Raw genomic sequence first — 1153433 nt, 5'->3', positions numbered from 1 at the left:
ATATTAGGATCAGAACCCACTTACGTCTGGAAGTCTCAAAGGTATCACTATGAGTATTTCAAGTTTTATGGCAGAGCCATGCATCTGGAAAGGTGAGCAGATTTGTTTAAGCAAGTCCCCCAGCATCTGAAGAGTTAGGATTGGCTTGGCTCTGCATTGACCCTGTAAGTCTCTTGATGCAACTGAGGTCTGATGTTTTACTCTGAAAATTCAAATGCTAGCCTGGAGAAGTTTACAGCTGCTTGACAGCTGGAGTCCGAAAATCCTAATGCCCCCCTCTGGAGATAATTAGACCCACTGTCTGCTGTCACGGCTGCACTTTGATTCTCCTTTTTATATTAGTCAAGAGCCCAGATTCATCTCTCTCCAGTATGTATCATTTTTGGCTCAGCTCACCACTCTTAAAGAATTTGTTTTATTTTCCCTTCCTCTTTTTATGGATGATGGGATTTTTTTCCCCACACAGAACAAAGCATATGTTGTAGATTTTGAGTGGTCTTATGATTCAATCACATCAGTCTTTAAACAATCTTGTCAAAAATTTAGAGGTGGTTGAATACTTAAAGCTCAAAACCAGGCATGACTCTGGCTTCATAGATCAGTCAATCATGGAGCATCAGGCCCTTGAGAGAACTGTACGTAACAGAAAAATAAAATATAATTGCATGAACAATTCACTTTATTAGTTTCCTTGGGATTAAGCTTTTACCATCTATTGTAGCTCTGATAGCAAAAGAAGAAAATAAGGCAAAACTCTGAAATTTTTATAACTTATTCTGTTATTCTGTAGAATGGACTTTGAATTGAATTGTATGATAAACTTAAAAAAAGAAACAAGGAAATACTTAAAGTGAATGTTCAAGTTTATTTATTTTTAATTAATTTCAGTGATTGTAAAACAAGTCAGATTTCTAGCTTGGGAGTTACAATACCAAGAACAAGAGAAAAAAAAACTGAAAAAAAAAAAAAAAGAGTTGTGTATATTCCCTGTGAAATGTCACTATCACCTCTGCCATGAGAAGAATTACTTTCAGTCAACGGTTTAGAGGCCATGAGCAGAGGAGCCAGGCAGGCTTCAGTCCACGGGGTCACAAAGAGTCAGACATGACTTAGCAACTAAACAACAAGATTTGGGAGAATGGCATTCAAACATGTAAAATAGCATGTACGAAACGAGATGCCAGTCCAGGTTCGATGCACGATACTGGATGCTTGGGGCTAGTGCACTGGGATGACCCAGAGGGATGGTATGGGGAGGGAGAGGGGAGGAGGGTTTAGGATGGGGAACATATGTATACCTGTGGTGGATTCATTTTTATATTTGGCAAAACTAATACAATTATGTAAAGTTTAAAAATAAAATAAAATTAAAAAAAAAAAACTAAACAACAACAAAAATTGGAGTCCTTAAAGACAGTCCTTTGGAACAGCTTCACTGAATACAAGATGCCTCTGCATCAGTACTGACTTAAATCCATTTGTAAAAAATAAGACAAGTATTTTGAAGCAGCTGAGTATTTTGTCTTACTAAGTGTCTAATGTCCACAAAAATCACTATCAGTAAATAATAATAATAGCAAATATTTACATAGTGTCTGTTCAGAGCTAGCTTCATGAGTATGTGATCAGCTTAGTCTCACAGGCTGTCACACTCAAGACAGGAAACTCCAAATGGGGTTTATTATTTCCCAGTTGCCATCTTAAATTCTTCCTAATCTTATCTTTGAATCTCTTTTTTGTAAGGTCCAGTGTACAGTGGAGAATGTGCTGGAGGCTTGAAGTCCCAGCCCATGTGTAATGTCTCCTCCACTGCCCCGCCTGGGTCTCCAGGATATGGACTCAGACACCCCAGCCACCCACTCTCCCACTTCAGGCTGTCGGTCACCCTGGTAGCCTCCCTCTCCTGTTCATGCCCAGTGACCACTGCCACCCTCTGTCCCCAGGAGGGTCCTAGGTTGTAGATGCGGGGAAGGTTGAGCTCTAATCTCTACAACTATAAACATGTGACATATGGTACCTAGGATTATGTTATGCTACATGACAAGAGGGATTCTGAGAGACAATCAAGGTTACTAAGCAAAGTAGAGATCTCTTCAAGAAAATTAAAGATACCAAGGGAACATTTCATGCAAAGATGGCTCAATAAAGGACAGAAATGGTACGGACCTAACAGAAGCAGAAGATATTAAGAAGAGGTGGCAAGAATACACAGAAGAACTGTACAAAAAAGATCTTCACAACCCAGATAATCACGATGGTGTGATCACTCACCTAGAGTCAGACGTCTTGGAATGTGAAGTCAAGTAGGCCTTAGAAAGCATCACTATGAACAAAGCTAGTGGAGGTGATGGAATTCCAGTTGAGCTATTTCAAATCCTGAAAGATGATACTGTGAAAGTGCTGCACTCAATATGCCAGCAAATTTGGAAAACTCAGCAGTGGCCACAGGACTGGAAAAGGTCAGTTTTCATTCCAATCCCAAAGAAAGGCAATGCCAAAGAATGCTCAAACTATCACACAATTGCACTCATTTCACAACGAGTAAAGTAATGCTCAAAATTCTCCAAACCAGGCTTCAGCAACACGTGAACCATGAACTTTCAATAGTTCAAGCTGGTTTTAGAAAAGGTAGAGGAACCGGAGATCAAATTGCCAACATCCGCTGGATCATGGAAAAAGGAAGAGAGTTCCAGAAAAACATCTATTTCTGCTTTATTGACTATGCCAAAGCCTTTGACTGTGTGGATCACAATAAACTGTGGAAAATTCTGAAAGAGATGGGAATACCAGACCACCTGACCTGCCTCTTGAGAAACCTATATGCAGGTCAGGAAGCAACAGTTAGAATTGGACATGGAACAACAGACTAGTTCCAAATAGGAAAAGGAGTACGTCAAGGCTGTATATTGTCACCCTGCTTATTTAACTTATATGCAGAGTACATTATGAGAAACACTGGGCTGGAAGAAACACAAGCTGGAATCAAGATTGCTGGGAGAAATATCAACAACCTCAGATATGCAGATGATACCACCCTTATGGCAGAAAGTGAAGAGGAACTCAAAAGCCTCTTGATGAAAGTGAAAGTGGAGAGTGAAACAGTTGGCTTAAAGCTCAACATTCAGAAAACGAAGATCATGGCATCTGGTCCCATCACTTCATGGCAAATAGATGGGGAAACAGTGGAAACAGTGTCAGATTTTATTTTTCTGGGCTCCAAAATCACTGCAGATGTTGATTGCAGCCATGAAATTAAAAGACGCTTACTCCTTGGAAGGAAAGTTATGACCAACCTAGATAGCATATTCAAAAGCAGAGACATTACTTTGCCAACAAAGGTTCGTCTAGTCAAGGCTATGGTTTTTCCTGTGGTCATGTATGGATGTGAGAGTTGGACTGTGAAGAAAGCTGAGCACCGAAGAATTGATGCTTTTGAACTGTGGTGTTGGAGAAGACTCTTGAGAGTCCCTTGGACTGCAAGGAGATCCAACCAGTCCATCCTAAAGGAGATCAATCCCGGGTGTTCTTTGGAAGGAATGATGCTAAAGCTGAAACTCCAGTACTTTGGCCACCTCGTGTGAAGAGTTGACTCATTGGAAAAGAGTCTGATGCTGGGAGGAATTAGGGGCAGGAGGAGAAGGGGATGACAGAGGATGAGATGGCTGGATGGCATCACTGACTCGATGGACGTGAGTCTAGTGAACTCCAGGAGATGGTGATGGACAGGGAGGCCTGGTGTGCTGCAATTCATGGGGTTGCAAAGAGTCGAACATGACTGAGAGACTGAACTGACTGCCTGAAGTGAAGCAAAGTTACTCTAAAGAGGTGTTATTTGAGTGTGTCCGACACTAATCACACAGGACTTGCAAAAGCAATGAGTTTTCTTCAGTTGGGAGCAGAAGAAGAATTCAGATATTCAAAGTGTGAGAAGGACTGCGTGTATCATTGCTGTATGGAAGATAAAGCAGGACTTGTAGGAATGAATGTAGGGGCTGTGGGGTGGGCATTCTGGGAACAGAGAGAAGCCTTCACCTAACAACCAGGAAAGGAATTAGGATCCCAGACCTACAACCACAAGCAACTGGATTATGAAAACAACCTGGACGGTCTCAGAAAAGGATTCCTTCCCATAGTCTCCAGACCACAGCTCAGACTGATCTTGATTTTGACCTTCTGAGAGTCAAGTCCTCCTCTGACTTTTACTACTATGAGCCAATAGATGGATATTGCTTTAAGATGCTAACTTTGTGCTAGCTTGTTACACAGCAATAGAAAAACAAATATCCCTCTATTCTGCCTAAGTGGTCCTTTGGCATTGCTTTTTAAGAGGAAGTCAGTTATTACATGATTGGTTGATTGGTTAAAGTAGCCTCTTAAAAGACAGCTTTGCTGTATTTACATCCACCTACAAACAGTACTGGTCTATCAAATAATATATGACCAAGCTTAAAGAGTTTTATGAGTGATAACATTTATACTTAAGTTAAATACAGATTTAACTAGCAAAGTAATGCTCAAAATTATCCAGGCAAGGCTTCAACAGTACACGAGCCATGAACTTCCAGATGTTCAAGCTGGATTTAGAAAAGGCAGAGGAACCAGAGATCAATGACTGACCAAATTGCCTACATTCACTGGATCACAGAAAAAGCAAGAGAATTCTAGAAAAACATCTACTTCTGTTTTATTGATTACGCCAAAGCCTTTGATGGTGTAGAAAATTCTTAAAGAGATGGGAATACCAGACTACCTGACCTGCCTCCTGAGAAATGCAGGTCAAGAAGCAACAGTTAGAACTGGATATGGAAAAACAGACTGGTTCCAAATTGGGAAAGGAGTACGTCAAGGCTGTATATTGTCACCACGCTTATTTAACTTATATGCAGAGTACATCATGAGAAATGCTGGGCTGGAGGAAGCACCAGCTGGAATCAAGATTGCCGGGAGAAATATCAATAACCTCAGATATGCAGATGACATCACCCTTATGGCAGAAAGCAAAGAAGAACTAAAGAGCCTCTTGTTGAAAGTGAAGGAGGAGAGTGAAAAAGTTGGCTTAAAACTCAACATTCAGAAAACTAAGATCATGGCATCTGGTCCCATCACTTCATGGCAAAGAGAAGGTGAAACAATGGAAAGAGTGAAAGACTTTATTTTCTTGGGCTCCAAACTCACTGCAAATGGTGACTGCAGCCACGAAATTAGAAAATGCTTGCTTCTTGGAAGAAAAGCTATGACCAAACCAGAAAGCATATTAAAAAGCAGAGACATTACTTTGCTAACAAAGGTCCATCTAGTCAAAGCTATGGTCTTTTCTAGTAGTCATGCATGGATGGAGTTGGACCATAAAGAAAGCTGAACACCAAAGAATTGATGCTTTTGAACTGTGGTGTTAGAGAAGACTCTTTAGAGTCCCTTGGACTGCAGGGAGATCCAACCAGTCCATCCTAAAGGAAATCAGTCCTGAATATTCATTGGAAGGACTGATGCTGAACTGAAACCCCAATACTTTGGCCACCTGATGTGAAGAACTGACTCATTGGAAAAGACCCTGATGCTGGGAAAGATTGAAGGCAGGAGGGGAAGGAGATGACAGAGGATGAGATGGTTGGATGGCATCACCGGCTTAAGGACATGAGTTTGAGCAAGCTCCGGGAGCTGGTGAGGGATAGGGAAGCCTGGCATGCTGCAGTCCATGGTGTTGCAAAGAGTCAGACACAACTGAGCAACTGAACTGAACAGACCTAAATACAGATAATCAAATATGCAATAAAACATAAGACAACTGAGTGTTCTAAAACTAACTCCTGACTCCATTCATGCCAAGCCCATATTTTGTGCAGGGTGCTATTAAACTTAAGAGAAATGCTAAAATTTTCTACCTCTCTGAGGGTCATACTTAATCCATAAAAGTGTCAGAGAAAGAAAGAGCAAGGGAGAGCAAAACTGGTATAGAAGTTGTATCATATTCCCTTGTCTCTGCTTCTTATCTTAATGTGGACAGTGTGTCTTTTTGATGAAAATTATTTTACTCTGAAGTCAAACAGAGGTCCTTAACTTCCAGCTCCTGTGAGCTACATATTGGTAAATAGATGGCACAGGAAAAGAGAAGAGGCTTTGTTCTGGACCCATTTAATGTACAGCTCGAACACAGGCTTGGACCAATCAGAGCTGGCCCCAGTCTCCAGCTCATCTTTATGCCCCTTATAACTCAGCCCTCTCTGCACATCAACCATTCCTCGCTGGATCTCCTTAATGTAAGACCCTCCAAAGACTGACTTCTGAAATGCTCAAAGAAAACCTTTCATCTATTCCTCTGAATCCTATTAGTCACTCACCGTCTCAAAAGCAGATGTTCATCTCTGTGTGGTAGAAAATAACCATCACACCATTAGAATTCAACTTTCAAACTCCTCTCCTGAAGCATCTGAGTGGTCCAGAAAAAAATCACTACATCAACAATCTACTCTGAATAAATGAAATTTAAGTCAAGACCCATATTATCATTTTACAATTAATTCTCAATGGAGGAACATGCTTTTACATTTTTTTTTTCTTTTTGGTGCCACTCAGCCAGGAGACTCTTAAACACAGCTTGCTACCAACCATTATTTATGCTCCTCTTCTGAGCGGCACCTAATAACTGCTAATTAAGTCTTTTGTAGCCTGACTCTGAACTAATTAGGGTTAATTGAGCCTGCTTGTACGTTTGCTATTCTAGCTCTTTTCCTGATAATCAGGATTTGGGAGCACATTGAATATTTAGTTAGTGAGCTGAGATTTCCTCCACTGGGCATTCTGCTGCAGGCCTCCGTCATCTGTTAATGGGTAACAATGAACCACTCTCTGCTTTATCTGTACCTTGCTTTATGTTGTGTGTGTGTATAAACAGTCAAGGAAAGTGAGAGAAGAAGGACAAACAACGAGGTTGGTGTCATGCTATTTCAATTTTGATTTTTAATCATTTAAGAGACTCACTCAGGGATATATCTTCTCAGAGAGAGACAATGGAGTTTCTGAGGTTCTGTGCTTGTGGTCCACAAATAAGATGGTTTTTCTTCCTAGTCCTATTCATTTTTAGATGGTTATATCTTTGATTTAGGATTGTGGTATGCCTGTCACTGAGGAGCCTGGTTCTGTATTATCACTTATTATCATGTTAGCATGATTATTTGATTTGTATTAATAGCCTCTATGAGAATCATTTCACAACCTTTCAGACCACTGAAAACCCAATCTGCTTTTAAAACTTCAATAAATGTTTTGATCATTTAGCTTGGAATTCCATTCAGTTTTTCAGTCATATCTATCATAAAAAACAATTCTACACAAAAACAAATTTTAAAATTTGTTTTCATGGCCATTCTTCCAAGGAAATTAAGTTGAACAACAAAAACTGAAAGATAATACTAACATGAATTAACAACTTTTCTAATATCACCAAGATGACTGGCTACTCAATAGTTTCTTTTTGTATGTTGGCTGCTGAGCCAGAATTTAAAGCAAATAGTTTGGCCACAACAAAGACTAAACTAGAATTTCTTTCATGACCCTCAGATGGGGAGGTGGATAGAGGTCATCCTTGAAGCAAAGAGCCCATCTTATGTTTCTTTCAGATCTCATATATACTAAAAAATTCATTTATTAGTAAAATATTAGTGAATGAATGTGTCTTAATAAGGTAGTAAATGATAGTTACCTTCTCTATCTTTCTATATATGTACAGTCTAGATGTTTATGTTATACAGTCCCTTAATTCCTTATGTTTCTTAGGTCAGCAGGTGAAAAGACTTTGGTGATCATTCATTTTAATCTCTCTTTACAGATGATAAAGCTAAGGATAACAAAGGTCAAGTAATGGGCCCAAGTTTGCTCACAACTGTTGATGTTGTTGTTTAGTCCCTCAGTCATGTCTGACTCTTTGTGACCTCCTGGACTATAGCCCACCAGGCTTCTATGTCCATGGGATTTCCCAGGCAAGAATATTGGTGGGGGGGGGTTGCCATTTCCTTCTCCAGGGGATCTTCTCGACCCAGGGATAGAACCCACGTCTCCTGCACTGCAGGCAGATTTTTACTGCTGAGCCACCTGGGAAGCCCTTGCTCACAATAATGCTAAAGCTGAAATCCAAACTCAGGAGCAAAGTTAACCTCCTGGAAGTGGGTTTCATTGTGAATGGAAATTCTGAGAACTGATACTGTGTCTGGTCATCTGTTGGAAGCTCCTTTACCTTCAGAAATATGACCAAGCCAGTTACAGAGCCTCAATTCCAAACCTCCATTTCTGCACTGAAGTACCTAAAGCATCCTGCAGCAGCGGCCCATTTAGCATCAGGGCTATTTTAATTTATGTAAATTTGCATTAAAATATAAATTTACATAAATTAAAAGTATCATTTACATAAAGTCCAAAGAAAAGTCTTATTACACAGCTTTCAATTCAGAATTGAAAGCTCCCTTTGAAAAATATCCAAATAAAATAACTAATATCTATATATAGATGTGCCAATATGTGTAAAGGTTCAAAGAAAGTTATATATAAAAGGGAATATATATAAACTCTATAAGCAAAGACTGTGGATAATTTGTTTCCATTTTAATTTAATCCAAAATTAATCGATAAAAGTATTATTTAATATATATTTCCATTGAGCTCTCAAAAACCTTGTTTCAGTGGCTTTAAACCAATGATTATTTTACATGCATTAAAATATACTGCCAACAATTGGCTGTTCATTGAAATAATATCTAATTACTGCAGTAGGTAGGGGAAATAATAGAATCCATAATTGTGGCCTAAAAAACTGCAGTTTAAAGCATGCATGCTGCTGTTAAGATTTATGATCACACTAATCAAGTTGATGTCAGGGTTTATTTCATAACGGGAATTTTATGATTCAGGAAAACAACTCTGCTGGCTGAGAACAAGTGAAATGGATTGTTCGATGTGCTGTTCCAGAGAACGGTTGTGAGCATGTATTTCCCAAGGAATTCTTCCATTTCTTTTTCTCACAGCTCCTTGCATTCTAGTGTGATTAATACTGTGGGCAATTCTTGATTTTTCTGGTAAGATTACTGTAACAGGCAATTCTTAGAGGAAGGCGAATGCAGAGTACTGATAATTAGAATTAATCAAACTATAAAAGGATTCATTACTAGCTCTTGTTTCATCTACATTGCACCACTGTGTTCACTGTGTCCTAAATTACTTTACAGAGACTCTCTAGAGGTGATGACATGGAGAGGTCAATGCCATTGAAAGAACCTTCAGTACTCACAATTCCCAAGGGAAGGAGACATGTCATATTATGCAGGTCTACATGGGGAAGGCCCCTGGTTGGTTAGGAGGCAGAAGGAACGACAAAGTGTGGCCAGAGCCTTACTTCCTGGAAAGGAATGGACAGGATAGGCAAGTTTGAGCATGTTCAGGACTGGACAGTTCAAATTATTTCAGCAGGCTCTGGGCTACAGGGGTGGTGTCCAGGTACCTGGCACCAAGTCCTGGGGTGGTTTACGGCAGGGAAGTGTTGACTAGGTACATGAGAGTTAAATGAAGGAGGTGGTAGGGCTGTGTGGTGGGCTGCGTGGGCTTTCAATTGGTTGGTTTGCATTTGAATGCTGTGCTGACCTAAGAATCATCTTCTTTCCTAGAATTAGGTACCTCTGAGAGGGAAAATCTCTCCCCAGCCAGCAAGGTACCAAGATGTCAAAGCATTATAAAATACACAAAACAGAAATACATGATTAATATAACCATCCCTAAAGCCTTATCTCTACTCTTCTTGGTCTGTTTAATTTCAAGAGGAAAAGACTGGTCAAGGGAGGAACTTGTTAAACTGAAATGAGGAAAAATCAAGGTTTTATTGGGTGTCCTATATAAAAAGATTGTCTTTGCATTGGACTATGTTGTGAAAGTGTTGCCCACATTTACAAAAACATTAGAGAACTGGTTACGTGTATACTGAACATCACTCAGATGAGTGATACTATTTGCTAGGGGCTTCCCAGGTGCTCTGCGGTAAAGAATCAACCTGCCAATGCAGAAGATGCAGCTTGATCCCTCAGTCAGGAAGATCCACTGGAGGTGGGAATGACAACCCACTCTGGTATCCTTGCCTGGAAAATCCCGTGTACAGAGGAGACGGGCAGGCGACAGTCTATGGGATCACTAGGAGTCGGACATGACTAAGCGCACATGCATAGGTGTTGTGGGTTTACACGCAAAATACTACTTGATAAATCTTCTGTACAATCTTCTTTCCCTTCAGAAACTCAGCCACAAACATACACACACACACACAAATATATACTAGAAGTAAGAAGAATTCAGAAATCCTAAATGTAAATAAGGCCTAGATTTAATAACTGAAAATAGGATGAATTAACTCTAGATTATTTTCCTAAGACTCTGGACTCTGCATTTGAGGGACTGAATTCACATCTTCACATTTCATGATTTAAATATCTATTTTGTTTTCCTTTCTTCTTCTCTTCCTACTTACCTCTTTTGTTTTCTATCTCCTTTTAACAAACTCAGTTGAGTTCAAATTGTACAGTAAACTGGCTAAGTGTTGGTGATACAAAGATGAAAAGACACGTCAGTATCCTAAAAGAGCTAAGGTACTAGTAGAAAAACACTGCTGAAGTATGAATGTTTACTGGACACTCTAGGAGCTATTTTAAGAAGAGTATTTGAAAGAGAAAACTGGAGCAGGGAGACCTAAGTGTGTTGAGGAGTCAGCGCGACAATCAGAGGAAGAAACTCAAGCTGAGAAGGGACTGTCAACGGGAAAAAATTGCACAACCTAAAAGTTGAGGATTGTGTTTTATTTGGCAGACTTTCCTGAGCTTCAAGCCCAGGAAACAGCCTCTCAGAGAGTTCTGAGGGACTGCTCCAAAGAGGTAAGGGAGGAGGCAGGATAAAACAAAGGATATTTTGCAACAAAGAACAGGTATTCAGAACACCAGAAGTTACTGTTAATTAATGAAAATCAGACACATCCGGTTAAGGAATTTAGTGCTTTTCTAAGTATGGGAAGATGCAAGAGTCTGGGCTCACTGAAACCATCCCTTTGATATGCACCTCAGCTATTCAGGGCAAGTGTTTGGTGCTTTCTCATCCCCAGTCTCTTCAGGGTGCACAGTTGGGGTGGCTGTGATGTGATGGTCTGATGGCTGCAACAGCCTTTGTTTATTGATATGGTAGGCAACGTTTTTCATTCACAGGACCAACAGTTGAAAGGTAAGCGAAGGAAGCAGACATTCTAAGAACACTGAGACTATATGCTCAGTGGTGAAAGGAAATCTGGTTGCTTTAGGGAACTGGTCATAGATGAAACTGACTGAAGGCTAGAGAGTGAAGGCAAGTGGAAAATATAAGCAAAAAATAAAGCAAAGGCCAGATCATGAAAGATCATGTTTTATGTGAGGCTATAAAGTTTAGATTTCATCCCCTCCATTCACAAATATCAGCTGAGACCTAGTCTCAGACAACACTTCAAATATTGAAAATGTGGCAATAAACAGGACATCCGGTCTTCACATAATAGTGCAAACACATATAAAAATGTATAAAATTGTGTCAGATGGTGACACCTGTAAGGGAAAGCATGGAGATGTGAGTTTTAAACAGGGTGATCAAGGGGACTCTCCAAAGCACAAATCTTTAAGCAAGGGTTTAACGAGGAAGTCTTTGGAGAGAAAACCATCGGAATGCTCTGGGTAGAGGCAGGGGTGAGGCTGGGATATTTGGGGCAACAAGGAAAGACCATAAGGCGTGAGGTGTGAGGGGAGGACTGCGTGGTGGGAGGGAGGCTGGAGAAGCGGGCGGGTCCCTCCTATGTAATGATCTAGGCGAGGCGTGAAACTGAAGTCCATTCTGTGCTGGGAAGGCTTTGAGAGCTACGACAAGTAACATACTACGATTTACGTTTGAAAAAGAGAGGTTTGGTGTTTTATATCTTACTTGGATGGTAGTTTCACAAATACATATATTTATCTAAACTCACCAAAAGAGATACAGTAGCTATGTGTTTTATCATATGTGAATTATGCCTCAAAATATGTTTAAAAGATCATCTGTGGAGATTCATGTAGAGCTAGGTAGTGGAGGCAGAAGCTGGGTGGGCAGACCTTTCTCATGGCGTCAGTTGAGAGTCATTGAAAGCTGGCAAGAAGCAGAAGCAGACGTGTGCTTTTGAAATATAACTTGATACTCATCTGTGGAATGGACTGGAGAACCTGAGAACAGGAAACCTGGTTAGAAGCACACTGTTGCTGTAGCCCAGGCAGGACATGATGAGGGCCAGGGTGCAGACGACAACAAGGGGATCATTAATGTAGTCAGGAGGTAGAATTGCCATAATTTGACCAGTTGCATGAAGGGACTAAGAGGGAGAAGACTCTAACATGAATGATTCTCATGTTTCTGACTTTGGAGCTCAAGGAGAATATGATACATTCATTGAGACAGAAGTTGTGAAAGAAGGAAATTATTTTGGCTGCAGGGTGGGTGTGGTGCCATTCCACTGGTACGTGTTTAATTTGGGGATGTTTGTGTAACATACAAGTTGAAATAACCAGCATGCAGTTATAAATAGAGGTCTAAGAACAGCCAGTGGCCTGGCTTATAAATTAAAATATGTGAGTTGTTAATGAATGAATATTGGTTAACACTCTGAGGATGGATATGAATGCCCTGAGAGAATCCTGAATCACAGACTACAGACTTCAAAATGTGAAAGTGATTTTTTAGTGTGAAAGGATCATTTACTTCTCCATAGCCCATATCATTTAAGCAAGTCTTTACCAAGTACATATGTGCTTGGTGTTAAGTTAGGCATTGTGGTTGATAAAAGAACTGAAATTTACATAGGATTTTTCTTTTAATGGAGAAAAATGCATACAAGTTACTAGAATCATCAAATCCTTTCAAATATCAAATCTTCAACTCATTTTATAGAGGAATCACCATTTACTGAATGCAAGCATTTGCCTGGAGTAAGGTGAATTTCAGTTATCCAGGTGGGCGTGACCTAAACGCAAGGACCAAGTTAAGAGCAGAGACTTTTCTCTGGCTAGTAGCAGAAGAGGAAATCAAAGAGATGTGATCCATCTGGCCTGGAAAACTGCAAACACCCTTCTCGTGAATTGCCCTTGGGGACCACATGGCAAGGAACTTAAGGCAGCTTCCTTTTGCTGAGAACAGTTCCTGCCCAAAAGCTAGCAGGAAAAGGAGGATCTCAGTGCTACCTCTGTAAGGAAATGAATTCTGTCCATAGGCTGTGAGCTTTGAAGAAGATCTTGAGTGCCAGATGAAAACTGTAGTCCTTGGCCAACACAGTCCTGTGAAACCCTTAGCAGAGAGGCCAACCCCTCAGTGCCTGGATTTCTGATCTACAGAAACTGGAGAGTAACAAATGGGTGTTAAATTGGTGGCAATGTGTTATACAGCAGAACATTAATACATGCATATACCTAATAATTCTCCATGCTGAGGCTCCAAGGGTTGAAGCAACACACCCTGGCTCCCAACGCTGGCCAGCGGAGCAGCAAAGACTGCAACCCAGGGGGTGTGCCTGACTCTCCCCAACCCTTCCCACAGTCCTTGCAGAGAAACACTGCGGTAAGGTAAGCTGGTACCCGGAGCAGAACTGACGCTCAGCATCCTCATCGTAAAGCTTTGTTTTCACCTCTGAGCTCTGCGACCTCTTCTCCGAGCTACAATATGGAGCCAGCCTCCTCTTCATCACCCATCTGACTTGAGGGAAAGGAATAAACACTCTTCTCTTGTACCAATTAATCTTTGACCACTGAGACTGCCTAACAGAGGTAGGAAGGGTGAAATTGACTCTTGTTTTGTAGGACTGAGCTGGGACCCTGATTTATTTCACCTTGTTTGTGAAACAGCAGCTAATGACTCTGGTTCACTACCCACCTGGACTAAATTCAGGAGACTCACAGGAGAGGACAGCTGGGGCCGGAGCCAGCACACTTCAGTCTTGGCTATAATTCATCTTCCCTCAGGTTCAAAAGGCTTGGGGAGCCAGAGAAACATTTACTGTGCTCTTATTAAAAGGTGTTAATATCTTAATGACTGTGTATGAACAGGTTTATATTTCAGTGCTTCCTATACCCCAGATAAACCCAATAAGTACTTTCATCATGCCAATAACAATACAATACTAAGAATTTCTGGTCCCCAAACTTCTGACCCATAAGGAATGAATACAGCAACACCTTATGGAAATATTGTAAATATCACACATGATAATGGGCATGAAAGTGCACTAAAAACTAGAGTGAGAGTAGGCTCAAAGCAGTTGTCTATAAAAAGCAAAAAAAAAAAAAAATCTAAGTATTTGAAACTACAAGGATGTAGAAACTGTGGAAGATGAATGGTCAGAAGTTTATTCTACTTTCTATGCATTAAATCTCTCTCTCTCTCTTTTTCCACTGAAATGAGATGTTCCATTTTAACCTCTTTAATCCATCCTAACATCATCTTGAGGAACTCTCAGTTTACATGTTCTAGTACTTTTGGCCACCTGACACAAAGAGCCAAGTTATTGGAAAAGACCCTGATGCTGGGAAAGATTGAAGCAAAAGGAGAAGAGGGTAACAGAGGATGAGATGGTTAGATAGCATCACTGTCTCAATGGACTTGAATTTGAGCAAACTCCGGAAGATACTAGAGGACAGGGAAGCCTGGACTGCTGCAGTCCATGGGGTCTCAAAGAGTCAGACAGAACTTGGCCACTGAACAACAAATTCTCAATTACATCCAGTCCCATGCTCCTAATCTCTTACAGAAAAAGGTCGTGTCAATTACAGCTGCTGAGCCTGCACCTTTCTTACAGCTGAATTGTCCTGCCTGGTATAAATGGAGTTATATTACTACCAGCTCTATCAGAGCCATACACTGGGCTACAGAAAACTGCCAAATGAGATGCTGAAATTGGTAGGGAAAAGAAATGGAATTTTTCAGCTCCTTAAAAGGGAATTATCCTCAATAGAGAGTGAGAAAGAAAGAAGAAAAATTACAGAGGGAGTGTTACAGAGTTACTTACAACACATTTTTATGCAATGGACAACAGCAAGAAATTTGTCAGCATTGAGCAGCATTATGGTTTGCCAGAGCTATAAAAAGGTTATGCAAACAGTAACCCAAAAGGAATAGAAATACATTAGAATTTATAGGCCTAAATTGCTCACTATGTAAATGAAGCCTTCAAATATATATGGTTTATGGAAATTAATGTCTTATATTTATTACCCAGCTCCAAGATTAAAATTGGAACCACACTGATTAGGTAACATTACAAATCAATTCCCATAGAGAGAAATAATAATAATACATCAAAGTACAAATGCGCTGATTAAACAAGTTGATATATAAGAAGGAAGAAATATGTGTGCTTTTTTTGACTGCCGTTTCTGAATGCTAGTCAGTTTTCTCCCCATTCTTCCCAAAACAATGGGCTGAAAGCAAGCAGACAAGTTGGTTACGACACTTGCTATTTCAGTTAACACACAGAAGGAAAGGAGAGAGAGAAAGAGCTGGGCTCTTTTCCTGCAAGTTAAATATCAAATCATGTGAAGCCTGTATTGCTAAATGTGGCAACACTTCAAGTGCTACAATCAATGTAGCATGTAGACAAAGAGAAGACTGGAAAGCAACAGTGTATTACTGGACCATTCTTTACTTCAAGTCTCTCCAATTCCTTTGGCTCTTCCAGACAGGGCAGGAGAGTTATAAAGTATTGACAGAAGGGACAGTATAAAAGGACTGACACATTCAATATTTAATTCAGTCAGATACACTAATGACCTGTGAAAACTATTAGAATCCAGGTTGTCCAAAAGCATTCGAACAGTTTATTCTATCGTAAGGGAAAAAAAAGATTTTATTTTAAAAATGACAGAATGAAAGAAAATTTAAATCTCAGTGCACTTCACGGTGCCATGGGAGAAAGGAGAAATTTCTAAAAATGTGTTTTCAAGGCTTTGCATGGGAGGCTGTGCTGTGCTGTGCTTAGCCACTCAGTCTTGTCCAACTCTTTGCAACCACAGAAGGACCACCAGAAGCTCCTCTGTCCACAGGGATTCTCCAGACAAGAACGCTGGAGTTGGTTGCCATGCCTCCTGCAAGGGATCTTCCCCATCCAGGGATCGAACCTTGTCTTCCGCATTGCAGGCAGATTCTTTACCATCTGAGCTACCAGGGAAGTCCATGAAAACTGGAGTGGGTAGCTTATCCCTTGTCCAGAGGAACTTCCTGACCCAGGAATCGAACCAGGGTCTCCAGCATTGCAGGCGGATTTTTTACCAGCTGAGCTACCCAGGAAGCCCCATGAGAGGCTACGTGAGCATAATGCTTGCAGAAGTACTATTTATCTAAATGATTTGGGACTTGGTTTCCTTTTATGAATAGGTAAACTGTCCCTGTTAGAGAAAGGACCAATAGACAAAACACATGTTAAAACAGACACATATTTTAATTGACAATAGTGATTTTCTTTATCATTTTGCTTCTGCTCAGATCTACCCCAAATATCTCATTTATAAAACAAATCATAGTTGCTCACAAGCTAGTGGTTGGAGAAGCTTTTCCACTTCATTAAAGAAGGATGTGGGCTTCCCTGTGGCTCAGACAGTAAAGAATCTGCCTTCAATGCAGGAGACCCAGATTCAATCCCTGGGTTGAGAAGATCCCCTGGAGAAAGGAATGGCCTGGAGAATTCTATGGACAAAGGAGCTTGGTGGGCTACAGTTCATGCCGTGACAAAGAGTTGGACATGACTGAGCGATTCATATATATATATATATATATATATATAGAGAGAGAGAGAGAGAGAGAGAGGGCGCGATTCATATATATATATATGAATCACTTTTCTGTACACCTGAAACTAACACAATATTATAAATCAACTATAGTTCAGTTTTTAAAATTAATTTAAAAAAGGAAAGCAGCATGAAAGGAAAAGGGCCTTTCTTGCAAAAGGAACACTGAAGACCAAGACAGAAAAGGGGAAGGCATATATGTTAAGTTGCTTTCCAGTTGGCTAGAGCATAAGGGACATAAAGGAAACATGTGGGAAGGAACATTTTAATTTTAACATCCATGTAAGGGTTACATGGGAGATTTCAAATATTTGAGGTGTAAGGACTTAATTTTATTATTAATTGGGAAATAGGAAAGATTTTGGAACCAGAGATCACAAAGTCGAAGATAATCTTTGGGAAGAGTAATTTTGCAGCTATGGATGAGATGGTTAGACTTAGAGGACAAAGAGAGAGAGAATGAAATGGGACCAGAGAGAAAGTAAATACAACAGTTCCTAAAATACTGTGCTGATCTCAACTAGGTCCACAGGTAGATAAAGAAGGAATCCTTATCATTGCCTCGAGGGAGGTGTGGCTGGGCCAAAAACAGAGGCACCCTACGTCTTCACTTTTTCTTTCAATAGCCTAACCCTAGAGAATACCTTATAGTTTGCAGCAAGGAAATGGGACGGGCTTCACTTTTCACTTTCATTCATTGGAGAAGGAAATGGCAACCCACTCCAGTGTTCTTGCCTGGAGAATCCCAGGGATGGGTAGGCTGCTGTCTGCAGGGTCACACAGAGTTGGACACGACTGAAGCGACTTAGCAGCAGCAGCAGCAGGGTATGTAAGAAGAAGCAAGAGGCAGAGAGATACTTCTCCAGACTAAGGTGTTCCCCTGGACTATACGGAAGAGGGACAGAAGTCTGTGGCTTACCGAGCTGTGGGACCAGTGTCCCCAGAGAGGGCTGGCAGCAAAGTCCAAGACAATCACTTAGGCACCAGTGTCTCCAGCCTCATAAGAGTCTTGCCTCCCACGCATGGGGGGAAGAACTTAACATCACCATGCAAACAGGGAAGACATATATCTCACCACACAGATACCTAATAATTGGAGGCTCCCTCCAGCATCCCTTCATTACAGATGTTTTGGAATTGCATATGGCGTGACCCATGGGAGCAGGATGAGGGAAATCCCAGGAATACTAACCTTGAATTTCTTATCAATACATCAGGAACAGGACTCGAGCCAGATATTAAATTGATCCAAAGAAAATTAGAAGTGTTGAATTTCTTATCCACCTGGATTTGTAAACTGAAATTCATATACTCTAAACGTTTACATATTTTTGTATTCTGGGCATATGCATAGCACATGCTAAGCAGGCTATACTCAAAAAACAGGTGTGCATAAATGTAAGTGGATGAAATTCAAGATAAATCAAATTGGGAGATATATTTACCCTACAGTATATAATAATAGAAATGTTTATATGTATTTTTACTACTGATAATTGCCTACTTTTTTCTCCAAATATCTGGCTTCTTTGTCTTGAAAATCAAATTACCAGACTGCATACAAATAAAATCCTGTTGGCTCATCTAAAAGTTCCTGAATTTGTTTGTTTTCTTTTTTTAACTCAAAGTAAGCCTAATACTTTAGTTCATAGATTTTAAATCCAAAGAGATAATAATTGGTTGTATTTACTTATTAACTGTGGTAAAAATAGAACAATCCTGCAAAAACTAAATTAATCATGGCCTTAATAGCAACAAATATCTAGTTTAAGATTACACCATCAGGACTGAGCACATTTGCTGGCAGAACCTGCCCCCAAATTTGTGTTTATTTATTTTACCTATCAGAGTCAAAGTCAACCCACATATTCATTCCTATGTCCTAGAAAGATATAGAAACAACTCAAGTGTCTGTTGGGGCAAGAATGCATAAAGAAGAATACACATGCAATGTTATTCAGTCGTGAAAAAGAAGGAGCTCTTGCCATTTGTGACAACATAGATCAATTAGAAGACATTGTTCTATTACATCATGGAAGCACCCTAGCTGTCCACCGGCAGACAAATGGATAAGGAAGCTGTGTACACATACACAGAGGAGTATTGCTCAGCTATAAAAGAGAACATGTTTGAGTCAGCTCTAATGAGGTGGATGAAACTGAAGCCTATTACACAGAGTGAGAAACACCAATACAGTATATTAACTCATACGTATGGAATTTAGAAAGACGGTAACAATGATCTTATTTGCAAGACACCAAAAGACACAGAGATGTAAAGAACAGACTTTTGGACTCTGTGGGAGAAGGTGAGGGTGGGATGATTTGAGAAAATAGCATTGAAGCATGTATATTACCATATGTGAAATAGATGGCCAGAGCAAGTTCGATGCATGGAGCAGAGCTCTCAAAGCGGGTGCTCTGAGACAACCCAGAGGGATGGGGTGGGGAGGATGGTGGGAGGGGGGTTCAGGACTGGGGACATTTGTGCACCCATGGCTGATTCATGATCATGTATGGCAAAAACCACCACAATGCTGTAAAGTAATTAACCTCCACTTAAATAAATAAATTAAAAAAAAAAGATACCGTGCTAAGTGAAATGAGCCAGAGAGGGAAAGACAAATACTGTATTAAGAGAGCAGATTTCAGGTACACTAATCACCAAAATGTGGTAATTATGTGAGGCGATGATACATTGATAAACTTTATAATAACCATGTATATATACATATATATATATGCCAAATTATCATGTGGTACACTTGAAATATATATATTTATATATCTATTTAATAAATAGAATTATTCAAAAGTTTCTTTCCCTATACAACAAGGATAACAATGGGAAGAAGGGAGGGATAGAGGGAGAGAGAAGAAAAAGGAAGTTAAAAATAATAATAATATCAACAAACAGCACATACAAAAAACAGCCAGTTCACAAAAAAGGGATTTATAAATGGTTCATAAAGACATGAAATGAGCTTCAACATTATCAGTAAGCAGGAGAATTAAAAATAAAACAATGAGATACCACGTTTCTTCAAGCAAACAGGCAGGACAGTATAATGCTACATGCAGAGACACCAGAGTGGTTCTGCCTGAGACTGAATTCCAGCTTCATAGTTGATTAGCCTCCAAATCCTGCACAAATTACTTCGCCTCTCCCGGTCTATTTTCTCATTTGTATAATGGAGATCATAACTACTTCACAAGGTTGTCATGGCCATTAAATTAGTTAGTATGTGTAATGTGCGTGAAACAGTACCTAGTCAATAGTAAATGCTCTTAACATGTTTGGAAAGAAATAAAACTCATGTCAGGAAGGGCATGGAGAAATGAGTCATTCTTCAGTTATTTCCTGAGCACCTATGTGCCGGCCACTATCGAGGTGCTGAGGATACAGGGCAGAATTCTTCTCTTAAGGAAGTATGCTTTATAATGGATAGAAAGAGAGGAAACCATGCACATAAAAATAAGTAACCTAGTTAGACCATTTCAAGTCCAGTGTATTAATATTCCTGTGGGGAAAGTAAGGCATGTTGACATGAAAGAGAGTGATGGAGGAGAGGCGGGGATCAGGAAACGTGCCTTAGGGAGGTCACACTTCAGTTAAGATCCGCAGGATACAAAGGAAGCAGCTTAACCTCACATAGAGGGAAAGCGCTGCAAGTGATGAAACAGCAAGTGTCTTTCAGATTCTTCTGATAGTTTCTTTGGCATCTTTACTGATTGTAGCCTGTTAAGAAGGCCATGTGGCAGTTATCTGGCACACTATTCATACCCTATGACTCCAGGTGTGTATTCCACTGAAACAGTGCACAAAAATACACGTATGCAGAGGTTCTTAATAGAACAAAATCAGAAACAACACACCAATGGAAAGGCAAGTTGTGATATGTCTATAATATGCAATACTCTTCAGCAGTAGAAAAAGTACAAGAACACTAAATTAAATCAGAAACCGCTCAAGCTTCGGAAAGAAAAAGGATTAGAAGAATCTATTCCTGTAGGAAGCAGGCTGACAAAAGTCCAGAACTCTAGGTGCCTGCAGCTTGGGGAACTGAAATGCTAGCCATTGCATGATCTCAATAATCATGGCAGAAAGTAAGAGAAAAATGTACTGAATGAGCACTTAAGTGCCCAGAATCTATCAGAACCCCAGGAACCCCAAATCTCACCTGTCCACAAAAGTTCCTTTTAACAGGGAATTGCCCAGATGGCCCACTGGGAGGTTAGTTCAGGATTGGAGGTGCGTTCGGGATTCCATGAGCAAAAGTGAGCACAAAATACTCATAAGAGATACCCAGAGGCACTAAGGCTAGTGCGTTCAGTTGCTCAGTCATGTCCGAGTCTTTGTGGCCCCACAGACTTTAGCCCACCAGGCTCCTCTGTCCATGGGATTCTCCAGGCAAGAATACTGGAAGGGGATGCCATTACATACTCCAACTGAGGGTAGAGGAATAACCAAATCCCTTTCAGTGGGAAAAGCCAAGATTCAAATACTAAAAATCCCAGCTGAAATTCCACAATGAGAGTAAGGCCAGAATTGTAGTAAAAGTGACAAAGCTGACTGATTACAGTTGCAATGACCAACAAGTTCATGAAGGCGGTCCAGGCCAGTTTAAAATGCCGTAAACTGAGCTAATCCCACCATACAGGAAATTGAAGCCTAATGAGATCGCCTCAAAAACAACAAATGGGGTGGTTGAGTCTGCAGCTGAAGTTTCCCTTCATTAGGAGATAAACCAAGGAAGAAGGGGAGGTCGCCCAAGAATGATAGAATTCACTTCCCTTATTCTGCCTTCAGTCCAGTGGGTGACTGTATTACTACAGCCCCCCTCAGGGGAACTCAAGGTCATGAAACACTCGTAAATCTTCCTCTTCCCTGCTAGAGCCCCTACTCCATCCTCCCCTGAAAACACAAAGTTCACGCTGTGATCACATAAGGAGTCTTACAGGAAGCAGGCTGTGTGCTCTGTATGCCAAGTCGCTTCAGCCGTGTCTGACTCTTTGCGACTGTATGAACGTAGCCCACCAGGCTCCTCTGTCCATGGGATTCTCCAGGCAAGAATACTGGAGCGGGCTGCCATGTCCTTCTCCAGGGAATCCTCCCAATCCAGGGATCAAACATGATTCTTAGGTCTCCTGCATTGGCAGGCAGGTTCTTACCACTTAGCGCCACCTGCCGAGCCCCTTGCAAAAACTCCAAGCACAGCTTTCTACTATAACCCAATCAAGAAGTCATCATCAGGGCCTGGCTTGCCAGAAAGGAATTTTTCAGTGAGTATGGAAATGTGTCCAGGTCTCCCATGGGTGAAGGTTAGGAGACAGTGCTTCAACAACTTCATTAAGCAGACACATGCCCGTGAAAGAACTCTGGGAAGCGAAAGAGGAGAAAGTGCATCCATCAAATCCTTGACAGGGTGATGGAAAGAAGTCAAGGTCTTGTCAGCTGAATTCCATACTGACTTTCTTAGCAGAAGATCAACACGCTCCTGGAGGCATCAGCTAAGAATCTCGCTCCCGAGCCTGTTATGAGGGGGGATACATGTGCTTCGTACTGTGTGAAAAACCACGGGGAGGAAATTGTCTGCCCGCTGCCAAAACTCGGCCAAAGCTTCCTGCTGCCTTTTGTCACAAAGCGAGGTTGTGCAGTCTTGGTTCCCTTTGACTTATCTTGTGTACAGTCTTAGAAGCCCATACCCTCGTCCCCCAATGTGGTGGATTTATAAGTCGTAGACCAGCTCTTGGAAGCATCTCCCACCCGATCAATATGCTTAGAGGCTCTGCAAAACAGGCAATAGCCATCACAGCATGTCCAATTTCTCTGTTTTCCCTTTTACATCTGTTAAAGGTCAGAGACTATATTTATCACAACCAAATAGACCTGGATATTGAAAAAATATCTTTGCTGGCATATTGTTTTCAAATGGGGTGGGGTGTGGGAAGGCTTCCTTCTGGTTTCTGAAAAGTTCACATTAAATGAAAGCACACTGCACTTTCATATGCTTCTTTCTATCAAAAGATTCCAAAGTACTTAAACAACTTTAATTAAGTTCTCCAGCATCTCTCAGGAACAAATCAATATTTTTCATACTCCTTGTTACAGGCTAGGGAAATAAAACCCAGCACTACCAACACCCTCCCTGAGCTCATATTTAACATTCTTTCCTTGAAATATGGAAAATTCCTCTTGAATATATTTAATTACAATGAAGTAAAATTTTCTTCCTAATGTGCCCATGTCTCCTCTGTTGGGGATGAGGAAAAAATAAAAGGGAGCCCCAAATAAGAATCTGAGAATATTTTTTGGAGGCCTGGATATTAAAAGTGGCTTTCCTGGTGGCTCAGTCGGTAAAGAGTCAGCCTACAATGCAGGAGCCTTGGCTTTGATCCCTGGGTCGGGAAGATCCCTTGGAGAAGGAAATGGCAACCCACTCCAGTATTCTTGCCTGGAGAATTCCATGGACAGAGGAGCCTGGTTCACTGTGGATATTAAAAGCAAAAAGAAAATATATTTTCCATCTCTCAGGCAATATAGGAGAATATCTGATTTTTTTCAGCCTGTAAACAAAAGAAATACAGACATTTTCAGAGCCCTAAAAAATGAAAATATTCTAGATTTGCAAAAGCATCTGAACCAACTCTTCACCTCAGAAGTGTCACCAGCATGATGCAGTTCTGTAAATAGACTTGTGGTTGACAAGGGGGAGAGGGAGTTGGGGGAGGGGTGGGTGGGGACTTTTGAGTTAGCAGATAGTTTGTATCTGCCATTATATATAAAGTGGATGAACAATAAGGTCCTACAGTATAACACAGGGAACTATATTCATATCCTGTGATAAACCATAATTGAACAGAATATGAAATATACAAATGCATAACTGGATCACTTTGCTGTACAGCAGAAATTAGCTGCTGTAAATCACAATGTAAAACATTGTAAATCAACTATACTTGAATACAATTTTTTTTAAGAGAAATTGTTCTCTATCAACCTGTGGAAGAGTGTGGTGGGTGCTGACTTTTTCTTACATTCTCTTTGTAGGATAATTAGGTTTCTCTTTAATTTCTTTCGATTAAAGGCTGACATTCTCTGCGCTCAAATCGTCTAACTGTCCACTGGGGAGAGACTGGGCTCCTGCAGCAACCAGTGGGTGTTGGGCTGTTTGCAGGATGACAGGAGGACAGGAAAAGGCTGCTCTGCCCTCCTGGAGGTGACACCACGGGAAGTTCAGGGAAAAAAATAATCTAGGAGAAAAAAGGCAAGTTAACTACTCACGTTTGTGCACCTGGGGGCTGCTGTTTTTAGGGAACAAATTGCTATAAAATAGCTACACTTCTAACACCTTCCTGGGTTCACCCTGGAGATGGTTTAAGCTCCTGAGATGGGAGGCTTTTTCTGTTAAAGTGAAAGCTTTGAGTGCCTGCAACTCTCCCTTAATGGCTTTTGGAAAGCCATTCTGCATTTCCTGCCCTGGGAAGCTCCGAGTCCAGGGGCATCTCAGCTGAGCTGCATCTAGACTCGTATTCACGCAGCAGCTTCACTGCGCAGTGCAGGGGCCACTAACTCTACGCATAGCACGAAGCGAAGGGCAATGACGGCCTCTAGGCAGGGTAAATCGGCCTTTCAGGCCTCCTGCCATTTTGCTCCTTAGTAATCTCTTCTCAGACCCTTTATACCAACATCCTTGAAAGTAGTTTTGGTGCATCTTGCTGATCTGGAGTGTTGCCATTTCCCCTCTCTGTTCACATGCATTTCCAGGGAGAATAACGTTTCCAGAAAGAGGACTGGTTTTTTGATCCAGGGCACACATATGTATTTGGATGAGTTGATGGAAAGATCCAACCAATGGCAACATCTTCTTTCCCTATCGTCACCTCCAAGATAAAGAAATCAACATTATGTTTCTAAATATTCATTTAGGAAGACCTCACATAGGATAATCATACACTCTGGTTTATGCCTCTTTTCCTGGTGTGGTTTTTATTCACGCTCCCTTTCACCTTTGGAAGTGTCCTGGTTTAGAGAAGGATGAAATATGTAAAGTCTAGGAAGGAAACAGTTGTTGTGCGTGCATGCTCAGTTGTGCCTGACTCTTTTAGACCCATGGACTGTAGCCTGCTAGGTTCCTCTGTCCATGGGACTTCTCAGACAAGAATACTGGAGTGAGTTGCCATTTCCTTCTCTAGCGGATCTTCCAGACCCAGGGATCGAACCCACGTCTCTTGTGTCTTCTGAACTGGCAGACAGATTATTCACCACTGCACAACCTGAGAAGTGGAAGGAAACAAGAGTTTTGGCCAATTCCCTCACCGCACCCTGGACCTGTCTGGTATGTCTTCTGAGGTTGGATTCCAGATGCTAAAGACCTGAACTACATCAAGATCCCTGCACCCAAGCTGGCAGCATAACATATCTGCATTTGGTGCATCGATCATGTGGCCTCAAGATGTGTGCATATCAGAGCCAACCACAAGAAAGGCTAGAGAGCATTTCTTCAGTTGACAGACACTCACCTAAGCTACCTGTCACCAAAATTATTACTGAGTTTGATTTTTTCCCCAAGCATGACCAGCATGGGCATAAACTCAGAACTAATTTGATTTAGAAAAACAATGCAGCATTTCTTATAGCCAGGTGCAGAGAGAGAAATTCAGGCCTACCATGCAAGCACCTAACTTCTGTTTGCATCACTAAAGTAATTGGTACACAGGTGGGAGCCGAGTCTAGGACCGTCTGGTTGAATCAGGAGGTTTTATCCCCTTCAGTGAGCTCATGAGGTCAGAGTTCTCAGTGGTCTGGATTCCCTCAGGGCTGAGTGTGCCAAATGGGAAGAAGTGGAGGGAATTGCTCACAGAGGTGCTGCTAGAGCATTCATTTATTCAGTGGATTCCATGTATATTTATAAAGTAAGCACCATCAAATCTTCCATGGCTGTGTTACTATAAATTCCTCTCTTGCCTATCGACTCCATAGGCTATGCCCAGCTCTGTGGTACAAGTACATATTATTTTACCTGTGGGATAAATACTTAAGCAGGAGAGGTTTTTAGTTCAGGTAAAACAGGACATCATTACAGACATGGAGCCAGGGATTCATATCTGAGACAACATGACTGAAACACAGGAACAACTGAAGTCATAATAATTAAAAGAAAACATGTATTCAAGATTAAAAGATTAAAGAGAGCCATGATGGGGAAGTGTTCAGGAGATTTGTTGTTGCTGAGTTGCTAAGTTGTGTCTCACTCTTCACGACCCCATGGACTGCAGCACACCAGGCTTCCCTGTCCTTCACTATCTCCAGGAGTTTGCTCAAATTCACATCCACTGAATCAGTGATGCTATCTAACCGTCACATCCTCTGCTGCCTCCTTCCCCTTTTGCTTCAATCTTTCCCAGCATTGGGGTTTTTCCTAATGAGTCAGCTCTTCGCATCAGGTGGTCAAAATACTAGAGCTTCAGCTTCATCATCAGTCCTTCCAATGAATACTCAGGATTGATTTCCTTAGGATTGACTTATTTGATCTCCTTGCAGTCCAAGAACTCTCAAAAGTCTTCTCTAGCACCACAATTGGACAGTATCAATTTTTTGGTGCTCAGCCTTCTTTATAGTCCAACTCTCAGATCCGTACATGACTACTGGAAAAACCATAACTTTCGCTATATGACCTTTCAGGAGATTTAGGAGATTACAGATTTAAATATTAAGCTGTTTAGTTAATTAATCGTTGTTCCACCTAATTCTCAAAGGAATATAAGAATTTTAAGGTGTAAGCAGAGTAGGATAATTAAGGAGGCAGACTGAGAGAATGCATACCCACCTTGTATATGATGTTTCACATATGCTAGGAGTAAGGATGCAGGTGGGGTGTGGCTGCTGTATGTGACTTCAGGACTTGATACATTAAAAAAAGGTCTCAAGGAAGGATTCCTTGGAGGAACATAGTTCTGCAAATTAGGATATTGGAAGGCTTAAGTTAAGCCAAGGTTTATGAGTAAATGAACCTATGAAAGATTTTAATGTCCTAACTGCTATTTCCCACTGGAGCATCCAAAATGAGAGTGCATAATAATTTGAAGTCATGAATGATAATGAGCCATAGATATCCACAGACAGCGGAGACAACTGGAATACCCGGGGCATCATGGGCTGCTGGTCCTAAACAGCTTTGAGATGGGATGGGACCTGGGATGGACTTTGAAGTGTGGTAGGAGATGGGTGGAGGAGCAATGAACCTCAAGCTCATTCCCATGCTCACCTCTAGCCATCATAACCAACAGCAACTAATGTTAATGTGCTTTTTATCCAAACGGGTATTCCTCTGGGCGCCTCTGAGTGACTATATAAAAATAATAACAATACTAATCACCATCAGAATTAGCCACAGTCTAGACCTTGAAAGGACACAATGATAAGTGTCTCCACCCGGATAGGTCCTCCCATTTGTGATGAGAGCCTTCAGAATTAGTCCTGGGTGATTGCCCAGGAGGAAATTGCATAAAGTCCACTATCTCATTTATGGAGGCCACCAAAGAGCTATCAAGTGAAGGTGACCTTCTGCCACGATCAACTTTGACTAGACTCAAACCAATGACCCTGCAGCAGGAGGCGTATCTACAGACTAGCTTCCCTCTGACAGGTACAGGGTTGATTTAAGCCTTGCAGCTGTTGCATTAAAGAATTATTTGTGCTGCTACTGAAATCCCCCCAGCTGACCCCTTCCCAAAATAATTATCAGTTACAGCACAGATATTAAAATGGCACCTTAAAAATTAAAATATAATTCTTTTAAAAAAAGACCATATAAATGTAGAATTACTTGCTATAGATGCTTCAAATTACCAAGAGACCTTATTTTATTTCTGTCACAGCAGAAAGTGCTTCATCAGGAGGAATTCATGTGGAGAGCCAACCATGTCCTAGTTATTTTGTATTTAATATGCTTGAGATGTTTAATTATTTTTGATTAATTCATTTACCATTAAACTGCCCAAAGACGTGGATATGTTTTGCACTGAGAGACTTGTCAGCGTGTGAGCTACACAGACACAGCCTTAACAGAATCGACAGAAAAGCCCAGCAGTGAGGGTCAAAACAGATGCAGATTCAAACCCTGGCTCTATGCCAGTTACGTGAATGTTGACAGTAAACATCCCTGAACTGTAGTTTCACCATTTATAAAATGAATCTGACTTCACAGGGTATCATGAGAACTAAATAAGAAAAATGAAGGTAAAGCATTTTGGATTTATGACTAATTTGGTATAAAAAAAATTAATGTAGTAAGTCCCTTACATACAAATGAGTTTCATTCCAAGAGCACATTCATAAGTTCAATTTGTCTGTAAGTCTAACGAAGTTTGTCTAAGTACCCAAATAACAGCTATAGAGTATCATACTGTAATAGGTTTATAATGTGTTCACATCTTTGAAAGTTCACAACTTACAGGGTCATCTGTAGGAGACTTACTGTTAACAGAAACCTCAGTTAAACAGAGCTGGGGGACCAGAAGGGAGAGCTCACAGACCCTGCAAAGAGAGCTGAGCTAGACAGGAAAAGGAAAGACACCTCTTTCCAGGCAAGGACTCAGCCACTGACAACCACAGACTCTGTATTTACTGTAGCCATCCCCTCCAACTTCCTTTCCCCCTCTATTAAAACGTTCTCCTTCCCTTGCTGTGCAGGGATTTCCATGTGGCTCCCCAAGGTTGCAGACATCAATCTCTAATTCTCTACTGCTCCCAAGTAAACCCAATTTTACAGGCAGTCCATTTATTTTATGTCAACACTAGGTAAGCACTCAGTAAATGGTAATTATTACTATTCTGTAGGAATGTTAACCATCTACTATGCACAAAAGTAAAACACATCATCATTGCTTGCTTTGCCTGACAGTAGGCAGATTTCTCGGAGAAGGCAATGGCACCCCACTCCAGTACTCTTGCCTGGAAAATCCCATGGATGGAGGAGCCTGGTAGGCTGTAGTCCATGGGGTTGCTAAGAGTCGGACACGACTGAGCAACTTCCCTTTCACTTTTCACTTTCATGCATTGGAGAAGGAAATGGCAACCCACTCCAGTGTTCTTGCCTGGAGAATCCCAGGGACGAGGGAGCCTGGTGGGTTTCCGTCTATGGGGTCGCACAGAGTCAGACACAACTGAAGCGACTTAGAAGCAGAAGCAGCAGCAGGCAGATTTCTAAGGATGAGCCCCAGTCCCAACTCAGATAAATCTGAAAGAAATGAAGCTGGGGAGAGATTTCACCATTGCATCTTAGCCCACATTTTGTCTTGTCTCTTCCTAGTACCCTCAAAGAACACTGAATTTCAAACAGGTGGCCTTAGTACCCACTGAGAACTCTGGCATCCCATCTATTTTCCATATAATCTAAGTAGCCTAATGGGACGGCTACAACCTTCATGGTAGCTTCTTCTGACACTTATTGAGGGACCCCTGACCCTCAATCGGAGAATTTAAAAGGTGGAGCAACTCCCAGAAAGTCAGAGGGAGAAAGGAGTTTGCAGGTCATGTAGCACCCTCTTTTATAAACAGGAAAATCGAGCCCTGAAAGATTAAATAACTTCAGTTCAGTTTAGTCGCTCAGTCGTGTCCAACTCTTTGCGAACCCATGAATCACAGCACGCCAGGCCTCCCTGTCCATCACCAACTCCTGGAGTTCACTCAGACTCAGGTCCATCGAGTCAGTGATGCCATCCAGCCATCTCATCCTCTGTCGTCCCCTTCTCCTCCTGCCCCAATCCCTCCCAGCATCAGAGTCTTTTCCAATGAGTCAGCTCTTCACATGAGGTGGTCAAAGTACTGGAGTTTCAGCTTTAGCATCATTCCTTCCAAAGAAATCCCAGGGCTGATCTCCTTCAGAATGGACTGGTTGGATCCCCTTGCAGTCCGTGGGACTCGCAAGAGTCTTCTCCAACACCACAGTTCAAAAGCATCAATTCTTCGGCACTCAGCCTTCTTCACAATCCAACTCTCACATCCATACATGACCACAGAAAAACCATAGCCTTGACTAGACGAACCTTTGTTGGCAAAGTAATGCCTCTGCTTTTGAATATGCTATCTAGGTTGGTCATAACTTTCCTTCCAAGGAGTAAGCGTCTGTTAATTTCATGGCTGCAGTCACCATCTTCAGTGATTTTGGAGCCCAGAAAAATAAAGTCTGACACTGTTTCCACTGTTTCCCCATCTATTTCCCATGAAGTGATGGGACCAGATGCCATGATCTTCATTTTCTGAATGTTGAGCTTTAAGCCAACTTTTTCACTGTCCACTTTCACTTTCATCAAGAGGCTTTTGAGTTCCTCTTCACTTTCTGCCATAAGGGTGGTGTCATCTGCATATCTGAGGTTATTGATATTTCTCCTGACAATCTTGATTCCAGCTGGTGCTTCCTCCAGCCCAGCGTTTCTCATGATGTACTCTACATAGCAGTTAAATAAGCAGGGTGACAATATACAGCCTTGACGAACTCCTTTTCCTATTTGGAACCAGTCTGTTGTTCCATGTCCAGTTCTAACTGTTGCTTCCTGACCTGCATATAGGTTTCTCAAGAGGCAGGTCAGGTGGTCTGGTATTCCCATCTCTTTCAGAATTTTCCACAGTTTATTGTGATCCACACAGTCAAAGGCTTTGGCATAGTCAATAAAGCAGAAATAGATGTTTTTCTGGAACTCTCTTGCTTTTTCCATGATCCAGCAGATGTTGGCAATTTGATCTCTGGTTCCTCTGCCTTTTTAAATAACTTGCTCAAGGCCATATAGTTAGGTAGAGACAGAAGCAGAAAAAGAAACTCAAAAGACTCCCAACTCCACTTTACTGTCCTCACCAGACTTCCTCAGCTGCTGTGGCTCACTAATGTGTTTCAATCTGGCAACTTCTTAAATGAGAGCAACTACTTAAAATTTCTTGAGGGGACATCTTGGTGGGGGATGCTGGGTATTTGAAGCAGTAGAAGAGGAATTAGAGCAAAGAAATCTTTGTCTTTGCTGCCAGTGTATAAGTGTCTCCAGGAAGAAAAGAAAAGACATTACAATTATTGAGTCCTCACATTCTTCAGGCTTCACCAATCTAGGTCTAAAACCTGGGGAAAGTAAGTGCCCTTTCCCTCCATAATGGTAAACCCAGGTGCCCTCAAAAATCCCACACCCTACAGCAATTCTGGACATCCTTAGGAATATCTCACTCTACTATATGAACATCTTCGCAGTTGTGATGGCCATCATTTCCCTCTTCTCTTTAGTTCCCCCCACCCCGCCGGCTGCACCGTGTGGCATACAGGGTCTTAGTTTCCCTGACCAGGGATCAAACCTGTGCTCCCTGCAGTGGAAATGCAGAGTCTTAACCACTGACCTGCCAGGGAATTCCCTTTTCCTTAGGTACAGAAAACATTCTTTTATGACCACTAGCTTAGCTAATATGATGCAGACTGTGAAGCCAGCACAGCGTGACATTTTTCTGGTGTCTCTACATAAGGATTGGTGTGCCTTATGAATCAAGCTGCTATTTTTTTTTTTTTTTAATCACATCACGCTCCAGTAGAAATCTAGAAGGAGAAAATACTGTTCATTGGCACAAGGACAACACTTAGTCACAACAAAGCAGGTCTTCTCCTCTCAGAATTTATCTAGTGAAACTAGGCTTTCTTTTGTTCATTGCAGTCCATCTACTAAGGCTCAGAAACAGGTCCTGAAGGCTCCTAAGGCTCAGAAACAGATAGACAATGAATGGTCCTGAAATCATACCTGTCTTCCAATACTCCCATAGTGTCCTTAAACAAAAATAGTCATCTAAGCATTTCCCTTGCCTTGGAATGTGTTGTCATTGCCCTGCCCCAATCCCGTTGCCAAGGATCTGAAAGAAACTGAAAGTGAAAGTCACTCAGTCATGTCCAACTCTCTGTGACCCCATGGACTGTAGTCCATGGAATTCTCCAGGCCAGAATACTGGAGTGGGTAGCCTTTCCTTTCTCCAGGGGATCTTCCCAACCCAGGTATCAAACCCAGGTCTCCCATATTGCAGGCAGATTCTTTACCAGCTGAGCTACAAGGGAAGCCCAGTGAAAGTGAAAGTCGCTCAGTTGTGTCCAACTCTTTGTGTCTACCTTCAGTCAGAAAGGTCTGGGACCTCCCTGGTGGTCCAATGACTGAGAGTCCACACTCCCAAGGCACGGGGCCCAGGTTTGATTCCTGGTCAGGAAACTAACTCCCATATGCCATGTTGCAACTAAGACCTGGCGTGCACGTGCACAGGCTCATGTTTACACAAACTTTAGCTCAAGCAATTAAAAAAAAAAAAAAAAACCTGGGTTTCTATTATTTTAAAATTGAAGTTAGTTGATTTTCAATGTTTTGTTAGTTTCATGCGTATGGCAATGTAATTCAATTATTCATTCACATATATCTATTTTTTAATAATGTTTTCCCTTATAGGTTATTATAAAATATTGAGTATGGTTCTCTAACTCTCATGATTTTTACAAAACTGTTACAAGTAGGAAGTATTGCTTCTCTGTGCCAGATGCCAGCCCAAGGTCCCAGAACCAGTAACTTGGGAATTAGAGCTAGGAATTGACCCTCTGTCTGAGGTCACAGGGGCTTCCCAGGTGGGGCAGAGGTAAAGAATCCACCTGACAATGCAGGAGATGTAAGAGATGCAGGTTCGATCGTTGGGTGGGAAGATCCCCAGGAGTAGGGTATGGCAATCCATTCCAGTATTCTTGCCTGGAGAACCCCATGGACAGAGGAGCCTGGCGGGCTACAGTCCATAGGGTTGCAAAGACCCAGACACAACTGAAGTGACTGAGCATTCAAGTTGAGCTCATGCTCTTGGCACTGGGCTTCCCACAAAACTTGGGAAAGATACCATCTTCCACCTCCAAGCACAGTCCTCTACTCTGTACCAGTCAGTTCTGCCCAGTCTACTTTCCCAGCTTTCTTGTTTAAGATGTTTTGTGTATGATTTTTTTTTTCATATTCTTTTTGTGGATGAACTCACTGTGGTATTTTATCCTACCTGTGGTACCTCTGTGACCTACCTGAGTCACTTTAGAATCTCTAATGTGCTCTTACAATCCAGTAACTGATGTCTACAGGCTGGCTTATTATGTGTTAAAGATAAGCCCTTTTCAAAGAAAACCACAAGCACACCATATTTCTGATTAAAACTAATGGTGGACTAGGTACAAGCAAGGAAAGCTCTTAGATAGCCTGACAGTGACTAATAGAAGTTTGTGTGTTTATGTATCTTCCAGTGAATTATATATGCTGCACTGTAGACACAGATGGAAAACAATGCAATTTATCTCTTATTTTCTTTAATGGTTTGGCCCATAAAAACAGGTCAATCATGAAGAGGCCTTCTTGAAATGATAACCTTGAAATCAAACTTCCATACAGACACTCAAATGTAATTCAGCATCCAAAGGGAAAAACAGACCCCTCGACTCTGATTTAGCCTGAAGTCACTACAGGCACTCGAATATTCTTGTCCAGAAAATCCCCTGGACAGAGGAGCCTGCCACAGTCCATGGGGTCGCCAAGAGACAGACGTGACTGAGTACTCATGCGTGCACTACAGACATGCCCACCACACTGGGAGGACCCTCGTATATTTTCCACATGCACAGGCTATGAATTATTATGAAAATTGCATGCAAGACAGTTCCTGACAAGCCGGTCTCTCAATATTTGAACTTCAGGAATAGAAAATCCAAAAACTGATGCCATTATGAATGATCACTCTGGACAACAGATACCTGTGAAAGACAAAGGCAGCTACCCCTTGTCTTCTATGCTCCCCACTGGAAAAATACCAGGTTTCTCAACATCCTGGAAAAGGTGATAGCCTTGATTAATTTAGCTACTACCTCCTTATGTATCTTGGGGCACAGTACAGACATCATAAACTGTCCTCACAGGGGTCAGAAATCCCTAGAGTGCCAAGTGGCAGGGAAAGCTTGAACTAAGACACATGCCCCTACTCATTTGCCATACCTGTTACACAACTGCTCACCTTGACCTTCGATCACTAGGTAAATAATATATTTTTTTAGGGTTCTGATATTTTATTTAAAAATTTGCTTTCTAAGCTTCCTAATCTCTCACCAGAATTGTAACTGCTTCCTCAGAGTCACAACTTTTTACTACCTGGTAGAGTTATTTATTTATAAGGCCTTATTTATAAAAATTACTGTGGTTTTATTATGATGAAGTGGAAAGCAATCATGGAAAGCATTTGAAAAACACTGAAAGGATAAAGTAGAAATGTGTAATCATCCATAATTTAACCATACCTCATTATATTTCTGAGTTCTAAAGTGGTTTCTTTTCTTTCTTACTTTCTTTCTTTCTTTCTTTTTTGGCCATGCTACATGGCTTGTGGGATCCTAGTTTCCAGAACAGGGATTGAACCTAGGCCCTTGGCAATGAAAGCACAGAGTCCAAGTACTGGACCACCAGGGAATTTCAGATCACGAGGGAAATAATATTAGCAGTAATGACAGGTACATCCATCCAAAGTGCTTTTTGAAGCATTAATTAATTTAACCCTTTTATATTATTTCATTGTGTCTTCTCTGATTTTCCTATCATCTTCTGCAGCACAAGCCTTAAGCACACATCACTCAACTCTGTTTTACCTAAAAAGATAAATATCTACCTCCTGACTCAATAAAGCTTTGTTCTCCTTTGCTGACATTCTTCCTGTTCCAGTTTTGTTAACATTTTTCTAAAGGTTCTAGATATGAATTGTCCAACAGAAAGGCCATTAAGTTTTTACTACGTAATTTTATTATACACTTTAAGTACTTGCACATTTCTTACACATTTCAAGTACTCGCATTTCTTACACATTCTTACACATTTCAAGTACTCCATCTTGAAATAGCCACATGTTTGCTGATGGCTACTGTAGAGAATAATGCAGATCAAGAATGAGAGGATCCCCTGGAGAAGGGAATGGCAACCCACTCCAGTATTCTTGCCTGGATAACTCCATGGACAGAGGAGTCTGGTGGGCTACAGTCCATGGGGTCTCACATGACTGAGTAAGTCACACACACACACATACAGAACATTTTCATCAACTCAGAAAGTTTTACTGAACAATGTTCCTCTACAGGGAAGGGCCAGTTTTTGTTGAAGGGGTGCTTATTTCATTTTCCCAATCTATAACAGTTTCTTTTTGATGTATACTCTATTCAGAAATTTCTCTTTAGGCTACAGTGGGGTGACAGGAATGATATTTATTCTTTGGTCTTCAACAACTGGAAAGTTGAAAAAACACACGAAATATATTTTGAGATTTTAGGCACTGGAGAAGAGGCAGGACAGAAGCTGACCTCTGAAAAAAGTAAAATGAAGAGAAGTGATTTCTATGATTGACCCAGCTTATACCCAGTGACAGTTTCTAAGCCTACACTGAAAGAAATGATACAAAAATTTCTTCAGATGAAAGGAAAATGATATTAGATATAAATTTGTATCTACTCAAAGAAACAGAGTTCCAGAAGTATAGGCTAATATAAAAATAAAATTCTCAAAACTTTAAATCTCTTTGAAAGGTAACTGACCACTTACATGAAAGCAACAATAGATCATGGGATTTATACATGTGTATATTAAAATATAGAGCACATATAAGTTCATAATTGTAAGGTTTTTGTCACCCTGTTTATTTAACTTATATGCAAAGTACATCATGAGAAACGCTGGACTGGAAGAAACACAAGCTGGAATCAAGATTGCTGGGAGAAATATCAGTAACCTCAGATATGCAGATGACACCACCCTTATGGCAGAAAGTGAAGAGGAACTCAAAAGCCTCTTGATGAAAGTGAAAGTGGACAGTGAAAAAGTTGGCTTAAAGCTCAACATTCAGAAAATGAAGATCATGGCATCCGGTCCCACCACTTCATGGGAAATAGATGGGGAAACAGTGGAAACAGTGTCAGACTTTATTTTTCTGGGCTCCAAAACACTACAGATGGTGACTGCAGCCATGAAATTAAAAGATGCTTACTCCTTGGAAGGAAAGTTATGACCAACCTAGATAGCATATTCAAAAGCAGAGACATTACTTTGCCAACAAAGGTTCGTCTAGTCAAGGCTATGGTTTTTCTGTGGTCATGTATGGATGTGAGAGTTGGACTGCGAAGAAGGCTGAGCGCCAAAGAATTGATGCTTTTGAACTGTGGTGTTGGAGAAGACTCTTGAGAGTCCCTTGGACTGCAATGAGATCCAACCAGTGCATTCTGAAGGAGATCAGCCCTGGGATTTCTTTGGAAGGAATGATGCTAAAGCTGAAACTCCAGTACTTTGGCTACCTCATGCGAAGAGTTGACCCATTGGAAAAGACTCTGATGCTGGGAGGGATTGGGGGCAGGAGGAGAAGGGGACGACAGAGGATGAGATGGCTGGATGGCATCACTGACTCGATGGACATGAGTTTGAGTGAACTCTGGGAGTTGGTGATGGACAGGGAGGCCTGGCGTGCTGCAATTCATAGGGTCGCAAAGAGTCAGACACGACTGAGCGACTGATCTGATCTGATCTGATCTGAAGTGACATAATTTTACTTGAAAATAGACTGTGATAAGTTCAAGATATACATTGCAAACACTAGAGCAACCACTAAAAATAAATAGAGGTACAGCAAATAAGACAGCAGAAAAAGGAAATAAGAAAGATAATACTAGAAATCAGTGAAATAGGAAACACAGTGACAATAATGATATCAATTAAACCATAGGTTGTTTTTTAAGAAACTGAAAACAAGGGTCAGACAAACCAAGAAAAAAGGGATAAGGTGAATAATCAAAATTAAGTATGCAAGAGAGACCATCAATAAGATCCTCAAAATATTCAAAATATATTTTATAAAATATAGTAAGTGAAAGTGAAGTTGCTTAGTTGTGTCCGATAATAACTTTATGAAAAAACAGACACAATCGATGATGAGTGTTGGAGGAGAAAGGGACAAGAGAATGAGATGGTTGGATGACATCACCGACTCGATGGGCATGAGTCTGAGCAAGCTCTGTCAGATGTTGATGGATAGGGAGGCCTGGCATGCTGCAGTCCATGGGGTCACAAAGAATCAGACATGCCTGAGCGACTGAACTGAACTGAACTAAAAATCCTGAAAAATCAGTTCAGTTCAGCACAGTTCAATCGTTCAGTCGTGTCTGACTCTTTGCAACCCCATGGACTGCAGCATGCCACGCCTCCCTGTCTATCACCAACTCCCGGAGTTTACTCAAACTCATGTCCATTGAGTCACTAATGCCATTGAACCACCTCATCCTCTGTTGTCCTCTTCTCCTCTCACCTTCAGTCTTTCCCAGCATCAGGGTCTTTCCCAATGAGTCAGTTCTTCACATCAGGTGGCCAAAGTATTGGAGCCTCAGCTTCAGCATCTGTCCTTTCAATGAATATTCAGGACTGATTTCCTTTAGGATGGACTGGTTGGATCTCCTCGCAGTCCAATGGACTCTCAAGAGTCTTCTCCAACACCATAGTTCAAAAGCATCAATTCTTTGGTGATCAGCTTTCTTTATAGTCCTACTCTCATATCCATATATGACTACTAGAAAAACCATAGCTTTGACTAAGACAGACCTTTGTTGGCAAAGTAATGTCTCTGCTTTTTAATATGCTGTCTAGGTTGGTCATAACTTTTTTTCCAAGGAGCAAGCATCTTTTAAAAATCACAAATTGCCAAAGCTCATGAAATAAGAAATATGAATAGTCTTATTCTTAGTATTAAAAGCTAAAATCCTAAGCTGAAAAATTTCACAAAGAAAACTCCAGACTCTAAATTTTATTTAACATTCAAGGAAAAAAAATAATACAAATTACACAAAAACTCTTCCAGAACACAGAAGAAAATAAACACTCCCCAACTGATTTTATGAGGCACAAAGTACCCCAATTTCAAAAAAAGGCAAAGCTATACAATAAGAGAAACTACAAACCAATATCCCGCACGAACATAGATGCAAAAATTCATGACATATTTTGGCAAATCAAATCCAGAAATATCTGCATCATAGCCACCCAGGGCTGAGCCCAGGAAGGCAAAGTTGTTTTCTGATATTTGAAAACCAGTCAAGCAACTCACTATGTTGACAATCAAAAAAGAACAACCACATGATGATTTCAAGGAAAAGCACTGGACAAAATTCAATATCCATTCACAATAATATTTCTCAGTAAACCTGGAATAGGAGGAAACGTCCTCAATCCGATTATGGACATCTATGGTAAAAGCCATAGCTAACATAATTACTGGTGAAAGGTTGAATGCTTTCTTTCTAGATGGAGACTGAGGCAAGAATATTCCATCTTATCATTGGTTCTATTCAACATTATCCTTGAGGTCTTAGTGAAAAGAGAAAGAAACACAAAAGACACACAGATTGAAAAGGAAGAAATAAAACTTTCTTTATTTGCCAATGACATGACTGAGTACAAAGAATTCCAATGAATCTACCAAAAAGAAACTAGAGAAGATAAGTGATTTTATCAACTTTGTAGGACAAAAGGTCAATATACAAAATACATCATGTGCTCTATTCAGTGAAATAAGTGTATTGATCACATATTTTGCTGGTGCAGCAATGTCAAATTATTATAAATGTTTCTATCATTTATTCTCAAATTTTATACTTCTCTCATTATGGATTGGCAACAAAAAGTTCATGGACTGGGACCAGTCTACAGACCACTACCCACATGACACTCAGATATTTATTAATTAAGTGAAACTTCCATACATGTAGTACATATATGTTAGACACCATGCTGAACAGTCTCCCATATGAACAAGGCTCAATTCCTAGGACTGGATCTCCAGTACAATAAGCAACATAAGACCACTACACACATAATCAATATTTTTAAGAATATGTTTACAGCCATAAGTGATGGGAAGTGGTTTGCATTTGAAGAATGGGAGAAAGGAAATGAAAGACTTGTTCTGATCACAAAAATCTTAATGGTTGAAGATGTATTTGAATTTGCCATAGAGAAGTGACAACAGAGCAACCCAAACCCACCCACACAACAGTGAGCTTACGGTGAGGCCCTGATGCCTGCTGTTTGTTTCTAGGAAATGGATTTCAACAAAAGCTTCTGGGATTTGGAGGGGTAAAGAACAGACATTAAATCTCCCACATTAACATCCTCCCTATACTCCAAACCCACTGATACTTCTGATTCTCCAATAAGCATGATATTCATGGCTAAAAGCCCAAGTAAAGTTTTTATACAGATTGTGACCTGTGTACCTAGAATCATAGGGTGTTAGAAGGGGAAGATCCTTAGAGATAAGATGACAAAATTTTGCAAATATGGCAACGGGAGATGGACATTTTTTCCTAGGCCACATGGCTTTGCAGGAATCAGGACATGTCAGATGCAGCTCTGACACTAGGTCCAGGACTCTTTGCCGTATGCCATGCTGCCTGCCCAGACACCAAAGGAAGGAACACCGTCACCTATAGTTGCTGTCACTGCACACAATTGGACCCAACAGAGTGATGTCTGAAACAGAGTGACCGCTGTAACCTAGACACAGAGGCATAATGGGACATGAATGGAGGACTGAGGACAAGTTCCCAGGTATCTGTGGACATGAGCTTAGAAGAAGCCTTCTTGGCGGGGCAGGCGGGGGGCGGAAATGACCCAAGGAAGAGAACAGTGGAGGTATATTCAATATTCATCCATGTCAGCCATCACTGAAAGGAGCAAAATCCTAGGATCACTAAGACAACCCAGTTATTATTAACTGACACTCACAACCCCAGAAAAGTAAAAGCTACAAGATGTTAGTAGAATATCTGAGTGACACTGAGAGCAGTATTGTCCATGAGCATGACATCGGTAAGACGGACAGTGATGGGACAACCTTCACAGCTGATCCCTTGGCTCCATCATCAGGGGTAGCTATAGTTTTACATAAATACCATAAAATAAGGATCCGATTACCATATCCAACCAGCAAATGGGTGCCGAAGCACAATAAAATGAACTGAAAAATAATCCCAGAAACCTTCAACAGACACATTGTAGCATATCCCTATTTAAATAGAAAAATCAAGTCTGAATATAGGATAGATTTTTTTTAATGGACTTTTGAAATTCCCATTGTCTCGGAGCTCGCTTTCACCATCTCCTCTCCCCTTTTTGTGGACCCAGAATATTACACAGCTTTACTTCCTGGCTCACATATCGAAACTGACCTTTTTAAAATTAAAGCTGTTTTTCTTTTTTTTAGAATAGTGGTTCTTACCTGTTATTATGCACTGAAATCACATGAAGCTCACAGGAAGTTGAGCCAAGGTGCTGTGTTCAGCCACACAGTCTCACATGCAGTGTCTCTGGGGTGGGCCCTGAGTACTGGCAGTTCCAACCAACCTCCAGATGCTGGAAGCTGTGGCTGATGCTTCCTGGTTGGGATACCGGACTTGGCGGAGAACCACTGCTTCACAGCTCTCCTCACCCTCCAACCTCTTGACACAGCTTTTCACATTATGAAACATGATAACAAGCACACAGCTCTGATGCTGGCCTCCCTCCATATAATTCAGGCAAGGCACTGAATGAGGGTTCAGTAAGTATTTGTTGTATAAGTAAATCAACAGATGAATGAATCACCGAGTTGGGAATGAACGAATAAATAAATAAAAGCATTTGCTTTTTTGTTTGCTTCAAAAGCACTTAGAGTAACCCTAAACACAACAAAATGAAACACAGTATGAATAAGAAATACAACCAAGATGATTCTATCCCAGAACAAAGAGACTGTTCTAAAGATAAATTTCAATTATGGCTTCCAAACCATAGAGAGCACATTCCCAGCACATCTCAGACGTTCACATTTTCTTCACCTCCAGATTTTAAAAGTTTAAATACAGTGTACCAGTCTCAGACTATCTTTACTCATAATCAACAAATTATTTTGTGATTTTAAACCCAAACATCTATAAATCTTTAACAATCACACCCTTCTACTTTAAAAAGGTATATTGAACAAACGCACATATGTCTTCTCCCTCCTGGAATCCACTAAGTCATAAACCTGCAAAGACAAAGAGCTGGAGGTCACAGATTATTCAGAAGATGGAAAATAGTGACTGAGAGGTGATTGTCTTCACACAGCAGCGAAAGGTGGATCCTGGGTGGTTAGAAAAATAAAGCAGCAAGCAGCAAGCAGACACATGTGGGGAACAAAGGCACAGCTCAGGAGCTGGAGAACACCTTGAACAGCCATGGCAGGAAGTAAGGTTAAAATGGCCAGATTAATTGAAAGTTGAAAAACATAAACTTTTACATCCTGACATCCTTGCCAACACCATGCTAACAATCCGTACCTAAGATCTCACCATTATTACAAAAAATAGAGACCAAGTCAAATAGGAAAAGGGACCAAATGGAAAGCAGAATCGTTTTTTAAGGTATATAACATTCCTTAGAGAGATAGAGACAACTTTGCATGAAATAAATCAAATTAACTGTAATAATGATAGTTAAAAAGTTCTTTTAGAACTAACTTACTTTTGGAGTAAATTACAAGGAAAACTGTTCCACTGCAGAGGTGGTGGTTTTGAAGAATGAAGTCAGGAGCAGCTGAGTCCATCCATGTCTTCCCCAGACAGTGATGCCCTGTGGAAACATACACACATCATCAAGGGATGTATGCTTGGACCATCCATACTGATCTCCAGCCTGCAAGACCAAATCATGTGATAGATTTTGAATTTAGGAAACACTGTATCTATACTCAGTGCTGGGCAGGAGTTGTCAAAAAGACATGCTCACTGTAACATATAAAAGCATCAATGACTCTACAGGCAAATATGGAACATCTCTATATGATAATCATGAGAAAGGGATCATATTCCCTATTTCCAAAAATAAAAGAAAGAACCTAAAGATAGACGGCCATGTGACTATAAACAATCTAAAGAAGGTAATATACTAGGGTTGATGCCAGCCACTCTCTTAGTTGCCATAACCCTAAACCCCTTCTGGAATCATCAGTTAAAACAACAGTCTCCTAAGTTTGCTCGGAAGCACCTGGCAGCTGAATGAGTCCTCTAAGTGTTAAGTTCACTTCTGCCCCTGAGGTCTGTATTTCTGCTTCTCCCCTCCCTGTGTCCCAAGTCTTTGTTTCCATCAGTTTTGAATCCTACCCATCAATCAGTGTTTAGTTCAAGCACCTTTTCCTTCGAGAAATGCTCCTCTAATTACTATCCAATGATTTCTCATTGTCTTCAATATACGAATTCATTCCTCTTACTAAGACATTCTAGGCCCTCATGGTCAGATCTTGGCTTTCCTGTTCAACCTAATTCTTCACCACTACATCCCCCACCCTTGGCACTCTATCCTCTAGGCCTAGGGCAACATGCTGCTTCCTCAGACCTCTGTGCTTTTGCATAACTGCTCCTCCTCCCCCTAACTCCTACTTTTTTTTTTTTTTTTGGTTGTGCTAATGGTGTGAGGGAAATGGGATCTTAGTTTCCTGACCAGGCATTGAACCTGTAGACCCTGTAGTGGATGCACAGAGTCTTAACCACTGGACCACCCGGGGAGTCCCTAATTCTACTCATCCTTCACGTGCAGTTCAGGTCATCTGTACCCTCATCTGGCTTGGCTGCCCCACCTACATACTACCGTCACTTGCCTTTAAAAGAAACCCATTTATATCCACAAATAACCACTATTACTTGAACATCTGTGATACTGAAGACACTGAAATTAAGTGTGGTACTTGTTTTCCTTATTTTAATCACTACAAAATGTATGTGGTATGTACTGTCACTCCTATTTTCCAGAAGAAGAAAGCAAGGCATAGAGGGGTTTAGAAATGTGTCTAGGGGACTTCCCTGGTGGTCCAGTGGTTAAGACTTTGCCTTCCAATGAAGGGGTTATAGATTCAACCCCTGGTCGGGGAGTTAAGAGCCCACATGCCTCAAGGCCAAAAAACCAGGGCATAAAACAGAAGCAATACTGATGCAAATTCAATACAGACTTCAAAAATGGTCCACATTAAAAATGTTAAAGAGAAAAAAAATACCTAGATTTATTGGTAGTTCATTGAAAAACTAAGATTTGAACATAGTTGATTTTATATTTTACCTGTGTACTTAACCCAATTGTTCTTATAAATGAGTGCATGACTGCAAACTCCATAAAAGGCAAGATCCATAATAAGTGTCATAGTCTTCCATCTCTATCACACAGCATAGGGCCTGGCTGATAATAATTACTCAATAAATATTTGCTAAAAATGATCTGTGTGTTTAATGTTTTCTGCATTGTCTGTGTGCTCCATGAGCATAAAGACAGTATATTAATCACCTTTCTTGTTGTTTTAGTCACTAAGTCATGTCTGACTCTTTTGTGACTCCATGGACTATAGTCTGCCAGGCTCCTCTATCCATGGGATTTCCCAGGTAAGAATACTGGAGTGGGTTGCCATTTCTTTCTCCAGGGGATTCTTCCCAATCCAGAATTGAGCCTGTGTCTCCTGAGTCTCCTGTCTGCGTCTCCTGAGTCTCCTGCATTAGCAGGCTATTCTTTACCACTGAGCCACCTGGAAAGCCCCTTATTTTATATATGGTATTTTACAGATTTTATAGATTTTTAAAATTTTATATAGTAGTGTGTTAATCCCAAACTCCTAATTTATCCCTCCTCCCCTTTTCCCTTTGATAGCAGCACAGTGTATGTTGGAAGAATGAATGCACTATAATTCTGAGAGAATTATATATATATGTGTGTGTGTATTTACACACACAATTTTGACAGCTCTGGTAGAGCCTTGGGATCACACCCTGCTGGTTTTGAACATGTATTATTATCCAAAGGAATCTCACACCTTTAAAAGTCAAAAGCTGTGTCTTCCAGTTCAGGATCTCTCTGCATTGGTTAGCATAACACTTGGCACATATCAGATAATTAAATACACTGTTTTTGTTGCTCCTCAAGAAAAAAAAGGTGATGAATTTTTTCCATGAATTGTACAAAAAGCTTAGATATCATTTGCTTGAATAACTCTGTTTTATCCCTTCAAGTGAAACACGAGTTTGGCTGTGGAGATTTGAAAGCCGTCCGACATGGACTGGCCTAAATGATATACTGGCACCCAGGGAAATCCTGCCAGGTTGAAGGCTCTGTGGTTTCCCGTGATAAGAGCGATCCAGAAAAAAGCCATACCTGTTCCACAAAGCCAGTGGGCACCAGGATATGGGTGAGCAAAGACCATTAACATTTTAAGTATGGAAATTAGAGGTTTTGGCATCCCTGGGAAAAAAACGATGTGGCCTTTTAGAGACTGCGGGATCTGCTGCCAAATGTCTTTCCCCTTGAAACAAAAACTATGTTCAAGTCTCAATAATTACCACTGAGCTGTGCCAACCCCAGAAATCCTTCCCAACCAAGTAGCTCCACCGGGAGCTGAAATTTACATTTATAATCATTTACCTTCCCCCAAAATGTTAGTTTTCAGGACTAAACTTCACACACGTAATAACCTTGGGATTAGATCCGCTTTATACCTGAATCTGGACCTACCCGTGTCAAGCAAGAAAACATATAAGAGAAAGACAGCTCCCCTCCCCTTTTTAAGAGGATATTTGGAGGGGAATATGAAAAGAATTAAACAGCTGAAATATCAGAAGTATGATTGCCTTTGTAGTACCATGTGAGCTGTTTTTCTGGAACTTTGCAATTGCACAAATGAGCAGGCTGTTTTTCATCTGATCTCCAGAGGACTCTCCAGACTCAAGAGAGAAACGGTTCTCAAATCCATCTGGTCCCCTTTGCTTATCTGAGCAGAATCAAACACACAGAGGCCCAAATATTTGGCCAAACAACAGAAGTAGCCAGGCAACAGATACTTTAAAAAAAAAAAAAAAAACTGAAAAAGATTAAATCACATGCATTTTTTTCTGATAAAGATACAGCCCTTAGTCACTGAAAATATTCATCAATAGTATTCATATGTGATTAATTCACAGTAAGTCCCAGTTTTCTGTTTTCTATCCTATCGGTTTATGAATTCAGAATCATTAGCAAACTGTGCATCAGGGCCTTATGTTTTTATTTCTTTTTCTCTCTGGAAAAATTAATGTAAGTTCCCAGTTGATTTTTCCATCTTTCTCCCAGAAAAGATACCAAAAAGGCAAGATTGACAGTGGAGATATCTGACGGTAGTATGAATGGTGGGGTGGGCATTGGTAGGTAGATGGTGGGGGCAGGTGGGGTGGGGTGGTCAGCACTCATCTCTGTCTTCCTGTTGGGATACACGACAGTGAGGAAAAAATTTAACCGCCCCTTGCTCCTCTTCAAGAGTGACAAGGGTAATATATTACTGCCAAATCTTGTGAAAACGTTAGGAAACACCATTCCAGCTGTTCGAGTCAATGAGAAAAGCCATGAGTCTTGTCAAGTCCTTTTGCTACTTCACAGCATAAGGCTGTCACTTCATTAATTAGACGAGCGTGTTGCCACGCGACTCCAGTGAGCACACTCTCCATCACCAATCTTTGTCAATTTGGGTAATAAAACAGCAATTGAATCATCCCCCCTCCCACTCCTGCACATTAGTAACTGTTTTATGATGGAATTTCAGTTTCCTGGTGCACTTGATTAGTCAGTCTGGGGAGGACTTTCATAGATACAGTAGGAGTCTAATTAAAAGGCAGACTGCAAAGAAACCAACGGTTCAGACACAGTTCAAAGAAAACAAGTTCCAGGGACTACATGATAAGATTAAACATTCTAGGTAACCGTTTCTTAGATGAATCTTAGGCTAAAGGGGAAGGAATAGGCTCGTCGTGGGGTCATGGGGAGCCCGGGCACTAGAGGTGGGGAGGGTGCTTGGAGGAGGGAGCATGCTGATAACAGTTGTGGATTTTGGGGAGAGTGCTTCCTGACGGTGACCAGGAACCCACAGTGAGATGTGACCAGGAACCCAGAGTGGTGTGCGTGGGCAGCCTGGGAAAAGAAAGTGCCACCACCATCAACTCCTGGTGAAAGGGGTCTCTTATATCCACAGCCCCTTCCTGATCTGATCTGGTGGCTGTCAGCAGACATTGTTTTCTGCTCAGACTTTGGGCTTTTTCAGTCAAAGTTCTGAAAACAATTGCATTTTTCTTCTAAATACATTACATCTGATAAACTTTATATTTCAGAAAACTCTACTGGTGGTAGGAGTTCTGGATCTCACCGTTTTCTCCTGGGATCTGTCCTAGGAGATGATTTTGTCACAAAAGCAGGGCACTGGGGTTTTTCTCGGGGCTTCCCTGGTGGCTCAGATGGTGAAGAAGCCACCTGCAATGCAGGAGACTGGGGTTCGATCTCTGGGTTGGGAAGATCCCCGGGAGAAGAGAATGGCAACCCACTCCAGTATTCTCGCCTGGAAAATTCCAAGGACAGAGGATTTTCTCTAGACAAAACTGCTTTTGGGGAAAAAACAAAAAGACTTGGTGGGGAGATTTAAAAAAAAAAAAAAAAAAAAAAAAAAATATATATATATATATATATATATATATATATATATATATTCTGTCTCCACAATTTCACAACAGTTCTGTTTTCTGTCTACCACCTCTCCCCCATATTTCACCTGCCACAGGCCCCTCCTTTCAACACTGGCAGTGATGCTGGTGGCTCTGAGAGCTCCGTGAGCACCCCGAGTATAGCACCCAGTGATAATCCTTCTGGTGTCCATTGGCAACAAGAAGCCAGCTAGCACTTCCTTTCTTGCTGTGAAGAGACTGGCCTAGGGGCGGGGCTGGCACAGGAACCGTTAAGGTGCAGCCATTAAGGCGGGGCCACTAGGGTGGCCGTTAGGGCGGGGCCACTAGCAGGCTCAGCCAATGGTTGGTCAGCATCACAGTGGTTGCCCGCCCCTTCCTCATCCTCTGTGTAAAAGGAACCGGAATTCTGACCGGGAAAAGCTGGATCTTTGGGGCATTAGTGCCGTGACCTCTCAGGCTGATGGCTTTCTGATTAAAGTCGTTATTCCTGCCCCAGGAACTTGCCTCCCGATGTACTGGTCTTTCGTGTGGTGAGCAGAAGTCCTTATCAACTCTGTCAGAAGTGACCGGACATCTCTCCTGTGGAGTGGAATCTCAGGTATAAAGAGGGGAGGCATTAGAAACTTTTAACTTCTAGCTATAAATAAAACAGGAAAAAAAGAAGAAGAAGAAAAAAAAAGCTGACTCCCTCTTTGGGCACAAGTACCTGGTAAAGAGCAGTAGGATGAAATAGGAAGTGCATTTTGCCCAAATCCCGGAGAAATGGGCTCTGGCTAGCCCATTTCTAGTCACCACAGTATTCCTTTGAATTAATCGATGAATCAAATGAGTGATTTAAGGCAACCGTTTTCTGTTTCAATTTTTTCATTCATAACTTTCCACTTCAACACCCCTTACTCTCTCCCTTATGCCTTGTCCCCTCCCCTAACCCTCCCCTTCCCCTACCCACCAATGTGATTTTGACAAGTGCTTTAGGGCAACCATCCCCAACCTTTTTGGCACCAGGGAACAGTTTCATGGAAGGAAAATTTTCCACAGACCAGGGTGGAGGGGATGGTTTTGGGATGAGTCAAGTGCATTACATTTACTGTGTACTTTATTTCTATTATTACTTCAGCTCCACCTCAGATTATCATGTGTTTGGTCCCTGAGGTTGGGAACCCCTGTCCTAGAGCCCTGACAGATGCTTCAGAAAAAAAGGGGTTGAGGCTTATACTTTAACCAGGAAAATATACACACTAGAAGGCAATGCCACCCCACTCCAGTACTCTTGCCTGGAAAATCCCAGGGACAGAGGAGCCTGGTGGGCTGCCGTCCATGGGGTCGCTAAGAGTCGGACACGACTGAAGTGACTTAGCAGCAGCAGCAGCAGAGCCTTACTAATGAAAGTAATCAGGGAAGCCATAAGGTAGTATCATCACATTCTTAGGTGGAAATGTAAATTATATATTGCCATAAGACTAAAACTCTGAAAAAACAGAGAAGATGAGTCTAAGAAAAGAACATTATAATAGGTAGGTTAAAAGAAAAGGTCACATAATTCAAGCAGCTATTTAAAAAAAATCAGAATCTTTTTAATCATCAGAGTTGGATGAAGTCTACGGTCCATATTAATATCAAATTCTGTGATCCCCTGAATAGGAAGTAGATAATTTTGGCTAATCTCTACATAACAATGATGAAGAAAAACACAATCTACAGTTTTCTTGGGAAAGAGTGTATTTATCTGGGCAACAGTGCATTTTCACTGAAGTGCTTCCCTTCTTATCCTTACACTCTTCTCCCTGAGAGGTTGTGCACAGTAATTAAGTGCAGCTCATAAGTGTACCTGTTGTATATGATTTAAAAGAACCTCATGTGTGCAGAATTAGATTAATTATAATCCTCAGGTCATGATAATCTTCAGTGATCCACACTTGACATTAATTTATTTATTTCATTTATGAATTTTAGTAATAAAAAAACATTCAAGAGTGTCCCGTGCAACCCAATATAGTAAAACTCTGACAGTAGCTTTTATCTATATGCTCCCCCCAATCCTGTTCTCCTGTCTCTCCTTCTACCTCAAATATAATCCCAACTTTTGTACTAATTATTCCCTTTAATATTTAATAGTTTTAGAAATACATATGTATGCTTAAATAATACATTACTTACTTTCACTTGTTTTTGAATTTTGTAGAATATTAGCCTGAGTACAATATTTTGGGATTTGGTAGTTTTCATCTCCATTAAATTAGTAAGATTCATTCATATCTCAGTTAATACATGGGGTTGATTCAGTACATGTGTGTGTGCTAAGTCATTTCAGTCACGTCCAACTCTTTGCATCCCTATGGACTATGGCCTGCCAGGCTCCTCTGTCCATGTGATTCTCCAGGCAAGAATACTGGAGTGGATTGCCATGCCCTTCCCCAGGGGATCTTCCCAACGCAGAGATTGAACCCGCATCTCTTATGTCTCCTGCATTGACAGGCAGGTTCTTTACCACTAGCACCACCTGGGAAGCCCCTGATTCAGTTCACTACTCTGTAATTCACTGCTTGAGTATGCTATGATTTAATTACTATAGCTCTTAAGGCTGCTCTCAGATTTTTACTATTATGAACAATGATGATGTGAAAGTTTTTATTTACATCTTATATTGATCTTGTGCAACTATTTCTCTTGGGTATACACCAGAAAATTGAATTGCTCATTTATTAAGATGTGTAAGTGTTTGGGTTTCCAAGACAATACCTTATTTTCCCAATGTTATACCAATTTACACTCCTATCAGCAATTTACAGGCAATCTTATTGATCTGCATACTCAATACTTGGTATCTTTAGACATGTAAAATTTTAATCAATGAAATCAGCAAAATGTGTTTTGTCATTATGGTCTTATTTTGCATTTCCCTCATCACTGATGAAGCTGATTATCACTGAATATGGTTACTGGTCATGAATATCTTTTCTTCTGTGAAATGATTGTTTTCCCATTTTAATATTGTATTGTAGAAACTCTTTATCCACTAAGGGCTTCCCTGGTGGCTCAGACGGTAAAGAGTCTGCCTGCAGTGCAGGGGACCAGGGTTTGATCCCTGGGTTGGGAAGAAGAAGGAAATGGCAACCCACTGCAGTACTCTTGCCTGGAAAATCCCATGGTTGGAGGAGCCTAGCAGGCTACAGTCCATGGGGTCGCAAAGACAGGACTGAGCAACTTCACTTTCACTTTCACTTTATCCACTAAGGAGGTAGTGACTTTCTGTTGTCAATTGTGTGTATGACAATATACTTTTTTCCTATTTATAGCTTTTTTTTTTTACACTTTCATCAAGCTATCTTTTGATTACCAGAAGTTCTCATTTTAAAATTGATCTGTCTTTTCCTTTATGGTTAGTAGTTTTGATATCCTGTGGAATAAAATGTTTCCTACTCCTGTATCACCTCTATTATCTAAGAAAATGTTACCACTTAATATCTGAGTCTTCAATGCATCTGAGGTTGTTTGTTTTGTATGGTGAGAAACAGATATTCAATTTCCTAGCCAGTGGAATAATATCAGAAAAAGAAGTAAAGTATAAGACTAGGTTGGAAAGGAAGAAAAAAACTGTTCTTATTTGCAGACAACATGATTGTTCACATGGAAAATCCTAAAGAATCAAGAGAATTATTATAAAAATATAAAATATATAAAAATATAATTATTATAATAAGAGAATTGAACAGTTTTAAAAGTGCAAAATAAAAAATTCTATTGTATTTCTATGTCCTGCATGGTAAATCGTTTCAGTCGTGTCCAGCTCTCTGGGAGCCTATGGACTGTAACCTGCCAGGTTCCTCTGTCCACGGGATTCTCCAGGCAAGAATACTGGAATGGGTTGCCGTGCCCTTCTGCAAGGGATCTTCCTGACCCAGGGATCAAACCTGGGTCTCTTACGTCTCCTGCATTGGCAGGCAGGTTCTTTTCCACTAGCGCCACCTGGAAAGCCCCTGTATTTCTATATAGTAGCAAATAATAAGAAAATGTAATTTTTTAAATAAAGATATTAACATAGCAAGTAACTGTAAAATATTTAGGAATAAATCTAACCAAAGATGTATAAGGTCCAAGAGCAAAAAATAATCACAAAATTCCACTGAGGTGGTCCAGAGGCTAGACTCTGCGCTCCTAATGCAGAGGGCTCAAGTTCCATCCTTGGTTAGGGAACTAGATCCCGCATGCTGCAGCTAAGACCTGGTGCAGCCAAATAATTAAAAGAAAAAAGAACTATTAACAAATAAATTAAAATTCCACTGAGAAACATTCAAGAAAGACTTGTAGACATCATGTTTGTGATAGAAACATACATAGAAGTCAGTTCATCCCAAATTGCTTATAGACTCAATGTAACTCCAATCAAAGATAACCAGACTTGGATGAGGCTGAGTTTTAAACTTCTATGGGAGTATAAAAAGTCAACAATAATCAAGACATGTCTAAAGACAGACAAGAGAGAGTATATCTCAGCATATATCAGGATTTATGATGAAACTTCAATAGTTAAGACAAGAGTATATTAAAGCAAAAGTAAACAAACTCACAAATGTTAAGATTAGAAAACCCATAAGAAGACCAACACACATGTAATTTTGAAAGATCATACAAGTAGCATAGCAGATCAATGTGAAAAGGGAGATTATTATTAAAATGGAACTAGAAAAATTGTTACAATGTCTGTAAGTAGAAAGTGGTTTAATTTGTATAATCAATGGTTTTTATTAAAGTAGTATTTCAAAGCTCTCAGACTTATCTTCATCAATAAAAGGCACCTGGAAGTTTTCTTTTTTAAATGTCTCTGAGTGTATAAGGGGTCTATATTAAGATCTCTGAGGGACACACCTGGATAACAACAGGTAGTCCTTAATTCCCTTTCAAGAAGGATGGGGCTGATTAACTGGAAGCTTTTGGATGTTTGAGAGGGAGATGCAATATGAGACCAAAGGTGAACTTCATTATACACAAAGGAAAAGCTAAGTCTAAATCTACCCATCCTCTTTTTAGGCCACTCCCCCTCACAATACTCACCTTTTCTTCTCAAAAAAAAAAAAAAAATGTCAACTAAGTTTTAAAGGATTCAAAAGTATTAGCTTACCCAACGTATTCATGCTTTTGCTTCACAATGGTTAACAAAGTCAGAACTCATTTGCTTAGGTCCACATTTCAATGCATTTTCAAAAAAAAAAAAAAAGACACATTTATCACTCACATATGTGTTTTCCTCTTCACCCTTGAAACTTAACCCTCTGTAGTCTCAACATCTGGGAGCCTGAGCACGTTAATTCATTTCAGCCCATAAATGCTGCTGTGTAGAAATTTACATGTTGTCTATGGAAGCATCCACTTAACCATTCCTTTACCTACTTTTCTGATATTTATTTAAGGGTCTTTGAGGCCTCTTGGACAGTACTCAGTAGTAATAAGTATTCAAAAAGTGTTTCTTTTCTCACAACATATTACCTGAATTCTTTTCATTCATGCTACCCTGTACTCTACTTCCCAATATATTACCAATCTTCTCTGCCATTGGCTAAACACAATCTTTCTTATCGGATGACTAAAATTCTCCTCTCAAATATAAGGCTGATATCACTCCTCAACTACCTGACTCTTTGTGTCAGCTGTAATTGTAATTTCTCTTTGTTCCCATCCAACCTCTCAGGAAAATTTTGATCTCTTTCCCTAGAATCAGAGCCAAAGCATCTTACCCTAGCACTAATTTAAGTGGCTGGTTTTCCTAATAATTTTATTCATTATATGATGGAAGGAATGAGTCGCACAGTGCTATTGTAAGTCTTTTCAGAAAATGTATAGGTGTAGAGAAACAAAGCATATATATTAAATAATTAAAGAACAATCCAGTTTAGCATGTGAATTCATGCTACACCTCTGCCTTTCCAAATACACCCTATGTTTCAATTGCCTCGCTAAAGTCTACAATATTATGGAAAATTTCTTAGTTCACAATTTGGATTAGAGCTTTGCTTGCTTAGGAAAAATAAAAGCATTCCAGACTCAGACAGGAACTTAGAATGGGCTTGTTATTTGAAATTCTTTTTCCCATGTTGGAATGCCTGTAGCCAGTAATATTTCTCACTCATTTGATACATATCCATTAAAGACAATTCACAACAGGCTGTAGAATATATGGCCTGTTTCCCCTAGTAGCTTCTTGAGAACATCTCTTCTACCTTCTCTGTAACAGTCCAGGTCTTGGAGAAAGCAAATGGTACATTCAAACTGTGGTAATTTGAGGAAGTTTAGTAAAGGGGATATTTACAACCCCTAAGGGATATAGTATTCAGAGATTACTAATTGTAGTGTTTATTCCTTGACTAGTCCTAAAAGGCAAGTGTGCAGAGCAATCATCATAAGTCAGAAGAAGAGGAAGCTTTTTGGTGCATCTTGGCTGATCTTTCTTCAAGGGGAGCATCTAGGATTAAGGCCCCTGTAAGGAGAGGAGGGCACAGCAACCCACTCCAGAATTCTTGCCTGGAGAATCCCATGGACAGAGGAGCCTGGCAGACTAGAGTCCATGCGGTTTCCCAGGCAAGAAGACTTTAGTGGGTTGCCATTTCCTTCTCCAGGAGATCTTCTGAACCCAGGGGTCAAACCTGGGTCTCCTGCACTGCAGGGAGATTCTTTACCAACTGAGCCACCCAATCCACCTGCCAATGCAGGAGACGCAGGAGACTCAGGATTGAACCCTGGATCAAGAATATCCCCTGCAGTAGTAGATGGCAGCCCACTCCAGTATGCTTGCCAGGTAAATCTCAAATACAGAGGAGCCTGGGGGGCTACAGTCCATGGGGGTCGCAAAGAGCCAGACACAACTGAGTGACTGAGCATACATGCATGCAAAGAGAGTAGTAGAGGAGTCAGCACCCTGCCTACATATGCCTCACCTCCTTCCCTCAGGTTCCTAATAGCAAAGACAAATGCAAAAGAGAGCCCATAGTTGCAACCCTACAGAAAGCCTCCTAAGGAAGAAATCAAAGTGGAGAGCGGAGAACAGATCTGCAGGGACAAAAGAAAGACACGGAGCACATCCTGGGGTAACTTCCTTATAAAATGGAGCAAACCAAAACGGAATTAGAAATAAATAAATAACAGAAAGTCACCTGAAAAATTCACAAATATTTGGACAACGGGTTGTCTGTTAATCAAACAAGGAATTAGTAGAGGAATTAGAAAGTATCTGTCCCTGAGTCAAAATGATAGCACGATATATCATAACTCTGCATTCAGACGCTTATATCTTTCCTTTTCTCCTTTGTACTTAGAGGAAAATTGATAGCTTTACAGCTGTTTCCAATGACAAAGGAGAAGCCCCAGCAAGACAGTAGGAGGAGCGAATTTGTGTTTTGAATCAAACCCCTTACCCACCAGAGAGGCTCAGAGGGCTCAAACAACCCTTGTGAGCACCAGAACCCAGAGACCCCACAGAGACAGCCAGAGCTGTGTTTGAGTGTGTCCTGCGAAGGTGCAATTCAGCAGTGGCCTGCCACAAGGGCAGGGCCTCTGGGTATGGCAGATCTGGGTATGGCATAAGCCCTCTTAGAGGAGGTCACCATTAACCCCATCGCAGAACCGCCAAAACTTACACAGGACCATGTTAAAGGTTAGGAGGGGCAGCCGTGAGGGGATATCCCTTGTCCAAGGTAAGGAGCAGCGGCTGCGCTGTGCTGGAGCAGCCGTGAAGAGATACCCCACGTCCAAGGTAAGAGAAAACCCAAGTAAGATGGTAGGTGTTGCGAGAGGGCATCAGAGGGCAGATACACTGAAACCATAATCACAGAAAACTAGCCGATCTGATCACACGGACCACAGCTTATCTAACTCAATGAAACTAAGCCATGCCGTGTGGGGCCACCCAAGATAGGAGGGTCATGGTGGAGAGATCTGACAGAATGTGGTCCACTGGAGAAGGGAATTGCAAACCACTTCAGTATTCTTGCCTTGAGAACCCCATGAACAGTATGAAAAGGCAAAATGATAGGATACTGAAAGAGGAACTCCCCAGGTCGGTAGGTGCCCAATATGCTACTGGAGATCAGTGGAGAATTAACTCCAGAAGAATGAAGGGATGGAGCCAAAGCAAAAACAATACCCAGTTGTGGATGTGACTGGTGATAGAAGCAAGGTCTGATCCTATAAATAGCAATATTGCATAGGAACCTGAAATGTTAGATCTATGAATCAAAGCAAATTGGAAGTGGTCAAACATGAGATGGCAAGAGTGAATATCGACATTCTAGGAATCAGCGAAATAAAATGGACTGAAATGGGTGAATTTAACTCAGATGACCATTATATCTACTACTATGGGCAGGAATCCCTCAGAAGAAATGGAGTAGCCATCATGGTTGACAAAAGAGTCTGAAATGCAGTACTTGAATGCAGTCTCAAAAACCACAGAATGATCTCTGTTCATTTCCAAGGCAAACCATTCAATATCACAGTAATCCAAGTCTATGCCCCAACCAGTAATGCTGAAGAAGCTGAAGTTAAACGGTTCTATGAAGACCTACAAGACCTTTTAGAACTAACACCCAAAAAAGATGTCCTTCTCATTATAGGGGACTGGAATGCAAAAGTAGGAAATCAAGAAACACCTGGAGTAACAAGCAAATTTTGCCTTGGGGTACGGAATGAAGCAGGGCAAAAGCTAATAGAGTTTTGCCAAGAGAACGCTCTGGTCATAGCAAACATCCTCTTCCAACAACACAAGAGAAGACTGTATACATGGACATCACCAGATGGTCAATACTGAAATCAGATTGATTATATTCTTTACAGCAGAAGATGGAGAAGCTCTATACAATCAGCAAAAACAAGACTGGGAGCTGACTGCAGCTCTGATCATGAACTCCTTATTGCCAAATTGAGACTTAAATTGAAGAGAGTAGGGAAAACCTCTACAGCATTCAGGTATGACCTAAATCAAATCCCTTACGATTGTACAGAGGATGTGACAAATAGATTCAAAGGATAAGATCTCACAGAGTGTCTGAAGAACTATGGACAGAGGGTTGTGACATTGAACAGGAGGCAGTGATCAAAACTATCCCCAACAAAAGAAATGCAAAAAGGCAAAATGGTTGTCTGAGGAGGCCTTACAAATAGCTGTGAAAAGAAACTAAAGTCTAAGGAGAAAAGGAAAGATATACCCATTTGAATGCAGAGTACCAAATAGCAAGCAGAGATAAGAAAGCCTCCTTCAGTGATCAATGCAAAAAAAAAATAATAATAATAATAAAGGAAAATAATAGAATGGGAAAGACTAGAGATCATTTCAAGAAAATTAGAGATCCAAGGCAACATTTCATGCAAAGATGGGCACAATAAAGGACAAAAATGGTATGGACCTAACAGAAGCAGAAGATATAAAGAAGAGGTGCCAAGAATATATAGAATTATACAAAAAAGATCTTCATGACCCAGATAACCATGATGATGTGATCACTCACCTAGAGCCAGACATCCTGGAATGTGAAGTCAAGTGGACCTTAGGAAGCATCACTCGAACAAAGCTAGTGGATGTGATGGAATTCCATTTGAGCTATTTCAAGTCCTAAAAGATGATACTGTGAAGGTGCTTCACTCAATATGCCAGCAAATTTGGAAAACTCAGAAGTGGCCACAGGACTGGAAAAGGTCAGTTTTCATTCCAATCCCAAAGAAAGGCAATGCCAAGGAATGTTCAGATTACCACACAATTGCAGTCATCTCACATGCTAGCAAAATAATGCTCAAAATCGTCCAAGCCAGGCTTCAACAGTACATGAACCTAGAACTTCAAGCTGGATTTAGAAAAGCCAGAGGAACCAGAGATCAAATTGCCTACATCCATTGGATCACAGAAAAAGCCAGAAAGTTCCAGAAAAACATCTGCTTTATTGACTATGCCAAAGCCTTTGACTGTGTGGATCATAACAAACTGGAAATTTCTGAAAGAGATGGGAATACCAGACCATCTGACCTGCCTCCTGAGAAGTCTGTATGCAGGTCAAGAAGTAGCAGCTAGAACTGCATATGGAACAATAGAGTGGTTCCAATTCTGGAAAGGAGTACGTCAAGGCTGTATATTGTCACCCTGCTTATTTTACTTACATGTAGAGTACATCATGCAAAATGCCAGGCTGGATGAAACAAAAGCTGGAATCAAGATTGGCGGGAGAAATATCAATAACCTCAGATATGCAGATGACAACACCCTTATGCCAGAAAGTGAAGAGGAACTAAAGAGCCACTTGATAAAAGTGAAAGAGGAGAGTGAAAAAGTTGGCTTAAGACTCAATATTCAACAGCAAAAGAGACACTGATGTATAGAACAGTCTTATGGACTCTGTGGGAGAGGGAGAGGGTGGGAAGATTTGGGAGAATGGCATTGAAACATGTAAAATATCATGTATGAAACGAGATGCCAGTCCAGGTTCGATGCATGATACTGGATGCTTGGGGCTGGTGCACTGGGCTGACCCAGAGGGATGGTATGGGGAGGGAGGAGGGTTCAGGATGGGGAACACATGTATACCTGTGGTGGATTCATTTTGATATTTGGCAAAACTAATACAATTATGTAAAGTTTAAAAATAAAATAAAATTAAAAAAACTCAACATTCAGAAAACTAAGATCATGGCATCTGGCCCCATCGATTCATGGCAAACAGATGGGGAAACAATAGAAACAGTGAGAGACTTTATTTTCTTGAGCTCCAAAATCACTGCAGATGGTGACTGCAGCCATGAAATTAAAAGATGCTTGCTCCTTGGGAGAAAAGTTATGACCAATATAGATAGCATATTAAAAAGCAGAGATATCACTTTGCCAACAAAGGTCTGTCTAGTCAAAGGTATGGTTTTTTCAGTAGTCATGTATGCATGTGAGAGTTGGACTATGAAGAAAGCTAGGCGCTGAAGAATTGATGCTTTTAAACTGCGGCGCTTGAAAAGATTCTTGAGAGTCCCTTGGACTGCAAGGAGATCCAACCAGTCCATGCTAAAGGAAATCAGTCCTGAATATTCATTGGAAGGTCTGATGATGAAGCCAAAACTCCAATACTTTGGCCACCTGATATGAAGAGCTGACTTCTTAGAAAAGATCCTGATACTGGGAAAGATTGAAGGTGGGAGGAGAAGGGGATGACAGACGATGAGATGGTTGGATGGCATCACCGACTCAATGGACATGAGTTTGAGTAAGCTACAGGAGTTGGTGATGGACAGGGAGGCCTGGCATGCTGCAGTCTATAAGGTTGCAAAGAGTTGGACACGACTGAGAGACTGAACTGAACTGAACAGCTGTTTTCAGAAAGAAGAAATGCTTCAACCTAAGGTCCCAGCTTCCACAATTATAAAAATACTGAAAAGAGCAAATTAAACCTAAAGAAAGCAGAAGAAAGGAAATAATAAAGGTCTGAACAAAAACCAATTAAACAATACAGCAGAATATTAGAGAAAAAGTATGAAACTAAAAGCTGGTTATGTAAGAAATTCAATAAAAATGATAAACTTTGAGCCAAATTGATCAGAAAAAAGAGAAAAGATACAGTTGTCATTATCTGTAATGAGAGAGCTGACATTACTATAGATTCTTCAGATATTTAGAGGATACTAAGAGAATGGGAAATAGTTGGGAAAACAGTGGAAACAGTGTCAGACTTTATTTTTTGGGGCTCCAAAATCACTGCAGATGGTGAATGCAGCCATGAAAGTAAAAGAAGCTTACTCCTTGGAAGGAAAGTTATGACCAACCTTAGTTCAGTTCAGTTCAATCACTCAGTCATGTCCGACTCTTTGTGACCCCATGAATCACAGCACACCAGGCCTCCCTGTCCATCACCAACTCCCGGAGTTCACTCAGACTCACGTCCATCGAGTCAGTGATGCCATCCAGCCATCTCATCCTCTGTCGTCCCCTTCTCCTCCTGCCCCCAATCCCTCCCAGCATCAGAGTCTTTTCCAATGAGTCAACTCTTCGCATGAGGTGGCCAAAGTACTGGAGTTTCAGCTTCAGCATCATTCCCTCCAAAGAAATCCCAGGGCTGATCTCCTTCAGAATGGACTGGTTGGATCTCCTTGCAGTCCAAGGGACTCTCAAGAGTCTTCTCCAACACCACAGTTCAAAAGCATCAATTCTTTGGTGCTCAGCCTTCTTCACAGTCCAACTCTCACATCCATACATGACCACAGGAAAAACCATAGCATTTACTAGACGGACCTTTGTTGGCAAAGTAATGTCTCTGCTTTTGAATATGCTATCTAGGTTGGTCATAACTTTTCTTCCAAGGAGTAAGCGTTTTTTAATTTCATGGCTGCAGTCACCATCTGCAGTGATTTTGGAGCCCAAAAAAATAAAGTCTGAAACTGTTTCCACTGTTTCTCCATCTATTTCCCATGAAGCAATGGGACCGGATGCCATTATCTTCATTTTCTGAATGTTGAGCTTTAAGCCAACTTTTTCACTCTCCACTTTCACTTCCATCAAGAGGCTTTTTAGTTCCTCTTCACTTTCTGGCATAAGGGTGGTGTCATCTGCATATCTGAGGTTATTGATATTTCTCCCGGCAATCTTGATTCCAGCTTGTGCTTCTTCCAGCCCAGCATTTCTCATGATGTACTCTATGTATAAATTAAATAAGCAGGGTGACAATATACAGCCTTGACGTACTCCTTTTCCTATTTGGAACCAGTCTGTTGTTCCATGTCCAGTTCTAACTGTTGCTTCCTGACCTGCATACAGATTTCTCAAGAGGCAGGTCAGGTGGTCTGGTATTCCCATCTCTTTCAGAATTTTCCACAGTTTATTGTGATCCACACAGTCAAAGGCTTTGGCATAATCAATAAAGCAGAAATAGATGTTTTTCTGGAACTCTCTTGCTTTTTCTATGATCCAGCGGTGTTGGCAATTTGATCTCTGGTTCCTCTGCCTTTTCTAAAAGCAGCTTGAACATCTGGAAGTTCATGGTTCACGTATTGCTGAAGCCTGGCTTGGAGAATTTTGAGCATTACTTTACTAGCATGTGAGATGAGTGCAATTGTGCAGTAGTCTGAGCATTCTTTGGCATTGCCTTTCTTTGGGATTGGAATGAAAACTGACCTTTTCCAGTCCTGTGGCCACTGCTGAGTTTTCCAAATTTGCTGGCATATTGAGTGCAGCTTTTCACAGCATCATCTTTCAGGATTTGAAATAGCTCAACTGGAATTCCATCACTTCCACTAGCTTTGTTCATAGGCATATTAAAAAGCAGAGACATTCCTTTGCCAACAAAGGTCATCTAGCCAAGGCTATGGTTTTTCCAGTGGTCATGTATGGATGTGAGAGTTGGACTGTGAAGAAAGCTGAGTGCCAAAGAATTGATGCTTTTGAACTATTGTGTTGGAGAAGACTCTTGAGAGTCCCTTAGACTGCAAGGAGATCCAACCAGTCCATTCTAAAGGAGACCAGTCCTCAGTGTTCATTGGAAGGACTGATGCTGAGGCTGAAACTCTAATACTTTGGCCACCTCATGCGAAGAGTTGACTCATTGGAAAAGACCCTGATGCTGGGAGGGATTGGGGGCAGGAGGAGAAGGGGACAACAGAGGATGAGATGGCTGGATGGCATCACCGACCCGATGCACATGAGTTTGGGTGAACTCTGGGAGTTGGTGATGGACAGGGGGGCCTGACGTGCTGCGATTCATGGGGTTGCAAAGAGTCAGACACAACTGAGCGACTGAACTGAACTGAACTGAAGACAATATGATAAAAAATAATATGCCAATTATCTGACAATTTAGGTGAAATAGCAAATGCCTGGAAAGCTATAAACTAGAAAAGCTGACTGAAGAAGAAATGAATAATTTCAGTAACTCTATAGCTATCAAACAAATTGCTTAAAAATTTTCTCATATACTAAACTCCAGACCCAAATAACTTCACTTAGGAATTCTCTCAAATGTTTTAAGAAATAGGTAATACTAGTTCTTATAAAAGTTTTGAGAAAAAATTTAAAGGAAAAATAGTTTCTAATTATAAGAAAAAAACAAAACTGCCTACCAATAGCTTTCATAAGCACAAAGTAAAAAATGCTTCAGAGAAGGCAATGGCACCCCACTCTAGTACTCTTGCCTGGAAAATCCCATAGACGGAGGAGCCTGGTGGGCTGCAGTCCATGGGGTCGCTAAGAGTCGGAGATGACTGAGCGACTTCACTTTCACTTTTCACTTTCATGCATTGGAGAAGGAAATGGCAACCGACTCTAGTGTTCTTGCCTGGAGAATCCCAGGGACGGGGGAGCCTGGTGGGCTGCCATCTATAGGGTCACACAGAGTCGGACATGACTGAAGCGACTTAGCAGCAGCAGCAGCAAAAAATGCTTAACAAAATTTAAGCAAATCAAATTCAAGACATTAAAAAGATAACACATTTATGTCTAAATGGGGTTTATTTCAGGAATACAAGAGTGCTTTAACATTTGAAAAATCAATCGACATATTCACCATATTAAAATTTAAAGAGTAGAATTAAGCAGCATACAATTATCACAATAGGTGAATGAAAAGCATTTAACAAAAGCCAACACCTCCTCAAGATGAAAATCTATGAGGAAGCTAGTATAGAACCTGAAAAAGGCCATCTACAAAAAACTACAGGTAACATCATGCTTAGTGGTGAAGGACCGAATTCTTTTCCTCTAAATTCAGAAACAAGGAAGGACTTAAAGAAACCTCAGATAACTGATCCTCATGCATACGCCTGATCGTGAAGGAAGCACTCAAACATTCCATTTAGGTGTTTTTCAGGATAGATCACCTTGCTTATACACACAGTCAGATTCGAAACACCTTTGAAACCTGTGAAACTGTGGCTCATGTGTTCTAAAATTTGTCATAATTCTTGCTCCCTGATTTCATCATATCCTTGACTTAGTTTCCTGTCCTGGCTACTTTATTCCCTCTCTATATTATAGAAACTAACCATGGACCCCACTTAACCTCCTGAGTACTGCCTATTTCTGTGCTTGTATTTACAGCGGGGAAAAAAAAGCTGGCAACGAGTGGTGTAGAGTCACGGTCACCATCTTTCTCCCCACAGGACTTTGCCCAGCACTTAGTGAAAACCCCTCTTTGAAGGGCTCTCAACACCTCCACTCTGCCCAAGTAGTGTTAATTCTCCGGCTCTATCTTACTTCACCCGGGAGAGGCAGCAGACACATTTGATTGCTCCTTACTTATCTTTTGGCTTCCCTGGTGGCTCAGACGGCAAAGCGTCTGCCTGCAATGCAGGAGACCCAGGTTCCTTTCCTGGCTCAGGAAGATCCCCTGGAGAAGGAAATGGCAATCCACTCCAGCACTCCTGCCTGGAAAATCCCATGGACGGAGGAGCCTGATAGACTACAGTCCATGGGGTCTCAAAGAGTCGGATACAACTGAGTGACTTCACTTTCACTTACTTATCTTTTTGCTTCTACGACAGCTGACCTTTTCATTTGTTTTTCTACCACACAGCTGCTCCTCTCCTGTCTCCTTTGCTCGGTCTTTGTCGTCTTCCTGACTGCCTCGTGATGCCATGCCCTTTGTCTCTTTGTTGTCCTCTGAGAAATCTCCCTATATAATACCTTCCAGTCCTGTCGCTCTAAATGTCATCTACATCACCAGCCCGCACTTGACCCCTCAGCCCCTGATGCAAACATCAGCTTTCTACTTGATACCTCCCCACCTGGTTGCTTCCTAGGAATCTCACATTTAACATACCACATCTGAAACAGACATTTCTATTTTCACCCCTCATCTCCATCCTACCTGCTTTTCCTCTAGTCACTGCCATCTCATTATTAAACAGCAACAATGAGTAAGTCAGGCCCACACCCAGGACTCACCCGGGACACTTCTCCTTTCCTTAAAATCACACAGAACCCACCAGCGAGGGCTCTTGGTTCCCACTTCACTACATACTCTGAATCTTACCGCTTTACTCTGCGCCCCCTGCTACAACTCCAGGTATAGCCAGCATCCCTTCTCTCCTAGACCGCATTCCCCCTTCCACTCCTGTCTGCTTAAAATCAATTCTCCTTCACTTTAGCAACAAAAGGTGATCTCACTTCAGTTCAAACTTAATACCATTCAGAACAAAATCCACAGACCCTATTGTTATCCATCCTGGGATCCACAGGATTCTGCATGATCCACCCTTCCCAGCTCATGCTTGAACTCCTTCCTCCTGCTCTTCCCTCACTTTGTTCTGTTAACACTGGTGTCTCTTCTTCTGCTCACTGAATACACCAAGCTTATTTCTGCCTTCGATGATCTGAATCTGTCACTTTCTCTGCCAGGAATACTTTTTCCCCAGACACTCGCATGGCTCCTCCTGCAATTCAGTGACATCTCTGCTCAACTGTCTCTTGCTCTGAGATGCTTTCCTGACCATGAAATTTAAAAGAGCTCCTCTTTCTCCTGTTGTCACTTTCTATTTCCATATCCTGCTTTATTTTAGCCTAGATCACTTAAACCACATCCAACTGTGTTTTTATTTGCTTAAGTCTTCATGCTAGTCTCCCTAACTAGAAATTGAAGTTCCATAAGGGCAGGCCCCTTCCTGTTCGTTCATCCCTGTATACCCAGTGCCCAGAACAAGGTCTGGCCTGCAGTAGGCACTCAGTAAATATCTGTTCTAAGGATGAAATGTTGAGGACAATATTATATCAGATCAATATATTCCATTAATTTCTAACCCTGCTTTGAAATTAGTTATTCCCTTTTTTTTATAAACCTTTTGTTAATACCATTCTATAAGAAAAAGAAAAAGAAACAATTTCAATAAAACAAAAGAAATCCAAGGCAAGTTCATATTTAAATATTAAAAGCATCGATCATAATAAGGCCCCATGTTTCAATAAACTTAATGGTGTTCTTGGTACTTCTTTATAGACTATGCCGTTCAATCCTTATAACACTCCTTTATTAGTATCTCCACTTTGCACATGAGAAAACGAAACTGCAGCAGAGCTGCAGGACTTGAATAAGTGCACTGCTAAGAAACGACAGAGACAGAATTAAGAGCTCCGTTTGTCAGACGCTTACTCACGATTTGCTCACTAAATCATGAAACTCCCAAAACCAACCTGAATCCTTCCCACTCTGATGGTGCCAGGTCCGACGAAAAAGAAGCAAGTCTGAAAGTGACTTCCCATGGCTCACATTATGAAATTGTATATTCTCAACTTCCCTCTGAGAGTACAATTCCAGGAACGAGGCAGGGGCTACAACACGGGTGTCAAGCGGAGGAGACCCGCAGGAGGCGGCATGCAGAGACCCCATCTGTTATGAAGAAGAGTGGGTGGGTCAATAGCAAATGATTTAACACAGAAGCACAGCTGTAAGGGTGTAGCTTAGGGGCCGTATCCAGTCTGAGTATTTGGTTTTAGTTTGGTTTTGTGTTGTACTAGTGTGGTCTACATTGTTCTTTATTTGACATTAGTTGTTGTTGTTGTTTTATTTTCAATATCAACTTGTTTTCCCCCATTGGGGTATAGTTGCTTTACAATGTTGTGTTAGTTCCTGCTGCACAGCAAAGTGAGTCAGCTATATGTGTACAAAAATACCTCACATTCAAAGGACTTTGCAGAGAAGTCTGAGTTTCTCAGCTGCCTTTTAAAAATTGCAAGACAGAAAGGCGGCTAGTTTACCATATAAAATCATGACAAACTTTTAATGTGGAAGAGCAGTTGTGTGTTTAAATTGGGGCTTGTACTTTCTATTTGCCACACTACCCACTATTTTCTCACAAACTGCACCTTTCTACTTTGCTCATTTACACCGTTTACCTGGCCTCTAAGGTATTTGAGTGTATAACCTCAGATTTAGGGATTTCGAGCTACATGAAGCAAGTATGATGAACCTGGTGATCACTGATGAGATGAGGTTGTATGAATGGGCTGTAAGAACCCAAATTCCCAAACAGAATATCTCTTGTTTGTGGTGAAAAAAAAAGTGTCTTTGAAAAAAATGTATGTTCATAATAATGTATCACAGCTAAGCTAGGTCAGTGGCTGAAAGACCTGGTGGGGTTGACTCTGCAATACACTCTCTGTCTTGATGTGCGAGCTGAGGGCACTTATTATAAATCGCTTCCTCCTGTGTCTCACCTAACAGTCTTTCGTAAGACTTCAGAGTCTTACAAATCTTTTGGAAGATCTTCAGAAGTACAATTCAACACCTTATTTAGGAAGAATGAAACACAGTACCCAAAATACAGATCAACTATTTCTGTTGGCACATAGAGCAGAGCCATACGAAATGGGGAACAAGAGAGGGAAAAGGGAAACCATCAGAAATTTTTAGCAAAGAGGGTGATCTTGTGAACATCCCTGTGTTACTTAGGATCATATTGGACATTAGGTGTTGTGTGAAGAGAGAATGGTACTTGCAGATGAAAGAGATTTCTACTCTACTCTCCACCAGAGAAAATATGACAAGAGCTTTTTATCACCGTCTTCCTCAAAGAAGAGGACTCACTTATGTAATGGGTGTATTTAGAAGACCGAGGGCATACTAACTTCACCCTTCCTGCAGAGACAATGTATTTTGGTGTGTTTGCCACCATGGGATGAATTTATAACTTTAGATTCTGCCTTCAACAGGCAAAGCCTTTTCTTCTAGGGGGGATGCAGTTCAATTAGGGGTGAATAATAGGATGTCCTCCAGTCCTTGTTGATGTTGTTGTTTAGTTGCTAAGCCATGTCCAACTCTGTGTTACCCCATGGATTGCAGCACGCCAGGCTTCTCTGTCCTCTATTATCTCCTACAGTTTGCTCCAATTCATGTCCACTGAGTCAGTGGTGCTATCTAACCATCTCCTACAGTCCATGGGGTTGCAAAAGAACTGGACACGACTTACCAACGAAACAACAACAACAGGATGTCCACTATGGCCACGCATCTAAAACTACTCTCTCCAATAAGCAATATTACCATTTTTATCTCTGTTGTGTACTGCTTTATGTTTCAAGACTTCCCTGGTGGCTCAGACAGTAAAGTGTCTGCCTACAATGCGGGGGACCTGGGTTCAATCCCTGGGTTGGGAAGATCTCCTGGAGAAGAAAATGGCAACCCACTCCAGTATTCTTGCCTGGAAAATCCCATGGACAGAGCAACCTGGTAGGCTACAGTCCATGGGGTCACAAAGGGCCGACACAACTAAGTGACTTCACTTTATGTTTCAATGCCTTACAAACACAGGAATGGATAAAAGAGTCATTTGTAAGGAAGATAGATAATGAGGGAGCTGAAAGGTAGTTTTCTTTCTCTGTCTTGTGTCTAAATTCTCTCTTGGGTAACCAGAAGGTTTTCCAACAGATGGGCTCTTGGATGAGTTGATATTTAATTTCTCTTTGAACCCTGAGGTTCTGTAATTGTGTTATAAGATGTACTACTGGTAATTGGTAAGTTTTCCAGCTCTATAATATACAATGAAAAGAGATAGGATCCATGACCATGTTAATACATGAAGAGAAATAAACAACTAATTGTTAAGATTCATAGAATCTATAAGCTTGAAAGGAACATATAGAACCATTTAATACTCCACGTGTTGTCAGTGTGCCCTTTCGATCCCCAAGTAGTGAGCACTCTATTCACACTTTAAAAAAATCCCATGACTGGAAATCTAAGAACACTCATTTTGAATGGCTGACTCTCATACTACCAGCTATAAGTATATAGATTTTTAGCATCATGTCAGGAAAAAAAAAAAAATAGGCTTCCTAGCAGTAAGGGTAATGGGTCAGTGGGAAAGTATCTGCCTGCCAATACAGAAGACGTGGGTTCAATCCCTGGGTTGGGAAGACCCCCTGGAGAAGGAAATGGCAACCCACTCTAGTATTTTTTGCCTGGACAATCCCATGGACATAGGAGCTTGGTGGGTGACAGTCCATGGGGCACAAAAGAGTCAGACATGACTCAGCGACTAAACAACAACAGGAGAAAAACAGTCATATAAAAGAACACACGGAATTCCCATAATGTGCCAAACACCGTGCAGTACAAAAACAAAGTCTATGAAGTCAAGAATCTCACAATTTAAGAGGTAAATAAATTTCATTTATAGTACATACAAAATTGCAGTTGCTAGGAGATTTCAGAAGTAAAATTAAAAATTAGGCTGATCAAGGGTATAAATGAAATTTCTGAAGTGGAATTTTCACATCTTCTTTGTTATGCATCTTGTATTTCCTCTTAGAAACACTTTCTCAGCTTTATTTTTTAAAGACTTTTCATAATTGCAGGTTCTCTTTCCATTTAAATCAATAATTTAATTTGAAGAAACTAAATCAATTTAAATTTAATTTTTTTTTTTTATAATTACAACTTAAAGAATTGGTAAGCCTTATTGAAACATTATGACTAACTACTGAGTTAATGAACTTCACAGATCTCCACGGACCTGAACACAGCACTCCACTGCAGTAGCCCGGTCCAAAGTCATAACTGCAAAGTGTAATCACTTGTATTACCTTTAAGACCTTAAATCCGAATACGTACCCTCTTATCAAGGACTTCCCAGGTGGCTCAGTGGTGAAGAATCTGCCTGATGATGCAGGAGACACAGGTTCGATCCCTGGGTCAAGAAGATCCCCTGGAGGAGGAAATGGCAACCCACTCTAGTATTCTTGCCTGGAAAAATCTCATGGACAGAGGAGCCTGGCAAGCTGTAGTCTGTGGGATCGCAGAAGAGTCAGACACAACTGAGTGACTAAGCATGCATGCACCCTCTTATCATGTCAATCCTTTCAGCTCTTACTTTCTTCACCCACATTAAACCTGATCTTGGCCTCCTTGGAGGGGCTGGAGTCCCCAGGAAGTAATCAGTCTACCTGCTTCCCTGCCCTCATTTGCTGGTCAAATACCAAAGGTCCATCCTCTCAGTCACAACTTCCTCATCCCTTTCCTCTTCTACTCTCTTCCCCAAAACCTTGGGTCTTGGCATTCCAGCCTCCTAATTTCTCTGTTCCTACATGAGGGCTACAGAATGATACTGGAGACAATGCTACTATATGTAGGTCAGTGGCACTAAACATTCATGCCTTGATTGTCAGCTAGTCTTTTTCTTTCTTAGAAATTTTTATTATCTCTTTATTGGAGAACCTTTATTCTGTGTCTTTTTTAGTGTTCTCTCTCCCAATGCCTTCAACAGCTATTCCATTTTAAATAAAAACAATTTTATCAAATAAAGTCTGGCATAAAGTACTATGAAGAAAAGAAACACTACAACTAGTCCCTTTCTTCACAAACCATTTTTAATGGGCTGATGTATTCTTCTAGGTCTTCCCCAGCACCACTGAATAGGGTAATTTCATGTTACTGTATTCATGTAGTATATGCAATTTTGCCTCCTGCTTTTCTAAAAATGCTTAATCATAAGCAATTTGCCTTGTTATTGTACTACTGAGGCATCATTTGAAATGACTTCACAGTTTAAAGAAGCTGTACCATGGTCTTACCATTGAGTTTCTTGAAAGGGTAGACATCACCTACTACATTACATTACTTAATCATATACCACTTACTGCATGATGTAGAACGATGGAGTTAAGTCTTGTTGTTTCATGAAATGTACATGAACAAAGTTCACCAGTGAGTTCACATCATTGGTAAGGCTTAGTTTCAATAAGTAGCACCATATCATAGCATTAAAAGGCATAAATCATACAGAAATGTATTTCTTACTCAAGATACAGTTTTAACACGGACAGTTCAGGGACAGTATGGAAGAGTTGCCTCATGAAGTCTTTGGGGACACAGACTTCCTGGATCTAGGCTCTGCCAGCAGGACCCCATTCACAGGACCGTCCTGTAGTCCAAGATGGCTGCTCCATCTCCAGGAATCAGGTCTCCATTTCAAACAACTCAAAACATCTCAAGTTTATATCTAAGTTTATTTTTTTCCTGCAAATATGTTTTTCCTCATGTAGTTTCCATCTTGGTTATTTCTACTGTAATGCTAATGAAATCTGAACAAAGGGCCATTCTCAAATGTTCACTTTTATAAATTGTTTTCACTATGTTTCTACAAATCTGTGTCTTCCTCTACTTACTCAGAATTGTGGTCTTGTAAAATAATTGTGATTTTTATTCTGATTTTAGGATCTCCCTTTCCTAAACCATATTGCACATTGCCCAAATGATCTGTTGTTCATGCTACTTTTTTTGTTTAAAATCTTTCAATGACTATAATTCACCTTCAGAATAAAGTCCAAACTTACTAGCCTTGTTTAAATGCCACTTGAGGAACTTCCCTGAAGGTCCATTGCTTAAAACTGTGCTTCCACTGCAGAGGGTGAAGGTTCAATCCTTGGTCAGGGAACTAAGATCCCACATGCTGTGTGGCATGGCCGAATAAAGACATCTTAAATAAATAAAGTAAAAGCTAGCAATTTAAAAAATTCTTTAAAATAATAAAACGTCACTTGAAGTCAAGTATCTCTTGAACTATCCAACCCCATTCCCCATCTGTACTTTAATACCCAATATGTCTGTCCCAGTGGCTACCAAGCTTCTTCGGAAAACACCTCATTATTATATGGAGACATGTTCTACTCAGTTATATTGTTTCCCATGCCCAAAGTCCTTTATGCACATTTACCCACCGATGTTACTCATGCTTAACCTTTAAAATGCATTAAAAATTATGTTGCTGGAGCTTCCTTGGCTCAACTCCCTTCAACCAAAAAAATGGGGCACTTACTTTTATGTACTGAGTGTCTTGGTATAAATTCAAAGTCATACTTGTTACGTCATATCAGTCATATCCCTAAACTCTCTGAATGAGGGACTGCAGATCTGGAGTGTGACCTAAAGTGTGACACACATAGACTGGCTTCATTTAAAGAACCCTTATCTCCTTTCCATTTCTCAGTGCCAAATTCCTGATCTCAATAGGTAGGGTGCATCACCAAGTAGGTGTACTATTTATAATACTTTAAAAAGATCTGTAACTATTAAAAGACAACACAATGATCTGTGTTGAAAATAACCTACTGTATAAAATAACCTATTGTTTATTCTGAAATGAGATCTCATATAAACAGATTTCTACTTTATAATTACTTACAAGAAACAATTAAGGTTTTAACATCAAATTCTCGTTCCTTTTCCCTAAAAAGGGCTACAAAAGCAGTTTTGGTCCGGGGTGGGCACTTCTGTGTGACATGCATTGTTCTTGTCTCACATAACCTGCTCTGCTTGGAAGTTTTTGCATCTTATTTAAGGGTCCTTATTAACTAATCACCCAGAGTTTTTGGTTGTTCCTAAATAATCCTAGAAATAGCTTTCAGCCTCCAGGACAACTTACTACAGTCTCAGGTGAAAGACACTGCTCTACCTGCAGAATCAGAATTTTTAGTTTGGACCTTTGCAATTTTTCATCAACTGTTACTTTCTTTTATGTACTGTGATGTTGGGAAGAGGTTTTGAGCTTCTTTTAGAGATCTACATTTCCATACCTACTAGGAGTGGGAACTGAAAATTGATCTCCCCCCTATTCACAGTCCATGAAATTTCCTGCATTCCATCATAAAAATAGTGACTCAGAACATTACTTTTTAATCACTTCTTTCCCAGTTCAGTGGTTTCCAAATGCCTTTGTGTGGATGGACTAAATCAGAATTACCTGGAAAGTATATTAAAATTACAGATTCCTAGGCTCTGACCTAATCATTGAGAGAATTTCCAGAACTGAGGCCCTTTAATATGTGTTTTAAACAGGAACAAAGGCAATTCTTATTCCAACCCAGTTTGGGAATTTGTAAGACCACAGTGACTATCTCATAGCTAAAGTCAGCCTGTACTATTTTGTGAATAAAAACAATGAGTGAGTGACATTCATTAAATGACAACATTAAAAAGCTCTTTTGAGCTTTCCAAAATCTTTCCTCCAGACAAGTGAAAAACTATCATCTGTCTGAAAAAGTAAGGCGGCCTATACTTACATATAGGCAGAATCCAGTACATATTGACAGGCTAGCACTTATACAGTGATAACCAGAAAAAGTCATAGACATTACCAGACCCCACATTTTAGGGGATCAGAGAGCTGTGAAAGTGATGAGGATCTAAAACTCTGAGGGATGGACTATTTCCAAGGTGACCTGTTCATATTTCTTCCTGGCGATAGCACTTGCTAAGACATTCTTTAGGAGGAATGAAAAATCAGTACAATTTTGGAGAGACTGTGTTGTGGTCTAAATTGGGGAACTAGAAGGAACAAAAATGCCTGATCAGTTTTCCCTCTGAAACACTTGCTGAATTCTGGTGTTGTGAGGATGGCTTCCCTGGTGAATTCTTCCAAACATTTAAGGAATAAATTTTACCAAATTGTACAAACTCTTCCAGAAAAAGTAAAAAAGAGTGAATACTCTGCCTCTATTAATAAGGCTAACATAATGTTGATTCTAAAAATTTTTAAAGAATATTATACAAAATAAAAATTACAAATCAGTATCTCACATAATTATGGATACAAAAATCATTAACAAATATACTAGAAATTTAAATTAAAACCACTGATGTATAAATATATCTTTAAAAGATAATACACCATGGCCAACTTGTGTATTCTAGTTCAAGTTTGCTTTAAAGTTCAAAAAGTAATCTATTTAATTTATTGCATTAACAGAAAAAATGAGATAATCATAGGATTATCCAGATAAATGAAGGAAGAAAAATTCACAAAATTCAAAATCTACCATAATTTAAAAAAAAAAAAAACTGAATACACATAATATGAACTCTTCCTTGCATATATATTTAAATTAAAAGTTAAATAAAACAATCTATGCACACTAAGTGACTCAAGAACTTTAAGCTAAAAGTCATTCCAAAACTCTATGTATACAGTACTTAATGTTGTGAGCATGTATAAATGTTTGAATACCTATGAAATGAATGAATATCTTTGTAGTCAATTAGACAATCAAAAATTTATGGAAAACATACTGTACAAATGCTATGGTGGATATAAAAATGAAGTGATTAAAATCTCTGTGGCTTACAATATACAAAATTATGAACCCATAATAATAGAATTATTAATAATTCTGGTCTGATATAATAAATGTTATGTGATATACACAAATAAATTACTAAAGAATAATCACCAACTCAATGGACATGGTTTGGGTGGACTCCGGAAGCTGGTGATGGACAGGGAGGCCTGGCGTGCTGCAGTTCATGGGATCGCAGAGAGTCGGACATGACTGAGCGATTGAACTGAACTGAATATCCAACTGAAAGTTGGAACAAAGAAATCCCATAGGAGGATAGTATTGAAACAGACCCTGAAAGTTAAGTAAAATTTCGTCTGCTGAAGACAAAGCCAAGGTAAGGTAGTATTCCAAGGGTGTTTGTTTCAATTCTCATTTTCACTTTATATTCAAAGAGATGATAGTTCACAAAATGACACATTGTTTTTGCTTCAATTTCCTTCTAGATCAGGTGATTTCAACTCCCCTCCCCCATCAGAATATCATTTTGTTGTTAGAATGCCTCTCATTCTAGCCTCATTGTGCTTATCTCAGAATTGTATTTTTTTGTCATTAAACTCCATCTTAGTATTTTCAAGGTTATTTTGACTTTTTCTCTTATCATTCAGATTCTTAGCACTAGTTGCAATTTATACCCAGGCTATATGATGGTATAAACCAACTATAGCATGATCAATTTCATATTTTTAACATTCTCAGTGATTGGCCATGTAGCAATTGACTGAGTTGAAAGTGTAAAGGTTCAGTAATGTTGATCACAGTTAAGACTCAAAATGGATCATATATAAAGGTTTATCTATTTTGATTGTTAGCTTTGGTGTTAAGTGTAATCACAGTTGGAGAAGGCAATGGCACCCCACTCCAGTACTCTTGCCTGGAAAATCCCATGGACGGAGGAGCCTGGTAGGCTGCAGTCCATGGGGTCACGAAGAGTCGGACATGATTGAGCGACTTGACTTTCACTTTTCACTTGCATGCATTGGAGAAGGAAATGGCAACCCACTCCAGTGTTCTTGCCTGGAGAATCCCAGGGACGGGGGAGCCTGGTAGGCTGCTGTCTATGGGGTCGCACAGAGTCGGACAGGACTGAAGCAACTTAGCAGCAGCAGCAGCAGCAGTAATCACAATTAAATGATAAAATTGGAGAAACATACTTTGTAGTATTTGAGACAAAGTTCATTCTTTATGAATTTCCTACATGCTGTGATGTTTCTTTATCAATAATGATGAGAGATATTTATGGTTATCCCAGAGCTATTTACCCTCAAATCCATTTTATGTGCCTCCTCTGCTTTACCCTGTATTGCAGAAAAATGCAGAAAGCCTGTTTCCAGCTGTTTTTTGTCAGCAGGAGGTCCTGGTAAAAGATTGAAACATGGTAAGAAGAGAATACCAGGTCCCCTCGACCTCTTTCTCCTTCAAGCAGCATCTTTAGGTGCAGCTTCAAGTGACATCAGCAAGGTGACTGAATAAGACATCCTTCACGGTGGTCCCCTCTCAACAACTGAACTCCATCCATGGACAAAAGTGCCTTTGTGGGGGCTTGTGTGACCCAGCATGTTATGTCTATGGATCCAGGAAGAGTCTCACCCACTCATATGTCAGGTAAAAGGCACAGAGACCTCAGTTCCAGCTGAGGACCCTGAACTGGCCCATGACCTGGCTCTAGGCCCTCACAGCCGCAGCTGGGAGCCCTCCAAGAACACTAATTTAAATAGTCACCCATGGATTAAAAAAAAAAAACAAAAAAAACACCTTTATGGGAGTCCTGGAGTCCAGGAGAAATATTCCAGCATGCCACTGAAGCAAAAATAAAATCCAAACTTGGATTCAAGGAAGAAGGTAAAAGGAACAGCTGGACTTCAACTGCATAACCTCTGCCTCAAGGCAGCAGAGTTCAGGACCAAGACAGTTCTTCTAGTGATACCTTCTGTGGAGGAAAGTCAGAGAACATCTAGTCAGTGTCTAGCTTCCCCAGCTGTGTGGATAAAAATCAATATATAAAACTCAGCTGCATTTCTATACACTAGTAATAAACTATCAGAAAGATAAATTAATACAATAGTATAAAAAGAATACATTTAACCAAGAATAAATGTAACCAAGCAGGTGAAGGTGGATTTGCACACTGCAAGACTTTGATAAAAGAAACTGAAGAAAACACAAATATATGGAAATATATTCTGTGATCATGGACTGGAAGAATTAAGCTGTTAAAATGCCCACACTAAAAAATCCATATATGGATTCAATGCAATCCTTATCAAAATTCAAGTGTCATTTTTTACAGAAATAGAAAAAAAAGTCCTAAAATATGTTTGAAAACCCCCCTGAATAGCCAAAACAACCCTGAAACAGAAAAAGCTAAGGTATCACACTTCCTGATTTCAAGGTATATTGCAAAGCTGCAGTACTTAAAGCAGTATGGTACTGGCATAAAGACAGACACATAGTCCAATGGAACAAAAGCCACAGCCCAGAGACAAGCCCTCATGTATGCTCCTATAATACATGACACGGGAGCCAAGAATGCCAAATGTGGAAAAGACAGACTTTTTAATAAATGGTATTGCAAAAACTGGGTAATCATATGCAGAACAATCAAACTGGACTCTTCTCTTATGCCATTCACAAAAACTAACTGTGAATGGATTGAAAACTTAAACATAAGACCTGAAATGATAAAACTCCTAGAAGAAAACACGGAGAAAATTCCTTTTTTCACCAAAAAATAAAGGAGGCATAACAAGTGTTGGTGAGGATATGGAGAAATGACAACCTTCTGCACGGTGGGTGGGAATGTAAACTGGTGCAGCTACTATGGAAAACAGTATGGAGGGTCCTCAGAAAAAAAATATTTTAAATAGAACTACCACAGAATGGGTATTTATCCAAAGCTAATGAAATCAGAATTTCAAAAAGATAGCTACATTCCCAGGTTTACTGCAGCATTATTCACAATAGCCAGCATATGGAAATAATCTAGGTAAGTGGAAAAAGAAGAATGGATAAAGATGTGATATATACCTATATCTTTATATCTATATAGATATAGAGAGATACCATATAAAAATGTAATATTAATCAGCCAAAGAAACAAGGAAATTTTGCCATTTGTGAAAATATTAATGAAATTTGAGGGCATTACACTAACTGAAGGAAGTTAAACACTGAAAAACAAATACTGTATGACCTCACTTATATGTGGAAACTATAAAAGGTGAATTCATAGAAACCTATAGTAGAATGGTGATTTCCAAGGGCTAGAGATTGGAAGAAAGGAGAAGATATTTGCCAAAGGGTACAAACTTCTAGTTAAAAGATGAAAAAGTTCTAGGAATCTAATATACAGCCTGGTGCCTATACTTAATAATACTGTATTAACAATTTGAAACTTTCTAAGACAGCAAATCTTAAATGTTCTCACCATTTAAAAAATGGCAATTATATGATGTGATGGAAATGTTAACTAAACCTACTGTGGTTATGTAAGGGTATCAGATCATCACATTACACCTATCCTTACACAATGTTATATGTAAATTATATCTCAATAGAACTAGGAAAATAAAAGGAGCTTCATTTCTTTCATTGTTCTAACTTCTGCTTAACTTACTCCTCATGGTTGTGCCTACTGCTGGAACCTCCCGCTTCCTGGCTTCAATAATGACGCCTTCTACTTCTGCCCCACCTTGTGTCCTTCTGAACGGCCTTCCTGCCAGTTTTTGTCTTTTCAGTTCTTCTATGATTTTTGCTGTTGTTCAGTTGCTAGGTTGTGTCTGACTCTTTTCGACCCCATGGACTGCAGCATGCCAGGTTCCTCTGTTCTCCGCTATCTCTCAAAGTTTGCTCCAATTCATGTTCATTGAGTCAGTGATGCTATCTAACCTTCTCATCCTCTGCTGCCCCCTTTAGAGACATGCAAGCAGAGGCCTTAGTCAGTTAAGCAAGTCACTCCAGGTCATTCCCACATTAGCACTAAGTTTGGAGTTTTGAACCTGTGGTTAAGTTCAGTTCAGCTCAGTCTCTCGGTTGTGTCTGACTCTTTGTGACCCCACGAACTGCATGGGGAACAAAGAGAACATGCCAGCCCTCCCTGTCCATCACCAACTTCCGGAGCTTGCTCAAACTCATGTCCATCTAGTCAGTGATGACATCCAACAATGTCACCCTCTGTCATCCCCTTCTCCTTCTGTCTTCAATCTTTCCCAGAATCAGGGTCTTTTCCAAGGAGTCAGTTCTTCACATCAGGTGGCCAAAGTATTGGAGCTTCAGCTTCAGCATCAGTCCTTCCAATGAACACTCAGGACTGATCTCCTTTAGGATGGACTGGTTGGATCTCCTTGAAGTCCAAGGGACTCTCAAGAGTCTTCTCCAATACCACAGTTCAAAAACATCAATTCTTTGGCGCTCAGCTTTCTTTATGGTCCAACTCTCACATCCATACATGACCACAGGAAAAACCATAGCTTTGACTAGATGGACCTTTGTCAGAAAAGTAATGCCTCTGCTTTTTAATATGCTGTCTCGGTTTGTCACAGTGCTCCTTCTTCATGGCTGCAGTCACCATCTGCAGTGATTTTGGAGCCCAAGAAAATAGTCTGTCATTGTTTCCATTATTTCCCCATCTATTTGCCATGAAGTGATGGAACCAGATGCCATGATCTTAGTTTTTTTAATGTTGAGTTTTAAGCCAGCCTTTTCACTCTCCTCTTTCACTTTCATCAAGAGACTCTTTATTTCCTCTTCTCTTTCTGCAATTAGAATGGTATCATCTGCATATCTAAGGTTGTTGATATTTCTCCTGCATTCTTGATTCCAGCTTGTGCTTAAACCAGCCCAGCATTTCACATGATGTACTCTGCATAGAAGTTTAATAAGCATGGTGACAATATACAGCCTTGATGTACTCCTTTCCCAATTTGGAAATAGTCTGTTGTTCCACATTTGGTTCTAACTATTGCCTCTTGATGCGCATACAGGATTCTCCAAAGACAGGTAAGGTAGTCTGGTATTCTCATCTCTTTAAGAATTTTCCACAGTTTGATGTGGAAAGTCAAAGGCTTTAGCATAGTCAATGAAGCAGAAGTAGATTTTTTTTTAAGAATTTCTTCACTTTCTCTTTGAGCCAACAAATGTTGGCAATTTTATCTTTAGGTCCTCTGCCTCTTTGAAACCCAGCTTGTACATTTGAATTTCTCATTTCACATACTGCTGACACCTGGTTTGAAGGATTTTGAGCATAACCTTACTAGCATACAAAATGAGTGCCACTATGGTAGTTTGAACATTCTTTGGCATTGCCCTTCTTTGGGATTGGAATGAAAACTGATCTTTTCCAGACCTGTGACCACTGCTGAGTTCTCCAAATTTTCTGACATATTGAGTGCAGCACTTTAACAGCATCATCTTTTAAGCTTGTAAAAACTCAGCTAGAATTCCCATCACCTCCACTAGCTTTGTTCATAATAATGTTTCCTAAGGCCGTCTTGACCTCACACTCCAGGATATCCAGCTCTAGGTGAGTGGCCACACCGTTATGGTTATCCGGGTCATCAAGATCTGTTTTTTTAAAATAGTTCTGTGTATCTTGCCACCTGTTAATCACTTTTGCTTCTATTAGGTCCTTACCACTTCTCTCCTTTATAGTACCCATCCTTGCATGAAATGTTCCTTTGATATTTTCAATTTTCTTGAATAGATCTCTAGTCTTTCCCTTTCTATTGTTTTCCTCTATTTCTTTGTATTGTTCACTTAAGAAAGCTTTCTTATCTCTCCCTGCTATTTTTTGGAACTCTGCATTTAGATGGGTATATCTTTACCTTTCTCCCTTGCTTTTCACTTCTCTTCTTTTCTCAGCTACTTGTAAAGTCTCCTCAGACAACCACTTTGCCTTCTTGCATTTCTTTTTCTTTGGGATGATTTTTGCCACAATCTCCTGTACAATGTTACGAACTTCCATCCATAGTTTTTCAGGCACTCTGTCTATCAGATCTAACCCCTTGAATCTATTTGTCACCTCTACTGTATAATCATAAGGGATTTGATTTAGGTCATACCTGAATGGCCCAGTGGTTTTCCCCTACTTTCTTCAATTTAAGTCTGAGTTTTGCAATAAGGAGTTCATGATCTGAGCCACAGTCAGCTCCAAGTCTTGTGTTTGCTCACTGTACAGAGCTTCTTCATCTTTGGCTGCAAATATAATAAATCTGACTTTGGTATTGACCACCTGGTGATGTCCATGTATACATGATGTCCATGTATACATGATGTCCTGTGCTGTTGGAAGAGAGTGTTTGCTATGACCAATGTGTTCTCTTAACAAAACTCTGTTAGCCTTTGCCCTGCTTCATTTTGTACTCCAAAGCCAAACCTGCCTGTTATTCTCTGTATCTCTTGACCTCCTACTTTTGCATTCTAGTCCCCCATGATGAAAACGACATCTCTTTTTGGTGGCATCATATACATAACCAATTAACTGCATTACAGAGAAGGCAATGGCTCTCCACTCCAGTACTCTTGCCTGGTGGGCTGCAGTCCATGGGGTCGCTAAAAGTCAGACACGACTGAGCTACTTCACTTTCACTTTTCACTTTCATGCATTGGAGAAGGAAATGGCAACCCACTCCAGTGTTCCTGCCTGGAGAATCCCAGGGACAGGGGAGCGTGGTGGGCTGCCGTCTATGGGGTTACACAGTCAGACATGACTAAAGCAACTTAGCAGCAGCAGCAGCAGTGTAACTATACATGTTTCAAATTACGAATTTACAAGCTTATTTTACTTGCACAAGTATAGGTTGATTATTTCATTAATGTCACAAGGAGTAGGAGGGCAACACTCTTATTTGACATAGTCAACAGATCGTGACTCTGGAAATTACTCTGTTAGTTAAATTAGCTAGAAAAGCTCAAGACTGCTTAGCATGCACTAGCATGTCATCACGTTTATCTACCAAACTCATAATAAGATAGAGAAAAACATGCCATATCACTTCCCTTTAAAGGATACAAAAAAAGCAAATACAAAAACTGAGTCACAACAAGGTATCATATTCATAGACTCTTATGGTCTAAGGAAGCTTACAGTAATCACCTTGAACAGGATTTTCAACTCAGGGTAACATGCGGATGCTGTTTTGGCATTTAATCTAAAACATGCTGAGAATTCTAATACTAGTATTTTATAAAAGCATAAACTGAGACCCAAAAAGGTGAGAAGGCCTGTCTGTGGCCAAACCATTGGCTCAAAACCCTTGTAACTCTTGTTTTCATAACCCCATCAAAGCAAGACTTCAAAACTACTCTTTTATTTACCTCCAATATCCTTTTTGTTATCCTAAAACCAAAGAGAATTAAGTTACTGTTGTGATCATTCACATTAGATTTTAATTTTATGATGGCAAAATCCTTGTTTTATGTGATTTATAATCCTTGCAAATCCTAGAACAAGGCTTTCAATTTCAGTCAATGCACAGATATTAATTTTCTACTATATTCAAGACAACATGTTTTGTACTTCTATAGCTAACCAAAATTTAAATCAGATTTCATGCTATATGGCTTCCCAGGTGGCGCAATGATAAAAAATCTGCCTGCCAAAGCAGGAGACAGGAGTTCAGTCCCTGAGTTGGGAAGATTCCCTGGAGAAGTAAATAACAACACACTCCAGTGTTCTTCCCAGGGAAATCCCATGGAGAGAGGAGACTGGTGGGCTACAATCCATGGGGTCACAAAGAGTCAGACATAACTGGGTGTGTGCACACACAAAGACACACACACACACACACACATCATACTATATGCTGCACTAAGCCATATGAATAGATAAATTGGACTAATAGATTAAATAGATATAAGCATTCATCTAATCATGTTCACTTAACATATTTTGAGCACAAACAAAATAGGCACTATTTTGTGTACTATGATAGAGCAGTGAATAAGATAGACAAGGTCCATGCCTTCCTGGAGCTTTTAAATTAGTGGAGAAATAAGACATAAATAAACTGCAAATAATTTCAGGCTGTAACACATACTGTGAATTACAGAAATGTAATTGATGTTGGTATAAAGGATAAAGGGTTGTAGGAATATTGTGTATGGTTTTACACAACACAAACTCAGGAGGAACCATGGGTGTCAGGCCAGAGCAAATTTGTATATTTGTTGCAAAAATTTCCCGGCAGATGGCAGTAAAATGTCTTTTTCAAGTAAACTGGGGTATTAAGATCATTTTCTCACAATGTAAGTAAACAGTCTTAAGGAAGGACTGCTTTTTGCCAATTTGGCCGAAGACACCATGTGGGTGAGCCGAGGCCCTCAAAAGGGGAAATGACTTTGAAAAGAAAGTCAGATAAGACCACTTTGATGAAGTGACATTTAAGTTGAGGATAAAGAAGAGCCAGGCATTTGGAGAATAAGAACACTCCAGGAAGGAGGAAAAGCATGTGCTTGACATTTTTCATTCTTATTTTGGGCTTGTTTGTTTTGATATTTCATGCTTACAATTAAAAATCATGAAGCTCTTTGTAGGCGAGCATCGTTTTCATTAGCAGAGTCTGTGTCTTGCATGGTTTGTTTCTCCAGTGGTGATGACCTTGCCTCCTTGCTCTCTCCTGCAAGCCCACGTTTCTAGAGCTTTCGACTGAGGTTGGGATTGTAATCTTTGGTCACATAACCTGGCTGACTGACCTCTTATGAACCTTGGGCAGAGAAAAATAGCAGTTGCAAAAAATTAAGTCCTTTTCTTGACAATTACTACCATTTGTTGAGCATTTAACTAAAAACAAGGCAGTATATTAAATTGACACTGTCAAGGAAAACTACCACAGCTATAAATTCATTTCTTCCATTTCCCTTCCTTCTCTATACCAGCTACTGTGCGTTTTAACTGTAAAACAGTTAAAATAAGTATAACTTAATATTATTATGATAATAATAACTACTAATATGTGTAGTGTTAATTAAATGCCAAGTACTATGCCAAGAGCTTTACTAACTTTAGCTCATTTAATACTCAGGTGACGCCAGTGGTAAAGAACCCACCTGCCAACACAAGAGACATAAGAGATGCAGGTTTGATCCCTGGGTGGGGAAGATCCCCTGGGGGAGGGCATAGCAATCCACTCCAGTATTCCTGCCTGGAGAATCCCATGCAAAGGAGCTTGGCAGGCTATAGTCCATAGGATCACAGAGTTGGACATGACTGAACCAACTTACACACACATGCTAAGGGCTCTACTAACTTAAGCTCATTTAAATCTTGAAACATAGACTAGATAATATTTTACCTAATTTACAGAAGAATTTGAGGCTTAGCCTATCTCAGATTTGTTGAGTTGGAACTTTCCCCAAGTATCCTGACTCTAGAACTCATGCTGTTAATTCTTAACATGGCACGTGGTCTGTAGAAAGACTGTAGTAAGGTTTGCTATTACCAAAGGTTTGGTATTCTCTGGTAGCTCAGACAGTAACGAATCTGCCTGCAATGCAGGAGACCTGGGTTCAATCTCTAGGTCAGAAAGATCCCCTGGAGAAGGGAACAGCTACCCACTGCAGTATTCTGGCTGGAGAATTCCATGGACAGAGGAGCCTGTAGCCATGGCTACAGTCCAGAGGGTTGCAAAGAGTCAGACACTACTGAGTGACTTTCATTTTCATTACTGGAGGTGGAATAGCATAGTGTAAAGAGTACACATTCAATAAGTGGACATTCCTACCTCCCTTGCAGCTCTAATAAATAAGAGAGAAGATATTCCAACTCACCAAGGTCTCCACATCAAACAGGCCAACCTAACTCAGCCATCATGGGACTTCCATTTTGCTGGATACATCACAGGTTTTTCTGACCTCCCCTATTTCAGAAAGAAGTCACCACCTTACCCAGTGTACTTCTTAGGCACCCTTCATTCTCCCAAAAATATGTGATTTCAAGGAGAAGGAGATACAAAGAATGCTGAAAATTGTCTTCATTCATCCAGATCCTCCCTCCCAAGAGGCTCCTACTGGTGTCCCCTAGCTGACAGAAGCAAATGGCTAACAATACCAACTATCAAGAAAATACTTGTTATAAGAGAGGTGTTCCTTATCAAGAAAATACTTGTTATAAGAGAGGTGTTCCTCTCATATATTGCAGGAATCTTTTAAAATATTTAAAGTGTTGTGTGGCAGACTTTTGCATAAACTGGCAATTCTGAAGTACAAAGAAAACCCACGTCATGATACTAATTTGCTAAAAAGACAATCCAAAGCCAAGAGACTATTTAGATTTGTCATTTTATTAAACATCATAAACTGCTGTGTTATAGGCACAGTGGAACCAATAAACCATTAATACAGCAACATGCAATAGCCAAGAGCAGAATAGGAACCAGCTTTGATCAAGAGCAGGTGTGAGCACAAAGCAGAAAGCAAATTGTTCAATCAATTAATGGGAACAGAGTTAAACACTTTTGTCTATCCGTAGGTTATAAATCACTGCATCCCAGTAGGAAAGGCTATAATAATTCCATAACAAAGCTCAGTGATTCTAAACACTCTGCAGTAAATCTTTTATCAGACTCAGCCTGGCATCTCTGATCCAAGAGTCAGTTTTCACTTTCAGCCCAAATCAGTGCCCAGAAAAGAAGATTTCAGTGAAAGGGACTTGTGAGCAAACTGCCAAATACCAGATCTGGATAAATAACCGTAAGTTCAGTGGCTTATGTGAACTGTTGAAACACGTAGAGCCAAGCTGGAATATGTGAGACGAGGCATTTGGGGTAGAACCAAGTACTTCAGAGAAGCCAGGGAAAACTAAGAGTCACTCAAGGAAGCAGGCATCCAGATATTTTCAGTTTTAAAAATTAATACCAACAGATGTTTATCCTTTTTTTTGCCCTAGACAAATGTGTCCTCCAGTCTTTGAAGATGGCTCCCGAAAGCTGAAAACTCCCTCCCCTATAGCAGCTAAAATCCAAAACAAGCACTCTGAAAAGACCCAAATTCACACTTGGAAGTTTGGAAATTAAAAAATCACAAACCAAGCCACAACCTACTTAGATCACCTGAGAATGGGCTCCTCTTCTTCCCTGGACCTTGTGATTTCCACTCAGCCCTCCACTTCTACCATAACCTCAGTGGGCTTCCTGGAGTCCTGCCAAGAGAGCCAGCTGCCACTTGAATCCTGGGACTAATCTTCACCCCCGATGAGGGACATACAAGATCGCTCAAGTGTGGCAATAATTCACTAGTTCAACCTCCAGGTCAGTCTCACTATCAAGTCTTTTTGTTCTGGATAATAAGGTTCCCCAAAACCAAATTCTTGCCATGTTCCTCACAGTGATAAAATTGGTGCCTTGGACTCTTGAATGCCAGTGACTGATTTTGTCCCTGAACCTTAATTCCCCAGTATGTGTTCTAAATCTCTACATATGCCACAGCTTATTTGCTTGTATCTATTTATTGCTCTGCATTATCTTGACCTGTCTAGATTTTCCCTTCTCACACCAACAAATCTCTCAGCTTTAGAGTTAAACCTCTGTTCTTTCTTTCTTTCCAAATAGTATTGTCTATTTAGGTAAGAAAGAGAAAATAACCAAGTCTCTGACCTTAAGAGTAACTGTAGGATCCACATCAAAATTCTGAATTTGAATAAAATCAAGATTCAGTCCTTGGATCGTCCCGACGTCTGGGTCCTATTCTACCCCATAGAACCTAAGGAACCTAAGGCTAAGACCCTAAAAGAACACTAAATATAAAGGTGATTTATTACTTAAAGGTGATAAGCCCATAGTCTTCATTGATAGCCACTCCCTATGATTCCATATTGCTAACTGATTTGTCTTGATCTGATTTCCTTTTTTGTCTATTTTGCATAATCAGATTGGACAATATCAGAATTCGTTTATATACAAGTTAATGTCTGCATTAAAGAAAAGTGCTTGGTAATTTTGTGAATAGATGTACAATCTCAATCCCTAACAAGAATAGTTCTTTATTTCAACAAGAATACTTTGCCTTAGATTGTGTTCTGCTGTGTCCTTTGTTAAATGAGGTTTTCCACACAGGTATCTGAAAGGTAAAGATTCACCCAGTCATCCAGCCTATACCATCTAGCTCATTTTTTATTAATGACACGTTAATTTACAATTAAAATCAGAATTCTCTTCCTTCAATATTGAAATATTAACATAAGCCTTTTTTTAAAATTTATTTTTCTTGCTGAGAACTTGCTTGTCAGTGTTTCTCAAACTTTGTTGTGTTTTAGTCGCTGGGTTGTGTCCAAGTCTTTGAGACTCCATGGACTCCAGTTCTGCCAGGCTCCTCTGTCCACAGGATTTCCCATACAAGAAAACTGGAGTGGGTTGCTATTCCCTTCTCCAGTGGATCTTCCCGACCCAGGGACTGAACCCACATCTGCATTGGCAGATGGATTCTTTATCGCTGAGCCACCAGTAAAAAGCTTATGCTTTCATAAGGTAACTCTCAAACCAAAACTGACCCAATTACTCACACTTCCTCGTTTTTTTCTTTCTTTCTTTCTCTCTCCACACCTACTCACCCATACCCACACACACACATACATACAAACATATTTATTTATTAAATCCCACCCACTGTTTTAAACAGGAAATAAAGTTGAAAAGCAGGAACAATGACAACAACAACAACAAAACCACCAGGAAATTCCTTTAAGTTTCTGTACTTTTGGCAGCGATGGATGGGACATCCAGAACTGCAGACCTCAACCCTGAGAACAAACACTGTGAAGATCAAACCACAAAAATAACAACACAGTTTAATGAGAATCAAATATTATGCATCAGATCACTAATAGTTACCTTTGAGAATTACAGATTTTACCAATTAACAACTTCTGGACAAACACATTATTTATTCATAGAAATGGATTTGATTTTCTTCACCAAACCAACAGCTGCCTTATTCAGTGACCTTAGAAATGATACGCCTGGGACTAGCCTGGGCCCTGGAGTGGGTTTGTAAAATGGTCTGTTTATTTCTAGAAAAGAAAGTAGATTTTTGATCATAAAACCTTTCATGGGGTTGAATCTGAGTTCCTAGATTCACTAATTGTATAATACTGTACAAGTTAAATAACTTCTCTGTGTCTTGGCATTTCCATATATTTAGATGCTATTAACAATACTAACTGCTCTATAAATTTGACCAGACTTTTGTGATTTTTTAAAGTATATTTTATTGTGGTAGAAAAACAACAAAATTGACCATGTTAACTTTTTTTTAATTGTACAGATAATGTGGCAATAAGCATGTTCACACTGTTGTGCAACCATCAGCACCATCCATCTCCAGAAACTTTTCATCTTCCCAAACTGAAACTCTGTCCTCAAAAACAGTAACTCCCCATTGTCCCCCAGCCCAGCCCCTAGAAACCACCATTCTACTCTATTTGAACAAATTAGACTACTCTAGGAACCTCATATAAGAGGCATCATATAATATTTCTCCTTTTGTGACTGGATTTGTTTCACTTAGCTAGTGTTGTCAAGGCTCGGCCATGCTGTAGCATGTGTCAAAATTTCCTTCCTTTTAAAGTTTGAATAATAGTACATTGTATATTATATACTCTATTTTATTCATCCATTCATCTGTTCACAAACACTTAGCTGGATTACACCTTTTGGCTATCGTGAATTAGGTTGCTGAGAGCATGAGTGTACAAATATCTATTCAAGTTCCTGTTTTCACCTTTTTTGATATATCCAAAATGGGATTGCTGAATTTTATAACAATTCTATATTTAATTTATTTGAGACATTACCATACTGTTTTCTTTTGTGTGTGAATTTTAAGTTGGATAATACTTGGAAAAGAGCTCTGAAGTTTCTATTCCTTATTGCCAACATCCACTGGATCATCGAAAAAGCAAGAGAGTTCCAGAAAAACATCTATTTCTGCTTTATTGACTATGCCAAAGCCTTTGACTGTGTGGATCACAACAAACTGTGGAAAATTCTGAAAGAGATGGGAATACCAGACCACCTCACCTGCCTCTTGAGAAACTTGTATGCAGGTCAGGAAGCAACAGTTAGAACTGGACATGGAACAACAGACTAGTTCCAAATAGGAAAAGGAGTACATCAAGGCTGTATATTATCACCCTGCTTATTTAACTTATATGCAGAGTATATCATGAGAAATGCTGGACTGGAAGAAACACAAGCTGGAATCAAGATTGCCGGGAGAAATATCAATAACCTCAGATATGCAGATGACACCACCCTTATGGAAGAAAGTGAAGAGGAACTCAAAAGCCTCTTGATGAAAGTGAAAGAGAAGAGTGAAAAAGTTGGCTTAAGGCTCAACATTTAGAAAACGAAGATCATGGCATCTGGTCCCATCACTTCATGGGAAATAGATGGGGAAACAGTGGAAACAGTGTCAGACTTTATTTTTCTGGGCTCCAAAATCACTGCAGATGGTGACTGCAGCCATGAAATTAAAAGACGCTTACTCCTTGGAAGGAAAGTTATGACCAACCTAGATAGCATATTCAAAAGCAGAGACATTACTTTGCCAATAAAGGTCCATCTAGTCAAGGCTATGGTTTTTCCTGTGGTCATGTATGGATGTGAGAGTTGGACTGTGAAGAAGGCTGAGCACCAAAGAATTGATGCTTTTGAACTGTGGTATTGGAGAAGACTCTTGAGAGTCCCTTGGACTGCAAGGAGATCCAACCAGTCCATTCTGAAGGAGATCAGCCCTGGGATTTCTTTGGAGGGAATGATGCTGAAGCTGAAACTCCAGTACTTTGGCCACCTCATGCGAAGAGTTGACTCATTGGAAAAGACTCTGATGCTGGGAGGGATTGGGGGCAGGAGGAGAAGGGGACGACAGAGGATGAGATGGCTGGATGGCATCACTGACTTGATGGACATGAGTCTGAGTGAACTCCGGGAGTCGGTGATGGACAGGGAGGCCTGGCGTGCTGCGATTCATGGGGTCGCGAAGAGTCAGACATGACTGAGCGACTGAACTGAACTGATAAACAAAATAAATAAGTTCAGTGACAGCATAGATGTCACCTAACAATTTCGATATTGAAACATTTTCAATAATGTTTGAGAATTTCTTCTTTGGAATTTTCCTCTTATTTCAAACTCAACATCTCTGAGCCTCAGTTTTGTCCCTAGACAGTGAGGCTCACAATACAGATTTTGCAAGTGTGTTGTGAAGTTTAAAGTATTAACGTGAAAGTCACTCAGTCGTGTCTGACTCTTTGCAACCCCATAGACTATACAGTCCATGGAATTCTTCAGGTCAGAATACTGGAGTGGGTAGCTGTTCCCTTCTCTAGGGGATCTTCCCAACCCAGGGATTGAACCCAGGTCTCCCACACTGCAGGCAGACTCTTTACCGCTGAGCCACCAGGGAAGCCCAAATGGTATTAACAGTAGACTCATCTATATAAACTGCTGTTACACGTTCCACACTGTCCGACAGTGGCAGTTTCTATACTTCAGCCTAGTATATTTGTCAATATTCATTTGCCCTTCCAGACCCACTCTACAAATTTTGACAGACTCTATTCTGTGTCCTAAAAGACAGAGCTATGCAAACAGCTGTCTTGCTATCTGGCCTTCAATTAATTCAAATGGGACAAGCAATAGATCACAGGGCAGGAGAAGGGTGTGGTTGGGAAATTCATTCCCCAGCATCCTCGCTGCCAGATTACAGTTTGACCAGCAATTACATTCCTCCAAGGAATTCCATTGCTCTTCTCAGGTAGCCTTCTCCTACAGGACCAGCTATAGCTTCAGCTCCACTGACACTTCAAGCCCCTTCAAGTCTAGGTATGCTAATAGCTCTCCAAGACTGGCAGTTCCAGGGTACCCTACCATTTTTCATTAGTTTCTCTTAAACACATCCTCACCTAAATCATTCCTTTATTAAACTCTCCTGAGTTACCCTATGTGAGCGTCCCCTCTCTTTCCTATAGGGAATCACACTGATATCATACACAGCATCGTTAAATATATTGCCCTGCTTTTAATAAATGCTCAAAAAAATGATAGTAATTGTCATGAAAACTAGTTCATTTTTTTATATTATGAATTCTGTCTTTGGTTAATCATACTTCTTATCTCAGGTCAAAATTGCTCATATGCTAGTGGGATGATCAATGAATCATCTTTGTGAAGATCATATATAAGGTAAGCTCTTCCTTCAAGGAGACCTATTGGGTTCTCCAAGAAGCTACATGCTAGAAAACAAAAGAAAGTTATCTTAATCCAGTTCCTTACATCTTAAATCCTATCTTTGTTCCATGTTGAGTATGTTGAAATAGCTTGAAAATAATTGACTTGAGAAGCTAAGCAACCCAAAAGTTACTTTGGGTTTCTATTCAAGAAAAGCATTTTACCTCTTGCTGAAGATGAACTGTCCCTTACCCAGCAGGTGTCAAGATGTAGGGGACCCTAATCACAGTGCTAATTCAGACAGAAGAGAGATAGCAAAGATGGATTCACTATGAACTCATGAATCTCATACTGCAGGGAACCTCGCTTGTATGAGCTCCTTTCAAGACCCTGGCAGGAGCCCAAGAAATCTATGCACAAGGTCACTTGTGTTTCTAAATTTGCAAAAGTAAGAAAAATGTCTCTTTCCACTGCAACTTCCCGTCTATCATATTTTCTCTTAGAATGGAGCAGAAATGGAGTGACTGGGCATTCATTAGGTTTAGTGGGATTTATTTAAGCTGTTTATAAGTGTTTCAGTAAAGTTAATTTACTGTTATTTATTCCATAAAAAATGGCTTTGGGGATTCTATTTCTGGCCAGTGTGCTGACTCAGCCATCACTGTGGCATTAAGATGCAAAAATAGAGGCTGTATCACAATATGAAAGTGTCTTACAACACCTGGCACAGAAATCTGTGAGTAGTGAAGGAAAAACACGATTTGCAAATATGTAGCTAGAAGCTCATCTATATAAAAATTCTTTCAATCATCTGACATGCAAAATTACAAGCAGGGAATTTAGCTCCCATCATTTCTAGTCAAATAGGAATACAATCAATAATGCAACAAATAAAAAATATAAAAGCTCCATACATTTTAATTTTTGCATGGTAATCATGCAGCATAAAATTTACCTGAATTCTTTTTATTGTAGAACACAAAACTATAGGAATACCAAATATCCATTTATTTCTAATAGCTCATAAAGAAAATTTAATAGAAGTTTTTAAATTTTACATTTATTGCTGGATCATATGGTAAGAGTAGGTTGCGTTTTGTAAGAAACTGTCAAACTGTCTTCCAAATTGGCTGTGCTATTCTGCATTCCCAGAAACACTGAATGAGAGTTTCTATTGCTCCACAGCCTCGTGAGCAATATTGTGTTGCCAGTGTTTTGGATTTTGATGATTCTAATAGGTGTGTACATAATCTCATTGCTGTTAAAATGGCAGTTTACTAATGATACGTAGTGTATATCTTCTTTGGTGAGGTACCTGCTAAGGTCATTGGTCCATTTGAGTTTTAAGAGGTTTTTGTATATTATAGATAACAATCCTTTATGTCTTTAGCAAATACTTTCTCCCAATGTATGACTTGTTTTCTGATTCTCTTGATTGAGCATATTTTTAATCTCATATATAATCACTGTTCTCTCCAAAAGTTTGATTTGATTTGTGTAATTTTTAAACATACTTAAAGCAGAAACTTGAATGTAGAGCTTCTTAGAAATACAGAAGACAATTACAATAATTGGTCTGATGTCCCCTTGTATTAATTCTACCATCAATATGATTTCTAGATCTATTTTGATGGGAAGAATTTTTACTTTAATTATGTGTCATATTTTTCTGTTTGTTTTCATGCCTGTTAATTTATTATCCAGTATCAGACTTTGTAAGTCTTGCCTTACTGAGTACTAGACATATTTATTTTACTATAAATAATTTAAGCTTTATTCAGAGATGTATTTAAAACAGTTTGATTTGGGCGAGTTCTAGAACTAAATTTTGCACTACTGCTTAGGAAAGACCCTTCTGAGTACTTTATTTATGACCCATGAATCATGAAGTTTTCCTCCAAGGGAAGACACCCTCCCTGGAAGAGGGCATGGCAACCCACTCCAGCATTCTTGCCTGGAGAATTCCCATGGACAAAGGCACCGTGGATATCTACAGTTCTCAGGGTCGCACAGAGTTGGACACAACTGAAGCAATTTAGCACACACACTGTGCAGCTTTCCACTTTGGTGCAAATGAAACTATTCCTGACCCTGACTGAGTTATGGGGACTACTTCCTCTAAACTTGGGGGCATTTGTTTCACTGATCTTAAATACCTTCTGACATGCATGAAATGATCAAATCTCAACTGAAGACCAGGTAGATCTCCAAACTTGTTCTCTCTGATTTTTTTCTGCTCTCTGCTCCTCTGCCCTGTAAACTCTGCCTCCTCATCCTCTGTGGGCTCCTATTTCTCTCATTTAGCCAGAGAAATGGAGAGCCACCTCCTGGGCCTCCCCCATCTGCACATAGCCTATCTCCAGGAAGTCAGTAGGGACCATTATAAGGCTCATTTCATTTGTTTCCTCAATTCTCAGGGACCATAGTCCTTTATTATGTGATATTTTGTGCTTCAAAAAGTATGTATTTTGCCTGTTCTTTGTTGTTTCAGGAAAGAAGGCAAATTGAGGCACTGTTACTTCCTTTTGGCCAGGAACTACTTGGGACCAGCAGCGAGTTCCTTAGACCTTCACTAAACTATGCCAAGGTACCAGAAAGGAGAAAATACTGCATTCCAGGGTAGAGTACAGATTCTTTCAATGGTCTCCCAACTAGCCCACAGACACTATACTTCCTTGCCCATACTGTCAGGAAAAGTTCAGCTTACTTTCCTTGTAGCCTCTGTCTTCTCACCATGCAGTAAGTTTATACCATCTAGTTGCTAATTTTTAAATCTTTTATAGGTGTGAGCCACTATTCTCTGAATCCCTCAGATTTCAGGGGATGGATGTGATTTCTCTGAGAGCTTTTCGTGAGCTCCCCTTCCATGACCTTAAGAGCTCTGACAACTCTCTAAGGATATGCTCTTTGCCTATCTCCAATCTTCCAATGAATTAATAGCCTTATTTTATAAAAGCTGGAGATAATTAATAAGCTAGTAGTCATGAAACAGTCTTCCAAACTTTTAGTATATCTTGCATAGGTTATCTGACAGCTATTGTTCTCAGCTTTTTGAGGCCAAACAACTATAAAGTAGGAAAAGTCTCTTTGGCTAACCTGTTTCATATACAATATCTTACGCATAAGACACTTGTTAGCATGTAGTCAAAGTGCTATGACAAACCTAGACACTATATTAAAAAGCAAAGACAACACTTTGCCAACAAAGGTCTGTATCGTCAAAGCTATGGTTTTTCCGATAGTCATGTACAGATGTGAGTTCAACCATAAAGAAGGCTGAGTGATGAAGATTGATGCTTCTGAATTGTGGTGCTGGAAGAGACTCTTGACAGTCCCTTGGACTGCAAGGAGATCAAACTAGTCAACCCCAAGCAAAAATCAATCCTGAATATTCATTGGAAAGACTGATGCTAAAGCTGAAATTCCAATACTTTGGCCACCTGATGTGAGGAACTGACTCATTGGAAAAGACCCTGATTCAGGGAAAGATGATAGGAAAAAGGAGCGGGGGGCAGCAGAGGATGAGATGGTTAGATAGCATCACCGACTCAATACATGAATCTGAGCAAACTCCAGGAGATAGTGGACAGGGGAGCCTGGCATGCTATAGTTCAAGAGTCAGACTGAACAACAACAACAACCAAAGCACATAGAAATACTGCCTGCCAAATAATGTGCTTTCAGTAAATATTTGGCGAACAAGTACATGAGCAATCAAGGGGGATGTCAGCAGGTTTGCTAGCATATTATAAAACCTGCAGGGTTTACAGATGTTAAAACACTCATAGAAAGGAATAAGAAATTATCAATGATTTCAAAAAATTCACAAATGCAACCAAATGATGTGACTTTTTCCACACAGCAGACTTCACATCAGCACCAGTAGACTCTCAAAGCCAATAGAACACTATCTCCAAGAAATATTTTGCCAAGAAAACAAAGTTGCTTCCAATCTGAAATTTTGTACAAGAGTGAGGAACAAAGTAAAAATATTTTCTGACACACACAAAAAACTGAGATAATCTATAAATTACAAACAACAGTAAAAGAACTTTGAAAATCTATTCCATTTAATAGGAAAGAAAATGGAATCAGGAAAAAAGCAGGGGAATATTAAAAGTAAATGTGAAAAAGAAATTTTTAATATGTTTTTGGTTTGGTTTGGTTTGTATGCTGCTGCTGTTGCTTAGTTGCTTCAGTCATGTCTGACTCTGTGCAACCCTGTGGACTGCCGCCTGCCAGGATCCTCTGTCCATGGGATCCTCTGTCCATGGGATTCTCTAGGCAAGCATACTGGAGTGGGTTGCCATGCCCTCCTACAGGGGATCTTCCCGACACAGGGATTGAACCCGGGTCTCCTTCATTGCAGGCAGATTCTCTACCACCAAGCCACCATGCTAGTAGAATTTAAATATGGACTGCCTACTCACAATACTACTAATGATGTAATTTGTTGTTTAAAAATGAGATGAAACTGAAATAGAAGCAATAGCATAGGAATGGAAGTATGTCAGAGTTAAAAAATTCCAAAGCTAATGCGCCATTCTACAAAAGGATAGAGACATTGGCTAACTAGAATTTAGGGGAAATTTTAAAATTAGTTTAAAAATGTTTAAGAGTAACCACTAGGAATAGAAACAAGTTACATAGCTTCAAGTAGAAGTCAGGAGGAAAAAAGAAAAACAAGAACATCTTTAAAAATAGTTTTCAAATAGGAAAAACAGGATGTTTCTATTAAGCCCAAATAAAATAATGAGATGGGTTTCCCAAGTGGTGCTAGTGGAAAAGAAACTGTCTGCAAATGCACGATACAAAGAGATGCAGGTCTGATCCCTGAGTTGGGAAGATCCCCTGAGGAGGGCATGGCAACCCACTCCAATATTCTTGCCTGGAGAATCCTGTGGACAGAGGAGCCTGGTGGGCTACAGTCTATAGGGTTACAAAGAGTCAGACACGACTGAAGTGACTTAGCACGCATGCACACAAGACAGTGAGAAAAAGCAGCCTCTGAGATCCAGAAACTGACCTGACAATTACAAGGACACCTGAGAGTTTTTACAAGTAAACCTGTCACTCAAAGCTGGGCTATGCCATTCTCCTGCTGGACATAAATAATCTTACAGAACAGCAACTTCAGATCAAGTTGCTGTGAGACAATGATAAAAAAGAGTTGAAACGGGAACACTATTATATGGTCTAAACGGACTCACTGTCAACGAAACATCCACGAAATACTGAGCGTCCCCCTCTCCTGGCTAATATGAGTGAATGCTGCTTGTTTTTCTTTTTACAGTCACAGCTTTTCTCTGTCTCTCACCTGCCCTCCTTCTAGCTAAGATTTGTAAGATACTCAGTTATAGAACTGTCCCCATTTTCTGATAGCATTCAATTCACAACAAACCTCCTTTTTCTCAGACCTTCCCACAAACCACCTCATCAAAGCCGCAATCTAATAACAGGTCCTTTACAAAACCCTCTTTCTGACGCCCCTCTTCCACGTCCCCCATGGTATGCAATCTCCCATGATTCAGTGGCTTATAAGCCCAGTGTGGACTGACGTGGGCATTGCTGGGTCTTTGGCTGGAGGACACTGACACCTACAAACAGAATAAAATTTAAATGATATCATAGTGCACTCTTCTCATCAGTTTGTTCCTAGATCTAAGAACAAAAGCACCATTTTTTTATTATGGTTGTAGGTATCAGTGTTCTCCTGCCAAAGACCCCAGCAATGCACACATCAGTCAATACTGGGTTTATAATTGCCTCACATGGTCAGAAAGGCCATCATAAAAAATCCACAAATAATAAATGCTGGAGAGGATGTAAAGAAGTGGGAACCCTTTTGCACTGTTGGTGGTACTGTAAATTGAAACAGCCAATATGCAGAACAGTATGGAGGTTTCTTAAAAAAAGTAAAATTAGAGCTACCATATGACCAGCCATCCCACTACTGGGCCTATACCCTGAGAAAACCGAATTCAGACAGACACATGCACCCCAGTGTTCACTGCAGCACTATTTACAACAGCCAGGACATGGAAGCAACCTAGATGGCCCCCGACAGATGAATGGATAAAGACGATGTGGTACGTACATACAACCAATAGTACTCAGCCATGAGAAGGAACAAACTGGGACCATTTGTAGATGCCTGCATGAACCTAGAGTCTGTCATACAGACTGAAGTTAGTCAGCAAGAGAAAAACAAAAATTATATATGAACACATATATGTGGAATCTAGAAAAGTGGGACAGAGGAACCTATTTGCAAAGCAGAAATAGAGACACAAACATAGAGAACAAGTATATGGACATCAAGCGGGGAAAGGAGGGTGGTATGAATTGGGAAACTGGGACTGACATGTATACACTACGGTGTGTAACAGATAGCTGCTGCCAAGACACTTCAGTCGTGTCCGACTCTGCAACCCGAGATGGCAGCCCACCAAGCTCCCTGATCCCTGGGATTCTCCAGGCAAGAACACTGGAGTGGGTTGCCATGTCCTTCTCCAATGCGTGAAAGTGAAAAGTGAAAGTGAAGTCGCCCAGTCGTGTCCGACTCCTAGCGACCCCATGGACTGCAGCCTACCAGGCTCTTCCGTCCATGGGATTTGCCAGGCAAGAGTACCGGAGTGGGAAGCAGATAAAGAGCACAGGGAGCTCAACTCAGAGTTCTGTGGTGACCTAGATGTGTGGGAGGAGATCCAAGAGGGAGGGGATATGCATGTAAATATAGCTGATTCACTTGCGCAGCAGAAACACACTGCAAAGCACCTATACCCCAATAAAAAAAATCATAACTCCAATAGTTCCTGAACACCCCCAACCCTGGCCAAGAAAAAAAGAAAAACCTGTTGGAATGTTTCATTTTTTTTAAAGTACAGAATAATATGGTAAGAGTGGTATTTTGCCAGTATCAATTTTCCCTTTCAGAAACATATCTCTTCATTTATATATATCACAGTTTATGGTTTCTTTGTAGTTTTATTCATACAGATATTGTATATGACTTGTCAAATGTTATTTCTAAGTGATACATAAAAAGTTATTCCTTGATATTTGTGTAACAATATTTTACACAGATATTTATCTATATTTCCTTATATAGTTTTAGAATATGCCTTAAATATATTCCTGGAGCGTCTCAGGTGGTACAGTGGTAAAGAATCTTCCTGCCAATGCAGAACTCATAGGAGACTCATGTTCAACCCCAGGTCGAGAAGATCCTCTGGAGTAGGAAATGACTACCCACTCCAGTATCCTTGCCTGGAAACTTCCATGGACAGAGGATCATGACGGGCTATAGTCCATGCGGTTAAGAGTCGTGTCTGATTGAGCAACTGAGCACATATTTATTCCTATATGTTTTTATTATTTGTTATTATATATCATTATTATACTTAGTTTTTTAATTCACTAATACATTTGCTTTTTTGACTACACCAAAGCCTTTGTCTGTGTGGATCACAACAAACTGTGGAAAATTCTTAAAAAGATGGGAATACCAGACTATCTTACATGCCTCCTGAGAAATCTATATGCAGGTCAGGAAGCAACAGTTAGAACTGGACATGGAACAACAGACTGTTTCCAAATTGGGAAAGGAGTACATCAAAACTGTATATTGTCACCCTGCTTATTTAACTTATATGCAGAGGACATCAAGTGAAATGCCAGGCTGGATGAAGCACAAGCTAGAATCAAGATTGCAGGAGAAATATCAATAACCTCAGACATGCAGATGATACCACCCTTACAGCAAAAGCAAAGAGGAAATAAAGAGCCTCTTGATGAAATGAAGATCATGGCATCTGGTCCCATCACTTCATGGGAAATAGATGGAGAAACAGTGGAAACAGTGTCAGACTTTATTTTTTGGGGCTCCAAAATCACTGCAGATGGTGACTGCAGCCATGAAATTAAGACGCTTACTCCTTGGAAGGAAGGTTATGACCAACCTAGATAGCATACTGAAAAGCAGAGACATTACTTTGCCAACAAAGGTCCATCTAGTCAAGGCTATGGTTTTTCCTGTGGTCATGTATAGATGTGAGAGTTGGACTGTGAAGAAGGCTGAGGGCCAAAGAATGAATGCTTTTGAACTGTGGTGTTGGAGAAGACTCTTGAGAGTCTCTTGGACTGCAAGGAGATCCAACCAGTCCATTCTGAAGGAGATCAGCCCTGGGATTTCTTTGGAAGGAATGATGCTAAAGCTGAAACTCCAGTACTTTGGCCACCTCACGCGAAGAGTTGACTCATTGGAAAAGACTCTGATGCTGGGAGGGATTGGGGGCAGGAGGAGAAGGGGACAACAGAGGATGAGATGGCTGGATGGCATCACTGACTCAATGGACGTGAGTCTGAGTGAACTCCGGGAGTTGGTGATGGACAGGGAGGCCTGGCGTGCTGCGATTCATGGGGTCGCAAAGAGTCGGACACGACTGAGTGACTGAACTGACTGACTGACTGATGAAAGTGAAAAAGGAGAGTGAAAAGGCTGGCTTAAAACACAACATTCAAAAAACTAAGATCATGGCATCTGGTCCCATCACTTCATGGCAAATATATGGTGAAACAATGGCAACAGTGTCAGACTTTATTTTTGGGGGCTCCAAAATCACTGCAGATGGTGACTGCATCCATGAAATTAAAAGACGCTTGCTCGTTGGAAGAAAGGCTATGACAAACCTAGACAGCATATTAAAAAGCAGAGATATTACTTTGTTGACAAAGGTCCATCTAATCAAAGCTATGGTTTTTTGTTTTTTTTTTTCCAGTAGTCATGTATGGATGTGAGAGTTGGACCACAAAGAAAGCTGAGTGCTTTTGAAGTGTGGTGTTGGAGAAGGCTCTTGAGAGTCCCTTGGACTTCAAGGAGATCCAACCAGTCAATCCTAAAGGAAATCAGTCCTGAATATTCATTGGAAGGACTGATGCTGAAGCTGAAGCTACAATACTTTGGCCACCTGATGTGAAGAACTGACTCATTGGGAAAGACCCTGATGCTAGAAAAGATTGAAGGCAGGAGGAGAAGGGGGTGACAGAGGATGAGATGGTTGGATGTCATCATTGACTCGGTGGATGTGAGTTTGAGCAAGCTCCGGGAGTTGGTGATGGACAGGGAAGCTTGGCGTGCTACAGTCCATGGGGTCACAAAGAGTCAGACACGACTCAGAGACTAAACTGAATATCTTTTGGGGGATTAGGGGCAGAGAGAGCCTTTACTGAATTTTTTTAAATTTTATTGTAGTATAGTTGACTTACAATGTTGTGTTAGTTTCAGGTGTATAGCAAAGTGAATCAATTATATATTTACATAAGTATTTATGTGTGTTTGTGTGTGTGTGTGTGTACATCTATATCTATATATATATACTTATATATATATCCATTCTTTTTCAGATTCTTTTCCCATATGGGTCATTACAGAATATTGGGTAAATTTCCCTGTGCTAAACAGTAGGTCTTTATTAGTTATCTGTTTATCACCAATAATTCATCACTTCCCCCCACGTTTCCCCCTTTGGTAACCATAAATTTGATTTTGAGATGTATGAGTTGGTTTCTGTTTTGTAAATAAAGTTTTATCAGATTCCACACGTAAATGATATCATATGGTATTTGTCTTTCTCTGACATAATTCACTTAGTATGATACTCTCTAGGGCCATCCATATTGCTGCAAAAGGCATTATTTTGTTCTATTTATGGCTGAGTCATATTCCATTATATATATGTACCACATCTTCTCCCTAACATCATACACAAAATAAAACTGAAAATTGATTAAGACCTAAATGTAAGAATGGATAGTGTAAAACTTTTTAGAGGAAAACCTATACAGAATTTTTTTATATAAATCACAACAATATCTATTTTGATTCACTCCCTGGAGTAATGAAAGTAAAAGCAAAATAAACAAATGGGACTAAATTGAAGCTACAAACTTTTTCAGAAAAAAGGAAACCATAAACAAAACTAAAAGATAACCCACAGCACGAGAAAAAAAATTTGCAGACAATGCAACCAAGAAGGGATTAATCTCCAAAATATGTAAATAGCTCATGCAGCTCAATATCAAAATAAAACACACAACCCAATTTGAAAATGGATGGAAGGTCTAAATAGACATTTCTGCAAAGACACACAGATGGCTAACAGGCACATGAGAACATGTTCAACACCACTAATTACCAGAGAAATGCAAATCAAAGCCTTAATGAGGTATCACCTCACAAGGTCAGGAGGGCCATCAAAAAAATCTGCAAACAATAAATGCTGGAAAGGATGTGGAGAAAAGGGAAACTTACACTGTTGGTAGGAATGTAAATCGGTGTAACCATTACGGAGAACAAAGAGGGCTTTTTTGCGGAGTTGGAAGGGAGGAGTATAGTTGCTTTACAATGTTGCCTCACATTGTAAACATAGTGAATCAGTTATAAGTATACATACAATCCCCTCCATCTTAGACCTCTGCTTCCATTTCTCCCATCCCACCCACCTAGGTTACCATGGAGCACCAAGCTGAAGTCCCTGCACTATGCAGCAGGATCCCACTCGCTATCTGTTTAGGCATGAAGTGCACATACATTAACCCCAGGCTTTCAGTTCATCCCACCACCCCCCATATCCACAGGCCCATTCTCTACGTCTGCGTCTCTATTCCTGCCCTGCAAATGGCTTTCTTAAAAAACTAAATAGGGGACTACCATGTAACTCAGCAATCCCCCTCCTGGGCATATAACCAGAGAAAACCATAATTCAAAAAGATACATGCACCCCAGTGTTCACTGCAGCACTATTTACAACAGCCAAGACACGGAAGCAACCTAAATGCCCACTGACAGATGAATGGAAAAAGAAGATGTGGCATGCTAGTATCTATTTTTAACTTTAAATTCTCTGGTATATTTTCTTCATATCTAGTATTAAGAATAAAATGATTGACTAATTCATTTTTTAAATGTTGTTTACTTATTTTTTGGCTGCACTGGGTCTTCGCTGCTGCAGTAGACTTTATCCAGTTGGAGAAAGGCTGCTCTCTAGTTGGGGTGCACAGGCGTCTCATTGCGGTGGCTTCTCTCGTGCAGCATGGGCTCTAGGGTGGGTGGGCTTCAGCAGTTGGGGTGTGTGGGCTTCCGGAGTTATGTCTTGCAGGCTCTAGGACGCGAGTTTTAATAGCTGTGGCATACGGGCTTAGTTGCCCTGAGGCATGTGGAATCTTCCGGGAACAGGAATTGAACTCACGTCCCCTGCACTGGCAAGTGAATTCTTAACCAATGAACACCAAGGAAGTCCTGACAAATCATTTTTGATAGACGTTTCAGAATATGTATATATCCCTGAGTACAGATTTGACCATATACTATTCATGATCATACAAATATAAAGCTCTTCTTGTCCTTAATTCCTAAATAATCTGAGGTTGTAATGATCATACTTTAGCTATTTAGGAAATTTGACTTTTTTCCAGTCAGTAGAGCTTTGTCTCTTTAATTTTTTGTACTCAATTTCTATTTTTTAGAATATGATAGTGATAGAATCTTACCTATGTATTAACTGAAAAGTTCTTATTTTTCTCATGTATATTCATTTAAAATAATTTTCCATGAATAATTTATAAGGTAATATATTCTCCAGAAGATAGAAGTATATACATGTATACTTAATACACGTTCTCAATATATATTTCTCAATATACATGCATCTTTATGAATAAGATTTTTTGTATACACTAAGCCCCAAAGTGCAAGGACTCTATTTCTTTTTCATGATTGCATCATTAAAACCTGGCACAATGCCAAACATATTAAGAAATAGGAAATAATTATTCCCATTTATTCTTTTTCTCTAAATGATCTCTCAAAAACTAAAAGATGTGTTAAAAATCCCTCACTACTATACTTATATTGACTGTTCCTTGCATATTTAAAGGCATTTGTTAGATATATTTACATTCTACCTTATTTGGCATATCAAGATTTAGAACTGTTATATCTTCATTATGGAATTTTCCATCAAAATAAAATCAGCTTCTTTGTTCACACTACTTTTGGAATTGATTCTATTTTTATTATATCCAGCAGTTCTGGAGTTATTTTCCTTGGTATTTCCTGATATATCTTTGTCCCAATTTTTAACTAATTGAAATTCTCTTATAGTTGTACTTCTTATAAAAACTATATAAATGCTGTGTTTCAGTTGTTTTAACTAATATGAGCCTTTGGCCTCAAAAAGGCAAAATATCCTAAATATTTCTTATGCTTTTAGTTTTTATGCTCCCATTTGTTTATTATATGGTGTTTAATAAATATCTTTTATTTGCTTCTACTATTTTCCTAATAAGTTAGGAGATATATGTCATATTTTAAGAGTATGTACTCTCAGATATCAAGAATCATATACTTTCTCAACCCACTGGTGTAACAAAGAACATAATTTATTGCTTCCTGTCTATAAATATTAGAAAAGCAGCATTTTCTTACTCTTCCTGCACCCTCTCTACCAATTCCCTGCCTCTCAATCAACATGTGTTAAATTCCACTGTTCTGTTATTATTTTCTGTCAACTCTCATCTCTTATTTTGGAGTCTCTTTTTATGAATATTCTTGAGCATATAAACCACCTCCTTAATGAAATTTACTTTTATATCCAATGATGAATAATTTTTGGAAGTATGTTTTCATCTGCAGCTTAAATTCTCATTTGTGTTGCAAATGATTTTTATGGACTTCATCTTGTTTTTTTTTCCTTCTTCTGTTTCTTCTTTGCTTCCACCCTTCTTGAGGAAAGACAAATCCACTCACCTAAGCCAGAGAGTACATTGTGGTTGGTTCTCATTATTCATGGCTTTCTGACTCCTCCTCTCAAACCACAAGCAGGAAAGCTAAATAAGACCCACTTGCCAATGTGTTATTCAGCCTTTCATTTAGAGTGGCTGGCCTGAACAGTCTTTTCTATTTGGCTTGATTACCTTTCTACTAGGAACAGAGTTTAATCTGTACAATCTGAAGCAGTCTGTGGTTCTTCACCTATCAAAAATGATAAGTGAAAAAATTCAACTCTCTGAATATCATTCTGCAACTTGCAGCCTTAAAAACTTGAAACATAACTTGTAACACATCATGCCCTTCCCATCACAGACATAAATTATGTCTCATATAGAAAAGTGTTTGGCAGAATAATTGCAAAAGATGAGGAGCATCCCTGCTCAACAGAAGTTGGTTTTCTTCCTTTTGAAAATGGAAGACCACTCCTCCCTGAGGTGCGAGTACACAAGGATGTGGTGGATTAAACACTTGAACAACTTTTTCTCCATGTGATTCATCATCCTGCCTTAGGACTTCATCTGACCTGTGATGCATGGAAACTCCCCATTAAATATGGCATGTCTTAGGGTCTAGGACCAGGCCATTACTGTACTGTTGAAAACAGGCACTTTTTTCCTCAATGATAACAGAAGGACTGCTGCTGAAGCTGAAGCTCCAATACTCTGGCCTCCTGATGTGAAGAGCCGACTCATCACATGTGAAGAGCTGGGAAAGATTGAGGGCAAGATGATGCTGATGCTGGGGAAGATTGAGGGCAAAAGGAAAAGGGGATGACAGAAGATGAGATGTTTGGATGGCATCACTGACTCAATGGACATGAGTCTGAGCAAACTCCGGGAGGCACTGAAGGACAAGGAAGCCTGGAGTGCTGCAGGTCATGAGGTTGCAAAGAGTCGGGCATGACGTAGCAACTTAACAACAGCAATGTAGTGTAGCGTTAGTCGCTCAGTTGTGTCCAACTCTTTGCGACACCCCTGCCAGGCTCCTCCATCCACGGAATTTCCCAGGCAAGAATATTGGAGTGGGTGGCCATTTCTTTCTCCAGAGGATCTTCCCGACCCAGGGATTGAACCTGGGTCTCCCGCATTGCAGGCAGACTATGCACCATCTGAGCCACCAGGGAAGTTATTTGAGACAAATTCTTAACTTTGCCACACTTAGTGGTGTAAGAGGCCAAGTCAAGTAAATGCATCTATTTGTACGATTCTATTTGCACTAATAATGTTGTCTTCTTCCTAGAGAAATGGGCCTGTATCCACAATCATAAGTGATCAAGTGTTGCCTCAGCAGAAGATATAAAAGAGAGGCTCACTGTTCAACTAAAACTCTTGTTGCAAGCTGATTCCTGTCACTTCACGTCCCTTTCACCTCCCCAGTGTTTTTCCATGTCTATCCATAACAACATTCATTCATTTACTTGTTCCACAAATGTTATTTCCCTTGCTCTGAGGTAGGCACTGGAGATATACTGGTGGATAATACAAGCATAGTCCTTGCTCTCATAGAACATATAGTCTAATAAGAAGAAAGCCAGTACACAGGAAATTAACAGATAATGAAATACTTATTAAAAAGTTATGTTACGATGAACACTGAGCCAAGGCAATGAATGCAAAAGGGAGTACTTTAAACAAGGCAGCAGCAGACTCCTTTTCCTTTAAGTTGAGAACAATGAGAAGCGGCCAGTTTTGTAAAGTTGTGTAAGGATGACAATCTGTGTTCTGGGCAGAATTGTAAGTGGGAAGCACCAGGAGCAGAAATAAGGAGAGTGATTAAAGGATACTGTGGATGGATTCATCACATGAGATTTGGAGAGGTTCTGGCATAAACTAGAACATATAGATTTTGAAGGTAAAGAATATGGGATAAAAAAAAAAAAAAAAGAAGAATATGGGATAAATTCTAAAGCCATTGAAGGATTTTTGAGAGTTACCTGATATTTTAAGTGGGGAATAATGTGATACATTTTAAAAACCTGATTCTGTAATAGGAAGTGGAGAAGATGTAGAAAAAGACTAGAAGCAATAAGACTGTTTTCACGATTACAATCTCCACCCAAAAGGCGACACATTTTAGTCCAATGGTTAAGACTCTGCACTTCCAAGGTGAGGGGTACAAGTTCCATCCCTGGTCAGGGAACTAAGATCCCACATGCCTGATAGCATAGCCAAAAAACAAACAAACAAAAGGAAGGGAACACATTTGAAATACATTTCAGATGTAGAATCACTATGGCTTATCATTCGTTTGGAGATAGGATACTGAGTATAGAGACAATAAGGGATGCCTCTAAGGATCTTGCTTGAGCAACTATAGCAGGAAGACTGAAGAAGAAGAATGGGCATGGGAGTTTCTAGTTGATAAAACAATTCCAGCCTTTACCAGATTATCCTTGATCAGAAGGGCAACTAAGTCCCAATTCTCCTCTGAAAAAAAAAAAAAGTATAAAGCATCAAAGACTAAACCAATCAGATTTTCTTCTAACTACCTGATTGGCAGAGTCTGAGATTCCGACTTTTCTAGCCACTCTCTGCAGGTCAGATGCCCATTTGGGTAACAACCCAGCAGTGCTCATAAAAGGTCAGTTTTGTTCAGCATCTGGAATAGCTTCACCTGCATATACTCACTTATTGTACACCTGCTGCTATGAATCCTCTCACGGATTTTATGAAGACTCGCTGTGTTTTAGTGATAAGGATCTTAAGTTGTCACTTTTGCTTCAAAACTCTAAAAATTGGGTGGTACACAGACTTAGAAAGGCATTATATCTTGAGGATAGCAACAAAATGCTGCAACAAAATGCTGAGGAAGAGGACGAGAGCCTGGCTTGGAAACCATTTTTGGTATGATTGTTTAAAAAACGTTTTTTACACTGAACTACATTACATCGTCATTAATGCAATGCCTGGGATTTTGAACCACCACTGGTCTAGCTAGCTGACACTGACATGTCTTCTTATAACTATGTCTGACAACCCACAGCCCACTAGTCCGTCAGCTTACAGTAATATTTATGGACACCTTTGAACTCAATCACATAGCAAGTAAGACACACAGAAGAAAGAAAAGCAATGGCAACTCTTAAATAACACTTGTCTTATTTTTCCATTTTGCTTAGGAATGAAGTTAAGGGTTAAATGCACATTAAAGGAGAAAAAACAATGCCTGCTATTCGGGAAGCATGAACTGGGTGGTACAGCTGAAGAACAAAATTCAAGAAACATCACACAGTAGATTTTCTCTCCCCAAAATGAAGCGTCATTTCAGGTTGCCACCTACATATGTCAATTTAATTATAAAACAGATTTTTATAAATCACAAGCAATAATGGGGTGCTGGGAGAGTGGGTGTGTGTGTGTGTGCATGCATGTGTAATTTTTAAATATTCACTGTGCAGATTTTACACTCCAGAGAATTAATCAAACTGTCAGGCCCAAAACCAAAAACTGAAAAGCACACACAGTGGTATGCCATGGTAACTTAGCAACCAGAGCTGAAGAGGTTAAGACAGAAATTGCTGTCATTTTCTTATATTTAAGAATTTCTACCTGACTGTCTCCCCACTCTCGCCCACCTCCCAATCCCAAACACAGATTCGGAGTCCTGCAGGTGGTTGTTCACTGAATCAAATCTTTTATATATTTTAATGATCTTGTGTTTGACAAATTCTATTTGTAGAGGACATGAGGAATCACCTACTGAGTACAGAATTTCAGAGCATCTGTGGATACTTCATTGATCAAAAGTGTAAGTCTTTTGTGCACAACACAGGTGTTACCAACTGGACTGATCATTTCCCATGTGGCTGAGATACACAGACACACACACACACACACACACACACACTATGGGCAATTCCTATACATAAGTAAGGTGCTCGAGGGACATAACCAGTTCCATGACAGGTCTGTTCTGGTTCTAAATAGTAATTCCACTGCCACGATGACAGTTTTGCAGCAGCCCCTGAATGTGCACCACTGTAGGGCCTTCAGATAGTAGGACCTCTATTGGCAAGGAAATTCTTAAAATACATAAAGGAGTTCTTGATTGTAAGATCTGAGCAAAGAGCAGAAATTCTTTCAAACAAAGGAGGGGGGAAAAAGCATTACTCTGGTACTTCAAATGCAGATCTATTTAACAGTTTACCTAATGCCCCAATGGCCTTGAATGAGTGAGGGAAGAGGGGATGGCTTATCTGATCCCTCCAACCTCACCAGCACTGGCCTGTCTACTGAGTACTCTCTACACCAGGTTCTCACATCAAGGAAAAGGACCTTATTGAGGACAGCATTGGCAAAGGTGAAGAACCACCAACTACATCATTCTCCTCCATTTCTACCCTAGGGCAAGTTGCTGATGAAACCGTATGTTTTCTCTAAGACAGATATGATTAGTGATAGAGTGAAGACTTTCGAATCCATCTTGACAGTTGCACGCTTGTGCTGCATTTTTGGAGAGCCTTCCTAAAAAAAAGTCAGAATCTAAGGTACTGTGTGAATAAGAAGAATGTGATGATTATGCGTAAGAGATACAGGTTTGATCCTTGGGTTGGGAAGATGCCCTGGAGGAGAGCATGGCAACCCACTCCAGTATTCTTGCCTGGAGAATCCCATGGACAGAAGAGCCTTGTGGGCTATGGTCCCTAGAGTTGCAAACAGTCGGACACGACTGAAGTATCTTAGCACGCACTCAGTTCTCAGTTTTTCTGGCCCTGAACCTGTCCACCCAAAGCAAGTGTGCCAGGCCCCTGGCCCATCCTTCCCAACAGTGTTAAACTCAGAAGTGAGGCTTGAATATTGATTGGTTTATGTACCCTTAAGAAGAGCAAGAACTTAGTTATTGGTTTGCTGTTATATCTTAAGTAAGAAGACACAGTTAAATAATTCTAAAAATAAAAATATTGTGGGGCCAGAATTTAATCGAAATAACAAGGTTATTTAACGTATAATTTGTTGCTTGCTGTTATTCTGCTATATCATAGTTCTCTCGGTTCATAAAGGCATTAATAATGCTTTTTCAATTTTTTTCTTCATTTCCTGTGTGAGTGGGTTTATTAGATTTATGGAAGCCATATATATTTGAGCAGAGATGGGTAGGTATAAATATATCAAAGCAGAAGAATAGCTGTGGGGCTTCTTTGTTTCTTCCTATATGATCTGTACTTTTCTTTTGAGGGAATGTGTATTACTTCCTAAGCCTCAAAAGTCACTGGCCACAGATCCCAGTGCTTGTATTTGACACCCAATTATCATCATACTAGGTTTTACTACCCACAAGTGAGATAGTTTTGTTTCTTTTCCTCCATTGGTGAGACTATTTCACAACACATTTTTCTCTCTGTGTGGTCATTTATGTATTCATTCCTATAAGGAGTATTGTTTGAGCTCCTTTGGGGCCAGTTTGCAGTCTCAGAAAGAAACAGATCAGTTTCCTTTCCCAGAACTGAAAGAAGACAGGGTAAGGCATTCCACACAAACCCAGGACCATGCCTTCTCGGGTCTGCTTGCTCCACTCTTGGTCAAAGGACACAGCAGTCGTATTTCTTGTCCTCTAAGTCAATGAGGTCCAAAGAAAGCGTGCACAGCTCCACGGTGGAAAATGGTCACCTGGAGTATGGGAAGAAAATATGAGAACTTCCCTTAACATTTTTTTTATCTGGGAAAAGGAAAGGAATTATGTAGAGAATCACATTAGCTCGTTCTCACTTTTTTTTCATGCTTTCAAAGGGATCAGATGGTATACGAAGCACCCAGAAGAAAGAGGAGCCTGTCATGCAGATGGTTCGACAATGGCATTGCCTTTGCTTTTAATGCCACAATATCATGCACTTTATAATACTGTGCAGTTTACATTTGTCTACTTAATTTACTACATATGGATTTAAGCATGATATTGTGTAGTTTTAACTAAACTATCCCTTAAAAGGGCTTCCCTGGTAGCTCAGCTGGTAAAGAATCTGCCTGCAATGCAGGAGACCCTGGTTCGATGCCTGGCTCGGGAAGATCCACCGGAGAAGGGATAGGCTACCCACTTCAGTATTCTTAGGTTTCCCTGATGGCTCAGCTGGTAAAGAATCTGCCTGCAATGCAAGAGCCTTGGGTCAATCCCTGGGTTGGGAAGATCCCCTAGAGAAAGGAATGGCAACCCACTCCAGTATTCTGGCCTGGAGAATTCCATGGACTCTATAGTCCATGGGGTCGCAAAGATTTGGACACGACTGAACAACTTTCACTTTCATCCCTTAAAAATATACAACTGGAGGGACTTCCCTCATGGTCCAGTGGTTAAGAAGCTGTGTTCCAATACAGGGACATGGGTCACAAAACTTAAGATCCCACATGCCACAGGGCCACTAAGTCCACGCCCCACAATGAATAGCCTGCATGCTGCAACTAAGATCCCAGTGCAGCCAAATAAAAATAAAACATTTTTAAAATTCCCTATTCTTAAAAAAGTATATACAACTTGCTTAACATATTCCTGAATGAAAACACTGATGACCAAAAACGATACTGCAAGTATAAGGAACAACAAAAATTGATGGAGTTGACAATCTATCTTTTCTGCATATCCTCTTTGTAAGTTTTACAAGGGGAAAACAATCAAATGTAATGAGGGCTCCAAAAAGTTCCCAAAATTGTTTAGAAATTATTAAGAAAAGCCTTTAAAATATGGATTTATATCCACTACCAATGGATGTCATTAGCTGTGCTTTCAAATGAATTCTTTTTTTTTTTTAGCATCAAACAACAGTTTTTTGTTTTTGTTTTTTATTTTATTTTATTTTTAAACTTTACATAATTGTATTAGTTTTGCCAAATATCAAAATGAATCCACCACAGGTATACATGTGTTCCCTATCCTGAACCCTCCTTCCTCCTCCCTCCCCATACCATCCCTCTGGGCCGTCTCAGTGCACCAGCCCCAAGCATCCAGTATCGTGCATCGAACTTGGACTGGCAATTCATTTCATACATGACATTATACATGTTTCAATGCCATTCTCCCAAATCTTCCCACCCTCTCCCTCTCCCACAGAGTCCATAAGACTGTTCTATACATCAGTGTCTCTTTTGCTGTCTCATATACAGGGTTATTGTTAACATCTTTCTAAATTCCATATATATGCGTTAGTATACTGTATTGGTGTTTTTCTTTCTGGCTTACTTCACTCTGTATAATAGGTTCCAGTTTCATCCACCTCATTAGAACTGATTCAAATGTATTCTTTTTAATGGCTGAGTAATACTCCATTGTGTATATGTACCACGGCTTTCTTATCCATTCATCTGCTGATGGGCATCTAGGTTGCTTCCATGTCCTGGCTATTATAAACAGTGCTGCGATGAACATTGGGGTACACGTGTCTCTTTCCCTTCTGGTTTCCTCAGTGTGTATGCCCAGCAGTGGGATTGCTGGATCATAAGGCAGTTCTATTTCCAGTTTTTTAAGGAATCTCCACACTGTTCTCCATAGTGGCTGTACTAGTTTGCATTCCCACCAACAGTGTAAGAGGGTTCCCTTTTCTCCACACCCTATCCAGCATTTATTGCTTGTAGACTTGTGGATCATAGCCATTTTGACTGGCTTGAAATGGTACCTCATAGTGGTTTTGATTTGCATTTCTCTGATAATGAGTGATGTTGAGCATCTTTTCATGTGTTTGTTAGCCATCTGTATGTCTTCTTTGGAGAAATGTCTATTTAGTTCTTTGGTCCATTTTTTGATTGGGTCATTTATTTTTCTGGAGTTGAGGTGCAGGAGTTGCTTGTATATTTTTGAGATTAGTTGTTTGTCATTTGCTTCATTTGCTATTATTTTCTCCCATTCTGAAGGCTGTCTTTGCACCTTGCTAATAGTTTCCTTTGATGTGCAGAAGCTTTTAAGGTTAATTAGGTCCCATTTGTTTATTTTTGCTTTTATTTCCAATATTCTGGGAGGTGGGTCATAGAGGATCCTGCTGTGATGTATGTCAGAGAGTGTTTTGCCTATGTTCTCCTCTAGGAGTTTTATAGTTTCTGGTCTTACGTTTAGATCTTTAATCCGTTTTGAGTTTATTTTTGTGTATGCTGTTAGAAAGTGTTCTAGTTTCATTCTTTTACAAGTGGTTGACCAGATTTCCCAGCACCACTTGTTAAAGAGATTGTCTTTAATCTATTGTATATTCTTGCCTCCTTTGTCAAAGATAAGGTGTCCATATGTGCGTGGATTTATCTCTGGGCTTTCTATTTTGTTCCATTGATCTATATTTCTGTATTTGTGCCAGTACCATACTGTCTTAATAACTGTGGCTTTGTAGTAGAGCCTGAAGTCAGGTAGGTTGATTCCTCCAGTTCCATTCTTCTTTCTCAAGATCGCTTTGGCTATTCGAGGTTTTTTGTATTTCCATACAAATTGTGAAATTATTTGTTCTAGCTCTGTGAAGAATACCGTTGGTAGCTTGATAGGGATTGCATTGAATCTATAAATTGCTTTGGGTAGTATACTCATTTTCACTATATTGATTCTTCCAATCCATGAACATGGTATATTTCTCCATCTATTAGTGTTCTCTTTGATTTCTTTCACCAGTGTTTTATAGTTTTCTATATATAGGTCTTTAGTTTCTTTATGAATTCTAACTTGAGTGAATCTAGGTTCCTTAATAATACATACATTAATGCCTGTACTATATGCACATGCATATAATTTATGAATAAATATGTATACATATATATATACACATATACATATGTATACATATATATACACACACATATACATATGTATACATATATATATATATATATATATATCATGGTGCATATTCAAAAAACTGTATCCACAGGGGTCCATGATCAAAAAGTTTGGATGCTACAATTGCAAGCAATCATGCTGTAGTTCCTTTTCTGTGTTTACTGAGCACTCCAGGTACACTGGTGGCTCAACAGTAAAAAATCTGTGGGTTGAGAAGATCCCGTGGAGAAGGAAATGGCAACCTACTCCAGTCCATGGGGTCACAAGAGCTGGACATGACTTCGCAACTACACCACCACCCGGTACACTGGAGCTGGGCACTGAACCACCTTGGCTAATCTGTCTCTTGAATTAGTACTGATCTGCTTAACACATTATTCACAGGTCTTCTCCTGACCCAGACAGATCATATATCAAACCATGAGGAAACCTCTTGATTTTAATAAGAACTTTTTCACTGATGCCATACAAAACCGCATCCTGCTAAATTTACAATATATCTTTTCTCTATAGTCTTTCCCTAGTTTTTCCTGAAAAAGCTGTCAGCCATTGTCCTTAAACATGACTGGGTCATACTTTCCTGCAACAAATACTTATTAACGACCTGCCGCGGTCTCCTCTGTGTTACAGTGTACAAGGGCCATCCCTCAAATAAGCACATTCAAGCAGCCTGCATCCTCAGGGTGTCCCCCAAATCACCTGTTGAACCACAGACATCTCACAAAGGGTCACCCCTGTCCGCAAAGGGCATGGTCAACCAGGGATTTCCCTCCATGAATGCCTCTTTCCCAAAGCCCATTTCTTCAGTCTGCTCCTGGTCCCCAACCTCCTAGGAACCTTCCCAGTGAAATCTGAATTCGGTCCCCAGAACAGAAGAGCAGGGAGAGACCGAAGAAAGAAGCAGCTGCTCGGACAGGTGGGCGGCAGGTTTACTCAGCAAGGGAACTTACATACACGGCTTGTTTGAGTACCGCCAGATTTCCGAACCCTTTGGCCAGAGTCTTTTAAGTATCTTTAGAGGCTTTAGCGGGGTTCAGTCATGTCCACCATGTGGACGGACCCACAACGCGTTGGTCTTTGATGAATGCCTCCTAAAAAATGGCTCCCACTGTGGGAAGCGAGGGCAGATGGTAAATTTCAAGGATGGGGAGGAGCCAAGGGACCTCTGATTGCCCGGATCCAGCTCGCAGGTCAACCTGCAGTCACCTCCTGTCAGTTACCTGCTCTGCCGCCAGGGTTTCTCATTATTGACACTGCTATCGGTATTGATGGCTTTGTTGTGGAGCTGTTCTGTGCATGGCGAAATGTTTAGCAGCATCCCTGGCCTCCAGCCACTAGATGCCAGTAGGAAGCCCTCCCCTCCCAACCAAAACTGTCGCCAGACATCGCCAAGTATGTTCTGGAGGGCAAGATCACTCCCACTTGAGAACCGGCTGTGTCAGGGCTCCATGGTAAAATAACAGTTTGTTAATGGTAGAAAATATTAGGCAGGGAAAATTTAAAGTGAGAGTCTGTGAGAGTCACTCTGAGGAGGAGATTTACAAGCTGACGCGTGAAGAATGAGAAGCCAGTCCCCTGATGCAGGTGGGGAAGAGCATTCTAGGTAGCAGAAATGGCAAGTGCAAAGGCCCTGAGTCTTAAGCTTTCTGGATCCAGAAAAGGAAACAAGACTAGGAGATGTTCCTGTTAGTGGTGAGGAGGAAGGTTGGAGACATTGGCCAAGGCTAGATTACACAGGACCTCACAGACTCCTGGGAAGATCAGTTCTGGGAAAGATCCTAGTTATCAGCCATTCCATGGGCTTAGAAGGAAGCTGCCATGCCTAGCTTTGTGTAGCACTGAAGGAACTGATGGTATTGAAAGTCTTAGATGAATTAATCTCTCTAATAAGAATATTGATTTTGGAGCCTGAGGGCAGTGACTAGTGAGACACAAGTACAAACACACAGGTAGAATTTAGTTTATGGAGTGGAGGGTTGGTTTCTGCAATAAATAGACTATTAGTTAACTTAGTGAATATTCAGAATATTCAGGTACTGTTGCTAGAAATGAAAAGTTGGTGAGGGCAGAAAACTGAGACGTAATTTCTACAACTCAGAAATTGTATTTGCTCATTTCTCTAAGAAAATACTTGAGAAATTAATCTGCTGGGTTCTAATTTGCACAAGTAATTTTGTGCATCCCCAGATCTCTAAATTGAACTGCTCTTTGGGGGGAAAGTACTTGCTTGGCAGCTTCAAATATATGAATTTCAGTTTCTTAATCTGTAAAATGCTGGGCTCTTTAAGGCATGTTGAACATCTAAAATGCTCCAATTCTCTGATCTTTTGCCCCTTCATAGTAAATATAATTTAATTTTTGTGAAATCTTCATAACTATGTAGATTAGTTAAAATTTTTCTCTTTGTTCTCGCTATATGGATTACTTGGATTTGAGTTTGAGATAATCTACAATCCCAGGCCGCATTCATAACTCAATTTCTTTGTCAAAACCTAAGGTGAAACTGGCAGGTGTTTTTGGTCCATCGTTCAGCCAAAGATGTATCCAAGAACAATTTGCTGAAAAGAAATAAGAAACTTTCTCGTCTGCCAAACTTCCTCTTGCCTGCTGCTCTTGACAGATATTTCTACAGGAAAAAAAAAATCTATAAACACAGATTTTAAAAAGCAACAGTTGCTTCTGTTCAAGTTCCCATCACATGTGACCTGAATTTTCCATCTTCTGTGAAGTCTGGACCCTGGTTTCCCAGTGAGAGCCAAAGCACACTGCTTTCAGGAGTCTCCATATCTGTCTGTTTGCAAACCCTGCCCTGTTTGCCCATTAGGCAGACATCTGGCTTGGGGACCCAGCACAGCTTCCTCCCGGAGCCTCAGTCTGAGATAGGGGCCAAGCTGTACCCTGTCAGAATGCATCTGAAGATGCAGAGGTCACTCTCGGGTGGGATACATGGGCTTGTTTCTGGCACCAGAAATAAACAGAAAACAGGTGGGGACAATGGGTGGCCTGAGGCTAATACTGTTTTCTGAAAAGGAGGGTAAAGGGTTCTGTGATCTACCAACTGCCCTTGGAAAAGCTGTTACAAGGGGAGTGATTCTGTGGTGTGTGTGTGTGTGTGTGTGTGTGTGTGTGTGTGTGTGTGTGTGGAGTGTGGGGGGAGTGGTTAGAGAGTATATGAGTAAGTAATTAATGTCTGCTAACTGTAGGCTATCATCAAATCATTCTCCAATAATTCCTCTGCTCTTTCAAGTCCTTCCTTCCTTAACTTTCTTTTTAAAGAGCAAGAAACGACCATGTGTTACCAGTCTATATTCCTATCATTAATATCTGCTCTTTGCTATAGTTATTTATTGATGCTACCACCTGGCATCTTGGACAAAAATAATTCTTTCAGATGGACAAGGAAATGGCACCCCATTCCAGTATTCTTGCCTGGGAAATCCCATGGACAGAGAAGCCTGGCTATAGTCCATGGGGTCACAAAAAAAGTTCAACACAACTTAGCAACTAAAGAACAACAATACTTTCAGAGACGAATTAAAAATTTTTGTAAGGTGATTCTATACTCTGAAAAAGAAAATTCTGAAGATCTCCTTATGCTATCTGGAGCTGATAATGTCCTTGATCATTTCAACACTCTAAGAAAAGTACTACTTTTTATTAGTTCATTATTGCTGTCTGATAGATCATCCCAAAACACAGTAGTTTAAAACACACTCCTTTATTAGTTCACAGTCCCATGGCTTGAAAAAGTAAACCCTTTCATTCCTGGTCTTCTGGTTGGCCTCCCTGTGCAGTCAAATGCTTGTCAGCTAGGCAGTGCTGCTACTGGGGTTGTCTGGCTGTTGGGTGGAGTGAGGCTGGTGACTGAATTGTGTGTCTGTTGTCTTCCAGAGGGCTAGCCCAGGCATGTTTACATGTGGTTGCAAGAGTCCAAGAAAGCAAACAGGGACCTTGATTCAGAACTGCTGTGATAACTGTCTACCTAAAGCAAATCAGAGACAGAGGCTCAATTCACCATGTAGAGAATTAAACTCATGGTTTGATGGGACCACGGCAAAGTGAAAAGTGAAAGTGTAACTCAGTCAGTCGTGTCCAACTCTTTGTGACCCCGTGGTCCGTAGCCCACCAGGCTCCTCTGTCCATGGAGTTCTCCAGGCAAGAATATTGGAGTGGGTTGCCATGCCCTTCTCCAAGGGATCTTCTCCACCCAGAGATCAAACCTGAGTCTCCTGCACTGCATGTAGATTCTTTACCAACTGAGCCACCAGAGAAGCCCTGGAAGACCACAGCAAATTTACCTCCCAAATGCTGTTGGTATAGAGGGGCATTTTTGTCAAGCTACCTCACTGCTCAGTACTACATACCACACACAGGGTACCTTGCACACATCGTTGCCAATTTTCACAAGGACCCAGTAAATTAAATATCATTTTAGAGTTGGAAAATAAAAACAAAGTTTAAAGAGACTAAGTAGCTTGCCCAAGATCATACATAATAAACAAACCTACTCTGAGTTGGTCCAATATTTGTAGAACCTCAAATCTTTACTTTTTGTATTCCTATTTGATATATGTTTTTTTCAGTTTTCACAGTTAACAAATTCTGTTAAATTCTGTTCTCAAATTCTAGTATCTTTCTTCCCTCATCTCTTTTCAAAATCTCATTTAACTGTATTACTGCAACCATACAATTTATTCCAGTGTTCTCTTATTTAAAAGAAAATTTGAGAGTTGCTAGAGTTGGTAAAAACTGAAACTAAACACTTTAGTCTTAAGTAAAACCTAAATAGTCTTTTATACTATGAATTTATTTCATACTGAAAATATTTCTTGGCTATTATCTAAGCTTCATGAATATAGCAGAGTCCAGAGGTGGTGGCAGTGAAGGGTCCAAAAGACAAGTCGATATAATTAGGAGGATGAGAACAAAGAGATAGTGAATATTCTAGAATAGATGCACAATTTTAGTGCTTCTTCATATCTTGACTCTGCCTTGGGTGAGTGCCTTGCACATGGCAGAGTATCCTAGAAATCAGAACACTTGAATCCTGAGGCTCCTGGCACAACTATCTGAAGTTGGTGCATCACTGTATTGTCTAGACCTCAGTTTCTCCACCAATGACCTAAGAGTGTAAAGAGTTATAAGCAACTTTGGATATGAACTATTCTTACATTCTGACCCGTGGCCTTTGGACACACGGAGGAGGGGACTTCTAGGGCTGCAATTCAACCAGCCTGCCTTGCTGGGCTCTGCTTGCCAGAATCAAATGCAATCTTTTTGAAACTTTTCAGAGTCAGGCTTTCATGAAAATGGAGCATTCCATGTATCTTCCAAAAGGCATGCCTTTTTCTAATTCTCATAAATTTCTGTTTGGTTAACCTCTGTACCATCCTTAATGATCTCTGCTCACTGTCTCTAGTATCTCACTCCCGGTACATGGTTTATGTTCTCCTCTTGAACTGTGGATTCTATAATTACCACTTCCTTCTAATTGAGTACAAGCACATGTGACAGCAGCCATGCTTCATCCCCATAAAAACATCACCTAATGTTCACTAATTGTTAGTGGCATCCTCCCCTCTTCTCCCTGATGTCTGAGATCAACTCCCCTTTAGAAGGAACAAGTAGAGAAGGCCTGATGGGGATGTTTAGGGAAACATTGGTTGGGCAACATCTGCCCCAGGCTTGGGGAGAAACACTCTTACCTTGGCGCCTTTTTTGGCTTCTATCATCAGAGCAGTAAGACCTTAACATTCCAAATGAAGGTGTTAGCTGAGGGACAAGATCATGAACAGCATGAAGAGCAAGACAGAAAGAATCCTCATGCCCAGCAGATGCCCAGGTTTGGCTCCAGATTGGGGTCCCATATAGCACTTGGGACCAGAAAATCAGCTTTTCATTAGAAGACTCACTTGCTGTCTCTGCAACCTGTACAGATCTCACTCAGGGATCCATGACAACTGCAGATACCTACAAGGTTCATGGCATCAGATCCTGGTCAGTTTGGGCTAATAGAAATAAGTCCTCAAAGAGCATTATGAACTCTGCTTAAGTCAAGTCTTACTTCTGTGGCAGTGGTTTAATCACTCAGTCATGTCCAACTCTTTGTGACCCCAATGACTGTACCCTCCAGGCTCCTCTGTCCATGGGATTTCCCAGGCAAGAATACTGGAGTGGGTTGTTATTTCCTTCTCCAGGATATCTTCCTGACTCAGGGATGGAACCTGGGTCTCCTGCATTGCAGGCAGTCTCCTACATTGCAGGCAGATTCTTCACCTCCTGAGTCATCTGGGATGATTCCTGCTAGTAGTACACTTCGTCATATCCATGAGCTGAGCATTTCCGTTTCTAAATTTTCTTTAACCACCTCTAGTGACCGTTTTTCTAAAAGGGCTACACGCTATTAAAATAACAATATGGAGTTGGTATTCAAGTCCTGAGTTTTGTGGTAAATTCTTTTTTCCAAATCAAATATTTACTTTTTAATAATAAGGATAACAATAGCTGTTAGTGTATTATTCGGCCAGGACTCCATAACAAAATATCACAGAACATGTGGATAAACCACAGAAATCTATTTTCTTTCAGTTCTGGAGGCTAGAAGCCCAAGATCAGGGTGTCAGCAGGTTTGGTCTCTTCTGAGGCCCCTCTCCACAGACTGCAGACAGTTACCGTCTCACTGTGTCCTCACGTGATCTTTGTGAGCAGGTGCTCCTACTCCCTCTCTGTGCCCTAATCATGTCATGTTGGATTAAGGCTCAATTTAAAGACCTTATTTTAACTTAATCACCATTTAAAACACCTTCTCTTCCCTGGTGGCTCAGACGGTAAAGCGTCTGTCTACAGTGCGGGAGACCAGGGTTCGATCCCTGGGTTGGGAAGATCACCTGGAGAAGGAAATGGCAATCCACTCCAGTACTATTGCCTGGAAAATCCCATGGACAGAGGAGCCTGGTAGGTTACAGTCCATGGGGTCACAAAGAGTCAGACACAACTGAGAGATTTCACTTTCTCTCCAAATACAGTAAGTCCCCTACATACAAAATTTCAAGTTGCAAGCTTTCAAATATGGGTCCATGCATTTGCACGTCCAATCACGTGAGTTAGTTCACATGTGGCGTGTGTGCATGCTCCACCAGAGGCTGTGCTTTTTGTGCACTTTCCTGTACAGTACTGTGTAGAGTCCTGTAGTGCAGTATCTTTGTTTCAAGCTGAGGATGTCCAGAAGCAAACATAGAAACAGCGGTGTATAGCCAATTGTGTTAGCCAGCTGGGTACCTTGGCTAACTTTGTTGGACTTATGAACAAATTGGACTTACATTCTCAGAACAGAACTCATTCGGATATAGGGGAGTTACTGTACAAGTGTATCTGAGTACAGGGGGCTAGGGCTCCAATATGTAAATCTTGGGGGACACAATTCAGGCTATTTACAGTTCCCAGCCTTTATTTCTGCCAGATAGGACTCTACTTGCTTTACAAAAATTAAGTCCACGGTTTCTCCACCTCAGCAATAGTGACTTTTTGGTCCTGATAATTCTTTGTGGGGGTTGGGTGGGAGGCTTCCCTGAGCACTGTAAGATGTTTAGAATCATCCCCTGCTGATGCCAGTATCAACCATTAGATGCCAGTAGCATCTGCCTACCTTGTCCTTTGTAGTGATCACCAAAAACATATCCAAACATTGTCAAATCCTCCCTGGGGGAGAAAATGGTCACAACTGAAGACCGTGTGTTAAATCTAACCTATATATAACAATCCAATTAATGTTTAATACCCCCACTTCAAACGGAGAAGGCGATGGCACCCCACTCCAGTACTCTTGCCTGGAAAATCCCATGGACGGAGAAGCCTGGTGGGCTGCAGTCCATGGGGTCGCTAAGAGTTGAACATGACTGAGCGACTTCACTTTCACTTTTCACTTTCATGCATTGGAGAAGGAAATGGCAACCCATTCCAGTGTTCTTGCATGGAGAATCCCAGGGACAGGGGAGCCTGGTGGGCTGCCATCTATGGGGTCACACAGAGTTGGACACGACTGAGCGACTGAACTGACTGACTGACCCCCACTTCATAAAGAAAGATGCTAAGATCAAAGTAAGAATCACTGGTCGAGTTCACACGGAGACTAAGTGACCAAAGCCTGGGTTTGAACCCTGGTTATTTTTTCCATAACATGAATCTACTCATTAGTGTCTACCCTCCTCCTCTCTAGCCTTCAACTTTCAACCATTTCTAATCCAGTTCATACCTTGAGGTATGAAACACAGGGCCCAAAATTACCAGCAATTAACCATGTGAGGAGACCTTTTTATGTCTTTATGAAAATCCAAACCATACATTCTTGTGCCTTTCCCAAATACTGGGCTATCAGTGTTTCAGATTGTCAGCTTGACAGAATACCAACACTGTCATCCAAAATGGTCACGGGGACTTCCCTGGTCTTCCAGTGGTTAAGACTTCAGGCTTCCAATGTAGGGGGCAAGGGTCAAACCCTGGTCAGGGAACTAAGATCCCACATACCAGGTGGACCTTCCAAAAACACTTTTTTTAAATTAAAGTATCACTTGATCAAAGCTATTTTTAAAAAATAAAAAGATAAAATGGTCATGGATCACTGAGAACTGGATTAGAGGATATATCTCAAGAATAATAGATGACAAGCATTAGTCTAATCCAACCATCCATCTACCTCTGAAATGTAGGACAGCCTAATTTTAAAGAATTTTAAAGGAGCCAGAGAATTTAGGATATTGGCCATTGACTATGCAAAGATAGAGGTATAGAATTAAGGTTTAAGTTCTGCCTGTGAGAAATTAAGGATGAAAAATGCTTGGGCAGTGCACCCCAGAGAATGTGACAGCTTCAGAGTAATGCTTGGCTTTTCTTTAAAGCCCATAGGTTCATCAAATATTTCTGAACTTCGAATAGCTTCCAGCAAGGAGAGAAAGCTAAATGATTGTGCGAGTGTGTATGCTGAAGGGTTCTGGGAGAGCTTCATTCCAAACTCTCAAGAGGTAATCTTTACTTCTCCACCTTGAAGCACAAGACTTGATTAACTTTATCTTAGCATACCAATAAATGTTGTATTGGCCATAAAAACAGTCAGCTATAGTATAAATCCAACTCCAGTATTTAATTCCTTGACCTTCCATGTCAGCGATTCTTACAAGCAAGCTACGACGTGCCCTCTGAAGTGTCTCCTTTTTATTGGCTCTAAATTTACTATCTGATCACTTTGTAGCACCTACACTCAGCACACCATGAGACAACATAAAATGGCCTGTTCCAGAGACCTTCATATTTTGGAACATCTTTATCTATCCAACTCTGACTACTCCCTCTGCTCCAACTCTTCCATATGGTAATGAATCTCCTGGGGAAGGCGTCATTTTTTAAAATACAGATTTGAAGCAAATAAGAGAAAAACCTTCATGCCAATTGAGACTGATACCAAGCCGAATCCTCTGGTATAAACGTTCTGCTTTATCTGTTAGTTTATTAGGAAATAATGTTTACCTTAAAATATTTCTAATCCCCAACTGTTTATACTATAGTTTCTTAAGGGTGTTTTCCAAAACTGAATTTTGGAGACAGATCTCTAAATAAATAAATCTTTATAGGGATTGCCAAAAGAGGCATTGTTTATTTATAAGGGTACATTTTATTTTATTGAATCATAGTTGATTTACAATGTTGTGTTAGTTTTGGGTATACAGCAAAGTGATTCTTGTTAGAAAACAAGTGTTTTCAATTTTTTCCCTGAGTTATATCTGAATTATATGTATATACCTGATATACATATATGTATATATACCACCCTTATGGCAGAAACTGAAGAGGATCTAAAAAGCCTCTTGATGAAAGTGAAAGAGGAGAGTGAAAAGGTTGGCTTAAAGCTCAACATTCAGAAAACTAAGATCATGGCATCTGGTCCCATCACTATTTCCCACATCATGGGAAATAGATCAGCAAACAGTGGAAACAGTGTCAGACTTTATTTTTTTGGGCTCCAAAATCACTGCAGATGGTGACTGCAGCCATGAAATTAAAAGACGCTTACTCCTTGGAAGGAAAGTTATGACCAACCTAGATAGCATATTCAAAAGCAGAGATATTACTTTGCCAACAAAGGTCTGTCTAGTCAAAGCTATAGTTTTTCCAGTGGTCATGTATGGATGTGAGAGTTGGACTGTGAAGAAGGCTGAGCGCTGAAGAATTGATGCTTTTGAACTGTGGTGTTGGAGAAGACTCTTCAGAGTCCCTTGGACTGCAAGGAGATCCAACCAGTCCATTCTGAAGGAGATCAGCCCTGGGATTTCTTTGGAGGGAATGATGCTGAAGCTGAAACTCCAGTACTTTGGCCACCTCATGCGAAGAGTTGACTCATTGGAAAAGACTCTGATGCTGGGAGGGATTGGGGGCAGGAGGAGAAGGGGATGACAGAGGATGAGATGGCTGGATGGCATCACTGACTCGATGGACGTGAGTCTGAGTGAACTCCGGGAATTGGTGATGGACAGGGAGGCCTGGCATGCTGCGATTCATGGGGTCACAAAGAGTCGGACACGACTGAGTGACTGATCTGATCTGATCTGATATATATCTGATATATCAGATATGTATATGTATATATCTGAGTTATATGTACATATATACTCCAAAATCACTGCAGATGGTGACTGCAGCCATGAAATTAAAAGACGCTTACTCCTTGGAAGGAGAGTTATGACCAACCTAGATAGCATATTAAAAAGCAGAGACATTACTTTGCCAACAAAGTTCCGTCTAGTCAAGGCTATGGTTTTTCCTGTGGTCATGTATGGATGACAGGGAGGCCTGGCGTGCTGCCATTCATGGGATCGCAGAGTCAGACACGACTGAGCGACTGAACTGAACTGAAGTCTTTTTCAGATTCTTTTCCTTTATAGGTTATTGCACAATACGAAGTATAGTTCCCTGTGCTATATCATAAGCCTATATGAGTGTATTTTACTGATTTGTTTATTCAGTTTTGGCTGCACTCGGTCTTTGTTGCTGCACAGGGGGCTATGCTCTAGTTGGGGTGGACAGGTTTCTCATTGTGACAGCTTATCTTGCTGCAGAGTATAGGCTCTGGGGAGCACAGGCCTCAGTAGCTGCAGTTCAGGTGCTCCAGAGCACAGGCTCAATAACCGGCCACCAGCTTAGTTGCCCTGAGGCATGTGGGATCTTCCCGGACCAGGGATCGAACCCACGTCCCCTCCATTGGCAGGCAGATTCTTAACCACTGGACCCCCAGAGAAAGCCCTATAAGGGTGTGTTTTAAATACTCCATGAAAACTACCTAGCCCAATTCCTTTACCTCTTGAAAATATTTCTCCTTTTTTATTGTTTTGACACTTTAATTTCTATTTTATTACAGTTTTTTTTTTTAAATTATCAGTTTACTAAGGAAAGATGATAGACTGTTCTCCCTGGCCTGGGAGCATCTGTGCCCATGAGTCTTAACCAGAGTCTCTCAAAATCACTGTTGAAAAATTTTCTAAACCTTAGCCCTTGATTTGTCTCCCTGCAGAGAGGCAGGTCCTCTGATACGCTGAGTCTCAGAGTTACTTTTACCAATGACAGCCGTCATATCTCTCAGGTAGGTCAGGGCTATGAAGTAATATTAAAAACCACCAATCTAGTGAAGAACATGTACTCCGGGTTGAGTAGGGGTTGTTAGAAAACAGAGTCTTAGACTTTTCCCCTGAGTATCTCATTTTCTTTGTGTACACACGCTACTCCCTCATCCAGGAAGTCCTTTCTACTTTTCTAATTCACCTTTAAGTGCCTGGCTCAGTCATCTTCACTCTGGGATGCCAGCTCCAGGCTACCAAGCATTTGTACCAGCTTCTGTGTTCTCCTCAAATCTTGAAGTTAATTTTTGATGCCTTGCACAAAATCCTTGCAAAGTTTTCCCTTCCTTTTCCTAGACTTCCAAGTCTTGAAAGTTAGGGGTGATAGAGATCATATCTTTATATCTCGAGTACAAAAAAGCCACCTGGCTTACAGTGAGGGATTGATATAGGCCACTGAATGGATGAAAACTGATGCTTCAGGGAGAGGACAGGCTGAGTTTGAAGGAATTGAGAAATGGATTGTAGGGAGAAGTGTGAACAACACAAAGACCACCCAGGGGCCCCTTAACACGCTGAGGATGAAGACTGAAAAACCAAAGATGAATCTTCTCTACTTCACAAATCTGTCCCTAGCCAGTTAGAAATGAACAGCAAGCAGAAAAAGCATCACTTTAAGTGTGAAGGTGTCAAGGTTGCTTCTTTAGCTCCCAGTGTCCAGCAGTCCATTCTTCCTAATTTGGGGTGAGAGGGCAGATGCTAAGATTGCACCCCACCTGTAAGTACTGATAATTTTCTTGCTCCAGCCTCAACACGGCAAGCCAGAGGAGATGGCGCTGGTGATGGGTTAAAAATGCTCTGAAAGTATGATGAAAGCTTCAGGGTAAATGTTATTTTAACATCAGAGGCTGCGGCAATAAGACTAAATCCTAGACCTTATGAAAAAATAATGAGAAAGATTTGAGCGTGTTGTTGTTTCTAATAATAATAAAAAAGGAAGAATGTTATTATTTAAGTCCATCAAAATGAAGCAGCCTGACAGACCCCATAAAAAGCAGAGTTTCAGGAGCAGATGGAGACTTTCTTTGCTTTGCACATGGTGATTGGGGGAAATGTCTCTCCTCCTTTACCTTTATATCAGAAATTTAGCGTGAGAACAGGGCCTGTGGCTCTGCAGCAAAAAGAGAGAGAGAGAAAAGGCCGGATTCTTTAAATCTTACCTGACTTTGCAGATAATCACTTGCCCAGATGCCCAAGGTGAATGGAAGTTGAAATGGTCCTCACCAATGGTAAAAGCAAGATGGTTCCTTCTGAAAAATGCCTAAAATATTCATGTGAACTCTCTCCGGTGGCTCGCTACCCTGTTCCTCATCTGAATATCCTACTTTCATTCTTTGAGTCCCAGCATTCTTCAAAGGCAGTGAAAAGGAAACACAAAGTTGGCCAAGTCACAAATTAGGAGCAGATTCTGTTTGGAGAAAACCTTGGGTAAAATTACACACACCTGCTTAAGACCTGAAATTGGAAAGCAGGTGAGCGACCATAAGGAGAAAACACTCCAGTTTGGGGGAAAAGCAGGGAACACAGAAACCCAGGGAAAGTGAGAATCACAGTGACTCAGATGCTCCAGGGCTCCCTCTGTGGGTTCTCTGAACTTTCCTGGCAGCAAGTTAGTATTGGGATCAAAACAGCAAAAGGTGGGGGGTGGAAGGGCTTTTTCCCCTTCACCTGCTACAGCTCCTATCTATAAAAATCACAGAACTGGGCACAACACCTTACTAGAGTTTGTGTTAAATTATTATCACAAAACCTAATAGAGGAATGACAAGCTATGGCATCGAGGTGTCTCCATCAGAACTCAAATTCCCAGATATGGTCAAAGCTCATTTTTTGCTTCTCTGTTATCTGGCTGTTTCTGAACTCCCCTAGAGAGAAGCTGTGACTTTTTGAGTGACTTGGTGGATGGGTGAAATAAATGGAATTTATGAACATGCCCTCTCTTCGTGGGATGTTCCCTATGCTGAGGAATTGAACAAACTAAATCTAAAACTGGGGTAAGGAGTGATTACTGTCAACAGTGAATAGTCCAATGTAAAGAGCACCTGAACGGTGGCATGCCCCATGATTCGTTCCTGAACGGTGGCATGCCCCATGATTCATTACTGGTTGTGGCAGAAACTGCCATGTGCTTGCTGAAACTGGCCTCATTTTCCTCTTGGGCACAAAATAGACTACATTTACCATATTCCTTTGCTGTTTAAAGTGGCCATATTACTAAGCACTGGCCCACAGAATCATGGAATGTGAGTCGAAGTGATATTTGTCATTTCCATGCCTGGCCCATAAAAATGAACTTTCTGTTTCCCTATCTACTGGCTGAATGAAGGAGACACAGTGCAGATAGCCTGGAGAAGGGTGCAACCACATGACAGATGGAAGGATGCTGGGTCCCTGCAGGGCCACATGGAATACCTCTCCCTGATGGCAGACATGTCCAGTGAACTCTGTGTGAGTGTGAACGTTTTATTTGTTAAGCTACTTGGATGTAGGCAGTCTATTAGCACAGATTGCTTCATTTACCCTAATCAGAGTAAGTGCTTATAGGATGAACTTCTTGGCTTCAGTTTCTTCATCGTTAAAAAATGGCTATTATCCTTCCCTTTGGGCTTCCCAGGTGGCTCACTAGGAAAGAGTCTTCCTGCCAATGCAGGAGACACAAGAGACCCTGGTTTGATCCGTGGTTGAGGAAGATCACATGCAGGACGGCATGGCAACTCCCTCCAGTATTCTTGTCTGGAGAATTCCATGCAAGGAGCCTGGTGGGCTACAGCCCATGGGGTCAAAAAGAGTCAGAGGTAACTTATCAACTAAACAACAAAAAATTTGTTACATTTGACATTCGTTTCTGTCACTTAGTTACATCCTAAGGCTTCATCTCAAGCCCAGGAGAAATCTATACATACACTCCTGTGAAGAGCTCCATACACTGTTACTGATAAGCACTGTCAGGACCAAGAAGATTAAAAACAAGTACAACTGTATTTCTTCTCAAGCATTTTGTTTCTGTGTAGATCTAAACAGTGAGAGTAAACACAATAACAAAGCTAGTGAGAAAGCAACTTTTTCCAAGTCACTATTTATGTGTGTGCATTTGTGTATTTATTCAGAGATACAAGTTAATAGATTTTTGGGGGTATGCTGCTGCTGCTGCTAAGTCACTTCAGTCGTGTCCGACTCTGTGCGACCCCATAGACGGCAGCCCACCAGGCTTCCCTGTCCTTGGGATTCTCCAGGCAAGAACACTGGAGTGGGTTGCCATTTCCTTCTCCAATGCATGAAAGTGAAAAGTGAAAGTGAAGTCGCTCAGTCATGTCCGACTCTAGCGACCCCATGGACTGCAGCCTACCAGGCCCCTCCGTCCATGGGATTTTCTAGGCAAAAGTACTGGAGTGGGGTGCCATCGCCTTCTCCGTTTTGGGTATAATCAGATGCAAAATGTTAGGCACCTTGTTTGGGAAAAGAAAAGAATGTGTGGACTCTACCTTACCTCGGCTTGTTCATGCAAATGGTCACATTTGGACACATAAGCAGCCAGAGGGTTTCGTATACATAGAACATGTACTTAACTAAATACTATCTGGATTGGTCAGTTGGTCAATTCTGGGTGAATAAAAGCAATAGAAAGCAAAATAGACTTAGAAAAAGGCAATCAATCACCCTTTAATTTTCCCCTTAAGAGCACTGAAAAAATGATATAACTTGGATTTACTTCTTGTTTACCTAAAGAAACATTTGCATCATCATCCGGAGGCATTCCTATGAAATATACAGGAGCCATGTATTTTAAAACACCTGTAAAATGACCCAATGCAGCTCCATCAGGCCCATGGTACATGAAATGCAAAATAAAAATAAAAACAATTTCCAGCTTCTTCTTTTCCCTAACAAGCAGGAAAACCTATTTTAATACCTGAATATTCGGCTGTAATGTGTGTAATTTTGTAGTCCCACCATAAAGAATATTTTTCCTCCTTGTACAAAGACATAACAGATGCAATTAGAGGATATTATATTGTCATATGCATCAGAGGAATAGAGTTGGTATTAAACCTTCCACATGGCACTCAGGCACAAAGGTATCAGGAAAGGAAATGGCATCACTCAGAACCCCTTTCACCTTTCAACCCCGGGGGGCTTCATTATATCTGGGGGAAGGTATTTGTAAAAGTCAAATGCAGAATGGGCTGTAGATTGGTGGGGAAAGGAAGAAGGCTCACGTGTCAGAAGCAGCACCCTCTCAAGGACTGATGAAGTGCTGATTTTACATGCTTTGTTGATCTCAGATACTGCGGGGACAGGATGGGGAGAGGTTTGATAGATGAGACAGCCCATTTAAGATCTCAGACAAGGGTAGGTGATGGTGTTGAATAACAATGACCAGAGAACAGTTCATGCACCATCACTCGCAAATCCTGATTACAGACAAGACACCTACAAATGACTCTGAGATTTGAAGGTACCACTGTCCATGTTTGATCAGCAACTTGGAGCAGCCTCTGCAGGGTCATCAACTGCCAATCTTCATTGTATTAATATTTTAGGTTTTATATTCATTCAGATGAAAAAGTAATGAAACTTCAAAACAATGTAATCATATTATGGTATGTCTAAACCTACCTTCTGAGACACCCCCTGTGCTTTGGCTAATGCTTTGTGTCATTCAGCAAGATATTTTTTCTTGCTGCATTAGATTTTGTAAAAAGCCAGAGAAATAGCAATATCTATGCAACTTTTCTGAAGGATGCTTCTCAACTCCTGAAATATATTTTTCTTGCATAGAACGTTCTTCTCTATACATGGGAAGAGAAGCTGATTTGAAGGGCAATTGAATTTCTTTCATTTCGAACTAGCCCATATCCAAACAATGTATTTTTAAATTCTTGAGCACCTACTAAATGCCAGATATTTTTACACATGCTATTTATTCATTTAATAAATATCTGGGGACTTCAGCCATGGTCCAGGGGTTAAGACGTCACCTTCCAATGCAGCGGGTAGAGGTTCAGTCCCCTGTCAGGGAGTTAAAATCCTACTTGCCTTGAAGCCAAAAAACCAAAACATAAACCAGAAGCAATATTGTAACAATTTCAATAAAGACTTTAAAAATGATCCACATCAAAAAATCTTTTAAAAAAAATGATATAGTTATAAACAAGTCAGGTAAGCTTGCTATCTTCATGGACCTTTCCTTCTATTTGTGGGAGGCAAAAAGTGAACAAGAAGCAGATAAAGACAAACAGAGACTGTAAGATATACTACACTAGAAATAAACCGAGTATGCCAAAGATTTATTGAATATCTATCATGTGCAAAGCAATGAACGATGAACAGCACTGTGTGCGTTCAGAACACAGTAATGAATAACAAAATCATCATCCTCTCCCCAAGAGGCATACAAAAGTGTAGGGAAATGCAAATCACCGATCACTTTGTTGTGTCAAAGTGTTTTACATATTGTCATTTATGTGGTTTGTGAGAACTGGACCTTAAAGAAGGCTGAGTACCAAAGAATTGATGCTTTTGAATTGTGGTACTTGAAGAAAACTCTTGAGAGTCCCTTGGACTGCAAGAAGATCAAATCAGTCAACCCTAAAGGAAATCAACACTAAATACTCATTGGAAAGACTGTTGCTAAAGGTGAAGCTCCAGTACTTTGGTGTGAAGAGCTGACTGATCAGAAAAGACCCTGATGCTGGGAAAGATTGAAGGCAAAAGCAGAAGGGCGCGGCAGAGGATGAGATGGTTAAATAGTATCACCAACTCAATGGACATGACTCTGAGCAAACTCCAGGAGATAGTGAAGGACAGAGGAGCCTGGTGTGCTGTAGTCCATGGGGTCATAAACAGCTGGACATGACTTAGTGACTGAACAATAACAACAAACTCCAAGTTCAGTTCCTTGTATTCTCCTCCACAAAAAGTTCATATATGAGAATGTGGTAATAAACAATAGCTAAATTTTAAAAGAGGTGCATGCAAATCTGAATTTAAATCCAAGAGAGGAATTAATGGAATTTAAATCTAAGAATCCAGTCAATGACCTGAATTTAAATCCAGGAGAGGTGCTTCCAAGAAAGTTTCATAAAAAATAATTTTGTAATGTCATTGTGTATTGGGGGACAGCAACATAAATTTCTCATGTGTTCCAAAATTTAATATGTTGCCCATCTAACAATCAAAAGTGGTGACTTGCTTGATTTTGTAAGAAAGGACAGAAGTTAAGCAGGTTATGGAGACACACACACACACATACAGACATTGTCACACACACACCTGGCCCGGAGTCTAAGCAGCTGTAGGAGGGTCCAGGGGAAGATAGACCAATCACAGGCCCAGCCACTGCTTCCTGCCAAGAAGGCAGGCCAGTGGATCAGCAATGTGTGTAAGCTACGAAGTGGGTGCTGCTCCTCTTCTGCCTTCCAAACCTCCCAAGAATCTCCCTCCCTTGTGGCGCATCCTAACAAGAAATACCCAAGAAAGCAAATTCTGGAGAAGATGGTTCAGTCTAGCCAAGTTGACACAGCCCAAAACCATCACAGGCATTGTGCTATTTGTGGGCATACTGTGAAGATTCAGACCATCCTTCCTATCTTGACATCCCTGACAATTTTCATATCACATGGTAAGTTTTACAGTCAAGGCATACACTTGGGCTTCAAGGCTTTTCTTCCAGGGTGGGAGGCCATCAAAAACTTTCTAAACTAAATCTTAAATAATATGTATGAAATAAGGACACAAAGAATGATAAGAGCAAAGTCTCAGAAAAAGAAAGCATCACAGTTAAGACACACAGGGAGTATGTAAGTCAGGTTTCCTTAGAGGATGCTATGACGAACAAACAGCAAAATCTCAACACAGGTTTTGTTTTACTCACATGAATGTTCAGTGCACTTGGCTACATCTTTCCTAGTTTTCTTCATTCCAAGCCCCAGGCTGGAAAAGCAACCGTCACATAAGACATACCTGTCGTAAGGGAGAAGTAAAGGAACAACTAGGCACATGACATAATGGCTCTTAAAGCTACTTGTGAAAATTACAGAATTCGTGTTCTCTCGTATTTCCTTGGCCATATTTCAAATAAGTAAAACATCGGTGTCTTGGTCACAAATATTTACTTTTTTCCCTTTGTATGCTAATTTCACTCACTCTCCCTCTTTTCCAGGGAGACAACCCTTCGCTTGAGTGTTGGAACCTAAAATTTCTTCTAACCAAAAACAGTAAACACACACAAAGGTGCTGCGATATCACTCTGCTGATTCCGTTAAGTCATATGGCACTGATGAGGGATTTTACAGATGTAACTAACACCCCTAATTAGTTGACTTCAAGTTAATTAAGAAGAAGATTATTCTGGGCGAGCCTGACTTTTCGAGTGAGCCATTAAACAAGGCTCTAAAGATCAGGTGAGGGAGAAGCCAGGGGAATGGTCTCTTGCTGGCCATTGAGAAGCCAGAAGCCTCGTGATGACTTTCCGATCAGCCAATGAGTGAGGCAGGAGGTGTGGCCATAGCCTAATTTAGCAGGTAAGGATCACCTTCATACAAAAAGGAGGACATGAATTCTACGAATCACCATAGTGCTAAGAAGAGGCCTCAAGCCGCCTGTAGGACGCGGGCCTTGACTGAGCCCTTGATTGTAGCCCTGTGGCATCCTGAGCAGAGGATGGGAGACCCAGACTCCATACCTGTGGAAACAGAGAAACATACGTTGTTTCACAGCAATAGAAAATATTGGTAATGTACCACATTTAGTATATTATGTTAAGAGGCTAAAGTGGTTTTCTAAACCTAATTTAAGATTCTATTTTTATTTGTTTTGAAAAATATTTATGTGGCATGCAGGATCTTTAGTTGTGGCACGATAACTCTTGTTTGCAGCATGCAAAATCTGTTAGTAGTTCTGGAGCCTGAGATCTAACTTGGCCCCCTGCATTGGGAGTGTGGAGTCTTAGTCACCGGACCACCAGGAAAGTCCTCTAAGGTTCTTTTTTTTTTTAAGTTTTCAAATATTTCTTTTGCCTTAAGCTTGTATTCACAAACACTAAATGCTTTCTAAGTTAAGACTCTAGGGTGCCAGAAGCAAGCTGTTTTGTAGATGGCTATAGAGCAATGGAACTCATCTCGGTCATAATTCTCATCATTTCTCCTCTTGAGCCAGCGTGTCTGCTGTGGAGAAACAAAGGGAGCAGGTGTGTCCAGTCAGAGGGACTGGATTTGCTGACAACCAGCCCTTCAGGACCCACTCCAGTACTCTTGCCTGGAAAATCCCATGGATGGAGGAGCCTGGTAGGCTGCAGTCCATGGGGTCGCTAAGAGTCGGACAGGACTGAGCGACTTCACTTTCACTTTTCACTTTCATGCATTGGAGAAGGAAATGGCAACCCACTCCAGTGTTCTTTGCCTGGAGAATCCCACGGACGGAGGAGCCTGATGGGCTGCCATCTATGGGGTCACACAGAGTCGGACACGACTGAAGTGACTTAGCAGCAGCAGCAGCAGCAGCCCTTCAGGAAAGGAAGCTGGGCAAGGAGGGGGTGGGGTAAAAGACTAAGTGAAGTTTGTTGAGGATGCTGAAAATGAGAAGAAAGGGAAACAAAGGAAGGAGAGGAGAGAGTAAGCTTCATGGTTGCTTGATGGCTTCATGATGGGTTCATGATGGCTTCTGCCATTTACCCTCTTCGAACCAGCATGGGAGAGCCTGCCTAGGAGCAGGCTGTGACCCTGCAATGTCCTTCATAGTGAGTCTTGCCCCAGAAAAATGATTCACAGTAACATTCAGCCATTTTGGGACATCCAATAGGCCTGTCTAAAACCTTCTATTTTCTGTCGTGTCTATGGGCTCCATTGCAAGTGAGCAGGAAAAGGCTTAAAATCTGTTGGCTACAACAAAAATTAATGGCCATGCAGGAGGAAAGCATTAATGGTGAAATGGAAAGAAGTGTAAAAACGTTTAGTAATGTATGAATTCCCATCACTTCTACTTACATAAAACACATTTAACATTTCAGTTCTGTTCTAAAGGCTCACATTAGAGCCAGAATACAAAACTTTATGAAATTGCTAAGTGTTTCAGACTAAATGATGAGTAATACTTTGGGACATGGTGAAAGATTTGTTAAACACACCACGGAGCAGTTTAAAGTGTGCGATGATTCAATAAGGTACAGGAGATACGGTGGGAGCCTTAGATTTATTATTTATGGAATCACTCGAGCTGTGGCTATGCAGTGATTTTTCGATGGTAGGTATATATTCTTGACTGCTATGGCTCATGGTTATGGATAGAGGGAAGGTGGAGCTGATTATCAATTTAAGATGGAGAAAAATATCTGTACTGAACTCAAAATGATCTACCTGAAAAAAGACAGATATCAGGACAATGGCCAGTATGAACTTTTCACCAGTATATAATTTGAGAGTAATTTGTATATTTAAGATACTACCTTTAAAACACAATCCATTCATTAATTCAAAAAAAGTTTTATAAGTACATATACATCCTTTATTCACAGTAATCTAGACACATCTTTCATTCAGCCAAAGAGATACATTAATCTCTTTCTTTCTCCATGTATAAAGCTATTTGACTAATTACAGTATATAATGGTTTTGTCAAAAGACCTTTACCTATGTGAGAATTCAATTAGGTAGGATACGCAGAATTAATCACTAATACTTTTACAGTCTGCAGCCATCTCCTTAGCAAGAATAGTCAGAAAGGGAATGTAGTTGGCCAGTAAGTTAAAGATACTTCTGTTATTTGTCTGCAGTATATAAAATGAGGGAGCTCGTTGTGTATAAATATATGTTTTGGACTGAACAAAAATAGATTTCAGACTCCATACTTTATAAAGCTCCATCAAATATTTTAAACCTAACTAGATAAGTAGTTGAAAAATTAGTAAAATTGATATTCCCTTATGCCAGAATAGAGAAAAATTATAATCAGTAACAGTCTGATGTTAGTCACTCAGTAATGTCCAGGGCTTTGTGATCCCATGGACAGTAGCCCATCAGCCTCCTCTGTCCATGGGATTTCCCAGGCAAGAATACTGGAGTGAGTTGCCATTTCCTTCTTCAGGGAATCTTCCCAACCAAGGGATCGAACCAGGGTCTCCTGCAATGCAAGCAGATTCTTTCCCATCTGAGCCACCAGGGAGGCCCTAAGAGTCTGGTAAGAACCATGAACAAATATCTGAGGAAATTATACCAAGACTGAAAGAGGCCATAAGTTAATTGTGGAGGTGACCCAGGGAGTGCCGGTCCTGCCTCTGAGACCACCGATTCTCAAACACGCAGAGGGGAAAGGGCATCTTTATCACCCTCAGCAATAAGGCATTTGAAAACTTTCAAGCCAGAGAATACATTTTCCTTACACTCTATCTAAATTCATATATATTGTGTACTATCTCATGTACAACTTCTCAATCTACCTTTACAATATTTTGTCATAAAAAATAAGATGATTTTTAAAAAACTTTTCAGCTCCCAACTCCCTCAGAATAAAAAAAAAAAGAAGAAAAAAAAATCCCAATCTTTTTAGACTTCAGGCTTTTCTAGGAACTATTATTTTCCCTACCATCTAATCAGCGCTCTTGTTTTCGCCTCTGGACTCCATCCAATTTCCAGACATTAAATTGGTGCAATGTTCTGCTAAGGTCTTGGCCAACTTTGAATAGGATCTCAGTTTCCGTGTCTTATTAAAACTTCAGAGTCATTGACAATGAGTCCTTCTCATGCTCAAGGTCAGTATAGCCTGGCTTAGCCCTCTTCAAACCTGAATACTGCAAGTGAGAACTTTGTCTATGATCACTGACTAAGGAAGTTGCTATGTATTCTTAGAGAAACTCAAGCTCTCTAGGTATCACTGACATTGTTAGCTCATCGGCAAAGGACTTTAAGTAGTGTTTATTTATAGACTCTTCTTCAATGAAGTGACATGAGGCTCCCAAATGCTGTTCAAATCACTGCATGATGAACTGCAGGTTAGATGATCTTTTGGCACTTATGATATTAACTCCCAAGAATCACTTTAGACATGTGTATCTTCTTTCTCAAAACTGTGGATAAATCAAATAATGGTTGTTTGACTTCACAGGATTTAGAGCTGATCCACAATAGGATTCTGTGCCTTGTCGATATAGTCATCAGCTGAAATTTTCTCTGGTAAAATAGTTAAACTGCCCCAAAATAACCTTCACGGGAATATACATTCACAGCCACAGGGGGAAAAGAGATCTCAATTGTAGGACCTTCTACATTTGTTTTTACTTTTCCCTAATGGTCATCTGCATGCATTGCATATTGCTGGAATTTTTTTTTTTTTAATCACAAGATGTTTACATTTCTTTTAAGATGTTCTGACAATAGATCTGGAAAGAATCCTTGATTCAAATGTTGTACAAGTATTAAATGTTTTAAAGGGGTGTTTACAGATGGGATTTGCATCTGAGCTGTTATCCCCAAACAAGTTCTCAGCTGCAAGAGGCCACTTAAGTGCAGCTAATTCATTAGAACAAGAGCTTGAGTTAAATACATTAGCGATGAACTGTTCATCTGTAATAAGGCTGACTCATGCTGGTAATTTCTTGCATGGTGATTATTCAACATGTGCTCTAGAATCCTGGCTGAAGGAGAGGGAAACAGTGAGAAATACAGCTTGTCTTTTAGTATCTGGGTTTGAGAATGTTCCCTCCATGGCGCTAACCTACTTTGAGCATGGCTGTGCTACACATTATAGGCAGGCCATGGTTAGAACAGGCTAAGCTCACTTCCCATAACATCAGGCCACTCAGGGAAGGCCGGAGATGCAGAAGTTTAAAGAACAATATGAAAGGATGGGTGAAGTCATTTTTAAAGCCTCAGGCCATCAATGCTGGGCTTTAGAATTATCTCTTGACCACAAAGGGAGCCCTTCTTAGGGCTGGTGACTCACCAGCAGCCCCTTGTTCCTTGAGCAAATGAATTAATTTGGCAGTTGCTCTTCCTGTCCCCAGACCAGACATTGCTCTAATTGCCTATTTCCTCCTTCCCAGCTTGGAATGAAATACCTCCCCATCACTTCCCGTATGAAATCAAAGCATGTGTCAGCATCTTGAGGCCTGGAACAAATGTTCCCACTTGTCCTGCCTGCCCGCCTCCCACAAGCCTTCCACCCTGGTCGAAGGATTCAGGCCTTTATCCCCCTATCTCATGTCTTCTCTAGAGACAGAATTTCCAGGGTCAGGCCTCCAAGTTTCATTGTTTTTTGTTTAGGTACTGCATCTGTAAGAGGCAAACTTCTTGGGTAGAGTGTGAAAAATTGAGATTGGGATTGACACATATATACTATGGATACTATGCATAAAACAGACAGTTATGGGAACACACTGCAAGCACAGGCAGCTCTACATAATGCATGGTGGTGTCCTCAATGGAAGGGAAATCCAAAAGGCAGGAGATCTGTGTATATGTATGACTGATTCATTTGGCTACACAGTAAAAGCCAACACAACGCTTTAAAGCAACTGTACTGTAAATACATTAATAAAAATAAAGTCGGAAAAAACCCTCAAGCTTCTAAAGTAATCATCTATAACCTCAACATTTTGTTTTAAAAATAATTTTTTAAAAAGCCCTGTGATTATACCTGTAAAATCAGTGCTTTCTTTGCTAGTGGATTCATACTGCTCTCTAAATCTCTCTCCAGTCCTAATCAGACTTTTAGAAATATATGTATTATAGGATCCCTATAATCAGTTGGCAAATATTGCACTACCCAAAGTTAATCTCTAGTTTAAAGAAAATCCTATCAGTTCTCCTAAAGTTTGCCTTTAAGAAAACACTATGTAAGATATATTCAAGAATACTTCTTAATATTCTTGAATATTAAGGACTTGAACAGAATAACCAAAATAAATTAAAACATGGTTAGAAGGAATCAGTGTTCTCTTGTGGAATGTAGTCAAGACTAAGTATCGAAATGTGATCTGGGACCCATGTTAAAAATATATACACTGAAGCTCTACTTCCTAACCTACAAAAGCGTGATTTTGGGGGGCTAACACCTGGGAATCTTTGTTTTTTTAAGCCCTTCAGTTAAGGAGGAAAAGGAAATGGCAACCCACTTCAGTACTCTTGCCTGGAAAATCCCATGAATGGAGGAGCCTGGTAGGCTATAGTTCATGGGGTCGCAAAGGGTCAGACACATCTGAGCGACTTCACTTTCACTTTCAGTTAACCATTTTATTTGTTCCCTTCTCTTAGGATATAGATTGTTTTTGTCTCTTTTGTTCACTGCTAAATCTGAAGTGTCCTGACCCACAGTAACTGACATACATTGGTTGTTCAGTATTTATTAGCCAGGTTTGGAAACTACTGGATTGGTGGATGAAACTCTGAAGCCAGAGAGTGCTTGATTTGAATCCCAGTTCTGACAACGATTACCTGTGTGATCGTGGGCTAGTCTTCAACATTTTGAGGTTCAAGGTCCTCATTTTAAAATGGGAATCATAAATCCTAAGATAAATATTTGTTGACTCAGGGAGTGAAACTCCCAGGTCAGTATAAAGACTGGGAACAGTATGTATTACAGACAATGCCAGTCTCCTCTCTCCATGGGATTTCCCAGGCAAGGATACTGGAGTGGGCTGTCATTTCTTCTCTAGGGGAACGTTCCAACCCAGGGACTGGCTTCGCATCTCTTGCTTGGTGAGTGGATTCTTTACCACTGAGCCACCTGGGAAGCTTGAAGAGGTTAACAGCTGGCCCTAAAAACTCAGACTGCTGTGTCTGGTAATGGTCCTCTAAAGCAGCAATCCCCATCTCTTTTGGCACTTGGGATCAGTTTCATGGGAGACATTTTTTTTTTCCTGAACCAAGGGTTGAGGGGATGATTTCAGGGTGATTAAAGTGCATTACACTTATTGGGCAATTTATTTCAATTATTGTCCCATCAGCTCTACCTCAGATCATCAGGCATTCGATCCCAGAGGCTGGGAGACCCCTAATGTAAAGAATCAAATAATCAGGCTCTCTCTAGTGGAAGGAATGTAGTGTAAAGTCAAACCAGAAGTAAAAAAAAGGAGGGTAACCAGTCTCACTGGTGGTGCAATAGGGTCTCATAGAGACTCAGAATTTTCAGACATCCCTGGCGCCCCAGGATCCCCACAGAGTCTAACAATCCATTTTTGCCCAATTCCATGCTCTGCTCTGCTTTCACTCTGGGGTGTCCAAGTGCTTGTCTAAAGAATCCAGCATTCCTCTTTCCACTCTTTCCGAATCTGTGCCTTTCTTTTAGCATATTACCATCTTCCCACATGTCTCGGATGCAACTGATAAAATTTGATCTTCTCTTAGAAAATACTATCATTGTCTAGATAGACCAGCCCTACTGAGTAGACCGTTCAGATGATCTCTTGTGGCAGAATTTCAACCCAGCACATAACCCTTGGTGGTCAGCGTGGCAGAGTCAAGTGGCTCAAAGTTAAACAACATCTGTGGGAGCAGTTCCCTTCGGTCATTTTGCCAAGGAGATCTGAGGTGGTCGTTTTGCTCTCACGGCTCAGAGATTGTATTAAACAGCTGTCTATGCAACTCCGAGTGCCTGTCAGCCTACTGGTCCCTTTAGGACAGTTTCTAGTGAGGAAATACATTTTATATCCTTATAAATAACCATTTATGGCAATCCTAAACTTTATGAACCTTACAAAGTAGTCATCTGGTAAGATATTTTAGATCATATCACACTATCCATTTATTAAGTTCTTAAACATAAAAAAAACCTCTTTCCCATCATAGTCATATTGTTGTACATGTATTAAGCTTGTGGATAACACACACTTAACTGGAATATTCAGAGGGAGATGATATACAGCCACCTGACTTGGTCAGTGCTCTGTAAGCAGAGGGTACAGAGGATATGAATTCTTTAGGGTATGTTGTCTCTCAGACTGTTCCAGCCTCACCCTTCAGGAACAAACTTTTAGCAGCTTCCTAGGAAAGAAGGTACTTTGGCCACTTCATGCGAAGAGTTGACTCATTGGAAAAGACTATGATGCTGGGAGGGATTGGGGGCAGGAGGAGAAGGGGACAACAGAGGATGAGATGGCTGGATGGCATCACTGACTCGATGGACGTGAGTCTGGGTGAACTCCGGGAGTTGGTGATGGACAGGGAGGCCTGGCGTGCTGCGATTCATGGGGTCGCAAAGAGTCAGCACCACTGAGCGACTGAACTGAACTGAACTGAGGAAAGAAGGGGCTGAAACCAAAAGCAGGGCAAGTAAAAGTAACATCCTTAGAGCCCAGGCTAGAAATTAAGTACACTAAAAAATTCTCTTTCATGGCTTTAGTGACAGACTATAACACAAGTGGGAAGGGAGAAACTTTCTCCTTCTCAGTGTGATGAGTACTGGAGCAAAATAGAATAATGACTATGACAGCAGCATATGGGGAATGGGAGAGAATGAGGCCTCCTGCAACCATGAGAGGAAAGCCAGATGAAAAAATAAGAAATGGTTTCATTCATGAGCCGTGTAATCCTGCCCTGTCCCCTCCCACACACTCACATCCCCCTAAAGCAGAATTCAGAGGTCAGGTTTCCAGGGATCCTTCTAGAGCATAATGAGTCTCATCTTGGTTATCTGTTGCTGTGTATTTGCCCTAAAACTTTGTGACATAAAACAGCAAACATTTATTATTCCACAGTTTCTGCGGATCGTGAATTTGAGTGGTTCTGGCTCAAGGTCTCTCATGAGGTGGAAATGGAAATGTCCCTTGGGGCTCCAGCCATCTGAAATCTTGACTAGAGCTGGGTGACCTGCTTCCAAGCTCACTCACTGATATTTGCCCGGAGGCCTCAGTTCTCACTTCATAAAGCTGCTTGAGCGTCCTTATGTATGGCAATTGCCTTTCCCCAGGCAAGCAATCCAAGAGAGAGAAAAAGGAGAAAGCCACAATGCCTTTTATATCCTCATCATCGAAGTCATGCTCTGTCACTCACACCTAACTCAATTCATTAGAAATGAGTCACTAGGTCCAGCCACACTCAAGGGGGAAGAGTATTGAGCTCTACATCTTAAAGAGAGGCATATTAAGAATCTATAGATGTGTTTTAAAACCACCACTCTTTGTACTGTGGCCATGACTTGTATATTATTTGTCCTACATGCAGAATACATTTACCAATCCCCTCCCAAGAACCCCAATGGAGTGTTATCTTAAAATCCAAGATGATGTCATAGAAATGAGATTGAGGCACAAAGGCAGGTTCACAGATGCCATGCTGTAAGTACAGATCTTTGCGTACAGTTCCTTTTGACTAGAGACCTGCAAACTAAACAAACAAGTTGTTACTCTCTCCCCTTGGGCTCAGCCATTCAGCTGTGTCTGATGCTCTGTGATCCCCATGAACTGTAGGTTCCTCTGTTCATGGGATTTTCCAGGCAAGAATACTGGAGCGGGTTGCCGTTTCCTACTCCAGGGGATCTTCCCAACCCAGGGATCAAACCCACATCTCTTGTCATTTCCTGAATGGGCAGGTGGACTCTTTACGACTGCACCACCCTTTGCCCTATACTCAATTGTGGGATAGACACAGGATAACCCCTAGAGATATGGAAGATACCCAGGAGTCACTGGTCCATACCATTCTGAAATCCAGTCTAACAGAGGTTAGCAATTTCTTGATTTGGACTCAAAGCCTGGGAATAATTCTCCATGGTTCTTGGCCCCAGGAGTCATAGGGAAGTATTGTTTTTGCCGTCTAAGTCGTCTTTCCTTTTTAATAAAAGACAACATGTGTTTGTAGCTGAGTAGCTTTCTAAGTCTGATTCCTGTCAGTTGAATTAGGAGGTGGGGAGGTGTTCCAAGATCTCTCTTCATTTAGCACTATCTCTGTCACAGTCTAAGCTGACAGTGTTTCTGCTGATGTAATTCTTTAAAATTTGTGGGTCTCCTGTGAATGTTTAGGGCTCCAATTCGTTAGATAAATCTACACCTACAAATTGATATAAACTCTTCTCTATCTAGGGCTTCTGCTGAGGGACAAAGCCCTTAAGGTTCTTAGAAGTCATATTATTTGATTGAGGGGAGTTATGAGATATACGGGTCTGCAGGGGCCCCTTTTTTTCTGACTAAACGGTATTCTGAGGCAGCACCACTGATCCTCCTGAAATCTTAATAAGAGATTTTATAGCCACATCCTCAGCTTCAACATCAGACCTGGCAGAGTTCTTGGTTTCATATTCGTGCAGAAGCTATTTCTTCATTTTAGAATCTTTCACCATCTGGAGAGGCTAGGAAGTTTTTAAGCCAAAACCCTAGCTTCTTTGGTTTGGCAGACCCTGCATAAAATTTATGTCTCTCCTCTCACGTTTTACTCTAAGTAGAAAGAAAGCAAATAACACCTTCAATATTCCCTCTAGAAATTACTTTTGCTTGTTCACTCAATTCATTAAGTCATTTTCTACTTTCCGTGTTATTGTTGGTAACAGTGTCGCTAACCTCTCTGACACTACTTAACAAGGATCCCTTCCTTTCTGTTTCCAAAAAGATAGTTCTTGCTTTCCTTTGAGCCTCTTTGACAGTCTCAACTTCTACAACTGTCTGTTTAAGGTACATAAGCTTTCATGAACATTCTCTTCAAAGTTTTTTCTAGCTTCTGGACTTAGTTGCAAAGTGACTTCACATTTTGGGGCATTTATGATTGCAGCTCACTTCCAGGTACTAAAATCTGTGTTTGTTATCTATTTCAACATAACATGTTATCCCAAATCTTAATAAACACTCATTATTTCACAGTTTCTGTGAATGGTAAATTCAAGAATGGAATTAGCTACATGATTCTCACTCACGGTATCTCACGAGATTGCAGTCAAGTCCAGGAGGAAGCCACAATATTTAACATCCTAACTGATATCACAGGCTTTCACTTCTGTCACATAGCCAAGAAACAAGTCATTAAGTGCAGCCCCCCACTCAAGAGGAAGGGTATTAAGCCACATATTTTGAAGGAGAATATATCAAAGAATTGCTCATCATATCTTTAAACCACCAGAAGCTGGAAACTGTTTTATAATTGATATTGAAACTATATTGTACCCCTAGGGAGACATGGCATAGGAAAATGATGACTATATTAACATAATCAGAATTTGCCAAGGCTTTCAGCTACCAGGAAGCTCTACATAACTGAATCTAATGAACAAATCTCAGTCTTTATCTTACTTAACCTTTCAGTGACCTTGGGCAGAGTGGATTGCTCTCCTTACTCCTTCAGTTTCTTCTTTGGGCTTGCAGGACGTAATACCCTCCTGCTTTTCTTCCTTCCTATATCTAGCTCCTTGCTTTCAACCTCATGTACCCCTTCCTCTTCATCTGTCCAACCTCATAACATTGGAGCCCTAGAGTTCTTGCTTTGTAGCTCTTTTTTTTTTTTTCTATTTTTCAATCCACTCCGCGCTTTGGAAACATGCAACTCCAAGTCTTGAAATACAACATGCAAACCCCTCAAGCAATTCCTCCTCAACTCTAGACTCATACACAACCCATCTGCATTCAATATCTGACAAGAATCATCTACTCAACTTGCGCTAAACGGAACATTGAATCTTCTACCTCAAATGTACTCTTTTCCCAATCTTCCCCATTTCATGGCAACTCTATCCTTCTGGTCGCTCAGAACTCGTTCTCATTCATATTCTCTCTCCCTCTCCTTCCCTCATTTCCTTCCTCCTTCTTCCTACATTCTTAATCTGTTGGCAAAATGTGGGTGTGCTGCAAGCCTGGCATGCTACAGTTCTTGGGGTCGCAAAGAGTCAGACACGACTTCGTGACTGAACAACAATAACAGCCTACAAACTATATTCAGAATTTGACCACTTTTTACAAACTTCATAGCTACTGCCGTGGTCCCAGCCACCCCTTGCTGTCTCCTAGGTCCTCGAAGCAGCTAACCACACAGCTGTGCTTTCCCTCCACTCCTGCCCTCTGAAGTCTGTTCTCAGCACATCATCCAGAGAAATATTGTCAAACAGAAACAAGTTCATGCCATTCTTGTATTTTAACCCTCCAATAACTCCTTATCTCATCTCACACAGAGTAAAAGCCAAACGCCTTAAAATGACCCCGGGAGCCTGCACCAGTCTGTCTCATCTGTTAGAGTTCTCCCTTTTGTCATTTTGCTTTGGCCACATCCCCTGCCAAATCTTGCTTCCACATGCCAGGCAGAGTTTTACACCAGAGCCTGACTCCCCTGCCTCAAAACTCTATGCTTAGATTTGCCATAGGATTTGCTCTCTCGCCGCCTTCAGATCTGATATCAATCTAAGTGAGACCTACCCTAACTGTGACTTCACAGTAGTCCCAAGTCATCTCTTCTGCTTCATTTTCTCCATAGCACTTATCTAACAAACCATTCATTTTACTTATTTTTGTGGAGTGTGAACTACAAGGGAAGTGATTTTTTTTATTGCTTTTTTCACTGTATTATTAGCTTTTGCCACATAGGCATCATTCCGTGTTTGTTTTTGTTTTTGTTTTACAAATAAATGAACTGTGCATTATTTTCTTCATCCTCATCTTCATGGAATTCTCCTATCTTATTGTCTCAGAGCATCTAAATCCTGAGTTAACTGCACTTCCCTGATCAAGACTCATCTCCTCCGGGAGCCTCCTCACTGATTGAAACTTCCATTGACCTTGCTCACTTTTACTTTCCTTGGCGCTCCTGGTCATAGCCCACATTACATCACTGTGTAGTTGTTTGTGAGTTCTATTTTTCTCCATCTTGCTCATATATTTGTGTCATTTCTGTGTAAATAGATCCTTGAGAACCCATATTCTTTACTCTTTTTGAATCATTCTTTTGCCCCTTTGTAATTATGCAACATGTACTTTATAAATCTCTGCTTCAGAAACAACTCTGAACCCAGATGACCTCCCTAACCCCGCACAGCTGATGGAAGATGCTACATCAGGACAACACAATGTTTTTGTAAAATGCACACAATCATTTTCAATTTATTCAGTAATAACTTCCAGGTAAAACCAGCTGAGCTTACACAAGCAACTCTGTTCTGATGCTCACATACTTATTACATTCTCTTTAGGAAATAGAATCCACTTTTCTACATGGACTGAAAATCCTTAGATGTTAAAAAAAATTTTTTTTAAAGCTCCACTGAGATTTAGCTTCTTGCCATGATGCTCTAAATTATTTCAGTGTTGTGTAAGGTGTTATAAAACACTGTGATTTATATGCTCCTGAGCAAGTGCCTCTTAAAATGTTCGCCAATTAGTTCATTTCAGAACCTGCTTCTGATATCCCTGAAGGTAACTGAGAAAAAATCCTTTCCTATGTACCCTGAGTATAAAACAATATCAAAATTAGTTGTGTCAGCTGAATATTGTCTTCAGAGCAGCTCTGAATGTTCTGGTATTTTGGAATGTTAGGTTCATCAAATGATTCTATGAAGAACTATGCACATAGATTTTCCTTCTGTGAATTTTACATAATCCTCTTTTTTAAAATGAATCTGCTTCTAATAGCATGACTCAGATTCTGCTTAGGATTGGAATAGATTGAAACGATCTTAATCAGCTCATCTTCATCTCTCTCACCTTACCTCTGATGCCATTATGGCTGCTCTAGTTGCAATCAATCTTCTTAGATTAATATACTCCTGCACACAAAACGTCTAAATACTGAGTTGTGAATGTTAGAGCTTGTGACTAACTCTTCTTGGAGTAAAAAAGTTAGTATATAAAACGAGAGCAAAAGATTTCTTGACTGCAATCATATGTTGAATTAGGACTGTCATTTAATCATCTGATTCTAATTCAGAGTTCATTAAACACTTTTATTGAGTTTATTCATAAATAAACTCAACTAGATATTTCTTTTTCCCGTAAAGAAATTAAAGAAACACATTAATATGTTACTTTATGTTGAAACATTTATTAATTTAGTGTTTTAAATAATTTGGGTTAATATATGAAGCAATATGAAAAATACTGAACCTATATATCACCTTAATTTTACTGAAAGTTCCTGGGGTTGACCATACATAGAGTTGGAATCTGTTACTACTATTTTTATCAAAGTCATTACTAAAGCACCATCTTAAAAGCTTACTGTTTTTTGGACGGGGGTTGTTTGTTTTGGGGGTGTTTTTTAATTGAAGTATAGTTGATTTACAATGTTGTGTTAATGCCTGCTATACAGCAAAATGATTCAGTTATACATATATATATATATATATCAGATCAGATCAGTCGCTCAGTCGTGTCCAACTCTTTGCAAGCCCATGAATCACAGTACACCAGGCCTCCCTGTCCATCACCAACCCCCGGAGTTCACTCAGACTCATGTCCATCAAGTCAGTGATGCCATCCAGCCATCTCATCCTCTGTCATCCCCTTCTCCTCCTGCCCCAAATTCCTCCCAGCATCAGAGTCTTTTCCAATGAGTCAACTCTTCGCATCAGGTGGCCAAAGTACTGGAGTTTCAGCTTCAGCATCATTCCTTCCAAAGAAATCCCAGGGCTGATCTCCTTCAGAATGGACTGGTTGGATCTCCTTGCAGTCCAAGGGACTCTCAAAAGTCTTCTCCAACACCACAGTTCAAAAGCATCAGTTCTTTGGCACTCAGCCTTCTTCACAGTCCAACTCTCCCATCCATACATGACCACAGGAAAAACCATAGCCTTGACTAGACGAACCTTTGTTGGCAAAATAATGTCTCTGCTTTTCAATATGCTATCTAGGTTGGTCATAACTTTCCTTCCAAGGAGTAAGCGTCTTTTAATTTCATGGCTGCAGTCACCATCTGTAGTGATTTTGGAGCCCAGAAAAATAAAGTCTGACACTGTTTCCACTGTTTCCCCATCTATTTCCCATGAAGTGGTGGGACCGGATGCCATGATCTTCGTTTTCTGAATGTTGAGCTTTAAGCCAATTTTTTCACTCTCCACTTTCACTTTCATCAAGAAGCTTTTTAGTTCCTCTTCACTTTCTGCCATAAGGGTGGTGTCATCTGCATGTCTGAGGTTATTGGTATTTCTCCCGGCAATCTTGATTCCAGCTTGTGTATCTTCCAGTCCTGCGTTTCTCATGATGTACTCTGCATATAAGTTAAATAAACAGGTGACAATATACAGCCTTGACGAACTCCTTTTCCTATTTGGAACCAGTCTGTTGTTCCATGTCCAGTTCTAACTGTTGCTTCCTGACCTGCATACAGATTTCTCAAGAGGCAGGTCAGGTGTTCTGGTATTCCCATGTCTTTCAGAATTTTCCACAGTTTATTGTGATCCACACAGTCAAAGGCTTTGGCATAATCAATAAAGCAGAAATAGATGTTTTTCTGGAACTCTCTTGCTTTTTCCATGATCCAGCGGATGTTGGCAATTTGATCTCTGGTTCCTGTGCCTTTTCTAAAACCAGCTTGAACATCTGGAAGTTCACGGTTCACATATTGCTGAAGTCTGGCTTGGAGAATTTTGAGCATTACTTTACTAGCGTGTGAGATGAGTGCAATTGTGTGGTAGTTCGAGCATTCTTTGGCATTGCCTTTCTTTAGGATTGGAATGAAAACTGACCTTTTCCAGTCCTGTGGCCACTGCTGAGTTTTCCAAATTTGCTGGCATATTGACTGCAGCACTTTCATAGCATCATCTTTCAGGATTTGAAAGAGCTCAACTGGAATTCCATCACCTCCACTAGCTTTGTTCATAGTGATGCTTTTTAAGGCACGCTTGACTTCGCATTCCAGGATGTCTGGCTCTAGGTCAGTGATCATACCATCGTGATTATCTGGGTCATGAAGATCTTTTTTGTACACTTCTTCTGGGTATTCTTGCCATCTCTTCTTAATATCTTCTGCTTCTGTTAGGTCCATACCATTTCTGTCCTTATATATATTCATTTAAAAATATTCTTTTCCATTAGAGTTTATCTCAGGACATTGAATATAGTTCCCTGTGCAGTACAGGAGCCCTTGTCTCCTGTGTCTCCTGCATTGCAGGTGGATTCTTTACCTGCCTGGCCATCAGGGAAGCCACTGTACATGACAGCTTACATCTACTAACCCCAAGCCCCACCCATCCCTCCCCCAACCTTCTTCCCCGTGGCAGCCACAAATCTGTGTCTGTGTGTCCATGAGTCTGTTTCTGTTTCTAGATAGGGTTATTTGTATCATATTTTAGATTCCACATGTAAGTAGTATTGGGGCTTCCCTGATGACTCAGATGGTGAAGAATCTGCCTGCAACTCGGGAGGCCCGGGTTCAGTTCCAGGCTCGGGAAGATCCCCTGGAGAATGGAATGGCTACCAACTCCAATATTCTTGCCTGGAGAAATCCTTGGATGGAGGAGCCTGGCAGGCTGCAGTCCATGGGGTCACCAAGAGTTGGACATGACTGAGTGATACACGCACTCATAAGTGGCATCATATAGTATGTGTCTTCCTCTTTCTGACCTACTTCACTTAGTGTGATACTTTCTAGTAGCATCCATGTTGTTGCAGAGGACACTATTTCATGCTTTTTGTGGCTGAGCAGTATTCCGTTGTTTGTATATACCACGTCTCCTTTATCCACCCATCTGTTGGTGGACATTTAGGTTCTTTCCATATCTTGGCTATTGGGAATAATGCTGTTATGAACATAGGGGTATATGTATCTTTCTGAAATATATTTTTGTCTGGGTATATGCTCAGGAGTGGGATTGCTGGATAGTATGGTAACTTTATTTTTAGTCTTCTGAGTAACCCCCATACTGTTTTATATAGTGAGTGCACCAGTTTACATTCCCACAAACAGTGCAGGAGGGCTCCCTTTTCTCCACACCCTCTCCAGCATCTGTTTTTTGTAGACTTTTTAATGATGGGCGTTCTGACTGGTGTAAAGTGGTACTTCATTGTAATTTGGATTGGCATTTCTCTAATAGTGAGCAATGTTGAGTATCTTTTCATGTGCCGATTGGTCATCTGTATTTCTTCTTTGGAGCAATGTTTGCTAGGTCTTCTGCCCATTTTTAATTTGGGTTGTTTGGTTTTTTTTCTTGTTGAGTTGTATAAGCTACTTGAATATTTTGGAAATTTAGCCCTTGTCAGTCACATCATTTGCAAATATTTTCTCCTATTCTGTAGGCTTTTCATTTTGTTTATGATTTCCTTTGTTGTGCAAAAGCCTCTAAGTTTTATTAGGTCCTATTTGTTTTTATTTTTATTTCTATAGCCTTGAAAGACTCACCTAACAAAACATTGGTACAAGTTATGTCAGAGAATGTTTTGCCTATGATTTCTTCTAGTTTTATGGTCTCATGTCTTATGTTTAAATCTTTAAGCCATGTTGAGTTTATTTTTGTGTATGATGTGAAAGTGTTAGTGGCTCTTATGTACAAATTTTTGCGACCCCTTGGACTGTAGCCTGCAAAGCTTCTCTGTCCCTGGAATTCTTCAGGCAAGATTACTGGAGAGGGTTGCCATTTCCTTCTCCAGCGGAGCTTCCTGACCCAGGGATCGAACCTGGGTCTCCTGTATTGCCAGCGGATTCTTTACCAGAGTGTGTTCTAACTTCATTGATTTACGTTGACTGTCCAACTTTCCCAACACCACTTGGTGAAGAGACTGTCCTTTTCCCATTGTATATTCTTTAAAGTCTAACTGTTAAGACAGGGATTTACCACATGTAGCTACACATGTCTCATACACATGTATACAATCTTAGAACTAAACAGACCTTAGAGATTGTCTAGTCCATGGGTTTATGGTGTTTATGCCACTCACCATACCTGAGAAGCACACTGACCATCAACAGAAACTCACCATGGTAGTGTATTAGTTGCCTATTGCCACTATGACAAATTACCACAAGTTCAGTGTCTTAAAATAGCACACACCTATTATATTACAGTTCATACATCAGAGCCTGAAATGAGTCTCTCAGAACTAAAAATCAAGATGTTGACAGTACTGCATTCCTCCTGGAGACTCCAGGGGGAGAATGTGTTCCTTCTTCCAGCTTCTAGAGGCTACCCAGCCTGCATTCCTGGGCTTCTAGTAACGACATCCATTGGGCCTCCCCTTTTTCTGCTCTGACACCCTTGCTTCCCTCTTGTAAAGACCCTAAGTTAAAAAAAAAAAAGACCCTAAGTTTACATCGGCTCACCTAGATAACCCAGGATAATCTGCCCATTTAAAAGTCCTAACCTTAATCGTATCTGTGAAGTCCCTTTTTCAACATTAGCTAACATTTCCAATCGTTTCAGGAATTAGGAATTAGATACTTTTTTAGGAAGGAAGAGATTATTCTGCCCGCTAACGATAATGTTCTCAAGTAAGAGAGGGGAGAGCCTGGTAGCACATGCTATTTGAAAAACGAGCAGTATTGCACTGTGGTTATGAACTCTGGTGCCAGATGACCTGACTTCAGGTCTCTGTCTTGCCACTCAGTAGATATCATATCTTAAGCAAATGAATGAAACTCTCTATTTTTTACTCTATAAAACCAAGTTGATAATAGTAAACATTTTATATTGTTTTTTTTTCAAACTAGATGAATTTACATATGTAAATGAACTTAGAAAAATTCCTGACACACAGTTAATATCCAATAAACATTTACTTTTATCATGTGCTCTCATGCTCTGAAAGGATTCATCCAATCCAAGCTTCTTTTACAAATAAAGAAATTAAGTCCCAAAGAACTTAACTGGTTTATGCAATGTAGCGGCATTAGATTTTAAAACTTGTCACATTAAGATCATTTTGTATTGTTGAAGCAGCATCTGATACATCTGTTTTCAGTGGTATCAGAATGTTAAAAATACCTACTTTCTTATTACTAATAATTCTTAATTAACCTGATGATAATATCAGTAACACACTTCACTTTGCTTTAGTAATGGAGTCCTATGAACATACCTCTCTCAATTTTTTGTAGCTTGCTACCGCTACTGCTGCTAAGTCACTTCAGTCATGTCCAACTCTGTGCGACCCCAGAGACAGCAGCCCACCAGGCTCCCCCATCCCTGGGATTCTCCAGGCAAGAATGCTGGAGTGGGTTGCCATTTCCTTCTCCAGTGCATGAAAACGAAAAGTGAAAGTCAAGTCGCTCAGTCGTGTCAGACTCTTCATGACCCCATGGACTGCAGCCTACCAGGCTCCTCTGTCCATGGGATTTTCCAGGCAAGTGTACTGGAGTGGGGTGCTATTGCCTTCTCCGTTTTGTAGCTTAATAGGGTTATATTACCTTCTGTAAAGGATAAGATATTTTGACAAACTCAAGAATTGAGAGACCCCAAGGCCTCGCATTTCACACGATGAGCTTGTCTTTGACTTTTCATATCTAGATACTAGTACGTGTGTGTGTGTGTGTGTGTGTGTGCTTAGTCGTTCAGTCATGTCCGACTCTTTGTGACCCCATAGACTATAGCTCACCAGGCTTCTCTGTCCATGGGGAGTTTCCAGGCAAGAATACTGGAGTGGGTTGCCATGCCCTCCTCCAGGGGATCTTCCCAAGTGAAGTGAAAGTCACTCAGTCGTGTCCGACTCTGTGACCCCATGGACTATACAGTCCATGGAATTCTTCAGGCCAGAATACTGGAGTGGGTAGCCTTTCTCTTCTCCAGGGAATCTTCCCAACCCAGGGATTGAACCCAGGTCTCCTGCATTTCTAGCAGACTCCTTACCATCTGAGCCACCAGAGAAGCCCCTAGATACTAGTACATATTGTTATTACATTTTGAGTAGAGGTTTAAAATCATGTAAATATTATTGTTATTAAAATATTTACATGATTTTAAACCTCTACTCAAAATGTCTCTGAAATGTACTTATAGTTTTGACATTATCAGTCTCTTAATTCTGCAACACAATTAGCCATTCACACATTAAACTTACTACTAGAATATCCAAATTAAATAATCATTCAAGATGATGAATTTTGATTATTTTCATTATGTAGAAATTTTCATTGGTTCTTAATTTTAAAATATGTTTGAGAATCCTTGCAATCTGGGATTAGAATTCTGAGAGTAAATGTGTTATCTTTCTTAGTTATGATCCTTCCACCTCTATCGGGCTTGAAATGAATTTTTTTTTAAATCTCTTGTACTGATATGTTAAGGATAAAGCACAATGAGGAAGCTATTTTATGTGAAGAATTACTAAGTCAAGGGCATGTTATTTTATCTTTTGGATGAAATAGAATTTTTCTACTAAATTTACAGTCTATCTTTTCCCCCCTTACCTAACAAATTGAATAGAGTCATGAAATTTAAGAGCTGGAAAGAAACAGAGATTATTTGGTCAAAAGCTTTCATTTTGTAGATGACGAAGAGTACAGGGGGTGGAAAGAAAATTGAGCAAGTTAATTTTAGGCATCTGAAAAAATTCAACACAATATTTTTTTTTTTTTTTGGGCTTTAAGCCCAAGACATTTCATTTGCTTGTGAATAAAACATTTTCATTCACTCTAAGCTCTCTCACTGCTCTATTCTCCTGAAGGAGTCAAATAAGTGTTAAATATCAGAAAGGCCTTGATGGTACCGTACCCTTTTCTAAGTGACTTGCACCGTTGCTTTGCTGCCAGCCGAAGCTGGCCTTGCACTGGCAACATATTTTCAGTGACTGTTCTACAAGAAATGTTTATATATTCCTAAATTACTGTGCTTATTCAGTTGTCAAGCATCAAGTTTGCAGTTTCATCCTTTTAATATTATTCTTTTTAGAAGAAAATCTGCTCTGAAAGAAAAAGTGTAAGCCTTTCCTAGAGTCTATAACCAACTCTGTTGTTTTTTTCTCCCCCTTGAGTGAACTTGATCAGTTACTAAAATGTTATGTTTGACTTTCCTTCTCCTTAAAATGAGGTCAGTAACACAAACAAAATGGGGTAATTGTAGATCGAAGGTAGGCTGCATATGTAACTGTTAGTTGCCATCTCTAGCAGTTCTAATGGCCAATTGGAAAGGACCCTGTTGCTGGGAAAGATTGAGGGCAGGAGGAGAAGGGGGCAACAGAGGATGAGATGGTTGGATGCTATCATCTACTCAATGGACATTAATGTGAGCAAACTCCAGGAGATAGTGAAGCACAAGGAAGCCTGACATGCTGCAGTCCATGGGGTCTCAAAGAGTCAGATATAACTGAGCGACTGAACAACAACAAGATATATTTACTGTGGAATGAACCTTCTCCATAAACCCGCTGCCCAACCTAGACAGCATATTAAAAATCAGAGACATTACTTTGCCAACAAAGGTCCGTCTAGTCAAAGCTATGGTTTTTCCAGTAGTCATGTATGGATGTGAGAGTTGGACTATAAAGAAAGCTGAGCACCAAAGAATTGATGCTTTTGAACTGTGGTGTTGGAGAAGACTCTTGAGAGTCCCTTGGACTGCAAGGAGAGCCAACCAGTCCATCCTAAAGGAAATCAGTCCTGAAAATTCATTGGAAGGACAGATGCTGAAGCTGAAACTCCAGTACTTTGGCCACCTGATGCAAAGAGCTGACTCATTTGAAAAGACCCTGATGCTGAGAAAGATTGAAGGGGGGAGGAGAAGGGGACGACAGAGGATGAGATGGTTGGATGGCATCACCAATGCAATGGACATGAGTTTGAGTAAACTCCAGGAGTTGGTGATGGACAGGGAAGCCTGACATGCTGCAGTCCATGGCGTCACAAAGAGTTGGATACGATTGAGCCACTCAACTGAACTGAACAGTCCCCCATCCAGTGTTCCTGCCTTACTGAGTACCTGTGCTCTCCTGACACTCCAGGAAGTGACTGGCTGTGAAATCACAGAATTTAATAGTCCTTTCACTCTTTTTGTCCCTTTCTAATTTTATTGTAACTTTTATTGAAGTATAGTTGGTTATTTCTGTCCTTCTTTGTCAGGTCTTCGCACACTTGTCAGTTTCAGTGAGGCTTTACTTGACATCTGTTATAACTGTTGTATTAATTCCCACCCCCTGAACATGCGTCCACCTGAGTCCTTTCTTTTGCTCCACAGTGTCTCACTATCTAGCGCACTACGTGTGCGGACTCGTTTTGCTCCTTGTTTCCTCCCGTGAGAACACACAAGCACCAATGGGGATGTTTGTTGTCGGTTTGTTCACTCTCGTATTCCAGAAATTAACATAGTGCTTGGTATATAACTGCTATTCCATTATACTGTGATTATGGGCACATTTTTAAAAAAACTGTGACCCACCAGAGACTATAAAGTTTACATATGCTGTCTTGCTTCTTCCTGAACCATGATTTTCCTCATTCAGCATTCCTTCAATATATGCTTCTGAGTGCCTTCTATGTTCTATGCATGCTCTTTGACAGATAACCCCACACCGATTGCAGAATAATTATAAACTGAGCCAAGTGTTTTGTAGGAAAGAAGTTAGAGAACACTTAACAAAGAAACCAGACATAACTTGAGGTAGAGAAAACTTAATTAAAGAAATGTCATTTGAACTGAGATCAGGATGAGTATGGAGAAGGATTTTCAGATGCAGGAAACAGTACATGCAAAGGTCCCGAAATGGGAAGAACACAGAATTAAAAGGAGCCCTTGGTAGTTCAACTGTAACACAGATAGTGAAATGAAGAATGTGTAAGAAGAGCCCAGAGAGGTTTGCAGGGGCCATTCAGACCGTTTGAAGGGTTTGGCTATTTTTTAGCTTAAGAGCAATGGAGAAGCCACTAAAGACATTTCAGCATGAGAATGCCCTCACCAGGTTTGTGTTTTTAGAAAATCTGAATATGATAAAGGATGAAAGGTGAGCTAGAAAGGATACAGAGAGACTATTGTAAGAGTTAGGGTCTCCATATGGGAATTTCTCTGGACATGTGTTTTTTTCTGAATCCCAAGAATAATCAGTCAAGAGTTCAGAAAAACAGGAAAAAGTAACATAATCCTACTGATAGAATTAAAGCTCCATGATCCACCTATGGACTGCTCAGTTGAAGAAATGCACTGACATCAAGTGATAAAGCCAGCGCAGGAAATGTTGACACGGACAGGCAAGAGTAGGAGCTGAGACAGGAAGACAGGAGAGAAGTGGTCAAGACCTAATCCACCGTTCTTGGCTTGTAGCTCTTGTCACATTGCAAACATGTATCTGTGGCCCTGTATGCTGAGAAGAGGGAGTTGTTCTGACAAATAAGAACAGTTAATACATTTATTCATATAGTATACTTCATGCAAATCCTATGTTTGATGTTCTGAAAAAATAACACGTTTTTGATGCAAAATCCTTAACTTGGCAATTTTGACACATGATTCCAAGCAGTAGTATTAAGCTTACTAGGAGGTCTAAAGTCATGTTATTTTAACACTTTGCAATAAATTATTCACTAGTGTTTTCTAGTGTTTGAAGTTTACTGTGGGTTACAGTTCAATGTAAGCACTTTAACAGAGCCTATGTAAAGAGAAAAGGATATTGTTGTAGGTACTTCAGGACAAAATTAGAAACTAATCTAAAATCTGAACTAGCAAAAACAATATGGATTTCATGACAAAACCAAAACTGGAGCAAGCAACAGAATGTTGATTAAAGAGAATTAGGTCATATAACGGAGAAGGCAATGGCACCCCACTCTAGTCCTCTTGCCTGGAAAATCCCATGGAGGGAGGAGCCTGGTAGGCTGCAGCCCATGGGATCGCTAAGAGCCAGACACGACTTCACTTTCACTTTCACTTTTCGCTTTTCACTTTCATGCACTGGAGAAGGAAATGGCAACCCACTCCAGTGTTCTTGCCTGGAGAATCCCAGGGACGGGGGAACCTGGTGGGCTGCCGTCTATGGGGTAGCACAGAGTCAGACAAGACTGAAGCAACTTAGCAGCAGCAGCAGCAGTACCTCAATACCCACCTTAAAATTCTTCTGAGCAAACTCTTAAAAGTTTGACTACCAGTGAACAATGTAAGAAAATTGTCTACATCTGCAGTATTTGTCACGAGGCAAATATCTAGGCTAGTAGGGCAGTTAATGCTTTTGTTACTTTTAAATTTCACTTTAAGAATAACTTAATTATTTCATATTTCAACTTCTAACTGATTTTTATTTGGCATTTAATTTGTAACAATAGTCCCTTTATTTAATGTTTTCTGTTACTAAATGTCTTTTATCAAACAGAGATCAATTTTATATATTATTGAAATATAGGATCTTGTCACAATATATTGTGACATTTATAAAAATGATAAAGCCGGCATTTATTATTACTTTTTGTAGGAAATCTCTGAAACTTTTAAAACAATCTGATCAAAGAACAATGATGCATGCTTTATTATAACCATTCATTACTTTTAAGTAGATGCAAATGTTATTAAAATATATCATTACAACCTCCTTACCAAAAAAACACATAAATTGGTATGAAAAATAAAGAATAATTTTTGACTTCAAGATTTCCAAAGAATTCCCAAGAATTCTGATTTCTCATTCCAAATCCTGAAGTTTAATATCAGTCACAAATTTTAAAACACTAGCAAAAGTACAAGAAAGTGAAGGCAGTATCTTGAACTGTAGTCATAGCAATGGAGAGGGAGAAGAAATAGACAAATTCAAGAAATATCCAGAAAATAAAGTTCATAGGAGCTATACTTTAGCTGGACTGGGGAATGAGGTTAAGTAGTATCATGAGTAACTTCTCTGTTTCTGATTTCTGTGGCGATGGGTGCCATTTATAAAGATAACACTAGAAGAAGACCGATGAATCTATCAGCTGAGTTATGCTTCAAAAACAAGCATTTTCCATTTATTAATGATGTAGATGACAGAGGTTCTCAGATAGAAAATAGGTTATTGGTCACCTGGAGTTGGAAGTAGGGATTCAGGTAAGTGGAAACAGGAAATAACTGCTAATGTATATGGAGTTTGTTTGGCAGGTATTGAAAATGTTCTGACAGTGAATTGTGGTGATAGTTGCTCAATCCTGAATCTACTAAAAACCACTGAATTAATTTTATGGTATGTGAAGTGCATCTCAAAAAAAATTAAAAGACTGATTCTGTTCTCATTTACACCACATGTCCATTCTCGGTGAGATAGCAGCTCTGTTCCATGGCATATTCATATAGGAAACTAAGTTGATGACTCCTCCACCATCTGAAACAGGGATTTCTTTGGTAAGATGGAAAGGAATGCAATAAATTTTACAATAGCTCTTAAAGCTTTTACAGTTGGAAGTGGCACATGTCATTTCTTCTCATACCCCATTGACCAAAGCAATGTCATGTGACCACACCAAACTTCAAGGGTACAAAAAGGTATAATCTTCCTGGACCATAGATCAGAGAACTCCAGCCCATGGGCTAAACCTGGCCCACCTCCTATTTTTGTAAATGTAGTTTCATTGAACACAGATACAGTCATTTGTTTACATACTGTCTTTGGCTGCTACAAGAGCAGAATTATTTAGTTGTGACAGAAACCATATAGCTTAACAAAGCCAAAATTCTTTTCTATTTGGCCCTTTGAAGAAAAAGTTTGCCAAAAACCAGTATAGGCCACTGCAGTAGCCCCTGCAAAAAATGAGCAGAACTAAAGTGATGACCAACCTAGATAGCATATTGAAAAGCAGAGACATTACTTTGCCAACAAAGGTTCGTCTAGTCAAGGCTATGGTTTTTCCTGTGGTTGTGTATGGATGTGAGAGTTGGACTGTAAAGAACACTGAGCACCAAAGAATTGATGCTTTTGAACTGTGGTGTTGGAGAAGACTCTTGAGAGTCCCTTGGACTGCAAGGAGATCCAACCAGTCCATTCTGAAGGAGATCAGCCCTGGGATTTCTTTGGAAGGAATGATGCTAAGGCTGAAACTCCAGTACTTTGGCCACCTGATGCGAAGAGTTGACTCATTGGAAAAGACTCTGATGCTGGGAGGGATTGGGGGCAGGAGGAGAAGGGGATGACAGAGGATGAGGTGGCTGGATGGCATCACTGACTCGATGGACGTGAGTCTGAGTGAACTCCGGGAGTTGGTGAGGGACAGGGAGGCCTGGCATGCTGCAATTCATGGGGTCGCAAAGAGTTGGACACGACTGAGCGACTGATCTGATCTGATCTGATCAGATTTGACCTTAATAGTTCATTCTAGGTTGCCTGGAGGGCTTCTCTGGTGGCTCAGACAGTAAGGTATTTGCCTACAATGCAGGAAACTCAGGTTCGATCCCTGGGTTGGGAAGATCTCCTGGAGAAGGGAATGACAACCCCCTCCAGTATTCTTGCCTGGAAAATTCCATGGACAAAGGAGCCTGGCAGCTGTAGTCCATGGGGTCACAAAAGAGTTGGACATGTCTGAGGGTTGCATGGGGAATGAGCTAGCTGGGGCTGAGGACTCCCCCTTCTCTTAGAAGGTAGGGGGCTGCACCCAAACAAGGTTCTCATGAGACTGGTGTCTCTGTAACATTCCTTGGGCAGCTGGCCATCCTAGACAACTCCTGTGAACCAATGCACCCCAAATCCAAATGGCCTATTGCTCCACAGCTTGTGTAGCCCCCCACTGACAAGACAGTTCCTTCATGACTACCCTATAAAGAGAGGAATTGTCAGGGGTATGTTCTCTTTACTGAGACCCACTACACTCTAGCATTTAGCTCACCTCTTCATGACATGGTGAGAGAGTGGAGGCTCTGTGCCTTTTTTCAGACTATCTTGGCCCTGTGAATTTTAATTTTCTTCAGCACAGCCCATTCCTTAACTACCATCCTCCCCAGGCAAAAAAAAATTGCAATATACCGGAAAGAAGATACTCAGCAAAAAGGCAACCCAGTCCAGTATTCTTGCCTGGAAAATCCCATGGACAAAGGAGCCTGGCGGGCTATAGTCCACGGGGTCGCAAAGAATCAACATGACTTAACTACCACCACTGCCAGAACTAAAGGGAAGATCAAGAGTATAATTGTAGACATGTTGAGTTTGTGTGTGTTTTTGTGTGTGCATGCTCAGTCATGTTCAACTCTTTGCTACCCCATGGACTGTATGTAGCCCTTCAGGCTCCTCTGTCCATGGAATTTTCTAGTCAAGAATACTGGAGTGGGTATTAAAATATCTAATTGTTAAATTGGCATTTGGTTTGTGAGACTAAAAACTCGGAGGAAAGTTCTGGCCTAAAGATAGGTCAGGTAGTCAATGATAAATATGTGCTTATTTAAATTAATGGACATGGAAGAGATTGAAAAAGTAGACATCATCTATCAATATCCTATAATGTCACATTTCTCCATGTCACACACACAGACACACATATCACAGTGTGTCATGACTTCTCACCTGGGCTATCTGGAATTCTAATTATTAAGAGAAATTGATAGACTGTCAAACTCTCCTGGGTGTCTTACAAATACTGAATGTAACTGGAAAGCTGTTGCTATTTCATGTCTGTCAAACTTTATTTGAAAGGCCACCTGGTCAATGAAGCCACTGATATTACCCATGTTCACTTTTCAGATTCCATAGCACTTTATTTAGATCTTTTTAATAATAAATTTCACACTCCATCACTAAACGTGTTTATATGCTTGCTTTATCTTTCCTACTATACCATAAGTCTCTTGAGTTAAGGTTTGTGTTTTAATCTTAATTATAGCCATCAACACATTCTACATGGTAGTGTAAAACAGAACAAAAAGTACATACTTGAACTTCTTTTCCCAAAATTAACTATTAGCTCTGTAAGGACGGGCAATATGCCATTTATTTTTGTGTTTTCCTTTCTGCCTACCATAATGAATTCTATTGAATACATAGTTGGCATTGGTAAATGTATTGATGGATGAATTAATTTGGAGACAAATTAAGACTTTCCTTTTTCAGAGATTATTTGTGTTGCTTCCAGGTGAAAATACGTGTATAGAAACACCTGATACATTCTTTTCACTTTTCAACAATTCAATCATACATTCCTTTCACTTTTCAACAATTCAAACCTAGAGTCAAAGCTATTAACTACTATCAGCACAGATTCAAAAATGAACTAGCCTTCTCTATCTCTGAAGTATCAGGCAAATGTTATAGTTTTGCCATATACTTTACTTTTTGTTAAGTATTCTTTGTCAATGAAATCCCATGTTCAAAGTTTTATAACAATGCTCATTCATTAGTTCTCACAGATTAAATAGTTAAAGTCGAATATACTTATGTATTACATACACTTGTGCACATATATCACATATGATATCATTATTTAAGGTATCACAAGTGACTTAATTTGTTAATACTTTAAATTATGACAAAATGCTAGAGTCACATAGATTCAACATAATTATAATGCAATGTATTTATATAACATATAGAATAGTTATAATCAGTTCAAGAATATAAAACTATGAGAAGATAATGCTCAAGTAACATAACTCACCTTGTAAGAATTGTTAAAGTATCAATTTAACTATGATACCAAAATGTTATAAAAAATGGCATAAAATATAAGAATAAAAAATCTGTAGAAAACTAATAGATATGTACAAAATCTAAGCCAAATCGTTACGGCTAGGACACTTTATTTTATTTGTATATTTTACAGAATTTTGAAATAAAGCCAAAGTCTAGAGACCCATCTTTATGGTCTTAAAGATTTAAAACAAATTCAGGCCTTCCCTCGTGACTCGGTGGATAAGAATCCACCTGCCAATGCGTGAGATATGGATTCCATCCCTGATCTGAGAAGATCCCACATGCCGCAGACAAAACCCATGCACCACAGCTATTGAGCCTGTGCTCTAGAGCCTGAGAGCCACAACTACGAAGCCCGTGTGCTACAAACACTGAAGGCTGTGCACGCTCGAGCCTGTGCTCTGCAGCAAGAGTGCAAGGGAAAGGGGCTCGGTCGTGCCCTGCTCTTTGTGACCCCATGTACTATACAGTCTCCAGGCCAGAATACTGGAGTGGGTTGCCATTCCCTTCTCCAGGGGATCTTCCCAACCTCGGGATCGAACCCAGGTCTCCCGCATTGCAGGAGGATGCTTTACCAACTGAGCCACCACAATTAGAAGCCTGTGCACTGCAACCAGAGAGTAGCCCCTGCTTCCTACAACCAGAGAAAAGCCTATGCAGCAAGGAAAACCCAGTACAGCCAAAACTAAATCAATAAAATTAAAACTAATTCAGCTAACATGTAATTGTTGCATAGTCTGCCAGGCTTCTTGAGAAACTAGAAATTATTTCCACCATAATATCCTCCTAAGACAGACTTCCTTTTTGATTGGCACTGCTTCACTCATGCTTTATATTAATAATGAAATATTTATGAATTAATATATAAATTTACATTTATATAAATAAAATGCTTAAAATATACAAATAAAATATATTACAAATAAATGTGTATAAGTAGACAGAGCCACCCAGAACAAGCTTTCCATTGTAAATCAACACTGTGGGTAATGAATCACAGGGAGGTGGGATTGAATCGGAAAATATTGAAACAAATCAATGGAACAAAATTCTTACAACTCTAAATTGTGATTTGGCTTTCTTTTAGAAATCATGATTCAGTGAAATACTGTAAATATTTTTTGAGTACTTACTATATGCCAGTTACTCTTCTGTGGCACAAAACTAAAAAAAAAGAATGCAATTCTTGCCCTCAAGGAATTTGGACCCTAATTCCATAGTAAAAGCCAAATTTTTTATTACTGCTGCTGCTGCTAAGTCACTTCAGTCGTGTCCGACTCTGTGCGACCCCATAGATGGCAGCCCATCAGGCTCCCCAGTCCCTGGGATTCTCCAGGCAAGAAAACTGGAGTGGGTTGCCATTTCCTTCTCCAATGCATGAAAGTGAAAAGTGAAAGTGAAGTCGCTCAGTCGTGTCTGACTCCTAGCGACCCCATGGACTGCAGCCTACCAGGCTCCTCTGTCCATGGAATTTGCCAGGCAAGAGTACAGGAGTGGGTTGCCATTGCCTTCTCCTTTTACTGTTACTAGATTTTTAAAATGTTTTGTAGTTGTTCTCATTCGTTGTCTGTTTTATACATAGCAGTGTGTGTGTGTCGGTCCCACTCTGCCAGTCCATCTCACCTCCCCGTGGCCCCCTTGGCATCCATATGTTTGCTCTCTGTGTCTGTGTCTCTATTTCTGTGTTGCAAATAAATTCATCTGTACCATTTTACACCAATTATTTTGAGAGTTGATTTCTTTTCACTGAAGGCCTTAACATTCTAGTTCTCATTCCTTACTAAATACCAGCCCCTTCACCTCCCCCTTGGACGGCGGGTCGATGGTAGATCTGTGCACTGCATTTTACTAAGCAAGACAGGTAAATGCTGACGCTTCCATTTGGGAAGTAGACAGTCTGAGGTGAGGCTGTCATCCTTAAATATGCAGAAATAACCAACTGTCATACTGATCCCAACAACAGATTAGCTCCGTCAACTTTAATCACCTCAACTTTCGCCCAGTGGGGAAAAAAAAATTGCCTCACTCCTCTCTTTTTACATATAAGCCACTCAGGCTGATATATCCTGAATGCGTTAGCAGGGCCCTCTGGGTCCCCTGAGACATCCGGTCACATATAATGAACTGTAATGGAGCTCGCTGCTAAACTAAGGCTGATAATCCCAGCCCTTGAGGTTTATCCTGCGGTGAAGCATGGACTCATTCCCAATCAGATCCCAGCTCAGCATCTGATGCTGAAGCAGAATCATTTTCAATTACCAACCATGTCTAAAGAGAACCACGAACACTCACCTAGTCATGCCTATTTGCATTCATGAAACAGATGGAGCACACACATGCACACACATTATTCCTGAGTCAAAGCAGAGACTCACAGAGTTTGAACAAGTCAATAAATGCTATGAACTTGATCTTGGCAATGGATGCTCTTGCTATCAGAAAGGCAGGGTTTAGGCTGGCAGTGTAAGACATTAGTGCCTTTATGTGTTTTGTAGATACCTTTTAAGAAATGGTTCCTCTCTGTTCCACCTCCATCACCTGATCATCAGCTCCCCCACCCCAGGCCTTCTACCAGCACCAACAGGTATCACAAAGTTAAATCTCTTAACAGTAACCAAATTTTATTAGCAGGAAGCAACAAGAGGAGTTTGCAGTCAAGGCCAGAAGTCCTGAGTAGGATCCTAAGCTGCTTCCTTTACTCCCGGGTGAACTTGAAGAAGAGAAATAACATTGCTGAGCTTCAGTTTTTTCATCCATGAAATGGCTAATAACAATACCTAATTGGAGAAGTCCAAAAATGGGAATATAGTCAAAGTTTTCATAGAAAATAGGCAGCTGCAGCCAGGTCCCCATGAACTTGCATTGTCACGATGAGTGTTACAAAGCCTTGTTCTCCATCTCCATCTTGCAGGCTCAGTGACAAAGAGAAGGATAGAAGGACAGCCTTCCCAGTGAAGCTGCATATTAGCCATGCACACAGAGATGAGGGCGTAACTTCTGAAGGCCTGTGTTTCATTGTAGTTGAATCTCTAACTACCACGGGGCACTGGGATTCTCTGATCTGTCCACTATCTCCTTAAAGTCAGAGTCTTTCAGAAGCTGGATTATTATTCAAAGGATGCTTTCTGAAGATACAAAATATTTAATTATCTAAAGTCTAGGTATTTAAGCGCATACACTTAGATCCATGAACCTATCCCAAGGATACAGTTGCCCCCAAAATTGGATTGGTCAAGTTCTTGGGCTGGATACTGTTTAGTGGTCGTGGACAAAGGAGGCCTGAAAACTGCTCCTTTACCTAGGTTTCTATTGTTGGTGGCAAATCCCTTCACAATTGGTATATTCTTTCCTTAGGAAATTCATTCAGGTTGACATTTCATGTGCAACCAGATGTTTCTACCTAGAAACATTCTTGACCCTAAGTGGAGATTTTGTAGACCTTTGCTTTGATTGTATGCTGATTTTAAAGATACACCTTAGAGGAATATCTTATTTCCAAGTTTTGTATACATTTGTGGGATTTAGGATAGGGGAAGGAGTTGGAAACTAGATGTACAGAATCTCATTGATCTATTTTGAAGATTTTACGAAACATATGAAACAGTTGTGAGCTTCTATGTGCTTTCTCTAATGATAGCTATAGAAATATAACTGTAGAAATAAAGCTTGATAATGCTGATGTAGTGCGTAGGCATTTGTTCTTTGGTTAAAGGAGCATATGTAGTGTAGTGGGTTGTTTCTAATTTTGTTTTGTTTGTTTGTTTAATTGGAGATGAACTGCAAATATTTAAAGTATACAATTTGGTCAATTTTGACCTTTGTATAAATCCCTGAAATAATTATCACATCAAGACAATGAACATAAACCCACCACCACACAGAGTTTCCTTTCCCTTTACCGCTTCCTGTCTTGCTTTCCCCCAAGCAAACACGGGAGGATGGCAATCACTATAGATTAGTTTGAACTTTCTAGAATTTTATATAAATAGAATAATACTGTATGTACCCTTTGGCTTCTTTCAGCATAATTACTTTTGAGACTCATCCATGTTTTGTGGTTATCAGTAGGTCTTTTTTATCATTTACCATTTCATTATATGTAGATATCAAGTTACATGTTGATGAACATCAGAATTATGTCCAGGTTTTTTGTCTATTACAAATAAAGTTGCTATGAACATATACTTTCATTTGTCTTAGGGAAATAATTAGGAGTGGAATGGCTGAATTAATGATAAGTATATGTCTACCTTTCTGAAGAAAATACCTAACTTTTCCAAAGTGGCTATCCTGTTTCACATTACCATAGTGAATGTGAAACAGGAATAGTGAATGCATAGTAAGTCTAACCCTTCCACATTATTGCCAGCATTTTCTATAGCCAGTCTATGCTTTTAGCCATTCTAGGAGTGAAATATCATTGTGGTTCTAATTTGCATTTCCCCAAACACTAAAGTTTTCATAAGATTACTTGCCAGCTCTATGTGGTTTTTGAAACATTTGTTCATATCTTTCCCCTATTCTATAATCAGGTTTATGTTATTAAGATTTAAGAGTTCTTTATGCATTATATTTTGATTACAGGTCCTTCATCAAATGTGGTTTGCAAATATTTCTCCCAGTTTGTGGCTTGTCTTTGCATTCTCTAAACAATGACTTTCACAGTGCAGAAGCTTTAAATTTTGATGTACTTCAGCATAAAAAGTATAGTATAGAGTGTTAGTCACTTGGTTGTGGCTGACTCTTTGCAACCCATGGACTATAGCCCACCAGGCTCCTCTGTCCATGGAATTCTCCAGGCAAGAATACTGGAGTGGGTAGCCATTTCCATTTCCAGGGGATCTTCCCGACCCAGGGATTGAACCAGGTCTCCTGCATTGAAGGCAGATACTTTACTGCCACCAGGGAAGCCCTGGATATAAACAGTCAAGTTTATAAATTGTATATAAGCAATCCATTATATAAACTTATTATTTTATGAATCAGGCTTTGGTATCATATCTGAAAAATATTTGCCTAGCCCTAGGTCATAAAATTTTCCCTCTGTTTTCTTCTAAAAATTCTGTCATTTAGGTATTATATCTAGATTTATGATTCATTTTTAGTTACTTTTTTGTACACAGTGTGAAGTATGATTCAGTGTTCTCCATTATCTTTCTTTCTTCCTTTTCTCCTTTCTTTCATATAGATATCAGTAGTGTCACCATTATGTGTTGAAAATGGTTTCTCTACTGGATTATTTGTGTGCCTTCTCTGGTGGTTCAGATGGTAAAGAATCTGCCTGGAATGCAGGAGACACAGGTTCGAGTCCAGAGTTGGGAAGATTCTGTGGACACGGAAATGGCAACCCATTCCAATATTTTGTCTGGAGAATCCCATGGACAGAGGAGTCTGGTGGGCTACAGTCCATGGGGTCACAAGAAGTTGGACATGTCTGAGTGACTAATGTAGGGTAAGGGAGTTAGAAAAGGCTAGGTTCAGAAAAAGAAGGAGGCCAGCACTTTACAGGAAGAGATCACCTTTAATGAGGCGAGAAGGGGCAGCAGTCAGATTAGTGAGCTGCTGCACTAACCCAAGAAAAGAGTAAGTATATATATAGGCTTGTTTGTAGAAAGCTATTGTCTTAAGGGGACCTGTTCTTCTCCAAGGTTGTTCGGAGTAGTTTTCTCTTAAAAGGCTGGGGCAGGGAATTTTGGAAATTGGCCAGAGGCTGGACCAGCTGGGAGCTGGGGGAAATCAACTTTAATGTCCATTTTTTCCTTCTGGTGAGAGAGTTCTTTGTTTTGCATAGAATGGTGGGGAGGACCTGGAGGGGAATTTTAACTCCAGGCTATTTTGAGCCATGTAACTTTCCTTCAACTAACACTTAAACTTGTTGAAAATTAGTTATGCATATATGTATGGGTCTATTTTTCAAATGTCTGTTCTGTTCTATTGTTATGTGTCTATCTTTATACCAATATCACTTTTTTATGATTACCATAGGTTTATAATAAGTCTTAAAATCATGCAGTATTAGTTTTCTACCTTTATTTTCTCTCAAAGTTATTCTGGCAACTCTAAATCTTTTGCAATTCCATATGAATTTTAGAATCCAGAAATTTTCTACTGTGATTTGTGATTTAACACTGTTTTGATAAAAGTGCGTAATTTGTTTGACTTGAATTATTTTAAATTTGTTTAGATTTGTTTTATTGACCAGCTTATGGTTTACTTTGATAAATGTTTTCTGGACACTGGAAAAATATATGCTGATGTGATAAAGTTGTGGATGGAGTTGTTCAAATCTACATCTCTATGGATTTTTTTTTTTTTTTTGGTCTACTTGGTTGATAATTTATCAGAAGAGGTATTAAAATCTCCTGCTGTAATTGTGAATTTTTCTTTCTCCTTAAGGTTGTGTCAGGTTTTGCTTTACATATTTTGGAGCTAAGTTATTCAATGAATAAACATTTAACACTATACCTTCTTGAGAATTGACATCTTTATTATTATGAAATAAACTTTGTCCTTGGAAGTATTATATGCTCTGAAATCTTCTTGCTTTGTATAAGTGTGGCCACTCCAGTTTTTTTTTTATTACTATTTAAATGGTAAATATTTTTTCTATCCTTTATTGTTATTTGTGTCTTTATATTTGAAGTTCATTTCTTCTAGACAGTATGGAGTTGGATCTTGCATTTTTAAATTCTATGTGATAATCTCTGCCCTTTAATTTGACCACTTATATTTAAAGTGATTTTATGCATGAGTTTAAAACTAGTAGCTTGCTATTTGTTTTCTGCTTATCCCCTCTGTTTTTTGTTTCCCTTTTTCCTTTTGTTCCTGTCTCCTTTTAGATTTTTTTTTTCATTTTATCTCCATTGTTGGCTTATTATAAATCATTTTTATTGATTTTATAGGGTTTATAGTATATGTTATTCATTTCAGCTTTATTGAGGTTTAACTGACATAAAATTATAAGATATTTAAAGTGTACATCATGGTGACTTGACATACATATATACTGGGAAAGGGTTCCTTCCATCTGATTAATTAGCACATCGAGCACCTCACATTTTTTTGTTTGTTTTTTGGTGAGAACATTTAAGTTCTACTCTCTTAGCAAGTTTCATTTATTCAATACAATATTATCATTTCTAGTCACCATTCTTTGCAGTAGATCTTCAGACCTTGTTTATATCGTAGCCGAACTTTTGTATCCTGTTACCAACCTCTCCTAACCCCTCCCACCCCAACCGCCTGCAATTACTCTTTGACTCTGCTTCTATGAGTTTGACTTTTTAAACATATATAAGTGATACCATGTGGTATTTGTCATCCTCTATCTGGATCATTTGACTTAGCATAATGCCCTCAAGATCATCCACATGGCTGCAAATGGTAGGATGTCCTTATTTCTCGTGGCTGAATAGTATTTCACTGTGTATATATACCACATCTCCTTTATCCCTTCATCCATTGACAGGTGCTTTCATATCTTGGCTATTGTGAATAATGCTTCAATGAACATGGGAGTGCAGATACCTCTTCAATATACTGATTTCATTTCATTTTGATATATACCCAAGAGTGAGACTCCTAGATCATGTGGTAATTATATTTTTAATCTTTTGAGGAACTTCCATACTGTTTTTCATTATTGCTGCACCAATTTACATTCTCATCACCGGTGTATAACAGTTCACTTTTTTACACATCCTCACCAATACTTTTTAGTTCCTGACTTTTTGAAAGTAGCCACTCTAATAGGTGTGAGGTAATATCTCATTGTAGTTTCATTTGCATTGCAACCCACTCCAGTGTTCTTGCCTGGAGAATCCCAGGGACTGCAGAGCCTGGTGGGCTGCTGTCTATGGGGTCGCACAGTCGGGCACAACTGAAGTGACTTAGCAGCAGCAGCCCAGCATAATTAGATGTTGAGCACCTTCTCATGCCTGTTGACCATTGTTATATCTTCTTTGGGAAAATGGTTATTCAGGTACTTGCCCATTTTTTAAAAATCAGTTTGGGGATTTTTGTTATTGAGTTGTATGAATTCTTTATATATTGTGGATTTTAATCCCTTACCATATATATGATTTATCGATTCACTGTTGTCTCACACTGTTTGCAAGTGAATATCTTTATTACTTTATATGTAACATCTGATTTGTTTTGTAGTTTTATCTTTCTCACTGGTTTTTGCTATTAATAGCCTGGGTATAGTTTTTTCTTGTTTCTTATCTAGGCATTAGTTAAGCTTCTTGGATGTGTAAGTCTATAGCTTTTATAAAATTTTGAAAATTTTATTCATTATTCAATGATTTCTTCTTTGCTTATCCACCAACCCACCTGTCTGTCTTTAGGGAACTTTCATTACCTGCCTATTAGGCTACTTGAAGTTGTCTCACAGCTAACTGTTGCTCTATTTATTTTTTATTTTATTATTCTCTTTTCCGTGTTTCAATGTTAATATATTCTATCACTGTGTATTTACTAATATTTCCTTCTGTAATATCTAATTGGCCATTAATCCTATCTTACATATTTTTTATCTTATGCATTAAAGTTTTCAGTCTTTAGAAATCCATTATGGGACTTAAATGTATTTTCCATGACTCTACTGAACTGTTTGAACATATGGAATAAAATTATAATGACTCTTTTAATGTTCTGTTTTGTTAATTCTAACATTTGTGTTTGCATGGGGTTGATTTTGATTTTTATCTCTTTATGTTTTCCTGCTTCTTTGCATGCCTTGAATTTTTATCAGAAGCCAAACATCATATATTTTATATGCTGAATGTCTTTGTATTTCTACAAATATTTTAAAGCTGTGTTCTAAAATGCATTTAATATCCTTGGAATTAGTGTGATACTTTCAGTCTTGATTTTAAGATTTATAAGGCTAAGAGCAGTGCTTAGTATAGGGCAATTTATGCTCCATGACTGAGGCTAGACTCTTGTGTATTTTCCTCACTGCCTCGGGGATTATGAAGATGTTTTCCAAACTGGCATCTAAAAGTAAGCATTATTTCTGGTTCTGTTTGAGATTCTATTATTTCTAACCATTTCAGGTGGGTCTTTCCCCAAACTTAAGTAGTTTTGTCAAACAAAATTTTATTAGTATTCCACTGAATACTTGAGATGAACCCTTTGCAGCTCTTTGAAATTATTTCCTGTGCAGTTTTTACCTCTCTGGAACTCTGTCCTGTGGACCCCAGTTGCTTTGGTCTTTTCAGACTAGCAGGTCTCTTTCCTCAACTCAGGGATTTCCCCAGGCTCCATCTGGATTCTTCCTACAGCACCTTGGCCTGGAAACATTTTCCAAGCAATGATCTCAGGCAATTGTAATGTTCATATCATCATAGATTTTTGTTCATTTCCTGACTGATTCAGGCAGAAGGGTAAACCTGGTTCCTGTGGCTCCATCTTGGCAGAAGCAGAAATCTTTGACATGTGGACTTTTCAGTAATATATATTTATTTTATTTTTCATAGTAAAAAAAAAAATAGTTCAGAAAAGGAAGATGAGGTTTTCTTCTACTGCATATGCAACTTTAAGTTTTGTCCATGGCTTGAACTTTCCTAGAGTCCTGTTTCTCTTCACCAGCATAGATGGCTCTAGGGTCACTGTCTGTGTGGCTCAGATGGTAAAGAATCTGCTTGCCGATGCAGGAGACACTGTTTCGATTCTTGGATCAGGAAGATCCTCTGGAGAAGGAAATGGCAACCCACTCCAGTGTTCTTGCCTGGAAATTCATGGACAGAGGAGCCTGGCGGGTTGCAGTTCACAGGATCACAAAGAGTTGGACACGACTGAACAATTAACACTTCACTTTCTCATATTCCAAGGCAACAATTAGGAAATTCAGATATTCTCTCTTGGTGCATTTTCAGATTACTTAAGTAATTCCATCATAAGTAGTGGTGGGATATATTAGTGAATATATTGTTTGAGTTAGGTGTCACTGTGGAAATGTCAGTAATTCTTAAGGTGTTTTCTTCTCTACTTTCTTAAAAATAAAATGCATTTTCAGTCAACATAGTTTCATGGAAAGAGGACTAAACTTCAGAAAGCATTAGCCAATGCTTTCCCTGCCTTCTCTCAGTCACAGAAGTTTGTTATGGCAGCAAGCCTTAGTATGAAATAAGATGAGCATCGGCAAAAGATAAGTAAGGTTGCAATTAGACAGCTCATTCTTTCAACTTTTGAGTGGACAAGAAGAAACCACTGTTTTGCTCAGCAAATTAATTCTTGGGCCTGCTGAATGTAAGACATTCATGGAAACTGCACAGATCTTATCAGAGCCTGATGTTAGCTGTTTTCCTGCAAGTTGTTTATAATCAATATGAATCTCTCAACTCTCTTTGGGGAAACATGTGACTTCTACATGCACATTCTTTTTACATATATTCTTTTAATTTTAAATATAACCCTGACAGCATTATTCTCATCTAGAAGATGAGGTAAGTGATCTTGGAAAAGTTAGGGAATTATTCCAAAGTCACACAGCTGGAAAGTGACAGTATTCAGATTGGATTCCTGAAGCCCAGTTTGGCTTCAAATTTCTTAGTCTTTCTAATGAATCATGCTGCCTCCAAGATAAACATAACTTGGGTTCAAATCAGATTTTCACTGTTTCATTTCTATTATATAATTTGGAAGAGGCATGAAACTTTCAGCCAACATATGTGCTTTGTACTAAATAATTACAACTTTTCTTATTATGATTGATTAAAGTTCAAATATCGTCTGATAGTGATTTTTAAAAATGTGTTTCTCTGTTTATTCTGTCTGTGAACCTTATGAAAAACAAAAGTTGTCATGACTTAATGACCCCAAGGCATGCCATTCAAAAAACCACTGCCATTTAATTTTGATAGAATCCCTAGCAATCAAAGAAACAGAGTCTTGTCCATGTGAGTGATTGTATGATATAATTTTTCATGCTGGGGATAAGGATATTTTCAATAATTTCAAAAGTTAATCAAATGTCAAATCTGGGAAAGTAGGAAAAGATAGATATTCAATACAGCATTGTAAGAGGATTCCATAAACTAACAGAGCATTATATATGTCCTTTTAATGTCTGTTCTCTTTTCTAAAGCCACCAAATCATGTGGATGGAAAGAAAGTATAAAAACCCAGATTCAACTCTAACAGTGCTTTTAAGGAGGTATATGACCTTGGAAAGTCACTCACCTAGTTGAATTCCTTCATTTTAATCAGGAAAATTAGGATAAGAGAGATTTCAACATTATTATTCTGGTCTTTTAAGGTAAAATAAAAAATCTCTCAGTGCATGAATCCAGGAAATCAAGCTTGATAACATCACTTTCTTCAATAGATGCAAAGCAAGCCCTTTATATATAAAACTTATTTGGTTCCTACATGAGGGTAATTTTCAACTGATTGTCAGAAATACTAATATGTAGAGTTTTCTTACTCCCTATTTCGTGGTCAGTTTATCCAAGAGCATCTAAGCATAATAATCAGATGCTTGAGTCAGTAAAAACAAAATAGAGAAAGCAATGAGGGTATCAAGTATGTATGACTCAATTACTAAAAAAATTTCACTCTGGATTTGCCCAATTCTAAGTCACTGTAGCATTCTGATACATTCCTGTAGCATTTCTTACTTTCCTGTATGCCTTCAAATACCCTGATATTCACAATTTCCATGGCCAAGAAGGTTTCACAACAAGTACATAATTTTGGTCCTTATATCAAAAATCCACTACATAAACACCAAACATGCATATGACAAATGCATGGTGAAATTTTCTATCTTCAAAATACCTCTGCCAAATACTCGCTAGTTTCTGCTCTCTCCCCATTATTTTAGCAAGAGCCTGGGGACACAAGCTAACAAACATGCCAAAAACAAAACAAAAACCTCTAATAGAAGGCCATCTAAAAAACCAGCAAGGAAATACATTCCAAAAGGAGCGTATTGTCACTGAAAACAAAATAAAACCAGTACAGCATTCAGCGACCTCTTCCAAGAACCGGCAAATCACTTCCAATATTTGTTCGTAAACATCTATTTAAGCCTCTATTGAATAGCTACTATGTGAAAGATACTGTACTCTTTGTAACAGAAAGCAAACTAGGGTCTGAGATCCTAAGTAATTTACCATCTAAGAAGACAGGCAGATAGTTACATGCATTATAAATCAAAACAAAATGTGATGGAGAAAAAAAAATTACAAAAAGTATACTTAGCATATGATAAATTTACAGACATAATAAAAGAATTTGAGTCTGAGTCACAGAATAATGATTCAATATGTCAATGGTTTGGAACAATAAGAATACATTGTAATTACCTGAGGAGCTTTTTGAAATTATCAGTACCTAGGCCTAACACTTAAACTATCTGATTCTGTTGGAGTAAGGTGAGGCACTGGTATATTATAAAGTCTTCACAGGCTCTGCTAATAGGCAGGCAAGAGCGGAGGACCAGTTCATTAAACATCCTGTGGATTCCTACTGAGAACCAGATGCTCTGTGTCCCCAATACCTGGAAAAGATGAATAAGTCCTTGTCCCTGTTTTAAAGGGAATCACAGTCTAAAAGGGATTCTTGAGCAGCTATGGACATTTGTAAACAATCAGATGGCTGAGCCTTTATGGACTTCAGGGAAATTCACATGGAATCGCACAACCCTCTGTCTTCTACAATGAGTTGATTAAACAACAACAACAACATTCAACACATCTGTGGATCATCTGAGACTGGCTAGGAGTTCGTAAATTTGGAATAATTTAAATAAAAATTCAAGAATACTATAACCCAATAGAAAATAAGAAATCTCCAAAAGACCCAAAAGGCCTAAAATCAATAGGACTAAGATCACCTACTTGGGTCCCTAAAGTAAACTGCATAATTAATCACAGATGAGACACAGATTAGCAAATGCTAGAGAATCACTGGTGAACTCATTTGGAGTCAACAAAAGGCCGAGGTTTCTGAAGAACTTGTGAAATCATACTCTAATAGAACTATGTGAGCATGCTCAGTCACTCAGTCTTGACCGACTCTCTGCGGTCCCAGAGACTGCTGCCCACTGGGTTCCTCTGTCCATGGAATTCTCCAGGCAAGAATACTGGAGTGGGTTGCCATTTCCTCCTCCAGGGGGTCTTCCCAACGCAGGGATCAAACCTGAGACTCCTATGTCTCCTGCATTGGCAGGTGGATTCTTTACCACCAGTGCCACTGGAAAGCCGTAATAAAACCATAAAATCTAAAATTACTGATAACATAATCTCACTTTCTGTCTTGTCAGCTAAACCTGGACCAAGGCCTCTGCCCATTCCCTCACTCGTGAAAAGAGATATAGATACATGCAAGAGAAACAGTGTACACTAACCAAGGCTATGGAAATTTTGCACCCAATTCAAATAGAGAGTATTGAAGGAATTGGAGTAGAAATGTCAGAGTTAGGGTTCTTCTGCCTGAAAGTAAAAGAATAAGAACTGTCACAGACTGAATATTTGTATCCCCCAAATTCATATGTTGGAGTCCTAACCACCCCCACCCCCCACCTTTCCTGAGTGTGATGGTCCTTGGGGTTGGGCCTTTGGGAAGTAATCAGGTTTGGATGAGGTCATAAAGATGGCGGCTTCATGATGGAATTGGTGTCCTTGTAAGAAAAGAAAGAGACCAGAGCTCACTTGCTCTCTCTTCACCACGTTACAGACACAGTGAGAGGTGTCATCTGCAAACTAGGAAGAGGAACCTCACCGGAGCCAAACCTTGCTGGGCCCCCAGTTTCATACCTCCAGCCTCCAGAACTATGTGACGATGAGTTTTTACAGTTGAGCCACCCTGTCTGTGGTACTTTTATTTACAGCAGACCAGGCTGACTAAAACAATGATGTTTTATTATCTCCTAAACCAAGAAGTCCAGAAGTTGGTGCTTCAAGTATCAGTTCAGTTCTTAAATGATCAAAAGCCTAAATTCATTCTATCATTCTGCTCCATTATCCTCAACTTTCTCCCTTTTATTCTGTGGTTTGGCCCCTCAAGGTTGCAAGATGGCTGCTATCTCTTTCCAACCTGATGTCCAAATCAAAAAGGTGACTTTCTCTTCTTTTGCTTTTATTTTTTTTTAACTGAGAAAAATAACAGAATACCCTGTATTGTGCCATTGTTAGAACAGGCCTAGATAACTACCTACGAATAATCTGTGGTACAAGGGAGTAAAGCAACCCAAGACAAGCTTGGAACAATCATGATTTGTTTCCAGAAACTGAGAAATTCTTGAATATGATGAAATCCAATATCTAAATAACACTGGGGGAAATGATTCTTGACCAGTAAATCGAAGTATTTTTGTGACGTTACAGAGAAGAAGGGCCCAATAGTTATCTTCCAACATTTTAGTGAAATACACTGGAAGAGAGGTATTGGCCTTATTTAGTGTAGACTCAAAAGGTAAAAGTAAGATCAATGGGAGAAACCCATAGAGAGAAAAGTATTTTTCATACATCTGAACAAACTCACCCAAATATTTGGATTTGCTATCCTGAGCTGTATATAAGGATGAAGAAATTCAATTCAAGCACTGAAAAAAAAAAAAAAAAGCACTCAGTTGTGTCCAACTCTTTGGAACCCCATGCCTGCCACTTCCTCTGTCCATGGATTTTTTCCAGGCAAGAATATTGGAGTGGGTTGCTACAAGCACTGAAAGTTTTGTTAATTCAAAAGGCCTTTGTGATAACTTTAAACCTAAACTTCCAGAAATGAATTTAACAGAAATACTTTTAATATGTGCATATGCCACTGAGTGCATGAGAACTAAAAAGGTAAACTTCCTAACTGTATGTAAGTTTATCTTTCTTCCTTTTTAAAAATAATCTTATTTGTTTCTGGCATGTTGGGTCTTCACTGCTACATGGGCTTTTCTGTAGTTGGGGGATCACTCTCTGGCTGTGGCGCATGGGCTTCTCCCTGCGGTGGCTTCTCTTGTTGCGAGGCACAGGCTCTAGGGCTCGCAGTCTTCAGCCGTTGTGGTTCCCCGACTCTAGAGCACAGGCTCGGCAGTGGTGGTGCATCGGCTTAACTGCTGCACAGCATGTGCATCCTCTTGGACCAGGGACCAAACCTGTGGCATTGGCAGGCAGATTCTTTACCACTGAGCCACCAGGGAAACCCAGAAATCCTTCCTTTTAAAAAATGCTTTGCATTAATTCTCTCTTGCCACTATAACACGTTGTCACAAGTCTAGTGGTTTAAAACAATACAGACTTATTTTCTTACAGTTTTGGAGGCCAGAAACCTAAAATGGGCCAGCAGGAATGTGTTCTTTCTGGCGATTCTAGAGGAGAATCTATATCCTTGCCGTTTCCAGATCCTAGAATCTCATGGGTCCACATCACTCTGACCACTGTTTTCATCACCACATCTCCTTTTCTCTCTCTGCTTCCATCCAAAAGGTGTCTCTGATTCTGACCCTCCTGCCTCCCTCTTATTAAGACCCTTGTGATTACCTTGGACTCATCCAGATCATCCAGCTAATTGCCTCATCTCAAGATACTTAGTCACATCTGCACAATTTCTCTTGCTATGTAAGGTGGCATAGTCACAGGTTCAGAAAATTAGGACATTTAGAAACCCAGTATTCAATGTCTCATACGCTTCAAATAATTTTCATTTGCTCTGTTTAGAATAGCCTAAAAATTCCTAATTTCACCCAAGAAAGCAATCATATTAAAGCCACCCTTCTTGTTTTACACTGATATTTTACATTGATGTTCAGGAATAGAATTAACATTTTATGAGATTTTCTGTAATATGGATGCACTAGTAACATCACTGGTTACAAAATAAACATTGACTCTAGAGAAACTCTATATCTGAAATAATTATCTATTACTGTACCTTGTGTGGATCACAATTAACTGTGGAAAATTCTGAAAGAGATGGGAATACCAGACCACCCGACCTGCCTCTTGAGAAACCTATATGCAGGTCAGGAAGCAACAGTTAGAACTGGACATGGAACAACAGGCTGGTTCCAAATAGGAAAAGGAGTACGTCAAGGCTGTATATTGTCACCCTGCTTATTTAACTTATATGCAGTGTACATCATGAGAAATGCTGGGCTGGAAGAAGCATAAGCTGGAATCAAGATTGCTCAGAGAAATATCAATAACCTCAGGTATGCAGATGACACCACCCTTATGGCAGAAAGTGAAGAGGAACTAAAAAGCTCTTGAGGAAAGTGAAAGAGGAGAGTGAAAAAGTTGGCTTAAAGCTCAACATTCAGAAAACTAAGATCATGGCATCTGGTCCCATCATTTCATGGGAAATAGACGGGGAAACAGTGGAAACAGTAGCTGACTTTACTTTTTTCGGCTCCAAAATCACTACAGATGGTGATTGCACCAATGAAATTAAAAGACGGTTACTCCTTGGAAGGAAAGTTATGACCAACCTAGATAGCATATTGAAAAGCAGAGACATTACTTTGCCAACAAAGGTCCATCTAGTCAAGGCTATGGTTTTTCCAGTGGTTATGTATGGATGTGAGAATTGGACTGTGAAGAAAGCTGAGCGCCGAAGAATTGATGCTTTTCAACTGTTGTGTTGGAGAAGACTCTGGAGAGTCCCTTAGACTGCAAGGAGATCCAACCAGTCCATCCTAAAGGAGATCAGTCCTGGGTGTTCATTGGAAGGACTGATGCTGAAGCTGAAATTCCAATACTTTGGCCACCTCATGTGAATATTTGACTCATTGGAAAAGACTCTGATGCTGGGAGGGATTGGGGGCAGGAGGAGAAGGGGACTACAAAGGACGAGATGGCTGGATGGCATCACCGACTCGGTGGACATGAGTTTGGGTAAACTCCCGGCATTGGTGATGGACAGGGGGGCCTGGTGTGCTGCGATTCATGGGGTCGCAAAGAGTTGGACATGACTGAGCGACTGAACTGAACTAAACTATTCCTTGTAAGCATGTTTTCCTTCTTTGGGCCACACTAACTAAAATACTAAATTTCAAAAAAAATGTATTCCATGAGTGGTTTTAGGAAGAAGCTATTTCAAGTGTCTATGCTATTATCTTGAACCATAGGAAATTGCTATTTTCCTGGGGCAAACACAATTGAAGACAACAAATTCCATACAGTTCAACTTTAATATTATAATTTCCTCCTAAGTTTCTTCTACAGTATTTTACTATGAAGTACTTCAAACATATAGAAAGGAAGATTATAATATACATGAAATAATATACATGTATTCCAAGATATACACGGAAATCCATGTACCCACCACTAATATTATCAAGTATTGTATCAATAATGTGATGTATTTCCTTTGAAGTTTTTCAATAACTAGAATGATGCAGTTTCACCCTTTTCCCAATTCTGGCCTCTCTGGAGGAGCTACAGGAAATATTCATTAGGATTTTATAGCTTCCTAACTGTATGTAAGTTTATCTTTCTTCCATGAGGGCAAGATCGGTCTATAGTTTCTTTTTGTCCATTGTACATCAGTTTTTTTCATGAAAAATATCTTTCGTATGCTGGTTTAGCCAGATTCCATTCAAATTACTGAATAGCCTTAGAACATTCTATCATCTGTGATGGAGGGAAAGAGCAAAGATAATCCTGAAGGCTGCCCAAAAGTGATCTGATTGAATATTCATACTGATCCAAACCACTCAACCATCTTTTGTCAAGTAGTCTCAAAAACTCTGAAAGAAAGATTAAGATTAAAATGAAAAAACAAAAAAACAGGCATGAGAACAGTGTTTTCAGAAAAGTAGGTGCTAAAATAGATGTCAAATCATTAATTTGTTCTAGTTTCTCACTCTTGACTTTGTGTTTATATAATTTCTTTCTCTTTTTATCCCTCTTGTCTACTCAGTGTTCTACACACGTTTGTGAGATTATTTGCCCTTCCTGTTCATGCCATTTGGGGCCTTGGCTTTAGGATACACAATAATTTCTCAACACGAATGGAAAAATCAATCACGAATATTAAGGGAAAGCATTCATGGTGCTCTGAAAAAAGTCAAGCAGTGGGAGTGTACCTCAGGGGTCCCCCTTGACCTCTGGGATCTAATGCCTAATGATCTGAGGTGGTGCTGATATAATAATAGCAATAAAGTATCCAATAAATGTAATGCTCTTGAATCATCCCCCCATCCATGGAAAACCTGTCTTCCACAAAAATGGTCCCTGGTGCCAAAACGGTTGGGGACCACTGGTTACCCGATTTTATCCAGAATAGAGTTGTTCATATACAAATATATGCCTGCATGTATAAGTACAGCTATAGAATCAGAGGTAGAATTTTTTAAATAAAAGTTTATTGGGCTGTAGGAAATATCTACCCCTCAGGAAGGAATAGTTCAAATACCCTTTTCAATCTCTAATTTTGATTAAGTTCACATCATTGCCTCATGTCTGTACGCAGGTAGCCATTTCATCCTGAATTTTTCTGGCAGCCTTCAAAATTTAGTGGAGGATGGTGAGTTTCTTCTGGAAATGGATGAAAAATTGAAGTTCCCAATGAAGCATATTCTAATTGGAGTTTAAAAGTCTGCAGACTTTTCTTTGGCATGTGAAGTCTACAAACTTCCATTTCTTGTGCAAAGCTTTCCTTGCCGTGAATCTAGAGATTATCATACTAAGTAAAGTAAGCTAGACAGAGAAAGACAAAATACATGATACTGTTTACATGTAGAATCTAAAAATTAAAAAAATATTACAAATGAGCTTAATATTAAAAAAAAGAAAGAAACAGACCCACAGACATAGAAATCAAACTTATGGTTACCAAAGGAGAAAGGGAGAGGATAAATTAGGAATTTGGGATTAACTATACACACTACTATATATAAAAAATATAACCAACAAGGACCTACTATATAGCACAAGGAACTATATTCAATGTTTTGTGATAACCTATAAAAGAATCTCAAGAAGTATGTGTGTGTGTATGTATACATACTATACACATATATATTTCTGAAAAAATCTGAAAAAGTATACATTTATATGTGTGCATCTGAATCACTTTGCTGTATACCTGAAATTAATACAACATTGCAAATCAGCTAAACTTCAATTAAAAAAAAAAACAAAAACCTTTCCTTGGTTTCCAAGGAACCTCTACATTTCAATTGTGATAAAGAGTTTCAGAGACCAGGAAGTAAGAGAATTGGCTTTTGTAGTACAGACAAATAAGAATATTTGGTTATTTGTGTTTTAATATCCACTTTTGAACTAGATTTGGGGAAAAACCGTGATAGTTGCTTCTGATACAAAAACACCATTTATTTCCACTGAGATAATTTGAAAACTGCCAAACTAGTTACCACCAAACTTTTCAACGTAATTTGCCACCAGCACTGGAGCAAAGATGATTATAGCCTTCCACACTCTTAAGATTGTATATGTGGGCATGTTTAAATGCATACAATTCTAATAGAACTGTATGCCAGTATATATAGGTAAGCTTTCATTTGGCAAGTAGTTTGATATATGACCAGACTTTCTGATTGAGTGATTCAATCTTTAGAATAAATGGTCATGTAAGGTTCTGAGCATGAAGCTTTTCAAAACCTCAATTACAATCATCCCACACTCCAATGCCATCTCTTGTTATTGTAGTGTGTTACCTCTGGATTGCTGACTCCAACAATCCACAGACATCATTGGGATCGATGATCCTCTGATATACCTCATCACCTGTCTGAATTCCATGGTCTCTCTGAGCTACCTCACTCTCTCCAGCATCACCTTTTTCCGCTCTAGTGCCGTGTCCAGATCTCTGCTTCAGAGCATAAGCATCTAGTCACCTCACTGCTAACGTGGCTGGCTGTTCTTGGCTCACAGTTGAGTTGCTCCTCACAGGAATTACCCTCCACCAGAGAGAGCTGACTTGACCAAGATTACACCTTTTCCCCAGGGTTTTACATCCAATGACTGATTGGTGTAGGGGTACAAAGATCCAGGAATTTTTTTTTTTTTTTGCCTCAGTCAGCGACATCTCTGAATGGCCATCCCAACTCTGTTGCCCCAGTGAGATCAGCTAAGGACTCTGCTCTGTTATAAACGCTTGGCATTTCAACTTCTCCCTTTGCCCTACTCCCCTTACTCCATTGCTATCACAGAAAACACCTGCACACATCTTTATCTCAGAGTCTGCTTAGCAGAGAAGGAAATGTAACAGATAGTATGATAAGTGACGCTAGAGGGCAGATTCTACAGTCAGCTTTTGGAACTGCAGCATCAGTCTCCAAGTTGGCATGAAGGACAGCACCACAGGTGGGAAATGGAGTTATGACGGGTCCTGAGCATGTTGGCATGCTGCGATTGTTATACTCCCTTTGACGGGGTATACCCATGGAAAAGAATACCCGGAAAGACAGAGTTTCTCAAGCATTCAGAGCTATAGGAAATACTAATTATAAGAATATAGAATTGAAGAGCTGTTACTGGAGGTTGTTAAGTATGGTAGAAAGATAATGAAAGGCCAAAGATAATAAATCATCAATTTAAGGCAAACAGTGAAAGCTTCATTGGCAGCATGCAAAGCTCATCTGCTGCAGCAAGAGAAAAAAAGAAAGCTAAAGATCAGGTCCAGGACTTAATTGGTAGTGGAGTATCATATAAGATTTAATTCTGAAACCTGGCAAGTCTATTATGCCAAGGTTAAGGCCTTGATTGGTAAGTAATGTGACTCTGAGATGAAATCGGAACATATGGGCATTTTAAAACTTTGAATGTCCAGATTTCTCTGAACATTCTGGGACTGCAGACATGACCCATGCCTTCCTGTTAAAGGTTGGCTTCACCCCTGGCTTGACTAGAGAAGAATCAGAAGAATTCCAGGCTACAGTGAGGTTGTTGGCAGGATTTAGCTCCTTAAAACTATAGAAGTGAGAGCTTCAGCTTTGTTGTTATCAGCCAGAGTTCGCCCTCAACTACTAGAGATCAGGTATAGTTCCCTCCCACAGGTGGTTCACAGTATAGTCTTTTAGATTGTCAGGACTAGCAGAAGAGCAAGAATCTCTATTGGCAATAGTCTCACAGATTGTAGTCTGGAGCTCATTTCAACAACTCCCATGTTACTAAACCCAATAGACAATTCTCATTGTTTGTCTTGTAATATAAGAAACAATTGACACAGTTAAGCACTCTCTTTCTTGAAACACTGTATTCTCTTGGTTTCTAAGAGGTCATACTATCCAGTTTTCCTTTTCCTTCACTGAACTCTTTTTCTCAGTCTCTACTACCAATTCCTCCCCATCTTCATAATATCTTATTGTTGGAGTACCCCAAAATTCCTTGTCTAGACTTTTCTATTGAGAATTCCTCTGATAAATTCACTTGTATGGTCCCCAAAACAATATAAAAGTGAATGACAGCCATATCTATACTTTCTACCTGGAAATTTCCTCTGGATTCCAGACATATATCCAATTACCTTTGCAAACTTTGCACATGAATGTCTAATAGACATCTCAAGCTTACTTGGCCCAAACTTGAAATCCAGTTCTTCATTCCCAAATCTTCCCCTTCTACAGTCTCTTCTGTCTCCATTAACCACTACTCTCTCTTCCTGTTTTCTTAGTCTAAAACCCCTGGGGTTATTATGGAATGCACTCATTTATACACTTAGTTCAGTCTGGCTTCTGTAAGAAACAACCATAGATTGAATGGCTTATAAACAACAGAAATTTATTTCTCACAGTTCTGATCGCTAAGAATTTTGAGATCGTGGTAGATTTGGTGTCTGGTGAGAGCATGCTTCCTGATTCACAGACGTCCATCTTCTGCCTGTGTCCTCATATGGTAGAAGAGGTCAGGGAGCTCTCAGGGGTATCTTCTATAAGGGCACTAATCCCCATCATGAAGCCTCCACCGTCCATACTTAATCACCTACCAACACAATTACTTTGGGGTTAGGATTTCAAAATATGAGTTTCAGGGAGACACAATTGATCAGCCTGGACAACACACAGTATCCAATCTATCAGTAAATCTCAGTTGTTTTTTCAGGGTGTATTCAGAAGCTGACCTCTTCTCTTCTCTGCTACCTCCCTGCTCCAAGCTACCAAAACCTCTCCATTTAATTATTGCAACAGTATCCTAATTGGTTTCCCTGATTGCACACTCACTCCTTTAGCACCTGTTCTCAGTACAAGTTCCAGAATAATCTTAAAACAAGCTTCATATATCATTCTTCTGCTCAGTAATTTCCAAAGGCTCCCTGACTTACTCCAATGGAGGCCAGTTGCTCTACTGCTTTATCTGCCCTGTGCATTCTGACATGGCCTCCTCTCCCTGAACTCATCTCCCAGGATGCTCCTGCTCTCTCATTTTATTCCAGCCACACTGTCCTCAAACATCCATGAATTCCCTGCTTTCAGGCCTTTGCAACTGCAATTTCCTCAGCCTAGACTGCTTCCCTCAAATGTCTACTTTGTTTTTTTTCTTTTTCTTCTTCTAAATCTTTAACCAAATACCACCTTCTCAGTGAAACCTTCCCTAACCACATTATCTAAAATCACACCCTGTCTCTTCCCACACACACGCTTCCTACTCTTTTCCCTCCATAAATCTTCATAACACTTTCCACTTTCTAACATGTTCTAATTCAGTTGCTTCTTTTAGATGGTGTCTGTCTCCCCTGAATAGACCTAAGCTCCGTAAGGGTGGAGATTACCTGCTGGGTTTTTTTTTTTGCACAGTGTTTATTTCCCTAAGGCACAGAATAGCATAATGCACAGAGCCCAGAGTAGATACTCCATATGTGGTGGATAAATAAATCAATAAAGGATTAGATGAATGAGTAAATGAATGAATGAATTAATATAACTAAGGTCCACTTTGTTAGTATCAGTCAGGAAGCATGTGGAGAATTCAAATGGGGAAATTTAGCGAAGTTTGAAGAAGGAGGTATTTACAAAATGGAAGGGAACAATAAGGATGGTGAAATACCCAAGAGCCAAAGACAGTGGGGTGTTGTTGTGGGTTGGTGGTGTTATCTCTACACCTCACAGAGCAAGGGCAGGAATCAGGTGCAGGAATAAGAAGAGGGAACTTGTAAGACGAATTTGGGGGTGGGGAGGGGCTTCCCTGGTGGTCTGGTAGTTAAGAATCTACCTGCTAACGCAGAGGACATGGGTTCTTTCAATCCTTGGCCTAGGAAGATCCTGCATGCTGTGGGGCACCTAAGCCCATGCGCCACGACCACTGAGCCCATGCAGCACAGCTACTGAAGTCTGGGTGGCCTCGAGCCTGTGTTCCACAATAAGAGAAGCCACCGCAATAAGAAGCCCACACACCAAAACTAGAGAGGAGCCCCCACTCTCCGCAACTAGAGAAAGCCCTTGTGCTAGCAACGAAGACCTAGCACAGTCAATAAATATATAAACAAACATTTTTTGAAAAGACAAATCTGCCCAGCAGTCGTGGACTTCATTTGGGATGCAGCCAATCAGAGGAGACCCAGTAGGAAAGGAGCCTGGAAGATAAATACCCAGAACTCTGCCTCCTATAGCCTCATGTACCCTGCTGATGCCTTTCATTGGCCAAACCCAACTGCAGGTCATGGACCAGGAAGGCTCTTCATACAGCCCCGAACAGCCAGAGCTCGAGCACAGAGCAGGTGGGAAATGTTGGAAAGTGAATCTGGAAAGGAAAATGGAAAATGTCCCGCATGCCCGCTGTCACCCTCTGTCACAATATTTTATGGGATGGGATACAACAAAACTATTCTTTGGAGTTAGCACACCTTTGCTATGGAAGGTAAATTTCATCTCCCTCAGAAACTGTATTTCAGACTTTTGCCGGTAGATCACTTGTTTGTTCCCTTTTAAAATAAAAATATTCAATCCTTGGATGATTTGGATTATTTTACTTTAATTCACTACAGTTGAGATTGTTTTCAGCAAATCAAGTACTAACCTTTAAGAGGATGTCTGAAGGCTACATTCTTTGGCCTGCTCTATTTAGGTGACTAGGAAGAAAAAGCATTGAAATTTGCTGAAAGCTTCTTTAGAAATTTTTTTGAAATGAGCCTTTAAAAAAAACAATATGGAAGCAAAGTAAAATAAAAGGAGCTGAAGCAACAGTCCTACTTGGAAAGATAAAACTCACAGCCTTGGCTAAAAATAGCATTCATAACTGCTGATGAGAAGAGAAACATCTGGTGGAGAGAATGCGTTTATCAGGTGACACTTTTGAGAAAGTGCTCAATTCATTTAGGACATCATAACCATACCAATATACAATACCCCTAAGAAGATGGACAGGAAACAGACAAAGTTTGGCATCACTCCTGATGTTGAGGGTGTATTGTAAATGGTCTTAACCTTTTGTCCTATTGTATTGGGGCTTTCAACCTATGAAATGCTTCTCCTTTCTTCACTGTCCATTTACTTTGTTGTTTAGTCATAAAGTCATGTCCGATTCTTTGCAACCCCATGCCAGGCTCCTCTGTCCATGAAAATTTCCAGGCGAGAATACCAGAGTGGCTTGTCATTTCCTTCTCCAGGGGATCTTCCTGACCCAGGGATCAAACATGCGTCTCCTGCTTGGCAGGCAGATTCTTTACCACTGAGCTGCCTGGGAAGCCACGTTTACTTTAGGGAACTTAAAGAGACATACAGACACATACTCACACAGAAAGGGGAACACAGAAAGGGGAACCGGTGACTCCACCTGGAGGTTGGGTAATAGTATAGTCACTGGAAGGACACGGGCTCACTTCTGGAGGGCGGCTGAAATAGGAGTTCTTTAGACATAGAGGATGCTGGCACAACACAGAATTGAGTAGTAAGACTAGAGATCTCTAGGGATTTTGTTTGGGGCTGTTGAACGTGGTGGTACTCTCTGGTAATCCGGAGACGCCTAGTTTGCCATGGAAATACTTAGAAGGCTGTTTTGTTTTGCTCCTGAATTCCATTACTCTGCAGGGTAGCTCGCTCTTCTTTCTGTCCTGAGCTCTCGGATTGTGTGACCTGTTTCTGTTTTTTCTCATGACTGGAGCATGCCACTTTTGCCCCTTCTTCATGGATGTATGATTTTTTTTCTCTATGCTGTTTTTTTTTATCAGCAAAGAAATTATGTTCAGTGTCATGACTGCCACACGTTAATAAATGTTTACTGATTTTCAGTAAACTCACTGCCAATCTACTCAGTCTCTTTTTACCCTTTTAATGAATCCCTGGCCTCTCTGAATCCGTGACCCTACCATATCGTCCTTCCCCATCCCAGTAAATCTTCAACTATAAATGATTAAGAAATTGTTCTTTCTCACTTCTCTTTATCATGTCTCACTTCTTTTGAGCCTCCAAACTGCTTTTCTCCCTGCAGCCCTGACCCCTACTTCAAACCATCTAGGCCTTTCATAAGTTTGTATCTAACTGACTTCAAAAACCTGTTCTATCTGTTTGCTCTCTTTGGATCTTACCTAGATTATTTTCTCCATTGTTATCTACAAAACTGAGTAACAATAGAACACCATTGGGAGGTATCGAATTGGATGCCCCTGCTGTGTGTGTTCCTGTGGAAACAACAGGTACCCTGTGTCTAGGCTCTGCTCCATTAATGATCTCATCTGACCCTTCTACTAGAAGCAAAGTGTTCTCCCCACATCAGAGATTTAAAAACCCCAAGATTCAAATTGAGACCATCGTGGTGCTAAGTGGAAGAAACACGTAATGAAACTACTTTTTAGTACTTCTCAACCCTTGTTGTTCATGGGAGTCATCCGTATCAGTCTCTTTCAACATTTACTGCACACGCAGATCACCTGGATCTTAGTGAAACGCAGATTATGATTCAGTAGATCTAGAGACGGAGAAGGCAATGGCATCCGACTCCAGTACTCTTGCCTGGAAAATGGACGGAGGAAATGAAAATGCTCCTCCTGCCATAGACGGAGGAGCCTGGTAGGCTGCAGTCCATGGGGTCGCTAAGAGTCGGACATGACTGAGCGACTTCACTCTCGCTTTTCACTTTCATGCATTGGAGGAGGAAATGGCAACCCACTCCAATGTTCTTGCCTGGAGAATTCCAGGGACGGGGAGAGCCTGGTGGGCTGCCGTCTATGGGGTCGCACAGAGTCGGACACAATTGAAGCGACTTAGCAGCACCAGCAGCAGATCTAGAGAAGGTCCTAAGAGTCTGCATTTCTAACAAGGTCTCAGGTGGTGCCAGTGCTACTAGTGGCCATGGGACATACTTTGAGTAGCAAGGACTTAGAGTGCTTTTAAGAATATTTTTGCCAGACTCCAACAAACTGATGAAGTCTTTGAAGATAGGGTGCCAAGCGATTCAATTGGAAGTGCATCAAAAATAAGATAGCTTGATGGATGGCTGCATAAATATGTGAATATGTGATAAGGCAAGAATATAGCAAAATACAACTTTTCATTTTTTATTTTATATTGGAGTAACTGATTAAGAACATTGTGGTAGTTTCAGGTGGACAGCACAGGGACTCAGCCATACATATACATGTATCTATTCTTCCCGAAACTCCCCTCCCATCCAGGCTGCCACATAACATTGAGCAGAGTTCCTTGTGCTATACAGTAGATTCTTGTTGGTTACCCATTTTAAATATAGCGGTGTGTACATGTTGATTTCAGTTTTAAGAGCTAGGTGGATATGTGGCTATTTACTCCAAGTTCTGCATATTTAAACTTTTTACAATGAAATATTGGGAAAATAGGTTGGGAATAAAACATTTTGGGGACTGTGAAACATTTTCTCCCCCATGGTGTATACCAATTATTCATTCTTCCCTTCAAAAGTAACCCCATTTGTTATACTTTAAATTTTTATTTCATTTTTGCAATAAAGTTATTCATTCTTGTTTCACTGATGCAGACAGTTCCAATCTTTGAGGTGATTTACTATATTGCAAAGCATGAAATGTGGGGTCAGCTAAACATAGCAAAATTTAAAATTTAAATCTACTCTGCCCTTTACTTATTAGTGTACAATTTTAGCCAAATTACCTACCTGATCTTAGTTTTATAATCTGAAATGTTATAATACTAATAATAAAAATAATACTATTTTCCTCAGAAAAACGACATGGCAAATTGACATATTTTAAGATATCTCTTCTTCCTATATACTTTTTAAGACACAGAACCCAATCACAGTCTTTGCTGTCCCAAATAGCTATGTTCTGTAGCACATGGCTTCTTACTGAACTACAACCACCCTCCCCAGCACACTCACACAGACACACAACTGATGGACAAACTTTAGACTGGTGAGCAATAATACTGACCAGCCAGCAACTTCTGACTTTTAACCTGGTTCAAAAAGATTCACTAAAATCATAAATCTCTCTCAATAACATAGATCAAGAGACTCAGAGAGAGGTGGCAGTTGGTAGTGGGTCCCAAGCTGGAAGATCATATAGAAACAAAGGCCTGGGATCATCTTCATTTGGGTCAAATTTATAACTGCTACATATATAAAATTTATGGAGGGAGGAAGAAAAAATAGTAGGTAAGCTTTGGGAAGTAGAAATATGAGGCTGCTTCTAAGATATGAACCAATTAGCTCCAGTTTCTGGCATTTTAGTGTCTTGTTCCAATGAAACCTAAGTGTTCTTGGTTCTAATCTACGATGTGCCTGAAATTCCCTGTTGACTCTTTTCACTAAACCCCCCTTCATTGGAAGTCAGCTGAATGGATCTCCAGCAGTCAGGGTAGACTACAGTACGCTATTTAGTGTGTTATTGTCAGTGGTTTAAAATAACAAACATTTATATTTCTCACCCTGTTCAAGTTAGCTGGGGTTTGTTCCACAGTATCTGAGGTTTCAGTTAAAAGAAACTTCTTTTTGAAACGTATCAGTGATGAATGACATGGCAAGCCACCGTGCATTGCTTTGAAGCTACTGCACCAAGGTCATACTGGCCATTTCTGTTCCCATGTTGCGTGACCCTGAGTGAGTTCACTAGGGCAATATTCTCAAAAGGGACCACGGAAATCTTGGCCAAGAAAACAATCTATCACAAGATATTAGCTGTTTTCTTACTTTTTCTCCATAAAAAGAGATTAACTGAGAGATTATGTACAGAAAATGGTGGTATGTATTAGACACTAAATCAGAGTGATATTTGTCCTTATGAAGGTCTTCGCCCATTGAAGGCCTTTCTCAGAGAGTCAGAATGATTTTTTATTCATTCATTCTTCAGATATGTGGAGTGTCTGCTATATGCCAGGCAGGGTGCTAAATGCCTGAAATAAAACGAGGAGCAAGACAGACACAGATCCTACACACAGCATACATAGAGAATAGCGGGTAAAAAAGACCCACAAATAGTCAATTCCAATGCCCATCATGATGCCTTTGATAAAGTAAATGTTGAGTGCTTGAAAACCTAGGAGGTGAATCTCACTGATATCTGGGACATAGAAAATGTTTCTTAGAGGAAGTGGCAACCACAACAAGCCAGAAGAATGAAAGGGATTAGGCAGGCAAAGGTCAGAAGAGGAGGAGAGTTCTCAAGATTTAGGGCCAGATGTGAAGAGGGCATGAAGAATCTAGGAACTGCAAGAAGGGAGAAGATGGGCTCAGGCAGATGTAGACCATGCTGTGGAAGTTAGACTCTATTCGAGGCACAGAGGATCCATTCAAGGGCTTTAATGGCTAAAAGGCATTTAAGGAATGGAACTTCAAATGTGTGTTTTTGAATACTGTGAATATAGTACATTTCTAGGGCCTAAGGCCCACTGTGAAAGCTATACATTCTTAGCCAGTTCTTACCTCCTGTACACACACCTGTGCTTATTAAAGGAAAAAAAAATGGACTCATGCATGGTTACAATCTGGCCATCATATAGTTAACTTCTTCCACCTGGTGAGGGGTTTCAGTATCTACAAGACAGCTCACAGGACATGGCTCAGAATATGTTCTATAGCCCTTGAGAAAGGGCTCAAGGCCCTTGACTTTGCTCACTGACTAAACTGGTACTGTTTTGTCCTGTTTGACAGTTTTCCTTTGCTTTTGTATTTGTTTCACTTCTCTGATGAAATGTATTCTTTGGCTAAAGCTTTTCCACAGACAAAAGGAGGGTGGAGGACACAGCAGGGAAGGACTAAGGGTCCTGATGTGTTTCATTAGGACACCTATTTTTTCCAGGGCACACATGGGTAGCTATGTTCTTGACTACAGCAGTATAAACTGTTTTTGATTATATATCCCTTAATTTTATACATATTAGTTGATTCAAATTTGGTACAAAAAAAAGATCATTGATGGACTTGTATTAACTAGATTTTTAAAATATTTAGAAAAAAAGAATAGGTTCCTATTTCAACAGAACTATATGTTTTCTCTGTTTCTCATCATAACTATTTTGTCAGTGGCACACAATGTGTGGAAGTGGGAGCAAAATCAGTGAAACGAAAATCAGACAGGTTCCAGCCCCAATTACTTCCTCAAAATTTGCTTTGGGGCAAGCCAGTTAACTACTTTGGAAAATGGTGAAGAAAGGCTAACTTAAGAGCTTTGGAAAATATAAATCTATTCAATATGGGTACCATTATTGGGAGGTTTTGAATACCATTAAGTTTTTTTAAAAATCTGTGTAATAATCTAGTTGTGAAACAAACTGCATTACTGTGGCATAATATTGACTTGTATCACCTGGATACATGTTATTACTAATCTCCATGAAATAAGATACTCAGGTAGTACTCTTCGGGTATTATTCAAACGTATTATTTGAAATTTTTCTTTGATTACACCAGCAATAGAGTTAAACAGGAGCCTTTGGGAAACTTGATTCACCTACCCCAGGAGCTATTTCAGAATCCTGAACTTAGTCCATTTACTCGCATTGTCCTTTCTTAGTTTAGGTTGGATTTTCCAATTTGCATGTGAAATTCAAAATGTCAGGCCTAATATCCCTGCTTCATCTCTGAGGGCATGACATGGCCTTTATAACTAAATGTTAAAACGTAGCTCGATGCCTGATAGTCGCAGTTCCATTTTCCAGTCCTTGGTGCCATCGGTGGCACTGTGTGATATGCTGACAAGCCAGCCTGTTCAAATGGCACAGAACAGCCTCCTCTCTGGACACTGCTCCTGAAATAAGGAGCATCTCGTAGGGACTCCACTGTCTCCCAGCATACCAGCAGTGTCTAGGATTCATTTTTATCTCTCTTCCTTTAAAATAATTCACCAGAGAAACTCTTCTGGAAGATCCAGAGAGTCAAGCTCTGCAGAAGTAAAACTAAACTAAAACTCATTTTTAAAAAATTTTCCCTAGTGAGCAAATAATTTATTTTTCAGGTGAAGCAGCTGTACCATAGAAAACTGTCCTGCAAATAGGTAGATTCAAGTGTTTGTCAAGAAGTAAGTCTTCAATGATTTACTTATATGAGAGCAGAAATATAATTGACATGCTCCAGCACAAAGGTAGCTTAAACCGTCAAGAGAAAAATAATCATTAAATCACTTGAGATGTTCATGTAAAAGCTAGAACCAAAACTATTTTTCAGTTCAGGGACCTAGCTCACAATGGAGATGATCAAAATGTTACCTTTGTAGATGCTGAATAAAGACAAAAATGTTTTTGCCAATAGATTAATGAATAATGAATCTTGATGAAACCAAAAAACATACTAGGCTGTGGCTTCTCTTGAAAGTGAAAACATTAGGAAAAAAAAAAGATGCATATGATCCTGACCTGTCAGTGAAGCTTAAATAAATGTGGCAAGTTAGGAAAATAATATGATAAAACATTCTCCCTTCTGGTGGTGGAGGCATTTGTTGCAAACCAACTACATGTCTAATAAAAACTAGAAAAGCTAGGAAAAAATTTTAAAGTTGTGTTTGAAGGTATTATGGCATTACCATGGCAGCCAGGACCTGAAGGCATGGGTTTCCAAGGAAAAGTATTTTTCCTTCAGGCATTTATTAAGGATCTGGGACAAAAAGACAAAGAAGCTAAGGAAATACCAACAAATAGCAACAGTTATGATGTTAGGAAACTTAAAAGAACTTTTGGCAATCTCATGGAAATAGAATAACAAAAACATACTTCAGAGCCCACCAAGTTGTATGAGCACATGTGTGCTCAGTCATATCTGACTCTTTGTGACCCCACGGGCTTGTAGCCTGCCAGGTCCCTCCATCCAGGGAATTTTCCAGGCAAGAATACAGGAGTGGGTTGCCATTTCCTACTCCAGAGGATCTTCTTGACCCAGGGATTGAACCCAGGTCTCTTGCAGCTCCTGCACTGGCAGGCGGATTCTTTATCACTGAGCCACCTGGGAAGCCCAAGTTGTATGAGTCTTGGTAAACATCACAGGTTGTATACCAAGTTGTATGTTGTCCAGTTGCATTCAACTCTTTGCAACCCCATGAACTGCAGCACGCCAGATTTCCCTGTCCTTCACCATCTCCCAGAGCTTGCTCAAACTCATGTCCATTGAGTCGGTGATGCCATCCAACCGTTTCACCCTCTGTCATCCCCTTCTCCTCCAGCCTTCAATCTTTCCCAGCATCAGGGATCTTTTCCAATGACTCAGCTCTTCACGTCAGTTGTATGAGTCCTGGTAAACCTCACAGACTGCTAGTTAAGACCCAGAAAGTCTACATCCTAGGAGCAAGAGCAACCAAACAGACCCAATGTCACGGATTCTAAAACCTTAACTCAAAAAAAGCACAGTCCCAAATTCAAACTACCTGTCCCAAAACAAAAGTAACTCTTCTCAGGAGAAGGACGGCCAAAGCCAGAGTCTCAAGACATCTACACAGTTTTTCATAATGATGTCTGGCATTCAGTCAAAAATTATTAGATATGCCCAAAGTAAATGCCAAATGACTGAAAACAAGGTCGAAAAATATTCAATACAAGCAGATTCCTAAGTGATCCAGGAATTATAGTTATCACATATGCGATAGAAAGTAGTTGTTATTAATAGTTTCAGGATAATAGAAGAATTTCACCAGAAAACTGGAATCTATAAAAGGAGTCATAGAAATTCTAGATCTGAAAAAAATTAAAATGTAGAACTTATGTGTTTAAAATAGATTAAACACAGCAGAAGAGTGAACTTGAGAGAAGAGAACACATCGCCTAGGAAAAAGAAGAAAAGAAAGTAAGACACTTTGGACAAAATGAAAAATTATGATATATGTGTAGTCATGGAGGAAAGCAGGGAGAAAGCAATTTATCAACCAAAAGTTTTTCAAAACTGATTTTAAAAAATCAGACCACTGAAGCAAAAAGTGCTTTATTCTCCCCAAGTGTGTTAGTTTTAAAAAGCCATACCCAACCACAGTATAATTAAACTCCTCCTGAGGACAAAAGAAAACAAGGGAAATTTTTCTAAGCAGCGAAGTAAAAAAGATATAGCCTTTAAAGAAGTAAGGCAATGGAAAGGAGTATTTTTAAAACGATGGAGGAAATTACAACTATCAATATAGAAGCCTATATCCAGGAAAAGTATACTTCAAGAATGAATACCAAAAAAAAAAAAAATGTTTTTGAAAAACGAGAACCAACTGTTTTTTACTGGTAACTATTAAATTGAATACTTCAGGTCAGAGGAAAACAGTCCTAGATGAAAACAGAAAAATTGCTGGAAACATGAAGAGCGACTGGAAGACTGTTAATAGATATGTGAATAAATATGCATAAATACTAATTATCTGAAGTGAGTCTTCTGGGGTGGAATGTAAGTGAAATATAAATATGACGTAATGGCACAAAAGGCAAGAAGAGCAAAGAGAAGTAAGGATTCTTAGGTCCCTGCTTCATCCAAGAATTGCTAAATATTCCAGTTTATACCAGATTTAATAAACCATGAATTTGTTTTGTCATCTCTAAAACAACAGAAGACGAAAAATTTTAAAATATATAACTTGTAAACTAATAAAGTAGAAAAATTAAACAATAACTATCCCCCAATAAAAAAATTAAATAATAATAAGAATAATAATTGATCCAAGAAAGATGGGAGAGAGAGAAGAAAGGAATGGGTGAGATAAAAGAAAACATAAAATAGTAGGTTTAAAGCCAAATACATGAGTAATTACAATAAATTTAAATAGAACAAACTTTCCAATTTAAAGCCTACTATTAGCAGGCTAGATTTTTAAAATACATTTAATCACATGCTACTGATCAGGGATATACCTTAAATTTAATATATATATACACACAGAGAGAGATAACAGTAACTAAAAAATAACTAGAGCAGATCAATAGTATAAGAAAGTGGACTTTAAAGCAAAGGCTGTTACTATAGATCATGAAACTAATGATAAAAGTGGAAATTTACCCAAAGGCTGGATTTTTTTAAGAAGATAGAAAATAGATTGAACTTGGAGCTCCTGGCAAGCCTTTTAAAGAGTTCACAAAGTTGTAATTTATTAAACATTTGATTCTATCATTATCAGCTCATGATTTGTCTTACTAAGGGTAGAAATTCTATTCATTATTATATACTGATAGATCTGAGCACAGAGTAGGAACTCAATAAGTAATTTTTAACTGATAAGTGTATAGATGGGATGGATGGGTGGACGGTCAGGCTGGGTATCAGGAAAGCATTACCTATTGTCTACATGGTAAATAAGATTATACTGTTTTTGGACAATAATTACATAATTGTAGACTTTTAAACTCTATAGATTCAATAATGCAGCACTTCAGTGAAAAAATACAAGAGGCATCTGAGTTATAAAAATAAAACAATAGGTTTAAGTAATTGTAGAAACTTGACTTAATGAGTACAGCATGTTAGAGACTTCCTCAAACCTGGTTAAACTTGCCTCCTCACCTTCTATTTATTTCATTTGCCTTTAACTCTTTGTATATACATCTTTTTGGTATCTTCGTAGGAAAACAGGTTGTTAATAGGAAAAATGTGGGCAATCCTTTGTCCTCTAGCCAAATGCCATCAATTTCCCACAATTTCCTCTAACAGTCACTTAGCTAAATTTATTGATTTTATGGGATTTTTAAAATTATGTTCTCACTGCCAGCTGCTTCCCTCTCAGTTCTCATAACAAGGTAGCCAAACACAAACCATATATAGAATTAAGACTCTCTTTCAGTGGGAACCACAGCCTCCTAACTCAATCATTTGTTTTTTTTAGTCACTAAGTCATGGCTGACTCTTTTGCAATCCCACAGACATGGAGTCCGCCAGCCTCCTCTGTTCATGGGATTTTTCAAAGGACCGTGTTCCTAAATACTGCTTCTTAATCTATCACACTTATAGTTAGTCCATGTATCAAACCAAGTTGTTATAAAGAAAGGAAATCAAGATGTTGTTTAAGGAAATCCATCCAGATAACACTGTGTTCTCTAGAACATTTAAAATCCTTAAGCATCTGCTCAGTTTTAGCAGAGGAAGTACCTGCCTCATAGTCACAAATGCACAGCACCTTCCTGCAAACCTATCATTGAGTTAGTTTGGTTTCCCTGGCAACTACCACGATTAATTAGAATCCTTGAGCATGGTAACTTTATAGATGCAGAAAATATTTCATGTATAAATAGTGCAATCTGTTTATGCTCAAAGGAATTTTCCCCTTCAGTTGAGAAATGGGGTTATTTTTTTTTTCTTTTTTGTGTGGTTAATCACATTTTCTTCCTCATAAACTCTGTAAGTAATATTCAAAGATTAATGTTGACGGAACCCCTTCAGCCAGCCCTGGCACTTGCTGGGTGTTTTGGGGCCTGACTCTGGGCCCCTGCAGAGTGAGACAGACGGTGTCCCTGGTACTTTCAGTGACAAAGCTGATGAAAATGTCCTCTAGGTCCCGTTGACATCCCTGTTCTTTTCATAAATTAGTTTGTGGTACAAACAGTTGTATGTAAGAAACTATGTGTTAAAATTGGTTTCTCCTTATGATAAACCTCACACAAGACCAAAAGCAACTCATCAATCTGTTAAAAAAAATCCTCCAGGCAATTAATATTTTTCACGTTAGAAAATAAGATATGGAAGATTTCATTTATTAAATATTTCCTCAGTTGAGTCAGTCATTTATCCCAGGGTGCCACATTTGTTCAGTTGCTAAATTGTATTCGACTCTTTGAGACCCCATGGACTGCAGCACGCCTGTCCTTCAGAGCTTCCCTGTCCTTCACTATCTCCCAGAGTTTGTTCAAACTCATGCCCATTGAGTTGGTGATGCTATTAAACCATCTCATCCTCTGCCTCCCCCTTTTCCTCCTGCCTTCCGTCTTTCCCAGCATCAAGGTCTTTTCCAATGAGTTGGTTCTTTGCATCAGATGGTCAAAATATTGGAGCTTCAGCTTCAGCTCACTAGTCCTTTCAATGAATATTCAGGACTGATTTCATTTAGGATTGACTGGTTGGATCTCTTTGAAGTCCAAGGGACTCTCAAGAGTCTTCTCCAACACCACAGTTCAAAAGCATCAATTCTTCAGTGCTCAGCCTTCTTTATGGTCCAACTCTCATCCATACATGACTACTGGAAAAATCACAGCTTTGACTGTATGGACCTTAGTTGACAAAGTAGTGTCTCTGCATTTTAATGCACTAAGTAGGTTTGTCATTAGCTTTCCTTCACATACACTATTTCATTTCATCTTTGCAATATTCCTAAGAGACTGAGACTATGAACTTCATTCAGAGACATGCAAGCAGAGACCCTAGTAAGTTAAGCAAATCACTCCAGGTCATTCCCGCATTAGCACTTAGTTTGGAGTTGTGAACCTGTGGCTGCTGCTGCTGCTGCTAAGTTGCTTCAGTCGTGTCCGACTCTGTGCGACCCCATAGATGGCAGCCCACCAGGCTCCCCCATCCCTGGGATTCTCCAGGCAAGAACACTGGAGTGGGTTGCCATTTCCTTCTCCAATGCATCAAAGTGAAAAATGAAAGTTAAGTCGCTCAGTCGTGAACCTGTGGAGGTCCCTCTAAATCAAAAGCCTAGGCGTCCATATCCCAGTGCTGGCTGTCAGCACTTTACTTCTGGTGTGGCCAGGAGGGGTGGAAGGAATAAGAGAGAGTCTGACTTTACATCAAAATAGGACCCCACCCCCTGCCCCGATTCTCAGGTTGTGTAGAATTCATCTCCACCCTTCTTCTGAAACAAAATAGAGTACATGTAAAATAGGTCAACATTTCCTCCTCCTGAGACATACCTGACCACAAACTGACTTGTCCAAACCAGCTATACCCGAACTTTAAACTGGTTCTCAAGAAATAATTTTCAGCATCTGTGAGTAAATCTTGCATGTCCACATGGCAGCAGGTGGAATGCAAAAGGCACCTGACTGGCAGTAAGTAGTTCTTTCCCCAACCAGCTATTTATTTTAGGAAAGTGCACTTCCTCAGTGTTAAAAAAAAAAAAAAAAAAATAACATCAGCTATTTCCACTCAGAATTTTAGAGCAGGTAGTGGTTCTAGGAATTACTCTTAGAGGTAACAGTATGAACGCCCTTTCATTCAGTCTATCTAGAAAATAGACTCTGCTGCTGCTGCTAAGTCGCTTCAGTTGTGTCTGACTCTGTGCGACCCCATAGACAGCAGCCCACCAGGCTCCCTGTCCCTGGGGTTCTCCAGGCAAGAACACTGGAGTGGGTTGCCATTTCCTTCTCCAATGAATGAAAGTGAAAAGTGAAGTCGCTCAGTCGTGTCCAACTCTTAGCGACCCCGTGGACTGGAGCCTTCCAGGCTCCTCTGTCCATGGGATTTTCCAGGCAAGAGTACTGTAGTGGGGTGCCATAGCCTTCTCTGAGAAAATAGACTCTAGGTCTCTCCAATCTCCTTCCAAGCTATAGGTAGAGTGCTACCTGCCGAAATTCTCCTTTTTCCTCTCCTGTCTAAGTTTAGTACAGCCCTAGGAAACAAAGCGAATTCTGAGCTATTGTTTCAATAATTTATGTACCGGAACTAGCACAGAGATCCTCGGAATGGTTAATCAACAGTCCTATCTCTGATCATTTCCCCATTCACCATTTTCTCTTGTGTTAATGATAATTTTACTATTTATCAGATCATACCTAATTTTAAAGGTCTAGTTCATTTTACTAAATTCCAACATATATTATTCTGAGACCACCTGAATCTTAGATGAAATTCAGGATAGCTAGTTTTTACCAAATACTTCGCAGAACTCCCTTTTATGCAAGTTAGTCTCAATTGTAAATATACATTTCCTGCTCCCATATTTTAAACCAGGAAATGCATTCATAACTTTTTATTTTATTGTATCAACACTAGTCATTTCTTTTTTCTTTTTTTTTCTAATTTTATTTTATTTTTAAACTTTACATAATTGTATTAGTTTTGCCAAATATCAAAATGAATCTGCCACAGGTATACATGTGTTCCCCATCCCAAACCCTCCTCCCTCCTCCCTCCCCATACCATCCCTCTGGGCCGTCCCAGTGCACCAGCCCCAAGCATCCAGCATCGTGCATCGAACCTGGACTTCAATGAAAGCATAATTGAATTACATTGGTTTCAGGTGTCCAACATAATAATCTGATATTTGCGTGCCTTGTGACATGATCACCACAGTAAGTCTAGTTAACGGTTGTCACCAAACATAGTTACAAAATATTTTTTTTCTTATGATGAGATATTAAAATCTACTCTCAATAACTTTTAAATATTCAATAATGCAGCCACCATGCTGCCATGTTGCAGTTAATGGGGCCTCAAAGAGCTGGATACAACTTAGTGACCGAACAGCAACTGTGCTGTACTTACATTGTCCCCTTATTAATTTTATAACTGGAAATTTGTGCCTCTTCTCCCCCTTCACCCATTTGCCCGCCTGAAGCCCCCTGCCCCTGGCGATCACCAATCTGTTGTCTCTATCTATGAGCTTGGTTTGGGATTTTTCGTTTTCAAAGATTCCATATGTTACTAAGACCTTACACTGTTTGTCACAACATTTTAGATGCTAATTTAACTGTTCCAATATTTTTAGTATATCTTGTTCTTGACGTTAGATTACTTTTCTAATTTAGACAGATATTCAATTTTACGATTATCTACAGTGACTTTTGCCAAAAAGTTCTGAAGGTTGTTCTCATTAAACATTGCCAGCACCCAAACTCTGTGCAGTGTACAAAATATCTAGCTTATCTGCCTCCTCCTTGCTCCCTCCCTTCCTGCCTTCCTTCCTTCCTTCCCTTGCAGAGAACTGTTCTTATCCTGTCCGCTTCCTGAATCCTAAACCCTCCTACCCACCTAACTCCAGACAAGAATGCAGTTCAACCAACATGCTTTTATGAGCAGCTATGGCAACTCAGGTCTTTTGACTGGGAAGAATTCCTAAGGTGGTGGTACATGCATTTCATGAAGTGAAGACTAGGAGCTAGAGATGAGGAATTTAATAAAATTGACTCAAGAACCTGTGGCATCGACTCTGTACTTCCAGATCTCTTTAGAGAAAATCAGAAAGCTCATTAAGTGGCAGCATAAGAAAAACCAGTTCTGAGCATTTTCTCTAGATTTAAGATTCCACATGTCTAAAGGAGTCCTGACTTATTTAGCTCTAAGTCTCTAGCATCTTTGTAGATGTATCAGATGTGTCAGATGTGACTGAGCGACTAAGCAGAACACACAGCACATGTTTATTTCTAGGAAATTTAGAAGCGTATTTGAGGAACTAACCAGATGAATTAATGTAACCAATGTGGGTTTGCTCAACAAGATGGGGCTTTAGTATATTTTGACAGTTCAGTTCAGTCGCTCAGTCGTGTTCCACTCTTTGCGACCCCATAAACCGCAGCACGCCAAGCCTCCCTGTCCATCACCAACTCCTGGAGTCCACCCAAACCCCTTCTCCTCCTGCTCTCAATATTTCCCAGCATCAGAGTCTTTTCCAATGAGTCAACTCTTCGCATGAGGTGGCCAAAGTATTGGAGTTTCAGCTTCAGCATCAGTCCTTCCAATGAACACCCAGGACTGATCTCCTTAGGATGGACTGGTTGGATCTCTTGCAGTCCAAGGGACTCTCAAGAGTCTTCTCCAACACCACAGTTCAAAAGCATCAATTCTTCAGCGCTCAGCTTTCTTCACAGTCCAACTCTCACATCCATATGTGACCACTAGAAAAACCATAGCCTTGACTAGATGGACCTTTGTTGGCAAAGTAATGTCTCTGCTTTTCAATATGCTATTAGCCATACTCTATATGTTTGGTAGAATTCATCTGTGAAGTTGTATCAGCCTGGACTTTCATTTGCTGGGAGTTAGTTTTTCTTATACATTTATTTTCTGTACTACTGATCAGTTTATTCAGACTGTCTATTTCTTTATGATTCCATCTTGGAAAATTTTCTGTTCCTAGAAATGTGTACATTTCTCCCAGGTTGTCCAATTTTTTGACGTATATCTTACGCATAGTATTTTCATCTGCCCTTTTAAGTTGTTGTAATGGAATGTGAGGGGTGCTTCTGACCATCTCAACACTAACAGATGATTCCTTTGCTTTCCTTTTTAAAATCACATATTTGACAATAGAAAATAAACTCTTTGGTGGCAGCCTTTTGTGTTTCAGGCTTTGTGCTTTTGATCCTCTATCCTGGGTAGGACAAGAAGTAGGCACGCTACTGAGCATTTGCTCAGTACCTGCTTGTCCAGCTGCAGAGCTGCAGAAAGTTTGTGCAGTAGATCACATTTAACAGACGTATGTGTGGGGGAGCTGTCTGCTTCCTGTTTGTTAACTTTCCGAGTTCATCTGTTTACATTATTTACATTAGCCAAGTACCCCTGCATCAGGTCCCATTTCCAGCTACTGTTGCTCTGTGTTTTGTGCCATAGTTGTTATCAAAGTATAGAGCATAAACAAATCGTTTAGTAAATGCTTTCTGGAACTAACACACACACACACACACACACACACACATGTTCATCTGTGTGGAATCAGATGCTCATTTACCCTCTGAGAGTTTCTGAGCACAGGTTCAGTGCCCCACGATAGAGCGATGAGGAGAGAAGTAGCTATTTGGCAGAGGGCTGGGAAGGGGAGTTACAAGCCTCCTTGTCCCAAGTATCCACCGACAGGGAATCAGGTCATTCCCACCACCGGGCCACAGGGCGGGTGATGGCTGAGTTCATCTTCTCCCTGCAGATGCTGGAATGATGAGGGAATGACTGAGTGCCCGCACCCATGACACAGCCAGAAGTGATTCAGCAGCGCAGCAGAGCAAGAAAGCAGCTTGAGGGTCCCCAGGACCCTGGTTGACACGCGTTTCCTCCAGGTGTCTCTGGTCACCTGCACAGGGACAGACACAGCCCCAGTGCCAAGTGTCCATGTGCATGATCACACACCCAAATATCCGCTTGACAGAGACGAGGCAACTTGTGACTAAGGCAGCCCTCAAACAACAGATTCAGGAGATGGATTTTGTGCCTGAAATGGGACCAATCCTCCTCCAGCTTACACCTTAATAAAGATGCCTTTTAAAGACTTTACAGACCATGCAGTGATCGCTGCTGCAGAGCGGGTGGCAGAGACACATTGTGTCCAATGTCCCCTGTCACCAGCAACACTGGACAGGCATTAGGCCTCCGAGCATCTGTCAGGAGGGAAAAAACGGAAACAGCAACCATCAAGACTCTCTCTCTAGCCCAAACCAGTAAAAAAAAAAAAAAAAAAATCCTCTTACTGTAGCCACTTACTAAGGGAAAATCTTACATTACCATTCCTTCATAATGCTTAATGCTATTGCATGTGAGTTTTCTACACTTTGCTTTCACTATTTAACACCGCCTCAGTATAAAATTGAGCCAAATTCTTGACATTCGTTAGCGCACAGAAATCCATTTATCTCTGTCCCCTTTTTGCTTCAGGAACCAACCTTGCATTGCAAAAAAATGTACACAGAGCCCATAAAGACCCACTGATAGAGTGATAGATCTTTTTTAAACACTGGGGCATTACAGGATTTTATGAAGCAGTAAAACTTTCTCCAGGCAGGAGAAGTACAGGCTGACAGAGACCATTTTATCTATTAGGCATTAAAGTATAAGTGCCACATCGGACAAGCATAATAGAAGAGAAAAAAATAATAATTTCAGGAAAGGCGGCCAAGTCCTCGAGCAAAAGGGATCAGGCCAGGAGGTACCTAATGATCTTCAAGAAACCCAGGAAAGGGCTAAGGCTGCACAGAGCCTGAGTTTTCAATCAGAGGAGCCTTTGCTGCCACTCTGCCCTCCAACTCATTACAAAAAGCAGAAAATTGAAGCAATACCAGAAAGGCTTTTCTGAAGTAAATAGTTCAGGTGCTAAGAGACAGAGGATCCTATTTTCTTATCTCACCCTGCCTCATTCACCCCATCACTTTAGCAACTATATACGTGACTCGATTTTCCACAAATATTTATCAAGCACCTACTATATATAAAACAAGGCATTGTGTGCTGGGGGGTAATAGCCAGGTCTCTGCCCTCATGGATGATACATTCTTGTTTTAAAACTTCATTTTGTTTTGAAGTATAGCCAATTAACAATGCTGTGATAGTTTCAGGTGGACAGCAAAGGGACTTAGCCATATGTATACATGTATCCTTCCCCAAATTTCCCTCCCATCCAGGCTGCCACATAACATTGAGCCGAGTTTCCTGTGCTGTAACAAAGAGTAGGTCCTTGTTGGTTATCCATTTTAAATACAGCAGTGTGTACATGGCTATCCCAAGCTACCTAACTCTCCCTTACCCCCTTCCTTACCCCTAGCAACCATATGTTTGATCTCTAATACATTCTTATGGGGGAAGAAGTTCTCTACTAACTAAACCAAATAAACCAGATGATTTCAGATTAGCATTTAAGAACTATGAAAGGAACAAAGGCGATTTTATAGAATATTGAGGAATGGTGGGAGAGAAAAGTTTAGACTGTGTGATCAGAGAAGAAATGTAAGAAGTAACTATATTATGGATTTTTCTGGAGCCCTTGGTTCCTTTGTGTCATAAGAGTCTCATTTCTGGAAGGAATCTCCAGACATCTTTAATTCATTCTAATCAATTTTAAAATACTATATTTATTTTTATTTTTGTGTATTTTTATTTTTATTTATTTGACTGTGCTGGGTCTAAGTTGCAGCATGTGGTATCTAGTTCCCTGACCAGGGATCAAACCCCTGTATTGAGAGGGCAGAGTTTTAGCCCCTGGACTACCAGGGAAGTCCCCTTCAATTCATTCTAATTCTCTTTCTTTAAATAGTTTGGCTCATAAATCTTTCTTGTGGAAGGATGTCTGTTCTATTTTAAAGGAAGCAGATTCCAAATATCATTTTATACTATTCTAGGGCTCTAAGTGTCTTTAGTCGTGACGTTTTTACTTTGATCCAATTTCCTCATTGCTTAATTTAAACATCTATCTGGGTTTACCAGTTTTAGTAGGGGACCTAAAACCCGCTATTATCTCAGTAACAAGACTTCTTCAAATATTTATTTAAACTTTAGATATTGTTACTATTTTCCAAGCTTTGGTTTTGCTCAAGTGACCTCTTTTGAGACATCTCAAGTACCCCATTTTACGTGTGAGTGCTCCATTTGGGGAACGTAGTAGAATTCTTGATCCAAACTCAAAGCTCAGCAACTTGGAGATGAACTCAAATCACTGCCTAATCCAAGGATGCAGATTATATTCAGGGCCACCTGTAACAGAACTATTCTCTAGGCTTAATTTAATCTGTGTGCCTCCCTCGATACAACACTAAGAATTTTTTTCATTACTTTTTATTGGAGTATAGTTGCTTTTCCATGTTATGTTAGTTTCTGCTCTACAGCAAAGTGAGTCAGCTATACACAGAGACATACCCCCTCTTTTAGAGCACAGGGAACTCTATTCAATGCTCTGTGATGACCTAAATGGAAAGGGAATCCAAAAGAGGGGGATATATGATACTAACAGGCTTCCCTGGTGGCTCAGTGGTAAAGAATCCTCCTGCCAGTGCGGGAAATGTGATTTCAATCCCTGGTAGGGAAGAGCCCCTGGAGAAGGAAATGGCAACCCACTCCAGTATTCTTGCCTGGGAAATCCCATGGACAGAGGAGACTGGTGGGCTACAGTCCATGGGATTGCAAAAGAGTCAGACATGACTTAGTGACTAAACAACAATGATACTAACAGATTGAAGTTTGAGATGGGGAAGTGATTCCTTAAGACCTGCTTCATCATTTCATGTTACTGTTCAAAAGCCCAGTGGCCTCTTCTTGGTTATGATACTATCTTCCCCTGACCTCCAAATGGCCATGAGGCTAGTCTTAATCATAGAGCTTGCTTCACATACAAAGCTGTGTCTCCACTTAGACCAAAGCTCATTTCTCAGAGCCTTTTTAATCCTGTATCTCTCCATCTATACTCTACCATGAAGTCACTGCTGTTTGTTTCAGACTATATTTTCCTCCGTCTTTCTGAGATCCTATTGGATTATTATCCAAATCCACTTTCAGAACATTTCATGTATAACAATGTAAATTCTTTTACACAACAGAATTTATGAAGATCCAGATGATATACAAACACCATACATATAACTATATATGAAATACACCAAAATCCAAGTTTAGATAATAATACATGGAATTTTCCTGATAGTCCAGTGGTTAAGAATCTTCCTTCCAATGCAGGAGATGCAGGTTAAACCCCTGGTCAGGGAACTAAGATCCCACATGCTGCAGGGTGACTAAGCCCACCTCACCACGCACACACCAGGAAGTTGAAGCTAAGACCCAACACATCCAAAAATAAAAATAAATAATAATAATAATAATACTTTGCTGCTGCTGCTAAGTCTCTTCAGTCGTGTCTGACTCTGTGCGACCCCATGGACGGCAGCCCATCAGGCTCCCCCATCCCTGGGATTCTCCAGGCAAGATCACTGGAGTGGGTTGCCATTTCCTTCTCCAATGCATGAAAGTGAAAAGTAAAAGTATAGTCGCTCAGTCGTGTCTGACTCCCAGTGACCCCATGGACTGCAGCCCACCAGGCTCCTCCACCCGTGGGATTTTCCAGGCAAGAGTACTGGAGTGGGGTGCCATTGCCTTCTCCGAATACTTAACTATATTACTATATATTATATTGTGCATTATGTATGAGATGTTGCACATTATGTATAACTAATATTCTCCTTGGTACATTTTGTGGCCTATGATATGTAGTCACCGAATACTTATTGAATAATACAGCTTTTCAATTTATAAAACAAAAATGACTTATAGAGAACAAACAGGTGGTTGCCAGAGGGGAGGAAGTAGGGGAGGGGGCGATAACAGGTGAAGGGGATTGAAGTGCAGAGTTCCAATTGCAAAACAAATCAGCCATGAGGATATAATGCAGCATTAATCAGGTATTTCCCTGGCGGTCCAGTGGCTGAGACTCTGACTCCCAGTGCAGGGATCCCAGGTTCAATCCCTGGTCAGGGAACTAGATCCCACGTGCTGCAACTAAGAGTTTGCATGCCACAACTAAGACCCAGTGCAACCAAATAAATAATTATTTTTTAATGTATGATTACTAGTATTGTAAGAACTTAATACAGGGACAGCTGGTTACTAGAAATGGTGATCATTTCATAAAGCATGCCAATGTCAAATCATTATGTCGTACACCTGAAACTCAATAATAATGTTCATGCATGCTTAGCCTCTCAGTCATGTTTGACTCTTTGTGACTCCATGGACTGTAACCCACCTGGCTCCTCTGTCCATGAGATTCTCTATGCAAGAATACTGGAGTAGGTTGCCATTTCCTCCTGCAGGGGATCTTTCCAACCCAGGGATCAAACCTGCATCTCCTGCAATGCAGGCAGATTCTTTACCACTGAGCCACTGGGGAATAATATTGTAGTCAATTATATTTCAGAAAAAAATATTTACACTGTTATACCTTATTCTGATACCCTCAGTTCAGTTCGGTTCGGTTGCTTGGTCGTGTCTGACTCTTTGTGACCCTGTGGACTGCAGTACACCAGGCCTCCCTGTCCATACCCAGAGCCTAATCAAACTTATGTCCATCGCATCGGTGATGTCACCCAACCATCTCATCCTCTGTCATCCCCTTCTCCTCCAACCTTCAATCTTTCCCACCATCAGGATCTTTTCCAATGAGTCAGTTCTTTGTATCAGGTAGCCAAAGTATTGGAGTTTCAGCTTCAGCATCAGTCCTTCCAATGAATATTCAGGACTGATTTCCTTTAGGATGGACTGGTTGGCTCTCCTTGCAGTCCAAGGGACTCTCAAGAGTCTTCTCCAACACCACAGTTCAAAAGCATCAATTCTTTGGTGCTCAGCTTTCTTTATAGTCCAACTCTCACATGATACCCTAGTTTGGGTTTAAATAAATGGGTACAAATTTCACAGAAGATGTTTTTCTGCTTGGAAGTTGTTTTCACATAAATTCATTTGTAAAGATTATATAAGAAAAATATGTTTTAATTCATGTTTATTGGAAAAAAGATATTACTTAGTATTTGTATCTTATATCTTCTGAAAAAGAATACAGGTAGTACCAGAACTATAGTCTAGTCTTACGATAAAAAAGTGTTTGATAAATGTCAATGGTATGAAACCAGAGGTCACCAAATTATATACATAACTATATGACTCTCACCTGTCCCGGACTCTGGCTGGACATATAAAAGCACAGAGACCAGGGTGTTAGTCACAATGTTGGAGGCAGTGTGAGTGGGCCATCTGCCCCCAAGTGAAACCATCTCCCTCCCAGAAGGATGCTTTGGTTACATCAGGGCCAGTTGGTGGGCAACAACGTAACCATCCTCTAGCATAAACTTTTGTTTTCCTAACACTCTTGCTGATCCTCATCTCATTTAGCTGCTGTATTCATCATCGTGTAGTCAAACACACCAGGGAATTCTAAATGGTGTGTAAAGAGAGCATCTGTCCACTGCCGGATGGGCACATCTGCACCCATTAATTTTTCATCATTTCCTCAAATCAGAGGTCAGATGTTCACAATGTGCTAATGTCCTGGCATCTCTTCATGCCTCTAAGGCACATCTTGCAATTATAAGAAAATGACGTAGCTCCGGCAGAGAACGTGGAGAGCTGCAGAGAGCCTACTTCCCACTTTCAATGGGAAAAAAACCTCTAATTTAAAAAACTGTATTTTCAAAGAGGATGGAGACAAGGAGTCAGTTTGCTGCTTATTAAACATAGGGTAATCATCTTTGTTATTTCCTGTATGCTTGTTTAGAACAAAAAGAAAGAAAGTGAAGTCACTCAGTCATATCCAACTCTTTGCGACCCCATGGACAGTAGCAAGAGTACTGGGATGGGTTGCCATTTCCTTCTCCAGGGAATCTTCCTGACCCAGGGATTGAACCCTGGTCTCCCGCACTGTAGACAGACACTTTACCGTCTCAGCCACCAGGCAAGTCCTTAAGTACAATTTTCTTGATTGAGTGTTCCTTCTTTTGTATTGTTCAGAAACACAATGGCCCATAACATTCTGACTTTTCTTTTACCTGCTAATAGAAATGCCTTGGAAGTGCAGTGGCTCAGTCTTGTCTGACTCTTTGCGACCCTATGGACTGTAGCCTACCAGGCTTCTCCGTCCATGGGATTTTCCAGGCAAGAGTACCAGAGTGGGTTGCCTTTTCCTTCTCCAGGGGATCTTCCTGGCCCAGGGATTGAACCCAGGTCTCCTACATTGCGGGCAGACGCTTTACCCTCTGAGCCACCAGGGAAGCCCAGAAATGCCTTACCAACTATTATCTTTTTCCCTCTTTGTATTTCTTATTTTTTATGTTTACATCATTTTTCTTTTTATTCTGAAAGAAGAAGACGATGATCTGGTACTTTCAGACACCTTCTCTTAGTCACTCTATTTGCTGAAGATTTCTGATCCCTTCCCTTTCATTCTGCCTTTTGGGGTTGGGTAAAAGGAAGAAAAACAATTTGCAGCAAGACAGATAATCATGACCTTTGTACGTGGGTGGCAGGAATTAAAGTCTTCAATGAGCTAACAAACATTTGCTGTAGGGGAGAAAAACCCTTATGCAAATATTACCTTCATATATAGAAGCAAACTGTTCTCAGGAACATCGCCTTGGTTAATTACCAATCTCATGGTGTGTTAAATATCTAAAAATAACTATTGATTGTCCTTCTCTGCAAAGAGTTGAAATCACAGCAGGAGGACCACAGAGAGAAAAGATGTTTTTAAAACTTGGATGACTTCCCAGGATTTTTTTTTTTTTTTTTTTTGGCTTCTCACTTTCCAAAAATACAAGGTAACTTCAGAGATTTCCCAAGCTGTCAGAAGGTTTGGAGAGTGCGTGTCGGCATGCTCATCGCCCTCTTAGGAAACAGGCTCTCTGGTTTTCTTCCCAGCCTTGCAATCCATGTAAGCATTTTGCTAACAGCAGGTCAGCTGTTCCAACTTCACAGTGGCTATCAACATAGACCTTGTTATCAAGGGTAAGAAAATGCTTTTATTCAAGCCTGGTTTTCTTGAAGTCTCCCTTTTGTTAGCAACCATAGCCGTCACTGCTTTTGTGAATATATTGTATCCAACAACCTTCCTTCCTTATATAAAATTGCCTGGCTCCATTCCAGAATGTTCTCAATGACTAAACCACTGCCAACAGCCAGCACTGGCACCCTCAAGGTAATTATCTGGTGGACATAGTCAGCACAGCACTTTGCTTTGTTATTAAAAACAAAAAAAGAGTAGTTTGGCATCCTGGCATCCATGGAAGTATTTTGAGTACTTGCCCTCTTAACTCTTTATTGATCAACTACTACGGACTTTCTTGTTATTTTCCAGGGAGTTAACCTTGACCCAGGTATTATAGGATGCCAAAGGAACCCTAAGGATGGCATTTTAGATAGGCACAGCACTCTAAAGTTTATAAGACATTTGTATAGATGTTGTGTTTTCCTTCCAGCCACAGATTAGAGAGTATTAGGACAGCAACAATCTATTTTGGGTAATGGGACATATACCCGTTCACTTTGTTTTAAACAGGGAAGGAAGCTAATATTTAACATTGCACTTGCACTAAGCATTGTGGTAAATTTATATACATAATATATATAAATATATACATATATGCTTATTATATCTGTACAATATGAATATGTTTATTATATACACGCAATATATATTATATGTATATATGCACATATATTTGGGCTTTCCAGGTGGCGCTAGTGGTAAAGAACCCTCCTGCCAATGCAGGAGATGTAAGAGACACGGGTTTGATCCCTAGGTTGGGAAGATTCCCGTGGAGGAGGGCATGGTAATCCACTCCAGTATTCTTGCCTGGAGAATCTCATGGACAGAGGTGCCTGGTGGGCTACAGTCCATAGGGTTGCAAAGAGTCAGACATGACTGAAGCAACTTAGCATGCATGCATGCACATATATTTATTATATGTATGAATTTATACATAAACTTATTTACTGTAAGTTTATATATATATTTTTTTTAATTTCTACTCCCAACAACCTTTCAAGACAAATTTTACTTAAAATCAAATCAAATGACGTAACTTATCCCATATCCAAGCCAGCTCAAACACCTGTGCTCCCTCCACTAAATCATGCAGACTAATATTTGTAACAAATATTTTCTGCAGGAACAAAAAAAAATGGTTGCCGCTACAGGATACTGGTATTTCAGTGTTCCTCCCATGTAGCAAGGACTTCCCTGGTGACTCAAATAGTAATGCGTTTACCTACAATGAGGGAGACCCAGGTTTGTTCTATCCCTGGGTCTGGAAGATCCCCTGGAGAAGGAAATGGCAACGCACTCCAGTATTCTTGCCTGGAGAATCCCATGGACAGAGGAGCCTGGTGGGCTACAGTCCATGGAGTTGCCAAGAGTCAGACATGACTTAGCGACTTCACTTTCCCTTTTCCCATGTATCAATGTTTCTGAGATCAGCAGTAGGGAGTCAGGTGGGGACTGACTTCTGGGTCCTTAGCCCAGACTCTGATTCTCTGTTTCATTATATGATGGAGTGTAAATGAGATTCCTGTCCTGATCTCTGTAAGGCAAGTACAAAGAAAAAGAGCGAGCCAGGCAGTCAGACAAAAAAAAAAAAAAAGGAAATGTATTAGAGGGAAAAGAGAGGGTGACTGGCCCTTAAGGAGCACCAGGGTCCTCCCTTTCTGACAGGGTCTTTCTTATACCCCACCAAAGGAAATTCTCTGATGGGAGAGTTAATTTTTAGCCTGTAGTTGAGTCCTGCGGTCACGTAGCCGGAGATCTGGAATCTGGTGGTCTCGTAGCTTTGAGAAGGTAGGCATCAGTGAGAAAGCAGAATGTTGTTTGGGAAGTTTGGTCAGTCTCAAGGATCACTGTGATTTTATTCTTTGTTTGTGAGATCAACATAATGAGCCATCTTAACAATGAGACCCCACGTGGGCCCTCTCAATCTCCGTGGCCAACTTCCTGTGCTCTGTGGATTAGTTCAAATTCCTGACCTCCACATGAGACCAGGCAGCTTGTGTCAGATAATGGTTTAGAGAACTCGTAGAAGATTCTATTGGATAGGATCTGACCAATGATGAATAATGGGTAGTTCTGCATATGAATCCTTTCTCTTCTCTTCAGTCCCATAAGCTCTAATTTCTAGAAGCAGACACTTGTCTAATTTGGGAATGAATTAGTTGTGCTCTATCTACTAATTTACACAGAAAAGAATTGTATAGGCTACTAAGGATGTTTATACTGGTATAGATCAGATCAGATCAGATCAGTCGCTCGGTCGTGTCCGACTCTTTGTGACCCCATGGACGGTAGCCTACCAGGCTCCTCTATCCATGGGATTTTCCAGGCAAGAATACTGGAGTGGGCTGCCATCTCCTTCTCCAGGGGATCTTCCCAACCCAGGGATCAAACCCGGGTCTCTGTGTTGCAGACAGATGCTTTACCATCTGAGCCACTAGGGAAGCCCTTATATTGGTATAAAGGATGCACAAATGAAAAGTAGCTTCCCAGTTGTCAGAAAACAAGCACACATTTAGACCCTAGTGGGACTGTAGATAGTAAGATCATTGGAAGGGCGTCTAAGCAGTGTGTGCCCAACTCCCTAAAAAAGTTCTTATCATTTTCCCCAGGAAAATAGCCTCTAAGAACATGTTAAAGGAAGTAGGTTTGTAAAAGTCAATTTATGAATTCTGTTGGTCATCGCATGTCAACATTCTGTGTTCATACCAAATTGTGGAAGTTTTTTTTTTTTTTTTGGAAGTATAATTGCTTTACAATGTGTCAGTTTCTGCTGTACAACAACCTGAATCAGCTATATATATACACATACACCCCACCTTCTTGAACCTCCCTCCCAGCACCCCCAACCCACCCCCTAGGTCATAACAGAGCACTGAACTGAGCTCCCTGTGCTATGCAGCAGGTTCCTACTAGCTAGCTATTTCATACATGGTAGTGAATATATGCCAGTCCTAATCTCTCAACTCATCCCATCCTCCACTCTCTGCCCTGTGTCCACATGTCCCAAACTGTTTGCTATGTCCCAAACTGTAGAGTTTTTAAATTACTTTATTGTAGTATCACATTAATGTACACTGAACAGACATATTTAAAGTGTGCAGCTAAATGAATTTTAATGTTTTCATGTGTGAATCAATCAGGACACTGAATATTTCCATCACCTCCAAAAGTTCTCTCATGCCCCTTGGAAATCCAGCCCTCCCTTTGTTCTTGTCCTTAAGCAACTGCCGTCACTCTAGGATATTTTATAGAATTTTATGTAAAAGGACTCACATGGCATATATTATTTTGTGTGTGGATTCTTTCAGTCCACACAATGATTTTGAGATTCATTCATGTTCTTGTATGTTCCAGTAGTGCCGGGGACCAGCCCCGGCTGATCCAGGGAATTCGAAGCGGGGATGGCGTTGGCGAGGATCAGGAAACAACTGCTTAATTAAACGTTTATTAAGGATATAAAGAGTGGTGAAATAAGGATAGCTCAGCGAAGAAATTCAGTGAAGAAAAGAGGCTGAATAAAATTCCAAAGCAGGGAATTTACGTCACCTACGAAGGCCGCAGGCGTCCTCCCGTTCTCCCGAAGGAGAGGAGACACTAAGGCCTCCCCGGTCAGATCTTAGAAGCCCAGGCAAAATTAGTAGGCTTGACGAGCTTCCCTGCCTCAGAGGAAAAGTTCAGCTAGGAAGGTGAAAGAAAGAACGACACGGGGAGACCAAATTCCAGTGAACAAAAGGACATACTTTATTTTCCAAAGCAGTTTTATACCTTAAGTTGTGCATAGAGGATAATGGGGGAAGGGGTAGAGGCATGCAAAGACAGCAGTTCCTGATCCTTATCGAAGTCAGGCTTTCAAACTTATCATATGCAAAAGTTTAGGTGATTTACATCATCTTCTGGCCAGGAAGCCTGTTAACATTTTAAGAAACTTATTTTTCTCTAAAGGTGATTATTCTAAAGTCAGGCGCCAGCCTCCAAAAAGCATTGGAGAAAGTTGCATTCCTATAGGGCAAAGGTGAGGTGGGCTCAATCAAGAAAAGAATTAACTCAAGGGTCCAAGATTACAAACATTGAGGCAACTGCTTACATTTCTATACACCCATTATATCAATCAATACACCGCCAAGGACACAGTAGGTAAGGGATATGGAGACTTAGCAGCAAACACTGGCCCAACAAGTGAAAAACCCTTCACCAATACAATTTCTAATCAATCTTTTAACTACTCAAAGGAATCTGCGTTTAGACAATTTAGAACATCTCCTGCCTCTCACAGTTGGGAGGCTCTGAACAATCACATGTTGCTGGAAAAAACCTATTCAGGCAGGCTAGAGGACTTCCAAAGGAGTTTGTAGGTTGAAACACTGTCACACCCAAGAATTATTAACTGGAGCTGTAAGCTAACTCTTTTTTCAGAGAGAGGTAGTGGGGGACAGCCCCCCGTAAAGTCAGAGGTGTAGGTGACAGCACAAAGCAGAAAGTAGGCAGACTCTGGTTTTGGGGGTAGATTGCTCGAGAATTTCCAGGGAGACTCCTGAGGCTTGATCCCGCCTTTGTGTATGTCAAGCCTCCTTCCTCATGACCTTTGCCACGGGCGGAGCTCGCTCCCCACACAGTAGTTCTTTCCTTTTTATTGCTAAGCAGTATCTCAGTGTATATATATACCGCGGTTTGTGTATTCATTCACCTGTTGATGGACATTTGGGTTATTTTCAGTTTGGAGTATTACTAAAGCTGCTATGAATATTTGATACACATAAGTCTTTGTACAGAGAGATGTTTCATTTATCTTGGGTAAATATCTAAGGAGTAGGATGGCTGTATCACGTGGTGTGTGTGTGTGCATGCTAAATCGCTTCAGTCGTGTCCAACTCTTTGTGACCCCATGGACTGTAACCCACCAGGCTCCTCTGTCCATGGGTTCTCCAGGCAAGAACAATGGAGGGGGTAGCCCTTCCTTTCTCCAGGGGATCTTCCAGACCCAAGGATCAAGCCTGCATCTCTTACATCTCCTGCATTGGCAGGTGGGTACTTTACCACGAGCACTACCTGGGAAATCCATGGTGTATGTTTAACTCATTAAGAGGAAATTCTCACCCTATCTAAGCAAGAAACAATAGGTAAGCAGATTAATGATGCTGTCTCCAAATGGACCACTGTGTGAAATTTATAATTAAAAATGCTGATTCTGAGGAATATTATGAACATGAGAAAATATCACAATATATTGTTAACTGAAAAAAAAAAAACTTTTAGACTCTCAAATAGGAAGTATGATCTTTAGAAAAATGATTTGTAATATGTATAATAATGTCAACAATGATCATCTACAAGGTAATTTTCATATTTTCCAGCTTTCTTTTCTAAATATTCTAAAACAGAAGTGTCTTATCAGAGGGAAAGTGAATATATATACATACATATATATATTTACATATATATTTTTTTTTTCAGTCTTCCCAGAGGCACATCTGTCCTCTGAAGGAAGGAGTTTTCCAGCAAGGAACTCTGGAGAAATATAATAGAGCAGAATAAATGTTTTAAAAATAGTATCTCAGTTAATTTGCTCCTATCCAAAAGGCAGATGACCCAGTATGAATAGAAACATAAATAATAGGTCTTATCTTCTTTCTGGACCAAGACTTCGAATGAATAAATAAATATATTCATAAATGTGTCTACCATTTTACTGTTTACCAAGTGTTTTTCACATATATTAACTCTGGTTAATCCTTACAACCACCCTTAAGTGGCCCCAGAGGAGTTTATTGCTGGAGTAAAACTATACATTGTGTGTTTAAATTTTTCCAGCAGAGAAAGCTCCCTCTTCAAGTGCTTTATTCAAAAGTATAAACCTTTTAAAGAATCACTGTATCCCAGGCTGACTTTGCACAATCCATGTGCACAGATGCTTGAGAGGAAGCATCACGGTGCGCTAGTGACAGGATTGTTCTGAGATACCTTTGTGTTGCTATGCGTAATGGCAGAGGCGGAAGCAGGGCTGCAGGCTTTGGTCTCTCCACGTCTATGAATAAGAACATAAGGAGATCCCTACATAGAAGAGGAAGGCTGCTTTTCTTTGTATGCCTTCTTTTCCCCTTCAGTCCACCATCTCCTGCTTTCCATCTCCTGAAGTGTTTAGCTCAATGAATGATGAGTGGTCCCAACTAAATTAGGTAAATCCAGGCCAGTGCCATGAAGGTTTGGTGGTATGTAGATCCCATAATGAATGCTCTCTCAAGGTCCCCCCTGACCTTCCTTCAGATAGAGGCTTCTCCAGGAACTTTTCACTGGACATGAAACATGCAGACTAACCATCGATGTAGAACTCAACACAGATGGAGCCTTGGAAAAACCATGCACACACACAACTTCCCTCCTCCAAAATTTCTAATCCCTTATTACATGCACCTCTTTATTTTTGTAGCATTTATACAATTTATTTAACTTACTTTATCTGCACTCACAATATGATCTGATACAAAACATTCCCCACCCAAATTATAAGCCGCCTCGTATGCCTCCTCTCAGTCATCTCTGCATTGTTTGTAGAGCTCAGTGTAGTGGTTTTGTACCTGGTAAGTGTTTAATACATTCAATATATTGAATTGAGTTTGTTTCATTGATTCACAGTCCATTTTACAAAATGCTAACAGATGAATGCCCCTTAACAAACTGCTTTCTTCAAACCTTTTCTGGCCTCATGATCTTCATAAAGCTTCCCCAAATGTCACCTAATGCCAGTCTCTTTGGTGCCAGCCCAACGTGCACAGTGGACTTCCTGTTTGCTCTATCGGTTTGCTCTACATTGCCCCCTCCAAATTCTTGTTCCTCCCACCCCAGCAAGAGAAATACCTGCTGAGATCTCAGCACCTTTAACTTCATCAGTCTTAGGTGTGCTATTTCTAGTTCTGGCATGTAGCTCCTCCAAACAGTATCAAGAACTATGAAACATTACTTGCAAGCTAACAAGCTGGCCTGCCATGTTTTCATGGATTTGCTGATAGAAAACCTAAGACTCTTGTGTCAAAGACAAAGGACATTTACTCCTCACAACAACAGCAAGTGTCAGAATATTAGCATTTTAGCATCGATGCTGGTTCGCTCACACAGGGACAAGTAGAGTGCCAAATGAACAGTTCACATTCAGTAGGTCCCATTCCAAAAGAGGAACTTTGAGCTTAGGGCACTGGAGTCTTTGATAATGATCAGGAAGCAGGCATACACACCCTTTGCTCCAGAGAGAGACACTACCACTGTCTTCTAAGACAGTAAGTCAGTCTGTCCTTTGCTGGAGAGGGAAATACAACCTCTTTGCCTTCCAAGAATGTTTGCTGTGCAAGTCTAGATTTAAGGGCTTGCTTCCGAAATTATGCAGAAATGTAAGTGACCCAGGGAGAATTGTTTCCCAACAATGTCCATCCTCATTTCCATGCCATCCCTGCTCTGGTGGAATTGGCCATGAGTATCCCCTGCCAGTGCTACTCTGATAATCTGACCAACAGAGGCTGGAACAAAGTCCATTCAGTTTGTAACATATAGCATTTAATAAAATCTGCCATGAAGAGATCTCCAAGCAGGATAATGTCAACCTGTGGTAGTGATCTCAACTATTCCTCCCAGGATCCCAGATCCAGGCAGCTAAACCCACCACATAAGCCATCAGGGTCTACTTTAGGTCACTTGAGACATCCAGTCACAGCAGGAGGTATTAGCATTTGCCCAGGCTCTGTGCCTTGGCCCATAAGAAGGAAGCCTAGTGGCCAGTGAACTGGAGCTAACTGATTGCTTTCTAGAGTAAAGTTTGCATCATTGATGATATCAGCCTATGTGAGAGACAAATTTCTTACCAATTTTTCTAACTGCATGGCACCTGTCGTATGGATGACTCTATGTTATATGGATAAATGTCTACAGAGTGAGCATAAATAATGACTGTTATGCATTCAAGATGTCTCCCCCACCAATATCTAAGAGTAGCTTTATTTCAGAGACATACTGTAATCGTGTGAGGGCTATGTGATTTATTGTTGGTATTTCCTTAAATACTTGAGGATCTCTTATGAACATCTATAAAGTACAAGTCACCATATTTTTAGAGAGAGACAAGTTAATGAATGTCAGGCTTTCTCACAATACAGCCACAAAGGCACACATGGTACCACTTGAAAGAATTTATAATTGTTAGGGCCAGCCGAGTAGAACCCACATCAGTCTCATGGCAGAGGTTGGCAGAGCCTTTAGTATGGCCTCCTAGTCAAACAGAAGATCTCAGGTTTCCCAGCTCAGTTTGAATAATTGTCTTGGGCTTCCAAAGCACGGTTCATCCGATCGGTCATGTTTATCACACCATACACCGGGTTGTATTTGCCTGCCTCACAGAATGACCAAGAATGGGGTAGGGAAGAGATCAGAAGGTGACGACAGGTAGACACTGGGACCATCCCCTGTTATTTGTCAGCAGGTTAACAGGAAAGAAAAAGAGAGTGTCAGTTGCTCAGTCGTGTGTGACTCTTTGTGACCCCATGGACTGTAGCCCACCAGGCTCCTCAGTCCATGGGATTTCCTAGGCAATAATAGTGGAGTGGGCTGCCATTTCCTCCTCTGGGTCAAGAGGGGACATGATCAAATCATGGTTAGGACTGGTCAGGAACGGTAGACCCAACACTGGGTTAAATTTGAGGTACATGCAATCGCTTGGGAGAGATGCAACAGGGCATTTTTTGGAGAAAATCTCCAAAGGTAACTCTGGAAGACAGATCATTAATATCTGAGAGCTACCATATCTCCCAGGATCTAATGTGTTCCCTCCCCCTGCGATTGTTGTTCTCATTCCACGTCCCCATTTGCACTCAGAACTTATGTCTGGGAGAGTCGAGGGCAAGAGGGAAGAGTGAATTTCTATAAATCTCATAGAGACTCGTTATGCCGCAAATCTTGGCCCAAATGGGCCTCCATCAGGGATTCTGTGAGCAGTACAGCCAATCAGGAGATAATTCATTATCTGTAAAGATCTTAAACCCTGTCAGTCAAACAAGAGACTCCAAAAGCTGAGCCAGAATTAAGTTTCAGCCCCCTTGGGCCCCTTTAGGCTGGCCTGTCATTCAGCCTATGTGCCAACAGGGCTGATCTGGGGCTCTCATTAGTAAAAAGGGAAAATGTCATGCCCAAGAATAATCACAGAGGGGACTTCCCTGGCAGCTCAGTGGTTAAGAATCTGCCTGCTGATGCCGGGGACATGAGTCCGATCCTTGGTCCAGGGAGATTCCACAAGCCCCAGAGCAGCTAAGCCCGTTCGCCACAACTACTGAGCCCACGTGCCCTAGAGCCCAGGCTCCACAACAAGAGAAACCGCCACAGTGAAAAGCCCGCACACTGCAACGAAGAGTAACCCCCACTCACGGCAGCTAGAGAAAACCTGTGCAAAGCAACAAAGACCCGGCACGGACAAAAATTAAAAAGAACAGGGAGGAATTCCAGATTTACAGAGCAGGTCTGCATTGTTTTCTACTCCTTTCATCTTAAGGATAGGAAGCAGTTAAGAGAAGATGATCTCCGAGGAGACCTCATTCAAGGACCAAACTGCCTCACTAAAGTGTAGAGTAGATTAAGGAGACAGAGTCAGAACTCTTTTTCAGGCAAGTTTTGAGGAGCCATACCACGCTGGATCATAGCAGGTCGTGTGTATAACAAGGAATATGGGAAGCCCACCGAATATCCTTTCTGTACCACTGTTGAGTGGCTGCTGCAGTTCAGTGTGGAACACTGCACCACATTTTCAGTCTGAGAATGATCTGGAAAGCTGAAAACATGGCACAGTTGGTTGATGCAAAAGTAATAGTGGTTTCAGACCCTGAAATTTAAATCTTTATTACTAGGCTCAAAAACATCTTTATTAATCAAAATAGGAATCGTTACAATCAACATATTTTTGCCAATGAGAAATAAGTTGGTTTATTCCTGTAGCAAAAAAAAAAAAAAAATCCATGCTTTGGGATTCAATGAACTCTTGGAAAGCATTTTTTGCTTCCTGCTGGTTGAAAGTGTTTTCCCTGCAAAAAGCTGTCAAGACGCTTGAAGAGGCGGTAGTTGGTGGTCAGGTGAATGTGGCAGATGAGGCAAAGCTTCGTAGCCTAATTCATTCAACTTTTGAAGTGTTGATTGTGCAACACACAGTCGTGTGTAGTCGTGTCGCAGAGAAGAACTGGGCCCTTTCTGACCAGTGCCAGCTGCAGCTGCTGTGGTTTTTGGAGCATCTCATCGATTTGCTGAGCATACTTCTCAGATGGAATGTTTTCACTGGGATTCAGAAAGCTGTAGTGGATCAGACCAGCAGCAGACTATCAAACAATGACCATGACAGTTATTTTTCTGGTGCAAGTTGGGCTTTGGGAAGTGCTATGGAGCTTCTTCTCAGTCCAGTCACTAAGTTTGGTTGTCACTGGTTGTCATTTAAAATCCACTTTTTGTCTCATGTCACAATCCAATTGAGAAATGGTTCCTTGTTGCATAGAATAAGGGAAGACGACACTTCAGAAAATTTTTTTCATTTGTGGTCAACTTATGAGTCACTCACTTATTGAGCTTTCTCATGTTTCCAATTTGTTTCAAGTGCCAAACAACCATATACTGATCGATACTGAGTTCTTGGGAAACTTCTTGTATAGTTTTAAGAGGATCAGTTTCAGTGATGTTCTCAGTGGGTCATTGTCAACTTCCAGTGGCTGGCTGATACACTTCTCATCTGCAAGGTTTTCGTCTCCTTTGCATAACTTTTTGAACCACCACTGCACTGTACACTCACTAGCAGTTCCTAGACCAAATGTGTTGTTGATGTTTCACATTGTCTCTGCTGCTTTGTGATCCATTTTGAACTTGAATAAAAAAAAATCACTCGGATTTACTTTTTGTCTAACATCATAGCCATAGTCTAAAATGCATATAAAATAAACAACAAGTAATAATTCATTAGTAGAAAGCACAAACCAAGAAATTGCACATTATAAAGATGTATAACATAACCACATTTATTTATGTATTCCAATACTAAATGGCAAATTTCAACAATGCAAAAAAGCAATTACTTTTGCACCAGTCTAATAGTTTTTAAAGTCCACCTAGTATGGCCACAGTTGGCTTATTGGACTGACATACAACATGGCCACCAGCATCAGAGCATAAAGTCCTTGGTGCCCAGTCTCTGGAGGCTGGTGTGTGACTGCCTATGGTACGATGATGGACCCAGGCAGATGTGTGGATCTGTGGAGTTCAGGCTCCATGAGTAGCTAGATTACTGTTGGTCTTATCAGAAAACAGACCTTACTGTGGACATCTTTGTGAGTGACACAGATGGTTCAATCAGCAACTCCCAAAGTGCCTTTAATCTGCTTCAAAATGTACCTTTAATTTGCCCCAAACTGTGTCTTTAATCTGCCTGCCTTTGGTTTTCTGACAGATCAAACAGCCAGACTATTGGCAGCAGCTCAAGAATCAGTAAAAACTAAAACGAAGTTTAGGAAGGCTGGTTTTGGCTAGAGCTATGAGAACAATCCGTCTGCTGATTGGCACAGCCACGTCCATTTTCACAGCTACGTAGCTGACTCAGCAGCATAGTGCATGTCATCAAACAGCGGTCTGGCCAAACCGTCTGATAACCAGGTCCCAGCATCCAGGAGAACCTCCGGAAATCAAGAGTTCCATTGAGCAGTGACTCTGCCACAGGCTGGAGTTTAGGATGAAGTTCCCTCCAGGTGGACTCAGTTCAGTCGCTCAGTTATGTCGGACTCTTTGCGACCCCATGGACTGCAGCATGCCAGGCCTCCCTGTCCATCACTAACTCCTGGAGTTTACCCAAACTCATGTCCATTGAGTTAGTGATGGCACCCAACCGTCTCATCCTCTGTCATCCCCTTCTCCTCCTGCCTTCAATCTTTCCCAGCATCAGGGTCTTTTCAGATGAGTCAGCTCTTCGCATCAGGTGGCCAAAATTCTGGAGTTGCAGCTTCAATATCAGTCCTTCCAATGGACACTCAGGACTGATTTCCTTTTGGATGGACTGGTTGGATCTCCTTGCAGTCCAAGGGACTCTCAAGAGTTTTCTCCTACACCACAGTTCAAAAGCATCAAATTTTCAGTGCTCAGCTTTCTTTATAGTCCAACTCTCACATCTATACATGACTACTGGAAAAACAGCCTTGACTAGATGGACCTTTGTTGGCAAAGTTATGTCTCTGCTTTTTAATATGCTATCTAGGTTGGTCATAACTTTGCTTCCAAGGAGTAAGCATCTTTTAATTTCATGGTTGCAGTCACCATCTGCAGTGATCCCTTTGTCAGAAAACTGAGATACTGCTGGAGCCAGGCCCTCTTCATTGTTGAATATGCCATTTCCAATTGCAAAGCATCTTATTGGGTCCCTCCCATCTTGTCAGTCAAAAAGTAGAAATTAATCCACTGCAAAATAGAAATACCAGGCAATAGCCTCTATCAAACCCCCCATGAGTTCAGGGCTCAGTGTTGAGAAAAGCCCAAGAGCAAGCTAATAGCTGCTTTTCAAATGGAAGATAGGAAATCTAAAATCCCAATGAACACTTCCAGGTGGAGGCTAACTCCCTTTGTCAGAGGTTCTAATTGGTAAAATCCTAAATCATAGGGAATTGTAGTTGAAAGTGGTGTTTAGAATTAAGGACCCCAAAGGCATGGTTACTTCTTGACATGCAACAATTTCTGATCAGAATAATCATGTATTGTATTTTCAGGCCAGAGAATTGAAAGCATAAATGCATTGACTCTTCCTTTACATCAGGTGTAGAAACAACCTCAGTGCATGGGATCTGCCCAAGGCCCTATCCACAAGGTCATGTTGCCTTTCCTTTCCCACTAAGACCCACGGGTGGAATTCAGGTGCCCCTCCCCTCACAAGATTGTGTAGGATGGAGACTTGGATGCCTGTATCCAACAGAACCATAAATGTTTAAGTCCCTTTCCTCCCGGAAGTTTCCCAGCATGTTTATTCTGGTATATATGACCTTTGGTAATCTTTGGGGACAGGGAGACATCTGTCCTATCTTTGGCCATCTTCTTAAAGCAATGGAAGTTGGAGTAGCAGAGGAGAGAGGAATCAGGTGGCACCAATCACAAGATACGTTTACTTTCAGTTTTGAGCAATATGGTGCCTTCTGTGTCTCAACCAAATTAAATTCCAATGTATTTGCATCTATCCGAAGGCTGTCTATTTCAGTTTTGGGAATTCTCTGACTCAGCAAACATAGGCACATTATTGTTTGCCTGGGGCCACAGGGTTTACAGTTGTTTGTGGACTTGCCCTTGACTCGCACAATATTATAGCACCTTTTTAAAAAATATAGGCTATAAAGATTTATTAAATTGTTTCATTATTTATGGGTACTGCATAACTTTCTGCTTCTTAAGTAGGTAAAATTGTTGTCCTTTTTATAGCACTTTTATTGAGATATAATTCACATGCCATAAAATTTATCTTTTTAAAGTATACAATTCAGTGGTTTTTCTTATTGTCATAGAGTTATGAAGCCGTCAACACAATCAATTTTAAAACTTTTTTTCACCCCTAAAAGCACCGTCATACTCATTAGCAGTCACTACTCATTTACCACCATCCACACCAGCACTGCCAACCACCCTCCTACTTTTTGTTTTTATGGATTTGACAGTTTTGGACATTTCATATAAACAGAATTGTACAATATGTGGCCTTTTGTGTCTGGCATCTTTCACTTAGCATAATGATTTCAAGGTTCAGCCATGTATTTTTTTGCACACAATTTTTTTTTATTATCAAGATATAATTCACACATCATAAAATTCACCATTTTAAACTGTATGATTCAGTGGTTTTTAGTGTAATTGCAGTGTTGTGCATCCATCACTACTATCTAACTCCAGAACATTTCCATCACCCCAAAGGGAAACTGTGCACTTGTTAGCAAGACTCCCAATTCCTTATTCCATTCCTTCCTTGACAAAGTTCTTCATCTATGTTATACCTTGTCTTGTCCCTGCACCCCATTCCTCTTTATCACTGAATGTTCCATTCTGTTAATGCCATAGTTTGTTTATCCTTTCATTAGCTAATGGACATTTCAGGTCTTTCTACTGTTTAGTATAAATAAGGCTACTATTAACATCTGTGTAATAGTTTTTGTGCAGACATATGTTTTCAATTTTCTTGGGTTAAATATTGGGTAACTAGGTGTGGAATTGTTGGCTCCTATGGTAACTTAATGTTTAACTCTTGAAGGAGCAACCAATCCATTTTCCGAGCAAGGTAGAAACACAACCCCATCAACAATCCGAAAGTGAAAAAAGTGCAAGTGTTGGTCACTCAGTCCTGTCTGATTCTTTGTGATCCCATGCACCAGAGCCTGCCAGGCTCCTTTGTCCATGGGCTTCTCCAGGCAAGAATGCTGGAGTGGGTAGCCATTCTGTTCTCTAGGGGATCTTCCCAACCCAAGTATCAAACCTGGGTCTTTTGCATTGAAGGCAGATTCTTACCATCTGAGCCACCAGGGAAGCTCATGAGGGCCCTAATTTCTCTATTTTTACCAAATTCTTGTTGTTATCTGACTTTTTGGTTATAACTGTCCTAGTGAGCGTGAAATCATCTCTCATTGTGGTTCTAATTTGCATTTTCCAAATGACTGATGATATTGATCATTATTTCGTGGGCTTATTTATGTGATTCTAAATCTTCTTTGGAGAAATGTCCATTTATATCCTTTGTAACTGAAGTGTTTATCCTGTTATTATTGAGGTTCAGACATCACTTGTATATTCTAGATGCAAATCCCTTGTCAAGCATTTGATTTACAAATATTTTACTTCATCCTATGAGATGTTCTTTCATTTTCTTGATGTCCTTTGATATTCAAAAGATTTTAATTTCGATGGAATCCAATTTATCTTCTTTTCTTGTTCTCACATTAAAGAAGTCTTTGCGACTTCCCTGGTAGTCCAGGGGCTAAGACCCTTAGCTCCCAATGCAGGGGGCCCAGGTTCGATTTCTGATCAAGGAACTAGATCCCACGTGCTGCAACTAAAGATTCTGAGTGCTTCAGCTAAGACCCAGTGCAACCAAATAAATATAGGATTTTTTTTTAAAGAAGTCTTTGCCTACTGTGATTCCTTCTAAAAGTTTCAAAATTCTAAATAGTGACCTACTTTGAGTTAAGTTTTGTTTGTGTATAAGGGAAGGATCTGATTCCATTCTCTTACACATGGATATCAGTTCCGGCACTTTGTAAAAAGCCTATGCTTTCTTTCTTTGAACTGTCTCAGTATTCCTCTTGAAAAGCAATTGACCATAAATGGAAAGGTTTATGTCTGGCTTTTTGATTCTTTTCTATTGATCTGCTCAACACCCCAGTAGCACATTTTGTTAAGGAGTCCACCTTAATCCAGAGCATTTGCTGCCCCATTGACATAATGACACCTTGTAAATTCTTGTCTTATTCCAGCACAAGGATTAAAGGCACTTTCTAGGGCAATGGGGATAATTACAATAATGTGTCTGAACTTTGTGGGCGGTGGGGCAGTTTCTCATTCTCTTTTGGGAGAATGCTCACTTTCTTCTGCATTAAAATTCATTCTGGGGCAGCAAGACCCCAAGTATCCTTCACTGCCTTATCCATGGTGTTCCATAGGGTTTTGTCTCACCGTGTTGCTCAGGAGAATCTCCCTGAGGAGGCTGAATGCCCTTAAACCTGCTAAGTCCTCCTGTTAAAAAAAATAAGACCTTTAACATCATCTTGAAGCAGATCTAAGGTCTGTGCAATAGGCTGCAAGAAGGGCTGAGCCAGAAGATGGTCCTGCTGTTGCCTTTCATCCATCTCAAGTATTACATGCCCACCCCTCCTTCTCCCAAGTGAATCAGCTCATATGCTAGCAAAATGCTTGGGTTCTGACTGTAGTGGCTCTAAATGTCACAATTTTATACATGCACCTCTCTATAAGTATGAACGGTCTGAAATTTTACTTTACTTGCAAGTTTAAAAACAAGCTAGATTGCTGCCTTCATGGTTGTTAGCAGAAGACAAGAAATCACTGATCAGAGACAAAGGATGGTTTGTTATTCAAAGTAATAGCACTAGTCAGAGTAATAGCATGTGTTCTAGTTCAGTTCAGTTCAGTACAGTTGCTCAGTCGTGTCTGACTCTTTGCGACCCAATGAATCGCAGCACGCCAGGCCTCCCTGTCTATCACCAACTCCCAGAGTTCACCAGAACATATGTGCATCAAGTCGGTGATGCCATCCAGCCATCTCATCCTCTGTTGTCCCCTTCTCCTCCTGCCCCCAATCCCTCCCAGCATCAGGGTCTTTTCCAATGAGTCAACTCTTCACAGGAGGTGGCCAAAGTATTGGAGTTTCAGCTTCAGCATCAGTCCTTCCAATGAACACCCATGACTGATCTCCTTTAGGATGGACTGGTTGGATCTCCTTGCAGTCCAAGGGACTCTCAAGAGTCTTCTCCAACACCACAGTTCAACAGCATCAATTCTTCAGCGCTCAGCTTTCTTCACAGTCCAACTCTCACATCCATAAGTGACCACTGGGAAAACCATAGCCTTGACTAGATGAACCTTTGTTGGCAAAGTAATGTCTCTGCTTTTTAATATGCTATCTAGTTTGGTCATAACTTTCCTTCTAAGGAGGAAGCATCTTTTAATTTCATGGCTGCAGTCACCATCTTCAGTGATTTTGGAGCCCAGAAAAGTAAAGTCAGCCACTGTTTCCACCGTTTCCCCGTCTATTTCCCATGAAGTGATGGGACCAGATGCCATGATCTTAGTTTTCTGAATGTTGAGCTTTAAGCCAACTTTTTCACTCTTCTCTTTCACTTTCCTGAAGAGGCTTTTTAGTTCCTCTTCACTTTCTGCCATAAGGGTGGTGTCATCTGCATATCTGAGGTTATTGATATTTCTCCTGGCAATCTTGATTCCAGCTTGTGCTTCCTGCAGCCCAGTGTTTCTCATGATGTACACTGCTTATAAGCTAAATAAGCAGGGTGACAATATACAGCCTTGACGTACTCGTTTTCCTATTTGGAACCAGCCTGTTGTTCCATGTCCAATTCTAACTGTTGCTTCCTGACCTGCATATAGGTTTCTCAAGAGGCAGGTCAGTTGGTCTGGTATTCCCATCTCTTTCAGAATTTTCTACAGTTTATTGTGATCCACACAGTCAAAGGCTTTGGCATAGTCAATAAAGCAGAAATAGATATTTTTCTGGAACTCTCTTGTTTTTTTGATGATCCAGCGGATGTTGGCAATTTGATCTCTGGTCCCCAGTATTCTTGCCTGGAAAATCCCATGGAGGGAGGAGCCTGGTCCATGGGGTTGCAAAGAGTTGGACACAACTGAGCAACTTCACTTTCACTTTCACTTTCTAAGGATGACTAGGTGGAGACTATATGGAAACTGTTTTTGCTACTTTTCTTTGTCTAAAATTATTTCAAAATGAAAATAATAAATGACTATAGCAATCCTCCCAGTGGATTCTAAAGCAGGCTAAAATTTGAAAAAACAGTGCACTAGAGTTACAGTCCTGGTTTCTTGGCTCTGGCTATATTTCCCTATGGAGGTGATGGTCACTTGTTCCTATTTCTCAGGTGGGATGGTAAGAACCAGGTGACTCTCCCCTTTGTTTTTCTTTCCACTCTGGATCTGTGAAACATCTTGCTTTATTGAACCAATATTTCATGCAGGTTGGCTTCCCCAAGATCTAGATTTTGGACAAAGATGAGAGAATGTTACAAAACTATTTGACCAACGTTCTCAAGTCATGTTTTCCAATCTCCTTATCAATACTAAAGCTAGCATCTGCCTTTTCCTGATTCCATCTTTCCAAGGATTCTGAACTTGTGGAGTGGATACCTCCCTGTAACCCCAACACCTCAGTGAATTATATATGATCAAGAGATATGAAGTCACATGGTCAGTACAGGACATCTGGTTCAGGCAAGGCAGTTTCCTAAGTTAATTCCTGTGTGCAGGTAGGAAGATACATTTACCAAAGGATAATGACTTGTCATTTAAAATAGATTGGGGAATATACCTAAAGCAATAGAGAAATGTCCTGGAAAATTCCATGTATCTAAATGTATGATAGAAGAATTATACACAAGTAAGGGAGGAAAGGAATAGTTTTTTTAATGTGTGCTGGGTCAACTGGATATTCATATACGAAAGAATGAAGAATGAAGTTGGGCCCTTTTCTTACATCATAAGCAAATGCTAACTCAAAATGGATCATAGACCAAAATGTGAGAGCTAAAACTTTTAAACTTTAAAGAGGAAATATAGGAGTCAGTTTTCATGATCTTAGATTAGGCAAAACCTTCTTAGATGTGACTCTAAAAGCTCAAGTGAAAAAAGAAGAAAATTATCTGAACTTCATCAAAAGAAAAAAATCATTTGTGCTTCAAAGGAAGTGGAGACAACTTTCAAGATAGTAAAAAGCCCATGCAATGGGAATGAATACTTGCAAAACATTTATCTGATAAAGGAATTATATCCAGAATATATAAAGAACTTCTACAATTTATTCACAAAATGATGCAGAAACAAATTTTAAAAGAGGCAAGGGATCTGGATGGACATTTCTGCAAGAAGCTACACAAATCATCAACTAGCATATGAACTGATACTTAACATCTTTAGTTATTAAGGAAATAGAAAGCAAAACCACCATATGATACCACTTCACAGCCACTAGGATGTGCCCAGTTAAAAAGACTGATTACAAGTGTTGGCAAGGACGGGGAGAAATTAAAACCCTCATACATTGCTCGTAATGATGTAAAATGGTGCAGCTTTGAAAATTGTTTGACAGCTTCTGAGAAAGTTAAAAAACAGAGTAACTGTGTACTACAGGAATTTCACTCCTCGCTTGCTCTGTCTCTTACACACACACACACACACACACACACCCCCCAAGAGAATAGAAAACACATCCACACAGAAACTTGTACACAAATGTCAAAAGCATTATTCACGGTATTCAAGAAGTGAAAACAACCCAAATAGTCCACTGATGGATAGATAAACACAGTATATCCATACAATGTAATATTATTCATCAGTAACTAGTATTGAAGTACCGATATGTGCTACAACATACATGAACCTTGAAAAAACATAGGTTAAGTGAAAGAAGCCAGTCACAAGAACATGTATCATATCCAGTTAACCAGAATAGGCAAGTCCATGGAGACAGAAAGTACATTAGTAGTTTCCATGGCTGGAGGATTGGGTGGAGGGGAGAGGGGGCGGGAGTGACTGCTTCCTTTAGGGTGATGAAAATGTTCCCAAATTAATTGTGGTGATACTTCCCCAGCTTTGTGACTACATGAAAAGCCATTGAATTGTACATTTTACATGGGTGAATTATATGGTATGTGAATTTTATATTCATCTGAATATATGAATCAATATATCTGCTTTAAAAAAAAAAGACTCGAGTAAAGAAAAAATCTTATGCAACTCTGTTAAAAACTTAACCTCAAAATCTTTAAAACATTGGCCATGATTACTTCCATGAGAGAAAACTAAAAGTTGTTATTTTCTTCATTACACAATTACTATATTTTCTACATGCATAAATGATATTTTTAAAATAAGAAAATGCTGATATTTTAAATTATTAAAATGTGAGAAAAACTGGCACTGTAACAAGCTTCTCAGCATGCTCAAGAGAGCTATGCATAGTGAAAAACATCAATATGAAAGATCTGTCCATCACATCCTGGGATGATGGTGTCCCTGGACTGAAATACATTTGACCCAAGTTCTGGTTAGCTGTAAATGATTGACATGCCAACGAGGGCCAATCTCAAGAAAGATCTGCTTTCTAAACACCACTTTGGTTTGTACTGTGTAGCCTGGAATTGAAGTCACAATGCCTGGATCTGGTTGTTGCATGGAGGCTGCTGTTTCCTCATCTATAAACTGTGAGAGAAAATAAACACATACCGTAGAATGCTGCTGCACTGGGGTTAGATCAGCGTGCAGTCAGTGTTCCCTGTGAACTGGATAGAGATGTAAACTCCTGGCTTCACCGCAGGCCGCCTGAGTCAGAAGCTCTGGGAACAGAAGGAGGTCAGCAATCTGTGTTTAAGCAAACCCTCCACTTGATTCTAACGCCTGCTGGGATTGAGAACTGCAGATCACACAGATCTTCCTCAGTTTACGATGAAGTATGATGCCTCCCTGGTGGCTCAGATGGCAAAGAATTCACCTGCAATGAGAGAGACCTGGGTTCGATCCCTGGGTTGGGAAGATTTCCTGGAGAAAGCAATGGCAACCCACTCCAGTGTTCTTGCCTGGAGAATTCCATGGACAGAGTGGGCTACAGTCCATGGGGTCACAAAGTGTCAGACATGACTGAGTGACTGTCACTTTACAACCCAATAAACCCATTGCAAGCTGAAAATACCATTAAGTCAAAAATACATTTGATATGACTAAGTTATTGAACATCATAGCTTGACCTAGCCTACCTTAAATGTGCACAGAACACTTCCGCTAGCCCAGAGTTGGGCAAAAGCATTGAACACAAACCTTGTTTTATAGTGAGGTCTTGGGCATTTCATTTAGTGGATTGAATACTGTACTGAAAGTGAAAAAACAGAGGGGCTCTGTGGGTGCGGAATGGTTGTGAGTGTGTCAGCTGCTCACCCTCGTGATCAACTCCCAGTGGCCTGCCTGGGAGCTGAGGCTGCCCATCCCAGAAACACCAGAGAGGATTGTACTGTGTAAGGCTCACCCAAAAAAGGATCAAAATTCCAAGTATAGTTTCTACTGAATGCCTATCGCTTTCAGGTCATCATAATGGTGAAAATTTTAAGTCAAAAATTCAAGGACCATCTGCATTGCTAAAGGGTTGAGAAGGAAAATCATCCGTTGGTACCCAGGCAATATTTTCACATCATGCATCTCCAGACCACAGGCATCCTGCAATGTCCATTTTCGACCTTCTATTCTCTCACCCTCTCTTTGTCTCTTTTTAGATTGTTCTCTCTCTCTTTCTCTCTCTATCTTTCTAACCTTCGCTCACGTACATAAACATGCAAACACACACACACTTGAATTGCTGTCATGACAACTCACCATTACTTACGAGCTTGTCCCTGCCTCAGATGTCCATGCATAGAGTCAAAACAGTTCAGAGCTTTCACACAGATTTCCTCCAATTTCTTTCTGGCAAAGGCCAGTAGGCAGCTTTTCAGTTGGGAAGGCACTGGTGTTCAGTCAGCCAGTTGTGTCTGACTCTTGGCGACCTCATGGCTGCAGCATACCAGGTTTCTCTGTCCCTCACCATCTCCCTGAGTTTGCCCAAGTTCATGTCCATTGCCTCGGTGATGCCATCCAGCCATCTCATCCTTTGTCATTCCCTTCTCCTTCTGCCCTCACTCTTCTCTAGCATCAGGGACTTTCCCAATGAGTTGACTGTTTCCATCAAAATACATTCCCACCCCCTTCTTCTTGGATATGTCCCTGTTGGAAATACCTACTCCTACCTTTTATTGTGGCTGTTTCTTTTCCCACAAGATTTTTCATTTCTTACTCTAGAATTTTTTTTCAAAAACTTCCTGCTGATAGATTAAAATGTTCCTACCTCCTGCCTTCTTTCTAACCCAGCTCTCCTTCCCTTCATATCTATCTTCAAATTTGGGAGCCAGAAGCTAGCTGTGATTTTGAGGGAAGCAGTATGATATTTAAAATTGACTGGAGGTCTTAGCAGCGGGTCAGGGAGGAGTTAATTTTTTAATGCTAACATTTCACGCACACACAGCCTGTCTCTCTCTCTCACTCACACACACACACACACCCCATTTGTGCACACATACACACTGAAAGCAAAGGGTGATATAAAGAAGGAAACTCCAAAACAAATTGCTTTGCCCATTTAAAGGAATCTCTGTATATTGTATGCTAGTGTGTTTGTTTTTCTCCAGTGCTCTCTTCCAAGACAACTGATTTCTTTGCCCAGCACGTTTTGTGATGCTCGAGACCTTCTATGAGTACCCTGATCTAAGAACTACAGAAAGGGCTGGCAGGAGGAGCAAAATCCTGAGGATGGATCTCGAGTTAAATCTCTTCTCCCACCTCTAGAAAACAGCAAAAATAAGCAGATGCAATTTGTCACACTCACCATGTTGACAAGATTACTGTGAGTGCTACAGGCAAAGACAGCAGCAAAGAGCCTCCTTCATCTGCCAACTGTTCTGTGTCTTAAGGGAATGTGTTGACTCTGAATGACTGAACTAAGCCATTTTGCAGAGTATATGAATCTTGCCTCTGACCCCAACGCTTAATGGCTGTGTTGCGGGACCGCACTCTCCATGTCAGACACGATCTGTACACGATAGCAGCACATCTCCTTCCCTCTCCTTACTTTTCTAAGGCAACAGAGGGAGACGGCCACGTACCACAGATATTTAGATCTTTCACCGAGTTTCTCAAGTCAGCCTAGAAAAGGTTGATAGACCTCACTGTTTTGTAGGTTCCGGTAATTATTTCTCATACTCAGAGAATTTTTATCATGGTAATAAGATGGTGTGTGTTCATTTGTTCACTCCCTTCAGACCAGAGATCTGAAAAGACATTTCCATGACACATAGCAAATCAACTGGGAAAGTTAAAATGTTCAAACACATTTATTTTGTTCTCTACACAATTGAACAAGGAGCACAATATGAAGTTGGTTTGTATCTGAAATCCCTTTGCTTCCACTTCGTTAGATCGTTCTGGTCTGTCTACTGCCCCCCATGGAAATGCTCAGAGGCCTCGGCTGTATGTGAGTTCCTTGCATTCTTCTGAGCACATTTAACATACACCAGGGATGTATTTTTACGTTTCTTTCTGGCTCCTAGCCTTCCAGAGCTAAAGGACTAAAACAGCCATGTGGGGGGAGTGGAACCATATTGGGAGGGTTTGATGTCCCACCTGGTACCTACAATTCAGCCCAGCTGTGATCTGCTATCCCAGAAGATTGGCCTAACCAACCACCTGGTTATTTAAGCATCTCTTTGCCTTAGAGAGTCCTGGACAGAAGTCTTGAATCTTTAGTAGTTTCATAGGTTGCCAAGGAATATCTGTCCTCTGGATATGTTTGTCTTCCCCGTATTGGCTGTGGAGCACACCCTCATTTTTTCACTCTCAACACAATCATTAGAGCAATGAAGCTACAGAGATGGTTCTCCCCTCAGTGTCTTGGACGGTCAGCTAGCTCTCTCCCTGCAGTGGAATGGAATGATATCAGGGCTTCACCTGTTAGCTCTGCCACATGGAAGCTTTCTAAGCCTTGGTTTCTCCTCATCTGTAAGAGCCTGGGGGTGATGCCAATGTGAAGGTACTGCTATCAGAATTCATTTGTTATTTTTAAAGTTCCAGGCAGCATATTTAATAAATACTATCTCCCCTTTCCCCCCTAAAAAAATATAATTAATAAATATATTTAAGACTTAGGGTCTTAAACATTGTGACAGAATTCCTGAGCTCAAGGAAACTAACAATGACATAACATGAAATTTCTTCTAGGGGTAGAAAAGTTTTTAACAATATATTAATAGCTCTTAGGAAGATAACTCATTTCTCCTTTTTTGCCTCTCTAAGCTTCCTAGAATTAAACAACTAGCTGCTGGAGACACGATCTGTATTCACAACAAATCCTTGTTACTTGGTTCAAGCTTTTCAATATTGCTAAACTTGAAGTTCCTTCTCTCTAAGAAATTACTGACTCCTAGATATCTTTATAAACCTTATTTTGCATTTTTCACCATTGGTATCGAAATTAAATACTTGTGCTATCAGTTCAATTGAGTCGCTCAGTCGTGTCCAACTCTTTGCGACCCCATGAATCGCAGCACGCCAGGCCTCCCTGTCCATTACCAACTCCCAGAGTTCACCCAGACTCACGTCCATCGAGTCAGTGATGCCATCTAGCCATCTCATCTTCTGTCGTGCCCTTCTCCTCCTGCCCCCAATCCCTCCCAGCATCAGAGTCTTTTCCAATGAGTCAACTCTTCGCATGAGGTGGCCAAAGTACTGGAGTTTCAGCTTTAGCATCATTCCTTTCAAAGACATCCCAGGGCTGATCTCCTTCAGAATGGACTGGCTGGATCTCCTTGCAGTCCAAGGGACTCTCAAGAGTCTTCTCTAACACCACAGTTCAAAAGCATTCATTCTTCGGCCCTCAGCCTTCTTCACAGTCCAACTCTCACATGACCACTAGAAAAACCATAGCCTTGACTAGACGAACCTTTGTTGGCAAAGTAATGTCTCTGCTTTTGAATATGCTATCTAGATTGGTCATAACTTTCCTTCCAATGAGTAAGCGTCTTTTAATTTCATGGCTGCAGTCACCATCTTCAGTGATTTTGGAGCCCAGAAAAATAAAGTCTGACACTGTTTCCACTGTTTCCCCATCTATTTCCCATGAAGTGATGGGACCAGATACCATGATCTTCATTTTCTGAATGTTGAGCTTTAAGCCAACTTTTTCACTCTCCACTTTCACTTTCATCAAGAGGCTTTTTAGTTCCTCTTCACTTTCTGCCATAAGAGTGGTGTCATCTGCATATTTGAGGTTATTGATATTTCTCCCGGCATTCTTGATTCCAGCTTGTGCTTCTTCCAGCCCAGCATTTCTCATGATGTACTCTGCATATAAGTTAAATAAGCAGGGTAACAATATACAGCCTTGACGTAATCCTTTTCCTATTTGGAACCAGTCTGTTGTTCCATGTCCAGTTCTAACTGTTGCTTCCTGACCTGCATACAGATTTCTCAAGAGGCAGGTCAGGTGGTCTGGTATTCCCATCTCTTTCAGAATTTTCCACAGTTTATTGTGATCCACACAGTCAAAGGCTTTGGCATAGTCAATAAAGCAGAAATACATGTTTTGCTGGAACTCTCTTGCTTTTTCCATGATCCAGTGGATGTTGGCAATTTGATCTCTGGTTCCTCTGCCTTTTCTAAAACCAGCTTGAACATTAGGAAGTTCACGGGTCACGTATTGCTGAAGCCTGGCTTGGAGAATTCTGAGCATTACATTACTAGCGTGTGACATGAGCGCAATTGTGCGGTAGTTTGAGCATTCTTTGGCATTGTGTTTCTTTGGGATTGGAATGAAAACTGACCTTTTCCAGTCCTGTGGCCACTGCTGAGTGTTCCAGATTTGCTGGCATATTGAGTGTAGCACTTTCACAGCATCATCTTTCAGGATTTGAAATAGCTCAACTGGAATTCCATCACCTCCACTAGCTTTGTTCATAGTGATGCTTTCTAAGGCCCACTTGACTTCACATTCCAGGATGTCTGGCTCTAGGTCAGTGATCACACCATCATGATTATCTTGGTCGTGAAGATCTTTTTTGTACAGTTCTTCTGTGTATTCTTGCCACCTCTTCTTAATATCTTCTGCTTCTGTCAGGTCCATACAATTTCTGTCCTTTATCAAGCCCATCTTTGCATGAAAACTTCCCTTGGTATCTTTAATTTTCTTGAAGAGATCTCTAGTCTTTCCCATTCTGTTGTTTTCCTCTATTTCTTTGCATTTATCGCTGAAGAAGGGTTTCTTATCTCTTCTTGCTATTCTTTGGAACTCTGCATTCAGATGCTTATATCTTTCCTTTTCTCCTTTGCTTTTCACTTCTCTTCTTTTCACAGCTATTTGCAAGGCCTCCCCAGACAGCCATTTTGCTTTTTTGCACTTGTTTTCCATGGGGATGGTCTTGATCCCTGTCTCCTGTACAATGTCATGAACCTTATTCCATAGTTCATCAGGTACTCTATCTATCAGATCTAGGCCCTTAAATCTATTTCTCACTTCCACTGTCTAATCATTTGATTTAGGTCATACCTGAATGGTCTAGTGGTTTTCCCTACTTTCTTCAGGGGTGGCAATGAGAGGAGTTACCCCGCGTCCGAGGTCAGGGGCGGCGGCCGGGAGGACCAAGCCCACGTCCAAGGAGCCCTGGCTGCGTGGGCGCAGGAGGGCCTAGAGGAGCTATCCCACACTGAAGGTCAGGAAGGGCGGCGGTGAGGAGATACCCCTCCTCCAAGGTAAGGAGCAGTGGCTGAGCTTTGCTGGAGCAGCCCTGAAGAGATACCCCACGCCCAAGGTAAGAGAAACCCAAGTAAGACAGTAGGTGTTGCAAGAGGGCATCAGAGGGCAGATACACTGAAACCATAATCACAGAAAACTAGTCATCTAATCACACTAGGACCACAGCCTTGTCTAACTCAATGAAACCAAGTCATGCCCGTGGGGCAACCCAAGATGGGCGGGTCATGGTGGAGAGATCTGACAGAATGTGGTCCACTGGAGAAGGGAATGGCAAACCACTTCAGTATTCTTGCCTTGAGAACCCCATGAACAGTATGAAAAAGCAAAATGATAGGATACTGAAAGAGGAACTCCCCAGGTCAGTAGGTGCCCAATATGCTACTGGAGATCAGTGGAGAAATAACTCCAGAAAGAATGAAGGGATGGAGCCAAAGCAAAAAGAATACCCAGCTGTGGATGTGACTGGTAATAGAAGCAAGGTCCGATGCTGTAAAGAGCAATATTGCATAGGAACCTGGACTGTCAGGTCCATGAATCAAGGCAAATTGGAAGTGGTCAAACAAGAGATGGCAAGAGTGAATGTCAACATTCTAGGAATCAGCGAACTGAAATGGACTGGAATGGGTGAATTTAACTCAGATGACCATTATATCTACTACTGCAGGCAGGAATCCCTCAGAAGAAATGGAGTAGCCATCATGGTCAACAAAAGAGTCAGAAATGCAGTACTTGGATGCAATCTCAAAAATGACAGAATGATCTCTGTTCGTTTCCAAGGCAAACCATTCAATATCACAGTAATCCAAGTCTATGCCCCAACCAGTAATGCTGAAGAAGTGGAAGTTGAACGGTTCTATGAAGACCTACAAGACCTTTTAGAACTAACACCCAAAAACGATGTACTTTCCATTATAGGGGACTGGAATGCAAAAGTAGGAAGTCAAGAAACACCTGGAGTAACAGGCAAATTTGGCCTTGGAATACGGAATGAAGCAGGGCAAAGACTGATAGAGTTTTGCCAAGAAAATGCACTGGTCATAACAAACACCCTCTTCTATCAACACAAGAGAAGACTGTATACATGGACATCACCAGATGGTCAACACCGAAATCAGATTGATTATATTCTTTGCAGCCAAAGATGGAGAAGCTCTATACAGTCAGCAAAAACAAGACCAGGAGCTGACTGTGGCTCAGACCATGAACTCCTTATTGCCAAATTCAGACTTGTGCTACAGACGAGTGCTATTAAAACTACAGGTAATTTTTTAAACCTCATAATGCGAAGATTGAACTCTCCATCAGCATATTTATCCTCTGATTTTTGACCAATTTAAGGGCTGAAATGTGCTTCATTCTTGAATCTCAAGGCCAGAACTTTTCTCCGAGCTCATCAGGGTAAATGCAATCATCAGGACATGGTTTGTGGTTGCCTGAGCTAAGGTTCCTCAACATTACAACTAACACACCTTTGACAATTATATAGTTGAGGTAAGTATAACACTGAAGAGCAAGAATCTACTTCTCCAAGTTCAAGAACAGCAACCATGTACTAAAATTTGTTAAAAAGAAAAAGAAACAGAAGCTCTCAGAGGCTATAAAATCTACTGACTTAGTTTTATATAAATTAGTCTCATATTCTACTGTTTTGCCCTATACTTAAATTAGACCATTCATATGAAACTTAAAACTGTGGCACATTTTGTGGAAGCACCTGATTGGAGAAACTTCCACTTCTGAATTACAAGTCTCTGTAAAATTGCAGAGAATAGTGTGGAAAGGAGCCTGGGGTTATCCTGTATAGCTTGTACTAATTGGACTTCTCTGCAACCAAAGCCGCAACAGACAGAACTTGCTGATTTTCAGGGATCCTGAAATGCAATAAAAACCACAAAGCAATAAACACTGTTTATCCAGTTCAACTCTCATTAGTCAAACTTGGAGAATAGCACCTTCCTTCCTAAGCGTCAAGGTTTATTTTTGTTTTCCAGTCAAATCTTTGGACCCAACAGATTGATTTTTCTCAGTGGATTTTTATTTTTTTTTGGAATGAAGTTTTTTCTTAAAGATAACACTGAAACAATACCAAGTTAGGTACAATACTTACATATATGACTGAACTCAGAAGAAAAGAGTAGTCAGTTTTTCTAAGTAGTCATTTCTGATTATCACACAAATCCTCTGTCTGCCATCTTCCTTCAGAAAGAAGTTGTATGTATGAGGAAGCAGGAAAAATCATTCAACTGAAAGGAACGCTTGTGTGTCATGAAAAGGTGCAACTTGTCATCAGAAGGAAGGAAGGAAAAGAAAGGAGGAACCCATGGTTCTTGCCCTCCATGTCCTCTGCTTACCTTTTGTCAGTGGAAAACTTTAACCAATGAGTAAGTTCAATCAGAGAATTGGGAACACGCGGAAACAAAGGAAAACAGTCAAAGGAGACCAAATAATAATAATGCAGTCGTTAAGCAAAGTCAAGGACCTTTAGTTCTTTCTCGGGGACTATAGGGAATATTCTGAGCATATCCTGTGAGCTGTCTTGTAGATTCTGAAATCCCCCACCAGGTGGAGAATTTAACTACGGTGGTGATCAGACTATAGCCATGATATAAGCAGTCACAATTCTGAAAACTGACCTCAAGGAAATGGGAACAAACTGACTCTGAAGATTAACTGTACTTAAAACAATCACGATGATGCTGGTCAGATCACCGGTGACCAATTTCAATCAGGATGACTGTCAGAGCTGTCTGCTGTTTCTGCATGTAACCCCCTTCTTCCACCTGTAAAAGCTCTTGCCCCCCGATTGTCAGTGGGGGGAGCTGGCCTTTGGACAGGCATCCGTGCTCCTCTCCCCTCTTCCCTCCCTGATGCCAGCCTCCAAAATAAAGCAAGCTTTCCTTTCCACCAACCTGGCCTCAGAAGGAAGGGAGGGAGGGAGCAAAGATGAGAGAAGGAAGGAGGGGGAAGGGGAGTAAGGGAAGGGAAAAAAGGCAAGAGAGAGACAGAAAAGAAAGGGAGAACCATTCCTTCTGTTTGTATTTCATTAGATTGTCAAGTGTCAGAACTGACAAGCCCCGTGCAATGTTTAATCCAACCCTCTTTTTAAACCGTTGGGCTTATATTGATGAAATTAATGCTCTGCCATCAATCCTTTGAATATAGATGGATAGATTTCCAGTGCTGAGTTCAGCAGAACTATTATGAAGACTGTTAGGATGTTATAAGGTACACCTATCACCTTTGCCTTACTGGGTGACTGAAAGATGACAAATTTTCTTCTCTTCCCGGAACTGTACAGGTTTATTCAAATTCTACAGGCAGAAATATAACTTTAACTTGAACTAAATGCTAATGTTTTGTCTACGAGGTAATTCCAAAGTGGTAATGTTAATGGGCATTGTATTTCCTAATCTGATCAAGAAATGGCTCTTTGAATTTCTCCAGAGACCCTGTAACATTTTATACCTGCTTCATCATTCTTCATCAATATTCATAGACACATCTGTAATTTTCAAGACACTGAAAAGTGCCCTGTTGGTGATGCACGAAGAATCGTCCCTGTAAAGGCAGTATTATGCAGGAAGTAAAGCGTGCCCTTGGGGGCCCCCTCCCCTTGCCCCACCCTGTTAGTGCCTCCCCCTCCCAGGTGTAGGGCAACACCCCCCACCCACCCACCCACTACTCCTCGGAGTTCGCTGTGAGCTTGCCAAATGCCTCTGCTTCTCTTCCTGTCCCCCAAGTAGCTTGCTGCAGTGCTCATGTGATTGTAATAATCTCATTTCTCACACGTGTTAACGGTTTACAAGAGTTTCCTATGTTCCCCTCCCAGGCAACAGGCTTCCATACTTAGATGTTTTCTTGAGCTTTGGGGGCTTTAATGTCAAGGAGAAACCTAACATCCTCAAGATGGTGTTTGCCGATTTTAGTAGAGTTCAGGGCTAACTCACAGACCATTTCATATCCAGCCACTTGCAGGAAGAGCAACTTCATTCCACCTCCTTTTTTTCCTGAAATAAAAAAAAAATCAATACCCAGCTCTTCAAAATTGCTCTGCAGTGGCGAGTCCACCTGGGGCAGTGGAAGCACAGCGTGCAGGTGGCAGCCTCTGGGCCAACACAGCATCCCTGGGCAGCACAACTGGCCAGGTCTGGATGGGTCTGTCACTCTGACAGCCCTGCCGAGAGAGTGCCTCTCAGCCACTCCATCTGATGAAGGGCGGAGATGCCCCAACCTCAGTGAGGAAAAGCACCTTCAGGAGTTATTAATTCCAGGGGGAGCGGATTCAGAAGAGCAAGCATTCTCTGAGTGTCCTAAAACAAAAATTTCAAAATTTCCAGGGCTAAGAACATAGATCTTAAGGGTTCATTTGCCATTTTCTGACCCTTCCTCACGTTGCAAACTTCCTTGCACCATCCCTTTACCCCTCATCCTTCATCTTAATAGCAGCATGAGAATAGGACCCGTTTTAAAGATATCCAAGAGATCTATCCTTTGTTATGCAGAGCTTTGGGGTCAAAGAATAAGACATTCACAAGGCTGATTATTTTTCAAAGACAGGAAGAATCTGCAGCTACTTGGAAAGCTTGTCTTTTTTCCAAGTCCCCCAGCTACAGATGTCCATCATATAAAACTATTTGGGGGCATCAGTTTGTACCAAAGACTCTGTTTTGTCGATATCCGTCCATCCCCAAGTAACTGTGGGACCATCTGGCACACAATAAACAAGCTTATGCATTAACTGACTGTGCTCAGGAAACCTAGCAGTTAGCAATTAATTTTATCCCTGAATAATGCGTGAAAACAATAATCAATGGGACAAAAAATGGACAGCATTGGAAAAGAGCTTGGAAAACACTGTTTGTCTCCAGATGTAGGGGTTCCTATGCATTCATTCAGATCAGAAATCAAGTCCTTGTCAGATTGTCTTGTAGTTTATGGATCCTCGTTGGTTGCATAGATGACATCCCACTGATCATAAATTCCACACCATCTTCCCTTAATGACCTTAATGGGTTGCCATTCGTTTACTGTGCTATCATTCAAAAAGAGCCCATCTGGTATTCATAAATACAAACAGAGGAGGGTGGACGCTGACATTTATAAATGCAATTGAAAACATCTCCAGTTCAGGTGGAATCAGGAGATTCTCTGAAAAAATAATTCTTTTTCCTCAAAGAGTTTCCATGATTCCTTCAATAGATGCTTGAACTCAAATGACCAACATTATGGACTAGTTAAGTAAGTTGTGATTCTTTTATGTCATGGACTATTATTTTAATATATATATGCATGCTTAAATTCAAGTGTTACATAAATAGGAAAGCATGAGAGAAACTGGATTTGTACCATAATCGTTTGATCCCTAGGTTGGGAAGATCCCCTGCAGAAGGGAAAGGCTACCCACTCCAGTATTCTGGCCTAGAGAATTCCGTGAACTATACAGTCCATGGAGTCACAAAGGGTCGGACATGACTGAGTGACTTTCACTTTCACTTCCAAACAAACTTCATAGACCTGTGTGCAAGTGACTTTTAGTTTCTTGGTCTCAGTTTCCTTTTTTAAGTTTTAATATTTTTTATTGAAGTACAGTTGATTTGCAATGTGTTATTTTCTGCTGTACTGCAAAGGAATTCAGTTATACCTACATACATACATTTTTAATATTCTTTTGCATATGGTTTATCATAGGATGTTAAATACAGGTCTCTGTGCTCTATGGTTAGACCTTGTTGTTTATCCATTCTATGTGTAACAGTTTGCATCTGCTAATTCCAACCTCCTGCTCCATCCTTTTCCCAAACCCCTCCTCCTTAGCAATGACCAGTCTGTTCCCTCTGTCCGTGATTGCGTTTGTTTCATAGATAAGTTCATTGTGTCATGTTTAGATTCCACATATAGGTGGTCCCATGGACATTTGGTGTTTGTCCTTCTCTTTTTGACTTTGGTTAGTATGATCATCTTGGGTCCATCCATATTGCTGTAGATGGCATTCATTCATTCCTTTTTATGGATGAGTAGTATTCCATTGTTTATATGGACCACGTCGTCTTCATCCATTCACATGTCAATGGACATGTAGGTTTCTTCCATGTCTTGGCTACTGTAAATAGTGCTGCCGTGAAAACAGGAGTGCAGGTATCTTTTGCAATTAGTGTTTTTTTTTTTCCAGACATGTGCCCAGGCGTGGGATTGCTGGGTCCTGTGGCAATTCTTGTTTTAGATTTTTGATGAACCTCCATACTGTTTTCCATAGTGTCTGCTCCAACTTACATTTCCACCAACAGTCTGAGAGGGTTCCCTTTTCTCCACACCCTCTCCAGAATTTGCTATTTGTAGACTTTTCAATGATGGCCATTCTGACCTGTCTGACCACAAAGACACCTGTCTGAGGTGTTACCTCATTGTAGCTGTGATTTGCATTTCTCTAATAATTAGCAATGTTGACCATCTTTTCATGTGCTTATTGTCCATTTGTATTTCTTCTTTGGAGAAATGTCTATTAAAGTCTTCAGTCCATTTTTTGTTTGAGTTGTTTTTGTTGTTGTTGTTATTTAGTTGTATGACCAGTTTCCTATTTTCTATAGTAATAGGTGTCCAGGTTTGAGTTCCTCCAGAGCACACCCTGATCAAGGGTTTGAATACAAGTAGTTTATTAGTGCTATGGCTCCAAGAACCAGTGAACAGTGAAAAAGTGAGGCTCAGTAAATAAAAAGCATGCTAACCAATAAGTTGCGAGTTAACTCTGTAGAAAACTAGCAATAAAATCTGCTGGAGAAGGACTTCCCTGGTGGTCCAGTGGTTAAGACTCCTTGTTTCCACTGCAAAGGGCAGGTTGGTTGGGAAACTAAGATCGCACATGCTGCATGGTGTGGTCATAAAATAGGAGGGGAAAGAATAAAAAATGGCATTAAAAAAGAATTTAAAAGGTCTGTGTCCTGCTAGAGGCCTTCTGAGATGGTCACTTTTCAGAATTTTTCACCAAGGTGTTTATTCATCAACACTCATCCCTTGTTGCTTGCCACTTGCTCCTGGGACATTTAGTTTTGCCCCACATGGACCAATCATGCTTCCATCAGAGAGCAGCAGGAAATCATCTGAGCATAAGAAAACTGCCTCAAGAGTGGGCCAAGGAGATGCAGGCAGGGTACCAACAGCATCTGCTCAAAGGAAATGGAATTAGATGACCCCTATCTGGCCTTCAATCCTGACAGCTTACTTAGAAGACAAGAATATTACTGAATGATCTTGTACTGCATCTTTAGAATTTTCTACAGTAAGTTTTAGAAGCCTGGTAGCTCAGCTGGTAAAGAATCCACCTGCAATGCAGGAGACCCTGGTTCAATTCCTGGGTCAGGAATATCCCCTGGAAAAGGGATAGGCTACCCATTCCAGTATTCATGGGCTTCCCTGGTCACTCAGATGGTAAAGAGTCTGCCTGCAATGCAGGGGACCTGGGTTCTATCTCTGGGTTAGGAAAAATCCCCTGGAGGAAGGCATGGCAACCCACTCCAGTATTCTTGCCTGGAGGATCCCCATGGACAGAGGAACCTGGCAGGCTATAGTTCATGGGGTCACAAAGAGTTGGACACAACTGAGTGACTAAGCACAGCACAGGAAGTTGGTAAAATTGTTGTCTTTGTTTGGGTTCCCCAGAGCTAAGCTGTAGTGAGAGATTCAAGTAGAAGTTGTTTAAGCTGGGAGGTTATACCAGGGAAAATCATAAAGTTACAAGGAGGAGAGAGGAGAAGGACAAATTCTATTAGGAGGGTGCTATTAATTAGTAATTAGTTACCACCGTTATAAACTAACCCTCGGAAGTCAGCCAGGCTGCATGGAAATGGTGAGAACAGGGGATGTGTGGGGATATAGAGAGCATTTGCTGTAGAGGAAGTCATTTCTCTTATGGTAGTATTCCAGGGCCCTGTCATGTGTTAGGTACCCAACTTGCAGTTCGTTGTATTAATCTAGGAGACGCCGGTTGGGGGGCACCTATTGTTTCCATCAGGGTCTCCTAACTACCACAGCCAAGCATCTTTATCTTCTTCAAACTCTCCAATGACAGTGTTGTCTCTACTTTCCGTTCAGAATTTATGGCACCCTTTTTGCTTCTGTAAGGCAATGAATGACTGGTCTTCCTAGTTATACTCTAAGTTTCTGCAAAACACGGCTTTTGTTTCACTAGACTACTTTATTCTCAAGGCATAGCACATAGAAATAATGTCCCTCAAATACTTGTTGCCTTGAATATATTATAAAAAACTTAAGTATTAAAAAAAACTGAAAAGGAAATAGGCTCTTTAAAATGGAACCTATGGCTGGTGGAATTGTTTTCCGTTTTTGCTTTTGCTTTCTTGTATTTTTAACTTTTGTTTTCATAAAAGCAGTATGTGCTTTTTTAGAGAATTTGGAAAGTCTGAAAAAAGTCATTTTTAAAATCTACTTTTCTTATGATGATGAAAGCAAGAAAACCGTCTTCTTTTTTGAAAAATTTTTATTGGCGTATAGTTGATTTACAATATTGTGTTAGATTCTGCTATACAGGAAAGTGAGTCAGTCTATATATATATATAATATATATCCACTCTTTTTAAAATTCTTTTCTCTTATAGGTCATCACAGAGTATTGAGTAGAGTTCCCTGTCAGTTCAGTTCAGTTCAGTCGCTCAGTCGTGTCCCACTCTTTGCGACCCCATGAATCACAGCATGCCAGGGCTCCCTGTCCATCACCAACTCCTGAAGTTCACCCAGACTCACATCCATCGAGTCAGTGATGCCATCCAGCCATCTCATCCTCTGTTGTCCCCGTCTCCTCCTGCTCCCAATCCCTCCTAGCATCAGAGTTTTTCCCTGTAGGTCCTTATTATCTATTTTAATACTCCTTAAAATCTAATTTAGTCCTATATCCATGACCCAATATGTCTAATACCAGAATGTTTCAATTCTCAGGCCATGTAGTCTTCGGTTAAGTAATAATTATTTTTATATGTCTACCTAAAATAATAATGCCATATTTCAACAAAGAAATGGTTAGATTGAACATATAAATAACCCATCCATGTTCATTTTCAGCCTCTAAAGTATTCTTTATCTTGTTGCTTCTGGATCCCTCTAGATAATATAGAAGACTTCCAATTGCAAAGCTTGCCTGATTTAATTAGAAATCAGGATACACTTTACTATATTGCTAAATTTGAGACCGAGCTTTGAACAATAATGATTCTCCTTAATTTCAATACATCATTATAACTACCTATTTAATTTCTCATGTTTTAAAGAAACCTAGGTTTTAGTCAGCCCATTATTAACAATTAATGGTCAAATTTAGAATGGGTTATTCTAATTATAATAAAAGGCTTCACAGGAAAGGTCAGTGAACTCTACAAAATCAATCATTTATGAGCCATCTTTGGTTTTCACTGAAATATTTATGAATGATAAAATTATTTTGACAAGGCAAAGTTCAATGGGGAGGCCACTGCTGACAACATGACTTGGTTTCATAGAAATTCCCGGGTACAATTAAGGCAAAAGCTAAGCCAAAGAAATGGATAATTCCATTTTTAACTCTCCAAGAAACAACAGGCATCAAATGTGAACATTCACATGCTCATATGTGTAATAGGTTGTCAGGATCAGACCAAAAAACAAAGCCTAAAATAAATATATGAGTAAATAAAGCCATTCTCCAAAGTCTTAGAAAGCAGATGTTGGATATTTCTACTGTATAAGAATGACATTTCATCAAAAAGCTAGTTATGCATATGAAGAATCAAGTGAATTGATTATTTTAATATAGAATGGCCCACTCCTCCTGCAACCAAATTGTTATAATAGAAGCCAGTTGCATCAAGTATTCAATACAACTAGCAGAGATCAGAGACAGTTCAATTAAGAGTGTGTATATATTGGGCAAAGTGATTTAGGGCCACAACCTTGGGAATCACTGGAAGAAAGAGTGGCTTTCAAGCTCCTTTCTTTAACGTATGTATAGAATTAGCCCCTGAACCCTGCCAGCATCACCAAACAAAAAGGTGGTTGATGTTCCTTTAAACTTAATTTCACATGCATACAAACAGAAATTCAGGAGGAAGTCATTTATAAATGAGTGAAGTCGTGGTGATTGGCTGCTGAGCCACTCTGGTCTATGATTATGACCCCGTCTCATCACAAGGCCTTAGAATTGAACAGGAATGCCCTTTTATTTGGGGAGCAGAATTAGCTATGCTTAAATTAATTCAACAACCTTGAAAATCAACAGCTTGCTTTATTTTCTTTCCATATCATCCCATAATATAAAACATATCTAAACAAATTAGAGTTAGTGTAAACTTTTTGGAACTAGTCTAAACTTGTTTAAACTTGCCTAACTTTGTATAAACATAGGACTCCTTGAGTATGGAATGCTAGGAAAAATAAAAATATTTTATGGATTTAATCTATAGATTTTCAATGTCAGTCAGTTCAGTCACTCAGTCGTGTCCGACTCTTTGTGACCCCATGAACCGCAGCATGCCAGGCCTCCCTGTCCATCACCAACTCCTGGAGTCTACCCAAACCCATGTCCATTGAGTCAGTGATGCCATCCAACTATCTCATCCTCTGTAGTCCCCTTCTCCTCCTGCCCTCAATCTTTCCCAGCATCAGGGTGTTTTCAAATGAGTCAGTTCTTCGCATCAGGTGGCCAAAGTATTGGAGTTTCAGCTTCAACATCAGTCCTTCCAATGAACACCCAGGACTGATCTCCTTTAGGATGGACTGGTTGGATCTTCTTGCAGTCCAGGGGACTCTCAAGAATCTTCTCCAACACCACAGTTCAAAAGCATCAATTCTTCGGTGCTCAGCTTTCTTCACAGTCCAACTCTCACATCCATACATGACCACAGGAAAAACCATAGCCTTGATTAGACGGACCTTTGTTGGCAAAGTAATGTCTCTGCTTTTCAATATGCTGTCTAGGTTGGTCATAACTTTCCTTCCAAGGAGTAAGCATCTTTTAATTTCATGGCTGCAGTCACCATCTGCAGTGATTTTTGAGCCCAGAAAAATAAAGTCTGACACTGTTTCCAACGTTTCCGCATCTATTTGCCATGAAGTGATGGGACCAGATGCCATGATCTTAGTTTTCTGAATGTTGAGCTTTAAGCCAACTTTTTCACTCTCCTCTTTCACTTTCATCAAGAGGCTCTTGAGTTCTTCTTCACTTTCTGCCATAAGGTGTCATCTACATATCTGAGGTTATTGATATTTCTCCTGGCAATCTTGATTCCAGCTTGTGCTTGCTCCAGCCCAATGTTTCTCATGATGTACTCTGCATATAAGTTAAATAAGCAGGGTGAATATATACAGCCTTGACATCAGTAAACTCTAAACATTCTTAACATTAATTTAGAATAATTAGGCAGAAGTGAAATATCCAGAATACAGAAATGTTCACATTTTTCAAGCACATATACATAATGTGTTATATAATTAACACATTATTTTCTGGATCATAAAGAAGGCTGAATGCCAAGGAATTGATGCTTTCCAGTTATGGTGCTGGAGAAGACTCTTGAGAATCCCTTGGACTGCAAGATCAAACCAGTCCTAAAGGAAATCAACCCTGAGTATTCATTGAAAGGACTGTTGCTGAAGCTGACACTCAAGTACTTTGCCCACCTGATGCGAAGAGCTGATTCATTGAAAAAGACCCTGATGCTGGAAAAGATTGAAGGCAAAAGGAGAAGGGGTGGCAGATGGTGAGATGATTAGATGGCATCACCAACTCAGTGGACATGAATCTGAGCCAACTCCAGACGATAGTGAAGGACAGGGGAGCCTGGCAGGCTGCAATCCATGGGGTCACAGAGTCGTATACGACTCAGTAACTGAAGAGCAACAATAACATATAATTAAACTATTTCCAATGGGAAGCTGTGAAACACTGTAGTTGTAATATTAATGAAGCTTCTGAATTTTTTAAATTAATAATATGCTAGTGACTGGTGTTCTAGTGGCTTCAGAATTTGTGAAAACAATTAATTTCTTTGAGATATTTTTGTAGACAATGCTGGCCTGTCTTTATTAGTAATTTGCCTAAGGGGTAATTATCTTCTACAGATGGTACAGAAATTTCTAACTAGCAGACCCTCTTCAAGTGATCACAGACTTCAAATTAGTAAAAAATAGACTTTAGTAAAGTAGTTATTCCATCGCCAGGATGATTTGTTTCTGGAGGAAAAGAGTTCAGATTCCATCATGGCAATTACTCGTGTAATTACTCTCCAAACTTATGAAAAATGAGTTTGAGAAATGAAGATGCCTATAAAACCAACCAACTTCTTTCTGCCACTGTTGAGGGAGTTCACCTTACAGTTCCCAGGGCCAAGCCCTTCCATGTCTCAAGCAGGTTCTTCTCCAGCACTTTTGAGATTTCTCATTTACCGTCAAAACCATTCTTTTCTCTTCATCCAATATCCCACTAATTCAATCCCCCGTCCTTCCTGGGGACCACCCCACCTCCTCTGTTATATACCCACTGTGGATATTTCCCTAAATACAATTCTGATCTTATTTCTCTACTCTGAAATCAACAGTGGTTACCATTGCCTAGGCATAAACTTCAAATTTATGAGCAGTAAATGAATGTAGGTTGAGTAAGATAGTTACCCAGTTGTGTTAGTGAAATGGATGAAAATTGCCCTTGTTTAAATGATTTTGCTAGATGTTAGTATTCCCATCTCTTAAAATGGGATACCAGCATCGCCTGCATTTCAAAATAATTGGGGACATTAATTAAAAATATGGAGGTGAAAGTACTCTGAAAAGTGTAAACTCTAAGCACATTGGGGTAGTCATTGTATGTATTTCCATAAGCCTGTTGGCTTCTTTCCTCACTGACAGTAACAGGTATCTTGGGTCCTCAAATACAATATCAGGAGACAGGCTTCCTTCCTGGTCCTTAATTTCTGTTCTGCTACAGAGGTAAATAAGCTAAAGTCAGACACACTTAGCCCCTTGCTGTGAAAACCATTACTACTCTTTTGCATAATTATTGCGCTTACAGATTTTGTAATTCTTCCTTTGCATTTGACATTTTACTTGGTACTCTGTATCCAATTGTTGTGTAAATCAATTCAATTTAATCTCTCCATCAGCCTCTTAAAACAATGGTTTCCAAACACCTGGCTTTAAGGTCTCTCTCACTTCCTCCTCTCTCTGACTCTTCACTTGGTATTTCCAACATTCATATGGTCTCTTTGGAGATCACCATGTAAAAGGAAGGATGCAAAAAGGCCATCAGAAACATTCCAAGATGCTTATAAACCTAATTTTCTGGGTCCTTACTAAGAGTCACATTTATAAAATGTGCACTAACAAAATTTCAGTTACCTATTATAGTGCATTAAACTTAATCCTCTGCAGACTTTTCTATTAGACCAAACTCCAATTTGATTAGGCAAAAGAGATCCTGAGACATTAAAGCTGTTTAAAATGGATGGACACTCACATATACACACACAAAACTGAGCTGTTTGAAAGCCTTGCAAAGCATTGTCAAGGTCTGAACTTGGTAGTTTTGACCTTCTGCATTTATGTGGTTCTCATCTGGCAGAAAATTTGGCTGTATTTTATTTTTCCTCACCCAAGAAGAAAAGATGGGAGGGAGAGAGGAAGGAAGACAAAGTGAGAGAAGAAATAAGGAAGGAATGAAAATGACCAATGAGTAAATAACAGAATTTTTTAAAAATTCAAGAGTGAAAGGACTTCCCTGGTCTTCCAATGGTTAAGGCTCCACACTTCTGATGCAGGGGACACAGGTTTGATCCCTAATTGGTGAACTAAGATCACACATGCCTACTGAGCTATGTGGAAAAAAAAAATTTAGAGTGAGATGAGAGCAAAGGAAATATCTCTTTCAAGGGTTAAATTTCATGCATCACCTTAGAAAGGAAAAGATAAGCTGTCTTTCATTTCCTGAGTTCACTCCAATTCCAATTTTCAGTGCTATTAATGAGAAAGAGCTTCCCTCTCTCTGCAGCCGAGAAATATAATAAAATAATACTGCTAACATACATATTTGTGAATTAGCATGAGCCAACTCTCCTTTTGCATTAAAGCTTGGAGTAGTTCACTAAGTTTAAAATTTATTGAAAGGCAAACACTTAACCTATGCTCCCTTCCGTTCCCCATGTAGAGTTATTTAGTAATTAGGCTAGAAGCATCAACATAATATATGTCTCTGTTTCCTAATGTTCACTTTCTCTGGTTGCTGCCGGCAGTTTCCATTGCATTACAAAGTAAGGACAAAATACGAGTTGTGTTCAAAGTCTTGACAGAGGACACGAAGTTTAAAAGGAAGGAAAGCCTTAGGACCATCTTTACTACTTCAAAAGGACCTACGAAGGTGCATTTAAAAATACCTATTAATTTGTTTGGTCTTTGCATTTGAATGATACATTAAAAGAAAGATGCAGTGGTAAACAATTATCATTAAGATAAATTATACTCCTTCCCTAAAAAAAGAGTATTGAAAGTTTTTCTAGATTATTACTCACCTGAATGATACCATGAACTGAAATCAACAAACAAACGGAGAAAAGTGAAAACCTAATGAATTGCATTATAAAATAGAATCTACATCGCAACAGGAATGCATTCATTTAGGAGAAAATTAGCAAGGTTCTGTTAACACAATAATGAAGAGTTTCAAAGGTTTGCCCTATCAAAAGAGAGCCCTAATTGTGTTCATTAATTCCCAGCCCAACATTACTATGGGAAAACTAAATGTGAACAAAGCAATAAGAAGCCTCATATTCTCAGAAACCTGCACAAATGCTTGCCATCCATTAAATTTACTTCAGAATATCCCATCTTAATTACTGTGGCAGTATAACAAAGGCAACAATCTCTAAAGATGAGGATAGACATTGATTTGAAATATGATTTTCCAGAGTTGTATGGGGAAAGGTGTGGGGAATATATGGGATCTTAAATGTTAAGGTAGAATCACTGAAGGAAGACAAAAACAAGTAGTGTAAATGAGGAAGTATACCAAATAATATGTATAGATTTTAATACTCAATTGAAATACCTAAGAATACTATTGTATTTTTGCTCCCTAAATAGGAGCTAGACTCTAGGCTCTCAGAGAATAGCTGAGTTTATACAATTCAGTAGGAAAATAATATCAGTCAAATTGGTCAAGACGTGTGGATGAAATGTCCAGATGAGTGGAGTTTTCCCTTCTCAAACTGGTTGTCTGGGTAATAGTAGACGCAATATTGATGTCTGTGTTCTGGGGGAAATCTGTTTCTCTGTTGCAATTTTTCATTTTTAATAATATTAGTCTGAGTTTTTTCAGTGCCTTTTATTCCATTAGCTCAAAGCACTTTTCAAACCACTAATGAATTACACTTCCTGACATTCCAGCAAGGCAGAAAGCATCCCATCCATTTTCAAAGCAAAATGCTTCACTTCTAGCAGCATCAGCCATTAGAGAGTAGACACAATTTTTTAAAAAAAAATATTTTTTTTATCATTTTCTCACTTCCCATTTTCTCTTCTGATTCATCTGAGGCATTAAGAAATATGAGATCACCCAAAAAGGGCGAGGTCAGGCCCTTGATTCTCACGAAATGTTGTCTGTCCCTAAAAAGAGTATTGAAAGTTTACAGTATCTTAGAGTATTCACAGAAAATGGACCCACTCACATTTCCAGAACCCTCCACAGGAGGACAAAGAACAGAAGAGGAAGCCCTCCAACCTAGTGCCTTCTAATTAGGCATCTCCAAGATCCTTTCACTATTCATCATCGAGAACCACAAAGCACTGCAAAGAATAGTTTAGGTGACAAAAGTTATTTCCCAAAACCGAAGGACTCATTGACAACATCATCCATTATACCACACAAGAGAAGGAAATAGACAAAGGGAACAACGTTAATTTCAGGTCCATTTAAATTGAGTTACTTCTGTATGGAAATCTATCTAGAGTGAGTCCTTTTGGGTTTCTAAGCAAACAATTGAGACGGTGAGAGCAACCGAATGAGTCCATTCGCCCCCGCTTTAAACAACAGAATATGGTAAGTTCTACCATTACCATTTCTGAAATGTTTATTTTTAAAACTTTTCACCAAGGTTGAAGGGTGACTTTCTTTTCTCTGTTGTATGTCTACCATATTGACCATATTAAAATATGAAAAATAACTATGATATTGGCGCCTGCGACTTATCTCCCACAAGTTTGTTTCATCACTGGAAAAAGCAGACACTTTGTTCCTTTTAAATCACCAAGGCCTTACTTTTTTGCAAAAGGAGTTGGAAGAGGTCAAGACATTTCTGAGTTCCACAAGGTGGGACAGAAGGGAAGAACACAAGGGCGTGGGGAGGGGAGAAAGGGAACAACTTACTAGAGTCTTCTGAGTCAGAACTTCTAATAAAATCTCTGATCATCAGATATATCCATAGTGAAACGGTCGTTCAAGCATTCTGAATGCAATTTAAATCCTATAAAAATGTTACCATAATATAATGGGGAAAAAAACACCAAAAGGGTACTATCGCTGCCTCCAGTTCACAGAGATAAGCAAAGACAGGCTGAACAGAGTTGTCTGGATATGTAGAGCCTTTTGCAAAACACACACCAAGAAGTTCAATGAGGCGGGAAGCACATTTCCTGAACTTCCACAGAAGCCCGTAGTTACTCTCCATTGACACCAGGTGGCCTTCCACAGCCAAGCGTTCACTTAGTTTATCCCCCATGTTAAAAAAAAAAAAAAAGGACAGGATGCTGCAATAAATACTAAATATAAGTGTGTTGTAAGCATTTCTAGATAAGCATATCATCCACATTTAAATCTATAGAAAAGCAAAGATTGCATGTAAAGTATTGTTTTTTTCATAAAGAATTCAGTGTATTAGTTTATTGATATAATTCTATTACATCATTGATAGTTATAACAATTTCCTTTGGAAATAAAAAAAACTGGATATTACTCTTTCTATCTGGCTAACGTAGACCAATGAGACATGTAGAGATCAAGTTCAGGGCTAGAAGTAGTGAGGAAAAGAGAAAAAAAAGAATTTGAGGGTATAAAAATCACTTGAACCTTGGAAATCTTAACTTTAAATATGGGTTAAAATAAAATAATAAAGTCACCAGTATTTTCCATCTTCTTTTTGAAATCACCATTCAAAGAAAGTTCAGTGTCAGGCCTCAAGCCTGAAGATCCTGGAACAAAACAGACTCTATACTTTTCATTTTTATACGCCTATGCTCTCCTCTGCCTTTTGCTCTGTATGTTATAAACTCCGGGTTACACGCGCTTGTGACACTTTGCTTAAGATGGGTGAGTGCAAGGAACTGAGATATTTCTCCTGCTGAGTAGGAGAAAAATTGGAGCTTATTAAGACAGGGGGGCTAGATGGATTATCCCAAAAAGTTTCCATTCATGCTACTGAGGGAGTAAAACAGGTCTTCAGATAACCCACGTGGTACACACTTCTTGATAAAGGGCATGCACTAGATTTCACTGGTATGTACATTTTCCTTGGTTGTATCAAGTACTTAAAATTATGTTGCAAGAAAACAAAACAAAAATACAAATAAATGGGAACTTTCTGGCCATCCAGTGTTCTTGCCTGGAGAACCCCAGGGACGGGGGAGCCTGGTGGGCTGCCGTCTATGGGATCGCACAGAGTTGGACACGACTGAAGTGACTTAGCAGTAGCAGTAGTGGTTAAGACTCTGTGCTTCCAATGCAGGGGACACGTGTTTTATTCCCTGCTCAGGAAATTAAGATCCTGCATGCTGTGCAGTGGGCTTCCCTGGTGACTCAGACGGTAAAGAATCTGCCTGAAATGCAGGAGACCCAGGTTCAATCCCAGGGTCAGGAAGATCTCCTGGAGAAAGAAGTGGCAACCCTCTCCAGTATTCTTGCCTGGAGAAACTCATGGACCGAGGAGCTGGGTGGGCTACAGTCCATGGGGTCACAAAGAGTCAGACAGGACTGAGTGACTAACACTTTGACTTTCACTTCACGCTGTGCATTAATGGCGGCCAAAAAAAAAAGATATTGCTACCAACTTTCTGTCATTGAGGACCATTACTGCTTTTAGTTTGAGTGACATGTGTTACTTTAAAGATAGATGAATTGACAGAAGGAAAAGAAAAAAACTTGGAGGCGATTAAAGTGGTGATCAGCGCGTAAATTTTTCATCTTTCCCAAAGTTGACCTTTGGTGTGCAAAGGTCTTCCTTCCTGTGTTCATCTGCTTAACCTAGTGTCAAAAATGCCTTAGTCACCTCCCCTTCTGAGTGCTTAAAAAAGGGCAAAAAACGTTGCCTTTCCTGTATCTCTACCTTGCTAAGACCTAGCGCAGGGTTTTTATGAGTTCGGGATGAGAGAATATGGGTAAAAGAGCAAATTTGGTGCATCCAATGAACTTGTTGATATGTTTACATTAAAGCAAGAAAAAAATTTTTTTTTTCTTCTGGATGTTTGACACAGGTGAGGATAGGATTTCATCAACTGACAGAGACAGAAGTCATCCCCCACCAGGGGCTATGGGTTCCAGCCTGGCATCAGAGAACTGTGGCCAAATATAGGGTTTGTTGTGGTTATATGGTGTGTAAAGTACATGTTGCCAACATCCGCTGGATCATAGAAAAAGCAAGAGAGTTCCACAAAAACATCTATTTCTGCTTTATTGACTATGCCAAAGCCTTTGACTATGTGGATCACAATAAACTGTGGACAATTCTGAAAGAGATGGGAATACCAGGCCACCTGACCTGCCTCTTGAGAAATTTGTATGCAGGTCAGGAAGCAACAGTTAGAACTGGACTTGGAATAACAGGCTGGTTCCAAATAGGAAAAGGAGTACGTCAAGGCTGTATATTGTCACCCTGTTTATTTAACTTATATGCAGAGTGCATCATGAGAAACGCTGGACTGGAAGAAACACAAGCTGGAATCAAGATTGCTGGGAGAAATCTCAATAACCTCAAATATGCAGATGACACCACCCTTATGGCAGAAAGTGAAGAGGAACTCAAAAGCCTCTTGATGAAAGTGAAAGTGGAGAGTGAAAAAGTTGGCTTAAAGCTCAACATTCAGAAAATGAAGATCATGGCATCCGGTCCCACCACTTCATGGGGAAATAGATGGGAAACAGTCAAAACAGTGTCAGACTTTATTTTTCTGGGCTCCAAAATCACTACAGGTGGTGACTGCAGCCATGAAATTAAAAGACAGTTACTCCTTGGAAGGAAAGTTATGGCCAAGCTAGATAGCATATTCAAAAGCAGAGACATTACTTTGCCAACAAAGGTTCGTCTAGTCAAGGCTATGGTTTTGCCTGTAGTCATGTATGGATGTGAGAGTTGACTGTGAAGAAAGCTGAGGGCCGAAGAATTGATGCTTTTGAACTGTGGTGTTGGAGAAGACTCTTGAGAGTCCCTTGGACTGCAAGGAGATCAGCCCTGGGATTTCTTTGGAAGGAATGATGCTAAAGCTGAAACTCCAGTACTTTGGCCACCTCATGCGAAGAGTTGACTCGTTGGAAAAGACTCTGATGCTAGGAGGGATTGGGGGCAGGAGGCGAAGGGGACGACAGAGGATGAGATGACTGGATGCCATCACTGACTCGATGGACGTGAGTCTGAGTGAACTCCGGGAGTTGGTGATGGACAGGGAGGCCTGGCGTGCTGTGATTCATGGGGTTGCAAGGAGTCGGACATGACTGAGTGACTGATCTGATCTGAAAGTACATGTAGGACCAAGAAGAAACTAATAAAATTGGAAAAGCCAACCCAGAAGTCACGGGTATAAGTGAAGAAGATTCTGGGGCTCTCTCTAACAGATACATAGATATAGATACATATATACAAACATATTTATGATAAGGGTATATCTATCTAGGATGTATGTCTTTATATACATTCAGGAGATATATGTTTATACATATTTTGGAGGTATAGATATACACGCATGTGTGCTCATGTAGTGTCCAACTCCTTGTGACCTCACGGACTGTAGCCCACCAGGCTCCTCTGTCCATGGAATTCTCTAGGCAAGAATACTGGAGTGGGTTGCCATGCCCTCCTCCTAGGGATCTTCCTGATCCTAGGGTTGAGCCAGCGTGTTTCACATCTTGTGCATTGGCAGGTGGGTTCTTTACCACTAGCGCCACCTGGGAAGCCTTTACCTTTGAGTAAGTAACCTCAGTGCCTGAAGGTAAGGATCTCACCTTGATAATGATGCATTCCTCCTGTGTTTCTGCCCCACCTGGAGAACCACCCGAGAAGGTAGTAGAATGAAAGGAAAACCCATAGAAAAGGGAGACAGGGCAAAACAAGGTGCTCCTTCATTTTCCTTATTCTCCATGGCAGAAGAGTGCATTTCCCCCAAAATCACTAAACAGAAGAAAGGGCAGGGGTGGTAGAGCCTAAGAGATATTACTTTAGTGAGAAACAAACAAGAAAAGACATTTTTCTGATTTTTTGGGGGTGGGGGGCGGGAGGCCACAGTGCTGGATTTTAAAGGGTTTCAGCTCAGTTTCTCTTTAACATATGGCCTTGGCCTCTAGCTCAAAGGCGGAAAGTCTGTGTACACACTTGTATGTTTTATTTAGGAACCATGAATCTGAATTTGAATTCCAGCTCTACCTCCTACAAATTTTATAATCTGGACAACTTGCCTTTCATAACTGTATGTTTTTGTAAAATAAGGATAACAGTTTACAGAGTTTAGGTTTAGAGTTAAATTTGGAGTTGTGTTGAGAATTTATATAATATAATACGGTGATTAAATCAGATTTTTACATGTAGAGGGTTTTGTACCATGCAGAGACCCTAGGTGTTAAATAAACAATGGCGTTTCTTTTCCTATAATCCAAGATGGATGAGGGTTCCATCTATTCTTTCCCAGATTTGGGGCAACATTAGCTTATAAGGTCACAGCATCTGTGGAATCTAAACAATGATGTGTGAGTGTGTGTGTGTGTGTGCTCAGCGTCACAGTCGAGTCTCATTCTTTTGTGACCCCGTGGACTGTAGCCCGCTGGCTCCTCTGTGCATGGAATTTCCCAGGCAAGAATACTGGAGTGGGTTGTCATTTCCAACTCCAGGGGATCTTCCTGACCCTGGGATTGAACCCATGTCTCTTTCATTTCCTACACTGGCAAGTGGATTCTTTACCACTGTGCCATTTAGGAAGCCCCCTGAAAAATGATCTTATTCACAAAACAGACTCACAGACATTAAAAAACAAAAACCCTTATGGTTACCAAAGGGGAAGGGGTGGCGGAGAGATAAACTGGGAATTTGGGATTAAGAGATACACATTAGTATATATAAAATAGATACACAACAAGGACCTACAGCATAGCACAGGGAACTATATTCAGTATCTTATAATAACCTATAATGGAAAAGAATCTGAAAAAATATACATATATGAATCATTTTTTCTGAACACCTGAAACACTGTAAATCAACTATGGTTCAATTAAAAAAAAAAAAAAAAAAGACCACAGCATCTAATTTAAGAAATGGTTTCTTTAGTCCAGGTAGTAGCTCATAAAAATGAAAGAAAATCATCTGGTTTGCAGATCATCAAAATCAAAACAATTTTCCATTTCTTCAAGGAGAGTTCATTTTGCAAAGAGCCTCACAGACAAGGTCCCTTCCTACACATCCCCTCCTGCCCTCTTCTGTCCATCCTTCCTTCCTTTCTTCTCTCTGTCTTTCCTGTCGTCTTTCCTCCACTCTCTCCTTCCTTTCTATCTCTTTGTGCACAAGTCCCTTTATTCCCTCCCTAATTCTGTACCTTACATTTGCTCCAGACTCTCTCACATCCAAATGAAACAAAACACAGCTCTCTTCCAGATTTTGTAACTGAAGCAACATATGAGCATATCTATGTGCATGACTTTTTCACTTTGGGGTGGAAATCCTGAGTCACAGGCTACACGTATCTTCAGCTTTCCTAGGTGATGCCAAGTTGTTTTTCAATGTTGTTCTAACAGTTGTACTCCTACCAGCAGCACAAGTTCCTGTTTCTCTTGGTTTGGGCCAAACAAGATGATATTGTTCAATTTGTTAGTTTGTGCCAATCTGGTGGGCACATAATGACATCTAATAGTTTAATTTGCAATGCCTTGATGGCTTGGGGATATGAACTCCTTCTCAAATATTACTGACCACTGGATTTTTCTTTTTCCCAAAATGCTTACTCAAACTTTTTGGCCATTTTTCTACAATATGGCAGAATTTCTGTTTTTATTCTTGATACAAGCCCTTTGGTAGTTATGGGTGTAGCCAAAATTCTTTTTTTTTTTTTTTTTTAGTTTAAGTATAATTGCTTTACAGAATTTTGTTGTTTTCTGTCAAACCTCAACAGGAAGCAGCCATAGGTATACATATATCCCCTTCCTTTTGAACTTCCCTCCCATCTCCCTCTCCATCCCAACCCTCTAGGTTGATACAGAGCCCCCGTTTGAGTTTCCTGAGCCATACAGCAGATTCCCGTTGGCTATCTATTTTACATAAAGCAATGTAAGTTTCCCTGTTACTCTCTCCATACATCTCACCCTCTCCTCCCCTCTCGCCATGTCCATAAGTCTATTCTCTATGTCTGTTTCTCCATTGCTGCCCTGTAAGTAATTCTCCAGTAACATTTTTCTAGATTCTGAATGTATGTGTTAGAATATGATGTTTATCTTTCTGAATTACTTAACTCTGTGTAATAGGTTCTGGGTTCATCCACCTCATGATAGAACTGACTCAAAACTGTCCCTTTTTATGGCTGAAGAATATTCCATTGTGTATATGGACCAAAACTGTTCCTTTTTATGGCTGAAGAATATTCCATTGTGTATATGGACCACAACTTCTTCTTCCATTCATCTGTTGATGGACATCTAGGTTGCTTCCATGATCCAGCTATTGTAAATAGTGCTGCAATGAACAATGGGATGCATGTGTCTTTTTAAATTTTGGTTTCCTCAAGGTGTATGCCTACAAGTGAGATTGCTATGTCATATGGTGATTTTATTCCTACTTTTTTTTTTTTTTTTTTTAAATTTTATTTTATTTTTAAACTTTACATAATTGTATTAGTTTTGCCAAATATCAAAATGAATCCACCACAGGCATACATGTGTTCCCCATCCTGAACCCTCCTCCCTCCTCCCTCCCCACACCATCCCTCTGGGTTGTCCCAGTGCACCAGCCCCAAGCATCCAGTATCGCGCATCGAACCTGGACTGGGAACTCGTTTCTTACATGATATTCTACATGTTTCAATGTCACTCTCCCAAATCTTCCCACCCTCTCCCTCTCCCACAGAGTCCGTAAGACTGTTCTATACATCAGTGTCTCTTTTGCTGTCTCGTACACCAGGTTATTGTTACCATCTTTCTAAATTCCATATATATGCGTTAGTATACTGTATTTCTGTTTTTCCTTCTGGCTTACTTCACTCTGTACAATAGGCTCCAGTTTCATCCACCTCATTAGAACTGATTCAAATGTATTCTTTTTAATGGCTGAGTAATACTCCATTGTGTATATGTACCACAGCTTTCTTATCCATTCATCTGCTGATGGACATCTAGGTTGCTTCCATGTCCTGGCTATTATAAACAGTGCTGCGATGAACATTGGGGTACACGTGTCTCTTTCCCTTCTGGTTTCCTTTTTTAAGGACTCTTCATACTGTCTTCTATAGTGGCTGTATCAATTTACATTCCCACCAACAGTGCAAGAGCATTCCCTTTTCTCCACACCCTCTCCAGCATTTATTGTTTGTAGACTTTTTGATGATGGTCGTTCTGACTGGTGTGAGGTGATATCTTATTGTAGTCTTGATCTGCATTTCTCTAATAATGAGTGACGTTGAGCATCTTTTCATGTGTTTGTTAGCCATCTGTCTGTCTTCTTTGGAGAAATGTCTGTTTAGATCTTTTTCCCACTTTTTGATTGGGTTGTTTTTCTGGTATTGGGTTGTATGAGCTGCTTGTATAGTTTGGAAATTAATCCTTGGTCAGTTGTTTCATTTGCTATTATTTTCTCCCATTCTGAGGGCTGTCTTTTCACCTTGCTTATAGTTTCCTTTGCTATGCAAAAGGTTTTAGGTTTAATCACATCCCACTTGTTTACTTTTGTTTTTATTTCCATTACTTAAGGAGGTGGGTCATAGAGGATCTTACTTTATGTCATCGAGTGTTCTGCCTATGTTTTCCTCTAAGAGTTTTACAGTTTCTGGTCTTACATTTAGGTCTTTAATCCATTTTGAATTTATCTTTGTGTATGGTGTTAGGCAGTGTTCTAATTTCATTCTTTTACATGTAGCTGTCCAGTTTTCCCAGCACCATTTACTGAAGAGGCTCTCTTTGCTCCATTGTATATTCTTGCCTCCTTTGTCAAAAATGAGTTACCCATAGGTGCATGGGTTTATTTCTGGACTTTCTATCTTGTTCTGTTGATCTATATTGCTGTTTTAGGGCAAGTACCATACTGTCTTGATGACTGTAGCTTTGTAGTATAATCTGAAGTCAGGAAGATTGATTCCTCCAGCTTTCTTCTCAAGACTTCTTTCACAAGACTGCTTTGACTATCCGGGGTCTTTTTGTGTTTCCATATGAATTGTGAAATTTTTTGTTCTAGTTCTGTGAAAAATGTCATTGGTAATTTGATAAGGATTGCATTGAATCTGTAGATTGCATTTGGTAGTATAGTCATTTTCACAATATTGATTCTTCCTAACCAGGAACATGGAGTATCTCTCCATCTCTTTATATTGTCTTTGATTTCTTTCATTAGTGTCTTATAATTTTCTGTGTACAGTTCTTTTGTCTCCTGAGGTAAGTTTATTCCTAGATATTTAATTCTTTTGTTGCAGTGGTGAATGGGATTGATTCCTTAATTTCTCTTTCTGATTTTTCATTGTTAGTATATAGAAATGCAAGTGATTTCTGTGTTTTGATTTTGTATCCTGTAACTTTGCTAAATTCACTTATTAGCTCTAGTAATTTTCTGATACTATCTTTAGGGTTTCCTATGTACAGTGTCATGTCATTTGCAAACAATGAGAGCTTTACTTCTTCATTTCTGATCTGGATTCCTTTTCTTTCTTTTTCTTTTCTATTTGCTGTAGCTAGTACTTTGAGAACTATGTTGAATAATAGTGGTGAAAGTGGACATCCTTGTATTGTTCCTGATCTTAGGGGGAGTGCTTTCATTTTTTTCACCATTGAGAATAATGTTTGCCATCAGTTCAGTTCAGTTCAGTTCACTCGCTCAGTCGTGTCCGACTCTTTGCGACCCCATGAATTGCAGCATGCCAGGCCTCCCTGTCCATCACCAACTCCTGAAGTTTACTCAAACTCATGTCCATCGAGTCGGTGATACCATCCAGCCATCTCATCCTCTATCATCCCCTTCTCTGCCTGCCCCCAATACCTCCCAGCATCAGGGTCTTTTCCAATGAGTCAACTCTTCTCATGAGGTGGCCAAAGTACTGGAGTTTCAGCTTTAGCATCATTCCTTCCAAAGAACACTCAGGACTGATCTCCTTCAGAATGGACTGGTTGGATCTCCTTGCAGTCCGAGGGACTCTCAAGAGTCTTCTGCAACACCACAGTTCAAAAGCAACAATTCTAAAAAAAAAAAAAAAGCAACAATTCTTCGGCGCTCAGCTTTCTTCACAGTCCACTCTCACATCCATACATGACCACTGGAAAAACCATAGCCTTGACTAGACAGACCTTTGTTGGCAAAGTAATGTCTCTGCTTTTGAATATGCTATCTAGGTTGGTCATAACTTTCCTTCTAAGGAGTAAGCATCTTTTAATTTCATGGCTGCAATCACCATCTGCAGTGATTTTGGAGCCCAAAAAAAGGCATTAAGTGAGATTAAAACAAATACTTGAAAACAAGAAACCAAAGTTGAACCCCAGACAAATGGCAGTTACAAAATCAGGCAAAATATAATTTGAAAAATGGAATATACACATATACATATATGTATATATTATATACATTAAAGATTAACTGCAAGGGGAAAAGAACAGTAGGAAAGCAAACAAAGGAATAAATATAGAAAAAATAATAATAGATTTAAAAAATTAAAAATTAAAAAAAGAGAAAAGAAAGGTAAATTCCATAGAACTGCAAAGCCCAACATAGAGGCAGATATTTATAACAACAATAAAAAGTATTATTGAATATACACATATACATATATACCCATAAGCAAAAGCAAAACAGTCCAACAAAAATAAAGTACAATAGATTGACCTGCCAAACAAAGGAAACCAAAAATTATATCTACTAGTTAAGAACAAAACTAACTAAAGCACAAACTGGAAAACAGAACTAAAGCAAGGTGCCAGTTGGGGATAAAGCAATGAAAACAAAACTAACAAATATATTGAGAGGAAAGGAAAGAAGGAAAGAATAGATATGCAAAGTTAAATAGAGATATATAAAGCTTTATATACATTAAAGATTAACTACAAGGGGAAAAGAATAGAAGGAAAAGCAAACAAAGGAATAAACATAGAAAACATAATAATAGGTTTTAAAAAAATCGAAAAAGAGAGAGAGAAAAAAAAAAAGGAAAATTCTGCAGAACTGCAAAAGCCCAATGTAGAGGCAGAGGTTTATAACAACAATAAAAAGTGTGACCGAGGTGGGGTGGAAAAAAAGCTTCAAAAGCTTAATTAGATTTCATAGTGCCAATAAAATTGACAACTACAACAAAGGGGATAAAGAAAAAGAAAAAAGAAATCCAAAAGAATCTATAGAACAAGTGAAAACGTAAGAAGAATAAATGTTTTTCTTGAGTCACTGCTGTCAGCGTCCTTTCCCTCGCTGGGAGTCAATCCACCTCATCTCCCTAGGATGCCCTCCAACACTGTGCTGGTCTCAGGACCTGCTGTGGGGGCAGCTCAGATTCTAATCTGCTCCTACTCCTGTGTGTTCTTGCCCCCAATGTCCGCAGCTATCAAAACTAGTGTGTTTTCTTTTGTGGGAGCTCTCAATGTCCTTTTATATATTTCATAGATACAGAGTCTGCCTAGTTGATCGTGTGGATTTAATCTACAGCTTGTACAGCCGGTGGGAAGGTTTTGGGTCTTCCTTGGCCACACTGCTCCTGGGTTTCAACTGCGGTTTTATTTCCACCTCTCTATGTGGGTCGTCCACTGGGATTTGCTCCTGAGGCTGCCCTGGAGGACTTGGGTCTACCCCAGTGAGGGCCAGGTGTGGATGTGGTGCAGCTGCTTGGGTCACAGGGATTCTGGCAGCACCAGGTACTCAGGGGAGTTGGCAGCCAGGGCAGCATGAAATATAGTGCTCTAGAAAGGTATGGCAACCAGTATTGGCCTGTACACTCCAGTATTCTTGCCTGGAGAAACCCCCTGGCAGAGAAGCCTGGCAGGCCATAGTCTACAATGTTGGAAAGAGTTGGACACAATCGAAGCAACCTTGCATGCATAGATGCAAGATATTTTTTTGCCTGTGGCAGCTCTGCCCCAGTGACAGTTGAGCATGAGTGTGGTGCAGCTGCTTGGCTTGTGGCGGCGCAAAGTGTGCAGGAACATGGACTGCCTCTGCCCCGGGAGTTATGGTCCTATCTGAGTCTTTTTTCAAGCCTCTTGTAGCTGGGGATCAGAAGACTTCTTTGGCTTTCTCTGTAGCTCTGCCTTTCAGGCACTTAGATGGCTCCCTTGCCTGGGGTCTACTCTGTAGATCAGTGAGTCAGGCACTTAAAGAGGCACCCTGAGTGGGGTACTCTGCAGTTCAGTGAGTCAGGCCTTTGATGCATCAGCCTCTCTATTGTTCAGCTGCAGATGCTGGCGTGTGGGGAGAGAGAGGCTATGGTGATGGCTCCACCCCCTACGCGTAACTCAGCAGTATTGCCTTGCTTCCATGGCTGCCTGGCTTTCCTCCACAGGCATTTCTCACCACGGTCTCCTTCCTCACATCCCCTTGATCCATCTCTCCACAGTCAACAGCAGCCCTCGCCCTGGGATTACTCCACAATCCCTAATTTCCAGCTCCCAGCTGCTGCGCCTTTCAAGGGACCTGCATCCCTGTCCAGCATATGCATGGCTGTGGCAAGGACTGTCTGATGCTCATTCTTTCAGGCTGACACAGATCAGCTGTTTTACTCCCAGCCTTAAATGTTTCTCCTCTGACTCAGACAATTGCCCTCATGTGGGGACTGCACCCCTGGTTCAGTTCCCCTGCCCGCTGAGGGCAGGTCCAGTCCTACTAAGACTCCTGTTTTTCCCTCTAGTTCCTTGTCCTATCGAGTTTTGCGCGGGTCACAACAGACTGGTTCCAAATAGGAAAAGGAGGACGTCAAGGCTGTACATTGTCACCCTGCTTATTTAACTTATATGCAGAGTACATCATGAGAAATGCTGGGCTGGAAGAAACACAAGCTGGAATCAAGACTGCCGGGAGAAATATCAATAACCTCAGATATGCAGATGCCTCCACCCTTATGGCAGAAAGTGAAGAGGAACTAAAAAGCCTCTTGATGAAAGTGAAAGTGGAGAGTGAAAGAGTTGGCTTAAAGCTCAACATTCAGAAAACAAAGATCATGGCATCTGGTCCCATCACTTTATGGGAAATAGATGGGGAAACAGTGGAAACAGTGTCAGACTTTATTTTTTTTTTGGCTCCAAAATCACTGCAGATGGTGACTGCAGCCATGAAATTAAAAGACGCTTACTCCTTGGAAGGAAAGTTATGACCAACGTAGATAGCATATTCAAAAGCAGAGACATTAATTTGCCAACAAAGGTCCATCTAGTCAAGGCTATGGTTTTTCCTGTAGTCATGTATGGATGTGAGAGTTGGAGTGTGAAGAAGGCTGAGCACCGAAGAATTGATGGTTTTGACCTGTGGTGTTGGAAAAGACTCTTGAGAGTCCCTTGGACTGCAAGGAGATCCAACCAGTCCATTCTGAAGGAGATCAGCCCTGGGATTTCTTTGGAAGGAATGATACTAAAGCTGAAACTCCAGTACTTTGGCCACCTCATGCGAAGAGTTGACTCATTGGAAAAGACTCTGATGCTGGGAGGGATTGGGGGCAGGAGGAGAAGGGGACGACAGAGGATGAGATGGCTGGATGGCATCACTGACTTGATGGACATGAGTCTGGATGAACTCTGGGAGTTGGTGATGGACAGGGAGGCCTGGCGTGCTGCGATTCATGGGGTCGCAAAGAGTCGGACACGACTGAACGACTGAACTGAACTGATACATTCTTTTCCACTGGTCAAATACTCCTGTCTGCTCTCCTGCCCTGGTGTTCTGCATGCACTTCTGTGTCTGAAGGTGTATTACTTATGTATCCATGGAGAGAGATGTACTCCATGTCCACTTACTCCTCCACCATCTTGTTCCCCTCACCAGTATTCTTTTTTGCCGAGTCTTGTCTTTTGCTCTATTGATGGTATCCTTTTATGAATAGGAGTTCATAATGTTAATGTAGTCATTTTATTAACTCTTTTCGTTATGGCTAGTGCTTTTTACCTCTTTTCAAAGAAATTCTACCTCATCCTGATTTTTTTCAGTTCAATTCTGCTTTCCCTCGCAAGAGACTGAGTCTACCAGGGGCTTGAAAGCTGCTGATTCAGCCTGAATTCGACAGCGCTAAACCACACTTATAACAATACTTCCCATTAAATGGGAACTGCTTCAGTGGCAGAAATAATATTTCCTCCTTTTATTGGTATGATGGTATTGTCAAATGTTCTCATTGCTTATAGATCTGCAGATTTGCTGGCTTAAGGCAAAGCCCTTCATACAAAACTCATCAGTAAAAGATACATTCCTACAGATAGCTTAATCTCAGAGAAAATTCTACAGAATCATTGGCTCTTTGCTAGACAAAGTGGTAAAAGACAGAAGAAATGACAGGATCCTTAAAGTATCAATCAGTGTGCATGAGTCTTATTCAGGAAGTGAGATTTTCATTTATGCTAATGAATTAAAAAAGAAATTGGTACCATCCCAGCTCTAAAGAGGTTAAAAAAATTTTTTTAAGATAAGGTAGCAAAATCTCTAGGATATGTTTAAAATCTCATACTCTGATTCAGCATTTGTCTACCTGTTCATTATCACCAAAGAAGTACAGTGGATTCAACCAAACCTGGGATCAAAAATACTTGGTGGGGGGAGGGGGAGGCAGAGGAGGATGAATCCAGAAAGTTCCAAAAAGCAAAACTTCAATTTGCCACATGCTGATAACTACTTACATAGCATTTACATTGTATGAGGCATTATAAGTGATCTACAGATGATTTAAAATATGAGAGGATGTGCATAGGCTATGTGCAAATACTATGCCATTTTGTATAAGAGACTTGAGCATCCCATGGATTTTGGTATCCACAGGGGCCCTGGAACCAATCCCCTGAGGATATCCAGAGACAGTTACATAGTATTCTTTATTCTATTAAAGCTTTCTATTTTAATAAAAGCAGTCAAGACCTTCCTTTTAAAATACAAGCCTCCACTCACTAAAGTGAATGTTCCACGCTCCACTTGAAAATATACCATCCTTGTACCATGATTAATGTTTACCCCTGGGCTCAAAATGCTCATTCAGACTGCCAAGGCTTATAGGCACAAATCAGGAAAATACAGCCACAAATCATTCTCCCTAAATAAAAAGGTCAACTGGTATTAAATTAGTTCATTTACAGAACTCATTGAAATTAGCAGCATGTTCTTAAATTGCTTCTTGATTGAGGACATTTGCCTCATTAATTCTAAACAACCTGAGAAGACTATTAAAGTCTCATAGAAAAAAATTGACCAAAGGACAAGATTCTCAATACACTTTACCTTGGGGGCAAATGGTAAGTCTCAGGAAATATATACACAGAGGGAGAAACGCAAGGTGAGGGAGTGTAACTTTCACATTCTACCTGGAAGTCCTCTTTTATTTTCATTTATTTGTGCTTTCATTTTTCTAGCCAGAGGGAACTTCCTTTTTTTAAAAAATGGTCTAATTGACTTTTTTTATTTTTACATGTATCTATGCTTTTCAAATTCTTTTCCCATTTAGATTGTTCCAGAATATTGAGCAGTGTACCCTGTGCTATACAGTAGGCCCTTCTTTGTTATATATTTTAAATACATTAGTGTGTATACGTCAGTCCCAAACATCCAATGTACCCCTGCCCCCACCTTTCCGCTTTGGTAACTGTAAGTTTGTTTTTTATGTGTGGGAGTCTATTTCTATTTGGGGCAACATGCATGGACCTCGAGATTATCGTACTAAGTGAAATAAGTCAGACACAGACAAGTATTACATGATATTGCTGATATGAGCAACCTAAAAAATATGGTACAATTGAACTTATCTACAAAACAGAACTTTCTAAAATACAAATCCAGTCGTGCAATTCTCCAATTCAGTGGTTTCCCTCCGCCTTTATTTGTTTTTTTAATATTTACTTATTTATGTGGCTGTGCCAGGCTTTAGTTGCGACACACAGGATCTTTAGTTGCGGGATGTGGGATCTAGTTCTCTGACCAGGATTCGAGCCTGGGCCCCTGGAGTGTTACACACTGGACTACCGGGGGAAGTTCCCCACTTTGCCTTTAATCTAGCTCTGGTCTCCCCTCCACCTGCCAGTTACTCTCCACCACACGAGTCTGCTATTCTCTGGATCACCTTTGAGCATTTTTACAAGCTTTTCCTCTGCTTTCTTGAGTGAGTGAGTGAGTGAAGTCGCTCAGTCGTGTCCGACTCTTTGCGACCCCATGCATGTAACCTACCAGGCTCCTCCGTCCATGGGATCCTCCAGGCAAGAATACTGGAGTAGGTTGCCATTCCCTTCTCCAGGGGATCTTCCCGACCCAGGGATTGAACCCAGGTCTCCCATCTTGCAGGCAGACGCTTTAACCTCTGAGCCACCATCTGCTTTCTGAGCCTAGGTTAATTCCTACTCATCTTTGTTGTTATTCAGTTGCCTGGTCATGTCCTACTCATCACAACCCCATGGACTGCAGGACGCCAGGTTTCCCTGCCCCTCACCACCTCCCAGAGTTTGCCCAAGTTCATGTTCACTGCATTGGTGATGCCATCCAACCATCTCATCCTCTGTTGCCCTCATCTTCTGTCTTCAGTCTTTCCCAGCATCAGGGTCTTTTCCAGTGAGTCAGCTGTTCACATCAGGTAGCCAAAGTATTGGAGCTTCAGCTTCTCTTCTTTCTTCAGCTATTTGTAAAGCCTCAGACAACCCCTTTGCCTTGTTGCTATGGGATGGTTTTGTTTGCTACCTCCTGTTCAGTGCCACAGACCTCTGTCCATAGTTCTTCAGGCACTCTGTTTTCTAGATCTAATGCCTTGAATCTATTTGTCACCTCCACTGTATAGTCTTAGGAGATTTGATTTAAATTGTACCTGGCTAGCCTAGTGGTTTCCCCAACTTTCTCTAGTTTAAGCCTGAATTTTGCTATGAGACGCTGATGATCTGAGCCACAGTCATCTTTAGGATTCTGCTTAAGTACCCACTTTGTCTAAGAAGCCCTTCCTGAATTCAGTGAGCCTGCTATAGGTGCCCCTTTGCTGCACGTTACCAGAATACCTACCACCCCAACATGATTGCTGGTTAATTCTTCTGTGTCATTTACTGTAGGTTTTGTAAAGACAGAGACTGTGTCTTGTACACCATTTTATTCCTACAAGAGCTGCCTGGGCCTTAGTGGAGATTCAATAAATAGTTAAGTGAATGAACAAATGGGTGATTGGATTAGCTTGGCACTTCTTGAGCCCTTTCCCTGTAGAAAGCTGTGTTGTTGTGGAGGACTACTGTAGTATTCTCCCTGAACAATCCTCAATAAACACTCAGCATTTTCCTGGAGAAGAGACATGCACTCGAGTTACTAGAGTGTAAGACACCAAAAGTTTCTAACGATGAGAGCTCTGAGGAGGGAGCAATTATTTTCACTTGGAGACACTGAGGAGTCTTCTGGTGTGGGAGAAGGTGGGTGATATGATACAGTTCATTTGAATATCAGCTGATGTTATTATCCAACTGATTCGGATAAGAAAAGGAGGAGGCTGGAAAGGGCTTTCTGATTATAGAGAAGGAATGATAGAGACAAAGAGCCAAAGGAAGAATATTATTCAAACATTCATTCATTCACTCATTCATAATATGCAAATATTATCCTTAATAATCAGTCATCAAAAAATTATTGAAGGTTCTTGTTTTCTTTTTTTTAAATCCCATCTGCCACTCTTGAGTCTTTTGATTGGAGCATTTAGTCCATTAACATTTAAGGTAATTATTGATAGCTATGTGGGGTTTTTTTGTTGCCACTTAATTTTTTTTAATTGAAAGATATTTGCTTTACAGAATTCTGTGGTTTTCTGTCATACATCGACAAGAATCAGCCATAGATACACCCATGTCCCCTCCCTCCCAAAACTCCCCTCCATCTCCCTCCACACCCCAACCTTCTAGATTGTTACAGAGGCCCTGTTTAAGTTCCCTGCATCACACAGCAAATTCCCATTGCCTATTTATTTTACGTATGGTATTCTAAATTTCCATGTTACTCTCGCCATACATCTGACCTCTCCATCCTCCCCTCCCCCCATGTCCTTAGGTCTGGTTTCTGCATCTGTTTCTCCACTGCTGCCCTGAAAATACATTCTTCAGTGCCATCTTTCAAACACGCAGGGTTGATGTCCCTTAGAATGGACTAGTTGGATCTCCTTGCAGTCCAAGGGACTCTCAAGAGTCTTCTCCAACACCACAGTTCAAAACCATCAATTCTTTGGCACTTGGCCTTCTTCACAGTCCAAATCTCACATCCATACATGACTACAGGAAACACCATAGCCTTGACTAGACGAACCTTTGTGGGCAAAGTAATGTCTCTTCTTTTTGATATGCTGTCTAGGTTGGTCATAACTTTCCTTCCAAGGAGTAAGCGTCTTTTAATTTCATGGCTGCAGTCACCATCTGTAGTGATTTTGGAGCCCATAAAAATAAATTCTACACTGTTTCCACTGTTTCCCCATATATTTCCCATGAAGTGATGGGACCAGATGCCATGATCTTAGTTTTCTGAATGTTGAGCTTTAAGCCAACTTTTTCACTCTCCTCTTTCACTTTCCTCAAGAGGCTTTTTAGTTCCTCTTCACTTTCTGCCATAAGGGTGGTGTCATCTGCATATCTAAGGTTATTGATATTTCTCCCAACAATACTGATTCCAGCTTGTGCTTCTTCCAGCCAAGTGTTTTTCATGATGTACTCTGCATATAAGTTAAATAAGCAGGGTGACAATATACAACCTTGATGTACTCCTTTTCCTATTTGGAACCAGTCTGTTGTTCCATGTCCAGTTCTAACTCTTGCTTCCTGACATGCATGTAGGGTTCTCAAGAGGCAGGTCAGGTATTTGCGTCTCTTTCAGAATTTTCCAGAGTTTATTGTGATCCACACAGTCAAAGTCTTTGGCATAGTCAGTAAAGCAGAAATAGATGTTTTTCTGGAACTCTCTTGCTTTTTTGATGATCCAGCGGGTGTTGGCAATTTGATCTCTGGTTCCTCTGCCTTTTTTTTTTTTTTTTTAATTTTTAATATAAAAGTAATTAATGTCCTCTGCCTTTTCTAAAACCAGCTTGAACATCTGGAAGTTCACGGTTCATGTATTGCTGAAGCCTGGCTTGGAGAATTTTGAGCATTACTTTACTAGCATGTGAGATGAGTACAATTGTGCGGTAGTTTGAGCATTCTTTGGCATTGCCTTTCTTTGGGATTGAAATGATAAGTGACCTTTTCCAGTCCTGTGGCCACTGCTGAGTTTTCCAAATTTTCTGGCATATTGAGTGCAGCATTTTCACAGCATCATCTTTCAGGATTTGAAAGAGCTCAACTGGAATTCCATCACTTCCACTAGCTTTGTTCATAGTGATGCTTTCTAAGGCCCACTTGACTTCACATTCCAGGATGTCTGGCTCTAGGTGAGTGATCATACCATTGTGATTATCTTGGTCATGAAGCTCTTTTTTGTACAGTTCTTCTGTGTATTCTTGCCACCTCTTCTTAATATCTTCTGCTTCTGTTAGGTCCATACCATTTCTGTCCTTTATCAAGCCCATCTTTGCATGAAATGTTCCCTTGGTATCTCTAATTTTCATGAAGAGATCTTGAGGGTTTCCCATTCTGTTGTTTTCCTCTATTTTTTTTTTTTTTTGCATTGATAACTGAGGAAGGCTTTCTTATCTCTTCTTGCTATTCTTTGGAACTCTGCATTCAGATGCTTATATCTTTCCTTTTCTCCTTTGCTTTTCACTTCTCTTCTTTTCATAGCTATTTGTAAGGCCTCTCCAGACAGCCATTTTGCTTTTTTGCATTTCTTTTCCATGGGGGTGGTCTTGATCCTTGTCTCCTGTACAATGTCACGAACTTCCATCCATAGTTCATCAGGCACTCTATCTATCAGATCTAGTCCCTTAAATCTATTTCTCACTTCCACTGTATAAGCATAAGGGATTTGATTTAGGTCATACCTGAATGGTCTAGTGGTTTTCCCTACTTTTTTCAATTTAAGTCTGAATTTGGCAATAAGAAGTTCATGATCTGAGCCACAGTCAGCTCCCGGTCTTGTTTTTGCTGACTGTATAGAGCTTGTCCATCTTTGGCTGCAAAGAATATAATCAATCTGATTTCGGTGTTGAGCATCTGGGGATGTCCATGTGTAGAGTCTTCTCTTGTGTTGTTGGAAGAGGGTGTTTGCTATGACCAGTGCGTTCTCTTGGCAAAATTCTATTAGCCTTTTCCCTGCCTCATTCCATATTCACCTCATTAGAACTGACTCAAATGTGTTTCTTTTTATGTCTGAGTAGTATTCTGTTGTATATATGTACCACAGAGGCTTTATCCCTTCATCTGTTGATGGACATCTAGGTTGCTTCCATGTTATATCTATTGTAAATAGTGCTGCAATGAACACTGGGGTACATGTGTCTTATTCAGTTTTGATTTCCTCAGGGTATATGCCTAGGAGTGGGATTGCTGGGTCATATGGTGGTTATATTCTTAGTTTTTTAAGGAATCTACATACCATCTTCCATAGTGGCTGTATCAATTTACATTTCCACCAGCAATGCAAGAGGGTTTCCTTTTCTCTACATCCTATCCAGGATTCATTGTTTGTAGATTTTTTGATGACAGTCATTCTGACTAGCGTGAGGTGGTATCTCATCATACTTTTGATTTGCATTTCTCTAGTATGAGTCATAGAAGCAAGGTCCAATGCTGTAAAAGCAATATTGCATAGGAAACTGGAATCTCAGGTCCATGAATCAAGGCAAATTGGAAGTGGTCAAACAGGAGATGGCAAGAGTGAACATCGACATTCTAGGAATCAGTGGACTAAAATGGACTGGAATGGGTGAATTTAACTCAGATGACCATTATATCTAATACTGAGGTCAGGAATCCCTTAGAAGAAATGGAGTAGCCATCATGGTCAACAAAAGAGTCCAAAATGCAGTACTTGCATGCCATCTCAAAAGCGACAGAACGATCTCTGTTCATTTCCAAGGCAAACCATTCTATATCATGGTAATCCAAGCCTATGCCCCAACCAGTAACGCTAAAGAACCTGAAGTTGAACAGTTCTATGAAGACCTACAAGATCTTTTAGAACTAACACCCAAAAAAGATGTCCTTTTCATTATAGGAGACTGCAACGCAAAGTAGGAAGTCAAGAAACACCTGGAGCAACAGGCAAATTTTGCCTTGGGGTATGGAATGAAGCAGGGCAAAGGCTAGTAGAATTTTGCCAAGAGAACACACTGGTCATAGCAAATGCTCTATTCCAACAACACAATAGAAGACTCTACACATGGACATGCCCAGATGGTCAACACCGAAATCAGATTGATTATATTCTTTGCAGCCAAAGATGGAGAAGCTCTATACAGTCAGCAAAAACAAGACCAGGAGCTGACTATGGCTCAGATCATGAGCTCCTTATTGCCAAATTCAGACTTAAATTGAAGAAAGTAGGGAAAACCACTAGACCATTCAGATATGACCTAAATCAAATCCCTTATGATTATACAGTAGAAGTGAGAAATAGATTTAAGGGACTAAATCTGATATACAGAGTGCCTGATGAACTATGGACGGATGTTCATGACATTGTACAGGAGACAAGGATCAAGACCATCCCCATGGAAAAGAAATGCAAAAAAGCAAAATGGCTGTCTGGAGAGGCCTTACAAATAGTTGTGAAAAGAAGAGAAGTGAAAAGCAAAGGATAAAAGGAAAGATATAAGCATCTGAATGCAGAGTTCAAAGAATAGCAAGAAGAGATAAGAAAGCCTTCCTCAGTGATCAATGCAAAGAAATAGAGGAAAACAACAGAATAGGAAAGACTAGAGATCTCTTCAAGAAAATTAGAGATACCAAGGGAACATTTCATGCAAAGATGGGCAAAGGACAGAAATGGTATGGACCTAACAGAAGTGGAAGATATTAAGAGAGGTGGCAAGAATACAACTTTTTTTGTACAACTGTACAAAAAAGATCTTCACGACCAAGATAATCACGATGGTATGATCACTCACCTAGAGCCAGACATCCTGGAATGTGAAGTCAAGTGGGCCTTAGAAAGCATCACTATGAACAAAGCTAGTGGAAGTGATGGAATTCCAGTTGAGCTCTTTCAAATCCTGATAGATGATGCTGTGAAAGTGCTACACTCAATATGCCAGCAAATTTGGGAAACTCAGCAGTGGCCACAGGACTGGAAAAGATCAGTTTTCATTCCAATCCCAAAGAAAGGCAATGCCAAAGAATGCTCAAACTACCACACAATTGCACTCATCTCACACGCTAGTAGAGTAATGCTCAAAATTCTCCAAGCCAGGCTTCAGCAGTACGTGAACTGTGAACTTCCAGATGTTCAAGCTGGTTTTAGAAAAGGCAGAGGAACCAGAGACCAAATTGCCAACATCCTCTGGATCATGGAAAAAGGAAGAGAGTTTCAGAAAAACATCTATTTCTGCTTTATTGACTATGCCAAAGTCTTTGACTGTGTGGATAACAATAAACTGTGGAAAATTCTGAAAGAGATGGGAACACCAGACCACCTGACCTGCCTCTTGAGAAACCTACATGCAGATCAGGAAGCGACTGTTAGAACTGGACATGGAACAACAGGCTGGTTCTAAATAGGAAAAGGAGTACGTCAAGGCTGTATATTGTCACCCTGTTTATTTAACTTATATGCAGAGTACATCATGGATACGCTGTGCTGGAAGAAGCAAAAGTTGGAATCAGGATTGCCAGAAGAAATATCAATAACCTTAGATATGCAGATGACACCACCCTTATGGCAGAAAGTGAAGAGGAACTAAAAAGCCTCTGGATTTAAGTGAAAGAGGAGAGTGAAAAAGTTGGCTTAAAGCTTAACAGTCAGAAAACTAAGATCATGGCATCCGGTCCCATCACTTCATGGGAAATAGATGGGGAAACAGTGGAAATAGTGTCAGACTTTATTTTTGGGTGCTCCAAAACCACTGCAGATGGTGACTGCAGCCATGAAGTTAAAAGACACTCCTTGGAAGGAAAGTTATGATCAACCTAGATAGCATATTGAAAAACCGAGATTTTACTTTGCCCACAAAGGTCTGTCTAATCATGGCTATGGTTTTTCCAGTAGTCATGTATGGATGTGAGAGTTGGACTGTGAAGAAAGCTGAGTGCCGAAGAATTGATGCTTTTGAACTGTGGTGTTGGAGAAGACTCTTGAGAGTCCCTTGGACTGCAAGGAGATCCAACCAGTCCATGCTAAAGGAGATCAGTCGTGGGTGTTCATTGGAAGGACTGATGCTGAAGCTGAAACTCCAATACTTTGGCCACCTCATGCGAAGAGTTGACTCATTGGAAAAGACCCTGATGCTGGGAGGGATTGGGGGCAGGAGGAGAAGGGGACGACAGAGGATTAGATGGCTGGATGGCGTCACCGACTCAATGCACATGAGTTTGGGTGAACTCTGGGAGTTGGTGATGGACAGGGAGGCCTGGCGTGCTGTGATTCATGCAGTTGCAAAGAGTCTGACACAATTGAGTGACTGAACTGAACTGAATATGAGTGATGCTGTTCCTCTTTTCATGTGTTTGCTGTATAGCTATGTATTTATTTCCATTTTTAAACCTTTCCATTTTTTTAAGTTTTCTGGTTGATATATACGATAGAATACTACTCAGTCCTAAAAAGGAATGAAATAGTGCTATTTACAGCAACAGGGGTGGACCTAGAAATTATGCTAAGTGAACTAAGTGAGAAAGACAAATACCAGATGATATCACTTATATGTGGAATCTAACATATGATGCAAATGCACTTATCAGAAAAATAGTCTCACAGACACAGAGAATAAATTTGTAGTTGCCAAGAAGGAAGTGGGTACAGGGAGGCAAGAACTGGGATTTGAGGGTTAGCACATGCAAACTATTATATATAAGATGGATACACAAGGTCCTACTGTGTAGCATAGGGAACTTTATTCAATATCCTGTGATGAACATTAATGGAAAAGAAAGTGAAAAATAATATATATATATATATATATATATATGTATAAATGATCTACTTTGCTCTACAGCAGAAATTAATACATTATAAGTGAACTTCAATAAAAAAATATTGAATACCTCTCTACATGAGTGCTCCCTACAACCTAGTGCTAGGCACTAGATATTCAGCAATGAGTTAAATAAACTCAGTTCTTGCTCTGTAAGACTTTTACTAAAAGAAAAGAAAAACATTGTATAATGAATTTTATAATTATTGCATACTAACTTGCTTCAGTCGTGTCTGATTCTTTGCGACCCTAAGGACTATAGCCCTCCAGGCTCCTCCATTCATGGGATTCTCCAAGCAAGAATGCTTACTGGAGTGGGTTGCCAGTTTCTTCTCCAGGGGATCCTCCCAGGTATCAAATCCCCATCTCCTGTGTCTCTGATATTGGCTGGTGGTTTCTTTACCACTAGCGCCACCTGGGAAGCCTATTACCTACCTATAATTGTGAAGGTACTCAATATTGTACATAAGAGAAATGTTCTGCTTACCAGGACAGTGAGATAGAGAGAGGAAATATTTTATAATGGATGAAATGTAAGTGGTTCTAATCCTGATAGCAAGAATCTAGAGGATCAAGTTAAGATACAAACAAAAGAGCAAGCAATTACAGGATAATGTCCCATAAAACAGAAGGGTTTGCTGTCTGAGGAATGTGAATGACCTTAGATTAAAAAACCAAAAAACAAACAAACAGAAACAGAAAAGCTAAAGAAGGTGAGCCTGGGCATAGGGTTTTGAGGTTTCACCAGCAGTAAGTTGAGATATGGCACCTGTGGTTTTTCTCCCTGGGAACTTGGAGACCAGATCATTTCCTGATGGTAAAACTGAACATTAGAGAAAGAGAAAGCTGTCAGGGGATTGGAGAGCACAACAGTGGGCATTTGTGGAAAGAAAAATGCAGTTCAGTTTGGCTCAGGGTTTGAGTTGTGGAAAGTCAAATTGGAGGAGAAATCAGGGCCAAACTTGTAAGGGCAGTGGTTGCAAGTCTCAGCAAGCCTGCCCTGCAGCTTCTGATTACCTTATTGGAGAAGAAGCAGGAAAGGAGCCTCTCACAAAAAGCTACATTTAAAAAAAAATTTAAATAAAGGAGATTCTTTTTTTCCCCCTTAACTCCGTTATTCATCTTGGTTGTGCTAAGGGAGAGCAAAAGTTCTTATCTTTCACTCTATGCTACTTCCAGACTAGAGAGAAGTTCTTGGAAGGAAGGAAATCACAAGTACTTCTGTTGAAAGAGTACACCTCACAATCTCTACATTGTCAGCAGGCCATTATCCATGGTCCATCATCACAGATGATCAGATGGTACCATCAACAACAGCTGGGACAGAACTCAGAGACCGTTTTATTCATTGACTTCATATCCCAACTCACAAGGCTCTGCTGGGAAGTGAAAATGCACTGCAACCTGTATCACTGAACCAGGGTTTTGAAGTACCTTCTGTAGGGCGTGAAAAAAGATCGCTTAAATCCTGTCTTCATTTCTACAAACGAATCCTTTGATTTGTCCAATTTTGAGTACTTTAAATTGCAAATGTTGCTAAATCACCACTTTTATCCCCAGTGCCACCTCCAGTCAGTCATGTTTTAGCCATGACTTTCTAAAATACACAGTTTAAAGAATATTCGCTGGCTATGATAGAGCAAATTTTAATTCTTCTAATCAATTCAGAGTCCTTCTCTGTGTCATCCTATTAAGAGGTTATATCTAGTTTGAGACATAATCAAGCACATCATCCAATCCCGGAAAGGCAAGCATCAGTCAGTCAGTTCAGCCACTCAGTCCCATCCTACTCTTTGCGATTCATGGACTGCAGCACGCCAGGCTTTCCTGTCCATCAAAGCAAGCATGGCGTGGGAGAAATGGAGGATTCTGTTTTCTCTCTTCAGGCTAACCTATCTCCTCGTCTTTTGGTCTACACAACAGTTACACACTAGTGTTTACAAGGGGAAAATCTGTTATGTCTCCCAGGTATCATTTTCACTGTTGTTCTTTGACATTTTTCCCCCTGGGAGCATTCCTTTAACACACTTCCACTGAAAAATACAGATAAAGAGTCATCCATATCTCTAACTTGACTTTGGGAGGTTATCTCAATGTTCCTGGTCCCAAAATGCAGAGAAATACAGTAAAAGGAAAACACAGTCACAAATCCAATTAGCATCTTGCTCTGCTCCTGAGCTTTCTTAGACCCCAGCTGACACTGACTTTCCAGGGAGATATGAGGACATAACTATGGAACAAATACCTGTTTGCATGTGCAAATATGTGTAAGATCAATTATTAATCTTTAAGACAACACACAGGCACACACATTCTATGGACTGAAATATGCAAATACATTCTAGGACAAGTTTGAATAGTGGGCGTCTCACCAACCCCTTACTTTTTGCCCCCTACCAAGAGGTGCTACTTGCAGTGGAATAGTCTCAAACATTTTTTGGTGTTATGTCTGGAGATCCTTTAATGCCAAACTACATAGTTTCGACCCTAGAGGAGACAGACTTACTATAAAATGGCATGGGCTCAGCTTGAGTTATTAATTTAACCCCAGATTTCAATTTCAGATGGCCTGAGGCTAGCCTCCCTAGTTTCCAATACTCTCATCATCCCAAAGCCCTTTGCACCCCCTATAACCTTTGGCTACCTCATTACCCTCTTTTGCATAAATATGAGCATCAAGGAAATGAGTTTGAGAGAAAACGCAGCAAAGCAATGTATGAGACAGCCTGGAAGGGGATCTCTACTCTGCCACCCCCAACTTGGTGACAAACTGGTCAGCATAACGTGAGTGCCAAGATAATTAGTGGGAATGCTCTTTATGGCTGCATAATTTCCAGCACATCTTAAAAAAAAAAAATCTCCACCTGACACTGTGTTCCAAGGTTACTTTTTAATGAGCTGGTATGTGAGAAATATTAATCTTGACACATAAAAATGGAAGCACCGCTGACAGGGAAGCCCAGTGTGGTTTTTCAAATCATATTTTTATTATTTTTAACTCTTAGTTTTTATAAGCATATCAAGTGATCTGGAGACGTAAAGGATGCCAGAATCCAAAAATACAAATTAGAAATGTTCAGACCAATAGAGTGAGTTACATTTCATGGCTTAATCACAGCAGGATTTTATGCATGCACTGATTGAGAGTCTAAAAATCCCTTCCTTTTAGAGAACAACATACTTTTGCTGCCCCATAATTTTCACATTTATTCTTGCAAATAAGAAAGAAATAGAAATACACAAAGATATGAGACCCATCTACAGCTATTTTTTCTTCTTTGTATGACCCAAGCATGATATTTAGTCAAACTATTAATCACAAAAGACATTGAAAGAAAACACTGAAAAAAAGAAAGTCTAAAATAGTCTTTGAGCTTTCCAAGTGGTTCAGCGGTAAAAAAAAAAAAAAAAATCTGCCTGTAATGCAGGAGACATGTTTGATACCTGGGTCGGGAAGATCCCCTGGAGAGGACATGGCAACCCACTTGAGTATTCTTGGCTGGGAAATCCCATGGACGGAGGAGCCTGGCAGGCTACAGTCAATGGGTTGCAAATGAGTCAGACATGACTTAGCAACAACAACAGCAAGAAAAATCGTCTTTGGATTCATTGATCTCATTCCAACTTATGGAGATATGTCACTTGGGAATGCTTCTGTCCATAGATCTAAGAGTGGAATAAGCAATTTATATACTATACGATCTCCTTTAAGTTGATGAGTGGTAGACACTCCTAGGTTGATCAGTAGTTCTCTAGGGACAATGGAATTGTCTTTGCCATTCTGGATACTCAGACTCTTGTATGTCATCTCTTGACTGCATGACAGCTACCAAACACTTTCCACAGTGAAGTCAAGGCAGGACATAGGAACTAGGAAAGGCATACTCCTGGGAAGGGTCTGTTTTTTATCCTGGAAGTTGAGTTCCCCTCCCCCATCCATTCTTCCACACCACACTCTAAGTCTCCTTGACCAGAATTGGACTTTGAGCCCATACCTCGGATGATCACTGACACCAGGGAATGGGATTGCCATGCTTGACTTAGACCGAGCATGGTTCATTCCCAGGACTAGGGAAGAGGGCTGCTTCCACTGGGTTAGGGGGCTTCTTCTACCTTAAAATAAGGAGTCTGTTAGGAGAAAATAAGAGAAGGGGGCTCTTGGATAAATCATTGTGTCAGCCACATAGGGTCAACATTTCATCTTCAACCACTTGGATTGTTCGGAAGGTCTTTCCTCCATGGACAACTGGTTTACCTGTGTATGCCTTCACCCATTAACTTGAGCTCACAGTTTGCTCCTGTCAGACACTGGAGCTTCAGAAAACAGGACCCTCATCCTCCATTCTATCTAGCACACTTCCGTTCCTTAAACTATATCATCATACACCTTCTCAGAACATGTAGGAATCCTCTCCCAAACAGGACTGATAGAGAGAGCCTCCAGAGAATGAATGATGGCGGTCCCTATCAACTTCTTGTCTATAAAGTTTTTCATAAGCATCATTTCATTTTACAGTTAGAAGCAAGAAATTGCAATTTAGGTAAGACCTAAACTCAGGGGAGGAAATTGGCTTGCTGGTCCAAGGTTACAGAGCTGTTTTGTTACAGAGGAATAGCTGAACACAAATCCAGGGCTGTTTTCTCCACTACCCTGACACTACTCCACCTGTAACTAGTACAACTGCAGCTGACCTACTGCGGTAGCTCTGCAGCCTCCAGATGCCACTCCCACTCACCGTGCTAGCATCCACTCAAAGTTTATGTAATCCTTTCAATCATCTTTTAAGAGAGTTCTAATTAGCTTCTTTGTTTTAGAAGACAGTGAGGAACAGGAAGAGTTAAATTAACTGGACCAAGGTTAGAGTAAGAGTCAGCAAGGGAATTAAAACCCAAACCTGTATCATTCCAAATCATATACTCTTTTAAACACACAAACTTCTCCATCACTTTTTGCTCCAAATGTGGGGAAAAAGTAACAGAAAGAATAGGGCACTTGAAATGCCTATTGTTTTGAGGTTGAGGGATTGAACATATAGTCATTGGAGAGTTCACATCAAATAGGATGACCTTATAATTCATTGTCCTGATTAGAATATATTAAAATGAATTTTATTCAACTATAGTTGACTTGCAATGCTGTGTTAATTTTAGCTGGATTTTTTATTTTATTGAAGTATAGTTGATTTTTGATGTGTGAGTTTCTGATGTACAGCAAAGTGATTCATTATATACACACACACACACCTATATACATATATATATGTATGTATATATATGTATATATATATGTATGTATATATATATACATACATCAGAGATGGCAATGGCACCCCACTCCAGTACTCTTGCCTGGAAAATCCCAAGGACAGAGGAGCCTGGTAGGCTGTAGCCCATGGGGTCGCTAAGAGTCGGACACGACTGAAGCGACTTAGCAGCAGCAGCAGCATATACATACATTCTTTTCTGTGTTCTTTTTTGTTTTTATTTTTAATGGAAATAATAACCTATTTTTAATTTCTCTTATCTTTTTTTCTGAAGTAGAAATAAAAGAAAATTCAGTAAATCTTAAAATTCTGCAAGTCAGTAACATATCATTTGTCAGCAAGGCAGTAGCTTATATATAATCTAATTATTATATATATATATATCTCTCAGCAAAAATCACTCATCATTATAAACAGAGTCTTCATTTCATCTTGATTCTTTTTTTATCTTTTTATTTCATTTTGGAATATAGTCAATTAACAATGTGATAGTCTCAGGTGAAGAGCAAAGGCACTTAGCCAAAGCCATATATATACATGTATCCATTCTCCCCCAAGCTCCTCTCCCAACCAGGCTGCCACATAACATTGAACAGAGTTCCCTGTGTACAGCAGGTCCTTGCTTCCTGTGCTGTACAATAGGACCTTGGTGTCTATCCACTCTATAGATAACAGTTTGCATCTGCTAACTGCAAACTCCCTATCCATCCCTCCCCCATTTCCCCTCCCCCTTGGCAATTACAAGTCTGTTCTCTATGTTGTGAGTCTTTTTCTGTTTCATAGATAAGTTCATTTGTGTCGTATTTTAGATTCTACCTATAAGTGGTATCATATGGTATTTGTCTTTCTCACTTACTTCGCTTAGTATGATTTGATTAGAATAGATTTGAAAGTAGAAGAAAGCATTTTGCTAAATTATATCAGGATAACAGGTGTGAACAAGCATTGTCCTAGGAAAATAAGGACATATGGCTGCCAGAACTACAAACTATAAAAACAAAAGCTTACAGAAGACAAAACCTATGGGGGACAAAATCAACAAATATCCTATTGAAGGTTCACATTCTCCAACTCTATCTCTAAGAAACTATTTCCACTATCGCTCCAAGTACAAAGTGCGCTTGAATTGCTTTTACAAAGTGTAACTCCCCTTATAAGATTTAAGCCATTTTTTGTTTCTGCAAATCCTGTTTAGCTGCCTCTCTTGTCTCCTCAGCCTGATTCTCTAGGCTTTTAGGGAGGGGAGATTCCAGGAGAACCACAGGATAAAAAGAACTTTATCCACGGAAGCTGCAGGAAGCAGGCACCACGGATCTGAAAGAGATTTTCTAAGAGTTGTGTTTGTGCTGGTTTTCCTTCAGTGCCCTCTGGGGAAAACTCTCTGAAGAAAATTAGTACTTGAGCCTGACAGGACAGTGGGAAGATCTTTGTTCAACTTTATAGATTGTGTTGAACTATTTGGGGGCTTTAAGGAAATCTAGCTGGAAGGGAGCCCCTATCAGGTGTGATTCAAGAAAAGATGATAAAGGACTTCCCTGGTGGCCCAGTGATTAGAACTCTGTGCTTCCAGTGTGGGGACATGGGTTCAATCCCTGGTCGGAGAACCAAGATCACATTATGCCATGTGGTTCAGCCAAAAAAAAACAAAGATAATAAAACATGGGGATAGGGGGATTATTTTTATTTCTTTTTTATTTCTCACTGATTGCATAAGTGAAGTGACAGTTTTTGGTCTTCTGGTTGATGGCAAAATGAGGAGGGGTTGAAAGTGATGCTATCTCAGTCTGATTTCCCAGAAATGCTGGAGAAAATCAAAGGCAGTGGTACCCAAAGACAGCTCTCCACCAGACTGTCCAGGGTGGAAACTGCTAGTGGAGAAGAGGCAGGTGGTCCAAAGACGGAGGGTGACTGAGCTCTCCGATCACGTTCACTCCGCTCATGACTGTGGTGGCATCTTGCATTCACACCAGCCCTGATTGCTGTGTTGGTCAGAACGGTCCAAGCCCTCCATGGTCCTTGCAGGGCTGGACAAACACACTCAGGGCTCTGACCGAGCCTGCCGGCTGCTTCACGTGCTGCTTGCCTGCTCCTCAGGTCCTGATTGATGAGAGGAGGTGGTTGGAGGCGGGGGACAGGGAAGTGGCGAGCAGGGCATCAGGTGCTCCAAATTGGGCATAATTCAGCATATTAGCCTAATGAAGTCAAAAAGTTAATTTGTAGCTGCCAGCTGTTGAAAAGAAGGTTTATAAATCTCCACAGCCCCGCACAGCCCAGTGGGGGGAACGCTGAGGGAGAGCGAGACACGCAGAGGACTTTGAATAAACACAATCATCGACATTCAGCCGAGAAGAGCTTGGCAGTGGCCAGGTGGCGCCATGGAAGAAGAGATAATGGAAATGAGGACTGTAGGTGGCCAGAGCTCCAGTGGGGAGAAAAAGGAATACTTCTTTGCCCTGGCACTGGATCTAATCCCTGGCTTACAGCAGGCTGCTGGCAGTTGGTGCCAAGCTTACAAGGCCCTGTTACTACATGGATAACATAGTCAGTGTCAGTTCTTGGTCTCCAGCTTCCTTTGGCAATTTATATTCAGCTCTCTCACCCTCCTTCTATTTTTTTTTTCTTTAATCCACCAACTCAGTGCTTTTTTAAAGCTGGCTCATTCCCTGCACTGACTCAGGAAATATATGTTCTAAGACAGAAGTGAACTTGCAGGTGACTTGTAGGAAAGAGAGCGGGTGCTCTCCGAGCTCCTTGTTACATCCTGGCCGCTATTGCTCTTTGACTTACCATCCCCTGGCCCCCATGGAAATGTTACTGGACGTCTAGAAGGACTTGAACATAAAGCAATTATCCACCTTATTTGTGACCCTAGAAAAAACACAAGTGCTCCAGGAAGGCAGTAAATGCAGTATATTTCCCAAAGTATACAGGGGAAAAAATTAAAATGAAAGAAAGCTTGCATCATCTATCAAGATGCATTTTAAGCTACTTCCCTGGTGGCCCCATGGTTAAGAATCCACCTGCCAGTGAAGGGGACACAGGTTGATCCCTGCTCCTGAAGATTCGACATGCCACAGAGCGACTAAGCCCATGTACCACAAGTACTGAAGCTCACACGGCCTAGAGCCTGTGCTCTGAAACAAGAAAAGCCACTGCAATGAAAAGTTGGGGCTCCGCCACTGGAGAGGGGCCCCCCCACTCACCGCAACGAGAGAAAGCCCTCGTGCATTAATGAAGACCCAGTGCTGCCAAAAATAAATAAATAAAAAAATTTAAATGTATTTTAAGTCTCAATCCCTCTACAGCATTTAGTAAATATCCATGAACTAGTACATCTCGTATTGTATTGCACTGATGTATCTATGCATGTTTCTTCCTCCCAAGTTACCATATCCTCCAGGGAGTTCCAGCCGCTTGGGATTTTTTAAAAATATGGGTCTGAATAAATATTTACTGAATGCTTTAAAAGAATCTTTTTATGACAATGTCTAGGTCCATCTACATTCCTGTAAATGGCACAATTTCATTCTTTTTTATGTCTGATACTCCATTGTGTATATTGATATGTATCATGTAGAATGAAGTAAGTCAGAAAGAGAAAAATAAGTATCATATATTCATGCATATATGTGGAATCTAGAAAAATGGTACAGATGAACCTATTTGCAAAGCGAAATAGAGACACAGATGTAGAGAACAAACGAACGGACACCAAGGAGGGGTAGTGGGGGTGGGATGAATTGAGAGGTTGGGGATGGCATATGTATGAAACATATAACTGACAACAGCCTGTTGTAGAGCACAGAGAGTTCTACTCAGTGCTCTGCTGCTGCTGCTAAGTCGCTTCAGTCGTGTCTGACTCTTGACCCCATGGACGGCAGTCCACCAGGCTCCCCCGTCCCTGGGGTTCTCCAGGCAAGAACACTGGAGTGGGTTGCCATTTCCTTCTCCAATGCATGAAAGTGAAAAGTGAAAGTGAAGTCGCTCAGTCATGTCCAACTCTTAGCGACCACATGGACTGCAGCCTACCAGGCTCCTCCGTCCATGGGATTTTCCAGGCAAGAGTACTGAAGTGGGTTGCCATTGCCTTCTCCAACTCAATGTTCTATGGTGACCTAAATGGGAAGGAAATCCAGAAAAGAGGGGATACATATATACACATAACTGATTCACTTTGCTGTACAGCAGAAACTAACACAACACTGTAAAGCAACTATACTCCAATAAATTTTTTTTAATTGAAAAATCTCTTTAGATGTCTGCATGTGTGTGTATATATAAGCCATCCCAATCAATCCTAGTCCTTATTTTTACTACCTTTGGATATGGAAAGCTGCTCACAGCATGTGTGTGAACACTTAATCATCCATAAAAGTTTTTTAATTGCCTTGCATCCCCCTTTGCCCTGAATACTGCTCCTTAAGAGAGTTGAAGCTCATTTGAATGCGTATTTAACTGGCCTGCTGTCTCTGGACTGAGTGTGGCTCTTAACCTTAGAGAAGAGAAATGCTTTTATTAGATCAGGGACTGGTCCTATGCAAAAAGATTATCCCCTTGCTTGTTGGAAAGTTATATAATGTTGTGGTTGTAAAATTGGGTCTTAATATCTGGCTGGTGCTTAAGTCTATAATTGCCCACTCAGTGCAGTGATTTAGGAACCTGGTAAACCCAACTGTTGAGGCTTTGTCCCTGGGGCGAGAGGCTGCACCATGCACTGCTTGTAAAAGCAACTGAGAGTTTCATAGCACTCAGATCTGGCCAGGGACTTGGTCTGTTTCAATTCATTAAGTTCTCACCACAAACTCCACAGTGCACATTTTCTCCTGTGAACAATGAGAATGATCATCATTTTACAAATAAGAAAAAAAAAAGAGGTTCAGAAAGATTGAGTAAATTACCCATGTTTGCAGAGCCTGTGAAACTATTGTTTGAGCCAGAATTATGTAAGCTCTAAAAAGTGTTAATCACTTAGTCGTGTCCGACTCTTTGCAACCCCATGAACTGTAGCCCACAAGTCTTCTCTGTCCATGGAATTCTCCATGCAAGAATACTGGAGTGGGTAGCCATTCCCTTCTTCAGGGGATCTTCCTGTCCCAGGGATCAAACCTGTGTCTCCTGTATTGCAGGCAGATTCTTTACTGTCTGAGCCACCAGGGAAATCCATGAAGACTCTAAAACCTCCTTATATATGTGTTTTCTAATCTAAGATGCAGAACCTTATTCCCTCAGGTCAGTGAGATCTTTAATAAAATTCATTAAGTTGGGGTTTAGTTAGCAGATACTTTACCACTGAGCCACCAGGGAAGACCCTAGTTATAGTGATCATCTGTGTGATGAAACATACCACTTTCTATCATCGTGTTGACCATCTTCTAACCAAACGTTGCCATGTAACTTCAAAGCTGAGTTTGTGAGCCTATTCCTGCCGAGTGATAACAAATAGTGTCAGGGAACACCTTACAGATCAGTATTTTACTTTGATTCAAATAGGAAAATGAGTAACAAATGCAGCCATTTCAAGCCTTACAAAATCACACACCCAAAGCTGTACCAAAGCTGTCCAGACCACAGGCAAATGGTCAGCAAACATCGTGCAAACATGCCCGTCTGTGTATACCAGTACAGTAACAGTAAGGTAGTAGTAAAAATGAAATGGTGATCATTTCTGTGTCTAATCCTTGCAAAAATTGATTCTTTGAAAGTAGATTTCAATAATGCAGCAATGCTAAGATTACCAGGATCTGTAATTGAATAAGACAACTTTACAGAATGAAATTCCATTAAAATTTGCAATCATGAATTGATTGGTGGCAGTTTTGATTAAGTATGTGGTCTGATTAACTTGAGCTAGCCAACAATGCCTTAAAGGTATTAATACTCATTTGTAAAACACAATTACAATGAACATTTTTGTATTATTGAAGTAAAAACACTGAGAGAAATTAAATTTAGGCTCCAACTCGAGGCTATATCATTCAATCATTAAACCAAATGTTAGCAATTTAGTTTCATCAAAACAGCACCATGAATCATATTAAATTAATGTTATTAATTTGAATATTATTGATTTTACAGTGTTGTTTCTATATTTAATTTATCAACTTTCTTTGGTTTTACATGAAAATCATAAACATAAGAAACCTATTAAGTTATACATTAGTATATATTAAGTCACATTTCAACAAAATCACTAAAGTCAGTACTCAGGATTTACAATAATTTTATTTTTACTTTAAAATAGGTTGATAATACTCAAGTTTGAGAGAGATTGTAATTCTTTGTTTTGGAAAAAAAAGCACTGGAATCTCAACTTGAAAATGAAGCAAACTGAAGAATGTTATGTGTAAACTCTTATATTATACACCAGCATACATATATAATATGGGGCTTTCAGATGGCACTATTGGTAAAGAACCTGCCTGCCAATGCAGAATACATAAGAGACATGGGTTTGGGCCCTGGGTTGGGCAGATCCCCTGGAGGAGGGCATGGCAACCCACTCCAGTATTCTTGCCTGGAGAATCCCTGGACAGAAGAGACTGGCAGGCTACAGTCCATAAGGTCACAAACAGTCGGACATGACTGAAGCGACTTAGCATGCACATGTTTAATATGTATATTAATACCCTGGTATTATATGTGTTATATATATAATATATATTAATACCCTGATATTACATATTATATATATATGATTATAATATATATATTAATCCCCTGCTTAGAGAAGTCACACTTTTATATATATTTTTAAAATAGATTCAGTAATAATGATAACATTTATCATGCCATCCTCTTTCTGTAAAAAATGATATAATATGTGTTATACACACACACACGGGCTTCCCTGATGGCTTAATCGATAAAGAATCTGCCTGCAATGTGGGCGACCCACTCCAGTGGGCTTCCTGGGTAGCTCAGCTGGTAAGGAATTCGCCTGCAATGCAGGAAATCCCAGTTCAATCCTTGGGTCAGGAAGTTTCCCCTGGAGAAGGGATAGGCTACCCGCTCCAGTATGCTTGGGCTTCCCTGGTGGCTCAGATGGTAAAGAATTTGCCCACAATGCGGGAGACCTGGGTTTGATCCCTGGGTCAGGAAGATCCGCTGGAGGAGGGCATGGCAACCCACTCTAGTATTCTTTCTTGGAGAATCCCAAGGACAGAGGACTAGAGGGCTCCAGTCCATAGGATTGCAAAGAGTGAGACACGACTGAGCCACATTAGCACAGACACATACACACACATACATACATATACAAATGTATAATGATATTCACAGAAGAGTGACCATCAAAATGCTAATGGTGGTACCTCAGCTGGTGAGGTTTTAATATCTCTTATTTTTTTTCACATTATATGTGCTGTTCATTTATTTTTCAAGAAGCATCGTAGTTACGGGAGAGAGGGGAGCCAGTTTCATTTTGGAAAAATTAAGCCAAACGGTGAAACAAAAAAATAATACCTGTGTTATGTTCATGATTTTAAGGTTGTATTTGCATATCAGTAACAGTTGGAAAGGAACCTTGGATATTGAGATCAATATGGCAAGTTTGAGGAAGTGAGAATTGTATTTGATTTTGTTACATGCAGATTTCTCTTAATTTTTCTGTGCAATTATAAAAACAGACACTTTTTTCAAGGGCTATGAGAGAAAGAATGGAAGAAGTAAGAGGGAGTAGGGGGGTGGTGAGGAGAGGGAGAAAGGAAAGATGGAAAAATGAAGCAAAAATTGGATTCCAGACCAGGTTTGCCAACTGTTAAGTCCAAAATGCTTTTCACAAATAACCAGTATTCATTCAATAAGCATGCGCTGAACGTCTATGTTGTTGTAGGTATCCAGAGACCAAAACCCCTGCCCTCCTGGGGCTTAAGTATAATGGGGAGAGAGATAACAAGTGATAGTAAGTTATATAGTTAAGTCAGAACCTGGTGTTCTGTAAGATAAAATAGCTGGGAAAGCAGGCTTGGGAGTAAAGGAAGAAGGGAGATATAAAGTCTTAAGTGGGAGTCTCACTTGTTTTTGAGCAAAGGTGAAGGAGTAAGCCAAGGGGTGAGGGAGGGAACCCTCTGGATATTTGGGAGAATATCTGACAGGAGGCACAGCCAGTGCAAGGGGCCTGTGGCAGGAGTAAGCCTGAGGGGTTGCAGTGTCCATGAAGAAGTCAGGAGCCTGGGACAGAGTGAGGGGAGGATGGAAGGAAGTGAGGGGAGAGAGAACGGGTAGCAGAGGGCAGGTCTCACAGAACCCGCAGACCACTGCAGGGCCGCTGGTGTTGACTCTGAGGCTGTGGGAGCCCCTGGAGGTTGAATGACAGGGGCAGATGCCACCTGACTTAGCGTGATCACTGTAGCTGCTCTGCTAAAAGCGGACTGAGAGAGGGAGGCAGGGGGCACACAGGGCTACTGCTCTAATGTACGTGTAGAGCCAGGGTCCCAGAGGACACCATGGCACACTGAAGTGGGTTATTTGAACAGTTTAGTAAAGGGACTATTATAGAACAATGGGCTGGATGTGGGGAGACCACAAGGGACAGAGCATTTTTTGTTGCCACCCTCGGCTTGAAGGGATGAGGGAGAAAGTTGTCAGAAGGATCCAGAGACAGAGAGTGGTGTCTGGAGAGAGATGCTTGATGTCAGCTGAGCCTTAGATGGAGGGATGTAGCCAGGATAATATGACCCTGCAGGTGTCTGCAGATGCTAACCTTCTCTTCATTCCCTCTCATTTCTTGCCAATGTTTCCCCACTGACCAAACCCAGTGGAATCCATTGTTGTAGTCCAAGGGGAATCCCTGTTATGTCCAAGCATTGTCCCAATCTGGCCTAGCACTGGTTTTCATAAAGGAAGTTTTATTGAAACACAGCCATGCACATTCTTCTTATTAACATCTACAATTGCTTTCACAGCATGACTGCAGCCTGCAAAGCCTTAAACATCTACCACCCAGCCCTTTATAGACAAGGTTTGTTGACCACTGATCACCCCCACCAATTTGCCTTCAGGGTAATACTATGGAAGGTGTGGTAGATAGTGGGTCAGAATGGGTGAAGGGAAGCTGGCTAGTGCCTTAGGCATGAGTTATTGATGGTTGAGATGTGCTTTATGTCCCAATATATGGTCTACTTTGGTAAATGCTTCAGGAGCAATGGAAAAGCATCTTCTATTGTTTGGGGAAGTATTCTATAAATGTCAACCATAACAAGTTGATTGTTAGCAGAGGAGATACTAAGAAGTAATGGGGTTCTGGAATTATTTTGAAGTTAGACTCCACATGATTATAGATGAGTGGGATCTGTTTGAAGGAAAGTGAGGAGTCCAAGATGCCTCCAAGGATGTTGGCCTGAGGAATGGGATGGCAGACTTGTCCCAAGTGAGGTTGACCACAAGAGAAAAGAGGTTGATGAAGGATAAAGATAAAAAACTCAACTTGCGATACATTAAATTGTACATGCTTATTGAACATCCAAGAAATGTCTAGTAGTTCAGTATACAGATCTGAAGTTCAGGGTGAGTCCTGTATTAGAGAGATAAACTGGGAGTCATTGGCATATGGATGATATTTGAAGTCTTGAGCCTATCCAAGACCACGAAGGGACTTACGGTAGATAGAGGAGAGAACAGATCTAAACACTGCATCCTGGCCACTTTTATATTTTATTTTTATTGGAGGATAATTGGTTTACAATGTTTTATTGATTTCTGCCATACATTAACATGAAGCAGCCACAGGTATACATATGTCCCCTCCCTCTTGAACCTCTCTCCCATTCCCCACTCCATCCCACCCCTTAGTTAGCTAGTTAGTTAGTTCAGTTGCTCAGTCATGTCCGACTCTTTGCGACCCCATGGACTGCAGCACGCCAGGCCTCCCTGTCCATCACCAACTCCCAGAGTTCACTCAAACCCATGTGCATCGAGTCGGTGATGCCATCTAGCCATCTCATCCTCTGTCGTCCCCTTCTCCTCTTGCCCCCAATCCGTCCCAGCATCAGGGTCTTTTCCAATGAGTCAACTCTTCACATGAGGTGGCCAAAGTATTGGAGTTTCAGCTTCAGCATCAGTCCTTCCAATGAACACCCAGGACTGATCTCCTTTAGGATGAACTGGTTGGACCTCCTTGCAGTCCAAGGGACTCTCAAGAGTCTTCTCCAAGCCGAAGAATTGATCCCACCCCTTAGATTGTCACAAAGTACTGGGTCTAGCCACTTTCAGAGCTTCACCCACAATTCATCTTCATAATAATCCCCTAATATCACTAAATTTTTAACCTTACTTTATAGATAAGTCAACTATTGTTCAGAGGTCAAGCTAGCAAGAATCAAACTATTATGAGTATTCCAATTAGAATCTGAACTTGAACTTGATTCTGAATTTCAGAGCCCATCAGTTGCCCTGTCAGTTTCTTCATTTCACAACCCCAGGACCCTCAGGGTCTGCCACTCCCCAGCCCTCATTTCTTAGGTTCTTCTTGAGTCTCTTTTGGTATTCTTTCTACTCCAATACATACATTCTGTGGGTTCTTGAGGCCGTTGACTGAAGAACTGAGAGTGAAAGGAAGCAGAATTAAAGAAAAGAAATGAGAGGAGGAGAAAAATAGAAAACAAATATTTGTTTGCAATAGAATACTCTCCAACTTACAGTAATAATGCTCATTTTAATAGTATGACTATTAAGACATTCATAAAGAGTAGTTCCAAAATGTGTTGACATGGTCATTGGATGAGTGGGTAGTTTCTCAATTAAGCTACATGAAAGGTGAAATCAATTTGTGTGTAAATGCATATATATGTACGTTTATGTATTTATGGGCTTCTCTGATAGTTCATTTGGTAAAGAATCCACCTGCAGTGCAGGAGACCCGGTTCAATTCCTGGGTCGGCAAGATCCACTGGAGCAAGGATAGGTGTGTATATATATACACACACACATACACCCCTATATACAAATATATATTCATGCCTTAATAATCCCCCAGTATACATCAATACATAAAATCTCTATGGTTGAATTGATAAGTTTTTAAAGTTATGATATCTGAATCAATTTCAGCAGTGAATATTTGTTTTTTTTTTAACTATTTAAGCTGAAAATATGAGCTCCCTCAGGCTTCCCAGGTGGCTCAGTGGTAAAGAATCCACTTGCCGAAGCAGGACACGCAGGAGATGTGGGTTTGATTCCTGGGTCGGGAAGATCCCCTGGAGGAAGAAATGGCAACCCATTCCAGTCTTCTTGCCTGGAGAATCTCATGGACAGAGGAGCCTGGCAGGTTGCAGTCCATGGTGTCAGAGTTGGACACGACTGAGCACGCAAGCATGTGCACACACACATGAGAACATGACTGAGCACACAAGCATGTGCGCACACATGAAGTGTGTACACATGAAGTGTGTAGTGGTTCAGGACTTCCCTGCTGGTCCAGGAGTTAACAATCTACCTTCCAATGCAGGGATGGGGGTTTGATCCCTGGTCAGCGAACTAAAATCCCACATGCTGTGGGGCAAATATGTCTGAGTGTTTCAACAAGAGATGTCTGCATGCTACGACTGGAGAAAGCAAGGAAGACCCAGGGCATTCAAAATGCAAAACAAAACAGCGCTAAAATCAAACAAAAAAGCAAAGACAAAAAAATTGTATACTAGTTCAAATGACTCGGTGTCTTATTAAATATAAAGTTCCATGATTGCTAATGATGGTGTCCTGTCTCATCAATTTATACACAAGGTTTGAATTCATACAATATAAATTGTATATATTATGTTTTTATATTATTAAAATAATGTTTGGTTTGATGACAGTTCTGGAAAAGTTGTTCCTCGGCACCTTAATCAGAATAACTTCATTAAAGGCTAGTCTCACAGTGGATTGGAGTTTCTACAGGGAAACCACATGCATGGAGAGAGTACTGTGTGTTGGGGGGTCCTCTCATTGCACCAGGGCTCGTTCAATCACCATTGGCCCTTTGCCATAAAAGAAAGTCAGCCAGCCAAAGGCCGCTACCTCCACTGCAAAGATATATGAAGACTTCCTCCTCCTGATCATCAATTTACACTCACCAAGCCTGTAAGTCGCCATCAGCGCTCTCATGCCCGGAGTGTGGGTGGGAAGAAATGATGGCTATGCGTTCACCTGTGCATCACCAGTGGGCTCGCCTGCGGAGAAGTCAGCGGAACCTCTCCAGGTCCAGCTGCTTGGACTGGTGTTGAAAAATGTTGAATGATCAAATTGCCCATTTCTGCTCAATTGCTCTAGTTTATTATCCCAGGCATTCTGAATGCTAATGAAATCTACCTATCCTGCCTGTCCCTGTCACTCTGCTTTATGATCTTATTAAAACCTCAACATTCCTCAGCCCAGTGACATTGGAGAGAGAGGGGACAGCTGTCCTCCTGCCTCTGGTGTGGCTCAGACACTCGCCCTGTCACTGCTAAGGGCTGAGTGATTTAGCCCCAATGAGCAGCCTCCGAGTGATATTTTTATACCCGTGACAGGATTATATAACTTAGAGAAAGGCCATTAGTGAATACAAAGGCATAAGCAGGAGGGGGAACTCAGGTGAAAAATGGGCGAGTAAATCTTTGGATGTGACTCTTCAGAATAAAATGCCTTTCACATTTAGATTTAATGAGCTGGTTATCTCACCAAAAGGGAAGGGGATAGCTGTCACCGGGGTTTCCAGCTTTCCTCAAGATGCACCCAATTATTAACACAAAGAGGAGATGCAGAAGACAAGGATGCCTGGCTCTTCTGGTTCTGGGTGGCGTTGTCGCCTGAACACAGCCCTGGGGGAACAATTAGCAGGCCTCAGATCTCAAGACTGCGACTGGGAGGGGACCCCAGAGTTCAAGCATGTGACCCAAATGTGATGGGAAGCTAATGAACTGGAGACTTTCACACTGTTTGCCTGCTCTTTGTATTCACTTCATTGAAATGGAAATAATACCATTTCCCTAGCAGCATATGGCAGGAACTCTTTGTCAAAGAGGCCTAAAGCCATTCTGGCCTCAGGGGAGTCGCAAGGAGTGGGGGCCTTGGCAAGATTCTCCATTTCAGTATTAACTCTGAAAATCGTGATATGGGACTTCCCTGGCAGTCCAGTGGCTAAGACTCTGCGCTTCCAATGCAGAGGGCCTTGGGTACTATCCCTGGTCAGGGAACTAGATCCTGCATGCCACAGCTAAGACGCAGTGCAGTCAAAATAAATAAATACAAATAAATAAATCATTTAAAAAAATCATACGATATGAAAGCTATCAGAGAACAAGTATCATTGCCATTTTCTATTGTACATGCATTTGGTTTCCTCTTGAACATAATTCATTTGTCTAAGAAAAGTAATATATTTGACATTTGTGTGCGCATATTAAGTACCATTTCTCAAATTTCTATGGTTTTTCTTTTAGTTGTGGAGCAAACCTTCACCTTTGTTTTAGATGAGGCTCATATATAAAGTTGTGTAGCTTTTATTGTAAATGATATTTATGTAATGAATTTGTGTGTAGGTATAAGTAATAAATAAAACTTTTTAATGCCCCCTAAGCTCACCAGCTTATTAGTCCTAAATCAGATTCCCGTAGTCATCAGACCCTATATTCATAATATTGATAATCTCCTTCTGCTGAGTAGCTGTTTGTTGTATTCCTGCGGGTGTTCAAAGACAAAGTTGTAAATAGGATATGGAATTTGTTTCACAGTTATTTGGGCCCTAGACTATACCTTGGCTCTTCTCATCAGTCGACTATGCTTTAGCTCTCGGCCCAGTTGACACCACCTTCTTGTTGAGTCAGTAAGTCGTGTCCCACTCTTGGCAATGCCATGGACTGTAGCCCGCCAGGCTCCTCTGTCCATTGGATTTCCCAGGCAAGAATATGGAAGTGGGTTGTCATTTCCTTCTCCAGAGGATCTTCCTGAGCCAGGGATCGAACCTGCGTCTCCTGGATTGGCAGGTCAATTCTTTGTCATTGAGCCACGGGGAAGCCTGATACCACCTACACCAGCTCAAAATGGGTGATGCCAACCTTCTGGCTTTCCACCCTCCCATTCCTCTTTACACATCCTTTTCACAGACCTCTGGCTTTCTATGGTGATCTGTTCACTGGTTGGAATTTTTACCTCTTTTTGCTATACATCTGATGTTCACCCCCTTCTGGCTTATACAAGCAACTTCCTTCTTTTCTAGCATCATCATTTTTTACTCAAGATGTAGGGAGATGGTTATGGCAGTAGGGGATCTTCCAGCACAGGCGCTTGCCAGCATCCACAAAGGATGCAATCAGAAGTTCAACACACAGACCTCTCCTTCCAAGGGCGCTGGGTCACCCTCAAGGGCCTGAGTTGAGATGCTTTCTAATGTAGCGTACTCAGAAATACTCTTCGCTCCGAGTTGTGTTCCCTGTTACTGGGCCAGGCTCATTCCTTCTTTATGTTGATGTCTTTTCCTCCGAGCCCTGTAGTTCCTCCCTGCAATCTGATTTCTATCAGGTTCGATTGAATTTCTCATAACTGTCTATACTATACTGAATCTCAGTTGTAGGGTTTATATTCTTTTTTTTTTTTTTTTTCAATTTACTTTGATGTGCTGGGTCTTAACTGTGGCATGTGGAATCTAGTTCCCTGACCAGGGATCAAACCTAGGCCCTCGGTATCAGGAGCACGGAATCTTAGCCACTGGACTGCCAAGGAAGTCCCAGGGTTTACATTCTTACCCATTTGTTCTTTGATTCCAGCAAATCATGTATTGGGTTATTCTTAGGGGTGTGTGTGTATGTTAGTTGCTCAGTCGTGTCCAACTCTTTGCAACCCCATAGACTGTAGCCAGCCAGGCCCCAGGCTCCTCTGTCCATGGAATTCTCCAGGCAAGAATACTGGAGTGGGTTGCCATTTCCTTCTCCAGGGGGATCTTCCAGACCCAGGGATCAAACACAAGTCTCCCGTATTGCAGGACACCAGGGAGCCCATTCTCGGGTAGGGGTTAATGTTTTCTTAAGTCCACATTCTTGCATATCTTAGATTGAGTTGTGTCCAGCTGGTACCATTACTAGATGAGGAGAATGCCTAGAGGCAAAGCAAACAGAGCGAGTGTGGCTAGAAGTAGCTATCCCTGAAATTAAATGTTTTATCTGGACAGTCACTAAATGATATATTAAGATCCAAGCTGAATAAGGGAAAATGTGGTCAAGTCAGCTATGCAATATTAAACCTAAACCTAATGATCATGTCAATACCAACCATGAAATGTTGTAGTCTCAAATGTGTCAAATTTAACAACAACAACAAAATGTGACCAAAGAAAATACAAGTCGTTTCTTTTCACCTGCAGTTCCAACTCTGTTTTATGTGTCTACAGGTACCAACCTATGTGGATGCCAGGAAAGCAAAACCATTTTCATGTTAGACTTTCAGATTTTTCATTCTATTCCGCCACTACTGGAAAGAACACTGCCATAGGAGGAGAAAGACAGGATACAGAATGAGTTCTTACTTGACAACCGAAATCAAGAGCCTTTGCTTATTTAAACTCTCTTCTGTGTGCCTCTCTGCGTGTGGAGGCATGTTTGTGTGTGCGTGTATGACTGTATTTGCTGTGTGTTTGTGTATCTGTGTGCATGAGTCATCAACATTCAACCATGAAGATAAATCTTCAGAGAGATGAGACTAATAACTGTGGCCTGTAAAGTCAAAATCCATTTTATTGTGCCTTTCAGGGAATGAGGTGCCATGAATGTTACTGTCTCAAACCTGACTAATGCTCTCTCCTTTGGTTGGTGCTTCAAAAAGCAAAGAATTCTATGGCAGGGGATTTCCCCGCTGGTCCAGTGGTTAAGAATTCACTGCAGGCTCAATCCCTGGTCAGGCAACTAACATCTCACATGCTGTGGAGCAACTGCTGTGTGGTCCTTGTGAAAGCCACTTTTCAGAGACTCAGTGTAACCAGTGGGTGCTAACTTGAAGATATGCTTGATGGTTCAGTTCAGTTCAGTCGCTCAGCCGTGTCCGACTCTTTGCGACCCCATGAACTGCAGCACGCCAGGCCTCCCTGTCCATCACCAACTCCCGGAGTCCACCCAAACCCATGTCCGTTGAGTCGGTGATGCCATCCAACCATCTCATCCTCTGCTGTCCCCTTCTTCTTCTGCCCTCAATCTTTCCCAGCATCAGGGTCTTTTCCAATGAGTCAGCTCTTCGCATTAGGCGGCCAAAGTACTGGAGTTTCAGCTTCAACATCAGTTCTTCCAATGAACACCCAGGGTTGATCTCCTTCAGAATGGACTGGTTGGATCTCCTTGCTGTCCAAGGGACTCTCAAGAGTCTTCTCCAACACCACAGTTCAAAAGCATCAATTCTTTGGCACTCAGCTTTCTTCACAGTCCAACTCTCACATCCATATATGACCACTGGAAAAACCATAGCCTTGACTAGATGGACCTTTGTTGGCAAAGTAATGTCTCTGCTTTTTAATATGCTACCTAGGTGGGCCATAACTTTCCTTCCAAGGAGTAAGCGTCTTTTAATTTCATGGCTGCAATCACCGATCTGCAGTGATTTTGGAGCCCAGAAAAATAAAGTCTGACACTGTTTCCACTGTTTGCCCATCTATTTCCCTTGAAGTGATGGGACCGGATGCTATGATCTTAGTTTTCTGAAAGTTGAGCTTTAAGCCAATTTTTTAATTCTCCTCTTTCACTTTCATCAAGAGGTTCTTTAGTTTCTCTTCACTTTCTGCCAAAAGGGTGGTGTCTTCTGCATATCTGAGGTTATTGAGATTTCTCCCGGCAATCTTGATTCCAGCTTTTGCTTCCTCCAGCCCAGCATTTCTCATGATGTACTCTGCACATAAGTTAAATAAGCAGGGTGACAATATATAGCTTTGACGTACTCCTTGTCTTATTTGGAACCAGTCTGTTGTTCCATGTCCAGTTCTAACTGTTGCTTCCTGACCTGCATACAAATTTCTCAAGAGGCAGGTCGGGTGCTCTGGTATTCCCATCTCTTTCAGAATTTTCCACAGTTTATTGTGATCCACACAGTCAAAGGCTTTGGCATAATCAATAAAGCAGAAATAGATGTTTTTCTGGAACTCTCTTACTTTTTTGATGATCCAGCGGATGTTGGCAATTTGATCTCTGGTTCCTCTGCCTTTTCTCAAACCAGCTTGAACATCTGGAAGTTCACAGTTCACATATTGCTGAAGCCTGGCTTCAAGAATTTTAAGTATTACTTTACTTGTGTGTGAGATGAGTGCAATTGTGCAATAGTTTGAGCACCAGATGCAAAACAGAATTTTGATAACAGGCTCAAGAGTGAGTAATAATGCATATTTATTGTAAACATTTTGGAAAATATTGGAGAGTATCAGGGAGTGTATACAGATCACTAGGATCCCAGCACCCAGAGAAGACATTATTAATGGAATCAGCATGTTGAGGAATTTCCTTCCTGTTCTTTTAATTGTGTGTGCACTGCAGCCCTGGAATGGGGATTTGTAACCTGCTTCTGTTTTTTCCAGAACTACTTGGATAGTTTTCAAGTTGTTAAAATCTCTGACAACACAGGTTGAAATAAAATAGGCAGATGGAGACAGACAGCCTGATAGACTGAAACTGTCGAAATATAAAATAAAACTTAACATTGAAGATACCCAAGAAATTCACCTCGTTATAATTCAACTCATTAAGTATCAGTATTAATCATAAAAACAATGGTGTAATGCCTCTCTTATCAGAACATCAGATTTCAGGCATCATCAACCATCTGGAACAGAAGAATGACATTTTCCTGAAGACAGAGAAATCCAAACACAATATACCGTGTAAATGATTGTTTTATGCGCTCTGTAGAGTTTCTTTTTAAATTTATCATGTGTTATATATATATTACATTTCTTCTAGTAAACAGAAATTAACTTCTGTGTGTATTTCCCCCCTAAAATGGGGAAGGAAATAATCACCCAAGTCCAAGAAACCCAGAGAGTCCCAAACAGGATAAACCCAAGGAGAAACACCCCAAGACACATATTAATCAAATTAACAAAGATCAAACACAAAGAACAAATATTAAAAGTAGCAAGGGAAAAACAACAAATAACACACAAAGGAATTCCCATAAGGATAACAGCTGATCTTTCAATAGAAACTCTTCAAGCCAGGAGGGAATGGCAAGACATACTTAAAATGATGAAAGAAAATAACCTACAGCCCAGATTATTGTACCCAGCAAGGATCTCATTCAAGTATGAAGGAGAAATCAAAAGCTTTTCAGACAAGCAAAAGCTGAGAGAATTCTGCACCACCAAACCAGCTCTCCAACAAATACTAAAGGATATTCTCTAGACAGGAAACACAAAAATGGTGTATAAACTCAAACCCAAAACAATAAAGTAAATGGCAACGGGATCATACTTATTAGTAATTACCTTAAACGTAAATGGGTTGAATGCCCCAACCATAAGACAAAGACTGGCTGAATGGATACAAAAACAAGACCCCTACATATGTTGTCTACAAGAGACCCACCTCAAAACAGGGGACACATACAGACTGAAAGTGAAGGGCTGGAAAAAGATTTTCCATGCAAATTGGGACCAAAAGAAAGCAGGAGTCACAATACTCGTATCAGATAAATTAGACTTTAAAACAAAGGCTGTGAAAAGAGACAAAGAAGGTCACTACATAATGATCAAAGGATCAATCCAAGAAGAAGATATAACAATTATAAATATATATCCACCCAACATGGGAGCACCGCAGTATGTAAGACAAATTCTAACAAGTATGAAAGGAGAAATTAACAATAACACAATAATAGTGGGAGACTTTAATACCCCACTCACACTTCTGGATAGATCAACTAAACAGAAAATTAAAAAATAAATAAAATAAAATAAAATAAAATTATCATGTGTTATATATATATTACATTTCTTCTAGTAAACAGAAATTAACTTCTGTGTGTATTATACGGTTGTCCCAGATCCTCTAATGATGTCCCTAAATGTTTTTCAAAGTATCTGATATACAGCAGACTTTCCATAAAGTGTATTATTTTTGTCTATATTATCCTAGTATCAATGCTTGCAGCTGCGCTCAGTAGCCCAGGTGTTTTCAGATCTTTTCAAAAATATATTATTAATACTCAGTCCTTGTTGTCATTGCTCAGTTGCCCAGTCGTGTCTGAGTCTTTGCAACCCTATGGACTGTAGCACACCAGGCCTCCCTGTCCCTCACCATCGCCTGAAGTTTGCCCAAGTTCATGTCCATTTCATCGGTGATGCCAGCCAGCCATTTCATCCTCTGATGCCCTGTTCTCCTTCGGCCCTCAGTCTTTCCTAGCATCAGGGACTTTTCCAATGAGTTGGCTCTTCACATCAGGTGACCTAAATATTGGAGCTTCAGCTTCAGCATCATTCCTTCCAGCTGGGAACACAGCCTGCCCATCAACAGAAAATTGGAGTTAAATCACTGTTGGCCAATGACATCATCAATCATGACCATGTAATAAAGCATCCATTAAAAACTCCAAAACAGGAGCCTCTATCTTGAGGCCAACTTGGAGACTGGGGGAGAAGGGTCAACTCGGAGAGTACGGGAGTCCTTCACACTTACCCCACACCTTGCTGTGCGTATCGCTTCCATTCAACCGTTCCTCTTTATAACAAAGATAAGGTAAGCAGAATATTTCTCTAAGTTCTGTGAGTGGTTCTAGCAACTTAATAAAACTCAAGGAGGGGGTCCTGGGAACCACTCATCTACAGCCAGTTGGTCAGAACCCCAGGAGACAGTTGGGGTTTATGGTTGGCATCTGAAGTATCTGTGGGGTTGCAGGGAGTGGGAGTTGGGGTGGGGGTCTTGTAGGACTGAGCCCTTAAGCTGTGGGTTCAGACTTGAGGTAAATAGTTGGACTCTCAGCTGGTTATCAGAGAATTGCTTGGTGGAGTGGGGAAACACCCACACACTGGACTTGCTGTCACAGTTGAATATTCCTCCTTATTGGGTGTTGCAGCACTTTGTGTATTTTGTGCAGTATTTTGTGAATTATCTTCGTTCACTTAATATTGGCTTTCTTCTGTGTCGGTCACTCTTGCTTAGATTGCTCGTGCTGCTGGATTTTTGCCTACCGTGCGGCAGTCAGTTTTAAATTCTTTGGAAAACCACTGTGTTCCCCCACTACCCCGGGTTTCTTTTAGCACTACTGAATTTAGTCATTAAAACGGCCATCTTCATCATAAGAATTTCCAGATTCACATTAAAAGGAACTCCATGTACACAACTTCCCCTTGTAGGTATGAGTTTTTGCCTGAAACGTTAGGAAAGGATTTGCTGAAGTACAGTCGATTTACAATGTTGTGGAGGTTTCTCTGTACAGAAAATTGACTGTTATATATATTGTCTCTCCTATTTTGTTTCTGTATGGTTTATCTTAGAATATTGAATATAGTTCCCTGCGCTGTACAATAGGACCTTGTTGTTTGTCCATTCTATATCTAATAGTTTGCACCTGCTAATCCTAGGGCTTCCCTGATGGCTCAGCTGCTAAAGAATCTGCCCACAATGCAGGAGACCTGGGTTCTATCCCTGGGTTGGGAAGATCCCCCGGAGAAGGGAAAAGCTGCCCACTCCAGTATTCTGGCCTGGAGGATTCCATGGACTGTATAAAAATCTGTGGGGTCGCAAATAGTCAGATACAACTGAGCAACTTTCACTTTCACTCCCAACCTCCGTTCCTTTTCTCCCCTCCCCCTCTCCTCCTCCTTGCCTGAAACTTATTAACACTTAGTGCCTCTACCTTAAGCAGAACTGAAAATCTAAATAGGTGCCTAAGGCTCATACCTAAATTAGATCATCAACCTTACCTGAGCAAAGACAGGAACGAAGCCACCTGAGATACCCTGAGAGGCATTTTGAGAAACTGGGTAGTTGAGAGAAATCTAAACAAATGTTACAACCACGAACTCCAGGCAAAAGTTCCATAGGGTCACGGTCCTCTCAACCAGTTAATAAAGAAGGGACAGGGTGGGGTGCCTCTGTAGAGCCCCTTCTTTCCAGCCATCAGGAGAGTTCCACGAAGCCATTTTACCTCTTGAGTAATGTTTGCAAGTATCTTGTAAAAGCTTTCTTTCCAAATATCCTAAAATTGGATGTGACAGAGGGCAAAACTCTGAATCTATATTATTTATAGACTAGGGCTTCCCTGGTGGCTCAGCTGGTAAAGAATCCACCTGCAATGCGGGAGACCTGGGTTCAATCCCTGGGTCAGGAAGATCCCCTGGTTAAGGGAAAGGCTACCCACTCCAGTATTCTGGCCTGGAGAATTCCATGGACTGTATGGTCCACGGGGTCACGAAGAGTCAGATACTACTGAGCAATTCTCACTTTCACAAGCAGATTAGTATAAATGTATGTTTATTTTCCCCCTATTTCCACCCACTTTTAACTAAGTGTATAGATGTTTTAAGCAACAGCACAGGACTTCACTGGTGGTCCAGTGGTTAGGACTCTGAGCTCCCAATGCAGGGGGCCCAGGTTCGATCCCTGGTCAGAGAACTAGATCCCATGTGCTGCAGTGAAGATCTTGGGCTGCAACTAAGACACTGCTCAGCCAAAGAAATAAATATTAAAGGAAAAACGCACACAGAATCAAAGAATAAGTGGATTGAAATGGTTCAGAGAAAGATCCATTTTTCTTTACTCAGCTTTTCAGATTAATCCGAGATTAGCACTGTCCATGATTTACTTCTATCAGGAGCGAGATTTCTTCCAGTTTTCTGCAAAGGTGAGCAGCGATTGGAATCTAGGAGATGTCATGATGGCTCACTGATGCCTGGAAAGGTCTCAAAGATCTAGCTTCTATAGAATAATCCTCCAAGATCCCCAGAGGAAATAGTGCACATGTTGCTAATGGAAATCGCTTGATTTTTGGAGAATTGACATTCCCAAACTGTCGTTAGTTTTCATCTTAATGCATGCTATCACTTCAGTCATGTCTGAATCTTTGCGATCCTATGGATTATAGCCCACCAGGCTCCTCTGTCCATGGGATTCTCCAGGCAAGAATACTGGAGTGAGTTACCATTTCCCCCTCCAGGGAATCTTCCTGACCCAGGGATTGAACCTGTCTCTCTTATGTTTGCTTCATTGGCAGGCAGTTTCTTTATCACTAGCGCCACTTGGGAAGCCCAGTTTCCATCTATTTTGTTTAAAATTAATGGCTGATCACTTTCTGACCCACAGCTTCTCCTAGATGAACCATTCAATGATGCACTCAAGCCTATACAGTTTTGTTCCTTGAACAACACAGATTTGAACTGTGTGAGTCCACTCATACTTGGATTCTTTTTTTCAGTAAATATGTAATTGGTCCTCCATATTTGTGGGCTTTGAATCCATGAATCCCACCAACCATGAATGGAAAATTTCACCCATGGTTGGTTGAATTCACAGGTGAGGAATCCAACTATGAAACTTGAATGTTTGTGGATTTTCATATACTGAGGAGGTCCTGGATCCAACTCTGTGTGGATACAGAGAAATGACAGTATCTGCAATGAGAACTGATTTTACTAGGGAGATGACTTTAAAATAAAAACATCACTGTTGTACTAAAGAAAAGTTACAACTAAAACATTGACAGATGCTTTCACCTGCAGCAGCTGGTGGGTATTAGACCATTAACGTGATCATCATCTCCCAAACTAAAAGTTAAAGAAAAGGAAGGGAAATACACTCCAAATCCAGAGTAAATTGGCAAAAAGGAAACCATGATACACTCAGCTCTGATCTTGTTCCTGTTTTCCCCAAGCTCTCCCTTTCCCACTCCTGTCCCAACCCAAAGTGTTGCTTCAATTTCTAAACTACAAATTCCAGTTTCTAAACTACAAAGGATTCAAACCCCTTCCAGTCATTGGCCCCAATTCCTACCCCTCCTCAAAGCCTCAAACAAAGCCACTTTTTCTATGAATCCTTTCTCCTTATTCCCTTTCTCTGAGCCCTGTGTCACATTTGTCCTCTGTCTTTGAGTTCAGTCACATATTATTCATTTGTAAGAATTTCCAGGTCCTTTCTTTGCATTTCACATGTGCTACTTGTGTCTCTCCAGCTGGACTGCATTCTACCTGAGGGCAAGAACCATATCTTAATCTCTTCTCTGTATTTCAGAGGACCTAGCACAAGTGGGAAGAATATAGGTGTTTTTTGTTGTATGATCTTAATTTCTTGCATAGTTCATTTTCTCTTGATTTGACTACCTGAGCATTCACCTTTTGGGTCTTGAAATACATTTTTAAAATAATTAGGAACACAGGGATGTTTGTGTGATGGGATACTTGATTGTTTCTGGTTTATAGCTCCATGTGAGTTTAGGCAATGTATTTTTCTACTGCTTCAACCCTGACCTATCTCAGTTCCCACAGCTGGAAGTAATATTGTATTTTTGATTTGGATAGAATCTTCTGTGTGTCCAAAAAAGGTACAAATGAGCATATTTGCCATGAGAAATGATTTTTCTAGGCAGATGACTTTAAAATAAAAATATCACTCTTGCACTAGAGGAAAGTTAAAACTAAAACAATATTGACAGATCCTTTGACCTTGAGGCAAACGGTGGGTATTAGGTCATTAATATGAGCATTGCCTCCCAAATTAAAAGGTAAAGAAAAGGAAAATACACTCTAAATCTAGAGTACATTGATGAAAGGTAAAACATGATAGAATGTTTTTGAATGCATGTAACAAATCCTAAGAACATCATGTAGGTTGGGGATAATCCTCATTTTAATTGCATCTCTAAAAGTGTGCCTGGCATAGTGTGGTGGGAGAAACTTATAAAACTTCAGAGCAAAGATGATCACACAGTTACTCTGGTTGCATGCTGGTTTCTGCTCTGCTCAATCAAGATACAATTATGTAAAGTTTAAAAATAAAATAAAATTAATTAAAAAAAATAAACTCATGCTAAAAAAAAAAAAAAGATTGTTAAGTGTATTGACATGATTGGAAAGCTCTCCCCTCTGCCCCTTTCTTTGGTTTAAAGAGAACAAATACACATTGCAGGCATTCTACTTCAATTAGGCACTCATTCTTTCCTGCTACCAAGAATGGTCTTTGCCATGTAAATCTTTTGTCTTTTGATGAAAATGTCTTATTGTCTAGTTGAGTATTAGTTCTTCATTTTTCTCCTCTTTATTTACACAATAAAATATAAATATACATTTTAAAATGTTAAATGGTACTTCTAAACATTTACTGAAAAATAAGTTTTCTTTTCCATCCTTATTCACGCCTAATTCTTGCTCCCCTGAGGAAACCTCTTTCAATTTTTTAAGCTGTTCTTTTATATTTTGCTTCTGTATTTGCAAATACTATTTTTATACTATTCTTTCTTGAATTTTTTTAAAGTTTTATGTTTTCCATTGGATACCTAGTGGGAAGGATGAGAAACCAGTTCTCTTAACTACTTAACACACCCACTCACACACATACAATGATATGCACATAGCATGCAATCACACTCACTCATAAACACTTCTGTCTATAATTACTCTCTTCTTAGAGTTATTTACATCACATTTTTTGTTAGATCTGTATTATATGTTTATATTATTAAGACTATGAAACATTCGTAACAGAGCAGTGTAGTACCTCAGTCACATTGACTTTCTTGTAGAGTAAGTCTTTCTTGAGATCCCCTCAAGGATTATCACAATTTAATTTTCCTTAGTTATCTCTGTATCAGTCACCAGTTTATCCCTCAGTCTCTAACAGATTTGATGATATCCCCTAAATACACATATATATTTGGTGTTTTCATCTGTTTTGTCTTCTGACTGCAGTTATTGCTTCTGGAACACATAGATCTCCTGATCCATTAAAAAAATTTTTTTTTTAATTGAGATATAGTTGACTCACAATGTGATATTAGTTTCAAGTGTACAACATACTGATTCAAAATGTTTATACATGGTACTCCATTTAAAGTTATGTATAAAATACTATCCTCCCTGCCTTGTACAGTTTATCCTTGTAACCTATTTTATACATAGTGGTTTATCTCTCTTTATCTCCTACCCCTATCGTGCCCCTTCCCCCTTCCCTTTCCCACTGCTAACCACTAGTTTGTTTGTTCTCTGTATCCGTTTTTGTTTTGCTATAATCATTCATTTATTTATTAGATTCCACATATAAGTAATAACATACAGCATTTAGCTTTCTGACTTACTTTGCTTAACATAATATTCTACAGGTCCATTCATGTTGTTGCAAATGGCAAAATTGCATTAATTTTTATGGCTGAGTAACATTCCATTGCGTATGAATGCATGTGTGTATAAATATATACATGATGTCTTTATCCATTCATCTGTAGATGGGCACTTAGGTTGCTTCCACAATTAGCTATTAAAATGTTGTGAATATTACATGCATGTATCTGTTTTAATTAGTGCTTTTGTTTTATTTGGATATATATCCAGTGGTGGAATTGCTCAATGATATAATGGTTTTGTTAGTTTTTTTGGGAATTTCTATACTGTTTTCCATAGTGGTCTGATCAATGTACATTCTCACCACAGCGTACAAGAGTTCCTTTTTTCTCCACATTCTTACCAACCTTAGTTATTTGTTCTTTTTTTTTTTTAATTTTATTTTATTTTTAAACTTTACATAATTGTATTAGTTTTGCCAATTATCAAAATTGTTCTTTTTGATGATAACCATTCTGACAGGTATGAGGTGATGTTGTGGTTTTGATTTGCATTTCTCAGACTAGCAGTGTTGAGCATCTTTTCATGTGTCTTCTATGAAAAAAAAGTCCATTCAGCTCTCCTGCCCATGTTTTAATCGGGTTGTTTTGAGATATTGAATTGTAGGAGTTGTTTATATATTTTGATATTAACCCCTTATCAGTCATATCACTTAAATATTTTCTCATTCAGTGGATTATCTTTTTGTCTTGTTGATTTCTTTGCTGTGCAAAAGCTTTTAAGTAAATTAGATCCCATGTGTTTGTTTTTGCTTTTGTTTCCTTGGTGTTAAAGACAGACCCTAAAAAATATCGCTATAGTTTATGTCAGAGAGTGTTCTGTCTATTTTTTCTTCTAGGAATCTTATGGATTCCTTGTCTTACTTTAAGGTCTTTAATCTATTTTGATTTTTGTATGTTGTATTAGAGAAAGTTATTCTTTTCCATGTAGCCGTCCAGTTTTCCCAGTACCACTTGAAGAAACTCTTCTTCATTGTATATTCTTGCCTTTGTTGTTGTAGATTCAGTTCAGTCGCCCAGTTGTGTCTGATCCTTTACAACCCCAAGGACTGCAGTATGCCAGGCTTCCCTGTCCATCACGAACTCTCGGAGCTTGCTCAAACTCATGTCCGTTGAGTCGGTGATGCCATCCAACCATCTCATCCTCTGTCATCCTCTTCTCCCACCTTCAATCTTTCGCAGCATCAGGATCTTTTCGAATGAGTCAGTTCTTCACATCAGGTGGCCCAAGTATTGGACTTTCAGCTTCAACATCAGTCCTTCCAAAGAATATTTGGGGTTGATTTCCTTTTGATCTCCTTTGACTGGTTTGATCTCCTTGTAGTCCAAGGGACTCTCAAGAATCTTCTCCAACACCACAGTTCAAAAGCATCAGTTCTTCGGCGCTCAGCTTTCTTTACTACTGGAAAAACCATAGCTTTGACTAGATATTTGTTCGCAAAATAATGTCTCTGCTTTTTAATATGCTATCTAGGTTGGTCATAGCTTTTCTTCCAAGAAGCAAGTGTCTTTTAATTTCATGGTTGCAGTCATCATCTGCAGTGATTTTGGAGCCCAAGAAAATAAAGTCTGTCACTGTTTTCCACTGTTTCCCCATCTACTTGCAATGAGGTGATGGGACCAGATGCCATGATCTTAGTTTTCTGAATGTTGAGTTTTAAGCCAACTTTTTCATTCTCCTCTTTCATTTTCATCAAGAGGCTCTTTAGTTCCTCTTCATTTTCTGCCATAAGGGTGGTATCATCTGCATATCTGAAGTTATTGATATTTCTCCCTGCAATCTTGATTCTTTCATCAAGTCCAGCATTTCACATGACACATTCTGCATAGAAGTTAAATAAGCAGGGTGACAATATACAGCCTTGAACTATTCCTTTTCCTATTTGGAACCAGTCCATTGTTCCATGTCCAGTTCTAACTGTTGCTTCCTGACCTGCACACAGATGTCTCAGGAGGCAGGTCAGGTGGTCTGGTATTTCCATCTCTCTCAGAATTTTCCAGTTTGTTGTGATCCACACGTCAAAGATTTTAGCATAGTCCATGAAGCAGAAGTAGATGTTTTTCTGGAATTCTCTAGCTTTTTCAGTGATCCAATGGATGTTGGCAATTTGTTCTCTGCTTCCTCTGCCTTTTATAATTCCAGCATGAACATCTGGAAGTTTATGGTTCATGTACTGTTGAAATCTAGCTTGGAAAATTTTGAGTATTATTTTGCTAGATGTGAAATGAGTTTAATTGTATGGTAGTTTGAACATTCTTTGGCATTGCCCTTCTCTGGATTTGGAATGAAAACTGACCTTTTCCAGCCCTGTGGCCACTGCTGAATTTTGCAAATTTGCTGGCATATTGAGTGCAGCACTTTCACAGCATCATCTTTTAGGATTTGGAATAGCTCAACTGGAATTCCATCACCTCCACTAGCTTTGTTCGTAGTGGTGCTTTCTAAGGCCCACTTGACTTCACATTCCAGGATGTCTGGCTCTAGGTCAGTGATCACACAATTATGATTATCTGGGTCATGAAGATCTTTTTTGTACAGTTCTGTGTATTCTTGCCACCTCTTCTTAATATCTTCTGCTTCTGTTAAGTCCATACAGTTTCTGTCGTTAATTGTGCCCATCTTTTCATGATATATTTGTTCCCTTGGTATCTCTAATTCTCTTGAAGAGATCCCTAGTCTTTCCCATTCTATTGTGTTTTTTTTTTTTCTATTTCTTTGCACTGATCACTGAGGAAGGCTTTCTTATCTCTCCTTGCTATTCTTTCGAACTCCGCATTCAGATGGGTTTATCTTTTCTTTTCGCCCTTGCCTTTTGCTTCTCTCCTTTTCTCAGCTATTTGTAAGGCCTCCTCAGACAGCCATTTTGCCTTTCTGAATTTCTTTTTCTTAGGGATGATTTTGATCAGTGCCTCCTGTACAATGTCATGAACCCCTGTCCATAGTTCTGTAGGCACTCTGTCTGTCACATCTAATCCCTTGAATCTATTTGTCACATTCACTGTAGGATCATAAGGGATTTGATTTAGGTCACATCTGAATTGTATAGTGGTTTTCCCTACTTTCTTCAGTGTCAGTCTGAATTTGGCAATAAGGAGTTAATGATCTGAGCCACAGTCAGCTCCCAGCCTAGTTTTTGCTGACTTCAGCAAAAACTGAAAAAAATTCTCTGTCTTCAGCAGCAAAGACTATAATCAACCTGATTTTGGTATTGACCATCTGGTGATGTCCATGAATGAGTCATCTCTTGTGTTGTTGGAAAAGGGTGTTTCCTATGACCAGTGCATTCTCTTGGCAAATCTGTTAGCCTTTGCCCTGCTTAATTTTGTACTCCAAGGTCAAGCTTGCCTGTTACTCCAGGTGTCTCCTGACTTCCTACTTTTGCATACCATTCCCTTTTAATGAAAAGGATATCTTTTTTTTTTTTTTTTTGCATTAGTTCTAAAAGGTCTTGTAGGTCCTCATGAAACTATTCAGCTTCTTTGGCATTTGTGGTTGGGGCATAGACTTGGAGTACTGTAATATTGAATGGTTTGTCTTGGAAATGAACAGAGATCATTCTGTCATTTCTGAGATTGCACACAAGTACTGCATTTCAGACTCTCTTGTTGACTATGAAGGCTACTCCATTTCTTCTAAGGGTTTCTTGCCTACAGTAGTAATAGTAGATTAATTGATCATAAGTACATGGGTTTATTTCTAGGCTCTCATCTGTTCCATTGATGTGTGTCTTTTTTTATGCCACTACCATATTGTTTTGATTGAAAGTGAAAGTGTTAGTCACTCAGTTGTGTCCGACTCTTTGCGACCCCAGGGACTGTAGCCTGCCAGGCTCCTCTGTCCATGGGATTCTCCAGGCAAGAATACTGGAATGGGTTGCCATTCCCTTCTCCAGGGGATCTTCCCAACCCAGGGATCGAATCTGGGTCTCTTGCATTGCAGGCAGATCTTTACTGTCTGAGCCACCAGGCACTTTTTTGATTACTGTAGCTTTTTAGTGGTGGCTCTAGTGGTAAAGAACCCACCTGCCAGTGCTGGAGATGCCAGAGACGTGGGTTCAATCCCTGAGTCGGGAAGATCCCCTAGAGGAGGGCATGGCAACCCAGTTCCCTATTCTTGCCTGGAGAATGCCATGGACAGAGTAGCCCTATGGGCTACAGTCTATTGTGGTCTCAAGAGAGTCACATGTTACTGAAGCAACTTAAAATGCACTCACACAAAGTCAGGGAGCATGATGCCTTCAGCTTTGTTATTCTTTATCAAGATTGCTTTGGCAATTCAGGGTCTTTTGTGTTTCCATTTCCAATTTTAGAATTATTTGATCTAGTTCTGTGAAAGATGCCATTAGTATTTTCATAGGGATTGCAATCAATATGTAGTTTAACTTGAGTACGGTCACTGTAACGATATAGGTTTTTCCAGTCCAAGAACATAGTGTGTCTTTCTATCTGTTCGTGTCATCTTCAGTTTCTTTCATCGGTGTTTTACAGTTTTCAGAATTCAGGTCTTTGCCTCATTAGGTAGGTTTATTCCTAGGTATTTTATTCTTTTTGATGTGACTGAAGCACAGCAGTCATCCTGTAACTTTCATCAACCCGGGGCTTTCGCCTCTCTTTAGATCTTTGTTTCTAGATTTTAGACTTCACTTTTTCTAGTTTTCTTATTTTTAATGTGCATATTTCCCTGGATTTCCCTAAGAATGGAAAGTTTTGAGACCTTTTCTGTCTGAAATGTCTGTCTTCTAATTTATTTACTTTTTAAAAAATTGAGTATCCTCTAATTTGATAGCTTGTCTAAGTATGAAATTCCAGGTTGTAAGGTTAAATCATTTCCTCCACAGTGGACCTGTCCAGTGAATTCCTTTCCGATGTTCTTTCTTTTTTACTTTGGGGAAAATCTAAGAACTTCTATGAGGTGTTGTCAAATTTCAGAGTGATTCATAGGTCTTCTCAATTTATTTCCTGGTCTGCCATTTGAGTTGTTTTTTTTTCCTTCATACCTTTATGGTTCTTTTTTAGTGTTTGATCTGCTTTCTCTGGCATTGCTTTTCTTTGGATACTAATCTCCAATTTTAATTCCTTATGTATCTGTATTTTCTCATCTTATTTATTTTATTTGAGATTTGATAGTTTCTCAACCATTAGGTTGAAACTACAAATATTTCTAGAGTTCAGTTTCTCAGACTATAATTACCAGACTACCTCTCTACCTAAACTTTTTCTGCTCTTTGATCTTTTGTTCTTCCTGTCTTTGTGGGTTGACGGCCTATAAATTCCTTTGCTATCATTTTTTTAGGCATTGAGGATAGGAGAGATGCAGAGTAATAGGTATCTAACCTGCCACGTAGATACATAGATTTTTTGCTTCAATTTTTTCATAATTATATATATACATATTTAAATAAAAATTTTCAAGCATTGATAAAGTATAGAAAATAACACATGTCCACACTTTTGAAAAGCCTTATCATAATCATCTTTCCTTTGGATTTCTCTTTCTCTCCCTATCTTAATTATGAAGAACCAAAATATCACAGAGAGATATAAAGTCTCTCAACATTCTTCAATTTCAGTCTCTTTCCTCACTCTTCAGAGGTAGTTCACTTGGTATAACTTATTCTCATCCATGTTTATATCTTAATGTCCATGTGTATCTCCCTAAGTAATTTGCAGTTTTGTTTTGCTAGTTTGAAAAGTGTGTGTTACCAGTGTCATATACTGTATGTGCTGTTCCATACAATTTTTTTTCACTCAACATATTTTTGTGATGTATATATTTTGATGTACTCATTCCAACAGCTGTAAGGCAGCTATGCATATATTCTGTATCCTTTACTTTTGTCAGTCTTAAATTAAAAGCTATCTTGTAGTACATATCAAGTCCTTAAAGCTCACTGCATTCCTCCACTGCAGTGAAGCAGCATAGTTTTAAGAGCCTGGGTCTTGGTGTCAAGTAAACCTGGGTTCAAATCTGCAGTTTATTTACTAGCTGTGTAATTTAGGGCAAGCTACTTAGCCTCTTAGATTTTGGTATCATCATTTGTAAAGTTTAAATACTAAATAGTATAGAAATTATCATTGTGAGTATTAAAGTATGTATATTTAGTACAGTAGTTTACAATATGGAGAAGGCAATGGCACCCCACTCCAGTATTCTTGCCTGGAGAATCCCAGGGACAGGGGAGCCTGGTGGGCTGCCGTCTCTGGGGTCACACAGAGTCGGACATGACTGAAGCGACGCAGCAGCAGCAGCAATTTACAATATTAAGTAGTCAAATAATGCAGCTGCTATTATATGAAGGCCAATTCACTGCCTAAATCTTGGACCCAGTAGTTCAGACTGAGTTCTTTTTACAAAACCCATTCCAAGTAGTAGTCTAGCTTCTATATGAACACCTTCAGTGACTTGAGATTCTGAATTCATCATAGATTTAAGCATCTCTGTAAAATTATGCTTCCTGTAAGGAATAAAAACATAAACTCTCCCTGAAGTTTCTGCAGAATTGGTCCTATTTCTACCACTTGGGACCAAGCAGAACAAATCTAATCCCTCTTCCATTTGACAGACTTTCACATATTTGAAGACAAATATCAAGTCCCCTTGAGCCTAATTATATTGAATGTGAAAAAAAGAATAGAAAGAAAAAGAAGGAAATTGGTATGTGTCAGTGATAGATAAGGCCTCACACACTGAAATCGGTAAATGTGGAGATAACTACCTTAGAATTCTCTACAGTTGCTCCAAAATGAAAAGCTGTCACCTGAACCTCCCTTTGAGGAAATCTTGTAAGCATTATTGAAATTCTTTGTTCCTCCCTTTTGGAGACTTTGATGGTATTAAGTGTTACCAAATGGGCTGGGAAATAATCTTTAAACATATAAAGAGTCTTTATTGTCATCTATTATACTTTAAGCCTGAAATGGGTAATAACAGGAGATGCTCTGGTTTTACAAGCCAATAATGTCGTGTCTGAGCAGTCAAAGTTTATTATGAGCGAGGCTACAGTGCAGTTTAGCCCAAAAGCTCGCTCTCTGACAAATGTAGACCTGTTACCCCTGTAGGGGTGTGATCAATCTCAAAAGTTTTGTTAACAGATTTAGTTCTGCTTCTTAGTTCTCTACTAGAGTTTCTGACTTTTATTCTAGGTTTTGTGTTCAAAGCATGCACATCTATCATGTCTTCAGATGAAACCTCTTTAAAACTACCCACTTAGATAGAAACATGGACATATAAAGACTTCTGATTTAGCACAAGGACCACTCCTATCCCCCAGCTCTTGGCAGATTCTTAACATGTAGGTTCTCCTTTCAGATCTTAATGCATCCAATTGTGTCCTTTGGACATGTTGTCCCTCCTAAGGGTCTATAATGAGAAGCTAAGGCAGCAGGTGTAAACTGTAGCCCTTGGGTCAAATCCAGCTTGCTACCTGTTTATGTCTAATTTGTGAACTAAGAATAGTTTTTATTTTCATTTTCTAAGATTTAAACATTTATTTTATTGAAGTACAATAAACATTTTTTATTGAAGTACTATCTGTATAACTAAATAATTACAATTTCTGCTGTACAGTAATGTGATTCAGTTATATATATGTACACACACACATATATATACACACATATTTTTCCATGTTATTTTCCATTATGGTTTATCACAGGTGCTGAATATAGTTCCCAGTATAGTAGGACCTTATTCATCCATTCTATATATAACAGTTTGTATCTGCTAACTCCAAATCCATCCCTCCCCTGCCCCCTTGCTCCTTGTCAACCAGAAGTCTGTTCCCATGTCTGTCTCTATTTTGCAGATAACTTCATTTGTGTCATATTTTAGATCCCACATATAAGTGATACCCTTATAAGTGGTATTTGTCTTTCTCCGTCTGACTTAGGATGATAATCTAGGTCCATCCATGTGTGGCAAATGGCTTTATTACATTTGCTATGACTGAGTAGTAGTCCACTGTGTATATGCGCCACGTGTTCTTCATCCATTCATCTCTCGACGAACATTAAGTTTCCTTCCATGTCTTGGCTGTTGTGAACAGTGCTGCTATGAATGTGTATGAATGCTATAAAATTAGTGTTTTTTTCCCTCATATGTCCAGATGTGGGATTGCTGGGTCATGTGGTGGCTCTACTTTTAGATTTTTGAGGACTCTCCATCCTGATTTCCATAGTGGCTGCGCCAGTTTACATTCCCACCAACAGCACAGGTTCCCTTTTCTCCATACCCCTATCGGCATTTGTTGTTTGTAGACTTTTTAATTATGGACGTTTTGACCCATGTGAGGCGGTACCTCGTTGTAGTTTTGATTTGCATTTCTCTAATAATTAGTGCTATTGAGCACAAGAATAGTAAGAATAGTTTTTAAATATTTAAATGGTTGTGACACATAAAAATTATATGAAAATCAAGTTTCAGTGTCCATAAATAAAGTTTTATTGCAACACCACCACACTCACTTGTTTAAACATGGTCTTTGTCTGCTTTCTTGCTACGGTGGCAGAGTTGGTTACTTTCAGCAAAGACCTTGTGGCTGATGAAACCTAGTGTTTACACTCAGATTTACCAGGATGGTTTGCTCATCCTTAAATTAGGGAAAGAAGACCTGATTAATGGGAGGAGTCAAAAATCTGATTTAAAGAAAAACAGGAAAAAAATCTGAGTGGTGTCATGGGAGGTAAGGACTTACCCAAAGCAAAAAAAAAAAAAAAAACTGTCAACAAAGAGAGCATGACACTATTTGAATGTTTCAATGAAAGATGAAGATGCTTTAAAATCTCATCCCAAGGGACTTCCCTGGTGGTCTGATGCAGGGGGTACCAGTTTGATCCCTGATCAGGGAGATGGGATTCCATATGCCTCGTGGTCAAGAAGCCAAGGCCTAGAGCAGAAGCAGTATTGCAACAAATTCAATAAAGACTTTAAAAATAAAAAAAAATCTTAAAGTCATCCCAAATTTAAACAGCTCTGTGAAAATCATGCTCACTATAAGGAATACCTCTTCCCCCCAAAAGAAAGTGACCCTGTATTTTCTGCAGAAATTGTCCTGTTTCTACCATTTGGGACCAGATAGAACAAGTCTAATCCCTCTTCCATATGACAGACTTTCAAATATTTGAAGACAAATCTCAAGTCCTCCTGAGTCTAATTATATTGAAAATGGAAGGAAAAATGGGAGAGAAAGAAAAGAAATGGAATTGTGCATGTCAGTGATGAACGAAGCCTCACACATTGAAACAGACTTTTTTTTTTACCCCCTCCCCACCACAGGCTTACCACTTTATAATAATGAAAATCAATCCTCAAACAAATTCAGGATTGGCAACTGCTTAGATTTAGACAAGGATGGAGATAGGAGAAGCCACACAACTTCTATTTTTCCCTAGTGGCTTCATATCTTGAGTTACTGATGCCGGTGACAAAGGAGGGATACAGGCCTGTCAATCATTTTCTGTCCTTCAGTGCAAAAATAACTGGTCCTTTCTTTGTAGTGGAATGTAGAGTAAGTCTTTCTAGGAGCCCACGGACTATTTGTTTTAATGTAGTGAATTTTAGATTTTATTGCTCCTAAAGATCTCAGGATAAGGTTATAGAAATGCAAGATTAGTATGATTGTTAATCTCCAGTACTCATTCTAGTCTGATTATGAAAATCTGAGGTGTAAGGCTCAGAAAAGTATGTTTTTAATAAGCACTCTATTTCTACTTCAGAGGCCTCATGCTTTAAAAAATACTGCTAAATTGCCTAGATCAAGAAAACAAATTTAAGTTGCACCCTGGTTTCAAACTCACTGCCTATAAACTTTTATATTAAAATGTCCCTATGCACATTTTAGGGCTTCCCTAGTGGCTCAGTGGTAAAGAATCTACCTCCAATGCAGGAGATACAGTTTCAGTCCCTGGGATGGGAAGATCCCTTGGAGATGGAAATGGCAACCCACTTGTAATCTTGCCTGGGAAGTCTCATGGAAAGAGGAGCCTGGTGGGGTCACAAAGAGTTGGACACAACTTAGTGACTAAGCAACAACAAAAATGTACGTTTTAACATGGTTGCTCAGAACAAAACCTTGGGGTCATCATTTCTTTCTTCCTTTTCCAACAACCATCCACTATATAAGCAAATCTGCCGGCTGTACCTTCAGAATCTATCTATAATCCAAACACTTATCAGCCATACTGCAACCACTTTGAACCAACCCACAGTCATCTCCACCCACCACTGCTAAGTGCTTATTGCCTAGCAGCTATTCTCAGTATGGCTTGCATATTTTTAAGCCACCAATGTGATCCATGCCAATACTTCTTGAATCCCTCAAGTATCTTCTCAAGTCACATGACTACAAGTCCGGACCTTCTTAGATAATATGTGATCCATCCTCGCCGCGCTTTCTTCTCTGAGCTCATCTCCTCCTCTCTCTGTGCTCCGGTCCCAGGGACCTCCTTGCTGTCCCCTGAATAGACCAGTGTACTTCCACCTCAAGACTTTGGAATGGAGGTGCCCTTGTGTTTAGTCCTCTTCTTTCAGGGATGATCTCGAATCACTTGTCCTCTCCTTCAGCTCTTCAGTCAAAAGTCACCTTCTCAGTGAGACCTTGCCTGACAACCTTATTTAAAGTACGACTCAATCACACCACTAGAAATCCCATGCCTGTCTCCTGTGTGTAACTTATTCTATGCTTAATTTTTATTCTTTGCCTCCATATCCCCTGCCAGAAGAATGAAATCTCTGGAAGAGTGGGGTACTTCTGCTTGAAATTGTTGTTGTATTCCACTGCCTAATATAGTGTGCTGACTTAACTCTCAAGTTGTGCTTTTTTGTGTGTGTGTGTGTGAGTTAAGATTTATTTGGGGCAAAATGGGAACTCTAGTCCAGGAGACAGCTTTTCAGGTAGCGCTGATGGTGTGGTGGTGGTGTAGGGTGTGATGTAGGGGTGGTGATGCTGTAGTTGCCAAGTCATGTCCAACTCTTCTGACACCATCCTGCCAGGCTCCTCTTGGGATTCTCCAGGCAAGAATACTGGGGTGGGTTGCCATTTCCTTCTCCCAGGGATCTTCCCAACCCAGGAATCAAACCTGGGTCTCCTCCACTGCAGGTAGATTCTTTACTGACTGAGTTAAGAGGGAAGCCCCAGGCTCCTCTGTGCATGGAATTCTCCAGGCCAGAATACTGGTGTGGGTAGCCATCCCCTTCTGCAGGAGATCTTCCCAACCTAGGGATCAAACCCAAGTCTCCCGCATTGAAGGCAGATTCTTTACAGTCTGAGCCACCTGGGAAGCCCAAGAGGTAGGAGATGCTTGGTATATGAGTGATTTTGGTGAAGAGGGAACACGATCAAGCACTTTTTTTTTTTTTTTTTTTGCAGAAGGTTCCTGATAGTCATGAGGTGCAGATGTCAAAATGAAGGATTTTGGTGCTTTTCAAGATATAAGGAGAAACAAGAATTGGCTCATAAAATCAGCTCCAAAAATGTCTAACTATCTGAAGACCTGTTCTGTCAATTTTTCCCAGAGCACTGAAAGCCTCCTTTCTGCTCTCCACCCTGAACTCCTTTCAGGGGATGTTGAAAATCAGCAGCAGCACATGATTTAATCCTTGTAGAGGTAGAAGGCAAATGCCAATTTGTAGTTGACAAGTGTTTCCCTGATAGTAGGCAATAAATATTTAAAATACTTTTAAATAAACCCAACATTTGGGTATAGCTGTAAGCCAGTAGAACACACAATTAAATGGTAAGTGGTATTCCTTTTTTTGCCAAGATTGTAAAGGATGATAAAAAGAAACTATAGTATGGGCCCATAAAAGAAGATAAAGTGTTAACCTCTTTCAGTGATAATAAATGTATAGTTGATATTAGTATTTTATATGATTTTTCATTTATGATGTACTCAAAAACATACTCATTGATAATCTCTCCCAAAGTATTTGGGTTTTGAGCTACCATGCTAGAAGAAGAGATCATCTTCTCTTCTTCTAATTATTTAACCCTAGGTCTCAGAAGATGAAGGAAGAAGTATGTGTCATTTATACTTTTTTTTACCCAAAGTCTAACAATAAGTTCTAAGTTCAGTCGCTCAGTCGTGTCTGACTCTTGGCAACCCCATGAATCACAGCACGCCAGGCCTCCCTGTCCACCAGCTCCTGGAGTCTACCCAAACCCATGTCCATCAAGTCGGTGATACCATCCAGCCATCTCATCCTCTGGCATCCCCTTCTCCTCCTGCCCCCAATCCTTCCCAGCATTAGGGTCTTTTCCAATGAGTCAACTCTTCGCATGAGGTGGCCAAAGAATTGGAGTTTCAGCTTTAGCATCAGTCCTTCCAATGAACACCCAGGACTGATCTCCTTTAGGATGGACTGGTTGGATCTCCTTGCAGTCCAGGGGACTCTCAAGAGTCTTCTCCAACACCACAGTTCAAAAGCATCAATTCTTCGGTGCTCAGCTTTCTTCACAGTCCAACTCTCACAACCATACATGACTACTGGAAAAACTATAGCCTTGACTAGGCAGACAATTGTGGGCAAAGTAATGTCTCTGCTTTTGAATATGCTATCTAGGTTAGTCATAACTTTTCTTCCAAGGAGTAAGCGTTTTTTAATTTCATGGCTGCAATCACCATCTGCAGTGATTTTGGAGCCCTGAAAAATAAAGTCTGACACTTTTTCCACTGTTTCCCCATCTATTTCCCATGAAGTGATGGGACCAGATGCCATGATCTTCATTTTCTGAATGTTGAGCTTTAAGCCAACTTTTTCACTCTCCTCCTTCACTTTCATCAAGAGGCTTTTTAGTTCTTCACTTTCTTCCATAAGGGTGGTGTCATCTGCATATCTGAGGTTATTGATATTTCTCCCAGCAATCTTGATTCCAGCTTGTGCTTGTTCCAGCCCAGTGTTTCTCACGATGTACTCTGCATATAAGTTAAACAAGTAGGGTGACAATATATAGCTTTGACGTACTCCTTTTCCTATTTGGAACCAGTCTGTTGTTCCATGTCCAGTTCTAACTCTTGCTTCCTGATCTGCATACAGGTTTCTCAAGATACAGGTCAGATGGTCTGATATTCCCATCTCTTGAAGAATTTTCCACAGTTTATTGTGATCCACACAGTCAAAGGCTTTGGCATAGTCAATAAAGCAGAAATAGATGTTTTTCTGGAACTCTCTTGCTTTTCCCATGATCCAGCAGATGTTGGCAATTTGATCTCTGGTTCCTCTGCCTTTTCTAAAACCAGCTTGAACATCTGGAAGTTCATGGTTCACATATTGCTGAAGCCTGGCTTGGGGAATTTTGAGCATTACTTTACTAGCATGTAAGATGAGTGCAATTGTGTGGTAGTTCGAGCATTCTTTGGCATTGCCTTTCTTTGGGATTGGAATGAAAACTGACCTTTTCCAGTCCTGTGGCCACTGCTGAGTTTTCCAAATTTGCTGGCATATTGAGTGCAGCACTTTGACAGCATCATCTTTCAGGATTTGAAAGAGCTCAACTGGAATTCCATCACCTCCACTAGCTTTGTTCGTAGTGATGCTTTCTAAGGCCCACTTGACTTCACATCCCAAGATATCTGGCTCTAGGTGAATGATCATACCATCGTGATTATCTGGGTCATGAAGATCTTTTTTGTACAGTTCTTCTGTGTATTCTTGCCACCTCTTTTTAATATCTTCTGTTTCTGTTAGGTCCATACAATTTCTGTCCTTTATCAAGCCCATCTTTGCATGAAATGTTCCCTTGGTATCTCTAATTTTTTGAAGAGATCTCTAGGCTTTCCCATTCTGTTGTTTTCCTCTATTTCTTTGCATTGATTGCTGAGGAAGGCTTTATTATCTTTCCTTGCTATTCTTTGGAACTCTGCATTCAGATGGGAATATCTTTCCTTTTCTCCTTTGCTTTTTTGCTTCTCTTTTCTCAGGTATTTGTAAGGCCTCCCCAGACAGCCATTTTGCTTTTTTGCATTTCTTTTCCATGGGGATGGTCTTAACCCCTGTCTCCTGTACAGTGTCACGAACCTCAGTCCATAGTTCATCAGGCACTCTATCAGATCTAGTCCCTTAAATCTGTCTAACAATAATTTGGTCTAAAAAATTAATTTCAGATTCTTTATCATTGACAGTGTACAGTTCTCATTTGGTTAAAATACTTACAGAGGATTTAGTAGAATATAACGTTATTTTTTACGTGTAATGTTCTTTGGATCCCTACTGTAGACAAATAGAGTGGGACAGGATATTCATGATACTGACTTTACAGAGATGAAAATTGAGACCCAAAAAGTAAAATGAATTGTCTGATACCCTACTGATAGGCCTGAGAGCTATCATTAGAACTTTCCTTGGAGTTTTTTTTTTTTTTTAATTGAAATGTAGTTGATTCAGGCTTCCTGGGTGGCTCAGTGGTAAAGAATCCACCTGTGTTGCAGGAGATGTTGTGGGTTCGATCCCTGGTTTGGCAAGATCCCCTGGAGGAGGACATTCTTGCCTTGCAGAATCCCAGGAACAGAGGAGCCCTACGGGGTACAGTCCATAGGGTCACACAGAGTCGGACACGACTGAAGTGACTGAGCACAGGTAGTTGATTCACAATGTTGTGTACTTTCTTCTTCATCTACTCTGGGTTCTTTTCATCTAACCTCACAGCATCTCATCTACAGCTGAATACCCAACACTTATCTTTTCAAAATTATTATTATTATTTTTTTGGCTAAGTTGGGTCTGTGCTGAGTGGGCTTTCCCTAGTTGCAGTGAGTGGTGGCCACTCTCTACTGTGGTGTGAGGGTTTCTCTCTGTGGTGGCTTCTCTCGTTGCACAGTATGGGGCTCTAAGGCAAGTGGGCTCAGCACAGGGTCAGTTGCCCTGTGGCATGTGGGACCTTCCTGGGTCCCCTGCATTGGCAGGCTGATGCTTAACCACTGTACCACCAGGAAAGTCCCAACACTTACCTTTTTGAAAGGAAGGATAGACTGAATTTTTCTCTGAGCTTAAAGACAGCAAGGTTATTTGATACTGATCACTTAATTATAAGGTGCCTCCAGCTTTTAAAAGTGGTCTTTGTAAGATTGAACAAATAACTCATCCCCATCAGTTTTAAGAGTGTATTTTTAGTTAGTTATAGTGGAATGTGATTAAATTCACAGGCAAGAATGAAAATATTAAAAAGTTGTCATGGGTTTGGAGAGAAGAGATTTTGCAAAGTGCTAAGAAATGGGTTGGTAGATGAGAAAGAAATAAGATTTTTAATCTGGACTAAATTAAGATGAGGACCCAGTTTATTTCTTAAATTTCTTTAGAAAAGTGAATCCCAAAATGTGAACTGCAAGATGTTACTACATGCTCATTAGATGGGAATTAGTAGTAATAGATATTTAGAAAATGGTGCAGACAATAACTTTGGTTGAGTGATTAAAAATGCATATTAGCATACCTTCATTCTTTTTTTAATATATTTATTTTAATTGGAGTCTAATTACTTTACAATATTGTATTGGTTTTGCCATACATCAACATGAATCTGCCATGGGTGTACACGTGTTCCCCATCCTGAACTCCCCTCCCATACCCGTACCATCTCTCTGGGTCATCCCAGTGCACCAGCCCCGAGCATCCTGTATCATGCATCGAACCTGGACTGGTGATTCGTTTCACATATGATATATGTTTCAGTGCCATTCTCCCAAATCATCTGACCCTCGCCCTCTCCTACAGAGTCCAAAAGACTGTTCTAGATGTCTGTGTCTCTTGTGCTGTCTCGCATATTTGTGTTACCATCTTTCTAAATTTCATATGTATGCGTTAGTATACTGTATCGGTGTTTTTCTTTCTGGCCTACTTCACTCTGTATAATAGGCTCCAGTTTCATCCACCTCATTAGAACTGACTCAAATGTATTCTTTTTAATGGCTGAGTAATACTCCATTGTGTATATGTACCACAGCTTTCTTATCCATTTGTCTGCTGATGGACATCTAGGTTGCTTCCATGTCCTGGCTATTATAAACAGTGCTGCAGTGAACATTGGGGTACACGTGTCTCTTTCAATTCTGGTTTCCTCAGTGTGTATGCCCAGCAGTGGGATTGCTGGGTTGTCTATTTCCAGTTTTTTAAGGAATCTCCACACTGAATGTCCCTGCTTACAAAAAATGTGAATAAAACTTCATTGGTTGCTAGGAGAGTAAATGTTTGATTCCATGTAAAGTGCCTAGTACATTAAACTATTTAGAAAGTGTTTATTACTATTATTATGCAAAAACTTTTGAGCGGACTCATGGTAAGGAACCTTCTAAATGTGATTAACTCAGTTTTTCCCAAACATGGCTAACGATAGGGTCAGTACCTAAAAACATCATAGAAGTTTGGAAAATCCTATTGTAGAAAATCCAGTGGGTCACAGAGGCATGAAAAACAGTATGGTCACCTCTCCTGAACAACATACATATTAATATATTTATCAGTGCTAACCTTCCTCTTTGAATGTTCTCCTTCCTTTATTTTTTAAATTTTTTTATTGAAGTATAGTCAATTTAAAATATTGTGTTAGTTTCAGGTGTATAGCACAATGATTCAGATATATATATATATTTCAGATTACTTTTCCTTATAGGTTATTAGAAAATATTGAGTATAGTTCCCTGTGCTATACAGTAGGTCCTTATTGATTATCTATTTTATATATAGCAGTGTGTGTATATTAATTCCCACCATCTGATTTAACCCCCCCCCTCCCACACCTTTCCCATTTGGTAACCATTAGTTTGTTTTCTATGTGGGTCTCTTTACGTTTGTTTTATAAATAAGTTCATTTGGATTTTTTTATTCCACTTATCCCAGTGATATCATGTGTGTCTGGCCTACTTAGTATGAGAATCTCTAGGTCTCTCCATGTTGCTGCTGCTAAGTCACTTCAGTCGTGTCCGACTCTGTGCGACCCCATAGACAGCAGCCCACCAGGCTCCCCCATCCCTGGGATTCTCCAGGCAAGAACACTGGAGTGGGTTGCCATTTCCTTCTCCAATGCATGAAAGTGAAAAGTGAAAGTGAAGTCGCTCAGTCGTGTCTGACCCTCATCGACCCCATGGACTGCAGCCTTCCAGGCTCCTCCATCCATGGGATTTTCCAGGCAAGAGTACTGGAGTGGGGTGCCATTGCCTTCTCCATCCATGTTGCTACAAATGCTTTATTTCATTCTTTTTTTAATGGCTGAGTAATAATCCATTGTGTGTGTACCACATCTTTATCTATTCCGCTATTGATGCACTAGTTTGCTTCCATGTCTTGGGTATTGTATTCCTCCTTTATTTTTTGCCTGATAAATTCTTACCTCTGATGGACAGACTGAAACTTCCACTGAAGTTCTCTATCCCTTTCTGTATCCACATTCTTTGCATTGTGATTTTGCAGTGATTCTCCTCAAGAGGTGGATTCTATTTCCTTATCTCTGGAATGGGCTGGTCTTGTGAGTTACGTTGGCCATTAGAATATTAAAAAAATGGGGGTGTTGCAAGACTGGGTCTCAAAAGACTTGACATGCTTTTTCTTCTGCCTTTATCGTAACATAACTAGCCTAACCTACTAGATCATGAAGCACGTGGAGCAGAGTTTGTGAAGAGCCTTGTCTGTAAGAACTGGCCCAGCTAACCTCCCCAGTACCTGCACATACATGGATGAGTCTAGCTAAGATCAGCCAATCCAGAATCAGATCAGTGGAACCCCCCAGCTGACCCATAAATTTCTAAGAATAAGAAGTGGTTACTTTACGCCACAGATTATAGGGTTTTTACAAAAGGTTAATAATAAACTATCTTTAAATCTTAGCCCAGTGGCAACTTGGCTGTGTAATGTTCCCTCCCACAACACACCCTGGTCTACTCCCCCATCTCCCCTTAGCAGTCTGCCTTCGTAGCTCTTGTTTGATGGTATGAAACTCTTCTGGTTTATCAGCTTTGTTTGGTTTGTTTATTTGCTCAGTCAGTCTTGTCTGTTTGTGACCCTTTGGACCCACCAGCCGCCTCTGTCTGTGGGAGTTTTCAGTCAAGAATATTGAGTGAGTTGCCATTTCCTTCTCCAGGGGATCTTCCTGACCCAGGGATAGAACCCATGTCTCCTGTGACTCGTTGGATTCTGGATTATCAGAGTGTGAGCTTCCTGAAGGATGAGTCAGTCTTATTAATTAATGCCTGACTTGTAGCAGAGAGGGTCTGGCACAGACAGGTGATGGTGCCCAGGCGGCTCTGTGATGTTTAAATTGTGAACATTGTCATGTTTTAAAGCCATTGTCTGAAAATCAGAAAATGAGTCACCTCACTGGAGCACCTGTTCTATGCCAGATCATTGTCATTTTAAACAAAGTATTCTTTGTCTTCCTGATAGTTACCTTTTTAATAAGAACTTGCTTCATCATTTGCCTCATTCACTCCTCAAACCATTCTATGTGGGTAGAAAATGGGAACTTAGTATTTTTAAAGCCTGTATTAAGCATTAACCATTTATATTTGAAAGCAAATTTCTTTTTCCTTATTTCGTGGATAGTAAGACATGTTGTTGTTGTTGTTTTAATAGTTTTCAGGTATCAGGAAGACACTGAGGTTGAGTACATCTTTGGCCCTGGAACTTTACTGTTCCTGCAGTTGGTCCTCCGTACTGTGGGTTCCCTATCTGTGAATTCAGTCTGTCAAAGATTGAAAATATTGTAAAATTCCATGAAGTTCCAAAAAACAATTTGAATTTGCTGCACACCAGCAACTATTTACATAACACATTTATTCTGTGCAGCTGACCCTTGCATAATGAAGGGCTTAGGGACTCAGGTTAAAAATCCACGTATAACTTACAGCCAGTCTTCTGCATACATGGTACCTCTGCATTTGAGGATTCAATCATGGATCTTCTAGCACTGTAGTATTTACTACTGAAAAAAAAATCCATGTATAAGGGGGGCCTGCAGAGTACAAACCCATATTGTTCAAGGATCAACTCTATTAGCTATAAGTAAGCTAAAGATGACTTCGAGTATACAGGAGAAGGGACTTCCCCTGTGGTCCAGTGGTTAAGACTTCGCCTTTCTGCGCATGGGGTGCAGGTTTCATCCCTGGTCGGGGAGCTGAGATCCCACATGCTCTGAGGCCAAAAAACCAAATCATAAAACAGAAGCAATATTGTCACAAATTCAATAAAGACTTTACACTGTTTAAAAAAGTAAAGTATCCAGCAGAGTGGGCATAGGTTACATGCACGTATTGTGCCGTCTTCTATATGCCTCTTGAGCATCTGTAGGGTTTGACTGATATCTCTAGGGGTTCTGGAATCCCTCCCATAGTGAGGGACAACTGTAAAATGAGGGACCACTCTAAAACAGTGGTCCCCAACCTTTTTGGCACCAGGGACCAGTTCCGTGGAAGACAGTTTTTCCACAGATGGAGAGTGGAGGGGGAGAGATGGTTCAGGTTGCAACGCCAGAGATGGGGAGCGGCAGAGGGAGCTTTGGTCGCTTGCCTGCTGCTCACCTTATGCTGTACGGCCTGTTTCCTAACAGTCCATGGCCCAGGGGTTGGGGACCACTGTTCTAGAACATCTCTGTTCAGAACCAGACCCAGCCAGAGACAGCTGGAGTTGTGTTCAGGCATTACACTATTTCTAGAACATTTACTTTGTGTCCAGAGAGTTTGATATGATTATCTCCTTTTAAAGATAGTTTCTTGGCCAAGGTCATATATCCAGAGAATGGTAGATTCCAATTACTCCCCAGCCTTTGCTGATTTGATACACATTTTGTTGGCTGCTCTGCATATGGCCTCTCTAAAGTAAGACAAAAGCTAACACTCATTGTTGCTTACTAAGTAGTATGTATTGTGCTAAGGGCTTTACATGTATTTTTTTTTTTCCGTTTAATCTTCAGACACTGGAAAGACTCTAAATTTCTATGATCACCCCTGTATTAGAAATAAAGTAGAAATATGAAGTGTCCTGTGTGCATGTGTGCTAACTCGCTTCAGTTGTGTTTCTTTGCCACCCTATGGACTATAGGCCACCAAGCTCCCCTCTCCATGGGATTCTTCAGGCAAGAAGACTGGGGTGAATTGCTGTGCCCTCCTCCAAGGGATCTTTCTGAGCCAGGGATCGAAACTGTGGCTCCTGCATTGCAGGCAGATTCCTTAACTTTAAGCCACTAGGGAAGCCCATTAAGTGTCTTGCATGAGTGAGTGAGTGAGTGATAGTCGCTTAGTCCTGTCTGACTCTTTGCATTCCCATAGACTGTGGCCTGCCAGGCTTCTCTGTCCATTAAATTCTCCAGGCTAAATCAATGCTAAATTGTCAGTGCTAAATGGCAAAGGGAAAATTTGAACCCAGACTCTGTTATTATTGAGCAAATGCTAAATAAGTCTTAAATGAATGAGCAATCCCTATCAGAATAAGTTTGAAATTCTAACAAATGTTGGCTACACAGAACATACCTAGATTAGCCCAAGGTAGCTTAATCCACTCAGAATTGTTTTTTTTTTATTTTATTTTTAAACTTTACAATATTGTATTAGTTTTGCAAATAGCGAAATGAATCCGCCACAGGTATACCTGTGTTCCCCATCCTGAACCCTCCTCCCTCCTCCCTCCCCATACCCTCCCTCTGGGTCATCCCAGTGCACCAGCCCCAAGCATCCAGAATTGGTTCTTAACTAGATAATACATTAAAAAAATTATTTTGAAGAGTTTAAAATTTTATAAAACTATTCAAAATAATTTTTTTAACAATTCTTTATAACAGTTCAAATTGATCTATTAAGTTCCCAACAGAACGAGCTAGTTATATATGGTATGGACCTTTGTGTCAGTCCACACAGCCTTTATCTAGTTAAAATTTGTTCTGACAAAGTCAAGCTGGATTTATTTGCTGTAATTATTTCAAATAATTCTGAAATTGTTGGTGGTTCTACCTAATCATGGGCTTCCCTGGTGGCCCAGCAGTAAACAAATTCTGCCTGCAATGCAGGAGATGAAGGAGGTATGGGTTTGATCCCTGGGTCAGGGATCCTGTGGAGGAGGGCATAGCAACACACTCCAGTATTCCTGCTGGGAAAATCCATGGACAGAGGAGCCTGGTGGTCTATCATTCTTGGGGTCACAAAGAGTCGGACACAACCGCAACAACTGAGCAATTAGGAACAGCTGAAACAATTAGTACCTAATCATACTAATTTACCTAGATTAAGTTAATTAGAATCAACTATTATTCCACCAGTAACTTAAAAACATTTTAATTAGCCTTAAAGTGCTGTCTACCTTAAAGTGGTCAAAAAGGATAGCTGAAACAACTCACAGCCACTTGGTGAGTATTCACACCCATTCCTATTAGACCCATAAGAACCCCAAAAGTTGAGGAAATGTTACCTATACTCCTCTCAGAGCTCCGTCATAGACACTAGATCCATTGTACACATAAAGATTTTCAGAAATCTAGAGAACATTTTATTCTATAAATTTCCAACTTAATTTTGGGACAAAACCTGTTATCTGTGAAATGGTTTAAAAAACCAAGTTTTAGAAAGCACTGGTTTAAGCCAATTTTTGGCCTTTTCATTGACAACCAACTCATTGAAGTAGATTGGAAACCATCTTCTAGTAAATCATACTGTTGAAAATGGCTCCAACGAGTTGTTAAGTAGTTATTAAATTCTTGGGCACTTTCAGCATTTTAACAGCTCATTGACCAGAGGCACAATCATACATCTTTTGTTACCTGAACGTTATTGACTGGAGATATTTCAATATTCACATACATAACAAATCGCCAGCACAGGCCTTAGTTTCTGCAAAAATCCCCTGGTCAATAATGTGTTAAAAGCCATTCAAAACAGATTCAGTCAGTCAAGATGTATTTGAAGTGTACAACATTACTTATGTTCTTAACGTTTTCCCATGGAGCAGCAGAACATTTTCTAGAGTGTCTGTAAAAATAATGCAAGCATTTTGAGGAATAATGGAAATGGTATCCCAGTTAGGATGTGGCAGGTATCTTAAGACTGTATAAAACTATAATCCCAAGGGTGGTGATGTGTATGTGTGTTGAAGTGCTCTAGAAATATTTAGGAGATCATCTCAAAAAAAAAATGATCATCTCATCTTTGCTTCCATGTGCCTCATTTTATCTTCTTCTTGAGGACAGGAGACATTAGGTTCAACATATTAATTAGGTTCAATATACTGGAAATTGTCCTTGATATGGAAGGCATTCCAGCCCCAGCATGGATGTATCAGGAAGTGTGTAGAAGGGATTCTCATTGAGAGTTCAAAGTTCCACTCGTGGAGTATCCTAAAATGTCAATAAAAGACTCTTTATTCATAAATAACTGATATGCAGGAATTTATGTCTGTACATTTATCTTGAAAAGTCTGTAACCATCCAATTTTTTTTTTTTGCAAACTCTACATAAAACATCCAAACCATCCATTTTTGTTCAATACAATATAACACAGCTGTTTGGCATTACCAAATATATATGTATATATATTTATAGATATGTACATGTGCTGAAAAAGAAGCCAGTGCAGCCTTTTCTAAGAAGTCCATCCAAGGATTTACTGTACAACATTCAGAATTTACACTGATAATACAAGGCACAAGAAGGGCGGTATGAAGCCAAGGCCATGCTTTATTCAAACTCTCTCCTCTGGCTTGTTCACTCCTTCAGCTTCATGTCAGATTGAGTATTCAGTTCTGCTGTTTTTTTTTTTCCGGCTTTGAACACATCAAATGAATGTTGAGAGTGGAATGGGTTTGAGATATGAGTCATTTCAAAGAACCACCCTCCCCACCCCGACACACACACATATGCGCACACACACTTTCCCAGAATAAACAGAACAAAAGGAAATCTCTTTTAAAAATTCTTCCATAAAGAAGTGGAGGTAAATCATTACTTATATATATCTTTTTTTCTTTTTGTTTTTTTTTTTAGTTTGAGTCAGGAAGAATTATCCAGTTTCCTCTTAACTGCTTATGTTTGCAATATTTCTAGGTTGAGACTTACCGGATTGCATGCACCAATCAGATACAGTTCTGAAGAATGGGAAATGTTAAGTTGGCCTTTATTCCAGTTTAGAAAAGGAGGAAACTGTTTTCCTGACTGGAAAATTTCCACAGATGGAGTGTGTCCCACCTTCTTACAGAGAAGTTTTGAATGAGAGCGGTCAACATAATTTAGGACAGGCCTCGGAAGGTGTTTCCGATTGAGATATTTTAGTCACCCTCTGATGAGGCTTAAATGGAAGTCTCCTGGTAAGAGGTGACTTCCCCTTAAGTATCATCAGAGCTGCTAATGGAGAAATACTAGAATTATTAGATCTATTTCTGGTTATAATATCTGTTTCAGTAATGGGGTCAGAAGGCATGATATTCTGTCCACAAATTCTCAAATATCACCTTTCCTTTTCATGACTCAATAGAACCGCAGTCATGTTTCTACCTACTCTCTATATCCGATTTTAATGGGATTATATAATTTGTCCAATTTAGGAATTTGGATGTAAATAATGCTTCAGATAGGGAAATACTTTTGGCAGCTAAGCACAATTTGAAGCCAAAGGACATTTTCATTATTATCATGCCTTTTGTAAAATGATTTAACACACATTTCCATTCATGCAAAGAACTACATTACCAAATTTAGTGATATAGTTTCTCATTTAACTTTTTGGAAAAAAAAAATACCCCTTGCCAAACTCAGTATTAGGGATTGAGGGGGAGGAACTTTTGCATCTCTGGCCTAAACATGAAGCTTACTGCCTTTTTAATCTTTGGGTTCAGAGGGAGGGTGGGTTCCAAGACATGGAGTTTGGTGTCACTGTCTTAGGCCCACCTCATGAGGACATTCCAAATCCATGATCTTCACAGCAAAAGGAAAAATCAAAGTAGCTGCTTCAAAAACCACAATTATTCTATGTGAGTTAAATTTCCTACTTCAGATCACAGTACTACACACTAGTGACTAACAGCCAGGTCTGATTTCCATCCCCTTTTCTTTCTTGAAAAAAATTACAGCACGCGAATTGCCATCTCGGTTTTGTCGACAGGCCTGGAGTTGGGGATGTGATGAGTCCATGGTAGACACTGGCTCTCCTAGAACTGCTTTTGCAAAAACACCACATGCTGTCAACACAGCCAAACAGCTTGATAACTGCAGCTTTTGAAAGAAGTTAGGAAAGTAAAAACACAAAATATGCAACACACCTAAGATTCGTAACATTTTCACTTTGTGACATTTGACAAAATACATTTTTGCTTGTAGTTCAGGAAAGTTCTATGCAGACAAAACAGTGGAAACGGCGGAAACAGTGGCCATTCAGCGTTTGGCTAAAGCATCAATTTTTGTAATTACAGCACTATGGCAACTAACACCAAAGGGATCATAGAATGCGTCACTCTCTGTAGGACAATATGGTGTTCTCCCATTTGCTGTGGATGTCATCTCTGGTCCAGTCAATGGGAGTTACCAAGGATTCAGAACTCTGCAATGTTTCATGAGGAAAATTAATGGAAATGGGCCACACTGAGGGCCAGAAAAGCCGTTTCTCAGCTCCTCCACAGTTCCTGTGACCTTCACGGATCTGGAACAAAGACCCTCTGAGAGAACTTCACCTTTAACACATCTGACTCAACACCTTTACAGGGGGATTAAGAAATCGAAGGGAAGATGGCAAAAAGAGAAAACCCAAAGCATATCAAAGGCATAACAGTTTGGAATTCACAGGTAGATTGGTCAGATGTTTGCAAAGTGGACAATACCATCTTCAACCAGTTCTATTCTTTTTAACATTCTCTTATCAATCCCGATGTTGAGAATTTCTATCAAGGGAGACTGTTACAATACATCCAGAACTTTTAATCCAAAGAGAACCCTGTTTAGTGATTTGACTTCATAACTTCTCTCAAAGTCAACTGAAAATAAACAGGGACTGTGGCAAAGGAGAACACCTGCAGTTGGAAATAAAAATAACAGAAAAGAGAAGTTCCCGCTCTTTAAAGAGAACTGTCAATTCCTATTCATCTCTTACAAAAAGGCCAATAAAATTTTTGTGGGAGTACATCTGAGTTTTATGAGACTTCCTGCACCGGTAAATGAAGTTTGCATTTAAATCCATAGAGTGAGCTTCCTTTTGGCTTAAAGGATTTTTAATGTAAGCCTGGAAAGCTGCACAAGCAATGCTCTAAAAACTGTAAATTACCTTTATGGGGCTGCAGTCTGGTGAAGCTGGGAAATGCAGCGTTTTGGTGGCTCCTTTTAAGTCATGTTTGAGGCTGGACTATTAGACTTAGATGCATTTGAGCACTGAAAGATTTGGCATTAAGTGGGCTATCCTGTAAAAATTTTAAGTTGCCTACCAAGTATGAAGGATCATCTTTAATTTATTGTTTCATTTTGCTCTAGGACAATAAGACTTTGAGTGTAAGTGCTTAGACTGAGTGAATCCCTTTCAAGAAAGGCAAGATGATAGGAAAGTATTAAAATCAAACCAGGGTTTAGGTTGCAGTGAATAACCACAAGTTCAAGTACCAGCTAAGTCTATCTGATGTGCAGTTTCATACTTTTCTGCCACACACAAACACATCTTGGTCTGGAAATCTCAACAACATGGGTTCTCTTTGGAATTCTGTTATAAAATACTGTACAATCCTGACCTGACACATAATCTCCTACTGTAGAAAACCTGTAGAAATCCTACATGGGATCCTGCAAGAAATGAGAAATGTAAAGAGGAAACAAAATGGATTGAAAGGTGGATTTGAACTTTGGGCTGAAATTTGAGGTGAATTATGTTTTTTTGCTTCCTTTATCACATTTATTTATAAAATTCAGGCCAAAAAAAAAAAGAAAAGGGAGGAAATTCTAGACAGTCAGGGATTGATAATAAATTCTTAAAACAATCTAGATAGATTCTAGGGAAAACATTGACATTTTCCATCTGTTTTAAAATATAAAAAATGTATCAAAAATCTAAAAAAGATCTGTGTGGATTCACAGACTAGATGAAACAATTAAAAGGCCAATTAGAAGAGAAGAGGAAAAATGGGTAGGATATTTAAAACAAAAATCACCCAAGACGGATAATAATATAAGCTCTACACTGTGTTTCTTTAAGTTCGTATTCAGCGGTTCAGTGCAGATTCTTTGCATATACCACCCATGCCAATCAATTGTGGGAGACTGACCATCAATTTCCACTTCTATCTCAAATCATATCGGGGTAGCGAATGATTTACACTTTTGCACTTTCTCTGTTTTGCTCCCTAGAAGGAATAAACAACTGGAGTACACTAGCAAAAAGGTGTTTTCCTGATGGAGGTGGTATTTTGAAAATATGCTCAAAAGCTCTAAGAGGACTTGTTCTATATAATATACCTTTGGTTCCTGAGAAAAGCAAGATGCTTTTGAATTTCATGTAGCAAAGCCTTCTATCAAATACAGGGGACCTTTGTACCACACATTCATTAGAGAAAATGGCCAACACATTAAAGAGTTCTTCAAAGCCTTACCCAGGATATTGTAAATTCAACTTACTTTTTTTTAAGGTCGTTTGTCACTTAGGTGGAGATTCATTTTTTTAAACATGGGATCTATGTTGTTTAAAAAATTGACTGTATCTCTACTGCCAAATATTTCCCATCTCCCCCATTCCCTGACTATTTTTATTCTAATTGAGTCAACCTCTAAGTAGCTGTTCAACCTGGGGTTAATCTAGGTCCTTGACTTTGGTTGTCCTGATTCTGGACAGCTAATTAAAACATCAACCAAAAGATGAGCAGGAGCAAATCTATTCATCTTTAGTCTACCAGGACATTTTGTCAAAAATAAACAAGATAAAAGATGGAGTGAAGTGTTAAGATGGGGGTCATGTGTTATCTGTAGATTTCAATTCTCCACAATATTGTTGCCTTTCATTTAAAACATAGTGTACTATGTTAATGGTCCTTAAAGAAAACATACTGAAGGAGGTTGAATTATTGGAGCGTGAAGGCTCTCTGAACAACGTGTGTAGTTTCTGAGACATTGTGGTAGAAGTATTCCTCGTGTCTATGTAGTCAGATAACATTTAGAGCAAAGATCTTTTGCTGATTTCTTAACAGGCAAGACGAGGATGACCTATAGCCTCTATGGAGAGATTTTGTTGGAACACAATATCAAAAGGCTAGAAAATTCAAGAACTGGATTGTAAAGGACCATGAAACCCCTCATCCCTTCATAACCACCATGCTGGGGAACTGAATCAGCACCTGCACCCTGGAATGCCAGCTTGAGGCCTGTGGCATCTGCAATTCATGTTTCCTTGGATCTGATTTGACCCCTCTTGTCTCTAAATCTGTGTGTAAGCTGTGTTCTAATAGCTTTTGCAACTTGAGTGGCTTAGCTGAGAATTAGAGATGGTTCTGTTAAGCTAGAAAAAATAAATTCCCATACTGAAAAGTCTATGTTCCTTGAAACTTCTCCCCTAGTGTAAGGGGAAGAAAGAATGTGGATAGATTTGTCCTTGGAGAAAATGAAGGTGGGGTAGGTAATGCTACAAGACGAGCGTGTGGTCTCTCTTACCTCTCGACCTATTAAGTGGCTGGGATAGATAGGGAACTGGTGCTGGTGTGGTGTACTCAGATTTGAAATTCTAAATGCCCTTCTCGACACCGTTGAAGTCTACAAATGAGTTGGCAACCCTGTCTCACTTCTAAAACCAGTTTACACTGATTGCCAACATCTCCCATGCCAGTTGGTTAGAAAACTCTTGACAGTCTGGTACCAGCATCAGCTGGTCCTTTGGGGCACATCATTAAAAATCTCTTTCAAAACGCACTGATTTAATCTCTGTCTTCCCAGCTTTGCTACAGCTCATCTTTCCCCACAGTTACTTCTACTAGATAAGCCCTCACTTTATCCTTATCACTCCAAATCTGAGCAGTCCCTCAAGTGTGAACCCACGTATGGATTCAGAGGAGACTGTAGAACCGTCTTATGTTTAAGAGAGCTAGTACTTTCCCTACCAATATATTTTACCTATATCAAATTCAGTGTCTTCAATCAGGGATGTTGACTGATTATAAATGAAGGCTGAACTCCCCAATGCCACTGGGCAGAAAGCTGCCTCTTTCTTTCCCATTGAAAGCAAATGTCCCAAAGCTGGCCGTCACTCTCTCAGGAGAGGGAGCGGACTAGAGTCCGTTTTGCCTGCTGTAGGTGAAGTCGGCTTCATCGAGCTGGGAATCCGTAATGTTCGAGAGTTTCGTGTGTGTCCTCCCAATCTCTTCAAGGGCACAGGCCAGGGAGTCAAGGTCACCATCGTGCTGATGACGAGCTTCCCACAGGTTCAAAATGACAGCAGATGGGCTACTTTGTGTAGCAAAATAAGATAAATTCCTAGACAGAGTTGAAGAAACAAAATGACAAGACAAACAGAAATAAAGGAACACATACGATAGTTATAAGGGAATTAGAAATGAACTGTAATAGCTATTATTTTGATAGGACTACAGAGCTCCATTAAAGTAGACCTGGGGATGGTCTAGTTTGTATCAGATCATTCAACTGAAACTGTGCTTTTGGAGGGTTTCCAATGAACTTCTTATCCTGTAAGTGTCTTCTTAGTCCTCACCTTCCTTGAGTTGTGTGTGTGTGTTTCTCTTTTGAACACCCTCTTAAAAAGCTCTATTCCACTAGCTTATGTGATGATATAACTCCTTTTTTTTTTTTTTCAAAATATCTGACACTTCTTTATGCCTCCCACAGTGAACATAAGGGCTGTCAAGATTTTATCTGTGATTCCTTGGGCTCATATACCAAATGGACTAGTTATCAACTCCAAGTGGACAGTGTCTAAATCGGCAGGCACCTCCTGTCTTCTAAGTTAATGTGAACCAGTGACAGACTTTTTAAATGACCGAGGGACTGCTCCAATTAGATATCCATCTTCCTCCTCAGACTCAGTGAGTCAGGAATCAGTATAATCTCCACGCCTCCCACTGGCCCCCATTCTAATAACAAATATTTTACCAATTAAAAAAGGAATCAAAAAAGCAAAAAAAATCCCAGTAACTACTGCTATTCTTCTAATCTCTCACACTAGGACATTTATTTTTGAGTCTTCTCTTTCCTTCTGACAAACTCAGCAGCTTCATTATTTATGCTCTATTGTTTTTACAGTTGAATCAAGCAAGTGCCTTCCAGTTCGTTAGAGCCCCAAACTCTCTAATATCTCCTGTATTTTGTTTCTTCAGTCATCAGGTATCTACCTGCTTTCACTGCCTGCCTTGGTCTGGCCTCATCCTAGCTATGGCTATGTGTATTTTCCCTCCATATTCTCTTTTCCTTTGAGCCATTAATGCCGACAGAGGTAATGCTTTTCTCCTTGCCTTCATCCAGTAAATTCTGTTGTTAGGAAATGCCCACTTTCCCTCTTTCCCCTCTGTTTTGAAGATCCTACACTCTTACAAGGCCCGGATTGTGCTGGGTTGGCCAGAAGGTTCATTCAGGTTTTTCAGTAACATCTTATAGACAATTCTCATCTCCTTGCTCAAAGTGATTTATTATTTTTTCTCTTTATGCTTCTGCTTACATTTTCATGTGAGTAAAATTCATATATATATGTATATATATACATATGTATGGAGAATCCCCTGGTGGCTCAGAGGTTAAAGCGTCTGCCCCCAATGCCGGGGGCCTGGGTTCGATCCCTGGGTCGGGAAGATCCCCTGGAGAAGGAAATGGTAACCCACTCCAGTATTCTTGCCTGGAGAATCCCGTGGACAGAGAAGCCTGGTAGGCTACAGTCCATAGGGTCTCAAAGAGTCGGACACGACTGAGCGACTTCATTTTCACTTTCTATGCATATGTATGTATTCCGTGCTTGTGAGCTCTGCCTTCTCAGTGTGATTGCAGACACTTGGAAGGGCCATAGCTAATCGTTTTCTGATTCTGCAACAACACTTACTGTAATACTGTGACAGGTATTTATTCAGTATCTATCGACTGAGTAATTGATTGCTTGGAGCTTGTTTCAGATGATATGAGATTTTCAGTGAAAACAAATGATAACCTTTTGGACAATAACTTTGCTCTGATGAAGACTGAGACCACACAGAGCATTGAAGGTCACAGGTTTTCAGAGGTACTTTTACAGCAGGGATAGAAATGTCACGGTAAAATTCTGATGAATTGAAAAGATTTCCCAAAGTCAACCAAGATTTGCCTGTCTTGAAGATGGTATGACTTTCCATCATTAGACTCAGTGTGTAATCACAAAGTAGACTCCTATAGCCTAGAGCAGTTGGAAGAGAAGACAAGTTTTTAAGGGCACATTATCATTTATAAGCAATGCATGCACAGTAATTCTGAGTGAATAAAGTTCTATTTTGTGCAAAAGTCTTAAGAGACTACTTAAAGCTAGTTGATGGCCAAATAGCACAAATATCAGGGTATAACAGATATTTTCCAGTACATCTTAATCTTAGTTTGAGAGAGGGAGAAGCCCAGATTAAAAAATAATTCTACTTTCTTTTCCTTTTATCTTTTCTTTCCTTCCTTCCTTCCTACCACTGCCACCCCCCCATAGTTGGCCCTGGAATCCAGTATAGTTATTTCTACACTAATAGAAATAGCAAAGCAAATATTGTTTCTGTAGTTGAAGTGATCCTGGTTCCTTTTACTCAAAATGTTGCTTTGAATTCTGCCACTTCCTCCTACCTGGAGGGAGCTGTTTGTGGGGAAAGGTGCTATATCTCCAGGTCTATACATAAATGGGCACATCCCACCCAGTGTTCAAGCAGAATACAATCTGGAGAAATAGCTGAAAAAGAGGCAAAAACGGAGAGACTAGGTGTGACTGGATTCTAGGTGGGCTGTGTAATAATTTTTATTTATGTAATTTATGAGAATGACCATCGACACACATTTTGACATGGGGGAAATAATTCTGTATGCTCTCCAATGTCATTTCAAAGGAAAACAAATGCTGGCAAGCACCACAAAAAGAAGTACACATTTCTCATATTATTGAGGGTTTATAGTTTGTATTTGCTACTGATGAATAATGGACTCAGGTCTGGGGGAGTCACTGGAATCCTCGTGATCCTATTAACCCCACAGCTACCGGTATATTCTATACCAGTTATTCTAGACAAACTATTTCTTTAAAGGCCCAGAGAGGAAACATTTTTAACTGTAGGGACCACATCTGGTCTCTACAACAGCTACTCAACTTTGCCATGGCAGTGGGAAAGTAGCTATTGACAATGTGTAAGTGTAAGTGAAGGGCGTGACTGTGTTCCAATTAAAACTTTACTTATAGAGACACTGAAATTTGAATGTCATAGTTTTCACATGTCACACCGTATCACTTGCATATTCTCCTGAAACCATTCTAGCTCTGGGGCTAGAAAAGCAGGTGTTGGGCCAGGTTTGGCCTGCAGGTCATGGTGCCGATCACGTCCCATGTTGTCTTTTAACCCAAACTAGACTTGCAGATATAGCAGCCATTTGAGAGAAGATGAAACTGAATATTCATCTGGTGCTGAAAATAAGCCCTAGAGGGTTGAAGTTGCTGGGGTCCCCGAGCTACATGTCCTGTTCCAACCACTCTGAGATCTTTATCCTTGGTAACTGCTGGGGAAGCTTTGACGTTTGACATGAGAAGATGATCTGGGCATGAAATGTAAAAACAAAACTTTAGGAGAGACATAAAAAATATGTTTTGGAGGTTGGGATTAATCCTTGTCCCCAAAAAACGTTCAGAATATTCCTAGATGCTGCTGCGGTGCGAAGGTGTTATAAGCACACCTGCCTGGAGGAAGAGCAGCAAAGCTGTAGGATGAGTCTTGTCAGGCACTGGGTTCTCAGAAGTCCTGCACATGCCCCGATGTGCAGACTAGGCACCCAGGGCTACAGGAAGCTAAATGATCAAAGAGGCAGAAATAGAACTCTCCCTTGGCACGGATCTCTGAGCATATTGTAGCAAGTAAAATGTGCTCCCCAAAGCATGTTTCAGATTGACGCTCTCAATTTATACAAGTACACTCGGCAATACACACAAATCTCAAATTCCACTTAATTTTAGTAGATACATGTAGCAGCATATCAGCCTTATTAAAAATGATTCAGTCAGCTTTGGGATAAACAGACATCCTATTAAACTCTACTTACCTGTCTACCTCAGGATAATTAATAGACAAAAGACCCTAGAGTGCTACTGCTATAGGCCAGGAGGCCCTAACCTCTGAGATTTGCTGCCCAATGATCTGAGATGGAACTGATGCAATAATAGAAATAAAGTGCACAATAAATGTAATGCCCTTGAATCTCCCTGAAACCATCCCCTGCCCCCTGTCCCCAATCCGCGGAAAAATGGTCTTCCATGAAACTGGTCTCTGGGGACATACAGACTATTTCTCAAAGATAGCTGGATTATTTCACTGCTTAAGTGTTTGTTGCTCAGTTGTGTCCAACTCTTCGTGACCCCATGGACCATAGTCCACCAGGCTCCTCTGTCCATGGGATTTCCCAGGCAAGAATACTGGAGTGGGTTGCCATTTCCTTCTCCAGGGGATACTCCCGACCCAGGGATGGAACTCAGTTCTCCTGCATTGCAGGCAAATTCTTTACCATCTGAGCCACTAGGGAAACCCCATTTTACCACTTACATGTGTATAAATGTATTACGATTTTTTTTTTTGAAAATGGGTATACCATATATCCATTTGGTTATCTTCCTACTTCCCTTTTGAAATTATTTTGATTCCAATCTGTGTGACCCATTTCTCTTCATAATAATGCTGGTACATTTGAACACCAGCAGATAAATGCACACACGATTCAGGAAATGCTGCTAATACTAGAAAATAGAATTCATGGCAATAGTTGATTTCCTGAGTGTCTTTGTTTTCCTTTTTTTGGAAATGAAAACGGAACATTTGGAAAAAACAGACATCTTGAAATTCAGGTGGATGACTCCAAACAAAACAATTTTTTCCTTTCTCTTTGAAAAATGTTTAAAGAAGTCAATGTTTATTATGCTGGTCTTAGGTGCTTCAAATTGTTACTTTTTTATGCACTGAACCTCTTGTCATAGGCTTTTCAAATTCTGATTGACTAAGGTAATTCTGAAAAATAATATTTATTTTTTTGTGGTGTCATAAAGATGCTGCATATTGTGTGAAAGTGAAAGTCGTTCAGTCGTGTCTGACTCTTTGCGACCCCATGGACTTATATAGTCCATGGAATTCTCCAGACCACAATACTGGAGTGGGCAGCCTTTCCCTTCTCCTGGGGATCTTTCCAACCCAGGGATCGAACCCAGGTCCCCTGCATTGCAGGCAGATTCTTTACCAGCTGAGCCACAAGGGAAGCCCAAGAATACTGGATTGGGTTGTCATTTCCTTCTCCAGTGCATGAAAGTGAAAAGTGAAAGTGAAGTCGCTCAGTCGTGTCTGACTCTTAGTGACCCCATGGACTGCAGCCTACCAGGCTCCTCCATCCATGGGATTTTCTAGGCAAGAATACTGGAGTGGGGTGCCATTGCCTTCTCCAACTAGATTGGGTAGCCTATCCCTTCTGAGTGGATCTTCCTGATCCAGGAATCCAGGGTCTCCTGCATTGCAAGGGGATTCTTTACCAAGTGAGCTATCAGGAAAGCCCTGCATACTGTATAGATAAGATTATCTACTCTAAATCTTAGGAATTTACTTTAGAATTACCCTGTGTCTTCAATTAATTTGTCCTAAATCCTGTAGACTCAATGGCCTCATCTTTTCCTTTGGAACTCTCACTGAAAGAAGCCAGATAAACTGTAAAAAGTACATGCTAAGACACCTAGATAGATTTATCCATGTACATTCATTAAACAGTAATAGTTTATTTAATTTTGTTTTGTTGCCCCTGCTGCTAAGTCGCTTCAGTCGTGTCCGACCCTATGCGACCCCATAGACCGCAGCCCACCAGGCTCCCCCGTCCCTGGGATTCTCCAGGCAAGAATGCTGGAGTGGGCTGCCATTTCCTTCTCCAATGCATGAAAGTGAAAAGTGAAAGTGAAGTCGCTGAGTCGTGTCCGACTCTTAGCGACCCCATGGACTGCAGCCCCCCAGGCTCCTCCATCCATGGGATTTTCCAGGTAAAAGTACTGGAGTGGGTGCCATTTGTTGCCCCTACAAGCTTTCTATTCGCCTGAGCTCCTGAGGAGATGTTTTATTACTATGATTAATTTCATCTTCCTGAGTCTTCCTTACCCTGTTGTCCCTCATCCCCAATTAAAATTCCATTCTTTATGTGGAAGCCAGAGCAGAATTGAGAACATAAATCTTTAGCAATTTCACCACTTAGACACAGGCCAACTTATAATGGTGTATATGGGTCAACCACCAAATTTTAATATACAATCTCAGTTTTCAAAATACAGCCTCAAACTAATGACCATATTAGTTGGAAATTAGGTTAGATTTGAGAATTTTTGGAAATAGTTACTGTGCCTTCTCTTCCCATTTTTGGGTACAGAGAGGAGGAGAGAATTGAGGACTTAATGATAAAATTCTGCCATTTACTGTTGCAACCCAGCGCTCATTTTATGAAAAGGAAAAGTGTCTAGGTGTCTGGTGTGAATCGAAAGATACCACCCTTTCTTTAGTACTTGAAAGAAGTATTCAAATACAAACATCTTAGGGAATAGGAACATCTAAATCCTCAGTTAGCAGAAAGATCAGATAACAGTAATGGAGGAGGCGCAGGTCTGAGGCTGTGTGTGAGCCCTGGGGACATACAGGCAGAAAGAGCTACCCAGGGCACGTGTGCTTAAAGCTGGAGTCCGCCTGTCTTAGCATCTTAGTTCTATCTGACTATGTGTGACCTATAAGGGACTGCCTTTCATTCTGAATTTCAGATAACAAAGTCTCTATTTTAGCGACTCAGAGCCTTGCTACCAGGGGGCTGATATGCCTATTTGAAAGCTGTAAGCTCTTCTTTGTAACTAATTGTGAGAATGAATGAATCTAGCAGGGGACCACATGTGAGCTGCAGCTTCACATCTTTTCGCACAGAAGATGCCTCATCGCAGGCACATGTAATACTTTGATGCAGAATTTAGGGTGTCATTCAACACTTCCAAGTAGCAGGGAACCACTTGCACCTGTAACACTGAGGCAACAAATTTGTTTATATTCTATAAACCATTGCCATTTATACCTTTGTCAACGTTTTCTAAAAAATATCATCTGAGCAGTTTGGCAACATACAAAGTGAAAACTAAGTTAAGCTGCCTATAATAAATTGGGAGACATCATTACAAGAATGGTGCATAATCCTACGGTATAGTACCAAACAGGGAATTGAAACATAGTCATAATGAAAAAAAATATTAATATCCCTGCTATCATCCTAATTGTCTCATTTAATGAAAACCTCTTATGTGACCAAAACCAGCCCTCCATATGGTTCTTTAAATGCAAATAGAAGAGAAAAACCATTTATACTGAATAACAGTAATTGGACACAGCATAAGCATTTGGTCAGTTCATCAAGCTTTCATCCCCAAACTTCATCCTCACTGGCCACTCAAACAGCAGAGCTGCTTTTAGGATAAAATCAAGTCTGATTCACTTCCTAAAGAATAAGCAAAAGATGCTCATCATTATGTCACCTCTGCCTCTCCCTGCTTCCCACTGTCCCCCTCCACCCTGTGCTTTCACATGAAAGGAAGCTGGTATGGGGAACCCAAGAGGAAAACATAAAGGCAACTGAAAACATGCTGAGTTCCACTCTGTTGTGCCCTAAGGGTGGTGCATTAATTATTTTGGGCCAATTAATTTGGCAATAACATTAATATTAATAGTTCTTCCTTTTGCTTATTCCATTATCTGGCTCCTGAAAGGGACTAGCAAGGATTCTTCCTTCTTTAGAAAATGGATTTAAGCCTTGGAGCCTTCAGGACCCCCAGTGAGCTGCCAAAAGGAATAAAGCCAGTTGTAGACTCTGTTTTCAGCTCTCCAGTTTCATTCATTATAAGCCTCTGACAATTTCTCATATTTGGCAATGAATGGCAGTGAAAACTGCAAAAGCAAATCTCAAATTTCTTTGGATGGGGATATAGCGTGGAAAAATATGTCTCATTTAAAGTTTCTCTTCCATAACATTGAGATATTTTCAAGAATCCTGAGGGTAGAGGAGAAAGACCACTATTTGTTCCAAGATAAAAGACCACGGTACTAATCCTGAAGGGGGAAAGGGAGAAATATTGATACTTTTCCGTTTGAAAAATACTCAATGTGTTTAAATCTTCACACATACTGAAAAGAAATAGTTACGTACTTTATTAAAGGATTCTTTAATGAATTAGGAAAATCCTCCCCATAATTTCATTTTCTCCAATTATGAAGACAGTCAAATCCAGGGATTCTGACTTTGTCAGCATTTGTACTACTGCTTGAGATGAACCCACAAAGAGATTTATTTCCACTATAAAGGGGCTTGGGCATGTCCATCTTTTTTGAAAATTACATTAACTTAAGGGAAGGGTTTCCCTGGTGGCTCAGTGGTACAGAACCCACCTGCCAATGCAGGAGACGTGGGTTCAATCCCTGGGTCGGGAAGATCCACTGGAGAAGGGAATGGGAAACCACTCCAGTATTATTGCCTGGAAGGTCCCATGAACAGGCGAGTCTGGTGGGCCATAGTCCCTGGGGTTACAAGAGAGTCAGACATGACTTAGCGACTAAAGAAAGAAGGGAAACTTAGTCCTTCAAAGACCAGTGCAAACTCACGCCTTGCATGAAAGGAATACAATGCCCCTGTCACCACTCCTGCAGCTTAGAGTGGGAGCACAACTTTGGTTCTCTGCTGCTGCTGCTAAATCGCTTCAGTCGTGTCCGACTCTGTGCGACCCCATAGAAGGCAGCCCACCAGGCTCCCCCGTCCCTGGGATCCTCCAGGCAAGAACACTGGAGTGGGTTGCCATTTCCTTCTCCAATGAATGAAAGTGAAAAGTGAAAGCCACTCAGTCGCGTCCGACTCTTAGCGACCCCATGGACTGCAGCCTATCAGGCTCCTCCGTCCATGGGATTTTCCACGCTGAAAAATCTGGAGTGGGTGCCATTGCCTTCTCTGTTGGTTCTCTGGGAGGGGCAGAAACAGCTTCTCTTGCATATTGCCTTTAGCAGAAAAACCTGCCGCTTACAAACTGTATGGGCTTCCCTAGTGGCTCAGACGCTAAAGCGTCTGCCTGCATTGCGGGAGACCGGGGTTCGATTCCTGGGTCGGGAAGATCCCCTGGAGAAGGAAATGGGAATCCACTCCAGCGCTCTTGCCTGGAAAATCCCATGGACCGAGGAGCCTGACAGGCTACAGTCCATGGGGTCCCAAAGAGTCAGACACGACTGAGCAACTTCACTTTCTTTCTTTCTACAAACGGTATGTATGGTTTGTTCATGGCTAAACTGGCCCCAGGCTGTTTTCAGATTCCTATTAGTAGGGAGTTTCATGAATCATTGCCTTAACTGGAACGAAGCCTGAACACCCACCACTTGGCTGTGTTGGGTCTCTCTGGCTTCGCACTGAAGGCTCTTCAAAGTCAGACTCGGCAAAAGTCTATTGGGCCAGAACCAGAAAATGTGATTTGAGGTTTATCATATTTTGCCTCCGAGGACCTGTGTCATGAATGCTATCTCCCCATGTATTAATTCTCCTTAGAGTTATGAGGATTGCTTTTTTTTTTTGAAATGGCAGCCTCGCACTGTCTTGATCATTTAAGGGTTAAGGACGTGTTTTCTAACCGCTAGCCTGCAAAACCCAGACAGTTCCATTTGGCGGAATCCTAGCAAATCCCCCAACACAAGAGTGAAAATAAAGTCTCACGGGTCCTTGAGTGACCATACTTGGTAGTCTGCTGTGAAGCAGGCATTCTGTATATATTTTGTAATCACTTTTTCTTTTCTCCTCCTCCTTCCTTTACTAACCCCAAAGAAAGCTGGCACTGGGCCTGTTCCACTTTTAGTGAATTCTCAAGTTATTCAGAGATAGATTAATAAGCTGTCTTGTGATATTCCTCTGTCCTTCCCGACTGCCCTCTGGCCATTTCATTGCTCCTGTGCATCCAATTAACAGGGTGGGCAGAGGGAATAGAAGGATGTGACCTCAACGTGAGAAGATTCTGCTTCTCATTAGAGGTCCTGTTAAAAGATCTTGTGGAAAAACAAGTTATCATAGCACTTCTGATCAGCCACGAGGCTTGAGAAATGTCATTTGCTTGCGGTTTCTACACCATCATCTAAAAACATTAACATCCAAAGTACAATTGAACACACAGCTGACCGATGAGCAATACGTTTCTCCAGCAGTACTTCAAAGAAGGATACTATTATGAGAAAGTATTAATAAAGTAATTTATCTACTCCATTTCATCTTGGAATCCTTTCTTCCATTCTGGCCACTTCCCTTCTCCTCACCCTTTTGTATCTCACGCACTTTATCCAGCATCTGTTCCCATAGCAACTTGGTCAAGCTGCTGTGTTTTCACAAGGATTTCTGGAATATGATCATCATGAAGTCTTAAAGAAGAATGACCTAATAGTAGAATTTCAGGTACTGAGGGGAAAGACAGGAATCTTCCATAAAAATAGCCAAATTCTCTTTTGAGACCAACTTTCAAAATCCTTTGATGCTTATTCATATCAATTCTATTAGGCAAGATTTTACGGTCAAGTATACTATCCTAAGGTTTCCCTGGTAGCTCAGCTGGTAAAGAACCTGCCTGCAACGCAGGAGACCCTGGTTCAATCCCTGGGTTGGGAAAATCCCCTGGAGAAAGGCATGGCAACCCACTCCAGTGTTCTTGCCTGGAAAATTCTCACGGACAGAGGAGCCTGGTGGGTTACAGTCCATGGGGTTGCAAAGAATCGGACATGACTAAACGACTAAGCACAGCACAGCATACTATCCAAAGAAAAAGTTCGTGTCATTCATTCAGGGCAAATTTCTTGATTTTCCCAGAAGTAGATAGTACTATCTAGGTATATCTAACTGTAATTTTAAAAAGTATCATAAAAATACAAAATGCTATGGAAATTTAAATGCGGGTGAGTCCTTCTAGCTGAAGCAGTTTCTGATATTACTTAGTTTAGTTCTCAGCAAAGGTCCCTCCCCTCTACTCCTATGTGATCAATTCTTTATTAGTCCCACCCACCTACCAATCAGCTGTGGCCAAGAGCATTTAAGTGAAGAATTCTTGCAGCTGGATTTGTAGAATAAAAGTGCAATCTCAGCTCTGAAAATGCAATAAGTATGGACTCTGAGTAATAGTTTGCTCACAGAATCTGTAATTGCAGCTGTTAACTATGACATTCTTTGCTGGGCTGTGTGGCTTATTTATCGTGATCCATATGCCAGGCAAGTTGCAAGGCCACCTGTGTTGCTGTCTTACAGCACGCCCCCCGCAACCCCCCAACATGTTTCACAGTCTAAGCCTTTAACTTACTAGTTCATGTATCTTCTTTCCTATTCAGATCTAAGTAGACACTTGTTTGACAAAAAGGCAAATTATCATCAGTGACATTTGCATTTACCAAAAGGAGGAGAACGTTTTCACTGGCAACATGATAACAGCCACTGTTTCTCTCCACTCCGTTTGAAATGTTTCCTTTACGGTTTGAGGGCTGTTCCTGTACTAGCTTTTCACTTTTGGAAATTGAAAGGAAGGGGAGAGTCAGGTAAAGATGCTGTCACAAGGCAGAGGTAGGTGAATTCCCTAATCGAAGAGTGACTCTGTGATGACCTTTCGTGACACCAGGGTTGATGAAATCTCAAGCTACAGAACAGCTTTCTTACCCAATGATATTGGCCTGTTGACAATGTCAGATTTCTGTGTTTTAACACACATTAATGATCACACTAGCAACTGATGATTATGTAATGTAATAAGGACTCTATTATTTGTAACCCTAAGAGAGTGTAGGTCAGGAAGCAACAGTTAGAACTGGACATGGAACAACAGACTGGTTCCAAATAGGAAAAGGAGTACGTCAAGGTTGTATATTATCACCCTGCTTATTTAACTTATATGCAGAGTACATCATGAGAAACGCTGGACTGGAAGAAACACAAGCTGGAATCAAGATTGCCGGGAGAAATCTCAATAACCTCAGATATGCAGATGACACCACCCTTATGGCAGAAAGTGAAGAGGAACTAAAAAGCCTCTTGATGAAAGTGAAAGTGGAGAGTGAAAAAGTTGGCTTAAAGCTCAACATTCAGAAAACGAAGATCATGGCATCTGGTCCCATCACTTCATGGGAAATAGATGGGGAAACAGTGTCAGAGTTTATTTTTTGGGGTCCCAAAATCACTGCAGATGGTGACTGCAGCCATGAAATTAAAAGACGCTTACTCCTTGGAAGGAAGGTTATGACCAACCTAGATAGCATATTCAAAAGCAGAGACATTACTTTGCCAACAAAGGTCTGTCTAGTCAAGGCTATGGTTTTTCCTGTGGTCATGTATGGATGTGAGAGTTGGACTGTGAATAAGGCTGAGCGCCGAAGAATTGATGCTTTTGAACTGTGGTGTTGGAGAAGACTCTTGAGAGTCCCTTGGACTGCAAGGAGATCCAACCAGTCCATTCTGAAGGAGATCAGCCCTGGGATTTCTTTGGAGAGAATGAGCTGAAGCTGAAACTCCAGTACTTTGGCCACCTCATGCGAAGAGTTGACTCATTGGAAAAGACTCTGATGCTGGGAGGGATTGGGGGCAAGAGGAGAAGGGGACGACAGAGGATGAGATGGCTGGATGGCATCACTGACTCGATGGACATGAGTCTGGGTGAACTCCGGGAGTTGGTGATGGACAGGGAAGCCTGGCGTGCTGCGATTCATGGGGTCGCAAAGAGTCAGACACGACTTAGTGACTGAACTGAACTGAACTGAAGACAGTGAGATCAGTGATTTCAGATTATGCAACAAGAAGTTTTAACCAATGACACCTGAAAATATCCTTCACCTCTGTCACGTTACTTCCCATGTTGGAGAAGATATATATGTGTGTTTGTGTGTGTATACATGCGTATATACATGTGTGCATATATGTGTGTATAAATACACACATACACATATATACATACACACACACACACATATATAGATAAATAGATATACACACACACACACTTACATATATATATATTCAGACTTCCCTGGAGGCTCAGGTAAAGAATCCACCCGCAATACAGGAGACCTGATTTTGATCCCTGGGTAGGGAAGATCCCCTGGAGAAGGAAATGGCAACCCACTTCAGTATTCCTGCCTAGAGAATTCCATTGAGACAGGAGCCTGGTGTGTTATATGGTCTGTGGGGTTGCAAAGAGTTGGACATGACTGAGTGACTAACACTTACTAAAACTGACTGAAAATGGAGATTTTCTTGAAACTCTGTTAGAAACTTTCCAGAGTAGGTTGTTTGAATTTTGGATGTTAAGGACATTTAGGCTTTCCTAGAGAAAGGGTTTTCAAGGAGAGACAGAAGCAAACAAAAACAAACAGGCACATCAACTGTTCTTGTGTTTTGACCCTGACATTGGAGGGGACAGCATGCCCCTGTGTAGCTGTTACTGCTCATTATAGCCCAGACACAAAAGGATGTCCACGTTAGTCTCCCAGTTTGAGATGCATTTTCGCTGCTGTACAAGGTCTGAAATTGATGACTTTGGAGGCAGTCCTTGTAGTTCTCATGTGTTTACTCTTAAGTGGAGAAAAAAATGAACAAGGCAGGGACATGCACATGCTCATTTAGCAAATTAATGACAGCATCCATGGGCATGTAGATATTTTGTGGCAATTATTTTCTTGTAAATGGTAAATTAAAAATCATAAACTCTTACTGCCAGAATGGATTAGAGAGTTAATGTAGTTTGAATTCTATGAATTGCATCTGTAGAGAAAGTATTATAGGGGTGGTCAGTGATGTGTGGGGGGCAGACATATTAGCTGTAGAACCAGGACTGCTGTACAGAGCTTTTGAGTCCCTGCCCAAAGTTCATTTCTTTTTTTTTTAGACCACGTTCTATTCTCTGGGTAAGTTTTTCATTCTTGTCTCCGCGTTGATCAGAAAGTGAAACTGTCATAGTCATGGTGTTCATGACACATCTCATCCTTTATCAAAGTTGCTGGGAAAAATTCAACCTAATTTTTTTTTCTCCTGCACATGCATACATTTTTGTATTCTCTCATTTTCAATATCTGCCTTTTCAAGAATGTGTTCTTTTCGGGCCTGTCTCTGTCAGTTCTGTTTTCTCTTGATTTTCCTCTCTGACTGCTCTCTAGTTGGCCCCTTCATTCTTGGATTCTGGATCCCTTTGAAACAGGGAATGGCCCTCTATCCTTTCTTGGCAGACATCTACCTGCCTTTCAGAGAAGAGAGAGGGAGGTAAGATGTCTGTAAAAACAAAGAACAAAAAATGGAAATGACAGAGTAAGCCAAACAGTAAGAAAAACAAGGCTTTGTCTCCAAAGTGGAGTGGGGGAGGGACACAAAGGGAAGAGAAAGCAAATGGCGCTGAAAAAACTTGTTCTCTTTTCATTCCAGGGCGTGCGACGTGGCTAAGGCGACAGGATATGCAATTCGTCCATGCCTTTTCCCTACCATTCCTCACGCTGAGCCCAAAGCTGCCTCCTCATCAGAGTTGCTCTAATAGACTCACCGCTGCTTTTTCTCCTCAAAGTAAGACAGTCCATTAATGAATCTCTCTAGTCTACTTTCAACTCAAGCACAACATTAGCACAGTAACGAATAATGGCTGGTTTAAGCAGCAGACTCACAGGTGGGGCCTACGTAATCTTTTGCTTATTTTAAAACCCTCTGCCTTCAGACCTGGGAAGTATCATCTCAAACTTCCTTTTTTATATTCAGGCACCCAGTTCTTCAGGCTGAGCATATCCTTTGTTATTGCTTAGTTGCTAAGTCATGCCTGACTCTCTTGCAACCCATGGACGCAGCCTGCTAGGCTCCTCTGTCCATGGGATTTCCCAGACAAGAATACTGGAGTGGATTGCTATTTCCTTCTCCAGGGGATCTTCCTGACCCCAGGGATTGAACTCAGGTCTCCTGCATTGGCAGGCAGATTCTTTACCAGTGAGCCTCCAGTGAAGCCTGAGCATATTCTTATTAGGGATTAAATAATGCTTAAGGTTACCCTAGCAGGGAGAGGTGTGAGAAACTTGCTTCTCGGTTTCTTTTCAAGACTCTGAGATCCCTCACCAGTACCAAGATGACACAGTCTAAACCCCCATTATGGCGGCCCAGTTAGCAAACTTGTAGTTGGGATCAGGACCAAAGCAGGACTTTCTCATGACATCCCCAAAGGTGCAGTGTGGTGGCGGGAAGGATCACACACACTCATCATATTTTTGCTCTTCTCCCACTACCTTGGCCAGACATCACATGAAATATGGCCAGAGGAATCCATACAGATATCAGGGCCTGGAAACTACGTGGATAGACCCAACCCATTCTATTTTTCAAGTTCATTTAGTAAAATCCTCTTTCAGCAGTTGCCCCCAGTTACCTGTTGATGCTGTTTTTCTGTGCTAACATCTGCCAGTCCTTGCCTTTGGCATTGGGGGTGTCAAACGTAGCACAAATCCGCTGTCTGATGGAGTAGGGGATTTTGAAGGCTTTGGGGCCAGTCTGTGCAGGAAAAGTGCTATCCTCTTGTGCAAAGAAAGTGATGGTCTCTCTTTCACTCTATAAACAAAACAAAGAAAACGATCAGAGCTAAGTAGCAGCATTACTGATCAACACTCTTTTTTTGAGAAAAGTTGTATTAACACACATGCAAAAAATGCTTGCTCATTGTGATGGAGTCTATAAAATACATGGACAAGCTCTCTCTCTCCTAACATAGTAAATAACGTCTCTAGTAGCTTAATAAATCGTAGACTGGAGATTTACAGCAGCCTCTTCCACTCAGGGGAGTCACAACCTTCAGCTTCCTATATCCAAGGAGGTCTCAGCTGAGAGCAGAATTAGATTTTTAAAAATATTCTCAATGTAAAAAAAAAAAATCTAGAATCAGTTGGAAGAAGGTACCCAGTGACAGATTTCAGTTCATTGTAAGCAGACCTTCTGAGAGTCAGAACTGATCAGAGGGTGGGCTGATCAAAGGAGTTGGCTGGGAAGCCACATGTCAGGAAAGCTACAAAGGGGAACTGATTGTATGTTGATCATTTTCAAGTTTGTGTTTCTCCCAATCCTAACATGTGATTCTATAGTAAATATTTTGGTCTTGTTTCAGAATGAAATTGCTTTGGTAAAATAGGAGGCAGCCATGAGTCAGTGATGAGATGTGCATTAGCTCGTGGAGTGGTCCAGGCTGGAGAGCTCCCGGCTTGCTGGAATGCCCACTCTTCTGACTTAGAGCTGTCCAGTGAGGATTGGTTATTTCAGTGCATCATGGCAGTTAGTTCATCATATCCAGTGTGAAATTACACATCTATCCATTGCGTTGGAACGGTTGCTGAAAGTTCTATATGGACTACAGAATTTTAAGGCCTGAAGAGTATTTTGAATCACTCCCATGATTATGATGGATTACAAGGCAACAGGAATTCTTCAGATATGACTAATGTCCCTAATCAGTTGATTATGAATTGACTAAGAGATTTTGCTGAGTGGACCTGACCTAATCAAGTAGCCCTTAAGAGAGAAAAGATACAGCTCTTATCTGCAAGTATCTCTCCTGGTGGCTTGGAAGAAAGCAAACAGCCATGCTGTGAACTGCCTATGGTTGGGAGCTGGGCCTGGGGATATGTGGCTAGGACCTAAGAGTGTTCCCTAGGAGCTGTGAGTGAACCCTGTCTAGCAGCCAGCAAGAAAAGGGGGACTTCAGTCCTATAGCCCAAAGGACTGAATTTGTCAACAACCCTAATAAACTTAGAAAAAACCCTCTGAGTTCTAGATGAGAATATGCTCCCACCACCACCTTGACCTCAGCCTTGTGAGATCCTGATCAGAGAAACCAGTTAGGCCACGTCTAGACTTCTGCCTTACAAAAAATGTTGGGCAATAAATGGGTGTTGTTTTTTTCTGATAAATGTGTGGTAATTTGTTATGCAACAGAAGAAAACTAATACAAAGGGAAATTAAAACACAAATCTGAGGTTGGGTAAAGGGACTAGTTAGCACTGTTTAAACCCCAAGAAACTCTCCTTTGCATTAGGAACTTGTCAACTTGTGCTGACCTTTCATGCCCTTCCTGAACTGCCCTGTGACCTTCCCCTGCTGCTTTTTCTGACCCTTACACACCTTCCTACTGTGGACACCACGGCCACAGTAGCACTTCTCTGCTAGTGTCCAGGCTCACACAGCTATATGACTTCAGACTTGGTGAGTTTTATATCTTCAAAAATCTGTTAACTGAGGAAACTTGTTCATGCAAAGGTCTTTTTAAAGAGTGACATATATATATATATCTTTTGTTTTTTCTGTAACCATTTAGGACAGTGACCTTTGGGGGTCTATGTTTTGGAATCCAGTGCCTTAACCCAGCATTCCCACAGGGCATCTCAGAAGATATTCTGAGAAAGAGCAGTCCCATGGTCAAATACATCTGAGAAATGCAACATACTATATCTTGTTCTTGGAAATTAAAAATACATGTTACCAGATTCAACAAATTCTACTTACTGGTTTTAGTTTTAATCCCTGGAGCATTATAGAACAATGCTCATCCAAATTCTTCTAGTTTTTGAGTTAGCATAAACAGAAAAAGTGTGGTTTTCAGAGTCAAAAAGGTCTTGCTTTGGAGTACAAGTTTCCATTTTCTAGCTCAGTGACCTTGGGTGCTACAGGACTTCCCTCAGGCTCAATTTCCTAATCAGTCTTCTGGCATTTTTAAAATAGACTCCACAGAGGTTATAAACTTTGGTAGAAGTCACCCAGATAGATGTTACCAGAGCTGAAACTAGAATTCTGATACCCTAACACCTTTACCAGGACTTACTTCACTACACCACCCTGCATCAAAACAGCTAACAAGAACCCACAGGGCAGAGTGGTTCGGAAAAATGCTGAGTGATATTAGCATTATACTTCACGAATTAAAAGTAGGACTTCAGGAACTTATTTACAGAACAGAAAAGAGACTCAGAGAACGAATTTATGGTAGCTAGGGGGAAGAATCAGAGAAGGCAATGGCGACCCACTCCAGTACTCTTGCCTGGAAAATCCCATGGACAGAGGAGCCTGGTAGGCTGCAGTCCATGGGGTTGCTAAGAGTCAGACACGACTGAGTGACTTCACTTTCACTTTTCAGTTTCATGCATTGGAGAAGGAAATGGCAACCCACTCCAGTGTTCTTGCCTGGAGAATCCCAGGGACTGGGGAGCCTGGTGGGCTGCCGTCTATTAGGTTGCACAGAGTCAGACACAACTGAAGCGACTTAACAGCAGCAGCAGGGGGAAGAATAGGGGGAAGAGATAGTTAGGGAGTTTGGGATGGACATGTACACACTGCTGTATTTAAAATGGATAACCAACAAGGATCTACTGTATAGCACAGGGAACTCTGCTCAATGTGATGTGGCAGCCTGGATGGGAGGGGAGTTTGGGGGAGAATGGATACATGGCTGTGTATGGCTGAGACACTTTGCTGTTCACCTGAAATTATCACAACATTGTTAATTGGCTATACTCCAATATAAAATAGGATGTTTAAGTTAAAAAAAAAAAGGACTTAAAAAATAAAGATTAAAAAAAAAAAGAGTAAGAGGGCTTCATGGAGGAGGCATTTGAGTTGATCTTGAAGGATGGGTAGCTGTTGAATGAACAGAAATTGACTGGATAAGTGCTTATTTCTGGCAGAGTAGCCAGTTCCTTTCCAATATATATGATGTTTATAAAATAAACTACCTCAGACTTCTTACTGCATAAAATAGGTTGTAAGATATATCATTTTTTATCATAGTATGTAAAATTTCTTTTAGCTTTTAATAATGCAAATCAAGTGGGAATAGTTTTTTAAAATATTTCCTGACTTAAGGCAGGAAAATGTCCTTAAAATGAATAGTAAAAACCAGAGGGAGAATAAAAGGAATTCTATATGAGATAATATGGTAGTTGTTACTGTAAAAATGGCACTAAAGAGTGATAACATGTGAAAAGGTGGCTTGCCAATGGAACGGGTTATCCACGCCAAAAAATGACAAGAGACAGATGCTCTCATGGCATCTTTGATTGGACCAACTCAACTAAGCTCTGTCTTTCCTGCTGGCAGAAGAAAGACCACCTCAATACATAAAGTCTTCAGAAAAAAAATGGACAGAGTGGTATGATTTGAGGGTGAATAAAATATTACATGAGACTTCTAAAAATAAGTATTTTTTTTCCTGCTTAGTACACTTTAATAAATGGGCCCCCATGTCCTTCAAAGTTTCGAAATGTAAATATTTCCCAATTGTAAGGATGACACTTTACATAACATTTATGATGCATTCTAAAAGACATGTGGGCCAACTAAGAAGAATCCAGTGGCTGCATCTTCTGATGGTTTAAATTAAATATGCAGAGGAACAGTAGATTTTCATGCTCTGCACACAAGAGATAAGCTGCTGCTACCTGGTTAATGCAGGAGCTGTAAATCAGGGAGGAATTCCAAATATTCTGTCGACTTTGTAACAGACAAATCATCCCCCACCACTTTTGCGAGAAAGATAAGAGCATTGCTTGAAGGGAAAATTTTAACATGCAAGATTCCCATTTTAAGTTGTTTCTACCAAAAGATAGATTCTTTAATATTGTTACATTAATAAGGAATGAGGAAATAAATGACTTGGGGATTCTTCCCTTCTGTTCAATATTAGCAAAATTATTTCGCTTCAGTCCACGGGGCTTCCCTGGTGGCTCAGATGGTAAAGAATCCACCCGCAATGTGGGAAACCTGGGTTCGATCCCTGGGTCAGGAAGATCCCCTGGAGGAGGGCATGGCAACCCACTCCAGTGTTCTTGCCTGGAGAATCCTCATGGACAGAGGAGCCTGGTGGGCTACAGTCCATGGGGTGGCAAAGAGTCAGAAACGACTGAGTGACTAAACACACACAACACACACCAGTTTTAAGATTGGCAATACTGTTGCTTTGTAGGGTATCAATTAGTGATCATCATTAGGTAATTTAGTTGGGTTAATTTAAGGAGAACCAACCTGCTTCTAAAGACTGAATAATAATGGCCACTCTGAAGAACAGAAAAGATATATTACCTTAATCACTGAAATACTTTTAAAATTTGAGTGATATGAATGATTATGTTTGGAAAGCCATTTAGATAAGAGGCATGAAGGGACATGATGGATGTGGGGCTGAGCAGAAAGAACCAAATACCTTCAAATGAAGATGCTCACTGCATTAATTAATTTAAAATCAATGTTTATATATACATACACACACACACACACACACACATGTATCTTTTATCTCTCATGGTTCTATTGTAAATTAGGGTAGGAAGGAGGAGCTCTGAGCCTAGATATGTGAGAATTTTTTTGGGGGGGATGGATATTTAAGTACATATTTCAAAGACATCTGTTGGAAGCTTCAAAGTTTTAGTTCTATTATTATTAATCAATGAAGGCCTATTACTAACTTATTGAAGCCACCTAACACAGAATCTTTGTGCATTAGTGTAGTGACCATGAAATATGATGCATTTTAACAATTTATCTATTATTGTTGACTCATGGGGAAACAGTGGAAACAATGTCAGACTTTATTTTTCTGGGCTCCAAAATCACTACAGATGGTGGCTGCAGCCATGAAATTAAAAGACGCTTACTCCATTGTATATTCTTGCCTCCTTATGTGCGTGGGTTTATCTCTGGGCTTTCTATTTTGTTTCATTGACCTATATTTCTGTCTTTGTGCCAGTACCATACTGTCTTGATGACTGTGGCTTTGTAGTAGAGCCTGAAGTCAGGTAGGTTGATTCCTCCAGTTCCATTCTTCTTTCTCAAGATCGCTTTGGCTATTCAAGGTTTTTGTTTTTCCATAGTGGTGCTGGGAAAACTGGTCAACCACTTGTAAAAGAATGAAACTAGACCACTTTCTAACACCATACACAAAAATAAACTCAAAATGGATTAAAGATCTCAACGTAAGACCAGAAACTATAAAACGCCTAGAGGAGAACATAGGCAAAACACTCTCTGACATATATCACAGCAGGATCCTCTATGACCCACCTCCCAGAATATTGGAAATAAAAGCAAAAATAAACAAATGGGACCTAATTAACCTTAAAAGCTTCTGCACATCAAAGGAAACTATTAGCAAGGTGAAAAGGCAGCCTTCAGAATGGGAGAAAATAATAGCAAATGAAGCAACTGACAAACAACTAATCGCAAAAATATACAAGCAACTCCTGCACCTCAACTCCAGAAAAATAAATGACCCAATCAAAAAATGGGCCAAAGAACTAAATAGACATTTCTCCAAAGAAGACATACAGATGGCTAACAAACACATGAAAAGATGCTCAACATCACTCATTATCAGAGAAATGCAAATCAAAACCACTGTGAGGTACCATTTCACACCAGTCAGAATGGCTGCGATCCAAAAGTCTACAAGCAATAAATGCTGGAGAGGATGTGAAGAAAAGGGAACCCTCTTACACTGTTGGTGGGAATGCAAACTAGTACAGCCACACTATGGAGAACAGTGTGGTGATTCCTCAAAAAACTGGAAATAGAACTGCCTTATGACCCAGCAATCCCACTGCTGGGCATACACACTGAGGAAACCAGAAGGGAAAGAGACACGTGTACCCCAATGTTCATCGCAGCACTGTTTATAATAGCCAGGACATGGAAGCAACCTAGATGTCCATCAGCAGATGAATGGATAAGAAAGCTGTGGTACATATACACAATGGAGTATTACTCAGCCATTAAAAATACATTTGAATCAGTTCTAATGAGATGGATGAAACTGGAGCCTATTATACAGAATGAAGTAAGCCAGAAAGAAAAACACCAATACAGTATACTAACACATATATATGGAATTTAGAAAGATGGTAACAATAACCCTGTATATGAGACAGCAAAAAAGACACTGATGTATAGAACAGTCTTATGGACTCTGTGGGAGAGGGAGAGGGTGGGAAGATTTGGGAGAATGGCATTGAAACATGTATACTATCATGTATGAAATGAGTCGCCAGTCCAGGTTCGATGTAGGATACTGGATGCTTGGGGCTGGTGCACTGGGACGACCCAGAGGGATGGTATGGGGAGGGAGGAGGGAGGAGGGTTCAGGATGGGGAGCACATGTATACCTGTGGTGGATTCATTTCGATATTTGGCAAAACCAATACAATATTGTAAAGTTTAAAAATAAAATAAAATAAAAGACGCTTACTCCTTGGAAGGACAGTTATGACCAACCTAGAGAGCATATTCAAAAGCAGAGACATTACTTTGCCAACAAAGGTTCGTCTAGTCAAGGCTATGGTTTTTCCTGTGGTCATGTATGGATGTGAGAGTTGGACTGTGAAGAAGGCTGAGCACCGAAGAATTGATGCTTTTGAACTGTGGTGTTGGAGAAGACTCTTGAGAGTCCCTTAGACTGCAAGGAGATCCAACCAGTCCATTCTGAAGGAGGTCAGTCCTGGGATTTCTTTGGAGGGAATGATGCTGAAGCTGAAACTCCAGTACTTAGGCCACCTCATGCAAAGAGTTGACTCATTGGAAAAGACTCTGATGCTGGGGGGGATTGGGGGCTGGAGGAGAAGGGGATGACAGAGGATGAGATGGCTGGATGGCATCACTGACTCGATGGACGTGAGTCTGAGTGAACTCCGGGAGTTGGTGACGGACAGGGAGGCCTGGCGTGCTGCGATTCATGGGGTCGCAAAGAGTCGGACATAACTGAGCAACTGATCTGATCTGATCTTAAAAATATCCTGCCTTTCTCCAAGTATTCCCAACTTTCTCAGAACTTTATCTTCAGTTTCTTTGAACCATCTACCATAAAAACCAAGTCCTTTTTAGGGAGGAGATGTTTTTGAATCCCAGATATACCACCAGATATGTGTTTTCCCAGCAATGAGACAGTCCCAGGGTTGGAAGGACCTTGAGTGATCGTTCAGTCAAGACATCCTTTTGCAAACAGACCTCTATGAAGGGAATCAATTCTGTTCCTAAAGATCAGCAGAATGAATACTTAATTCCAGCCCAACAAACAAACAGGTGCATCTCATTCTTCTTCAGTCTTGAGGGAAGAATTTTCTAACTTTCATCTACTTCGACTTAGGGAAAAGAGCTGATGTTGCGATGTTTGTTGCTACTGCAGCAGCCCTTAAAGAGGGGCTTGTATTATGGACAAGGCCCATGGTTAGGACTAGGAAATTAAACCCCCTTGATTGGGATCCGGATATAGCACTGAATAGAAAGCCAGACTTTGATCTTAAAGTCAAGTTTCTCAGTGGCTACTCATCTGGTTCGCTCTATGATCTTGGATAAGAAGGCTGACTTCCTTGAGATTGTTTAAAATTGTGATGGTGTAATACTAACCTACAGAATTCTGACCATGATACATGAAAGCATATGAAATAGGACCTGAAATACAGTGGCTTTTAAAAATTAATTTTCTTCTGACATTGAAAATGATGGTTAGTGAGATCTGCCTAAGAAATAGTTTGGTAGAAAGACATGTGGATGAACTGGGCCAAAATTCAGCAGGGACACTTAAAGTTATTAATGAAATGATTCTTATAGGATCAAACAAGTTAATAAAGCTTCTCAAGTGCAGCAGCCTACAAATCAGATAGCTGTAGTCCAACACTGAATATCTAAATATTATTCTTATACTTTTGCCTCCTTTTATTAAGAAATATGGTGATGTCATGTTCTTTAAGGCTTTCCAAAGTGACTGTAAACTTTGCGAAGCATCAGAATGGGAGAGTCAAGAAGATTAAGTTTATTAGCTCATTTTCTCTCCATGAACTTTTACAGTTTATTTAAGCAAGATGCAAAGGTACCAGGATGTAGTATCAACCTTATTACATTCCTTTTACACAAACATCTTGTAATAGCTGAAACTGATTTTCAGAATCTGGATGCCTTAGAAAGTAAAAAACCTTTTAAACCTGGAATTCTTTTGTTGACCTGTTAATAGATATTTACGGAAATTTTCATCAGTGGCACCTTTATGTCCTGCCTTTCACTCTTCATTCTGAAATGCAGCTATTCTAAGAGTTGCCTTTTATTTTAGAACTAACTCCCATACGATTTGTATTTTAGTTTGAAATGTATTGTGTTAAAAATGCCATGACTGTTCAAAAAAGAGACTCTAAATGTATCTTGCCTGAGGTTTCTGCATCTACCTTCCCCATCAGGACTACCTTAGCGCATAATGCTAATTGGCAATAACGAATGCAAATATGGTAGAAACATGTCAGTTAAGACAGCTATCAGTTTTGAGGCACACTCCTTTGGAAAGCCATCGCACTTCAGAGGAAACTATTTGGGGGAATCAGCAATGTTCATTTTGCATAAATAATGAAATGCGGTGAGAATGGAGGAAAGTGGTGATGCAGACTACATGTTTTGAGAAAAATCATAACCTGAAATTGAATAGTACGGATACAAAAGATGTTAAACCTTCTGCTAAGTGTGAACAAATGAATATGTCTTATTTATATACGCAAACACAAAAGTGTATGTGTATGTATGTGTATATGTTGTTGTTTAGTCACTAAGGCCTGTCTGACTCTGCAATCCCCTGGCCTGTAGCCCGCCAGGCTCCTCTGTCCATGGGGTTTCTCAGGCAAGAATCCTGGAGCGGGTTGCCATTTCCTTTCTCCAGGGGATCCTTCTGACCCAGAGATCAAGCCTGCATCTCGTGCATTGGCAGGTGGACTCTTTAACACAGCCACCAGGGAAGCCCATATGTATATACACATGTACATGTTCTAAGATGGACATAACAGTGTGTGTGTTTTTCTGAACTAGCCAGGGATTACTTTGAAATTGCTAAATAAGGTGTCATCAGCTCCCCTGATTCCTCCCCTCAGCTACTCTCCCCTGCTGAAATAACCATTCAGGAGGAAAGGCCATAGTCTACTTGATAAGCTGAAGCTCAGAGCCATGGAGTCATTCAGTGGCTTAGGGCCAATCAAAGCCATGGCAGCACACAAGTTCCCAAGTGACTTCTCCTCTGACTCCCATTCTAACTCTGCCCTTGAGTAGTCATGTGACCTTGGACAAGGTCTTATCCCTTTTTGCACTATGCCCTTTCTTTGGAGAGTGAGATTATTATCCATCCTGTCTCTTATTGTACTGATGAATTCTAGGCTTCATAGAAATGGGGATGTGTAGAACCCTGATCCTGGAGGGTATCAAAAAATTATAAGACAGTAAGGAAACAAAGCCTTGAAAATGTCATAACAGATGGGGAAACTGACTTCTAGAAACTCATCAGAACTGGCAGAAAAGCAGCCCAATGGTGACCTTGTGTTTTCTTATGGTATGTGTCTCAATTCAATAATGAATCTCAGCTGATTCCAGGTCTACCATGAACTGTTCGATTGGTTGTGGTTTTGTGTATAAAAAGCCCTGGACCAGTTCCTTCCCCAAAGGCCCCTCCGCAGAGCCTATGCTCTAATGGGTTACGTTTCCAGGCCCAGTTCAAATCTTCAGCCTGTGAAAAAGTTGATTTTCCCTTATCAGTAATGAGGATTAAAAGAGTGAGTGCATTTTGAATCTCTTTCATGCTATACATATAGCACAACTAAGTATATAATGGGCTTTAGAAACAGGTCAAGTGACCTGGAGACCAAGGACTCACCTCGAGGATTGACGTCTGCACTTGAAGGATCTGTTCATGGCCTTTGAGCTGCCGGATGCAGATTTTGCAGGACAGCTGGGTGGTGGTGGGCGTGTAGCGCTCCAGGGAGAAGGCACAGTGCAGGGGCTGCCGGTTACTGCACCACACGCGGGAGAACGGGACTTCCTGCGGGGGACAGAGGGGAGAGGAGAGGGCTGGGGCGTGCAGAGCCCGGCTGAGAGGAGCAGAGCGCAGGACAGACCTAATCACAATAATTAGGATGATCATGATGACGGTGATGGCAGCAGAGATAATTGCCTGAGCGACTCTGGTGGAATTGTTGTAGAAATAATGTCCTAGCATATGCCAGGCAGCACAAAAGTAATTAATGTCAATTCCAATTGATAACATTCGAATTCCAAAACCACGCTGCAAGAGCTCAGATTTCACTTGGTGACACACACAATGAGAAAGAAGACCATCAAAAGTTAATCACCATGTTTTTCCACGACAAAAAGATTCTTTAGACGACTCCTAAGGGAGGATTCCTAGTAGACGCCTACTCTTTGCTACCTAAGCCCAGGGTAGGATGTTATCATCTCATGTACATGAAAATTATGAAGTGACTAGCCAGAACTTATGCCCATACCACAGCCTCATGCTGAACTGTATAAGCATAATGTTGCTATATATCCAGCATAGAAATTACACCCACTGCAGGATCACTCACACACACACACCCCCCCAGAGAGAGACACCTACTGCAGGATCACACACACACACACACACACACGCCCACACCCCCCCAGAGAGAGACACCTACTGCAGGATCACTCACACACACACACCCCCCAGAGAGAGACACCTACTGCAGGATCACACACACACACACACACGCCCACACCCCCCCAGAGAGAGACACCTACTGCAGGATCACTCACACACACACACCCCCCAGAGAGAGACACCTACTGCAGGATCACACACACACACACACCCAGAGAGAGACACCTACTGCAGGATCACACACACACACACATACACACACACACACCCAGAGAGAGACACCTACTGCAGGATCACTCACACACACCCCCCCCCCCAGAGAGAGACACCTACTGCAGGATCACTCACACACACACCCCCCCCCAGAGAGAGACACCTACTGCAGGATCACACACACACACACACACACACCAGAGAGAGACACCTACTGCAGGATCACACACACACACCCCCCCAGAGAGAGACACCTACTGCAGGATCACACACACACACACACACCCCCCAGAGAGAGACACCTACTGCAGGATCACACACACACACACCCCCCCCCCCCCAGAGAGAGACACCTACTGCAGGATCACACACACACACCCCCCCCCCCCAGAGAGAGACACCTACTGCAGGATCACACACACACACACCCCCCCCCCCAGAGAGAGACACCTACTGCAGGATCACACACACACACACACACACCCCCCAGAGAGAGACACCTACTGCAGGATCACACACACACACACACCCCCCCCCAGAGAGAGACACCTACTGCAGGATCACACACACACACACACACACACACACCCCAGAGAGAGACACCTACTGCAGGATCACACACACACACACCCCCCCCCCAGAGAGAGACACCTACTGCAGGATCACACACACACACACACACACACCCCCCAGAGAGAGACACCTGCTGCAGGATCACACACACACACACACACACACCCCAGAGAGAGACACCTACTGCAGGATCACACACACCCCCCCCCCCCAGAGAGAGACACCTACTGCAGGATCACTCACACACACACACGCACACCAGAGAGAGACACAAACACAACAGGTTAGCCCAGAACAATCTATTTTGTCAATTCCTCATTCATTCAATTCATCCACTCTACAGTTATATGTACAATGCCTTCTAATAACCAGACACTGTATTAAATAAACAATAAAGGAATAGTAAGAATTTAGGTCTGGTCTCCACTTCATAGGGACTTACAATCGAGTGGCAAAAGCCATTTCACTAAATGAGGGTTGGGGGGAAGTTATAAAATCTGTATTCCTCCTTTCCCCATGACCAGCCAGTGCTGGCCACCAATTGTCTCGGGCATGTGGGTTTATATTAATGTGAAGTGGAGGTCAGTGAGTCACTGATATTCTTCCATCTACCAGAAAGTCTTTCCCTCCTACTGGAATCAGGCCATGGTCCTTGGCAATGACCTCATATTCCCAGCCTATAGTAAACTGCATCTCACTTCTTTCTCTTTCCCTTGACTCATTAATCTGCTCTTTTACCTGTTACTACAAACACAATTTTCTCCAATATTGATGCTGAAAGGTGGCAAAAGATGGATCAAGTCTGGAACTTTGATTCTCTGAAATGTGACTGGTGATGGTGTCAGCAGGTGTTACAAGACCATGAGCCATGTTTAGAATTCAATGTACCCACTTTAAGGAACCAAGAGTTCCCTGGTTATCCCTGAGCTTCAAGCTATACACTTGCAGGTTTCCTCATTTTTCTCTGCAGGAAGTCTCAAAGATCCTGATTTCTTGGTACTTGCTAGGGGGGATCAGCAGGGAGAGATGGAGTTTAGATTGTTGAAGACTTGAGTACAGGAGAGCCAGTTTTGGGAAATATGAGAAAAAGAAATCAGGCATTAACCCCTACCACACATCCCACCAAGGGATGTAGGGGTGTTGTTTCATTTGTTTGCTCTTAAACTTGAACCAAGGGGAAGGCAATGGACTAAGGGCTCAGAGGAGGTCTATATGTTGACCCTGCAGCTGCCTTTATCCCTGTGCAGAATGTGGGCTATTAGGAAGAAGGCAACTCTCTCCCATCCTCAGTTCTCCCCTTCACAGAAAGAACTAGAAGTCTGAAAACTACATTTCACAGCCCTTGCCAGCAGGGAGTTCAGATTTCCGTTCTGCCAATGAGAGGTACTTGTTTTAAATTTGGAAGGAAGGGAAGAAATGGTTTCTGTTCCTCTGGTACCAGCAAGCAAACCTCAAGGGTTCAGCTGACAGCATATGTGAGGTTTGCAGGGGCTTCTGAGAACCGTCTGCTTCAGGGTTGCGGTGGTTTCCTGAAATCGTGGAACTTGCTGATTTCCTCATATCTCTGGGGGCTTTCTCTGACCTTGGCTCTCCCAGGTTTTCCAGAGGTTTTATAAGCACATTAATCCCTTGATTAAAATATTTTTTTCTCGACCCAAACCATTCTCTAATGAAACGCCAGTAGGTTGGAAGTAGTCTTTTGAGAAACTAAGATGAGCTGGGTGTGCTGGAAGGTTCCCTAGTGTTTTCCCACAGAGAGGCTGTTGTCCAGGGCAAAAGCTGGGAGAAGCATGAAGCTAATGGTCACCAAGGAAACCCATGGCTGGGGCACAGCTGGCTCATATACCAGCAAGACCGCAGCACAGAACCAGTGAATGGCACCTCTTTCCCACTTTCTCCCTAAACAGAGACTAACTTATGAGCTCTTCTCTTTCCCTCCTAGCAACAGAGGGCACTGCTGAATGGTGGTGAAAGTGAAGTCGCTCAGTCGTGTCTGACTCTGCGACCCCATGGACTGGAGCCTGCCAGGTTTCTCTGTCTATGGGATTTTCCAGGCAAGAGTACTGGAGTGGGTTGCCATTTGCTTCTCCAGGGGATATTCCTGACCCAGGGATTGAACCCAGGTCTCCTGCATTGCAGGCAGACCCTTTACCCTCTGAGCCACCAGGGAAGCCTGATTGGTGGGCCTCCCAGCAAACTTGAGAGGAAGTCATTCCCTAAAACACTCAAAAGTGACTGTCCACTTGCACCAAATTCTATACCAGATGCTTCTATACTATACACGGTCTGCCATTTCTCCTTGCTGTCTAATCTTATTCCTGCTGCGTCCTGGTTCAGTAAACCAGGGTAACTTTTACTTCCTATCTCAGCCTTCAGCTCTTCTCTCTCCATCGACTGAGCTCTTCAAATCCTCATCTGCTCACAAACGCCCAGTTGCTATTTCTCTGGAGGACTCTAGCAGCTACATCTCTGGTTTTTATTTCATTAACAGCCATCACTGACATTATACCCCAATCAGCACAAATAATTTCAGTTGGCCTTTCCTTTCTTAAACATTCTACCATTTTTTTTTGGGGGGGGGGGCGGACACCATGCAGCATGTTGAATATTCCCTGACCAGGAATCGAACCCATGCCACCTGCCTTGGGAGTGTGGAGTCTTGGCCACTGGACCACCAGGGCAGGCCCAAGTCTACCTTTTATGAACGGATTATCACCATCTCTCTCACTGTCATCCTACAGTCTTTCTGTTTCCATGTGTGAGCCTCTTCTCTGGTCTCATCATAGCTAACTGGAGTAGCCCGCTCACCAAGCCTCCCGTCTCCATCTCTACTACACAGAATTAATGAGAGGACTGGGGAGGAAGCAGAAAGCAGTTAACGGGTATTTTTCAGGGAAGAGCCTGTAATCATGAGTGGAATCACTGATGTCACCACATCACCTGGAAATTCTGCTTTCATTACATGATCCCTTTGCCTGGGGGACAAGAATGGCCCCAGGATGCCTGCCGTCGTCAACACAGCCCCCTGCCAGGCCTTCAAGGGCTTCTGTCCTCTCACCCCGTCCTCTCTCTGTCCAGCCTCAATCTCCTAGCCCTGAAATGCACTCTTCTCCAGACCAGCGCATTTTTAAAATTCACTGGAGTACAGTCGCAGCTTCCCACTGGCTATCTATTTAATGCACGGTGGTGAATAGATGTTACATTTTTATACTCACTCAGTATCATCCCCTTCAGTGAAAATAAGCATAACAGAGGGCCCCATGGTTCATTGATGCTTTCGCCTAAATAAGGTGTTTTTGCCTAACTACGCTAACCAAAGAGGTCTCTGTTTTCTAAAACTGAAATTTTGAGTCATTACCGTGTAATATAAATGTTTGGACTTCAGAACGAGATAGAGCTGAATTCAAGGTCCAGCTCTTCAACAAACCTACATTTCCTGCAGTGGCTTTGAGTCTTTGGTGATACTATCTTCGTTAAAAAAGAAAAAATGGACGGCACTGATGATGTGTTGAAAAGTATCTTCTGTCGTGTCGCTTACTAAATTTTGTGTATTTTCTCCTGAGAACACTGGGAGAACCCAGTGCAGGCATAATCTTTTCTTGTAGCAAGACATGAGAATTGGCAAACAAACAAACAAAAATGCCTCTTGCTTTTCTTTCCATTCTACTGCACACCATCAAAACATTAAAAAAAATCTGATTTTAAGACTGTGTCAAAAGAATATTTTTGTTGTTGTTGACTTGAGTAGCAGCTGCCAATGGTGCTCAACAAAACATTTAAAAATAATAAAAGCACTGTGGTTAGTGTGTTTCCCGGGCAATCATCTTTGCTTTCATTTATTCTTCTCTGCCCCGCCGCCCCCCCAAAAATACAAAACAAAACACCAAGATGTTCACTGAGCTGAGAGGAATTCTGGGGAAAGTAATACTAGAGGACAAAGTGTAGCAAAGTTATGTGTGTTTAAAGAATTCCGGAAATGTTTTCTTTTTGAGTCCCATTATAATTAGTTTCCTAGCAGATGGAGAGAATGTAAATTGTATCCTAGCAGGAGACAGACACTGGGTTCTCCAAGATACACAGCATGCTGCAAGACAGCTGCTTTCGTCCTACGGAGGTGACAGCCTGGCTTGGTGTTCTGTAGGACTTAAAAAATAAATTAATATTTTATTAGATTCAGCTTTATAATATTTTACAGATTCTCTACCCCCCACTGTGAGCAAGGAAGAGGGGATACGATTCAGTAGCTCTCAGGTCCCAGGAACCTACTGGGAGCAGAGTTATTTCCATGCAGAGAAGGGTTGTTGAGTCTTCTAAGGGGACAACAGCATATCCCTTGTTGTGGTAGAGTCTTATGAATAATTGTTTATTTTGGAAGGACTAGCATTGTGGGTCTCTTTCTTTCTTTGAATCAAGGTTAGTGGATGCTATGGTAACCAGGTCTCCTAAGAACTCCTGTAACCTCACATGCCCCTCCCTTTCATCCATCCTACCTTGTTTCATAAGCAATAAGGTTTGTACCCTAGCATTTCATAAACTGTCATCCTCTAGAATTGAAACCAGCAAGATTTAAAATCTAGTTGGTCCTCCTATACATAGGCTCTCATCACATAGTTCTAAACCCAATCTGGACCTCACATCATTCTAAGAATTTTTCTTGGTTGGTGTCTCATAGGGCAGCTATTAATATTTTATGCACTGGATACCACCATGCCTGGGAAATTCCACCTTGCCCAGATGAAAGAAAAAAAAAAAAGGTTTCTTAGAGAGTCAGCTTTGGGTACCAATTGGAAAATGTCGATTCCTAGATTGCTGTTTTGAAGTTAAAGAAAGGGAGAGAGGAATAAGATGATGGGAATACCAGGAATACCAATAACTCTAACTTGTCTATCCACTGACTTGGAAGATGATGGGGACATTTACCAGGTGAAAGAGAGACCTATAAGTGATGTCAGCAATAGTGGGGTTTTCTGTCTCTGCAGTAGAGCTCTGTGAGTTCCCATCCACTAAGCCAAATCAAAAGCCATTCTCTATTATCCACGCCCGGTATGTCAGCACACATGATGCTCTCCATGAGGTTCAATCAGGCTGAATGCAAAGCTTCCCCAAAGTGTATGCATCTGATGCCTGGAGCAGACACAGCGTGGCCATTATGCCAAGCACAATATGTAGTCACATATACTGGGGGAGTTCAGTGATCACAGGAGTAAATAAATTGGTGGTAGGGTGGTGAAAAGAAAGGAAGAATAGAGCAGAAAGCCATTTGTGGGAAAGAAAAATGAAGTGGAAATGAAACCTCAGTGGCAAGCTGCCTGATGCAGAGAAAATTAAATTGTTGTTCAGCTTTCCACGACTCTTTCAAATTATGCTCAATTACAGAAGTCAAATATTTATACATGTTCACAACCTCTATGCAATCCAACCCATCCTGACAGTAAAGCTGGTTGGGCTTCTTTGCCAGCCAGCGCCCTTTGACTTTGGCTGGCCCTGTTGCATCCTCCGGGGTGAGCAGGCATTACCCTCCTCCAAGTCTTTTCTACCTGAGGCTCTCACTGAATCCCTGGTGTTGGAAGTGTTGTTTAAGTGCTCCTGAGAGGTTATAATTCTTTATCTGCTTTCTTTTTTTATCTGCAAACATTAAACTTCATATTTACTTTGGAGTCACTTGCATTAGATCCAGGGAAGCAATGCCCTTAAATAAAGATTAAAACAGAGGAATTTGCACGACTATCAGGAGTTCTTTTAACAATACCCTGAAGTTCAATTTGGCCTGCAAACTTTGAATACTGTTTTCTGGGAAACAGAGACGTCTAGGTCTAGAACATCATAAATAATACATTTATTCATAGAAAACCTCTCTCCATAAGAAAATATGTTAAATATCCAAAAAAATTGTTCAGGGCCCTGAGAGAGATACTTGTTGTTTTGAATGCTCTAAAACTATACATAGAGGGGGCAGCTCCTGAGGTAATGAAAAGTAAACAGAAAAATATGACCTTATTTGATTAGAAAATTCTGAATGTTAGAAAGCAGTGATGGTGCAAATTTCTTCTAACTCTCATGGAATGGTCAAGGTTTTTCTCTTTGAGATTTGACTGATTTCCATCCTACAAGCTGGTATATCTTGTGCATGTTTATGAATGCTGTAAAGATAGGTGAAAAAACCCACAGGGCTCTGCAGGTTATGCTGATGGGCAGAACAGAGAAGCGTGAAAGCCTCCTGTGAGTCCAGATCAGTATCAGTCTCCCAGAAGCTCCAGAGTTAAGGAAATGTCCTGTCTCTTGAAGCCCAGATGACTCTGGCTTAAGAAACAATGGTAGAGCAGTTGGCTGCTTCTGATAACAATGCTTATCACTGAACATTTTCATAGAATTCAGTGACAAGGTCACAAGTTGATATCTTTTCACGCTAAGCAACTATTCAAAAATTCCTTAACATGATCCAAAGAGACTCTTAAGTCATCCTGAAATTTTTTTAAGTCTCTAATAATGAGGTATATGAATGATGACACAAATATTTTTACATAAAAATATTCTAAGAGGCATTAATATTTCTTTGTTTTTCAATTTGTGATTTCTTCTTCCCATCTTGCTCAATTCATTCGGCAGCAAGCATTTCATCTATTTAGGACAAAATCTCTTGATCCCACCTGGCTGGCCAGAGCTCTCTACAACTCAAAATGATCACCCTTAAAAGGTTTCTCCCTAATATCCAGTTCATTCTATAGGTGAATAGGACTTAAAACACTGTCTCATAATGAACTGATATGAATTAAAACAAATCCACAAAGAAATCTTGCTCTAAGTTCTTAGATGGCCTTCTTCAACCTTTCCTGAGTGGTGATATAAACAGGAGAGAGGATACATGTTATATTACCTGACACGCAAGCACCTTTTCCCCCACCTGTTAGGAACCCATGGGTTTATGACAATAGGTTTCCCTGGGTGTAGTCCAAACAGTTACACATCTGTGACAGTTTTGAAATGAAATCCATAGTTTTAAAGGAGGAGGAAAGTCAGGAGTACCCTTACTAGGGTTTGTGATATGCCTGCTGGTTAAAGCAAAGCTATTTCTATTGGAAACCCATTTGGCCAGTACCTGGCATGCAGTGAATGGTTTAATTCTCCAGAGGAATGGGGGGATATCAAGGACAGAGATCTGAAGACTGAAAGTATTCCCTTTGAAATGCAGCAACTTTGGTTCTTCCAGGAGTTGTCCACCTTGATGCCTTTCATCCGAAACCACTTCCTATAGGACAAGAAAAAGAAAAGAGGCGCAACAATAAAGCACACCATTCCCTCCACATTTTCCTTCCATAGATAGGTATGTTCCCTCCCAGGTGTCTCCCAGAAATAGGCAAGAGCGTGACGGACACACTACTTTTATACCCTTCTATCCTTGCAAGGTCAGGGCTAAGGGCTACAGGCTGCTGAGAAATAAGGATCTGGTCACAAAGAAACAATTGCTCTTCATTATTGTATTGTTGAGGCTTTTATATATACTGTCCTTAAAACTGGAAGACCTCCTTTGCCCCATGCAATCTGTAATACTGTTGAGTTTCCACCATTGTGTGAATTTCATGCTGCTATCACCATGATCAAGGGATGTATTTGTACTTAACCTGACCCAGAATGCTATTTCACGAGAAAGGGAGACACAGCTCCTCTCCACTATGGTTCCCTTGTTTGTATCCAACACAGGCATCAACCAGTATGTATCCTTTAGCTCAAAATAAATGCAGAGTGCATGTATTATGTTTATTTGTAGTAACATTCATGGAAGTTATGCCAAAAGGCTGAGAAGAAATAAGTAGTCAAGTCAGCTTCATCTCAGAAAAAAAAAAAAATCAAATTCCTGAGACAAATATTCCTTTATCTTTTACTGAGAAATCTTTATAATTATATCTCATATAAACACAATTCACATACATTCTAAGGAAGCCATTTAATTGGTTCCAAATTTGTGGTGTTTAGAATCCTATCGATAAGACAAGTGAAATAACAGAACAGATAAGAACTGTACAAAATGTTAAACTACTGTGGGGCGGGGGAGGTGAGGTTCTCAGCATTCCTGGAGATAAGAGATTTTCCTAAATCCTCATTTTAAAAATCACCATTAATTGACTTAAAATTTCCTTACAATGCTAGGCTAAATAGGAAAACTGAAATCCTTTAATTATGGCCTATAATCTTCCCAGAGTCTAAAAAAGATTGTTAGAAGCAAGGCAGCTAGGCTTATAAATACAATAAAACTTAAATTTCAATTATCAGCGAGTGAAAACATCTTCAGAAGTTATCTTTCCCATCTCTTGTCTCTGTATAGATTTAACATTAATAAAAATGTTTCTAAGAAGCAGCTTTCCAGCTTTTATCCTTCATGTACACATAAGTTAGATTAATAGGTTGCCAGTGTCTTTTCTCAGGACTAAATCGGTCCATTCAAGTGTTGTCATCTCCAGCTCTTCTAGGGTGGGAAGGGTGTGTCTTGGGGCCTTAAGTCAGCACTGAACTTTCTGCAGTGATGGAAAAGGTTCACATCTTTGTGTTTTAATATGGTATCCACTAGCCAGAGTGGTTAGAGTGACGAAGGAACTAAATGTTTGATTTTAATTTAAATGTAGATATGCACATGTGGTTGACAATTACTAGCCTGGACCGGGCAGTACTAGGTAATTCATTATGTTGTGCGTCTAAGCATTGGACATAGTAACAGGGTCGCCAGTGTCTAATGAGGGCTACAAACAGTGGAAGGAAAGAGGCAGGGTGGGAGGAAACAGAATTAATGCCAGATGCTGACTTTAGGTCTTTACAGATGCTGGTCTCTGTCCCCTCTTTGGAGATTTAATGAATGTCCAGCAGAGTGATGCCTGAGCTGGGCACTGGGTGGACAGAAATGAAACACCAAGGAGCTCATAGTCTAGAGAGAGGGTTAGAACAGTGAGCATATGAGTATAATATTGTATCTGAGTATTACAAATATGTATATTCCCAAAGGTTAAGGCTACTGGCAAAAGCCATGGGTCAGATGGTAAATCGTCTGTCTACAATGCGGGAGATCCGGGTTCAATCCCTGGGTTGGGAAGATCCCCTGGAGAAGGAAATGGCAATCCACTCCAGTACTATTGCCTGGAAAATCCTGTGGACAGAGGAGCCTGGTAGGCTACAGTCCGTGGGGTCGGAAAGAGTTGGACACGACTGAGCCACTTCACTAAAGGTTAAGGCAAGAGAGAAGGTGCCTAACTCAGATGGGCAGATAGGCCAGGGAATGAATCGGGAAATTAAGAGAGGAAGTGACATTTGAACTGAACCTAGAAGTAAATATAGGGGCTCCTCATGGGAAAGGGAGGGAGAGTGTATTCCAGACACTGAATGGACTCTCCACAAAGGTACGCTGGGATAGGAGGCTAGGGTGGAAAGTGTATGGCTGGAGATGATGGAAAATATAAGGTAGGAGCCAAGTCATGAGTTCTCCCTTACCATGCTAAGGACTTGTATTTTTGTTTAATGTCATTGGGTTTAGGGGAGCATGGGAATCTTCTGGGGGGTACATAGACTCAAGAGAGCATTCATCTTGCAAACCAAAAACGGAAGGCACAGGTGTCTAACCACATTTCTGTGTAGTCTTCGGCAAGTCACTTAATCCTTTAGCTTCAGTTTTTTCCCTGGGCTTATTTACAGCCAAACAAAATCATGAGCATGGTAACAGACTAACTTCTTTTTTGCCATTCTGGTGCAAGATTAGAATCAGGGGCAAATATGAAGTTTGCTTATTCAAATCACTATTAAAGTCGTGAAGTAACAACAGTGTTGACTTGTCAAAGTACTGATATATTTGACTAGGTGCTCTGAGGTGCACCCTGTTCTTTAATGCCTGAAAAGTACAGAGAAATAAACCAAGGTCAGGAGATGAAGTGGCTTGTTTAAGGTCATGCATTACTTGGTGTAGAGCTAGGTTATTTTAATATTTACAAACCACATAGCATTATCCCACTTGAAGGGAATTTAAGGTGCTTAGTGATTTAAAACTTGATTATTTACAGAGGAAAACATGGAGATGCACCCTCAAGAAAATGATCTGCCAACAGTCACATGGGTTAGTGACAGAACCACTGTATACAATACTTGTTCATGGTCGAGTATTTAAAATTTTTATTTTATTTTTGAATATAGCCAATTAACAATGTTGTGATAGTAGATAGCAAAGGGACTCAGCCATACGCATACACATATCCACTCTCCCCCAAACTCCTCTCCCATCCAGGCTACCACTCGACATTGAGCAGAGTTCTCTGTTATATAGTAGGTCCTTGTTGGTTATATGGTCTAGTATTTTTTCTGTGAGATTTCCCTGCATTTTCCTATACTATACTTGATTTTTTAAGAGTCATGTGAAGGTCAGACAGCCATTAACACTGTCCCATAAGTAATTTTTCATTGGTGTGAGACACATGTAAAGATGACTTAAGTCAATCTGTTTTTGCCCTAGGGTTATTTATACTATCTAAGCCATTCCTGAGATGCAGAATGGAGGATATTAAGCACTTTTAAAATGGATGGGCTTAGTTGCTCAGTCATGCCTGACTATTTCTGGCCCCATGGACTGTAGCCCACCTGGCTTCTCTGTGCATGGAATTCTCTAGGCAAGAATACTTGAGTGGGTTGCCATTTCCTTCTCCAGGGGATCTTCCCAACCCCCAGGGATCAAACTCTCATCTCTTGCATCTCCTTCATTGGCAGGTGGATTCTCTATGCCTAGAGCCACCTAGGAACCCATTTAAAATGGATATCCATTTGTAATTATCACTGAGGAAAATGATACCCCTTAAAGATTTCTGCTTTGCTGCTACTCCTAAGTCGCTTCAGTCATATCCGACTCTGTGCGACCTCATAGATGGCAGCCCACCAGGCTCCACCGTCCCTGGGATTCTCCAGGCAAGAACATTAGAGTAGGTTGCCATTTCCTTCTCCAATGCATGAAAGTGAAAAGTGAAAGTGAAGTCGCTCAGTCATGTCTGACTCTTAGCGACCCCATGGACTGCAGCCTAGCAGGCTCCTCTGTCCATGAGATTTTCCAGGCAAGAGTATTGGAGTGGGGTGCCATTGCCTTCTCCATTCTGCTTTAGGGCCCCTATTTAAATACAACCATGATTTATGTTTGCTTTTGTTTTTTAGCTTGCTTACTTTAATCTCCACATATTGAACCCCCAATATGAACCAACTACATACAATTAAACATCTTGTAATCTTATGTAAAATATTAAGCAATTATAAACTATTGTGTAACAAAACAATTATAAAACAAAGAAACCCAATAATGACTTAATCACCGTGTTGACGTATCTGTAGAGGCACAACTGGCTTCAGAATAGAAGCTCTGAAACTCTTTCCAAATAGGAGAGATTGTATTTAACCCATAACTCCCCGTTGTATCCCTTTAACCTATTATGTTTTGCTTGGGGGCTGGGCCTAGAGATCTGTATTTTTAAATACTTCTCAGATGACGCTCATATCCAGCCAGGTTTGAGACGAATCAGTGGTACTAACAGCTGTACTGAGCTACTTCTGAGTCATTCACACGGAAGAATCACCCCAAGAGTGGAGTCTGATATCCATCCGATTCTTTCCTTTCTGCCTCCTATATGACAAGGATTTTTTGTTAAATCTCTGGGGATCTACTGTTGAATTGACACCTGTGTTAATTAAATTAGAAAGAAGCGTCTGGCTGGTTGCTTGTATATAAAATGTACCTGAAGCCTGTGGCCGGCGGTTTTTCTACCTCCTCTATTCCATCATTTCACATTGGGGGTTGCTAGTCATCCAGGGCTGGGAGCTGTGGCCAGGAGAAACTTGTGCTGTGTGTCTCACTGAGTCGTTTATGTTGATTTAATGAGACAGGCAGCAATATTCAGGTGTGCTTCAGGGATACGAAAACAGGCAGGCTGAATTTACATATTTATGAGACAAAACTGTTTGAACTTAAGCACACGCATACACATACGGAAATTATGTCGTCGTGTGTTTTCCTTTAAACGCTGTACGTGAGCAATATTTCCCAAGGTTGCATTATTGATAAACACAAGAACTATATCTGGAGGAAATCCTTTGAAATTAGATTCTAAATCCACATTAATGCCAAGTAAGTAATGAGGACCAAGGGGCTACTGCAGAGGAGTGCTGGAAGCAACGGAGAAAAACGTTAGTTGCTTTTTCTTTTCATTTTTTTTCCCCCTAAGATATGGCAAGTGCTTAATTCCTTGCTTTCCCCGTGTCAAGGTTTGTTTGAACTTGTGTGTATGGGGAGAGAGAGAGAGCGTAATACAAACACCATGACAGAAACTTAGGTCTTAGCATATTACAGTTTTGAAAATAAATCACCATTCTGCAACCTTTGGTTTGAATTCATCAAAAGCAGCAATGTCAAACACACAAACATAAAATCGCAGCTCTAATTGTTACAGAAATACAGGAGCAGGAAGTCACTGGTCCCTTTCTCACCTTCGGGCAGATGGCATTTATTATTATATTTTTTTTAATAAAGCCTATCTGACCTGATTTAATTTTCTATAGAGATGGTTTTAGATTTATTTAACATATCTTCAAATATCTGAAACTAAATTAATTATGTCTTATCTAGGTACATGAGGTATTTTGTTTTTGTCTTTCAAAGAAATTGCTACAAGGATTCAGATGAAATATCCTCAGAGCGAATGGGAAGCAAGCATAGCAGCCTTGCAGGGGGCAGAGGAGAAGGTGGTTGTTGTTGCTTGGTTGCTAAGTCATGTCTGACTCCTTGTGACCCCATGGATTGTCGCTAGGCTCCTTGGTCCATGGCATTTCCCAGGCAGGAATACTGGAGTGGTTGCCATTTCCTTCTCCAGGGGATCTTCCCAACCCAGATTGAACCCCTGTCTCCTGCACTGGCAGGCAGATTCTTTTCCATGTGAGCTACTGGGGAAGCCCCAAAGAGAAGGAGGGCCCGGCTGAAAATGAAGAGTGTGTGTTTGATTAAAATCCTCTAAAGGAATATATATATATATATATATTTTGGTGGGGCCACTATCTGGCCAAGTACTCACCTAGTTCTACAAAGACAGGAGAGTTGGGTCTAGAAGCTGCCCTTCTTCCAAGGATTTCCAGTAAGAGGGTGAGCGTTTACATAATTGGGGGACATAATTGATGGCATCACTGACTCAATGGACATGAGTCTGAGCAAACTCCAGGAGATAGTGAAGGACAGGGAAGCCTGGCGTGCTGCAGTCCATGAGGCTGCAGAGTTGGACAAGACTTAGTAACTGAACAACAAGAATTTCCCAGGGAGATGGAAGGGATGTGAAAATGCAACCATGCCCTTTAACTAGGTTTCCTTCTTGGTTACAAGCCCAGTTCTGGCTGGGCTCCGATTTTTTTCACTTCTTTGAGTTATCAAAGATGCACTACAATAAAGACAGCAAGTGTCACAGCCATGCTGGCCTCTTTCCAAATCATGACAGACATGTTCATTACAGTGGTAACTGAGGCAAAATTCCAGGGTAGGCAATTTCTGCAGAAATGCTTTATGAAAAAACTACCTGTGAATTTTCACTAAGAAGTTAGGGTTCTATTAGAGTTATAGCAGGTGACTCATCATTGCATAGAAGATGCTCAGCTCACACCACTAAAGTTGGGGGGAGCTAATAATAATGTGTGAAGTCTTTTAGACTGTTGCTATGGCTTTCTTCAAGTGGAATTATTTTAATGGCTTTGTAATTATATATTTCCCTCTAACTCAATACCACACATGAAGCCATGAAAAATAGGACATAGATGATTTGGGATATGAAGGTAGTTTAAATGAACTCAAGGAGAAGGTTGTGAACATGTTCACTGAGCAAGATAAACACCCAGAAAGCAAGATTCCTTTCCTGCACAAAACTCAGAGACTAAGACCAGGCAGTGAATGGTTGTGTTCAGAAAAGCTACGAGTTATGTTTTACTCTTTCCAGATTCAGGCCAGAAAAGTTATTCAGCCAAGCCTGGTGATCTCTCAGAACCCCAGGGGAGAAGCATGGCCTTTGCTGCTCATGACAGCTGTCACATACATCCTGTCAATAACAAGTACAACCCAACTCAACTCTAAAATCAGGTTTCTTTGACATAATAGGAGAGAGAAGGAATCACTGGAGGTAAATAGATTCCGACAAACAGGCCAGAGGTATCTCCACTGGAAAACATTTCTCTACAGCAAAATTAAAGAATTTTGGGAAGTCTCTCTCGATGAAATAAAGACATTTATATTCAATTAGCAGGAGCATGCCAGTTTTTCAAGCACTGATTAAAAAGGATCTGCTACCCACAGGAATGGATAGTGGTTTGAAAAGCTGTGGTTTGAGCTTCATTTTCATGATTCCCACGGCAATTCATCTGTGAACAGCTGAGCTATTCTAGAATCTGGTAGCAATCAGTAGGAATGAAAATACATTATCTGCAAGTCACTTAGAAATTCCTTGGGCAAATGTCTAACTTGCTGGTATATACATTAGCAGTGCTGGTATGTACATTATTCAAAGCAAAATTCAAACCCATTATGAGGTCTTAATTCCAAGGTGGTTGTGATGAACAGATCCTCAGGGTAATCCTAGTTAGCAGGGGGTAACCCATATGACACAGGAGATCGGAAATCCACCCCAGCCCTCCACGTTTACTGAGATTTCAAAATCTGCCTGAGTTACTGAACAACCAACTAGTGTACGGCACATTTTACAACTATTCAGTGGTTGCAGTAACCTCAGTTAATTTTCTGTTTGAAGTGTAGTTGATTTACAACGTTGGGTTCATTTCTGCTTACTGCATAGTTCTTCAGATACATGCATAGATACATTCTTTTTTATAGTCTTCCCTATTGTGGTTTTAGGCTACCTACTCCAGTATTCTTGGGCTTTCCTGGTGGCTCAGTTGATAAAGAATCTGCCTGCAATGGGTTCGATCCCAGAGTTGGGATGATCCCCTGGAGAAGGGAAAGGCTACCCACTCCAGTATTCTGGCTTGGAGAATTCCATGGACTATACAGTCCATGGGGTCACAAAGAGTCAGACACGACTGACTGACATTCACTTTCTACTGTGGTTTATCACAGGATATGGAATACAGTTGCCTGTGCCATCCAGGCAGACCTTGTTGTTTATCCATCCTATATACAATAGTGTGCGTCTGCTAAGCCCAAACTCCCGATCTCTCCCCTGCCGCCCCCCTGGCAGCTTCAAGTCTGTTCCCTTGTCTGTTTCTGTTTCGTTGATGAGGTCATTTGTGTCATGTTTTTAGATTACACATAGAAGTGATATCACATGTCAGTCGATTTTTGATTATTCAATGTCCGTTAGGTATTTTTATCCTGGAGAAATCCTCTTACTACAGGGTCTCAAAAGGAGAGGAAGAGTTTAAGATGTCATTCATAGGTTGAGGTTTAACTGCTTACACTGATGTTCTTGACTAAATGGCACCCCTCATGATAAAGCTCTGTTGTGAACAGTCAGATACCGAAGCGTGCCCTTTATAATGGCCTGTGCTACTTAAGAGATGGGGAAAATGTGGGCACATAAGCTGGCACTGTCACCTCTACTGGCTTATGTTCAGGATTCAAGTCATCTTATCTCTTCCACTGGTAAACGTGAGATTTCCAGCTCAGTGTCTTAAAAGCTAGTTACTGAGGGAAAGCATGATGGGCTTAATGATTCAGAACTGGAATAGCTGGGACTCGGGATGAGGTGCATCAGGAGAGCTATGCTATTTATATATGGGCAGAGCTTACACAGGCACTTCTGCATTATTTTTGCTGCTATTAATAAACCTGTACTCTTTGAGAGGTGCTAATTCAAAAAGGATCATATGTGATTAAAAGGAGCAAAAATGCAAAGGAACCATCTCTGCCCTAATAAACCTAAAAATGAACAGACTGTGTGTTCAGGATGTCATGGGACTACCTACTGAGAGGAATGATTTATAATTGTTGTCCCCGAACTACGACCTTCAGGTGATCCAACCACTTGTCTCATTGCTCAGCTGCACATCAAATAACTCTGGTTCCTGTGGTTCACGCCAGTCTCCTCTCTGGACATGGCATCCCTTCCTCTTTAGGTCTCAGATCTCATTTCTCCAAGAAGGTTCCCCAAGGATCCTCAAAGACGTCTCTCTCGTGACTGGGCCTCTGCTTCCTGAATTATGACTATCCTTCGAGTCAGTTTTCTCATTTAGCACACAGTGTGGTGTATTGGTTTATCCCTCCTCTCTTCTTGAGTGCCAAGTACCCCATCGTACCTTCAGCACATCAATGGGCACACGGTAACACAGCTCTTGTTTCGAGATGGGTATCCCCACTGAGCCAGTGATGTGGGCTCATCGTCCAGACCCGCCCTCCACCATCAGATTTGCTATTGACACCAATCTTTAGGAAACCCCATGTTCCCATGATACCACAAGAGGAACTAGAGAAAAGGCTGACCTGAAATGCCCAAGGGGTGTTGTCCACACAGTAGACCCTCAAGTTGTAGTCCAGAGAGTTACAGGACATGCAGCCAAAAACTGCCACCTTGAGCTGCTTCACGGCACAGTCTGTGATGGGTTCCCCGGTGAGGGCATAAGTCCCAAAGCTGTCTAGGAGCACGTGACATGCAAAAGGGTCCAACAGGCAGTAGCAGGATGTGGATTCATCCTCCACCGACATCACTTCCTGTTGGGAAAAGGCGTCTTGAATTCTCTCAGCTTGGGAAACACAATGTGATTTAACAGTCACTTTGCAAGGACATAACATCTTTTTTTCAGAATATTTTTATTGAACTCATTTTCTTGGTGTTAAATGTTTTTCTTTTATCAAAATAACTGCTGACATCAGGAGCTGAAGGAACAGCTATATTCAGTGTAGAGTAGGAATTCGATTTAGTAGGTTATAACAAACATCACTTTCAAAGCTCTACAATTGTTGGTTAATTTGTCCAAGGCCAAATTAAAAAACAAAACAAAAACGGCCTTGAACCTTAACATCAATGAGCAAACTTTTATGTTTTTTTTATAAAGGTCTATTTCTGAAAACCTCTTCCAATATCCTTAAGGTAATGTTTATTTTCTTTCAAATATTTTATCTTCTTTTCACTGCATCAAAACCACGCATGAGGGACCATCCAATAAATGGTTTGAATAAGATGTATCAGAGTATCTCACCCTCCCTGCTAAGGTATGTGTGACCGATTTGATAGTGGGTAAATCTAACACCGTCTGGATGTAAATGACTGTGAGGAAGTGCTGGGAAGAAAAACTAATGTGGTAAAAATCAAGACAAAGCAAGATGTAATGAAAAAGAGCCCCAAATCCGGCCCCTTTATAAAACCTATGGAACCTCACACCCCTGGAAATTCCCCTATGGTTGTATCACAACTGAATAAATAGCAGAATGCATTTTCAACAAAGAAGAGTTTCAAGACAGAGCTGGGCAGGGTAACTAATCCACTGAAGCAGCTGGGAATTTTCTTCTCCTCAAGAAACATGATTTTCCCTTTACTTCCTTCTCCTGAAGCATCTCCTGGGAGGTAAGATCCCAGGGCTAGCTGGAACAGGTCACTGTGTTCCAACAAGATAATTCATCTGCCTTCAGGCAAACTGACCCCAGACAGACATCAAAGGAATCCCCATCAGGCAGATAAACCAGGTTTCACTTAAAATAGCCAGCCCCCTGCAATCTTTCTTCGCTGTGACCGGCTCTCTTGTCCTGACTTTTCTCTTGTGGATTCTCAGTTTGTCTCTTTTCTTCTCTCCTTGTGCTGTTTCTTACATGCTTTCACATACACAGGGAAAGACAGAATGATTTTCAATGCGTTCATTCATTCAGCCACATCTACCTAGCAGCTACTCTGTTCCTGAATACTTCCATATAAATTTGTTACAACCCCTATTTTGGCAAAAACAGATGGTGACTCCTTTTATGAATACAGCTGGCTTACCCTGGGCCTCTTCCCTAATTCCCACAGAGGCCACAAGGAGAGTCAGCTGGGACAGAGAAATGGCCTGGGAACCAAGGCAGGAACCACAGTCTCACTTACGAAAGGCAGGTGCACAGAGTACATGCCTGTAGGGGTGATTACAACTGTATTCCAAAATCAAAGGAAAAAGCTTCATATCCTCTCTGGCTTCTTTTCCCCATTATCACACACATGACACACACACGACTAGCCAACACCTTGAGGATGTCGTAATACTGGCCGCCAACCCCCTGGAAAACAAGCAAACGCTCACCAATTTCACAGCTGACTTGTGTGAACAGAAGGTAAAGTTAATTCCATTCCACAGGTGGAACCTAAACCCTGTGTTTTTTTTTTTGAAGCTTTTTATTTTATAGTGGAGTACAGCCGATTAACAGTATTGTGATAGTTTTAGGTGGACAGTGAAGGGAGTCAGCCATACATATCCATGTATCCGTGCTCCCCCAGACTCCCCTCCCATCCAGGCTGACATATAACACTGAGCAGAGTTCCCTGTGCTATACAGTAGGTCCTTGTTGGGTATCCATTTTAAATATAGCAGTGTGTACATGTCCATTCCAAACTCCCTACAGCCGTTTTTGTTTGTTTGTTTTTAAGGAAGGCTCTTGGGTCTCACCTCCCACTTGCCCTGCTGGGTCCTCTTCTTTAAATGGATGTTCCAGTGCTCAGAGCTGACGTCCGCACAGTGTGGGATGGTCAGGGCAAAGGGAGTGGTGACAATCATGTCAGGGGGACCGCAGGTGACTTCCGGACTCAGGAGCACCTCGGATCCATCTGACTGGAGGCTGTACGGTTGGGAAAGAATAAAAGAGAGAAACATGTAAAGGAGTGGGGGGCATACCTGGATGAGAATTCAGTTACAGGGCTTAGTAGCAAAACCCTTTCTGGGACACCCTCCTGGGGAACACCACCTTCTGGAGGGTACTTGGTCAGGACTACAGACATCTATCTTGAACCACTCAAGCATACAGACTAAGGGTAAGCCTAGATTTCATATCTAGGTTTTGAAAAACAAAATGACAAATGCTTCTTCAGAAAGACAGGGCAGAACAGTAGAAAGAAAAGACCTGGCTGGCATGTCACACACCAGCTGTTGAATCCTCATTCTCGTTGGTGATATTATCAATGACCAAAGCCAAAGCTGTCATAGAAATGACCAATCTGGTAATCCCAACAACTCCTCCTACAAATACGTTTAATGCTAGTCAGCAGCAAAACAAATTACTTTTGTAAACAAAGCAACACTTCAAATGAATACAGATTGAATGTCTCTTCTGGTTTCAAAAACATTTATTTTCTGCCAATGTGCAAATACACAAGTTTTATAGTGATGGCACAGTAGACAGTTATAAACTGCATAATCAAATACATAAATATATATCTTTCATATTTTCCTATTTTAGCTATAAATTTAAAATCATTCTGCCTAAACCTGGTGTTCAGATTTTCCTGCATTGTGAATAATTTACAACAAAAAGGCAGAGCCATGAAACAGATCAAAGAAATTTGACTAAAAGGGAATAATACCACCTGACTGAATGCCTCCCTGTTCTGTTTTTGTGGCTTTTGTTTTTAATCTCTGTCCCTAAACAGTAAGATGGGGTGGGTTATAGCACAGCAATCAATGAGAACCCAGAAGTCTACCCATTTTCCCTAACTGCTATGTGTTTTAGAAAAAGGTAGTTGATTTTTTTTTTTTTTTGGTATTTTCACTTGTAAGAAATATACTGATTCAGAATATAGTCTGTAAAGCAATTCAGGATTCTCAGATGAATAGTGTGACATGAGAGCTAGGATTGGTATTATTGCCTAAGCTTTCTCTCATCTCACCGAGGAAGGGCATTGAAGAATGTCATCTCTGATCAAAAGAGCAGGATGAAGTTAGTACTAAAAGATACTACCTTTTCTGTGGTCTTGTATTAACAAGCAGGTTTTCCACGAGCACATCTAACATGTTAATTTCTGAATTGCTTGTGTTGACACTGCTTGTTTCCCTCTCTGGTCAGTCACGGTCACCCTTTAGCTCATATCTATAATTTGCTGCTGCAACAAAAGTCAAGGCAGATAAGCAAGGAGGAGCATCTCATATCTCCTGTACCTAAAGCAGACTTGAGTATGATCACAGGGTCTTCCTCCCTCTCCAAGAAGCTGCATTTCCCAAAGTCAGCCTTCCTCGTAAGCAACCAAATTTATCAGCTCTTCCTTTCCAGACAAAGCATAGGCAAAACGGAAAATATGCCTTTTATGCATTTACATCTCTAAGTAGGGCAGGCCAAGTTGGGGTCGGGGGGAGGTGGTGGGTGGGTCTGGAAACTCAGGTATTAGTAATCAGTAATGTTCTGTGAACAACCTAGAATGCTCTACTCGAGGTTTGACTCAAATGTGAATTTCCAGTGAGGGCTCTAGCCAGCACGAGGCGGCAGTCTGCGCATGGATGCCTGCCAGCAGCCATTAGAACGTTTTCCGGGTAATTGCTGCCTGCATCCTACAGACAGGGATAGCTGGCGTGCATATGAGTGACCGAGGACAAGCTCCTAAAAGAACTTTAATAGCTTTCAGACAAGCATTCCCCCTTGTTGAACATATTGTTCAAACATATGGGAATTGGGGGAATTATTTAATGCCAAATGAACTGAAAGCAGCTCATTAGATGAACTCTCACACTCGTGAATAGAAGGCGCCTTTCGGTAATAACTTAAAACAGCATTAGGAGTCGGAGAGGGTGCACGTAGAAACCTAGGTGGGACCTGGAATGGGACTTCGCATTAAGCAGACATTGGACATTTCCAGAAGCGCAAAGAAAATAAGACTTCTGTCTAATCCTCCTACTGTGAAAACAGTGTCCGTGTGTGTAGGTCTGTCTCTGGTGAAGGAACAAAACTTAATCTCTCCATTTTTTTCTCCCCCTGTGATTAATAATGATTTGCCCTTTTCTGCCACCTTCTATCTGGGGCAATCAGGGAGATTTACAAATATTAATTAAAGCACTCCACACACCTGTGTGCACAGGTATTAACAACATAAGGTCACAGAGCAGTCAGCCAAAGAGATGGAGGCAAAGTCAGCCCAGATTTCTGATTTCTGGAGCTCCTGAGCCCTGTGGCCAGATGCACTGTGTTTCTCTGTTGGTGCTAGGAGATGGCTGGTCCTCTGTCCCAAAGAAGATGCAGGAAAAAATGTCATCCAAGTAGAGTCATGGATGTAGACCTAGGACATCTTGGGGCAACAGGACTGAGGGAAGAAACTCATAACTGGGCAAAACCAAAGATTTGTAAGGCATGTGTAGATGGCATTTAAGTTTGCCTACATCATATTGAGTTCAGCAAAGTCCGTTTGGGTATGTTATGGGAACCCCCATGAACTTTTCAGCCAATCCAGTATTACATACACCAGGGAAGTATTCATGCTCTTGCTAGGGGTTAAAAAAAGGGCAACACATTCTTCTAAAATTGCTGTGAGCTACCAGTAACTGGGAACTAATAACAGCAGTGATTTTCTGGACCATAATATGAACAGCTTCTCTGTGCATCACTCATGTATGAAAAGTCTGGTTGTATGAGATGTTTGCTATTAATTTTTTCATTTTGTTACCAGCCCCTGCCTTTTCTCCATATATATGCTGTACATGTTTATGAATGCTGATATAAAAAGATCCATAATTTAAGAGCCAGGTCTGTGTAAGCAGGTGGCTTTATTGATCAACTGTATAGAAACATGGTTGTGAATTCAAATTTCTGCTCTGGCAGTGCAGCTGAGAGTTCTGGGGAAAATTTTGCCATCTGTTTAGCTTTGATGTCCCCACCCCCCAAATAAATATACATGGCAGGAGAGGGTGCTAGTAAAGGGTACGGGGCCTCTTGTCTGGGAGTCTGGCAAGACAGAAAGCCCCACATGGCTAACCTGGGTGAGTTAACAGCGAGAGAACCAAGAATAGCAGAGGAGCCATAGAGAACACAGAAGTAGGGGAAAGGAACTTTATCGTGTCCTTTCTGTGTGCTTCATGGCACTGTCTCTGACACCATGTCCCTCCACCGACCTTTTCTGTGTCAAGAAAACCAGACAGAGTTTTGGTAGAAGGGAAAGCCCTGTGGAGCCTCACTTGCCTCCCATAACATGTAACATCTACTCGAGGACTTCCCTGGGAGTTCAGTGGTTAAGACTGCGCTTCCAATGCAAAGGTTGTGGGTTTGATCCCTGGTCAGAGAACTTAAGATCCTGCATGATGTGCAGTGTGGTCAAATAAAAAGGGAATATACTCTAAGATTGTTCTGGAGTGAAAAGAAGTAAAACCTAAAAAGCACCTAGTATGTGCTCCATGCGTGAGGGTTCTGCTTCTCAATCCTCAACTCCCATCTCTCCTGCCTTTTTATGAGTCTTATTTCTATAGCAACTGTGCTTTTGGGTGGCTACTTTATTCAATGTGTGCACGCTCAGTTGTGTCCGACTCTTTGCAACCCCATGGACTGTAGACCACCAGGCTCCTATGTCCATTGGACTTTCCTGGCAAGAATACTGATGTGGGTTGCTGTTTCCTACTCCAAAATTTATTCAATAGATTGCCCTTATCACAACACACATGCTTTAAGGGGATTTCCACTGCCTTAGGATGAGTACTATGGGAATTGAAGGCACCTTGGCAGTGCTTTCGTGTTTCCATCACGGTCACTTCTCAACTCAGCAGTCAGAGGAATCCCACTGAAAATGCCAACATCTCGCCCTCTTCCCCCAACTTATGGAAGTGTTGCTATTTCTCCTGCTCTGGAATCTTCCTTCAGATGTCCCCACAACTAGCTCTCTCATGCCCCACAGACCTTTGCTCCCTTTCCTTCAATAACAAGGCATTTCCCCAGTCATGCCTGAACAATGTCACTGCAACATTCTTACCCTGAATGCTAGCTGATCTTTGTTTTTCTTTTATTTTACACTCATTGCCTTCCAATGCACTGCACTATTAATTTATTTTTACTTTATGGTGGTACCCCTGCCCAGTTCCCAATATAGGCCACAAGCGCTCAAAATACTTATGAAGAAAGCATAGGAACCAGTGGTTTCCAGTGACCAAGCATGGGACATTTTGAGCATCACAGTGAATAATGGTAGTAAAGGATGATAACCCATTGAATAAAATAAGGAATCAGGAAAGATACAGATATAAATGAATGAATGAATGGGAAGGGAAAAACTCTTCCATACAGAAGCAAACAACCACATTGTGTTACTCGCTCAGTCATAGCCCGCCAGGCTCCTCTGTCTGTGGAATTCTCCAGGCAAGAATACCGGAGTGGAAAGCCATTCCCTTCTCCAGGGGATACTTCCCAACACAGGGATTGAACCCAGACCTGCACTGCAGGCAGATTCTTTACCACCTGAGCCACCAGGGAAGTCCATACAATAAGAAGCCAACTAATAAGTGGAGAAAGTCATCATTTGACAACTAACCATATTAATAACTGACTCAGTTAAGGATTATGAATAGGATGCTCTACACTCTGGTGAAAGTTTGAAGAATAATAGACGATTTGCATGGCTTCAAAGTATCTTTCCACATGGTGCTTATTAATTACAAAGGATCGACATGACTTTATACTTGAGAACCTTGGTAGACACCATCTAGCCCAAGTTCTCAGTTAATCTTGCCAGTAAAGGATTAATTTTCAGAACATACTTCTTGATATGAAAAAGCAAAAGGAACTCAAGCATCACTTCTGTAACATTCCTGCCAATAATACTTATACTGACACTAAGCATAAGAATTTATTAAACAAATATCAGCCCAACTTGAGGGATATTCACAAACTAGCTGATCTGCACTCTTGAAAATGGTCAACATAATGAACTAGCAACAGACTTAGAAACTGCACTAGATTAAAAGAGACCAAAAAAGTGCATGATAACAGAATGTAGTGAATGGACCTGAATTTTCATTGCCATAAAGGACATTATTTGGATAACAGGTGATATATGAATAAAGTCTGTGGGGTAAATAATAGTATTGTATCTATGTTAATTTCCTGATTTTGATAATTTGCTTTGGTCATGTAACAATTTGTGTTTAGGATACACACAATGAAGTATCTGGAGGCAAAGGAATATCTTATTCACAATGGTTAAAAACTGTGTGTGTGTACGTGTATTTTATTGGGTTGGCCAAAAGTTTGCCTCTAACATGGAAAAATTGGAACAAACTTTTTGGCTAACCCAGTATTTACACACATGGAGAGAGAAACAGCAGAACACAGAACACATACTAAAATGTTAACATTTGTGAATCCGGGCGTGGGAAGGTTGGGAACTCTATACAGAGGACCCTTGACCACACGGGAGTGTATGGGCACCAACACGCTCTGCTAAGTCAAAAGCCCATGCATAACTTATGGCTGTCCTTCAACTTCCGCGATTCTCCGTAGCTGTGGCTCCACACCTGTGGATCCAACCACACACAGCTTGTAATTACTGACTACTGAAAAGTGAACCCATCGAGTTCAAAGCCATGTTGTTCAGGAGTCACCTGTACTATCCTTGCAGCTTTTCCTTAAATGTGAAATTCTGACAAAACAAAAAGATACTAATGAAGAGGGGCTCAGGTTCAGAATTCCTACAATGAAATCACTAGGGTCGCTGACAACTGCACAGAATGTGATGGTTCTGAACTTGGTGGTGGCAAGGTTGTGGTCCAGACCTTGCCACGTGGGGACTCACATTCTGCAGTATCATCTGCTCACCAAGGTCAACAGAAGGTCACGGTGAAGGTCAGTTGCAAGGCGGCATGCCCATGGCAGGTCTGGAGCTGCATCCGGGCACATTTGGCTTTTGCTTTCAACATCTCTTGACCCGATTCTAGGCTTGCAGCGTGTCACTCTTTTCAAACAAAACACTCAGCTCCATTTTTAAAGACATGGTTTTGACTGTTGTTGTCATCTGCCATGCTGTGCTTGGTAATCATCACTCTCTCCTTTCCTCCTTATGGTCTACATTACAGATGAATGTAGGTTTTTGATCACCTTCACCCGAGCATCACTCAGGAATGCAGGTAGGAAGGTAATGATAGTTTTACTATGCCAGACCCTGGGTCGATCCATAATTAAATCATATTTTAATGGAACAGACATAAAAAGCTGATAGATGAAAGCTATACTTAGCTGGCTCCAGCCTCCCACACTTTTCTACCTGAGATGATACAGAGTTTTAACTGTTATTATTCTTTTTCTCTTTTCCCTGAAATCCTCACACTGATCAACAGTGCTAACATCGCCATGGATAAAAATCACGGTTTGAGGTTTATGATTTCTCTTGTCTTACTCGAGTCTGATGCGTGCATCACTACATAGCTCTGACCAAATCTTTGAGATCAGTAGGAAACACCATCTCAGGATCTCCCAGAGATACAGGCCCTTTAGAAAGCCAGCGTGGCACATCAGTCAACCCCAATAGTGTGACTAGGTCTCCTGGGGGACTCAACTCCAGTGGGCTTCCCTGATGGCTCAGACGGGAAGAATCTGCCTGCGATGCGGCAGACCGAGGTTCAATTCCAGGGTGGGGAAGATCCCCTGGAGAAGGGCATGGCAACCCACTCCAGTATTCTTGCCTGGAGAATTCCATGGACAGAGGAGCCTGGTGGGCTACAGTCCATAGGGTCGCTGAGTCAAACATGACTGAGCAACTAACCAACAACTGCTCTGTAAATAGGATTTATTTTTTAAAGATTTATTTATTTATGGCTGTTCTGGGTCTTGGGGCTTCTGCCTGCAATGCAGAAGACTTGGGTTCGAGCCTGGTTTGGGAACATCCTCCGGAGAAGGAAATGGCAACCCACTCCAGTACTCTTGCCTGGAGAATTCCATGGACAGAGGAGCCTGGCAGGCCACAGTCCATAGGGTCACTGAGTCGAACATGACTGAGCAGCTAACCAATAACTGCTCTGTAAATAGGATTTATTTTTTAAAGATTTATTTATTTATGGCTGTGCTGGGTCTTGGGGCTTCCCTGGTGGCTCAGTGGTAAAGAATCTGCCTGCAAAGCAGGAGACTTGGGTTCAAGCCCTGGTTCGGGAACATCCTCCGGAGGAGGAAATGGCAACTCACTCCAGTACTCTTGCCTGGAGAATTCCATGGACAGAGGAGCCTGGCGGGCTAAAGTCCATGGGGTCGCAGAGAGTGGAACACGACTGAAGTGACTGAGCACGTACGTGCTGGGTCTTCAGTATTGCACGTGGCTTTCTCTGTTTGGAGCGAGTGGGAGCTACTCTCTGTTGTGGCGCACAGGCTTTTCATTGCGGTGGCTTCTCTTGTTGCAGAGCACGGGGTCTAGTCTGGAGCCTCAGTAGTTGAGGCTCTCGGGCTCTAGAGAGTGAATTCAGGAGTTGTAGTGCGTGGGCTTAGCTGCTTCATGGCTCGTGGAATCTTCCCAGACCAGGGATCAAACCCATGTCCCCTGCATTGGCAGCTGGATTCTTAACCACTGCACCACCAGGGAAGTCCTGTAAATATGATTTAACAAAACAGACTTCTAGAAAGGGAGGATAGGTGATTAAGGGCAGAATAGAGGAAAATATAAGTTGAACAAAATCTCTCTATCACAGTAGACTCCGTTTTCAGTCTTTAAGTAGCTGTAAAACTGTAATGTGGTTCAAATTCCTTGGCTAGCTTGTTTAAAATTATATTCCTGGACACCACCCATGATTCTGATTCAGTATTTCTGAGATAGGGACCAGGAACTTGTATTTTTCATTTGGACTGTCTGCATGCACATTAGCTAGGTATTACTGTTTGAGAAAAGTGTGGTTCTTGAAAACTTGAGTGATTCCTGAGAAAGCATCTGAAGCCATGCCTTACACAGTGGGGGCGGAGTGGTCTGTTAGATACAGATCAAGTAGGCTTCTGAAATGGAACTTAGATGCTGGTCAAGTTGAAATGCTCACTATGAAGGCTTTGGAGAAGGAAATGGCAACCCACTCCTGTATTCTTGCCTGGAGAATCCCATGGACAGAGGAGCCTGGCAGGCTACAGTCCATGGGGTCACAAGAGTCGGACACGACTTAGTGACTAAACCACCACCAACCACCACTACGGTTGAAAAATGCAAATGCACAGGGTCAGTTCCTACATCGCCTTTCTCTAAATAGTACATGTGTTAGTACAGAAGGCTGCCCGGTTGGGGTGTTGATGAGCAGTCACTGGAACTAATGTTACAGCTCTTCACACCATTCTACGCCATTAGGTGGGGCAGGAGAGGAGCCGTTGGAACAGTGGATTACAACAAGCAACGGGCATCGTTTACAGACGATGGAAGCATATGGCTTTACTATTAAAAGGCTTAAAGATCGGTGTCACCCACTTGATATTATCTGAAATAGCATCATGGGTGGGGAGTTGGCCCATGGGATTTGGGGTTGGGGGAGCAGTTATACACAGGCTGGAATGAGGATTTGACTTTGCTGAAATGTGAGCAACACCCCACTGAGAGATTCAACTGTCTGCATATGTTCAGCGGCTTTAGTTTATGTACACATTCATTGGGTGTTTACCAATTAATATACTAAAGGAATCACAAATCATGTGTAAACCACCAGTTCCTAGACACAATTTAAACCTCATCTTTCATGCAGTGTCGGCGTCTAGCTTTGTTTACTAGGAGAAGCAGAATAATGATGGCTTAGGGAGAGTGCTTTAAAGTGAACCAGAGAGGGGAGAAGAGTGGATCTAGGTGGTATGCTGCTATGACAGGTTTTATTATCTGCTAAGTTGTTTACTCATTGCTGTTCTGGATGGGGAAAACAGCCTTCTCTGGAGGAACCTGAATCCGGTGTCAGAGAAGCACTTCATTTGGGTGGGGGCAGGGACAGGACACAGGAGTAATCAGGTCAACACCATCAAGGAGACAGGAGGGTGTGGCACGGGGTGGAGGGACAGGGCCGAAGTCACACCCCCTTGTGACAGAGCTGGGATCAGAATCTCCTGTTAGTGGTGGGGGTACCAGCAGTAGAAGAGACAGATGTTCTCTGGGATGTGGTCTCCAAAACCTGAACCTCGAAGGTGTAATGTTGGCATGTGAATTGCCAAGATGGTATTCACAGACACTGGAGAAAGGAAAACAGAACTTTGGAGAGTGTAGTGTGGCCACAACAGATGCTTGTGTTGGTTTCCTATTATTGCTGTTCCATAGGCTTTCTGGATCTTACCTTCCCTGGTGGCTCAGATGGTAAAGAATTTGCTTGCAATGCGGGAGACCGGGGTTCTATCCCTGGGTCAGAAAGATTCCCTGGAGAAGAGAATAGGTACCTACTCCAGCATCCTCGCCTGGAGAATTCCATGGATAGAGGAGCCTGGCGGGCTGCTACAGTCCCTGAGGTCACAGAGCAGGACATGACTGAGCCACTAAACTTTCATAGACTTACTGGATCAAAACAACACAAATTTATGTTACAGTTATGTAGACAAAAGTCCTAGGGAGCTAAAATGAAGGTGTCAGCAGGGCAGTATTCCTGCTCGGGTTCTGGAGAAGAATCTGTTTCCTGGCCTCTCCCAGCTTCTAAAGGTCACCGGCATTCTTTGGGTGGAAACCCCTTCTTCCATCGGTGAGACCTGTGACATCCTCACATCTCATTATCTGATAGGCACTCCTGTCTCCTCTTAGAAGGATCCTTCTGTGGGCTGACTGCATAATCCAGATGATCTCTCTTTCTCGATGTCCTTAACCTTTCATCCCATCTGCCAGGTCCCTTTTGCCATGTAAGGTGCCAGGGATGAGGGTGTGGATGTCTTTGGGGTGCCATTCTTCTGTCTACCACTGGCTTTTCATGGCTTGTCCACTTCAAATTTAGGACCTCAAGACCCCTCTGCTGCCGCCTCCTGTCCACTGCCGTCTCCCAGACACCACACAATCTTTGAGGGGGTCGGCTGACCTTTGGTTATCTTCATGCTTCAGCTGCAGAAGTTCACGCGCAGAGTGAAGCTCCCTATCTGCCTCTAACTTTATGGGGTCCTGGGAAGTTATTATGGTTTGCCTTAAAGACTGTAACCAAGGGAGGGAGGCGGTTGATCCTGCCGGTTTTCAAAGGACTTGCTTTACTAAGCACGAGGGCAGCCCCAGTGTGGGTTGGCATCTTCTCCTGGCATATTTATTAAGCTATAACCAAGTGAAATGGAAAGGATGATATATATTAAATATCTTAATAGGATAGGTTATTTCTACTTCCAGCATGAGCAATAAAAGAGACGGCACATACAAATAAAAATAATTACAGTATGTGCTGTTCCTTTACAATGCACAATCAAACTCACAAACCAGTGACTTTCCTCTTACTGAATTAAGGTGCCCCTTCCATTCAGACCTATTAACCACATTCACAGACCATTGTTATCTTGTCAATGGCATCTTTAATTAAAAGACTCCTCTGGACCATTCTAATCACTTCACATTGTGAGCTCCTGTGGGCTTCGACTGCACTTTGATTAAAATGATGGCAATTTTCATGCATGCAGTTTGTGTGTGGACCAAGGGGGTGTGAGGTGGAGGGGATGGATAAGGAGCACGGTACGGGGAAGTTCTCTTTTCCAAAAAGAGCAATCATAAGATGACAACGTGAGAACCCCCCTTTTCTTTCCCACTTTCTTTCACTATTTTTCTCTTCTCCACCTCATTTTGGGGGTTAATGGCATTATATTCTAACCTAAATGACTCTGTGAAGAAACCATTGTGATTTCACTGCAGAAAAGACTTCAGCTCAAGGTGCATTAACCCTTCTAAGCCATTAAGGTACCATTTGATAAATTGCCCCTTTTATGACACCACATGGCCCTGGTAGCCTGGAGGAATTGATGTGCTTCCCAAGCGGTAGCAATTTACTCCCCTCTCTGGAGCACAGGAGGCAATTCTGTTTGCTGTTTCGGAGCACCTCCCCTCCTCAATGGGTCCCTATGGCTGTTACAGAGTTCAATAACACCACATCTTCTCAAAGGGATAGCTAGATGCCATCAGTGTGATTATTCCAATAGAAATGTTGAAAACTCAAAGCAGCAAACCAAATTCAAATCCGTGACTGACCAGTAAACAGTGTCGTTCATTTATATCCATCACTCTCCAGCAAGGAAAGGCTGGCAGAGTGGACAGGGACAAAGCCTACTCAAGTTGGCATAAGCACCTGCCCCAGCGTGACTGGACACTGATCTCATCTAAACGCCAGCCCACCCAGAACCCCTTGTTTGGACCCACAGAGTATACCTCTAAAGTATCAAGCAAGAGGCCAGAGTGTTATCAGAAACAGAAGCAGATGAAAGAATTGATGCAGGGTGTCTTTTATCACAAGGCTCTTTATTTCAATTTTTATTTAAACACTTTTTATGTTTTGAGATTCTCCTCCATTAGCTTATACCAGAAGATTGAATATAGCTCCCTGTGCTATACAGTAAGCCCTTGTTGTTTATCCATCCTCTGCATCATAGTTTGCATCTACCATTCCCAAACTCCCAGTCCTTCCCCTCTCTACACCCCTCTGCCTTGGCAACCACAGGTCTGTCTTCTACGAGTCTGTTTGTTTTGCAGATAGGTGCATATGTGTCATATTTTTGATGCTACATGTAAGTGATACCATATGGTATTTGTCTTTCTGTCTGACTTCCCTTAGTAATAATTGCTAGTTGCATCCATGTTGCTGCCAACGGCATTATTTTGTTGCCTTTTATGACTGACTAACATTCCTCACGTGTCCGTGTGGACCACGTTTTGTTTATCCATGCCTCTGTTGTTGGACATTTAGGATGCTGCCACGTCTTGGCCATTGAATGTAGTGCTGCCATGAACACAGGGGTGAATGTATCATTTTGAATTACAGTTTCATCTGGGTATATGCCTAGGAGTGTGACTGTGGATCATATGGCAACTCTAGTCTTAAGACAAGGCTCTTGATTTTAGAGTGAACACTTCCTATGTTTGATGTCACTTGAACTGAACTTTCCTCTGAGTCTCGGAATGCACTAGCAGTTAAAAGGGAAGGACTCAATATCACTGAGACAGAGCTCAAGCAAATTCCATGTGCCTTTCCATCTTTTTAATTAAAAAAAAAAATGGATAGACAAAATGTAGCATGTAATTTGCACAGGACTTGTCATATTTAAAGCCACTCTACTGTCCTCATCCAAATCCTGGAATTCAGTTAATAATACACAAAATTTACAGATTGAGGTTTGGAGAAAGAAAATGACTCGCTCAAAGCTGCCCACGCTGGATGTGGCAAAGGGGCCTGGAACTCGGCTTCTGGGTCCTTTGTGGTTCTCACGCAGCTATGTCATCTCATTTTTAATAATTCTTCAATTTTCATGTAATGTTAATGCCCACGTCTGTACTACTTCCCTGACATGTTATGTATGGCATTCGTTTACTTCAGGGTTGGAAGATTCTTACCTAGCTAGGAAGGAAAGAGAATGAAAGCAGAAGATTCCGCTGTGCGTGAGGCACGCAGACCCAGTCTGCATCCAGTATCATAATACTTTGCTGGGAGTAGCATTGTTGTCCCATGCTCCAACCAAATGAGTGACATGCAGGCATGCACGCTAAGTCGCTTCAGTCATGTTCGACTCTGCGACCCCGTAGACTGCAGCCTGTCAGACTCCTCTGACCATGGCATTCTCCCGGCAAGAATACTGGAGTGGGTTGCCATTCCCTTCTCCACAGGATCTTCCCGAGCCGGGGATCGAACCCACCTCTCCTGTGTTTTCTGCATTGAAAGCAGATTCTTTACTGCTGAGCCACCAGGGAAGCCCAAACAAGTGACATGGGATTTCAATTCAGCAGTTATCTTTTTTTGTGTGAGTATACATATAATTTTTATTTATTTATTCTGTAATCAATTATCTTCCTACCTCTTTTCTTATAAGGGAAAGAGCTGTATTTGTTCCAGAAAAAAATCCAGAGTCTCTCCCAAAGCAACTGTTATCACAAACTCTCAGGTGACTTCAGCTGGCAAACCTCTCTCTTCTAATTAATCGTCAGTTCCCAAGCCAGAATTCTGTGAATTATCTTAAAGTCCTTCATCCCCTTCATTCCACATTAACCCCCACATACACATTCACACACGCTGGATCTTGCTGAGTTCCTCTTCCCCAAGTCTCTCTCTCTCTCAAAACTGCCCATTGGGAGCAATGTGGGGATTAGAGAAAGGATTTTAAACGTTCACAACTAGAGACGAGGACACTCAAAAGTAGAGTGACTATCATTTATTGTCCAAATTGAGAGATTCTGAGTGTGAAAAGGAGGACTATTAATATCTGCACTAGGCAAAATGAGACATCTTTTTACTGTACTCAGAAGGATACTGGAATAATAAATACTTGAATGTGGGAAGTGGCAATGGAGATGAAGCAGGAGATAAAACACACCACGTGTAAGTAAGCCTCATCCATCCCTACCCACCAGGTATGTTTCAGTTTCCTAGTCAACAAACAATAGTGTACATGGTCAAATCTTTTATTTTTTCAGCCTCATTCCTTATCACTCTACTTTTCTTATTTTGTTCTGATTTGCTTAGTTCCAAAATAAGTGATGCTGAATATACCTCTGTGTCGTTGCACATTCTATTCCCTGGAATGCTTTTTACTCAGCTTTGAAGTCAGTTGTCCCTTCCTCTCTGGCACCTACCCTGAGCCTTTCCACACGATTCATCCCTTCACTCCTGGTTAAATTTGTGTGTCTCTGTCACCACATGTAGCAAAATATCATTCATTTGAGTTACTGGGTTTCATCTATTGTGGTATTAAGTGGTTCTGGTTGTCCTAGCAGTCATTCTAACAGTTGTGCTTAATGGAACTGTCCATGGTCGCTTGAAGATATTTAATTCTATACCTTTTCAGGAAATTGAATTTTTAAAATTGTTTTGGGGGCTGATTTTTGTTCATTTAAAAACTATAATCTTAGATCGGATTCAAAATTCCACACTCCCCCCCACCCCAGCACCCATGCACACACCTGTGTACACACTCATGGATATTTGCAGAAACACAAGGTCCTAGTGTTCAATGGCTTCCTTGGTGGCTCAGATGGTAAAGAAGCCGCCTGCAATGTGGGAGATCTGGGTTTGATCCCTGGATTGGGAAGATCCCCTGGAGACAGGCATTTCAACCCACTCCAGTATTTTGTCTGGAGAATCCCCATGGACAGAGGGGCCTGGTGGGCTACAGTCCATGGGGTCGCAGAGAGTCAGACACGACGGAGTGACTGACACTTTATCCCTGCAGTAATGTCCTAACCAGTCACCTGGTGTTAGGGTAGAGCCAAAGACAGGTGCTCTTACCTTGCACTCAAGAGGGAAGGTTTTGACTGGGACCACTACACTAATTGCAGTAGTCTGATGATAGGGGTTTCTTAGCTTCTGCGAAATCAGATGCCCCAGGAAAAGCGTATGCAGTTTCATATTTTACTTGCATGAGTGGTTTTAAAATGGCCTCAAATGTCTGCTTTGACATAAAGAATAGTTTACTAGAAACAGATCCATTTCATTAGCACCATTTTTACAAGTTAAATGGCCATACATATCTGTGTTTTCTGTTTAGTCTTCTAGAAATGACGTCCTTCCAAACAGCCTAAGGACATTTCTGAGTGCTTGTATCCTCTATTAGGCTTGCAATGTGATCAAGTCATTGTTTATAATTTTGTTTTTGTGTGTGTTGTTCTGGCAACTCTGGAGGAAAAGCTACATGAAGCCATTGTGCAGAAGCAGCTACACTGCAGTGCTGAATTGTGAGTTATTACTAAAAAGGAATTGTCTGCTTTATTCCATCCAGACCTACTTTCTTCCCCGTCTTACATTTGGTCTTATTTCATGTTTTGCTATCAAATCTATTGCACCATTATCAAGGCATTCCCCGCAAAGTTAATATTTCCTAATACCACCATTTCTCCCTTCCCAATCCTCACTCCAAGAGGTACCAGTGGGAAGACCATACCATCTGAGAGGAAATATTCCACCTGGGGTGAGCCCTAACTCCAAATATGTATCCTTTTGTAAATCCTTCAGGAAGATTATTTACATTTCTAACTCTAGTCTAAGCATTTGGTCAGCATCCACATGACGGTGTAATTGGAAAAATGAAATGAATGTTTGCCTTTGATTTTATTTTATTGCTTCTCAGAAGAAAGCTCCATATAGTAAGGCTCTGGTCCATTTCTCTACTTACCAACCATGGGACGGGGAAAAAAGTGAAAGTCACTCAGTTGTGTCCAACTCTTTGCCATCCCATACAGTCCCTGGAATTCTCCAGGCCAGAATACTGGAGTGGGTAGCCTTTCCCTTCTCCAGGGGATCTTCCCAACCCAGGGATTGAACCCAGGTCTCCCACACTGCTGGTGGATTCTTTACGAGCTGAGCCACAGGGAAGCCCATGGGATGGGGAGGGGTGCAAAATGTGAGCTGGGACAGGGTAGTGAGATGACTGTGCTACATCATTTTCTGTATATATGTGGGGAAAGCTCTGAAATAACTGATTTTTAAAAATACCTTTATTTAAAAACCTTTATGTTTTAAAAAAGAATTGACTGGAGCATAGTTGATTTACAATGTTGTATTAGTTTCAGGTGTACAGCAGAGTGAATCATCTACACACAAACTATATCCATTCTCTAGATTCTTTTCCCTACAGGTCATTACAAAGGACTGAGCAGAGTTCCCTGTTTGTTCCAGTAAGTCCTTATTAGCTGTCTATGTATATACAGTACAGTGTATATGTCAATCCCCATCTCCCACTGTAGCCTCCCCTCCTTCCCCCAGTAACCATAAGGTTGTTTTCTACATCTTTGACTCTATTTCTGTTTTATGAATAAATTCATTTGTACCTTTTTGGTGATGCCACATGTAAGTGGGTTTATATATTTGTCTGACTTCACTAACTACGATCATCTCGGGTCCATCCCTGTTGCAGCAAATGGCATTATTTCGTTTTTCAATAGCTGAGTATACGTTCCATTTCATTGTATATATGCACCACGTATTCTTTATCAACTCCTCTGCTGGTGGGCATCTAGGCTGCTTCCATTTCTTGGCTATTGTAAGTAGTGCTGTAGTGAACATTAAGGTGCGTGTATCTTTTCGAATTATGGTTTTCTCTGGATATATGCCTAGGAGTGAGATTGCTGGGTCATAGGGTTGTTCTATTAAACACCCTTATTTCATAAAAGTTATCAAAACTTTCTTAGAGAAGATGAAAAATCCACCCCCCCACACACAAAAAAAAGCTCCTGAAAAAATGTTAAAGAAAAGACCCCAATTCTTGTGAATTAAAGTTTGGGAAAACAGACAAGCTTGTCAAAAGTGATCATTGCTGGTTTCCTGTCCTCCAAAGCAGCCTACTTGATAAAGGAGGCTGTGTTCGGCATTGACTTAGCTGCTTAAATACCCTTGTGTCAGGAGAATCCCAAGGGCCTCTCACCTGCAAATACTTCTGACAGATCCAAGTTCATGCCATTGCCTTTCTGTGAGGCTACTCTAGCTCCTGTGACATTAGGAAGCATTCTCTATTTTGTGAGTGAAGCAGTGCATAAAACCTAATCCTGTCTATGCCTAGACCTGGGGTAGAATTGGAAGGAAGCTGCTTAAGGCAATATTTTGGCATCAAAGTGACTTTAAAGTGGGGGGTGGGGGGGCGGCGCAAGATTTGATACCTGCTCCCCAGTGTTCCTAGCAGCACTATGTACAGCAGCCAAGACACAGAAGCAACTTAAGTGTCCTCCGACAGACAGATGGATAGAGAGTATGTGGCACATATATACAATGGAATATTACTCAGCCGCAAAAAGGAATGAAATCTTACCATGTGTCACATGGATGGACCTAGAGATGATCATACGAAGGGAAGATGTTGGAGTAGGATGTGCACTCATCTCCTGTGAGAAGACCAAATCGCAACTAGCTGCTGAACAACCATGGAAAGGAGAATGTTGGATCCCACCAAAAAAAGATATCCCAAGTCCAAGGGGAAAGGAGAAGCCCCAACAAGATGGTAGGATGGGTGCAACTGTATTTAAAATCAAATCTCATACCCACCAGAAATGCTTGAAGGGTGCAAACAAAACCTTGTGCACACCAGGACCCAGGGAAAGGAGCAGTGACCCCACAAGAGACGGAGCCAGACCTGCCTGTGAGTGTTTCAGAGTCTGCTGCGGAGGCACGGGTCAGCAGCGGCCTGCGGTGGGGACAGGGGCTCTGGCTGCAGCAGTCCTGGGAGGTGCGTGTGGTGTAAGTCCTCTTGGAGGAGGTTGCCATTAGCCCCACCATAGAGTCACAGAGCAGATGACCCACAAAACTGGAGGAGGGTTAGACCAAAGAAGTTCTCACACTGTTGCAAAAATTCTAGGGCCCACAACAGATTTCCCAACCTGAGGATCCAGCAAAGGGACTGAGAACCCCAGGGAATTTGACTTTGAAGGCCAGTGGGATTTGATTACAGAACTTCCACAGGAAAGTCTGGGCAAACAGACTCTGGGAGGGCACAAACAAAGCCTTGTGGGCATCAGGAGAAAGGAGCAGTAACCCCACAAGAGACTGAGCCAGGGAAGTAAGTCAGATAAAAATAAATATCACTTATATGTGCAACCTAAAATAATGCAAAATAATCTATGAAACAGACTCACAGACATAGAAAACAAATTTATGGTTACCAAAAGGGAAAGTTAGGGGGAGAGATAAATTAGGAACTTGGGATTAATAGATAAATGACAAGGACTTATTATATAGCACATGGAATTATATTCTAACCCTTGTAACCTATAATGGAATAAGAATCTGAAAAAAAAACAAAAACTGAATTACTTGGCTATACACCTGAACAGTATGGAGCTTCCTTAAAAAACAATAGAACTACCATATGACCCAGCAATTCCACTACTGGACATACACCTTGTGGTGGTGGTTTAGTCACTAAGTCATGTCAACTCTTGTGACCCCATTGACTATAGCCTTCCAGACTCCTCTGTCCAGGGGACTCTCCAGGCAAGAATACTGGAGTGGGTTGCCATTTCCTTCTCCAGCATATATCCTGAGAAAACCATAACTCACAAAGACATGCACCCCAGTGTTCATTTCAGCACTATTTACCATGGCTAGGACTTGGAAGCAACCTAGATATCCACTGAAAGAGAAATGGATAAAGAAGATGAGGTATATATATACAATAGAATATTACTCAGCCATGAAAAGCAACCCAACTGGGCATCTGTAGAGATGTGGATGGACCTAGAGACTGTTACACAGAGTGAAGTAAGTCAGACATAGAAATATCATATATTTACACATATATGTGGAATTTAGAAAGAATGGTGAACTATTTGCAGGGCAGGATTAGAGATGTAGAGAAAGGATGTGTGGACGCTGGTAGGAGGGGAAGAGGTGTGAAATGACCTGGGAGATTAGGCCTGACAGATCTACATGACTCTGTATAAAATAGCTGGGGGGAAGCCGCTGGGTAGCACAGGGAGCTCAGCTTGGTGCTCCCGGATGACCTAGAGGGGTGGGATGGGGGATGGAGGGAGGTCCCAGAAGTTGTATACATATGGCTGATTCATTTCTTCATACAGCAGAAAGCAACACTGTAAAGCAACTATACCTGAATAATAATAATAAAGCCTGGATTTATTTACTCTTAACCACCCCCTTCCTACCTTCTACTGTATAGAAATACTGGAAAATTTATCTTGGAGCTAGAAATCACTGGGTTTTATAACCCTTACACTGTTCTTTGTCTGGCTAAGTGCTACTGATCTTTTATCCACCTTCCCTTCTACCCCCTCTGTAAATCCATCCTTAGAATAGACTTAAGGTCTCCTCCATTTTCCCACTGCTCTCTGTGAAATTCTCTATTGCACCATAATTCCACATTGAATTATCACGTTACCATTGTCTTTCCCAAATCTGGACCCCTCTCTGTATGTTTCATGGTATTTCCATGGTTAGGCATAAGCTCTGTGTCTCAATCAAACACGTCTTACCAGACTCAAGAATAATATGCCTTAAAGTGGGACACAGTCTAAAAATACATTATTAGTCAAAAACTTTTGTTTTGGAGCCCAGTCCTGCTGCCATCTGAGGCAAATGTACTAAGTTTTCTTGGTCTTAATTTTCAAATCTACAAAATTAGAAGAATAATTATTGTTTACCATACAGATGGATGAGAAGATTAAAAGACATATACTTATCTAAAGTATTAATAGGTAAAATACTTTATCAAATACAATGTATTAATTAGGATTTCTTATTTTATCATCTTTAAGATTGTAGTATCACTGTATATATCATACAATCCTATAAATATCTCTAATAGATTAAGTACCAACTCTATACCCACAAAGAGTTTCATTAACTTACCTGCGGTCTCATGAATAAAAGCAGTGAGTCTGAACCCAAGGTTCGGATGCCTGAGCTCACACTCTTAGCCATCGAGCTCAAAAGTCTCTGAACATCATATCCGCTAAGTTTCAGCACTGATGTGACACCTGTTTCCAGCCTTTCTTCCCTCAGCTATAATGTAACAACAGCAATTTACCACCGTAGATGTCTAAGGAATGTTCAACTTGATTCTGTCTGCTTCTCTTACAGAGCAATTCCAGGGGCTAAGCCTTGTAACACAAGGTCAGAAAGCTGTTAAAGTCTCTGATGTCAAGGAGAGGTGGCATCCTTTAGTCCATGATCCATGGAATTGGAGTCAGATATCCTGAAGTCAAATCCCAGCTCAGCTGGTGAGTAATACATCCTTGCAAAGCAGCTTCCTTTCTTGGAAACTTCATTTTTTATATCTTTTTGCTCATCACAAAATCTGTACAAAACTCTCTCTTTTTTTGTTACTGGGGAGATTAAATGACTTAAATGCATGTGAGAGCACCTTGCAAGTTATACCGAGAAGAGGTAAGTACTTTTCCGAGGATGCAAGGTCTCCTAGCAAACTAATGTGTACCTATATGCGCACAAAGTCAGCAGAGTTTATTTCCGCAGCATTATGACCAACCAAAGGTCCAGACTGATAAAAGAGGTTAGAAAAGCTTCATTAAGATGGTGGTTCAAGTCTGAGAGTACAGACAAAGCAGGAACATTGAGGAAGGAAAGTGACATCATTCTACCTAACAGAAGTATTGGGTTGGTCAGAAACTTTGTTTGGATTTTCTGTCACATCTGAGTGAAATTTTTGGCTAATTCAATACAATCTCCTCTTGGAAATTTCCCAGGTATGCAAGAAGGATGTTCTAAGAAAGAGAGGGCACATTCAATTCAAACAAAGAACAACCTCACTTCAGACAAAGAACAACCTCACTTGAAACTTACCAAAATGTTAAGTATATCTGAGACTATCTGAGTTATAGGGGTTTGTTCTGAGTCTGTGGTTCACTCCACACGGCTATATCCCTGGGCATCTGCTAAAGTATTTGCATCTGTGCTATCTGTTATAGTTCCACTAAGTCATCACCCTGCTACACCAGAGATGTAACTCAGGAAAGAGTAACAGAAATGTATTATCAATAGGAGAAGGGAATAGCCTTCAAACACAGAATCAAGATGGTGTTGGGGAGATCCCACTGTAATTTGCTGTGTATGGAGTGATGGGCAGTCAGAAAAATCCAACGCTCACACCTCTGAACTAAAAGTCAGAGCAGCGGTGTTCCAGCTTTACGAACTTTGCGGAAATGGGTCTTAATCTGAGCTCAAGTTCAGAATGACAGATGGCATAAGATGAAAATGGGTTTTCAAGTGATCTCACAAAGAAAAGAGAAGACACTAAATAGGTACATCAGTGGTCTCCTGATTAATCACAGGATTAAAAGCAGAACTCAGATCTGAGCAGCCCTCTAGCAAGCATGGAAAAAATTTACATGAGCTTTAAAAAAAGAGTAACTAAAAGGCATTTACTATTTTTAGTGTTATTTTTCAGTATGTAGTTTGGAGCTCCTTAAAAAGGAGCGAGAACAGCCAAGGAAGGTAAGTGGGCTGCAGTTTAGTGACCAGTCATTTCCATGAGAGGCAGGAACAGCTGGGAAGGTTTTGGCAAATGGAAATGTGTGCTTCCTATAATTTTATTCCATCCTCTGTTACATGCTCACCTCATAGATGGGAAGTTTTGGATGTTGTTCCTATTTTTGTCCAACTTCCTGAAAGGCAGCAATGAACTTACACCTTACCTACAGATGGATAAAGCAAACGGATAAACCTGAAACTTGCAAAGCTTAGCAGGGTGTGATCCCAGGAGGCCAAATTTGTCTTTCAAAGCCTTTGGGCTCTGGCAAATTTTTATGTATTTTTTCCACTTCAGGATATCCCAAGAGCTAGTTCTCCCATTTTTGAGCCTTTTTATTTAAGTCCTTGCATGTTTGATGTCTTTGGACACAATCTAGCTCTTCCCTCCTAAGAAGAAGGGTCTAAGAGGTGAGGACTGGGGTGAGTTGTGCATTAGGTGCCTTTGAATTTGTGAAAGACTCCTGGGCTGGTTCTCGCATAATGTGGTAGAAGAAAGTAGGGATGGGTTTGCGAAGAAAGAGCTGAACACAGGCTCTGTGGACTCATTACCACAAAGGGAACAGGATGCAGAGTGGAGGAGGGTTTGCAAGAGACCATGATTTTCAGGCAAGGTTGCCTGGATTCTGCCTCAAACCTGATTTTTGAAGGATGATGCATTTAGACACTTATGTGTAATTGACCATGACCTCAATTTTGAACAGGTAGAGTTGCTTCAATAAATCCATCCAAAGAGACAAAAACAAGGTGACTATTCCAGAGAAGTCTGTTCTTAGGTCTGCTTAGTTGAGATTTTTGAATAAAACTTCTGCTTCTTGGTTTCCCTTTTGCCAAGTGCAGATACTTCAATACTGGAATGTTTTCAGGTGCCCAACTAAAGGACATCAGTCTACAGAACTGAGCAGATAACACAAGAGCCCAACATAGCTTACAAGCAATCCCTCCCCAACAGCCAACTAGCAGAGCCTTTTCTTCCATTTTGCTCAGATCCCATAGAGCAGAAAGTGAAAACCACTGGGTACAAACAAATCCTATTGTGGAGATAGCTATCAGTCTGTTCAAACCATCTGTTTCTCTGTTTTTCTTTCATGTGTGTGTGTATTTTTTTTTTTTTTTGCTAACAACAAAATCTATTCTAAACTAACCAAGATGTTATGACTGAAAATGCCAGAGGTATATAGATCTAGCTGATAAGAGAAATTGCTTTCTAAAGAGGAGTTTGGTTTATCTTAGGTGGAGGAAGGCAACATTTCTGGAAATACCATAGTTGAACTAGCAAAATAACCAGCTACTTTCATTAAAAAAGTATGAGGCAAGATTTGTATTTGTTCACGTAATTGAATTTAATGCTGCTGAAATTTGTCAGATCTGAAAGCTACTGAAGTGTAGACTATTTTTTTCTTTGAGAAAAATTGCTTAAGAAATTGTCTCTCGGCTATAGGGCAGGTGTTCTGTTGATACTAAAAGGTCACAAGGCAGTTATTCTCTGAATTTTTCATAATGTGTAAAACCAAAGAGTACCCCCAGGAGGATATGTTTTTCTTTTGAGAGGAGGCTTCTGTGAGACAGTGACTCTTTGTCAAGAAACCCTACTGATGGTGGTGCTATTGGTAAAGAACCTGCCTGCCAGTGCAGGAGACCTTAGAGACACAGGTTAGATCCATGGGTCGGGAAGATCCCCTGGGAGGAGGGAATAGCAACCCACTCCAGTATTCTTGCCTGGAGAACCCATGGACAGAGGAGCCTGATGGGCTACAGTCCATGGGGTCACGAAAGAGTCGGACACGACTGAAGTGACTTAGCACAGCTACTGATATACTGGTTTTGGTGTCTGCTATCTAGATGTTGGTGACTTGGGTTAGCACTACAAACGGAAAGCCAACAAGTTTGCAATTGCTTTTTTCCTCTTTACAGTCCAAGTAGCTTACACTCTCACTCACATACCTCTATGTCACATTATCTTCATAACTTCAGATTTTCTGTAGAAGTTCCACTTCATACTCAAGATCTCATTAATATGCCATCCTTCTCTGTCTCTTACCTGGGTTCACCTTGGTTGATGGACATGTAAATTTCCCAGGAATTCTCCTCTGGGATGGCTCCATGTGGTATCAGTAAACTCACCCCTGAAACAGAAAAAGCCAAGAAGTTATTTGTAGATTCTCCAGTTATCCAGAAGCACCTCAGCTGAATAACTTACAGATGCTCTCAAAGATGGACCACCTCACAGCAATTTATAGGAGTTTCACAAAGTGCAAAATAATAACAAGATATTGTTTCCTTCAGTGACATATAGAAGGGCATATCATTCAAGTGTATACTCAGATTTTTACTTAAAGTCTTTCTAATGTAAATCGGTACAGCTATTATGGACAATAGTATGGAGGTGCCTCAGAAAATTAAAAAGAGAGTTATCATAAAATCTAGCAATCTCACTCCCAGGCATATGTCCAGAGACAACTGTAATTCAAAAAGATACCTGCACTCCTATGTTCTCAGCAGCACTATTTACAACAGCCAAGACATGGAAACAACCCAAGTGCCCATCAATAGATGAATGGATAAAGAAGATGTGTGTGTGTGTATACACACACTAGAATATTAGCCATAAAAAATGAAATAGTGGCATTTGCAGCAATATGTATGGATCTAGAGATTACCAAGAAAAGTGAGAGAAAGAGAAACATATGATATCACTTATACGTGGGAGCTAATACATGGCACAAAACAGACAGACTTACAGACATAGAGGACAGACTTGCGGTTGCTAAGGGGGAATGGGGCAGGGAAGGACGATTTGGGATTAACAAATGCAAACTACTGTATATAGAATGGATAAGTAACAAGGTCCTACTGTATAGAACAGGGAACTACCTTCAATATGCTGGGCTAAGCCATAATGAAAAAGAATGCATGTGTGTGTGACACAAAGGAATCACTTTGCTATTCAGCAGAACTTAACACGAACACTGTAAGTCAACTATACGTCAATAAATAGAAATTTCAAAAATTAAAGCCTTCCTGGCATTGTAAAAACTCTCTTATAAGATTAGGTATCCTGACACCCAGCACTATCATATGTATCTGAGATTAAGAATTTCAGTGTATCAGTTCAGTTCAGTTCAGTCGCTCAGTTGTGTCCGACTCTTTGCGACCCCATGAACCGCAGTACGCCAGGCCTCCCTGCCCATCACCAACTCCCAGAGTTCACTCAAACTCACGTAACATCTAGTCGGTGATGCCATCCAGCCATCTCATCCTGTCGTCCCCTTCTCCTCCTGCCCTCAATCCCTCCCAGCATCAGGGTCTCTTCCAATGAGTCAACTCTTCGGATGAGGTGGCCAAAGTACTGGAATTTCAGCTTCAACATCAGTCCTTCCAAAGAACACCCAGGACTGGTCTCCTTTAGGATGGACTGGTGGGATCTCCTTGCAGCCCAAGAGACTCTTAAGAGTCTTCTCCAACACCACAGTTCAAAAGCATCAATTCTTCATGTATCAGTTAGTCAGCTCTAAAATTTAAAAGGTATTTCTCTGGTTTCTTTCTATCCACTCATTTCCTGAAAAGGTATCTAGGATGATGAGTGAGACATTTAACATTTTTGCTGGAGCCTGGTGCGTAACTGTCTTCTAAAGGGTGCATCTTAAAGTCAGTTTAGGGAGGTGACTGATGGAGGAGTGTGTTTTGTCAAGAGAACTGAAGGAGGGAAAACCTGTGAATAAGCTTAGGAACTGAAGATTCTGTGTAGCTACTATTTGGCTCCGTATTTCCAAACAGACGCTAGAAAAGATTAAGGCTAAAGATAACTTAGCTGTATTCATATCAATGTCAAATTGAAAGAAAACTCAGGTGGGGTGGGCACAGGAAGGCACCTCATACCACTCTGGGAAATTCCTCTCTTTTCTCCTGAATGCTATGAAGTTACTATTTCAGTTTGGCCAAAAGGGAAGAGTCTAGAGAGGGCAGAGAGTCTCTTTAATGTAGCTTCTTGCTTATAAAAAGAAATGAAATAGAGACACAGTTAAGATCTTGACAAAGTAAAATCTCAGGGTATCCTTTGAATAATGCAGCACTCACCTTTTGTCCTTTCATTAGAGCTAATGTAATTACACAGGAAGCTTTCAGGCTGCTGCTGATAAATTTACATCTAGAGATGGCAGACTTTACTGACATCCTTCCGTGTTCCTGTGCACTGCTATAGGGTCGAGGAATGGAAGACTCATGGCAAAACAAGTTGTGCGGTTCACATTTACGAACGTTATTCAGTAACATTTACGAACGTTATTCAGTAACACGCTAGTTACCATCAGTGTCTTTCACTAAAAATGAGGCCCATTTAAATCTCGCTCACAGCTTTTCAGCTAGGGTATCTATTTATATTCCAGACCCTAATGTCAACAGTAGGAGAACAGTAATTGCCATACTCGGTGGCCTCTGATCAGTTTTCTCCTTTAATTGCCCATCCTTCCTTAAATGTAGCTGCCAAATGAAGTGGGCTCCATTACATCCTTCCCTGCTGGGGAGCAGAAATTATACGTGTGATATTCAGTGTGTGTAAATGTCAACCCTAGACATTCTGTATTGTTAGTTTGCCATCACACTTCTCTCTGTTGCCTCTGTTTTAGACTATGATGATAAGAGACATTTAGACCTTATTTAGAGACAGAGCACAGAGTGTCACCATAAGAAATAATGCCATCTGAGCAATTAACCCAAAAGAGCTCTGTTGTGCTCCCATTTCACATTTTTCTCTATTCCCTGATTGAGGTATAATTCACACGCCTAAGTTATACAAATTAACGAGTTTTGGGGCAAGTGCATACGCTCATGTTACCATCACAGTCAAGATAGAATATTTCCACTGCCGCAGAAAGCCCCCTCGCACCCTTCAGTAGTCAGTTCGATCACCAACCCAGACGATCATTTATTTGCTTTCTGACATGTTGATTAGTTTGTCTTTTCTAAATTTTCAAATAAAATCATACAGTGTGTTTTTTTTTTTAAAAAAAGCACTCCAAAATCACTGTGGATGGTGACTGCAGCCATGAAATTAAAAGACGTTTACTCCTTGGAAGGAAAGTTACGACCAACCTAGATAGCATATTCAAAAGCAGAGACATTACTTTGCCAACAAAGGTCCATCTAGTCAAGGCTATGATTTTTCCAGTGGTCATGTATGGATGTGAGAGTTGGATTGTGAAGAAGGCTGAGCGCCGAAGAATTGATGCTTTTGAACTGTGGTGTTGGAGAAGACTCTTGAGAGTCCCTTGGACTGCAAGGAGATCCAACCAGTCCATTCTGAAGGAGATCAGCCCTGGGATTTCTTTGGAAGGAATGATGCTAAAGCTGAAACTCCAGTACTTTGGCCACCTCATGCGAAGAGTTGACTCATTGGAAAAGACTCTGATGCTGGGAGGGATTGGGGGCAGGAGGAGAAGGGGACGACAGAGGATGAGATGGTTGGATGGCATCACTGACTCGATGGATGTGAGTCTGAGTGAACTCCAGGAGTTGGTGATGGACAGGGAGGCCTGGCGTGCTGCGATTCATGGGGTCACAAAGAGTCGGACACGACTGAGTGACTGAACTGAACTGAAGCGAAGGGTTTATTACATCTGTAACATGTGGCCCAATGCCTGGCAGAGAGTAAGCTCTCAGAAAATAAATCATGAATATATGAATGAATGAACAGAATTGAAAACTTTCAGTAAAAATAAAATAAAAAATAAAAATAAAAAACAGCCAGGCTTTGAGACATGCAGTCTTCTGCAGATCATCAGGGCCTGACAGTCAGAATAAATATGCATATGGACTTTTGAGGAAGGGCTGTTTGCAGAGCAGATCATATCGCATTCCTTTCAAGTCAGCTTAATTCCTTGTGTGTAGATTGAAACATTATTCATAATACACCGAAATTCAATCTGAATGTGTAGGATCACTGGAGCTTTAAACGATCCCGTCTTTCCTTCAATCAGAAGTTGTATGATGATCCTTTAAACATACTTCCCTCCCCCACTTATTATCTAAATTGTATGTGGAAACTGAAGATAGTCGAACACCAGAGGTCGTGGGAGCTGATGGTGCTGGTGGCAAGTTATATTTTATGAAGAATGAAGGCTCTGTAGGAACTCTTCACACTTGTGGTCCCCTAAAGATGTATCCAACAAGTCATTCAACACATTATTTCTGATTAAAGGATACACTCTCCCCCAAACTCCACCTATCCTGACAGCCTTTTATTTGATAGGACAACAGAACCACCTGAGTTTTTTGGTTCCTATTTTGCATAATAAATGATTTTTAGAGTGTGGGGACTGCTGCCAACCTTTCTCACAAACCACTGCCAGGCACCCCACAGTAATTTGGGATGGATAGCATGGGAACAATTTAATTTCCAAGCCTCTCTTCTTTATACTTTAGCTCCCCAGGGCATATTTTACATTTATGTTCTGCAAATAACAGAGCATATGTTTCAATTCCCTGCACTTATTTTTTTCTCAAATTCATTCCCAATGAACAGCTTCAGTCTGGTCTAGGGCTTCTCGTGCAGAGCTCTGAAAACGCCCCTTCACAGAGTTGTTTGGGAATCATAGATAACGCTACTGGAACTTTGGGTTGTCAACCTAAATCCTTCTCAAGTCAGAAGGGAAGCAAGAAAAAAGTCTGTCGTCATGATTTCATTTCCCGTTCTATGATGAACATTGAACAAATATAGGTGATAAATGGATGGATCCCGGCACTCCCTTCCTACACACACAGACGAGGACGGGACCAGTCTATTCAACCAGCAACTACTGAGAGCCACCTAAGTGCCAGCCACTAGGTAGGAAAGTGGAAATAATACAAAGGTACAAAAACTCAATACGCAAACTCATAATTCTGATGTATATACATACTCTTCTCTTCAAAAGGGCAGGTTCTGCATCTTTACCTTTTCTAGATCCTACGTTTCCAATCACAGATTCTTTTTCTAAGGGGTCACAGAAGAGTCGGACATGACTCAGCAACTAAACAAGAAGTGAAGCCGCTCAGTCTTGTGTGACTCTTCGCGAGCCCATGGACTGTCACCTGCCAGTCTCCTCCATCCATGGGATTTTTCCAGGCACTAATACTGGAGTGGGTAACCATTTCCTCCTCCAGGGGATCTTCCCAATCCAGGGATTGAACCCGGGTCTCCCACATTGGAGGCAAACTCCTTGATGTCTGAGCCACCAGGGAAGTAAACAACAAGAAGGGTACCTGGTAAATACAGCCACCTGCTCCCTACACAGGACCTCCTATCCGTCCTATCTCACCAGGAGGAGGGCATCCTACATGTGTGAAAAAAGATTCTTACCACGTCCTACTCATGGAGGAAGATTTAGAGAATTGGAAATTTAGAATACAACATCATTATTGGGTCTGCATTGGAGGGCTGTTTCCTTGAAATTAAGTTTTTAATGAACCAAAGGATATAGGGAAACCAATCATCAACTTGGAACAAATGCAGGCACAAGTCACTAATCTACTTAGAAGGTCAGGCAGTAGAACAGTAGCGTCTGACTAGTCCAACTACAGAGTTCACTGTACAAGATAAAATGCTTGATATTTGAGGTGGGTTTGTTCTACCCTACAGAGAAATCTGCTAAGGCCTGCGTCCCAGCTCAATGCTATCCAGATCTTTAACAACAATGGCAGATCTGGCATTTTCCCTTTCCTCTCAGCCAACAGCGATGATTTAGAGTACTCCCTAAATCTCGTTGCTCAGATAGTGGGCCGGGGGTGGGGCGGGGGGGGTGGGTGGTGTTGGGGATTGTTCTCTTCCTCCATCCCACATCTTAGATGGCAGCTCTGAAGACTAATGCATAGGTAGAGTCAAAGTTATCTGGGCTGTACACGTCAAAACAACATGAAAATCTTCCAACCAAAAGGAAGAAAACACTCTTAGGCAGTCTTGAACTACATAGCCAAGGATCCGAGCTTGAATTCAGAACAGCAACCCCAAAAGGAACCCTCATCACTGCTCATCATAAAGCAACATGATAGCAGGGGTGATGGACGCTGATTATTCATCAGGTCAGTTACTGAGGAAGTTCGGGTGTCATTTCACTCATCTATCAACTTGTCTGTAAACCACGCTTCACTATAAACACGGTATTTGGCAGTCATATCAAAGAATGTTTTCAGTGCTTCCTGACCGTGTTCTAGGAAATATATTTCAAGGGGCTTAAACTCTAGGGACCACCCAAAACTTCTGAGCCAGCATGGCTGTCAGCCCTAACAGGGCATCTGATGGAGTGTATGGTCCATGCTGAGATGCAGACGGCAAAGTGTAATGTCAGCGCTGCTTCTGGCTTGCCGTGTAAATCAAGCCAACTTCCGGAGCTACGGTGGTGTTCACTCTGACACTGGAAGAGTCAAGATCTTAAAAATGGACCTTACGGGACATCATCATGTAAATATAATACATTCAAACAAACGCTAGAAGATACACAAACGCACACTTACCACCCACCTGTATTTGGCATTACTAAGCGTCCTCCCAAATGGCCAAAGACACCCGTGGTCCTCAGCTCGGTCCGTGTAGGGAGTGATGACAAGTTCTGGATGTAGGGCGTCTTATTTCTGGCATGCACTGTCGTGAAGCTGCGGTTGTTTCCGTGGGGGAAAGTCCCGGAATGATTCTTGCCGTGGTACTCGGCTCGCTCGGACACTCCCAGGGAGACCATGAACGAGCTCTGCACTTTGACTTTGATGTCCGACAAAGGGTTAAAGAGTGAGGACTCCGTCATGAGCTCCTTGTCCAGGGGGTCCTGTAGACAGATGGGCCCACTGTACGTTCGGCTCACTGTCAGGTCCGGTTGCATGGAGGGGTTCAAGAGCAGGGAGTTACCTGGTCAGAGAAGATGGATCTGTCACTCAGAAGCTGTAAAGCACCATAGTTACTCCTTCACATGCTTCTACAAACTACGCTGCACGTGCTCACCAGCCGCCCGGGTCAAGGCTGACCCCTCAGACCCGCCCTGGGCATCTAAAGTGTCTCTAACAGGCTGATCAATAGTGTCCAGAGCCTCGGAATCAGGAGCTCTGGCTTTTGCAGTCAATTTCCTGAATGGTGCTGATCTAACTCATCCTTTTCTCGAGCTCTTTATGTGCTATCCTTTCAAAACAATTATTTCTGGCACTCCACCAGGCAACTTACTCAGGTATGATTGTTTACGGGAGTATTTTAACTGGCAAAGAGGAGCTTCTAAAAAAATAAAAGAGGAAAGAAAGATGTTTTTCAATCCAGTTTGGAGCAAAAATAACATCTGTTCAGTTTAAATGGCAAAGAGATGACACAGCATGGTGACGAGGTGGTGCTGTTTATAACCGAGGTGGCGTGGGTGCCAACACGTCTCCCATGGAATTCTGGGCAGTTTCTGGGGGAGGAAATGTGTCCTCAGAGCAAAAGGGTCAGGGGGCTTCACGAGCTGCTCCATGTCTGAGCAGCCAATTCACTCTAATAACATGAATGTCACTCTGAGAGGCACAGAAGATCCCAGCTTCCACAAGGGGAGCAGCTGAGAATGGTTTCTTTCTGACTCAAAACAAATGGAGAAAAATAATCCTTACAAAAACATGAGAAATTGGACTTTCTCATCGGCTGGGACATAACCATTTTTTTTCTATGCCCAAATATTAAAAAGAAATGCTGTGATATTTTCTTGTGATGAAGTAATCTCATTTATTAGTAAATAACAAAATAACCCTCAGTTCCAAACTTCCTGCCCATATCAGTCCATCAATGTGACATCTCAAATTGAAACCCAAAACACATTAAACCATTTTCCTTTGGGGCCTGACAAAAATGTTTCGCATGTGATATTTTGGAAAATGTTGCAATTTCAGACCATATCCTATTAGCTTCTATTGTTTTTCCATTTTCATAATTTGTAACAACACCAGCAGGAAATCTATAACCCTGACTTTTCCCACCTCTTTGTTCTGACGCTCTAAGAATCCCAAATCACAGAGGAGCAGGTTCAAAATGAGATGAAATACCTTATAGATGTAAAAGCACCTTGATGAGGCATTTTTCCATGTTTGAGGATCTTTTTATTTTATAAGGAGCTGAGCTTTTTAACAGAACTGCACTAAACTTTACAGATACCAGCCTTACTCTGGGTTATGAAGCAAGAAGCAGGATGGAAGAACCATCTCACATCTGAAAAGTTTGGAGCAGGGGTTTCCACTGGTGCCTGAAAAAGCATCTCTCTTGGTCTCATGGCTGTTTTCTCTCACGTCCTCACCTTCTAACGTTTAATTTCTGGCTACTGTTAGAAGACCCTGCTATCTTACGTAAAGTCAAGAAGCAAAAACATTTCCTAGAGTTAGACTTAAGTCTTAATTGCCCATCACTATACACACATACATATGTGTATGTTTGTGTATGTGTATATATATGAAAAATACACACACATATACACATATAAAGTTGGTGGCCAACTTGATTTAAGTCTGACTGAAGATAATTCCCCAGTGACCGCAAGTTTCTCTTTGGATGTCCTTTTCAAGGCCCTGGTCTACTCTATGACATTCTATTAAATCTCACTGTTCACCCTGCTGGGGCTCCAATCATATTTGCTCAAGAAGGGATGTCATGAAGACAACAGAGCATCCATGTAAGGCATAGCCTCACCGTGAATGCAGGGGAGAGTAGAATTTGGATAAGGGGCTTCTGCTGGTATCACTAGTTTTGTGAGTTCTTGGTTAAAGAAAATGGTAAAAATAAGTTTGGAAAGGCTACATACTCTCTGAGAGAGTCACAGTATAAGTTTCCTACATTCTGAGATGCCTCATGGTAATAAGATGTATCAGCTTATCCAAGTCAGCCTTCCCCAGATGTTCAGATCAGGGAACCGCCCCTCTCACCCACCACCTGCTGCTCTGCGGAACTCACTGGTGTCCTCTGTCAAGGTATGAGGAGACAGCCAGCTTCTAGAAGGATGTGCTCTACATTGACTGAGTACCTTAAGCCAAGGTATTATAAGCCAGGTTATTCCAGGCTGTTTCACCCTCACAAGGCCCCCCTGAGAAAGATGTTAGTATGTCCATTTTACAGCTGGAAAAATTGAGACAGACAGAATAACTGATTTACTAGGTTTTACAGCAATTTTGGATTCAAATCTGATTTCAGAGCCTCTGAATTTACACACAAAGCTGCCACCCACACTACTGTGTATTCTGTTTTTAACTGGTAAGGTCTGAGACAGTGATATCTTATGATTTGATGGAGATGTAATTTTAGTTTCTTACACAGTCGCAAGACTAGTTCCTTGGATGAAGTGAAGTCGCTCAGTTGTGTCTGACTCTTTGCGACCCCATGGACTATAGCCTACCAGGCTCCTTAGTCCACGGAATTTTCCAGGCAAGAGTACTGGAGAGGGTTGCCATTCCTTCTCCAGGGGATCTTCCCAACCCAGGGATCGAACCCGGGTCTCCTGCACTGCAGGCAGACGCTTTATCGTCTGAGCCACTAGTTCACTGGATATACTTCTAATTAAATCATATATACTGAACTTCCCTGGTGGCTCAGTGGTAAAGAATCTGCCTGCCAATGCAGGAGACAGGAGTCTGATCCCTGGTCTGGGAAAATCCCACATGTTGTAGAACAATTAAGCCTGTGCGCCGTAACTATTGAGTCTGTGCTCTAGAGCCCGGGTGCTGCAGTTACTGAAGCTGGAAGACCCTAGAGCCCATGCTCTGCCACAAGAGAAGCCACCGCAGTGAGAAGCTTGGTCACCACGACTTTAGAGTAGCCCCACTTGCCACAACTAGAAGAGAAGTCTGCACACAGCAGTGAAGACCCAGCACAGCCAAAATAAGTCACATGTACTAAGTCACATAAGCTTAGTACATTGAGGTGACATGTTTTTATCTGAGATCAACCAGACTTAGACCAGAAGCCAAGGTGCCAGAACGTCAAAGTGTTAGTTGCTCAGTCGTATCCGACTCTTGGGACCCCATTCACTGTAGCCCCCCAGGCTCCTCTGTCCGTGAGATTCCCCAGGCAAGAATACTGGAGTGGGTTGCTATGCCCTTCTCCAGGGGATCTTCCCAACCCAGGGATGGAAACCGGGTCCCCCACATAGAAGGTAGATTCTTTACCATCTGAGCCGCCAGGTGTCAGAAGTGAGTGGTAAGCAGTCAAGTCGCTTGTGTCTCCCACCATCTCCCCATCCTAGCCTGCTTGGCTTTCCACTGCACCATCCTATCCCTACTCCATCACTGCCAAGCAGTAAGATTTCTTGTCCTGTACTGTAGGTGTTACTCACAAGCAATAAACAGAAATAAAAGTGACAATATTGATCACAAGGGTCAAAGTAGAAAACTTCATCTATGGAAATGAGACGGTTCCATTTTTTCTAAAATAAAAGCCATTTATGTCTCATCTCTGTCTCCCAATCAGGAACAGAGTTAGTTGGTAGAAGAAAATCAAATGACTCTTCTGTTTTCAAAATGAAATACTGCTATTGTTTGACATGATAAATTTTCCTTCCCTTCCAACAGAAGACTGCTTCAAGGTGGCAAAGGCAGAGAGTCATTTAGGCTGAGAATTTCATTTTTTCTCTGGTTAACTAGCCCATCATACATCCTCTAAAATCCTTTTACTTATTTAAAATAGAAATAACTCCACTGAATAAAATAACTCCATCTAATAAATAGTGTAATAAATATGCCTGTTAGAGTCATTGGTTTGTAGCTTTGAATAATCAATATTTTAGTTAACTAAACATACATTCCCAAAGCAGGCTGGTTAAAATAGAAAGTTGGGTGACCTGAGGCACTGACTACATATCAAAGATGGACACGCCATATTTAAAATGTGGGTAATGGTAAATCGAGGAGCTTCCCAGGTGACTCAGTGGTAAAGCATTTGCCTGCAGTGCAGGAGACTCAGGTTCAATCCCTGGCTTGGAAAGATCCCCTAGAGAAGGAAATGTTAACCCACTCCAGTATTCTTGCCTGGGAAATCTCATGGACAGAGAAGCCTGGTGGGGTACAGTCTACAGGGTCGCAAAACAGACATGACTGAGTGACTAAGCAACAATAGGTAATTGAGACCCATTGGTCCTCAGGGCAGCCAAGAACTCAGACAGACTCCTGCATCAAACCTGGCATCCTAAGGTGTGAAGACAATTTTGGAGCGGCTCCCAGTGCCAAGAGCCACCCTCACACAGGACCAAAGAGCACGAGGGTCCTGCGTGAGTGTAGTCTACGGTCCTGAGGACGTGCTGTTGGGGGCCCTACGCCGCTGACCTTGACGGACTGTTTTGAAGTTGAAGGTCTGGAAGCCACCTGTCAATGCAGAAGAGTCGATGACGTCCACACCATAGTCACTCTGGCTGCGTCTGTACAGGGTGATGCCGATGACCAGGACTGCAACAGCCACAACCGCGGCACCCAAGCCTGAGTACAAAGCGATGTCGCTGGCATTCTCGATGCCTGAAAGACACAAAAGCAATCCTCAATGGCCAACATGGGCACAGTGCCAAAAAGCCACCCCAGGACACAGAATGAAATACTCTTGGAATTTTTGGAGCTACGGATCAGGCAACATGACAGATGTGGCTAGTCGCGAGTTGACTCTCCAACAATAATCAGCTTCTAGAAGACCTTGTATAAACCAAAGGGATGCTAGTTAAATAACTTAACTGCATTAAGGTAGCTTACCACATAATGGAATCTGCAACAGAAGCAATTTTGCAAAGAATATAAGAGTTTTCAAGGATAAACAGGCAACTGCTTAATTTGCTTGTTTTAGGAAATCTTATTGCCCTGCAAAGTTTTTTTTTTAATATATATATATACACTTTATTTTTGTTGGAAGACATGAGACCCACATACAATGACAAAATATGGGTGAACCGCTCTGCTTGTCTATGGCCTGGGCGCATGCATTCACAGAGAGCATTCTCGGGTGATAAGGTAACGCATGGTCTATGAGTCAAGAGACCAGAGCTCAGGAGTATGAACTTGAGCTTTGGCCCACGTCACTCAGTTCATCAGAACGCTGACGTTCGTCAGAACGCTGACAGTCATCAGGGTATTCACAATCATTATGAGCGACTTTCTGTTGTGAGATATGAAAAGCACTCGGTCCCAGGCACTCTTATGTCCATGGTAAATGTTTGCTGGCACCAACTGAATGCTTGACTCTAGAAGTTTGTTTTTGTGGACGAGGACTGGTCTCTAAGAGGGCACATGCTGTTTCTCCCATACCTCTCCTACTCCATCCTATTGAATGCATGGGCAAAGCAAAAATAAAAGCGTTAGTTTGAAATTTAGATGGTGGGTGTCTCCCCATCCCCCAAGATAACACTGTAGCTGCTTTCCAACCCTTTGGCTAGAGGTCCTCAGGGTGTGGTTGATTCCTGAGGAGCCTTGGAATGGCTAGTGCAATTCAGCATGACATCTACCCAAGAACACGTAAGTCTTGAAGTGTGTTAACAGTGGAAGGTGGCAAGTATTCACTACATAACTGATCTCCTTACAGATTATGTGGTAGGCATACTAAACAGGTCCAAAAGTAATTACTCTGTCACCCCTGCTGGGTTTAGCAGATAAAATAAACCTACCATATATTTACCTTGTAATTGCACAGCACTTAGTCTGTGCTCACCGCACCCTAATATGCTACTTATGTTATCAAGTGAGGAAGACTAACCACATGGCTAAATTTATTTTCAACAAAGTTAGTGGACTATAAAATAAGGTGCCGCCAAATGAAAGCAGGAACAAGGAAATCAAGCAGAACCAGATCAGTAATAGGGCGGCCAACACATAAAAATAATTCATGGGGGAGAAAAACAGTCATCTCAAAGAACAGTATCGGAAAGGTCAGAGGGTGATCAGACCCTTTTCATAACAGCAACCTGGGGGGTGTTGAGAAACAGTGTGATCTAGGCTTTAGTTCAACTTCATGGTGGTCCAAATGGGAGAGGGCCAGGGATGGTGGGGTATCAGTGGTGGTCTTCCCCAGCCCCCCAGAACCACAGGGTGAAGCCTGATGCCACCGCCAAAGTTCCAGTGTCCAAATAGGTCATGTGGGGAGAAAGAAGGGGAGTCATCACCCCATTCAGTCTCACTCTCCCTCTACTCAATTAAATTCCTTGGAGGGAATCATTAGAGAAGAGAGAAGTCACAAAACACAGCAGGTACGGCAAGCCAGGGCACCAGGAGCAGGGAGAGAACTGGACTGGACCTAGTGAGCCTTCCCCCTTCTTCCCTCCAGGTCCTTGGGTGCTGCTCACGGATGGCACCATCATCTTAAAAGGTGTATCTGGGGAGAATACACCTGCTCAGCAACTAAAGAAAGAGCCTGGCAGGGTCCTGAATGCAGCTGCTCTGTCACTGAGCTGGCAAAGTAGACACAAAGACATCTTTAGCTTCCCAGGTACTAAAATAGGAAGGGCCAGAAGCCAGAGGATGACCAACGTGAAAGTACTTCTGCTGAAAATGGATATCACTGGACGTGAAATCCTGACACAGAACTCAGTAGCAGGAACAAGCTGTCTTTGTTCCCCTGGATTCCTATCTTGCTGTTTCTGGCGTCCACCCTCTTGCTACCCAGGTAACCAGAATTCTCCGTTCTCAAGTTATGAGTTCTGTTTTAGAAAAGGACTCTCCAGCTTCAGATGAAGGTATCAACGTCAGATATAGCTCATTGTGTTTGCTCTTCCAGGAATATGTGCAGAACCTCTTAATAACCTCTTAATAAATACTGAATTATAAAATTTTTAGAAATGAATATGGGGACTTTGGGGCTAGGGTAGGGAAAGAAGGGGGAGAGACTCATACAGGGATCACTGCTTCCCTAGGAGGCTCACCCTAGCACCTGGTGGGACAGTTTGACCTAGACTCAGAAGTCCATGGGATTCATTTTACAAGAACAATCTGTCCTGGCAATTTGATGTTTCTACATCTAATGATCTCATCATTCAACATACACTTGTGACGGGTCAACTGCTCAGTGGAAATGAAGACATATGGGTGAAAATTAACATGTGGTCCATATTCTCCATTGTTTCTTGTCTGAAAGACAAGGCTGTGATGGGACTCCGGTATCCAAGTGCAGCTACAGATGCAGACACGAGTCCTCAAGACCTCATCAGTCATCCTTAGAGCTCAGTCTTCTAAAGTTGAGTCACTTCCTCCTTCTTCCTCTTTTTCTCTTCTCTATTTACCTGCTTTTACTTCATCTTATTCTTCCTTTATTCCCCCTGCCCTGCTGCTGCTGCTAAGTCGCTTCAGTCGTGTCCGACTCTGTGCGACCCCATAGACGGCAGCCCACCAGGCTTCCCCGTCCCTGGGATTCTCCAGGCAAGAACACTGGAGTGGGTTGTCGTTTCCTTCTCCAATGCATGAAAGTGAAAAGTGAAAGTGAAGTCTCTCAGTCACGTCCGACTCTTCGAGACCCCATGGACTGCAGCCCACCAGGCTCCTCTGTCCATGAGATTTTCTAGGCAAAAGTACTGGAGTGGGGTGCCATTGCCTTCTCCGTCCCCCTGCCCTACCATTTGCTAATCTTTTTTCTCCAGGACAGTAGAGTAGGTTTCCCTGTAAAGATTCCTGTGTCCTTACAAATCTAATTGATTCCCTTTTCATGTGTGTCCAGGACTGGCCCCAGGAGAACCTGAGGTTTAGGCTTGATGTCTGTGTCTGTGAGCACATAGGCACTTGGAGGGGTGCCACGCAGAACCATTCCACATGTGCACGTGTACATATGTGGTCACACTCAGCTCTCATTGGAAGAACATCAGAAGTCACTGCTTCCACCTGCTAGCCAAAGGCCCTGTGCCCCTTTCAGATTATAAGGATGGGTCTTCGTCATATACCCCCCATCCCTCTAGGCATCTAGGCCCTTCCCACCTCTGTCTACCCATCCGTCAGTGCAGGGCCCCCTCCTCCAAGCCAGCTGGACTGTGCCTTGGCTAGTCCACCAACCCTGCCAACCCCTGGTTCTCTGAACTCTGACATAATTTATGGCTCCTCGAACTCTTTTTGGATCTGTTGATGGGTAATGACCTGAATGCCAAGGCATCCTAACTGCTTGACACTCGGCACAAGCACTTCTCTGTCATTTCCCCCAGAAATGTGTGAGTCATCCTGTGCAGCTATCTGTTGATTGCTCCCTGAACTCAGACTAGCCTGAGGGAGACTGTAGAACCCCTGCCACAGAGACCGCCTTTTCCTTACAGCCACACACACACATTTACATCTGTCTGCTCACTCTTACATCTGGGGCTGGTTTGTTTCCTCCAACTCATTCTGAACAAAAAGCTTTGATCAGGCTATTCTGCCTTTGTGGGCAGAGGGTGTTTTTTTTTTTCCTCTGGATTTCTGTCATACATATCAATGTGTGATTGATGTCCTTCCCGGGTTTCCATCCCCATTTCCTCTCTCCAAGCACTGTGAAAGCTTTAGGTCAAGTTCAGAAGGGCACAACATGTGGTATAAAAAATTGTGCATGATCTATAGGATAAAGAAAACAAAAATAAAAACGATGGGGAAATCTCTTATATTGCAAATTAGTCAGAAACTACAGAGGGATCTGTTCATTGCTGGAAGGAGTGGGAACTATCTACAGAGAAAGGCTGCAAAGATTAATAGTTGGAAACTAGGACCCTGGAAAGGAACGTTTATGGGTTCATTTGGCCTGGAGAAAAGAGAACTATAAAGTGGCTTGTGGGGATCTTTAATGCATAAAGCGTGGTTCTAAAAAGAAGCTCACAGTAGGTGCCCAGTGAACCTTCATTTATGATGAAGCTAGTAACCAGCTCGTCACCCACTCTAACAAGGGCTGAAAAGGAGGACCTGGCCTTTTATTATAGCAATTGGGACTCTGTTAGATATTAAAATGACCTTTTCTACAAGGAGGGTTGTTGAAAAAAACAACTGTGCTGTATTTCTGAGGAAGCTTGTGAAATCTCCTTTAGAGTTTCTCAAAACCAGCATGACCTGACAATAGTCTGCAGTTATATTTTTGGTCAAAGCTGGTGAGAAAGGCTAAGTGACTTTTCAAAATCCTTTTGTGTTGGGGGCCAGAGTGAGGTACTCCGCCCATGGCAAAGGTCATGAGGAAGGAGGCTCGACATACGCAAAGGCGAGATCAAGCCTCAGGAGTCCCCCTGGAAATCCTTGAGCATCTATCCCCATAACCAGAGCCTGCCTACTTTACTACTTTGTGCTCACCTACACCTTTGACTTTACGGGGGGCTGTCCCCCACCACCTCTTTTGGAGAAGGAATTAACTTAGAGCTCCAGTTAATAATAATTTCTGGGCGTGATAGGAGTGTTTCAACCTACAAACTCCTCTGAAGGTTCTCTAGCCTGCCTGACAGGCTTGTCCGGCCACATGTGATTGCTCACAGCCTTCCAACTGTGAGAGGCATGAGATGCTTTAAACCTTCTAAAAACAGGTTCTTTAGAGAAGTTAGAAAACTATAAGTATAGTGGGCTGATTAGAAACTGTATTGGTGAAGGGTTTTTCATTTGTTGAGCCAATGTTTGTTGCTAAGTCTCCACATCCCCTGCCCTTACACACATTAATGAATATATAGAAGAAATAAGTATTAACCTTTGATATTAATCACGTTAGACCTTAGGCTAAGTAAATTCTTTCCCTAACTAAAACCCACTACACCCTCACCCTATAAGAATGTAACTTTATTTGGGTGGTGTCTGTTTTAAGAATAATCACCCCTGGAGAAATAAGTGTCCTGGTTGACTGACCGTTGTCACAAGGAGAGGGTCATAAATTGTCAGCAGGCCCCCCTGGCCAGAAGATGATGTAACACCCCTAAGACCTCTGTATACATTTGTATGAAGCACCTGACTTTGATAAAAGTCAGGACTGCTGACCCCACGTGACTTTTGCATAACATCTCAGTGTATAAAAGTAGACCATGGAAAATAAAGAATGGGGATCAGTTTCTCGAAATACTGGTCTCCCCATGTCGCTCTCTCTCCCACTCTGGCTGAGTCTCCATCTGGAGCGCGGAACCCGCCATGCTTACTAATTATGCCCGGGCTTCTAAGATCCGACCGGGGAGGCCTCAGTGTCTCCTCTCCTTCGGGAGAACGGAAGGACGCCTGTGGCCTACGTAAGTGGTGTAAACTTCTTGTCTTGAAGTTTTATTGGTCTCCCGCGTAAACCAAGCCACTCAGCCTCTTTTCTCCACTGAATTTTCCTACTGAGCTATCCTTATTCTATTACTCTTTATATCTTTAATTAATATCTAATTGAAGCTATTGTATCCTGACCCTCGCCGACGCCGTCCCCGCTTCGAATACCCTGGATCAGCCGGGGCAGGACCCCGGCACTTTTGAACTTCAGAGTTCAAGGACTAGGTATTCACAGGCTCCTGTCCTTATGAATTATAATCATACCTAGTCATTCATAGTGACATAGGTACCCCAAGGACTAAATTTAAGGGCTGTTTATTTAGTTTGCCTTCCTCTCTTCACAGGACTCTCATTTGAAAGACATATTAACTCCACTTATTTATGGAAATTTACCTCAATTCCCATATTATGAGTTTAAGTATCAGATTAGAATCTATTTTATAGGATTAGATAGCTACACAAAATGAATAAAGGAGCACAACAAAATGCCTTTCAAAACATACAGTTAGAGAATTTGGGACTGACATGTACACGTGGCTAGATTTAAAACGGGCCAACAAAGACCTACTGTACAGCACAGGAAACTCTGCTCAAAGTCATGTTAACAACCGAAATGAGAAAAGAATTTGAAAAGAACAGATACATGTTTATGGATAACTGAATCACTTTGCTGTACACCTGAAACTATCACAATGTCGTTAATCAACTCTACTGTACTATAAAAGTCAAGGAAAACATATGGTATTCTCTTTTTATCTTATTGGATACTGTAGAATGACCACTGCTCTTGTTTTAGAAGGAAAAAACTCAGCAACTTGACTTGATGTGTAAGGCAGTGAATCCCTAAGGAATTCACACAACAGAGCTTCACAAAGAGAAGGCTGAGAGAGAGAACATGAATGGAAGACAGAAGAATTAGCTGCTCCGCTGGACTCCCAGGAAGCAGCAGTCTCTAGCCCAGCCCCGCCTCATCCTGGCCCAGAGGTACAGACAGGGCCGTAGACACCGAGGGGTGTGCCACAACATTTACCTGCACGCTAGCACATAACAGAAGTTATTGTTCGAACTGTTCATACTTGTCATTGAGAAGCCACATTCCTTGAAAAAAGCATCAGAAAATAACTTTAAAGTGGTCAGCTCTGGGCAACCACGGTGAGCAGTTCTGATGATACTTTGCATTGCCTGAAATCTCACAATCCCGTCACCAGTCAGCATCTCGGTTTTTCCACCTTAGTAAAGTGAGTGAAGTTGCTTAGTCGTGTCCAACTCTTTGCGACCCCGTAGACTATAGCCCACCAGGGTCCTCTGTCCATGGGATTCTCCAGGCAAGAATACTGGAGTGGGTTGCTATTTCCTTCTCCAGGGGATCTTCCCGACCCAGGGATCAAATCCAGGTCTCTTGCATTGTGGGTAAACGCTTTAACCTCTGAGCCAATTCCACCTTGCCACCCTCCAAATGCTCCTTGTTGTCATTAACAATGACAGCAGCACATTCTTCAGTAGCTCTTACTGTATGCCAGGCACTGTTCTAGCCTTTTATTTACACTGATTAACTCATTTTAATCCTTTCAACAAACTTGTAAAAAGGTGCCAATTTAAATATCGAAACTGAGGCCAGAAAATCACTTGTCTTGCCCAAAGCCTCATGACAGTTAAGTAGCAGAGCTGGGATTCAATCCAAGGCAGCTCGACTCCGGCTCAATGCCTACCTATCCAGCTGTGAACCTCTGCCCTGGTCGCACTGCCTGATACTGAAACCGCACACAAGCCCCTGTGTCCTTGTCTTCTGCACTAAGAGGCTGACTCAGAAGTTAACGATTGGGAAATGTGAAGATGTAAAAACAAACAATGGCTGCTGGGCTGGGGAACTGAAAACTATTTAGACTCTGAATTTGCCACCTGGCAGAATCACCGAACTACCTTTTCCCTAAAAGATACGGATAAACACTTGACATGTAGGAAGCAGGCCCCCACCAGATGAAAACTGCTAACCACACGAACACAGGCCCCAGATCAGTTGGAACCATTAAGCTGATGATGCTGTTTCCTTCTCACCTCACCACCAGTCAGAAGAATGTCCATGAGCTGATCGCGTCCTCTTTGAACCATGACTATACAACTCCTCACTACCCTCTCCAGGGCAGGGCATGCAGACTTGAAGGCATTAGCTCACTGTGGCCCCCTTTGCCTGGCAAAGCAATAAAGCTTTTTCTTTCTATTTCACCCAAAACTCTGTCTCTGAGATGTAATTCAGCACCAGCGTACAGTTAAGTCCCTTACATATGAGCCTTCAAGGTGTGAAAGTCTAAAGATGCAAATGTGCCCCGTTTGCTAGCTATTGTACTGTATTACGTATTAGTACTTTCTAAGGTACTATACTGTAAGATTTAAAAAAAAAGTTCTCTTTATTTTTTGTGCTTGTTTTTTATGTACTATTTGTGTGAAAAGTATTATAAACCTATGACAGTAGAGTATTATATAGCCGATTGTATTAGCTGGGTACCTAGGCTAACTTTGTCAGACTTACAAACAGAGTGGACTTACAGATGTACTCTTGGAACAGAACTCATTCGTATGTGGGGGATTTACTGTACGGAGGCTGAAAATTTCACCAACAAAACCTCTTGATGGCAAGGGTAGCCCAGTAATGGAGCACTAAGCTTGTGCCTGCTTCTCTGAGAACCGCAGGTATGATCATATTCTCATGCTCACAATCAAATCTATTTGCCGTAGAAGTATTCTATTTCTTCTTTTACAGATGGTGGTACAGGTTCAGATAGGGTAGAGGCTTCTTCATGAGAAAATGGCAAAGGTAGGGTTTGGACACCCATCTGTCTTCACTCCCCAGTGGTCTAACCATCACAGGATGGCCTCCGCACCTCTCCTCCCTGCACTGGCTTGACTACCCCGGTGCAGGAACCCACCAACCAGACTGGTGGGTATCATCAAAAATCCAGTGCTCTGCAAACCCACCTGGGCTTCTTTGCAGCCTAATAATTATTGTATTCATGTCCCATGACCTAGAACAACTTTTCATCAACAGTTACTCTGAACTGCATTTACTTTTTTCATCACCTCTGCTTCTCACTGCCCGCTTTTCCATGTGAGTCCCCTTCCCTCCAGCACACACACACCCTCCCCTGCAACTCAAAACGCCTCTGCTCCGTCCTGTGCTTTCCTTTCCCTTTCCCTGTTCCCTGAACAGCTGCTCCTCCTCTGTGTCAGGCCGGCTCTGGTCTGCCCTCTCCTGCCTCCGCAGGGACCTGGCCTCATTCATTATTCCCTTTTGGTCTCGCATCTTTCAACTTTGCCTCCACACCTCTGCCTTGCCTTCTGCCTCCAAACACGGCCTGGTCTCCCTCATCACCTCTACCCCAATCCCTCTCCTGACTTACTCCCTGACAGATCTCTGAAAGAGGCAGTCTCTTTTCATATCCATGAAATCCTAAGCTCTTTGTTGAAAAGAATTATAAAAAACATTTTTAAAACATTAAACCTTTCTTGATCATAATTTCCCTAACCAGTTAACCTCTATCCCTGTTGAAGTAAAAGAATAAATAGAAAACACACACAGGAGGAGGAAGTACTTTAGGAACTATAAAAAGTTACACTACACTAAGAAAAAATTCATCCTTCAACTAAGCCAGAAAGATATGGCTTCAACTAAGCCAACATATATGATATTGCATACATGGAAAAAACGATACAAATGAACTTATATAAAAAATAGATCCATAGACATAGAAAACAAATTAATGGTTATGAAAGGGGAAAAGGGAGGGGATGAGATAAATTAGGAGTTTGGGATTAACAAATACACAGTACTATATATAAAATAGATAACCAACAAGGACCTATGGGATAGCACAGGGAACTATACTTAATATTTTGTAATAACCTATAAGGGAAAAGAATCTGAAAAACAAAAGATAGACATATATATATATAGAAGTGAATCACTTTGCTGTATGCCTGAAATGAACACAACATTGTAAATGAATTATACTTCAATAAAAAAATACACAAAATTAAAAAAAAAATAAAAGTAACCACTGTTGATAGTTATTTGGGATCTTTCAGGAACAAATTGTAATTTCCATTTTTTTTTTTTTTTACCATCCTCACTCTAAAAGTTATATAATCATTATTATACTTCCATATGATTTCCTTTACTACATTGCTTTTTTCCCCCCACTGTGTACAATATCTTGTAGATCATTCCTATCAGAATGTACAGACATGCTTTACTTCTTTTTACATGGGCTCAGCCCACTGCCAGGCTCTGTCGTGATTTAACTTGTTCACTATTTCTATACATTTCATTGCTCTTTTATGCTATTAAATTCTGACTTTTGCCCAAACCACTGTTTCCTCCTGAAGATTGTTCACAACCACTCCATCAGACAGTGCTAACTACTACTTTGATGCCTAACAGTCTTAAATCAGGATCTTTTGCCTCCACTCCTGTCTGAAGTCCTCATCCTATATTTCCTCTGGTGCAGTGGATAAAACCACCACACCACTGTGCGTTGTGCTAACATCTCAAACTTGTCATCTGTTTTATAAGGTCACCATTCTTATCTCTTCAAGTATTTTCCTGAATTCCCCTTTTCTAGTAATGACATCATCAGAGACCAGGCGTGAGCCTGAAGAATCACCTTTCCTTTTCTGCCCATCAAGCCCTTCCCCAAATGACTCACACGCCTTCCTGAAACATCCCCAGTGCCTCTCACATCTCAGTTTCGATAGCAGGCACCCACATGGCACAGCCTCATCTACCCTGGTACCCAGGCCCCAGTCTTTATTCATTCTGAACTGTTAAACTCGTGGCTTACTCTCCCCAAACACAGTTCTGGTTCTGCCACTTCAAAACCTATCAATGACTCTTGAGTAGGCATCGAGTTCACTCTAACAGTGGCTTCCCTTATGGCTCAAGATACTTTCTGCTCTGCCCCAACCTAGTTTTCAACTGTTTTCACTCATTTATCCTCTATATGGACCCTCCAACTTCTGCTTCATTGGCTGTACTAAGGCCTTAGACTGTGTGGATCACAACCAACTGTGGAAAATTCTTAGAGATTGGAATACCAGGCCATCTTACCTGCTTCCTGAGAAACCTGTGCCAGTCAAGAAGCAACAGTCAGAACTGGACATGGAACAACGGACTGGTTCAAACTGGGAAAGGAGTATGCCAAGGCTGCATATTGTCACACTGCTTATTTAACTTCTACACAGAGTACATTATATGAAATGCCAGGTAGGATAAAGCACAAGCTGGAATCAAGATTTCAGGGAGAAATATCAATAAGCTCAGATACACAGATGCTACCACCCTTATGGCAGAAAGTGAAGAGGAACTAAAAAGCCTTTTGATGAAGGTGAAAGACAAGAGTGAAAAAGCTGGCTTAAAACTCAACATTCAAAAAGCAAAGATCATGGCATCTGGTCCCATCATTTGATGGGGACTACATGCCGAAGAATTGATGCTTTTGAACTGTGGTGTTGGAGAAGACTCTTGAGAGTCCCTTGGACTGCAAGGAGATCCAACCAGTCCATCCTAAAGGAAATCAGTCCTGAATACTCCCTGGAAGGACTGATGCTGAAGCTGAAGCTCCAGTACTTTGGCCACCTCATGCGAAGAGTTGACTCATTGGAAAAGACTCTGATGATGGGAGGGATTGGGGGCAGGAGGAGAAGGGGACAACAGAGGATGAGATGGCTGGATGGCATCACCGACTTGATGGACGTGAGTCTGAGTGAACTCCAGGAGTTGGTGATGGACAGGGAGGCCTGGTGTGCTGCGATTCATGGGGTTGCAAAGAGTTGGACATGACTGAGCGACTGAACTGAACTGAACTGACATGGGGAAATAACGGAAACACTGACAGACTTTATCTTCTTGGGCTCCAAAATCACTGTGGGTGGTGATGGCAGCCATGATATTAAGACTCCTGCTCCTTGGAAGGAAAGTTATTACGAATCTAGGCAGTGTGTTAAAGAGCAAAGACATCACTTGGCTGACAAAGGTCTGTATAGTCAAATCTATGGTTTTTCTAATAGTCACGTATGGATATGAGAGCTGAACCATAAAGAAGGCTGAGCACCAAAAAATTGATGCTTTCAAACTGTGGTGCTGGAGAAGACTCTTGAGAGTCCCTTGGACAGCAAGGAGATCAAACCAGTCAATCTTAAAGGAAATCAACCCTGAATATTTATTGGAAAGACTGATCCTGAAGCTCCATTATTTTGGCCACCTGATGCAAAGAGCCATCTCACTGGAAAAGACCCTGATGGGAAAGATTGAAGGCAGGAGGAGAATAGGGTGACAGAGGATGAGATGGTTGGGTGGCATCACCAACTCAATGGACATGAGTTTGAGCAAACTCTGAACATAGTGAAGAACAGGGAAGCCTGGCGTGCTGCAGTCCATGGGGTCGCAAAGAGTCAGACATGACGGAGCAACTTCACTGGTTCCCTGGTAGCAACTGAACAACACGGACCCTACTTTTTAGGTGAATCTGATTACAGACCTCACTCGAAGATATTATGGGTTCAGTTTCAGACCACTGCAAAGAGCAAATATCGTAATACAGACAGGCACAGCTTGCTTGGTTTTCTGGGACATATAGAAGTTATGTTTATACTATACTGTAGTCTGTTAAGTGTGCAATAGTATTATATCTAAATGAAACAATGGCTATACCTTAACTAGGAAATACTTTATTGCCAAAAAAAATGGTAGCTATCATCTGACAATGCAGAGCTGCCACAAATCCCAACTTCTTAAAAAAAAAAAAAAAAAAGCAGTATCTACAAAGCACAATGAGGGCTGCCCAGATCCATTTTCTTCAAGTAGACTTTGTACTTCAGTAGACTTCTTTTTTTTGTTGTTGTTCAGATGTTTTGCTTTTACTGAAAGGCTCCCTCCTCCAATATTTGTTTTAATTCTAACCATTCTCCCGAGATTGACAGTACAGATAATCTATTTAATAAAATGTTTCTTGAGAATGCACATTCAGACATGTTTTATTCTTTTCAGTAAAGTTGCCAGATTAAGCAACTACAAATATGATTAAATTTGAATTTGAATTAAATTTGAATTTCTGATCAAGAATGTATAACTTGAGGAGAAGTATTTCTCATGCCATATTTGCGACATGCTTATGTCAAAAATGTATTCACTGCTGATGGGAAATTCAAATGTAACCAAGGGTTCTCTATTTTATCTGGTAATTCTGCCTTTGGATTGCAAAAGAACTGTCCTTTTCCCCATCAGGAAGACCAAGGTAAAATGAGAAAGAGACTCAAAAAGCAGGATTTGAAATCCAGCCCTTGAGAAGATGACTTCACTTTCATTTTCTACTCTGGGAATTCAGGATATAAGTTCTAACTTTGAATATAGTAATACGTGGGGAGATGGGACCTGTGAATTCACATTTTTAGCAAGTACCCTGAGTTATTCTGATGCTGAAGAACATTATATTCTATCACTTATTCACTGTGGCTGTGCTTAGTTCCAGGGTATTTAGTGAAGGAAACTTCATCATGTCCAATAAGGTCAACGATATTCTTAAAAATGGTCATAAGAAAAGGCATACACTTACGATGGGATAAAAATTAGATAATAAAAAGATTGCAAGCAGTAAGAAGATTACAAATGTTGCACATATGCTCAGGTTGAATTAATTCACAGTAGGAATGATTCTAAAGGACAAACAAGTCATGCAATTTGGGGAAAATGCTATATTTATGTGATGGAAAATAATCAGCAGGAGATGAAAAATGATGGGTAAAATAGAAAAAAAATTATCCTGTAAAGCATGGCTAGAAGATTAGCATTGATGCCAATCACCTAATGTTAGTTTAAAGACCTAGAAGTCTGCTGAGAATTTAAAGATATTAAAGCTCAACATTCAGAAAACTAAGATCATGGCATCTGGTCCCATCACTTCATGGGAAATAGATGGGGAAACAGTGGCTGACTATTTTTTGGGGCTCCAAAATCACTGCAGATGGTGATCGTAGCCATGAAATTAAAAGACACTCCTTGGAAGGAAAGTTATGACCAACCTAGATAGCATATTCAAAAGCAGAGACATTACTTTGCCAACAAAGGTCCGCCTAGTCAAGGCTATGGTTTTTACAGTGGTCATGTATTGATGTGAGAGTTGGACTGTAAAGAAAGCTGAGCATCGAAGAATTGATGCTTTTGAACTGTGGTACTGGAGAAGACTCTTGACAGTCCCTTGGACTGCAAGGATATCCGACCAGTCCATTCTAAAGGAGATCAGTCCTGGGTGTTCATCGGAAGGACTGATGTTGAAGCTGAAACTCCAATACTTTGGCCACATCATGTAAAGATTTGAATCATTAGAAAAGACCCTGATGCTGGGAGGGATTGGGGGCAGGAGGAGAAGGGGACAACAGAGGATGAGATGGCTGAATGGCATCAGTGACATGATGGACATGAGTTTGAGTAAACTCCAGGAGTTGGTGATGGACAGGGAGGCCTGGCGTGCTGCGATTCATCGAGTCGCAAAGAGTCGAACACGACTGAGAGACTGAACTGAACTGAACTGATGGTTCAATGTGGGCTTCCCAGGTGGCTCAGTGGTAAAGAATCTGCCTGCCAGTGCAGGAGCCACAGGAGATGTGGGTTTGATCCTGGGTCAGGAAGATTCCCTGGAGGAGAAAATGGCAACCTGCTCCAGTATTCTTGCCTGGAAAATCCCATGGACAGAGGAGCCTGGCAGGCTATAGTCTATAGGGTGATGAAGAGTTAGACATGAGTGCGTGGCTGAGTGAGCATGCCTGCATGGTTCAAGGTTGCAGATAGTTCTATGTGTTCAAGGTACCATTCAAGTCTATACAGCATGAAAAAGAATGTCCAACCTGCCAGTATGGACTCTGCATCTTTTGAGGAGTTCTCTAACCCAAGAATGTGTATTCCCAGAATCCACATTATTCCACCATAGATGAAAGCAGTGTACTTAGGGGGAAAGATGTAGAGTGGACTGTCAGTAAGGCGACGAGAAATACCTAATTTCTAGGCTGTAAGGACACACTGGAGAAGGAAATGGCAACCCACTTCAGGATTCCTGCCTGGAGAATTCCATGGACAGAGGAGCCTGGTGGGCTACAATCCATGGAGTCGCAAAGAGTCAGACATGACTGAGCGACCAACACACAAGGACACATTGGGGTCATTCTTTGATAGAAATGTTCTGGGAAACTTCCCATTTGGACTGTCACCTAGCACTGGGCACCAAATAGATGATTATTAAATACTGCCCCCTCACTTCCCCTCTTCTCAAATCACTTGTCATCTTGTACTTTGTACTGAGGTTGTAGGAAAGAAACATTTCTTATTGTTTCCTTCACGCTTCACGGGGCCAAGACTATTTATACAGAATAATTGTGCAATAAATATCTACTACACGAATGAGTTAAAATAAATACATAAAAGCAAAGTCTTTATTTTCACCTTAACAATAAAAGCCTCAGTGAGGAGTTAGTGGGAAGATGTAAGACCATAATAATAAGTATGGATTGAACATCTAATACCTACTACTGCGTGCGTGCTCAGCTGCTAAGTCGTGTCTGACTCTTTTGTGACCCCAGGGACTATGGCCCAACAGGCTCCTCTGTTCATGGGATCTTCCAAGTCAGATTACTGGAGTGGGTTGCCACGCCCTCCTCCAGGGGATCTTCCCGACCCAGGGACTGAAACCATGTCTCTTGCATCTCCTGCATTGGCAGGCAGGTTTTTTACCACTGTGCCACGTGGGGAGGGTGGTAAATGCCACAAGCATAAGGGTGAACAGACCCTATACTGTCTACCAGATGACCGGAAGGATGTCTATCAGAGAGGGAATTCAGCCTGGGATAAACGCAATGAACATACAGGGTAGAAATAGGGAAACTGCTTGACAATCGGCCAGTTAGAGGTGTAACTAACTCAGCCTTTAGGGGCTTTGCAGAGGCAAGACCCAAGCCGAAGCCTGAAGGAAGGATTCATTCAACACAGTAAGATTAGGTGGACGGAAAGTTTTCTGGCAGACATAACAACATATAAAGGACTATATGCCCAAATGGGCCCAGGGTGTTCAGAGAACTAAGAAGCTTTGTTTGGTGGAAGAATATAGGAAGTTGATAGGGTAGAAAGGGAAATACCTAATGATTAAGCAGCTTGAGAGAAGCTGATATGACTAAACAATGCCATCTGAGACCAGATCCCATAGACAGTAGATATCTTGTACTTTATCTTAAAAATAATGTTCAGATCTTGTAAAGGTTTAAACATGGAAGTGATGTGACCAGAATTGATGTTTTTTTTTAAAAGATCAGATAAACTGACATCAGCCAACTCCAGATACTGGAAGCTATGGTAGAAATCCCGGTTAGGAAGAAAGCTGTCCCGAATATTCAGTTTTGTCTGGACACCATTTTCCTTTTACTTGGCTTTTCTCTCATTCGCTGGCTATTACTTTTCTGTCTCCTGTGCAGTAACTTCTGACCTGCCCTATATCTCAGTGTGGATATCTTTCAGGGCCGAGGCCTCAGATATGTTCTCTGTTCACACTCATTATCCAGTGATCTCATTCAACCTATTGGTTTTAAATATCCTCTGGACACTGACAAGCCCCAGATTTATGTCACTGCTAGGATTCTCCTCTGACCTCCAGACTCATATATTCAACTGACTGTTTAAGAAGTATCTTAAATGTAGCATTTATAACACTGAACTCTTGAGTCTCCCTCCAGATATGCTAAACCAAGTTCGCCCCAGATCAGTAATGGCCAGCCCATCCTTCAGGTTGCATAGCTCAAATTTTGGAATCATTCCTGATGCTTTTCTTTCTCTCATACTCTATCTAATGCATCGGCAACTCCTTTTGACTCTGCCTCCCAAAGATATCCAGATTATGGACCTTTTCTACAATTTCCAATGTTCTCTATCCGGCCCAAGCCACACTGATCTTGAATCTAGGTTATAAGTTATATTGTAATAGCCTAGATTATTGGAATAGACTCTTGTTATAACAGATCATTGTAACAGATCTCCTTGTTTCTGCTCTGGTTCCCTGTATGTTTACATTCCATGCAGTGGGTAGAGTTTATCTTTGAAAATATTAGGTCACGTTACTATGAATAAACACCTTCAATAGCTTTCCATCTCACTCACAGTAAAGGTCAAAGTCGTTACCACGGCCTATAATACACTTGGTACTTTCCCCCCATGTCCCACTTCTGTGACCTGAGCTATTATGCCTCTTTCCTTTGTCTCTCTGCTCAGTTACCTAGCCTAATTGTTCCTTGGATACCACAGCAGCCTCCCATCACACAGCCTTGGCACCCCACTCTTCCTTTGCCCTGGATATTCTCCTCCCAGATATCCAGAATGTCTGTTCCCTTGCTTTTCTTCAGGTGTCTTCTTTAAGGTGATTTTACTGCAGAGACCTTCTCTGAACAGCTTACACAAAAAAAGCAACACTCCCTCCATCCCTACCTGAGCCTCTTCTGCTTTATTTCTCTTAATGACACTTGTCACCACCTCCATGGCACCCAGCCTTCTATATATAATTTTCTGTGTTTTTTTTTTCATCTCCCTCACTAGATCTGCAGGCTTCATGGGAGCAGAAACTGTATCTGGCAGGCTCAATACTGATTCTCCACCACCTAGAACATGTCCACGCCCATGGGGGATACTCAATAAAAAGATGCCGAATGGAGGGAGGGGTATGGAAGACAGAAAATGGAGTGAATTGGTGAACTTGATCTATCTGCGTGGCAGAATGGTTAGATGGTGGTGATTCACTGAGTACTGAGCTGGAGAAAGGAGAGGAAAAAGACAGCAGTCTAGGCAGCTGTGCAGGTGTGGGACCCTACCGAGTTGAAGGCACAGCATTCACTGAATGAGAGAAGATGGGAGGAGGCCCGGGTTAAAAACAGAGACAGAGAAGGACGCATTCAGTTTTGAAAAAGCTGAGATCTGGGTAACTGGGAGACATTCAACTGGCGAAATCCTGGAGGTAATTGACCAGGGAATGGGATTTGGGCTTAGTGTGTGTTTCTATTAGTTACCAAACTACGTGGGAAGGAGATGGAGAAAGAATACATTCTGAGCTGTTTTCTAGGGGGGTACCAGACTCCTTTTCATCCCTAAGGTGAACTTGCTGAACCATCTGCTCCTTGGGGAGCTTCTTAGCAAAGCCTCATTCCCAAGCCTCCGGGAGTCTCACTGTATGCATGTGACCATTTCTCAGCCTGACTCCGGGGGTGCGTGTTTGCCATTCAGAACCTACTATATTTTACTGCACTTCCTGACATTGTTACACAACATTTATTGAAAGCACATTTGATGGTAATGAAGTTTCTATTAACTATGATTAAATCTCATAAAGCACCTGAAGATAATTTAAGATGTGCAGAAGCAGAAAATGAAACATTCGGTTTAGTACATTAGGAAACGTAATTGATTAAATTATCTCATTTACAATAAGTGCTTTCATGAGCGATGCCGAGCACAGATTTCCCCCAGTTTGTCATTATGATTTGCCAACAGATACCTTCAGACTTCACTTTCTTTTCACACCTCCCCACGACTCAGAGCCGGTTCCTCAGTCTGCCTCACATGGATCTGTGCGGGAGGCTCTGAGAGATGGCTTCCACCCGCCCCGCCTTGCAGAGGATCACGTGCACAGCTATATATAAGGAAAGGTTGTTTCTCAATTATCTTCATAATTGACTTTGATTTTGCATCAGTGATGATTCATGGAGTCTTCGACGAAGCCCCCCTTTTCACCAAACAAAACTGCAGCCTGCCTCTGTATGATGCACTCCTAACCACGCAGCCTCCAGAACCCTGATCGCGTGCCTCTGGGAGCCTTCTGCAATCACATTGATTCTGTTAAGGTTTTATTTTTAGAAAATCACAAATTAAAACAGTTTAAGCGAGTCTGCAGCAGTATCCACCAATTAAGCACGGTGTACAGGAGTGAGAACCCCAAGCAAAAACTCATTCAGGAAGTCCCTGAGGGCCAGAAATAGCTCCTGGGGGTTTCATGGCTGGATGTACAGATGTAACCAAATTAGAACAGCACTGGACTCACAAACTAAGCGTGAAATTAATTTTTAAAAAATACACATGCAGGGTTCCCTGGTGGCTCAGTGGTAAAGAAGCCACCGGCCAGTGCAGGAGCCACAGGTTCAATCCCTGGTCCGGGAAGATCCCATATGCCACGGAGCAACTCAGCCTGTGCATGGCAACTGCTGAGCCTGTGTGCGAGAGCCCAGGAGCCGCAATGACTGCAGCCCTTTCGCCACAAGAGAAGCCACAGCAATGAGAAGCCCACTCAGGACAACTAAAAAGTAGTCCCCGCTCACGGGCAATTGGAGAAGACCTGTGCACAGCAACGAAGACCCAGCACAGCCACGAAATAAATAAAATAAAAATATCTTTGAAAACATACACACATATTGGCTGCCACATGGCTACCCATAATTTTGCTTGTGCTTGACATGGGGACCAGGGGATGCGGGGGCGGGGCACTCTATGATCAGGAGGCATTGGTGAAGGATTCCACTTACTCCAGGGAAACCCTGAGGTCTTGACCAGATAAATATTCATCGACCTGCTCCTTCTCCCTCTCTCCACATGTGCGCACGCACGCACACACACACACAACACACAACCAGGGTTCCACATCGTCTATCTTCCTATGGAGTTCCAAATCCACCATGCATGACTTAAAAGCCGCTGCCCATGGGCAGCAGATGCTAGGGAAAACAAATTAAGAAAGCTTGTTTCTGTCGTTTGGCGGAGTTCTCCGACTCTGGAAGTCATGGCACCCTTCTATCTCAAGCCTGCCTGGAGCAACATCTGAAATAGGAACGTCACAGCTTTAGTGTATCTTTTTCTCTGATGCCTCCTGACCCTTGTTCCCTGGATACCAATTTCTGTCTATCTTCAGGGGTCTTAATTCTTTCAAAGAAGGTGGCTAATAAAAGCTGTTAAGTCTCCCAAGCTATTTGAATTTTAATACCCTAGGATTTAAAAGATCAAAAGCTGTTCGGTTTAGACTAAAATGGGAGATACTAGTCAAGAACATCTTTCACAAGCTTTACAAACCAAACTCTCCTATTGCTAAGAGCTATACTGCTGATGCCCTTCCAGGTGGACTTTGACATCTATATGACACCCTGATATACTTTACATATTTCTGAGAGTCACTGGGGGAACATAGTAAAATGTAGATTCTCAAGAGCTCTCCCTGACCCTGTACCAGGGATTCAGATTAATTTGTTCTATTTTTTTGAGGGTCATATTTAACCAGCTTCCACCATATCCCAAGATTCTGATGCATGTGGTTGCTTATCTAAGTTTTGAGAATATTTTTTTAAGACACTGGTTCTCAATCTGAGCTTCACATTGAAATCCCCTAGGGAGCTTTTAAAACTGAGGATTCTTGGGTTCTAAATCTCTTCTCATGTGATTTCCCTGGGGTGACAACCCAGGAACTGGGATTTATAAAAGGCTTCCAGGTGGCCCCCAAGTTCAGCCAGGTCTGAGCACCGTGAGGCTGAAGGTGGAGCTGCCAATCATTCCAGCTGTGCTCCTTCCCCAAATCTGGTAGATGCCCAAGATGGAGGGAAGGCAGAGTCTTCGCCAGGAAGCAAGCCAGTAGACAGAGAGCTCCAGCCAGCATCTACCCCTCCCCCCCCATTAGGTTCAATTCCTGGCTATTTCACTGTGGCTCTTAATCTAATCAGTTGCCATGGATTTCAGGGTTGATCTCTCAGGCGCCCGCCCCCTTCCACTCCTAGATGGAAAGTTCTGTAATCAGGCTACTGTCCAAGGTTGCTCTTGTGAAAGCCTGTACTGACAAATATTTATAAATTTTAATGAGATAAATCTCAGAAATAAGAGTCCTAGATGACATCTGTAGAGAAATGGACTGCTATCAGTGGACAGAATCAAAGCAGAGATTTAATCTGAAGGAGGGGAGGGGTGTGCATATTTCTTTTCCATTTTAACCTCTGATACGTGACTCCAAACCCAACAAGAAGAAACCTCCCCCCAAGAGCCCTGGATCTTTCGTAGGAACTGCAATTCTGTTTGGCTTCTAAACAAATATAACAGTAAAGCAGCAAATATGAGAACAAATGATATCCGCAAGAGGAAAAATAACTTACTTTGGGGTTTTATTTCATGAAGAGGTTTTTTATCTAAAAGAAAGAGAAAAAAAAAAGAAAGTTGCATTTAATAAATTCACACGGAGCAGATATATATTCTATATCCCTTCACGTCTACCTCTATAAAGGAAACACTTTCTTTCTGCAGACACTATGGATTATGTTGTTCCTATTTTTCCTTTTCATTCTAATTTAAAAAAATTTTTTCTCTTTGGCAGTATTTTTTCTAGGATGATTGCTTCATTCTTTTAAAATAAAATTCCCTCAGGCTTACTAGAGTTTCTCTCTGTTGCATTTGCCAGATTCTTATCAGCATGATGAGAGCAGTGAGCTTGCAGCCTGCCCTGTTTTATATCCAGCCAGAAGTCTGCTCAGGTAAGGAATGCATTTCACTACATATGATGGTAGAAAAATGAATCATGAATAAATATTTAAAGGGATCCCGCATTGGTTTGCAGTTACCATGGCCTGGGTAAATAGTTCCAAACTCTGCTGGTTTTTTTTTTTTTCCTGTTCTTGTTGGGTATAGATGTGGTATAGTGAGTGTGTTGAAGGTTTGTTTTTAAGAAATTATGTTTTGTTTCAGATCTCAATTATCTGTTAAAATGCGGATGATCTTAATGGAAAGGTGTTCTTCTGATCTTGGTATTGAGCAGGGCAGTGGTCAGCTGAGATGGATACAGAGAAGAGACACTCAATCTTTTCTAAAGTGAGCTAGACATATTTATCCTTATATTTATCCATATATTTTTTTCACGTCTCTTCATCCACCATCTTCCTGCCATCTTCCATCACTGAATAATACGCAGTCATCTTGCAAATCACTTGGAGACACGGTGCCTGGGACTCTGTCTGCCTTACACCACAGTCCCTCCACTGACCACTACCCTGCCCTTGGTCCCATCCCAGGCCAACACGACTCTACCACCAGGCAGAAACCCAGGAAGACTACACTTCAGACTGTATGTTAAATTCCAGAGGATCTGCAGGGTGCGTCACCCTTCTCATTGGTGGCTTCTTAGGGTGTCGATGGAACCCCATCAGATGGCAAGCACAGGGACTGTTGCTAACATTCAGAGAGTGCCATCAAGTAGGGGACCTTGAAAGGTCACCCTGGGTTCTCTCCTTCCCCTGTTAGCCTGAAGGCAAGCCAAGCAGGGTGAGACACTGTCATTCTGGATTATGTTTTGAACGGAATCAAATCTCACACATTACATATCTGAGAACTTTGTAAATATTATCTGGCTGACTGCATCTTAACCCCTCCTAGGCAGACAGTCATAGCTAGGCTCCAAATCCTTCATGGAATATCTCTTACCCTAGCCCGCTCCTGCCCTAAAGACTGATTTTGACAGAAAACCCTTGCCATGTGTTTCAGATACAACTCTTGTGTATTTTGCCATCTGTTTTGGGATGGAGGTAGCTTTTAAAAGTTGTGTGTAAATCCTACTTCTGCAAATGGACCACCATTGTTTTGTTTTGTTTTGTTTTACAGTAAGGGGACAGTTCACTGACTAAGGGTGATTTCTGGCCAATCTTTTTTAAAAAGGAAATCCTGGATCTTCTCTGGTGGTCCAGTGATTGGGACTTCATCTCCCAGGGCAGGGCGTGTGGGTTTGATTCCTGGTTAGAGAGCTAAGATCCCACATGCCTCACGGCCAAAAAAAACCCAAAACATATAACAGAAACTATTACTGTCACAAATTCAATAAAGACTTTAAAAAATGGCCCATTCAAAAAAATCTTGAAAAAAAAAATCCTCACAAAAGATAATTTGTTTAAATTGATATGATCAGATTCTTACACAGTCAGGTTTCTTTAAGCCCAAAGCTTGCATTTCCCTGACTGCACAGATTCAATGCCATATTAGTTTTCCTGAGAGCAGGTGGAAACTCCCAAGGTCCAGATGCTAATGCACTCAAGAATCAGAATAAAACGACTTTGGTGGTTTTAACCTGACTTCAGTTTTTGCTTATTGCACGCTATCGGAAAGCATTTGGCATGGGCACAGCCCTGCTGGCAGGCCAAGGCTGAGACATCTGAAAGTGAGGCATTGCTAGGGCCACTCAGAGACATGCAGAACAGCTGTTCGGAGCTCTGGCTGCGCTTAACAGTATTTTCTTCCCACTAAACCACAGGAATGAAGATTATGCCGGGTAGCAAAATGAAAATCGATTAAAAACAGGTGAGATATATAACTACTTTTAGGAAAAATACATTGAATATAGCTGTAAAAACAAAAACAAAAACGGGGTGGTTCTACCTGGTACAGTTCTGAAAAATGAGAAGTGTGGTTGGGGATGAAAATTCCAAGGCTAAGGACCCTGGACAGAGGACCACACTGTTCTCTGACCTCGCGACCTCCAGCTCTGGGGTCGTCATCATTGGCAGTGGGATTTGCGCAGACTCTCGGGATCAGAAGTCTCAGGTTGTCTTCATCTATCTCTGTGACCTCAGTGTTCTCCACAGTAAAGTGGGAGAAATAAGGTTCTTAAAGGTTGGATCCGGGGATTGAACAGAACCCGGAAGCCATGAAGCAGAGGGCTAGCACATGTTTAGCATTGATAAATAGTAGTTTATAAGTAATACTATAACTTTAACTTTATAAATATGATCATCATACTCGTTCAGAGGACACAAGTGACCCACGTGCTGCTGCATGGGAACCAGGCACAGCTCCAAGTCAGAAACTCTAGTGAATTTCAGGGGTAGTTGAACACATCAAGAAACATGTGCCTAACGACTTCCCTGGTGGTCCTGTGGTTAAGACTCTGCGCTCTCAATGCAGGGATCCCAGCTTCAGTCCCCAGTCAGGGAACTCAGATCCAACATGCCCCAATTAAACATTCCACATGCTGCAACGAAGACCTACATGCCAAAACTAAGACCCGGCGCAGCCAAAAAACCCAAAACCCCCAAACACAAAAGGAATGTGTGCTGACTCCTGGCCTCTGCCTGCTGGCACCAAGGGCAAGTTGCAACTTTACTCTGATATATAAAAAGGACAGGGACAAGAAGACGTCCATGTGCCCTAGCTTCCACCCCTATAAATCTTTAGAATAACTACCAAAGACATTCCATACAAATCCACATAAAATGAATTTCAGAAACAGAGTTAAGTGTTCAAATGGCTGCTTCTCTATCATTGGTGACAATGCTAAGATCTGGCACATGTGTTTGCCTGCATCTTCTCATGGGAAAGGTTGGAAGTCACTGGTGCCCTCGAGGGCTTTAGTCCCCTGGCATCAGCATCAACACTGGGTTCTGCTGTACTTTGTGAAATGCCAGTATCTCATCAGCAAGCTGCTCTCAGAGACCGTTTTCCTAGCTTGAAATGTCTGATTAGAGATTGTTCTACCGTGAGCTCCAGCGAGGGCTCCCCACTATCCGCCCCCAGACCTCATGGTGTTATGCAAGAACAGCCCACCTCACGGGTCATGTCCTTTCATTCTCTTTGCATAATCATTTTCTCACAAGGCTCAGGGCCACGCAGCTACTGGCCTTGGTCAACCAAATCGTGTTTTAATTTCACCTCTCTCCAAGGCCATGGTTCAAATGACCCCTTTAGTAAATTAATCTATGAAAGCCGTGGTTCTTCACATGGGCTGCACATTACAATTATCTGGGAGGTTTTTGTTTTTGTTTTTTAATACCCATGCCTGGGCCATCCTCCAAGAACTTCTAATTAATTGGGATTTGTGTATTTGTGATTACTGAGGGCACCCCCACTTCCTAATAAAATCCAAGGCTCTGTGTACTCTACTCTGGTTCCTCTCTGCCTCTTTAAGAGGCTCTGGGGCAGCTGGAGTGTACAGATGGGTCCAGAAGGATCTTAGAGGCAGAGAAATGTAATTCTGAGCCAGTGGCAGCTGATCTGTGGTTTGGGGAAATCCTACCAGTTTTCACAGGGTCTAACATATACACCAAGAATATCTTCTGGGTAAATGGAAATTGATAATAAGGAATTATAACTCAGTCTTCTAATGATTTTGCTATAGATGTAAAAGCTAAAGATGCAAAAAAGTGTTTCTTAATAGCATTTTAAATTGTTATGCTTTCTTCAAAACTCTTTTTTTTATTTATAGTTACTGCAGTTATTATATCAAAAAAAAATAGATAAGTGCAAGAAAACCCCGCCTAATTCCACCATCAAGAGATAACCACCATTATGCTAAATGATATATACAAGTCTAAGCTCTTTTTTCCCTTGTGATTTTATATGTGTAAAATGATATGCACACATAGATGCTTCTACATATATTAGCAGAAAACCACACGAAATTGATCGACAGTAATTGATCATTTTTACCCTCAAAGACATGGAACTGTCTTTTATATATTGTTCTGCAGCCTGCTTTTGTCTCAGTGATGTATTGCAAATATTGCTTTGTGTCTCACTATGTGTGTGGTGAGAGTATGTGTGTAGAGGTGTATATGCATATTTATACATAAGAGAAAGGAAGGGAAGGGGAGAAAGAGACGCAGAGGCAGAGAGAGGGAGAGAGAACAATCTACCTCTTTATTTTTGGTGGTGATTCATTTCTTTCCCACCTTTCTTTAATTTTTGGCTCCCTTTGTTATACAGGATGCTCCCAAAGCATTTCCATGGTATCCATTGTTCTTACAAGCTATTTATGGTTGCATTCCTACCTTCCCACCTACCTATCCACCCACATCCAGTCTTATCCTTTCTCTGCCAGGGAACAAACATGGCCAGCTATGTGCAGCCCACATCCTCCAGATCAGAGCAAGCAAGACCGAGGAGAGATGCCATGTGTGTAGAGTGGGTTTGTGGACCATTACGCTGCGGAGATGTCGCAAGATGACAGATGCGGATGGAGTGTTCAGTCTCCAACCACAGACTGGGCAAGGGGCTGCCCTCAAAACCTGTCTTGCGATTATTTGAAATTGGCTCCTATGGGTTTTGTACACCATACACATTTCTTGAGATTCAGCCATCAAAGCCACTCTGTGTGGACCAAATGTCCACCAGGAGAGACCCTGGCATATCTCTCTCCTCAGGGCAACAGTTGACACATGTCATTAGAGCTCATGATCACCATTCTTTTCACTAAACCAGACATGCCCCCTGTTTTCATCTTCAAAGACCACTTTTATTATTTCCTTCTTCATTGACCATGTGGATTGATGAAGGCTTTGGAGCCTTTTTCACCATCCCCCTCCCCAACATATGTCTTGAATTCAATTTTATTTTAATTGACCCTCCAATCTTTGTAATCACAAATTATTTAGCGCCAATTCTAAAGTCTGTGGAAGAGTCAGTCTTCTTTGCCCATTCTCTCTGGCTAGTTCATTTGCTGGAATAGTTTTCTAGCATCATTAAGCAAGAATCTACCATGAATCTACATTGCCTCCGAATTGTGGCCAATTTATCTGCCTACCTTTATGGTTTTCTATCAACTGGTCCCACCCCACCAAATATGACTCAGTTACCACCGCACCTCAAGAAAAATCCATGTTCTCGTCTGATCAATCCATGAACTCTCAGTGCTTCTATCCAAGCTGTTGCCTCTGGATGCCCTCCTCCCTCCAAACCTCCTATGTAAACATGTCCTGTCTCCAATGCATAGATCAGTTCCTGCTTCCTTCATGAAATCTTTGGTGATTACTACTCTGTTCAAAGGCATCTCTCCCTTCTCTGGACAGTTTATCTTACTTAACGTCACTAATATACCAAGCATAGGTTTGTCAAAATATAGTACTTCATAAGTGTTCATTTGATTTTATACTTCTGTCATCACCATTAGTTATGGGTTCTGAAGAGGAAAATCATATTTAAAAGAATGAAATAATGCCATTTGCAGCAACATGGATGGGGCTAGAGATGATCATACTAAGTGAAGGAAGTCAGAGAAAGACAAATATCATGTGATAGTGCTTCTATGCAGAATCTACAAAAAATGATACAAATGAAATTATTTATCAAACAGAAACAGACTCACAGACTTAGAGAACAAACTTCTGGTTTCCAGGGGGGATGGGTGGAGGGGAGGGATAGTTAGGGGTGGCCATGTACACACTGCTATATTTAAAATGGATAACCAACAAGATCCTACTGTATAGCACAGGAACTCTGCTCGATGTTTTGTGGCAGTCTGGTTGGGAAAATAGTTTGTGAGAGAATGAATACAAGTATATATATGGCTGAGTTCCTTTGCTGTCCACCGTAAACTATCACAGCATTGTTAATCAGCTATACTCCAGTGTGAAATAAAAAGTTAAACAAAAAGACTATGAAACAAATATTGAACTCTAATCAATTGTATGCTTGCAGAAGTGTTTAAGAGTGAAATGTACCTATGTCTACAATCTATTTTGAAATGTATCAAAAATAAGATGGGTTGGTAGAGGAACAGGTTTATGATAAAGCAATATGCATGTGTGCGTGCTAAGTCACTTTAATCGTATTCGACTCTTTGTTACCCCATGGACTGTAGCCCGCCAGGCTCCTCTGTCCATGGGATTCTCTAGGCAAGAATACTGGAGTGGGTTGCCATGCCCTCCTCCAGGGGATCTTCCCGACCCAGGGTCTGAACCCAAGTCTCTTGCATTTCCTGCATTGTTAGGCAGGTTCTTTAACATTCGTGCCATCTGGGAAGCCCAAAGCAATACAGCAAATGCTAATTGTAGAATCTAGGTGATACAGACTCTTATGTGTTTGAATATATTCATATTAGAATGCTGGAAAATTTTTTAACATGCTATTTGCTTGATTACTGATTGGAGGAAAAGAAGTTATTGATTATCACTGTGCTTCATTTCCACATGCTTTCTGTCTTCCTCAAAGACATTAATTAAGAAGCAGTGTTATGCTCTCTGAAGTTGCAGGAAATCCCAGGATCTGGTGGACCTGCTTTGTTATTACTGGCAGATAATTGGATAAACACGAGGTCTGCTCTGCATTGGCAATATCGCCACGATTGAGTGTGTCAGGCAGACTCAGGCAGACCCTGAAGATGACAAGCAGAGATTCTATTTTATTCTCCTGTGGACGCTGGAAGTTCACTAAGGCTCTAGGACACGTAGGAACACATCACCAGTTCTTGTAAACACCCTGAAACTCTTCAACTCTTCTGGTGATGGGAAACACAGCAAAATTACAAGAGTGTACAGCACAGCACGTCTCTCTTTTTGCTCTTTTCACTTCTTAATTTCCACTTCGCGTTTTTCTCTTTTTTTAAGGTCCTGCTCAGAAAGAACTCTTTGGTGACTGTATTTACCCCATGTGTTACTTCAGTTAGTTCAATTCTTGCTTCTTCTCCCCACTCTCCAGCCTGTACAGACCATCATAAGATCTGCTGCCCCTTTTAAAATGAACTCTTGAGCAGAGTTCCCTGTGCTATACAGTAGGTCCTTTTGGTTATCTGTCTTACAAATAGCAGTGTCTATATGTCAATCCCAACCTCTCAATTTATCCCTCCCTATGGGAAAAGAATCTGGAAAAGAAAAGATACATGGATATATACAACCAGATCACTTTGCTGTGACCTGAAGCTGATACGACATTGTTAACCAAATCTACTCCAATATAAAATGAAAATTTAAAAAGTGCATTCTGAGCACATCCAGCCAGGTAGGACAAGTATAGACAATAAGAGGTTTTGAGAGAGTCCTCACAGGCTGTCCCAGGTGGTTTTGTCTTGTTAGAGGAATTGCTGGCTTCCTCAGAGATAGCTGGGTAATTAGAGGAAAGTCCAGGACTGGAATGGCAAAAACCCTCACCTGAATAAAAACCTGTAAGATTTGAGATGTACATGAATGAATGAACATCAGTTCTCTTGATATTTTCCACCAAAGAACTGTTCAAGATCTCATCATATTAATTTGGGGAAGTCAGCTGAGTACTCTAAGAAACAGTTCATGGATGTGACTTCTGATGACAAAGACCTTCCAGAATCGCACCCCAGCTGAAGCACAAGATTCATATGCCATGAGTGACTGTCTTCCTCCCTCTTTCTTTTTTCAAATTTGACATCTCTTTAAGGAATATCTTTTGTATTTCCTAAACTCAGACAAATAAGTATCCATAATGACCATACTTCCAGGGAGCATTTGCATATTTCATTGTTGAACTAAATCATTTCAGTTTCCAAATTTCCTACCACCTCTGTTATAAAGTCCTATCCATTCCCACTGATTCTGTGTGAGTTAGTGTGTTTTCTTGCTGGATATACAGAGTACAACATGCTTTGGGGTCACTGCAAAGATGTTTAAGCATGTGTCTACACTTTCTTATCAGCAGTTGGCCTCAAAGTGATAAAGGGCGATGTTTTGAACTCTGCTCCAAGGGAAGCTGCATATTAAAATCCTTTTTTCATCCTATAAATTTTGCTTTGATTCCCTTGCTCCCATCCACAACAGAAAAATATGCATGTGTATACACACACGTGTGCATTCACTGAAAACTAAACAAAAATGTTCAGAGTATGTAACTGAAGCTTAAGGGGATAAATTATTGATTAATTTCATGGTGACCATTTTCTGTCAGGCAATAGTATTATTCAAATTATTTAAAAAATCATTTGAAAGCATCCTATCAGAATAAGCACCAGCCCGGACATAGGGTCATGGTGTGTCTGGGTTGGTCCCTTTAGTTGCTGGGTCACAGGGAGGTCAGTGTAGGCAATGGATTAGGGGTGGTAGTAAGATTTGGGAGGGTGTTTATTATGATGGCTATTCACTAATTGCTAAAGAAATACTTAGCAACTGATATATATAGGCCATCAGTCATCTCTTAGGAAAAAAAAAAAGTTCGAAAAGAAATTGTGAATTGAGAATCTTTGACTAGTAGATTTATTCTAAGCTCCCTCAGGGCTTTCCTTGTGGCTCAGCTGGTAAAGAATCCGCCTGCAATTCGGGAGACCTGGGTTGGATCGCTGGGTTGGGAAGATCCCCTGGAGAAGGGAAAGGCTACCCACTCCAGTATTCTGGCCTGGAGAATCCCATGGACTGTACAGTCCATGGGTCCCAAAGAGTTGGACATGACTGAGCACCTGTCACTTTCGCTTTCAAGCTTCCTCATCCTTCCGCCAGCCATACACGTACCTGCCACGGCATTCTAAGTTGCGTGTGTGCTCAGCTGTGTCTGACTCTTTGCAACCCTATGGACTCCCCCAAGGGATCCTCCCAACCCTGGGATTGAACCCATATCCTGTGTCTCCTGCGTTGATAGGTGGAATCTCTACCACTGAGTCCCGTGGGAAGCCCACACTCTAAGTTACTTGCACCTAGAGTCTGTATTTTCCATCATTTCCATCCCAGTGCCTGGATCAGTAAAGGGAATATGGTGAAAGTGTTATTTGCTCAGTTGTGTCTGACCCCTTGTGACCCCATGGACTGTAGCCCACCAGGCTCCTCTGTCCATGGGATTCTCCAGGCAAGAATACTGGAGTGGGTTGCCATTCCCTTCTCCTGAGGATCTTCCTCACACAGGGATTGAACCCAGGTCTCACGCATTACAGGCAGATTCTTTACCATCTGAGCCACCAGCGAATATGGTAGGTATTCAATAAATATTTATTGAATGGATGAGTGCTACTCAGCCTTTTATGGACTTTCAGTTACAAGCATCACAAAGTCAGGATCTCCAAATTTCCTACTTTATGCAGGATTTCCTAAGACATTGTAGCTTCTCACTGAAGAGAATGGAGTAGATGCTAGAGACCTGCTTTGATGACTCAGTTCCTAGAAGAGGCTGTCAATTTGGCTATCCACTTTGCTGTGGATAGGAGAGGGGTTACCTTGATTTCAGATCTAAAAGATGTCCCCTCATCAGCCTGCATGGTCATCATCCAAATGCTAATCTTAGGTGTGATTGAACTAGACTATCTCCTCAAAACTGGTAAAAAGCAAATATCTGACAGCACTGACCTGCAGTGGTATTTATTATCTTATACATATAGATGTATAAAACATGTACACATGTATACAAGATGAAATTCATTTGCATATACATACACACATGTATAGGAAAGCTACATTTAAGATGGAAAATTAGAATCAAGTTTTCATATTGAAATCAATCTTAGAGATCACCTAGCTCAAAATCCACCCCCACCCCCGCCCCACATCTGTCTGATAGTTATGGACACAAGTCAAGGGATGGAGAGAGATCTGTCAAAGCCACAAGCTACTTAACAAAACAAGTAAGACCTAGGACTCTTGACTCCCAGTTCAGAGCCCTTTTCACTACCCCATGATCATTTGACCCTTTACAAATGATCATGGTAATTTTCTATTCCATTGCATGCTAACCCTGCACGCTAGGGTTAGGGATAGGGGTTAGGGGGTAGGCCCCGGGCTCTTCTCAGGATGATATAATTCTCCAGAGAAAGGGAAAGGCCAGGGTTAATGATAAAGCATCTTGGTGATGTTCATGCCACCGTCATTTTCTTGATCACACGTCTCAGTGCTCTTGAAGACACACATGGATTTAATTTGTCACTTTAAGGAGGAAACTTAGGATCAAAACAAAGACGTTTCCTCTGTCTATATTAATTCACTTTGCTCAGCACACCCCAGAGGGCACTGAATTCTCTACAAGAGTAGATTACTCTGTTTTAAATCACTTCCCTGATTGGGTTCTTGCCATTTCTTTTATGGTTGGTCCACTCTATGATCTCAGACATTAAATCTTTCTCTAGTCCAGACTAATATTTCTTACCTAGGGTTTTGTTGAGCCCTGATTAAATAAATATACTGCAGAGAGAGGTAGGGTCTGGAATACACAGAACTAATGAAGTGGAGAGAGTTTGTTTGATAGGACAGAAGCCTACATTTTGGAAACTTCCTGACCATAAGGGACTCTGGATAGCATTAGTTATTGAAAAATATGATCTATATATTTTAAATGAACTTTTTAAAAGTTTTTTTTTTTGATCTTGACCATTGTTAAAGTCTTTATTGAATTTGCTACAATATTGCAAATCTGTTTTATGTTTTGTTTTTTTTTTTGACCACGAGGCTTGTGGGATCTTACCTCCCCGACAGAGATGGAACCCCTGGTACCCCCTGCACTGGAAGGCGAATTCTTAGCCACTGGACTACCAGCAAAGTCCCTCTACTTCATATTAAAAACAAAACAAAAAACAGGGCAAAACTGCTAATTTGGGGATGGGGGGATAAGGAGCAAGGGGAATGCTGACTGGTAACAAGTATCACTGATCCAGAATGACTGGACCAGGAGGATAACCCTGGCCGTAGATTGCTGTAAAGTCCAGTAGTGTGTGTGGTGGATTTATTTTCCCCCAGTGAGGAAGGAATTTTAAGTGTGTGTTGGCAACTTAGAATCTGCTTTATAAAAATTTATTTTCTAACACAGTTGTTAGGACACATCTATTTCATAACACGAGAGAAACTGTCAGTATAATGTGGAATGATTTTCTCACTTGGGGATCATCGAGACCTTTCTCCTGGGCATTCACCTTGAGTTATTTTTAACTAGAATCACAGAATTTAGGACTTAGGACCTCAGAGATCACCTGGTCTGTCTCTTCCTTAGAACTAAACCCCATCTGCAAAGGAAGACTGGAAAATCAAGAGCTGTTCATTCAGTTATTGGGTTGGCCAAAAGGTTCCACCAATCTTTTGGCCAACCCAATGCTCATGAGATGTTTCTTGGAAAGGATGCTGACCCTTTGGTTTGATGCCATGTTGTTAGGGTTCTTGTAAGCTGTTTCCTTACAGCATGTCTCAAATTACCACTCAGAACTAGTTGCTACAAAGAAATATTAGTCAGATGTATTAGGAAAGGTTTTAACAAAATATCTACAGTGTCATTTGTCAATACTTCTGGAGAAAATGGAAAACCTACTTTTTCTGCAACAGGAAGAATCCCATTACTAGAGTAATAATGTGAACACACACACACACATTATTATTTACACAGATGGAGCACTTACGTAGATATCCAATACTTTGCATGGATTAAGTCATTTCCTCCTCAAAGGAACTCTTTGTAATAAGCACTAATACTTTTTATTTTTAACGGAAGGTTTTATTATTTATTTATTGGCTGAACCATGGGGCATGTGGGATCCTAGTTCTCTCACCAAGGGTCAAACCTGTGCCCCCTGCATTGGAAACTCAGAGTCCCAACCAATGGACTGCCAGGGAAGTCCCAATAGGCATTATTATAACTTTTATTTTCTAGATGAGTATATTTAGGCTTAGAGAAATGAAGAAATTTTCTCACAGCCTAGCAACCAAAATTCAAACTTAAGCAATCTGACCCCAGAGCCCAGGTTCTTGGACCTGATTGCTATCTATAGGATGAATGTTCAAATCCTTTAGGCTCAGCTCCCTCATTTCTTTCATTTCTAGGTTCATGGTCATTTTTCACATTTTAGAAAGAGAGCATCTCAACTCAGGACCACAGAGGACACTGAAGTCCCTGCAGTCTTTGCTCTCAATGCCAGCTCAACCCAGGCCCACCCTGGCCAGCCCTCATGGCAACTCAGCCTCTGGACCTTCTCACATCCTGAGTTCAGAGCCAGTGCCTTCTCTGGGGATGCCATCTACCAAATATTTCTTTTTTTTTTTGTCATGAATTTGTATGCCCACCGACTGTGGCTAAAATTTCACTTCCTGAAGAAATGTATTTAAGCTTTCTATTGGGTTTTCTGCCTCCAGTTCACACTGTCATGGGCATCCCTTCTTGTCTGTCTATTGAGTTTTCTTGGTGATGTGTATACCCTCTCTGAGTAATGTGATCTTGGAGGTAATGTATCCTGCTCTCCAGCTGCCCAAATTTAATTCAAAAGTCCTTCCTATTTACAGTGGAAGTGTTTTATTTCAATTCCTCCCATAAAATGAACAAAGTTAACAAGATGTGTCAAATAAACAATCTTCTAGAAATGTTTCTGTCGCATGACAAAGTACTTCCTGTCCAAACACATTCAAAGAATGTAAGCACAGTGTAAAAGTTCATATTAAAATATGTTTGTCGGGGGGTAGTTGATAGGAATAGGACAAAGCAGAAGAAAGAAACGGACCAATTGCGCTGATGTGTATTAGCTGAGAAACAAGTTCTTAAGTAGGTTACTTTGTTATGACTCTGTATGTGTGGCACCGGTTTATGAAGGAATAAAGTAAAGTGATGACAGAATGAACATTTCCTGCATACAAAAATCATCTTAAGTACTTGTTTCAGAACTGGTTGGTAAGAAAGGCCACTGTTTTTTGTTTTTTTAATTGAAGTATAGTTGATTTACAATGTTTTGTTAGTTTCAGGTATACAGTAAATTGATTGAATCTATCTATTTATCTATACATATATATACATATTCTTCTTCAGATTCTTTCCCTTAGAGGTAATTACAAAATATGACTGTATTTCTCTGTGCTATATAGTAGGTCATGTTATTTATCTATTTTATATACAGTAGTGTGTATATGTTAATCTCAAACTCCTAATTTATCCCTCTTCCACTTTCCCCATCGGTAATCATAAGTTCTTTTTCTACGCCTGAGGCCAGGTTGTTTTTTCTTTTAAATAGTTTACTAAATACATATCAATCATTGGCCAACGGATGAAGATCAATCCTTATTTGGAAGGTGGATTATGCTCAAAAAGACAATCAGATGTCTTTATCTTCTTGTTAACAAGTCATAAATGGAGAAAATCCACAGTGGGTGGATAACAAAGCAGAGACATTTTACAGTGATTTGTTGTATATGGTTCATTCTTTTGCCTTTTTTATGCTCAGGTCCACTTAGGATGTGGTACTTGAGTTCAGGTCCTCTTATCATAAGGCACAAATAGAATAGTTTTAGCCTTGTAGAATCTTTTAAAAATGCCTTCACTAAGACACGTGAGTATTAAGCTATCTCTATTTTCTTTTTTAATTAAGCACACGGGAAACTTCAGTTATGAGCCACTTCAGTCTTTCTCATTAAAGACTGTTATTCTCTGGTCTTCTTACTGGGTCTCATCGTGGGAGAGTTTTTACTGGGGCATTGGGGGAAGGCTGTGGCTAAGCTGCTAATGATACCATACGTGTCCAAATCTACATTCTTATTACTCCTGTGGGTGTGCAATATTATATCTGCATCTTCTATGCAGAATACATAAAGACAACTCTGAATTAATCAATTGTTTGTTATGCACAGAGGCAGTTATTGGGTATTTCTAGGAGAAATCTTTATGTAAAAAGGGATACCTACTATATACTATAAATGGAATGGGAATGGGCTTTTAATATTAAAACTCCTTGGGAGAATTAGCAAGCAGTAGGAAACTTCATGACGACTTAATGCACTGTGCTAGTATGTTATCTTGCTGATGCCAGTTTTATTTTTTTGTGATACTACAATTTTGTGATACTACAATTTTATGATACTACAATCAGGCAGCTGTGTAGTGCAGTGGGCCCTGAAACATGAACTTATCCAACAAAAAGTTGAAGAATGAGTCCTGTGAGTCCTGACTCTTTGCCCAAAGGATGTGTGGATTTTGTTTTAATAAAGGGACGTCCATCTGTTATAATCCCATATACAAAGCAGACATTTGGTAAACCACCAGCAAAAACTAAGAGTTGTTTCAGATGCACTCAGCCAACTCTGGAATGAACATTTTCTTATTCAGTGCCCTAGAAAATACAGGGAAGGAACCCAGGTAATTACTGTAATGGATAACAATGAGGTTTAGAATGATCCAAGGGAAAAATGCTTACCAAAGCAACCTTTCCTTTGATGTGATTACAGGTTCACCTTTTCGGTCATGTAAGTAGATAGCTCAACAGACAATGTGGATAGATTGGAGATGCAGCTTGGGGATGTTTATTTGAATCTGCTATTGTATGGGATGTCTTTATCCTTGATGAGGTTTCCAAACCGTCAACTCCAACTTTTCTTATCAGCGTACCCATCAGAAATGAAAACAAAGCACCGTGTAGCTGCTCTTTCTGTTTCTGAACTGTCAATGTTGAACTGACCTATCTCACATCCTGACAAGAAGGACGGATTAGCCACCAGGTAGCTCAGCCACGAAGCTTCTCTTTCAGGCCCCTGTGGCATTTCTCTGGGTTCATCATCACTGCCCATCTGGGCACTAATCCTGTCTGAAGCGAATTCACTTAAACTTCTGAAGGCAAAGCCTTTAGTTTTCTATCTGCTGGAATAAAAAGTGTGGGGAACAGGTTCCCCTTATGTCTCCAATTCAAACACAACACCCCACCACGTTCACCCTACTGTTCCTGCCGATGAGGAATGCACATGTCATTTACATGTACGTACCAGTGATCCTCCAAGCACAGAAGCAGCTAAGTTCAGTAAGTGGAAAGGACCACAGTCAGAAAGCTACCTGATTCTGAGGTTAAAGCTTAGAAAACATGGATCCACAAGTTCCCATCTCTCGACAGGCATTCTACATAATTATCTTCCTGGAAAAGAATAGTTCCAGCACAAAGGCACTGGATGCTTAGTTTATGCTTGCAATTTGGAACCTCGCACTCAGTGCTATTGGCATCAATTGCCTAACCTCCCAGTCTTGGGGCATTTATTTCCTTGTTGGGAGCATTTAGGTGTGGCCATCTGTGCTAGCATAACACTACGGTCCTGTGCCTCAGTCACAACTGACCAAGCAACAATCATACCCCAGTATTAAAGCGATCGTTCAGAGCTGGCAGCTCTGTCTCTAGGAGAAATGCAGCTCTCAGGGACAATAAAGGAAATAAAGGAAATCCAGATGCTTTGTTGAGAGCTAAGTAAAAATTAAAGAATTGTAGGTCATCCAAGAGCCAAGCAATGTCACTGTGAAACTGCCAAGAGAAGTTGGGGAATTGAGGACTTGCTTCAGGGTTGTGTCTGGCATAAAGGGAAAAAAAAAATATCAAATGAAGGAAATTCCCCAATTGGAACATGACCCAGATCTTTCACAAAGTGACTGCTCCATAAAGCTGTTGCCAAATGCTATTTTAATCAAACCCAGCCTTCATTGGATCTCCATCCCGAGAGCACAGCTAGTTTCACCAAGAGCACTTCAGCAGAGTACCAACCAGAAGCACAGAGTAATGTTGGCACCATCTAACTAGACTGCTGTTCATTGATTCCTGCAGACACAGTCAAATGCGCTTCATCTTTGCTGACATGGGACCCACTCTGTGTCTTAAAGGGCAGACTGTATCCCAGTGTTAGGCTCTTAGAAACACACTCCTTTCCCACTGATGTATAAATATATCTCATTCACATCTACAATTTCACAGGCTTCAATTTTTCCATCAAAAAGCTTAGTCATTGTAACCATCAAGAGTCTCTGATCATGTTTGACAGACATCTTAATATGCATATGACAGAGGCAAAGAATGCTAGACAAACCCATTCTTAAGTAGAAAAGGGAATAGGGGAACGAAGAGATTGAACAGAAAGAAAAGGCTTACATAGCGTTTTAAACTCATGAGGGGATTTAACAGAGCTCTCCACCTCCAATGCTGAACATATTCTAAAGCCCACTGTTCTGCTCATTTTATTTCCACTACTGGAAAATGGAAACAGAATACTCATTAAATTGCACATGTAAGACAGAAGACCACACATGGCCCAGGTTCATAGGAGGGTTTCATTCAGTAACAAAGTAACTGCCCGAACCTCGGCTTGATTGGCTTTAAGGAAGGAGCTAGGCTTTGGAACTTCACAGGTACACATGCATCTGGGATGGTTAATTTCATGTATCAACCTGAGCAGGCCATCAGGTACACAAATATTTGGTAAAACATTAGTCTGTGAGGGTGTTTTCAGATGAGACCAAAGTTGCATTGCTATGCTAAGTCACTTCAGTCGTGTCTGACTCTGTGCGACCCCATAGACGGCAGCCCACCAGGCTCCCCCGTCCCTGGGATTCTCCAGGCAAGAACATTGGAGTGGGTTGCCAAAAGTTGCAATAAGCAGGCTGAAAAAAGCAAATTGCCCTCCACACTCTGTGTGGGCCACACCTAATCATTTGAATGCCTGACCTTCCCAGGTAAGACAGACTCCTGCCTGACAGCTTCTGAACTGGGACATTGGTGCTACAGACTCTGGATTTGCCAGCTTCTATAATATGAGCCAATTTCTTATAATGAATATATTTATATATGTATGTGTATATCCTGTATCTTATGTATGTATCATATTGGTTCTGTTTCTCTGGAGAACGCTGGTGAATACAATATTTCAGATTTTAAAACTGGGATCTGGACTGGTCAGAATCCTCTTACTCAGCTAACAATATAAGTACAAATAAATAATATTCACATATTTCATCATTTTTTCTCACATTTGGAGCTAACCATTGTCTGTCTTCAATCAGGAACTCTAAATTTCAGTCAACGAAGGTTGAAGCTTGACATTTATAGAATTTTCCCTAAGCTCAAGTCCAACTGGTGGTTGTTAGATGGTGCTAGTGGTAAAGAACCTGCCTGCCGATACAGGAGACATAAGAGACACAGGTTCGATCTCTGGGTTAGGAAGATCCCCTGGAGGGAGGCATGGAACCCTCTCCAGTACTCTTGCCTGGAGAATCCCCTGGACAGGATTCTAGGACAGGAGCCTGGCGGGCTGCAGTCCATGGGATTACAAAGAGTTGGATACCACAGGGCAATGGCACCCCACTCCAGTACTCTTGCCTGGAAAATCCCATGGAAGGAGGAGCCCGGTGGGCTGTAGTCCATGGGGTCGCTAGGAGTCAGACACGACTGAGCGACTTCATTTTCACTCTTCACTTTCATGCACTGGAGAAGGAAATGGCAACCCACTCCAGTGTTCTTGCCTGAAGAATCCCAGGGACGGGGGAGCCTGGTGGGCTGCCGTCTGTGGGGTCGCACAGAGTCGGACACGACTGAAGCGACTTAGCAGCAGCAGCAGAAGCAACTGAGCAGGCAGGCAGGGAAGGTTATTACTATGTACTATAATAGTTCTATAATACTTCAATCAGTATTCTCTTATTTCTATTTTTTATTTCTAATATTTCAAAAGTATCTAATGATCATCTAAACTATAACCAGTAGCCTCACAGTTATGCTGTCAAGGGCTTTTTAGAAGATATATGAGATTATTGTCTTAACTATAGTCCTAATCAATGTTAAGAAACATGTCAAGAAATAGTCACAACTTAAAGGTATATTTCAGATATATCTGGTGGTGGTCAAGGGTAGCCAGAAACACATTTCCTTAAACCTCTTGCTAATGAGTTTGTGTTGTCACCGTATATTTGAAAAGAATGGAACAGACATTTCATCAGCAAACACAGATAAATGACCAATTAACAAATGAAAATCTGCTCAATATCATTAGACATTATGGAAGTGCAAGTTACAATAAAAAAAAATCTACATATTCGTTAGAATGACTTAATTTAAAATGACCAATAATAAGTGCTCGCAAAGATGTGGAACAACCAGCACAGTTACATCCTAGTGGTAAAAATTTTAACGATTACAATTCTTTCAGAAAGGTTCTTATATCATTAAATACCTAATTATGGTATGGACCACTAATCCCATTTCTAGGTATTTACCCAAAAGAAATGAACATACATGTCCACACAAGGTCTGTACACAAGGGTTCATAGCAGCTTTGTTCATAGGAGCCCCCAGATGGAAACAACGCTATGCCTATCACCTGGTGAAAGGATAAGCATTGCGGTAGATCCATAAAGTGGAACGCTATTTAACAAAAATAAAAAGTTAGTTACTGATAGGTGCAGCAGAATGAAGGAATGTCAAACGCATTATGACAATTGAAAGAAAGCAGAAAAGTGGTGCTTAGGGGTAGGGGAAAAGAAATGACTGCAGAAGAGCACAAGCAAACTCTGGGGATGAACGGCAACATTGTCTATCTTGATTGTGATGGTATATTTACTAGAGAGCAAGGCCCTTTCACTACTGAGATGGTGGGGGGAAAGTGAAAGTGTTAGTCGCTTAGTCTTCTCTGAATCTTTGCAACCCTATGGACTGCAGCCTGCCAGGCTCCTCTGTCCATGGGATTCTCCAGGCAAGAATACTATAGGGAGTAGTCATTCCCTTCCCCAGGGGATCTTCCCAACCCAGGGACTGAACCCAGGTCTTCTGCATTGTAGGCAGATTCTTTACCATCTGAGCCACCAGGCAAGCCCATGATTTGGTTCCCTTTAATTATAGACCTTTGTATTGTATCTGACATATACAGATTACTCAGTACTTGAACTGAGCAAGTAAAGGAATTATGGGGCTATGAGGTAGCGCTTGTTTCAATGTACTGATCATTTTAACTAATGCATTAACCATTTCGACTTATTCTGAAAATATGACTGTTTGTAGAGGCTTGCTTTCAAGCATAGCTAGTCATATTGACACAGAAAAATAAATACAACTTAGATGCCTCCTTCATACTATAATCCTCCTAAATAAAAAGTGACACATAGTCCTGAAAAGATGACAAATTATTGAACTACATTATTTTTTGCTGGATATCATCCTAGAAGGCAACCTAGTTCTAAAGAATAGGTACACCTCGAATCTCCTGTTTTTGAAGGATCTAAGAAAAATCAATATACCCTTTAGCACATCTCAATGGGGAAGCGGAGAAGGGATTGCTATTTATCGAGCACCTATTCCGTGCCATGAAATATTCAAAATATATTCTTTTAATGCTGGTCCCAGGAGATAACCAAAAATAGGCACTTTTTGGGTACTTTTGGTACAATTCATAGAAGTTAAGCAGTTGAGTGACTTCCCCTAGATCACAAAGCTAGTAAGGGATACCACCAAATTAAAACTCACCTCTGTGTGGTTCTATTTAATCCTCCCATGGTTTCATACCCAGGCAGACAGTCACTTGAAGAAGTTAAAACATAACCTCAGGAATAACACAAAGGCTTGGAAGTTCTGAAATGGGCATTCTATTTTGGGCCATGCCAGACCAATTTGAGACAAACCCAGCCACCTCCTCAGTGCCCCATCTGTAAGGTAACAGTTAAAACGCATGTCCCTTGGTCATACTGCATGTCCCGTGGCCTCTGAGGATTACAAAATGCTTTAGAGTCTGGTAAAATTCTTGGGAGAAAAACAAGCCTACGTTGATCCAGATCGGAATTTCACCAAACCTAAAGACAATGGGCCCTATAAGAAAAGAACTGCTAAGCCCCAAAGTCTAACACATTTGCCTACATCATTTCTCTCCCAACCATATCTAGTTACGATCACGGTAAATATACGCACGGGTGGAAATGAGAGTGGTAACAATGTTTAAAGTGACCTATTTGTCTTCTCTTTGACACTTTCCACCCGTTTTCTTTTTGCTCTGGGGGATTTTGTTTTCTGGGAACTGGTTTCATAGAATCAATGGTCCTGGCATTATCATAGCATCTTTTCCTATGATGGACAGACACAGAAGATGTGTACCGTAAGCTCTTACCTAGGATGCAAAGGCCGTCTGTGCAGTTCTCGGATTCCTGGCTTAGACCTTCGCAGAATTTGCCCCCGTTTCTCGGGGCGGGGGCTGTGCATTCTCGTATCCGCAGATGCTCGCACTCCGGGCTGCAGACCGACCACTCACTCCACACTTCCCAGCTCCCGTCCACTTCAAAGGGAAACAGAAGGAGCCATCGTTAGACTGCATCTGACAGCTGTCAGGAGACTCACCCCAAGGCCACTGTGGTTCTTAGAGCTGGATTTTAAAGAAATCACCACCACCACAGAAAGAAAATAATTTATCTGTTTATCTTCTCTCCATGGTTTCTTTCCTAAAGAGACAGGCGAACAACCGCAGTGGTGTAATTCTCTTGCTATTGCAGGATGAGACCAATTACTGAATTTGGGCAAACATGTGAATTGCCCGTGCCCTCAGGTTCGCTAATCATGTAATTATCCATTCTTTCCCCGTCTTTTATGCCCAAGTGCACTTAGATGGACAGATCCACTCTGTGCAAGAACCACTGGTAATCACTACTTCCTTGTGGGTTGACAGTTTAGAACAGAAAGTAGAATAAATGCTCTTTAAGTCCTAAAAGCCCCTCAATAATAAAAAGTTACACCCATATATATTGATAGTATTAAACTAAAACAGGTCAGCCAAGCCCCAAGATACCAGGACTTACATGAATAGAATCTCTTGGGTCATAGATTGCTGCTGTACGTAGAAACGAACAAACTGAACTTAATTCCACTAAAAAACAACCCTAGAGATTATGGCAGCTGTTGGAAGCAATTGTTTCACTACCTCCTAGGAATAGGGCAACCGTGCTAATGTGGGTTATTGAAGATATTGCCATTTTTAATCTAGAGAGACTAGTCAAGAGCATGTGCATGCTCAGCCGCTCAGTCGTGTCTGACTCTTTGTGACCCCACGGACTGTAGTCCGCCAGGCTCCTCTGTCCACGAGATTTCCCAGGCAAGAATACTGGAGTGGGTTGCCCTTTCCTTCTCCAGGGGATCTTCCTGATCCAGGACTTGAACCTGTGTCTTCTGCACTGGCAGGCAGATTGTTTACCACTGAACCACCTGGGAAGCCCAGTATAGGGTAAAATAAAAATACTAAATTTGAAGCGAAATATCTGAGTCCTTGTCTTGGTTCTGTCAACATTTTGGCTGAGCCACCCTAAGCAAGCACTTAGCCTGACTTTATTATTTCTGTCAATCGGGGAATCATAAAACTCACAACACAAAACTAAAGGACATTGTTTGTGTAAATGTGTCTTGCACAGTACCTGCACATAGTAAGCACTCAATAAATGTGTACTGAATAAAAATTCAAAATGAAACTCCAAGCACAGGCAACTGGCAAAAGCCTCGCCTTAGCTTTGAGTGGTACTAGATTTGCAATTTTAAAGACACAAGTCTCTGGTCCAGTGTCCTTGGACTTAATGTTGGATCATGCGTGTGAGACCCAGGATCCATTTATTTCTCAGTGGGAGAATATGCTTCCCACTCAAAAAATCATCTTCTGGCTCATCTACTTCTCATCGTATACATTGGGTTACAGCCAGTAAGATGAGCAAAAGAACTTGTAAAAGCCATATTTGGTAAATGAAGCCTCTATTCAGAAAGGAAGGCGATCATAGCCCAAATGTAAAATAGAAATGGCTGTGATGCAATCTCTGCCAATTGCATTGTCTTAAATGCAAAGGTAAACCTGATGAGGTTAGTTGAATGATGACTGATGATAAAAGGTCAAGTATTTGGTACCTGTTTTGTGCTCAAAGGCAATTCACTACACCCTATTATACAGATGAACACTACACAATGGGAGAACCCAAGGAGAGAAGGGCATGGCTTGGCCCAATCAAACACTGGTAGTATAAAAATACATAAAAACATTTGGCTTACTGATGTTGAGTGTCTAGGGTAATCTGAGTATGAAGAGAAAAACTATGCCCCCACATAGAGGTATTTCATCCATGTTCTTGCTATTACAATTACTTCCGTGTCAGTACTCTGGACAAAGGCTCTGTTCTAAGAACTTGGAAGATGTTGACTTTGGGAAGGTAGGTTCTACTGAGCGCTTCACACCAGCTCGATCGTGGTGGTGGATGAGAAGGGAAAGGAAATCTACGCATATCTCACCAGGACAGAGAGCAGTGCAGGTTATTTTCTGCACTGACATTCCCTCACAAAAGGCTCCACCATTGAGAGGAGCTGGGTTGGTGCAGGTCCGGGAACGTTTCTGCCATCCTCTCCCACAGGGAACATTGCAGGCTGACCACTCTGTCCAGGAAGACCAGCCACCATTCACTGAGAGAGAAAAATGGGGAGGGGAGAAGAAAAAAAAAAAAGAAAGGAAAGAGGTTTTTACTGATTGCCTACTATGTGCAAGCCACTTGCCAGGTGTTGTGAGTTGGGCATCCAGGGACCAAGAGACCAGTGGGGACCCTCACTGGCTGCCCCACTGTGTGGCAACCGTGGGGCTGATCTAGTCTCCACCTCCCAGTCTACTCTTCTGTAGACCATAGGAGGGACACAGAGAATTTACTTTGCAAGGAAATGATGAACCAGAGGAAGAAGTCATCAACATATTTCTACAGCACTTGCTATTCCAGAGGAGAAGAAGAAAATACCAGCATCTGAATTTCTATTAACTTTCAGTGCTTCAAACGTCAATCCCAGGGCTCTTCTACTGTGGAAGGCAGTGCTTACTTCAATAGCTGGGAATTTCACTTATCCATTACCTGAGCTATTCAGCAAATAGTCATGTTTGTTTTTGGTGGATTTCATATGCCAGAAGAGGAACTGCGAATAGCCAAGTGTGGGGAGGATGGGGTAGATGTTGGGTTTGGAAGAGTGGGAAGCAGAAGTTGCTCACCTCGATTCTTTTCAAATGTAAACACAATGGAGGCAAAGAAAAGTCTTTTAAAGTTCTTTTGAAAATAGATTGAAAATGTCACTCACTATCCCCCAGAAGTCTAATCTTGGATGAAAGAGCAAATACATTCACGGCTATAGGCGTCACCTACCAATAGGCTGAGGCAGGAGATGGCGCTGTAATGGAAACCCGCTGGAGTCCCTTCAGTGCTAGACACAGAAAGTTCTAAGGAAATGCACCTCCCTCTACCCCTCTGCATCCTATCCTCTCTATCCACTCCAGGCCTTTGGGCTGGTCTTACCATAAACCACCACTGTAGCCGACAGGCTCCTCCTCTTGGCTACGATGTTGGCCGCCATGCAAGTGTAATTCCCGGAGTCAGAGAGCCGCGCCTGCCGGATGATGAGGTTGTGGTCCGCCCTGGTGTCAATGTGCTCATCTTGTTCAGAGTCTATGGGCTCCTCGTTTTTCAGCCATTCCACCTATCAGAAGTCAGGAATGTTTACAAGTCATTAAACACACACACACACACACACACACACACACAAAAGTTTTCTGGAATCGGAAAATGAGTGGTTAGAGCATATGGAAGAGAGATGTACATAACACAGAATGGCAACACGAATGCTATCTTTTTAATCTTTATTCCATACACCATCCTTTTCATTCATTTGGTATATTCAGGACATGAATACTCCAGTTAATAAACTGGAGGTGGGAAAAGAATATAAGCATCCTATTGACTTTGACCTATTTTCTAAAAATGCAATAGAAGAGAGAAAAGACTGTAATTAGGTCATTTCATTATATTTCATCGTGTTACAACTCTGATGATGATGATGATGATGATACTCCAATAACTGGCCCAAAATGGAGATCAGAAAAAGCAACACATATAGGTAGAGCTTGGACTCTGTGCAGAGAGGGTATTATGTTGTCAGACAAGGTTTGAAGCTCATATTGTTTGCATTTAAGCAACAACAACATAGATTTGGGTAATCAGAAACACAGAAATGAGACTCAGATCTCAGTGTTCCCTGGTTTCAGGGATATGTTTATTTGGTGATCATTTATGTTACTCCTTTAGTGATTCAACAGATGTTTAGGTCAGATCAGATACCCGACACATTTAAGCCCCAGCCTCCCTTCCAAAGGATCTCACTTTTCACATCCTCTGAGTTTAGACTAGTCCCATCTCTGGTTTGTTTCCTCTGACTTGTTCCTAGAGTATCTATTTCTCTCTTTCCAGTTCCACTTTAAACGTATCCTTGGCCGAAAGTACTTTTTCCCTGGACACCTGAGGAAGCCACAGAGGGGACCTTCTGCTCCCTGGATCTTCATCCTCCCGGAAGCTGGGGCATACCGTCCCTACCTCCCCTAATTCATCAAGCAGACCAGGCTTCCCTGATCCAGCTGCCTGCCTTCCCCATGCTGTCTTCTGCTTCTACATCTAAACACCATCTCCACTCTCTTGTGCCATCTTGGTAGCACCGTACACAGCTCCTGTTTGACAAGAACCATTTAGCTCTAGTTATCATTATGTGTTATACACAGGAATTTAACAGAGACATCAAAACTTTAATTTAACCAAGAAAGCAGTCACTACACCAAAAAGACCTCACACGTAAGTACATGCATCCGGGTTCTTTTCACGTACCCTGCCCACCACTAACATAGATAATTGAAAGTTGGCTTTAGAAGATGTCTCATTTCATCTTTAAATGTAAATAATTATAATTTATTGCCAATAATCAAGTGACACCTGTTAGCAATTTGGTTTAATAAATATTTTTGGCTCCCATTAAAAGGGATTTATTTACCAGAAGAAAACCTATACTGATACTTTAATATTTATCCCAAGAACCAGCCCAAGAATGAGAGTATAGAATACCAAAAGTCATCAGTCAATCCAAAATCAGTCCTAGATGAGGCAGATTTTTAGAAAAGAAAATGATGCCAGAATAGCCAAAAGAGATCTGAGAATTGCTTTAAAACATGTACAAGAGCTGAAAAAGCAACATGGTGCAGGACCATGAAGTAAGGAGGCAAGCTTACTTCAACCCCAGCAGCTCCTCAAGGCATCACCATGTGCCAGCCTTGGGTATAAGAACTAATGATGTCCAAAAGCAGAGTCCAAAAGCACTGCTCTGTTTAATGAAGCAGGGCAGTGGAGCCAATTTTAAAATAATCTGACCACCAGTCCATTACAAAATATCCTCCACTCCCCAGTAACACTGCATATGTTCCAGCCATTCATTCATTCAACTGATAAATATTCCAACATTTACTGAACATCAGAGGTCATCCTGAGAGTTGAATAAAGTGAGATAAACAAAACCAGCATAACCTCTTCTTTCATAGACCTTACATTTAATGGTTAAGATGGAAACAAGTAAATCTAGGGACTTCCCTGATGGTCCAGTGGCTAAGACTCTGTGCCCCCAATACAGGGGGCCTGGGTTCAATCCCTGCTCAGGGAACTAGATCCCACATGATGTGGCTAAAAAGATCCCACATGTGGCAACTAAGACCCAGAACATCCAAAGAAATAAATTTATAAGAAAAGAAGTAAATCCACATTGCCACCAGAAAGTAAGAGTTGTCGGCAGTATCTGTGATAAAACATTTATTTATGTTAAGCCGATTGGATTGGGTTTTTTAAACCACCATCATTGCTGTGTCACTGGAGAGAACAAATCGGTCAGCTTAAAGCAGGTCTGGGAAACTCTCAGAAATTCTGAGTGCAGACTGGTTTTCTGATTGTTAATTTCCTACCCTTTCCATTTCTAGCGCCTACAAAGCCATTCCCTCCTGTCTCCACCTTAAGCCATCTTCTTTTTACATCCTTCCCCCGGCAAACAGCTGGTCAGGAAGTTGGGAAAGTCTGGCCATGGTCCATAAGTAAATCATTTCTAGTGAGGGAATGACCCTGGGGGCAGAGGCCCTCGAAACAGAAACCAAAGTAGGCGCAGCACCTGGAAATCAAAGAAAGCTTTCCGAAGGAAATCTGGGCCCAGAGGAAATTAAAGCCACAATCATTAAGCAGAGGTCCGGTTTCAAATTAAAAACTTATATAAAAATACCCCATGCACAAAATGAAGTGGTCAACACACGAGGAAAATATTTGCCACAGATTTGATACATAAAATGGTAATAATCTGATGACCTGAGGGTTATAATTTGAATCACTCATGCTCTCATATCAGTCGATGATAAAATATCATCCAAAATAAGACAGAAAAAACACACGCTAATTAAACAACTCAATAAATATTTTACACCACTAAAGAAAAGGTGAACAACAATATAAAGACATTGTTCCTACCCAAAGAACGAAGATGGAAATGACACAAATGTACACAGGCACACACACACATAGAGTATTTTTTAATTGAACTTACAGAGTACCAGGCATTTCTGCTATTGCTGCTCTATGATTATCTCCTTTCTCGAAGACACGAACAGCCTCTTAACTATGGTCTCTCTGGTGCTTCCATTCCTGCCTCCATAGTGGATTCTCCACGAAGGGATTAGGTCATATCCTTTTCTGGGTCCAAATCGTTCTACAGCTTTGAACTCCACTAAGAACAAAACTGCACATCCTTACCATGGCTAAGAAAGTCCTTCTTGGTCTGGCCCCTAGTTAATGTCCCCCCTTAGATTCCCCAAGTAACCTCTGTGCACTCTACTCCAGCCCTACTGGACTCTGTCGTGTTCTAGAAAATTCATAGCAAGTTCCTACCTCAGGGCCTTAACACCTGCTGCTTCCTCTGCCCAGAAGGCCTCGCCTGCGAGGCCCCACCTTTCATTCAGGTCTCTAATCAAATGCTGCCTCCTTAGAGAGGTCTTGCTTGACAACCCTTCTCTAATATAGCAAGGTCCCCTTGCTCCCTGTGTCCTGCTTTAATTTTCTTCCTAATATTATCGCCATCTAATAGGTTTAAAGACAGTAAGCCTTTTGTTCTTGTAATTGTGATCTCAAGAATTTGCCAACGAAAATTATTGGGGCTACGAACAAGGATTTAAACACAATAAACTATTTTTAGTTGCAAAAAAGAAAGAAAGAGGAAAAAAAGTATGGCAGAGCTCTATTTAAATAAATCATGATTCAATAATTCAATTTAATATCGTATAGCTCTAAAGGTCATGATTTCAACTAGTGAAAATCCTGAAAATGCTCATAATGCATGAAAGAGTCAAACTGCAAAACTGTGTGTTTAGTGCAATCATAAATTTGTAAAAACAACAAAAAAAGAAATCACAAACATACATATTCTTTAAAAATGATTGCAAGAAAATGCAATATGCTGCAGAGGCTTTGAAAAAAGACTTGGGGCAGCTGTTTTTTTTCCTTCCTGGTGATTAACTGTGGCACGTAAAGGAAAAGGTCTTTATTAATCTGAAAAACAACTACGGTAGCTTATAAAAGTCTTTTACTCACATAGCACAGTAGTATTCAAATTTATATTTAGCCATAGACTGCTTCCTCAAATTAAAGCTTATCTGATCATATGGTATATGATATGTGATCATATATATATATATATCTATCTTATGATATCACTTACATGTAGAAATTTTAAAAAAAGATACAAATGAACTTTGTATACAAAACAGAAACAGACTCACAGACATAGAAAACAAACTTAGGGTTACCAAAGGGGAAAGGGGGGAATGGACAAATTAGGAGTTTGGGAATAACAGATACACACACACTATATATCTTTCTATCTATATATACATAATAAACAATTCATGGGGTCACAAAGAGTCAGACATGACTGAGGACTTAAAAAAAAAAAAACAAACCTGTATACCACAGGGGACTATACTCTATATTGTATAATAATGTATGTGGGAAAAGAATCCGAAAAATAATATGTGTGTGTTTATGCATAGCCTGCATGCCTAGAGCCTGTGTTCTGCAACAAGAGAAGCCACGGCAATGAGTTTAGCCACCCGTGCACAGCAAGTAGAGAGTAGCCCCTGCCCGCCACAACCAGAGAAAGTCCGCACACAGCAATGAAAACCCCAGGACAGCCCCCCCCCAAAAAAAATTAATAAATTAAAAAAAATCGGACCGCATGGAGATGTTCAGCACACCTGTGCCATAAATTATAAGTTGACCCTTGCCATACAATCTACCCCCATCCACCCACATGTACTGTGAACATAGACAACGGTCTGCTACTTGGTTCCCCCAGAACACAGCTTGAAAACCAAAAAATATATACAGGACAAATGAGGAACCTTAGGATATATACATTCTGGCATAATTGGTGTTTACAGTGTCATGACTGAGGTCCATCAATCCAATTACGTCTACAAACAATGGGCACGTTACTGCCACTAACTGCAGGGCTGTTTTTTATTTGTACGCTAATCGTTTATCCATTTAACTGATGGCAGGATCTTTATGAGAAAATCAGTCTGGTATTTTCTGGGCTTATAAAAGTGACGAATTGCTGCTGGATTTATGCTTTTGTCACTTAGAGAAATGCTAAAACATTTTTGATGAGCTAAGTGCTCCTAATGCAGAATAGTTTAATAAATAAGATAATAGGAAAAAAAAAAAAAAAAAAGCTTTTCCTACAGCAGCAGTTGCAAACTCGAATGTTCCTGGGGGCCAGAGAAGTAACATAAATTACTGACGAGGCGCTGGGTGCAAGACATCCACGCACGTTGTTTGCATATTAAAGACAAGGGCCTATTCCTCATTCCCTCGAAGAGATGAGCTCACTCTCATTTTTCTTAAAACATGTTATCATTTTTCTGTCTCCTTTTGTTTTTTCCCACTTTAGATAGAGACATGAGTATTTTAAAAAATTAACAATGATAGTGCAATGAAAAATGACTGTGAATTCATTTTTGTTTTAAAATCTTTTTTGCTTTCAATGCATCACAGCAATCTTCACATTTATGGAGTACATAGCTTCAGTGTCAGGATGTATGGGGACCCGGTGCTGCTGGCGACAAAACGCAGATTCCAAGACTTGTGCAGTTCAGACTGTGGTGACCAGTGTAACCAGTCGTCAGCTGCTAAGCTGTGTCTGACTCTTTGCAACCCCATGGACTACAGCACGCCAGGCTTCCCTGTCCCTCAACCATCTCCTGGAGTTTGCCCAGTTCATGTCCACTGAGTTGGTGATGCCATCCAACCATTTCATCCTCTGTTGCCCTCTTCTCTTGCTTTAAATCTTTCCCAGCATATTCCAATGAGTCGGCTCTTCACATCAGGTGGCCAAAATACTGGAGCTTCAGCATCAGTCCTTCTGATGAGTATTCAGGGTCAATTTCCTTTAGGATTCACTGGTCTGATCTCCTTGCTAACCAGATCTTCCATCCTTCTTGAGAAGCCAGGGCTGTGTGTTTTAATGGATTATTTCTTAATTCTAACACGATGACTCACACCTTACAAAATATATTGTGAGGATCAAACAAAACACATCCATAAACTGCATGGAGATTCACTATTCACTCTCTTTTCCAGATACCATAACATAAGAGCTGTCTGGCCTCCTGGGAGCACCACTGCAATGAAGACCTCACTGAATTTTATTCCTTTCAGTGAGTTGGCTTCCCCCATCATTCAAGAATGCTCTGGTTCATATGGATCATGGGCCACTGTCCATGCTCTTTCATAGAAATGACTGCTAAGCATCTAAGAACTTTTGAACTTAAATACAGTATTCTACAAGTATCATAAGGGCATGAGTATTAAATTCAGAAATTATTTTATAAGCAGTTGCCAACAAAGCCCTAATTAAGCTCTTAACAAAAGCAATACACATTTTCAAATTAGCTGTATGGATCAATACATTGACCACCCTGAGGCTAATGGACATTTTTTTTTTTTAATCACTGATCCAAATGATCTCATGCTAACAGGTCAGCTCTTTGACAGAAAGACTTAACATTCTGGAAGGTGCAAGGCATTCATATCTTCAGAGAAAAAAAAACATTTTTTTTCTATTTATTTAGCGTAGATGGATAATCCCAGTTAGAAGTGTGTGAAGAAACCAGTTATTTGGAGGTAATGAGCTTATGGATTTGCAGGGCACATGAGTTCAATAACATAGTGTTATGTGCAGATGGCCTGCAGTTTGTAAATTTTTCTGGTTTATAAACAAATCTGGATAAACAGACCTTCAAAGACACTTAAGATTTCATGCCAGACAGCGAGTTCCTGATCCGTCATTCTGGTTAACTGGGGAGAGAAGGGATGTAACTGACAACCCTATAAATTTCTGCAACAATAGGCAGCATAGTAATTGAATGGGGAGGCTGCCTCCTTTGGAAGAGGGATGGATCGATGCTTCATGGGTGATCAGCTTATCTGAGAGCTGGGTCACATTTGAAAATGTTTGCATGAGTCTTGACATTTCGCCTCTTCTGACCTTTTGTCAGACATCCTGTATGATAAACTTTACACCTAAAGGTTTATTTCCATCAGAAAGCATGTCAGATTCTAATGCTCCTGGTCTTGTTCCTAATATTCCATGAGAGCATGAGAAGGTGAGTGCTGTTATTAATCATCTAAAAGTACAAAAACTAGACTAGAAAGAGAAAGGCACTTTAACAGGCTAGCTCTCTTCCCATGCAGGATCCCAAGCTTGTTGTCCTTTGAATCCTAGATAGTATCAACCTGGAACTCTCTCTTCCTTCACATCCCATAGAAAATGCCAATGAGGGCTATGAGTTGGTATCATCTACCAAGTGTTCTTATCCCCTCAGCTTCCCTGGTGGCTCAGATGGTAAAGAATCCACCTACAATGCAGGAGACCCAGGTTTGATCCCTCAGTTGGGAAGATTCTCTGGAGAAGGGAATAGCTTACCCACTCTGGTACTCTTGCTGGGAGAACTCTATGCACGAGGAGCCTGGTGGGTTACAGTCTATGGGGTCACAAAGAGTTGGACAGAACTGAGCGATGAACACGTTCACTTTCGCCAAGTGTTCTTATCCCCCCAGTTCCAGTCCTCTTGGGATTTGCTAGAGGAAATGTAAAATTGAGCTGTTCTTAAAGATGTAATCTCAGATTTCTGATTTTAGAAGCTTCTCAATTCATTACTCGTTGCCTGGGGGTCATCTTAAATGGCAAGCTCCTTAAGAACAAAAACAATATTTTAAATCTTCCTATAACTTGCATACAACCTTCTTTTGAGGATATTCAATAGCATCTGTTGAATAAAGCTTTTAGTCTGAATTAACATATATGCAAGTTTAGTGACTGGTGTGATTATACATACACACATACAACTTCAAACTGCATTTCAGGGATTGGGCCAAGGAAGGGGATATTATTTTTTGCTTTAAATCCCAAAGTGGAATCTAGATATGAAATGGAAGAGAGACATTTTGAGTGTAGTTGTTCTTAAATATATTCTGGGAACCACTAATATTTCATAATGGCTCCATAGGGTCTCATATTGAATTTCATGTATTTGTTCAAGGTATGAGTTATACAAGAGTAATAAATGGTTTTTCTCCCCACTACAACTAAGGATGGCTTAGGAAGGCAACCTTGTCTGACAGACAGCTCACTAGTGGGTATGAGAGGTCCAGCCAGGGAAACACTGGAAAGTCACAGTCATTCGCAATGTGGGCATTCCCTATATAACCTCCCAAACTTCTTGGTAAATTGCCATCTTACCAAATAACAAGTATGATTGAATTTCTGTGAGAAAATGAGAAGGCTGGAGCATGTATTCCAGTTGCAGGTCGGGGTAAACGGGATATGGCACCCAAGGACACAGGGGTGGAGAGGAGGGGACCAGGCAGAGGTAAAGAGGGGGTTCCAGATGACCCTGGGGGAGCCCTTGACTTCCACACCTAGCATACTGGTCTAACCACTACATTTCTCATTTACTTTAAATCACATTATGAGTTTTGATCAAATGAATATTTCCCAGCCTAAAACAATGAGACACAGCATTTGTTGTATACTCTGTGCCAAGTGGGCTTCCCAAGTGATTAGAAGTGTTAAAGAACCTTCCTGCCAATGCAAGAGACACAAACAGATATGGGTTTGATTCCTGGGTTGGGAAGATCCCCTAGAGGAGGGCATGGCAACCCACTCCAGTATTTTTGCCTGGAGATTCCCATAGACAGATGAGCCTGGCGGGGTACAGTCCATGGGGTCACAAAGAGTCAGACATGACTGAAGCAACGTCACACACACATGCCAAGTACTCTTTTAAACACTGTACGTATGTTCATTAATTTCACTCTTAAAATGTGTCTATGAGGTGGACACCATTTTTACCATCTCCATCTTGCAAATAACAAGGATGTTAAGTACTTTGCCCAAATATATATATATATATATATATATTTTTTTTTTTTTTTAATGGTAGAACCAGAATTTAAATCTAAGTTTTGACTTCAAATCTTGTTTTTAACCACTATGTTTAGTCATCCATCTTATTTTCCAGATTTGGGTGGAATGACCTCATGCTATTTGCAAAATTACATTGAAGTACAGTGGATTGACATGACTGAAGATAATTTTGAAAACATATTTGGGGATTTTATGATCATCCTTAAGGACAGGGGGATGCAAAAAATATCGTGACAAAAGCAGCACTGTTGAATACATATATTGTCTCCCAGACGGTTGATTTAAAGGCCAGCTCTTATTTGAATGCACACATTCTGGTTATATTAACATGTCAAGATGTTCAGAATGTAGCCAGAACTATTTTTAACGTATAAAACTTATTCAAACTTAATATTTGTCCCTATATAACTATTCAGAACTTAGGGTAGTCCTCTCCCAGTTATTTGGTGTTTGGTTTTGCTTCGGGGCAATGGGCAGAAATGAATGAAAATAGTCCATGAAATCTTTGTGATAATAGCCTGCAGTCTTAAAATACTTCAGAAGGCCAATGTTGGGTGACTTACAGGAAATAAATAATTAGGAAATTAACTTACAATATTTAGCAAATAGCTTTCCTAAGAAAAGGGACAGGTGTTTCGGGTCTTTTATTTGGTTGGGCATGGATGCAATTGAGAAGCTAAGGCAGCCGTCCTGTGACCATGAAGAAAAGACAAAGGAACTCACAGAGGTAATGGTCACTGTCTTTACACTCAAAAGCAAACACACTGCTAACCAACACTTTATCTCATTTGATCCTCATGACAGTTGCAAGGCAGGCAGAAAATATCTTATTCTTCCCATTTTACAGACTACGTGATTCACCTAAAGCAACAAACTTGGAAAATGGTACAACTAGAAGTTGTAGCTTTCAAATCAGTTTCCCGCCACAAAACATCAGCCATTTTCTTGTCTTGCTGATCACATGAAGGCTGGCTCCTTAACATTTCCCATGATTCGGCTTGGCATTCTAAAGTAAGTCTTAACTGGGACTTAACTATTACAATAGGTGACATGCCTCTACTCAGAACGGAGCCAATTACCTTCTCATCTTAGTTTAGGCCATCACTTGTTTTGCTGCTTTCAGATTAGATGTCGCCTGTCCTCTCCTCTCTCCTTGATTCTATTTCCTTCAAGTTATTTATAACAGTACTCTCATGTTTCCCCTTTTTGTCTTCCTTTTCTTTCCAGACTGGATAGATTGACTTTAAAGCCTCCTACTCTGCACTTTCTGCCATTTAGCTCCACTTATCTGATTATGCATCACAAAAGGAAGTCGAAATTCAGCTTAATTGTGAAGTGAGAGAAACCTAACGATCAAAGACAGAATCACCCTCACGGATGCTAAATGAAATGACAGACAAGAGTTCCTCTGTAGAAGCCTGAGTTCTGATTAGAGAATGTTATTTTCTGACACTATGTCTCTAGTCAGATCAGTGTTGCCCTTTAACTTCCCTGTTTCAGTTATGAAAGTCAAGTGCAGCCTCACGTTATTTTTTTAAAATTCATTTTGACAGGTAAATGGTCTCTGGGAAAGTAAACACCCTGATCAACTGTTTATTGAGACTGTAACATTGTCATGAGTGAGAAATGAGACATGTTTACATTAATGTAAAGCATTTACACGAATGATGATCAGAGGGAAAAGACAACATTGAACAGATGAAGCATAAAAATGAGAATGGGAAGAGATTTGCAATCAAAAGATGATTCATAAAGGAGGTGTGTGCTACCATTAGCTTTTCAGCTATGCTCTCCCCCTCGTGGAATGGATCTTGTTCATTGCTAATTCTACATTTGCTCTCTCTCACCTGCTAGGGGAAAAGGAATTCTGGTTTTGAACCTTTGATAAAGCAATACCTTGGAGATGCTTCCAACGCTTCTTAAGCTTTGCAAACTGCATTGGCTATCTGAACGAGTGACCTAAAACACAGTATCATTCGCCTGTTCATTTTAAAGGATTATTTTAGGATGGGAAGAACTCTTTAACAAGATTACAAAGAGTTGGGCTTCAGGAACTCTCCTGGTGGTCCAGTGTTAGGAATCTGCCTGCCAATGCAGGGGACATGGGTTGGATCCCTGGTCCGGGAAGATCCCACATGTCGCGCGTGCTGCAACTACTGAAACCTCGCTTGCCTACAGCCATGCTCTGCAACAAGAGAAGCCACCACAGTGAGAAGCACATGTCCCTGAACACGCGCCACAATTAAGGAAAGTTTGCACGCGGCAACAAAGACCCAAAACAGCCATAAAAAAAACCAATTAAAAAAAAAAACAAACCAACAAAGAGTTGGCTTTCAGAGAGACTCAAAACAGTCTCTGCGTTCACATTTCCTTCCATACCAATTTCTGGTATGTACATCAGGTTTTAAAGTGGTGGTGAGGGGATCTTAATTAACAGTTCCCCCTTTCTGTTCCTTACTACCAGGTACTATATACTCAAGTGCTGAGAAAATAGCCATCTTAGTCAGGATTAAAGCATTAAAGACTCAAAATGTTCACATCATAACTGGTAACTGGTTTTAAAAGCTGGTATCAGAGTTACATACAATTGGAAATGCAAACACAGATCACTGACACATACATAGACACAAACCACTGGAGAAACCAGATCTGTTCAGAATAAAAATATTTCCATCAGCCACATTGAAAGGCTAATCAGGTAATGATCTACAAAGGAAATGCAGGGACAGATATGGATGAGCCGAGCTTCCATATATTGGGTGGCTGAGAATGAATTAGCATAATCATAAATTTGTTCCAATTACAGAAGGCAATTATCAGAGCCCAGCTTACAGCATTATCAAAATGAAATCAGCTAAGTGCATCTACGGCCCAGGTAGATGCCACTGAGTTAATGTTGCTTAAAAAAAGAAAACAAAAAGCTCTCTGCTTATTCATCTTTTATCCCTTTGATGACTGTACACTCCATATAAGTCTCCTTTTACCTGACAGACACAAAGCCACCATGAAAGAGGAAAAAATACATGTGGTACCAAGAAAAAGTCATGCTTAGTATAATAACTCAAGTGCAAAATAGCCAAATTCAAACTCTGAAGTCTTGTATGGATAATTTCTCTAGATCAGTGGTTCAGACAGTGCTTTTACACTGTAGACAGTGATTAACATCAGCTCTTGTGTTCTCTCCAAAATATTGATTAGGAATACAACAGTGAGTAAGCCTGTCATTACCTGCTTCAAACAAAAGTTCTTTGTGCATAATGTAATGCCCCTCTTTTGCAAAGGTAACCCCACTGCTATTTCTATTGTTTCCATGTTGCTTTTCTGTTATTAATAGAACCTGCTGCCTGGTTAACCATTGCCAACCTGGAAAGAGGGCAGGAGAGTCAAATATATTTTGTATAGAAAGCAATGAATTTATTCTCCAAATGTTTGTGCTGAAAAGGCAATTCAACATAATGAGTTAAGATTATACTTGTATACAATAGAATGTGCCCAGCACCTAGGAAAACAGACGTTAAGGAGGAATATTACTCAGCTATAAAAAACAATGAAATAATGCCACGTGCGGCAACATGAATAGATCTAAAGATTATTATACTAAGTGAAGTCGGTCAGATAAAAAATCATATGGTATTACTTATTTGCAAAATCTAAAATAAAAATGAAAAAAAAAATGAACTATTTGTAAAAGAGAATGAACTATTTGTAGAAGAGAACATACAGACATAGAAAAACAAGCTGTAGTAACCAAAGGTAAAAGGGAAGGCTTGTGGCTGTTCAGTTGCTAAGTCACATCCAACTCTTGTGACCCCATAGACTGCAGCCCAACAGGCTCCTGTGTCTGTGAGATTTCCCAGGCAAAAATACTAGACTGGGTTGCCATTCCCTTCTTCAGGGGATCTTCCCGACTCAGGGATTGTAGCCGGGTCTCCTGCATTGCAGGCAGATTCTTTACTATCTGTGTCACTGAGAAAGCCCATGCTAATTCCAAACTCTTAATTTACCCCTTCCTACCCCTGCTTTTGGGCTTCCCTGGTGACTCAGGGCTAAAGAATCTACCTGCCAATGCAGGAGACATGGGTTTGAGCCTTGGGTTGGGAAGATCCTCTGGAGAAGGGAATGGCCACCCACTCCAGTGTATTCTTGCCTATAGAATTCTGTGGACAGAGGAGCCTGGTGGGCTACAAGTCCATGGGTTTGCAAAACGTCAGACACGACTGAACGACTAACACTTTCACTTTTGGGGATTAACAGATATGCACTACTATATATAAATTAAACAACAAGGACCAACTCTTTGTAACCCCATGGACTGGAGCATACCAGGCTCCTCTGTGCATGGAATTCTCCAGGCAAGAGTACTGGAGTGGGTTTCCATTTCCTTCTCCAGAGGATCTTCCCGACCCAGGGATCTGTCTGCATTGCAGGCAGACACTTTACCATCTGAGCCACCTGGGAAGCCCTCTGTATAGCACAGGGAATTATATTCAGTATCTTGCAATAACCTGTAATGAAAAAGAATCTGAAAAGATTATATATACATAACTGAATCACTTTCCAGTACACCTGAAACTAACACAACATTGTAAATCAACTGTACTTTAAAAAAAGGAAAGACAAAGAGATACTCAAGAGATGGCAGGTTAGTAAGAAAGATGAAGGATTTCTATTGTAACTAACTGCATTGGATTTTGCAAAGAACAATAAGGCCCAGTGGAGCTGAAACAGGGGAAGAAGAGAAGAGAAGAGAGATTAACATATTTATATTGATGATCTGCTATGCATCAGATGCTATTTTAGGTTCTTTCACATCTTAAACCACTTGGTAAAGTGGACATTGTTAACTATGTCTTTACAGTTAAGAAAATACCAGCAGGAAAGAACTGAATGAAATATTTGACCATGCTCAAGATTCTGCCATCTTAAACAAGTAAGCAAACAATACCCTTCCTTTCTTTGCTTCACAGGAATCTCTCTTGAATCTTTTAGCAATTAGTCACCCCTCATCATTACCTTTCAGTCTGACTTCCACCCCATCAACTCACTGAAATGACTCTTGCTGATTTCACTGATGTCCCCCGTGTTGCTACATTTAGTGCAAACTGTTTTGTATTCGTCCTTGTCTTTGAGGGGTAGGAAGAGTCATTTTTGGATTGTCTCTTCCATTGGTTCTGATGATACCACCTGTTCTCTCTTTGCAGTCCTTTGGCCACTCATGCTCTTTTTCGTTGGCTTCTTCTTTATCCAAACATGAAGTATATACTTCCTGGGGCCCCAAGAACACTCCCAAATTATTTTCAGTTCAGAGACCTGACCTATAGTCTCATACTTAGCCATCTGACTTTGCACCTACCTTTGTAAGTTTCATAGGTGCTTTTCAAGCTCAACAGATGGAATTAGCTTTCGAATTTTTTCATGTAGAAGTTACAGACGGATAGATTTCCTTACCTGACTGACACTAAAATATCTGAATCTCATCATCTGAAGATAGGGGTTCACTGAAAAAGATTCGATGGCAGGTGACATAACTGCACCATTAAAATTAAATTAAATTTAAAAAGAAGATATGATGTACCAATACTTTGCGCTTCCAATGTGAAGGGCATTGGAAATGACCCTGATGCTGGGAAAGATTGAAGGCAGGGTGAGAAGGGGATGACAGAGGATGAGATGGTTGGATGGCATCTCCTACTGGATGGACATGAGTTTGAGCAAGCTCCGGGAGATGGTGATGGATAGGGAAGCCTTGCGTGCTGCAGTCCATGGGGTCGCAAAGAATCAGACATGACTGAGTGACTGAACTGAACTGATATGATGTACAGAATATGTGGGATTGCGGTGGGGCAGGGGGGAGCAGGGAAAGCAAGGAGCAGAAAGATCACTGTGTGGCTGTGACCACAACCCTGAGGAGAGGCTGGGATGGGATGAACTGGAATGTTATAATGGGTACACAAGCCTACCTTGGAGATCCTGTGGGTTTGGCTGCAGACTACCTCAATAAAGCAAATTTCACAATAAAGTGAGTCACACAATTTTTTTTGGTTTCCCAGTGAATATAAAAGTTAACATTATACTGTGGACTGTTAGGTGTGCAACAGCATTATGTCTAAGAAAACAATATACACAGCTTAGTTAAAAGATATTTTATTGCTAACAAATAATAACCAGTATATGACTAAACAGGATTGCCACTAACATTCAATTTGCGAAAAAAACCCATAATAAAACAAAAAAACCCACAACCCATTATCAGCAATTAGGTGAAGCTCAATAAAATGAGATATGTCTGTACAATAAAGAATCTTAACAATAAGTTAAATGGCAACATAGAATGAATAGAAATTTGTGGCCGATTTAAGATTTAACCTAGACAGCATATTAAAAAACAGAGACATTACTTTGCAAAAAAAAGCTATGGTTTTTCCAGTAGTCATATATGGATGTGAGAGTTGGACTATAAAGAAAGCTGAATTGAAAAGCCAAAGCGTTGATGCTTTTGAACTGTGGTGTTGGAGAAGACTCTTGAGAGTCCCTGGGACAGCAAGGAGATCCAACCAGTCCATCCTAAAGGAAATCAGTCCTGAATATTCATCCGAAGAACTGAAGCTGAAACTCCAATACTTTGACCACCTGATGCGAGGAACTGACTCATTGGAAAAGACCCTGATGCTGGGATAGATTGAAGGCAGGAGGAAAAGGGGATGACAGAGGATGAGATGGTTGGATGGCATCACTAATTCAGTGGACATGAACTTGGGTAAACTCCGGGAGATAGTGAAGGACAGGAAGGCCTGGTGTGCTGCAGTCCGTGGGGTAGAAAAGAGTCGGACACAACTGAGCGATTGAACTGACTAAGGTTTAAAGAGAGGGCAATCAAAATTTGGCACATATATATCTGAATTATATAAGGGACAGAGAGAACACCCAGTGAAGAGGTCATTTTCGGATGCTACACTGGTATTGGCTGACTGAACCTCCCCTTAGTGCCTGATATAAAAAGAGCAGTCTGAAATCAAAAGAACAAAAGAGAAAGAAACACCAAATAAGGTTGGCAATGGAAAAATAGGCTAAGTACTCGAATAATTAACTTAATGATGCCTTTAGTTATATTCTCTGGTGGCTCAGCTGGTAAAGAATCTGCCTGCAATGTGGGAGACCTGGGTTCAATCCCTGGGTTGGGAAGATCTCCTGGAGAAAGGAATGGCTACCCACTCTACTGGCCTGGAGAATTCCATGGACTATTCCATGGGGTTGCAAAGTGTCAAACATGACTAAGCAACTTTCAATCACAGTCACATGATGTACGTAAGGCATTGAAATAAACATTCAACCCAGATCTCTGTTCACTGTCACACTTATATAGTCAACACCTTTTGGGGCATATTCCACAGTCTTAGAACAATTTTTATCCAAGGTTATAGGTATATATAAAACATGCAGGAAGTAAGATAGGGGATAAAAGAGTTTAAGACAAATGCGGAAGAAAAGTAGCAGGAGAGGAAAAAAGAAGCTGCAGAAACACACTGCTGAGGTTGAGGCAGGAGAGAAAGCAGAAATGCACGTGTCGTGGAAGTCAAGAAAGAGAAATATTTAAGAACTTAAAAATTACCACTGGAGTAAAAGGCAAGTATAAGTCAAGACCCAGGTTCCGTATCAACATGAAGTTCCTTCTAGAGCATGCTAATTAAGGGACTCCACTCTTCGTTATTTTAAATGCAAATAATAACAATAAACCTACAGTGTCCTCCTCCGTTCATTTTCCACGATATTCACGGAAACTTCCCCAAAGTCAGTGGGCCACTTGAAAAATAAAGTGGTATCTCTGACTGACTCCTTATAGCAAAACATACTTCAGGCATATAAAATATCAAAAGCACAGTAAGCACAGCCACAGAAATACCATAAGAAAGCATGGGATAATATTTTCGTAATTTTAGAGTGGAGAAGGATTTTTGCATGGTACAAGAGCCGAAACCATAAAGATTGACTCCTAAAATGTAAAAGTTCTATATACCAAAAAATGTCATACACAAGAAAAAATATGAAAAATGTACTAAATACATTTTTGCAACTTTTGTACAGTGTGATGCCAACCCAATAAAAATACATGCTGGTTAGTATGTTCTACCAGAATGTACTGAATGAATACCAGTACATCTGCTTTTTAATATACAAAGATCATGCTAAAATCAGTAGGCAACAAGCATTCCAACAGAAAATGAGGTAAGTACTCAAGTAGATTATTTAGAGGAGAAAAATACAAATAGAGGGCTAATACATGAAAAGTTTTTCAACTGTTCTAATAAGGGAGAAATATCAACAACCTCAGATATGCAGATGACAGCACTCTCATGGCAGAAAGTAAAGAGAAAGTAAAGAGCCTCTTGATGAGAGTGAAAGAGGAGAGTGAAAAGACTGGTTTAAAACTCAAAATTCAAACACTAAGATCATGGCATCTGGTCCCATTACTTCACTACAAATAGACGAGGGAAAAAGTGGAAACAGTGACAGATTTTATTTTCTTGGGTTCTAAAATCACTGTGGATGGTAAATGCAGCTATGAAATTAAAACACGTTTACCTCTTGGAAGAAAAGTTATGACAAACCTAGAGAATGCATTAAAAAGCAGAGACATCACTTTGCTGACAAAGGTCCATATAGTCAAAGATATAGTTTTTTTCCAGTAGTCATGTACAGATGTGAGAACTGGATCTTAAAGAAGGCTGAGTGCCAAAGAATTGGTGTTTTCAAACTGTGGTGCTGGAGAAGACTCTTGAGAGTCCCTTGGACAGCAAGGAGATCAAATCCATCAATCCTAAAGTAAATCAACCCTGAATATTCATTGGAAGGACTGATGCTGAAGCTCTAATACTCTGGACATCTGATGTGAAGAGCTGACTCAATAGATCTTGATGTTGGGAAGGACTGAGGGCAAGAGGAGAAGGAGACAACAAAGAATGAGATAGGTGCAGGGCATCTCCAGCCATTGACATGAGTTTGAGCAAACTCTGGGAGTTAGTGAAGGACAGGAAAGCCTGGCGTGCTGCAGTTTGTGGGGTTGCAAAGAGTCAGACGTGACTTAGCGAATGAACAAATAATGAATATGAAAGTGAGCTATTAGCCTATTACTTTGGCAAATACTGAAATTATATATGGTTGGCAAAAGTGTAAAGAAGTAGATGTTTTCAGTGACTGTAGGTTATAGAATAAATTAGTACAATTAGTAGATCCCTTTTGCAGGATAATGTTGTAATTTTTACCTAACCTGAAAATACTGATATCATCTAATGTAAATTCCCACTGGTTGCAACTGAAAAGGGCTTCCTGGATGGCTCAGCAGGTAAAGAATCCGCCTGCAATGCAGAAGACATGGGTTTGATCCCTGGATCAGGATGATGCCCTGGAGGAGGAAATGGCAACCTACTCTAGGATTCCTGTCTGAAAATCCCATGGACAGAGGAACCTGGTAGATTACAGTCCAAAGGGTCACAAAGAGTTGGACGTGACTGAGTGACTGAGCATGTGTGCAATTGAATAATTATCACTAAAAATCCAGAGATAGAATGCTAAGATGTTAATTTCAGCCTTGTATATAATGAAGAAACTATGAACAACCTAAATTTTCATTAACATCAATTATACACATTTACTTGGTAGAATAGTATGCAACCATCAAAAAGAATGGTGAATATTTCTTAATAAAATGGAAAATATCTCCACGATATATTACTGTTAAAAGTAGATCATAAAACAATATTTGTATTATCTCTATATTTAAAGACACATAACTATCTGGAAGGCAGTTCACCAACTGTTGTTTGGGTAGTGGAATTTTCAGAGATCAAAGTTTTCTTTAGAGATTCCTAGATTGATTTAATTTTCAGTATGAGCTACTTCCCAAATATATCTGGTCATCTCCTTTACAAGGACGGCTGTACTTCCTGATTCCTTTTTGGTTTGTTGGGTTAATATGACTAGTTCTGGCCAATGCATTGTTAGTGGAAGTGACCTCTCAGTTTCAGGCATGAGTATTTAATTTCCTGCATTGAGACACTCTTGTCTGTTCTCTTTCTCCCTCTGCCATAACAGCTCACAAGTTTTTGGAGAATGGCTATTTCATCAACCTTGGAACTGCAGTAAGACTGTCCGTAAATATTAAATATTAATTAATTTATGTCCAGCTGACATGTGATGGACATGTAATATGAGTGATAAACACATCTTTGTTGCTTTAAAGCCACTGAGATTTCCAGGTTGCTTGTTACTTTATCATAATCTAGTTTACCCTATTTTTTTTTTTACCATCTATATTATGTTTTTAAGCAGGAGAAAAGCTATTTTCATTGAACAAACAAATATATGTTCCCTAAAGGTTTCTAATACTCCTAGTCTCTAAGATATGAAACAAATTGTCTTAAATGGCATCTTTCTTTTCCAAAAACTAATGCATTAACAAGAAAAACAATCTGTTTCTAGATGGCTAGAAGACTAAGTGACTGTCCCGTGTCGTATTTTATCTTCACAGGTATCCTTACCTACCTGTTTTAGACAACTTCATGACTTCTGCATAATATTACACTGTGCAGATCATGGATAATGAGTCACTGTGTTAAAATCTGAAGCTCTAAATTCATGGAGGGACATTTAAATGAAATTATATTACCTTCACATGTCATACGTAACTTCAGTTGACTATACAATTTCATTAAAAGAATTGAGTTTTTCATTTGTTTTTATTTTTTTAAATAACATAAATAGTTTCATGGATTACAAACATTCTAAGGGGAATCTAAAAAGAAGTGACTTTGTACATCTAACATTTTCTCATTTGGGGAGGGTGTTTATGTTTCTCATTTTAATCAGCCTGGTCAATTAAATTGGACAGTTTCCTATTTGTTTTCTATTCAGTTTCTCCTCCTCGTCTTTGCATTCTGGTTTTATGAACTAGCTCAAAACTGCTGTTTGGTCTTCACAACACTACAGGGAATGTTTAAAAAATAAACTAAATTGCTTCATGACTTTTTTTCAAACTTGCTGAAAATGAGATTTTTCAGCAGCTTTTACTCCATAACCTCCTCCTCCCTTTTTAATTTAAATTTTGGTACTGAAATGAGCTTACAATATTCCATTAATATCACTAGGGGAGACACTTGTTTCCTGCACAATGTAGAGATTAGTCTGTAATTCTCTCTGCTTCTGTCCTTCATTGTTCTATCACTTTACAATGCCTGTATATAGTATATTTAGCAGTTTATTTGCCTTAAAAAAATCCACCTTTCCATATTACTCACTACAAAAAATTTAAATTACCCTGCAAGCCTTAGTGCACCATAAACTGTTGTTGGGAAAGAGGTGGTGATTCTGGGTTCATCTCAGAACACTTGGAGAGTCAATTATATTAACACAATCAACAAAGGAAAGTCACGATCAAAACTGCCAAAGAATAAAAAGTACATCTTCTTGGGTATTAAATATTTGATTATTTATTTTGGAAAAAATAAATGTACATATATGTATCTTAAATGGGTATACACCTCATTAAAAATCAGCTGTAAATTGGTACAGTCTCTATGAGAAATGGTAGGGAGGGTCCTCAAAAAGCTACAAATAGAGTTGCCATATGATACAGCAATCTCACTCCTGAGCATACATCCAGACAACTCTATAATTCAAAAAGATACATGCACCTTTACATTCACAACAGCACTATGTACAATAGCCAAGACATGGAAACAACCAAAATGTCCATCAACAGATAAACGGATAAAAAGGACATATAGTACATGTCTACAATGGAATACTGCATGCTAAGTCACTTCAGTTGTGTTCAACTCTTTGCAACCCTATGGACTGTAGCCTGCCAGGCTGCTTTGTCCATGGGATTCTCCAGGCAACAATACTGGAGTGGGTTGCCATGCTCTCCTCCAGGGGATCTTCCCAACCTAGGGATTGAACCCTGGTTTCTTATGTCTTCTGCATTGGCAGATGGGTTCTTTACCACTGGTGCCACTTGGGAAACCCACAATGGAATATTACTCAGCCATAAAAAAAGAATAACATAATGCCATTCGCAATAACATGGATGGACATAGAGATTGCCATACTAAGTAAAGTCAGACAGAGAAAGACAAATATCATATATCACTTATATGGGGAATCTAAAATATGGTAGAGATGAGCTTACTTATGAAACAAAAACAGACTCATTGAGTACAGGCTTGCGGTTGTCAAGGGGGAGGAGGGAAGTGGAAGGATGGAGTGGGATTAGCAGATGCAAACTATTATACACAGAATGGATAAACCACTAGGTCCTGCTGTATAGCACAGGGAATACTGTTCAGTATTCCGTGATAAGCCATAATGGAAAAGAAACTGAATCACTTTGCTATATAACAGCAATTACCTCAACACTGTAAATCAACTATACTTCAATAAAATAAAATTTTTTAAAAAATCAGCTGATTGTTAGCTGCAGAAGACAAGTAGTCTCCTGGATGGTAAAAGCTTACATTGTACTTTCTTCATCTATAATTCAAAATTCTATAATCTACATAAGAATTTTCAAGAATCACTTCTGCATAGTACTTATTATTATGTCAGCATAGAGTTAATGCCCTATTCTTGTGTAAAATGAGAAAGAACAGTACCTTCTTTTCTCTACCTCATGGGGATTTGGGGAGGTTAAACATGAATCTGAATGGAAGGATTTTTGTGGAAGAGTAAAGCAATACATTAATGTAATGTGGTAGCAGATCCTGTGGAGAAGGAAATGGCAACCCACTCCAGTGTTCTTGCCTGGAGAATCCCAAGGACGGGGGAGCCTGGTGGGCTGCCGTCTATGGGGTCGCACAGAGTCGGACACGACTGAAGCGACTTAGCAGCAGCACCAGCAGCAGATCCTGGGGCTTCCCAAGTGGCACTCCTGCCAATGCAGGAGATGCGGGTTCAATCCCTGGGTTGGGAAGATCTCCTGGAGGAGGAAATGACACCCCACTCCAGTATTCTTGCCTGGAAAATTCCTTGGGCAGAGGAGCCTTGCGGGCTACATACAGTCCATGGGGTCGTGAAGAGGTGGACACCACTCAACACTGACAGCACGGACTGGTAGCAGATTCTAGAAACACATCATTTCACCGTGGTTTCACTTACAAGGCAGAGTCAACAGTTCAAAAAGATGGGACCAGAACACCTGCAGCTTGCACGTGGGTTCTGCATGCCACTCAGAGTTTGATCTCAACCCTGAAGGCACTCAGCTGACACTGACAGACTTTTTCCCCCGAATTTTTGCCTTTAATTTTTCATTTTGTTGGAATATGGCTGATTTGCAATGCTGTGTTTTCAGGTATGAAGTGATTCAGTTACACACACACATATATTCATTCTTTTTCAGATTCTTTTCTTGTGTAGGTTATCACAAAATACTGAGTAGAGTTAGTCCCTGTGCCTTATGGTAGGTCCTTGCTGGTTACCTATCTCGCCTATAGCAGTGTATACATGTTCATCCCAACCTCCTGATTTAACCCTTCCCACTACTGCCATGCTTTCCCTTTGGTAACTATAAGGTTTTTGTTTTTTAATATCTGTAAGTCTGTTTCTGTTTTGAAATAAATTTATTTGTATCCTTTTTTAAAAATTCAATTCCACATATGAGTGATACCATATGATATTTGTCTTTGCCTCACTTAGTATGATCATCTCTACATCCATCTTTGTTACTATGAATGGCATTATTTCCTTCTTTTTTATGGCTGAGTGATGGATTTTAACGAAAGGAATTTTGCTGAAGAAAAATCATTCTGGCATCCATGTGGAAGGTGTCTGGTGGCACTGGGGATTAGAAAGTCATTACTCCAGTAAGATAGAAAGATACGAAGTCATTACTCCACTAAGGGGGGAAATGATGAGAAATGATGAATAAGGCAGTGAAGTAAAGATAGAGAAGACATAAATCAGAATGGATAGAATTGATAAGTAGTAATAATTGAAAAATGAGAGGAAGGGTGAATGAAGGAATTGAAGAAACATGCATAACTCACAAGTTCCCAGCTTGGGCAACTGGTACCCTTAACTAAGACAAGGGGCCGCACAGTTTCAAATTCAAATACCTGTTTTGTACATGTTATCCATAATGTGCTGTGGGATGCTTTCAAGAACTGATCATTGACTTAAGCAACTAGACTCACCCAGCGAAACAGACATCCTCGAAACACGCAACCACCAGTGTCTCTGGTTTGAGGATAAAGTACATTTTTATACTAGGTACTGTAGAGTCTTCATCAATGAAAATAAGGTTTGTTTGCAGACCTAAGTTTGGTGGTGATCATTTAATTGGTCAAAACTATAAAATACCTACAATTCTTGAGTGAAGATACACTGCATCCAGAATATCAGCACGCTTGAAGATAACAATCCATCAATCTCTGAGTGCAAGGTAAAACTGGAACCAGCTTAATGTAAAAAAAGGTCAGCAGCTGGCTGACAGTCACACGTCATCTGCTTAGAGTCTGTTCTTTTCAGTTTATAAATCAACACCTTGTTTTAAAAAATACAAATCGGTACAAGGTCCTTTACCCTTTCTTTTTCAACCCACTACTTCTCACCTGCATTTTCTAATGTAAGTAGGACACAGCTGAATAAAACAACAACCTCTTTTACTCATCTTACAAAGTGCATAGTACCTAAGACAGAAATGAGGCTATTCTGTTTGAGAATAATTATCATCAAATTCTTTCCTCCAGTGTGAAAACATCCTCTCTCCCTGTCTCTGTCTTTCTGTCTCTCCCCAACATCTACAAAAATCGCCCTCATTCCTTCACACCACCCGCCTCATCCGAGTGAGGTGACATGCCGCCATCACTAGACAGACTTACAGATGAGATTCCTTAAAGGGCTGCCCCTCTCATTTGCCTGTGGATTTTTAGCTTGTCATGAATATCATTTTATTGTACCTTTAGGCCAAATGGCCCAAACCATCAAATATGCTATAGCTACCACTGCAATCAATAGTGTTAATCTGTCTAGTGTTTAAAACCAGCAATAATGCAAGCTGATTGGATCTGTCTTTAGACTACAATGAATTGGAAAAAGGACAGAATGGTGAGGGTTTGGCCAGGAGGTACTAAAAAGATCATTTTCTGCTGGGATCTGGGCTGTCTAAAGCTGAGGAATGTGTCAGCTGTTTTTCCTCCCCCCTGAGCTCCAAATCGGCACACATCAAGTAGCTTAAGTCCATTTATCCATTGATGTTTCTATACACGCTGGTTGGTAATAAGTAAATCCCCCATAATGACGCCCTGAAGGAGATGCATGGTAATAGTCTCTCCTCTTCCAGCAAACCTGTGACTGCAGATTGACCGTTTATGACTTCTTTTCCTTTTCAGAGAGGCTCATTTTTAGCCTGGATTTGCTTGTGTGAAAATGTGAGCAGGGGTGTGACAGATTTACGGAGAGCGGGCTTGGTGTGACCTGCTCTGGGTTCTGCATGCCCGTCCATTCCCCACCTCAGGATCCCGGAGCTATATGACCCTTTCCTTTCCCCTGGAAGTATTTATTTTGCTTTAAAGGAAGACTCCTCTCTTACAAGCTCGTATTTCTTACACAAATCACAGGCGGGGTGGAGTTGTTCCCTCTCGGATCCTCACATACATCTGCTACCCCCATCGACCTTGGCATCCCCATCAACTGCAGCATCACCAGGGGGCATCGTCTGCTCTATGAACTACTGCAGCTTCAGTAAAGTGCAGGGCCTGCCTTCACTCCATCTGGCTAGTCTGGAAGTCTAACTACAGATGGGGCTGCTGGAACACATCTTATTACAGAGCCAGATTTCACTTTCAGTGTAAACTTCAGGGCACAGGTTTTTTTTTTTTTTTTCCTTTCCCCCCAAGCTTGGGTTTTGTCCCCTTTTGGCACAACCAATACAAGAAAACACGCCTCTTAGGCAGTTCATACAAAGTGGTGGAATTGATACATGTTTATGAGAATCCTCAGGCCTGGCAGCAGAGAATGTGTTCCACAGCCCATTGTCCTTTTTTCTAGGAGAAGATAATGCTGGCAGAATAATGCTAGGTCCTCAGCCAGGGAAATGGGGAAAGCGGAAAGAAAGTACCTGGAACTAGAAATGAGTGAACGCCCCTTCCCCTCGGGTAGGATAGCATCAGGTTTCATTGGTGGGGGACACTCAGGCGTCCCAGACCAGAACCTTCTAGAATGAGAAAATCATCAACAAAATACAGATATTGCTTTGATCGTTTGCTTATGAAATTATTTGCATGCCACTTGGGACTGAGGGTGGTTGTAGGCCAGTAGTCGCTGTGGTAAGACAGGAGCAGGGAAGTGGAGTTAAGCTCCACTCTGGGCTGATGGGCAGAAAGTGCCCTGTGAGTCTCGTGGACTGGCCAGGGCTCCTCAGATTTCCCCAATCGGTAGAGATCTGCTTCTAATTTTTTTTTTCCCCCTTTTCCAGTATGGTTTATCACAGGATATTGAGTATAGTTGCCCGTGCTCTACAGTGTGGGATCTTGTTGTTTATCCACTCTCTATACAAAAGCTCACATCTGCTAATCCCAACCGCCCACTCCATCCCTCCCTCACTCCCTGCCCCCTTGGCAACCACCAGATTATTCTGCATGTCCATGTTTTGTTTCTGTTTCACAGATAGGTTCATTTGTGTTATATGTTAAATTTCACAAATAAATGCTATCATATTGCATTTCTTTTTCTCTTTCTGACTTAGTATGATAATCTCTTGGTCCCCCTTGGCAACCACCAGTTGCATCTATGTTGCTGCAAATGGCCTTATTTCATTCCTTTTTATGGCTGAGTTATGTTCCATTGTGTATGTGTTCTTTATCCACCACATATTCTTTATCCATTCATCTGTCAACAGACATTAAGGCTGTTTTCTTATCTTGCCTATGGTGAATAATGCTACTATGAACATAGGGGGCATGTATCTTTTTGAATTCACATTTTATATATGCCCAGGAGTGGGATTGCTGGGTCATATGATAGCTCTATTTTTAGATTTCTGAGAAACCTCCATACTGCTTTCCACAGTGAGTATATCAAATCACGGGTCCGCCAACAGGGTAGGAGGGTTCCCTTTTCACCACACTTTCTCCAGCATTTATTATTTGTAGATGTTTTAATGGTGGTTATTCTGACCAGTGTGAGCTGGTACTTCATGTAGTTTGATTTACATTTCTCTAATAATTAGTGATGTTGAGTATATTTTCATGTGCCTATTGGCTGTCTGTGAGGACTATTTCTAGAACCTGACACAAAGATCAACCTAGAAGTGGGGGTAAGGGTCCTGAGCGTTCAGTCAAAAGCAGTATAAAGGCAGGAAGAAAAGCTAGTCATTGCAGATACAAATGTCACACTAGGAGATCCTCTCTTTGGATGGTTTCTTTCCTGTATACTTGGCCAATGAGGGCCCACTCCCAAGCCTTCCCTTCCTGGCCACAATCCTCCTTGGGGATTTTAAATCAGAAACACGGAATTTGAATATTAACCTAGAACAGCAATGTTAGATATTTGAGATTAACAGATACACACTACTGCATATGAAATAGATAACCAATAATGACCTACTGTCTAGGACAGTGAACTATGCTTAACATTAAGTAATAACCTGTAAGGAAAAAGAATCTGAAAAAATAGATATATATACATGCATAACTGAGTCACTTTCCTGTATACCTGAAACCAACAAAACACTGCAAATCAACCATACTTCAATGAAAAAAATAAGCTACCTATAAAAGCTCACATCTGCTAACCCCAAACTCTCACTCCACCCCTCCTCCACCCCCTTGGCAACTACCAGTCGCTTCCTTTTTTCAGCCTCTTCTTTGTGTCTGTGATTCTGGTTTTGCTTCACAGATAGGTTCATTTGTGTCCTATTTTAGATCCCACACATAAGTGATGGCATATGGTATTTGTCTTTCTCTTTTATATACTTCACTTAGCATGATAGTCTCCGGGTGCAGAAATTAATAGAACCTTGCAAATCAACTATATTCAATAAAAAATTAAACTAGAATATTAAAAAAATAAATTTAAAAGTAAAGCAGATGCAAAGAAGACAACATTAGAACTGGCAAGCCCAAACCCAAAATTTAGATTCAAGATCCTGAGTTTTCTCTTATCTCATCAAAGAAGGTATCAGTATTTCAACCATTAGAAATGAGCAACAGGTCCAATATGCCAGAACCATTCAAAGAAGCTCTTCTCTACACCAATGATTCTCATAAACATTGCTTGTCTGAGGCGACTCTATGCACAGAACGCCATGCCTTGCTGTAGTTAACCAGAGAAGAATGGCGGAGGATTTCCAAGTCATCCTTACTTACCAATGGCCCTTCCCAAGTGATTGGAACTCCAGCTTAGGCCTGGAATTGTACAGGGGAAGGGAATGGTGGCGTGGTCCAAACTCAGTTCATGGAATAAGAGAAATGAGAACCAGCAGAGTCAGGCAGAAGGCAGCAGAATTTGTTGTTAGCCGGAGTTTATTGTAAATAGACAGCCCTGGGGAGAGAATCCATCTATTCCTACTCTCCTCTCTAAGCGTCTAATCTCACGGTGGTATCTCAATCGATTATTGTATATATGCAACTCTGCTTCCTTCTTTCCCATTTCCCCCGTTTTACAACATAAACCAACTCCCAACAGAAGCAGAGTGATGAAGGGTGTCTTTGGCTCTGCATACATTACAGGGATCAAAGCTAAACGCTGGGTGATAAACACCACCAGAGAGTACAGAATGCTCCCAGAGAAACGATCTTTAATGGAGTTGCTCTTAAAAATGTCTGCATGTGGCCATGCTAAATACCATGATGTCTCGGTTACAGATCACAGACCTCCAATGCATGAATATTAAAGAAGAAAACTGCAGTGGAGCAACTGAACGTGAGTGGAGGAAGCTTCCAAGAGAAAACTACATTCATCAGGCTAACTTTCTTTCACAGTCAGCTCTAGGCAAAAGTATAATATAGATAAAACCTTTTCTTATAGATTCATTTTTCACCCTTTCTCTCTTTTTATGCTCTTCAATTGATCCATTTCTCTCATGTTCTGCCCACAGCAATAGGCTCTGAAAATAATTATTTTAAAAATTTTATTGAGGTATAGTTGATTTACAATGTTAGGTTAGCTTCAGGTGTACACCAAAGTGACTCAGTTTATATATATATATAAAATACATGTGTGTGTGTGCGTGTGTGTGTGCATGCACACGTGCTCCCTAGGTCTCTTCCATTGTGTTCAACTCTTTGCAACCCACAGACTGCAGCTCGCCAGGCTCCTCTGTCCATGGGATTCTCCAGGCAAGAATATTGGAGTGGGCTGCCACGTCCTCCTCCAGGGGATTATCCTGCCCCAGGAATTGAACCCGTGTCTCTTATGTCTCCTGCATTGGCAGGTAGGTTCTTTCCCACTAGTGCTGTCTAGGGAAGCCATATATATAAAATGTATATAGAATTATTTTCCATTATACATTATTATTAATATAAGATACTGAGTACAGTTCCCCATATAGAGTGTGTATCTTAACCCCAAATTGAACACTAATTATTTGGCAAGTACATAAATGTCATAGCCTGAGATATTTGCATTTTAATTAGAACAAAAAGTTTAATCTAAGAAATAACTCTCTAATAGCAAAATTACAGGCAAGAATGAGAAAATGGAGGTAAGCTGAAAATGGATGGACGTTTGGGGAAATGAAATCTTATTTAAATCATTCCATGTAAATGGTTTTTCTTCTTTCATGAAAGTTACTTTCCACAGTGTTGACTTCTACTTTAACTCCATTTATTTTTTTTTTCTTTTTAAGAATATTTTTTTTTCTTTTAAGTGGTGGTGGTTGGGTAACTAGAGCTTAGATTTACTAAAGTTTTCAAGTACTGACCCCTTAACAGTCCACTTAGGGGACTTTTCTGGTGGTCCAGTGGTTAAGACTTTGCACTTCCAAGGCAGGGGGTGTAAGTTTGATCCCTGGTCAGGAAACTAATAAGATTCCACATGACACATGGTGTGGCCAAAAAATAAATTAAAAAATTAAAATCCAGTTACTACTAAAACCTTTCCCAAACCTCTTCCATGGCTCCAGCAGTGTGGAGGTACCATGCAGAAGCTATAACTATTCTTGTTGAACTTGTAGTTTCGGTGAAGACAATACCCATGTAATTACTATCTCCTTCAAGATAAAGCATGAGCTCCAGTTTCTCTGAGTGGGTATGTATATGGGTGTGCAGGCATTCAAGCACACACATGCTTACAGAAATGTACCATGAACTCCATGAATTAAATGTACACGGAATAAACACAGGCTCATAACCGAACAACTTTGCGGAAGTCAGCAATCGCCATCAAATAGAACGTAGGTGATTAATCTACCCAAACCTCCCCAATACCCACAACACATCACTCGGTTTACTACTTCCATCTTGTTCACGTTTGCGTCTATGATATTGTTATGTCATCAGAATAACAAAGGACACTCTTCATTTGACAGCATTGATCACAAACCTAGGGGAAGAGGAGGTCACTTTACCTGCTGTATCGTCTAAACAAATCTACCGCGGGATTGGAGTTGTTTAATCATGGTGTTGTCATTTGGTTTGGGTAAGCATATTTTCCCTTCATTAGATTTAATATATAATCTCATTATAGAAATCTGACACTCGGCACTGACTCTCCACTCATAAATCAGCTTCTACTGCTGCTCCTAAGACCCGAGAAAGAAAAACAGCAACAAAGTGTGATAAAAATGCACTGCGTAGTTTTAGCCATCCAGAGAATGCCACGTTGCCACTCCACTTCTTATTCTACGGCTGATTCAGCCTGCTTCTGCTGTCACATGGGCTGTCACGCTGACTTCTATTTTTCTGTGCAATCAGACATTGAAAAACTATTTTGCTCATGAGTATTTCCAAAAGGTCACTCCTAATTTTTCCCCCATCTAATCACATCAGATATTCCTTTTTTATAACATCATGTAACATCTGGGTACTCTCAGGCCATCAACATATCTATTTATAGAGCATCTACTGTGTGTCCAGTACTTGGTCCAATGTTCAATGGGATGAGAAAGAGTAAAAGATATATTCCCTAGCTTCAAAGATGAGGCAATACATTTTTTGGGAAAAAAATACCCTAATTTTAATCCCAAATAAACTGATTTTTCTAAACATTGCTATGTATATGCTGACATGCCTATGATGAACAGACATCACTTATAAAATACCTTTATAAAGATGGATGTAAAAACAAAAAATTCAAGTCAACTTTAGAAGATGAAAATTCTATTAAAGAATGTTATTGTTGTTTAGTTGGTAAAATCATGTCTGACTTTTTGCGACCACATGGACTGTAGCCTGCCAGGCTCCTCTGTCCATGGATTTCTTAGGCAAGAATACTGGAGTGGGTTGCCTTTTCTTTCTCCAGGGGATTTTCCTGACCAGGGATCAAAACCGCGTCTCCTGCATTGGCAAGCAGATTCTTTACCACTTAGCCACCAGGGATTATTACAGATTAGGGAGATATTGAAAAAAACAAACAAACACATTTGCTAACTCACACAGAATGTTGAGATGTCTTCCTACATCACATGTATGTAGTCATATGTCTTTGAGAGTAACAGATTACAGAGCATTTTATTTCCAGCCTCTCTTGGCTTGATGCCTGGCTTTCAAAGATCATTTAAATTTCCATTTTACTTATGAAGTCATAAAAGACTGCCTGGTTGATTTAATAATTCTTGAAAGATGAAAATTTCCCCCTCTTGATGTCAAATTTATAGAAGTTCTACTAATTTTAAAGTACTGTAAAAAATAATCACAATTATAGGCAAAATTCTAGAAATATTCAAGAATTACAATATATAACTATTACTTAGCCCTTTGGGTTTCTTGGATAAGGAATATAAACCTTTACACTGCTGCTCATTGCATATGGAGATTAGTTTAAGTACCTACTGTACCTGCAAATCTAATCTGACCTAAGGTACACACAATCAACACAAAATTCCCAGGAATTTCAAATTTTCAGCCAGATCTTTGTGTAACCAGAAAATGGGCATGAAAGAACAACTGATTTTTTTTTTTAAATATGGTATCATCTGCGGTATACATACAGTGACGATGGAATATTACTCAATCATAAAAAAGAATGGAATAACGTGAATTGCAACAACATGGACATGGATGGACCTAGAGCTGATCATGCTAAGTGAAGTAAGCCAGACAGAAAAAGGCAAATATTATAATGGTATCACTTATACATGGAATCTAAAAACAGTACAAATGAACTTACAAACAGAAGTAAACATAGACATAAAAAGCATGTCTTACTGTTACCAAAAGGGAAAAGAAGGGTAGGAATAAATTGGGAGGATGAGATTAACAGATACACAGTGTGTGTGTGTTAGTCGCTTAATCATGTCTTGACTCTTTGCAACACCATGGACTCTAGCCTGCCAGATACCTCTGTCCATGGAGTTCTCCAGGCAAGGATACTGGAGTGGGTAGCCATTCCCTTCTCCAGGGGTTCTTCCTGATCCAGGGATCGCACCTGAGTCTCCTGCAATGTAGGCGGATTCTTTACCATGTGAGCCACCAGGGAAGCCCAACAGATGCACACTACCCTACATAAAATAAAAACCAACAAGATCCTACTCGACAGCACAGGGAACTATATTCAATATTTTGTAATAAACTCTAATGAAAAAGAATCAGAAACATATATATATATATATATATATATATATGTATGTATGTATAACATGGGGAACATTACTCAATATTTTATAGTAACATATAATGGAAAAGAATATAAAAAGAATTATATATGTGTGTGTATACGTGTGTGTGTGTGTGTAGACTCGACTCTTTGGAACAGATCCTGGTTCTGAGAAAGACTGAAGGCAAAAGGAGAAGGCGGCGGCAGTGGATGAGATGGTTAGATAGCATCACCGAATCAATGGACACGAATTTGGGAAAACTCTGGGGGACAGTGGAGGACAGAGGACCCTGGCATGCTGGGGTCCATGAGGTCACAAAGAGTCGGACATAACTTAGTGACTCAACATCACACAGTACTTTGCTGTACACCTGAAACTGACATGACATTGTAAATCAACTACACTTCGCTACAACGTGTCCAACTCTTGCAACTCCATGGACTGGAGCCGGCCAGGCTCCTCTGTCCATGGGATTCTACAGGCAAGAATAGTAGAGTGGGTTGCCATTTCCTTCTCCAATATATATAATCACATTGCTGCACACCTGAAAGTGACTCAGCATTGTAAATCAACTATACTTCAATGAAAACTACAAAGAGTATCATGATACAGTGCTGAATGTGGTTCTAGACTAATCTACCTAAGGAGAATGGGAGGAGCATTTTGTGTGTGTGTGTATCTGGCTGTTTGTTTTATTATTAAAAAACTGCTAGAAACTAGGAAGAATGAAGAGGTATATGCACACTTTACTCTTAATAAAAATTGATAAACTTTGACACCAAATCCATTCTGAGCTGTGCAGCTTCCCAGTGTGGAGTCCAGAGTGAAGAATTCAGACTTTAGGGACTGTGCTGTTCTTGATGTCCCTGGGACTGCACAGCAAAGGAAAGGAAGCAGACTCTGACTAAGACTCAAGCTTACAGTGGTGAAGCTCTGGGGTGGAGATCCCCAAAGATGGTTAACGTTTGCATTAAGGAAGTTCAAGAAGTTGAATCTCTCTATGGTCTGACTTGATAATCCCAAAGAAAGGCAATGCCAAAGAATGTTCAAACTACCGCACAATTGCACTCATCTCACTCACTAGCAAAGTAATGCTCAAAATTCTCTAAGTGAGGCTCCAGCAGTATGTGAACCAAGAACTTCAGGAAAGACAGAGGAACCAGAGATCAAATTGCCAACATCTTCTGGATCATAGAAAAAGCAAGAGAATTCTAGAAACACATCTACTTCTGCTTTATTGACTGTGCCAAAGCCTTTGCTGACTGGCTGGATCACAACAAACTGGAAAATTCTTCAAGAGATGGGAATCCCAGACCACCTTACCTGCCCCCTGAGAAATCTGTATGCAGGCCAATAAGCAACAGTTAGAACTGGACATGGAACAATGGACGGGTTTCACATTGGGAAAGGAGTATGTCAAGGCTGTATATTGTCACCCTGCTTATTTAACTTCTATGCAGAGTACATCATGCAAAATGCTGGGCTGGATGAAGCACAAGCTGGGATCAAGATTGCTGGGAGAAATAGCAAAAAACCTCAGATATGTAGATGACACCTTCAAAGCAGAAAGTGAGGAGGAATTGAAGAGCCTCTTGATGAAACTGAAAGAGGAGAGAGAAAAAGCTGGCTTAAAACTCAACATTCAGAAAACTAAGATCATGGCATCCACATCACTTCATGGCAAATAGCTGGGGAAACAATGGAAACAGTGACAGACTTTATTTTTGGGGGGCTCCAAAATCACTGCAGCCATGAAATTAAAAGACAACTGTTCCTTGGAAGAAATGTTATGACCAACCTAGACAGCATATTAAAAAGCAGAGACATTACTCTGCTGACAAAGGTCCATCTAGTCAAAGCCATGGTATTTCTAGTAGTCATGTATGGATGTCAGAGTTAGACCATAAAGAAAGCTGAGTGTTAAAGAATTGATGCTTTTGAACTGTGGTGTTGGAGAAGACTCTTGAGAGTCCCTTGGACTGAAAGGAGATCCAACCAGTCAATCCTAAAGGAAATTAGCCTGAACATTCACTGGAAGGACTGATGCTGAAGCTGAAGCTCCAATACTTTGGCCACCTGATGCGAAGAACTGACTCATTGGAAAAGACCCTGATGCTGGGAAAGATTGAAGGCAGGAGGAGAAGGGGATGGCAGAGGATGAGATGGTTGGATGACATCACCGATTTGATGGACATGAGTTTTTAGCAAGCTCCGGGAGTTGATGATGGACAGGGAAGCCTGGCGTGCTGCAGTCCATGAGGTCACAAAGAGTTGGACACGATTGAGTGACTGAACTGAACTGAACTGATGGAGAGGAAGGAAGGTAAATAAGGAAAGAGGAACTGGGGTGTATCCCAGAAGGGAAACCCTGTGATGTGTTTAACTTCACGCTTTTCCCTTAAAAGATGAGGAACACCCTATTTCATCTACTGTATTCAATCTTTAGCTTTCTAGGCTAGAATTCCCTTTGCATTAACTTTCAATGTCTCACTAAACCTTGACATACCTTATAGCTTAGTCTGCTGATATTGGGAAGAGTAAAGGTCGGAGACAGTGAAATCAGGTGTGTCCTGCTAAACGCACATCTCTGCCCTGAAGATGATTGTACTGTGACGGGTTCAGGAGGCCAGGAGCAAAGCAAGGAATAGAAGGGAGTGGGGAGCAGGAGTTCACGGCACCCCAACATCAGCTGAGAGGCAGATGGCTCAGGAGTGACTATGAGACAGATCCTGGCGCTCTCAAAGAAATAAGAAGGTGACTCAGTGGGGAGGCTGATGCATGGGTCTCCTTGCTGCTGCTGCTGCTAAGTCACTTCAGTCCTGTCTGCCTCTGTGTGACCCCATAGATGGCAGCCCACCAGGCTCCCCCATCCCTGGGATTCTCCAGGCAAGAACACTGGAGTGGGTTGCCATTTCCTTCTCCAATGCATGAAAGTGAAAAGTGAAAGTGAAGTCACTCGGTTGTGTCCAACCCTCAGCGACCCCATGGATTGCAGCCTACCAGGCTCCTCCGTCCATGGAATTTTCCAGGAAGGAGTACTGGAGTGGGGTGCCATTGCCTTCTCCGATGGGTCTCCTTAAACTAACTTAAAACAGTAACTGTTCTTTCTGCTGAACCTTGCAGGGGTTAATATCAGTAGTACCCAAGATGAATATTACTCCCACACAAATTCAGATAGCATTTTATATAAACATACGACTAAAGTTGGGAGCATTTTATAGAAATACATAACTAAAGTTGGGTCCATCTTTAACTATTCCAATTTAGAATATAAAGTTACACGTAGTGAAATCTGTGAATTCTAGACAAAAGCCTGCACGTTGTAGCTGTTTATTATAATCTGACTGTTGGCACCTTTTCTTTTCTTGTTTATACGATACTATCGAGAGGGACCATTTTCACTCATAATGGCTTATTTATCTGTATCTACTATTTTACCTTACTCCTCAACATTTCTAGAGCACTTTCTGTCCTATATCCCAAACTGGGGTTTCATATCTTCTATCTTCTTTCACAAAAAAAATTTTTTAACTTTTTATTTTTTATGGGATGTATAGTCAATCAACAACGTTGTGAAACTTTCAGGTGAGCAGTGAAGAGCCTCAGCCGTACATATACATGTATCCATTCTCCCACAAACACACCTCCCATTCAGGCTGCCACATGACATCAAGCAGAGCTCCCTGTTCTATATAGTAGGTCTGTGATGGTTATCTACTTTGAATATAGCAGAGTGTACATGTCCATCCCAAACTGCCTATCTATTATTAATAATTACTTTTTCATAAATTCTATCTCCTCAACAAAATTAGAAACTTCTTAAAAGGAATAAAATCGATTTTTGGGGATCCATGATGTCTACTGTGTTTATTATGAAGTAGTCATTATTAAAATGATGACCACAAGGCTTCTTTTCCTGAATAAGTGCAGAAATGATCAATGTCTTTTCAAGAGAGCAGCTGGAATACACAAGGAGTTAGAGAGAGTTGTAAAGTCCATTATTTCTATGTATGACTCCTTAGATACCAATTAAATACCCTAAGGAAATGGGCACTCACCCAATATCACCAATTGAGAAAACAATGCATCTGAATACTTGGTACTAACCAGGAGACTTTCATCTCAATAAGAGAAGATGACAATATTTTTTTGGCTGATATCCATGTGATAATTGGCTAAAACCAGATGAATATGAAAAACTTAATTATGGAAAGCATGGTAGTTTGAACATTTTTAGGATCTGTGTTAAACAACTGATGAGCCAATGAACTCTTAGAAAATGACTAGATGAAGTAGCTGGAAGAAACATTTCTAATTTTATTTGTGTTTTTCTTATTAGAAAAAAGAAAAACCGAAGACATGAGTTTCATAAGCATAGTATATGTGGCCACTGGTTTCTGCTGAATGTGCTAGGACATTAGAAAGCAGATTTTGTGCATCATTTTCACCACTATCAAGTCACAGGATTTTAGAGACAAAGAATTGTTCTAGCTCAATTCCCTTGTGATCTGAGAAACCCAGGGGGAAAGGAGTGGTGCAAGTTACTTGAAATTATACAACCAGTCCTCAACTTCTGGCATCTGTTAAGTTAGCCACTCACATCATGGAAAGATATACCAAGCCCTGCTCCCCTCCCCCACAAAAAGTTGGAAATAGGCTTTCTGTAAACAAGGCAGAACAGATGTGCAGAGACATTCTTACTAGCGTAGAATAACTAAGATGCTTAGTAGCATGTGGGGGGAAAAAGCTCTTTAAAAGCATGTCTAGGCTGGTGATAAAGTAAGTAAAAATTAGGGGCCAGACATCTCAAGATGTTTTCTGGGTAAGTGAGCTAGGAGAGGACATTTTCCAACAGCGTGCCAATCCCTTGGGTAATGAAATACAAACACAGGACAGGCACAAAGCCTGACATCCGAGTGGGAGGTCATCAGAGACCCAGCACAAAGAAGGTACCCACAGATGGCAACATCTCAGAGAAGATGCACTAGGAAAAGCATGTCCACAGGAAACTTGGCTTTTCTTGGAATTGACACTGAGTGGAAAAAGGTAGAAAGAAGTCTCTTGAGAGGTCCTCACCCAAAGTTCATTTTCCAAAGAGTGAGGCCAGGATCCACAGAAGAAAAATCTCAAAAAAAAAAAAAAATTTAATCAAATAATCACTGTCTTAAAGTGCCTAGCAGAGACAATTTCCAAATCCTATCTGCTGCTGCTGCTGCTGCTAAGTCGCTTCAGTTGTGTCCAACTCTGTGAGACCCCATAGACGGCAGCCCACCAGGCTCCTCTGTCCCTGGGATTCTCCAGGCAAGAACACTGGAGTGGGTTGCCATTTCCTTCTCCAATGCATGAAAGTGAAAAGTGAAAGGGAAGTCACTCAGTCGTGCCCGACTCTTAGCGACTCCATGGACTTCAGCCTACCAGGCTTCTCCATCCATGGGATTTTCCAGGCAAGAGTACTGGAGTGGGGTGCCATTGCCTTCTGCGAAATGCTATCTAGAGAAACATATTCTAAGCATGTGTGTGTTAGTTGCTCAGTCGTGTCTGGCTCTTTGCAACCCCATGGACTGAGGTCCACTAGGCTCCTCTGTCCATGGAATTCTCCAGGCAAGAATACTGGAGTGGGTTGCCATTTCCTTCTCCAGGGGACCTTCCCGACCCAGAGATCGAACCCAGGTCTCCTGCATTACAGGTGGATTCTTTACTGTTTGAGTCACCAGGGAAGCACTATTCTAAGAATAGGTCACAAAAAATCCCTTTCAATGAAATCCCACGCTTGAAACACACATAATAATAATAAAAAAATTTCTAAGCAGATGAGCAAACAAGTCTTATGAATGAATCTGTAGAAATAACAAGAATAATCAGATTTTTAAGAAGGATGCTATGTAAATTAACAGGTACAGGATGTAAAATAGTCCCAATCTACTCAAATAAAACGAGTCTATTAAAATTGATCAGAAAACACTGAAATAGTAACAAATGGAATTTATGGAGCTTAAAAATATTCACGTTTAAAACAAATGAATAAAACTCAAAATATAAAATGTGACATAGTTGGGGAAAAACTCTGTAAAACTGTCACATGCATATCTAGAAATGACAAGCGAAGTAGCACTAAGAGAGAAAAATATGGCATATATGATCAAGTGGTTAAGAGCCATAGGAAAAGAGAAGGAGAGATTCTACCAGAGCCGATTCCAAGTGTGGCCCACAGACTAACAACGTCCTTTCCTGCACATTCTCAAGACACAATGCAAACTCACCATGTGGCAGGAATTTGTTCTACAAGTCATTCAGATGACTTTTTTGTAAGCTAAATTTGAGAAGCATTGGCCTAATATAGCTCTAATCTAAGTTCTAACAGGCAAAACGTAAAATATTCGAGTGGTAACATTGAAAACAACAGACTGGTTCTAAATAGGAAAAGGAGTTCGTCAAGGCTGTATATTGTCACCCTGTTTATTTAACTTATATGTGGAGTAGTACATCATGAGAAACGCTGGACTGGAAGAAACACAAACTGGAATCAAGATTGCCGGGAGAAATATCAATAACCTCAGATATGCAGATGACACCATCCTTATGGCAGAAAGTGAAGAGGAACTCAAAGGCCTCTTGATGAAAGTGAAAGTGGAGAGTGAAAAAGTTGGCTTAAAGCTCAACATTCAGAAAACGAAGATCATGGCATCCGGTCCCATCACTTCATGGGAAATAGATGGGGAAACAGTGGAAACAGTGTCAGACTTTATTTTTTTGGGCTCCAAAATCACTGCAGATGGTGACTGCAGCCATGAAATTAAAAGACGCTTACTCCTTGGAAGGAAAGTTATGACCAACCTAGACAGCATATTCAAAAGCAGAGACATTACTTTGCCAACAAAGGTCTGTCTAGTCAAGGCTATGGTTTTTCCTGTGGTCATGTATGGATGTGAGGGTTGAACTGTGAAGAAGGCTGAGTGCTGAAGAATTGATGCTTTTGAACTGTGGTGTTGGAGAAGACTCTTGAGAGTCCCTTGGACTGCAAGGAGATCCAACCAGTCCATTCTGAAGGAGATCAGCCCTGGGATTTCTTTGGAAGGAATGATGCTGAAGCTGAAACTCCAGTACTTTGGCCACCTCATGTGAAGAGTTGACTCATTGGAAATGACTTTGATGCTGGGAGGTATTGGGGGCAGGAGGAGAAGGGGATGACAGAGATGAGATGGCTGGATGGCATCACTGACTTGATGGACGTGAGTCTCAGTGAACTCTAGGGGTTGGTGATGGACAGGGAGGCCTGGGGTACTGTGATTCATGGGGTCGCAAAGAGTCGGACAGGACTGAGTGACTGATCTGATCTGAACATTGAAAAATTAATAGCTCAAAACTTATGAAATTAATAAATAATACCAATCCTCATACTCAAGAAATTCAATGGATCCCTAACAGGATAAATAAAAATAAATCCTCACATATGGTGACAATGAAGAAAGACAATAAGATCTTAAAAAAACAGTCAGTGATGAAATTCAATTTAGGGTCATAGGAGATCTCAAGGATACAGTCTCGGGACTTCCTTGGCCATCCAGCAGTTAAGATTCTGTCTTCAGTGCAGGGAGTGTGGTTTAAATTCCTGGTTGGGGAGCCAAGGTCCCACATGCATCATGGCCAAAAAACCAAAACATAGAAAACAGAAGCAATATTGTATCAAATCCAATGAAGACTTTTAAAATCATCCACATCAAAAAAAAAAAAAAAAAGAATCCAATGTAGTCCAGAGAGAGATCATTTAAAAGCAGATAAGGCTAGAGGAAAGATTTCTTCAAGTTGGTAACATTTGCTGAACATTCAACACCTAATATACTTGCATATATAAAAAAGAAAATGTTCATACCTGGAAAATATTTGCTGGGGGTCATGGAGAGCTGATAAACCATGTAGAAAACTAAGAAAATGACACAAAAATCTAGCAATTACTCTCCAGGGAAAACATAATAATGAATATAAAAGTAATCATGTTATAATAACTTGGACATCTGCAAATAGCTTTTATAGGCTCAAATCAAATGTGGGCTTCCCAGGTGGCTCAATAGTAAAGAATCCACCTGCCAAGCAGGAGACAATGGTTTGATTCCTGGGTCAGGAAGATCATCTCGAGAAGGGAATGGCTACTCACCCCAGTATTCTTGCCTGGGAAATCCCACGGAGAAAGGAGTCAGGCAAGCTACAGTCCTTGGGGTCACAAAAGAGCTGGACAGGACTGTTTCACAAACAGTAACAGCATGACTGTTTCGCAACAGCAACTCATATAAATTATCATAAAATGATAATTTTAACAAAAAGTACAGTGTAACTATATTGAGAAGAAAGGGACTGGAAAGTACTTAATAAAGATCAAAAGAGAATAGAAAGCTACATCCTCCTTTTCTATGAGTAATACAGTATTATCTCCACATGAGAAATCAAGACATAGGAATGGAAACATGAATGTAAAAAGCAAAAAAAAAAAAAAATCCAAAATAGTTATAAGTCATCAACACTGTTGGCTTTTTAAATAAATGCAAGCACATTTAACTTTTATAAAAGACCTGTTTACCTTCTTCCTTAGTGGCAAAGCATCGAACCTTTGAAACTATGAGGCTGCATTGAGTATGTGGGGCCGTAAGGATCAGGGGTAGCTGGTGAGAGTTTACTTTTATATGACCACTCTTAAAAATAACTTGGCATTGCCTGGCAAAGTTGGATATGCACAAGCTGTATTATCCAGCTTATTCTTACATCTGTACCCTAGAGAAACTCCAGCACATCTGCACAGGAAGCCTGTCAGGAGTGGGGATAAAAACATTGTTTGCATGTATCTAAAACCTGGATCCAATCCAAAGGTTCTTAAGTAGAAGGACTAAATAAACTGTGACATATTCATACAGGAAAACCATATACAGTAGTGAGAATGAATGAACTAGAATTATACACATCAACTTGGGTGCATCTCAGTCATTTAAAATGACATCGAATAAGATGTAGAAGAGTACTATTTCACATATGCAAAATTCAAAACTAGAGAAAACTAAATAACATATCATTTATGCATGCCTCTTCTAGGTAAAACAGAAAAAAAGAAAAGGAAAGGAATGAGTGGCCCAAATATCAAAATATAATTAATCTTTAGTGGGTAGAGAAAGGGTGAGTGGTCTGCCAAGTAGGGTTTCATTTTTTTAAACTGTTTAGGAATAAGAATTTTTTTTTCTTATTTAAGCAAAAACTTTCCTTGGAAGGACTGATGCTGAAGCTCCAGTACTTTGGCCACCTGATGCAAAGAGTCAACTCAATGGAAAAGACTCCGATGCTGGGAAAGATTGAAGGCAAGAGGGGAAGGGGACGACTGAAAATGAGATGCTTGGATGGCATCACTGACTCAATGGACATGAGTTTGAGCAATTCTGGGAGATCGTGAAGGACAGGGAAGCCTGGCGTGCTGCAGTCCATGGTTTCACAAAGAGTCGGACACGACTTAGTGACTGAACAATAACAACAACAAGCTGAAACTATAAGTGATATATACTCTTTTATATTTCCCAAGTAAAGCACATCCTGATTCATGCCACATAACTAGAATTTGATTTCTCAAACTGTCTGGTCTCAGCCTCTCCAAACCTAGCTCCCAGCTCTGTTCTTGACCATGTTCTCTTTAAAAAAAAAAAAAAAAAATTCTTTTTTTTGATGTGGACCATTTTTAAAGTCTTTATTGAATTTGCTACAATATTGCCTCTGTTTTATGGTTTGGTTTTTCCGGCTTTCTGACAGGTGGGATCTCAGCTCCCTGACCAGAGATCAAACCTGCACCCCCTGAAGGCAAAATCTTAGCCCTTGCACCAGCAGGGGAGTGCCCTTAACCGTGTTCTTGTCACGTTCTTTCCACTGCCTGCTTCCATCACTCTTGCCCTTTGTGCATCTTGTATGCTGACCCTTCGCTTCTAACCCTGAGTCCCTCCAGCCATGCTCCTCTTCCTCTCTGGTCCCTGATACTGACACACAACCTTCCGATTCTGGCCTGGCAACTGAAGGTCCAGGCCACATATGTTTCTATGGAAAATCCTACCTGGACTGGCCCAGCTCATACACAGATACCAGAAACACAAAGACTGCGTATTTTTACCCACTTCCTAGGGCCACCCTCTAAATGACGCTGACTGTGTTGAACAGTACAACAGAGGCTAGACCACAGGATATCCCACTATCCCCAACAGTGAAGCGAGGTTCTACGAGCAGACCTGTCATACGACCACAGAGCCAAAGACCTGATAGGCTGAGAATATAAGACCTTGAAGAAAGTTAAAGGAACAGATTTTTTTTTAAACGTGTTTTTCTTTTTGGCTGCACCAGGCCTCGCTTGTGGTGTGTCGGCTTCTCTAATTGCCCTGCAGCATGTGGGATCTTAATTCCTCAACCAGGGAATCAAACCTATGTCTCCTGCATTAGAAGGCAGATTCTTAACCACCAAACCACTAGGAAAGTCCCTTAAAAACCTATTTTTTGACAAGGCATTTCATCCTCATTGAAAATCATGATTTGCAAAGATGTTCATGATGAGTATTAAGCAATGCAAATTCTAGTTTTCTGGCTTCTTTGCTGCAACTGCCAGCCCCCAGTACTGCATCAAAACAGAGCCGTCTTTTTCCACGGTGTCTTTTCTCTTGGTAATCTAGCACCATGATTATTAATGAAGAATCAAACTACTCCTGCTGTCAATAATCTATCGTATCAGAAACTTCTTCCTCAAAGGTAATGGAGGCCTCTGACACCCACAGTAAGTTAACATTCCCTCAGAGAGAAGACAGTCAGAGGGGCTAAGTGACCATGAGGTTCACATCAAATCAGTAACAGAGCAGAAGCCAGAGTCTTATTTATTTATTTATTTATTTTTAACTGCAGGGTAACTACTTATCAATAGTGTGTTGGCTTCTGCCATACATCAACAGGAATCAGCCACAGGTACTCATACATCCCCTCCTTCTGGAAACTCCCTCCCACCTCCCACCCCTTCCCACCCCTCCAGAGGCTCACAGAGCACTGGTCTGAGCTCCCTGAATCACACAGCAAATTCCCACTGGCTATCTGCTTTCCAAATGGTGATGTATCTTTCCATACTACTTTCTCCATTCATAACCATCCTCTCCTCCCTCACTGTGTCCACAGGCCTGTTCTCTATGTCTGTGTCTCCACTGCTGCGCTGCAAATAGGTTCATCAGGACCATTTTTCTAGACTCCATATATATATATGTTAATATATGATGTTTTTTTCTAGAAGTAAGTTGAGTCACTCAGTCATGTCAGACTCTTTGCAACCCCATGGACTGCTGCACGCCAGGCTTCCCTGTCCATCACCAACTTCCGGAGCTTGCTCAAACTCATGTCCATCGAGTCAGTGATTCCATCTAACCATCTCATCCTCTGTCATTCCCTTCTCCTCCTGGCTTCAATCTTTCCCAGCATCAGGGTCTTTGCCAATGAGTCAGTTCTTTGCATCAGGTGGCCAAAGTATTGGAGTTTCAGCCTCACCATCAGTCCTTCCAATATTCAGGACTGATTTCCTTTAGGATGGACTGGTTGGATCTCCTTGCAGTCCAAGGGTCTCTCAAGAGTCTTCTCCAACACCACAGTTTAAAAACATCAATTCTTCGGCGCTCAGCTTTCTTTATGGTCCAACTCTCACATCCATACATGACTACTGGAAAACCATAACTTTGACTAGATGGACCTTTGTTGGTAAAGTAACATCTCTGCTTTTTAATATGCTGTCTACGTTGGTCATAACTTTCCTTCCAAGGAGCAAGTGTCTTGTAATTTCATGGCTGCACTCACCATCTGCAGTGATTTTGGAGCCCCCAAAATAAAGCCTGCCACTATTTACCCATCTATTTGCCATGAAGTGATGGGACCAGATGCCATGATCTTAGTTTTCTGAATGTTGAGTTTTAAGCCAACTTTTTCACTCTCCTCTTTCACTTTCATCAAGAGGCTCTTTAGTTCTTCTTCACTTTCTGCTATAAGGTTGGTGTCATCTACATATCTGAGATTATTGATATTTCTCCCAGCAATCTTGAGTCTTAATCATTAACTAGTCTATATCCTGATTTCCTGATGCTATGGAATTAATTTTAAGATCTGGGTTCAATGGTTTCTTTATTTAAACTCAGTCTTTGTGGTCTGAGTTGAATGTTTGCAACTTCTTTTCCCTGTTCATCACGATAGTTCTATAATGAGAACTTGTCCCCATTCCAGAAATAGTCTCATCCAACAATTCTAAAAATCTGATGCCTAAATGTGATTATGAACTGTGACAAGATCCCTTTCCCTTGTTCTTTCTCAGACAACATAATCTCAAAGATCAGCTAGAACTTAGTGTGTGACAAGAATGCAAAGTCATCCCTGTCTGATAATTCTTGACACTGCATTTCCTCATGAGAACCTAACAGTCGCTTATACTTTACATGCATGCTGTAAAGTTTAGATTGTAATCTACAGTATTAGCTAGAGAGGCATCATTCACCTTGTTCAGTAGATTTCCTTGGCACAACATCAAGCCAAAATATAATGAACGCAATTCGTCAATGACATAATTTTACATTATCAGAGCCTGACTTGAATATTGCCCAAAGTTATCTTAATTCTTGCTCTTTGCAACTTCTCTCACTAATGACTTTTTAGAAGGAGCTGAGGATCTTTAATTTCCCTTAAGAATTTAGACCTATGGGGACACTGTGGGAACAGGTACCCAGGTCCCACTTGTTAAAGACAGTTAACAATCCTAAAATCAAGTTCTAGATTTAGCCAACATCACTACATAATAATTTTGTACTTTAAAGATGAGATCAAATGGCTAATGGAAGATCATAGACTATAAAGAAGAGCTATTTACTCTTTTTTGTATTAATTGGAATTATTTGGTACTTTAAAAAAAATTGGAATACCTACTCATTCTTTCCTTTCTGGAGATGTTGTCTTATGATTCATTGTTGGTAGAAGAGACTCCAAATGGTTCAGAAGGTGTATGTGATACACTCCAAAGTGATGGAGAACGTGTGTATCAGTTGATTTCAATTATTTTCTAGTAAAGAATAAATGACCTGACTAATGCAGAAACTCTAGATCCCTTGACTATAGTTAGTGGGAATAAGAACAGCAAATTCCCTGAGTTGTGTTTGGGATATTACTTTATCCTGCTAACTTGGGAAGTAAAGATGCAGAGAAACACAAGATCTTGCTCTCTACAGTGCTTAGGTAAGCAGCTTTCTTGAATCTAGAGTAAAAGATAAAAAGAAGTCCATACCAATTGTCTATATTTATTTCAACTTGGCCTTAATTTCTACTTAACCAGGAAGTGCCTGCACACTGCCAATAGATAAGCCAGGTCAAAACTGTAGATAAGAATGTGGCGATTCTATTTTGTATGTAATCTACAAAGAGGGCACTTGTCTCTACAGCACTCATTTCAAAGATTAGGATCCAGACAATAATCATAGAAAACAGCAAACTTCTCCTTGCAGGTCTCCTTCCCCTTAACATGAAGATTAAGCACTAACAACACGGAATAAAATTTAGGACAAAATGCAATACTTGTATAACCTTTAGGAGGTTCCTAAAGGCACATCATTGAATGTACATAAACACACACACACACACTCTCTCTCACACACACCACAGTAGCTCAAAGCCAGGATTTTTAATGATAATGAAGCATCTTGATAAATGAAGCATGGTCTCAATAAATAAATTATTTTCCACTGTTGGCCTGTGTGGTTTTATTTTTGATTACCACAGCAACTTGAATATTTCTGCACAGTGTATAAAAGCAATAGAGTTGACCTGTGATTATGTTCAGAGTTACAGCTAACCAGGAAGGCACAGATATAAGACACTTTCTCTTGATAAACAGTTACTTTCAAAGGGTACGTTTTCTGTTTGTTTATAAGATGCAGGTGAAGTCAGACAGACAGAAACATCATTAAGATCTGCTAATGAATCATCTTCCTATTTGCACTGGGAATAAGTGTTTGAACTCAACGCTACATCTATGTTTGAAGAAATACAATTATTGGTTAACAAATGTGTTACATTTAGATGGTAGGGCTGGATGAATACTAACTAGAAGCAAGCACTGTGTCTGAAATGCTAGAAAAATACAGTACATCAATGGCAACATTCCATTTTTACCTGAGCAAATACACATTTATATTGTTATGTTAAATATATTTATTAAGTCAGAGTTACTGCTTTAAAATTCACACTTCTCATTTTCACTGGTAGAGAGAGAGAGATCAGAGATCAGTCGCTCAGTCGTGTCCAACTCTTTGCGACCCCATGAATTGCAGCACGCCAGGTCTCCCTGTCCATCACCAACTCCAAGAGTTCACTCAGACTCACGTCCATTGAGTCAGTGATGCCATCCAGCCATCTCATCCTCTGTTGTCCCCTTCTCCTCCTGTCCCAAATCCCTCCCCAACATCAGAGTCTTTTCCAATGAGTCAACTCTTCACATGAGGTGGCCAAAGTACTGGAGTTTCAGCTTTAGCATCATTCCTTCCAAAGAACACCCAGGGCTGATCTCCTTCAGGATGGACTGGTTGGATCTCCTTGCAGTCCAAGGGACTCTCAAGAGTCTTCTCCAACACCACAGTTCAAAAGCATCAATTCTTCAGCGCTCAGCCTTCTTCACAGTCCAATTCTCACATCCATACATGACCACAGGAAAAACCATAGCCTTGCATCTTTCTTATTAAAAATGTAGAAAGTAAAGGATAAATAACCATCATCAATGATCCCATCATTCAATGATAACCACTGTTTTAATTGTGGGGTCTATGCTATTTCTTATGACAGATACACAAACTCATTTATGTATACGTATGTACCCATTCTTGCAGCAGATGTATATGCACATTTGGAAGTATTAGTATTTTAAAAATGCCATCATTTAATTCCAGCCCTCCGCCCAGTACGTTACTGACATATATCATTTATGACGGAGTGCCCAGAGTTTTACAACCCCGATTATTTAAATGACTGGGTTTAAGCAGTGTATTAGTAATACTGTCCAAACTAATGAGGACATCAGGAGAAAACAGAGACAATGATGAGCTGATTTTATTTGGCTCCTGGCCACTTTCCAGTGTTCTTTTTGTGCTTCACTCCAGAATCTTTCTTGATTCAAACTATTTCTAAACTTCATTTATCCCCTAGTCATCTGAGAATTTAAAGTATAGATTTGGTTTCATCTACCTTTTCCAAACCCAGCGTGATATCTGACACACAGTAAATGCTCATAAAGTATTACATTTGCTAAATTGTAAGCCAATGCCCTGCCTTAAATAAAAACTTTACTTAATATTACTGTAATTTTTTCTCCCTACCTGTTCTTATGTCATTTACATTACCTGGGTCAACAGTCTCTACTGAACTCAAGAGAGGAGATACTACTAATTTAATCTGGAAATGCCTGAGTCAAGGAAATACATACACACATACACAGATATTCTTAAAATAAAACTCTAAAATGTAAAATGCTTTTAAGGAATTCAAGTCCTAGAAGAACACAGTCCTCACCCTTTATCAAGAACCAGTGGGCTAAAGACAAGAAGAAGCCGGGTTTCATCACTATCTCATCTGTCTTGACCTTGACCAGCAAGAGTCTCAGTTCAGTTCAGTCGCTCAGTCGTGTCCGACTCTTCGCGACCGCATGAATCGCAGCACGCCAGGCCTCCCTGTCCATCACCAACTCCTGGAGATCACTCAGACTCACGTCCATCGAGTCAGTGATGCCATCCAGCCATCTCATCCTCTGTCGTCCCCTTCTCCTCCTGCCCCCAATCCCTCCCAGCATCAGAGTCTTTTCCAATGAGTCAACTCTTCTCATGAGGTCGCCAAAGTACTGGAGTTTCAGCTTCAGCATCATTCCCTCCAAAGAAATCCCGGGGATGATCTCCTTCAGAATGGACTGGTTGGATCTCCTTGCAGTCCAAGGGACTCTCAAGAGTCTTCTCCAACACCACATTCAAAAGCATCAATTCTTCAGCACTCAGCCTTCTTCACAGTCCAACTCTCACATCCATACATGACCACAGGAAAAACCATAGCCTTGACTAGACGAACCTTTGTTGGCAAAGTAATGTCTCTGCTTTTGAATATGCTATCTAAGTTGGTCATAACTTTCCTTCCAAGGAGTAAGCGTCTTTTAATTTCAAGTCCTGGAAGCAAGAGTCTAGGAGGGCAGAAATGAAAATAAAAGTTTCAAGAGAATAATGCCATTCCTCTGCCTGGTCACTATGGATTTTCTGAAGAACACTCATAGCTACTTGGAGATGTCCTAGTTCAGAGTCTCACTTAATACTCCTGCAAGGAAGTAAGATTCCAGGTTTTTTGTCTAGGAAAAACACTCCCTTTAGATGACATATTCTGAAAGAGGAGTAGGAATACTAAAAGCCAATGAGAATTCACCTATTTTTTTGATAGAGAAATATTGCACATGGGTTTCCTGGTGGCTCAGCTGGTAAAGAATCCGCCTGCAATGCAAAAGACCTGTGTTCAACCCCTGGGTGGGGAAGATCCCCTGGAAAAGGAAATGGCAACCCACTCCAGTATTCTTGCCTGGAGAATTCCATGGACGAGCCTGGTGGGCTACAGTCCATAGGATCACAAAGAGTCGGACGTGACTAAGTGACTAACTTTCACTTTTCAACAAATCTTATGATTTGCATGTGTTTCTTCCTCCACTTTCTTTCATTGTTGTTAAAGGGTCACCTGGAGGCTAAAACTGCAAACCAGGCAGCATGCATGCATCTTTTTCACAGCACACAAAGCATGCCCAATGGATTCAATAATTGATTAATTAGGGAGACCAAGCTGCTGCTTCAGCTTCCTCCAAAACAGTAAATTAAGCCCAAATAAGGGCTCTGTCACCCACCCAGAGGAAATTCCTCTCTACAGCTAGCTTAGGGAAGCTTGTTCAAGGGTTCCAAGGTGTCTGGAAGAGAGATTTATATTAAGAAAGCAAAAATCAGATTTGTACACAAATAAGAGCTGGGGCACAGACTAGTGTGTGTGTGTGTGTGTGTGTGTGTGTGTGTGTGTGTGTGAACTCTCATATTACACATGAGAGGCATTAAACACAGTTAGGGGATATTTAACTACCCTGCCCCAAGGTAATTTTGATTGTCTACTCGGATTATTAAGTTGTTCAAACAGATCCACAGAATGGACCTTTTTATGATATTTATATCAGCTATTCCAAAAAGTATCAATGTCCACATGTTACTATTCCAAGTCTCTCTGCTTGATAGGTGTCTATGTCAAGGGAAATGACAGGTGTAGAACATCTGACTCTTGAGTGATTTCGCCTCTCTTAGATTATACAGACTCAAAAGAAGAGGGACAGTACTAGAAATGAGTGAAAATTCACTTAAATCTATTTCTTTTGATGGAGAAATGTTGTGAAGTGGGTTCAAGGAGTCTTGAGGTTTGCATGCATTTCTGCTAGCTGGGCACAAATGTAATTAACCATAACCCTTTAACATGATTCAAGAAGAACTTTCACAGGAAGCGAGAAAATGCTATACTTTCTTGAATTAGAAGTTTAGGTGGTCTCCATCAGTGAAGGGAAGAAATAGGCTGGTAGCAGGTAGACCGGCTGAGTGCGGGTTACAGCATGAGCTCACAGTCTGCTCACTGAGTCATTTTCAGTCTGAGAAATCAGCCCAGAGAGCTTTAAAAATGCTCAAAAGGGATCTGGATTGTGGGCCCAGGAGCTGAGGGTGATGTGATGTTTTCCCTTCTGAAGCCTTTAATCAACTTTAATTCTCAAGGTCTTAAAAATAACTAGGGAGGTGGAGCAAGGGAGAAAGAAGATGTAGAATCAGCATAAATCAATACAGCTAGGTGAAGAAAAATTTCTTGGTTTCCTGTGGATGGATGACTGACATCAAAGATGTTGATGAGAAATAAGAGTTTTCTTTAAATGCTCAGGAAATGTTCACAGACGTGTCTATGACAGACCTAACAGAAACCCCCATCACCCTTTCTCTGTTAACCATTTATATCTCAATCCTTGGTCCCTATTCTTACTGAAAAGCATCAGGAGGTCAGAACCCTTTATGGTATACAAACCTCAGTTTCAACCCAGCAGAACTTGGATTTGTGATAATTCGTTAGTGATTACAAATGCCCTTGATACAATTTCTGATTTGAAATGTGCATCACGGAGCTGTGGGTAGGAGAGACTCTTTCAGCAGCTATGACAAACACAGCAGATGGCCAACACCTGGGACAGCTTTATCATCCCCCTCTTGTTTCTGTAGGTATTACAGGGGAAATGATGAAGGGCTCAGGATATTATTAGCCTGATAAAGACCAGGGCTTTAGTCCTTATCGTACTTCAATTTTGCTGCTACAGCTAAATTAAAATGAAAAAACAGCCTCTCCAGACTTCATTCTCATCCCCAGTCTCCTTCCTGGCCCATCAGCATTTCAAAACATTTTTAGACCCATAGGAGCCATTCAGTGATTCTGAAGTCATGTAAGGACCGCTCTGCTTCAAAAGTCTCAACTGTAGGGCTTTTAAAACAGAGATGGGAATTGTAACAAAAAGTCCAGAGGAAAGGATAGAATTAGGACAGTGTTTCTTCAACTGACAACTGTCCCCCACCCTCACCATGGGACTTGATAATGTGTGGAGACATTTTTAGTTGTCAGAGCCAAAGGGAAGTACTAGCGCCATCTATTGGACAGAAGCCAGGGATGCCATTAGACATCCTACTAAGTGTTCACAGAGAACCGTCCTCCCCAACCAGCATACTGATCTGACCCCCAATGTCAACAGTGCTGAGCTCGAGAAACCCTGATTAGGGTGATTTAAAAGTTCACACTTTTCCACAGACAAGGATTAGCATGATGGCCAGAAGCAAAGCATCTCTTCCATTCAGGATGCCTTGCTAACACCTTTCTCAACCAGAGATACTGCACCTGGGTGTTAAACTAAGTCGACAAAGGACACATATTGTACCAGATTTGGAATTGGACAGGGAGAAGAGAAAAGAAATATTCCTTGTAACTAAAGATAGTGGGGAAAGTCATTTGTAATGATGCAAAGGTATAACTTCTGTGAGCTTAGTTCATCATTAAGATGTCTTCTAGGTGCTTAACGCCTCATTAAAATTAAATCTGTACCTGCCAAAAACCACTACTTTCTAGTAATCTGTGGAGTACGTACTAATTAAATTTAGCAAATGCTTTGAGAGTATCTAGGAACCCAGCTAGGAAAGCAATCTGTTGATATAACTCCTCTCTTAACAGATTTGATGGGTAGACTGAACTGAGTTGGTTGAGTCCAGAGGAATACTATTAGCCAGGGCCACTTGGTTTATCAGAGAAAATACAGGCTCAATGGTTGAAGTCTAAGTGTCAAACTAGGTGGACAATTATGATTTGCCCATGGAAAGAAGTGGGGTAAGGGAGAAGGAAGAAAAAGTCTCTAAAAATATAGTGCCTTATGTTGTTTCTATTGCTTTTTTATATGAGAACTATGAAAGTGCAAGAATATGACCTATTGCTATCAGTAAAATCTGGACAAAAAGTCAAGATACAAGAAAATAAAATCTTGATCCCAGGACCTGCGTTCTAACATTGCTTTTGGTAACATCCAGGTACATAAGTCGGAGAAGGCAATGGCACCCCACTCCAGTACTCCTGCCTGGAAAATCCCATGGATGGAGGAGCCTGGAAGGCTGCAGTCCATGGGGTTGCTGAGGGTCGGACACAACTGAGCGACTTCACTTTCACTTTTCACTTTCATGCATTGAAGAAGGAAATGGCAGCCCACTCCAGTGTTCTTGCCTGGAGAATCCCAGGGACGGGGGAGCCTGGTGGGCTGCTGTCAATGGGGTCGCACAGAGTCGGACATGACTGAAGTGACTTAGCAGCAGCAGCAGGTACATAAGTAAGTTACGTACTTAATATTCATGAAATGAGATGAGGCTGAAGCACTCCTGTTAATTTTTGCTATATTACTAGGAGCCTATTAGATTAAGTGTCTTTAAATTTTAACTTTTTTTTTAATTAAAAGACTCCTTCTCCTTGGAAGAAAAGCTATGACAAACCTAGACAACATATTAAAAAGCAGAGACATCACTTTGCTAACAAAGCTCTGCATAGTAAAAGTTATGGTTTTTCCAGTAGTCATGTACGGATGTGAGAGTTGGACCATAAAGAAGGCTGAGTGCTGCAGAATTGATGCTTTTGAACTGTGGTGCTGGAGAAGACGCCTGAGAGTCCCTTGGACTGCAAGGAGATCCAACCAGTCCATCCTAAAGGAAATTAACCCTAAATATTAATTGGAAGGACTGATGCTGAAGTTCCAATACTTTAGCCACCTGATGTTTAGAGCCAACTCATTGAAAAAGACCCTGATGCTGGGAAAGACTGAGGGCAGGAAGACAGGTAGGTGACAGAGGATGACATGGTTGGATGGCATCATCAGTTCAATGGACATAAGTCTGAACAAACTTCAGGAGAAACTGAATGCCAGGGAAGCCTGGCATGCTGCAGTTCATGAGGTCACAGAGATTTGGACATGACTGAGCAACTGAACAACATCACATTAAGATCTGCCCTTTCTATGGCTCTGTAAGAGTAAAGTCAACTCCAGGAGTAGTCAGGTGAGTCTCACCCAGAGAAGTTATTCTGTGGCCAGTGAGTCAGGGAAAAGTTAAAAGCCTCAGACATCTGTACCACTGTTCTATATTCCACATATATATATTAATATATGATATTTATTTTCTTGCTGACTTGTACGACAGACTTTGAGCCTGTCCATGTGTCTACAGTTGACCCTATTTCCAGGGCAAGAAGAGAGATGCAGACATAAACATGGACACAGAGAGGGAAGGAGAAGGTGGAACGAATTGAGAGAGTAAGATTGACATATACACACTGCCATATACCACCATGTATAAAATAGCTAGTGGGGAGTTGCTATATAGCACAGGGAGCGCTAGTTCAGTGCTCTGGGATGACCTGGGGGTGGGGGTGGGGACGATGTGAGGGAGGAAGGTCTGAGAGAGGGGATATGTGTATACATAGAATTGATTCACCTCACTGCACAGCAGAAACACAACATTGTAAAGCAATTATATTCCAATAAAAAATAAAATGTTTTAAAATGTTAAAAAAAAAATCTCAGGCAGAAAATATAAACGAATGGGATTGGGCTTTATAGAGATGTCCCAGCTCCTTTCTTTGACCATAGGCCTTGCAGAAGTTGAGAGGATTTTCAAGGTATTAAAATGTGAAATGATGCCACTGTATGTACCCAGAAAAGGATGTGGAGAAGTAAGTTCCCGAGGAGATTGTGCCTGCACTTTTATATTTACATTATAAAAATCTTAGAAAGCATTTGGAATTGAGATCTGTTAGCCTAGAGTTTCAGATAAACAATATTGTTTTCAAGGTCTGTCTCCTTAGAAGTCACTCCAATTTTCACAAGCAACCCTGAAATAGTACTATTTTTGCACAGGCTCTGTGAATAAACCCCAAGAATTTGAGCCCTAACGTCTCCTTTCTTTTCTATGAAATAATACAAAATGTGTTATACTGCCACAAGCCATTGCAAATAATAGTATATGGCAATCTGGAAGGAAGGCTAGCATTTCTTTTAAAATGAAAGTTCTGTGTGTTCTCACAAAGGAAGACGTGATTACACCCCTGCAGGCCATTGACTTAAATAGCTGGTGAAGACCGGATTAGGCTTCCCTGGTGGCTCGAATGATAAAGGATCCGCCTGCAATGTGGGAGACCCACATTCAATCCCTGGGTTGTGAAGATCCCCTGGAGAAGGGAATGGCTACCGACTCCAGTATTCTTGCCTGGAGAATTCCATGGACAGAGGAGCCTGGCGGGCTACAGTCTACGGGGTCGCAAAGACTTGGACATAACTGAGCGACAAACACTTTCACTTTTTGCTTTCAGGCCACTGACTTAAACAGCTGGCAAAGATCTGATCAGGCCTCCATTCCAGTGACCTCTGACTTCCTAATGTTGTATTCTCTTTCCCACTCCCCACCTTACCCTACCCCCAGTTATAAAATACATCATATTGCCACAATCCTATCTAAAACTGAAAAGGAAGAGAATGATTAGGATACTTTAGCAGCCATAAAATATTGCTTAATAGAGTTTGCTTTCGTATCAGAGGAAGAGGTGAATATAAAAAATTCTGCTCATTAGTCATAAAGATACCATATGTCATATGGTCATAGTCATATAGATATACTACAGATACATATGTCAATTATATGCAGGTGTGTATATATATATATATATTTTGCTAGAAGTGTGAGATATTTGTCTCTTTGAGAAACTTTCTAAACCCTAACCTATACTTTGTGAATGTTTATATTAAATAACTTATAGCTCCAGGCTTAGATTGGCCCCAAATCTAATCCATTTTCATATCTCAAAAAGGCCATCTTACACATAAAAGGAAGCCCAAAGACAGACAAGGACCAGGGGGTTAAAGTTACAGTTCTGAGAATTATGAGAGAGAGAATGAGCAGAAGGAAGGGGGCATTCAGAGAGTTAGGTATAAAGGATTAAAGACAACTAAAAGGAAAAAACTCTAAAATATCTATAGAAAATATTCCTTTACTCAAAAAGAGAGATTTGGACATATTTTCAAATTCGTAATTCTATGAAATAGGAAATGTTCATAGATCATTAAAATAAACAATTAAAAAAAAAAAAAAACACTTCTGATAAAAAGACTTTTACCCTGAAAGGAAAAGAAAAAAAAAAAGAAAGAATGTAAGAGACATGATAGTTAAGAACGACAAGTGTGAAAACATCTCTGAACTTCCAGGGATTCTAGATTTTGGAAGACACAATTATTTGGAATGAGCAGTATTTTAGTTTCATCTTTGAGTACTGAATCCTTCTAAGTCATCCTTCTTCAGGCAGGTCTGTGATAATCTAAGATGTCTAACATTTTTAAAACCAGGCCTTCTTGTTCATGTAGAGTCACTCATGAAAGCTTTACATAATCCTCCAAAGATCAAAGTCCAGAATCTGAATTTAAGCTACTCATAGAGCAAAAGTAGTCTGACCACATGTTAATTTCCAGTTACTTTCCTTTAGGCACATGAATTCTAGAAGGGCTATGTGATTTACTCCACAATCCTGACTGCAGAGATCATAATTAGATCAGGATATAAAAATTAAAAGCCAGGGAGTGAATGAATCCTCAATTTCGTGTAACCAAGGAACTTTGAGAGCTGGAAAATCTTTGGCCTAGCTTGTTTAACCTCATTATGTACAAAATAGGAATTACAGTGTAAGTGAGAACTAGGCTTATATAATTGGTACAGCACTATTTTCATTTTTTTTATTCTTTTGACTTTTATGGACTGTATGCAATATCTTAAATAATTTTCAAAAGAAGAAAATGCACCATGCACATAATTTTCAAAGTCAAAAGATTTTATATGACATAAAGAAAAACACTGGTTTCCCTCCCCAACTCCTCTCTAAATTTGTGTTTTATTTTCTAGTATTTGTATCACTAGATAACAATAATGTGCTTTTCTGACTACTAATTGGAGTTTTTAAACTTTTTATTTTGTATTGGGGTATAGCCAATTAACAACGTATGTAGTTTCAGGTGGACAGTGAAGGGACTCAGTCATATATATACACGCATCCATTCTCCTCCAAACTCCCCTCCCATCCTGGCTGCCACACAACATTGAGTAGAGTTCCCTGTACTACACACTAGGCCCCTGTTGCTATCCATCCTAAATAGATTGTAGTAATTATTTGTTGCTGCTGAGGATGAGGATTTACTATGATACTATCCCTCAGCAAAACATTTCTCAATCACCAGCTTACCAATATAATAAATATATTACACATTTGATTAACATTCAAGGTTTACAGTATTGGAAATATTTAGCACTGCTTGCACTTAAGTTACTTAATTTGCTGTGATTACTTTTCTTTCCTGACACTTTCCTCCCCCTGGAGTTAATAATTCCATTAATTTTTGATGCAGGCAATTTTTCTTCCAAATTCAGTTCCCAAAGAACTGTAAACCTTTCAATATGTACAAATGAATTAGGTGATGTAAAGGTTCAGAACAAGCCTCCCCTAAATGTCGTTCTTTTGCATTAAGGATTATTTTGAGCTAAAGGCAGTAGAGACCCTATGGGTTCAAGAGAAATCACCTCCCTGCCTTAACTACCTGGAAGATTTTAAATTGGAGATTTTTCCCAGAGAACAGTTATCAGCAGAGACAGATTTAATGTAAGTGGTTCCATCTCCATGGCAGGGCAAACATCTAATTTTAAAACATCTGTTCTTCTTATCCTCGTCCTATGAATGACTCTCCCGTCCTTGGAATCCCCAGGCCTCTAGTCCATTCCTTAGCTCGGGATGGTATACAAACCTCATTTTAGGCTTCTGTCTCTGAACCTCTCATGTACGTGAGGCTTCCAGATTTACACAATGAAATTCGATTTTTTCCTGTTAATCTGTCTCATGTCAATTTAATTCTTCAACCAGCCACAAGAAGCTAGAAGGGTGGAGGGAAATTTTCCTCCGTCCTAACAGTAAGCTACAATTTCATTTTCTTCTCTGAGACACTCTTTCTGGATCTCCCCATCCCTGAGTGCCAACCAGGGTTACTTGCCTCTGGGCCTGCTGCCCAGACCATTTCCTTAGTGATGGTCCTGGGATTTCATTCACCATCATTCTCTGAGTTCCATTCACCTCTCTCTCTTATGCTGGATCCGGTACATGTTTGCACATTTTTTATTGTCCCCTTAGATTTGGAAGTTTGCTTTGGGTATGCAACTCAAAGTGAGAAGGCTGTCTTTATTATGATATTGACAGCATTTTTCCTGAATCTGACCTATCGAGGACTTAACAAATGTTCAGTTCAGTCGCTCAGTCATGTCCGACTCTTTGCGACCCCATGAATCGCAGCACACCAGGCCTCCCTGTCCATCACCAACTCCCGGAGTTCATTGAGACTCACATCCATTGAGTCGGTGATGCCATCCAGCCATCTCATCCTCTGTCGTCCCCTTTTCCTCTTGCCCCTCCCAGCATCAGAGTCTTTTCCAATGAGTCAACTCTTCTCATGAGGTGGCCAAAGAACTGGAGTTTCAGCTTTAGCATCATTCCCTCCAAAGAAATCCCAGGGCTGATCTCCTTCAGAATGGACTGGTTGGATCTCCTTGCAGTCCAAGGGACTCTCAAGAGTCTTCTCCAACACCACAGTTCAAAAGCATCAATTCTTTGGTGCTCAGCCTTCTTCACAGTCCAACTCTCACATCCATACATGACCACTGGAAAAACCACAGCCTTGACTAGATGGACCTTTGTTGGCAAAGTAATGTCTCTGCTTTTGAATATGCTATCTAGGTTGGTCATAACTTTCCTTCCAAGGAGTAAGCGTCTTTTAATTTCATGGCTGCAGTCACCATCTGCAGTGATTTTGGAGCCCCAAAAAATAAAGTTAGGGTTAGGAAAAAATGAAATAAACCAAAGTAGGTGTAACTTACATACCCTTGAGTGCTTTTACTCTGTATTAACTACAATACATTTCCATATTAAGTGTATTCATTCTACAAACTCACAGACATAAGAGACCAGACTGTGGTTGCCAAAAGGAGTGCTGTGGGGAGGGATTGGTTTGGAGTTTTGTATCAGGGCATGCAAACTATTATATATAGGGTGGATAAACAATAGGGTCATACTGTATAGCTTAGGGAACTATATTCAATATCTTAAACCATAATGGAAAATAATATGAAAAAGAATATGTATATGTGTGTGTGTGTGTATAACTGAATCACTTTGTTGCTATAGCAGAAATTAACGTATCATTGTAAATAAACTATATTTCAATAATTTATTTTTTTAAAAAAATGTTGATTTCAGTACTCTTCACTTCCTCATGATGCTGTGACTGAGGCTAGTCTCAAGTACATTACATTAAACTTTCATCCTTTCCTTCTTAGAGGACAAACAAGAAGCCATAACAAAATCAAGATACAGAGAACATAGTCCATTCTTGCAGTTGTCATCCACTTAGTCAAATTAAGTATCTACTACATGCTGGATCCCATTTGCAAGCACTGAATCCTTACTCAGGAATCTCTGTACCCAAACCGGCCTTCTCATGCAGACACCACACCTATTTTAGCTGATTCCCATTAGAAGCTTTTTCAAAGCCGAGCATTGATGCTACTCTGCCTTACGGTTTAATTACTATGGAGAAAGTATTTTCTCTCACAACAAAAGTATGTGCAGAAATGTAGGTGAAATATCTTCCTTCACTGTTGTGGATTAAAAAGCAAATAATTGTCTTTTTTTTTTTAAACATGAGAGAAGTGTGAAAAACCTCAAATTGGTACACATGTAGTTCTTGGAATAAAGAAAAAATGAAGAAAAACTGCGTAAGGATGCACTACAAGATTTTTCATTTTTTCCTTCCCATCCTTTATAAGACTCAGAGAGCACGGTCTCAGAGACACCGCAGAGGGGGAAGGCCATGAATGACAGCTGGTCCCGAATCAGAAACACAATGAAGGAACTTGATCCGCCATGTTGTATATTGGTTATTGTATATTGGTTGGTTGATGCATGCAGAATAAAGAGCAGGTCAGCAAAACTCAGTTCAAAACGCAACTCTTAAATAGTATCAAGGGTGAGTGTCTCTCAAAAGCATCCTCATTACCAGGCAAGAGTGAAAAAACTCTCGCCTGGGAAATGGAGCACACCATTTGCCCCCACTTCTTTGACTTAAACTCGTGAAAAATTCCAATTAGCTCCAAGAGACACCAATGCCAACAGAGGAGGCTGAATTCTTCTATTAAGCTATGATCACCATGTTTTTATTTCATTATCAGGGTTCAATATACTGGTACAGTTCAATCCTGACTCTCCCAAACCAATTAAGACTATGAAAATGGGAACCCTAATCCCATTGGCCACATTCATCTCTACAATGGGCTCATTATCGCCAGCTCCCTCTCAATTTTACAGATTATTATGAAGATAAAAGCACTACAACGCAAAGTGCTTTAGGGATTTTAGATGGAAAGTGAGGCAGAACTATATAAAAACTCATTTATTCTATACACCTGGGAAACTTGACCTCCATATGACATCTAAATAAGACAATGTTTGGTGTGACAGTTGAACCTGAGTTGAGCTAGAATACATTTGTGACTCAATCAAGAAGAAAAAGTTTGTTAATAGCAAATAAGACAAAACAGGTAAACTCTTTCAGAGTACAATTCTGTTTAAGGACTTGATATTAAAACAGAGTATCTAGACTTCGCTGGAGGTCCAGTTAAAAATCAGCCTGCCAATGCAGGGGATAGGAGTTCGATGCCTAGTCTGAAGAGATTCTGTATGCTTAGGGGGCAACTAAGTCCATGCATCACAACAGCTGAGCCCACACGTCTAGAGCGTGTGCTCTGCAACAAGAGAAGCTACAGTGATGAGACGTCTGGGCACCACAACCAGTGAGTAGCCCCTACTCACCGCAGTCAGAGAAAGCCCCCACAGCAATGAAGACCCAGCACAGCCAAAAAGTAACTAACTTTAAAAAATACCTTAAAAAGTGTGCTACACATTACGAATCATGTTAGGAAGCACTTAGAAATCTAAGCAATTCATTTGTGATACACTTGGGCATGATCCTATTAAAATACGAACTTTCTATGTTTCAAACATTTTTTCCTTATCGGTTGAAGGGAGAGCATTTACTAGCAATTTCCCCACAGGAAGTCAGAATGAGTGCAGGAACAGACCTCAGGCAGACATGTAGAACTGCTCCCATTAGGGAACTAAGCGGGTGAAAATGACTTGTGATTTATTGACTGTCAGAGTAAACACACAGGAATGTAGCCAGGGTTGTCTGCAATGGTACTGGGGTTACTTGCATCTGCTGAATTAGCAGAGGTGCAGTCAGGGTCTCTAAAATGTTTGGATGGGCAAGATACACAAATACCTCATGAGAGAGAACAGGATTAAAGAACATCCTTTTAGGGGCCTGTTGGGAATCCCCACACCTTCAGGTACTTTCCCTGGCTGTGGATTCCCTCACTGGGAATGAGAGAGCCAAGGAGGGATTCTGCAGTGTTACCTGCTCTGTGAGGCAGTCTCTGTATAGGTCTTTACCTAAACCGATGTTCTGGGGGCAATTTTCCCACCAATCAAGGGGAGACATTTGCCGACGTCTGGAGTCATTGCTGATTGGCTCAACTGAGGTGGAGGAGGTTTCTACTGACACTGATTGGGTGGAGCCCAGGGATGCTACTAAACTTCCTACAATCCCCCCAGTGACAAATATTATTGGGACCCAAATGTCAACAGTGTTGAGGTTCAGGAAACCCAGCCTCAATCAAATGAATTCATCCTTGATATCAATGAACTTATTTATAAAACAGAAAGAGACCTACAGACTCAGAAAACAAACTCATGGTTACCAAAGAGAAAAGATGCATGTGGGGGTTAAATTATGAGTTTGGGATTAACACATACACACTAATAAATATAAAATAAACAACAAGGACCGACTGCTTAGCACAGGGAACTCTACTCAGTATTCTAAAATAACCTAGAAGGGCAAAGAATATGAAAAAAAGTGGATATAAATATAAGTATACCTGAATCATTTTGCTGTAAACCTGAGACTAACACTGTAAATTAACTATATTTCAATATAAAATTAAAAATTAAAAAAAAGAAAAGGTGACATCAAATCACACACGCAGACACAAGAATGTATTGTTTACTTGTTTAATTTTAGGTCATCTACCATTTTCTTTGAGACAGATGATTAGTTACTAAAAACTATTACCTGAAGATATAAAACCTATCAGGAGACTCTGCTTTCTGTCCCCTACTCCATGAAATCGATCCACACAAATGACTGCAGATCAATAGGTCCTGCATAATCCCAGGCAAGTGTAATATAGAATCGGGCAGCAGGTATCAGAACTCTAAGTGATTAGGAAAAATAGAATCACTATGTAGGTTTTGCTTACCGAAGATTTCTACTTTCTTTCTAAATATAATTTCCTCCACTATGTCCACCATCATCATTTTACTGGGTTTATTTCTCTGAGCACTGAATTGCGTGCTTCCTCTTCAGAGCACTTCAGTGAGCTGGAGAGAGGGAAGGCTGAGACCACAATCTCCTTCTATCGCTTGAAGAGGAAGAAAACCCGACAAATGTAACTCTTGTCATCTCTCCTCTCCATATGATTTTTGGATTTCCCTTTTCTACACACATAACAATCTTATTGTATATGTGTCTTTTATTGTCAGCCAGCTCAAATTCTTTTGTGAAAGTCCGCAGGGTATAAATTACAAATAAATAAAAGCCACCCAGAATAACCCTTTTCTACATGCATCATGTGCTTATAGCAGGCTTCACGGAGCCTTCATCAATGAACTGCCACCAGTCACTGTTGTTAAAATGATTTCTTACAACTGAGGCGCATTATCATGTTTTCCAAGCAGGCAAAGCAGTGACTTATTATAACTTCTGCTTGACTTCATTAAGAGCTGAACCGCCACAGTGCTGGAGGGGGCTTTTGGGTACGGGGGTAGACCCTGGATGAATGACAGGTAAAGTGGAAGCCACACACTTCATGAGTTCAGATGACACGTGCATCCCTTTCAAAGTCATAGTATTTTGTTGTGTATGGATGTGGTAGGTGATTGCAGCTGAAGTATCTCTGTAGCTGCCTCTTGGGAACCCAAAGGACACACCTATGTGTAAATACTAGCAATGTGATACCCTGGGACTGACGCAGGGAGGGGAGAGTTTGGAGGACGAAGAGAATGATGTGGTATACACTCCCCAAAGTGGGATGTGGATTCTGGTGCCAAAGGATAACGGTTCAAAAACAAAGCCCTCCTGGACGCTTCTAAGAAGCCTGTATCTGTTTTGTACAACTCTGCAGAAATCTTCCCAGGTGGTTAATAACCTGCTTGCCAATGCAGGAGACCCGAGTTTGATCCCTGGGTTGGGAGAATCCCTTAAAGAAATGGCAACCCACTCCAGTATTCCTGCCTGGAAAATTCCATGGACACAGGAGCCTGGTGGGCTACAGTCTTTGGGTTCGCAAAGAGTCAGACATGACTGAAGAGACTTAGCATGAAAAAAACCCAGGAGGTGGGTGCGGAATATAAGAATTTTTCCTTTATTTACTATATAACTGCACACAAGTCACTTCAAAATCAATGTATGCTATCATATCACCTGTTTTTTTTTTTTTTTTTTTTCTGAATCAGTATGTGTAACCTTTCAAAATGAAATAACTTGTCTCTATATACCTTGGAACTCAGTATTATTCTTCTAATGCTCTTAATTCTCTCAAATAGATCCATTTAGGCCACTCAAGGCCTTGGAAATGAATTCACACAGCTCCACCAGGAGCTCTCTAGTCCACGCCAGAGGACCTGGGGCTGGAGGTCTTTCTCATTTCAGCGTCCCCAGCAGTAGGGATGTGTTTTGCAGAATCTCCATGCTGTAACCTTTGCTACTTCTTTGTGTGTTGCCTTGTTTAGTTTACAGTTTAACACAGAAGTAAAAATAAGCAAATTTTTCGGTTCTTGGGGAAAATAAACACCATGCTTACAGGCCTTGATTGAATGGGAATTCTCTGTGATTCTGGAAAAATGCTTAAGATCACAACATAAATAAAATGGCTGATTTTGTTTTGTTTTGTTTTAATCTCATTTATGAGTTTACAGTGGTAAAGAAATTGCCTGTCAATGCAGGAGGCACAGGAGATGCAGGCTTGTTCCCTGAATTGGGAATATCCCCTGCAGAAGGAAATGGCAACCTGCTCCAGTATTCTTGCCTGGAAAATTCCATGGACAGAGGAGCCTGGAAGACTACAGTCACAAAGAGTTGGACACAACAGAAGCAACTTAGCATGTACGCATGAGTTTATAAATCATTTTCCAAATAATCTTTTTTTTTTTTTTTTTTACTTTACGATATTGTATTGGTTTTGCCATACATCAACATGAATCCGCCACGGGTGTGTACACATGTTCCCAATCCTGAACCCCCCTCCCACCTCCCTCCCCATACCATCCCTCTGGGTCATCCCAGTGCACCAGCCCCAAGATTCCTGTATCCTGCATCGAATCTGGACTGGCAATTCGTTTCATATATGATATTATACAAGTTTCAATGCCATTCTCTCAAATCATCCCCCCCTCCCTCTCCCACAGAGTCCAAAAGACTGTTCTATACATCTGTGTCTCTTTTGCTGTCTTGCATACAGGGTTATCATTACCATCTTTCTAAATTCCATATATATGCATTAGTATACTGTATTGGTGTTTTTCTTGATTTTAAAATGTTAATAATAACATAGGGAGACATATATTATCTGGGCTGAGATTCCAGAAATCTTAAGACCACAAAAGTCAATGAATGAGTGGCAGAGTTAAAATGAAACACTAGTTTTTTGTTTGGTTTTTAACTACTAAACCTGTGTTCTTCTCTGTACATTTCAGTGGATAACTAGTTTGGACCAACCACCAGGCTTTGATCTGGCTTCTTATTAAGAATCTACCTTCCATCTGACCGTTTTTAAGGATTCCCACCCATGGGTAAGTGACGCTACCTCATGCCTAACTCAGCTCTGTGACACACGTCACTGATTGGACTCACTGCTATGCACCTCAATGCGACAAATATGTACTGAGCACCAGAAAATGCAAGTCTAGTCATTTTAGACTAGACATTTTAAAGGCTACACCTGGGATCAAAACAGAAAGTAATTCTTCATCTCAAGAAACAAAAAGAGGATAAAATAAATTGCTTGGTATTGGACCAGAGGTACATGTTGAATAATGTACACCCAAAATTACTGACTGTGGTTCAGAAAAAAAAAATTGTAAATCAGAAAATGGTGGGACACAGGGACCATCAACAAGGAGGGATTTAGATTTTAAACCTGGCAGCCAGTTAACAAGCATGTAAAGCCTGGCATGCTGCAGTCCATGGGGTTGCAAAGAATCGGGCATGACGCAGTGACTGAACACCACCAAGGCTAGACCACTGATTTACCTGAACACTGGAATTGTGAGTCCGACTTTTTGCACACTGAGTCATATCCCCAGGGGAGCAGAGAACGTCACGGAATATTGCAGGAGACAGGGCTACAGTCTCTAGAGTAAATGGCACTGTTGAAGGGAGGTGGAGAGCCCTACAGAGGAGACCTCAGTCACACTGACTCGGTGAAAATTAACTGGGGCCCAGGCTATCTGACAGAGAAGGCAATGGCACCCCACTCCAGTACTCTTGCCTGGAAAATCCCATGGATGGAGGAGCCTGGGAGGCTGCAGTCCATGGGGTCGATGAGTCAGACATGACTGAGCGACTTCACTTTCACTTTTCACTTTCATGTATTGGAGAAGGAAATGGCAACCCACTCCAGTGTTCTTGCCTGGAGAATCCCAGGGACGGGGGAGCCTGGTGGGCTGCCATCTATGGGGTCACACAGAGTCAGACACGACTGAAGTGACTTAGCAGCAGCAGCAGGCTATCTGAACTGCAAGTTGGTAGATGAGAAACAACCATTCTTCTATAAGGAAGGAGCCAATTATTAGAGCTAGAGTCCACTGGTGCAGCCGCTGTGGGAAATACCATGGAGCCTTCTCAAAACATCAAAAATAGTTTCCCACTTGGAAGTCACCATACAACTCTGTGATTCCACCCTTGAATGTATATATTCTAAAAACCCCAAAACACTACTTTGAAATGATACATGCTCCCCTATGTTCACGGAAGCATTATCTGCAATACCAAGATGTGGAACTGACCTAAGTGCCTACCTACAGATGGATAAAGAGGATGTGATACACACACACATAGACCACCGGATACTGTTCAGCCGTAAAACAGAATTTATGTTGCCATCTGCAGCAACATAAATGGACTTGGAGGGCATGATGCTAAATGAAATTAGAGACAGACACATACTGTATAATCACTTACACGTGGAATCTAAAATACACAGCAAACTAGTGAATACAACCAACAGAAGCAGACTCACAGATACAGAGAACAAACTAGTCAGGGTGGGGGGTGGGGGCAAGGGATGGGGGAGTGGAAGGCCCAACCTACTGGGTGTAAGACAGGCTCAGTGGTATACCGTACAACAGGGGGAATATAGACAATACTTTGGAATAGCTACAAATGGGAAGCAATCTTTAAAAATTGCAGATAAATAAAAGCTAGAGTGCACACAAAGGGGGTGAGAGTTCATCAACATGCAGTTTGTAGAGATGTGGGATGTCAACGGCAAGTTTTGGACAGGAAAAGGGGTTCTAAAAGAATGCCAGTCTGCTGCTGAGAACTGGGAGGGCTCCTGGAGCAAGTGAGGACCCACACACCTGGGGGGAGAGGGTGAGTCAGCCTACATCTGTATGAGCCCTTCTGGCCCGAAGGTGGCCACCCCTGGGAGGGACAGGGCGCCCACCATGAGTCTGAGGACCCCAGCATAAACGCGAGGTGTGACCTTGTATGCTGTCCTGCAAGGGACCAGACAGCAAACAGGAGGCGGCCCTGGCTTCAGGGATGTGACCTTCAGAGAAGAATTTCACGTCTCCTCCTCTCTCTGAATGTGACAGCCAGAGCAGACAGAGACCACGACGGCCAGCTGGTTCTCTGATCTCCTCAGATAATGGTCACCTGGACCAGAGGACAACCAGATGGATCTGAAGTCAAACGACGCTTAGCCTTCATAACCCCTGAAGTCAGAAGGAAAAGATTTCTATGTCATTCCATAAAGCGGACAAAATGAAATAGCTGGTCTTTTAGCTCCCAGTTATGGAGGGGATCAATACCATGTTAGAAGTTTGTTTCCCAATAGATGCAGGCATTCCTTACACCTTAAGAAGAAAGCGTGAGTGGAAAAGAGACTGAATTTCACTGCAAACAGGGGAAACAGAAAACTTCTCTGTCCACGATGAATGCAGATCCAGGGCAGGGTTACAGATTCACTGCTGGTTGCATCTCGGAGTCAGTAGTCTGGTTATAACTGGGTCTTGGTTTTAAGTACAAGGAGATCCTGATTGCTCTGTGGCAATGCAGTTGATTTCTGTGCTTGAGCCTAGGAAGAGTGTCCAGGCTCTATTAGCCTGATGGAAAAGTGTGTGCAAAGTCTCTCCAGTCATCTCCAACTCTTTGTGACCCTCTGGACTGTAACCCGTCAGGCTCCTCTGTCCATGGGCTTCTCCAGGCAAGAATACCAGAGTGGGTTGCCATGCTCTCCTCCAGGGGATATTCTCCACCTAGGGATCAAATCCACATCTCTATGCCTCCTGCATTGGCAGGCAGGTTCTTTACCACCAGCACCACCTGGGAATAGTGGGTGATGTTAGACACGTGCTGAGTGCAAATGCCTACCTGGACCCGAGTTAGGAACTCATCTTGTCCTTGGAGAATTGGATAAATGATGCAGAAAAATTCTTTTTCTGGTTAATTTAAAATCATATTAAATAGGAAAAGAAGTTAGTCATGTTAAAACATGCTCAGAAAAAAAGTACAAGAATGAGGGGGTATAGATCTCAAAACTGTCACAACTATTACCTAATCCCTGTACATCATCTTATAAGGTCAGACGTAAGGGTGATGGGCATCAATATCCTCCTACTATAGGTGAAGATGGGACCGGATGCTATGATCTTCGTTTTCTGAATGTTGAGCTTGAAGCCTACTTTTTCACTCTCCTCTTTCACTTTCATCAAGAGGCTTTTTGGTTCCTCTTCACTTTCTGCCATAAGGGTGGTATCATCTGCATATCTGAGGTTAATGATATTTCTCCCGGCATTCTTGATTCCAGCTTGCGCTTCTTCCAGCCCAGTGATTCTCATGATGTACTCTGCATATAAGTTAAATAAGCAGAGTGACAATATACAGCCTTGACGTACTCCTTTTCCTATTTGGAACCAGTCTGTTGTTCCATGTCCAGTTCTAGAGGGGAAACAGTGGAAACAGTGTCAGACTTTAATTTTTGGGCTCCAAAATCACTGCAGATGGTGATTGCAGCCATGAAATTAAAAGACGCTTACTCCTTGGGAGGGGAGTTATGACCAACCTAGATAGCATATTCAAAAGCAGAGGTATTACTTTGCCAACAAAGGTCCGTCTAGTTAAGGGTATGGTTTTTTCAGTGGTCATGTATGGATGTGAGAGTTGGACTGTGAAGAAAGCTGAGTGCCGAAGAATTGATGCTTTTGAACTGTGGTGTTGGAGAAGACTCTTGAGAGTCCCTTGGACTGCAAGGAGATCCAACCAGTCCATCCTAAAGGAGATCAGTCCTGGGTGTTCACTGGAAGGACTGATGCTAAAGCTGAAACTCCAGTACTTTGGCCACCTCATGTGAAGAGCTGACTCATTGGAAAAGACCCTGTTGCTGGGAGGGACTAGGGGCAGGAGGAGAAGGGGATGGCAGAGGATGAGATGGTGGGATGGTATCACCAACTCGATGGACATGAGTTTGAGTGAACTCTGGGAGTTGGTGATGGACAGGGAGGCCTGGCATGCTGCATTTCATGGGGTCGCAAAGAGTTAGACACGACTGAGTGACTGAACTGAACTGATAGGTGAAGGAACTGAGTCTCAGGGAGGTAATGTATACTGAAATAAGAGATCTAAGCAGAATCAGAGTAAGTTCCTCTCCATCTGCCCTGTTCAGACTACTGGCCATAGATGTGAACATTTTGGGCACTTTTCTGCTTCAGGAAACTCCCTGAAGTTTGAAACTAGGAATTCCCCTACTCCACACACGTGCTGGGGTGACAAAGACGAATGAGGCTGCACACCGAATGAATTGCAGAACAGGGTCAACAACTTTCCAACAGTGGACGGTGGAGCCCTCCAGCGGCGTGTGGTGCAAATGAATGAAGACTCGACGGAGTCAGGAGAGCTGTGTGGAGCGGCTGCCATGACACCAACCAGCTGTGTGATTTTGAGTCAATCACCGGTCTTCTCCACATGTCTGGATCTCATTTCACCTTCCTTGAGGTGAGGCAGCCCATCAAACTATTTCTTAGGCTCCTTCCTTCCAGCTCAAATAGGCTTCATTTTCACAAAGCAGAGATCAGCGACCCACCATCCAGAGAAACCACTGTCATTCACAAATGAGGATTGCTGAGCACAGAGATATCCAGGTGCTGTCTTAAATCCTTGAGACCCAAAATCATGCCCTTGGGAGATGCCTAGTTTAAATTAGGGATAAAGTTGGCAGCGTCTGGCAGATTTTTTTTCCCCTTGTAAACTGGCTTTGAATCATATCTTTGGTAGCACTTTAAACCAGTTAACAGAATTAGATGGGGAAGATTGTGAAGACTCAACTAGCCTTTCCTTCTCTCCTGCTAAGAATCACTAAATGAAAGAGAAAAACTGGATCAGATGGGACAGTCCTAAAATTTCAGAGAAAATTCTGAGAAATTCTACAAGAGTTTGCAAGGTGGTCCCTAGAGAGAGCCAAACCATTCTCAATGCACTTAGCTGTCATGATATTCCTGGCTTGATGGCACAGAAACCTGTTGCTTCTTAGGAGTGGGTAAGACTTAGCTTTGGGTTTCCCTCTGCTCCTTGTACAAACAGTCTGGTTGACTCAGCCAGTGTCAGAAAAAAAGTAAACTATCCCTGAGTTAGCCTTATTTTATGAGATCAGGACTGCTCAGATTTAAATGAGAGCCTATTAATCCCTGATCATATACCGATCAAAGTAATTGCAAGCAGGGGGGAAAAAAAAAGAGTACATATCAATGAATGCAAGAGTGTCTGTAGATGTTCCAAGTTGCTGAAATTGCTTTACCACTAATTCCAATATTTTAACAACCTTTCCTGTAAGTAAAGTCCAGTATAAAACATCCAGAGTTCATCTGCTGTCATGGAATCAATACATTAATTTCATTGGATTCCTCAAATTCAATCCAGAAATAAAGGACAAAATTAAAGCCTTTTCCACATGTAAGTATCTATTTATTGTTGTTCAGTTGCTCAGTTGTGTCTAACTCTTTGCGATCCCATGGATGCCAGGGTTCCTGTCCTTCACTATCTTCCCGAGTTTATTTTTTTCAAGGTAAAATTTCAAGTTGCCGGATAAGAAAGGATTCCAATAATCCAATAAGAAATGGAAATAAAAATAGCTGGGAAAATAAAAATCTAGTGATGATCCCCAAATTATAAAAGGATCTATGTATCATATAGATGACCTCATTTATAATGATCTCAACACTTTCATGACTTTGAAGAAATAATAGTTGTGTGCTAAAAAATCTGTATGTACTTTGGTGAAACTAGGGCTTCCCTGGTGGCTCAGTGGTAAAGAATCTGCCCCTAATGCGGGAGACTTGGGTTCAATCCCTGGATCAGGAAGATCCCCTGGAGAAGGAAATGACAATCCACTCCAGTATTCTTGCCTGGAAAATCCCATGGACAGAGGAGCCTGACAGGCTACAGAGTCACATATGAATGAGCTACTAATGCTTTCACTTTCTTTTCATGAAACTAAAGTATCAGTTCAGCTCAGCTCAGTCACTCAGTCGTGTCCAACTCTTTGTGACCCCAAGAATTACAGCACACCAGGCCTCCCTGTCCATGACCAATTCCCGGAGTTCACTCAGACTCACGTCCATCAAGTTGGTGATGCCATCCAGCCATCTCATCCTCTGTCGTCCCCTTTTCCACCTGCCCCCAATCCCTCCCAGCATCAGAGTCTTTCCCAATGAGTCAACTGTTCGCATGAGGTGGCCAAAGTACTGGAATTTCAGCTTCAGCATCATTCCCTCCAAAGAAATCCCAGGGCTGATGTCCTTTAGGATGCACTGGTTGGATCTCCTTGTAGTCCAAGGGACTCTCAAGAGTCTTCTCCGGCTGTGCTTTGCTGGAGCAGCTGTGAAGAGATACCCCATGTCCAAGGTAAGAGAAACACAAATAAGATGGTAGGTTTTGCAAGAGAGCATCAGAGGGCAGACACACTGAAACCATAATCACAGAAAACTAGTCAATCTAATCACACTGGGACCACAGCCTTGTCTAACTCAATGAAACTAAGCCATGCCCTGTGGGGCCACCCAAGATGGGCAGGTCATGGTGGAGAGATCTGACAGAATGTGGTCCACTGGAGAAGGGAATGGCAAACCACTTCAGTATTCTTGCCTTGAGAACCCCATGAACAGTATGAAAAGGCAAAATGATAGGATACTGAAAGAGGAACTCCCCAGGTCAGTAGGTGCCCAATAAATATGCTGCTGGAGATCAGTGAAGAAATAACTCCAGAAACAATGAAGGGATGGAGCCAAAGCAAAAAGAATACCCAGCTGTGGATGTGACTGGTGATAGAACCAAGGTCTGATGCTGTAAAGAGCAATATTATATGAACCTGGAATGTCAGGTCCATGAATCAAGGCAAACTGGAAGTGGTCAAACAGGAGATGGCAAGAGTGAACGTCGACATTCTAGGAATCAGCAAACTAAAATGGACTGGAATGGGTGAATTTAACTCAGATGGCCATTATATCTACCACTTTGGGCAGGAAATCCTTGGAAGAAATGGAGTAGCCATCATGGTCACCTAAAGCATACCCCTTCCTAACTATGAGATGACAGAGTGATTTAAAAAGTGCCCATATTTAAGCACTTATCCACTCTTTGACTCAAAACCACGGAAAATATGACCACCATTATTTAAGGGAAAAATAGGCTTGTTGTAGAAACAGTACTTGGAGTTTGAAGGAAAAATGGCAAATGCAAAAGGCAAGTGGAGAGAAGCTTTGGATGTCAACTATACCCTGGATCTTCTGCCCATCTCTGCAGCAAGCAAATCCACAAGAATATCCACAGAAAGGGGGTGGCCCCAGTCTGGAATCTGACCATGTTTGAATTCTGAGGTTGATTTCCTCATCTGTATAAACAAGGGTTGGGCAAGTCTAGATTATCATTGCGATTCTCTCCAGATTTAACAATTGCTAATTCTGTGATTCTATATACTGATATTTTCTAGAAGGGGCCACCTGGTGAGAAACCTCTAATTATTAAATCATCAAGAATGAGTCTCATACTGTGATACAGCAGTAAGCCAGCTCCTCATAGCGCTTGTGATACCAAGCTTGTTCTTTTTCCCCTTCATAAACCTCACTTCTGTGTGAACCCATAAAACCGATCACTCTAGGTTATGTAGGACCTAGTCATTTGATACCTAATCCATTTCTGAAAACATTAAGTTCTGAGTGTTTTTAAAAAAGACAATTGTTTGCTGAGTTGTAAAGTTTCTAAAGTGCAATATTAGGGAAAAGGAAAGAAAGAAAGGACAGAAATATTTCTCTGATTCTAAGATCCACATGCAGGACTTCCCTGGTGGTGAAGAATCCACCTGCCAATGCAGGGGGCAAGGGTTTGATGCCTGGTCCGGGAAGACTTCACACGCCATGGGACAACTAAGCCTGGTCACCACAACTACCGAGTCTGTGCTTTAGAGCCTTCGAGCTGCAACTGCTGAGTCTGTTCACCTAGAAGCTGTCCTCCACAACGAGAGAAGCCACCGTAATGAAAAGCCTGCACACTGCAACTGGAGAGCAGCTCTCACTCACTGCAACTAGACAGCAGCCCTCACTCACCGCAACTAGAGAGCAGCTCTCACTCACCGCGACTAGAGAGCAGCTCTCACTCACCGCGACTAGAGAGCAGCCCTCACTCACCGCGACTAGAGAGCAGCCCTCACTCACTGCGACTAGAGAGCAGCTCTCACTCACTGCGACTAGAGAGCAGCACCGCAACTAGAGAGCAGCCCTCACTCACCGCAACTAGAGAGCAGCTCTCACTCACTGTGACTAGAGAGCAGCTCTCACTCACTGCGACTAGAGAGCAGCTCTCACTCACTGCGACTAGAGAGCAGCCCTCACTCACCGCAACTAGAGAAAGCTTGCATACAGCAATGAAGACCCAGCACAGCTAAAAACTATATACATGTACATATATATATATACATGCATACTTTGCACACTGACATCTTGGAAATCTGGCTATGTTTATAGTTGATAACTTCTTATGATTAAAAAGTGGCCTTTTTTACTGGCATATAAAGTGATGGTTCTGCTCACAATCGATGGTGTCTTAAAGTCTATGAAATGCAGTCTTGTCTGTCACCTGGACACCAAACTCACACCTTTCTTCCTTCTTCCTACGACAACCACAAAAGACAGTGCAGTAAGTACAAAAACAGCGAACAAAGAACCACCCACCTCCTTTGTTTTTTGAATAAAGTGTTATCAACTGGAGAATGGCATTTGGAATTTCTTGCCATGATGACTATTTGAAGATCCTGGGTTACTTTCTACAACAAAAGGAAGGCTAGATTTTGCTCAGTAAAGATGGCTGCCGTCTTATACAGAACACCCACAGACTATAAATTATTCACCAGGGAAAAGACTGTATGCTTTTCTATGAAGGGAATGGTGACAAATTAATACAATAAAGGTGCCCTGAGTGTGCTAAGCATCTCCCCCTGCCCAGCTCCTCTGTCATCATAAGATGATGAATCAAACAAACAGGGCAGAAATTACTAGATTAATTAAACCAGGTCATCATGTCTGAATGTTATTTTTTGGAACTCATTACTCTACCTTAAAGGTCATTGGGTTTTACTCTAGAGGGTGTGCATAAAACTGATAAGAAAAACTGGGGAAGAGGTTGATACGATGGCCTCTGTGATAAACTTTTCTTAAATTTGCTTCTCTTTTACTTTTTTAAATTCCTGGAGATTTCCCTGGCAGTTCAGTGGTTAGGACTTTGTATTCTCACTGCCATGGGCACTAAGATCCTGGTCAGGGAACTAAGATCCCAAAAGTTGTGCAGCATGGTCAAAAGAAAAAAAAAAAAAAAAAGTACTGCACAAGGGGGAGGGGGAGGTTAGAAATTAGGAGTTTGGGATTGACATATGCATACCACTATATATAAAATATCAATAGATCATCAACAAGGACCTTCTGTATAGCACAGGGAACTCTGCTCAATGTCATGCAGTAGGCTGGATGGGAGGGGAATTTGGGAGGGAACAGACACATGCATATGTATAGCTGAGTCCCTCTGCTGTCCACCTGAAATGATCACGTTGTCAATTGATATACTCTAATATAAAAAGCTTATTAAAAAGAATCTGAAAAAGAATAGCTGCATTATATGCATAACTGAATCACTCTACTGTACACTTGAAAAGCAATACATTGCAAATCAACTACACTTCAATAAAAAAATAAAGAGAAAAAAAATCCCTAAATACATTTTATTTACATCTGTGCTTGATTTAGAAAGCTAAATGAAGTTGCTGCCTTTTAACCGTTTCTTACTATAATATCAATTGATGGGTGTTGAGGGGTCTGTGGGCATGGGGCTTCAGTTTCTACAGACTAGTAGAGCTAATGCACACTTGGTTATGAGCACTGTTTCCCCGTGTGCTCAAAGCCAGTCTAGAGTTCTACTAAACGAATTAATCTCCAGGACCAACAAATTCGATGTCTGGGAGAAAACACAAGCAATTACAAACCAGCAAGGCAGTTTCATAAATAGATTTGGTCCTTACATGGACATGTAGGTTTGCCTGATCGTGTTATCCAGAGTATGTTTGAACTCGTACAGAGAAATAACGAAGCGTCTCTTTTGTGAGGGGCACTGAGAATGCCTGCATGATACATATTCCCAGCCTGTGCTCCAGGGAAAGTAACGTCAACACAGCAAGTGGAAACTGTACCATGCTAGCTCGACTTTAATCATTTTCAAGCACTCATACCTTTCATACAGCTTTGAATCCAAATGAGCTGAAGGCTACGTGTGCCCTGCTATCAACGCAATACCGTACAGAATGTAATTAATCTTGTTCATTCATTTCTAGCTTAGGAGCACGGTTTCCATGGTTTACCAAGCACCAGAGTCCCGTCTATGCATATAGCTCATCAGAGAATTAAATTCTAAGGGGAGGGTATTCTTTAATCTTTCAGTTGTAATTACAATCTGAAACGAAGTCCTACACAAAGCACATGTGGATCTTTTATGGGCTTCTAAGAAATTATGATTATTTTAGCATTTATAAGATACTCTGAGAGTACCTTGACACTTTCTTCTACATGGAGACTTTTAATTCTTTGTTTACATTTATTTATTTATTTTTAACATAAATTTATTTATTTTAATTGGAGGTTGACTACTTTACAACCTTGTAGTGGTTTTGGCATGCATTGACATGAATCCGCCACGGGTATGTAGCCCAAGGGAGAAAAATCCATGTGGTATTTGGCAGACACAATGGGACACAGGGTCAGTTCACAGTTCCCATCAGCACCGATGAGAAGACCAGATATACATCACAAGGAAAAAGAGACCCCACAGGTTCTAAGCCAAAGCTGAGAAATAGTCCTACTATCTGCCAAGGAGCAATTTAATTAAACTCTTATTTATTGCTACTCATTCCACTTTCATGTGTCTCAGTGAGCAGCAGCAACGCCCGTGCTTGCTTATTACAAAAACCAGTCTTGCTTACTTTCAACAGAGTTTCTAGATCAATAATCGTTGGGACAGAGATTGCACACTCTGCCTTGAGAACTGAAGCCAATATGTCTTCAGTGAAAAATGAAACACACTTATTGTATTTGTAACTAATGTTCCCTAAAAGTAAAGCAAATATTGATGTTCCAGGCACACATAAAAAGCAAGATGTATCACTAAGTGTGTAAAATGCACACCGCACCCATTTAATAATCATACTCCATTTTCAATAATGGGAAACAAGGCACAATGATGGCTGTAATTCACCAGCCCCTTTTTCTCCTTCCTCGAGCACCATGCTGTTTTATTACAATACAGCAATCCTGCCACGTTCCATTTTACAGTATGTGTACAAGAACGGTAAATACACCAGCCCATCAACAATAGGCAGCGAGTCTCAGCTAGGGCAATACGTACAACTTGGCGTTTTATGTGAACTTCACATTTGGTGGATGGGTTTGCAATGAAACTCGGTACTGCCCAGAAGAGAAATTATTTTACATTTCCATTAAAAGCTACAGTAGTAAATAAACCATCAGGGTTTATGTAGATATCCATGAGAACATCGAAGGGAGCCCATCAAAGTGCCAGACCCTATGTTAAACATTTGATAAAAGAGAACCTGTAAGGCACATTTCTAACATTTTTTTTCCAAGTGATAGAGTTTTAAAGATGTTTTATAATACTGTACCGACCTCTGCAGAACACTCAAAAATCAAGGGAAGTTTATGCTTCTCAGGAAAGCAGCTGTATAGCCCATCACTGCAGAATGCCCTGTCAGGGCTGGAAATGAAACGCTGTTGTTCGAAACAGATAAAAGGCTAGGAGAGACTGCAACACACACACACACACACACACTCACACTCAAAGTAAGTCTGTAGCAGATTACAATAATTAAGGGTGAAAAATAATAATTAACATTCCTGTAATTGAAAAGGGCCCTATTTTAAAGAATAACAAGGAGGAGTATGTAGGCAAATACATATATAGAACATGACTCAAAACAGCTGGCTGCTGGAAAAGAAGGAAGAATCACAGCAATTAGTTAATTAAGAGTGACAGAATGGTTTTAGTTGCTCAATTGTGTCTGACTCTTTGTAACCCCATGATTGCAGCCTGCCAGGCCCTCTGTCCATGGAATTCTCTAGGCAAGAATACTAGAGTGGCTTGCCATTTCCTTCTCCAGGGGATCTTCCTGACCCAGGGATCGAACCTGGGTTTCCTGCATTGCAGGCTGACTCTATACCATCTGAGCTAGCAGAGAATGGTATTGAAATGCCCTGTTTAGGTATTCCCTTTAAAAGGGAGTTGCAATGAAAAAAGAATAAGGAAGTGCCTTTATATCCCCAAAGGTTATGTGCCAAGCAGTGTACCTATCATTGTTAACTCCATCCTTTCATTTATATCACAGGACTTTCCAGAGGTGGGCATCGACAACACTTATTTTTACAAGTGAGAAAAAGAGTTTAGGAGGAAGAAGTTGTATAAGATCATACAGCCAGTGATTGATAGAAGCAAGGTCTGAACTCCCAGCTGTTGATTCCAGAGCTCAGGCCTTTTGTGCATGAAGGTGCAAATCAAACACAAAACTAAAACCATCATCATGGGTCATGCACCTTGCGGAGGATGATCTATGACATCAATTTTCAAGGCCCATCACGTTTGTTCATGGAGAACCTGTGGGAAACGGGGTGTGGCTCTTTCTTCATGTTCTAGTAAATATCTACACAGACTCGGATGCTATGATCACTACTGTATCTTCTAGTGGAAATGTAAGCTCATTTCTCTTCCAGGCAGTACTGATTTCACAGCAAAAACATGGACACAATGTGAAGAAAGGCATTCCTGAAATAAGAATAATGCAGAGGAATTGATTAAAGAACTAAAGAGATTTTTAATTGCTCCTTCCATTATAGCTAGCCTTGAGCAGTATTCTTAATTCTAATCTACCATTGCTGCCTGCAGGAAGGTGACAGGTGCCATGCACCACTTATTCACAAAATGCAAGGGCTATTTGACTTTTAGTCTTACAGAGGACAGATGAAAACAATAAAAATTGGTTTGTAATGAGGTGTATGAAACTGGAGCCTATTATACAGAGTGAAGTAAGTCAGAAAGAAAAACATCAATACAGTATATTAACGCATATATATGGAATTTAGAAAGATGGTAACAATGACCCTATATGCGAGACAGCAAAAGAAACACAGAGATAAAGAACAGACTTTTGGACTCTGTGGGGAGAAGGCAAGGGTGGGATGATTTGAGAGAATAGCACTGAAACATGTATATGACCATACGTGAAACAGATAGCCAGTCCAGGTTCAATGCATCAGACAGGGTGCTCAGGGCCAGGGTACTGGGATGACCCTGAGGGATGGGACGGGGAGGGAGGTGGGAGGGGGGTTCAGGATGGGGGACACATGTACACCTGTGGTGGATTCATGTCAATGTATGGCAAAAACCACCACAATATTGTAAAGTAATTAGCCTCCAATTAAAATAAATTAATTAATTTAAAAAAATTGGTTTGTAAAGCTATGTCTATTTAAAATGTATAATTTTGAATGAAATAATGCCATTTGCAGCAACATGGAAGGACATAGAGATGATCATACTAAGTGACATCAGGCCAAGACAAACTAAAATGATATTGGCTTCCCTGGTGGCTCAGTCAGTGAAGAATCTGCCCGCAGTGCAGGAGACCTGGGTTCAACCCCTGGGTTGGGAAGATTCCCTGGAGAAGGAAATGGCAACCCACTCCAGTATTCTTGCCTGGAAAAATCCCATGGGAGGAGGGGCCTGGAGGGCTACAGTCCATGGGTCCCAAAGAGATGGACAGGACTGAGCGACTACACCACCATATAATATTGCTTACATGTGACATCTAAAAAATACGACACAGATGAACTTATATACAAAACACAAATAGATCCACAGACACAGAAAAAACAATTTAAGGTTACCAAAGGGGAAAGGGGGTGGGAAAGGGATAAATTAGGTATTTGAGATTAACAGATACACGCTACTACTAATAAATATAAAATAAAAAACAAGGACCTATTGTATAGCACAGAACACTATATTCAATACCCTATAATAAGCCATAATGGAAAAGAACGTGTGTGTGTGTGTGTGTGTGTGTGTGTGTGTATCTGAATCGCTTTGCTGTATACTAGAAATTAACACTGGAGAAGGCAATGGCACCCCACTCCAGCACTCTTGCCTGGAAAATCCCATGGACGGAGGAGCCTGGTAGGCTGCGGTCCATGGGGTCGCACAGAGTTGGACACGACTGAAGCGACTTAGCAGCAGCAGCAGCAGCAGAAATTAACACAATACTGTAAATATTTCAGTGAAAAAAAATTAAATGTATAATTCTGTGATTGTATGTTGCTGTGAAATTCCTTTTTCTAAATGAAATAATAGTTATAGAAAATAGCTCTTGGGCCTTTCCTAGTGGTCCAGCGGTTAAGACTCCACTCTTCCAATGTAGGGGTGGGGGTCTGATCCCTGGTCAAGGACTAAGATCCCACATGTGTGCAGTGCAGCCAAAAAAGAAAAAAAGAAAACGGTTCTTATGTCTTAACATCCTTTCCTGGAAAAAAATAAAAAGCCACCAACACTCAGCTCGTTCTCTCACAGAGAGGGGAGGGGATTAATATTGTCTATGAAATCCAGAAGTCTGGGAGTCCTTTGCTGTTCTGAAGAACGAAGCCCAAGCCCTGGCATCAGGTCACTTCCATGCAGCTGGACTCTATAAATGGGCAAGCCAAAGAAGAAGATGCTGAAGAAAGAAAAAGGTTGCGGGGGGGGACAATTTTGGGAAAAACTCAGGCATAAGGGAATAATGAAGTCATCACAAAAAAGAATAAAAATAAAATAAAATGTACACCTCGGGTGTTCACAGTCCATTCTCTGTTCCTGAGTCCCAAGTAATAGAGATTTTACTCAGCCAGAGAAAATAATAAGGGGAACAAACAAACGTAAAATGACTCCGAACTTGAAACACTGGATGTATTGACCAAATGCTTCCCAGGTGTCGTTTGTGATTGGTCTGACAGCCGCTGTGGCAAACACACGTTGGCCATCACAGATGAGACAGTGAGAAGGAATTACCATCTGAGAGGCAGGAGGGAGGTGATAATTTATCCTCCTTGCTGATTCTACCACTTGGAGCTCAGGTCCATTCGTCATATTGATCCTGATCTCCCACCTTGACTGGTACAGAGCGCTTCCCATGACAAAATCAAGTTGCTCACATGCTTCATTGTTTTGCTTTGAAAAATAAATGAATGTGTCACTGAGAACACATGATTCCCACTGTCTCTGCATCCTGAAAACTGAGGGAGATCACAGCCGTTTGGAAAATATGCATTAGCCTAGTAGGGACTATGATGAGAACAGGTTAATTGGGATGGGGATGACATGGGATCACATAATTTAGGAAAAGAGACGAGTGGAGGCAAACTTCAACACGGCTTCACGTCAACAGCGTATTCACAACGTGAGAACACCACAGAGGCGGATCTGGTTCCCAGTCACACACTATGGAGAAATAGTAAAATAAAGCAGTAAAATGTGAATGGAGTTTCTCGTCTAAACACAACTACCACTAGTAATAACCACTTATTGTGCGAAGTGCCAGGAACCCAGGTAAATGTCATAATGATATGATCTCAGGCGAATGAGACTTCACAGCATCCCTATGAGGTCATACTATCCCATTTTGCCATGAAAACCAGTAAGTTTAGAAAGCTCACAGAATTAGCCCAAGATCACACAGCTAATAAAAGGATATGCTTGGACTGAACTCTTATCTGACTTATGATTTATTCCGAGATCTATGCTTTTAAATATAGTAATTTAGTAAATAATGCCTCCCTTGGATTTTAAGGGTCCCCCAAAGATTGCTTTTCCCTAGCCCCTTGCCTTTCAAGTAGAAAAGGGAATGATGTCATTAAAACAAAACAATGGATTTTAGCTTTCCTAATTATGAGGCTGAGAAGGGGGTCTGAAACCCAGGTCTCCCTCCCGCATTTAACATGTCACATTTCCTCTACAGTCATGTCCGGTGAAGCTATGGGATACGTATGTCCATCTTGGATTTGCCCTAGCAGAGAATGAGGCAACCTTCAGGAATACATTGTACCACCATCCTACCTGGAGGTGATTTCCCCAGCAGGGTCGTGGCCACATGTAATTAATCCACGACACGCATTTTTGATCCATAGGTTCAAGGCCTGTGCAATGTGGCTTTTATTTTTCCATGTGGAGTAACTTGGGCTATTGAGACAATAACAGAGTATAGATAAGGACGATCTCTTTGGAGAACAGAACTTTTGGCTGCCTGACTCACCATGCTGCTCCCACTGGTTTCCTCTTTATCCAGCTCCTCTTACATAGCTTCATCACATCCTTCACAGTTCAGGGCACACCCACCCAACACACAGAACTCCCTGATGAATCTGCAGAACCTAACAGTCATTTTTGTTGGAACTTTCTGCTTCCTCTTTTCCTTTAAACACTGCTTCAACATACGTCTTATGAGTGTCTAGTCTATGCCAGGTACTCAGCTTCAGTTCGGTTCAGTTGCTCAGTCATGTCTGACTTTTTGCGACCCATGAATCACAGCATGCCAGGCCTCCCTGTCCATCACCAACTCCCAGAGTTCACTCAAACTCATGTCCATTGAGTTGGTGATGCCATCCAGCCATCTCATCCTCTGGTGTCCCTTTCTCCTCCTGCCCCCAATCCCTCCCAGCATCAGAGTCTTTTCCAATGAGTCAACTCTTCACATGAGGTGGCCAAAGTACTGGAGTTTCAGCTTTAGCATCATTGCTTCCAAAGAAATCCCAGGACTGATCTCCTTTAGAATGGACTAGTTGGATCTCCTTGCAGTCCAAGGAACTCTCAAGAGTCTTCTCCAACACCACAGTTCAAAAGCATCAATTCTTTGGCACTAAGCCTTCTTCACAGTCCAACTCTCACATCCATACATGACCACTGGAAAAACCATAGCCTTGACTAGATGGACCTTTGTTGGCAAAGTAATGTCTCTGCTTTTCAATATGCTATCTAGGTTGGTCATAATTTTCCTCCCAAGGAGTAAGCGTCTTTTAATTTCATGGCTGCAGTCACCATCTGCAGTGATTTTGGAGCCCCAAAAAATAAAGTCTGACACTGTTTCCACTGTTTCCCCATCTATTTCTCATGAAGTGATGGGACCAGATGCTATGATCTTCGTTTTCTGAATGTTGAGTTTTAAGCCAACTTTTTCACTCTCCTCTTTCACTTTCATCAAGAGGCTTTTGAGTTCCTCTTCACTTTCTGCCATAAGGGTGGTGTCATCTGCATATCTGAAGTTACTGATATTTCTCCTGGCATTCTTGATTCCAGCTTGTGCTTCTTCCAGCCCAGCGATTCTCATGATGTACTCTGCATATAAGTTAAATAAGCAGGGTGACAATATACAGCCTTGACGTATTCCTTTTCCTATTTGGAACCAGTGTGTTGTTCCATGTCCAGTTCTAACTGTTGCTTCCCGACCTGCATATAGGTTTCTCAAGAGGCTGGTAGGTGGTCTGGTATTCCCTTCTCTTGAAGAATTTTCCACAGTTGATTGTGATCCACACAGTCAAAGGCTTTGGCATAGTCAATAAAGCAGAAATAGATGTTTTTCTGGAACTATCTTGCCTTTTCAATGATCCAGTGGATGTTGGCAATTTGATCTCTGGTTCCCCTGCCTTTTCTAAAACCAGGTTGAACATCTGGAAGTTCATGGTTCACGTATTGCTGAAGCCTGGCTTAGAGAATTTTGAGCATTACTTTAATAGCGTGCGAGATGAGTGCAATTGTGCAGTAGTTTGAGAATTCTTTGGCATTACCTTTCTTTGGGATTGGAATGAAAACTGACCTTTTCCAGTCCTGTGGCCACTGCTGAGTTTCCCAAATTTTCTGGCATATTGAGTGCAGCACTTTCACAGCATCATCTTTCAGGATTTGAAAGAGCTCAACTGGAATTCCATCACCTCCACTAGCTTTGTTCGTAGTGATGCTTTCTAAGGCCCACTTGGCTTCACATTCCAGGATGTCTGGCTCTAGGTGAGTGATCACACCATCATGATTATCTTGGTCATGAAGATCTTTTTTGTACAGTTCTTCTGTGTATTCTTGCCACCTCTTCTTAATATCTTCTGCTTCTGTTAGGTCCATACCATTTCTGTCCTTTATTGCACCTGTCCTTATATGAAATATTCCCTTTGTATCTCTAATTTTCTTGAAGAGATCTCTAGTCTTTCCCATTCTGTTGTTTTCCTCTATTTCTTTGCATTGATCACTGAAGAAGGCTTTCTTATCTCTTCTTAGGTACTCAGCTTAGGGCTGGCTATAAAGACATGGTTTCCTCTACCTACTGTATGATCCCAGGTCAGTGGGCATATGTTAACAACTATCTGTTGATGCTGGGCTCAAGTCAGAAAAAAATTTTGAGCACCCAATTTGGGGCAGCCACTCTCTTAGACACTGCGAGTAGCATCTTAGTGAGATGCAAGGAGATCCAACCAGTCCATCCTAAAGGAAATCAGTCCTGAATATTCTTTGGAAGGACTGATGCTGAAGCTGAAACTCTAATACTCTGGCCACCTGATGTGAAGAACTGACTCACTGGAAAAGACCCTGATGCCAGGAAAGATTGAAGGCGGGAGGAGAAGGGGACGGCAGAGGATGAGATGATTGGATGACATCACTAACTCGATGGACATGAGGTTTGAGTAAATTCGGGAGTTGGTGACAGGGAAGCCTGGCATGCTGTAGTCCATGGGGTCACAAGGAGTCGGATACAACTGAGCGACTAAACTGAACTGAAACTAGAACCAACATGCTGATCAGGGAATCTCAACCCGGCAAATTTGGCAATGTCTGGAGACATTTTTGGATGTCACAAAATGAGGTGTGAGGTGCTAATGGCATCTGATAGTTTGCTATAAACATCCAATACGGAGCAGGACAGACCATCACAGGAAAGGCGGCTCCAGCCCCAGATGTCCACTGTGTTGAGGCTGAGAATCCCAGCTCTGTCTCGTGCTGCTTGGAACCTAAGTAATGACCACCCAAGTATCACAAAAGGGCATGGGATTAGCTTTCACTTGCTACTGGAAGCCAGGAAGGCAAGAGAAACTGGGAAACTCAAGGATGAAAAGCTCATAATAAGAGCATGACTGGGTAGGTACAGAAGTGAATGTGAGCGAAATTTCAGACTTGAAAGCAAGCAAATGAAAGGAGTAATAGCCATAGCACTTTGAATGCAGGAGATCAGGGAAGCTGGAATAGCATCAGGGAGCTTACCTGACTGAGGCTCATGGAACAAGTGCGTACAGGGTAAAAGCAGATCCCAAGGGTAACTGAGAAAATGGTCGGGGGAGGGTGCAAGGAGAGGCTCACTTCACATGATGAGTTGGTTGCAGAGGTGAGCGGAAGAAAACAAAAGCTCTCTCCAGAGCCGCGGTACCCAAGAGCCTTTGAGAGGATACCTACGCTGTCTGGATGAAAAGCTCCAGCCTCGCGGAAACAATAATGACAACACTCCACTGTCCTTTGTCAGCCCAGAACCCAGGCTTTCGTGAAGCACTCTCACAACTAGGGGAGCCTGACAATCCCGAGCTTCATGCCTGCTTCTAATGGACTCAGAGCCTCTGGGAAACAGCAGGACCTCAGGTCGTTTCAAGGGAAGTGAGGAGCAAGGTATAAAGGAGGCAAAGGAGACCTTCAAAGGTGCTGTCACGTCGTTCGGGAAGTCCTCACTGAATGCAGAGGTGAAGGGCTGGTGGTGCAGGGCATAGAAGGAGCTGAGGCTGCCTGACCCCTCTCTTCTGCTGCTACTCTTGTTCTGAGCAGAGGGGAGAAGGGTGCCCAAGAGGTGAGCTCGGCAGAGTGAATGGAGCGAGTCAAGGCCATCATGCTCCAAAGGCCGCAGCATCAAGGCTGGTGACCACAGATGTCTACATCCTGAATGCTTCCTCCCACCGGCTCCAAGCAACCCCTGCAGCAGAAATGCCAAGAGGGCTTGGAATGACAGGCCTGCTCTTGCCCAGACAGTGGAGGCATGGTGCTCCCAGCACTTGGCAGGGCATTATTGAAAGTAGGCTCCTCTGTGGATTTCTGGGTCTTACTTTTGGGACGTTTCTGCAAGTCTGAAGTTATTTATTAACAAATCAATGACACAGAGACACATACATTCACGACTTCCTATGTGCTTCCCTGTTGTCTAATTATTGGATCCTTGAACCAAATATAGCAGGGCATTGAAAAAAACAGACATGTAAATCTAGCATCTTACTTCTGATTCAAATCCTTCACTGGCTCCCTGTCACCAGTGAGCAAGAGTCAAAGTTTCTCTAAACAACAAGGATTTACTGTATAACTCAGGGAACGATACTCAGTATCTTGTAATAAAGTATAATGCAAAAGGATGGGGAAAATATAGACATATACATAAATATGCATGACCAAAATCATTTTGCTGTAGGTCTGAAACAAATCCAATATTGTAAATCAACTATACTTCAATAGACTTTTTTAAAAAACTTAAGAAAAAAAGTCAACATTTTTCAGATGGCCAACCAGGCTTTCTATGAGTCTCCACTCCATTGAGGCTCCCCTATGTACTTTAGGCTTTCTCAAACAAAACTCACTGTACTTCCTGGCCAACCCTGCTGTTTGACATGTGCCTGCCTTTAACTAAGCTGATCCTACACCCTGAGCGCTCTGTGTAACTTTCCAACATGGTGACCTCTTATTCATCCTGCAAAACCTCTATGGGAATTATACTTGACACAGTCTTAGTTGACCACTCTGGCCAACAGAAATAGTCATGTCCCTTCTATTTTATCACTGTTACGTTATAATAGGCCGCACACTCTGCTTGAGATAGTTATTTATATATTCCTTTCATTTGATGGATGGTTGGGCTTGTTAGGAATATAGACTAGGTCTCATTCCTTGAGGCAAAAAAGCCATCTACTGAACTAGTAAGAGGTGAACGCTTATTAGACCAAACAAGAGACTGCCCATAAGTTGTCTTTAAATCATACTCTGATGTCAAGTACAACCGAGCTGACCCAGCACTCACTGGAGGCTCCTCTGATGGAACAGAAAGGATGCAATATTGGAATGGGATACACCCCTGCTGGAGTCACTACTCTCTCACTTACCAAGCACCCGACGCATGGTAAAAAAAAAAAAAAAAACAAGAACGATAGGGCTGTCTCAAGATCTGGGCTTTGAAATCAAAGAGAACTCAGCCCCTCACTGTCGGAGAAATTTCAGGAAAGCTACTTAACGTCAGCTTCAATTTTGACATCTGAAAAATGAAAATAACAACAGTACCTAACTCGGCTGTGAGAATGAAACAGGATGACAGATGGCAAGTGCCTAGCAGAGGGCCTGGCCCGTGGTCCTCAGTATATGGTAACTAAGAGCCATGGTCGTTCTTGGGGATTTTACATCTTGAAGGATCATGGCCTTGAGTGAAATGACATATACATATCATCTAACACTTGTCAGCTTCCATTTCCCTTGAGGGCTCTTCTTCCCATGAGCTCTGTTATCTTTTCTCTTGATCAGTCATTACCATCACCCCTCTACAGTACCAACTCCTATCACCTATTATATTTGAATAATTAAAAATGAGAATGTGACTTCTCTGCCTATCAAGGAGACATTTTCCCAAGTATATGTAGGATGTTCATTACCACATAATACTTTACTCCTTCTAAACATACAAAGATATTGTAACTAAGGTAATTAATATTTCAAGCATAACATAGATGACAAGGAAAGATCAAACTGATAGGCTCATCTAGAACTGATGTACCAGTGACTGCTCCTGTCAAACTGGCGTGGTACTAGACAGATCTGCTCTTTCGTTCCCTTGCCATGACATGCCACAGCTACCTCCCACAGGGAAAGTGTTAATTGCTCAGTCATGTCCGACTCTTTGTGACCCCAAGGACTATAGCCCACCAGGATCCCCTGTCCCTGGAATTCTCCAGGCAAGAATACTAGAGTGGGTTGCCATGTCTTCCTCCTGGGGATCTTGCCAATCCAGGGACAGAACCCACATCTCTTATGTCTCCTGCATTGGCAGGCGGGTCTTTACCACTAGTGCCACCTGGGAAGCCATTCCCTTCTCCAGGGCATCTCCACCCAGGGATCAAACCTGGGTCTCCTGCATTGCAGGCAGATTCTTTACCATCTGAGTCACTAGGGAAGCCCTTATAATAAAGGGGATGCTGTCGCTGCAAAGGTGATCTCCAAATGCTACTATGGAGCTGGCTCTTGAATCACCCATGTGACACTTCCTGCACACAGAAGTCAACATTTAAACCATCTCGTCTGACTAGCAAAGGCTGGTGCTGGTGTCCACGGAGGATGAGCATCCTCGTGCATGATGAATAAGCACATCAAGAAAGAGACTCTGATGGGAGGACTGACAGCCAGATCTGTAAGGCAAGACTGAATCAACAATTAAAAGAACAGTTCCAATTCAGTTAAGCCAGAGCCAAGAGAGACTCGGTTACATTTAAATCAAAATTCACCGCGGCAGGGGATGATGAGCTGCTCGGCTCTGAATGCTGGATGTTTTTTTTCTTAGAGGCTTAACTGACAAGGCCAAGTGAATCGGAGTTATGTGCAGATGTGAGCTGTGCTAAGCTGGGGCGGCGGGGCTGTCATCTGTGGTGCGGAAGCCACCATGACTTGCACCAGCCGAGGCTCAGGGAGTTTCATGAAGTCGCTCTCGCACTCAGTGTACTGACTGTGCTGATCCTAAGATGGCTCTGTGGGAAGATCACGGCTCCTTAACGTTTAGCAGAGTGGAGAAGCGTGAGAGCTACACAGGGCGATGAAAGAGGCCATCGAGGATTCTTGCAGCGGACGCAGATTGTGGATCTGAAGTGAAACTGCTGTAAGATCAGCTGGGCGTATCTCCATAGTACCTGGGGGCAGGTGCTTATTCTGTGGGTCTGTAAGTACCCCATGAAGGAGAAACGGGCAGGTTCTATCCGACTAGTAGTATGTGAAAAACCACACAGGCACTTGTGTACTTTTTCAGTCGCCAAAGTTAACTAAAAACAAAAATCATGTGGAGGGGTGGGATGAGTGGGAGATTGGGACTGATATATATATATATCACTATGTATAAAGCCTCAGAGAAGGGCATGGCAACCCACTTGAGTATTCTTGCCTGGAGAATCCCATGGACGGAGGAGCCTGGCGGGCTACAGTCCATGGGGTCGCAAAGAGTTGGACATGACTAAGCAACTAACACACAAGTATAAAACATAACTAATGAGAACAGGAGAGTCCCTGATGGCTCAATGGTAAAGAATCTGCCTGCCAATGCAGGAGATCCAAGTTTGATCCCTGGGTTGGGAATATCCCCTGGAGAAGGGCAAGGCGAACCACTTCAGTATTCTTGCCTGGAGAATTCCAGGGACAGAGGAGCCTGGTGGGCTACCGTCCATGGGGTCACAAAAGAGTTGGTCACATCTTAGTGACTAAATAGCAGGAACAAATGAGAACAGACTGTATAACACAGGGAACTCTACCTGGTGTTCTGTGGTGACTCAATTGGGAAGGAAATCTAAAAATGAGAGGGTATGTGTATACATATAACTGACTGTGCTGCATGGCAAGAAACTAACACAACATTGTAAAGCCATTTTATTCCAATAAAAAATAATGCAAAAAACAAACAAAAGGTATTCGAGATGGTGGCATTTCTCTAAAGAAAGAGACCCCTTGGGTCTCTTCTCCAAGAGACCAGATGACAATTAGGATTTGGGAATCATGGCAAAAGAGTTCCAGGAGAAGCTGTGATGGCTGTGGTTGGTGGTTTCTGTTTGACGTTTGAAAAAGTTCTGCCTTAAAAACAAAGGCAGCCTACATTGGCTAAGTGAGTCAGGATGGCGTGTGGTGTGCTTCAGAGAAGCATTAAAATCCATGCTGTCTCAGCAGGATGGGGACTGAGCTCTTGATTCATGCCCGTGGAGCATTACTGCTGAATTACAGAACCGCAGCTCTTTATGGGGAAGCCTCCCAAACTGCTTTTACTTCTGCATAATTCAAGATATAAAGACTGTTTATGGCTGCTCAACTGCATAAGAAGGCGAAGGATAGAGAAATCGCTCCACACCTTCATTCCGTTAACTCAGAAATCACGCATTTCCTTTGTGTACATGCTTTCCTTTCAGAGTTCACTATCGATTGATTAACTGCTGACCTTCTCCTGTTTGCCTCCACACTGCCTTCCCTCTTGATCCATTTGCTTCTTCTCCCAATTTGAGAAACCTTAAGCAGACTCTGAAAATTCTGAAAGGATAAAGGATGCAATCCACCAGGGGAAAAAAAGAAAGACGGGAAGAGAGGGAGGAGGATGTCAACTGCTTCTCCACCCAATCAAAGTTTATTCAGAGTGGATACTGGCACTGAGCAACCCTGCCAGCGCACCCCTGGAACCCGAAAACAGGGCAGATTTCAAGGCCATTGAATGATGGAGTTTCACTGCAGTCAGGGAACAGTAAGACTCAGCCATGGAATCATAGCCAAGAGTAAAGAAATGGAGGAAACCACATGATGTCACTTAGACGAGAAATCAAAAACATGACCCAAATAAACTTATCTGTGAAACAGACTCACAGACATGAAGAACCGACTTGCGGCTGTGAAGAGGAAGGCGGTGACGGAGGGACAAAGCGGGGGGCTGCCAAGAGGAAGGCGGTGAGGGATGGACAAAGCCGGGGTTTGAGCGCAGCAGGTGCAAAACTATTATATTTATGATGAATAAGCCTCAAGGTCCTATTGTATAGCACAGTGATATCCTTCAATATCCTGTGATAAACCATAATGGAAAAGAATATGAAAAAGAATATATCTACGGTACACATATATGTATATACATGAAACCACCATGCTGTACAGCAGAAAGTAACACAACGTTGTAAATCAACTATACTTCAATGAAATAAATTAAAAAAAAAAAAAAAAAACAGAAATGGAGGAAAAGAAAAAGCAGAAGGCCGGCATATGTGCACACACACAGACAGGTTCACAATCTTGCATTCATACTTTTAGTAGCACACGCATGAAATAATATGGTAGGTGAGAAAACGACAGGCTTCTTATCTTACTCGGCTCATGCTCAGCATACAACATCCAACATATAAAGAAGCTTCATCAGGTTGAGTTTTAAGAGAACAGCCCCAGAATCCAGGCTTTCCAGATTCAGTGAGTGGCTTAATCACTCAGTAAGCTGCTTAATCAGTCTGTGCCTCGGTTTCTTTATTTATAACACTGGCATGTAACTGTCACCTACCCCAGAAAGCTGCTGGAAGGATTCAGTGATGAGTACCTGGCAATGAGTGCATATACAATGAAAGTTGGCGATAGAGTAGTTTCTCCATGAAATTATCCACAGAATCAACGATTCCATAAAACAGAGATATTCTTGTATTTGCCTTCCCACAGACAGTAGCTTTAAGGATCAAATGAGTCAATATATGTGAAAAATCTTTGTAAATTTGAAAGTGATCATTTGAATTTAAGAGTTTATTATTATGTATATCAAAGAGCGGGCTTCCCCAGTGGCTCAGCCGTAAAGAATCTGCCTGCAATGTAGGAGCCTTAGGAGACGCAGGTTCAATCCTTGGGTTGGGAAGATCCCCTAGAGGAGGGCATGGCAACCAACTCCAGTATTCTTGCCTGGGAAATCCCATAGAGAAGCCTGGTGGGCCTGTTGGGTGGCAAAGAGTCTGACATGACTGAAGCGACTTAGCATGCACATACGCATACCAAAAAGCAGTCACATGGATCCACTAAGTCACAGAGGCTTCCAGACTATTCCCAGAAGCCAAGTTTTATCTGCTAAGGTAGGAGTGAGGGGAGTGGGAGGGTGGGAGTGAAAGGGATGGGGAGGATGGGGGTGGGAGGGGAAGGGTATAAAAGGATCCTGAAAAGCATCATTTGCATTTCCTATCCTGAAGGGAGTTAGCTCAAGGAAATATGACATAAGGTCATAAGAAGTTAATACAAGAAGTAGGGCAAGAAAGAGAAACAACAAAAATGTTCATAGTGTTATGCTATAAACATACATACTACTATACATAAAACAGACAACTAATAAGAACCTGCTGTGTAGTACAGGGAACTCTACTCAACACCATGCAGTGACCTGTGTTGGAAAAGAACCTAAAAAAGAGTGGATATGTGTATAACTGATTCACCTGGCTATATACCTGAAACTAACACAACATTGTGAATCAACAATATGCCAATAAATATTAAACAATTAAAAGTGTTTAAAGGAAAGGAGAAACTGTGGCCCTTAACTTGACCAGGCCACACTGATTAAAGTAGATGTTTCTAAAAAAGCAAAGTCAGTGTACCCTGGGATGGCCAAGGAGGAAGTCCGACTGGGCTAGGTTAAAAGAGCTTCTCCCAGACTGTATGAAGGACAGATAGATGGGGGATGTCATGGACCTTCCAGACAAAGAAAAATGGGGGAACATAGAGATGGGGCTGTAAATAATACAGCCAGAAAGTAGTAAGAGAGAAAGGAAGTTGAGCGTGTAGGGCTGACCTAGAAGAATGCAGGAAAAAAAAGGAAAAGAGTCAAGACACTGCCTTTGTCACTTCATCATGTGTCTCTACCCTTGGCTTTGAAAAATGTAATTCTATCCTCCATATTTCACCCCCTCCAGGAATACAGAACAAGAAAAAAAAAAAAGAAAGAAAATAAATACAAATCAGGAGCTTTAGATGGCTTCTTTTCTTCCTCAGTGAGGAACCAGAATTTCTCAGATAAGGATGTGGTAAAAGTCAGTCCATTAATAAGATTGACTTAAGGACCTGTATTAATGATGAGGGTATTCGGGCTGCAGATATTCACTTTTTAAATAACTTATATTAACCTCATTTTCCCATCTCTCTTACGATAGCAAATTTCTTTTTACAGGAATGTTTTTAGAGAAGTAATTTACTGGCACTTAATTACTAGTATTTAACCAATTCAACATTCCCTTTTCTAAAAGTCCATTAGGTTTCTATTACAATATTATACATTCTAATCAAATGTCGCTTTCTGCAAAGGTCTTCATTGTCAGTCTCCTCAAAGCAAAGTTTATCTGGACTATTAGACATTCTCTCTCTGCTTTGGTTGCACCAAATTAATTATTTATACCTAAGGTCCACCGCTTCAGAACCTGGGCATCTCAATGTTCCTCCAGCAGATTATTAAGAATCTTTTTTTTTAAATAAAATCCTCATTTCCTAGTCTGTTTGATTGAGGTTAAACACAATAGTCTAGTGATTCTTGTATGAAACAGTTCAATGTCATAAGATTCTCTCCTGGGTTTTATGGCAATGAACAAATTTGAAATAAATGAACCTTTCATTAAGAATATCCTCACAGGGGAGAAGGGAAATGGGCTTCTGACTTAAAAACTGCACCAGTCTAACAGAGTTATTAAAACAAATCTGATAGTATGCTGATTCTATTATTTATACAACAGGAATAATCAGAGATACAAAAGGGGCCTTAGGAGTTTCCAGCCCCCTTTCTTATTTTACAGATACAGAAAAAGAGATCAACAGCCCTCAAAGAGCCTTTAGCTCATAGTGACTTGCTTGGTTCTAAGGGACACTTTTAGGTACTCATCAAAGGCATCCTTGAAGCTGTAAGACAGGGCACACACAGAGTCACACTCACAATTCTTCATTGCAAGCAACCAACTCTGCTCTGACTTGTTTAGGTAGCAAAGGACTTTATTAAAGGTTATATCTCTAATAAAGTTCTTCCAGGGCTTCCCAGCTGGTGCTTGTTTTAAAGAATCTGCCTGCCAATGCAAGAGATGTAAGAGATGCAGTTTCAATCCCTGGGTTGGGCAGATCCCCTGGAAGAAAGGAAGTGAAGTGAAAGTCGCTCAGTCGTGTCTGACTCTTTGTGACCCTGTGGACTATATATAGTCCATGGAATTCTCCAGGCCAGAAAATTGGAGCGGGTAGCCTTTCCCTTCTCCAGGGCATCTTCCCAACCCAGGGATCAAACCCAGGTCTCCCACATTGCAGGCAGATTCTTTACCAGCTGAGCCACAAGGAAAGCCCAAAAGGTTAGGAAACGTCCCTGGGTGGGCTCGAACCACCAACCTTTAGGTTAAAAGCCAAACGTGCTTACAATTGTGCCACAGATATACCTGGAGGAGGGCATGGCAACCCACTGCAGTATTCTTGCCTAGAGAATTCCCACGGACAGAGGAGCCTGGCGGGCTACAGTCCATAGGGTCCCAAAGAGTCAGACACAACTGAAGCAACTTACACACACGCACACACACACACACACATGCACACACACACACACACACACACAGAATTGCCTAGACTCTCCAGTAAAGTCAAAGATACATAACGGGCAGCCAAATGGAACAATGAGCAACCACATCATAGGGAAACGGAGAGTCACTTGGCAGTGTCCTCGCAGTTCTAAACCCATGACATTGACACGGCTCCCAACCATAAGACTCGCCAGTTCTGCTGGTAGCACCTCCGCCGCCATCCTCTCCAGAGACGGATGTCCATACCAGTACTTCGTCACATTGCTCAACTCTCCACCCCACCTTGGGTGAGCACACCTGATGAGTGGGCCTAGCCACAAAGACTAGAAAATAAGCTTTTCAGCTTTCACCTTAGGGAGGTGAGACTTTAAAAGAAATTCCCTGACCATAAAGTAGGACAAATGTTCACCAAGTCTACCAAGATTAACAGAGCTTCTTTAAAAACCTTTGACTTCCGCCTGGGCATCTGGAAGGAAAAAAATGATCTCCTTTCCATAACTCACCCTGGAGAAGGAGATGGCAACCCACTCCAGTATTTTTGCCTAGAGAATTCCATGGACAGAGGAGCCTGGTGGGCTACAGTCCATGGGGTCACAAAGAGTCGGACACGACTGAGTAACTAACACTTTCCCTAAATCCACCCTCCTGCCCCAACCCTCACCAGTAATTTGTTTTCAAACACAGATGTGACTCTGACATACTTTATAAGACAAAAAGTGCATTCTTTCATTCTGTTCCTGGGACCTCACCTTGTAACACAAGCATGCCAACCTAGTGATGAGTCAACAGAGAGAAGGGGACCTTCTCCAAGCTACACATCATTGACTAAGGCCCTTAACCTTTTTTTCTATTTATTTTTAATTGGAAGTATAATTGATTTCTGCTTTATAGCAAAGTGATTCAGTTACACACACACGTATTCTTTATTCGTATTCTTTTCCATTATAGTTGATCACAGGACACTGAATATAGTTTCCTGTACTATGCAGAAGTTGTTTATCCATTCTAAATGTAATAGTTTGCATCGATAATCCCCAAACTCCCAATCCTTCCCTCCCCCACAGCAACCACAGGTCTGTTCTCTCTGTCTGAGTCTGTTTCTATTTTGTAGATAAAATTCATTTGTGTCATATTTTAGATTCCACATATAAGTGAAATCACATCTTCACTTAGTATGATCATCTCTAGGTCCATCCAAGTTACTGCCAGTGGCATTATTTCCCTCTTTTTTTATGGCTGAGTAGTAGTCCATTGTGCATACGTAATCCATTCACCATGTAAAGCAGCATGGAGGTTCGCCAAAGCTAAATAGAGGTGCCATACGACCCAGCAATCTCACTCACTCCAATATATCTGGAGAAAACTATAATGCAAAAACGTACAAGCGTCCCTATATTCATAGCAGCACTATTTGCGCTAATAGCCAAGACTAATAGCCAAGACATGGCCCCTTGACCTAGACCTTTCTAATTCTAGCACCATCTTGATTCCTCCGTGACATAAAAACAATAAGATTGCCCAGCATGCAGTGGCTCAAGGCTACAATCTGTTAGTTGCTTGCCTTTGGGCTTTTAATTCTCAGACATTGAATTATTTTGAGGAGGTTGTTTACCTTGATGTGTGCAGAATTAGCCTTAGACACTAAGCCTTTATGGCAAGTTTTATTGTCCAAGGCAAATATAACCTGTTAAGATTTACAGGCTTTATTAACAGCAATAACCATTTTACAACCAACATCAGTAAATCAGGGTTTATTGAGAACTCTACAATTTTAATCTGTGGAAAACCATTAAAATGTCGGATTTTCATTGGACATAATTTCTAACTTTTATGAAAGATAGATTTTGCATTTAATTGGGGAGTATAAAAAAGTGCAGTGTGGGATAACGAATTGTTTTGAAAAGAGCAAACTGGTTTTAGCTAAACAACGGTGTCAAACACTAAAAAGTGGCCATCTTTAGTTAGAACTGCCCCAAGGTCGAGGTTAAAAGCAAGTGTAGTGACAAATGCATTCTAATACATCTCATAATGGGATGAGCTCATGGCATTTAGCAAAGGCTGAATTATCATCTGTTCACATTTCGGTATTTTCAGAAAAGCATACAACTAATTATTTCATTTAAACCTATGCCTGCTGCCTGGTGAGTACCTTCAAGTTTATACACCATGCCTGCTTTGGAGGTAGCACTAGTGGTAAGGAACTCGCTTGCCAATGCAAGAGACCTAAGAGATGCAGGTTCGATGCCTGTGTCAGGCAGATCCCCTGGAGGAGGGCATGACAACCCACTTCAGGATTCTTGCCTGGAGAATCCCCATAGACAGAGAAGTCTGGCAGGCTACAGTCCATAGCGTTGCACAATTGAAGGGACTTAGCACGCATGCACCCATACTAAAATTGGAATGATTCAGAGAAGATTAGCATGGCCCTGTGCAACAATGAACAAAAATTCATGAAGCATTACATATTTTTGTTTGGAAGCTTCCTACAAAACTAAACACACTCTTAGCACACGATCCAGCAATAGTACTCCTTGATATTTACTCAAATAACCTAAAAATTTACGGCCACACAAAAACCCAAACATGCATATTTATATCAGCTTCATTCAGAATTACCAAATCTTGGAAGCAACCTTGATGTCCTTCAGTTGGTGAATGAATAAATAAACCGGGTACATTCAAACAATGGAATATTATCCAATGCTACAAAAGAAATTAGCTATTAAGTCATGAAAAGACACGGAGGAAGCTCAAACACATATGACTAAGTGAAAGGTACCAATCTGCAAAGGCGATATGCTGTGTGTTTTCAACTATACGACATTCTGGAAAAGGAAAAATCATGTAGACAGTTAAAAAAAAAAAATCAGAGGTTTCCAGACGTTCTGGGAAGGGAGGGATGAACAGAGCACAGATGATTTTTAGGGCAGAGAAATGACTCTGCATGATACGAAAATGGTGAATACATGCATGTATGAGTGCTAAGTCGCTTCAGTCCTGCCCAGCTCTTTGTGATCCTATGGACTGCAGCCTGCCAGAATCCTCTGTCCATGGGAATTCTCCCGGCAAGAATACTGGAGTGGCTTGACATGCCCTCCTCCAGAGGATCTGCCCAACACAGGGATCCAACCTGAGTCTCTTGTCTTTTGCATTGTCAGGTGGGTTCTTTACCACTAGCACCACCAGGGAAGGCCAATGATGGATACATGTCATTATTAATTTGTCCAAACCCACAGAATGTAAAACACTAGGAATGAACCCTAGTGTAAACTATGGACTTTGGGTGATTAAAAAAAAAGTTTATATACCCGAGTGTTTTTAGTAACAATAATGCCATTCATTACAGGTTGGGGCACAGACTTGGATTACTATAATACTGAATGGTTTGTCTTGGAAATGAACAGAGATCATTCTGTCATTTTTGAGATTGCATCCAAGTATTTCAGACTCTTTTGAAATATTTCTGCATTTCAGACTCTTTTGTTGACTATGAGGGCTACTCCATTTCTCCTAAGGGATTCTTACCCGCAGTAGTAGATATAATGGTCATCTGAGTTAAATTCACCCATTCCTGTCCATTTTAGTTCACTGATTCCTAAAATGTTAATGTTCACTCTTGCCATCTCCTGTTTGACCACTTCCAATTTAACTTGATTCATGGACCTAACATTCCAGGTTCCTATGCAATGTTGCTCTTTACAGCATGGGACTTTACTACCATCACCAGTCATATCTAAAACTGGGTGCTGTTTTTGATTTGGCTCCATCTCTTTATTCTTTCTGGAGTTTTTCCTCCACTGCTCTCCAGTAGCATATTGGGCACCTACCAACCTGGGAAGTTTATCTTTCAGTGTTCTATCTTTTTACCTTTTCATACTGTTCATGAGGTTCTCAAGGCAAGAATACTGAAGTGGTTTGCCATTTCCTTCTCCAGTGGACCATGTTTTGTCAGAACTCTCCACCATGACCTGTCCATCTTGGGTGGCCCCACAAGGCATGGCTCATGGTTTCATAGATCCCCAACCAGTAGTGCTGCAGAAGCTGAAGTTGAATGGTTCTATGAAGACATTCGAGAACTAACACCCAAAAAAGATGTCCCTTTCCATTATAGGGGACCGGAATGCAAAAGTAGGAAATCAAGAGATACATAGAGTAACAGACAAATTTGACTTGGCCTTGGAGTACAAAATGAAGCAGGGCAAAGGCTAACAGAATTTTGCAAAGAAAATGCACTGATCATAGTAAATACCCTCTTCCAACAACACAAGAGAAGACTCTACACATGGACATCACGAGACGGTCAATATCGAAATCAGATTGATTATATTCTTTGCAGTCAAAGATGGAGAAGCTCTATACAGTTAGCAAAAACAAGACAAGGAGCTGACTGTGGCTCAGATCATGAACTCTTTATTGCCAAATTCAGACTTAAATTAAAGAAAGCAGGGAAAACCACTAGACCATTCAGTGGTTTATCAATGGTTTATTCAGAAGGGTAAATCAAATCCCTTCTGATTATACAGTGGAAGTGACAAATAGATTCAAGGGATTAGATCTGATAGAGTGTCTGAAGAACTATGGACAGAAGTTTGTGACATTGTACAGGAGGCAGTGATCAAGACCATCCCCAAGAAAAAGAAATGAAAAAAGGCAAAATGGTTGCCTCAGGAGGCCTCACAAAAAGCTGAGAAAAGAAGAGAAGCTAAGGGCAAAGGAGAAAAGCAAAGATAAACCCATCTGAATGCAGAATTCCAAGGAACAGCAAGGAGAGATGAGAAAGCCTTCCTCAGTGATCAGGGGAAAGAAACAGAGGAAAGCAACAGAGTGGGAAAGACTAGAGATCTCTTCAAGAAAATTAGAGATACCAGGGGAACATTTCATGTAAGGACAGGTGCAATAAAGGACAGAAATGGTATGGACCTAACAGAAGCAGAAGATATTAAGAAGAGGTGGCAGCAATACACAAAGAATTATATAATAAAGATCTTCCTGACCCAGATAACCACAATGGTGTGATCACTCACCTAGAGCCAGACATCCTGGAATGTGAAGTCAAGTGGGCCTCAGAAAGCATCACTACGAACAAAGCTAGTGGAGGTGATGGAATTCCAGTTGAGCTATTTCAAATACTAAAGATGATGTTGTTAAAGTGCTGCACTCAATATGCCAGCAAATTTGGAAAACTCAGCAGTGGCCACAGGACTGGTAAAGGTCAGTTTTCATTACAATCCCAAAGAAAGGCAATGCCAAAGAATGCTCAAACTACCGCACAAATGCACTCATCTCACACGCTAGTAAAGTAATGCTCAAAATTCTCCAAGCCAGGCTTCAGCAGTACATGAACCATGAAATTCCAGATGCTCAAGTTGGATTTACAAAAGGCAGAGGAACCAGAGATCAAATTGCCAACATCCGTTGGATCATTAAAAAGCAAGAGAGTTTCAGACATCTACTTCTACTTCTGCTTTATTGACTATGCCAAAGCCTTTGACTGTGTGAATTGCAACAAACTGGAAAATTCTTAAAAGAGATGGGACTATCTGACCACCTGACTTGCCTCCTTAGAAATCTGTATCCAGGTCAAGAAACAACAATTAGAACCAGACATGGAACAACAGACTGGTTCCAGATTGGGAAAGGAGTATGTCAAGGCCGTATACTGTAATTCTGTTTATTTAACTTATATTCAGAGTACATCATGTGAAATGCTGGGCTGGATAAGGCACAAGCTGGAATCAAGATTGCCAGGAGACATATCAATATTTCTCAGATACACAGATACATGGATGACACCACACTTATCAAAAAGCGAAGAATTAAACTTAATGAAAGTGAAAAAGGAGAGTGAATAAGTTGGCTTGAAACTCAACATTCAGAAAATGAAGATCATGGAATCCAGTCCCATCACTTACTGGCAAAAAGATGGGGAAACAATGGGAACAATGAGAGAATTTATTTTGCGGGGCTCCAAAATCACTGCAGATGGTGACTGCAGCCATGAAATTAAAAGACGCTTGCTCCTTGGAAGAATAGCTATGACTAACCTAGACAGCTTATTAAAAAGCAGAGACATTACTTTGCCAACAAAGGTCCATCTAGTCAAGGCTATGGTTTTTCCAGCAGTCATGTATGGATGTGAGAGCTGGACTATAAAGCAAGCTGAGTGCTGAAGAATTGCTGCTTTTGAACTGTGGTGTTGGAGAAGACTCTTGAGAGTCCCCTGGACTGCAAGGAGATCCAACCAGTCCATCGTAAAGGAAATCAGTCCTGAATATTCATTGAAAGGACTGATGCTGAAGCTGAAACTCCAATACTTTGGCCACCTGATGTGAAGAACTGACTCACTGAAAAGACCCTGATGCCAGGAAAGATTGAAGGCGGGAGGAGAAGGGGACAACAGAGGATGTGATGGTTGGATGGCATCACCGACTCAATGGACATGAGTTTGAGTAAGCTCTGGGAGTTTGTGATGGACAGGGAAGCCTCGTGTGCTGCAGTCCATGGGGTCACACAGATTCAGACACGACTGAGTGACGGAACTAAACTGAATGCCATTCATAAGACTCCCCAAGGGATAAGGTAAAACCACAGATAGTTACCAGCTTCTGTAAATAACCAAAATAACCATTTATTTCCTCCATGCACTAGATTGTGTGTGCTCAGATGCTAAGGCATGGCCAACTCTTTTGTGACTCCATGGACTGCAGCCTGCCAGGCTCCTCTGTCTATGGGTTTCCCCAGGCAAGAATATTGGAGTGTGCTGCTGTTTCCTTCTCCAGGGGTCTTCCTGACCCAGGGATGGAAACCTTATCTCCTGCATTCATAGGCAGATTCTTTACCATTGAGCCACAAGGGAAGCCCATAAAAGATTATATGCAGTAGATAACAAGAGAGGAAGACAGGAAGCATTCTGGTGCTTCATCCTCTGATGAACTTGAAAGGCAAGAAAAAGGCACAGGCTTGGAGGAAGAGCTCATGGGCTGCCTGGGGAGAGACGGGCTGGTCCTAGCAGCATCCTTCTTCATGGGGCTAAAAGTGTGTTAAAAATCGCAAAGGTTTTCAATTTCAATCTGCATCCTCAACTGTAATGAAACCCTACATGTTCCTCTGAGAAGCAAAGTTCACGATGCTTTAGAAAAGAAGAAAATGAGAAGGAAGAACTGAAGCCACAATCCTCTCTACTATTTATTTAGTATTAGAAACTGTGCTAGATGCCTTGCATATTCTTGGGTTTTCTTCTTCTCTGGCTGGAGCAATCCTACAGGAAAAGTGTTGTTCCTATTTTCAGATGAGGCCTCTGAGGTTCAGGGTGGCCAGTATTTGCCATAGGTCATAGTGTTAGGAGGTGCTAGTCCGGATCGGACTGCAGTTTCACTCCAAAATTGTTACTTTCCCTTCATTATGCCACACTAAGAATTTTCAGTTCTCTACCATTTCCAGACTCCACGACTATATCTCAGGAGAGAGAACCCGGTGATACAGACATCATTATGCACTTATGAGGATATAACCGGGGCCCTTTATGACAATGAAATCTTTTGGGGTCATGGCCAAATGTGGGGAAAGTTGTAATAAGGGTGGAGACTACTTGTATTCTCTCCTCTTCATATGCCCCCTTTCATTTCCCTCCAAGGCACCCTCTCTGTAACTGAAGACATTCCATACTTCCTGTTTCCTAAGACTGCATCCAACCCAGGCTCCTGGTCCTTGGGAGCACAGGGGCTCCAGGACTGCCCTGCTCCCAGAGCCTCTATTCCCTCCGTGTTCATAAGTTTTATCGCCAGATGACCTATTTCAAACAAAGAAACAGCAATTAGAACAACTTTAGGATTAGCATATCAGCTGGAAGAGATTTCAATGAAAAAAACTATTTCTCAGGGCAGACTGTCAGGCAGAACAAGAAGATATGTTATTACTGGCCTAGGGGTCCCAACCAATCCTATCATCTCACTAAAAAGAAACACCAACTAGCAAAGAGAGGAAAAGTCTAAGCTTTAAGTTTGATTGACTCTGTGATCTGAAACCTTGGACAAGTTCCTGTAAGATGGACATGAAAATATCAAGAGCTTTCTAGCATCTCATAGCACACTTCTGCAAATTAAATTAAAAATAGAAAAGACTACTTAACACAGTGCCTGGCACACAGGGGCACTCTTTCTATTCTTATGCAAAGCACCTTGTCTGGTCGTCTAGATGGAGTTAGTTGCCAAGTATGTTCTATCTTACAGAGAGAAGGCAGAGGTGTCTTGTGAAAATAAGACTTGCTCCCAAGGTTTCTTTCAATATGATAAGTAGGAGACCTCCTATTCCACTGCAGGACAAGACCAGCTGGTACATCAGCTGGTTCTGACTGGACCAGTCACAACTCCTTCTAGTGATGACCTCTGGGACCCCACAGGAGGTGGGCAGGACGGGAACCAGGCTGCAGTGGAGCAGGTGGAACACAACCGGCTCAGAGAAGGTACCTTTGATGATATTTCACAGTGACCATTATGTAACTGATCAATTTCCGAGCAGTTTCCAGTTACTGCCATTCTGAAGAGTCATTAACGTTAGGATATTTGCATGACAAAGAGATCAGTAAGCACAATACTCTGCAATCTGAAGACCCCATGACAGGCACTGGCAGACATCCCCACCTCAAGAGACCCTGACCACAGAAGGTATGAACATTTTCACCTTCTTTCCCTATCTGTATCCATCTCTCTCACAGCTTTCTCCTCTAGATCGACCTGCCCTTCAACAAAAACACAAACGTTGGCGGTCATAACTAGTGTGTAAGCTATTGCTGAAACTAAAGAGCTGTAAATATCAGTGCACAGACATAGGTAGTATCCATCTCATAAATAAGTGAAATTTCAAAGTAACACATGTGTTTGGAAACCAGATGCTTTCCCACCTTAAGAAGATGCTATAAAAGCTTGTTAGGGTCCCACACCAGCCATTAACCCACAGTGCAGCTGAAACATTCTCCATATTCATCCATAATACAAAAGGCGGGAAACAAAGCTTCCCCTCTTCAGCTCAGAATTTCTGTTTTAAACCATCCTACAGTCACAGCTGTTCCTTGAAATGGCCCTCTTTCAGCCAGCCTGGCTCTGAATTTTATTTCTAATGATGTCCATGTGCTTAAAAATAAAAGATTATTAATATGTCAAGGGGGAGTGGAAAGTGGACTGAGTTCAAGAGTGGCCCCCTTCCCAAATTTCAAGCCCACACATAACCTGTGCATGTGACCTTATTTGGAAATAGGGTCATTGCAGACGTACTGTGACCAAGAAGATTAACACCAGGCATTACTGGATTGAGGTTGACCCTCATCCAATGATTCATGTTCTTGTAAGAGCCAAAATTCAGACATATTGAGATGGAGAGAGAGAGACTTCCCTGGTGATCCAGTGGCTAAGACTCCATGCTCCCAATGCAGGGGGCCTGGGTTTGATCCTCAGTGTTGAACTAGATTTCACATGCCCCACCTAAGACTTTGCATGACACAACAGAAGATCCCAAAAGACCTCCCATGCCACCACCAAGATCAGAGGTCCTGATGCTGCATCTAAGACTCTGCACAGTCAAATAAATAAATATTAAAAAAGAAAGTGATAAAAAAGATACAGAGAGAATAATACCCATTTGAAGATGGAGGCAGAGTCTGTAGTCATGTATCTACACCCCAAGGGCAGCAAGGATTGTCAGAAACCACCAGAATCTAAGAGACAAGCTCATTTTCCAGAACCCCCAGGAAAACTAACCCTGCCTGCACCCTACTTCAGACTTCTAGCCTCCAGAACTGTGAGAGAATTCAGTTTGACTGTTTTAAGTCCCGGTATGTAGTCATTTGTCACAGCAGCCCCAGGAAACTAATCCAGGAAGTAAATACCTACCAGCGTAGAAATCTGGCAAGAGGGGAGGCACCAGAAAAGAAAATATACTTTCATACTGAGAAGTCTGTATTTATTGTGTTCCTTCTTCCCCTGGCCAAGAACTCTCCCAAATACTGTTTTCACTGCCATCAGGGTGTGTGGCTACTGGAAGTTTTTCATATAGGGTTCTGCTCCTGTGGTTACAGCTGAAAATCACATCAGAATGGGGTGGGGTGTGATGGGGGAGGAGGGAGGCCCCAGAGAAAGGGGATATATATATATATATAAATATACATACACACACACACACACACACGTGTGCTTAGTTGCCCAGTTGTGTCCAACTCTTTGTGACCCCGTGGACTGTAGCCTGCCAGGCTCCTCTGTTCGTGGGAATTCGCTAGGCAAGAATACTAGAGTGGGTTGCCATGCCTTTCTCCAGGGGATCTTTCCAACCCAGGGATCAAACCCAGCTTTCCTGCATTGCAGGCAGATTCTTTACCATCTGTGCTACCATATAGCTCAACAGATGTTTGTGATATAGCAGAAAGTAATACAACATCGTAAAGCCACTATGCAGGTACGCTCAGTCGTGTCCTGCTCTTTGCAACCCCATGGGCTATAGCCCGCCAGGCTCTTGTGCCCATGGGATTCTCCAGACAAGAATACTGGAGTGGGTTGCCATGCCCTTCTCCAGGGGATCTTCCCTACCCAGGGATCAAACCTGCATCTCCTGCGTCTCGTGCATTGGCAGGCAGAATGTTTACCACTGAGCCTCCTGGGAAGCCCTATACTTCAATAACAAATAAACAAAAGAAACATAAAGTTGGAAAAAGGAACTGAGCCAATAGGGACAACTCATTTCCTTTCAAGGACAATGTTGGGGCAAGAAAGGTGGAGGGATGTTTTAAGAGCTGCTTCCAAATTCAACCCAAGTTCAGCCTTTCCCAAGTATTGAGTTGGCTAAAAGATTCCTTTGGGTTTTTCCATACAATGGTATGAACAATCTGAATGAATCTTTTGGCCAACCCAACAGTTGACCAGCTAGGAATGCTGCTTGCTTCCTAGAGGCTAATTCCTTCTCCAACAGGGATCTTCCCTCCCAACCAGGGCCCCAAAGAGCCTTGGGGTCCTTATAATTCCTAAATCCTTGAGCTCTCTGGGAAGACACTTCAATGTGTGTGTGTGCACGTGTACAAACTCATGGACATACTTATATATCAAGGCATATCTTCCCTTTTGGCTCTTACCCTACCAGGTTACACAATGCTTATCTTCCTCTTCTCTGTTCTGTATTTTCACTGTGTCTTCAAAGACCAAGTGAAGAAGGACATATACCCATTTTCTAACACTCAGGAGAAAAAACAAAAACAAGAGTCTAGTGGATTTCACACTTTGGTCTGGGCTGAGTCCCAGCACTACCTCCAATATTCAGGAATAAAGGCAAGAAACGACTTTTCACTCATATTCAACACATATTTATTGGACACCTGGATGTGAGAAGCACTCTTTTCTGTTCTGGGGATAAAAATATAAATATGGGACTTCCATGGAGGTCCAGTGATTTTAAGCCTCTGTGCTACCATGGTCTGGTAACTAAGATCCCACATTCTGTGTAGCATGGCCAAACAAATAAAATTCTCCTTGTGGAGGTTAATTCTAATAGAAAATAAGTTGAATAAATACAGTATGGTTGTGCTAAGAGCTAAGGAGTTAATAAATGCAGAGAAAGGGGCTTGCGAGTATACATGTAGGGTAAGGAACCAACATTGTCATCAGAGTGCCTTGAACAGGCCTCACTGAGCAGGAGGTATCTGAGCAAGCCCTGAAGGAAGGGAAAAAACAATATGGAGTACTGGAGTAACTGGAGTAACTGGGGAGGAGTGTTCCAGCCCAGGAGTCAGCATGGGCAAAGGTCCTGAGGCCGGCACGTGGCTGGTGCAGCTGTTGAAGAGTGAGGAGGCTAATGTGGCTACCGCAGGGCCGGAAACTGAACAACAGATGAGGTCAGAGGTAAGAGCAGGCCTGATGATCCTGGACCACATAAAGCATGAAAGTGGACTTTTCTTTGAGTGTCTGAGGAACTTTGGGAAGACTGAACAGCGTTATGACTTAAATGGGTGTAAGACCTTTCTTTGGTGGGTCATTGATCTGAGTATCAGTTTTCTTGCCCCTAAAATGGAAAGGCCATGCCAAGTAAATATCTAAGCTCTCTTCTAGGTGTAAAAATTGATTTTTAGACATCTAGACAATGTTTGGTTCCCACAGAACAGATAATAAAACCATGACCTTCTGCCCATCTTCAGTGCTCTCTGGTGCTTCAAAGTTGACACAGTGACCCAGCCCAGGCTTGGCAGAGAGCCTGGTTATAAGAGATGGTGTGATTATAGCAAACGGCTGGTACCTGAGTGAGTCCCCCAGGAACACGTGGGATGTCCTCAATTATACCCACATTCACCCGGCCCCATTACACCCAGCCACCTGTTCCCCGCCTCAGAAATCTAGGACACTGTCTGTACAGAACAAGGCGGCGCCCAAAGGAGATCAAATATCTGTTTGCTTCACATTAAATACAAATCTAAAAATAAGCATTTTCCTTTCTCATCATTTCGCATCACGCATGGAGAGTTCACTTTAATTTTCAAGTCCGTTTACTTCATTTCAGGGAAGTTTGGGAGCTTTGAATAGAATCCACCCTGCAGGCTTCTTGTCTGGATCAGCAAGTTTGTCTGTTTTCGGTTCCCCTTGGAACATTTTACTCCTCTGTCCTTCCAAATGCAAAATCCCACAGCAATGCACAACAAAGTCTCCTGTTGTTTTAATATCTCTACTTCTTAGTGAGGAAACCACGACTCTCAGGACCTTCCCCTAGCTGCTCAGAGAAGAGTCACAGCTGGCCTCTCTACTGCTGGACTCAGACCTATGTTTGCATATGTACTGGGTTGGCTAAAACATTTGTTTAGGCTTTTCCATCAGCTTATACAGGAAAACCTGGATGAAGTTTTCGGCCAACCCCCAAACAGGACTTTATCAAGCAATCTTTGTACTTCTGAATAGACCCCACAATATTATCTTAATACCCATATTACGAGTCTGTCAGAACCTCTTTTAATAGTGACTGAAAGAACACCATCCCCACCAGCACAGTGTGTTATTAATGATAATTATAGCCTAACCATATGATAGAAGCTTCTGGAAAACCAGCAAGGAGCAAAAACTATGATGACTCTGGATTCCTACCACCTCACTGCAAACGACAGATAACTGATCAGAGATCTGTGACCTCCAACACTTTGTGTGTCCCCCACGCCAGCACAGCACCTAAAACATAACGAACACTCCAGGGTTGTCTGTTTCGTAAGCAAATGAAGGATAAGTGCAAACACCCGTGCAACTTGGCACTGGAGCCTGACCGCCTTCTTTCTACACTGTTTTCATGTGACTTTGCTGTTAGATGGATCTAGAAACCAATGTACAAAGCAGAGTGCCCAGGGTGACGGATGAGGCCACAGAGCAGGCACCGGCATCACCGAGGCCCCCAGGAGGAAGGGCACAGAACAATTTCCACCCAAACTGGCTGGCGAGAGCTTAAGAAATTAGAGAGACAATTTCCTCTTCCAGCTTATTCCCATCAGCCGCTTCACCATCTTTAGCGGTTGGGTCCAGGCAGCAAGAAGGCCTGGCCCAGGCTGGCTTACATCTCCTGTGAGCACACAGGACTCAGTCCCCCGTCTTGGGAACTGGCCTGGTCTTACCTCCGCAGCAGGAACTCCCTCGGGCGGCCGGCAGTGTAGCACAATCATGCCTTCGATGGGTACCTCCCTTCCCTGCGGGTCTTGCTCAAAGTTTTTCCGTAAATCTGCAAAGAATGGGAAAGACATAACACTTTGGGGCCAGGAAGATCCACATTTGCTCCAAAGATGATAAAACAGTGAGCTTACTGTCACAGTCTAGACACACACACACACCCCTGGTTTCAGGAGTTCCAGAATCTAAGAATCCTTTTCCTGAATATTCAAACACATTTCACATAAGCCTTAACCAAACTGTCCCTAATGTTCTCTACTGATATGATGGATAGAAGATTTACTAGGAGAGCAGGAAAGAAAAACTCATTACTTCATGAGTCTTTGCTAGCATTATCTACTTAGCATCTGATAAAATACTTGGTCTAATAAATTGCCATCCACAGCTATTATGCATCTGAGGTGCTCGTGATTTTATTAACTAAAGAATGCATTATTAATCTGTAACCTCTGCATTCCCTTCGCCCTCTAGGGACCTCTAGAAGATGGTAATAGTGTGTGATTACCTATTAGTCTTTTATTTGTAACCAGGGAGAAGAGGCAACATTCAACCACAACAAAATCTATAACCTATCCCACCAAACATATAATTAAAAAATACAACGCCCTCCAGTCCAACAACAACGCTGGGCATCCATGCAGTGCCTTTCATGGAAGACTCCAGGCTCTCTGCAAACAAGCTGCACCATTAACCTCTTACACATAGAAGGGTGACATTTGGAGGGGTTAATTGGCTTGCCAGTGGTCACAGAGAGTATCAACGCCAGGGATGGGGAAGAATTTACCACGTGTCCAGACATTAGTCTCTGCGTACTCACCAGCAAATCTTTTTCAGGGGAAAGGACACACAAGGGGACAGTTGAGAAAGAGAGAAAGAGTATCATTTGCATGGTTTTCCACTTAAGCATATGCTTCATTAACAAGAGTGGGAGTTGGCCTCTACTTCTTTCGGAGGTGTCATAACAACACTTTGATGATTGAAACCCACAAGCTTATTTCTGCTGTCATTTGAAAGCCTGGGACAGTGGAGTGAAGACAGTTTGACAAGCCTTCCTCAAGACTTGCTCCTCCCTCCCGGACAATGTATTTTTCTTCAACTAAGGATCTCAAATTACAGGCTGTGGATTTATTGATTTAATTTTCTTTAGTGCTTACAATAACATGAAATATGTTCTCTGTAAAGAGCAGAGCTTCAGAGTCAGTTACATCTGTATAGATGGTATAAATACATTAAACTTGCTTTTAGCAAGTCAGAAACACGCCATGAATAACAAGCCCAGCAGTCCATGTATTCACTTTCTTTGGAATTTTACTCTTAATGTTTTCCTTCCCAGAGGCGACTGATGTCTTTTTTCAGCAGAGCTGTCTATTTGGAGATCATCGTGAGTGTGTGTGAAGCCAAGGATCTTACAAGGACTCACACTGTAGGCAGGTGGCAGGATCTATTTTCCCGTTTCTCTGCTATCCTCCCAAATTTTAAAGCCAAGCTTCCATCTATTAGAGATCTGTAAATTGCCACGGCAGATCTGCAAATTGCTACAGCCTTTATAATTCAGAATTTCTGATTCCAAGTTTGAAGAAGTTCACATAATTGATAACAAAACTATGAGTGATGGGGATGTGAATAAACCTCAGAATGAAAAATCTCATGTTTCCTGCACAATTGGACCACAAATTCTCCTTTGCTTAAAAATCCCCTTTCCAGGAACGTCCCTGGTGGTCCAGTGGTTTAGAATCTGTGCTGCAATGCAGAGGATGTGGGTTCACTTCCTGGTTGGGGAATTAAGATCCCACGTGCCATGGGATAACTAAGCAGGTGGGTTACACCTACTGAACCTGCAGACCAAACAAAAGACCTCACAGAATGCAAAGAAAACCCTATGTGCCACAACTCAGCCTGACGCAGCCAAACAAATCAATAAATAAATTTAAAAAAATCCTCTTTCCTTATGACTAATTTACTCATCAGGACTACAGTAAACCCCCTTATTCATGGGGTTCATTCCAAGAACCCAGTGGGTGCCTGAAACCACAGATAGTACAAATCCTATATATCTTGTTTTTTTCCTATGCATACATACCTATGATAAAGTTCAATTTATAAAGCAGGCACAGTAAGAGATCAACATACTAAGACTAAAATAGAACAATTATAACAATACTGAAATAAACGTTCCATGAATATAGTCTCTCTCAAAATATCTTACTGGACAAATTTAACGCTTTTCCATCTTAACTGAACACTTCAGTGTGGTGGCTGTAATGTTTTTAGTTTGAGGGGCAACAGTAAAACTAACAAGGGTTTCTTTTCCCTTCTTCACCATTTCATGGAGAGAAGATTCATGCTTACTATAGATCTTAAGAAGCTCAGCATAAAATTTTTCTTTCCTTGCTAAATCCTTATTAAGAACTTTCACTTTTTCACTTAAAGAAAGCACTTTTCAGCATTTCTTTGGTATACCTGAATTTCCAGCATCACTATCCTTACGCTTTGGATCCATTATTAATTAAAACAAGGGTTACTTGAACACAAGTACTGTCACACCAGGACAGTTGATCTGATAACCAAGACAGCTACTAAGATTAACGTGCAGGATACACTGGACGAAGAGATGATTCACTTCCTGTGCAGCATGCAGCTGGATGGCAGGAGATTTCATCATGCTATTCGGAAGAGCACGTGACTTAAAACTTACGAATTGTTTATTTCTGAAATTTTCCATTTAATATAAGGTTGATGTGGGTAACTGGGTAACTGAAACCACAGATAAGAGAGATGACTCTGTATTGAAAGGAGCCTGTTGCAGAGCGTGGGGGACTCTTACATGACACATTGGGTTGCTAATGGAAAGAAACGGTGGTATTTTTGTGCCTAATTCTGTTTGGCTTGTTTGCTACTTTTTCCTGTTCTTTGATTGCTTTGTTTTCGAAAAGGAAGTCTTACCCAGTGCTGCTACACAATGATTGCAGTTTTGACAACACCAAATAATCTGCATTCAACCCAATGAAGCACAGAAAACAGAGAGTGGGAATTTCTATTTTGTTTTATACTATTTCTATTTTGTCTTCTATTTCCTTTTCTTTGCTCACTAGAAATGGAAATGGTAACAAAATGCAGAGTTTTTGGGTATTTCCACACATCAGCAAATGAGAAGAAACTAGACTTTAGTCGTTTTTCCTCCACACTGCTTAAGGAACTAGCTAAGCAAATATAAAGAAAGGAAAACCCTGAGAATTTCTCTGGTGGTCCAGTGGCTAAGACTTGGTGCTCCCAAAGCTGGGGGGTCCCGGGTTCAATCCCTGGTCAGGGAACTAGATCCCATGTCCTGCAACTGAAAGATTCCACGTGCTGCAACGGAGACCTAGAGCAGCCAGTTAAATAAATCTTAAAAAAAAAAGAAAAAAGAAGGAAAATCCCGTATTGACACTGGGATATAGGAAAGGGTATTGTCTATAAGCAAGAAGTTAGGAGAAATTTCTTTTTGATCTCATACAGTCAGGATCAGATTGAAGAAAGGACCCACATGACACCCTGATCTTTCCAATTGACATTGGCAATCACTGTTGAAGTTTTGCAACAAGAAGTATATATCCACTTCTAAATGCGGAGATAGGACGATTAAAGGCAGAAGACAGAGGGTCAGGCAACAACTGTGGTGTCATAAACATGGATCCAACTCATCAAAGGCAGCCCACCACACACCAGGTGATCACATCAAGTAAGAAACCCAAGTGTTAGAGTTCTGGCTTGTGCCTAATACTGGTGGCAGGAACTCTGGTATTTTTGATACCCAAGGAGGACAAACATACCAGACAAATTCCAGAGAGCTACTAAATATACCAAAAATTATAGAAATAAATTCTTAGACATAGACATAAATGATTTCAGCTCTATGATTCTCATCATAGGTCACTCAATCTAGTTTTGCTGTTTGTTTGTTTGCTTAGGGTTTTTGCTTGTTTGCTTTTGATTTTGTATTTTTCTTGACCCTGCCAGGCAGCTCGCAGGATCTTAGTTCCCGATCAGGGATTGAACCCAGGCTCCTGGCAGTGAAAGAAGTGAGTCCTAACCACTGGACCGCCAGGGAATTCCTGACAACTTCTGAATTGGCAAACTAGATACTTTGATCACCTAAGCTAGTTCCAAGGCTTGAAAGATTCACAGAGAAAACTGTATCAATTCTAACAGTAGGAAAAGCATCCCCAGTCTTGCAAAAAGAATCACACTACAAATGAAGGAGACAAACTGCAGACTGAAATGGTTTCCCCTAAGACTGGAAACAAGAGGCATTTTTGGAGAACTTCTAATTTAAGTTATTTAAAATCAAAAGGAAATAGTAACTGAGAATCTACAGTAGAGATTTATAAATAGGATAACATCTGAGATTAAGAAAACTGCCACTATGCATGAAAAACAAAACAAAACTGCTGAATTAGAAATATATGTCATGGAGACAGTAAACAGCATACTGAAGATTGCTGAAAATCGAACAGAAGACAGATTTGTCAGGATCCAGGCAAGAAACAGGAAGCACACAGTTGTTTTAACAGAAAATATTAATGTAAAAATTGAAGGGCTAAATAGGCAAAAGGGGAACTCCTAGGAGCTGTTCCCATCCCAGGGAGGGGGCGGTGAGGGAACCAAAGGAAGACACTGAGGTTAGAGAACTTTGAAGCTTAGAGAGGGCTCTACTCTCCAAGGAGAGGGCACAGCGTGCTGGCGCCTCAGGAACTTGCAAGAGGGAACCAGGACTTAAGACCTAGACCTCTGAAGAAGGGCTGGTGGTGCTGGCATCTCTTGGAGGAGAGGGATGGGGTGCAGCACATAAAAAAGCTGGATCTGGAATTACTTTAAAAAAGTAAGTGGGAAGCAAGAAGCTGCTGCCACTTCTATATAGAAATTCTGCTGGGATGATGTTGACAGAGACAGAAAATGAACAGAAAGAAGCAGCCTTCCCTTCCTCTTTCACTCTGTGGTCCTCTCTGGCGCCCCCTATTGGTGGAACCTTACAGGGAGCTAGGGTCTGGCAAGGGAGTCCTAGCCCTAGCTTCAGAAAATACAAACCATTCGTTTTAGAGATGGCAGTAGCTTAGTATCCAGCAGACCCTAGTTTAAAAAATGTTTTCCAGGAGAACTCTAATAATTACATATTCTATCTCTGTTTTCCTCACTTGATCATCAGTTCAATGAGTATGGGCTTTATGTCTGAGATACTCATTCTTACAGTCCCAGTGCCTTCTGATATAGGAAAGGTTCTTAGTATCAATAAACATAAGTTGAACACATGAGCTAGGAGGAAATGACGAAATGATAAATGAGTTTGCCAGAAAAAGGATAAAACAAATAACAAAAGAAAATGTTGAGTTAGAGAAATACAATTTAAATACAATAGTTCGTTTAGAAGGATACAGTAAGTGTAAAGAGAATAAATGATAATTAAATTAATAATGATAAAATGCAGTCTTCTCTGAGTTGAGAAAAAACTTGAGTTTGCAAAAGAGCTCACTGGATACAAGGCAAAATAATTTGGAAAAGAAAAACTGTTCTAGGTATATTATAGTTGAAATTTTTAACAAAATTTCTAAAACTGTAAAAAATAATTTTACAAGTATTTTACAATAAATAAACAGAAGTAACTAAAGTTCTCATACAGAATTAACACTGTTAAAACGTCTTTTATCCAAAGCCATCTTAGATTCAATGCAATGCCTATCAAAATCCCACTGTCACTTTCACGGGAAAAGAGAAGAAATTCTAAATTCAGCATGGAACCACAAGAGACACTTAAGAGCTAAAACAAACTTGAGAAAAAAGGACAAAGCTGGAGGCATGACATTTCCTGGTTTCATACTACACCACAAAGCAACAGTAATCAAAACAATATGGTATGGGTATAAAAACAGGGAAATAGATGAATGAAATAGAAGCGAGAGCCCAGAAATAAACCTTCATATATATGGCTAACTGATGTTTGAAACGAGATACAAATGTACCAAATGGGAAAAAGACAGTCTCTTCACTAGTGGTGCTGGAAAATTTGGATATATGCAAATGTAAAAGAATGAAATGTGCACGAGAACCCTTCCCTTATATCACACACACAAGTTAGCTTGAAATGGATTGAAGACTTATACATAAAAACCTGAAACTATGAAACTGCTATAGGAAAACAAAGGGGGAAAAAAAAACTCCTTAACAACATTTTTGTATATAACAACAAAATCACAAGCAACAACAATGACTATATAAAATTAATTGACTTATGTGCAGCAAAAGAAATGATCAACATGAAAGGCAACCTGAGGAATGAGAGAAAATATTTTCAAACTATATATTTGATAGGGCATTATATCCAAAATATATAAGGAATTCATTCAACTCAACAGTAAAAACACAATGACCCAGTCCAAATAAAAAATGAGCAAAGGACCCAAACAAACATTTTTCCAAAGAAGATGTACAAATGGCCAGTGGGTACATGACAAGGTGTTCAACATCACTAACCAGAGAAATGCAAAAATCAAATCCACCTCACTTCTACCAGAATAGCCAATAACAACCCTTGTTAGGGGCTAATGCAGCTGATGACTTTCAGTTGAAGCCAGCATTTATTTACCATTCTGAAAATCCAATGGCCCTTAAGGAGGATGCTAAATTTACTCTGCCTGAGTAAATTATAACAGAACAACAAAGCTTGGATAATAACTCATCTGTCTACAACCTGATGTGCTGACTATTTTAAGCTCATTGTTGAGATTTCATTGACAATGTACCTGGTCATCCAAGAGTTCTAATGGAGAGCCACAATATTAATACTGTTTTCATGCCTTCAATAAAGCAAAGCACACTGAAATGAGGTTATGTCTGTATCTGTCTGAATTGTTAGTCTGCCACTTACAAGCACCTTGACTTGATAAGTATCTTTATTTCTCTTTGCCTCATATTCCTCATCTGGAAAATTAAAACATACTAATTTCTGTTACATATAGTTGGGTCTGAATTATATGCTAATATGTGCAAAATCCTTTTAAGTGCACTGGGTGCATGAGTTCAGTTCAGTTGCTCAGTTGTGTCCAACTCTTTGCGACCCCATGAATCCCAGCACACCAGGCCTCCCTGTCCATCACCAATAGGACTTAATTAAGGTCACATCTATCATCATATCCTATTATAAAGCCATGACTATTAAAAGATCTTGTCATTAATCAATATACAAATTATTTATAAACTACAACACCTTTCAAAGGCACTCAAATAAAAACATAACTTAGCATATGATATATACTAAATATTATATACTTATACTGATATGAGTGAGTGAGTGAGTGAAGTCGCTTAGTCATGTCTGACTCTTTGTGACCCCATGGACTGTAGCCTAACCAGGTTCCTCCGTCCATGGGATCTTCCAGGCAAGAACACTGGAGTGGGTTGGCATTTCCTTCTCCAGGAGATCTTCCCGACCCAGGGATTGAACCCAGGTCTCCCACACTGTAGGCAGATGCTTTACCGTCTGAGCCACCAGGGAAGATCCTTATACTGATATACAATGTACAAATTAGGATGGCCGTTTGGATAAAACGATAAAGTGAGATCTATATCTTATTTCATACCAAAGTAAATCCCATCTTAATAAAAATATTATCTACAAAGCCACAGCAGTAATAAAATACTTATTGGATCTTAAGTTAGGAAAGCCTTTTCTAAACCCAAAATTGGAGGAAGAATACCTTAGGAAATGATCAGCAGATACTGTCTTGTCAAAACTGAAAACTGTTTTTACCTAAAAGACTACAAGAAAAATTTAACAGTCTTAATATATTATAAAGGGCACTTTTGGAACAAAGTGAGAAGGATAAATACCCTAAAATAAAATGTCAAAGGGGCATGAAAACATAACTTACAAAAGAAGGACACAAATGAATAATAAACGATATTTAGAAGCGCCAATGTCACTAATTGTTACTGAAATACTAATTTAAAAAGTGTCAGTATGTCTCTTTACTCTTCCAAACAGCCTCTGTTTTGTTTGTTTCTTTGTTTTAAAGGATAGTTTCCAGTTTTAGAAAGAGTATAGAGAACTGAATGAAAAGAGCCTCTTGAAAGTGAAAGAGCAAAGTGAAAAAGTTGGCTTAAAACTCAACATTCAGAAAACTAAGATCATGCTCTAGTCCCATCACTTCATGGCAAACAGATGGGGAAACAATGGAAACAGTAACAGACTTTATATTTTTGGGCTCCAAAATTACTGCAGATGGTGATTGTGGCCATGAAATTAAAAGACACTTGCTCCTTGGAAGAAAAGTTATGATCAACCTAGCAGCATATTAAACAGCAGAGACATTACTTTGCCAACAAAGGTCTGTCTAGTCAAGGCTATGGTTTTTCCAGTAGTCATATATGGATGTGAGAGTTGGACACTAAAGAAAGCTGCTGCTGCTAAGTCGCTTCAGTCGTGTCCGACTCTGTGCGATCCCACAGACAACAGCCCTCCAGGCTCCCCGGTCCCTGGGATTCTCCAGGCAAGAACACTGGAGTGGGTTGCCATTTCCTTCTCCAATGAATGAAAGTGAAAAGTGAAAGTGAAATCGCTCAGTCGTGTCAGACTCCTAGCGACCCCATGGACTGCAGCCCACCAGGCTTCTCCGTCCATGGACTTTGCCAGGCAAGAGTACTGGAATGGGTTGCCATTGCCTTCTCTGAAAAAAAGCTGAGCGCTGAAGAATTGATGCTTTTGAACTGTGGTGCTGGAGAAGACTCTTGAGAGTCCCTCAGTCTGCAAGGAGATCTAACTAGTCCATCCTAAAGGAAATCAGTCCTGAATGTTCATTGGAAGGACTGATGCTGAAGCTGAAACTCCAACACTTTGGCCACCTGATGCGAAGAACTGACTCACAGGAAAAGACCCTGATGCTGGGAAAGATGGAAGGCAGGAGGAGAAGTGGACAATAGAGGATGAGATGGTTGGATGGCATCACCGACTCGATGGACATGAGACTGAGCAAGCTCCGGGAGTTGGTGATGGACAGGGAGGCCTGGCATGCTGAAGTCCATGGGGTCACAAAGAGTCGGACACGACTGAGCTACTGAACTGACTGAGTGACTGAGAGAACTGAATAGCCTTAAACATTGCTAGGAGAAATGAAAATGGTTAAACATGAAACCTATAACACATACCAAATGTCCTTAAAAGTTAATTTAGGAGTTCATTATCTAATAAATTAATACTGGTATATTCATAAAACCAAATATTATTTGGCAATAAAACAAAGGATGGGTACATGCTACAATGTAGAGGAATCTTGAAAACACAATGCTAAATGAAAAAAATGAATTAGAAAAGGCCATATATTGTATGATTTCATTTATTAAATAAAAAAATGTCCAAAATAGGTAAAGACATATAGTGAGAAAGTTGATAAGCATTTAATTAGGGCTGCAGGTGAGGTGGGGGGGAGGGCTGGGAATGCTTCTATCTTATGACGTGATAAAAGTATTCTCAATTGGACTCTGGTAATAATTGCACAGGGCTTCCCTGGTGGCTCAGTGGTAAAGAATCCACCTGCCAATGCAGGAGATGTGGGTCCAATCCCTGGTCTAGGAAGATCCCTTGGAGATAAAAATGGCAACCCACTCCAGTGTTCTTGCCTGGAAAACCCACTGATAGAGGAGCCTGGTGGGCTATAGTCCATGGGGTGACAAAGAATTGGACACTACTTAGCAACTAAACAATGATGATGATCACACAATTCTGAGAGCAACTAAACACTATCAAATTGTACGCTTTAAATAGATGAATTAATTGCCAAGTCATACGGATTAAATCTCAGTACAGCTATTATTAAAAAGAGTTCATTTATATGATTCAGTAATTCCACTACTAAAATTTTCTAAGAAAACTATTAAAGAGCTATATAGAAAAATGTAGCATAGTGATATTCTTCAAATCATCATTTAAAATGCTGAATGACTGCTAATAATCTAAATATTTAATCATATGGGAATGGTTACTATCTTTTTGTGCATTCATATAATGTAATACTATGCCAACTTAAAAAAAAAAAGCTCAAAGGGTATTTTAAATTACAAGTAAACGTTTGAATAAATTACTAAGATAAAATGGTATTCAGTGAATGATCTCTTTTATCTATTTTTTAATATATAAGGATGGTACTCCTCCAAATGTAACAATTATCTTTTTATAGAATGCGTTCATATCCAAATGAAAGCAGGTACATTTGCTTTAGGAACTTGTCTCGGTGGGTAGCCCTTCTCTTAATTTGCCTCCAGGTTTTCCATAAATGTGTGACAGCCTCATTCAGAATTCACTCCCACTGTTGGTCATGGCCAGACACTGTGCCAGGCAGCACGGGTACATTACTGAACTTGCCGCAGACCCTTCCAGCCTTCCGACAGCATACACTCCAGCAGGGAGGATAGATACGAAACAAGCCTGATGCCTCTGTAATAAAGATTCCGCCTGCAATGCAGGAGCTGCAGGTTCGATCCCTAGATCGGGAAGATCCCCTGGAGAAGGAAATGGCAACCCAGTCCAGTATTCTTGCTGGAGAATCCCATGGACAGAGGGGCCTGGTGAGCTACAGTCTGTAGGGTCGCAAAGAGTCAGACACGACTGAAGCAACTTAGCACGCACTCAAGAGGTACAGGGATGAGCGCTGAAATAGAGAAGTAGAAAGTTCCATAAGACTGTATTACAGTAGGGCATACCTTAAACATTAGAGGAAAGTGTTTCAAAGAAAGGTATCGGTAGGAAGAGGCAGAGCATCTTACAGGCCTCCGCCAGACACACTATACCTCATTTACTATTTCCATCAGGCTTTTACTGGCTTAAAACATTGTTTTACATATATGTGCTCTCTAGTTTCTTTCTTGCAAGTCTCTGCAAAATGCCTGCGTAGCTACTCCTCTCCCCATAAGTTAGCACATCCCATAAGGACACTCTTCATTAGACTCGGTCTTCTATCCATATATATTGAGAGGGTAGAATACAAATACATTTCCACCTTCTGGTCTCACTGATACTCACATCATCTGTGGAAAGAAAAAATAATAATTTCCCCATTATTTTGCAGAAGGGAACTGAACCAAGCTGCAGACACACACACACACACACATCGAGATTGAAGATTTAAAAATGTTTAAATAGCAACTGGTATGGGATTACTATATATGTTACAGGAAAAGCCCTAAAGAGAAATCACTCAGCATTTCAAAGATTTGCTACTGGATAATTATGGGAATATTCATTATATTCTTCATCTGTTTCTGCATTTTCTAAAATTTTCTGTGATGAATGTGGATTTCTTTTACAGCCAGAAAAAAGAAAAATAATGTCCCAAAAAAGCCCCTCTTTCCTACAAGTTGTCAAAAGATTCTTTAAACTAGACCAAACTGAATCAGAAGCCAGGGAAGAAGTACATTTTGTTTCATTTTATTGTACCAAGTTTCACTCCTACGGCATCTATTAAAGAAGGAAGCAAGAAGGACTATATTTTTCAGTCTTTGGTACATGCTGAGATAGTCATCCTAATGTGATTTTACTTATGGAAATCTCTGCAGATAAAAAGATCTTTCATCTGTTTGGTTCAATGCCTCCCTTCAGTACCCGGGAGGGTATACAGTGGTCACTCAATAAATATTTGCTGAATGGATAAATCGATCAGTGAGCTTCCATGTCAACTCATTTAATGATTACTATATACTAATATACCGCATACGTCTCCAATAGATAAATGTACTAAATTCTGTTAAAGCAAAGCTTGTTCATTCTCATCTTCACAGCTAGTGTGAAGGATACTAGCAAACATCAGTGCTGATCAATCTGGAGCATCACTCTGTCTGCTTCTGCTGCCTCTTCACCTTGTCCCCTGTTCAGTCCCTCAGCAGAAAGCCAACAAGGCGCACGACCACTGGAACCAGAGCAGGGAAGAGGAGGGAGAGGTAACAAAGCAGGTATTTGGCTAACCTGTAAATCATACAATCAGCCACGAGATCAACCAAGCAGCCGTACTTGCCAATAAGTGGTCCATCTGGGCCAGGCCACGGGAAGCAGCCGCCTCCCTTTCCTCACCTTCTGCCCTGTTTGGCCTTTTTCTCATTTTCCTTTCATGCTACTATGTTAGAAAAGTCACTGTAGCACGGAAAAATCAATAAAAATTCAATTCCGAATAATAGTTCTTTGCAGCTCAGAAACACCAGGGAGTTATCGGCTCATTCAATGTTCTGGCAGTTAATGCAATGAAATAAAAATAATTTACTCATTCAAACCAAATCAGCCAGTGAAAAATCATAGTCTTTTTTTTTTTTTAATAGTCATAGTCATTTGTTAAGATTGCAGGAGGATGGTACAAAGTCCCATTAGTGCCCGAATACACTGGCATTCAAATCAGCGTCACATCTTTCCCACCCATATTTTACTAAAGGAACAACAAACCACATTTGTCATACATAAAAGGAATTTGTAACTTAGCCAACTACAGATCATTTGTTGTAATAAAAGGGCCGGTTCACATGCAGAACAGATGGATGCCAGCAAAAGGAAAGTCAAGGCTTGGTGCCCTCAATACTCCAGCCCCTGATGGTTAATACCTGAGAAGTCAGTTCCTAACTCCAGTTCCCAAAGGAAGCACAGAAAAGGCTTCCTGTCGGGTCAATTCTTTCTTTGGTGATAATCTCCTTGTATTTTGGTACATTTACAGATGCTTCTCTTGCCAGCCTGGCTTCAACTCTCTGGCTTACTTACATCTCTGAATTCTGCCCATCCTTGACACACTAATCCATGTTGATGCCAGGTGGCTCCTTGCTGTCATTTGATGCCCTGGCTGTGAATCGTCTGGTTCTGACGTTGTGGTCTTTCTGAAGGACAGCCAGCCCTAAAGGACAATTCCACGTGTAGATTTCTCTGTCCTAAGATTTCTGAAAAGTGTTGCCTTAACTTATTCTTTGGTCGCTAAGTCACATACAACACATTTGCAACCCATGGACTATAGCTCCTCCAGGCTCCTCTATCCATGGGATTTCCCAGGCGAGAGCACTTGAGTTGGTTGCCATTTCCTTCTCCAGGGGATCTTCCTGACTCAGGGACCGAACTTGCGTCTCCAGCATTGGCAGGCAGGGTTCTTTATGACTGAGCCACCAGGGAAGCCCACAACCTTAACTACTGCTGAGTAAATCTGGCAGCAAGAGGGAAGGAGGGACAGCTTAGATGAAAGCTGCATTGTGTGAACCTTTCCATGTTCCCTCTGATCCCACCTTGGTGCTGGGCAATGCACAGTCTCTATTTATTGGGACATCAAGGGGTTTGGATGATGCCAGGGGTCCTGTTGTGCAGAGGCTACTCAAGACTGCTTTTCTGAGCCACAGAATAACGTTGGGGCTCCATTAGCTCCCCTGTGCTCTGCAATTCCTCTGCTGTTAAATTGCCGTTGTCAATAAATCGTTTTATAACTAGCACGGTGTGTCATTATCCCTTTCAAACAAGTAGCAGAGTTTGTCAGGCAACAGTGGTGTTGGAAGGCAGCATCCTGCAGCAGGGACACATTATGGTGAGAAGAAACAGCTGCAGTTTCACAAAACGCTTTGAGTACTAATTTAACCTGATCTCTATTGAGCCATTCCCAACTCAGCGCATTCCATTGTATTTGGCTTCTTTTGTTTACAAGGACACAAAAACATCCATTCAGATTCCATCAAAATTTTAGGATTAACTGAATATGAGGAAGACTCAGTGTTGAGTCCAAGACTCCCTGGAAACCAAGGAAGACGGCACACCAGGCTTGGAGGACAGAATACGGATCACAAAGTAAGCAGATAAACAGACTGGAATATAGCCAAGCAAGGGGGTAAAGAGAGTCAATGCAATTCTGTTAACAGGGTTATTTCATACTCCTTTTAGCACAGACGTTGTGTCCCTCCTAACCAACTGCTTTTCATTCTTTGTGTTTTTAATATTAATTTGTTTTTAGCTGCATCCAGTCTTGGTTGCATCATTCAGGTTCTGTTGCAGTGCACAGGCTCAGCACTTCTGGCATGCGGGCTTAGTTGCTCTGCAGCATATGCGATCTTAGTTCCCTGACCAGGCATTGAAGCTGAGTCCCCTGCATTGTAAGGCAGATTCTTAATCACTGGACCACCAGGGAAGTCCCTCTGTTCTATCTTAATGGCCTCTGCTTATCTGTTAATTGTATTTACTCATGTCTTGGCTTCCCTGGTGGCTCAGATGGTAAAGAATTCACTTGCAATGCAGAAGGCTTGGGTTCGATCCATGAGCCAGAAGATCCCCTGGAGAAGGGAAGGGCAACCCATTCCAGTATTCTTGCCTTTGGACAAGAACCCCATGGACAGAGGAGTCTGGCGGGCTACAGTCCATAGGGTCACAAAGAGTCAGACACTACTGAACAGTTTACAATTTCACTTCACTTTCTGGTATCTCAGGATCACTATTGCCTGCTTCTTTTAACTGTTATCTTTCCCCTTCTGGTGCCTCTATCAACTCCCAATTCTCCTTGAGGATCAAGTCAAATTCAGAAGAGCCAGAATCCACAAGTACACAATCACTTTTCCCTTCTTGAGTAAGTCTCTCATTGTGAGTCCACTCATAGCAGCTAACCGGCCCAGGTGTGCATTCCTGGTCCAGCGGACCCGACAGAGGACTTAAGTGCGACACAGCGTAGCCATCTACGCTTAAGAAGGCTCTCAGTACCACTTCTCTTAGCAGGACGATAGGTGGGGACTCCACAAGGCAACTATACCTGCGGAAAATGTCAAAGGTTTGCTTTATCTCCAGGTTCCATAAAAGGCAATTTCTGTGTATTGATTATATTGATTTGGGCTATGTCAATACACAAAGGACAGCTGAAGCAAGACCTAAATAGCACATCTGAACAAAAGTTATCAGGTGAAAACACAGGAATTCTCTGCTTCTTTGTTTTCAAGATATTAAATCAAATTAAAACAAAGTTAATACCTCACATTCTGTAGCTTTACATCACGTTCTGCTGAGAGCTATGGGAACAAAATACTGGTAAGTTCCACCTTCTTTCTGTTTGAGAATATTACTGTTCTCCTGGTGGTTTTAATGGGAAAATTAAGCTTTAGGTGAATGCAGGAATAGCCACTGAAACAAGTGCTTTTTAAAAAAGTTGAAGCATGGTTGATTTACAGTGCTATGTTAATTTCTGCTAGACAGCAAGGTGATTCAGTAATTTTTATATATATATATGTATGTATGTATGTATGTATGTATGTATGTATAGAGAAGGCAATGGCACCCCATTCCAGTACTCTTGCCTGGAAAATCCCATGGATGGAGGAGCCTGGTGGGCTGCAGTCCATGGGGTCACGAAGAGTTGGATACAACTGAACAACTTCACTTTCACTTTTCACTTTCATGCATTGGAGAAGGAAATGGCAACCCACTCCAGTGTTCTTGCCTGGAGAATCCCAGGGATGGGGGAGCATGGTGAGCTGCCATCTATGGGGTCACACCGAGTCGGACACGACTGAAGTGACTTAGCAGCATATATATATATATATACACACACACACACATATATATACACACACACACACTCTTAAAGAAATTCTTTTCCATTATGGTATATCAAGGATATTGAATATAGTTGCCTGTGCCAGATAGTAAGACCTTGTTGTTTATCCTATATATAATGGTTTGAATCTGCTAACCCCAATCTTCCAAACCATCTTTCCCCCACCCGCTTCCCCTTGGTAATCACAAGTCTTGAACAAAAGTGCTTTTGATAGAGAAAAAAGCAGTGCAGTCCTAGGGGCCATTGACTAGACTCGTCTGCTCAGTTCTCAAGAAGTAGATAGCAAAGTGGCTCTCCTTATCCTTCTACAGTCAGGATTCACCATCTGTAGTGCTGCCTGAACCTCTTGTCCCCTACAAGCAGCCCTAGAGCTTATCTTCAGCCCAGCATCCTGATGAGCACGTGAACACCAAACAAACTCCAAGGTCGATGGGACAGAGTCTTAAAAACAACACACGCAGAAGAAATTTTCCTGACTTTGCCAGGTGCCCTCCTAGTCCTCCCCCAGAAATGAGAGGGATATGAACTAGCAGAGTTTAAGATGACATGACTTAAAAAGAACCTAATGCTTTCAATACTCACCATCTCATTGTAATTCAGTACTAGTACTACAGAGAGATGGAGGGGCGGGGTGCAAAAAAGAAGGGAGAAAGAAAAAAAGAAAACGCCAACCTAGCAGCAAGAAGAAATACATTTTTTATCCTGCATTTTTAGTGTTTTGATTCTCCCTTTTCCCTAGTTCTCCCTGAGGCCTGGAAGGTCGATCAGGACAAGATGTGGCCATGTGTCTTAAGCCCGTAAACGCTGCAATAAGCCACTAACTAGCTAGCACTCTGTTTTCTGCTCGGCCCAAGTGAGTGGAAGAAATGAGAGTGGCATTTTGCCTGACCTTAAATAAATCTTGCCTGAACAGGAAGGATCTAAGAGATCACTCCAGCCAGAAGTTGTTCACTATGTTGGTTGCTGCTGCTGCTGCTAAGTCACTTCAGTCGTGTCTGACTCTGTGCAACCCCATAGACGGCAGCCCACCAGGCTCCACTGTCCCTGGGATTCTCCAGGCAAGAACACTGGAGTGGGTTCCCATTTCCTCCTCCAATGCATTAAAGTGAAAAGTCAAAGTGAAGTCGCTCAGTCGTGTCCGACTCTTAGCAACCCCATGGACTGCAGCCTACCAGGCTCCTCCGTCCATGGGATTTTCCAGGCAACAGTACTGGAGTGGGGTGCCATTGCCATTGCCTTGCAAGCTCTGTATTTCATATTAAGTCTTACAAAGAGACTAACAGATAATGCACATAAAACTAAAGCTCACAAGTAAGAACCAACTACTCAGAGGTCTGCAGCACTCTTGCCAGGAAAAAGGAATGACAATGGCTCTGAAGTAGTGACAACTAGGGGTACTTGAGTAATAAAAGAAGTCACCAGGGCTGACGCAGGGAAGGAGAGCATTTTGGGGCAAGGCAAGGTAAGAGCGGGCTAGCTAATCCTATGGAGCCAGTATCATGGAATCTGGAAATCCAATGGGAGAAGTTCAGCCAAGGGAAGAACATGATATGACTTGTATGTTTTGTTGTTTAAGTAATTTTTCTGGCTGCTGTGTGGAGAATGGATTTTAGTATGGCAAGAAAGTGAGCAGAGAGATTATCGCAGTAAAGAAATAACCAGATGGGGGGAAGTGGGCAAATTTAGGATGTGCTGTGGATACAGATGGGGTGGGACTTGTTGCTGGATGGGATGTGACTGAAGGAAATAGAAGAGTCAAGCATGACACCCAGGTCTTGCCATGAGCCCTGAGGCACCATTACTGAACTGGAAAATTTGGGGAGAAACACCGGTTTGCAGCAGGGCTGACAGGGTGAAAACCAAGAGTTTTCTCTGGGACATATTATGTTGAGATGCCAACTAGATATCTGAGTGAATGTATCAGGGAGGCACTGAACAAAGTCATCAGGAGATGAGGTGCAAGGTCAGGGCCGAGGAAAACCAATGTATCAACAGATACTCAACTGCGTGGTGGCTCAGCTGGTAAAGAATCTCCCTGCAATGCAGGAGATGCGGGTTTGATCCCTGAGTGGGGAAGATCTCCTGGAGAAGGAAGTGATGGCCCATTCCATTATTCTTGTCTGGGAAATCCCGTGGATAGAGGAGCCTGGTGGGCTACCATCCATGGGGTTGCATAAGAGTCAGATGCAACTAAGTGACTAAACAACAGACAGACAGACAGTACTGGTGTTAAGGAGTGAGAGATATCACCTAGGGAAAACCTGTGGGCGAAGGAGAGACTTAAGGGTATTCCCATACTTAGAAATGGGAAGAGAAGGAGGAATCTGCAAAGAAAACTTGACTTGTGGACAGTGGGAAGACAGCAAAATCACAAAAGCATTCCTGGACCCTACTCCTAGACGTTATGATTCAACAGATCTTTAACAAAGCCCAGGAACCTTAATTTTTTTTAAGAGCTCCCTGTATGCTTCTCCTTGTAGGCTGCAAGTTTTAGGAGACACTCGACTAGAGGACAAAGCTGGGTAGATGCCAAAACTCAAACCCAGCTCTTGTGACCTTTTAAAATGAGCTTGTCTAAATGTCATGCTTGTATTAGGATCCATCTATTCCTCAAATGGTTAACACCATTGCTGGTGATCTAGATTTTTCGTCTGCGGTCAAAATTTTGGACAGAGGCATCCATACCACCTCCACTTTCCCATCTTCCACTGATTCCTGGACCTATGAGCATCTCCTGTCACCCTCATTACACTGCTTTGTCCCGGGTCAATGGAAGCAAATAAACTGACCCCTCCTATGTCTTACTTTAATCTGCTGATCACACTGACACCATGAGCCATTCCTTCCTTCATCAAAATCTCCACTCTTCCTTTGATACTGAAACTCCAACTAAAATTTTTAATTTATCTACTTAAAAATAACTGTAATATATAATGGAACTATGCGCAGTTTTGTCCTGTAATTTTCCAAGTCTCCTGTAAATGTGCTATCACACTTTCATAATTAAAAAAATAAGAAAAATCTCCTCTCTTGGATTTCTCAGTGCCTTGTCATTTTTTTTTTTCTTCTGTTTCCTCTATGGCTCCCCTCTGTCCACTCCTTAACCACGTACAGAATTCTACTCATGGTCTACTGTTCTTTCTCTTCCCCAGCACTTTAGGATGGGAAATGTGTAGTGTGGGAAACCATTGAGAACTAAAATATCGCCTGCCTATCAGTAAACAAAGGACGTTGCAGCCATCAAACCATCACATTACAGCTGCCTGAATGGTGAGCCCTGAGGGCATTCAGGATGGAAATGAAGTACTGCCCACTGCCAAGCCCATCTAGCAGCAACCAAGGCAGTGCACCTGAGGAATCTCTGGATGAGAAAGCAGAGGACACTGGTCCCAGAGAGCTGAGAAGCATATCAAAGGAATGGTTTCAATGACCCCAGACTCTTGTATCTTCCCATACACAGAAAGGGCTTCCCTCCTGGCTCAGATGGAAGAGAATCCGTCTGCAATGCATGAGACCTGGGTTCGATCCATGGGTCAGGAAGATCCCCTGGAGAGGGGAATGGCTACCCACTCCAGTATTCTTGTCTGGAGAATCCCATGGACAGAGGAGCCTGGTGGGCTACAGTCGTGGGGAGGCAAAGAGTTGGATGCAACTGAGAGACTAACATTTTCACTTTTCATACAGAGAAAAGCACTAAATTCCTTTAACTTGAAATACTGGGATTTCTTTTTTTTTTCATTTATTTTTAATTAGAGGATAATTACTTACAATATTGCCTTGGTTTCTGCCATATATCAACATGAGTCAGCCATAAGTACACCCCTTCCTCTAGAACCTTCCTCCTACTTCCCTCAGGTTTTCTTTTGGTTAACAATAATCCTAAGATCATGGAATATGGTCCCATCACTTCATGGCAAATAGATGGGGAAACAGTGGAAACAGTGGCTGACTTTATTTTTTGGGGCTCCAAAATCATTGCAGATGGTGATTGCAGCCATGAAACTAAAAGACGCTTACTCCTTGGAAGGAAAGTTATGACCAACCTAGATAGCGTTTTAAAAAGCAGAGACATTACTTTGTCAACAAAGGTCCGTCTAGTCAAGGCTATGGTTTTTCCAAAAGTTATGTATGGATGTGAGAGTTGGACTGTGAAGAAGGCTGAGCACCGAAGAATTGATGCTTTTGAACTGTGGTGTTGGAGAAGACTCTTGAGAGTCTCTTGGACTGCAAGGAGATCCAACCAGTCCATTCTAAAGGAGATCAGTCCTGAGTGTTCATTGGAAGGACTGATGCTGAAGCTGCAACTCCAATACTTTGGCCACCTCATGAGAAGAGTTGACTCAGTGGAAAAGACTCTGATGCTGGGAGGGATTGGGGGCAGGAGGAGAAGGGGACGGCAGAGGATGAGATGGCTGGATGGTATCCCCAACTCGATGGACATGAGTTTGAGTGAACTCCAGGAGTTGGTGATGGACAGGGAGGCCTGGCGTGCTGCAGTCCGTGGGGTTGCAAAAAGTAGGATCCGACTGAGGGACTGAACTAAACTGAATCCTTTGATATTCTGATTACCTGGTATTTTGTTGCAAAAACTTTTATCTATCCTGGCTTCTCACCTTGTCTCTTCAGAACAGTTCTCTGAGCATTATCTGCGATGCTGTGCCTTGGGCTTAAAGTCCTAAAAAGTTCCTGCCAAATAAAACATCTCTCTCAACTTTTAGGTTGTGCATCTTTCTCAGTCAACATCATTTAAGATTTTTTTTATTTTGATGTGGGCTAATTTTCAAAGTCTCTACTGAATTTGTTACAATATTGCTTCTGTTGTATGTTTTGGCTCTTTGGCTGCAAGACCCATGACATCTCAGCTCCCCGACCAGGGATCGAACCCACACCCTTTTCACTGAAAGGCAAAGTCTTTATCACTGGACCACCAGGGAAGTCCAAGTCACACCATCTTAAATATTTCAATAAAAACCTGCTCCTCCTATCTTTGTGATGGACAAGGTCATTACTACCCTGAAGACCAACTACTTGCCAAATTCTAATGTTTGATGCTGATCCCTGGGCTTCAGGCTCATAACCCCAACTGCTTGATAATGACAGTTCATTGAACATTCCATGGGTTCAGTTCCGTTCAGTCGCTCCAACTCTTTGCAACCCCACAGACTACAGCACGCCAGGCTTCCCTGTCCATCACCGCGTCCTGGAGCCTACTGAAACTCACGTCCATTGCATTGGTGATGCCATCCAACCATCTCATCCTCTGTCGTCCCCTTCTCCTCAATCTTTCTGCCTTCAATCTTTCCCAGCATCAGGGTCTTTTCACTGAGTCAGTTCTTCACATCAGGTGGCCAAAGTATTAGAGTTTCAGCTTCAGCATCAGTCCTTTCAACGAATATTCAGGACTGATTTCCTTTAGAATGGACTGGTTCATCCTATATTCCATGGGTATATTCTGTGCATAGATATTCCATGGCTAGTTCCCACATAACTTGATCAAAAACCAATCTCAGCATCTTGTTCTCCACACTAGTTTCTTCTACTCTATTCATGATCTCACTTCAGGAAATCACCATTCATTCAGTCATTTTAACCCCAAATCTAGAAAGTCCCCAACCTGGGGTTAATTCCTCAAGGTCTACTTCACTTCTCCTCACCACTGCATGCAAGCAGCCACATAGTCTTGGTCATCTCATGTTCCTGGAATCTCCAATTTTCCCCTCCCCCTTTAAACTATACCATCCAGCCAAGTTCAAGCCCCATCAGCAGTCCCATAGCTTAGCACAAGCTATGTCTTGAGCTTTGCTCCCCTTTAAATCTCTGTGGCTGAACAGCAAGGTGGGGCAGGGGTTCAAAAGTATGACCATATCACTGCCTGATTATAACACTGCAGTGGCCCCAGACCACATCATGGATGACTCTAAACTCTTAGCAGAGAATCCAAACATCTTCCACAATCCGACCGGCCTACCTCTCCTGGGAGCCCCAACTCCTTGTTTTCCCATAGTTCCATGCAGTTTGCACACTGGTCCATTTTTCTGGGCTTACAACTCAAGCTCTCTCCTTAACCTGAACGTGGGATCTTCAACTCAACCCTCCTCCTTCCTAAGGAATTAGCCCAGAAAACATATCACAGGACTTGAGGATTAGTAAATTGTCCTTTGGGTGAGCTCCAAAAACACACTGTGCTTACTCTAGCCACACTCCCTTGAAAAAGACTTGTTCATAAGTCTATGCTATTCACTACGCTAGAGTATAAACTCTTTAAAGGAATGGAATTGTATTTATTGTGGTGCTATCTAGCAAAGGTGACAATTATTCATGGCTATCCAGCACTTTCCCACCTTGGTTAGCTTTTTTTGACACTCAACAAATCTCTAGAATGCACTTCTTGTCCTTACTTATCCTGGTAGAAGGATACTAAACTAATTTAACAATCATATCACGAGGCTCAAAAAGTCCTCAGAGATGGACAAAGATAAGTCATGCTTTTGTTTTGCAGGTTTTTTGGTTTTCTTTTGTTTGCTTATCATCTGTTCAGACTATCTGTCAGAAGGTTTCTTCAGTGGAGAAAATAAGAGCTGAATTGAAGCAAAATCTATATGCTCTTCCTCTTAAACCTCTATGAGAAATGGCCTTTTAGAGAAATGGCCATTTTCTAGGAATTTTAAGGTTTATTTCGCCAGAATGGCAGTCTGAATTGTGATTTCCTAAAAAAGGTGGTGGCCCTATTTCTGTAAATTCTTCTCAGTAAAATAATACTTGGCAATCAATGACATGAAGGAATGTTATTTGGTTGGGGGAATTTTTTTTTTTTATCATCCACAGTAGGAAAGATTATTAAGTCACACACTGCTATCCAGAAGTTCCCATCTTTAAGGTCGATGTACTCAGTTATGTACACATTAAGCACAGTTTACAACAATTCCGTAGAAATCACCCTACTCTACTCACACAATCACAATCTCTTACAATTCAGTGTTACTCACACTTTCTACTAAACGCCCCTACTGGCAGAGGAGAATAAAGTCACATCCCCAAGGCATTTAGGGATAGAGCCTAAAAAGAAGTGGCATGCCCAAAAGGGCTTTGATGTTTCTAGTTGCATCTCCACAATTCAAGAAATTTTTTTTCCATATTTGTGTTCATGTTTATATTTTACTGATCTGAAGGGAAATACAACTGATATTTCAGAAAGATGGACCAAGTCTATCTTGTAGTATCTTATATCCCCAGGACACCCCATCAACATTCCTACACCAGGCTAGAATTTAGAGAAATCTGTAGTTAAAAATGACCAATTATGTAAAACATTCCTCAATTTAACCTTGTCCAATGTTTCCCTAGGGTTAAATACAGATGAGCTATATATGGAAGGACTATCATTGAAGTGATGCAATCTCCTCAGTCTAACTCATCAGGAGTGATTCATGGATTTGTCCCACTGCTGGTGATATCAACTGTGACCACCTGATTAAGGTGGTGTATGGTGGGATTCCCTACTGCTAAGTTACTAACTCCCTCCTTGTAATTAGTCAGTGACTTGTGGAGAAATACTTTCATGTTCAGTTCTATAAACATTCTTTTACTCCTAAAATTTTCAGCCACTGATTTCAGCATCCATGACACTTGTCTAAATCAATTAGTGTTATGACAGGTGCTAAATGATTTTCCATTTCCATCATTCCTTCTACATTTATTCATTTATTCTATTATAAAAGAGAGTTGTCTCCTTCCATTTATTTTTATATTCTTTTAAAAATATATCAGTGTAGATTCATGGATTCTTATTTAATAAGTTATAACCTTTACTATGATCTCTTTTGAGACTCAAATTGTCCCAGATTTGACCTGTCAAAGTCCTTTCGAGGTGACTCCTATTTCTTTTTTACAAGTTCAGTTTGAGGAACACTACACAAAATGACTGACCTTTACACTTGAAAAAATTCAGTGTAATGAACAACAAAGGAAGACGATGCAATTATTTGGATTAAAGAAGGCTAAAGAGACCTTGCAACTGAATGCAAGCCATGATCTAGGACTTTTGTTATTGTTATAAAGGACTTTCCAGAACAACTGATAAAAGATGAATAAGGTCTTTAGACTGGACAATAGAACTGTATCAATGTGAATTTCTTGATAAATATACTACAGTCATGTCAGAAAATGTGTTTTACAAACATACAGTATTTAAAGCATTTAGGGAAAATGTATTTAGGGCAAAGGGGGCATCATGTTTGCAACTTAATCGTAAGTCAAAATACAAACCATCATTGTCTAATTACAAATACATCCACTGATAAACACAGAAAGACATGATGTCAAAGTCAGTACGGTCAAATGATAACATTTGAAGGTGTGAGTAAAGAGCTTAATGGGATTTTTTTGTACTACGCTGCAACTTTCTTGAAAGTCTGAATTACGTCACAATATGTTTTCTAAAAGAAACCCCTATTAGTTACCCGCTCACCCAATGCAGTAATTTCTTTTACCAGTATCACCACCGGCAGACATACAGCCCTCGCTTGCCTATGTACAGTCTGCAGGAGAATGTAGTCCAGGAAGAATGCTCCGGTATATGCACATTTCTAGTTGCTGGCTTGACCCCAAATATGTTATCTTAAAACTTAGCTCCTGTAATGTGGCCTCTGGCTTTGGAGGAAAAACAGAATAATCTTGTCTCCAGTTCCATATGGAGCCAGTTGGCATGTGTCCCTAGCCTTTAGGCCAATTAGTCCCTTTTTATAAAACCATTACACATACAAAGTGATTTCCTGAGTCATCACCGTTACTACCATCATGGCTATCTTCATGGGTGTGGAACAGAATGGTTGATTTATTGCTCTAATACTGATGGCTTGAAACTCTTGGTTTTTGAACAAAGGGCCCACATTTTCATTTTTCACCCAGTACCACAAATTTTGCACCCAGTTCTGCTGCCACAAGCCTATGGGGACACTTTGGTGTAAATTGGACACCTACGAGAAAAAAGTCTTGGCTATAAAACGGCCACAAGGAAACCCATCCCCTTCACTCATGTGGTTGCGACCACGATCTGGGATGCATTCCTGTCTGGTGGGGTGCGGGCTGCATTTCAACCTGTCTTGTGGGGTGCAGGCTGCATTTCAATGTCCATCCCCTTCCTTAGCTAGGTGCTCTAAGCACCAGATAAACATGAAGATGTTTGTTTTATACTTAAGTTTGCCATCAAGAGAGGGTTATGGACAGCTTTTAGCATGTGAAATTTTCATCAAAGCCACGAAGCCAAGATTCCTAACAGGTTTAGCTGGGTATCTCCTCTAAGTTTTGAAAAAGATGCCACCCTCTTGGACCTCCTTGGAAGTCCAGTGGTTAAGAATCTGCCTGTCAATGCAGGGAACACGGGTTTGATTCCTGGTCTGGGCAGATCCCCCATGCCATGGGGTACTAAGCCCATGTGCCACAACTACTGAGCCCGCGAACCTCAACCACTGAAGCTGGTGCACCCTTGAGACCATGCCCTGCAACAAGAGTAGCCCCTTTTTGCTGAAACTAGAGAAAGTCCATGTGCAGCAATGAAGACCCAGCACAACCAAAACTAAATATGTGAAAAAAAATATTTTTTTTTAAGAAGATAACACCCTCTCCCACCAAAGCAAATAAAAAACAATACTGTTTTTGTTACAGGGCTGTGAAATGAGGTAAGGAGTTTCATAGCTTTTAAAAGAGATTCTCTAAGTTTTTCACTCATTCTTGGCACAACTGCATAGATATTTTAGGAGGAGTGTCTCCAATAAGCTATTAAAGTTATATTCAGGATCCATATTTTATAGATTCCTCTTTTAAAAAATAATCAGCAATGGGTTCCTGCTTCAATTTATCTCAAGCTGCCAACTTGCTATGTGACTGGAACAGGCCAATGTTTCTCTCAACCCCCAATTCCCATATGGCAGAAGAAGTTCGGGGGTCAAGAAGAGTTTGCCTGACCAAAGGGTTAATGACAGGCGCCAAACATGTTGAAAGCAGATGAAGAAGAGGAAGAAAAATGGGAAGGAAGAGCAATAGCTAAGCGGCCAAATGTTCACCCATGAAAATAAACAACTGTGAATAATTGAATATTCCTCGTTTTGACAATCGTCCAGCAGCAGAAGTAACAGATGCCACCGCGGTCCGACTACCTGCAGCTCGACTGAGTCAGACAAACGAGAGGAGGCCCGTGGGAGATGCTCCCTGGAGATGGACTTCTGCCAACTTGGGGGGCAGAACATGGCTGGGCTGTATTTATTTATTTACCTTTAGAAAAACACTTTGAAATGGAGCTTCAGCTACTTCCAGCCCTAGGCAGCTGGATGGACAGCCAGCATCTCTCTGACATGGGGTGGAATGATGAAGGGAAATGTAATGGTTTAAGACAACAGGCACTTCAGCTACTAAAACAAAATCTGTACCAATCTTTTTGGCCACTAAGGAATAGCTCATGATTTTATGTAACTATATATACACACATATATAATACATTTCTATATAATAACATAAAGGATAAATATATATATTATACATATATATATTGTGTGTGTGTTAGTTGTTCAATTGTGTCTGACTCTTCGAGACCCCATGGACTGTAGCCCACCAGGGTCCTCTGTCCATGGAATTCTCTAGGCAAGAATACTGGCACGGGTTGTCATTCCCTTCGCCAGGGGATCTTCCTGACCCAGGGATCAAACCTGGGCCTCTTGCACTCTAGGCAGATTCTTTGCCATCTGAGCCACCAGGGAAGCCTACATATGGATTACATGTGTGCATATATTGTTGTTAAACCACTCAGTCATGTTGGACTCTTCATGGTCCCATGGATTGTAGGCTGTCAGGCTCCTCTGTCCACAGGATTTCCCAGGCAAAAATACTGGAGGGGGTTGCCATTTCCTTCTCCAGAGGATCTTCCTGACCTAAGGATTGAACCTGAGTCTCCTGCATTGTATGGTTTATCACTGAGACAACAGAGAAGCCCATGTGCATATATATACACATATATGTATTATATATAGGTGTGTGTATGTATGATATATGTGTGTGTATGTATATATAAAATATGACCACATGGAAGAACTCAATTTTTCAGAAACAGAAAGAAAGCAATCACTGCTTCCCTCAAGGAAACACTTACATGTACATGAACTTGTTTTTCTGTATGATGGTTCTCAAATTCCCATTTAACAGAAGAATGCAATCAACTGGGCTTAGTAGCAAGAACACTCAGAAGGATGAATGGATGGATTTAAGATCTGGTTCCATGTCTTCCATCTATTTGCTGGAAGACCTGTGGTCATGCCATCTAACCTTTTTCTGAATGTCATTTTCTCAGCTATTAAGTGCCAACTACTTCCCAAACAGTGCTTCCTAAGGTGTTCTAGGTTTTAGGGTCTTCCCACTCAAAGTAGGGTCCACAGACCAACTGGCAATATCGGCATGATCGGGGAACTCTTAGAAACGGCAGAATCTCAGACCTTGGACTGGACATACTGAATCCTCTTAACTGAATCATCTACATTTTAACAGGAAATCAGCTGATTTGCATGCATGTTTAAAGTTTGAGAAGCCCTGTTCCCGGGTACACTGTCCCAAGGTTATACAATCATAGAATCACTTGGATAACCTCATACAAACACAGCTTCCCTGGTCCTTCCTCGGGTCTGGGGTAGAAGCCAGGAATCTGCATAGTTAACTGATTCCCAGGTGGGACCATTTCAATGAAAATATAAGTGACAGGAATAAAATAATAGTGTCTGCATTTTTTCCCTTGAAAATCAGATGATCTCTAAGTGATAGCATGCCGGCAAGCTTCCTGGTGTTTTTATAGAGATAAGCTAATGTGATCATGACAAGACATCTCTCAGTTGAATGGTTCAGATGCCACGAAGGTTTTGCCCACTGCAGTTTTGAAACTGCTAAATTTTTAATGGATCATTGGTTAAATGCAGGAAGCATAAGAAGTTCTGATGTTGAACTACAATAGTTTAATGAATCATACAAAAATGATCCTAATTTTGCAAAGTCCCCTCAAGACAGTTGTCATCAGATTCATAAGCTAGATTCATATATCAAAATCTTTATTGAGCACATGAAGAGGCCTTTAGCACTTCAAAAACCAATCTTAAAAAGAAAAAATATAGTGACAATTATATCCAATTTGGCTTTTCATTTATTGGGAATAAAAACTATTCTCATGTGCAATATGTTATTTGCTGGGAAACGCTTGCAAATAGCAGGCAGAAATCCCTTATTTCAACAAAACATGAAAGTTATAAAAAAAATAAGAACTGTCTTTTTTTATTTTTTTTAACCCTTCTGCAAGTAAATCAAAAGAATTCTAAGCAAGGTCCTAAAGGCAGTTTTTTCCCTCCACTTTTGATGCCATTAAACATGGTTAAGTTTCGATTTATATTTTACTGTACACTGGTTCCCAAGTCAAATGCAATATTTAATGATAAATCATGCCTTGACTTGCATAAATAATTTTAAATAAATGAAAGAATCTGTCACTTGTTACATAGGAAGAGATTAAAAATATGTTTAAATATTAGAGATTATATTAAGCTAACTGCATAACATGGGCTTTAAAGATATTCTTTTTTACTTAAAAATCACCTTTATTATAGTCATATGTGCATATCCTGTACAAGAATGACCAAATGATTTTTTAATCCCTAAAGAGATTTGCAAGATTATTATCGCAAAAGTATCAGCTGACTCTAAAAAGTAGGCAGTGAAAAGAACAGTGTTTTCCATTTTTTAAACATTTCTTAAATTCTATCCCACTTTTGAGAACTGGATAATTTAGGGTAGCCTCAAATGAAGTTTTAGAGTCTACATAGCCATAACCCACAGAAAAATTACTAAGGCACCAGAAATGTAACTCAGTTCAATTAGTTTAAGTATTAACACACTGGCTAATGATGCTGGAGATACAGAGGATCAAATATGTCATAATAACTGATGATTGATAAGCGTTAACTCTGTGTGAGGTATGATTTTAGACACTGTAGTAATCAATACCTCTAACTCTTATAATAACTCTACCAAATCAGCACCCTTTTATCATAACATTAGATGCAAAGAGAAGAATCACTTGGCCCCCATCACAACACTAAGTGGTGGACTTACTAACTGGGAACCAACAGGACCCCAGTATCTGGGTTCTCAGCCACCAGGATACACACTCCTGAAATAGGAAACTCTCGGAGCAAAGGCACATGTCTGAGAAGTGAGGGTGATGCGCAGAAGGTCAATGTGTTTAGAAGGATGGAGTACAGTGTATACAATCAAAGGTTGTGGAAGTTAACAAAAGATGGGTTTGAGCCATTTTCTGCCAAATTTTCTAAGGATGGGGGGAACCTTTGGAGGTTTCTAGCAGCCACGTTATTGCCAGGAATGAATGAGCAACTATGGAAGTGACAGAGTTTGGAGATGGACAGATTCATGAGATGCTATATATAGAATAGCATACATGTGGGGCTCAAGAGATAGTAGTAAAAAGAAGGGGGCAAGTGATATGGAAAAGACAAAGGAAATAGAGGGAACTTGTGTTGAAACTCCCTAAACGGTTTTCCTTTTCCTCTCTTTGGGGTCTAAAGGATAATCTGCTTCACCCTGACTAGGGTCAAATACCTTGGCAAGGCTGACCAAGGCCACGCTAGGAGCACAGAGCTGGGCGTCTTAAGGAAGAATAAAATCAAACATTCCCTGTCTCAGCTGACCAGTCATAAAGTTATTTGTGGGCTAAAACAACTACAGGTACAGGGAACACGTTTCCCACGGCTCTTACATCAAAGAGCACAGCTTACAAGATGACCTCCTCCTTGGCCTCCTAGGGCCCAGTCAACATGCAGCCAAGAGCTTCCCAAAGTGTGAGGACAGTGAAAGTGATGGGCCTGTGCTGAGAGGGAGATTTCATTTCCCCAGAAACCGAAATGTCTCTTCAACACACAATTTATTCTTATTCTCAATCCCCAAACCATCCACATTTGCTACGAAGAACTCCTTGAGTCCTCAGATAAATGGCCCTTAACCTATATTCTTCACGGCACTCTCAAAAGAAGCATTCAAAAAGGTATTAATATAATAACAACAGTAACCATCTCTGGCCTCTTCTTTTGAGGGGCTGTGGGGTGGGCAGAGAAGGCAATGGCACCCCACTCTAGTACTCTTGCCTGGCAAATCCCATGGATGGAGGAGCCTGGTAGGCTGCAGTCCATGGGGTCGCTAGGAGTCAGACAGGACTGTGTGACTTCACTTTCACTTTTCACTTTCATGCATTGGAGAAGGAAATGGCAACCCACTCCAGTGTTCTTGCCTGGAGAATCCCAGGGACGGGGGAGCCTGGTGGGCTGCCATCTATGGGCTCGCACAGAGTCGATCACGACTGAGGCAACTTAGCAGCAGCAGCAGCAGGGGTGGGCTTTTATACTCCTTGGCACAGGAGATTTCATGCAGACTCATTGGGGTGGAAGGGATGATGACATTTAAGGAAGAGAAAGGAAATTTGTGTATTTCTAAACATGTTTGAGATGATAAAAACACTGATGCTAAAACGTGATGAAGAAATGTTAGGCTCTTCTGAAAGGCAATCCCTTTTTTTTTTTTTTTTCTTCAAGAGCCTTTTTGTCAGTCCTACTTGGGTCAAACAAATGCACTTTTAAAACCCATTTCCATGTTTTAAGATTCAGAGGAAAGAGGTTTAACAGGAGGCTATAAAACTCCCTTAATCTTTAATGTCTTATTTTTGCAGATTTGCTGGCAAAGTATAGTAAACAGTCACTGCTCAACATTTCCCATCAATGCCCCCTGAACTGTGCCACTGATGATGAAGAGCAGAATCCATTTGCGTGGGTTTTTCTTTTCTTTTTTGGGGGGAAAACCATTTCTTCTGGTATTGTGGAGGCACCTGCATTTTAACAATCTAGGCAGAATCTCTGAGCCCAGCTCATTTGCTGATTGTCTACCAGAGGGAATTCTCAAACATTAAAAACACAATTTTAAAAGACAGGACTGATTAGAGGTGGAGAGAATTCTCATGGTTTCTTGCCGTCCCCTCATCTCCCCAATTAGAAGCACCTGGCCTGTCCCAAGCCCGTCTATGAAAGGCTAGTCTGTGCCGCTACAGGACAAGAGGGTACCCTGAATATACTCACAGGCGATGCGCACGGAGGCCTTTCTGCTCTTGGAGGTCCCCAGGTGGCTCCACGCCACACACTGGCACCAGTAGTCCTCGGGCCCGTGGAAGTCCTCCACCTGCTGCCTGGTGACGTTGATAAACACCTCCCGGACCTTCAAGCCTGCAGAGGAGAGAGAGCCAATCCACTGAGGCCGGTGTATTCCTCAAAGAGAAAGTTAAGGCCAGCCCAACCTCTTCCTGTTAATTAAAACCATTCTGTTTTTAATCAAGGCGAGGTTTTAATTACTTTGACAATAATATATTACTGCTAATTAAATTCCAACAGCTGAGTAGGCTGAAAAGAACAAGTGTAAAATATTAACCAATGTGGTTCCCATACAACAGAATCGTTTTCACACTCCCTTGACACCATGCTTTCTTTTTTTTCCCAGCTCTTATAAACATTCTTTTTTTTTTTTTAATAGCATGTAGTTGACTTACAATGTTGTGTTTGTTCCAGGTACACAGCAAACTGAATCAGTTATACATATACATACATCCACTCTTTTTTAGATTCTATTCCCACATAGGTCATTACAGAGTACTGAACAGAGTTCCCTGTGCTATATAGTAGGTTCTGACTAGTTACCTATTTTATATACAGGAGTATGCAAATATCAATCCCAATCTCCCAAGTTCTTCTCCCCTTTCCCCTCTGTCTTTCTTGATGTAAAATCTACCATGAAGAATGTGGCCCCGAATTAATTGCTGGGATTCTAGAGACTAAAGAGGTCTCAACAAACCAATCCCAAAACAGTTCCAGGTGGTTCTAAATGCCCCTACCTCTGGGTATGGCAGGAGAGGGTCACTGTCACCATGCAGCTTAGAATAAGGAGGGGACAGAGGTTATGCATGGTGAAGAGTCCAGGAAACCAAGGAAAAGCCAAAAACTCCAGACAACACAAGGGATGCAGACAAGCTGAAATAAGTTGATCTTGAATGCTTGAGAACCAAGGAAGAAAGGTTCTTGGTGCAATGGAATGAGGAGGCAAATTAAAAGAGAAGCTTTTATAGAAAAAGAGGTGAAGACTACATTCAGGAAATGGGATAAACTAAGACCTTGACCTTGTCCTTTTTTCATTACCGTATCTTTGTATTCTCCATCTAATAGTCAAAACGTTTGCCTGGTGCAGTTTATTGGGAGTGTGAATTTCTTTCAAACCTCTATCCAAGGACTATCAGCCTTTCTTTTTTGGGGGAAGGACAGCCACCTTGCATGAAGTGCTGAGGGGAAAAGGACACCTTCTTCACTAGCATCAGGTAAACCATTACGAGCAGGAGAGCAGCCTTTAGAGTCAGCATGCTTTCTGTAGCCAGTGGCATTTGCCAAGCCTGTGCTCTGCCCTGGTACAGGCCGCATGGGAGAAAAAAGAGCTTACTGAATCCTGCCTAAGTGCCCAGCATCACTATAAGCCTTTCATCTGTTCACTCTTTATGTTTCCGCAGTGCACTGACAGAGCTGCGGCTGCTGAAGCCTCGCTTTGCAGACCAGAGAGTCATTTGTCTGCAATTACACAGTCTATAAATGGGAGATCCAGGATTTGACCCAAATGAGGACTCTGCACAGGCCCCTCATTCAAATTCAACTCAGTCCTCGTATTTCAGGTACTTACACTTAATTATGGAAATAAGACTGATGCATGGTATATTTAAAGAAAATTTGGGTGCATAACTAGGCTTTTTCCTTATGTTCAAAAGGAATTCGGGGGACAGAACCATGGGAACAGTTAGTCTAAAGGAGCCAGGGACTCTTGGTACAGGAGGTAGAATTTGATCATACCCTGGGTGCTGGTAGGATTTAAAGAACAAGAATGAGGTGAAATACTCAGTCTGGGGAAACACTGCCTTCCGTTCAACCAATGACATGTTATTTATAGTGTGTGATGACAGTACTTTAGGGTCACATCAATCAGCATGTAAACAATTTGAGTGAGACTTTCTGAGTTTCTGGGAGGTACCACGCATAGAAAATCATCTTGAGGACAGTTGATCATTCACATCTCCGCACAGGGCACAGAAGCACACCTTTTACCTTATCAGACATTTAAGTCCAGAAAGCCATCTCCTACATTGAACAGGAAAGATTTCAGTTCAGTTCAGTTCAGATCAGTTGCTCAATTGTGTCCGACTCTGCGACCCCATGAATCTCAGCACACCAGGCCTCCCTGTCCATCAGCAACTCCTGGAGTTCACTCAGACTCAGGTCCATGGAGTCAGTGATGCCATCCAGCCATCTCATCCTCTGTCGTCCCCTTCTCCTCTTGCCCCCAATCCCTCCCAGCATCAGTCTTTTCCAATGAGTCAATTCTTTGCATGAGGTGGCCAAAGCACTGGAGTTTCAGCTTTAGCATCATTCCTTCCAAAGACATCCCAGGGCTGATGTCCTTCAGAATGGACTGGTTGGATCTCCTTGCAGTCCAAGGGACTCTCAAGAGTCTTCTCCAACACCACAGTTCAAAAGCATCAATTCTTCAGCGCTCAGCTTTCTTCACAGTCCAACTCTCACATCCATACATGACCACTGGAAAAACCATAGCCTTGACTAGATGGACCTTTGTTGGCAAAGTAATGTCTCTGCTTTTGAATATGCTATCTAGGTTGGTCATAACTTTCCTTCCAAGGAGTAAGCGTCTTTTAATTTCATGGCTGCAGTCACCATCTGCAGTGATTTTGGAGCCCCAAAAAATAAAGTCTGACACTGTTTCCACTGTTTCCCCATCTATTTCTGATAAAGTGATGGGACCAGATGCCATGATCTTAGTTTTCTGAATGTTGAGCTTTAAGCCAACTTTTTCACTCTCCTCTTTCACTTTCATCCAGAGGCTTTTTAGTTCCTCTTCACTTTCTGCCATAAGGGTGGTGTCATCTGCATATCTGAGGTTATTGATATTTTTCCCGGCAATCTTGAGTCCAGCTTGTGCTTCTTCCAGCCCAGAGTTTCTCATGATATACTCTGCATATAAGTTAAATAAGCAGGGTGACAATATACAGCCTTGACTTACTCCTTTCCCGATTTGAACCAGTCTGTTGTTCCATGTCCAGTTCTAACTGTTGCTTCCTGACCTGCATATAGGTTTCTCAAGAGGCAGGTCAGGTGGTCTGGTATTCCCATCTCTTTCAGAATTTTCCACAGTTTCTTGTGATCCACACAGTCAAAGGCTTTGGCATAGTCAATAAAGCAGAAATAGATGTTTTTCAGAACTCTCTTGCTTTTTCGATGATCCAGCGGATGTTGGCAATTTGATCTCTGGTTCCTCTGCCTTTTCTAAAACCAGCTTGAACATCTGGAAGTTCACGGTTCATGTACTGCTGAAGGCTGGCTTGGAGAATTTTGAGCTTTACTTTAATAGCATGTGAGATGAGTGCAATTGTGCTGTAGTTTGAGCATTCTTTGGCATTGCCTTTCTTTGGGATTGGAATCAAAGCTGAACTTTTCCAATCCTGTGGCCACTGCTGAGTTTTCCAAATTTGCTGGCATATTGACGGCAGCACTTTCACAGCATCATCTTTCAGGATTTGAAATAGCTCAACTGGAATTCCATCACCTCCATTAGGTTTGTTCGTAGTGATGGCTTTCTAAGGCCCACTTGACTTCACATTCTAGGATGTCTGGCTCCAGGTGAGTGATCACACCATCATGATTATCTTGGTTGTGAAGATCTTTTTTGTACAGGTTGCCACCTCTTCTTAATATCTTCTGCTTCTGTTAGGTCCATACCATTTCTGTCCTTTATTGAGCTCATCTTTGCATGAAATGTACCCTTGGTATCTCCAATTTTCCTGAAGAGATCTCTAGTCTTTCCCATTCTGTTGTTTTCCTCTATTTCTTTGCATTGATCACTGAGGAAGGCTTTCTTATCTCTCCTTGCTATTCTTTGGAACTCTGCATTCAGATGAGTATATCTTTCCTTTTCTCCTTTGCTTTTCACTTCTCTTCTTTTCACAGCTATTTGTAAGGCCTCCCCAGACAGCCATTTTGCTTTTTTGCATTTCTTTTCCATGGGGATGGTCTTGATCCCTGTCTCCTGTACAATGTCACAAACCTCCATCCATAGTTCATCAGGCACTCTGTGTATCAGATCTAGTGCCTTAAATCTATTTCTCACTTCCACTGTATAATCATAAGGGATTTGATTTAGGTCATACCTGAATGGTCTAGTGGTTTTCCCTACTTTCTTCAATTTAAGTCTGAATTTGGTAATAAGGAGTTCATCGTCTGAGCCACAGTCAGCTCCCAGTCTTGTTTTTGCTGACTGTATAGAGCTTCTGCATCTTTGGCTGCAAAGAATATAATCAATCTGATTTTGGTGTTGACCATCTGGTGATGTCCATGTATAGAGTCTTCACTCGTGTTGTTGGAAGAGGGTGTTTGTTATGACCAGTGTGTTCTCTTGGCAAAACTCTATTAGCCTTTGCCCTGCTTCATTACATACTCCAAGGCCAAATTTGCCTGTTACTCTAGGTGTTTCTTGACTTCCTACTTTGGCATTCCAGTCCCGTATAATGAAAAGACATCTTTTTTGGGTGTTAGTTTTAAAAGGTCTTGTAGGTCTTCATAGAACCATTCAACTGCAGCTTCTTCAGCGTTACTGGTTGGGGCATAGGCTTGGATTACTGTGATATTGAATGGTTTGCCTTGGAAACGAACAGAGATCATTCTGTTGTTAAATCAGTGCATCCAGGTATAAGGTGAGGTAATTGATATGCCTGAGTTCCCCTGTCATCGAATAAGGAGACTTAGAGACAAGACATTTGGCAATCAGCTCTCGCTGAAGAAGCATTCAGTGAGTCAAAAATCTGTTCAGGCTAAAAAGGAATATATATACCCAGGTCTTCCGCATTTTAGTTGGATTTTTTACCAGCTTAGCCACAAGGGAAGCCCAAGAATACTGGAGTGGGTAGCTTATCCCTTCTCCAGCAGATCTTTCTGACCCAGGAATCGAACTGGAGTCTTCTGCATTGCAGGTGGATTCTTTTTTTTTTAGTTAATTAATTTATTTTACAATATTGTATTGGTTTTGCCATACATTGACATGAATCCACCACGGGTGTACATGTGTTCCCCAACCTACACTCCCCTCCCACCTCCCTCCCCATCCCATCCCTCTGGGTCATCCCAGTGCACCAGCCCCGAGCATCCTGTATCATGCATCGAACCTGGACTGGCAATTCATTTCACATATGATAATTTACATGTTTCAATGCCATTCTCCCATATCATCCTGCCCTTGCCCTCTCCCACAGAGTCCAAAAGACTGTTCAATACATCTGTGTCTCTTTTGCTGTCTCACATACAGGTTTATTGTTACCTTCTTTCTAAATTCCATATATATGTGTTAGTATACTGTATTGGTGTTCTTCTTTCTGGCTTATTTCACTCTGTACAATAGGCTCCAGTCAGACACCTCATTAGAACTGATTCAAATGTATTCTTTTTAACGGCTGAGCAATATTCCATTGTGTATATATACCATGGCTTTCTTATGCATTCGTCTGCCGATGGACATCTAGGTTGCTTCCATGTCCTGGCTATTATAAACAGTGCTGCGATGAACATTGGGGTACACGTGTCTCTTTCAATTCTGGTTTCCTTGGTGTGTATGCCCAGCAGTGGGATTGCTGGGTCGTATGGCAGTTCTATTTCCAGTTTTTTAAGCAATCTCCACACGGTTCTCCATAATGGCTGGACTAGTTTGCATCCCCACCAACAGTGTAAGAGGGTTCCCTTTTCTCCACACCCTCTCCAGCATTTATTGCTTATAGACTTCTGGATAGCAGCCATTCTGACTGGCGTGAAATGGTACCTCATTGTGGTTTTGATTTGCATTTCTCTGATAATGAGTGATGTTGAGCATCTTTTCATGTGTTTGTTAGCCATCTGTATGTCTTCTTTGGAGAAATGTCTGGATTTTTTACCAACTGTGCTACCAGGGAAGCCCTACATATATATAAGTAAAGAGAAAGAGAGAGAAATACACACACATACAAATTATATATCATCGTGTGGGTGTGCTTACTCATGTCTGACTCTTTGCAACACCACAGACTTTAGCCTGCCAGGCTTCTCTGTCCATGGGATTTCCCAGGCAAGAATACTGGAGTGAGTTACCATTCCCTTCTCCAGGGGATCTTCGCAACCCACTGATGAACCTGTGTCTCTTGTGTCTCCTGGATTGGCAGGCAGATTCTTTACCACTGTGTCACCTGAGAAGCCCAAAGTATATACACATATATATTTCTGTGTGTATATATACACACACAAATATATATTTACATATATATATATACACACATATATATATTTGCATGTGTATTACACACACACTTATTTTTACTTTCTCTTAAGAATATCTAAACCCATCAGCTTCTTCTAGGTTGCAAATGAAGATAAATAGCATCTCAAAATGGTTCAAGGTCATCGTGTTTATAAAGCAGAGAATTTCCTATCCAAACCTTAAAACATGCTTTGAGTTAACCTAGGCACTGTGGTGCTTAAAGGGTACCTGGGGCCTGTTTTAATGAGACAGAGGAAGACAGTCAGACATGGAGTAAGTTTATACTCACAGATCCCTAGAAACAGGAGGCACATCACCCAGGGCTACATGGGGAAGCACCAGGGTCTGTCAGGAGGCAGAGGGGTCAGGAGACATGGGAAAGAGACTTTATTGCAGTTTCCTTGGGAAGAACTGGAGAGGCAAGGTAAAAAGATTTAGAGTTGGTGAGTTTGCTTCATTTCAGTGGACTCTGGGAGAGAATGGCTGTTGCTACTTGTCTGGTACCTGGTCCCAGGTTAGGGCAGGAGAATAAGAGTTTAATAAAAGGAATATTGGGGTAAAGCTCTGTATCTGTTGGTTTGCTTATGAAGGACGTGCTTACAGGTGAGTCATTTGCATCTCTAGGAATGAGCTATCCCTGGGTAAGACAGTCCCTTGAAGGTCAGCGAGACCCTGAGATGTCAGAGAATCAAATACTAAACCTTGATAAACACAGTTACTACACATGGACAGCCATACATTTGCTTTGGAAAGCGCAGACAGTTGGCCACAGACTCCCACAGGGAAGGTCATATTGATCTCACCCCATTCATGTCAGGAAGTCTTGCAACCTCTCATTCAGACTAACCGCAGCTGAAAGGGGAATGCTGAAGTCATGATTTCAGCATTACAGTGCCTTGGTTTCAAGTCCTTCAAAGAGGCTCCCTGTGGGTTTGGAGAAGTGGAATGAGTATCAACCAACTATTTCTAAACACAGTATGCTTTGGAAGGTAGTGTTGATGTGTCAGCCTTCTCTAAAAAGCTGTAAGTAATTCTGCAATCTACACACCACCCCCTCCCCCCAAAAAAATAGTATAGCATCTCTCTGGCTTAGGCTTTTTTTTTTTTCCTCTAACATGAGGTCTTTAGTCTTGTGAAACCATCCCCTCTAGGAAAACTAAAAATAAAACTACCATATGAGTCAGCAATCCTACTGGCACAAGTGGGGAAATACCCTGAGGAAACTATAATTCAAAAGGACACATGTACCCCCAGTGTTCACTGAAGGACTGTTTATAACAGTTAGGACATGGGAACAATGTAAGTGTCTGATGACAGATGAATGGATAAAGAAGATGTGGTACATATATGCACAATGGAATATTACTCAGCCAGTAAAAGGGATGAAAGAGAGTTATTTGTACAGACATAGATGGACCTAGAGTCTGTCCTATAGTGTGAAGTAAGTCAGAAAGAGAAAAACAAATACTGTATATGAATCCATATATATGAAACCTAGAAAAAACGGTACAAATGAGCCCAATTCCAAAGCAGAGATATAGATAATGGACATGTGAACACAGCGGGTGAGGGGAGGGCGGTCTGAATCGAGAGCGTAGCATCTTCACATTTACACTATCACGTGTACAATAGGTAGCTAGTGGTAAGCTGCTGTATAACACTGGAAGCTCAGCTGGGTTCTCTACCAGGACCTTCGAGGGGCGGGAGGGGGCGAGTGGGAGGGAGGCCCGAGAGAGGGGATACGTGTCTACTTAGGGCTGACTCACTTATCCAGCAGAAACTAACAACATTGTAAAACAACTGTATTCAAATTAAAAAAGAAGGCCACAAGTGAATTAGCTAACCTCCCCTCTCCCACAAAGTATAGTGTGCTCTCCATACCAGGCCTTTTTCTTCTAACGTGAAGTATTTAGCCTTGTCAACCATACTCTCCAGGAAAACCCGTGGGAAATGGCAGTTTGTCTCCATTATACTTTTCTCCACCATAACAAAAAACATTTCATAAAAATAAAAACTTAAATAGTATATATACTCTCATGAAGTGAAGTGAAGTCGCTCAGTCATGTCCGACTCTTTGCAACCCCATGGATTGTAGCCTACCAGGCTCCTCTATCCATGGGATTTTCCAGGCAAGAATACTGGAATGGGTTGCCATTTCCTTCTCCAGGAGATCTTCCCAAACCAGGGACTGAGCCCGGGTCTCCTGCATTATAGGCAGACATTTTACCATCTGAGCCACCAGGAAAGAGTATATATCCTCTCGTAAACCTTCACTATTGTTCTTTGAGTGATATAGTGTGTGTGTGTGTGTGTGTGTGTGTGTGTGTGTGTATGCATTAATAAAGTGCTTCCCAGGTGGTGTGGTCTTCCCTGGTAGCTCAGATGGTAAAGAATCTGCCTCCAATGAGGGAGACCTGGGCTTGATCCCTGGGTTGGGAAGATCGCCTGGAGGAGACAGTGGCAACCCACTCCAGTATTCTTGCCTGGAGAATCCCCATGGACAGAGGAGCCTGACAGTCCATGGGGTTGCAGAGAGTTGGACAGGACTGAGCGACTAAGCACAGCGCACACACAGTTGGTGCAAAGGTAAAGAATCCATCTGCCGATGCAGGAGACCTAAGAGATGTAGGTTTGATCCCCAGGTCCAGAAGATCCCCTGGAGGAGGAAACGGCAACCCACTGCAGTATTCTTGTCTGGGAAATCCCATGGACAGAGGAGCTTAGTGGGCTACAGTCCATGGGATCACAAAGAGTCAGACACGACTGAGCACAGTGTGTACATGCATTAATAAATGTATACACATAAATGTATAAATGTGTGCATTTACATATATACATGAGAAATCACATCTGAGAAACATTCGTTGAAAGCAGCTCTATTTCGGGACACCTTTACCCACCCCCCCAGCTCCCCTCAATGAATAGTGTTGTAGAGATCATCATCTACTTCTCCATCTCAAGAGATGGCAGCTAACTTGTTCAGAGGAAGTGCTATAGGGGAACAAAAATCCCAGGCAAATGGAAGCTGGCATGTCATAAATAAGACGAGCCTGGTACCTGATAACTTGTGCAACTCTAATAGGCACAGAAAAGTCCAACCCTTTAAATTATTGTGCAAATTATAACCATCAGCCTTTGTTATGGAGGAGAGTCTTACAGAAGATAAAAATATGACTATGGAACTGAAATGCTAATAAGCTTTCTACGCTGTGGATGGTTTAGTTGTAGAGAGACGAATGCTGGCAGCGGATGAGTAATTGCTCGGCGTGTACTAAACACAACAGAGCTGCACAGAGCTTCATCATGTGTCACCATTATTTGTTTAAATGAGAAAAATGCTGACAGCAGTTATTGCTATAATCCCCGTATTTATCAGATAGGAAACACTAGTTACTCTTAGCAGGTCTAATCCTGTTGGGAGAATAAAAGTTAGGGAATTTTCAAACTAATTGAAGTATATGCTTCACTGTTCAGAAAAGAGAGATATAGAAGAAAGAAGAAAACAGAGAGAAAAAGGCTGAACGTTATCAGGTTGACCAAAAAGCCCATTTGAGTTTTTCCCTAAGATGATACAGAGTATTTATTTATGGTCCACTTTTAACAAAAGGGCTCTAGCTTAAGTCCTAACTTGTTCTTTAGAAAAGGGTTCTAGAGTACTACTTAACATTCAGCACCATGCCAACTGCAGCCAGTACCTAACAGCTGTCCCTCTGCTTTTCATCTTCTGATCATTATCAGACTTTCAGGAAGCCCATCAATACCATCCTGCCATGGTTTTTTCTGCAAACCAGTTCTCAGATGTACCTGGGGATGGGTGCATGGGGAGGGTTTCACATGGTTCTCTGAGGCTAAACACGTCACCACAACTAAATGTTCAGTCTTTGGAAGTTCTCTGTAGTGGGATACTCAGATAACTAAATAACCAGATTCAAGGGGAAAAAAGGAGAATCCCTCTTCCTCCTGTAATATTTTCAAACCACACAAAAGTAGTTAAGAGGCTTACGACTAGATTGTGGTGAACTGTTTTCCAGCGTGATCTCCGTGCCCATTTCCCTGGGCTGTTCTAGCCCGTGTCATGCCTAGTCCACGCCTGGTTTGCTACACTGAGCAGTTTCATGATCGGGAATTAGCCCAGATAATGAGTCTACTGAGTTAGCTTCCACAGATAAAGCTCCAAAGAACTATTCTAATACAACTTCATGAGTAGCATGGGATCTTGCTCAATTTAGGGCAAGAGAAAAAAAAAAATATCAAACTGCCCACGAGAAGCAACCACCTCTTATTCAAGAACCTCCTTTAACAGACCAGCATCTCCTTAGATCCCTCAGTCCCTCTGATGCGTGTACTTTGCTCTGACACAGCCCCATCTCATTCCACTGTCTACTAAGAAGAGGGGAAAAAAGCCCATTCCGCTTGAAGAAGTGAATCCACCATGTATCCAAGGGGCCATTTCCCATTTGTCTCTTACTAGTCCAGGTAGTCGGAGAAGGCAATGGCAACCCACTCCAGTACTCTTGCCTGGAAAATCCCATGGATGGAGGAGCCTGGTGGGCTGCAGTCCATAGGGTCGAGAAGAATCAGACATGACTGAGTGACTTCACTTTCACTTTTCACTTTCATGCATCGGAGAAGGAAATGGCAACCCACTCCAGTGTTGTTGCCTGGAGAATCCCAGGGACGGCGAAGCCTGGTGGGCTTCCGTCTATGGGGTCGCACAGAGTTGGACACGACTGAAGCAACTTAGCAGCAGCAGCAGTCCAGGTAGTAGAGGAGAGTGAAGAAGCTGGCTTGAAACTCAGCATTAGAAAAAATAAGATTATGGAATCTAGTACCTAGTACCACCACTTCATGGCAAATAGAAGGGGAAAAAAGTGGAAGCAACAGATTTTATTTTTGGGGGCCCCAAAATGAATCCACTATGGTGGATAGTGACTGCAGCCATAAAATTAAAAGACGTTTGCTCCTTTGAAGGAAAGCTATGACAAACCTAGACAGCAAGGATCAATTAAAATTTAAAAACAGAGATGTCATTCTGCCAACAAAAGTAGCGGAAGCTATGGTTTTTCTAGTAATCATGTACAGATGTGAGAGCTGGACCATAAGGAAAGCTGAGCGCCAAAGAATGCTTTCAAATTGTGGTGCTGGAGAAGACTCTTGAGAGCCCCAAGGAGGTCAAACTAGTCAATTCTAAAGGAAATCAACCCTGAATATTCATTGGAAGGATTGATGCTGAAACTGTAATACTTTGGCCATCTGATTTGAAGAGCCAACTCTTTGGAAAACACCTTGATGCCTGGAAAGATTGAGGGCAGGAGGAGAAGGGGGCGATAGAGAAAGAGATGGTTAGATGCCATTACCAATTCAATGGACATGAATTTGAGCATGCTCCAGGAGACAGTGAAGGAGAGGGAAGAAGGGTAAGCTGTAATCCATGGGGATGCACAGAATTGGACATGATTGGTGACTGAACAACAACAGGAAGCCAAGGTTTAGAGCCCAGAAAGTAGACTCAAACAGTAAGCTTCCCCAAATTTTGAAGAACATATCATTCTTGACTAATCATTATATCATTTGTATGTCCCTTTACTTCTATTAATGTCATCATATCCATCATCTTAAAACGATGGTGTTACTAGTCCTATTATTTTGCTGCAGGTCCCATATCATAAGAAACAGATCAAAGACACAGTTGACAACATACATTATTTTAAAACATTGTACTGAGGCCTCAGATGTGCTTGCTACTTTGCCAGGCGCTGAAGATACTGTGACAAAGCAAATGATGAAGATTCTCGTTCTCAAGGAGCTGTGGATAGAGCAGGAGACACTTCAACCTGCCCGAACGTTGGAGTGTGACAAATTCTACAAGAGGAGAAGCACAGGTGGCCAAAGATCACACAAGATAAGCTTTTAACCTCTCTATAGCACCACCAAAAGCTTCTAGGGTGGGCGCCATTCTACCTACAACCTGAAGGCCCAGTATTTAGCTCAGGGTCTAGGGCAAGGCTCTAGTAAAGACACATGAATCTGATCCGTATTTGAAGTTTTAAAATTTTGAGATGCAAAGAAGCCTTTAGATGGAACTGTGCTTCCATTTCTTAAGGGAGCTTACACGTCTTCAGGCCAACATGCTATACTGAAAGTAGCAAATTAAATGGAGCTAATTGAAAGGTAGATCCATATTTCATTTTACTGGCAGATGCTTAATTAGGGCTAAATGTCTTTTGCCACTTTATCCTAGCAACAAGATTAAAATGTATTTTGATAAAAAAAAAAATCCTCCTTTGAAAGTGCACTATGCCTAATGAATACTCTTTAGTTTCCCCTGGATAATAACCACTCCACGTATCCCTCAGAAGTATGGCAAGTTCAGTCTTAAGTACAGAAACTAAGAATACACCCAAGCTCTCCAGTTTCGTCCTCACCGGAGATTAGAATTAATCATCACAGAGGTGTCTGGCAGAGGAAAGTAAATTAACTCGATAGTGTGGTCTGATAACAGACAGAAGGGAAACTTAGGAGGCAGGAGTAGGGAAGGGAGAGTTATTTAGAGGACAGGACCCCTGAATGACTTACTCAGACCTCACACTCACAGCTTGTGGGTAACCCACTCATGATTTCCAACCCTGTTGCCCCAGTCAATGGCTTTTCATTCCTGCAGACACTACAACAACTTCCTGGTAGTAAATCATCCTGAGATTATCCCACCAATTCTATCTCCCTAGGTGATACCAGGGGCTCTGGGAATCACCAAGACAAAATGTATATCAATGCAGTGAATCCTAGGCAAATGAGATGTCATTCCATGAAAGACAACTCTTTACCTATTAATAATACAGGTGCTGGGAAAGATTGAGGACAAGAGAAGAGGGTGGCAGAGGATGAGATGCTTGGATGGCATCACTGACTCAACGGACATGAGTGTGAGCAAGCTCTGGGAGATGGTTAAGGACAGGGAAGCCTCAGGTGCTGCGATTCATGGGGTTGCAAAGAGTCAGACATGACTTAGTGAATGAACAACAACAACATACCAGCACTTTTTGGAACTGCAAAAGTTCATAATTTTCTATTTGTTTTTAGAAGCATAGAAACTACTACTGCGTCTATTTAAACATTGGTAATACTGTAAAACACAATGAAATGTTTTACAACTGAAAAGATAAAATAACACACTAATTTAGCAGTTTTATATTTATCATTTTGAAGGCTAACCTCGACTGGGAATTTGCTATATACCAGACCTTGAGCTAAGTATGTCACACACATTAGGTTCCACCACCCCTACTATAGTTTCCAGAGTAGATACAATTATAACTGCCATGTTGTACAAGGCAAAGCTGAAGTGAAAGGATACTAAGCAACATATCTACCTTAAGAAAGTCTGTAAATGGATAAACAGATCTCAAAAATGGTAGGTGTCATACTGCACTAATATTGACACTCTTAACCACAGGACTATCCTCAGTTTCTAAAATATCTTTATAATTCCCACTTCGCATAAAGAAACACACTTCTAAATGCTGTATGAACAGAAAAGGCTAAAAAAGTCCAAAGACACTGCTTAAGAATTTAGGGTTTAGAACAAATATCGGGCTGATATCGTGATTTGCTATTAAATTATATAAGATGGTTAGCTGCCTTCTGTCTCTGCTATGAATGAAATGATATTAAACAGCTTTTTTTTGGTAGGACAGATTTAAATTAGACACACAAGACAAGGTCTGCATGTTCTGTCACAAATTTTGGGAAGGAATTCATAATATTTTCCCGAACACCTTTTTAGAATAGGTGGGTCCTCTCTGAGAAACAGAGTAATGAACAGGATAAAACCTGGGTCGGGTGGAAGAATGTTTCTATAAACGTGAGTTTTAAACCAACAAACTGGCAATGGAACAGTTGAGAGATGGATTTTTCTGTGTTCTGTGGTCTCAAATATATGCTTCCCAAATGTATCCTGGTGATTTGTGAACACTGAAGGTAACTTCAAATTAATGGTTTTCTGGAAGATACTATATCCAAATCCCCATCACCGGCATAGCAAAGTTCTTAGATATAAATTTTAAAGATTTAATACATTTTTATTTCTGTTCTTCTCCCTTTTCTCAACACAATCCATTAACCTTTTTCTCCCCAGAGAGTGACTCCAGTTCTTTATGAAGGAAATCTCTCAGTGAAATCCCTGAAATGATATTCTTTAAGAAGAAAAATATTAGTTTACTGGAGTTGAGACTTTTCCCATAATGCATTGAAATACACATTATTTCACTCATTAGAGTTCGATATCTCCAAGGCAGAATAAGAACCAGGGAGGCTTGTTAAGGGAACTCCGTTTTTATTGAACAATAAAGAAGTAGCTAAGCTTATTGATAACTCAAGCTTCCCACAGGCTACATTATCCTGCTTGCCAAGGATGAGTTTTCCTGGTTATTGTTCTTCTCTGTGTATGTGTGTGTGCACACACACTTGCTTATTATATTAAAACTCTTAATTTCTGGGTTATTGGAACAATCCACCCTTTTCTCAGGGGCACGATGCCTGAACTGGGACTGCCTCTCAACTCCAGATGTTAACTGAAGAAAAATAAAGGAAGAAGACTTCCCATATTTCCAAATGAAATGAGGCAGAACAAATGAAAGGGGATTGCTTGGCTTGTGCAGAGAACTACAAGTGTACATTACTAAGAGGTATAGCCATGTCTGTGCAAACACAGTAACTCATGTCAAATAAATTGTGCCTTTTGCAGGAAAGAACTCTTGCTCTGGGTTTTCCAAGCTAAATTGCATGAAAACACACAATCCTTTTTCTTCTTATTTGAACTGTTAGATGACGGGGCCAAATTACCAGAAAAGACCAAAGGCAGTTTGCAGCCTTTAACAACTGAAAGGACTTATTGCTTCCAATTTGGAAATACAAAAGATTCTGTGTGGACTCCCAATACTCCCAGGTCCTATGCATTTCCCATTAGTTCAGTGAAGAAAGAAAACCTGTAAGTAAAAAGGATATCAAAGTTCTCTGGGATTAAAAAATGGAGACCATGTTGGCCAAAGATGTTGAAGCAGATACTTTTCAACTTCTTAACAGAATGGTTAATTCTCTTCTGCTGCTGCTGCTGCTGCTGCTGCTGCTGCTGCTGCGTCGCGTCAGTCTACCCCTGGTCAAATGTGGTCCCACTGTTCTTGGTCTCCTGGTGTCATTCACTCCCCCTGGACTGGCAGGAACTATTTTTCAGACCCCATCAAAAGCCATTAAGGCTGTAAGGTAGCCAACTCCTGTTCTCCAGCTCCACAGTGAAGAAACCCAAGGGAGGGGTAATGCATCTAGTTTTCAATACCTGAGGCCATTTTGTTTCCAACCTTAATTGCACTTATGCATTAGTTTGGGGTCTAATATCTCCACTCATCTTGCTCCAGTGTCCACTTTTCCACTGAATACAGAGCTTAGGAAACATAATTGCAGTGTTCGGTAGACAGCGATTTTCATTAAGCACACAGAAGAAAAAAACAGTTTTAGGGAGAGACATTTCTTTTCTATTGATTCAATCAAAATAACTTGGAAGAAAAGGTTGTGCTTATTAAATTCTTTTCAAAAGGTAGTTGTTAAAATTTAAGTTCTTTCTCAAACACTTGTTTTTTAAAATCAGTGTATAATCTCTTCAGATTTTGTCATTTATGATTTTTTTTTGTTCTTCCCAGTTCCTTTGAAATTTGTGACTTTTATTGTTCTTTTTTAATTTTATTTTTTTTTTAAGGAAGCAAAGGCAGAGACTTTTACATGGAGGCAGAGAATGTAATCAACGCCGCTGTCTTCAAGACATGGAGTTGCCTAGCAATGAGAAAGGAATTAAAAGCAGGAAGCAATGACAAAACTGAATGTTGTGAAATTACAAGAGGGTAGAGTGTTAAATGGGCCTGCAATATTTATCAAGAGGTTTTTAAATGAGAATGGATATAGGATTTTCTGGCAGTAGTATAAAATAATAGCTGACCATTTTTCAATGTTCTTCCTATCTGTTATTTGCAGCAGTTTACCCAAAGGTTTTCTGCTATTTTCAGTTCATTACTGGCAAAATCTAGGACAGAAATGTCTGAGGAAAAAACACACAACCCTATGGAGCCACTAGTATCTGAGTCCCTCTCCAGTTGGACTAGCTGAGTTTAAGAGACATATACCTTTCATATTTCACATTGTTCTATAGGCTTTTGTCCTATGGGCAATGCTGTTCCCTTTGTTACTCTCTCCCCAAATATCAAGAGTTTTCTTGGAAGTCTTCATGCAAAGGTAAATGAGATTGCTGTTTGTGACTCAAACTCTCTTAACACCAGATTTATTCACCTAGGTCTCTCCATGATCCCAATCTTTGGAACACAGAAGCAAAAACTTTCCCAATACGAAGATTCAGTTTGTTCTTTTCATTGGTTTTGATTTTTGCCAAACCCTTCTTTAAAGGAGGAAACTACACCTGGAATCCTGGAAATGTCTCTATACCTTTAATTGTTACCAACTTCTATCAGTGCTGGATATACAACATAAAATAAGGGATTAGCCCTTGGAGACATGGCTGAGATGGAAAGGAACAGACAAACTCCAGTGGAATAGCGATAAGGATTATACTTGGGAAATTAAACATTAAACAGTTTGATGACAGAAAATGCTGAGACAGGTGATGAAACCCATCCTGATGTCAGTAAGGAAATTTGTCAATATTTTGATTGGGAAGGAGACCATAGGAATCTGTATGGTCCTTTATAGTATCAAGGAAACATATCCATAGTGAAGATCAGGAGATCTGGGTTCTAGCAATAGCTATGCCAAGAACTACTTGTGTTTCTTGGAACCTTTTATTTTAATAAACAAAACAGAGCTGTTACGTTGACCACTGAGATCCCTTCCCATCCTCACATTTAGAAACTGGAATTCTAAGCATGCTTTTGGTCTGAAGAATAGTATATCTAAAACAAGCACTTCTGTTTTCTTCCTCATTCTAATTCCAAAGTGCAATGATTAGGGAATTGTGATTCTCTACCTTTTGATACATTTATGCTACAAACCCAAATTAGCTCAGAACTGCATAATCGTTAGCACTGTTGATATATATGTTCAGTTCTTTGCCTCCTTCATTGTTCCTAGGCAGAGACAGAGTAATATCTGAAGATCTTTATGGAATGATTTTCACCCTCTGCTTTGGAACACAGCATACCCTGCTTACTTCCTTGTTGGGTGCGGATGTTCCTCTTCTGACTCCTCAGGAGGTGTGTCTGCGTCTCTAGGTCCATTTTCTTGTCATATTGCCCATTCTCTCTTGACAACTCCTCCATCTCCATGGGTTCACTCTTTACGATGAGGGCCTTAGTTCCAGATCTATATCTCTTCATTATCCCATAAGTATTTCAAGTATAGTTTGTTCAAACAATGATCTCAGACTTTTCTCCTTGCTAATGTGATTACTAATATTAATTGCATAACCCTTTTCCTTCTGTTAAAAGATTCATTTTTATTTCTCCATTCATTCAATCATTCAGCTATTAAGTCCGATTTGTGACACTGCTTGTCACATTAGCTATCTAGTTCTTATTTCTGTGGCCATTTCTCAAGAAGCAGACCTTACTTTCTCAGCTGAATTACTCAAGTCTCTTAACTTCTCCATTCCTGCTTCTCCTTACCATCCCAAAGGCTTGTTCCAGATTCATCTTTTGAAGTATAGTTTCAAAGCCATTGCATTCCTGTATGTCAATATAATCAATCCCTACCATTAAGAAAATATCCATAAAATTGAGTAAAGGACTTCTTGCTCTGATATTTGAGGTCTTTCATGCCACTAATTCAGCTGTTTTCCAGCTATCAACTGCTATTTCCTGTATCAATTTTATATTTCAACCAAACCAAACTAAGTAGAACACACACTCAGCTTTCTTTCATTTGCTAATATTGACCACTGAGACCCCTCTCTCTTCAATAGAGTGTAGCATCAATTATGCTTAATAGAATTACATATTCAATGCTCCTTTCAAATGCTATGCCTTCCACACCTTTCCTGAGAGTCCCAGTTAGACATGATTTTTTAAAATCCTCCCTAGCACCATCTACTTCTCTTTAGATATTTATCATAACTTCATTTGCACTTATACTGGTCATAATATATTAGTAGCTTATAATAGGTCATACCTATTAGTAGGTATGAAGGTCTACATCAGAGTTTGCCTCCTCCCCTTCCTGGAATACTCTGAAAGACTTAGCTTAGTGTACTAATCAGGACTGGTATATAGTTAATAAATTAAGCTGATACAACTTCCTAATTATTCATGACTTTATTTATTCCAAATCTGACATCTAGTAAGTTTAGAACTAATAAAAATCAATAACATAGAGTAACATCAAATTGGATTTAGGATGAGGCTAAATTTTCTGTTAGTCTGAGAAGCCAAAGTTCAAAAGCATATACTATTTTTATTATATGCTAAAATATAAAAGTAATACATTTTGAAAGTTTTGAGTCAAATGATCTTATTTAGATATCCAGCACAAGCCCACAGTTCACTTAATCTCTTTGAGCCTCCGTTCCCTTATTTATAAGAAGGCAATAACAGCATTATTTATCCCAGAGGGCTGTTGAGAAGACAGTAGGATAATGTGTATCAGAAGCTTAGATAAGGTCTGGTTAAATAGTAAGTGCTCAATAAATATTAGCTAATATGATCACTATTCTCATCATCACTCCTCACCAGACAAATCAGCCAGCTAATAAAGATGGTCCTGAAATTCTTTTATACAGGAGATCCTATTCAAATCTGGTCTTCTAATGTGAACTTCTTTATCATTACACAGTAATCAAAAGAACTCAGACGACTCAGAAACCATCAGCTGTAAAGAATGAAGCATACAAGAATAATAGCCAGGAAGAAAGATTAGAGAAACTGAATTTAGGCTGCTTAAAAGGGTGCTTCTTGAAAGATTTATGTCATGAAAAAAATATTCAGAATTCAGAAAATGAAAACAGTGACTGCCTGATTTTATTTCCAGGGAGAATATTAACTTTTATACAAAATTAGGTCTTAATGTGATATAGAGCAGGAAAATAAAAAATGCTCGTCTACCATATTGGAGTAGACCAGCAGGAGTGTTGTGGGGTCATTTCAAGACACGACTTCCTCTTATATTCCTCGGATACTGTTAACATGACTTCACTCAAATAAGGCGTCTGACTTAACACAGGTTTCCCCAGTCATATTGACAGAAAAATCTGAGAAGCCACCACAGATTCTTCCGTTGCTTCCCATTCTTACCTGAACTCTCATCCAGACTCTCCTCAGAGACATGCTCATTCTGATGGACCCACTCGCCGTTGCATTTGAAGAATATCTGCATGGCTGGCCTTGCTTTGCACCTCAGTGCAATGGGGTTGCTCTTGATGATATAAGCATCGTCTGGCTCCTCTATGAAATGAGGCAGAGTTCCAGGAGCCGATGGGATGGAGTCAGGGAGGACTTCACCACTGTCGGTTCCTGTGAAATGGAAGGAGGTGTCAGAACAGTCTACATTGGCAGCACCTGCATCCGGGTGAGAAACACAACCGGCTCTAAGAATCTGTACTGGAAAACTCTGCATCCTAATCAGCACGCCCGCAAGGCCTATGCAGAGGAATTAGTGTCTAGAGATTGAATTCGCGTGATAGGGTACCTTTAGCCTAACACACATCCAGGGTTATTGGACAACTGAAGATAATGAATAGGAGCCCTCCTCTAACTACAGCTTTAAATCTTTATATTTTTGTTGACAGAACTGAGAGAGATACCTGTGGCTGAATCTTGAGATTCAGCCTGGTGAGTGGTTACCTCGAAGTATTCAATGAGGGCCCCCAGCTTCCTCAAAATGCTGAAATAATGGAGAGAATAGATCTGGTCTTCCCATACATGAGTATGAATAATGGTGATGTTGGTGGAGAATGGTCGGTCATAAGACATGTCCAAAGGATTGGCAACTGTCCACTTTCTTTACCTATGAACCTTGGAGACTGGTGTTCAACCTTGGATATAGTTTCATTTCCAAACTTACCAAACCTTCTAAAGGGAATGTGTATTTCTTCTGCTTGTCTTAGACCATCATTCCCTGCCCCAACATTTCTACCCATGGATGACTTCATTTTGAAGGCTAGGAACCAAAACAAATCACTAACAAGCTATAGTTTAAGACCTATAGTTACATTTGCTCAAAGTGAAATAAATATGTCTCCCCAAGTATAGGAAAGTGATGAGTGGAGAGAAATAATACGAAAAGGAAAAAGCAGGAGCCAAGACCTTGCTCCACTGCCGCTTTACTCTATTTAGCAAGGACTTGAGCCCCAGGAAACTAGCACACGGCCAAGGGAAGAAAGACATAACTACTGAGCAATGTGGAGCATAACCAAGAAGAACCCTATTTTATGCCTTCCCATGGCATTCCGGAGAAAGAACAAGCAAATACCAAGTATTGGTATTGATCTTCAATACCAAGATCAACTCTGCCCAAGAGAGGGTTTCTCTCATTCAAAGCAAACCAGTCTTTATGACAAGCTTGAGAAAAGGGACCTAATGAAACCAGCAGAACAAAATCCAGGTTATTAGGAGAGAGTCTGGAGGCCAGGAGGTGTCTGTGTCCTAACCTGGCTTCTTGGGTGCCATCATTGTAATTCTGAACAAACACAGACATTTCTATACACTGGAGTCAAGAAGCTAAATGACTAAGCACTCTCAAGGGTAAACAAAACTCACAACATTAGGTGGAATGTCCTTTTTAAGAGCCTGTAGTGGGTATCATCAAAGACAAAAGCACATAGGAGGAATGAATGCCTGTAATTTTGTGTTTGTGTAAAGAAAAAAGAAATAAAAGGCACTGAGTTATGGGAAAGACTGTTCACCAACAGGAATACATAAGTACTACACCACTGAAATAAATTAAACACAAGAGCTTGATTCTCCAAACTATTTTTTCATTAAATATATCAAATCAAGGTGTGGGGGGGGGGGTTCACATATTAAAGAGCTTGAGATTTATAAGTTTTCAAATACATTTGTAACAGAAAAGTTAACTCATGTTAATAGAAAAGTTAACTCACAAGATGAAAAAACCATCATTAAAGCCAATATTCCAAATAATGAGAGAGCAAACAGTTTAAGCCATAAAAGTTTGATAAACTCCTTCAAAAAATAAAATATGTATCTATCACATGGAAAAAGAAGGGTTTCAGGAGAGAATCTGAGAAGTGTTTTTTTTTTAATGTTTTAAATTATATTTACAATGGGCTTCACAAAATATGTCACATATTAATTCATTTTGTTAATGACTGCTCAAACAATTTCCATCTTCAATAAATACCAAGTCTCCTCAGGCTTCTGTAAATCCATGCACTAGAGGAAATGGCAGAGGTAATAAAAGACTTTATATGGGCATCAAACAGCTCACACTCCCATCAGGGGTTTGAGTTTTGTCCAAAGTAATTCACTGATACAGAAAAGGGTCACCCGACGAACAAATACAAAGCCCCAAAGTGGTAGCCCAAGTGAACACAGGTGTGCATTACCCGCTGCTGTTCAGTTAGTATCAATAACAATGCATAAATGTGAGAAGAGACTACTGAAATGGGGTGTGGGCGCAGAAAACACTTTCTAAGTAAACAGACAATATTAAACCAGCCTAAGTAAAATGACTGGAATATAAGATAAATCGCGCTTTAACCATCTGAGCCCCAAAACACACAGAGATCTGAAAGCAGTTAGGATAGCTTCCTGCTACTTTAATAAAGTGCCTTTTGATAAAATAGTTCAGCCTTCAGAGAGTAGAAGAGTGGAACGGGAAAGGCTGCTTGAAGTGTCCTGGCTGTTCCGAGGACGTCCATTAAGAATCAATCAACCTTAATTATAAAATAGAAACGGACTCATAGACAGAGGTAACAAAGTTACGGTTACCACAGGGGATATGGCAGGGTATAAACTAGGAGTTCAGGATTAATGGATATACACGACTGTATAAAAAATAGATAAACAGTAAGGACCTACAGAACAGCACAGGGAACTATGTTCAATACCTTTTAACAGCCAACCTATAATGGCAAAGAATCGTGGTACAGGGCAGTAATATGTATGTGTACACGCACACACACACACACACAACTGAATCACCCTGCTGTACACTTGAAACTAACACAACACTAACTAAACTTCAATTTTTAAAAAAAGGAAAAGAAATTAAAAGAATCAATCAATCTCAACGTTCAGAGGAGGAAAAAAAAAGGCTGAATGTAGCATTCTATCTTAACTATTATTGAAGCCACATAAATATCATGTATATTTACGGAAAAGGCCAGGTTTCAGGAAAACAAAAAGCAACAACAACGAAAGTCAATTTGTGCTGGTAAGAGTGGAGAGGTGAGAGATTGTAGGCATACATTTGTACACATATTACCATTTCTTTGCATCCTTCTGACAAAAAATGAAGTGAAAACAGAAGAGCGCTAGTGGTTAAAAAAAAAATCTGCCTGTGAATGCAGGACACTTAAGAGACTACAGGTTCAATTCCTGGGTCGGGAAGATGCCCTGAAGAAGGGCACGGCAACCCACTCCAGTATTCTTGCCTGGATAATAGTCACAAAGTGGCCAACAGACTGAAGCTACTTACCAGGCACACGGAAGAGTTACCTATTTTCCTTTTTCTCCCCTGGTTTGCTTTGTGTGCATCCTGAAGTGTTGGGGGTGGTGTTTCTCTCACACTGATTATCTCCGGCTTCCCCTCATGAGGACCCTCCCTAGGGTCAGGCTTGAATTCCTGGTGAAGCAGTGCCCTGCCCTTCAGATGCTCCCCTCATAAAGTGAAGGCTGCTCCCCTGCAGACACCCCCTTCTTAACCCACTGGACTAGGAAGTTGCCAACAGAAGTTCCAAGCTGGGACCTAGAAGTTGCTAACAACCAGAATAGAAAAGAAGATGAAATAATTGAAAAGAATATGAAAAAGAATGTGTGTGTGTATATATATGTTAAACTGAAACACTTTGCTATACAACAGAAATGAACAGCACAAATCAAATACACTTAAATAACATTAAACAAAAGTTACTGACAAATCTGAAGAATTGATGCTTTTGAACTGTGGTGTTGGAGAAGACTCTTGAGAGTCCCCTGGACTACAAGGAGATCCAACCAGTCAATCCTAAAGGAAATCAGTCCTGAATATTCATTTGAAGGACTGATGCTGAAGCTGAAACTCCAATACTTCGGCCACCTGATGCAAAGAGCTGACTCATTGGAAAAGACCCTGATGTTGGGAAAGATTGAAGGCAGGAGGAGAAGGGGACAACAGAGGATGAGATGGTTGGATGGCATCACTGACTCAATGGGCATGAGCTTGAGTAAACTCCGGGAGTTGGTGATGGACAGGGAGGCCTGGCCTGCTGCGGTCCATGGGGTTGCAAAGAGTCAGACACGACTGAGCGACTGAACTGAACTGAACTGACAAATCCTAGGCCTGGAGGCGAGTGGCGGGGGATGGCTTACTTTAATAAATGATCATATGGAAGACTGCATGGGTATTTTAGACTTCAAGGTAAACTTACTTGGAATCTCAGTACACTGACCACTGCTTTATAACTCAGATTGTACTTTTAAACTCAGTGTGACAAATGCTGATGACAACTGCCTTCTCCTACTTGGTAGAGGAATGAAAAGTCACAGACTGAGTTTACTTCTTCCCAGGTGGCAGGGCCACGTGACACCCATCGATGGCCAGTGAGTCATAAACAGACATTTCTGAGAAAGCTTTTACTTTCCTGATAGAAGGAATACATGTGGTGGGCATCAACCTATCTTTTGTTCCTGCTGTAAGTGAGGAAGAGCACCGGGAAAAGCTGCAGAAGGCACAGACAACCAGCTCTGACAACACAGAGGCTGAACACACATCAGGAGGCATTCACCTCCAAAGAATCTGTCAGCTTTCCCCCGTTGTTTCTGCAGGAAACACTCACTGATACTCAAGATCTTCTGTTTGAAAGCCAGAGTGTGAAGCTTCACTCTATCAAATCCCAATGCTCACAGCGTTAAGTATTCGGGGAAGCTAAAAACAAAACACAGAAAGCAGGTTTTGTTGTTGTTGTTAGTTGCTCAGTTGTGTCCAGCTCTTTGTGATCCCACGAACTGTAGCCTGCCAGGGTACTCTGTCTATGGTATGCTTCAGGCGAGAATACTGGAGTGGGGAGCCATTCCCAAGTGGTCAGGATCTTACCAACCCAGGGACCGAACCTGAGTATCTTACATTGCAGGAAGATTCTCTACCATCTGAGCCACCAGGGAACTACGTTAGCAGAGAGTAAAAATAAGAGCTGCCATGTATTGAATGGTTATAGGGTTATGGTGATAAGCCTTCTACATGGATTAAGTCATTTAAACTTTATAACATCTAAGTGGCGGGTTGTTGAGTACCACTTTCTGCGTTTGAGAAAATGCTTCAAATATATGTCTTATCTAAAGTTATGTTGCTAGTAAGTGGGGACTGAATTTGAATGCAAATCTGACTCAAACACCTCACAATTCCATTTCAGTTCAAGTGAATGGGCCCTTAGAAGTCTGATAGTGTCATTGAGTGAGTGCCTACATTATGGCAACGATGAAGTGAAAGCGAACTCCCTCAGTCGTGTCTGACTCTTTGCGACCCCATGGACAGCCTACCAGACCGTCTGAGCCACCGGGGCACTCAGTGTTACACAGCTCAAAAAACCAAAATATGAGAAGCTAAAGGATCTGTGTGGCTCCTCACCTGCTTACATTACATGTAACATTCATCTTCAGGGTCACTCAGTGATCCCTTTGGCTGGACTGTGATTCCAGGTCTGTATGAGTGTTATGGACACACCCAGAAAAGGTCTCCAGAAAACACTTGAGAGAACAGCACAGCAAGGACTCGACTGATTAGAGTCGACTGACCAGGCATCCTCACTAAAGTCAGGAACAGACAAAGCAGTCAGAGAACGAGCATGGCTGAGAATAAAATAATGAGAAGGGTTTTGCAATGTTTCCTTTAGCAATAGCTTCCCCTCTCTTAAGCAGGAACAGTTAACGACTAAAACTCCAATTAAAATACAAGGAGTATACCACGATGCAGTGAACGTCAGTAAAAATAAAGGGACTGGAACTGGGGCTTTTGTCATTTTATATTTAACCAGGTTGAACTGCCAATGTTGGATGGTTTGAAATGTGAAGTCTGTAACAGGACTGGGCACGGCAGAGGAACAGTCATTCCAAACTGGGACTCATAAAACCCTGGAACATCAGGGCACTGGCATTTCATGGGTTAGAGTATGAACGAAGTTGAGCTTTAACATATTCTGAGAAATTCTAAATTATTTTCATACCTTTTCCCCAAGAGTATTTTGAAATACATTTCATTTTTTTCTCTTCTGTCTCCAAAGAGCACTTCTCGCTGCAACAAAACATGCATTTGTGTTTGCAAGTTCCACCAATAACTCTGCCATAAAGCAAAGAGTAAGTCCGGTAAAACAAAAGATCTTTCAGAATCAAATAACCTGATTTAAAGTCTGGTTTAACTTTGTGGCCTTGGGTGAAGAACTTAATTCTGAAGTTCCATTTTTCTCATTCATAAAATGGGTACCCTGTGATGGTAAAGTGAGATAATATAGGTGATAAAATACAGTAAGTAATAAAATGTTATATACATTTAATTTGCCACCACTGACTGCCATCAGTATCATTGCCTGGATAAAGACTGTCAAACAAAAGAGAAAGAATTATAACTATGATTTAGATTTCCACTCCAAACTTATTACCCCAATATTCATATTTCGGTTTTGTGATGGTTATTATTTTCATCCCAGTGCTCGTCATGATACAAACTGTTGTTTATACCATTTCTGTTTGCTACCCATATGTATGCTAGAGCAATTGTGTTAGGTCACCAACTCTGAAAACACACTGAGGCATTTATTTATTCAACAAACATATAGTAAACTGTTAAACCATACGCCAGGCACATGGTTATCCTGCAAAGCTATGTAATAATATACAATGGATTTCCTGTTGGCCAGATTCCAAAACTACCGGCTTTAACAGGCAAGCAGTTATTAAACGTAGGAAACTGCGTAGTATTCCAGGGTCCCTTTCACTGCAATATTTAAATGAAGTCAAGGCACCTTACAAATAGCTAAATTTCATTCAATGTCTGGAAACTATTCGGTCCATGGCAATATTTAAGTCAGAGAACAAATCCACACCTTGGAAACCAAGTTACATAATCAGAGACAACACAATAGAGCTGGCTTCTCTGCTTTTGTTTATGTAAATGTGTCTTGACTCCATATGGTTTCTTAATTAGGTAAGGGGTGCATTGTATCCATTTAATGCAGAACAACAGCCGGAATTTTACATACCAAATATTTAATGCAATTTATGAAACAGACTCTTTCTCTAGGCTCCAATAAAAGTTTTCTTTTTTAAACTCAGAAATGATCTGCCTTCTTCCCAACCTCTAATAAAAATGGAAATGTTTTATATCATCTCATTTGCATAGTTTACCTCACTTGTATCATTCTTATACATGGTCTAGGATATTATTCCATTGAGCAGATTTTAAATTCTGCAGAGTAGATGGTAAACAACACTGACAATGTATTCAAAGAAATCTGAAAAGTCCTTCTCAGTTCCTCACATAAGAAACTTCAGATTTCAGTAGAGGTTGTAAAAGCATCATTTCCCAGGCTACCACAATTTGCCTTAACATGGTCAGTCTTTTGTTAAACTGACATACAGGTACATCCTTACTCAGGTTAGGCGGTGTTCTAGGTACTGGACACTGAGTCCAAAGATAACTAAGACAGTCAATTTCCCCAAGGAGCTCCCTGATTGAATTTGTTGTTGTTCAGTCGCTCAGTCATGTCTGACTCTTTGCGACCCCATGGACTGCAGTGCAACAGCCTTCCCTGCCCTTCTCTAGCTCCCGGAGTTTGCTCAAACTCAAGTCTGCTGAGTCAATGATGCCATCCAACCATCTCATCCTCTGTTGTCCCCTTATCCTCTTGCCCTCAATCTTTCCCAGCATCAAAGTCTGCTTCACTGAGTCGGCTTTTTGCATCAGGTGGCCAAAGTATTATCTGTCTCTGATGAATGAGAGACAAATAATTACTGAACAATGACAAGCATGCCAAGAGTAGATGGGAAGTATATACAAAATATCACAAGGCACAGAGGAGAGAAAGCCCAGCTTTGCTTAGGAAGGTCTGTGGCAGCCATTGTGGGGAAGATTACATTTCAGCATAGTTTGAGGTAGGAGTTGAAATGGGCAACATATGGGGAAGGTGTTCCAACTGAGGGCATGGTGAGTGCATATGTGTGCCATGAGTGCACAGAATGGGCACTGAAGAGTTAGGTAGAACAAAATATCACATTCCTTCCAATTCACAGTTTATAGAGTTGACTTTGACATTGGTACTAAACTATTGGACCAACTTGGCTCCAACATCTCTTATTTCTACATGCCTTTCATTACGTTTTCTGAGATGCAGACATAGAGTAATCACCATATCAAAGAAAGACAGCTGTCTCAGTTTATTGCATGAGCCCTAAGGCCACTTTAAAGTCACTCCATGGGTATGCCGAGGAAGAAACCATGCTTGTTCCAGTACTGAGGAAGGAGTTGTTTTTTTCTCCAGCCACACCAACACAAGCGACATTTCTCCCAAGGCCACAGGGGAAGCTTTTTGTTGTTGTTGTTTTGGTTTGGTTTTTAAATCATCCACTATTTTAAGCTCTTGCTTGAGTCATCTGCACAACTGACTTCTGAAATTGGGATGAAGCCAGAGATTTTACACGAGTTCTGATGGCGCCTTGTCCCTTAACGGAAACCAGAAATGTGCAATCAGATTTAGCATGAGACACCTGTTCCCATAATAACAGTCTGTCCAAAGAGACTCTAAAATGAGGCCAAATTTAGCCCAGTGGTTTTCAATGTGCGATGGGATTACTGATGATTTAAATTTTAAGTGTTTTGCTTTTTTATTATTTTTAAATGCATTCTTAAATAAACACTTAGAATCAGAAAACACACGTACACACTATTCTAGTGCAAGACTATGGAAGTCTCAGTAAACTATACTATGGCAACTTCTAGATTTTACTTCATGCTGTCCAACTCCTAGTATGTTGAAATTCATGAATCACGGCAGAAATAAATGGTAAATATGTCCCTGGGGGGAAAAATGGAAAGAATTTGATTGACAGGTTGATAAAAATTCATTTTAAAATGTAAACATAAAAGGGTAATATTTTGTTGAAAACCAGGTTTGAGATAAAGCTTAAAGATCATTTCTTAATTTTTCACCCCACAATAGATACATTTATGTATGAATGTGGGCCACTGATTAGACTTCAAATTCATGTGAAAAACTAGTGCGATTTGGGAATGGTTTTGCTTTCAGAGTGCTATCACTTTTCATCTGTAACTGACAGTTTTCAAGAGTGAAGCCATTCATAGCTATGGAAAAATGGTTGTTTTAATACAACATTGAATGATAGAAAAGCAAACAATCCAACAGCATTCTCATATTTTTCATTCTTGGAAAATTACCTCTCAGGAAGTGGTTGGTGTTTTATGTTCTGCACATTAATATGGCAGGGACTTTCAATCTTTGTAGGACAAAAAGAAACAAAAACATAAGGAACAGACACTAAACTCCCTTTGAAATAAATACACTTCCATTAGATGTCAGGTCACATTAAAAAAAAAAGCAACTTAGACTGTGATCATTTAGTCACATATCTGAATAAATAAGGGGTGATTTGATTGGAACACAGTTTGATATAATTTTTTTCCTATGTGACCTGGACTCGGGCAAAATAGAGTGGGAGTTCACCTTAGATAAAATCTGGGCCAACTCTCTTATCCTACAAATAATCGAGGCCCTCAGAGGTTAAACAACTTGCTAAAGAATTCCAAGGAGCAGATTTGGTGGAAATCTCTCTATTGACTTCTAAAAGAGTATTTTCCCCATTATACTATGCTGCTTTTGTTTGGGTGGGCCACAAAAGATTAAATTTATAACTACATTCTGTATTGCTGTCTACTGAGAAACTCTACCGAGGAAACAATCTTGTAAAATCTTTTATGAGGACATTGTAACTGGCAAATATTTTAGCAAAGTCAAATACAATGCAAAAACATCTTTAACATTTGATGATGTATTTTGTATTGAAAATCATGGCTTATTATGTTGATAAAAATTATAGAAAAGTACAAATAATATGTGTATTTTAAGAAGACATCATCATCCATTGTTATCAAGTTCCCCAAAACTAATACTATTAATAATTTGGTATATTTCATTTTCAGATCTTTTTCAAATATATATTTAATATTTTGACTTTCTTTGAATAGGGTGTGTGTATGTGTGTATATACATATACACACCCATATATATTTCACATATATTTCAAGATGTTATCTCGTTTTGTCATAGTATTATTAATTTTTCATTAGGCCAATTCTCAATGATTAAGAGTAGATATATCAGTTTTGTTTTTGCTAATTTCTTCACTATTTAACATTTCATTATTGCTTTCTAAATAATACAATTGAATTTTCTTCTATATTTTATTATTTTTGGCCATAGCACGTGGCATGTGGGATCTTAGTTCCCTGGCCAAGGATGGAACCCACATTACTGACACTGCAAAGCTAAATCGCAACCACTGGACTGCTGGGAAGTCCCCATTTAGTTATTTCTAAATGTTAGATTTATAGCACTGATATTTCATCTATACCATCTATATCCTGATTACACATGAATTTACATTGCTAGCAGAGTTCTCTCTCTGCAGCTTCACACTTGTACAGTAACTTGCCTCTTGCTGTATTCACCTCAATTTTCCATAGATCCCACTGACTCCTTATGCCTAAAACAGAACGTATGGCTTAGCCCCTCACATCCTCTATTTGGCTCAGTTGCCCTAAAAAAACAAAAAAGACCCTAACATTCACTGAGTTCCCTAAGCTGGAACCCGGACATGACCTACTTTTCCTTTGCTTGCCAAACACCCAATTCATCACAAGGTCCTACTGGTTCTGTCTCCTAAATTCACTACTAGCCCTGTATCTCTATTCCTACTAAACTAGTCAGCACCATCACTCCCCTCAATCATGACAGTTGGTCCTGTCTTCATCATCATTCTTATTTGCCCTCCTTACATCCATTCTATAAGCAGAATGAACTCTGTCAAATGCAAATTCAAACATGGCATTCTGTCTTAAAAGCCGTCAATCCTTTGGCTAAGATTCCTATTTTCTGACATGGCTTTTGAGCAAGACTTTTCATGATCTGGTCCACACTTAACATCTCTAGCTTTGTGACCAATCACTTCACCTCCAGGAGGCTAGAGGGAATCTCCCTCAGTTCTTTCAAGGGTCAAATGATCTTCACCTGGAAACACACCCATGTTTTCCTTCTGCCCTCAGTACCATCCCCCCACTTTGCTTATAGCCTATTCTTGTCCTTCAGGTTTAACTTAGTTGATACTGATCATATAAGACCTTCTGGAACCACAAAAATTCTGACTCTGGGTCACCTATTTCCTTGTCTTTACATAATGATCTGTACTAATATGCAGTTATTCATATATATCATTGCACCTTCCTCTAGACTTGAAGTTCTATGAAGGAAAAGGGTAAATAATATATAGACAAATGAAAATGTGATAAAATTTTATGACCATGATCTTTGCAATAAAAATGTACTAAGTGCCTATCGTGTGTGACTAAATTGACATAACCACCAGCATTAGAGGAGTTTATCAATTTTCTTTATCCTCATCACCATAACATATTTGGGGGATATTTGTTAATAGATGCATAAAATATTGTTTAAAACATGCTTTCTGATCGCTAGTCAAGGTAAATATTAAAGAATATCCAACTATTTTCATTTACTTTTTATGAACTGTATATTCATTTATTTTTTACCATTTTTATTTTGTTTTAGATTTTTAAGAGTATAGCTGTATAATCTCTAAAACAACTCGATTCTAAACAATTTATAGATTCTATTGTTTTAAGTCCTTAATAATACTAACAACACCTGACTTTTTCTGTTATTTCCTCCAATGCATTAATTTCTTCATTCATCTCCAATTTGGAATAACAGCAGTCAAGAGAACAGCAGTCAAGAGATCAGTTTCACTATTACAAAAGACAACAACATTTTGATAAGAATGGCTAGCTCTACACACACAAAAAAGGTCTTACTAAGGAAAACACTGACATCTTTTCTAAAAAATCAGTATTTTATGCAGAAGATTCATAAAGAAAAGCAAAAGCAACAGGATTTGTCTTTCACTGCTTAATGAGATGACCTTCTTTGCACAACAAAGTCCTTCTGAAAAACACCTAAGACACTGACAGGAGGATGAAATTTTGATGCTCATGTAAAAGCCTTTAATTCCTTTGTTATTTTACCTAATACGCAGATTTAGTTGAGCCTGCTGGGATCTGGGATTCAGCAAAGACTGACAATACACCAATGGCCGTAGTGACCAACAACAGAAGCTGTGTCCTGATCTGATGTGACAGCTATCTGATTGGGAGGTGGAACGTGTACAATAGAAGAGGCTTACTTTTTTTCGTCCTCCTTAGACAAGCTGCTCAACACGGTCAGAAACAGATTTCTACCAAGCTGGATTGGAAGCACAATATACTGTTCCTTCTGATATCTCTTATCGAGGGGCAGCTTGATGCAAGGAAAGTGATGTGGACTTTGGAGTTAGAGCTAGACTCAAATTCAGGTTTTCTTAATAATGAATTATATGATCTTAAGCTAGATATCTAATCTACTTTATCCTCCATATCATTTCTTATAGAAAGTGAATAATATAGTATTACAAGCCTATTGTGTACATTCAAGTAGAGAAATGTGAGTTGCTTACAGTATTATAAGGCATATATTAGGCAATCAATATACAATATAAATTATTAGCATATTAGTATAATTATTAGATACAAACTGAGGGATGGATGGATGGCAAGTAGATGAAGAAGTAGATTTTCATCCTGTAGATTATTTTCCTTGTGAGGAAGAAACTGTCAGAGCAAGAGCCCAATCTACTCAACAACATTTCAAGAAATGCCTGAAAAATTTACATGTGTTTGCTTTACAAAGGAATATCTAAGATCGAAAGCCAGTGAGCAGTTCTGGGAGCCTGGGCACTCTTAGAGGATTAAGGTCACTTGTGTCTGCTGGAATGTGTTCAAACAAAACCTTTATGGACATCATTTAAAGACCTGAAGTTATACCTTGAGAATCTGGTGTTTGATATAAAGAATTTCATGCAAAAAAAAAAAAAAAAGGCAACAACAAAAAAGCCTACTACATACTTGAGCAGCTTAGTATTACCTAATCAGCTTAACTGCACTGGGATGAAGCCTAGTATGCATACTGTCAGCAAGAAGAATGGGAGAAAAAGAGCACTCGAATAGAGCAAGTTTAATTGCATTATGTGATTTAATTATTTAGCTGTCTCAGCATCCTCCTCCATGTATAAATGAATATGAATCAATCATGTGAATATCATTAGGCTATCCCTGTTTGCTATTTGTCATCAACAGATGGATAGCTTGCAAGCACCTATAGCTTATAGCAAGCACTTAATTTTGTTGGTACCCAGGGTCTGGGTGAGGAGAGCAGTAATGACCCCCGCTACTATGAAAAAGATTTTGAAACTACAAGCAACAAGCAACCCTAGAGTTGGTACTCTGGGGGCAGATGTTACACCATCAGTTAAATGGGTCCACATGCTCTAGAAGGAATGGGACCTTCCCCAGCATTTAGAGGTGACTTTCACAGGGCAAAGATGTGGGCAGTCCAGAGATCAACACCATGTCCTTGTTAGGGAGGTTAGGAAGGAAGAGGCTGTTGATAGAATAGATGTTGATATAATCGAGACAGGCTGGGACCTCGACTCTTTGCAATGCTTGCACCTGGGCAAGTACCTCCTCTAGCAACAAAATGCAAAGAAATCACATGGGATTAAAGATAACTATGCATGTAGAGCTGGGGCAAACTAGAGACAGGCATGCTGCTGTGCATGCTGTAGCCGTGTCGGACTCTGAGACTCTCTGAACTGTAGCCCTCCAGGCTCCTCTGTCTGTGGGATTCTCTAGGCTGGTATGCTGCAGTGGGTTGCCATGCCCTCTTCCAAGGGATCTTCCTGACCCAGGGATTGAAACTGTGTCATTTACATTTCCTTCATTGGCAGGTGGGTTCTTTACTACAGAAGACACAGAAAGACCAAAAACCCAACTACCACTTCTGAAGATCTAGGAGCAAAAACAGGGTGTTGGGAGCAAAAGCAGGGTACTATGCACGCCCCCTGCTATCCACACCACCGAGGGGATGGGCAGACTACCTAAGCCACTCCTCCAGCCTGATCCCTGGACGCACCCTCACCCTCACCCTGTACAAGGAACCAGCAACGAGGGAACCTGGCATTTGTCTTCACTCCCCTCTGCTGCAAATAAAGCCATGCCTAAATTTTTTTGTCTGGCCTCTTAACAGTTTGTATTTAAGGAATGCCAAGAACCCTGGTCAATAACAGTACACTCTCTCAATCTTTTCTGTAGTCTTAATACATTAAAACAAGCTTATCAACAGTTTTCTTCTAGTCACATACAGTTTCTGTGACCATTTCAAATTCTAAATTAGAGAAACAATAGCACTATAATACCATAGGAAAGATTTTTTTGATATTTTCAATGAAAAATGGGACGATATAATTTTCAGATATAGTATCAGGTATACCTAAGTCATCAGATGTACCTAAATGAGGTGACTCACACTTATTTAGAATGAATTTTTAGGCAAATCGAGAACCATCAAACATATTTACAAGGAATACTTCAGTTCAGTCGCTCAGCCATGTCCAACTCTTTGCGACCCCGTGAACCGCAGCACGCCAGGCCTCCCTGTCCATCACCAACCCCTGGAGTTTACCCAAACTCATGTCCATTGAGTCAGTGATGCCATCCAACCATCTCATCCTCTGTCGTCCCCTTCTCCTCCTGCCCTCAATCTTTCCCAGCATCAGGGTCTTTTCCAATGAGTCAGCTCTTCGCATCAGGTGGCCAAAGTACTGGAGTTTCAGCTTCAACATCAGTCCTTCCAAGGAATACTATTTAGCCATAAAAAAGAATAAAGTAGTGCCATTCGCAGCCACATGGATGGAACTAGACATTGTCATACAAAGTAAAGTATGTCAGAGAAGACGACAAATACCATATAGTATCATTTACACGTGGAATCTAAAATATGACACAGATGAACTTGTCCACAAAACAGAAACAGACTTGCAGAGGGAGAACAGACTTCGGCTGCCAAGAGGGAGAAGAGATGGAGGAGGGATAGAGTGAGTGTCTGGGATTAGCAGATTCAGACTAGTATATAGAGAGCGGACAAACAAGAACTACTGTGGCTCACAGGGAACTATATTAAGTACTTTGTGACAAACCATAATGCAAAAGAAAATGAAAAAGCGTGTATGCATGTCTGTAACAGAATCGCTTTGCTAAACAGCAGAAATTAACAAGACATTGTAAATCAACTATACTCCAATTAAATTCTAGAATCATCTAGAACTGCCAGCACAAACGCTATCAATCAGAAGGCCAAAAGTGTTTAGAGTCGATTAGAATTAGGATTTAATGTAACTGCAAAACAGAAAGCAAACTTAGAACCTACATCTGAAAACAACAATGTCAAGACATTAAAGTTCAGAGTTAAGACAGTGCTTCAAGTTGACAGCATGATGCACACAGAGCACAGCAATGCCGGAGGAAGCTGACAAGGACGGTACTACAATTGGAAAAAATTGGACGATACGTCATTGGGGGGAAAAAAAAAGCCTAGGTAAGTGCTACCTTACCATTTCATCACTAACACATAATGCCTAGGATACAAAATGAAACAAGTAAATCTGACTGTGAGTCTCAGGGTAAAATAAACACTTTTAAATGTTAATTTTTAGAATTAGCAGTACAGAAGGTTACTTAGATTTGTAGGGTTATATAGGATGTTTAAGGGGGTGGGGAACATGGCCTCATGAAACCTACGTGGAAATGATTCTTTCAACCAAATGGATGATAAAATCAACTCTAAAAGTGACTCCTTGATTCCAGAGGTCCAGGAAACCTGACTGGATGTTGTCCATCTTTTGGGTAGGAGGCCCTGAAGTACAGTGACTATCACCATATAGGAGGGGTTCAAATCAAAACATCACCACCAGGGTCATCTGCTCCATACAGCACCACTAGCAAGACAACCTCCAGAGTAACTCTGGAGGTCCTTACAATAAAGGCAAAGGAGAAGCCCTCAAAGTTTCTGTTTGTAACAAAGAGAAAAAAAGTAACCAAGGAGCCTACAACTGTTTACTACCCCAATCTCTCAGAGTGCAGATTACAAGGTGTTTCTTTCATTTTTTTTCCAAGTGACTTTCCATTACAAGAGAGAAACCCCACAATAAACTGTGCTGCTGCTGCTGCTGCTAAGTTGCTTCAGTCGTGTCCAACTCTGTGTGACCCCATAGACGGCAGCCCACCAGGCTCCCCTGTCCCTGGGATTCTCCAGGCAAGAACACTGGAGTGGGTTGCCATTTCCTTCTCCAATGCATGAAAGTAAAAAGTGAAAGTGAAGTCGCTCAGTCGTGCCTGACTCAGCAACCCCATGGACTGCAGCCTACCAGGCTCCTCCATCCATGGGATTTTCCAGGCAAGAGTACTGGAGTGGAGTGCCATTGCCTTCTTCATAATAAACTGTGATTAACACAGAAATGAAGGCACACAAACTTCTGACCGATAATGAATAAAAGTAATCATTCAGAATGGGACCGAGACAGGAAGAAAGCTAGTGTGACTTGCCACGTGGCTCCAACTGAGGCAATCGTGGTGGGTGTTGAAAGGTGAGTTATATTGATAAGCAAACACTTATTGGAGTAACCTGGGCGTTCACAGGTCATTAAAAAAAAATTGGGGAAGGGACAACTGAGTATTCCAAAAAATATCAACATATTTAAGATAAGCATTTCTCTCTGCTGGTTAATTTCCATTTCTTGCATGGTAGAAAGTATAGAAACACTTTCTATATATGAAAAAACAAAATAAATTCTTCATCTCTCAACATTTAAAATTCCTGGAGATAATCCTTCAGAGATTATGAAATTAATGTTCCAAAAGAACCAAAATAACTCACTCATCTTCTACTTCACCCTGTCTCTCGTCCCTAACCTACCCTACACAAATCCCAAATTAAACAGCTATGACAACCTCAACAGCTCTGGTGGAATATTCCTCTAGCGAGACACCTACTTGGCTTTCAAAGTACTAAATGCTCCTGAGGCCATGTGTGCGTTTCACAGAACCAGGCAAGATTGATGAGGCAAGTTCCCACGCTTATTATAACTCCAGTGTCCAAGGTCTCAAGGAGCCACTTTCTGAAGAATGTACTCCTTTCCCTATGACTGCAGGCAACAATGCAAACCCTCAAGATAAATGTGGACCCTGGGTCTGGATGAAGGTCTGGGCTTGCCATAAATGCAGATGATGGGTTTTCTATTAATAAGTGGAAAACACTAGACTTCGGTGAGATTAATTACACCTCAAAGCAACGTTCTCAATTGCCAACAACACACTTAAAGGTAAAACCACTAGAATGAAATTGTGTTTTCTCCCCTTTGTTTCACAGGCCACTGTTTCATGGCTGGGGCACCGTCAGGCAGTGACTCACAGGAGAATGTAATGTTTAATGAGCCAAACAGGGACATAATTATGCCAGTGATATTTGAGACACACACAAAGACCATATTTGTAGACTCTTTACTACCATTCTAGGGTAGGGAGAGAAAAGAAGATTTTCTTTTTTAATAGCTGAACTGGATTTTACTATGACTAAATACTTCGGAAGTAACACATTGCCTTTCTGCCCAATTAAAACAAGTTAAAGAGTTTCAAAAGGGATTTTAAGTGGCTCTGATACTCCAACTTCATCTTATCCATGGGATCCTTCAAATAAATAAGCATTTCTGTCATTTCTTGCAAATTATCTATTGATACATAATTACCTACTGATACAGATATACCTCTTACTACTTGCTTTGTTGATTGTGAATTAATGTTCTAAAATTAGCCAAAACAATGATGCCATTGTAATAAGTAAAAGTAGGCCTTGAATCACAAAAGTAGATGAAGACGGCACTCTTTCTAGACATGTTTGATATACTTTACTATTAAGCTGCTGCTGCTGCTGTCACTTCAGTCGTGTCCGACTCTGTGTGACCCCATAGACGGCAGCCCACCAGGCTCCCCCGTACCTGGGATTCTCCAGGCAAGAACACTGGAGTGGGTTGCCATTTCCTCCTCCAATGCATGAAAGTGAAAAGTCAAAATGAAGTTGCCCAGTCATGTCCGACTCCTAGCAACCCCATGGACTGCAGCCCACCAAGCTCTTCCGTCCATGGGATTTTCCAGGCAAGAGTACTGGAGTGGGGTGCCATTGCCTTCTCCAGATGTTAAGTTGGTAGATGTCAAATAATCATTACTTGGTAAATGCACTCAACCAAGTTTCTATAAGCAAGGATTTAAAGCAAAGGTAAAAGTCATCACACTGTGTTTTGAAAAAAGGCCCTTAAGAAAAAGAATGAATACATGTGTATCTATGGCTGATACACATATATGATACACATATATCTATCCCTCCGCTGTTCATCTAAAACTAACCTTGTTAATCGGCTATGCTCCAATACAAACTAAAGTTTTTAAAAAAATAAAAAAAGGACTTTAGATGAACATGCTCATTCACTCGGTCATGTTCAACTCGTGCAGTCCCATGGACTATAGCCTTCCAGGCTCCTCTGTCCGGATTTTCCAGACAAGAATGCGAGAGTGGGTTGCTATGCCCTCCTCCAGGGGATCTTCCCAACCCAGGGATGGAACCCGTGTCTCTTGTGTCTCCTGCATTGGGAGGCAGGTTCCTTACCACTAGTGCCCCCTGGGAAGCCCCTTAGATGAATAGTTGGGGTGTCTATCATAGAAAAAAAGGAGAAAGGGGCAGAGTGTCCTAAACCTTTCTTTGGAAACATTGTATGTTAATGCTAGAAGACATTCTAGAAATCATCCATTTTAACTTATATTTTAGAGACAAAGTGCCAGTCATAGAATCTATGTAATTTGTCCAAGTTCACTAACCTAGATAAAGGTAGAGTCAAGATTAGGGAACTGGAAACATCTGTCTTAATAAACAGAGTTCTTTCTACCACAGAATATGGAGATTCACATGAAAAAAAAAATTGACATTTAAGCCCAAAGTTGCCTTGAACTATTTCATTCCTTTAAGATGAAACTTCCTCTCTGCATGAACAGCATGTAGGGTAAAAATATCCCAAGGGATTTCAGGAACTGGTTGCAATCACAGCACTCATTGTAATCATCTTAGAAAGCTCTTGGAGGTCGGTGAGGGCTCCACTGATCAGAGAGGGCAAGCGAGACATCCCTCTTTGAAGGAATTTAGATTTGGCTCCACATGAGAGCTCATCAAAGACTACTAGAATTGAGTTTGGATCAGATTACTGCCAAGTGGGTGCAAAACTGATGAGAAAAGTTATTCTTTGAATCTGATTTTAGGCATCCAAGTACCGTGCCAGTTAGCTAAAGCATTGTCACAGAATTTATTCTAAAAATAGACTCAGTGAAATAAACATTATTAAATGATAATTATTAGAATCAGCAGATACTAAATGAGGATACTAGGATTAGCGGGGGGTGTTGTCTACAGTGTTTCAGGGGATGGGGAACATGGGACATTCATTTAAGACTTGGGGTACTCCAACAGTCATGTGAATTGTTCCTTGGGGGATCTGAAATTTAATATCTGAGCAAAGCACATGGAGCCTGATAGCTGATCATTGCTCTAATTCTTAAAAACATTTTGATTAAGGCCGGGTTATAAGGAGTTTGTTCATTAAGGTGCTGATGAGACCCAATTTAGATTCATGTGTAATAACTTTAAAGCAGCGACTAAAAATGCCACTTAACTTTTATAATTCTGAAAAGTGAGCATATAAAAACAGAGAGACGTATATAAGAAGTCAAAAGGGAAGCTTCAGATGGAAGAATAATCTTGTACCCCAGAGATATACTATTTTTTTAAGATACAGAAAGGATTTCAAATGAAATTCTCACCAACCAAATTGAGTGCATTTATGGGGTTGCAAACCATAACATCAGGATAAACTGTTCCCATTCTCTATATAGAACCTACCCAAGAAGTTGGAAGACTGAGCATTTTCTTAGCTTTTGTCTTCCTCCCTAAATTAGTTTATCAGTATCTCTTTAAATCAGTGATGCCATTCCTCTTGTGACACAATCACTAGTCCTAAAACATGGCTTTTTCCAATGATTTCTTAAAAAAAAAAAAATCTGCATAGCAAAGGAAACCATCCACAAGATGAAAATAGAACCTATCAAATGGGAGAAAATACTTACAAAACACATATCTGATAAGGGGCTAATATTCAGTATGTACAAAGAACTCATACAACTCAATACCAAAAAATAAATCCTATTTAAGAATGGACAGAGGACTTGAATAGACGTTTTTCCAAAGGCACAGATGGCCAACAGGAACATGACAAGGTGTTCAGCATCACTAATCATCAGGTAAATGCAAATCCACACTCCAATAAGCCATCGCCTCACACCTGTTAGAATGGCTATTACCATAAAGACAAGAAATACAAAGTGTTGTTGAGGAGGCAAAGAAAAGGAAAACTTCGTGCACTGTTGGTGGGAATATAAATCGGTGCAACCACTGTGGAAAACAGTATGGAGATTCCTCAAAAATTTAAAATAGATCCAGCAATATTTGCCTATTTACCTGAAGAGAAAAAAAAAAAACTAACTCAAAAAGATATGCTTTTCATTGACGTACTGCTTTAAAATAGCCAATATATGGAAACAGGCTAACTGGCTAATGATAGACAGATGGATAAAGAAAACATGATGCGTATGTAACATGTATATACAGAATATTACTCAGCCAACACAAAGAAGGGCATCTTGCTATTTATGACAACATGGCTGAAACTTAAGGGTATTATGGTAAGTAGAAAAAAGAAAGTCAGAGACATAGAAATACTCTAGGATCTCCCTTGTATGTTGAAACTAAAAAGTCAAAGCAGACGAACATAAAAATGAGCTCATCAATATAGAGAATACACTGGAGTTTGCCAGAGCCAGGAGGTAAAAGATAGGTGAAATGGAAGAAGGGATCCAAAGGTACAGTTACAAAATAAACACTGGGGAAGTAACGTATACCACACGGTGACTTAGTTAGCGACATTTACGGCATTCTTGCAAGTTGCTAAGAGAGGAAATCTGAAAAATCCTCATCACAAGAAAAAATATCTATGATGGTGATAGGTGTTAATTAGACTTATGGTCATTTTATGCATACAAATATTGTTAGGTTGTACAACTGACATTAACGTATGTGATATGTAAAGTATATTTCAATGAAAAAACAACCAAAACATTAAGTGCTCAATGAAGTTTGCTTATACAAAGTCTTTGTTAGACAACAGGATTATATTGATGTCCCTGGAGCTGGATGGCATTTAAATGTCAATTTCAGGAAAACATAAGAACTGAGTATCAGATCATCATTTTCATAAAAATAAATTCTCTACTCCTCCACATACTTTTTTTTTTTTCCTCTCACTTCTCACCCTTACCTATTCCTCCTCTGCCCAGTCCTTCTTAAAAAATGAAATAACAGAACTGACTTTTAGGGGAAAAAAAACCTTGCACCTCCATTTTATAACACAAAACAACTCAGATTTCTATAACCCAAAAGCTCATAAATGTGCTGGCTAAGCAATGGGCCACCTTTGGGTGGGGGTGATGGAATGGTCACCCTCAGCCCCACCCTATTAGTCTTAGGGTACAGGAATAGTATAAACGTGGGTCACTTTACATTAGTGGAATACTTAGCTCCTTTTAAGGCAGAAAAGGATGCCCTCAGAATTTTACTATAAAGTATTCGGTGCATATAAAGTTTTCAATAATAGGCACTGACTGAAAACAATATATGGAAACATCAGAAAGGAAGATGATAGTAAAAGGAACATGCTATTCAACCTAAGAAAACAGAATACTCCCAACACCCTGTGTCTATGATTCTTGATATGATTCTTTGTCTGAAACCCAGGGGCTGACGACCACCACTCCACACTGTTGTTTTTTGGCGATTCTCCCAAAATTCTCCAGGCAAGAATACTGGAGTGGGGATTCTCCAGGCAAGATTATTGGAGTGGGTTTCCATGCTCACCTCCAGAGGATCTTCCCAACCCAGGGATCAAACTCAGGTCTCTCACATTTGTGGGCAAATTCTTAACCATCTGAGCCACAGGGAAGACCAAGAATATTGGACTGGGTAGCCTATCCCTTCTCCATGGGATCTTCCCAACCCAGAAACCGAACTGAGTTCTCCTGCATTGCAGGTGAATTCTTTATCAGCTGAGCTACCAGGGAAGCCAATGTGCCTTAGTAAATTCACAGATTTGTGTAACTATCACTACAAACTAAGTTCAGTGTATTTATATCACCCCTCCAAAGACCTCTTGTACCCATGAACAGTTACTCCTCTTCTGTCCACCCTAGCCCCCGACAATCATTAATCTGTCTCTGTGAATTTGCCCATTCTGGACATTTTATAGAAATTGAACCACAACATGCCATCATTTGTATTATTCTGAAAGTGCATCCATGCAGCATATTTCTAGGGATCCTTTTTATTAAGGAATATTCCATTGTATGGATAAACAGTAGTTTATTCAGCAGTTGATGGATATCTGGGACCTATTCACTACTATAAGTAATGTTGCTATGGACGTTTATAAACAAGATTTTGCACAGACATGTGTTTTCGTTTCTTTCTGGTATATCTATGAGTCAAACTGGTGGGTTGTATGATTACCCTACACTTAACTCTTAACAACTCTTTTCTACACTGGCTGTAGATTTCTGCCAATAATGTATAGAGATGAAAATTTTTCCATATCATCTTAATATCTTTGTTATTTTTTTAGATTACTTTCAGAGATTATTTCATGGGGACTATTTTTAAAGTTTTTATTGAATGTTACAATATTGCATATTCTTGCCTGGAGAATCCCATGGACAGAGGAGCCTGGCGGGCCATGGTCCATAGAGTCGCCGAGAGTCGGACATGACTGAAGTGACTGAGCACATTATGCTTTTGTTTTTTGGCCATGAGGCATGTGGGATCTTAACTCCCTGGCCATGGATCAACTCAAACCCTGAGCACTGTAAGGCTAAGTCTTAACCACTGGACCAGCAGGGAAGTCCACTTATCTTTGTTATTGAATACAGCTTTGTTATTATCCTTTTTTGAATACAGCCATCCTAGTGCCAACAAAGGTCCATCTAGTCAAGGCTATGGTTGCTCCAGTAGTCATGTATGATGTGAGAGTTGGACCATAAAGAAAGCTGAGCGCCAAAGAATTGATGCTTTTGAACTGTGGTGCTGGAGAAGACTCTTGAGAGTCCCTTGGACTGCAAGGAGATCCAACCAGTCCATCCTAAGGGAAATCAGTCTTGAATGTTCATTGGAAGGACTGATGCTGAAGCTGAAACTCCAATACTTGGGCCACTTGATGCAAAGAACTGACTCATTTGGAAAGACCCCAATGCTGGAGAAGATTGAAGGCGGGAGGAGAAGGGGATGACAGAAGATGAGATGGTTGGATGGCATCATCAACTCAATGGACATGAGCTTGAGTAAACTCCAGGAGTTGATGATGGACAGGGAGGCCTGGCATGCTGCAGTCCATGGGGTCACAAAGAGTCAGACATGACTGAACTGAACTGATCCTAGTTTTATTATGTAGTAGTTATCTCATGAGTGTGATTTGTATTTGCATAATGGCTCATGCTTTGGGCCTCTTTTCATGTATTTATTGGCCATTCTTACTCGTCTTATTGCTTTTTCCCCTCAACACTGTTTGTTTGTTTTTAATGTGTCTTAGGCTGCACCGGGTCTTTGTTCCTGTGCCTGGGCTTTCTCTAGTTGCAGTGAGCAGGGGACACTCTTCCTCACAGTGCCAGAGCGTCTCACTGTGCTGACTTTTCTCATGGTGGAGCACAGGCTCTTGGTGCCTAGGCTTCAGCCGCTGCAGCACACCGGCTTCAGCACTTGTGGCTCACAGGCTTAGTTGCTCTGAGCCATATGGAATCTTCCCAGACCAGGGATCGAACCTGTGTCCCCTGCATTGGCAGGTCGATTCCAATCCAATGTACTACCAGAGAAGTGCCTCAACACTGTTTTTAAAATTCATCATTGCCAATATATGTGGTTGCAGTTCCCACATTTCTCTGACTATTCCATGGTGTGAATGTATCATGATTTACTTATCCATTCTGTTAATGGCCATTATTTTATTTTGTTTTTCTTTACTATTGAAAACAATCCTGCTATGAACTTTCTTTACACATCTTGTGGCATGCTCTAGTCACTCTCTTGTTTTTTTTTTAATCAACTAAACAAATGCCTACATAGTAAAATATTTGGCTTTGTGCAACATATCAAAAGGCATAGTTGGTCAACCTAAAAGACCACATGCTAAATATAATCTAGCCATGAAGTACTATCATTGTATATGAATGTGTATACATGTGTATTGTAAACATGTAAGTCTTGCTAAGCAGAGGAACACAGTAGATCATCTCCCAAATAAGAGAGAACACATATGTATGTATAGTATACATAAGTATAAACACAGAGAGTCACATATTAAAAGTTACGAGATGATTCTGTCAGTCTTTCTCAAGAGCATCGTAAGATTTTTCTTTTTAGCTTTGAGCACTATAAGACTAAGGGCTTCCCCAGTGGCTCAGTGGTAAGGACTCTACCTGCGATTCAGGAGCCATGAGTTCAGCAGTAAGGACTCTACCTGCGATTCAGGAGCCATGAGTTTGATCTCTGGGTTGGGAAGATCCCCTGAAGATGGGCCTGGCAACCCACTCTAGTATTCTTGCCTAGGGAATCTCATGGACAGAGGAGCCTGGCAGGCTACAGTCCATGGGGTCGCAAAGAAGAGGACACGGCTGAGCAACTCAGCACACACACACACACACACACACACACACACACACACACACAGCACTCTGGGCTAAAGGAAAAAAAGAACTTCAAATAGCCTATCAGCAAAGAAAGGGCTATTGTAAGAGTGGAGGTAAGTCCCTGGGCTTCAGTACTTCTGGAGAAAGCAAGAGGCAATGGAGGCTCAATGATAGAAGTAGGAATTTAGGTCAAATGCTGTGAAAAATTTCTGAACCTTAGTGCTCTGAGAAACTAAAATATGAAACCACCAAAGGGATCCGTGGGCTCCTACTCTGGTATTTTTTCAAAAGGTATAGAGAAAATTTCTAAGCTGATTTAAATTCAGCCCTGTTCATGGGCAGAGAGGTGCATTACATCAATGGCATCCAATTCCTTTGACTAGTTCTTCCTTTGGAGTTCACGGTTAAAAGGATTCTGCCTAGCAAATGACATTTGTGAAATAATTTCTCCCACTGCTTTTTAGTAATTAAAGACGTAGTGACTTCCCTGGTGGGCCAGTGGTTAAGAATCTGCCTCACACTGCAGGGGCGTGGGTTTAATTACTGTTCAGGAAACTAAGACCCCACATGCTGTGGGCCAACTAAGCCCATGTGCCCCAGCTAGAGTGTATGGCTGACGAAAACGAATAGCCTTCATGCTGCAATTAGGACCCAATGCAGTCAAATAAATATAAAAAAAAAAAAAGACATACAGAAATTTCTATCAGGACATGAGCCCAAATAAGCACACATAAGTATGTTCTAGATGCTTCCTAGAGAAAAAATAAAATCAATATATGTAATAAGAGTAGAACTAATCATATAAGGCGTGTTCAAGGAATAGACTACTATCTTGTAAGAAATGACCATGAATATCTACCAACAGGTAAGTCTCAATTTATGTTACATGAGAAGGAAAAAGAAATATGTTACAGAAGGATAAATTCTGTAGGATTTCATTTTGTAAACTTTTGTAAACTACCGTCATGAAGCAATGCAGTGAAAATTATGTACTCACAAGTATATAAATGTATGCTAAAATACGAAAATAAAATAGAAAGCTATTAACTTACAGACAGAAGCTGCTCTTTGGGAAGATGGTGAAGGGAAAGAAGATGGAAAGGGGTTTGGAAGAAGAAGCTTTAATTTTATCTGTACTACTTATTTCTCTAGTTAAAAATCTATCAGGCCGATTGGAAAATAATACCCTTATGATTAGTAATAAATAATAATTAAGAGACAGCTGGGTGAAAGATGGGTATACAAGTGTTCATTTTTTCAGTATTTTTAAAAAATTCTCAGGGACAACAATTGTCAGAATTTTTGATTCATCCATGATTACCAATATAATTCTACTGGATTTCAAAAGCTACAGCCTGAATCAGAAAAACAGATTGGGAGTAAATGTACACTTCTCATTATGCTGTGTGAACTGTTGAGAATAGTGCAGGTCCCCAATCGCTCTAGAAGTCCGCAGTGTCCTAGGACCCGAGGTTAAAGTCCAGGCAACCCTTCTCTTCAGTCTCAGCCCTAGAGAAGCACAAGACTACACACAAGCAAGCCTCACCTTCCCCAACCTCACTTTCCTCTCTTTAAAAAAGACTGGAAACAGAAAGACGGCCTGTATTTAATTGTCCCTCATGTTTAAGATCTGCCCTGACACCAGCAAGAACCAGGTCCTGCCCTTTCCACTCTCTCTCACCCATACATCTGGATCCCCAGTTCTCTTGACCACATGACAGTCTAGACGCAGAGTAAGCCTTCTAGCTGCCTCAACCAGAGATGATAAAGGCAGGCACGTTTCTGAAGTTGGGGCAGAAATGGTTTGGGAAGAAGAAAAGTAAAGGGGAAATTTTAGAAAACGAGGCAAAGAGAAGGGAACAAAATCCTATCAACTACAAAAAGGCCCCTGATGCTGGGAAAGGTAGAGGGGAAGAGGAGAAGGGGGCAACAGAGAATGAGATGGTTGGATGGCATCATCAACTCAATGGACATGAGTCTGAGCAAACTCCGGGAGATAGCAGAGGACAACGAAGCCTGGCGTGCTGCAGTCCATGGGGTCACAAAGAGTCAGACACAACTGAGTGACTGAACAACAAAAAGGCTAGATGAGATCAAAGATTTAAATTATTATACTGAAATCATCCTGCTGGCAGAGGAGAATGAATTACATTTCTTAGAGAAGTGTTGGTGAAAAAGAACAGCATGACCACAAACAAGACATCTCTCTGGTACCTGCTGCCTCTTAAAATTCAGCCAAATTTTGAATTTCACTTTATAATTAAGCAAAGCAAAAAATGATGACTTCATATTTTTAAGTAAGTGAAAAAGTCATTCAGTCATGTCTGACTCTTTGTGACTCCATGGAACATACAGTCCATGGAATTCTCTAGGCCAGAATACTGGAGTGGGTAGCTTTTCCCATCTCCAGGGGATCTTCCCAACTCAGGGATCGAACCCAGGTCTCCCTCATTGCAGGCAGATTCTTCACCGCTGAGCCAATATGTTTAAGTAAAATTAACACTAAAAGATGCAGCATGTCCTACCTGGGATCTCTGATATACTTGCACAGGACCACTGGCCCAGGATGGCACAGCGCTTCCTGGGATGCACAAAACAAAGGTTTCTTGTGACTTGTGCCCACAGAGAGGGCACAGCAGCAGCTCAGGGGCTGAGTCAGAGGGGGAAGGTCTGGGCAGGTACCTTTGGGAGGGGAGTAGAGAGGGAGTGAGGCAGAGAGCTGATCAGCTTTTCAGTTCTGTCTTGGGTGCTCCCGGTGTGAATGTTGCTGTTCCCATCAGTTGAAAACATCTTATGGGAAAGATTATGATCAACACAGTGGCTTTTTGCAGATTGCTGAAGCTCTATTAGTGGTGGCCTGACGCCAAATGACCAATGAGCGAGCTGACACTAATGAGCTGTGGGGGGTATGGTTGAACCCTGAACAGCATGGGGACTACCGGCACCCACGCTCTGTGAAAGCAAAAACCCATGGAGAAGTATCACTACCTCCACAGAAATATCTGTTCCACGTCTGCATTTCTGCAGCTGCCAATTCAGACACTGCAGTATTTAATATCAAAAAAATCTGGGTAAGTGGAACACACACAGCTCGAAGCTTTGTTTGTTCAAGTGTCAACTGTACCAACATCTAGTACAAACTGGAGCAGATTTTCAGAAGAGAAATACACAATTCCATTTGGAGCAAGGCTATTATATTCACATTAATGACAACAAAACAAAATGCTGTTAATGATAAAATCTTATTCAAGATTTGTATGTGACTGATGGAAATAAACAGAAAGACTTCATAAACAACATCTATGAAGAAGAGGTCTGAGTTCAGAAGGTAATATTTCCAGCTGCATGTTTCATGGAAGGCTTTTGGAGGAGAGAAGAATTTGAGTGAGGTCATGATGGGAGGGTAACACTTGAGTTTGATAAATAAGAAAGATGAGAAAACAGCACAAACAAAAGTATTGGGATTAAGAAATCTACAAAGAATGCACAAGGAAGAATAGTCCACTCTCACTGGCTTGGAAAGTACATGGGGAAGTGGAAAATAAGCTAAAATAGCTAAGTCAGAATCTCATTATCCAGGCACAGGAATGCCAGCCCAAGAATTCTAGCCTTTCCTCTGAGGCAACTGAGGAGTCCTGATATGGCACAATAAAATCTATGCTCCAGAAAAATTCGCCTGACAGCAGCAATATTATTATTACTTATGAAGTCCATAAAGCGTTTGAAGAAACAAGGGAAAAACAGTTTTATATTTATTCTGACAGTTTAAAAGGTTGCTGCCATTATGCATGGAATGTTGAAATCTGTTTTTGTTGACTGTACTATGCTGAGTATACTTCACCAGGAACAGAGGAATGTAAAACTCATTGGAGACAATAAATTACTCGAACCTGAAATCAAATGACAATTTCATGTATACCCATGGACTGGTGCTTCTTTTTGGTTCCATTTAACAGGAAGATGAACAACAATAATATCAGGCAATTAATTCAGATCTCTGGCAAGGCCACATAAGAGTTTTGCTGAATACAAGAATACTGTTACAGAGAAAAAGATGAAAAACCTCATTTGTGGCAAGTTGAGAACTCTGTGTTGTATATGTGTGAGGCATATGTATCATTGAAGCTAGTCTTTCAGAAATTGCCCTAGCCATCAGAAATCCATCCACAGCTTCATGGACACTTCAGCAAGCTAGACCTGATATCAGGGCAGTGGTTTCATTAGACCCTCTCACTTCCGAAGGATCCACAGTATAAACTTCTGAGCCGGCAACATAATCCTTCTCATCAAATATTTGGGCGACAGGTGGAAAATTGTTCTGCCAGCTGAAGAAGACAAAATCCATTCCTTTTGGCAATTTTCTGCAATGAAAACTTCAGGAATGAATGTGCAATAACTTGTGGAAATAAATTTCCAATATTATCGCACAAAAGCAGTGCACTCCCAATCTCGAACTGTAAACGAACTCTGGCTCATCTGAATGTTAAAATGTTGATTCTGCTTTGTGTTTGAATGGCCACTATGGAAGGAGAAAATATTTTCAGACTTTTAAAGCCCAAGAAATGCAACGTTCACACAAAATAAAGGCAAGTTGAAAGCTGTATTTGGTTAGTAGCCATCTCCCAGGTCAGGATGCAAGGACCCAGTGATCATTTTCTACCATGACCTGGTTCCTGAAGACAGGCGCTTATCTGCTCAGATTAGGATGCTGTACACAAGCCAGCCTGGAGTGGATGTCGGGCTTGACTCTTCTTGCTTCAATGAAACGACTTCCATCTGCTCTGTGATACAGAGATGGATCACTCTGGCATTCTGATAATGTTTGTTCTCAAAGCTTCTCTTGAAAGCTCTATTTGCTCACTTCCTAACTGTGTAAGAGCTTGGTGGATGGGTATGTGACGACAAGGGGAAAAGCTAAAAGCATTTGCAGTACACTGTGATGGAGAGAGGATTGCATACTAGCACTCTGGGTCTTCAACTCTGCACATGTCCAGCCATTCTTTCCTATGTGGGGCTTACACTTCTTAGGTCACCTGGCTGCTAAGACGCATAATGGAACCAGTTTTAGGATAGGTGGAGAATGAAGGTTCCACTGAAACACCATACTGAACAAACATCAAACAAATTAATTCAGAATACTGTGTTTAATTTGGAGGCTCTTCCTGCCCCCACACCCTTTTCACCAATAGCTTTCTTAAGTGGCCTTTGTTTATAATGATAACCAATGGATTCCAATTCACTGAATTGGAATGTTACACAATCCATCAATGCAGTGTATTTCTGCAATGCTTAAAAATGTTAAACAAATGAGGTAAACAAAAATGACCAGTTGCATGCATTATTTAGTTTTAAATAGCAAACTCTTTTCAGAGGTATTAAAAAAAAAAAAAAACTATTTAACAGGCAAGCAACCATTATAGACACACCAATCAGTCAGTCCAGGACCACTTATTCAATGCCTTCTCTGTGCCAGACACCATGCTGGGAGTGAAATATTCACTTATCATCAGGAGATAAAATCCCTCCCCTTCAAGTAACTGATATTTTTGAGGCCGGGGAGAGACAGACAATATACACATTTTAAGTAATTTTTGATGTGGACCATTTTTAGGTTTCTCATTGAATTTGTTACAACATTGCTTCTGATTTATGTTTGTGTTTTTTGGTCACGAGACATGTGACCAAAATGGGATCTTAACTACCCAACCGGGAATCGAACCCACGTTCCCTGCACTAGAAGGCGAAGTCTTAGCCACTGAACCACCAGAGAAGTCCCCACATGTATGACATATTTAAAAATACACAGCATGTTGCTGCTGCTGCTGCTAAGTCGCTTCAGTCGTGTCCGACTTTGTGCAACCCCATAGACGGCAGCCCACCAGGCTCCCCTGTCCCTGGGATTCTCCAGGCAAGAACACTGGAGTGGGTTGCTATTTCCTTCTCCAGTGCATGAAAGTGAAAAGTGAAAGTGAAGTCGCTCAGTCGTGTCCAACTCTTAGCGACCCCATAGACGGCAGCCCACTAGGCTCCCCCATCCCTGGGATTCTCCAGGCAAGAATACTGGAGTGGGTTGCCATTTCCTTCTCCAACATAGTGTGTTAGATGGTGATAAAATTCCATAGGAAAAAATAAAGCAGGAAATAAGTTGTTGGGTAAGGGGGAATTACAACTGATGGTAGTGTGGCAGCTAAAAGGGCTTAGGAAGGGAAAGGGCAAAAGAGGTAGGGAAGCACTGCATATGCATATTTAGGAAAGAACATTTCTAGCACAGGGAATCATTTCAGTTCAGTCTCTCAGTCACGACCAACTTTTTACGACCCCATGGACTGCAGCACGCCAGGCCTCCCTGTGCATCACTAACTCCTGGAGTTTACCCAAACTCATGTCGGTTGAGTCGGTGATGCCACCCAACCATATCATCTTCTGTTGTCCCCTTCTCCTCCAGCCTTCAATCTTTCCCAGCATCAGGGTCTTTTCCAATGAGGCAGTTCTTCATATCAGACGGCCAAAGTATTGGAGTTTCAGCTTCAACATCAATCCTTCCAATGAATATTCAGGACTGATTTCCTTTAGGATGGACTGGTTGGATCTCCTTGCAGTCCAAGGGACTCTCAAGAGTCTTCTCCAACACCACAGTTCAAAAGCACAGGGAATAGCAAGTATAAAGGTCCTGAGGTGGGAACATGACTTTAATACTAGAGGAACCAGAGGAAGCAGATGTGGAGAGAGGTGTGCATGGCAGGGAAGGCAGAAAGCAAAGGGCAGTGAGGAGCAGATGGGAGATGAGAATGAGGAAGAGCAGAGATAGCACACACGGAGGTTCTTGTAGGCCCCTGGACTTTGAGTCTGAATCTAAGGGCGATGACAAACCTTTGGAGTCATGGTATCCCTTTTCTTCAAAAAAAAAAAAAAAAAGACTATTGTGTTTTAAGTTCTTATTTTTAATATTTACTTATTTGGCTCCATCACTGTGGCACACGGGGTCGCACATGGGCTCTCTCGTTGTGCAAATGGGCTCAGTGGTTGCAGGGTGCCCCACGGCATGTGAGGTCTTAGTTCCCAGACCAGGGATCAAACTTGCATCCTCTGCATTGGAAGGCGAAGTCTTAACCACTGGACCACCAGGGACGTCCCCTCACTTTATTATCAGCTCAGATGTCACCTTTTCTCTGAGGCCAACCCGGAGAGCTCTGTTCTAGACGACAACCTGTGTCCTTCACTCTCAATTTTCCATGCCCCAACCTGCTTCTTCTTTTTCCATAGTACTTTCACCTTTTAAGTTTATAGATCTTTTTTCTTATTTATAAAGCATACTGTCTATTTCCTATTTCTCTACTAGAATGTCAGGTACACAAGGATCTATTTCCAGGTCATTGGCAAATCTCAAACACCAGACGAGACCCTGGCTCAGTGAGGCTGTGAACCTTACACGTTGTTTTTTTTCTTAAGGCATGAAAACAGATCTTAAAGATGCTAAGGATGATTTCCAAACTGCTCCAGAAAGCTGTTCTATTTTGTTTCTAAGATTTTTTAAATTTATTTTTAATTGAAGGAAAATTGTTTTATAATGTTGTGATGTTTTCTGCCATACAACAACACAAATCAGCCATAATTATACATGTATCATCTCCCTCTTGAGCCTCTCTCCCCTTCCCCCATCCCAACCCTCTAGATCATAGAGTGCCTGGCTAGGCTCCCTGTGTTATATAGCAACTTCTCACCAGTTATCTGTTCGACACGTGATAGTTTATATAGGTTGATGCTACTTTCTCCAATAATCCCACTCTCCACTTCCCCCAGTGTGTGCACAAGTCTGTTCCCTATATCTGCCTCTCCTTTCCTTCCCTGCAAACAGATTCATCAATACCAGTTTTTCTAGATTCCATATATATGTGTTAACATATGCTATTTGTTTTTCTCTTTCTGATTTACTTCACTCTATTATAACAGGCTCTAGGTTCATCCACCTCAGTAGAACTGGCTCAAATTTGTCCTTTTTTTTATCGTCAAGTGATATTCCATTGTATATACGTGCCACCTCTTTATCCATTCATCTGTCAATGGATATCTAGGTTGCTTCCATGCTCAACCATGTAAACAGTGCTGCTATGAATACTGGGCTACATGTGTCTTTCTCAGTTATGGTATAAGATTTTTTGATGTGGACCATTTTTTTAAAGTCTTTATTGAATTTGTTACAACATTGCTTCTGTTTTATCTTGGTTTTTTGACCCTGAGACATGTAAGATTGTGGCTCAATCCCAACCAGGGATCAAAGCCACACCACTTACAAGGCAATGTCTTCACCACCGAACCACCAGGCAAGTCCCAAGCTGTTCTACTTTTAATGATAAAAGGCAATTTGGGGGGAAATAGGTACTAAGAAACAAGAGTAGTTCTTAATCATCCAGGCTTGTGAGAGAGAAGAGAAAAGGTAAATGAAGTTGAGAGTTCTCAGCTTAAATGAGTCACGGTAAGAACGAAACTACAATGATTTCCTCGCCAGTGTTTTTCCTCAAGATTGCAATATCCTCCAAAGTTCAAGACATTGCTCTTGGTCAGACTATAAGAATCCTACCTCATACATTGCAAGGGAAGAAATGTAATTTAAATTCTTCTTAGTAAATTCAATTAGTTTTTAAAATAGATAATGGCAAAACTTTTGGAGAACTAAGGAGAATCCAGCCAGGTAACTAATGAAGTGACTGTGGGCCTGATGACTCTTACAGTATTCTTGTGAGTGGAGAGACAGATTTCCTGGCCTTATCCGTATTTCCTCTGTGAGTGCATGTGTTTGAGTAATGAGTCCTCAGAATGCATGGTGAACTGGGGTACAGTACAAACACACCCACAATCACTCTCACAGTCAGCAATTTAACAGACACACACATTGTATAGTGGTGCGTTCTTAATACACGCCCTAGTTAGAAGCTGAAGGCAGGAGAAGGGGCTGACAGAGGATGAGATGGTTGGATGGCATCATTGACTCGAGGGACATGAGTTTGAGTAGGCTCAGGGAGTTGTTGATGGACAGGGAGGCCTGGCATGCTGCAGTCTCTGGGGAAGCAAAGAGTAGGACATGAGCAACTGAACTGAACGAGTTAGAAATGATACTAGTCAGAAACACCTCTAAAAGGAGGGTTTCCCAAGTAAAATTTTTAAATGTAAATAATATGGGGGGAAGAAACTGTTGAAACTAGTTTAAAAATCCTATTTTTCAAGGACTTCTTCAGAAGTCTCCCTTCTACATGAGGGCCAAGTAAGTCCACTTGTAATCTATCCAGATAATTCAATGTTATTTGCTTGACTGTAGGGCTTCCCTGGTGGCTCAGTGGCTCCTGTCGATGCAGGAGATGCAGGAGACTTGCGGGTCCAATCTCTGGGTTGGGAAGATCCCCTGGAGGAGGACATGGCTACCCACTCCAGTATTCTTGCCTGGAAAATCCCATGGACAGAGGACCCTGGTGGGTTGCAAAGATTCAGACATGACTGAGCACGCACACATGCACATATGAAATGAGAAAGCTATCAAATGTCTTCCTTTTTAATTCATAATTTATGTTTGTAACTTGTCTTACCCTAGTGCATCTATTAGCTGAGACTGTAAGAGGGTGACACGTTTTAGTCAGGTTTGTTTTCTGCTTAGAATGATGGCATCTCTGAGCTGGAATAAACTTTAAATATAAAATTTAAATATAATTACCTCAACATCCTTTACATGTTGAACTCTCAAATCAACACACTGAACTCCCAAATCAACATCCCAATCAACACATTGTCCATCTTCTGCCAATGCACACCTGATAAGGAGGCAATCTTAGCCTCTCAAGCTAATCTCCTTCTCTAAGGGTCAGGGGCCCAGAAGATTCCGGAAGCGGTTAAGTGAATAAGCTTTGCCAATCAGAGAGCCTGGATTCAGATACCCCGTATCACTTACTCCTATGAGACCTTCAGTAATTTATTTAACCCCTAAACCTTCATTTTCTTGTATATAAAATAAGGATAAACTTAGAACTTTCTTCCTAGAATGGATGTCAAAATTAAAATTTAAGCCATATAAAAGGCTTATCATTGTGTTCAGGATATTGGAATCAGGGTCGTTTTTGCTATTGTTATGAACATCATTCTGTACACTGGTCCTGGGCTCCTGAGAATTAGTCAGAAGTCGTGACAGTTAGTGGAGAAGGCAATGTCAACCCACTCCAGTACTCTTGCCTGGAGAATCCCATGGACGGAGGAGCCTGGTAGGCTGCAGTCCATGGGGTCGCTGAGTCAGACACGACTGAGCGACTTCACTTTCACCTTTCACTTTTATGCATTGGAGAAGGAAATGGCAACCCACTGCAGTGTTCTTGGGACGGGGGAGCCTGGTGCGCTGCCATCTATGGGGTTGCGCAGAGTTGGACATGACTGAAGTGACGCAGCAGCAGCATGACAGTTAGAATTATACAACTCGTCTCTATTTTCTTGGCATCTCAGGAAGCCTGGCTACCAAGAAAGGTCAGCGTTCAGTCAAAGTAGTGCTACTTGTATACTGACCCTAAGGAATAATCTAGCAATCACTTTGGAGAGGAAATGTCCCTGAAAGCTTGATTTCCTTAAGAGTTGCGAATTCTCCTAGACATGAAAACCCAACAACTGATGAATTGGGGTCTTGCTAGCTGGATTCCAGCGAATGGAGACTTTGCTGTATAATTGGCCTTTCTATCAATTAGTCCCAATTAGTAAATTTCACTGCACATTTGTCCCTGTCAAGAGTGAGTGAATAATTTAAGTGTGACATTATAGAAATACCAGACATTGCTGCATGTGCGTCATCCATGGTATACATCAATTTTCCTGGTAAGTCCTTGATGTGGTAAGAGCAAAGAGCAGGTATGATCATTAGGAGGAATTCTGGAAGGAACCGTGTGAACCACACAGACCCAGAAAATGTGCAAAAATTACTTCCTGAAAAAAAGAAAGGAGCCAGATTCCAATTTATAGACTGTAAACCTGATGTATCTTGGCAAGCCGAGATACTGGGCAAGCTGTCTGCATTTGAGTTCACTCGTGAGGCTATGGTGGTGCTGAATAATCTCTTTCTTGGGTCCCGGGCAATCTCATAGTGCAGAGGTTTTAAGAGGCTGTTTGTCACAAGCTCAACATTGAAGCTTTATTTTCCATAAACAAGTCAGAGCCAGGAGGGGCCTGCTGGGCACAGGTGTGCACACAAGCAAGTGTGCACACAACCAATGACCCCTATTTTATCTTAGGAGCTGATGAGAAAGGGGAAGGGGAAGAATACAAGAGAAGAAATCCAGCATGTGCTATGCCCTACTGTCTCCAAGAACCACATTTGCCTCAATTACATACAACGGAATACTACTCAGCTGTAAAAAAGAATGAAGTAACGCCATGTGCAGCAACATGGATGGGCCTGGAGATTCCATCCATTCATACTAAGTGAAGTAAGCAAAAGAGAAAGACAAGTATCATGATATCATTTATACATGGGACCTAATCGTTTTTTAAAAGATGACACATATGTATTCATAAAATAGACCTATAAATACTGAAAGCAAACTTATGGTTACCACAGGGGAAACGTGGGGCAGGGGATAAATCAGGGGCTTGCAGTTCACTTAGGAAAACACTCCTCTTAATATATATATATAACAGAGAGCCAACAAGGGTCTATCATAGATGAATGTGTCTGTGATAACTTATATGAGAAAAGAATCTGAAAAAGAATGAACACATGGATATGTATAGCTGAATCGCTGTACTGTGTAACTAAAACTAACACCACGCTGTACATCAAGTGTGTGTGTGTGTGTTCTCAGTTGTATCCCAACTCTTTGTGACCCCATGGACTGTAGCCCACCAGGTTCAACTGTCTATGGGATTCTCCAGGCAAGAATATTGGAGTGGGTTGCAATTCCCTTCTCCAGGGGAATCTTCCTGACCCAGGAATTGAACCCACGTCTCCTGCCTTGGCATGTGGATTCTTTATCACTGCACAACTTGGAAGCAAATCAGCTATACACCAATACAATTTTTTTTTTAATAAAATAAAGAATCCTTAATGCCCCTAACAAGCTCAACAAGCTCAAGATCTTTACATGGGGTCCATGTTAGGCTCTGTGTTCCCTCTCTAGCATCAGGGCCCAACTCATCTGGAGCCTTTCCTGGGCCTCTTTTTTCACTTCCTGGCCCTGGTGCATCACCCTGTTTCCCACGAAGGGCTGCAGCCAGGCCATTTGCTCTTATTCCTGCTGCTGCTGCTGCTACTGCCGCTAAGTCACTTCAGTCGTGTCCGACTCTGTGCAACCCCATAGACGGCAGCCCACCAGGCTCCCCCGTCCCTGGGATTCTCCAGGCAAGAACACTGGAGTGGGTTGCCATTTCTTTCTCCAATACATGAAAGTGAAAAGTGAAAGTGAAGTCACTCAGTCGTGTCTGACTCTGAGCGACCCCATGGACTGCAACCCACCAGGCTCCACCATCCATGGGATTTTCCAGGCAAGAGTACTGGAGTGGGGTGCCATTGCCTTCTTCTTGCTGCTCTGACACAATACGAAGTCTTTTTTCCCTTGATCAACCCTCAAGAAATGAAGCTGTGTCCCCCCGACCCCCGGGATATAGATTACTCCCTCATGCCCCACATTCCGTCCTATACAGCTTCCTTGTGTCTACATAATTTCTGTGTATAGGGTTTTATCCAGTGACACAGTATTAACTGGCAGGAAAGAACGTGTCATCAGACACTCCTGAACTTGCATGATTTTAGTCCCTTAGCCATCCTGAGCCGTCACAGCCTCCTAACGTATTAAAATAAGAGTTTAGGGAACTTCTCTGGTGATCCAGTGGTTAAGACTTTGTTTTCTAATGCAGGTGGCTGCGGATTTGATCCCTGGTTGGGGAGCTAGAATCCTGCATGCCTCGAGGTCACAAAGCCAAAACATAAAGCAGAAGTCATGTAGTAACAAATTCTATAAACTCGTTAAAAATAGTCCACGTCAAAAAAAAATCTTTTAGAAAAATGGAGTTGATAATATCTACCTTAAGGAGTAGTAGAGAGAATCAGAAAAGAAGTAATCCTGTATTCATCAGACGTTAGCTGTGATTAATTCAGGCTATGTTTATGTGTTAAAAATATACTTACAGAATCAAATCTGAAGCATGCACATTGCTGAATTTTATTTTCCGAAGGTGACAGAATTCCGCCAGCTACCTCCAGTTCACTGCAGGACTGAAGACGAAGTCCTACATCTTTATTCTCCAACTTTCTCCCTCTCAGTTCTGCCTAAGCTTATCACCAGTGTGTGTAATTAAGGGGCTCAGTGCTTCCCTGCCATTCTGAGAGGCAAAGCCCCTGCCCTGGGGCCACCTGGCCATCTATCAGAATTTGTTTTCCGCTCTGAAATCCTCTTTTTTGAGAGGATGTTGGAAGAGACACGGAGCCAGTTTCTCCTTCCCAGAGAGACTTCAAAAAATGTGCCGTTTGTCTTTTTGGAGGGCTCCCTCTTGACTTGCCCGTTTAGTAATTACGGGAGAACACTCAGAGGCAGTGGCTTGGTATAAACTCGCCCTGTCTTTGTCACTCACTGACTGGTCTCTGAAAAGAAATATACTTTTTTTTATTAGTAAACTCCTGGTGCTCTCTCATCAAGTCAGGATGTCAGGCCCTACGCAGATGAGGATAATTAACAAAATAGAAATGATCTAGACCTAGGTCAGAGTTTCAACTTTTCTCCCCAGCTGCATCTGAAAATAAGTGTTAACTTTAAGTGGAACAAAAGACCCTCCCAAGTCACTGTATTATGAATACACTGGAGTCCACATGGTGAGGAAAGAGCATCAGAGTTTCAAGAAGTTACCAGATGGAAGTTTTGAGTTCTCAAAGCATTCCCACGTGTTAACCCATCGGTCCCTGTAACAGCCATATGTGTGGGCATGCTCAGTCATGCCCAACTCTTGGCGACCCCGTGGACTGTAGCCCACCAGGCTCCTCTGTCCATGAGATTCTTCAAACAAGAATACTGGAGCGGGTTCCCATTTCCTTCTCCAATAACAGTCCTGGGAGACGTCATTCTCAAGTTCGTTTTACTAAGAGAATCTAAGTGCCCCATTTGCCATCTCAGAACCAGTGAGCAACAGAACAAGGGCTTCTGACTTCAGCTCCTACATCAAAGTCCTTGTGACCTACTCAGTTCCAAAAGCAAGGTTTCTATGTTTTTTCCTTCTTGATTTGTCTTTTATCAATCACGGAGACCCATGGCAATTTCTCCATCTGCTAGACTGTACTGTCACTGCCCTCTGGCACCTTGTCCACAAAGCCATTCTTAATTACACAGTCCCGGACAGACTGCCGCTAAGGGCACCAGTAACGGCACCACTCATTTACTCCTGGAGGTTGGGAGCCCTCTTCCAACAGCGCTGACTCCCAAAGGCATACCTGTCTCACTCAGGACCCACAGGTCTCTTCCACCTCAGACCTTGGATAAGCACAGTCATTAGTCTGTGCTGGACCAGAGCTGCCCTGTTCTGAACTCCCCCGTCATCATACCCCTGCAATGACTTCATTGGCACTCCCAGACTCCTCAACAGATGGGTGCCAGACCCAAAGCAAACAGATCTCGAATTGTAAGTTACAATCTTTACTTTGTGAGCTTTTGACTCAAAACCTGGCCTGTTACTTTCTGTGTGGCACTAGACAAGCTTTTTTGGGGGCTTGGGGGGATACCACTGCTTAGGAGCTGCTGCTTCTTTTTGAAGAGGAACCCCATCTAGTAATCTCCTTTGCAAGATTCTGCAACTTCTTATGCCAATCAAGATACTTCCAATTGTAGTGGCCTTACCAGTAATCAGACTGAAAACAATTCTGACCATTAAGACATGAATGACAATACACTAGGGAGCTTAGAAAGATACACTCAGGAAGAAAGGATCTTTTTTCTACTACATGATGTGTCTGGATGTGATGGCTGGAACACCTTTAGCTATTACCAGGAGTGCAGCCAGCCTGGGTACACAGGCAAATCACTGAGGATTAATGGAGTATAACGTTTCAAAGTATCTGGTTTTCTGACATCCTCACTGCATATCTGAATTAATCATTCAAGTTGCATCTAATAAATATTCTTATAGTTTAGATCATCCAAGTTAGGACTTTTTCCTACCACTTGAAGATGGCAGAATGCATATTAAATGAAAGTTAGGATAACAGCGAACATCAAGAAATGTCTCAAAGTCAAGTATTATTTCAAACACGTCAGCATACAAGCTTACTTGACTATCACAGCAGTTCTTGCAGGTTGTTAGGTGTTATAACACAGAGAGGTGTTATAACCTGCTCAATTCACCCAGTCGGAAGTAGAAAAGGGGGCATTTGAGCATAGGGAATCTGGATCAGAGCCAAGCACTGTGCAAAAATCTTTCCTTACTTACATACACTATCTCATATGGGGATAATATGCTTAGCTTTAAAAATAAAGTCATCTAGATGGTCTCTAATGCACAGTTGGAGGAACTTAAATATGCTGGCAATTTTGCAATGATGATGATGTATTCCATATGCTTCTGACAGTATCTGGAATCTCTATTGTAGTTGCTTCATCTCATGCCCTCGTAGCTCTATCTCTGTCGATTTTTCACACTGACCCTCACCACAGTCCTCCCAATGGTTTCTTGATGGTCTACACTGCTATCACCAACCTGTCCCTAAGGAGCCCTGACCTACCCTGACTCTCAAAGCTGGTTTTCCTCTGTCTAGAACTTCCAATGCTGCATGCGACTCAGACTCTCAACTCTCAACTTTTAAATTGATTTGAAATTATTTTTTGAACACTTGATTTCGTTTCTTTAATCCAGAGTAGCAGAACAGCTTCTGGCCATTCAATTGTACTAGGATTTTTTTTTTTTTTAATTTTTTTGTCTTCTAAATTTTCCTCTAATTTTCTGACATCCTTATCCATCATTCCCAAGTAACTGGATCCTGAATAAGTTCATATAATCCCATCCTTATGCAGTCTAGAACAATGGCTCTTCTCTCTCAGCGCCTATGCAAGTATGGCTCAGGTGTTCCTCTATCTGCAGAGGGCACTTGATGGCGGAAACAGGTTGCTGAATGGGGAGGCAGAAGTTTTCTGTGAGGGAGGAAAAGCCATCACAGAACCACCATGACCGCAAGAGGGTAATAGAATTTACATGTCTGACTCCCACAGCAGACTTAACACATCGTCGTATGAGAGGCGGAGTTCATCGGGACACATCTTAACCCATTCCCCAGGTGATTCTGATCCACACTAAAATCAGAGACTCTTTCAGAATGACGCAATCAAAGGAGCCAGCAGAGCAGAGGGTCTGAATGGCATCTAAGACTTTCATATGATACTTAAGCCTGAGGCAAACTGTCTTGCCTTTTCTTCCTTTGTTCTTTTTCACTCACCTCATTCCACTCCGGGATTTCTTCATTCATTCATAAGTCCTCAGCTCTACAGTTTTATACCAACTCTTATCTAATACTTCTTGGTATCCCCAAAGTGACTTGGAAACTAAGAGCTAGCTAGCATTGCTAGACCCCCTGTGATGGCAACGCCCAACCAAGGATATATATCAGCTCTTTTAACCACCCTTATAATGCTACGTTGGGCTTCCCTGGTGGCTCAGTGGTAAAGAATCTGCCTGCCAAAGCAGGAGATAGGTTTGATCTCTGAGTTGGGAAGATCCCCTGGAGAAAGAAATGGCAACCCACTCCAGTACTCTTGCCTGGAAATCCTGCAGATAGAGGAGCCTGGTGGGCAACAGCCCATGGGGTCACAAAAAGTCAGACATGACTTAGTGACTAAATAAGAATAACTTACTGCTAGTTTGCCATATAACAAAAGTACAAACAGAAAGATTATGTGTTGCCCAAGGTCCCATAGCTGATTATGGCTAACCCAGGATTTAACCTAGGTATCTGGGTCCAGAGTCAATGCCCTTTAACCAACAGTTAACGCCAGAAGTTAAACAGCTGTAACCCCAGAAGAAAGTGAGAATTTATCAATAATCATTGCTTCCTTCCATCCAGAAAGTCCTGTGAACATGTGACACAAGCTCCTTCTGAACTTTACCTTATACCTCCCCCGATCTGGGAGACCCTCAGATCTTTGTTCTCTATCTGTGTCTCATTCATCCTTCAAGAATTAAAGCTAATTAAGATCAGCCGAACATGGCAAACGTTTCATGTGTCAAAAATCACAGGAGATAATATATTTCCTACTTTATGGTTTTGCTTCTTGAATTTAAATTATAAATGTTCCATGCTGATGAACACTCTGCCGGGCACACAGCTCGCATGCATGACAGGTAGCTATATTTAATGTTCTTTTCACTGTCCTTTTTCCTTAGATCTCAAGATAGCATTAGACAAGAAAGCATTTTTAATATACACTCTTCTGCAATGATGATTCAGAGGGAGGCACACCACGGGTGGGCGTGGGAATTAACATTCCAACTCCCTGCCTATTAAGAAAACTTCCAGCACAGCCTTTAAGCATTCTAATTAACAAAAACTTACGCTGCTCATTACTCTTAATTTCTCCATCAGAGAATGCAGCTCTAACAGAGAGTGAAATACACCAATTCTTGAGCAGAGATCAAATTCTACCTCTGATATCTGCCGGCTCTGATCTTGGGCAGGTCACTTCACCAAAGGGCAGATTCTGAGGCCAGTTCTAGCTCTGTTTGAGTCCTGGCTTTGCCATGTCATTCATCTGTGTGAATTTGGGCACTGCTGCAGATCACCTGAGTACTACAAGCTAGGTCACTTCAGTTGTGTGACTCTTGGTGACCCTATTCACTGCAGCTCACCAGGCTCTTCTGTGATGGGATTCTCCAGGCAAGAATACTAGAGTGGGTTGCCATGCCCTCCTCCAGGGGATCTTCCCCACCCAGGGATGGCACCTGGGTCTTCTGATTCTCCTGCATTGCAGGCAGGTTCTTTACCACTAGTACCATCTGGGAGGATGTACTGAAAATGCAGGTTCTGTTGAAGTCCTTCTGGGGAAAATCATGGCATTTTCTCTACCTACGAATTCCAAAGTAATACTGATGCTCATGGCCTACAGATCCACTTTGAGAAAGAGGTTAAGCAGTTTCCTAATCTGTTAAAGAAAAAAAAAAAAAAAAAAAAAACATGAAGGGAGGAGAGTTTGGGAGAGAATGGCTATGTGTATATGTATGGCTGAATCCCTTCACTGTTCACCTGAAACTATCACAAAAATGTTTGTTAATCGGCTATAATCCAATACAAAATTAAAAGTTTAATTAAAAAAAAAAGAAAATATAGGTATCTACATTATAGAGTGCAGGAGACCCAGGTTCAATCCTTGGGGTTGGGAAAATCCCCTAGAGAAGACAATAGCAGCCCACTACAGTATTCTTGTCTGGTGAATTCCATAGACAGTGAAGTCTGATGGGCTACAGTCCAAAGCGTTGCAAAGAGTTGGACATGACTGAGTGACTAACACTCACTTTTTTCAAAGCCGACCCTTGAACAGTAGGGGTTTAAACTGCGAGGGTCCACTTACATGCAGATATTTTTCAATGGTAGATAACACTACCAATCTACGGTCATTTGAATCTGTGGATGCCAATGGCCTACCGTGTTATATACAGATTTTTGACTATGCGCTGAGTGGACTCCCCTACCCCTCACATTGTGTGAAGGTTAACCATATATGTATAAGAAGACTAGTTATTACGTATGAGGAGCACTGAAGCTCAGGGGATTTTCCCTTTCATCCAGCCCTGAAAAGTGTTCCTGCTCACATGCACATGTAACAATTCTGCTTAGACCTGAACAGGACAAGGTCTCTGTACTTCAACAAAGAACTGTGGCGACTTCCCTGGTGGTCCAGAGGGCCTCCCAAGTGGCTCAGTGGTAAAGAATCTACCTGTCAATGGAGGAGTCAATCCCTGGGTCTGCAAGATCCCCTGGAGAAGGAAATGGCAACCCACTCCAGTATTCTTGCCTGGGAAATCCCATGGACAGAGGAGCCTGGTGGGGTACAGTCCATGGGGTCGAAAGAGAGTTACACATGACTTAGCGACCGAGCATGCACACTGGCTGTCCAGGGATGAGGACTCCATGCTCCCACTTCAGGGGCACGGGTTCAATCCCTGGATAGCGAACTAAGATCCCACATGTAGTGCAGTGAGGCTAAAAAATAAAAAGAATAAAAATGACTTTGGCTTGTAGGAATGGTAAGTTTACGGGCCGTCCTTATCTCCAAGTTCAACCCCACTCTGGGACTCTCTCTATTTAAGTAGTTCTTTATGTGCCTCAGGTAAGCTAGGCCATGATATCTTTACCTCTGTGTGGCTCTGGAGAAATTGAGAAAGGGAACTTCCCATAAAACATTTATAATTGGCTATGGGAGACCAATGCATTTATATCTACCAATGAGGATTAATATACTCATAAAACACCAGTAGTAGCTGTCTCTCACCAGCTGAGAAGAAAGCATTATTCCACTGCAGTTTCTTTTGTATTTAAACCCATATTTTATCTATGTATACATTTACGAAACAGTCAGACTTAGAATATGAGTTATCACAGATCATCATGTCTCCCATACTTATTTAATGCTGACGTTAAGAAAGGAAATAACATTCAATAAGCATGAATCAGTCCCTCAAACACAAGGTTTTTCTTTGTTAAGACATCAAATAAAGCACAAGATACTATTTGCTCATAGGTAAAATACCAGGAAGTCTATAAAGCTCAGGAGAATAGTCTATGTTCATGAAATACACTCTACTGATGGGAAGAATGGGGGTAATTTAACCCAAATGATTTAACTCTGAATTAGGAGAGAGGTGACTTTAAACGTTTCTTTTCACCTTCTTTTTTGTCTTCCATCTGCCCTTGCACAGAAACTTCAAAAATCAAGACAGATGCTGTGAAGCTTTGGTTCTGGATAACTTGAGAGGTTCCCTCCTAAAATGAGTTCGTTTTTCTCTCCCACACCACACTCGGCTGCCTCTACCTGGGGTTCAGCCCATTGTGATCTGCCTTTGAGAGCTCTCCTCTTCTTAAGATCCCTTGTACAGACACTTAACAAAAGCAGCCATCAGCACAAAAGCAACATCTCGGGGCCAAGCAGGCTGCAGGCTAGCCAGGGAGGGCACTTTTGCTTTTAGTCTACATCAGACAGCGCCCAGAAGCGATGAAGTCCTTAGCATTTATTCTTGACAGTAAGCCCCTCTACATAGATGGACTTATTTTGACTGCCTTGGGCAATCACATTTTGTGATCCCTGTAAACTTTTCCATAGAGCACTTACTTTCATGTCAGACTGCCTGGCTGCTTCCAGCCATCAGACATCACTTTTATTGAGCATCTACCATACAGCAGTGATCTTAGACCCTAAGAAGAGGAAATCTGTCATTGCTTCTACCTTTTTACCTTCTATTTGCCATGAAGTGATGGAACTGAATACCATGATCTTAGGTTTGTTTTTTTAGTATTGAGTTTTAAGCCAGCTTTTTCACTCTCTGTGGACAGTGACTGCAGCCATGAAATTAGCAGACGATTGCTTCTTGGAAGAAAAGCTATGACAAACCTAGACAGCGTATTAAAAAGCAAAGACATCACTTTGCTGACCAAGGTCCATATAGTAAAGGCTATGGTCTTTTCCAGTAGTCATGTACGGGTGTGTGAGTTGGACCGTAAAGAAGGCAGAGCACCAAAGAATTGATGCTTTCAAACTGTGGTGCTGGAGAAGACTCTTGAGAGCCCCTTGGACTGCAAGGTGATCAAACCAGTCAATCCGAAAGGAAATCAACCCTGAATACTCTTTGGAAGGACTGATGCTGAAACTCCAATACTTTGTCCACCTGATGTGAACAGCTAACTCATTGGAAAAGACCCTGATGCTGGGAAAGATTGAAAGCAGAAGAAGAGGGTGACAGAGGATGAGATGGTTGGATGGCACCACCGAGTCAATGGACATAACTTGGGCAAACTCCAGGAGATTGTGAGGGACAGGGAGGCCTGGTGTGCTGCAGTCTATGGTGTGGCAAAGAATCGGACACAACTCAGCGACTGATCAGTAACCACCAAGTAGCAGGTAATGTGCTAAGCACCAGTGCACAAATGAGACACGCCCCTGATATCAAGCTCATGGTAAAGCACCCAGAGCAGCCTAGAACGCCTAGAGAAATCTTTCTCTCTACTGCTCTGGTCCTACCACCTACTTTATAACAGTTGTATGAGCCCCTATTACAGAGTTCCTGGTTCTATTTTTATCTATTTTTAAAAGGTCACATTTACCCATCTTCACTCCCCAACAGACATATCTGGTCAATTTCAAAATGATTTGGTCCAATCGTTTAATTTTCACATGCATGCATTCAATCAATTACCCATCCTTTATTGAGCAGCCATGGTATATGCATATGGGTTGTTTTATTTTGTTTTGTTTTTTTGCTAAGCATGAGGATACCACAAGACCTCAAGATGCTCTTAGCCTAGTAGGCAAGTTGGAAACATTCAGTGAGTATGATTTGATGAGTATAGTGATGGGAAGTTCAGGAAAGAGATATCACACATGGCTTCACAGAAGAGGAAACAGTTAAGTTCATGTATACATAACTGGACTAGAAATATAAGGGGCTTAATAAGAGCATCTCACAAATTACAAGCCTAACATAAGTCAACGAGAGATAAAAACAAGTATCTCTGAAAACTAATATTAGAATACATAGCTTAATGCCATCAAAACATGCAATCAATTAGAGTCATTCCTTGGGATCTGCAGGCATCCTAGGTGGTGCCAGTAGTAAAGAACCTGTCTGCCAATGCAGGAGATGTAAGAGAAATGGATTTGATCCATGGGTCGAGAAGATCCCCTGGAGGAGGGCATGCCAACCCATTCTAGTATTCTTGCCTGGAGAATCCCATAAACAGAGGAGCCTGGCAGACTATGATCCATCGGGTCACAAAGAGTTGGACATGACTGAAGAAACTCAGCACGCATGCATTCTTGCAATCTATGGGGCACAGATTCCTGGACCCACTATGAACACCAAAATTTGGAGATGCTCAAGTGCCAGAGTCATCCCTCTGTATTTGCAGGATCCATACCCATGGATTCAACCAACCGGATTTATAATGAAAAGGGAAGTACTAACTTGTGTCTCTTGTTTAATGTCATCTTGGGTTTGAGTGGGGCAAGACAGTATTTACACACCTTCCCAATTTTATATTTTCACTTGCACACATATTCAGTTAGAATATCAGATGTTCTGGATTTCCAGCATGGACATTTATGAAACATGGGGTTGGGGCAGGAGGATGAGAAAATGAGATGTTTGTGTTGCCATGATTTGCATTTTTTTTTTTCAAAATCCTGCAATATTTCCACTAATGAGTCATAGCTGAGAAGCAATATAGGGTATTAACTGTTACATATTAATAATGCCCTGCTGCTTGGGAATGAGAGCAGGCCTTCGAACATGCTGTTTATAAACGGCTCCTTCGCTCCTGTAGCTTCTGCTTGCTCCCATTTCTCCCTCCAAGCTACTCATCTCAAAAGCTTTTCAATGTGAAGACCAAAAATTTCAAGGGAGATGAAATGGGCTTCTGAAAAATTGCTTTCTCTGGCTAAATGACGCCAGAACAGATACAATTAAAATATATTTACAACAATGGTTTAAAAGTCTTCACCGCAGAGAACAGAAAAGTTTTCCCAACCACTAAGCTCACTGAGGTCACTGAATCACGTGTGGTTTGTTTAGTGGGGGGATTTGTCATTTTGGTCAGTTAAGTTATGATAAATCAGAGAGACAAGCTTCCATGAGGGTGAATTAAGGGAGACCAAGGCTAATACCCAGTTTTAACAAAGGATAATAAAAACCAAGATTCCTTCCCAGTCCAATGATAGACGTAAGGCAGGTGCTTATCAGGCCTCTGGTCTGAACTCTATGCTAATATGCGGACTTGCAAGTGGCGGGAAGACAGTATTGAAGGAAACGGAATCCTGCCTTCCTCATAATTGGACCTGCGGTGTGTGGGTTGGAGAAACATTTCATTTACCGAAGCTATCGGTCTGAACCAATCCCCAAGCTCTTCCTTCAACTTGATTTGTAGATCAATTGTCATGATTAAAGTAAAGGGATTTGAAGGAACCAAACGCTGATTCAAACAACTGAGGTGCTTACGGCAGTGTTATTCACATCCTGCTTTAGACTAAGCTGGTTGAGTTCCTATTTCCCAGCAAGAAGTCTCAAAAAATTGATGAATGCTTGGAAGCTAGTGTGTGCGGAGGTGGGGGCAGTGGGGGGAGCAGAATTTATCCAGGGGAAGAGAACAGGGATGAAAGCAAAGAGAATACATAGGGAAAGTTCATAAAAGCTGAAATTTTGCCAACTAAATTACAAAAACAAAGAAACAGCTACAACAAAAGGAAACCTATTCCCATTTTGTAGTTAAACATCCACCTCTCTGATGATTTGGGTTAACACCCCATACCCCCTTTCCCACCCATGGAATTTGCATGAGAGGAGGGTTGATGTATATTTTGCTCCTTGTGGTCACCACTGTATCTTGAGCACCCAGACTGGTACCTGAATGTAAATAATTGGTCAAAGAGTAGATTCTCTGAAGAGTAATAGTCAAATCAACAACTTTTGGTTGTTGTCATGTGTGGTTCACACACTTTCTAAAATGACTGTGGGTTTCAAGCTAATAAAGCTAGGTTTGTGGATCCTCTGTATACACTCAACCATGGCTTTAGGTCACAAATAATGACTAAATCCAGCCAATCACCTTAAAGTAAACAGTTCAGCTGCAGTAACACAGATGTGCCAAAAGAGCTGAAACACGAGTCCTAAAGTCAAACATCAATCTGCCCCCATCTCTCTCCATCTTCTTCCTGCAAGGGTGCGTCTGATCAAATTCCTCCTGCTTTTCCAGGATGCTCACCTATCATGTTTCCTTTTCTTTTCTATAACATATAGCTTTTCAGTTTTCCTGTACTGATGCTTCTGGTCAATATTTAGCTGTGATTAAATCTCTATCATGTTAGTCGAAACAGTATACAGATCTACAGTCCACTACATTTCTCCTCCTTCACAAAAGAGTGACCTGCATTCATTATTCCTCGCAACTCAGTCTTCAACCTACATAATCTACATTCAACCAACACAGATCCCACCAACATCACCAATGGTTTTCACAATGATAGCGCCAAGGAACATTTTCAATCTCTGCTTAATTGACAAATTTATATCATTTGACACATTTAACAACTCCCTTCTCCTTGAAATGTTATTTTGTTTTTGTCTGTCCTTAATTTCAAGGGATATTTCTTCTTGCTGCTACTGTTGCTAAGTCGCTTCAGTCGTGTCCAACTCTGTGCGACCCCATAGACGGCAGCCCACCAGACTGCGGTCCCTGGGATTCTCCAGGCAAGAACACTGGAGTGGGTTGCCATTTCCTTCTCCAATGCGTTAAAGTGAAAAGTGAAAGTGACGTTGCTCAGTCGTGTCCGACTCCTAGAGACCCCATGGACTGCAGCCCACCAGGCTCCTCCGTCCATGGGATTTTCCAGGCAAGAGTACTGGAGTGGGGTGCCATTGCCTTCTCCAAATTCGTCCTTGGATTGATTATGAAAAGGTTGGAATACCTCGAGGTCCTGTCCAAGTCATATTTTTCCTTGTGTGTTTTTTATCCATGCTCAGAGCTTTAATTATAAAAAAGGCACCTGACACTTGACATGTCCAAAACCTAACTTATCCTCTCTTCCTCCCCACTGCCAACCCCGCCTCTTCTCTGGTGCTGCCCTAAGAGAAAGGTCCGACCAGGTTTCTAATTGCATAGGTAAGCTACAAGCTGGATGCACCTCAAACAGTTTGGTGAGTGACAGAAGCCAGACAAAAAGAACACAGATTGTATGATTCCATTTTTACAAAATGCCCACAAAAGGCAAATCTATACAGATAAGCTGTTGCCTAGGGCCAGAGATAGGGATGACGAGTGACTATAAATGGGCAAGAAGTTTCTTTTTACGGTGATGGAAGTATTTTAGAATCAGGCTGTGACGTTGGCAGTCCAACTCTAAAAACAGACTAAACTTTGAGTTGTACGCTTAAAAATGGATCAATTTTCTGACATGTAATTTGTATCTCCATAAAACAGTTTTTTAAACTTATATAGGTAGGAATTATGTTTGACTTCCCTTCCTTTTCTCTCTCACCTCCATTTTCAACCTATTCCACCCGTCAGACTACTAAAATATCTCTCAATACATTCATGTCTGACTATAGTGCTCTAATCTAAATAAGCATCGTCTTTCCCCCGACTACTGCAACAGACTTTTCCACCAGTGTCTCCCTTTAGTTCTGACACCCACATCAAACTGTTCTTCACACTTTGGCAAGAAAGATCTTTTCTGTTTAGAAATCCCTTATGGACTTCCAAAGTCCTTAGACAAAGATCATGTGCCTTGAATGATCTGAAAGACCCAGTGAGACTGGCCCTCTGAACCCTCTCCAGCCTTTCACGCCAGTCTTTCCCTCCCTCCATCCTCCTGGGTCAGCTACATGCTTCTATCTGCTATGGTCTTCCACCCCTCCTTCATCTGCTCCATTCTAACTCCGCCTCTGGGTAGCAATCGAAGAATCAGCTTGAGGGGAATTAACCATTGGCTACTGGAAAATCCCATGGATGGAGGAGCCTGGCAGGCTACAATCCATGGGGTCACAAAGAGTCAGACACGACTGAGCAACTTCACTCACTGCCCTTATAGAACTATACTTCCTGCCTTCGGAAAACTAATTCCACATTACTCAGCCATAAAAAAGAATGAAATAATGCCATCTGCAGCAACCTGGATAAGCCTAGAGACTACGATACTAAGTAAGTCAGAAAGAAAAAGACAAATAAATGGTATCACTTATATGTGCAATTTAAAAAATGATACAAATAAACTTACTTACAAAACAGAAATAGACTCACAGACATAGAAAAGAAACTTATGGTTACCAAAGGGATAGGAAGGGATAAACTAGGAGTCTGAGATTAGCATATACACACTACTTTATATAAAATAAATAAGAACCTGCTGTATAGCACAGGGAACTCAGTACTCTATAAGGATCTATATGGGAAAAGAATCTGAAAACAACATGTATGTATGTATGTATAACTGAATCACTTTGCAATATACCTGAAACTAATACTAAACTTGAAATCAACTATATTTCAATATAAAATACTTTAGAAATTATAAAACAAAAAGAAAACCAATTCCATTTTGTAATTAAACATCCACAGTTGTGATGATTTGGGTTAATATCTGCCCTGTTTTCTACTTGTGGAATTTGCTTGAGAGCAGGGATTACACGTTTTTGCCCATGCGGTCATCACCGTAACTTTAGCACCTAGACTGGTACCCGAATGTAAATAATTGGTCAAAGAATAGCTTCTGATAGTAATAGCTAATATCAACTTTATTAATAAGAAATCCCTTTCTTGATGAGACAAAGAGAAGATGGCCACCATTACTTTTGGCATTTCAATTAACATGTTCATACACACACCATCCTTAACACACCTGTGAAATAATCTAGTTTCCTGATCTCCACTGAACCCAGGTAAACTGAGGACTGAAATGAACAAGCTAGGTCCCAAAGGCCTAGAGAGGAACAGCCAGATGGAGATATGGCCAAGTGCCATCTCCCTAAATATCAGGCAGAAATTACTTTCAAGCTTGTCTCTAAATCAAGACTTTTCTCCTACTTAATAGAATGAGCCTCCACCAGCCAAATAGAAATGTTCACACTCCTCCAAATTCTGCGAGGAAAAAAATGTTTTGACATCCTTTCCTTATCTCTACATACACTGACTTCTCCAGGAGCTTCTGTCTGACAGCACCTGCCGCATGGCCCGAGTCCTCAGCCAGTCTCTTTCCTGTGATTAAAAATGAGCTCCCAACCATCACTTGGCAATAAGGTGAGCTGTCAGGCATCTAGTCCCAATTCAGTCCCTCTTTTTATGCCCTGGTCACAACTCTGAGCCTCACTGGGCCCATTCCTTGAATACCACTCCCTAATACAAAACCAAGAGACCAGACAGAGAAACATATGAAATGCTCTTTCCAAGAGAGAGGAAAAGCACCAAAACTATGTTCTAAGATTCTTCTGTCCGAAACTTTAAGAAGAAAATTGCTGAAAACTATAATGAAAGCAGGACAATGGCAAGTCCCTTTATTAAAAAATATATGTCAAAGATGCAGAACCAAGATCACAAAAATTTAACCGACAATTTGGATGCTGGAGATGGGGACAAAATTCTGATCTGTCAGAATTATCCTGGACAAGTACATCTGAATAAAATATTCCAGACCCTTGACACAACTTACATGAGGCTCACACTTTAAAAATTAGAATTCTTCCAGTGTGTACCAATGGTTGGAATAGGAAATAGTGAATGGAGAATATCTTTTTTTTTTTTTTTTATCATGGTCACTATCTGTAATTCTTAGCAAATCAATTCTTTCCAGAGATGACAGATTTTCTCGCTGAAAAATAAACATAATAATACTTGGCTCTCTCATAGGATTTTCTGAAGAGTAACCAACATATTATAGTATAAGTAAATCTTCTAGGAGTTTAGGAAAAATATCATACTTAGACATTAGGTAAACACATCTAGCATGTCAAAAAATTATAATGCAAAGTGTTGTTGGAGTATAACAGCATGTTTAATACATCATATCATTTTCTTTAGAAACATACTGAACTCAAGTCTTCAGAGTTGTTCTGAAGAGATGCTTTATCATTAGAAACTGCATAATTTTAGATGTAACTTTATAATACTAAATACAAATATCATAGAGAATGTAGTTTGTATATTTCTTTAGAGTTCAGGGGCACTAAAGGGGTCCTTCAACTAAGGGGGCACTTCACATTTAGAACAGACAGACAAGGAAAGTGAGAAGGTAATTTTGAGAACTAGACTCTTGGCATCCATTTTATGAAAGGGATCCATCTATAAGTAATAAATTACTTAAATCATCTTTCAATGTATTCAAATGTTAGTATTAAAAAACAAAATAACTAAAATCAAGCTAATTTCTCAATATTTTCATGGATGTTCCTTTTGCTTAAGAAAAAATTCACTATCAATTTCAGTAACTTTTTTCTTGGTATAGTCTAGAAAACCCAGAAAGGCAAGTCTCTTATTCATAGAAATATTGTAGAAAGCTTATTAATTAAAGAAAGAAAATGCAGGGAATTCCCTGGCAGTCCAGTGGTTAAGACTCTACACTTTCACTGTCGAGGGCCCAGGTTCAATCCATGGTCAGGGAATTAAGATCCCACAAACCACACAGTGTGGCCAAAAAGAAATACCTTAAATTAAAAAAAAAAAGTCTGCTTCAAACCACCCTTCTAAAGAATACTACAAACAAAACTTAATGTAACTGAACATTCTCTTTAGTGCTGTTTAGTCGCTCAGTCACGTCCAACTCTTTGTGACCCCATGGACTGTAGCCTGCTGGGCTCCTCTGTCCATGGGATTTCCCAGGCAAGAGTACTGGAGTGGGTTACCATTGCTTTTTCTGAAAAAATATCTAAATCTCAGTATTAATTTCTTTCCTATTAATAACACCAAAAACTCTTTTTGTTTTAATGCCATTTATGGGATTGGAATTTTGTTGGCTTGTCTTCTTGTGTTTTTTGATTCAAACAACCTACAGATACCGTGAAATTATTTGTCAGCTGGGAACATAAGGAAATTCTAGTGAGTTTTAAAGCATTTGGCTTCTAGAGCCACTGTGACACAACATTTCATAATACACACAACCCAACATTACATAACATACACAACCTAGACACTTCCCTTCAGTGAAATGGATGACATAACAGGATTCCTGTTTTCAAGACTCGGAACATGTGCTTAACCACCAAGTAAACCGTTATTTTGTGTGTGTGTGTATGTGCGTGTTTTGGTTTTTGGTCACAGGCTTTGTTGAAGCAAAACTTAATTATTAGTGAAATTAAAGTGGAGATCAGAGGAAATTTTCAGTGTCGTCATGGACATGACAGCGTCTGCAACCCTAAGTTCTTAACCACTGACATGAGTTTTCTCTTGATTAAGGATGAAAATGATAGTAGTCCCTTTATCACCCTCCTTCTGGACCCCAATAAAGTTATTTCTTCTAATTTACATCTTCTCATAGTTAAGAGATGAGCATTAAGAAGCTCTGAAGCAGAAGAGTAGCATAACAATGTTTCATTTGACCTAAACTTGAAGCTCATTCTTTAACAAAGGCAAGAAAGTTTACTTATATTTAGACTCTAGAAAGAAGGCAAAAAAGAAGAATGCAGCATTCAGGAAATACGGAAAATAAAGAAAATTACCTAACAAAATATTTGTGATTATCTAATTATTGTTTACCAAATACTTGCTTCATGCAATGCCATCCACCACAAGGAAGTCGTAGGCATCCTGTCCCTTACATGGTTACAAGAGTGATAAGGGAAAAGAGGAAGGGAAGGAACAAAAGATCTGATTAATAAGCATTCCCACAAAAGCTAGTGATAGTTATATACTTATATACAGTTAGTGTCTGCAAATAAAGGAGAGTAGAATAAATAAGAAAAAGAAATTTAAATACTAGAAACATGCTAGGCTGAGGGGAGGGAAGAAATCAAGCCAAAGGATACATATGTCACAAAGTAACTTTATGTAAGTTGCTCCCCTTAAGTCTTGATCACAGCAATAAGAGCACTGCTGCTGCTAAGTCGCTTCAGTCGTGTCCGACTCTGTGCGACCCCAGAGACAGCAGCCCACCAGGCTCCCCCGTCCCTGGGATTCTCCAGGCAAGAACACTGGAGTGGGTTGCCATTTCCCACTAGGCCTCATTTAACCTCCTTATTTTTTTTGCTTTATGGGATATACACAATGCCTTGCCTAATCTGTTGATCCTTTCCTGTATTAGGAGGAGTAAAAATGAAGAATTAAGTAGTTAAAGAATGACTGCCTCTTTACCCTCAGTTTCCCCCTAGTTAATTTATCCAGGCAAGACAGCGTCCAAAGAAAGATGAGAAGCCGGCAGTCTGCACACAGTGGGAAAATAACAAAGAAACTGACCTCCTACCTTAATCATCAACTGAGCTCATTTTCCCTTTAAAAATTATCATGGCTGGGCAGAATTTTCAGAGTTGGTCTCTAGACAAGGGTCCACCTTCTCCCCAGGTTGCTGGCTTTTCTGAATAAAGCATCTTTCCTTACTACCAACATTTGCCTCTCAATTACTGGCTTTTGACCCTGAGTTCTGTAACAATTTTATTAAGCCCCAAATACCACAGCGTGAGGGTGGAAAACAGGAATAACTGAGTTGTGGAACTCCTCTTCTAGGAAAATAGTTCCTTAAGTGCTGTCTTTTTCTAGGAGTACATTTGGGTATGTTGTGTTACTAGCGACCAAAGATGATAATGTTGGAGTTCCTTATTTTATAGAAATAAACATATAAAACATCTAGTTTTTAAAAATTAAAATGGAAGAACATGGTGATGGAATGATCTAGAGTTGAGGTATCTTTAAATAATGAATCTCTTGTTTACGGCAAGTAAAACAATTTATCAACCATGAGCCCATTGTTTAAAGTCAAGTCTGTCATATTAATGTTCTTAATAGTATCTCCCTAATTCAGTTCATGTTTATTTTGAAAAATTACACATGTTAAATAAATGATCATACCTTCTCAAAACAGAGCATCTATATTTCACTTCCACAAAGGCTTCAAACATCATAAAGAGACACTTTTTGGAAAGATGTCCTTGTTTGATGATACTTACTATAAAAATACTTTACCTAAAGTTCACTCAGCAGCCTCATCTGAATGAAACAAGCAAATGGAAAGCACGGATAACCTTATAACTAATATTAATGCTATAAAATTTATGCACTAAAAATTTATCATCTTAGCCTACATGTGCTTACTTTACAAACTGTAGTCAATTATTTAAGCAGTGATTTAAAAAAAGAATCAAGTAAGGAATGGCGGAAAGGAATGCTATAGGTAATTGAATGGAAAGGAAAAGAAACAGCTGAAAATAGTTTAAAATTTTTGTTTAAAAAAATGTGATAAAATTATTCCTAAGAACTCAGGGTATAGAGAGCCACATGAAGCCATTTAATGAAATGACAAGCAGTGCCAAACCTTTTAATATCTTCTGAACATCCGCTTCACTTCCAGAGACCAGTAGAATATTGTTCATAATGAAACCCCAAATCACCCACGACATCTAAGGCAGGGCGACTCTCTAACACACCAAGCTAAGGATTCATATAATGTGCTTTAAAGATATTTCTATCCAAGATCACCCCGTGTTTCAGTTTTGGTACAAAGAAAGCTTTGGTTATCTACATATTTCTCTTCCATAAGCCTCTAAAACTCTTAATAAGGCAAACACATACCAACCACATTTATATACTCCTGTTTCTGATGGCCACCCAAAGAAAGAAAATAAAATTGCTAAATAAAACAAAAATCTCTGATTATAGTAATAACCAACTCACAATTTTAAGAAAACATATTATAATATGCTATAATATCCTTATAATGGATCCTTTCCCCTAGGGTTATATTTAAGTGAAGTCAACGTATGTGTGAATAGTGATCTCTCTCTTTTAAATGGGCAGTATTTACTATTGTAAAAATGCAAAGATGATCTTCAACAACGACAAACATACAAATAAAATCAAAGCTGGATGTAAGTTTGTTCAGAGTCAGTAAGTCTTACACAACTCTGTGACCCCATAAACTGTGGCCTGCCAGGCTCCTCTGTCCATGGGATTTCCCAGGCAAGAACACTGGGAATGCGTTGCCATTTCCTTCTCCAGGGGATCTTGTCAATTCAGGGATCGAAGCCAGGTCTCCCACGTTGCAGGCAGATTGCTTTACCAGTGATCCACCTGGGAAGCCCCAGATGTGATTTCAAGTAAGCATAAATCTTTCATGCACACACCTCAGATGATACCTCATGATTCCAGAGTAGATGGAATACCCTGGATCACAACGTTCAACTTTTGCAGTAACTCAAAGCATCATGTTTGTCGAAGCAGATGACAGATACAACTGAGTCTAGTAAGTGAACAGTCCAGAAAATTAGAACTGGAAAGTTTCTAATGAGTTTCCCAGGGCTGCCATAACAAAATACCAGACTCATAACAAGGTATCAACAGGTGTGCTTTCTCCTGAGACCTCGCTCCTTGGCTTGTACATGGCCACCTTCTCAGTATTTCATTCCATGGTCTTTTCTCTGTGCTGCTCATCCCTCGTGTCTGTTGTCCATCAAACTTCCTGTTCTTATTAGGTCATCATTCATATAGGATCTGGGCCTATTCTAACGGCCTTATTTTAACTTAACCTTCTGGCTCAGGCAGTAAATAATCTGCCTGCAATGTGGGAGACCTGGGTTGGATCCCTGGGTCAGTCACATCCCCTGGAGGAGGAAATGGCAACCCACTCCAGTGTTCTTGCCTGGAGAATCCCATGGACAGAGGAGCCTGGTGGCCACACTCCATGGGGTTGCCAAGAGTTGGACATTATTGAGCAACTAACACTTTCTAAAGGTCCTGTCTCCAATTATAGTTACATTCTGAGGTACTGAGAACAGAACACTCTGCCCTCCAAACTTCATGTTTTCATGTGTAAAATAAATTCATGCCTGTCCTAACAGCTCCCCAAGTTTTAAACCATATCAGCATCATTTTTAAGTGTCTAATCTCATCTAAGGGCTTCCCTGATAGTTTTTCAGTTGGTAAAGAATCCACCAGCAGTGCAGGAGACCCCGGTTTAATTCCCGAGTCAGGAAGATGTGCTGAAGAAGGGAGAGGCTACCCACACCACTCCAGTATTCTTGGGCTTCTGTTGTGGCTCAGCTGGTAAAGAATCCGCCTGCAACGCGGGAGACCTGGGTTCGATCCCTGGGTTGGGAAGATCCCCTGGAGAAGGGAAAGGCTACCCACTCCAGTATTCTGCTCTGGAGAATTCCATGGACTGTATAGAATTCCATGGACTGTATGCAAAGAGTCAGACACAACTGAATGACTTTCACTTTCACTTTCTCATCTAAATCAAATGCGGGAACAACTCAACAATCTCATAATTCATCATGAGATAAAATTCCTTACAGATATGAACCTTTGAAACCAGACACATTATCTCTAGGGTAAGGGAGTTAGAGAAGGTGAGGTTTGGAAAAAGGAGACCAGCAATTTACAGGAACAGATCACCTTTAATGAGGCCAGGAGGGGCAGCAGTCAGATTCGTGAGTTGCTGCACTAACCCAAGGAAAGAGTAAGTATATATAGGCATATATGTGGAAATCTACTGTCTTAAGGGGGCCTGTTCTTCTCCAAGGTTGTTCAGAGTAGTGATTTCTTAAACGGCTGGGATAAGGAATTCTGGAGATGAGCCAGAGGCCGGACCAGCTGGGAGCTGGGCATAATCAACCTTAATGTCCTTTTTTTTTCCTTCTTCCGGTAAGAGAGTTCTTTGTTTTGCATAGAATGGTGGGGAGGACCTGGAGGGGAGTTTTAACTCCAGGCTATTTTGAGCCATGAAACTTTCCTACAGCATCTATTTTTAGAATACAATGGTGAGATGGCAGAAGACAGACATTTCCTTTTCAAAATGGAGAATCAGAAAAAGAGGGAAAACCAACCAACCAACCAACCCAGGGTCACCGGCAAGTCTGAAAGCCTACCAGGGCAAACTCCATTTGATTTTTAAGGCTTGAGACTAATTCTCTCTGGTTTGATGCTTTTAGGCCTAGGTCCACCAGCATGGTGGTCCCACCTTCCAGGTGCACTGGGTTGGCAGTGTTGATCTCCGGAAACATAGGAGGTAGCCCTGCCTTCTGAAATCAAGGAGGAAACAGCCTGACTCCTTGGGCCTGTGCTCACAGTGGCAGAAGCACCTCTGCCAATCTCTGAATCACCTTTGGGGTCATCTATCTTTCCCATTTCTTGAAGGACAAGACATGGCCACAGCTAGACACCTGTATTGTTCACTCTCTAAAGGCTCAGAAATCTGTCTTCCTTTATTCTATCCCAGATCTGTCCCCCCAGTTGCCCAAGCTGGGTGTATTTCTGCTGGTGCAACCCCATTTCTATTTCTGTCTTCTGCCAACATGTTAACAGGATCCATGAGTCACACTGTAATCTCTTTATCAAATGACTACTCAGCCACCCCCTTGCTGTTATCTCCAGAAAATGTGTTCTCATTTTTTTTTTTCCAACATGGATACACTGACAGTTTTACAAGTATCCAAGTCCTGGTTTCTTTTTGCTCACCAATCCTTTACTTTCTCTACGGCATTTTATCCTAAATCGGGGAGAAACCAAGTCATGCCTTCAATGCTGTGATTAGAAATGTCCTCAAGTAATTTCCAACATCACTTACAAATTCTACCTTCCACAAAATGCCGGGACACCACTCAAGCGAAGTTCTTTGCATTTTTATAACCAGGACTGCCTTTCCTCCCATAGCATGCACCTCATTTCTGAGTCCTGACTCATGAAAGTGACGAATCACTTGAGTCATCCTTTTCTCTGATGTTCTTATTTCTACCAACAGTCTCTCCAAAGCAGTCTAGGCTTCTTCTATGTTAATATGTACTTCAAAAGCTCTTCCAGCCTCAACCGATCACCCAGTTCCAAAGACACTTCCACATCCCTAGGCACTTAGTATAGAATAACCCTACTCCCCAGGATCAAAATCTATATCAATCAGGGTTCAGGAGAGAAACAGAATCAACAGGATATACATCTGTTCTCTGGTTGTTTTCCCAGATCTGCAAGGATGAACAGCGAACTGAAAACCCAGGGACAGACTGCAATTGGGGTTCAAAAGCAGTTTGCTGGCAGAAATCATTCTTGCTCAGAGGAGGTTAGTGGGTTTTTTTTTTTTTCTATGAAGACCTTCAACTTATTGAATGAGGTCCACCTACTTTATGGAGGATAATCTTTACTAAAAGTTATTAATTTAAATGTTAATCTCATTAAACAAACAAAAACAACTTCACAGAAACACTTGGAATTACGTTCAATTAAACATCTGGGCACCATGGTCTAAGTCATGTTACCACAAAATCATCCATGACACCAAGCATCATGTCAATTTTGTAAGGCATATGTGTCAGGTAGAGTGTTGTGATCCATAATGAAATGAGCAGTAACGAAAAGGTTCCAAAGACTGATATCCTCTACCTTCAAAGAGTAACTGGACTAAAATTTCTCAGGAACTGAGCCTAATAAAACCACCCACTGAATCCTAGAGTTAAGATAATATGGCCTGGGTATCTATCATTATTTTCTGCAAGCATCTTGGCTGGCATTAAGACTCATAAAGACTAACATTAAGATTCAGTTATACGACTCAGAGAAGTTCCCTTCACTTCGTTCAGCCTGCATTTCCTTAACTGTTCAAACGGTGCATGGAAAGGTAAGACTTCTTCTATCACTACAATGCTAACACTCAGAGTGGTGGTGGTTTAGTCGCTAAGTCGTGTCCGACTCTTGGGACCCCATGGACTGTAGCCTGCCAGGTTTCTCTGTCCATAGGATTCTGCAGGCAAGAACAGTGAAGTAGATTACCATTTCCTTCTCCAGGGGTATAACCAACTCAGGAATCAAACCCTGGTCTCCTGCATTGTAGGCAGAATTTTTTTTTTTTTTTTTTTAACCAACTGAGCTACGAGGGAAGCCTAACACTCAGGGTAGCCTCTTCAAATATCTCGGGGAACTTTCCTGAGCTACATATTGGAATGGCACGATACTTTCATACAGATGATAATGATATTAAATTCACTGAAGTAGGTCCTCATTTCGCCTTTTTTTTTTAAACAGACATTATTCAATTACATATCTTTTCCTGATCCCTTGGTGACAAAACACAGGTATTCTGACTTACCACTGGTTTTGATTTCATGGAACAAACCAGTCAATGATGATGATTAGAACAAAACCAAGTGAATAATCATTTGTTGGACCTCAACTTGGGTTCTTTTTGGATTCTAATCCTTGTAAGTTTCCCTTGGAGTAGGAAAGGTCAAAGATCATTCTCACATTTACCAGAAGGAGAAGCTCAGAGTGAGATTTCTGATGTCTCCCCGGGTCTCATTCCGACTCAGCATCAGCACCAGGATGGAGCTGCTTCTGGCTCCCTGTCCCCACTCGGCACACTTGGGTGCATGTTTGGGGGATGAATCCCATGAGACAGCATGCACTGAATGAATCACTACAGGAGACGGAATTCAGTCTTACATATGCATAACAGGAATTAGAACGTGCCCCCTCATAGAGCTCAGCAAATGCCTTTTCTCTCTGTTCATGCTAATTAGGAAATTACTGAAAATATTTCCCATATTTAAAACAGCACCTCTCCTCATTGATATGCTACTCTCTCCTTATATGGCAACACAGCTATGAATCAAAGATGAATAATAATCCATCACTGTCAAAGGTAAATTACTGCCTAGAAAAAAAAAAAAGCAACACGACATTTAAAGCATTAAGAAAGAGTCAGCTAGCCCCCTGAGCCATCTCCAAGCTGCACGAAGTCTTGGATGAAATCAGCTCCAGGGTGACGCCAGAGCTGGGGACTGGTCATGTGCAGCTTATACCTAAGACATCGGTGCCAACAATGGGGACCATGGTGAACAACCATCATTTGAGCATCTCCCCTGTGTCTACCATGGTTTGACATATAATATTTCATCTGACTCTTGGAACAACTCTTAAATTCTGATTATCACCACTTTATAGATGAGAAAACCAAACTATAGCAAAATCAAGACTGTACTCAGGTACTCCTTGCTAGGAAAAGGGGGAACCAAGATTGAAAAGCATAGTTTGAATTCAAAGCCTTTCTTTTCAATGCATGTACTGTGCATGTTACTTAGGAGATTAGAGCTATTTGGGTGGGTGGTACCACAAAAACCAGAAGGGTGAGTGGGTCGACATACTGGCCATTAATACAGGATCTAAAATATAAAATTACTTAAAGCTTTCTATGCATCAGGTTATACCACCACATAATGGTGGTATAATGCTTGGCTTATAATGGTAATAATTGCTTGGCTTACATTACAGAAATTAAGTGAGATACTTTTCACATCAAGTTAGTGTGTAATCCACAGTAAGAATATGAGAAACCAGATGGTTTCTCAACTCTCTAAATTTTGAAAATATTAATATATTTAAGAGGAATATATTCTAGTCAATCTGTCATTTCTCAAAAGGCTACCCTGAAGGTATTCTAGAAACAGATATTGCCTCAGTCCTAGGGATACAGGGGAACTATTATTGGTTATGATCATTAGTACCAGAATGAACTTTAAGGCAAAAGACAGAGTATCAGTCTTTATTATGTCACTGCCCTCCCACCTACTGTTTTATGTGCATTTAGCTTTTCAGGGTTTGTCTGATGAATCTATGGATTTTTCCTGCTGTATCAAAGAGCGATCAAGAGTGATCCAATGAAATTATATGAAGTATTATGTGGGTGACTTAAGAGTACTGAGATCATACCATCTTTGCTTCAGTAAAAACAAAACAATTTAAGAGAGGAGGCTCTTTAAGGCAAATATATTTATGAGTGTTGTTAAAATATTGAGAATTAGAGTCTGACTACCTAGTTTATAACTCAGTTTTGCTAGCTATATCAACACTGACTGAATTGTCAACAGCACTCAAAAGGTTGTTTTAAGTATTAAGCAAGGGATGCAAAGTGCTTAGCATCCTGGTAGGCACATAATATATACCTGATACATTTTAGCTCTTCTTCCTGTAACGCTAAAGTGTTAGTTGCTCAGTCTTTTCTGACTCTTTGTGACCCCCTGGTCTGTAGCCCAACAGACTCCTCTGTGCAATTTTCCAGGCCAAGAATACTGGAGTGGGTTGCCATTTCCTTCTCCAGGGGCTCTTCCTGACCCAGGGATCAAATCCAGGTCTCCTAGCACTGCAGGCAGAGTCTTTACCATCTGAGCCACGAGTGACACCTGTGATACTAGACTCCATGTCAGTTAAGTCAAGGAGAACCTTTAAGATCTCTAGAATGATACTAGCCCAATTCATACCTTTACCAGCACCATACATCATGAAACAGACTATGGTCCCAAATGGGGCATATGCATCCAGATAAGAAACTGTACTAGGATTCTGCTATAGAGTCACTGGCAGAGAACAGAACTGCCCTGCCTTCTCATGGGAGGTACTGTTAAATTCATTCTTCTCTCTGGCTCCACCTGCAGACAAGAGCACTGAAAAGTATTAATAAGCATTTATTTTATTGGGAAAGCAATAATTGAAACTGACTTGGTCCTGGATTTCATGAATTATACACACACACACACACACTGTATTTTGTGACAAAGACCAAAAGTGCATAAAGCACAAATAATTAGTTTGTGATGAACAGTGTGAAGAAAACTAGACAGAGAGATGCAAAGCCTGTAAAGACTGCTGGGAGGACCTATTTTGAATAGGATGGTCAAGACTGCCTCTCTGAATAGATGATCTTTCAACTGAGATCTGAAAGAGAAGGAGACTGTTATACCCAGTGGAGGGAAGAAAATTTGAAGCAGAGGAAATGGCACTGGTCCTAAGACTGGATAGAGAGAGAGGTAAAGCATTTTCAAAGCAACAAAAAACTAGAATGCTACATACAGAAGAAGAGTGACTCAAGAAGAGGCCGTATTAGTACCTTAAAGTCCCTTGGACTGCACCATCCAACCAGTCCATCCTAAAGGAAATCAGTCCTGAATATTCATTGGAAGGACTGATGAAGCTGAAGCTCCAATACTTTGGCCACCTGACGTGAAGAGCTGACTCATTGGAAAAGACCCTGATGCTGAGAAAGACTGAGGGCAGGAGAAGGGGATGACAGAGGATGAGATGATTGGATGGCATCACTGATTCAACAGACATGAGTTTGAGCAAACTCTTGGAGATGCTGAAGGACATGGAAGCCTGGCATGCTGCAGTCTGTGGGGTCACAAAGACTCAGATACAACTTAGCAACTGAAAAACAACAAGGAGCTAAATCATGCAGGCAGTTGAGAGGCAGGGTATTCCTTTCACTGTAAAGTCAAGAGAAGTCATCACAGAAGAATGACCCAACCCCACTGGTCTTTTAAGCACACCACTTTTCTATTGGGTGACGAATGACCATCAGTGGTGTGCAGGTGAGAAGAGCAAACCAGGAGGCTGCTTCAATGACGGGAAGGAATAGATGGCGCCCAGCCTAGGAAATCAGTGACAAGGATGAAAAAGGCAACAGAAACATATTTTAGTGCATAAGTGATAAAGCTTACTGATAGACTGGGGTAGAGTGAAGAAGAGAGAAAATGTGGGTAACTGGAGATTCTGGCTTTAAGAGCTGGTCAGGCTGCCCCAGTGGAAGCCCAGGCAGTGAGTTGTAGCAGCATCAAGTTTTAGCTCAATGGGAAGGTTTGACAAGAGCTGAGCAGTTCCATGGGGTTGCAGGGTTTTTCCTTTATTTTTTTTCCCCTTCCTTTCCTCTTAACAGGCTTTTGACAAGGAGCTTGACACTGATGTCTTGGTGATTGAATATAAATATGCTTAATTCATTACAGGCAGAGATAAAGGAACCCAGCTTCCCCTTAAGGGTCATTATCTAGATAAGATTATATTGTAAATTGAAGCCAGGTCTCTGGAGGCAGCGATCGATTGGCTGGTTCACAAGCCCCTCCCCGCCTCCCAGCATTAGGATGCAGCACAAGTTCCCTGCCTAGAATCCAACTCCAGCTGCCCTGTGTTAACCAGACTCTGAGCCTCTGGTGTCAGAAAACCAGAGTAAGTGACTGCCTAAAGACAAAATTAATTACAATGTTTTTATCTGTTCCTGAGACTCATCCTAGGCTAATGTATTGATTTAACCACCGCTCCTCTGAATGGTGCTTATGAATCAATATCTCCTAGGATCCATGGAGGTTGAAAGTAGGCTAAAAAATAAAATAAAATAGAGCAAAAAAAAAAAAACCTCTATTTTTCTTTGTGCCAATTTACTCATTACAATTAACAGAGGGATAAACATTCTTGGGTCACGCTGTTAGTAGGGAGTTCAACACTGAAGAAGAACCATATTGCTGTTAAGAGATAGAAGTAAACCAATTAACACGCTCTAGTTCTTGGATCAGTTTCCACCTTTCAAGCCAAAGTTTGTCAACAAATCCCCCCTCTGGAGTGACCCAATCCGATCTGTGCTTCAGGAAAACTAGCCTGCTAGTGACCTCTGAGACAGGCAGACAGACAGACACACACACACATCTCCTGCTGATGACTGGGGATGTATAAAGACTGAATATCTTGATCTGTTTATGGCAGGTAAACTTAGCAGGTAAAGAAATGCTCCTAATCTGGCAACCTTCAGAGCATTAGTGGTTTGGAGGTGAGATGTCTTTCTGAACTTAGGATAGGTCTTTTGGAACCTAATTATTTCACAGTGTTAAGAGGAGATCTGTAGCGTCCTGTGCTGTCAAATCACAAATCAGATTTTAAGGCCTGTCCACCAAGATCGAAGACTCCAGATGAGCAGCCTCTCTTTCTTAATTCTTGTAGGATTGGTGGCAGCCTTAAAAAAACTGGATCTCTTGGTCACTTTCTAAATCATTCATTTTTAAATGAAAATTTTATCTGTGGTCTCTAAGGCATTGGCAACCCACTCCAGTACTCTTGCCTGGGAAATCCCATGGGCGGAGGAGCCTGGTAGGCTGCAGTCCATTGGGTCACTATGAGTCAGACACGACTGAGAGACTTCACTTTCACTTTTCACTTTCACACATTGGAGAAGGAAATGGCAACCCACTCCAGTGTCCTTGCCTGGAGAATCCCAGGGATGGGGGAGCCTGGTGGGCTGCCATCTATGGGGTCACACAGAATTGGACACGACTCAAGCGACTTAGCAGCAGCAGCAGCAGCAACTTTCCTAAGGTTAATTTCTCTTTCATTAACCAACACATAGCACTGAATTTGCACAAAGTAGATTAAAAAAAAAAAAATCCTGGTGAATTAATATATTCTTTGTCAGGCCTCATTTAGACAACTATTTTCAAGTCTAAGGTACATACTTTAAGATAATTTTAAGCATGCCCAGAACTCGTAAACTAGAAAGATTGTTATACTAGCAGCATACAAGTCAGCAGTTTCATCTAGGAATGAGATGGCAATGTGGCAGTGTTCTTTATGGAGTTGAAAGTTACATTTTAGAGAAATTAGATTTATTCTGGAACTTCAAAAGGCAAACTTCCAGGGAAAATAAGTGTGGAAAGCAATGAAAGGCATTATTAATTCAAGTTGAGGAAGAATATGCTCATAATCTGAATTATCTAAAAAGTCATCATCTCCCTTGGGAAGAAGTACAGATTCCTTTCGGAGGTGTATTATTCAAACTGTAGCTCAAAGATCCTTGCCACCTGAGATGCTAGAGAGAAGATGCCTTGAACTAATGCTGCTTCCTCCTAAAATGCCAGGACTCAGTTATCTTTTAGTCTGTAGTTAAAAGATGCATTTTGGATTATTTTAGACACAGTGACATATATAAAGCATACTCTAACCATTTAATTTGGCATATGGACAGGATATATTTGACGGGATGAAGACAAAAAGCATGGAATTAAGTTTGAAATCATACATGTTTTAACTAGGATGCTAAAAGCGAGGAATTGCTATTGCTAAGTCACTTCAGTCGTGTCCGACTCTGTGTGACCCCATAGACGGCAGCCCACCAGGCTTCCCTGTCCCTGAGATTCTCCAGGCAAGAACACTGGAGTGGGTTGCCATTTCCTTCTCCAATGCATGAAAGTGAAAAGTGAAAGTGACGTCGCTCAGTCGTGTCCGACCCTCAGCGACCCCATGAACTGCAGCCTTCCAGGCTCCTCCTTCCGTGGGATTTTCCAGGCAAGAGTACTGGAGTGGGGTGCCATTGCCTTCTCCTAGGGGGAAATAAAAGATTTGAGGACAGGGAAGGAATCTAATCCACCTATTCCTGTGATAAACTGGATGTGAAGGTAAAGAGGTCAAAAGGTGCAGGAGAATGAGCAAGCTCTAGGCACAAATGAGTAGATGTATATTGGAAATAGCAATCGAATCTTTTAAAATGTGGTGGAGAACTAGCTTTGGAGGAAAAGCTCAAGTCTGGTCTTGAAATCACAGATGTACTGAGAATACTGTGGAATATCCACCATACGGTTGCTGCAGGAAGGAGAGTGGGGCATGAGAGGACAATCACGTCCCAGCTCACGTCTGAGTCCCTGGGATAGCTGCCAAGCGAGGGTTCTTGGGTTCCCGTAGGAAAGGATTCAAGAGCAAGTCACAGTGAAGTTAAAGAAGGGTTATCAGGGAGGAAACACACGCCACAGACAGAGGGTGGGCCATCTCGGGAGGCAAGAGGGGCCCCAGGGTTTGGGACTGTCAGTGTCTATAGGGGTGGGTAACTTCACAGGTAATGAGTGGGAAGAGTATTCCAGTTATTCTAGGGAAGGGGTGGGGATTTCCAGGAATTAGGTCACAACCCACTTTTGACCTTTATGGCCAGCCCCGGAACTGTCTTGGCAGCCATCTTGGACCTATTTGGTTCTAATCAGTTTATGGCAGGTCCTCAGGCTGTTTCATTTTAAAGGTTGTACCGGACTTCCTGGTGGCTCAGACAGTAAAGCGTCTGTCTACAATGGGGGAGACCCGGGTTCGAGCCCTGGGTTGGGAAGATCCCCTGGAGAAGGAAAAGGCAATCCACTCCAGTACTATTGCCTGGAAAACCCCATGGACAGAGGAGCCTGGTAACAGTCTATGGGGTCGCAAAGAGTAGGACACGACTGAGCAAATTCACTTCACTTCACTTCACCCTACACCCTTCCCTGTCTCAGGGTGAGTCACTGGTCTTCAACTTACGGGTGAGCTTAGAACTCAGTAGCTGTTACAGCTGTTACAAAGAAGGAAAGAGAAGGAGCAGGAGGGGAGGTATAGTGACGGTGTTACAACACAGTCTTCATAAATGGTAATCTGTTCAAACTGCAGCAGCTCCACCACTTACTATGGCAAATCGGTCAATAAAAACAGCTAACATTTTTAGTGTGCTGACTTTGTGCCAGATAAGGCATAAAGTGCTTTATAAACACTAAGGTCAGTACCAAGAGAGAAAAAAAAAAAAAAATCTTGACTGTCCATCCATAGAGGAACAATTAAAATAATGAATAATATGGAACACTAGGTATTAAAAACAATGATTACATCTTTATCTCTGGCATAGAGAGAAATTCACTATTCAGTCGAGCTAGAGAAATTTAGATAGCATGATCTTAAAAGGACCACAAATTATATAAATACTCTACCTACTTTCACATTTGTCCTGCACCTCAAATCCAAATTTTCAGGAAATTCTTTTGACCTACTTTTCTTACATATACCCAACACCATACATACATGTGTGATGGGCTAAACAGCCAGTGTTAACAATCTGGTTGGTATCTTGGAAACTGGAGGGTGTTGGAATGGGATATTTAAAACCAAACCAAAACCCAACCAAACAGAAAGACTAGCATACTCTAAATTTTAAAAACCCACAAACAAAATTCTATCCGTATCAGTGTAAAGCCCGATTATTACATATATATGGAGGATAATTAGAAAGCAGCATTTTTTAAATGAAATCATTGTTGTTGTTCTTGAGGAGGTGGTGAAAATCCATTGTTTTAACTCTTTTTCAATATTACACTTTTCAAAAAGCTATTCCGTACTTATACTTGAATTCAGAGATAGACAAGAATACACAGGCACGGAAGAGTATTTATTCTAGAATCTAATATCATATTATGCAGAAAAGTGTTAAGAGTGTGGGTGTTGAAGGGCTAGTACAAATCTACTGTGTAAGATGGGGATTTTACTATTTGTTTTCATGGTTGTTTTTCATTACACAAATTGTGGTGCTAACAGCATGAAGGCATGATGTGCACGCACACACGCACACAGTGTCTCAGCTCTGAAAGCAGGAATGACATTACTCCCTCCTCCTGCTCCCTAATCCTCTGCCAGTCAAATGGGCTGTGAGCACTTTATTCAGCATTAAAGGTCAATTCCCTTTTCTGGTACGATATGTTTGCCTGATAAAATATGCACACAGCTTTACATGCTAAAAAGCAAATAAAGTCAGTTGGCTTCAACAAAGATGATTTCATCCACAGAATCCGCGAAGAAACTTTGTCGCAGCTCTTATTAACTTGTCGTGCTCTCTGTTCACCAAAACTACAGGCATTTTGACATAACTCCGCTTCCCTACATGGCATTTCTCCATCTGGGAGTCTAGCTGTCACCTTATAAACATCCGCAACTGAACCCCCTGCCCGCTGAAGCCAACATGATGCAACACGATTCTCCATCCAACCTGATGCAAATGAACTTATCTACAAAGCAGAAACAGACTCACAAGCTTCAAAATCAAACTTGTATCAAATATATGGTTACCAAAGGGGAAAATGGTGGCAGGGGGGATATAAATCAGGAATTCGGTTTTAACAATATACACACAGATAAATAGATAATCAACAAGGACCTACTGTATAGCACAGAAAACTCTATTCAACATTTTGTAATGACCAATATGAGAAAAGAATCTGAAAAAGAATGGATGTGTGTGTGTGTGTGTGTGTGTGTATAAAACGGAATCACTTTGCTGTGCACCTGAAACACGAGACTGTTAATCAGTTATATTCCAATATAAAATAAAAATGAAATTTAAAAAAGCTGCCTTGAGTCACTGTTGGTAGACTGCTTTCTCACATCTCAAATCCAATTATCAGGAAATCCTGTGGGCTCTCCCTTCAAGGTATACCCAAATTGGACCTGTTTCTTAGCATATCCACTGTTCCCACCCTGATCAAAGCAATCATAATTTCTTGATGGAACAAATCATTGTAATGGCCTCATAACTAATCCCACTGCTTTCTCCTTTGGGCACCAACAGTCTTGATGGAAGCCAGAGCAATGGTTTGAAAAGGTAAGTTGCATTATTTCATACTTTGTTCAAAACCTTCAAACAAGCTCCTCTTTCCCATTTATTCCCCCTACTTGAACTCTCCTTTAACCCCACCTGCTTCTCCCACTATAGAGGTTCTACTTGGGCTTTTCCTTTTTCCTGAAGTCTCCTCATTTAATATCCACCTTGCTGACTTTCCCTTTTAGGTTCAAACATTATCTTCTCGATAAGGACCACCCTACCTACTCAAAGCAAATAGCAGCCTCTTCTCATCTCCTTTATCTTGCCCCCTGTACTTTTTTTAAATAGCACTTATCACCTCTGTCCTCTGTAATTCACTTAGTTATGAGGTTTATTATACATTTTCTGCTTTGTCGCTGCTAGAATGTAAGCCCTTTAGGATCAGAGATCTGTATTTATCTAATCACCAATGTATCCCAGCATTCTAGAACAGGTCCCCGAACATAAGAGGCTGCCAATAAATTTTTTTTAATGATGATCTCTTTTACCACGCCAATCTGAATTGAAAGATCTGAACGATGAAAAGATCTTTGTCTTTCTCTCTCTTTACCAAGAAACCTCCTGACGTTTCCTAGGGAACACCCAAGAACAAGGATCAGATCCCTGTAATGCCTAAATAATTTTCAAAATCTAGTTTCCGTTCTTAATCTCATTGAAAACTTGAACAAAAATCCTTTCTTCTTCCATGTATTCCAAAATGCCACAGGGTTGCTTTGTTTAGTTTCAATTTTCTTCCTTAACGTAGTAGAATTTATTTGTTAAGTGACAAAATGTGCATTGGTGTAATGTTAGTTTCCCTATTTTTCAGAAAAACATTGTTTTGGTAGTGCAATCACATACCTTTAAGAGCAAAAAGAAAGAAATCCTCTGTCTATAAAGATCATGTGTTCAACACTCTACATTTAAATCACTAATTCATTATAGAAATGAAATACAGTATTGGAAATTGAAATGATCTTTAATACACTTAGCATGTAATTGATAACTTGGGGCTTCCCAAGTAAAGAATTGCCTGCCAAGCAAGAGACCCAGGATAGATCCCTGGGTCGGGAAGATTCCCCTGGAGAAGGACATGGCAACCCACTCCAGTATTCTTGCCTGGGAAATCCCATGGACAAAGGAGCCTGGCGGGCTACAGTCTGTGGGGCTGCAAAAGACTCAGGCTCAGCTGAGTCAGTGAGCAGCACGGAAGACAGTAACAGGTTGGTCAGGGATCACTCTTAGAAAACAGCATAGAACAGGCGAGTCAACAGCTAGTGTCTCCCAGAGGAAAGAGGGATGGATTCCCCACAAAGTTAACGCACACACGGGTAATGGAAAGCTGCACAGTCATAACACTGACACTTTGGCTCCAGCCATCAGCTGATTTCAACGCCTTTGTGTTCCTTCTCTAACAAAAGAGAATACCCTCATCAAAAATCAAAGCCTCTCAAAGACTAACAAATCATTTATTAGAAATGCCAGGTCACTTTCTGCCCTGTTTTGAGCAAAGCAGGCTTACCTGGTTTGTGTGTTTGTATCCTCAAAATCAGAAGGTACAAAGCTTTTCAAAGCCTCTAAGAGCAAAGTCTGGATTTGAAGGAAAATGCGGCAGTCCAGTACTGAAGATATTTCTATCAACAACATTCCTCTTTCTGAGGTCCAGAGACAAACACCATTTCTCTAAACCTCCCAATCTAATCAGATATCATACTCTTGAAAGACTTGCCCTTTATTTCACTCATTTTCCAAAACGCTCTTCTACAATGACTAGTTTGAAATGTAATTTAAATAAACTCAGTAGCTAAGAGGGACAACTGCAGTGCAACTCAACCAACAGAGCCTTAACTCCCTAATGATCTCATTAAAAGCAGGTTACAAAACTGTTGTACTTGACTTTTTGCTTCCTTGGATACATCATTCACACTTGATCAAAATGCATAGAATGTTTAACGTTATCACATCACGTATCATCAGCTTCAGCAAAAACATTGAAAATAAAACCCTAACCAAATATGAGAACTCAATGTTGGCTTCTCCTTTCACAGACACATGCCTATAAGTCGAGCACGGGTGTCTGCTTGAAATGTGGTTCCTTTATGGACAAATAACAGCAGCAAGTAGTGAGGGTTAAGAAATACAGGCCTTTGAAACAAGAATCTAGTGAGAACAGATGTTGAAGGCGAAGTGTGCTTTTGTATTTGTATCAGAATATTGAAGTACAAGGTTGCAACAATTTTATGCCAACAAGTCACTTTCTGTAGAAGCTGTTGAAGGAAAGGGGGCTTTCCTGTGTGTGCCTCTAACATATGGACTGTTAATCTGGTTACAGATTGTTCTAGGTTGACAACTAAACCAAGTCTGTATATCAACATTTAAACTAAGGCCCCTGTGTTGGCTTCCTCATGGCAGCCCACTTTGTTTCTGTCACACTGTGAAAAACAGCTCCATAAAAATTCAAAAACTTTTGAAGTGGTGAACCCATCCGTGTTGATTATTATAAAATAAGGCAAAAAATAAAAAAAATTAAAAAAAGCCAAAAATCCAAACTTGAGATTCTGACTATTGCCCTAAGATATGTCATTATCTAACGGCCATGGCAAGGAAGAACATTGGTAAGTGCATGAATTATGAGATTTGCATCCAGGGCCTTCTTAAAATGAAATTATCCATTGATTTAATAAAGCCTTTTACCCATCTTCATTAGTGATGTCAGCTCTCTGGCATGAAATTCAAAATTCCGTATGAATATTTACTTTCATTTATCAATGATCATGTTCAAAGATTATCTTCCTACTTAAACTGCTGGTTTTGAGAACAAAAATAAACAGAAACTCAATAAAAATGGTTAACTACTTCCATCTGTGTGATCAGTCAAGACATAGTAATATGATTTTTATCAGTTGCACTGTGTATCCAGATGTTACCACTGAGTGTTCATTAGTGGATTCTTGGTAAAAAGTATTGAAGAATAACATGATGTTAAGTTGCTGGTCCATAAGACTCTGAATAAATCTAGTTTTTCATTTTTATTATTATTTTTTCCTCCCCTGTTGCTTAATAGCCACCCATGATTATCTTTGATTGGATGTCAGAAATGCTCCATTCAAATTTTCTTCATACGCAAATTCAAGAATAATTCTTTCTGAGTAGAAAGCATTATCATTAGCAGTAGCATCTTTAAACAATGGGTATCATAAAATCATCTTGTGAAGAAAGAGAAAAGAAGCTGATTTTCAATGATGTGACACAGACTTTGAAATTATCCAGGTAAATACCCAAATGCTATGTAATGGATGAGAAAGAGGGAAAAGGACAAAAGAGAAGATAAAATAACAATGAATGTCAGCTTACAGAAGCAATATATACACTAAAAATAATTACCAAAGTGAGACGGAAACTCAAAACTAATCAAAGAGAAAGAGAAAAGAGCTACATCCTAAGATTTCAACACATTACAATTAGGCCCTCAGAGAAGTTCAAAATTAAGTGAAATGAATCAAAAGCAGACAAATATCTTTTAAAGTTCAAAGAAAATTATCGTAAAAGATTAGGAGTGTCTTGCAGCACTTTAGGTAAACTAGAAGGACCCACAAGGGGGCTGTGTCTGGTCAGTGCAGTAAATGTGGATAAACATTTAAATGAATGCCCTGCTACAAAGATCACAGAAGGAATTTAATGCAGACAGTGGAAAGACAGGCTGAATTCTAGCAGTAAGGGATGAAAAATAATAACAAAAAAGAGCAGAATGGAAATCAATATTAATGCCAGAATAGCTGATCAAAGCATCCAGACCCTGGGCTATGAAGCCTGAAAGAAATGAAAAGATACATATGTATAATCCATCATTTATTTTTCCAGCTGGAGTTTCGTGGAGAAAAATAAACAAGAAAGAACTTCTATGGCTGGGAGCTGTCTTAACTTTCAGGAAAAGGTGCAAATTTCACTTGAGGCTCACCTACAAGAGGTCTTGCAGAACTCAGGTCAGGAGAAAACAGAAAGGAAATCTAACCTGGAGAAAAAACTAAGGGAAGACAGACATTTATCAGCGGTGATGCTGAGGACAGACACTGCTCTGAGCCCTTGTGACGAGGTTCCCAGTTAAGGCCAGAGAGTGTCCAAGTTCTCAGTCACAGGAGATACCTTTTCTCCCATCTGACTTCACACATTCAAGTTACAGTTCTGGGAGAATACTGATATGAATGAAAGATCAGATAGTCATACAATTTTAGGGTGGAAGAAAATTCTGCAAGTGTTTAGCAGGACACCTTTATGGCTGCTGCTGCTGCTGCTAAGGTGCTTCAGTCATGGCCGACTCTGTGCGACCCCATAGACGGCAGCCCACCAGGCTCCCCCATCCCTGGGATTCTCCAGGCAAGAACACTGGAGTGGGTTTCCATTTCCTTCTCCAATGCATGAAAGTGAAAAGTGAAAGTGAAGTCGCTCAGTCATGTCAGACTCTCAGCAACCCCATGGACTGTAGCCTACCAGGCTCCTTCGTCCATAGATGAATAAATTAATACCAAGAGAGGTAAGGTGTCTAGATGATGTCACAGTGGACCCAGGACTACAGATCAGGAATTGCTTCCTGGAGGTGGGGATTCTGTGACTCTAGTATATCTGCCAAAGGCCATGGCCCAACTCACTGGTTTTCAAAACTTGCATCTGCAGCAGAGTCATTCAGAGGCTTTCGAATTGCAGTGCTGGAGAAGACTCTTGAGAGGCCCTTGGACAGAAAGGAGATCAAACCAGTCAATCCTAAAGGAAATCAACCCTGAATATTCATTGGAAGGACTGAAGCTGAAGTGTCAATACTGTGGCCAACTGAGGGGAAGAGCCGACTCCCTGGAAAAGATCCTGATGCTGAGAAAGATTGAGGGCAGGAGGAGAAGGGGGCAACAGAAGATAAGATGTTTGGATGGCATCACCGACTCATTGGACCTGAGTTTGAGCAAACTCTAGGAGACAATGAAGGACAGGGAAGCCTGGGTGCTGTAGTCCATGGGGTTGCACGGAGTCAGACACGACTTAGCTACTGAACAGCTACATTCAGAGGCTAGTTAAAAGGTGATTCCACTAGCACCAGTCCTAATTTAACAGCAAGGATCAGCCTGAAGGTCTGATGACTGCAGGTCTCACAGCATTACCACCTTACAGCAAATACAAGAGACAGTTGAGGTTTCTGTGTATAAGATATTGTCCAATGAGAGAGTCACTGATGAAAAAGCACTTCACTCTAACACTTTTCACTCCAGCAACCACATTTATTTCAGACCAAGCATTCAATGAGTACTCTACAAACAGAGGTCGAAAAAGATGGTGCTAGACCCTGCCAACTGGGGCTCAACACATGCTCCACAGTTGAAAGACAGGATCCCTCTCCAAGCATAACATGGGTGCAAACCCCCTACCTATACTCAGAATAGAAGTGAGGACGGGTCTGCTCATAAGCAGAGTGTCAACAGCATGTATCTATGTCACAATTTGTAAACACTTGAACAAGAAATCAGGACCAAGATCAATTTGTCCCAACCTCCTTGTCAAAACAAAATGCAGAACAGTCAGAAGGTTCTTAAGCAATTCTGGAAGAGGGCTTCCCAGGTAGCTCAGTGGTAAGGAATCCACCTGCCAATGCAGGAGATGTGGGTTCAATCCCAGAGTCAGGGAAGATCCCCTCAAGGAGGAAATGGCAACCCACTCCAGTATTCTTGCATGGAAAGTTCCACAGACAGGAGCCTGGCAGGCTACAGTCCATGGAGCTGCAAAGAGTCTGGCATGACTTAGTGACTAGATAATAAACAAAATCCCAGAACAAGGTGACAAATGGGCCCCTCCCCCACATCTTCCACCCACCTGTTCAGATGGGCCAGGACCAGGCTATGGCTGGGTCCTTTGGGAGTCACTGTTCAAAGCTAGGAGTCTCAAGATAAGCCTGCAGCTCTCTAGAAGGCTGAAAGTCCTACACTCACAGTACAGATGCACAGGCAAGCAGGGAGTTCAATTCCTGGTACAGAGTCAGCACAGGGAAGGAGGCGGCCAGGCTCGGTGACTGTAGTAACTGCTTTTCTGTCACCTTTTGGGCCTGCGTGTGACTGCTGTGTGCACCTACCTAGCAAAAAGGGACAGGCCTTGGAGAAAAATTACACTTGCAACCCAGCCATCCCAGAATCACGCTCTTGTGTTTCAATGTGAAAGTGAAAATGTTAAGTCACTCAGTCGTATCTGACTCTGTCCGACCCCATGGACTGTAGCCCGCCAGACTCCTCTGTCCACGGGACTCTCCGGGCAAGAATACTGGAGTGGGTAGCCTTTCCCTTCTCCAGGGGATCTTCCCAACCTAGAGACTGAGCTTGAGTCTCCCACACTGTGGGCAGATTCTTTACCCCCTGAGCCAGCAGGGAAGCCCAGTGTCTCATTGGGGTGCTTTATTTGCTGGTCACTGTCCACGTCAAAGTCAGACGGAGTTAAACTCCTATGTGAAACATTTTTGTCAATGCTCGGGATAAATGAAACAAAAACAAACAAAGCCACACACACTCTACTCCTTTCCCCTGGATATTCTTTTATCCCTTCAAATGTTCAAAGTCCAGATTCAGCCTCCTAAACTCCAGTGGGAGGTGGTGACAGCGGAGGACAGACCTCAGTCTCTTTCTTCTCTACAATTTAATCCCCCAGGATTTAACTCATTACTGACTGTGGGATTTTTGCAGAAACTAACGACTACAGGAGCCATTTTTATTTTGGCCAACCAAAAATTGTTATTTCACGAACACGTGGCGGGTTATTACATTCAATAGCTATACCTGGCACACCCATACAGTCTTCTCCAGCACCAATTCATTTCCACTTTCTGTATCAGAATCAATCACTAAGGCTTTTTTGCCTTTTTGTTGGTCTAGTATTCACATCATGTAAATCAGAACTATATTCTGAAGAACAATCATTTTCTGAGACCCCAGTAAATACGCTGCTTGGACTACAGAAAGCACCTGCATTAAATTCACTGAAAAATTCTTCGCCCCAAAATTTTGCAATGCATCATTTTGGAAAATTTTACGGTAATAAACTTGTGTTTATAATATGCACAAGGTTGAAACAAAAACCCTACTGGAGCGAAAGTGAATGATAACGACACTCATAAGTCTTATAATGACCCCCTTGATGAATTTTAAGCTCTTACAACTTCATGCGGTGATGTTAATTCTATCAGTCTCTAAAAATGTGTTGATACCTCTCAGGTCAAGCATGTGTTAAGTAATTTACAGAATGAATGACCTCACCTACTGAGGCTCAGATTATCAACTCCACCCACCTATGGGGATTTTTATGATTCACTCCTCTAGTGGGCCGCCTCTCCAGCACCATAAAGCAGTTTAGTTCACTGAAGCCTTATACAAAACTTTATGAGTCAGGATAGTATGTCTTAGCCATTGCAACGAGCCATGAAATCTCAGAGGCCTCCTACAATGAAGGGCTTTTCCTTGCTTCCATAAGATCCAAAGCAGGTCAATGGGGGTGATGCTCCATCCAGGACTCAGGGACCCAAGAAACTGCCATCTTGTGAGGCCACCATCTCAACATGTGGCCTTCAAGGCTGCTGAGGCAGAGAGAGGGAGCAGGCACCGCGCTGGCTTTTAACTACCTTCACGTGGAAGTAAGCCATCACATTCCTGTTGGGGACCAGAACTATTCCCATGGCTTTGCCCTAACTGTAAGAGACAGCAGTGAAAGCGAGGAAGCATGTGGAACAGTCAATGTGTACAGACTCTATAAGACAGCAGAAATTATCTGTAAAGGTAGCATACACATCACATCTGAGAAGGTCTTTTCCTCATATTCCCATAACCCACATGTCAAAAGTTGTCATCTGTTTTGGGAGCTAGACAACACTCTCCTCTGGCGTTCTGATGATGGGTGGGTACGTTGAATATCATTAAAAAAAATTTAAATCAAACTAATGTCAAATCAAAAATTCTTGTTTATGCATCTAACTGAGGATAAGAATGCAGGCAAGTTTAAAATGAACTGTGGTAGTATAAACTCAGACTTAGAGAATGAACTTAAGGTTGCCGGGGGCAAGCAGAGGGGGAAGGGATAGTTGGGATCAGTTATGTACACACTGCTGTATTTAAGACAGACAACAGCAAGGACCTACTGTAGAGCACAGGAAACTCTGCTCAATGTTATGCGGCAGCCTGGATGGGAGGGGAGTTTGGGGGAGAACGGATATGTGTATGTGTATGGATGACTCCCTTCACTGTCCACCTGAAACTATCACAACATTGTTAAATAACTATAGTCCCATATAAAATAAAGAGTTAAAAAATTGAAAAAAAGTAAAGTGAACGGTGGTAAATCCGAAAAGGGATGAGAAGAACATAAAGGGGAAAAGTCCAGGTGGAAGTCTCTGATGAACAGATGACACAAATCTGTATCTGAATGTATATCTCCTCAGGTTTAAATATGTGTAGGCACACACACACACCCTCAGTAGCCAAGACACCACTTTTATACTGTCAGTAATTTCCAGCAGCCTACCAGGCTCCTCCATCCATGGGATTTTCCAGGCAAGAGTACTGGAGTGGGTTGCCATTGCCTTCTCCGAGGTTCTTAATACTCTAAAGCAAATGGAATCTAATCATTATCTTGGTGGTTTCTACTCTCCACCATTCAGGGTCTTTAGTGGAAAATGCTGACTTTAAAAGCTTAGATGTCCTTCATGCCATTCTTAGAGCTGCATGGGGCTCCTGAGCTTGTGAACGGAACTCGTTCAACTTCTGGATGAGTGCCTGTTACTGTCAATGCTTGGGGAAAAAAAGAAAAGAATCTGAATATGCTCCCATCCATCTTCTAATCATCCATCCATCCATCTAATTATTCAACAAATATTGAATGCTTGCCATATACCAAGGTACTGTTGTAAAGTTTGCAGATACAGCATTGCCTAAAGCTTACAAAAGTCCCTGTCTTCATGGGATGTACCTTTTAAAATCAATCTGGATTCCACTGTTTATAAGGAAATGCCACTGGTTGGGCATTTCCTTTCATCTCCCTTTTCTTAATGAACCCCATAGGTCCATTTCCAGGTTCTTCACCCTCTTATTCCTCCCAGGTTGTCAGTTGAGGGTGACACTTTCCCTGTCACTTGGGTCATCAGTGCACTTGTTTCTTGGGGGCCCTGTCACCAACTGTCAGGATGATCACACTGAACAAACCACCACATTCTACAATGGACAACTTGAATATTATTTTCACATCCTGCTGTGTTGGTTCATCGTTCTGCCAGCCTGACAGGATAAGAACTCGGGTTTACCTCTGATTTGTGCTTGCTACTCACACACCCATGCCACTGAACCCACGTGGACAAGTCAGCCTCCAACACGTTACCTTCACGCAATACCTTCCATGCTGCTGTCATGGAAGGATCCAGGGGGAGAGGAAACTTGCGTTTATATTCATCTTGGCAACTAAATACCTCTGTTACTTTAAGCAAGGCACTTTTTCTATTTTCTGCTTCATGAGGATTCTTGATTCAGTTTCTGAGCCAAGAACATTTTCTCCCTCAACTATTTACCAAGGGGCTTTATGGTGATGGAGACCACATGCTCTACTTTTATTTTCCCAGAAGGATCTCTTTCCTACATCCCTTTCCATAAGTATCCTATCACTCTTGTCTGTGTCTTTATTTCCATTAAAAACGCAAGTTATAGTTCATAAGGTGCTTACCAGGGCGTTCTGTATTCAGATCAAAAGCTTCACACTTTTCTCAAAGTTTTTTTTTCTTTTTAATAGTTATTTTTTTAGCTTCCTCCCACTCCATCTCAGCTTAAGACCACATATCAATTTACTGCCAATCCCACCATTCTACTCATCTCCAGGAATGACATTGATTCCCTCACTTGTGGACTGTTTTCCTGGTCTGCTGCTGCTGCTAAGTCGATTCAGTCGTGTCCGACTCTGTGCGACCCCATAGAAGGCAGCCCACCAGGCTCCTCTGTCTCTGGGATTCTCCAGGCAAGAACACTGGAGCAGGTTGCCATTTCCTTCTCCGATGCAGGAAAGTGAAAAGTGAAAGTGAAGTTGCTCAGTCGTGCCCGACTCTTAGCGACCCCATGGACTGCAGCCTACCAGGCTCCTCCATCCATGGGATTCTCCAGCCAAGAGTACTGGAGTGGGGTGCCATTGCCTTCTCCGTTCCCTGGTCTAATGCTCACCAAACCCCTCCCTCTCTTGTTAGTGCAGGTTCTGAACTACTGCTGCTCGACTGTCGCATATAGAATGGATAATGGATAAACAACAAGATCCTACCATATAGAGCAGGGAACTATGTTCAATATCCTGTGATAAACCGTAATGGGAAGAATATGAAAAATATATTGACGTTATAATTGAATTACTTTGCTGCATATGAAAAATTAATACAACACTATAGGTCAACTATACTTCAATAAATTAAGCAATAAACTACTGTTGTACAACCATTGTATATAGAATGAATAAACAACAAGGTCTTCTTGTATAGCACAACAAATTGTATTCAATATCCTGTGAGAAACCATAATGGGTAAGAAAACAAAAAAGAGTGTGTGTGTGTGTGTGTGTGTGTATAAATGAATCACATTGCTAAACACCAGAAAATAATACAACATTATAAATCAACTATACTCCAATAAGGAGAAGGCAATGGCACCCCACTCCAGTACTCTTGCCTGGAAAATCCCATGGATGGAGGAGTCTGGTAGGCTGCAAGTCCATGGGGTTGCTAAGAGTCGGACACGACTGAGCGACTTCACTTTTACTTTTTACTTTCCTGCATTGGAGAAGGAAATGGCAACCCACTCCAGTGTTCTTGCCTGAAGAATCCCAGGGACGGGGGAGCCTGGTGGGCTGCCATCTATAGGGTCACACAGAGTCAGACACGACTGAAGTGACTTAGCAGCAGCAGCATACTCCAATAAAATAAAATTTAAGAAATAAGCTACTACTGCTCATTCTTGCACTGGCATCCTCTCTCTGACTACGTCCCCAAGCCCTTCTCACCCACTCTGCTTCCCCATAAAGTTTCTCCCGACCTGTGGGAATGGTGAAGCATTTCTTGAGGTGATCTTTTTGTCCAACTACGTAAATCTCAAGACCCTTTGGCTTCTTTATAGTAGACTCATCCCTAGTTTCTGCTTAAGTGGAAAACTTCATTAAACACTACATACTTGAGGTCTGTCTAACGGTCTCTTTACACTTTGCTCTTGTTGTCTTAACTCCCTAAAGACAGAGACTATGAAAATAACAGCTTTCCTGGTCCATCCTGCACTGAATCACAAAGCAAACACTTGAGTGTTTGCCTGTTTTGTTTTAATTTATATAGCCATTAAATTGTTGGCAGTGATCTACAATAAAGCATAAATATATCTTACTGGAATGGCAGCTTCTTCTTTTAATAACTCCATGGATCTTTAAATAATCACCAAACCACACTGTAACAAAGCCAACAGGCAAAAATGTGTCCACCATTATACATTTAATTTATTAAGTAAAACATTAAAAAGTGGTTGTCTACTGCATCTCAGATAACATCCCTAGATCCCAAAATATTAATTCTTAATTACAGTGGAGGAAACCAGGATATATACCAGGAATATGTAATATGACACCATATGATAAAGCATCAGTTGGGTGTTTTTACTATGCTTCTTTTGGTATGACTTGCTTTAAGGTCCACCAGGGAATTTAAAGGGGGCTTCCCTCACAGCTCAGTTGGTGTAGAATCTGCCTGCAATGCAGGAGACCTGGGTTTGATTCCTGGATCAGGAAGATCCCCTGGAAAAGGAAATGGCAACTCACTCTAGTATTCTTGCCTGAAGAATCCCATGGACTTTTTACTGCCAGAGGAGCCTGGCAGGCTACAGTCCATGGGGTTGCAAGAGTTGGACACAACTTAGTGACTAGAGAGAGAGAGAGGGAACTTAAATACAGTTTAAAAAAAAAACAAAACCTAGTGTTCTCCCCAATGTTTTTCATGCTAGGTTGCAAGGGGTTACAATCCATTTTAATTATAACAGTCTTCCTTGAATGCTTAAATAAAAAAATGGATTTTATGCAACCCTTTCCATTTGCAGGGATGGGGATAGCAGGGAGATGCTTTGTCTAATTACAGAATTCTCTATTTCTGGTGAAACACGTTAATCAAATCATCTACAGCATAAAACAAGTCAAGAAAGATTTGCTAACTGAAGGAATCTCTTGGAATGGCCATTCCCGGGATATTGAAGGTTTGAAATAAATGCGAGATGGTAAGGGTATTAGCTGCTAAACGTTATCAGTTCTAGACGCAGAGAAAGACCACCAAATAGTCCTTTTCAAGCAAGAGCTCTGAAGGAAGTGTGGGGGTTGAGCTGACAGCTGTGATCAAGGGCTGGGCTCCATGCTCCTAGAAGAGGGAAATTCAGGTTCAAGTGCTGGGACCTCTGTTAGCTTGCAGTGTGAACTGAACCATCTTATAACTACAAAAACTAACTCAGAAAAGTTTCAAAACGAGAACTCAAAACAGTGGCTGCAAACTTAAGTGTGGTCATCTCTATAAAGACACGTTTTAATGACACACAGAAGACAAAAGGCCCTGAGGGATGGGGTGGAGAAATGGGTCTCAAAGTTGCCAAGTTCTGCTTCACCAGTCAATGCCCTACCAACCGCATGCTAATTCTTTACACAAACTATATGTCTTCCTTACCCAGCCAAACCATTACCTCCTTAATGAGAATCCACAATCGATTTTCCTCAGGCCAACAGAGTGCCATAAGTAGAAGAAAGGATGCTTAATAAATGCCTGCTGTATTATGAAAAGAATTGCACAGATACATTATGTGTCAGCATAAAGGCATGTCTAAAGAGGAGGAGTCTTTGCCAGGATCCTGCACATCTGTGGTATTTCCACATTATTTTAAGCAGGCCTGCATTAATATATGTCTCAGTTAATTGCAACTATTAGAATAGATGTTTGCTTCTTGATTACTAGTAATATATATTTACTCTTTTGTCCTTAGCTCCTGGCTGACTATTTGTTCATGATTTTACTTAATATTCTGCTGGGAAGTCAGTTTAAAATCAAATCTAAAATGTATTCACCAGGACCAGTGGTCTTCATAACAGCCTCCTTCATGAATGGTACCCAGAAGACAAGGAAGGAATGGGTGAGCAGTTAGGCAGTCATCATGCATTTGAGAAGTTTCAGCATTCTTTCCTTCATTTCCACACCCCCAGAAAATGCCTCTGCCATATTCCTAAATCTCTCCCATCGTATTTTGAGACTTCTTCTTAAGGTGCAAAAACTGATGTATGCAGGGCATAAATGCAATAATGGGTTGGGAGATCCAATTTTGAGCTGAGAACCTGATACAGAGAATTCAGGTCTTCCTGGGAAAATGCATTATAGCTTCCTTCAAAGGCCCTGTTTTGGTTGAATGGAAATATTAGGCAGATTCATGCCATCTAACCTTTCTGGCTTCTCTGCCAGATGAGGGAGTAGTGAATGCTATCAAGATCCTGGAATGGTAGGGAAATTAAGGCATAGAAATATCAAGTAGGTAATCTGAGGTTGAGTTATTCTGAGTTATTAAATCAAGCCTGCATAGTTCCCTCCTCCTCACTCAAAAAAATACTCATGCAGTCAATGTTGGCTGTTGCAGTAAAAGATGACAGTATTTTTGGTAACTTATAGGTTCCTCAGCCTGGGTCCTGAAAATACTATTTAATAATATCCATTGAATATGACCTATAAAGGGATACTAGCTCAAGTGTTTTCTATGCATTATTTCACATATTCTAACTTGCTAGATAATATACTTAGGCAAGTATTATTCCCTCTTTAAAGATAAAGAAAATGAGCCTCATGGAGCCTAAATGAATTCCTGTTTTCAGTCAAATCCAGTTGGCTCCAAACTTTAACCTATATGTCATCCTGATAATTAGAAGATTTTTTTACCAGTCTGAAAATGAATGTTGTTCATAAAACTTGCTTTCTTTTTGATCATAATAAGCTAATAGCTCCTGTCACATCACTGGAGCATTTTTAACTTGCTGAGAAAGGTGCAATAATAGATTATTTCATATTATCAGCTACCACCCTCTGCACCTCCCACCTTGCACACGACACGCGTATTTTCTCTCTCTGCAGAGGCTTCTTTGGCCACTTTTTTCCCCATTTCTAACTCCAGTTAACAAGGGCTCTCCTGTCTCCCAAGCACTCCTACACCCTCACTCTTCTTCTAGCCCACCTGTGAACGCAGCATGCTGAAGGGAAGAATCCTAATTAAAAAGTCTTCAGCACCGTCTCCTGGAAATTATACCTACTTCGCCGGGAGGTGTTCAGAGTCGCTCTGTATTGCTCTTTGGGAATGATGGCAAAATGGGACTCTCATCACTTTGCAAGATTAAAAAGCCCAGAGCGATTGGCTGTCACTGGCCAGGTGAGAAGGCAGTGAGTGCTGGCAACCGTTCTGGATGGTGACGTTAACTTGAAAGACTGGAGAATCTCCACCTCCATCAATACAGTCTGTCTAGGAAACAGAGGCCAAAGACAGTAACAGAATTTCCAACATGGGGATCAAAGCTGTGCAAGAGAACTCAGCATTTAATATCCAAGTTTTTGGATATTATTATATTGGATATTTATTATTTTATTTGGACATTTGGATTATATCCAAAATCATTTTTTCAAGAAAGAAAGCACTGAAACACAACATTTACCACACTGGGTCATTTTATCCATTTTTGAAGGTTGAGTTTGGCTTCCCAAAGAGCACAGGCAAAATAAAGAGAAGAACTGACCGGTAGCGAGAGCTGGTGATGATGGTCAGAAGTACCTGCCTATTTCCATTCACCAGAGGCTTCATTTTCGCACGTTCTCAGTGATTATTCATCACTCTAGGAGTGGCAGATCCTGAGCCTCCAGGTAAACTTCGTTTCATCATCTGTTGAGTTGGAGGTGCCATCTTGATTTTGCAACAGAGGATTAAAATCAACAGCAGGTAAGATCTGCTCTAATACGACTTCAATTTAGCATTATTATCTTTAAGGAATAAGTTGGCACATTTCTGGATTTCTTGTAAAGAAGCATACAAATTCATCCAGTGTGTGAATCCTTTTGATTACATCACAGAATTTCAGATTTGGTAGGAAAAAAAGAGAAATAAATGTCCCCAAATACCACTTGACACCCAACATTTTGCTAAAAATGAATCATTCCACTTTGAGGGGAAAGACTTTGGTTATCAGCAGCTTACTCTGTGATTACACAGCTCTTGTTGGAAGACAATGCTTTGTGATAGTGAGTGAACTCTACCTCCTAACAACGACTGCCCATAAGTTTTAGCTTTGCCCCAAAATGCCACACTCAAGGGCATGTATATTCTCCCTTATCTCAAGGTCTTTAACTATCTGGATGGTTACTGAAAGGTTACTGTAACAAATATTTTATCTGGTGTGAGGGCTGTCATAGTGTCATTAAGGCTGGGATGCTTTCAGATAAGATAATGGCTCTAAATGACTGTGAACATTAATACTGCTCACCTAAGGGGATGAATCCAGCAAGCTCGTGTGTTTCAGCTGATGTAAGTTACCGTCTACCTTGCCTTCATAGCTTCACCTGTGCTTTCAAACGGTCAATCCACCCTCTTTGAAAACAACTAACTCCATGTGTCCATCCGCCTCCCTGACCTGTTCTTCTCTTCTTTCCAGAACACAGTTCCATGAACAAGTGAGTACTGCAAAGAAGAGAACAGGTAGCTTCACTTGGGTTCTCGGGGATTAGAAACCAGACATCCATTACTTAATGGAAAGACAACTGGCACTTGAGTTAGGAGCAATTTTTAAGGAAAGCATCTGAAGGAAGAACTGATGAGAGGATATGAATTTCTGAACTCATGAATTCAAAAGTTGCTTGTCAGAAGCAGCTTTGGAAGACACCCTCAGTGGCTTCACATGCTAATTTTATTACAGCCCTACATGTTCACACAACCTGGAATTTCACTCCTTGTCAAAGAGTCTCTAGGAGAGAGCATCCTTGACTGTAATTTGTATTCCAATTGAAAAAGTGAAATTAGATGGCAGCAAGGAAGAAATTTCCACAATTTCTCATGACCTCTCACTACAGGAAACATAGAAAACTAGTACATAATACAACTATGCTCAGTAGGACACAGAACCTGTGAACGTGATTATGCTGTTTACGGAAGTTCTGTTAGGAAAAGATTTTTTCTTAATATATGTGCATATATTTGTATTTTTAAATGGTCAATGACATTCTCATTACATAAACTTCTTTAAAAAACTCATATTATGACTGTCAATACAGGACTGAAATTCTGACTTTCACTTTCAACTAAAAAGGATTGAAATTCTGGTTTTGAAAGGGGTCAAAGAGAAATAATCTCATGGGATAATGAAGATTATTTCTATTAAGAGTATCTCTATTTTGTGGGCATTTAGGACTCATATTTAGCATCATTTCCAATTTGTTGCATTTTTACAATTTGATTCAAAAACCACTGGCTTGAATGTACAGCTTTTACGGGAGGGATTCAAAGATAAATAATATATGGGTCTTATTTTCTGGATATCCACAGTCCATGTTGAATGAGGGAGACATACATATCTAATAAAAGAGAGAAAGTGCTGATACAGGACATAAAGTTTTAAATAAGCAGGGTTAGAGAGCTGAATTTTGACTGTAGGAACCTGGAAAGTTTTAGAGCAGGAGAGATTTATACTAGGCCTTGAAGTGTTTATTAGACTTCAGTAAGTCCATGTGAAGTAGCAGCCTATTCCCAACATTATGACCAACTTGAGTTAAAGCATGAAGATGGGTGTGTTAGTTTCCTGATGTTTCTGTAATCAATTACTTACTACAAACTCAGTGGCTTAAAACTCACGCTTATTATCTTACAAGTCTCTAGCTAAGAAGTCTGATATGGGTCTCACTAGACGAAAGCAAAGGGCTGGCAAGGCAGCTTGACTTCCCAGTGGCTATAGCACAGAGTCTGTTTCTTGGCCATTTCCAGATTTAAAAAGCTACTCACAAGTCTTGGCTCAGGGTCCCTTCCTCTATCTTCAAAAGCAGCAATGCAGGTCGGAACTCATCTCACATCCATTCGCCTGGATCTCCTCCTACAGCCACACTCCGGAGCTCCCTCTTCCACCTCCCTCTTCTACTTGTAAAGACGCTTGTGATTGGGCACACCTGAGCCAGCCCGGAACCTCACCCTAATTTAAGGTCAGCTGATCAGCATCTTCAATTGTACTCGCAACCTTAATTCCCCCTTTTCACATACCCTAACAGATTCATAGGTTCCAGAGGTTAGGAACTGGGGAAAGGAAAAGTAATATTCTACCTAATCACAGTGCGAGAAGACCATAATAAGAAGGAGGTACCTATCAGCTAGGGGAGGCCAGAAACATGGGGATCAAAGAGCCTGCATGGTTACTGATATGGGTCTCAACACTGATGGGGTGAAGGAAGACCAGACAAGGTTTTGAATATACTCTGAGTTCTGGAGGGGAGAATGAAAGAGTCCCACATCATTCAAATTTCGAATGTAATAAAAATATTATTCTCTTGTCAGAGTTGGAGAATATAGTAGATGTTTCTTAGGTGGAGCATCTCTGACTTAGGAGATGGTCAGAGATAGAAATAAAGGGAGGTTTACTTAAAGCTACAGACATTGAGGAGATCAGCTAGTAATGTAGATGAATTACGGACATAAACAGTCAAAAACGGACCTTCAAAGACTGCCTCCACTTAAAGGGTGTACACTCAGGAAACAACAACAGCAACAATAAAAACAGAACAAACACACAAAAAACCCACAGGGAAGAAGCTGAGAGTCAAGGAGGACGTAAAGACAAGCTCACTTAAGGAAAAAAAATTGGGCAAAATAAAAGGTGCACATCTGCTAAGGAAGATAAGAAAGAAGACCTTCAAACCCAGAAGATTACAAATAAGCTGGGCACCCAAATGCTGGAGTCATTCAGCTTTCCCAACGCTTTTCTCTTGGTTAGAGTAATATCAGAAGTAAATACCAGTACAAAACTACCATCATGGGAAACATTAATCAACAATTTCTGAATAAATCAGTACAAAATTAAAATTCTGCAAGTGACTGTGAGCAAGTTGTCATCAAAGGCAAGAGTCAACATGTATTGAACATTTGCTACATTCGAGTCTCTGTCTGAAGCACTTTATGTTTAGTGAAACAATTTTTTAAGCATATGTAATTTCCAGGTGCTGAGAATAAATCAATAACCAGACAAAATGGCTGACTTTGTAATGCCTCCATTCTAGCGCATTTAACCCACCCAGCAGTCCTCTAAGGTCGGTCTTGTTACTGTTTTCTGGATGAGTTACTGGAAGCAGGTATCACTGATGCAGTCATGAGAGGCAGAGAGGGAGGCAAAGCCAGGTGGTCTGGCTTCAGGGTAAACACGGCAGGTATTGCCTTGTTATATAATCAGTTGCTGTTGTTAAGTTCCTAAGTCTTGTCCAACTCTTTGTGACTGCATGGACTGGAGCCCGCCAGGCTCCTCCATGCATGGGATTCTCCAAACAAGAATACTGGAATAGAAAGCCATTTCCTTCTTCAGAGGATCTTCCCGAGTCAGAGACTGATTTCGTGTCTCCTACACTGATCGGGCAGATTCTTTACCACTGAACCACCAGGGAAGCACCATATGATCAGTATCCAGCATGAAAAAGAGTGGTACCTAACAAATTTTTTGTAGTAGTTGTATTTCCATAATGGCCTTGGCACCTTCCAGATTTGCATATCGTATTTCCCTTTGTGCTGTGTGCTCAGATGCTCAGCCAAGTCTGACTCTTTGCAACCCCATTGACTGTAGCCTGCCTGGATCCTCTTTCCATAGGATTCTCCTAGCAAGATTACTGGAGTGGGTTGCCATTTTCTCCTCCAAGGATCTGCCTTTGTACTTCCTTGTAACTAATTTTTCTTTTCAAGGCTGATAGACACACAAATGAAGAAAAATTTCCAGGACTCCTCAATCAAAAGCACAGAGGACCCAGTAGGCTTTGTGGTAGAAATGGGACTTCATTTCAGTTTGTGGAAACACATTCAGGCAATGCCACAACAGATGTAAATCTAGCTGGAAATACTTTTACTCTCTACCTATATAAGCTGTAGTTCTGCCAAGAAGGAAACATTTGTCAAGAATCCAGATCCAGCATCTATTTAGTCCAAAGTATTACATAAGGGTGTGGTACTTCAGAGGGGAAAGACATTCCATGTCTTAAGTACCAATAATGAAAAAGCCACCAGTGTTAGCTAAACAGGTTGAGAAAAGAGACCATAAAATTATCTGAGATCAAATTTTTAAAAAATTACCTGAGATTTGAGCTGTGAGATCGAATCTCTTTCATTTTCTGGAATCACTACTTTATTGCACCCATCATTAGAGCAATGTCTCTGGCAAGAATCAAGTTGCTTCTCCCATCTTATTCTTTTCAGTCCATACATCACCTATGCTAAGATAGGGACCTAGCTGACCTTGGTATGATACGTTCTTTCTCTTATTAATTGAAAGAATCATTTACTCCTAGGGAAATATAGAATAAAGTACAAAAATAACAAAGTATATAATTTTCAGCCCATTATTTTTTTGTTAAATTTAAGATTATTATGGGCATATTTGTATTTTAAATACACCACTTGTATTGCTCGAGAATTCAACATTGTAGAATATACGAGAGATCATCTTTATGATCTTTAAGCTTTAAGTACCTAACTGAATCACTTTTAAAATTGTAAATTTAAGTTGGTAACTCTTAAGAAAATTTTTCTAAAGTTACAAGTAATATTTTAACACACAAAAGAATTAAGATCTACCATATTTAAAGCTTTATGAGATTGCCAAGTGTTATTTAAGCACGTGGGAAAGTTTGTTAGACAATTTAAGTACTTAAAAAGAAAGTCAAATATATTAAATTTATAAGTGCAGTTTAAAATATTTAAGTGATTTCATTAACTAGGCTGTAAAAAAAAGAAACCCTTTCAAAGCAATTACTAAAGTTGCTGAATTTAGTAAAAGAATAATGAGATTTGTAAATTGAATTTAAAGGCTTAAGAAAGAACTCTGTTTTTGAATTGGTAATTTTAATAAATTGAATATTACTATTCAAAATGAAAATAGCCCTTAAGTAATCTTTCTAAGCATTAAAGCCATGTTTAAGAACACCAAAACGTTCAGACATCATGAACTACCAGGAAGTCTGTTTCCTCATCCACTATGAAAGGTCTGGATTAAAGCACCTCTAAAATCCCTTCCAAGCATCTGAAGGTTTGTGTCTAGCTTGCTGGAAAGTTTGTTAGTTTGTTCAGTTGGTCATATTGGTTCAGAGTTGGTCATGGCTTCTACAAACGGCAACAAGGACTCATTTCAATTCTTATCACAGAACCATGACTAAGGAAGCTGTTGCACACTTGCCAGCACCTGCTCCCTGGGACTGCCTTGAGGATCAATGAAACTGGATTTGTTCATTCATTGTAGTGACTGGACTGTATCTCTCCAAGGTTTGCTCATAACTTTCTGTTCTCTTGTTTGTTCCTAAAATGCTAAACGATATGTGTGAACACTGTCCAAAGGGCACATCTTCTCCCGCAGGAATGGAATTTCTGTTTCTATGTGTTAGGATCCATTCCTGGTCCTGTATATTAGAGTTCTGCCACCTCCTCCAAGGGATGGGCAGGCTTGTCAATCACCTCACTCAGCTCTGCTTTGCTTCTGCTCATGGAACCCTTCCAGATGAAACCCTGAGCAGTCATCCCTCTTTATTAGGACACAGCACAGAAGCAGGAGATTCAGAAGGGAAGGCAATGTGGAAGCATGAAATATAAACCCAGAGATCAGGAGTTCTGCAACTAAAAGTCTCCAGCTCATTTACAAAAACAATGGTTTATGGAATTTGCCAACAAGTCTCCATTCAAAGTCCATGCTCTACCCAACTCGCCCACCATTGCTCCTGCCAAAGAGTATAGTGCATTTTGTTGTTGTTCAGTAGCCAACTTGTATCCAACTCTTTGCGACCCCATGGACTGCAGCACACCAGGCCTCCCTGCACTTGGACTTTGTGCTAACTACCCAGGTAGCGAACTCCACATCAACCACGTCAGCCTTTCAATAGCCTCTGCTACTGGGTGGTCTTGTTCTTAGAACCACATCTCACACTGAAAACACAGTGTCACATCCAGCAACGCCATGCACAGAAATCCAATCTGCTTGTTTTACTGGCACCTAAGTGCAAATGTGAAATAATAGTAGTAAGGCAAAGATCTGCCCAGGAACCAATAGTGAAATTCATCCTGACCACCTTCCCTGTTTCACTTTCTAATTACATAGAGCACCAGATGGTCAAAGTCTGGAAAAATCACCATGGCTGCTGGCGGGTGAGGACAAATGAGCCTTCTAAATGTGAAGAAGAGAGAAGGGTGATCCAAGCCAGCCTGAAGGGCATAAGCACAGAGCAGAGCAAGAAAGAAAAGAAAAACAGCCAGTTAAGAGACTGATAAGAAAAAACAAAACAAAACAAAACATTGTGTCCAATATGGGAGCAAAGGTTGCAAGAAGCTTGCAGACCTTTTAAAGGGTTCTGCATTACACGCCAAAGAGGAGGAAAAATGCAGGATTGATAAATAAAACATACCCTCAAAGATCAATGAATAAAAATTAATTGGCATTGTGGTGTAGCACTGTAGCCAGTGCATTTCCTTGGTTTAAACTTTATCTACCCCAGGGGATTTGGAGTAATTTGATGAAGCCATGTGTATTTCAGAGGTTTTGTGGTCCTGGTGTGATTTCAAGTTAACAAGTCCAGGCTTTGCATTGCATGCAGCAGCATCTGGACTATTTCCTGATAGGGAGTTTGTTTTAACAGACATTTCCACAGGAATCTTGAATCTGGTGTCTCTCAAACTGTCAAGTCAGTCTCCCCAGGGAGATTATAACCTCCTTTAGGGAAAGTAAGCCTCAGGAACATTTTGAAATAGGGAACGTTCCCTCCTCTGTTGCTCCGAAAGTGGCAGAGCCAGCATTTGTCATCTTACTGCCCAATTAAGAATCTCCTAACTTTTCTGGGAGTAAAAACAATTTGATAGTCCAAGTTTTGTAAATGCACAGTTTGTGGATGTAAAGTAGAGCTTATTCTTCTTCTCCCTTCACTACAAACTTCCACACGATTCAGGGACCAGCTCTCCCGCTCAGACGAGCTGGCTGATACTTAACTGGATGCCAACACCACTGCCAATATTGATGAGTTACTGAGCTGAACCTTACAGGATAGAACCCTCCCATTTAGTTACACTTGTCTAAAGGCCATGGCAGACCTAAAAATACCTAATGAGAGCTATATTCATGCAAATGTTTGTCAGTTACAGAAAGACTGTCCAATGGCATAAAATCGAGCTAAAAATATCTGCAACAACGTGTTGGATATAAAACAAGAAGGCTCATTAGTGCAACAGGAAGGGTCTGGGATGGAAATAAGATGCTTTCCCACTTGACAGTGAGTACAAGTGGACCCTGATCACCCTCATAACTAAGACCTGTTTTTAAAAAAGATAACATTTCCTCACCTAATCTGATAAATAATGCATTGGTGATGGTGACAGGTTTATAAAGACTCTGCAAGAGATTGTCGGGGCATACATCTTCTTAATTCCTCCCTGTCTAATACACGCCATGACCTTCAGCTCTGTGATTTGAACGTTTGCCCTCAAATGTCAAAAGGCTTGTGTAGCAAGCCCGGCAAACTCAGCTCTGTGTGATTGGATTCACCATGGATTCCAGAGTTAATGTGTGTTTAACAAGCAGTTATACTTCAACAACATTGCAGAATGAGAGACAAATGTGGCCAAGAATTTAAAAACTGAAATGTCATTAGCCTGCTTCTCCTTGTTATTGGCACCACTATCCTTTCTGGTTCGAGGCTCAGCATTGCTGCTTGAAATTCTCCAGCCTCACCTGACCCCCGAAGACTCCTCAAAGAATGAATGGAACAGGGTCTCGTACACACAAGGAACCAAAGGTTGTCATCCATAGGGAACCAGATGAATTAGCCTCAGTGAAATCAGATGAGTTAACCTCTCCAATGATATCTCTCATTTCATTGTCCCACTCTGCTAAAGAGCTATGAAAATGAATTATTAATACATCAATCAATGACTTCAATTGAGATACTCTACAACTCATGGGGGGCTTCCCAGGTGGCCAGCACTAAAGAATCTGCCTGCCAATGCTTATGGATTTTCTGAAATCTTCCCCCCCGCCCCACCCCGCATGAAAGACAAGGCCAAAAAGAAGGGGTTGGGTGGAGGGAAGAAGTACAGAAAACTGAAGAGAGAAAAGATTTTATACTTAGATGATGAAACTTTTACTTGTTTGGATAAGATATAACAGGAAAACCCAATAAAGTGTGAACCTTGCCTTCGGTTGCTCTTGTTCAGTTGCTAAGTCGCATCCAACTCTTTCCGAACCCATGGACTGTAGCCCGCCAGGCTCCTCTGTCCGTGGGATTCTCCAGGCAAGAATACTGGAGTGGGTTGCCATTTCCTTCTCCAGGGATCTTCCCAACCCAGGGATCGAACCTGCGTCTCTCTGCATTGGCAGGTGGATGCTTTACCACTGAGCCACCAGGGAAGCTCTTGCACTAGGTGCCTCGATTTTCAAAAGGCTCCTCGTTCTGTCTCATCCTACTGCTTTCCTTTTGGAGCATGCCTCTGACCTGGGTGAGTACCAATCAGCCCCAGCACCCCTGGGCTCTGCTCCTGCTGTACCTGTTTTTATCCATCTGTAAGTGTCTTGGTATTTAAAACGGGCATCATCGTTTTCCTTAGTGGCATAAAGTGAGGGCTTTCCATGCCAGCCTTGTTCTCTTGTTTGTTTTCCTCTAAACACTATTAATTAAAGATGCCACGTTGGACTGAAGTGGGCCCAAATCCCAGGACCAACCGGTCAGTGCTGGCAGCCTCAGGAAATAGCAACACTACCCCACTACCAATCATGGTGTGCCCTCCTCAGCGAGCAACTGACAAGGTCGATAACCACCATTAGCGGTGCTTCATTGCAGAACATATCCTGACATCACTCGTGCTCAATTACAGAACTCATTTCTGGGTTCATTACAAGGTAGGGAAAGGTATTGGTGGGCGTTTCTGTGCCAGGAAACCGTCTCCTCAGGAAGGCAGTGAGCTTCCTCTTCTATGCAGAGAAGGGGTCGCACTGGGGACTCTCCAAGGTCCTGCTCTGACCTCCTGTTCTGTACCAGCTGCACCCTCTCCTGCATCTGCCTTGTGAAGAGCAGGCAGCAGTGTGCTTTAGCAATCCCCAGGAAGCTCAATGCCCAGCCCACCACAGAGCTCATCACATAATAAAGGCTCACAAGGTCTTTACTGGATGCTCTGTGCTTTGCTGACAAGTTGAATAGGTCTCTGGAAAAACTGCTTGCCAATTTTTCTTTCAGGAGATTCTTGGATGACTCGGGGTGGTGCAGGAATTCCAAGGATGTTGCTATTTTAATAAACTCTCTTCTTCAAAAGTAATGACCGAGCCCCTACTGTGCAGACACTGGGTTAAGCACTGAGAGTGAGAGAGCAGACAAGACCCAGTCAATGTTCTGAAGTCAATTCATTTTTTTTTTCCATTGGACTCCTAAGGGACTCAAAAGGTAAGTATCCAAGAAACTTTGTAAAACAGCAGAGAGCTGCGCTCAGACATGACCCTTGCCCACAGATTTGGGCCCTAGACATCATTTCAACTCCTCTCCATTTCACCTTAGAATCAGCTTCCATACCCTTGCCTACGGGTAGCACCTGAACCAAAGGGATGCATATATTTCAAGCAGCTTAAAAGACTGATTTAAAGGGGACATGTTTATGTCCACTCCAATAGAACCTGATTAGCTATCTATACTTATCACAACTGTGAAGGTATATTCAAACCTGTTACTGTGGGAATGCTAAATGATAAGAACCAGCAGTATAGACCTTGGCCATTGTCAGCCTATTGGGACAGAAAAGTAAAAACAATTAAAGAAGGAAGAGGCAGCCCAGTGGAAGATTTCACCTTCCAGTGCAGGGGGTACAGGTTCGATCCCTAGTCTGGGAGCGAAGATCCACATGCCTCACAGCCAAAAGACCAGAGCACAAAATAGAAGCAATACTGTAACAAATCCAATACAGACTTTTAAAAAATGGTATGCACACACACACAAAACTTAAAAAAGGAAAAAAAGGAGGAAGAGGTCAGAAGTCAGAATTTGAAGTTTACTAATTCTTAAACTGGAAAAGCCTCCATAGTCTGAGGCTGGAATAAAATAGCAATCCCATAAGACTCAAGAATCTTTCCCCTTATGACTACAAACAGAAAATGTCAATTCATTAAAAAAAAAAGTACTCGGCAAATGAGGAAAAGAGAAAGGGGAAGAATTAAGTGTTTATTACCTGCCAATCATTTTACAAACTACACCATTTAATCTGCTGCTGCTAAGTCGCTTCAGTCATGTCCAACTCTGTGCGACCCCACAGACGGCAGCCCACCAGGCTCCCCCGTCCCTGGGATTCTCCAGGCAAGAACACTGGAGTGGGTTGCCATTTCCTTCTCCAATGCATGAAAGTGAAAAGTGAAAGTGAAGTCGCTCAGTCGTGTCCGACTCTTCGAGACCCCGTGGACTGCAGCCTACCAGGCTCCTCCGTCCATGGGATTTTCCAGGCAAGAGTGCTGGAGTGGGGTGCCATTGCCTTCTGAGCAACCCTAATTGGGAGTGGGCATTCTTATGCCCTTAACAAAAGAGGAAAATGAGGTCTAGTCAGAGAAAGTATGACAACTTGCTCAAGAACATACTTCAACAAGTATGTTCAACAACTCTGAGCCATAACCCCAAACCTTGTCTAAAGGCACTACAAGTAAAACAGGGAGCAGCATGTTATGCAGTACAGTTTATAAGTGCTAGAAGACAATGAAAGTGAGATATGTTTAGTGGGTGTGATCGTGCAACAATCACAGAGTCGTCTGATGCCCACCCCATAACTGTCTCCCACTGTCCTTTCCTAACAAGCCAGAGAACAGTACTAGGACTGCAGCAATAAGGTCCAGATTTCTTGTTTATTTATTTGGGTGTGCCGGGCCTTAGTTGCAGCATGGGGATATTCGTTGCATCATGGGGGGTCTTTCATTGCAGTGCATGGAGTTTGAGTTGTGGTTCACAGGCTTAGTTACTCTAAGGCATGTGGGATCTTAGTTACCTGACCAGGGATCAAACTTGCATGCCCTGCATTGCAAGGCTCATTCTTAACCACTGGACCACCAGGGAAGTCCCTAGAGTCCAGATTTCTATGGAATGAAGCAAAGCGCTATGGAATTTAACAATGCTTAGCAAATATTCTGACAGCTACAATTACAGCAGTAATTGTAATTGCAGTTATAGTTCCTCTGTCAATTACAACAGTAATTCTTTTTCCAGTAGCCCACTGTGGTCAGGTCCTGCCTCACCTGACCTCACCAAAACCTCACAAAGTAGTTTTGGTGCCTGAATGCTCAGTCACTCAGCTGTGTCCAACCCTTTGTGACCCCAAGGACTGCAGCCTACCAGGATCATCTATCCATAGCATTTTTCCAGGCAAAAATACTGGAGTGGGTTGCCATTCCCTTCGATAGGCGATCTTTCTGACCCAAGGATGGAACTCATGTCTCCTCCATTGGCAGGTGGATTCTTTAGCACTGAGCAACCTGGGAAGCTCATTGGTGTTGGTACTTTTTAAGCAAAGTGATGCTGTCACAAGTCAGACCGTAAATTTTCTGAAGCAGCATGACCCCTTCATTCTTACAGTGCTTTAAGAAGACGATGATAAGTGTTAGATAAAAGTGAAGATCTGTAACTGAATCCTAAACCCTGCAGGGATCCACAAAGAGGAACTAATTTCACCCAAACCTGTGTAATTGCTGACTTCTTATGTCCTCGAGTAGTAAATCTCCAACTGTGCTTCCTAAACTAGTGGCCTCAGCATCGCCTGGAAATGCTAATACTTGGCTCCATCCTAGACCTATAGAATCAAAAATCCTGGGATGGGACCCAGCAATCTGTGTTGAACAAGCCCTCCACATGTATTTGATACACACTCAAGTTTGAAAACCACCAACCAAAGGAGAATAACAGTCTAATAACCCAGTTTCTAAAAAAGGGGAGGGGCAGGGACAGAATAGCCATTGAATTACAATGCTAGGTAATAGTCAAATGAATATTCAAAATATTCAAATATTCCAGAATATGGAATCAGAAATATGCTGCCTATTTTGACAAATAGATTCTCGTTCTTAAAATAAAAAATATATATCTCTGAATTATGCAGGCCATTGGGGATATACCTTAACTGCTAGGAAATTTGGTCTCTAAATGCCTGGCTGTTCTGTGCTTTTGTTTCTCAAAAGCCATTTTGTATTTTTTACATGATGTTAGATTACCCATTTCTAATGTAAAAACTTTATTTTATGGAATAAAATTATGCTTAGGAAGGTCAAACATTTGTTACTACCTTATAAAATACATTATATATGAAATCAGGATAAGCTAAGATGATAGAAAGGAAAGAAAGAAAGAGAAAGAAGGTTGATGCATGGGACCCTTTATCTCTATAGTAATTTTCACTAGAGAAAATCTGAAGTCTCCATGGACCCTCAAATTTTGCCTCTGCTACCTTGTCAACTACATAAGAGTAAGCAGTAAGCTGTAAATAAATGTACTCAATAAATGTTTGTGGAATGAAAGAATGAAATCCATGATGTGGGATATTTTTCATTTGAGACTCAGACTTACAAATGAGCTCTAGAGAAGGTTTCCTGAGTCAGAAAAGAGAAGCTGCCAAATGAGAAACGATTCTTCACCAGGGTAGGGTAAAACTTTTCCTGTACACTTTTAAATTCTAAACTGGCATCGGTGGATCAAACTGACAAAAAGCCAGTTTAACAGGAGAATAGATCAACAAATCTTATTCATGTTTTAAATTTTTATGTGCAGGGGGGCTTCACAGAAAAGAAGTGAAAAAAAGTGTCAGGCTTGAGAGCTTATATACCATTTAAAGAAAGGGTGATAAATTATATTGAAGTGACTAGACGAAGGAAAAGGGGTTTGAGTTTCTAGAGGCAGTAAACTGTGAAAAGGTAAGTTATGGGGAAGCTAGTGGAAGATAATGATAATTTAAATAATCTGTGCAGACTTGTCTCAGGTCTGAGGTTCCATCTCTAGTAATAACGGTGGTGGTTCTCCTCCTAGTTTGGGAGAGGGGAACCAGAAGTGTTCACACAGGGAAAAGGATGCTTTGTTTCTTTAGGCAGACAGGGGGAAGGCAGAACTCTTCCTGGGTTTGCTTTTTCTCAACTGCTTTCAGATCAAAATAATCCTTACACCAAAGTGGCATATTTGGGGGTGGCAATTCTGACCCCATATTCTGTGATTAAATTCCAGAAGGACAATTGGAATCCCTAAAGGATGATGCCATCAAAGTTCTGCATTTGTCATGTCAGCAGCAGATCTGGAAGACCCAGCAGGGGTCACAGGACTGGAAAAGGTCAATCCTCATCCCAATTCCCAAGAAGGGCAGCACCAAAGAATATGCTAATCATCAGACAATTGCACTCATCTCCCATGCTCGTAAGGTTATGTTTAAAATCTTGTATTCTAGGCTTCAGGATTATGTGAATCAAGAAGTTCCAGATGTCCAAGGTGGGTTTAGAAAAGGAAGAGGCACTAGAGATCAAATTGCCAACATTTGCTGGATTATAGAAAAAGCAAGGGGATTTCAGAAAAATTTTGTTTCATCGACTACACAAAAACCTTTGACTGTATGGATCATGACAAACTGTGGAAAGCTCTTAGAGAGATGGGAATACCAGACCATCTTACCTGTCTCCTGAGAAACCTGTATGTGGGTCAAAAGCACCAGTTAGAACCCTGTACAGAACCACTAATTGGTTCAAGATGGAGAAAGGAGTATGACAGGGCTGTCTGCTGTCACCCTGTTTGTTTAATCCACACGCTGAGCACATCGTGAGAAATGCCAGGCTGGATGAGTTAAAAGCTGGAATCAAAATAGGCGGAGAAATAAAAACAACCTCAGATATGTGGATGATACCACTTTAATGGCAGAAGGTGAAGAGGAACTAAAGAGTCTCTTGATGATGGTGAAGGAGGAAAGTGAAAGAGCCGACTTAAAACTAAATAGTAAAAAACTAAGATCATGGCATCTTGGCCCCATTACTTCATGGCAAACAGAAGGGAAAAAGGTGGAAGTAGTGACAGATTTCCTCTTCTTGGGCTCCAAAATCACTGCAGACTGTGACTGCAGCCATGAAATCAGAAGACAATTTCTTCTTGGCAGGAAAGCAATGATAAACCTAGACAGTGTGTTGAAAAGCAGAGATATTACTCTGCCGACAAAGGTCTGTATAGTCAAGGCTATGGTCTTCCCAGTGGTCATGTACAGTTGCGAGAGCTGGACCATAAAGAAGGCAGAACACCAAAGAATTGACGCCTTTGAGCTGTGGTGCTGGAGAAGACGCCTGAAAGTCCCTTGGGCAGCAAGGAGATCAAACCAGTCAATCTGAAGGGATATCAACACTGAATATTCACTGGAAGGACTGATGTTGAAGCTGAAACTCCAGTATTTTGGTTATCTGATGCAAAGAGATGACTCATTGGAAAAGTCCCTGAGGCTGGGAAAGATTGAGGGCAGAAGAGAAAGGGGCATCAGAGAATGAAATGGCTGGACAGCATTACCCATGCAATGATCATGAACTTGGGCAAACTCCAGGAGATTGTGAGGGACAGGGAGGCCTGGTGTGCTGCAGTCCATGGGGTTGCAAAGAGTTGGACACAACTGGGCACCTGAACGACAACAACATTCTGACCCCTTTACCGGAATCTTTGAGCTGGGTGAAGAGAATGCTCCTCCTTGCTGATTCTCTTGTGTGTTCCTGAGTGCATTCTCCTTTACGATCTAGAACCCTGCCTGTTCAGGCTACAATGGCTCAAAAAGAACTATGGCAACGTTATGGCCTCTCCTTCCCACCCCTGTTCTACATCACATGAAAAACTGGGGCAAAAGAGAGATGGTCTGTCAAGTGGGTGGGTCCCAGAGTAGGTTACAAACCCAAGACTCCAAGTATATCATGTGGAATTAAATGTGCTATGGAATTATAAGGAAATTGTTTCAGCATTCATAAGCTTTCATCGATTTCTCTGATGCTGTACTTTTCTGCTATTAGAAGAAGCGGCAGGGGGAAGGGAGGAAAGAAAAGACAGCTCACAAAAAACGAAGCCATCCCCTTGCGCGGAGTGTGGGCAGGAGGTTAATTTTACACTGCAGCTAAAGAAGGACGAGGAATGTCCTGGTAGGCTGGAGAGTGGGTGGGTGCCAGATGTCTCACTCTGCCTTTTAGAAACATACGTTGGAAAGTGGAGTCCTGAACGTGCTGCCCCCATGAGATGCGAAGCAGCAAAGAGGCCTGCAAGGAGGGAACACAGACAAAAAAAGAACTAGGCCAACCACAATTAGACGAAATTAACTGAGAAAATGCCAGAGGACTTGATCCTCTCTTTTCTCCGTTTCTCTGACAGAATTTTACAATTAAAGACACAATTATTCTCTTGTTTGATTTGTTCTTCTCCTAACTGTTCTTTGGACTCTTTCATCAAGAGGGTCCCCATACATCCGGCAAATTCTAATTATCAGATTATTATATCAGACAAAGGCAGATTGCTCTGAATGGGGGTGGCCAGAAATTCGAACTTTCACAGGCAATGCCAGGCACTTTCAAGTTAACTTTGCCTCTGTCATGCTCCCCTTTTTCAAGGCCCTCAAGATACAATCCGTTTGCTTTACAAATCTTAAATCTCCATTTTGATGGAGATAGGATGCAACAGAATGGATGCCACTGGTAATGATTCAAAAAGAACTCTGAAATTCTGGGATGATAATTCACGGCTCTCGGTACCAGCAAATGCTACTGGAGTCAGGAACAGAAATTCAAATAGAAAGAAATACAACTTCATCCTCATGACATCCACTTCAGGTCAGTAATTAAACAGATTTCCTCACTTTCCAATGAAGACATCCAGATTCACAAAAGGGGCTGGTGGGTATTCTGATTTTGTGTAAGAGCCAGAAGCCCGCAGGACAAATGCATTATTTAATTCTCTACTATCACACACTCAACAGCTTTTTTTGGACTCTAGACATCAATTTGTTCCAATATTAAAGGCCCCAGTGGTAAAAAGATATGAAAATATTCAAAGTAAACTAATGCCTCTGAAACTCTTGGATCAGAATACTAATGCCTCCATCTGAAGGGGCCTAAGTCTGTTATCTTTCCATTAGAAACCTTTCACACAAGTCCATTTGGACAATAAATACCTGCAGCTCATGGACAGTAATATCCATTTATTTTTCTATGTAATGCCCTTCTTTGTCGGCATATCTTAAGCAGAATCATCAGTGACACTTTTTTTTTTTTAGCCTTAAATTCTAAAGAAGTCAAAGAAAGCTACTACTATGTCTCTTTTTATCTAACTTTGGTTGGTAATTAGGATAACATCATGTGGATTAGGTGCTTGAAAATGTGGTTAATAAAGGAAATTAGAAATCTCTTCTACACACAAACACACTGAAACTGGAAGCAACTAAATTAAATACATATGGGGCATTGTAACTCAGAGCATCGGTTCAGATGTTAATTACATAAATATTTAGTGATTGCTCTGTGCTCAGGACTTCCCTGGTGGCTCAGATGGTAAATCATCTGCCTACAATGTGGGAGACTCGGGTTTAATCCCTAAGTCAGGAAGATCTCCTGAAGAAGGAAATGGCAACCCACTCCAAATATTCTTGCCTGAAAAATCCCACGGATGGAGGAGCCTGACAGACTACAGTCCATGGGGTCACAAAGAGTTGTACACGACTGAGCGACTTCACTTTCTTTCTTTCTGTGCTCAGTTGGTAAAGAATCCACCTGCAATGTAGGAGATCCTGTTCCATTCCTGGGTCGGAAAGATCCGCTGGAGAAGGGATAGGCTACGCACACCAGTATTCTTGGTCTTCCCTTATGGCTCAGCTGGCAAAGAATCCACCAGGAATACAGGAAACCTGGGTTCGATCCTGGATTGGGAAGATCCCCTGGAGAAGGGAAAGGCTACCCACTCCAGTATTCTGGCCTGGAAAATTCCATGGACTGTATGGTCCATGGGGTCGCAAAGACTCAGACCCGACTGAGTGACTTTCACTTTCGCTTTTCACTTCCTGTGCCAGGCACTGAACACTGACCTTTGTTTCCTTTGGTTTTTTGTTTTTAAAGGGTTTCCAACGTGGACCATTTTTAAAGTCTTTATTGAATCTGTTCCAAGATTGCTTCTGTTTCATGTTTTGTTTTTTTGGCCCCAAAGCATGCAGCATCCCAGCTCCCCAACCAGGGATCAAATCTACACCCCCTCAGTTGGAAGAAGTCTTAACCACTGGACCACCAGCAAAGTCCCTGAACATTGCACTTTGAATTGGGTAGGTAACCATCATGTTGATTAACAGCTCACCACACAGGGAGAAGTAACTTATATAACTCTTGAATTAAACAAATGTGTTAAACTAGTGCCCACTGCCTGAGAGTGGGGATAAAGGAAGAAGGGATCACAGGGGGTGTGAAAGGCTTCACAAAGAAAGCTCCAAGCTTGGTTTGCTGCCAAGCAGGAAGTGGCTTTCCCTTACACTTCAGATTTCTTCTCCTAATATCATGGTGTGCAGAGCCAGGGGCACTGGGAGAGAGAACTCAGCTATCAGAAAGACTAAAGGCACAGGACTCTCAGGGACGGATCCAGAGAGTTCCAGCACCAAGTGCAGATTTATAGTGACCTACATTTGGTAATAAGAGGGAAGAGAAAGAAGCATCATAGCAGGACCCAGATCCACAGGGACTCCCAGACAAGAACATGGAAAGACCAAGTCACAAAGCAGCATACCGCTTAAGAGCGTAAGGATGGATAAACAAGGGTCTACGGCATGGCATAGGGAGCTACTGGTTTGGCCAAAAGTTCATGCTACTGGTTTGGCCAAAAGTTCTTTCGGGTTTTCCGGTAAGCAGGAAAATGTGAACTCATATTTTGGTCAACTGAATACATTCACTATCCTATGATAAACTCTAATGGAAAAGAATATGAAAAAGTATGTATGTATAACTGCATCACTTTACTGTACAGCAGAAACTAATAGCACTGTGAATCAACTGTACTTCAATGAAGTTTAAAAAAATAACAACTCAGTCTATACCAAAAAAACAAAAAAGATGAGTATGAAGAGGTGAAAATTCCAGAAGGTTACTCTTGGGGTTGGAATTTAATTCAACCTCTCATGTGGCCTTGGCACATCCTTTTGCCTCTCTATGCCTGTTTCTTCATTTATAAAATTAAGATAGCAATACTGTCTACTGCTTTGGACTATGGTCAAGACAAAATATCTTAATGCATTTAAGAACTTAAAATTATGCCTAGTACCTAGAAACTATTTAGGACGGATCTGCTAATAAATGAACTATTCACTTAGTCTCCTAGTTGATACAGATTATTACCAATGTCTTATTGAGGAAAGGCAGATTGCTTTCAGAAATGACAGTAGTTGATCTTCATTTGCTGGTCAGGATATTTGATATCAGTATTTAGCTCTCCCTAGAGAATGTAGATAATAATAGTACTTGTTTCATAAGGCATCAGAAGCATTATTACTTTATCATTAGACATACTCAAAAGCATTTTTGCCTGTCTAATTTCTAAGCTAAAGAACCACCTGAAGTGTTGTTATAGGTATTGATATTATAAATTGCTAAGAGTAAGCCCAGAAGAGGAAATCTCAGATTAAGTATATGGCCAGCTGTCTTACAGAGGATTGTTTTCTTTCTTTGTAGAGGACAGCACTGGTCTTTTTTGGGTAAGGCACAAATCATGCAAAAAATGGTCATCAGAAGTGCCAAGGAGGGGATTTCCCAGGTGGTCCAGACTTTGCCTTCCAATGCAAGAGGTGTGGGCTCAATCTCTGGTCAAGGAAATAAGATCCCACATGCCTTATAGCCAAAAAACCAAAACAGAAAACAGAAGCGATATACCAAATTCAATAAAGACTTAAAAAAAAAAAAAAAAAAAGAAGTGACAAGGAGGACATTCTTAGCACACCCTCAGAGTTCACGTGTGTGTGTTTTATCAATCCAGATGTATTCAGCACTTACTACAAGATATCTTGCTAAGTGCTATACAGGTTACATTTGCATTTTCTGCCCTCGAGGAGCTTAAATCTTAACTGAGGTATCATGTCTAGTGTAATACAACTCAACAAAAATGTGTCACTAATAGTTCCAGAAAAACACAGAATAATAGCCAGACTAGGGTATTTCATAAGAAGAAATCAGCATGAGTCAAGACGGTCTAACAAAGCGTTGTGGAGAAGAAGAGAGAAAAGATTCCAGGACCAACCCGATGACTGTGGATTTCTCCCGACACCACCAAGCAATTCTCCAGCACTGGCTGGCTGTCCTACAATCTGACAACTACATACCCTGCGACAGCATTGCATCCAACAGGTCAGGGCTCAGTCCCACGAGGCTGCCTCCCACTTCAGATGCCAGCTGCAAATACACAATGTTACCGGCACTTCTGATGAAACTCTTGAAGAGCTTCCCGCCAATGCCCTTCCTGCTGCTGCTAAGTCGCTTCAGTTGTGTCTGACTCTGAGCAACCCCATAGACGGCAGCCCACCAGGCTCCCCCGTCCCTGGGATTCTCCACGCAAGAACACAGGAGTGGGTTGCCATTTCCTTCTCCAATGCATGAAAATGAAAAGTGAAAGTGAAGTTGCTCAGTCGTGTCCGACTCTTAGCGACCCCATGGACTGCAGCCCACCAGGCTCCTCCATTCATGGGATTTTCCAGGCAAGAGTACTGGAGTGGGGTGCCATTGCCTTCTCCATGCCCTTCCTGGGTTCAACTAATTTGATAAACTGATAACAAAATGTGCTGCCGTTACAGCTAAAAATTTCTGAAACAAGCAAAAGGGGAAGAGGCAGGAGGAGGATATTTTGGAGAATGCTGGAAAAATGCTTTAAACATGACAGGACTTTTAAACAGAAAAAAAGTTCAGACACTCACAGACAGAGGAGTATTATTTCCTGGTAGGATACTGTTGAATTTCTTCATCTTCTGATGTCCTCCTATAACTGGTTTAAGACTAATTATAGAAGCAGAGAAAAGACTTGGAACTAGATTTTCTGAAAAATCTCACATCTAGATGGAGCAGAGGGAGTGATTAATTAATCCTCTAATTTTTTCTCTCCCTGCCATGTCAGTATCCACAACTCAGCTCACCCAAAAAATCTACTGTTTTAATTGCAATTGCGCATTAATTGGGCATTATTGCCCAAAAGATACATTTGCAAGCACTTTAAATGTCATTTAAGCCTTATAATATCTCCAGAAAGACATCAGTATTTTCTCCATTTTGCACATGAGGTAACAAGCTTAGAAAGACTTTAGGATCAAAAAAGAATACATGTTAGTATTGGGTTGACCAAAAAGTTCATGTGGGTTTTTCTGGTAACATCTTATGAAAAAACTTCAATGAACCTTTTGTTCAACCCAATAGAAGAATTCTAACACAGTTCCAAAGCCTGAGCTGTCACACTTGGGCTCTCCTAGGCCCATTCCTTTACATAGCTGATAAGAATTTTGTAATTTGAACTTCGTGGTTGAACTTGAAGCTCTCTACCAAACAACTAGTGATTTCTCCTTGAGCAAATCACTTAACCTCTCCGATTGCTGCATTTTTCATACATAAAAGGAGAGCTCATCAATTCATCAAGCATTTAGGAGGCATTTAGGACGTTTGGAGATGAGCATTTTTAAAATACTTATATCTACTAAACACTTAGCAATTCCACTTGTTTGATATATGACCTCAATTTTCTCCACCTCGTGCTATTGTGAAAATAAGAGTATTTACTTCACACAGTATGTGTGTGTGTGTCTGTGTGTGTGTGCATAAATTCAATGAGCTATTACACAGCACTTAGAATTACCTGGCTGACACAAAGTAATCATACCATAATGTTCATTCTTAGCTCTGAGGATGATGGAAACAATGATAACAGCCCAAGTGCTGGTAATGATGCTAAGTGTTATCAATACCAGCCCAGAAACCTCCATATCTCTGTGCAAAAATAAAAGAGACTCATGCTTGTGAAAGCTTACACAGCAGAAGATAGTTCACAAATAGTATTTCCCATTTATCTTCAAGGCAAATTTTACAGACAATGACGATTGTGTCAGGGAAGAAGTGATCAAGCCAAAATGGACTATTATTCACTGTCTCAGACAAGAAGGCCTTAGATACGAAGAACTAATTGGGCTTCCTGTGTAAGTTAAATGAGTTTGTCATCAACAAATATCTGACTGTGGCTCAGATCATGAAATCCTTATTGCAAAATTCAGACTTAAATTGAAGAAAGTAGGAAAAACCACTAGGACATTCAAAGTGAAAGTTGCTCAGTAGTGTCCAATTCTTTGCAATCCTGTGGATTATACACACACACATAATTCTCCAACAGAATACTGGAGTGGGTAGTCGTTCCTTTCTCCAGGGGATATTCCCAACCCAGGGAGCAAACCCAGGTCTCCTGCATTGCAGGCGAATTCTTTACCAGCTGAGCCATTAAGGAAACCCAAGAATACTGGAATGGGTAGCCTACCACTTCTCTGGCACATCTTCCTGACCCAGGAATCAAACCAGGGTCTCCTGCTTTGCAGAAGGATTCTTTACCAGCTGATGACCTAAACCAAACCCCTTAGAATTACGCAGTGTAAGTGACAAATAGATTCAAGGGATTAGATCTGGTAGACAGAGTGCCTGAAGAACTCTGGATGGAGGTTCGTAACATAATACAGGAGGCGGTGATCAAAATCATCCCCAAGAAAAACAAATGCAAAAAGGCAAAATGGTTGTCTGAGGAGGCCTTACAAATAGCTGAGAAAAGAATAGAAGCAAAAGGCAAAGGAGAAAAGCTCTGAGGATGTGAACCATGTGAATGCAGAGTTCCAAAGAACAGCAAGGAAAGATAAGAAAGCCTTCCTAAGTGATCAACTCAAAGAACAAAGAATACAATAGAATGGGAAAGACAAGAGATCTCTTCAAGAAAATTATAGATACCAAGGGAACATTTCATGCAAAGGGGGGCACAATTAAGGACAGAAATGGTATGGACCTAACAGAAGCAGAAGATATTAAGAAGAGGTGGCAAGAATACACAGAAGAACTATACAAAAGACACCTTCATGATCCAGATAACCATGATGATCTAATCACTTACCTAGAACCAGACATTCTGAAATGCAAAGTCAAGTGGGCCTTAGGAAACATTACTGTGAACAAAGCTAGTGGAGGTGATAGAATTCCAGCTGAGCTATTCTGAATCCTAAAAGATGATGTTGTTAAAGTGCTGCACTCAATATGCCAGCAAATTTGAAAACTGAGCAGTGGCCACAGAACTGAAAAGGGGCAGTTTTCATTCCAATCCCAAAGAAAGGCAATGCCAAACAATGTTGAAAATATCACACAACTGTACTCATCTCACCAGTAGCAAAGTAATGCTCAAAATTCTCCAAGAGAGGCTTCAACAGTACATGAACCAAGAATTTCCAGATGTTCAAGCTGGATTTAGAAAAGGCAGAGGAACCAGAGATCAAATTGCCAACATCCATTGGATCATAGAAAAAGGAAGAAAATTACAGAAAAACATATCCTTCTGCTTTATTGACTACGCTAAAGCCTTTGACTGTGTGTATCACAACAAACTGTGCAAAATTCTTAAAGAGATGGGAATAACAGACCACCTCACCTGCTTCCTGAGAAATCTGTTTGCAGGTCAAGAAGCAAAAGTTAGAACCGGACACGGAACAATGGACTGGTTCCATATTGGGAATGGAGTTCGTCAAGGCTTTATATTGTCACCATGCTTATTTAACTTATATGCAGAGTACATCATGCGAAATGCTGGGCTGGATAAAACACAAGCTGGAATCAAGATTGCTAAAAGAAATATCAATAACCTCAGATATGCAGATGACAGCATCCTTACGGCAGAAAGTGAAGAGGAACTAAAGAGCCTCTTGATAAAATTCAAAGAGGAGTGTGAAAAGTTGACTTAAAACTTAACATTCAAAAAATGAAGATCATGGCATCTGGTCACATCACTTCATGGCAAATAGATGGGGAAACAATGGAAACAGTGAGAGACTATTTTCTTGGGCTCCAAAATCACTGCAGATGGTAATTGCAGCCATGAAATTAAAAGAAGCTTGCTCCTTGAAAGAAAAGCTATGACCAACCTAGCATATTAAAAAGTAGGGACATTACTTTGCTAACAAAGGTCTGTCTAGTCAAGCTACAGTTTTTCCAGTACTCCTGTGAGAACTGGACCATAAAGAAGGCTGAACACTGAAAAATTGAAGCTCTTGAGCTGTGGTGTTGGAGAAGACTCTTGAGAGTCCCTTGGACTTCAAGAGATCAAACCGGTCCATCACAAAGGAAATCAGTCCTGAATATTCATTGCAAGGACTGATGCTGAAGCTGAAATTCCAATCCTTCGGCCACCTGATGTGAAGAACTGACTGCCTGGAGAAAAACCCTGATGCTGGAAAAGACTGAAGGCAGGAGGAGAAGGGGAAAACAGAGGATGAGATGGTTGGATGGCATCACCAACTCAATGGACATGAGTTTGAGCAAACTCTGGTAGCTGGTGAAGGACAGGGAATCCTGGTGTGCTGGAGTCTATCGTATCGCTAAGGTTGGACATGACTGAGCAGCTAAACAACAACAAATATCTGACCTCAGACTCTACAAAGATAGGGAATGAGGTAAGAAATAGAAATCTTAATTAAAAAAGAAATTCCTTCTAGAAAAATGGTGCTGATGAACCTATCTGCTGGACACGAAATAGAGATGCAGACGTACAGAATGGACTTGTGGATACAGGGTAGGAAAGGGAGGGGGGAACAATCCAGAAACTATCACTGATATATATACATCACCATGTGTAAAGTAGACAGGTAGTGGAAGCTGCTGCATAGCACAGGGAGCTCAGTTCAGTGCTCTGTGATGACCTAGAGGGGTGGGAGTGAGGTTCAAGAGGGAAAGGATATATGTAAACATACAGCTGATTCACTTTGTTACACAGAAGAAAAACAACATTAAGACAATTATACCCAGCTAAAAAAATTTTTTTTAAAGATCAGAAATGCCTGAAATTCAGAGAGGTCGAATGAGGCTCATTCATTTATTCATGAATTCTACATATATTTATTGAGTTGATCCAGGTATTTTGCGAGGGACTTTCATAATTTTTTTTTTAAAAAAGAATGTCAATTAGTGACACTGGATAAATGTAATTACTGTCTTTTTCTGTTGTGTTTTTTTTTTAACTTTTTAAAATTTGATCTCCTATATCTAATATCAAAATGAAACAAATTCTATGGGGGTTAAAGAACTAAATGTAAACATCAAATTTATGAATTAGCTACTCAAAAATCTAATGCTTATCTGTTTTTGAGTTGTAGATTCTTTTTAGTGTAAAAACAATGTAATATGGTATGCAAACTATAAGCCAATAAAAAAAATTCTCAAAAATGTAGGAATCAAAACAAAAAATCACAAGTAAAATTTCTGCACATTGAAAATGCAGAGAGTTACTTATAATGGTATTTTAAAACTGTCAATGACTGAAAAACATGTTCACGGTGTACTACGTAAATGCAAGCAAATTAGTGGTAAAGAGTCCATCTGCCGATGCAGGAGATGAGGGCTCAATCTCTGGGTTGGGAAGATCCCCTGGAGAAGGAAATGGTAACCCACTCCAGTATTCTTGCCTGGGAAATTTCATGGACAAAGGAGCCTGGCAAGCTACAGTCCATGGGGTCAAAAAAAAAAAATCAGAAATGACTTAGCTACTAAGCAACACATTATAATCATGATTACCACTTAGATTTCAGCTTTTTTTAAAAAAACTTTTTTATATACTTTCCAAATTTATGAAATTAACTCTCGATTACAGAATTGTTAAAACTTTTTTTGCTATTGTTAAAAAGCAAAGTAAGAACAATCATGAGATCAGAGAGACCAGTCAATGAAAGACTTTACATAAGGCATCAGAATAACCAGTAGTGTTTGCCAGTGGGGTCCATCCAAAAGGTTTCTGATTTAGCAGTTTCTCAAGTGACACTGTGGAGAAGGCAATGGCACCCCACTCCAGTATTCTTGCCTGGAAAATCCCACGGATGGAGGAGCCTGGTAGGCTGTAGTCCATGGGGTTGCTAAGAGTCAGACACGACTGAGTGACTTCACTTTTACTTTTTACTTTCATGCACTGGAGAAGGAAATGGCAACCCACTCCAGTGTTCTTGCCTGGAGAACCTGAGGGACGGGGGAGCCTGGTGGGCTGCCGTCTATGGGGTCGCACAAAGTCGGACATAACTGAAGCGACTTAGCAGCAGCAGCAGTAGCAGCAGCAGCAGCAGCAAGTGGCACTGATGTTCCTATACTCTGAGGACCACACTTTAAACTACTGGCTAACAGGTAAGATCATGGACTTCTGAGCCAGACTATTTAGGGTTGAATCGCAGCATTGATGTTTCCTAAGTGTGTAAAAGTATCGTACTTAATCTCCAAACTTCAGTTCCTTCAACTGTAAAATAAAAACAGTGAGATTACATAATGGTACCTAACCCTCAAAACTGTTATTGGATTTCTAAGATTTATAGCCTTCATTTCTAAGCTGAATGAATTAACAGGTGTAAGAGACTCAGAATAACATTTATTATGGAGTAAATGTTACATGTATTATTTTAGTAGAAATGTAAATCTATCACTATTTCTATTTCACTAACAATGTCAAGTAACAGCGCTTTAAAATTTTATCACGTTTTGGAACATACTCATATTTGTTAATAACGCCTATTTTTCCAATCCTTCTGTAATTACTTGCCACAAAGCCATTCAGACTCTTCAAAAGAATTATCCTTACTGAAGGGCAGGGAGTGAATGAGGTCAGAGGGAGGGCCAGTTGAATAGTGGACCTATGAAGGGCTGGACGGTGGTACAAGGAAAGAAAGCTGGGACGCTATGCTCTGAAGTCAGTGGAAGAAATAGACAAGGACTGATGTACACATCACTGAGTCAGTGAGATGTAATTCACATGATACAGTGCTACCCCAGGATGAAAACATCACCCACAGCTAGCACGACTTCATAGTTTCTCATGCCAACTGGGACACATAGAGTGAGCAGACGGACTTCCCTCCTGGTCCAATGGTTAAGAATCCACCTACCAATGCAGGGGACGCGAGTTTGATCCCTGGTCTGGGAAGATCCTCCATGTCACAGGGCAATAAGCCTGTGGGTCACAACTACTGAGCCCATGCACTACAACTCCTGAAGACGGAGTGCCTTAGAGCCGGTGCTCTGCAGCAGGAGAGGCCACCGCAATGAGAAGTCTGCACACTGCAACTAGAGAAAAGCCCACACACAGCAACGAAGACCCAGTGCAGCCAAAAATGAATACATACATAACTAAAATTAAATCAAAAAATATTTTTAAGAAGTGAGCAGATACATGCATTAATATATGATATTTATTTTTCTCTTATATGTGGAATCTAGAAAAATGGCACCAATGAGCCTATTTCCAGGGCAGAAATAGAGATGCAGATGTAAAGAATGGATGTGTGGACACGGGTAAGAGGGGGTGGGATGAATTGGGACACTGATACTGACATAAACACACTACCATGTGTAAACTAGCTAGCTAGTGGAAGCTACTATAAGGCACAGAAAGCTTGGCTCTGTGGGTGGGTGGGAGGGAGGCTCAAGAGTGAGGGGATATATGTACACTTACAGCTCATTCACTTCTTTGCACAGCAGAAACAACACTGTAAAGCGATCATCCTCCAATTAAAACTAAAAGTGAGCAGAGGGCAGTAATATGAATCCCATAAAAGGTATACATGAGACTTCTAGGTATAGTATCTCCCTCCGCTCTTTGACATAAAAACCACCAAGTAAAAGTTCCTTAATAATAATAAGTTATTCTTTTTTTATAGTCAAAAAGGATAATTTTTATGAGTTTTCTGTTACTTTGGGCACTTGGGTTTCTGATAAAGTCAGAGAAAGCAAGCTGTAGTTGAAGGTGATGGGATTCAGGACAGGCCATCCTAAATACGCCACTCTGGCATACTGATTATTTCGAATTAAAGTTACTTAAGAAACAGCTGATGCAAGAAGGTCACTCTGACCCTCCTTTGTCCCCCTGAAGGCTGCAAATAAATCTCCCCTGTGAAAGGTGCCCTTCCCATATGAGAAGGTAGAGAAACATCCTTATCACCAGAAATAAGGAATTCAAGACCAAGAACTCTGTATTAACACACTTTGTTACTTCCTTATTAATTTACTACTCCAAAGCCACACTTCTTTCTCATGTCAATACTTCAGACATTTATTGTTTATTTGTCTAAAAATGTCTAAAAACAGCTGCCCACCCATGTCACTTCTTTTGAGTCTCACACTTCTGTGAGCTCCCAAACATACAAAGTTTTCTTCTACTAATCTCTTAAATCAATTTCATCATTGGACCAAAGAACCTACAAAAGAAAAAAGGAAAAGATTTTCTACCCTACAATAGAACAGAAATTTGGAAGTCAGAGACCTAGGTTCAGGGTTAGACCAAGTCAGAAATGTTACACTATACTCCCAAATTCTATAATTTCTGTTGCCACTGATCTTCTTAAGGCTGAGATTATTCAAGGAAAGAGTTTCCTCCTCTAATTTGATTTCAGAAGATGAATGAGTTGGGGAGAATGCTCATTCTATGTGTTACTTGAGAGGGGAAAAGAAAATCAATCAGGCCCTTCTACAGAGACTGGGGGGAAATCTGCTACAATAGACTGATTACTTTCAGAGGGTAAGCATTCTTTGAATGTTCTGAGTAATCTCAGATGGAATGTGCTTCCAAACTGAAATTACCCAAGTCCCTTAAAGAGTTCACCACTTGGTTAAGTAGGAAGAAGTAGCAGACGATGTGAAGGGTATGAAGCTTACCATAAAAGCAAGCCCTGGAACACAGCGGTACTTAAGCAGGTCTGAAAGAAGACTGGGGAAATTGATGCTTCTTTCAATGATGTTTCCAAACTAATTCACCTTCTGGCAAGAAGATGAACATTCAGAGATGGGGTAGGGAACGGTCCCCTCAAATGTTCGTTCTAAAGAAATTGAAATGTTAAAAGACTTCCCCTTCCTATAATAACAGTCCCAGTGGGTTTATGAGTATGCACTCATAAACCTCTTAGGAACAATTGTTTAATAGCTTATACATGCTCTTCAAGAAAAAATTGAAAAAAAAAAAAAAAGAAACGGTCTCCTAAAATGCCTTTAAACACTGGATAAGAGGTAATAACAAATTAAATTATTTTATTAGGCTGTGCCAAATAATTGCATTTTTTTCAATAAAATGTGTGTTTAAAGAATGAGGAAGGAAAATATATACAACAATCAATACCATCAATCTCCATATTTGAAGCAGTGAAGAATGTGACCTTTCTTTTCTTGTATTAAAACTTTAAAAAAAGTTCTACTGGAGTAAAGTTGATTTAAAATGCTTCCTTTAATTTCTTGTATCTCTATCTAAGAGAATCTACAAAGGGCATCCAACTCCAGTTTCTCTCTCCATGATGAAAGATGAATAGCGACTTCTGATACATCACCTTCAGGTACATTTACATATAGACTTTCATATGCAAATCAAGTTCTGTATTACACTCCAGGTGTTGACTTCATGGCAACTATCAAACCTCAAGGGAATAACATCAGAAAGCACCAATTCATTTTTAAAAAGTGCAGTTTTTAACCAAAATTTGTTAGACTAGAGAATACTTTCTAGTGTGAAGATACTACCATCAGCAGGCAAAGATCGGGAGCAGACACAAGGTAGTGAGTTCTTTCTTGATTAGCACTGGATATCTACCAGATTCCCATTGGAATCCATAATCTATACTTTGAGACTCATCAAAGAACTAAAGTCACCAACATCACTGATACCAAGCTGCATCATGATGGAGTGAGAAGATGTCTGGCAGTGAGCTTTTATGCTCCCATCTCATCTTCCTTTTTCCATTTATTCCAGTCTGAGCACGCCAGCTTCTGTGGCTACAGTAATTTAGTAATCTGTTGAGATTGCAACCCCTGCTGAATCTCCTCCATGTCCTTCCCCTAGAGACTGCCCCTCATTGCCACACACAGCAAACTGACTCATGAATACCAAAGTCTCTACATGCCCCAAAAAACCAAATGCATAGGGACATATTTTACAAGTATTGTTAGAATTTCCTCCTTGATAATAAGAAGTAGGTTGTTCTTAGTCAAATAAATAGTCTTTGGTCTTTAGTACCCAGAGAAAGAAACAGCTCACAATGCATGGTATGGCATAAAGAATATGTATATGGACTTTCCCGGTAGTCCAAGGGATAAAGACTCCATGCTCCCAATGCAGGGGCCCTGAGTTCGATCTCTGGTTGGGGAACTAGATCCCACATGCCGCAACTAAAGACCCACACACCACACCAAAGACTGAAGGTCCCATGTGTGGCAACTAAGACCTGGCAAAGCCAAATAAGTATTTTTAAAAAGGACCAAAAAAAAAAAAAAAAACTCAACAAAAAATTCACGCACACAAAGGAACTTAAAAATAATAATAATAATATGTATGGATATGGAGTCCAAAGCCACGGTGTCACTGCTCTCCTTTCCCAACTACTAGCTGTTAAATCAAAGACAAATTGCTCAACCTCTCTGAGCCTAACAGCTCCTATTATAAAATGGTGTTGTGATGTCTGAGTGTACTTCATCATTCACTCGTATCTGACCCTTTGCAATCCTTTGGGCTGTAGCCCACCAGGCAATTCTGTGCATAGAATTTCCCAGGCGAGAATACTGGAGTGGGTTGCCATTTCATTCTCCAGGAGATCTTCACTGACTCAGGGATCAAACCTGTGTCACCTGCATTACAAGTGAATTCTTTATCACTGAGCCATTAGGGAAGCCTGTAATACACTTTAAAATACTTAAGGAGTGAGGGAGGGAGGGAGGGAGGGAAGGAGGGAGGGAGAGAGGGACAGAGAGAGGCGGAGAGAGAGAGAGGGAGAGACAGAGGGAGAGAGAAAGAGGGGGAGGGAAAGAGAGAGAGAATGTGTGTGTGTGTGTTTGAATATGTAACAGAGCTTCAATTTACGAAGAAAATTAATTGCTTGTATTGTGCAGGCTCATATAATCTAAAAGCTATGGTAACTACTGCAAATACTTCATCTCTGATCAGCAAAATAGGTTTTTATTAAAGAGCATAAGCTATTTTTGAAATGGGTATTCACTGGCAAATGTTATGGTCCTCAAAGAGTATGGATAGGCAAGAAAATTTAAATATATTCTTCTGTAAATAAGTTGTATGAAGACTCCCTTAGACATGGGACCAGAACTCTGGTTTTTAAAAAGTCTTGAATCTACTCACAATTTCATAAGATTCTGGTAACCAAGGGCTCCCCAGATAGCGCTAGTGGTTAAAAAAAAAAAAAAAAAAAAATCCACAGGCCAATGCAGGAGGGTTCAATCCCTGGGTAAGGAAGATCCCCTAGAGACAGAAATGGCAACCCACTCCAGTATTCTTGCCTGGGAAATCCCATGGACAGAAGAGCCTGGTGGGCTATAGTCCCTGGGGTCACAAAAGGTTGGACATGACTGAGTGGCTAACAATTTTCTTTCCTCTCTAAAGAGAACAAACAAATGGCCAACAGGTATTTGAAAGGGTACTCAATGCCATTAACCATCAGAGAAATGCAAACAAAAACCATATCCTCGCACCTGTTAGGATGGCTATTTTCAAAAAAAAAAAAAAATAAGTGTGGACAAGACATGGAGAAAGTGAGCTCTTGCACACTGTTGGTGCGAATGTAAATTGACACAGCTACTATGGAAATTAGTGTGGCCGTCCCTCAAAAAATTAAAGCTGGAACTACCACATCATCCAGTCATTTCATGTTGGGGTATTTATTCAAAGGAATCAAAATCAGGATCTCAAAGAAACATCTCTAATCCCACGTTCACTGCTGTGTGATTCACAACAAAGATATAAAATCAGCCTACATGTTCACTGAAGGATGAATGGATAAAGAAATTCACTGCACATATAACATCCAGCCTTAAAAAAGGAAGAAATCCTGCCTTTTGCAACATCATAGATGAACCTGGAGGACATTATGTGAAATGAACCAGACACAGAAAGACAAATATTGCATGATCTCACATACTCGTGAAATCTAAAATAGTTAATCTCATAAAAGCAAAGTTTTTACCAGTTGCTGAGCGGAAGGGGAAATGGAAAGATGAGCAAAGGGTCCAGAGTTACAATTATATAAGATCCATAAATTAGGCATGGCTACTACACAGCATTGTGCCTAGAGCTAACAGTACTGTACTGTACACTTAAAATTTTCCAAGTGGGTAATCTTTACAAAGACACACACCAAAAGTAATAATAAAGGAATGCCAGGAAACATTTACTAGTAATGCTACATCTATGGTCTTGATGTCAGTGACGCTTTCACAGGCACATACATATCCCCAACTTGTACACATTAAGTATGTGCAACTGTTTATCTATCATACCTCAATAAAGTTATTAATAAGATAAAGATCTTCTTGCATAAGAAAACCAAATGCTCATGGCCAAGAGTGGGAAGTTATTTATACCAACAGGAAATTGCGTGCCCTGAAGAGCCGCCATCTTCTACCAGCCAACATTTTCAGAAAACATCTAAGCAGCAGACCCTTATTAAACATTAGTTAAGGGAGCAGATACAATCTGGTCCTTGCCCTCATTTGAGAACATTTCTAGTGTAGCCATAGTGATAAGATCACCATGTATGAATCCCCGAACAATTTATTACAAATGCATGGATGAGGAATAATACTAGGAAGACAAACACAGCAGTCATTAATCAAAAAATATATACAAATTAATCTGTGACAAACATTTTATATGGTAGAGTGGTTTAGCGAAGATAAGAATTGCCAACAGCAACTAAATCTGCATAGCACCGCCATGAGCATTGATATTCCTTGTCTTTAATCAGGGCAAGAGTAGCCAAGGGGGATTCCCTGGTGGGCCCGTGGTTGAGAATCTGCCTTGCAATGCAGGGGACACTGGTTCGATCCCCGGTCAGGGAAGATCCCACATGCTGCGGGGCAACTAAGCCTGTGCGCTACAACTACTGAGCCCACGCCCTAGAGCTCATGTTCCACAAGAGTAGCCACTGCACGAAGAAGCCCACACATTACAATGAACAGTAGCCCCTGCCCGCTGCAACTAGAGAAAGCCCACGCGCAGCAATGAAGAACCACCACAGCCGAAAAATAAACAAATGACTCTCAATAAATAAATAAGTAAATAAAAAGAGGAGCCACGGAAGGCTACGTGGAGGAGGTGTGAATCAGAGGGCTCCTACATCCAGTGTGATTCCAATTTAACAACAGCCTCGAATGCGTCAGGATGCCACCAATGGAAGCAGTCACGAGACGGTTTGCCCGGATACCAGCTGAAAATACAAATTAAAAAGAGAGAATACAAACATCTTTAGCTCCCCTTTTACTATTGTTATTTTTTCATAAAGCCAAGCTTCATGAACAGCTGCCAAAAGTGAATGCATTTTCTGAGAGACATGGGCTGACAGGGTTTGGAAGAATGTACTTTCTAAGAGTGATCTATGTCCCTGTGATGTGCTCCAAGGATGCACTGGGGACTTTAAAATGAGGCCATCAACACACATTCAGAGGGCTTTTAGGATCTGAGATAAACCCAGATGGCGATGCTTAGTTTCTTGCCTACGAAGAAACATTTCTCCAAGAGAAACGATAGAGCTCGTTAGAGGCCCCTGGGGCCTACTGCTACTTCTTAGCCATACAGGTCATCAGAGCGACAGAGTTGAACTTGGGGACAACTGTAGTTAGAAAACAGTGAGAATTAGTGAGTAGCTGGAGGAAAAGAGTCTTCAGCTGCAGATATTCGCCTTGTGACCTTCTATATCCCTGCATCGTACAACTGGATCTATCTTCTTCCAACTGGAAATCATTCCCCTGCCTCCTTTTGATTACCTTTATAAGGTGAATTATGCTAGCCTAAAAGAGATTGTTGACACTCTTAGTGAGGAGTTCAGTACAGTTATACTTTTTACGTTTTGTTTTTTGTTTTTTGGGGTTTTTTTTTGCTTTTTAGCATAACTATCCTAGGAAAAGACTTCCCAGAGCTGGCAAATGATGCCTGCCCTTCCTGGAAATGACAGGGATCTCAAACACACTTCTGTCCAACCAATCCCAGTTTAGGCAGCAAAAAATAAAGCCCAGGGATTGAGGAAGCTGCCTTTCCATGGGCCCGAGAGACTTCTGTTAAAACAAACATCTCTATGTTCCAGAAACAAGGTTCTAAACCAGGCACGGGTTCTTAAACTCACCCAAACAGTGAAACACTCAGACTGTTTTGATTTGGGAAGAAGAGTACGAAATACTGATACTGTTCATCCGTTTGTTTTGTCATCTATTGCCTCCCACCGGCAGACAAGTGTAGTAAACACCAAAGGGTGGAAACACTGATCTCAGGGAAACTGCCAACTGAGAATAATCCAATCACATTGGGTTTCCTCCAAATTAAGAAAAGGTTACCCTCGCGCTATTTTATTCATCATGGCACATAATGGATCAGCCCGAGAACATAGCCATCGTGTTGCAACACGATGACAATCACTATTTACTGACATCCCACTGGATGGCAGACACTGTTTTAAGTACTTTTCACATCTTTAAGGCAATTTGTGAGGCAGGTATTATTATCTACACTATATAATCTAGAAAGATGGCTCAGATGGTTTAATTAACTTGCCCGTGGTCACTCAGCTTGGTAAAATCAATATTTGAACCCAGGTTGTCTCATTCACCAGCTCAGATTTCCAGTTTCTGCCTCCCTTTAATCCCTAAATGGAGCTCTCTCAAGTCCCAAATACAAGCTTAGCCCTGCCTTCTCTAAAGTCAGACCTGACCTCTGAATCTCCTGACATTCAAGTATAACTTCATGCCCTAATTCTGGTAAATGGGCTTCTGATAAATGTTCCCTAGTCTTGGAGAAACTGATATCCCAAATTCTCTAGCTCTGATTCTCTACCTTGTAGGTTCTTGATCATTAATTAACTAAAGTCTTAACATAAACTTCAACCTTGTACTTTAAATCTTCCCACTTGCTAAAGACTTTGCCAAGTCAGATTATGTGAAAACCAGGATCAAAGCAAATCTCCCAGTAAAGGTGGTTTGACTGTCTTATGTCAAATAGTCTCAGCAAAAAGAAAAATTTTTAAATATATATATATGCGTGTATGTATCTACATATGTATTTACATATATGGGCTTCCCTCGTAGCTCAGTTGGTAAACAGTCTGTCTGACATGGAGGAGACCTGGGTTCTATCTCTGGATCGGGAAATCCCCTGGAGAAGGAAATGGCAACCCACTCCAGTATTCTTGCCTGGAGAATCCCATGGATGGAGGAGCCTGGCGGCTACAGTCTATGGGGTTGCAAGAGTAGGATTCAACTAAGCCACTAAGCCCATGCACACATATACATATATATATGTATATGTACAGAGAAAGATCCTTGATAGCATACATCAGCGTAAAGGCATTTATGGTTTCCTGTATACAAGGTGACCATACATCTCCACCTACGACAGACCTGATTTCACGCTGACTGTCCTGGAATGATTATTAATAGTGCACCATTTAACTGTCAATGCAGACTCGGTCTGAATGATACATTTTAAGATTTTCCTAATCATGGGCACTATTGAGGCACTGTGAAGGCACTCTACAAACTAGCTTCATTTAATCTTTTCGTTTTCACATGAGTTTTTAAATGTTGCTATACTTTAATTTAAAAAAATAAAATATGCCAAGCTAACATACATCTGAAGAAACAGGGGGGAAAGTAGAGAAACATGAAATAAGGTCTTAAAAGGAGCCATATATAACTGTAATATCAAGTGAGTTAACATACGATTCAGTATTTTGGCTTCCCATAAGAGAAAGCTAATCAGTTTACAAACCAGGGATCCATTATAAGACAAAAAATCAACTGCTCAGAAGAAATCCAACTGTTCCTGATATTAAAGTTCAGGAAGCAGTAAACCATCTCTCCTCAAGGGAACTCATGAAAGTGGCATTGCAATCCCATGAACAAAGATCATAACAGCATTTTCACAGTAGACTTGAAATTTTTTACAGGTCTCTTTTCTATAGGATCTTTTGATGTTGGCTAATGGCACCACTACAAGGCATGACTCAGAAGAGAGGAGACTAAATGATATTACAGGAAGCTAATGACATACCATTCAGGTATACGAATGTTGATTCAATTTAACCCTAAAACAGCTATTAGCACATTTAATGGTCTATAGCATTTAATGAGTATTTATCAGGCAATCATCTATAACTGTTGCTTTATTTCCCTTAACACTGATAGATATTGGGAAGAGTACCTGTTTGTCTATTGCCAGATAAGAACTTCACTCATCATTCTCCACAGATCAAAAGGATTTCTTTTTTATTACATCTATATCTTACAGATGTATCATCTATTTATTCAATGTTAGAGAAGATATGTAATATATTAAATCAAGAAGACACTGATATGAGCAAAATGTGACATTTTTCTAGTAAATACCTAACAGTCATGCCATATGTTTAGACTTTTATAATGAAAATTATATATGCAATATCCATCCTAATCCCTTGAGGGCATGCTTTGTCACTTAGAATAATGAAGCATGAAAAATGAGATGTTTTTAATGAAGTCTGTTATAGTAAATGATAGTAGAGAATTGAACAACATTCAAGTATTGGTATTAAACATGCAATTAAAAATTTTTCACTTGCAGGGATCGTGGGAAACAGTATGGAGGCTCCTCAAAAAGCTGAGAAACAAACAAAAAAAGAGCTACCATAAGATCCAGCAATTCCACTCATGGGCATGTATCCGGAGAAAATTCTAATTTGAAAATATACATGCAATCCTATGTTCATAGTAGTTCAGATGCTCAGTCGTGTCCCACTTTTTGCAACCCCATAGACCGTAGCATACCAGGCTTCCCTGTCCATCACCATCTCCCAGAGCTTGCTCAAATTCACGTCCATTGAGTCAGTGATACCATCCAACCATCTCATCCTATGTCATCCCCTTCTCCTCCTGCCTTCTTCAATCTTTCCCAGAGCAGGGTCCCTTCCAAAGATTGGGCTCTTCACAACAGGTGGCCAAAGTATTGGAGTTTCAGCATCAATCCTTCCAATTAACACCCAGGACTGATCTCCTTTATGATGGACTGGTTGGATCTCCTTGCAGTCCAAGGGACTCTCAAGAGTCTTCTCCAACACCACAGTTCAAAAGCATCAATTCTTCAGCACTCAGCTTTCTTCACAGTCGAACTCTCACATCCATACATGACTACCGGAAAACCAAAGCTTTGACTAGATGGACACTTGTCAGCAGAGTAATGTCTTTGCTTTTTAATATGCTGTCTAGGTTGGTCATAGCTTTTCTTCCAAGGAGTAAGCGTCTTTTAATTTCATGGCTGCAGTCATCATCTGCAGTGATTTTGGAGCCCAGGAAAATAAAGTCTGTCAGTGTTTCCATTGCTTCCCCATCTATTTGCTATGAAGTTATGGGACCAGATGCCATGATCTTGGTCTTTTGAATGTTGAGTTTTAAGCCAGCTTTTTCACTCTCCTCTTTCACCTTTATAAAGAGACTCCACTTCAGTTTTTGCCATAAGGGTGATATCATCTGCACATCTGATCAGCACTATTAACAATAACAAAGACATAGAAACAGCCAAGCATCCACCAACAGATGAATGAAGAAAGAAGTAATGTTGAAAAAGGAATACTACTCAGCCACAAAAAGAATGAAACAGTGCCAATTGCAACAACATGGATGGACCTTGAGATTATCATAAATAAAGTCAAAGAAGGTCAAATATATGATATTACTTACATACGGAATCTAACACACAACAAAAATGAGCTCATTTACATAACAGAAACAGAATCACAGACATAGAAGACAAACTTTTAGTTACTAAAGTAGAAAGGACAGGGGGATAAATTAGGAGTTTGGTATTAGCAGACACAAACTACTACACAATACCAGCTTGTATAGATAAACCACAAGATCCTACTCTAAAGCACAGAGAACTATATTCAATATCTTATAATAACCTAAATGTAAAAAATATATATGTGTGTATATATATATAAACTGAATCACTTTGCTGTATATCAGAAATTAACACAAGATTGTAAATCAACTGTACTTCAAGAAGAAAATCATCTCACCAAAAGACTATTAGTACTAATTAAATGAATTCATGCAAATTGCAGGATACAAAATTAATATACAAAAATCTATTGCATTCCCATACACTAACAACAAACTACCAGAAAGAGAAATTGAGAAAACTATCTGACTTACAATTTCACCAATAAAAATAAAATACCTAGCAATAAATTTAACCAAGGAGGTAAAAGGCCAAGACACTGAAAACGTATACCAGTGAAGGAAACTAAAGACACAAATCAATAAAACTGTATTCTGTGCTCATGCTGAAAAACTAATTGTGTTAAAACATGCACGTGACCCAAAGCAATGTACAGATCCAATGCAATCCTTACCAAAATTCCAGTAGCCTCTTTCACAGAAACACCAAACAATTCTAAAACACGTATGGAACCACAGAAGATTCTGAATAGCCAAAGATTGCTGGGAGAAATATTAATAACCTCAGATATGCAGATGACACCACCCTTATGGCAGAAAGTGAAGAGGAATTCAAAAGCCTCTTGATGAAAGTGAAAGAGGAGAGTGAAAAAGTTGGCTTAAAGCTCAACATTCAGAAAAGAAAGATCATGGCATATGGTCCCATCACTTCTTGGGAAATAGATGGGGAAACAGTGGAAACAGTGTCAGACTTTATTTTGGGGGGCTCCAAAATCACTGCAGATGGTGACTGCAGCCGTGAAGTTAAAAGACGCTTACTCCTTGGAAGGAAAGTTATGACCAACCTAGATAGAATATTCAAAAGCAGAGACATTACTTTGCTAACAAAGGTCCATCTAGTCAAGGCTATTGTTTTTCCTGTGGTCATGTATGGATGTGAGAGTTGGACTGTGAAGAAGGCTGAGCGCCGAAGAATTGATGCTTTTGAACTGTGGTGTTGGAGAAGACTCTTGAGAGTCCCTTGGACTGCAAGGAGATCCAACCAGTCCATTCTGAAGGAGATCAGCCCTGGGATTTCTTTGGAAGGAATGATGCTAAAGCTGAAACTCCAGTACTTTGGCCACCTCATGTGAAGAGTTGACTCATTGGAAAAGACTCTGATGCTGGGAGGGATTGGGGGCAGGAGGAGAAGGGGACACCAGAGGATGAGATGGCTGGATGGCATCACTGACTTGATGGACGTGAGTCTGAGTAATCTCCAGGAGGCCTGGCATGCTGTGATTCATGGGGTCGCAAAGAGTCAGACACGACCGAGCAACTGAACTGAACTGAACTGAAAGGAAATTTGAGAAAGAAGAACAAATTGAAAGTGAAAGTGTTAGCCACTCAGTTGTGTCTGACCCTTTGTGACCCCCGTGGACTACAGACTACCAGGCTCCTCTGTCCATAGGATTTCCTGCACAAGAACACTAGAATGGGTAGCCACTCCCTTCTCCAGGGGATCTTCCTGACCCAAGGATCAAACTTGAGTCTCCTGCATTGCAGGCAGATTTTTTACTGCCTGGGCCACTAGAGAAGCCCAAAGTAGAATAAAGTTGGTGGCATCGTGCAGCCTAACTTTAAACTACACTTCAAAGGTGTAGTTATCAAAATAGTATGGTTTTAGCATAAAAGCAGACACATTAATCAATGAAACAGAAAGGAGATTCCCATAATAAAATAAACCTACACGTCTGTGACCAATTACTTTACAACAAAGGAGGCAAGAGTGTACAATGATGAAGGGATAGTCTCTTCACTGAAAAGTGTGGGGACAACTGAACAGCCACATGCAAAAGTATGAAAGTAGATTACTAGTAGATAATCATCCAAGATTTACAGCAAGAGAATCACAATTATGCAAGGAGGAAGAGGAGAAGAAATTAGAGAAAGAAAAATGGTAATCTTTCTGGGAAAACAGTTCCTTCTCAAAAAAAAAAAAAAAAAACCCATATTATTTTAAAAAGCTAAAAGTAACTGTTCCACATTTTTATTTCAGAAGTTAAAAAGAGATGATTTCTGTTGTTACATAGCTCTTGCTTAAAATTTTAAAAATTTAAAATGACTCCTTTTAATTTTCCACATCCCCCCAAAGATATTTTCATTTTGGAATAATTCTAAGGCAACAACCGATAGCTTTCAAAACCAAAATTTAACCATAGACTCTTATTAGTAGAACTTGCTATATTTTCATTAAAATGGTATTAAGTTCATTTCTATATTTCAGTACTATGAGGGGAACAAAATTAGAAAACACAAAAATCCTCTAAAAGGAACAGGTATCTTGAGCGAAGCCTCATATTAAACCTGAAATCACCACCTCTAGGACATTTGAACTCATAAACTCAGTATATGCACCCCCTGGAGATGTCACAATCACACAACTATTTTTAATACTAGTCTTTAACAAAAGAATTAATTTTTATGACTGTTTATGTTGGGAGAGATTGATAAAAATTACACATTTAAACATGTATAAACTACTATTTCCTTCTTTAGGAGTTATTTGGTGACTTTTTCTTCTTGTGTATCATTCACATCATAAACCAAAAAGAAATTTTAGAAAATCCATATGGAAAATATTATAAATAATTTAAGACTCAATATTATATCCTTAACAAATGAACAAAGGGCATATCCATTTTGACATAAAACAGGAAATTCCAAGGTGCCTGTGAATATTATTGACCAGGTAGAATGATCTCATTGTGAGCCCTCACCACTACATTAGGTTATCCATCCTACAACTTGATTATTGCTATTTTTAGAGAAATTTGGCATACCAATAGAATTTTATCATCTAAATCTTCATAGGAAAAAGACAGTCAATGAAGACAAATTTCAGCTTTCCGAATCTGCTTTGGAAATCAAGTAGTCGATTTAATTACATAAGAATTTCTGTGCCTAATATATGCCAACACTATTAATTTTTAAGGATATAATAACATATAAGTCATGGACACTGACTTCTAGAAATCGAATAATTTGTGAGTATCTGTTCTGTTTGCTTATATGTTTGTTTGTTTGACTACAAACTCACTATTTAACTTGTGCAACCAAGTGAAACATCCTTTATTAGTGTCTTGAGAAATTAATTGTCCCTGGCACTAGGCAAAGCTGCTTTGGTCTTGAAAGTGATTGCAGATCAAAAGTACTCAAGCAGGACAGCCAACTGTTTGGTAAATTGAACTGAGAAATTGGAAACTGCTACTCTTATGTAAATATGAAAAACATACACAATGTGGTTTCAATGCACGTGTGATAAGAGATGGTTTGTTATTTAACTGACAAGTGACCCACTTTCCCACATCTTTCTATCATCAAACATGCCTCCCTTTTTTTCCACTACCAAGTGGACAACATTGATTTCATAGAATTATGCACTAATTCCAGGATGCTCTAACCCAAACGATTCTAGTTTGAAGTGTTCAGGATAAAATAGTACAGTAAAAAGAGACAGGGCCTTTTCAGCACCTTGGCCAGTACCATAAAGCCAGAAAGGCAGGAAATACTTCACAAGAAAAGATAATGAGGGACTTCCCTGCAGGTCCAGTTATTAAGAATCCGCCTTCCAGTGCAGGGGACATGGGTTTAATCCCTGGTCAGAGAACTAAGATTCCACATTCTGTGGGGCAACTAAGTCCAGGCACTGCAACTGGAGAAGCCATGGCGCAACTAGGGAAAAAGTCCACGTGCTGCAACAAAGAACCTCAGCACTGCAACAAAGATCCAGCACAGCCAAAACATACGTACATTTATACATGCATAATATGTATATATATAAGCATATTTATGTCTGTGTATAAATACATATTCATGCTGCCAAGTCGCTTCAGTTGTGTCTGACTCTGTGCGACCCCATGGACTGCAGCCTACCAGGCTTCTCTGCCCATGGGATTCTCCAGGCAAGAACACTGAAGTGGGTTGCCATTTCCTTCTACAATGCATGAAAGTGGAAAGTGAAAGTGAAGTCACTCAGTCATGTCTGACTCTTAGCAACCCCATGGACTGCAGCCCACCAGGCTCTTCCATCCATGCGATTTTCCGGGCAACAGTACTGGAGTGGGGTGCAACTGCCTTCTCCATATATTCATATATATATATATATATATGTATATATATGAGAATAAGGATTACAGATATTTCAGTGGGGTGTTTCCCAAGCTTTTCTGATGTATAGAACTATGACATAATAATATATTTTCAAAACTGGGAGAATAACTATTTTGGGGAGGGATAATAATAACAGAGGTCCTTCTGTGTGTCTGGTCCTATTTCAGACATTTTACATGGCTAAACTTGTTTGATACTCCCAAGAACACTATAACATAGATTGGCATTACTTTCCCTATTTTATAGATAGGTGTACTTGGCCCAAAAATTATTTGCCCAAGGTCATACATCAGGTACATTAGAGATCCAGGATTCCAAGCTAGATATCCTGACTCCAGAACCTATCCTCTTAATCATTCCTCTGTGACCTAATAAAGAAGACAGTTTAAATTATAATCAATGTTTTTAAATATTGTATCATAAAGTTCCTTTTAATATTCTATGTATTTTAAGTTAATCATAAGTTGCACAGAAAATTATTTATGCTGTCCGATTTAACAAGTAATCTAGGCCACTTCATGGCTTCCCAGGTGGCTTAGTGGTAGAGAATCCACCTGCTAATGCAGGAGATGTAGGAGACGTGAGTTCAATCCCTGGGTCTGGATGATGCCCTGGAAGAGGAAATGGTAACCCACTCCAGTATTCTTGCCTGGAGAACTCCATGAACAGAGGAGCCTGGTGGGCTATAGTCCATAGGGTCACAAAGACTCAGACATGACTGAACATACATATACGCACACCATGCCACTTTTAAGAATAATTTATTAGAACTATTATTATTTGAGATAAAGCACAATTTATAAATTACTTTTAAATTAAATATTACATTGTGTTAAGTTTGGAAACCAAAATGCAGTATAAAAATGTAGGGTGAAACTTAACTTATGTACCACTGTCTCAAAATAATGCAAAACTGTTTTCACTATCTGAAGTTCAGTATACTTGTACTTTATTCATAAAAAATCCTTTGGTATAAATTTATAAAGTTTGTGTGTTAGTTCTAAATGATGACATAATAGAGGCTTTCGGGGATTATTTTCAAGTTCTTAATAAACAATCTACTGTATTAACTGAATCTGTATACTTCCCAAATGAAAAGCCAAATAGCATATTATTTTTACTATGTTTTTCTTTCTACCATTGTTTGCCAACAGCAAAAAGCTAGGTCTCAACATTTTTAAAGGTAGTTTTAAAATTCAAACACAATATTAGGCTGTCTAGTGAAAAAAAATAATTTCAGTAGTTGTCATAGGCCAAGGATTGGGACAGGAATAGATCAGAAAGGAACACCAAGAAACATTTGGAGATGATAGGAACATTCTGTACTTGATTGTGGTGGTATCAAAACTCATAAAAGAGTACTCTTTAAATGGATATGGTTATTGAAAAAAAAAAAACTATACTCTGATGACAGTGACAAAATGGGAAATTTTTATTTTACAACTTGTAGAATAAGCTTATGAAACTCATTCCCCAAGGAATATTTTCAAGCTGCAAAGTTAAATAATAAAAATAACAGTATTATCATAAAATAAATTGAAGAAGGGTTCAAGTTCAATGCCTTAGAGAGGCTATGGCATAAGGATCTAAAATGTTGAGACTGACATTGTAAATAACAATTTGGGTAGAATAAATTCACCTTGATCATCACCACAGAGATAAAATACTAAGATAGTGATACTCTGCTGCTGTTGCTGCTGCTAAGTCCCTTCAGTTGTGTCTGACTGTGTGTGACCCCATAGACAGCAGCCCACCAGGCTCCTCTGTCCTGGGACTTTCCAGGAAAGAATACTATCTGCTAAAATATTTATCTAAGAAGAACAGGTTACATAGAGAAAAATCTAATTAACTGCTCAATTTATAGCCTCAGATTATTGCCATCTCTCTGAAAAATTATAGTTAAAAATCTCCAGCACACCACTTTTTGACTTCTTAATGCCACTAACTCCCAATACACCTCAGTTCTATATCACCAAAGAAGAAAGGAATAAAAAACATGGAAACAAAGCTTTTGAAAAACACAGTCCATATTCATGCTGATAATCAACTGTGATGTGTGTTTTATAAAATGTAAATGAAGCATAAAATAGCCAAAAGATTTCACTTTCATTGCTACCACATTTTCCATTTACCTAGCAAACTGGGGCAAAGAGATTTACTCCAGCCTAGCAACACCTCCCACTCTCTCAATGACAAATCAATTACCATATTAGATTCCTTTGTAAACTGCCTACTCTTCCAATGATTATTTACTTCTTGTTTGAAGGCATCAAAGCTTTTAACAAAAAGTTTCAATAGTCAGAAATGTAGCCACCATCCCCACAGTGAGTGCTGGTTTCTGGCACTGTTAATGTTTTCCATGAGTGAACCATCTCTTTCTCACTACTGCAGTTTTCTGTTTTCCTTTGTGTTGCCCAAGTTAAGCTTGTCAGAAAACTCTAATATCTGAGTCCTTGATGATCAAGATTTCAATACCTGTTAACTGACCTCAGGCATCCAATGAAAAACACGGATATCCAATAAGAATTTATTGTGTTTGTGTGTGTGGTCTATATATGTGTTCATGTCATAGTTTGGCCATAGTCAAAGCTATGGTTTTTCCAGTGGTCATGTATGGATGTGAGAGCTGGACCATAAAGCAAGCTAAGGGGCGAAGAATTGATGCTTTTGAACTGTGGTGTTGGAGAAGACTCTTGAGAGTCCCTTGGACTGCAAGGAGATCAAACCAGTCAATCCTAAAGGAGATCAGTCCTGAATATACATTGGAAGCTGATGCTCAAGCTGAAGCTCCAATACTTTGTCCAACTGATGTGAAGAGCTGACTCACTGGAAACAACCCTGATGCTAGGAAAGTTTGAAGGTGGGAGGAGAAGGGGACAACAGAGGATGAGATGGTTAGATGGCATCACCGACTTGATGGACATGACTTTGAGCAAGCTCCGGGAGCTGGTGATGGACAGGAAAGCCTGGTGTGCTGCAGTTCAGGGCTCGCAAAGAGTCAGACATGACTGAGCCACTGAACTGATGTTGTCGTTTATGAACACCAGCATGGTTTCCTTATATGGCACAACAGAAAATGTGTCCTAATGGGGTCCAAGCATGCCAGGAAGGAGCATCATCCATTATTCTGCAAGAAGCAGGATTAAAAATACGATGTGACATACCCTTGAGTATTTCAGTCTTGTGTCAGTGAATGAGAGAGAAACCATATGAGCCAATTTCTCAGGATATCATGCCTTGGGATTGTAGACTATCCATCTTCAGTTCCACCTGAGAACTATTTCATTTATGTATACTAAATATTGGGTTTCCAGAAAAGATACAGTTTAGGGGGAAAAAAAAAAGTTTGCTTTTGAAAATGTTTGTAAACTACAATTCTATGATACGCTCACCAGACCCAGGGTATCTATGAGTCTTAGATGCAAAAGCTCTAAGTCGCCCTGGCACAGAATGTCACAATTTTATTAAGCAGGAAAAGTCAAATGTGTTTCAGAAGCGTGTGACTTATGAATGAACATGCCAGAAAAAACGTTGGTTTGATCAATTTGACTTCATACTGGAGATTTTATCAGGGAGGGCAAAACTGTCAAAGAGAACCAAGAATGAATTAATCCAGTGTGGTCAGTACACAGGAAAGGGGAAGAGCTAAGAAATCATAGTGCAGAATTATGCTGCAGGAAGATACTAACTGAAATCATCTGTCATAAACAATTTCTCCCTAGATCACCCACATTTCATCACTGTTGGATCTAAAATGTCTACCCACTCTTCAAAGAGCAGCATATGCCAAGGGGGGTGAAGGGTGAGGGGATGGATTGGGAGTCTAGAATTACCAAATGCAATCTATTAAATATAATAGTTTATATATAGATAAAAAGCAAAGTCCTACCAAATAGCACAGGAACTATAATATATATAATATACTGGGATAAGCCATAATGGAAAAGAATATGAAAAAAAAAACTGTGTGTGTATATATGTATGTGTGTGTGTGTGTGTGTGTGTGTAACTGAATCACTTTGCTTTACAGCAAAAATTAACACAACACTATAAATCAACTATTCTTGAATAAAACAACTTTTTAAAAAGAGCAGTATAAATCCCTTTGTCTCTCAAGGTTGACGGTGGACAAAGCTAGCCAATTCTGTTTGGCATCCACCGTGCTAAAAAGGTTGAGAGTTCTTTGATGATAAAAGCATTTCAGCAAGTAGAATTTAACACACAATACAGTGTAGTTTGAAGAATCCTTGGACTTTTCATTCTGTTTTCTGACTAGGTGGATGCTACCAGAGATAACCACAGGTGGGTTTTTTTTGGGACATCTGTGTTCAGTTGTGCATGTACGTGTGTGTGTGTGTGTGTGTGTGTGTGTGTGCATGCATGCATGCACCTACAATATAAGAATATTCACTGGAAGAGCAAGAAGGGACTTAGGTAAACAGAGGTGAAAACAGGCACTGAATCCCAAGCATGCCAGCCTCTCTCTATAGGTTTCATTTCATTAAGCAGACTTGACAGAAGAATTCAAAAGGAAAGACCAAAAACCAAACCTTGAATCCTACATACTCTCTCCAGCAACAGCTGGATAACCTCCAATTCTACCAAAAGCTGCTTTGTCAACGCAAAAGGAATAAATCAAGGAAGATGCATCCACTTTTAGTGGAGCCAGATGATTGCCAGAATACACTTGCCCATCATCTTCCATCACTCAGAAATTTAGTGAATAGGAGTCAATAAACGGGCTTAAATAAAACCTTGGCTTTTACTTGCTGTGCTTTTAATTTTGTAAATAAATGCCTTCCACTGGCACGCACCCTAGAGGCCAGGCAATGATGTGGACATAGCAGTCTGTTAGCACCACGCAGCTGAATGCATCTCAGAGGTCTAGCTCACGCCAATGGTCCTGGACCATTCAGCCGAAATCTCCCTGCTGCTTAATTCCAAACACTAGAAATGGGTATGTGGGGGCAACAAAACTCTGAAGTTAAAAATACAACTTTTTAATAGTTTTAAGGCTGCTCACTATACAAATAAGAGAAAGATGCCTTCAACTTAAGAACACAAGCGTACGGATGATTATAGAAGACCATCATAGGGTAGTTTACTTATTATATCAACCTGAAAACAAGTCTCCTAGTGTAATATTAGAAAGGAATATTGAGCAAAAGAAAGGTCACACTGTCCTACTTGGTTTCATAGATCATGTAAGACATGGAAAATATAGGATATCATCTACATTGTGAATTCTACGATCACGCACAGGAGAAAAGGAAACCTTCACATAGGTTTTCATTTGCTCCTTTATTTTCTATATTTCATCCATCTTTTATAAATCTGTGTTGGTCAGATTATAGTTAAAGTATCACACTTAACGTACAGTCCTTGAAGCCCATTCAGAGGAGAATAAAGAAATTTAGAACGTTTTCTGACGAACACTTGGAAGAACTCTGAATTAGACCAAAAAGGCAGGTGGACTATTTGATGGACGGTGAAAGAGCCATAGCCAGTCCTGTTCAGATGACCTACACAGCTTCAAAGGGTGGAAGTTACAGAAATAAACATTTCATTTAAATTAAAGGGGAAAATGAGCTGTTTAGACATGAAATGGACTGCCTTAGGAGACGGTGAAATGCCCATTTTTGGGGTAGCTAAGAAATAAACGAAAGGATTAAGCGCCAGGAGAAACAAAAAGATGTGCAAAGATCATATTAGAGGTTCACCAAATGGTTCTGAGGTTTTTTCCAACCCTGAGAGGGTTAGAAAACAGGTCACAGAAGTGTGGCCAGAAAGCAAACCTTCACAGACTCACAGCCTGGCGAACCTCTCACAAGTGGTGAGCGGGGGCAGGGCCAGAAGGAAAGGAAGCCTATGACTTGAAGAGCAGTCAACAGGAGGAAGCCAACTGGTTCTCAGGCAGCAGTCAGAGCCCTCGAGAAAAAAGTACTGTCCTTGAGCGAGTCAATTTGACCTTCTCAAGTACAGCTTTGTTCAAATTTCTATAAACACTTACTTAACTCCCAGGCATGCTATGCAGCTTACCATAATCCTGAGGTGTCACGGCATACTGAGCACAGCAGTGTTTTAACCGGGGGGTCTCCGAGGGTATATACATCAGCATTTCCCACCATTTGTGGCTGGATAAACAGAAGCACCAAGAAGCTTAAACGGGTGGCTAAGAGAAAAATGCATTTAGCCAGGGGCTGAAACAGAACCTCACCAGAGGCCTGCCTTTTTCCCAACTCTGTTTCTCTGCAGAGAGTTAAGAAATAATGGACTGGATGCTTGGGGCTAGAGCACTGGGATGACCCAGAGGGATGGTATGGGGAGGGAGGAGGGAGGAGGGTTCAGGATGGGGAACACATGTATACCTGTGGCGGATTCATTTTGATATTTGGCAAAACTAATACAATTATGTAAAGTTTAAAAATAAAATAAAATGAAAAAAAAAAAGAAATAGTGGACATACGAGAGGGCAGAAGACAGAGAGAAGACCACTTCCCTGGCACTCGGCTCTGCTAGAAGAGGGGCAGTTTCAACTCTGTACTTGACCACCCACACTCCAAACAAATAGCTCCTCGGGACTTCTCTGGCGGTCCAGTGGTTAAGACTCTATGCTTCCATTGCAGAGGGCATAAATTCAATCCCTGGTCAAGGAACTAAGATCCCACATGCTGCAGGGTGGGCACGCCACCTCCCAATCAGCCCCACCAACCACCATCTCATAACCAAGGGTTAAACAGAGAGAAAATGTTAGCACTCTTAGAAACTCACTGTTTAAGTTGCAGCAGCTAATACGCTAATCCCTTGCTTATATAAAAACAGTTTGTTGTCTGCTGAGTTACCTTCCTAACAAGCAGAACAGTTAGGGGGAGAGAGGCATGAGGCCTAAGGACACCCTTGGGAGGCTAGAGTGCGAAGCTGACCCTGAAAGTCACTGGCAAAGTCACCTGCAGAGCTTCAATAACAGGCTTACCAAGTCAAAGCCTCTATGAATGAAGTCTAGGAAAGCTTATTTTGTAAAAAGCTTTATGGCTTGTACAGCTTTATAGATTTTACAGCTCACGCAAGAATCACAGGGTTTGTATCTCATTTCTACACAGATACCCTGTACCTGTTGGGTCCAATATGGTAACCACATGAGTTACTGAGCCCTGGAAACATGGTTAATCAAAATTGAAATTTGTTAAAAATGGGATTAAAAAAATAAACAAATATTAAATCTGAGTAAGAGTGTTTAGAATTTCATTGTACTGCTCTTGCAATTTCGAACTAGGTTTCAAATTATATAAACAAAAAATTAGAAAATTTCCTACTCTGTGACAGAACTGTGTCTATGAAAAATTTATGTGTGATAGAAAAAAAAAGCTGGAAATCCACAAAAGTATTTTAATAGATAACTGAAGGAATTTCTGAACACTGAAACACACTACAGAAGTCTAGTACTTGATAAAAAATGCCCAGGAAAACTGATTCATAGAAAGATAATACAGTGTCTGCAGGAAAAAATTGTGAATTCAAATTACATGTAATAGAGAATTACATAAGTATACAAGTAACAATTTCTACTGTTAAAAAACAAAAGAAAACAAAACTGAAATTTGTTGCACATGTAAGACACACCAGAGTCCCCAAACTTAGTACTAAAGCAATCCTAAAAGATTGATTACATGTTGAAGTGATAACATTTTAGATATTTCCTGTTAAATAAAATACATCATTAAAATTATTTTCCCTTGTTCTTTTTTTTTAATGAGGTAACTAAAAAATTAAAAATTACACATTGGCACTGGTACTGTATTAATTACCTCATTATATAGGCACTGTATTAATTATTTCTTACATTCCTATAGACTTCTGCATTTTCAAAGTGTATGCTTTGTCATTGACTATCTCACTTGCTTCATTATCCGTACAAAAGCACAACAGAAAGAAATCACTCAAGCTCACTCAGAACTCCTACCCTCTTTATTAACTTCTTTCAGTTTATAAACCCCTTACTGCTATTTTATGTCTTAACTGACTCCAGCTTCTTTGAGCTCTTTAGTTTCAATTAAAGCCAAGAGTAGTCACCCTGCATGCTTCTGTGGAAAAGAGCCTACCTAGTTTTCCATCCTTCAGGAGACATTTTCCAATGACTTTGTCTCCAAAATATGACACCTATTAAAAATCTGTCATCATCACAAATCTGGTGATCAAATTGCTGCTTGCCTAAATTGGGGTTAGGACAAGTAATTGTCAATCTTCTTATGTATTGTACCCCATCAATGACAATTTGAGTCAATTTCTAAGCCCATGGGTCTATTAATCCACAGAAGAAAAGAAATATGTTTTCTTTCTAATGGGAATAAAGTTAGTTTCATCAGGAAGGAAGACTTCGGCTCACGTGTAAGAGTCGATCCCTATCATCAAGAGTAGGAGTAGCTGACAGACAGGAAGAGAGAGGACATTTCAGAGAGGAGAAATGTCCAGAGGGAGGGTCAGGAGGCTGCCTGGAGCATGGCATCTAGAGGGCATGACATGGCCAGCCTGGCTCCTGTGAACGTACCCAGTCACACGAGCAGTGACAGCGGTTCAGTGCGTATGATCGGAGGGGTTCAGTACCATCTGAGGAGGTGCCCTGCTCAGTACAATCACCTGCTCTGTTCTTGCATCACCAACGGAACTATAAGCACAGTTCCCATGCAGATAGAACTACCTCCTGCCACAAAAGTGACTAAGCCAGCAACCCACTGGCTAAGTCACACTGCAGCTGCTTCTCAAAAGCAAAACATCATTTTCACTTGATGGAGGTCAGCTTTTTTTTCTTTTAACTGCACTGCTCAGCATGTGGGATCTTAGTTCCCCATGCTCCTCGCAGTGGAAGCACAGAGTCTTAACTACCAGACTGCCAGGGAAGTCCTGGAGATCAGTATTGAAAGAAAGGTGACAAGACCCGGATTCCAGGACCAGCACTCAAGTAGTAACCATATAATCCAAAGCAAGCCACCAAGACATGGGAGCTTTGTGTCCACCTCTAGGGCATTTGTTGGAGAGCCTGTAATAAGACACCTGTACTCTTCGCCACTTGAATTTCCCAGGACACGGATGACCATGGTCACTGCAGATGGTTGAGTAAATCACCACTTCTCAATCCCGGTTTCCAAATGTCAAAAGACAGAAAACGCTGTGTACTTCTAGTGGTTGTTATGAAAATTACATGGGGTCATTTGTATAAAGCGCTTAAAGGTAAGAGTATGTTTTAGTCATTCAGTTGAGTCCAGCTCTTTATGACCCTATGGACTGTAGCCCGCCAGACTCCTCTGTCCATGGGATTTCCCAGGTACGAACAATGGAGTGGGTTGCCATTTCCTTCAATTTTCTGACCCAGGGATTGAATCTGGGTGTCCTGCATTGCAGGCAGATTCCTTACCATCTGAGCCACCAGGGAAGTATACTCAATAAATTTATTGACAGGGCTTGTCTTCCAATTATTATTATTCCAAGTGACATCAAGCCACATCCAAATTTATAGGCATACAAATCTGGCAGTGGTTTTAGTTAAATATGAACAAATAATTTTCTGTGTACCTGAAATTTAAAGGCAACAGAACAGCAACATTCATGGGAACATGTCATCATGTTTCACTGTATATTATGGAGGGGATTTGTCCATTCATGAGCGCTGGGGTCCAATGAATGGTCTCCCACTAGGCAGGGCAACAAAGTTTCTAGACCATCACTGCCAACAGAAGATGATTCTTCAGAGAAGAGCCAAACCCCCTCTCACAACAGGACTGATTCAAACACCCTCTGCTCAGCAAGACAAAGATTAGCTGAGAGAATGGTCTTCCAACAAAACCCAGTCCTCCCCGAGTTCTTTCTAAGCAAGACACAGTGTGACACTTATCTATGAGACATTCTTCTTACAGTTTCCAGAGAGTTCCATCAGCAGCCCAACTGAAGCTGTCACCTTGAGCCATTCACTCTCAAAAAAGGGGCCACAATGAGGTCTGTTCTAACTGCTGGGGACATGGAGAGCATCAGGGTGGGTGCCTCTACACTTAAAACAGCTCCAACAATCTCAACCACACACACAAAAACCTCTGTAGAGGTAAAAAACAGCCAGAAAGTCAGTGTTGAACAAGTCTTCTATCAGTGGACATGAAGAAGGCAGAAGGTACATTACCCTGTTCAAAGTCTGATTTTATCTTGTGTCTTTTATGGGTCATCAGTGAAAATGTCTTTCAGAAAGGCCCACTGCAGAATATGTGGAGATGTGTGTGTATACATATATAAGTGTGTGTATATAAATGCTGAGTTAAAGGGTTTTTTCCCCACTATTTAAAAGCTAAATGACAAGATACAGAAAAGTTTAGTCAAAAGAAATCTACAACTGAAGGGTGGAGTTATTTGGATACACACGTTTTTATATATATATGTATATATGATAAACACATATTTTTGGCTGTAAAAATAGATGCTTATAAGAATAATCCAATCAATATTGAAGCATATAAATTACAACAGTACTTTGCATACAACGCTGCTGCCAAACAACAAATGGATAAATGACAACAAATTCCCACTGTGAAGACATAATTTAAAAGTCTCTAAAAACAAGAGCTGTACTTGTTTCATGAATCACTTCAGTGGGGATATGTGTATTTGTCACCAAAGTGTTCAGTTCAGTTGCTCAGTCGTGTCCGACTCTGCGACCTCATGGACTGAAGCACCTTGTCCATCACCAACTCCCGAAGCTTGCTCAAATTCATGTTCATTGAGTTGGTGATGCCATCCAACCATCTCATCCTCTGTCATCCCCTTCTTCTCTCACCTTCAATCTTTCCCAGCATCAGGGTCTTTTCCAGTGAGTCAGTTCTTTGCATCAAGTGGCCAAAGTACTGGAGTTTCAGCTTCAGCATCAGTCCTTCCAATGAATATTCAGGACTGATTTCCTTTAGGATTGACTGGTTGGATCTCCTTACAACCCAAGGGACTTTCAAGAGTCTTCACCAACACCACAGTTCAAAAGCATCAATTCTTTGGCACTCAGCTTTCTTTATACCAAAGTGTAAAGACACCAAAGCGTCTTCCTTCCTAAATCCTGTGTATTCCCCAATACTAGTAATTATCTTCTCCCTTTTCCAAGCCAGTTAATAGGTGAGGTCTTGAGGTCCACACCACAGCGGCCTCTCCAGGCAAAGCTAGCAGAACTGGGACAAGTCTTCTGTCCTGGTTCAGAGCAGAGGAGGACACTGCATTTCAGCCTGTGCCATTTCAAATATACACAGAAGCCATGCTCGGTACCCAACCACCACAGCTCTCTCATCTACACTTACTGTGTTTTGAGAGAATAAAACATTGATGCACACTCAGATTAATGTCATAACCTTTCCTGAAAACAAATCTTACTGGAGGAGAAAGGGGATGGTGGATAAAGTAGCCCTTTGTGGCAGATAGTCCTTAGACGGGGTTGGCGGGGAGGAGAAGGGGACTCTGTATGCCTTCACAATGTAGCCCAGATCCAGCCTTGCAGAGAAAGACAGCAGAGACCAGGCTCTAACTTCAGTCAGTCTCGGGTAATTCCAAAACAAAGGAGTCACACATCGTTTCTGAGCTGTATCCCACTTGACTTGTCAGACATTTTATAGAATGCTGATTTTTATAGCTCTCCTGGGCCTACCCTTTCTATACTAAGGCACGAGAGAAATACACACTCCCTTCCAACGTACTGAAATAGCAGCCTCTCCAGGGAAAAATTCTCCATATTAATGGATCTGTTTAATAGGACATCACTTTGACTTTTCCACTCACTTATATCCTCAACTGTAGGCTAGTACCGGAGGAAGTGGAAAACAGGAAGCACCTTCTGCTTCCTAAGGGGGAACTGGTATCTTCACAAATACATGTGCTCATCTGTTCTTGAGTTGTAACTTCTCAGACTCCAGGCTAATTGTATTCAAATGGATGGAGCTAACAGGCATTTCATCCTGGGTTCCGTGTTCACATCTTACTTTGAGATATCCATGAAGCAACAGGCACAGCATCACACAGGCAACTACCTTTAACAACAGCCAGAAGGCCATCAGTACAGGGGAAAGAAACAGTAAGAGAGGATGCTGTGTCAGTAGATTCTAATGAGAAGTTTCCTAGGAGGTCAGATCTTGTTCTTCAATTTCCAATCAAGAGGATGTGTGTGAGTTATTTACCAGGTTCGTGAAAGCTATTAAATTAAATATGTATTTATAAAACCTGCACAGCTTCCACAAGGTTCTTTAATTTCAAATTTTTTTCCTTATAAAACAAAAAAAGGGAGGGAGAAAGAAAAACACAGTTACTGAAATGATCCTTCATTACCTGGCCACAGAGATGCAAGAGATTCCTCCCCGCAGGAAGTCCGGTCAGCTGCTTAATTGGCCTGACTTGTGACGCTGGAGAATTCTGGCTACACAGAAGCTCACATGTGATTTGTATCACCCTCTCTGTAAGGCAGTGATGTTGCTTAAGTGCAGCAGTTTAAAACCAGGTGCTAATGAGCCAGTTTGTTGTGATACTCTTGGCTGTATTTTGGGAACCATGCAGAGCTGTGAATTCTTCTACTAACAAGTGATTCTTGAAGACTTCTGGCAGCTTCCACCACTGCACCCAAACAGCAGGTTCACATTTTCAAAGTCCCAATGCCTAGCAGAAGTCAGTGACCATCCACCATCCCGTGGGCTTTCAGGCTATGTCCACATGAAACCAAATATGAAAATATTAACACCTGTACACCTTCATCCTTCCAAACACCTTCTCAACTCAACCATGAAAATTCTAGCAATGTGTATTCAACAGTTTTGGACATAACGTTTAAGACATTGTAGAGACAGAGGGAAGACGAATATTCCAGAGTTGGCTGGTGAGAAGACTATTTAATATGTTAGATTTGGTTTGCTTTCATTTTTATTAAAGTATAGTTGATTTACAATGTTGTTAGTTTCAGGTACACAGAAAAGTGATTTAGTCATACATATACATATATCCACTCTTTTTTAGATTATTTTCCCATATAGGTAATTAGAGAGTATTGAGTCCAGTTCCCTATGCCATCCAGAAGGTTCTTATTAGTTCTCTATTTCATATATGCATGCTAAGTTGCTTCAAGGTGTCCAAATCTTTGTGACCCCATGAACTCTAGCCCACCAGGTTCCTCTGTCCATGGAATTTCCCAGGCAAGAATACTAGAGTGGGTTGCCATTTCTTTCTCCAGGGGATCTTCCCAACACAGGAATCAAACCCACAGCTCCTCCATTGGCAGGTCAGTTCTTTACCACCAACACCACCTGGGAAGCTCATTTTATATGTAGTCATGTGTATATGTCAATCCTAGTCTCCCAATTTCTCCCACCCCCTGCCTTACCCACTGGCAACCATAAGTTTCTCCTCTACATATACCATGGTAGTCTTATATAGAAACTGATACTATTGATGAGATATGACATAGCAATGGGAGACGGCTTTTGTTCCGATGAATTCCCACCTTTTATTGATTTTCTTTTTTGGTTTGTTTATTTGTTGGCATCACAATCAGGAATCCTGCCCAGACTATGAACGGCATTCTATCATATACTGTGAAGACAGGAGATAAAAAGCTTTTAGCATTTATTCAATTCAGCAGAGGTACTTCTGTGCTCAACCAGCCTGTAATGGGGGTCTATAGCATGTGGAAAAGCTGGTCTGCAATAAAGGATTTAAAATCATCATTAATGTCTATTGAAATGAACAATATGCCCCAAATGCCACTACATGTCAAGTATGAAGCCAGCTTCTGGCACCTGCAGATGGGACAAAAATGAAATGAAATTCTGGCAGCAACTCTCCAGCCCTGGAAGGGAACAGGTTGAATTTCCGATAACAACTGCTCCCCAGAGGCTTCGAGGTAGCTGTTGGAAAACTAAGGGGGGCAGGGCTAACTACAATAAACCACTGAGATTAGTTCTGAACACCGCTGATGTGAGCCCTGGGCAGTGAGAAGCAAAAAGAGCAGGACCGACTGGCTTTTAATTAAATAGAAATAATATACAACACCAAATAGCTTTAAAGCAGTTTGAACCCCAAATCTGTTTTCAAAACTCAACACTCTCAGCAGCAGGCGTAGGGCTTGGAAAGAGGAGAGCTCCGGGCTTTCCAGAAGAAATGAATGCACTCACCTGATTAAAACTACCTCACCTAGTGCTGTTCAGTGGAGCTGGAAGTGAGCGTAGTTAGAACCCAGACATCAGAGGCAAAAGTCTCATACAGTGTGACACAAATATGCTGCCTTGGACACCTCACATCTGTGAATCTGGGATAATGACTCTTTTGTTGGTTGACTTAGAAATATGAAAGGAGAAATATAAGCATGCCCGGGGTGTCTCTCTGGCAATCACTTTTAAAATGAAGAGACAGTTTTCATTTCAACAGGGAAATTTAATAACCAAGAGGTGAACGCATGTCATAATAAATAAGCAGATGAAAAGACATTAGCGTGTTTAAAAGAGAAAATTTATTTGTGTAACACTTAGACTCATGTCATTAAAAAAAAAAGTCATATATGTTTGACCTGTTACTTCAAGCAAAATAAGAAGGGAGTGCTATACTGGCTGATCCACTTCATGATATATTGCTTTTCTGCACACTTTTTTTTTTTTTTAATGGCTCTATTGGAGAAAATAAATCATTTGTACAGCCCACTCCTCAGCCATATCAATCCTACTTAAAATGTATATCCAAACCTAATACAAGTACCTGAATTCATCTTGCCCCACTGAACCTGATGTAAAAATCACCCAGCACATGTTCCCTCAACAGAGTTCTGGATATTAACTCCCAAGAGCAGACCCCACATTCAAACAGTTCATTTTAAAGGACCTTCAAATGGTCAAGTTCCATCTCAATGATAATTATGGACTTTAAAAACTATATAATTACATACCACATCTTCGGTTGATGGGCACTTAGGTGCATTCATATCTTGTGTGTTAGTCACTCAGTCGTATCCGACTCTTTGTGACCCCATAGACTGTAGCCTACCAGACTCCTCTGTCCATGGGATTCTCCAGGCAAGAATACTGCACTGGGTAGCCATTCCCTTCTCCAGGGGATCTTCCCAGCCCAGGGATCGATCCTGGGCCTCCTACACGCTTCAGTCAGGTTCTTTACCTGCTGACTCACCTGGCTCTTGCAAACAGTTCTGCTAAGAACATGGGAGTGCATGTGTCTTTTCAAAGCAGCATTTTCATTTCTCCAGATTGTACCCAGGAGTGGAATTGCTGGGTCATATGGTAGTTCTATTTTTAGTTCTTAAAGGTGCTTCCATACTGTTTTCCATAGTGGCTCCACCAATTTGACTCAGACAGAGAGCAAACTAGTTACCCAAGGGGAAAAGGAGGTTGGGAGGGAGATATTAGCAGTATGGGATGAACAGATACAAACGATTATATAAAAAACAGATAAGCAATAAGGATTTACTGTATCACACAGGAATTTATACCCTTTATCTCAAAATGTTGCTACTAAGTCACTTCAGTCGTGTCTGACTCTGTGCGACCCCATAGATGGCAGCCCACCAGGCTCCCCCGTCCCTGGGATTCTCCAGGCAAGAACACTGGAGTGGGTTGCCATTTCCTTCTCCAATGCATGAAAGTGAAAAGTGAAAGTCAAGTCACTCAGTCGTGTCCGACTCTTCTCGACCCCATGAACTGCAGCCTTCCAGGCTCTTCCATGCATGGGATTTTCCAGGCAAGACTACTGGAGTGGGGTGCCATTGCCTTCTCCGTATCTCAAAATAACCTATAACAAAATATTATAGGCAAAAATCCTGAGTCACTATGCTGTACATCTGAAACTAACACAATATTATAAATCAACAATACTTTAATAGTTTTTAAAATTCACTTAATGAAACCTATACAATTATTTTTATATTAACATATTCACCTGCTGTCTTTCAGATGAAGTTTGCCTACAACTGACACAAACCTGACTATGGCATGTCATCGCTTATAAATCAAGGTCACACACACCTTCTCTCCCAGTTGGAAAAATCACAACAGTTACTTAGGCCTTGATTCTGAGAAAAGAAATGTCATAAATTCAAATACTTTCTAAAACACAACAAAACTAAAGACAGTTAGACCACCTGTGTTTTCTTCATGTATTTATCCTAATTAGAAGTTTTGAGGGCAGTCATCAACTTTCTTTCTTATGGCTAACTACTGATTTTTTACATTTTCATTGTCCAGGCCTTTAGAGAGCCACTTGCTTATGAAAGACTGATTATTTTTTTAATTTAAATTTATTTACTTTAATTGGAGGCTAATTACTTTACAATATTGTGTTGGTTTTGCCATACATCAACATGAATCCACCACGGATGTACACGTGTTCCCCATCCTGAACCCCCCTCCCACCTCCCTCCCTGTACCATCCCTCTGGGTCATCCCAGTGATTTTAAAAACGCCAAATTCAAGTTCGTGCTTAGTCATTTTTAAGTCAAAAAAGTCAGGGACGATAGGAAACTAATTTTGGAGCGGTGCGGGGCTGAGCTACCTGCTTCTTTTTTTAATCTTGCTCTCTACATTTCCTTTCTATGCCTAAAATCTGCTCCTCTTTTTCTGACTGAATGATTAATCTAACAAGTGGTCAGCAGGGACAATCCCTAGAGCAAGTCAGTCTTCCTATAGTTATGCCTAACCCTTTCTGGTATCCTGGAATCTTGCATCCGATAAGGGTGATGCCAACAGCAGTCGCAATAATAAAACTCCACTTTGTTAAGTACTTCACTGTGTACAAAATGCATTTCCCAAAGAAATCAAACCCAAATATTTCAGTATAACTTCAGTTGTCTTCCTATTCCTTTGCCATTCATTTTTTAGATCCATAAAATAATTTTAAGTTTGAGGTAGCTTACACAGTTGAGGAAAGTTGGGGAGCATAGAGGAGAAGCTACCATGGCCTTCATGACTAACGGTGTATCTTCTGAAATACTTAAGGCTGAAATGGTATAACTAAAAGTGAACACAAGAATCACAGAAGTAGAAGAAGCAGTGGATAACTGGAAATTCGCAGTAATGACCTGGAAAATTCTCTAATAGCAAGTGAGAGGGTGCTGCAGGCACTCTCCAAGATCTACGGGTAAGAGAAGTGTTGATATATAGCTGACTCATTGAAAAGGAATCCGATGGAGAATATTTGAGAAACCAAAGAGTGATTGCTTTGGGAGGTAAAGGAAAACTAAGTGGCGAGGGGAGAGGAAAGGGAGGAGGGAGACTTCTTCCTCTCTGTGTAACTGTGAATAGACTGTAAATAATTCATGATGTGCATTTGTCGCTTATTTAATACATAAATAAATACAATTAGAAGGAAAAATAAATCAGATGGACTGCATAGTCAAGGATGGTTTGGGAATTTACTTCTCAACCCTAACTTCACATCAGAATCACCTACTTATATTGACTCACTTGACTATCCATTTAGAAAAAAATAAAGATCCTGAATTCTGTCAGATTGTAAGCCTATACAATTATGCCAAGATCAATTATAGATTTAGAAACAAATTACAAGACTATCAGCAGAAAACCTACAATAATTTTTGTAATAATACTGGGAGAAGCAATTTTTTTCTGAGCAGAGTATCTTGGATAATTTTAATACATTCAACTCCCAAACCTTCTCCTCCCTAAACAAAATTCTGATTCAGTTGGTCTGAGATAATGTCTAGCCATTAGGTCCTTGAAGCAGTTCCCTGCAGAAGTTGGATTCACAGTCCTAGTTGAGTTCCATTAAGCACTCTGACAGTTTATTAGAGAATATTTTCTAATAAGTGACAATAGATAGCGAAAAATAATGAGTCTTCCTGTTCAGGGACCAGCGCATATTTCCATGTTCACTACTGAGATTGGAAAAGACCTCAAGATTATTGTGATCTGGAAAATTGACACTTAAAGAGTTGGAAGGAACTTCCCTGATGGTCCAGTGGTTAAGACTGTGCATTCTCACTCCAGGAGGCATGGGTTCAATTCCTGGCCCAGGAACTAAGATACCATATGCTGCTCTGCATGGCTGGGGGTTGGAGGAAAATTTGGAATAAATGAAACCACCAGTGTGATGGACAAGAGAATTTCTTCACAGGTGAGAGTTTGCACATTTCCATCCAGGTCAGAGCTTACATAGAAATGGGACAAACAAAACAATTTATATTTTTTCAAGAAGCTCAACTTCCTCTGCTATTTGGTCATTTTAAAGTTTTTGTTCTTAAATATCCATTTTTAAAAAAGAAATCTGAATAATAGTCAATCATAGTGTTCATTTTCATTCCAAACTTTCAGGTTGGTGAATAAGGAACTGGAAGACTTCCATTAGGCTAACAACGAGGCTAGAAGATTTTTTTTTTTTAAATAAGACAAATGAAGACTGTGACCAGATTATATTAATAATAAGATCAGTGGTAGAAAAAGAAGGCTACACTTTGAAAATATATGCAGATAAGATATCATATGTTATAGCTACATGACAACAAAGTCATCACCATAAATTCTAAACTTTAATGACAACCCAAGTCTTATACTAAAACATGGAAGGGGTTCAGAATAAGCTTCCCCCAAATGTGCCACACTGGCATGTGGATTATTCTGACTAGAAGACAACTGAGGCCGCAAAGTCTCAGGAAGAGCTTTTGACGGCCTCTTAATGGGCTACAGTTCACGGGGTCGCAAAGAGTCAGTCAAGACTGAATGACTGACACTTTCACTTTTAATTGCCTAAAAGAGTTTAGACAGCGTGCTTGGTCCAGGAAGAGAGCTATCACCAATGATAACTACAAGAGTGTGGGCTACGTATGGTGTCAGTGGGAGCACACAGCGCCTGTGTCTTTTTTTTTGTTTTCCAACTTTCTCCAAGTACCATGACCTCTACAGGGCATGGCAAACAACATCTCCATCTCCATGTGAACTGCCTTCTTCCCTCCTTTAAAGCTCCAAACCCCTGCCCTTCTTCTCCTTAGCTCAGGATGGCCATAAACTTCAATTACCAGATCGCTACGAGTCTCAGATTCTTATGGAGGGTCCCATACACATGTAATTAAAGTTGTCTTTTATCCACTAAACTGTCGTAACTCCATTTAATTATTACATTTGCCTAAAGAAGCTAGACCCAGATCATCACAATGGTGTGATCACTCACCTAGAGCCAGACATCCTGGAATGCAAAGTCAAGTGGGCCTTAGGAAGCATGACTACGAACAAAGCTAGTGGATGTGATGGAATTCCAGTTGAGCTATTTCAAATCCTAAAAGATGATGCTGTGAAACTGAAGCACTCAATATGCCAGTACACTTGGAAAACTCAGCAGTGGTCACAGGACTGGAAAAGGTCAGTTTTGATTCCAATCCCAAAGAAAGGCAATGCCAAAGAATGCTCAAAGTACTGCACAATTGCACTTATCTCACACACTAGCAAAGTAATGCTCAAAATTCTCCAAGCCAGGCTTCAACAGTACATGAACTGTAAACTTCCAGATCTTCAAGCTGGATTTAAAACAGGCAGAGGAACCAGAGATCAAATTCCCAATATCCATTGGATCATTAAAAAAAGCAAGAGACTTCCACAAAAACATCTATTTCTGCTTTATTGACTATGCCAAAGCCTTTGACTGTGTGGATCACAACAAACTGTGGAAAATTCTTCAAGAGATGGGAATACCAGACCACCTGACCTGCATCCTGAGAAATCTGTATGCAGGTCAGGAAGCAACAGTTAGAACTGGACATGGAATAACAGACTGGTTCCAAATTGGGAAAGGAGTATGTCAACACTGTATATTGTCACCCTGCTTATTTAACTTATATGCAGAGTACATCATGAGAAACACTGGGCTGGATGAAGCACAAGCTGGAATCAAGATTGCCAGGAGAAATATCAATAACCTCAGATATGCAGATGATACCACCCTTATGGCAGAAAGCCAAGAAGAACTAAAGAGCCTCTTGATGTAAGTGAAAGAGGAGAGTGAAAAAGTTGGCTTAAAACTCAACATTCAGAAAACTAAGATCATGGCATTTGGTCCCATCACTTCATGGCAAATAGATGGGGAAACAATGGAAACAGTGAGAGACTTTATTATTTTGGGCTCCAAAATCACTGCAGATGGTGACTGCAGCCATGAAATTAAAAGACTCTTGCTCTTTGGAAGAAAAGCTATGACCAACCATGACAACATATTAAAAAGCAGAGACATTACTTTGCCAAAAAGGTCTGTCTAATCAAAGCTATGGTTTTTTCCAGTAGTCATGTATGGATATGTGAGCCGGACTATAAAGAAAGCTGAGCACTGAGGAATTGATGCTTTTGAACTGCGATGTTGGAGAAGACTCTTGAGAGTCCCTTGGACTGCAAGGAGATCCAACCAGTCCATCCTACAAGAAATCAGCCCTGAATATTCATTGGAAGGACTGATGCTGAAGCTGAAACTCCAATATTTTGGCTATCTGATATGAAGAAATTGCTCATTTGAAAAGACCCTGATGCTGCAAAAGATTGAAAGTGGGAGGAGAAGGGGAAGACAGAAGATGAGATTGTCGGATGGTATCACTGACTCAATTGTTTGAGTAAACTCCAGTAGTTGGTGATGGACAGGGAGGCCTGGCGTCCTTCAGTACATGGGGTCACAAAGAGTCAGACACAACTGAGCAACTGAACTGAAATCAAAGAAGCTAGAAAGATAGAGGAAAAATCTTTCCTCTTCTATAACATTTAACATAAATACTCAAGAGATCACAAAGAAGACATAAGTCTCGATGCCCACTGATGAGTGACTTAAAAACATAATTTTATCAGAAGTTCTAGGATCTCTTTTGGATTTCTATGATATCTTTACTGAAGATAATCCAGTAAGATTAATAGAAAAGAAATGGAGGGAAATTGAGCTTGTAGAATCAGTTAATACCACAACAAGTGGGTCTCCACCTTAACGGTGCTTTAAAACCAGCTAGGGAGCTTTACAAACAACATACTCACAGCTGGGTCTGAACACAATCAAGAATCTGAGGATCCTTGAGGTTACAGGACACAGGTAATTCTTAAAGCTCCTGAAATAGGCCTAATGGGCAGCCAGCATTAGGACCCACTGATGTAATATCTATGCTCTATGAAATTCAATGCTACAATGTTCTACTAGGAACAAAAAGAAAAACTCTCTGCTTCTGATTTAAGAGATGGATTAAAGTAGTTCCACGTTTTCTGATTTCTTAGGCCAGGCTCACTACTTTCACATAGCATTTGAAAAGATCTCAGGCTTTCTCTTAAGTTGAATGGATGATCCGAGGAACTCTAGCTATTTGGGGCTTGGAGCATGATTACAAGTTCCCTGGGCAGAGAGACCCTTTCATCAGGATCAAATTATCTCCTTTTACATTTTGTCATGTGACTTAGTTGATGGCAGAAAGTCAAAGGATAACCATCATCATCACCATTATCATCACCACCACCATCAACCACCAGCCCATTTAACGCCTGTCATCAGGACAGTGACAGTTGCTATCTTTACACTTAAAATGACGTTGTATAAGGCTCTAGGTAGCATCAGGCTTCTGATTATATTTTTAATGAGTTTAAGAGGGAAAGGAACAAATAGATAAAAGGCTTTGGTTTCCCCCCCGCCAAAGTCTGTTAAAATCCTAGTCTCCAGCTGTCCATCTTCAATTTGCCTAAGACAGCAAAAAAGGGGGCACTGGAAATCAGAATCTCTAATTAAGAAACCTAAGAGGAATATCTTCAGAAATCTAGAAGGCAGGGACATAGAACACGGCTAATGTAGATTTGTTTTGCATTAACTGCACAGACTAATTCACCGTTGCCCCTTTAAATAAACAAAGCAGAACTGCCAAACTCTTGTATACAGCTCCTGGCACAATCCGCTAGCTGGTGCCTTTGCTGCCACTCAAGGTAAACAAGAAACCACTCTGACAGTGAAATTCAATAGAACCAGGTCATTTTCTATGCTGAAAAGAAATCCAGCGAGACCCGCACGTGAGCTGTAAAACTATCTCTGTAGACTGCATACTTGCCTTCCTCTCCAAAGAGTTTTCTGTGGCTCTCAGTGTAGTCAGAGTCAGGTTCCATTTCTAGATGACTAGACCTGGGAGTTAGAACAAACATCTAACTAGTTGTGCATGACAGACAGGAAGAACACACCAGAGCAGTTTCCCCAACCAGATAGCAAGCCGTCTACTCAGTAGGAAAAGCTCATCGGAACAATGAACGGAAAGGCCAGTCTACCAACGTCTTATCTTACTGTAAGAATTTTCTTTCTGAAAGGCTCAGAGTGCTTTATTTGCATGGATTGACTCATTTTTTAGGATTCTCATTCTGGAAAAAAAAGACTCCACTGTGTCATATTAAAGATGATAAAACCATGGCAAGGAGAGGTTAAGTACGCTGCCTGTGGTCATAAAGAACCCTTGGTGTTTAGGATAAGATGTCAGCTCATTCTGATTTGAAGTACATGTTTTTTTTCTGTCACTGCATGCAAAGAGCAGAGGACATAGGCACTAAAAACAGGGAGCAGCCTTAGCCCCAGGGAACCTCTCTGAAGTTTCTGCCAAATCATTTGTTTTCACTTAACCCAGTAGTGCTTATATTTTTAGCATAAGATCCGATAAGAAGAGGCAAGACCACCCATCTGGGCACTTTATCTCTATTACTGTCAGTGTGGACAGTTTCAGGATATTCCTCACTGGTGCCCATTGGAGAGTTTTAAAAATAGGACATGGCAGGCTCTCAGGAAACCTAAGAGCCAATATTGCGTTCAAGGTACACCTGAAGCATTTATACTGAAGTAGATGTAAAATAGAACACCAATATTTACCAGAGGCTGTTTAGACACCAACAAAGTAACAGGTATAAAAACCATCAGGAAAAACAAGGAGGTCAACTACAGCACATGACAAACTTTTCTCAATAAAAGATGTTCTGGGAATGAGAAAGACCACCCCCTTCCCATCTCTTCAATATTTTCCTAGTGTCACAGGGATAGGATAGGACCTAAGTGATATGTGATCACTTCTTTCATTTTGAGTAGAATCATTCCAAGCGGTTAAGAATCATCATTCAAAAAAAAAAAAAAAAAGAATCATCATTCATTCAATCGAGGAACACCTACAGCACACTTTTTAACACAAGATGCCAAGGACTTTTCTAAGTACTGTGCATACACATTGGTAAGCAAAATGGACACAGCCCTTGCCCTCCTAGAGATGATATTCTAGAGGAGGAAGAAAGACAAATAAACAAATATAAGGACTTGTCTGGTGGTCCTGTGGTTATGAATCTGCCTGCCACTGGAGGGTATACAGGTTCGATCCCTGGTCCAGGAAAATCCCACATGCCCCAGAGCGACTTAGCCTATGCTCATAACTAATGAGCCTGCACGCTAGAGCCTCTGCTCCGCCACAAGGGGAGTCACCGCAGGGAGAAGCCCACACACCATGATGAAGTGCAGCCCACAAGGGAAGTCACCGCAGAGAGAAGCCCGCAGACCATGATGACGGGCAGCCCCAGCGACAGCAACTAGAGACAGCCCTTATGCAGCAATGAAGATCCAGCACAGCTGTAAATAAATAAAATTCTATAAATAAGTAAATACAGATGGACTACAATGTCAGTGCTATTTCTAAGACGAGATGTAAAGCTGGGTAATGAAATCCAGGGTGACGTGGGGTCTGTGCACAGGTAAGGTGGCCAGGGAGGACTTCTCTACAGAGGTAGCATTCAACCTGAGATCTAAATAAGAACCATTCCATTCACTCAAGTCGTTCAATTCAGGCAAAACGTGGTCACTGTCTATTATGTGCCCAGCACTGCACATGAGAAAGTGACATTCGCAAAGCCTCTGCTCCACAGGAAACAGGGCTAGAAAAGAGATGACACAGCTACTCTGAAATCAGGAATGGTATTTGCAGTTTCAGGTACGACTCATCCCAGGTATGTCTGTAGTTCTTCTGTATCTTCACAAAATACCAAGAAAATCCAATTCCTGTTATAGACAAGGAATGCCACCTGCAATATCAGCAAACAAAGGATGTTGCAGCCGTCAAGCCATCAGCCACTACTTCTGCCCCTGATGGTGAGCCTGGAGGGAACTCAGGATGGAGACAAACAGGCCTCCTGCCACCAAGCTGTCAGCCTCTGCAGCTGTGCACAGCAGCACACCCTGAGGGGCCTCAGGACCGAGAAAAGCAGGACACTGGCCCGAGCTAGCTAAGGCCCACTTCAGAAGAATGATTTCAATGAGCCCAGCATCTTCTGTAAAACAGTGCTAAATTCATTAACTTGGGCTATCTGGTTTTCTTTCATTAATAGTCATCTTTTGATGCTCCGAGCCCCTGAATTTTGTTGCAGAAACTCCTATTCACCCTGGCTCCTCCCTGACATCTTCAGAGCAGTCCCTCAGAGTGATCTGCCAGGCTGCTTTCCACGCTTAAGACTGCCAAATAAAACATAATTTTCAACTTTAGGTTGTGCTTTTTTTTTTTTTTTTCAGTTGTGACTAAAGAATTGCAAATGCAACCAGTTTAAACAGCTTAACTGTTATATCTTAGGATGACCTTCCCTCCATTCAGAGATAGCAGGAGACCATTTCCTGCAAAGAGAACACAAACTTTGGAAGCCCGGAGGTGTCAGCGCTGCTGCCTGGGGTGCCAGGGGTCCCTGGTGGAAAAGCACTGCCCTGTTCCAGGAAGGGTCCTCAAACTAATCTGACACCTGGTTTTCAGGAATCTCTCTTCCAAGTCTGTCAGTATTTTCCACCTGCATCAGGAGAAAAACATAAAATAGTAACATACTCATTGTAGATATTTAGCCATCAATGAGGGCTCCTTCACTCTGTGGGGAGGAGCCTCCAACATCCTCCTCTTGAATCAAATATTAAGGCTACGACAGAGTCTAGTCGGACTTCCTTGGTGGCTCAGACAGTAAAGCCTCTACCTACAATACGGGAAACCCAGGTTCAATTCCTGGGTCGGGAGGATCCCCTGGAGAAGGAAATGGTAACCCACTCCAGTACTCTTGCCTGGAAAATCCCATAGACGGAAGATTCTGGTAGGCTACAGTCCATGGGGTTGCAAAGAGTCGGACATGACTGAGTCCAGTCATGTGTCTCACTATATCAGACAAGGGAGATAAGAAACATAGTTCCCATAGAAACATAAACTTGAGTTGAGGAAAATCTGAAAAGGCAGTCATTTGGAGCCTTGTCCTAAGAATCAGGAGATGGCAACTCCATTTATACTTTTAAAACAATCTGTTGTGTGACCCTAGGGAAGTTATATAATCTCATTGAGGCTCAGTTTTCTCATCATTGCAGTCATGATATACAGCTTTCAAATATCTGTGGAGTCTAGTTCAGCCTGAGCAACTCTACTTTTATCTGTTTTGACTGCATGTCTGAGTAAGAGTCCACTGGAAACACAGGTGTCCTGATGAAATGAAACAAGGGATAATCACTGGAAGAGAGGGGCACTGAAGCCTCCTTCTACTCCACCATACAGAGATTCCTAACATTGCCCAGGCTGGAGGGACATGCAGAGCAGGGGCAGGGAATGGTTTGAAAAACAAACTTACCCTGCCTTACAAAGCCACTTGCTACCTTCTCCCTTTCAAAAGTAAAAGGTACTATTGGGACTTCTCACTTTCCAATGCAAGGAATGCTGGTTCCACCCCTGGTTGGGCAGCTAAGATCCCACATGCCTTGTGGTCAAAAAATAAAAACATAAAACAGAAGCAATAATGTAACAAATTCAACCAAAAACTTTAAAAAAGACACTCCACATCAGAAAATCTTAAAAGATAAAAGGCACTACCATGATGATGATTATTATTATACCAAAACTTAATTTTGGCTACTGAGCTTAATAAGTTTTGGAGTGCTTTTCCCAAAGGATTCTTTTGTCTTAAAAAAAATTTTTAAGTGCACTTTCCTTAATCCCCTAAAGGTTCCCCTTCTTTCAAGGGTATGAGGAGAAAAGGCAAAATCAATTATATCTTTGCTAAGCTGCTACTTTATCCAATACATATATACTGAATGTTTACAACATACTAGACACTAGTAGGAGTTAACTAGGTTTTCTATAAAGCACAGTTAGATATAAATCCTCAGTAAAATGTAAATCCAAGACCTAAACAAATGGAGGGATATCCCTGCTCATGGACAGGAATACTCATTTTTCTTAAAATGTCAATTCTCCCCAATTTTATTGATTGGGGAGAATTTTACTGATTCAACAAAATCCCAGTCTTGGCAACATTTCTTTTGTAGATATTGACATGCTGAATCTAAAATTTCTATGGAAAGGCAAAGGCACTCAATAGTCAACAATACTGAAAAGAACAAAGCTGGACACACCCGACCCAGTTTCAAGACTTAGTGTAAAATGACAGTAATCAAGAGAATGCAGTATTGGTGAAAGAATAGAGAAACAGCCCAATGGAACATAAAAGAAAACCAAGAAATAGAATCACACAGATACAGTCAACTAATTTTTCACAAAATATAAAGGCGATTCAATGGAGAAAAGAGTTTTTTCAACAAATGGTGCTCTAGCAGCTGGATAGTCTATATGGGGAAAGAAAAAGATGAAGAAGATGGAAACAACAAAGAGAAGAACCTACCTAAACACATAAATCACACTTTGTATAAAAATTAATTCAAAGTGGACTGTAGATCTGTATAAAAATGTAAAATTATACCTTTTAGAAAAGAAAACATAAAAGAAAATACACTGAACCTTGGGTTTGGTGAGCTAGTTTTGATGTTAGATATGATATTAAATAAAAACTATGATTGCAGAAGAAAAACTCAATAAATGAGACTTTGCTACAGTTGAGAACTTTCTAAACATGGTGTAAAAGGAAAAGACAAGCCCCAGACTGGAAAAACTGCTTTCAACTTGCATATCTAGTAAAAACAAACCAACCTTGTATTCAGAAAATATGTTTAAATTCTCAAAATTCCACAAAATAACAAAACTCCCAATTTATAAATAAGTGAAAGATATGAGCATACACAACCCCAAAGAAGATATATGTATGTCTAATAAGATAGACAGATGTCAAAAAAAGATTCTCAAAAATGTTTTTGGAAAACATAAGACCATAATAAGACATTCTAGCTATTAGAAACCTAAGAATTAAAACAACAACAAAAGCTGACAATACCAAGGAATAATACCAATAGACCTCTCTAGATCTAGGGACTGGATTTCTCATACACTGCCGGCAGGAATGCAAAATGGTATAGCTTGTTTGCAGAAGAGTTGTTTATAAATAAAGTTCATCTATACTTACCATTAAGACCTAGCATTTCCAATGATATATATTTATCCAGGAAAAATGCACTTAGGTCCATAGAAACACCTGCATGAGAATTTTTAAAGCATTTCTAATCACAGTTGTCCAAAATGGTACATAATTCAAATATCTTTCAATGACTGGATAAACAAACTGCAGTACATCCATACAATGGGATTCAACTTAGAAATAAGAAGGAATAGACTACTACTAGTACTCTTGCCTGGAAAATCCCATGGGCGGAGGAGCCTGGTAGGCTACAGTCCATGGGGTCACGAAGTCAGACACGACTGAGCGACTTCACTTTGACTTTTCACTTTCATGCACTGGAGAAGGAAATGGCAACCCATTCCAGTGTTTTTGCCTAGAGAATCCCTGGGATGGGGAAGGCTGGTGGGCTGCCGTCTATGGGGTCGCACAGAGTCGGACCACGACTGAAGTGACTTAGCAGCAGCAGCAGCAGTACATATCACAATATGGACGAAACACAAAGGCATTATCATAAGTGAAATAAATTACATTTAAAAGGCTACCTACTCTATTAATTAAACAGGAAATTTTGGAAAACACAAAACGATAGAGATCAGTGGATACCACAGATAAAGAGTGGAGGGAGTGATTCACGACAAAGTGGTCACAGGAGGGAGACCTCTGGGGATAACAGAAGTGCTTGGCATCTTGAATGTGAGGGTGATTATATGACTCTGGGCATTTACCAAGAGGCCTGAACTATACATTAACTAAATTACAAATACACTTTAAGAAACTTAAATACATGGGTTTTTGTGGAAAAAATAGATATTTTTTTCTCTCTCTATTTCTATCTCTACCTACCTACTTATCTAAATGTTTGGTTACATTCTAAACTCTTGCAAGTGAGTATGAGTTTTCATTAGTGGCTGCATTGGAGCATTCAACAGTTGTATACGCTTCTATTTAATACAAGAAATATTGTTTCTGCTTTTCCTTTATTTTTCTGTTAAATAACACATTGCATCCATGCACTGTCAGCCATGTAAAGGGAAAGACCAAACGCTAGCAGAAGGCAGTAAACTGGGGCTGACTGTCCAGATTTGACTCGCCGTGTAACTGTAGTTTAACACGGCGTAACAAGACCACACACAAACATACACAAAAATGCTGGTTGTTGTAATGGACTTTTATATCCTGTCCTTTTTCACCTGACGAGTTAAGACTCTTATCATTTTCAAAATAAGGATGTGCATTCTGAAATAGTCATTTATACATTATATATTTTTAAAAATGATCAAGAACACAAGCAATTACAAAGAAGGCAAGAGAACAAAAGAGCTCTTTAATGTTTAAAATCTGAGTGAACTAGAAAAAGAGAAACACGGAAAACAAATCATTATATCTGAACATGTTTGAAACAGATATTGTTGGTTTCTTTCCAAATAACAATTTTTTAAAATACTTTCATTAAAAGATTTTGTCAAAAATGATATGATCACAACCTTTCCTAGGTAAACAGTTGATACCAAATGATCTAAAAGTAGAGGAATAATTACAGTTTAGTCTTCCATTTTAAAAACCTTTATTTCTATCATGTGGTCTAGGGATTCTTCTCAGAAAGCGATCAAATTCAGCGTAATGGTTTGTATGTGCATGCTGTATCTATCTGAAAGTGTATCACTGGACAATCAAAAATAGTTATGCCCCAAAATATTACTAGGAAATGTTTTTTACTTATATTTATGTGTGTATATTTACACACATACTTAGGAAGGCTATCTTATTTCTCCTGGCTATTCATTGCAACTCTACATTCAGATGAATATATCTTTCTTTTCTCCTTTGCCTTTAGCTTCTCTTCTTTTCTCAGCTATTTGTAAGGCCTCCTCAGACAACCATTTTGCCTTTTTGCACTTCTCTTTCTTGCAGATGGTCTTGATCCCTGTCTCCTGTACAATGTCATGAACCTCCATCCATACTTCTTCAGGCACTCTGTCTATCAGATCTCATCCCTGGAATCTATTTGTCACTTCTACTGTATAATCGTAACGGATTTGATTTAGGTTGTACCTGAATGGTCTAGTGGCTTTCCATACTTTCTTCAACTTAAGTCTGAATTTTGCAATAAGAAGTTCATGATCTGAGCCACAGTCAGTTCCTAGTATTGTTTTTGCTAACTGTATAGAGCTTCTCCATCTTTGGCTGCAAAGAATACAATCAATCTGATTTCAGTATTGACCGTCTGCTGATGTCCATGTGTAGAGTTGTCTCTTGTGTTATTGGAAGAGGATGTTGTTATGCAAAACTCTGTTAGCTGTTGCACTGCTTCATTTTATACTCCAAGGCCAAGCTTGCCTGTTATTCCAATGCAAAGAAATAGAAGAAAACAATGGAATGGGAAAAAAAACAGAGATCTCTTCAAGAAAATTAGAGATAGAAAGGGAACATTTTATGCTAAGATGGGCAAAATAAAGGATAGAAACACCATGAACCTAACAGAAGCAGAAGATATTAAGGAAAGGTGGCAAGAAGACAAGAACTACACAAAAAAGTTATTCATGACCCAGATAACCACAATGGTGTGATCACTCACCTAGAGCCAGACGTCAACACTGTATATTGTCACCCTGCTTATTTAACTTACATGCAGAGTACATCATGAGAAAAACTGGGCTGGATGAAGCACAAGCTGGAATCAAGATTGCCAGGAGAAATATCAATAACCTCAGATATGCAGATGACACCACCCTTATGGCAGAAAGCCAAGAAGAACTAAAGAGCCTCTTGATGAAAGTGAAAGAGGAGACTGAAAAAGCTGGCTTAAAACTTAACATTCAAAAAACTAAGGTCATGGCATCTGGTCCCATCACTTTATGGAAAATAGATGTGGCAATGATGGAAATAGTCACAGACTTTCTTTTCTTAGACTCCAAAACCACTGCAGATGGTGACTGCAGCCATGAAATTAAAAGACACTTGCTCCATGGAGGAAAAGCTATGACCAACCTAGATAGCATATTAAAAAGCAGAGACATTACTTTGTCAACAAAGGTCCATTTAGTCAAAGCTATGGTAGTCATGTATGTCATGTATGGATATGAGAGTTGGACCATAAAGAAAGCTGAACACAGAAAAATTGATGCTTTTGAACTATGGTGTTGGAGAAGACTCTAGAGAGTCCCTTGGATTGCAAGGAGATCCAACCAGTCCATCCTAAAGGAAATCAGTCCTGAATATTCATGGAATGACTGATGCTGAAGCTGAAGATCCAATCTTTGGCCTTCTGATGCAAAGAACTGACTCTTTGGAAAAGACCCTGATGCTGTGAAAGATTGAAGGCAGGAGAAGAAGGGGATGACAGAGGATGAGATGGTTGGATGGCATCACTGACTCGATGGACATGAGTTTGAGCAAGCTCCAGGAGTTGGTGATGGACAGCAAAGCCTGGTGTGCTGCAGTCCATGGGGTTGCAAAGAATAAGACACAACTGAATGACTGAACTGAACTGAACTGAGCATCCTCACGGCGACTGACCCCCTGTGGGACTTTGCTCATGTGTTTTCCTTACTCTTCTGTTTCCTAAATCTAGAAGGTCATCTCAAGTCCTATCAAAGTCTTCACAAAGCCCTTCAAGGAAACTGAAGTACCTCCCGCTCCTTTCTCTCCTCCCTCAGTACCAAATGCTCTGTGCAAAGTGCATTTTTGAAAGTTGAGGCAGGACTGTCCTTTACTCTGTAAACTTTTCTGTGCCAAGTGACTCTCCTCTAGTCTTTCAGGACTAGCTTAAAGGACAGATAAAGCACAGTCTTAGAAAATTAGGGTGACTAAGTTTTATCACTGTAAAGATATCCTTGAAAATATGTATTTCCCATGAATTCTTGAGACTATGTATCATTTATCAATACTCCATTATGCAATGTAAAAATGATTAATGTTTACCAACTACTGTCATCTTTTGTATAGCATTCAACTTACATTCGGAGAAGGAAATGGCAACCCACTTCAGCACTCTTGCCTGGAAAATCCCATGGATGAAGGAGCCTGGTGGGCTGCTGTCTATGGGGTCGCACAGAGTGGGACACGACTGAAGTGACTCAGCCGCAGCAACTTACATTGTTGAAGGTTCAGTGGTTTTTTTTTTTTTTTTTTTTTTAATTCCAGTTGATTTACAATGCTGTGTTTGTTTCAGGTGTACAGCACAGCGATTCCAGCTAATATATATGTGTGTGTATATACATATTTTTTCCATTACAGATTACAAGACACTGAATATAGTTCCCCGTGCTATACAGCAGGCCCTTGTTGTTTCTCTGTTTTACATAGGGTTAATATCTGTTAATTCCAAACACCTAATTTATCCTTCCCCGTCCTTTCCCCTTTGGTTACCATAAGTTTGTTTTTTACATCTGTGGATCTTTTTCCATTTTGTAAATAAATGCATTTGTATCATTTTTTTTTTTAAGATTATACTTACAAGTGATTTTGTATGATAGTGTCTGCTGGCTTACTTCACTTAGCATGATGATCTGTTTTTTTAAAGAAGTAAAAGGTATTAATAATTATAATCTGGAGGACCAAGCTGTTATCTCTAGTCCTATCAGAGGCACTGCTGCTACTGCTAAGTCGCTTCAGTCATGTCCGACTCTGTGCGACCCCATAGACGGCAGCCCACCAGGCTTCCCCCTCCCTGGGATTCTCCAGGCAAGAACCCTGGAGTGGGGTGCCATTGCCTTCTCCATCAGAGGCACTATTTTCTAACAAATGTAAGATATAATAAAACGGAAGGAGAGATAAAACCTCCTGAATCAACTTGTGCTTCATAATTAAATGAATACTATATTAATAAATAGAGAATGCTCAGAAACATTTAATTGCACATTTATCTTTTCGGTCTACTTAAATCTGCAAACCTAGAATACAACTAAAACTCTGAGTTACGTATGTCAGAATTCTAAATTCAGCAAATTTTATTCACACAGATATTATTTTTATATACTCCAGTTCAGCACACCAAAAGGAAAGATATAGTCACATGTAATAATATTTTCCTTCAGGGAAGAAGTGTTAAAAGCTGGTCAGAGCTGTAACTAGAAATGAAGTTGAAAATTAGAAAATGAATCAACTGTGATAATGTGATTTCAGAACTTGTAAAAAAAAAAAAGTTGTAAACAGAGAATGTCAACTTCTGGAAACAGTTTAACATTAGAGGAACCTTCATTACCAAAGAAACATGCATCTTTATGGAAATAACACATTTAGGGAAATATTTTTAAAACTCCTTGCACATCTAACATTGGTTATTTCCAATTAGCATAAAATACATACTGCCATTGCCAGGTCACCTTTCTATGTAATATTTTTCCGGATTTTTTTTTATGTGGACAATTTTCAAAGTGTTTATTGAATTTGTCAGAATATTTCTCCTGTTTTGTTTTGGCTTGTTGGCCACAAGGCATGTGGGATCTTAGCCCCTGACCAGGGATGGAACCTGCACCCCCTGTGTTGGAAGTCAAAGCCTTAACCACTGGACCATCAGGGAAGTCCCTGAAGGCAACTTAAAGTCAATGGATCAAACCATACAGTCAGCATGATTCCACAAGCACTGCTGAGATCTGGTCCATCGGACTGCTGAAATTTCACAACAACGCAATGTATAAATTAGAGTTTAGGGCTTATTTTTATTGGGAACCAATGTACACTTATCATATACTCCCTAATTTCTAAGACACACACCACCCCTCTCTCCCATCTTTGACTTCTAATGACTCCTCTTTTCAACATCATCTGGGTGAGAGCAGCTACCATCACTTGGCTTGGAATTGCTGCCAAGATTGAAAATGAGATTCCTTGTAGGAAGTCTCTGAACTCTTGACAGCTCACTGATCACATATTGGTTTCAAAAATGTTTCTGGTTGCATGAGTGCTTTATTTTAAAAGTATTTATAACAATAGTAAAGCAGCTACAATAATTCTCATTTTGTAGGTAAGAATATAAGGCACAAGAGCCTAACATATAAAGTCCCTTTAGCCACTATTAGCATAGACCGGCATGGGTCAAATTTAAGTGTCTAAAGGTCATCTGGGAAATCATGTTAAAATGCAGATTCTAAATTTTTTTAACAAGGATATGTATATGTGCACATATACACATATATGTATAACGGATTCACTTTGCTTTACACCTGAAACTAACACCACTGTAAATCACCTATACACTAATGCAAATTTTTTGGGTGCAGATTCTAATTTGATACAGTTCTGGGATAGGGCCTAAGAATCTTCATTTCTAAGACTCTACTAGGTGATCACATCTGCTCTTCCCAGGTCATAATGTAGGAGCAAAAGTATAGATACTCTGCAACCCCAGTTTTCTCCCAAATCCACGCACCCCAGAACCCTGCTCGCTTTATGTTGTTGCTCAGTCACTAAGTCATGTCCGCTAAGTCGCAAAGTCAACCCCATGAACTACAGTACACCAGGCTTCCCTGTTCTTCAGTATATCCTTAAGTTTGCTCAAACTCATGTCCGTTGAGTCAGTGATGCCATCCAACCATCTCAGCCTGTTTCCCCCTTCTCCTCCTGCTCCCTTTATAACTAGTATCTATTTCTCCTCTTCCTTCTCAAACCCACTGCTGGGCATCAGGATGGTAGTATGTCCCTCAAATATGTGCCTCAAATTTGATCACCTCTCCCAGCCTCTTCCCAAACCATGAAGAGGCCTGCCGCTGCTGCTGCTGCTAAGTCGCTTCAGTCGTGTCTGACTCTGTGCAACCCCAGAGACGGCAGCCCACCAGGCTCCCCCGTCCCTGGGATTCTCCAGGCAAGAACACTGGAGTGGGTTGTCATTTCCGTCTCCAATGCATGAAAGTGTTAAGTGAATGTGAAGTCGCTCAGTCCTGTCCGACTCTTAGTGACTCCATGGACTGCAGCCCACCAGGATCCTCCACCCATGGGATTTTCCAGGCAAGAGTACTGGAGTGGGGTACCATTGCCTTCTCTGATGAAGGGGCCTAGTCCTCTAGAAATTTCTAACCATGTTGGGCAAACCCTCTCTTCCACCACATCTCCACAAGCCCTTGCGTTTTCTAATAGACGTTCCAGAAGTTACCATTTACTGGAATGTCTTTCTGTTTTCAGTATGAGAGAGGCTATGGGGACTTCACGTCCTCTCCCAGGCCGTCTCAGGCCCTAGAGAGCCATGCCTGGAGAGGGAACACCATCTGCAGGACCTCAGCCTAGCAGAACAAGTGCAGGCAGCGCATGTCAACACCCACATGGCATCTCCAGGCAGCAAACCTGAGAGCTGGCAGGAGATAAGATTCGGTGGGAGGATATGGAGAAAAGTTAGAGGAGGGACCAGAGGGTAAGATGGCTCAGGAACAGGGCACCCTGCCCCACCAAGAGTGACTATGTGGATTTAGCTTGGTCTAATGATACTTTCGGAGAAGGCAATGGCACCCCACTCCAGTACTCTTGCCTGGAAAACCCCATGGACGGAGGAGCCTGATAGGCTGCAGTCCATGGGGTCGCTAAGAGTCAGACACAACTGAGCAACTTCACTTTCACTTTTCACTTTCATGCATTGGAGAAGGAAATGGCAACCCACTCCAGTGTTCTTGCCTGGAGAATCCCAGGGATGGGGGAGCCTGGTGGGCTGCCGTCTACGGGGTCGCACAGAATCAGACACAACTGAAGCGACTTAGCAGCAGCAGCAGCAATCATACTTTGGCTACATGATGTGAAGAACTGACTCACTGGAAAAGACCCTGATGCTGGGAAAGATCAAAGGCAGGAGGAGGAGAAGAGGACGACAGAGGATGAAATAGTTGGATGGCATCATTGACTTGATGACATGAGTTTGAGCAAGCTCCGGAAGTTGGCGACGGACAGGGAAGCCTGGCGTGCTGCAGTCCATGGAGTTGCAAAGAGTTGGACACGACTGACCAACTGAACTGAACTGAGTCATTCTGGGGATGGGTGAAGAAGACGGTGATGACTATCCTTTCTGAGATAATCCTCCACATCAGCAGCAGACTGCTCTTACTGTAGCTGAATTCCAGACACTGAAGTATTTACCCTTTCTTGTGCTTCCAGTACTTCTCAAGGCTGTTTCCAGTGACTAGTATGTTGTCACTGATAGTAGATGCGACATGGTGGCCCTTGGAATGGCGAGCACAATAACGCTCCAGGCTGGATCCAGAAGCACCCCTCCTCCGCCCATCCTGACTGCCCACGATACCCAGCAACCCAAACACATTAACACACAGCATCCCCGCTGAGAAGCTGGCCTGAATGGAGCTTATATAAATGTGACATGGCGACGAGAGCTTGCTGACCAAGGAGTTTCAGCAACAGGGGAGAGCATGACAAATGACGTATGCTTTCACATCTGTGATTTACACAGTGGAATGTGATGACCTGGTCTGATTAATAAATACAGGTGACAGGAAGCAGAAACAGCGAACACTTAACAAACTTTAACTCATATATTCCCTGCCGCTGAGGACCTGCTAATGCCTGCCTCGCAATGACTCAGCAGATCTGACAATGACACTGGGAGGAAAGAACAGGTTTATGAGCCAAAATAAATGCTCACGAGGGTGTGGTTTCCCAAGATTGGGGTGACAATAGCAATGAGCATTGGATCCTTAAAATCCAAGAGGGCTACCACACTCATGCAGAATTCCTAGATGAACAAAGAACAGGATGGAATCATTTGAGGGGCATCCAACTCCCCCCAATGCCTTAACAGTTACAGTTCTCAACCTCTCACTATTCTTTGTGGGCAAAGAAGGGTTAAGGGTAATAAAGACGGAAGAGTAAGTGGTAGGAAGAAAGGAAGGATAATCACACAGGCTTCTGATGGAGAATCCTAATGCCTCCTGCATTTGGAGGGTTGAAGATGAAAGCCATTACCAGACAAATGCACTGGTCGGGGGGTGGATGGCCCAAGAAAACCAATCTCCTAGGCTCTCATAAGAACAGAGAGTTAGCATAAATTTCTAATTCCAACCTAGAAGGACAGGAGACACTGAGAGACACATCCCACTTTCTGTAAGCCTCTCAACATGGCATTATCAGACCAGATTCCTTACAGATTAGATTTTAACACTGAGATGTGGAGCCTTTGGGTGACCCACTTGGAAGGAGAATAATGGGGCAGAAATGCAATCATACAAAGACCGATCTGAGTGCCAAGGTATGCAACTGTGCAAAAGCTGTCCAAGTCAAATCCATAATTTACGAGGCAAAATTAAGATCAATATTTCTCACATTTCACTAAGAGGATAGTCTAACAGTTGAAAGTAAGCATAAAGAATGGCAGTATCTACACAGGACAATGCCCACTGTGCCCGTTTCTTTCGAAAGCTTCCAAAAGGGTCTGGCTATCTATTTTCATTCAAGGCATTCATTCTAGAAGGCTCATAAATATCAGACATGTTTTCTCTTTAATTTCTTCTAGAATATGATGACTCAGGTGATGATCTCAGCCTGCACAGGGATTTTGTAAGATTCCCTTCTGGTCCAAGATCTACTCTACCGTAACTATCAACAAAATGTAACTTTTACCTTTGATTATGTTTTAACTCGGGTTCATGACTGTTTTGCCTTACATCTGTAATTGTAAAATGTGGTTTGTTTCTAACCGTCTAAAAGCTTTTAAGTTACAATCGGTTGTCCAGGCTTCTGGGAGTGCCACAGCCTCCTCCAACTATTACTTGGGGCCCCTGGATCAGAGACCCTCAATGTGAGAGTTAGGAGACTTATGTTGCCTCAACAATTTAGGAATGATACCCTTCAACAACAGGAAGTAGTTATGGAACGAAAATGATACCCCTTTCCCTTGGTAATGTAATTCTCCTAAAAGAAAAGGGGGAAATGAGAGTCAATTTCTAGGTAGGTTGATAAGAAGTCTGGGGTCCCTGAGGAGGAGAGAGGGGTCCAGGGCTCTCGAAGAGGAGATAGGAGTCTGGCGTTCTCAAGGAGAAGAAAAGGACAAACTTTTTTTCCCTACATTCCTTAGTCTTAGTCACATAAAATGGTTTTTTCTTTAAGTCCAGAGCTGATGATTACACAACAAAACAACTCAGCTTAAACTCTTTAGTAAGTATTATATAACAGTGTATCCTGCTTGAGAACAGTTTCTCCTCCTTGAAAACCTTCTGACTAATCCTGTTATTTTAAAATGTAAATTCTGGGAGTGGGTCTAGTAAAATCTTTACAGCCTTGAGACATTCTTTTGATTTACTGTAATAACCAATTAAAAAAGTATATAGCTCCCTTGGTAAGACTAGGGAGTGGGGCAATCTCTGTCCCCCTTCTGATGTCTCTGCCAGAAGCTTTCTATATCCTCTTTCACTTTGATAAAATTCTGCTACACAAAGGCTCTTGAGCGATCAAGTCTGGTCCCTGGTCCTGAAGCTAAACCTTCTTCTTCAGAGATCACGAATCCAACATCGTTCAGCGTAAGTTATCCGTACCACCTTTCAGGAAGGAAAAGAGAAGAATGAAATTGGAACAACGAATGCCTCTTTCCCTCTTACAACTTTTTTAAAAGAAAATCTCTGATGATGGGAAGGCTTTACAAGAGATATGCAAGCAGACATAAATTTTCCTTCTAATCTCAGAACCATCACATCTACTATTTCTCTCTCGGCCTCTTCCCCCCATGTTTTTAGCAGTATCTGTGTCATGGTTAAGTGGACTTTGCTCAATTTATTTTCTAATTCAAGTATAGTTGCTTTACTGTGTTAATTTCTGCTGTACAGCAAAGTGATTTAGTTATACACATATATACATTCTTATTATGATCTTTTCTATTTTAGTTTGATTTAATATCCTGTGATTCTGCACCTGATATTATACTCTATAGTAAGATCTTGTTGCTTATCCATTCTCTATATAATCGTTTGAATCTATGTTCTATTTTCATTTATGAGTATTTTATCTTCTTTTATAAGAAGGTATGCTCTTTAGGGCTTCCAAGCTGGCTCAGAGGTAAAGAATCTACCTGCCAATGGAGGACACACAGGTTCAGTCTCTGGGTCGGGAAGATCCCCTGGAGAAGGAAATGGCAACTCACTCCAGTATCCTTGCTTGGGAAATCCCATGGACAGAAAAGCCTGGAGGGCTACAGTCCATGAGGTCACAAAAGAGTTGGACCCAACTTAGCAACGAAACAACAGCATAGCTTTTTTATAAGAGCTGGTCTGAGCTAACATCCCAAGGATGATGCAATCCTGGTGTTTATTTCTGGTAATTCTAGGGACTATTAAGAATGTAAATTGTATTACTGGTGCCAATACAACAGCTGGACTGACTCACCCTGGGGACTCCTAGTGCTAATGAATAGAGATTTTATATCATTTATATATATTCCACTGCGTAAGCATACATGACTCAGGAAGGCAAATAACCCAGAAATCATGGCAACCATGACAATCACAGACTCCTAACTTTCTCCATCACTCCTGAAAGTGAACAGGAGGGGGTTGTAAACAACTATTCCTGTAGTTTTGAGTGTGGGGGGAGATGGTGATGCTGATAGAATGCTTACAAAACTGTCCAAATTTATCACTGTCCACAAAAGCTGGCCTAGGAAGTTTGCATTGACTACTCAAATGACATCTGCATTGATAAAAATCCAACATATCAATTTCTGTTGCTCTCATGACCCAAAGGAAAACACAATTAGGAGAGATGAATGTAGGGTTTTGCTTTATGAACCAAAAAAATGAAAACTCCATCTCTGGTTAGGCCTATCAGGAAGGAAGAGAAAAGGTCAGTAAAGGACAAAGAATCCTGTTAACAAAATTTTGCCTTAATTGAGGTTAGTAAAATCCAGGACAATGAATAGCTTGATTGTTAAGCCCAGTGGTAAATATCTGTTGTCTCAATTCAGATACTAGCTGGAATACTTCACCAGAGTATGCACGTAAGCCCACACTTAAAATGAACATTTTAAAGGTAAATTTATTATAAATGCATTTGGATGCTTAAATTAATTTTCCCAGTGTATTGGCTTTTTTTTTTTTTTTTGCCTTAAGAAACAAAATCTTAATCAAAAATGGCTTAAACCTTACATTAGAAAGGGAGGGAGCAAGTGGCTCCCAACATTAATATAACTGCCCAGTGTTATCATTAAAGATCCATCTCTTTCCATCTTTCTGCTTGTTTATCATCAGGTTTAATTTTCATGGTCAAAAGAGGCTGCCACCGCTCCAGGCATCACATGCTTTTAATCCTATCCAAAGACGGAAAAAAAAGACAGTTGCTCCACACATGGCTGTTTTGATCATAAGAAAAACATGTCTCGTGGTTCCCAAGCTGTCTACACTCAGACCCTATTGCTGGACTTCCCCTCGGGTCTCATTGGGGAATATGCCTTTTCCCTGGCTGCTGGGGCTTCAAAAGAAGAAAGCATTGCATCACTCAGCCCTAGAGTTGAGGATAGCTCTGCTGGCAAAGAGGAACCCCTACTGGGAAGGCAATCAACTGTGTCTACACCCAGCTTTTAGGATTAAAATTTAAATCTGTTATATTGAATTAAGATCAATGAAAAGCTTTTATTCTGTAATTAAAGCAATCTCAGTTCCAACTCACAGTTTTTCTTATCTTTTAAACAGACACAGATGTTAAATATACTAACTTTTGACATACGTATGCATGTACATTTGTGATGCCCAGATGTAGAAGTAAGCGTGTAAACAAATTCCCAAAGATAGCAGAAAATACGTGGCTTGAAAATTGATGGGCAAACCCTTCACTTCAGGTTGAATGTGAAACAAAATGGAAGTGCTCACTCTCTAGAGAATAGGGTATCAGAACCGTGGGATGATAGCAGTCAAGCCAAATTGTTAATTTAAGCCACAACTTGTAAGAGCTATTTGACTATTAAGGCCTTTGAAAAAAAAAAGAAGGCAGTGTTGTCTCTATCGCCACCTAAAGGGCTGGAAATGCCAGAAGGTCTTCACAGAAACCTATTTTGTGCTTGACCACTTCCAAGTGATCAGAGCAAATTCATTCTTACAGGGTGAGATGAATTAATTGACATAAAGTGAACTTTTTTATTACTAAATAGTACTTGGGTTTTTTAAATGACTGAAATTTGCAGCATGCCCATTTAATTTAAAATACACACAAATCACTAGCGAACCAATATGCTTGAGAGTTTTTGCAGAAGTGAAACATTTCAACACATAACCAAATTAATTCTTTACACATTCAGTAAAACAGCAACTGAAAGATAAACCCAAGAAGGTAATGAAGAGTTTCCCAAATACAACATCAGTGAGGGAAAAAAAATAAATAAAGCAAGTAGAATGAAGAAAAGACAGATCAAAATATGCATGTCTGGAAGCAGTGCTATTATGTAATTATGAATTTAGAGACCATAAAAGGCCTACTGGCATTGCCAAATGCTGGTTATATTGCCTGTGAATTTGTAAAACTTCATACTATTGTGGGGGTAAAAGATGTCAAGCAGATGAGCATGTAAATTAGTATAAAATGAGTGATTATGAGGTGGGCAGTATGAAGGAAAATGGTTGTTATAGAGACAGTGATCCAGTTTAAAAGGATGTGGTTGAAACAGGACCCTCCAGGGGAGAGATCAATTAGCAGAATGGTTATATCTCCAAGGTTACACTTGTTGATGCAGAATAATTATAAATAACACCCTTTTTTTCTTACTGTGAAGTGTTTTGGTTTGGATAATAAACTATGTGGTTGCCCACATTTAAAAGTAAGCTCCAACAATTAACAGGTGTCAGCCTAACAATGGACTTCCCTGGTGGCTCTGTGGTAATCCAACTGCCAATGCAGAAGACATGGGTTCAACCCCTGGGTCCAGAGGATACCCTGGAAAAGAAAATGGTAACCAACTCCAATATTCCTGCCAGGAAAACTCCATAAACAGAGCACCCTGGGGGGCTACAATCCATGGAGTCACAGAGTCAGGTATGATTCAGGCTCAGAGAGTCAGATATGAACAACAGCAGCCTAACAACTAGAGAAATACTAGCTGTTCTTGGTGTCCAAGTGAACTTGTTCCGAGCCTCAGGATGGAGAAAGCTCAGTGAATTTGATAAAATCAGAGAGGACCTGTGCAGCTGCAAAATGAGAGAAGTTCTAGATGGAGCCCGATGGGTCATATTCCCAGCTAATGTCATATTCCAGACATCAGAGTTCACTTTAAGAACAATGTGAAGTCACAGAACAATTTTAAGAGAAAACAGTCTCAGGCTGCCTTGTAGCGTATGGGTTGAAAAAGTGAAAATGTGAGTCATTCAGTCACATCTGACTATAGCCCACCAGGCTCCTCTGTCCACGGGATTCTCCAGACCAGAATACTGTAGTGGGTAGCCATTCCCTTCTCCAGGGGATCTTTCTGACCCAGGGATCGAGACCAGTTTCCTGCATTGCCAGGTGGATTCTTTACCATCTGAGTCACCAGGGAATCCGCTAGTGTATGGATTAGAAGAAGGCAAACGTTGAACAGAGAGGCACTCTGGAGGTTACCATGACCATCTCGTATAGAGATGAGAATGGCATGAGCTGCAAAGACTGATCCTGAAGCTGAAACTCCAATACTTTGGCCACCTGATGCGAAGAACTGACGCCTTGGAAAAAACTCTGATGCTGCGAAAGATGGAAGGTGGGAGGGGAAGGGGACGACAGAGGATGAGATGGTTGGACAGCATCACCAGCCTGATGGACATGAGTTTGAGGAAGCTCCAGGAGTTGGTGAGGGACAGGGAAGCCTGGTGTGCTGCAGTCCATGGGGTCGCAGCATGGACACAACTGAGTGACTGAACTGAACTGAGAACAGTGCAGAGAGAACAAAGCTGGGTGGACTCTGGTTATCTTTCTTTTTTTCTTTCTATTTTTTAGTCACACCGCACAGCACGTGGGATCTTAGTTCCTTGATCAGGGATCAAACTGGTGGCTCTCTGTAGTGGAAGAGCAGGGTCCTAATCACTGGACCACCAGGAGGTTCTGACTCCAGGTATCTTTTAGATGACTGTGTATTGGGATGAAAGAGCAGGCAAGGAAAGCTTAAGTTTTAGCAAGATGTTAGGTGTCACCTGACATTTTTCAAGAAGTGCCTGTTTTGTATCAGGTGGCAATAGGGACACAAAAGGCAAATAGACTGTGTAGAAAAGGGTTCGCCTAGCGGGCCAGATTACTACCCTTTCAAAGGATAGTAACATTAACACAGTTAGCCTTGAATTGGCCTCTGGCCACTTGGATTTCAAGAGGGCTTTCCCCATTCCTAGAACTGATACAATGATCCACTGGGACTAGACTGCTGACATAAACAGCATGGTTTATGTGGAACAGCTGCTTTCCTTATAGGAGTCTGGAATTTTGGTTCATGCCAGGTAGAGGGTACCTGCCCTACCAGCCTCAGTGGAAACCCTCTGCACTGAGTCTCCAACAAGCTTCCCTGAGTGGTGACACTTCACATGTGTTGTCCCAATTTGTTTCTGGAGGGATTATGTGCCTCTGGTGAAACACTGCAAGAAGACTCTTGGACGCGGATGTCTGCGGCCCCGGACTCCGCCGTGCCCCTCTCACTTTTCCTATTTCACTCTGTACATTTCACCGTAACACATCACAGCCGTGAGTACGACCATGCGCTGAGTCCTCTGGGTCCTCTTAGGGACTCCTAAACCTAGGGTGGACCCAGACACAATGATCAAATTGCCAAAACAGAGATTTCGGAACTGAAATATAATAAGCGATCAAAGAAGGGAGAGGGGACAACATAAGATAAATACTTCAGAGATACAACTGCACGGGCCACTTCATCTAATGACTATGAAAGCTACATGCTCTCCAAATGGAGCTTCACGTGGTTCATGTTCTTGGACCTTTCTTTCCCTTCCTCAGGGAGATAAAGTCATCATAAGAAATTACCAGTAACAACATCTTGATATGCAGGGTAAATTTCCCAGTGTTCCCGAGCCCTGACCTCTCCACGAAGCTGAAGAATCAAGTTTAAACTCCGCAGCTGTGGGCCACACAGAACACCTGGGGATGGTGATACAAAAGAGAAGCTGGGACTTGCTGATGTCAGAGGAAGTGATGTCAGAGGCTCAGGAAGTGCTTGTGGATTTTCTTTTTCTGACTAAAAGGTACTTTCTTACTTTGTGAATATACAGAATTAGCCATCACCTGTCTATTCTGGATGGGAGCACTGAACACAGAGATGTAAATATTGGGCAGACTTAGGGGATGGTGTGTTGATTATTTATAACCTCTCCAAGCATTTGAAATGATTATTTCTCTAGGATTAAATCCTAAGATACATTATTCAGAGAAAATCTTATTTAAATATGGAATAACAATTCTAGCAACAAAGGCAAAAGCAAACCCAGACTTCAGGATAATTATACTGTAGCCTTGACCCCACCCCACATAATCTCTTCTGGCTACCTTTCTTTATTCCTTTTTTCTTTTAAAGGATGTGAAGATGTTGGTCAAAGAAAAGTTGTCTTTTACCCCTATCAGATTTGCCAGTACTTTACTGGGCTAAATCCTCTATTTTTTGATAGCTGTATCTTTAGGGGAAAATGATACTTATTTCATTTTTATCATTAAGTAGCATTATGAACTGTCCACATAGTCAACTTACCAGAGTGCTAGATATTAACAGAAAGCAATAAAAACAAAAATAGTCCCTGTTCTTTAAGATGTTCACATAGGAGCATCACAGCTTTGAATAAAAGGTCTCCCTTCTGATCTGAGTTTCCCAGAACTCTCATAAATATTATCCATGTAATTTCCCACTAGTTCTATGAAGAAAGAATAGCCCTTATAATTGGGGGGTTTTGTTTGGTTTATAAATATGAGTATCTAAAACATTTTCAAGGGAAAACAAATGAATATTTGTCAGAGAAAGCTGAGGGAGGGCCAAGGTATTTCCACTTCTCTGTCTACCTATTCATCTAACAAATGTACTAGAAGAAAGTGCCAGATTTTCACATAGATTCTGGAGATACAAAGGAATATGAAACCCAACTTACATTTCCCTTGATCTAGATTGTTCCTTGTGCATTTCTCACTACTAACACGACCTTATAATTATATCGACAAGATTTTTTGCAATGGGAGAGATAATACCTCTTCATCTTCATATAGAAATTCTTCTTTTAATGTTCATACCATCTTGATGACAGAAGCTGGCAATAGTTTGGCTCAGTTTTTTGAAGTATTATCTCATCATACTTTTCGCTTTTATCTCTGCTTCAAGCTTTACTGAGGTCTACTTTATAAAACCACAAATTCACCAGTCTCCGTAATTTTTATTTCCTTCTTTAGATAGTAAAAATAAATGCTGATCATAAATTTCAAATTATTCAGATGTATAAAAAGCAGGAAATAAAAGCCTCCAAACAATTTCAGTACTATTCTTAATTTCTAATATATCCTTCCATATTCTTCTCAGCATATATGGAGCTATATGGTTTTTTGAATATTATTTCAAATGAACTGTATATACACAAAAGTCACTTGTCATTTAGTGAACTGTGTTTGAGTACAAACTCTGTAACTAGTTCCCAGAAGAAGAAACATAAATACACCACAAATCGGATTCTACAGTTTTGTAACTTTCCATGACAGCATATACTCATTTACATTGCACCGCTTTCATACATTATTTAACTCTATTTCATGAGCATTTAGGTAATTTCCTATTTTTCATCATGTGCGTGTGCTAGTCACTCAGTTGAGTTCGTGACCCCATGGACTGCAGCCCACCAGGCTCCTCTGTCCATGGAATTCTCCAGGCAAGAATACTGGAGTGGGTGGCCATTCCCTTCTCCAAGAGATCTTCCCGACCCAGGGATCGAACCCGGATCTCCTGCATTGCAGGTAGATTCTTTACAATCTGAGTCACCAGGGAAGCCCTTTTACCATGTAAAGAATCATAAAAAGGTCTTCAACATAGAATTTTCTTCCGCATAGGGAGAACTAGCCTTAGGACAAACCTCATTGGCTCCATGACTGAGTGGTCAAGTGGTTTGCTTAAACCACACTGACATCATTTAACATGCAGGGCTAAGAAGAAGAAGAGGGAAAAAAATGAGAAAGAGAGCAAAGAAAGGAGAAGTGGGCAAGAGAAAACAAGAAGAAAGAGAGGGAGGAGAAAAGGGGGAAAGAGGGAAGGAAAATAAATTCCGAAAGCAGATATATATTTATTCCCTTAGTCACATGAAAGTTGAAACTGAGATCATCTTAAGTTCTACAGTGGCTTATTCCAATCTAGTGCAAAACTTCTATAAAACTACAAGTTACAACTCAGGTTCTTTTTGCTTCTCTTTACATCAGAGCCAAAATAGTCATGAGGTGGTTTCAGGCTTAATAAGAATAGCATCCATGGCTGAAAGACCCTAAGATAATGAAAGGGGGCAGAAAAGAGTCACCCCTGAATCAAGGTGCTCTTCATTTTCAGGGACTGAAGTCAGGCGTTCAAATCCATGCATGTCTTTGGTGCTTTTCATCTCACACAAGGACTATGCTTGTAGAGGTCTTTAATTTGGGGAGTACTATTAGCAATGTGCCTGAAAGAAAAGAATTCCTAAATTTATGGAAAGCATTGCTGAGAATGATCTATATGACAGTGTGATATATAAAGCCAAATGCAAGTATTTCCTTCCAAAGATCATCTGAAATAGTGTTGTATCAAGGGAGTCATTTGATTACAGAGGACAAACGGTAGGAATAGGTTTTCAATATATATTTGTATTTGCATAAGCATCTATAGTGTATTCTATGTCCTGTTGGAGTGAACGAGCACAAAATGAACAGCAGTTTCCTTTAAAAAAAAAAAAAAAAAAAGGTGGGGCAGGGGCTTCCCTGGTGACTCAGTGGTAAAGAATCTACCTGCCAACACAGGAGACAGGAGTTCTATCCCTGATCTGGGAAGATCCCACAGTTGCTGAGAAGCAACTAAGCCTGTGCGCTGTACCTATTGAGCCTGTGATCTAGAGCCCAGGAACCACAACTACGGAAGCCCCTGCACCCTAGAGCCCACGCTCCACAAGAGAAGCCAGCACAATGAGAAGCCCGCACACCGCAACTAGAGAGGAGCCCCTCCTTGCCACAACCAGAGAACACCCATGTAACGAAGAAAACCCGGCACAGACCAAAAAACAACAATAGTAATAAAGAAGAAGAAAAAACATTATATATATGTTATCAAATAGATCTCATTGACATCAACTTATTACAAGGAGAAGCTCTATAATTCTTGCTTTTTGAACATAAATAAAGGCTCCAAAGATTACCAAAGAATTATCTGTCCCTTGAGGTGGTTCTGGTAACCAAAAGCTGCAGGTGGACAAGGTTGACCCACCATCTGTGGAATCTATCTCCCATGTGGTTGGTGAAATAATGCAACCTCCCTACCCATCAAGATGGGGCTCATCTGTTACCCTAATCCTCAGAACCTGGGACTATGACACCTTACATAGCAAAGGGGGCTCTGCAGATGTGACCTTGCAACTGGAGAAATATCTTCCACTTTTGTTCGTGTGTGTGTGTGTGTGTGTGTGTGTTTTAACTCTCTCATAACAATGAGGAGAGGAGATCAATGCATTAGTGTAACCAGTGCAGAAGACAATGAAGAGCTGTTATCATTTATTACATCTAAGTTACGTCTGTCAGTTGGAACCCAGTTTCCCCAAGAGAACATGGCCATTCAATCCATAAAGACAAATTAACAAGATATTTGAAAATGAAATACATGCATCAGTACATTTAGAGAGACTTTGCTAAGATTAATAATGTGCCATATTATATCAATGAACAGGAAAAATATTTCTTTTGCACGTTTATTTAGCAAAACCAGCATTTTTGTGTGTTTTTTTTGTCTTTCAAAATATTTTCCATATTTCAGTTTGATCCTAAATCTTCCCTTAAAGATTTTGATTCTCAGAATTCTTGTCTTCAAAATTATTTTTACCTTTGATTGTACCTAACACCACGAGAGTTCTCTTAAAAGGATCTTATGAAAAATGAGCACTGTCATCACTGATAATAACACTAGCCACGACAACAGTAATGTTGGCAAATAAACCTCCTATTTATTGCGGATTTACTGTGCACAGTGAGTTTTTCAAACCTATTTGAAGTAAATGCTCTCAACAGGTAGGTATAATGAGTAGGTACCCTCTTTTAATAGCCAATGGTGAGTATAATCATGTAGACATAACTGTATCTAGATGTCCACACACATGTTCTTTCTCATTTCCTATAACTTCTCATTGCTTCTATATATTGCCTCACAAGACTGACTTTTTTTTTTTTATCAGTCAGAACATTAACTTCTGAAATTCCATTAAGGAGGTGAACCATGGTTACAAAACCCTATCTATACCACAAAGTAGTTATCAGGATTGGTAATAGCTATATTTAATCTTGTAAAGGAAGAAAGGGCAACTCACTTCGCAAGTCACAACATTCTTTTCTGTTGATTATAAAATAAGTGGAAGAACATGGCAGGGTGCAGGTTAAACAGCGGGTATCAGATTTTCTTATTTATCGTGGTGGCCAAAGTGCAAATTGTTTTTGTTTTAACTTATTTTGTGGCTGTGCTGGGTCTTCTTTGCTGCATGCGAGCTTTCTCTAGTTGCAGTGCTGGGCTTCTCACTGTGGTGGCTGCCCTTGTGGAGCACAGCTTCTAGAGTGAGGGCTCAGTAGCTGTGGTGCACGGGCTCAGCTGCCCCAAGGTATGTGAGATCTTCCCGGACCAGGGACTGAACCCATGTCCCCTGAATTGGCAGGTGGATTCTCAACCACTGGACCACCAGGTAAGTCCAAAAGTACAAATCTTGACCCAGTTCTTTTCTACTTTCTAGAAACCTATAGCATCTGTATCACCTCCAACTCCTTGGAAATGCAAAGCCCCAGGCCCCCACCTCATTCTAATGAGATGCCCAGGTGACTGCCATGCACATTAAAATTTGAGAGCAAAGCCCTCACTTTTTTTTTTTTTTTTTCTCTTACACCTTGAAAAAGCCAGAAGTAACAGGAATCAAGAAAAAGGCAAGGCTACTCAATCCTGGGACCTCCCAAGTGGCACTTAATGGTAAAGAACCTGCCTACCAACACAGGAGACATAAGAGGCATGGGTTCAATCCCTGGGTTGTGGAGATACCCTGGAGGATGGCATGGCAACCCACTCCAGTATTCTTACCTGGAGAATCCAATGGACAGAGGAACCTTGTGGGCTATAGTCCACAGGGTCACAAAGAGTTGGACACGACTGAAGCGATTTAGCACACGCACATTCAATCACTATTAGACACCCTGTGGGAACACGACCTACAAATTCAGAATCTCCACAAATGGACCTTGAGCTTCTGTATTTCTATAGAAAACTCCACGCGGATGGTTCTGAGGTGTCTTTATCGTTGAAAACCACAGGTAAAAGTTTAAAGAATCTTATTTCCACTCAGTTAAGAAATAATGACATATACCCCAAATGTTCCTCCGTCTACTTGTCAACTCTGAAGTTCATGAAAAAAACATAAAAGCAACCCAAATAAACTATGAATGGATTCAGGAAAGGAATCATGCCAGTCACCCCCATGAAATGTTGAAATCTCCTTTAAAAAGCGCCTTACTCATTTTACTAAGCTGGGAAATCTTAGGCTTTCAACATGAGAGTATGCTTTTTCACTTCTAAATGTTGACTGTCTCGGCAATGCCTAAATTTTTACCATCAAAGATAGTTCATTCTAGAACAACAAAACACATTCTAGAACAATCCGTAACTCTCAATTGAAAAATCAGACAAACAAAAGAGGAAGCCAATGCAGAAAAGAATCTGTTAGAATCTTGAGAGCAGGGACTAATTTTCACGTATCTTTCATGTGTCTATAGCACTGAACACGGGGATTACATATAGGGAGAACGTTTGCATTGAACTGAATTCACTGAAAACACGCATACAGATTGCTATGAGTCCACCCCCTATCAAAACACTAGACTCACGCCGTGCACTTGCCAGGGATCTGTTTGATCTTACAGCCCTTTTATTCGGGCTGCTATTCCAAGACTGTAGGACACTCTGATTTAAACCTTTGAAGCTGTGTAAGCAAGGGAAACACATTGAACCTGCTCAGAGTAAGGCAGATGGAAAGTTCAGCACTCAACATCTTTGGGGAAAGGAGCTGGTTTAAAGAGCTGTGAAGGAGCTTCCATTTCCAAATCTTCCATCTTAAGAAAAAGCCGGTTCTTAAACAGGACCTAAGAAAATTCCTTTGCAGCGTTATTCCTTACACACTCTTGGTCCTTTTCACATAGTTGTATGTGCTACTCTTTTGGAAATCTTGATACTACTTATTCGGTATTAATTATGATTACAATAATTTTGGTATTATTTCTCTTCCCAGCTGACTATCCTTTTACAGCTAGCTTTCAGAAAAAGAACCAGGGATCCAATGGCTAAGACTCCATGCTCCCAATGCAGGAGGGTTCAATCCCTGGAGAGGGAACTAAATCTCACATGCCACAACTATTGATAAGATCCCAAGTTCTGCAACTAACACCAGGCACAGCCAAATAAATAAATAAAAATAATTTTTTTAAAAAAAGCAGCAGATAGTATTTATTTGCACAAGTATATAATCCTAAATACATAGAGCACCCCTTTAAAACTTATTTTTAGTGTTAGTCATAATTTAAAAATAGCTAACTTTTATTGCATACTAACTAGGTGCCAGTTACCTTCTCTAAATAAGGTACTCACAAAACTGACTGAGATGAATAATCTAATGATCACTGCATTATCCCCATCCTGCCCATGAAGACACTGGTCAGAGATGTTGAGGAAGTTATCCAGAGTTGCACAGCCACCAAAGGATAATCAGCTCAAGGATCCTTACATGGAATATCAGTTCTGTTTGTCTCTCCATGATCTTTTATTTACTGAAATTATTTATTTGGTGTTAAAGAACTTTGCCACAATAGCAAACAGAAGTGTTTTGAGCAGGTGAAGAAGGTAAATTAGGGGACTAGAGAAGGGACTTATCACTGAAAACTGCTCAAGCCTGAGGCTGTTCTACATCAGCGTGCATTCGACTGACCCAGAGGGCCTGAGACTCTGCATTTCTAATAGACACCTAGGGGTACCGATGCCACTGCTATCGGGGTGGGGCAGGTTCCTTCTGCAAATTACAACAGTCATTGTACAAACGCACAATAGTTCATTCTGTAAATTACAATCGTCACATTTCAGAGTGACTTTTCATTGTCAGTCTGTAACTACCCCTCCACCAACATCACCTTCAAAAGAGTCAGTTTTAAAAGATAAAAAAAAAGTAAGCCCTGCCGATACCATTTTCAACCAGAACTTCCAAAAAAAAAAAAAAACTAAACTCAAATTGTCCCATCCCCATCGTCACAGATTCAGCCACTTCTTATGTTGAAATTTCATGTGAAAAGCCTCCCAAGTGTCACTTTTGATAACAAATAACCCAGGATACACTTCAATGCCATTTCTTCAATTATATTTTCTTTACTGCTCAAGCAAGATAAATGGGGGAATCCACACCATTTTTCATAGGTCAGAGATTCAGTGCACAGGGTGTAGCCAGAGTTTGGTTAACAATACAGCAAGAGCACTTCGAAAATTATAACCTAGATGATTTTTTTCCCTCCTCAGGCTTTTTGTTGATTTTCCCCTCACAGCATTGAATCTCCTTTTACAAAAAAATAATTAACAGAAGAAATCACCCAATCTTCCAGTTAAAATACAATGAGGTACTGTTGTTAGAAAGGCAAGCAATTGATTTACAGGCTCTCAGAGCTGAAAGATTTCCCTATTTAAATTGTGTGGGTCTAAAGAAAGATATATTCTGTTTCTGCTTTTAGCTAACAATGTTAATAATTTCTATATCTAAATCTGAACACATCATGCTCTTAGAGAGTTTAAATTAAATCATTTGAAAATAGGTGATAGCTAACTTTCTTCTTTTCCTTACAAATTTTTACTGGAAAAAGGAAACTAGGAAAAAAGACGCTAAAGTCAGATTAGGCCTGAATGTTGACCTTTCAAATATAGAATAATCTCTTTCATAACTTTAAGTACATACAACAATCGTTTCATGCTCTAAGACACGCCTGAGAACTAAGTAAAAGAAACCAATTATAGACATCATCGAGTCATGGTTAGAAAGGAAACGGAGGCCATCTACTACAACCAAATACAACACTGTGGCTTGCAAAGAGTCAGAGATGTCAGGAATTCTTGTGAAACACGGGGAAAACTTTCAAGTAGAAAGAACACCATTCCTTTGTATTTGTTAATTCGGCAAAATCCCAATTCCAGTAACTTTTCTGTCGATACTGACATGCTGAATTTAAATTTGTATGGAAGGGCAAAGACATCAAATAGTCTCAACAGTCACCGGTTCTGGAAAAGAACAAAGCTGCAGGGCACACCTGAGCCAGTTTCAAAACTTGGTGTAAAAGGACAGTCATCAAAAGAACGCAGTATTGGTGAGAGGGTAAGACAAGACAAATAGAACACAAAAGCTGAAGACAATGCCAGCTATTGTCTTTGTTGAGTAGAGGAAGGCAGAAGGATGTGGGCACAAATAACTAGGGTGTAAGCTCACTTTCCCTGGAGAAAGAGATGGCAACCCACACCAGTATTCTTGCCTGGAGAATCTCCATAGACAGAGGAGCCTGGCGGGCTACAGCCCATGGGTACAGTCCACAGAGTCAGACTCGACTGAGTGACTAAGCACAAGATCATTTTAATTGCACAAAGAGCAGCCATTGTACTTCCCTGCTGGTCCAGTGGTTGAGAATCCACTTCCAATGCAGGGAATACAGATTCGATCCCTGGTCTGCAAAGACCCCACATACCATGAAGCAACTAAGCCTGTGCACCACTGCTGAAGCCCATGCGCCTACAGCCTCTGCTTTGAAACAGGAGAAACCACAATGAGAAGCCTGTACAACAGTAACTAGAGAGCAGCCCCTGCTCCCTGCAACTAGAGAAAGCCCACGTGCAGTGACAAAGAGCCAGCACAGCCAAAAAGTGAATCAAATACCTTTTTTTCAAAAAAGCAGTTATGGCACTGAAACACATATAATATCATATAAAAAATGAATTGCCAGTCCAGGTTCGATGCAGGATACAGGATGCTTGGGGCTGGTGCACTGGGATGACCCAGAGGGATGGTATGGGGCTGGGAGGGGGGGGAGGTAGGAGCGGGGTTCAGGATTGGGAACACGTGTACACCCATGGTGGATTCATGTTGATGTATGGCAAAACCAATACAATATTGTAAAGTAATTAGCCTCTAATTAAAATAAATAAATTAAAAAAATAAAAAAATAAAAGTGGCCTACATTTCAGGCACTCTGGAAAAAAAAAATAAAGTTAAATTGGGAACTTACTAAAAAAAAAAAAAGCAGTTATAGAATGGAGTCATATTGATCGTGACAAGGCATGAATAATCTCTCTTTCCAATCATCTATCATTCTTTTGCTGATAAATGGCAAATATCCCACCTCCTTTTAATGGAATCATCTGAGAATGGCTTTGAGACTAGAAAATTAATAAAACAAATAAAATGATGCCAAAACATAAAGAAAAAAGAACAACAACTAGGTGGACCCTGTTTAATAGAGAAACCATCCCCACTGGAAAATCTGTGGCATGTAGGTTTCAGGTGGTGCGAGAATCTTAACGAGGAGTTACATGAGTTTGTGTGCAGAATGACAGCTTGAACAAATCAAAAGAAATTCAGCACTGGGCAAGATCAATACTTTATCACTTGCATCGTTTAAAAGTGGACTGGACGAGGAACTAGAGGCTCAACTGTAAGGAATAATTCCCTAGACTGGCAGGCGGGGGTGGTGAGATCACATAGACCTTTCCCATCTTAGTTTCTGATTCCACAGCACTGGCAAACCAAGTCAGTTTCACCAGGGAAGCAGCATGCTGAGATGTGGCTGCTGGCCGAGGTCCGCTCCATTTTACACTGGCCTTTTCAGGAGACCACTTGGGGTGTGTCTTCCACACACTGTCTCTCCCAAAGGGCTCCCACATAATTTACTGCCCTCTCCTTCAGATTCCAAAGGGAAGACCCATGCCTTCTGGGGCATCTAGACAGGTTGAGCTCCTGACAGACTATCAATTCACAGACCTAAAAAAAATGTAAACCCCAATCAGACCAAACTCCAGGGTGACATTTACAGTACGGAGATAAAAACCTTCCTTTGGGGGCAGGACTATCTCTGCTCAGCCTGTCAAGTTAAAAAATGAGAAAGAAATAGAGTATCACTTTCACCTGCTAATTAAGTAGCACAATCCATAAATGTGGGTCAATGGCTCACCTCTTTCTTCCCTTTGTCCCAGTTTGGGTTTGTGCAGCCACCACCCACTGTAACTCTGATGAAAGTGCTGAAGGAACAAGCAGACTCATTTGAAAGAAAGTTCAACCAAATAAATAGTCATTAACAACAGAATGGGCTTTTAGAGAGTTGACTTTGTCAGCAGGGACTTGAAAGATACAAAATACATTAACTCCCCTACATACAAAGGAGTTCCATTCCTAGAGCGTCTTTGTAACTTCAATCTCTTCGTAGATCCCGACGCAGTTGGCTGAGGTACTCAACTAACACAACTGGCTATATAGCATTGCATTGTAATAGCCTTACAATACTTTTCTTAACAGATAATAACGTTAAAAAAAAAAAAAAAAGCACAAAAATACACATTTTCAATCTTACAGGACAGTGCCTTAAAAAGTTCAGTAGTACAGAACAACAGTTGGCATACAGCAACTGGCATCACATGAACACACAAGGAGAGTTACTGAGTTATGGGGGGAGAGGAGATGGGAGATGGTAGGGCTGATGAATCACCAACAATAGGAGATGGAGGGCAGGCTGCAATCTCACTCACTTCCGATGCAGGTGGAATGCACATCTTTGAAGGTTCATATGTAGGGGTACTTCCTACTTACTAAAGAAGTACTTACTGTACTTCCAAGCTAAATCAGGGGGAAGGGGAGAAAGACTGGAACACAAGAAGGTGTATCTCAATATACAGTTATAGATGTCCCTGCACTGACAGTGACAAATCTGTCAAATCAGGTATATACTGAATTCTTCTATTGCATAGCCTATCCTGAACACTGCGGGAAACAGAGCTCATTTACGAACACACCCATACTTTTCTAAGACCACATTATTCTAATGAAACTTTTTGTTGACACACACCCACGTATATGTGATGGACTTAGCTTTATTAAAAATTCAGGACATTTGGGATCGACATGTACCCACTGCTCTACTTAAAATAGGTAACCAACAAGGACCTTTCAGAAAAAGATTAAAAAAAAAATTATATGGCTCAGTGGGAAAGAATCTACCTGCAATGCAGGAGACACAGATTCAATCCTCAGGTCAGGAAGATGCCCTGGAGAAGGGCATGACAATCCACTCCAGTATTCTTGCCTGGAAAATCCCTGGACAGAGGAGCCTGGCAGGCTCCATGGGGTTGCAAAGAGTCGGACATGGCTGAAGGGACTGAGCAGCAACTACACAATGAGGTTGCCACCTCAAAGACAAGCTTTAGTTTACATTTTATTTTATTTTGGCCACACCAGGCAGTATGTGGGATTTTAAGTTCCCTGACCAGGTATTGAACTCACACTCCCTACAGTGAAATCTCAGAGTAGTAACCATTGGCCCACCAGGGAAGTCCCTGAAACTCATGTTAAATCCTCCCTGTTCAGCCTCAACTTCCATTTCTTTCCACTTCTGCCTATGCTCAAGGGCAGACCACACTCATCCAGGCTGCCCTGCTTTGCCCACACCACCTCACCTTCTGAGATGCGCTTTACCTATTCATCCTTAAAGTTGTGATGGAAAGATCTTTCCTCCCAGAAACCTCTCAGGGAACATCTGTCAGTTCTCGCTCTATGAACTCAAAGAAATAGATATAAAATTACCTAGTTCTAACAGCACTTCTCAACTTGCCTTGTAATTTTCATCCCCTTCTTTTGACGGTGGGCTCTTCAAAGGCATGGTCTAATGACTATTTTATATAAATATATATGTGTGTGTATATATATATATATTTTTTCCCCCACCCTTAGCTAAGACATTTAACTGGAAGACTTGCTTGAGGCTGGCATTGCAGGAAATGGCACAGATGAATGAACGCAATACCAGTCTTAAGTTAAAAGGCACGGGTCCTAGCCTGAGCCCTGGTTATTTTGGAGGTGAGCTGCTGGTAATGTCACTGTGGTCCTTGTCCAGAAAATCAGGATGATGTTAAACTACCCTCTTACAGAATCGCTTAAATCTGATCATTGATACGAAGTGTTCTTTAAATTATAATGGGCTCATCAGTCCTAGAGAGGTGGAGGAACCTAGAGCCTCTATACAGAGTGAAGTAAGTCGGAAAGAGAAAAACAGATATCATGTATTAACGAATATATGTGGAATCTAGAAAAATGGTACTGATGAAACTCTTTGCAGGGCAGGAATAGAAATACAGACATGGAGAACAGACTTTAGACAGAGCCAGGGAAGAAAAGGGTGGGACGAATTGAGAGACCAGCATTGAAACGTACACATTACCATATGTAAAACAGATAGCTAGTGGGAAGTCGCAGTATAACACAGGGAGCTCAGTGAGGTACTCTGGGACAGCCTGGAGGGGTGGGATGGGGCCGGCGAGGAGGTTCAAGAGGGAGGGGACATATATGTACTTACAGCTGATTCACTTTGTATGGAAGAAGACAACACAATATTGTAGAACAATCATCCTTCAAAGAAAAATAATTTAAAAATAAAAATGAACATGGGCTATCAAACCATCACAAAATGCATATTCTTCTCTGGTACCTTCCAGTGGGGAGTATTCTAAGCAAGGTTCCATCTAGAGAAGTTACTGGGCTTGTGCAGTTTCCTGGCACCAAATTCCTGGCACTTTCAGTCAAAAGGAGATGATGTAATATTAACAAAATGCCTATAATATCTACAAATTAAGAAAGGGACTATGATCAAGGATATAAAAGTGAGACACAAACTTGCACAGAAACTTCAAAGCCACGCCCACAGTCCGGGGGCACAGACAACCTCCCCAGCATATGGGGCTCCCTGAACAAGCACCGTTTTCGCTGGCAGGTGTGACTGTCCTTGAGACACGACAGTAGGAACCCAGTCCAGTCACGGTCACTATAAATCTACAAAGCAAAAAACTCCTTTGCAATTCCCATTCATCTTTTGGAATTTATTACTAGTAAAATATTAAAGCTCAGTCTCAAGACAAAACAAAAGATAAAGTACTTTAGCAGGTAAACTCTAAGGTGAATGAAAAACTGTGTTTTTACGTAAATAATAGATCCATAAAATCCCAAATCTACAAAGGGAAGTGTTACATTTTTTGTTTAATCAGAAAATAAAAAGGGGCATCTCTGTTCACAATTGTGTAAGCAAAGGACCCCAAACAAGCTCAGTTTTCTCTTAGAAAACGCAACCTGAGGCAGTTCTGAAAATCTCGCCAGCATTTTTTTCTTTTCTGTTTAAGGACATCAGAGACACGTAAAGGAGGATAAGAAATACAGTTGTCTGACCCGAGTTACATATCAAAACATGTCATCAGCTCCTGTAGGGGAAAACACAGAATCTCAAATTCGAAGCTTCTAGATGCCTTTCAATTCACCTTGACAGATTTCATCTTAGCCTGTGCAGAGCTACGAAGAACTCCTGAAGGTTATTTATGATTGATTTATTTTGGGCTTACGGTGTTAAGATTTGCAGTAGCTTGTTACTTAAAAATGTATTTGCACTGAAATAATCCATAATTACAAAGTTCTATTAAAATCCCAAAGGCAAATGAATCCCCTCAAAGTGCTGCAACACTGTTTTTGATATCACAACCAACTTTCAAACAGGTGATCCTGCCAACGGGGCTGAACCACATCCACTCATCTTTTGATAAAGATTTAATATGAAATGAAAACTTCAGCACAAAACAAAAGCAGAGGACATATGCAACAAGAAAGCATGGAAAGGAAAGGAAGGGATGGTTCTGTTAAATCAAGCACCGGCATGTGTGTGGTGTACAGGGCGACTTATATGCTTTGTGATAAGGCTTTAGGCTAAAATCAAAGGAGCAAAACTTCAATATTTCATGTTATCTTCTGTGGTGTTGGAGAAGACTCTTGAGAGTCCCTTGGACTGCAAGGAGATCCAACCAGTCCATCCTAAAGGAAATCAGTCCTGAATGTTCATTGCAAGGACTGATGTTGAAGTTGCAGCTCCAATACCTTGGCCACCTAATGAGAAGAGCTGACTCACTGGAAAAGACCCTGATGCTGGGAAAGATTGAAGGCAGGAGGAGCAGGGGACGACAGAGGATGAGATGGCTGGATGGCATCACCGACTCGATGGACATGGGTTTGCACAAACTCTGGGTGATACTGAAGGACAGGGAAGCCTGGTGTGCTGGAGTCCACGGGGTCACAAAGAGTCAAACACAACTGAGCAACTAAACAGCAATGGTTTGGCAGAGCTAAAAGTTTAATAAGTGCAATCTATACCACACGACAGTGCTTCAGACCACACAAAAAAGATGCCTGAAACTAAGCATTCTAATGACTACTTAATTAAATACAAGAATATAGATCATTGTCTCTGGAATTAAATTACTCATTCTAAATAATAATAGTTTCAAAATAGCCCAAGGGCCCAGAGCTGAGGCCAGTGGCCAACGGGGTAGCTGAGCTGGTGATAACAGTGAGGATCTCACTAAACTGAATCCCTGAGTGACTTGCTTGGGGTGGATAGCTGGGGGCATGTGTTCACACAGAGCTGGCCAGCTCTGCAGCTATAAATCACCTAGGATTCAGGGCCCTGGAACTTGCAGAGGTAAAAAGAACAAGATAAATCATTTAGACTCTAAAGGCAAAATTTAAGTATCATTTGCTCCATAAAATCTTTCATGATCACCCCAGTCAACACACACAGATCTCATTCTGATTCCTAGGAGTTCTCTCTTCCAGTCTTTCGGAACATTTAGGAAGTTGATTTTTAATGCTGATTATTATACAAATTGACTGCCTGTAAGGTACTCTATATAAGCAGACCAGTCATTTCTCTGGCAGAATTTTTTTTCACACACACACACACACACACACACACAGCCCTTCGTGTCTATCCACAGAGTTGAACTCAAGACTTTCCTTCTATTCATTATCCAGTGATCATCTTTAAAAAAAATATTTATCTATTTATTTGGCTGTGTTGGGTCTGAATTGCAGCATGTAGGGTCTTTCAGTTGTGGCCTGTGAGATCTCATCCCTGAGCAGGGATCAAACCTGGGCCCCCTGCTTTGGGAGCACTGAGTCTCAGCCACTGGACACCAGGGAAGTCTCTCCATAAATATCTTTTGGGTGATTAGAAGGTAATGTCAGAGCAAGAAGATGGTAAGCAGGTCCTGGCAAATATGGTATTAAACAAATCAATCATCTTCAGGAATTCTTTATTTCTTTTCAACATGGTCATGAAAACTCTTTTAGGCTTAAGGTAAGAACTATGACGCAAATACTAACACATATTTACTATCAGTTTCCACACCACATACCCTGATGAACTGACATACTGCTGTAACTGTCAGAGGATATCATTCTTTACTGCCTAAGAACCCAATTCTTCCTTCCTCATCTGATTTGAGATTTTACAGTAAACTTTTGGCTTCCTCTGCTTTACAAGGTCAAATAAGCCTTCCTTTCAACCTTCTAATCTGGAAGCCAGATTCTTACAAGCATGAAATTATAATTAAAAATTATCATCACTATGAATAAAAATCATACCCAAGGAATCCTTCAGTGGCATTCCTCTCCAAAAGCTTTCAACATCCCCCTGAATAAAAGATCATGCCTTAGAAAGCAGCATTGTTCTTTCAGACAGGATGGAGTGTTTGTGTCCCCCATATTATAATATATTCAGACATATTTCTGTGTATGCATATATATAAATGGGCTTCCCAGGTGGCACTAGTGGTAAAGAAACCACATGCCAATGCAGGAGAATTAAGAGACTCAGGTTCGACCCTTGGGTCAAGAAAATCCCTTGCAGGAAGGTATGGAAACCCACTCCCGTACTCTTACCTGGAGGATCCCATGGACAGAGGAGCCTGGCGGACTACAGTCCATAGGGTCAAAAAGAGTTAGATGCAACTGAAGCAACTTATCGCATACTCATGCATATCTATTAATATAAACAAGTATATAATATAATGTGTCAAAGTGTATGTCGTTCAGGCCAATGTAAACAGGAAGCCTTAACTTTGTGAAGCCTCAGTCCCCCTTTTGTCTCTCCTCACGCAGCCTTTGTGAAAGGTGAGCTGTAGGGTTTGCCTTCTCATTAAGTCACTGGCTTCTGTAACTTGGGGTCTCAGGCAAAGACTCTAAGGCAATGCAAAGTCAGGGGGTTTCAGATGACAGGTGAGGCAGGAGACAGACGGGACTGCAGTCATGTAACCAGTGGTGAACCCAGAAGTGAGGAGTCAGAAAAACCCCCTGACTGCTGTGACTGGAAAGGGTCATGCAGACCTACGTGCCAAGCACACGGAATACAACAAGAAGAAAAAAGGGACTCCTCTAGTGGTCCAATGGCTAAGACTCCACGCTCCCAATGCAGGGACCCCGGGTTCAATCCCTGGACAGGGAACTAGATCCCACATGCCACAGCTACGAGTTTACATGCCACAACGAAGATCAAAGATCCCACACGCCAAACTAGGACTGGGAACAGCCAGAGAAATGAATAATTTTTGAAAAATATTAAAATAAAAGCAAAGAGAAAGAAAGGAACAGAACAGATAACACCAGATAGAGAGATGATAGAATCCACTGGCTTAGTGACTGACGGTATAAAGAGGGTGAAGATGATGTTCAGACAGATCCTCACTGTGGGGGATGAAGCAGTTGGTGTGATGCCATTGATACAAAGGAGAAAAGAGGAAGGTGGATTGTTTTATGGGGTTGCTGGGAAATAAGCTGAAATGGAGCTAAACAACCAGGGTGGTGTCACTGCCAATGGGAGGGTCACCAGAGGGGGAGCCAGGTACCCTCACAGAGCAGCTGTGTGACCTTGGCAGATGTGAACATCCCCGCAGGCTTCACTTATCTCCTGTCAAGTGAGCAGGTTGAATTAGATGACCTTCATTCTTTCCTCTGCTCAAGAGACTACAGCTCAGATGTTATCAGTCCCATTTCCACAATCAGCAATATAGGAAATCAAAAGAAATATGTATTCTCCTGGACATGGGAGAATGGCTAGCTGGAAAAATAAGACTGGAGAATAGTCGTCTATCCTTTTCCCAAGGGTTCTCCCCTGCAAATCCAAAGAGCCGCTCCACACCTGCAACCTGACTCCACCAACGACGCTGCCCTTTGCTTTTACCAATGCCCCTGAGGGCATGATAAAGCAATCTGACTGGGGCCACGGTCAGAAGCCCCCAGCCCAGCACTACAATCCCAGGCCACACCTGATCCTTTCCTCAGCCTTCCTTCCGGGGGCTCTACTATCCCACAGCACCTTTCCAACCCAGGAGTGGAAGAGAAATGCCCGGACTTCCCCACTCTCTCTACAGCTCTCACCAGCCAATGTATCAGGAGGAGTCCGAAAGCCATGGGACGTAGCAATAGTTTGCTGAGGGGAGAGGGGAATGGATTGGGAGTGTGGGATTAGCACATGCAAACTACTCTATAGAGAATGGATAAACAAGGTTCTACTGTAGAAGACAAGGAACTAGACTCGATATCCTGTGATAAACCATAATGGAAAAGACTATAGAAAAGAATATATTGGATTGATCCAAAAATTCATTTGGATTTTTGCATAACATCGTATGGAAAAACCTGAACCGTTGGGCTAACCCATATCGACTAACCCAATATATGTATGTGTGTGTGTATATAGATACGTGTGTGTGTGTAAATATATCATTTCATTGAGTCACATTGAATTGAATCACTTTGCTGTATAGCAGAAATTAACACAATGCTGGAAATCAACTCTACTTCAATAAAATAAATTAAACAAATAAATGGGGCAAGTGAGAGACCCTGAGGGACTGGCTTGTCCTGATGGTCACAGGGCTTTCCAGGAGTGCTGAGAACCGGAAACCAGACTGGGATTAGGCAGGTGCAGCTGAAGCAGGGGCTGGACACCCCCACTTTTAGCAGGAGACTCTGAATGGGCCCCCTCACAGGGTTGGGCAGGGTTTGGTTATGGGCCAAATGGGAGGGGACGAATCTCTTGACACAACGGGGCTCGGAGGGCAGGAGCAGGAGTCAAACTCCTACAGGAAGAGCAGGCACCTGTCTGGGTCACCGGACTGGCAGGCCAGAGAACTGGCGACAACCAGCACAGCCGGGGCCTGGTCATTGATTCTTAAATACAGGAGCCTCCATTCCCAGTGTGATTCGACCCATCCTTTTCAGCCTGACATATGAAACCCAAAACTGGCCTTGCTCTTCAGAACTGTGTCAGTTCCCTCAAATCCTTTTGCTTTGCCTGGAGCCCCTGCAGGAGGCTGAAAGCTTCAAGGAAATACTACAAGAGACCCAAAGGGGTTGAGGCCAAGTGAAAAGAGAGTCATTAGGGAAAACACCTTGTTTTGGCAGAAAACAGCACCCATTCAGCTCATTCTGTATTTAAGGAGGTGTGTTTAAGGACCTCAGACATGGGGATGATACCACTCTAATGGCAGAAAGCGAAGAGGAACTAAAGAGACTCTTGATGACGGTGAAGGAGGAGAGTGAAAGAGCCGGCTTAAGACTAAATATTTAAAAATAAAACTAAAATCACGGCATCAGCCCTCATTACTGCATGGCAAATAGAGGGGGGAAAATGTGGAAGTAGTGACAGATTCCCTCTTCTTGGGTTTGAAAATCACTGCAGTGACTGCAGCCGTGAAATCAGAAGATGAATGCTTCTTGGCAGGAAAGCGAAGACAAACCTAGACAGTGTGTTGAAAAGCTGAGATGTTACTCTACCCACAAAGGTTCGTATGGTCAGGGCTATGGTCTTCCTAGTGGTCATGCATGGTTGTGAGAGCTGGACTGTAAAGAAGGCAGAGCACCAAAGAATTGATGCCTTCAAACTGTGGTGCTGGAGAAGACTCCTGAAAGTCCCTCGGACAGAAAGAAGATCAAACCAGTCAATCTGAAGGGAGATCAACCCTGAATATTCACTGGAAGGACTGATGCTGACTGAAGTTCCAGTAATTTAGTCATCTGATGCAGACAGATGACTCTTTGGAAAAGCCCCTGATGTTGGGAAAGATAGAGGGCAGAAGGAGAAGAGGGAATCAGAGGATGAGATGGCTGGATGGCACCCCCAATGCAAGGAATATGAACTTGGGCAAACTCTGGGAGACGGTGAAGGACAGGGAGGCCTGGCATGCTGCAGACCATGGGGTCACAAAGGGTGGGACAAGACCGGGTAACTGAACAATTTAAGGACCACATGTGTATGCCCTTGTAGAAAGGCTATCACAAGATATCACAGGCAAGGAGTTGTGGATTACGAAGGATCTTGTGTGTAATTACAGGATTATGAAGCCAGCCAGTTGATCATCATAGTAAAGTTTGTTTACAAACACACTAAATGTTTCAGAGTAGAGATGGACAGGGAGTGAGTGAGGAGACAGCAGCTGCTAGAAGTGATCCTAATCACCTAATCACTAAGCAACAAATATGATACAAGGAGCTCTGGCAAGAATGACACAGAAGCAGCAGGAGCTCTGGATGACCCTGGAGTGCCTGTAATATGCTGAGAAAATAAAGGACACACCTCAAAAAAAGGAACACAGAAACAAAGTATACGAAAGAGAGACAGACTACTTCTCTCAGGAGGAAAACTCAAAGCTCAGAGCAAACGGACAGGCTCAGAAGAAAAGCACATTTTTTAAAAAAGGCCAGATGCGACCTTGTTGCTAAATCCTTCAGAAAAGTGACCCTCCATGTCCCAGGGACCCTGCAGTGTCCACAGATATGGAATATCTTTCCCTTGGCCCACCTGGAGCTCCGCCGGTAAATATCACTACCTTTCTATAGTAAACACAGATAAACCAGAGGCACAAGGGCAGATGAATCAAAGGCACTCCAGCCGTCCCTGTGGTCCTACAGAGGTTTACTAATGTAGTCCCAGGCTGCCTGGCAGGAGGCTGCGGTCCCCAGTCAGGAAAGGTGACCCAGGGAGCTTTCCCGCTGTGTTGCAATTACAGAAACACTCTTGCTTTCATGACCCCAAAGCCAGGACCCACAGAGGCACACCGCTCACTCTCCTGTGTACCCGCTGGGCTCAGCAGGAAGCTGTTCTCAGTGTGAGCTGGGTTCACAGGCTCCAGGAAGATTTCCAATGCAAATAGGACACTTGAGTTCCACAGCACAGGACAACAGTCACTCCATGCCTGAGTCTGGGCAGGTTCTGTCTGATAGCATCTCCCTTCCAAAGGTCTCCTAGGCCCCAGATCGGGCTGGATGCCTAAAAGTGGTGCTGTGATCAAGGTCTGCAATGATCCCTGTGGTTGAACAAAAAGTATCTGCTGGGCAATCAGGCACCAGGAAGCATGTGATCTGAGGAAGAGACAAAATGATACAGCATGTGGTGCTTTTACAGAAAAGCCTCACCTCTCCCTGGAGAAAATGATAGGCACACAAAGAAATATTTAAGGAGAGATAAAAGAGCCCCTGGGACAGCAAGGAGATCAAGCCAGTCAATCCAAAAGGAAATCAACCCTGAATATTCATTGGAAGGACTGAAGCTGAAGCTGAAGCTCCCATACTTTGGCCACCTGATGGGAAGAACTGACTCAGTAGAAAAGACTGTGATGCTGGGAAAGACTGAAGGCAGGAGGAGAAGGGGACGGCAGAGGATGAGATGGTTGGTTGGCATCACTGACTCAATGGACATGAGTTTGTGCAAACTCTGAGAGATGGTGATGGACAGGGAATGGCATGCTGTAGTCCATGGGGTCACAAAGAATCAGACACAACTGAGTGACTGAACAGCAAAAGACTCAGTGGATAGCAACTTCAGTTTACCCAAGGTCATGCAGAAAAGAAAAGTAAAAGAAAAGCTGGCTTAAAACTCAACATTCAAAAAACGAAGCTCATGGGTCCCATCGCTTCATGGCAAATAGATGGGGAAATGGAAACAGTGGCAGATTTTATTTTCTTGGGCTCCAAAACCATTGTGGATAGTCACTGCTGCAATTAAATTAAAAAGCCCATTCTCCTTGAAAGGAAAGCTACAACAAAACTAAACAGAGTATTCAAAAGCAGAGACATCACTTTGCCGGCATTCTGTGTAGTCAACGCTATGTTTTTTCCAGTAGTCACATACAGATACGAGAGTTGGACCATAAAGAAGGCTGAGCATCAAAGAATTGATGCTTTCAAACTGTGGTGCTGGAGACAACTCCTGAGAGTCCCTTGGACTGTAAGGAGATCAAACCAGTCAATCCTAAAAGAAATTAATCCTGAATACTCATTGGAAGGACTGATGCTGAAGCTCCAATACTTTGGCCATCTGATGCAAAGAGCCAACTCACTGAAAAAGAGCTTGATGCTGGGAAAGACTAAGGGCAGAAGGGGGCGACAGAGGAAGAGATGGTTGAATGGCATCACTGACTCAACAGACATGAATTTGAGCAAACTCAGGGAGATAGTGAAGGACAGGGGAGCCTGGCAAGCTGCAGTCCATGGGGTTACAAAGAGTCAGACACACAACTTAGCAACTGAACAGCAAAGCACTCAGTGGAGAGCCACCTCAGTTTACCCAAGGTCATGTAGAAAAGAAGACAAGTGTTATGAAATGAGGCAGTTCAGACATTTCTATGAGAAAGGTATGGTTTTTGCTGCCCACAGAAGATGGTAAGTATGGGGATTGATGGTGGGGTGGGAGTGAGTGTTCCTGGCTGATGGAATACTATAAACAGAGATTACGGAAGAAGGTGGATGGTTATAGAACCCAGAGACCACCCTGGAGAGCAAGTGAATACTACAGAGGCACGTTGGGACCACATTTTAGAAGGCTTTGAACAGAGCCCAAGCCCTGTTTGAGGAGTCTCTGAAAGTGCGTGGAGTTGAAGAATAACTTCCAAGGAGAACCAAAAAAGTCTTTTCACCTATTTCCATCAAATGCCTCTTTATATCAATGGCACACACTTGTCAAAAAGCATATACCTTTCCTCCTTCCCCTCGAAATAGCCACTCTTACTCACACACATTTAACTGGAACTTCTTAGCCCAGAATTCTTCCCAGCTAAGCTCACTAACCACCACTCCTTGGGTCTAACTCACTATAGCTCCCTATGTTTGTTCTGACTTGGAAAGGACATCTCATGGGCCAACACCATTTTCTTCATCAAATACACTTCATTCTGCAGAAACTCTCTCTAGCCCACTCTCATGATGTTATGAGAAGCAAAGTTTTTCCAGCAGAGGGCTTTTTAGGAGGGGCTTAATATTCATATGTGCCCATCTTCACTCCATCCCTGGCATCTACATACTTCCTAGTACCAAGAGAAAGTGCATGGTACCATGGTCACACCAAATCAAAGGAATCCCCCATGAAAACAGTACAGTATGCTCTGCTTCTAGTACTTCAGTTCCACTAATCTGTGTGCACATTCTCAGTCATGTCCGACTCTTTGCGACCCAATGGACTGTAGCCCGCCAGGCTCCTCTGTCCATGGGATTTCCCAGGCAAGAATACTGGAGTGGGTTGCCATTTCCTTCTCCAGGGGACCTTGCCGACCCAGGGATCGAAACCATACCGCCTGTGTCTCCTGCCTTGTGGGAGGATTCTTTACCTCTTGAGCCATTGGGGAAATCAGCTCCACTAACAGCACATTTTAATTCATTTTTTGTAATCTCAATTTTACTTAAGACAGAAAGTGGTCAGATTTTTTGTGATTAAAAAACTGCACAATCGAAAAACTTCTTCAGCACAACAGGATACAGACCATACCTAGCAAAAAACCAACTATGAGGAATTTTTCACATTTCTTCTAAGTTTCATGAAATGGGAGCATATACAGAAGCGGTTTCACCTGGAATTTTCCCATTACAAGAGAATCTAAAAATGATCAGCATTTGGGATTCCAAATACCACCCTGAGCTCCTACTTTAAGGGGATTAAAAATATAATTCCTCTTTTCAAAAATGCAATTGAACTAATGGGACAAATTCAGCAGCCCAGCCATTCTTCTATAGCTTTGGGAACTGCCAACTCCATGAAATTTCACTGAATCAATAGTTTGGATTAGAGAAGAAAATTCTCAGTGACCTTTCTTTATTCTATTGCTTTCCCTTAAAATGTTGGTGATTTCTAACAAATGAAATTCCCAGTGTTAAAATTAAATATAGATTGTAAAGCTGCTACCATTAATCTTATTGGTCACAATTATTATTGTATAAAGGCTGGTTTGCCACTGAGAGTGTCATTTCCTAGGCAGGTTGATAAGAAGTCTAGGGGTCCTCAAGGAGAGAGGGGTCTGGAATTCTCAAGGAGGAAGAAAGGACAAACTTTTTTTTTTCTCCTCCACATTCCTTAGGATTATGTATCCTGCCTGAGGACAGTCTCTAGATTAAACCTTCTGGATAATCCTGTTATTTTAAAATGTAAATGATGGGAGTAGGTCTATATAACAATAATGTATCATGCCTGAGGACAGTCTCTGGATTAAACCTTCTGGCTAATTCTGTTATCTTAAAATGTAAATTATGGGAGTAGATCTGGTCTTTACAAGGATTATATAACAATAATGTATCATGCCTGAGGACAGTCTCTGGATTAAACCTTCTGGCTAATTCTGCTATCTTAAAATGTAAATTATGGGAGTAGGTCTGGTGAGGTCTTTACAACCTCCAGACATTCTCTGGATTCATTGGAGAGTATATAACTCCATTGCTAACACTAGCCAGCGGGTATTCTTTCTACCCACTTCTGATGTCTATGTCAGAAGCTTTCTCTATCTCCTTTATACTTAAATAAAACTTTATTACACAAAAGCTCTGAGCAATCAAGCCTTGTCTCTGGCCCTGGACTGAATTCTTCTCCTCCGGAGGCCAAGAATCCCAGCGTCTTTGCGTGATTCAGCAACAAACTTTCACCATCAATCCGCACAGACTCAACTGTAAGTTGTTTATTTTTCCTGTGCAAGTTTTCTCTTTTTCTTAGCTAAAAGTTCAACTGTGGGAGGAGGGTTTCTTGACTATCTCTAATTTCTACAGGTGCTAATATCTCTGGAGGTTGTATCAGTAACTTCAAAGATAAAAGATTATTTAAGGGTTATGCTGCACTCTTAGAGGAAATTGTTCCTTACACCTAGCAAAGGGAGTAGGCACATGCTATCAGAGGCTGTTAACAGAAGCAATGGTGTCTGTTATGCTAACAGTACAAGTGTTATAAAACTGCTTTTCTTATTTTCATGGTCACACATATTAACATTTAAAGGATTGTATTTTATGTGTCCTTTCTTTGTTAAGAAAACTTAGCATTTATACAAGGAAAAAAAGAAAAAAGCAACCCCATTCAAGCTTCCCATTAAGTCTGTCTGCTGATATATTTATCACTTGTAAATCTCTTCATCCTGTCTTGTTTTGTCCTTTTTCAATGGCTGATATGGTACCCTAATTACAAGGCTATTTTGTATTTACTAGGCAGCCAAGAGGAGGTACCCCACATCCGAGGTCAGGGGCGGTGGCTGAGAGGAGCTACCCCACGCCGCCATGCCCGAGGCCAGGGGCGGCGGCTGGGAGGACCAACCCCATGTCCAAGGAGCGGTGGCTGCGCTGACGAAGGAGGGCCTAGAGAAGTTATCCCACGTTGAAGGTCAGGAAGGGCGGCAGTGAGGAGATACCCCTCGTCCAAGGTAAGGAGCAGTGGCTGAGCTTTGCTGGAGTAGCTGTGAAGAGATACCCCACACCCAAGGTAAGAGAAACCCAAGTAAGATGGTAGGTGTTGCAAGAGGGCATCAGAGGACAGACACACTGAAACCATACTCACAGAAAACTAGTCAATCTAATCACACTAGGACCACAGCCTTGTCTAACTCAATGAAACTAAGCCATGCCCGTGGGGCAACCCAAGATGGGCGGGTCATGGTGGAGAGATTTGACAGAATGTGGTCCACTGGAGAAAGGGAATGGCAAACCACTTCAGTATTCTTGCCTTGAGAATCCCATGAACAGTATGAAAAGGCAAAATGATAGGATATGGAAAGAGGAACTCCCCAGGTCAGTAGGTGCCCAATATGCTACTGGAGATCCATGGAGAAATAACTCCAGAAAGAATGAAGGGATGGAGCCAAAGCAAAAACAATACCCAGCTGTGGATGTGACTGGTAATAGAAGCAAGGTCCGATGCTATAAAGAGCAATATTGCATAGGAACCTGGAATGTCAGGCATTCCATGAATCAAGGCAAATTGGAAGTGGTCAAACAAGAGATGGCAAGAGTGAATGTCGACATTCTAGGAATCAGCGAACTGAAATGGACTGGAATGGGTGAATTTAACTCAGATGATCATTATATCTACTACTGCGGGCAGGAATCCCTCAGAAGAAATGGAGTAGCCATCATGGTCAACAAAAGAGTAAGCTGAAACTCCAGTACTTTGGCCACCTCATGTGAAGAGTTGACTCACTGGAAAAGACTCTGATGCTGGGAGGGATTGGCGGCAGGAGGAGAAGGGGACTACAGAGGATGAGATGGCTGGATGGCATCACTGACTCCATGGACATGAGTCTGAGTGAACTCCGGGAGTTGGTGATGGACAGGGAGGCCTGGCATGCTGCGATTCACGGGGTCGCAAAGAGTTGGACACGACTGAGCGACTGAACTGAATACCTTCACATCACGTGTACTTTTTTCTTCATCTCTCCTTCACCAGCACCCAGCAAGTGTGTGTATCAAGGTAGGAAACATTAGTAAGCCATACTTTAATGACTCATACTAATATTCTGGTCCCTTTAACACGTGTGGGTAACAGACATCTTTCACCTTAAATACTCTGTGCTAAGTACTCAGTCCTGCCCACAAAGCAAACTTTCAGAGCTTTGATTCCTCTCATGTTTCACGGTGGTAGAGATGGTCTAAACTCACATGTAAATAAAGCTTTTTTTTTTTTTCATTCTACACTGTGATTATCTTATTTCCCTTATAAGACAATCTCATTACTTTGAACTGTTCATGAGTTTCTAATAATTCAGATACAATCTTTAGCTAAATTCCACCTTTACAGTATACATGATAAAAAAAATTCAATGATGAAAATAAGCAATATAGAAAAGGTTTTAAAAAGAATAATCAGTTCCTTAGAGTAAAATAAATTTTCTCATGTTTCATAGGAGGTTCATTTCTAGGTGAAAATATGATCTGCTAAGCTAATTAAAACACATCTTACCTCCTTATTAAAGTTGAGCCTCAAGAATCTCAGATAAAGCTGAGAGCATTTAATTCTCAATGTATCACACAGCAATAACTGTGTTCCATGTTTTAAATTCTACAATCCAAAACTGTCACCAACCCCACTTCCCTCACAAAGGGTATAAACCAATGAAGACTTTGGTGTAGGTCTGCAATCTATTAGAATGTAGAGGAAAATTATATATAACTGAAATGAGAATTCAGAATATCCTCTTGAGATGTAACAAATATAGGAGTTTGCTGATGCTCAACAGGAATGGGAATGTGGGTGGAAGGAAGTAGAGAGGGATCAAGGATGCTAATTATTAACAGCATCCTTCTGGCTTTGTCTCTTCATGGACCCAACCAAGCTCTACCATCCTTAGCCAATTCTTTAGACATAAAAGTTTTATGTCTTCTTTAAGCTGCATAGCCCCTCCTTGGAACCTCTCAGGAGACAGATTTCAACCAGAAATGGGGAAATACCCTTCACAGACTCATTCTGACTTATAATTCTTTCTTACAACTTCTTTTGACAAGAGAAACTTTCCATTCCAAACATTACATCATCCTCCTCGGACACCTGGCTCAGAACACCAGACAAACTCAATTTAAAAGATATACTTTCTGTCATCATTTAACTGAATTACTTCTACTAAACAGTAAAGGAACGGTTTATGGTAGAAGCCAAGAATAGGTGAGGTGGTAATTTCTCCAAGTGAAACGCAGTATCATCAATACACATTGAAGACGTACATAAAATGATGAGTATGTCACCAAAAAACCCCTATAATTTCTCTGGAAAGCTCGTAGTATTTTAGAAGCTAATACATAGTATTAAGAAAAGCCCAGCTTTGTAAATCTACATTATCACATACTTGCTGATCCCTTCCCCTAAGACAGAATAATTCCCAACCCATTTTGAAAAGTAAAGCACAGGGGAGAAAGAAAAAGTCAGTTTGATTTCTGGAGCTTAAATGAGATAAAGGTGAGTCTGTACTGATGTATTCATCAGTGTTATTTTTTTTCCCCTATAATATCTATAATAAAAGTGAAGATGACTTTAGACTTGTGAATTCTGAGTTAACTCTGGGCTTTTCCTCTTCTTTTAAAGATGTCTTGATGTGGACCACTTGTAAAGCCTTTATTGAACTTATTACAATATTGCTTCTGTCTCATGTTTTGATTTTTTTGGCTGCGAGGCATGTGGAATCTTAGCTCCTCAACCAGGGATCAAACCCACAGCCTGCCCTGGAAGGCAAACTCAGTCACTGGACTGTCAGGAAAGTCCCTACCCTGGGGTTTAAACTTTCAAATAGTGTACAACTGCCAATAGCTGATTGTCATCTCTTCTCTCTCAACCCTCAAAGTCTCTTTGGGGATAAGGTAACCTCAGTGCAACACTGGTAACATTCTCAGGACAGGGTACATTCAAAATAACAACATTATCTACCTTATCAGGGGACCCCACCCCGGCTATATGAACTGTCAGGTTTATTGCACTCGAGAGAGACATGAAACGTTCACCAGCTCAGGTGGGTAGCCCAGGGCAAGCAGGACAAATGTGCTGCTTCATAATTTGGGATGCTTATTAACCAGAAAATAAAAGCTGTGCTAAAAATAAAAAATTAAAAAAAAAAAAGATGCCTGACAGGAGAAAAGAAGGATAAACATGGCCAGACTTTATTGCTACATGTATTTTTTAAAGAAGTGCCTTTTGTACTGTGGAGTAGGTAGCATTTCCCAGGATGTCTGGAATCATTCAGCGTAGCACCATATGGTGCGCTAATGTCACTGAACAGCAGGGCACAAATAACTCACAATTCATTTCACTTTGGACCCTTATTCGTTTCAAGAGTGCAACTGTTTTGAGATGCGGCACCGCCACTTGATGTTCCTTAGAATCGGGATAGGCTGGTCCTCCTAGTGAAGTCACTCTTTGTTACATATAGAGCCACTGAAGAAATACAAGAGGAGAGGTTATCCTTCTGGAAAGGTTATGTAAGTTAGCCCATGTGAGAGAAAGGGAGGGGACAGGGCAGAGAGAACCACTTACCTGGCACATAAATTAAACAACTGGAGCTGGGACGAAACCTCTTTGGGCACTCACTGGTGTGGGCAAAGAAATGATTCAGTCAAAGAAAATACGAGGGGGATGGGTGAATGGAAAATATTCAGCCTGTCTGACCCACTGTGAAATTGGGGACATATTCCTTTAAAAAAAAAAAAAATTGTCATTGGAAGCAGCTTCTCTGGTGGTCCAGTGGTTACGAATCCACCCGGCAACACAGGGGACACCAGTTCAATCCTTGATCTAGGAAGAACTGTGTGCTTCGGGGCAGCTATGTGTAAGCCCATACACAAGTACTGAGCCAGTGCTCCAGAGTCCAGGGACCGCAACAGGAGAAGCCACCGCAACCAGAAGCCCTAACACTGCAGCTAGAGAGTAGCTCGCGCTCTCTCCAACTAGAGAAAGCCCGCGAGCAGCACCAAAGATCCAGCGCAGCCATACATATTTTTAAAAATTATTATTGGAGTATTGTTATTGGAGCCTGGGATTCTCCAGGCAAGAATACTGGAGTGGGTTGCCATTTCCTTCTCCAGGGGATCTTCCCGACCCAGGGATCAAACCCAGGTCTCCCGCATTGCAGGCAGACGCTTTACCCTCTGAGCCACCAGGGAATCCCTACTGGAGTACAGTTGCTTTATAATGATGTGTTTTCTATGGTAGAGCAAAGTGAATCAGCCATACGTATACACATTTTCCCTGTCTTTTGGATTTCCTTCCCATTTAGGTATTCTTTTCCATCTTGAAGTTTCAGCATCAACTAGCAAACAATGGCTACAGTAGGAAAGCCCATCTGCTTCCCTGTTTAAGTGTATTATCACCTAAGAGACTTCCCTAGCAGTCCAGGGGTTAAGACTTCCCCTTCCAATGCAGGGTGTGCAGGTTCAATCCCTGGTCAGGGAGTAAGATCCCAGACCTTACTGGGTTCTGCCCGAAAACCAGAAAATAAACAACAGAAGCCATATTGTAACAAATTCAATAAAGACTTTAAAAATGGTCCACATCAAAAACAAAAATCTTTAAAAATGGACAAGATTAACATGGTATCAAAGAGTCAAAAACGAGTGATGTGCCAAAGCAAGTGTTACATGATTTATTATAGTTGTTATCAAATGGTCTGGGAAGGCAGGAAGAGACAAAGAAATAGCAGACTCAGATCAGAGGCTAAGATAAAAGATCAGAAGAGTAGTTAACACTATGTCATCATGATTCCTCCTCACCCACCCAGTTAGACAACAATTCATTGTTCTTCCTTGCTCATTCCATTCAAAGGAACCATAAGCCCACAGGTCATAGCTACGAGGAAGGGTTTTAGAACTGTTTTCAGTTCTGAACATCTGCTTCCTAATGGGACACTATGCAGAAATACCATAATACACTGTGTCTGCTAAGTCACTTCAGTCGTGTCCAATTCTTTGTGACCCCTGGATTGTGGCCCTTGGGGCTCCTCTGTCTATGGGATTTCCAGCAAGCATACTGGAGTGGGTTGCCATTTCCTTCTCCAGGGGATCTTCCCCACCCAGGGATCAAACCCCTGTCTCTTAGTCTCTCGCATCGGCAGGTAGGCTCTATACCACCAGTGCTACCGCAGTGGGGCAAAAAAGAAAAACTATCAACAAAAAAGCTCAAGGATCCAGAGTTCTAAAAGGATGTACACAAAATATCCAGAGACACAGATCTCAAGAATTATGACCTGGACCAGCCTTCCTGTCCAGTATGTGTCTTCTACGGTGACAACAGCTATCAAGACACAAGACATCAGAACGAGGTTCAAGGCTCACTTACCAAACCAGGAAAGAATAGATCCACAATCAGTGTTATTCCCTCTTATAACAGGTGTTTACTAGACAAAGGCTTGAGTTCCAGACATATTCCTCAATAAGCTTTCTATGTCTTTAACACCTAATTTTCTTTTTAATGATAAGGTCGACTTATCACATGCCCAAATACAGAGTATCATCAAATGCAAGGGAAGAAAGTGTTTAATAAGTATTGGCCTGGAACACAGCTCTATATTTCTCACTTCTACACTAATGGGACCGAGGTGTTAAAGTCATGACCAAGGTATAGCAGTCCAATGGAGAAAGTATTGGGTTGGTCAAAAAAGTTTATTCAGATTTTTCCATTAGATCTTATGGAAAATCTCTAGTAAACTTACTGACCAGCACAAATGCATGAAGTATAAAGCAGAACACCTCTTAACCGCTACTGACCCTTTCCATCTTTACTAACACTCTTTTTGGGGAAAAAAAAAAATTAAAATATATTTTGCATGAAATGTTTTAAAAGATACATTATAAGTTAGCTCTAGAGAATTTTTCATTGGCTCTCTTTAGATGTGATTGATTAAGTTGCTTTATCACTTTCTTAGTGATTTCATTTATTCAGATTATCTCCATGAAGGATAGTAACCATGGTTATATCACAACCGTAATTCTACTAGAAAACTACTGTAGTATTTGGCTCCATCTCAACAAACAGAATGGATTCAATGGCCTCAGCATGTATGTTTGATTTTCTTGACTAAAAGTTACTTTCATTGTTTGGTTCCATTTTTTTCAGCAAACTGAAAATAAAGAAGAGGCTGACAGACTGTTTAAAAAAAATATACAACATTCTGAGCAGTGCAAATAAAAGGGAACCATAAAAATCTCAGGAAAATTACTGTTTTTTTTTTTCCTTCAGAGACAGTTTTAATTTTCAACACTCAATATTCTTTTGAAATTTTCTAGACACAATTACATTGAAAAGACTGCATACATTTAAAAAGAATATGACAGAACACTTAGTTAAATGTTATATTAAAGATGCATTGTAAATTAAATATTTAAAAAAGTATTCAACAGATCCAAGTGCGGTTCAAATCCATCTGTTACTACAAACTATATTTTTTATTTATTTTAGCATTCTGCCATATGTCATGACAGAAACCCAAGCTTTTTTGTTTTTTTAATTTTCAATTTGAAAACCCTTCTGGAAATGAATAGTCATAGTTGATACAGAGTATTTATACTACTACACTACAGATTACGTCAGAGTTACATTTCACCAGGTCATTTTAGGAAGACCACAGATACAGTTTAACTAGAAAAAGGTTTCTTCCTCACAAGGCATGTTAGCCTCTTAGAAACTCTGGATTAAAAGTTTCTCTCTAAACTGGTCTCAACTGGGGGAGAATGGATACATGTGTATGTATTGCTGAGTCCCCATCACTGTTCACATGAAACTCTCATATCACTGTTAACCCCCTATACCCCAATACAAAATAAAAAATAAAGTTTTAAAACATGAATTGGTCTCAAGCTTTAAGAAAAATGAAGAAAGGGAAACATACCTGGAATACCCTTTAAGAGTCAGAAACAAAAAGAAGGAAGAAGAGACATTCCAAATGTAAAGCAAAACGATACAAAACTGCCACCCAGAAAAATGTATCCTTATGCCACTGATGATAAATCCTGAACATACAGTGAAAGCATGGCAAGAAAGTCCTAATGAAATCCTTACTAAACAAAAGCACCAGAGACATAGGTCTGCTCATTATAGCTTATTCTGAGGCAAATAAAGAAGACAAAAATAGAGGGGAAATTGGAATTGTCTATATATACATACCATCCCGCAGCAACCATCATGCCTGTTTCCAGGGGAGCTGTTTGCAAACAACAAAATCAAACCAGAAGAGAAAGAAGAGTTTTCCAGGATCCATCTATGGATGGACGCAGCCAACAGAACTCAGCACCACTGGACTAAGACGTGGAAATGTTTCAGACGTTATATGTACACACTTAATACAGACAAAGCCTTCTCTGACAGAGGCAAAAAAAAAAAAAACAAGGGAGTGAGCGTACCGGCCAACCTCTGCATAAACAGCCTCTCTCTATTAGGGTTCTCCACTTAACTGTAAAAGCGCTATCCTCTTAAGTGTGAATATACTTGAAATCACTTTCAAAAGCCCTATGGCCTGACTACTCAAGGGAATACAGTAAGTTCCCTACGTATGAACGCTCTCCATTCCAAAAGCGTGTTTGTTTGTCCAATCTGTGTGGAGGTTCAACAAAGTCAGCCTAAGTACCCAACTAACACAACCAAGTATATAGTACTGTACTGTATGTAACCAATTTATAATACACAAAAAACATATATATAAAACATTCTTAATCTTACAGTACCGTGAAAAGTACCATGGTACTCAACAGCTGGAGCTTCTTAGCAGAACCAGCTACATCACCGCTGCTTTTACTCTTGCTTCCAGACATCCTGGGCTAGAAATGAAGGTACTGCCCCCGTGTACTCTACACCGTACTGTATAGCAAAGTACACCAAATCACAAGCACCTGTAGAGGATGAACACACGGGACAATGTACACCAGACGCGTGAACTAACTTATGTGACCGGACATGCGAACACACGCTTGCATCTTTGAAAGTTTGCAACTTGAAGAGTCATGGGGTGACTGTTTTGTCTTCCCATGAGCTCTACCACATCACTGAACCATCACTTCCAGTGTAAAGCAAAAGTAGAGGGTTGCACCTGTGAGCACCAGCTTGTTGATAAATTAAAAACAGAGGAAAGGACAGAGAGGCAGAGAGAGAGAGGGGAGAAACAAATAAGGCAGCGAGACAGAAGGTACAGAGGGTACTGTAAATGACTCCAGTGCCAACCTTTTTCTTCCGTGTCACACCGCACGACAGAAAGATTAACTGGTTTGGTTCATTTGGTGGGACAAGCCCGGGAAAGCAAACTTCAAGGCTCCCATAGCCCAAAGTGCCACCATTATAAATTCACCCTTCTTGCCTCTTTGTTTTATGGATGTCATCTGACTAATGCCATATATTTTTGTTTTCAGTTTTGACTTCCCTATATTTCTATTTGCTCTTTTATACTGCTATCGAATCAGAAGTGACATATTTTAGAGTTTATAGTTGAGATGTGAACATTCAACAGTTTTACTACATTTCTAATAATTATTAATGCTTCCCCCCCTCTGCCGGAAAAGTATAGGGACATATTGTCACATATATGGGCCCCCAACATAATCCATTTATGATCAGGTTATCAGCTGGGGAGGGTGAGGTTCCTGTTGTAACTGACAAGTACACTGTATCTGAAACATTCTTTTTTTCATTAAGAGAAAAACAAATACCATATAATAACACATATATGTAGAATCTAGAAAAATGGTACAGATAGTCTTATTTGCAAAGCAGTAAGAGAGACACAGAAGTAGACAACGAATGCATGGATACCAATGGGGAAGGGAAGGGAGAATGGAAGGAATTGGGAGGTTGGGATTGACATACATACACTATGATACTATGTATAAAATTGATAACTAGCAAGAACCTACTGTGTAACACAGAGAACTCGCTAGTGCACTGTACTGACTTAAATGTGAAGGAAGTTCAAAAGGGAGTGGATACAGGTATATGTGTGGCTGATTCATTTTGCTATGCAGTAGAAACTAGCACAACATTTTAAAGCAACTGTACTCCAATAAATATTAATTTAAAAATAATGTATTATCTCCCCCCAAAAAGAGAACTATTTCTGTTTTGATACAGGGAAGAAATTAGAAGTTAGGGGGAAAAAGTGTAATGGCAGAAAGAAATTGCAGAAGGGCATAAAAACATGGGGAGAGAAAGGAACAGGTAAGAATTCAATAGTAATTCTCTTAATGGGTAGGTAGATAGGTAGATGGATAATCAGTTGACAGATAATAGACACATAGTAATAATCACTAATTCTAGAAGATGCTCATTTATGGGGAGAAAAAAAAAACTGCTCCATGATCATTATGGCAATGCTGTATAATATATTCTCTGGGGACTTTCCTGGTGGCCCAGTGGCTAAAACTTCATGCTCCCAATGAAGAGGGCCTGGGTTCAATCCCTGGTCAAGGGATAAGATCCCACATGCCATTACAGTCACTAGCACCTGGTGCAGTTCAATAAATAAACAAATATAAAAAGTATTCTCTGTAAGATTCACAGTAAAGAGGAATATATGACAAGCTCTAAGAAGTTCTGCAGCAAAAAAATTACTAGGACCATTTTAAGTCAATAGATCTGCAGTCTGCTATTACTTCCACTAACTAAATTATAGCCACTATAGGCACATCAAATAGCTCTACATTTCAAATTATTTTATTAATCTTTTCCTTCTTGGAGCTGTACAAAAGGAGACTGCACCAGGCTAATGATCTCTATTATGACATGAGCTATGAAAATAATTTCCATTAATCTTAGGTGATTAGGCTTTTTACCAAGCTGTCTACCATGGGAAAAAAAATAGAATATGTACTATATCTTAAATGATGGTAATCATGCTTTAATAACCCTGTTGTCTTTCATTAACTGTTTTTCAATACATTATATTTATAGACTCTAAAGGACTCAAGGGAAGGAGGACCTATGGTTTACATTACCTCACATCTTGGATTGCTGGGCCATTTGTGAATCCTTTCATTCAGTAAATACATGATGGGTGGTAAATACTGCTCTGTGCTGTGCTTAGTCGCTCAGTCTTGCCATACTTTTTGCAACCCCATGGAACTATAGCCCACCAGGTTCCTCTGTCCATGGGATTCTCCAGGCAGGAATACTGGAGTGGGTTGCCATGACCTCCTCCATGGGATCTTCCTAACCCAGGGATCGAACCCAGGTATCTCGAATTACAGGAGGATTCTTTACCACCCGAGCCACCAGTGTTATTGGCTCAGTCACATCCAACTCTTTGCAACCCCATTGACTACAGCCTGCCAGGCTCCTCTGTCCATGGGATTTCCCAGGCAAGAATACTGGAGTGGGTTGCGATTTCCTTCCCTGAGCCACCAGGGAAGCCCAAATACTGCTCTGCTGCTGCTGCTGCTGCTACTGCTAAGTCGCTTCTGTCGTGTCTGACTCTGGGCGACCCCATAGATGGCAGCCCACCAGGCTCCACCGTCCCTGGGATTCTCCAGGCAAGAACACTGGAGTGAGTTGCCATTTCCTTCTCCAATGCATGAAAGTGAAAATTGACAGTGAAGTCGCTCAGTCGTGTCCGACCCTCAGCGACCCATGGACTGCAGCCTACCAGGCTCCTCCATCCATGGGACTTTCCAGGCAAGAGTACTGGAGTGGGCTGCCATTGCCTTCTCCGAAATACTGCTCTAGGGGGATTTAATCAGAGGTAGATGACAGACAGAGCTTTGGTATTCAAAGACCTTAGAAGAAGGGGAAATGAACATTTATGTAAGCAAATACAGGAAGAGTTCTAGAAGAACAGACAAAACAATACGTAACAGAAAAACCTCACCAATTCTGGAGGTTTGGGGAAAATTATCTGAGAAATGACATCTAAGTGAAAGCTGAAGATGGAGACGAATCAGTCAAAATAGGAGTGATTTCGTGTGTGCGCTGGGGGGAGGGAAGCAGGTAAAGCGCATGAGCATGAAGCCAGAGGGAGATGGAACATTAGGGAAAAGTGGAAGAAGTTCATCAGTGTCTCCATTAAAGAAGGCGCAAAGGTTAGAGGAACAAAGAGTGAGAAAATACGCGGTTGGCCCTTGGAATCCATGGATGAGGAACCATGGACATGGAGCCCACAGGTATGGAGGGTCTACTCTACCAGTCTGTGCATTCCCACACACTAGATCGCTGCCTGTTTTAGGAGAAAAAATGCAATTGGTTAATTAAAAGGCAATTTAATTCCAAGCGTGAGTACATTTTGGTCAAGTGCCCTAGGAGCCCATGTATGAGTCACCTCTTCTTTCCCCTTTTTTTCTTCCCCACCCCACCCAAAAGCATGATATTTTGGGAGTAGAGAATAAAGCGTGAAATGATACAGTTCTTGTTCCACTGGCTTATTATGCCTAGAGATTCAATTATATTTTGTTGTATTTTCTTGCCCCCAAACTGAGGATAGTTCTTTAATTGACTAATTAATATAAACTACAGTTGAAACATTTCAAGTTTTAGATCAGGGCATCTGTACTGTTATTTGCCTGTTAACGTCTTATTTTACCCCGTAAAGTACATGCAAAGCATTGCCTACACCTAGCTGGTGTCCAGAAAGAAAAACTCAATACTTAACACAACAACTCTATTTCCCACCAGAGATCCCTTCCCCATGTCTTCAGAGCTGAGTACTGCAGGAATTTTTCCTTTCCTCTTTGACCAAGGGCAATTCTCCAACAGTTTATCTCCTGGACTGTGAGTGACTGGTAACTGTGTTATTGCATCATCACTTTGCCCTTCACATTTGCTCTTTTTATTTTTTGTATGAAAACTACAAGCTAAAGAGAATCCTCTGAAGGAAAAATTTTGGACAGAAAAATGGTAGGGAAAGAAAGTGTTGGAGACACAATGTACTCCAGGGGCTTCCCGCTCACACCCTCTCCTTATGTATATTTTTCCCTTTAGTTAACAATGTGTCTCAGAATTATCTCCAACTCAGTTCATAGAAACCTTCTTCATTTACGTTATGGTTACATAGCGTTTCATTGTGTGAACGTACAATGTACAGTGGTTAATTTGGTCTCTCTCCTCTGTAGGCATATGGAGGTTGTTTCCATTTTTTTGCAATTACAAATAATGCTACATACAAAAAATACCCTTTAAATATGTATGTATGTGCATTTCTTATATATAATATATATAAATGTACTTTTTTTTTGCTAGATATATGAGAGTGTATAAATGTACTCAGCCATTAAAAAGAATGAAATGATGCCGTTTGTAGCAACATGGATGGGACTAGAGATTATCATACTAAACAAAGTAAGTGAGACAAAGAAAGATAAATACCATATGATATTATTTACAAGTAGAATCTAAAATACGACACAAATGAACATACTTACAAAACAAAAACAGCCCCATAGATATAAAGAACAGACTTGTGGTTTCCAAGGGGCAAGAAGGGTGGAGGAAGGATGGAGTGGGAGTTTGGCATCAGCAAATGCAAACTCTTATATAAATAAATACAATGGATAAACAACAAGGTCCTACTATACAGCACAGGCAACCATATTCAGCATCCTGTGATTAAACCACAATGGGAAAGAATATGAAAAGCATATATACATGCATAACTGAGTCACTTTGCTGTACGGCAGCAATTCAACACAACATTGGAAATCAACTATACGTCAATAATTTTTTAAAAACCAAAGAACTGCACAAAAATAACAGGTTTATATTCACAAGGATATAGGCTAGCAATTTCCAATCTATCTTGTGTTATTCTAGGATTGATTAAATAATTAAGTATATCATGGATAATGAGAGCCAGCCTACTCACTGGAAAAGAAGGCTGTTACAAATAAGGAATAAGGAAAAGATGAATTCTGTTATGTTGGATCGATATAAGAGGTATTGGTATAAACTCATGGACTTTTATATAATGATACAGACATGTAGACACAAACATAAATATAGGTGTGTGTGTGTGTGTGTGTGTGTACACATTGCTCATTCACTGTCTAGCTCTGTTCACTGAGAGGGCTTGGAGCCAATGGCACTCCAGGACAATACTGTGCCTAACTCTTGATCATGGTTTCTGAATATTATTCTTGCATAAAAAGAAACCAGAACTCTGTGATAAAATGCCCTGATTCCAGGACTGGAGCAAGGAAAACAAAAGATGAGCTGGGAACATCTTGGGGGTGCCATAACACAGGAAAGCCCGTAAAGAAATGACAGGGACATTCAAAATGATACAGCAACTAACTGCAGAGGCCTCCTAGCAGTCAAATCTGGGGTAGTTTTGAAAAAAGGTATAAATCATGACAGCAAAAGAACTTAGTCCAAAGTATAAAATAAGAATCCATCAGCTCAAATTAAAATATGAACCAACAAACGAATAAGGAATAAGGGAAAAGCAAATTCTTACCATAAAATTTCAACCTACAAATGTAGAAGAAATAATGAAACCTTAAAAACTACCATTTGGTACACAACAGATTATTAATATAATTGTGTGAGGAAGGAGTCATTAATGAACACTAAAACTGATGGGCGAAAGTATTATGAGTACACAGCTTCAAATGAACAGTATAAAGGGAAACTGGTAACATCTCAATTACAGATAGAAAAAGGATAACCTTACAGTGGGAAAATGTGGCAAATGGCATGCTAATAACCAAATGACCCGTATTAGCCTCACCAACAATGGGATAAATAGACATAATGGGCCTTCTAAGATAAAGCATAGAAAAGGTCACAATTATTACCTCTGTGTTGCTCCTAAAAAAGGTACCATCCAGGGATTCCCTGGTGGTCTAGGGGTTTGAACTCCATGCTTTCACAACCAAGGGCCTGGGTTCCATCCCTGGTTGGGAAACTAAGATCCCACAAGCCGTGTGGCACGATCCAAAAAAAAAAAAAAAGTATAAGTCAAATAAGAACAGGAAGAAATACCACAAAAGCCCAGATTGATATCTAAACTACAAAATAACTGGTCACTATGCTTCAAAAGTTTTACAGTTACTAATATAAAATCAGACCGAGAAACTATTGCACAGTAAAGAGACTAAGAGATAAAACAATTACATGCAACATCTGATCTGAGGTTGGATTCTGTACCAAAGAAAAGTCATTCGTGCGAAAACTGTCAATTTTTTAAAAAGGTCTGTGGATTTCGTGGGTTGGCCAACTAAGGCTGGCTGAAGTGCAAAGTATTAGTCACTCAGTCATGTCTGACTCTTTGTGACTCCATGAACTGTAGCCCACCAGGATCCTCTGTTCATGGGATTTTCCAGGCAAGAATACTGGAGCGGGTTGCCATGTCCTTCTCCAGGGGATCCTCCCATTCTAGGGATCGAACCTGGGTCTCCTGCATTGCAGGCAGATGCTTTTCCAACTGAGCCATGAGGGAAGCCCAAGGCCAGCTAGTCAACTATTTTTATGATTAAAGTTTTGAAATAAAGCTATTACCATTCACCTAAGTATTATCTACAGATGCTCTTGTTTAACAACAGAGATGAGTAGTAGCTACAGAACCTTACAGCCAAGAAAGCCAAAAATATTTATTCTTGGGCTGCTAACAGAAATAGTATGAAAAAAATAGAAAACGTATGATAAACTCTGGATTAGAATATAATATGGATCTAAAAAAATAGATAAAAGGACCTAGTGTATAGCACAGGAACTATATTTAACATCTTGTAATAACCTATCCCCTTTATGGGGCATTGCCTTCTTCTGGCAAAAGGGCTTGTATAATTCAATGAAGCAATGAGCCATGCCATGCAGGGCCACCCAAGACAGATGGGTCATTTGTAGGGCATTCTGACAAAACGTGATCCACAGCAGGAGGGAATGCAAACCACCCCAGTATACTTGCCACGAGAACCTCATGAACTGTATAAAAGCCCCAAAAGATATGACACCAAAGATGAGTCCCCCAGGTCTGAAGGTGTCCCATATGTTACTGGGGAAGAGTGGAGGAGAATTACCAATAGCCCCAGAATGAATGAATGGTAGGCCAAAGCGGATATGATGCTCAGTTGTGGATGTGTCTAGTGACAAAAGTAAAATCCAATGCCGCAAAAAACAGCATCGTATAGGAACCTGGAGTGTTAGATCCACGAATCAAAGAAAACTGGACAGTCAAGAGGAGATGGGGGGAATAAACATCATCTTAGCAATCAGCGAATTAAAATGGACAGGAATGGGCGAACTTAATTCAAATGATCATTACATCTACTACTTGGAGCAAGAATCCCATAGAAGAAACGAAGTAGCCCTCATAATCAACAAAAGAATTCGAAATACAGTATGTGGTTGTACAACCTCAAAAATGACAGAATGATCTCAGTTCATTTCCAAGGCAAGCCATTCAACACCACAGTAATTCAAGTCTATGTCCCTACCACTGATGCCCAAGAAGGTGATCAGTTGTATGAAGACCTAGAAGACCTCCTAGAACTAACGCCAAAAATAAAAGATGTTCTTTTCATCATCGGGGATTGGAATGCAAAAGTAGGAAGTCAAGGTATACCTGGGGTAACAGGCAAATTTGGCTTTGGAGAAGAAAATGAAGCAGGGCAAAGGTTAACTGAATTCTGCCAAGAGAATGCACTAGTCATAGCAAATATTCTTTTTCAACAACACTAGAAACATGGACATCACCAAATGGTCAATACCAAAATCAAATAGATTATACTCTTTAGCCAAAGATGGAGAAGCTGTATACAGTCAGCAAAAACAAGACCTGGAGCTGACAGAGGTTCAGATGATCAGCTTAAACTAAAGAAAGCAGGGAAACAGATTAGGCCAGTTAGGTATGACTTAAATCAAATCCCACGTGAATTTGCAGTAGAGGCAACAAACAGATTCAAGGGACTAGATCTAGGTAGCAGTGTGTCTGAAGAACTATGGACCGGGGTCCATAATACGGTACACGAGGCGGCAAACAAACAATTCCAAGGAAAAGAAAAGCAAAAAGGCAAAGTGGTTATCTGAGGAGACTTTATAAATTGCGAAAGAACAAAGAGAAGCGAAAAGCAAGGGAGAGAGCAAAAGGCACATCCAGTAAAAGCGCAGAGTTTCAAAGAACAGCTGGAAGAGACAAGAAGGCCTTCTTCAACGAAGACTGTTTAATAACAGAAGAAAACAAGAAAAGGGGAAAGCCTAGAGATCTCTTCAGGAAAACCGGAAACCTCAAGGGAGCATTCTGCACAAAGATGGGCAAATAATGAATAAAAATGGTAGAGACCTAGTAGATGCTGAAGAAATCAAGAAGAGATGGAAAGAATACATGGAAGAACTGTACAAAACCGTCTTAATGAACTGGATGACCACAATGGTGTGGTCAGGCACCCAGAGCCAGACATACTAGAGTGGGAAGTCAAGCAGGCCTTAAGAAGCACTGCTGCTAATAAAGCTAATGGATGCCATGAGATTCCAGCAGGACTATTCAAATCCCTAAAGGATGATGCCATCAAGGTTTTGCATTATGCCCACAAATCTGGAAGACCCAGCAGTGGCCACAGGACTGGAAAAGGTCAATCCTCATCCCAATTCCCAAGAAGGGCAGCATCAAAGAATGTGCTGGACATTCTTTGAATGTGCTGGACCAAAGTATTGTCACTGGACAATTACACTCATCTCCTATGCTAGTAAGGTCATGCTTAAAATCCTGCATTCTAGGCTTTGCCATTATGCAAAACAAGAACTTCCAGATGTCCACACTGGGTTTAGAAAAGGAAGAGGAACTAGAGATCAAATTGCCAACATTTACTGGATTATAGAAAAAGCAAGGGAATTTCAGAAAAATTTTGTTTCATCAACTATGCAAAAGCCTTTGACTGTATGGCTCATGACAAACTGTGGAAAGTTCTTAGAGAGATGGGAATACCAGACCATCTTACCTGTCTCCTGAGAAATCTGTATATGGGTCAAGAAGCAACAGTTAGAACCCTATATGGAACAACTGATTGGTTCAAGACTGAGAAAGAAGTACAACAGGGCTGCCTGTTGTCACCCAGGAAAGCAATGACAAACCTAGACACTGTGTTGAAAAGCAGAGACGTTACTCTGCTGACAAAGGTCCATATAGCCTTGACTATATGGTCTTCCCAGTGGTCACATACGGTTGTGAGAGCTGGACCATACACAAGGCAGAACACCAAAGAATTGATGCCTTAGAACTGTGATGCTGGAGAAGACTTCTGAAAGTCCCCTGGACAGCAAAGAGATCAAACCAGCAAACCTGAAGGGACATCAACCCCGAATATTCACTGGAAGGACTGATGCTGAAGCTGAAACTCCAGTATTTTGGTTATCTTATGCAAACAGATAACTCATTGGAAAATGATGCTGGGAAAGATCAAGGACAGAAGGAAAAGAGGGCATCAGAGGCAAGAGGGCTTGATGGCATCACTGATTCAATGAACATGAACTTGGGCAAACTCCCGGAGATGGTGAGGGACAGGGAGGCCTAGCATGTTGCTGTCCATGAGGTCGCAAAGAGTCGGACAGGAATGGGTGACTGAACAACAACAACAAAACCTATAATGGAAAATAACCTAAAAAGAATAGATATATATACATAGATCTGTAACTGAATCACTTTGCTGTATACCTGAAACTAACACAATATTCTAAATTAAATATATACTCCAATAAAAATATGGTGAAAAAAATTTTTTAAAGGAAGAAAATAATCATGGATCAAGATTAATGTCATGATTTAGATTGCTGCACTTTTTTTTTTTTAATGTTATTTTGGGGAATTTGAGAGCAGGGTTTATAGCAAATCTGTTTTTGTCACTCTTCTGTGAGTCTTAAAATATTTCAAAATGAAAAATTCAAAAATAACATATGCTTTAGAGCCTAGTTATTTCCACTGTCACAGTGGCCCAGTCATTTGTAAGAAAGAGATTCTTCCCTGGTTTCATCCACTGAAGTGAATCCCTTCATTGCTCTGGTGAGAGATGGCCACCCTCACAGAAGACTAAATGCAAAAATACTAAAGCCATACACTTAGCCAGAAAGTGCTCTCACCCAGAAGGCACTTTATGGTTGCCATTCATTATGGGCTCTGGACTAAGTGCTTTTCACCTACTTTCTTGTAAAGGAGTGCATTTGCAAAAGGGAAATCCATTTACTTCAAGATTTCTAATTCCATTAAAAAGAAACTTTCTAGTAGATAGTAAAATAAGTAAACAAGGCTACAGAGGACCTACCTCCGATAGTGACTCAATTCTCAACTGCAACGTGTGAAAAGTTTAGTGAAATTCTTCCATGCCCAACATCCCGCATACATTTATGAAGGTTTTCTATCTCTACTTCACTATGAACGTTGCTTGAATTAAGGGACTGATATCATGGCTGGTGATAAAGATAAGTATCATAATCCATCAAATCTAAGCTATCATTGATTGCAAATACACCTGTATTTTATTTACCCCTGAAGGTAAGGGTTTTGCCCATTTTAACCAGAAAATGTCATCAATAATAAACATTTCAAATTCAGAGATTAAAACGTATGCCTTAGAATGAAATACAATATATAATATATATTCAACATATGATCCGCATATAGTTTTTTGGTTTCTGTCGTAACTGAAGTATAGTTAATTTACAATGTTGTGTTTCAAGTGTATATCAAAGAGAGTTAGTTATACATATATTCTATTTTAGGTTCTTTTCCACTATAGGTACTCAATATCATAAGAAATTGAGTACAGTTCCCTGTTCTATACAGCAGGTCTTTGTAGTTTATCTATCTTACATACAGTAGTGTGCATGTGTTAATCACAAACTTCTAATATACATCCTCATCCCCAGCCTGCCATCCTCTTTGGTAACCGTGACTTTGTGTTCTGTGTCTATAAATCTCTGTTTTGGAAATAAGTTCATTTGCATCTTTTTTTTGCAGATTTCACATGTAAGTGACATCATATATCTGTCCTCTGACTTCACTTCATATGATAATCTCCTATTTTTGGAAATAACTTTTACTAATTTGGATTGTCCTATGCAGAGTGGCATCACAGGTCTAATTTAACAACAACATACAAAAGTGACTAAAACAGATGGCTAGTTAAAGCTGTTACTAAGACTCATATTACTGGGAATGATGGTCAAGACTGGAAAATTTCAGTTCTGTTAAAGGAAAGAAGCTTACACAAGCCATTCTGAGAACCCAAATTACCTCCTGCATAGATGCCATAGGCTGCAAGCTACAGACCCTGTCACACATCTCTGCATTTCTATGCTCTCTGCTTCTGATATCAACAACACTCACTATACCACCTGAAAGCAATCAGTCCATTGTGCTGATTTCTTAACACTCCAGAGTTGGCATCTTGAAGACACTGGGATAGATGGCTAATTCCTTGTGAGTCTGTCCTAAACATTTCTTGTTCCCTAGAGATTACACGGTCTGATAACATAAGATCCAACAGCCCTATTTATTTCCTTATTTGCTTAGTGTCCCTGTTAAAATCAAGGCTAGCCATGGGGTTTCATAAGCCAGGTCTTAGATAACATCCAGTCTGGCTACTTTAGACCACAAAGGAGACAGAAACAGGGAGAGATGATAATATTCACATAAGAAAAGGAAGTGAGAAAAAAGATACAAATGAATTTCTTTACAGAACAGAGATAGAACCACAGATATAGAAAACAAGTTTATGATTAGCAAAGGGGGAGAAGAGGGAGGGATAAATTAGGAGTTTGGGAGTAATATACACACACCACTATATATAAAATAGACAATCAACAAGGACCTATTGCATAGCACAGGGAACTATACTCAATATTTTGTAGTAACCTATAATGCAAAAGAATCTGAAATATAGCTTCCCAGGTGACTCAGTGGTAAAGAACCCACCTGCCAAAGTAGGAGGCGCAAGTTCGATCCCTGAGTAGAGAAGATCCCCAGAAGTAGGAAATGGCAACTCACCCCAGTATCCTGCCTGGAAAATTCCAAGGATAGAGAAGACTGGTGGGCTACAGTCCATGGGGTCACAAAGAGTCAGACTATATATATGTGTGTGTGTATCTGAATCATTGTTGTGTACACTGGAAATTAACACAGTATTATTTTTAAAAAAATTTAATGGACTTTCCTGGTGGGCCAATGGTTAAAAGTCTGTGCTTGCAATGCAGGAGGCCTGGGTTCGATTCTTAGTTGGGGAAGTAAGATCCCCCATATGCTGATACGGCCAACAATACATAATAAAAAAAGAAAGTGAGAAATACTCAAGCAGAGCCCAGACCAGAACCCAGGTCCCCGAACTCCTTGTCCAAAACTCTTTACATTCCATTATGCAAAGGACTGAATCTTGTTTAATATTTGCAACTACCCTGAAACTCCTCCAATACCTACATACCATTTATCATGATCCTGGCAAACATGCTAGTTCTCAGATATTTGAACATCCATTAAACTTACTTTCTTTTTGGAAAAAAAAAAAAAAAAGAGTTCAAAGGTGTTTTTGATGTTGGACAGTGTATTATTTTAAAAAATATTTTTAGAGGGAGGAGCTAAGATGGTGGAGGAGTAGGACGGGGAGAACACTTTCTCCCCCACAAATTCATCAAAAGAACGTTTAAATGCCTAGTAAATTCCACAAAACAACTTCTGAATGCCGGCAGAGGACATCAGGCACCCAGAAAAGCAACCCATGTCTTTGAAAGGAGGTAGGAAAAAATATATAAAACAAAAAAAGAGACAAAAGAGGGAGGGATGGAGCTCCATCCTGGGAAGGGAGTCTTTAAAAAGAGAGAAGTTTCCAAACACCAGGAAACCTTCTCACTGCCGAATCTGTGCCAAGCCTTGGAAGCTCAGAGGGCAACATAACAGGGAGGAAAAATAAATAAACAATTAAAACCTGAAGGATACGAGCCCTACGGTAATTCCCCCAGCGGAGAAGCAGCGCAGATGCCTGCATCCGCCATTAGCAAGCGGGGGCTGGGCAGGGAGGCGCGGCACCGGCTGCATCGCTTAGAATAAGGATCTGGCCTGAATACCCTGAGCACTATCTGAGCGAAATAATTTGGGCTAGCAAACCAGACTGTGGGATATCTACCACGCGAAAAGCCAGCCCCAACCTAAGACACCGCCAGGCCCGCACGCAGAACAAAGGACTGTACAGAGCTAGCCAGCATCAGACCGTCCTCCTCTGGTGACAGACAACCAGAGCCTGAAGGGGGCTATCGCAGCCCCAGAGAGACATTATCTATAAATCGGTAAGCAGGCTTCTTTGCTAACTAAAACTTCTTTGGGGTCTTGTCAGTCAACATCCGCCTGAGAAGGTGCGCCAGTTGTACACCTAGATAACCGAGCGGCGAGGAGGCGATAAGTCGCAGCAATCGCGCTCGCCAAACACCTCACCTGAGCTGCTCGGACCTGGGAAGGGTGCAAAACGCTGGCCCAACCGAGAGTCTGCGCCTCTGACAACTACCCGAGTGCCTGAACCTGAGCGGCTTGGACCTGGGAGGTGCAAGCAGCCCAGGGCCGGCCACAGATGGTTCCCGGTGGAGCAACCTAGAGCCTGAGCAGTGTGGACAGGGAGGCTACACATGCTGTGAGCGGGGGCAGACCCAGTGTGGCTGAGGCACTGCGAGCACACGCCAGTGTTATTTGTTTGCAGCGTCCCTCCCTCCCCACAGCGCGACTGAACAAGCGAGCCTAAAAAAAAAAAGTGTCCACCACCGTCCCCTTTGTGTCAGGGCGGAAACCAGACACTGAACAGACCAGCAAACAGAAGAAGCTATAACAGAGGGAACCACTTTCAAAGCTACAGGCAATAGATTAAAACCCTGTGGTTAGAACAGAATACATAGGAAGGGGCCTATAGATTTTGAGAAATATAAGTCAGACCAAGAAACTAGCCAAAAATGAACTAACCCCACAATACACAAACAAAACCAGAGAGAGTCCTAGATATATTTTTACTATTTTTATGATCATTCTTTTTTTTTAATTCTTAAAAAAATTTTAAGTCCTCTATTATTCCTTTAATTTTCACTTTTATAACCTATTACTTTGCAAAAAAAAAAAAGACCCTATTTTTTTTAAAGCAAACTTCATATATATACTTTTTATAATTTTTGCGACCTTTTTTTCTTTTTTTTCTTTTTCTTCTTTTCCTTAACATTGCATTTTTGAAATTCCAAACTCTACTCTAGATTTTTAATTTTAGATTTTTGGTATTTGTTATCAATTTTATACCTATATATATATATATATATATATTTGTTGTTGTTGTTGTTGTTCTTGTTGTTTATAACTGTGACTTTTTTTTCCTCTCTCTTTCTCTTCTTCTTTTATACAACATTGTATATCTGAAATTCCAAACTCTACTCTAGATTTTTAATTTATGCTTTTTGGTATTTGTTATCAATTTTGTACCTATATTTTCTTTATAATTTTTGTGACTTGGTTTGTTTTTTTTTTTCTCTTTCTTTTTCTTCTTCTTTTTTTTAACATTGTATTTTTGAAATTCCAGACTCTACTCTAGATTTTTAACTTTTGCTTTTTGGTATTTGTTATCAATCTTGTACCTATATTTTCTTTATAATTTTTGCGACTTTTTTCTCTCTTTCTTTTCCTTCTTCTTTTCTTTAACATTGTATTTTTGAAATGCCAAACTCTATTCTACATTTTTAATTTTTTCTTTTATGTATTTGTTACCAAATTTGTACCTTTAAGAACCCAATCTTCAATACCCATTTTTCACTAGGGAGCGAGATTACTGGCTTGACTGCTCTCTCCCTCTTTGGACTCTCCTTTTTCTCCACCAGGTCACCTGTGTCTCCTCCCTAACCCCTCTCTACTCTATGCAACTCTGTGAATTTCTGTGTGTTCCAGACGGTGGAGAACACTTAGGGAACTGATTACTGGCTGGATCTGTCTCCCTCCTTTTCATTCCCCCTTGTATCCTCCTGGCCACCTCTGTCTCCTTCCTCCTTCTTCTCTTTTCTGTATAATTCCGTGAACATCCTGAGCGGTCCAATTGTGGAGTACACATAAGGAAGTGATTACTGGCTAGCCCGCTCTCTCTATTGATTCCACCTCATCTCATTTGGGTCAGCTCTAACTCCCTCCTCCCTCTTCTCTTCTCCATGTAACGCTGTGAACCTCTCTGGGTGGCCCTCACGGTGGAGAAACGTTTCATCTTTAACGTAGATATTTTATCAATGGTGCTGTATAGGAGAAGTTTTGAAACTACTGTAAAAATAAGACCAATAACTGGAAGCAGGAGGCTTAAGACCAAACTCTAACTTCAGGGAACTCCTGACTCCAGGGAACATTAATTGACAGAAGCTCATCAAACGCCTCCATACCTACACTGAAACCAAGCACCACACAAGGGCCAACAAGTTCCAGGGCAAGACATACCAAGCAAATTCTCTAGCAACACAGGAACACAGCCCTGAGCTCCAAGATACAGGCTGCCCAAAGTCACCCCAAAACAATAGACATCTCATAACTCATTACTGGACACTTCATTGCACTCTAGAGAGAAGAAATTCAGCTCCACTCACCAGAACACGGACACAAGCTTCCCTAACCAAGAAACCTTGACAAGCCACCTATACAAACCCACACACAGTGAGGAAACACCACAATAAAGATAACTCCACAAACTGGCAGAGTACAGAAAGGATACCCCAAACTCAGCAATTTAAACAAGATGAAGACACAGAGGAATACCCAGCAGGTAAAGGAACAAGATAAAAGCCCACCAAACCAAACAAAAGAGGAAGAGATATGGAATCTACCTGATAAAGAATTCTGAATAATGATAGGGAAATTGATCCAAAATCTTGAAATCAAAATGGAATCACAGATTAATAGCCTGGAGACAAGGATTGAGAAGATGCAAGAAAGGTTTAACAAGGACCTAGAAAAAATAAAAAAGAGTTAATATATAATGAATAATGCAATAAATGAAATAAAAAACACTCTGGAGGCAACAAAAAGTAGAATAACAGAGGCAGAAGATAGGATTAGTGAATTAGAAGATAGAATGGTAGAAATAAATGAATCAGAAAGAAAAAAAAGAAAAACGAATTAAAACAAATGAGGACAATCTCAGAGACCTCCAGGACAATATTAAACGCTACAACATTCAAATCATAGGGGTCCCAGAAGAAGAAGACAAAAAGAAAGACCATGAGAAAATACTTGAGGAGATAATAGTTAAAACTTTCCTAAAATGGGGAAGGAAATAATAACTCAAGTCCAAGAAACCCAGAGAGTCCCAAACAGGATAAACCCAAGGCAAAACACCCCAAGACACATATTAATCAAATAAACAAGATCAAACACAAAGAACAAATATTAAAAGCAGCAAGGGAAAAACAACAAATAACACACAGGGGAATTCCCATAAGGAAAACAGCTGATCTTTCAATAGAAACTCTCCAAGCCAGGAGGGAATGGCAGACATACTTAAAGCGATGAAAGAAAATAATCTACAGCCCAGATTATTGTACCCAGCAAGGATCTCATTCAAATATGAAGGAGAAATCAAAAGCTTTACAGACAAGCAAAAGCTGAGAGAATTATTCAGCACCATCAAACCAGCTCTCCAACAAATACTAAAGGATATTCTCTAGACAGGAAACACAAAAATGGTGTATAAATTCGAACCCAAAACAATAAAGTAAATGGCAACGGGATCATACTTACCAATAATTACCTTAAACATAAATGGGTTGAATGCCCCAACCAAAAGACAAAGACTGGCTGAATGGACACAAAAACAAGACCCCTACATATGTTGTCTACAAGAGACCCATCTCAAAACAGGGGACACATACAGACTGAAAGTGAAGGGCTGGAAAAAGATTTTCCATGCAAATAGGGACCAAAAGAAAGCAGGAGTAGCAATACTCATATCAGATAAAATAGACTTTAAAACAAAGGCTGTGAAAAGAGACAAAGACGGTCACTACATAATGATCAAAGGATCAATCTAAGAAGAAGATATAACAATTATAAATATATATGCATCCAGCATGGGAGCACCGCAATATACAAGGCAAATGCTAACAAGTATGAAAGGAGAGATTAACAATAACACAGTAATAGTGGGAGACTTTAATACCCCACTCACACCTATGGATAGATCAACTAAACAGAAAATTAACAAGGAAACACAAACTTTAAATGATACAATAAACAAGTTAGACCTAATTGATATCTATAGGACATTTCATCCCAAAAAAATGAATTTCACCTTTGTCTCAAGTGCACATGGAACCTTCTCCAGGATAGATCACATCCTGGGCCATAAATCTACCCTTGGTAAATTCAAAAAAATTGAAATCATTCCAAGCATCTTTTCTGACCACAATGCAGTAAGATTAGATCTCAATTACAGGAGAAAAACTATTAAAAATTCCAACATATGGAGGCTGAACAACACGCTGCTGAATAACCAACAAATCACAGAAGAAATAAAAAAAGAAATCAAAATTTGCATAGAAACGAATGAAAATGAAAACACAACAACCCAAAACCTGTGGGACACTGTAAAAGCAGTCCTAAGGGGAAAGTTCATAGCAATACAGGCATACCTCAAGAAACAAGAAAAAAGTCAAATAAATAACCTAACTCTACACCTAAAGCAACTAGAAAAGGAAGAAATGAAGAACCCCAGGGTTAGTAGAAGGAAAGAAATCTTAAAAATTAGGGCAGAAATAAATGCAAAAGAAACAAAAGAGACCATAGCAAAAATCAACAAACCCAAAAGCTGGTTCATTGAAAGGATAAATAAAATTGACAAACCATTAGCCAGACTCATCAAGAAACAAACGGAGAAAAATCAAATCAATAAAATTAGAAATGAAAATGGAGAGATCACAACAGACAACACAGAAATACAAAGGATCATAAGAGACTACTATCAGCAATTATATGCCAATAAAATGGACAACGTGGAAGAAATGGACAAATTCTTAGAAAAGTACAACTTTCCAAAACTGAACCAGGAAGAAATAGAAAATCTTAACAGACCCATCACAAGCATGGAAATTGAAACTGTAATCAAAAACCTTCCAGCAAACAAAAGCCCAGGTCCAGACGGCTTCACAACTGAATTCTACCAAAAATTTAGAGAAGAGCTAACACCTATCCTACTCAAACTCTTCCAGAAGATTGCAGAGGAAGGGAAACTTCCAAACTCATTCTATGAGGCCACCATCATCCTAATACCAAAACCTGATAAAGATGCCACAAAAAAAGAAAACTACAGGCCAATATCACTGATGAACATAGATGCAAAAATCCTTAACAAAATTCTAGCAATCAGAATCCAACAACACATTAAAAAGATCATACACCATGACCAAGTGGGCTTTATCCCAGGGATGCAAGGATTCTTCAATATCTGCAAATCAATCAATGTAATACACCACATTAACAAATTGAAAAATAAAAACCATATGATTATCTCAATAGATGCAGAGAAAGCCTTTGACAAAATTCAACATCCATTTATGATAAAAAAAAAAAAACTCTCCAGAAAGCAGGAATAGAAGGAACATACCTCAACATAATAAAAGCTATATATGACAAACCCACAGCAAACATTATCCTCAATGGTGAAAAATTGAAAGCATTTCCCCTAAAGTCAGGAACAAGACAAGGGTGCCCACTTTCACCATTACTATTCAACATAGTTTTGGAAGTTTTGGCCACAGCAATCAGAGCAGAAAAAGAAATAAAAGGAATCCAAATTGGAAAAGAAGAAGTAAAACTCTCACTGTTTGCAGATGACATGATCCTCTACATAGAAAATCCTAAAGACTCCACCAGAAAATTACTAGAACTAATCAATGACTATAGTAAAGTTGCAGGATATAAAATCAACACACAGAAATCCCTTGCATTCCTATACACTAATAATGAGAAAACAGAAAGAGAAATTAAGGAAACAATTCCATTCACCATTGCAACGAAAAGAATAAAATACTTAGGAATATATCTACCTAAAGAAACTAAAGACCTATATATAGAAAACTATAAAATACTGGTGAAAGAAATCAAAGAGGACACTAATAGATGGAGAAATATACCATGTTCATGGATTGGAAGAATCAATATAGTGAAAATGAGTATACTACCCAAAGCAATTTATAGATTCAATGCAATCCCTATCAAGCTACCAATGGTATTCTTCACAGAGCCAGAACAAATAATTTCACAATTTGTATGGAAATACAAAAAACCTCGATTAGCCAAAGCTATCTTGAGAAAGAAGAATGGAACTGGAGGAATCAACCTGCCTGACTTCAGGCTCTACTACAAAGCCACAGTCATCAAGACAGTATGGTACTGGCACAAAGACAGAAATATAGATCAATGGAACAAAATAGAAAGCCCAGAGATAAATCCACGCACATATGGACACCTTATCTTTGACAAAAGAAGCAAGAATATACAATGGATTAAAGACAATCTCTTTAACAAGTGGTGCTGGGAAATCTGGTCAACCACTTGTAAAAGAATGAAACTAGAACACTTTCTAACACCATACACAAAAATAAACTCAAAATGGATTAAAGATCTAAACGTAAGACCAGAAACTATAAAACTCCTAGAGGAGAACATAGGCAAAAAACTCTCCGACATACATCACAGCAGGATCCTCTATGACCCACCTCCCAGAATATTGGAAATAAAAGGAAAATAAACAAATGGGACCTAATTAACCTTAAAAGCTTCTGCACAACAAAGGAAACTATAAGCAAGGTGAAAAGACAGCCTTCAGAATGGGAGAAAATAATAGCAAATGAAGCAACTGACAAACAACTAATCTCAAAAATATACAAGCAACTCCTACAGTTCAATTCCAGAAAAATAAACGACCCAATCAAAAAATGGGCCAAAGAACTAAACAGACATTTCTCCAAAGAAGACATACAGATGGTTAACAAACACATGAAAAGATGCTCAACATCACTCATTATCAGAGAAATGCAAATCAAAACCACTATGAGGTACCATTTCACACCAGTCAGAATGGCTGTGATCCAAAAGTCTACAAGTAATAAATGCTGGAGAGGATGTGAAGAAAAGGGAACCCTCTTACACTGTTGGTGGGAATGAAAACTAGTACAGCCACTATGGAGAACAGTGTGGAGATTCCTTAAAAAACTGGAAACAGAACTGCCTTATGATCCAGCAATCCCACTGCTGGGCATACACACTGAGGAAACCAAAAGGGAAAGAGACACGTGTACCCCAATGTTCATCGCAGCACTGTTTATAATAGCCAGGACATGGAAGTAAGCTAGATGTCCATCAGCAGATGAATGGATAAGAAAGCTGTAGTACGTATACACAATGGAGTATTACTCAGCCATTAAAAAGAATTCATTTGAATCAGTTCTAATGAGGTGGATGAAACTGGAGCCTATTATACAGAGTGAAGTAAACCAGAAGGAAAAACACCAATACAGTATACTAACGCATATATATGGAATTTAGAAAGATGATAGCAATAACCCTGTGTACGAGACAGCAAAAGAGACACTGATGTATGGAACAGTCTTATGGACTCTGTGGGAGAGGGAGAGGGTGGGAAGATTTGGGAGAATGGCATTGAAACATGTAAAATATCATGTATGAAACGAGATGCCAGTCCAGGTTCGATGTAGGATACTGGATGCTTGGGGCTGGTGCACTGGGACGACCCAGAGGGATGGTATGGGGAGGGAGGAGGGTTCAGGATGGGGAGCACATGTATACCTGTGATGGATTCATTTTGATATTTGGCAAAACTAATACAATTATGTAAAGTTTAAAAATAAAATAAAATTAAAAAAAAAAAACTGGAAATGAAACTGCCTTATGATCCAGCAATCACACTGCTGGGCATACACACTGAGGAAACCAGAAGGGAAAGAGACACGTGTAATCCAATGTTCATCGCAGCACTGTTCATAATAGCCAGAACATGGAAGCAACCTAGATGTCCACCAGCAGATGAATGGATAAGAAAGCTGTGGTACATATACACAATGGAGTATTACTCAGCCATTAAAAAGAATACATTTGAATCGGTTCTAATGAGGTGGATGAAACTGGAGCCTATTATACAGAGTGAAGTAAGCCAGAAAGAAAAACACCAATACAGTATACTAATGCATATATATGGAATTTAGAAAGATGGTAACAATAACCCTGTATACAAGACAGCAAATGAGACACTGATGTATATAACAGTCTTTTGGACTCTGTGAGAGAGGGAGAGGGTGAGATGATTTGGGAGAATGGCATTGAAATATGTATAATATCATATATGAAACGAGTCACCAGTCCAGGTTTGATGCATGATACTGGATGCTTGGGGCTGGTGCACTGGGACGACCCAAAGGGATGGTATGGGGAGCAAGGAGGGAGGAGGGTTCAGGATGGGGAACACGTGTATGCCTGTGGTGGATTCATTTCGATATATGGCAGAACCAATACAATATTGTAAAGTTTAAAAATAAAATAAAATTTAGCAACTTGTAGAAAAATAGAACTGTCTGAAACTATAGCAATTCTGCAATAGTATCCCAATCATAAGCCTGCCGTTTGAAGAGACCAACCAGAAAACACAGGAGGAGTTTAAAATGATTGTCAGTAGCTACAGTTGGTGGAGAAGGCAATGGCATCCCACTCCAGTACTCTTGCCTGGAAAATCCCACGGATGGAGCTGCCTGGTAGGCTGCAGTCCATGGGGTCGCTAAGAGTCAGACACGACTGAGAGACTTGACTTTCACTTTTCACTTTCATGCATTGGAGAAGGAAATGGCAACCCACTCCAGTGTCCTTGCCTGGAGAATCCCAGGGACGGGGGAGCCTCGTGGGCTGCCGTCTATGGGGTGGCACGGAGTCGGACACGACTGAAGTGACTTAGCAGCAGCAGCTACAGTTGGAGTTTTAAAAACCTACATTGTCAATTTCATATCTTTTCTTGGAATATATATCCATATGACTATAGCCACAGTTTAGATCTACTGCCATGGCCACAGAGCCTTCCATACTCATGAAATACATACTCAAGAGAGCAGAAATTAATAGATTGAATTCAGAAATGCACATACTTGACTTCTAACAGAACTGCGGTTAAGATTCAGATACTTGGAGCAGAGAAGACAATTTCCTTTCTGACTAATAACTGATAACCTATAGACAGTGCACTAAACAAGACAGATTGTAGAATCCTCCAACACTCTTAGCATTCCAGGGAAAATGCCAAGAACATCAACCCAATCAGCAGTTCAGCAAAGCCCAGTATCAGAGACCACATCTCCCCTGACTGATTTAATGAAGATGGCAAAAGCTACTTTAAAGGAAGATGCATTCCACAAAATTTAGGGTAAGAGAGCCTCTAATTAAAGCACTTCCAACAGAAGAGAAGGCTTCTGGTGTGAGTTATAGGAATTCAACATGTTACTACCATCTGGAAAGGATGGATACATTTATTTGTCAGAGGAAACAGGAGACAATGCTGATATAGGGACCTTACAAGATAACATGGCCACTGACCTGGGCTTGATAAATGCACTGCAGAGAGACTTCAAGGACACAGTGAGAAGCTGGGAATAGTGCAGGGACATGAAAAAAATAATAATAATCCTAGAACAAACCGCATTTGTAATGCAGTTATTATTTGAGTTCGCAGACAAACTAGAATAATTTCAGCTAATTCAGGAAAAAAAAAAATGGAAAGTGATCAGAGAATCAGCTAATGTACAGAAACTCTCCATTAACCCTCACTTCCAAGCTTTTATGATATAATGATAATTGGTATTCATCATTTTCGAACCCATCCTAACTCTCTGAATCATCACAGAAGATCATTAGAAACACATCCACTTAATGAATGTAATGTAGGGCATCTTTGAAGAAGCTACTGAACTCAGTGCTGAGGGACCAGAAAAGATAAGGGCCATAAGGTAGGAATTGAAAGAAAGGAGAGACCTAATGAAACTGTATGTATTTTTTAAAACTTGATAATCCACATAACAAATAGTAACAAATCAATTCACCAGAACATCTCAATCAAAAAATACAGTTTACATATGATTGCCACATGACCCACAAAGACTTCAGTAATTTTGCTTTTGCTTAGTTGCTAAGTCATGTCTGACTGTTTGCGATCCCATAGACTGTCCACCAGGCTCCTCTGTCCATGGAATTCTCCAGGCAAGAATACTGGAGTGGGTTGCCATTCCCTTCTCCAGGGGATCTTCCTGATCCAGGGATCGAACCTGAATCTCCCTGTGTCTCCTGCATTGGCAGGCAGATTCTCTATCACTATGCCACCTGGGAAGTCCCTTTAATGTCCACAAATGAAGATACCTTCCATAAGATGTGCATTCTAAAGGGGCAACAAAGTCAGAAAAGAACCTCATCCCATGATTTTGGGCAAAAATATGGAAGCTGGTAGCAGTGTAAAGAATTTCTGCTTGGAGAGCATTGATAGCCCAAGTGCAAGAAGAAAAGAAAAAGGAAAAGGAAAAAAAAAAAAGAGGATCCCAGACATGTTCAGACCATCACTAAGTGTAAAAGCAAGAATGTAAAAAGCAAACAAAAATATGAGCATTCAAATAGAAATAAAGTTTCTGCTTAAAGAGACTTATAATCCCTAGGTCCATTTTCTACCTGTGTCTTATATATTTATAAGCAATCATGATTTGTAACAGGTTAGTTTTTAACTGATTCATATAAAAACCCAATTTCCACTTAACTCAACAAAGGCTTAAAGTGATATCAGCTCCACAGTAACACCAAAAGATAGATGTAGTACCAGCTCCTAAAATTTTATAAAAAGGACAGCAAGAATGACTGTCACTACACATAAGCATGTGTATCACAAACTTAAGAATGCTTCATAAGAAAATGATAGTTAAAATGAAATGATTCAGGGTTAAAACTCAGTCAAATGGAATGGCTCAGGGTTAAAACTTTTCCGTTAAAAATGGGAAAAAACAAAAGAATGGGAGAGAAATGCAGGCAGAAGAGCATCATGAGGAAAGCTTACAGTCAAGAAAAAGCAGCACATACTAAGGGCTTCTCAGGTGATGCTAGTGGTAAAGAATCAACCTGCCAATGCAAGAGACAAGATTTGCGGGTTCGATTCCTGGGTTGGAAAGATCCCCGGAAGAGGGCATGACAACACACTCCAGTATTCTTGCTTGGAGAATATCACGGACAGAGGAGCCTGGAGGGCTATGGTCCATAGGCTCACACAGAGTCGGACACGACTGAAGCAACTTAGCACACACACACTAATGGCTAAAAGGAGACCCTGTAGTTGGAACAACAGGTGAGAAGGGGAACTCTATCATGATGAGGCTCAAGGAAAGTGGGGCCAATCATTCAGAGGCTTGGAAGTTATTTGACTTTACTCTGGTGACAAGAGAGTCATTACAGAAATTCAAGTGAGGAGAACCCGATTTTCACATCAGGATGCTTTACTTCAGTAAGCATGTGAAGAATAGAACCAGAGAGAGACAAGACTGGTATCAGGTAAGACAATTAGGAGACTGTGCATGAACTAGACAAAATATAAAGGAAGTCAAAATAGAGGTAGTACATAGTGAAAAGGGTTAGGATCATAGAAATTGAAACAAAGAAAAATTGTTTATCACCATCCATTTCCACAGCTATTACAGTCAGCACTGACCATGTTCTTAGAGCTGCATGCTGCTGGGAAAAGACACAGACCCGAAGCATACACGCACGCTGGCTAAGTAACAAGATTGCTAAGGAACTGGAAACAGGCTTCCTGGTCCTGTTGATGAGGGCATTGCATTACAAGGTTCTCAGGGGCTACTTCAATCTGCTTGACATATCAAGATAGAAGACCAAGGAAGCTATTTTTAAAAGGCTTTTTATCAGGAAAGAGAAAACACAGCTTTGAGATTGAGGGTCAGGTTACAGACTGTAGGAATGGAGAGGAAGAAGAGAGACTGACTCACAATGTTCAGAGTTCTCATCTGGGCAGGTACTTCCTAACAAGATAAAGAAAGTTCACCTACTGTATAACACAGAGGGGAAAAGTACAATCTGCTTATAGGACATATATTAAGTTAACCTTAAAAAGGCATTTCAATATATCTTGCTGCTGCTGCTGCTGCTAAGTCGCTTCAGCTGTGTCCGACTCTGTGCCACCCCATAGACGGCAGCCCACGAGGCTCCCCCGTCCCTGGGATTCTCCAGTCAAGAACACTGGAGTGGGTTGCCATTTCCTTCTCCAATGCATGAAAGTGAAAGTGAAGTCGCTGGTACAGACAAACACTGTTTGATTCCACTTAGACGGGGTACCTAGAAGAGTCAAATTCATAGTCAGAAAGTACACTGGTGGATGCCAGGCGCCAGGTGGGGGATGGGGATGGAGAATGGGGAGTTAAGTGTTTAAAAAGTTGTACAACAATGTGAATCTACTTAGGGCATTCACTGTACAATTACAGACGGTTACAATATTATGTCTTATACTACGCGACTTTTCAGTTCAGCTCAGTTCAGTCGCTGAGTCGTGTCTGACTCTCTGAAACCCCATGGACTCCAACACGCCAGGCCTCCCAGTCCATCACCAACTCCTGGAGCGTGCTCAAACTCCTGTCCATTGAGTCGCTGATGCCTTCCAACCTTACCACGATAAAATTTTTTTTTAAAGAAAGAAGTAAGTTAAGTTCTGTTGACTTGGCCCAGAAGCTCAGGTTACTTGCTAAGGAGGAAGGAAGGCACCCTCTGGGGTTTGAGATGAATGATGGCATTCAAAAAGTTCCCAACAGATCCCTCAATATCTTGTCCAAGTTCTTCAAAAGAAAGGAACTGGCCTCAAAACTCTTTGACACGCCCTCTACCTAGAGCTCGGGTGCGTGTTCCCGCCCCTTGAATCTGAGCAGACCCTGTGACGTCACTGGATAACGGAACTGGCCGGAAGTGACGCAGTGTAGTTTCCGGCCCAGCCCGAAGGAGACAGGCAGCTTTCACTTCGGTCCCTTGGTGATCAGCTGCCAGAGCAGAGTGACTACCTGGACACGAACACACTGTGGGAATCACAGCCACAGAGAGAGCCGCTAGGACAAGACGCTGTGTGGAGGGAGAGGGGCCACAGAGAACTGAGACACCACACATGTGAGTGAGGAAACCATCTTAGAAATGGATCATCCAGCCCCAGCTCTGGATCCAAACCAAACCACACAGGCCAGTCCTTCCTAACATCCTTACCCAGAAAATCATGAGCTATATAAACGACTTTGTTTAAGCCACGAAGCTTTGAGGTTGTCTGTTAGGCAGTAAAGAATAACTGGGAGGCAATTATCAGTGAACTAAGAAAGCAAAACCACCATTTTAGGATCTTAAGTAAAAAAGATTGTCTCCCTGGTCTCAAGAGAACCTCTCCTTCACCTCAGCGAAAGCACAGCAGCAGCATAAAAAGTGACCAGACCAATGACAAGAATTACTACATGGAATAAGCAAAACAAAATACATTTTGCATAATATACAGAAGATGTTCAGTTACCTTGAAAACACATGCACATGAAATAGCTCCAGTTGCACTGGAGTTCACCACATCCCTCTGTTAACATCTTGTCAGATGTTCATTTTAAGTGCTTATTAACAAAGATGTCATAAACTCATAAAAATTCCCACAATGAACTTTTCCAGTGACAAGCTGTCACTCATATATTTGAGCATTGCCCCTGCTTTGCCTAATGTATCAGAAGAAAAAACAAGAGGTGGGGAAAAAAAAAAGAGTAAACATACCGACACCAAAAGACATGACCCACTTATTTTATTCTATTTGCAGTATAAACCCAATTCAGTCTTTAAAAAAAGAAAGAAAAAAATAATAGTGCTCTGTGAGTCCAATAAATTTTCTTGTATTCAACACAACTTGGCAAATAACTACCAAATATACCCAAATGAACTGCAGGAGTCATATTAATATTTTATTTTATGCTATTTTAAATACATGTTTCACTTATTTTCTGGCTAAGTAATATATTAACATTATCCAAACTCTAAACTCTGTAAAGATAATAGAGAAAAGTGACCCTTCCAACCCTCTCTTTGGCCACCTAGTATCCTTCCCTGAAGACAAAAAGTATATTCAGTTTCCTATAATATTTTTAGAAATATTTCATTCAATGAAAGTGCATATGCTGTCATATAACTCTATATAAACACCTATATACATATATAGGTACATTTTATATAAAAAATATGTATATGAGCATGGATGTACAGATGGGTATAACTTTCCCCCTATTCTACACAATCACTATACACTGTCCTGAACCTTTCCATTCTCAGTACATATTTTGGAGATTTTTCAGTATTAATACATATAGAGAGTAGCACTGACATACATACCACTACCATGTGTAAAACAGATAGCTAGTGGGAAGTTGTTGTACAGTACTGGGAGCTCAGCTCAATGTTCTGTGATGACCTAGATGAGCGGATGGTGATGGAGAGGATATATGTATACTTAGGCTCATTCATGCTGCTGTATGGCAAAAACAAACACAACATTGTAAGCAACCATTTTCCAATTAAAAATAAATTTTAAAAAAGAATCATACAAATACTGAAAATTTAAAAAATACATATGGAGGTATCTTGTTCATTGTTAGAGTAGTGCCTAGTCCCCTGCTCTGTATTTGCTCAGAACCCCGTGGATAAATATTAGGATGCCTCTAGTTTTTGCTCTTCTGCTGTAATGACTATCCTTCATTTCCTAGCACACAGGACACTTATTTCCAGGATGTAAGAGTTCTGGGAGAGAGGGCATATGGATTCATAATTTAGATAATTTCTCTCAATTTTGCCTATATAGAGACTGAATAAAGTTACAATACCAAAGTCAGTGGTTTATTTTATCCATAGACATGATTTTATTACTACTGTTTAGAGTTTTGCTAATTTAACAGGTGAAAAGTGTTGTTTTGGCGTATTTTATAATTCTTTTATGTACTGTTTGTGTTTAAGAGCCATTTACACTTCCGCTTCTGTAAGTCACTGGCTCTTATTCTTTGCTTACTGTTGTAAGGAGGTATTGGTCCATTTCCTATTGATTTCTAGGGATTATTTATGTTAAAGAAACTATCACTTTGGCTCTGGTAGGAATTTTGAAAAGTTCTTTCCCAAATTATCTTTTGAATTTGCTCATCAGGGTATTACCATGACAATTTTCTTAACGCAGTTGAATTTATCAGACTTTTTCCCAGTGGTTTATGCATTTAGGGTCATAGTGGCACAGAATACTTGTTGATTTATTTTGCTGTAATGAGTGCAATATCCTGCAAAAAGATATTAGTCAAGTGTCATTAAGAACTATCAGTATTGAGAAAATCTTGATAGAATAAAAATTTTCTAAGATCCTTATTAGTGAGTCATTTATTTTCAGCAACATTTGAATCAATGTAATTATAGTGCAGTTAAAAAGAAACAATGGGGAAATTTCTTGGCTTTCACTAGACAACAGAATTTTAGTTATAATTTTTGATGTTGATAACTTTTTACACTTAAAATTATTAAGAAGATGATGCAGAAAGATTGAGGCCTTAGAGGGAGGGCTAGAGGATCGCAATGCTTACTGCTTCCACAAAAACAGTATGTAAACAATTACAAATCAACAAAAACAGCTCTGGGAAAGCTCAGGACTATGGTGAAAAGCAGCAGAAACCCTATAGAGCTCAAAACCCAAGGATGGCTGCACAGAAAAATGTAGGAAGCATCTTACCTGCATCACCACCTTCCCAAGTCCAAAGCAGCTTGGCACCAGGAGTGATCCACTGGGAGAGATTTCACCCCGCAGGGAAAAGGAGGTCATGAACATCAGCAGCATTTGCTACCAAGGATCCGACAGTCTTAACCAGTTGTTAGAGCTGCCCAGAGCCCATACTGATGTGTCTCCTCCCGGTCCTCCGGGGACCAGAGCTGCTGCTGCTCTGTAACAACCCTCTGGGGCTCAAGTCAGGCTTCAACTCCCAGTAACCAGGGTGGCACTGCCGATGCTTACGCATTTAGTGTCATAGTTGCAGACCCAGGTCCTAAGTCACTGCTTTGACCTGCATCACTGGGACTGAGCTGCTGTTGCTGTCTCTCCATCTCTGGGTCCTGACATGAGACTTTAATGGGACCATCACCAGGATCATGCTACTTACTGTTCTGTGACTGCCCACTGTGGATCATAAATCATGGCTGTGCTTGGGCTGTGATGCTGCAGCTTTGTGCCCCAACCCAAAGGTTCTAGCTGTGGCTCTGATTTGTCATTACACAGGTGGGGGAGGGCACTAGGGCTTCTCTGTATCCAGCCCCTGGGGTTGTAAGTCACTGTTTTGTCCTGCCATCACTGGGCTGTACTGTGGTAGCTCTGTGCCCACCCCCAGGATTCTGTTACCTCCCCCAGGAGGTTGTGGCATTGACCTCCAATCAGCAGAGCCAAGCTGCTACTATCTCCAACTCTACCCTCTGGGGGACCAGAGTTGGGACTCTGACCCACCACTCCCAGGGCCTCCTGCTACTGCACCCTGCCCTTCCCCTGGGCCAAAGACACTGCTATACCCTGTCGTCCCAGGCCTGTGCTACTGCCGGTCTCCCCAACACACACACACTCACACACACACACACACACACACACACACACGAGGCCAGGACCACTGCCCTGAGTCTCAGAGATGCAGACCCTGGTTCCACAGGAGATGGGCACAGGCCTGCCCCTCAGACACCAACATCCCCACCATAAAAAATACATCTCTGTCCCAGGACCTATGTGCCACAGTAGCTCTACAAGCACCTGATCCCCCAACCACAGCTCCACTTCTGCATTGAGAGACAGCACACCATACCTGGGGCCAACAGGGATAACTTCAAATAAAATATCCTCCCCAAGAGAATAAAGGGAACAAAAGGATCCCAGCAGTCTTCACCTCTGAGGCTGACACTGCCATTCAGAGAACCTCTGCAGTCTTGACCACAGAAAACTCCAGAAGTTTTAGCAGAAGATGATTTCAGCTGAAGGAGATACTCAAGAGACCCTGCCTCAGTGGCATCCCAGACATAAGAGACACTGAACCCCACCCAGCCGGTGCTTCTGTATTCAGCTTCAAGGAGAGTCTTTCTCCATCAAAGTCAATTCATAAAAGGCTGAAAGAGGCAACCGCTCCCTTAAATTCACACGTATAAATGCAAAGCCGTGAGAAGCATGAAAAAGCAAAACCATGACACCACGAATGGAAAATAATAATTTTCCAGTGACTGACCTCAAAGAAATGGAAACCTGTGAGTTGCCAGAAAAAAGAATTCAAACAATTATTTTCAAGAAACTCAAGGGTCAAGAAAATACAGACAGACAAGTCAAAGAACTCAGAAAAATAATGTGTGAACAAAATGAGCTGTTCAGCAAAGCGATATAAACAATTTTTTTTAAAGTACTGAACAGAAATTATAGAACTAAAGAACATAATGAATACCATGAAACATGACATAGAGAGCTTCAACAGCAGGCTCAATCAAACAGAAGAAAAGAAAATCTGAGAACTTGAATACAGATCTCTCAACATTATACAGCAAAGAAAAAAGAACTAAAAACGAAAGAGGAAAACTGACAGAAATTATGGCATACCATCCAAGAAAACGCTATTAGCGTTATAGGAGTTCCAAAAGAAGAAGAAGAAAGGAAATGAAGATTATTTAAAGGAATAATTGTTGAAAGCTTCCTGAATCTGTTGGAAATACACAGCCACACAGGTACATGAGGCTCAAAGATCTCCAGATAGATTCAACACAAGGAGATCTTCACATAAATATATTATAAGCAAACTCTCCAAAATCAAAGACAAATATAGAATTTCAAAGTAAGCAAGAGAAAGAAGACTAATCACATACAAGGGAACCCAGATAGGGCTAGTAGCAAATTTAGCAGCAGTAAACTTTTTATTTTAAAAGATCATTATACAATTACATTATAATTGTATTTACAACTGTAATTGTATTTACATTACACAATTATAAAGGAGTTACTGCCTCTTGATAAAATACAATTTATCAAGAGGAAGTAATAATTGTAAATATATGCACACACAATATTGGAGCATCTAAACATATTAAACTATTTTTTTTAATTCATTCCTTTTTAATGGTGAGTTGTATTCCAAGCTGTGGACATACCACAGTGTAACCATTAACCTGTTGGAGGATATCCAAATTGTTACTGGTTGTTAGTCATTATGTATAAAGCTGGTATTGACTTTTAACTTTTAAAAAATATTTATTTTTAATTAATTGATGACTGGTTTACAATATTGGTTTGATTTCTATCATATATCAACATGAATTAACCATAGGTGTACATATATCCCCTTCCTCTTCAATCTCTCGCCCACCTTCTGCACATTCCCACTCCTCTAGGTTATTACAGATTCCCTGTTTGAGTTTCCTGAGGCAGACAGACACAAATTCCCATTGGCTACCTATTTACATATGTGAGTGTATATACATCCATCCTACTCTCTCCATTCATCCCACCCTCTCCTTCTTCTCCCCCACCCTTCTCCATAAGTCTGTTCTCTGAGTCCACATCTCCATTCCTGCTCTGAGAATAGATTTGTCAGTCACATCCTTCTAGAATCCATATATATGTGTGTTGATATAAGATACTTGTTTTTCTCTGACTTAACTTCACTCTGTATAACAGGATCTGGGTTCATCCACCTCGTTAGAACTGATTCAAATGCATTCCTTTTCATGGCTGAGTACTAGTCCATTGTATATATGTACCACTGCTTCTTTATCCATCGATCTGTTGACAGACATCTAGGCTGCTTCCATGTTTCGGCTATTGTAAATAGAGCTGCAATGAACGTTGGGGTACATGTGTCTTTTTCCAGTTTCTGTTTCTTCAGGGTATATGCCTAGAAGTGGTATTGCTTGGTCATATGGTGGTTTTCAGTTCAGTTGGTCAGTCATGTCTGACTCTTTGTGACCCCATGGACTACAGCATACCAGGCCTCTCTGTCCATCACCAACTCCCGTAGTTTACTCAAGCTCATGTCCACTGAGTCAGTGATGCCATCCAACCATCTCATCCTCTGTTGTCCCTGTCATCCCCTTCTCCTCCCACCTTCAATCTTTCCCAGCATCGGGGTCTTTTCCAATGAGTCAGTTCTTTGCATCAGGTGACCAAAGTATTGGAGTTTCAGCTTCAACATCAGTCCTTCCAATGAATATTCAGGACTGATTTCCTTTAGGATGGACTGGTTGGATCTCCTTGCAGTCCAAGGGACTCTTAAGAGTCTTCTCCAACACCACAGTTCAAAAATATCAATTCTTCAGCATTCAGCTTTCTTTATGGTCCAACTCTCACAGCCATACATGACTACTGGAAAACCATCACCTTGACAAGATGGACCTTTGTTGGCAAAGTAATGCCTCTGCTTTTTAACATGCTGTCTAGGTTGGTCATAACTTTCCTTCCAAGTAGTAAGCATCTTTTAATTTCATGGCTGTAGTCACCATCTGCAGTAATTTTGGAGCCCAAAAAGATAAAATCTGTCACTCTTTCCACTGTTTCCCATCTATTGATATGAAGTGATAGGACCAGATGCCATGATGTTCATTTTCTGAATGTTGAGTTTTAAGCCAACTTTTTCACTCTCCCCTTTCACTTTCATCAAGAGGCTCTTTAGTTCTTCACTTTCTGCCATAAGAATGGTGTCATCTGCATATCTGAGGTTATTGATATTTCTCCCGGCAATCTTGATTCCAGCTAGTGCTTCCTCCAGCCCAGCAGGTACTCTGCATATAAGTTAAATAAGCAGGGTGACAATATACAGCCTTGACATACTTCTTTCCCGATTTGGAACAAGTCTGTTGTTCCATGTCCAGTTCTAACTATTGCCTCCTGACCTGCATACAGGTTTCTCAAGAGGCAGGTCAAGTGGTCTGGTATTCCCATCTCTTTAAGAATGTTCCACAGTTTGTGGTGATCCACATAGTCAAAGGCTTTGGCAAAGTCAATAAAGCAGAAACAGATGTTTTCTGGAACTCTTGCTTTTTCAATGATCCAACGGATGTTGGGAATTTGATCTCTGATTCCTCTGCCTTTTCTAAAACCAGCTTAAACATCTGGAAGTTCATGGTTCATGTACTGTTGAAGCCTGGCTTGGAGAATTTTGAGCATTACTTTACTAGCGTGTGAGATGAGTGCAACTGTGCAGTAGTTTGAGCATTCTTTGGCATTGCCTTTCTTTGGGATCGGAATGAAAACTGACCTTTTCCAGTCCTGTGGCCACTGCTGAGTTTCCCAAATTTGCTGGCATATTGAGTGCAGCACTTTCACAGCATCATCTTTCAGGATTTGAAAGAGCTCAACTGAAATTCCATCACCTCCACTAGCTTTGTTCGTAGTGATGCTTCCTAAGGCCCATTTGACTTTGCATTCCAGGATGTCTGGCTCTAGGTGAGTGATCAGACTATCATGATTACTGGTTCGTGAAGATCTTTTTTGTACAGTTCTTCTGTGTATTCTTGCCACCTCTTCTTAATATCTTCTGCTTCTGTTAGGTCCATACCATTTCTGTCCTTTATCGAGCCCATCCTTGCATGAAATGTTCCCTTTGTATCCTCTTGAAGAGATCTCTAGTCTTTCCCATTCTATTGTTTTCCACTATTTCTTTGCACTGATCACTGAGGAAGGCTTTCTTACCTCTCCTTGCTATTCCTTGGAACTCTGCATTCAAATGGGTATATCTTTCCTTTTTTCTTTTGCTTTTCGCTTCTCTTCTTTTCACAGCTATTTGCAAGGCCTCCTCAGACAGCCATTTTGCTTTTTTACACTTCTTTTTCTTGGGGATGGTCTTGATCCCTGTCTGCTGTACAATGTCATGAACCTCCATCCATAGTTCTTCAGGCACTCTGTCTATCAGATCTAATCCCTTATTCCTAGTTTCTTCAGGAATCTCCAGAATGTCCTCCATAGTGGCTGTATCAACTTACATTCCCACCAGCAGTGTAGAAGGGTTCCCTTTTCTCCATACCCTCTCCAGAAATTGTGGTTTTGGGATTTTTTTATTATGGTCATTCTGTCTGGGGTGAAGTGATATCTCATTGAAGTTTTGATTTGCATTTCACTAATAATGAGTGATGTTGAGCATCTCTTCATATGTTTATTAGCCAACAGAACTGAAGATAAAAATAGACCTCAATGCAATAACAATAGGGGATTTCAATACCCCACTTTCAACAATGGATAGATCATTCACACATAAAATCAATAAGGAAACAATGGACTTGAACTACACTTTCAACCAAATAAATATACCTAACAGACATATTCAGATCATTCCACCCCACAGCAGAAGAATACACATTCTTCCCATGCTCTCACAGAACATTTTCCCAGATAGATAATAGGTTAGGTGACAAAACAAGTCTTAATAAATTTTAAAAGATTAGCAAAACCATAATGAGATATCTCTTCATATCTGTTAGGATGTCTATTATCAACAAGACTTGAAATATTATGTGTTGGCAAAGATAAGAAAACCACTTTTAACTGTTACAGGAAATGTAAACTGGTGCACCCACTATGGAAAACAGCAAGTAATTCCTCTAAAAGTTAAAAACAGAGCTACCATATGATCCAGCAATTCCAATTATGGGTATACATTCAGAGGGAATGAGTATCTCAAAGAGATATCCTCAATACCAAGTACAATGCAGCGTTATTCACAATAGACAGATATGGAAGTAAACTAGGATGAATGGACAAAAAATGTAATACATATATACATACATATATATCTATACACGTACACACATGCATGTAATGATTCAGCCATTAAAGATAAGGAAATCCTGCCATTTGCAACAACATGAATGAACATCATTCTAACTGAAATAAGCCAGAAAGAGAGACACATAATGGATATTATTACTTATATGAAGAATATTTTTTTAAAATGAATTTCACAGAAACAGAATATATTGGTGGTTGTCTGGGGCTGTAGTGAGGGAGAGATGAGGAGATAAAAGATAAAATAGACAAATTTTTGGACTTCCCAGGCGGTGCAGTGGTAAAGAATTCATCTGCCAATGCAGGAGACACAGGTTCGACTGCTGGGTCAGCAAGAGCCCCTGGATTAGGAAATGGGAACTCACTCCAGTATTCCTGGCCTAGAAAATTCCATGGACAGAGATCCTGGCAGGACAGAGTCCATGGGGTCGCAAAGAGTCAGACACAACTGAGCATGCACATTTACAAACTTTTGGTCATGAGAAAAATATGTTTTGAGAATATAAGCACCAGCTTTTATTAGACTTTTAAGGCTCTATTAATCTTAAAAGGGGGAAAATAGCACTTCCATCTTTCAACCTGAATTTTTATTAATAATATTAAATAAAATTAAAGTCTTACCATTTATAATTCCAATAACACAAACCACATCTCATATTAGGCAACAGCCCAATGGATGTTCCTTGGGGGCAATGAGATTAGTAAATTTCATGTTTTATAAATGATATTTATTTAATGTCATATTTTCTATGGGAAACAATTCTTAGTCTCTATGTGCAGATCAGGGGTTTGATTCTACAGTCTTCAAAAACAAGAGAGAGGATGGTCCTGACTGTAATTTATCAAGGAAGATGGTGCCATTTTCCATAATTTCTTAAACTTAAAATTACTTATACTGACCTATATCAACCTATTTACCTTTATAAAATGCAATCAAACTGTATAGATATATTTAATACTATGAGTTCAAGTGCCTTAAATATCACTATCAGGAATATTTTAGAAAACCTTCCATAAGATCAGTTATAACTGTTAAAAGTTTATCACTGTTTAAAGGCTTCATGAGTCATGTACGGACTTGGTAGGTAAGAGAAATTATAAAGGATTTTCAATGACTTTTTGTGAAAAAATGAATCTCAAGGTTTTGGAATAGGGTTCTTTGTTAAAAGTACTTGCACATATGTCGATTCCTGCAGCTAATTTTCAACTGCCAAAAGCTTACGCATATTCACACTGGTTTTTTCAACTTGGCAGTTTATAAAGTTTAACTACACACACACGCACACACACACACACACACACACACACACGCACGCACACACAGCTGTTTTCAAACCAGAAGAAATATCCTCCCTAGAATAATACGAAATCTAAAGACATAAGCTTCCATTTAAAAGAACTTTTTAGATTAGTTTTCAAAATCCTTCTTTTTCCATTAAATGAAATTGAAACATTACCTGAAAAATGAAAGTGTTAAGAGTTGTGTCCAACTCTTTGTGACCCCATGCACTGTAGCTTGCCAGGCTCCTCTGTCCATGGGATTCTCCAGGCAAGAACACTGGAGTGGGTAGTCATTCTCTTCTCCCAGGGATCGAATCTGAGTCTCCTGCATTGCAGCCAGATTCCTTACCATCTGAGCCATCATAAAGCCCAGACATTGTCTACTTAGTGAATATTGGGGACTGGGCTAAAAGCAGCAAAAAAACTACAACAAATGCAATGATCTTCAGGCTCTTGAAGGTCACAAAAGAAGAGGGTGTACAGAGTGAAAATCAAAACCTCAGAAACAGAAGACAGCATGTTCTTAAACATTTTTGTAAACATAATTCCCCCTGCCCCCTATTTTATTAAATAAACTATAAATCTCATTTCCCTAAATACTTAGAATGAAGATGGAAGATAGAAAATTTGACTGTTTCTAAGCAATTATGTCAAAAATAGTTATCTAGAAAATGTAAACTCACTTTCGGGATACATTTTAAAGCTAGAAATGCTTTGAAATCAAAAGTGGTGAAGGAGCTTATTTTTCCATCGATGTTCTCCAAACATTATATTCTTGAGTTTTACATACTCTTGGATTTTATTGATAGCAATTATTCATTTAAAAAATATTGAGTACCTGTTTTTTTGTTAGGAATTTATGGATATTTAAGATCCAAACATGAATTCAACACTTAAAGACACTCAATTTTGTGGAGATCATATTTCAGTCAAGGCATACTTAGTGGTCTGCTATAATTTCTTTTCATTTTTCTCTTTCATCTAACATTATGCTCTTGAAATAGAACCCTATTATATATCTTGAAGATTTTCTGGGTTCAGTTCCAGACCACCATCATAAAGCAAGTATTGCAATATAGTGAGTCACACAAGTTTTTTGGTTTCTAAGTGCATATAAAAATTATGTTTACATTATACTGTAATCTATTAGTAATAATAGCATTATGTCTAAAAAATGTACATACCTTACTTTAAAATACTTTATAGCTACAAAAAGTTAACCATCATCTAAACCTCTGGCAGGTCATAATCTTTTTTTGTTTGCCCTGCCTTGATGTTGACGACTGCTGACTGATCAGAGTGGTATTTGCAGAATTTGGGGAATTCTTAAAGGATTTCTTAAAGGAAACAACAATGAAGCTTGCATACTGATCGGCTCTTCGTCTGATGAACAATTGCTCTGTAGTACGCACTGCTGTTTGACACCATTTTACCCAGAATAGTACTTCTTTCAAAGCTGAAGTCATCCTCTCAAACCTTACTGCCGCTTTATCAACTAAGTCTGTGTAATATTCTAAATCTTTTGTGTTGTTCCAACAATCTTCACAGAATCTTCAGCCTGTGTAGAGTCTCTTTCAAGAAATCCCTTTCTCTGCTTATCCGTAAGATGCAATTTCTCACTCTTTGAAGCTTTATCATGAGATTTTAGCAATTCAGTCACATCTTCAGCTTCACTTCTAGTTCTCTATTTCCTCCACCTCTGCAATTACTTCCTCCTCTGAAATTCTGATCCCCTCAGAATGAAGGTTGGAATAACCTTCCTCCAAACTTTTGTTAATGTTGATATTATGACCTCTTCCCTTCGATCACAAATGTTCCTCAGTTCAATTCCTCAGTCATATCTGACTCTGTGACCCCATGGATTGCAGCACACCAGGCCTCCCTGTCCATCACCAACTCCCAAAGTTTACTCAAACTCACGTCCTTTGAATCGGTGATACCACTCAACCATCTCATCCTCTGTCATCCCCTTCTCCCACCTTCAGTCTTTCCCAGCATCAGGGTCTTTTCCAATCAGTCAGTTCTTCGCATCAGGTAGCCAGAGAATTGGAGTTTCAGCTTCAACATCAGTCCTTCCAATGAATATTCAGGACTGATCTCCTTGCAGTCTAAGGGACTCTCAAGAGTCTTCTCCAACACCACAGTTCAAAAGCATCAATTCTTCGGCACTCAACTTTCCTTATAGTTCTGATGTTCCTAATAGCATCTAGAATGTTGAATACTTTCCAGAAGATTTTTATTTTATTTTGCCCAGATCCATCAGAGGAATCACTATCTCTGGAAGTGAGAGTTTTACAAAATGTATTTCTCCAATGATAAGACTTGAAATTCAAAATTTCTCCTAATCCATGGGCTACAAAGTAATGTGCTAGCAGGCATGAAAACAACATAAATCTCTTTGTACATCTTCATCAAAGCTCTTGAATGACCAGGTGCTTTATCAATAAGCAGTAATATTCTGAAAAAAATCTTTTTTTTTTTTTTCCTGAGTAGTAGGTCTCCAAAATGGGCTTAAAATATTCAGTAAACCATGTTGTAAAGAGGTGTGCTGTCATACAAGCTTTGTTGTTCCACGTACAGAGCAAAGGCAGAACAGATGCAGCATCACTCTTAAAGGCCCTAGGATTTTCAGAATGGTAAATGAGCACCGGTGGTGGTGGTGGTGCTGGTGCTCAGTCATATCTGACTCTTTGCGACCCAATGCACTGTACCCACCAGGTTCCTCTGCCCAAGGAATTATCTAGGCAAGAACACTGGAGTGGGCTGCCATTCCCTCCAAGGGATCTTCTCAACCTAGGGATCGCACCCACTCTTAACGTCTCCTGCATTGGTGGTGGATGCTTTACCACTGTGGGCTTCAACTTAAAGTCATCAAATACATCTGAACCTAATAAGAGATTTGTCCTATCCTCTTTGAAGCCAAATACTGACTTCTCCTCTCTAGCTACGGAAGTCTTAGATGGAACTAAGAAGAAGGTTATCTTCTTCCACGGAAGGCTGCTTGGTCTACATTGAAAAATTCATTGCTACTGTATCATCCAAAAATGATCACACAGATAACAGCCTTGTCTAACTCAATGAAACTATGAGCCATGCCGTGTAGGGCAATGCAAGATGGACGGGGAATGGTGGAGTTTGTAGCATTACTATGAACAATGCTAGTGGAAGTGATGGCGTTCCAGCTGAGCTGTTTCAAATCCTAGAAGATGATGCTGGTAAAGTGAAGCACTCAATGTGCCAGCAAATTTGGAAAACTCAGCAGTGGTCATAGAACTGGAAAAGGTCAGTTTTTATTTCAATCCCAAAGAAAGGCAATGCCAAAGAATGTTCAAACTACCGCACAATTGCACTCATTTCACACGCTAGAAAAGTAATGCTCAAAATTCTCCAAGCCTGGCTTCAATAGTACGTGAACTGAGAACTTCCAGATGTTTAAGCTGGATTTAGAAAAGGCAGAGGAACCAGAGATCAAATTGCCAACACCCACTGGGTCAGAGAGAAAGAAAAAGAATTCCAGAAGAACATCTGCTTCGTTGACTACACTAAAGCTTTTGACTGCATGGATCAAAACAAACTGGATAATTCTTCAAGAGATGGGAATACCAGACCATCATATCTGCCTCCTGAGAAACATATATGCAGGTCAAAAACCAACAGTTAGAACTGGACATGGAACAATGGACTGGTTCAAAATTGGGAAAGGAGTCAAGGCTGTATATTGTCACCCTGATTATTTAACTTATATGCAGAGTATATCATATGAAATGCCAGGCTAGATGAAGCACATGCTGGAATCAAGACCAGGAGAAATATCAATAATCTCAGATATGCAGATGTCACTACAGTTATGGCAGAAAGTGGAGAGGAACTAAAGAGCCTCTTAATGAAGGTGAAAGAAGAGAATGAAAACACTGGCTTAAAACTCAACATTCAAAAAATGAAGATCATGGCACCCTGTCCCATCACTTCATGGCAAACAGATTGGAGAACAATGGAAACAGTGACAGACTTTATTTTATTGGGTTCCAAAATCACTGCAGATGGTGACTGTAGCCATGAAATTAAAAGACGCTTGCCCCTTGGAAAGAAAAGCTATGACAAACCTAGACAGCATATTAAAAAGCAGGGATATTACTTAATTGAAAAAGCGATGGTTTTTCCAATAGTCATGTATGGATATAAGACTTGGACCATAAAGAAAGCTGAACACCAAAGAATTGATGCTTTTGAACTGTGGTGTTGGAGACTTCAGAGTCCCTTGGACTCCAAGGAGATCCAACCAGTCCATCCTAAAGCAGTCCTGAATATTGGAGGGACTGATGCTGAAGATCCAATACTTTGGCCATCTGATGCAAAGACCTGACTTATTGGAAAAGACCCTGACGGTGGAAAAGACTGAAGGCAGGAGAAGGGAATGACAGAGGATGAGATGGTTGGATGGCATCACCGACTCGATGGTCATGAGTCTGAGCAAGCTCTGGGAGATGGTGAAAGACAGGGAAGCCTGTCTGTGGACTCAATGGACTTGAGTTTAAGGAAGTTCCAGGAGATGGTGAAGGACAGGGAAGCCTGGAGTGGTGCAGTCCATGGGGTCACAAAGAGTTGGACACGACTGAGCGACTCAACAACAGTAACAAATCTGTATTATCTTCATTATCTTGGCTAGATCTTCTGGATAATTTGCTGCAGCTTCTACATCAGCAATTGCTGCTTCAACTTGTATTTTTATTTTATGAATGTGGCTGCTTTCCTTAAACCAACTACTGCCAGCTTAAAACTTTTCTCCTCCAGCTTCCTCACCTCTCTCAGCCTTCTCAGAATTGAAGAGAGATAGAGCTTTAGGCTCTAGATTAGACTTTGGCTTTCGGGAATGTTATGGCTGCACTGATATACCCAGAACATTCACACTTTTGTCCATATCAGCAATAAGGCTGTCCTGCTTTCTTATCACTTACATGTTTATCACTGGAGTAGCACTTTTAATTTCCTTCCAGAACTCTTCCTTTGCATTTACAACTTGGCTAACTGGTACAAGAGGCTTAGCTTTCAGTCTATTTTGCCTTCCTTACTAAGCTTAATCATTTGCTTCTTTTGATTTAAAGTGAGATACATAGGACTCGTCATCTGAACACTCAAGAGGCCACTGAAGGGTTATTAATTGGCCTAATTTTAATATTTCTCCAACCCCCAAAGACAGAAGCCAGAGGAGATGGGGAGAGGGAAAAAGCCTGTCAGTGGAGCAGTTAGAACACACACATTTATCAATTAAGTGCGACCTCTCATAGGGTTTGTGGGCCCCCCAACAATTACAATAGTAATATCAAAGATCACTGATCACAAACCACCATAACAAACACAACAATAATGAAAACATTTGAAATCTTAAGAGAATTACAAATAAACGTGACATGGAAACACGAAGTGAGCAAGTGCTCTTGGAAAAATAGCACCACAGACTTGCTTCATGCAGGGTTGCCACAAACCTTCAATTAAAAAAAAATTTTTATTCATACCTTCATGAGTAGTCTGAATGCATTTCCCATATGGATGAATTTATACACCTACTATAGTTTTTTTCCCTTTTACTCTCCAGATTTATTGACATATAACTGACATAGAACATTTTGAAAGTTTAATGTATATGAGGTTATGATTTGATACCTACTTATATTTAATCTTGATTGAATTCTGAGAAGTTTCTGCTCAATTGAGACACTAGAAATAAACATAAAATGTGGCCCTTAACTGTGTACTGTAGCCAAATCTGACTTGTGTATCTGATCCACTAACCTTAGAGCTCATACTCCTCTTGATATACTTTCTTAACTGATGGAGGCTCCTCCTCTTCATGAATTGTCCTGGATTTTGTCACCCTCTGTCTACTTAAACAAAAAATAAATAAATAAAAAATAAAAAAAATGCAGTACGTGCAAAGCATAATGAAGGTTAGTGCAGTAAAGTGAGCTATGCCTGTGCACTATGATTTATTTTTAAATTTTTATTGGAGTATAGTTGCTTTACAGTGTTGTGCTATTTTCTGCTGCACAGCAAAGTGGAACAGCTAGACGTATACATATATCCCCTTTTTAGGATTTCCTTCTCATTTAGGTCACCACAGAGCACTGAGCAGAGGTCCTTGTGCTGTGCAGTAGGTTCGCGTTAGTCATCTATTTTATACGTAGGAGAAGGCAATGGTACCCGACTCCAGTACTCTTGCCTGGAAAATCCCATGGACGGAGGAGCGTGGAAGGCTGTAGTCCATGGGGTAGCTGAGGGTCGGGCATGACTGAGCGACTTCACTTTCACTTTTCACTTTCATGCACTGGAGAAGGAAATGGCAACCCACTCCAGTGTTCTTGCCTGGAGAATCCCAGGGACAGGGGAGCCTGGTGGGCTGCCGTCTATGGGGTCACAGAGTCGGACACGACTGAAGCGACTTAGCAGCAGCAGCAGCGTATACACGTCCATCTCAATCTTCTAACTCATCCCACCCTCCTCCCCCCCGGATGTCCATGAATTTTTTCTTTATATCAGTGTCTCTATTTCTGCTTTACAAATAGGCCCATCTGTACCATTTTCCTAGATTCTGTATATATGCATTAACATAGGTATTTGTTCTTCTCTTTGTGACTTCACTCTGTATGACAATCTCTCAGTCCACCTACATCTCCGCAAATGGCAGTTTCATTCCTTTGCACTACAATTTATTTCTCCATCCTCAAGTTAATGGCTGCTGGAGTTATTTCCAAGTATTTCTGTATTACACACAACTAAACTATACACATACTTGTACCTATACTGTGGTGAAGACACGCAAATATTTTTAAAATTTCTCAAAATGTGATTCACAGAATCCTGAGGCTTCACAACATCCACATGACCAGGAAGAAAAATCTATTTTTACTAACAATATTAAAGTGTGATTTTCTTTTTTCACCGCACTGACACTGAACTCATGGTATAAAACCAATGGGGAGTAAACTGTAGGCAAAAATGATATACTGCCACATGATTCAGCAGGAAAAAAAGTGTCAACCTGAGGACATTAACGCAGTAATAACAATCATTAATTGTATTAGGTCTCTACTCTTGAATACATGCTTTTTAAAAAACAAAAATTATGCATAAAGCCCTTCTCTTGCATACTGAAGTAAAAAAACTCTTATGTCACTGAGCTATAAGCTAAACTAGCTTTTTTTTTTCCATGGAACACTGTTACACTGAAAGACTGAAAAAACTATTATCCAGACTTCAGCATTTAGCAGAAATTGTCTTGAAAATAAACAGTGAAATTATCATTTCAAACAAAACGAAACAAAAGACAGTACTCATGGACAATAACAAAAGTGTGTGCTTTCATGTGACAATCAGAATTGCTAAAAATTCATCTGTCACTGTAAATTACAGCTTCCTAATAATCAAAGACTATTCAGATGAAATCAGTAGTAATATTAATGAAAGTAATTTTTCTATTGAATTATGCAATGGGTCCACTTTTGGAAGGTGTTTAGAACTAAGTCAATCAATATTTTCTAATTGAATGTTGCATGATATCACAAAATTATTGTGGATAAACACCCAACCAAAATGCAAGCTACCAGAACAGAAACAAAGAGTAAAAGTTATGTGATATTGTTTTATTATATTGCCACTAAACTTTACAAAACTACTATATGTCAAGTTTTATGTAGTATCAAAAAGAATGCCTATAGATACCTAAAAAGATTGTTAAAACACCTCTTCCTTCATCAAGTTTACATCAGTGAGGGCCTAGATTTTCTTCATATATGGGGACCAAAACAACATAACCGAAATAGATTGAATCCAGAAGCAGATATGAGTTGCCTCCTATTCAGCCAAACATTAAAAAGATTTGCAAAGATGAAAAAATCATGTTTTTAAGTTCATTTTTGTTTTGTAAAACATAGCTAATTTTCATAAAAACTTGCTGTTTATGCTAACTCGTGGTGGGTATATTTTTGTTATTCTAGATATGGTAATAAATATCTTAAAATGTTCTAAAAATGCATTAAATTATTTTTGGTGAAGATCAATAGATGATAGGATTTCCCTGGTGGTCCAATGGCTAAGACTCTGCACTTCTACCTCAGGGGGCGAGTGTTCAATCCCTGGTCAGAGAACAAAAATCCCACATGCCTTGAGGCACGGTCAAAATGTAAAAGAAAAAAATCAATAGGTAAAACCTACAGAAGCAAAAGCTGTTTGGGGCCCCTAATAAAGTTTAAGACTCTAGAGACAAAACAGCAGCATTTGAGGACTTCTTGGGTGTATTTCGAAAATGAAAATGCTGAATTTGGATACACATAACCTTCAACTTTATTAGATAATAAAAAATATTTCCCAATTTTTACTGCCAGCAGCATATGTATTGCTCCTCTTTTCATCCTCTCCAAATTTTGGAATTATCAGAACTTTTCATGTTTGTCATTCATCACAGAGAAACAGCATTTCATTCCTGTCTTAAAGTTCTTTTTCTCATGGATAGAGGAGTACTTCTCAGTGTGGTAACACCGCACCGATTTTCCCAGGCTGATCTAAAGCTTTAACTAGAATGTCTGTATCTGTGATCCTAGAAATAAAGAAGCTAATGTTTACTTATTACCTAGTATTTGGTATATCCATCTTATCCTGTAGCATGCGACAGTCGTCGTAACCACTGAACTTGCTTCTCTCCCAACTGTCCTTTATGATATTCCAGATACTCCCAAACTTGCTCCACTGACTGCATGACTTGTACTCACTTTTTTCACTCCATGGTATATTTCTTTAGTGAAAAAGGCAAATTAATGTACACAGAATGATTTTATTTGGGTAAGACACCACCAATGATATGGAGACTAAATCTACTTAAATATATCTGCATAAGCAATTTTAAAAGGTGTGGACACTGTCCTCTAATGTATAAATTTTCTGGTCTGCAGTGATGTACTGTGTTATGCTGAATAGGTGTAATGTGAGTCAACCGAAACACACACAAAGACAAAAATCACTGCTGGGCATGGCAACATCTGGTACATGGAATCATTAGAAAACTTACAACTGGGCAAACGAAGAAGTAGTGAAGTCTTCCTGCCCTCTCACAACATCTCCTTTGTAACTCTAAATTTAAAAATATATATATTTAGAATTGTGATCCTCTACTACCTACTGTCCAAAAAAGCAACTGATTCCATTCTACGTTCAAGACCATGATACAAATTTTTCATCTTCTTTAATTGCATCAAATGCTGACTACTTAAGCTTAAAAATTCTTGGTTATGATGATGTGATAAATATTTATATGCATAAAATTGTGTACATATACAAATATTTATACATACTCTACATATGTATGTAAACATATCAACTATTTTCATTTCAGGTTTTATATTTTCCCTGAAGTTAAGATGCTCCTTAAGAATTCTGTATTTCTCCCTCATTTTCTGACAATTAACCTGCTCCAACTAGGATACATACATTTAATAAAACCTTTTTTTAGGGACACACGGTGCACCAGGCAGGACCTTCGTTCCTCGACCAGGGACCGAACCTGTGCCCTCTGCATGGGAGTGCAGAGTCTTAACCACTGGAGCACCAGGGAAGCTTCTGTGATCCACACATTGATTCTGCAGTATATACTGGGGGAAAAGAATAGGAAAACAGCACATATGACTAAACAGGAAAATACACCTTGAAATTCCATACATCACCAATGTTTTAAAATGATTCCTTCAGCATATTTATGGGGAAAAAATCTTTGCAGTCCTAATGAGTTTTCATTATTTTCTATATAAATACATATTTAATCAGTCATTATGATCGAAAGCCTCTAATCTGATTTGCAACTCCACACAAAGAAAATAATTATTTCTACACAGTTCCTGTCAGTTCCTACTAGTCTAAATAGTGATAGTATCATGGCTTCCACTGACAGTTTTTTACCTCCCAGACCCCCAGCTAAAGTTCATTTCCTCTTTTTCCCCAGGAGCATATAGAAAATTGAAAGAGGGAGTCAGGTAAAGCCAGAGTTTTTCAATTTAGAGAATTTTGTTTTATCTTTTAAGAATTCCAACATAAAAATGACATGGAAATCCTCCAGAGAATATACATACCATGAACCAAAAGTTCAGGGTAAAGTCATACAGAGTCAAGATCCCCAGAAATTAAATGTGCAAATCTTCTCTATCTTTCCACTGGTTAGTCACACTCCTCACCAAGAGATTATTCTGCTTTTTAACCTAATTTTCTTCTGTCAGGTGTGTATCAGAATCATAAAACCTCTCTTCCTTCCTTTGGACATTATCCATTTTATTAGGCACTTTCATGCATGAGTTTTTGTTCAGTGTTTGAGGGTAAAAAAAAAAAGGTAATATGTGTTTCATATCCTTTAAATTTTTGTGAGCACACAGAAGAACATTTAAAATAAAAGTTTATAGCAAAGTCCCAGAGATACAAGGCTGGCATCTTGTGTTTCTGAGCACAAAGCTAGGTTTACTTTTCTTCCTGTATCTTAAACCATCAGAGAAGATGAAAATTACTTTGCCGAATAAAAGAAATCTCTCTGTGCAAATGAACATGAAAAGTGGAATCAGAGGGAACTTACTAACACTGAGATGGGAGATTCAAATGTACTCAGCGCAGAATACAGAAGAATCTTTATTTCTAGAAATGTTCCGCGTGACAAAAAGAACATAAGAGTAGGAAACTGCTTTCCAGCTCCCTTTACAAGTCTTCAAGTGTTTTCCAGCAAGTATTTTTCTCTCAGCCTTCTGGTCTTTTTTATTAACTTTTTTTTTTTTTTTTCATCTGCTGCAAACAAAGGGGGTCATGGAAAATTCTAGAGGAAAACTCATTAAATGAAGATACAGCAGGTCAGAAATACATGCAGACATTATGAAATGTAAACAGCACTGGCTACAATCAAAGACAATTAGATTATAAGCATTCTTTCCAGCTCACATATGGAGAAAAATGTGCTTTTAAAGGAAAATGTCTATAATTTAGCAAATAAAACGTTAATACACAGATTAAACTTTGCCATATTTGAAAAATTAAATGAAGTTCAGTCACACCATGTAATCCTCCTGGCATTTACCATCGCACACCCATTACTCAACAGGTTAGAGATATATGTACATCACCATTGCATTATTTCTATGTAAGCACACAACCCCGCTGGTTTAAGTATTGATATTTATCTAGGATATTAAACACTATAGAAGGAAATCATCTCACATGTTTAAAACTCATGCTCCTTAAACTCTGCGTGTATTGACAAAACCATATTTCAGCCAAAATGACACATCCTTCTAACCCCCATGGAATATTTCTGCCTTAAAAGACAAAATATAAATGGTTCAAAGCATCAGAGTATGGGATAACCATTCACAAAAGCAAAAGTTTTGTGTAGTAAACCTCTTTATGAGACTATAGTAGTTAGAAATGAAATTGTAAAGGGGGGAAGTGTAGATTGCTTTGATTTAGAAAATTGTTGCCATTAAACAGTTTACAAAGAGCCTAGTGTTTCTGCATCATTATCCCCAATGTGTCAAAGTCAGCATTTTCACAATATTTAAAGCACTCCCAACTTCCTCATAAACATCATTTATATTCCCGCACAGTTATTCAGCATATCAAGGAATATCACTTACAGTCTTCTACAGTTACACAGTATGATTATCTGAGCCCATGCATGTGAACCTGAAACAAAGATACAGAACAGGACAAAATTCCATCCAAGCAGAAGCACAGGGATCATGTAAGTTCACTGCCAAGTTTGACCCAAGACTGAAGCCACTGTGTGCTCTGCTTGTGAAGAGTAGCACAGAAGGTCATCTGGGCTTCCACAAGCAGCTGAATCTTGCTAGCGGGCAATTCAATTGTGGGTGAGCAGCTGGCCTGTGTACTGACATTGCCATTTATTTTTATTTACTTGCTCTGTGTTGGAAGAGGCCTTTCCTGCTTATACAAAAAAAAGAAAGAACAAGACCCACAATGTCTTTTTCTATCTCTTTACCTACTGAAATCACAGCAGAGCCATTTCAAGCCACTGCCTCCCTCAAGAAGCAACTGCTCAGGCTGATACTGGTCTCAGAGTCTTCTCTGAAATTCTCCAGCATTTGTCAGTAACACCAACTTTGATAGGCAATCTAATATAACCTTCCAATGGATGCTTCATGAAATTCTCGTGCAGTATAATAACTTTAAATCATGAGAATGATAAAAGCGATCCTTCAGTGGAATTTGCAAACACATTCATTTATATTCAACACAGCAACACTAGAGAATTATATAAAGTGGCTTCTCATTTCTGAAGCTCTGAAAAAGGGCCAGCACATGAGAGATGATAGCACATGTGCTGTGACTTGAAGAAAGGAGGCCTGTAGTGGCCATGAGGTAAAAAGGAATCATTTAGCAATTTGTTAATTAAAACTATAATTCTTCAAGTATCCAGTGTAAAAGCCTAATGTTTTACAAAGACAATACCACCCTAGGAAACATTTCCCAGATAAATAGATAACTTCTTTTTATCTATTAAGCACGCTTCATAGATCAAAGACAAAAACCTCAATGAAAAAGTAGGCTGCAGATAGAAGAGTAATTTATGGAACACAAAGAAGATTGTGTAACATACAAAAGAAATTAAGAAGAGAACTACCATATGATCTAACTATCCTCCACTTCTCAGTATTTATCCAAAATATATGAAAACACTAATTCAAAAAATATACACACCCTTATGTTTATTGCACCATTATTTACAATACCCAAGATATGGAAACAAACTCAAGTGCCAATCAATGGATGAATGGATAAAGATGGTATCTCTCTCTCTCTCTCACACACACACTCTAACACTATTCAGCTGTAAAAAGATGAAATCTTGCTATTTGTGTCAACATGGATGGATCTTGAAGTTATTATGCTAAGATAAATAAGTCAGAGGAAGAAAGACACATGCATATGATTTAATTCATATGTAAAATATAAAAAAATTAAATAAGCAAACTGAACCAAACAAAAACAGACACACAGGTACAGACAACAGAGCAGTGATTACCAAAGTCCTGGGGGCAGCAGGGAGGGAAGGCAAACATGTAAGGGGGATCAACTATATGGGGAGAGGAAACTAAAGTAAACTTTTGTGGTGAGCATGTTATAGTGTGCAAAGAGCAGAAATAAAAGGCTGTCCACATGAAACTTACATTATGTTAAATACCAATGTTACCCAAATAAAATGCAATTAATGAAAAAAGAAATCAGATGTTTCACAAGATGCTATTTATATATTTATTTGCCTATCTACTGACAAAGATGAAAACAGAACACTAACCTCTTGGTTTTTTGAGGTCCTGGCAAAATCACTATACCCATATATTGCTGGAAGATAAAATGGCAACGTATATCAGAAGATTTGAAAAGTGAAATCTGTGACTTAGTAATTTCACTTCTGCAAATGATCCTACAGAAAGTAGCAAGTCAGTACATAAAACATATACACACAGCAACTTATAACGGGAGAAAAAAATGGAAGTATCGTATATATTCAGAAATAGCAAACTAGGCAAATAAATTATACTCTCTAATTGAATCTGTGAAATCCAACAGAAATGACTGTGCATTCATAATTATTAAAGAATAAACTATACAAGGCACTGCTAAGTGAAAAAAAAAAAACTGTCACAGAAAACTAAGGCATGGTCTAAATATCTCTGTAGCAGAACACACATTGTTTATTAATTAATGTCTTCAGATCTGCGGCACCACCCTGAACTGCTAAGGGAGGCTGGGGACCCACTCCTGCGCTGATTCTCTCCTAAGCCTTCTAAGGAGGGAACCAGCGAGGCAAGCAGGTATTTTTACGATTTCTAAGTCCGGTAAACTTAGGAACAAAAAGGAAGGAAGAGGAAGATAAGTGGTACCGATCTGATATGGGTGGGCTTTTTTCAGTGGGAGCTTTATTTGGGGAGAAATTGTATGTAAAAGAAAAAAAAAAAAAGATGTGGGAGCTGTCCTAGTATCTGAAGGGCGTGAAGAAGAAATACCCATATGTTAGAGGTGAAGACAATGTTTCACATACTTAACCCTTAAACACTCCAAGAAATTAAAGAATTCATGCTACTTTGACTTTCCCTTCTTTTGATGGACGTGTTCTCTTGAACACAATGCTGCTCTGAAACTGGATGGACCCTGTGAGTCACAGCAAGGGATGCGTGTCAGTGTAAGATTTATTCCACCTCTACCTCTAGCTGCTAGATGACTTGAACATTTAGGTTTGCATGACCTGAATTTTCTAATTCTTTTAAGAACCTTCATCGCTAACAAAATAAGTATACCTGACAAAAAGTTATTGAAAGCCCAATTTACTACATAAATGCTCCCTGGATGTTCACTTGAGTTTCCTAGTGGTATTCAAATTTCAGCTGCACCAGTTGTCTTTCCTCCTCACCCCAAAGCAACCCATGTCACAGGGATTTACCTGAAAGTTGGTTTCTCTGAGACACATTCCTAGGAAGTTCCAAACCGTGAATGATGACAACATCTGCAGGTATAGCATGATCAAGGGGATGCAGGGAAGGGAAGGAAGCTGATACACAGAACCCAAGCAGGTTACCCTGACCCTGCAGCCCAGGCCTGCCGGAGACCCCTGGGAGAGATTGTCGGGTACTCTCTAAGTCATCCTGGTCTCAGATACTTGTTCACCAATTCCCTTGCACTAACTGTGGCATTTCCACCTGCCCCTTGGGCCCAGTAAGGTTAGCCAGAGGATGTACATGTGAGCAGATGACTGGATATAGTCTTCCTATTTCTTTGAATACCATGATGCATCAGCTACATAATAACAATGCCACACACTGTCTTGAAGTTCCCTCCTTGGCTATCCCATCCCCATGGGAAGCCCTCAAACTGAAAAAGAAGTACTATAAGATAACACTTATATCTCATCCGCAGAGATGTGGATAGACCTAGATACTGTTATACAGAGTGAAGTACATCAGAAAGAGAAAAGACAAATATAATATCACTTACATGTAGAATCTACAAAAATGGTACAGATGAACTTATTTGCAAAGCAGAAACAGAGACATAGATGTAGAGAACAAACTTACAGATAGCAAGGGGGAACGGGAGGATGGGATGAATTGGGAAATTTCGGCATATATGGCAGAAGATCATACTTAACATCTTTTTTATTTTTAATTCGATTTAAGTATAGTTGGTTTACAATGTGGATTCAACATTTTTTGATTCAGAAGGCAACACAACACAGCAAGCAATTTTATAAACGCAGTATGTGGTCATTCAATAGAGGATCAAGTCTCACACAATGAATAAGAATGAGTAATGGGATATGAGAGCATCCTGCCTTCTGTCTGTCCTTCCATGGTGGTAATGGTATAGTCACTAAGCCCTATCCAACTCTTGAAACCCTATGGATAGCCACCAGGCTCCTCTGTCCATGGGATTTCCCAGGCAAGAACACTGCAGTGGGTTTCTATGACCTTCTCCAGTTCATCCACAATATAAGATCTAATCCAAATGCTTAGGATTCTGAGGTCACAGGGAAAGGTCAGAACTCACACCCTTGGATCATTGAATTTTATATTATTTACAAGACTCCTATCTGTGAGCTCCACTGAGTCCTAAAATTTCCATGAACGGACCTGTTTAGACTGCAAATTATCAGGGACAATAATCACTTCATTACATCAATAGCAAGTTAAAATTTTCAGCATGTTACAAGATTGATAGCCAAGAGTCTTAAAAATGGGGGTGGGGGTAGAAAATAAAATCCATACTCTGCAGTATTGATACTATGACATAGTTAGGCTATTATAAACCTGCAGGGTTTGACATTTTGACCTATTTTCTCCAAACAAAAAAAAAAAGGAAAAAAATTGCATGCTATTGCCTAAGACATCAATACAACATCTGTTTAATATATGTTTGTCTTATAAAACTGAATTAACTATGATTTTTCTCATTTTTAAAATAAAAGCTGGCTGCTACATGTTTCAGTATTAATTCCATTGACACAAAATATTTGTCACATCACTGGCCACTTGTTAATAACATGTTTTGCTCTTAGTTAATTCTCCTATCAAAGATGTGTCTGTTCTGCCTAATTTGCATGATTATTAAGCATCTCAACTTTCTTCTGAGTACTTGTGTAAAGGTTATATCAAGATGACAGGCCAAAAATGTTTTAAAATGGTAAGAAGAGGAAGAAATAAATACAATGGCCGTTAGTTCCATCAACTTCAAATGTGTCTCCTCTAAAAATAAAGACTTCTCCCTCATCACCCCCACCACACCATTTTGGTTTTGGCTGCTCTGTTTGCTATTTATGTAGAAGGCTATTTGGGTAATAGGTCAAGTAAGAATTAAAATCTGGGGACTTCTCTGGTGGTCAAGTGGTGAATACTTCACCGTCCAATGCAGGAGGCATGGGTTCAATTCCTGGTCAAAAAGGACCTTGCAGCCAAAAAAAAAAGAAAAAACAGAAAACAGAAGCAACATTGTAACAAATTCAATAAGGGCTTTAAAAATGGTCCACCTTAAAAAAAAGAAAAGAATTAAAATCCATGTAACATGGAACACTACTCAAGGAAAATTGTCAAGTATGCCTTATCTTTTCCATTCCCTTAGGCATGTATCAAAAATGGGTGACAAGTGTCCAATTAAAAGCCATTATTAGTTTTTGAGTACTCATAAATAAAAATCATGTCTAGATTATAATGGAAAAAAATCTGAATTATTCCAACATGATTTATACAGTAGAAATATTAAGGATTTTGCTCTGTGTTCCTGAAAATTGCTATCTTTGTGATTAAGTTATGCCAATATACTTACAATAGGCGTGTAATTATAGATAATCACTATTACAATATTCATAGGTGAGGTATGTTCCCAGGTTCTAAAATCAACCATTTTTAAACTATAGAATATTAATTTCAGAAAGCTATTCTCCTCCCCTGAAATTATACTTTACTCGTAGGACAGTGAGTATCAAGAGTCAAGTTTTGACCAAAATACTTTTTGCCCACCTAACACCTGACTGGAAATTTTTGGCCCCTGAGTTGCAAGGTTCTAATGAATCGACAAATCTTGATGTCTCTTTGGGTGGTTATTATGTAACCCTCAACTCCGGGGTTAGCAAATCAGTACTATTTCTTATCAAAAGGCAGCATCCTAGTATACACAAATTCAGTTTTTTTCTCTCAATTGTACATCTCAAATGACCAAACGTATTATGAAGAGGGGACCTGGGTACCAGAGATAAAGCACAGATCAATTCTCTGTAAGTTGCAGATGGAAGACCCCAGGGCACCCTGTGGACCACGCAGGGATCTTCACTTCCTCCAATCCCATCTGCTGCTTTATTTTTCACCCCCACATTGCAACACCCATGCAGAACCCCCAACACATCAAACTAGTGACCACACTGCAAGCAAAGTGACTAGTTTTAAATCAAATAGCTATGAAATAAAAATCCACAGAGTGAAAATTCCTCTGGTCCACACACAACCATTTGCTAACTGCTGTGTCTGTCACTCAACAGAGTACCATATTCTTCCATGATGTTGTACAGCGTATTCAGCGCCAAGGCATTCCCAAGGATATTTTTATTTAGAAGCATTTATCCCTCTAGTCAATGGACTTCCCTGGTGGCTCAGATGGTAAAGCGTCTGCCTACAATGCAGGAGACTCAGGTTCAGTACAATCCCTGGGTTGGGAAGACCTCCTGGAGAAGGAAACGGCAACCCACTCCAATATTCTTGCCTGCAAAATCCCATGGATGGAGGAGCGTGGTAGGCTACAATCCATGGGGTCGCAAAGAGTCGGACACAACTGAGCGACTTCACTTTCTTTTCTTTCTTTCTTTATCCCTCTAGTAAAGTGCTTTATGTGTGTTTTGTGGGAATGGAGGTTGGAAAACTCCTTGTCAATCATCTGTCCTGGTTTTCCAGTCCAGATGCATTCTTCTAACTCTGTCACCCACTCTCTGCTCCAGCAGCTCACAACTGCCCCAGGTCGCCTATACCCTCCATGTACTTTTCATTAAAAATTGTAGTTGACTTACAATGCTAGTTTCAGGTATATAGCAAAGTGATATGGTTACACACACACATACACATATTCTTCTTCAGAGTCTTTTCCATTCTTTTTGTTGCTGTCGTTCAGTCGCCAAGTCATGTCCAACTCTTCATGGCCCCATGGACCACAGCACACTAGGCTTCCCTGTCCTTCACTATCTCCTGGAGTTTACCCAACTTCATGTCCACTGAACTGGTGATGTCATCCAACCATCTCTTTCTCTGTCGTTCCCTTCTCCTTCTGCCTTCAATCTTTCCCAGCATCAGGGTCTTTTCAATGAGTCAGCTGTTCCCATCAAGTGGCCAAAGTACTGGAGCTTTAGCTTCAGCATCAGTCCTTCCCAAGAGCATTCAGGGCAGATTTCCTTTTAAGATTGACTGGTTTGATCTCCTTGCTTTCCAACGTTAAACTCAATCTTTTGTTTCTTACTTTTCCATTATAGGTCATTATAAAGTATTGAATATATATATAAATATACACACATACACAAAATTGAGGTTTCATCTCACTTCCTTTTAAAACTTTACATTAGAACTCTGATTATGAATACTGCACAATTTTAATATCATCATTTGTATTCTGCCAACATTTTACAACAATGAGAAAGCAAAAGGCAAATTAAATTTTTACTTCATGCCAATCAATTTGGATAATGCAGGAGTGAAAAACAATCACAAATACAAACCTTTAATAATTGATCATTTTGACAGTAATAACTAAAAATATGATTACCACTCTGGAAATGTTGATATTAGATCAACAGTTGACTTTCTTGGCTATCTGATTTGCTTTTACTCCCCCCATGGAATACAGAAAGATAATAGTTTTTCCATATTTGCATAGAATGAGGCTTTTATAGTTTTTCCAACAAAGATAATCAGAAGTTAGGTTTGTTTGAGAAAAAGCATTCGAGTAACTTACTGAAGACAGCAAAATTCAATGTGTGCTGTGTACACACCAGAATGTTAAGAGGAACTGCCTGAAACTGGGAAAATTTTCGTAACGTGGTAGGAAAAGCTGACTGCTTTCTCAATGATTGGAAACTGAAGTAAATACATGTGCTTCAACCCCACAGACCCACTGAAAAAGCTAAACACATAACCCTGATGCTGGGAAAGACTGAAGGCAAAGAAGGGGGAGGCAGAGGATGAGATGGTCAGATAGCATCACCAACTCAAAGGGCATGAATCTGAGCAAACTCCAAGAGAAAGTGAAGGACGGGGGAGGCCCGGTGTGCTGCAATCCACGGGGTAGGGCAAAAAGTCAGACACGACTTAGCGACTGAACAACAATAAGTAAAATGTCAGTAGTGACCCAAAACATTACTTCCTTATGTCAGAATGGACAGAAAGCAGTCTGCCTAAAAGCAAAATCTAAATAAGATACTGACAAATAAGCTGTTCCTGCCTCTGAGGATTCCTCCAAGAAAATAATCAAATTTTAATTGAAAAGACATTAGCATGAACCACAGAAATACCTATCAAAAGCCCTCTCTTGCACACTGCTAGGTGGTGATGTTGAGATGAGAGGGTAGGAAGATGAAAATGTATTGAAGACACTGATGTCTCCTCAAGCATACGTCTAAAAAAGACAGCATTAAGAGCACTCAGCAGTTGAAGCCCAGGATGTATTGTATCAGAATTTATAAACACTGCAAAATTTCTCAATCATTACTCTCCCATGATGGGGTCAGCATTTTGAATATTACTCACAGAAAAGCATCTAAAGTTATAAATAAATAAGTATGAAAAATGCACGTGATCATCCTGACAAAATAGTTCAGGGGGTTACTGAACAGCAGTGGCTCACAGGCATCTGTTCATCCAGCTGTTAGCTGAGAAGACAGAGAGCAGGTGTCAATTTCAGTGCCACATCAGAGTTAATTTCACATAAGGCAGTGCTGAAAAGAATATCCAAAACAACAGTAAAACTAAACATAAAATGAAAGAAAAATCACCACGTCCCTGACTCTATCTGGGCCTGGTGTCTGAAAAACCACATCCTTAGCAGAGTACTCTTGGGAAAAAGAGGTCTCGGCACTACCCAGGTCTGGCCTGCTTGAAAGCAGACATGGAGTGGGCATGGCCGATCAGCTCTGACCCTCTCTATAACCTGAGAGCTCAGCAACATCACCTGTGATCTTTGGCTAGTCCTCAGTATCCACAGCGCTGAAAAAAGATCACAGCACTGAATCCAGACACCAGGGAAGACTCCTGCATAAATCCATTAAAACACTGCACCTCTCCGCAAGCAATTATAAAACTCCCCATGGGCATAATTAACCATGATTCAACTTAAAGTTTAGATTTTAGGGAGTGCCAGCAATGTTAAGAAAGTATCTCGTCACATCATATGTCACAGATTCATAAATTTTTGAGCTGGAGGCTCATTCTTCTAAGTGGCAGAGAGGTTAAACAATGTTCCCAAAGCAAAGCAACTGATAAGGAAAGTGGTCTTAGCCCTCAATCTAAAGATCACACCTCAGTTTACTACACTCTAAAGGAGACACTTAAGAATTCCATTTCCTTTATCCTGGCTCCTCTATCATTGACTCTCCACACAGAAATGGGTATCTATTACTAACTCTTATTAGACTTATTACACCTTCCCTGCATTTTAATATATGAATAGTCTTTCAGAAACTGAAATCACTCATTTGAACCTATCACTTCAAAGGTCGATTGCCTATCATTCTCTGTATGTTGCTAGCTGGTAACCATACACACAGCTCATGTCCTAAGGAAGCATAATAACGATAGACTTAGACCCTTCTGACGCAGTATGATGGAATAATCATTTTTCACATGAATGAACCTTCCTGAGAAGAAAAAAATAAATTTCAGCACTGATAAAATGTTTAAATTATTTTTAAATTGTTAAAGATTAAAAAAAATAATTATTTAAAACTGTAAATGCTTACTAAGTGCTTTCCATGAATCATATCATTTAATCCTTCCAATAAACTGGTGCCTTAGTTACCATCAAACAGATTAAGCAACGAACACAATGTCATAAGCGAGTTGATCATACGACCGAAATTTAAGCCAAGTATAATCACCATATATCTAGCATATAACCCAGTCATTCCACTCAGAGGTATTTACTCAAGCAATTGAAAGCATATCCACATGAAGATTTTGCACGTGAAAGTTCTTAAGGGTTTTACTTGTGACAGCCCAAAAGTGGAAACAATCCAATGCCCATCAATGGGCCAACAGATAAACACTGTCACACAGACACACGATGGGGTGCTACTGAGTCATAAAAAGCGACAGACACACAACGTAGAAGAATCTAAAATCAACTGAGTCAAGTGAAAGAATTTTGATCAAAAAAAGCACACACAGAGTATGATTCCACATATATAATTTTCCAGAAAAAGCAAGCTTATAGTAATACAAAGGAGATTAGTGATCGCCTGGAAAGGGAATGCAGAAGGGACCTATGCATTCGTAAGTGGAACTAAGTAATGACGGGGGTGATGGTTAGGTTTATTATCTTAGTTGCGGTGATGTTCACACACCAACATACAGGTCAAAATTCACCCAATGGACACTTCAAAGATTGTACTTTACTATACATTGATTATACCCAAATTTTAAAATCTTGGCAGTCCAACGCCAAAGTCTGTGCCCTTAACCACCAAAGTATATGGCCTCAGATATTATAAAATGTCCTACTGAGAAAAAGAATGCTGAGTTTATTTTTTGCAAACATTTTATATTGGAGAGTAACCAATTAACAATGTTGTGATAGTTTCAGATACACAGCAGAGCAACTCATACATATCCATGTATCCATTCTCCCCCAGACTCCCCTCCCAGGGATAGTTAGGGAGTTTGGGATGGACTTGCACACTCTGCTATATTTAAAATGGATAAACAATAAGAACCGATTGTATAGCTCAGGGAACTCTGCTCATGTTATATGGCAGCCTGCATGGGAGGGGAGAGTATTGACTTTAATTCAGTTTTACTTTAGTGCAATTTCACTTACTTTAGTCTATAGAATATAAAGGGCTACTTGATGCCTGTTGTTCTAATTAGTGATTTTGTTACCTGTCTGCAAATTAAATCCTTAAGGACAAAGCTGGTTTTGATCCATGTGCCTGGACACATTAAATGACCCCACATTCCTGCTGATTGCATTCATGCAGCTTCTGTCTTTTCCCAGCTGCCTCTGATCTCTACTGTTACTTTTTGCTTGTTTAGGTAAGGTTTTTTTAAACTTATTCTTTTAATCTATTTTCTTCACTGTCTGCTATTCCAATCCCTCGGGTTGTAAAGTTAAATAAAAGTGGTAAGCTTACACTGCATATAAAATTAAGTTAAAAAAAAATCAAAAAGGTTCTGTTCTGAAGGAGGGCTCCTGCCACACCTTTTCTACGGAGGAAAAACGCCCTGTTATAGGAATTTTTATTGACATTGACGGTTAATTCATTTAGAGTACTTAGCGGTGCACCTGAGACCCTCCCAAAATTTCTAAGATCTGAATGCTGGGTGATTGGCAATTAACCAATACAAGTTATGGTATCAGCATTTTAAAACATTGCAGTAAAGCATCCCATGTTCTGATTTTAGTTTGGCAGGAAGAAATTTACCCTGAAGTTGTGATTGTAGCAAATACTAATGTTCCAGGTTCTGAGAGACCTACAAGTTAGACACAAAGTAGAATTTGGAAGGGGGCCCATACAAGGAAGAGGTTTAAAGCTTACATGGCTTTAGCTACATAGGAAATCCACTTCTGATGGATTATTCAAGCTCAGAGCAGCTTATTCATAAGGGCATCAGAGACGTGGGACAGCTTCTTTTGCCTTCCTGGTTGGAGAATTATGTAGTCAGAGCTTGATTAGAACTGTGGATTAACCCCACTCAGACGCATCATCAAGGCTGGGAGCATGTCAGCTCAGTTAATGCTGGAATGAGGACCAGGGCTTTCTCCTTGTGGTCCTCACACTCCAGCTGCCCAGATGTCACACTCACTTCCTCCTCTTCTTGATACCACTGCAGTTATTGCATGAAGATGGACAGAGGTGAACATTTAGCACTAATCACCTATGGCCCAATTATCAAATGCCTTGGCCCAGAAATAAGGTATCTAGAACTTGCTTGGTCTTACCCATGACTAATCTGCCTCTAACTAATAGTTGATTGGGTATAATTATGAGCTTCCCAGAAGGTGCTAGTATTAAATAGCTCGCCTGTTAATGCAGGACAGGAAGATTCCCTGAAGGAGGGCATGGCAACCCACTCCAGTATTCTTGTCTGGAGAATCCCATGGACAGAGGAGCCTGGCGGGCTATGGTCTATAGGGTTGCAAAGAGTTGGGCACAACTGAAGCAACTTAGCACACATGCACAATTATATGTTCAACTGCCAATATTTTATGTTTTAAAACCACAGAGTTCTCTTGATAATCAAGTTCTGACCAGTCATCAGAGTCCAACATATTCAAATGTAGCAAAGAAAACAAAAGAGCTGTCAAAATTCAACAAGAACTCAGATGAAATATTTGCATTTTCAAACAATACTTCAAAGTTTCCCTAAGAAAGAAAGGGAGAGATCGCTTCTCATTGGGGTTGTTACTGCCAATACCCTCATGTGAACCTGAAGATTTGCAGTTGAGAATATGAGACCAAGAACTTTTTTGTTTTGGGGGGTCTTTTCTTTTTTAATGTGGACCATTTTTAAAGTCTTTTTTGAACTTGTTATAATATTTCTTCTGTTTTGTTTTGGTTTTTTGGCCAAGAGACATGAGGTATCTTAGCTCCCCAAATAGGGATCAAGCCTGCACTTGCTGCGTTGGAAGCCAAACTCTTAACCACTGGACCACCAGGGAGGTTCCAAGAGTATGAGACCGAAAACTCTGAACATGAGCTTTTCATAAACCTGCTGTGCTGCTTCACAGGAGAACAATAAAAGTCTCCAAAATGGATTCAGACTGAAAGCTAAACACTGATCTAACATTATTATTTTAAAACACTGCTAAGTTACTACTAGAAGTGAAGTGAAAGTCACTCAGTTGTGTCAAACTCTTTGTGACCCCATGGACTATACAGTCCATGGAAGTCTCCAGGCCAGAATACTGGAGTGGGTAGCCTTTTCCTTCTCCAGGGGATCTTCCCAACCCAGGGATCAAACCCAGGTCTCCCACATTGCAGGTGGATTCTTTACCAGCTGAACCACAAGGGAAGCTCAGCATACGACTAGCATTCACCTTAATTTTAGCATATTTTGGCCTGAAATCAGAAAGCTTGTGATTTTATCCTCCAAAAGGGTACTCATCAAGTCATTCTGAAGCCTGACCATCTATTAGATGGGTCAACAGAGAGCATGCTTACAGTAGAAATTAACTAACCTCAGGGAAGAGAGAAAACAAGAGTGATCAAAATCATAATAATGATCATCAAACACTGAACACGTGCTTTATGCTGGGAACGACGCCTGTTGCCACCAGCTTTCCTAAGATCCAGGCAAAGGAAATCTTGTTTTCCTATTAGAAGTATGTGGCAAATGTTCTACAATTTGTAGTGATATAAGCAGGAGGGCAGGCTGAATCCATAGTCCAATCTTATTGGCCTGTATCAGGCAGTTTGACTGTGTTCAGTGCACTTTCTGGATCCTTCTTTGGAGAATAACTGGTTTACAAATGAAACAAGAAAATGATTTATATGTAAAGGCTGGATCATGTTCAATGGCGAGCAACCTGACTGGTAGTGCAAGCTCACATTGCTTATTGTCTCTGCTTAACTACTGAACCAGCAGGCAAGCAGTCCAAACGGCAGGAGAGAGAAAGTAAGACAAGTGGACACAGCACTCACCTGTCCAGCAGTCCAAAGGTCCCCCTGATCTTTATGGTCACTGCCACCTGCATGGATGAAGCATTCTATCGTACGCAGGGAGAACAGGTGTGTTAGCCACTCAGTTGTGTCCAACTCTCTGCGACCCCAAAGACTGTAGCCCACCAGGCTCCTCTGTCCATGAAAATCTCCAAGCAAGAATACTGCAGTGGGCAGCCATTCCCTTCTCCAGGGGATCTTTCTGACCACAGGGATCTGTGCTGAATAGTCATGCCATAGCAGCTGGGGAGGGACAGTGTCAGTGGGGAAGTGTCTATAAACTGTTAGAGAAGGCAACTGCCAAAGCCGTCAACTTTCATGTTTTAATTTTTTTGCATCATTGACCTTCAAGCAAACCCAATGGCCTCCCCAATATAACTGTCCCATGTCTTTAAACTTTTTCAAATATCCATAAGGCTTATGAATTAATATATCTCTCTCAGACACACACACACACACACACCTTTGTCTCTGGTCCTCCTTTTTCCTGGCTTTTTCTCAGTTTCTCTGCCTTTTCCTTCTGCCTCTTAAAACATCTCTTTTGGATAACAATTCCTCAAAAAAGAAAAAAATATCAAGATTATCTTAACTTGGCAAACGACAAACCAACCCACCCAACCGTGGCAACCACAAGCAACCCAGAGAGTCCTCAAAAGAAAGGAAATGAGGTTACAATTTTGGTCTCCCTGGGGCAAAATGCTTTCCTGTGCGACAGTGCACTTCACTTTATACAATCACTTTTAAACTTACTTATCACTTTATCCAGATTTTGTATAATACAGTGAAAGAATCCACTTGAAAGCCAAGGCATCCTTGCATTAAGACGACCTGCCATGGGTCAGATCAAGTTCAATTTTATAGGTTTTTTTTATTGCCACCCCCAGCTCTGCTGCCCTATGGTAATCAAAGTTAGGCTCACTCATATCATCTTATGTATATTTCAGATTTCCAAACTCAAGGTTTGAAGTCTAAATGTATTTTGTTTTTCAAAGAGTCTGAAAAATGATAGAGGCCCTGCAAAAACGTATCTAGATTGGATCTAAATGGAATTATACCACTACGGCTGAACTGAAGAGCAACTGGAATAATGCAATAGCTATTTGCCAAATAACTGGTGTGTCAGCGAGTGGCTCTGAATTATTTTTCTAGTCACCACTTGTGGTTTTATTCACCAGAGTATAGAAGAGATCTTAAGGCTCATTTAACACTTCCCCTTCATTTTACAGATGAAGAAAACCCATAGTCCAGACAGGTGATGTGAACTGTTGAGATCACAAAGCCAAACACAGCATCTTTCTAACTGCATCTTTCATCTACTAATTATTAGTCTAGTATGTTTCAACAGCATACAGACTCTCTCTTATTTGGCAATGCAAGAACCATTTGTTGAGCAATTAGCATGTAACAAACATGCACTGGATTATGGAAATCGAATATGAACTAGGGTGAAAGATTCAGCCAATGAAGTCAGAAAAATTAAAGGTTTAAATCTGATGTCACCACTGACCATCTCTGTGGCTTTGAACAAATGCCTCAGCAGTTGCGAACGTTCAGAAGGCACTAAATTTCCAAACATGATTTAGTTGTCTCCTTCGTAAGTATGAACAATTTAATGAGATAATGCAACTGACATGCTCAGTCCAGTGCCTAGTATTTAAGGATTCATCACATGTTGTCGCCGTTGTTCAGCTGTTCAGTCATGTCTGACTCTTTGTGACCCCATGGACTGCAGCACGCCAGGCTTCTCTGCCCTTCACTATCTCCTGGAGTTTGCTCAAACCCCTGCCCCTTGAGTCAGTGATGCCATCCAACCATCTCATTCTCTGTCGCCCCCTTCTCCTCTGCCCTCAATCTTTTCCAGCATCAAGTACATGTTACCTATTATTATTATCACAAGTTGAAGAAAGCACCGCTCATACCTGCTCAAGTGCCAGAAATCCAAGTCTAGAAACACGCAGGGAAATGTGAATAATAAGAGTAAGTTCAATCCTGGAGTGAGTGAGTGCCATCCTGGAGGCACATGCAACGGGAACAAAGCCACTGATTCTGCTGATGGAGAGGCCACCCTTGGGCAAGCTGGGCTGGGCCCCAGGTACAGACTTTTTGTTTTTATAACTTTTACTTAATTTTTTACTGATTCCGTTTTGTAGCAAACCTAATGATGGCCTAATATACGAGAAGGAGTCAGGGAGGAAGAAATATCAAGACAGCTAAAATAATCAGCAGGGGATTTCCTGGCATTCTGGTGGTCAAGACTCCATGCTTCTACTGCAGGGGCTGCTGCTGCTGCTAAGTCGCTTCAGTCGTGTCTGACTCTGTGTGACCCCAGAGACGGCAGCCCACCAGGCTCCCCCGTCCCTGGGATTCTCCAGGCAAGAACACTGGAGTGGGTTGCCATTTCCTTCTCCAATGCATGAAAGTGAAAAGTGAAAGTGAAGTCGCTCAGTTGTGTCTGACACTTTGTGACCCCATGGACTGCAGCCCACCAGGCTCCTCCATCCCTGGGATTTTCCAGGCAAGAGTACTGGAGTGGGGTGCTATCACCTTCTCCGCTACTGCAGGGGGCACGGTTCAATTCCTGGTCAAGGAACTAAGATCCTGTATGCTGCATGGCACAGCCAAGGGAAAAAAAAGAAATGCAGTAAACATTTAAAAAACCTAACAGGCAAAATATAAGGCACTATTAACAGAATTTCACATGATGTTCAGCATTTTTCTGGTGATTATTTAGTTTCCAGGCTGAGTAGAACTCCAATCTAATTGAATGTTTTAAGGACTGTCATCTCCTGTTTCTTTTTTCAGACATAAGTCATCCCTATAAAAACCAAGAAATTGGGAATATTCTCTACCTATGTCACTTCTATATGCTGAAAGAGGTCTATCTTATTTTTTCTTGATAAGAAATAAGGAATCTTCCTATATGATGGGAAAATGGGCCAACACACTGGAGACTAGAGCATAGAAAATAAAAACATAGGAAGCGGGAAGTGAACAATTCCAAAATCAAATTCTGGCTCTGACTTGGAGCAAATTACTTAAGCACTCTGAGTCCAATTTCCTGTACAAGAGAGAAAGCATACCTTTTGTATGGGAGCTAGTGATGATTAGAGGATGTAATACACAAAAGAGATATTTTTTAAAGGCTCTTAGTTCAGAAAATTAAAAAGGGAAACCTGGAGAAAAAGTTGACCTTATGTGTAAAGGAACTCTATGGAGTATCTCAGAAAATAAAGTTGAGATAAGAGGTCAGGGCAGGAATGTGTCACTTTGTACAGCAGAAACTAATACGGCATTGCAAAACATCTACACTCCAATAAAAATCAATTTAAAAATTAAATACATAAATAAAGCAGGGATTTGGGGAAAGGAGATGTGAAAAAGACAGAGAAGGACAAACAGTGTAATAAGCATGTGACTGGGGAAGAAACAGAATCCTTCCAAAATGTATTATGAAAGAACCAATTCACTTCAGGGGTCACATACAGAAGGATACCCCTGTGGCCTCCAAGAATAAAGGCAGCTCCTGATATAGACAGCCTGTCTTAGAAGGAGTTTTCACAACGGGCCAATCTGGTTTTATTAAGTTTATATGGGATGTGTAAGCTGGCACATTAAAATTTCTCTGAAAACTGAGTCTCGCCTGCCTTTGGGAACTGCTCTATTACATCAAGAGCCCCAATACCCACTAAACTTTACAAGGAAAGAGATCCATAGACACATCTTTGAAATGGAATTTGGATAATTATTTACAGCAGGAAGCGGGGGTGGGGAGCTTGAACCTCTGTCCTGACCAAAGCTATTAACTCCCAAGAATTAACCGAATCTGGGTCCCTGCCAGGAAGTGAATGAATGTCTTGCCTTGAACACTGATGTTTAGATTTGACAATAAAAACAAAGCAAAACAAACAAAAAAAAAAACAGACAGTATTGCAAATGATGATTTCATTTACTTCCCTGTGGAGGATAAATGTATTCATTGTCTGAAGCGCAAAATTGTCATGGACTCTACCATCTGTGACTAAAAGAATTGGACCCACTACTTTCTGTGACTTTGCACAGGGATTATCTCCCCACTACTAATAACAGCATTAGGCCATATGCAAAAGTAAATCTATTTTTTTTTAGTGATTTCCAGGGTATCTTTTCCAGGGTTTTAAATTTATTTACAAATATACACACATCTTATTCGAAGGTTGCCTCCACTGAAATGTGAGGTCACCCAAATCTCTTCCTGGCACTTGAACAGCAGAAAAATGTCCATGGAGACCTTTCCTTACTCCAACTTTCCAATCACATGGATGAAAAAATCAAAGACCTTCTTATCCTAATCTTCTGTGAGTTATTTCTCTAAGTAGTGTCTCTAACAGCTGTCACCTCAAACATCCAAATCTCTGGATTCACACTTCTGATAAATGACTCTTGCAACATTGTACTTGTGAAATCCACTAACCAGCTGGGAGCTCAGAACTTTAACTCGGGCTGTCGTCTTCAATCCATCATTGCGGATGGCAAGTGAATCACAGCTCTCCAACTGGGGAGCTCACCAAACTCACGAAGAACAGTAGCAGTCAATTAGGCAGGTTGGGAACCAGCTTCCCAGGCTCCTCCTCCAACAGACAAGCCTCTCGTTCAAAGGAGACATAAGTAGAATCCATGGAGAAGACAGAGTTCATACATTTCCCTTGGCAAAGGAGCCCTGCCAAGCCCCATTTGCCATCACAGGAGCCTGGATGAAGGGAAACTTGTCTTCCTGTCAAATACAGACTATGTGGCAATTTCCATCAGCTGGGAATTCTCTCCAGGATGTTGGGATGGCCTGACACCAGTGGTATGCCCAGGTCACTGGTAGGAGATGGGTCAGCAAACATGCCCCCATGGGAACACATGCAAAAAGGACATTCCTCAAGAGCATCCTCATCTTGAAAGGCCATTTGGTCCAGATGAAACTTAACTGGTGTAATTTACATAGTTTCAAGTGACGGAGCTGTACAGTGACCACTGAAACACCCTTTGGGAAACATGGTTTAGAAAGTATCGTTATGGCTGTATGTTTCAGAACTCAGTGGGCATCTAATTCTCATGGCCATTTCTTCCCTTCATCTCTCTGCTGAGGCTCTAGGAATAATGCACGTTCGTTGCTTTGCTACTCTTAGAAATACACATCTGACCACCTTTACTCATTCAGGCAAATTTCTGCCTCTACAAGTCAATCCACTGCATTGTCCATGCAATGCAAGGCCCATTTCAACTCTGCTAAGGCTGAATCTTTAAAACAAACAAACATTAAAATGATGCAACTTCCGGGAGCTGAACACATTGACAGACTTGTCATCACCGAGGGTTCTGGACAACACATGCCCTGCTACAGTACCTATCACTGGAGGGGAGGAGGGGCTGATTCTGTAGAACGTCACCTCAGGATCATTTCTCAGGGTGCTGATGGCTTCTATCTTATTTCTTTTCCACTTGAAACTGAAACCCTGGTCTGTGGGGTCCTCTGGATTTCCTGCATCGTAACTACCAGCGGGGCTTTCCCTCCCTGTGTCTTCTGGCTTCTTGCCTCCTGCCATGACCAGTCCTTTCTCTGCCTGCCTTTATTCTCTCTCTTTAGTGATGTGTTACTACACTCTGATGTTCTGTTGGTTTATTCATAAAATCAAGAAACACACACTTTCATACATTAATGCTTATATGTGGAATCTAGGAAAATGGCATAAACTGTTTTTACAAAGCAGGAACAGAGACACAGATGTAGAGAACAAACATGGATATCAATAGGATTGGGGGGGTGTGGGATGAATTGGGAGATTGGGATTGCCATACGTACACTACTATATAAAAAAACAGATAACTAATGGGAACCTACTGTATAGCACAGGCAACTGTACTCAATGCTCTTTGGTGACCTAAATGGGCAGGAAATTCACAGAAGAGGGGATATGTGTATATATGTGTTTGACTCATTTTACTATATATCAAAAACTAATACAACATTGTCAAGCAACTAGAGTCTAATTTAAAAAAGAAAGATATACACTTTTAGAGTCAGAAAGGATCTTAAAGGACAGCATTTGAGCCAAGGGGACATCCTGCTGAAGCCTGAATAATTCTTTTCTCCTACAAAAACCTATTTTACCATTAAAGACTATGGTAGGAAAGTCTTCATCACACTGGATCCAAATCACCGTTAAAGTCTATACTCATTGATCTCATTCTAACCCTTCAGGAGATGACAAAGTGGAGAGTAAGGAATACAGGCTTTAAAGACCAAAAGACCCAAGTTAAGATCCTAGTAACACCATGGTATTGCTATACAAGCTGATGCATAAGACCCAGCCTCAACTAGATACCAGGCCACCATATGATTTGGGGTGATTTCTGGTCCTTGGACTGATCAGAACACAGAGGACATTAAACAGATGATCTTACATTTTTCTTCCTCCTTCTTCCATATGAAACTCAATGTTTTAGATGCATTTGAGGTCTTAAATACTTCTTGGTTTCAAATTCTTAATACTAGTGGTGACTCTCCCTTGAACATGTTCTAAATGATTCTGTTCTGAACATGGTACCCAGATGGAAGGCACTGCCTCATGTGTGTTCAGGCTAGTGTAAACTAGAACCAAGCCTGATCACTTAACACAGACTCCAGTTCAATCCCCTCTCCACCCCAACCCTGTGCCATGTCAAAGCTTTTTTCAATCATATTTTTCTGCCTGTATTCCTTGCCTTGGCACTTGAATCTGTCTCCCTTTGGTACAAAATCATGGATGTTCCTGTTAAATTTTCACTGGGGGTCTCAGATTTTCAACCTAGAAACATTTCAGGGTAAGATCCTTTTAAAATAATCACTAGAAATGTTGTTTTTCCAGTCCCAATCTTTGTATGCATGCTTGTATAATGAATGTGTTTAAAGAATGAAGTTTCTTTATCATTAACGTCAAAGGCTGACAAAATGGCTTTGTCATTGCCCTACTGGATTCTATGCACTTGCTTTAGGCCTGAATCCAAGGGTCTTCTATCTCTGGGGCTTATTTAGTTTCAGCTTTTCACTGGGTGGGAAGATCCTACAAGTGTTTCCAAGCTGTGCTCCTACTTCAAGAAACATGACTGTCTCAGATGCTGAAAGAGGTGATGGGTGGTTATCATCTGACACAGTTCCTGGCACACGACAATGGTCCTCTGCCCTTTTCTTAATGTCAGTGTCATAAAAAAAGGGGCCAAGACCTTAAAGAAATGAGGCCGCTTAACATTGTCCTGGGACAGATATGGGCTGCCTTCTGCAGCTCAGAGAACTAATTAGCATTCATTCTCTGTAACAAGTAAGTTGCTAATTTGATAGAAAGACCTAAGTAAATTTGCAGCTTCCCTTCATCATATAATATTCATTTTCATTTAGCAACTCGGTCATCTCATGCTGAATATTAGTTTTGAAATTTTAATTGACTATGTGTCTTTTACTCAGTAACCACAAACACCAAGTTGAATCATTCAGCTAGAATATAAATGGAATTAACAAATGGCTGAAGTTACCTATGAGGCAGGCACATGGAAATTTGTCCAATATAATAAGCAATGATAAAAATAAAAAATAAAAGTGAATATTTTCACAGAAGTTTAGGATTTATGAAGTGCTTTTCTAATATCTTGACAGAATGTGATCCACTGGAGAAGGGAATGGCAAACCACTTCAGTATTCTTGCCTATGAAAAGGCAAAATGATAGGAACCTGAAAGAGGAACTCCCCAGGTCAGTAGGTGCCCAATATGCTACTGGAGATCAGTGGAGAAATAACTCCAGAAAGAAAGAAGGGATGGACACAAAGCAAAAACAACACCCAGCTGTGGATGTGACTGGTGATAGAAGCAAGGTCCGATGCTGTAAAGAGCAATATTGCATAGGAACCTGGAATGTTAGGTCCATGAATCAAGGCAAATTGGAAGTGGTCAAACAGGAGATGGCAAGAGTGAACATCAACATTCTAGGAATCAGTGACCTAAAATGGACTAGAATGGGTGAATTTAACTCAGGTGACCATTATATCTACTACTGAGGGCAGGAATCCCTTAAGAAATGGAGTAGCCATCATGGTCAACAAGAGAGGCCAAAATGCAGTACTTGGATGCAATCTCAAAAATGACAGAATGACCTCTGTTCGTTTCTAAGGCAAACCATTCAATATCACAGTAATCCAAGACTATGCCCCAACCAGTAATGCTGAAGAAGCTGAAGTTCAACGGTTCTATGAAGACCTACAAGACCTTTTAGAACTAACACCCAAAAAAGATGTCCTTTTCATTATAGGGGACAAGAATGCCAAAGTAGGAAGTCAAGAACCACCTGGAGTAACAGGCAAATTTGGCCTTGGGATACAGAATGAAGCAGGGCAAAGGCTAATAGAATTTTGCCAAGAGAATGCACTGGTCATAGCAAACACCCTCTTCCAACAACACAAGAGAAGACTCTACACATGGACATCACCAGATGGTCAACACTGAAATCAGACTGATTATATTGTTTGCAGCCAAAGATGGAGAAGCTCTATACAGTCAGCAAAAACAAGACCAGGAGCTGACTGTGGCTCAGATCATGATCTCCTTATTGCCAAATTCAGACTTAAATTGAAGAAAGTAGGGAAAACCACTAGACCATTCAGGTATGACTTAAATCAAATCCCTTATGATTATACAGTGGAAGTGAGAAATAGATTTAAGGGCCTAGATCTGATAGATAGAGTGCCTGATGAACTATGGAATGAGGTTCATGACACTGTACAGGAGACAGGGATCAAGACCATCCCCAGGGAAAAGAAACGCAAAAAAGCAAAATGGCTGTCTGGGGAGGCCTTACAAATAGCTGTGAAAAGAAGAGAAGAGAAAAGCAAAGGAGAAAAGGAAAGATATATGCATCTGAATGCAGAGTTCCAAAGAATAGCAAGAAGAGATAAGAAAGCCTTCCTTAGTGATCAATGCAAAGAAATAGAGGAAAACAACAGAATGGGAAAGACTAGGGATCTCTTCAAGAAAATCAGAGATACCAAAGGAACATTTCATGCAAAGATGGGCTCAATAAAGGACAGAAATGGTATGGACCTAACAGAAGCAAAAGATATTAAGAAGAGGTGGCAAGAATACACAGAAGAACTGTACAAAAAAAGATCTTCATAACCCAGATAATCACAATGGAATGATCACTGACCTAGAGCCAGACATCCTGGAATGTGAAGTCAAGTGGGCCTTAGAAAGCATCACTATGAACAAAGCTAGTGGAGGTGACGGAATTCCAGTTGACCTATTTCAAATCCTGAAAGATGATGCTGTGAAAGTGCTGCACTCAATATGCCAGCAAATTTGGAAAACTCAGCAGTGGCCACAGGACTGGAAAAGGTCAGTTTTGATTCCAATCCCAAAGAAAGGCAATGCCAAAGAATGCTCAAACTACCACACAATTGCACTCATCTCACACGCTAGTAAAGTGATGCTCAAAATTCTCCAAGCCAGGCTTCAGCAATACATGAACCATGAACTTCCAGATGTTCAAGCTGGTTTTAGAAAAGGCAGAGGAACCAGAGATCAAATTGCCAACATCTGCTGGATCATCGAAAAAGCAAGAGAGCTAGAGAAAAACATCTATTTCTGCTTTATTGACTACACCAAAGCCTTTGACTGTGTGGATCACAATAAACTGTGGAAAATTCTGAAAGAGATGGGAATACCAGACCATCTGACCTGCCTCTTAAGAGACTTATATGCAAGTCAGGAAGCAACAGTTAGAACTGGACATGGAACAACGGACTGGTTCCAAATAGGAAAAGGAGTACGTCAAGGCTGTATATTGTCACCCTGCTTATTGAACTTCTATGCAGAGTACATCATGAGAAATGCTGGGCTGGAAGAAGCACAAGCTGGAATCAAGATTGCCAGGAGAAATATCAATAACCTCAGATGTGCAGATGACACCACCCTTATGGCAGAAAGTGAAGAGGAACTCAAAAGCCTCTTGATGAGAGTGAAAGAGGACAGTGAATAAGTTGGCTTAAAGCTCAACATTCAGAAAACGAAGATCATGGCATCTGGTCCCATCACTTCATGGGAAATAGATGGGGAAACAGTGGAAACAGTGTCAGACTTTATTTTGGGGGGCTCCAAAATCACTGCAGATGGTGACTGCAGCCATGAAACTAAAAGACACTTACTCCTTGGAAGGAAAGTTATGACCAACCTAGATAGCATACTGAAACGCACAGACATTACTTTGCCAACAAAGGTCCATCTAGTCAAGGCTATGGTTTTACAAGTGGTCATGTATGGATGCGAGAGTTGGACTGTGAAGAAAGCTGAGCACCAAAGAATTGATGCTTTTGAACTGTGGTGTTGGAGAAGACTCTTGAGAGTCCCTTGGACTGCAAGGAGATCCAACCAGTCCATTCTGAAGGAGATCAGCCCTGGGATTTCTTTGGAAGGAATTATGCTAAAGCTGAAACTCCAGTACTTTGGCCACCTCATGCGAAGAGTTAACTCATTAGAAAAGGCTCTGATGCTGGGAGGGATTGAGGGCAGGAGGAGAAGGGGACGACAGAGGATGAGATGGCTGGATGGCACCACCGACTCGATGGACGTGAGTTTGAGTGAACTCCAGGAGTTGGTGATGGACAGGGAGGCCTGGCACACTTCGATTCATGGGGTCGCAAAGAGTCGGACACAACTGAGTAACTGAACTGAACTTTCTAATATCTACATTACCCATTTTAAATACTTGAAAACAGCAGGAAAACAAAAGATGAAAATGAAGCAAGGGACAACTTAAATGGCATAGGAAATTGGGAAAATAATTTTATTATTCGTCTTTTTGTCTTCATGTACCTTATATAGTGGACTTCCCCGGTGACTCAGCAGTAGAGAATCCACCTGTAGTGCAGGAGATGCAGGTTTGATCCCTGGGTCAGGAAGATCCCCTGGAGAAGGGCAAGGCAACTCACTACAGTATTCTTTCCTGGAGAATACCATGGGCAGAGGAGCCTGATGGGCTACAACCCATGGGGCAAGAGAGTTGGGCACAACTTAGCAACTGAACATCATCATCATCTTATATTGTAACTGGTCCATAGTAAGTACTCAGGAAACACCCATTGAGTGAATAGATGGAATGACTCACCATTATCATGTTTGCCCAGAACCTGTGTGCACAGGACATGCTCCTGAGAGACTGAACAGGGACTTTTCTGAACGAAAACTAGACAAAATGACAACCTATGAAATCTGGGAAAGTCCATGACTTTGCTATCAATCATCTTTGTACAAGTAGTTAAATGCATACTGTATTTGATAGAAGATTCCAGAGACATCGAAGAAGGGACCAGAGCAGATCCCTCTCCTCTGTCTGAACTCAAGGATGTGGAGCCCTGGTACCAGCAGAGGCCCCTTGTGCCCATCCACCTCTTTCAGGGAGTCCAGACGGATTTGAGTGAGTCTGTCCTGGTTCTCAAAGCTTCCCTGGTGGCGCAGTGGCAAAGAATATGTCTGCCAAAGCAGGAGACGTAAGAGATGTGGGTTCGATCCCTGGGTCAGAAAGATCCCCTGGGGGAAGACATGGCAACCCACTGCAGTATTCTTGCCTGGGAAATCCCATGGACAGAGGAGTCTGGTAGGTTACAAGCCATGGGGTCTCAAAGAGTCGGACATAACTGAGCAACTAAGCAGTTTTGCACAAATCCTGCTTGGGAACAGATTCAACTCCACCACTTAGAAGTACCTTGGACAAATAACAAAATTTCTGGGCTTCAATTTATTCATCTCTAATATGGGAATAATAAGATAATTATCCCATAATAATATGGGATAATAACATGTAGGTGTTCCAAATAAAACTATACTAATATAAGTAAAAATGCTTAGAACCGTGCTCTATACCCTACAGGTACCATATATGTGTTTTGAGTTAGTAGCAGTCATATTTCCAGTGCCCAACAGAATGCTTTACACAAAGAACTGATAATGTGATATTTGTCAAACGAATAAGCCTTCAGACTTGTTTCTACTTGGAAGAAATGTCTATTTTTCATAGTTTATAGTTTTTGGAATCACTCAAAAATGGTAAAGGACAGAGTGGAAGGTGGGCAGACAGGTGATTTGGAAATTCATTAAAGGTGGTATATGGCATTTCCTTAGAAACCAAGCGACTCCAAGGAAAGGTTGTGTCAAGTAGACTCAACAAAAACATAAAGACACCAATTAGTCAGCCTACTCCCTTTCAGAGAACATGTGCTAGTCTGTGGAGGCAAAGTTTGCTTCTTTAAGGTGGCCCCAGGTCTCATACTGACTGAAGAAAGGCTTTTCTAAAGTTTAATCCATGTATAAAGGGAAAGAAGAAAGCAAAAACAGTAAAATGTCAAGTTGTTTTTTTTTTTAAGTGTCAGAAAGGGAAATGATGCAATGAATTAATCTCTACTTCCTCTGATGGAGTGTATTAGCTCAGTTTTTAGATTAATATTGTCTGATTCTCTTCTGATCTATGTGAAGATCATATTGGCCCTACTGTTAAATCTGGATTGCCAAAGCAGAAATGCCTGGGCTAAAATAAAAAATGCCTATAGATACATCATCAAGAAATACAGCTTGCTTAATGGAAGGGCTTGCTGCTGTAACTAGATATTATGTGGCAAAAAAAAAAAAAAGTACTGGATGATTTGTCTCTTTAAACCTGTCAATCCAACCTCTTTGGAGAGTAGTAAACTCATCATATCATTACAGCGATTTAGAAAGATCATTTAAGAAATCATAGTACTAAGCCGAAACCTTGTGCCATGATTAGAAAAAATTAGAAGCATTAAGTTACCTATAAATAGGAAATCAACATATTAACCTTTACTTTATTTAAAGAGGCAGACACAACATGCATTGCAAATGAGGGACATTCGCATACACTTATCCCTTATTCCTATCAGGATTAAATCCTCCTGAGAAGGCAGTGTCAGAGAGGGGATTAAAGCATCATGTTTCATTCAGTCCCCTAGGGGAATTCAACACTATTACCTGCAAGCCACAGACTGACACAGAGTATCAGACCACAAGGAAAGGGATGGACCCAAAGCTGATGCTAATCCCAAAAAACTAAGGTGAGTTTGTAAAATGAAGATTTACACATGATTTTCCTCTTAGCCAATTTATGAGCTATGCTGGCAGAAAAACAGTTTTCTAATGTAAAGGAAAAGAAAAAGAGACAGGGAAGGCAGGAGGCAGGGAGGGAGGGAGGAAGGGAAAATGGAAGGAAAGAAGGAAGGAAAAAAAGAAAACTACTTTTTTTCAATTCTTTACATGAGGAATACAAACCATTAATTATTTGCAATTCAGCATGTCTAAGAAATGAGCAGGTAATAAATATTAATGTGTGCCGCCTTTAAAAGAAAAAATAAGTCCTGCACCCAGTAGTAAAAATAAATAACCCCTTCCATATAGGTAACTCTACTCCAGAATCTGCTTACACAATGATATCACGCCTTTCATTCATAGTTGTCATTAAAAATGTTTTCCCTCCAAAAACCAATTATTGATTTCATGTGTGTGTGCGAGCATCCTCAGTCTGGTCCAACTCCTTGCAACCTTGTGGACTGTAGCCTGCCAGGCTCTTCTGTCCATGAGCTTTCCCAGGCAAGAAACTGGAGCTGGTTTCCATTTCCTCCCCCCAACGGATCTTCCTGACCCAGGGATCAAACCCCTATCTCCGGTGTCTCCAGGACTGGCAGGTGGATTCTTTACCGCTGAGCCACCTGGAAAGCCACGGATTACACAAGGGATAATGAAAGGGAACATCTGATGTTTAAGGCACTGGGCTGAGCATTTCACATACACGTTCCTCATGTTTTCCTCTTAAGAAACTTGTGAAGTAGGTACTGTGGGTTTTCATTTCCTGCCTATAAAATGGGGATCAAAATATCCACTGAGCAGTTCAAAAGGCTTTCTTAAACTGCACCACGGTATTTTTAACCAGCATAAGGGATGGTGAAAGGAAAGGTGATGAGACACAAAGTCAGCAGCCTTCTAATAACTTCAGGCAGTACTTGTAACTGAAACCCTGGGAGCGCCAGCTTCAAGGAAGACTCTTGTCCCTGGTCTGCTTATGTGGATGTCTGGCCCTAGGATGAGCATGTTCTCTTTTTTTATTTTATTGAAGTATAGTTAATTTATAATATTATATTAATTTCTACTATATGGCAAAGTGATTCAACTATACATATTCTTTTCTATTATAGTTTTTCACAGGATACTGAATACAGTTCCCTGTGCTCTACAGTAGGACCCTGTTATTTATCCATTCCATAAGTAAGAGTTTGCAGGTACAAACCCTAAACTCCCAGTCCCTCTTTCCCCAACCCCCACTCCTCCCCTAGGTAACCACCAGTCTCTTCTCTATGTCTGTTTCTGTTCATAGATAAGCTCATTTGTGTTATATTTTAGATTCCATATATAAGTGATAAATGTAAAGTGGTAGTCAGTCATGACTGACTCTTTATAACCCCCTGGACTGTAACCCACCGGGCTCCTCTGTCCGTGAAATTCTCCAGGTAAGAATACTGGAAGGGTTGTTATTTACTTCTCCAGGGGATCTTCCCAACGCAGGGATTGAACCCTGGATCTCCTGCATTTCAGGCAGTTTCTTTATTGTCTGAGCCACCAGGGAAGTCCTATATAAATGAAACCATATGCTATTTGTTTTTCTCTTTCTGATTTACTTAGTCTGATAACCTCTTGGTTCATCTGTGTTGCTGCAAATGGTATTATTTCATTTTTTGTTATGTGTGAGTAGTATTCCATTGTATATACATGCAACAATCTTCTTTATCTATTCATCTGCCGATGGACAGTTGGTTCTATGTCTTAGCCTCAGTACATAGTGGATCAGCACATTCACGAACCTGCTACAGAGTTCATGTTTCACGTCCAGTGCCTGCTGAAGTCATGAGGACACAATCAGGTTCTACGCGAGTGTATGGAAAGGCAGTACAATGGGCTGGATATGTTGAACAGAATCTGCTGTAAGAACTGCTATCATTATAGCCGACTTCACAGAAGCAAACGGTGATGTCAAGAATATACAAGTCCTCACTTCTCCTTGGTTTCTAGGTACTACTGGTATTTCCCACGAGAACATGAAAATCATGGTAGAACATTTTGATTCTCGTCTTGATCACATATGAAATTTATCGTCAAAAAGGCATCTTGTTCTTTTCTGCCTTCCTCGCTATGGAATGGAAATCAGTGTATGTCAGTCTAGGGAGTCTCTTAGCTAGACACTATTTTAAAAGAAAAAAGTGCAGAAGCTCACAGAAAGTGACAGTGGAGTGGTCTTCACCGAAATACACATTTCAAAGAGACAAGAACCTCTTATGTCACAGGAAAAGAGACAATCCTATTAAGGAATACAGATTAATCTGACCTTTATCCAAGTGCACACTGGATCAAGAATTCAAACAGCCTCACACACAGCAAAGGGAAATAGACTCATGTTTCCATAAATGAGAAGTTGCTGCTGCTGCTGCTGCTAAGTCGCTTCAGTGGTGTCCGACTCTGTGCGACCCCATAGACGGCAGCCCACCAGGCTCCCCCGTCCCTGGGATTCTCCAGGCAAGAACACTGGAGTGGGTTGCCATTTCCTTCTCCAATGCCTGAAAGTGAAACGTGAAAGTGAAGTCGCTCAGTCGTGTCCGACCCTCAGCGACCCCATGGACTGCTGCCCACCAGGCTCCTCTGTCCTTGGGATTTTCCAAGCAAGAGTACTGGAGTGGGGTGCCATTGCCTTCTCCGAAATGAGAAGTTAAGTTGGCCTAAAAGGTGCATTTTAATAAGAAGCTATAATGTGATTGTATGTCTCAGACAAGGGGAAAATCCAGACTTGTCACCATACTTGTGCACGTGAGCTTGAAGAGGCCTCATCAGCCTAAAGCACTGCATGCATATGACTTATGATTATGAAATGCTACCATGGAAGATCATAGAATCCCTTTTTTTCCCCCCAAAGACCTGAAAGAAGAGTAGATACCTTCTTCAGTGAAAGTGAGACCCTTCTCTAAGATTCTATGCACTTGGGTAGATTTTCTGATACATGAACCTCCTGAGTATTCATTTTTGTACATTCTAAGGATACTCAGACACACTCTGCATGGATAGGTTACAGCTATTCCAGAAACACACACGTCTGCAGCTTCAGTATCCAAAGGTCACTACTCAAAATCTGTGCTCTTCCTAACAACATACCACACTGGGATTTGTACTCAGGCTATTTTGACTTGCTTAGGATACTAAAGCGTTATCCAATGGGAAGTGACCATCTCCAGTTCTCTGATGGAAGAGAAAATACCACAAATCCTAAACACCTACGTTGAAGCCACATCTGTAAAGCTTTAAGTGTACAAAACTGCTTTAAATCCTAAAACAACTGTAAAAGACATGTATCATTAAAATGTCATGGATGATAAAACAGAATCATTCGCAAAAATACCTGCCCCAGACCACACAGCTGGTAAGAAGTGGGACCCACTTCAAACCCTGAATCTGATTTCCAAGCCTATCCTTTGTAATCCTACCTTACAGATCCTTACATTGATCATGTGCCTACCTGACCTATCCATCTCATTACTATTAATGGGGGAATGAGAACTAGTAATTCTGGTTCTTGACTGGGTATCAGGAAAAAGAACACTCTTTCTGTATCAGTCCATCTAAACCCTGCCAAAGAACTTGGACATTTATGTAGAATTTGGACACCAACCTACAGACTGGGAGCAGAACATGGAAGTAACAGTGAGGTGATGTGATTATCTTCCAAGAATCATGAAATAAAGAGTAGCACACTGTCTTCTAAGAATGAGATAGTAAAATTAGACCAGAGATATGTAAAATCCCCTTTCAGAGACAGACTAGTTCTTATGCCCAACAAAATCTGAAAATATATTAACATATATGGTAGTCAGGATGTGGGAAAAGTGAAAGTGTTAGTCGCTCAGTTATGTCTGACTCTTTGGACTGTAGCCCACAGGCTCCTCTGTGCATGGGATTCTCCAGGCAAGAATACTGGAGTGCCATTCCCTTCTCCAGGGGATGTTCCCTACCCAGGGATCAAACCCGGGTCTTCTGAATTGCAGGCAGATTCTTTACTGGCAGAAAGAGTATTAATCAGAAGAGAGGACAGTCAGAAATTGACAAAAGGGAAGACAGAAACCAGAACAAGCTTAGGCAGGGCCAGTCCCCCTACTGACCAGAAGCTGTGTCATACTCACTCCAAGCCTAAGGAGCCTGGCCCCAGCAGAATAAATTGCTACAGTGAACATGGACATATTAGATGATATAAGCTTGGAACCATAAAATATTTGTCAATTATCTAAACCTACCCTCAGTCTCTTGAGAAACCTATATGCAGGTCAGGAAACAACAATTAGAACTGGACATGAAACAACAGACTGGTTCCAAATAGGAAAAGGAGCTCGTCAAGGCTGTATATTGTCAACCTGCTTATTTAACTTATATGCAGAGTACATCATGAGAAACGCTGGGATGGAAGAAGCACAAGCTGGAATCAAGATTGCCGGGAGAAATATCAATAACCTCAGATATGCAGAAGACACCACCCTTATGGTAGAACGTGAAGAAGAACTAAAGAGCCTCTTGATGAAAGTGAAAGAGGAGAGTGAAAAAGTGGCTTAAAGCTCAACATTCAGAAAACTAAGATCATGGCATCTGGTCCCATCACTTCATGGCAGATAGATGGGGAAACAGTGGCTGACTTTATTTCTTTGGGCTCCAGAATCACTGCAGATGGTGACTGCAGCCATGAAATTAAAAGACGTTTACTCCTTGGAAGGAAAGTTATGACCAACCTAGATAGCATATGCAAAAGCAGAGACATTACTTTGCCAACAAAGGTCCGTCTAGTCAAGGCTATGTTTTTCCAGTGGTCATGTATGGATGTGAGAGTTGGACTGTGAAGAAAGCTGCGCGCCGAAGAATTGATGCTTTTGAACTGTGGTGTTGGAGAAGACTCTTGAGAGTCCCTTGGACTGCAAGGAGATCCAACCAGTCCATTCTGAAGGAGATCAGTCCTGGGTGTTCATTGGAAGGAATGATGCTAAAGCTGAAACTCCAGTACTTTGGCCACCTCATGTGAAGAGTTGACTCATTGGAAAAGACTCTGATGCTGGGAGGGATTGGGGGCAGGAGGAGAAGGGGACGACAGAGGATGAGATGGCTGGATGGCATCACTGACTCGATGCACGTGAGTCTGAGCGAACTCCGGGAGTTGGTGATGGACAGGGAGGCCTGGCGTGCTGCAGTTCATGGGGTCGCAGAGTCGGACACGACTGGGCGACTGAACTAAACTGAACTGACCCTCAGTCTAACCCCAAACTCACCAAGTAACCTGGTTTCCCACATCAGTGGAACCAAGAGAGTGCACGTATCAGGTCGAAAGGAATGTCTACTTTGACAGATGGCTGTTTCTCATTGATAATTGTTAGGCCCCAGGCTTTCAATCTGTAAAGTCTCTTTTTAAGTACTTCAATGTGATTCAGCATCCTTACTTGAGTTCATCCTGTTGTTATTACCACATATCTGCTTTCTGGGGCTTCAGGTGATTCAGTGGTAAAGAATCTGCCTACTAATGAAGGAGGCACAGGTTCGATCCCTGGGTCAGGAAGATCCCCTGGAAAAGGAAATGGCAACCCACTCCAGTATTCTCGCCTGGGAAATCCCATGGAGAGAGGAGCCTGGCGGGCTACAGCCCTTGGGGTCACAAAAGAGTTAGACACGCCTGAGCAACTAAACAACAAGAAATCTACTTTCTACCTGTTAGTCTCTTTCAAGTACTTTAACATGATTCAGCATCCTCAGTTGAGTTCATCCTGATATTGTTATCATTTAATTTTTGGGTGGTAAGGTAATAAAATTATACCTTTGGCCATGGTAAATTTACTAAGATATTGTTATAATGTCCATTGTAGTAAACAGAGTCAACTGGTCAACAGCTGACGACCAGAACAACCAAAATCCCTTTCTTTTAAACATCTTCAGACATTCTCTCTCAGTGAGTGGGCAGAGGTTTGTTTGTAAATTTTAGCAACAACAGGTACACCGATTCCCTTCGGACACATACTATTTGGGGATGAATTACTCGTAACTATTATGCACCACTGCAACAGCAAATGATGACAGAAGATGTATTATACAGGACTAGAAAGCTGGTTTATTTTCTCAACTCTGCTAATTAGCTACATAACCTTGGAAATGTGATTTAACTCTTCTGAACGTCAATGTCTTTATTCACAAAATGGAGGAACTGAAATATATACTAAGGATTCTACAAGCTCTAATATTCTCCCACTGTAAGTTTAGATATTAGTTTATCCTCTGAGAGTCAGAACAATTACTTTATGTTGTACAAGTTCACTTTCTTTCAAAGACTGGCTTTTTGGCTGTCATGGCTCTTCACAATGATTAAATGAATGTCCTCTTGTAGCCCCCAACAACCCATCTGACAGTATACTTCCTAAAAAATGCAAAGTAATATAGGCAATGAAGACAACGAATCTGCACAGTCTCTGCATTATCTCTGACCTCACTTACTCATCACACCGAAATGCAGGCTCAATGAAAATTTAACCTAAATAATTATACTCTCGATTAAATCTGTAATCACTTTCATTCAGGCTCACATGAACCATTCCAGAAATCGAGAGGCCAGAAATCGCTCAATCAAATAAGATAACAAAATCCTCCTTTCATCCTCAAATAGGGCGACATATCTGATTTTTCTCAGCTGCTGAGTCAGTCAGTATTCTGCAGAAATATTTTTTTCACACTTTGTGAGTTAATTTGGCAGATGGACAACAAAAGAGTTTTGTGTTCACTGGATAACTACCATCTATATGTTTCACTTATAGACACAGAATGGGGTCAAGCATCTTTACCACGCCAATTAGCAAATGCATGCTCTAAAATGCCTTCCACACCTCTGCTGTCAACTCCAATAATTTATTTATATCAACAAACATCATCTGCCTCTCTCACTCTTTATCAACTAACAAACGACAAAGTAATTCTACTTCCCTAAATGTGTTACAAGCTCAAAATGCTAGTTTCCCCAAGCTATTGACACCAAGTCAATACTGTCATGTTCATATGAAAAAACTGTAACATGTTTCCTTACTTTAGATAAAATTATACAGCTATTCAACTACCACACCTCTAGACCAGTGTTTTATCAGCATCCCAATAATCAGTTTGGAGAAGGAAATGGCAACCCACTCCAGTGTTCTTGCCTGGAGAATCCCAGGGACAGGGGAGCCTGGTGGGCTGCTGTCTATGGGGTCGCACAGAGTTGGACACGACTGAAGCGACTTAGCAGCAGCAGCAGCAATAATCAGTTGATCAATTTCCAGTATGGCCCTCCTTATAATTCATTCTCCATCATGCGGCTCAAATGAGCTTCCTAAGCTGTAAAGCTGACTGTGTCAATCTTTTGATCATTCTTCACTGGCTCTCCAGTGCTCCGAAAATAAAATCCCAACTTCCTACAATGACACACAGTGTTTCTTGAGGTCAGTACCTATCTTATTGTGCCTGCCCCAAGGAGCCAGTAGAGAGGGTAAGAATCAGACTACAGAATCAGACAGTCTCATTGCAGACCTGCCATTCATTGGCTCTGTGACCTTGACCAAGTTAAATCTCCCTGTACCTCAGAGGTAATTGAGGCTTACAGTAACAGTACCTTTCTCACTGAGATTTTTAAAGTTGTACAAATGACAAAATTGGTCACACATACTATCACTCTTCTCAAGACATGGAATCACTTCTCACACCATTCTCACATGGAATCACTTTTCACACCATGTGAGTGGACCGCATGACTTGCTCTGAACCTGAGCTTGGAAGAGGCTTGGAAGGGGCTTGAACACTGAGATTTGTCTTCTTGCTAATCTTGAGTCCCTGTAACTATCACATGAACAAGTCTGGCTGGCCTGCTGAATGACCAGATAAGGGTCAGGTCATCTCCACTGCCCCAACTAGAAGCAAAACAAATGTCAAAAATGGGAGCGAGACCATTCCAGATCATCCAGTCTAGATGAACCACCACCTGAGAACAAATGAGAAAGGCCAGCCATGATGGACCAAGCCTGGCTCTTCCAGCAAAATGAAGCTTCTGACTCCTAGACTCACGAGTAACAATAAATGATTGTTACGAGCCCCTAAGTTACAGGAGTTTTGTCATGCAGCAAAAGCTAATGGATAGCACGGGATTAGATGAGTTAATATAGGTAAAGCATTTTTTACAAGTTTCATGCGTGTATGAACATTAGCTATTATAACTCAGTGGCCTCCACCTTGCTTCCTATTGTCACTTGAATCACTGGTACAGAAACCATCCTGAAATACACATGTACTCACAGCCCCTCTACAGTTTAGCAACCTGGAATACCACTGTCCCTACCATCAGGTGGCAAATGCCTAGTTCTCTTAGTTTAAATTATATCCTCTTTGGAGGATCATTTCTTGCCATCATTACATGGTGTTCAATGTCTCTGATACAAACAAACTTATTTACAAAACAGAAATAGACTCATGGACATGGAAATCAATCTTACGGTTACCAAAGAGGAAAGTGGGGAGAGGGATAAATTAGGAGTATGGATTAACAGATACACACTACTATATATAAAATAGGTAGACAACAAGAACCAACTATACAACACAGGGAACTACTAATATAATCAATATCTTCTAATACTTAAAATGTAAAAGAATCTGAAAAGGAATATATATGTGTGTACATACATACCATATATATATATTATATATGGGTTAGGGTTTTATATATATATATATATATAAATCACTTTTTATATATATATATATATAAATCACTTTTTATTTATATATATATAAATCACTTTGCTTTACACCTGAAACTAACACAGTATTGCAAATATACTTCAATTAAAAGACATTAAACAGAAAAAAGTCCCTTCTGTGAATCCTGAAGAGCTCTATGTTTACCCCACTGCTCTATTTCCACACTGTACCGAAATACTCACACACTTCCCGCCATCACTACTTTATAAGCTACTTAAGGGCAGGGACTGTGTCACTACTGGAGATTAACTGTTGCTTTACTTTCGACTCCTCCTTATCATGGTGCTTCAGTCAACCTTATCTAACTAATAAGAGTTGACTCCCCAAAAGAAAATTACTTGTATTTCAAGGTTCAAAATATGTTTAAATAAACTTTTGCCATGCCTAGTCTACTTTACTACTGTGAGTTTTAAAAAAATATATTAATATGATCTTTCATATACCATACGTCTATTAAATGTTACCTTGTTTCAACCATTGTGCCTACTATTTTTTGAAACACTTTTTAACTGAAGTATGATTTGCAATGTTGTATTTGTTTAGTGTACAGCAAAGTGATTCGGTTATGTTTTTGTTGTTGTTCAGACACTAAGTCCTATTTGACTCTTTTTTGTGACCCCATGGACTGCAGCATGCCAGGCTTCCCTGTCCTTCACCATCTCCCAAAGTTTGCTCAAATTCATGTGATTGAGTTGGTGAAGCTATCTAACCATCTCTCTTCTGCCGCCCTCCTCTCCTTTTGCCTTCAAGCTTTCCCAGCATCAGTGTCTTTTCCAATGAGTAGGCTCTTTTCCAGTGAGTTGGCTCTTTGCATCAGGTGGCCAAAGCAATGGAACTTCAGCTTCAGCATCAGTCCTTCTAATGAATATTCAGGGTATTCTTTTTCAGATTCTTTTCTGCTATAGGTAATTACAAGATATTGAATATAGTTGCCTGTGCTATACAGTAGGTCCTTGTTTATTCTATAGTATGTAACTGCTATGAAACTTGGATTTGTCACCAACATTAAGTTCCTCTCCCAAATGTGTATCACTCACATGATGCACATTTTCCAAACCCTCTCAAAAACCATGGATATAAATATGGAAGTGAACAAAATAACTGGACTTGAACTTATGAGAGATCTTTCTTGAGAATAATCACTTTTGTGATATTCTATCCACATAATGCTCACTCCAGTTGATTAAGCTTATATTTCCGCATTTTGATCAAAATATAATGAATCCACATAGCTTGCAGAGATCCAGACAGGGCATCTCACATTTCAGCAACCTAGTACCTCTTTCCAAAAATGAGATCAGGTTAGTTGGGAATGACTTGCTTTAAATGAACACATCATGATGGACAGTGACCACCAGTTTCTTCTGAGTGCTCAAAAGCCATCTATCTGTTCGGTAATTTTGACCAGAACTTTTCAAAGCAGAAACTGTAACAATTATTTTCAGAATCCAAATGCTCCATCAATTTAGAAAATTAGAACATAGAACCTTTTTCCATTCTCAGGACATCTTTCTCGTGCTCAATGAAGCCTCAAAAAATGTAACAATATTTAACTTCCACACATCAACTCAAACCAACAAAAGTTATAACAACAGTGACGGCTAGAATTTACTCAGCTCTTACTGGGTGCCAGGCACTGCTCTAAGCTTATTAAGTACATAAACTCATTAATCTTCAGAACAATCCTATGTACTATTATTATATCTATGCAACAGATGAAGAAGTGTGTCTAAACAGGCTGCAACTTGCCAAAGTCAGAGTTCCTAAGCGACAGAGACAGGATCTGGCCCTGGGCAGCCCTACCCTGTGTGCATCCTCTTAGCTACTGAGGAAGGCAACAAAGAGGGAGAACTCGATAAGTCTCTGGTGGGACTGAACAAACCCTCCATCTGCATTCTTCCATTTAGAAGAAATATCCGTGGAAGACCAACAAAACAACCTGCCCATCTCAGGCTTGAAAGGCTCTTCGGTTTCCTTTCTGCAAATAATCACAAAACTTCCACGTGGGACAGGATAATCATAGCAATTTCCTATCACATGCGACATGGCTCCATGTCATCTAGAAGAAAAGCTGATGAGCAGTCTACAATCTGCTCAAATATTTTCTGTACAGCAGTTCAGCACAGTCAAATGCAACATCACAGGAACAAAGCACCATGATATTAAAGAGCATTATACTCAATGTCAAAGAAACGATTTCCATGAACTATATCCTTCTAAATAAATATTTGAAAGGCTGCATCGTATTTGCAATTGACATGAGGCTTGCACTCCTTGTAGTCTAAGAAAAGCTCGGTCCATGCTAATGACATATCATGGGTGAGCTCTAATCAAATAAATGTGGACTAATATCTATTCGGATGGTGATGGCTGCACTCCCTTTAAGTGGAAATTTCCATTGAATTTGAACTGATTGTTCCTTTCAAAGGACCTGCTGAATTATTTTAATGTGGTTACCCAGCACTTGACAGAAACCTCTTGTCATCTGATACACAGATGTTAAGTGAGTGCATGTTGATACAGCTAGGCATTCTGCCGATGGGGCAGGAAGTTGGTTGGGGGTGGGAGGGGCTACTAATTTGACGATTTTGGTTATAAAGGAAAACAGTAAATAAAGGCTAGACAATAGTAACAATTTAGTGGGAGGTGATATCATGGAATGCCATCCTGAATTGAAACACGTGTTGCTAACACAGAGGGGAAAATTCAACACCAATTCCACACTTCCTCTGACATCGTGAATGTGTCTTCTGATCCGATGTCCCGGCTAACACAGCAGGTGTCACCGGAGTCTGTAAAGTATTCGGAGATGCTAATCATGTGTGATGAAGCCTATTGAACATGTCAAAATTCATTTTAAAATATGACCCAGTATGACAAACCCATCCTTACTCCCTTCGAAAGATCCCTGCATCCAATTTCCACACCTAATAATTCTTAGTTGCACAGACAGGGCTGGACTTCCCTGCATTCTTTCCAAACTTGAAATGTCATGTGAACATCCCTAGAAGATATTTCCTGATACCCAGGGCATTCAACTTTAAGTCACCAAGGACTCGTGATGCTTTTTAATCTCGGCAGAGGATTCGTTTCTGGATCTATCTCTCAACATGTGACTTGCCTGCAACAGTGATTCCTGACATTTTCCAATAGGAGTGAATGCTACAGGCAGTAAAAGCACAATTACAGACTTGACAATTATGTCATCCTGGTTAAACATTTTGGATATGACTATACACTGTGTTGGATCTTGCCACAAGAGGTGTTTTCAGAAGCGGGGTGCTGACAGCCAAGCATCACAATGATTTATGGTGATGACAGCATTCAATTAAATTGTTCTTAACTGATTTTAATTAATTGCAAAACAATGTTAGCTTGGGAAACACGACTTTACCTCTGAGAAGGAAATACTGATTGAATAGAGCACAGCATGAGCATAAAAGCCCAGAATTTTAAGAAGAATGAGGGAGTTTAAAAAAAAAAAACAAAAAACTGGCAAACATGGAAATTGATGATGCTGATTTGAAGTCAGGAGTGTTGATGCAAGGTTTTCAGGTACAACAGGTAATAACGTATCGCACAAATCCTGCAGGACCTGATGGAAGGTTCTCTTCCTCATACTTCTCAAGTCGCTTTGATCTGTTCTTTGCTTCCTGCCCTCCCTCTACTCCCGATGCTCAGTGTTTGTGACCCTATGGACTGTAGTCCACCAGGCTCCTTTGCCCACGGTATTCTCCAGGCAAGAGTACTGGAACGGGTTGCCATTTCCTCCTCCAGGGGAATCTTCTTGACCCAGGGATCAAACACACGTCTCCTACATTGGCAAGCAGATTCCTTACAACTACGCCACCTGGGAAGACCCCCTCTACACCTTCCTCTCCCCCATTCCTCAAACTACGTGCCAAGCATGTTGGTGCTGATGACGTGACAATGTATTTTATTTTTAAATTTTTATTGAAGTATAGTTGATTTATGATGTTGTGTTCATTTCTGCTGTATGGTGAAGTAGTTCAGTTATACACACACACACATATATATCCTTTTTCATATTCTTTCCCATGGTGGTTTATCACAGATTGTTGAATATAACTCCCTGCACTATGCAACAGGAGCTTGTTGCTTTTTATTTTAAACTCTACACAATCATGATTTTGATATACTGTTATCAAAATATACTGTTATCAAAATATACTGTGCCCCAGCTGCAGCACCAAATCTATGCTATATACTTGCTGAATTACTTGAGGAATGAAACAAATACTGTCCACTCAGCACGGGTCAAGTGTCTTCGGTATAGCTTGCTTGTACTTTGCGTGCATTATCGAAGTTAGTTCTCTCAGCAGGCCGATGAAGAAGGGGGAAATGTTATCACTATTTAAGAGATGAGGAAGCAAAAGTTTCCTGAAGTTCAGTAATTTCTCAAACCAAGATAATACAATAGCCTGCCCAGCATCTGAGTTGGCACCACTGACCATCATCACTGTAGGATCCACCAACCAGTGCACAAAGCAGATACCAGCATCCACGGTCCCAACTCCTGGGCAGAGCGCTGACACTTTTCCTAATGTTCTCTGAAATAACCTTTCAGTTTCACGACCCACAATTTCCCTGTACGCATGCTCACATGCTCACTTCCATTTGCCACGCACCTTGCCTCAATCCCCCAACTTCCCTCCTTTCTCACAATTGGGTTCACAGCTCCACAGTATCAACATAATCCCCACAATGAATACTGGATCCAAGGACAGTATCCTTCTTCCCCAGGCTTTTACAGGCACTGTTTACACTTTTCACTTTATTTATTAGAATGGACACTGCCATTAGTCCAATTAGCCCATCAAATTGTGTGTCTTTCTTACTCTTATCTTTATATCCTTTGTTACAGTATAAATTCTGTATGATCAAAAATTCAGAAGCTGAATTTCTAACCCCCAATATGACTGATTGGGAGATAGGGCCTTTAAACGGGTAATTAAGGTCACATGAGGTCATAAGGATGGCCCTAGTCCAATCTGACTGGACCTTAAAAGATTAGATTTCACAGAGACTTACTAGGGTTGTGGGGTGGGCCCTGAGAGGAAAGTTCATGTGAGGACACAGTGAAAAGACAAGTCAAGGACAGAGGCCTCAGGACTACCAACCCTGCAGGCATCCTGACCTTGAACTTCCAGCCCCTCAAGCTTTGAGAAAATAAAGTTCTATTGTTTAAACCGCCTAGCCGTGGTATTTTGTTATGGCAGCTCTAGCAAACCCATACATCCATGGAAATCTGACCATTCACAGTAGACACTTCTAAACACTTAGTGAATTAAATCAGAAACAGATTTATGATATTCTCCATATATAGTGAGAGACAAGCTTCTATGCAAATATATTTGCAGTATATAATTAATATTTTCCTTCCTTTCCCTTTTTCTGCTCCCATCCTTAGTTCTTCATTCCCTCTCTTTCTAAACTTTAAAACTCTGAAAAATGCTCTTCTAACTGCTGCCTATATTTTGCCATAGAGAGCTCTGCAGATTAGCTGTAAATTCTTGAAAATGCAATAGTTTCAGGTAATTTAAGGCTGAAATTCAATTCAGGCTCTCCCTCTGTCTTCTCATCTTTGATTTACTGTATTTATTGACAGAGTTCTTTAAAAAGATGTAAAAACAAACAGAATTTCACTTTCACATTGGACTATACACTAAACTATGTAAAAATGTTGCACTATTTATTGCTATGGCACAGTGGTCTTTCTGGAAAAAAAAAAGACACTTGTAACTTTCAAGGAACACTTGAATAAAGTTTCCAAGTATAAAAGTCAAGTCATCAAATAGAGGCAGAGACATGAAAAATCTTCTTTAGCACCAAAACTATAGAAACACTTTTTTATAGTGCATTCAAAGACAATACTGTAACACGTCATTTCTCAAAAAGCAATGACTAAAATTAAGAATTAATCAGAATTCAAAATTAGCACACTTCATTGATGAGGACCTAAGTATCTTTTGATGATCTGTATATAACAGACCCACCTGGAATCTTTGAACATGCAGTTTCTTGGACCCTAGAATTACTCAAATCATTTCCTGGTGCTGTACTGTGGAGTCTGTATCTCCAATAAGGCACAAGAAGGGGCCTTTAAAGTCTCAGAACATTTTAAGTAATTAGGTAAAAACTGTGTGTTACATTGACAAAAATGTAAGAGAAATGACTTATAGGAATTCTGGTTGTATCAGTCCCAAACAATTTTTAAAAGTCACTGCTAAGTATCCACAATTAACCTTTTGGAATAAAATTTACATTTTAATGGTCTTGGTTTGTTTCAAACAGGACTCATGCTTAAACAGTATTTGTAGTGACAAAGAAATATTGTTTGACATCCCTTATATGGAGAATCTAAAAAGAAATGATACAAATAAACTTACTTACAAAACAGAAATAGACTGGCAGACTTAGGGAATGAATTTATGGTTGCCAGGGGATGGATGGGGGGGAAGGGTAGCTAGGGAGTTTGGGATCAACATGGACACACTGCTATATTTTAAATGGATAACAAGGACCTACTGTATAGCACAGGGAACTCTGCTCAATGTTATGTGGCAGCCGGGATGGGAGGGGAGTTTGGGGGAGAATGGATACTTGTATACATATGGCTGAGTCCCTCTGCTGTTTACCTGAAACTATCACAACATTGATAATCAGCTATACCCCAATACAAAATAAAATGTTTTTTAAAAAGTTATTTTTCCAGATGCACATCTCCCATTAATATAATCAAAGACCCACAAAGGCTAAGAACTTGAATGATCTATGGGCAAAAAACACGACATGCAACCGAGTGACTCAGGATTTTGTCCCTGAGCAAAGGAAGCGGTGACCAGAGCATCTAACCATCAGCTTAACTCCTCTGCACTCAGCGTCTTGTCTGCAATATGAGTGTTTAAGACTTTTAACTGCAATTCCTTCTACCCTAAAACTATATGATCCTGGGTAGCAAGGTCATCATGCCTGGGTGTCTAAATCCATAGGTTGAAAAAGAGCTCAGTTCACTGGCAAACATTATGGCTTGCGAGGGCAATAATTGTTATAGGGGAACTTCCCAAACATTCAAAGTGCTCAGAATCGTTTCATGTTGAGGAAGAAGAGCCCAGCTGAGCAGGGATCAGCTCTCAGCCCACGTCCCTGCAGCAGAGCAGTTGTTCCGGAAACATCAAGCATGAAACAAGTGATGTACAGACAAGGCTGTCGTGCCATTACTACCCCTCTGTGGCCGGGGGCTGTCATCTATCCAACCCAGCTCTCTCCCTCCTCATCTCCCCTCTTCAAGCACTAAAAGCACAGATTTCAGGTCCTATAAGTTTTACAGCACAACGGCTCTTTCCTATGAAAGACAAAAACATCCATGGCGTGGAATAATCACTGTTGACCGGCAAAGCATGGTGTCCACGTGTAATTCTAGTATCAACGTTAAACCATGCATTCACTTAAGTTGAAACCATCCTTTCTCAGGAATTGCCATTTTGTACGTATAAATACTGATGGAGCTTTGGTTCCTATGACCAGATGGCTGACCTGTGAAATGTGAACATAGCTGAGAAGATGCAAACAGATGATCATTCACTGACAGGCACCAGAGACCCGAGTGAAGGCCAAAGTTTTTATTTCAAAAGAAGTAATTAGACTTGACAGCAGAAGTGCAAATAGGGCCCAAATGAATAGATCTGTTAATTGGACTGCCCCTATGGCAGTTGTTAACCCAGAACTGTTTAACCATAAAACACGTCTATAGTTTCACTGGAAGAGTGTCCTTGGATTCGAGTCACAAAAGGCAGTCCCAGGTGAGAATACAGCCATTATATTAACCACTCAGAATCTGGTCCCATTTATTCAATAGAAGGCTTTGTTAATTACTTGCTGACAGAATGTCCTTTTGGTAGAGACCCATGATACGCAAAGGGCTTCTCAGGTGGCTCAATGGTGAAGAATCCGCCTGCTGATGCAAGTGCATCCCTGGCTTGGGAGGATCCCCTAAGTAGGAAACAGCAACCCACCCCAGTATTCTTGCCTGGAAAATCTCACGGATAGAGGAACTTGGCGGGCCAGGTATCCATGGGGTTACAAAGAGTTGCACACAACTGAGCATGCACTCATGATACACAAAACTTACAGGCTGGAATAAAGCTGCCCTCTAAGTTTATATTTATAGATGCATGTACTCCAGCCTTATGTAAAAAGGCTTAAGGCAGGTAACCCTGCTGCTTCCATTGCAAACATGGCCGCCTTTCTGAGTACAAAATATGTAAGGCATAATCGAAGTGGTACAAAAAAGCTGCCTTCATAGAAGATGAGAAGTAAGTGATCACAGGCCCCAGCAAATACCCTCAGTATCTCCACCGAAGTCAATAATGTGGGCTTGCACTTTTACACGCTCCAAATGAAAGCTTCAGGAGATCCCCCCACACACCCCTGCCAGGCTTTTCCATTGCAATCAATGTTGTGCTTCTGACATGGAATCAATATTAATTGCAAAGCCCTTGCCCGGCATTTCCATATGCATGTGGAGGAAAAGCAAGGTCAATTTCATCCCAGAGCATTCTCTCCCTGCCTCTCCAAAGACCATACAAGTAGAAATGTGAGGTTAATTAGCCAGGTACCCAGCAGATGATGGTGTGTTGCTTTTTCTATTTCAATCTCTATCATTTTAATCTAATACAATTTACATGATTTTACACTACTCAGCCCTTCATCTCTTCTCTCTTGAACCAAGAAGAACTTTCAGGTGTCCTGACTGTCCCATTAGAGTCCCTTGGACTGCTTGCAAGGAGATCAAACCAGTCCATCCTAAAGGAAATCAGTCCTGAATATTTTTTGGAAGGACTGATGCTGAAGCTGAAACTCCCAATACTATGGCCACTTGATGCAAAGAACCGACTCATTGGAAAAGACCCTAATGCTGGGAAAGACTGAACGCAGGAGGAGAAGGGGATGACAGAGGATGAGATGGTTCGATGGCATCACCAACTCAATGGACATGAGTTTGAGTAAGCTCTGGGAGTTGGTGATGGACAGGGAGGCCTGGCGTGCTGCAGTCCATGGGGTCGCAAAGAGTCAGACACGACTGAGCGACTGAACTGAACTGAACCAGGCAAATGACGGAGTCGCAACCATCTCATGGAATACTGAAGACCACCTACAGCTTACATGAATGATGCCGTCTCACCTGAGTCCCTTGGGAAAGCAGAAATCAGATCAAAGAACGTCAGGCAGATAAGGAATCTTGTCCAGATGATCTGTAATCACTAGTAGTAATGAGTCAATGCAATGACCGCCAAATAAGTCCTGGGTTTAATTCAATATTACGATGTTGACCACCATTTTTATTGGCCCAACTGTGAATACCTTGTACTAACAAAATTTGAGATTTGCCAAACTGCCTTTCAACTGTAAATCTCAAATAGCCAAAAACCACAACAGAATGAAGGCAATCAAAAATGTTTTCAAATTTACAATTAAACAATTTTAAACCACGGGAAACATAAATGGAACATTGGGACAATGTCTACTCATCCCAGAAGTATATTTCAACTTAAGCAGAAACATTCTGGATTAAAAAAAAAACAAAACTCCATGTCAAATTTCAGAGATAATTCATTATGGTGATGACATATTACAGAAGGGCTTCTTCCTCCAACCCCCTACATAAATCTACAACAGCCTCCACTTCCAGAGGTAGTTCATAGGCTGGTAGTAACAAGAGTTACTAACATTTCATTAAGAATTTAAAAACCTAAATGATGAAGAAAGTTCACTCAGAACAATCCCTCAGAAGGAATAGTTCTTCCCCTTCCCTATTCTGTGTGTATGTTCATGTGAGAATAAATATTTTTCTTCACATGCCAGTGAAAACCTCACCACTTACAGTGTCTCTCCCTTGAAGAAATAACTAAAATTATGCTTATAAAATTTGATTTCAAATTTGACAATATACTGGTTAACACTGAGAAACTGAGAAAAAATTCAAGGGACATTTTTAAACAAGGAAGTCACAGGGTGATCCCTAGGTAAGAACATATGTAAGTAATCAAATAAATAAAAAAAATATATATACATGCAAAAAATCTGCCATCTATTTCAAAGCTAACAATTATATATATATGTATGTATGTGTGTGTGTGTGTGTGTGTGTGTATTTGCCTAACTTGCATCATCTATTCACTACTCCAAGTAGTATAAAGCAACTTACTATTATTCTTCACTTCTAGTGAAAAATGAAACAGTTACCTTTATATTGAAGTCGGGTTTACTTATTTAAGGTTCAGTAAATAGACCAATACATCTCACAGAAAGCCATGTTAACCTCATCATATTTCTGCACATAAAGGGTGTAAGTATCATATTCCTCTCCATATACGTAAATTCTGAAATAGTGGCAAGAAGAATTCCCCCAAGGTCATGATACCTAAGAGGCTTACTCACACTTCCGCAATTCTTGGCTACAAACCCAGGCCCCCCCTAGAGTTCTGACTTCATGGGTCTCTGGGTTGGAAGGAAAAGAACACTGGATGATTTTGTTTGCTTTTTCAAAAGATCCACCAATCTGATTCTAGAGCATCTCGGAGAAGGGAACCTGTAAGTAGGACAGAAGACTCTAGAAACTCACCATCTCTCAAGCAATTTTCCCTTCTAGATAGTTCTGTCCACAATCATTTCTCCTTTATAGTCAATTAAAATCTGTCCTGTCACTATTCCTATTTCTCCTCACCTGAAACCATACTTACCAAATATAATGCTTCTTCCGTACATCTTCAAATATTTGATGACAGGTCTCATGGTTTGCTTATATCTTAAATAAAATGAAAAGGCCAAAATTATCACATTTCATGAAGATGACCTTCAGAGGAAAGCTGGATGATCAGGGGGAAAAAATACCATCAATGGCCCTGCTTCAATTCTTCAGCCTAAAATAATATAATACATTTCTGTGGCTTTCAAACTAATATAAATGAATATAATAACTTCCTTTTGTTCATGGCCGATTACATTATATTACAACAGCACGACTTCCAGGGCTAGCATGCAAAAGTAATTTATTTTTCTCCCACATCTGTAACTATTTCAGAGAGCAGCTAAGTCTTCATAATTACGCTGCAGACACAGTAAATAGAGCAAGCCCAATAGGTCACACTGTGACTATAGTTCAGGGAGAGAACAATTATTTTATCCCATATAATTTGCATCCAACATTTCACATAGCAAACTAAAGAGGAAAACAAAACACTGGCTTACAAAATTACTACGGCCTCTTAATATTCACTCTTCTTTTTTTCTCTTTAACGGCTCTTCTGTCTGAAACAGGCATGCACACATACGCACACAGTATAAATGACATGCCTGAACAATTTTCATTAAAAAGTCATTTCCTTTGAGGTTGTGATTCATTTTACTTTGTCTGACATAGATTAAGTTATTATGAAATTAACGAAAATTGCTGGCATGTCGTTCAATTTCTTTTCTTTTACTCTTTTCCTTCCCTCTGTACAAAAACAATTATCCACCAGCTGAAGAATGGTCAAAGTCAAGAAACAGAGTTTTCTGCTTTCTAAATAGAGCAAAACCCACTCTCTAAAAATACAAATCACTAACAAGCAAGCATCCTCCCCAGGAACCAGGTCTGTAACAGGCCAGCACTAAGAAAGAAACTACTGAGTTTACGGTTTTCTTAATATATTATCAGTGAAAAATTTGAAAGCATCAAAATAATTCTCTAGCGATGCTGAAGGGGAAAAAAAAAATCAAATCGTGGCAATGTTTCCTGCCAATCAAAGAACTCTGTCTTGATTTCTCTTGTTTTAGAAGCCAAAACTCTTCTTTAGGGAGAACAATGTGACTCTCATGAGAAAAGAAGTCTAATGGCTTTTTTTTTTTTTTTTAACATAAAAGACCCCCTAAATGTACAAAACAAAATTAAAAGCACTGTGACAAGGACAGACAACTCAGACTGTTAATGAAGAACAACTAAGGGAGGTTGGTAAATACAGAGCTAGCCTCCAGAGCAAAATGGCTTCAGCTGACCATTTGCATTTCAGTCCCCATTTCATGGTGGCAAAGACTGAGAATAACTAAGAAATACATTAGCATTTTGGCCTTGCTGAAATGTGAAATGTACTTGCTGCTCTCAGGGCCGGCATTTCCTCAGGCTTATAAACAAGCTGCTTTAACAGTGGACAATTGATTTTAGGCATTCAGGCCTTAAGTAGAATTATCTAAAAGCAGAGAAGACACACATTCAATAAAGCAAACCCATTCAAAGCAACAGTATTTTCATATTGGAAGTCAGAGTTAAGATCACGGAATTCTGAGCCGTGCTAACTCAGATGTAACTGTTGTTTCCAGGACTTAGGGGCTCACAGGCTGGGGGTAATTAATTTTAATTCTCTAAACTTACACCATCCCCTATTCTAGTCAGTCAAAAAGGTACCAAAGGTAACGTCAGTCAAGGGTTACCGCTGAGCTCTTGAAAAGTGGCAAATATGACTCAGGGGCTGAATTTTCAGTTTTATTTCATTCTAATTAATTTTAAAAGCAGATACTCACTTCAATTATTGGAACAACTTTTAAGCATGTTGGAACAACTAGGGTATGCAAATTTGTACATTTCACAAGGTCTAAATACAGATCAAGTATTTCCAATGAAAATCGAGGATCCGAATTGAGATATGTTCTCTGCAAAAATAGGATCCAATTTAAACACTTAGTATAAAAAATGCAAACCATATCTCGTTAATAATGTTTGTATATTGATTACGTATTGAAATGATGATATGTTGGATGAACTAAGTAATATATATTATTAAACTCGTTCTTTTAGCTGTTTTAAAGTCGCTACTAAAATTCAAATTACGTATTTGGCTTACATTGGTGCCCTGTACTATGTTTCTGCTGAGCAATGCTGCTTCAAATCTTAGATTCCAACCATCAGATAGTAAAGAAAGACACTGCAGGGTTTTGTAAAAATTAAAATTCACATATATAAAGCATAGTCCTTGGGGTCTAGCATGAAAACTGAAAGTCAGTTGCTCAGTCGTGTCCGACTCTTTGCAGTCTCATGAACTGTAGCCTGCCAGGCTCCTCTGACCATAGAATTCTCCAGGCAAGAATATTGGAGTGGGTTGCCAATTCCTTCTCCAGGGGATCAATCTTTCAGACCCAGGGATTGAACCCAGGTCTCCTGCACTGCAGGCAGATTCTTTATCGTTTGAGCCACCAGGGTCTGGCATACCTTTTTCTTAATTCTATCACATGGTAAAGAAGGCTTATTTATTACAACAACACTTATGCCTTAAGATCTTAATAAACTATCAGAATTTCTGAATTTCCTAGACCATTATCTTTTTTCTGCTTAACACTTTGCAATATAAGATCTTCATGAATGCCTAATGTGTGTTCTCCAAAGATGTAAAAGAATTATAAAAGTTATCTCATCTTCCATCCTGCCTTCACATAGCATCTCTTCAAAATTCCCACTCTTAAAAAAAAAAAAATTCCCACTCTCCTACCATGTGTATTCCGTCTCTCACACACACACTCACACATGTAGAGCTAACACTATCATATCTGACCATGAAAAGAAAGTTCTTTAAAGCATCTTCTAAAAATCCTCTAAAAGGCTGCACAGTGTGCAACATTTCAGGAAAAGAAAATACGCAGAGAGAGCCCTGCCGTTCTTCCACTTGGTAGTAAGGTTATGAGGTCACATCGCATTTCAATTGCATTTCGGTTAACTTTCCTCTTTTATACCACAGGAAACATCCAGAATCCTAAGAAAAGGAAACAGTGAAGAGACTGAATTTCTCCCAAGACAGGATTTTTTGATCTGGCTCTCAGCCCATCTCCATTTGGAGAGGCAGGGCTTCTCTCATTCTTTGAAACCCAGTGGCACTGCCGAGCTGCTCAATGCCAAATAAGTCTTTCACACAGAACAGTGAGCTGCTGCATTTGCCCAACCTGGGTTAACTAGAGTCAAATTCTACCCCTGTGCCTCGTCCCCAGTCCCCACTATCTTTCACCCCTTTTTATCTGGCACATTTTAGGCCTCTCAGATTCGTATGTTTCTTCATTATCGCTGAATTTCTTAATTCATCTCTCAGGCTCCATCTCTCTCTCCCCATCCGTCCCTCTTCAAAATTGAAACTTACACTGCACCAAGGGTTCCTCTACACTCCCCACTCTCCTTTCCCTAGTGTTAATATCTTACAAAATCATTATACAATTACGAAAGCCAAGACATTAACACAGGCACAACCCTATTTACTAAAACATAGGTCTTATTAAAATTTCACTCTTTTCCCCATAGATGTTGTTTTTCTTTTCTAGGAGCCAGTTAAGGAGCACCCCCCCACCCCTGCACACACCCTGGTTGCCTTGAGTAGTCATGACTCCTTAGTCTCTTATAATTTAGGATAATTCTCAGGCTTTCCTTACACTTCAAGTCCTTGACATTTTTCCAAAAACAAAAGCAAAATTTTGTGACTATCCCTCAAGTTTCTCTGATGTTGTCCCATGATTAGATTTGAGGTTATCTATTTTTGACAAGAACAGCACAAAATGATGTTGGGTTCTTTTCAGTGCATATTAAGAGATACGTGATGTGAATGCCTTATTACTGCTGATATTAACTTTAATCACTTCGTCAAAGTACTGCCTTTGGGTGTGTTCTGTTTTTTAATTTTTTTCTATCTGTAACACAATGAATACCGAAAGAGATACTCGGAGATGTTGCAAATGCCCAGTTTCGACTCAAGTTTTTCACCCACAAACCTCATTGAATCCAGCTTGCATCAATAACTACTGTGCTGTGTTCCCACTGGTAATTTTCTATTTCCCTCACTTTCTACATTTATGAAATGGGATTCTCTGAAAAAGTTCCTTCTCCCGCATTTATTTTTTAATATTTATATCAGGATGGACTTGGGGATGTTTGTTTATCCTGTGGATTATAATGTAATATCGCCATTGTTTATTCATTTACTTGCTCAAGTTGTTTTGAACCACTGGGAGTTCTTTCAGGTTGGTGCCTGTGTCTTTTCAACATCTGCCTCTTTTTTTGAAAATTACTTGCTGACACTATAAGATGGTCCAAGTCCATGTTGTATTTTTTCAAGCTCTACAGTTATTTCTCAAGGAAACATGGTTTCTTTTATTGAAAATGGCATTTAGTAACCAGGATCGAGGTGCTGTGGGTGCTCACTGTCACTAAACTGCTGCTGCTAAGTCGCTTCAGTCGTGTCCGACTCTGTGCGACCCCATAGATGGCAGCCCACCAGGCTCCTCTGTCCATAGGATTTCCCAGGCAAGAATACTGGAGTGTGTTGCCATGCCTTCCTCTAGGGAATCTTTCTGATCCAGGGATCAAACCCATGTCTCTTACATCTCCTGCACTGGCAGGCAGATTCTTTACCCCTCGTGCTACCTAGGAAGCCCTTGATTGATATAGATGACTTTAAAATATATAATTAATTTACCCTACATTCCCCCAAAATGTGCTCATGTTGATACCTCTAATTCCAATATAACACCAAAGCGTTTGTTCTACTCTTTAAAAAATTTTTTCCAATAATGAAAAATCCAGCTCTCCATTATCTACACAATATCTGCTTGCTTGTTCAGTCCTAGAATACTCAAAATAGTTTCACAATCACTAACCCATATCTCTGTGGGAAATAAATTCACTAAATAGATCAAAGCCTTTGTGTACACTTTTGACTTTAGTCTTTAAGTTAAAATATTAACATTGATCCAGTTAAAATGTTCTTAAAAGTTATTTAGGTAAGTTCTTCATCCTTCACAAGGTGACTTAAGTCACTTATGATACAATTACATTCATTTATCATTACTTGAATTCTCTTTGGGTTCCATCACAAACCACAACCACATTTTGGTTAATTTTATTTATTTTTTTAATATATGAAACATTACTCTGGTTCTAAAAGGCAAAGTCAAACTAAAAATATACATAGAAGTTTTGTTTCCGTCTCATCTCTACTACCTCATTCCTAATCCCTTTCTTCACCCCTTCCTATAGGTAATTAATCTCATTAGGTACTGATTTTATTCGCATATTTCTTTGACACAAACTAGCAGATACCTTTTTAAATATTTTTTTTCCTTGAATGAAAGATAGTCTTTTACTCAGGATACCCTTTGTACTAAGAGTTTCTATTTAAAAGTAATTCCTGGAAATTACTCAATAGCAATCACTTCACAGAAATCACCCTCACTTTTTTTTTTTTTACAGCTGTATCGTACTCCACTGTGTGGCTGTAGTTTATTCCATCACACTTCTCTGTGGAAATTTAGGTTGTTCCTAGTATTTTGTGCTTACAAACACTACAATAAGTAATCTTATTCATATAATACACATTTTCACATTGGTGGAGGTGGGCCTTTTGCATAAATTCCTAGACGTGGGATGCTGAGACAAGAAGTAAGTGCATAAGTAGTTTCGACATGTGTCACCAACTTTTCCTCCAGGAGGGCTGTACCAGTTTGCATTCCCAGTAGCCATGTATGACAGTGGCAGGCTCCACATTTTTTTGTTGTTGTTGTTGTTCTATCACATCCTCCACAAAGCACATAAAATCCTCTATAAGGAAGAGGAAGGGAAGAGGTCTCTCCAGCTTCAAAATAATAGATAATTCCCTACTGTCTGTAAAATAAAGCTCTCACATCTTAGAAGTGCCAATAAGGCTCTCTCCAGGTAGCTTTGAGGCTAGCCTAAACTTCAACAACTTTCTCTTGATGCTTCTTCCATCGGGGGACTTGCCATGCCCCAGACATTCCACCTTCAGTGCACAGTTTCAAAGCTTTGCCCACACTCTTTTTTTCACTTGTGATCCCACACCTCTACCCACTCCCACTTACTAGAGATGCCTTAGTTCAAATTCACCCTTTAAGCCCAAATGTCAATCCCACTTCCTCAGAACAGTTTACATCTGACAGAGCATTCTAGAAATTCTCTATTCACGCCATCTTTTTAAATTTTTATTTTATTGAAGTGTAGTTGATTTACAATGCTGTGTCCATTTCTGATGCACAGGAAAGCATTTCAGTGATAAGACCCATATACATTCTTTTTTCATACTCTTTTCCATTATGATTTATCACGGGATATTGAATATAGTTCCCCGTGCTGCATAGTAGGACGTTGTATTTATCCATTCTATACATAAATTTGCATCTGCTAACCCCAAATTCCCAATCCATTCCCCCTCCGCTTCCCTCCTCTCTGGCCACTCACACCTGTTCTCCACGTCTAGGAGCCTATCTGCGTCACAGGTAAGTTCGTCTGTGTCATATTTTAGATTCCACAAATAAGTGATATCGTATGGTATTTGTCTTTCTGTCTGACTTACTTCACTTAGGAAGGATCTCTAGGTCCATCCATGTAACTGTAAATGGCGTTATTTTAGTCTTTTTCATGGCAAGTAAAATTCCATTGCACCACATCTTCTTTATCCATTCATCTGTTGACCTACATTTAGGTTACTGTATGTCAATGTCTCGGTTACTGTAATGACAACATCTTGACCGCACTGAACCCACTATGCCATGCTTGGCTCCAGAGAAATCTGGTTTCTTTACACACTTTGACAGTGGGGACATTATCTTCCTTAACCCTGAAGTGCCAATATGGCACTTTCAAATGGGTGAAAATGAATAAACAAGATATGCAAATAACATTGCTCTTTATTCAAAAGCATACTTCTCTTTCTCAGAGCTCTTCTAGTCTAATGGTTTTATCAATGTTCAAGTACCACTTCTCTTAACACACTCACTGTGAAAGAACAAACACTGATACTTACATCCAGGGCTACCAAACATATGTTCTTCCAAGACTTTTCCTCCTGACAATATATGGAAATGTGCTCTATTTTCTTTGCTTTATTCTCATTGGGATATTCTGCAACCCTTGCTGCTGCTGAATGGATAGGTCTGAATCGCACTCCAGGATATATATTTTATGAGCATTTCTCATTACTTTCCCAGGATGACCAAAAAATATTAAGAGGTCTAAGTAATTTTTAAAATTTTTATTGAAGTATAGTTGATTTACAATGTTCTGTTAATTTCTGCTGTACAGCAAAGTTGACTCAGTTACATATATTTGAGATATATATATATATATTTGATATCCTGTGATAACCCATTATGGAAATGAATCTGATTATTCATTATTCGTTTTCAGATTCATTTCCATCATGGGTTATCACAGGACATCAAATATATATATATATATATATATACACACACATATATATACACTTTTTCAGATCCATTTCTATAATGGCTTATATCACAGGGTATCAAATATATATATATATATATATATACTTTTTCAGATTCATTTCTATCATGGTTTATCACAGGATATCAAATATACTTCCTTATGCTATACAGTAAGGGACTTCCCAGGTGGGCATGTGGTAAAGAATCTGCCAATGCAGGAGAAACAAAAGACGTGGGTTCAATCCCTGGGTCAGGAAGATCCCCTGGAGGAGGAACCAACAACCCACTCTAGTATTTTTGCCTGGAAAATTCCATGGACAGAGGAGCCTGGAGGGCTGCAGTCCATGGGGTCGCAAACAGTCAGACACAACTGAGCACGCTATACAGTAAGACAGTGTTGTTTCTTCATCCCGGATACATTAGTCTGCATCTGCTTATGTCGAACTCCCAGTTCTTCCTCCCCCCATCCTTAGCAACCACAAGTCATAGGTATGTTCATGTGTGCCCAATTTAAGAGTCCACACATAAGTGACATCATACAGCATTTGTCTTTGACTTATTTCACTAATTATGATAACCTCTAGGTCCATCCACGCCACTGCAAATGGCATTATTTCATTTTTTGACGGCTGAGTAATGTTCCATTGTACATAAAAAACCACATATTCTTTACCCATTCATCTGTTGATAAACATTTAGGCGGTTTCCATGTCTTGGCTACTGTAAATAGTGCTGCTGTGAATACAGGGGTGCATGCGTCTTTTCTTATTATGCTTTGTCTGGGTATATGCCCAGGAATGGGACTGTTGGATCACAAGGCAACTCTACTTTTAGTTTCTTGAGAAATCTCCACCTTGTCTTCCATAATGGCTGCACTGATTTGCCTTCCCACCAACAGCTTTTGGAGGGTTCTCTTTTCTCCACACCCTAACATCTATTATTTACAGACTTTTTAATGATAGCCATTCTGTGCAGGTTTCAGCAATTAATCTTCATTCTGACAAAGAGTCGAGGAACAGCATCATCTACCGAGATATTCACGTGTCTCTTGTTGTGGTACCCTAGGAGCCCTTCCCACCCACTGGTCTCCATGACACACACTCTCAAGAGAGCACACAAGCTTTTCAAACTAACACAAACGGACCTTTCCTATTCCCAAGTGAGAACTAACAGTTGTGTGGAGTTTTTTTTAATACAAATTCAAAGAGGTCACGGAACCAAACTTTAGGGGTGAACTGGATCAGGAATGTTTGAAAGGAGAGAAGGCCAGAGTGGCTCCACCTGTAAGACTGGCTTTCCTCAGAAGAAGACAGGAGATAAGGAGGTGTTTCTGTGGCAACCCACTCCAGTACCTTAGCCTGGAAAATCCCATGGACAGAGGAGCCTAGTAGGCTACAGTCCATGGGGTTGCAAAGAGTTGGACACCACTGAGCGACTTCACTTTCACTTTCTATAACAAAGGCTGGATTCCACTTGCAGGCAGGGCCTCCATCAAGGGAATGGGCTCGAAACAAAGGCAGATGCTGCTCTGTAGAGCTGAACTTCCCAGAACAGCAGAGGAGGCCCATGTGAAAGGCAACCCTACCAGCAGCATATCTGAGACTGCTGGGAAAGAACACCAGTTACCAGTGCTGATCCTACAGGCAAGAAAGAAGCCTAGGCTCATATCCCCTCTGTTGCAGACACCAAAGCAGCCCCCTAACTTTCGAACCCACCCAGTGGAAGTCACAGGACCCTGCCAAACTTGAATATATCTGGGGTCTAAGTACTCAGCATCTGCTGATGCAGAACTGCAAACTATAAAGACATCTTACAGCAGAGCGCTAGGGAACAAAAAGAACTCCTGTCATAGTTTTAAAGCGTTAACTGCTAGGGCAACAAGGACTGGAACTCTTCTATGCCCCTCATCAGTAAGTCCTCTAAAGTAGCTATGGAGTTGAGATTAGGTCTTGGGGAGGACAGGCTGGGACAATGTCCTTAGTGGGGAGATATGAGACCTCCTGGCATGAATTCTAGGTTCCTCTGCTCAGGGTGGCCTCAGCCAACCTGTTAAGGGGATCACATCCTAATCACATTTCCTAAAGAGATGTGAACCCATCATTTAACTCTTTCTGTTCTCTGCTAAGCAGATCACTGAAAAGGAAGGTCCCAGTAACTGGACCAACGTCATTTCAGAGCCACAGTCACTCTTCTGCTGAAATTATTTTCTGCTATCTAGATCCTATAACTTACTGGAAAATGGAAAGGCTGATTAAGCCACAATTTAGAGTAAACCTTCTTGTAAAAGGTAATCCAACAGTCGAAAAGTTTCTATAGGACTAGTTATGAGAATTTTTTCCTAAGTAAAGAAGGAAAGTGAGAAATACAAAACATTTATTTTTGTAGGAGGCATAAAAAAATGGCCAGATAGAAGTAGTTACTGATAAAATTTCACACCTCTGTCTGGGGTCAACTCTGCAGATTCAACTGAATAAAGACAAGCATAAGCTTCCCAGGGATGGTCGTTACCTAGACATTGGTTTTTACCATGACTTGCAAAATATTTTTGTGTTTTTAACTGAACTGATTTCACATATAGGAGTTTCAACTCTAAGGAACCCACTAACACCAATATTATTATGCAACTTTGAATATCACAAATTGGCGTGACATTACTTGCCGAATGCCCTTAGACTTAAAAATGTGGGTAATACAGTATACAGTGTGGGGTCTGAGGGAATCTGGTGTGGTATACTTATTTTTGACTCCAGAATATAATCGACTAATTCATCTTAAAATAAATTCAAGTTGTTTATAACCATCTCTGAAAGCTTTGACCAATGTCCAACATTGCAATGCTACCATAATTAGAGCAAAAAATTTCCGCTAGAACTGAATTAATAACTAAAGTTCTGAATATGCAGTATGCACTAATCCTGGTTTTTAAAATCCCTAATGGGCTTTGTAGCAGTGCAATTTGGCAAAGCGAGTAAAATCCTAACATAATAGATAAAGGTAATTAGAGATGCAGAACAAATTCTTTTTAAATGCCCTGCATGCAATTCGGACACTTTAGTTCCTTCTTCAAAGATGGAAAATTAGCGAAGGGAGGAAATAAAACAAATCAGAAAAAGAATAAGAGAAAATAGAACTGTATCAATCATAAAGGGATTTGGAGCTAAAGAGCTGTTAATATCCTTCCAGAGATTTTGACTTTCTAAACTCCCAAGAAACTGGCCAGCTTACAATGCAATGAGTCTCTCCACTTTAGAAATAGTCTAAATTCAGTTAGGTGGCCAAAATGGGGAAGACAATCAATGGTCTCAGGAACTAAACAAAAACCAGTGGATAAATGGTTTAGGGAAAATATATCCTTCTGGACATGGCTGCATAAATCTTTCCATAATTCAGTTCAGTTGTTCAGTCATGTCCAACTCTTTGTGACTCCATGGACTGCAGCACACCAGGCTTCCCCATCCATCACCAAATCCTGGAGCTTGCTCAAACTTATGGCCATCAAGTTGGTGATACTATCCAACCATCTCATCCTCTGTCATCTCCGTCTCCTCCTGCCTTCGATCTTTCCCAGCATCAGGGTCTTTCCCCTTGAGTCAGTTCTTCGCATCAGGTGGCCAAAGTATTGGAGTTTCAGTTTCAGCATCCGTCCTTCCAATGAATAGTCAGGACTAATTTCCTTTAAGATGGACTGGTTTAAGTAAATATATGTATATATAATATTTTAAGGTAAATCTTTATATTATAAATACATCATAAATATATTACAATATCAAATATATTATGTATGTTTACTATTTACTATATTAACTATAACACTAAATATCTATATTACAGTATATTAATATGACCATATGTAATATTTCAGTTCAGTTCAATCGCTCAGTCACACCGGACTCTTTGTGACCCCATGGACTGCAGCACGCCAGGCTTCCCCCTGTCCATCACCAACTCCCGGAGCTTGCTCAAACTTATGTCCATCAAGTCAATGATGCCATCCAACCATCTCATCCTCCATTGTCCCCTTCTCCTCCTGCCTTCAATCTTTCCCAGCATCAGGGTCTTTTCAAATGAGTCAGTTCTTCACATCAGGTGGCCAAAGTATTGGAGTTTCACCTTCAGCATCAGTCCTTCCAATGAACACCCAGGACTGGTCTCCTTTAGGAAGGACTGGTTGGATCTCCTTGCAGTCCAAGGGACTCTCAAGAGTCTTCTCCAACACCACAGTTCAAGAGCATCAATTCTTCGCTGCTCAGCTTTCTTTGTAGTCCAACTCTCACATCCATACACAACTACTGGAAAAACCATAGCTTTGACTAGATGAAATTACATATAAAACAAGGACACAGTTAGACTTCAAACTGAACATCATTACAACAAATGTGAGCTATGCCTCTGATTAGCTGAAGTTCAGTAACATAAAAGGTAAAGATGGAAGAATGGAATGGAAGGAATGGAATTTAGACTCAAGGCCTATCAGTGGTCAGATGGCCTTAAAGGTCATGCAATCTGCTGTCTACCTCCTTTAAGCATAAAAAAATCAAGAGCCCAGAAGTCACCCAAATGTCTAAGAGCCAACCCCTGGGACAAGTGAAGTTGAGTCCAGAAACTACTATTCTTCAGTTTCCCAGCTCAATGATTTCTCTGGTGCAAAAGCCTGTCTACTTTCCCACCAGCAGCTCCCAGGGCCCAGGAAATGCCAGCTTTGGGCTACAAGTTATTCCCAGACCACCAAGGAAGTCACATGACCTTGGAGAGACATTTCTTCTAAGGTACTTATTTTTAGAACAGTTGGTTGGTTGACTTGTACAAAAGTAAAGAAGTGGTTTCAAATGCCTTCACTCCTTTTTGCTCACAGTGTATGAATGACCATTCTGATCCACTCAGTTTCCACTTAAGGTCCTGGGCACTGGTTTGGGGGGTTATTCTGAAGTCTGTCCTAAAAGTAGCTGAAGTTGCTGATCTTTGGTGAATTCTTCCAATTGCTTTAACACACCTTCTTGTCATACTTTCTTAAAGTCCTCTATGTGGGTTATATTTGACAGACAGTGAAATGCAGCCCTATTTCTGACGATAATGCCTTTTAACAGTTGTCAAGACAGATTTTACAGAAGGCTACAGGAATTCTTAACTCCCAAAAAGCTTTTTCATCTTTATGTAAAACTTCGGGACCCCATGAATAGTTATCACTTTGAATTTTTTTTCCTAAAAAATGACACATGCACTAAATTGTGATTTATGTTTCTAATGTTATTTTTTTTTAAGTATATACTGTCATATAAAAGTTCCTAAGTGAATCATCCCAAGACTCTTACCTCTGTGACCTAGAAACTCAAAACTGTAGGGACACAGATGTGAAACTCCTAGACAATGTTGGAAGCCTAACTGTTAAGTTCATGGATGAGGAAATAGACCTGTGACTTTGCCAGCCCTCTGTGGGGGTAATTTTTGCAGAACTTATCCCCAGTAAGGTTTCCTCAACAAGAAAGCTTAATTTGAGATGGAACAGTGACATTTTTTGTTGTTGTTTTTTCCCCCCATTCTGTGCTTTGGACTGAAAGAACAAATTGTTTACTCCAGCTCCCTAAAGAAATGTAATTGATCTATGAGCTAGATCTTCTTTTCCTTTCACCTTCATCTCATATAATAGCAAAATGAATGCTACCCAGCGACTCACTCAGATTCAACTATCATCTCCTACGGAGAGAATTTAATTTTATTTACAGATTCGTAGAACACACAACATACTCAAAGCTTCATCTGAAACCAGTTACTACTTCTAAACAAAACTAGAGCCAAACATTCGGGGATAATGGTTATCTCCCCTACGTACAGAATTGTCTAGCATGAATGCTCTAATTCTGCTAGGGAGGCCCACAGAAGGGTGTTCACCTGAAGATGAATTGGTCTTTTTCTGCGGAGGAGGAGCTGGGAAACCCACAGGGCTTTTCCTCATCCCTGAGTCTGACAATGAGGCTATCAACACTGTTAAACAGTTTCACATCTACCTGAGTACAGTTTGTGGTTCGTAGACACAGAGGTGAAAGTCTTATGATTATACATTAGTGCTATTACATGACACCATACATGTAAAAAAAAAAAATCAGAAACACAAAGGTCACTGTTTTGTGAGTGTATCACTGAGGTGTTAATAATTATTTCCAGGCCAAGAATTCAAATGCATTCAATAGCCAGAAAGAGTCTATCTTTAAACTCACTGGTCAGGAAGGTATCAAAAAGGAAAGAATGCCCTCCAAGTCAGGGGATGCAAACTGATTAAAATAACTTTGCAACATCTAACTCAGAGATAGAAATGTTTTACTTACAGAAAATACAAATTATATTTTTAGATAACTTTCCCAGACTTTCTACTGCTACATGAAAAACAAATGTGGTTTCTTTCCCAGTGACAACTGGTACATATAACTGAAATTGCCAGGAGGTAATTTATCTGCAACTCCTTGCATCAAACCTGGAGTTTAGATGGATGGTATCGGTGGTAACAAAGGGAGATGATACTTTGCCATTCTTGTGCAAAGAAAATCTCTATCACCAAAAGTAGCAAATGCTTTTTAAAATTTTTTGGCCATGCCACATGGAATGTGGATTCTTAGTTACCTGACCAGGGATAGAACGTGAGCTCCCTATAACAGAAATGTAGAGTCTTAACCACTAGACCACCAGGGAAGTGCCAAAAGTTGTGAATTTTTTAAAAATTAGTTAAAAGAAGGTTTTATAAACTATATTTTAAAGAGAGAAATATTTGCTATTTAGTTTAATAAAAGTCGCTTATACTTTCTATGAGTCTAGCATTGCTTTGTACATATAACTTCTAAACTCAGTATGATTATTTCAGCAAAAAGTACACACAAGCATAATACAGTCTGATGTAGTTTCATGTGGTCTTTGTCTTTCTATTTATTCAAAGAATTGGCCAAGAAATACAGGAATCCTACCCTCACCCTGACACCCCCTCCTCCTTGTTGAAGACATCTCACACATGACGAAAATTTCTGATGATTCACATAAAAAAGGATGAAAATTGCTATCAAGGAGGGTCATAGAGTTTTACAGTCAAGTCTGATCTGATGGTTTCTAAAAGAGGAGGCTATTTACTATATTTACATAGTTTACAACTAAACATTAGCAATAAACAGGCATAAAGAAAATTATGTGTCAGAATTGTTCAAAAGGGGTGGTAGTTAGCAATCCCAGAGCATGGTGTTCTGAGTGTTGGCTGCTGTGGTAACACAGAACAGGCCACCATTTCAGGAGATATTTTAAAAAGAGACCAACTATGCCTAGGTTTGTTTCTCCTACTTATTTTAAGAAAAGCAAAAGAAAATTGAGACCAAGTTCCAGCCTCCGCAAATTGCTCTGAGCCTTTGGAGATTTAGAACTGTTTTTACAACAGAATCCTGCCTAGATGGATATTAAGTGATGGAAAATAATATAATATTTTAGTACCTAAAAGAATAACTGAGTACATGTGAGGGGACAGGTCATTAAATGTGCATATTCCAGAAGTGATATAAAAGTATAATTCATAAAAGAGAGAATATAAAAGTGAGAAGGATACCTAGATTTAAGACACTATCATAACACCATTCACCAAATGAAATGAAGAAAGGAGGCGAGAAATGGGAAAATAATATCCACGGAGAAGCATCAAGGCATGGCAGGATTTATTTCCTGTAATAACGGAGATGCGGGTCACAGAGGGCAATGGACAGGGGTTATGCTAAACCTCAGTTCTCAGGCATGCCCATAGGGCAACACGGGTACAGATGAACCTACTTGCAGGGCAAGAATATAGACACAGATGTCGAGCACAGGCTTAGGACACACTAGGGGAAGGAAAGGATGGAACCAACTGATACAGCAGCACTGACATATACACACGACCATGTGTAAAGCAGACAGCTAGTGGGGACCCGCTGTATAGTACAGGGAGCTCAGCTTGGGGCTCTATGATGACCTAGAGGTGTGGGACATCGAAGAGGGAGGGGATATATGTACATTTATGGCTGATTCACCTTGTATGGCAGAAATCAACACAACACTGAAAAGCAATTTTCCTCCCATCAAAAAACAAATTAAAAAGAATCACGTATGTGACTTGGAAGAGTGTCTTCTAGCTAGAGGGTACAGCAATCAAAGAGTTTCAGAAAGAAGAGAACTTTGGCCCAAAAACAATATTAAAGGGAAAGAGCCGTAAGTACTCAGTGCAAGAAACATGGACACTCAGTGACAGAGGGATGGATCTTCAATGAATGGTGCCCTCCTGTACCCCACGCAGCTGTGGTGCTGGAGAAATCGCTCCTTCCTTCAATCAGGGCTTTGAGAGCCAAGAGGAAAAGGCAGAAATGCCACGCTGTCAGGAAAGAGGTACGTTCTCATCAGGGCAGAGTCAGAGGAAGATGCGAAGCGATGGCTTCAGCACAGAGAGGGGTTTGCCCACAGGGAGGAGGGTACATGGACACATGATCACAGAGCAGATATCTGAGGCCATGTAAAGACCCGGGGAGCTGGTGAAGAAAAGAGTGAGCTCTGGCCAGGGAAGCAGAGGGAGGAGGCGGTGTGCCTGCAGTGACAGGTAAAAGGAATCCGGTAACGAGTGAGGAGGCAGGCACGCGTATGCTTTAAATAAATATCATCTGGGAACTTCATTTGCTAGGCAATGGGGAACCAGGGAATTTGAGAAGGGAGAGACAGGATCAGAACCTCATCAAGATCAACCTGGCAACCCAGGACAGAATGAACTGATGGAAGAAAGCATCGAGGAGAGAAGTCCACTTACAGGCAGCCTTCTGGGCAAAGAGAAAACTAGATGGCAAGGGGAAGGAAAAGAAGTGTGTGCACATGCTCAGTCGCTTCAGTCGTGTCTGACTCTCCATGACCCCATGGACCAGAGCCCGCCAGGCTCCTCAGTCCACGGAATTCTCCAGGTAAGAACATCGGAGTGGGTTGCTGTACCCTCCTTCAGGGGATCTTCCCAACCCAGGGATCGAACCCGCATTTCTTATGTCTAACCTGTATGAGCAGGCAGGTTCTTTACCACTTGGTAAAGTCCAAAGCAAAAGGGGTCCATGCTAAATTAGAAAATGCAGATTTCTAAAGATACAATTTGTATAAGAAGCACAGGCACATTTCAAGTACTGACAGAGAGCAGTGTATCTGTTATGGCTGACAGCAGGTAAAAAGTCATCAACGAGAGACAGATGCATTCCTTGTTACGCCACCTACATCCTCAGGTTAACAGTCACCCCCGGCACCCGCATGTGGGGACAGACACAATTTCACAGATCAAAGTAAATGCAGGAAAAACGTATCATCAGGAAGATCAACTTCAGATCTAACACGTAACACAGGACACAGACCCTCACTAAACACTAAATGATTGACTATCAAGACTTCACTACCGTCTTCTCTAAAAAGTTCCTCTAGCAGAGGAAAGTGTAGCTCAACCTCTGAACAGAGAAGGTAGCATTCCTTCATACATAGCATTGATACATTCATCCCTCTGGATTCAAAGCTTCCTCATGCACGTATTCAGCCAACAGCAGACACAGAATCTGCGGCTGCGAAGGACTGACACCACAATACCATTTTAGCACCCATGGGTACTGGGATCCACAGGGATCTTGGATACAGTCCCTCAGGGACACTGATGGAGTACAGTATGCTTGGGTCTTTACCTGCATGACTGAAAAAATAATGCTCTGTTTCCATTATAACAGCACCCAGAATCCTGAATTTTTCTTGATTTACAAGGTGGGGTGTATAGTGCTAACCTTCTGTTGGTCTTGACTCCAGTTTGCTGCAGTTAACCGGAAGCTGAGGATCTTTTGCCAATGGGAGAACCCAATCCACCCACAGCCTGGGTCTGACTCTACCCCCGGAGTCTTTCGGAAGCAAAGCAAGGTCATTTCAGCAGTGTTCAACATCAGAGCGTTTATACGTGTGTGTGTGTGTGGAAGTAGCTGGAATAAAGGTGAGAAGGAAGAGTCACCATCATCCCTCGAGGTTTACTGTGGCAGGAGCCCTGGTTATTAACGGGCCACGGAGGACTCACTCCTCCATATTTTATATTTGGGAACCATGTTCATTAATCACCCGTGCGACCTATAACACAAATACGATGCTGACAAATGTTCGCTTCATTGCAAAGGGTCATTCGGCTTGGGAGCAATTTGCCACCCACATAAAATTTATACTGTGTTTACATTCTCTGAATAGTTTACAAGTTCATCGTTAAATCTCACAAAACAGCTGGCCCTCATTTCCCAGCACCACCTCTCTCCGAGGTAAATACGGACACCCCAAGTTGCCGGTGGGCGGACAACTGAGTGAAGTCCCAACTATTCCTCTTGAGTTTATTTACCTTGCTCTTGCAGAAAGAATGCTGTACGTCTGTAAGCAGGAGTCACTATTTACAAAATGACTGAGCACACAGGCGTTGAAAGGAAGGCATCATTAGAATGCAGGAGATGCCCCCGTCCTCCTCAGAGCATCTCAGCAGGGTACAGGAGATTCTGGCAGGCTCTGCAGTCTCCTGGGCTCATAGCAGGGAGCCCGGCATAAAGCAGAAATTGGATTTCTCCAAGGCTGTAAATCCTGTATCTTTCTTAGGGCAGATAATCACTCACTACTGGTACTAATAACTAGACCCTATCACAGTGTACAAAACTTAACATTTATTGAGTAGGAAAGTCCCCTGTGCTATACAGTAAGGTCCTTGTTGGTTATCTGTTTGATATATAATACTGTATGCATGTTAATCTCAAACTCCTAATTTATAGCCCCCCACTTCCTTTTGGGGAACCGTAAGTTTGTTTTCAAAATCTGCAGATCTGTTTCTGTTTTATAAACAAGTTCATTTGTAATATATTCTGTAATAACCTATATGAGTAAAGAATCTGAAAAAGAACATATGTCTATGTATAATTGAGTGATGCTATATACCTGAAACTAATACATTATTGTAAATCAACCATACCCCAATAAAATAAAAACTATAAAAAGTAATAGCAATAAAAACAGCAAAAAAATTTTTAATATTTAGGGGATTGTTTTGAAAAGACACTTCTCCAGGTAATATAAAGAAATTCCATGAAACTCCATTTTCTAATTCAGACACACACTGAAATGACCATCAACTGGGTTTTTTAAAAATAAAGAATGCATGCATGCTCAGTTGCTCAGTCATGTCCAACTCTTTGACAACCCCATGAACTGTAGCCCATCAGGCTCCTCTGTCCAAGGGATTCTCCAGCCTAGAACACTGGAGTGGGCAGACATTTCCTCGAACCCATGAAACTCCATTCCCTAGTTTAGACACACACTGAAATGACCATTAGTTGGATTTTTTTTTAAATAAAGAATAATCTGCTGATGGTTTTCACACCAGAAACTTCAAGGACTTTATAGATATAATACAGATGGAAATAAATTAAGGAAAGTACACCCAAGGGAGATATCTTAAATGCAAAGGAAGTATCTACCTGGGAGGGTCACAGGAATGATCCAGAAAATTAGTGCTGCCAACACCCATTAGGTAACAATGGCAGGGCTGGTGACGAGCGTGGGTGTGGTATGAGGCACGCGGGACTTCCCCAGTGTATCTGGAGTCCACAAGGAGCTGGAGGGCCCTCTGCAATCAGGAGTCACTGACAGATTAAACCTGGATTTCCCTGGGCATGAAGAATGTTGTATGGTCCTGGTTGGCTGCTGATTGGAAGAATTAGACCAGGCCAAGTAAGAAAGCAGTAGTCCAGCGAATTCCTACAGACTGCTCTACATGGAAAAACTGGCAAACAGGTCAAGCTGCCTGGGGTCCCTCCTTTGGTTCAGGTCATCCCCACCTCTGCCGCTGCATCTCTGAGCACTTTCATTAGAGACTGAGACGCTGCAAAGTATTCAATACCATCTCTGAAAGAATACATGTCCAATGCCAATCTTTGAAAAGCACAGACGTTTCCGCTTGCACATAAGCAAAATTCTGAAGCGACAAAGTGATTATCTTCCTAAGAAACACCGTGATAATAATAAATGGAAGTATTTCTTTTCAATGTATTCTCTAAATACAACTCAAAAGGACACTGCATCTCTGAAAAGAGAGGATCATGAAAAGAGGCAGTGAAGAACAAGGAAAAAACAGAAAGGCCAGCCTACATAGTTAAGACAGCAACAAAGGCAGGGAGTAGCAGTCCAAACTGTGGAAAAACTCAAACCAGTCAAGGAAAAAGCTCAAGAAAAGTCTCTCCAGACTCAAGGGGAAGTGTAAAGAGATGAAGAGCAAAAAGGAAAAGCTAAATGATCATGAACACAGGTACAGGATAGTCAACATGCATTACAGGAATACCACACAGAGACCAGAGCAAACACAGAAAAAAGAATCACTAAAGGAAAAAGTAATTGAAAACTCTTCATCACTGAGAAAAAGCTCTGAAAATGCACCATCTATTTACCAATTTTTAAAATACTATCCTAAAGATTTATTCCTGCCAGTGGACAGGCCAATTATTCCAATGCTTATGTATTAATTAATAATGATATACAACTATCCCAAGCATTATTTCAAGCAAAAATCACCTCCACCTCCTTATATACAGAATGACAAGGGAAATTATATAACTCAGAAAAAAACTGCTTAGTGAATATGAAATCCAAACAGGTGGGAAAAGATGGATAATCAAAATTTTAATGGTATCTGCTTAAAGTAGCTGGATACAGCCATCTCAAAATATGCCTAGCTACAGTAATGGCTCAAAAATGTTTGAATCCACTGGCAAAATCTCACCCTAGCTTGAAGAGTACTTGTATTACCAGGGTTCATGTGGGCTTCCTGACCTCACTTGTCTATGCATTGGAGTCTGACCAACATTCTGATGGGTTATTCATTAGGTGTGCTAATTTAATCAATCAACTTTCACTCAAAATCTGCCTGCCCAGAAGGAATTCTGAACCCCACCACCACCCAAGCAACCTTTCACACATCTAACCTTTGATCTGTTACATGTCAATATTCGACATTCAGAGAGCAAGTTCACAGCCAATATAACCATGTTGTTATGGAGCAATCAGTATAACCCCTTGTTCTGACAACTTATCCAGAGGACTTGAAAAATGGAATCAAAATGCAGATGTAGAGAACAAATGTGTCAACACAGGAGGGAAAGGGAGGGTGGGATAAACTGGGAAATTAGGTTTGACATCAAAGCACCATCGTGTGTAAAACAGACAGCTAGTGGGAAGATGCTGTACAGCACAGGGAGCCCGGCTTGGGGCTCTGTGGTGACCTAGAGGGGGGGGATGGGGTAGTGGGGAGGAGGTAGTTCAGAAAGCGAGGGGGTATGTGTACACATGTAGCTGATTCACTTCACTGTACAGCAGAAACCAACACATTATAAAGCAATTATATTCCAATAAAAATATAAATAAAAAGGCACAATTAGATGGATATACACTGAAACATATATAAACTGCCAAAAACACATTTTACAGTATTTCTGATTTCCATAAAACCACTAATAAAACTGATCAAACATTAAACCACAAAGGAAATATTATACCTCTATCCCATCTTCCAAGGAAACAATCAGACTTTGCATAGATTCCATTTCTCTGGCCAGACTGCCCCTAAAACCTTAGAAATTCTATGCTATTTTGTCTACACAAGGTCTGAGTACTAGAGAAAAAAATTTAAACTACACAGGAAAACGATTTATAATATAGATTGGTTGATAGATACAGGTGTGTGAAAGGTAGGCCACGCAAACAAAGCAGCTGTTAGAGGCAAATCAATGTTACATTATATAGTACCTAAAGCCCTAGGAAGAATCATGATACCCATTTTACAGATGAGGAAACTGTGGCACACTGATTTCCTCCAAGTCACACAGAGAGTAAATGTTGAAGATGAGATTAGATCCTGAAAGCTCACACTATTGGTCACCTCGACTCCAAAAATAATGAAAACAAAATGAAACGAGCATAATTTCATGGAGCTGAAACATGAATAAAAATATATCACAAAAAAGAAGACTGTTGTTTAGTTGCTAAGTCATATCCGCTCTCTTGTGACCTCATAGACTGTAGCCCACCAGATTTCTCTGTCCGTGGGATTCCCCAGGCAAGAATACTGGAGTGGGTTGCTGTTACCTTCTCCAGGAGATCTTCCTGACCTAGGGATCGAACCCAGGTCTCCTGCATTGGAGATCCCTGAGCCACCAAGGAAGCCCCAAGAACAGGAATACCAATTTTCAATTATATTGCCCCAGAGACAAGAAATGCAGATCCCATTTTTCTGCATGAAAGACATGATTTCCCACACTTTTTGTCACAATAATATTGATTTGAATTTATAAAAGTATTTCTCCAACACACTTTGCCTGAAATTAGGATACACTAATTTACTTATAACAGATGGTGACATATGTTATGAACTTTTAATCCAAAATATTAGATTTCTTCTACCCTGGGCCTTTGGAAAGAATCCTGGCAACAAAAACAGAAAGCAGAGTACGAAGATAAACAGAAACTTGGTGATTTGAAAGGCAAAATAAGAAATAAAAGTGACAGAAGAAATGTGCAGATTTATCTTCCTATTTCATTGTAATCAAAGAGATTTTTAGAATTGATAAACATAAAATACCAAGGCGTTTTGCCTACTAAAACTCCCTCTGGCTGTTCTCACCTATGGTTTACATACATATTCAATATTTGAGACACAAACAGACAAACTTTGAGGGGATGAAGCTGCTGCTAACCACCTACCTCTTTTATTGGACATATAACGAATTAAAGTTGATATCAAACTCTGCCACCAAAGGACAAAATGGGGTGTTTCACAAAGCAATGAGATTTGGAGTTTCTAGGCTGATCAAAGGACGTGTCATGAATCACCAGTCACCGTCATCGAAGCTGGACGTGTGTGTGCCTGTACACACACACACACACACACACACTGAACCCAGAGGTGCTGCACCTCTGCCGATACCAGCTGGAAAAGTTACAGGTTACAAATTCAGTTTGGCTAGTGAGTCATTTTCTCCCTGACCCTTGAGACGCAGTTTAGCTTCTTAGGACATGACCACTGCTGTGCTTGAGTTAGGCAACAGGTTCTTAGGAAAAATCCTTCTCTAGAGATTCGCTACATCATCTGAAGAAACAGTTTGTTCTTAGCTTTTCACTCTGGCAGTCCTTCTGCACTACGGTGTCTTTATTTTATTTTCCCAAGGTCTCTTTTAAAAGGTTCATGTTTGGGGTTTCCCTGGTGGCTCAGTGGTAAAGAATCCCCCTGCCAATGCAGGAGACACCGGTTCGATCCCTGATCCAAGAAGATCTCACACGCCAGAGAGCAACTAAGTCTGGCGAACCACAACTATTGAGCATGTGCTCCTGAGTCTGGGAGCCACAACTACTGAGTCTGTGTGTCCAGAAACCCGTGGTTCACAAGAGAAGCCACTGCAATCAGAAGCCTGCCCACCACAACTAGAGAAAAAAAACTCCACACAGCAATGAAGATCCAGAACAGCCAAAAGTTTTTTTAAAAAAACAAATTCACACCCCCATCAGAGGAAACCTATATATTACGATGACTAAGAAAAGATTTTACTCTTTAAATGCCAGCTGGTAATGAGCAGCTTTTTAACTTTAAGAGATAAGATTTGGGGTTCTCAGTGGTAAACATGAGCACCATTCAAACCACAATTATGCTCAATCAACTGAATTAGACAAACACATACTCCATCAGTAAGCAAAAAAAAAAAAAAAAAACAAAACAAATTACAAATTGATTAAAAGTCCATAGTAGGCATAAAAATTATACTAGCAGACCTATGAAGAAATGAAATGCTTTGGGTTGTTAAGGCGTGTATTTTCCCCAGAGTTATAAACTAAATTTATGTGGAAAATGGTAAATTTGCATTTAACAGACTTTTCAGGCTCTGCAGTCACTTGGTAAGAGTTTTCTGATCCAGGCTACAATGGAAAAACAACTGGATTTACATAAACCAATAATAACTGTCACATAGGAGATTTTCAAATATATCCACCTGGAGGAGGGCTCTCAGGTGGCTCACTGCTAAAGAATTTGCCTGCCAGTGCAGGAGACAAGGGGCTCGATCCCGGGTTGGGAAGATCCCCTGGAGAAGGGCATGGCAACGCACTCCAGTATTCTTGCCTGGAGAATTCCATGGATAGAGGAGCCTGGCGGGCTACAATCCATAGGTTGTGAAGAGTCAGAGATGACTAAGTGACTGAGCGCATACACACACACCTGAAGGGGCAATGTTGTAAAACTAAAACCTCAAAATTGAGTCTGTTTTTGCTGAGTTCTTGCTATTTTTTTTCCTCTAACTTCCCTGGGGAAAAATATTTCTTAAATCAATATTTTGGGAACCTTTCCAATATAGAGGAAACTCTTTAACACTATGTCTCACAGCAAAATTCAGAATTCAACTCCCTCCCATTGAGGGAAGTTGGATTCCTTAAGAACAAAAGAGGCCTGGCTATAAGTGTTTTCACCTAACAAGATCCAACATAAAGATCCAAAGCACAAAGTTGCAGCCAGGAACTCGGGCACTAAAATCACACCTCCTGATCCCATCTTGAAATGCTTACATATTTCCTGACTGTTAGGTACATGTTCACATGATGAACAGCAACCAGAGAATCTTAGGACACATGCATCTCCACACTTTCATGATTGCTTTAAATGTCTCCTGTAGATTAATTGAAGAAGTAGTGTTTGGTTTGATGCTATGTCTGACTTTTAAGATTTGTATCTGGCAAGGAGGTTACTCAATAATGATTCCCTGTAATGAACACTAGGGGTTGCATTCAGATTCCAACTTCAGGACAAAATACCTTTTCTTCCAACTGGAAGCACTGGTGGCTGACAGCTTTCAGATGAGCCCTTCTTTCCCAACAACTGTTCTAAGGCCAGAGCTCCTCAAACTTGCTAACTTCTGAGAGTCCTTCATGACAGTCTTAAGGAGACAGCCAACCTACTGTTTACAACTTGGTAAGTATTCAAGTCCTAACCACTTAGCAGCCATTGGGCACTCTAATTTCAAGCCCTGGTTAAGTGGACACCACCACTCTCCTTTTCTGCTTTACATTGATTTTTCTATGGTACTTGCTTTTTCTCATACCGATTTCTGAAAATCTGGATTTGAAAGGAAAAAAAGCAAAACAGTGGGGAAACTGGGAAGTATGTCAACCTGGTAGTTCAAGCAGAGTCCCTGTGAATACACTGGGGAACTATGGGCACTTAGGTGCAGACGTTGGAGACCAGCCCTGGGTTAATTTCTCACTCAAGAGTCTTCCTCATTCAAAGTAAGCCCCACTATCCCCACGGGCAGGCCAGATCTGGGGACTGTTAGGGGCAGAAGATGGCCATGGGGGTGTATTTAAAGTCATAGGCACTGGTTTCCATTTGGGACAATTCTAATGGCCCATTCCACTCTGAGCCCATGGAATCTCTGCAACCTCTGTCGTAGCTACAGTGTCCTTCAATTTCACCCTCCTCCAATCCCACTCCCCCGACTCACCCCCATAGTATTCTTGGTACCTGCATCCCAGGGAATCCAGTCTATGAGGGACACTTAAAAGGAAAAATGTTTTAAGTGGAAGCAAAGATCACATTCCTCAGCAGGACAACTGAAATTATGTTTTAAGCAACACTTATTTTTTAAAAAACATCATTTTAAGTTTTGTTTGGGGCTGTACAAATACTCAGCAATTCAACATCACTTCTTTGTTGAAAATCCAGCAATTCCAAGAACAGCAGAGCCATAACTCCTCTCCACCACTGCTGTGAGTTCTGGACTTTTAATTCAGTGGTGGGTAGACTGACCATATACTATACCTAGCCATGGCCACACTGAACAATGCAACTGAAAAGAGCTTTTATCTTTATCTAAGTCAAAGAGGAAGACACGAAAGCTTGCAAAAAGCTATCCTTAGAGTTGTAACTCATTTTAAGCATATTCAGGCAAAAGGAAATCCCATGGCGGGAGAAACCTGTCTATCTATCTCAAAGCCTAGAGAAGCACCTAGAAAATTAGAGGTACCCAATACATGTATTTAAATGAGAGAATCTGAAACCCAGCTCTCGCACTCTCTTTAGGATCAGTGACTCTCCTATACGTACAATTCAGAATTCATGAATCTCTTAAAATACCAGCGGTGTCTCTACTATATATAAAATAGTTAATCGGTAAGAAGCTACTGTAGAGCACAGGGAACTCTACTCAGTACTCTGTAATAACCAATATGGGAAAAGAATCTGAAAAAGAATATGTATGTGTATAAACGAATCACTTTGCTGTATACCTGAAACTAACACCACACTGTAAATCGACTATACTACAATATAAAATTTAAACGAGATCACTGGTGTTTATTACGACATTTGTGTATTTTACAAACAAAGCTCACCCAAACAGATGTGTACTACTGATGAGAAATGGCAGGAGGCCATCCTCAGTGACACAGTAATATCTCCATAATGCACCTCAGGGGCACATTTCGATGTTAAAAGTTAAAGAAAGAAATAGTGATTTTTTTTTTATTGCAGTCACAAGTACAGTACCATAAGTTGGCAACTGCAAGAAATGACTGCCTATAAATTTACTGTATGTTATGAGCCACTGTTTTAAATGGCCACGAAGCAGGTGTCTGCTGGAGACTGGTACAAAGCTAAGAGGTTCATAAAAATATAAATGAACAGTGCAGCTCTGTCTTAGATCTTGTAATTTAAGATCTGACAGGACACAAGGTTTTACTTTTAATTTGAAGAATGTACTAAATCACACCAACCACTCCCCTAAGGACAATTATTACACAGTCTATCAATGGATCATAATAACTAATTAAGTACAACAATCTATTATATTATTGTTGTTGTTGCTATTAAGGTTGTTCATAAGAAAAAGGCAAAAAGGAACTCAATATAGCCAGAACCAAAATCAGAAAATTCATAAAGTTTTGTGTGCGTCCTCAATCCCTTCGGTCATGTCCGACTTTGCGACCTCATTGACTGTAGCCCTCCAGGCTCCTCTGTCCATGGGATTCTCCGGGCAAGAATACTGGAGTGGGTTGCTGTGCCCTCCCCTCCAAGGGATCTTCCAGACCTAAGAATCAAACCCAAGTCTCAGGCTGGTTCTTTACCACTAGCACCACCTGGGAAACCAGTTTTATATTAATACATGGCCCCTAATACCTCGACACTTCCCATTTAGATGTGGGTCTATGCTCCTGTTTTTTAATTTAGGTGGGCTTCTGATGGCTTCCATCCACACTGACAGAAGTGATTTCTGAGATTAGGTCATGAGAGCCTGTCTTCTGTCTGTTACCTTGGAACATTCACTCTCCAGATGCCCCACGTGGGATGCTACCTTTCAGCATCTAGCTACTTCCCTGGCAGGCCAGTGGTTAAAACTCCATGCTTCCAAAGCAGGGTGTGCAGGTTCGATCCCTGGTCAGGGAACTAAGATCCCACATGCCACGTGCTATGGACAAAAATAAATAAGTAAATAAAAATAAAAATTTATAGTGAGTCAAAAAAAAAAAAAAATCTAGCTGCCATGCTGTGGGAAGCTCAACTACTCAGAGGCTACATACACACCAAGTAGCAAATGATTCCAGTCCTAACCAGTCCCCTCATTTCCAGGCATTCAAGCCTTCCCTGCCAAAGCCCCAGACATCTTTCAGTGGAAGACAAGCCACCCTATTAACCCTACTGAATTCCCGACCCACAGAATCCAAGAGCATAATAAAACGGCAGTGGTCTTAAGTCACTAAATTCGGCGAAGTTCATTATACAATAAGAGGAATTGACATAGGTCTTTCTATATCTCACTACTGGAGTATGATCCAACAAATATTAGCTCTAAGATGTTGAAATTTCTGTACTTTTATCTAACTCTTTGGCCAGCTTCCCATGTGGTCTAGTGTCTTTTAATACTTGTTCCTTCAAGTCTTCAGTGTATTTATGATCTGTTTTACAACAGTACTTGCCAACAAAGGAATGCATTTCAATTGAATGTTGTAATCTTTGGAGCACATTATTTTGGCCATTTGTACCAAGGGAAAAGAAATAAACTTTTCATCCAATGGTATATGGCAGACTATCTTCTGGTCTCAAGAAACCTGAAATAAGCTTCTGAGCGTTTATCATCCAAAACAGCAAAATTTTTTAAGTTACTGGAGGAAAGCTTGACTTTTAAACATCCTGAGGGAAAAAAAAATGAGGTCTTTCCTAATGTTCTGGAGGTTTATTAAATATATATAGTCAGAAATACATCTTTAACCCTCATGTATCACCCAGCTTCAATAATTATCACATGGTCCAACGTTCTTCATTTATATCTGTATAAACTTTCCCTACACTTCCAGAGTATTTTGATGCTAGTCCCAAACATCATATTTCCAGAAGCCTTTCTATAATGTATCTCTAACAGAGGTTAGTGAAGTATATTCTACAGGTCAAATCCTGCCTGCTACCTGCTATTACAAATAAATTTTTATTGGAACACAGCCACTACATATTAATTTTATCTCATTAATGGGGTGTCTTTGGTTGCTTTCATTAACAAAGTAGTTGTGGTAGTGAATCTGTGGCCTGAACCCTATGGCAAAGCCTAAAATTTTTAATATCTAGCCCTTTTTCAGAAAATGCAGGTCAATCCTTCTCTAAAGAATACAGAATCTTTAAAAAAAAATAATGGAATATGAATGAGCCTAGAGATTGTCATACTCAGTGAAGTCAAAGACAAATATTATATGATAGCACTTATATGTGAAATCTAAAAAAAATGGTACAAATTAATTCATCTGCAAAATAGAAATAAAATTACAGATATAGAAATAAACATGGTTACCAAGGTGAAAGGGTGGAGGGATAAACTGGGAGACTGGGATTGACATAAATACTACTACATATAAAATAGATCACTAACAACAGGCTGTATAGCACAGGGAACTCCACTCACTACTCTGTAATGAGCCTATATGGGAAAAGAATCTGAAGAAGAGTGGATGTATGTATATGCATAACTGATTCACTTTGCTGTACACCTGGAACAAACATTGTAAATCAACTATAATCCAATACATTTTTTTAAAAAAAGATGTAACACAAAATGCCTTACTAGTTATTATACCTCCATACCTAAATATACTGCATGATATGATTAGGTATCACACTAGCTTCATACTACGAAGGTCCATCTAGTCAAAGCTATGGTTTTTCCAGGAGTCATGTATGGATGTGAGTGTTGCACTATAAAGACAGCTGCTGCTGCTGCTGCTGCTAAGTCGCTTCAGTCGTGTCTGACTCTGTGTGACCCCATAGACGGCAGCCCACCAGGCTCCCCCGTCCCTGGAATTCTCCAGGCAAGAACACTGGAGTGGGTTGCCATTTTCTTCTCCAATGCATGCCAAAAAATTGATGCTTTTGAACTGTGGTGTTGGAGAAGACTCTTGAGAGTCCCTTGGACTGCAAGGAGATCCAACCAGTCAATCCTAAAGGAAATCAGTCCTGAATATTCATTGGAAGGACTGATGCTGAAGCTCCAATACTTTGGTCACCTGATGTGAAGAACTGACTCATTTGAAAAGACCCTGCTGCTGGGAAAGATTGAAGGCAAGATGAGGAGACAACAGAGGATGAGATGGTTGGATGGCATCACTGACTCGATGGACATGAATGTGAGCCAGCTCTGGGAGTTGGTGATGGACAGGGACGCCTGGCCTGCTGAGTCCATGGGGTCGCAAAGAGTTGGACATGTCTGAGCAACTGAACTGAATTGATGATTAGGTAGCAGTCTTACCACAAAGGGGTGGAATTATTATTAACTGTGGTCAAAATAACATCACTATAAAATGATTTGACTTTCTGTCAAACCTGGTTTGACTGTTATTGTTTTCCCTCCCAACCTGGGTGACAGGGAATCTGTGCTCAGATCTGGGGAAGTACAGCTCTGCCATTTTCTTCTAGTTTCATCTGTGCTTGTCTTATTAGGACTGTTTATATTTGTTCACAGGAATATTTATAAGCTATCTTCCCATTTCATGCAGGTGAGTGAAAACCAGAACATTACTTAGCACCATGGCAAGCCCTTTGGACTGTGTCATCCCACCTTTTCCATGCTATCTCCTCCATCTCAGGATGGCCCTGCCTATAGGCTTAGTGGGCAAAAGAATCAATTTGTGGTTTATATATTTAAAAAGCTTAATTTTTAAGATTAATTTCTAGATTCAAAGTAGATATTTAATGAAGCTTGGTACAGCCATAGGGATAATCACTATATAGTATTCTCTTTGTTTTTCTCTATATTGGCAACATTTCACCCAAAAAGATATTCTGTAGCCCAAGAGATTATACTGCAAGCTCCACTTCAAAGGCTTGTGGAGGAATTTTATCACTCTATTCATTTGCACTTATACCATCTGCAGTGCTGAGCAAATAGATCAATGAATTGATAAGCTACAGGTCATGCTGTAAATCTGGTCTGTATATTCTGTGGCTGAATATAAATGAGCCCATGTTTTTACTCTCCAAAATGTCGCCAGATCTTCGAGATCACAAGACCTGGTTTGATTATGTTTGTTCCTGGACCAAATAAAGGACAACCCACATAAGCTTCACCACAAAAAAATAAAACACGGCTTTTTTCCAGGAAATGTATTAAAATGAATACTGGTATTAATTAGAGCCAAAAAAACCACACATGTGAACATCATTTTCAGGTAAATTTCTGTCAATTTTTTGTCACTTCAGAATTTGCATCCAGTTCAGAAGGAAAGAATATTATTATTTATTCCTATTTGCCAAATAAGACAGTTACAGGCTAGAGAATTAGGTGACAGCCCCAAGGTTGGCTAACAGGCTAAGGATGTATTCAGTTTGTATTCTCACATCCAACTATCCGGCAATCGAGGCTTAACACTCACATGCTCTTTTAAAGCCTAAATATACCCATCCTGTTCGGATACAAAACCACAGACAGGGAGTTCCATCACCACCAGGTTGAATGAAAAAGTCCACTATTCATAACAAAGAAGAATACCAATTTATTAGGTATCTTGACATGTCAACAAACTTACAGAAATAAGCTATCTATGAATTGCCATTCATGGCAATGCCCTACCTGAAGTACTGGCTTCAGGGAAGAGTGATTTGTCCTGCCCAGTGGAATCCTTAGAAGAATTGCCAGTGGTGGTCATCTTTGAAATGGGCTTTGAAGACTAAGTAGGAGTTCAACAGCCTGATAGAGAAGTCAGGCAGATGGATGTCTTGGTAAATAGTCATACGCAAAGGTACAGAGCTGTAAAAAGCTCATGGTACATTTTTGTGATGAGTAAGGTAGACAATGGACAGTGGTGAGGCATGAAGTTAGAAAACTAAGTTGAGGGACGTCCCTGGTGGTCCAGTGGTTAAGACTCCACGCTTTCACTGCAGGGCACCAGAGGGCCTGAGTTCAATCCCTGGTCAGGGAATTACGGTCCCACATGCCAGCAGTGTGGCCAAAAAAAGAGAATTGGCTTAAAAAATTCTCTATTAAAGAAGAGTAGACTGAGGCCAAACTACAGCATTAAAGAGTCTATACTTTATCATAAAGGCAAAAAGAACTGCTGTCCATTTGGTAAGAATCATAAAAACGAGGGATGAAGAAACAGATTGCTGATACTGAAAAAGATTCACTTGACTAGGGGGTATGAGAAGGTAGCCAAATTTTGCCCTGGGACCTAATATTCAGGATTCCAACTTGAATTCATGAATTGATTGTTTTGCTATAAGTCTATAAGTCACTTTGGCAAACAACTCAGTTAAGAATTTTGCTGAGAAGGGACATTTCCAGAACAAGAAATCTTGTTATGATGGGGACACTGGGTATGGAGCTGGGACACAAGGCAATGGTCGTTCCTATCCCAGAAACCTTCACCCTTGCTTTCCAATGAAGCCCTTCTTAATCCTTTCAATGCAGTCTTATCTGCTCTGATTTGTGAAAATCTATTATTCACTGAATACAATGCTTTCCCACTTAACTAGGCTTGGAAAGACTTTTTAAAACTGGTATGGTTCTGTTCAATAGTTGAATAAGCTTTTAAATCACTGCACGTTGAACCTAATATAAAAGGCCAAATATTTAAGAAGGCAGGGCTGTCTGTTGGGCAAATATTTACACAAATCTTTAAAACATTCAATATTTATTGAGCCAACCATATTGTCACTCCCAAGACTTTAGTCAATATAAATACATGCTAACTGGAAACAGGGAGTAGAAATGACTCCAGAAGAGAAGAAACTCTTCTTGTGGTTACCCTTCTGGTTTTTAGTTCACTGAAGTGGAACAGACTACAACTGAAGAATGTATTAATTTTAAAAAGTTTCATTACAATCTCTTGTTCATTGCACCAAAACCAAAGAACCCTTCAGTGCCTCTTAAAATTCAGTGTACAAGGATGCAACTTTAATACTGTCTACTGGCTACAACCATGCCCTGACATCATAAAGGAAATCTGGAGTTTTCAATGCTGTATCTTGGACGGATTATTTGTATGGGTCGATAAAAAGAGATCAAGAAACCCAGGCAGCTACAATAAACCCACATCTATTTTTGCTAACACTGGCTCTATTTAGTCACATCAGATATACTCTTGCTAGGATATATTTGGCTTCAAACACTGAGAAGCAGCTGAATAGCTTAATTAAAAACAACCTCCTTTCCAAACCTACTAGAACAATGAAACTTCTAAATATTCCCTATTATCAAGCTCGAGAAAACAATGTAACACTTAAGATTTTCCTCATCAGTTAAGGAAATATGCCTGAGAGCCACTTTTCCCTCCCTCATGAGAGCAACAGTCCAGATTTTGCACCAGCAATGAGCTTCCATTAAATACACACACAGGCATCACTGTTAAGCCAGGTTATATTTCCCTTAAAAGGAAGAGCTCACAGATCAGTGGAGAGCCCTCCACACTGAGGAATAGCTCTGGCTGGCTCTGGCATAACAAACTGCTGTTTACCTTTTGGATTCTATTTATGCCACATGCACATTGTTCATCATTATTAAATGATCCTTTTTTATCTTTCTATGACAGTTACATATTTTAACAGGTGACAGTTTGCCTTTATAAGCAGCAAAACACTGGTTTATTAGTATGCTTGTATGGCATAAAATAGAGTTCATTTTTTTACTGAAATAACTGGAGGAAAGAAATATCAATTGTGCAGAGTTCTGAATAGCTCAATGGGTAGAGAAGGTCCTGGCCATAAATTAAGGTAGGTTTGTTTTATTTATGAGTCTTAGGTATTCTTTTACAGTGGCTACTGTGCATGAATTTTAAGTTGCCCTTGGATGGGCAAGTCTCTCTAAGGTAACATCATAAACCCTCACATGGTTTCACAATTAAATCACTTTCCTGCTGTAAAGCCAGGGAAGAGTGGGACTCTACTACTCAGAAGATTCCCCCCTGTCTCCAAAACTCAGCAGTGCAGGCTGCGTTAATAAAAAGAAAAAGTCATCACAATACCCTTGAGTCACCGAAATGGTAAATGTACCCTTCATTGGCTTTAAACTCCAGTAAACTCCAATCCTGGAGAAGGGAATGGCAACCCACTCCAGTATTCTTGCCTGGAGAATCCCATGGTCTGAGGAGCCTGGCAGGCTACAGCCCATAGGGTCGCAAAGAGCTGGACATGACTGAAGCAACTTAGCACGCATGCACAGATCCAACCCAACTCCACCTGGAAAGAGCCAGCAGTGTCCTGGATGTCTTCTTAGAACAAAGTCCGTGACAATTCTAGGGCCTGCTAGTTAACGCTGTAACCCCTGGGGTCCCCACCAGAGGACCCCATTTCTGGCACACAGCATTGAAGAATCATACCTGCCAGGAATGCCTCATGACATTGTTGATGTTTACATTTAACACTTAACATAAGTAAAATCCTGCCTGCAGATAATACTCTGCTGTGATTTGGGGAGGAGGTAAAGAGACACAGAATGCCCTCATCCAGGACTGCCAACGAAGCTGGAGTTAGTAGATCATTTCTATAGCAGTTCGTAGTAAGCACCTCATTGGGTAAAATACGGCCCTTTTGAATGATGGACCACTCCGGAGGTCTCTGCCGTGCGCAGGTGTGGTGCAGCGCTAAGATAATGGGCCTGGCTGGTAGCTCTGTTATTTGTTTCATAACCTGACAGGTCAACTGCTCTCTCTGCATCTTTGAGGAGACATAACTATAGCTGTCACACCGAAGGCAAACTCACTCAGGAATAACATGGTGAAGTTCCTAATGGTTATGATTTCATCCTCAGGGGTCTGAGATTTGGCAAATCCATGTCAAAGAAGGAAGCCATCATTTTCTCGATTAAAATATGGAAGGCAAGGACTTCCATGGTGGTGGTACGGTTAGGATTTTGTAGGGGGCGTGGGTTCGATCCCTGGTCTGGGAGCTATGATCCCACATGCCTCAGGGCCAAAAAAAAAAAAAAAACCAAACCAGAAACAATGCTGTAACAAATTCAATAAAGACTTGAAAATGGTCCATATGAAAAAATATTTAAAAAATAAAATATGGAGGGCTGAAGACTTCCTTGGCAGCCCAGTGGTTGGGACTCCACATTTTCACTTCCAGGGTGTGGGCTTGATCCCTGGCTGGGAACTAAGATCCAACGAAGGCCAAAAAATATGGAGGGCTACCACTTAGGCGGATCTTAGCATGTGCTTTGGGGAAAATGGTAAGGATTATTTCTTCCCCAGTAAGTTAAAAAGGAAAAGAATAAAATCCCAGCCACAGAGAAAGCCACCTCACTCTGCAGATCTGCATCCATCTCTGCCTTCTCCCTCTCTTTACCTCGGCCACCCCTTTTACCAGCGTCCACACAGAGGCCTGGAGGATATGTCTTAGACATGTTTTCATTATAGCACTTAAAAAAAAAGATCAGTGGGCTTTTTGCACTCTTCTCTCTCGCTAAAGTTGCTTCTGCCCTTTGAAAATATGAAAGCCCTTGAGTGATTTTATATTTTCAAAGGGTAAAAGTGCTAAAGAGCACTTCTCTATTTCAGAGAGGAGGAAAAAAAAGTAAATCAGTCTGCTTAAAGTGTTCACTTGGAAAAGGTAAAAATGAACCAGCCATGTGATGGGGAGTAGTTACAGCATCTAGAGTGATATATATATAGCCCCCTGGAGTCCGGGGCTAGAAAACAAAACGAGGTATCGGCCACTCTCAAACGTCTGTGGGGTCTGTTTCTCATGGAATCAAGTCTTTTCCAGGCTACAATGAGGATGAGCGTCTAGCCTGCGTTAATTTCCACCCTGGACCATACTGTCACGCGTGTAAAACTAAGGTCCACTCCCGACCTCTCCCGTTCTGATCACCAGCCAGCACCACTAAATACAGGCTCTCCCTTCCCTGGGGGCTGGTCCTCGGTGTGAGCCTTCTCCTTCCCGTCAGAAGTCTCATCTTGAAAGGATGGCTGCAGCTTCCGTCGGCCCTTACTACCTCACTATTAGAAACTACTTTATAAAGAGGATGGGATTTCAGGACTGAACATCTCAGAACGAATCAATGGAATCCTCTTCCAAGGACATCTGTATATTTATTTCTCCATGGAATATAATATTTTCTATTCTGTCAAATGCCTGGCCAGCTGGGGGTAAGTAGAGGAAGTCATTTCTTAGAGGGGAGGGATCTTGTCCTGATTTGTGCTGCCTTGAATGTCCTCTATCTCCCAAACCTTCCTTCTCAAAATTCATCACTCAGCTGGCCTGGTTAACTCTTCCTCGGAGTAAGCCCATGTTCCAAGTTCTACTCCCTCCCTGAATTTCCCACAATGCCTTGTAGAGTGGATCCCAGCATCTCCCTCACTCGGCTGGAAGATCCTCAACGGCAGGTACAGTAGCTTTTATTTCTAGATCCCAGTTTCTTGCACAGTGATTCAATATGGAAGTAACAGTGATGAAGATAGATAAAATATTACATATGAGAATTGTAAGTACTTTGCATAAGTGAATTTAATTAATCCTCACAATATCCCTAAGCAGCAGATACTATTACTTATCTCCATTTTACAGATGAGGAGACAGCATACAGAAAGGTTAATTAATTTTCCTATGGTCACACAGCTGATGAGTGCTAAAAACTAAATTCTAACTCAGTCTGATTGTAGAGAGAGACTGTGCTTTATAAGTATATTCTTCGTTGCCGCTTTCAAAAACAATATCTATACACTTTGTATGTCAGTCACTCAGTCGTGTCTGACTCTTTGCAACCCCATGGACTGTAGTTGGCCAGGTTCCTCTGTCCACAGGATTCTCTAAGCAAGAATACTGGAGTGGGTTGCCATTTCCTTCTCCAGGGGATCTTCCCAACCCTTGGATCGAACCCAGGTCTCCTGCATTGCAGGGAGATTCTTTACTGTCTGAGCCACCAGGGAACCTTAAATATACTCAATAAATGTTTTTTGGAAGAGATTTTTATTTTAATATTCAGATGTGTCACTTAGAACCTGTAATGACCCAGGAAAATCTAGCTAATACCTTCCAATTTTACTTCCTTCTCTGTAATCTCAGCTTCTTCCCTTTGAGGACTAAAATTAAAAGGTCCCATAATCTGGATAGCACACTGCATGGATGTGTTAAATACATGTGAATTCCTGGTACCCACCAATGGGGTTAATTCTATTAGTGAATTTCAGGTGATGAAAGCCCTGTTAAAATGCAGGTTGCTAATTTTACCTGAGGTAATCATTTGGCCTATAATTACTATTGCCAACTATTATTAGTTTGTACATCAATGCACGCATATTCTTTGCCCAAAGCAAGGTCAGCCATACATAATACCATATCCATGGCAGGGGGCTTACTGTTGCAATCTTCTTTTGGATGTACATGAAGCACAGACAGGTCCTGAAGATGCCATGGAGATTGGGTCCAGTTTCCCCCAGTATAAGATCAGCAAAATTGGCTTGTCATCCAGCCAGGCCCAGAGAGCCAGACACTGGCATGTCCATGCTCACTGCTTAAACTGTCAAAGGGGAAAACAAGACTGACATTCAAGGACACTTACACATTAGGAAAAATTGTAATTGATAAACTGCTCACAGCTGAGACAGGAGCCAAAGACAGAATCAAGAAGCTGAATTTCAACACACATTTTCTTAGGGAACCTCTACCATACCTGGGGACTAAGAAGGGGCTGGGAAAGCTCTTTGTCATTGTTATTTATTGAAGTACAACTGATGTACAATACTGTGTTAGTTTCATATGGACAGCACAGTGATTCGGGAAAGCTACTTTGGAAACCCAACCATAGTTGGCTCTCAAAGGAGTATTATATCCAAAGAAGCCTGGACACTCATGAGAATCTTCATTACAAAGGTAGAGGGCATTTTTTAAAATTTAAATTTACTTTCATGTATTAAAATGACAAAAACCTAGTTTGGAGGATACAAATTGTATTCCTCATACTGCTCACATAAGTACTTCTACAATATCGTGTCAGTTTCAGGCGTACAGCAAAATATATCCAGTTACTGTTTTCAGATTATTTTTCATTATAGGTTATTAAGATATTGAACACAATTCGTATGCTATACAACAAAGCCCTGCTGCTTCTCTATTTTATGTATAGTAGTTTGTGTCTGTTAATTTCATACACCTAATGTATCCCTCCCCTCTGCCTTTCTCCTTCGGTAAACATAAATTTGTATTCTGTTAGTGTTTCTGTTTTGTATACAGATTCATTTGTATTATTTTATAGATTCCACATATAAGTGATATCACCCAATATTTCTCTTTCTCTCTGACTTCACTTAGTATGATAATCTCTGGGTATATCCATGTTGCAACAAATGGCATTATTTCACTCTTTTCATTCCATTGTGTGTATAGACATGTGTATATACACACACACACACACGTCAAAATTAGAAGACATCCTGATATGATAGCAGGAAAGAATGCATGTGTTGGAACAAAGCTGACCTGTGACAAATCCCTACGGTCATACTTATCAGTAGTCTGGACTTATATAAGTATACTTGACTTTTAATTTCCTTATTTGTAAAGCAGATAATAATGCCTACCTTCACAGGTTGTTGTAGGAATTAAAGCACATATATGCTAAGCCTCTAGTGTGATGGTGACATATAGAAACATTCACATTAACATATAATTATCAAGTCAGAGCTCAACTAACACACAAATACTCATTGTGGTGCTAATGATCCATCCATTCTACTCTTCATGTATTCCTTGAATTACTAAAATAGGCCAAACAAGTATTCAAAGATTCAGAAAACAAACTGCCCCTGTCAGCAGGTATCAAATGAGGAAACAGACATCCAACTCACTACAAAACCACTACAGCTACAGAACTCTGATGTCATTACGTATACACACACAGAGAGGAAAACACTTCTACAGGTGAGGAACTGTTGATGTTTTCACTCTGGAGGTAAGTACTTTGGCTATGAGGGAGGGTGGTGATGGAGAGACGGATGAAGTGAGAATATGTTGAGTCATGCTATGCCAAAATATATGGTCTTCTGATTTTCATTTTCTACATCTTAATTACTTCACATGCATTTTATTAATAAATTAGCATAAGAAGGTGGGAAGGAGACCTGGCAATGACTAATTGCTCTAATCTTAATTAACTTTGCCTAGAAAATTCCTATTCAACTCCAAGGAATAAAACAACACAGAATATAATTTGAGCACATGTAATGTGATCACTGCTCTTGGCTACCTAGAGATAAGACTTTACCACAACTGAGATAGTCCCCAACCACACAAGAACAATAAATATTCTAATAAATGTATCCCTATTTGTCCATACTGGCCAAAGTTTGATTCATTCTGATGCCGAGATAAAACCAGTATATGGTAACATACTGGGAATAAGAAAACCATCCTTCAAAGCTATCTTGAAGAGTTTAAAAAAAAATTTAAAAATTCTGTTCTGAATGTCAAAGGAGTACTTCGATCACTTTGCCTTTCTCATACTGAAGAGATAAAAAATTAGTGTATATCTTGGTTCCGTTAACACAAAGCCCTACTGTGTAACACTTCTAAAGAAGTTGCTACTCATGATCTTGGGCACAACAAAGGGTATGCACACCAGCTGTGGTCAGTTGTGGAAAAAATAACAACGTGATCATTGCACATTACCCAGAGCACACAAGATTCAGCAAGGAGGCACTAAGTCTGCCACCACAATGTCAGCTTTCTGAGAAGACAAGGAGAGCTGAACTGACGTATCTGGTTTAATAATCACGTAACTGGTTCTCCTTCCAAAAGATGAAGAGCAGGAGGGACCGGTAGAGATCTGCCAACAACCAGAGGCACCATAAGAACTCCCGTAAGATGGCTATTTTTGAATGCTCTGTTGGGGATTTCTGTCCTCGTTAGTACCTTCCCATATTTTCAAATTTCTTACAATGAGCACAGAACATCCTTCTAAGTCAGAAAAAAAATGTTTTTCACCCAAAAAAGCTACTTGGAATAGGCACAAATAAAGCTCTCCAGGCTCAATAGTTGTGTTACTCTAACCATGTAGCCCACATGTGACTAAAAGAGTGGAGAAGCCCTTAGACATTCTGTGTCAGCCCCTGCTAGCCCCCTGACTCCATTTCTGCATGTTCTCCTGCTCAGAAGTTCCCAGCATTAAATAGGTGAATTAAATAAAATTTGATTTCACCCAAATTACACATCGCAAGGTGGAATGACAGGACATATTTATAAGCTTACTTGAAGATTTTGTGGGTTTTTTGTTTGTTTGTTTTTGGCTTGTTTGGTTTTTGCATATAGAGCATCTTAAAGACCTAACTTAAAGGCTTCCATGGTGGCTCAGTGGTAAAGAATCCACCTGCCAATGCAGGAGCCTCAGGGTTCAATGCCTGGTCCGGGAAGATCCCACATGCCAAGGACACACTAAGTCCGTGGGCCACAACGATTAAGCCTGTGCTGGAGCCCCGGAGCCGCAACTATGGAATCCCGTGCTCCCTAGAGCCTTTGCTCCACAAGAGAAGCTACCATAATGCGAATACTGCAGACCGCACCTAGAGAGTAATGCCTGCTTGCTGTAACTAGAGAAAAGCCCACACAGCAATGAAGACCCAGCTCAGCCAAAAACAAACAAACTTAAAAAAAAATTATATATAAAAAACCCTAACTTAGAGCCGACACAGCCCTGGGTTAGGTTCTGAGAAGACATGGTAGAATAGTAAATTGCCTTTCACCTCTAAGGAGACAAAAATCAAGAAAAAAAATGTTTTTAATAAATTAAAATACTATCTGGTGGAGGAACGGAAGTGATGCCAAAGTATGGAAATAGAGCATTCAACAAGAAATTAATCTCTAGGAGTACAGAAGACTCGTGGACAGTGGTCTATAAAAACAGTTCTGTTGAACAAGGAATATGAACAAGAGCCCAGAGATGGGAGCCAGTACAACATGTTTGGGAAATGCTCAATATTTGGATGTGGTGTGAACATCACTGTCCAAAACTGACTCAACAAGCCAAGGAATCATGGACCTACCACGTGTGTTGGTTTTCCAGGATTTTCAGGATTAGTTCCTATTTCTGGACAGTGTCTGATACTTTAGTTCTTTGCTAACAGAACTGATAATGAAAGGTGTTCTAGAATAAGCTCAAGGGAAAAAGATGGGACCCTTGACTCTATGACCTTAGGCACTGCATTTAAACACTGCAAATCCCATGACCGTAGGTGGGCAAATAAAATGAGACTGCCTGGATAATTTCTAAGATACACTTTAGGTCAACAACTTATCAAATAGCTATTCAGTAAAAGACATCCGCTTCTGCTCACAAGTATCAAAGATGAACAAAACAAAGCCTGCTTTCAAAAACTGATACGCAATGTGACGCAAAAGAGAAATAAATATACCTAAAAACAACAGCATGAGGCAGGATGTGAGACATAAGAAAAGGAGAAGATGCACAAGACTAAGGAAATCATGAGACAATGTTGAAGCACAGCATGGAGTCTGGATGAGTAGGGGGGACATGAAAGGGCAGTGGGAAATGAAACCAGAAAGGTTCGTTGGAAGAACACTTAACCCCAGATTGAAAAACTCCCCAAGCATCTATGAAACTTTCATACATTACAAAGATGGCACTACAGATCATTAGAAAAAGGAGGGAGACCCCCTTCAATCAATGGTTCTGTGACAACTGGTTATTCACATGAAAGAATGAAATTAAATCCCTAACTCAAACTCTACACAGGAAAAAAAATCTATTCTGGATGGACTAAGGCATAAATATGAAAGACCAAAATATAAAATTTTAGACTATTAGAAGAATATACTTCATGAGATTCAGGAAGGATTTCCTAAACATACACAGAAGAACATAAAATGACTGACAACACTGATTAGCATAAAATTAAAACCTGAGTTCATAAGAAGATAACATTAAAAAGTCAAGTCATCAGAAAATACCATTAAGTTAAAAAAAAAAAACTGGAAGACATTCCAACCACATATAACATTAAAGCTTATTAAAATACACACACACACACACACACACGGGCTTCCCAGGTGGCACTAGTGGTAAAGAACTCACCTGCCAGTGCGGGAGAATGTGGGTTTGATCCTTGGGTCAGGAAGATCCTCTGGAGGAGAGCATGGCAACCCACTCCAGTCTTCTGGCCTGGAGAATCCCCACGGACAGAGAAGCCTGGCGGGCTACAGTCCATAGAGTCACAAAGAGTTGGACAAAACTGAAGTGACTTAGTACACGCAAACACACACACACATGTGCATTTAAAACTCCTATAATTCATTAAGACAAATAGAAAAAATGAGCAAAAGACTTGAGTAGGTGTTTATAGAAGAAATATAAACGGCAATGAAATAAATGAAACAATGTTTAACTTCATTAGTAATCAGGGATATGGAAATTAAGTCCATTCAGAGATAATCATATTATACCCACTAAATTAGCAGAAATCTCTAGGCCTGGAAATATTAACTGTTGGCTGATGTGAAGTGATGAGAACTCATCTTTGAAAAATGCTTTGGCTTATCTGGAAATTCTAACATACTCATGCTCTGGGTCTTACTAATTTACTCTCAGATGAGAAACACTTGAAAACTGGGTACCATTAGACATGTACATGAATGTTCCTAGTAGCACTTTTCATAATAGAAAAAAAACCTGAAAACAAGCCAAATATCCCTGAGAGTACAATAAATAAGTCAATTATGGTTCAGTCACAGCACCAAATACTGTAAGGGAGGGAAGCGATTCAACATAACATAGCTGAAAACTAATACTGGGTGAAAAAAACAATTGCTGAAGACTATAAATATACGTCAAAAAGAGGCAAAAGTCAACTCTGTTTAGGAGTACCTACATATTTGTTTAAAGTAGTTTTAAAGACCAGGAAATGATAGGCACAAAATTCAAGTAATATTATTTCTGAAGGAGAACCAGCGGGATGAGAATAAAGGAGAAACACAGAGATGAGTTAAGGGTTGATAACGTTCTATCAATATGGTGGTGAAGTGCACAGATACCCATTTTGATTCTTTGAACTAAACTCATGTGCAACAACTGGTCATGAAATTATTTGATTTCACAGACAAAGAAGGAACCATTGGCAGCCGTGAGCAGAATAGAACTTTAAGAAACACTTGCTTTAGAAAGAATCGCTATGTCATAGCTCCTAAATTGGCAAAGAGGTACCAGCTGTTCCCACCCAATTCCGTCAACAGCGCCCAACACTGTAACAGGGACTGTGCTGCCTTCATTCAATACCACGATGAGCACAAAGATAGAAACCCACTTACAACTGTGATCACTTATCACTTATATCCTGGACCTAAGAGACGTCAGATGAGCCCTAGTAGGACTCTCCATCTGTGGGCCCTTGAGCTCTTGTCGGGAGGGAAACATATGGTGCAACCTCCAACCCTGAGTTCTTAAAACTCTGTTCCTTTATTATATCATGTCTCTTATTTAATCACATCCTTTTGATCAATACCTCAGTTCCTCCATCCTAGCAGGAAGAGGCAAGTTCCTAAAGACTGAAATGCTGAGTACCATTATCCAATGCCAGTCATCCAAGTTATTTGTGATCCAACATGAAAACCTAAGGCTTAATTCAATGGGGAGAAGAAACCTGGGTGGCCACCTTAATCCTTTACACTTTGCTATGACCAGGATTGTCAAATATCTTCTCTAAATCTCAAATGAAACAAAAGACAAAAACAGGATCAGTTTCTATATTTGCTCAAAATCAATGTACCCACTAAACCAGTGGCTCTCAATCTTTGGTTCTCAAACTGAGACTCACCTGAGGAACTTAAAAACGGTATCAGTGGATCCTCTCCCCCGAGATGCTGAGTAAGTTTTTCTGAGATGGAGGTCCTGGCATCAGCTGATTGAGAACATGAGGATTAAATTTTCTCTTCAAAATTTAAATTACACACATACGAATCTCTCTAAACAGAGGTGACGTTCAACATTTGGTGCTCATTTTTCCATCTACTATGTTTCAATGAAACTGCTAAAATATTAAATATCAATTTCAAACTTTAAAACTAGTAGGCACACACATTCAAAGCACTTCTCTGTCATCTTTTCACTTAACCTGGGTGACAATATTACAGAGGTCAGCGTTTCTACCAGTTTGGGGAAAAAAAAAGGGGTGGACAGGCAGGGGGTCCTTTGGGTGATGGCTGGGAATTTGCAGCTTTAAAACCTAATCATTATTTCCAGCAGCAAGAACCTTCACTGATAACTGCTAAAAATAACAAAAACCCTGAATATTTTGACACCTAATCTCCAAGAATCGGAAGTTTTCCACACCCTCCACGTCTAACACTTTCCCAACAAGGTGGCTTCAACATGAATAATCATTAGAGTCACTGGAGTTTATAAGCTCCAGCTCAACTACAGGGATTGTTTTTTGAAAGTTATCGTGGCCATCAGAGATGCAAAATTCACTCTAAGATAAAGATCAATGGGACTTCCCTGGCCGTGGTCCAGAGATTAGCACTCAGATTCCACTGTAGGGGGTGAGGATTCAATCCCTGGTCAGGGAATTAAAATTCCACATGCCACAAGGTGTGGCCAAAAATAAACGACCAGAGATGGCAAGAAGGGGAAGCAATTGAGGTTTTCAAAATTACATCCAGTCACTCTCTTTGGATCCAAATGACCTTTTGAGGGTATCACTGGCAACTTGCTGCCAGCCTCAAAAAGCTTTCTTCTAAGAAGTACAAGTCAACTGTGCTGTGTTAAATCGCTCAGTTGTGTCCGACTCTTTTCAGCCCCATGGACTGTAGCCCACCTCTGTCCATGGGGATTCTCCAGGTAAAAACAATGGAGTGGGTGGCCATGTCCTCCTCCAGGGGATCCTCCCGACCCAGGGATCAAACCCAGGTCTCCCACATTGCAGGTGGATTCTTTACTGTCTGAGCCACCAGGGAAGCCCAAGGATACTGGAGTGGGTAGCCTTTTCCAGGGGAACTTTCCTACCCAGGAAGTCTATTACTTGTGCACATTTAGAATCTGCTCCATCTAGTGGTCCTCTAAGCACCCAACCTCTGAATCCATCTGAATTAACACCACGAGGGAGCCTGGTGGGCTGCCGTCTGTGGGGTTGCACAGAGTCGGACACGACTGAAGCGACTTAGCAGCAGCAGCAACAGCAGCATCACAATGGACCTAGCTCACCATTCCAACTGGAAAGTGTTACCTTCTCACCACACATGAATATCCAGATTTAAATAGGGAAACATGGAAAGTGGAAGCAATTTCCTTATCCAGATAAGAATTAGGAGTTGTGTGGCAAATATTAATACTAAAGTTATTTCCTTGGATAAAGCATAAGGTTTTCTCTTCTAACTCATGGCAGTAACATCACATAGTCTGAGCTGAAGAGAAGTGACTATCTTCATCCTATGTACAGAATTTTTAATGACCACATTTAGAACACATTTAGGGTCTTCTAGTGAATTCGTACTGATTGAACAAATTTTTTTACCAAAGATGCAGAGGGTAAGTAATTTGAACAAAAGCTTGACTCACCCTAAATTTCATAAAAACACAAAACCAATCTATGATGTAGATACAGAAAATGTAATATAGGTCATTAGCTCTGCTACGATAAACTGTGAGCCCCTTAAATCACAGCCTCATCGTTCTATGATTCAGAACAGTACCAAAGATGAAAAATCTATCCTATTTCAAAAGTATTTAGAAAAACAAATATTTTAAACAAAAGGGAAACATCCTTTAACAGCACGGTGAAATAATCAATAGGCTTTAGTCTCAGGGTATCATTCTTTTGAGTTCCTTGGTGCCTCTACTGATTGTGATTGTTATTATGGATCCAAAAAGGAGAAGAGGCAAGAACCCTGAGAAAATGAAGATCTGGGTTCATAGGCAAACATTCATAGAAATGATCTCCTACAAGGCAAGCAATCTATGCTGCTTATTTAGACCTCAGTTGCTTATGCAGAGATCTGAGCTTCAGTATAGACATTTTGGGATTTCCCTGGTGCCTCAGATGGTAAAGAATCCGTCTGAAATGCAGGAGAGCCAGGTTCAGTTCCTGGGTAGGGAAGATCCCCTGGAGAAGGAAATGGCAACCCACTCCAGTATTCTTGCCTGGAGAATTCCAGACAGAGGAGCCTGGCAGGCTACAGTTCATGGGGTCACAAAGAGTCAGACACGATCGAGCAACTAACACTCACTCACTAGACATGTTAAGGTCCCATAAATTTTCAGCAATACAATTTTATGATTCTTCTTTACAAATGGGATGCAGTGGCACACAGAAACTTACTGATCAAATTAGTGTTTATCATGTGTTAAATAAAGGCCACTCACATGCTTTCGATCTTTTGCTTTTAGACAATGCTCCTCAAATGCTAACAGAATTTCTCTAGACAGGAAAAAGACCAATTCTGTACAAACTGGGTTGGCCAAAACGTTCGGATATGGGAAAACCTGAACAAACGTTTTGGCCAACCCAATATATAGACTGCTGTATCAAAACCTCATGGGGTTAGCAAACCTAAAAACGACAATGGATACACAGACACACACAAAGAAAAAGCAACCCAGACACTAAAAGATGGTCATCAAACTGCAAGAAAACAAAAGAGGAAAGGAAGACAATAGACAACAGTCCTCCACAAAGCTATAAAAAGCTTTATTAGCAGAGCTCAAAGACCATCGCTGAAAATGAGGACCAGCTGATTCCCTGACCCTTTAAATCTAACAAAAGGCGGCAAAAGTCCTTGTCTTGAGACAAACTGGAAGGTTGAGTGCTGTATCTTGTGACTTTTGTTTGAATTAAAGGCGTTTTACTAAAATAACTTGAGAAAGGTTCAAATCTAGAAATGTACCATGAAATAGCATATAGATGGTTTCTGCTAAAAAATAAGAAGTCACCCTAGCAATTGTGGGTCCATGCGCCCAGCTGGGCAACAACAGGCTGCCGTGGATGGATTCTAATGCACTCGGCCCTTTTCCACACTCACCCTACTTGGATGGACTCTAACCCATTCAGCCCTTCTCCACACTCACCCTACTTCTGCTGCTGGAGTTGCACATGCGTGCAACAGTTTACAACCACTGATTTAAGAGAAATTCATATGTAAAAATCACACTTCTTTTACTGATGATTCTTGAAAACACTTGAGCCAAGGCTTACCAACAACATTCCTGAAGTCCTACTAACTTGTCCTAAAAATTCTTTCGGAGTACTTGTTACTGAAGGTTTTGACACATTTAAAATACCATGAAATGCCACCTGATATGCCAAAAATACTGTGAAGAAATGGTACTTAAAACAACCAGGTAGCATCATACAATAATATTAGAGGAGGAAGGAAGTCTGATGATAAAGCTATCTCTTCTTATTTTAGAAATAAAAGAACGAGAGGAAAAAAGTGACCTTTGCAGGACATGCAGCCTTTAATTTGCAGCCCACCACACTGCTCAAATAGTAAGGCAGGGTTTTGTTTTTGTTTTTTTTCCTGTTATTATTTTTAAAGCTACTTTTTTTTGGGTGGGGGGGGCACGCCACATGGTATGTAGGATCTTAGTTCCCTGACCAGGGATCGAACCCGTGCCCTCCGCAGTGGAAGCACTGAGTCCTAACTACTGGACCGCCAGGGAAGTCCCAGGAAGGCAGTTTTGACTTGGCGAGGAGACAGGGAGCAAGAGGAGACTGAGGGTTGGGGGTTGGATGGGAAAGATCAGGGAGAAAGCAAGAAACGGGGCACTCAAATTAAGAACCTGACGATCAAGTCAAAACTGTGTCTCCATCTCAAGTTTAAGTGTTATTAATGGCATTTAAATTAATAGCATAGAACTTTAATGATGTAAGTTTGCAATGATGATGATATATGACATTCTACTAATATATAATACATACATACAGATATCTGCACATTAAGGCACTTATCCCCTTGACAATTATTAATAATTGACTGCACAAGTGATGGTGTTGTCTGCTGCAGGATATGATAGGGGAGGGCTGTCTTTCCACATTGCTCTCCAAGATTGATGTGCATTTCAAGCTGTCTGCTAAACTTGCGATAATAGCCAATGGGTTTCAGTTTTCATTTTTGTATTTGAGATGGGTGGGTGGCGTTTTATTTTTATGTACTCTTTGCTCCAAGGTGAAAAAAAAAATGACAAATATTTTTAAAACCATTCTTCCTTTAAAGCAAACCCCCCAAACACTTACATCCCACCCACACACCTAACACTGACAAAACCTGTGAACCTCCTGATTGCCTTTTTTTTTTTTTTGAAGGGAGATAACTTGGGAAGTTTCCTGATGCAAGCTTCTGGCAATCACTGCAGCTGCAGGTCTGTAGGCTGAGGGAGATACAAGGGTTGACTATTCGGATGAAGGACAGTTACAATTTTCCCAGCTCCTTTCAAAAGGCTTACAACATATATATTTCTCCAGCAAAGAATTTCATTTTGTGGTCTGTATTTTTTTCCTATTTCTTTTTCAAAAATAGAGGAGATAATTCTTAAAGACACATTGATGAAAATTATTATTTCAAGTCCAAATACACGGTTCAGTTCAGCTCAGTCACTCAGTTGTGTCTGACTCTTTGGACCCCATGGACTGCAGTACACCAGGCTTCCCTGTCCATCACCAACTCCCAGAGATTACTCAAACACATGTCCATTGAGTCAGTGATGCCATCCAACCATCTCATCCTCTGTCATCCCCTTCTCCTCCTCTCAGATAACTTGTAGGTACAAATCAAAAGAAGGCAATGGCACCCCACTCCAGTACTCTTGCCTGGAAAATTCCACGGACAGAGGAGCCTGGTAGGCTGCAGTTCATGGGGTCTCGAAGAGTTGGACACAACTGAGCGACTTCACTTTCACTTTTCACTTTCATGCATTGGAAAAGGAAATGGCAACCGACTCCAGTGTTCTTGCCTGGAGCATCCCAGGGACGGGGAGCCTGGTGGGCTTCTGTCTATGGGGTCGCACAGAGTCGGACACAACTGAAGCGACTTAGCAGCAGCAGCACAAATCAAAAGAATTTAATCTTATCTCTAAACTGTATACAGGGAGAAAAAAGCACAAGATTACTGGGTTGGCCCAAAGGTTCGTTTGAAAACTACGAACATACCTTTTGGCCAACCGAATACTAATAAACACAATATATTTAGAAAAAGATTCAGATTAAGAAGCCAGGACTGTATTTCTAAAGAGTGCTTTGTGCCTATAATGAAATCTTTAAAATAAAACTGCAGAAGAACAAACTGTGATGTTACTTTAATGAACTAAATTTTAATCCCTTTAAGAAATTTAGTTAGCAAACTCCTCAGGATAGTTTACATACCACTGAGGCCATACTACAGTGTGTGTGTGTGTGTGCTTAATCACTCAGTCGTGTCCAACTCTTTGCAACCCCATGGACTGTAGCCCGCCAGGCTCCTCGGTCCATGGGGATTCTCCAGGCAAGAATACTGGAGTGCCTTGCCATGCCCTCCTCCAGGGGATCTTCCCAACTCAGGGATCAAATCCAGGTCTCCTGCATTGCAGGCATATTCTTTTCCCATCTGAGCCACCAGGGAAGCCCAAGAATACAACAGTGGGTAGCCTATCCCTTCTCCAGGGGATCTTCCCCACCCAGGAATTGAACTGGGGTCTCCTGCATTGCAGGCAGATTCCTTACCAGCTGAGCTACGTAAGGAATACGTAGGAAGCACATATACGGTACCCAGTATACTATTTTTCATATATTCACAATTTTACTTGCCTCTGTCACTCCTGACACTTTTGTACTTGTTCCCTTTCCCAGAGGGGACCACTTATGTTCATAACCATGAGAAACATACCTCCACATAAACCAAAAAGTCAACAGCTATCATTGAAATTTTTTACTCATTTATTTCTCCTTCTATCACACCTGTTCGTGGATTCCCAGTCCTGTCTCAAAAGTAGTACGAGCAGAATGTTGTAAGATCCAACTTAAGTGCAATCAACTTATTTGGTACCAAAATAAATAGAACAGACTGACAAGGTAGTCAGAAAGTCCCAGAAACCATTTGGAGACTCAGCGTCTGGTCCTAGTGCTATTTATGACTCTCTGTCCAGCCTTGGTTGGGAAAAAAAGTCTCTAAACCTTAATTTCATCATCTGCTCCATATCAGGGTGGATGTAAAAATACAAAACTATCCCAACTGTGAATGGACCTAAAAATGTCAAATTACATGCAAATGAATTATTCAAAACAGCACTCCATGATAGTGTCACATCTTACACTTAATCGTCTTTTTAGAATAACGTATCCAGGAATGTGGGCTTCCCTGGTGGTTCAGCAGCAAAGAATCTGCCTGCAATGTAGGAGCTGCAGGTTTGATCCTTGGATTGCGAAGATCCCCTGGAGGAGGGCACGGCAACCCACTCCAGTATCCTTGCCTGGAGAATCCCATGGACAGAGAAGCCTGGAGGGCTACAGTCCATGGGGTTGCAAAGAGTCGGACACGACTGAAACAACTTAGCATGCACGCATGCATCCAGGAATGTCGGCTTTACAATCTGTTGTCGGGCTGGGGGGGGGGGGGTGGCGTATATAAAACCCTCTTACAGTTATTTAATTTATTATGGCAACTAAATTTTCCTGAATATTTTATCACAATATTGAGTAAATTTTAGAAATGGTTGATGCTTTTGAACTGTGGTGTTGGAGAAGACTCTTGAGAGTCCCTTGGACTGCAAGGAGATCCAACAGGTCCATTCTGAAGGAGATCAGCCCTGGGATTTCTTTGGAAGGAATGATGCTAAAGCTGAAACTCCAGTACTTTGGCCACCTCATGCGAAGAGTTGACTCATTGGAAAAGACTCTGATGCTGGGAGGGATTGGGGACAGGAGGAGAAGGGGATGACAGAGGATGAGATGGCTGGATGGCATCACTGACTCGATGGACGTGAGTTTGAGTGAACTCTGGGAGTTGGTGATGGACAGGGAGGCCTGGCGTGCTGCGATTCATGGGGTCGCAAAGAGTCGGACACGACTGAGCGACTGATCTGATCTGATACCTTAACATAATAAGGTTAAAGTAAAAAATATTGTTTAGCATGTGTTATGGGACCAGCCCTGCCAGTGCAGGGTTAAGTAACATTAAGTAAGACGGCCATTGCCAAGTAGACACAGCAAGTGAAAGTGAAGTCACTCAGTCATGTCCGACTCTTTGCGACCCCATAGGCTGTAGCCTACCAGGCTCCTCTATCCATGGGATTTTCCAGGCAATAGTACTGGAGTGGATTGCCATTTCCTTCTCCAGGGGATCTTCCCAACTGGGATCGAACCCAGGTCTCCCACATTGTAGACAGAGGCTTTACCGTCTGAGCCACCAGGGAAGTGCAGACACAGCAAAGGAGGACCCAAAACCTACTCTCACATCATGTCAGGATCCAGCTGCTTGGGGAGCAAATGTGCCCCATGTGAACATTCCTCTGTTTTTTTAACCAACTGTTTCTGTTCAACTTCTCCCTTCAGTACAGCCTCACTTTGAATATCCTGAACTCAGGACCTTTTTAAGTACAGCGCAAGTCAAGAGATACGATAAGATGAAAGGAGGTAGAAAAGGTCCTTAATTCAACAAAACTCTGACTTTGGGTTATTCAACTTCTGGGGGACTCAGTTTCTTAATGAACTAGGCACAGACATGTCCTCCATTACTTCAAAACAAAACCCAAGCCTTTGAAAATATTACACCCATCATTCCAAATGCTGGAAGCAAGACACGATATTCCATCAGAATGGGGCTCTCCCTGAATGCTTTATAAGTGGTTCTACATTTCTCTGTGTTAAAACTCACATTTGTCTTTGCCTATTCTTCTATTGGCATTTTTACAATACTCTTACATAGGACTCTACTTCATACTGTCTTCCAAGTGAAAAGCAATACTGAAGATTAAAAAAAAAATTTATTTTCTTAATCTTGAATTACTACCATCCATGACCTGCTACTCAAAGTGTGGTCAGACAGTGTCATCTGGAAGTTTGTCAGAAAATGGAAACTCAGGCCCCTCCCCAGATTTACAGAATCCGAATGTGCATTTTAACAAGATGTGCAGTGATTCAAATGTACATTAACATTTGAAAAGCCCTGATTTGTGTGTTTCAAATATTACCAGCTTAGCTTTCATAACCCGTGATCATTTGGTTTCCCTTCCTCTTCCAGGAGATTTTATTAAATTAAATTCAAATAAAGACGGTAACTACTAAATAAGTACTGTGACAAGGCAGGAACCACCAATCTCACGAAAACAACTCCACAGAATGTGCCACAAATTTCTTATAGAGGCAAATCCTCTCATCCGATATTTAGTAAATACACTTGCTTTTATAGTAAAATCTATGAATGACATTAAGCCTAGTCATCCCAATGTTGGTTGGGCCCTTGAAGTCATCAGGATTTCTTTGCTTTAACCTCTAGTATCTCCTGCTTCCTATGACTGCCTGCCAAATCACTTACCTTCAGGGGATGTCTGCAGTGTCATTTTCCCTTGGACTTACCTGATTGAGAAGTTACACCATTCAGTGGAAGTGAAAAAATACATCTTGTAAAACCCATCCTGAGTCAAATTCCATGGGGTTGCAGTGAAATTACCCATATGCTTCCTCCCATCCTTATAAGCCAGGTTCCAGCAGAAGCAGATAGAGTGTCAAGGTCTCTGGTTCTGGGGAGAGAAGCTCTTTAGCACTTTATGAACCAGAAATCTGGGGGCAGAAAGTCAATACTTGCTTTAAGTGAGGCTGTAACTGACCTCACTTGGAAGACAGCTTTTGGCTTCCGGTTTCCTTAATTAGGAAGGAAACTGTCAGAAGAAACTGATCATATAGGAGAAATAGAGGCCTCCCTGAACTCCTGTCCTCTTGGAAACCGTATTAAGAAACATTTGACAACCTGAAACATCAGGGAACAGTTTACATCTGTCATGGTCTGACGTAAGCCAACAAGCGGACTCCACGTTCTGGTTTCTACTTTAGCCCCATCAACACAACCCTAATATTTCTGCCCCTAATTTCTTAGTCCAGGGAAGTCCAGAGAGGGCAGGGGTGTGGAGAACAACATACGCGGTCCCCACCGTCCTGTGCACAAATCCACTTTTCAAAGAAATCCTCCAGAAGCATGAGAGTCGGTGGATTTCCAACGTGGTCCAAACTGAATACGGGAACATCCGCCTAATTTCTGCCCGTTATCTACGCACAGCATGTGTACGCACACAGTAAGAGCAGACAACGCAATGTGGTACCAAACAATTAAAAGTTCTTCTCAAAGTGGAGATGCAAAACAGAACGAATCTCTCTCTTCTATAAATGAATCGAGCCATCTGCCTCGCAGAAGCAGCAGCAGGAGTACCCAAAACAGCAGAAACAGCAACCTCTGGTGTTAACAATCTAGTCTTGAATCTCATGCTTCACATTTCCCCGGCAAACAAGGCTAAAAATACAAGACAGGCAACAAATAGTCTCTTGGGATCTGCCATTCCATGGATGGCGTATTCAATCAGAGCAATATTTTGTGCTGAAATTCAAAATTGGAGGTGGGGGGTACAAGCTATCACATTAGAAGCTGGTGCTCGGAATTTTAAGTGTGAATCTGATCCCAAAGTATATTAAGCTGAATGGTGAGAGGGTGGCTGTTTCCATACAACATAAATCTCTGAGATGTAGCTGAATACATTTATAGATTTATTTAAGCTCCTCTAAATTCTTCTGCAAATCTCAGAGAGATAATTTTAGCCCTCGTGTCACCAAAATATCAGAGCCGTTTTGCTTTCAGCACAGCTTAGAAAAGCCTCTTTGCCGTGGGCTCTGGAGCGGGACTGCGTGGGTTCAAATCCAGGCACCACCACAAAATAAACTTCATGGCCTTGAGCAAGGAACCTGACCTCTCTGTGAAGTTGTTCTCTTGTCTTAAACAGAAAAATCTTAAGAGCGCTCACCTCAAAGACTTATTTTAAGCATTCTATGAGTTAACACATGTAAAACTCTTTAATTAACCAAGGTGTGGGTGCATGCTCTGTTGCTTAGCGCCCAACTCTTTGAGACCCTATGGACTGTAGCCCACCAGGCTCCTCTGTCCATGGGATTCTCCAGACCAAGAACACTGGAGGGGGTTGCCATTTCCTCCTCCAGGGGATCATCCCCCACCCAGGGATCAAACCCACATCTCCTGCATTGGCAGGAGGATTCTCTACCACTGAGCCACCAGGGAAGCCCATAAATACAGTCACTACTAGTATTATTTAATATTCAAGCAAGGCTGCAAAAACACCTTCTCTTAAAGAACAGGCATGATATAAAGAGCAGCAATGCTAGGTCTCCTGCCAATGGCAGGTACTGAACACACTAGCGGGTGAACAGGGAAGTGCTGTGACCTAGAGCCTGTGGCCAAGAATGACAGAAGAAAGCTCCCTTTGGTTATTTGAGGCTGTTTGTCCGTGGAGGCAGCTGAATGAGGAGGACAGAAGACGAGACAATAACGCAGTGGATCAAGTGGTACCACCCAACGAAAGGGACGATCAGAATTCACGGCTAAGGGACGATCGGAATTCACGGCTAAGGGACGATCAGAATTCACGGCTAAGGCATAACAAGAAGGGGCACATGTTCTGGCTGCCTGTTAAGAAGACACCCTGTAACATCACCATCACCTTCCTTAAGAGGATGTGATGGAATAAATCTTTCTTCGTACACCTGTCTTTGGGATTAGACTATAACCACTATGGTCTGGGTTCCCAGCCTCCATATTTAAAAAGAAGACAGACCCAAGGAAGTGATATCAAATTTCATGAACTCCTGAACAGGCTATTTTTTGAGAAACCTTGAAAGCCGGCAATACTTTAAGCTGGGTCCTTCTTGGGTGGAAGGAGGATGGTGAAAAGTTTATGAGTCATTGAGGCAACAGGAAAGGGTTTCCCCAACGACTGAGACTGCAGGGTATGGACCTACCAGTCCCACTTAGAGAGTTTTGATGGAACTCACTGAGGATTCCTGGGGTTCCACAGGTTTTCCCAGCCTGCAGGGTACCACTTAAAAAACCACAGACAGGTCACTCAAAGAGTGAGAAGAATGGAAGGCTGACATTACTATTTTCCTAGTAAGAATATTAAAAAAAAAAAAAATGGTGATAGGTGCTGCTATTATATGGACAGGTAAAAACAATGAAATTTCTTAACAACTGAGATACTTAAAGACAGTTCCTGAGCTGAAGCCTTTGTTGGGTAGGAAAAGAATGTGTCACTGGACTGCTCAAACTAAGAGCACAATCCAAGAGTCACAAAAAGAAAAACCCATCGAGAAATTGGGAGAAAATGCTCTTTTTTCATAGCCCCGCTGTGGAGGGGAAGATTTTGGAGGAAAAAGCAGCAGAATGTAGGGCAGGGGAGGCAGTAATAATTTTCGTTAAGGAGAAAGTGAATATAGATTTAAAACTGTAGGAATGAGGGAGGTAAATGGATTTAAGTATGCACAAACCACACGACCTACGGTGCCCATAAAGTAGACATGTATTTCTCTTGCCCTTAATGCATTGCTATGGTTACGGTAAGGAAGATTGCATTGTCCAGAAAAATTTTTTAAAGAAATTGGGTAAAAGCTCAGCCTACCTGAGATCATCTTCCTCCCTGCCTTCAGACTGGGATCTCGTAAGTACAGTAGCTAACAGAGGAATTACAACCAGATCAACAGCGGGGCTCCTTTTTTTCAAAGAACAAAAACAAATCAGTGTGACAACATGATGGGGATTCAATTAGCACTTGGCAGGTCATGAATAACTTTTAAACCACTTTCTTTTAAGTTGGAAAGTGTTAAAATATACGGTAATCATGGTACCCAAGTGCCTTCCTTACAGTATGCTATCCATCAGGAACATAAATCTGAAGTCAGTCTAGTTTACAAAGAAGAGAACCAGAATGTAGTATCTTCAGGCAGTCTGTTGCCCCAGGTAGTTTCCTCTTTGAGGACATTCAAAGCCAATCATCTGAAATCTCATTCCCCATTTTCAGACGGTTTTACTTTAAATATGGAGTGAAAGAAAAGGGGAGGGAAAGGAGTATGGTACAATCATCTTGGAAACAAATAAATGATAGCTAATTGTAAAGACATGGCTACTGAATTGTTCAATAGTATTATATAGTCAAAGTCAAGAGCCTAGTTCTGTCTATCCTGTTGTTTAGGGAAAGCAGAGAAGCTTGGTTCAAAACAATGTGAAAAGAACAACATAAAACACTATTTACTTGGATAAGTAAGAACGACAAGAGGCCAACCCCAGAGACACCACTTAGTAAACACGTCCCCAGGGGAACCTCATCTTGCTTTCAATGAAAGGGCACCATCCTTGGCTGGGAGAACTGAAGTAACATTGAAAGCCACCCTTTGTTCTGAAAAACTCTTAATTGTGCCCACCTGTCCCAAGTCAGGTGCGTGTGGCTTCACAGACTTGCAGCCTGTTTACTGCTCATTTCTTGGGGAATCTCTGACAGGTGCTAAAGGTAATGGGCTTGCTGCCCCCAACAAGTAAAATATTACAAGGGAAATATTAGTCAGATGTACAGCTCCACTCCATGTGTCTTGAACACCACTATGATCTGCGCAAGACATTTGTTGTAAATAAGCCGGCAGAGTGTACAGTATGTTTTCCAGGAGTCCTCCGAAGAACAGCTTGCCGACAAGAGGTGCTAGCCTTAGTTTCACAGCCAGCAAAACTCCATCCAAGAGGCTTTTTGGCAGGTCCGCACCTCTTGTTTCAAGCTAGATTCAAGACAGACCCATCAACCAAATTCCAAAGGTCAGTATGTGGCATCAGTCACTCTTAGGTACTCAGCATAGAATAGCCAAGTGGAAACTCAGACATTTAAAATCAACATTCAGGACAGAAAAGGCCCGCTTTCCCCCAGAACAGTGTATTAAAAACAACTCAGAGCTGACTTTGCAAGGAGGCATTCTCCGTAGTAAATTAAATGGCTGAAGCTTGTGCTTCTTCCAGCAAGGAAAAGAACTATGCTCCCCACCATCAGCGTGTGCAATCACTGGCTCATTTTTAAGCCTTTCCTGCTTTTTTAAAAGCCTACTCCATTAAAAGGAGCGGGAAAAAAAACTTTTCAGGAAATGAAATGCAAATAGTCACTGAACAGGATCATAAAAGGGGAAAAACCTCTATCCACCTTTTTTTTTTTTTTTTTAAATTTTTCATTCCAGGCAGCAAGACTGCTTTTAACACACCGTTAGCTTTTATAAAAATGAGATGATACTGGTTCTTTTATGATCATCCTCAACCCTTTCCACCCTTTTCTGTCTCGCGGCTACTCACAGTATGTTCGAGGGAAATGAGGTGGGCTGGTCAGTTTCACCTCTCGCCAGACCAGCGTTAGGTAAGTCACTGAATGTAATTTACAAATTCTAAGCCTAATGGATGACACCCAGGAAATAAAGAAAGGTAAAGAAGAGCGGGAAGGAGAAGCTTCCTGGTGATTTCAAAGGTAAAAGGCACAGTCCTCAAGCTATGCGTAACACTGCCTCTGATCACCTTCAAACAAGTCCGCGGGTTTTAAGTTGATGCTCCCCGTCCTCGCTCAAGGTGGAGCTGAAACCAGTTGCAAAATTTCCCCCTACTGGAGTCCAAAGGAGCCAGGAAAAATGGGGTCTACGTCTCTAAGTAGAAAGAAGCAGCGGCTTCCCTGCCGCTCAGGGGCCCCGCGCTGGCTAGCTCCCGGGCAGGAGCCGGCACCCGGCAGGGAAACCAGGCGCCGGGTGACCGGCCTCGGGCCAACTGCGAACCCGGCTGGGCACTGCAGGCGCAGTTACGCGCGGGCCGCGCACACAGCTTTCCCGGGTACACGGCGGCCTTCTCGAAAGACAGCCCAGTGCTGCCCACGACCTCGGGCTGCTGTCGCCCAAGGCGTGTCGAGCTTCGCGGACCTCAACCTAAGTGCTGCTCCCCAAAGGGAAAAGGCGCGGTCTCCATTCAAGCCCACCCTACCGAGTCTCCCAGTACCCGGTCCCTACTCCCCAGGAGCTCTCGGACACCCCTCCGGGCGCCCACCCGAGAACGGGCTCGCTTCGGAAGGAAGTGGAGTGGACTCGAGAGAGCGAGAATGGAGTGAAGAGAGCGGCGGACTCCAGTCTGCAGCAATTGGGGAGGGCTCGGAAAAAGGAGCGAACGAAGAGAATCAAGGCAGGGTAGGGGCCCAGCGGTCCCAGCAACCTGTAGGATTGCAGCTGATCTCAAACTTGGGGTGGGAGACAGACAGTGGTCCCCTCGGAGGTCCTCCACCCGAGAGCCACCCCTTGCGCTCCGCGCGCGCGGGGAGGTGCAGGGCGCAACTTGAGAAGCCAAGGCCATCGGTGCGGGTCCCGATCAGTCGCCTCTCCCCCGTCCCCTCCTCCCCCCGCCCGGCCCCGCCGCCCGCTGGGCCCCGCGCTTACCTCGGGCAGCCGCAGCCCCCGCCGCCCAGAAGCAGAGCCCCAGCCAAGGGAGCCACTGGCGCGCCCCTCCAGCGCCTCTTCCTGCGGCGGCCGCTCTCCCCATACTGCTCGCCCCACTTGGGAGTACAGGTCTTCTTCCGCGCCCCGGGAAAGACTCGACGAGCCAGGGGGTCCGAGGAGAGTGGGTCCCGGGGGTCTTCAGCGAGTGACTGCTCCACGGCCGCTCCCTACAGCAGCAGGGCAGGGCGCTCCGAGTCGCCGCGCGCTGGGCACCCAGAGGATGCGCGCGTCCCCATAGCCTCCCACGGCGGGGCGACCGACGCCGCCACGGTCACTGCTGGAGCCGCCCGCCTTCCCCTCCGCACCGCTCGCGAACAGCTCTCCCGCCGCAGCCGCCGCCGCCGGGATCCGGACTAGGGAGGTAAGGAGGGAACCCGCATCCCTAATGAGACCCCCGTGGCCGCCCCTTCTCCTCCCCTCCGAGCGGCAGCCAATGAGCCGGGCCGGGGCGGGGCGGCGGGAGGGGCGGGGGCGGCCGGCCGCGCGGCGCTGGGTGGGGCGGGCGGCGGGAGGCGCAGGTGAGTCCTGCGGCGGCTGCGCACAGCCCCCCGCCCCGCCCCAGGTTCCCGCACGCTCCGCAAAAAAACCTCGGCTCAGGGAGCTCGGACGCGGGGCCTGAGCGGGGCTCGCGGAGGTCACGCGCGCTCCAAAGATGCGAGCAGAGCCGACGGGCCTCTTAGAGGCGAACCCGGCGCAGAAAGATGTGAGCATCTCGGCAGCCTGAGTCTCCTGCTTCTTGGAAACCACTGTTCTGTTCAACTTTGAGCCCTTTCGCAGCCCTGCCTCTCTAGCTTCCATTTTTTTAAATCAAATCAGGCAACACTCTTGAAGCATTAAAAAAAAAAAAAAAAAAAAAAGACTCAAATACCAAGTGGGGGAAAAAATATCACTAGAATAAACCCATTATTGCAGCTAGGCGAAATATGCAAGGATGTACAGAAAGCGGTGGGGGATCATGGGTGCCCTCAGAGGATGTGATTTTCTTTTTTTTTCCCCCCAATTTCCTTGTCTGCGGATCTAATCACGCTGGAATCCCCCCAACTTTTCAGAAAGCTACCTCGTTTCTGACAGCTCCTGTTTTGTTTTAATCTGGGCCCTGGCAATTGCTTTCCTCCTAAGCATCAGGGAAAGGCAGTCGTGCTGAGCCTTTGTAAGAAGGAAAGAAGACTTTTCTTAAAAGTGTGGTTTGTTTTGAATAGACTGTCAAATCTTTATTTAACTGCTTTTGAAAGTACCTTGTGGTTGCCTCTTAGTGTCCCTCCTGCAGAAGGAGACATTTGAGAGACACTGCCTTGGGCCACACAGTTTCAGAGCAAAGAACACCCCAGGGGGTTTGGCCCTGAGTTCAAGGCTCTATAGACAAGGCATCTCATACTCTCGCAGTATTGAGCCCCCCGCCCCCAAATGGTGTCTAAACTCAGCTGGTCAGAATGTGTGTCCCCTTTTGCCTGGTGGACCCAAAAGAAAATGATGTCTTGGCTTGAAAGAAAGACAAAGTTGTCAACGGCTCCCCACTGCCTACGTTCAACATCGATATAGAACTTTTACAAAAATCCATCTCTCTGGTGAAGTTGTTACCTGCTCCCAAACACCTTTCTCAGGAGAATAAACAGTTTAAAGTGAGGTAATTGTTCCGGATGAGGTAATTGCGATAAATAGCTTTCTTCCCAGGAAAAAGAGGATGATAGGCAGAAAGATTGATTCCTTGATAAGCACGCAGGCCATCCCTCTCCGGAGTGCCACCAGACACGTGACTGTCAGCAATCACTTCCTCACGTCTTCTTGCCGTTCAATAAAAGGTTTGGGACCCGGTCAAGAAAACCAAGCTCTGGGGAATGAAGGCTTGGAAACAAAGACTGATGTGGGACTGGCCAGGGACTCGTCTGAAAATCTCTTTAGAATCTTGGTAAATGAGGGTTTTGTCCTTTTCCTCTGAGAAGGTGAATTGGGAATTAATCTACCAAATATGCTTTACCTGTCTCCTGGAAAATAGTCATTCATCCTCCAACTTTCCTTATTCTTCAAGACTATGTGACAGGTATATCACAAATGAGTATTTTCTTTAAAAAAAGAAAGAAAAAGGAATGACTGTTTCTCTGAGATAGTATTTAAGTACTATTGACTTCAAAGGGATGCAAAAGTATAATAATTTTATTTTGAAAAAAATATCTAGGAAATAGATGAGCTAATAAGGTTAACAGGTGAGATTAATAAGTCCAGTAAAATTGGGATGACAATTAAGAGAGGACAGAAACTAAGAATCTTTGAGTGCATACCTTGCTCAGTATAGGTACATTACATATGGACATGTATATATTATGTGTTCATATATTTGTTGTATATAAATATATATTATATATTTTTGTTTTTTGTTTCAGAAAAGAACCAAACTCTGGAAGTTAGGTACTATTATCCCTGCCGGGCAGCTAGTCAAGCTGAGTAGAGAGTGATTTGCTCAAGGTCACATAACGTGACTCAGCTGGTAAAGAATTGGTCTGCAATGCAGGAGACCTAGGTTCAATCCCTGGGTTGGAAAGACCCCCTGGAGAGGGAAAAGGCTACCCACACCAGTATTCTGGCCTGGAGAAGTCCATGGACTGTATGGACCATGGGGTCACAGAGTCGGACAGGACTGAGTGACTTTCATTCACTCACTCACATAACCAAGTGACTGACCATCAAGAATGAGGCAGCAGTTTGAACAATTCTAAACCCAAGATAAAACCTGAGGTTGTGTCCCGTCTGTCGGGTTTATCAGAGATAGACCTTCCGCCTCATTTTCTTCAAAACTGTTTAACTACTGGGTTGGGAGAGGTGGGGTCTTCGGTATTACGACACATCACAGACCAGGTATTCATTTTAGGTCTCATATTAATCATGTTCTGCATCTCAATACACCCTCTGTTAATCTAACTCTGGCTGTTTTTTAAGATGCATGAATCATACTCCGTTCCATTTGGAGAACCATCCATACCCATTTGGAGAAGGACACTGAGTGGTCACTGCTTGAGATCATGGTCTCTGGCTGAGGAGCAGCGTGGAAGAACTGACCTGAGAATCAGGATGCCAGGGTGCTGGGCCCTGACACTGCCGGGGACTGACTGTGTGGCCTGAGGCAAGTCAACAGCCCCTCCTCTGAGTTTCTTCATCTGTAAAATGGGGGTATTTCACTAGATAAGCTTAAGACCAACCCTATTGAAGATCCATCATTTTCAACTCTAGCATATCGTGATCTTGAATGCCCAGTACAATCAAGTTGGAAATTAAGCCACTCCTTCTGAAACTGGGACAATTACGTAGCAAATGCGTTGTGTTCTAGAGAAATTATTTTGGATCATAGCCGATCTATAAGCGTTAGCTGTAACCAAGGAATATTCATTTAAGGAAGAGGCTTAGGAAAGTGTTTTTCTCGTTTTTGCTGCTTGGATTGACTATGACTAAATGGCACCCCACTCCAGTACTCTTGCCTGGAAAATCCCATAGACGGAGGAGCCTGGTGGGCTGCAGTCCATGGGGTGCGAAGAGTCGGACATGACTGAGCGACTTCACTTTCACTTTTCACTTTCATGCATTGGAGAAGGAAATGGCAACCCACTCCAGTGTTCTTGCCTGGAGAATCCCAGGGACGGGGGAGCCTGGTGGGCTGCCGTCTATGGGGTCACACAGAGTCGGACACGACTGAAGTGACAGCATAGCATAGCATTTTCTAGCAGTTGATACCTAGAGATCAAGAGGTAGAATATTTCCAGTGCCTGTTTTATTGCAGTATAATTGACATATAATGTTATGTGAGTTTCAGGTGTACAAAACAATGATTTGATATTTGTATGATGAAATGATCACCACAAGTCAACATTTGTCACATTACATAGTTTGATCTTTTTTCTTGTGATGAGAACTTTTAAGATCTACTCTCAGCAAATTTCACATAAGAAAAACAGCATTTTTAACTACAGTCACCATGCTATACGGTACATACATCCCCAGGAATTATTTATTTTATAACTGGAAGTGTGTACCTTCTGAGCCCGTCCACCTATTTCACCTAGCCCTCACCCCCTACCTCTGGCAAACACCAATCTGTCCTCTGTATGTGTGAGTTTGGTTCATTTTGTTCGTTGTTTTTGTTTTGGATCGCCCATGTAAGTGAGAACATGGAGTACTTTTTCTCCTTCTGACTTACCTCACTTTGCATAATGCCCTTCAGGTCCATTCTTACTGTTTCAAGTGGTAGGATTTCCTTCTTTCTTCGCAGCCTTTTGATTATCTCTAGCCAAACTAGTCTCAAGAAATAGAAAATATTTGAGTGTAATTTGGAGGAGAAAATAGATTTTGCATGGCAAGATATGCCCTTCTGAATATAATAAATGATTTTTAAGTTGTTAATTATAACTCCTTAGGAAATCCTGAGTATTTGCCTGGAAAAAAAAAAAAAAAACATTTTAAATGATCTAATGAACCTGTTTGGTAGAAGTGGTAAAACTCCAAAAGACGTTAAATAATGTAGAGATTCTGCAAGAGTAAGGGGTGGGACTTCCCAGGTGGTCCAATGGTTAAGATTTCGCCTCCCAATGCAGGGGATTAGGTTTGACCCCTGGTTGGAGGTTAAGATTTCACATGTCTCGTGGCCCAGAAACCAAAACATAAAGCAGAAGCAATATTGTAATAAATTCAATAAAGACTTTTAAAAAAATGGTCCACATCCAAAAAAAAATCAATAATAATAATCTTAAATTTAAAAAAAGAGTAAGGGAAAGAACTTGTTCCAGGAGATGGAGAGGGAAAAAGAAGCCGGAGGTGGGTGGAAAGCCATACCTATCAACAAGTGACTTTTCTTCTAGGAGATCCAAATCATCAGGAAAGTTATGGAGGCGAGTGAATTCTTTATGAAAAATAGCAAAGGAACTATAGTTTGGATCTAGATTACTAAAGACAAAACACACTCAGAAGAGAGAGGAAGACCCTTAGATGAGGAAGCTTTCAAAAAAGTATGGAGACATTGTGGGGCCTCCCTAACAATAGAACTGGATTAGTTTAGGAGCAGGAGATGCCTATTGAAAATCTGAACAAAAGCCAGGTGTCAGAAGTCAGTGAGATCAAGACCTTTGGGAATAAAACTCAGCTTTAACCGAGGAGATGGAGAAGATGGGTTTAGGAATATTGGGGGAAAACTTAGGGGGAAAAGAGCAGAAAAGAATTCTACCGCATAGTGGTACATCTTGCTTTACTTTCGGGACTGAATGGGCAGTTTTAGTTACAACCACTGTCAGAATCTTTCATAAGGTTTCTGGGGCCTTTGCAGGCTGCACACAGATCCTTTCCTAAGCATGCACCATGGAGAGGCAGTCTTCCCACATCTGTGGCTTTCCTCCTCCAGGAACCTGACTACTATTTCTCATTTCTCGACTCAAGTGTTTCTAAGCTCTGCTACTGCCGGATGTTTCTGATAAAAGGCCCTGTCTCTATTCATCATACAGTTATGATCATTAATAGGGGAAGACCTGAAATCAACAGATGAAAGAGCAACAGCTGGCGACTGCAATGGGTGAACCTGGCAGTACAATTAAATGAGATAGTCTGCAAACAATGTTGCCATTGGGAATACTCGGTGTCAGTCATTTCCCCAGAAAGGTCTTGTTCAATCAGAGCAGCGTATTTCAGAAATGCACATGACTTACAGAGAGCAGACAGGATTTCACTCACCACTATGGGCTCACAACCTACTTATGGTTCAGAAAACTGCTGGAACAGGGGGAGAAAAGGATGCTGAAAGCTGGGGAGGCTTGAGCGCTCCACATGTGATGTTCTGTCTGGGTACAATAATCCAGGTTAACAACCTTCCCTGGTAAAGGCAATATGGGATCGTTTGTTAAGGACACTCTCTCACACACACAAAATTAGAGAAGTCTATTTTGGATGTTGGGCTACAAGGCAGCAATAAAGTGCAGAAATCTAATACATTTGTTTAGAAAGGGCAGTGGGGCACTCAGATAAGACTCTAACTAAACACATTTTTCCTGACACCACAAGTATGCCTTCCTTGTTTTCTACTCCAGGACTTTCTTCCTGGAATCAGGCATCTAGGAGTTTGGACTGTAGCTGCTGACATGGATGAATGAAAAACTTAAAAATAATAACAAGAAACACAATTCTTTGGCAGTAAAATTAATGTGTTAGCTCTTTAAGAAAATAATAAACTGGGTGAAGAAAGACAAGATGTGTTAATTCATAAAAGATGTGGCCTCTGATGACAGTGTCACATGCAACCCCTGAGTCACCTGACCTTGGCACGGAGCATCAGAAATGTGCCAGTTTCTCAGCCCAGCACCTTGTGGTAGCTCGGGGAGAGCCTGGTATCTTTCCATGTTGGGAGGAAAGGCTATGATTCTTAACTGTCAAGTGGAAGATTCCACCAAACCTTTGTGGAGTCTGTGTTTGTGACAGGTTTTTACTGCCCAGGTTGTATCTGTGTGTTCCTTCCACAAGCTGCCATGGAGGACCATTCATTCATTCATTCATTTCTTCTTCTTGATCTATGCTGGTAGGTATATGCCTGCTGGTGAATAGAGAAAATAGGGGAAGAGACTTCCAGAGATAAAGTAAATGTATATTTCAGGTCACATGACTGCCATGTCACCTTCACTACACCATACACCTGTCTCCTGCCAACTGAAAAAAAAAAGCAGAATCTAGAAGTCGAGAATGATGTTTTATTCAGTGGACTTGCTGAGGACTTAAGCACAGGCAGCAGCCTCTCAAGTAGCTCTGAGGGACTGCTCTGAAGAGGTGAGTGAGGAGCCAGTATATATGGGAATTTTTGTAACAAAAACCAGGTAGCTGGAACGTTGAAAGATTACTGTTAATTAAAGAAAAAACTCAGATGTCTCAAGTCAATGAACTTAGTGCTTTTCTATATATGGGGAGATGCAGAGTCTGGGCTCATTGAAATCAATCCTTTGATGTTAGTGTTAACTATTTCGGGCCAGTGTCCTTCTCTTTTGCATCCTGAATCCCCTCAGGGTGCACTGTCAGTGACTGATGTCATGACGGCTGCGATGTCCTTTGTTTACTGAGCTGGTAGATGGCATTCTTTCTTCACACCCCAAATAGAAGACAGCTGAACCCATGAAGAGATGACTGCCCTGCAGGTTCTGGTCAAGAACAGAATCAAGAGTCCAAAAATATGACAAGCAGAGCAAACTCATATTCTAACCTCTCCATTCCCTCATTAATATTACAAGATTCAGAGCTGCTTTATTTTCCTGGAACCCAAAGTCAATTGTTGGGGAAATATAAGGTTAGATGCACAGTTTCTGGGATCCAGCGATGAACAGAGCCAGTGGCTTTCTTTCTACACTAAAGTTGCCTGTTTTCTTGCAGAACAAGGGCTAAGGAATAGATGGATGCAATCTGTCAAAGTTGGAGACTAGAAATGTCAATAGTGCCTGTTTGTGGTACCAGGACCAAGAGAAGAAAAAGGAGTCTAGCCTCTGGGACAAATTATGATGAACAGAATGGTAGTGTATGCATTTGGGGGTGGATTATGCTATCAAAGAAGTTTCTCAAAGAGCCTTTGATCTTAAGAAGCCACTTGTACCAATGCCAATCACTAAGAAAAATATGGCTTCTCTGAGAAGTAAAATAAAAGAAATAAGCAAAATAAGGTTTCTTTTCATTTTTTTAAATTTTCTTCTCTCACTTTCTTTTTTCCTTCAGTTCCCTTGACCTCCCTTCTGGAATAAAACATCATAAATGACTACCTGTCACTAATAGAGGGATGACAACTTCTTTGGATCCTTCAAAGCACTATTTAAGTAACTGTTGCATGATTCCAATCAATGGTGTACAAAGAGAAAATGCTAGCTTAACACACAGGATCATTTCCAATTTTCAAATACAGCTTTGACTTTTCTGACCCAAATCCTACTATATACCTGCTTCCTTTTATCCATCTTTATGGGAAAAAAACTATGAATTTATAATTTGTTATATCTTAAGGCTCAGGCAGTAGATTTAAAAGCATTCATTAGTAAATGGCTGTCATGCATTCTGAAGGAGAAAAGATCTGCTTTACATGTTAAGTAGTATTTTACCGAAAATAAAATTTAAAAGAGTACCATTTGCAATTTAATTCAACCACATATTCCACTCAACTTGTCAGGTATAAGGATGACTTCATCCCAGTCCAAGTCCCAGCTTCCCTAGAAAGACAATCTAGTTTAAGAGTAGATTTTGGGGATCACTAGAGGGCCATGATCATTATTAGAGCTTTTATAAGAAACTAATCCAAACAAAACAAATGTAGAATTCCTTTGACTCTCTTGCACTCAGTCACTGACAATATATTACTCTGTTGAAAAGAGGAAGTAAATTACACACGTATGTACACATACACGCAAATGCACACACACACACTCTGGGCATCTGAGTGGTTGTACCACGTCATTTATTTATATAGATGGTCACCAACTTCCGTGGTTTGACATAATTTGTTGACTTTATGATAATGTGAAAATGAAATGCATTCTGTAGAAACTGTGCTTCAGTTTTTGAATTCTAATCTTATCTAGGGCCATTGACATGTAGTCTGATGGGCTCTGCTGACAGCCACAGCTCAGTGTTGTGATCACAACAGTGAACAATGAACACACCACCATTCTGGACCCATCAATCAGGCTGTTTTTCACTTTGCATATAGTCATCAACCAACACATGAGATATTCAATGCTTTACTTTAAAATAGGCTTTGTGTTAAATGATTTTGACCAACTTTAGGCCAATGGAAGTGTTCTGAGCACTTTTAAGGTAGGTTGGGCTAAGCTATGATGTTCTATGGCTATATTAAGTGCATTTTCAACCTAACAGTATTTCCATTGATGATGAGTTTATGGGACAGAACCCCATAGTAAGTTGATGAAGATCTGTATATGTGTGTGTACAAATGAACTGTTTGTGTTTTTGTATGTGTTTCATTTATATATAAATAAATGAATTAATACATATCTGTATAAATGCATCGATGCATCACATATGTGACATATGCCTACATATATGTGTGTGTATGTGTGTGTATGAATGAACTAGTTCATATACCTAGAGTGTATGTGTCGGTGTGTGTGAAACAAGAGAACTGAAATATTAGAAAATGTTCTTCAAGAATGAAGAAAAGGAAATGAGTTCTGACCAAGACCACCTGGTAATTTTATCCTTTAATCCTACTCTACTTCGGACACATAGGAATGATAAGCAACAACAACATCAACAATAAAAAAACAAAACTGAAGACAAATAGCCTGGCTCAAAGCCAAGGTAAATATCTTCATGGATCATCAACAGAACAGAACTGACAAATGGTGAGTGAAGCTAAATCCACGCACATTCTGGGCTCTCGCTCCCAAAGCAGGAAGTGGCATGAGGGAATCCAAATAATCCAGCGCGATAGGAAATCTATGGCTTCTTGCTACATGGATAGCAGAGTTGGAGCAACTTGAAGAGACTGAGTTGGAATTTTCCTACTCAAAAGAAAAGCCCATCTAGCAAATTCAGTCAATCTAAGATGAGTCTTTAGGGAAAGATGAATTATAAAGACAAAATCTCTCATTGGGAGGTGAACCTAATATTAATATTGATATATTGGTTCATATTGGCTGAATGCCACATCTCCCAATAATTCTACAACTCAGAAGCCCTGAATGACTTTTATAAGACCTAATTTAAACTTGGTTTTAGGTGCAGATAGCCACAAATCTGAAATCCAGAATGGTAATCACTGAAAAGAGATGAAGTGGGGGAGGGGAGCAGAAAAAGAATTTTATGCCTTAAAATGATCATACTAACCAATATCCGAAAATACTTAAAAATAATATAATGCTAAAAATACATAAAAATAAAATCAACTTGAATGTTAACTTACTCTTCATGAAAAAAAACATCACAGGACATCAAATATCTTTTTTTTTTTATCAAATATCTTTATTTGGAAAGCTTCAAGGTATAAAAAGAAAAACTACACTTGTTATAAAATCATAAAAATCATATAAAATTGAAGTTAAGCTGAAATAAATCAAATTAGTGGATAAGAGGACATAACTCTTGGAATTGAACAATGGTATTTGAAAAGTAATAAACGGTGATGACCTGGAGGAATGGGGGATGGAGGGAGGTGGGAGGGGAGGGGAGTTCAAGATGAAGGGCACATATGTGTACCTATGGTTGATTCATGTTGATGTATGGCAAAAGCCATCACAATATTGTAAGGTAATTATTCTCCAGTTAAAATAAATAAATAATTTTTTAAAAAAAGAAAAGTAATAAAACACAGGGCTCAAGGCTGACAAAGAGAAGAGATAATTGGTTAATTTAAAAATAGTATTGAAGAGACATCAGATATAGACAAAAAATGTAAGTACGATTTCAAACATGTAAGAGAAATTAAGAGACTTTGAGCCTAGATTTAAATACTCTGCTAATAAGATGTTTTAAAAAGTGACCATAAAAGAAATGGTGGGGAAATAATTTTTCAGTTGGTAAAGAATCCACCTGCAATGCTGGAGACTTTGACCCATGAATCAAACCAGGGTCTCCTGCATTGCAGGTGGATTCTTTACCAACTGAGCTATCAGGGAAGCCCTTTCAGGAGCTACAAGATGAAATTTTTCTAGGATTAAAGGTATAAATAATTATTCATCTGAATATTACACTCAAATTATTAAGTACAATACATAAAAATAAACCCACTAAGACATTATAATGATATATAAATGAATAGAATATCAAAGGTATAACAGAATGCCAATGATTGAGTGACTGTATTAAAATTATCAAATATTAAAAAATATTTTGTAGAAAGAAACAGATTTGTGCTGAAGACCTCAGAATAATACCATCAGATTATTACAGTGAAATAAATATAGGTGTAAAATGTAATGACTTTATAGTATAGAACATTTAAAGGAATTTCTCACACTTTAAAGATTAAGAGGCTTTATAAAGCACAGATCAGCATGTCAATATGATTAATATTTTTGGTAAATTACATGAAAATATGGAAAAGTTTACCAATGAACAAAAGAAATCAAAATAATCCATTGAAATTTTCAGATTTAAAGATAAGAGCCATTGAAAATAGGAATTTTTTGGATGGGTAATATTGTAATAGACACAGATGAAGAGATAATTGGTGATATGAAAGAGAGATCAGAAGAAAATGCCCAAAATGAAGCATAGAGAAACAAACCAACAAAAGTAAGTGGAGAAAAGAGCACAAGAATAGTTCAGAAGGGAATGAGTTTATTAAGAGCAAGTCGCTCAGTTGTGTCCGACTCTTTGCAACCCCATGGACTATACAGGCCAGTGGAATTCTCCAGGCCAGAATATATGAGTGAGTAGCTTTTCCCTTCCCCAGGGGATCTTCCAACCCAGTGATCGAACCCAGGTCTCCTGTGTTGTAGGCAGATCCTTTACCAGCTGAGCCACAAGGGAAGCCCAAGAATACTGGAGTAGGTAGCCTATCCCTTCTCCTGCGGATCTTCCCAAACCAGGAATGGAACCGGAGTCTCCTGCATTGCAGGCGGATTCTTTACCAACTTAGCTATCAGGGAAGCCCTTATTAAGAGCAAAGATGAGGAGGCACTGCAAAAGCAACAGGTCGACCTCTTGACAGATCAGGGAAAGCCAACCCCTCTCATATGTTGGTAGACAATTTTTATGTTGTTGTTCAGTCGCTAAGTCATGTCCATCTCTTTGCAACCTCATTGGCTGCAGCACAACAGGCTCCTCTGTCCTTCACTATCTCCTGAAGCTTGCTCAAACGCGTGTCCATCAAGTCGGTGATGCCATCCAACCATCTCATCCTCTTTTATCCCCTTCTCCTCCCGCCTTCAATCTTTCCCAGCATCAGAGTCTTTTCCAATGAGTTGTCTCTTCACATCAGGTAGCCAAAGTGTTGGAGCTTCAGCTTCAGCATCCGTCCTTCCAATGAATATTCAGGGTTGGTTTCCTTCAGGATCAATTCCTTTAGGAAGGTGTCCAAGTTTTATAGCCTCAAGACAAAGAAAATTCCTGCTGGAAGGGTGGCATTAGATGATTGGTTAGGGTGCTATAGGGTGGATATTTTACCTAATATGGAGTCGGGGAATGCTGGTTTAGGCCAGGGGTACACATAGCAACAGTTGCTATGGAGCTTTGTCAGTTCTGAAGATTTTTGTCCTGTGACCTTGGTACAGGGCTCCATATCTGTGACCTTGGTAGAGGTCTCCACGCGACTCGGTATAGTGCTCCACATTAAATTCTATATTCAGTAAAAATACCCTTATGAAGGTAAAGCATGTAAACATTTTCCCGCAAATAAAAGATGAGGGAATTTATCATCGGCAGATGCAAATCAATGAATGTGCTAAAGGGCAGAAGGACAGTCCTTCAGGCAGAAGGACAGTGACACCATGTGAAAAGACAAATATGAAAATAGAGGAAAAAAGCAATAAAAAGGTGACATTTTTAGGTAAATGAAAATTGATCACATCAAACAAAATCATAGTGTGTTTAAAATATGTGTACATATATAAATCTTAATAGTGGCAAGATTAATCCATATCTGTTAAAAGTGAGGAATGAGGAAAGGCATTGTGAATAAAGGAGGACAATGGGAGAATTTTTTGGCTGCAGATATTGTCCTATTTCTTGATCTGGGTGATGGTTTTATGGCTTTGTTCACTGTAATAAATCATTAACCTGTATAATTATGATCTGTTCATTTTTCTGTATGTAAGTTACACTTCATTAAAGTGATTTTTAAAACTACATCTAAACGTCATAACTGTATAACATCAAAAAACAAACAGTAGAATGGGGAATATTTTTGAAACTTACATGATTACTGTTTCTTTTTTTTTTCTTTTTAAAGTTGAAATATATAGTTGATTTACAATATATAAATTGTAAATTTGTTCAATTTACAAATTGAACCCAGGTCTTTATTTTTGGTTGTTTTGGGGGGTTTTGTTGGCTTGATTAAAATGGAATCCCTATGACTCATGATTTATTTTCCTGAATTATATTCAGTATGTTGTAATAATGGGCTTCCCTGGTGGCTCGGATGGTAAGGAGTCTGCCTGCAGTGTAGAAGATCGGGGTTCAGTCCCTGGGTTGGGCAGATCCCCTGGAGAAAGGAATGGCTACTCACTCCAGTATTCTTGCCTGGAGAATTCCACAGACAGAGGAGACTGGTGATCTAAAGAGTCGGACACGACTGAGCTACATTGCAGGTGATTCCTTACCATCTGAGACACCAGGGAAGCCTGTTATTACAAGATACTGAATATAATTCAGGAAAATAAATCATGAGTCATAGGGATTCCATTTTAATCAAGCCAACAAAACCCCAAAACACAACCAAAAATAAATATGTAAACTTTGTGTGTATTGTTATGAATAGAAAAATGTGGAAATGAAGCGGGGAGAGTTAGAGAGTAGGAAGAGATTACTAATTTATTTTATGCATCTTTATATTCTTCTACTAGACAAAATGAACATTATTTCTTTAAGATTCAAATTTCAACAAAGAAAATTTAAGAAAGAAATCCCTTTCTAATTATAAAACTAACATAATTCATACACTTAAATGTACAGTATGTACCAGAGACAGAAACTTCATACCAAATAAATTCTATATGAATATAATTACAAAAGTCTAATAAAACAACTGCATGGTATATGTATATATGTGACTATATATGATATAGATATATTTACATATATATGTATAGTACATGTAAACAATGAAAAAATTGGGAAAAGATGTTTGTCTCTTTTGTGCATGTGGTCTTTTGACCCCTGCATGACCCCTTAAGAGTGGCCTTGCGCCTGGGATATTTCAGAGAGATAAAGAACCCCAAGCCCTGTGCTGAGCACATCACCCAGTTTAGGAGCATTTAACCTGGTTCCAGATACACTCCTTTGTTCAGCTTAATGGTGTGCGTCACATGACCTCTATGCAGGCCTCATCTTTCTGTATCTCAGATTGTACAGAGGATGGGGCTAGGGTCCATTGTTTGCAAAAAAAAGAGGAGGTGCATGCAGACCATTACCCAGTGTCAGTTTGAGGTGGGGGCCTAACACCCTCTATTGAAGCTGATGTTGCTCTGTCTGTTCTGTTGGGGGAGTAAGCCTTGTTACTCTGTAATATCTCTGTGACTCCTGTCTTTTAGCAAGCCCAAACCATGGAGTGAGTTGACAGTGCAGAGCTGACTGAGCAACAGGGGGAAAGCTGCTTCAGGTAGAGGAAGCCTCCTCCCCTGGAGGTGATAACAGCTGTCACTTGCGCGACACACACATTACAATATTTAAGTACTTGAAACCTTGCAGTCACCTCGGGAGGGGCTAAAAGGGCATCTGAGACATTTTGCATATATATTCTGACTAAAAATGATCAAACTACAAAGAGTAAGGCACTCTTGTGATTGACTATTCCAAAGCCAGAGCCAAACTGATACAGCAAAGTGCATGTCATTCTCATTAAAACTGTGAACGAGCTAGAGTGCTGTCACTCTCAGTATTGAATGATGTTGAAGATGATTCAGCCAATGCAATACATTAAAGTTATACTGAGCCCAAAGGACACTAGTGAACAAACATTTCTCATACGTGTATGATTCTCCTACTTAGAAGATGCCAGAACTAAATTCTAGAAATTACTAAAACCCCCCTGGAGATTTCTGCTTGTGGCATCTGAAAAACAAACAAAAAAGCTAGAAATGCTGGATAAAATATCATATACTTCTCTATAGTTCAAAGTTTCCTTCAAATTAAGGAGAAAATGCAGAGGCCAGAAATAAATCTGGAAAGATAAGCTTCCTTTGAGGCTGGGGTTGTCCTGGGGGATTTAACAAAGTCTACAGCCTATAGGATTGCATTTTAATGCTCACTCTGGGCATATGAAGCTAATCCTTGGATCTTCAGAAGGGGAGGAATTAGACATGAGACCTGTATACAAACCAGGGACCCATAAAGTACTTCAACAAAACTGAAAATGTGAACCAGAAATATCCACTTAACAAAGAGAGGCCACAAGAAGACTCATCTGTCTTGGCCTAAGATCTAGGTTAGAAGAGTTTTTAAGAATTTTAAATGAGGCTTTTCTAAATATAGGTTTCAGGGTCAAAAATATATTACCTATGTGGTTATAGAAAGTCGAAACCATGAAATTAACTTGTGCAAGATGGGTAGTGTCTCAAGGGTATATAGCCAAGGAAAAGAATGTCCTGTTTGGAGAACAAACCTTTGAACACAGGGATTTTCCTCCAGAAAATCCAGACAAATATGAGCTTACAATCTGCATGATGAATAGCAGGAAATTGGCCTCAATAAGAGTGCACCATCAGCGACTTCCTTGGTGGCCCAGTGGTTAAGAATCCACCTGCCTTTTCACCTTGCTTATAGTTTCCTTTGTTGTGCAGAAGCTTTTAATTTTAATTAGGTCCCATTTGTTTATCTTTGCTTTTATTTCCAATATTCTGGGAGATGGGTCATAGAGGATCCTGCTGTGATTTATGTCTTTTGCCTATGTTCTCCTCTAGGAGTTTTATAGTTTCTGGTCTTATGTTTAGATCTTTAATCCATTTTGAGTTTAATTTTGTGTATGGTGTTAGAAAGTGTTCTAGTTTCATTCTTTTACAAGTGGTTGACCAATTTTCCCAGCACCACTTGTTAAAGAGATTGTCTTTTCTCCATTGTATATTCTATAAGCAAGGTGAAAAGACAGCCTTCAGAATGGGAGAAAATAATAGCAAATGAAGCAACTGACAAAGAATTAATCTCAAAAATATACAAGTAACTCCTGCCGCTCAACTCCAGAAAAATAAATGACCCAATCAAAAAATGGGCCAAAGAACTAAACAGACATTTCTCCAAAGAAGATATACAGATGGCTAACAAACACATGAAAAGATGCTCAACATCACTCATTATCAGAGAAATGCAAATCAAAACTACAATGAGGTACCATTTCACACCAGTCAAAATGGCTGCTATCCAAAAGTCTACAAGCAATAAATGCTAGAGAGGGTGTGGAGAAAAGGGAACCTTCTTACACTGTTTGTGGGAATGCAAACTAGTACAGCCACCATGGAGAACAGTGTGGAGATTCCTTAAAAAACTGGAAATAGAACTGCCTTATGATCCAGCAATCCCACTGCTGGGCGTACATACCGAGGAAACCAGAATTGAAAGAGACACACGTACCCTAATGTTCATCACAGCACTGTTCATAATAGCCAGGACATGGAAGCAACCTAGATGTCCATCAGCAGACGAATGGATAAGAAAGATGTGGTACATATGCACAGTGGAGTATTACTCAGCCATTAAAAAGAATACATTTGAATCAGTTCTAGTAAGGTAGATGAAACTGGAGCCTATTATACAGAGTGAAGTAAGCCAGAAAGAAGAACACCAATATAGTATACTAACGCATATATATGGAATTTAGAAAGATGGTAATGATAACTGTATGCAAGACAGCAAAAGAGACATAGATGTATAGAACAGTCTTTTGGACTCTGTGGGAGAGGGCGAGGGTGGGATGATTTGGGAGAATGGCATTGAAACATGTATATTATCATATGTGAAACGAGTCACCAGTCCAGGTTCAATGCATGATACAGAGTGCTCAGGGCTGGTGCACTGGGATGACCCAGAGGCATGTTACAGGGAGGGAGGTGGGAGGGGGGTTCAGGATGAGGAGCACGTGTACACCCGTGGTGGATTCATGTTGATGTATGGCAAAACCAATACAATACTGTAAAGAAATTAGCCTCCAATTAAAATAAATAAATTTTTACTAGGAAAAAAATGCAGGGGACATGGGTTTGATCTCTGGTCTGGGAAGATTCCGCATGTCATGGGGGAGCTAAGGCCATGCGCCACAGCTATTGAAGCCTGAGCGCCCTAGAGCCCACGCTTCACAGCAAGAGAAGCCACCACAATGAGAAACCCGAGCACCGCAACTAGAGAGTAGCAGCTACTCACTGCAACTAAAGAAAGAACTGATGCAGCCAAAAATTGAAAAATAAAATAAAAATTTGAAAAAGGAGCACATCACCAGAATCAACAAGCTAAAGAATCATGTTCCTAAGGAATTCACATATCACAATTTTTTAAATAAAATTGAAACAAGCCTCTTTTTATAGTATCTAGTGAAGCAAAATAATTGAAAACATGAGCAATGACCAAAACATCATACAAAAAGACATGAAAAAGAGACAAAATAGATCACTTGCCTTAGGAGGGTTGCAGGATATTCTCTTTCAAGGGGTGTGTCGTTGTCTTCTCCACATGACTACAATCCAGTGCAAAATTAGTAGATAGGAGTTGCCCCTCACGTGTTTGTGGTTGACGTTGCTGTTGACTGTTGAGTCGCTTCAGTCGTGTCCGACTCTGTGTGACCCCACAGATGGCAACCCACCAGGCTCCCCCGTCCCTGGGATTCTCCAGGCAAGAACACTGGAGTGGGTTGCCATTTCCTTCTCCAATGCAGGAAAGTGAAAAGTGAAAGTGAAGTCGCTCAGTCATGTCTCACTCTTAGCGACCCCATGGGATTGCAGCCCATCAGGCTCCTCTGTCCATGGGATTCTCCAGGCAAGAGTACTGGAGTGGGGTGCCATTGCCTTCTCCTGTGGTTGACGTAGATGCCCCCAAAGGAACAGAAGACAGGGCAGAATATATGAAACCAAAAATGAATAACATTAAGAAGCAAAAGAGAAGAAAATCCACAGAGAAATTGTTTTATCTAACTTAACTTCGGTGTGCTGTAGAATACAACAGCTGGTTCAGACTCTTCCAAAGTTGATAAAGAAAACTGGATAAAAAGAGCCACTTCAGGCTCTGAATTGGGAGAAAGTGAGACAAACCAAGGAGATAAAATGCGAAGAGCTGCGGCAGAACAGTGGGAGTTGGGGCCCACTGGCCTCAATACACTCTTATCTCACCCAGTTTGACTGGTGAGAACTGTAGGTTTGCCAGCCTCAGACTGGCCCCAAATCCTAGCAGATTTGCTGCAAGTGGGAGACTCACATGGGCAGGAGTGACATCGTGTAGCTCTGTCAGCTGTAAACGGCAAACTCAATAGGAAATGAATGGGAAACACCTGCAAGCGTGCTACTCCAGGACTGAGGGCCCCGTGTGGCAAGCAGGCAGCCAGGCAGAAATTAATGGGAGATTCTGCAAAGGTGAGCACTCCAGAAGAGCTGAAGGAGGTTCCTTGCATATACCTGACTGACTGGGAATTACATATAACAGCAAAGTAGACCTGAGAGAATCCAGCAAGAAGTAAAAGGCGACGGAGTTGTGGGAACTGGCTGGAAATATGAATATACTCCCGGAACCACAGAGACATCGAACTGCCTAGGATGACAGCCTTATGGGCTTCAGGTGTTTGAATATAAGCTCTTGGCAAATTATTGGCTAACCACTAAACTATGTAAACACAAGCAAGCCCTAGGGAGCCAGACAAAAAAAAAAAAAATGAAATGGAAAAATCAAAAACTAAGAAGAAACATCCCTTGCACTGAGTAGGAGACAGATTCCACAGCTTAAGACTAGGCAAGATAATTAAAAACAAAATGAAAGAAAAAAAAAAAAAGAACAGAGCTCTCCTTTGATCCTGAGTTGAAAGCCGAAGCAAAAATAAAGAAATCTGGCGGTTATTTACCAATTCCTGACCTTTCTGGGCCAATTGCTGCAGAGGTCTTTGTTTGGCTTTCCTGGACTTGTTGCTGCAGAATTTGTCATAAATGGTCAGGCCCTCGTCCATTTTCACGTTCAGAGTTTCAAAGAAAATATCTAAAAAAAAAAAAACAAAGAAAATATCTGAATGAACAACGGGCATAGAGAAATGCATTGAACATTATTAGTGATTAGAGAAATCCAACTTAAAATTACAATGAGAGACCATTATAAAACTACAAGAAAGGCTAAAACATAAAAGATCAACAATATAAAATGTGGGTTGAGAATATGCAGCAACTGGAACCCTCACTCATTGCTGGTGGATGCAGTGGCTTTGAAAAACTACTAGTTTTCTCAAAAGATTAGCATACACTTAATATCTAATCTAGCAATTTCACCCAGGGCTTTTCAGTGTTTTCTTGGGGTTATGGGTTGGGAGGGCACGGTTGGAACAAGAACTGCTTGTAAACCTGTGTGTGGTAACGCTTTGAGGTGATAGAGTTGTTCTAAAACTGAATTGTGATAATTACAACACTTCATACATTTTCTTAAAAGCCTGGTTTACTTAAAATAACTGGATATTGTCTTCTGTGAGTTACACATTTAAAAGTACTAAATTGAATTTCTAGCAATTTATGTTAAGTAATGAAAATTCCGTCTAAAGGAGATCAGTCCTAAGTGTTCATTGGAAGGACTGATGTTGAAGCTGAAACTCCAATACTTTGGCCACCTGATGACAATAGCTGACTCATTAAAGACCCTGACGCTGGGAAAGATTGAAGGCGGGAGGAGAAGGGGACGACAGAGGATGAGATGGTTGGATGGCATCACCAACTCAGTGGACATGAATTTGGGTAAACTCCGGGAGTTGGTGATGGACAGGGAGGCCTGGCATGCTGTGGTCCATGGGGTTGCAAAGAGTTGGACATGACTGAGCGACTGAACTGAACTGAATAAATTTTTACTAAATTTAGAAAATTTACTAAATTTATTATCAGAGTTTCCCTAATAGCTCAGGTGGTAAAGAATCTGCCTGCAATGCAGGAGACCCCGGTTTGATTCCTGGGTTGCGAAGATCCGCTGAAGAAGGGATAGGCTACCCACTCCAATATTCTTGAGCTTCCTTTGTGGTTCAGCTGGTAAACAATCCACCTGCAATGCGGGAGACCTGGGTTCGATCTCTGGGTGGGGAAGATCCCCTGGAGAAGGGAAAGGCTACCCACTCCAGTATTCTGGCCTGGAGAATTCCATGGACTCTATAGTGTCACAAAGAGTTGGACACGACTGAGTGACTTTCACTTTCAATGAAAATTAAAAACTCAGAAAATAGCTTCAACCATATAATAAGTGATTTTCTTCACTTCAGAGCCCATATCCTTAACTATTATCCAATACTCTATATTTTGAATGTGTTTTAATTTTATACATTTTTGAATTTCTCATAGATTATGCCTTGAATAAAGACTCCCTTTTTAATTTTCAATATAAGATGCACAAATAATTAATGATGTCTTTTTCATTCTTGTTTTTATTTTTGCTTTTTTCAGACAACTCAACTAGTTTGAGCTCTCAGGTCTTTTTTCATTACCTTTTGGCTTCTCTGGTGGCTCAGAAAGTAAAAGAACCTACCTGCAATGCAGGAGACCTGGATTCAATCCCTGGGTCATGAAGATCTGCCGGAGAAGGGAATGGCAACCCACTGCAGTACTCTTGCCTGGAGAATCCCATGGACAGGGGAGCCTGGTGGGCTACAGTCCATGGAGTCCCAAAGAGTCGGACACGATGGAATGACTAACACTCTCACTTTTTCTTGCTTTTTATTGGAGTAAAATTGCTTTACAATGTTGTGTTACTTTCTGCTGTACCATACAGTGAATCAGGTATATGCATACATATGTTCCCTCCCTCTTAGATCTCCCAGCCAGCCTCCCATGCCATCGCTCTAGGTTATCACAGGGCACCGAGCCAAGCTCCCTGCTCTATACAGCAGTTTCCTGCTGCTGTGGCTGCTGCTAAGTCGCTTCAGTCATGTCCGACTCTGTGCGACCCCATAGACGGCAGCCCACCAGGCTTCCCCGTCCCTGGGATTCTCCAGGCAAGAACACTGGAGTGGGTTGCCATTTCCTTCTCCAGTGAGTGAAAGTGAAAAGTGAAAGTGAAAAGTGAAAGTGAAGTTGCTCAGTCGTGTCCGACTCTGTGCGACTGCACGGACTGCAGCCCACCAGGCTCCTCCGTCCATGGGATTTTCCAGGCAAGAGTACTGGAGTGGGGTGTCATTGCCTTCTCCGAGCTTCCCACTAGTTATCTGTTTTTCACACAGTAATGTATATAGAGTATACAGTGTATCTATCTCCCAATCATCCCACCTTCCCCTCCCCCGACCATGTCCACATGTCCTTCCTCTACCTCTGTGTCTCTATTCTTGCCCTGCAAGTAGGTTCATATCTTTCCTGCAAGATTTTGCTCGACTTTCTCTCTCCCCTCCAATCCTACACGGAGTGGCAGGTAAATCTTTCTAAGTCTCAGTTACCACCTTCCTTTCTGGACTCAGAGTATACAATGGTTTCTTGCTTCTAATCCAGTGAAAACAATTCAAGTTGGTATTTTAATAATAGGTGCAGTGCTTCAGGCTCTGAGAAATTAGTAATAGGATATTGTGTGTGTGTGTGTGTGTGTACACACGTGCTAAGTCGCTTCAGTTGTGTCTGACTCCTTGTGACCCTGTTGACTATAGCCCACCAGGCTCCTCTGCCCATGGGATTTTCCAGGCATGAATACTGGACTGGGTTGCCATGCTCTCCTCTAGGGGGCCTTCCAGAATCCCAGGATATTATATAAAGTAATATAAAACATATATTAAACTCCAGCTCCCCAAATCTATGAATTCATAAACTTGAATAAGGGGCATATTCTTATTTTTTTTTTTGTAAAAGATCACCTCTGATTTATTTCCTATGGGTTAATAGATGGAAGTGAAACTTTAAAAAAAATTTTATCTTTGTCACAACAGCTAATATTCTCCTCGCAAGTCCTTAGAAACAACTACATCTTTCCTGACAGGACAAAGAGGTGCTTCAGGCTTTGATACACCAATTATCTAGCTATCTAAAAAGCATGAATATTCAAAGGACACATCACATGACATGAGTCCATTGGTAAATTTCAGTGCAAGAATCTTGATCTCTGGAGGTCAGCCTCGTTAAACAAAATAATAAAGACTATGTCTAATAGATAATTAACATTTTAATTAAAACTCTTTTGCAAAATGTTATTTTATTTCTTTTTATGTAAATAACATCATTCTATCACCAAACACATTTTTTTTTTAATATTTGAGGCTATTTTATTGGGTAAATTACCCCAGTCCTTAGACTCATGGTCATTCTCTTAGAGGTAAAAAAGAACGTCTTGATTCCACTCTGTAAAGGAAGGCACTTCTTTGCAAGTATTTTTTTCTCTTTGCCTATGTCTTTTTGAGTGGACTCTGTTGTCTGTATAAATGTGATGAGGACAATTTTGATAACAATCATGATTGGAAAGAAATACAGAGTATCAGAGAAATTTCTGAATACTGATACAATTTTAGAATAAGTGAGTTGAGGACACAGAAACTAAAATCTGCTTGGCTTTGTTAAAAAAAAAAGTCATGCTATTTGTAAGTATTTCCATTAACTGCTTACCAACTGCTGCTGCTGCTGCTAAGTCGCTTCAGTCGTGTCGGACTCTTCGAGACCCCATGGACTGCAGCCTACCAGGGATTTTCAAGTCAAGAGTACTGGAGTGGGTTGCCATTGCCTTCTCTGTACTAACTAGGCATGTGGAAAAAATATAGTAATTTTGCTACATTGAACAAAAAGAACTTGGCATTCAACTCAAAGCATGGCTACAGGGATGACCTGCACTTCATTTTTGTCACTGCTAATCAAAGTCTCGTCTCACCTGGATGGGTTCAAGAACTTATTCTCAGTGGTTTGACTTGAAATGACTTGGCTGCTTTATAATTCCAAGCCCATAGGAAACTGACAGACAAGAATGCCCAATTATTACGATGTATGGGAAAGTCTAAATAAATAATCCTCCCATTACTGTGGGATTGTGGTGTGCAGTATGTATGCTGGAGAATTCCGATCAGTAGCCCCCATTCTGTAGGCAGTGGTTATTGGTTATTGGAAGGCACAGAATTGAAGATGCGGGAGCCCCTTGTGACATCTCTGACACATTATCATTCATGTAAACTGCCATTCTTCATTTTAGAGTCTTTCCACTATATATTCATGGTCAAGAGAATCATCCCCTGCACTGGGTGTTTTGGAAAATATATAAACACAATGCCAAATTAATTTGTGGATCTCCTTTCCTTGCTGCTGAGTCATCAAAATATTCTGGCGTTATGACATTTCCAAATAATGTATATATAAAATAATTTTGAAGGTATCCCAGATGTCATCAATCACAGCTGATCTACTTTCTTTTTAAAGATTTGGTGGTGCTGTGGTAAAGAATCTGCCTGCAATGCAGGAGACTCAAGAGACTCTAGTTCAATCCCTGCATCACAAAGATCCCCTGGAGTAGAAATGGCAACTCGTTTGGGTATTCTTGCCTGGAAAATTCCATGGACAGAGGAGCCTGGCAGGTTGTAGTCCATGGGGTCACAATGAGTTGGACACAACTCAGTGATTGAGCACAGAGATTTCTTTTAATGACTAATCTAAAATATCTGTTGATTCTTTGGTAATAAAATGTAAGGGTAGAATAGTTTCCAACTTTATAACCAAATTCCTAGGTGGAGATGGGGATTCCCTCTGTAGTTTTAAGGTCACATTACTTTTATACAACAATATACTGGCATCCATTACATACATTAAAGCAAAATGCAGTTAGGTTTATGCCAAAGCAATATCTAATTCAATTACGTTATGCTTAATTTTATTTCAAAATGAACTATGTGTGTGTTCTTGTTGTTTATGTTGGGCCAGCATAGTTATTGCCTTATAACTTAAAGCAGTTCTATGGTACATTGCTTGTGTATCCTATCGAATGAACACAGTTGTGTATCACAGCATTTAACTTGGCCACAACCAATGTTGCTATTGCTACATTATAGAAAAATGTGTTTGACAAGGTAACCAATTGGTTTTTTTTTAATACAAGGCAGGAAGTGTCTCTCTTATCTATGGGGTCCTCATGATGAGCAGGACTCATAGTAAACTCAGAAAAATAAATGTAAACAAGGTAGACTTGCAAAGACTGACAAGTCAGGGCAAATCCATCTGGTAAAAATCAATGGAACGAATTGCATTACGCAAGAATATTAGTATAAGAGGATTCTGTTTCTTGAGAAGTATGAACTGCAAACCACATACACACACACAAAGAGAGGGACAGATGGTTGGATGCTGGTTGTGAAAGTGACCTGTTCCTTTCAGGTCTTCACTTATCATGCTGTGGACAAGGGGAATCAGGTCGCTCTTTACTGACAATGTGGAAGAGGCTTTCAGGGTTGAAACAGATAAACACTCATGGTGTAGAATATGTATGATTTGAGAAAAGGCACAAACACAGCATGGGGAAGAATGAGCTAAATATATATCTACTTTAGTACAGTTGTCTTTATCTGTAAAATAAATATGACATACCTTGAGCATATGACATCTGCTTGGTATGTTTTTTTCTCCGTGAAAAAAAGTTATGTAATTAATAGCATATAATTCAATGGTATAAAGCATTTCAAGGTGCTCAGTCATAGAAATAAACAATTCAATAAATGCAAGTGTATTGACTGGAAGTCAGACAGTCCTTATATATGTGTGTGTGTATATATAATATATGTTGGGGAAGGAAATGGCAATCCACTCCAGTATTCCTGCCTGAAAAATCCCATGGACAGAGGAGCCTGGCCTACAGTCCATGGGGTTGCAAAGAGGTGGGCGATGGAGCACCATAATGTATGTATATATGTATGTGATTGATATATGTGTATGATATGTATATGCATATATATACATCTATATGATATATATATATGTGAAAGAAGAAAATTAGATCTAGCTTTCTTCTCCTCTACTTTTTAGATATAGAGGACATGATAGGTTTTGTGTTATGAGAGTAATAACTTGAGTTAGGACCTAAAAGTAATAAGGAAAGACCTACTGGACAGCATAGAACACGGAACTATACTCAATATCATGTAATAACCTGTAAAGGAAAAGAATCTGAAAAATAATATACCCATGTGTATATAAACAATCATTTTGCTGTATACCTGAAATTAACACAATATTGTAAATCAACTATACTTTAATTAACAAAATATTTTAAAAATTTAAAAAAGCAATAGATATATAAACATGTCCACATGAGCTAACCTTTACTTAGTACTGACTTTCTGCCTCGGTACCAACTGACATTTTGAGTGTGTTTTCCTTCACAATCCCATTATTATGATCCATATAAGACCTGAGAGCAAAGATCTGACAGAATAATTCATGCAAGACTCTCTGGTGAACAGTCACAATTACTGGTGCAAAACTTGTCACAATGATCCATGATCCATGTGTGGTGGAGAGCTGAACTGAGTTAAATGGTAGTGTTGCTGCTAAACAGATCTGCCTTTTGGCTACACTGAGTTCTCCAGCCTGTATTCTAGGGATATGGGAGTAACTGGGTCTTGTTTGAATTCAGCTCACATCGTCTTGCTAATGCTGGCTTCCAGTTGTTTCCACAGAAATATCTCTCCTATATGTCTTGTTGAAGAACCTCAAATATAATATCAACTGGGCTTATTCCACATATAATGAAGGAGGATGGAATTCCATGACATTGAGCCCTGGGCAACTCAATTGTTAAAGACCAATCTCACCCTATTTCTACTTCCTGGACAATCAAATAAAAGGCAAGGAGTTAAACCAGACATAACTTAATACCTGAATACCCAAGAAAACAGGGTTTTTGGCCACACAATGTGGTATGTGGGATAATAGTTCCTAACTAGAGATCAAACCCATGGCCCCTGCAGTGAAAACGTGGAGTCTCAACCACTAGACCACCAGGGAAGCTCCCCAAGAAAACATGGCTTGAAGCAGAGGAATTGAGAATAAGCTAATTGAAGGTTATTTAAATTTAAGAAGCCATTTGAACATACAATCAAAATCCTTATGTCAATAAGTAAAATAGATGGCTACAAGGGTCAAACTATTAGTAACACCATAAGCACAGAGTCTAGGTTAGCTACTCCAAATAAACCTCTTAAGATGAAGAAGAACTTCTTACAGTGATTATGGATTGTCTCAAAGTGAAATTCAACTTGATGAATCAACTGATTTTTGTGGCTGAGTCAGATGTATGGGTTAGCACCAAAGAAAGAGGAGGAAGAATGAGTCTATGAGTCACTATAACTAGTTCAAAGGGGAATCACCATATTCAATCTCTTTAGAAAGTTTTTTAATTAACTTAAAATACACTTCAGTACATGAGGATAAATTTGCACCTGCTCTGCTGGTTTTAGAAATTAAAAGGAATAGTTTCTTAAGTGCTTATTAAAAGAAAATAGTTTCCATGAGCATATATTATATCTTGTAGCATCAAGAACTTGCCACAAAGAATTTGCACCAAAATTAAAAGGCCTTGTTTTCAGTGATTTTTGATGGTACAAACAGCATTAGAGGCAATACTCAAAAGAGTCATGCTTCTTCAGTGATTCGGGTGATAGTTTTGCTTCTGTAAAGGGTTAACATTTTTGCTGAAACTCCAGTTGACCAAGAGCTGTGTACCTTCTGCAACATCAATGGAGTGAAGCATGGCCAGGTCCTGGGTCGAAGCATCCATTTACCTTGCTGATCATGTGGGAAGAACCCGCATGCCACAGGGCAACTAAGCCTGCATGACAACTACTGAAGCCTGAGCACCCGAGACCCTGTGCCCTACAAGGGAAACCACCGCGGTGAGAAGACTGAGCGTGACAATGAAGAACAGAGTATCCGGTGCGCTAGAGCAAGCCGCTTGAAGCAACAAAGACGTAGCACAACCGAAATAGATCAATAGATAAAATATATTAAAAATAAGAAATGAGGAAGTACTTCTTAGCCATATAGACACAAATATTTTTAAATGGAAAAATAGGTTATGTGAGCATGACAAAAACTAGAGATTTTTAAGTTAGCCCTTTAGAAAGGAAAGTGAAGTTGCTCAGTCATGTCTGACTCTTTGCGACCCCATGGACTGTAGCCTACCAGGCTCCTCCGTCCATGGGATTTTCCAGGCAAGACTACTGGAGTGGGTTGCCATGTCCTTCTCCAGGAGATCTTCCCAACTGAGGGATTGAACCTGGGTCTCCCACATTGTAGGCAGACGCTTTACCGTCTGAGCCACCAGGGAAGCCCTTTAACTGAATTCAAAAGTAGGAAAGTCTAGGAAGAGTCTACTTATTCAACACTATTTTTCAGTCAATTTACCTTTTTCAGTTGACTGGTCTTGCAGGTAGTCCCACTTTTGGTTGTGTGTGCTTAAATATCCCTGCTTACTCAGAGTGAATTTGAACAGATATGTTAGTTTTTGCTTTATATGATGCAAGCAGCAAGGTTATTTAAAATAAACCTGGGATTTCCTCTAGGGAGTCTGGACCATGAATTAGCACAGACTTAGATTTTAAAGTCCTTGATATGTGCAAAGCACTTTGACATATATTATTACTTATCAACACTGATAATAATACTGAAAAGAAGTTTTAATATTCTCATATTATGGTGGAATTCCCTCCGCACTGCCTGCTGTATTAAAGTGTTAAAAAAGAGAGTGATTACTATGATACCAGGCATGGAGTGGCCTCAGTGTAGAGCTGTGTGCTGTGCTTAGTTGCTCAGTTGTGTCCGACTCTTTGCGATGCCATGGACTGCAGCCTGCCAGGCTTCTCTGTTCAAGGGGATTCTCCAGGCAAGAATACTGGAGTGGGTTGCCATGCCCTCCTCCAGGGGATCTTCCCAACCCAGGGATAGAACCCAAGTCTCCTGCATCACAGGCAGATTCTTTACCATCTGAGCCACCAGGGCAGCCCCAGTGTAGAGGCATCTGCTTCAGTTAGGGTATTCTGTTTCTCCTTATTTGTAGCATAAAACCAAACCTTTCATTAGATTTCAGAAACAGTGAAATACAAAGATCAGCCACACGTTAATTCAAATCTTTCACTGGGCAACAAAACTGATGGCTGGACTTCAAAAGATTCTGCTCATAGATGCATCCATTCATTTACTTATTTGTTCTTCAATTCATCCATCCACCCATTGATCCATCCATCCATTCATCATTCTCTGCCTAGTAAATACTGAGTGAGCATCTACCATGTTCTGGAATTTCCAAAGGGACCAAGAGCTCCTGTGCTCATTAAGATGACGTTCGTTATAACAGGGGAGAAAGAGACATTACAGAAAGGTTTGTTTTCTTACGCAGCTGGATTTGTGGACTAAAATCACAACTACTCTATAGATTATTGTATTAAAATAATGAAATCACAATTGTGATGACTGGTGACACAGGGTACTGTTTATGTACATGAAGTGAGAATTTAGTCTGGGGTTAGAGAATGCTGCCCTAAGGAAGAGGAAATTGCTTGTGCAAAGGTTTTGAGGAGAGAAAGAGATTAACAAAAATGAAAAAAATGTTTGGGCATGTCGAATCAAGTACTTAAGAGCTAAAACTTGACAGGTGGACATGGACTAGATCCTGTAGGGACTTTGGGGATGTGTTAGAAGATTTCGGTTTTTGTCTTTAGGTCAGTGGGTTACATTTGAAAGACTTTATGCAGGAAACTGCTGTGATCAATCATACTGCGTTTTACTTTCTCCTCTAACTGCTGTAGCTTTATTATTATGTACAACATTTTTTCTACTCTTTGAAAATGTTATGCTTTCTGTTGGTTCAGCTTTTAAGGATTAAAAAATATTACACAGGGACTTGCCTGGTGGTCCAATAGCTAAGACTTTGCACTCCCAATGCATGGGACCCAGGTTCGATCTCCAGTCAGGGAACTAGATCCCACATATTGCAAATAAGACCTGAAGCAGCCACATAAATTAAAAAAACCAAATAGTTTTTAAAAATTATATATTGAAAAATCTTCCTCCCACTCTATTTTCCTCCCTCCCTACTGCCCCTCATTAGATGTAACCAATTTTGATACTTTATTTGAATCCTTCCAGAAATATCTTTGGTGTAGATGTAATTACATAGAGCTCTACTATGTAAAATATTAAATATCTATAAAAGTAGTGGTAAAAGTGTAATAAACCTCCATGAACCTATCACAAAACTTCACCAATTATAAAATCAGAGGCAGTTTTGCATATCTGTAACTCCACCCACTTTTCCAACAACTCTCTCATAATTATATTTTGAAACAAAGTCTAGGCATTATATAATTTTATCTGCAATTATTTAAAAAATTACCTCTAGAAGAATTCCTTTATAAAACCATAGCATCAATGCTATAATCACACTCCAGACAAATAAAAAATAAGTTATTATTACAAAATTCTCATTGTCTTAACCTGAGGTCCTCAAAAGAGTAGACCCTAAGACAGATTGGGGTGTCACTTTGGAGGGTGACACCAGTGGGAGGAAGTGGCCAAGTGGAGGTGACAGAAGTCAAGAAAGAGTGTGCTAATGACACTGTCGTGTGAGGAGGGAGTCAGTCCCCCTGGAGACCCTGGGAGACACTCTCTGGGGCACATGTCAGAATTGTGCCATGGAAGGTCAAGGAAACTGGGCATTCATCCACCGTCACATCTCACAGGTTAAGCGTTATCTCCTGGGCCTTCTGACCTGTCTCCAGAGAGACTCGGGAAGATTCTGGCTAGCCCAAGAACCTCTGATCTCTTGGGGAGACTGAGAGACAGTGGCTGGGGCACAGCCAGCATGCCATGCATCACTCCCATTTCACAAATTCTATATTATTTCACTCTTTGCTTATTGAACTGGGAGCCAAGCAAGAGCCATGCATTGTGATTGGTTACCTTCTTTTTTTTTTTTAAGTGCTTGAAACTTTAAAATTCTTATTTATAAATTGCCTCAAGTTTATAATATATGAATGTCATTTCACATTATGTTTTTATACGTTTCTTTGAAAATTTTGGTAACCTATGAGAATTCTCGGAGAAGGCAATAGCATCCCACTCCAGAACTCTGGCCTGGAAAATCCCATGGACAGAGGAGCCTGGTAGGCTGCAGTCCATGGGGTCTCTAGGAGTCGGACACGACTGAGTGACTTTACTTTCACTTTTCACTTTCATTCATTGGAGAAGGAAATGGCAACCCACTCCAGTGTTCTTGCCTGGAGAATCCCAGGGACGGGGGAGCCTCGTGAGCTGCCTTGTATGGGGTCACACAGAGTCGGACACGACTGAAGCGACTTAGCAGCAGCATGAGAATTCTTAATAGGCTCAATTTATTTTCTCTCTAAATATCTCCAGTCACATTTCAATTAATACCACATTTTAAATACAAAATATATTCCTTGGATTGTATAGAGATTTTCAAAAAAATTTTACTGGAGTAGAGTTGATTTATAATGTCATGTTAGTTGCAGAAATGTGTTTCTTAAGTGTCTTCTGACTTATGGATTCATCCTCCATTTCTCTTTTTTTTTTGGTGGTTGTTATAGAATCGTCATTTTCTGGTAGAATTTCTTGCAGACTGCGTTGTGGAGTTCATCTCCATAACACTGACATGCTCTGTTGTTCTCTGTGTTTCATGTACACTGGTAATTATCATTACCAAGTTTGATTTTTTCCCAGACGAATTCATACCCAGGTGGTGGTGTATCCCTCTGGTAGAAGGTGCAGAGTTTCTCCTGTTTTCCCGCTCATTATGATAGTATTAGCAACCAAAAATCACTAATTGCATTAATTCATTAGAGGTTAGAGATAGGTAATCTATCATTCTTTCTTTGATCATTAGTGTGAATACTTCTATAAAGAGAGATTTGTCTTCATCAACTGTTTGGTTGCCCTAAGGTATAGCTCTTAAAGGTTAAATGCTTGACTTTTTTTTTTTTCATCTCTGAGCTTTCAAAATAATGAGTTGGTCTTAATATTTTTCAAAAGTGATGGCTGACTTTTTTGTATCATTCTGAACTCATGGATTTAAATAGTTTAATATTTTTCAAGCCACTGCAATTATTTTCTTGATCAATGCTCAAACTGGCTCATCTTTGAACAGGCAGTACTACCTAAGTTGGCTCCCAAGTTCTTTCGACCCAATGTGATCCTCTCTGATGGCTTCCTTGTTTACTGGTGTGGAAATGCTCATCTTGTTTCCTTTATATTTCCATCCACTTTTCAAGGCACCCTGTCTTTGATTATTTGGAAAAGTATCTAAGACATTTTCCTTCCGTTAATAGCTATTTCTTTGAGGAGTCCTGTTTTGTTTTTTTTTTTTTTCCACTTGGTTTTAGCATGTAAAAGCCACAATTAGGCACTAGGGATTTTAGGCACTATTTAGTCATTCATTGTTTTTAGGCAGAACTAGAAAACACACATTAAAAAAATATAAGACAGGGGACCTCCCTGACGGCTCAGGACAACTCCCGGCGTCCCCTGCAGGGGGCGCAGGTTCCATTTCTTGGTTGGGGAACTAAGATGAAGCATGCTGTGTGGCATGGCCAAAAATAACTAATTAATTAAAAAAAATAAAATAAATAAGATGAATTTTTAATTTATACTTATTTTCCAATTAAAAATCAAGACTATAGAGATTTTACTTAATACCACTGATCTTACATCAATATTTCATTTGTCCTATGCCTCAAAATCTTAGTTCTCTATAATGCCAATGTAATTACTCATTTGCTCATCTCACATTATACACACAAAGTTCTCCTAAGAATAATATCACATTACCACCAATGATATGGTTAGCGAAAACAGCCACATTTTTTATTTTGCACTTCGTTTCCTTTGGGATCTATTCCACTGTGGATCTACGGCCAAATTATCATGTTTTAAAGTCCCTTGAAATATTTCCTCTCTGACTGGCTATGCCAAAAATTGAATCACAGTTATTTTTTATTTCATTTTAGTTTTTATTTCTAAGTTCTTTCAAAAATTTTTGTTTTAGAATTACATAATACATGTCCATGATTTCAAAGTCTAATTTCTAAAGCAAAGTATAGTCAAAAAAGTTTAGCTTGAATTTCTGTTCCCTTTATCGTATTCCCACCTACCTACCATGGGTACCCTTAACAATATCAGCAAATACTTTTATATTTATATGTATATACCTGTATACCCAGATGTATACACATATATACTACACACATATATTTATATTCCCTTCTTCCTTAAAACATGATAAACTATACATACTTTTCTGTATCTTTGAGAATGCTTTTTTAATTGCGTTTGTGTCTGTACTTAAGAAGCTGATGCACAGTGAAGGGCAGGGAATGTATGGATGTGAGGTATCTGGCAAATACAAAGCTGAAATTCATTACATAGTATACTGAACAGTTGTATTGTTTCATGGCTTTTCCTAATGAAATTCTTAATTTCTCTTTACTTGCTCTTCTCTGTGCCTGGTTTTGCCAGATAAAAATGCTTCTTTGATTTGCCTGAGTTGAAGATTACTCTTGAATTCTGATAGAATTTCCTACAGGTGTTTATAAGGACAGGCTGCAAAATTCCCATTTGCACACACGTCCTTTATTGCTTCATGCACACCCCATGAAAAAAGATCTTGACTTTCCAATTTATTAGCAATTTAGAGACAGCGTGTGCTCTTTTTTTTTCCCCCAGTGTAATGTACTACCTTTTGTATTTAACAGAGTTGGTAATAAGTAGAAACTGGATTAGTCAATTTCACTATGGATTACTGTTTGGTTGAAGTCAGTTTTCTTTTGCAGGCCTTCTGGAATTAACATAATGAAGTAAGCTCTGGCACCAAAAGGAAAACAAAGGCATTTTCCAGGCTATATGTTCTTCTTTTACTTTAAAAACACATTTCCTTTCAATTGTGTCATGAAAATGAGTGCTCCTTAAGTACCTCAGACAAAATGCAATTTCAGATTCTTTTACAGCACACTAAGCCTGGAAAATGGAGTTAGCATTAGTGAGAGGAAGCAAGTACATACCAATGAAATTGTGGATTTGATAAACATTTTCAAAACAGGTGGGTGTGTGGGTGGGGAGGTTTAAGAAGAGACTCTGAAGTGGAGAATGAAGGAGCTCCCATGAATGGACACTGTGTGGTATATGCTTGGGGTGGCTGAATTGGAATACATGAATTGCAGAACTAGAGTATGGACATTTTGAGCAGGGCTCTGTAACCACACACCTAACTATATACACAGATCTTTTTAAAATAATGGAATCAACAAGTCATATTCTTCCTGAAGTTTCATTTCAAGAATAAAAATCATTCCATCTGAGATTATTTTAACAGCATTGAAATTACCAAAAATTGCAACATGAAAAAAACAAATTAGGAGTTAGATATCATGTACTAAGAAAAAGACTCATTTCTGATTTCTTTTAAATAACAAGCTTCTCTAACATTCTCAATTCACCAAAAGTAGGTTTATTAACAATAATAATTTTTATAGCTTTGTCCATATAAGATCATGGATGACCTTGGGAAGTCAAGTCAACTGCAGTATTTATGTGGCATGTAACAGATGGGAAGGAAGTGGAAAAAAGCTGATATAATTTGCTTACACTTTGATTGAAATACTATTTATTACTCTTTCAACAAGTCTGTGTGTATATGAAAAAGAGGTAGAATGGCAGTGTGAAGGAACAAGAGGCTCAAAATTCAGTTTTTTCTTTTCTTTTTTTCTTTTTTTGACTGTGTCCTACCAGGGATCGAACTTGGGCCCCCTGCAGTGGAAGCAGAGAGTCCTAACCACTGGACTGCCAGGGAATTCCCAAAAGGACAGTTTTCTGATGAAATTTTTGCAGTTAGAATGCAATTTACTTTATTTTAAAATAGTTGATGTTTAAGTTTTAAACTTCTAAGTAATAAAAATACATTTTTTTTTTTTGCAGGTAAGACATTCATTTTGATAAGAAAAAAAATCAAACCAACATAAAAAGGTCCTATTTCCTTTTAAGGTAGACCCTCATTTATTTTGGTTTTTGCCTGTTGGCTCTAGCAGGTAATCACATGTATTATTTTCCTGAATATATTTCCCAATTTTTCTTTATGCAAATATAAGCAACTCTGAATATATGTCTTTACTACTATAAATAGGTTCTTTGTCACGTGGTGTGAGGTGGGGAGGAAGGAGAAGTACTCTATGGTCATTGATCAGATTTCACGTTGTTCATGAGTCCATGTATTTGGACTGTGAAAGTCACAAATGTTTCTCAGCTTTTCCTCTCCCCACAAGTGGAGAGAAAAAAACTGAAAAAGTCCCTGGGAAAGGGGTCGCGGGTATAGAGGAAACAAGATGGTGAGAGCTGGCCAGATAGGGTTGGTGTCTGCTTTCCTCCAGGTCAGGTAAGCTCTGCTAACACCCCAGAAGGTTAGGCTCTGGTTAACTAGTTTCTTCTGAGGACGAGCTCTCATATGTCGACTCTTTTTTTTTTTTTTTTTCAAAAATTGTGCATCATTTAATATTTTAAAAGTTTACATTTTCAGATGGTCACCATTATAATCATCAGATCAGATCAGATCAGTTGCTCAGTCGTGTCCGACTCTTTGCGACCCCATGAATCGCAGCATGCCAGGCCTCCCTGTCCATCAACAACTCCCGGAGTTCACTGAGACTTATGTCCATTGAGTCAGCGATGCCATCCAGCCATCTCATCCTCTGTCGTCCCCTTCTCCTCCTGCCCCCAATCCCTCCCAGCAGCAGAGTCTTTTCCAATGAGTCAACTTTTCGCATGAGGTGGCCAAAGTACTGGAGTTTCAGCTTTAGCATCATTCCCTCCAAAGAAATCCCAGGGCTGATCTCCTTCAGAATGGACTGGTTGGATCTCCTTGCAATCCAAGGGACTCTCAAGAGTCTTCTCCAACACCACAGTTCAAAAGCATCAATTCTTCGGTGCTCAGCCTTCTTCACAGTTCAACTCTCACATCCATACATGACCACAGGAAAAACCATAGCCTTGACTAGACGAACCTTTGTTGGCAAAGTAATGTCTCTGCTTTTGAATATGCTATCTAGGTTGGTCATAACTTTCCTTCCAAGGAGTAAGCGTCTTTTAATTTCATATCTTGTATCTATTCATAAAAATAAATAGATACTTTTATATTCCTTTTCTCTCTCCCTCCTTTCTGCCTCAGTGTCCCCCTAATTGACTTAACAGTATTTTCCCTTCATGTTCACCACTGTACTCTTCAGTCAGTCAGTTCAGTCGCTCAGTTGTATCCGACTCTTTGTGACCTCATGGACTGCAGCACACCAGGCCTCCCTGTCCATCACCAACTCCCGGAGTCCACTCAAACCCATGTCCATCGAATCATTGATGCCATCCAACCATCTCATCCTCTGTCATTCCCTTCTCCTCCCACCTTCAATTTCTCCCAGCATCAGAGTCTTTTCAAATGAGTCAGCTCTTCTCATCAGGTGGTCAAAGTATTGGAGTTTCAGCTTTGACATCAGTCCTTCCAATGAATTTTCAGCACAGATTTCCTTTAGGATGGACTGGTTGGATCTCCTTGCAGTCCAAGGGACTCTCAAAAGTCTTCTCCAACACCACTGTACTCTTAAATATGCGTGTATTTCCACTATTTGGTTTGCCAGCTTTAAAGGCTATCTTTTGCCTCCTAGCTACTAATGATGAGGCATCTGCAAGTTTTTACTTGCACCCTCTTGCTTTCTTCTCTTCTTCATGTTAGCTATTTTCTGTTTTCAAGCCATCTTATATTTCCAATGATTCTGTTATAGTTATTTGCACCTTGGTTTAAGTTTAATTGTAGCAAAATAGAGTCTCCATTTAACACAAGTCTGCAGCTAAGCCTTTCCCAAGTTTATAGTTATTTTCTCCAAGTAGAACTTACAGAAAATGTATTCTCTGAATTTTTTCCATTTTCAACATTTTGTATTGGAGACTTCCATGGCAGTCTAGTAGTTAAGACTGCATAATTCCACTGCAGGGAGTAAGGGTTTGATCCCTGGTCCGGGAACTAAAATACCATATGCTACATGATGTGGCAAAATAAATAAATAAATAAATAAATAAAATAAACTGTTAGTTGGTAGTTATTTTACATAGCTTTAATCTTTTATATGCTTAAAGGATAGCTTGGCTAGACAGAAAATCTTTGACTCATACTCTTTGCACCTTCAGTATTTTTCAGGGGCTACTTCACTGTTTTTTGGCACTGGGTATCATGTTAGAGAGATATCTGATGTTAATTTAATTATATAAAGGATATTTTTTTCCTGTTAGAATTAACTTTTTTTCGTGTCTTATATGTGGAAAAATTCTTTGGTTATCTTTAACATTCAAAAACTTTACTAGTAAAGTTTACATAGAGTTGACTATTCTGGCCCATTTTTTCAGGGGACCAAAAAGTAGGTTCAAAGTTTCTTTATTTTCAGAGAAGTTTCTTTTAATATATGTATTTTTTTATTTTCTGTGACCTGTGACTCCTGCAGTGGAAGTACTGAGTCTTAGCCACTGGATCACCAGGGGAGTTTCCAGAGAAGACTTTTGAATTACGTTTTAAAATATTTGCTTTTTTGTTTGGTTTTAAGAATTCCAATACACATATACAACTGAACCACTTTGCTGGACACCTGAAACTAACACAACATTGTTAATCAACTCTAGTTCACTTAAAAGAAAATTCCATATATAAATATGTCGCCTGCCCTTTGCATCTATCCTCTGTATCTCTTCTAACTCTCCATTCATTTTACTTATTTTATTTTCTCATTTTTACTCTGTGCTGCAGTGGCTACTGACAGCCAGAGTAACTGTCTTTCTTGTACTCTTTCCAGTAATCTTCCTTTCTGTGAGTCTTCCTTCTCTTCTTTCTCTGGATTCCGTCAGCAGATGCTCGCCGCTCCCTGTCATGGGGCCGTTTCCTCCGTGTTCTTATTTTTCTGCCTTGTGGTCTTCCTTCTTCCAGTGATTGCTTCATAACTCATTTTAATGGAGGGATCTTTGGCTAAATCTTCAGCCGCAACTTGGCAGTATTTTTCTGGTGACTGTTCTCTTGTCGGAAAGCTTTACTACTTTTTTACACCTTTGTAATAGTATTTTTGTATGGATTCTGTGCCGCTGTTTTTTTATGACTCAAGGTTAAATGGGTTAGATGCTTCTGGACCTGCTGTGTGCAATTTTCCATGGTGGGTGGGACTGGGGCTATGTGGGGCAAGGAAAAAAATCGTACAAATCAAGGGTCCATCTTCTGCAGCCTGCAAAACAGACTGTAGACTCCAGGATGATATTCCTTTGTGTTTTTCTATGTGACTTCTCAACAAGCTTCCACACTTTTCCAAAATTAATTTGGTCCAGGAGGGATTTCTGCTACCAGCTCTGGGCTCACAGGAGGCTGTTTCCATGGGATTTATTTAAGGGATATTTCATAAAATAATTTCTCGCATCAGCCATGTCTTGTCCCTTATCACTTTTCTTGCCGTCTCTGCTCACTGGGGCTTCTGGATAATGCTCAGCTCTGTTCTCAGCCATTGTAGCTTGGAATATGCCCTTGATCCTCAGGATCAAGAGTAAAGTACTGTTACCAGTGCTTTCTGCGGTCTCCCACACTCAGATTCCTCACCATTTCCTTCACAACTCACTGCTACTCTTGATGTCCAATACCATGCCAGCTCCCTTACAACCCTGCCCCATCAGTTTTCCAGATTTTCGTTTCATTTCAGAGTGTGTGAAACTTTTTGCTTGCACTTTTTTCCCCCATTATTTCTTTCCACAGTTTACAATCTCCAAAAGGAAAGGAGGAGATTCTAATTTATATTCTTAAAAGTACATACTAGTGTGTTTCTTATTTGTTAGTTTTTAGTTATAAGTGAGGAGACCTGAACACTGAAAAAAGCAAAAGGGGAAAAAAAAAAAGCCAACAGAAAGCCAGAAACTAAAATTGTTTTAAAAAGAATTTTTAATTCAAGAAATAAATTCTTGAGAGATGCAAAAGACTACAGCATCAAGACTACACACAGAGAGAGGTCTCATTCTCGAGACAGAAGGGAAGTGAGATTAGGGCACCATCCCTGGGGATCCTGGGATGATGGAAAGCCTTTGTTGTTAGTTGAAGTGGAGATGAGATTAGGAATTGAAGCTAGATACACTGGCACTTTTCAACAAGGTAAAGAGGAAAACGAAAAGGCCACCTCTTAAGAGTTAGGCAGATGGAGGTAACTCTGGGAAGGATTTAGAATCATCTCCTGTGGGACATTGAAGGTGTTAACATGAGATAGATAAAGTCCATCTGCACAGTCCAGGCACCTCCGTGAACTTGGAGAGATGTGTTAAGAGATGACAGAAAAGGAAATTTCACACCTTTTCAGGTTCAGCCTCTGGGCCTTACAAGATTGGGAGAAAGAAAGAAAGATGAAAGGCTCAGGGTTAAGAGTTGGTACAGAAAGGGCAGACCGTTCATGAGGCGGAGGAGGGCGTCTGCCAGTGTCTGGCACTTTGGCCTCCACTGAAAACCCTCTCCATCAACCACAGGTCATTCGCTGCTCTGTTCAGCCTACACAGTAATAAAGAAGAAAGGCTTGATATAATGTAAGGACAAACGAACTTCTCTGGCTATTTTTCATAGTTATGAGCATCCACATAAATATTACCTAAAGTCTAAAATTCTATATAAAAGATTATGGCCAATAATACTCAATTCATTCTTTAGTTAAGTGCTCTGATTTATCTCAATATGAAACTCATTGCAGGTATGTTTAAACCAGGGAAAACATTTTGGTTCAAAAGAATCACTTTATTTGAAGAATATATTCTAGTGCTTTCTAATTTAATCTGAAGAAATCCAAAGTTTTGTGTGTGTGTGTGTGTCTGTGTGACAGTGAAATTTGTTTATATTTCAAGTTTAGGATGTCTATGTAATACAAATGTATATGTGTTTTTGCCTGAAATTTTGAAATATGTTACCAAATCTCAGCTGGTACTTCTTACCACAAAAAAGTCCAATAAACTGAAGGATTAGATGTTGGGGTGTAAGGAATAGTGACTTTATCCTGAAATTTATCACACTAAGAAAGTGGTGGACTAGTGTCCCAAAGAACTATCTTACCAGTTATTAGTAGAATTCAGACATCTTTTTAAAAATTGCATTTATTTATTTATTTATTTTTGGCTGTCTTGGGTCTTTATTGCTGCATGCAGGTTATTCTCCAGGTGTGGCAAGCAGGAGCTACTCTACATCGTAGTGCATGGACTTCTCATTGCGATGGCTTCTCTTATTGCAGAGCACAGGCTCTAGAGCATGGCTTGAGTAGATGTGTGCACAGGCTTAGCTGCACCACGGCATGTGGGATCTTCCCAGACCAAGGGTCAAACCCATGTCCCCTGCACTGGCAGGCAGATTCTTTACCACTGAGCCACCAGACTTCCTTTATACTGAAAGGGGAAGGGGTGTGGCTGGTTGTTGCAAATTTCTTGGTGCAGGAATCTTTTTGCAGCTATCCAGGCAGGTCTGATCACAATGCTCCTATACACTTGCAATAGGACACTCGTTTTCTGTTCTGTGACTTTTTACCTCAATGTGAATGGAAAAGTGTTATATTTTAAAGGACAAGCATTGGAGGCAGTGCCTTGAGAACTGGGCTACTCTGTATGTTTCAGGCCACAGGAAACATTCTTTTTCAAAAGGTGCAGAGCCCTCATGACTCAGCACAGGCAACAGAGCACAGGGGTTAGAGATAAAGGAGTAGATCCAATATGGAGTCAGGTTTGTTCTTCTCTGTTACAAGTAATCTTTGTTTTTATTTATAGAAGTGCACATGTTTTTATTTACAAATATATGTCTCATGTAAACTGATGAAATCCTTACCTTTGAGGTTCTGAAACCTCCCAAATCAGACTGCACAGAACAAAGCCAACATAGGCCTCCATCACAAACCCACTCTGAGATTGAATAAGCAGAATGTTTTAAATTGAAGGTGAACAGACATTCTAAATCTAACCAAATTCCATAGAGAAACTTCTGACCAAAGCAGAATATAATAGGAGGTGTTGTATAGTCAGTAGAATAGACACAGAGCTGAGATTCTAGTCACAAGCACATAATCAAATTTGAGCTCTTGAATCATCGGATTCCGTTATTTAAAGTGGCATAAATCCTTACAATACTTCACTTGTTCTGTAACCAAGAGAAATTATCCCTACTTGATATTCTCTTGACTTAATTGTATCATGATTCAGGTTCAGGGAAGGAACTGGTCATTAACTGCTTGCTTGCTTCTAATTTTAAGTAACCCTGATCTACAGAAAGCAAGAGTTCAAATGCATCGTTTCCAAAAAGAGTACCACCTCTATGATAAATTTTCAAAACACAAAGATCTGTATCTTCTCATATTGATTCATTACCACATAAAGAAGTTTAAAAGTTTAAAAAAGAAAAAACAGTAGCAAAAACACCTGCCTCTGGTTCTTAAGGGAGATCTTTAAGGCAGCCTTATAAGAGTTGCTTGAGAAACAATAGACACAGAAGCACAGAAGGAAGACAAGGATGCCAGGTCCGGGTTGTTGTGATCGCTTGTTTGTGACTTGACTTTTGTTTTGAACCTGGGCTAGAAAATCCTTAAAGAGGGTTAAGGATGCTGATTAAATTAGAACACATAACTTATTTCCCATTCGTTAAAAGTTAATATTCCTGCAAGTACTTAATATTCAAAATTGTCTAGAGTTTTAGATCCGAGGAGAGAGACATGGGACTAGTGGTGGGATTAAAAAGAAATTGGTTATATCTTATACTTGCTTAAGAAAACAAAGGAAATCAAATCAACAGGGTAATTTCTGCCTCTCAGAGAGGCAATTTAGCAGCTTGACTATATGGAAAATTGAAGGTTTAGGGGAAAATATTTCAGATTCAAGCATTACAGGAAAGTTACCCAAGGTGGTCTTTAAAATAGCTTATACACTGTTTTGCACAGCACCGCATAGTGTAAAATAGGAGTTAAGTACAAAAAGCTGCAGAGTCTCTATAGGAGAAAGTAGGATAGAGAAACCGTACTTAACATGTAATGTGGAGAAAGAAATTATCTGGGAGAATTTAGAAAATAATTCTTCATGTACCCACTTTATTTCCTCTCTACCAGCTAAAACCACCTTTATACATTCGTGGGCCATAATAAATATTTGTTCAACACCTGAGTGCCTTACGCTGCAATGAATCACAACCACCAGCACTAGTACAATGTAGGGAAAGGAAATAAAGTAATAGAAGAAAAAATCTGTGACTAGAAGGATGTGAGGTCATGGCATCATCTGAACATAGTGGTTACAAGCAGAGACTGGAATTTGGACCCACCCAGGTTCAAATCCTGACTTTACCATCTCCTTCTCTGTCACCTGGCAAGTCATTAAACACCTCCTAACTTCAAATTTTTTCATCTACATAATGATGATAGCAATGGTATATAATTCACTGAGCCGTTATGAAGGTTGTATGTTATAAGGCATGTTAACTAATTAGCATATTATTACCATATAGTAAGAACAAGTACATATAGCTATCATCATTATTATCTACAAAGCAATAATCCAGCTTCTTCATTTTTGCTTTTTTTAAGTGCTTTAGATGTCATATATAAAATATATAATTGCTAAGACCAGTGTCAAGAAGGATTTTTCCTATGTTTTCTCCTAGAAGTTTTATAGTTTCAGGTTTTACATTTAAATCTTTAATCTATTTTGAGTTAAGTTTTTGGGAGCTGTATAAGACAGGAGTCTAGTTTCACTCTTTTGAATGTGAAAATCCAGCTTTCCTGACACCATTTATTGAAGACATTTTCTTTTCTCCATCGAGTATTCTTGGCTCCCTTGTCAAATATATGTTGTTCAGTTGGTAAGTCATGTCTGACTTCTCATGAGCCCGTGGACTGCAGCACTCCAGGCTTCCCTGTCCTTTACTATCTCCCAGAGTTTGCTCAAACTCATGTCTATTGAGTTGGTGATACCATCTAACCATCTCATCCTCTGCAGCCCCCTTCTTTTGCCTTCAGTCTTTCCCAGCATCAGGATCTTTTCCAACGAGCCACATCTCTTCAGGTGGCCAAAGCACTGGAGCTTCAGCATCAGTCCTTCCAATGAATATTCAGGATTGGTTTCCTTTAGGATTTGACTGGTTTGATCTCTTTGCAATCTAAGGGACTCTCAAGAGTCTTCTCCAGCACTGCAATTCGAAGCATCAACTCTTAAGCACTCAGCCTTCTTCATGGTCCAACTCTCAAAGATTTCCCTGGTGGCTCAGTTGCTAAAGAATCTGCAGGCAATGCAGGAGACCCAGGTTTGATCCCTGGGTCAGGAAGATCCCCTGGAGAAGGAAATGGCACTCCACTCCAGTATTATGGCCTGAAGAATCCCATGGACAGAGAAGCCTGGTGAGCTTCTCTTTTGTCCATTGGGTTGCAAAGAGTCAGGCACGATTGAGCGACTAACATTTTCTCACATCCGTACATGACTACTGGAAAAACCATAGCTTTGACTATACCAATCTTTGTCAGCAAAGTGATGTCTCTGCTTTTTAATATGCTGTCTAGGTTTGTCATAGCTTTCCTTTCAAGGAACAAGTGTCTTTCAATTTCATGGCTGCAGTCACTGTCTGAAGTGATTTTGGAGCCCATGAAAAGAAAATCTGTCACTGCTTCCACTTTTTCTCCTTCTGTTTGCTGTGAAGTGATGGGACCAGATGCCATGATCTTAGTTTTCTGAATGTTGAGTTTTAAGCCAGCTTTTTCACTCTCTTCTTTCACCCTCATCAAGAGGCCCTTTAGTTCCTCTTCCCTTTCTGCCATTAGAGTGGTACTATCTGCATATCTGAGTTGTTGATATTTCTCCTGGCAATCCTGATTGCAGCCTGGTTTCATCCAGCCCAGGATTTCATGTGATGTACTCTGCATATAAGTTAAATAAGCAGGGTGACAATATATAGCCTTGTAGTCCTTTCCAAATTTTGAACCAGGTCATTGTTCCATGTCCAGTTCTAACTGTCGCTTCTTGACTTGCATACAGATTTCTCAGGAGGCAGGTAAGGTGGCGTGGTATTCCCATCTCTTTAAGAACTTTCCATTTTGTTGTGATTCACATTGTCAAATATTAGTTCACCATATATGCATGAGTTTATAGTTCATGATACTGTATTTATATTTGAAGTTTGCAAAGATTATAGATCTTAAAATTTCTCATCACAAGAAAAAAGTTGTAACTGTGAGAGGTGATAGATGTTAACTAAACCTATTGCAATGATCATTTTGTAATATATAAGGTTCATCCAGTCAAGGTTATGGTTTTTCCTGTGGTCATGTATGGATGTGAGAGTTGAACTGTGAAGAAGGCTGAGCGCCGAAGAATTGATGCTTTTGAACTGTGGTGTTGGAGAAGACTCTTGAGAGTCCCTTGGACTGCAAGGAGATCCAACCAGTCCATTCTGAAGGAAATCAGCCCTGGGATTTCTTTGGAAGGAATGATGTTAAAGCTGAAACTCCAGTACTTTGGCCACCTCATGCGAAGAGTTGACTCATTGGAAAAGACTCTGATGCTGGGAGGGATTGGGGGCAGGAGGAGAAGGGGACCACAGAGGATGAGATGGCTGGATGGCATCACTGACTCGATGGACGTGAGTCTGAGTGAACTCTGGGAGTTGGTGATGGACAGAGAGGCCTGGCGTGCTGAGATTCATGGGGTCGCAAAGAGTCGGACACGACTGAGCGACTGATCTGATCTGATCTGGTCAAAACATTCTCTGGCTTTTCCATAGCATTGTATGGAAACCCAAACCAACTTTTTGACCAACCCAATACATTTATTAAGTTCTCATGTTGCACATCTTAAACATAGGCACTGATGTCATATATCCATTATATAACTAGAATAATGAACAAAGAAAAATAAACATCACTTTAAGGTGGATTAAGCTGTCCTGCAGGGAAGGGATCACCTTAAATGTCATTATTTCAAAATCACTTAAACCTTGGAATATCTATTGGAAAGTTGGTTGAGAAAAATAAATAGTAAAAAAATAATTACTAAATGTGTTTATATATTTAATATAAAAAATTGTGAAAGTAGAGGTGATTTGGGGGCCCCCTGCTGACTTGGAGTAAAACAACCCTGGGATGAAGAATCAGCCTGAAGAGCATCTTTGGAGATAAATGGAAGGAGACGCAACAGTTCTCACAGAAGTGGTTCACTGCCTTGATGAAGAGGATCTCTTCAAGTGTTCATGATCACTGAGAGTGCACATCAGGAGGTGTTAAGTGAAAAGAGAAAAGGGACAATGTCTTCCTTTGTCAACTGATGCCTTGTTGAGGGGATAAAGTTGGAGGGCAGGTCCACAGTGCAAAGTTTGGGTTTGGCCGCTTCCATCCACTGTTTCTGAATCAGTGAAATGTTACATTGAATTCCCATGAGCACAGACTCTCAACCAGCAGCCTGTGAATGCTACAGTCAGTCCAGTGGGAATAGAAATGTAAGACTGCACTAGCCCCATCAGTCAAGATATTAAAAGTTGCAGTATATTGATGGTGTCATAAGCAGTATGTAAGGCTATACTGCATGTAAGGATATTTCTATAGAATAGGTCCTATAGAAACCACATGCTGAGTGGATGCAAGAAAACCACTCTTGTGGGTCCAGAGCACACTACTAACCTAGCATGGTGTGTTTCCTTTGATGGGAAATCAACCATGTAAGTTTGCAAAAATAACCCAGACAAAATAACTCTCAGAGGGTGAACAACATAAAAAATACACAGAATTGGACATGTTGGGGCAGAGACCCAGATATTTCTCTCTCAATACTTCTATCTACATGCAGAATGATATATGCTATAGGTTGAGTATTTATGCTGCCCTGAAATTCACATATTCAAGTTCTAATCTCAATGTGACTATACCTGGAGTCAGGGCCAGTCAGGAGAAAAAAATCCCACATGCTTACATACATGGAAATGCCAAGTGAAATAGAAAAATGTAAAGTAGTAAATGCCAAGAGAAATAGAAATCATCACCATCGTCATGGGTGATGCTCATAAAGGCGTCCTTTATTGTGGGCACAAGGGTAAGTGTCATTTGTAGATTAGCTCATTTAATCATTATTACAACTCTCGGGGATAGAAGGGGCTTCCCTCATAGCTCAGTCAGTAAAGAATCTGCCTCCAATGCAGGACACCCGTGTTTGGTTCCTGGGATGGGAAGATCCTCTGGAGAAGGAAATGGCAACTGACTCCAGTATTCTTGCCTGGAGAATCCCATGGACAGAGGAGCCTGGAGGGCTACAGTCCACAGAGTCACAAGAGTCGGACTCAACTTAGCGACTAAACCATCACCACCACCAGGAGATAGGAATATTATTATTCTCATTTGAAGATGAAAATAGAGGCTTAGAGGGATCAGGTCACTTGGGGGATAGATGGCAGGGCACCCCTGAACAATAGGCAGAGCATGGAACTCAATCTCTTACTAATCAACACAAGGCTTGGGCTTTCCTGGTGGCTCAGTGGTAAAGAAACTGCCTGCCAATGCAGGAGACATGGGTTTGATCCTTGGGTCGGGAAGATCCTCTGGAGTAGAAAATGGTGACTAACTCCAGTATTCTTGCCTGGGAAATCCCATAGAGAGAGGAGCCTGGCAGGCTACAGTCCATGGGGTTGCAAAAGAATTGGACACAAATGAGTAAATAAACAACAACATCCAACGTCCAGCTATTATTTTCAGGCCTTTGGAACATTTGTCTTTAGATCTCTTTCAGTTCAGTTCAGTTCAGTTCAGTCACTCAGTCATGTCCGACTCTTTGTGACCCCACGAATCGCAGCACGCCAGGCCTCCCTGTCCATCACCATCTCCCAGAGTTCATCCAAACTCACATCCATCGAGTTAGTGATGCCATCCAGCCATCTCATCCTCTGTCGTCCCCTTCTCCTCCTGCCCCCAATCCCTCCCAGCATCAGAGTCTTTTCCAATGAGTCAACTCTTCGCATGAGGTGGCCAAAGTACTGGAGTTTCAGCTTCAGCATCTTTCCTTCCAAAGAACACCCAGGACTGATCTCCTTTAGAATGGACTGGTTGGATTTCCTTGCAGTCCAAGGGACTCTCAAGAGTCTTCTCCAACACCACAGTTCAAAAGCATCAATTCTTCAGCGCTCAGCTTTCTTTACAGCCCAACTCTCACATCCATAAATGCCCACTGGAACAACCATAGCCTTGACTAGACGGACCTTTGTTGGCAAAGTAATGTCTCTGCGTTTCAATATGCTATCTAGGTTGGTCATAAGTTTTCTTCAAAAGAGTAAGCGTCTTTTAATTTCATGGCTGCAATCACCATCTGCAGTGATTCTGGAGCCCCCCAAAATAAAGTCTGACACTGCTTCCATTGTTTTCCCACCTATTTCCCATGAAGTGATGGGACCAGATGCCATGATCTTCGTTTTCTGAATGTTAAGCTTTAAGCCAACTTTTTCACTCTCCTCTTTCACTTTCATCAAGAGGCTTTTTAGTTCCTCTTCACTTTCTGCCGTAAGAGTGGTGTCATCTGCATATCTGAGGTTATTGATATTTCTCCCTGCAATCTTGATCCAGCTTGTGCTTCCTCCAGCCCAGCGTTTCTCATGATGTACTCTGCATACAAGTTAAGTAAGCAGGGTGACAATATACAGCCTTGATGTACTCCTTTTCCTATTTGGAACAAGTCTGTTGTTCCATGTCCAGTTCTAACTGTTGCTTCCTGATCTGCATGTAGATTTCTCAAGAGGCAGGTCAGGTGGTCTGGTATTCCTATCTCTTTCAGAATTTTCCACAGTTTATTGTGATCCACACAGAACATACTTAATGTAAAATATATTAGCTTGCATCATGCAGTTTTTTTAAATGGAATTGGGTTCATGTAGGCTAACAATTTGAAGTGACAAGCTGAACGATCTAATTTAGAACTTTCCAGCTGGTTTTGTGATTCAGATCATTGTACCACTAGCCCAGTCTTCTATGCAGAATGATGAGGATGTCAGGAAAATGTGTGTGATCAAACTGGAGACACCACCAAGTACAACCCAAAGACATCAATGTCCAAGCAACAGGACATCATGTACATTGTGGATCACATTGGTCCCGCTTGAAGACCTTTCACTGGACTTGGACTGGCTCATTGCTTTGGAGTAATCAGGCATAAAACATTCTATTTTCTCCCAGCTAACCAGAATATCAACTCCTGCTAAGAAATCAAGAAAGAAAAAACTGGCTCCATATTGGGCTGACCTTTGTCAAATTCTCAAGAGGTTGGAAACCTACCTCTTTCTGCTACTAACCTGCTTCCTTCTGTGAAGAAATAGTGCAGCCTTAAACCTATGAGGACATTGAAAGTAGTTTTTTATTTCTTACAAACCACTGATCCAGAGAGACTGTCCACCCTTAGTCACTAAGAAGCTGACTTATTCAAGGCTCATGTGATGTATGATGTGTGTGTGTGCTCAGTTGCTCAGTCATGTGCAACTCTGCAACTCTATGGACAATAGCCCTCCAGGCTCCTCTGTCCATGGGATTCTCCAGGCAAGAATCCTGCAGTGGGTTCCCATTTCCTCCTCCAGAGGATCTTCCTGACCCAGGGATTGAACCCAGGTCTCCTGCATTGGCAGGTGGATTCTTTGAACCACTGAACCACTTGGGAAGCCAGACTTGTGTGACAGAAGGGGCTTTTTATACCCAGAGAGCAGGGAGGGACCAGTTATGGTTCTCTTAGTCAGAAATTCCTCCCAAAGTTTGCAGAGGCCTTTTGATAGGAGCGGGTGCATCCATCGTCCAGACGAGATAAAAGAAGGATGCCACTGAGTCAGGATTCTACTAAGATATTATAAAGAAGATTGTGGCTGGAAAAGTAGAACTAAGCAAAAGCAAAATGACTTCAAGTGGAGCTATCGGCTCTTTCTCTGTATTAGCAACACACACAGAGAGCTGGGGCGTGCTTGTCACCATCAGTGGACGCTCTCCATGTTCATCGCTCAGGCAAGGAAACCTCCCATTAGCTACAAAGTGCGTTTCCTCCCATTTTCTGCAGCACAGAGTAATATCAGATTTTGTGTCAGTGGTGCTAATGGTGACAGATGTCCATAACTGGGTCCTGTTTGTGGGTGAAGAAGGGTTATTACTGTCATTATTTCTTCCTCGTCAAGTGCTTGCTACAAACTAGGGGCCATATGGGATGGCGAGCTCCTCCCCATCCTGCCAGGGCCCAGCACGATTGTGCGTGGACGATGTTGAATGGAGATGCTCCCTGGGGTGGCTCAAGCCAGCGAACGGCTTTGATGCACTTCGGGCTGACAACGTGATTTGCAGCCATTCTCTGTGATGCCTCAGAGCCACTTCAAATCTTTGTCAGATGCCAACCCAGTGGGGACAAGCTGACTTTGGTCTCTTTATTTGTTCCTTTGGGAAGCTCAACATTCAACCCCCATGGAATATTTCCTGAGAGTTCAAATCTGCGCTGGCATGAGGGGAAGGGCAAGAGATAAGGAGCAGGCATGCTCTGGTTCCTTGAATTAAATGGAGCTTCTGACTGTACAGACTTAGAAACACTGGGCATAAGACAACACTAACTGACATTGATCTGATACCTGTGTTACAGGGATTTGTGGGGGCACATTAAGGATGTCATCTCATTTAAACCACAATCGTGTGTTCCAATAGAAGAGATGATTGTTGCCTTCATCAGACCTGAGAGGTAAGGATGGGGTCCAAGTAACCTGGTAGCCCAGCTGGTAAAGAATCAGCCTGCAATGTAGGAGATACCAGTTCTATTCCTGGGTCGGGAAGATCCACTGGAGAAGGGATAGGCTACTCACTGTAGTATTCTTGAGCTTCCCTGGTGGCTTAGCTGGTAAAGAATCCACCTGCAGTGTGGGACACCTGGGTTCAATCCCTGGGTTGGGAAGATCCCCTGGAGAAGGGAAAGGTTACCCACTCTAGTATTCTGGCCTGGAGAATTCCATGCACTGTATAGTCCATGGGGTTGCAAAGAGTTGGACACGACTGAGCGACTTTCACTTTCACCCTACCTGTGGTCACACAGCTGGTAAGCTGCAGAGGCAATCAATGGATCCAAGCCTTCTGGCTGTTTCCAGAATCCACTGGATAATTTGTAGTTTCTGTAGGCTTTGAACATTTTGGACAAGATATTTCTGTTGCTGAATTCATAGGACCTCAATTTCATAAATAGTTTTCAATTAAAATAATGAATGTTCATCATGCTCTTTGCAGTCAATTTCTTTTTGTGATGTAAGAAAATTCAGGGACCCTCCTGTTGAAATACTGGATCTGACCTCATTACACAGTCATGGCTCATACTTTTTTTAAAAAAGCAATTATATTTCTCCAGACATCACAATCTGTATCTGAGAGGCTGTCTGAAAGAGCCTTATTATGGCAGCTTGTTGCTGACAAGTAATACACTATTGCCATCTATTGTAATGGAGAGTAAGTTGATTTACTGCAAAGGATAGTGAGTTAATAGGAAACATTCAGTATGCAGCTGGGAACTGCAGTTCATCGCTTCTGTCCATAAGAATTTCTCGATAGCTTGGGGCAACCCGAGTGCCTGCTCTCATGGATAGTATTTGACCTGAAGAAACTCAAATCTCACTCACTCCAGGGTCATGAATCCTATTCACTGACGAAGAGGCTATAGGAGATACAGCAATTCTTTGACTCTCTTTCTTTAAACTCAACGAGAAACATTAGTAGCATCTTTTGCCAAAGCAGCCTTTTGCAGAAGATCTCATTCCAATAGTAGCATTGGAGCAAGGGAGGCTGGGATTAAGCTCCTAGGCGCTTCCCAGCTTGACAATGAAAGACAGAACCTCCTGTCCTTCCCCATCGGCACCAGCTCTTATTCCCCAAAGAGATGCAAATAGCACTTCACTGATTTCGAAGGGCTGTCTACTGTATCTCATTGTCGTCCTGCCTTCTAAGCTGATCAGAAAGCCTTAGGGGGCCATGATACCCACTTCATTTCCTGCTGATCTTAAATAAATCTGTGATCTGCCGGTCAGCACTGGGATCATTCACAGCTAACATCCCGGGGTTCCTCATTTCTGATCTGCCATGGAGCTGGCCAGAGAATGCTGCCCATCTCTGGAAAGCACAGCAAGGCAGTCAGCATCATTATCCACTCAGCCTGTGGCTGTTGAAAATTTGGCACATGCAAACAAGTCTCAAATAGAGTCAGTTCTTTTAAGAAATTAACTTGAATCCCTGTCTATTTGTCTGACCCCTTTGGCTTGCTGTCTCTTTCCCTGTGCCAGGGGAACACACCACTTTACTTTGGTATCACTCTGCTCTGTCTGCTTTCCTGGACTTAATGCCTGTATGGGTATCATCAGAAACTCCCAATTTGGTTACATCAGTTCCTACCTCTTTGTTCTTGGCTCTTCCCATGATTCTGAAGGGAAGCAGTTTAGACTCAATGAATTGTTGGCTGGTAGTGGTTTAGTCGCTAAGTTGTGTCCAACTCTCGTGACCCTATGGACTGTAGCCCACCAGGCTCCTCTGTCCAGGGGATTCTCCAGGTAAGAATACTGGAGTGGGTTGCCATTTCCTTCTCCAGGGGATTTTCCCTACCCAGGGATCAAACCCAGGTCTCCTGCATTGCAGGCAGATTCCTTACTGACTGAGCCACCAGGGAAGCCCCCACTGAATTGTTAGACCTTCCCAGTTGTGTTTTCCATGCAATTTTGAACTTTAGAAGGGTAAAAGAATGGATTTATGCTTCTGTGAGGCAACATGGAATAACTCGGTTAGAATCCCTGTACAAGAGATCCTTTCTGAGCCATGCAGAGAACAGCGCTTGTGCTTGGGACAGCCAGTCCTCTGGTTTGCCTCATTGAGCTCCTGCTCATTCATTCTTTAGTTCAACAAATCCTACTGAGCTCAAACTACAAGCCAGGCATGGAGGTGGGCACTGGGGTGCAAAGACGAGTGAGAAATGATATTTATTCTTAATGGATTTATGGAGACAGACATGATACACAGATGCCTCCAGTGGACTATTCCAGGAACATGCAGAAGTGTGCATGGCATGGAAGGGGGCTTTGGAAAGTTTCCTGGGGGAGAAGATATCTGAGCTAGAACTTGAAGCTAGGCAGAAGTAAGAGGAGTAAAGAATGACAGAGCAAAGAATTGAACAAAATTCCAGAGACCAACTTTGGTGTAAAGCCAACACAAGAGTTTGGTATCACTTGAGTGTAAAGTGTTCAGCGGGCAGACCTTCAAAAGATAATTGTCTATAAAGGAAATATGATGTGTACAAGCACCACCTCAGAGGCCTAGAAGAATCTGGTGGTCTTGCCTGCATCCCTACCTCCAGTAACTTATAGTCCAGATGCATGATAGTATCATTGGATTCCTCTTTTTACCAAACCAAAAAACTCTGGATGGTGGCACAGACATATTAAAATATCTGAAAGCCCCCTGGACAACAAGGAGATCAAACCAGTCAATCCTAAATGAAATCAACCCTGGATATTCATTGGAAGGCCTGATGCTGAAGCTCCAATACTTTGGCCACTTGATGAGAAGAGCTGACTCATTGAAAAAGACCTTGATGTTGGGAAAGATTGAGGTCAGGAGGAGACAGGGGGTGACAGAGGATGAGATAGTTGGATGGCATCATCGAGTCAATGGACATGAGTTTGAGCAAATTCTGGGAGATGGTGAAGGACAGGGAAGCCTGGTGTGCTGTAGTCCATGAGATCACAAAGACTCAGACATGACTTAGTGACTGAACAACAACAAGCCTAGGATTAGAAAGCATCATGAGAAAAGAAAATGATTGGGATAACTTGTGTGTAGCCTTTATCCAGGCCAACTTAATTCCCTCAGATGTAGCCAATGATATTAGCTCTTGCAAACTCATTAAAGATTCCACTGCGTAATTTGACAAGGATCCACTTTCTGTGATTTGGGGGATATAATCAGCATGATGCTGAAGCTCCAATACCTTGGCCACCTGATGCAAGGAGCTGATTCTTTAGAAAAGACCCTGGAGCAGGGAAAGACTGAAGGCAGGAGGAGAAGGGGCTGACAGAGGACAAGATCGTTGGATGGCCTCATTGACTTGATGGACTTCTGGAGCAAGCTCCAGAAGATGGTGAAGGACAGGGAAGCCTGGCGTGCTGCAGTCCATCAGGTTGCAAAGAGTCAGACACAACTGAGCAACAGAAAAATAACAAATCAGCATGAAGATGAATCTGCTGCATGTCCCATATGGGTATGTGCCATTTTTCTCCCCGTCTTTGGAATCCGTACATGCTGGAATAGTCCCTCAATGGGGCTCTCACTCCACATGGGGGTACAGTAGGAAATAAGAGTCAACCAGACATGAAGCTATAAACCTGGTGGTCACACCCAATGAGCGTAAGGCAAAGTTTGAGGTGCATTTTAGGATTTTACAAGGCTATCTCTCTTTGTCTGCAACCAGCAGAGAAAATACTCCATCAGTTTAGCAACTGCCTCTTCTAATGGAATCACCCTTTCTTCCTGCTTTAATCAGTGGATTGGACTCTCTTTTAGGCTTAAATAACAATGCTCATATCATCTAGGTATAGTCTAATACAGCAAAAAGGAAATCAGCAAAAATATCAAGATAACCAAGAGTTATTATCCAAGCTACTTAAGGAAAACTATATCTGCTCAGCCGTTAGCAGATCTGGAATTTTAATATCTGTGTCAGGAGGGAAGATACAGAATTTGAGGTAGGCAAAAATGTCTGATAAGAAGAAAATATATACCTTGTAGAATTATCTTCAGTTTGTGAACAAAAGTTTATAGCACTTAGATCATTTAATCCCTTGTAAGAAAGCTCAGAAATTCTAGTTCATAGGGAATTTCACCTGTGCTGAAGTCCTAGAGAACTTACATATTCATGACATCCCATTTATTGAACTGTTTTTTATCTCTTGTATTGCCATTTAACTTTTCCTGGGTTCATAAGAGGTGGCTCAGCAGAGGAGAAAGGATATGGGTTTTAAAGAGAGAACAAATCTGGATTTGAATTGGATAAAACAGCCTGAATTGCCCATTTTCCAGCTGTGTGCAGTGGTGCAATTAGATAACAATTCTGAGTCTCGGTTCCTTCATCTTTAATATAGGAATAGTGATCCTCTCCTGGATTCTTAGGGTTTCCTGGGTGGCTCAGATGGTAAAGAACCTGCCTGCAATGTAGGTGTCCCAGGTTCGATCTCTGGGTCTGGGTGGTTATGAGAATAGAATAAAATATATCCATAATATCTGGCATGGGAATTGGTGTTCATTAAACTGTGACTATTATTTCATTTTAGCCATGGAAAATGATTTTAAACTCTCAGTCCACTTGCTTTGGGGAAGCCAGCAGCCATGTGAGAAGTTTGGCTACACTGAGCGTTCGGCCATGCAGTAAAGGAAGCAACGTGGAAAGGCTGTGTGTGGAAAGCATGAGAGTGAGGGGAAACACCCAGCCATCCCCCAGCCACATCAGCAGATCCAGCTCAGGCACCGCACAGGAGGGAAGGAGCCTCTAGAGGACTCCAGCCTCATGGCCATGTGGCTCTAACAGCATGGGAGGCCAAAATCAGAGCCATCCAAGGAGGCCCAGTCAACTCTCACAGCCAAGAGGGATAATAACAAATGTTTGTTTTAAGCTATGAAAAAGAAGAATAATTGTGATTTCCTTTAAGTAAGCATTATTTATTACATGCTTTGTATTTCCCAAGATCTAGCCCCCAACTGATGCAAAAATCACTATTTACAGGTGGACTATTAGTTTCCTTTTATATTTTTATTAGACGAAAATACCAATATACCATATCAATGGATCTCTGTAACAATACACAGATTTCAAAACGCTTGATTTTCTCTCCATGCATTTTCACCAAGGGTTCTCTTTTTTCAAATGTGTATAAAGGCATAATCACATACATTTTAAAGTAGTGATTATCTATTGAGACTATATGGAATGTTAATAGTATGACCAATTCATTTATAAAATGTAAGAAAAAAAATCAGAAAAAAATCTCACAGTAAAAATATGTATAGGTCTTGGCGAAGATTTTTTGGATCTGACTCCAAAAGCAAAAATAAACACATGGGGCTACATTAAAGGAAATTGTCAACAAAATGACAAGGCAACCTAGGGAATGGCAGAAAATATTTGCAAATCATACAGATGATAAGGAGTTATTATCCAAACTATATAAAGAACTCATAACAATTCAATAGCAAAAAAAAAATGTCAATCTGATTTAAAAATGCTGAGAGGATCTGAATAGACATTTTTGCAAAGAGGACATTCGAATAGCCAAGATAAAAAAAAATGCTCAACATAACTAATAATCAGGAAAGTCAAAATCACAATGAGTTACCACCCCCACACCTGTTAGAATAACTATCATCAAAAGGACAAGAAATAACAAGTGTTGGCGAGGATATGGAGAGAAGGGACCCCTTGTGCTCAGTTGGTAGGAATGTAAATTGGTGCAGCCACTATGGAAAAGAGCATGGAGGTGCCTCAGAATTTAAAACTAGAATTACCATATAACCTAGCAATTCCACTACTGGGCATTTATCTGAAGAAAGCAATAACACTAACCTGAAAGGACACGCACCTCAAGGTTCACTGCAGCATGGCTTACAATAGCCAGGATAAGCAAACAATCTGAGTGTCCACTGATAGATGAATGGATAAACAAGACAGGAAATATACACACAGACAACGGAACACAATTAAGCCACAAAAATAATGAACTCTTGCCTTTTGCAGCAACATGGCTAGACCTTGAGGGCATTATGTGTGCTGAGCAAAATGAATTAGACAGAGAACAACAAATGCTGTACGATCTCACTTATACATAAATGGAATCTAAAAACAAAAAATCAAATAAAATCGAGCTCATAGATACAGAGAACAGACTGGTGGTTGCCAGGAACAGAGGAAGGGCAAGTGAAATGAGTGAAAGGGGCCAAAAAGAACAGACTTCAGGTATAAAATAAATAAGTCCTGGGAATATAATGTACAGTGTTAGCTACAGATAATAACACAGAAGTCGTCTCTTATCTGTGGGGGATAAGTTTTAAGACCCCAGTGGATGCCTGAACCCTACATATGTTTTTTCCCATACATACATACTTATGATAAAGTTTAATTTATAATTAGGCACAGAGATTAGCAACAATAACTAATAACAATATAGAATAATTATAATATACTGTAATAAAAGTTAGGTGAAAATTGTCTTTCTCTCAAAATATCTTATTGTATATATTTAATGTATTTTCAGGAGAAATACCAGCAATCTCAGATATGCAGATGATACCACACTAATGGTAGAAAGTGAAAAAGAACTAAAGAGCCTATTGATGAGGGTGAAAAAGGAGAGTGAAAAGAGAAGAGTGAAAGCTGGCTTGAAATTCAGTCTTATAAAAACTAAGATCATGGCATTCATTCAGTCCCATCACTTCATGGCAAATAGAAGGGGAAAAAGTGGAAGCAGTGACAGATCTTCTTTTCTCAGGCTCCAAAATCACTGCAGATGGTGACTGCAGCCATGAAATTCAAAGACGCTTGCTGCTTGGAAGGAAAGCTATGACAAACCTAGACAGTGTATTAAAAAGCAGAGACATCACTTAGCCAACAAAGGTTCATATAGTCAAAGGCCTGGTTTTACCAGTAGCCATGCACAGATGTGAGAGTTGGACCATAAAGAAGACTGAGGGCCAAAGAACTGATGCTTTCGAAGTGTGATGCTGGATAAGACTCTTGTGAGTCCTTGGACAACAAAGAGATCAAACCAGTCAATCCTAAAGAAAATCAACCCTGAATATTCCCTGGAAGGACTGATGCTGAAGCTGTAACCCCTGGACTTTGGGCACCTGATGTGAAGAGCTGATTCATTAGAAAACACCTTAATGCTGGGAAAGATTGAAGGCAAAGGAGAAGGGGGCAGCACAGGATGAGATGGTAAGATGGCATCACCAACTCAATGGACATGAATTTGAGCAAAATCCAGGAGATAATGGAGAACAGAGGAGCCTGGTGTGCTGCAGCCCATGGGGTCACAAAGAGTCAGACATGACTGAGCATCTGAACTACAATGACAACAGCTGTCTTTACTAAGAATTTATGATGTTCTGTAGCTGTATCTTTTGCAGTTTGAGGTGCAACAGCAAAGCTGAACTTCCACCATGACTTCTTTTTTGGCATATTCAAATTGCCAGCCTCATCTCTCGTGCACTTTGAGGCTATTTATTAAATTACGGGTACTTGAACTTAAGCACTGTGATACTTTGACAGTAAATCTGATAACCAGAGGATTACCAAGTGACTAGCTGGATGGCATGAGATTTTATCAGCACTGTGAGCAATTTAAAACTTTTGAATTGTTTCTTTCTAGAAATTTCTATTTATTATTTTTGGACTGCTGTTGACTGTAGGAGACAAGCAGTGGGAAAGAAAACCATGACTCATAAAAGGGACATCTGTATAGTGTTTATATTTGAAAGTTGCTAAGAGAGTAGATCTTAAAAGTTGTCACCATAATAAAAACTTTGTAACAAAGTATGGTAATGGCTGTTAAGTTTTTGTGATGATCACTTCATAATATATACAAATGTTGAAACATTATGTTGTACACCTGCAATTAATATAATGTTATATATCACTTGTATCTCAATTAAAATGTCTGCTCAAAACTGAGAGATTCCATGGTTTCCAGGGATTACTGGTCAGTGAAATGAAGCTGCCTCTCCTTGAGGAACTAACTCAATAGCCATGGTATTTAATAATACCTAACTCCACTCTGTATATGGTTCTTAGCTTGTTGTTAAAGGTGCTTACTTCCTTTCCTCCTACTGACAAAGTTTTGGACAATATGCTGAACTAAGATTCCAGGGAAATTCAAGATGGCTAATAGCCATTGATACACCTGTGCGTGTATGCTAAGTCGCTTCAGTCATGTCCAACTCTTTGCAACTCTGTGGACTATAGCCCGCCACACTCCTCTGTCCATGGGATTCTCCCAGCAAGAATACTGGAGTGGGTTGCCAGGCCCTCCTTAAGGGGACCTTCCTGACCCATAGATCGAACCCACGTCTCTTATGACTCTTGCATAGGCAGTCGGGACTTTACCACTAACACCATCTGGATACACCCAGATCCACCTTTATCACCTCACTAAAAGTTTAAATGTAATAATTAATTCTCAGATTTTGTTTAGAAATCATGGCATGTAGAAATTTTTAAAAAATGTATGGGGGGGGTTGTTTTCATATTTCTCTTGAGTACCAAAAACAGATTTGTGACTTCATAGAAAATAACAAAAATTTGCATAGAAACTTGGATTAGGCAGTAATTACATTCAAATGTCATATTTAGTCTGAGCACCCAGTTATTAAGCCAACAGATAGGTAGTTAGATAAAAGGAAAAGGTTACAGTGCCTTCATAGTCTGAAAAAAAACCACACACTTGAGTTATTTAGAAGAGAGAGAGTGTCTGGCATTAAACTGTGTGCAAAACAGTCTAATACAAATCTTCCCATTGGAGTTCCTGATTAATAACAGACAAATCCTCAAAAGAAAATTGGCTAGAAGTACAAAAATGTACTTCACATAGACTTTTTTTTATAGTGATCCTAAACAAAAATAAGGATATAAGGTGAGATTTTTAACTCAGTGAAAGTATTTTATACTATCTGGTGTGATACCACCAAAGGGATGAAGACTGTGGGAGCTGGTGGGGAGGGTTTTGCTGGAGAAGCAACAAATTTATCTTATTCATTCCCCATAGTGAAGGAAAAACAGAGCTGAATGCTGAGATCAAGAGATATACAGAAGATGACAAAAGCCATAGAAGAGAGAAGCCAGAGTTAGAGCCAAGAAATTATCACTGGGCATCAGTGATTCAAAAATCAGGTGGAGCTGATGAGAGAAAGAGGTGGAAAAAAGAAACAGACCCCAAATGTCAGTGGATGGACAAATCACTCAATCAGAGCAATTTCATGTAGAGCTAGGCTAGTGTTTGTGATGCCCCAGAGGTCTTCCCTGGCACCTGATAAGTTGATGTCAAGTGAAGGAAATATATCCTAGATGATGTATTCTGTTTATCAGCAAACTTGATGCTAAACAAACTTTTATTTTTATTTTTTAAATTTTTTTTATTTTTTCTTTTTTTCAGGCCGCGGGAATTTCTGGCCCCAACGCGCGGCGCAGCGCCCCACTCCGGCAGCGGAGGGGACAGCTTCTAAACAAACTTTTAAAAGGCTATAAGAATGGATGATTAGGGACCTCCCTAGTGGTCCAGTGGTTAAGAATTCACCTACCAATTCAGAGGACACGGGTTTGATCCCTGGTGCAGGTACTAAGATCCCACATGCGTCAGAACAGCTAAGCCCATGGGCCACAACTACTGAGCCTGCGTGATAGACCTACTGAAGCCCTCGCACCCCAGAGCCTACGCTCCGCAGCAAGAGAAGCTACTGTAATGAGGACCCCACACACTGCAACTGGAGAGTAGTCCTCGCTCTTTGCAACTAGACAAAGTCTGCACGCAGTAATGAAGGCCTCCCTGTCCATCGCCAACTCCCAGAGTTTACCCAAACTCATGTCCATTGAGCCGGTGATGCCATCCAACCGTCTCATCCTCTGTCATCCCCTTCTCCTCCTGCCCCCAATCCCTCCCAGCATCAGAGTCTTTTCAAATGGGTCAGTTCTTTGCATCAGGTGGCCAAAGTATTGGAGTTTCAGTTTCAGCATCAGTCCTTCAAATGAACACCCAGGACTGATCTCCTTTAGGATGGACTGGTTGGATCTCCTTGCAGTCCAGGGGACTCTCAAGAGTTTTCTCCAACACCACAGTTCAAAACTGTTCATTCTTCAGCACTCAACTTTCTTTATAGTCCAACACTCACACCTATACATGACTACTGGAAAAATCATAGCTTTGACTAGACAGACCTTTGTTAGCAAAGTAATGTCTCTGCTTTTTAATATGCTGTTTAGGTTGGTCATAGCTTTTCTTCCAAGGAGTATGTGTCTTTTAAATTCAAGACTGCAATCACCATCTGCAGTGATTTTGGAGCCCCAAATAATAAAGACTGTCACTGTTTCCATTGTTTCTTGATCTATTTGCCATGAAGTGATGGGACCAGATGCCATGATCTTCGTTTTCTGAATGTTGAGTTTTAAGCCAACATTTTCACTCTCCTCTTTCACTTTCATCAAGAGGCTCTTTAGTTCTTCTTCACTTTCTGTCATAAGGGTGGTGTCATCTGCGTATCTGAGGTTATTGATATTTCTCCTGGCAATCTTGATTCCAGCTTGTGCTTTATCCATCCCTTCTGTTTCTCATGATGTACTCCGCATAGAAGTTAAATAAGCAGGGTGACAATATACGGCCTTGACGGACTCCTTTCCCGATTTGGAACCAGTCTGTTGTTTCATGTCCAGTTCTAACTGTTGCCTCCTGACCTGCATACAGGTTTCTCAGGAGGCAGGTAAGGTGGTCAGGTATTCCCATCTCTTGAAGAATTTTCCACAGTTTGCTGTGATCCACACAGTCAAAGGCTTTGGCATAGTCAATAAAGCAGAAATAGATGTTTCTCTGGAATTCTCTTGCTTTTTCAATGATCCAAGAGATGTTGGCAATTTGATCTCTGGTTCCTCTGCCTTTTCTAAATCCAGATTGAACATCGGGAAGTTCACGGTTCACATACTGTTGAAGCCTGGCTTGGAGAATTTTGAGCATTACTTTGCTAGCATATGAGATGAGTGCAATTGTGCAGTAGTTTGAGCATTCTTTGTCATTGCCTTTCTTTGGGATTGGAATCAAAACTGACCTTTTCCAGTCCTGTGGCCACTGCTGAGTTTTCCAAATTTGATGGTATATTGAGTGCCACATTTTAACAGCATCATCTTTTAGGATTTGAAAGAGCTCAACTGGAATTCCATCACCTCCACTAGCTTTGTTCATAGTGATGCTTCCTAAGGTCCACTTGACTTCACATTCCAGGATGTCTGACTTTAGGTCAGTGATCACACCATTGTGATGATTTTGGTCATGAAGATCTTTTTTGTACAGTTCTTCTGTGTATTTTTACCACCTCTTCTTAATATCTTCTGCTTCTGTTAGATCCATACCATTTCTGTCCTTTATTGTGCCCATCTTTGTGTGAAATGTTCCCTTGGTATCTCTAATTTTCTTGAAGGGATCTCTAGTCTTTCCCATTCCTTGCATTGATCACCGAGGAAGGCCTTCTTATCTCTTCTTGCTATTCTTTGGAACTCTGCATTCAAATGGGTGTATCTTTCCTTTTCTCCTTTGCCTTTCACTTCTCTTCTTTTCACAGCTATTTATAAGGCCTCCTCAGACAACCATTTGTCTTTGAAAGACAACCATTGCCTTTCTTTTTCTTGAGAATGGTCTCGATCCCTGCCTCCTGTACAATGTCACAAACCCCCATCCATAATTCTTCAGGCACTCTGTCTTGGTACAAACCAATCATTCTGAGTTTTCTTTTTATATGCATCAAAGAAGAGCTAATCTGGATTAAGCTCTGACAAGAATCGAGTTCAGATTGTCAGCCCACTGATAAGGCACATCGTTTGGTTTTATATATGAGTGGTCTAGAAGGCAACACAAGCATTCTGATAATGACTTTTGATCTTCCCTATAAGAAAGATCACATACCTTCTCTCAGATACAGATCTGCTTCCTTGGGGGTAAAGACTGTCAATAAAGCAACCTAAAATATTAGTAACTTACATTTATTAAGTGCTTATTCTATGCTTGGCATTCCGTTCAGCATTCATTTCCTTTAATCATTATGGCATTATTTTGCTAATATGCAATAAAGAACCTGCCTGACAATGAAGGAGCCTCAAGAGATTCCAGTTTGATCCCTGGGTGGGGAAGTTCCCCTGGAGGAAGAAATTGCAACCCACTCCTGTATTCTTTCCTGGAAAATCCCATGGACAGAGGAGCCTTGCAGGCTGCAGTCCATGGGGTCGCAAAGAGTCAGACATGACTGAGTGTGAGTATCATGATGATGATGATGGTGAAATAATGTAACAGTTACTATTATCCTTTTACCAATGGGGAAATTGAGGCTTAGAAAGACAAAGGTAGCAACTTTAAATCTTTTGGAGAGTTTATACGAACACTTGCCTGTATATATACATCTGTTTATATAACTCTTAGGTATACTTCTAGGATTTATATATGTCTATACATGTACTTAATTTCATCACATTGAACTGAAATAGAATCACAGAATTTATCCAGAAATACAAATTTACCTGCTCATCAATTGGGCTTCCCTGGTGGCTCAGACGGTAATTAACCTACCTGTAATGTGGGAAACCTGGGTTCGATCCCTGGGTTGGGAAGATTCCCTGGAGGAGCGCATGGCAACCCACTCCAGTATTCTTCCCTGGAGAATCCCCATGGATGGAGAAGCTTGGCAGGCTCTAATCCATGGGGTCACAAAGAGTCAGACGCAACTGAGCGACTAAGCACATCATAGCTCATCAATTAACTCCAGAATTTGTCACTGCAGTAAATCCAGGAAAGCTCCTTAATGAAACTCAATTCCACAAAATATGTAGATCAGGGATTGACAAACTTTTTCTGTAAAAGAATAAATATTTTAGGCTTTGCAGGATGGAGTATCTTTGCTGCAACTACTCAATTCTCCATTGCATTTGCATAAAAGTAGCCAGAGACAATACGTAAACAAATGAACAGGGCTGTATTCCAATAAAACTTTATTGACAAAAACAGGAAGTGGGGCAGGATTTAGCCTTTAAGTTTAGTTTACTAATTCCTGATATAGAAGCAGTATACATTATAATCATATGTATGCAGTATATTACTAACTCTTTTATACTTTTAATAAGTTTACTTCTCATACAAGTATGATATTCAGCTGGTCTTTGTGATAGTATTCTGATATTCACTCACTATGATCAGTATTGGAGAAGGCAATGGCACCCCACTGCAGTACTCTTGCCTGGAAAATCCCATGGATGAAGGAGCCTGGTGGGCTGCAGTCCATGGGGTCGCTGGGAGTCAGACACAACTGAGCGACTTCACTTTCACTTTTCACTTTCATGCATTGGAGAAGGGAATGGCAACCCACTGCGGTATTCTTGCCTGGAGAATCCCAGGGACAGGGGAGCCTGGTGGGCTGCCGTCTATGGGGTCGCACAGAGTCGGACATGACTGAAGTGACTTAGCAGCAGCAGCAGCATGATCAGTATTATAATTTAAAAAATAATAATTGAGAATTTAGTTAGATATTACATATTCATTGTGTATAAATTTTATGGTATACAATTACATGGGTTTCTTCTGCTATAAAGAAAGTTTTAATTCATACTTCTAATATGGTAAAGTGGATGAGTTGGACTTTCAGAAGAAAGATGCTGAGATTATACTTATATTTGTAGGTAGTGGTGGTTCAGTGATAAAGAATCCACCTGCCAATGCAGGAGACCCAGGTTCAATCCCTTGGTTGGAAAGATCCTCTGAAGGAAATGGCAACCCACTCCTTGCCTGGGAAATCCCATGGACAGAGGAGCCTGGCGGGCTACAGACCACGGGGTCGCAAAAGAGTTGGACATAACTTAGTGTCTAAACAACAACCGCAGAAGTGACTCTGCCTTTTGATCTATTTGTAGATGCCTTACACAAGACTTTAGATTTAAAAGTTATTTCTGGCTCTTGTTAGTGACATAAAATAGATTTCTTTTCCCAAGAAAAAAAGGAAGATTCTTCATCATTCACGATGTGCTTCTAAATTCCATTTAGCTTGGGTAATTAAAGGTTTGGATTCTTTCTACTAAGTTTCTGGCTTTCAGCACTGCCATTTTTCTTTTCTTGGCATTTAAAAAAAATAAAGATCCAGGAGATGCTTAAAAGGGCGAAATTCTCTATATTTTTCTTAGCATTAAAAAATACATTTATTCACTGCTAATTTTTTTTAAAAAATTTCACTTTATTTTAAAATTATTTTTACTTTTATTTTTATTTATTAATATTATTTTTATTTATATTCCATGTCCCCCCATTCACAATACAGACCAGGCAAAGGGCCTGCCTGGACTGAAGTGTACATGGGGTGGGTTTACTCTGCCTCCTGTTTCTATATGGTCAGTGTAAGAACACAGCTTGCAGTAAGCAACAAGATGGCTGATGCTAATATTTTAGATAATTTTACATTAATGATTCCTACTACTGCTAAAACACACACACACACAAACTTTTACAACATAATATTCAATACTGAAGCTCAAACAATGCAAATACTGGAAAAGATGGCAAAAAAACAAATGCCCAATTTCAGACATCCTAGAACTTTTCTGATAGTTCTCACACATCCATTTCATGACCTCGGGAAGCTTCAGAGGCCTTGACAGGGACGTTAGGATCCCAGAAGTCTGGACTGGAGTTCCACCTCTCAGCTGATCTGGGCATAAGTAACATAAACCCTGTGTCTTTACCACTGACTTGAGATCAATGCTGAGCAAAAAACAAGATAATATCTGATAGAGTGTGAGTGGGGTATGTATTTCTTCTCTTCCTTTTAGAAGGTGGTGTTTTCCTCCTTTTGAAAGTCACCTATTTATTTTTTAAAACCAACACATTCTCATTTTCTTTGAAAATGAGAATGCAATTGAAGAGAAAATTACCCAAGTAAAGAAACCAAGGCAGAAAAGGATCAGAGGGTGTATACTGAAAGATTTGCTTAAGAACAGATTTTTTTCAAGGAGAGTGAGAACCCTCATTTCCTCTCACTTGAATCCTTTAGTTGTAGCCCAAGATAGAACTAAAGGTTAAAAGAAGGTAATTACTGATTATTTCGAGGGTAATTATAATGAGCTGAGATAACAGAATGATCACATTTCAAAACTTGATACTGTTTTTTTTTAAAGCAAAGAAAATGATTTCATTAAGTGGTATTCAAAACTATTCAGGTTGGGAATGATGTTTAGAGAGACATAGATGACAAAATCCACTTGAATGCAGAGTCTTGCATGTATCTGCTGAAGCATCCAGGAAAATGGAAGGGATATGCATGAGGTTGGAAAATATCATTTTATCAAAAAAAAAATTGGACATCACATGCCCTCAGGGGCAGCTTTCGAGAACACCAACTGAGCTGCTTCTCAGGTTTGTGGCAGAAATTGAAGTCAAAGACAGGAATTTTTCATCTGCAGAGTTTCTAGTTCACAAGGAAAGCAAGAACTTTCTTTGTAAATTGATTTTTGAGTTTCTCATCTGAGGTGTGAGAGAGACCAGGGTATTGTTTTCCTATTAAACGATTATTTTGGTTTGACTCTTATTTCCTTTTTCTTTGGAGAGAATCAAATCCCTTAACCTTATTAGACTTTCAGTTTGACATTTTGGGGTGCCAGGGAGTGATTTTCTTAGAAAAGAAGGTTTTGTTGTTGTTTAGTTACTTAATCGTGTCCGACTCTTTGCGACCCCATGGACTGTAGCCTGCCAGACTCCTCTATCCATGGGATTATCCAGACAAGGATGCTGTCATGGGTTGCAATTCCCTTCTCCAGGGGATCTTCCTGACCCAGGGATTAAGCACGCATCTCCTGCATTGCAGGTGATTCTTTACTGTCTGAGCCACCTAGGGAGCCAGGCGTTCAGAAATGTCTTCCTATTCCTCTCTGCCACGTACAATTATTTTCCTCCATGATTTCTCATCCAGTGTATCTATTTTTCGAATGTCAAGCTAGCATGTCAGGACACCCTGTGACAAGTTGAGCTGATGATATGATGGTATGGGGACCAACTCACCCTCATCAGGGCTCACTTGTTTTCTCTCTTGGGGACTGAAGTCAGGCTTCATGCTGACCTCTCCAATGGCTCTTCCAGAATACAGCTTTGCCAGAGTTCCCATTGCCTGCTAGATGCAAACAGCAACTGCAACTTTCCTGAGGTGGGTATCCACCTATTGATCATGTGCTGAAAAGTAGGAACATTTCTGGGAGTGGATGTGTGTGAGTGTGTGTGCGAGAGTGACAGAGAAAGAGCATGCTTTCTTGTTGCAGTGAAACAGAATTTATGAGTAGGAGCAGACAGTTTTTGCTCCTGCTTGGCATCACACATAAAACAGAAGCCTATGTCTCTGATTTCTTGGGGACTCAGTTCCAAAGAGTTGTGTGTGTGTGTGTGTGTGTGTACGTGCACGCACACGCTAGGGAGAAGGGACTCAGGCACATGGGGAGAGCACATGAGAATTCGTGTGGGCAAATTCATCAGCACAGTCCTTTTTCCCTTCAGAATGTGGGGTGTCCACGGGAGGCAAACCACTTCTGCAAAGAAGTCTTCGTTTGAATTTTCACAGAGATGTCAAAGTCTGAAGGGGGCAACACATTGCTCTGTAAAATGAATGATGCCTCTCTGGGCCATGGCCAAGGTGCCCAGCAGGTAGGGGGGAAAAAAAATGATGAGCGCTCTTAGTTACAATTGCCTGGGCTTTCTCCTGACCTCTGGGACTCTGTCTGGGATCCCTCAATACCATCAAATTCATATTCTTATGCATCCTCTTTTTCTGCTTGGATTAAAGCCCCCTCCCTTTTTCCTTGTTGGCTCAAACCACACTGTGAATCTGAGGTTTTATCCTTAACATTCTGTATTTTCAGTTTAATTAGGTTCATATCCTAGGAAATGCTTTCCTGCCAACCTCTACAGTGAGACACTATTGTCAGGGGGGAGTTGATCCTCAGTGCTCTCTGGACCAGCCCATAATTAATTTTAAGAACAAAAGAGTTATCCATGTTTGATCACATTGTGGGGAGTGCAAAATTTGTGCTCACTTTCCATGGCTACTATATCACATGAGTCCGGATTTTAGCATGGGACTAGATGAAGACACCTCCAATCATGCAAAATTCACCCTCCCAGCCCCTCCCTCAGCAACTTGTTATCAGCAAAATCTTGGTTTGAGCAGCAGTGAATTCCAAGGAGACAGAGGTTTCATGGGCACATTTTTACAGTTTTCATTACCAGCAGGAAAGAATTTTCCTGCCCCAAAGCAGAAAATTATTTCCAAGCTTGATTCTCTGCAATGAAAGCAAAGTATGTGTGTGAGTCCATGGGGAGTCCGTGTGTGTGTGTGTGTGTGTTGGGGGGGAGTTGCTGATTGCAATGAGGAGGGTCAATATCTGTTTACATTTGGATGGCAGGATTGGTACTTGAAAACACATGGCCAGTGACATTTAATGAAAGCCAATGGAATGAAGATAGTGAAGGGAATTAGCTTCCATGCTTCAGCTACAGTTCCTATCATTAGTTGAACTTCAACTAAGTAGGCAACTGGCCCCCTAGAGGACTTCGCTTTGCATTTCTCCCATAAAATGAAGTGAAAAAGATGCTGCTCATCCAAGAAGACCACAGAGGGCTATTGAGTGCGTGGGAAGAACAGGAATTATAGGATGTGACAATGCACGAGGCCACAGTCGCTCTAGGCAGACTCCTTAACTAACAAATGTTAAGTCATGTAGAAACACTACTAACATTCCAGTAAAGACAGCTCAAATCCTTCGAGCACAAAGATGACAACACTTTTGGGTAGGGGCCACCTTGTGAGAGTGGCCAGTGTCTGAGGACCGTGACTCAGGAGCACTGGGGAGGGTCTTTGACTGACAGCTGCAAAGAAAGAAAAGAAAAGAAGAGAAAACTAGATCCAGGGATCCAGGAAGCCTACATCATTTCTCAGTGTTCTAACCCATTCATAAGAGTTCAATCAAATGTCGTGATCTTAACATCTCCGCCTAAACGCCCTCTGAGACATTGACTCAAATATTTGGGTCAGTAACAAGTTCATTGGTGGCTGAAAAAAATGCCCCAAACCAAATCACCACAAACACATTTCTACTAGTTACACAAGCTGATGCGATAACGTCTGGGTGAGCGTAAGGAACTCACCCTTTTACCGAGGAATAAAGTCAAAGATATTTCATTGAGAAAAATAAATATTGCAGGTAATCAAATCGTGCACCCACATTGCAAAACCATTATTTATACCATAAGAAAGTCTTGTCATCTCTGCTCTCCATTATTCTCCAGCCTGAGATCCGGTTGGACTGGTTCACTCAGAACTTTCTTAACCAGTTGAGCACTTCTGTTGCTACAACTCTGTTCTTGTTACACCTTCCTCTTACTTTCTAGATTTTTGAATCCTAAACACCCCTCCAACACCCAACTTCTAATCTGCTTCCTTGTTGATAAGGTCCACACTCAGAGTGGTTATCCTTTATCAGTTTTGGTCTTTAATATTCATTTGACATATATTACCAGCTAACTTGTTTTCTTTTTAAAGTTTTTGTCTTGAGGGACTTCCTTGGTGATCTGGTGGCTAAGACCACACACTTCCAAAGCAGGGGGCTTGGGTTTGATCCGTGATTGGGGAACTAGATCCTGCTTGTCACAACTAAGATTCAGCACAATCAGATAGTTTTAAAAAAATGTTTTGTCTTAAAATTAATTCAGATTTGTAGAAGTGTTGAAAATACAGTATATCCCATGGACTGTAGCCTACCAGGTTTCTCCATCCATGGGATTTTCCAGGCAAGAGTACCGGAGTGGGTTGCCATTTCCTTCTCCAGGGGATCCTCCCGACCAGGGATCAAACCCGGGTCTTCTGTATTGCAGGCAGATGCTTTACCCTTTGAGTCACCAGGGAAGCCCCATTTAAAAAAAAATTGTATAGAGAGTCCTGTATACCCTAGATCTAGTTTCCTTTTATGCGAACATCTTACATAATCATAGCAAGTTTGAAAGAAAGTGAAAGTGAAGTCGCTCAGTGTCTGTGTCTGTGTCTGACTCTTTGCGACCCCACAGACTATAGCCTACCAGGCTCCTCCATCCATGGGATTCTCCAGGCAAGAGTACTGGAGTGGGTTGCCATTCCCTTCTCCAAGGGATCTTCCCAACCCAGGGATCAAACCCAGGTCTCCCGTGTCACGGACAGACGCTTTACCATCTGAGCCACCAGGGAAGCCCCATCATAGCAAGTTTACCAAACTAAGAAATTCATATTAGTGCAGTACTACTATTAGCTAAGAGCTTCCCAGGTGGCTCAGTGGTAAAGAATCCACCTGCAAGGCAAGAGACGTGGGTTTGATCCCTGGGTCAGGAAGAGGGCAACCCACTCAATTATGTTTGCCTGGGAAACCCCATGGACAGAGAAGCCTGGAAGGTTATAGTCCATGGGGTCACAAAAGAGTTGGACACGACTTAGCAACTAAAACAACTATTATCTAAACTTCAGAGCTTCTTTGGATTTCCCCAGTTTTTCAAATATGAAAATAAATAAATAAAAAGTCCTTTTTCTGCTCCAGGATCTGATCCAGGATTCCATATTGCATTTAGTCATCACGTCACCTTATATTCCACCAATGTTTCTTTTTTCTTATATTGGTGTGTAACATTGATACTTTTGAAGGGTACTGTACAAGGGTTTTGTAGACTGTATCGCCGTCTGTGTTTGTCTTGGGTTTTCTCATGATTAGATGGAGGCTACAAGTTTAAGGGATAAATACTAAAGAGATGAAGTGCCCTTATTATCACATTCTACCAGAAGGCACATGACATCAGTGTGACTTATCATTGACGATGTTAGCCTCAAACCCTTTATTAAGCTACTGTCTGCCAGGCTTCTCTGCTGCTATTTGTTTATTTTTCTTTTCATACTCTATTCATTAGAAGCAAGTCACTAAGATCAGCCCACATTTCAGGGGAGAGGCATTAAGGTCCACCTCCTGTGTAGGGAGGAGTACCTAAGACTTTCTGGGAATATATTAAAAACCATGACGGTAGTTAATAAGTTATGGCAGAGATGATTTCAGGCTATTCGTTTTTCCTATTTCTCCTTCACATTTTGCTCACAGAATTTTAGCATCTCTCAGTGGATTCTGCAAGAAGCGGTTATTACTGTGGTGGACCGGGGGCGCCTTCCTATTTCTATCTTTCTTTTTGTATTTAATATTTGGGATTCTTCTGTAAGGACTATTTGTCTGTTTCCCCACTTATTCATTTACTTAATCGTTTAGTTATGCCACCATGTCATGAACTTTTGTATTATTATTTGTGTTATAATCCAATATTCTCTTTATTTTGTTCCAGTGTTGGCTGTCAGAAGCTTGGATGTCTTTGACATGCCTCTATTTGGGGGAGGGGGCACTTCTTTAATGTCTGACATTTCCAGATGCTCCAGAATCATTTTGCATTTCCTGGACCCTTGAATCAACAATTTCTCCAAGGAGCCCGGGTTCCTATTATCAATGAATGGCATTTAGAAACAAAGATCTGGGCACAGTTGCGCTTGTGGCTACTGGCCTGTCTCTGCTTTGGGGCTCTCTCACTGCACAGAACTACATAATATATACATCAGGACACTATCCCACGTCTATATTCCTGCTGTATTTCAGTCCCGCCCCTCTATTTTCTCTTCCTCTCTGATACTATAGCTCCTACTCGAATCCACCTTTATTTGATTTCGTCACTTCTTTCTTTGGCAGTGAGAACCTTAGCTCCCATTATTCACAACCACTGACTCGTGTGTTAAACTCTAGTGTACATGTAGTTTCAGAATAGCTAAACTGCACCCCTGAAAAACAAACTTACCAACTATAGTATGATATTTAGGCAAAGTCATTTTTTTCCTTTGGTCATATTTTTTAGTCAAACCACTGTTTACCTTTTGTACTTAGGTCACCTCATTTCCCCCCGCTACCCCGCCACTCTCTCCAGTGAGATTTTCTCCCTTATTTGGAATATAATTAGACTCATTTATCAGAGTCTGCATTTTATCCAGGATCCTCCAACATCTTCTGTTTGTTTATTTTAATTTGTACATAATAAAGTCCACTGTATACTGCCAAGGACTTCCCTGGCAGTCCATGGTTAAGACTCCGCACTCCCAAAGCAGGGGGCCTGGGTTTAGTCCCTGGTTGAGCTAAGAGCTATGAAGATCCCACGTGCTGCAGCTAAGAACCAGCTCAGCCAAATAAAGAAAAAGAAAGAAGAACAATGCACAGTCATATGCACCCCTACACAGGACCATATAGAATTGTCCTGTCACCCCACAAATTCCCCTGTGTCCCCTCTGAGTCAGTCACTCCCCTTCCTCAAATCCTGCATACAAATACTTATCTGTTATCCATCCTTGTAGTTTTGCCTTTTCAAAAATATCACACCAAATGGCCTAGGACACATGTAGTGTTTTTGGTCTGGTTTCCTATATTTAGCAAAAATGAATGTGTTTCATCAGGAACTCATTCCATTTTACTCTTGAATCATGTTCCACTGTATAGATGCACCACAATTTACTTTATTTATCTGTTGACAGACATTAACTTTCATCAATTATGAACAAAGTGGCTATAAAGGTTTTGTACCGGTCTTCAGTTCAGTTCAGTTTAGTTGCTCAGTCATGTCCGACTCTTTGTGACCCCATGAATCACAGCACGCCAGGCCTCCCTGTCCATCACCAACTCCCGGAGTTCACTCAAACTCATGTCCATCAAGTTGGTAATGCCATCCAGCCATCTCGTCCTCTGTCATTCCCTTCTCCTCCTGCCGCCAATCCCTCCCAGCATCAGGGTCTTTTCCAATGAGTCAACTCTTCGCATGAGGTGGCCAAAGTATTGAAGTTTCAGCTTCAACATCAGTCCTTCCAATGAACACCCATCTCCTTTAGGATGGACTGGTTGGACCTCCTTGCAGTCCAAGGGACTCTCAAGAGCCTTCTCCAACAACATAGTTCTTAGATGAATGTAAATTTTCAGTTGATTTGAGTAAAAACCAGAAGTAGGATTGCTCAGTCCCACAGATGATGAGTCATACACTATGGGTATGCTTAAGTTCATAAGAAACTAACAAACTGATCTCCAAAGTGGCCGAACCACTTTGCATTCCTACCAACAATGAGTGAAGACGAATTAACTTCTTATTTTATTTCCACCTGTAACAGCAGAATGTGTGGGACGTTATTTATTCATCACAATTACTTATAAAGTCTTTATGTGTCAACCAGTATTCCAGTGTATTTTAATAAAGATTTATTCAACTGGAAGAGAAAAATAAAAGTGTACATAAATAAATAATTTTGGAGAGTGATGAATACTATTAAGATGATTGTTCTGAGATTGAGATGAACCACTTTGAAGAATTACAGACTTAAAATTTCATTTGCCCCACTGAATAAGAACTTAATAAAAATTCATTGAAACCAATGGATATGTCATGGGTGTTCTGATATGATGCTTTGGAAATGTGCTGTTCAAAGGAAATTCAGCAAGCTACAATCTTTCACTGGATCTCTGGTTCTAAACTCTCTTTTTTGCATAGCAAGTGAACAAGGATCTTTTGAAGTAGACTTGAGCATCTGTTTTATGTTTATATGTATATTTTTTTAAATGTAATTTTGAGAATAAAGAGCAGGGGGGCAGAAGAGGATGGAGATCAGAAATAGAGGGAATTTCTTTTTCCTTCCTTTCTTTTTTTGGATGTACCACATGGCATGTGGGATCTTATTTCCCTAACCAGGAATCAAACCTGTGCCCCCTGCATTGGAAGCACAGAGTCTTAACCACTGAACCACCAGGAATGTCCCAGAAGTAGAAGGAATTTTTAAAAAGTTTTTATTGGAGTATATTGCTTTATAATGTGTTAGTTTTGGCTATACAGAAAAGTGAATCAGATATATATATATATATACCCCCTCCTTTTTGGATTTCCTTCTCATTTAGGTCACCACAGGGCATTGAGAAGAATCCCCTGCGCTATACAGTGGGGACTTCTTGATAGTCATCTAAGATAGACCCTGTATTGATGAAAAGTGACTTGAATAATATTTGTACTATTAAGGAAAAATAATTCAATTGGCTTACGAGTATTCCTGTCTTTAGAAATGCAAGATACAATGATTCTTTTAAAAAGAAAACTATGAATTAGCTTGAACACATCTTTTGGAGAGACATACAGTTTTGAACATAGTAGCAGGAAAGAATAATGTTTAGCTGCAGGAAGATTAGAAACAGATTTTTATAAAATCAGATTTATGATTCAATAACTTTCCATTTGGGTGGAGGTCAGGGTATCAGAGCAGTTTTCCTGATACCCTCAAACTTCTCTTATGCAGAAATAAATTATTTACCTAACCTAGGAAGAGGCACATTTCCTGAAAGTAGGTATTTTAAGATATCAATCATGGAACTTTGGCCAGTAGAATAACTTGAGAACGTCCAGAAACTCATGATGGTACTCAGCTTAGGTTCCAGATGCACTAACACTGAATGTGGCAAATGTGTTTCTGGGGGTTGGCCCCCTTAGAAAGGTTGAGCTTCTCAGGAACAAATGAGCTTCCCAGTAATGAAAATGGAGTTAAAACCAACTGAGTTTCAGTAACTGTAATGTGGACCATTGCTACTGATGCCTGTGCTGCATCCTGATTACTATTGTTCTACCCAGTTCTTCCCAGCTTAGGAAACTAACATTGCCCTGTGCTCAGTCATGAAAGGAGTACATAGCTGGCTTCCAGAGACTATGCAGTTGAAAAGTAGCTTTGTGGGGAAGGGAATCATCTGGGTGGGGGCAGTGGGGGGTGAGAGGGAGTTGTGATGGGAAAGATGTGTTGAGTGTCACTGGAAATTGATGTTTTGCCAGAATTAGGAGCAAAAATATTCAGAACTAGTTTTAGAAGGCTTAGAGTGATTTTTTTTCCTGTGAAGCAAAAAAAATTCAGAAATGTCTTGTGAATTTGGAACAGTTTGTTTAGTTCCCTATTCCATTCTCTGTGGCATGATGGTTCTAGAAAGCTGAGCTTCAAGATCACTCACTGGCTAAGGATCCCGAGTTGTGAAGAAAAGATGGACAGGCATAGCGTGGACAGGACAATGGGCCTTACGTAGCATTTAATTCCTTGTAGCTTCTCTTGAGCTGATCAGCAACTCATTACAGATGGGTAAGGATGATTTTCAACTTGTTGCTGTTGTTTTAACCTCACTTTATCTTCATACACATCATTTCAATAAAATAACCACATTTTTTCTGTCAAGAGAGGGAAAGGCATTAAAGAATAAAACATGGATAAATTCTGTAGGGGAGATAAATACACACATATACACACACACACAAACATATATATGCATATGTGTGTATCTCTTCTTGATCCGGTTTTGATTTTTTTTCCCCTTGTTTCTGATGGATATATTTCTGAAGTCAGAGCTTCTGTTCTTGTCTGTGGTCCCTGCCATCCTTTGAAAGACAGCTCCCAGGTTAAGGGGAGAAAGGGGGAAATGAAGTCTTGAGTCTCAAATATTAAAACAGACAACAAGAATAATCTCAGCACGTGCCGAGGGAATTGTAATGTAATGAATATTTTTAAATGTTTTAATGAGGTAAACTACAGTTAAGCTCATTTAACGACAAGAATCTGGAAATGATGAAAGAGAAGCCTAGAATTATTTAAATATAGGTCAAAGTTTGAGTCCTGTGGAAAAATGCTATTTTAGTTTGTGGTTGAATCATCTGCTTCTTGACGAGTAGATATCATTTTTGGTGCCAGAACGAGGGCCGGTCCCGCTGTTGTTTGTCAGAATGTGCCAGGGTACATCCACCAGGCTGCATACCCGACTCCAGAGCTCTGTACCACGGTCCTGCACGCACGCCTAGCGTGCAATGATCTGCTTTGCAGCAGCGCCACCTATCGGCAGTAGAGGGCAGGGGACGGACCCATGCAAACCGACTTCAAAGAAGGATTTGCATTGGATTCGGCCTGTATTGTTCCTCACTGCCAGGAAACAGAAGGACGTGGGACTTTCATTTTCAATCTGACGCCGCGTGTTCGCCTGACTGAGCTGAGGGAGAAGCTGTCATCGTGTGTTAGTTTAGTGCTGGCTCTGGGAATTAACTCTGTTACACACAAAAAGGACAGGGAGGAGATTTGCAGACTCAATGAAGGGAAATGCTGTCTGAGGATTCCAAGTTTCACGTTATTAACAAATATGAACAAAGATTTTCGTCCCTGGGAAACCCCAGCAGGAGCTTTCTCCTTTTTCCATCTGTCAGATGGTTGTGGGGCAGGAAGTCCGGAGCTCCTTAGAGGTAATGAGCTTTGAACATTCGATTAAGGAATTCCATTCTGCAAGCAGACTTTCTGGCTTAGGGGTTTCAGAGGCCTTGGAGAGCAGGTTGCACTGACGTTCAAAATATAACACCGTCCAGCCTCTGCAGCCTGGGCAGGGTGATGCCAGTCAGATAAATGGTTGCTCTGTTAGATGCTTGGGAAGGCATTCTGGCCGTGCGGATGGGGGAAGAAAGCTACTGTGCAGAAAATTCAATGTTTTTCAGAAGCAACACATTGACTGTTTTTCTGAAAAGCATTGAATACCAATATTTCCTTAATTCTGGTAGCTCAGAGGTTAAAGCGTCTGCCTGCAATGTGGGAGACCTAGGTTCGATCCCTGGGTCGGGAAGACCCCCTGGAGAAGGAAATGGCAACCCACTCCAGTATTCTTGCATGGAGAATCCCATGGATGGAGGAGCCTGGTGGGCTACAGTCCATGGGGTCGCAAAGAGTCGGACACGACTGAATGACTTCACTTTCAAATGTTATTAGAGTCACTTCTAATTTCTTTTTTATTTTTATTTTTGTTCTTATGGGGGGAAGGGAAAGAAAAATTCCTAGAAATGAAAGAATGCTCGTGTCCTGCTTTTCTTAGGAACAGCTTTAATTATACCCTTTGCTTCTGATGGACCACCTTCCCTTTTTTCCCCCCTCTGAATTCAAAATGAGAGGTGACAGGGCTTCCCAGTGGCTCAATGGTAAGGAATCCACCTGCCAATGCAGGAGACACAGGTTCCATCCCTGACCTGGGAAGATGCCACTTGCGGGGGTGGGGGTGGTACTAAGCCTGGGTGCCACAGCTACTGAGCCCACACGCCCTAAAGGCCATGCTCTGCAACAAAAGAAGCCTGTGCACTGCAAGCAGAGAGCAGTTTCCACTCGCCACAGCTAGAGAGTAGCTACCCCTTTGCTGCTGCTGCTGCTAAGTCGCTTCAGTCGTGTCCGACTCTGTGCGACCCCATCCCTGGGATTCTCCAGGCAAGAACACTGGAGTGGGTTGCCATTTCCTTCTCCAATGCAGGAAAGTGAAAAGTGCAAGTGAAGTCGCTCAGTTGTGTCCGACTCCTAGCGACCCCATGGACTGCAGCCCACCAGGCTCCTCCGTCCATGGGATTTTCCAGGCAAGAGTACTGGAGTGGGGTGCCATTGCCTTCTCCGTACCACTTGCTGCAACTAGAGAAAGCCCATGCAGCGATGAAGACCCAGCATAGCCAAAAATAAATAAATAGCATTTTTTTTTAAATTAGAAGTGAAGAGAGACAGATGGCTCATTTTGGTGTTTCAAGCAGGATACAGCCAGGGTCGAAGGTTAGGGGCAGAGAGATCATTTGTTCTCTTTTATGTGCTTTCAGACCCTAAGTTGGAGCAGGTTTATGGCCACCATGTAACCATGACTCCTGTGATTATTTATTTATGTTAACTAAATAGCCTCAAGGATCCAACTGCAGGCCCTCAATTGATTCCAGTTCTTCCTCCTTGAAAAAAATATATGAATCTAAATCTGACATGAGTACATAGCCATGAAGGAAGCAGATTCCTTCCTGACATCGCGTAGAGCGGTAACACAAACAATGAAATGAGTGAAACCACGGCGACCGCATCAGGGCACAAAAAAGTAAAAAACCGTGAGTTAAAATCAGACGTGGCATTTAAACTCCATTGTTATGAACACAGAGGCGATCTTGTTCTCTCCCTCCTGTCATTTCTCAGAACCAATTCTAGAACCATGTATGGTTTGACATTCAAGTCCTAAGCAAAATAATATGAGTCGCAATATGATTCGTTTTAATATGATCCCACCTACCAGTTCCTATTCAATTAAAATACACCAGGTGAGCCCAGCTGGAAATAACTACCTTGATCATCATCACAGAAGCAAGGAAGAGCAAAGGTTGAATATATAACCTACAGTTAAACAGACTAAGCAAAAGAAATACACCCCCTTCTCCAAATGAAACACAAGAAGCATGAATAGTTTGCTGTGTGTTCTAAGGATTAAACCAAGTCAAAACAAAACTGGAGTGATTATTTAAACAACATGAAATAGACCACTAATTTCCAAGGGATATTTTATGCTTGAAGTCTTTAAAACATAGCAAGGAGATAAAGGTGTATGGATACTAAAATTAATTAAGAAAAGCATAAGCTACAACATGGAACGTTACATAAAAGCAGTGATTAATTAATTAGTATTATGAATCAGCTGTATACCATCTTCTTGGACTTTCTAAAAGGAGGTGATACACTTATGGTCTGGAAAAGTGAAAAAGGATTCCTTGGGCTTTGAGAGATAGATAAATTGAAATAATTATATGGTAATATTACTACCCTTTCTGAGTTCTTAAGTGTACTCTTCAGAGGTACATTACTTTGATCTCTTATGCATTTTCTAGGGTAAGTGGTTTATGCTTCTTAGTCCAAGAAAAGCCTAAAGTATGTCATAAAATATAAGAAAAAGTTAAAAGACAGCTTTGAACTCCAACCTTTTCAAAGAGTTGAGATAAATGAACGACTGGAGAAAACAACAAATCTTTGATGAGTTGGGATACATAGAGAGAAACCATTAGACTTTGTTTTGAAAGCAGAGTGGTCTGTGAGCCATTTGTCTAAACACCAGTACCTAGCAACACGTCTCACAGATGAAATATGTTTGACCTTGCATCTGACTTTCATTCATTTTCTGTTATTTGCCAAATCTTTATTGGCTCCTTTCTTTAAGAACAAAGCTTGCTCCCTTGAAATAGGAAATAAACACTGGAAACAGACATTGATACTAGGCTTTTAGTATCCTTCAAAATAATGAGGAGACAAAGGATTTTTGGAGCTGAGGTGGAATAGTTACATACACAGAGGGTATAGGATTCAAGCCTGACCTTGGGGTGGGAGAAAGTACCCCAGTACCACAAAGACTTTGGACTTTGAAGAATAAGTAGAATTTTTACAGCGTAGAACAAAAATATAATTCTCTACCATTATAAATGTTTGTTTTTGTTAAGTTGTGTCTGACTCTTTGCGACCCCATGGACTGCAGCACGTGAGGCTTCCCCCTTCTTCACTACCTCCCAGAGTTTGCTCAAATTCATGTCCATTGAGTCAGTGATGCTATCTAACCATCTCATCCTCTGCCGCCCCCTTCTCCTTTTGCCTTCAATCTTTCCCAGCATCAGGGTCTTTTCCAAAGAGTCAGCTTTTACATACTTATAAATAGAATAAATAAAGTGAGGGAAGAAGAAAGTGAATAGTGTGAGTAAAATGTGAAACATTTGGAATGACGAAAGTATAGAGAAGGAAATTCAAAGAGACTTGAGTGCCATGCCGTTTTTGCACACATAACAGTGATGTTAGGCCATGAAATGATTCCAGGCATTGGTATTTTAGATGTTAACCTAAGAAGAAAGCAGAGGAGAGGGTTGAATTTCACAAGATATTTGAGGCAAAGTACAATTGAGAATAAATTGCATTAGGTCTAATAAAAGATATGAAACCATGAGAATAAATGGGAACAATTACATGGGGATAAGAGCCTTCCCTGGTGGCTGAGACAGTAAAGCATCTGCCTGCAATGCAGGAGACCTGGGTTCGATCCCTGGGTTGGGAAGATCCCCTGGAGAAGGGAATGGCAACCCACTCCAGTATTCTTGCCTGGAGAATCCCACGGACAGGGGAGCTTGGTGGGCTACCTCATGGGGTAACAGGGAGTCAGACACGACTGAGCGACTAACACACACACATGGAGATAAGAATGGTAAAAATGGAGAGATTAAAAAAAAAAGATAATAGGGAGAATCCTGGTGTTGATAATGGTTGTGTATGCAAAGGAAGTAAGGCGACAGGGCCATTCCTGACTAACATTTCTCACCTAGTGAGTATCACCTAGGTGATACTGTTGGTCAGGGTTTAGCTAATTTCTGTGACAATTAGTTTCAACAAAGACATATCTGACTCTTTGCAGCCCCATGAACTATAGCTTGCCAGACTCCTCTGCTCATGGAATCTTCCAGGCAAGCATACTAAACTGGAGTGCCACTTCCTACTCCAGGGGATCTTCCCAACCCAGGGATTGAACCTGTGTCTCTTACATCTCCTGTACTGGCAGGCAGCTTCTTTACCACTAGCGCCACCTGGGAAGCCTGCTGAACTGCAAGAGAGCCAGGAAATGTAGTCTAGCCACGTGACATTAAGGAATAGAACACGGATATTGGTGAACAGTTGGCAAGTAACTGTTCAAGTGGTCAGTAGATGGTAATGTCATGAAGCAAGAAAAGAAGAAAAAGAAAAAACAAGTCTGATGGGAAGCAAAGAGCATTTTGAGTCAATGTTGCATGTATAATTTCATGATGGTTGGAATATTCTGCAGATAGTATTCAGTTTGAGTTTGAATATCAGGGTGGAGTTGCTGATGTGGAAATCATGAGCATGTAGGTGATGGTATAAATAAAGTTGTGATTGAGATAAAGAAGATAAAACCATAGATGAAGCATTAGGGACCATACATTATAAGGCCTGGTTGAGGAGAGGAAGTGAGATTGAAAAAAGCAGTTGAGTATGCATTAATAGGGGCTGTCCCAGTAGCTCAGCGGTTAAAGAATCTGCCTGCACTGAAGAAGTCACAGGAGATGCGGGTTCGATCCCTGGGTGGGAAAGATCCCCTGGAGGACGGTATGGCAACTCACTCTAGTATTCTTGCCTGGAGAATCGCATGGACAGAGGAGCCCGGCAGGCTATAGTCCATAGGGCAGCAAAGAGTCGGACATGCCTGAAACAACTTAACACACACACACATGCATGTATTAATAGAAAGAAAATGGGGAGAAAAGACAGCCAAGGGAACCAAAGCAAACTTGAGCAAGAAGTAAGAGGAGTTGAAAACGGTCATTTACTTCAAGATAGAGGGACTGAGGAGAGGGAAGATGGAGAAATGAAGATGAGTGAAGAAACACTTGCTGAGAAATGCAGGCGAAGTAAAAGGCCCAGAAACAAGGAAAGGATGCAATAAATTAGCAACAAATGCTGGCATTGGCAAGGAGCATTTTCCTGTTGAATTGAATTTCATTGTAAATCGTAAGTTCTAAAAATGTGAAAAGAGCAATAGACTTGAGTTTGGATTAAGATTTCTAATTTAGATCAGCTTAGCCTTGAAAGCTTGGGCTAAACATTTAATCTCACTTAGTTTCTCCATATGTGAAACGAAGCAGTTGGGCTCGATGTTTTCCAAGTTCCTTCTCTCCTCACCAATTTGAGTCCTATTATTAGTGAAGGCAATGCCGTATGACAATGAAGAAACGAACTCTGCTTAGTTTCGTTCCTATGATGCAGCTTTGATCAAATCATTAAATTTCTCTAAACTTCATTTCCTTTCTATAAAATGATACTGATACTTCTCGTCACAGCAGTGCTATTCACAGTAGCCAAGACATGGAAGCAACCAACCAACATGTCCATCAACAGATGGATGGATAAAGAACATGTACCATATGTATACACAATGGAATACTACTTGGCCATAAAAAGGATAAAGCAATGCCACTTGCAGCAGCATGATGGACCTGGATATTATCATATTAAGTGAAAGTAAGTCAGACAAAGAAAAATGTTATATGATATCACTTATTTGTGGAATCTAAAAATATAATAAAATGAACTTATTTACAAAACACAAACAGATTCACAGACTTAGAAAGCCAAGTTATGGTTACCAAAGTGGGAAGTGGGGAAGGATAAGTTAGGAGTATGGGATTAACATATATACACAACCATATATAAAATAAATAACAGGGATTTACTGTATAGCACAAGGAACTATATTCAACATCTTGTAATGACCTAAAGTGGAAAAGATTAAAAAGATAATATATATGCCTAACTGAATCTGCACCTGCATTCAGATTTCTCAGGAGGCAGGGAAGGTGGTCTGGTTTTCCCATCTATTGAAGAATTTTCCATAGTTTGTTGTGATCCACACAGTCAAAGGCTTTGGTATAGTCAATAAAGCGGAAGTAGATGTTTTTGTGGAACTCTCTTGCTTTTTTGACGATCCAATGGTTGTTGGCAATTTGATCTCTGGTTCCTCTCCCTATTCTAAATCCAGCTTGAACATCTGGAAGTTCATGGTTAAAATACTGTTGAAGCCTGGCTTGGAGAATTTTGAGCATTACCTTGGTAGTGTGTGAGATCAGTGCAATTGTGTGGTGGTTTGAACATTCTTTGGCATTGCCTTTCTTTGGGATTATAATGAAAACTGACCTTTTCCAGTCCTGTGGTCATTGCTGAGTTTTCTAAATTTGCTGGCACATTGAGTGCAGCACTTTCACAGCATCATCTTTTAGGATTTGAAAGAGCTCAACTGGAATTCCATCACATCCACTAGCTTTGTTCACAGTGATGCTTCCTAAGGCCCACTTGACTTCACATTCCAGGATGTCTGGCTCTAGGTCAGTGATCACACCATCATGGTTATCTTGGTCATGAAGATCTTTTTTTGTATAGTTCTTCTGTGTATTCTTGCCACCTCTTCTTAATGTCTTCTGCTTCTGTTAGGTCCATACCATTTCTGTCCTTTATCGAGCCCATCTTTGCATGAAATGTTCCCTTGGTATCTCTAATTTTCTTGAAGAGATCTCTAGTCTTTCCCATTATATTGTTTTCCTCTATTTCTTTGCATTGATCACTGAGGAGGGTTTTCTTATCCCTCTTGCTATTCTTTGGAACTCTGCATTCAGATGGGTATATCTTTCTTTTTCTCCTTTGCCTTTAGCTTCTCTTCTTTTCACAGCAATTTGTAAGCCCTCCTCAGACAACCATTGTGCCTTTTTGAATTTCTTTGTCTTGCAGATGGTCTTGATTCCCTGCCTCCTGTACAATGTCATGAACCTCCATCCATAGTTATTCAGGCACTCCATTTATCAGACCTAATCCTTTGAATCTATTTCTCACTTCCACTGTATAATCATAAGGGATTTGATTTAGGTCATATATGAATGGTCTAGTGGTTTTCCCTATTTTCTTCAATTTAAGTCTGAATTTTGCAATAAGGAGTTCATGATTTGAGCCACAATCAGCTACAGACTGGTTCCAAATTGGGAAATGAGTATGTCAAGGATGTGTATTGTCATCCTGCTTATTTAACTAATACACAGAGTATATCATGTGAAATACTGGGACAGTTGAAGCACAAGCTGGAATCAAGATTGCCGAGAGAAATATCAATAACCTCAGATATGCAGATGACACCACCCTTATAGCAGAAAGTGAAGAAGAACTAACGAGCCTTTTGATGAAAGAGGAGAGTGAAAAAGCTGGCTTAAGCCTCAACATTCAAAAAACAAAGCTCATGGCAAATAGATGCAGAAACAGTGGAAATAGTGGCAGACTTTACTTTTGGGGACTCCAAAATCACTGCAGATGGTGACTGCAGCCATGAAATTAACAGATGCTTGCTTCCTGGAAGAAAAGCTATGACCAATCTCGACAGCATATTAAAAAGCAGAGACATTACTTTGCCAACAAAGGTCTATCTAGTCAAAACTATGGTTTTTCCAGTAGTCATGTATGGATGTGAGAGTTGGACTGTGAAGAAAGCTGAGCACCGAAGAATTGATGCTCTTGAACTGTGGTGTTGGAGAAGACTCTTGAGTGTCTGTTGTACTGCAAGGAGATCCAACTAATCCATCCTAAAGGAAATCAATCCTAAATATTCATTGGAAGGACTGATGTTGAAGCTGAAACTTCAATACTTTGGCCACCTGATGGAAAGAACTGACTCATTGGAAAAGACCCTGATGCTTGGAAAGATTGAAGGCTGGAGAAGAAGGGGATGACAGAGGATAAGAAGGTTGGATGACATCAGTGACTCAATGGACATAAGTTTGGGTAAATTCTGGGAGTTGGTGATAGACAGGGAGGCCTAGCATGGTGCAGTCCATGGGGTTGTAAAGAGTCAGACACGACTGAGTGACTGAACTGAACTGAACTGATAGGTGAATCACTTTGCTGTATACCTAAAATTAACACAATGTTGTCAACAATACTTCAATAAAGATGGCATTGGTAGAATTTAACTCCTTGTTTTAAGATATTTAAAAATTACTGATTATAAAACACAAAGCATGACGCCAGATCTTTAGTAGATAATTCTAAGTGTGAGTGCTAGCAAGACAACAGGAGAACAGTTAAGCCAGTGGGGACGAGTGTGATAGAGAGTGAATTCAAAGAAGGTTCTTCATGTGAAATTTGGGGGGAAAAAAGAATCAGCTTGTAGTATCTAGGAGTTTCTTGATCCTTACTGATTACATAAAAAAGAACAAACATGTGTTGGCTTAAGCAGATTAGAAAACAAGAGTGGAAATTTGTGTATCCCCTCAATAAACATTCATGAGGATTTATAACTTACCTGGACCCCATTTTTGGTGCAGGGAGGAAAAGAGGCATAGATGCATAGAAAAACGTCTGATTTCCATGTTAATCTCATATAAATGCCTAACTTGCATCTAGTTTGTATCCTAGGTGGCCTTAAAACAATGAAGAATGAATTTGTTCTCTAAATGATTGTGTGAGCATGTACAGGCCAAAGACTTACTAAAACACAGAGAGGAAATAAGATGGGAAAAACTTTGTTCCTTTTTTCTGTAATCTTAAATGGGCGCCCTGGAAGAGACCAGCAGGAAGCACTTGAAACATCCAGTTTTAAGCATCCCTGTTAATTTTTCACACAAAAAGGCACTCTTGTTTACTTGAGTAGGAGAACTGTAAAAAAAATATATGCACCAGGAGCACGATAAATCAACATGCTCAGTATAGCAGAGTTAGTTGGCTGCAGACAGTGTTTTATATGCTGTTTCAGTACCACTTTAATTAACTTCAAACAAGGAATATATTCTAGTTTTGCTCTCTTTTTCAAGTATGTGAAGCTGTATTCCATGTGTGTGATGATTATAACATTGAATTCCACCCTTTGGGAAATTAACCAGACATTGCTCTGAATTGCCCACTGAGTATACAAGACATGTGAGTTCTTTAAATGATAAAGGACAATGTGAGGAGAACCTTGCCTTCCATGTCCTCATTGGCTGCTACCTTGTTTCTCTGAGCCAATCGCATTAACAAGTTCAATTAACAGAGCTAACCTTGGACCTAGGGATGAGGACCAAGCCAACTGAAGAGATGTATGACTAGGAATATAGTGTAATAACCATTTTTTATAGCTCTATGCAGTATTACTAATGTTATTAAAGACTTTCAGAACGATATTTAAAAAATTAGAGTTCAGCTGTGTCCCTTTTTTTAAAGGATTTTGTTTTCTTTATTTTATTAAAGGCATGATATATTCCTTAGTTTTCTTTGTGGTATACACGTATTCCTGTGCCATCTGTATAGTTACTATTCATTAAATGTATTAAACGTGCTGGGGAACATGATAAGTGCTCTGCATATATTACTCTTATCATCTTCACAATCATTCTAAAAGTTAGTTATTGTGATCCCTGCTACACATGGATAATATGAGGTTAACAATTGGTAGAGTTGGAAGTTGGAATTTGAACACAAATTTATATCCCAAGTTAACCCACTTTATAATCACGAGGCTATAGAGCTTACTAATAACCACATGAAAAGAGATTTAAAGAAAAGGCTCCCAACGGATTAATCTCAAAGGGACTGAGACTCAGGATAGGCAGAACCATGTATCAACAATTAGCTGAACTTGTCTTTGGAAATTTCTGTACTATCCATCCAGAATGGGTCCTAAAGTTTTTAAGGGAGTTAGGGATTTTTCTGGTGGTCCAGTGGCTAAGACTCTCTGCTCCCAATGCAGGAGATACGGTTGGATCCCTAATCTGAGAAGATGTGTGTGCTTCCGAGCAACTGTGCCCAGGCGGCACCACAACTATTGAGCCTGTGCTCTAGAGCCAGGGAGACTTAACTACTGAGCCCATGAGCCCCAGAGTCCCTGCTCCACAACAAGAGAAGCCATTGCAATGAAAAGCCCATGCACCTCAACTAGAAAGTAATCCCCGCTCGCGGCAACCGGAGAAGACCTGTGCCCAGCAATGAAGACTCAGCACAGCCTAATATAGACAATTAAACTGCAAAAAAAAAAAAAAAAAAAAAATCAAGTTTTTAAAGGAGTTAGAATAAAGATTTTTTCATGCAGCAACTTGGCTGAAGAAAGCTTACAAGCGATGGACCAAAGATAGCAAGATGAACAGGGACCTGATGGTGAACTGAAAAAAGTTCTTATTACGTCTCAGCTGTGAGATGGCCCGGATGAGCGCATGGCGCTCCTTTCGCCTTTAGACCGTCTGAGTCTGTGGTCGGCTTGTGGGAAAGAAGAGAGATGGTCCCTGTTGGGTTTGGCTGCCACTGGAAATGTCCTTGGCTGGGAAGGCGAGACATTTCTCCCCGGGTACTTTCACCTTAAAAGCCAGCTTTCCCTGGCTCCGGAATATCGTGTCACTGGCATAATGCAGGAGAAGCTCCGAAATGATAAGGGCCTGCCAGGTCCCTGCTGTGAAGTCAAAGTCCCTTTACCCCCACTCCCGCCATCAGGAAAGCTGTTATTAATTCCCACTGTGAGTTTTCTAAGGTGAAACACAGATGCATACAGCTCAGCGCCGTGTGTGGCTTCAGAAAAGGTCAGTCATTGTCTCACCTGGCAAGGATCACTCAGAAATAGGAACATTTGGACTCTTTGTTCTCTTTTTTTGTTTTGAACGGTTGCTTGTGAGCGTAAATTCAGCACTGTTCCTTCATTCTCCACGGATCCAAGAGACAAACAACTGTCACATGGCCGGGCTGCTGTCTCTGGAGACGCCCTCCCCTCCTCCGCTTTGAGAGCCAGCATCTTAGATTTGTGAGCATGTTGGACTGTGTATCCCTGGCTCAGGGTACGCCATCAGGGCAGAATTCGTGATGCAGAGGAAGGAGAAATGGCAGTTTGTTCAGCCCTGATCCCTTCCGACCTTTCCTTGTCATTTCAGTGAGCCGCGTCCTTTCTGGCGATAAAGAAAGAACTCTTTGAACTGGAGATTTGGAGACCTGGTTAGAATTCCCGCTCTCTCACACATCGTGTATGCACTGGGCATTCACTTGACTAGTCTGAACCTTAGTTCCCTGGGCTATGGAATCATAATGCCTGCCTCACAGGTTTGTTGTGAGGATGAAAATGAGATGCTGTAAGAAAAGAAGTGTTGTGATGGGAAGGGGCATTATACAGCCTTCCGGGACACGTGACCAGTCCTGTTTTTCCTTTGCTGTGGTCAGGATACCTGGACAGGGATTAGATGCAGGTGATGCGCATCTAAAGGAAATGGAGGGGAGAGGAGAGAGCCAAGGCTGATCTATTAACTGCAGCTAAAGCAAGCCAGAGCTCAAAACTGTGCAAATATTTCTTTAGCTTTCCCATAACCTGAAGGCCAAGCCTTGATATTGGGTCTATCCCTTTATTTATTGGTACCTTTTCCCTTTAGACCTCTAAGGCCAAAATGTTCTGCAGCTTATTATAATTTCTAATGCTCTTTGGGTTTATTTAAAGCAAAATTTATATAAATGTTAGGAATGGAATGGAGTGTAAGGAGAGATTAAAAAAAAAAAATGAAAAATTTCCTCTGACTGTGTATCCTAGGAAAAGCTTTGGGCCCTGCTTCAATTTAAAACATCCTTAAGGGTAAGATTAAAATTATGGCAATTATTTTCCTTTCATCTTTCCCTTTTTCCTTCCTTACTCCTTTTCTCTTTCTTTTTTTGAAAAGCTTTTTATTGAAGTATAGTTGATTTATAATTTATTAGTGTCTTGTGTATGACAATGTGACTCAGTTTTATTTATATATAAAAATATATATGTGTGTGTATATATATATATTCAGCCATATATATATGGCTGAAAATCTGGAACATCAGACATGTTCCATCTTTATTTAATGGAATAGTCTAAACTTTCAGCCTTGTTGCATATACGTATATATGCAATAAGGCTAAGTTCATGGGAGCAATTTTTAAAAATTTGTCATTGTTCTAACTAAAGAGATTCTGATTGTGAGCCACTTACTGAGAATTTGGCAGCTGCCAGTAGGTAAATTTCCATATTGACATTGTACTTGGACAAGCCAAGGGGTTAGTAAGAAACTGAGTTATAAAATAGGTAAAGATTTTTGATTTACAAGTAGCTTACTTTGTGTGTGTGTGTGTGGATTGCAGATGTTTCACTGAAAGGGAGTCAAAATATGCTCCCTTAAAATAAGACTAGGATTGATGTCAGAAAGTGAGTCAGACTTATTAACCCAAAGAAGAACACAGATTGTGTACAACTCCAGTGTAGCAAGTGTAGATCAAGAGACTCATCACAAATTTTTTCATTTTTAGAATTTATATTGTCTCTCCTTCAGTATTGAGAAGAGTCCGTTGGAAAAAGCACTTCCCCATTAGTCCATAACCAGCAGGGAAAGAGTCTTCTTCAGTCACTGAGACCATAAGGAACATCTGGTTGATTAACAGATGTTAATGCCAGAATAGCTTTGGTTTGATCAATGATGTAATCAATCATGAAAGTTCTAATTTTAGCAAGGTTTAGACTGTTCCATTAAATAAAGATGGAACATGTCTGATGTTCCAGATTTTCAGGAGGAAAAAATCCATTTCTCTAAAACCAGTGTTTGCGGAACATCTGTATGCATATAATTTTAGATGTGATTTTTACATGTTCGTATGGCAACCACCTTATGTAAAGGTGATACAGTGGGGGAAAGATGAACATTTGTATTTCTCTTGTAGTTGGGGGAGGATTTGAATTTAGCTTGATTTTATGGATTAAAAAGGCAACAGAGGAAATAGAGACTAAAAAAGAACTGAGATTCAATTAATTTACTTAACAGGGAATTGTTTAATGGATAACTCATGTTTTGTAAACTCATATTATGGTATCTGCATGTGGTCTTTGGTTTTATATTCTGTCCCTATACAAATGGAGCCACAAAATGAAAAATTAAAGTTAAGTCAAAGTAAAATGACAGCAAAGCATTTAATGACCACTCTTCTATGCATTAGGACATTTTGATGTCAAAGCATAAACAAAAAAAAGAGATGCAATCTGAGAGCAAAGAAAGAACACAACTTATCAGGAATACGGCAAAGGAGAGGGACTGGAGGTGGAAGAACAAAGAAAAATATCCAAATATTCCATGGGAGATTTCTCCAAAATGAATTTGAAGAGAAATGATTTGCCTACAACTGGTTGCTAAAAGAGCAGAAAGTGGGACTAAAGCCCAGGGGAACGTTTTTCAGAAACTTTCGCAGAAGACCTACTGTATCTAAAACAGCTGATGATTGCCATCATATTCGGAAAGCTGAGGCCTCCCATCAAAGTGCTGCATAAAGGAGAAACAGGGCTAATCCTGCTGCATGGGTACACAGAACTCATGTTTCAATTGGCGGAAAAGCACAAGTGCATGTAGTGAACAAAAGTTTTGCAACCAAAGAGTAACTAGTTCCTGTTCTTTATATTGACCTCAGATGTGTCTAGTAATCTCAACTAGTTCTATGTGTAGACAGACACAATCAGAAATAGAAACTAAAGCCTCTCTATTTATACATAAAGACCAAATGGATTGAGAGTTTATTACATCCTAAGGGTTTTACATGCATTACATTCATTTAAGTGGCAAAATAACATAAAGAAAGATATTATTATTTTCTTTCTTTGTGGATGAGAAAGAAAGATCCCCACCTGACATGTCTATGAAACGGTAAAATTAGGATTCCAATTCAGAGACATTTGTAACCACCATGCTATACTGGTGGCTTGTCTTTTCTGTGAAATTGTGACTCAGGAAAACTTTAAAACATTTTATACATTATTTTTTTGGCTAATAACAAAGCAGGGGATGGCCAAATTTGATTCCTGGTGGTATAGAAGATGATATTTCAACCCAATAAGAAGTTCATGTCTCCCCACCCCTTGGGTTCAAGCACATTAAACATGGGCTACCATAAAACTATGTATTTTTCTTATGTTACTTGGGAGAAAAAAAGCCTTCTGAGAATAAATTTTAAGCCTAACTTCTCAAACATTGGAAAACAGTTTTCCAATGTCAGCCAAGGATTGCATTCTTTATAACTATTCTGGAAAAAAAGTACCTAATAGCTTACACTGGTAAAGAGAAACTCTTAAATCTGTGAAATATAACATCACAGAAAGGGTTATACATTATTCTTTGTAAACTCAACATTAGGAAATATTTCCTTCTTAGAAGCACTGATTCTAAAAAATAACCAAATAAGCTTTTTGGTTATTGATGCTCATTTTAAGAAAAGAGGATAGGCAATGATACTGTACAGTATGGGATACTAACTGCATTTTCCTTTTACACCACAAAAAAAATGTTTTGTGACCACACCATTCTTTTTTCTTTCTTTCTTTTTTTTTTTTTTGCTATAGAGTAGGACCTTGTTGGCTATCCATTTTTTTTTTTTTTTCCAGGCTAACAATTTTATTTATTTATTTTACTTTACAATATTTTTTTTTAATTTTATTTTGAGGGGTGGTATGGGGAGGGAGGAGGAAGGAGGGTTCAGGATGGGGAACACATGTATACCTGTGGTGGATTCATTTTGATATTTGGCAAAACTAATACAAACTAAAACTTTACAATATTGTATTGGTTTTGCCATACATTGACATGAATCCACCATGGGTGTACATGTGTTCTCCATCCTGAACCCCCCTCCCTCCCTCCCCATCCCATCCCTCTGGGTCATCCCAGTGCACCAGCCCCAAGCACCCTGTATCATGCATCGAACCTGGACTGGCGATCCATTTCACATATGATAATAAACATGTTTCAATGCCATTCTCCCAAACCATCCCACCCTCACCCTCTCCCATAGAGTCCAAAAGACTGTTCTATACATCTGTGTTTCTTTTGCTGTCTCACATACAGGGTTATGGTTACTATCTTTCTAAATTCCATATATATGCGTTAGTATACTGTATTGGTGTTTTTCTTTCTGGCTTACTTTACTCTGCATAATAGGCTCCAGTTTCATCCACCTCATTAGAACTGATTCAAATGTATTCTTTTTAATGGCTGAGTAATATTCCATTGTGTATATGTATCACAGCTTTCTTATCCATTTGTCTGCTGATGGACATCTAGGTTGCTTCTATGTTCTGGCTATATTATAAACAGTGCTGTGATGAACATTGGGGTACACGTGTCTCTTTCAATTCTGGTTTCCTTGGTGTGTATGCCCAGCAGTGGGATTGCTGGATCATAAGGCAGTTCTATTTCCAGTTTTTTAAGGAATCTCCACACTGTTCTCCATAGTGGCTGTACTAGTTTGCATTCCCACCAACAGTGTAAGAGGGTTCCCTTTTCTCCACACCCTCTCCAGCATTTATTGCTTGTAGACTTTTGGATAGCAGCCATTCTGACTGGCATGAAATGGTACCTCATTGTGGTTTTGATTTGCATTTTTCTAATAATGAGTGATGTTGAGCATCTTTTCATGTGTTTGTTAGCCATCTGTATGTCTTCTTTGGAGAAATGTCTGTTTAGTTCTTTGCCCCATTTTTTGAATGGGTCATTTATTTTTCTGGAATTGAGGTGCAGGAGTTGCTTGTATATTTTTGAGATTAATTCTTTGTCCATTGCTTCATTTGCTATTATTTTATCCCATTCTGAAGGCTGTCTTTTCACCTTGCTTATAGTTTCCTTTGTTGTGCAAAAGCTTTTCATTTTAATTAGGCCCCATTTGTTTATTTTTGCTTTTATTTCCAATATTCTGGGAGGTGGATCATAGAGGATCCTGTTGTGATTTATGTCGGAGACTCTTTTGCCTATGTCTTCCTCTAGGATTTTTATAGTTTCTGGCCTTACGTTTAAATCTCTAATCCATTGAGTTTATTTTTGTGTATGGTGTTTGAAAGTGTTCTAGTTTCATTTTTTTTACAAGTCGTTGACCAGTTTTCCCAGCACCACTTGCTAAAGAGATCGTCTTTTCTCCATTGTATATTCTTGCCTGCTTTGTCGAAGATAAGGTGACCATAGGTGCGTGGATTTATCCCTGGGCTTTCTATTTTGTTTCATTGATCTATATTTCTATCTTTGTGCCAGTACCATACTGTCTTAATGACTGTGGCTTTGTAGTAGAGCCTGAAGTCAGGCAGGTTGATTCTTCCAGTTCCATTCTTCTTTCTCAAGATTGCTTTGGCTAGTCGAGGTTTTTTTGTATTTCAATACAAATTGTGAAATTATTTGATCTAGTTCTGTGAAAAATACCGTTGGTAGCTTGATAGGGATTGCATTGAATCTATAGATTGCTTTGGGTAGTATACTCATTTTCACTATATTGATTCTTCTGATCCATGAACACGGTATATTTCTCCATCTATTAGTGTCCTCTTTGATTTCTTTTACCAGTGTTTTATAGTTTTCTATATATAGGTCTTTTGTTTCTTTAGGTAGATATATTCCTAAGTATTTTATTCTTTTCATTGCAATGGTGAATGGAATTGTTTCCTTAATTTCTCTTTCTGTTTTCTCACTGTTAGTATATAGGAATGCAAGGGATTCCTGTGTGTTGATTTTATATCCTGCAACTTTACTATCCTCATTAATTAGCTCTAGTAATTTTCTGGTGGAGTCTTTACGGTTTTCTATGTAGAGGATCATGTCATCTGTAAACAGTGAGTTTTACCTCTTCTTTTCCAATCTGGATTCCTTTTATTTCTTTTTCTGCTCTGATTGCTGTGGCCAAAACTTTCAAAACTATGTTGAATAGTAGTGGTGAGAGTGGGCACCCTTGTCTTGTTCCTGACTTTAGGGGAAATGCTTTCAATTTTTCACCATTGAGGATAATGTTTGCTGTGGGTTTGTCATATATAGCTTTTATTATGTTGAGGTATGTTCCTTCTATAAACTATATGTTGCATCTACATTATATATATATATATATATATATATATATATATATAAAGTACATCTAGTCAAGGCTATGGTTTTTCCAGTGGTCATGTATGGATGTGAGAGTTGGGCTATAAAGAAAGCTGAGTGCTGAAGAATTAATGTTTTTGAACTGTGGTGTTGGAGAAGACTCTTGAGAGTCCCTTGGACTGCAAGGAGGTCCAACCAGTCCATCCTAAAGGAGAGCAGTCCTGGGTGTTCATTGGAAGGACTGATGTGGAAGCTTAAACTTCAATACTTTTGTCACCTGATGTGAAGAGCTGACTCATTTGAAAAGACCCTGATGTAGGGAAAGATTGAGGGCAGGAGGAGAAGGGGACGACAGAGAATGAGATGGTTGCATGGCATCACCAACTCAATGAACATGGGTTTGGGTGGACTCCAGGAGTTGGTGATGGACAGGGAGGCCTGGCCTTCTGCAGTTCATGGGGTCACAAAGAGTCGGACATGACTGAGCAACTGAACTGAACTTTTGTAACAGTCCCCCTCTACAGAATGGTCCCCCTCTATTGTAATAGTTCCCTTTATTATAATAGTTCTCTGTATTGTCATAGCCCCTCCCCTTCATAACTGCCCCCATGGTATTAGAGTCCCCCTATTACAAATTTCCCCCCTCCACAGTAATAGTCTCCCACTACAGTAAGGGTCCTCCTTTATTATGAGTCCCCTCTCCACAGTAGGGCTTCCCTGGTGGCTCAGCTGGTAAAGAATCCGCCCGCATTGCGGGAGACCTAGGTTCACTCCCTGGGTTGGGAAGATCCCCTGGAGAAGGGCTATCCACTCCAGTATTTGGCCTAGAGAATTCCATGGCCAGTATAGAGTCAGATATGACCAAGCAACTTTCACTTTCTCCACAGTAACATCCCCCCTACGTGGTCATAGCCCCATTTATTGTTGTATCTCCCCTCTATCATATTAGTCACCTCTCTGCAGTAATATTGCCCCTTGTAGAAATAAAGTCCTACCTCTATGTATTCATACCCTCTCTAGAGTAATAGTCCTTCTCCCTGAAGGACTCTTATCCTCCTGTAATAGTCCCCTTTCCTCTTCATAATAACCCTTCAGAATAAAAGTATCTTTTCTAATCCGAAAAAAGAAAAGAAAAGAGGGTAATGGAAAACAATAACAAATTTTAACTTTATTTCATATTAATTTGGACCTCTTTTCATTAATGGTGTTAAACATCATGTATGTTTGTCAGGGTTCTTCAGAGAAATAGAACTACTAGGCTCACAGAAATGTGGAGGCTGCTGCTCCTGCTGCTAAGTCGCTTCAGTCGTGTCCGACTCTGTGCGACCCCATAGATGGCAGCCCACCAGACTCCTCTGTCCCTGGGATTCTCCAGGCAAGAATACTGGAGTGGGTTGCCATTTCCTTTTCCAATGCATGAAAGTGAAAAGTGAAAGTGAAGTCACTCAGTCGTGCCCGACTCTTAGTGACCCCATGGACTGGAGCCTACTAGGCTCCTCCGTCCATGGGAATTTCCAGGCAAGAGTACTGGAGTGGGGTGCCATTGTGGAGGCTAGCAACTCCAAAATCTTAAGGGTAGGCCAGCAGGCTGGAGACGTAGCAATTCAATGTTGCTGCTGAAAGTAGAATTCCCTCTTCCTTGGGGACAACACAGTCTTTTTTTCCTCTTAAGGTCCTCAACTAATTAGATGAGGTCCACTCACACTATAGAGGGTAATCTATTTCACTCAAAGACTACTGATGTAAATGTTAATCTCATCTGAAAATACCTTAACTGCAACATCTGGAAGAGTGTTTGCTCAAATGCCTGAGTACTCATATATGACCTAGCCAAATTTGACACATAAAATGAACACACAATGAACATATTTCTTCTAAAGGTTTTTCCCCCTTTGGCAAAATGACACTGACCTTGTATCTAGATTCAGTGCCAGAGATAAACATTTAAGATACATCATCTGATTTCACAATTTACTTCTATTACCTACAGTGTTGGTCACTCAGTCATGTCCGACTCCTTGTGATCTCACGACAGTAGCTAGCCAGGTTGGTCCATGGTATTCTCCAGGCAAGAATACAGGAGTGGGTTGCCATCCCTTCTCTATTACCTATGGCAAGGTACATTTGCCAGTTACATACCTCTCAACTTGGGTGACAAGAAAGAATATTGTTACTCAAAGTAGAAGAGAACAGAGTTAGTTTCTTTTACACTGGAGTGCTACATTCTGTGCAGTTTAGAGGTCTGTCTACAGGACTGCAGATTCTATGAGATCACTTTATAATAAATACTGTTGCTTATTGTAGAAACAGAACATGGAAAAGGTCCAGGATGGATATTGCTGCAGAGCAGGGAGTGCCATCCTGAGGGATGGGCAGAGAGCACTTCCTGTTGAGGAGGTATTTTCATTACTTGCAGGGTTTTAGAAAGTTAACATCCAACCCAATCTTTTGTTATCTTTATGTGACTTTAAAATGCTGCATTTCTGTGGAGCTGCAGGGCTTTTGAAAATGAATTCAGCTGACACGTTGAATTGGGTTGTATCAAGATGGATGGTAGATTCATATTTCAGCACATCACATGACTTGCACCAATTTAGTGTGTCAGCTGAAAAGTTTAAAGACAAGTTGGGGAAAATCAGTTAAAGACATTTTATTGCTGGTAAACCTGGTTTAGGAAAACTGTGGTTATTAAAGAAACTTTATATTGTGAATTGGCTCAGAGTTTTAAAGGCTGTAAAATATGGTGATATTTCTGTTTAAATTTGGATGTCCACACAATAGTGGCTGAAATGGTGGACAGCATTTTGGAAGCCAAAGGGAAAAGCAAGGAAGCATTCATAGAAAACGATAGATGTAAGAGTGCAAACTGAGGATGGTTCATATGTTAAGAGAAGGGTATCTGGGTGATATTAATTGGAGATGTAAAATTGCAACAATTTTGTATAGCAGATAGCTCAGCTCAATCAATACAGAAAGTAAGACTGTCTGGACTTTTCTAATATTTAGATAATACTTTTAAAATTAAAGAAGGAAAGCATTTATGGTATGAACCGGTATCTATCACTTACCAGTACCAGACACCATTCTATGTCCCTAGAATTCAATCAATAAACAAAGCAGATAATCATGGAGTTGTAATTTTGCAGGAGTAGATAAAAATAGGCCATAAACATAAAAACGAAGTAAATTGTGTAGTATGCTATAAGGTGATTAATGCTGTGGAATCATGATGAAAAATTCGTCAGGATGGCGGGAATGGGAGTGCCTTTGTGGGGGGTGGGGAGGGCTGTTTTTTCTCAGGCAGCTCTCACTGGGGATGTGATGATAGACAGGAAATGGGGTGCGTTCAAGAGTTTGCACCAGTTGGCAGACTGGGGAAGAGCACTTCAGGCAGAGGAAGGTCAAGGCTGGAGCCCAATGAGGGAGGAGGGGACAGTGTGGGCCTATGAAAGCAGTGGAAGCCAGGTTAGTAGGGTTTTCTAAAAATCATCGCATTGAATATGACTTTTATTTTAGGTAACATGGGGAGACAGGTGATTTTGAGAAGGAAAGTGAGATAACCTGAGATATGTTCTAAAAAGGGGCTTCCCTGGTGGCTCAGATAATCTTAAAGAATCTGCCTTCAACGCAGGAGACCCTGATTTGATCCCTGGATCTGGAAGACCCCCGAGAGAAGGGAATAGCTACCCTTTCCAGTAGTCTTGCCTGGAGAATCCCATGAATTGATCCCTGACGGGCTACAGTCCATGAGGTCGCAAAAGAGTAGGACATGACAGAGCGACTAAGCATACACACATGTTCTAAAAAGATGACTGTAGCTGTTGTGTTGAGAATAGTCTCATAGAGGGTAGTTTGAAGCAGGGAGACATAAAAAGTAAATGTAATAACCCAAGTTAGAAATGATGGTAACTGGTCCCAAGATGAGACTAATGGGGGATTTGAAATTCTCAACCTATTTTGAAAGTAGAGTCAATGGAAATTTTGGCAGCCCAGATATGTATAGCAAAAGAAAGACAGCAACGAACTCAAAGACTTTGATGTCGGCCACTGGAAGGATGGAATCACCTTCAGTTTACATGGGCTAAGCAGAAGACAGAGTGGTTTGGTGGAAATGAACAGGAGGACAGATATAACCAGTCAGGGTTGTTCTGTTAGACAGCCTTAGGGCTTGCTGAGGGGGCATTTGACTACACTGATTGGGATTGAGAGGACATTGCCACATTGAGAGTGTGGCATGCTGCTGCTACTGCTGCTAAGTCACTTCAGTCATGTCTGACTCTCTGTGACCCCATAGATGGTAGCCCACCAGGCTCCGCCATCCCTGGGATTCTCCAGGCAAGAACACTGGAGTGGGTTGGCATTTCCTTCTCCAATGTGTGAAAGTGAAAAGTGAAAGTGAAGTCGCTCAGTTGTGTCCAACTCTTTGCAACCCCATGGCCTGCAGTCTACCAGGCTCCTCCGTCCATGGGATTTTCCAAGCAAGAGTGTGGCATAATGTGGCATAAATGGAATGTAGGTTAACTATACACTATTGGGAACATCTGATCATTTTTTTGATGGAAAAAATGGCAGTTTCATATGATTCAACCTAATAAAAAATTTTTGGAATTGGAAGAGATCACTAAGGTTGAGAGCACAGATAGAGAACCAAGGACTTTGTTATGTCTTGAAAATCTGAAAGTGGACTTCACATACCCTTATGTCATAAAAGAAAATAATCTGTTTTTTCAAAATGAGAGAAGTGTGTATACTGATTGGAAAGAATCTATAGAAAGGGGGAATTTTGTGATCTGGAAGAGATGGGACATTGACTGGAGCAATGTCTCTGGGCAGGCAAGAGGAAATGGGATCCAGCTTGCATTTAGATTTACACTACCATTGTGTGGTCTTAGAAAACCACACAAATAGTTAAACTCTAGAAATGGAATGAAAATATGAGCACAAATACAGATGAATTTAAAGTTGTACTGATGGGAGCCTGTGAAAGTCCTTTGTTTCAATTTCCTTAATAGAAAAGAACCAAATCATCAGTTGAAAATGAGGAGGAAGGGCAAGAGGATTAGAGACTGTAATAAAGGTATGAAATAGTCACTAGGTGATTTGGAGATAGGATGGAATAGGGAAATGTGGTAGATTTGCCAGCTGGCACTAAAGGCCCTTTGAGGATGATGGTCATGAATTTAAAGTGAGGATGACTGCAAGGTTTTTGCTTTTCTCCAGCTGCATTCCATGGCATGTGTGGATGGTATGAGTTGGAGGGGAACTGAGTTTACGTAGGGTTAAAGTTTCCAACCTAGACAGGATATTAAAAAGCAGAGATATCACTTTGCCAACAAAGGTCCGTCTAGTCAAGGCTATGGTTTTTCCAGTAGTCGTGTATGGATGTGAAAACTGGGCTATAAAGAAAGCAGAGCACCGAAGAATTGATTCTTTTGAACTGTGGTGTTGGAGAAGACTCTTGAGAGTCCCTTGGACCGCAAGGAGATCCAACCAGTGCATCCTAAAGGAAATCAGTCCTGAATGTTCATTGGAAAGACTGATGCTGAAGCTGAAACTCCAACACTTTGGCCATGTGATGCGAAGAGCTGACTCATTGGAAAAGACCCTGATGCTGGGAAAGATTGAGGGAGGGAGGAGAAGGGGACAACAGAGAATGAGATGGTTAGATGGCATCACCGACTTGATGGACATGAGTTTAAGTAAACTCTGGGAGTTGGTGATGGACAGGGACGCCTGGCATGCTGCAGTCCATGGGGTCGCAAAGAGGTGGACATGACTGAGCTACTGAACTGAACTGAAAGTTTTCAAGGTGAATAGGATTAATGGAGAGAAAAGCAGCTGAGTTGAGCATATCTCTAAAAGATAATAATCATTAATAAAATGCAAATACTGTTATTGAAGGTATATAGGAGATTCAGTGAGGATGTAAGATATAGGGGAGAAAATGAATGGATTTAAGGACTTAAGGACTTTGGAATTCGGGTTCTAAGGAGAATAAACTGGAAAGCTAGGAGGTGACACTTGCAACTGAGGATGTAGGAGAGGGGTGATTATTGGCACAGGAGGTCTAGAATAGGACTATAGGAGTGGGTGGAGTGGGTGGAGGCCAGGAGGAGAATCAGATCATTAGAAGAGAACAGATTAAGTAACTGAGAGACTTTGTATTGGAAGTACCATCGGTGCAGATACTGAAATGTTCAGGAATCAATTCAGTAGGCTCATTTCATTCTTGCACAAGACAACTGAGTATTTAAGGATGCCAATTTACTTTATATGTTTAAATGAGGGTTCAGGATGGGGAACAAATGTATACCTGTGGCAGATTCATTTCGATATTTGGCAAAACTAATACAATATTGTACAGTTTAAAAATAAAATAAAATTTAAAAAACCCAGAAAACTAAAAAAAATAAATAAAATAAAATGAATAAATACAAATGTACTGAAAATTACAAAAGGTCTTTAAGCTTGAAAGTATAAATTAAGAATTATCTGAAAATAGGAGAATCATGCCCAATTTTTGGTTCAATGTTCAAAAATTAGTATTCAAGAATTTGAATATTAAAAGTCTTAAAGAAGAATCTATATTAACATGTATATAAAATATTATAACTTAAAATAATGAAATAATGTGTTAACAGACCAATTTAAGACAGTAAATGACTCAGAAATAGGCAAGAACACATTGGATTTATTGAATGATAAAACTGACATCACAAATAAAGATGTTTAGAAAATCTTACTTGACTGAATCTAGGCAAAATAGTCCATTGTTTGGAAGAAAAATGAACTCCATAACTCACATAAAAATGAGCATTTAAGAAGTCAGTTGTAAAAAGTAAACTGTAGAAAATAGAAGCTATCCCAAAAGAATACTTTTTTTTTAAATTTGGTATTTTAATATAGGAAAGGGACGTTTTCAGTGACCTGATAGGATTGACATTTTAAAAAGGTTACTGTGGCTATTGTGTGAAGAGTGATTGGGGAATGTAAGATGGAATCAGAGAGATGAGTTGGGAAGCTGATGCTACATGCAGGTGAGAAATGATGGGCCTTACGTGACAGTAGCAGCTTCTGATGGAGGAAAAGTGTAGATTTCAGATATTAATCAGTAAATTACACCTCTAGCTCCAACTGTCACTCTCACTCAAAAATCACTTGCTAAGATGGAAAGTGATTGCCACTCTCAGAATTTGAGTTTTTCCTGAACCTGTGGCTTTTTTTTTTTTTTTTTTTTTTGGCTTATATCTGCTATATCATTTCTTCTTTTATGTATTTTAGTTTCTTTTTAAAAAAATTTTATTGGAGTATAGTTGATTTACAATGGTGTGTTAATTTGGGATGTACAGAAAAGTGAAATTGTTATACATATACATATATCCACTCTTTTTTTAGATTCTTTTCCCACATAGGTCATTACAGAGTATTGAATAGAGTTCTCTGTGCTATACTAATTTATTTCTTTTCTCTTTCTTTCTCTCTATCTTTTTTAAGATTAGGTTATAACCTTTTCTCTCTCTCTACACCTACCTCTAGTTAACAAGTTATAGACCTGCGAGACGGTGTAAACACTGTACAGTCCTGTGGATTCTTCATCTAGCTTCCCTAGATGGTAATTCCAAAAAAAAAATAACCATAGTAAAATATTAAATCCAGGAAATCTGTGTGTGTGTTTGCAGTTCTGTGTAGTTTTATTCCATCCGCACCATTCCATCAACACAAAGGGACCCCTGTGCCACTCCATTTACAGTTTCCCTCCCCTCATCACTAGCCCCTGATAACCATTAATCTGTTCTCCATCTCTGTAATTTTACCATTTTAATTGTTTAACAGCTTTATCAGGTGTAATTCACATACCATGTAATTCACCTGTATAAAGTATACAATAGTGTTTGGTCTATCACATTATTATTTTCTTAAATTGTGGTAATATGTATTATAAATTAATAAATGCAACACAACGGTTTTTTCTACCCAGTACATCATATCTGGCTATCAAAAAAAATATTGCAAAACTCCTGAAATGCAATAGCACACAGTTTAAAGAGACAGAGACAGTGTTGAAACCAAACTTGAATATGACAGGTATATTGCAATTGTCAGACAGGAAATTAAAACAACCATGAATAAAATGCTAAGGGCTCTCATGCCTCAAGGAAACAGCAGGCAAGAACAGATGGGAAGGAAGCAGAGAGATGAAAATTATAAGAAAACTAAATACTAAAGATCAAAAGCTGTGTAACAGAAATGAATGTCTTCAGTAGGTTTATTAGTAGACTGGACATGGCTGAAGAAAGAATTTCTGAGTTTAACGATATATCTATAGAATTCTCAAAACCTGAAAAGCAACGTGAAAATAAAAGCGAAGTGAACAGACTATCCTAGAACTATGGGTTTCAAAGGTATAACTCGCACAATGAGAATACCAGAAGGAAAAGAAAGAGAGAAAGAAACACAGGAAATATTAGAAACAATAGTGACTGATAGTTCTTCAAAATCAATGTTCAACATCAAAACACAGAATGAGGAAACTAAGAGATCACCAGGCAGAGTAAATTAAATATATATATATATATATATATATATATATATATATATATATACACACATACATATATATATACTGTAGGTTTATTGTATTCAAACTACAGAAGGTCAAAGATAAAGAAAGAATTTTGAAAGAATTCAGAGGGGGAAAAATACTTTATTTATAGAGGAAATAATATGAGAATTATACCTGATGTCTCCCGAGCAACAAAGCAAACAAGATGAGAGAGGAGTGAAATACTTGAAGTACTGAGAGGAAAAACCTCACCAGTCTAGAATATTGTATCCTCGGAAATTATCCTTCAAAAGTGATGGAGAAATAGACTTTCTCAGAAAAAAAATTAAGGAACTGTGTTACCAATAGACCTGCCTTACAGAAAATGTTTTTTTTTAAAGTATAGTTGACCCTTGAACATGGGTGTCAGGGTGCCAACTTTCTGTGCAATTGAAAATCTGAGTATAACTTATAGTCAGCCCTCCATATCTGGGGTTCCTCTGTATTCATGATTCCACATCCATGGATTCAACCAGAGATCATGTGGTACTATAGGATTTACTACTGACAAAAAAAATTCCACATATAATTGGACTCATATGGTTTAAACCCTGACTGTCCAAGGGTCAACTGCAGAGCAAAACAAAATGATGTAAGTCAGATGCATGGATCTACAAATAGAAACAAAGAACATCAAAGAAGGAATAAGTAAAATAAGGACTTTTATTTTTCTTACTCTTGATTAATCTACAAATAACAGCTTATTTAAAATAATAATAGCAACAATATACTGGATTACATACATATATGTATATGTATTTATAAATATGTTTATGTTTAAGTTAAATGAATAATACCAGTGATTACAGGAACAGGAGGGAGGATTTAGAATCACTTTGTTATCATAAAACATTAGCACTACCTATGAAGTGACATAGTATTACTTGAAAGTGGAGTTGGATAAGTTGCCCCAAACTCCAGAGCAATATAAAAAAATACCTTAGAAGTAATAAAATAAGTATGAATAATATGTTAAGATAGGAAAGACCATGGATTCACATAAAATGCTCAACTAAAATCACAAAACAGAAAATAATAAGAAACCAAAAAAAGGGCAACAGAAAATATATCAATGCTAAACAACACACCTCTATAGATCAAAGAAAAAAATTTCAAGAAAATTCAAAAATAGTTTGATTTTGATTGTCACTTAGTGAAGATGAAAGCACAGCTTACCAAAATTTGTGAAATGCAAGGAGAGCAGTGCTTAGAATCAAATTCATATCACTGAGTGTATATATTATAAAAGAATGGGCTTCCCAGGTGGCTCAGTGGTAAAGAATTCACCTGCCAAGCAGGCGACATGGGTTTGATCCCTGAGTTGGGAAGATCTCCTGGAGGAGGAAATGGCAGCCACTCCAGTATGCTTGCCTGGAAAGTCCCACGGACAGAGGATCCTGGAGGGCTACAGTCCATGGGGTCACCAAGAGCTGGACCAGGCTGAACGACTAACACACAAAAACATCAGACTCATAGAAATAGGGAGTATAATGGTTATTTCCAGGGGTTAAGGAATGGGGGAAATCAGGAGATGTATGTAAAGGTAGATTACAAACTTTCAGTTATATGAGTAAATTCTGGAGATCTAAGGTACAGTGTGGTAACTACAGTTAATGCTATTGCATTGTATAGTTGAAAGTTGCTATGTGAGTAGAGTTTTAATGTTCTTACCATAACATCACCAACAAAAAATTGTAATTATGTGAGGTGAAGATGTGTTAACTAACTTTATTGTGGTAAACACTTCATAATATATATATGTATCAAACCAGCACATCGTACACCTTAAACTTATGCTATATATGTCAAATTATATCTTAAGAAACCTGGGAAGAAAAGACAGTGAAGACTTCCCTGGTGGCTCAGTGGATAAGAATTCACCTACCGATTCAAGGACGCAGGTTCCATCCCTGGTCCAGGAAGATTCCACATGTCGTGGAGCAGCTAAGCCCATGTGCCACAACTACTGAGCCTGTGCTCTGGAGCCTGCAGGCTGCAGTTAGTGAAGCCTGCATGCTCTAGTGTCTATGCTCTGCACCAAGAGAAGCCACTGCAATGAGAGCTCTGCTCAGTGCAACAAAGAGCAGCCCTTGCTCACCGCAACTAGAGAAAGACTGCGTGCAGCCACAAAGACCCAGTGCAGCCAAAAACAGGTAAGTTAACTTCTGAAAAAGAGAAAAGATAACCCACACTATGGGAGACAATGTTTGCAAGTCTTAAATGTGATAAGGGTGTTGTATAACTACCACACAATGGCACTCATCTCCCATGCTAGCAAAGTGATGCTCAAAATTCTCCAAGCCAAGCTTCAACAGTACGTGAACCGTGAACTTCCAGATGTTCAAACTAGATTTAGAAAAGGCAGAGGAACCAGAGATAAAATTGCCAACATCTGTTGGATCATCGAAAAAGCAAGAGAGTTCCAGAAAAACATCTACTTCTGCTTTATTGACCACTCCAAAGTCTTTGTGTGGATCACAACAAACTGTGGGAAATTCTTCAAGAGATGGGAATACCAGACCACCTAACCTGCCTCCTGAGAAATCTGTATGAAGGTCAAGAAGCAATAGTTAGAACTGGACATGGAACAACAGACTGGTTCCAAATTAGAAAAGGAGTACATCAAGGCAGTATATTGTCACCCTGCTTATTTAACTTCTATGCAGAGTACCTCTTGCAAAATGCCGGGCTGGATGAAGCACAAGCTGGAATCAAGATTGCTGGGAGAAATATCAATAAGCTCAGATATGCAGATGACACCACTGTTATGGCAGAAAGTAAAGAAGAATCGAAGAACCTCTTGATGAAAGTGAAAGAGGAGAGTGAAAAAGTTGGCTTAAAATTCAACATTCAGAAAACTAAGATCATGGCATCTGGTCCCATCACTTCATGGCAAATAGATGGGGAAACAATGGAAACAGTGACAGACTTTCTTTTCTTGGGCTCCAAAATCACTGCAGATGGTAATTGTAGCCATGAAATTAAAAGACACTTGCTCCTTGGAAGAAAAGCTATGACCAATCTAGATAGCATATTAAAAAGCAGAGACATTACTTTGCTAACAAAGGTCCCTCTAGTCAAAACTATGGTTTTTCCAATAGTCATGTATGGATGTGAGAGTTGGACTATAAAGAAAGCTGAGTGCTGAAGAATTGATGCCTTTGAACTGTGGTGTTGGAGAAGACTCTTGAAAATCTCTTGGACTGCAAGGAGATCCAAGCAGTCCATCCTAAAGGAAATCAGTCCTGAATATTCATTGGAAGGACTGATGCTGGAGCAGAAACTCCAATACTTTGGCCACCTGATGTGAAAAACTGACTCATTTGAAAAGACCCTGATGCTGGGAAAGATTGAAGGCTGGAGGAGAAGGTGATGACAGAGGATGAGATGGTTGGATGGCATCAGCGACTCAATGGACGTGAGTTTGAGTAAGCTCCAAGAAATGGTGATGGACAGGGAAGCCTGGCTTGCTGTGGTCCTTGGGGTCACAAAGAATCAGACATGACTGAGTGACTGAACTGAACTGATACAGAAGTGACTGAGCATGCATGCATACAGAATACTCTTACAATTTAATAATAAAAGGCAAATAACCCTATTAAAGGGGCTTCCATAGTAGCTCAGCTGGTAAAGAATGCCCCTGCAATGCAGGAGACTCTGGTCTCATTTCTGGGTCATGAAGATCCACTGGAGGAGGGCATGGCAACCCACTCCAATATTCTTTCCTGGAGAATCCCCATGGACAGAAGAGCCTGGCAGGCTAGTCCGTGGGGTCGAAAAGAGTCAGACACGACTGGGTGACTAAGCACTCACACACAACCCTATTAAAGATGGTCAAATGACCTATTCATACATCTTTTCCAATGGAAATTTTTCCAAATAGGCCTATTCAGTCCATTTTACAAATGGACAACAAGAAAATGTAAAGATATTCAACATTATTGTACTTAGTCGATCAGTTGTGTCTGACTCTTTGCAACCCTAAGGACTATACAGCCCTTGGAATTCTCCAGGCCAGAATACTGGAATGGGTTAGCCTTTCCCTTTCCCAGGGGATCTTCCCAACCCAGGGATTGAACCCAGGCGTCCCGCATTGCAGGTGGATTCCTTACCAGCTGAGCCACAAGGGAAGCCCAAGAATATGGAGTGGGTAGCCTATCCCTCAGAGACGGCAATGGCACCCCACTCCAGTACTCTTGCCTGGAAAATCCATAGACAGAGGAGCCTGGTAGGCTGCAGTCCATGGGGTTGCTAAGAGTTGGACATGACTGAACGACTTCACTTTCACTTTTTACTTTCATGCACTGGAGAAGGAAATGGCAACCCACTCCAGTGTTCTTGCCTGGAGAATCCCAGGGATGGTGGAGCCTGGTGGGCTGCCGTCTCTGGGGTCACACAGAGTCTGACACGACTGAAGTGACTTAGCAGCAGCAGTAGCAGCCTATCCCTTCTCCAATGGATCCTTCCCAACCCGTGAATGGAACCAGGGTCTCCTGCATTGCTTGTGGATTCTTTACCAATTGAGCTATCAGGGAAGCCCTCAACATCATTAGGGAAATGCAAATCAAAACCATGTTGAGATACCATTTCTCATCTACTAGGATGGGTATAATCTAAAGGACAGAAAACAAGGTTGGGCAAGTCTGTGGACAAGTTTGAATTTTCATACACTGCTGGCAGGAATAGAAATGACACAGCCACTTTGGAGAACAGTTCCTCAAAACGTTAAGCAGAGAATCACCATTTGCCCCAGCTGTTCCACTCCTAAAGGTATACCCCCTCAAAGAATGGCAGCATTATTCATAATATCCCTAACGTGGAAACAACTTGCCTGTTCACCAAGTGCTGTGCTGCTGCTGCTGCTGCTAAGTCGCTTCAGTCATGTCCAGCTCTGTGCGACCCCATACACAGCAGCCCACCAGGCTCCCCTGTCCCTGGGATTCTCCAGGCAAGAACACTGGAGTGGGTTGCCGTTTCCTTCCCCAGTGCATGAAAGTGAAAAGTGAAAGTGAAGTCGCTCAGTCGTGTCCTACTCTTAGCGACCCCATGGACCGCAGCCTACCAGGCTCCTCTATCCATGGGATTTTCCAGGCAAGAGTACTGGAGTGAGGTGCCATTGCCTTCTCCCACCAAGTGTTGTACTGCTAGGCAAAAGGTGGCATTCTTATTTGGCCATAAATAGTAATGAAATGCTGACACAGGCCACCACATAAAATATCATGCTAAGTGAAAGAAATCACTCACAAAACGTCACAAACTATATGATTTCATTTATAGGAAATGTCCAGAATAGAAAAGGTGGTGCTATTGGTAAAGAACTTTCCTGCCAATGCGGGGGATCCAAAAGACATGGGTTTGATCCCTGGGTTGGGAAGATCCCCTGGAGGAGGAAATGGCAACCGGCTCCAGTACTCTAGCCTGGAAAATCCTATGAAGAGAGGAGTCTGGCTGGCTACAGTCCATGGGATCGCAAAGAGTCGGACATGACTGACAGACTAACATGAGCTAACTGACAGACACAGAGAGCAGATTCGAGCTGTCTACTTGTCTAAGAGCTGGGGGGTGGGGGGCAAGGGAACAGGTGAGGATATATAAGTGGTACAGAATTTGGGGGGGCAGCTGATGCAAATGTTTGGAAGTTGATTGTAGTGGTGACTGCACAACTCTGTGAATGTCCTGAAAGTCATGAATTGTACACTTTACACTGATGAATTACATGTGGTATAAACTATATCTCAATAAAGCTGCTACCAAAAAAAAAAAAGAAAATTCGAGCATTAGTCTGCTGTTCCTTTGTGTTTAGGGAGAGGGCTGTCATGTCAGAGGCTTTTCTTGGTGTTTGTGTTACAGGCTTGTGCTGTGCTGGTGCTTAGTCGCTCAGTCATGCCAACATTTTGCGACCCTATGGGCAGTAGCCCACCACGCTATCTGTCCATGGGGATTCTCCAGTCAAGAATACTGGAGTGGGTTGCCATGCCCTCCTCCAGGGGATCTTCCCAAACCAGGGATCAAATCCAGGTCTCCCACACTGCAGGCTGATTCTTTACCATCTGAGCCACCTGGGGTTACAGTCTTACATCCAGCCTTTCTTGCCTGTCCTTCCATGGACAAAGGAAGGACTGCTCCAAGTTCTTTTCCCTCTGCCACTGCTAGACTGCAGTTCATATTACTCAGTGCTTTGCCAGGCTCCTGGTGGTGTTTCTGGCCCTGATTCACACTTAGCCGGGCCTTAAAGGTAGGGCTTTCTCAGCCTTCTTGTCTCTCCTCGCCATAGGAATCAAAACTTTCTTTTTATTGGTAGAAAATTTTATAGGAGGGATTTTCCACCATATTCCCCAGTGGTGTGAAAGTGAAAGTTTAGTTGCTTAGTCGTGTCTGACTCTTGGCGACCCCATGGACTGTAGCCCACCAGGCTCCTCTGTCCATGGAATTCTCCAGGCAAGAATACTGGAGCAGGTTGCCATTCCCTTCTCCTGGTAATCTTCCCAACCCAGGGATCAAACCTGGGTCTCCTGCATTGCAGGCAGATTCTTTACCATCTGAGCCACCAGGGAAGCCCACCCCAGTGGTAAGTGACCTCCAATAGCATTGACATAAGAATCTAGGACCCAATGTTATTTTTTTGCTAATGCCTAGTACTTGTTTTTGTTCAGTTGTTAAGTGGTGTCTGACTCTTTGCGACTCCATGGACTGCAGCATGCCAGGCTTCCCTGTTCTTCACATCTCCAGGAGTTTACTCAAACTCATGTCTATTGAGTCAGTGATATCATCCCGCCATCTCATCCTCTGTCATCCCCTTTTCCTCCTGCTCTCAGTCTTTCCCAGCATCAGGGTCTTTTCCAATGAGTCAGCTCTTTGCATCAGGTGGCCAAAGTATTGGAGTTTTAGCTTCAACATCAGTCCTTCCAATGAACACCCAGGACTGATCTCCTTCAGAATGGACTGGTTGGATTTCCTTGCAGTCCAAGGGACTCTCAAGAGTCTTCTCCAACACCCCAGTTCAAAAGCATCAAGTCTTCAGCACTCAGCCTTCTTCACAGTCCAACTCTCACATCCATACATGACCCCTGGAAAAACCATAGCCTTGACTAGACGGACCTTTGTTGGCAAAGTAATGTCTCTGCTTTTGAATATGTTGTCTAGGTTGGTCATAACTTTCCTTACAAGGAGTTAAGCATCTTCTAATTTCATGGCTGCAATCACCACCTGCAGTGACTTTGGAGCCCAGGAAAATAAAGTCAGCCACTGTTTCCACTGTTTCCCCATCTATTTGCCATGAAGTGATGGGACCTGATTCCATGATCTTAGTTTTCTGAATGTTGATCTTTAAGCCAACTTTTTGACTCTGCTCTTTCACTTTCATCAAGAGGCTCTTTAGTTCTTCCTCACTTTTTATCATAAGGGTGGTGTTGTCTGCCTATCTGAGGTTATTGACATTTCTCCCAGCAATCTTGATTCCAGCTTGTGCTTCCTCCAGCCCAGCGTTTCTCATGATGTACTCTGCATATAAGTTAAATAAGTAGGGTGACAATATACAGCCTTGATGTACTCCTTTTCCTATTTGGAACCAGTCTATTGTTCCACGTCCAGTTCGAACTGTTGCTTCCTAACCTGCATACAGATTTCTCAGGAGGCAGGTCAGGTGGTCAGCATCAGTCCTTCCAATGAATGTTTAGGGTTGATTTTCTTTAGGTCTGACTGACTGGATTTCCTTGCAGTCCAAGGGACTCTCAGGAGTCTTCTCCAGCACCACAGTTCGAAAGCATGCCTAGTAATGTTTTATTTTCCCACCAGCCACCATGAGTCTTAATGTGTACCCTTCAGATAATGGTATTTATTAACTCTTCTTAGATGCCTAAGGCTTTGGTTTCAAATGAAATAAATGTCTGTGGGAGGGGGTGGGGGTGGTGAGGCTCTATGACTTCACCATAGTGTTCCCAATCTCCTCCTGCCTATTGACACCAAAAGCAGTGTGTAGGGGGCGGGGCCACTCTATTCTGTCCTGCCACCAGTATTTCTTGTAAGCATCTGATGAATTCAATGAAAAAGAGACCCTAAATGAGCCCATCTGAGTAGCTTGAATAACCAGCTCCTCTTCCTCTTGTCTGTCACAAGCAAGTCTGTCTGCCAGTTTGTCTCACCTAGAAGGGGTCTGTCCACATCTGGTTATTCTGATGATGTCAAGAGAGTTGTGATTTTTTTAGCTGATTCAGGTTTTTCTTATTGCTAGTGTGGGAGCAGCCATGCTTTCCCCATCCTTCTACTTCCCAGTAGAAGAGAAACTTACTTGCATTTTTTGCCTGTAGAAGTAATTCTGCAATAGTCATCTATGTGCATACTTCTGTACACACTGAAGCTTTTCTTTTTCCAATGGAGAATACTACCAGGAGTAGGAATTTATTATTAAATGGTGTATATTTACTTTCAATTGTTCTTGCCAGATTTATTTCCATATTCTACATGACAGTAACAATTAACGTTTCCATCTCATATTTCTTCCAGCAGTAAATGTTGGTTTTTAAATAAAACATGTGCTAATCTTAGTGGCATAAAGTTATATTTTATGGTCACCTTCAGGTGAATTTACCTAGATGGCATTAATTTTGTGATTAGAATTTATTAGAATGTATTCTGTGAATTGCTTTTTTCTATTTTTGCCAATTTTTCTCTTGAGTTGCCCTATATTTTTCTTACATTTATAAAGAATCCCTGTGTATCACAATTATAAGCATTTTTGTTTGTCATCTGCTTTCATTTTTTCAAAGCCAAACATTGACCTATTGACCTTTTTATTAAAGTATATTTGATTTACAATATTGTATTTGTTTCAGGTGTACAGCAAAGTGATTCATATGTATATATAATATATATTTTAGATTTTTTCATTATAGGTTATTTAAAGATATTGAACATAATTCCCTCTGCTATATAATAAATATTTGTTGTGTATCTATTTTATGTGTAGCAGTTTGTATCTGTCAGCACCAAACTCCCAGTTTGTTTCTTCTCTGCTCTCTCTCCCTCTTGGTAACCATAAATTTGTTTTCTATGTCTGTGGGCCTATTTCTGTTTCATATACAGATTCATGTGTATATTTTTACGTTTTACATATAAGTGATATCATATGATATGTTCTTCATCTGGTTTACTTAGCTAAGTATGATATACTTCGTTAAGTATAATTGTTGCTGCAAATGGCAACATTGTGTTGTCTTATAGCTGAGTAATATTCCATCATGGGTATGTGTGTGTGTGTATATATCATGTTTTCTTAAGCCAACTGTCTCTTAATGAGCTCTTGGGCTGTTTCTATGTTTTGGTTACTGTAAATAGTACTTCTATAAACATTGGGGTGCATGTATCTTTTTGAAGTATATTTTTGTCTAGATATATGCCCAGGAGTGGGATTTCCGGATCATATGGCAACTCTGTTTTTACCTTTTTAAGGAACTTCCATACTGTTTTTCATAGTGGCTGTGCCAATTTACATTCCCACCAACAGTATATAGGAAGATTCCTTTTTCCTCTATGTACTTTCCAACATTTATTATTTATTGATTTTTTGATGATAGTCCCTCTGACTGGTATGAGGTGATATCTCATTGTGGTTTTGATCTCATTTCTCTAATAATTAGCGATATTGAGCATCTTTTCATGTGCCTATTGGTCATCTGTATTGCTTCTTTGGAAAAATGTTTATTTAGGTCTTTTGTCAAATCTCAATTGGATGGTTTGATTCTTCAATATTGTGCTATATGAATTGCTTGTATTATGTATTTTGGATATTAACTCATTGTCAATCGCATCATTTGCAGATATTTTCTCCCATTCTGTGGGTTGTCTTTTTCTTTTGTTAATGGTTTCCTTTTCTGTGCAAAAGCTTTTTAAGTTTGATTAGGTTCCATTTGCTTGTTTTTGCTTTTATTATTAATATTGTTTTGCCTTGGAAAACTGAACTAAGATATATTGCTTCAATTTATGTCAGAATAGTTTGCCTATGTTTTCTTTTAGGAGTTTTACTGTGTCGTGTCTTATAACTCTTTAAGCCATTTTGGGTTTAGTTTTGTGCATGGTGTGAGGAAGTATTCTAACTTCATTAATTTACATGTGGCTTTCCTGCTTTCCCAACATGACTTGCTGAAGAGACTCTCTTTTCTCCATTGTATATTCTCACTTCAATGTGTGGGCTTATTTCTGTTCTATTCCACTGTGCCATATGTCTGGTTTTGTACCAATACCATGCTTTTTTGATTACTGTAGCTTTTGTAGTGTTGTCTGAAGTCTGGAAGGTTTATGCCTCCACCTTTGTTCTTTTCTCTCAGGATTGCTTGGCAATTCTAGCTCCTTTGTGGTTCCATATGATGCTGGGAGGGATTGGAGCAGGAGGAGAAGGGGACGACAGAGGATGAGATGGCTGGATGGCATCACTGACTCGATGGACATGAGTTTGGGTAAACTCCAGGAGTTGGTGATGGACAGGGAGGCCTGGTTGTGCTGTGATTCATGGGGTCACAAAGAGTGGGACACGACTGAGTGACTGAACTGAAATGAACTGAACTGATAAATTGTAGGATTATATGTTCTAATTATGTGAAAACTGTTATGGGTATTTTGATAGATATTGCATTAAATCTGTAGATTGCTTTGGGTAGTATGCCCTTTTTAACAAAATTAATTCTTGCAATCCAAGAGTATGGGATATCTTTCCATTTATTTGAATCATCTTTAATTTCTTTCATCAATTTTTTTTTTACAGTTTTCAGCATATAGATCTTTCACCTCCTTGGTTAAGCTTATTGCTAAGTATTTCATTGTTTTTTGATATGATTTTAAATGGATTGTTATCTTTCCGATACTTCATTGTTAGTATAAAGAAAGGTAACAGATTTCTGTATATTAATCTTGTTCTACATTGCTCAGTTCATTTATTAGTTCTAATAGTTTTTGTGTGGAGCTTTTAGGGTTCTCCATATTTGGTTTCATGTCAACTTGGATAGTGACAGTTTTATCTCTTCCAATTTGCATAACTTTTACTTCTTTTCCTTATCTGACTGTTGTGACTATGACTTCCCAAACTGTGTTGAATAGAAACAGTAAGTGTAGGCATCCTTGTTTTGTTTCTGAATTTAGCAAGAAGGCTTTCAGTTTTTCATTGTTGAGTGTTGTACTGGCTTCAGGTTTGTTGTAAATAGCTTTTATTATGTTAAGATATGTTCCCACTTTGGTGAGAATTTTTCTTCTAATCATGAATAGATGTTTTCTTTTTTTTTTTTTTTTTTTTCCTGCTGCTGCTGCTAAGTTGCTTCAGTCATGTCTGACTCTTTGCAACCCCACAGACTGTAGTCCAGCAGGCTTCTCTGTCCATGGGATTCTCCAGGCAAGGATACTGGAGTGGGTTGACATTGCCTTCTCCAGGGCATCTTCCTGACCCAGGGATTGAACGCACATCTCTTGCATTTCAGGTGGATTCTTTACCACTGAGCTAACAGGGAAGCCCACCCCCCCTTTTTTCTCTGCTTCTTCATCCTTTTAATATATTGTTGGATTTGGTCTGCTAATATTTTGTTGAGGATTTTTGCATCTATGTTCACAAAAAATATTGGCCTGTAACTTTCTTCATTTGTGTGATGTCTGTCTGATTTTGGTATCAGGGTTACCTACTGACTTTTTATTTTATATTTTTGAATATAAACTTTACATATTTGTATACTGAAATATTTATTTCTTAGTAGTTTGAGGTATTTGTCTTAGTAAAAAAATATCTCCTTATATTTTAAACATATAATGTCCTGCATTTTCTGCCACGAGTTTATTCTTTCATTTAAAATGAGTAAATTTAAGTGTATAATCCAGTTGTAATTTATTTTGTAAAGAATGTGTGAAAGAGATGTAATTTCATTTTCTTCCTGAGATATAGCTGTTGTCCATGTAGCCTCTTTAAAATAAATCACTGTTCCTCATTGAGTTTAAATATCCCCTTGTCCCATGTTATTGTATTTTCTTGGATCTATTCTTGGATTTTCTCTTTGATTCAAATAATTTGTTTGTCCATTCCTATGCACTGCTATATTGATTATATTACAGTGAATATGTAGTGCATTGTGATATCTGTTAAGGCAAATTTACTAAACAACTTTTACTCTTGTTCTTTTTGCTTCATGATTTTTTGGCTGTTCTCAAGCATTTATTACTAAATATACATGTGGCACCAGTGGTAAAGAATCCACCTCCCAATGCAGGAGACACAAGAGATAAAGGTTTGATCCCTGGGTCAGGAAGATCCCCTGGAGTAGAAAATGGCCACGCACTCCAGTATTCTTGCCCGGAAAATTCCATGGACAAAGGAGCCTGGTGAGCTACAGTCCATGGGGTTGCAAAGAGTCAGACACAACTGAACGTGTGCACACACACATACATGTTTAGATAATTTTAAATAATATCAGTTAAGATTTTTAATGTTCTTTTACTCTGGTGAATTTTCCACAATGAGCACGAATTTGTCATTTACGACTAGCAACGATGTTGTTGTTCAGTAGCTAAGTCATGTCTGACTTTTCATGTCTGACTCTTTCATGACCCCATGGACTGATACATGATATAAAAGAAGAAAGAAAAACAAGGGGGAGAAGAGTGATGAGGTTCCTGGCACCTGCTCTGGGCTATATGAAAGCAAGACTAGATAATCGCATTGTCCAGTACAAGCTTTGGGGCAGATGAGGAGGTAAAAAGAACGGCCATTCCTTGCTTCTGCACAGAGATGTGTACCCTAAGCGGCAAATCATAATAGACTCTTATTCTGTGGAGCATTTTTGTAATGTGAAAGGAGAAACGAAAGTTACGCTTTTTCGTTTCATACAAGGATTCCACGAATTGTGCTTTGATATTGCAGCTTGTCTAGAGAGATTTTGGTTCCTAAGTTCCGTTTTGAGGAATATCTTTCTTGATGCATAAAGTGTACTTTGCTCAAATAGATGTGGGAAAGGCAACTTATTTTGGTAAAGCCCTGAAGAAGATGAACATGTAGCCTTGTTTCACTCAGCATTTCTCAAATTTAACTTTACATAGAATCTTTCTTTTCTGAAATATACTTTGAAATTATAATAGAACTCACAGAAGATACTTTGGGAGATGTTGGTCCTAGGAGAGGTAGAATGGAGATTGTCAGGTTGAATGAGCTCAATAGGCAGTGAATAAAGTGGGGGATATCACTAGAATAAAAATGTTTATTTCAAATTCAGATCAGATCAGATCAGTCACTCAGTCGTGTCCGACTCCTTGAGACCCCATGAATCGCAGCACGCCAAGCCTCCCTGTCCATCACCAACTCCCGGAGTTCACTGAGACTCACATCCATTGAGTCAGTGATGCCATCCAGCCATCTCATCCTCTGTCGTCCCCTTCTCCTCCTGCCCCCAATCCCTCCCAGCATCAGAGTCTTTTCCAGTGAGTCAACTCTTCGCATGAGGTGGCCAAAGTACTGGAGTTTCAGCTTTAGCATCATTCCTTCCAAAGAAATCCCAGAGCTGATCTCCTTCAGAATGGACTGGTTGGATCTCCTTGCAGTACTTACATCCAAAGTAGAAAAACAAAATTTTTAAATCTCAGAAACATGAAGTCTATCTTGCTAGATTCTTATGTTTGGCCACAGATTATGCCTTGATTCTCCTTCTGATCTGAAGGAGAAAACTTTTAAGTGGCATAGTTAAAATTCCCAGTGCCCTGTCTAATACTGTCCCAATTAAGTCATCATTCATTTTTATTTCTGTCTTGTATATTTTTTTCCTTTGAGGCTTACAGTTGGTATTTGAATCATCTAAAAACAAATCTCTCCCATGCTTTTCCCTCTTGTCAAGTCTTATTCTTCTCTGGAAAGATGCTCGATATTATCTGAAAGAGAAAATGCTCTGTGTGTCTCATTCTCCCAAGGCAATTACTAGTTAGCCATCTCTGCCTTCAGCAGAGGTAGGAATACTCATGGAAGTAGAAAAACTGTTAAGTACTTAACTTCACCTTATGTAACATTAACACTTCTTTGAATACATCTAGTTGTTTTTATGAGGAAATTGAAACACCCAGCTATTTTGTACAAGTATATAAAATGTAAATAGATTATGTTTACAAATGCTATATCATACACATTCACTGATTAGTTACAATTTATTCTGGTTTAAATTCCTGGGAGCTAAGACAGGGCAGGTTTATGGGTAACAGCTGTGAGGTACAGTGGATTGCTGGATATGAAGGTTGGAAATTGGTATACACCTGGTTTGCTGCTAAGAGAGTTATACCACTGAATCTCAAAGGTCTTTTCCACCGCCAAGGTTTTTATCCTTCAAGGCAAGAAAGAATAATTTCTCAAGTAGAGGCAACAGCTCATCCACATTAAAAAAAAAAAAAAATGAGGCATGGCTGAATTAAGATTGGAACTCTGGCATTCTATTCTCAGTCTTCAATTGCTTCTTCATAGCAGTTCTTTTCATTTAGTTTCTGCCCTTGGCCTTGTGCGTTGGAGATTGGATGATGTAGAAAGTGTTATTGTTTTTAGGGTTTTGATTTCAGATGAATGGGTAGTCAGCTGGTGACCTGAGGCTTCTGTAGCATCAGAAAAGATGGCACTACCCATGTTTCTTGAGACCTGAGCAGCTTCTGCTTGAGCAGATGGTAGGCAAAAGCAGCATCTTGAAGAGTTGAAGAAAACCAACTGGAAAACAGTCATGGAAGGGAGTTTCCAAACGTGAGGGGGTCATTCTCCACATGTCTGTGTCAGTGTGTGATGCCGTCTTCTCTCTTCATTGCTTAGGACACTCTCTACTTCACTCTTTGTAGAACTGATTTCTTTTTGTTCCTTCAAGTCTTAGCCTCTCAGTCCAGTTTTCCTTGGCGACCCCCCTAGGTCAATCTACTTTATTATTCTCTACTATGTTACATTTCCAAGCCATTTACAGCACCCGTCACAATATGCAATTCCTGTGTATTTTTGTTTGTGTCCTTATTATTATCTTGCTTACAGAATGCAAAATCCATGAAGGCTGAGGCCATGTCTGTTTGTTTTTCTGTGTAATCAGTATGACTTATGAATAAACATATTTCATGGGAAAAAAAAAAAAAAACCTCTAAAATCTATTTTCAGCAAATTCCCTGGTACTCCACTGGTTAGAATACCATACTTTCACTGTCAAGAGCACAGGTTCAATTCCTGTTTGGGGGACTAAGATCCCACAAGCCATGTGGCACAGCCAAAAAGAAAATCCATTTTCATAGCATTTAAAAAATTAATAGCAGTATAGTTATTTGGTAGAACACTTAACAAACATTAAATAAATGGGAGTATAAAATGAAAAATTATTAAAAAAAAATAAGACATATGAGGTACGGTGAAAATATGCAAACCTCTGAAAATTCTAACTATAAACATAAGTGTTTAAAATTACATTAAAAACCATGAGAACAAAAAAAGGAATGAACTTCCTGTACAGAAGGCTGAGGGAAGTTGAGGGAAGAAAGTACAATTCAATTTTTTTTTCTCTTGCTTTCTCTATTTTGGATATGCTCTTCCAGACAAAATATGCTGTGGTAGAAATAGGAGAACAGAAATCCAAGTTTAGTATACAGACTATGAGAGCATATAAAGTTGCTTGCTGTACAACTATTAAGCTCTCTTGGCTATATAATATGTCATACATATAATATACGCTTTATAAATATACAACATATTTTATTCCTGGGAGCAAGAAGATTTGGAAAGGAAGCTAGAAAGCTTCCACTTTGAGGAAGAAGGTGAAAGAACTTTTCCCTGTTCCTCACACTGTATAACTAAACGCTTCCGAGAGTATGTAGGCCAGGGCCAGCATCAAGTTGCTTAGTCGTGTCTGACTCTATGCGATGCTGTGGACCACTGCCCACCAAGCTCCTCTGTCCACAAGATTCTCCAGGCGAGAATACTGGAGTGGGTTGCCATGCCCTCCTCCAGGGTAATCTTCTCGACCCAGGGATTGAATCCACATCTCTTATGTCTCCTGCATTGGCAGGCGGGTTCTTTACCACTAGCGCCACCTGGGGAAGCCCAGGTTATGCATAAAACAAACCTAAGAAAACTCTGATAGGTTGGAAAGAAGAAGGCAGAATGGCTACGACCTCAACCTGAGGAAGAACACGTGTTAGTCCGTTTTGCCTTATACATCCCAGGCTGGAAGTAACTAAAGTCTGCATTCCTTAGCCAAAGGTCCAGGAAAGAAGCATTACTACAAGACAAAACATTTTTGGACAACAATCACTTTTCTCCAGCCAAACACCACAGAGAGCACTCTATCATCATCAAATCCAACAGGGGCCAAATCAGAAGCCTAGACTTTCACTCTCACTAGGCTGAAACAAGGCACCCCAACCCCTTACCACTGGTGATGCTGAGTAACAAGCTGAGACTTCTGTCTCTGCAGATGGTAATGTGGTCACCCCTTCCCCTCATCCCACAGTATCACCTGAGACCATATGGAAAGTCTGGTTATTTCCCCCCACCTACCCACGCAGCAATAAATCATGAGGAATCCCACTTACTCCTGCTGGGATGGTATCAGACGAGTCCTAGTGGAGAGTCTGGACTTTTACCACCATCCAGCAATAGCAAAATCAGTCCCTCGTGGTGTCAGTGGAAGCTGGGAAGCTCCTTTTCTCTGTCCTTGCTGGTATTTCTGGGTTGCTATTAATTTCAGCTCTAAGTTTGGATTATATGAGGTAAAAAGAAAAACTCAGGGAAAAGATTACTATACTGTTCCTCTTGTTCTGAGATCCTCAACCAATTTGCCTTCTCTTCAGCTCTCAGAGTGTTCCTATAATAATTTTTTGTTTATAATGTCCAAGTTTTAAACTGTACTTAGTGGGAGGAATAGGGAAAACAATTAACTTTATCTTCTTAGAGATGCAATTTCTCACACTGATTTTATAATATACATGGATTTATTTCTTCCAGCTTACTTGTTGCTAATTTCCCTGCTTTTTGGTACTTCTTATTTCTCTATTCAGAGAAGGCAATGGCACCCCACTCCAGTACTCTTGCCTGGAAAGTCCCATGGACGGAGGAGCCTGGTAGGCTGCAGTCCATGGGGTTGCTAAGGGTCGGACAAGACTGAGCGATTTCACTTTTCACTTTCATGCATTGGAGAAGGAAATGGCAACCCACTCCAGTGTTCTTGTCTGGAGAATCCCAGGGACGGGGAAGCCTGGTGGGCTGCCATCAATAGGGTCGTACAGAGTCACACACGACTGAAGTGACTTAGCAGCAGCAGCAGCATTTCTCTGTTTTCCTGTCTTCTGGAGTTTATTTCTTTTCTCCCCCATACCACCACTGTTTTAACATTTATAGTCTCTATTTTCTTAGAAATATCCTTAAATTTTTAACATGCATCACGCATATTGACTTTCCAGATTTAACAATTCATGTATACCTTTACCCCAGGAAGATACAAAGATCTTAGTTCTTTAATTGCAAAAGCTTTCTCTATCACAGTAGATTATTCCCTTACATGTTTTTTATTTTGGTTCATGAAATGAATTATTAAGATTGGGGGGTGAATTCTAGGTGAGTGCCTTTGATTTATAGGAGAGGTTTTATATTTAATGTTTATATTTTTATTAATTTGAAAATTAGGTGTTCTTGAACCATTTGGTATGATAAATTTAAATCTCAAATGCATGTTATAAATTCTTAGTAAGGGAGACTTTTCCCAGAAATAGAAAGCAGGCCAAACTAAAGTAAACAAATTATGAGTTCAGTTCAGTTCAGTCATTCAGTTGTATCCGACTCTTTGCTACCCCATGAATCGCAGCATGCCAGGCCTCCCTGTCCATCACCAGCTCCTGGAGTTCACCCAGACTCACATCCATCAAGTCAGTGATGCCATCCAGCCATCTCATCCTCTGTCGTCCCCTTCTCCTCCTGTCCCCAATCCCTCCCAGCATCAGAGTCTTTTCCAATGAGTCAACTCTTCGCATGAGGTGGCCAAAGTACTGGAGTTTCAGCTTTAGCATCATTCTTTCCAAAGAAATCCCAGGGCTGATCTCCTTCAGAATGGACTGGTTGGATCTCCTTGCAGTCCAAGGGACTCTCAAGAGTCTTCTCCAACACCACAGTTCAAAAGCATCAAGTCTTCAGCACTCAGCCTTCTTCACAGTCCAACTCTCACATCCATATATGACCACAGGAAAAACCATAGCCTTGACTAGATGGACCTTTGTTGGCAAAGTAATGTCTCTGCTTTTGAATATGCTATCTAGGTTGGTCATAACTTTCCTTCCAAGGAGTAAGCGTCTTTTAATTTCATGGCTGCAGTCACCATCTACAGTGATTTTGGAGCCCAGAAAAATAAAGTCTGACACTGTGTCCACTGTTTCCCCATCTATTTCCCATGCAGTGATGGGACCGGATGCCATGATCTTCGTTTTCTGAATGTTGAGCTCTAAGTCAACCTTTTCACTCTCCACTTTTACTTTCATCAAGAGGCTTTTTAGTCCTCTTAAGACCTCAAACAAATAAACAAATCTCCATGATTCTTCCAGTTGTAATGTCTAGACTTTTTTTCTAGTGTGAACCTATTTGCTAAGTCTGTAGTTCCACAGAGGTTCTGATTTTATATGGGCATCTCAGTTTCGCCTTTCCACCTTGAAAAGGCCACACTTTATTTCTAGCCCTTTCATGCATGTTAACATTCTAGTCTCTGTGTGGCTCCAGAAAATAGCTTAAGTTAATGAGTTACCTAATGCTGGAGAAGTTCAAGAATCTTTGAAAGTGGTATAGGGATTCCTCAAGACTCTTTTAACTTTTAAGATGGTAAAAAACTGCATAAATATTATCTAATGTTGTATAGCTTGTGCTCTTTCTATGAGATAATTATCTAATGAGTGTTGTGTGTAAAATGTGTACAGATCATACTCCATGTCTGATGACACAGCATGCTAACTAATACAGTTACAGAACAAACATATGTATAACAGGCAAAATGAGAAAGCATTGCATGACCAAAGTAACTGTAACACGGAAAGAATCATATATTTTCCTTGGAGATTAAACAAATACTCTCCAATCATGGACCAATGACTGACCGTGTTCTTTCAGAGACGATCATAAATATAGATATTCTGTTCCTATCACTAATGACTCAATAAATAAAATCCCCAGACACTTTTCAAAAGTACAGTGTGATATCCAGAATGTTATAGGCAGCTGTGCCTCCTAGTGATGTGTGGAAAATTTGATAAAATGCCTCAAATGTTCTGAAGATAAAAAGTGCCATGTACCATAAATGATGAGTGATGGTCATAATTGTGGAGAATGGCCACAGGAAGAGACACTGTTATTACCCAGAAAAAGTTGTTACCTCTTTTCAAACACTGTAACATTGGTATTTCTTTATAAAGGACTTGAAAAAACCTCATATAAATCCGGTTTTCATAAAGCTGGAAATGGTCTAGACTCAATACACCATCCAGAGAGAATTTAGTCTACTCTCTGCCTCTCTGAAATGAATTGAAGGATACTTTCTGGGTAAGTCAAGCCAGGAGAATGTCCTATACCTTCACATGGGTGTTATGTTAGCATGTTAGACAATTTCACATAGGCCTTTGTTCTCCAGATTCACCTATTCTGGTGAACTACTTTCATGGAAGAACAACATGCTGCTGCTGCTGTTAAGTCACTTCAGTCATGTCTGACTCTGTATGACCCCATAGACGGCAGCCCACCAGGCTCCCCTGTCCCTGGGATTCTCCAGGCAAGAACACTGGAGTGGGTTGCCATTTCCTTCTCCAATGCATGAAAGTGAAAAGTGAAAGTGAAGTCACTCAGTCGTGTCCGACTCTTTGCCACCCCATGGACTGCAGCCTTCCAGGCTCCTCCGTCCATGGGATTTTCCAGGCAAGAGTACTGGAGTGGGGTGACACTGCCTTCTCTGAAGAACAACATAGACACATAATAAAAAAAATAATAATAAATAAAAATTAAATAAAATAAAAAATTCAGAACAGGTAACATTTTAATTCTATATTTGTCAGCACATTTCACTGGTTAAAGGACCATTTATTTTGTTCAAGTGAAGTCTGAAGCCTTCCAAAAGTAGAAGTTAATTTGGTTGATCTAGCAATGAATTATGCCAATGTATGTAAATGCCTTTATGTTCTGCTTAATAATGTAAGCAGTTGGCCATATAGGGTGACTCATTGGGCTTTTAAAATTCAGGATGGAATGCATTAGTAAAATTACTGTGAGCAATGATTCAACTTGCACAGCTGGATCACCTTCAAAAATGCTGTTCTTGGGTACTTTTTTTCAGTAGGAGGTTGTTGTGACCTACTGTTTAACCTTACTCCCTTCTCTTTGGGTTTGGAGACATATGGCAATATTCATTTCCCTTGGAAAGACCCCCGTGTTACCCTAGGTAGAGAGTGGATCAGAGAAAATGGTGCAGGTGTTCACAACTAAAGGTATCAATATCTAATTAGCTTTACAAACCCAGAAGAGAGGAAGAATTCCATTAAAAATAAATTTCACATAATAAAGTGTGATCCACAAACTTAGCAAATCTGCAATGAATATGAAAATTGAATATATTCCTAGCACTTTGATCACAGATCTTCAGCACACAGGAACAGGTGTTCCATAAAAATATCAGTTCTAGCTCTTAATTTAAATGAGCTTCTCACTCTTACTGCTCACTGATTCACTTAGGTTTACTGCTCCAGTGAGTAATATTTCAAGAAGACACAAACATCTACTTTCTTTAAAGCCTTTTTCAATTTTTTTTTTTTAAATGTATCTCAGACAGGAAGCACTGTTAGGTCAAATGGCCACATTTAGGATCCATTCAGAGTTTCTAAAGTAAGAAGGATGAACTATTTTAGAGGTAGTACTTTGGCCACCTCATGCGAAGAGTTGACTCATTGGAAAAGACTCTTGATGCTGGGAGGGATTGGGGGCAGGAGGAAAAGGGGACAACAGAGGATGAGATGGCTGGATGGCATCACTGACTCGATGGACGTGAGTCTGAGTGAACTCCGGGAGTTGGTGAGGGACAGGGAGGCCGGGCGTGCTGCGATTCATGAGGTCGCAAAGAGTCGGACACGACTGAGCGACTGAACTGAACTGATTGAAGGCTATGTTATTTTTCTTCTACCTTGTCTCAAAATGGTTCCACATGTTATAAAGTCCAGAGTAGAGAAAATGAAGTATATTCATTCCAACTTCAAGTCCAGAAGATACTAAGTAATGTTTTCAACTTTTAAGTTTCTGTTTTCTGGGAAACTTGTACAGAGAAGCATTTCAATATTATGTGTGATCATAGTCAAATAATAAAATGACATTTACTATGTGTTCATGAAAACAAACTTTACTGCACCTTCTGGATCACAAAATTTCCCTAATTCTCCATCTTTAAGATAAGAGTTACTGAGAGCTTGATGCAAATGAAGAAAATGTTTCCTTACACATTGAATTTTGGGCACATTTCATATTCTTCTTTTCCAATATTTACTGAGCACTGAGAAAAGACAAGTATTAAGATGAAATAAGCTGGAAGAAGCACAAGCTGGAATCAAGATTGCCAGGAGAAATATCAATAACCTCAGATATGCAGATGACACCACTCTTATGGCAGAAAGTGAAGAGGAACTAAAAAGCCTCTTGATGAAAGTGAAAGAGGAGAGTGAAAAAGTTGGCTTAAAGCTCAACATTCAGAAAACTAAGATCATGGCATCTGGTCCCATCATTTCATGGGAAATAGATGGGGAAACAGTGGAAACAGTGTCAGACTTCATTTTTTGGGGCTCCAAAATCACTGCAGATGGTGACTGCAGCCGTGAAATTAAAAGATGCTTACTCCTTGGAAGGAAAGTTATGACCAGCCTAGATAGCATATTAAAAAGCAGAGACATTACTTTGCCAACAAAGGTCTATCTAGTCAAGGCCATGGTTTTTCCAGTGGTCATGTATAGATATGAGAGTTGGACTGTGAAGAAAGCTGTGTGCTGAAGAATTGATGGTTTTGAACTGTGGTGTTGGAGAAGACTCTTGAGAGTCCCTTGGACTGCAAGGAGATCCAGTCAGTCCATTCTAAAAGACATCAGTCCTGGGTGTTCTTTTGAAGGACTGATGTTGAAGCTGAAACTCCAGTACTTTGGCCACCTCATGCGAAGAGTTGACTCATTGGAAAAGACTGATGCTGGGAGAGATTGGGGGCAGGAGGAGAAGGGGACAACAGAGGATGAGATGGCTGGATGGCATCAGCGACTCAATGGACATGAGTTTGGGTGAACTCTGGGAGTTGGTGATGGACAGGGAGGCCTGGTGTGCTGTAATTCCTGGGGTCACAAGGAGTCAGACATGACTGAGCAACTGAACTGAACTGAACTGAAGGCAAAATAAGAAAAGATTTGGAGAAAAGGAGATGAAACAGTTAAGAGGCGTGAGGGATCCACTGTATGAATGGACAATAACCAGACCATATAGAAAAACTGAAATCTGACCCATGACCTGCAGCAACTTGCTCAGGAAAGGAACCCCTTGATCTACTGTGAACAGCCCAGGAACCCAGCCTGCTGTCAGACAGACTGGTACGAAGTCAGATTGCTGTCTCTAGGAACAATCCAGAAAGGTGACCAATAACTTCTGTAATGATTATCTCTTAATGGCCAAGAACTGGTTGGTAACTGACTGCTTCTATAATTTTTGTCTTTGATTCCAACTTAGGACTGAGCAGAGGAAGTAAAAGAGACCCCCATACCCAATTGCCTAGGATTCCCTACTTCTATTGGATTGGCCAAAAAGTTCATTTGGGTTTTTCCATAAGATAGTATGGTTAGCTTGCCTACAGTTTCTCACATGAACAGTTTCCAGCAGCACACACATGAGCCTTCCCTCTTTTCCACTCTAGAACTTTTCTTTTCTCTGCCTGTCTTTAAGTTCCTGACTCCCTTGCTACAGCGAGCTGTGAATCAGCAGTCTAGCACTGTTTCATGGGATGATCTTCATTTATTTAGACAGGACTAATAAAGAAGGAAAAAGGAAGAGAAGACAAAAAGGAAGAATGTTTAGTTAGAGTTAGCCGCTCAATTGTGTCTGACTCTTTACAGTCCCATTGACTGTAGCCCACCAGGCTAATCTGTCCAGACCTTAACAATTATATATATTTAATATCAATGTACTTGTGTCAGTGTAGTATAATTTGTATTAATATCTATTTAATAAAAATGTATAACACTGGTTTGTTCTGGCAAATATACCATGCTAATGAAAGATGTTAGTAATAGGGGAAATTAGGTGTGGGATACAAGGAAACTTGGGCTTCCCTGGTGCTCAGCGGGTAAAGAATCCACCTGCAATGCAAGTGATGTGCAGGAGACATGGGTTTGATCCCTGGGTAGGGAAGATCCCCTAGAGAAGGAAATGGCAACCCACTCCAGTATTCTTGCCTGGAAAATCCCATGGACAGAGGACACTGGCAGGCTAAATAAAGTCTGTGGGGTTGCAAAAGAGTTAGACACAACTTAGCAACTAAACAACAACAACATAAGGGAACTCACTGTATTATTTTAGCAATTTTTCTATAGATCTACAGCTATTAAAAAATGAAAAAGTTTATTTAAAGAAATGATGCATGAAAAAGTCATGCCTCTAAGTTGATTTATTTTTATGATTCCTTTCCAAATATCAGATGTCTATCTCCCTAAGAGACATTCCTAGTCACCCACTGCTGCCATATCCACCCACCCTTCCTTCTTTATCCCAGTCTTTATACCCCGTCTAAAAGTATCCTGGTGCAGGCAATATGTGGAAGAGTGGCAATGAAGGAAAAATGGTGAAATAGTTGGTTTCTATGGAACTTAGCACATTGAGAAGACTTAAGGATTTCAAGGAAAATTTTGAACGCTGCCATATCTTTCCAACTCTATATCTAAGTATATTTTTCAATGCCTTTTACATTTTATTGCAGGACTTGGAATGATGAACTGTAGGGGGTAATCCAGAACAAAACAAAACATGAGGTTGAAGAGGAGAGAATTTAATCAGGGGGTTACAAGGAAAGAGGCGCTTTATCTTCAAAGAGGACAAAGTTCTTTCTAGGCCATTTTCCCTATTGGCAGTGCTCAGCGGCTTCCTTGGTGGCTCAGATGGTAAAGAATCTGCCTGCAATGCAGGAGACCTGGGTTCTATCCTGAGGTCGGACAGATCCCTCGGAGAAGAGAATGGCAACCCACTCCAGTATTCTTGCCTGGAGAATTCCATGGACAGAGGAGCCTGGCGGGCTATAGTCCATGGAGTTGCAAAGAGACAGACACGACTGAGCTATAAACACACACAGAGACAGAAAGTCAAGGAGTATGTCTCCAGAGGGAATGGAGATCCAGGGGCCTGATATAATACCCTGCTTGGCCAACAGAGGGCCACCGCTGTGTCCAACTCTGGAATCACCTTTATGTGTTTACTGACCATATCTGAGGGAAGAAGAGAATGCTTGAAAACGAGATGAGCAGCCAACAGTCAGCGAAGGTATGAGCAAAGGGGCCCACCACATCCACCCGGCAGAGTCCACTCCCTTCTACGTGATTGCCATAGAAATGTACAACTGGGCTATGAAACTGTAGCCAGCGTCCTGTCCCAGCTTTAGCCAAACATATGTTATTCACATCCTCTTTTACATAATAGCTCAATTAAAGGCCTGTGGCTACTTTCTAGCTATATCTCTTTTTTAAAGGGGAAGGTAAACTCACCCCTTACCCTTCCACCCTTGCTTAAAGGAATCACGGGCAACATTGTACTTCAGCAATCTGACCTCCACCCTCTATATTATATAAGAGATGGCTACAACTTCATGGAGGAAGCCACCAGCTATTCACATGCTTCTGAAATCATCAGTAAGATTGGAAAGTGTTGGTCACTCAGGGATATCTGACTCTTTGTGACCCCATGGACTGTAGCCCACCAGGCTCTCTGTGCATCGACTTCTCCAGGCAAAAATACTGGAGTGGGTTGCCATTTCCTTTTCCAGAGGATCTTCTGAGCCAGGGATCAAACCTGGGTATCCTGCATTGCAGGCAGATTCTTTACTGCCTGAGCCACCAGGGAAGCTCAGTAAGATTGGAGATATTTTAATACTAAAGAGACTGACTCACTCAGGGAAAATACTGACCACATGTAACCTGAAGAAGCATCTCAGCAGAATGAAGAAAGCTATGTCTGGATACTGTGTTTACAAGTTAATGACAACAATCACTTCCATGTTTCATTATCCTTAGCAGTTGCATTGCTTTATAATCCTTATATTGAGTATATCTGACTTAAACTAGTTCTCATCAGATTGGATTGTGGTTATTTCTGAGACTCCATCATGGTTATTTCTGAGACTCCATCATGATTCATCTTGGACTCCCTTGGACTTTGCTAGGAAAGTGCGGGTAGCTATGAAAGAGAGAGTTTGTGTTTATCTTATACTTTAGCATATGAAAACATTTAGCATTGATTTGTGATACTGGATAGATTCTATGTTGATAGATACAAAAAATGCCTGATTTTATCTTCTCAGAAACACATCTGAAATGTCATTTTCTTTGTCTATAATTAGAGGGTGGTATCTCTTCTGCCCACCCCACAGAGCTATAATAAGACTCAAATGAGATAATGTATATTAAAAAAAAAAGCCTGGAAATTATAAAGTGTCAAATTATGGGAGAAGAAAGGAGAGAAGTAACCTCTACAGAATGCCTACTGTTTTCCATGCTTTGCAAACATAATCTCATAAATCTCATTTACATCTACAATATCCCTTTTAGAAAGGGATATCCAGATGAGCTGAATAATAGCTCATGTAGACAGTTCATATCAGCTGAATAATTCACAAATGATAGGAGAACCAGCATTTATTCCTATGCCATTCAAGTTTCAAGGTCTTGTTGTTTGTTTCTCATGTCTATAAAGATGAGACCCAGTGTCAAAAAAAAGAGAAAAATACACCTGAGTCTTTTCAATACTTTCACCTTTTGCAGATATATTCTGTTAAAATGAGAAGCATAACAGACATAGCCGATTCTTCTATAATCTTTGAGTCAATATAGCAAAGTTAGGCAAATAAAGTTAATGAGCACACACAGACACACACAGTCAGTGGTTTTTACGGCTACTTGTGTGACCTTGAAGAAGTCACTCAGATTTTTTTTTTTTTAAGTAACTTCTCTGTACAACACATTGCAGTTGGAACGGAGAATAAAAAGATAATTAAGGCACTCCCCTAAAGACATAAATATACAGCCAACTATTTAAAACAATGCTATCAGACTACAATAGGGACGCATCACTAGTGGACTCACAGTGTGGAATTTAGAATAAGCAGAAACTTATCAAATGGAAGAAAGTTCCAGGTAGAAGCAGGACAAACAGCAGCTCGAAAGTGTCATCTATTTGGAGAGCAGGGATACTTTTCTCTGAACCTCATTTTCCTCATCTGTAAAATGAGATTTAATATCATCATCTCTAAAACCCTATCATACTTTACTCTTCCAAGATTCTGCTTTTGTCTTTTTGACTTCTGCTTCTCATGGTTCCATATTTGGTGTAAAAAAAAAAAAAAAAGTCAATTGTATGAACTAGCCCACTATTCTACAAAAATAAGACAATTAAATTTTAATATGAGCAATGTACTGACATTTATCTACTCTCAGCTGTGAGTTTCCAAAAAACATTAAAAACTTGAAGGCTAAGACTCCTCTTAACAGGAGTGATTACATTGCTGAGCACATGTGATTCTCCCATAGGCATTAAAACAGCAGGAGCCTCTATTTTTACTGAGTTGTATAAGGGTTAAGTGTCAGACTTGATGTATTATCAGGGAATGTCATCCAAAATGGAGAAGGTCACTGCCCTTAGAGTAAGGCTCGTTGTTGGTCATCAAAGAAACGGCACTGACATTCAGCCACCTCACTGCACTTAAGGGAAAGGATCACTTTAGGCAAATAGAAGACAACTTCGAAATTGAAGTTGTCTAAAAAATTGCTCCCACAGGTCCTAATGGATACCTTCTGTAAATGCCGATCAACCAGTTAGTCAATTCAGGAGCTAAAAGTATTTCCCATTTTTATCTTAGATTTCAAAGGAAAGGGACATTCAGGAGCTGGTGTCTAATATGAAGGGAAACATCTTCCTTCTGTTGATTTACAGGGGAAGTCAGGGATCAAAAGTTTAACTGATAGCAATGTCCCCACTCCACTGGGGTTTCATATGTGGCTTGGTTCCCTGAAATACTAACATTAGAGGCTTTGTTTAGTGGACTGTATAAACTAGAGGGGGAAGTTATTAAATTGTTTGGCAAAATAGGTTTTTAAATTTTTTAAGTGAAATGCTGTACATAATGTAATAGTTCTCCTCATCCACTTTACCATTAAATATTCACAAAAGACCAATTTTGGATGTGATGTTTGCAGCAGGTCGATTTTGTTTTCATATGCACTAAAGTGCAGGACAGGGAAGCCTGGCATGCTGTAGTCCCTGGGGTTGCAAGGAGTTGGACACGACTGAGCGACTGAACAACAACGAAGGTGCAATTCTGATCACAAATAGGGTATGAAGGGTAGGGAGCAAATTTAGCCACCAACCAGTCCATTCTGAAGAAGATCAGCCCTGGGATTTCTTTGGAAGGAATGATGCTGAAGCTGAAACTCCAGTACTTTGGCCACCTCGTGTGAAGAGTTGACTCATTGGAAAAGACTCTGATGCTGGGAGGGATTGGGGGCAGAAGGAGAAGGGGATGACAGAGGATGAGATGGCTGGATGGCATCACTGACTCGATGGACGTGAGTCTGAGTGAACTCCGGGAGTCTGTGATGGACAGGGAGGCCTGGCATGCTGCGATTCATGGGGTCGCAAAGAGTCGGACACGACTGAGTGACTGAACTGAACTGAAGGGGCTGTATAAACTTCCATTGATTTTGCTGCAATTCTCTCCTTCCTTGACCCAACTGAGTGACTGAATTCTGAACTGAATTGATACAGCTGCTTAGCCATTGACTGACTAATCACAGGTTTCCTCTTCGGACCCAGGTCTTTGTCTACTGATCAGAAGTAGAATTTTAGGTGACTTGATAGGCAAGCTGTATCAAAATGTATTGGTCTGACTTGTAACCTTAAGAGCAGCATCAGTGAGAGATGCTTTTCTCTGGGATTTCCAAGCTATAAACGTACTGTTTTGAGTTTGCAATCACAGTCAGGAAACTGATCATCTTATCGCCTTAAATACTCTTGATGATCTGATTGGAAATGAGATTCTGACTACTAGAATGAACAAATCTAAGTTGTTAGGAGACTTCTTTTCCCTAGGAACTTGCTAAGTCCCTCTCTACTCATCAAAAATGAGCCTTACTTGCCAACTGCAGGGCAGCCAGCCCAGGCATAGAGATGGATGCATCATGGGTCTGTGCTTGTCTCTCCTGTTCAATATTTTGTTCTCCAGCTCTTACGTGAGCCAAAGCCACATTGTTACTAAGCATAGCACAGGCTAGGGTTATTCCTAAGCAATGCTCTGCAAACTTGGTCATTCTGGAAGAGTGTTTCCCAAAGTCTGGTCCATAGAGTACCCAAAGTAGGAATCAGCTGAGTAATTGTTGAAAAATTCAATTTCAAGACCTCACCCAGAACTAATGGGGACAATGCCAGGAAACTGTATAAACACTTTATCTCGCCTAGTAATTTTTCTATTAACTAATGTTTGGGAATCCCTAGCCAGTATATTCGGAGAAGGCAGTGGCAACCCACTCCAGTACTCTTGCCTGGAAAGTCCCGTGGACGGAGGAGCCTGGTAGGCTGCAGTCCATGGGGTCTCGAAGAGTCGGGCACGACTGAGTGACTTCACTTTCACTTTTCACTTTCATGCATTGGAGAAGGAAATGGCAACCCACTCCAGTGTTCTTGCCTGGAGAATCCCAGGGATGGGGGAGCCTGGTGGGCTGCCATCTATGGGGTCGCACAGAGTCAGATGTGACTGAAGTGACTTAGCAGCAGCAGCAGCCGGTGTATTGGGTAGGTGCCCAATATGCTAGTGGAGAAGAGTGAAGAAATAACTCCAGAAACAATGAAGAGATGGAGCCAAAGCAAAAACAGCCTCCAGTTGTGGGTGTGATTGGTGATGGAAGTAAAGTCCAATGCTGTAATTGCATAGGAACCTGGAACGTTAGGTCCATGAATCAGGGTAAATTAAAAGTGATCAAACAGAAGATGGCAAGAGTGAATATCTACATTTTCGATCAGAGAACTAAAATGGACTGGAAAAGGCAAATTTAATTCAGATGACCATTATATCTACTACTGTGGGCAAGAATCCCTTTGAAGAAATGAAGTAGCCACCATCATAGTCAACAAAAAGTCCGAAATGCAGTACTTGGTTGGGTGCAATCTCAAAAATAACAGATGATCTCTGTTCATTTCCAAGACAAACCATTCAGTATCACAGTAATCCAAGTCTATGCCCCAACCACTAATGCCGAAGAAGCTAAAGTTGAAGGGTTCTATGAGACCTTCTAGAACTTCTAGAACTAGCACCCCCAAAAAGATGTCCTTTTCATTATAGAGAACTGGAATGCAAAGTAGGAAGTCAAGAGATACCTGGAGTAATAGACAAGTTTGGCCTTGTAGTACAAAAGGAAGCAGGGCAAAGGTTAAAAGAGTTTTGCAAGAGAATGCACTGGTTACAGCAAACACCCTCTTCCAACAACACAAGAGGTGACTCTACACATGGACATCACCAGATGGTCAATACTGAAATCAGATTGATTATATTCTTTGCAGCCCAAAATGAAGAAGCTCTATACAGTCATAAAACAAGACTGGGAGCTGACTGTGGCTCAGATCATGAACTCTTTACTGCAAAATTCAGACTTAAGTTGAAGAAAGTAGGGAAAATCACTAGACCATTCAGGTATGACCTAAATCAAATACCTTATGATTATACAGTGGAAGTGAAAAATAGATTCAAGGGATTAGATCTGATAGACAGAGTGCCTGAAGAACTATGGATGGAGGTTCCTGACATTGTACAGGAGGCAGTAATCAAGACCATCCCCAAGATAAAGAAATGCAAAAAGGCAAAATGGTTATCTGAGGAGGCCTTACAAATGGCTGAGGAAAGAAGAGACGCTAAAGGCAAAGGAGAAAAGGAAAGATATACCCATCTGAATGCAGAGTTTCAAAGAATAAAGAGGAGAGATAGGAAAGCATTCCTCAGTGATCAGTACAAATAAATAGAGGAAAACAGTAGAATGGGAAAGACTAGAGATCTGTTCAAGAAAATTAGATATACCAAGGGAACATTTCATTTAAAGATGGGCACAATAAAGGACAGAAATGGTATGGACCTAACAGAAGCAGAAGATATTAAGAACAAGTGGCAAAAATACACAGAAGAACTACACAAAAAAGATCTTCATGACCCAGTTAATCATGATGATGTGATCACTCACCTAGAGCCAGAGAGCCTGGAATGTGAAGTCATGTGGGCCTTGGGAAGCATCACTACAAACAAAGCTAGTGGAGGTGATGGAATTCCAGTTGAGCTATTTCAAATCCTAAAAGATAAAGCTGTGAAAGTGCTGCACTCAATATGTCAGAAAATTTGGAAAACTCAGCAGTGGCCACAGGACTGGAAAAGGTCCGTTTTAATTCCAATCCTGAAGAAAGGCAATGCCAAAGAATGTTCAAACCACTGCACAATTGCTCTCATCTCACACACTAGCAAACTAGTGCTCAAAATTCTCAAGCCAGGCTTCAAAAGTATGTGAACCATTAACTTCCAGATGTTCAAAGTGGACTTAGAAAAGGCAAAGGAACCAGAGATCAGATTGCCAACATCAGTTAGATCATAGAAAAAGCTACAGAACTCAAGAAAAACATCTACTTTGCTTTATTGACTATGCCAAAGCCTTTGACTGTGTGGATCACAACAAACTGTGGAATTTTTTTCAAGATATTGGAATACCAGACCACCTTACCTGCCTTCTGAGAAATCCGTATGCAGGTCAAGAAGCAACATTTAGAACTGGACATGGAACAATCATCTGGTTCCAAATCAGGAAAGGAGTACGTCAAAGCTGTATATTGTCACCCTGCTTATTTAACTTATATGCAGAGTACATCATGAGAAACGCTGGGCTGGAAGAAGCACAAGCTGGAATCAAGATTGCTGGGAGAAATATCAATAACCTCAGATATGCAGATGACACCACCCTTAGGGCAGAAAGTGAAGAGGAACTAAAAAGCCTCTTGATGAAAGTGAAAGAGGAGAGTGAAAAAGTTGGCTTAAAGCTCAACATTCAGAAAACTAAGATCATGGCATCTGATCCCATCACTTCATGGGAAATAGATGGGGAAACAGTGGAAACAGTGTCAGACTTTATTTTTGGGGGCTCCAAAATCACTGCAGATGGTGACTGCAACCATGAAATTAAAGATGCTTGCTCCTTGGAAGAAAAGCTATGACCAGTCTAGGCAGCATATTAAAAAGCAGAAACATTGCTTTGCCAACAAAGGTCCATCTAGTCAAAGCTATGGTTTTTCCAGTAGTCATGTTTGGATGTGAGAGTTGAACCATAAAGAAAGCTGAGCGCCGAAGAATTGATGCTTTTGAACTGTGGTGTTGGAGAAGACTCTTGAGAGTCCCTTGGACTACACGGAGATCAAACCAGTCAATCTTAAAGGAAATCAGTCCCGAATATTCATTGGAAGAACTGATACTGAAGCTGAAACTCCAATACTTTGGCCACCTGATGCAAAGGACTGATTCATTGGAAAAGAACCTGATCCTGAGCAAGATTGGAAAGCCGGAGCAGAAGGGGATGACAGAGGATGAGATGGTTGTATGGCATCACTGACGCAATGGACATGAGTTTGAGCAAGCTCCAGGAGTTGGTGATGGACAGGGAAGCCTGGCGTACTGCAGTCCATGGGGTTGCAAAGAGTCGGACATGACTGAGCAACTGAACTGAACTGAGCCAGACCAATAACAGAAGAACCAACAGATAAGAAAACTATAGATTATAAAAGTGATTATATAAAACATCTACCCTTTCTCCCATGAAATAGATATAGTCCTCTAAAATTGTAAATAAGAAAAAAACAAAAAAACTATGTGATGAACAGGGACCATTGCCACAAAAGCTCACAACAAAGGCTGTAGCAGTTTGGAAGTTCCCAACTGAGAGTCCAAGTATATAAATTCCTGGAGCCAGTCCTCTAACGTATGGAAAGGGTGACCGTTGGCACACAAGTAGCTTGTCCACAATTTCAGTCTTCAAGTTTTTTAAAAGCATGTTGACTATTGATAAAAGGTGAAGAATCATATTTCTTGGTGGCCTCCATCTGTTATAGATATATTCATCAAAATTATCTCCTTTTTCTCAACTTAGTGCTAAACTTTTATGTTCACCTGTTACTAGTAAGGATTTCTCCATATCCTGCAATGATTCTGACTAGATTACTTCTAGATGTAAGTACTGGAGCAGTCACAAGCCTGTCTCCCTGCAGAGTCACTAATTTGTTTCCCACTGCCTAGACTATAGGCCGTGTTGTTTAACCTTCACGTGAAGTGGGGGCCTGGAAATACTGCCGAGGCTCCACAATTTGCTATGTGGCATTTGCTGTGTCCTCAGATAACCATTTATTCCAGATGATTTTCTTTCTGCATTCTCATTACTGCTGCCCCTTTAAATCTGATCATTTGTATTTTACCTCTTACATAGCCCAAGGTAATAAGTACCGGCAGGTTCTATGAGTCACGTTGAGTGTTTCCTATGAAGGAACAGGGTGTGATTGAGGTGAGAAACAACAACAACAAAAAAACAAGCTTTTTTTTTTTAATGTCAGAGATAAAAATCAGCTGCACTTCACAATATATCTGATGTTTCTTGTCAAGGGGGAGGAAATTAGAAGCATGACTAGTGGCAGAATCTTTGCAGAAATCTGTTAGGTAGCAGAATGTTTAGTCTGTGACAGGTCTGGTAATGAAGTGCTGGAGACTAATTCAATTGCTGGAGTTACCTGATTATAAAATTATATTAAAAAATCTCTCTATTATTTATTTGTTTGTTCAGTCTTCGCCAGTCACTGAAGTGCTGAGGGTTTATTAACAATAGAAAGGATATAGTTCAAAACATCTGAATCAATTATGTTCTGGAGGAAGTAAAAACTAGCAGAACCTAGTCGGTAAGTGATTCATGTATATAAGCCGGTACATTAATTTATAAACTCTTAAGAGGCTAAAAGGCAACAGCAAAAGCAAAAACACTGCTCTTTCTTCCAATAGGTGCGCTTTCATCCTCCACTCCACGCCATTGCTCCAGACAAGAATTTCAGCAAACTTCTCAGGCATTAAATGGTGCATTCTGATGGCTGTACACTAGTTTCTGGTATCTCCAGACCTCATCCTCTCTCCCAACCTCGATGATTTTCCAGACATCTTATTCTGGAGGTTCTCCACTTTGGAATTTCTCAAACCTATCATTTTATGCTTTCGGCACTAATGAATACAAACCCTAGCAGAGAGACACCAAGAGCTATTATCTCCAAGAGTATTGTGTCACAGTGATTAGAGTACATGCTCTAGAGTCAGACTTCATTGGCTTGGTAACAGAGAAGAACAAATCTGGCTCCATATTGGACCTGTTCATGTAGCTCTAACCCCTGTGCTCTGTGGCCTGTGCTGAGCCATGCTGGCTCTGTCCTATTTATAAAAGAATGCTGCCTATGGCCTGAAATATACAGGACAGCTGATTCTCAGGGCTCTCACCTTTAAAAGCAGAACACTTTTGCATTCATGTAGAGATAAAAAATTGCAGAACAGAGAATAACCTTTGTCTTGTTGGAGGTTTACAGGGATAATCAGATCAGATCCATAAGGACAACTTAAAGAACAAAGAATTCTGGAACCAAGAAATTTGCAACAACCAGCAATATACCCTTCCCTTTTAGTTTAAAAGAATCCTGAAGTCTAGCTCAGGTAAGATGGTTCTTTGTGACACCAGTCTAACATCTTGGTCTGTTGGTTTTCCAAATAAAGTCACTATTCCTTGCTCCAGTAACTTGTCTCTCAACTTATTGGGCTGTTATGCTGTGAGCAGTAAAAACATGGACTCAGTAACAGTTTGAATCCTGACTCTGACACTTACTGGCGCTATGATTTCAGCAGATGACTTAACCTTGGTTTCTTTGTTTGTAAATTTAGGATAATATTAACAACTGACTTAGGCAATTTTGAGGACTGAAAGAATATATATATAGTGCTTAGAATAGTGTCTGAAACACAATATATGCTCAAAATTTTTACCTACCATTATATGGCAAATGCCTAGTGTCTTCATCAGGACTAATTTGTTTATAATGGGACACAAAGGTATGGAAACTACCTTAAGCAAAACAAACACCTGAAAAGCTACCTTTTTGTTCAAAGTTAAAGCAATATCTTTAGGAACTGAGCGAGGGTAGAGTAGTTGGTTTTCAGGGTATTCCTGAGCCAGAACTTGGAAAGCTCTCAGGATCACCAAGGCAGAGACTCAGCTTTCTAGGGGGTCACGTGGTTCCTTGTCCCTGGTCCAGTCAACTGTGGGTAAAAGACCTGAATCATGAGCCCCACTTATCCCACTTAGCAATTATTGTGGGGCCATACTATATGAGAAAGGGCCTGGGAAAGGCATATGCATTGAGTATTTAGTCTACTAACTTTAGTATGCAGCATTCTGGGAAAATCTCCATTGTGTCTTGGCGAACTTCTGGTAAATGGCTCTACTCTCCATAGGTAAAGTGAAAATCAAGGAAAATTAAAAGGCCAGTCATAAGATACATCTTTAGGAAAACCCCAAAGCACAGATGCAGGCATCCTATCTCATCTCAACCTAATTTTAAATTTTGGGCAGTTTTATCACATAGATGGGGAGAAAGCCAAACTTTTCACAAGTGATCTTTATGTTTCAGTTCTTTCCTAGTTTCTTTCTTTTTTTTTTTTATTCAATTTTAATTAAAAAAAATTATACATGTATTCCCCATCCTGAACCCTCCTCCCTCCTCCCTCCCCATACCATCCCTCTGGGTCGTCCCAGTGTTTGAATAGTACTGCTAGTAACATTTTCTTAATACAGGACTGAAAAACATGCTAAGAATTTTATCCTTATGTTATTATTGTGTATAATTTTAATACAGCAGATTTCCAGACCGAATAAGTGACTTTTAGTTTCTATATGTCTTTATAGAACTAAAACAAAAAGCAAAGCAAATAAAAAGCAAACAGACAAACTTAATTCCACAAATAATAAAGCCTGCAGAACTTGAAAATGTACACAGAAAATTAAATCCATGGGCACTTAGGATTTAGAGTTCATGCATCTCAAATGGTCTTTGTTTATAACCATTTGAAAACAGCCGATTTCCCTTAGCTAGTATTTAAACTAAGATAAGAACACCTGTACATTACTATAAGCATTTTAATAGCATGTTAATACAAGAATGCCTAGACTACTGAACGATTACTGGCTATTATGAGCACTTAAAGTAGGGGGAAATGGAATTTAAATGCTATGTTTCTAAACTGTGTGGGTATTTTAACTATCCCCCATCAGCCAGTTCTTTCATCAGGAGACATTAGGAGAGTTGGACTTTTCCACCCCTTGAATTCTGGCAGGGCCATAGCACTTGTTTGTCTTATAAAATGTGAGCAAAAGCACTACATGCCACCTTCTTGTAAAGCATTTTGTTTTCAGTACTTGACTCTCTAATTCACCCAGAGATCCTGATAGCATGTGCTGCTGTGAAAAGATGTTGGTGTCATGAGATTACAGCAGTCTGGAATGCTGAGCTTTCATGTGAAAGAAAATTAACCTGGAATTCATTTGGCCCACAGTGGACTTAAAAAAAAGACTTTCTTTAATTGACAAGTAAAAATGGTATACTTCTAAGGTATACAGTCTGATGTTTTGCCATACAAATACGTTGTAAAATGATTGCCACAAACTAACATATCTGTTACCTTTTTTCGTCTTTCTGACTTTTCTTTTGTAGTAAGAACATTTTAGATCTACTCTCTCACTAAATTTCAGGTGTATTATACAGTATTGCTAACTATATAGACACACTGCTGTACCTTAGATCTGCAGAACTTATTTACCCAGCATAGCTCAAACTATGTGTCTCTTTGGATATAAACTGCAGTTTGGGGGCTATTTGTCACTGCAGCATGACCTTAGAGTAGATACTGTCTGCTACGCATTTTAGAACTAAACAGACTTTGGAATCCTTCAAGTTGGAGAAAATCCTGACACTTTGAGCTTTGGTGGGGAAAAGGAAGAGAGAATAGAAAAAATGAAGAGTTTCATAGCAAATTCTTACATCTTTTATGAGTTGAGGAATAGTGTTGTACAACTTCCTCACTTCACAAGTAAATAACGTACAGACCAGAAAGAGGAACTGACTTTACTGAGTTCAAACATTTGTCAGTGGCAAAGTATATTAATGTGTTACATACTGTTCCACAGGGAATATGAGAAATATGAGGGAATATGAGAAATAAAAGAAAAATAGCAGGCCAGAAAGAAAAGCCCATAGCTGGTTGCAACTTTAATAAATAACATGTTGATCAAAAATTTAGTGGAAATCTGAGAATCCTGAATTCAAAATTAAAGGTTCTCCTTTCTCCTTCTTGAGAAAGGAAAGGAAACTCCAGGCAGTGTTGCTAGCTTAAGGTCCCAGGCTGAGTTCACCTTACCACCAGGAGACACAGGAGAGCAAACACTGCCTTTTTGTGTGATTTATATGTGCAATAATAATAAAGGGAAAAAATCAGATAGTGATTAAGAATACATCAAAGAAAGCTAGCTAATGGTAGAGATGGGGCAAAAATCTGTGTCTTCTGATTGACAGTTAATTAGGCACAATGTGGTTAAAAGACTTGAATTCTATTCCCAAGCTGAGGAAGTTTAGACAGGCTATTTAACTTCATTAAACTCATTTTCTTTACTGTAAGAATTGATTGAGATCTAAATTTCTTCCTCACTTTAATTTTTAGCCTGTTTTTTTCTCAGCTAGCCCTCAATGATTTATTTTTTCAGCATCGAAGTATTATCTATAAGTAGTAATGTGATATAAATTTAGCAAAGAAGAGTTGAGTAAAGATATCTAGTTCTTAAACACTTCCCTCATGCCAGTTCTCAACACTTACTACCATAGGAGTGCACTCTTTCCTTCCTGTCCAGTCCCACTATTTTTCAGGTTAGACTTCCTGCCCGCACATTTCCCATTTCTCCTCCTATGCATTTAATTGTGCTATGTGGAAAATTTATGGTGCTCTATAAACAAGGAAATTTCCCTGTGACTGAATCCTTTCCATTAGTGTCCTATCTCTTAGCCTTCATAGGAAATTGGCTTTCTCCAGTGGCTTACTTGACCCTTGATTTCTTACCAAGTTCATCTCTGTTCCCTCACCTTGACAAGTCTTGAGGCAAATTGATGGATTCAGACTTTTTTTTAAACTTCTCTCGTGCTATGGTTACTTCCAGACTATGGTTTCACTCAATAGCTTGCTTACCTTTGGGGTTTATGACATTTTCATCAGTATCTTTTGGATGACTCTGTTCACATCTGTCTATATCCAGGGCATTTATCCATTTTCTCAATAAGCACAGTATCTTGCTTATGCATTTCCTCTCTACTCTGTTTTTTGCCATTGTCTTGACCTCTACACGGATACCATTTCAGCTACATAATAGTAAGGCTGTCTGCAGACCTCATTATCATTCCCCTTGGGATCTCTGAGGTGCTTGCTGTTGTTGCTGTCGTCTTTTTATCAGGCCTTTATCTTAACCCTTTATTCTTGCTGATAGCCTCTTCACCTTCTTCATAAACTTAAATTCCTGAAACTCTCCCAGTCCTCAGTCCACCAATTCTGTCTGAATCCCCTTGTCTTCCTACAAAGTTTAGAACCCATGGTCAGACAATTCTGTGACATCTCTTTAACACCTTAGAACTTCCCACTGCCACTCCCAACCTTCTGTCAAGTCTGCTTTATAGATTCCTAATCCTGGGTAACCTCATCAAGCATTGTCTCTACTCTTCCTGCTGGGCTGTAGCCAAGGAAAGTCACAAACTAAAATAATTGGGTCCACTGCAATTTCATGCTACGTAAACACAGTTAGGTCTTCCCAGCTGCTCGATACTCCTTGATCTATTTATTTATATGTGGGAGATACAACATAGCATCCCTCGCCTGAAGCAACTGCTCCACATTCGTCCAGAGAATCAATTTCCTCAGGTTGCCACCCCTACGCATGTCATCTGAAAGTTCTAACTGTACCTATGATACTGGCAGAACTGAAAATTTCTGACTTGACTTTCTCTGTCTTCAACATCTCAATTCATATCCATTTTCACCTTGTCTTCTCAGCCTACTATAGTATCACATAAAATTATATTCCCCCTCTTTGACAACATTTTGTCATATGCAACAGATCACATCACCTTCTTTCTATAGGACCAGCTCCTGGAGATTAACTCTCTCAGTATTTCCTTTAGCATCTTCCTGTCTATAACTTCCTTTCTTTTACTATGACAAAGAGCAAGGCAAGAGTCTACTATTCTAGAACAATTGTTTGTGTGTGTGTGTGTGATCATTCTAGAGGGATACTAATCAAATTTTCTTTTGTAATATTTGAGAATTACCTAATTTCCTTTCTTTTGTAATATTTGAATAAAATTGTGATCTCTTTTTGCCTCTGCCTGGCATTGATCCCAGATATTTGAGCTCTTGATCCTTGATATTTACACTTACTTTAGATGCCCTCCCTGAATTTCTTGTCAGTCAAGGACAATGTTTGAATACTAACGTGAACATCATAATATTACCAGCTAACACACTAGAGTTCCATAACCTATAGAAGCTTGGGTACGAAACATTATGAAATATTTATAGAAAGCTGGTAGGGAGGATAAAGAAGGCAAGAATGGGCCATGCTAAAAACCAGGTGAAGGAATGACCCTAAGATGGGTTGCCAATCAAACCACACTGTTAAATTTTTAGAAAACATATGTTGTGAATCAGTACCCAAAGAGTCCAAGATGGTCCTTGGTGTGGCAGAAAGAATTTGGGGTAAGTAACAGATAGTGGCCCCAGGAGGAGATGCCTGGAACCAAACAATAAATAGATATGGGACCAAGATTAGTAATAATACTGGTGATCAGTCCCACATTTTAGATATGTGTTCATTTAAGTCAAGGTCCATATATTTCTCAGATTTCTATTTTCATGATTTGGTGAGATTTTGGTTAGTCTTTATCCTTGTAGTACCTTGATTTAACACAATTCAGTGCACAGAGCAGAATTCAGTGAATATTCACCAAAGTGAATCGAAATGGAACCAGATAATCCAGAAAATCAAAACTTAGGGTCAGACAAACTGTTTGCAGATGAGTAATGGAAAGCTACAATGGGACAGAAGTGTTCAGGGTTGACACCAAGTTTGATACGGAAAGATAAAGTTCAGACTCATTGCTCCTGGTTGGTGGGAAGCTATCTTCTGAAGTGAAGATGTTCATCACTTAGTCGTGTCCAACTCTTTGTGACCTCATGGACTGTAACCTACAGGCTCCTCTGTCCATGGAATTCTCCAGGCAAGAATAGTGGAGTGGGTTGCCAGTCCCTTCGCCAGGGGATCTTCCCAACCCAGGGATCGAACCCAGGTCTCTCACGTTGCAGGCAGATTCTTTACCATTTGAACTACCTGGGAAGCCCTTAGGTATCTTCTGATGCATTGCTATTCATGGTTATAATTGACTGCTGGCTCGGTCTGCAAGTGGTCTTCTCTTTGCTAAGGAGGACTAGCAAAAGCAAGTGACCATTCTTATTTCTCAGTAAGCTTTTTCCTCCAAAGAAGACTGAGCTCCTTCATTCTTGGATATTTTAGCACATTTCATCTTCAGTGAACTGAACTCAGATTGCTTACTGAGACAACTCATATTGTCTTTGTAACTCTCAGTTGTAACTCTTTACGATACATTTCTACAATCTGTTGATATACTTGGAAACACACATATACCAGAAAATAGAATTCCAGATGGCAAGAAAAGGTTCAGAATTTACTTTGTGTGGGGGATTTTATCTTTTGTTGTGAGAACTGGACTGTAAAGAAGGCAGAGGTATCAATTGATACCTTCAAATTGTGGCGCTGGAGAAGACTCCTGAGAGTCTGTTGCACAGCAAGGAGATCAAACCAATCAATATTAAAGGAAATAAACCTTGAATACTCATTGGAAGGACTGATGCTGAAGCTGAAGCTCCAGTATTTCAGTCACCTGATGCAAGCAGCCAACTCATTGAAAAAGTCCCTGATGCTGGGAAGGATTGAGGGCAGAATGAGAAGAGGGTGTCAGAGGATAAGATGACCCAAGGACTTCACCGATGCAGTGTACATAAACTTGGGCAAACTTCAGGAGATGGTGAAGGACAGGGAGGGCTGGCATGCTGCAGTCCATGGAATCACAAAGAGTCAGACACAACTGGGTGACTGAACAACAACAACATAGTTGGTTTACAAGGTTAATTTCTGCCGTACAGCACAGTGATTTGGCTTTATATACATATATATACCAGAGAAGGCAATGGCACCTCACTCCAGTACTCGTGCCTGGACAATCCCACGGACGGAGGAGCCTGGTGGGCTGCAGTCCATGGGGTCGCTAGGAGTTGGACACAACTGAGTGACTTCACTTTGACTTTTCACTTTCATGCATTGGAAAAGGAAATGGCAACCCACTCCAGTGTTCTTGCCTGGAGAATCCCAGGGACGGGGGAGCCTGGTGGGCTGCCATCTATATTATATATATATATATGTGTGTGTGTGTGTGTGTGTGTAAAGGGGATTTTAAAAGTGTCTCATAGAAATAATAATGAATTAAAAAAAAGAAAAAAAGTGTTTCATAGAATCCTACTGTGATGAATGGCTTCTGGGATATAGCAAAAAAGTTCTGGTTCCAAACAAAGGGGGTCTATCAGTGAAGCTACGTGATAAAGACTGATAAGAAGCGATGCTTCCTGCTTTGTTGATGTAGCAAAAATCTCACCCAAACACTATACCATTTGGGCTCTGGTGAGGAGTACCTGAGGCTGAAGAGATGGCTTTGTACCTTTCCTGGTCTCCACACAGTTTATTATTGGCTTTCCTCTTCCACTGACCTCACACCTTATGGAACAGGAAAGTGGGTCTTCTAGGAGGCTCAGTAAGAGAAATATGAAGCAAGCCAGATGGCTTGGCAAACTTAATAGAAGTTCTGCTGGTTTACCAAATTTCTTCTTTCTCAAGAATGTCTACCAAAAGACATGTACCTTTTGTTTAAGGCAGACATTTAACCTTTAAAATATTTTTGTAGCTTTATTGAGCTAAAACTGACATTTGATAAACTGCCTATATTTAAAGCGTACAACTTGATAAGTTTTGACATATACATAACATTCCAATCGAGACAGTGGACATATCTATTAATGTCACTCTTCAAAATCTTCTTATTACTTCTTTGTAACTCCTTTCTCTTCCTTTCCGTTTTCCTGGCCCCTGTCTCCAGACAACAACGGATCTGATTCCTGTCACTATGGCTTAGTTTGATTTTTCTAGGACTTTATATAAATGGAAGCATGCTGTACAAACTCTTTGTTATCTGGCTTTTTTCTTTGGCACAAATATTTTGAGATGCATTTGTATTATGTGCATCAGAAGTTTATTTTTAAATCAACAGTAATATTCCATTTATATGAATAGACTAAATTATTATCCACTCATATGAACACATTCACTGTTTCCAGTTTTTTTTCCTACTACCAATAATAATGCTGTGGACATTCATGTACCAGTCTTTGGGAGTATATTTTTATTTCTTTGGGTAAATATTAATATGTAGGAATGAAATATCTGGGTTGTATATTATGTCTATGTTTAACAGTTAAGAAGTTAAGTTTCTTAACTGTTAAATTTTTCCAGAGTAGTTGAACCATTTTACTTTCCCACCAGCAATGAATGTGAGTTCTGATTGCCCTACATTCTTGTCAAGAGTCAATAAGAGCAGTATTTTTAATTTTAGCCCTTCTAGTGATTACACCATCATATTTCATTGTGATAAAAGTTGTACTTTCCTAATGATATTGAACATCTTTTCTCATACATGTTTACCAACTGTATATTTTTGTGAAATATTTGTCAAATATTTTTGGCCTATTTAAAAATATAGTTGTTTGTCTTTTTAACATTGAGATGTTAAATATTCTTTATATAGTCTAGACTAAAATATTCTCAGAAATATGTCTCGAAAATATTTTATCGAAGTTTATGGCCTGTCATTTCACTTTTATAGCAGTTTCTTTTCTTTCTTTCATTGAAGTATAGTTGATTTACAATGCTGTGTTAGTTCCAGGTGTACAGCAAAGTCATTCAGTTATATATATATATGTATATATATATTTGTTTCTTTTTCAGATCCTTTGCCCTTATAGGTTATCATCTACTGTGCTGTATAGTAAGTCCTTGTTGGTGATCGATTTTATATATGTGTGTGTGTATGCTCAATCATGTCAGACTCTTTTTGATCCCATGGACTGCAGCCTGCCAGGCTCCTCTGTCCATGGAATTTACCAGACAAGAATACTGGAGTAGGTGGCCATTTTCTTCTCCAGGGGGAATCTTCCCGACTCAGGGATCAAACCCACGTCTCTTGTGTTTCCTGCACTGGCAGGCAGATTCTTTACCACTGCGGCGCCTGGGAAGCCCATTTTATACACAGTAGTGTGTATATGTTAACCAGTGTCTTTAGAAGAGCAAAGGATTTTTTATATTTTGATGAAGCCCAAATTATTGATTTCTGCATTTATAGTTCATGATGTGTGTTCCATCTAAAAAATCGTTGCCAAACCCAAGGTCACTAAGATTTTCTCCCTTTCAAAAATTAAAAAAAAATTATATTTAAGCCTAGGCTCAATCTCAACTTAAATTTTGTATAAGCTATGAGGTAAGGATTAAGATAAATATCTTATAAATGGCTATTCAATTGTTCCAGCATCATTTGTTGAAATCTATTGCCAATAAATTATCTTTGTACCTGAACCAAATTGGATTGACTATGTGAGTGCGAGTTTCTTTTTGAATTGTCTAATCATGTACATCATTCTATTTTTCTTTTCTTTCTTTCTTGATGTCAATACCACACTTTCTTCATTACTAAAATTTCATGCGTCTATAGACAGGTAGTGAAAACTTCCAACTTTTTTCTTATTTAAATGTTTACTGTGGTCATTTCTACTTTCTAAAGAATGTGTAAGTGAACACCATTTTTTAAAGCATAATTCTAAGTATAAGGAGGAAATAATTAACACGAAATTCTCTAGAACAGCTGTGAATCTGGAGTTTTCTCTTTTGTTAGTTCAGAACCCAAATTTTCCCTCATCACAAGTGAGGATTCTTCTTTTAAAGGCCAACAATATAAGCTCTGAAGGTATATTTCACAAGTCTGGTCTGTAATATTACCTCAGTTCTAAAACTTTTTTATTTCTTATGATCATTCATTATGCATGTCGGATGTGGTAATATATATATAACTCTCACATATTTATTATTTAAATGATATCATAATAATCTTCCTTAAAGTTACAAGATGCTTCATAATTACAAAGTACTTTTTACAAATTATTTCATTTGACCCTTACAACCATCTTTTAAAGAGGTTGTATAAGCATCATTAGTAGTATAACTGTTGCTATATGTAGGCTTCTCTGATAGCTCAGATGGTAAAGAGACTGCCTGCAATGTAGGAGACCTGGTTCAATAACTGTGTCAGGAAGATCCCCTGGAGAAGAGAAGGTAATCCACTCCAGTACTCTCAAATCCCGTGGGCAGAGAAGCCTGGCAGGCTACAGTCCATGGGCTCGCAGAGTCAGACACGACTGAGCAACTAACACTTTCACTTTCACAGTTACAAAACCGATAGTAAAACTATTGTATACGTATGATGTACGTGACATAGTACATTACATATACCTTCATAGGTTATAATATTTGTCTTTAAAATAATTTTACAAAAAAAAAAACATTTGCACATAATAATGTGCATTAAATTATACATTTATATAAATTATTATATAGTTATAAATTAATATTAATTACAAAACAAGTAACTAATAGTTGAGACGTATAGTATAACCTGTAGCAATTCAAATGAAGTACTGATAGTATTTAGTGTGATTAGTCACAAAAGGATTCACAGACTAAGAGAGACGAGTTTATTTTAAAGGAAAAATAGAACACTGGAAGTCAAAAGGAAGAAGATAACTTTTTAGGAAGTGGCGATAGTATGACAAAGGTGTTTGGGTAAAAATTCATAAAGTTTGTGTCAGGATAATGAAAAGAATATGCTTTCTGTAGGAAAGAAATTGACTAGAAAAACAATCATAGATGATTCTAGAATTGTATATTGAGGTAGGTTGAGGTGACTTGATAAGGACCCTGGATGCTTTCTAATACAAGACACAGCTTCTATTATTACCTCTCTGCTGATGATTCTTATATCTAAGTTTCCAGATCAGAACTCTTTCCTGAATTATAGACATATATTTAAGTTCCTGCCAAGATCAATGCCTGAGGAATGTCACAAATAGCTCAAACAACACGTTCAAGCTTGAACAATATCTTTTTCACTCAAGCTTGCTCTTCCTCCTATATCCTTAACTTTATCGAAGGGGCTATAAATGACTCAGAAGCCACAAAGTCCTTCTATATCACTTTCATCTTTCAGTGCAACTCAGTTATGTGAATTTCAGCTTCAAGTGTCTCAAGCTGGTTGCTCTTCTTCATAACAGCGCCACTGTTGTCACAAAAGGCTTTTGTCTTCTCTTCATGGAACCACTGAGATGATCTAATTAGTTTCCTTGCCTCTAGCCTTACCTACGGGCTTCCCGTGTGGCTCATCTGGTAAAGAATCCGCCTGCAATGTGGGAGACCTGGGTTTGATCCCTGGGTTGGGAAGATCCCCTGGAGAAGGGAAAGGCTACCCACTCCAGTATTCTGGCCTGGAGAATTCCATGGACTGCATAGTCCATGGGGTCGCATAGAGTCGGACACAACTGAGCAACTTTCATTTTCACTTCACTTTCAGCCTTACCTACACTTGCCATCAGAAATGAACAATCACAAAATTTTCCTTACCAAATTCATCTTCAGTAGATTTCCATCAGCGTTACAATCTTTTATCTTGGTCTGTGCTCAATCTTGACTTTTCAGTTTCAATTGTTGGAATCCTCACCCTTCTTCCACATACCCTGCCCTGTCACCATCCCAACGGAGTGCACTTCCTTGGATGTACCACTGATTCGGATGTCACTGTGCATCTGTTCCTGCTGGGCTCCCTAGCAGGGTGTCTTCCTTATCATTAATTGTGTCAAACTCAAACCTGTTGTGTCTGTGATACTTTTGCTGCTTTCCTCATGTAGTGTGTGTTAGTTGCTCAATCCGGCCTGACTCGTTGGGACTCCATGGACTGTAGGCCGCCAGATTCCTCTGTCCACGGGATTTCCCAGGCACAAATACTGCAGTGGTTGCCATTTCCTGAGTTGAGTATGATTTCTTCTATGTCCCAGTGCATTTGGTGCAGGCTTTAATTTGTTCATGTGCTTCCCAGGTGGCACAGCGGTAAAGAACCCGCCTGCCAATGCAGGACATATAAGAGACACAGGTTTGATACCTGGGTTGGGAAGATCCCTTGGAGGAAGAAATGGCAACCAACTCCAGTATTCTTGCCTGGGAAATCCTGGGGACGGAGGGGCCTGGCGAACTCCAGTCCATGGGGTTGCAAAAGATTTGGACACGATTGAGTATGCACACATGCTGAATACTTAGTTTATATGAACGTGTCTTAAGAAGACTGAGCCTTTTAGGAAAAGGACCACATGCTATTGCTCTTTTGTTTTTTCTAGTCAAAGTTATGGTTTTTCGTGTAGTGTGAAAGTTGGGCTGAAAGAAATCTAGAAAGCTGAGCACCAAAGAATTGATGCTTTTGAACTGTGGTATTGGAGAAGACTCTTGAGAGTCCCTTGGATTGCAAGGGTATCCAGCCAGTCTGTCCTAAAGGAAATCAACCCTGAATATTCATTGGAAGGACTGACGCTGAAGCCGAAACTTCAATATTTTGGCCACCTGATGTGAAGAGCCTACTTATTGGAAAAGACCCTGATGCTTGGAAAGACTGAAGGCAGGAGGAGAAGGGGACGACAGAGGATGAGATGGTTGGATGGCATCTCATGAGTTTGAGCAAAGTCTGGGAGCTGGTGATGGACAGGGAAGCCTGGCGTCCTGTGGTCCATGGGGTCATAAAGAGTCGGACACAGCTGAGCAACTGAACTGAACTGATTTTGTGTGCTTAATTCTCTTTCCCCAACACACACACACTCACACATGGTTGAAGGGAATAGACAATAAAACCAAATACTTCAGTTAGAGATGGTGAATTAGAACCGAACAGATGGCAGTAGTGGATTGCACCAGGTAACCTGACATCAGAGAAGCTTCTTCCGAGCACGAGGTATGAGGGGGAACACCCATTCTTCAAATTCATGTGGATATCAATTTTTACCTACCCTACTATGGATCCAGCACTTTTGAGTCATTTGTACCACATTTTACCCAGTCACCCACACCAATTTTTTCAGTCTATTAAAAATGTGAGGCAGAGAATTGGGTGACTGAAAGTCTTAGGGCTCAAGTTCCTATTAGAAAGATAAACTGGGACAGAACATTCAAGCGCTTCATCATCCAATCCTAATTATGTCATTTTTGAAGATTTACCTCTGCTTCAATTGTGAGAAGCTACCTGGGGAACCATATTGGAGGCCTTACTTGCCCTCAGAAAGAAAGGTGATGGTGGAGATAAGAGACACAATAAACTGCTTGAGGAACTCCGTTAGTATATTCTGGGAAAAGTAATCAACCATTGGCAGGACTGACATTTTAATCACATTTTCTCATCCATTCACTAACATTCTTTAAACCCAGCCGCTGCTCATTGAATTGGAACACTATACTGCCTAATCTTGCTACTTTTCTGAAGTTCACCTTGCAGTTAAATATTTTCAATGCCTTTCACATTCTTTAAAAAGGATAATTAAATGATACTCAGCCTTTGACACAATTAACATTTTCTTCACTTTTAAGAATGGAGATAGTACAAGGTACTAAATATAGTGACTTTCATAGAACAGAATAACAAAAGCAAGAGAAAAGGTTCAAAAAAGGTGAAGTTAGGACTTACCAAGTGAAGTTTTTATGCCAACTGCCTTCAGTTTTCTTTTTGGTCTTTGTATAAACCTCATTTTTATAGACTTGGCATTTCACACCAAAAAGCCACTCTTCAGGGTGAGTCTTTTGGGGAGGCAGGGTTGGGGGACAGCAATCAAGGTAAAGAACAGTAAAATATCAATGGTAGCAGTTGGCGACGGCTAATGAGAAATAGATGTCAGATAAGTAAGGCAACAGGGAAGGCATGATTAGCACCACAGGGATATTGGAAATTCCAGCTGTGACAGAGAGCTTTCTTCATGCCTGGGTTCATTGCCCACCATAAAATGTGTTTTCACAACTAACCAATCCATCAATCATAAATCTACTCACTGTGCTGGATGTTATAGAGAACCATAAATCAAGCATCAGATAGTACTTACCTACTAGGAGCTCATGGCTTCTCTAGGAAGACAAGACAGGCTGGCATTTTCTCCAAAGAGGCAGTAAAAATCTCAGCTGCTCTTTTTGTTGTCCACAGAGTATTCTGAAAAGTAGCAGGGGAGAAGAGCTCACTGAATCTTAGTAGGAACTTGGGTTCAGAAGTTGGAAATTAGGAGACTAAGTTTGGTCTTAGTTGGATGCCTGAGTTTAAAAAAGAAAGAGCTTCAGAGAAACATTTAAGCTGAAGGGAATCATACAAGAGGGAAATCGTGGGCCATTCTTTTTTAAAACTTACCTTTAATTGAAAAATAATTGCTTTATAATGTTGTATGGGTTCCTGCTGTACAACCATGTGGATCAGCTATAAATATACATATATCCCTTTCCTCTTGGGCCTCCCTCCCATCACCCCCATCCCAGCCCTTTAGGTCATCACAGAGAATAGTGGGCCATTCTGCTTTCCCCTTGGGGTTCCTCTGTGAAGCTGTCACCTACTGCTGATTTTAATATTATTAGTTACAGTAATGTAATTTTTATGATCTAATTTGCTGGTTAATATAAAATGAGGTTATATATGTTTTGGATTTTCAAATTAAAAGTGACTTCAATCAATGCCTACTTGACAGTTGGGCTCTGAGAAAGGATAGAGGTCTACTCTGCTCAAAAGCATCATGGCAAGAAAATAGAGACTATGATGAGTCCACTAGAGGGCTTCTTCTATGGCTGCTTCTTATACTCCTGCCAATCAGTAAAGTTCTGGCCCAAGCAGTCTAAAGTTGTCTCCTTCACTCATATGACGTTCTTTCTATTCCAAACACTTACAGAAGCCTCAGGGGTTTTTCAGTGGTGATCTATTCACCCACTGATGTTCTTCAGTTTGTCTCTGTTCAAATGCAATAGGCCTTCTTCAGTTTACATTAGAAGTTTTGATCACAGTCTGGGTCCTTGGGTGCCTATGAGTCTCACATTTATACAACAATGGGATTCTACGCAAGTGATTCTTCCTTTAACAAAATATAGCTCAAGGTAAATTGTAGTCTCCAGCTGGACAACTTTCATTGTCACTTTGACTTAAAATTAGAGATATAATATGGAAGCACTGGGTTCCCTAGCTCCAACGTATTGAATGCCCACTATTTACTAACTTTGATCTGGACAATAGCTTCTCATTTAATATGTGACCCCAGTTTACAGACACAGGACATGAGGGTGCTAAAACAACACTCCAAATAGGACTATAAATTCTAATGACAATCTCTGATTTCAAACAGTGTGGTCTTTCTTTCCTGTGAGAATTATTCATGCTGACGGTACTCTAGAAACAGTTGAACTCTGCCCTAAGATACAGATTGGTGAAAATACTTTTCCCAAATCTGAATATTTACAAGGCATGAGCCATTAAAATATTCCCTGAAAGGCAGCATATTTCTTTTTTAATTTTAGAAGACAGTATTCTGGATATAGCTAGATAATTGATGCTGGAAAGAGTTCAAGGACTAACAAGATACACATACCTTCAACACGTATGTATGTAAAAAATCGTAATAAATATAAACACAATAAGGTTCTAAATAATTATTGGTTTAGGAAGCATTGCTTAAATGTCCATTGTGTGCCAGACAATGAAATAGGTGCCATAGACACAGATAAATACTTGCTCTCCATAAACAGTACGGTGGCAAAACTGAGTCTCAGCAAAGAGAGAAAATCATTGAGATAAACAATCAACTGACTTGGTAGATACAAGATGCACAAAATAACTCAGTATAATTACTTGCTAGATACACAAGATAGCTCACTATAATTACTAGAATGTTAGAAAAAAAGCAATACCCCCCTTATAAAATATTTCATACCTTCTCCTCTCTTAAATTCTCTCAGTGAGTAGTTTATTTCCTAATTATCTGAGAAAATAGAAATAATCAGAATAAAACTACCATGTCCAGTTACCTCATTTACCATCCTGGGTGCTCTCAGGATTAGAATTTATTCCATCTCCCCAAGGACATTGCTATAGTAATTCACCTTCACCCAACATCATAATTCATTTTTTAAAATTTTTTATAGACTTATTTAAGAGCAGTTTTAGGTTCACAGCAAGATTGAGAGAAAAAGTACAGAGATTTTCATCTATCTCTTGGCCCCACACATGCATTGCCACCCTCATTATTAATACCACTTTAACACAATTAAAATAGCTTCTTTAAAATACTTGTATGCTAAACCCAATATCTATGTCACCTCAGAGTCACTTTTCTTTTGATTAATTTTTATCTTGATTATGATTCAAATACTGCAGTTTCTTAATATGTATAAAAATGCTATTACATACTTAATTTTGTGGAGAACAGCTTTGTAATACTTGGTGGGGGGGAAGAATCTAATGTTTTGCAATTTATTTTAAGTGTATTCTCAGCCCTGGGATGCAGTGTTTACTTTTAAGATATGACCCTGGTGGGCTTCCATATAATTAAGAGGTCTTTTCCAAGCCCATTTGGGCACAATTCAAACTCCATACTCTGTCTCTCACGCAAATGGCCTGAGGTGAAATCTCTTCTCATACTTCTTCCAGGGGTTAAATCTTCTTAAGTTCTGCTTGTTTGGGGTCATTCCCCAGCATGATCTAATAAATGTGTGTATGTGTGTGTGTGTACTCACGCATATATAGTTACATGTCGTCTTATAATTATTATAAACTAGTCTCTATTTCTGACACTGGTACTAACTGAAGGTTTCCCTTGAAGTTTCCCTCTATCCATGTTATGAATAGATACCCTATCATAAAGTTTTTCTTCATCTCTTCAGAAAACATTTCAATCTTGTCATCAAAACTAATCACCTACAGCCATTTTTCACCCATCTTTGAAACTGAACCTTTGGAACTTCCCTGCTAGTGCAGTGGATAAGACTCCATGCTTCCAATGCAAGGGGCTTGGGTTTGATCCCTGGTCAGGGAACTAGATTCCACATGTCACAACTAAAGATCCTGCATGACACAATGAAGAATGAAGATCACACATGCTGCAACGAAGACCTGGTGCAGCCAAATAAACAAATATTTTAAAAGAAAGAAGGAAAGAAATTGGGCCTATCTTTATATCAGTGAGAAAGAACTGAGTAGGGTAATAACATGAGCAAATATGAATCATAAGTGTGATTGAATATGACTTTGTGTTTTATTTCTCTTAAAGACTGAGGATAACTATAAAATAGACAGGTTTATTGGAGAAGGCAATGGCACCCCACTCCAGTATTCTTGCTTGGAAAATCCCATGGATGGAGGAGCCTGGTAGGCTGCAGTCCATGGGGTTGTGAAGAGTCAAACACGACTGAGCAACTTCACTTTCACTTTTCACTTTCACACATTGGAGAAGGAAATGGCAACCCACTCCAGTGTTCTTGCCTGGAGAATCCCAGGGATGGTGGAGCCTGGTGGGCTGCTGTCTATGGGGTCGCACAGAGTTGGACACGACTGAAGCGACTTAGCAGCAGCAGCAGCAGCAGCAGACAGGTTTATAAGGGCTTCCTTCATGGCTCAGATGGTAAAGAATCTGCCTGCAATGCAGGAGATCAGGGTTCAATCTCTGGGTTGGGAAGATCCCCTGGAGAAGGAAATGGCAACCCACTCCAATATTCTTGCCTGGAGAATCCCGGGGACCGAGGAGCCTGGCGGGCTACAGTCTATAGGGTCACAAAGAGTCAGACACTAATAAGCGACTAATGCACACACACACATAAAGTACAGATAATTGTATCTTCTCTAAGTTTTAGGAATAATCAGTGTCCTTTGCATATATTAATAAAATGTTATTTAAAAGTCAAAACACAGTCATAAGATTATCTCCTGTCTTATGTGCATCTTTAATATTTTCTATGAATTAATTTACTCAATGAAGTTTTACTGAACATATATATTTAGGTAGGTTCTGGAGATTAAACAAGTTTGTTAAAAGATTCTATCAGAAGTCATAAAGTAGTAGAGTAGAAAAATCCATCTTTCTCTCCTTATATTTTGTCTCCTGACATCTTTTTAATTGTTTTTGTCTAATGCAGTGTTTCAAAATGGTTTGGGGGCCAGCTGGAGCAATTTAAAAACAGCCAATTTAATTCTTTTAATGCCCAAGTACGCGATTCAGCCCAATTAAGTACTCTTAACTCCAGACATTTAAAGAATAAATGAAAGGGAAGACAACCCCACCTTACTGGGGGCATTAGAATAAAGGAACAGTTGAAAGTAGTGTGAATCATTCCCTAATTTCCCACTCTGTATCAGGGGTGGAATTCTCTCAGGGTCAGAGCATTCTACACTAGCGAAGTATGTGTCTTAAGGCAGATGTGATGCTTGTTAAAAGCTCCCTCAGAATCTCACGTGGTTTGGCTTCGTGTCGAGTTGCATCTTTAGGGTAGCTTCTGAACAGGATGGAAATAAGCGTAATCACACAAGCTCCAGTGCGTAAGTGTGGCTTTGCAGTTATATAAATCGCTTAGCAGCCCTTACACACATACATGCATGCACATACACACACACACACACAGCTCATTTCTGTTGAAACAATTTGCTTCTCATTCCACTCTAAGATACTTCAGAGATAAGAACTTATCTTCTCATTGGCTTATGTCCTCTGAAGTGGAGTCATAATTTCACTGGAGGAGTAAATAAGTTTAATACATCAAATTAGTTTTGTGCATAAATTTAGTTACTCAGTAGAAATTTACTCTCAGACAATCAGCATGCCATTTGGACCATTTCTTCCGTCTCAGTAGGGAAATCCACGTTAGATACTGGAAAACTGCTATTGTAAATTGCCACGGCTTTATCTTTTGCATCTCAATTTTCAACGTCATTTAAATTTTCACTTGGTATTTCTTAGTTATTACAGCATCGTTTAGTCTCCCAGAGAGACACACCTCCTCTTTCTTTGAGACAAATTTGAGGAAGAAAGTTATTCAAACTAAGGATAAACCAACCATTGAAGTAAGAGGAAGAGATCAGTTAATGTGGCATGAATCCTAGATATACATGTTGAGGAAGAAAAAGGCATTTAAGTAGAGACAGGGCCACTGCTCCACGAGAGGGGCCTAGATTCCCAGGCCTGACTGGATGTTTGACTCCATTCCTTCACAAAACCTCACTTCAGAAGTGAAAATAGTTTTCATGTCCCTTCCGGATTCCAGTTCCTCATATCAGGACTCTGCATTCTTGGGCTCTGTTTTAAGACAAGGATTTCAGTGGTCTCCTTTCGCAGCAGATTTTAACACTTTTCATCAGCATTTCACTTAATCTACTTCATTAAGCATTCAAGGCAATCAGAAGGTTAAATTACACAGAACAAACACCAGTGACTGGTGTACATTTAATAGGAGGAGGAGGTTTCCCCGGAGGGCAGAGAGTGGCAGGCCTGGTAATTTTGTGAATTGTATCATTAATAAAATATACTTTATTCTATTTGATGCTGACTTTAGGAAGGTTCCTGTGTGATGATTACATTTTTAAGCAGGCAATTTTTTTTATGGCTTTACCCAAGGCTAAGGGGAAATCTAATACAAAATTCAAGAAGACTTAGCTGAAATGCCCATTAAATTTTTAGTTGTGTCCTTTTAGGAATTTTTAAGAGCTATAAATTCAAAGCTTCCCAAGACAGAAAAAAACATAACTTAAACAATTGCCTAACACATAATAGGGAGTCTACCAAAGAAAAGTATAATGCTTCTATATTTTTCATTCAAAAACATTTTAGAAGTTTTTATTTTCCTAATTAACAATATTTAAAGAAAGTTTGTGTTTAAAAAGAAACAATCATCTTTTGAAAAAAAAATATTTTTTTTGGCTGCACTGTCCCAGACCAGGGATCACACCCATGTCCCCTGCAGTGGAAGGAGTTCTAAACACTGGATCACCAGGGAAGTCCTGAGACAGCCATCTTATTGGCATCTTTAAAAGTTAGTTGAAGGACAATTTATTTATATCTTCTTTTTATATCTCACAGACCTAGAAGAATGTGTTGCCATTAATTAATTAATTATGAAGGTCTTAATCTGCATAATTATAGTTTTATTTATCAAATGTTCATGTGGTGGCTGAGAAATGAGCTCTAGAATCATAATGGCTGGGCTCAGATACTAACTGACCTTGCCAACATGTTTGACTTTGGGGAAATTATTTCTTCTTTCTTGCTTTAGAGTTCTCACTTGAAATATTCAGGAAGACCAGTTTTACCCTAATGGATTTTTGTGAAGATTAAATGAGAGAGATAGGATGTGTTAAACTCTTAGCCTAGAGGCTGGCATATTCTAAATACTCAACAAGTAATGCCCATTTTATTATTTGCATTTCAGATCCATTTTCCTTTGCACGTAGGAAGTAATACTTCACCATACTATATATTAATTTTACATGTGTAAATAGAATAAGCAAAATCTATTTGTAAACATAGTGAGGGAGAAACAAAAATCAGACAGATAGATGTAGCACAGTGTGCAGGTGATAAATTCTAAAATGAAAAATAAAAAAGAGAAAGGAGTTAGAGAAGTTGGAAGATTCCAGTTATAAATAAGATGATCATGAAAAGCCTCACTAATAATACATTTAAATAAAGATCTGATGGAAGAAAAGACACAAGGCACACAACTATCCAAGGAAAGCATCTCAGGAAATAAAAGCATTACTTCCAAAAGTCCTACATGTTTGTAAATGTAGGAAAGTAAATAGCAAGCGGGTGAGTGTGGCTAGAACAGAATAAGCAAGCAGAGATAGTAGGAGGTGACATTTGAGAGATAACGGGTGGGACTGATTGTGCAGGACCTTCCATGCTCTTGAAAGATTGTTGACCTTTACTCTGAGTTGGGAGAAAAGTCATTAGAGGGTTGATGCAGAGAAGTAATGGGATCTAACCTATTTGGTTGCATGTTGTGAGTAGATTAGGTTTGACCAAGATCAAAAAAGGGAGACAAGTTACAAGAATATGGCAAAAATTCACAGAAGAGAAAGTGGCTGCTTGGGCAGAAAGCTGATAGTAGGGATTTTGATAACAGAGGATTCTGACTACGTGTTGTAGGGGAAGTAAGAGGGTTTCCTAACTAATCTCTTGACACATTTCCCTGTCACCAGTAAAGTTCCTAGTAACCAGATGCATGCATTTACCTCTAACTGAGATGGAGAAGGCTGGATGGAATATGTTTAGAGGGGAAAATCAAATATTCAGTTTGACTTAGGTTAAGTTTAAAATATCTATTTCCTGGAACTTCCCTGGTGGCCCAGTGGGTAGGACACCACATTCCCAATGCAGAGAACCTGGATTCAATCCCTGGTTAGAGAACTAAGTCCTTCATGCTGCAACAAACATGGAAGATCCTGCCTACTGTAGCTAAGACTTGTGTAGCCTAAATAAATATTCTTAAAAATCTTTAAAAAATAAATAAAATGTCTGTATCCTGAAGGATATGCTGAGTATAACAGAGTTAAATTTTTGTGGGAAATACATAGTATTTCATGAGCTAGGATTGGTCTTGACATATATATTTGAGAGATATCAGCATATAGATGTTGTTTAAAACAAAGTCCCTGGATGAGATCACTAAATAATAAGAGTAAATACAAAAGGGTGAAGATCTAAAGACTGAGTTCTAAATTATCTAGAAGGCAAGGAGATGAGGAAAAACCAGATGAGGAAATTAAGAAGCAGCAGCCAGAGAAGAAAGATGAGAGTGTGATACCCTGGAAGTCAAGTAAAGAAAATATAAGGTTGGTCAAAATGTTTATTTGAGTTTTTCTATAACATCTTATGGAAAAGCCCAAATGAACTTTTTGGCCAATCCGATAGTTCCAAGAGGAAGGAGTAAATAATCACGTTAAGTGTTACTGTTACATTAAGTAAGATAACTAATAATTTACCATTAGGTTTACCAAGTGCTTATGTGAATTTGATAAGAATAGTTTCAGTAAAGTATTACTGGCAAAATCCCTATAGAAATGGGCACAAGGTAAAAAAGAAAGGACCCTAACCAAAGACAATGAGCATGTCACTTTAAACAAGTTTTCTTATAAATGAAATGAAAGAGAAATGACAGCTGAAATGAATTTTGAGTTAAGAGAATGACAGCATGTGTGTATGTGAGTGGGATGTTGTATTTAGAAAATTGTGAGTTATGGTTTCTGGTTCCACATGTAAGGAGTTTGAGAGTTGCCACTCCATGCAACCCACTCCAGTATTCTTGCCTGGAGAATCCTATGGACAGAGGAGGCTGGTGGGTTACAGCCCATGGGGTCACAAAGAGTCAGACAAGACTGAGCAACTAAGCACAGCCAAAAGTTGAACAGACTGAAAAATTCGATATCTCTTCTAGACTCCATTAGTGAGATGAGAACAGAGGGCAAACCACTGACCCCATCACACGGTGAGTCAGGCAGGAACGTACAGAGGACAACAACTTCCTGGAGAAGAGACTCGCAAGCAGAAACTGATGCAGGAAGCAGCATCACAGTCCCTAACTTCAGACTATACTGCAAAGCTTTAATAATCAAAAAGTGCGGTACTGGCACAAAAACAAACACAGCGATCCATGAAACAGAAAAGAGAATTCAGAAAGAACCCCACACACAATTAATGTAAGACGCTTACTCCTTGGGAGGAAAGTTATGACCAACCTAGATAGCATATTCAAAAGCAGAGACATTACTTTGCCAACAAAGTCCGTCTAGACAACGCTATGGTTTTTCCTGTGGTCATGTATGGATGTGAGAGTTGGACTGTGAAGAAGGCTGAGCGCCAAAGAATTGATGCTTTTGAACTGTGGTGTTGGAGAAGACTCTTGAGAGTCCCTTGGACTGCAAGGAGATCCAACCAGCCCATTCTGAAGGAGATCAGCCCTGGGATTTCTTTGGAGGGAATGATGCTGAAGCTGAAACTCCAGTACTTTGGCCACCTCATGCGAAGAGTTGACTCATTGGAAAAGACTCTGATGCTGGGAGGGATTGGGGGCAGGAGGAGAAGGGGACGACAGAGGATGAGATGGTTGGATGGCATCACTGACTCGATGGACGTGAGTCTGGGTGAACTCCGGGAGTTGGTGAGGGACAGGGAGGCCTGGCGTGCTGCGATTCACGGGGTTGCAAAGAGTCGGACACGACTGAGCGACTGAACTGAACTGAATGTACAACAAAGGAGACAAAAGTCTACAATGGAGAAAATACAGTCTCTTCAACAAGTGGTGTTGGGAAAATGGGACAGCTACATGTAAAAGAATAAAACTAGATCATTTTCTCAAAAAGTGTAGAAAAATAAAGTAAAAATGGATTAAAGACTTAAATGTAAGACTTGAAACAATAAAACTCCTAGAAAAGCCACATTATGCTCTTTAGCATCAATCTTGGCATCCCATGTATCTATAGGATCTATTTCATCAGCAACAAAAACAAAGCAAAAATAAGCAGAGGGGACCACTTCAAACTAAAAAGCTTTTGCACATCAAAAGAAATCATCAACATAACTGAAAAGAACCACTGATAGGGAGAAATATTTACAAATAATATATCTGATAATGGGTTAATATACAAAATATATAAAGAACTAATACAGGTCACTATCAAAACATTTCATTAAAAGTGGGTAGAAGACTTCAATAGGCATTTTTCTCAAAGAAGAAAGACATAAATTATCAATATTGCATCAGCAATGAAAAATGGAATATCAGAATAGAGGTACAGATATTAAATGGTATTAAGGTAATGTTATCAACAATTTTGTTCTACTAAATTTGACAACTCAGATAAAATGGATAAATCCCTTGAGATTTAAAACCTACCCAAAATGGTATAGGATAAAATCTGAAGAGTCATGTACTCATTAAAATAATTTTGTCATCTATTAAAAATGCTCCCAAGAAGAAAATTTCAGGCCCAGTGATACATAAGTGATGCTTTTTATCAAGCATTTAAGAAGGTAATACTATTAATCCTACAGAAATACTCTGAGAAAGTAGGGAAGGAAACATACCAAGTTGTTTCATTAGGATAGCAAAGTACTGATTTTAAAGCCTAACAAAGGGAATCCAACTATAAACATGTTATACACAAATATGTCTCATGAACATAGAGACCAAAATTTAATAATATATTTTTGCAAATAAAATTCAGCAATATTTAAAATGGTAATATTTCATAAACAAGCGGGGCTTACTCAAAAGCCCCACTTTTGAAAAGCAAGAATGGGAATATTATTCAGTCATAAAAAAGAATGAAACACAGCCATTTGCAACAACACAGATGAACCTAAAAATTGTCATACTAAATGAAGTCGGACTGAGAAAGACAAACATTATATGATATCACTATTTTGAATCTAAACAATAGTGCTTATTTACACAATATATTCATAGACATAGGAAACAAAAGTCGAAGCTGCTAAGTCGCTTCAGTCGTGTCTGACACTGTGCGACCCCATAGATGGCAGCCCACCAGGCTCCCGCATCCCTGGGATTCTCCAGGCAAGAACCCTGGAGTGGGTTGCCATTTCCTTCTCCAATGCATGGAAGTGAAAAGTGAAAGGGAAGTTGCTCAGTCGTGTCCAACTCCTAGCGACCCCATGGACTGCGGCCCCCCAGGCTCCTCTGATTTTCCAGGCAAAAGTACTGGAGTGGGTGCCTTTGCCTTCTCCGACAAAAGTGGAAGACGAGAGGGATAAATTGGGAGAATCAGATTAACAGATGCACATGACCGTATATCAACTAGACAGACAACAGAAATTTGCTATACACTTTGGGAAACTGTATTTACTATCTTGTAATAACCTATAACAGAAAATAATCTGAAAAACAAACACATATGTTTAACTGAATCACTTTGCTGTACGCCTGAAACTAACACAATATTGTAAATCAACTATACCTCATGAAATAAAGAAGAAACACAAAAAGAAGAAAAGGCACTGAAAGTAACTTGACATATTAATAGATTTAGGAAAACTCATATTGTTATCTCATTAGATGCAGAATAGTATTTGGCACAGTATTTCCAGTGAAAGTCTTTGGCAAACTGGGAATAGAAGAAAGGTTCCTCATTCTGAAAAATGGAATCTATAAAAATACCCACAACTAACATCATACTTAAGGATAAATCACTGAATAAATCCCATAAGGGCAGAGGTCATGCCTGTATTCTCTTTCCCATGTAGAAATTTTTACGACTTATTTAGAATGGAGAACAAAATATAAAATTAAAATGTTTTGATAATATACACATAAATCAAGTACACTTAACTGGAACAATTAGATAGCATCAAAAACTAAAATCAGCTTTCACACTGAATTATATCGCTTTCTAAACTTTGAATAATGTTCTTCTGAAATGCCAAGATAAAATCATGGGAGGAAACAAAGCAAGCCAGAGAAAACAAAGAGAATGCAGAAATCAGATTATGAACGGAAGAATATGTTGAATTGAGGGGCAAAAATCATTAATTGTGGAAGAGAGGGGGCACTTTTAAAGAGGTCATGCCTGTTTTATCCACTTTTATATTAGCCAGTATCTGGCTCAGTAACTGCATGGTGGACTCTTAGCTCACATCTTCATTCCTTCATCTGTTCATTTTCTTCAATATTTAATGAGTGTTGACCATGTGTGAGGTGGTGTTTTCGGTAACAGGACATAGCAATGAACAAAACTAATACCCAGCTTTCATAGACCTTAAAGTAAATCCCTGTCAAATGAAAGAATGAGTGAAAGAGAAAATACACCTGTAAATAATGATGCTAATAAACATTCACACTTGTACGTTCTCCGTGCATATCATTTCATTGCCGTCTTACAACACTGATGCAGTGCAAGCAGGGTAAAGGAAACTGAAAACTAGAAAGACAGTGGGTTGCCTGAAGTCCCACAATGATGAATCAAGGACAGGCATCCAGATCTCCAGAGAGGAAATCTCACTTGTGTTCTTCTTCCTTTAAAATGAACCAGAGAAAGGATGAAAACAGACAGGCCCCACCACTTAGGATTTATGAAGGCTGCCACCCTTTTTTTCCAAACACAGGAAAAATGGATGCTTGAAGCACTTGCTTATTGTTCCGCAGAAGCAGCTGTGGCAGCTTCGGTGAGGACGCCTTGTTAAAAGGAGAAAGAAGCATGGCTGCTTTGACAGAAGTTTTCTCGTGTGGCCTATGGAGGATCAGCCATTCATCACGCGTGGTTATTTATTTATCATATCTTAGGCATTGCCCTCAATAACACAAATGCGAGAAAGCAGATTTCCTGTCCCCGGGGAAGGCCAAGTCTGATGAGTCAATAATTAAAAACTGCCTCAACAGCTGACACTTGCGCCTCCCTGAGAAACTGCAAAAGGGCAGGGGAGACAAATAAAAGGTTCTTTCTTTTTTAATTTTGAAAAATTTCTTGTGAATAATTTTTATTAGGAAGTCTTATGGCCAAGGGACTTCCTTTTTTAGTTATTATTTTTTACAAATTGAAGTTAGTTGATTTACAGTTTTTGAAGAACCATAATGAACAACACTGAAACCCAGAGGATGATAAATTCTCATTTCCAAGGACACAACAAGAGGAAGAAGGAAGGCTATATTGAACAGAAGAATGTTAAAATAATCCAAAAAGATAGCTGAAGATTTAATTGAGTGTGTAAAAGAGCAGCAGATTACTTGGGATTAAAGTAGCATCTTTCTTCAAAAAAGGATTTGACTATTACTAGTGATGGAGTATATTGATTCAGCTGTAATGATTGGATTGGGGGTGGAGGATAACGAAGATCATGGCATCTGGTCCCACCACTTCATGGGAAATAGATGGGGAAACAGTGGAAATAGTGTCAGACTTTATTTTTTTGGGCTCCAAAATCACTGCAGATGGTGACTGCAGCCATGAAATTAAAAGACGCTTACTCCTTGGAAGGAAAGTTATGACCAACCTAGATAGCATATTCAAAAGCAGAGACATTACTTTGCCAACAAAGGTCCATCTAGTCAAGGCTATGGTTTTTCCAGTGGTCATGTATGGATGTGAGAGTTGGACTGTGAAGAAGGCTGAGTGCCGAAGAATTGATGCTTTTGAACTGTGGTGTTGGAGAAGACTCTGGAGAGTCCCTTGGACTGCAAGGAGATCCAACCAGTCCATTCTGAAGGAGATCAGCCCTGGGATTTCTTTGGAAGGAATGATGCTAAAGCTGAAACTCCAGTATTTTGGCCACCTCATGCGAAGAGTTGACTCATTGGAAAAGACTCTGATACCGGGACGACAGAGGATGAGATGGCTGGATGGCATCACTGACTCGATGGATGTGAGTCTGAGTAAACTCTGAGAGTTGGTGATGGACAGGGAGGCCTGGCATGCTGCGATTCATGGGGTCACAAAGAGTCGGACATGACTGGGTGACTGAACTGAACTAAACTGATCTGAGGGTCCTGGTAATCTCTTCTAAAGCCCTAGATTCTGTCTTCATTCTTTCAGCTCCCAAGGATGATAAGTTTTTTTTCAGCTGATGTTCACTGGTAAAGGTTAATCATGATTTCATTCCACAGACTTCCAGACATTCCTGAGTGGTGCCAAATTAATTTAAAAATATCACTGTATGGCCTTTTGTTCTCTTTCTCTAGTTACTACAAAAAATTCCCAGAAGAATATAGGTAATCTTTTTAAAAGCATGTTTTCTCTGATTCTGATTTTCTCATTGTTTTTTTCTCAGGCATCTTAAACATCTTGTCTGAAATCTTAGGCATCTTCAGCATTATTTTAGATAGAGTAAAAAAATGCCAAAGTTCATAAAAAGGTTTCAATAAAGTAACCTTCATTTATTCTTCAATAAATGAAGAAAAGAGAACTATTTGAACTTATTACTTTCCTGATAACAGCAGACATCAACATCTTCCACTGACAGGGGTTCGCAGACAGCCACGGGAGAGAAAAAAACAAACCAAATGGGAAAATGTCATTAAACCCACCCAGGTTAGGCAAGAGGAATTTTTTGAAGAAATTCTAGCCTTAACAGTCCCAGAATTTAATGTAGAGGATGGAAGTGTAAACCAGGATCACTCAAGAGCCAGACTCAGTGGGAGGTATGGCCATCTGTCCTGAGTTCAGGGTACTTGAAAATCGCTTTATGTTGCCAAATGCTTCTCTAATCTCTTCCATTGCCTTAAATCCCGCCATTAGAACTTTTGTTCTTTGGCTTAAGGGTTTTTGCAATTGTGATGAAGTTTCTGCAGAATGTGAGTCAGAGTATAAGTAAGACTTTATCCAAGAACATGACTCTGGGAGTCAGAGTATAAGTAAGACTTTATCCAAGAACATGAATTCGTTGATAAGATCCACTTAGCTTATTTGGCTAAAGGGTGAAAGTGTGAGGAGGGCATAACCTCAGACTTCAGAAAGGCAGATAATAGCGAAATAGAACTAAGAGTCAATATTAGAAATGAACTTTAAATCCATAATATTATATCCTGCTGGGTCTGCATGAAATGCTTACGAGGCTGTGATTTTTATCAAGTTCATACTTTGAGTTTGAAACGATGGTGAAGAGAAGCGATTGGCAAAAGCCTGGAAATGATCAGATGATGCCTCCAGTTTTGGGAAAAGAAGAGGAATTTCAGCAAACAATAGACAACTAAATAGTGAAAATAATAAGCTAATTCATTTTTTTACAGCTTTATGGAGATATATAATTCACAAACCACATAATTCATTCAAGTAAACTGTACAATTTAATGATGATATACTTACAAAGTTGTGCATTCACCACCACAATGCATTTTATAACATTTTTCTTATCCCCAAATGAAACCCCTCACCACATCACCTAGCCGCACATCTGATCTCCCCAGCCCCACAGCCTCAGACAACCACTGATCTATTCTTTGTCTCTATAGACTTGACTGTTCTGGATTTTAAATGGAATTTAAACTGATTCTTCATGATCAGCATTTCACTTTTTAAGAGTAAATCTTGCCCAAACATGATGAATTCTTCATTGATTAAATTACTCTGATCTTCCTTTAAAATGTTATGCACAAGATGTATATAAATATCAACAAGGGTATCACTTTTCTGGAAGAAAGGACATTTGAAATATTATAGCCCACCCAAAACTTAGTCAAGATAAGGAACTAAAAATGGACAAATTGTGGTATAAAATATCTCAACAACCATTTACATGTAGAGTTGACAGTCATTAAAACGTTCATATAATATAGCAAATGTCTAAGATAATTCTTTAAAGAATAGGTATGATGAAAGATACATTATAATTCATAAAATCTGAATCAGTTCATAACAACAACAAAATTTATAAAGACGGGAAAGAGAGAAGAAAGCCAGAAAAATTATTTTCTCATCTTAACACAAAGAAGAGTTAAAACACCATAATTAGAGAAAAAAATAGGTTCAACATCTTCTAGAATTAAAAAGTAAGTATACAGTCTATTCAGAAGGAGGGGAAAAGTCAAAGGATATAACTTTAGATATGATAGAAAAAATGGAAATGATAAGAAAGTACAACCAAATGATCCCCAGATCCTGATTCCAGGCCCACTTCACATTGCTATGCTTTTTTTTTTTTTTTGACCATACCATGGTGTGTGGAATCTTAGTTCCCCAGCTAGGGGTCAAACTCACGCTCCCTGCATTGGAAGCATAGAGTCTTAACCACCAGACCACCACGGAAGTCCTACTATACTCCATTTTAAACTTCACTTCCTTCTAGAGTAATACCATAACTAGATCTAGACTTCATCTCGAGGTTGAGAAAAATCCGTTTAACTGGACCCCCACAAATGGACCCCCACGTTTCTCTGAACTTCTACATTATTAACATTAATCACACATATAATTATTTAACTGCCTTCCCAGGGAGGGCAGAGAATACGTTTATCCTGCCCATAGATGTACTGCATGCAATAGACAACTTATACATATATGTTGAATGACTGAATAAATGTATGAACACTTGATTACAAATATAGGATGAATCATGAAGATTTCAGAAGAGCAAATATGTTATTCATCCATTATGTGAAATATGTATGAATTTATTGAAAGTCATCGTTTTGGGGGAACATTTGTTGGCATGGATAATGCTCATGATGAATTATGAAATGAAAATTCCTGGTTTGTACTAATAATACATGTGGAGAGAGAATGGATAGGAGAGAAAGAGAAGGGGAGAGAGAAGGTGTGGAGGGAGAGGTTGGAAAGGATTTTAATTCTAACAATTGACTATTTCTGGGAAGTTAAAATAAATGTTTTTTTTTTCCACATAAATTTCTTTGCTTTTATTTTTTTAAAGGGAGTTTTGTTTTGCTTGTCCTAGCAATTATCTTTTTATTTTTACCCTTTAGAGCATCATAATCCCTGCTTCTTTCTTGCTTTCCCTTTTATTAGTTTGTTGGTCAATATTAAATGATTATCTTTTGTTTTTTATCCCCATTTCAACAAAAAAGGAACTTATTTTACTTTCCCATTTCCAATCCCTCTTTTTCTCCATTTTAAAAGTTGAATTCTTTGTACTTTATGAGATCATACTTATATACAATCCTCTCTCACCCTTTTCCTCATCCTTGTTTTAGTCTTACATCTATAATTAAATATACTGAATGTTTACCATGAGCATTTTCACCAAAAATTGCACATTATCTCTTGGTTGAATGAAGATCATCCCCTGGTAGTTTCCTCTAGAAAGGCTCATGAGACAGCCTGAGTCCGTTCAGGTGTAAACTTAGTATTTGTGGCCTTGACAGTTGAACAGTAGCTTAATTGGATATAATATACTTGTATCATACTTTCTTTTCTCAAAGTTTATTCAAATGCTGCTGCATTACTACCTTTCTTTGTATGTTGACTTTTAGATGTCTGATCCCAATGTACATGCATGGTAAGTCGCTTCAGTCATGTCTGATTCTTTGTGACCTTATGGACTATAGCCCACAAGGCTCCTCTGTCCATGGGATTCTCCAGGCAAGAATATTGAAGTGGGTTGCCGTGCCCTCCTCCAGGGTATTTTCCTGACCCAGGGATTGAACCCACATCTCTTATGTCTTCTGCATTGGCAGGTTCTTTACCACTAGCGCCATGTAGGAAGCCCCTGATACCAATATGATTTTATTACTTTGTCTTTTAGTGTCTAAGTTTCTAGAATTTTTCTCTTAATCTTTAACCTGGAATATCTTCATTAGAGTTTTTTCAGAGAGTTTAGAATTTCAACAGTTACTCCAGGGCCTCAGTGGATTTTTTTTTTATTAAGTAGGTATAGTTATTCTTTAAAAAAAAAAAAAAAAACAAAACACAACTTTTTCTGATTTTTTTTTTTTTTTGGATTCAGTTTTACTGATATTTAATTTATACATATTGAGTCAACCATTTTAAAGGTAGAGTTTGATGACTTTTGATAAATGTATGCTTATATAACCCACATAACCACCCCCACTACAATCAAGATAAAGGAGTTTTCATAACTCAAAGTTCCCTTGAGTTCCCTTTTATTGAATGCCGTTCCCCTAACGCACTTGCACCACCTCCAAATCCACTTCATGGCTCTAAGCAAGCACTGATTTGATTCCTAACACTACAGATTTCACTTTTTCAGAATTCATTTCAATGGAATCACACAGTATGAACTAAAATGTGTCTGGCTTCTGTTTTGTTTTGCTTCTCTTTCTCAGCATGATTTTGGAATTTATCCATACTATTGCATGTGTCAGTAGTTTATTTCTTTTTGTTGATGAGTATTCCTCTGTATGTATATGTTGTTGTACTGTGGGTGCATGCTCAGTCATGCCCAACTCTTTGTGACCCCTTGGACTGAAGCCCAAAAGCCTCCTCTGTCCGTGGGTTTCTCCAGGCAACAATACTGGAGTGAGTTGCCATTTCCTACTCTAGGGGATCTTCCCAACCAAGGGATCAAATCTTATCTCTTGCATCTCCTGCATTGGCAGGCAGATTCCCACCTCACCATCTGGGAAGACCCTATACATATATACCACTATTTCTTTATGAGTTTATCCACTGATACACAGTTGTTGATTCACTTTTGAGCTATTAGGAATAAGGCTTCTCTGAACATTTGTGTACAAGTCTTTGTATGAACATGTTTTGGTTTCTCTTATATAAATAGGAGTGAAATTTCAGAATCATGTAAGTATACGTATACATTTAATTTTACAAGAAACTACCTGTTTTGTGCTCATTGTCTCTTGCAAGAACTCCAAAGTTACCACTAGCTGCTGAACAACCATCAACAGAAGAAGAATGCTGGATTCCACCAAAAAAAGATACCCAAGGTTGAAGGGCAAAGGAGAAGCCCTAGTAATATGGTAGGCGGGGCAAAATCACATTGAGAATGAAACTCCATACCCACCAGAGACTCTTAGAGGACTCAAACAAAACCTGGGCACACCAGGAGGCCCCACAGAGACTGAGCCAGACCTGCCTTTGAGTGTTTGAGTGTCTCCTGCGGAGGCACAGGTCAGCAGTGGCCTGCCGCAGGGGCAGGGGCTCTGGGTGCAGCAGACCTGGGTGTGGCATAAGCCCTCTTGGAGGAGGTCACCATTAAGCCCACCACAGAGCCACCAGAGCTTACACAAGACTGGGGAAACAGACTCTTGGAGGGCACAAACAAAACTTTGTGTGCACAGGGACCCAGGAGAAAGGACAGTGACCCCATAAGAGACTGACCCAGACTTGCCCATGAGTGTCCAGAGTCTCCAATGGAGGCATGGGTCAGAGGCGGCCTGCTGCAGGGTCAGGGGCACTGAGTGCAGCAGTGTGTGCATGGAGCTTTTGAAGGAGGTCACCATTATCTTCATTACCTCCACTGTAGTTTGGCCTCAGGTCAAACAACAGGGAGTAAACACAGCCCCGCCCATCAGCAGAAAAATGGATTGAAGATTTACTGAGCATGGCCCATCAGAACAAAATTCAGTTTCCCCCTCAGTCAGTCTCTCCCTTCAGGAAGCTGCCATAAGCCTCTTACCTTATCCATCAGAGGGCAGACAGAATGAAAACCATAATCACCGAAAACTAATCAAACTGATCACATGGACCACAGCCTTGTCTAACTCAATGAAACTATGAGCCATGCCATGTAGGGCCACCCAAGACAGACGGGTCATACTGGAGAGTTCTAACAAAACGTGGTCCACTGGAGAAGGTGATGGCAAACTACTTCAATATTCTTGCCATGAGAACCACATGAACAGTTTGAAAAGGCAAAAAGATATGACACTGAAAGATGAACTCCCCAGATCAGTAGGTGTTCAATATGCTACTGGAAAAGAGTGGAGAAATAACTTCAGAAAGAATGAAGAGACAGATCCAAAGCAAAAACAATGCCCAGTTGTTGATGTAACTGGTGATGGACGTAAAGTCCAATGCTGTAAAGAGCAATATTGCATAGGAACCTAGAATGTTAGGTCCATGAATCAAGTAAATTGGAAGTGGTCAAACAGGAGACAGCAAGAATGAATATCGACATTCTAGGAATCAGCGAACTAAAATGGACTGAAATGGGTGAATTTAACTCAGATAACCATTGTATCTACTACTGTGGGCCAGAATCCCTTAGAAGAAATGGAGTAGCCATCACAGTAAAAAAAAAAAGTCCAAAATGCAGCTCCTGGGTGCAATCTCAAAAACGATAGAATGGTCTCTGTTTTCAAGCCAAACCACTCAATATCACAGTAATCCAAGTCTATACCTCAACCAGTAATGCTGAAGAATCTGAAGTTGAATGGTTCTATGAAGACCTACAATAGTTCTACAATTTTCTGGAACTAACACCCAAAAAATATGTCATTTCATTATAGGGGACTGGAATGCAAAAGTAGGAAGTCAGGAAATACCTGGAGTAACAGGCAAATTTGGCCTTGGAGTACAGGGTGAAACAGGGCAAAGGCTAACAGAGTTTTGCCAAGAGAATGCACTGGTCATAGCAAACCCTCTCTTCCACAACACGAGAAACTCTACACATGAACATCACCAGATGGTCAATATCGATAACAGATTGATTATATTCTTTGCAGCCAAAGTGCACGTGGAGTGGTATCTAATTGTTGCTTTAATTTGCATTTCCCTGATGACTAATGATGAACACTTTTTTAATGTAATTAATGGATATTCAAAAACCTTCTTTTACAAAGTTTCTGCTCAAATCTTTTGCCAGTTTTGTGGAAGCTGTTTGTCTTTATATTACTGAATTGTAGAAATTTTTGACGTTTTCTGCACGCAACTCCTTTATTAGATATATGTACTGTGAATATTTCCTCCTAGTGTGTGGCAGCCTATTATTTTCCCTAGGAGTATATTTTGTAAGGCATTTTAAAATTTGATGAACTTTATCTATGGGTTTTTTTTTTTTCTATGCTTCTAGTTTTCTAGGTCTTGTCTAAGGAACCTGAGTCCTGAATCTTCTATGCCATCTTCTGGAATCTTTATTATTATAATTTTTACAATAGATCTATCCATCTCTTAGGCATTATTTTGAATTAATGTTGTGTATGATAGGAGATAAAGCTTGAGATCTACTTTTTTTGTTGATTGGCACCAAGTGGTCCAAGTATTATTAGCTAAAAAGTTATTAACAATTTTTTCCCTTGTGGAATTATCTCTGTGCCTTTGTCAAAAATCAATTGCTCATAAATCTGGGAGTTTACTTCTGGACCCCCTTTTCATTTGCATTGATGTAAACATATTTTCTTAAGGTAAAGCTTCACTTCTTTATTATAGCTTTTGTATATGTTTCAAGATCAAGTGAACCAATCAGCTAGTATTCTCCAACTGGTCATTTTTAACTTTCTGTGATGGCAATTTTCACTTACATATGCATTTTGTTGAAGTTTTTAGTTCTCTATTTCTATTCCTCATTTGTTCATTCACTTTTATAAGACTTTCTTTAATACTTTGGATATTTGGATATTTTTCTCTTAATTTGTTGAACATGTTTATAACAGATGATTTGAAGTCTTTGTCAGCTATATCCAACAGTTGTTCATACACAAAATACATTTTAATTGACTGTCTTTTCCTGTGTATGGGGTAACACTTAAAAACAAAATTTGTGTATGTGTGCCATATTGTTGTTGCTCAGTTACTAAATCATGTCCAACTCTTGCCAGCCCCATGGACTGTAGCATGCCAGCCTTTCCTGTCTTTAATTATCTCCTAGAGTTTGCTCGGATTCATGTCCATTGAGTTGATGGTGCTACCTAACCATCTCATTTCGTCATCCCCTTCTCCTTTTGCTTTCGATCTTTCCCAGCATAAGGGTCTTTTCCAATGAGTCTATACTTTGCATCAGGTGGCCAAAGTATTGGAGCTTCAGCATCAGTCCTTCCAATGAATATTCAGGGTTGATTTCCTTTAGGATTGACTGGTGCGGTCTCCTTGCAGTTCACGGGACTCTCAAGAGTCTTCTGCAGCACCACAATTCAAAAGTATCAATTCTTTGGTGCTCAGCCTTCTTTAAGGTCCAAATCTCACATTTGTACATGACTACTGGAAAAACCACAGCTTTGACTATGTCATGTCTTTGTTTTTTAATGCACTATTTAGGTTCGTCATACCTTTCCTTCCAAAAAGCAAGCATATTTTAATTTCACAGCTGCAGTTGCTGTCCACAGTAATTTTGAAGCCCAAGGGGGAAAAAAAAAAACAAACCTGTCACTGGTTCTACTTTTTTCCCATCTATTTGCCATGAAATGATGGGACCATATGCTATGATCATAGTTTTTTGAATGTTGCTTTTTAAGCCAAGTTTTTCACTTTCCTCTTTCATCTGCATCAAGAGGTTCTTTAGTTCCTCTTCAATTTCTGCCATCAGAGGGTATCATCTGCATATCTGAGGTTATTGATATTTCTCCAGGCAGTCTTGATTTCAGCTTGTGATTCATTCAGCCCAGCATTTTGCTTAATGTACTCTGCATATAAGTTAAATAAACAGGGTGACAATATATAGCCTTGACGTACGCCTTTTCCAATTTTGAACCAGTCCATTGTTCCATATATTAACTGTTGCTTCTTGACCCCAATATAGGTTTCTCAGGAGACAGGTAAGGTGGTCAGGTATTCCCATCTCTTTAAGGGTTTTCCAGAGTTTGTTGTGATCCACACAATCAAAGGCTTTAGCATAGTCAACGAAGCAGAAGAAAATGCTTTGCTGGAATTCCCTTGTTTTCTCTGTGATCCAAGGAATGTTGACAATTTGATCTCTGGTTTCTCTGTCTTTTTAAAACCCAGTTGTGTATCCGGAATTTCTCAGTTCATGTGCTGCTAAAGCCTAGATTGAAGCATTTTGAACATCACCTTACTAACATGCAAAATGAGCACAATTTTCCATTCTCTGACTCTGCCCTTCTTTGAGTTTGTAATGAAAACTGACCTATTCCAGTCCTGTGGCCACTGCTGAGTTTTCCAAATTTGCTAACATATTGAGGGCAGCACTTTAACAGCATCATCTTTTAGGATTTGAAATTGCTCAGCTGGAATTCCATCACCTCCGCTAGCCTTGTGTGTTGTCATGTTTCCTAAGGCCTACTTGATTCCAGATTCCAGGATGTCTGGTTCTAGGTGACTGATGACATCCTTGTGGTTATCTGGGTCATTAAGACCTTTTTTGTATAGTTGTTCTGTGTATTCTTGTAACCTCTTTTTAATCTCTTATGCTTCTATTAGGTCCTTACCATTTCTGTCCTTTATCTGCCCATCCTTGCATGAAATGTTCCCTTTATATTTCCAATTTTCTTGAAGAGATCTCTAGTCTTTCCCATTCTATTGTTTTCCTCTATTTCTTTGCACTGTTCATTAAGAAATCCTTCTTCTCTCTTCTTGCTTCTCTGGAACTGTGCATTCAGTTGGATGTATCTTCCTCTTTCTCCCTTGTTTTTTGCTTCTTTTCTTTCCGAAGCTATGAGTTAAGTCTCCTCAGACAATCGCTTTGCCTTCTTGCATTTCTTTTTCTTTGGGATGGTTTTGGCCACTGCCTCCTGTACAATATTATGAACCTCTGTCGATAGTTCTTCAGGCGCACTGTCTACCAGATCTAACCCCTTGAATCTATTCATCACCTCTACTGTATAATCATAAGGGATTTGATTTAGGTCATAAGTGAATTGTCTAGTGGTTTTCCCTGTGTGCATGCTAAGTCGCTTTAGTTGTGTCTGACTCTTTGTGACCCTGTGAACTGTAAACTCCCAGCTCCTCTGTCCATGGGATTCTCCAGGCAAAAATACTGGCATGGGTTGCCATTCCCTGCTCCAGGGGATTTTCCCAACCCAGGGATCAAACCCATGTCTCTTATCTCTCCTGCATTTGGCAGGTGGATTCTTTACCACCAGCACCACCTGTGAAGCCCAGTTGTTTTTCCCTACCTTCTTCAATTTTAGCTTGAATTTTGCAATAAGGAGCTAATGGTCTGAGCCACAGTCATAGCACTCTGCTATTAATAGAAACATCCTAGTATGGGAATAATCGTAGGCTCACAATGACTCGTCACTAAGAATCGTTTGCTTCTCTTCTTTTATGGATCACAGTCCTTCACTAACTGATCTTCAGTGTTTCAGCATGGTTGACATACATTTTCTCCAGTTTTCTAGTTGTTGAGACAGGAATGTAAGCCAGGGCCTTGTTTGCTTCATGTGAACAAAAGCAGAACTCTGGACTGCAGATTTATATACAAGTTCCATGACACTGTTTAATACTCTTCTTCCAGAATTTTATTTATCTTATGTTAGCTCTTCTTTGCCTGTATCCCGATTGGATCACTTTCCCTCTGACTCTTTTTGTTTTTCTTTCTTTTTCTCATTGTTTTGTTCGTTTATCAGTCCCTATTCAGGTTCCCTTATTAAATTTTCATTTAAATCCATTCTCAATTATCTTTTACCTTAATCCTTATCTATGACCTTTTTCTTTAGTTTCTTTGCTGAGTTTCATCAAGTCTTACTTCCTTTCTAGTTGTCCTAACTTTATTTGTTATATAAAAATTATCTTCAAACACTTGCTTTAGGATATTTTATTCAGTTTGTTTGTAGTCTCTTTTTTTATGCTTTGTGGTCGGATCTTTTAAAGGAATTTTTATCATATATACTGTTTATCATTTTCTGTCTTTATCTTATAGTAGCTTTATATGGAAATAGGCTAATTTTATTCAATCCATTTCATAAACAAAGTTTATATTTCAAAAGTACATTTTTTGGTCAGTTTAATGAAGTTACTTTTTAAATGAGTATCTTTAATGTGGGAGGAAATAATTCCTAGGTCTTGTTGTTTATTTTTATTTTTTCAAGAGCCCTATTTTTTCTCTTAATTGCTTCTTTACCTTCATTACTACAATTTAGAAAGATGTCTCTCCTCTCTAATTACCTTATTCTCCAGAAATACTGCAAGGAGATCTAACCAGTCCATTCTGAAGGAGACCAGCCCTGGGATTTCTTTGGAAGGAATGATGCTAAAGCTGCAACTCCAGTACTTTGGCCACCTCATGCAAAGAGTTGACTCATTGGAAAAGACTCTGATGCTGGGAGGGATTGGGGGCAGGAGAAGAAGGGGACGACAGAGGATGAGATGGCTGGATGGCATCACTGACTCAATGGACGTGAGTCTGAGTGAACTCCGGGAGTTGGTGATGGACAGGGAGGCCTGGCGTGCTGCGATTCATGGGGCCGCAAAGAGTCGGACACGACTTAGTGACTGAACTGAACTGAAGACTGTCACCTAAATGTTTTTTGAATTCTCTAATCATGTCTAGAACTTTTCAGCTTCCCTGGTGGGTCAGTGGTAAAGAATCCACCTGCAAGGCAGGAAGACATGAGTTCAATCCTTGGGTCGGTAAGGTCCTCTGGAGAAGAACGTGGCAACTCACTCCAGTATCCCATGGACACAAGAGCCTGGTGGGCCATGGGGTTACAGAAGAGTTGGACTTGACTTAGCAACTAAACAACAAGTACTTTCAGTTACCAGGTTTCAGACTTGAGTTCAGTGTTGGATTTTTCTGTGGTGATTTTATGTTCACTTTGTATGTCTCTCCTTTCTCTTTTTGTATTTTGCATGCCTTCTCCTCAGACATAGCCCTGCTCTGCACACATGTGTTGAAGTGACAGTGAGAACTCTAAGAATGGCTATGCTAGCCTTTAACGTTGATTTCTCTAGGTACAGGTGATTTGAGTTGTAGGACTCTCTTTTCTAATAATGTTACATATGTGTGCTGCATGTGTTTTCATCTTTATTTCTTTATTTACATGTTTTTTTCCAAGTTATATGTACCAGTTCTGATTTTGACAGCTACCTTCATTCTAGGGTCAACTGTACTCTCTCTAAATTTTCTGTGTGATTTTGAAATTTTCTACAATAAATATTTATACATTTTATAACAAAAGCTTAATCAAAACATTTTTTCAAATTTGAGCAAGACACATTACATTTTCTCAAGTCACTGTAACTTTGGGAATAATATAAATATATGAATTCTAGTTGATAATATCAGATCAGATCAGATCAGTCACTCAGTCATGTCCGACTCTGCGACCCCATGAATCGCAGCACGCCAGGCCTCCCTGTCCATCACCAACTCCTGGAGTTCACTCAGACTCAGGTCCATTGAGTCAGTGATGCCATCCAGCCATCTCATCCTCTGTCGTCCCCTTCTCCTCTTGCCCCCAATCCCTCCCAGCATCAGAGTCTTTTCCAATGTGTCAACTCTTCCCATGAGGTGGCCAAAGTACTGGAGTTGCAGCTTTAGCATCATTCCTTCCAAAGAAATCCCAGGGCCAATCTCCTTCAGAATGGACTGGTTGGATCTCCTTGCAGTCCAAGGGACTCTCAAGAGTCTTCTCCAACACCACAGTTCAAAAGCATCAATTCTTCGGCACTCAGCCTTCTTCACAGTCCAACTCTCACATCCATACATGACCACAGGAAAAACCATAGCCTTGACTAGACGGACCTTTGTTGGCAAAGTAATGTCTCTGCTTTTGAATATGCTATCTAGGTTGGTCATAACTTTCCTTCCAAGGAGTAAGTGTCTTTTAATTTCATGGCTGCAGTCACCATCTGTAGTGATTTTGGAGCCCAGAAAAATAAAGTCTGACACTGTTTCCGCTGTTTCCCCATCTATTTCACATGAAGTGATGGGACCGGATGCCATGAGCTTCGTTTTCTGAATGTTGAGCTTTAAGCCAACTTTTTCACTCTCCTCTTTCACTTTCATCAAGAGGCTTTTGAGTTCCTCTTCACTTTCTGCCATAAGGGTGGTGTCATCTGCATATCTGAGGTTATTGATATTTCTCCTGGCAATCTTGGTTCCAGTTTGTGTTTCTTCTAGTCCAGCGTTTCTCATGATGTACTTTGCATGTAAGTTAAATAAGCAGGGTGACAATATACAGCCTTGATGTACTCCTTTTCCTGTTTGGAACCAGTCTGTTGTTCCATGTCCAGTTCTAACTGTTGCTTCCTGACCTGCATACAGATTTCTCAAGAGGCAGGTCAGGTGGTCTGGTATTCCCATCTCTTTCAGAATTTTCCACAGTTTTATTGTGATCCACACAGTCAAAGGCTTTGTCATAGTCAATAAAATAGATGTTTTTCTGGAACTCTCTTGCGTTTTCCATGATCCAGTGGATGTTGGCAATTTGATCTTTGGTTTCTCTGCCTTTTCTAAAACCAGCTTGAACATCAGGAAGTTCACAGTTCGCACATTGATGAAGCCTGGCTTAGAGAATTTTGAGCATTACTTTACTAGTGTGTGAGATGAGTGCAATTGTGCGGTAGTTTGAGCATTCTTTGGAATTGCCTTTCTTTGGGATTGGAATGAAAACTGACCTTTTCCAGTCCTGTGGCCACTGCTGAGTTTTCCAAATTTGCTGGCATATTGAGTGCAGCACTTTCACAGCATCATCTTTCAGGATTTGGAATAGCTCAACTGGAATTCCATCACCTCCACTAGCTTTGTTCGTAGGGATGCTTTCTAAGGCCCACTTGACTTCACATTCCAGGATGTCTGGATCACACCATCAGTGATTATCTGGGTCATGTGATCAGGTCAGTGATCACACCATCGTGATTATCTGGGTCATGAAGATCTTTTTTGTACAGTTCTTCTGTGTATTCTTGCCATCTCTTCTTAATATCTTCTGCTTCTGTTAGGTCCATACCATTTCTGTCCTTTATGGAGCTCATCTTTGCATGAAATGTTCATTTGGTATCTCTGATTTTCTTGAAGAGATCCCTAGTCTTTCCCATTCTGTTGTTTTCCTCTATTTCTTTGCATTGATCGCTGAAGAAGGCTTTTTTATCTCTTCTTGCTATTCTTTGGAACTCTGCATTCAGATGTTTATATCTTTCCTTTTCTCCTTTGCTTTTCGCTTCTCTTCTTTTCACAGCTATTTGTAAGGCCTCCCCAGACAGCCATTTTGTTTTTTTTTGCATTTCTTTTCTATGGGAATGGTCTTGATCCCTGTCTCCTGTACAATGTCACGAACCTCAGTCCATAGTTCATCAGGCACTCTATCTATCAGATCTAGGCCCTTAAATCTATTTCTCACTTCCACTGTATAATCATAAGGGATTTGATTTAGGTCATACCTGAATGGCCTAGTGGTTTTTAGAAAGGTAAATTTTAAGCCTTTTAAATAATCACACTTAAAAATATAGATCTTTAGAACTATGTCAATTGTGAAAGGGGGCTAAAGTTAAAGATCAATTCTTTAACAGACAATTCTGTTCTGTCTGATGTTTTAATCAATAAATTAAAGGTGTAAAGGCATTTGTTTCAGAGTTTTTAATAAGAAATCTTGGAAAAGTTATAAATAGTTTTGATTGAAGGATAAACACTTGGAAAGAATCCTAAGAGGATGGAAATGGATTAAAACCCGCCAAACTAATTTAGCAGTTAGATTACTTTAGATAAAAGGAAAAATGATCAATTGCTGGCATTTACAATGTGATGAACCTGGCTTATCAGGAATTCATGTGAAGAAGACCTGGTGTTTCTAGTTAACTGTGAACATAATATAGATCAACAGTGTGGTGGATCTGCATGGAAAAGACCAATACATTGTTGAGTCTGGTCATTAGGCCATCATGGGAAAAGCACATATTAATTCATTTTAGTGTGAATTTTGCCAGAATATTCAAAGATTTTGAAGCCGTGTCTTTTGAAATATAATTGTGGTCATTTGCTGAGTTTAGTTTGGGGAAGAGATCATTGGTGATTATCTGGGATAGGACAGATAAAGTCAGTGGTGGCACCAGATGATGGGCTTGGGATGAATGGTCGGAGATGATTAATATAACTTAGGGTTGATATAGGCAGACATTTTGAAATATTAAATATGCACAATCGTGATAAAAACACTGACTGTGAATTCCATCAGCTCCCAACACTGTAGGTAACTAAGCAGTGTCTGCTTACAGTTTGTGCATCTGCTTTGTGTGGGAGGTTACATACAGATGACAGCTCTAAGATGATTTTGATCTTTAAAATTATTTAAGTCTATAATACTATACTCACACAAAATGAAATAAAGTAAAATAATTTCATAGTCTATAAATGACCACGGAGAAGAGAAATAGGTAAGGGATCACTACCATCCTCCCTTCTCTCCAGTTGCCTAGGCAGCTATGGTGAAGTTGATGAGAGCCATTGAGAAAATCAATCATAAAATCAATGGGAGAGTATGTTTTAGTTCAGATTTAACCTGGAAGCTGCTGCATACGCTCAGGCCATTGTGGGGTCAAATGCCAAACTCTTCTCTTCAGAAGAACATATTTCATAGTTCTCAAGAGAGACAACCTGCTGCTGCTGCTGCTAAGTCACTTCAGTCGTGTCCGACTCTGTGCGACCCCAGAGACAGCAGCCCACCAGGCTCCCCCGTCCCTGGGATTCTCCAGGCAAGAACACTGGAGTGGGTTGCCATTTCCTTCTCCAATGCATGAAAGTGAAAAGTGAAAGTGAAGTCGCTTAGTCATGTCCAACCCTCAGCGACCCCATGGACTGCAGCCTACCGGGCTCCTCCATCCATGGGATTTTCCAAGCAAGAGTACTGGAGTGGGGTGCCATTGCCTTCTCTGGAGAGACAACCTAGCACAGTGTAAACCTGATAAAAAGAAAGACACTGTACCTGGGCCTACAAACCACTTGTAGAAGTGTTTTCAGAATGTTGCTTTGCAGCTGAAAAAACTTCCTTAAATTTTATAAGTCAGCAACAGTGAAAACTATTATAAAACTATTATAGAACACCCAAACTTTTCTAGGACTTGTGGCTTAGTCTGAACCTCTAGTAAATTGAGAGAAATTGAAAACATTAAGCAATTAGCAGTCAAAACTGTAAAGCCTTTGGGATTTTACTTTACCTTCAAACTAGTAAATTACTCTACCATAGATTATGGAAGAAGATGCTTGCAGAAGGCACATAACCTCTAGATTAGAGATAGGACAAATATCAGTAATTACTTCCAGCAGCCAAAGACTCAGTGTTTTCTTATACTGGAGTCCCAAACCCTAGTTCCTCTGAGGTGATGTGAAGAGAAACAGGTGATACCTGAACATGTGAGGAGTTGTATTACAGGAGTGAACCCTTGGGCTTAGAAAACTCGAATCTTTGTATCGGGCATCAAGCACACCTACCTGCTGCTCTGGAGGAAGACATCACTTCTACCTTCCGAGGCTACTTGCATGCACACGTTCTTGAAAATATACCTCAGAACAAAGGCAGTCAATGCCTCTGCTTATAAGACAGAGAGAAGTACAAGAAACCACTGGAGAGTTGCCTCCCAACATTAAATGTCATAGCGGCCGTAAAAAAGCCACCATTGCACTGAAAATCAAAGGTGATGAAGAGTGACCCAGGATTACAAAGAAATACAAGAAAGACTATGACCAAATAAAGATATATTTTAGACTCACTTGGTTAGGATTTCTGGTTGTTGTTACTTAATTGCTAAGTTACATCTGACTCTTTCATGACCCCATGGACCGTACCCAGCTAGGCTCCTCTATCCATGAGATTTCCCAGGCAAGAAGACTGGAATGTGTCACCATTTCTTTCTCCAGAGAATCTTCCTGACCCAGGAATCGAACGTTCATCTCCTGCATTGGCAGGTGGGGTTCTTTACCACTGAGCCAACAGGGAAGTCCAGGAAAGACTATGATCAAAGATATATTTTAGACTCATGTGCTTAAGATTATTGGTATTTTCTAGAAAGAAGGGAATAGGTCTTAAAACCAGAACCACATAAATATTAATCTGATTGCCTATCTTGATTCCATCTTCACTTTTCTTTCTTATATCTATATACATACACTCTAGCAAAGTCACTGCATTGTGGACATAAAAGCATTTTCAATTAATCCTTTTGTCTCTTTTTAGTTCCATAGTTCAATAGATCCACACAGTCAAAAAAAACAAAAACAGAAAAAAGGAGGTCCAGAACTAGCTGGACCCCACCTGATAATTTCAATCAAGATTCTCAGGCCAATATGTAAAATAGATGGCCAGTGGGAAGCTGCTATATAACACAGGGAGGCTAGGCTGGCACTCTGTGACTAACTAGAGGGGTGGAATGGGGCATGGGTGGGCGGGAGGCTCATGAGAGAGAGGTTATACGTATACCCATGGCTGATCCATGCTGTTGTACAGCATGTTGTACATATGTTGTACCATAACATTGTAAAGCAATTATCATCCAATTAAAACAACCACAAAAAAGATTCTCATGCCAAGAATAAGCATTGGTGTGCATATTGTGATTCTTAAATCTTATTGAGTGAAAATATCTGGATCTGGATAAAAGACCCTGGGCACCATTGTACAGAATTTTCCTTGAATAGCTGTAGTGTATGGTCCATAAAGCTGCGTTGAAAATAAGCCACCTCAGTGATTTTCATGCAACTCTGAACAACTGTTTGAGAACTAGTGCTGCAGACAACATCACCTTATCGAGTCTTAGTGGGCTTTAAATTCCTCAAGCATACTGAAATGTGAGACACTCGGTAAATGAAAGGGCACTGATGTATTAATATTAGAAAATACTTTTTCAACATCACCAGGCTGTGTCTACGTGCATTAGTGTGTGTCTTCCACAGAAGACACTGTGGAAGTGGAATAACAGAGAAGCAAAAATGGGAAGGGGGTCCCCAAAGAATTCTGATTTAGAAGAGATAATTGAGTCCTTATTTGATGATAAAATAGGGTGTCAAGTTCACAATCCTTAGTGCAGTTATGAACATCGTTTAAGTCATTCTGATATAGGCAATGTTTTTATTTCATACCTGAAATTGTTGTAAAGTTAGAAGAAATTTTACTCTTTGTCTTTTGCAAAACTTAGTTTTCAAAATCACTGGTTCATACAAGTTGTTGCCAACCTCATGGTAAAAGAAAGGCTTTTATTTTGCAATCAGGGATCAGACTCAAGTGTTAGGATTTATCACTCCTATTCTATCTGAAGATCTCTGAGCCCTTCAACTAGAAAATTGTAGTGATGCAAAGGAAGCTTTGTTATCAACGCTTCAATATACTGTGCCATGACTTCTAGGTCTAAAGTTCTAACAGCAATAGCAACAGTAACAATACACGTTAGGCAGAAAGATAAAAGCTTCATGAACCCTCTTTTAAAATTCTCCCTTTCATGCCTGGTTGAAGGGAATAATCACGTGCATTTCCTCACAAGCAATGCTTTAGTTTTTATTACAGTTTGCTTCTGCTCTTCAGTAAGAAATGGAATTGAAAGAGGTAACATTAAAAACTTTATTATAGTTTTTCCTTGTAGATATGTTCTATTTAAATGTAAATTAATTGGAAAAGTGTGTTTTCATTTTTACCAAAAAAGGGTCAATTATGCTGAATGTATTAAGAGATACTTTAAAAATTGTTTTATTTATGCTTTCTTTTTTCCCAATATTTTGTTATAAAAAGTTTCAAACATAGGAAACCATAGACGTGTATGATGAATTCCCGTATATCTACCATGTGACTTCCATGATTAACTTTACCACATTTTCTTTCTCACATAACTCTCTCTCCCATTGTTTATCCACAAATACACTTAAGTTTTTGATGCATTTTAAAGTAGGCTGTAGACAATAAACTGTGGAAAATTCTGAAAGAGATGGGAATACCAGACTGCCTGACCTGCCTCTTGAGAAACCTATATGCAGGTGAGGAAGCAATAGTTAGAACTGGACATGGAACAACAGACTGGTTCCAAATAGGAAAAGGAGTACATCAAGACTGTATATTGTCACCCTGCTTATTTAACTTATATGCAGAGTACATCATGAGAAACGCTGGACTAGAAGAAACACAAACTGGAATCAAGATTGCCGGGAGAAATACCAATAACCTCAGATAGGCAGATGACACCACCCTTATGGCAGAACGTGAATGAGAGCTAAAAAAGCCTCTTGATGAAAGTGAAAGAGGAGAGTGAAAAAGTTGGCTTAAAGCTCAACATTCAGAAAACGAAGATCATGGCATCTGGTCCCATCACTTCATGGGAAATAGATGGGGAAACAGTGTCAGACTTTATTTTGGGGGGCTCCAAAATCACTGCAGATGTTGACAACAGCCATGAAATTAAAAGACATTTACTCCTTGGATGACCAACCTAGATAGCATATTCAAAAGCAGAGACATTACTTTGCCAACAAAGGTCCGTCTAGTCAAGGCTATAGTTTTTCCAGTGGTCATGTATGGATGTGAGAGTTGGCCTGTCAAGAAAGCTGAGCGCCAAAGAATTGATGCTTTTGAATTGTGGTGTTGGAGAAGACTCTTGAGAGTCCCTTGGACTGCAAGGAGATCCAACCAGTCCATTCTGAAGGAGATCAGCCCTGGGATTTCTTTGGAAGGAATGATGCTAAAGCTGAAACTCCAATACTTTGGCCACCTCATGCGAAGAGTTGACTCATTGGAATAGACTCTGATGCTGGGAGGGGTTGGGGGCAAGAGGAGTAGGGGACGACAGAGGATGAGATGGCTGGATGGCATCACTGACTCAATGGACGTGAGTCTGAGTGAACTCCGGGAGTTGGTGATGGACAGGGAGGCCTGGCATGCTGCGATTCACGGGGTCGAAAAAAATCGAACACAACTGAGTGACTGAACTGAACTGAACTGAAGACAATAGCAAATACTAAACTCCATTTAATAATATGCATGCTGAAATGTTTAGATACTTCTGAAGACTTGAGCATACATATTATTACTAGTATTCAGCATTTGTTTATTGTTTGTAAGTTAAAATTCCTAGTAAGTATATGCAAAAATTTTAGTGTACAATTTGATAGGTTTGGCATCTGCATACATCTGTGAAAATCAAATCCCTCTTAAGATACGAACATTTCTATTACCCTGGAAAGTTCATGCTTTTTCCTCAATACCTTCCCTTAGATTCAACACCATTCTGATTTTTTCAACTATAGATTAGTTTTGCCTGTTCTAGAGCTTTATATAAATTGAGTTATACTTGATGAACTTTTTTATGTAATCCTTTCTTCATTCAGATTAATGCTTTTGTGATTAATCTATGTTGGAGCATATCAGGACATTTTCCTTTTTAGTCATAACTGGTATCCCAGTTTATAAGTATATGACTGTGTATTTATCCATTCTCTTGCTGATGGACTTGTCTATTCTGAATAAAACTGCTATGAATTTTTGTACAAGATATTTTTTGGTTCAGTATTTCATTTCTCTTGGGCAAATACCTATTATGATGGATAATTTCATGTGTCAACATGGGGAGTATTTTAGGATGAATTTAACATTTAAATTGGTCAACTCTGGATAAGCAGATTGCCCTTCAAAATGTGGGTGGACCTCACCTAATCAGTTGAAGAGCTAAACAGAACAAAAGACTGACTTTTCCAAGCTATACAAAATTCTCCAACAGATGGCCTTTGGATTTTACCTGCACCATAAGTTCTTCTGGGTTTGCAGCCTGCTGGCCTGCATTGTGAGATTAAACTTGCCAGCTTCTATACTCAGTGAGTCAGTTCCTTACAGCCACTCTCTCTCTCTCTGACACAGACACAGACACGGACACAGACACACCCGCACACACACCACAGACACACACATATAATTCTTTTTCCTGTTTCTCTAGAGAAGTCAAATTCATCTACAAATGTAGTTACTGGATTTTATTTACTTATAATAGGCTGTACATACATATGATTTTTTTAAATATCAACAGGAACTAAGTATATTCAGTGGAAAATAAGTCCTTATACAATCCTGATACTCACTAGTGCCCTAGGGTTGGCTCCATAGACAATTACTTTCACACAGAGTTGTGTGTCTTTTAGAGAAATACTCTTTTCATACTTTAAAAGCTTCACAAAAATGGTAAAATGCACACTGTCTTCTACTGCCTTGACCATCTCACTTATGGGGACTTAGTTTTTAAATTTGATTTTTCTCCCTTTGTTTCTTGATGAGTCTGGCTAATGGTTTGTCAATTTTATTTATCCTTTCAAAGAACCAGCTTTTGGCTTTATTGATTTTTGCTATGGTCTCTTTTGTTTCTTTTGCATTTATTTCTGCCCTAATTTTTAAGATTTCTTTCCTTCTACTAACACTGGGGTTCTTCATTTCTTTCTTTTCTAGTTGCTTTAGGTGTAGGGTTAGGTTATTTATTTGACTTTTTTCTTGTTTATTGAGGTATGCCTGTATTGCTAATGAATTTTCCCCTTAGGACTGCTTTTAAAGTGTCCCATAGGTTTTGGGTTGTTGCGTTTTCATTTTCATTTGTTTCTATGCAAATTTTGATTTTTTTTTGATTTCTTCTGTGATTTGTTGGTTATTCAGCAGCGTGTTGTTCAGTCTCCATATGTTGGAATTTTTAATGGTTTTTCTCCTGTAATTGAGATCTAATCTTAACTGCATTGTGGTCAGAAAAGATGCTTGGAATGATTTCAATTTTTTTGAATTTACCAAGGCTAGATTTATGGCCTAGGATGCAATCTATCCTGGACAAGGTTCCATGTGCGCTTGAGAAAAAGGTGAAATTCATTGTTTTGGGATGAAATGTCCAATAGATATCAATTAGGTCTAACTGGTCTATTGTATCGTTTAAAGTTTGTGTTTCCTTGTTAATTTTCTGTTTAGTTGATCTATCCATAGGTGTGAGTGGGGTATTAAAGTCTCCCACTATTATTGTGTTATTGTTAATGTCTCCTTTCATACTTGTTAGCATTTGTCTTACATATTGCGGCGCTCCTGTGTTGGGTGCATATATATTTATAATTGTTATATCTTCTTCTTGGATTGATCCTTTGATCATTATGTAGTGACCATCTTTGTCTCTTTTCACAGCCTTTGTTTTAAAGTCTATTTTATCTGATATGAGTATTGCTACTCCTGCTTTCTGTTGGTCCCTATTTGCATGGAAAATCTTTTTCCAGCCCTTCACTTTCAGTCTGTATGTGTCCCCTGTTTTGAGGTGGGTCTCCTGTAGACAACGTATATAGGGGTCTTGTTTTTGTATCCATTCAGCCAGTCTTTGTCTTTTGGTTGGGGCATTCAACCCATTTACGTTTAAGGTAATTACTGATAAGTATGATCCCGTTGCCATTTACTTAACTGTTTTGGGTTCGATTTTATACACCGTTTTTGTGTTTCCTGTCTAGAGAATATCCTTTAGTATTTGTTGGAGAGCTGGTTTGATGGTGCTGAATTCTCTCAGCTTTTGCTTGTCTGAAAAGCTTTTGATTTCTCCTTCATATTTGAATGAGATCCTTCCTGGGTACAATAATCTGGGCTGTAGGTTATTTTCTTTCATCACTTTAAGTATGTCTTGCCATCCCCTCCTGGCTTGAAGAGTTTCTATTGAAAGATCAGCTGTTATCCTTATGGGAATTCCCTTGTGTGTTATTTGTTGTTTTTCCCTTGCTGCTTTTAATATTTGTTCTTTGCGTTTGATCTTTGTTAATTTGAATAATATGTGTCCTGACTCCAAGGAACATTAATTGACAGGAGCTCGTCAAATGCCTCCATACCTGCACTGAAACCAAGCACCACACAAGGGCCAACAAGTTTCAGGGCAAGACATACCAAGCAAATTCTCCAGCAGCAAGGAACACAGCCCTGAGCCCCAAGATACAGGCAGCTCAAAGTCACCCCAAAACCATAGACATCCCATAACTCATTACTGGACATTTCATTGCACTCCAGAGAGAAGAAATACAGCTCCACCCACCAGAACACCGACACAAGCTTCCCTAACCAAGAAACCTTGACAAGCCACCTGTACAAACCCACACAGAGTGAGGAAAGGCCACAATAAAGAGAACTCCACAAACTGCCAGAACACAGAAAGGACACCCCAAACTCAGCAATTTAAACAAGATGAAGAGACAGAGGAATACCCAGCAGATAAAGGAACAGGATAAATGCCCACCAAACCAAACCAAAGAGGAAGAGATAGGGAATCTACCTGATAAAGAATTCCAAATAATGATAGTGAAATTGATCCAAAATCTTGAAATCAAAATGGAATCACAGATAAATAGCCTGGAGACAAAGATTGAGAAGATGCAAGAAAGGTTTAACAAGGATCTAGAAGAAATAAAAGAGTCAATATATAATGAATAATGCAATAAATGAAATTAAAAACACTCTGGAGGCAACAAATAGTAGAATAACAGAGGCAGAAGATAGGATTAGTGAATTAGAAGGTAGAATGGTAGAAATAAATGAATCAGAGAGGATAAAAGAAAAATGAATTAAAAGAAATGAGGACAATCTCAGAGACCTCCAGGACAATATTAAACACTACAACATTCGAATCATAGGGGTCCCAGAAGAAGAAGACAAAAAGAAAGACCATGAGAAAATACTTGAAGAGAGAATTGTTGAAAACTTCCCTAAAATGGGGAAGGAAATAATCACCCAAGTCTAGTTTTTAAATTTGTACTTTTTCATTCTTTTTCTAACTTAGAATAGGGAATTTAAAGTTTAAAAACTTAAAATGCATACCAGTTCATTATAGAATATTTTTAATATGAGCTCATCCCTGCTTGTTGTACTCATTAAAAAGTATTTGCTGAGATACTCTTGAATATCAAATATTTTATATGCTACTTAATTTAATTCAAACAATCAACCCTGAATTAATTCATTCAACAGTCATTTAATGACTGTTTACTACTTGCTAGATACTTTTCAAAGCACTAGAGATAAGCAGTGAAAAAGAGACAAAAATCATGGCTTTCTTTTTTAATGGGAGGAAGGACAACTAAGCACAGTAAACAAGTAAGACATTTATATACTATGGGGTGTGTGCGTGCGTGTGTGTGTGTGTGTGTGTGTGTGTGCGCGTGCTCAATCGTGTCTGACTCTCTGCAAGTCCATGGACTGTAGCCAGCCAGGCTCCTCTGTCCATGGAATTTTCCAGGCAAGAATACTGGAGTGGGTTGCCACTTTCTTCTGCAGAGGATCCTCCCCACCCAGAGATCAAATCTGCATTCCCTGTGTCTCCTGCACTGGCAGGCAGATTCTTCACCACTAGCACCCACTGGGGGATTCCCTGGTAGTTCAGCTGGTAAAGAATCCACCTGCCACTCAGGAGACTCTGGTTCCATACTTGGGTCGGTAACTTCCTCTGGAAAAGGGAATAGGCTACCCACTCCAGTATTCTTGCCTGGAGAATTCTGACTTAAACAGAGATCAGTGCAGAGTTTTGTGGGTAGGAAAGTGAAATGATCTGACCTATGTTTCCAAACCCACTCTAGTACTCTTGCCTGGAAAATCCCATGGATGGAGGAGCCTAATAGGCTGCACTTCATGGGGTCGCTAAGAGTCGGACACGACTAAGCGACTTCACTTTCACTTTTCACTTTCATGCATTGGAGAAGGACATGGCAACCCACTCCAGTGTTCTTGCCTGGAAAATCCCAGGGACGGGGGAGCCTGGTGGGCTGCCGTCTATGGGGTCGCACAGAGTCGGACATGACTGAAATGACTTAGCAGCAGCGGCAGCAGCATGTTTCCAAAATTCACTCTTAACTGCCATGATGACAACGTACTGGGGCAAAAGTGGAATGAAGGTGATTAGTTTAGAAATTATAACAATAATCCAGGCAATGGATGATGATAATTTGGTTGCAACAATCAAAGTGGTTAGAACCCTTTTTCTTATACAAAGTAAATGTTTTAAGGCTCCTGGGAGAGGGTAGTGAATCCTACTTTTTCTGAGGAAAGAATAGAAGAAAACTTCTTCCACTTCTGAAAGAAGAATAGGGATGCGTTTTAGGTGCAAAAGCTCATATTGAAGGTCACCTACCACTGAGATAGAGGCAAGAAGCTCTTTTTCAAAAGATCCATCACAGACACAAGGAAAATATGCCTGTCACACAGAGGAGAAACTGAAATGCTTATAAAGTTCTTTATCTGAGGCCCATTATTAGAAAACCTGCCTACAACAGGCTGAACCTGGACAACAGAGCATCTCCCCAGCCCCTGCCCGAAGTATCGGAGGTATACAGTGAGGATCAGAAAGCACCTGGTCCATTAAAGCAGGGAAGGGTATAGAGAGAGTGCCCCAGTTATCCAAAATGCTTGGGCTCACCAGGGAACTGAGAAAAACTCTCTGGTACCCTAGGCCAGATTCTCATCAGAAGTGAGTGGCAGTGCTCCATCAGAGAAATTTGAGCTAATTGTACTTAGGGTAACCGTAGCAACAACAAAACCCAAACACAGATCAACTGCTGCTTAGATCGACTCAACCCTTTTCTCTAATGGCCTGATCAAGGGAGAAACAATTCTACTCTCAGGCATAAATATTATTTACCCCTGTATCTACTGTTCTACATAAAATGCCTAAGATTCAGTGAAAAAAAAAGAAAAAAAGACACACACAAAAGCAAGAAAAGAAAAAACAAACAATGCATTGTCAAGATAAAAAGCCAATCAATAGAATCAGACTGAGTTGTTTCAGATTTTGGAACTATAAGACGGCAATTTGAAAAATAACTGTGACATGTCTTAAAGGATCTATCTAGTACAAGCACAAACAATATTCATGAAGATGAGGAATTTTAGCAAAAAAATATATATATACTATAGGAAAGAGACAAATGAAAGGGTAGAAATTAAGAATGATATCAGAAGTCATTCTTTCAAAGGGCTGTTTGGTAGACTAGGTTTAGCTGAGAATTAGTGAAGTTAAAGAGATAAATAGAAATTATTCAAATTGCAGAAAGAGAAAAAACATAACTGAGCATCCAAGAGATTTAACTAGTAGCAAGTTATCTAACATGCTAATACTTGGAATCTCACAATAGAGAGAGAACAGGGAAGAATAAATATTTGAAGAAATGAAGGATGGGAATTTTCCAAAGATAATAAAAGACATCAAACCATTGGCAAAGAGTGGAGATCCCCAAATGGAGTACAGAACAAAGAATAAAAAACCGAAGTACACACACATGTAATTAGACATACTCATTTTCCAATTTCTCAAAAGTGAAACTATAGAAAAATTCATAAAGATACAAATGAACAAAGATAAACATTACAGTAGGCTCAAGAAGATATTGAAGTGACATATTATAAAAGGCTGAAAAAATGCCAGCATATACTTTTATGAGATAAAGTGTTGGAAACAGTGATAGACTTTATTTTCTTGGGCTTCAAAATCACTGCAGATGGTGACTGCAGCCATGAAATTAAAAGACGCTTGCTCTGTGGAAGAAAACTATGACAAACCTAGACAGTGTATTAAAAAACAGAGACATTACTTTGCTGACAAAGGTCCATCTAGTCAAAGCTGTGGTTTTTACAGTAGTCACGTATGGATGTAAGAGTTGGACCGTAAAGAAGGCTGAGCACTAAAGAATTGATGCTTTTGAACTGTGGTGCTGGAGAAGACTTTTGAGAGTCCCTAGGACTGCAAGGAGATCAAAACAATCAATCTTAAAGGAAATCAATCCTGAATATTCATTGGAAGGACTGATGCTGAAGCTGAAGCTCTAATACTTTGGCCACCTGGTGTGAAGAACCCATTCTGATGCTAGGAAAGATTGAAGGCAAGAGGAGACAGGGACAATAGAGGACAAGATGTTTGGATGGCATCACCAACTCAATGGACATGAGATTGAGAAAGTGCCAGGAGATGGTGATGGATAGGGAAGCCTGGCATGCTGCAGTCTATGGGGTCGCAAAGAGCCAGACATGAGTGAATGACTGAAAAAGAACAACAAAGCGAAACTAAAAGACACTAGAAACAAAAAGTAGGAAACAGATTTGCACTATAAGAAATATTAAAGGAAGTTCTTCAGTTCTTCAGATTAGGTAGGAACATGGATCTAAAAAACTATATAAATCATAAAAATAAAGGTAACTTTAAAGAGTCATTTTATTCCTTATCTATAATTACTTGAAAATTGAAAAAAAAACAGTAATGATACATTGTGGGGTTTACAACATATGTAAAAGCAAAATATATGACAGTGATGGTAAAAACCAAGAGAAAAAAAATATATAATTACACTGATTTAAGATTATATATGAACAGTATGATATTACTCGAAGGCAAACTGTGATAAACTAAATTTGTATGTTGTAATTAGGTGCTGTGCTTAGTCACTCAGTCATGTCTGACTCTTTTGACCCCATGTTCTGTAGCCTGCCGGGCTCCTCTGTCCATGGGGATTCTCCAGGCAAGAATACTAGAGTGGGTTTCCATGCCATCCTCGAGGGGATCTTCCCAATCCAAGGATCGAACGCAGGTCTTCCACATTGCAAATGGATTCTTTACCATCTGAGTCACCAGGGAAGCCCATGAATATTGGAATGGGTAGCCTATCCCTTCTCCAGGGGATCTTCCCGACTCAGGAATCGAACCTGGGTTTTCTGCATTGCAGGTGGATTCTTTACCAGCTGAGCTACCAGGGAAGCCCATGTTGTAATTACAAGGGTAAACAACTATGATATTTTTAGGAAGATGTATATGCCTAACATGCTAAGAGTTTAGACAGAATCATAAAAACACTCAATTAATTCTAAAATAAATAGAAAAAGAAGAAAAGGAACAAAGGAATCAATAGAACAAATAGGAAAGCACTTGCAACCATAAATTTGATTATAATCAATGAAACACAATGATCAGTAAAGAGCAATAAAATTTAGAATCCTCTAAAAAAAGACTGAAGGGACATTACTTAGCAATGTTAGATGTACAAGGAGGAGCATCATTAGTAGTTCAACAGACATTAAAAGGTTAAGAAGCAAAAATTATAAACACTTTATGCCAGTAAATTTAACAATTTAGATGAAATGAACAAATTAGGAAATATAGAAATTGATCAACTCACCCAGAAGTAATATAGAAAAGAACAGTCATATATCTATTTAGTTAATTGAAACAATTTAAACTCCAGATCCTGATGATTTCTTTCACAAATTCTACTAAATTTTAGGAAGTAATAATATCAGTGTTATATAATTTCTTCCACACAGTGAAAGAAAATGGAACATATCAGAACTGCTTTTATGAGGCCGCCATTTCCCTCATCTTAAAAACTAGACAAATACCTGAAAAGAAAACTACAGATAAATTTCCCTCAAGACATAAACAGAAAAATTCTCAACAGAGCATTTGCCATGGAATCTAGCAATATATAGAAAGGATAGTATCAGTATATTATGACCATCCTAGGAATGCAAACATTTGAAATCAATGGATATAATTCACTTTATTGATGGGCTGGTTAAGACAATTAATATGACCATGTCAACGGATGCAGGGAAAAAAAAAGACATTTAACAAAACATTCATTCAAGATAACAGGCCTCAGAAAACTAGGAATTAAAGATAACTTCCTCATGAAAAATCTATGGGTGAATTCTTAATAGTGTTTAACATTCAATGAGTTTCCCTTAGTACTGGGTACAACAAGGATGCCTTCAGCAATCCTATTCTATCTACATTACATTGGAGTTCATATATACTGCAGTATTTGTAAGAGAAATAAAGGCCATACAGATTATAAATTAAAAAAATAAAACTATCCCTAAAATGCACCAGAACCTACTAGTTAGTAAATTTTTCAAAGTTGCAGGATTGTGGATTAATATATAAAAGTAACTGCATTTTTACGTATTAGTAATAAAACCTGGAAACTAAAAAAAGTATTATTACAATATCACTAAAAACCATTGACTGCTAAAAGATGAATCTAGTAAATTATGTGCAAGGTTTGTAGCTAAAAACCTCAAATCATTGCTGACAGGACTTGAATGAGATCTAAACAAACGGAGAGATAAATTATGCTAATAGATTGGAAGGCTCAGTACTGTTCAAATGTAAACTATCTCAAACTCATCTATAAATTTACATAATCTCAGCAGTTTTCTTTTGTAGAGAGTGACAGATTGATTCTAAGATTTTCTTATATGGAAAAGCAAAGGAGCTAGAATATCAGGAAATGATTTTTAAAAAGAAGATAAAAAATGGAGGACTTATATACTACTTGATATCAAGGCTTTTGAGAAAGCTACCTTTGAGACCCCTTTGAGACCTCACAGACTGCAGTAGGCCAGGCTTCCCTGTCCATCAGTGTGGTGTTGGTAAAAATATAGATAGATTAATAAAACAGTTATTCATAAGTTGATCCAAACTTACACAACCACCTATAAATAGAATGGGATATACTCCCAAGAATATGTAGTGTTATATGGCAACATTGGTGCTGGAATAACTGGATATCCATATGTGAAGGAATGACCCAAATCTCACATCAGAAACAAAACTGAACTTTAAATGTATCATAGATCTAAATATAAAACTTAACGTGTTAAAATTTCTAGAAGGAAACATGGAAGAAAACTGTTGTCACCTTGGTTTAGGGGGGAAAATATCTCAAATAAAATTAAAAATCTTAAATAGCATCATGAATCATAAAAAAAAAAAATCAATAAACTGGACTCAATCACAACTTAAAACTTCTGTTTTTCAAAAGACATTAAGAGATCTTCCTGGACAAAGACTCTGTGTTTCCAATGCAGGGGGCCGGAGTTCAATCCTGGTCAGGATTCCCACATATCCCAACTAAGAGTTCGCATGCCCAAACTAAAAGATGATGCCGAAACTAAAAGAAGATTGAAAATCCAATGTGCAGCAACTAAGATCTGGACAACCAATAAA

The 1153433-nt window shown here is 40.6% G+C and overlaps 1 protein-coding gene, 6 long non-coding RNA genes and 2 other non-coding genes across 23 annotated transcripts; 4 read left to right on the top strand and 5 right to left on the bottom strand.

The window, feature by feature from the left end:
- Nucleotides 1–16001: 16001 nt before the first annotated feature.
- Nucleotides 16002–22635, bottom strand: LOC147343749 (uncharacterized). The gene is made up of 2 exons (XR_015155969.1): nucleotides 21803–22635; nucleotides 16002–16442 (listed from the first exon to the last, which is right to left on the bottom strand). It is a non-coding gene; the product is annotated as an uncharacterized LOC147343749 (long non-coding RNA).
- A 105240-nt stretch (nucleotides 22636–127875) lies between these two features.
- LOC147343748 (uncharacterized) lies at nucleotides 127876–150192 on the top strand. Its single transcript, XR_015155968.1, has 3 exons — nucleotides 127876–128591; nucleotides 134504–134546; nucleotides 146781–150192. It is a non-coding gene; the product is annotated as an uncharacterized LOC147343748 (long non-coding RNA).
- Nucleotides 150193–292890: 142698 nt separating this feature from the next.
- LOC147343747 (uncharacterized) lies at nucleotides 292891–295912 on the bottom strand. Its single transcript, XR_015155967.1, has 2 exons — nucleotides 295500–295912; nucleotides 292891–294076 (listed from the first exon to the last, which is right to left on the bottom strand). It is a non-coding gene; the product is annotated as an uncharacterized LOC147343747 (long non-coding RNA).
- LOC147343746 (uncharacterized) lies at nucleotides 294091–327352 on the top strand. The gene is made up of 2 exons (XR_015155965.1): nucleotides 294091–294312; nucleotides 327016–327352. It is a non-coding gene; the product is annotated as an uncharacterized LOC147343746 (long non-coding RNA).
- On the bottom strand, nucleotides 322200–963410 carry UNC5D (unc-5 netrin receptor D). 15 transcript variants are annotated; one of them, XM_086379678.1, is made up of 18 exons: nucleotides 695960–696133; nucleotides 693711–693874; nucleotides 608937–609155; nucleotides 589359–589502; nucleotides 558577–558680; nucleotides 453178–453358; nucleotides 452141–452308; nucleotides 449994–450158; nucleotides 429606–429638; nucleotides 408543–408728; nucleotides 403756–404133; nucleotides 397303–397387; nucleotides 373899–374067; nucleotides 371752–371979; nucleotides 362377–362526; nucleotides 353730–353894; nucleotides 343455–343633; nucleotides 322200–328291 (listed from the first exon to the last, which is right to left on the bottom strand). In XM_086379678.1, exons 3-18 carry the CDS (start codon nucleotides 609016–609018, stop codon nucleotides 328087–328089), a joined length of 2622 nt encoding a protein of 873 aa, XP_086235804.1. In that variant the 5' UTR covers nucleotides 609019–609155; nucleotides 693711–693874; nucleotides 695960–696133; the 3' UTR covers nucleotides 322200–328086. The 15 variants fall into 15 exon arrangements, with proteins under 15 accessions (XP_086235804.1, XP_086235805.1, XP_086235797.1 ...); XM_086379679.1 differs by lacking the exon at nucleotides 695960–696133 and adding an exon at nucleotides 694452–694598; XM_086379671.1 differs by lacking the exons at nucleotides 693711–693874; nucleotides 695960–696133 and adding an exon at nucleotides 962977–963410 and having other exon boundaries at nucleotides 408582–408728.
- Nucleotides 547325–547428, top strand: LOC147343745 (U6 spliceosomal RNA). The gene has a single exon (XR_015156541.1). It is a non-coding gene; the product is annotated as a U6 spliceosomal RNA (small nuclear RNA).
- On the top strand, nucleotides 802866–811185 carry LOC147343744 (uncharacterized). Its single transcript, XR_015155966.1, has 3 exons — nucleotides 802866–803018; nucleotides 803545–803756; nucleotides 804434–811185. It is a non-coding gene; the product is annotated as an uncharacterized LOC147343744 (long non-coding RNA).
- Nucleotides 963411–965169: 1759 nt separating the features above from the next.
- Nucleotides 965170–968112, bottom strand: LOC147343742 (uncharacterized). Its single transcript, XR_015155964.1, has 3 exons — nucleotides 967852–968112; nucleotides 967220–967454; nucleotides 965170–966756 (listed from the first exon to the last, which is right to left on the bottom strand). It is a non-coding gene; the product is annotated as an uncharacterized LOC147343742 (long non-coding RNA).
- Nucleotides 968113–1025949: 57837 nt separating this feature from the next.
- LOC147343741 (small nucleolar RNA SNORA51) lies at nucleotides 1025950–1026086 on the bottom strand. The gene has a single exon (XR_015156529.1). It is a non-coding gene; the product is annotated as a small nucleolar RNA SNORA51 (small nucleolar RNA).
- Nucleotides 1026087–1153433: the final 127347 nt, after the last annotated feature.

The sequence above is a fragment of the Bos grunniens genome, chromosome 27 (assembly GCF_055505025.1).
Source record: "Bos grunniens cultivar Pamir isolate PY7600 chromosome 27, Bosgru_T2T1.0, whole genome shotgun sequence".
NCBI lineage: Eukaryota > Metazoa > Chordata > Mammalia > Artiodactyla > Bovidae > Bos > Bos grunniens.
The sequence above is the reverse complement of the archived record's forward strand: the minus strand, read 5'-3'. Positions and strand labels throughout refer to the sequence as shown.

Coding starts and splice junctions, on each gene's coding strand:
- UNC5D (XM_086379669.1), bottom strand. CDS start 963,079: ATGGGGAGAGCGGCCGCCGCAGGAAGAGGCGCTGGAGGGGCGCGCCAG. Junction 589,503..608,936: donor GAGTCTGGATGAGAGTTCAG/GTAAGAATGGGA, acceptor TCTCCTCTGCAG/GCTTGAAGGTCCGGGAGGTG. Junction 374,068..397,302: donor ATCAACCAAGGTGAACCCAG/GTAAGAGACAGA, acceptor CCAACCGTACAG/CCTCCAGTCAGATGGATCCG.